The 1148340-nt window shown below is 36.9% G+C and overlaps 17 protein-coding genes and 3 long non-coding RNA genes across 51 annotated transcripts; 13 read left to right on the forward strand and 7 right to left on the reverse strand.

The window, feature by feature from the left end:
* Positions 1–48933: 48933 nt before the first annotated feature.
* On the forward strand, positions 48934–52217 carry LOC125776837 (uncharacterized). 2 transcript variants are annotated; one of them, XR_007422015.1, is made up of 3 exons: positions 48978–49378; positions 50448–51870; positions 51932–52217. It is a non-coding gene; the product is annotated as an uncharacterized LOC125776837 (long non-coding RNA). The 2 variants fall into 2 exon arrangements; XR_007422014.1 differs by having other exon boundaries at positions 48934–49378; positions 50448–52217.
* Positions 52218–63967: 11750 nt separating this feature from the next.
* LOC105227019 (polypyrimidine tract-binding protein 1) lies at positions 63968–562222 on the forward strand. Of its 12 annotated transcripts, none has more exons than XM_049450402.1 (15): positions 63968–64499; positions 85960–86026; positions 106550–106574; positions 155473–156239; positions 242615–242710; positions 458137–458257; positions 483141–483409; positions 508323–508610; positions 509096–509369; positions 510755–511008; positions 512365–512398; positions 533558–533650; positions 550894–551110; positions 553604–553681; positions 555083–562222. In XM_049450402.1, exons 5-15 carry the CDS (start codon positions 242624–242626, stop codon positions 555213–555215), a joined length of 1848 nt encoding a protein of 615 aa, XP_049306359.1. In that variant the 5' UTR covers positions 63968–64499; positions 85960–86026; positions 106550–106574; positions 155473–156239; positions 242615–242623; the 3' UTR covers positions 555216–562222. The 12 variants fall into 12 exon arrangements, 11 of the variants coding, with proteins under 11 accessions (XP_049306359.1, XP_049306357.1, XP_049306356.1 ...); XM_049450399.1 differs by lacking the exons at positions 63968–64499; positions 85960–86026; positions 106550–106574; positions 155473–156239 and adding exons at positions 135034–135342; positions 136159–136544; positions 181140–181167; positions 196240–196269; XM_049450400.1 differs by lacking the exon at positions 155473–156239.
* A 21196-nt stretch (positions 562223–583418) lies between these two features.
* On the reverse strand, positions 583419–684429 carry LOC105227040 (rho GTPase-activating protein 100F). 9 transcript variants are annotated; one of them, XM_049450389.1, is made up of 13 exons: positions 681937–684429; positions 667723–668209; positions 603188–603478; positions 603004–603126; positions 602805–602942; positions 602480–602747; positions 601366–602408; positions 600169–601294; positions 600031–600110; positions 599636–599966; positions 598769–599019; positions 591289–591412; positions 583419–591217 (listed from the first exon to the last, which is right to left on the reverse strand). In XM_049450389.1, the coding sequence occupies exons 2-13, from the start codon at positions 667807–667809 to the stop codon at positions 589563–589565; spliced, it is 5517 nt and encodes a 1838-aa protein (XP_049306346.1). In that variant the 5' UTR covers positions 667810–668209; positions 681937–684429; the 3' UTR covers positions 583419–589562. The 9 variants fall into 9 exon arrangements, with proteins under 9 accessions (XP_049306346.1, XP_049306350.1, XP_049306345.1 ...); XM_049450393.1 differs by having other exon boundaries at positions 598892–599019; positions 602474–602747; XM_049450388.1 differs by having other exon boundaries at positions 602474–602747.
* Positions 684430–685729: 1300 nt separating this feature from the next.
* LOC105227524 (DNA-binding protein RFX2) lies at positions 685730–723827 on the forward strand. Its single transcript, XM_049447526.1, has 12 exons — positions 685730–685929; positions 686013–686223; positions 697731–698308; positions 698428–698662; positions 716472–716556; positions 716625–716835; positions 716921–717085; positions 717386–717826; positions 717916–718218; positions 718291–718605; positions 720058–720426; positions 720512–723827. Exons 3-12 carry the CDS (start codon positions 698021–698023, stop codon positions 720662–720664), a joined length of 2565 nt encoding a protein of 854 aa, XP_049303483.1. The 5' UTR covers positions 685730–685929; positions 686013–686223; positions 697731–698020; the 3' UTR covers positions 720665–723827.
* Positions 723828–726319: 2492 nt separating this feature from the next.
* LOC105227015 (serine-rich adhesin for platelets) lies at positions 726320–748435 on the reverse strand. 3 transcript variants are annotated; one of them, XR_007422027.1, is made up of 5 exons: positions 747522–748435; positions 733261–735333; positions 726818–732386; positions 726619–726739; positions 726320–726485 (listed from the first exon to the last, which is right to left on the reverse strand). XR_007422027.1 is itself a non-coding variant. In XM_011206160.4 (3 exons), exons 1-3 carry the CDS (start codon positions 747579–747581, stop codon positions 731907–731909), a joined length of 2541 nt encoding a protein of 846 aa, XP_011204462.2. In that variant the 5' UTR covers positions 747582–748399; the 3' UTR covers positions 730125–731906. The 3 variants fall into 3 exon arrangements, 1 of the variants encoding a protein (XP_011204462.2); XR_007422026.1 differs by having other exon boundaries at positions 726619–732386; XM_011206160.4 differs by lacking the exons at positions 726320–726485; positions 726619–726739 and having other exon boundaries at positions 730125–732386; positions 733333–735333; positions 747522–748399.
* Positions 748436–748860: 425 nt separating this feature from the next.
* On the reverse strand, positions 748861–756371 carry LOC105227014 (dentin sialophosphoprotein). The gene is made up of 8 exons (XM_049450469.1): positions 756283–756371; positions 754680–754817; positions 754436–754537; positions 750162–754378; positions 749991–750102; positions 749837–749934; positions 749680–749770; positions 748861–749605 (listed from the first exon to the last, which is right to left on the reverse strand). Exons 2-8 carry the CDS (start codon positions 754714–754716, stop codon positions 749046–749048), a joined length of 5217 nt encoding a protein of 1738 aa, XP_049306426.1. The 5' UTR covers positions 754717–754817; positions 756283–756371; the 3' UTR covers positions 748861–749045.
* LOC125776852 (uncharacterized) lies at positions 754955–756000 on the forward strand. Its single transcript, XR_007422028.1, has 2 exons — positions 754955–755626; positions 755713–756000. It is a non-coding gene; the product is annotated as an uncharacterized LOC125776852 (long non-coding RNA).
* Positions 756372–756998: 627 nt separating the features above from the next.
* Positions 756999–758346, forward strand: LOC105227012 (formylglycine-generating enzyme). The gene is made up of 3 exons (XM_011206156.3): positions 756999–757590; positions 757660–757831; positions 757903–758346. The coding sequence occupies exons 1-3, from the start codon at positions 757059–757061 to the stop codon at positions 758210–758212; spliced, it is 1014 nt and encodes a 337-aa protein (XP_011204458.2). The 5' UTR covers positions 756999–757058; the 3' UTR covers positions 758213–758346.
* On the reverse strand, positions 757151–759548 carry LOC105227013 (leukocyte receptor cluster member 1 homolog). Its single transcript, XM_011206157.4, has 3 exons — positions 759388–759548; positions 759234–759333; positions 757151–759176 (listed from the first exon to the last, which is right to left on the reverse strand). The coding sequence occupies exons 1-3, from the start codon at positions 759408–759410 to the stop codon at positions 758352–758354; spliced, it is 948 nt and encodes a 315-aa protein (XP_011204459.2). The 5' UTR covers positions 759411–759548; the 3' UTR covers positions 757151–758351.
* Positions 759549–760447: 899 nt separating this feature from the next.
* LOC105227039 (baculoviral IAP repeat-containing protein 6) lies at positions 760448–781247 on the forward strand. Of its 4 annotated transcripts, XM_049449701.1 has the most exons (42): positions 760448–760803; positions 761318–761631; positions 761701–762757; positions 762812–763594; positions 763654–764653; positions 764711–764943; positions 765017–765238; positions 765517–765690; positions 765834–766248; positions 766316–766576; positions 766646–766812; positions 766887–767119; positions 767184–767289; positions 767642–767764; positions 767825–768723; positions 768945–769178; positions 769251–769462; positions 769524–769807; positions 769872–770050; positions 770114–770347; positions 770422–770571; positions 770630–770744; positions 770801–770869; positions 770931–771361; positions 771427–771786; positions 771855–772122; positions 772196–772416; positions 772651–772768; positions 772831–773043; positions 773119–773300; positions 773364–773878; positions 773947–774395; positions 774460–775938; positions 776897–777199; positions 777261–777439; positions 777500–777932; positions 777999–778213; positions 778285–778479; positions 778537–778901; positions 778978–779464; positions 779588–780016; positions 780078–781247. In XM_049449701.1, the coding sequence occupies exons 1-42, from the start codon at positions 760617–760619 to the stop codon at positions 780954–780956; spliced, it is 15372 nt and encodes a 5123-aa protein (XP_049305658.1). In that variant the 5' UTR covers positions 760448–760616; the 3' UTR covers positions 780957–781247. The 4 variants fall into 4 exon arrangements, with proteins under 4 accessions (XP_049305658.1, XP_049305656.1, XP_049305657.1 ...); XM_049449699.1 differs by having other exon boundaries at positions 767642–768723; XM_049449700.1 differs by having other exon boundaries at positions 767642–768723; positions 776930–777199.
* A 6132-nt stretch (positions 781248–787379) lies between these two features.
* On the forward strand, positions 787380–795882 carry LOC105227011 (solute carrier family 23 member 2). Its single transcript, XM_049449413.1, has 8 exons — positions 787380–787635; positions 793614–794233; positions 794297–794417; positions 794478–794733; positions 794808–794947; positions 795003–795372; positions 795446–795566; positions 795636–795882. Exons 1-8 carry the CDS (start codon positions 787600–787602, stop codon positions 795694–795696), a joined length of 1725 nt encoding a protein of 574 aa, XP_049305370.1. The 5' UTR covers positions 787380–787599; the 3' UTR covers positions 795697–795882.
* Positions 795883–796833: 951 nt separating this feature from the next.
* On the reverse strand, positions 796834–798850 carry LOC125776564 (uncharacterized). Its single transcript, XR_007421820.1, has 3 exons — positions 797960–798850; positions 797575–797915; positions 796834–797422 (listed from the first exon to the last, which is right to left on the reverse strand). It is a non-coding gene; the product is annotated as an uncharacterized LOC125776564 (long non-coding RNA).
* A 7491-nt stretch (positions 798851–806341) lies between these two features.
* Positions 806342–826928, forward strand: LOC105227009 (serine/threonine-protein phosphatase 2B catalytic subunit 1). 7 transcript variants are annotated; one of them, XM_049449407.1, is made up of 14 exons: positions 806342–806487; positions 808070–808368; positions 815387–815715; positions 816038–816149; positions 816219–816364; positions 819222–819361; positions 820027–820104; positions 820243–820336; positions 820515–820640; positions 820743–820824; positions 823565–823642; positions 825973–826060; positions 826166–826263; positions 826346–826928. In XM_049449407.1, exons 2-14 carry the CDS (start codon positions 808230–808232, stop codon positions 826606–826608), a joined length of 1773 nt encoding a protein of 590 aa, XP_049305364.1. In that variant the 5' UTR covers positions 806342–806487; positions 808070–808229; the 3' UTR covers positions 826609–826928. The 7 variants fall into 7 exon arrangements, with proteins under 7 accessions (XP_049305364.1, XP_049305368.1, XP_049305366.1 ...); XM_049449411.1 differs by having other exon boundaries at positions 806344–806439; XM_049449409.1 differs by having other exon boundaries at positions 806352–806471.
* Positions 826929–833872: 6944 nt separating this feature from the next.
* Positions 833873–846349, forward strand: LOC105227008 (alkaline phosphatase 4). Its single transcript, XM_011206153.4, has 4 exons — positions 833873–834487; positions 844443–844678; positions 844734–845414; positions 845470–846349. The coding sequence occupies exons 1-4, from the start codon at positions 834289–834291 to the stop codon at positions 846127–846129; spliced, it is 1776 nt and encodes a 591-aa protein (XP_011204455.1). The 5' UTR covers positions 833873–834288; the 3' UTR covers positions 846130–846349.
* Positions 846350–846577: 228 nt separating this feature from the next.
* LOC105227007 (uncharacterized) lies at positions 846578–847861 on the reverse strand. Its single transcript, XM_011206152.4, has 3 exons — positions 847718–847861; positions 847490–847641; positions 846578–847296 (listed from the first exon to the last, which is right to left on the reverse strand). Exons 2-3 carry the CDS (start codon positions 847605–847607, stop codon positions 846776–846778), a joined length of 639 nt encoding a protein of 212 aa, XP_011204454.1. The 5' UTR covers positions 847608–847641; positions 847718–847861; the 3' UTR covers positions 846578–846775.
* A 380-nt stretch (positions 847862–848241) lies between these two features.
* On the forward strand, positions 848242–851122 carry LOC105227006 (uncharacterized). Its single transcript, XM_049449415.1, has 3 exons — positions 848242–848455; positions 848550–849809; positions 850052–851122. Exons 1-3 carry the CDS (start codon positions 848383–848385, stop codon positions 850081–850083), a joined length of 1365 nt encoding a protein of 454 aa, XP_049305372.1. The 5' UTR covers positions 848242–848382; the 3' UTR covers positions 850084–851122.
* Positions 851123–858272: 7150 nt separating this feature from the next.
* Positions 858273–924470, forward strand: LOC105227005 (neuroendocrine convertase 2). The gene is made up of 12 exons (XM_011206150.4): positions 858273–859183; positions 911189–911296; positions 914241–914508; positions 914573–914610; positions 917603–917679; positions 918003–918091; positions 921140–921315; positions 921661–921974; positions 922867–923100; positions 923179–923343; positions 923428–923545; positions 923620–924470. Exons 1-12 carry the CDS (start codon positions 858941–858943, stop codon positions 923779–923781), a joined length of 1992 nt encoding a protein of 663 aa, XP_011204452.1. The 5' UTR covers positions 858273–858940; the 3' UTR covers positions 923782–924470.
* Positions 924471–949447: 24977 nt separating this feature from the next.
* On the forward strand, positions 949448–951689 carry LOC105227004 (uncharacterized). The gene is made up of 2 exons (XM_011206149.3): positions 949448–949627; positions 950880–951689. The coding sequence occupies exons 1-2, from the start codon at positions 949613–949615 to the stop codon at positions 951615–951617; spliced, it is 753 nt and encodes a 250-aa protein (XP_011204451.2). The 5' UTR covers positions 949448–949612; the 3' UTR covers positions 951618–951689.
* Positions 951690–990994: 39305 nt separating this feature from the next.
* Positions 990995–1126361, forward strand: LOC105222632 (uncharacterized). The gene is made up of 9 exons (XM_049447088.1): positions 990995–992720; positions 1062520–1062629; positions 1076053–1076151; positions 1080097–1080232; positions 1080315–1080451; positions 1080976–1081189; positions 1083065–1083230; positions 1114991–1115385; positions 1124369–1126361. The coding sequence occupies exons 1-9, from the start codon at positions 992663–992665 to the stop codon at positions 1124566–1124568; spliced, it is 1515 nt and encodes a 504-aa protein (XP_049303045.1). The 5' UTR covers positions 990995–992662; the 3' UTR covers positions 1124569–1126361.
* LOC105222627 (uncharacterized) lies at positions 1095286–1097122 on the reverse strand. The gene is made up of 2 exons (XM_011200014.4): positions 1096887–1097122; positions 1095286–1096812 (listed from the first exon to the last, which is right to left on the reverse strand). Exons 1-2 carry the CDS (start codon positions 1096899–1096901, stop codon positions 1095955–1095957), a joined length of 873 nt encoding a protein of 290 aa, XP_011198316.2. The 5' UTR covers positions 1096902–1097122; the 3' UTR covers positions 1095286–1095954.
* Positions 1126362–1148340: the final 21979 nt, after the last annotated feature.

Here is a 1148340-nt window from a genome sequence, read left to right on the forward strand (position 1 = left end):
TACAAAAAGGGAGATCAGCAACAACAATTTATTGTTAGAGCAAGAGAACATTTGAAGGTAACGAAGCGGACGATAAATGGACTCGAATGTCACCCTTCAATACACCGTGAGGTAAATTGTATATACATAGCTATTCGAATATAAAATTAAGCTGCGAAGAATCGGTTTGCATGCTACATATGGATCCATTTTAAAATGTATGGGTACGAAATTTGCATCAATAAATTTGATAATTCGAGGTAGAGAGAAGATAAGTACGAGTATGCTGAAGCTTGGTTAAGATGAAAAAGTTCATAACAAAAATATTTTGTATTGAAAAAAGAACTATTTATCAGATCCTTAATATTTTCAATATTTTAATTATATGACGCGCTAAGAGACGACATCTTTTAAGCTTCAATACAAAATTTTTTTTTAATCACAATTTTTCATCATTTTGATCACCAAATTGCCTTCCGGATTCACATTGAACTTAAGTGCCGATTAACAGCTCTGTAGCGTCCAGCGCCCACAGTGTATGCTGAAAGGCACAAAATGAATAGGTAAAGCACCCTGGGAGTTTTATTACAATTGATCACCTGTTACTCTCGCTGATAATTGCACCCAGCACTGCAATAAAGAAACGCAGTTTACGATTATTCCGTGCAACTCGCTGTTGTTGCAGCTTTGGCCGACGTGTGCATATGTTGTTATTGCTATTGTTCACTCCGAAGCAGTTGCAGCGCAATCGTTAGGTCACCTGTACAACAAAAACAATGACAATAAAGGGCAGAACACAAGCAGTCTGTACATATTCATGCCAGTTCGTATGTATAAACAATAGATTTGTAAGTTGTATCTAAATGTATGTTTCTGATTCGGAGTATATGTAGGTGGGTATACACTGACCACTTAAATTAATCATACATTTAAAAAAATTAATGTTTTGTGGTTCTTAAGGACTTCTCCGAGCCGTTCGATGCCAAACGAAGTTTCAGACAGGGCGACTCTCTATCGTGTGACTTCTTCAATCTACTCATGGAGAAAATAATTCGAGTTGCAGAGCTGAATAGAAAAGGTATAATCTTCTGAAAGAGTCTACAACTGTTGGGGAACGTCGATGACAGCGATGTCATTGGCCATAACAACCGCGCCGTCGGTTCTGCTTTCTCCAGGTTCGCCAAAAAAGCGAAGCAAATGGGTCTGGGAGTGAACGAGGTCAACATGAAATATCTCCTGTTGTCAAACAAACAGTCATCGCATTCGCGGCTTGGCTCCCACGTCACTGTCGACAATCATAACTTCGAAGTTGTAGATAATTTCGTCTATCTTGAAATGCAGAATAACTTTTGCCAACAGGTGCTACTTCGGACTGGGTAGGTAATTGAGCAGTAAAGTCCTCTCTCAACGAACAGAAACCAAACTCTATAAGTCACTCATTATTCCCGTCCTGCTATATGGTACAGAGGCTTGGACGATGACAACAACTGATGAGTCGACCCTACGAGTTTTCGAGAGAAATGCGAAAGATTCATGGTCCTTTCCGTGTTGGCAACGGGAATACTGAAATCGATGGAACGATGAGCTTTAAGATATATACGACGGCATTGACATAGTTCAGCGATTTAAGAGCCAACGGTAGCACTAACTAAGTCCTGCCGCCCGAATGGCACCTGCCGGAGCGAGCAGAGGAAAATGGAGACCTCCACCGAAAATGAGGTACGCGATTAAATTCTGCGTGAAACTCGGTAAATCTGCGACAGAGACGTTTGATATGGTCAAGCAGGATTATCCGGACTTTGCTTTAGAAAGAAGTTGAGTGTTTCGGTGGCACCAGGACTTTTTGGAGGGCCGGGAAGAGGTCGCTGATGAATGAGCAAATCCAAAGTGAAAACGATACTCATTGTCTTTTTTGACATCAAAGGCATCGTCCACCATGAATTTGTTCCTGCTGGAAAAACCGTCAACGTCAAGTTTTATGTGGAAGCCTTCAAGAGACCCAAACGAAGGGTTAATCGGGTCCGACAAGACCTCGCAGCCGATTGAAAATTGCACTACGACAATGCCTCGGCTCACACCGCCTTTCTTGTGAACGGATACCTAACCAAGGCCGGCATCCCGACGCTTCCGTAGCCGCCCTAAAGCCTAGATGTGGCTCCCCGGACTCTTTTTTTGTTTCCTTGTCAGAAAAGGTCGATGAAAGGCAAGTATTTTGAGACTACAAAGAGGATCCAAGCAGCATTAACCTCGGCTTTCAAGGCTATTCCGGAGAATATCTTCCCTGACGACTTCAATGCTTGGAAATCACGCTGGCAGCGCTGCATCGACGTAGAAGGAGCCTATTATGAAAGTTTGTAAAGAATTGTAACAATTGGTTCAATACTTTTTTTTTAAATCGGCTCAGTCCTATTACTTCTCAAACCCTGTAAGTTGAACTTCAGTTAAAGAATAAGGTCGAAATAACATTGTCCTAGAGTATAGGGAAATATATAAAAGAAAATTTTATTGATTATCAGTTGAACAGATTTTTTGATAATCATAGCTATCGGAGATCTAGCTCTGGCGCTTTAGATTCGAAAATTTTTAGGTCCTTCTTAAAATAATTGAACTGAGATGCCAACAATTTTCAGGTACATTTTATGATTCACTTTTCGCCAATGCATTTCGGCTCTGCTACCCCCCACAAACTCTCCTATGCATTCATTTGACAAAAGCGACAGGTAAGCCAGGCGCTCACACGCTCCACTGGCTGTTTCTGTGTTTGGAATGGCTTCAGTGGCTGGCATGTGGAATGGTATGTCATATAAGCCCCTCCTGCACACCAGCGCTGTGTAGGGCATTGCCTAATGGACAGATTGCCTATGGCGCCCTGTGTGGGTATTGTGTTTTCGCGCATACACACATACATACTCACGAATATGGAATTTATTTGTACACAGGCTTTGCGATCCGTGCGGACGAACAGGCGTGGTAATACGAATGGAAGGTCACTTGACAATGCAACACTGGTGCGGTCATCATTGGTAGGAGTACATACATAGATATGTTTATTTGTGTGTGTGGTAGCTTTGCAATTGCACAGATGCATTTATCGTTGAACGTTGGTGTTATTATCGTTTGTGGATTTGCGATTGTGTGCCGTGGTGGAGATGAAGGCGCATCCATTTGCGACATTGTGTAGCCTCTTGAATGACATTCTCATTTGTTGCTGCTGCTACAGCGGACTTGTGGGCACTCGCTCGTAAAACGTTTAGTGCAACAGGCGTTAGGGAAAGGGAAATTGCCGCAGAGCACCAACAACTTGTTGAATTTTGTAGTAATTTTTTATCCGCAATTTCATTCGCTGCATTTCAGCAGCAACCTTTGGTGGGTGTGTGTCTTCGCTTTTTATAGTGGTGTGGAAAAAGTTTGCGCAAAGCGGACTCTAGTAAAGTGTAAATGTTATATTTTACTCCACTTGGGTCTTTAAAATTATATAATTTAATAATAATCTTTCTCTTCTTCTTTACTGGCGTAGACACCGCTTACGCGATTATAGCCGAGTCAACAACAGCGCGCCAATCGTTTCTTCTCTTCGCTACGTGGCGCCAATTGGATATTCCAAGCGAGGCCAGGTCCTTCTCCACTTGGTCCTTCCACCAGAGTGGAGGTCTTCCTCTTCCTCTGCTTCCCGCGGCGGGTACTGCGTCGAATACTTTCAGAGCTGGAGTGTTTTCATCCATCCGGACAACATGACCTAGCCAGCGTAGCCGCTGTCTTTTAATTCGCTGAACTATGTCGATGTCATCGTATATCTCGTACAGCTCATCGTTCCATCGGATGCGGTATTCGCCGTGGCCAACGCGCAAAGGACCATAAATCTTCCGCAGAACTTTTCTCTCGAAAACTCGCAACGTCGACTCATCGGTTGTTGTCATCGTCCAAGCCTCTGCACCATATAGCAGGACGGGAATTATGAGCGACTTATAGAGTTTGGTTTTTGTTCGTCGAGAGAGGACTTTACTTTTCAATTGCCTACTCAGTCCGAAGTAGCACCTGTTGGCAAGAGTAATCCTGCGTTGGATTTCTAGGCTAACATTGTTGGTGGTGTCAATGCTGGTTCCTAAGTAGACAAAATTATCTACAACTTCAAAGTTATGACTGTCAACAGTGACGTGAGTGCCAAGTCGCGAGTGCGACGACTGTTTGTTTGATGACAGGAGATATTTCGTCTTGCCCTCGTTCACTGCCAGACCCATTTGCGTTGCTTCCTTGTTCAGTCTGGAGAAAGCAGAACTAACGGCGCGGGTGTTGAGACCGATGATATCAATATCATCGGCATACGCCAGCAGCTGTACACTCTTATAAAAGATTGTACCTGCTCGATTCAGTTCTGCAGCTCTAATAATTTTCTCCAGCAGCAGATTGAAAAAGTCGCACGATAGGGAGTCGCCTTGTCTGAAACCTCGTTTGATATAGAACGGCTCGGAGAGGTCCTTCCCGATCCTGACGGAGCTTTTCGTGTTGCTCAACGTCAGTTTACACAGCCGTATTAGTTTTGCGGGGATACCAAATTCAGACATCGCGGCATAAAGGCAGCTCCTTTTCGTGCTGTCGAAAGCAGCTTTGAAATCGACGAATAGGTGGTGAGTGTCGATTCTCCTTTCACGGGTCTTTTCCAAGATTTGGCGCATGGTGATATGTAAAAGAATCGTTTCTGGCCACTCCCAAGGGAATGGCGCTCAGAGAACTTTTCTCACCTGCGTAAACTTGTACACATGGCTCCATCCTCCAAAATCGAATCATACTAATCCACAAAAAAATTTTCTGAAGCCAAAAATAAGGAAAATTGACAGCCCACCTCCACAGTTTTCCAGATTTGACACATCCTGCTTCTTCTTGTCGAGTTGTTTGAGATAATAAAGGCTGATCCATTTCGAGGTTCCCTACTTTTTTTGACAAAAACACAAAAACTTCGAATTTAATAGGGAATGTTTATTATCATTCGAAAAAACATTCTTTGGCATTTATTTTTAGAAGATTATCTCTTTCAAATGTTGGCTGCCGCTACGTCTAAGATGATCCATCTTTTGAGTCTAATTTTCGATGACTAGTTCAAGCATTCCGACTGCTAATTGATAAATAACACTCGTGATTTTTGCTCCAAGGCCTGAATCGAAGTGTGATATCACATGATACTCTCTTGGATTACCCGTTAATTTGATTAATAACTCGTTGCTGACTTCCTCGCTTTTGTAATTAGATTGGTCCCATATCTTCACAGCATTTAGTTATAAAATTTGTCGAGGATAAATACTGTTTTGTTATTTCTAAAAGCCCCCAAATTGAAAATTACAATTAAACTTAATTGAAGAACTCCACCTTATCTACATATGTTAGACCCGCGTTAATCCTTTGTCATTTAAAATACAATTTCAAACTCTTCAGAAAGTTGAAGGACGACACAATGGCCAGAGTGTAGACAGCAACAACATTTTGCTATTATAATTTAAGCCAGTCATCAGCCAATGAAATGAGGGATTAATATTAACGTGGCCACAGCAAACAACAACAGCAATTCGAAAACACCAAAATCACTCATTTCAATTGACTTTTCATAGGCCCTTCAACACACAGAGACACACAGCCCATTAATGTAGTTGTTGTTGTTGCATTGTGATGCTCACTTCACTCCGACGGAGTGGCGGAATCAGCATATGAATGACAAATGTGGGCGGAAACGGTGGTGAGACTTTACTAGTTTGTTGTTGTAATGGAGGGATGGTGCTGGTGGTGGGGGTGTAGCACAAGTGGTTGGGTGAAGTGCTTTCAGGTGAGTTGTGTTGGCTTCGTGGCTATTGCGGTCGGTTTTACAGTTACATCAAATGGAAACCACAAAAGCAGTTGTAGTTGCGCACAGAGGCCGCAGAGACGAAACGGGTGGCCGAGGCAAGAGTGCTTCACATCCTGTTCACATCCAAAGTGGAAAGTTAAATTACAGTATTGGCATTGTTGTTGTAGTTGTCAATGGATTTGTTGCTATTTGTGACAACGAGTTAACCGGAAATTGTGCGAATGATGCGCATTAGCTTGTCCGGAATGGCCCGGCTGCCACTTGATGCTCTGCCATCATTTGGTAGATTTACTTGCAACGTCCACTCGAGCGAAGCAAATAAAAATCTCGGTAAGCCCACCAAAGTAGTTGCCATTCAACTTTCTGCGGTTACATTATGCCGTAAGCAGACGCAAAGTGCCCAATGAATCGCAGTAAGGCTTTGCAAGCTTTAACCAGAAACTTGGTTGTAAGTATCTTATGAGTAGTTATAATCAACTGAAGTTGTTGAGTTTGTAACGTACATATGTAAAATATATATGTATGTATATTATATATTTGTCTATATGCCACCTTATTCTAAAGTAAGCTCTCTTTCCCCACTGATGTCGGCAACTGCGAGTAAATTTTCTGGAATGAAAAACCTGCCTACAACAATTCATTCTCATCAAGTCGGAAATGGTTTAAAGCTACAGACCATCAGCTTACTTGGAAAAAACTATATAAAATAGTCTGAGACAGAACGTAATTTCCAATCTGGTGGTTGGTGTAGTGGAAATTCGTTTAATGAAAAATAACGGATCAGAAATTTAAACAAGTTAAATAAAAGTCTTAAGGCTGACTAAAGGATTAAGGAGCACACCTAGTGTGACTGAGTTAAAGAATAGATTTCTGGCAAAAACAAAAATCGACGGTTCCGATGAATGAGCAGCTTCTTGGGGAGAAAAGGTCTTGAGAAAAACTTTAGATGGAGATCTTGAAAAAAACGCAGGCTAAATTAATTCAGCTCTTTAAGTTTATAATGACAGGTCAATTGAAAAGTCTCCAGTCGTGGTGAAATGAGTACCGAAGACAATGAACGCATTCGTCGCCCTAAAGATATCAACTGAACCTGTACATCATATCATTTACGAATATTTTGATAAGAGGAAGCTCTATACAAAGTGGGTGCCACGTGAACGAACGTTGAAAAATGGCTGCTATCAAAACAATGCACGGTGTCATAAGCCAACTAAAATGATGGCAAAAATCCATGAACTGGGCTTCGAATTACTTCGTCATTCCCCGAATTCTCCAGATCTGGCCCCCCGCCACTATTTCCTAGCCTCAGATTCTTAGTCTCAAAGAATGATTGCTGGGAAGAAATTTTTGTCAAATGAAGATCGTCGAAACTGAGGCCTATTTTGAAGCATAGAAAAGTTGAAGGATTGCTAAAACCAGTGCATTACTCTTGAAGGGAGCAAAAAAAAGTGTTTTACTTTATTATAGAATATAGCCATATCGGCGGTTCCGTCGAATGATCAGCTTCTTGGGGAAAAGAACGTGGAAAAAACTTTTTAACTTAAATTGTACTTTGGACACAGAGTAATATCTTAAAAATAAAGGGACAAATATATGCAGACGGACATAGGCATATCTTTATCGAATAATCTCTTCACGCTTATCATTTATACTTGTATATAAATTGTGAGAAAAAGTACACCGGAAATTATAAATAATACACAAAATACTCGTAGTCATCAATATTTATTTTATCGCGTTCAAAGTAATCCTCACTAGATGTAATACACTTTGGCTAACAATTTGCCAGTTCTCAAAATAATTTTCATTTGCACTTTTGGGAATGGCCTTCAGCTCCTTCAGAGAATTTTGTTTTATCTCTTCGATTGACAGAATACTGGTTTCACCGAGCGACAATTTCTGGTGATTATGGTGGTTGATCTGTGATATTTATTGCGTTTTTGGCTTTAAACTCGGATACAATCGTGGCTCGATGCGATGGTGCATTATCATCGTGTACAATCCATGATTTGTTCTAACACAATTCCGGCCGTTTTCGATGGATGTTCTCACTCAAAAGTCTCGATTCGGCCAAATAGAGCTCCTTATTGACATCCGGAACAAATTCATGATGCATCCAAACCACGAATGTCAAAAAAAAAAAAAAAACAATGGGCATCAGCTTGATTTTTGAGCGGCATATTCTCGTTTTTCCCCCTCCAATCCAATGATTGCTGAATTGTTTGAATGTCAAACTCATAAACCAATGACTCATCTTCAGTTATAATGCTCTCTATAAATGTAAACTGATTAGGCTGTGACTCAAAAATTGTCTCAGTTAACAAATTAAAAGTTTAGTACATTCTTTTTATATATTGAAGCATGACATTTTTTTATTTTACACTTCAGTATGTGCCTCTTAATTAATTTGGTTTGCACCGTCCTGAGAATGACAAAGCCTGTGTGAACATTGGTGTGGAATTGAAACTCAAACAAGATCACATTTTCAAATGTCGATCTCATAGATGTTGTTTGATATCTTTTAAAAAATTTCGACCCAATAAGGTAGTTTAGTAATATAACAGTTTGATCAGATTGTTGGAAATATTCAACGAAGCGTTCTCCTACAAACTCAATTGTCACACTACAGAAAACCTCCGCTAACACCGCTCATTGAAAAAATGCTTAACTTATTAAAAATTAAAAAGATGTTGCGACCAAACTTTGCTTTGATTTAAGCCGTAAGTATAGTATTAACTATATCATAATTTATGTATATACAATATTCCATTGTTTTCTTCTTCTGCTATTGAAAGTGGACAAAAAGATGAAAGGAGAAATAATAAAAAAAATTAATTTTGAACAATGAAATGTTTGCTGTAATTTTGTAACAACTGACATGTTTTTTATGTTTTGTGTTGTGTTAAAAAAAAAGAAACAAGCTAGCATTCATTGACATAACTTTTAATTTAAATTGTACATTTACCAGCATTCGGCGTGGAGTTCCTTACATTTACATATGCGCATTTTTTAAACGGTGAAACAGGGTGCCTCCAAATTCTTATAAATGTAAAAGAAAAATATTATGAAGTTGATATCAAGATTATTATGTAATTTCCTGGGATACAGAACTACCAAGTTGAATCTCTAGCCGAAAGATTAGTGATTTGTCTTCGAGTAATTTCTCTATATTAAATTCCTTTCATCTTTAGACAAACCGAATAATAGTGTTTATAACAAATTTTAATTATATTCCAATATTTAATTAAGTACTATTTCATTATCTCGGCATAGTCACCGAGCAATTTTCGTTTTTATTATACATATAAACAAATAATGAATTTACTACATAGAAAAAATGTTCAAATACTTGTGTGCTACCGTGACTTGCGACCCTATATGAAGTACTCTTTTCATTACGAGCTCCTTTATTATGCAAGCACAGCCGATTCACAACAAATGAACGGAATACAACGGTATAACAAACTTTTTCCTTCACTCGTTCTGCAACACAATTCGCAGTTAATTTGAGAAAAATAACCTTATAAATAAATTTTCGGAATCAAAAGCCGCCGGGCATGTGTGCGCGGTAGAAAAAAGTCACAAAAAAACAATATTCGCGCCTGCTAAGGCCACATAAATATGCAAATACAGACGCACATTTTGTGGGTTATCATGCGTCATGAGGGGTGGCAATTCGCAAATGGACGAATCGGCTGTTATATTAATAAAAAATTTAATTTTCAAAATCTTCTAATATGAATAAACGTTTGTAATTGCATTAAGCGACAAAGAGGGTTGCCAAATTCGAAGAAAAATATAAGCTGATTTGTTACACATCTTACATATTGGGAATCCGATGAAAAATGAAGTTTGGGTAAACATTTCCTTCGTTTCTTTTTCTTTTAACCGACGAACCTTTATCCCTTTAGGAGTTTTCTTCGCTTTCAATTTATCTTTGAGACGTTTTTCTTAAAACTATCTTTTAATCTACTGTCCACTCTATCAAATTTGACTCGGAATGGAAAAAAAAACTAACATAATTTTCGCGTATTTTGATACCAGGCTTCATTATAGCCTACATGCATGCCAACGTTCAAACCAATATTCCCTGCATTTATTATACGATATACTCCAACGACTCGTCTGCGTTGGTCTTCAAATCATCAGGGAATGACTTTTGATTTATTTAGTGGACTCATGGCGTATTTCAATATCTCGAAAGGCGATTTTTCAGTTTCGATAACAGAAAAATTACCCAGGAAGGCGAGAATCAGTTATACTTGTACATAGTTATGCTAGAATGTGACGGCGCATTATCGTGGTGAAATGCTGACGACGATTTGCTTCACGTATACGCCTCAAAATATCCAAGTAGTATACGTATTCTTTATCCACCGTTTGACCATATTTACCAAATTCATGGTGAACTGCACCACGGTAATCAAAGAAAACCATAAGCATAATTGATTTCTTTCCGAATTGGAGAAGTTTTTTTTTCGGTTTAGGCTCATTTTTAGAGCACAATTGGCTAGATTGTTAGACTGTTTCGACATCATATTCACAAAACCACACCTTATCACCTATAATGATGCATTTGGTGAATATAGGTGAACTTCGCTTTCAAGCATTCCTTCTTGCGCCCTCTATTCAACGTCGTTTTTGCAACAGACTTAGATCATTGAAACGTATACTCGAAACATTAACCAAAATGCCTTGAGTCGATCCCTAAGAGATGTTGAGATCCTATGCTACCACTCTAAAGGCAATCTAACGATTTTTAAACACTTTTTTCTTTGATTTTAATTTTTTAATTTAATGTTTATCGCAGAGTTCTCGCATGAGACACAATTTGGTTGACATCACGACCTTTACAAAACACTTTCTTTCGCTCAAATACATGTGTTCGTGATAAAGTAAAGTCCCCAAAACACTTCTATAGCATTTTTAACGATTCCCTGATTCTATTAGAGCAATCCATGGTAATTTTCCATGGTAAAAGTTGTCAGACAAACTGTTCGCGTGGTAAACAAACAGCTGCCAAACACACACTACTTGATTTATGGAGGCTAAACATCTACGCGAACATAAAATAAAGTTTTACCATTCTAGGAAAAAATAGTTTATCGATTCGTTTTACGCGATCAGTTTAAATGGATCAGTTTTAGTCAAATTGATTGAAGATCGCTCGTGGACTGATAAATGTATGACTTTGTGAAGCCGTAGAAAAGAAGAACAGAGGACTTATAAATTAACAAACCTTTAGTAGGCAAAGTGTGTGAGGATATCCGAGTGTTCAGATTCTTTTGAGAACCCAGCTTTCCTGAGTCTGGTAGGCAGTTTCGCAGCCATACTTTTTCCGGCGATGTCTACGGCCAATATGTTTAAAATGGCATTAAGTGCCATGGTTGGAGTGGACCTTAGTGCACCACATATGCTGAACGCCCGTTGAACGGTCTTGAGCTTCTTTGTAAGTGTGGTCTTTTCTGGGCCCCCCACCACATAAAGACTCCATAGAACATAAAGGGCTTGACTATGGTGTCACAGAGCACAGGTTGCCAAAGACTCCTCTACAGCAGTATAAAGTAATTTAATACTTTTTCGCTGTCTCTTTGATATTCGGCCTCCATGAAAGCTTCCTAACCAGGATGAGACCTAGGCGTTTCATTGTATCTGCCGGCAGACGGAGGTCTCCCATTTGCGGCAGTAGTGCCACCGGGATCTTATATCTTATAGTAAATAAGAACATATCGGTTTTACTTGGGTTGATGGCGGGACGCTATTGCAAGGAATTGCCCTGTAAACGGTATTTGAAGACCTCATAAATGGATGCCATTCACAAGGGTGAATCCTTCATTTCGAGATGACAACCCTGCTTGCAATCAAAGTTACCTCCTGTGTATGGTAAAAAAACACAGGTTCTGAGTTTCACAATATATGTACATATGTATGTAAGAATGTGAATATGTAAATATGTGTGGGTGTGCGTGTGCGTGTGTAACTCAAAGGAGCAGAATCATATTAAAATCGCAGCAGTAATAAATAAATGAGAAATGACAAACATTGGCGCTGCCAACTGCCACAGCCACTACCACCACCGGCGCTTGCTAATGTTTTTATTGCACGTTACCGTTGCTGTTGGTGCTGTTGTTGTTGTTGCAGCTGCTACAGGTGGAATTATTGTCGTTGCATGTTTTGCTCAGTGCTTTTGTGTGGAATTAGATTAGAAAACATCGCTTCCAGCTATACGTTCATTAATTCGCTTGTTTACTGCTACGACAACAACAACAATATGGAAATTGCTTCTTCGCAGCAGTTTCGCTGTTCCTTCCGTTTTGGCTGAGTTTTCCACCACTCCACCAACTTTTTTCGCTCCTTCATCACCACCGCCAAAGTGTCCTTGCATTGCTACCGGTGCATACTCCATCGTCTTCGCATTTGTTGTTGTTGGTGTTGCACGGTGTTACTACTGTGCTGAGCCTACATTTTTCGCATAGTCAACATGCCACGCAACTGTTTTCCCAGCAAAAGAAAGAAAGCAATAAAAAATGCCGCCGTTTCCCGTAACGGCGCCCGCTGTCCTTGCCGTTATTTGCCGTGTTCGCTCAATCGAGAATTTATGAAAGCAAAATGGCCATGCAAGATATGCAATATTTGCTTTTTAATAATAATTGTGCATGCCAACAGTCATAATTGAAAACAAGTACGAGGAGCACAGCTGGAGCGACGAAACGAACAAATACCGTTTGTTTGCTTGTGTGTGGGTGTTGCTTTTATTTCTGTTTGAGTTGTGAAAAATTATTGAAATAAACTGCGAAGCTGCAAATAAAGTGCAATCATAACAAATTAAAATGAAAAGCTGTCGGCAAGAATGGAAATAATAAAACACAATAACTGGAAATGTGGAAATATGGCAAGGACATCTGACACCGGTTGCTTTGGCTCTTTTTTTGTGTGTGGCGCATTCGGAGAATTATAATCTCAAAAGCAGATCAGTGCGCACACTTCGAGCTGTTGCTTTGTAAAACCAGTTATTCTTAACTGCTTGACATATTTCTACTTATTAGAATAATAACAACAATAATGGCATAACTTTGAGCGGTAATTGGTTAAGCTTCACTAAACAATGTTCTATAGGCAAGGCTCATATATTGGTATCAACTTGAACACTCAAACGGTATTATTCCACGATTCTTAAAAGCACATACATAGATCAATACAATGCGTTGATCAACGGTCCAAATAATGCAAGTATTATTTGATTCCAATTGGTCAGCTGGAAGGAATACCTTTTCCTCCTTGGTCGGGTTCGCAGCCGACCTAAAACCTCTGCCGTGTTGTGAGTTTGGCATCCGGCGCAGTACGACTACACACTGAACTGAATATTTGGATTCTAAATGCCTTTAGGTTTAAACCACAGCCACCATGAATCTCGCTAAAAGCCTAAACCCAATGTGTTAATACAGATCCGAACTCCAAGGGCTAACTGCTGAGGTATCAGATTTAAGTCCACTGTCAGACTTTGTATCTTTTGCTACCACCAGTTGAGCACCCATCAAAATCAATGACTGCTGACATTTGTTGCTTAAACCTCAAATTTCTTTTGATTAGAAGGAATTTCATTCAAGGTCTATAATATAAGTTCAAGCTTAGTATTATACTCGTAGCTATACATCTGAAAAGACTATGCTGAAATTTCGAGGCAAGCTAAATAACAGACATTGGGCTTATTGGATTTTAGTCGCTTTTTACGACGGACGTAGCTTACCGCGGAAAAATTCTGCTCTACCCTCTGGGGGAAATTGGAGATACAATTAATATGACCCATGAGGTACCTCACAATACAATCACCAATCATATAGAGCAAAGTCAGCCGAATGTTCGAAATCCTCATATTAGTTATATGGGTGCTAGGTCAAGTTCTATTTGAAATAACTCACATATTGGCCGATATATGTACATAAGTATGCGGTATAAAGTCACCTAGAATTTTTAAAGTATTTATATTAAGTGTAAAGTAAGTATTATCCCGATTCAACTCATTTTTGACACACATATGTAGATACTATTGTCAGGAAGTGACACTGACCGATATTTTTGGTAAGAAATCAACTATCGTCACTGGGGTCACATATTCGAATTCTGGGGGTTTGAACAGTTTTGGTTGGATTCGAACAATTTTTGATCATAAGGTCACATGCTTCAAAGGTTGCTTCTTGATTTTTAAACTAGAAAGTGAAAGAATCAAATGAATTTTAGAAATATGGGAAGTAGGCGGGGTTGTGACCCGATTTCGTTTATTTCCCCCAAAAAAATGTTATGTGCCGAATTTAGTTGAAATCGGTGGAAATGGTAGATTTGTTGTTTTATGTTGTCCAATTTTGACCTCGGCTCCTAATAAGCCTTCTTATGACAGTTATATATTTTAGAGGTTCCATATCGGGCGTTCCAAAAAATAAACAGCTTCTGTCTGAGAAAAGGATGGCCTTGAAACTTTTACACGACTCTATTAGGTACACTCAAGTATACTATATTTGTTAGGTAGTGATCAAAGGAATAAGTTTTGATAATTTCTTCGATTTTTTTGCTACTCTAAGCTATACATTTTTTCACTAACAAACAACTCGTTTTCGAAATTTTGTAAATATAATATTTTTACTTATTAGATAATATAATACCTCTTCTTGTAGTTTGAAAGTGGTCTAAAATTAAACACAAGTTCACCTACTTCCCAAATGACACCATTTCAATTTCATTTCATTTTCGATAGATGAGGTTTTTTATGATTTTGATACTTACGAATATAATCGTATCTAATTTTTCGATTTCATCGAACTTGAACCTTTTTTACTTGTTTATTTTTGAATTAGAAACATCAATTTGGTAATTAGAAACAATTCAAGTAGTTCAGAAATTTATTTATTTCGAATTCAATATTTTTTTAAGAGCAACTAAACTTTAGTAAATATTTTTTGGTTCGAAAGTTTTCTGTAAAGTTTACGAATCTTGGTGGTTTTGAGACTGTGGATTTAATATTGATGGGTAGTTTTACTTCAAGTCTCAGTAAAAAATGTAAATAGTTTTATCATCAAACAATTTTATGAAGCATATACCTGATCCAAAAATTTTAATTAATTTATAATTACCAATAGGCTTCGCTATGTCACAATTCATCCGATGTAGACCTCTTGGTGTTTGCAGTTCGAGGGCTTTACTACTCGTACTTACCGGAGCTTAAGACTAGTGTCATAAAGACCATTTTAGTAAAGATAAAAAAGTTCGAACAATACATAGGCATTACTGGCGCGCGAGCATAATTACTCACAGTCATCTAAACGAGGATAATGCCACATCCTAAATTTGAAAAATGAGCCGCAAACAGCAATTACCGAGCTCATATACATTACGTTACATTACAAAGGTTAATTCGATTTTAACCATCATTACAATGCCGCATGCATATCAATGAGGTAATCCTAATCTCCGAGTGCGTGCTAAATATATGATACATACGCAGATATCACAATCAACGAGAACAATAACACTAAACATGGGTACGTATATGAAGAGCGAGGATTGTGAAAGCGGAATTGCCAACGATTTGCCTGCCCCTTATTTTATATATACATCTATATGTTACTGTAATACGATAATACATATTTACATAACCGTTTGAGCCTATGAAATGCTGATTTCAATGTGTGTCTGTTCATATGTAACGGTATGTATACATACATCGATTGAGCACCAAACAATGAATGCGATTGATGCCACCAATTCATTATAACAACCACAACAACACTGAGTGCCGATCAAATTACGCACATTAATCTAAGCGGTGGCGGCGGCAATAGTATCCAAACGCATATCTCGGTTCATCGAAATTTTCAAATTATTTGCTACTTCCTATTTAATGAACAGTGAAGTGGTGAGACCAAACAGTTACGGCCAATGACATATAACATATGCATGCAATTATACATATGTATGTGTGTGGATATGTATGTTTATGCTTTTGTTTCTGCATAATACCTTCAAGTCAATCATCAAACTAGTTAGGGAATATACCACTTAACAGCTAGTAACCCTATGTGAAGTAGAGCTACTTATGTAGAAAAAGATTAGTCCAACTATACAGTAGTTTTCTATTATGATATTTTATTGGATCATATACTTACCTGTTCAACGTAAAAGTTGTTTTTGAAGGTCTAACGGAAGATTTTCTTTTAATTTCTTACTGAATTTCCAGTCTTTTTGAATGTAATCTGACATCATCATCATCTGTCAACCTGCATGTCATCAATTACCAAATACTCGTAGCATTTTTTTTTATGAAAAAAGATAGTCGGCTGACTATCAAGATTTATGTTTTTTATTAGTTGTAAAGTGGTGTACTCGTATAACTATTTTCTAACTAATAACTGAAATACGTTAACTCAGGTTGCACCGAAGCTATACTACTCTTCACAAATACAATATTATCCTTTTCAAGTACTGGATTTTGATCGTTCAGATTGTATAGCAGCTATATGTTAATGGGATGAGATCCTAACAATTTATTCAGAGTCGCACCATTCGCTTAGATAGTGGTCTGTATCAAAAATATCTCCTCAAATAAAAAAGTTGCCCATAGAAGCACTTGATTTCGTTCGTTCAGTTCGTATGGAAGCTATAAGATATAGTGACTCAATTTGGTTCTGAAAAGTGGGTAGCTTCGTTCGTTTGCCATGTGTTCGGGTTGCAATGGTGACTCATGGCTCATGACCTGACCGTTAACGCATATTTTGCTTATTGACGAAGCCATTCAGTCACAAGTGAGCCTCATCGCTGAAGATAATTTTTCGATAAAAATCCGGATCATTTTGAAGTTGTTGCTGAACACAATTTACGACGATTTTGATGGTCAAGCGGCTTTAGTTCTTGCGCCAATTTTCTCTTGTAAGAATGTAGGCCAAGATCTTTTTGCAAAATTTGCCACAACGACGTCACAGAGATGCCCAACGCTTGAGAACGACGTATGAGAAACTGATTTGGTGCTTCCACAATTGATGAGCTAGCGATACTAAGGGTACTTCTTAATCTCACTGGTACGGAAACATTTTGTACTATGCCTGTGGATTAAAATATTTCCACAAGACACTCAATTGTTGATCTGACAGGGCGGTTATGATCATAATTTTGCTCTTAAAGTTCAGGCTACTGACTCCGAATTTTGGTAGTAAATTTTAATAATTTCGACTCGTTGTTGGATCGCATATCTTTCCATGATGAAATGACAAACTTTATTGAAGAGAAATGTCAAAATAGCGGGAAAAAATATGGTGTCGTTTGTTGTCCCTATTGGTCTACTTATATATTACGCAAATAAGCGTTTAGACCAGGGGTAAAGGATGCCCAACCTATTCTAGCATTCAATATTAGCGTTTTTTATAACATATTCCATCGCAGCCACAACAATAATTTTTGGGCATTTTAATTAAAATACCCAACACTTATTACGATTAAAAATTATTATATATTGGAGTATACTATAAGCTAAGTAATTTATAAAACTACTAGTAATAATTGAGTAGCCAATAATATTATATTGCAATACTAATTGCTTGATTATATATATGTTATGCAACAAGTGGTTTAGTTACTTCTCAATTGTGTATTTGCCTAGCAGACACTTCTATAGCAATATGAATTATTGTTTGTGGGCAATATGAGCTCTAGGAACTTACAACAAAGTAGCAAATGTTCTAATCGATTATATTGGCATTCGGATAATTCTGCATGGAAGAGACCACTTTGTTTTAGCCAGGACACAAATTCATCCAGAAAGGGTCACATTGCTTATTATGTATAAATGCGTGTATATGGATGCATTTTGGTTATTGAGCAACGTTGGTTGTAGTAGGAGTCTATGATTAAGTTTTGGAGAGCTTCTGTCTTGGTTGGTTGCACATTGATATTTCTCACGATTAATTAGCTCTTCAGTTGCAAATTTCGAAATTCGACAAGGAAATTTTCAAAATTTAATTAAAGTGCTACCTGCATATTCGGGCTGTAATGGGGTATAGTCATGCATAAGGGTAAGCAGTTACATTCGTTTCGCTATACCCTATTTTTGCGTCCTCTCCGCACACCATGGAAATGTGAGCAACCCTATAGTAAGATGCGGTAGCCAAACCGTGTTGAGCCTAAGGTCACGGTTAAAAGAGTGGAAGCTTCAGCGCAGCCACACCGACATATTCAGTTTAAGGGTTGGCTGAAGTCTCATTGCAGCATCTGTTGCGAGCGGGCTTCGGTCTTGAAACAAGCGGCTCGCTACATAAATGTGTAGTAAGTTTATACTACTCGCTTAGCGAGGTTGTGCGCTGGGTTTGGGACCCGCCACTTACAAATCAGTCCCAATGAAAAGATAAGAACAGCCTCGGTTGAGAGACTCCCTTTTTGATGACGACCACATCGTTCGTGATAAGGACTATGTTAAAGACAAGCACCTGAAATGTCCGGTCGCTAAATAGGGCAGGCGCCGCTGCCCAGCCGGTTGATGTCCTCGTTAAAATAAAGGCTGACATCATCGCCGTCTAAGAAATGGGATGGACGGGGCGAGGAGACGAGTAGGTCCTTGTAACATTTACTACAGCAGCCAGCAAATTCGGTCTGAGATTCGAGGTGGGAGAAAGTCTCAGCCGTCAAGTCCTTGCATTCACTCCGGTGGATGAACGTCTATCCACAATCGGCAACATTTTTCAAAATAACACGAGTTTTTCGCCCACCCTCCGACGTAAGAGAAAGACAATATGACCAAAGATGTTTCAGGCGAAACCTTTCCAAATAGTTTAAGGCTACTCTACAGCCTCATTATCAATACCTCTTCCAGTGCATAATACCGTTGGGATCCCAGACTACGTTTACAGCGTAGTCTTGCCAATTCCAGACAAGTGTAAAAGAGATGCTCTATTGTTTCTCTGGTGCATTGCTCTAGATATTTCCATTTCCCGCAGTCTTTTCGTTTCTGTCAGCCCCATTTTGCGGGCGTGTGTCGCTACTAGACAGTGATCAGTTAGTATTCCAATCATGCTCCCACAGTCTCTTCTATCGAATGCCAATAGGAACTTTGTGTTTTGCACAGGACTTTTGTAGTTTTGTATCCATTCATCGAGTATTGATAGATTTGTAGATAACCCAATACTAATCACGTTTCCGGGTCGTACATCATTCTTGAGCTAAGATACCCTCGCGCTAACCCTTTTTTTGTTATGTTTTCTTTGAACCTTTGCAGTTCAAAAGTTGGATCATATAGTCGGTGCTTGCCAAACTGCCATTACCCACCGAGCTATGCCCTACAGTTCTATATGTAAAATCTCCTGCAACCAGTAGTCGTCACACTGATTTTGCTGCGCAGTTCCATACGCCTGTCCGCAATACTACTTCACAGTAGAACAGAATTGGTCCTACAATAAGTAAGAAGCTATACTCGTATAAAAAATACTAAGAACGTTCTAAATTTAATTGATAAATTTTCAATTAAAAGCATTAGCGAAAAATATGAGAATTGAGGATAAAAATTAAAAAAAAATAAATTTAAAGTTGAAAATTCCCAAAAAATACAATTTATATTTTTCGCAAAATTTTAATTATAAAATTGCAAATCTCCCTACATTCACTATTTTTCACCGGAATTGAAAGAACAATTCATAAACAGAATAAAATGTTGTTTCTGTGTTTGCTGTCTTTTAACGAAAGAGTAAGGAGGAAAATGCGTAAAATTACAACGCACTCGCACTCGCTTTACTCACTTCACGAAAATAAGAAAATACTCACTACCAATTTTCCTTGGCTGCCATTGTCATTTCTCAAATTGCAGCCGGAAAATTGCTCATATCCAATTTTTTTGAGTTTTCCATTTGAATTTGCATGCAAAAGTTTCGGTTGCGAGTACAAGTTTTCAGGCAAAATAATATTTCCATTTCGTGCAGCAGCATTTATTTAAATATTCCCTTATTTTTGCAACTCTGTTATAATAACAAAATGGCTGCGATGGGGAATTTCTGGAAAGTTTCCTTGGAGCAACTGTGAATGAATGCAGTTTACTGAAATAAATGAATAATTGTGTTGGATATGAAGAAGTTTATTTAAACTTTGAATTAACATGAAAAATAAAATACATTAAATTAGCCGTGAGATTTAAAAGATTTCGTGAGGCTAAGTAAAAGCAGTGATTTGAATTCTCCGCATTTCTATTAGCTATACCATATTAATGGAAATGAAGTGAACGGGGGGAGAAATATCATGTGCATCTTATCGAGGAAATCAGATTCACTTAAAAACTTGCAATTCATTTGTCTTCACAAACATTTTTAAATTGCTTATAAGCAGTTGTTGTTGTAGCGGCAGAGTTCTGTCGAGTCGACAGTCCTTGGGCGGATAAAAAATTCGGGTCCGTACTTTTTATGTAAACTTCACTGTCGTGGGAATGGGTATATAGTTAGGTGGATTTCGGAAGCATATTGTGATATGAAATAATTAAGATTGAAGAACGAGGGTGACAAAAGCTAAACAGAGGTAAGCTTGAAAGACCGTCACAACACAAGTAGTCGCAATGACTAAGTCTGGAGATCCCGGATGGGGCTAATATGACAAAATTTAGCTGTGGCGATGTCCGAGGTGTGACCTGGTGTATTGTTATAATAGCATAGTGTACTTGCTTCACCAAATTGGGAATTTGATTTAGGAAGCTACTATCTAAAATCCCCTTCTCGCCCGGTCTAAATCGCACAAGTAGCGGAGAGTGGACGGACAACTGCCAGGACTCATTGGAAGACCTAATCAGTGTGCATTTTCCAGGCTGTAAGGACGCGGTAAGTCCTAGCTACGGAGGGAGTAGTGTAACGTTCCCGAAGAATAAAATACAATAGGCACTCTGCTCATTCGACCCATACAAATCTTCCTGGGATGGAATCATTCCAGCAATGCTACAGAATGCGTTCTGTCTATCCGTGTCATGGCTAAAAGCTATTTTTAAGGTCAAGGCAGGTAACATATACGACGGGCAGATCAGTAAAGACTGCACTCCGTTGGTATTTATTATAGAAATGGCTCTTTAATATAAGAAAAACGCTTTTGGATATTTTTGAAGCATTCAACAATGTCTCTACTTAATTTATTCCTGGACATTTTTCTCTCCACGGAATCTATTCTGAATAGAATCCAGTCAACAGGTGTTGATGCTGCTATACAACCATTAATCAGATGTCACTTGATCTCTAGAAGAATAAGAGCAGAATGGAACGCCGCTTGAATGCCCAAGGAAAGCTTTAGAGGTACTCCGCTAGATGGAGTGCTATCACCGCTTCTAAGGACATTAGTGGTGAATGACATGCCAAGGAACTAAGACGGCAAACCCCCTACGCTAGTGATATATTCAGACGACATTGCCATCTTAATAACGGGTAGGTGTCTATAGACCATTACTAGTATTATGACCACCATTCTCAATACAGTCCGTGGGTAGCTGGGTAACAGTGGAAAATGTTGCCAGAAGCCAGCAACTTCGCTGCTCTGAGTGCCAGGTCACAAAAGCATCGAGGACAAAGTAATAGTGGACGAGATAGCCACCTGGGTGCAAAACTGTGAATTGGAAGTTCGCGAAATTCCTATTGGCACTCGATAGAAGAGACTGTAGGAGCATGATGGAAATACTAACTGCTCACTTTCTGATGGCGACACAAGTCCGCAGAATGGGTCTCATAGATCGAGAAATCTGCAGAAAATGTCTACAACGGGCACCTGGGAAATAATGGAGTATCTTTGCATAGTCAAGTTCGTCTGTAGGAACATATATACGCAAACTAATTCCACAGTTTTTTTTGGGAAAATTTGGGCAGGTCTGTTCCTGTGTATACAAGCTACTTATTTGTCCTTATAGCCGATATCGGACTACTATTGCATATAGCTGTCATTCAAACTGAATAAAGTGCTTGTATGGAAAACGCGTTTATTTGATGAGATATTGTCATGAAATGTATCATAGGTTCTAGTCTAAAGCAACGGACATGCTGACACAAAAAAAAATCATCAAAAATTCACAACCGAATATGTGAAACAAGTTTTAAATTCCATACTGATTTCAGATGTCTAAACCTGAGATAAACGTCAACTTCGCCATCTGAATGTCTAAATTGAATATGCATACCTCTAATGCAGAAGTTTATATTTTTATGAATATTTACCAAACTGAAGGTGATGCCTTTGAGAGTTAAATATTTTCAATGTTAGAGAATTTTTCAGCCATGACAGCTTGAAAGGAAATATGCAAAAGCAAAAATACGCAAATAATATTTTGCGCATAATTACGCCAGCTTGCTGACTAAGATGTTAACAAATCACAAAACAGATTTGAAAAAAAAAAATAAATAAATGAAATAAAAATAGGTCAGCAAAGCGTAGTGCTATCACTGGCCTGCTTTTGCACACGAATGAAAATATGAAAATGAAAAAAAAAATAGATTGAAATTTTTGCGTTGTTAGGTTAACAAAGCAGAAACGTGAACAAAAAAGTCCTGACTCACAGGATTTAATCCTTTCAACTTAGAATTAATTTCAAATGCATAAACACACACACACATGCACTGTGACTTCATGAAACTTGTATGCGTGAGCGTGTGCGTGTGTGCTTTTAGGCAGTATGCCAACGGCGGTCATGTTATCAACGTGCAGTCATGTGCAGCCAAGGATAAGGCAACTAAAAAGGATATGCGCACGAGATGTCAAGAAGCATCCACAAACAGGTTTCATTTGTGAAAGCGCTGCCGTCATGCCACAATTGAATTTTTAATGTCCATACACACACACATACACACAGTCATATACATACATGTGGCAACTGCAAAAGGTAGGAGGATGTGCTCGTATATTGTGGTCAGCAGCATTATGACACACACGCACACATATACGTGTACTCGGCCACATGTAAATGCGCACAAATGGAGAAAATTGTGGCGGAAAAAATGAAAGGAAATTAAATAAAAAGGATGCGTTGCGTTGCGTTTGAATTTTAAATTATTACAGAAAAGGATTAGGCGGACGTCAGTGCGTGCGGCATGCATATGCATGTGTGTAGGTGTGTGTGTGTGCGCTTAAACTGGCTTGTGCTGGCAAATTAAGCAGAAGCATAAACAGCAACAACAATGATTGTTGATTTGCCTTTGGAGATGTTACAATTGTTGACTGCCACATACGCATTCACCCCAGCGGTCAGCTCATCCACGATGCACACAAACACAGAGCCTTATATGCGTGTTTGGGTGTGCGTACAGCAACTTATGAATATGCATAAGTCACATATGGGTTTGTATGTGTGCCCCTATACATGAAATATCACATATGTGTGTATTTGCGTCAAAGTGCTTGTGTGTGTTTTCTATAAGCTGACTACCGCTCGCATGTGTATGTGTATGTAAATTGACCCTTTTGGCTTACAAATTTCCCGGTAATTTTTTTAAGCTGATTACAGGCCATTAAGCGTTTCCCCAAGCCCATCGTGCTCGGTCAACCAGTCGCTGCAATCGCGTTCACTCCTTTTTTGCCTCGCCGAAGCATATGCAAAATCACATAAATATTTTGATAAGGGTTGCCATTTGAACTTACCCACAAGCACATATGCTCATATACATACATATTATATTGAATATTATTGTTTGTTGTTATTGTTGTTTTGCTTCACATTAAGTCTGTTGGTGTTCACGGCTTTGTTTTTCAAGCGACTTGTAGCGAATAGCAATGATGACTTTTCAGTTTTCACCCTTTCGAGATTTTATAATGCTGGCATCACGCCAATTTTTATTTTCGTATCATTATTTATTGACGTTTAAGTGGTAACACATATTGTATATTACAAAAAAATTTAAACAATAATGTTTTTTTTTTAATTATTTTAGTTATTATAGAAACAGGATTTAGTGAATAATAGTGTGGTTTACGTCTATGAGTATGATCCGAGCTTGAAGTGAGGATAAACAGTGCTTATTAGCTAAAAGTCACAGTGTTCAATGGCAGATGACATTTTATACACATTAGTCTTACTCTGAAATATGCGGATGCGCTTTTGATGTGCCACTTAGTGTGAGAGAACACTAGGAAAAACCAAGTAAAATATAAAATTTTTATTAAAAATATGAATTTTGGAAAATCAGACGATATCTCATTTGTTCAGGAATAGAAAACTACTAGAAACATTGCGGAACTTTTGTCTCTTGGTACAAACCCTACAGACTCATCGATCATTGGCCCGAGCCAAATTGGACGCCATTATAAAGATAATACGCCATATATTATAATTTTGGTGCCTCAATAAAATTAAAATTTTGGGAATGGAGCTCCATCAAGGACCAATTTTTATTTATGGTATGGTGAAACCAGGCGAGGTGGCAGTTCACTTCCAAATGAATTTCGTGTTGGCCAAGTTTTGAGTGTCTTTCGAGAACTTCTTTTGCGGTGAGAGAAGTCCGATCAATCTATCTTGAAGCATGTTTGTCGTCAGCCACGCTTTCATGCGGCGATGTGTCGAAAAGGAGAGTTCAGAGCTCGCATTCGTCAGAGGAAGTGTGCAGTATATGCGAAGAAAAGTATGAACTACAGGGTATAGGTCTACATCGCAGTTCTTCAACGTTTCCAATCCAGTGGTTAGTAACTTGTTGTCTTCCACTTTTGTCTTTGCCTCAATGACATCAATAAGATTTTCCATTTATTTGGTTTTCAAAGCACATACTTTTTCTAGAAGCAGCAAATCCATCCAATACTTCTCTAGAAAAGTGCGTCTTCAAATCTTCACCAATTGTATCCAACAGAGGAATGTACACTGAGACCCTGTCGTATTCTTCGCTAGTTCTCACGTAGAAATTTTCGCCTTTTTTTAGGTTCTTGGTTTTTCCTCGTAAACTTTCAGTTCTGCCGAAATTTTTTTCTTGTCTAAATAAATGTCCCTCCGATTTTTGTCTTCGATTTTGGAACGTTACGAGCAGCGTATCTATAATGTTTGATGCAAATTATTGGAGGATATTCCGCTCAGAATGTATCACAAATGGAGCTGAATGCTAGACCTATTTCAAGTTCTCTATCAAGCCGCGTGACTTCAAATACATATATCATTTTTCAGTTACGGATCTGATTGGATTTGGTTGATTTGGGAATTTCTCCTTTCTTCCTCTCTCTGAATCCGCCACTGGATCTATCATAAGACTGAGATAACTATAGATTCATTCCGATTACTTAAAAGAGTTAGGCTCAATGCATAGGCGCCAAAAATTTCATGGACTGAAATTTCATCGCTGCTGAATATTAACAAAGTTGACACATTTCTGAAGCGGATGGTTACTGATAATGACTTACGGCCCTCAAGTCGTGGTCGAATCGCTGTGAGCCAGCGCTAACGTTGTACAAGCCACGCGATGAAGATCAAGAATGTTGCTATGTGTCTGTTGGGATCGGTAGGAAATTATCTATTATTCGTGAAGCATATGCTAGAATCACATGTAAAAGTTTTCAAAATAATAGGAAATTTAAGAATTATAGCTTAAAAAAGAATCTATATTAACAAAAGGAACAACGCTGCCAGTAGCGAAGGGGCTGTATTCTTTAGCATTTGGAGGTTTTGTTGAATTATTAACGCCTATCAACTTCCCTTAAACAAAACTAAACAAAACTTGCCATTCTGTTTGTACATTTTAAGGTTATAAACAAGCAAGGATGACCTAAGTTCGGATGTAAGCGAACATTTCATACTCTTGCCATTTACCAGGATCAAAGCGAGTAAAATACCGTTGGTACATAAGTTTTGTAAGTTGTATGGGGTTCAGGGCAAGTTTTCACTCGATTTTAATCATCGAAATGTGGGCGGTGCCACACTCATCGTCTAATTTTGACTTCGGATCCCATAAAGTCTTATTTCATCATACTAGGTGTAAAATTTAATGCTCTAAAGTATTTATTTATTGATTCATAGTGGTTTTAGTGGTTTTTAACCAAAACGTTCTATGGAATTTCACTGAATTTTACAGCGTCGAGTGGGGTGTTTAAACGAGTTGTCCTCAGAGAATTTGGATATTGTATTTTAAATGTTCTAGGCGATATATATATAATACTTCTTTCAGGTCTGGGTCATGCAACATGCTGCAACAGTACAAAAACAAGAACCAATTTGGTGAAATTGCAGTAGTTTTGTGCTCAAATGTTATCGCTAATATCTAGTTCGTGAAGTATATGGCATATGGACATAAAACATGTCGACAACCCTTACTGTGTAATATTATATTATTTATTACAAATCTTAAAATTTTTATTGTGAAAAATCTGAAACGCAATTTATTTTTAATTTATTCTTTACAAATAATGATTTTGATGCTTTTAGATGTCATTGGTGGTTGCTGATGGTTTGGCGGGTACTAAGGCGACTTGTTCGGAGTAACTTTTTATTTAGCGAATTAACATAACAAATGCACACATTTTGACATTTTAATTCATTGCCGTTATTTTATTTTTATAAAAATATGCAAATATGTATTCATACATGTGTATACATAATCACTTAACATCAGCGCAGCGCCGTAAAAAGGGAACAGAGCATTTGGTGGTGACTGATAGGACTCTGAGTGACATAAATGAGGGGTGAATGTGTTTCTACTCCTCACCTTGTTTTGTAGGTTATTTTCATATTTTGCATATGTCAGGATATTCGGCATTTACGAATGTGCAGGCATGTGCGAGTTTTACCGGCGGCTAAAATGCTGAGTGTTAGCTGCTTTGATGAACTGCCGAGTTTGTTGATTATTTTGTGACAGGTTAGATGGCTTGGGGACTATATTCATTTCTACAAATGTTAATTGTATTATACTTGCATATATAGTGTAGAGTTCGTAATGAAATGAATGGGAGGCAAGCTGATTTTCTCTCACCTTTCATAACTCTATTCAGCGAGAAGTTTTTAAATTAAATCAATAAAATCGATTATATAATATATTATAGCGATTTCTTAATTAATTTTTTCAAAGAAATTTTCCTACTATAAAATATATTAGTATAAATATTGGAAAATTTTACTTCTAAATTTTTATTTAAGTTTCATATTGGCATTTTTTGGGTTCAGGTGTTTACTTAATGGCTTAAAGATTGGTTATCGAATTCAATTCAAATTTGAAATAGTTTGGATGATATCTGCATAGATTATTTTTTGGATTTCGTACGGTTTTTTTAACGATCACTCCATACTTGTTTCTATAATTTTCTCATTGAAACCTTGAAAATCTATGTATACTCTTATGCCCTAGACAAGGTATATTAATATGTTGTAAATTTTATATTTCGCAGAAAGAAACTTCTCAGATTCGAATTCTCGTCTATATAAATTATTGGCGTGATGAGCTGAGTCGATTTAGCCATGTTCCTCTATATAAACGAGTTCTCAATGTAACATTTGGGTTCGCAATATCTTTTTATATCGGAATATATCCTATGTAAATAGGTCATACTCCTTGGCCAGAAAAGCATGCATACACCATTATATTACCCCCACCATGCTTTACTGTACCCAAATTTCGATAGTCTAAACGCTTTCCTGTTGGTTTTCGTACATGTTTTATTTCATCTGAATTCTGCAAATTAAATTTGGACTCATCACAAAACAATACTGACTTTCATTGCTTTGCAGATCAATTAATATGTATGTAGTTTCGCCATTTCCAAAATTGACTGTCAACATAACCTTAATTTTTCAAATGTCTTTTACGGGTTCTGATCATCTTTTGTCATGATGTTCGGCCGATTGATTGTTTGTTTCCGGGGCGTAAGCATAGATCCAAGACTCATCGCCAGTAATAAGACGTTTTATGGCTTCCTGGTAGTCAGAAAGCATTGTTTCACCTACGTTAACGCGACGATGATTTTCGAAAAAATTATTTTTCACTGATCCTTCCGAAATTTCAACGATACAGTAATATCTTTGAATATTTATCGTCGTATTTCAAGCACCAAATCTTATATTTTATTGACGTGTTGATCATCAGTTGATGTTGATGGCCGTCCTGTACGTGGTCCGTCGTCAACGCGTGCTCAACCCAATTTGGACGAGAGATGATAGCTTTGCTAAGTTCTATGTTCTTATTCCATCTTAAGAGAACAATCCCGAAATGCCTTGGATATCAAATGATTTCCACTAAAACTTTTTAATTCATCCGCTACACCAGACTATTGTAAAAAACCTTAGGTGATTCTGATAAAAAATTGTGAATTCCAATTTTCTTTCCATAAACTGAAGAGATAAAATAATAACGTTTTAAATTTGAATTATCTATATTTCGACATTGGAAATGTCAAATACCATTCGGAGAGTGACAGATATTCAGTAAAAAGTCTAAAATTTACGAAATGGGTCGCTATTCACTATTCTACAGTTCGCAGATTGGGCAGAAGATCGTTTGATCGAGGATGGTCAATTTTACCGAAAAATCATCTTTTCGGACGAGGCTTATTTCCACCGCGATGGTTACGTTAACAAGCAGAATTGTCGCATTTGGTGCACAGAAAACCCGCACGTAATTGTCGAGAAGCCAATGCACCCAGCACGAATCACTGCAAGGTGCGGATTTTGGTCTAGTGGAGTCATCGGCCCATTTTTTCTTCGAAAATGAAGAAAGAACCGCAACCATCAATGGTGAGCGATATCGCGCAATGTTAACCGAATTTTTCTTCAAGCAAATTGAAGAGGAAGACTTGGACAACATTTGGTTCCAGCAGGACGGCGCTCCATGCCATACAGCAAACGCTACACTCAATCTTTTATGCCCTATCTTCGAAATTTAAAATTTTGTATGGCCCATCCTGTATATCCAAGGCACGAGTATAAAAATATAATAAACTCATGAAAATTGAACTCAAAAATATCATCAACCCTTTTCTGATGGCTCAAAACTTGTATATCCCGTTGTCTCGTCAGCCAAAAATTACTCTCAATAAGTTTTTTGATATGTTTTCAACTAAATTATGATCACTGGTTCACATTTACGGTCACAAATCGGTGGAATTATTATTTGGCAATATTCGACTCACTAAAACAATTTCATTATTTTATTTTATTTTATTCGAATTTTGCACAATTCGGCACTTGAGAATTATGTAATATTAACCAGTTAGATACTTATCTATGATGCGGAAAGAGCAATTGTCTCCGAACCAATGTTCAATTGGCTAATTCAACGAGATTAAATTGTAATGGCAAATAACCGAGTGGAATTTTAATAAATTAATTACAGTTATTACAAAATGAAATTGCTAATAAACAATACAATACTTGCTGGCTAGGCTTACACACACACACATACACATAGACAGAAAATAATTACAAGACAAATATAAATAACGGCAAAGGTAATTTCCTAAGTATCTTATCTGGCGATCTTTGTGATACTTGAATTAATTAATTTCATAATAGGCATTAAATTGTATTTGCTTCTATTATTGTTATAGTTGTTGTTGTGACAAAACTTTGTCGCATTTGTCCATTGTATGGAACTTGCATTATTTAGAATCAACAAATGTGTAATTAATTTTCATTTGAGCAAATAATTCATGCGAAACGCTCGATAAGCGGGCGCTGAAACCGCAAAAGTACCGTACAGCACATTGTGTGTTGGTGTGTGTTGCTTGTGGCGCAATAACAAAAAATAAATTTATTTGCATGATAATAAATGCATGAATGGAAATATGCGTTTGTGTGCGTTTCACTGTAATTAAGCGACATTTAGCGGGCTTCCTCTGCGCCACTGACGACCCGCAGCGACCGTTTGGCCTCGCACGTAGCTGTAATCATATGCTAACTGTTGCATGCTGACTCTACTGCTGCTGCATTACAATTATTTAGCACAGCGGCGTACGTGCAGCAGATTTGAGCTGACACTTCCTAAGCTCTTTTCCTCTCTCCACCACCAACCCTTCCCGCCATTTGCCGCCACTTGCCCAGCTGGCCGTTTAGCACTAGCAACAGCGCGTTTTCGATGCGCTGACAGCTCAGCTTTAAGTTGCAGTTATCTCGCGGCCAGCAGCTGTTGCTTTCACGCACACACAAACACAAAATATTGCATATGCAAAGGATCCGGTTCGCAGCGAAGTCAAATTATGATGAAAGCGTCTATTTAAAGTTTTGCAATTACATACATAATTACACTGTTAGCGTGTATTTATTAAAAACAACTCTTAGAATGCCAAAAGCGAAAAGTTTGTTTAAGTAAATCACTTGAAGTTGAGTACAACTCATTATCTTTTGTTAGCATCCGCGCTTATTTCCGCTTATAAGCTCTCGAGCGGCCTTGCTTTTCCCTCTATTGACCGCTAACTACTTTCGCCTACGCTCTCTTGCACCCCACTTTAGCAATGCTACTATGCCAGCGCTCTCATTCGGCCATAGCCATACACTGTGCGCGCATATTTCTTCAGTAAGCTGACGGCCACCGCTGCGTATACGTAATTTACTTTTCTAAAAACGCCAAGAAATAACAAAAAGCGAAAATAGAAAATAGCAAAGCAAAACAGTTATTAATATTGTTTTATAATTTGCGCATGCTGCGTCTATTCACTTAAATGAGCTACAAAATGCACTTCTAGTCGCTGGCAATTATGGCACTTCTTCAAATTTACTACAACAAAAACATAAAACTTTCATCTTTTCCATAAATTGTTTTTGCTGTTTTTTCTTCGTTCTTTCCCCGCTACAAATTGCATTATGTGCTTGTGTGTGGCAGCTGCAGTGCAAATTGTTGCCGGCTGTCTGCTGCTTTGCTGCTTTTGTATGCTGTGGAGCAGCCACATTTAGCCGTCGGCTGTTTTCTTTCATTCTACACAAAAGTTTCGGTGAGTTATTGTCTTTGAGTGGATTCATTGTTTCCACATCTTCACACACACACACACTTAACGCTTTGTAATTGCAGCACAGTTATTTTTCTTGCTCGTGGTTGTTGTTTTTGTACTTATGTAAATATGTATGTATGTTTGAAAGGGCGCATTAATTTTGAGTACTTTACTATTTATTTAATCTGCGTAGGGAAATAAGAAAGCACAATTTAAACACGAGAGACAAAGGATTTTGGGTCACTCTTAAGGCACAGAACTTAGGGAAAAGTGCAGTGTGAGAAATTTGTACAAAAATTTTGAAAAATGAAACTAATCCGTCATGACTAGTACTTCCATCTAATGATTCTTAGTGTAGGTGACATTATTATTATTTTAAATTTATAAGTAGACATTAATGTATTGATGACAGTTAAAAGCTGCTTTATAACCAGTATAAGATCGACTATTAAGTTAGGGGACTTTTGTCATTGTTCAACCGAAGCTCTGACAACTTTGTTTCGCACGGAAATGGGATTAATCATTGTACTCGAAAAATATACGATACGATACGGACAAAAAACCATCCTAATGGGCCTATTATATTCTTCTTCTTCCATATTTCCATTGTTTTGCTTTCAAAAATATCTCAGCTGGAGTGGTCGACGGAACTTTAAAAACTATAGACTTACTGATTTAAACGAGGTTAGAATGGAAATGACAGCCTTTGGGCGGATAAAATCCGTGTCAGCTCTTTTAATGCAAAACCGGCACTTGGGAATTGTGGGAATGTATCCAGCGTGCAACGTGTCCCCGAATGTCACTATCCATCTCTTTGCATACCCTGTTACCCCTCTGACACCCCTCTCCCTACCCGTGAAAAAAGCACATTTACTGGGTCTTGGATGGCCTCGATGACATCTAATCTTTCACAACTTCGAACATTAAGAAAATCCTAGCAACGACCTCAGAAAATGCACTAATGCAACTTTCAGATTCGTAAGTTTATCTGTTTTTCATTTCTGAAACCATTGCTACCAACCATTACCGCTATTGCTTGCAACGCTTTGCAAAGACAGCTTTCGAAAATAGCGAAAGAAGAGTTAATTTTGTAGACAAATTACAAAAAAAATGCCCAGAAAGTTTGGTTATGTTATTGAAAATTGACAGCTCGTGGTGATATCAAAGAATATAAAATCAAAAGTGTTCTTCCCTAAAAGTTTCAGTTTCCAGATAAAGTAACGCTATTTTTTGGAATACTTATAAATAGTATTTGATAAAACAGATGAAGTAAAATAGCAGAATTGCAAACAACCTGGGCCAAACTATGCAAGTTCCATTGGATCCCAGAAGATTTTGCGTCAGATGTGAGTTTTTCCATGAATATATAGTCAACATTTCTGTCAATGGAAACCGCTATAACCAAACGATTCTAGGCTTTTCGTATTTAAAGATCACTATTTATCATAAAACAAAAGAGTGCACTAAAATACTTGGTATTCGAAACATTCATTTGAGTGAAGTTTTAGTGACTAATTTATGTAATGTCAATTAGCCGCCTAGACCTTGAGATTTGAGTCCGGTAAAGTGTTTTTTGAGGGTGAAAAAAAGAACATGGGTAATGCTATCAAAACCTGCTATTGCTATTGTTATTGTAAGAATACGAATATTCGACCGTTGTGGTGGCGAGATAAGGTCTGCCAAGCTAGGGAAAGTGGTTGTTCAAAATGAATTTAACAGGCACACCTAGTGCAAAATTTTGAAAAAAAAAATCGATTATTCATAACTCGATAAAAATTTCGGTAAAATTCTTTTAAAATAACAAACTAAAATTTCAAATCGATATATCAAATAGTTTTTAAGTTACAGCCATTTAAAAGATAGCCGCTCGGTTCAATCCAGTCAAAAGGGTTAATTTTAAGCGAGTTTTGTTCCAATCAAAATTTTTCGAATTTGCAGTAGTATTAACTCGTAGTCAAATAATTCGATCGTTACGCCAATTCTGTATTAATTCTGTATATAATTTTGAATACGTTGACGTCTCGATGCGTCTATAAAAAGTTCATCTTAACATTTTTGAGAATGAATACATTTTTATACATACATAGGTTCATTTTAATATTATATTGTTCAGAATTAGCCAGATCGGACAACTATATAAGATAACTCCTATACAACCGATTATTTAGATATTTTATTTTCCGGTGGCCTACCTTTAATTAAAATGCTAAAAGTTTGTAATTTTGCAGAATAGTCCTCGAACACATTGTGCCAAAGAAGCACACGGAATTCCCCGAGTAAATGACATTTCAAAAAAAAAAAAAAAAGATTTTGCTAAGTTGGTGGGACTGTCCTTAATTATAATAAAGGGTGATTTTTTAAGAGCTTGATAACTTTTTTTAAAAAAAAAACGCATAAAATTTGCAAAATCTCATCGGTTCTTTATTTGAAACGTTAGATTGGTTCATGACATTTACTTTTTGAAGATAATTTCATTTAAATGTTGACCGCGGCTGCGTCTTAGGTGGTCCATTCGGAAAGTCCAATTTTGGGCAACTTTTTCGAGCATTTCGGCCGGAATAGCCCGAATTTCTTCGGAAATGTTGTCTTCCAAAGCTGGAATAGTTGCTGGCTTATTTCTGTAGACTTTAGACTTGACGTAGCCCCACAAAAAATAGTCTAAAGGCGTTAAATCGCATGATCTTGGTGGCCAACTTACGGGTCCATTTCTTGAGATGAATTGTTGTCCGAAGTTTTCCCTCAAAATGGCCATAGAATCGCGAGCTGTGTGGCATGTAGCGCCATCTTGTTGAAACCACATGTCAACCAAGTTCAGTTCTTCCATTTTTGGCAACAAAAAGTTTGTTAGCATCGAACGATAGCGATCGCCATTCACCGTAACGTTGCGTCCAACAGCATCTTTGAAAAAATACGGTCCAATGATTCCACCAGCGTACAAACCACACCAAACAGTGCATTTTTCGGGATGCATGGGCAGTTCTTGAACGGCTTCTGGTTGCTCTTCACCCCAAATGCGGCAATTTTGCTTATTTACGTAGCCATTCAACCAGAAATGAGCCTCATCGCTGAACAAAATTTGTCGATAAAAAATCGGATTTTCACATTTCGAACCGAACACTGATTTTGGTAATAAAATTCAATGATTTGCAAGCGTTGCTCGTTAGTAAGTCTATTCATGATGAAATGTCAAAGCATACTGAGCATCTTTCTCTTTGACACCATGTCTGAAATCCCACGTGATCTGTCAAATACTAATGCATGAAAATCCTAACCTCAAAAAAATCACCCGTTACTATGTCAAATCTGAGCGCGATCTGTCAACCAGTTGGTTTACAGACGTTAGACATGCCTCGTTCTGGACGACCTTCGACCTCTTCAACTGATAAAATTATTAATAAAGTGAAACAGATGGTGCTTGAAAATTGTCAGACAAACTTTAGAGAGATGGCAAAAGTGCTCGACACCTCTCGCGAGTCCTCTTAAATGCTTTTGGTGAATAATTTAGGTATGAAACGAGTTCTTGCTTGACTTGTCCCGATAAAAATGAATTTTTGCCAAAAAAAGTACCGCAAACAGGTCAATTTGGACATGCTTGATCGTGCGAATTACAATCCCAAATTCATGGAGAGCATTATAACTACCGATAAGACATGTCTTTATTAGTTTGTCATGCAAACAAGTCAACAATCATCTCATAGGAGGAGAAAAAACAAGCCGAAACCAAAAAAAAATACAAGAAAGCCGCTCAAAAATCTGTCAAACGAAGAGACAAATAAAATTTACTGAAGAAGCTGAAGGCCTTTCCAAGAAGAGCGTATGAAAAGTTGTTCGAGGATTGTAAAAATCATTGGCATATATTGGTTTGTCAAAAAAGTCTTGCGGTATTTTCGCTAGTTGGCGCTGAAAGCGCGTAGTTCTAGTTTTATTCGTCGCATCGGGTCATGCTATACCTTTTTGGAAAGCTGATTTCACGCGCTAACACGTGTTTGATTGATTGTCGTTTCTTTTAAGTCGTTCGTGAGTTATAGCGTCGCAAACATGGAGCAAAATAAAGAGAAAATACGGCATATTTTACAGTACTACTACGATAAAGGCAAAAATGCATCTCAAGCCGCCAATAAAATTTGTGCAGTTTATGGACCCGATACAGTTTTCATTTCCACCGCACAACGATGGTTTCAACGTTTTCGTTCTGGTGTAGAGGTGGTCGAAGATGCGCCATGCTCCGGGAGGCATGTCGCCGAAAATTGCGATAAAATCGTTGAATTGGTAGAAAGAGATCGGCGTAGTAGTCATTAACCCGTTAAAAACCATTTGAAGAAGCTTGGAGTCACTAAGAAGCTCGATGTATGGGTACCACACGAATTGATTCAATAAAAATACCCCAAGACTTTTTTGACAAACTAATATATCATCTACAATCGATATTGATTTTTTAATAAGGCGCAATAATAATACTTATACGTCTCGACGCGTCTATAAAAATACTGCTGTGGAAGAAATAAAATTCTATACTTCTGATACAGTGAAATTGGAAGCACAGAGTTGCTTTAAGTAACCAATTACTAATTTATTAAAGTATTTTTAGTTCGATAAAAATTTGACTCTAAATTCTTTCGGAAATTTTTAAAATGTTTTTTATTGCACATTTATGAAATAGACTCACCCCAAATAGTGTATTCATATATACAAATTATACGCTCGTAGGCGATAACAATTACATTAAATGTTTGCCAAAAATTCAACAATCATACTTTGAATTCATTTTGGAAGTGGAAAAGCCCCTAAGAGCACTTTGAAAATGAAGCACGATGGTGGCGCCGCACCGCTTACGAGGGCAGGTGCGCCACCGTGTGCCCATACCAGCCATATAGTTCCCATACGAGTATGCATATGCACGGCAGGTGACATTAAATTCAATTTGTCGACAATTTTTATGGCAGCCCTTTGGCCCTTTTCGCTGCGTTTCTGCGCTTTTCAATTTAGTGCGCTTCGGTTAACCTGAGCACTTAAAACTGAATTTAACTGAAATCGCTGGCAAATCTACACACACACACACACCCCCACGCCAACACCAACAAGTGTGTAGTGCAGACACATTATTAGCCATTAAATTAAATTGAAATACACTTTTATGTGTGGCCCGAAGTGTGTGCCGCGTCGATTGAATTTGTACCCATGAAGCCATTACAAGCTACCACAAATGATTGAACACACACGCACACATATGCGCGCACGTGTTGGCTGGTGTGTTGGCGCTACGCTGAAAAGTATGCAACGCCATAGAATTTTTTTGCTTTATGCTGTAGTTTCACCAATGAATATGGATTGTACCGTTACGCGCAGCGTATGAATGAAATGAAAGGAAAACTATTGAGGCGGCGCTGAATACACACACACACACATACACACCACCGTTGCAGTTTATGAAACCATTCAGGCATAAGTACACTTTGATAGGTGTATGTGCGTGTGGTCGTGCTGTCTGTCAGACGCGCTGAAGGAGCGCACAAAAGACGGGCTAACGAAGCTGCGGGGCATTAAAATGTGAATGCAAAAAGTGCAAAGCACAACACAAAAGGAAATCGAAGTGAGAATGAGCCGGTGTGGATGTAATAAAATTGCGTGAGAATTTTTCAATTTTCAATTCATCGGCACACGGCTAAAGGTGCGCCTGTGTGCGTAAGCATATTAATAAGCACTCCATTCAATAGCAAATCTGGCATCGAGTGCTTCCATTCGTTTCGCCACTTCTTGCACTCACACTCGCATAATCGCCGAGCCGAGCAAATCCTCATACTTTGTAATCATTATCATTTGGATTTACGCTCTGCCGCTTCCGCTTTTGTCGTGAAAATTCTTTAATAACATCAAATGAATCGCATTTTTCTTGCCCCATTTTTCGTTATCTTTTCTGTTGTATTCTCTATGGATCTCATTTGGGTTAATGGTGATCCTTTTACAGAATTCGTCACGTGAGGCGTGTTTGGGTAATTGCCAACATTTTCAAATATTTTTCCCAAAACGGAAATACTTATTTATTTACCCTTCAAATTCCTTTTATACGTATTTATGTTTGTACAGGAATTCTTTATCGGTTTTGTGTAGTCCCAGGTTGCTTATATTTCCAACATTTCTTTAACAAAAATTTTTTTAATTCAAAAATTTCATTCAATATGTTGGAAGTTATGAAATATTAGTTTAGATTAATTTTTATAAATTATTCAGGTTGTATGACAGCCCTATGCTACTATAAGGACCCGATCTGAACAATTTTTTCGGAGTTCACATCGTTGCTTCAGGTCACATCGTGACAAATTCTAGAGTTTTGTCTTTGTTAGTCGAGAGAGGACTTTGTTTCTCCTACTCAGTTCGAAGTAGTATCTGTTGTCAAGACTTATTCTGCGTTGGAGTTATAGGTTGATATTTTGCTGGCATTGATGCTGGTTCCAGAATAGACGAAATTATCTACGACTTTAAAGTTATGACTGTCAACAGTGACGTGGGAGCTAAGTCGTGAGTGCGACGACTGTTCATTCTATGTTATGCGCTCTGGGCGTCAGTCAGTAGATCACCTCTGGGAACCCAAGTATATACTGCGGTCATAAAACCTTCTGTTAGTCGCCGCATTTTTTCCGTAGAATTTTCGAGCATTATCCCTGTCGGCCAGCCTGTCAAGCGTTCTCACGTACTTCGGCTTGCTGTATGGCCGCTTCTTAGACAGTCTGTGTTCTGTCCACTGCGGCATCGCACTTCTTATCCTATCAGTTGTTCATTTGTCTTCTTCGAAAACCAATGGATTCGTTTGCAGCTGTACGTAAAGAGCTTGAAAAGCCGTCCTACAGTTCCCTTATACCGAGTTGCTGATGAATATTTTCAGAGAGCAGGTGTGCAAGTCGAGTAGAAAATTGTTCCGCTGTTGTGATTGCAGCTTCTGGCTTCGAACCTTTCTTGCGTTTATTGTTGTGCGTTTTATACTGCACAGAGGCGGGTGCGTATCTTGCCTGCAAGGAAGATAGAGGTCGGAGTTAATGATAGGACCTCGTAGCGTATGCACTTCTGAAACACTCGAGCCCTGTCTTCCGTCTATCACAACATTATTGGTTGGTGGCTTTTCGAGTCACATTTAGTTAGTTTGATGATTTTTTCTATGCTGGAATCTAGTACCACAGATAACCATATTTCGGGCATTGGCAGAGTCGATCAGGCTCAATCCATTTGGGTATATTTCTTCATGGAGGCTGAATTTATCGACTGTGTACCAAAGATATCCATCGTGGCGGTAAAGTCCCTAAGCACGGGGCGGGTGCAACTCTTACAGAGCGCTCCAAGCTCTCCAAGCGCTCATACATCTTTGACAAGTCGGCGCGTGGGCAAAAATCAGCAATATGTTGAAGAACGTTGCTTTGTTGCGGATTGTGGATAACTCTCATTAAGAAACTTGCACCGAGTAAATTCCACTAGAATCGGACGGCGGTGATGTTAGCTTTTACTCTTACAAAGACATCAATCCCCTGTGCAGCGGCACTTTCCCAATTAAGGGACCGGACATTCCAGGTACAAGCCCTTAAATCGTAGTCCTTAATGCTTCGGCCATGGGACCCCAACTCATCTCATCTTGTTTTCTTCTTTTCATTGGGGGTGTATTTTACATGGGGGTCCTCAAACCAAGCGAGGGTCGTTTCGCCTTCTCACCCAGAGGTTACTTGGTCTATAGAATGGTGGTCGGAGAACTTTCCCTACTTGCGTGAAGTTCTACATATGGTATTGCACCATCCTCTAGAACATAGATATCCAAATTAAGTATTTTAGGAAAACCTATAATTGAAATCATTTTGCATAAAACATTTTGTTCAATTATTGTTATAATATACTTGTATAGTAAATGTGGTCAAAAAATTCATGTGACTAAAAATCTTTAAATTTTTTTAAGTGAAAAATTTAGGAAATAAAACGTATTTAGTTAATGACAAAACTGATCCATACTCTTGTCTCCATTTAAAATCTGAAACAAAAAAACAGCAATATTCCTACTTCCTTTATAGAAATATTTGTACATTATTATGATTACTCAATATTGCTATGCATATTTTCAGAATTCATTTCATGTTATTATAACTAAAAATATAAATATTTTTATCTTCTTTATTTTATTTATAGCTTTATTGCTGCATTATTCCGGCTGCAATGTCAACACATAAGAAAACACGGCAAGTCAAGCACGAAATTCGACACCTGATTATGCTCCTCCACATCACTTGTCTCTGCTTCTGGGTTAACGAGCAATTTTAGAGCGGCCAGCAGCAACGGTCAAATGAGCAGCCATGACAAGGATAGTATAAAATTCCGATGATGAGCAAATATTGTCTTTGAAGCAAGATAAAAATGACAAAATATTATTATATGCTTATAAAATGGTAAAGAAAGGACAATATTTCTGCATGCATTTCGCCTTAGATAGATTGCCATGGCTATCAACAAATTTGTAAAATGACGCTTCGATTGGATTACATATACTTATGGGTGCATGTTATCACATATTTTTCTTTTATGCACTGAACAGCGTTTTCCACGAAGTTTATAACGCCTAGCGTGAAAAAAATATTCCTCTTAAATCAGTTACTTGAAGCTTAGGATGTTTAAAGGCTGCTTAGTGCAGAGATAACATCAAAATTTTTCAGCTTAATTTGCTAAGATTAAAATAACACCTGAAAAAATACCTCGATTAATTGCACTTTTAGTTTATATATACATATATACACACAAATATCGTGGTAATTTCATATATTGGCGCGAAACATTAAGTAACAATAATCAAAAAATTTCATGAAAAAATCGAAAATTTTCTTCCTATTAATGCATTTGGCCATAATCCGGTAAACTACTGTATTTTTCTTTGTTTTCTACTTATTCAGCAATGCATTACATTTCACATTTGTGTTTTGCAAAGCCGCATTGTGCCAGCATTGCATATTGCTTAATCTGCTTAGAGGCATATGCCAGGGCGTATGAGTAATTAGTGGTTTTTGTGCACTTAAAATTTCCTAGTTCGAGCGAGAAGCTTTGACAGCGAGGCGAGGCATCTGGCCTATCCTACGGCTGTAAAACAATACTTTTGCACTTAAAGTATCAGCGGACACTGAATTTTCGATGCGCAGCACAGTGGGGCGCTAAGCAAAATTTGCAGCAAAAAATAATAAAATTTAGTAAACAAGTATTTAATGAACAATATCTGATTTTCCATCAAAACCAGCATGTAAGGTCGAAATTCAATTTATTTAGTTGAAAAATATTGACTTAAATCATTATTTATATGATTTCAAAGAAATGATGAATACTCCCTCAAATAAAAGTAGAACTTTAGCTAGCAGATATCCAAAATATTTAAACCAAAAATTACTTACTTTATTATTAGTTCTAACTACAATTATTTTTCTACAAATTCTAGCAATACAAAAGCACTGTGCAAGCCTACAACCACACAATGGCACCAGAGCACCAATACCGACTGCGGCCACCGGTGCAGCAGTGGCATTGGAAATCAAAAATTCTCATTTGCAGACGTCAAAAAAGAGCTTTGCCCTTGTTTTGGTGAAAACAATGGTGCAATGTGTGCAATGCAGTGCAAATCGGCTTAGAGGCGCCACCAACAGCTGCATTCGCACTAACTCCGTTGATGAAGTCACCTTTGGGGCAAAACACAAAAGCCTAAAATGAACTAAATTGTAAGGCTTGTTGCACTGAGCGTACGTGTGGGTACATGTGTATATGTATTTATGTGTGTGTGTGTGGGTGTTAACAAACACATGCATAGATCTGTTCAACACTAAATTTCATTATGCTGACTTATGCTAACCCGAGTCTCGTATGTCCATTGTTGCGAATTTTATACCAGCGCCACCCATGAGCTAACTGTAAACTGACACAGGACTATGCTGCCGGCTAAATGCGTTGGTCAGAGCGCAGGCTGGGTTGCAACAGCACCGCAGGTATTGCAAATATGGCTGGGAGCACAATTTCTACGCAGAAGAAAAATAATTCTGAAATTGAAATTCTCCCATTGGTGCAATGCAGCCAAGCGCAGCCTCTGCCGGTGCCATGGAAAGCAAATTTGCCAGTGAAATAGTCAATGGCAAGAAAGTAGTAAAGTGCATTATCTGCGTAAGTTTCTCCTCTGCTGTTTTCTGTGTTTTTTCCAGATTTTATATAATGCTATTTGAGGTTTTACCTTCAATACTATTTGCCTGCCTTGCTGTTGTTGTTGTTGCAATTGTTACGGCAGGCAAAGCAATAATTGTGCAAGTATTGCAGCAAATTTTTCCTTATTGCATTTGGACTTTGCAATGAGCTAATTGAAAAACACGAGAGCTCAAAGTTCACAAAGAAATTAAGAATGGCAAACATCTGCATTTGTGGTCTCGGTGTGTGGTCTGTGGGGAGTAGGCAAGTATTGGATGTGGGTGCATATATCACTGCATGTATATATATAGCAGTAAAACATGCTTTTAATTACAAAAGTTCAGTATTTATATTAAATTCGTAATTATATTTGGCATTCGAAGTAATTGAGAAGAGTCAAGTCAGAAAAATCTTTTTTTATTGAGTGAAAAATTTGAAAAGGCATTTTATGTGTACTTGAGTAACCGATGATTGATTTGATTTGGCGCCAATAGGAGATTCTAAGTATAGCCACGTCCTTCTCCACCTGCTCTTTCCAACGGAGTGGTGCTCCTCTGCTTCCCCCGATAGGTACTCTCAGAGCTGGAGTACTTTCATCCATTCGGACGATATGACCCAGCTATCGTAGCCGCTGTATCTGAATTCGTGGAACTATGTCAATGGCGTCGTGTATCTCGTACAGCTCATCGTTCCATTGGCTGCGGTAATCGCCATTTCCAATGCGCAAAGGCCCATAAATCTTCAGCAGAACCTTTCTCTTGAAAACTCGAAACGCCAACTCATCAGATGCTGTCATCGTCCAAGCCTCTGCACCATATAGCAGGCCGGTTTAATGAGTGACTTGTAGAAAATGGTCTTTATTCGTCGAGAGAGGACTTTACCTCTCAATTGCCTGCTCAGTCAGTTAGATTTCGATCTTGACGTTGTTGTTGGGGCAAATGCTGGTTTCAAGATATACTAAATTATCTACGATTTCGAATTTAAGAGTAACGTGTGACTACTTGTTTCATGACAGGAGATGGGATTACGTCTCCCACTCGTTCACTACTAGACCCATTTACTTCGCTTCTTTGTTCAGCCTGGAAAAAGCTTGACTAACGTCGCGCTTGGTAACGATAGGGAGTCGACTTATCCGAAACCTCGTTTAATATCGTATGGCTCGGAAAGTTCTTACCCGATACTGACGGTACCAGAACATATTGCTGAATGACAGCCGTATTAATTTTTCGTGGATACCAAATTCAGATAAGGCGGCATAAAGACAGCTTCAGTTCGTCGGCCACGGCCGCTTTGTTGTTCTTTAGATGGGTAATTGCCATTCGAAATCCTACATGGTCGGGCAACGGAACATCTGCTACACGGTCATCGATTGGGGAATCGGGTTCACAATTTCCTGGTGTTATGCTTTTACTGCCATTCAGCAGGCTTGGGAGTTGTTTCCTCCATAATTTCAGTATGCTCTAGGCATCAGTCACGAGATCACCTCTGGGGGTTCTTGAAACCTTTTGCTAGCATTACCCCTGTCGGTCAGCTTACAAACTCTTCTTACTTAAGCATTTCGGCCTCTCTTTTTTTTGCTGTAAATGCGTCTCGCTTCCTCTTCAACTGTCAGCATCTATCTCACCCCGTACGAGTTGTAATCGATTGTAACGTTGCATGACATGGTAGGCAGACTGTTTTCTCTCCGATGCGACACGGCACTATGGTAGCAGCTCTTCTTTTGCCTTTTCCGAAAGGAGCTTGAAATGTCGCACAGTTCCCTTATACCAAATTGGTCTTAGGGTTCATAAATAATTCGGTATGTGGAAGGTCTCAGCAAAGTGGATCACAGGCGAGCTTACGTAAAAAGCACATATCGTGACACAAATCAATCAAGCAAAGTAAAAATAGAACTTCGAAGTCATTAGGCATCTTCCTTGTTCTCAGACAGCAAAAGAAATCCGGCTGAAAATTTAGCGCCAACGAAGGTGTAAACGGTGAGACTGAAGCCAAATTTGAATCAAAAAACAAATCGAATAGCAACACTTTTAGTGAAAAGTTGGAAGATGTAGACCGCCATAATCCACTGATCGTCCCAATTATTATAACTATGATAAAAATGAAAATCCTATTTTGTCTAAAAATCTAAAGAATTATAAAAACTTTTCAGCCAGCTTGCTGCATACCTATTTTAATTTAAATGCGATTACTGACCACGAATAAAAGACTTGTACAAGTTAATTTCAAAAATAATGAAAATCAAATTTGAATGACAAAGGAAAGCACATTTAAAGAGACAACACAATTCACACAACAAAATTGATGAGCGAAGGTAATCAGAACTCAGCGAGGCACTCAAGCAGTGGCAGACAATTCTAGAAGTACATATTTACATAAGAAGTCATAAAGAAAACTTCAAGCAAAGCGCTGTCGGGCGAGTTGTGAAGCAGATTCAATTTATCTCGATTTCCAAAGTGTGTTTCCCTTGTTTTTAATGGAAAAGTTTATTCGAATCGCAGCAGTTGCAAATGTAATTTTCATTAGCATTTGTTGCAGCTATTTGAATGCTAAATTAGCGGTCTAGTGGCGATGGGGCCGTAAGAGGGTAAGTTTGACGTGACGTGACGAGCCATTGCAGAGCATGCAGTTGCGGCAACGCATTCACCACCTGTCGGTGATTAAGCAAGCGGGGCGAAAGTTTTTTCCTTCTAATGACACTAAGAAGCCACTCGGGATGGACCCATGCTCACTCGACGAAGCGAGCGAGCAGCGCGCCAAAGTCAATTGCTGAGCAAATTAAGCAAATATTTTCGCTTTTCAGCAGCGCTAAAACGATTTTATGCTTTCATTAATTCTTTGCGCGTTGGTTTTGTCCAGAGTGAGCGCTGGCGCCAGCGCGTTCAGCTCCAATGCAAGGGTTCTCGTCTCCTTTGATTTGTGTAAATACATTTTACAGCGCTAAAAACGTAAATTAAATCTGTGCTCTCTCACACCCGCTCGTTAATCGTGCACTAAAATTAACTTTAAAGCAAACTTAATTAATTTCTTTTGCTGTTGTTGCTGCTGCTGGAAAAACTGTGTGGCTGCGCATGCCATTTGCTAGCAACTCACTATTTATTATGACAGCATTAAATTAATTAACCGAGGTAATTACTTACAAGCGCTCTTCTAGGCGGCAAATGAGTGAGTGGCCACTCGAGCGGCGGCCGCACAAAAGATAACGGCAAGTATTTGTCATTTAATCGCGTCCAAAGTTGTTGGAACTACATAAAAAAATACATACGGACATACTAGTGTGGTGAACCTACTAAGCAGGATTTGTAGAAGTGCTCATGCATTGTAAATGTGTTGCACTCGACGTTGCAATTTCCAACTCCACTGGTGAACCCAGTGGCCTTCCACACTAACGCAGAGGGTTGACCATCTTCCGGTGCTGCGTGTTTGTAGCGCCACTAAGATTTGTTATTCTTCTTGTGAGCTTTTAATTAAAAACTTTAAAGCAAATGTCTCGCTACTCACCATAATTTATACTCAGCGATTTCTCATTTAATTTTTCTATTTCAAAAGACATTTATTCTTGGTGGAAGTCCTCAGCGGTGTATCTAGGTAGTTGGTAACGCTTCTAGGCCGCTGTGATTGTGTGTGTGTGTGTATTAATGTGCTCTAATGTGAAAGTAATTTTTAGAAAGTACAGAATATTTCAATTAAACTGTTTAATTTAGATATATGCTTAGAGAAAGATGTTCGGTACGAAATCTCAAATATACGAAAAATAAATTGTGACAAAAAAGCACCCGGAAATTTTAACTAAATTCCCGGGGTAAATAACATTTCATGCCGAAAAATTACGGTGCGGCTTATGGGCCGGCGTGATGATCAAGACCGGCACGCTACTGTGAATCGGAATCGCTACCGCTTAATGATGATCGAAAATCTTTAGCCCGCATTGGATGATATGGACTTGGTAGGTAGGTAGATATGAATGCAGCTCTATCGGGCTCAATTAGCACTGATGTGTCATTTTGATACACTATTCGCAGAACCTCCTGTATATGCTATTACGTTTCACCTTCTCTCTCAAACCATTTTGAGGTTTCGATGAAACTACTTATGTCCGATATGCTTTTGGTGGAAATCCATTCAAGGTTTGGTGCTTGGTGGATTCCGAGTGTTTTGTGTCGGATCTGTGCTAGAGCTGGGCATTCGTAAAGGAAGTGGAAGATTGTTTCCTTGTTCTCTGCTACTCCGCAGCCACTGCAGATGTCGTTGTAGGGCATACCCATTTTGGACGCATGTTCCCCAAATGGCTTTTTCTTGACCTATTTAACAAGTCGTTGGTTCTTTTCCTGTCATATGTTGGCCATAATTGTTTAGTTATGACGCATTTTCTAATGTTTTTTCACCTGTTGTTTGCAATTTGTTGAAATTGTCTATTGATCTCTCCTTTGATCGATCCTATCGGGCTTGGTATTATCTCCAGCTCGGATTCATTGAGGAAAGCTCCTGCCTTTGCCAACTCGTCTGCTTTTTCGTTACCGAAAATGTTCCTGTGGTCGGGAACCCAGATCAAGTTTAGTTGGAGCTTGTCGTTTATTGAGCTTAGTGCTCTCTTGCAGTTGTGAACAATTCTGGAATTTGTTATGGGTGAAGACAATGCCAGGAGGGCCGCCTGGCTATCCGTTAATATAGTTGCTTTATGTATATTCCCGTGGTTTTCTAATAGAACTTCGCAGGCTTTTTCTATGCCTAGTACTTCTGCTTGGAAGATGCTAGCCGAGTTCGGTAGACGTATAGAGAGAGATATGCCTAGATCAGCGGAGAATACCCCCATGCCTACTCCGCAGTCCATTTTGGACCCGTCGGTAAAGACTGAGGTGGTATCCTCCTCTGCTATTGAACCTCTTCTCCATTCTCGTCTAGATGGTATCCTCACCTGGAAGTGTCTATTGAAATCCAGCTTTGGGAGAATGTAGTCTGATTTATTAATAGTGAGCTTGTTTAGGATTACACTATGTCCGTAGTTCTGCTGATTACAACCTCCCAATTCTTTTATTCTTATCGCCGACGACTTGGACAATGGGTGGCCACAATGGATTTATTGGAAACCTAGTTTAGTGAACGTGTTATCACACGAAATGGCCCAGTTAATTGGCCGCCTCGGTCGTGCGACTTGACATCATTAGACTCTTTTTTGTGGGGCTAGGTCAAGTCTATGGTCTATGCTAATCAGACCAAAAAACTTATCTCAAAAAAAAACTTTTCTAGCGCTCTCATTGGCTCGTTAAAAAATGTTCATAGCTCTGGAAAAATAGTTGGCATAAGTTTATCATATCTGATGGGGATTATTTTGAAGGCGACAAAATAATTATTAATGAAAATTTAAATACATTGCGTTTTATTTACAGTTTTTTGTCAAAATGTACATATACCCACCTAAGTAGCACAAAATTATTAAAGAAGGAATAGTTAACCGGTGGTAACAAAACAGCGAACTTTTAGATCTCTGATGCTATGTAATGTTCATCGGATCAAATTTGAGCTGATGTGATAATAAAAAAATACATTTACTTATATGTGTTTTTAAAAAAAATCTTACAACCTCCAAAAGGTTCCTGAGTTTGAGCATGCCTTCGTTGATATTTTTAATTCAAAATTTCCATACACTTTATATACATACATACGCCTCGGCTGGATGGCTTTCAGTACCTTCAGTAAATTTAGTTTTTTTCGGTTCATGCACAGTTTTGTGTTGGACAGGTGCGTTGATGCGTTTGTTGAATGTCAAGCATCTATTTTGCAATCTCTACTCGATGTTGGTTTTGTAATAGATTCCGAATTTTTGGTACAAATTTAGCATTGGCATGTTTCCCATCCAAAACATTAACTAAAAAGTGTTGAGTCGATCTATAAGAGATCTCGAGATCAAATGCTATCTCTCTGATGACAACACCATGATTTTAAAGCACTGCTTCTTTAACGTTTTCGATCTTATCGTTATTAACAGTGTTAGATGGACCACTCGTTTGAACAATTTTTCGATGATTTCACGACTTTCGCCGAATGCTTTGTGTGAATCGAATACTTGTGTTCGTGGTAAAGTAGAGCCGCCCAAAAGGCAGCTGAGACATTTCCATAAAAATCTCAGGCACTCTTGTTTTTGATGGTAAAAATCAGCAGAGGAGTTTACTTACTTCATTGTAAAAATATAATAGTAAAGGAATTAGTTAAGCTTCAATGTTAACAGATGGTATAATCTGTCACACAATACAAGCCAGGTTAAAGAAGTTCGAATTCAAACTTGCCTATTTTTAAATCCTTTTGATTTTATGAGAGGACTCTTGCACACTTTGGTCTAACATTTTTAGTGCATCGTTTCTATATCGATAGAACGAATTTCGAACAAAGCTAAAATAAAATTCTAACCTTGGAAAATCAATATGCTTTAAAATCCTGCTTTATATAAAAAAATTTATTTATTTTTTTTGTTTTTCTGGGAATTGCAGAATGGTTTCTAAAGAATTTAAAATTTATATACAAGTTACTATATATAATTAAACCTATTTTAACTAATATGATTCTCACCATCAATCTACACCATTCTCAAAACAAAGCGCTATTTTATATGTATTTGCAAATCCCCACATGTTTATATGACAATAAGTCATTGCTGCATTAGCTCAAACCATTCCTACAGGGCACTTACATATGAGTTCATCGAAACGCTCTACAAGTGAAAGCGATAAGACTGACTGCCAGGCTAAATTATGTTACTGCTGTTCGTGCAACAGTTTTCCATAGCGCGTCACCCGCACAGACCATGTGATTTCCACAAATGGCAAAGAGCAAAAACACAAAGCGCTCTCACATGGCCCAGCTGTGCTCCGATTTGCTAACGACTCTCAGCAAGCCGCTTCGTACACTGTGGTGAGTTCGCTGCAAGGAAGCTGATGTGTGTTGATTTGATTTAATAAATTTGAGTTGTACATATATTTTGCGAAGGAGCCGTTGTCACTAATCTGTATTACTGATTATAAAAAAATTTAATCGTTTTATTTTTCGACTTAAAAAATGAAGTGTACCAAATTTTAAACGAATAACGGATTTTTTTCGACCCGACGACTTTTAGTGCCTTGAATTAATTATTTCGACTAAACGGCTCTTAACGTATTTAGCTTTAATTAAAATAATTTTATATAGACTTCTGATTCTTGATTGGATGGTCTTCGATTACATAATTTTAGTTGAATACTCCCTTTATAAATCCATTGACAGTGTCTCTGGCTCAGTCAGTTTACTTGAAGCTTTAGCCTTTTCTCATTTTTCTACACTACACATAAGTTTGTAGTTCAAAAAATTGTTTTGCAAATCCTCGAAATTTCGTCTAAGGTTCTTTGAAGTTAAGCAAGTGCTCTTCTTCTTCTCTCTCGGCACCACAACCGTGGTTCAGGTCTAGCGAACACGCCAAGCAAGTGTTAGGTCTTTACCAGTCATTTTGAAAGTTTTTATTAAGTATATAAATTTTTGTAAAAATTTAACAGTTTTAAATACATCGCATATTCGGTACAACAAATCTAGAATTGCCGGCCAAAAACATCTTTTAATAGATTACAACTTTGCTTAGGTTAATCTGGTAGGCCACAAATAGACCAGTTTCGCCCTTTGAGATACCAGATGGAGCTTATTTGCTAGGTCCAAGAGGAGTCGTCATACTTAGCTCCTACTATGCCTGCGCTTGACGTGAATTTTAACAGACTCTGCGGTCTCACTATCGATATCTACTCCAGTGTATCACACCGTAGGGTCCCCAGATGCTTACAGTTTAGTCTTTCCAACTTTGCCAATATTCTTAAGTTTTTCTTCAAAAAATTGTTTCTTTCAGTGCTTTTGCTATAAGATTTCAACTTCAGAGAAAAGTGCGCAACCGCTGAGAATCTTGCTTAGCGAAGAAACATGCAAAATATTCGGCAAAACCCAACAGCACACCGCCCTCCGGGAGGCACATTTCAGCCAAAGTTTACACGCTCGCCAGTTGAATGAGGTGAGTTTATATTCACCACGTGAGAGCCAAATGTCAGAGTAAAATAACAATAATATGCCAGCGAATACAAAGGTAAATACGAATGTGTTGTCGCTGGATTGGTGAGCGAGCACACAGTGGAAAAAGTAACAGCTGCAGCATTTAGTTCGAATACTGAAGGCGCTGCAGGATTCATGCGGGTTTCATATTGTCAACCGAATATCGCATTTATTTTGTGAATAAATATTCTTAATAATTAAATTGCTTGACAGACGGACACGTTGAAAGTTATGAAAACAATTTGATGGAAATTAAAGGTGAAGTGTTTTGTGAGCAAAGTGAAAATCTAACAAAAAGCTAGCAAGTGATAGCAACAACAACGCGCAGGAAACCAAAAAGTGTAACAACAACAACAATAAATAATGGCAAACGTATGGTCACAGAAAGCGTCGTGAACAAGTGAGCTCAGTACAAAAACACGCAGAGCGTGAAGTGAGTAGACGCCGAGTACGAACGGGAGAGTTTCAGTGAGTGTATTTTCAACGCACAAACACACATGCACATACACACACACACACAAGTGCACGCGTACAGCAGCGAGTTAAGCGAGGTGTAAGTCCACTGGCGGCCGGGTGTGCGTGTGAGTGAGCTTGTGCAGCGCCACAAGCAGCATCAGGCGACGAAGCGTTGACTTACGCGTTACAAACGTGCATGCAAAGCGGACGCTAAATATAAAAAGTGTAGAAAAATAAACGAAAATTCACAAACCAATGCATAGGTGTAAAAAACGTGCTTGTATTTGTGCGGCGTTTGCGTGTTACGAAGTAATTAACACACGCTACTGCCGAGTGATTTCTGACTTGCCTATGATGTGGCAAGCGAAATATTAGGTTGATTAGCTGCCAGCGCGCAACAACAAAACAAAAGCACCTGTGCACCAAGCAGGCAACTCGCCACGAAAGCAAAAAAGCAGGCAAACCGAGCAAGCAACCATCTCACACACACACACACTCCCAAACCCACCTAACCCACCGGGACAGGCGACAAACACGTCAGTTGAGGTGAAAATTGAACTTTGCCACAGCAGTGGCGCAACAAGAGCGCGGCCAGCGCTAGCTGTGTACGTGTTGCATATGCTGGTGTATGTTTGTGTGTGTGCGTATGTGTGCAAAGATCCTGTTGCTTGATTGTCAACGTGCATTGGCAGTGAATATGCCTCAATAGGCATTCGAGGGCGACTCATTGGCATGCCCCAGCGTAAGCGCCGCTTAATGACTACGCGGCCACAAAAGTTCATTTGCTTCGCCACGCCGCTGCTTTGCTGCCGCAGCAAATGAGGTGCGTGTACTGAATTAATTTAATTGTAGCCTGCAATAAATGTAAAAGTATGCATGGCATATTGCTTCAAGGATAAGTTTTACTTGCGCCCCGTCCGTGCCCGCACCCGCTCGTGAGTGTGTTTATGCATGTGTGTATGTGCAATAAGTAGGTGAAAACGAAAAATTGTATTCGTCAAATAATTACGTAGCATATGACGGCAGCTATTTTTCTATTTCTCCACTTTTCATGTTTGTTTTTTTGTTGCTGTCGCACAAGCTGACAGTTTCAACACGTTACCTGCGCGCACAATAGTTCCACTTACCCACACACAGTTACCTAGACAAGTACAATTGTATGTATGTGCATACGAACATTTCTAACTAAGCATATGTAACGACGAAGCCGAACAACTCAAGCGACCACTCAATCATCCAGCCCACCTAGCAAAGTGCGAAGAGACTGGTGAAACTGTCGCGCCCAGTCAAGCAGCCAAGCAGTCAAACACCGACCCAAAGCATTTCGTCATAATTGCTGTCGCCCGGTAGAGTAGCAGTGCCGCCTGTCGGCTCGTCAAGCGCACCGTACGCCCCACTGACGGGCTCACCAGCTGATTTAAGGCACGACTCGTCAGTCGTCGGCCACCGTGCGACACCGTCTGTCGCCGCCAATACTTGGAAGTGTAAAAGTCGGCAACTACGGTGACATAAAGCAGTGCGAAACCCACCACAAACACGCCAGCTGAGCGGCAGTCGGGTAAACTGTAGCAGCAGTAGTGGATTTAACGCTGACGCTTAGCGTTCATAAGAAGCCCTAGCAAGCCAACTCACACACGTGTTGTGTGCTTTGTATTTCTCGCCTTCGTTTCCATTGAAAGGACTCTCGCCGTGTCCACACACACACGCTGGTAGCGCAGGCAGGTAAGTGCGTTTAATTTGCTTGTGAAATTAGTAAGTCTAAAAATTCTCAACTAATCTGCTCTGTCACTCTACAACCTACTTACTATTTGGCGTAGCATTTTCTCTCTTCAAATGTTCTATTTTGCGTAGTACTTCTTAGACTGTCAAAACTATAATGAACTATATTAATCTCTATACTGAAACTAACTCTTGTGCCATGTCGTCTTAACCATTTCTAACTACTGTGTACCTTACTTAGTCTCTAAACATCCCTCTAACAAAAACTCTAACTGAACTCTAGTATGTTTTTGGTCGCTGTCTTTTTATTGGAAAAACTCTTCAACACTTCCTTACGCACGTACTTATGCACCTACATACATTTGACTCGTATGCACGAACACACATTGACATATCCGTTCTCTGTAGTCTCGTGTATTACCAATTCTATTTACACTTTCGATTCATTTCCGTTTCCGAGTGTTTCGTTTCCGTTGCGAGTGTCGACCCTTATCAACAATCGAACAGCACAGCGGGCAATAAATAGCCCAGCAGCCAAGCGACCAAGCGGCCAGGTCGCCAACAAAGGTAGCAGCGCGCAGCGAAAGGCCCAGACGGACGACACATTTAAGCGGCTCAGCCGAAAAGCCAAAGCTACCGGATATCATGTCCTTGCGTATTGACTGGCAAGTGGTCTCAACTTAACTCATTCGTTGACTTTTCGTGCCAACAGCGGCATGAGACGCACTTAAAGCCAAAGCATGAATGATGAATTTCAACAGAAAACTTACGAAAGTCACAATAAAGTGACTTGCTGTACGCTCATCGTGAGAATGACAGTCGTTTTAACTTGTCAAACTATTGCAGAAATTTCGACGCTGCCTTGAAGTAAGCAATGCGTGTGGTGAAGGAAATCAAACTTGTTAATCGCAGCCCTGCAGGCGTCTAGAATTAATATGGAAATTGGCAACAAAATGAAACAGTGCGAGCACAGTGAGGAACAATAACATTGAAGGATGAGCGAAAGGTGGTTATAACTGTTATAATTTCGAACAGTCGGTGCCTTAATACATATATTTGTTAAATCTGCTTTCAAAATATTTGATTGTAAATTTTGTATTTTGTTCTAAATAAAAATACGCTGAAATTTCTAGTTCTCAGTTTTTTATTTTCAGAAGATATAGCGGTGCTCATATCTGAAGGATCAATTGCTTCATTTATTATAGCTGTAAGAGGTCAATTGAAAACTTCCTCACATAACTAGATGGCGCTACTAGAATTAAATACATATAATTTTTAGTTAACTCTAACTTTCATAAGAAGCTTTGACAGTTGTCGGATCATTAGTTTGTGAGTTATATCATTTTGAGTGAAGCTACTTTTGTTATTCTGAAAAAATTGATAAAAAGGATTTTCGCGAGTAAACCCGTGGATTTACTTCAATATGTGAAAACAGATGAAACATGGCTCCATCATTTCACTCCGAAGTCCAATTGACAGTCATCCGAGTGGACTGCGCACTATTAACTCGCTCCAAAGCTTGGAAAAACGCCAGAGTCAGCTGGCAAGGTTATGGCGTCTGTATTTTGGATGCCAAAGGAATAATTTTCATTGACTACCTCGAGAAAGGAAGAACAATCAACAGGAATTATTACATAGTGCTGTTGGACCGCTTGAAGGACGAAATCTCCGAATAATGGCCACATTTGAAGAAAAAGAAAGTGCTGTTTCAATGCACCGTGTCACAAGTCAGTGAAAACGATGGAAAAAATCCATGAATTGGGCTTCGAATTGCTTCCGTATCCATCATATTCTCTAGTTTAGGCCCCAGTGACTACTTTTTGTCTTCTGATATCGAAAAAAGGATTGCTGGGGTTGAATGAATAGGCGATCGCCGAAACGGAGGCTTATTTTGAAGCAAAGGGCAAATTCTACTACAATATTGGTAACGAAAAGTATGAAGGGTACTATAATCAGTGTATCTCCTTTGAAGAGTACTATGTTGAATAAAAAAAAACGAGTTTTGACAAAAAAATGTGCTTAACTATTGTAGGCCGGAAACTTTTCAGTTGCCCTGTTATGAGATTTGGTAACCTTTGTTGTTGACGAATCGAACGAATAACTGGAATAACAAAGCTGAAACAAAAGCGAGTACAGAACTTCATTCTGAAGAATCGAAAACTTTTATAGTATATCAAAAGCTAACTATTTTGATTCAAAACTAAGAAAAAAGCAATAAAGGGATTTCAAAGTCATGAAAAGTATAAACATGAGGCATCAGGGTTTTCGTATATAAAAATAAAATCCCGTAGATCTCATAGACAACAAATTTTAGTACAGATGTCGAACACGACATTACTTGATCCTTCAATTTGGGTGGCAGCTTTGAGATAAATGGCTGTTTGCGTTATTTTGCCAAAAGAGAAGAAGAATGGTTATATATATTTTAAGCGCAAGTGCTACATTATATCTGTTATGACATTCCTAACCCACAAAACGTGTTTATTGGTTTATCACATTTGTTGAAATCTGCCCTTGTGCGCCATTTTTCACTTTCAAACATATGTTTTCCAACCCATTGTACATGTGTACGCTGAGTTTAACAACATTTGCAGTGTCAAACACACACAAATTGACACAAAAACTGTTACACATATCCAGCCAAGCGAATCTATATAATACTTTTGGATATTCACAGCTACTTATTCACCACCATACCAAAAAAGCCGATTTTTCCACCACAAATTCCGGCCAAATTTTTACTATTTCTTTCGGGATTTTTCACACATTCACTTTATGTTTCTTTCTCTTCTTAAGTTTCTTTTTATGTTCAACTCATTTTTGTTATTGTTATAAGGGCTTACATATGCACTTACACTCACATGATTCTTTTGTTATTTTTGTAGACTTTTGGTGAAATTTTCCTTCATAAGCGATTGGGTTGACGGCTTGTGAAGCCAATTTGAGCACTCATTTTCTCGATTGTTTGCTCATTCTGACTTGTGTCGTGTTGTGAATTGGCTCTTTATGTGTTAGCGACAGTGTTTGTGTGGTGCTTCCCAAAAGAAATCCCCATTAGAAGTCCATTAATTAAATTCACTTTCATTCATACCCGTTAGGAAAGTGAATTGATTTTGAATAGTGAAAGTTAGGTTGAATTTCGAACTACAGTAGTTCCATGAATTTTCTGTTTGCTTTCAATTCTAGAAAGAAGAAAAATATTTTTAAAGCGAAAATATATTCAATACTCTTTTTTAGAATTTGCTACAGTGAGCAAAAAAATCTTAATTTGTTTTCTGAAATCTATGCCGTCCCCGTCACAGTAATCTTTTAGATATTGGCTGAAAATTTGGCAAAAAACTGACGAAAAACTGGGCCCATAATTTCGACTTCCGGCTTCACAAATGATGCATAACACTCAAATAGTGTTCCTTCTTGACAGTTAGGTCGGTCGGAAGGAGTTCGTAGTACACCGCTTCTCAATAATCGAGGAAAACTGGCAACATAACCTTGATTTTTGACCTGCTTCAGGTCATAAGCATGGATCCAAGGCTCATCGCCAGTAACAATATGTTTCATGACATCCAGGTAGTCGGAAGGCATTGTTTCACAGACGTTCACGCAGCACTGTTTTTTGAACAAATTGAGTGTTTTTGGAACCAGTCGTGCTTTCATTTTTCTTAGGTCCAAATGATCTTTCAAAATGGTTTTCATTGATCCTTCCGATATTCCAATGATGCCAGTCTGGCTGTTTAACGACGATTTTTAAGCAACATATCCCTTATTTTATTGACGTGTTAATCATCAGCTGATGTTAGTGGCCGTCCTGGACATGATTCGTAGTCAACGCGTTCTCCTCTTTGAATAATTTGTGCCAGTCAAAATTACTTGCTCGCTACAAACAATTATCACCGAAGGCCCTTATGTACTTTGGAAAGTGGTATGATTATTTCGATGGGACATTTGGCACAGATAGTCATACCACCCTAGAAAACAATTTCGACGAATGGGTTTTTAGACGAAATTCTTACTATTTTTTACCCAAACTAGTAGTTGTTTGTGTTTCGAACATTTAAGGTATCAAATACTTTGTACTATTCAAGTCTGGTTAATTTCAAACATCTAGCAAGAGTTCTTTTGTACCCACTCGATAAGAAAAATTTGAGTGATTCTATGCGCTGAGAAAATTTTAAACTTCAAAAGAATAATTTAAAAAAAAATGTGATTGAAGAGTTATATTTCTCATCGATCTAAGACGATTAAACATTTTTTAGTTGAACTCGTTTTCAACTCAGAAGGCCTTTAATTACTTTGCGGGGAACATATACTTGCATTACCAATAGATAAGTCACTATCATCTTGAACTATTTTGTAGCACAACGATTTTAATATACATAAGTGTTATCTCGTATAGATAGTTCCTTATATCGACATTTCTACTCCTCTTTTACAAAACCTTTTACTGAATCTTCAATTTACTGAAAAACCTCATAATTTATTTGGAGAAATCAGACAGCAAATATTTTGCCTTTGTTTGGTGTTGGTTTTATTTCTACTGAAGAGAGAGAAATCGAGAGATCTGTACTTAGGACATTAACTTAGCAGTCCATAGTACTCAGAATCACAGATCACATAATATAAAAAACTTCTAAGGCGTGGACTAATCCACACAGGTTATCATGTATGAGAGTTAAAGGTATAAGTTCTTGAGAGAAGTCGCTTCCAAGTATGTTGCATGTTAATAACCGAGCTTTGCTTAGGGTTATACTTGTCCCTTGATACTTGTGCGAGAAGCACACACTATCGACAAAAGTATTAAATTTTGATTACACTATATATGTATGTACATATATAGATTATATGATGCATAACAAATGAAGACTTTCAATGCAAATAACAATCCAATTAAATTTAATTCAATGAACTCGTACACCTTGCAACATTTCCGAACTGATTGTATAGCAATAAGAAAATAAAGAATAAACCTGGAAAACTATTTGATTGCAGGTGTGTGTGTGTGTAGCTCTCGTGTTGTTAAATAATATTTATGCAAAACATTGGTCTAAGCTGGAATAATATTTTGTTGCTGTATAAATTATTCGACTACTGGTGATGAGTGAAACGGAAAACGAATAGCATGGTCACGGAGTAAGGAAAGGGGAGGCTTTGAATAATCTAAGCTGTGTTATGGGCAGCCAAGATTGAGTGAATGTTACAGATACATGTTATATATTTACATAGAACCACGGGTGGGTGGGCAAATGTTTTTTCTCGTCACGTGGGCATTGAGAAAACAATGCATGCAAATGGAGACTAAGCACACTTAGGCGCTTGCTGCAGGCGGAGGAGGAAAAGGCGGCGGAGGTGCAGTGTGAGTAGTGTCGCTAAATGGAATAGAACACAACCGAGCCAACCACCAACAGTCCGAGACCGACAACGCACCGCACACAGCTGTAGACTGGCATAGCATGGTCTGCGCGCCAGTGAAAGGGCCCCGGCCGCCGTAAGAAGCGCTCAATTTCATAGCTTTTGGGCGCCACGTGCTGCCTTTCTGCCGTTCGGACGGTCAGACTGTCACAGTGCCATTTTGAGGTTGTCGTGTGTGGCTGGGGTGCGTGAAGCAGGATGTGGGCGAGGACAATATGCGCAAACTAGGGCAACAGACAACAATGAAACCAACACTAGCATGCATGTGTATGTGTATGTGCGTTAGTGTGTCTGATGTGTAGTGAAAAAACGAAAACTATTAAAAGCATTGTCGCTGTCGAAATAAAAGGCGGCTACGGCTTCGCTGACAACAAACACGCTTACGTATGTTGGCAGCATAAAGCCCAAAAACATCAACGAAAACATGCGATTGTGCAAAGATTGTGGAAAGTTCCACATCGATGACACCATCTCTCACTTCATGCGCATTGATTTTGTGCCAGAGTGTGACTCCTGTTGCGCTTTTTACTTTTGTCTGCGCGCCTTTTTATTTATTTCAACTGTGAGTTCGTCTGAGCAGTGGGTCTGCACTCCTATTGTATGGCACATATGTATGTGTATTCATTGAAGTTTTTTGTTGAAGATGTGAGTGTGTATTGTTGCGTGCCATTCAGGAGATGCGACAGGTTGGCCACGGTGTGCACTGCTATTTTATAGCGTTTATGGCGCAACTTACGACACATTGTCATTGTCACAGTTCACTTCCGCTGACCGTTACATACCTGCATACATGTATTCAAGCTGTAGCTACCCAGCAGTAAATGGGATAATTGCGTGATTAATCTTGAAGTGGAACGATAAAAGGAGGGTTTCAATACAATTTCCATGCATTCCTTTATGTGGGCATAGCAAAGTAGCGAAATTATAGCTATCATAACAATTATATTCTTTGAGAGGTGTTTTCGTTTTTTATAAATTGCAAGCCAAGGTGTGGAAATTCTAAAATAATGATAATAATGATGATATAACCTTTCAGTTACTGAGAAGTCATTTATAACCAGTATTATCGCTGATCCTGATAAAGCTTTTAGGAGAGAACTTAATATAAATAACTGGTCTATTGAAAAGTCCCAGTCCTGAAGCCAGTCTACTTGACTGGTGCTACTAGAATTAAATCCACATAATTTTTAGTTAGCCTTAACCTTCAGTAGGCACGTGTATAAATTTCGCCGAAAATCGTCTCCATTTGAAAAAAAAGTGCTGTTTTATCAGACCAGAGCACCGTGTTACAAATCAGTGAAAATAATGGCAAAAATTCATGAATGGGAATATCGAAAACTTGGAGCGTCGCTATTATCAGTGTTTCATCCTTGAAGGGAACCATCTTTTAAGAAATATCACTACACCACAGTGAACCTTTGTTTTGCCTTAAGATATATTTCCTTAAGATAGTTCTGTTTGTATAACGATTTTTTAAAAAACATAAGTCTCTATAAAACAAGTAAACTAGGGATAAGTTCAAGTGAAAACAAACATTTTTTACTTGAAAAACTTGCATGAATCAAAGCCACAGAAGTACCTTACGAGTCAACGAGAAGATCAAGATCCAAGTAATTTTATATATAAATACCATATACTATATATAACTCATAGACTGATCGACATATTCTAAAAAAGGTATGGTAGAAAAACGAAAATCATTATACAAGGATTATTCCAAAGTAAAAAGGACTTAAGAAAACAGAACGAATGGTTTTTTAGGCAAAATCAATTTATTTTATTCAAAATAGTCTCCTTCTGCTTCAATGCAGCTTTCTGCACCGTCCAAAAGCATGTCGAACGAATGTTTTAGCTCGTTGGCCGCCAGTATGTCGGTGTAAGCCTCATGGCCTCTACGTCTGCATAATGCTTTCCTTTCCATGGGCAAATGCCTTTTTCCGAAAAGGCAGAAATCGCAAGGTGTCATATCAGGTAAATATGGGGAGTGGTTAATGGTTAAAATGTGATTTTTGGTCAAATAATCGGTCACAAGCGTCGATCGATGAGACGGCGATAATGCGCAACAAACGCCAACTTTCATCTTCGCGATATTCGGGCCGAACACGTCGAATACGGCGCACCAAATGCTTCAAAACTCCAAGATGGAATTCCGCATTAACGTTTTGACCGGGTGGAACAAATTCTTTGTGGACAATACCCTTGGAATCATAAAATCACCATTGTCTTCACTTTTGACTTCTCCATGCGCGGTTTTTTGGGTTTCGGCTCGTCCGTCGTCCTTCGAATGCTAGATTCTAAGCAATTTTTGGTCGTCAGTCAATTTGTGCGTAGCAAACCCTGTCCACATTTTTCGTAAGCCTAAATGTTCGGCCAAAAAGCGATAAATCGATGTTTTGGAGATGTTCAATTCCATTTCCATGAATTTTAATTATGATTTCGGAGATTTGTGGTGAATTAACGCATAGTTTCGATGGAATTTCCAATTTTCGGTGATCACGGATTTTGATTGGCCCACATGTTGATCGTCATTTATGTTCTTACGACCACTTTGAAAACGTTGAAACCACTTGTGCACTCTGCTACGGCATAGGCAGTCATCGCCATAAACTTGTTTCATAAATTATGTAAAACCTTTCGGTAAAACTTTTACCAATTTTGAAACAAAACATAATGTTGGCTCTTTGTTTGGAGCTCATTTTCGCACCGATAACACAAACATAGTGACACTTAAAACGCAATAAATCCACTTCCAATCAATGAAATGTCATTAAATTCTCACTGGACAATCGATAAAGATAGCAGATTCTAACGCATCAGTCGACATATAGATGGCAGGGTGAGCTATATTCAGAAAGTCCTGTTTACTTTGGAACACATCTTGTAAAAGATACACCATGTATAAATAATGAAAATATTACATAGCTGTCTATGATTCACCAACCGAATCGAACCAAAGGCCAGATGATAAAGCAAACGGGATGATCAAGCAAACGGTCGCCAAGATGTTCTCTGACGCATGTGCAATACAAGAAAAAAGAAATTTGTTTTTTTATTTGTTAGTTGAACCTTTCACAGTAGAACTGATCTGAAATATGCAAAAAAAAACTTAGTAACTTAAAGATAGCTGCTGTATCACTTCATTGGGATGTTCGCATTCTCTTTTTAACGATTTCAACTCGATAACTTTGTTGCTGCTTTTACATGTAATCGAAGTCAGCTATAATAACGGTAAGCGAACTTTTGATGTGTACAAGGATTCTATTCCTTACGGTACTTAACATGAGTCAGCTAAAGGAGAAGTTGGTGTATATAACTGAACTCGAGTAACATTCGGTTAATCACTCTTTGGAATATTTTCAGAATTAATACAAAAAAGCTCATCAGAATTAAAATGTATAGATTCTTGAAGAATGTTATAGAGATGGTTGAAATATTGTTTATAATAAATCTATAAGATACTCCTTTTCTGACTTTCGCATTTATAATAAATGTATCATTGCAACAGTGAGCAATTGCAAGAAAATATTTACCGAAAATTATTTTCCACTTCTCACGTCAAGTACACTGCTAACCGAGGATGCCTTACCCAAATGTGGTAGCACCAAATTCTGCGTCTAGAGAGAGCAAATGGAAACTAGCGGACAGTGGTGCACGTTTGACTGCCACATAGTGTCATAGTGGATGCCGTGGCGCGCATATAAATTCGCGGTCTGCTGCGAATGATTGCTTTCGGTTGCAACCTTACCCGGAGCCAACGAGTTGTCGTACGTTTGGCGTTAGCCCAGTTATGTGAGTGTTGTCACATGTGGCAACGCTGGCACTTTTCGTGCTGGTGTCATTTGTGGCTACATTTGTTGATGGCTGCTGTTTGAGGCTGTCGTTGTTGTAATTCGATTTCGTTAATAAAATGAATTGTCCTGTTTACAATGCGGTGACAGGAGCACAAGGTCTGCCAACGAGCATGGCGTCGTGCGGTAGCGGCGGCAAAGGGTGTAAACTGTGTCAGGAAATGTCTGAATAAATGTTGGCAAAGTGTCGGAGATAGCAATTCAGTTATTTTTGGTGCACATTCCGAATGCCATTCTGAAAAGGGAAAGGAATACTAAATCTGAGCAATGCAACAGCAATACAAACTGTGGGGAGGGTATATATATGTATATAAAGGTGTAGTATGTGTGTCTGCTCTTGCTCAGCATTCATTGTAGATTTGAATTAAAGTTGACATTGACATTTGGATTTCCAGTTTGCCGCTAGTATAAGCCAAAAGTAAACATTTTAATTGCGAAATAATTTTATTTTGCAAATTGTTTTTGTTATCCAGACAACTTAAATTGCATCGGAATGGTCATCACTGTTATATTATCATAAAAATGTATAAGTAAGATTATTAACTCTTATTAGTTCCGGTTAAAAATAATAAAGTCATATTTGATGATCCTGATTATACATTGGAGAGGGTATATTAAGTCTGTCAGGGAATTTTTAGGCCACGGAAGGAAACATAGATTTAGACATGTTCGTGTGCCTGTTCGCTGTATATATGTGAACTACTCACTTAGTTTTTGAGCTGTGGAACTGAAATTTTGGACACCTCAACAAAACAACACTAAAATATCTAAACAAATTGTACAGATCGGATCAGTATAACATATGGCTATCATTCAAACTGACCTACCAAAATCAAGATCTCTTTATACCCTAGGAAATGCACCTGTGGCGATTTCAAACGAAAAAATTATATTTTTGAAAATGGTACCGTGCTTATTCAGATAATTATTCAATAATACCATATAAATGGTGATCCATTTCGAGGTTCCCTACTCTTTAAAAGAAAAAACACAAAAACTTCAAATTTAATAGGGAATGTTTATTATCTTTCGAAAGTACATCCTTTGATATTCGTTGGGATCAAGAGTTTCAATTTCAGGCATCAAATAGTAGGCCGATAACGCTTGTTGTTATTGTTGTAGGGGCTGAAGTCTGCCGAGTTGACAGTACTTGGCCGGAAAAAATCCGGGTCGGTTCCGGTAACGTAGACCCGACTGTCGTGGAAACGGCACGCGATAACGGTCGCCATTGACAATTGCGTTCTCAACGGCATCATTTTTGAAGAAATATGAACTGATGATTCCATCAGCCCACAAACCACACAAAATCGTTGTTTTTTCTGGATGAACTGACAGCTCTTGAATCACTTCAGGTTCCTCTTTGTCCCAAATGCGGCAATTTTGCTTGCTTACATACCCATTCAGGCAGAAATGGGCCTCAGCGCTGAACAAAATTTGGCTCGAAAACTTGGGATCTTCTCGGAACTTTTCAAGAGCCCACAGAGTGGAGCGATGTCGTTATAAGAATGTCAACTAAGACAGATTCATTGTTCGAAAAAAGTAAAAAAAAATCCAAATTAATTAGTTATTTGTGTATTGGCTAAGAAGGCATATTTTGTCCTCGAATCTTACTATTTCGATTTCAAAAGTATTTGAAAATACATATGTACATTTTGAACTAAAATATCGAATAACCCTGAGGTGGAAATAAATTCATTCCGAATTTAAAAAGTATGATTATTTTGTATACAAAACTTTCCTCAATTGTTCGAATTCATAAATTTTAGATATCAAGTGGCAACTCCAAAAAGTTATGGTGTTATAATCAAACAGTTACACAAAGTAGTAAATCGGAAGTATTTCATATATTTTTTTTTAATTTTTAGCATAAAACACAATTTGTTAATTTCATAAAGGTGGCAACGCTGTTCACACTATTAAAAACAGCGTAGCAATTGCAAGCATTAGTACTTTTGCTTACACAGGATATTGCTAATTTCCACGACTACTTACACTCCAAACATTTTCTTACTAGTGGCAACTCTATAAAATACTCTTTTTGCAAAAAATATAGTTTTACTTCTTTTAATTTATTTATTGGTTTTTATTCCTTGAAATTGCGCTTATACTATTTCTGAAGTGTCAATGCTAAGCATCATAACGGTGTTAATATAGCACAACACTTTTGCTCTGAAATTTGTAAAAAAAAAATTTAGTGTGGCCACTACTGCATTCCATTTGTTATTTTTCACGGCTTATACTCAAAAATTTCCTATTCAAAATAAGGAATCTGAATATAGCATCATTCTATAAATACACATTTTTTTCTATAACCACTACAAAAACAACAACAACGCCAACTATTACTACTCTGTCCTCTTAGCAAGATTTTTCCGCCTGTGGCTCTGTTTATTCTACTTAAATCTACTTTATACTCTCTCAACCGCATATCTGTCCACTGTTTACTGCGCCTCCTTCTTCTTCCTGAGAATTACGTTAAATTTGTTTTTCCGTGCAAGCGTAATGTTTGTCCTTCAGTCTCTGTTTTCACTTTCTGCAGGATAGGAGAGCAAGCCTTAAGTAAATCGCCAGTAGGTAGGCAACAACAACAGCAGAAATAACAGCAATATTTGTAACAACAAATCGCTCGTTTCATTTCACTTACAAAAACAATAACACCTAATAAAAAAACTAAGAAGTAAGAACAGCAACAACAAGGAGAATGAGAATGAAATGCGAGGGACAGCAGCCAACAAAGCCAATTTGATGCCGAAAATAGCAAAACCATTTGCGGACAGCGGGAAATTTCTGATAAACAACGCTGAAAGCGGCTGGCTGAAAAGCTGTTTACATAAAAAACGCGTTGAAATAGTAAACCCAACAGCGCGCACACACGCACACGCTCACACTTAGTGGAGTAAGGACGTAGTAAAAAAAACGCGTTAATTGATTTCGTGCGGCAACGACAGTTTTACAGAATCGATAAAAATGGCAACGGTACACGCCTCCTGATGGTGGCCGGCACCAATAATTGACACATACAGGCGGTACGGTGACGCCGCGGCAGCAGCGTGCGGCAGCTGACACTATAATTGCCCACCCGTTGCCCCGAAATGGCACAATAAAAAAAGGAAAATCGCCAGCTGGCAGTCTGCGCCACTTCCTGACTGACCCCGCGCCGCTCCACTAGCGCAGCGCCTTCAGCTGCTGGCACATGCACGACGTAAGGCGGCGCAGTGGCGCTCGGCTGGGCCTGACAAATGGCGAAGTGAATCACACGGCTGCGACTGAAGGTCCCCGTCGCCAATATTGATGGGAAAACAGCGCTGTACAGGGCTACAATTTAACGGCTTAATTGCAAGCGTGTGAGCGCCAATAACCGTGCTAAGTGCGACGCGTTGGGCGCGTGGTGATAATAGCGTACGGATCCACCAACTTGTTTTTTGCTGCCCTTGTACACATAAACAACAAAAACACGAAGGAGAAGTAGCTTTTTGGTCATAAAACAACAACAACAAGAACATCGCAGAAGCACAGTGTGTAATTGCAACTTAATGCCAGCGTCGACAGCAATAACAAAAGCAACAACAACCAACTAAGCAGCTTGGATTACACAGCGCACCGAGACAAAGCAACCGTGTGTGTAATTTTGGCGCCAAAGCATCAAAGTGCCCATCAACGAGTTCAAAAAGCTTTATTTGCACTTTGCCTGGCAGCGTTGACAGCGCAGGATTTGTCACTTCTCCTGCAGTCCCAAGTCGTCACTCGTGGCACAACAGTGAGCGATTAGTTGCCTTCAACCGCTCAACAGTCGCAACAACAGTTGGAAAAGTTGACATCCTCGTGCACGCACGCCACTTGTTCATTGCTTATTTGGATTTTTTGCTTTGGCGCGAGTGTTTTAGTTCATCGCGCAGCAATTAACGCTCAGAATTCATAATGCTATACATTTTTAAACACCGTTAAACCGTTGATTCGCGCACAACACAACCGACACTCGGCAGCGAACAGTACGCATCATTGTATTTGTGTGAAAGTGTGTGTAATTGGCGTCGGCTCTAGATAGCACTAATAACCCATTTGCTGGTGGCTGTTGGTCGCACGGTGCGTATACGTAACGTTTCATTAGAAATAATCACATAGCGGATTTGCTGACGTGGTCGCGCACTTATTATGCTAAGGTGAGTAACGGTAATTTAATCATATATAATTTTAATAGTTGGACCGCCAATTAACGGTTTAGTAAAGCGGAATGAAGGAAAAAAAATATTGCGTGGTGTGAGAATTATCACATTTATTAACTATATTTGCTAATTGCATCTGTGATTTTTTCCAAAACTATTCAATGTTAGCTTTGAAGAACATATAATTGCATATACATATCAACTTTTGGTTTCACATAAGTGCGTTTCACTTTAAGGCTTCCTTGAATCTCTGAAAACGATATGCATGTCAAAAGCTTTAATTGCATGACTCAATTGTGTCCAATGAATCAAAGTAATTACAAAGTTAAGTAAAAATGTAAGCCAATAACAGCAATAAGTGATTGCTCTGAATGTTATATAGTATACCAGCAAATGAGAGCGCGATGACCGCATTTGCTGAGTATTTTTAGCGAAAGTGCTGGTTGACAGTCGCGCTACTGTAGTCAATAAAAGTAAAAAGCGAATATTAATTTATATAAACTAACTGTGAATATATAAATTATTAGCACTCACAATTCTCTTTGAAGGTTGCACCAATTTTTAACTTTTGATCAGAATTCTATTGCTGTCATATTCAATAATTACAAGATATATAAACGACCTCTTATGTTCTAAATCTGGAATCCACTCTGATGTTTGAGTTTGTAGATGGGAGTTATCGGACGACTGTCACGCCCACAAATCGCCATTAACCGAAAACCTATAAAGTGCCATAACTAAGCACTAAATTAATATATAAAATTATAATTTGGCATATGTGATCTCAGTAGCAATTGGCTCCCAAGCCGCTTAAGCTACAACAACAAAATTTGCTCAGCACAAATATTAAAAAAACTCCTACCTATATTGTGAAAATGGACAAAAGCGGACGAAAATACCGTTCACTCCCCATATAACGGTACTGTTCAAAACCGGGATGGTATGACAAGGCTTTATAGGGGCCGGGCTAAAAATTGGAGGTTGGGCGTAGCACCGCCTACTTTTTGGAAAAATCTCATATCTTGAGGCACGTCCAACCGATTCCAACAAAATTTTGAACGTGTGACTCTTTTCATATTCCTATGTCACTCTGTGAAATAATTCCCATGTTGCACTATTTTAAATTTTATTTGATTTTTTTGCTTTCCAGTACACAAATAAAGAAGCAATTAATATAATGGGATACAACTTCGCACTAATAATGCCTTTAGTGTATGCCACCTTATGACAAAATATGTTTTAAATCCAGCCAAAACTGTTCAAGACCAAGAATACCGAATACGTGGACCAGAGTACCTAAAGTTGACTTTTGTTCGAAAATATCAGTCAATGTGTGAGATATGTGAGATTTTCCTGCAGTAGTTATTCTTTGTATCCAAAATGGGTGAAATCGGGTCAATACTTTCCTGAGCCCCCATATACCTAATATAAAGGTTTTCGAACTTCCTAATGACCTTATGCTGGATATATCGGCCAATATTTCAGTTATATTAATGAAAATTTCAGAACGTATTTTACTCATAACAGTATATCCTTGTCCCTAAAATTGATACAATTGGGCGAAAAGTTGACCTAGCTGCCATACAATCATTACCAGGATTTTCGAACATCCGACAGATTTTGAAGGTCAGTGTGGTATTTATATGGTGTATGTATATACAAAATTGCTAGGATTTTGATCCTCTGGTTGACGTAAGGTATTTCCCTGGCTTTGATTGCTGCAAGTTGCAACAGTATAAAATGCTCGGTTGCACTAAGCCCTTTCTTACATGTTATTCAATCAGCTTGTATGGCAGCTATGTCTTATAGTAGCCCGATTTGCACAATATGTCCGGATTTAGTATGAAATGTGGGATCGGAATTCGCACGGTCAAGAATATCCAAAGAGACCTGTTCACGGAACTCTTTTTGAAAAAAATTGAGCTTTATCGGAACGAGTCGAGCGAGAACGCGTTTCACACCCACAATATCCACCAAAATCATTCGAACGAAATCGCAAGAAATGTCGAGCTTGATTATCGGAAAAATGTATAAATATTTTTAATTTTTGTTTGAGTACTTTTGAATATATGTATATTTATTTCGAAACAATAACTTGCTATTAAAAAGCAAAGAGTTGTTCTGATAGCCGTTGGCTACGTACAATTTCATTGATGAAGTTAATTATTGTTGCTAGTTGTGTTAAAAGTATAGCACTGGGTGGCTAGTTGAATGAGAAGGTAGAACTTAATATTTCAAGTCAATCAAATTAATAAAAAATTGAGTTAAATATACATTTGTTTACTTCGGGCATTGTAAAAAGTTCAAATATACATATACATATATATACATAAGAAATTGTAGAAATGTTTTTAAGTAAGGACTAGTTCCGCACTGGTTGGCCTTAAATGTTGATAAGCATTAATAAAACTTTTTCTACAACCAAAACAAGTAATAAGTTGAACAAATCCACTTGCTGGAATATAACCATTGATTTCTAGAGAAAATTTAAAAAGGTGATTGCATATTTGATTTCTTTCGGCACCATATTGGAACATACTGGTACCTACTTGAGATACATATTGCATAACGAAAGATGATGTAATCTCGAACGAAACGATTGTTTTCTAACTTCGATATATATAAAGGGTGATTTTTTAAGAGCTTGATAACTTTTTTTAAAAAAAAAACGCATAAAATTTGCAAAATCTCATCGGTTCTTTATTTGAAACGTTAGATTGGTTCATGACATTTACTTTTTGAAGATAATTTCATTTAAATGTTGACCGCGGCTGCGTCTTAGGTGGTCCATTCGGAAAGTCCAATTTTGGGCAACTTTTTCGAGCATTTCGGCCGGAATAGCCCGAATTTCTTCGGAAATGTTGTCTTCCAAAGCTGGAATAGTTGCTGGCTTATTTCTGTAGACTTTAGACTTGACGTAGCCCCACAAAAAATAGTCTAAAGGCGTTAAATCGCATGATCTTGGTGGCCAACTTACGGGTCCATTTCTTGAGATGAATTGTTGTCCGAAGTTTTCCCTCAAAATGGCCATAGAATCGCGAGCTGTGTGGCATGTAGCGCCATCTTGTTGAAACCACATGTCAACCAAGTTCAGTTCCTCCATTTTTGGCAACAAAAAGTTTGTTAGCATCGAACGATAGCGATCGCCATTCACCGTAACGTTGCGTCCAACAGCATCTTTGAAAAAATACGGTCCAATGATTCCACCAGCGTACAAACCACACCAAACAGTGCATTTTTCGGGATGCATGGGCAGTTCTTGAACGGCTTCTGGTTGCTCTTCACCCCAAATGCGGCAATTTTGCTTATTTACGTAGCCATTCAACCAGAAATGAGCCTCATCGCTGAACAAAATTTGTCGATAAAAAAGCGGATTTTCACATTTCGAACCGAACACTGATTTTGGTAATAAAATTCAATGATTTGCAAGCGTTGCTCGTTAGTAAGTCTATTCATGATGAAATGTCAAAGCATACTGAGCATCTTTCTCTTTGACACCATGTCTGAAATCCCACGTGATCTGTCAAATACTAATGCATGAAAATCCTAACCTCAAAAAAATCACCCGTTAGTACAGTAACTATTTATACCAGAAGAGAAATATATACCACATTTCATTATATTTTTTTTACAAATGAATTCCGTCGTCATTATTCAAGTGCTGAGACTTAAGCATAATACTACCAGTTACGAACTGGTTTCACTCAGGCAATCTACTCAGTGCAAAACATAATTTTCCATATGTGTATTTCCATATTTTTCCACAAGTAAATGTGCATACCATATAAACAGCAATTTCCGGCAGCGTCCAAACGGATGCAATGCAATTCAATTGATTGTTTTATTGTGAATTAATTTGTACGGTAATTCAGCGTTTGTTGTTGTATTATTTTGGTCCGTTTATTCTACTGAATTGTACGTTATTGCAGTATTTTTAAAAATATTTTCGAGTTAATTTCGTATTTGTTGCTCATATGGTGCCGTGCTGCGCCACAATGCTACGACGCAGCTCCACCACATTGGCGTTATTGCTCGCGAACAAACAGCGAACAAAAGATGGTCGAAATATGTATTCATAAATAAAAAGTGGTGCACTTATTGTTTTTTGGCTTTTCAGCGCTTTCATTTGATTGTTTGGCCAGTGAAAGGCCAATTACAATTGGCGGAAACTCGTGTGTACAAATGGCAAGTCAATACCGCTGGATATTTTAAATATTGCATATCAGCACGTAGGGTAGCGCGAAATTCGAACCGGATGCCAGGTAATATGAGCAACGGAAATTACTTACTTTTACAGAAGGTTAGAGTGTACATATGTATGTAGTTAAATTTAGAAAAAATCGGTTGCTGCGTAGTCATTTGAAGCAAGGAAGTGGCTGTGTTTATGGATCAGCGAATCTTATTAACATTTATCGAAAAGTCTTTGAAACAGGATATGTCTGAAGAAATAACAAATGTTCCTTAATGAGTTGGGTCAATCTAGCGCCCTCAAATAAGGATTACCTTCGTTAATTTATTTTTGGAGTAAGGAAAAAGGAATAGTGTGATCATCCCTGAGTACTTTCTTAACCCGATTTGAAAGGTCATTTTAGAGAAAAACGCTTACAATTTTACGTGAACCGAACCCTTCGGCATTTCAGCGGATTAGGTGCGGACCCTAAGGTATACTTTAAACAAAAGAACTAGATTTTTAACGTTCGAACTCAAGATCAATTAGCAAACGTGGAGACTATGAAATGAAAAAAAAACATATATGAGAGAATAAGTAAAGGGTGATTTTTTAAGAGCTTGATAACTTTTTTTTTAAAAAAAACGCATAAAATTTGCAAAATCTCATCGGTTCTTTATTTGAAACGTTAGATTGGTTCATGACATTTACTTTTTGAAGATAATTTCATTTAAATGTTGACCGCGGCTGCGTCTTAGGTGGTCCATTCGGAAAGTCCAATTTTGGGCAACTTTTTCGAGCATTTCGGCCGGAATAGCCCGAATTTCTTCGGAAATGTTGTCTTCCAAAGCTGGAATAGTTGCTGGCTTATTTCTGTAGACTTTAGACTTGACGTAGCCCCACAAAAAATAGTCTAAAGGCGTTAAATCGCATGATCTTGGTGGCCAACTTACGGGTCCATTTCTTGAGATGAATTGTTGTCCGAAGTTTTCCCTCAAAATGGCCATAGAATCGCGAGCTGTGTGGCATGTAGCGCCATCTTGTTGAAACCACATGTCAACCAAGTTCAGTTCTTCCATTTTTGGCAACAAAAAGTTTGTTAGCATCGAACGATAGCGATCGCCATTCACCGTAACGTTGCGTCCAACAGCATCTTTGAAAAAATACGGTCCAATGATTCCACCAGCGTACAAACCACACCAAACAGTGCATTTTTCGGGATGCATGGGCAGTTCTTGAACGGCTTCTGGTTGCTCTTCACCCCAAATGCGGCAATTTTGCTTATTTACGTAGCCATTCAACCAGAAATGAGCCTCATCGCTGAAATAACCATAAATCGGACGTAAAGCGCGAAACACATTTCGAACCGAACACTGATTTTGGTAATAAAATTCAATGATTTGCAAGCGTTGCTCGTTAGTAAGTCTATTCATGATGAAATGTCAAAGCATACTGAGCATCTTTCTCTTTGACACCATGTCTGAAATCCCACGTGATCTGTCAAATACTAATGCATGAAAATCCTAACCTCAAAAAAATCACCCGTTAAGTCAGTTAAAGAAAGAATGAATAGAGAAGTGCATGTCAATTCAGCTAAGTGTTTAACTGCTACTCACGACAGTTCGGTGGGATGTCTGAAGGCGAGCGCACCCAAGTGTTTAAGTGTTGACCTCCTTTACGCAGAACAGCCAAGAAGGAAGTGTTAAGTTATTTCCACCTCAGCTTCTTCCATATAGCTTCTGCAAATGGCGTTTGGTAAGATTGCTAACTTTACAGCATGGACGCCAATAAGGCCTGCTAAAAGCCTCACCACTACGGAGAGGCTAGACTTACTGAGGGCAAAGAGATTACTAGATCTCTTGCGATCGATCTTGAGCCAAAATGCTTTTGTGACAGCGCTTGTACCGATGGTGGTACAGCGCTGACCAAGCTTCCGCGAAGCCCAGCTATATAGTAGTAGTAGTCTTATCACAAAACACTCGATGCTATTGGTAGTGTGGTTAGCCACCTCTCGACCAATCCTAACCGCACTGTTCATGAGTTTAGTATAGCCGCTGTGCTGAAGTCCGGAGCAAAGAATCTACTGCTACCTTAATGGTTGCAACCGCGGCTTGGTAGACACTGCAATAGTCAGGTAGTCTGAAGCTGGAGTTGATAGAGAGTTCTTGACAGTAGACCTCTCCACCAACCTTCCCCCCCAAGCTTTGGCTCATGCGTAAATAGTTACTGCCTCTCTCCTCCAACGACTTCTTCCTACCCCCAACTCTCTCATCGGTTTATGTGCAGAGAAGGAGCCGCCGGTCCGGTTTGGCGACTCCATGATCTAAGTGATAGGGTATGAAGTCAATTTTGTTAGAATATCCGAGTGTTCAGATACGTGTTTTTTAAGAACCCAGATTCTCTGAGTGTGATAGCAACTTTCGCACGAGGTCTACGGGCACTATGTGCACGATAGATGGTGATGAGTGCCACACCTCGAACGCTCTCGAGTTTCTTAACAAGTGTGGTTTTCTTTGGAGCCCTCCACTATAGAACACAAATGGCTAATTAACTATGGTGCCGTAGAACCAGAGAACCACTTTCGGGTCATCCTTGATAAAGTTTTAAAAATCGGGTTTTTCAAATGAGTTAAAATTTTTTAAATATAGCATCCAGAGCATTTAGTCAAAACTCTCATCGAAACAATGGATAAAATGGAAATTTTGACCGCCAAAAATACTAATTTCACCCATAGTGCCACAATGTTATTATAATACACATTATCAGGGTACCCTGGACGCATAACGGTATTAATATAGAAAGCTGTAGCGCCGCATTAATTAATCCCCAAATGTGTGATAATGAGGCACTTTCACTGCCGACACGCACAATTGCACACAACTAAACGAACAATTCAATTAAAAATAGCCCGAACGACCAGCAGCGACCCGATGGATGGCAAACAAAACAACTGCCGTGTTGCTCCCGAAAATATACACACCAAAACAAAGCTAATTTTATGCTACAAAATATTGCCAGCGAAGCAATGGAATATAGATTAGCGGCTGTGGGATGGCTTACAAAGCGCGGATGCCACGCAAGGGGTGGGACAAGGCGGTCAGCAGCGCAGCAAAAACAAAGGAAAAGAAACCCAAATGTTTTGTATGAGTGGGTATGTGCATATGTGCGGTGATGCAATGTGGTGTGTGTGGGTGTATGTGTGTGTCAACAATGAGTCGGTGGTACACTGAGGCGACGCGCACCAACTCCAGTGCTTTTCGTATAAATCAATTTCGCTAATGAATGAACAGGCGCACATTGTAGTCGTAATTCAATAATTAATAATTTTCTAACAACAGCTGGACTGCAGCAGCGGCAACTGCCGAATCAGCAACAGCGCCGAGACCATCTAATTATGAAAGCATGCAAATACATACATTCATACATACACACAACCGCATATACATCGACCGCAGGCAAAGAGTCAGCGAGTCAGCCAACCCATTGTACCCCTGGCCTTTTTGTTGTTGTTGCAGATGACTGTGTTAGATCGGCTTTACGTTGGTCATGCCGGCAGCGCCAAAAATTGGTCATGGCGATTAAAAAGTGGAATCGGCGCAATAAAATTTGCTCCGGCATACATATTCATATATATATATTTATATTTATTCATATATACACATACACGTAATCATTTGGTTTGCTCAATTAATCACAGTGGTGTTGGTAATTTCATGGAAGGCAGCTAAAACCAACAAGTTGGTTAATGAATGCTACTGTTGGCGGCCATTTTTATTGTTGTTTTTCTGTGGCAAGCCAATGCTTTGTTGCTCCCACCACTCTGTTCTCTGTTAATTGTAGATTCATTATTTTCATTATTTGAGTTTTTTGCATTTCTTATTTTTGGTTTGTAATCGTCGCAAAATGCATTAATAAAAAGCCTCAAAATAAACACGGCTTCAAAAAATGGCGAGCAATTAAATTTAAGAGAGTGCACATGTGTGTGCAAAGGCATCTATGTACATTAGGGTGATTCAAAAAAAAAATTTTTTGTTTTTTTTTATTGGTACTCGGAAAAATGGGTTCCTAGACACCTCTAAGAAATCCTCTCCAAATATGAGTTTTTAATTGTAACGGGAAGGTCCTCCGCCTAACGGTTTTCTATTTTTTCTTATTATCAGATAGAAAAATTTATATCTCGCTTCCAACTACTTAAAAAAATATCTTGTTAATTAGGTTTTGTAGGAAATTGAATGCTCTAAAATATGGTCTCTTAAGATTTTTTCGTAAACCCAACCGTTTAAAAGATATTAACAGTTGAACTTTGATTATTTTTGGTAATATTTTTTATTTCTTATTAATTTTATAACTCAATGAAAAAAAATTATTATGAATAGGTTTTTGGAGAGGATTTCTTAGAGGTGTCTAGGAACCTGTTTTTCACAGAACCAAACGAAAAAAAATAATTTTTTTTTTGATCCACCTTAATATGCATTGATGTTTGACGATGAATATCTCGTAAACGCTTAACTTAATCGAAAAATCATAGTAGACCATTTTTATAGAGCAGTAAATTTCCTACAAAACTATATGTTTCATCATTCATAATAATTTTTTTTCATTGAGTTATAAAATTAATAAGAAATAAAGAATTTTTCCAAAAATAGTCAAATTTCAACCGTTAATATCTTTTAAACGGTTGGGTTTACGAAAAAATCATAAGAGACCATATTTTAGAGCATTCAATTTCCTACAAAACCTAATTAACAAGATATTTTTTTAAGTAGTTGGAAGCGAGATATAAATTTTTCTATCTGATAATAAGAAAAAATAGAAAACCGTTAGGCGGAGGACCTTCCCGTTACAATTAAAAACTCATATTTGGAGAGGATTTCTTAGAGGTGTCTAGGAACCCATTTTTCCGAGTACCAATAAAAAAAAACAAAAAATTTTTTTTTTGAATCACCCTAATGTACATACCATACGCGTCAAAGGTATGTATATACCCAACAAGAATGTTATAAAATAACATAACACAATAACTTGGTTTGAAAGAGAGCGGGCTCCCGTTAGACGTACTGTCGAAGACATACAAGTATATCCACGCGAAATTTTTTTAGAACCTTAGTCTGTTATGCTGATGGAATATAAACACTTTTCTGTTGAAAAAGAGGAATCTTCTACTAAATTTTTGCTCAAATGTATATCTAAAAGAGTACAGAGAATATTTATTTTACTATACTACCACGTCTGAGTGTATGCTCTCTCTACCAGGTGTACCGGTATGAAATATGCGTTATTTTTTGTGAAAATGAAATACTAATTTTGAATGGGAAAGTAAAAAAATGTGTTCTAAGCATTGACCATTGCTTTTTACACATTATGACCGCCTTTCTGATCATTTGTAAATACCATGGTAATAGAAATATTTCTTCTTTTGAAGCAAACCAATAAAACACCCAATTTTCGACTTCTGTGTATTCAAAGCATGTCCCACCGGTGAAAACAAATGATAATCGGAAGGAGCTCAGTCTGGTGAATACGGCGGATGGGGTAGCAGCTCTCAGTCAAATACTCTGACTGCATCCTAAACCGATTCTGCTTTGTGTGTAGACGCATTATCGTGTATAAAAATTACTTTGCCGTGTCTTCTGGTCCATTCTGGTCGTTTTTCGATCAGTGCATGGTTTAAATTGATCATTTGTTCTCTGCGTCGATTAGTATTAACAGTTTCACCAGGTTCTAATTTCCTTCTTACCAAATCGATCTGTTTTTACTTTCGCTGTTGATGGTTGTTCAGTGACAATTGCATACAGGTGTGATTTTCCTTCGTGCCTTGAGACAAAATTTTCTTTTCATTTTCATTCAATTCATGGGGCACCCATTTTCCGCACTTTTGAATCTTTCACAATGACCTACAAAATTTGACTTTTCCAGCACAATAAAGAAACAATTGGTGATCCCAGTAAATGTCCTTTTTTCAATAGCCTTTTTTGACAGATCACGCGAGAGTCGTGTGAAGCTGTCATTTTATTTTTGTTCAGTATTTTTTTATATTTGGCATTTCCTCATGGAAAGATGAACAACGTTTACAAATCGTTGAACTTTATTACGAAATTTCCTATGGGGATATGTAAAGTCTAAAGTCTATGCGCTTTAATTCAGGCATCGGATCAAAAAATCGCGCATATCATTCACCAGTTTCATGTCAAGATGCTCCAACGAGTCATCCAAAATTGGACCGTCTGAGACCCAGCCACGGAAGAGATAATCTTCAAACGTCAATGCCAAAGAATAAACATTCCCCATTAAATTTGAAATTTGTGTGCTTTTCCTTTTAAAAAGTAGAGAAAATCGAAATGGATCATCCTTTAAAATGTAAAGTTATTGAATATGTTTGACCGATGTCATGCCAACCAAACAAAAAAAAATTAAGGCTCGTTCACAACAAATGTTATCTTTCAATACATTTGCGTCTTGACCCTTACTTCATACCTGTAAACCTAGCAGTATCACCCAACACCGACAAAAAACTTCTAAAGTTCTTTTGCTATGTGAAACTAATTTTATGGTTTGTCCGATTAAGTTAGTAGGCTTACTACTTATTATTATGTATATCTACATACAAGCAAAGGCGCTTTCCAAAGTAAAAACAGAACAATTTTTTTTTTTTCGGCAAAATCAATTTATTTTATTCAAAATGGTCTCCTTCTGCTTCAATGCAGCTTTTTGCACCGTCCAAAAGCATGTCGAACGAATGTTTTAGCTCGTTGGCCATATTGACCGCCAGTATGTATGTCGGTGCAAGCCTTTTGAATGGCCTCTACGTCTGCATAACGCTTTCCTTTCATGGGCAAATGCATTTTTCCGAAAAGGAAGAAGTCGCAGGGTGCAATATCAGGTGAATACGGAGAGTGGTAAACGCTTAAATGTGATTTTTGGTCAAATAATCGTGCACAAACGCCAACTTTCATCTTCGCGATATTCTGGCCGAACACGTCGAATACGGCACACCAAAGGTCAAAATGCGATAAATCATTGTTTTGGAGATGGAGAATTTCAATGAAGATTTCGAAGATTTTTGATGAATTCAAGTACATGGAATTGGATGGAATTGCGGTAATTACGGATTTTGATTGACCCACCAGTTGATCGTCATTTATGTGTTCACGACCTCTTTGAAAACGTTGAAACCACTCGTGCACTCTGCTACGGGATAGGCAATCATCGCCATAAACTTATTTCATCAATTGAAACGTTTCGGTAAAAGTTTTACCAATTTTAAAACGAAATTTAATGTTGCCTCTTTGTTCGAAGCTCATTTTCGCACAGATAACACAAACATACTGACACTTAAAGCGCAATAACTTCACTTATAATCAATGAAATGTCATGAAATTCTCACTGGACAATCGAAAAAGATAGCAGATTCTAGCGCACCAGTCGACCTATAGAGAGAACCCATATTACTCAATTTTCAAAAAGGTAAAAGCCCTTCGATCAATTGTACCAGGGTTAACTTGCTCCCATTTTCCAATTCAAAAATTAGTACGCGTACAATGCAAAAGGCACCAGGGAAGCAATGGAGCATCTTCTGTGCACTTGACCCGCATTGCGATATGCGTAGCTTATTGGCCTTCCAGATTAACCTAACCTAACAATGCAAAAGTAGCGAGCACATCTCTGGGACGCTCACTGTACTCGCGCACACACGCAACACATACACGACACGACAAATTCACATGAGTTTCTGCCCACACACACACACACACACACATGCTTTTGTATACGCATATGAGTATAGTCGCATGTGGCATTAAAGCGTTGCTACGCTGCAGCGTCCAGGGATTACACGCGTTGAATATGCACTTGTGCAATGTTGCGGGTTTTTGTTTGGCTTTTGTTATTGTTATTGTCATTGAACAATAATTGAATTTTACAACATTTATTGTAACTTCGTCATTTGAGCCCGGCTCAGTGGCTGCAGCAACAGCAACAGCGGCGGCAGTTAATTGCAACATGACAACAAATTGTTAAATAAATAATATGAGAAAAAAACAACACTAACAGCAACAACAACAATTAAGCTAATTGTATTTTATTGCAATTTGCCTTGTCACAGCGTTATGTAAACCGTTGCAATAAATTCATGAAAACAGCAACCAATTACACATTTAATGCTACTATGCATACAACAACAAAAACAACAACAACAACAACAAAAGACAAAGAAAACAGCATCAGCAACAGCAAGTGTTACAGCTTGTAAACGTGTTGTTGGTGGCAACGTCAGTGAAAGAGCAAAAGCGGCCAGAGTTGTTGCTACAATGACAATTTTGTCCAGCTCACACACACACATAAATAATTAAAATTCATTTCCACACAAAACATAATGTCATCAATAAACGCCTGCTTTTCGGTATTGTACAGTAGCGGACACATAGTTGGATTTCTAGCGAAAGATTTTACTTGCAAGCAGTGAGAGAAATGTTTGTTGTGGGAATAATAAATATGAAATTTAGTAATATACTTATATAATAATAGAAATGTGTCGGGTGAAGATTAGGTGATTTATAACTTAAAGTTGAAAAGAAAAAATATAATGCATGTATTTACATGTGCTCAACTAAGTGTCTACGTGAGCTATTCTGCGTTGGATTTCGAGGCTGACATTGTTGTTGGCGTTAATATTGGTTCCAAGATAGATGAAATTGTCTATATACTTTGACCGGATTATAGAGAAAAAATGGCATCTATGGTTTAGTAGGTTTGAAAAGTAAACATGGCCCACTTCAACCAAACTCTCTGGTCACTTTGACTTTTCTTCTTCAATTAGTGCTAAAAAACGATTTAATCCAGACTATTTCTAGTATAAAATTTCAAAAAGTGGCCAAGTAATAGGAAATGTCTTCCTCAGAGTTTTTGGATATCGTCGAAATTGAACTACAAACTCCGTCTCTTCCTCTGTAAGGCCATTTTGAATCTCGTCAGCCAAATATGAGCTTCTTGTGTCAACCAGTTTGTTTACAACAGCTGCTTAAGTCGGCACACCTCGGCAGTGCGTTGCGATTTTTGCAATGGAAAAAACATCTCGCACAAAAAATTGTTTGACATGCAAACAAGCCAACAATCATGGGAATGTATGGAAAAATACGAGCCGAATCCAAAAAAAACCACGCCAAAGCCATTCAAGGTGATTGATTCTCATTGCTTTCGGTAGATGAATAGAGAGATAAATGTCCAGATCATCGGAATATACTCTTTTACCGAATTCGGCCAGCATGTTATAAGTGGAAGTACTGGGCATAGAAAAGGGCTGCGAAGGTCTATTGAATAACTACGAGAAAATACATAAAGCAACAATATACACGGATAGCCAGGCGCCTCCTATGGCCTTGTCGTCACCCACGGCTAATTCCAGCATAATCCTTAACTGCAAGAAAGCACTGAGCTCACTAAAAAACAAGCTCATCCTAGACTTGATCACAGGAACATTTTCGTCAATGAAAAAGCAGACGAGTTGGCAAAGGCAGGAGCATTTCTAAACGAAGCCCGGGCCGCGAACTAATAGGGAATAAGGAAACAGTTTTCCACTTTCTCTGTTAATGACAGACACAAAACACTTGCAATCCATCAAGCACCAAACCATGAATGGATGTCTACAAAAAGCATATCGGGCATTATCAACGAAACTACAAAATAGTTTGAACGAGAGGTAGAAGGAGTCCTAAATACAGTAGCGCTGCACTCCTACCTACCTAATAGTTTTTTTTACGATATTCGCGGTTTGGTTCATTATGATTTTTTTCCATATTTGACATATTTGGCCGTATTGAGGCGTTTGCGTGAGAACATCCGTCGAAAACGGCCGGAATTGTGGATTTTAGACGATGAAATGGACTATCGCGTCGGGCCATGATTGTGACCACTGTATTCAGCAGGTTTGACTTCGTGTGATTTTTTCTTATTCCCCAAACCAAAATTGCTGGCCCGTGGAACCAGTTTTAAGTCGATCCAAGCGATAAAATAAAATTCGCTAAAGGAGCTGAAGACCATCCCAAAAAGTGATTATGAAAAGTGCTTCGAGCACTGGAAAAACCGTAGGCATAAGTGTATTACTTTGAGGGCGAGAAAATAAATATTAATGAATAATTAAATATTTTGCCTTATATTTACAGTTCAGTCTGTAGTCTGTAGGTTATCATACTTAAATAGATATCTGTAATCATCTTTTGAAGCAAAACTTCCTCCTAATTTTTCGTGGAAAAAAATAGTTTCACATAATTCAAGTCGCCAGCGAAGAGTTAATGAATCTAAAACAAGCTATTTTTATTACAGAAAGCTGGTATATCAGTCACTTATTTTGGTTGTAAATGCACCTATAGCCATTATATAGTTTGACATTTGACTAAACAACCTTATTTGCAAGTTCGGGGACAGTATTATACTATTCCCTAATCCATTTTATTATTTCTGTGTTATAATTTTATAATAATTTAACTCTCAAAGTAAAAATTCAGTGAAATCTTCAACTAAACTGGTGATCTTAGATCGATCGTGCCGATATCTCTAGTCCTCAAAATGTAATATCAATTTATTTTAGGATGAATCAGCACTTCTCAGTTTTTTTATTAAATAACTGTGAACTTATATCATTGTTTTTATTATTTTAAAGTTGGCTTATTTTACTTGAATGTATATGTACAACAATCATTTGCCTTTTATACTGATCTTGTTTAATTATACGAATAATAATAAGTTCACAATTCTCTTCAGAGGACCGAACAAATTAAATTGAGCCAAATCGCTCATACTAATCATGCTACTACAACAATTTCTTTCACTGTATTTTCTAATTATTACCTTTTGAGCTGTTTGATTTTAAGACTCTTATCGGCTGTAAGCCTTGTACATTACATTCGGTTGCTATGACTGTGCATCACCGAAATTATACAAATCCAAAGTTGCAACAAAATTTGTCAGAGGCTTAAAATAAGAACTTCATGTTAATAATTTATATTATTAATTAATATGAATTAGAAAATGAAATAAATAATAAGATTAAGCAGAGTTACACATACAAATAAAATTTTAAATATTTAAAGAGCCATTTCGAAGTATCCTTCTTCCGAAATACCACTTCAATTGGCTGAGGTTCAGAATGCTTAGCCTTGAAATTATCGCTGAATACAAAGTCGCTTAATTCCTCTCTGCTTTGCTTGGAGTATTTGTACTTGTACTTGTGCCTCCAATTTGGCTGCTGCCAATTAATTCTTGCCACCATTCGCAGTGATTTGTTTGTAATGTCATTTCTAGTGGTGAGTGTTTTCTTTTGCTCACGGTCCACTAAAAGTAAGACGTCGAAAATACCGCGAACTTACCGTGTGTTAATGTAAGTTTGTAACTGGTATAAAATGTTAAAAAATTTTCTTAGTTTTCTAGTCACCGAAGTGTTTTCTCAATAAATCCATTGATTCATGCCATGTAAGGGAGGGGGCACCGTCTCGTTGAAACCAAATGCTTCCGTGGTCTCAAGTTTAAATTTCAGACATCAAAATGTCGGTTATTATGGCGCGAACGGTCGCCATTGATGGTTAAGTTCTCATCGGCATCATTTTTAAAGATATGGAACGAGGATTCCACCAGCCAATAAACCACACCAAACCATTTTTTTATGGCTGAAATGGCAACTCTTGAATCTCATCAGGTTTTTCTTCGTCCCACTGAGCCAGAAATGAGCGTCATCGCTGAACAAAATTTGGCTAGAAAACGTCGGATTTTCCTGGAACTTTTGAAGAGCCCATTGAGCGAATCAAATCAATACAAATACATTTTAAAGGTTCTCAGCTGTATGACTTTGCTGTTGGTTTCGGATATGATATAGTTGATATCCAAGCGGAAAATATAGCGAACAGAAAGATAGTAAATCGAACAAGAGGTTTTGCCTTCTCATATCAAGTTTGCTACGAAGGTTCTAACACCGAGAAAGCATGGTTCATTTGTGGTGATAACCGATATCAGATTATTATAGAATACAGCTGAATTCAGTTCTAGTAAGAAACCTTCCGTATTAGTGAAGGGTATTATAGCATCGTTGTAAACTAGGTTAATCCTTTTCCAAATCAAGCAGCTGTTTTTGACCACTGTACGTGCTCCTAGCATGATGGAGGCAGCGTTGGCTGTAGCATGAATCGCATTGAGACGCTAATTTGAATGAATTTAATTAATTAGCGCCAAAGCGAAGATTGCGCCAAACATTTGCCAATAGATTTGAGCGTTCGACAACAACTACAAAAACAACCACAACGACCGCAATATCAAACAACAACACAATCACAAGTGCTTATATATATTTTTTGTGTTTGTGTGTGTCTGTGTTTAGCAATTTCAGCTGCCGCATTGAGCGCCCACAACCAAACAGCAATGATAACTTCGATGATTGTCAATCAGTGGGCGCTGTGGTCGCGCTGCGGTTATGCGGCGGCTATGACAATATGACAATACATTAGCGACGCCGACAGCAGCCTTTACAGCGGCGAGCTCAAAGACACTCACTACGTACGTTGTAGTGGGGTGGCGAGCAGTCACCGCCGCCGATTAGGTTGATGGAGCTTAGAGCGCTCGTGTCCGTGTAATTTGCGTTGGCGGGCGGATGTCTCCATGATTGCTGCTTGTTGCTGCCCGAGCAGCGGCTAAAGCCATAACAAACATACACAAATATACCTGAAGCGTGTGTGTGGTTGAGTGTTGCATGCAACATATTTGGTACAGAGGCACTGGGCAGGAAGCATTTTGCTAATGCCGTTGATAGTTTCAACTTAAGCGGCTTTGCACAACAAATCGTTAGGGAGCAAACACGCTTGATTGCCTCTCGCCAGAGCTGCTTAAGCGGAAAATTACGTGGACCGGTGGAGCTGGTGGCGAGCGTGCCGCTTAATCGCCGCTAATCGGCGCATGTTAATTGCGTCCCCAGTAAGCGGATATATCGCTTATAATTATTTCATTAAGTGTAGCAAATTTTAATATTCGACTTACGAATGGAAACACAACTACAAATGTTTCATTTGTGGCCGTAAAAAACAAATAAATTTGGTATTGACTCCTATTAATTTGGTCAACTGAAGTACTTATTCCTACTGACTATTGGAGAAGCATGCTTACAATCGAATTCTATACAAAATATATGTATAGAGCATACGATTACGTAAGAGGCTAAGAGGTCTCTTTAAAGCGGATTTCTTTAAGGGGACAATTTTTTAACAATTGAACTTGCAAACTTCGAAGAAAAGACTTTTAAACCCAGTTTTTGCTAAGGGAATGAAAAGATTCACAGAGCAAATAGATATAGAAAATTGAAAGCCGGAAGCTGACAACGGATAACGAGTGATAGTTCAAATTCGTAGAAGCTCAGTGAAAGAAGAGCATATTAGGTTAGGTTAGGTTGCCTATAATATTTCGGAATTCGGTAGTCCTAGTATTGTAATCTGGCAACTCACAACTTTAAGATAAAGTTTGAAATTTTTAATGCATTATAATACATATCAAGATCATTTTAAAATGCAAGTGCTATTTGTGTTGTTTACAGTAACTTAAAATATTCAACGATGAACTTAAGTAAATAATTGGTGAACAAGCTGCATCAAGGTATGGTGAATTCAAACGAGGGCGCAGAGCAGTCCAAATGCGCAATTTCAGGATCTCCATATGACCTACGAAATAACTATTCATTCAGTATTGCATGAACATTTGACTGTAACAAAATTTGTTTACTTTGAATCCATTTGTCAAACGCGCCTTGTGACTATTGGTCGAGAAAAATATTAAAAAATAAAATGTCGGTGATTCGAAACACGTCTATGATATTTTTTTGGAAAAGCAGGGCATGTCGCAACCATACCACTAGAGCAACAACGGTAAATTATCAACATTTGCTTGTCGATTATCTGACGGATTACTATACACCACAACCTAGCGAGCTCTTACACATCAACAACTGAGCACTCAATACACTGATGTGATAAGTCATCGACCGAATAGTCTTGACTTGACACCGAATGCCTTCTCTTTATTTCGATACGAAAAAAATAAACAAATAGGTCCACTTTTTTCAACTATTGGTTATCCGATCTTCAAGTTCGGAAAGGATATGTGTGAAATTTCAGATCGATATTTCAAAAACTGAGGGACTAGTTCGCCAATATACAGACAAACGCTTTTTACTTAGTATTACAAAACTTTATTAAAAATATTATAGGTTAGGTTAGGTTAACCTGGTAGACCAAAAAGCCAAACATAGATGAATATCAGTTGCTAAGTCCAATAGGAGTAACAATCCTTTACGATGCATGCGCTTGACGCGAATTTTAACAGACTCACTATCGATACCTCCTCCAGTGTATCATACCGTGTGAACCCCAGATGTTTACAGTGTAGTCTTGACAATGCGGGACAAGTGCAAAAGAGATGCTCCGTTATTTTCCTAGTGTTTTGCTCAAGACATTTCCTGCAGTCTTCTCGATCGAAAAGCGTATGAAACTTGATTTTTACATATGTATCTTCTACGATCGACAACATACGTATGTATAGTTGAAATTTGGTAAAAGTTCGTATTATATTTGGATAGGATTTTATTGAAACATTGTTGTAAATAACCTATAGAGATTTTTACTTAAGGCGAAAACAGGTGTCTAGAGGGGAGGAAGAATTTTCTGCTTAAAATTATCTCAAATTCAAGGAACAAAAATATGTTATTACAAGGGATGAGTGCGGATAAGGACCCAATAAAATTTCTAAAATTGCGGTCTTCCCAAAAATATGTTGAGTTTCAGAGTATCAAATGAGTATCAAAGTTTTAAATATTTTTATTAAAAATCGTATTTCTTTGATCATAATCTAGTAATCTCGGAGGCATCTCAAATCTTCCAAATTATTTGCCGGATTAACTTCAAATTTGGTATTTAAGCAAAAATATAGAGTGTTTTTAATTCACTTGTGGATATATATATATATATATTTCATATATAAATCTAATTCCCTTAAAGAAAATGAGACTTTTGCTGAAGGCTTGGTTAAACAAAAAATCTGAAAATCTGTCTTATTCTCAAAAGCCAGCTTATTTTAAACAAGATGGTGTAAAAATTTACCGATACCATTTTTGTTGTCTTTTCCAGTCATCTTTAAAATTTTAGATTTTAAATATTCAATAGGTTTTTAAAGAGTTTGTAATTCATTGCACCCTTTCATAATCTAATTTGTGACAGTAAGAGCCCCAAAGTGGCCAGACAAGATTTGGAAGCAATATAATATAAAATCTTTAGAGAGGAGCAAAGAAAATTTATTGTTCACTTCACCAAAAATCAAATTGTTATAATTTAAATATAAATAATTAATATTAAAATTAAATAGAAGAGAAAAATATCTGAAGTATCACACTAACAGTGAAATATGTTATGATCAACAGGCAGCTAACTAAAAAAATTGTTTCCATTAAATAATAACAATACAATGTATACTCTGCACATATAAAGGGTGATTTTTTAAGAGCTTGATAACTTTTTTTTAAAAAAAAACGCATAAAATTTGCAAAATCTCATCGGTTCTTTATTTGAAACGTTAGATTGGTTCATGACATTTACTTTTTGAAGATAATTTCATTTAAATGTTGACCGCGGCTGCGTCTTAGGTGGTCCATTCGGAAAGTCCAATTTTGGGCAACTTTTTCGAGCATTTCGGCTGGAATAGCCCGAATTTCTTCGGAAATGTTGTCTTCCAAAGCTGGAATAGTTGCTGGCTTATTTCTGTAGACTTTAGACTTGACGTAGCCCCACAAAAAATAGTCTAAAGGCGTTAAATCGCATGATCTTGGTGGCCAACTTACGGGTCCATTTCTTGAGATGAATTGTTGTCCGAAGTTTTCCCTCAAAATGGCCATAGAATCGCGAGCTGTGTGGCATGTAGCACCATCTTGTTGAAACCACATGTCAACCAAGTTCAGTTCTTCCATTTTTGGCAACAAAAAGTTTGTTAGCATCGAACGATAGCGATCGCCATTCACCGTAACGTTGCGTCCAACAGCATCTTTGAAAAAATACGGTCCAATGATTCCACCAGCGTACAAACCACACCAAACAGTGCATTTTTCGGGATGCATGGGCAGTTCTTGAACGGCTTCTGGTTGCTCTTCACCCCAAATGCGGCAATTTTGCTTATTTACGTAGCCATTCAACCAGAAATGAGCCTCATCGCTGAACAAAATTTGTCGATAAACACATTTCGAACCGAACACTGATTTTGGTAATAAAATTCAATGATTTGCAAGCGTTGCTCGTTAGTAAGTCTATTCATGATGAAATGTCAAAGCATACTGAGCATCTTTCTCTTTGACACCATGTCTGAAATCCCACGTGATCTGTCAAATACTAATGCATGAAAATCCTAACCTCAAAAAAATCACCCGTTACATAGTTCTGTATATTAATTATTTTGATTTGTGTGACAAATAATCAAACAATAATTTCTGTATTTTTCTAGTCAACACGAAAAATTGTAAAAAATATTCGCTGCGGTCGCCATTCGAATGTGACAAAGAGCATATTTGAATTAACAGTCACGCTGTTTGCCATTTAGTTGACTTATTTGCCTTTGTTTTCAATGCCATGTTGTGTCCAAAAAAATTTAAATCAATTGATTTTCCAATTTGCGAACAATTTTTCTTTGAAAGGCATTTAAATGAACTAATGGAATTTGTGTAACAAAAGCCAAACTCGTGTGTGGTCAGCCATTTAGGGCTTACATAAGTGTCTACATAAAGAAACACATTATTATTCCACGATATTTACTGCAGTTTTTGAACTCTTTGTAAACAAAGTAAAACATTTTTTTCAATTGTTATCGCATCCAATACGAGTACGAATTTGCTCATCTCTTTGGCATTAAGCAGCGAATGATCAAACCAATGTTATTTAAAAAAAAAAGGTTTGTGTTTCTGCACTTAGTTTGCTCATGCTTTTGCTTTGCTTTTGATATAATTCCTAATCCGAGTTCTGGATATACAGATATTTAGTTTCAGCAAATTACGGTCTATGAATACATATCTGGTATGATAGGTTTATCTGAGATAATAGCAGAGATTCCAGCTATGTAATCGTAGTCCATATGTCAGCAAATTACAGCATTTCTCATTCTGGCATATTGAAATCGCATAAATTTGAACTGAACGGAAGTAGTTTTACTCAGTCATTTTTAATAAAACTGTTAATGCTATTTCATCTTTAATACGTATGTACATGATTTCTTAATTCTCTTTTCCAGAAATTGACAATCTTCTGAACATTAAAGTGGTATACAAAAATAATACATAACAGCGGATGGAAAAAATGTAAGTACCCATATTTTAGATGATCTTTAGTATGCAGACATTCCCATTAGCCAATGGGTTTGAGAGATCTCGGAGTTTAGATATATATTTTATATTATTTTTTGGAGGAAAGGAGACACTTTTGATAGTAACACTTTTTTTATATATTTTAGAAAGACAGGTTAGAAGACTGATTGGTTTATATGAAAACGTCTGTATGAAGTATTTCCCCAAGATTATCTATCAGTATAATCTGCGACTTTTCTCATGAAATTGGATAGTTTCCAAAGCTAAGAATTTCATTGAAGAGCAAAGAGCAATATTTGGCAACATTTTTGGTGTAATATTATCCTGTCCTGGGACTTTCTGGGATTAAGTTCTTTTATGATTTTACAAATATCATAAGATTAAAAAACTCGAGTGACTCATTCTTCTCATGAGCTGTGTAAAATTGACACCTTAAAGTTGTTAAAATACATTTTCTAGGTGATTTGTCAAAAAAAATTGTCATTTCCTCATCACTTCGAGCACAATTTGCACCAAAGTCTCATATCGGCATGTTGAGTCGACTGGGGGCTTCATGGGCTTTCCGAAAGGAATTTTGCTTGGTTGAATTTAGACACATTTTTTATACATTATTATTGGACGATGTAGCTTTATGAAATTTTTCGTGTTTAGATCGGAATATTTTAGGATAGGAAGTGTGTTTAAACAGATATCGTGAATTTTGTATTTCTTAAGAAAATGTTTATTTATTCAACAATATCTATTTTGTACCCTTCGAAGTAAGCTCCGTCCGATAAAACGCTTTTTTGTCAATGCTTTTCCAATTCTTGAAACTATCGGTAGCAGTATTTTTCCATTCTAGCTTCAGGACCTACTTCAATTCAGTTTCTATTAAAACGACGTCCACACATTGGCCTTATGAATTTGCTGAATAGCTAGAAATCGCACGAAGATGATATAGCTACACCTTGACGTAACCCTCGCTTATAGAGGTTTATGGTCGTCTAGAGCGCGGTTCGTCTTTAAAGTCTTTTTGCACTATTTTAAACTCGTTTTTTTTTGCTTTCTACACCCATAAGCACCATCTATTATAACTCCAGTTTGAAATTCTTAAAAACACCAAAATACACCTAAATATCTTGCCACATATCAAATCGCATGACTATGTAAGTAAAACAAAAAATGTGCTTGTTAAAATAATATTTTACAAACACATACAAAAAATAGTGGAAAGCATGCATTTCGAGTTATTTGTTTCATTTCGGTAGAATATTTAGTTAACACAATTAAAACACAATAAATATACATATCTCTTCCCTTTCCTTACATTACTTACATTCGTTGCATGTGTACAAACATATAAGGATATATTCGCACACACACACATTTACCACAGGAAAAACTAACCATTTTAAAAGCTACGCTTGCGGCACTTGTCTTCCGTCTTCCGCTGTTAGTTAAATAAATTCAATGCCTAAGTACCCAACAATGCAGTCTATTCAAATTGTAACAAAATGCTGGCTAAAATCCCGAAACAAAGCACTGCAACAACACCAGCAACGCTAACAAGTGCTTAATAGACACTTGTTCGTGCGCACAAACACACGGACACAAAGAGTTGCATGGCGAGTTCATTTCATTGTGCGCCATCCTCAATGTTGCACTCGCTCGTCGCAGCCATAAAAGCGCAACAGTTGCCAGTCCGCATATAACACACACAAGCGCACAAACACAAGTGCGCAATTTACGAATTTCGTGCAGCCAGCAGCTAACAGATGGCAAAAGGAGCGATGGTAATAAATCTTAACTCGAAAAGTTGTTACCAAACTTTGCTGCAAAAACAACTGCAACAACAATGAGAGTGCCAAACGGGCTAGCAGGCGGCTTACCAACACAATCTATTGTACTGGTGTATGGTATTGGTGGCTGGGTGACCACACCATCGCACAAATTCAGAGGTCCAAATATTCACTGTCCGTCCGTCCGTTTGTCTGTCTGTTCGTCCGTTGTGTGTCTGTTGGCCCGAAAATTGTTATTGTGTTAAATTGCAATTTGTGTGCTGAGGCGCAACGCCGAGCAAAGGATTTTGCTGGTTGTCGGTAATTTTCGCACATTTGTACCAAAACAACGCTGTCGACATGGCGTATACGTAACGTCACAGTGAGCGCTGCAGATTCGCCTTGTTTGTATGGACAAACTGTTGAATGTTTTTATAGAGATGTGCAATGTAGTTGCTATTAGTGATGGGATTAACGACATTAACTTGTAAATGCTATAGAATATAAGAAATAAAAAATTTTATGTAAGAAAATGTATAACCCAAAAAGAACAAAGTTGAGCGACCTTGAAGAAGAAGAATGAAAAGTTCTGGATTTCAACAATCCACAACATGGCTTTAATTCCATAAGTGGTGGTACATGGTTCACTTTATTTCATTAATAGAAATGAGAAATCCTCTACATCTCCAAGATATTATTCAAAAACCGTCTCATCGTTCCTTCTCCACCTATATAAATTATAAGAGACTGCCAAAATTTAAATTTTTTACAGAAGCGATGCTAGAATGGCCTTAGTATTGCCGTAACTGTAGAATAAAGAAAATTATGGACAACAGTGACTTGCTTAAATTTATTTCGGGATTTTCGTCTACATCCAACGTCAGCCTAGAGTAACCATTTCCCTTATTTTACAATTCTTCTCTTCACATTAAAAGCACAATTACTTGTATGCTTGCCATCGGCGTTGTAATGGATTTCTTTTTGAGGTGGTTTGGCTTAAAGTACACGCCGCTAATTGAAAGCATATTGTTAGCCAATTATGAATATAATTGTAATGTGCCTGCCAAAGATGGTAGTTACTATTCTAAATTAATGAGCAGATAAAATTTGCAAATTATGGACAATAAATTAATTTGTTTGGAAACTCAAATAAGTGGCTCAAAATTATTACCATAATTTGGACTGCTTTGAAGAGTTAGGGTAGTGAGACATTTTTAGTTAATAGTAGGAAATAACAAGCTTATTGGAATTTCAAAAAAATACGTAGTGACAAAAGAAAAAAAACAGGAAGAACGTTAACTTCGGCTGTAAGACCAGTTTTCATGGTGGATATATAGTGGTTGATCCAAAAAACCGAATATTTTAGGGTTGGCTTGTATAATGGATCAAAATTCGTAGAAATAACTTTTCAGATAAAAAGGTTTTCCGTACAAAGGCATGATTTTGATCAAAAGTATCACGAATTTTAAATATATTTTTAGGAAGGCAGGTACATTTTTTTCTTGTATGTAGTTGAGACTGCGTACAATAATTTCTAAAAATACCAACTTCAAAAAAGTATTCCCTCATTGAAAACCACACGTATAAAAACATCTGTTATAAAACTAATGTGGCCAATTTGAAATTAGATATTCTTAATTATAAATAAATCTGCACAGTGGTAGCAGAGATTAAAAAAAATCACTGGATATTAAAGATTTTCAGAAGTCTCAAGGAGACATGTTATCTCCATTTCTCTTGATCGTAACCATGAAGAAAATGTTAGTGATTCTGGGAATCTTATGCTGACCATGTGGCAGTTTCGGTTAGAGGTAAATTGCTGAATACCCAGATATTATTCGATGAGAACGCAGCTAGTAATGTTCACCAGGAAACACAATATGCAGAAATTAGCACGCCAATACTATATGGGATCATGCAAGTAATCGGAGATAAGGCAAGTTTCATAAAGAAAGCAGCTACAGTACTGTACACGTGTAAAATAATGGTGGGCCCAAATAGAGATTAACGCCTCGGGTAGCTTATTGGTTCTATGGTGGCCAATAACGGAGAAAAAACAGAGTACGAAGTACGGAGTAAAACGAATGGAAAGTAAGCAAAGGGCAGCCGGTATCTGTATCAGTGAAGCTCCTAGAATAGCGGCAAGCCAGGCATTAATTCTACACTTACTGTAAATGGTAGTGAAGTCAGCTTTTAGACTGAAGGAATTTTCCCTGTTACTGGTCAGTAATAAGAGATATTCTAGGATTCTTAAAAAGTATCCATTTATTACCAGTAGCACGTATTTTCATAGTCCTAAAGGGCTGAATTTAAATGCGTTCCCCAATATTACTTTCCCTTCCAGAAAAGAGTGGGAAAAGGACGAAGTGAACAGGAAGGAAACAATGGGCATCTATATGAATGCTTTGTTTCTATTAAACAAAAAGGGAGGTAGTGTATTCTCTGCAACACTAAATACCAAAGTCGCAGTGCCTTCCAAGCGGAGATTACGGCAATTAGAAAAAGCCGCATTACCCATTCTCTTCTTCTTACAATATGCCATAAGCGTTACTGCTGCATCCAATTCGCAGCAAACAGCTGCACAAATAAGTAGATCTTCAAAATTTTTTAGATTATGAAAGCTTTGTGATAGTCGAGCATACTGGTAATGTAGATATGGACTATATTAAGATTGATAGTCAAACTTCTGCTTAACTTGTTCTTATTTCGGAACTATATTATTTTATCAAAAACCTTCGGCCTCGGCAATAACAGTTTCTTTGGTTTTCAATGAAGCTATTATTATGCAATTTGGAACCAACTTAGTATGAAAATCTGAAGTTTAAGAGGTCATTTCCCTTAAAATCATTTGAAATTATTTTTTACGATATAAAAGGTTAAATTAATAACACTCAAAGAGGCACCTACTAAAGCCAAGCTTTTCGTCAAAAGTTCACAGATTTATAAAAGGTGCAAAATACTAAACCCATTTATCAATTCTAATTAGAGCACAAATCATAGTTTTATATTTTGTTAAATTTCCATCAAACCTTCAACCTTTTTAGTTGATTTTGCATGACTTTCGACAGCTATTATAGTCCTTTATGAATGAAGAGCAACCAAAAAAATGCGATAATTACTTTGAAAGCCCAGGTAGCGTACATAAAAAAAATAAATAAACAAATAAAATAAAAAATTCATTTAAAATTCTGCTAATTGAAAATTTTAATTAGCCCGCTACTCATTTATTATTTAATATCGACATTAAGCGCAATTCGCAAATGTTTATACGTCTATATATGCACGTATATAAGTATGTGTGTTTGTATGTTTTACTCTACTATAAATGCAATAATCAATTCATTTAGTTGTTGTAGATACACTACAGTTCAAAAGACTAAGATGCAATGTATATATAGTGATTTTTGATTCTTAAAATCCGCGCACTAGTTCCTCACCTTTTCAGGTATCGATCCGAAATTTCGCACCTGTCTTTTTTTCCCAGGGATTCTGTTCATTTGACGGAACCATCGATATTAGACCACTATGCCAGCTAAAGCCATACAAACTGATCGTTGAAAAGTTTTTAGATGAAAATGTATTTTAGCTCCAGTGAAATTGAAGTTAACATTTTTTTATGCAATAGTAAGACTTTTGTTCATAATTTTCAAATTCTTATTTTATTCTTCCAAATCTATCTTGGTCCCCTCCAAGTAATCTCCTTTGGCCACAATACGCTTGTCCCAAAGTTGACAGTTTGGACGGTCGGAAGGAATTTGGAGTGGACCACACCTCATTAATCAGAGAAAACTGTCAACTTTGACGTGGTATTTTCGGCTTTAGCTCACTTTTGCCACGACATTTGTCCAATTGATCATCTGTTTCCGGGTCGTACGCAAAGATCCAAGGCACATTGCGTAATACGTTTCATAACATCTGGTAGATGGATTATTTCACGGATGTTAACGAGACGAGTAATTGAGTGATTTTGGTGCTTTTTTTCCGGCCCAAATGAGCTTTCTAAATCGTTTTCACTGCTTCATTGATCCTAAAAGCTCTTACTATTTTTTGCCCACAGTTGTCTAAGAAAAAATGTTGCCTTAAACTAAGGAAAATTTCAGCTGATAATCTCTTTTAAACAGATAGGTTTACGAAAAATCGTTTTGTAGAGTATTTATTAAATTTTCCCTACCAAATTTAAGTTTTAATTCGAAATGTTTTTTCAGCTAGCTGAAAGTGAGATATGCATTTTTCTATTTGATCATAAAAAAATATAAAAATGTTGAATATATAAAAAAACATTTGTTTTACCTACCCCAATGTATATATGTATTATGTATATTTACCACATTTACAAAAGAAAAATTATTGCATTAACTTTAGAAAAATATATTAAAATAAAATCGCTTGCCAGTGAGAAGTGTATTCATTTCTAAACAACTTTTTTTTATGAATATGTCTACATAAAGCGTATCAACTTTATCCAATCAATTGAAACAGAGTGTATAAGTAGATGTACAACTCATTTTTCACAGCATTAAAAGCATATAAAAATGCAAATTAATAATTGATTAAGCATATGTGTTTTTACATACTGCATATTGTATATTATATATTTACATACAAAATACGTGGGAGTATATAACAACTACCAGAAGAGGAAAAATATAGGTTTTATAGACATAAATCAGTTTCTGCGTTGTGTTTAAGAAACTTAATTTTTGACTTTAATAAGTAGTTATATGTATATTTTGACATTTTGACACGTTTTATTGACAAAATGTATGAATTTAGTACATAACTCGACTCCAGCGCCACCTATAAGAACTTTTATATGCCTACAACGTCAGTTATTGATAGCGGCAATAACAAATATCTGCATTGAGCCGCTTATTAATCGATGAAAACCAACAATTTAATTATCATTTATCTGTAAATTTTTAATTATATAACAGTAACATTTTTTAATTTTTCTTAACACAAACTAGTTTCCGTAACTCCAAAATTTGTTTGAATCCAAAATTCACAAGAAAGCAGTCCAATCTGTAACCAGTCAATCATAATTCCGACTAAAACCAAATTTTCCATCACCATTGAAAATATTATGCTGAATGTATATAATATGTGTGTTTGTTTGTGATTCGTTGAGGCGAAATCCTTTTATATATAATCCCTCGCTAATACCCACTAATCACTTTTCTATTTGCTTTGCTGAGCTTGCAACTTGCTTGTTTGCATGTATTAGTATTGTAAACAGAAGTCCGCCTCCCACAAACCAGCTATCTAAACACACTCACACACATCAACACACACTGCGGCGCAACGCCTTATTGCCACATTGTTGCCACACTGTAGCGAAGAAAGCGAAAGTGAAAGTGAAGAGCGGCCGGGGTGGCGGGTGAAGTGCATGAAATGAGCAGAAATTGTAATTGTTTACACGCCAACACACACACCATCACACGCATACACGCTTGCCGACGTATGTGGGTCTGTGGGCGTTTAGAGAGGTGTGGGGGCAAGGAGCACCAGCTGCATGCTTAAGCGAATTTTCAATTATTTCGTTACTTTTCAAATAGTTTCAAAAAGTTTTATCACTGCCAACTATTCCCTGTTTACATAAGTAATGAGTTTACTTAGCAACTCGCTTCACAAACACGCCCACTTACACACTAACACAAATACCATGCATGCATGCATGTAAATGTGTGTGTAGGTGTAAGCAGATGTGCATAATAGTTTTTCTGTGGATTTAGCATTTTACCGACATCAAACACAAACGCCTGAAAACTTCGAGGTGTGAGTGTACACCTGCCATTGCTAGTGTGTGTGATTGTGCTTATGAGCGTGTGTGTTTGTGTGGTTCGTGGTGTTATGTCAACAAATGTTGCATTCGAAGTTTTTATTTTGCTGCCTTTTGATTTTATTGTGCCCACAAACGGTAATGATCGGTGGTGAGATTAAAAAACAGTTATGCTGGTTAGTTGTTTGCCTTGTCTGCCGGTCGCCAGCAAATGGTCCATGTGTTGGTGTGTGGCTATTTACATGTTTTAATGGAGTTTAGTTGGGTTGCTGCGGTTCTTTTTATTATTTAGAATAATTGCTTTCATTTAACTGCTTGTGTATGTTATGTGTAGCGGTTCTAATTAACCTACACACACACATATATATATTTTAATGTACATATATAAAAGACAGTGAGTATGATCTCATAAATAGTTGTCCGAAACTTTCGCCCGCACATTTGTTTGCAAAGTGGTTTATTATTATTATTTTTGCATTGAGTCAGCATTTGAAAATGGCTTGTTGTTTGCATAACAATGAGGATTTTAATGCAGAATTTCACATCTAATGTTACAGCAACAAAGTTTCCTATATAAGCAGCAGCAATATCTCGCTTGGACTTATAATAAAATTTGATTTAAAAAAAATTCAATTTGTAATTCCAAGCATTTTGGATAAAAATTCAAATTAAATTATGATATAAAATAATTAAGAAATTATATTTCAACTTGTATCTTTAATTTTCCATCCATTTCTTTGAGGTATTCATAAATTTTTACAGATTTTTAGTTGTCTTTGTTGCGTTGAAGAAATTTTTCTCACCCAATGATTATGACGGCTGTGACTTCAAATAGTTGATCATGAAAATTGTCCAACGATATAAACAACAACAGAGCGTCAGTTTTCCTCTTCCTCCACTTCCCACAGCGGCTACTGCGTTAAACACTTTCAGAGCTAGAGTGTTTTCATCCATATGGATCAGCGTTGTCCACGGCCTATGCGCACAATAGCGCACGGACAGTGCCAGACACCTCACACCAACATGTCGCGACAAGTGTCTGTGAAAGCCCGATTGTGCTACTGTATTCAACTTCTTAGGCAAACAAAGCAGAAGTTTGCGATCAGTTGACGCTAGAATAACCAACACAAGCATAACGTGCACACAGTCACGTTGGACAACACTGATATGGATGACATAACTTAGCCAGCGTAGCCGCTGTCTCTTAATTCGCTGAAGTATGTCAATGTCCAAGTTACGACCGTCAACAGTGACGTGAGAGCCAAGTCGCAAGTGCGATGACTGTTTGCTTGATGATAGGAAATATTTCGTCTTGCCCCCGCTCACTACCAGATCTATTTGATTTGCTTCCTTATCCAGCCGGCAGAAAGCAGAACTAATGGCGCGGTTATTATGTCCAATTATGTCAATATCATCGGTATACGCTAGCAGCTGTACTCTCTAATAGAAGATTGTAACTTTCTTATTTAGCTTTTCAGCTCAAATTATTTTCTCCAGAAACAAATTAAAGAAGTCGCACGATAGGGAATCGCCTTGTCTGGTGGTAGTGTGTGTCGGTTCCTCCTTTCACGGGTCTTATCCAAGACTCACGGTAAAAATCTGATCAATAGTAGACGTTCTAAGTCTAAAGCCACCCTAATAAGGTCCAATAAGTTTGTAGACGGTGGTCTTTCACACACTACGTTCGATAAGACCTTATATACGATATTAAGGAGGGTTATTCCACGGTTGTTGGCGAAGATTGTGGGGTCTCCATTTCTCCAAGAAGCTGATGTATGTTTCTTATCAGTTTTTCGTCGCCATATTTGAACAGCTCGGCCGACAATCCATCGGCCCCCGTTACTTTGTTGTTCTTCAGACGCTATTGCTATTCGAAGCTCTTCATAATCGGGCAATGAAGCGTCTGCTCCATCGTCAAGGACCGGGGAATCGGGCTCACCATCTCCTGGTGTTATTTTTTCACTACCATTCAGAAGGCTGGAAAATGCATTTCTCCATACTTTCAGTATGCTCTGGGCATCAGTCACTAGATCACCCCTCGGGGTTCTACAATAGCATGTTATTTTAGTTCTCCATATTTTCACAGAAAATGAGCTGAAATTTACAGAATGAATTGAGTAAGCTACAGTGTTTTATCAACCCTGGGTATATGAACCGATTAAATCCAAATTTACTTTTTTTTTTAATGTGCCATTTTGTAATAAGGAAACAGCTAACGCATTAATTATTGTAGAGGAATCTAGAAGATAAAATCACCAATTTTAAGCATTTTGTGAGGATTTTTGTTTATGTTGGTGTTCTCTCATTAACAATATTTGATCATTTTGCTACGACTAACTTACAGCATCCAAACGTTTGTTACATCGTTAATCTGCCACGAAAGTATTTTAACGACCCCGATAGTTTTTGTTATTTGCGTAGAGAATTAACTTTGAAATGTCTGCAGTGATTATTATTTTCGTTTTACTTAAACCAAAGGCGTTGCAAACAAGTCCAAACTCACTACCCAGTATTTCAATTGTCTTCGGCTAGCCAACATATTTTACATAACACCGAACTGCTTCTGCAAAGTCTTCAATTCAATTTGTTTTTCTGAAAGAGAAATTCCCCAAACTCAGAGAGGAAAAAGTAAATAATGAATTTTTGTTGGCAACTAATAAAGAATACGAGCTTTGCTGAAAAATGAATGATGAGGAAAAACTCAGCTGGAAATGTTTTCTGAACGTTGTCCAAAATTTTCTAGGAAACCATAAATTGAAAAATTACAAAAGCTTAATAAATGAACTTACAATGTCAAGGTTTGGGGTGTGATATGTACTTAAAAATACATAAGTTGGACTTCATCTGGATTTCTTTCTGGCAAAATTGGATGCTATGAGTGAAGAACAAGAAAGAAGGTTCCATCAAGACATTCCTTTAATGGAGAAGCGCTGTCAAGGGAAATGTAGTACTAGCAGAGTTAGAGACTTAGCAAAGACTTTGCAAGGAAACAAAATATTTACGAAAATAAAATTTTTTCTATATTAAGCAATCATTTCTCTAAATGCACTTACTATTTCCCAAGACATTGATATAGATATGAAAAATAGTCTAGTTTCTTCTTTTAAGCATTCCCTTTGTGTCAGTGAAGAACGAGAATTTTTTTTTGAAATTTACAAGAAATTTCAAATATTTTTTTTAACAAAACATTACGCATTCCATTTTGTGCAGACTTAAAGTCCCCCCATAAATCAATTGCTACAATTTCAATGCCCGAAATTTGTTCCGATTTCACCCGCGCGCTCGCAACGGCATAGCCTATTGTAATTTGAATCAAAGCCGCTTGTAAATGCGCGTCAATGGCGTGTAATAAATCAAGGCGATTCTATGCGAATTCAAAGGATTTTAAAACAGCACCAACGAACAACAAAAACAGCGAAACAAAAGAAAGCAACAACTAAAATAAGCGATTTTGCGATTAGATAGCGCATAACATCGGCTTCCGGTCGACGCCAACACCAGCACCAGCACCAAAAGCAAAAGCAACATCGTAAATTGGCTTGCAGTCAGGCAAATTGACAAGCGTCAGCCAGCGACCGAGTTAAGCCGCACTCACTGGGCGGGGGCTGTGGCAGTCTGTGTGTACGTGGCAGTCTGTGTGTGTGCTGGGTTTGGCAACTGACTGATTTCCGCCTGCAACATAATCCACTGAAAGCAACAAATGATTACAATCGATAGAGCGGTAAGGGCCTCAGCATAAACAGGGAAAGGTGTTGAATGAATAACGGCTTCATTTCGTATTTATTTGGTTGAAAGCAACAACCAGCAAATGTCAAATTGTTGCCTCTACTTTCGCTGTCTTACATACTAAATGTGCTGGGGTCTGAGGGCGCCGCAGTAAGCGCATCACAGGCTTGCAAGAATGGGTATCTATTTCTTCCAGCTTTGTGTGTTGTTGTTGTTTTTGGGCGTGTGTTGAAAATAATTTACTACACTTTCTCTCTGTTGTTTTTGTTATTATGTTTATCTTATATTTAGTTGTGCACCCACACACAATCGCCACTGCGTATACGCAACGTCCAGATTATTCATCATTTCATTAAATTCTACTTAAAAAGTCGGCGCCAAAACAAAATTTAATAATGTTAAAAGGAAATGTTTGCTTTTAATTTTCAGCGGATATACAGCGTGGGCGTTATGCGGCGCTTTAAGATTTTTTTGCCCACCACTGTGAAAAATTAAAAGTAAAAGTGCGTGAATGATTGCCAGGTCAGGTGTGCGCCCGACAGAACAGCTTTTTGGGCGACAAGCACAGAATATTAAGTAATAAAAAGTACCTACCCCAAAAATACCAGCAAAGTCTAGTATATAAATATTTTCTTAAGCAGAGATATATATACACGTGTGCTTTTAAGAATTACCTGACCCTCAATGCAAACAAGTCCTACAACTGAGTTACGATTTATCTTTGTATGTACAGACAGAGCATGGCCACAGCACACCAACAGTCAAACGCATATACTTCTTACCTCAATTCTACTCACTGCTACGCTGTCTACTCCACTGACACTCCCTTTGAAATTGAGTCATATGGTTTCTGCCACTTGCCACTTGCCCCTGCCACCACTTTGCGTACGTGCGCGTCTCAGGTCATCTATCTATTTATTTATTTGTTTGTTTCGCTTATCATTTATGACCTTGTCTAATTTTTAATGGCACATTAACAAAATTAAGAAAGCATCTTGACTGCCTTCACTTCATTATACATTTATTTTCAGTTATCTTTATAGCTAGGTTTGTTTCATGTTTTCTTCTCTTTCAAGTAGCACATTAGAATATGATTTTTAAGGAATTCTTTTGATTGATAATACAATTTCTTTTCATTATTATTATTATATAAATTTAATCTATTTATTTCAAATCGTGTATTAGGGGAAAGGAAGTAAAGACTGTAGTCGAATGAGATCTTGATATAAAGATAAGAGCGTAGAAAATGTAGTAACTTTCATCCAGAGCTCTCTACTTAATTACAGTGAGCTTTGTAAAATTACTTTAAACAAGAAAAAACGCTAACTTCGGCTGCATCGAAGCTAATATACCCTTCACAGGTGCATTTCTTTTAGTAACTATGTGTTCAGTTTGTATGGAAGCTATATGCTGTAGTAAGCCAATCTGAACAATTTTTTCGGAGATTATATTATTTCTATGAACAATAACTCACACCAAATTTCGTAAATATACGTTGGCAAATGTGAAAGTTTTCCATACAAGAACTTGATTCCGATCGTTCAGTTTGTATGGCAGCTATATGTTATAGTGGTTCGATATCGGCAGTTCCGACAAATGAGCAGCTTCTTGAAGAGAAAATGACGTTTGCAAAATTTCAAAACGATATCTTTAAAACTGAGGGACTAGTTTGTATATATACAGACAGACAGACAGATGGGCGGACAAACGGACAGGCGGAAAGACAGACAGACGGACATGGCTAAATCGACTCAGCCTAACATACTGATCATTTATATATATACTTTATATACTTTATAAACTTCGTGACAAGCTAAATAAATCCTCTTCAGGGTATAAATATATAGTGTAAATAAAAAATAATATGTTTGAGTTTTGAAAAAAAAAAAACTATAATTTTTATTAGGTTTAGTGAAAATAAATCCACGATATTTCCAATGAACGGTTTCAGTTATCTGTATCTCAAGTTGCATAAGTCCGATTACACAATATGGCGTTAGAAAGATAAGATTTTTATATTAAAGGAACTTCTCAGACGGTTTTGCGGTTGATGGACTCAGTATTGTTTCAACAAGCGTAAAAAGTGCCGCCTACGAAGTACAAATACGTCATATCGTAAGTTCAAATATCTCCCTTCCGCTTTTTTGCTCTTTACTCAATGCTTTATAAAAAAGGTTACGGTGATCGGATTTAGTTCAAATATACGCCGTTTTGTTCGATAATCTATTTTCATCTAGACGACAACTTTATAATACTCTCCTCGTAGAAGCCACTTTTCACAAGCCTCTTTTGAGTTCAACACCAACAAGGGCGTTCGCCATGGACAGAAATAGGTGGTAATCACTTGGCGCTATGTCCGGGTGAATACGGTAAAACCTCCCATCCGGGCTCCCGTAGCTTCTGACGAGTCATCAACGAAGTGTGTGGTCTGGTGTAGTCTTGGTGGAACACCACACCCTTCCTGTTGGCAAATTCTGGACCCTTCTAGTCGTTCGCCTGCTTCAAGCGCTCCAGTTGTTCGCAGTAGATGGTAGAATTAAGCCTCTGGTCATATGGGAGCAGCTCATAGTGCATGATTCCCTTCGTCGTCAGTTACCATTCGCTTTCAAAATGGGTCGAGTTCGTTCCGTTTCAGCAGAATTTCGCAGGCGTTGATTGGGTCCAGAAGGTTTTTTTCGTCAAATCATGCGGCACCCAAACATCAAGCTTTTTTGTGTATCCAGCCTTCTGCAGATGGTTTAAAATGGTTTGGTGACTAACTCCCATCTTCTGGGCGATGTCACGTAATGCGACATGCCGGTCTAACTAAATGTTTTCCATGACTTGATCGGTATTCGTCGTCACAGGTCTTCCACCGGCTGGCTTATCCATAGTGTCATTTTCACCCGCTCTGAATCTTCCTTCGCAGTTCGAAGTGATAGAATATCATCCCCCACAACACTATTAATCTCATTTATCTTATGTTTATAGTATAATTACACCTTTCCAACCGCGAAGTTAGACGACCTGCTAATGTTTGACAACTATCGTCTAAAACTTATTGAAATTGCACCGTATCACTTCTATCCCGCAAATTGAATTACAGACCTCCGGTACATTTGAAAATATTCTCGAATCTAGGTCACTTACTGTTTACATAATTTAATTAATATTTGAAATCACATGAAATATTATTATTAACGTGCTCATAAGATAATAATAATATTCAAATAACCACCACATATATATATAGACAATAACAGATTACCATCCTATTAAATTATTTATATTTCCCCCCTTTTCAATGATAATTTTTAGATAAATAATAAAAAATACACATATCTAACTAAATACAACGGTACCTTATAAAATATATACACATATATGTATATATATATATATTTTTTTTTGTAATAATCTACATTCATCAGCAAAGGTACCGAAAGACAGCAGCAAAAAAGAAAAACAAAGCGATTTTTCGTGTTGACAAAGAAATTCCGCGAACTGTTTAAATAGTTTATTTTGCATTATTTAGCAGGGCAGCGAGGTATGTGCGCGAAATTCATCAAATTGCAAGCTATGAAAACTATTTTGCAAGTAAGTGACTGACAGAAGTATGCAAAAAATGCACAAAGTGTTGCATTGAAACAAAGAAGAGTGTTTGCGGGTAGGTATATACCCTAAATATATAGGAAACAAAGGGACAAATTTTATGCAGCTAACGGGGGTAGAGGAAAGTGAGCAGCAGCGTGCAAAACAACAAATAAAAAGAACAAAAAGAGGGCGAAGGACAGTTTTGCACGCTTTTTGAGTCCAATAAACATTTTTATATATTTTTTTCCATCTACAAGTTCATATACCCACACACATATCTGAACCAGTAAGTGAATAAATGGATAAATTGATTTATTTGATAACTCACACGCTTAACCAAAAAGCGACAAATCAACTTTTTTAACTACATATACATATGTACATACACATACTTAGCAGATAACGGTAATAGTGGACACTAGCAATCGTTCAAATATTTCCACAGCGCAAATGAATTCGAAATGTTAAGCAAATATTGATTAAAGACAAAAGTTGAATAAACGTTCACACTTTCACACCTTCGCAGCCAGAAGCCAGAAGCCATCAGCTGTCACCTGGTGGTGAAATATGTAGGTGTTCCGCGAAGCGAAAAAATCATGTCGTTTTTTCAAGAAGCGAGTTTTTTGATAAATGTTTTTTCAAGTCTATAAGCTGCGAGTCATTAATTTTTTTTTCAAATCGATAACTTTTTTATCAATACTTTTGAAATAAAGTTCAATTATTTTGTTCTCTTTTTTGTGAAAAGTAGCTTTTCTTCTTCCTGCAAACTATTGCATTTCAGATGTTTCCGGCTAAACAGCATAGAATTGCGTGATCTTCGTATGATTCGATTAGATTTCAGAAATAACATAAATTATAATCTCAAATATTTGGACTATAGCGGGTTCGTTTGAAAATGGAAAATCGCTTATGCGTAAAACGTTCTACGAATCGTTCTAAACAATTTCGCCTGAGAGACTAAGGGTCAAAACCGCTTTTGAAGCAGCGATTTCTAAGGCGAAGCTTTTAAAGGATCATAAACATTTGTTCGTGGGTTTTTGAGATAATCGAATGAAATTCGATACGCAGTTTCGAAATTCTATTGATTATTTATCGGAATTAGTCAGATCGGTTAGCTATAACACAAATCTTCCATACAACCGATTATTCAGATTTCGCCTTAAAAAAAGAAATTCGCCTTAAAAATTCATCGATTTTCGCTCGAAACCGATTTTGTACCCATAATCTCGTAGGAAAAATTGTTCAGAATGATACGTAGAACATTCTCCGCATATGCCTTTTTATAGAAGAAAGTCGACTCGCTCCAAAGCATATAACTTTCTCACATATCAACTTATATGCATTATGTATCTGTCACAACATTGACAGGACAGAAACGTCTCTACAAAACTAGAAGATAACTCAATCAGTTAACGAAGGCGATAATAAAAATACATTTTCAAACAGAATTTCGAAAAAGTTTCCCAACCAAGGCCAAATGTGGACCAGTGCCGACTCAAATTGAACTGAGGCATCGCAGTGCTTGAAACAAGCAAATGCTGCGACGGTCTTTCACATTGAAACCTACATATATGTAAAACGGACAACACAGAGTGAAACACACATGCATGTTTTCACTGCCCAAAGTGCGAATGTCCTGCAAATACTGGTGACCAAAAATGCACAGACCAACGAACGACCGAGCGAGCGAGCCAACGGACAAGCGAATTACGAAACAAAAGACAGCTGCGGAGTGACGATTCAATGAAAAATCGAAAATTCACTTTGTTCCCAACTGCGATGGAATTGCTGAAGGTAGGGGGGAGGTAGGGGAGATTGGGTGACTGTGGAATGTCAATAATGCGAGTATTGGCAGCAAATGGGTATAAAGGCTGTCTCGATGGCCGGACCGGTAGAGGAGCGGCTCGGTACAATGAGGTGTTGTCTTCATTCACTTGGAAAAGGCGTAGAGGTGTGAAAGGCTACAGAAGGTGGCGTTGGTAAATACCGAAATTGACATATAATGGCAGGTGATATTCGGATATTCGATGGTGAAAGCCGCACCGTTCAAATTGGTTGCACAATGTGTGAAAGGTGTGCACGAAAGGCGGTAGCACGTGGCAACTAGAATTACGGATGTCTGCGTGTACATAAGTCTACATCAAACAGCATAGCTTATTGCTATTATGACATATGAGCAAATCGCCCACTGGTGACGGGCGAAGGTGTCAGCTAGTAGAAAGGGTCATGTATTTCAATATACATTGTACCTTCAAACCGAAAGGGATCATGTTCACATATAGAGTAAGTGAAGAATTGTATTACTAATTGGCAGATGGTGACAGGGTGCCATTAACTGAAGTCCGAGCAAGAATATCGTCATCTTTAAGTCTTCTTGACTATCATTGACTTTAACTCTAAATGTTTTTGAAGCTTAATTCCTGCGAACATTTTGATAAATCCATCAAAGATTATCATTTTCAAATGTTTGCCGCGGCTACGTCTCAGATGATCCATTCGTTTAGTCCAGTTTTCGATGACTTGTTCGAGCATTTTGATCTTGGTGGCAATGGACCGACCCAAAACATCAAATTATCTGCTCACTGAACTGTTCTCTCAATAAATCCATTGATTGATGCGATGTGGGGAAACTGACGCCGTCTTGTTGAAACGAAATGACGCCGAGATCACGAGCTTCAATTTCGGACATCAAATAGTCGGATATCATGGCGCAATAACGGTCGCCATTGACGGTTACGTTTTCACTGGCATCATTTTTGAGAAATATGGGTCGCTGATTCCACCAGCCCACAAACCACACCAAATCGTTTTTTTTTCTGCGTGATGTGGCAGTTCTTGAATCTTTTCAGATTGCTCTTTGTCCCAAATAGGGCCATTTTGCTTATTTACATACTTATTGAGTCAGAAATGGAACTTTTCAAGAGCCCATAGAACGAAGCGATGGTCTTTGGAAGGTCGAGCGGCTTCAGTTCTTGAACAAGCTGTATTTTGTACGCTTTCAATGTAAAATCTCCATGTAAAATGCGCCAAGCAGTTCCATACGTCAGACCGAGTTGCTGCGAACGGTGCCGAATTGACTCTCCAGAGTCTTCGTGCACACTCTCAGCTACGACTGCTATATTTACTTCACTCCGCTCTCGGTCTATTATAACTTTTAACATTTATAGGTTTTTGTAATTCAATTATATAGGCTTTGTTTGACATACTGAAATTTCAAAGATATTATTTAGCCTTATACTGAAAACTCAATTTGACAACAGAAACTACAATTCCCCACCTGATCGCTGTCAATCAGCAATCACTCACCTCACCACAACTCACTAAAGACAGTATCTACGTATATATATATATATGTTTGTAAGCATTTATGTTGACGCTATGGCCAAATGGCACATTTAATTAACCCGGCCCGGACAGATGGTCAGAGGCGACGAAGCAAGTTAATCACTTACCACAAGCCCAGTCAATACCGCCGAACACGCCTCACTTACGCCTCCAACAAATCAATGACAATGCCCCAACTAAATCGAATGAAGATGAATTGGGCAAGACACTTGCATTATTGTTCAATGCAAATCACTGTACAGACGCACAATTGCGCCATAAACACACAAACTTATCTACGTACATATGTACACACATTAATAATGGAATTGTATTGGCAAGTATCAGCCTATATATTTACACACACTCACAAGCAAATTCATATGTACGAGTATGTGTATGTGTATTGGCTGATTTTGTATGACAAATGAATGCCGACTTGTGGTCTGGTCGCCGCCACCGCTCACTTCTCCACCTGCCATCGTTCCACCAAAAGTCTTTGCTGTCAATGTAATTGGATTGGTAAATGCGTTGAAGTAATGAAGTTCGTCTGTTGCGACTATTTGAGTCAACCGGCGTTGTGGATTACATCAATTAATCAGCAAATCCTCGCATTCGCTCAATATTAAGTCCGTTTTGTCAATTTCGTTGTTCGAGAACTTTATTGAAATGGATGAGACAGCAGTGCTCAAGGGGATTGCTTATTTGCGAGGGCGGGTGAAAGCAAGTGCTTAATTGCGTATAATTTATGAGAAATATACGATTGTATGACATTGTCCGAGTTTTAACTAATTGCTAAAATAAATTCGTGACCTGAAATATGAGTTACTTAGATGGAATCTGTCTAAGAATTACAAGAAAAAATTTTTTTTTAAATTTGTGCTGTACTCGTAAACATGCTGAAGTTGGTAGATCGAGCTGCAACAGTAACGATATTCTCTATAGTATAATTAAACGTGAAGGAAATTTATGAAAGGAACTTGTTGAAAACAGCGATTCTGTCATTTAAGATGGTTTAAGGGCTTATACAAGTATTATTTGTGGTAGAAATTTTTGCAAAAATGCAAAAGGTTTCGTCTGAACTTGAGATTAATTTCAATATTTCTGCAGCAATACCTACATATGTATACTACAGGTTATTTTCTTCCAGCTTTCACCTCATCTTCACTTTTCAAAACATTTACATTTGTATGGCAATAAATGTCATATATTGTATATTATATAATGGATATGAACTCAAGAAATAAAATTAGATAAGATTCGGACATCTTGATAAACATAAAACTTCTTGAAAGGCTAAAGATATATGTATCCTGTCAATGCTTCATGGTTTAATTACTGGAATTTTAGCTCAAAATTATCACACTACCCCGCTTTTTCTAAGAGATGTCGTAGCTTGATTGTGATGCCATTGTTCCCATAGTCGGAATCGAACATGCTTTGGAAAGCTATTGTCTTTGTTCGGCTTTTTCAGTAAATGTCATTCATTGATTAAACATTAAAAACAATAATTTATTTCATTACTTTAATATGAAGAAAAATCAACTAAAAATCATTGTATTTTGATGACAGTGTTTAAATGTGGCAAAATGGTTTGTATGACTTAAAAGAAGGTGGTCCAGGACGACCAAAATAGTTTAAAGATGAGAATCTAGGGACATTACTCGATGAATATTGTTCCCAAACATAAGAAGAGCTCTCTGAATCTTTGAGAGTCACTCAAGCAGCCATTTCAAATAGTTTAAAAGCAGCCGAATACTTTCAATAGCAAAGAAGTTGTGTGTAATATTGAAGCCACAGACTTTGAAAGACGGTTTTGTATGTCAGAAGTGCTGCTTGAACGCCCCAACAAGAAGAATTTTTTGCATCGGATTGTGACTGGTAATGGAAAATAGTTCCAACCCTAAACTCCGAAATCACGTTCGAAACCTGACTTCACAGTTAAATTAACGGTAAAGGATGCTTTTTTTTTTTGATGGCCTCGGAAAGGCTTGAATTACTATGAGCTGCCTTAACCAATAATGAGGAACACTACTGACAATAATTCATCAAATTGAAGATAAATGACCGGAACTAGTCGCGAGCCAATAAAAAGTTAATCATCAAAAATTGGCTTAATTCATTTTCCATCGCCAAGCCGGTGCAGTTCTTTTGCGTTGGATTCCACAAACTAAAAAAAAAGGATTGGAAAATGTTTGAATACTATTCGAATTTCTTTTCTGTTAATAAGCGCTCAAACTGAAAAAAGGTCGAGTAATAAACATTCATAATATTAATTTATTATTATTTTTATATAATATTTTAATTGTTGTCTAGCTATATTAAAAAAAATACTAATTTTATCGTATTTATTTGCAGCCTAAAACAACTTTATTACTCGCGGGTAAGTTAAAGTTCAAATTAATTCTTTTCACTTTCATTCGATGTTTTCACAGTTACTTTAACTAACTTTATTCAAATAATATTTTTTTCCGAGCAAAGTGAATGTTGCAACATGTTTGGAAAGTTTAAACTGCATACAAATTTTCTTTTTATATAAATATATCTCATAATAAGAGTTCCGGCAACTGAATGAATGAATTTGTATGTTATGTTGTGCCTAAATAACTGTTTACCTGCATTATATTTGTTTACACAATATAAGTTGGAAACTATCACATAAAATTTGCATAAAATTTGTTTTAAGTTGCTTTTGGCTTTACCAATATACATCAAAATTATACAATGACAATGTTAATATACTAAGCCTGATATATTAGTACTAAAAAACAAACATAAAAAACATATATTCCAAAAGTTCCGCGGATGGATTTTGAAATGTGTTGCTACATTAGAATTCTTTTTCCTGTGCTCCCAGCTGGAAAGCAAAACTTGTAGATAAAGTATTATCCTTTTGGTAAAGGTCAGCGCTATGTATCAAAAGCAGTAATAATTGGAATGATATATAAAAACTTTGTCTAGAAAAACTCATAAAATAAAATTTTCATTGTGTTTCTCATCTTGAAATTCTAGCTTGAAAACTGCAAACACTTTTATATGCAACATATTTTCATATAGACAATGTACGCGTACCCCATTCCTCACAATCTCGTTGACTATCTCATTACCTGCCTACGATGCCTTTTGCACCCGGTAGAAGTGAAGTTATTTGCTTCAAGCAACACTTTCCACTGCTGTCCTGCTTCGCAAGACACTTCTGGTCGATATGCGATACGAGGCTACTGCCTTGATTGGTGGTTGGCTGTCTAAGTAGATGTTGACTCTGGAATTGTCTGCAGGTGCTTAAGAAGTAATAGCAAAGACCTCAGTTCGAAATATACTGCAATCATCCAGCGACTTCAAAGGTTGCCTTTTGAATAACTTTAGACACTAGTGGAACTAGTTAAGAACAGCCATTGGAGTTGTCCTGAAAGCCCCCGTTACGCAAAGCGCAGCGAGCTTTTGAACCATTTCCATTCGCTTCTGGTAAGTGTAGTAAGCGAACGCCTATCCACCATTCACCATACACGCTCGTAAGGCATTGCCAGTCTTTCTCCTTCTTTCTTCCACAGCAGGTGCGGTCCTTGAGGGACATAGTTGTGTCCCATTTACGGAGAAAAACCACCACGGAGAAATATTGTGCTTTCTTTTGAATACAAGTTGATTGGTTTTATCTGGGTTCAACCCCAGACCTGCTTGCGATGCCAATTCAGGACTGTACTGAGAGTGGTGTTCACATTACTACTAATCGTCTGTAGATACCTACCTATTATTAAGATGGCAATGTCGTCCGCATAAGCTATTATCTTAGGGGCTTTGCTGTCTAAGTTCCTTAGCAGCTAATTCACCACTAATGTTCATAGAAACGGAGATAGCACTCCACCTTGCGGGGTACTTCTACAGAGTTTTCTTACTCATTCTAACGTCGTTCCATTCTGCTCTTATCCTTCCAGAGGTTAATAGGTTTCTGATCCAGCGCTGCAAAGCAAAATCAACACCTACTGACTGGATACTGTTCAGAATAGATTTGGCAGAAGTATTGTTCAATTCTCCAGAAATGTCCAAGAGCGTATTTCTTACATATATTCACATTACCCTTTACCGATCTACCTATTGTGAAGGAAGCTAAGCTATAGCGCTAAAATCATTCAAGTAGGTTGGGTTATTTCTCCATGGCTTCGGTATGAAAATTACTCCAGCCTTTCTTCATGAGTGTGGCATATACATAGCTAAACTTCATGCATCAACTTATAAACGCCTTTAGCCATGGCACGGATGGACGGATAGATGGCACAGTGACTCGGTTTTATAATGAGTCCTAGTAGTTGTCTGTCCGCTTGCCGCTACTCTTGCGAATTAGACCGGGCGAGGCGGGACTTTTGTGTATTAGTTTCCTGAGTCTCGCCACATCGTTGGTCTCTTCAAAGCAACTGCAAAAGTTCTTCCAGAATTCTCGCTTTTTCCTACGCGCCAAAATTTTTCAATCCATTAGAGGATTTTTACGCCGCGTCTGTAAGACCAAAGCTCCTTATTTCATCAAGGGGGACTCGTTTTGAGCTTCAGTCGCAGCGTAAGGCTTGCTTAGTGAAGAGCTGTATTAAGGCCATTTATAAATACAGTCACGTCCGTTTCAAGCTGCAGTATATACATTTTATAAAACGTTCTGTTTTCCAGTTTTCGGTTGCTTATTTGTCATTCCTTTACCTCTTAACCACAAAATTTACTTCATTTCGAAATTATTTAAACGTTGGACAAAATGTGTTTCATTTTATGTTTTCGGGCAGACTCACTTTCTTCCTACATCTCACCACAAATATCCTTCTTGTGTTGTAAAACAACCACAACAAACAAATTACCCGTAACGCATTAATTCCTTCAACACACAGTCCTTATCGTTATTTCATGTTCTTGTGGACGATTTACGCCCGAATTAATTGCATTGACCCATTCCACGGGGAAATGAGCGGCCGAAAAGAGACCGCCGAAACGACAGAGCAATCTTTCAGGCGGCCATAGACCACAGACGACCCATTCCCGCCTTTGGCTCAATTAATCTTGAGGGCGCGTTTTATGGCACTCGGGCAACGCAACAATTACGACGGCAATCACTTGGCCCAGTTTACTAGTGTATGGCGGGCTTAATTGAATTTTCATTGCCATTATGAGGCTATTGCCGCATTGTGCTGCCGCGCACAGCAACAGCACGCCGCACGCCACTCGATGCGCCGCTGCCACTAATAATCACCGTCCTTAAGATTGTTGTGCGCTGTGATTGCTTTCAATATGGACCGCGCTAGTTGCTGCTACTAAGTGGTAAGCACTGTAGCTGAAGCCCGCTTTATTATGCCGTTATAAATCACAACATGTTGCATATTGCTTATGCGAATGTTGCGCTCAAATTCCGCATGCCAGCGCTGCGTAGCTGTGTTGGTGAGCGCAAACGCTCGCAATTACACAGACTTAGCGTGGCGACTGAAGCGTAACAGCCGACAGTATTTGTTCGGCATTTATGCAAATTGGCCTTAAAATGTGGCACACATCCAACGCTGCTGTGGCATGCACATTTTTGCAATTTTTATACGGACTACAAATTTTTTATGCGCATTTGATAGTGTCGAAAATTTACTGGCAACGCGCCCTACGGCGGACGCGCGCGAATTTCGTAAATCTTTTCGCCTGCCGCACGACGACGTGTTTGTGCAACTTCATTATTATGCCCATTGTGCGCTCGCGCTTGAACGGCGCTGCCCGTTAAACCCAAGCAAATTTCTTTATTTATTTTTATTTTCATTTTATTTTATAGAATCTGCTACACAGACTTACTAAAATGCTCCGAATTTTCTCGGCAAATTAGGTTTTATTATTATTGTGCGCCAAGTGCGCGCTGCTGTTACCCTTCAGCGGTGTGTATGCGTGTGTGTATAGGTGGGTGCGTCTTACGCTTTCCGTGCAGGCATTGATTTCCTATAATTTGTATGAATCTTTTTGTGCTTGTTTGTGTGTGTGTGTGTGGCTGCTTTTGTGCCTGTAATAACCCTTTTGGCTTTGCATATTTATATTCATGGTTGCCTTTATGTTTACGCTGCGTCCAATTACCGAAAATTACGTCTCTTCTTTGGCCCTGCTTAGCGGCGCTGCGCACCTTGCCACATTCGACATGCAACGGTGATTGCCTCCGCGCCTCGCACTTTCGCTTTCACCGCCGGCAAGCGCTCGTCATATTTGCTTCTTCACAATTCGGCGCTTTTGTTATCTCCAATTTCATTATTTCTTATTATTATATTTTCCACTTATGCTACTTATTCAATTTTCATAAAAATCCACCGAACTTTTTCATTCCATTCAATTGTTATGCGTTCACAATGCAATCGAATTCGGCATGGAAATTTTCTAATACGCCTTCCGTGAGACAGGAAATAAAAGGGGGGAGCAAATATGATAAATAAATAATATGTGTATTTTACGCGCCGAAAGCCCAACTAAATAGGAGCTGCCTTCGACTGCCAGCCAATTTAAGACACCCTCGGCACTGCGTGCGTACCATATGTAAATATTTAGCCATGTGTGTGAACTAAGTATGCTCGGTATTAAGTATGGAAATGTTGGTATATGTATATATACAGGTATCCCTCGAATAACACGGTTAATTGGTTCCGTGTTATTCGAAATCGTGTTATTTGAAATTTAAAAGGTAAAACTTTATAAACGCAATAATTTTTAAATTACATATGTTCAACCACTGTCACTCTCCAAAGATTGATTTGTTTTTCCTTGAAGAGGTAGAGGATCTTTAAATTTCAATTTTTAAAAGGAATTTTCGCGGCTTCGTGTAATTCGAACCCCGTGCTATTCGAGATTTCGTGCAACTCAAGTACCGTGCTATTCGAGGGATACCTGTAGTATATATATACAATACTATAGTCTTCGTTTGTGTTGAGGATTGTGTGAGTAAGCTTGATTCTGCCTTGTTAGCCAATTACTTACTTGCATAATTCTGACATTTGTTATTCTACTTCCCACAACCAGTCCTCATCACAACAAAAGATTTTTTAACAAAAGCTTTATATTCAATCCTTTTTTTGTATACTATTAAGCCTAAGAATATAAGGCCTATAAGTAAATTTAGCAAGTGTTTGGCAGGTCAACCGCTCACCTTGTGTATTGTGAAGGTATTTTTCAAATCATTAGTAAATGTAGAAATTATGTCACTATCTTTTCAAGAAACCTGGCTATTTATAACTTCTTATTATTAGGTGCTATACCGTCATTGGCAGCTGCCAATTTTTTTGCGTTTTTGACTCAAAAGCAGCCTGTCGACTCAGTAATCAGTTGATATTTGTAGATTTGAGGAGTCTGTTTTACCTTATTCCTTATTTGATTCGTCAAGCATTGTAGAGTAGCAAATCGCACATACTGTACTTGTTTGATATTGCGGTTGCGGAGTTCTCTCTGGTAAGCTGAAATAAATGGGCACTTGGTGAAAGCCTTCACTAACATGTCTTCTAACATGAGGCAATTTTCTATCCGCGTCCAACGCCTTTTGTTTTTTTTTTCTACAAGTGATTAGAATTGATTTTAAGTCTTTAAAATAAAAATATCTTTACTGCGCATTTTTGACAATATTTTGTCATTTTAGCCATTCACAGACCAGATTCACTGTCTAAAACATGCAAAATAAACCGTCTCTGACCTTCCAAGAACGTGTTTGCACATTATTTTAATTTTAGAATATCAAGAGTCGGAAATTTAAAAAATGATAAATTTTAGCTCAAACTATTTCTGAGGAGGAAATGACAGGCAAGCTTCCAAGCCAAAGTTCGAAATACAAAGTTTGACAATTAAGTAATGAGACTGATTTTATTGCCGCGCTTGTGGTAAACCTGTCACCTTTCTCTTTTTCCGGCATCCCTCCCCTCACCATTGATATATGTACCATCGCTCTAGCTTATTTAGTTCGCCTGTTGCGTCAATTTGAGTAGACGTGTGTTTGTAGTGCTCGTCACGAAAATGAAATCAAGAGCAACGCGTTGCGCCATATTGGGAGAAACAGCTTCGGAAACGTACGCTAAAATTGTAGGAGTGTATGGTGATAGTGTTCTTAGTCGTGCCAAAGCTCACAATGGTTGTCTCTGCGCGCCCCCCGCCCGAAAAAGCTCTCATGAGCAAGTCGAAGGTGAAAAAGATGATTATTACCTTTTTTGATAGCCGCGGAATCGTCCACAAAGAATTCGTTCCACCGGGGAAAACTGTGAATCAAGTCTACTATTGCCAAGTACTCGAAAGATTGCGAAAACGAGTCAACAGAGTGCGCCCAGACATCGCTCGTAACTGGATACTTCATCACGACAACGCGCCGTGCCACACCGCCCTCAGCGTGTCCCAGTATTTGGCCTCTAAAGGGATCGCCAAGTTGTAACAGCCGCCTTATTCACTCGACATGTCACCCTATGACTTTTTTTGAGTCGATTACGGACATCCAGGCTGCCGTGACGGAGGTACTCGCGGACATCCCAGTCGAAGCGTTCCAGAAATGTTATGAAGCATGGAAAACGCGCTGGAATCGCAGTATAGGTGCCCAAGGGAACTACTTTGAAGGGAATGGCAAAGTTGTAGAATAATTTTCAAATATACGGTGTTTATGGAATCAGTCTCATTACTTAATTGTCGTACCTCGTAAGTTTTTTTATGAATACAGAACTGAATTACAATAACTATGTATAACTTAAACGATACACGGTTAAAATATACTTTCTTGCACATTGCAAGCTTTTGTCGGAATTCCTCAAAAAGCAAGATTCTCTTTAAGTAAAATATTTCGCATTAGAATCATCCTGAGACGTGTTGTTGAAGAACATAAGGCAAAATATTTATGTCTCTAAATACAAAAATATTAGAGGTGTCTCTAGAATTAAAATTTTTTTTGATTGAAAGCAGATAAATTTATTAAATATTATTTAGAACAATTAAAAATATAAAAGATCCGAAACATAAAAACATACTCATCGGAAACAAGAAAACCATATTGTTACTTTAGATTGACGAACACACTCACCACACGTCAATCCAATACACAATGTAGGGCTTTTAATGAAACCCTAGATATCAAGAAAATCTTTAACTACAAAAGATTTCATTCCGCTACCACAACATATCTGAAGGTCGCTTCCTGTAGAATAAGCGCAATGTTTAGTTGCAAATCTCAATCAAAGCTTTCGGGCTAATAGACAACGCGGGCGATTAAACCATTAAATAAACGTCAGCTATAAAAAATTATGTATTTTCTACAACTAAAATACACTAAAATGCTAGCTACAGTTGGGAAAATGACAACTTCATTTTTTGAACACACTGTAGATGCCATAACTTTGGCAAACCACAACTATTCTCAGAAATATTTGTTATACTTCTTGTTTATGCTTGATTTTAAGCGGAAATCAACTTATTTTTGAAAAAAATATATCGCTCATTTGCTGCAAGACCGGCATAAATCAAAAAAACGTGATTTTTGAGTTAATGCTGCAGAATTGTTTGTTATATCATACTTCATGTTGAGTGAAAAATTCATATGAATACCTCTTATATGCTCCGCTTGAGAAGAGGTGTAAGGTTGGAGTCACCGTATAAGGTTGTAGTAAGTTGAAAACTTTAAACGCGTTTTCTGGCGAATCGATTTTTTTGACTTATGCTGGTCTTGCAGCAAATGAGCGATATTATGTTTTGGCTTCAACTGTCAAGTATGTACATACATATATTGGTTAAATATCAGGTTCTCTAATAGCGATGATATGATTTCTAAGCGTCGTTTCGGCAATTTTTAATGTCATGTCATGGTCCGTAATATCCTTGTATGCAGTAACGTTTACAATTTTATTATGGAGAGATATACACAAGAACAACGTTTACAAATAACGCAATTTTATTATCAAAATATTCTAAAAAATTTGGACTATCTTAAACCACAAGCTGGCGGATTTGGAGAAAGGCTTTGGGATTGGATTTGATCATGAACTGAAGTCGTTGGACACGTCGTGAATTTGACATCTGATTCCAACAAGACTGAGCCACATGCCACACAGCACGTATAACAACGGAATTATTGTTAGAACAGTTTGGAAATTCGATTATTTCAAGAAATTCTGCCATTCTCACGAAAATTGTTGTCATTGTCCATGCCTCTGCTACATATGTATGTATAGAAGCACGACTTTGATCGTCGAGGCGAAGGCCTTACTTGTCAATTTCCTACTCAGTCCAAAGTAGCAGCTGTTGGCAAGAGTGATTCTGTGTTGGATTTCGAGTCTGACGTTGGTGGCGGTGTTAATGCTGATTCCAAGATAGACGAGATTAACAGTGACGTAGGAACCAAGTCGCCAATGTGACCACTGTGTGTTTGATAACAGCAGATCTTTTGTCTTGCCTCGAACACTACCAGACCCACTTTTTTTTAAAGAAATCATATCACTCTTTTTGGAAAGCCCTGTATTTACAGTTAGCATTATATTAATTTGCTATTACAGGCATATTTTTTCAATCCCACATATGTGCAGGCAAACAAATCGACAAATATTTTAATATAATATTTTAGAAGAATACCACGCTCTGAGTTTATGCGTAAAAAAGACTCGCAAAAACTTATAAAATATTCAACTACCATTTAACAAATATTAAAAGAATTTTTAATAAAAACATTTTTCGCAAAATAAAATAACTCAGTGTACGAGTAATGCAAGAACGGAAGGCAAATGTAAAAATTTTAGGCTTAAAATGAATTTGCAGAATTTTTATAATAAAATGTGTGTAAATAGATATGCATGTGTGCGTGTGTGTGTGTATATGTGATGTGTACTCTATTGTATATGCATGTGTAATAAAGTAGTTTTCTGCCATAATTAAAATGTGTTTGTGTTTGCCGAATGAAATATTTATGGAAATGTTGACTTTGAATTGTGTAGTTAATTGATTAATACACAAACAAAAACTGTATAAACGAAATTTGATGCATTAGGTTTAAAGCGCATCAATGGGAAAAGTGTAATAAATGCGTTACATAACTTTTTCTCGACAAGAATTTCGTTAATTGGGATCACATAGCCGCAAAATAATCAAAAAATAAATGTTTGCATTCGAAATTTATGAAGCAGTGAGGCGCTAATGGCATAAAGAGCAACAGCGACTTACCAATTACCTCCGCTAACGGTGGTTGATAACCAATATTTTTTCAATTTTGAGAACCTAACCATATCCGGGATCCTAAAAATGTCCGCTAAATGCAAAGCGCTGAACTAAAAGCTGTGCAACAATATCGCTGTGTTGGTGTACTTATTCTTGTTTTTGTTGTTGTTATAAACAACACGCATCTACTTTCATATGCAGCGCATATGCGTTAGCACGACTTGAGTAGCATGAGCAGCAAGTATCCTAGTAACTGCGCTTTGCATCTACCGTTGCTGTTGCCGTTGCCGTTGCGGCTGTAATTAATTAGACTCGAAGGCATTTCGAAAACTGAAATGCACTACCAGCACTAATTGAACATGAAATGAAATCCTGTACGACTTGATTTGTCTAGCAGCGTTTTGATGTTATGAGGCGAACGCACGCACGCACACACACACAGACGCAATCACTCATTCACACACAGCAATGATTTCGTGCTGCAGTTTATTCGCACGTAAAGGTTGCATTACAGACATTTGTATGCGTGTATGTGTGTGAGTGCAGCGACTATGAGTGATGGCTAACGGCTCTATTCACTCTGACACCCATTCAATTAAGCAGCCACAGATGTAGATACATTTCTATAATTCTTTATATTAAATGGATTGTGATGGATCATGATTTTTTTTCTAAAAATACTATATGTCCGTATACATACATACATATACATATGTATATGTAGCCTTTAGTTCATATATGTATGTATGTATGAATGCATTTTGCTGGTGTAATCCAATATTTTTCATAACAATTACCATTTGATTACTTCGATTTCATATTCTTCGCTTTAATTTACACAATTTGGAATGAATGCTGAGAAATTAATAAGAAGAGTTTAAATGTTGGCAAATTTATATTCGCCACTAAGCGACTTTGCTAATTTATATCTTCGAACACAAGAGTTCTTCTTTTCCATGGCTTCACAAAGAACTACATATATCACTCCACGCGCAATCTCTCTAGACACCATCTAACCTAACCTTCGTCGTCTGCTCAAGCCGGTCCCGATTGCCACGATATTAAAACGGCTACAATTATAAGAAAAATAATCTTTACAAATTTCTAGACTAGTATTAAACCAATTATATTTTCATCATTATATAATCGAATGCGTGTCGAGTCATATGCTGGTCATGCTCTATCAAAAGCAACAAGTAAAAGATGGTTTTAACGGTTCAGAGAAGGTGATTTTAATGTGAGAAATGAAGAAAGTGAAAGGCCACAAAGTTTTAAGACGCCGAACTGCAGGCAATATTGAATAAAGATGCTACTTTGAGACAAAAGCAAATGGCAGCTATGCCAATTGTGCACAACAAACTACTTTAAATGTACGAGAAAATTCCGAAAGTGTGGGAAATGGCTGCCACAGGAATTGAATGAAAGACAAATGGAAAACCGAAAAATCACTTGGAACTTTTGATTGCAAGACACGAAAAAAAATCAGTTTTGGATCGAATTTTAACTGGCGATGAAAAATGGATTTATTTCAAGAATTATAAACGGAGAAAATCATGTATTAATACGGGGCAGCCAAAAACTTCGATTGCGAAATTAGATCGATTCGGTAAGAAGCCGTGTTCTTTGGGATCAGATGGATGTGGTATAGTATATCATGAACATTTAAAACCTGGTGAAACTATTAATACTAATCGCTATAGATCATTTGATGAATATAAATTATGCATTGATCGAAACATGACCAGAATGGGCCAGAAGATACAACAAAGTAATTTGTTGCACGACAATGCGTTCGCACACAAAGCAGAATCGGTTCAGGATACAATCAATGTACTTGACCCGCCAAGTTCATCAAACTTCGCTTCTTGCGATTACCATTTATTTTCAATGATTGGACATGCATTGGCTGAGCAGCACTTCGATTCCTTTGCAGAAATCGAAGATTAGGTTTCTGATTGGCTTTTTCAAAAGGCGAACATTCTATTCGTATGATACATACAAAATGACAGAAAGATGGACAAAATTTATAAAAAGAAATTGTCAATACTTTAAATAATTTATGGTATATGAACCGCCCCAAGCGACTACTAAATTCAAAGGGAATGATATAAGAACTCCAATAGGAGTGTTAAAAGGTCACTGTCTAATTGTCAGACATGCCAGCAGAGTGGCCACACCATACGAGGTGTGTTCAAAAAGTATCGCGAATTTTGTGTTTTTTCAAAAAGTATTTATTTATTCATGAATACCTATTTTGTCCCCTTCAAAGTAATCCCCATGAGATAATATACACTTGTGCCAACGGTTTTTCCAATCTTCGAAGCACTTCAAAAAATCATTTTTTTATCTTCTTCAGCTACTCCTTCGATGGCGTCTTTATCTCGTCAAGAGAAGCGTATCGTCGTCCTTTCATGGGCCTCTTCAGCTTAGGGAACAAAAAAAAGTCACAGGGAGCCAGATCTGGGGAATACGGTGGCTGCGGCATCATTAGTGTGTTGTTTTTGGCCAAAAAGTCGCGCGCAAGCAACGATGTGTGAGCAGGGGCGTTATCGTGGTGCAAACGCCAATTTTTGTTCTTCCACAAATCCGGGCGTTTCTGGCGGATTGCTCCGCGCAAATTGCGCATAACTTGCAGGTAATATTCCGTATTGACCGTTCTTCCCTGTGGCAAGAACTCATGATGCACCACGCCCCTGCAATCGAAGAAAACTGTCAATTACGATTCGCGATACTTTTTGAACACACCTCGTATAATGACTGTTGTAGAAGCTGTCAGGAGCTGAAAGAACTGTAAAACTTAGACTGTAAAACAAAAACTTTTTGTATTGACGAACTTCATTAAAAGCACAAGATGGTTCTAATGATTTCACAATGAACCCCCTAAAGGCCTACCTACCGCTCTGTATAACCGTCCAATGTAATACAAAGCATATAGTCTTTAATTCCAGAAGCTGCCAGCCAGTATGCCACTAAGCATTCAATTCAATTACATCAGAATGATAAGATTTTCGAACATTTTTCTTCACAAAAATTTTTGAATTTAACTTTCTAATTTATGAAATTCTTCGAAGCAATTCTGGATTAAGATTTTCTTTTTTATTTTTCTCTTTTTTGCTTCATTTATAATATAATAATTATAGTTCTTGCAATAATATTTTCACATATTTGCTTTACAATGTATGCATTTATTCAACACTTTTCGGCTTACTCCTGAAGTTTTTGTTCGCCCCAATGTGGATGGCGAAAGTCAACGAGCGCAAAAAGCTAGCTAACGGTTTATGTTAATTACCCAACGGGCTGTGCTTGACTACTTGACGCACTGCCAGCGAAGTGAACACTTTCCAAATGCCGGTGGAACTAATGAATTCACACACACACACATGCACGCAACTGCGCAGAGGCAACAACAATGTAAATACAATGTTAAAGCAGTGAAATGCGTGAAATTAATTAAAAGGCTGCCAAACAAAGTTACGAGTATGCAACAACAACACGCACAATTATCAACACTGCAAATGCAAGAGGTGCAATAATAACATTACAATAACAACATTGTTTACTATATTGGCGCTGCAACAACAAGAGCAATGTCAGCACAGGCGGCGTCTGATGAGAACTTGATCGCTGAAGTTGAAATTTCGCTATTTTGGAAAACTTCACTTGGCTTTCAAGCGTCAAACAGCAAAAATGGCGGCTACTGCAGAAGCGTTTCGCAAACTAAAAAGTGTTAATTAATGCGTGTGAAATGCGCGTGCATGTGTATATGCGTGCAGTTATGTACATATATGTATGTATGTACATGTACGTATGTGTTACCGCGTTGCTTTGCAGTTTGTCAGCCGACTCTCCTGCTTAATGCACACATATACAAAAATGCATGTGTGTCGAAGTCAGTTAAAAGCACCGTTCGCGAGATGGCAAGTGTTGGGTAAACGAAATAATATAGCATACATTACGGCGCAATGCTAATAAGTTCAGGTTAAAGATTTGCAATCTTTTGAAGAAATATTTTAATTTAATACTATTGAAAATTTACGCACCTTTATAGATCTCGCGTGCAACATTTTACCTATACGTCTATTGTATTATATTTAATGGCCCACAGGGTGGAGTTCTATTCCCTCTACTATAGGGCCATCTACTACGATGCTAAGGAATGGTGTAATATAGAAGGGTTAAACATCAACCCGTCAAAAACAACCAACGGCCTTTCACAAAACGAATAGTTCTTCCGAGCTAGAGGCCCTTAACACGTGTTAGCAGGGAATTGGAGGTGCCTAATAAGGTCAAATTCCGAGGCCTCACATTACACTCAACCTTACGGTGGAAAAGGCATGTGGAAATAACACTGTCCAGAGCCACCAAAGCACACATGATATGCAGACGCCGAGCCGTTAGATCCTAGGCTGTCAGGTATCATCAGGTGTATATATATGCCATGACCGTAAGGACTATTGTCACTAATGGTACTGATGTTTAAGCATCGATGACAACGCAGTCTTCGGTACGTCTTCAACTATCGAAGCTGCAAAGGCTCTTTGATCTGCGCTTCAGGGACAATGTGGATTTGCCCAACCGTACTACTTAAAGTCTTTGCTGGAGCTCACACCGTTCCATCTAGTCATCAAACAGGTAGCGAAGCTGCTCATGGCAGCAGAGTAATATGGCAAAGGGAGGACAATTTCGTCTCAACAAATGAAGGCCTTATGAGAAGACACACCTCTGGGTCTTCTTCCAAGAGACGCAGTAAAGAAGAGAGTGATTCCATACTCCATCCACAATATACCAAGGTATGTTTTCCTGTTGTCCTACCAATAGGATGTTTTCCTGACATTTTTCAAGCAGAAGTCTTTGCTTTAAGTCAGTGTGCAGAATTTCCAACGCAACCAGCATATCGTTATACTCATCGATAGTCAAGCGGCACTAAAAGCGATTTCAGCTTATGAAGTCAAATTGCTATTGGTAGAAGAGTGTATAGGAAGGCTGAACCACCTATCAGTTTGTAACCGTTTACGCCTCATAAAGGGGTAGCAGGCAATGAGCTGGTCGACGAACTAGCCCTCTCTGCGACGGCTTCCAGGATGATGGGACCAAAACCATGCACTGCGGTGGGTTCCCAGATCAGAAAAGAGTTGCTCTGCACGAAGGAGTAAGTGGGGAGAAAACCTCACTGGGAGTAGGCAACAGGAATGCGCCACGCCAAGTTGCTATTGGGAGGTTATAACTTTGCAAGGTTTACAGATACGATCAATCTCCCCAGAGACAAATTCCGTCTCCTTGTCGCGCTCTATACTGGGCACTGCAGAATCAAGAAACATTTTTCCAACATGGACATAGCCTCTTGTGCAAACTGCCGGTTTTGCGACATGCAACCGCAAACTACAGAACACCTGATGCTGGATTAATCAACAATGTGTAGAAGCAGGCTCAAGCCTTTTGGATCCATCTACGTGGACCGGGATCGCATCATCTACATCGCGCCCAGCAAGCTCCTCATCCTATCGGGCTATCGATAATATCGATTTTGAATTTTGTTTGAAAAACGTGGGGCTCCAAGAGTTCACTTCTCACATCTACAGCGAATATAGAAAAGGGACCAGTTTATACTGTTTCATTGTTCAACTTGAGTGGTTTCGGAAAAAACGATGAATATTGAACCAATTTGAAGCCCAAATGTATAATTGTTTTACGATTGATGGGAGATATAGATGAGAGCAATATATCTACGATCTTTACATTTAATTCCAGAGTCTTCTCAAAGAATCGAAAAAATTTTTTCATTCTACTTGGCACTATATGTAACCTTTCATAAGCATATAAGATAGATACAATGAAAACCGAACGCATGTTCACAAATTAGACGAATCTACAGGCCTAAAGTACTCATCAATCCAGCGACCGTAAATACATTGCCAACCCCACGTAGCACAGGTAACCCCAGAGGATCATAACAATGGCTGCGCTTCATTACCGCAAAGAGAAAACGCGGCGAATCGCCGGTGGTAATGGCCAAATTATTGCATTTAATTTTAATAAAAAAGCACTTCTTACTGCCGGGCCCACGCCGCATGAAAAGCGGCAGCGACGATGCTTAATCAAAGAAGAATGAAATGACGAAATGAGGGATGTTGAGAGGGCGGTCGGGGAAGGGACCGAAGGTGAGCACAATACAAACAGTCGCTGACATCCTGTCGCATGGTTGACCTACCGACCAGCCAGGCGTGCTGGACCTGAGGCGCGCAATTACTTGCCACATTTTACAAGCCCTGCGTACAACCACACACACACACACACCATCACACACTCAAAGGCGTACATAAGTACACTTTAATGCATGTATTTATGCTTCTTTTACTTTCCGCATTTGTTGCAATCGCAGGCGCTCGAGGCACGCACGGCAAAGGACACATGCGGCTGATGTAAACAAACAAGAGTGGAGCGGAATACAAAAACAAATAAACAGGCACAGCAAGTGTAATAAAGTAACAAAAGTAATGAAATAAAATATAAGCAATAACGGTGTATTTTATCTGCGATTTTTTATTTAAATTTGAATGTTCAAGCGCATGGGAGACAAGCACCAGAAAGCATGTGACTGTTTGGTTAGCGGCTGCGTACAATAACAGCAACAATAAACGCTAGTTATGGACAGCACCCCCGCTTACGTCGTGTGCCTTTGATGGCTGATGAGTAATGGTCAAACGGAAATGAATGCGCATATCCGGTGGCATTTAGATACGCACGTTGGACAAGCCTACGCAGGTGGCGTGCACATATACGCACACACACTCACACAAAAACAAAGTACTTTCCTTCAAATTTGTGGCAATTCAAGATTCTATCCTCGTACGGCGTCGTGTGGTAGGGGGGGGGAGGGAGGCAAGATAGATTGCCACAAATGGTTGCGAGCCATTACCCATCAAACGAAAATTGTGTGCTAACTACGCAACAACAGCAATAACAGCAACAAGCACAACCGCATATGCAATGAAATACTAATAAACAATTGCAAATGTGCGCAATAATCGCTCGAACGTGAAAGCAAGGCATTAATTCAATTAGAAAATCTTAAAAGCGCACATTAAGTAAATGCGTTCATATTTTATTGTTGGCGTTGGCGAAAAATGCCACAAATGTGCGCCCATAAGTATGCAATCAAAGCGAGAGTTTAAGCGTCAGTCTCTCTTCTTTTCAGCGTTGAAGAAATAGCACATGCAATTCAGTACAAATCATCGCTTTCAGTGCTGCCACATGGATAGAATTTGTAAAAAAGTTGCAAATGAAATTTTTTGAGCGTTTTTTGGCAGTTCTTTGATATTTATATAATCATTTTCTTATTTATATTTGCAGAGTATACAAAATTAACTAAAAAAAAACATTTTTTTCATCGAGTTATGCCTCCTTGAAGTACAGGCGGAAAATGCCGTGTCTCCAATGCCATGATTTTTACTCTTAAGGTCATCTGAAACATAAAATAAGAATGGATTAGTAACAAAATCGCTATTTCAAAAAGCAGCAAAGCTGAAATAATTCTTTTTTTCATAAAATGGCGACTACTCAAAATTAAAGGTAGAATTTTTCACTCTTTTTTAACTTTTTCGAATCTTTTCAAAACTTCCCAGGCAAGCTTTCACAGATTTTGCCGAGTCATCAAAGATGTGTGTTGTCTAGCGTTGTCCTGATGGAAGACGGAGTCTCCATTTCTGTTGAACAATTCTGGCCGTGCTTTTTTTTGGATTGCTTGCCTCAATCTCAGCAGTGGTTGACAGTAAAATGCAGAATCAATCGTGCAACCAGGCTGGAGCAGTTTATAGTAGATGATCACTTTCCAATCCCACCAAACACACAGCATAACCTTTTGAGGCGTCAATTTTGGCAATGTGACCATGTTTTGAGCTTTACTACGCTTGGAGCATGATTTTTTTCGCACGTTATTGTCGTATTTGATCCAATTTTCGTCTCCTGTTACCATTCGCTTCAGAAATTTCATTTCGTTTCAGCAAAGAATCGCAGATGTTAATTCCGTCCATTAAATTTTTCACAGACAATTCATGTGGTACCCAAACATCGTATTTCTTTTTGTAGCCAGCCTTTTTTAAATGGTTCAAAATTGTTTGATGGCGAATGTTAAGTTCCTTAGCGATGTCATGGCTACTTATGTGACGGTCCTGGTCAATCTTGTCCATAATTTCATTGACTTTTTCAACGATAGGTCAACTAGAACGAGGTGCATACTTCACAGCGTAATTTCTAGAACGGAAGCGAGCGAACGATTATTATGCTGCACGAACTGATACAGCATCGTCACAAATTTCATTGGTGACTTGTGTGGCATTTTCCCCTTTTTTAAACAAAAATTTCAAAATACAGTGAATTTTTTCTTTATTTTCACTAATTTTTGAACAGCTGTAAGTCTCTTTCAACTTCCCCGAATTTAATTTTTTTTGTTAAATGAAGCTTAAAATCTCAGCTTTCTAACACTATATGGTATGACACAATGTGATTGGTAGAACTGGAGATATACGACTGCAACGACATCGATTAACAAAATACGAAAACACTTCTTCGACTACTCAATAATGGATATATTTCTTGACGTTCAACTTCATTCTCTCACTTTAGTTCGAAGTTTACATACATATGTATACATATTTAGAAACGAAACATAGTTATATAGATTTAAATCTTAAGGTTACTAAGCACGATATAGATTTGAACCAAAACCAAAGACATAATGAAGGATAAAAATTGTTAAAAAAGCTATACTCACACACAATGTCCTCTTTGATGAAAGCCACTAACAGAAATTTTCGTTCATTATCAGAATTTTGGAAGATTTTCTTCGCATCCGAATATTAGAAAGTCCAACAGTTGAGAAGCCAATGCATGCAACTTGAGGAATGCTTCAAAAAGACACAAAAGCATAAATTATAATAAAAACCTTCCAAATGAACCCCATAATATAGTCTGCGATAGCTGCCTAAACTTAAATTTACCAAAATTCATTTCTATAACTCAAAAAAAAAAAAAAATAAATACTATCCTCCAACAGCGGCAACACAGCACTTGCAGACACTCATACATGTATTTGATGTGCACAATTACCAGCATATTAATAGGCGCTATAATTTCAATTGTTTTTACAACATACTTGCAGAAAACGTAAAACCTCATAACTGCCGACAATTCCGACATGAGTAACAAACGCCACTCAGTGCCACAATAAACACATAACCAGCCAATAAATGCGCGACGAATGCATTCGCACAAACAATCGTAAATTCTTGCCAGAAACAACTAAACACATACACACATGTGCTTAGTACTTGTACTTAAATTACGTAAATAATTCATTTTCAAATTCATTGTGACTCTTTATGACTTAATTTTCCAATCGTTTTCACTTAACTTCTGCTTAAGCGCTCACTACCTTGTCGTCTGTTTGCGCTGTCGCGGCCATAAAACTGACGAATTAAAAATTTCAGCGAAATTCTAGCGGCAGAGCAGGTAGTGAAGAAGGCGACAGAGAGAGAGGGAAACGGCAGCGAGTGCGTGACGCAGCAGATGTTAAGAAGCGCCGCTTTGACTTTGTTAAACTCGTAACAGCAGTGTCGCAATAAATGTCAGATCAGCTGTCGTAAACGTCAAATGGCGCTGGAAAAAATAGTTCAATTGTTGCTTTTTGCAGAATTCGTAAAATATTTGTTCACTTTGTTGCAAAAAAGTTTCATTTAGTAATTGTAATCACTTACTGATTATGTATGTATATTGATTAATAAGCGTGGACTTGTCGACATACAGGGTCTACCAACAAGAGCCAAGTGATGTTAAAATTAAATAAACCCCTCAAATTTGGTCAAAATGGATTATTTTTTTTAAACAGATGAAGTTTTATGGGATTTAAGATTTGAGTAAGAGGTCGGTCAAATGGTAACCAGGGCTCCGCTTGCATATCTCCACCCGTTTATGCCAATTTTCGATGTCTCGGAAAGCACTTCGACTGAAATTTCAACTCTAGTGCGCTGAATATTGTCTTCAACCTCTATGAGCTTTGCTGGTTGATTGGCGTAAATATTTGGTTTAGCATACCCTCAGAGTAAATAGTCTATGGGCGTTAAATCGCATGATCTTGGCGGCCATTGCCTGGACCATTATATATTAAAAATTAACGAATCACTTTTGCATGTAACGGGTCTATATTTAGACGTGAGGCATAAGGCGGCGCACCATCTTATCGTAAATATTGATCGTCCGCCTCGATTTCATCAAATTCCGGAAAAAAAGATTGGTCAGCATCATGTTATAACGCTTGCTGATGATGGTAACGCCATTTGCTGCATCATTTCGAAAGAAATAAGGCCCGTTGATGCCATTATACCATAGTCCGTACCAAACGATCAAGATTTGGCAAAGCAATTGCGTTTTCTGAACCAAACGAGCATCAGAAATAAGCCTCATATGAGAAAATCTCCTCTTGCGCGAAAAGCTTTTACAGTTCCTACCGAAGATCGTGAATTTTTGTAATAATTTTTTTTGATACTTTCCAAACCTTGTACCGAAATAGGAAACCTTACCGAACAGACTGAAGAAATGTTACCTAATCCGTAAACAAACATGACCGCTTTGAGCCCTTGAGGTCATTAAATCATGTGGTCCATATTGCTAGATGCTGTATATATGTATGTATAGTTTCCTCTTCTTCTTTACTGGCGTAGACACCGCTTACGTGGTTAGAGTCGAGTTTATAGCAGCTCGACAGTCGTTCTTCTTTTTCGCTGTTTGGCGCCAATTGGAGATTCCAAGTGTAGCAAGGGCCTTCTCCATCTGGTTTTTCCAATGGAGTGGATGTCTTCTCTTCTTCAGCTTCCTCCGGAGGGTACTGTATCAAATACTATCAGTGCTGGAGTGTTTCCATCCATTCGAACGACATGACCTAGCCAGCGTAGCCGCTATCTCTTAATTCTCTGAACTATGTCAATGTCGTCCGATATCTCGTACAGCGCATCGTTCCATCGAATACGATATTCGCTGTTGCCAACTCGCAAAGGATCATAAATCATCCGCAAACCTTTCTCTCGAAAACCCGTAACGCCGACTCACCATCCTCTGCATTATATAGCAGGACGGCGATAATGAGTGACTTGTAGAATTTGGTTTTTGTTCGTCGAGAGAGGACTTTACTTCTCAATTGCCTACCTAGTCCGAAGTAGCCCCTGCTCGCAAGAGTTATTTTGCGTTGGAGGCTGACATTTTTGTTGGCCTTAATGCTGGTTGCAAGATAGACGAAATTATCTAGGACTTCGGAGCAGTATATGCCAAAATATAAAATTATAGTAAAAATTAAGAGAAGAACAGTTTTTAAATGAACTCTCTACATAACAAAGTTGCTCTTTAAACTCGACTAAACAGGTGGAGATGGTTGTAAGAGTGGAATCCAGCTAAGCTAAAGCCATAGCGGACTTAAGCATCCATAAGTACATGCACACAAATGAATTCGAGTTTTCATAATTTGTTGTTGCAAATATAGAGTTGGTCGCATTGTCTAACCAAGTTAATTTTCGTCATTTTCCACCGACCAAATATTTATTTGAATGCATTTGATCAAAATTCAGTGCACACAAGGAACACAATAACAACAAAACAACACATAAGCACTGCCACACATCAGCATCATATTAATTCACACGAATGCACTTGGTTTGGCCGGATCAGCTGCACCCACCTTCCCCTTCTCTGTGTCACTGCTTTGGCTCACTGGCCCATTTGCAGCTTACACGCTCACAGCTCGCAGCTAAATCGCAGCCATGCATGCAAATTTCCATATGCACACACACATGAACGCAAAGTGATGCGTTGGACCAGCATAAAGCAGCGTCCTCGGGTGGCAACCCTCGCAGCGCTCTGAGCTATGCTTTGCCTGGGCTGGTGGGCGCTGCGTTCGCGTGTGTGTGTGCGCTGCTGTTGTTGATGTGATGTCGTCTGTTGTGGCATTTGATGTGATGATGCGCTAATGTTGCATGTGGACGCACGCTTTTGCTGTTTCGCCCTTTTCACTGCACACATTTGCACATTTGCTTTTGTTTTTGTTGCTGTTGCTGCCCTTGCCGGTTCGCTGTGCGCTGATTTGTTGCTTGTAAAATGTCCGAATTAATTTACATATCAATTTTCGTCAGTTCACTGGCTCGCTGCTGCGTTCACTGGAGTTAACGTGAGTGCCAACAACAACCACGTCAATGTTGTCATCAACGCATGTACCCATACATACATATGTGTAAATGCGCATGTGTATTTCAGCATGCGGGAGCTTTCAATGACATGTGGCCGAATTCGCAGCATCCAATAATTGAAATGTTGCCCTAAGCGCCTTCCGCTGCCACATGTTGCGGACACAATTAGGTAAAGCAAATTCATTTACAAAAACTCGATTTTTTACCTTTTTTTGAATACTCAAGAGCTTTTTCCATACTACAATATAGCACTTAAAACTCTGAAGGTTAATTCGTGCCTCAAGCGATTTCGGTTATTCCTGGCACATCACCTTGGGCGGTGAGAACACTGCGTGTTTGTAGGTCGAGTTTCAAATATAATTTTGTACAAGTAACTATAAATGTAACGGTTCTTTTTTGATGGCATAAATAACACATCTTTGTATTTGTTTCTGCGAGGTTACGTCAGGTTAGGACGTAAGGCCGACTCTAGCGTCGAAGTTAAGGCAGATTCCATTTGATCAGTTGTGAATGCTACTCCTCAGTGATTCCCAAAACTACGAGATATATACATATGTAACAACAGACCTTTATAGATCGACGAAGGATTTGAGCTTACCACAAATTTGTTATGTAGTCCAGTCATTTGCTTAAATTAGGTAAGAATCTCGGAATTCGATATACCCATTTATATGTTTACAGACAAATACGAGTAATAGGGTATATCGAATTCCACGGTGAACTAACTATAATGACTGGACTAATGATATTATCAATCTAAGTCACTTCACAAAGTTCGCCGAAAGAGTGTATATGTATAAATGTTTCGTCTTCAGTCTGGCGAAAGCTGGAAAGTTGAGAAGAAAGTGTCTAGAGGATTTCACCTCTATTCCACCATTCAACATTGGCAATTCCAGCTGACAAGTCAGAATACCGTAGTAGGTACAGAGGTGAGCTGAACCTTACTAAAAGCAAGTAAGTAGTTGAAAAAACGTGTTCCTTTTCGTTTTGGGCCAGTAGGATCACGTAGCCGCCCAAGTCCTAGTTGTTGACCTTCCCAAGCCTACAAGAGAACAGTCTAGTACCAACTCGTTTCCAATATGATAAAATTGCCAATGCCAATGTGCAAGCTTAGCAGTTTCGAGCGATGCTGCTTCGACTGGGCATCCAATAAAGTTGGATAAAAAAAGAAGCTTGATGCTACTAGTATTGAGATCACAATCAACGAGACAGTAATGCTGCTCTTCCATTGGAGTGAATACACACCTCTTTAAAAGAATCTGAATTTTTGACCAGTACATCAACTATTACCTTACTGCCAGCCACCTTCCATTGTAATGCGGAATAGTAGTCTAATCGACGTGAAGCTGGAGTTGATGAAGAGCTCCGAACAGAAGATTCCCCTTAACAGGACAGCTCCATTAACAACGTCCGATATGTTTAACTTGCTAACGACAGCCTTACACTTTTCAGTAGCATTTGGCAGCGTAGAATGGACACCCTAACCACCTTGGTAGGGTTCGAGGTCCCTAAAACCTCTGTCCTACTTTGGGTCCGCCACGCTGTTGCAACGCAACTCCACATGACAAAGTGTTCTTCCCGCATTCGAGTTTTAACCGCATAGGCCACGATACTCTCCCAGGGGCCAGTTTGTATAATCAAGTTGGAGCGAACTCCAAGGGCTCTTGCTCCCGTGGTACCAGAACTAAGTCTGAAGAGATTGAAGAGCTGTCATTTCATTTAGCAAAACATCGGTTTGGTGTGGTTTGTGGGCTGGTAGAATCATCGGTCCATATTTCTTCAAAAATAATGCCGGTAAGCACGTAACTGTCAATGTCGATTATGATGCCTGAAGTTGAAGCTCGTGATCTGGGCGACATTTACCAGTCGAAATGCTCGAATGAGTCAACGAAAACTGGACTCAACGGATGGACCATCTGATATGTAGCCGCCACCAACATTTGAAAGAGATAATCTTTAAAGAATGCTAAATAATGTTCTTTCGAATGATAGTAAATATTAACCATTAAATTTGAAGTTTATGTGTTTTTTCTTTAAAAAAGTAGGGAACTTCGAAATGAATCACATTTTAATTTTAAAGATCGTATAAGCCACTTTCGAATGCTGGTTTCATTTTATAAGAATGTCAACAACATTCTCGAAAGTGCGCACTCTTGGGTGATCCACCAAAAGAATCAAAAATCTTTAATATATTCGTAGACACATACTGATAATTTAAATGTAGATTACCGTTATTAACAACTCATAAACGCCACAGGTATCGCCGCAGAGTTTTTACCTAGAAATACCGCTGGATAATTTCATTTCGCGATGAATTTAATTGAAATAAACTAACTAAAATAGTGCTTCTGTGTACATATGGCAGAATATTTTTGGAGGAATTCGACATAAAATGAAGATTTACGAATGCACGAGTCGAAATAAATCGCTGGCGGATGCAGTTTTTATAATTATGTCGAAGAAATGGCAGCGGTTACAACAACAAAACACTGAAATCTGCCATTGCTTTACAAGAAAAGTAAAAACCAAAACCATAACAACAACAACAACTCATGAATGTGAGAAACAATCAAATTCTGCCAAACGGAGCAAAAAATCCTGTTGCCAGTTTGTAAACATGGCAGACAGCAAATGCAGCTCGTAAATCGCCAGTGAATGTTCGCTTGTGTTGTTGTTGTTGTTGTTGCATATTGCAATCGGAATATTCGAACAAATCCGCAATTGTTGCTCGTTGCATATTTACATAACTGGATAAATGTATTTACATACATACACTTACAGAAAAATGCCACGCTGTTTGGATTCGGAACCGAAATCCGTCAGATACACAATCCATCCACTTGTTTGCGGCGCTGCCGACTCGTTTTTCACCGAAATTTCGCTGGCAATGGCAAAATATGCGAAAAAGTGCATGCAAATGTATGACTTTGATGTATGCACGTATGTGTGTGTGTGTTTGAGTGTAGCAGGTGGACTGCATGCACCGCCCCTAGTTCGCTCGCTTTTTGTTGCCACATCCCTCCCACTCACCGATTTCGTATTTACACATGTGGACTTGGCCAACAGTGCAATATTGTAAATGAAATCGCCACTTGCCGCATTCACATTTTTCAATGGCAAATGTAAATGTTAGCTCGCATATGCATTCGCTTTTGTAAATATGTAACTATATATGTATGTGCATACATATGTACATATGTCAACTTATATACATATATATGAATAAACAAATAATATTTGTGTGTATTAAGCAAGGTCGACAATTGTCCACTGAACTTTTTTTAAGACATTCATACTTACATATGTACATACATACATACATGCATACATACTTAAGTTCTACTGAGGATCGAAAAACCCAAAGGCTTAATTTTTTCAATAAAAATATTAAATAAATAAATTATTTATATATGTAATATAAAATAATGGTTATAAGTATATACGAGGGTTGCCTTTCATATTTCGTGTTTAAGGAACAAAATCAAATATTAATTATCGAAAATCGCTTTATTAGTTTTCAAAATATTCTCCATTAAGATCTATAGATCAATTTTCGAACTACTTTTGCCACCATGATTAAGATATCTCCAAACAATGCGTTTTTCAACGCATCAACCACAACTCCAGGTATCGAAAAACATTTATTTTTTACGAACGGGATTAAAAAGAAATTATTCAGGACCAAGTCAGGATTATATAATATAGAGGATGACTCATCAAATCGATGTTTTGAGTGCTCAAAAATGCTTGTTTGAAGCGGAACTGCCTCCTAGGAGCCGCAAGAGGTCCTGTCTTAACTACGTCTATGACATGAAACAATACGCCGCCTAGGCTTAGGACATAACTAACTCCAGACATGCGCTGACCGCCTTTCACAGTAGAGCCATAAACCTTCACCGACTCGCTTTCACTGAATGGCGTACATGGCCATTGCAGACGACAGGCTCGAGTTGCCACGAGAATTGAGAGTAATCCTTGCGCAGCTTCGTTTTGAATACTGTAGCAGGTCAACCACATACTTATCCAGAATCGAGCTTGATATACCAAATATATGTCCATCATGAAATGAATCCTCGCATGACTCTATCCACCTCTTTGCATGCCCAGCTAACCCTACACATCTGACCCCTCTCCATACGGTTCTGAATCTTATCGCGCTAACGGGGAGTAGATATGCGTTGCAACAACAACAACAATTGAGTGATCGAAGTCGGAGACTATTTGGATATTTTATAAACATTAAAAGACCTGCTATTCGAAACGAAACTCCTTGTCTTGACAATGGCATTTGTGTCTAACATTTTAATTTTATTGAAACATTTTTTATCTGTCATAAGTTAATAATGTAAATATTTTTTTATTTATTTCTTTTTTTTTATTAATTTTATTTTATTTTTATTTTAAAATTTTTAAATTGACTTGATTCAGATAAGAGAGTTCCAAACAGAGATAATGAGATCTGCAACTCATCTCTCATTGCAAGTGAGAGAGCAATTTCTAAACATCAAAACCTTCTGAACTCGATCAGCTGTCAAAGTTCAGGAGGTTTTGACGTTTAACAATTGGAAATGTGCGATGGTTAGATTGAAATCTTAACAAAAAAATATGTAAACGGAGGGATTTGTTGCCTAGCTCTAGACCACTACATAAAATGTAAAACAACGATAATTCAAGAAAACACGAAATATAAATGTATTCGACTAAATGTTTTGTCATGTGATGCGTCATAGTATTAATTTTCAATGGAAAATTATTAAAAACTTTTACTAATTGAGAGCTCACAAGCTTAATGTCCTTATTAAGTGTTGAATGTTCAAAAATCAGTTATTTTAATATAGCATAAAAATATTTAAATAGTTTCTCCATATATCAAATGACCAACATATAGTAATTTACAATCGTAATAAATTTTGGGTGTTTTAATTTAAATATCCAAAAATTATATTTTTTCCGATCTGGCTATAATGGAAAATTATATAAAAAACGCTAATTTTGAGGCTCTCTAACAATGGAATAACTTGGACATCCCTTTATCTCCGATTCCATGAATCATCATTGCGTGACTCTCTTGAAAATAGTGGTTTCGAAAATTAGCCCAGTCCAACCATATATAATATCGCTTCAAAGAGCGAAGATCCATCTCCTGATGAATTGTCAAAGTTAGATCTTTTTGAAGAGCTTTATACTGGCATAAATCTTAAAGAAAATAATTTCGTTTCAGAGATCCCAATGTGAATTAATACAAGAACAAGATGCATAAGTAAATATATCTAATTATGTCTATTTAACTACAATGTATTTAGTGTAATTTTCGCTTACATTTCGGCGCAGAAATTTCAACAATGTCTTGTTTTTCAATGCAATAGATTTTAAATTTTAGTTGTTCCTGTGATGCTTCCGCTTTGTTTTTATTTATTTCTGATACATACTTATGTAAATACATACTGCATTAAAGGCATGTTTATAGCGAATTGTTAAACGGATTCGTCAAAGACAGACCCAACAACTAAATAATATAAAATGATACATTGTGTACACCTTTCAAAAACCTCCTAAATCGTAGTAAACTTTGGCCTTATTCTTCTAGTTGACTTACAATTTTTTTAGAAAGCGAGCTGAAAATTCTAGGTGTCTGAAGTTATGACGCCTGCAGGGTTGACGCTTAAATCCGAACCAAATGAAAAAATTTATCCTCCGCTCGGCTTTAAGCGTTCATTCTGAGCGCACCCTTATGTTACCCATAGTTGAAAAGAGGCAAAACTCAAAAGAAAATGATTTGGAAACCAACAACGCGTATAGACTGAGTCGGGAGGTTAAAGTAATAGCTGTCAAGTAATGTACATAAAATTTTCAATGAAGATTCCTCATTTATCTTTAAAGCACTAGAATATATGGACATACAGTAAACCAAAAGCATATACGGGGAGGTTTTTGATTTTGAAATGAGTTATTACCTAAAATATTAAAATGTTTGAGTTGTAAACAAAAGTGAGACAAATGTTATTTTATTAATTTAAAAAAATTAATATAAATTTATTTTTAAAAATCCAGTTATCTCCGAAAAGTTAAAAAATCTTAAATAACGCAAAAATTCAAATCTCTTCATTGTAAATCTTAGATTTCAATAGTGGTTAGTAATGAATTTTATTTTCAATATGCTAAGTTACTACCTTACGAGTAAGATCCACATTTTTGTGTTGGCATATTGATATGAAACACTTTTGTTTCAAAAAGAGCCAAAAATGAAAATGCAAATTCGAATTCCTTACGGTGTGGCAAGCACATGGCAATCAACGATCCACTCAATGCGAAACTAACTCAATTTATCACATACGATAACAATAATTGAGAGAGAAAGTTTTAACAACATGAGTGTGCTCAACCGCTATTGACTACTGGCTCTTGGTTCAGAATCAAAAATCGGTCAGTAATGGTATGAATATTTTGAAACATTTTGTTAATTCCAAGTAAAAAATATACAGTAATTAGGATAGTGACCAAAGCAAAAGCAACGAATCACAGTCATTTTTATATAAACTTCTTCTACTAATCTCCTCCTCAAAATATGGGACTGATGTGCTAAGTGGTCTCTGGAGTATGTGAAGGGTCCTCAATACGATTCGCAAAAATACTATGAACTAGTGCTTCATAATACATATCTAATTGAAGTAATATTTCCTAGCTTTAACAATTTTTTGCGTTGTACAGAGTTCTAGTATCATCTCTAACATTTTTGTTAATATTGATATGAGGATCTAAAGATTGTAAAATAAAAGTATAGTAACCCTGCTCCATTGATTTTTATTTTATAAACGCAATATTTCAGTTGCTATAGAAAAATATTTCGCCAAACTAACAGTCGATTGCGACCTATTTATGATATACATAGATCTATCTTTTAGATAAATTTATCTAAAGCTGGCAACATTGTTGTTCTCGTGATAATATCGTAAGCGATCCTCTCAATTACCACGCTCTCACCTTCGCAAACGCGCGTCTCTTGAGAGAGATCGTAAAATTGAGTCGTCTACCGTTGTTTATGTTGAGATCACGTTGCATTGTTTTTGTTTTATTCTTGCTCACACACACATGTGGCTTCGCCTTTTGCCGTCACGTAAATTTATCCAAAAACTTCTCTTTGCCTTGTTGTTGCTTCTTCTTCGCAAATTGTTGCGCTTTGTATTGTTTGCGTGCGACGATTGCTTGCTTCGTGTGTGCGCGAGTGTGTGTTGTGTGCACGCCGTCGCGCAACAACAGCAACAACAAATGTACAGCAAGTAACATACAAGAACAATTGAGTGAGCGTAGTCGGAGAAACACGATAAAGAGCTGATGGTTAAGCACGAACATGACGAAGAAGCAAAGTAAACGAAAACAAACACATTAAGAAGAGTGGAAGACAATGCAAGAAAAGATTTTTGATCGTATGCCTGCCGTTAATGTTGCTTCTTCTTGTTCGCAGCCGTTTCGCCGTCGTTTCGTTGTCGACGGCTCCGCATTCGCTTTTAACAATACAGAATCTCAGTCTCAGTTTTTACACAGAATTCATCGGTGTGTCTGTATGAAATTCAGAAAACAAGCCGCAAAATATACAAAGCGCATGTGAAACTAATGATTTTAACAAGCAATCGGAATAAAAACAGTGTCAATAGTTAAATTGAAAGTGAAAAGTGTTGGAACAACCATATTTGGTAGCGCCAATGTCCAAATTCTAGAAGTTACCACAGTAACTAGTAAGCGAAATAAAAGCAGCATTCTGTGCGGAAGATATTCGTAAGTGTTTTGCGCCGACAGGTTGCCACAGTGACCATTTTTGCGGTCGTCGTGTGCCAAAAATCGGCAGGCGTGCAGTCGCGCCCGCCTCCATTCCCGGCAGCACACTCCACAGTGTAGTGTACGGTTACAATAGCAGTGTGCAGTGCGTTTGTTGTTTTGGAAAACTGAAAGTGAAACGAAAAATTTGTCTCATTTCAATTTTTTCCTTGTTGAAAAATTGTTTATATTTGTATATTAGTATTTTCTTTCGCGTTTTTTTTTATTGTAACTCGTATTTCGTTGTAATTAGTTTTTTAACGGAAAAATATATATTCATAAATACGTGCGTGCCAGTGTGTCCTTGTGTCTGCCGTCGTGGTGTGTCGCTCCGAGTCCGAGCATTCGTATCCTTTGTGTCCGCAATTTTCGCGTTTAATTTTTTTTACTCCCGTTCGGTGCGCAATAGTAAATCGCAAACGGTGCTCTCAACATTGTCGTCCTTTCCAGTCGTCATTCTCACATTCGTTTACTGGCGCGCTACCTTTGTTGTCAACGCGTTCGATCGTGTACCTGTAAAGGAAGTATTGTAGATCCCGTCGCGCGGAATTCACAATCCAGTTGGAAGCAGTGCGTGCCACCGCCGGAGCACAAAGCATTTCAAGGCAACTGTCTGTGCGTGTGTGTAACTTCGTGTGAAAATAATTCCGTCATTTGTCCACTGTCCTTTAGCTTTGATACGCAATTGGTCGGTGGTTAAATGACAAACGACGCTAATAAGAAGAAAGCTACGTCCGCTTAATAATAAAAATAATAATAAAAATTTTATTTTTTCAGTTTGTTCAGTTTTAAGAAAATTTTCACCGAGCATTATTTGTTCAAGTCCATCCATACGCCTCGAAGTGTGTCGCAATTTCTTTATCGAAAATTGTGTGTGTTTATGAATTTGATTTTTTCCGCTCAAATAAAAGTCTAAATTAATTTAAGTGTTACTCTTAATTTTTGACAAAATTGAAAGTGAAGTGTGTCTTTGAAAGAAAAATTAGACCAAAACCTAAAAAAAAGTTGTATAAAACATTGAAAAACCCCAGTGTCGTTTTGAAGTCGAATTCTGCGCGTAATTTGCAAGTGGTGCCATCCCAATTGCAAAGCAAAAACCAGCGTTCCAGCCGCCACATAATCCAACCAGCGTTCTTCCTCTTGGTTAGCCGATTGTGCAAACTGTAAGTGCAAACTAAAATAATAAAAAAAATAATAATGTTTAATTAAAAAGTTCTTCAAATTACCATTGTATATATACATTGTATATTATACAACCATGTCTACTTACTCTATCTCTGTAATACCTCCTCTCTTCGCCACCGTTTTCTTTTATTTATCCAAGCATATCTACTCGTTGTAATCAATAATAAATGTCTTAAGCCACTTGTAAATAGTCCGTACATATGTTTTTTGCTTCACCTAGTTTCTTCTAATTCTGCACTCTTCACGCTCCTCTTCTACCATAAAATTAACCACTTCTTTGCGTCATATGATACAACTTTCGTTTTCAAACGTTCGCTATTATTTTTTACACTCTTTCGCCGGTTGGTTACCTGCGCACGTGTTGTCTTATACCTGTTTCCTCTTGCTACCTCTCGTACTCAACCGGCATCGGTCGCTAAATACATACGAATGTAACGGGTGATTTTTTTGAGGTTAGGATTTTCATGCATTAGTATTTGACAGATCACGTGGGATTTCAGACATGGTGTCAAAGAGAAAGATGCTCAGTATGCTTTGACATTTCATCATGAATAGACTTACTAACGAGCAACGCTTGCAAATCATTGAATTTTATTACCAAAATCAGTGTTCGGTTCGAAATGTGTTTCGCGCGCGTGTTTTGTTCAGCGATGAGGCTCATTTCTGGTTGAATGGCTACGTAAATAAGCAAAATTGCCGCATTTGGGGTGAAGAGCAACCAGAAGCCGTTCAAGAACTGCCCATGCATCCCGAAAAATGCACTGTTTGGTGTGGTTTGTACGCTGGTGGAATCATTGGACCGTATTTTTTCAAAGATGCTGTTGGACGCAACGTTACGGTGAATGGCAATCGCTATCGTTCGATGCTAACAAACTTTTTGTTGCCAAAAATGGAAGAACTGAACTTGGTTGACATGTGGTTTCAACAAGATGGCGCTACATGCCACACAGCTCGCGATTCTATGGCCATTTTGAGGGAAAACTTCGGACAACAATTCATCTCAAGAAATGGACCCGTAAGTTGGCCACCAAGATCATGCGATTTAACGCCTTTAGACTATTTTTTGTGGGGCTACGTCAAGTCTAAAGTCTACAGAAATAAGCCAGCAACTATTCCAGCTTTGGAAGACAACATTTCCGAAGAAATTCGGGCTATTCCGGCCGAAATGCTCGAAAAAGTTGCCCAAAATTGGACTTTCCGAATGGACCACCTAAGACGCAGCCGCGGTCAACATTTAAATGAAATTATCTTCAAAAAGTAAATGTCATGAACCAATCTAACGTTTCAAATAAAGAACCGATGAGATTTTGCAAATTTTATGCGTTTTTTTTTTTTAAAAAAGTTATCAAGCTCTTAAAAAATCACCCTTTAGATAGTTAGATAGCTCTTCCTTCCTGCGCATGCCTTCGTTGGTACCTGGCGTTCGACGTATTTCAGTTTCTATCCTTCGTTTATTTGCCACTTGTTAATGAATTGAAATTCGAAAATGAAATAATATGCAAAATGATAATTTCTTATAACAGTGATGGCGAGAGCTACGAAACCATACAGTTCTTAATAACACAATTTCTGGATTTTTTTAGGAAAATTGTTGGAAAGAAAAATAACGATTTGTTCCTCGATAATATTTAAAGAAATTTTAGATTACATTAGTCTGGTAGGCCAATGAGCCACCCATAGACCAGTTTTGGTCATTTGATAAACCAGATGGTGTTCAATTACTAGGTCCACGAGGAGTAGTCATCCTTTAGGATGCCTGACCTTGACTCGAATTTTATCAGACTCTGTGACCTCAGTATCGATGTCTCCTCTATTTTATAATACCGTGGCGATTTCAGATGTTTACAGCGTAGTCCTGCCAATGCGGGACAAGTGCCCAAGAGATGCTCCATTGTTTCGCTGGTGCCTTGCTCTAGACTTTTCCTCCAGTCTTCTCGATCTGTCAGCCCCAATCTGTGAGCGTGTGTTGCCACGACACAGTGACCAGTGAGTGTTTCGATCATATTCTACAGTCTCTTCTATTGAGTGTCAATAAGACAAATGTTACAACCGGACCTTTGAACCTTTTCAAGAAAATTTTCGGAGGGTTTACTTGAATTTTCCAAAGTTGGTTATGTCAAGAGGACAGTATATAGTTTCCGGTATCTTCCTTTAATTTTTAATGTAAAATGAGTCGCAAGCGAAGCAAGGCTGCTCAGCGCCAATTACGAGTATTATGTTTAATTTTAAGAACTCCTTTCCAAAAATTTTATTTGAAAAGTATTATTTTTTGAAAATTTCGGTTATGAAGATTCCTCAACCATTTATTTATAATTTGAGGTGAGAGTTCTGGTGTCGTACAATGGATTAAAGCTCCACAGGTTTTAAGTAACTTAACAACATCGGATTGATTTGAAAATAAGTATTCACTCAAAAAAAAAAACAAAACGTTGGCAGATTGATGTCGCTGTTGTTCTGACAGCAAAATATTGTCGAGTTGACATTAATTTGCCGACTGTCGTGGGAATAGTTAGGAGATTGATTATCAAAACTGTTGAAAATCGTTTCCTTTTCCTTCGTTACTACCTTTAAAAGACTGACCTCGTCAGTATCGTCGCTGGAGTCCACTATTCACACAAGCCTGTCTATGCGAGCTGACCATGAGAAACGGCTAAGAGTACACATATCTTGGCATGTGTTTGAAGCCATGAAATATGAGTCGACGTAATCCACGCCAGCTTACAAGGAAATCTGTAAACAAATAAAATATATGTGTGTGAACTTTTGCGAAAAACTCCACAAAGACACTAGACAAACGAATGCCAACGAGGTGAGAATATAAATAATAATAAGAAATTCACGCTCCCAGGCTTCCAGCTGTAACCGCAAAGTTCGCAGAAATTACTCAAAATACTGAAGTTGTTACGACATCGGCCGCGACAACGAGCTGGATAAAATTTCAGACGCTTTCGTCAAAGCGTCGACACAGAGAATTTGTGTGGCAGTGGCTCTCGGTTGCGGCGCCGGCTTGTTTACGTTGCATTTCTGCCAATAAAGCACAATGAAGCTATCAGCAGCAAATTTTTGCTTTAACTGCATTAATTTTGCATTCCTTCTGCTTGAAATTATTTTCCCGTTAATTAAATATATTTTCAATATGCAGTTTTTGCTGGCTTTCGTGGAGCGTCTCATGGCTTGATTTTATATACAACATTAAGCGCAATTTATACCACTTCACACACACAAACACTCAGCAACTTATCGCGGTGTTACACTTTTTTAGGTGAGTGTGTGGCTGCCAATGCTTGCGAAATGTTATGTGCTGCTAGAAAAAATTATGTGTCAACGGAAGGGGGCGGAAACACACAAAACACGTAATATGTAGAGTAAATATAAATGAAAATACTGACTGCCGTCTAAGCGCTGTGAGGGTGTGGATGTGGTGTGCTGATAAGGACGGTATGGCGCTGCTTTGCATCGGAGTTTTTTTATTTGCCACAGGCACATACACATATGTATATATGTAATTCTAATTTATTCTTGTTAATTTTGTTACTTTTGTGTTGCAAATTCGCTTTTATCGGCGGCACGGCAAACCCATGAGCGCGCAAGCCGCTAAGAAATCGCAATACTTTGTGCGAAACAACAAAAGCAGCAGCGACTTGTCTACAAAAATAAAATAATGAAATATTTTCGTTAATTAAAAATATAACTAAGTGAGTTGTGTGCGTATGTGTGAATGTCTGTGTGTGACTGCATTCTGCAGATCTATGCCCTTTCAGAAGGCCAAATAAGAGAAAATTATTTGAGTTGTAGCGCACAAAATATTAGGAAGAACAAAAATATTTTATTTTTTAATTTTTTAATAATTTTTTTTTAATTTTAATTTTTTAATAATTTTATTTTTTAATTCATTTTTTTTAATTCAATTTTTTTTTTGATTTTTTCATATTTTTTAATATTTTAATTTATTTTTTTTCTTTAAATTTATTTTTTTTGTTTTATTTTTTAATTTTTTTTTAAATTATTTTTTTATTTAATAATTAATTTATAATAATTATTTTTCTTTATTATTTTTTGTATTTTTTATTTTATTAATTTTTTGTTTAATTTTTTTATCTTATTATATTTTATTTAATTTTTTCACATATTTAATTGAATTTTATTATGTATTTTTTTTGAATTTTTCTACACTATAAAACCAGTGGCAAAATATTTTTTTTGTTTCCTTTTTTAATTAATTTTTTTCATATTTTATTTTTAATCTTTTTCTTTCATTTTATTTTTTAATAAATTTTATCTATATTTATTGTTTTTTGTTTTTTATATTTTTTATTTTATTTTATTTAAATTTTTTTTTTTCATTTTATTTTTTAATTATTTTATTCGTTATTTTAATTATTTTTATTTTTTATTTTTTTTTTAATTTGTTATTTTATTTTTTTAATTTTTTTATTATTTTTTTATTTTATTCCATTTTTACTACAATCCCAAACAAGTAACAAATTAAATACAGTACGCATTCCTATTTTTAAAGCTGTCATCAATAATTCGGTCGCTGACTTCCAAATGCATCAGCGATTTTGAGAGTTGAAGAAACTCTGTGCCTAATAGCTTCTAGAAAATCCAGTTTAAGCGCAGCAATTACTGAAATTTTGTTATTTTTTTAACAACAACATTTGTGTGAAAACAACAAAAAAAATTATCAACTTGTCGACAGTCAAGAAAATATATATGTACGTTTCTACGCCTTTCGTGCTCACCAATGAAATAATACGACCATTACTTGTAATTTTATTCACACTTCTTTGCTGTTGCTTTTGTTTGCATTCTTCTTTGTTTCTAAATTTATGCGATCAATAAACTCATTGCGACAGATTTTTATTCGGCTTTTCCCTTAATTGGTATTGCACGCATGCAAACTTGTTTGATGAGACCACAAGCAATGCAACAACAAATCATATGAGTTTCTTCATAGAGTGAAAAAAGAGTTAAACAAAAGTTACAACAAAATCTTAAATTAAAATTATGAAAACATCAAAATAAAGTACAATATATTTGGGTTTAAGGAACTGCTCAAAGTTAAGCCAGTTGAGGTCGTGTAAGGATCCTTTACTTTCTCTTTACTTCACCGTTCAAATTTCTGCATTGTTGTCATGAAACTAGATCAAAACTTGTTATCGTACTACGTTTTCATTCAAATCTATATTTCGAACGCTGTTCTGCCTTGGTTTGTTGGAGCACAGTTGGCATTTCCTGAATTGTCTTTAATGTACAATGACTCAGTGTAAATTAATTTTGGACTTTGCTTAAACTTTCGACTTAATTACTAAAATTAAAACCATATTTATGTTAGTAATTTTCCTCGAAATAGAAGGATTTTATAGAGAATGATTCAGAGTTTCCAAAAATAATGCTCTCTCCCTTCAAAATTTCAAAATAAAAACAATGATCAAAGCTTAGCTTAATTTACTACAATGAGACTAAATATAAAATAATATTATGTATATAAAAAAGAATTGTAGTAGACCTGCTTTTTAATTCTACAGTTCAAACGCTTGAGTTGAGAATTAAAATATAAAAAATATATTTTTATTATTGGAAGTTATTTTTCGTCGATTGTTCAGTTTGGTTTCATTCCTCTTCGACCTTTTTTATTTTTGTAAATGTGTAAATTATATTCTTATAGCGATCTAAACGGGTTTAATTAGCATGAATGTAATTGAATATTCCGTTTTGATTTTTTACGTACAGTTGGAACATGAGAAGCCCATGTACGATATACTCTCTCATTACCACTTCATAAAAACTTGTCATTAAGTCATGTTCTCGAATAAAGCCTATTTGTTGTGAAGAATAAAATGTTTCCAGGCCTAAAGATAGATGAATTCCTACAAAGTCGTGTCATTCGATTAGTTGCTTATTTAGTTTTTCCACTTCCAAGCGGAGACATTTTAAAAATTGATATCCAATTCACATTCTGATATTTCTACCCAGCAATTTTGGTGTTTTTCCATTTTTATGATATTTTTTTTATTTTTTTATCTTTTGATATGACCCTATCTTATTCTTAATTTCGTAATACATTCTCCACACGAACTGCAGGCAATTTCTTAAATACCTCTTTTAGGATTAAAATGGTGAACAAGAAGCAAGTTTCCACGACAATTTTATGAAATTAGTGTAAGTTCGTTATGAGCAAAAGCTTCTGCATTTGCGAAAGAAATGTCTACAAAAGATTTAATATAAACGTATTTTGGATATAAAAAAAATAAAACTCTTAAGATTTGTTGGGAAGGGTTATTAGCGTAGACAATTTGACAAAATTTGATAATATTCAAGGTTTAGCGGCTACCTGAAACACCACTAACAGGCTTATAACTTTCGCTCTCATTTTGTTTCTCTGAAAGCGAGGGTTTTCTATCGTCTATCAACTTATTTGCATAAACTCGCAAAAGATCGCCTCAAGTATAAAGTAAGAATCAAAGCTCACAAACACAGAGTTGATCAAGCATCTTTTAAACTAAGTCTCCTTAAATAACATTTTGCGGTATTCACTATTTTGTCTTGAAACAAAAATCGCTTTACTCTCCGGCTGATTTGTAAGCTCACCAATGTATGGAATATATAGAATAAGAAAACGTTTGTTCTTCAAACCCTTTGAATTCAAGTAATTGACATTTTTTCACAAACATAAAATCTTCAACTCGAGTTTAATAGAACATGTACATACTTATGTGTTATATCAACTGAAGTACTCAATTTTCTTCGTCATCTAAAGTGCGTGACTTTTCCTCGGTACAATAAGTGCTTATTCCTCGAATCTTATTACAATAAAAAAGAAAAAACTAACAACTTGTAAGCCAGTAATGTGCTTCACTTTATTTCATTGCGTTTCCCTATAAATTGACCGCGCATTGCCAACTACGAGTGTGTTCCTTCGTCAGATGTCAGCACATTTTCCTTTAAGCAAACATTGACTCTTTACTGCTTTCATGCTGTATTAACAAAATTACCATAAAAAATAAAAAAAAAATTATGGAAAAAATAAAAGCAAACCACTACACTTTAGCGTTAGTCATTGCAGTCCCAACTGTGTATGGGCCCCAAACAGTCGGTCATAAAACAAACAAGACTTTCGTTGGGTCTGTCGAGTTCTTAATTCGTACGCTTCATGTCAGCTTTGCCGAAGCGTGTCTTCATATGGTTAACCCCTATCGAAATAGTCGAAAAATGACGAGAAATAAGTACGCGTTTTGTTTCATCAAGTCAGCCCGTCACGAGTTTGGCTGTTTGAATGTGCTTTTTCGTGTTACGCAGTTTTATTACTTTTACTGCGTGTTTCTTACTTGCTTTACTTCGTCATAACCTTTGTACACCCGTTTTTGGTTTTTTTGTTGCTCGCACTTACGATTTTCATTGGAACCCTTAACGTGTTCCATAAATTGTCTTCAATCGTAGTTGAACGGCCGACTTCGAATTTGTACAAAAACTGACCTTGAATTCATCGCTTGAATGTTGTTTGTGTGACAGCGTTAAGCGTGTTGTTGTTTTGTTTTTGATTTTGGTGTTGTTTTTGTCGACTTGATTTGACTTGAGTGTGTTACGAGCGTCTTTTTTACTTGTCGTGTTACGTTCGACTTGCTTGATGCGTTGCCTGGAGGCTTTTGTTTCGACTCGTTATCGACAACGCATCAGCTTGTAAATGGGTTTGTGGGTGAGCGGCAAAGCACGGTGCGGTTTTACGAAGTTGAAGCTGCTGTCTAATTTTTTATTTATACTTACCTGGTTTTAATTGCCGTCATTTTTTAAATTTTTAATGATTTTTTTTTTAAATATTTTTTAAAATATCTTTTTTTATATTTTTGAATTTTTTTGTGTATTTTCGTAATTTTACAACAATTCGAATTTAATTATTTTTTTTTTCAATTTTTTTTGATATATTTTTTATATTGTTTTAAATTTATTAATTTAAATTCGTTAATGAATTTTTTTTTTAATATTTGTTTAAAATTTCTTTTTTTTACTTTTTTATATTTTTGGATTATTTTGTGTATTTTCTTAATTTGACAACAATTCGAATTTAATTATTTTTTTTTCAATTTTTTTTTATATATTTTTTAAATATATTTTTTTTTTTAATTCTTTTGCATTATTTAGCGCTTTCACTTATTTTTTACAACAGTTCCAGTTGTGTTTTTGTAATCTTTATGCGTTTTGTGCTGCGCATTTCGGTGAAGCTCCAGTAATTCTGCCTCCAGTGTAGGACCACTTCCAGCTCCCACATCATCCATGCAAATCTATGCAACAACTCGCTCTAATTTGAATTTCACGATCGAATCTTCTTCTTGCGGCATATCAAAAAATGCTGATCGCGTACGCGGCTAACCGTAAACAATTGCTTTATTTATTTGTTTTGAATTTGCGTCGCTTATAAAATTAAAATTCGTCTTACCACCGAAGCCAAGAGCGCTTGTCTTCCTGTACACACAAAACTACACACACCCATACACATATGGGCTTTAAACGCACCCAAAGCACAAGGCTAAAAATAAATAACTAAGTCAGCATATATAAACTGTTAATTTAAACTGACATACACCACATTTTGCTATTAAAAACAAAATAAAGTATGCGCGCATGCGCAAACCGCCGCCACCATGCTCACCCAATGTGCGCATATATCAAAACGGAAATGACTTTTATGCCTGTCTGCAAGGCAAACTTTGCGAAAATAAAGATATATGCGTTTAATGGAGTCAAGAGCTGGAAGACAACAACAAAATAAATTTAAAAAAAAAATAAAAATTAAGAAAAAAAATTAAAAAAAAATTAAAAAAAATGAAAAAAAATAAAAAAAAATTAAAAATTACGAAAACATATAAAAAAAATTAAAAAACTTAAATCACAAAAAGTATGTAAAAAATAATATTAAGAAAAAATAATAATAATGAAATAAGGCGCATGCATGCTTCGTTTGCGCCTGAATTTGGGTGTGGCACTCTCCAGCACATTGTTAATGGCATTGGTAATGACTTGGCAGTTGCAACCTTCAAGGCTTCACTTCGAATTAAATTGTATTTTCATGCATTGTGCTCCACTATGAACCGCGCTACTGCTCGGGTTTGCCTTCGGCTCGTTGGAATTATTACAAAAACTTGGGCAGTGAAGTGTTTTTCAACTCCAACCTATGAGTGACAGCGCGCGTATTATTTTGTAGCTGCACAAAAATTGTTTCCACACTGTTTAACTTTTCACTTGCACATGTACATACATACATATGTACTTACATACATATATACTCACATACTTTTGCTTTTAAATAATAATTACTTCATGTACATATGTATGCAATTGAGCTCGCTAACCGCCGCAAAAGCGCTAAATTATGCGTTAATTAGCAGCTGCGTGCAAAATCTGTCGCTAGGCTGAGCAATGACTTGTGTGTGCGCTGCCACCAAGCCAACAACAACACCACCAGCCCTACCACCCCTCTTGCGGGTATTTATAGCTTATATGATTAATGACTTTCAGGTAGTGCGCCTCTGTATGTGGTGTTTAATACCCAGCATGTGTGTATTTGTGTATGCGCAGTTAACTAAAAGTATGCCTAGTGCTTATAAGTCATTCACACACACATAAACGCTCACAAATTTGTGTTTAATAGGCCGCATGCGTAAGCATTTCTGCCGAAGTTTCCCTGCCTTTTTTTCTTTTTGTACTTCGCAACCACTAATTTCCGCATATATTTTTATTTTTAATTTGCTTCGTAAATGTAATTAACATTAACCTGTTAATGTTAGGTCTTTTTATTGATATACTCGAAAGCTGTTGAAAATTGATCGTGGCGGCTTGTGGCCTCAACAATTGTGAGTTGCGCCTAAGATAAATACATACATATATCGGTTATGAGGAGGTTGGGAAGAGCGGCCTTGTCATAATCGTTTGATTTTGTGGAGAGAATTTTGTAGTTCCTATAATTTACTGTGTTGCTCGTCATATTTTATAGGGCTGTTGGGGCGATTCTTCGTTACTTAAATTAATTTATTATTTTATTATACAAATCGTCACCTAAAATGCAAAATAACGTAACATCATTTTCAAAAGTTTACAGGCGAAGGAAAAACGATATAACAGAAACCACTCATATTGAAGCAAAATTTGAGTTTTGGTTATAAAATGGTTATACAATATATTGGGCTCTTTCTGAGTCAATGCAATCATACCAACGCTTCAACCAAATTTCTTTACACTTTTTATAAGCTTTGGCTGAGATGGCCGGTTTCAGCTCATTAGAGCGCCATGCCTTAGCTTGTAGGACAGTTTTGGCATTATAGAAGTAAACTCATGTTTTCTCACGAATACTGATCACTTAAATGATTTGAATGTAGGATTCTCATTTACTTTATCAAGCATCTCTTGCGACCTCTACTCGATATAGTTTCTGGAAAAGATTCGGGTGTATGGTGTTATAAAATTTAATAAGACTGTAAAAAAAATTGATTATTGGAAACCCGTAAAACTATGTAACCCCTTAAGTCGATTCATAAGAGGTGTTGATACCATCTGCTATCTCTTCTGATAAGGATTACGTAGGCTTGGACGACCGAAAAAAATTCTTTTTATTTTCATATACTTAATGAATAAATTTATTACAACTTTTTTGCATATCGCAAAGCAAGTTACTTAATATTTTGAGATTTTTTTTTTATTAATTGATTTGATTGACAGCTGGTTTCTGGAGGTACCGTCTCCTCGCGTGGTCAGCATAACAGACGAAAGATTCATCTTAAATCAAAAAATCTAACTTTAGCTTAGTTGTTGAGTAAAGATGCTGATTAATCGAAGTATTTGGATAAAATAAGTTTTTGGCAAAGTTGCAAACAAAACAGTATGATTTTAGATCTAATTCTTACCACAAATTGCCTTTAAAAAATTAGTCGTAATCGAAAAAAATGCTGCCATCAATCGCGAGGTCATTCTATTTAAAAGAATTGTCAACAATTTCTATAAGATCGTTTTACTAGTTTCTGAGATATCGTGAACAACGCTTTGTTTTGAGAACAACACGACCAAAGATTGAAGTACCGACCGGTCGAGCCAGACGGGCCGCTTTCTTAAAGGTTCTATCTCCCACACTTTTTATTTGCAATTGCCTCTAAATTTTGGGAAAATATTGTAGACCCATCATAGTATTTACAAAAAATTGAATGTTTGAAATTTCAAAACCCACATAACCCCATAGAGCAGGCTTTCGAAAACACTTCTGTAACATTTTTTACGATCTAGTGATCATTGGAACAATTCGTGGTAATTTTCCACGGCAAAAATCGCTAAACAAATTTTTCGTTTATATTAAGAGGCTTTAAATTAAAATAATAAATATTTTGCATAAAAAAACATGATTATAATTAATTAATTAATTATAATTAAAAAAAAACAATAAAATTTATTCTTATTAAATAATTATAATTGTCACTATTTTTTGTTCATAATTAGTTTTTTTGTTCATTAATTAATTATAATTAAAAAAATTATTTTATTAAATTAATTAACTATAATTAAAAAATTAATAAAATTTATTCTAATTAATTAGTTATAATTGTAAATATTTTTTTGTTCATAATTAGTTTTTTGTTCATTAATTAATTATAATTAAAAAAATTATTTTTTTAAATTAATTAACTATAATTAAAAAAAAATTATAAAATTTATTCTAAATAATTAGAAATATTTTTTTTGTCCATCAATTTATCTTATATTTTTTTTTGAATTATATTTAATTTAATTTAATTAATTTTATAATTTTTTTTTAATTTTTAAATAAATTCTTGATGATTTTTTTCCGAAAAATTGCTCTGATAAATTTTTTTTTATACTTCTAATATTTATTTTAATATCCAAACTCAATAATATAAATAAGTGAAATCATTTGTTTTTTAAATTTAAATTTTATATTTTACGCATTTTTTAAATTAAATTTCTTTTATTAATTTTTTTTTTATACTTTTCTTATACCTTACAATGCTACTTATTTGGAGCTATTTTTCTTTTGCCTCCCTTGCACTATAATTAAATATTTGCACACGAAATTGCTGCTGAAGAAAGCTTTTTCGCTTTTAACCTGCAATTATACTATTATAACACACTCAGCATGCGTCCGTTTTGGCAAACATTAATTATAGTGCAATGCCATAATATTATTATAGCTCACTGGGCCAAATGTACCATTTCCGGTTTGTCTAAACAAAAACATTTGCAACATCCTTTTTACATTAGGCAAATCGTGTGTAGAGCCGGTGTCTGCTCACTGCTTTATTATTGCTGTTGTTGTTGTGGCTGTAGAAAGTGTGCATAAATATTTATATGAATTTGACATAATCGATCATTGGCAGTAATTTTCACCGAAATTATGCGGTGAAAAGTTGTGGCACTCCATAACTCAGCGCTGACGATGCGAAGAACGCAAACGCATTTACATACATACATATGTACATACATATACATATGCACACACAGACTTGCGGGTTTTCACGTAAAGTTTGTTTGGTTTGAATGAGTGTATTACGTGGGTAGTCAGTGTAGATTATGTAACCTATGGATATGGGAACAAATTTTTGAAGAATTATATATTTTGGAATAATATTCTAATTTTTATCTAATAAAATACCAAATTTTTAAAAGTAACTGTTTTATTTTTTTCGAAATTTCTTTTAAAAAGTAATCATATAAAAGAAAAAATAATTTATTTTTCTTGCTTAAATTGGCTTTTCGATTCCCACATTGTAAAGCTCAAACCGATAAACTTTTTGGGTGACCCTCGTATCGTGTAGGCTGCTTCCTGCCAGCTGCCTGTTGACTATTCGGTTTCGGTTTTGGCATGTAATTAGCCGAGGTGATGAAAAATTATGCTTCCACTGCATTTGCGGCGGCTGCGCTGCCTTGCATGGCTTTTACGCGCCGCACCACACGCACACCAACACCAAGCAACATGCGTGTGCGCGCTTATTCCTGCCAAGTCAGCGAATAAATGATTTTTAAAATAAACAATTTGTACATTAATTCATTTAAAATTTACTCCTCAGTATTCGCATGCGTGCGTGTGTGTGTGTCACTCATTAATCTGCATAATTTAGAATTGTGTGTCAGCGCCGAGTGCATGTGTGTGTGTGGCGTGCTTCACTGCCATTATTCGTTAATTTCAGCGTATTCCCATTCAGTTTGTGACACATAAAGAGCGATTTCATTGGGTGCTGAGCGTTTTGTGCGGCTTAATTGGCGTGATTTGCTGCTCTGCCTCCGTCGCTGTTGCTGGTGGGACGTCAGGCGTTTTAGTTGGGGCGGTGCGGCGTCAGTTTCAATATAGTGGGGCACATATCGCTGTTAGCGTTGATTATAACCGTTGATTGGTGTTGATTGCTCCGTTAGCGGCCACAGCTGTTTTGTCAACAAGGTGTCACCGAAGTGTCAGAAAATAGTGCGCGCCATGTACGGACGTATTGCATGTTAATGTGTGCCGCGTGTGTGTAGTTGTGGCCATACAACAAAGAGTTTCATTATTAATTCAGTCGTGCGCTGTATTTCATTTACCGTTAAGTATTATTGTTCAAATGCGGGCTTTGAGCTTTCAGTTTTTACATTGAAGCGCCGAATCGCTCAAACAAAAAAGGGCTCACCAGTAATTATGGTGGAATTATAATTTTCAGCGATAAGCCGGCCTTCAATAAAATATGAGCGAAGCAATTGAAACATATAAAGCGCAAGAATTAAGAGAAAAAGTTGACGATTAAAAAGGTTATAAAGAAATGTTTTCAATTAAAAAAATATATTTACAACTAAATAACAGTTTTTTTGTTTGCCTGCGCGCTGTGTGGTGGCTCAATTGCAATGTGATTAATGCGTCAACATTTTATTGTTCCATTAACCTGCTAAATTATTCATTAATTTAACGATTTGCCACACTTGCAACAGTAATTCATCGCACATTCGCTGCTGAAGTTACAAAGAAAAAGCTCGGAATAATAATTTTGTGCATTAATTGAAACATAAGTCATTAATTTTTCAGCTCCTCTGTGACCAATTGCACGACTTAATTCTCCTATTTAAATCGTAAATACTTTACTAATGCCACTTAATTAGTGAACATTTCACTTTTCCGACAAATCGGTTAGGTTCAAAATTCGAAAATATTAATAGAACAGAGTAGATAATTAAATAAAAATATTTTTCGGCTGAACTGTGCTTCGGAAAAGGAAGGGGGCGAGACGTTTTTGAATTTTTAAGGGTTAGAAACAGTCTATCTCGATTTACTGGAAACTACGATCTCTATAGAAAAATGTGATATTGCAATGTTGTAGGTAACGAAAAGATCTACGACTGTTGTATATATACTTTTTTCACATAACCTCAAAATTTATTGAAAAAAATTTATTTTGGGGTTTTTTATTTTAATCTTGTAAAACAAATTATTTGCTTGCACGAAATTTGGTGAAAACTTACCTTCAAAAAGATAAATCTTTTTTGGTCTTAAATACATATAAGTATTTATTTTTATACTCTCGCAACAAAGTTGCTAAGGAGAGTATTATAGTTTTGTTCACATAACGGTTGTTTGTAAGTCCTAAAACTAAAAGAGTCAGATATAGGGTTATATATACCAAAGTGATCAGGGTGACGAGTAGAGTTGAAATCCGGATGTCTGTCTGTCCGTCCGTCCGTCCGTCCGTCCGTCCGTGCAAGCTGTAACTTGAGTAAAAATTGAGATATCATGATGAAACTTGGAACACGTATTTCTTGGCTCCATAAGAAGGTTAAGTTCGAAGATGGGCAAAATCGGCCCACTGCCACGCCCACAAAATGGCGGAAACCGAAAACCTATAAAGTGTCATAACTAAGCCATAAATAAAGATATTAAAATGAAATTTGGCACAAAGGATCACATTAGGGAGGGGCATATTTGGACGTAATTTTTTTGGAAAAGTGGGCGTGGCCCCGCCCCCTAAAAAGTTTTTTGTACATATCTCGGAAACTACTATAGCTATGTCAACCAAACTCTACAAAATCGTTTCCTTCAGGCACCTCCATATACAGTTCAAAAATGGAAGAAATCGGATAATAACCACGCCCACCTCCCATACAAAGGTTATGTTGAAAATCACTAAAAGTGCGTTAACCGACTAACAAAAAACGTCAGAAACACAAAATTTTACGGAAGGAATGGCAGAAGGAAGCTGTACCCAGGCTTTTTTTAAAAATTGAAAATGGGCGTGGCGTCGCCCACTTATGGACCAAAAACCATATCTCAGGAACTACTCGACCGATTTCAATGAAATTCGGTATATAATATTTCCTTAACACCCTGATGACATACACCATACCATACCATATGGGTGAAATCGGTTCACAACCACGCTTTCTTCCAATATAACGCTATTTTGAATTCCATCTGATGCCTTCTCTTTATAATATACACATTAGGAACAAATGATGATAGCGGAATAAAACTTTACACAAATACGGTATTTGAGCTGAGGTATCCCTTGTGGAAAAATTGTCGTGATCGGACTATAACTTTTCAAGGTCCCTGATATCGAACACGAAGAACTCAGTGCCTAACCTAACCTAACCTATTTTTTCACCGAAAATCTTCTCTTAGAATTTAATTCTAATTAATTTTACAGCAAAATAAGAAAATATGTAAATGACGGATAATGAAATCTCGATTATCACTTTATCATGCGAGAGTATAAAATGTTCGGTGACACCCGAACTTAGCCCTTCCTTACTTGTTTTTATTTTTATCTTATACAAACAATTTTTTTCTTTCACGAAATATGCTGAAAACTTTTCTTCTTTTCTAAAATTATAAAAATGAAACCTGGTTTGGTCTTAGATAAAAAAAAACGATTTTTCAGTTAAAAATTCCAACGTCACAACTTCAATTTCTTTAAAAAAATCAATACTTTCTTTTTCTACCTTCCAGTAAACAGCTGGAAAACGATTTAAAGCTGTTTTTACTGCTGCTGCTACGACATAATAGCTACATGAAGATTACGCCAATGAAATTAAAAGTAAAAATTCAAAGATGGATTCATTTGACATTATCTAAGCCTTCTGATTCGATAACAGACTTGTTGCGAACGTACTCCTGCCACAAAAAATGTATATGAAAGTGAATTTCTATTAACGAAAAGTAGTTTTCCTGGCCGTTTTTTGTAACTATTAAAACTTCTGTCTTGTTATCACGAAGATTTTCAAATCTGACCGAAAGATCTTCATGAGAATTACTTCCAGAAAGTCGTGTAAAGACAAGAAGGTGATAGATACTGGTTTTTAAAAAAGCTGTTAATAATCACTCAGCAGTTTCATGTAGTTCACCTTGTACCAATATTAGCACATTACTTAAAAAAAAACACCGAAACTTCAATGGGGAATGTTTATTATCATTCGAAAGAACTTTCTTTGACATTTATTTTTTGAAGATTATGGATGGTTTTTCCGTTGAGTCCAATTTTCGTTGAGTCGTTCGAGCCTTTCGACTGGTAACTAGCAAATGAGACACGTGATGCTTTGCTCCAAGGTCTGAATCGAAGCAGTATTGTCCGCAAAGACTTAAGATTTAACATATTCCAACAGGAAAAATTCTAACGGTGTAATATCACACGATTTTGGTCGTCTATCGACCGGTCCAAAACGAGAAATTATTTGCTCATCGAAGTGTTCTCTCAAATAAATCCTTTGATTGATGCGATGTGTGGGAAACGGCGCCGTCTTGTTGGAACGAAATGTCGACGATTTCGAGCTTCAATTTCAGGTATCAAATAGTCGGTTATTATGCCGTGATAACGGTCGCCATTGACGGTTATGTTCTCACAGGCATCATTTTTGAAGAAATGTGAACTGATGATTCCACCAGTCCTCAAACCATTTCAAACCATTGTTTTTTCTAGATGAAATGGCTGCTTTGAATCTCTTCAGGTTGCTCATCATCCCAAATGCAATAATTTTGTTTGTTTACATAGCCATCGAGCCAGAAATGAGTCTCATCGCTGAACAAAATTGGTTCGAAAACTTCGGATCTTCTTGGAATTTTTCAAGAGCTCATAGAATCAAGCATTGTAGCTTGGTACGGTCGAGCGGCTTTAGTTCTTGCAAAAGCTGTGTTTTGTACTTTTTCAATTTAAGATATCAACGTGAAATGCAACAAGTCTTTCCATACGTAAGTCCGAATTACTGCGACCGACTTTCCATGGTGAAATGTCAAATAATTCTGAACAAAAATAATATGACAGCTTGACACGACTTACGCGTGATTTGTCGAAAAAAAGCTATTGAAAAAAGTATCTCTACTTGAATCACACAAAAATGTTGCCATGAATGTTTCAAAGGCAGATTTGTTAGTGACTCCAATACTTTTTTTTATGGTTTTGGATAATATACTGGCATATGGTGTTAGTGGATTTCCCATTTTAAGATTTCAACGCCATTTGTTTACATCGTAATAAGTTTTATGATTTTTGAAAAATGAATTTCATAGAAAAAAATAATTTATGTTTTCAGTGTACATATGTTCTTTTTGCTATTTAACCTTATTTACTACGCCGCGGCAGATTGATTAATAACCGTGAATTAAAAGCGTCATAAGCAGCTGTAAATCAAAGTATGTTCTGTAAATATTACTTCCTTGCTCTTCATTCTCTACACTCAACTGCTGATATCTTTCTCTTTCAGCCGGGATTTTCGCGATTCATACGTTTAACTTATTAACTTTAATATTTCTAATGTTTATATACCACACACGTTGCCATAATTTTACTTCAACATTTTTGTAGTTTAGCGTTTGCCGTTTGTTATTACATACACATATGTATGTTTGTATGTATGTTCTTCTGAATTAACTTTACTGTATGTACTATATATAAATATGTATTGAAATAATTTTCTTAAATTTTCTTCCTTTTATGCGCCTGTTGTTGTGTGAATACTCTCGTTCTCATATTTATTTAACGTTTTGTACACTCGTTTTTGTATACTCTATATGAAAAAAAAACTAATAAAATAAAAATGTTTCCTATCAATTCATGGCTGCTCATCATTTCTTAGCGCTCATCTATAACGTATCCAATTTTTCCATATAAAATCTGTCATACAACGAGCTGAGTTCGTGTTGACCAAAAATAAAATACTAAAAACACTCGTAAATACCCAGTAAACACATCATTTGTAGACTGCACTCATCCACCACCAATAAAAATATACACACCTAAAACCGAAACCATTTGAATTTAAACATTTCGAAATCTCTTTTAATGCATCTAAATGTTTTACTGCCTGTTTCCTCTCCCACTGACACCTACGAAAGCCCGTAATGATATAGTGTGCTTAAAAATGTGCGTCTTGTGGCTCCACGGCACCGCCGTAAACCACCCACCCATCACCATTTGCCCTCCACTCACACACAGTTCATGCGCTTCCTACTTATTTTCTGTTATACGTTCTGGCTACTTGTGTGTCACGCATTATTTTGTGTTTGTTTCTACTTTTATTAAATCTTCTTTTCCAAAAAAAACTCTTAAAAAACGAAAATGTCTTTACAGCATTCAAATATAACTTTTACACTTTTTCACTCTCTCGCTCTCTTTCTCTCTCTCATTATCTAAGTCCTTAGTCCGCTAACTCTAATATTTGCTATCTCTAATCTTCATTGCGCTTTGTTTGGATCGCCCTTTTTCCTGCACTCGTAAGTCGGTGCGCTTCTACACATTAAACCAACAACAACAGCAACACGAAAAGCTTAACCCCTCACTAATTCGTTTCGTAGCCTGCCACTTGGCGGCTAATTAACCAAATAAACAAGTATTAAAATCTCCACTGATTCTGCCAATTGCATTGACATGGGAAATATTTTTTCTTTTTCGATTTTTCCAGGCCTGACATTCGCATTCGCAACAACAGCGCATACAAGTTTTTGTAAAAACCATGTAAAGTTAATTATTTTTGAAGATTTTGAAAGGCATAAATATTCAAAATAAAAAGTATTTGCATATTTTTGCAGCTAATCAGCACAGAAAACAACAAAAAAGTTAAAATAAAATAAAAAAATGTATTAAAAATTATTAAAAAATAAAAAAAAAAAACCTTAAAGAATACGAAAAATAATATCCTCGGAAAATCATATCAGATCACAAACGATTAAAGCTGATGCCGCCGCAAGTCATTTTATTTAATTTCGTTGACGCCTAATTTCATCTTCAATTGTGCACAAACGCCATACGCGTCTTGTTGTTTTTGTTTTGCTTCAGTTCTATGTTTTATTTATAAAGTGGCAACCGTATTTTTCTACAAGCCATAGCGTATTTGAAAAGATGCAATTAAAAAAGTAATTTATGTCCCAAATTCGAAGTGTTGAGGTGCAAAAATTTTTTACTTTTCAAAATTAGAATTCAAAAATAATAAAAATTCGCAAGAATTGAAAGAATTTTAATTTCATATGCGCCTTTGATTTTGTTGTTTTGTGCAACGTTTTATAGACGTCAGCAGACGCAGCAAAAAGTGAATAAAAAGTGTTGTTACTACATTGTTGTAGTTCGACATATTTAGACCTAAATATAGATACAAAAAAAGTAGAAAAATTAGGCAACACAAAAAGAGCTGTGATCGGAGGACAACACATGTGCTGTTCTTTTTAAGTTCGGGTAAGTAATACTTCTTAAATAAAACAACAGCAGATCTATAAAATATTCAGACAACAATTCAACCGAACAATAAAATATTATACTATGTTTATGTTTGTACATTTTATATCTAATATGTTCTCCCAATTTCAAAATCATGTCACATATGTACATATGTATATGTATATCTAAAAGTGAAAAAAAAAATGATACGGCGTTCAATTTTATTTCAAAAGAGCATATCGTCACTGGAAATGGAAATGCGTTAAACGAAAGAAGTTCATTTGTAAAACCATCTAAAATTTGCTGTGCTTGCATCCGTATAATATAGTTCTCACTTGACCACGAGACCACCGTAAACGTCATGGATTTGCTGATTTTGCTTTGGAACAGCTGGAAAACGAAAACGATTTTCTTTAAGAAAGTCATCTTCTCCGATGAGGTTTACTTTTATCTGAGCGGCTTAATGCTTGCTGGAAGCAAATTTGATACGATCAGAGATCGCGATTTTGGAAAAAGCTACATATACGAGTATACCTATCGATTAAAGTCTTCGCTTCGGTTTGTTGCTCTGTTTGTAAAGATTATAGTTCATATTATTCCGGTAAAATTGTGGAGTCTTTCTAGGAACATTTCCTCATTGGTTTGAAACAAATTCAGCCGGTTAGTGAAAGTAAAAAGGGTGTTTGTTTTCTGGCAATTAAGTTAAGGTGAATATTCTCTGCTTTATAAAATAAAATAAGTTTGTTTTTGGACGTCTCGAAAGTAGATCTGTATGAAAATATTCGGCAAAAATTTGAAATTGATCTGGCAAGTAGTTTCGGAGATGTATGTAAGCGTATTGTGAGAATGTTCCAGCTTAGTTGAATTGTTCGGGAACCAATACGCTTAAACGCATTTTTTCGAAAGAAGAAAATTTCTTCAAAAGGTTTAAATCAATCGAATTGAAATTTTCACCCGACCTTCTTTGTAATAATTGTCATGTAATGAAGAAAAACGATTAAATAATAATTTTGAGTTAAATTTTTCACAAAAACTACTTTTTTTCTGCTAGACCCCCATTTTGTCAAAAATCAAAATTTTGAGTAGTTCCTCGATCTTCCTGTATTCATCTAATATAATTACAAATTATTTTGGATTTAAGATAATTTCAAGCAGAAAAATCTTCTTCCTGGTTCAAGGAAGGAATGAATGAATTGAATTACCCATTATTGAAGGACATTAAATTGTCTAAATGTACATAATCTTTATCACACACAAAAAATCTCACACAAAAATACGTTTTTGCTCTTAAGACGTTCAGAAACCTACCTTTCTACATGTTCTCTGTGTAAATGTAAAACGGGCGACATGTTTTTTAAACAAGAGCCAATCTTGTAGGAATTGTTAAAAAAAGGTTAGAAAGGGTTTAACTCTTCAACAATTAGATTTAAAGGGATCTCTCAATAAATATAGTTCGTATAGCTAGAATAAGTCTTTTTTTATTGTTTTAAGGGGTCAGTAGCGTAATATTAAAAATAATTTTTTTTTTTTGCATTTTCTGTTCCCTTATACCTTTAGAATTAATATAGAAACCTATTTAACCATATGAAGGCTTCGTAAAAAGCCCAAAAATAATAATACCGCTCGATGTTCGGAGGGCTCGTAGTGCACAACTCAAACTTTTTCTCAAAACACACTTTTTAAACTGGCGGACATGTTTCATTTCGAACTACTGAACCGATTTGTTTAATTTTTTCTTTTAACTGTTCACAAAACGCCTAGCTATCGTCCCTACTTGATTCATAATTTTTTATAAATTATTGACAATGTTATGACAAAATTTATGTAAAAAACATGGAAAAAAATTAAAAAAAAACGTTAATTACTTTTTTATTTATCAACATTTTTTCATGATTCTAGTAGGGACGATACCATTTACGTATATTTTAAGAATAAATTGAGTTTTTGTGTTTCAGATGATCCAAGCATTTGAGTGTCCGCCAGTGAAAAAACGCATCTCATTCACCCAGCCATTTCTCCGACACATGTCATCAAAAAATTCCGAAAAATTTTGTTTACACACTCCACGATATACCTCATGATATGTGAAAAAAGTTCGATTGTAGAATAAAAATTTCTATGAAAAAAAATGTCAAAAAACAGCCCAGATTACCCTACTCTTAACCACTCTTAAACATTATCAGGTCTGTAGTTCCCACCTTGTCTCACACTGGATTACTTTGTTTTCGTAAAAGAAGAGCTGCCATTTTCGAAACTAAAATAGCATGTTTAATAAACCTTAAGGAAACGTTACTTGTGTACTTAATATGTGGATGATTGATCCCAGAACCGATTAGTACCATTTATATAAATGCCAAATATTCTTTTGAGATCGATCAACCTCAAAGCTCAATGCATATTATATTCCCTTTTCTTTAATACTATTAAAGATCGTTCGATTTCTATGCTATATCCATGAGAATATCAACCAGGAATCAGGTAAAGATATAAGTGCAATATTATTATGAGAAAAAGTCAATGTAATTACTTGTCAGTGCTAATCTTAATAACATTTTATGCTTTTTCCAGTTACTTCACAAGCTTCTGAACTTTCTCCAAGTATTTTTTAATACACAAACAAAAAGCAGGCAATTTGATTTATTTTCATTATGACATGTTCACAAAAGCGAATTTATAGCAATTTCGACGTACGCTTCAATACCTTTAATCGCTGCCTGATTCCTTGTGAACATTATTCTTAATATCCACTTTTTTAATTTCATCTTGATAATAACAAAAAAGTTGGCTTTTGTTAAGTATTTACGCAAAGGCATTATTTAATAACAGTAATTTTGACTGCACCACTTTTTAGGGAGAGCAACTACCCCTTCCACCCGCATCACGCCACATTCCGCGCATTTCGGCAATTTCAAGCAAACAATAAGCATTCTCACACCCGGCTCCAGAGCGTTGTCCAACAGCCAGCTGTCGAGCAACATGCCTCCATGTATTATACATATGTATATGTATGTGAGTGAGTGTGTCTGAAGGACATTCGTGCGTGCTCAGCTCTACCGGCGACATTGTCATCGGCGGCATCGAAATGCCTTCTAAATTAAATTTGTTCATGCGTAAGGCAGTTTGCGTTTTTTCTTTGAGCTCTTTCTATTGTTCAAGTTTACTTGTTGGGGAAATCCTGTAGCAACAGTTTGATTTTACTGGCACAGTCGTGTTGCTGCTTTTTGGGGGCGTTGGAGTGCGGCGGATGGGTGGTAAGACAGACAAATCATAATTCGCTAGCGAAACAAATAAGTGGCAGCCACAATTGGCTGTTTCTGCCGCGCGATTTAGTCGTTTTTGCTTCGGCTTACACAAATTCGTTTATTAGGGGTGTCCTTATTTACAGTTTTGAATGTATACATAGCGTACATTTTTCAGCAAAGCACATCTTTCCAGCATTATAATACTAAAATAATTACAAAACATTATGTCCAATAAAACTGACGTTCCCATACAAAAACGAACCACCTTAATAGTAACTACAGGGTAGGCCATTTAAAGTTGACCCATTTGTTTCTAAAAAAAAGAACAAAAGAAAACAATGTTTTTTGTTCATTTCAAAAATAATTTATTTTGATCCAAGGGGATTTGTTTCAGCTAATATTTAAAAATTAGATCGCGTAAATGGGCACCTTTAGCTTTGACAGCTAAATGCACTCTTTTTTCGACATTTTCCATGACTTTGGCCAATGTTTCGGATGATATGGCGGCTGTTTCACGTCGAATGTTGGCTTTCAGTTGAGCTAAGGTCTTTGGCTTATTAGCGTATACCTTGGATTTCAAATAACCCCACAAATAAAAGTCTGGTGGCGTCAAATCTGGTGATCTCGGTGGCCAGTCAACATCACCATTTTTCGATATCAATCGCCCGGGGAAAAATGGTCGCAATAAATTGATTGTTGGTCGAGCTGTATGGCATGTAGCCCCGTCCTGTTGAAACCAGAAGTTATCCATGTCATTTTCGCGAATAATGGGTATCACAAAATCCGTTATCATGGCTCGATAACGCTCACCATTGACTGTTGTCGTGGCTCCATCATCGTCTTCGAAAAAATACGGTCCGATGATCATATTCGCGCAAACACCGCACCAAACTGTTACTTTTTGGTCGTAAAGAGGCTGTTCTTCAATTAATTGAGGATTTTCGGTGGCATAAAATCGGCAATTTTGCTTGTTTACGCCTCCATTCAACGAGAAATGTGCCTCGTCTGACATGATGAGTTTTCGCCAAAAGTCAAGTTCGTTTTCAGCCATTTCGATGGCCCATTTGCCAAAATTAAGGCGTCGCGGATAATCAGCTGGGTTTAGTTTTTGTGCCATTTGAATTTTATATGGAAACATCTTCAAATCTTTATGAATTATGCGTCGGAGAGTGGTGCGAGAGATGTCTAATTCCTGAGAGCGGCGATAACTCGATGTCGATGGAGTCTCCTCAATACTGGCTCGTACAGCTTCGATATTTTCATCAGAACGTCTTGTGCGTTGTCTGGATGCATGACTGGCATTACTGAGATTACCGGTGTTCACAAATTTTGCGTATAAAGACTTAATTGTGTTCTTAACTGGAGCACTTTTCACTTTATTTTTTTTGCGAAACGCACGTTGAGTTAACACAATTTAAAAGTTATTTTGAATATAAAGCTGAACAATTTCAGCGCGTTCTTTTGGAGTGTACTGTTCCATGGTATAAATTGTCTTCGAATGACGCTTCTAACGCGGTATGACATTAGCCGATTTGTCAGCGCTGTTAAAAGTTACAGCGTTGCCAGATGGGTCAACTTTAAATGGCCTACCCTGTATATTATATGTAAGTTGTTAACTCTGTTTATCCAGCATAATTTGCGTGCCTCTTCGTCCATTTTTGCTTGATTTTTTGCGCGTCATTTGCCACTTGCCTTGTGTAAGCCAACTATACAGTTACGTTGTCTTTTTTGCCACATGAAAATATTTGGCATCTTTAGAGTGTAGTTTCAAGCGACAGCTGTTGTGGTTTTATTACCAAGGCAACAGCTGAAGATTTTTTGGATTCCTCAACTCTTTGTGTACTGAATTAAAGCCATGTATCTATGTAGGTGTGCTCGAGAGCGTAGTGTGTCTGTTTTTATCCGAAGCTTGCTTGCTCATTAAATTTCACTTTTTTCCTGCAGATGTTGCGAAATTGACGGTGCTATAGGTTTCGGTTTACGGCAGATTCGCTGTGAAGATTCATATTGATGTGCCAATTTTTTTAATATTAAACTTACATCACTTTACGCGCGTTTTTCTTAGCTTTTGTTACAATTTACAAACGCAAATTTTACACCATCACCGATCGCGATTTTAGATAAAGCTATCTTACCTATCAATTAAAGTTTGAGCTTAAGTGTAGTGTTACGTTGCAGTTCAACAGATTATTTCGGTAATAACATGGAGTTATTCTTGGATCATTTACTCTGTGTCTGTCTGTCTTTTATACGATAGTCCTCAACCAGGTAAAATATCTGTATTACATGACCATAATTTCATAGATTTTGGATACCTGACAACTCACAGCTTCATAGATCAATTGACCGCGTTTCTGGCAGCAACTAGTCGATGACTATCATTGATCCGTTTCGATGTTCCTAACTTTTATAAAACCCATAAACTTCAAATTTAATGGCGAACATTTATTATCATTCGAAAGAAAATTTTTTGGTCTTTATTTTTTGAAGGTTATCTCTTTTAAATGTTGGCCACGGCTACGTCTCAGATGATCCATCCGTTGAGTCCAATTTTCGATGACTCGATCGAGCATTTCGAGTGGTAACTGGCCTCCATCGAAGTGGGATTGTCCGCTTAGATCCTAGACTTTATATATCCCTACAAGAAAAAGTCTAACGGTGTGTTATCATCCGTTCTTGGGACCAATCGACCATCCCAAAACGTGAGATTATCTCCTCACCGAAGTATTCTCTCAACACTCTCTTTAATGCGATGTGTCTTGTTGAAATCAAATGTCGCCGAGGTCACGAGCTTCAATTTCAGGCCTCAAATAGTCGGCTACGATGGCGCGATAACGGTTGCCATTGACGGTTACGTTCTCATTATTTTTGAAGAAATGGAAACGATGATTCCACCGGCCACAAACCAAACCAACGGCCTTCGTATACATTCTTCGTACATGTACATTCTCAGCTTCTTGAAATCTATTGTCTTATCGTGTACTTACTTACACACAACCGTTAGGAATCGTTTAAATAAGTCTGTGCATATAAAGCTCGATGTCTGGGTGTCACATGTCACAAAAAACCCCGTGAACCGAATACGGAATAGTGTACTGCTAAATCCAACAAAGTCGATCCTTTTCTGTAGCGTTGGTTACTGCTGATTATAACTAAGACACTTACTAGAACTTCAACTGCAAATGGTAGTGGTAGCCAGTTTTTACGGTCAGAAAGTGTTTACTGGGTGTTTGGTGGGAATTGCAAGGAATCACCTACTATGAGCTGTTCTCTTACGGTCAAACTTTAAATTTTTACATTTACTGTCAAAAATTGAATCATTTGGAGTAAGCCAACTCGCAAAAGTGCCCTAAAGGAAAGGAATTTTTTCCATAGAGACAAAGCCAGTGACTTGTTAGAAGCTTCCAGAGCTTGGTTGGGACATTTTTATGTATCCACTTATAGTAAGAACCTGACACCAACTGATTACTACCTGTTTCTTTGTATAGCTAATGATTTTAGTAGTGCAATATTCGTCTCAAGAATAGCTTGGGAAAAAGATATTATGCTTATGCAAAAATAATATACGAGGGCTGCTATATATATTTCTGGTCTAATAATGAAAATAGGCATATTTATCAACGAAAATGGTTTTTTTTCGTTGGATTTGGCTCGTCTTGGAAGACCCACACGGTCGATTGCTGTTTTGTTTGGGGCTCATACGCATAGATCCATGATTCGTCACCTGTGACGATCTTATAAACGTCTTTTGAAGCACCGCGATCGTATTTTTTCAGCATTTCTTTACACCAATCCACACGAGCCTTTTTTTAAGCGATTGTCAAATTGTGCGGGATCCAACGAGAACAAACCTTCTTTACGGCCAGGTGTTCATGCAATATCGAATGTATGCTGGTGGGAGAAATGCATAGGCATGCCTCTATCTGAAGGTATGTTACATGACGGTCTTGCATTCTCAGTTCACGTACGGCATCGATGTTTTCTGGCACAACGGCTGTTTTTGGACGACCTTCACGGAATTCGTCTTTGTGCGAGCGTCGGCCACGATTGAATTCCTTGTACCAGTTTTTCACAGTGCTATAGGATGGTGCTTCATAGCCATACAAAGATTTTAGTTCATCGATGCACTCTTGTCGTGATAATTCACGTCGAAAGTTGTGAAAAATGATCGCACGAAAATGTTCACGAGTTAATTCCATTTTTTGGCCGAGATGAATTTTTTAATTCCCTGTAAATAAAACAATTCACGATTAAATGACAAAACGTTCTGAGTGATGTTATGCTAAAAAATGTCAAACTATCCAATGGAAATGTCAGATTGTACCTGGCAACACTTAGTGTTGCCTAGTCCAGAAATATATATAGCAGCCTATGTATGTATTTCTTATATGTAGACCTTATATTTCTATGCATTTCAGCAGCTTAAGGCTTGTAAGCATCTCTACTTGAGCTATATCTTTCAAATTTAGTCCAGAACAGAGAAGCTGACACCAGTGTTTATCAGATGTGTAAATGGCTTTTGTATAAATAAATAAAAAATATATTATTTTTCATGTTGTTTTATTAAATATGAAAATCAACAAGTTTTTCACAAAAGCGAATTTTAATGTAAATAAAAAAAAAAATTCTCGAGCATTTATTTAATTCAGCAGATATAAGTATAATAAGTTACAAATTTTAATACGCTACAAAAAACACATTATCAAATACCGTTATAATGGCAGCTGTGTTATGCGCGGTCCTCATAGTTATTGGATCGCTTTAACGGTGTTAATTACATACTTATAAAATGCTGTTTCCACTTTCCAATGTATATCAGCTTAGTGTATGGTAATATCGAATGCCATTCGATTGAACATAAACCCATAATTGCAAACAATATTTTAAAACAGTTTTCAAGTGTTTTCAACAGCACTCGAGCGGTGATTGAATAGGTGCTCCCCCTCCGCAAGCCACTTTAGTTTTTCATGTTTTACGGCTGCTGGCAACTGTGCACCGTGGAAAACATATTTTTAAGGGGATTAAAGTGTTAAGTGGCGGTTGCAGTGTTTGTCAATTTGTTTTCCCCCACTCCGTTGGCGTACACTTGAACGGACACCTTTCCCCGCAATAAAACTGGCGCGACCCCGACGGCGCGTTATCAGTAAGTGCGAGTAAATATACAAATTTCGTGGCAAAAGCGTTCGCCGTTGTCAGTTGACACCTTTGCTCGTCTGCCGCCGGCGCACAGTGCCACCGCTGCTTCTTTTTGCTTTTTGTGTGCCTGCTTCGCCGGCTGGTTAATTTTCGCGCGCTCTCGCCCGTATCTGCTGCTCGCCTGTTGCAGCTGGTCGCGCTACCTCTTCGTGGCTTCGTGGCTTTTTGATGAAAATTTATTTCAATTGACTTTAATCGAAATAAACTGTCTGCGTTCGCATTCCACGTCTACTCCGTAGGCTCTCCTGTGCATGTCAATAATGCGCGGACGTGTATTCGTGTGTGTGTGTGTGTGAGTGCCCACTGCCTGCCCCCGTTGTTGCTACTTCTGTTGTCACCTCCTTCCCGGCAGCTGCTAGGCCTTTCAAACGGTTTGTTTTCTGTTTTGATTTTGCTTTTTTTTCGTAAAGTTCATGCAGTCTGTTTTGTTTGTTGCTTTTGCTTTTTGTACTTTGCATTTTGATTGCCTTTCGTGCTTGTGCTCTCGTTGCTTGCGTTGTTGCTTCAGTTGTCGCAATTTGTGACAATTGCCGGCGTTGTTGTTGGCATTAAAATCAAAATAATTTTCAAAATTGCTTCCAGCGTGTGGTTGCTGCTGTTGTTGCCGCTGACGTAGTATGCCAATTCGCCAATTTCACTTAGTTACTTACACCAGTTGAACTCCCGAGCGATGTGACGGTCAATCAGCGCTCGCCGGTTGACCGACCGTGACTTGTGGGCACTGCGCACTGGATAGAACTAATATAAATTTAGCACAACCTCCATGAGGTGCTGTCCTCTTCTTCTCATGACAGTCGTCTAAATATAAATACATGGGTCACCTTCTGAAGAATCTTAATTCAAAAACATTTGGTAAATAGTCAAGTATAAATCCTTGCTATACCGACAGAACCGGACGGAAATATGGACTAATTTTTTTGCTTATGGTCTGACTATAATTAAAGTAATTTTCGTGGAGGGGTTTAGACCCTGGTCAGCTGCCTGCTCTGACAATTGTATCCGTGGAAATACTCGAACATTAGAGATCTAGGTGGTATGGGGACTAGCTGGACTGATGTACATACGTTTAGAAGTTAGCGCTGTGATCTCTACTAGTCGAAATGCCGAACAGTTACTGTCGTTTGCGGGTGAATTGATTATGCGGCGTAGGCGTTTAACTGAGAATTAGGGTGAGCTTCTTGTCTGAATGGTATATGCCAGTCCAGGGCAGTATGAAAGTTCAACTGGTAGTAGTTTCGGCTACGAGGTTTGACCGGAGACTTAATTCTGATACCACGTGGTGCAGGACCTCTTGAAGTTCGCTCCAACCTGCTCATGCGGACTGGCCTCTCTGGAAGTATCGAGGTGGTTGTGGTCAAAACCTGCATGCGGGACGAACTGACACTTGTCAGTTGAATGTGAAGTTGCATTGCATCGAAATATTCGATATTTGACTCGAATATCGAATCGAATCTAAGGATTCGATTCGACTCGAATCGAACTGTATTCGCATACCCCTACTCGTCACGAAAATGGAAAAACGAAATCAAGAGCAACTCGTCGCGATAAAATTTTGCGCCAGATTGGGCGAAACAGCTTCGGAAACGTACCTTCGCTAAAATTGTAAGAGTGTATGGTGATAGTGCCCTTAGTCGTGCCAAAGCTCACAATGGTTGTCTCCGCGCGCCCCCCGCCCGAAAAAAGCTCGCCTGAGGAAGTCGAAGGTGAAAACGATGATTATTGCCTTTTTTTGATAGCCGTGGAATCGTCCACAAAGAATTCGTTCCACTGGGGAACTGTGAATCAAGTCTGCTATTGCCAAGTACTCGAAAGATTGCGAAAACGCGTCAACAGGGTGCGCTTTCATCACGACAACGTGCCGTGCCACACCGCCTTCAGCGTGTCCCAGTACTTGGCCTCTAAAGGGATCGCCGTGTTGCAACAGCCGCCTTATTCGCCTGACATGTTATCCTGTGACTTTTTTTGTTTCCAAAAAGTCAAAGGAACCCATTTTGAGTCGATTACGGACATCCAGGCGGCCGCGACGAGGGTACTCGCGGACATACCAGCCGAAGCGTTCCAGAAATGTTTCGAAATGTTACCGAAAACGCGCTGTCATCGCTGTATAGCTACCAAAGAGGACTACTTTAAAGGGGATGGCAGAGTTGTAGAATAATTTTCAAATATACGGTTTTTATGGAATCAGTCTCATTACTTAATTGTCATGCCTCGGTAATCTCATTATTTAGGCTATTCAGGCAGATATGCTGTTAAGGTTCAATATTCTACTCATTTACGAAATTGTAGTTTCTCATTATATCCTGAATAAATTCCCAATTGAAATATCGCTAAGAATTTGTTCAGATTGGAAGACTACAGCATCGGAAGACTACTGGACTTATGTATGTTATTAGTTCTTTTTACTAGTTTTTGTTTTGCTTTTCCCCAACTCATCGTAATTGTTTTGAATCAACACATTTGTATAATTTAAATCGCGTTTTTAATTCAGCTATTAGCACCTCTTTAGTGTCAATCACTTGCTGGCCGCTCAAGCGAATCCCACAGTGACGCAATGAGCCATAAAAAGCTAAAACGAAACTATTTTTAAATTCCATTTTATTTCGTTTATTTTGTATCCAAGCGTTCATAGTTATTTGTTTAATTTGTCGGCCATTGTGTCGCTATCAATTAATTTCACATATCTGTCCAATTCGGCCACACTATTTTCAACCGGCATACATATGTACATATCAGTATGTGTATGTGTACGCATATTAACGTCTGAAGATGTGGGAAACGAGCAAATAAAAATGTAATAAAATTTGGACAAAAATTCAAAAATTAAATTTGCATTTCTTGCGTGTGTGTGCGTGGGCGCAATGTAAACTTAAACGCTTGCGGGTGTCGGTGACGTAGCTGCGCAGTCGGACATGCAGCTGACGGCCAGACAAATAAAGAAACATGCACAGCGGCGAGCAACTGCTGAATTCGGCGGCATTTGGTGGGGGACGGTTGGATTTTCGGCAATAAAATAAAATATAAAAATATTTATTTTGAAAATATTTAACTTTAGTGAATTAAAAAAATACTGTAAAATCATATATTTCCCGATTATGATCGGCGTCGAGCGTTACTCCCCTATTCAGCCGATATTTGCCATGCACGCACACCCCCACCACTCGTTGCAGCGATTCGTTATTACGCCGAATTCACACTACAGTGGCACTCGCTTGCCTCCAGTGGCGTCGGGCAAACATGAGAATGTATCGCCGATTTGCTGATGATGATAAGCGTGTCTGCTCACCGCCAACAATATGTTCACGCTTAACGGTATTGCCAACTCATTGAGTGCAACAAATGGCAGCAGGCCGAGCAGCCAGCCCGACAAATGTAACCAATTAATTGAAATGCAACAACAACACATGCGAGTGAGTATAAAAAGCGACCAAAATGCAATAACATTTCACTGCAATAAAATGCAAAGTCGATTATTTTGCATGCGACAGAAAAATAATTGCCGGCAATTTGCATATGGCAGCGCGCTCTATATGGTCTGTCTGCCTTTGCTGTTCCACACACACACGCATACACGTATATTATTAGTGTATTTAATGCTGGACTTTTTCAATAAAATATCTACTACACCCACGCGTTGATGATAGCCATGGAGCGGAGGGCAGTCGCTCGGGCGTCCCGTAATCTGTGTCATTAGCTAGCAATCGCAATGGCGGCGCACGTTTTTCGCAAGTAATCGACACATACAGTCATATTATAAAAACATATGTTTCCGTGCTTATTATATCCAAATGTGATATTACGCTGGTGCACCGAAATGCGCTTGACGAGCAACGCTTATAATTTACAGCAACTGTAGAGCGCTGTCTTCGATTCGCCGAACTTTAGAGAGTAACGAATGGAATAGCGAACTGGTATTAACCACTTTGCTTGAATACAACAAGAAAACTCTTTAACTTCGGCTACAAAGACTTTACCTTTACCTTTCAGAAATATAAAATATTCCTTCAAGAACTTGATTTGGATCGGTCAATTTGCATGGCGCCTGCATACATACATACATGCTATAATGAATCGATCTGAAAAATATCTTCGGAAATTGCACCGTTGTGTTGGTGAAAATATCTCGTCAAAAGATGAAGAAAGTCCGATCTGAACAATTTCTTCGGAGATTGTATTGCTGGCTTAGACAAGAACCCATGTCAAATTTAATGAAGATATCACGGCGAATGAAAAAAAATTCCATTTAAACACATGAATCCGATTGTTCAGTTTGTATGCCATCCATATGACATAGTGGTCAGATATTGACGATTTCAGACTGATAACTCTAAAACAGGAGGACTAGTTCTTGTATATACGGCAAAAGGACGGATGGACAAACAGACTGACATATCTAAATTGACTCAGCTCGTCACGCTGATCCTTTATATGTACTCCATGGGTCGTCAAAGTTTTGGTTTGGCGGTTACAAAAATCGTGCCCGTCAGTCACATATTCCTTTCCGAGGGATCGCGACTCATTCTGCACTTTTCACATTTTTTAAGGATTAGGTTTCGAAAATCTGTTTCAGATGTTTCATGGAATAAGGTGGAAGTGTACTCGTCGACTTTCTCCAAGATAGTGGGTCTATAGAAAACTCAAATGACCAGTAGTTAGTTGAAAGAAAAAAAATAGGAACGTCTTGCAAGTTTCGACCACCAATTATTATCTGTTGGTTTTAATCACTTTTGATATAAAATTATAGTGAGTATCTTGCTTTGAAACCCGTAGAATATATTTTAATTGAGGTTTCCCCCGCGTTCTATGGTCTTTGTATCCCCTGTTCTATCACATGCTCTTATAAAGGCCCAACACTCTGACGAACTCCAAGAACTTGCTAAGCGCTATTGAGATGATGTGATCCCTATAATATATTCATAAGTATGGATCTAAAGGCTTTCGAGCTGCGTCTACAGATTGCTGTGTGATCTAGAACCAGGCGCTCAGGATTTTCCGGGTCTACGTCGCAAAACTGACATTCGAAAAACATATAATTCAAAGTTACTATATATTTTGGGCAGGATTTATAATACCTCAACAAAGTTTCAAAATGATCTTGAAATTAAAAAATTTACAACCGAATATATGTCTGGTATGCAGAGAATCCTCGCAAGATACTAACCAGCTCCTTGTATGCCAACCAAAACTTAACTTGACCTACTGATCCTCTCGCAAGAGGTCGTTTCGCAAAGAAAATAGACGATTTCGATAAAAAATTCACCGTCTTTTCTTCTAAAAAAGTTTGACGAAAACCGTTGCAGTAACCACAGCTGATAGTTGTTAATAGCACGAGTCAGAATTTCAGAAATGGCTTTTCAAAGACGCATTGCTTTTCACCAAACATGACTGCTTAGCGAACTTCCGGTGTATATTTTGGAAGCAGCCGCCTTAATCTCCGCCGCCGTAATCTCCATTTTCACTCCTCTTGAGAAGTAAAGTCCTCCCGACGAACAAAGATAAAACTCTACAAGTCATATCATACTATATGGTGCAGAGGCATGGACGATGATAACGTCTGATGAGACGACGTTACGAGTTTTCGTGAGAAAGATTCTGCTGATGAGTTTTTTCACGCATTGGCAACGACGAATACCACAGTCGATGGAACGACAAGAACAAGAAGATGATCTCCATTCTGTAGAATATCATCCAATACACAACCACTAACTGTTCGATTTCCTATAAGCGATCACCACACTGGGGCCACTAGTTCTATCCAACCGCTTACTGGTTCGAGTCAGTAATATTAGTATTGTATTTTGTTGTATTTTTTTTGCACATCACAATTGATCTTCATAAAGTCTCAGTTTCGAATTCTCCACAATATTTTGCACTTCCTTCGCGGCATTAATTTCTTAAATTTGCTGATTTGGCTGGTTCAGTGCAGCAATACAATGAGTGGCCTTCAAATCGAGAAAGCCACTTTGCCACCGAGCAGCGAGTAGCGAGTGAGTGTCAGTGTAAATAATGAAGCGTGATTTAAGAAATCAAAGCAAGGCATGGCTGAAGAGACAAATAAACAAATAAGCACACTGACACTGTGTCAGGCAGAGGAAATATCAAATTATAATGTACCTCCACGGCAACAACAAAAAATGGAAATTTTTAGTCGCGGCGTTGAAGAATAATTTTCTTTCATTGCAAGCAGCCAAGCTGAACGTCATCCCGGGAATCATCAAAATTAAATTCGCCAAAGCAAAGACAACAAAAAAAGCAAAAACCAACAACAAGAACAGTGAACAGTTCTGGGACAGCGCAGATACTCCGTCAAGTCACGTCAGACTGACAGGCCCGACAATGTTTTTTGTGCCGTGCACATGCTTGTATGGGTGTATGCGTTTGCGGTTTAGTGTATTAAAACAGGCGAGTTCTCGCTACATTCGCCGGCATCGAGGGGGGCAACGTCTATGCCGCTGCAGTCATTATCAGAGATAAGCGCCTGTCATTCAGTTTTTGTTACGAAAATGTCTCTGTCTCTGTTTGTTTTTGGCACTTTTTATTTGCAGTGCACACACACGGAAACACACTCACGCATACGCACGCACACATCCACAGCACTTGCTTGAAAGCATCTTTTGTGCGCTGCATTGCTGGCTCGTCGGTGGAGAAGCGCGCGCTGCTTTTTTGATAAGCAGATTTCCAATTGTCAATTAGACGTTGCATGACTAAAACGCCTCTAACTGCTGCGACATCCCGTAAGCAGAGTGCGTGAAGAGTGATTTACATGCGCCTTGCTTGCTTTCCACCCACGTTAGTATGTTTAGCTATGCGTATGGCATAGTTAAGTATTTTTGTTGTTTCATTGAAAAGAAACCCTAACTGGAAAAGATGGAGCTTTGAATTTGCGGTTCTAGCTCTTCTAGATTAGGATTCTAATATTCTTCTTCCTTGTTAGCGTAGACACCGTTTACGCGGTTAAAGCCGAGTTTACAACAGCGCGATTCGAGATTCCAAGTGTAGCCAGGTCTTTCTCCACCCGGTCTCTCCAACAGAGTTGAGGTCTTCTTCTTCCTCTGCTCGTTGTTCCATAGAATGCGATATTCCCGTTGACAATGCGCAAATGATCATAAATCTTCCATAGAACCTTTCTATCGAAAACTCCTAACGTCGACTCATCAGATATTACCATCGTCCATCGAGTGACTTGTAGAGTTTGGTCTTTGTTCGTCGACAATTCCAACTACTCAGTCCGAAGAAGCACTTGTTGGCAAGAGGTATGCGATGTATTTCGAGGAGGAAGTTCTTGGTATTAATGCTGGTTCCAAGATAGACAAAATTATCTACGACTTCGAAGTCATGACTGTCAACAGAAGATATTTCCTTTTGCCCTCGTTCATTACTAGACCCATTTGCTTCGCTTCCTTATACAATCCGGAGAAGGCAGAATGACAGCTGTACACTCTTTTAAAAGATTGTACATTCTCGATTAAGCTCCGTAGCTCGAACTGTTTTCTTCAGCAGTATATTGAAAAAGTCGCACGATTGGGAGTCGCCTTGTCTGAAACCTCGTTTAGTATCGAACGGCGCGGAGAGGTCCTTCCCGATCCTGACGGAGCTTTTGGTGTTTCTCAACGTCAGTTTACACAGCCGTATTAGTTTGCGGGAATACCAAATTCAGACATCGCGGCATAAAGGCAGCTCCTTTTCATGCTGTCAAAAGCAGCTTTAAAATACTTATATTAACAGGTGGTGTGTGTCGATCCTCTTTTCACAAGATTTGGCGCATGGTGAATATCTGGTCAGTTGTTGATTTTCCAGGCCTAAAGCCACACTGAAAAGGTCCAATCAGTTTGTTGACAGTGGGTTTTAATCCTTCACATAATACGCTCGACAGAACCTTATATGCGATGTTGAGAAGGCTTAGCCCGCGGTAGTTAGCGCAGATTGTGGGGTCTCCCTTTTTGTGGATTGGGAAAATCACACTTACATAAATTCGTCGGACAAGCTTTCGACCGATCATATTGTACACAGAAGCTGATACATGCTCCTTATCAGTTCTGCGCCGCCGTATTTGAATAGCTCGGATAGCAATCCATCGGCTCCCGACGTGTCGTTATTTATCAGACGAGTTATGGAACGTCCACTCCATCGTCATTGTCATCGTCATCGTTTGTAATCTAAGCTAGCAAAATATTCAATTAGATTTTTGAAATTCTTGGTTCTGTTGCATTGCGTGCTCGGTAGTTCGAACTGTAGACGTCGGGTCCGAAGTATGCCGACTGCGAAACCTTATAATGCACTAAAGGCGTATCAGAACTTTTTCCGACACAGGTAGGATAAGATAAATATATATAAGGGTGCTGAAGAAAGGAAGCTTACTTTCGATCCACTTTCCTGAACAAGTTGACTTTTTCGGCAAAAAGGTAAACATTTTGCGCATTCCTTCATATTCGTGGCTTCTTTTCTTTTTAAAACAAAACGAAATGGCTCACAGGTTTGAAACATAAGCCGACCAAGTGATCAGCGCTGGGAATCTGTAGGAAGTGTAGGGACCTGAGGCAGGATTATTAACGGAAGACTTGAAAACAATCTGCTTGGACTGACTTGGATTAAAGTGAAATCCAATGAACTTGTGTGGAATATTTCTTCATTAAAGAAACACTTTTGGGAACTTGACTAACTGACAGTTCAAATCATTGACATTGTTTTCAGCTGAAAACAACAACAACGACAGAAATTAGCAACCATAATTGAGGGTTGTCAAAATTTGCCACAACCCCAACCTGCAACACTTTTTAATGCACGCATGCAACATGTGTCACCAGTTGCATGAAGAGCATTGCCTACAGCTTTCACAAAAGCGATACACACATTGTTGTTGCGCACCCGTATTTTGTGGCAATATTTTGTTCCAGCATTTAATGCATGTGGCATGCAACATATGTAATGCTTGCATATTGAAATTCACATACTCGTAGCTGTCCCTGCTGCATTTAGCATTTATCATTTTTTGTTTTGTTGTTGCATGTCGCAATGCTGCGCTGGCATTGTATGAATGTGTCGCTTTGGCCTTTTCGCTTGCCACACGACACATACACGTGTACAAGTTTATTTGGTGTACATTTTTGGGTGCACATTCCGGCTGTTGTTGCACTCGTTGTTGTTGCATTTTAGACCGTGCCGGCGGTAGGTTGTGTGCAGGGAGTAAGTAGTAGCCGTTCTGTGGGGCATGCCACGACTTGACGTGCGTTAACACACAGCGCTTTTGTTGCATTTATTTTTTTCGATTTTTGCTTTCTCTTCTTCTATTCATGTGTGTCGCATCTGCCTTGTTGTTGCTTGCGGAATTTCGTGTGTTTCATCTTTTGTTGCCCCCTTTTTTTTTGTGTGTGTGTGTGCGAGTGTGGCTCGTGTGTGTTGCATTTTTAAAGGCGCTCGAAGGCATTTCCCTCGTTGCATGCGTCATGCTGCATGCCTCAGGCGCATACATTCTCGTGCGCTGTTCACACAAAGGAATTCGACAGCTATGCACCCACTTTCCCGGCATTCACTCTTGTTTTCTTCAAATACGCATTCGCATTTTTGAAAACTGCTGCCACATCGGAGGCACCTAAGGCCTCAAGGGTGTGCCATTTTTCAATTCGTTTTAAATTTAGAGCTTAATCTTTGCGATTAAACAAATTGGCAACATTTAACGGAACATTTGTCGGTAATCTTCGGTGGCTTATAACGAGCAAGGTGAATTATCAACAATTTTGTGCTCAGTGATTTATTTAATTAAATGGTTTTGACAAAGTGGGCGATTGAGCCGGGGATAGACCTTGCAAGGTTTGACGTTTTGATATTGAAATAGTAATTGAACGAAAAAAATCCATTCCTTGAGACATTTTAAATTATATCTCGAAGACCTCAGTTAAATTTCATTAAGATCGCTTGAGTAGTTCGCGAGATCCCAACCGACCTTCCTTGAAATCACAGTTTCGAGCAAAACTCGTTTAAAGTTTTAGGGAGATTTTTTCAATGCCTGGTTAATATAGGTTATATATCTGACCTCAATAACATATCTTTTCAAGGCTGTCTCTCCAAAAGTATTACTCGAATCAACTTAAGAAGCTAGAGCTGTCATAGAACTAAATAATATAATAAAATTAATAATTAATAATAATATTAAAATAGTACGACACATGGACTTCCTTAAAAATAATGACGTTGCAATCATCACACAACTGTCCATAAAGGAATGTAGGATTTTCAGCGATAATTCTGTGTCTAAAAGCGGAATTGAAAGGATTGCTCGCTTGAAATGAAAGTATTAACCAGAAAATATTAAAAATAGTCAGTAAAGACTCTGAACCGCAAAGAAGTTTTTGCCAATGTTAACCAGCCAATCTCCTTATTTACCTTTTTTAGGCGCCAGATAAGATACCAGAAAACTGTTAAAACGCTTGAGCAAGAACTAGTTGGTAAACTGTCATCAGTTAGCCAAGCTTTCTCCACATGGTCGATTTCCCTGGTGCAAGTGTCATTAGATGACAGTTTCGTTTGCATCAATAGCGCATGGAGAATTCTATGCAATGCTGCTGCCATACAACTTCGCCCTTTCCTAAAAGCGTGCTCTGCTGTTCTTTGAGTTTCGTCTACAGTTCATGTGACTTTTTATGCTGCTACTGCTGTTTTTTGTTGTATTATTTCAGTAAATATTATTGTTGGCGTTGTTTTTGTGTTCATTTGTACTGTGCCCGCTGCGTCTTCTGATACAAATAGAGTTGCCGACAGAAATGTTTATTAAGTTAATGAAACTATCAGCGGCGTTTATTTACTCATACACTCTCTGTATCTAATTATTTAAAGTTTGTTTTTTTGGAATTGTAGATCATTGAACGATCCGCCTTTTTTGATATCGTAATATGAAATGAACTGCGTTGTTTTGTTCGAACACTTCTTATTTTATATTATTTATTATGTGCTTTCATACCCGAGGAGTACTCGTGGGGTATTCAAGGAGGCTCTCGTAAATACTTGGCTGAGATTTTGATTAGTTTCCGTAATGTCTGACAAAAGTGTCTAATTACTTGGCTGGTTAACGTGGTTTGGAATAATGTATCTATCAGAAGCCAAAGGGATTCAAAAATGGTGGTTCGGAAGTTTAAATGTTTCCTATTAGATCTTTCATGAAGTTCTTGACTAAGGAAATATGTTAATTAGCGTGTGTAGGACATTTGGTATTAGAACTTCGTACTACGGAAAGCTGGTTTGAATGCTCTTAGAACACATTTTACTTCAGTAGGAGCTATTCGAAATTTTTGAGATTATGCAGATCCGATTCTGTCGTTGGGGGTTTGCTGGATAGACGGAAGTTACACGAACCTGAGTTAGGCAAATACGGTGGTTACGGCACGATATTGCTCTGACGAAAAACTTCTGAAGGAACAATGCAGAATGCGACGGTGGATTATTGTGGTTCTAAAACCAAGAGTTTTCGGACCATAATTCTGGCATATTTTACAAATAGCATGCCGTATTCCTTGTTGACAGTTAGGCCGGTCGGAGCGCACTACACGTCGATAATCGGAGAAAACTGAAACCTGACCTGCTTTGACGTGATTTTCTCGGATTCGGCTCATCTTTGCCACGATATTTGGTCGACTGGGGATTGGGGATTTCGGATCGTAAGCATAGATCCAAGACATATCGCCAGTAATGAAACGTTTCGTGACATCCTGATAGTCGCAAAGCATTGGTTCACAGAGGTTAACGCGACGCTTTTTTTTCGAAAAATTGAGTGGTTTTTCATTTTCCTTTGCCAGTAAGATCTCTGACTGTTAATTGTCGATTCTCAAGCACCAATTTCTTTACTTTATTGACGTGTTGGTCATCAGTTGATGTTGATGGCCGTCCTGGACGTGGTTCGTCGTCAACGCTTTTCTCGACCCTCTTTGAATAATTTGTACCATTCAGAAACACTTGCTCGCGGCAAATAATTATCATGGAAAGCCTTTTCCAACATTCTGAATATTTCGGTATTAAAAATTTATTTCCGCACACAAAAGTTAATGGAACTTTCCTAAGCTTTGAAGCTGGAATCTCAAGATGTAGTAAAAGGGTACTTTTTGCTAATATTCGCTTAATGCATAAATTCGTTCATGAAACAAATTGTTGGAATGAGCTATTAACTTTCACATAAACCTCAAATACCATTCAATTTGTCATTCTTGCTGTCCACTGCATATCCTCCCGGCATGGCAACCCTCAAGGCAAACAATCAACAATTGTTCAGACACAGATATTTGTTCGACCCAGTGTTCGGTGTCGTGGCTGTTGACAAAATTCATTTGTTTTTATACAATTCAAAGTACTCAACGCACAGCATTAGACCACTAAACACACACATACCTACACAGTCCCACACATACGAGTACATAATTGGATGCGATGCCCGCATAAGTGCAAAGCAGAATTTGTACTTTTCGAGTTGTTGTTTTGTGCTTTTAAGGCTTTTTGCCATGCACTCACACACACACACATACATGCATACATGTACATATGGTGTACATTTGTTCAGTGCGTTCGAGTGTTTTGTAAACAAACAAAAAGCGGTCAATTCAAGCCAAAAAAGCACAACAAAAGCAATTAGCATTTGAAAAATGAATTCATTTGAAATTAAAGAGTTGAATTATTCACTCTTCATAAACTGTGATCGGTCGCCAATGGGTGCGAGTGTGAGTACGAGTAAGTGTGTGTGTGTATGTATTCGTAGAAGGTAAGGGGGTGCATGGTATGCTGCACAGTCGGTTCGCTTGCCAAATTGGGCATATTGCCAAAAGAAGAGGCGGCAATAATAGCAACAACAACACACAATGATCAGCCACTTTATGTTTGCATGCCCATGCCTGTGTGGATGTGTGTGTGTGTGTTTGCGTACATATTATTGCGGTTGATGAGCGTTGAATGCTGTCACTTTTTGACTTTAGCAATTTCTCATTGTTGTTTTTCTTTCTAGTCGTGGTTGTTGTTGCTCTAGTGTTTTGTAAATATTGTTGATGCTCATCAGTCAGCCTAACCAGCAGCAATTGTTGTCGTGCTGTTGTTGTCTTTAGCTATTTTCACTTGTTTTGGCTGCCTATTGCCCGATCGGCGCAGTGTGCCTGTCTGCCTGCCAGCCAGCCTACTTCACTGGCTGCCAAGCAGTGTTATTGCAGAGCTTATTGTTGCGCCGCCTGCCAGCGGTGTTGCTGACGGTGTCGGTGTCGCTATCGCCGCGAGCTGTCAGAATAATGTCAACGCTTCAGTGGTGCATTTGAGCGGCAAATCATGCATGAATATAGAAACTTAGCAACAACAAAGCGCAACGCAAAGAGAAGCGTTGCGCCTTTCGCCATTTGATGTGTGCAAAAAGCGGAAAATGCTCGCAGGCACTTGGCGGCAGTACTTTGCGTATGTGTGCTTTTCGCGCGTTTGAGGCGGATGAAAATACTGCTCTGAGCGAAATTTCTAATTGGTGATGTCAAAAATGTTAAAAGAAAAAAAATGTTTTTTTTAGGTAAATGTTTTGGCCTGAGATGAAATAGACTTGTTAGCTTTACTAAATATGTTTATTTAATCTCACAGTTTTGTCCAGCTTGTTAAGAAAGTATAAATTTCAAAATAAATAAGTATATTCCACCACTAACCCATTCAAGTATCTCTCTATCCCTAAAAGTACACTCATTGTCGCCAAGTGGTTTCCACTTACAATATTGTTTATATATTCACATCAATTCTAATTGCTAGCGAGTGTTATAACACTAATTAACTGTAGTGTGTATCCTTATCACTTCTTGGTGCTCTGATTTAAAGTAGCGCCTGATAAGATCGCTCGGCAATAAATTAGCAGTTACTTTCAGTGCCTTACTGCCACCTCCGTCCAATTTACGACTTCGAAATGTGTGTCTTAACAAGCAACCTCATTATCTACGTCACGTAAGGTGCTAATACTCATTTCAAGTTTTATCTACTTTTTGTTACAAGGAAAATTATAGTATGGGAATACGTACATTAGGGTAGTTCGAAAATTAAAAAAACATTAACTATTAATAAAACTTTATTTGTAATGAAAATAAGTACATTAGAGTTTAAAAATTTCTAAAATTTACTAATAATAAAATTTCATTTTTTATGACAAAAAAAAAAAATTAAAAAAATATTCAAAATTTTTAACTATTCACAAAAAGACAAAAAAAAAATAAAATAAGTAATTTACTGAGAAGAACAATGTGTGATTTTGAAATGGCAAGCATAGAAAGCTCTCAAGAAAGATAATTTTATTTTTTTTTTATTTTTGCAAACTAAGTTAACAATTTCATATTTCTACAGTGAAACGTGTACTTGGGAAGCATCCTGCTTGTATTTATTTTGAGGACGAGAAATATTCCAAGTTTTTCTCACAGAAATTTTCAATAACATCTCCATCACTTCTTCAAATCATCTTTTAAATTTTTTATAACAAAAAAATATTCAAAAAAAAAGTTTTATATAACAAAATAATTTTTGTAATTTTTAATTATTTATTTTTTATAATATTTTTATTTAAAAAATACTTTTGTAGTTTTTTTTTATAATATTTGTTCTTTAAGAAATCATAAACAATAAAAAAATGATAAAAAAATTAATATTTAAAGTATACTAATTTTTCTATCATATTTTCATATAAAAAATAATATTTTTCTAATAACTTTACAGATTAATTTTGTATAATATTATGTATACATATAACGAATTCATTTATTTATTTACTTTAAAAATCCATTTTTGTTTAAAATTTTTTTTATAAAACAAATTTATGTTGTAATTATTTTAAATATTATTATTTTTTTTATAAAACTTTGCTAAACGGCTCTCAAAAATTATTTTAGATGGCTGAAAATAAAATTTTGTTTAATTGAAAAAATTAAGGACCATCCTAATGTACATATATACATACATACATTCTGATGAAACCTACTCGAGATAATTACTGATTGATGTAGATAGAAATACTTGCCTAAATTAGAATTATTTAATTTTCGATTTTTCGCAATAATTTCACTTTTTCATAAAAGTATTTTATTTATTATTTTTTTGATTTATTTTTATTTATATTTATATTTATTTTTTTATTTATTTTTTTATTTATATTTATTTATTTTTTTAATTTAATTATTTCATACTTTTTTCTTCTTCATATTTTTAAAATATTTATTTATTATTTCATTAATTTTCAAAAATTTAGTTTTGTAATGTTTATTTTTTAATTTAAAAAATTTTTTTTTTTAGTTTAATTATTTTGTAATTTTTTATTTCTAATAGTTTTTTGTTGTTCTTCCTCATATTTGTCAATTTATTATTTCAATTATTTTAAACATTTTTTCTTTAATTTTTTTTTAGTTTTTTTATTTTTTTTATTCGTTTTTTTTATTTAATAATTTTATAATTTTTTTCTTTCTCATTTTTTTTTGAATTTCTTCTTCATATTTTGCAATTTTTTTATTTATTGTTACGTTTATATTTTAAATTTAAAAAATTAATTTAATTATAATTTTTTTTTATAATTTTTATTTTAAAAGTTTTTTTTAGACTTTTAACTCTTTTAAAATGGATTTTATATGTTTTCCTCAGTTTTTTTGTTTTCTTTCTCATATTTTAATTTTTTCACTTATATTTTAAATTTTTATTTTGTTTTTAAATGTTAAATTTTTTTGTTGTTTAGTTTTTTTAATTCTTATTTTTAATTTAATTATTTTATATTTTTTTTTTTTACTTTCTTATTTCTCTTCTTAATATTTTGGTGTTTTTTTCCTCATTTTTTTTACTTGTTATTTTTTTAGTTCTTTAATTTTGCATTTTTTTTAGTTTTTTACTTTTGTTTAAACTTATCTGCAAATATTTACGTTTTATGTATTTAAGCCACTTGCTTAACACGCGAAACATCTGTTTTTAAGCATTAAACAGTTACGCCAATAGTTTCTGCTTTTTCAGCTCAAATATTATTTTATTTACTTGCAATCTTTATGTTTTTGTTGTTTCTCTTCCTATTTGTTTATTTTTGTTTTGTTATCTATTCGATGTGTGTTTTAATTGCGTTTCATGTTTCCTCGTGTTTATTTAGAATCGCAAGCATTTTTTGTTTTCAGTGTAAACAGTCGCTTACCAACTATTGTATGTTTAGTTAGTTTCCAAACAGCGAGCGGATGTTGATAAAATAATTTAGCATAACGAAATGAAATTCACAATCTATTTGCACCCATTCCTTTCTAATATAATCACCTATACATACATAAGTATATATTTTATATTTTCAATTTAAAGTCTTTTGTTCTATAACTAATTTCCTACCTTTAGCTAACCGCTCAGCTGCTGCAATTCTCTTTCCACTATCTGCTTGTTTCCGGAACATCTTTTATTTACGAAATAAAAATGCGAAAATATTAAGCCGAAAGTATTTGCTTATAATTGCTACAATTTTCCTTATTTTCTCTTCTATTTTTAGGTAAGTTTGTTCAGATATGCACAGCCGTGTAAGTGTTTGCAATTATTATGGCATTTTTATAAACATTTTCTTTTCCTTTTTTTAACTGTTTTACGCTTAATGTGCTCACAAACAGAAAACAGAAGTCCACAGTTAATTGTTATCTTAACTTTATTTTGGAAGCAATTTATACACCGAGTAGGAATTACGTCATGCGCCAAAGTCGCGCTGTTTTACTTGGAATCGAATGCTGTGGAACATGTCATAAAATAGTTAATGAGAAAAAACAAATAATTGTACGAGGGCTGTCCGATAAATAACCGACCTAACCATGATGCACGTGACTTTTTCAAAATTTTTTTTTTTTATTTTTCTACATAGTCTTGTTACTCCACACACTTCTCCCAGCGATGCTTTCATATCTGCAACCCTTCCAAATAGTACTTGGCGTCTTTGTCTGCAAAATACGAGTTCACGAAAGAGATTGCCTCCTCATTTGACGAAAATCTCTGGCCGCCGAGCGCAGTTTTAAGTTGAGGAAACAAAAAAAAGTCGCTTGGTGCTAGATCCGGTGAATAAGATGGATGGTCAAGCAGTTCTAACCGCAATTCGTGGATTTTCGCCATGGCGACTGTTGAGGTGTGAGATGGTGCGTTGTCTTGGTGGAATAAGACTTTCTTTTTTTGCAAATGTGGCCGATTTTTCGAAATTTCTTCCTTTAGCTTGTCCAATAATGATGCGTAGTATGCTCCTGTTATAGTTTTTCTTTTTTCAAGATAGTCGATAAAAATAATTCCATGGCTCTCCCAAAAAACACTCGCCATCACTTTCCCAGCCGAATACACAGCTTTAGGTTTTTTTGGGGCTGGTTCCCCCTTTTCAATCCACTGTTTATATTGGTTTTTTGTTTCGGGCGTATAATGATGAATCCAAGTTTCGTCTACAGTTATCAATCGGCGCCAAAACTCGGTCTTATTGCCTCTAAACTGAGCCAACAGAGCGCTGGAAATGTTCATGCGCACACGTTTGTGGTCTGGCGTAAGCAAACGCGGCACCCAACGCGCGAACAGCTTTCTCATGCCCAAATCTTGGTTTAATATGTGACAAACAGTTTCTTTTGACATCTTCATAATCTCAGCTATTTCCTTAACTTTAATCCGGCGGTCGTCTAGTACCAATTGATGAACTTTAGCGATGTTATCGTTAATGGTTACAGTTTTTGGACGCCCAGGACGTTCATCATCTTCCAAGCTCCTGCGACCACGTTTAAATTCAGCTGCCCAAAATTTTACGGTGGTAAACGATGGTGCAGAGTCACCATACACAGAGTCCAACTCATCTTTGATTTGTGAAGGCGTATTGCCTTTCAAAAATAAAAATTTAATTACAGCTCGATATTCATTTTTTTCTATTTTGGGGAAATCACCGAAATAGACTCACAAAAACGACTGTCAACAGATAATTGCGCAAGATAAAATTCTGAAATTTTGGCGAGTAGCTATTATAATATGCACAATTTGAAGTAGAAACTTTTTTTCAGATGTGCCGCTAGCTTCACGTTGAGGTCGGTTATTTAAGGACAGCCCTCGTATATCGAAATATCTGTATATTTCTTCCTGTGTTTCATAAGGTTCTTAAGTTGAACCAACCATGTAGAGAAGTTCACGCAAGTGAGAAAAGTTCTCTGAGCGCCTGTCTGTCTGTGACTAGAAACGATTCCATATGAAAAAGAACTTCACTTTTATAATTTTGTTTTTAGAAGTTCCTACTTCCAACCTGTGACCTTATACGGGAAGCTTAGATCAGATTTTTTGCTTTGCTCATCTCAGCTAAAGTTTTCCTAGAAGCATTTAAAATACTGACATCTTCTTAAAAATCAAACATAACTTCATTGACAAAAAATGAAGCGAGTTTATCGATGCACTGTTGCTGAGTTAAAACACGTCGAAAGTTGTAAAAAATAATTGGTCGAAAATGTTACCGATTTTTTGCCGAGATGAACATTTGAAGTTACTGTAAACAACACAAGCTGTAGTAGATTCTAAGCAACGAGAGTACTTTGCCAACTATCGACAATTATCCCATATTTAATAGTTTTCCCAAGTACAGCTAACACCCACTAACCTATAGATATAAATAAGTAGTCTATATGTCACCAAATATAGCAAACCCCACCTGAGAATTTGAGCTGACCATATAAGCAAATAAATCGAAACAAGTACATCCACTTTAGCACACAAGAACAAGTAGAGTTCAATGACATGAGAAGAGTCCCATTATTCATATAAAGAAAATTGTTGAAATGAGTGCGAACATGCGGCAAAAATTATTGATGAGGGCACATGAACACACAGAGTACTCAGAGTAGAACCGAGAAGTGCGAGTGCTCGGTACGCATTCGCTAATGAACAAGTGGCTAAGAATTAAGTGGCATGAAAAATTAATACTCATAAATACATACATACATATAGGCAGACATAGTATGCCTTAAGCCACAAAGTATTTAACAAAACAAATGGGATCCTAGAATGAGTAATACAGTCTGAGCATCGCACAACAATTGACTCTGGCAAAGCAACAAAATCAATGCTTGGTATATTTGTGATGAATCTGATTAAGTGTGTGATGATTTCATTATCAGTAATGAGTATTTACTAAGAATCGCTGAAGAGTTGAATGATTACCTGATTGGCTAGAAGTTAGAGGAAAATAAATATAACTTTTATAGGACTATTTCATTGCATGTAAGAATATTTGAAAAAAAGTAAATGTTACCTCCAAGCTCAGGGGACAGAATTTAGAGTGCGATCTTCGCCTTAGAACCACAGAACAAGACATGAGCTTCATAAGAATTAGTTTTATATAATACTAAGTTTCCTTTGAAACATACTGGCATGAAAGTACAGGGTAGGCCATTTAAAGTTGACCCATCTGGCAACGCTGTAACTTTTAACAGCGCTGACAAATCGGCTAATGTCATACCGCGTTAGAAGCGTCATTCGAAGACAATTTATACCATGGAACAGTACACTCCAAAAGAACGCGCTGAAATTGTTCAGCTTTATATTCAAAATAACTTTTCAATTGTGTTAACTCAACGTGCGTTTCGCAAAAAAAATAAAGTGAAAAGTGCTCCAGTTAAGAACACAATTAAGTCTTTATACGCAAAATTTGTGAACACCGGTAATCTCAGTAATGCCAGTCATGCATCCAGACAACGCACAAGACGTTCTGAGGAAAATATCGAAGCTGTACGAGCCAGTATTGAGGAGACTCCATCGACATCGAGTTATCGCCGCTCTCAGGAATTAGACATCTCTCGCACCACTCTCCGACGCATAATTCATAACGATTTGAAGATGTTTCCATATAAAATTCAAATGGCACAAAAACTAAACCCAGCTGATTATCCGCGACGCCTTAATTTTGGCAAATGGGCCATCGAAATGGCTGAAAACGAACTTGACTTTTGGCGAAAACTCATCATGTCAGACGAGGCACATTTCTCGTTGAATGGAGGCGTAAACAAGCAAAATTGCCGATTTTATGCCACCGAAAATCCTCAATTAATTGAAGAACAGCCTCTTTACGACCAAAAAGTAACAGTTTGGTGCGGTGTTTGCGCGAATATGATCATCGGACCGTATTTTTTCGAAGACGATGATGGAGCCACGACAACAGTCAATGGTGAGCGTTATCGAGCCATGATAACGGATTTTGTGATACCCATTATTCGCGAAAATGACATGGATAACTTCTGGTTTCAACAGGACGGGGCTACATGCCATACAGCTCGACCAACAATCAATTTATTGCGACCATTTTTCCCCGGGCGATTGATATAGAAAAATGGTGATGTTGACTGGCCACCGAGATCACCAGATTTGACGCCACCAGACTTTTATTTGTGGGGTTATTTGAAATCCAAGGTATACGCTAATAAGCCAAAGACCTTAGCTCAACTGAAAGCCAACATTCGACGTGAAACAGCCGCCATATCATCCGAAACATTGGCCAAAGTCATGGAAAATGTCGAAAAAAGAGTGCATTTAGCTGTCAAAGCTAAAGGTGCCCATTTACGCGATCTAATTTTTAAATATTAGCTGAAACAAATCCCCTTGGACCAAAATAAATTATTTTTGAAATGAACAAAAAACATTGTTTTCTTTTGTTCTTTTTTTTAGAAACAAATGGGTCAACTTTAAATGTAGATTTGCTATCTCATTCACTTAAAACTTGATCTGGGTAAGTATACTCCATTCAAGAAGCTTCAAAAAAAAAATGCCTATCCAATTTTGTTTCTGCCCAAACATTTCTAAGTATTATTACGTAGGTTGAGAAAAAATCTGCTATAATTCTCAGTACGTAGAGACTTTTCAATGATTTTCGAAAAATCAGGCAGCTTTAAGGCGTACTCCTAATGTGATAACCTAAAAAACGTCATTTTTTGGGAATTAAATTTTTTTTTTCGATTAGATATGTTTTGAATGTTTCAAGAATAACAAGCGAAGTGTTTGAAAAAAAAATATTTATATTTATTTATACGAGATCTCCGACGGCGCTAAAAACGGTCCCCCACAATTGCACGATTCCGACCTTCTCCGTGGATTTCGTTAAACTAGAAGACATTCTCCTTACAAAGACCTACAAAAAAATTTATAAAATGGTGGGGTTAAAGAAAAAGTTGAATTTTACCCTAAGTTTTGGTCGCATTTACCGTTCCAAAATTTGATCTTTGATCAGATCCAAAAACCGTTAGGTCATTGTAGATAGAATAATAGGAACATTTTTCCTCAAGTTATCACTTCAACAAACTAGAAAAACACGAAAAGCGTTTAAAAAAGAAACTGATTATGCTTTCTTCAATTTCAAAATCAACATAATATAGCAATCAAAACAATCTTAAAAATACAAATTTGGCCCCATAGTAGACACACCGCCCGTAAATGCCATTTTAATAGCACAGACTGGAGTGTTGTCGAGTGGGGGCCGGGAAAATGAATACAAATTTGATAAAACGCTAAAAGATTGAGTGGAAAATTACCATAAACAAACTGAAAGAAATAGCCAACAGGTTTCAAAATATTTTTCAAGCTAAAAATATAAATATTTTGAACACATATAGAACTAATTGAATGACATATATATTAACTTGACTGAAAGAGTGGCCAATAGAACAAGCTATTCCCATAAAAGTAATAAAGAATTAACCATTGATATAGCCAAATGTTGATAATACCACCAGTCGACCCCTCTGTTGATGAATTCATTTACAAATGCTTGTGACAAGATGGCAGCGCTCAAATATAGTGAGCAGAGAAGGGGCGAATCGAAGAAGGCTATTGTGTGCTTATTTTTAGCCAAGACAATATTTCTAGACAAAATGTACTGAGCGGGTGTGTGGGCATTTTGTCTGTTGCAGTGTTTAGTGGCATTTAATGGGTAGTGCATTTGTCTGCGAGATATTCAGGCGCATATTTCTGTTTATAGTTTTAATAATACTGATTTTATTAATTCAGTTTAATGTGTCATAAATTTCTGCGCACATTATCAAAATGTCGAAAAATTTGGCGCGTGATAAATATATTTTTAATTGTTTTGAGTTTCAGCCAATTTTGGATGTGGAATATTTGTAGTGGGAGTCAAATAAATGCTAATTAAAAGGGCTATTATCACAAGCATTTAGAAATATTGATTAGAAATTATACAAAATGTATTAAAACTGTTTTTATTTATTTTTTTTTTTTTATTCAAATTTGGTATCCTTTTTTTTCGAAAATTTTTAAGAACTATTTTTTCAAAAATTTTCAAAAAATATTTTTCAAAAAATTTTCAAAAACTTTTTTCAAAAATTTCAAAACCTATTTTTTTTATCTATATATATAAAAGAAAGTTGTTGTTAGTTACACCATTTATAACTCAAGAACGGCTCAACCGATTTGTCTGAAAATTGGTGGAGAGGTAGCTTAGAACCAGGGTAAGGACATAGGATACCTTTTATCTCTTTATGTCAAAGTTTAATACAACTCATAAATACAAAAATTATATTTCAAATCATAAGCATTTGTTCAAAATTCATGTTTGTAGGAATCATTTGAATATATTCGTACAATTTTAAACAGATTCTTCCTCAAAAAATTGCTAAGTATTTGGAATAGTAGAAAAGAAGTGCAACCAAATATGCAGTGAAATAGATTATAACTGGCTCGGTAATCAATCATTGAGTATGTATTATACCACCTTCATCCAAAAGACTGATGTAATAACCTTTCTAGCCGCCTTTTTCGTCTTTCCACGCCTGAGAACCGGTTCATCATATGCAGTCCACTAGAATTACTCTCGATTGGACTCCAGTGGGAAATGTTGGAGCAATGTTTCTATCACCGACGCAAAAATTCGGCTTGCGAGGTACCTACTTTGCACAGAGCTTTCGCCTCTTTAAGCTTAGCAAATATATTTTCATCGGTGGATTTCCCTGAGCTCAAATTCAACAGTATTTTCCTCCAAAAAGCAATGATTTATTAACACACGAAATGCTCTATGATCCATTTTTTTGTAAACTGACAGAAGTAGCTTCATATATTTCATTTTGTAAACTGACAGAAGTTGCTTCATATATTTCATTAACTAATAATTATAATCCAACTAATAGAAATAATATAGATGGTAGTAGTAGTATTATCTATGTATCAGCCACAGTGAAGCGTGAACGGGTCCTCTAGTATGTTACTATATATCAAATAGTTTCTTCCGTGAATTTGCATATTTTGAAATGTGACTTTTGTACTTTTTCATCACTATTTACTTTTCATATCACTATTTTTCGAACGAAAATTATCAAATCAGCAAAATGTGGCGCGTACAATTCACTAATTTACTGCCACACGACGCTAATGGCGCCGCAAATTGTTCGCAACCTTCTGCCGCAAAGCAAAAGCATTTAAGACAAAGCATTCTAAGCAGCAATTAAGTGTTTAAAAATATAAATATCTTTATATATATTAAATCAAATATATAATATAGATTAGTTACTATCCGACAAAAGCATTCTCCTCCGCGGCTAATGATGTCCGTGCCTTCTTTGGCCGCACAGTGGAGCCGTGTGCGGCGTTCCATGCGCCAACAACTTGCATGGTCTGGCAGCGATCGCGCCTTTGCAGTTATTTATTGTTTCCTCCGCGCTCATTGTTTGTGTAGCAGATCCGACTCAAAATAAATGCATTTGACGCTCGTAAAAAACACCACAATAATTCGGTTCATATTTGATTTGTTATTTCGCCAAATTTTTTCGGTATTTTTTTTATTTTTATTTTATTTTTTTTTTGGTATTTTTTTTTTGGATTTTTTTTTGGATTTTTTTTTTTTTATTTTTTTTTTTATTTTTTTTTTTTTTGATTTTTCTGAATGTGTTCGGCTGTGTTGTTTCGTGTTTTACTTTATTGGCTATTTATGATGTTTTCAAATCAAGTTTTTCAATGAGTGCAAGCGAACACAAACAAAACAAAAGATTGGAAAAAATATTAAGTGGAAACTAAAAGCGCGTGGGAATCAAAATTTTTGCTTGGCGATTTTTTATTTGGGCAGTAGAAATATTCGAAAATGTAGATGCATTGATATATATACATATATACACTTTTAACAGTTTTATTGATAATTAAGTTTGATACAGTGGACTCATAAATAAGATATTATAAAGATTCAAAAAAAATTGTAAGCAATTTTGCTTTCTTAACACTACTTGAGAATGAAGAAAACCAAAGAGAAATATTGAAAACAATTTGAACACTTAATAGAGTATGGAAGTTTGCTACGATGCTTGTGACTCCCAAAAGAAAATGACAGAGACCCTATATGGTATGTATGTATGTGTATACATTATAAAAATCATCAAGCCTGTCTAGTTAAGCCTATTCGTCGGGCTGTATATACGCGAACTAGTCTCTTAGTTTCTGCGATCTCAATCTGAAAGTTTTATACGTACTTTTCTTACCAAAAACATCCGAAAGCGATAAATATCACTTGGACAGATTTTTGTATTTTGTGTTACCTATAAATTCCTTGAAGATGAACCATCAGATGCTCATTGATCGACGAACCATAGATTTATTAACGCGGTTGACATCAATACCTTCAACTTCTATAGGTTCGTCAAAGATGTGTCTACCGAAATACATATTTCAATCTCAGCCTGGCAAAAGTTACGAAATAGAGAAAGACGTGACAAGATGATTCCACTTCGCCTACCTTCATAAACCCTTAGCAGAGTCCGGCAGCATCATGATATAAATGTAGCAATTTGTACTTGGCTAAGAGTCACTAGTTCGTTTGACCTCTTGCGGTTCACTCTGAGCCAGAAAGATCTTGCAGTTTCACAAGTTTAGTTGTTGACCAGCGCCTGTTAAGCTAACCCGAGGTCCAAGGGTCCAACGAGAGAACGCAAGCAGAGCTTGGAGACCCTAATCGGCCCCAGGTCGGATGAAATCCTTATCCAACTCATCGCATCCAGATATTCCATTGTGACGGAGCACAAAAGCCGCTACACTGGTCTGGTAGTCTGAAACAAGAATTTATGGAGAGCTCCTGACAGAACTCTCGCTCTTAACTTCGACACATCCGTGAAAAAGCTCGCTGTATCCCTTCTGCAACGGCCTCACCTCGCCCAAAAATGCCTCGCAGTTGTGGGAGCCGAGAAGGAACCTTCAGGAGAAGGTTCTGCGGTGTAGTGATCCAGGATGGAAGAAATGCAATCAAAACGGCGAACAGTGTCAGTGTGTCCCTGCCCGGCGCCTCTCATACATCTATCTTTCCTAAGTCTAATAGCAGACTTCGCCGCCAAGCACCTAACAGCTATGTCTAAAGGTGCAACGTTAGAATCGCATTGGTTGCCATTGTTGAGGTAGTCCTTAGTGTACCATAGATGCCGACGCGGGTCGCTCTTTGAATACGCACCAGCTGCTTAGCTAGTGTAATTTTTCCAAGCACCCTCCATCAAACAGCGACCACATAAATTATTATTGGTTTAACTATGGTGTCATAGATATTTCTCACTTTTGGTGTGAAGCCTCACTTTTTCTCATTCGTTTCTCCACAAATGTATAAAGCGACAGATATCCTCCTTACTCCTCATTGTTTAGCTTCCCTGAGAACTTCTTAACAAGGATAAGCACCAAGCTCTTCAGCCTTTCCACCGGTTGGTGGCTAGAGCTTCCCAACGAGGGGAGGGTAACATCAAGGATTTGCTATCTTTTTGTAAAAAAAACTAGATTTTTTATTTGGATTTATGTGTAGCCATTACTCTCGGTCACGCTCTTTCGCCTCGTCGACTTCTCTACATTATTTTGTTTTATGTTGTTTTTATTATAAGTTATCTTTGTGCTTGCTTTCTTAAAAGCACTTGAACACTTGCCCAACTCAAGCGTGACCACGTGACTTGCTAAAGTAGTGTACTTCTTAGTAAATATGTAGGTAACATAAGCTCGATCCGAATTTGGCGAAATTGAAATCCGGTTTCGCGCATGCGCTCACTGACGAACACTCACTTGTCTTGCTTTCGATTGTAGTTCACTTGTTATAGGGTGTATTTGCTTCTTGATCAGTCATATCATATATACCGATCTGCCTGCCAATACCCACTTACCATCACTTAGCCTTTGGCTGTCTTGAACGCTTTCAGTGAGGCGTAAATTCAGCTATTCGACTGAGCTATATTTGGCCCTATGAGTACGCGTTCGAGCTACCAAGTGACAGCCATGAACAAGTCATTGGCATGCGAGCCCCCAACCACGGTTTGTAGGCGCAAAAGAATTCACCAAACATAAATTTGCATAACTTAATTTGGTCACATTTAATGGCGATGGTTGCCGACTTCAACCAAACGTTCGTTGACTCTTTAATTAGGTAGCTTCGTAGAGTTATTGAGTAATCGCTTTTGACACTTGCATTTGTTTCTTGTCAGCAGTTTTTCAGCGTTCATTCGCGGGCAACAAGTTGGTGACGAAGTCATCGAGAGGGAAAGAGAGAGTATTTTCTATATTCTGAAACTTAAGTTTGTTATTAAGTTGAGCACCTTTCACTTTTCGACAATGTCACGTTTTAGCAAAATTTTCGTTAATTCTTCACTTTTGATTTTTACTCCTTTCTTTTGTCGAATATTTTTAGTTTTTTTCGCTTTAAATTCGTCGATTAGACTAATTCGCAACTGCAACGTGCGTTGGTCTGTGGCATGCGAAAGATTCACAAATAAATTTGCAGCAGTTTCCGTTAGTGCTCTATAAATTTATAATGTAATGAATTGAATTTCGGTAATCAGTTACCGAAGGAATCGTTGGGTGACAAATGAGCTCACGCTGCATGCCCTCGCTTTCACTGCAAGCGTAGATATTTTTTGATTTTTTTTCAGCTGCGATAAATTGCTCACATGCTTGGCATTTTGCATCTGGTCTTGCTGATTGAGTGCTTGCCACAGTGGCTATGTGCCACATCTGCAATTTGTTTTTACTTTAGGTACTATTTTTATATACATATACTACGTACAGGGTTTGTCCGGAAAGTAATAGGACTGAGTCGATTTAAAAAATTTCATTGAACCAATCGTTACAATTATTTAAAAACTTTCAAATTAGCTCCTTCTGCATCGATGTAGTGCTGTCAGCGCGATTTTCAAGCATTGAAGCCGTCACCGAAGGCATTCTCCGGAATAGTCTTGAGAACCGAGATGCATGCTTGCTTTTCATCGGCCTTTTCAGGCAAGGAAGCAAGAAAAAGTCGGCGGGGCCACATCTGGGCTGTAGGGCGGCTGCGGAAGCGTTTGAATGCCGGCCTTGGTTAGTTAGCTGTTCACAAGAAAGGCAGTGGGCGGGGCATTGTCGTTATACAACTTCCAATCGGCTGCGATGTCTTGTCGGACATGATTGACCCTTCGTTTCAGTCTCTTGAAGACTTCTACGTAAAACTTGGCGTTGACGGTTTGTCCGGGAGGAACAAATTCTTGGTGGAGGCACATTGTCGGTGTTTTATCAGCGACCTCTTCCCGGCCCTCCAAAAAACCCTGGTGCCACTGATACACACGACTTTTTGCGTTTAAATTGGGACAGAGCTGTGTTAAGACTGCTTTCTCTCTTCACTGATAAGGTTTTAGATGTCATAATCCAAACTAACAACTCATTATCATCGCGGTGTTTTTTTTTAATATTCTGTACAGCATAAAAAATTGTCTCCACAATTTTTGTTTTTTCCAAAAGTTAAGGATCAGATTGTTATTTGAAGTCTTGTATAACGAATTCGCTCATATCTCCTGTATTATAGCATATCGCGATTTTCTCTCACTCGCATTCCAGTCACTTCCATTTTTGACTCACTGCATCGTGTCTTTATTCTCCACTCTTACCAATCGTAACATAGTCTTATCAACATTGTTCTCTACTTCTATTCAAGTTCGACTTTTTACAACAATATGGATCTAAATAGATTAACGGAGATATTTAAAGTGAACCATGTTTAATTTCTCAGTCTGAAAACTGTATATTCCGCTTCTAGGATTCTATTCGGGTTTCAGCGTGTTACTTGTCAAATTTCGTAAAAGTTCCTTATTAGGTGAAGAAGCTTCGTTATCGCCTCAAAACATGAGAACATTTTGAGCATAAATACCAAGTTCTCTTTCTCTAGATGATTGTGGTATAAAAACTCCTGACATTCCCTCTCTCCATACATTCCAAACACATTTTCAGGAGATTACTTACTACCTCGGTAAATTGTTTATATTTCTTATTGTGCCGCAAGTCTCTTTCAGGAGATTTGATATCCTATTATTAATAAAGCAAACTTACCAAATCGTATTATCTTCGTTATTGAGCTGGGAAAAATAATTCCCCACAGTGGTTTCGCACACCTTACTCGGCTTTTCGCAAGTTGGCTGTTTCACTTTCCAAGCACGATTACATGCGAAACAAAAACAACAAGGAGCGCATGTTTTACTGTGCCGTGAGAAAATGTAAAAATTAAAAATTAATGATCTCTGCGATTAAGGGAATGTATGCGCTAAGTCAATGGCTATCAATACCCTGGACTGGTGGGCAGTACTTCTGCTTGCGCCACAAGCGCCACTTACTCACATTCTGACGCGTAACGCTGATAATGCACATATACGGAAGTATGTGATTATTCACTTACATAAGAGCACATATAAGGTACAACAATAAAAAGTGCTTTTACGGTTACTTATTCGGTTTAACGTAAACTATTTCCCGAGAGATTTGGTTTTCTTTCCGGAAATGTGTGATGCTGCGTGCTTGGATTTGTAGACACATAAGGATTGTAGGTTTGTGGCATAAACTATTTGTGTTTCGGTTGCAATTATATTTTAGTGTGTTTTACGATCACTTCAGAAGATTTATCTGGAGCTACATATGTACTTACAGACTCTCCTATATGAAGGAAAATATTTTTATAGATATGTCTATGAAGTCCAAATTAAACGCTCGAAAAAAAATAAAATCAAAAATCTTTCCGGTTCGCTGACAGGCCAAATATAAATTAAAAATTTTACCAACTACTTTCCTTTGTTTCAAGTTTAATCTAAAACTTTTTCCCTGCAGGGTACTTTTTCTTTCACTTCTGTATTCAATTACACCTGCCGTCACTGCACACATACTAAAACCGGAATACTTGAGCACGTACGAATAATTTAAACCATTAGCGTTCGTATTCCTTCGAGGCTACCCGAAATTTGCTTTGTTGCTTGCGGCATGAAAAATATCGGAAAATTACAATTTATCGCCAATAAATTATTCACGTATGGCCAGCTGAACTTTTTCGCCGACACAATCAGGAAATGTGTGCAACATTTTACACTATTTACTGTTAAATTTTCGAAAATAAAAATCAATCAGCCTTAATCGTAAATTTGCAAGTATTCTCAAGGTCGGCGTCTATAAGCAATAGAAAGTAGGTGGGTAGTCTTTAAAAGTTCCTGAAAGCTTTTGAAAAGCTCTTGTATGTCTGAATAGCCTCAGCTGCAGTCTGCAGTTCATGTGTCCAGTAAATATGCCTGTCTCTGAATATTGAAATATTTTGCTTAGGAAATTTCTCATGTTGATTTTGGGTAAATGCTTCCTAAATTTTTTTTCTCTTTATAACACATTTCTTATTCTTCCTTATTGTCGTAGAAACCGCCTACGCGGTTATAGCCGGGTTTGTAGCAGCGCACCAGTCTTTTTTCTTTTCGCTGTTTGTCGCCAATTGGATATTACAAATGTATCCTTCTCCACCTGGTCTTTCTAAAGGAGTGGAGGTCTTCCTCTTCCTCTGCTTCCTCCGGCGGGTGCTTCGTCGAATACTCTCAGAGCTGGAGTGTTTTCATCCATTCGAACATTATTTTCTTCAACAGTATATTGAAGAGGTTGCACGATATGAGGTCGCTTTGTCTGAAACCTCGTTTTGGTATCGAACGGAGAGGTCCATCCCGAGCCTAAGAGAGCTTTTGGTATTACTTAACGACAGCTTACACAGTCGTGTGTATGCAGCTTCTCGACGTTGAACCTTCCTTTGGTTTTTTTGACGGGTGTTTGTTGATTTATCCAGATATCTCATCTAAAATTGAAAATTTGGGTTTTCTCACTCTTGGGATAGAGTCCATTTGAACAAACTTTTTTTCCTGATTAAAAGCGAAAGATTTCACGTGATATTGAGTTTTTTTTTTTATATTTTGCTGCCTATTTATTTTTTCTTCCGCTTTCACTGTCATCATTTTTTGTGGCTCATCAATTTCAATTTTCATATCATCGCCAGCGTTGCTCTGTGGCTAACTCTCGACGGAGCGTTATGCGTTAACCATTCTTCTCTCCGTATAAGCTTATTACCATACGCCACACATAAACACTTACACATACATATATTTACACTTCGCTCTGCTTTCCCTGCTCAATCGCTGCGGTTCCCTTGTGTTCACGAATCGATTATGAATTATTTGATTTACAACAATGACTTATGAGACCCTCCGTTGATGATATACTCGCCGTTGCGAAAATATTTAAACGCAAGACATCCTCGTCATACTTTGCGTACGTTATGCAGCTGCGGCAACTTTTTTTTAGCTTTCTGTTTGCTAAAAGTCAGCGCAAGTCACTGTGATGTCACTGGCCAATATTCTGGGGCATAGTCGTACATACAGACATATTTACGTACTTGGTCGCAGAGCCTTTGTGTACTTTGCGTTTGAGTTGGCTTTGTCGAGCATAGAAAAATGATAAATTGTTTTTCATATTCGTGCTGTGGTTTTCCAATTTTCATAAATGGCTTTTATTTAATTTTTAGATTTTTTCCCGCTATTCCAAAGGCGGAAGTGGTAAAGGAAATTTATCTATAGCAGACATTTTTCAAGAAAGATATTTTGCATATATTGACTTGTAACATAAATTATGCAGTCAAATAATGCGAAATTAATAATGCAAAATTATGAAAAGTTGATTTATTTCTGTGAGTGAACAATGCGAATGCTTTGCTAGGATAAATCATACCCTTATGGATGTTATAAGGGTTAACAAATTATTTGTTCTGATGATAAATGCATGTATTGGGAAGGGATTTAGTGTGGCGATAAATATTAGACATAAAGAAAACAAAATATGTAAGGTCTGTTTTCGCAATGTCCGGTTAGCAATCAGCTAAGTTCTGGTTATCAACCAGTTAAGCTCTGGTTAGCAACCAGTTAAGTTCTGGTTAGCAACTAGTTAAGTTCTGGTTATCAACCAGTTAAGCTCTGGTTAGCAACCAGTTAAGTTCAGGTTAACAACCGGTTAAGTCCTGGTTAAAAAATACTATATTATATTATTTACCGAAAGAAGAATCCTTGGTTAACCAGAACTTAATTGGTAGTTTGCTGTTAACCAAACATGTAGAAAAAGCCCATAATTATATCTAATACTTGTCATCTAAACTTGACTTTCAGGTCCTGCGCCATCTTTCGAGTTTCTCAAAACCTTAATAAAATTAAATGCTGCTGTAAACTTTTTATGCTCTTTTCTTTTATTTTCTTGTTTTATATTATTATTATAATTATTTTCAATTTATTTTTAATATATCATGCTTTATTCTCTATGCTAATCAATGCCGTTTCTCTTTTCAGGTAAGTGTTTTTATCGAGGAGAAAGAAAACGTAAGTGCCACAATTTTCCATAGTCGAATCTTAAGCAATAAAGTCGTCCTATATTTAGTTCAAATATGTTGGAAATTTTTACTTCGTAAATTAAGCATATGATATTAGACAAGTCAACCATCGCCATAACCTTTCTGAAGGTTCCTCAGGTACATATGTATACCAAGTTTAGAACTATAATCACGCACTTTTCATAATAAGTCTACAGTTAGGAGAACGATTACGAGTACTATGGCTGTTTAAGTAACTTTTATACACAATTAGTGACCCTTAGTGCCTCTATATGAATGACCTAGTGAATTCGCAGAAGACACATGGCTTGATACCCAGTAGGAAAGATTTTGGTGTGTGCAAAAATGTAATTTTACATTTCTAAATCTCTTCGATCGACTAAGAATAGGTTCCACACGGAGCCAAATCTACCAAATCTAGTCAATATGGTGGTTGATCGGTGGTATTAATTGCGTTTTTGACCTTAAATCACCATTGTGCCACGATGCGATTATGTTTATCATCGTGTGAAATCCGTGAATTTTTCTTACGCAATTTCGGCCGATTGGGACGGATATTCTCACGCAAACGCCTCAATACGGACAAATAGAACTCCTTGTTGAACCCCTACCCTCTTAAACAAATTCATGATGCACAAAACTACAAAAAAAAAAAGAAAACCATGAGTATCACCTTGATTTTTGAGTGCCTTTGACGCGGTTTTCTTGGGGTTCGACTTCTTTTTTTCCCTCATTTCCAACGATTGCTGACTTGTACAGTCTCATTAAGCCATGTCTCATTGGCAATTATAATGATCTTCGTGAATGTGGGATAGGATACTTCATTTCGCAGAAGAGCTATGCAATCGAGTTTCTGATAGTTTCGGCTCCGTACTTTTTGTTGTGTGCGTTTGACAGATGAATCCAGTAGCTTGTGACGTCACGAACGAAAGAATGGATCTGTTTTGTTTGTAATTATGTACTATTCAAGTTTGAAAGTTTATTTAGTTTATGATGTCTCATAGTCATAGTCAAGTCGCAATCTTGCCTCTATCATTTTTGACTATATGTTTGCGGATACATTCGCGTTGAGTTTGAGCAGTTTTTGAAACAATTGTTTGATTCAAAATTTTCCTCTTCATTACAATTGTTCGTTACTTCACTACATATACCATCGTTCGAAAATAACTGAGTTCCTTGGATAATTAAACCAATCACGTCTTAGTTATTAGTGAACCTTCTACCACATCATTTTTTATCGCAATACTCTGCTCTAACACCTCGGCTATTTCAGTTGGAATATCAGTTGTAGCCTTACTATATATTAAACACGGTTTCTACAATAGATCGTAATTAAAAACCAAGTACTCCATTAATGCTTTCCTGCTGGGTATACGCATTGCCTTAAAGAGCCTTTAAGATTGAATGACACAATGACCTTTTCGGTTGTAACACTTGCAACATTTCATGACAATCAACAATGACTTTGCAGAATACACTCACCCACACATGAGCAGCAACGTATTACAAAGCCACAACAGATTCGCCGAAGACTGCTAACAAGCTTGATGGTCTCTATTCCATGGACATACACACAAATGTGCGTATGAATGTGACTACTTGAGATATTTTATTGGACTAATCGACTGCTAATAGTTTACTGAGTAAAACTACTACTGACGATATTGCTGTCGTTATAGTTGTTGCTGTGCGAGTGGTGGGTGTTGGTGAAGGTGGTTGCATTGTGCCTGCTACCAGTGGCGCTTTTGGCGGCCTTTGGCTGCCGTTTCGGGTGTCGTTACTGCAATTCATTGGCTTAATGCGTCACTGAGCACACACACACCCGACCACATATCCACACACATACATACAAACAAATGTGTGTGCAGAGCCTTGCGTTTGTGTGCTCGCTGTGGGCGATTGATTAATCGCTTCTCTATCGTTGAGCAATTAAGCACTTTCTCAATGTCATCAATATCGAATAGCCTTTCAATGTCAGTCACACAGCCCAAGAACGAATGCTGCCATTCACACGTAAACTCAAACATACAGACAAATGCATGTATACTTATGCTTCTTCATTTGGCCTCACAAACACAGATCGATTCATTCGTTTCTTAGCAGACTTATGCTCTTTCAACTCACAATTGAGTGTCCAACAAAGCGTGCAAGTGCGCAACAACAAAAAGCATGTTCAAAGGGTATTCTTCTCTGTATTTTTTTATATAAGTATTTCCTTTGTTTGTAGGTTCATGAGTGTGAAGTGGGGACTAAAGACATTTTAATGTGGAAAGGAATTGTTGAAGTTGAAAAATAAGATTAATTTAAATGTTAGAAAAATCATTTAAGACTCCTACTTGTAGATAGATGACGGATAAAGCAGGTGTTCAAGGCTGAAATTGCTATTGCCACAATAATTCCAGTTTCAGTAGAAAGTCGGATTTCTTTAAACAATACTGAGTACCTGTACCCAACAGGTCAGTTCCACTGAGAAGATATTCTCTCCTTGTAAGACGTGGGTTTGGAACCTTTTTTTGCCAAATATATTGTCGTATTTGCTTTGTCTGATCAATTTAGTTGCTAAAATTTGGCACCGAATTCCATATTGAACAATGTACGTCTTTTTGTAACTTTATTTTGTCTATGCCACGTGTTTTCTGTCCTTAAAAAAACAACGCAAACGCGATGTATAAGCTCGAAACCCCCAAAAATTCCATCCCTACACACAAAATCATCCAAAATCATTGATATAAAAAATCCCCAAACTACAGAAAGTTGTTTATGCCTATGCACACCCCGGTTTTGGATTGACCACCTTATCTGGTTGCCCGGTCACAAAGGTATAGTCGGGAATGAACTGGCTGCTGAGCTCGGCCACTCCGCACCATCCACCAACACGGTTAGTCCCCATACCATAAAGGAGCTGCTCCGCACGAATGAAGAAATGGACAGGGAGGCATACTGACAACAACTCCAAGGCATGCGCCATGCCAAGTTGCAAATGAATGGTTACAATCTAAAAAGTTTAAATATGTAATCAACCTTCCAAGGGACAAACTCAGACGATTTGTCGCCTGTTACACTGGCCATTGTGATGTTCAAGAAGCACTTACATATATAACATGGACCTGGCTTCATGTGCGAGTTGCCGGTTCCGCGACAAAAAGCCTGATACTCCAGACCTAATTGACTGCACAGCTGTGTGTAGGCGCCTAGATAAAGGCCCTTGGATCCATGATTCCAAATAGAGATCCGATCGCTTCAATAGCACCTAGCAGTACATTGGAATTTATCAATATGCTGGGGCAAAGTGCGTCGTTGTGACTTAGGAGAGGGTACAATAGACTCAGTGCAATCCTCTTTTATTTCCGTTCATTGGATGTGTTTTTTTTATGTGGCGGGTCCCAAACCCAGCGCACAACCCTAAGTAGGGAATATTTCGCCTTCTCACTTTAACTCGCTTTTAAACGGATGTTCTTAGGCTACCCAGAAGATACTTGGTCAAAGACCGGAACTCGTGAGCTGCTTGAGTCATATGTAAAAGAATCGTTTCTGGCCACTCCCAAGTGAATGGCGATCAGAGAACCTTCCTCACTTGCGTGAACTACTACACATGACTCCTTTGATTCGGCTATAATCGCGTAAGCGGTGTCTACGTCAGTAAAGAAGAAGAATAATTTTCTTTTATTTATCTAATCTAATCTAAAAAAAATGTGGGGATTTTGAATTCGGGCATTTCAAGCCTAACCTCTTACATTTGTAAGATAACAATGTAGAAAAAATAGGATCCACTATCGTCGATTTTTAAGGCATGTGTGAGTATCAGAATTGCTCTCTTGAGTTCATATAGTGGAAAAATGAAAATTTACGACTGCTAGATAACTCTAAATCGTTTTTACCGTTACCTATGAATAAATTAGGATTCACGAGATCTTCAACAATGTATAAAAAGGACAGGGTTGGGCATTTTTGCACTACCACTAATTTGCACTACCACTAAATATTTAGTGATAGTGAAAAAAAGGCACTATCACTAAACCTTTACTTTACAGCCATCCATAAGTGCTAGTACATCATTTCTCGAATTCGATGACGAGTCCACGGGTATTCGATTTAAAGAAACCAACCTGCGAAATTTTTGTAAATAACTTCCTTTTTCAGATGAAACTCAATGTATACAAGGCGGAGCTGTAGCAACCGAAGTAACTTTGTACTTGAATGACGCTGATAGAAGCATTGATGCTTTGCACCGCTTTCTTATTATAAAAAAAAAAAATTTTAAATACAACACACCTCTTCCTTCCTCTGCGCCAGTGGAAAGACTTTTTTCCTTTGCTGGAATTGTCAATCGATCCACAAGGCAAAATCTCACCGACCGTAATTTTGAAATGTTGGTATTAAAAAAAGCACATAAAAAATGAATTATGTTTTCCTAATTTTGGTGCGGCATAATTAGAAGTCTCTACTCAAATATATGGTTTATTTTGAATACATTGCCTCATACTGCTTCAGCTTATACATATATGTACATACATAATCTTATTTTTATTCTTCAAGAAACAGTGTTATGTTACTGAAAAATGTTTATTATCACTAAGGGTTTTCACTATCACTAAAGATTTTCACTATCACTAAATATTTAGTGGTAGTGCAATTTGTTTTTCACTATCACTAAATTTTCAGTGATAGTGAATTTTGCTGTTTAACTACCACTGAACAAGTAGTGCTTGTGAAACCTTATTGCATTTATTTTTTAGTGCACTATGCCCAACCCTGAAAAAGGAGAGTGTGTTTCAAAGAAAAAATATCAGAGGCTCGAAGGATAGATCATTACGAAGATGAAATCCCAAAGACTCGAAGGATATAGTACAACAAAGAACAAATCTCAGGCTCAAAGCACTGAATGCAATATTGATTATTTGATGCTCATTTTTCGCTCTGAAACGAGAGAGCATCCCCTTGGCTTGATTGTCTCTTAATGATATGTAAAAATGGCAGCGCTTCTGTTATTGCTAATAACTATGTGCCAACAACAAGTCCAACCGTTTGCCATTTATGCGCCATACATCCCCCAATACGCTGGCAAACTGTGTTGCAAGCGTTGAGCGCTCACCGATGCTATCGTCGGCACTTATTAGAAATTATAAAGTGATGTTCTCGCTAAATTAGCGCGCAATTGCCTTGTTGAGAACGGTATATAACGTGCACCACGCCCTAAAATCCGCGCCTGCATGCAATTGATGGCGCTGCCGAAGGGAATAGCGGTGATTTGGCACGGTGTCGCACGCTTGAGCGCTGTCATTTAGAGATTTGAGTGTGGAGAAAGGCGTAAAAGTGTTGTCGCTTGTAGAGAAGACACTGTTTACTTGTGCAGTTATAATAAATGCTATTAGTGGGATTCACAGTGAGTTTTTCTTAACTTAAAAAAGTAGTAGAAATTATCTCTGCAAGTCTTTATTAAAATCAAAAATCATTCAAATAGACATGCCTGACACCGAGATGGCGTGAATGGGACCAACTTGTAGCTTGCCATGCGCTAATAAACATGGAAAAATTTAATTTTTATAATTAAAATCGCAAAAATCGGCACTCAATTATTTTTCACTATTCGTTTTTGCTACGCTTTCTGCAGACTCTGCACTGCTTCCAAGTCAAAAATAATAAATAAATGTTGTTTGTCATTCATTTCGTCAATTTATGGCCACAGCCGCTCAGTCAACCGCCAATACGTTAATGGGGAGCTCATTTTTCTTGCCAAGGTACACACACACACATCATAAATTAAGTTCCACATGCAAAAACAAAATAAATAAAAATAATAAAAAAAATTCGAAAAAAAATATCTCCGACATAGTAACTCAATTTTGCGGCGCGTCAAGTATAGCTGCCAACCGGCAAGCAGGCATGCCGCTAAATGGTTTATAAAGATGGAGGGCGCGTGAAAAGTTATGTGCGCCACGGATTGGCGCAGAAATGTGGAAAACGCAAGCAAAGCTGCCAAACGCAGCTCTTCAATCATTTCGATCAAAAACCTAAAGAGCGCGTAGCGTTCTGCGGGCGCACAGCATGACGTTGTGGCGCTGATGCACCGCTGCCACGCTGCAACTGCCGCATGACCGACAACCGACAGGCAACAACCAACAGCCAACCATGAAGCATTGCTAAATTATTTAATTTACCGCAAGAAAACTATAAATTAAGGTCGCAGGGGAGGCAGCCGCTGTGAGGTGGCGCGGCGTGGCTGCTGTTTTGCGCTACTTTAGCCGCTGTGTGGCACGAGTGAGTGGCTTGTTGGTTAGTTGCATGTGGCAGCGTGCTTGTTGCCAAAACGTTGACGTTGCAAAGCAGCGTTAAAACATAATTTTTATTATGAAGTGATTGTTTTAATGATGTGCCATGCCACGTCTCTAATGATTTGCTATTTTATCTAACATCGATGCACAGTGGGATGTTTTACTGGGGAAGTCTAATAATATTGGTGACTTAGGTATTATATATTTTTGAACTTTTGCATTATGCATCAATTGAAATTGTAGAAATCATTTCTGCAATAATAAACCTTATTCTTCCTCCTCCTTCTCAAATGGAGTGGAGTTCTTCCTATTCCTCTGTTTCTCCCGTCGTCGACTACTTTCAGAGCTGGAGTGTTTTCATCCATTCGGACGACGTGATCTAGCCAGCATAGCCTCTGTCTTTTAATTCGCTGAACTATGTCAATGTCGTCGTATATCTGAGCTGTATGGGATATACGACGACATTCCATCCGTCGACCGTTCCATCGAATACGGAATTCGCCGTTGCCAATGCGTAAACGACCATAAATCTTCGGCATAATCTTTCTCTCGAAAATTCGTAACGCCAACTCATTAGATGTTGTCATCGTCCGTGCCTTTGCACCATATACATATGTAGCAGGACGGGTGTTGATACTGGTTCCAAGATAGACAAAATTATCTACGATTTCAAAGTTATCACTATCAACAGTGATGTGGGAGCCAGGTGGCGAGTGCGATAACTTATTGTTTGCTGACAGAAAATATTTCGTCTTGCCCTCGTTCACTACCAAACCCATTTGCTTCGCTTCCTTATCAAGCCTCGCTAAAGAAGAACTAACCAAACCTCGTTTGTTATCGAACGACTCGGAGTTGTCCGTGTCGGTATTGCTCAACGTCAGTTTACACAGCCCTATTAGTTTTGCGAGGATGTCAAATTCAGACATCGCGGCATAGAGGCAGCTCCTTTTCGTGTTGTCAAAAGCATATTTAAAATCGACGAAGAGTTGGTGTGTGTCGACTCTCTTTTCACGAGCATTTTCCAATATTAGGGGCATGGTGAATATCTGGTCGATTGTAGATTTTCCAGGTCTAATGCAACACTGGTAAGGTCCAGTCAGTTTTTTGACGGTGGGGTTCAGTCTTTCACACAATACGTTCAATAGAACCTTATATGCGATGTTGAGGAGGCTTATCCCACGATAGTTGGCAGAGACTGTCCGGCCTCCCTTTTTGTAGATTGGGCAGAGTACACTTAAATTTCAATCATCGGGAAGAATTTCGACCATATTCTAGAAAGAAGTTGATGCTTAATCCTTATCAGTCCTTCGCCGTCGTGTTTGAAAAGCTTGGCCGGCAATCCATCGGCCCTCGCCGCTTTGAACTTTTTCATGGTCGGGCAATGGAACGTCTGCTTCATTGTCATCGATTGGGGTACCGCGTTCGCCATCTCCAGATGTTAGGTTTTCACTGCCATTCACCAGGCTGGAGAAGAAATATATTTTTCCTTTTCCAACCGATTTCATCCCATTGTAACTTTTTTACTTTTTTTACCAGTTGTAAGGTCTTCAGACTTGATCTGTATACTAAATTCTTATGTAAGTGCTACATAGTTATAATAAATAATAAAAAATAATATGCTGGAAATTATGAAAATATTTTTATTTTCGTCATTGTCGTCTCTTTTGCCACACTGTGCACCCCCTTCTGTATAAAATTAGCTGCAGCGCAGTGAGCGCATCACCTCAACTTGAATGTAGCGTTATGCTATGCCATCGTAAATTCTACACCCGTATGCAACATACATCATTCAGGCTAAATATTTGGCCACGGTGGCGGGTGTAATTATTTTTCGGCTTGTTGCAGCTTTCATTCAAATGTGGCTATGACGGCCGCCGTGTACTACGAAATGCTGAGGCTATGGCGTCCAATTTTGTCGAATATGTAATGTAATATACAAATATATCCGCATTTATGTATGCATGTGTGGGTTGGAGGCCCGAAACACGCGCACCCCAACGCACTGGACCCGGTCCAGCTGCCCCAGCTGCAGCGCACCCATTGCAACAGCCGCGCGGGCGACGGCCATTGGAGTCAATTTACAACGTCCGCCTCTGTAATTTGCGCGCCGCCGTCTTTGTTGCTATTGTTGTTGTTTAGAATGTACAATTTCATTTGTACACGCTTTACTTGCAATTTATTTATATTTAAATATGCTTTTCTCAGTCGCAGCTTGTTGTTGTTGGTCATGAGTGTTTGAGTGTCTTGTTGAATGTGCGAAAAGTGTTGCAATAAATTTATATTATTTTGAGAAAAATTTCTAAAGTAGTTAATTTCATTGTTGCTGTTGTGCGCGACGCCCCCAACCTCGTCGGCCGTCGTCGTTTCGCCTCTCGTCGTCTTCGTTGTGCGCCATGCATTTGCTTTTGTTGTATTCTTTTTTCATTAAGTGTGTTTATTAATTTATGTTAAATACACTTTTGTTAGCTTAATGTTGTTTATTATTTTTAAATGCAACCGATGCCTCGGGACTGTGGCGAGATGCCGGCGCGCTGTGGCAGTTGAAGTGTCGCCGAGATGTTTTGCTTGTGTCGCGAATTGCGATTTCAATTATTTTCATTTCAAATGCGCACTCGATTAAATGTTCTAACGGTATGTTAACAGAATTTATGGCCATCTGAATTTCTCTTCATACACTTTAATAGCGCACGAGATTTATGACTGCCATTCAATTCAGTTGAATTCAAGACAAAATGTTGTATTTTGAAAACTATTTGCTCTATCCTACACCTGCGCGATAGCTGTGGAATATTTCGTTCCTAATTTGTGTTATTAGTATTTGTTCATGTAATTTAGCTGAGTATTATGTCGGCATTTTAATCCAGTAGCAATATTGCGAGGTATGCTGACTGCTTTCTAGCCACTGCGACACGAGAGTCCTCATCGCAATTGTTGATCAGTGTTATGTAGAAAAATTTACCGCATTAGAGGTTTGTGGCTAGACGCTCATTCATCGGAGTGAATGCCAGGACTCGACGACTGAGTCTCCCACTCTGTATGGCCGCTTTAGTAAATGTCACAAGGACCTACTCGTCTCTGTCTTTCTCCCGTCCATCTCATTTCTGGGACGGCGGTCTTTACGTGGACATCAACCAGATTGGTATCGGCACCTTTCCAATTTAAGGACCGGACATTCCAGGTATATGCCCTTAAATCTTAGTCCTTTTCACGTTTGCTGAGGTCGTCATCAAAAGTGAGGTCTTACCTCCGAGGCTGTTGTTTTTTTCATTGGAGTGGTTTCTCCTTCAGCAAATCCTTAAACTGAATATGTCGGAGTGGCTCCGCTGAAGCTTTCTCTCTTTTAGCCGTGACCCAAGGTTCCACAAGGGTTAGCTACCGCATCTTACACAAGAGTTACTCACGTTTCCAGGGTGCGCGGTGAGGACGCAAGGGTAGGAAATGGGTATGGAAGTCCCACAACTGTAAATGCTTACTCAGAAGCATAACTATAGCCCATTATTAGATTAGTATGAATAATAACAATGAAGTTGGCCTAAAAGAAATCAGATAATAGAACATTAATTAAAGCATTAATAAAGAAATTATGACGTTAGGGTCCAGTTCAGGGTTTCTTACTGGACATGATCCAAAAATCATGTATGCGGTACGGTTAACATCTTCTATGACGAACATTGTAAAAGTTTTATGGAGGGAGGTGAGGTGGAAACATTCAAGAGCTTTCGACAAAGTTGTCCGGCCTTTGCAAGACTGAGTTTGGAACAACTCGGCATTTTTATATTCGGCGAACCAGGAGACATAGACAAAACTGACATCAGCCACCTTAAACAGTTTGTGAGAGATTCAATCGATAGCTCGACTTAACTATTTTGAACGCGAAAGTAGTGAGTCAGTTCTATTATTGATCCCTGAAGAGTGTAATATGGAAATAGTTATCAACTGACATTGATTCAGTTCCCAGCTAAGCAAAAAGTCCGGTCAAAAATTAAGGTTCTAGATTGTTGTGTTGAAAAGGTTTTATATTTTTCAATCAATTAGGTTTCTTTAAGACTAACCCATTTACCGGTTCGTCGTGTAAACACGGCAGAGTACAGAGTACAAACTTTGTTCATATTAAGCCAAAATCTATTCTCTGAACATAATTTTAGTCTAAAAGAACTGAAAAGGTGCATTCAATATTCTATAACGCGTCTGGCAAATACAACAAAACCAAAACAGATAAATTGCATGTAAATATTATGCCATTAACGCGATTTCGTTCATTTTATTTGTTCTAAAAACATTGCCGACCATAAACTGTTCATAAAATATACGATGCCGCCGCAAGCACGTCGCCGACACGTCATTTTCTCCATGCGCCAGCGAGTTAAGTCGAAAACAAGAATCAAAAAGAGATATTCAAGCAATGTCAACACACTCATTTGAGCTTTACTAATTGCGATAATTAAATAAAGATGACTTTATTGCTAGAAAATGTGCGACGTGTTGGTGCAACAAAAGCAAAACGAACAGAAACACAACCGTCGCCACCGACGTCGCCTTCAACACGCTCAAGAGCGCAGCGAGGCGCTAATGTGCAACCGTTTTGATGTGGTGATCGTCGAGCGCATACGCTGAAGATCACCAACCAACCAATGTGCATGCATAGGCACACACTTTCATTGAACACTTGTGTGGCAATTGAGTTTAATAAATAGTGAAATGGATCCGCATTATTAAAGGCAAACAGCTGCGGCGCACAATTTCGCAAGACGAGCTGGGGCCACGTGGCTGTGGGTGTCTGCTTCTTATAAAGTGTGATTGTCATAAAATCCAGTAACGGGCGCTTTCAAAAAATGTACTCAGTGTGCTCCACATGTGTTTTTGTATGAAATCATGCGGCTGTTTGCAAGCGCTGGTAAGTGGCATGTAGCAGCAAACCTCGCGCTTCCAGCGGAGTGGAGAGTTTTCTCTTGTGCGTGATCACTATGTCAGTTGGTTACTATGCAATAGCTGCCGCCAATGCGTGATCTGTGTAAGCGCGTTCGTGAGACGAACAAATTTTCCATAAACCGTGTCGTCGGCGGTCAATTAGATGCACAAGGCACAGACGAGCTGGCAATCGTGTGCTTATGTGAAAACTCAAAATCATCATGACCAAAAAAACAGTATTGCTTTTTAAGTATGCCATTGCTTTTTTTGTTTTTTGTTTGCTGTTTTATCGATTTTAGAATCTCTTTGAATTCCGTTTTTCTTGTGCGAATCTGTTCAACTTTGATCTATGGTTGTTTCACGCCAATATTTCATATCATACTTTTCAGTTCGTGCTGTATTTGATCTTCTGAGCAATTGGATATCTTTATCTGCCATTTTGGCATGGTCTCCTTATCTGACAGTGTGTGTGTTAACAGATCAGTGAGTTTCATCAGTATAGAACTCTCGGAAATAAGTACAGTACATAGATGGAGTCATACGAAAGAGCTAACTGAGTTCATAGAATAATGGTCGTTCTCATTGTTTCCAAAAAATTTTGTAGATACATTTCATTTTACGTATCCATTGAAAGAAGCTGCTCATACGTCGGAAAGGCCGATATCGGACTGAATGATCTAAATAAAGTTCTTGTATGGAAAGCTCTTTTATTTGAAGACATAGTTCATGATGAAATTCTTCAGATGGAGTCACTATTGCATATGGCTACCATCCATACAAATTGACCGATCAAATCCACATTGACCACATGTACAAACTGAACGAAAGAGTACAGACTTAATCCTAATATTGCAGTCCATTGCATTAAAAGTCCGCCGGTCAAACCTTAGATTTAAGGTGTGACACTCGACATTGCTAAAGTAAAAATCTTCAAGTCGCTAGCTGGCAGCAAATGGGGAAAAATCAAAGAAACGTTGTTGGCAACATAAAAGGCAATCAGCTGGTCGGTCCTTAACTACGCTGCACCAACATGGTCATCTGGATGCAGTGAAACGAAGACGAGCTAGCTTCAGACATGTCAGAACACTGCACTCCGGACTATAAAGGGATGCCTCCTGAGGTCTCCTATCGAACATCTGCAATGAGAGGCAAGCATGCTTCCAGTTAAGGAGCATAATGAGTTCCTCGCCTCTTCGCTGGGGTGTTTTCGTAAAAATTTACACTTTAAGGCCCGTAAGCTTCCAGTTAAGGTGCAAAATGGACTCCTCTCTAAGCAGTTTCTGCTGGGGTGTTTTTGTAGCAATCATCCCTACAGTTACTTTTGCTAGAAGTGAAACTGCCTCTTAGGAGCGTCAAGAGATTCTTCCTCAACTACGTCGACAACAAAAGATAACACGCCGAATAGACTTCGGACGTAACTAACTTCAGACATTCCTTGATCGTCATTTACAGTGGAGTCATAAACAACTTCACCCACTCTCTTTCAGTGAACGGCGTACTTGGAATCACCCATTGTAGAAGACGAGCTCGAGTTGCCGCGAGAATCGAGAGAGTGACCCTTGCGCAGCTTCGTTCTGAATGTTGTAGAAGGTTTAACTCCTACTTATCCAAAAGCAACCCCGACATTCCAAATATGTATATGTGAAGCATGCAAAGATCCCGTATGACTCTAGCCACCTCTTTGCATGCCCAGCTAACTCAACATATCTGACACCCCTCTCCCTATGGTTCGACACCGTCGAAACAGCACGTTTCCTGGGCCTGTCTTTGGATGACCTCGATGACAACTTATTTGAACCTTAACACCCTAATGATAATTAGATAACCGTTACAGCAACAACAATAACCGACCAATTCGGTGAAACCGAAGTAAATATTTTTTCTTGTTTTTAATTAACAAAGTTTCGGTCTCAAGAAAAGATTTTCAGATTTTCGAGATCGGAACTATAAAAAATCGGAATTAAAAAAATCTTTCGATAAGCTCTCACTGAATTTACATTTATTCAAAAGGATCTATAAATTTCGTTTAAATCCGGCGAACGATTTTCGAGCTAAAAAAATATTTTTGAAAATTCTGACTTCCCAAACAGTTTTCTAAGTTCACACGTGCCATGCACTTGAGTTGAAATTGAGTCCTCTGATCTTTCATAGTACAAGTAATCTGCTTTTCCAATATAAATACAATGTTTCAAATGTTTACAGCGCAAATCGTGCGAATTAAGCGAAACAATTCCCAAAATTTCACTTTTAATGCTCAGATCAAAGCGGTAAATCCTACTCTCACACAGACACGCACATTTTAATAGCTGGCAAATTCGTGTGAAAGTAAATTAAACAGTTCCATCTATAAATTTTCAAATGGTGCATACAACAACAAATACTGGAAATCTGTAGATACGCGATACAGTTCCAAAAAGTTTTGAATATATACACATACATATATATGTACATATGTGTGAGCACTTGGAGTGGTCGCGATTAGTTTGGCAATCGCTGGACAACAACAAAATCGCCGAAAATTCACCAAATGTTGCTAAAAGTTGGAAATTAGTCCATAGTGCCACCAGAGCACCTATAATGCACATGCATACATACATAAATATACACTTACATATACATATTCAAATGGATATGTAAACCAAGTAGCAATAACAACGGATTCAGAAGAGCATGCGTCAGCGTTAAATTCCAATTCTGCAATTAATTCTTGTTGACTTTTCAAGCGCCCATACAAATGCATACACACACACTCACATGAGCACAAGCAAACATGAGCGCAAACAAGTGTGTTTGCGTGTGCGTGCCTAGTTTTGTATATATAACGGCGCTTTGTTTAGATATGCCCACAACTTGCGCGTCGCCATAAAAAGGAGCAATTCAGTCTCCACAGTGTTCACAACGCGCTGGAACAGGCATTTACGCGCCAGCCGCGTCTACAATATTTATATTTACTCTTCCGCCGACAACTGGTCGACCTGTTACTCGCGGCCATCCGATAGTGGACCTTGAGGCAAGTAGGCAATAAAAGTCGGAATATATAACGCGCAGCGCGATAAACAATTGCATGTGACGCTTTCAGCCTTACAACAGGCAGCCAACCGCACAAGCGCGTCAGACACACAGACGCGCGCACAGCGCACTAACACAAGCGCGTGCTTTAGATTAGTTTTCGTTTAGTAATTAAAGTTTCGAATTATGCTTTTTTGGCGCGCTTTGGAAAATTTACATTAGCGCTGTAACGGCGCTCGTAAGTAGACCTTGACCACCCGTCGCGCGCGCCGCGCATCTCCCACCGCGTGTCGCCGTCGCTTGCTTAGACTTTATTTTTCCTTCCGCCAAAAGTGGCGTGTATCGACAGCCTTAATTACGCTGCTGATAAAAATCGCTTTATATATAATACACAAATTAACTAGTTCATGTAGTTTTTATTTTATTTTTATTTATTTTTTTGCTTTCTGCTTTGGTTTTTGTGTCGTCTTTGGCTGCCTGCAGAAATTGTGCTTAAGCAATCGGCTAAAGCGGGTTGGCGCATTGTCGGCGTTGCGTTGTTCAAAAGCAGATTGCCTTCTGTCACGCTTCTTGCAATCTTAAATATTTTCACTTAAATTTCTTTTGATTAATTTTCCGAACCAGCGCAGCGTTGAAACTTTCACTTGCCGCACGAGGGTGCACATTTCGGCACACGAAACTGTGAAATTAAAATGCAACGTGAAGCGTAGAATGTCTCTGTGTTGTCGTAAAGTAGAGTTAGATTTGTAAAAAATCCGAAAGATGACACATTATTCGACTTGTGTTTCAGTGAACTCGATCCTTTCAATCGTTTAGTGTTTCTGGCGGTATTCTTGGTAGTTGGTCATACTTTCTTCACCATGACATCTCACCTCCGATATTTACCGGCTTCTCAAAATTCGTCGTGAGAAACTACCCATCCGTGTGTACTAAGTAAGGTTGCAGACCGGGCTAAGGTTATAGAAAATAAATCATATTAGGTTGTCAAAAATTTCCCTTCCGCTTTTTTGCTCTTTATTCAATGCTTTATAAAAAGTGTTACAGTGATCGGATTTAGTTCAAATATGCGCCGTTTTGTTCGATAATCTGTTTCCATCTAGACGGCAACTTCATAATACCCCCCTCGTAGAAGCCCCCCTCCTTATTTGCGAAGAACTCGGACAGCCACTTTTCACAAGCCTCTTTTGAGTTCAATTTTACACCAAGGAGGGCGTTCGCCATGGACAGGAACGGGAGGTAATCAATTGGCGCTATGTCCGGGCTATATGGTGGATGCGATAAAACGTCCCATTCGAGCTCCCGTAGCTTTTGACGAGGCATCAATGAAGTGTGTGGTCTGGCTTTGCCCTGGTGGAAAACTACACCCTTCCTGTTGACCAATTCTGGACGCTTCTGGTCGATCGCCTGCTTCAAGTGGTCCAGTTGTTCGCAGTAGATGGTAGAATTAAGCGTCTGACCATACGGGAGCAGCTCATAGTGAATGATTCCCTTCCAATCCCACCAAACACACAGCAAAACCTTCCTGGCCGTCAATCCCGGCTTGGGCACTGTTTGGGACGATCGGACGACCACGACCGGTTTCGCTTGATACTTTCGTATGTGATCCGCCGCCAGCCACCATCCGCTTCAAAAATGGGTCGAGTTCGTTCCGTTTCAGCAGCATATCGCAGGCGTTGATTCGGCCCAGAAGGTGTTTTTGCGTCAAATCATGCGACACCCAAATATCAAACTTTTTTTGTTTATCCAGCCTTCTGCAGATGGTTTAAAATGGTTTTTCGGGACTCGCACTTTGACCGAAATTTCGAAGGGCTTTTGAGGTTAAAACATATTTCATACTACTTCCAAATTTGCTGATATCCGCCAAGCGGGTTATAGGCGAAAGTAAAATTATCCTTTCCAAATCATATATTTTTTTTAATTAAGTAGTTGGGTTGTTAGCCAAGACATTAACCTTACTGCTATTGCAAAATGTCATTGAACAATATGCCTAAATGTAGGCAATGTTTCTAAAAATAGTTCTCACTCAAACCCTTGCTATTTCGTTAACCAAATAAAATCGTTGCCTACATTTAGGATTAAGTCGAATAAATTTGTGTTTTTGGTGGCAATATAAGATATTAAAAACATAAAATTTAATATACAAGAACTCAAAATTTACATGTTATACCAGTAATCAGTGTTCTTCGTCTTCTTTTTATCTCAAATCAATGCTGCATATGATATCAGCCTTATATTCGTTTAAAATAAAGAATCCAGCTATTGTGTGGTACTTTCGCCTAAATTCTGGCATTAAACACCAACTATAAATACACAACGGTACAGATGTATGCATGTATATAATATATAAGTATTTATTTCAATGTGCTAGCATTTTCACTAACTCTTCTATTTTCGGAAAGCTCACACACATGTCCCAACTGTGCTTTCACCGTAATGCATGACAATACACCATACGAGAGATTACTACAGTACAATAATAAAAACAATAAAAGTTTGGTTTGCATTTCACTGTCATTTACACACACATACACATTCAACTGCTTGCCCCATCGAGGAAACACATCGCTCAGTGTTTCAAAGGCGTGACTGGCACAACTGATAGCTACACAGTTATTAGTCGCTAAAGACATACATACACACACCATACCATATACGATATTATACATATTAATAAACATATGTTCGCTTACACTTGCAACCAGAGAGAGTCCTTGCAACTGACTTTGAATAGGACGCGCCACTAACTCCTCCAACCAAACGAGCACAAGAGGACTACACACAGTCTAAATTTGCAACAACAAGCAATGGTAACGTTTTCTATTCCCAACCACACATTTTGTTACTTTTGTATATGAAATCTGCGCAGCTCCGCACCTTCGCATTAATCCCTTCTAAATGCAATCCACACGCAACTCACATCCTTCAATACAAGCTTAGGTGCACAGCTGCGTGCATGTGTGAGGGTGTGTGTGTGCGTCGGCTTTGTGTTGGCAGGGCTTCCCTTTGATCCTAACTCACCGAGCTGTAGCTTTTAATGAACTAGATTAGGTTTCCCCTCGCGCATGTGTGAAGTGTTGTCGAGTTACTGGTTGTCGTCTACCTGCCGGTTTTCCAGCTCTTTGACGTCATTCGAGAAAGGCAGCGTATGGGTTCCAAATGCCAGCACTGCCGTTACACTGAGCAGCAGCCCTTCTGTGTACGTGTGTGTGCGTGTGTGCCTGGCTTGAGTAGCTGGTTTTGGAGGTCGCTCATTTGCAACGCTGTTGGTTTTAAGCAATGTTACCTGTCACCACATCTCCACTGCAGCATATAGCTTCCAGGAATTTACTCCATCCGCGCATCGTTCGCCGTTCGCTTTGAAGCGTTTAAAACGTTGAGGTAAAAAGAAGAGTAAATGTGTCAAATGCGTGTGTCATGCTGTGATTGAACGAGTGCGTTTAAGTCGTCAAATTGGTTGACTGGTTCCTTGGTGGAAGTCAGCACTACTGAACTAGAAATACAATGTGGAAGTCGATAAGGTCAACCACTATGTTAATTGAAGGTCAAAAGTCATTAGAACTACCAAAAATTTTTACTTATCTGTTGTTTGGATGATTTTAGGAAGAACTTTGTTGATTTTTAGCGAAAGCTCATGAGCTTTTAGTAGTTTGCTTGGCTTAAAATTTCCAAGAGTTCGAACGCTGGATTTGAAATTTGGTCGCATAAGTTTTAGAACAAGGACTTATTTCAGAAACCGTGACGTCCGCCTTACTAGCGAAATCCCGAACGTCGACGCCAATGAATTTCTAGCCTTTGGAACAATTTTTCCATTCGTACCGAAACTTCGTCAGTTTTCTCGGTTCGTATCGGTTCTGTGCTGCCAAATTTCGAGGTTTTTGTTCTGCGAGAAAATTATGTGGATTACTGCGGTTTCGACAGACCTGGGCCGAATATGATTCCTGGTCCGATCCGAACCTACAGCGTCTTTCTTGTTCTATCAAAACCACGGAATCCGACGCCAACTCATTTCTAGTCTTTGGAGCAACCGTTCAATTCGTTCCGAAATCTTGTCAGTTTTTTCAGTTCGAACCGGTTCGGTGGTGCTAAATTTCGTCGTCTTTGTTCTGTGAGAAAATTAGGCGGATTACTGCGGTATCGGCGGACCGAATATGAATCCTGGTCCGATCCGAACCTGCGGCGCCTTTCTTACTCTACAATAATGTCATGTGGATTGCTGCGGTGTTGGCGAACTAGGCCGATTAGGAATCCAGGTTCCTTTACGAAGTGGTAATAGTTTTGGGAATAAAGATCCAAACGTTGTTGTTTTTGTAGCGGCACAAAACATTCCAGAAGTAATTTCGAGGCATGGTACCGTGTAGACAGTCCTTGGCCGGATAAAAATCCTGGCCGTTCCGGTTACTTAGACCCCACTGTCGTGGAAACGGGACGCAGTTCCACAGGCTAGCTCAGTTCGGTCGTATTGTTCTGTGTTTCTTGAAGTTGTCGTGAAGAAGACTTTTTCAACTTGCTGTGAAACGATCGCTTGTGATCTTCAAATGGAAAAAGATCTTTCTTCGATGAAGCGTTACACAAATACCAGACCAAAACATCAGAACTCAAAGAGCTTGTAACAAAAGTCGAACAACTCTCCAGCTGTGGCTTACCACGACAATTTAATGGAAATTAAAATTAATAATGTTAATATTTGGCTACGTTGACATTAAATGTTCTCACATCGCTGGCTGCTAAGTAGTACTTAATATGCGTCCAATACATTGAAACCATTGAAATATTAATTAGCTCACTTACTCCCTATGCTTTGGTGCATATATTAAGAGCCAGGATTACGCTGCTTTTAATCGGTTTCAGCGGCACTCGGTCATCCGTTGTAATGCCACAATTTCCTTGGCGTAACGGCAGCATATCCTGCAGCCAACGACCCGATTCGTCTTGACGCAAAGCTCTTTGACTTGGCTTATGCAGCAAGCCACACAATATCAGCTGCTGGCAACCCAGATTGCTGGATGCAACACACGCATTTACAATTCACTAAACCCAACTGACGTCTTGAGTGCGCGCGTGCGTGTTTGTGCAGAGCCGGGTGACCCGACCGCAGCTCAAACATGTCACTTGTGCTGTCACATAAGCGCACAAAGAGGTGACAGTTGCTGCCGCCGCCGCTGCTGCTGCTGCTGCGCGCCATTACCAACCCGGCCGACAGCATGTGGTGACCGGGCTAAACGTTCGCCAATGTCGTGGCGGCGATGGTAACGGTAATCACAACAACAACAACGGCAGTAGCGGCAACAGTAGCTGCTATCAAACATGCTTAAGCTCACTCGATGTGGCACATTAGAGCGCACGAATGCACAAGTGTCAGCGCAGCAGGCACAAGTTGGTGGATGAGACGCTAAAGCAGTTCAGACACATCGAGCAACGTCTAAGTGGGCGGCAAGTGGCAGTCTTAGGAAGCGTCACTGTGCCACTGCAGTGCCTTTAATATTTCAACATTATAATAGTGTTGGCCATTTGCTGGCTGCGCTCGGCGCTGCAACTGGCAGCTCTGTAAGTTAAGCACCTTGACTCTTAGTTGTTGTCGTCAGCCCTCGCACCGACTTCGGCTGAGTCTGCCGTGCTGCGCTCCGGCACAACAACTGTTGCTAATGCTCAATCGCTTAGCAGCCGCACGTGCATCGTGGCACGTTGACGTTGCCTGCGGGACCAGTGGTTGCACGCTGCATTCACCGCGTCCTGTGCATCCTGCGTGTCCTGTGAGTCCTGCGTGTCCTATGAGTCCTGTGTTAAACTCACATTAATATTTCATTTTATTTTAGCTTACCTCAAAACCACCTTCGCCGCTCCATTACAGCCGCCCACTGCCACTACGAGCTCAGCGCTGCACTTTGCCCAGTTTAAGCGCTCAAATCCCTCAGCTGCATTTGTGTGCGTGCATGCGTTCAATTCTTAAAGTCTCCGGAGACATTTACCTGCATTCGCGTTTTTCTGCTTTCGCTTATTTTATTTTATTCCATTCTTCTCTTGGCGCTCTCGGTCTCTGGTTGACATTCTGCAGTTCAATTATAAATGCATTAATTCCTTGTCAACACGTTTCGTGTTATGCAACATCTCATTTGAAGCGCTTTTGTGCATGTGTAGGTGTATGTGTGTGTGTGCGTTTAGAAACCATTAAAGTCTCCAGTCTCCTCATCATTTAATTTCTAATTAGCAATTCTGGAAATCTCCTAGGATTTACTTGCAGCTTCGTTGCATTTAACGGGACGGCCGTGTGTGCTTGTGCATACAAATATAAATATGAGTGTGTGTGTGTGTGTAACGGTTCTCATTTGCTAGCCTTTTTGACTTAATGTGGAATTGACATCCATTGAAATTATGACAGAAGACACTTTGACATGCTTACGTGTTTGTGTATTTGGGATTTACTTTAAAGCTCTGTAGCTACATACATGAGGACGAATGTTTATTTGTATGTATAAATGTATATAGCAAAAGTCATATTTTATCTGTATATGTGACTTAAGCTGCTTCTAAGCATAATTCCTAGGTATCCTTAAACAACTTTGGGCGGAAAAATTGGAGATCAAACGTGGGGCCATTATCGGAGGTGGGAGGAATCGAATTTCTTATCAAATATATTAAAAAATTCGTGTAGGAGATAAAGTAAGCTTACAGCTGCAAGCTGCAAAATTTGGCCTTGAGGTTCGCTAACTCTTGTGGCACCCTACAACGAAATTCATTTTATACCCAGCCTTATTTAAATGATTCTATCTCTGCTGTCGTCCGCGCTGCTATCCATCAGGTCCTTTAGCTCTTCCAAATGTTTCGCCGTGGAGGGTAGTTCTCCTCCTTGTACGCATGTACTCATGCCAGGGACTTCAGTTTCATTGCACTCGCAGCCTACTTCGACGTGCTAGTGCCGTTGTTCCGCTCCCGGTGGCCATTTGGAACGAATAGACCACGTCCAGCATGCAGTGAAGAAAATATAGCAGCCGTATGGACCACTTGGCGCATTTTACGTTGAGATCCTAAATTGAAAGTTTACAAAATACAGTTTGTACAGGTGACATCGCTTCGTTCTATGGACTCTTGGAAAGTTCCAAGATGATCCGACGATTTCGAGCCAAACTTTGTTCAGCAATGAGGCCCATTTCGGGCTCAATGGCTTTGTTAAAAATCCATTTTGCCGGATTTCGAACGAACAGCAACCTGAAGAGATTTAAGAGCTGCCATTTCATCCAGAAAGAGCAACGGTTTGGTGTGGTTTGTGGGTCAATGTAATCGTTTATATGTATTTCACATCACATAAATCAATAAATCGGTGAGCTGATAATTTCACGTTTTGAGCCGGTCAATTGGCCAACAAGATCGTTTGATATCACATCGTTAGATTTTTTCCTTTGGAGATATGTTCGATTCAGGCCTGGGAGCAAAACATTACGATTGTCATTCGCCAGTTATCAGTGGAAGTGCTCAAACGAGTCATCGAAAATTGGACTCAACGGATAGACCATCTTAGACGTAGTCGTGGCCGACATTTGAGAGAGATAATATTCCAAAAATAAATGCAAAGAATGTTCTTTCGAATGATAATAAATAGTTCCCATCGAATTTGAAGTGTCTGTGTTTTTTCTTTAAAAAATAGAGAACCTCGAAATGGATCACCCTATATTATTTGTAAAAGCAATTTTTGGTTCGAGTTAAAGCTAGAAAGTATTTTTAAACGATGAGTAAACGTATTTCTATTTTTAGACTGTTCAAATTCTTCGATGCGAACTTGTAATAAATATTTTGAAATTTATATTTTCAAAATTTCAATGTTTCCTTTTTACTTATGCATGTAACCTTTTTGCATATACATATATATTTGTGCAAAGATGTTCGCTTGGCATCGCGTTGGACAGCATTGCAGCGTCATTCGCACTTCGGCATAAACAATAGAAGCTGAGCAATAAATAAATTCATGGATAAATTTAGAAATATATGATTACTGGCTGCATTCGCTTGCAGGTGTATGTGTGTATGTTTACATAAAATGTAAATTTTATACAAGTTACACAATCGACAGACATACATATTACATACATACATGCATATTGATGAATAAATGCACGTTTTCTTAAACGAATCGAACAATATTATCTAAAAATAAAAAAAGTAAAATGAGCAAGTCGTCATAAATGCAACTTGCAAGGTAGGTGCTCAGCTGGTTTGCAACAACAAAAATAAATTTAAAGAAAACAAATAATATTTTTAGTCAATGCCAAGAGTTCAGTTGTAATCCATAGCGATGTTCACCGTACAGTTGTATATATGTAAATATCTTTATAGTAATACATGAATGTATTTTTATTTTTGTAATTCCGGTTATGGCTTAAAGGTTACATTAACATCTGCTAAAATGGCAACGTTTGTGCTTCTTCAATCATTTTTGTTGTAGCAGTGTTTTTTCGAGGAAATACATATGTTTGTAATCCGGCTTTAAATTCCTTATAGTATTTTTATAACAAAAGCAAGCAGAGCAGGCTATACTAAAGCTAAGGGTGACTCATTTCGAGGTTCCCTACTTTTTTAAAGAAAAACCACAGAAACCTCAAATTTAAAATGCAATGTTTATTAGCATACCAAAGAACATTGTTTGGCATTTATTTTTTGAAGATTATCTCTTTCAAATCTTGGCCGCGGCTATGTCTCAGTTTGTTCATTCGTTGAGTCCAACGACTCGTTCGAGGACATGTTACTGGCGAATGACACGCTAGATGTTTTTCTCTACATATCCCCACAGGAAAAAGTCTAACGGTGCGATATCGCACGATCCTGTTGGCCAATCGACTGGTCCAAAAAGTGAAATTATGTGCTCACCGAAGTGTTCTCTCAATAAATCCATTGATTTATGCGATGTGTGGGAAGTGAGGCCGACTTGTTGAAACTGCAAGTCGTCGATATCCCGAGCTTCAATTTCAGCCAACAAATAGTCGGTTATCAAGGCGCGATAACGGTCGCCATTGACGGTTACGTTCTTACTGAGATAATTGAAGATATCTCAGCAAAAAAAGCTTTTCATACATTATTCCCTCTATTCCGATAGGCCAGTTTGAATGGCAGCTACATATGTATATCGTATAGATACCCCGATATCGGAGTTTCGGACATATAAACTGTTTGTTGGTTATAAAAGGACTTGTACAAGATTTCAGATCGATATCTTAAAAAATGTGGGACAAGTTCGCATACATATATCATACATATAAATATACAAACTTTTTAAGGTTTCCGCTCTTTCATTCCGAGTTACAGACTTCATGGATTAAAATAGCATATTTACATATAAATTATATACATAATACACACATACACAGCCCATAAAACCGCGAAATTCTAAACAACTTTATGAACTTCAAATATCACTTCGCTGCAGACGCCTGTCTTCGTCACAGCCGACTAATTGCTAAGCGCGAAGCAGCCGACTTTGGTGACGCAGCCGCCGCCAGTGCTTGTGTGTCAAAGTCATCGCTATGCAGCTTTTGAAGGCCACACGGCTGGGAAAGTGGTTGTTTGTGTGCATATTATATAAACCGTAAACTCAACTCGTGTGCATGTAAATTAGATAAACAGCTGCTGGAGGCAGCTGACGCAGTGTAGATCTCGCAACAACAGCTAAAAGAACTGGTTTACATAAGGCTAAAACAAGAGCTATAGCAACAGTAACATTGTCGATGTCTTGTTGTTGTTGTTTTCGCATAAAACGCACTGCAAGCGGATTAGCTTGCGCGCTCTCCATGCGTCTAAGCTGTGTTGAGTGTTCGCCGGCCGGCCGGCAAAGCGACATCAAACTGGCACGGCACAGCACGTTTTGTTTTTAGTGTGCTTTAGCAGTAATAACAATAACAAACAATTGCATTTGCCGCCTGCATTATAGTTTTGGTTTGGAGCGAGTCAGGAATGACGTGACACACCAGCTGAAAACATGTGCTTGGCCAACAAAGCGCGTTGCGCGCTGACTAAGCATGCTCACAGCCGCACACACACACGCACGCAAATCGCTTCGGAAATGTGAAGCTTATTCGCCTCATGAGCATATGCATTCATGTGTTTTTTTTGTTGGCGTTTCGATCGACGAAAGCATTAACTCGCAAGTTGGCGGCGATCGTCAGCTGCAACCCGCCGTTGCCCCCTCGTTGTTCGGTCGCTGAATGGCTGCTGCTGCTGGATACCGGTTTTCGCACGGCCTTTGTTTCTCCATACCCAAGTGTATGTGTGTGTGTGTTGCTTTTGTGTGCCAATGGGTCTCATTGCTTTTTGTTGTCATTCATAAATTTTATTGCGTCTTCTTTTGCCTTCGCAAGCTCCCTCTTTTTTGCTGTTTGCTTAATGCTCGTTTACATACATTATTTGTTGGGCTACAGTTTGCTCGCATGATTTATTCCATTTTCGGCGTGTTTAAATGTGCTGTCTGTGCTTCCAGGCTATGCGGCGTCTTCCAGCTTGCACCAGGCAGGCAGCCAGCATGATCTCATCGGTGTTCCACCGCGTTTTTTTCTAAGTATTTTATTACCTCTTGTTTTTGCTTCGTATGTCGCCGCATTTGTTGGCAAATAGACTCGAATCGCTTATGTAGTGTTTTATTAAACAAAATTGCATTATGACTACGATAATACTCTCGCACCCCATTAATTTCCCACATACCAGACAGAAAAATAAACAACCAGCTGAGTGTATGCCATGTGAATATGTGAGTGTACGAGCAAAAGTTATTGGTGTTCGTTTAATAAACTGTGATCGTGTTCGTTCTGGTCATAATTACGATATTCCTCTCTGCGCTCGCACTTCATAATGCCGTATTTCCCATTGGGTAGCGTTTACTTGTGTCACTTGGTTACGCTCTGGCGCTCTTGAGTAATTTCTGTACTCACTCACTCTCCTTTATTGCATTTGTTGCTTTAACTGCATTTTTATCTCGTAAAAATTACGATATTAATAGTGTTCGGTGTTACCATGAGTTCATAAGTAATGGAAGATTCTTTCGTGCGTAATATCAAATTTTTTTACTTGAAAGCCTTCAAAAATTGCAATCCTTCAATGTTGAGTTATCTTGGATTTTCTATAGGGTGGTCGAAAAAGTCTTTTCGTTTTTCTAATCAAACCTCAACTTATTTTTTTATATTTATAATGAACTTTAAATGAACCAAATATGTACTCGTTGCCATTTTTCCGCTAGGGACATTATTCCATCAGTGTAAAACTTTTCTGGTTTCTAAACTGCGACATTTTCACAGCCTTCTCGTGAAGCCAACTTTACTCCATTAAGGGAGTTGTGCATTGACCGAAACAAATGTAATCCGATGGTGCAAGGTCAGGGCTATATGGTGGAAGCATCAAAATTTCCCAGCCAAACTCTTCCAGTTTTTGCCGAGTCGTACAAGATGTGTGTGGTCTAGCGTTGTCCTGATGGAAGATGAAGCCCGTTCTGTTGATGAGTTCTGGCCGCTTTTTTCGATTTTTCTTGCTTCATTCTCATCAGTTCTTGACAGTAAAATTTAGAATCAATCGTTCGACTAGGCTGGATAGGTAATAGTGGATGATTCCTTTCCAATCCAAACACTCAGCCCCAAACAAACAGCTCTTGGAAACTTTACGGTGGATGAAATGCCGGCTGTCAAAACAATTATCGAAAGTATCTACGATTCTTTCTCAAGGATGCTTCCATACTGTTTATAATTTATAATAGTACCATTTAATCAACGGATCCATCTCATAAAATCGCCAGCTTTCACTGAGTGTGGGTATGAGTGTTTAAGACGTCTGCTTGTTTGAAAAAAAAAAATAATAATAAATCCTGATATGGATTGATACAAGTTATCAAAAATTAATTATTTGAAAAAAATTTCAGTATACAAACGTACACATAAGTATGTATAGTGGATATGTAAGTATATTGCTCTCAAAAGTTAGGGTGTATGTGTGTGCCTTAAGTGCGTCACATTTTTGACGGCTCACCTTGATGTAAGCTGTACTCGGCTCCAATATATAATTATTTGTGCATATGTGGTGATATCTACTCGTCGCTTCGCATGCGTCGCTCGCCTCATCATCCCAAAAATGACGCTGAAGGATTGTCAATTGCACCTTTGTGTATCGCACAACAATGCCCGGGCTGTCAGACTGTCCGCCTGTCCGTCCGTCAGCGCCGCGTGCAATCCAATTTCGATACTCACACACAAAACGCGCATTTTAATCTGCCAAACCGGTTTCGCAGCGAATTGCCTTTGTTGGGAGCCTGTCACAAATGCGCCTTTTCTTTTTCGCAAAATTTTTTGCACTCAACTTTGTATTCGAAAAATGTTTTAACCTTAAAAGGTCGCTGGTTTATATTTTTGCTGTTGAACAATATTTTGTTGCTTCGCTGCGTGTTTACCTGCATATTCAGTTGTTAAAAATGATTGAAGTATTGAAGGCTTATAGAGAGAGGCTTGTAGCTTTATTTTTGTACTCCAAAATGAGAATAGGATTTCGGTGATTTATGCATATTTTCACAAGTTCTTGAAAGGCTTTAATTGTTGTAAGCGAGCACTTTTCGAAGTGATTAATGTCCAACACTTTGAATTTACAAAAATAAACCTCTTTAATGTAGTCACCTGATTTTAGTATTGTGGTATTGGTTTCGCTTTTGAATATTTCTGTTGCTTTTCTGCTATTCGGGGCTTAGACACTTTCAAAAAATCGATTAGAATCAAAATCATGACAGTGATTCTTGAGTTAAGTATAAATTGCGTGCGAACCCGACTTTGTTCATTTTAACTACGAGTTTACTTGCGATTTTGGGTTCCGATACAACTACGGCTTCGGGGTCATTGGAAATGTTTCATAGTATTTTTTTGGAAAGTCTTCTTTACCACGAACAAAATTATTTCACAGACACACATCCTTCAATGAAAGTCGTGAAGTCATCGAAAACGTGCCCTACGCCGTGGTGCTGCCATCCACGCCTTAACCGAAAGAACTTAAATTTGCTAAAGGCGCTCATAAACATCTGTGGTGCACTAAGGTCCTCTCCAACCATGGCATGCCATTTATATGTACATATTGCCCATTGATATTGCCGAAATGTGTATAACTTCGAAAGTTGCTGTCAGACTCAGAGGATCTGGGCTTCTAAATGAGCACATGCCTGAACACTCGGAAATCCTCACACGATATGGGTTTATACCCGATCTCTTGAATCATGGAGTCGCCAAACCGAACTTTGATGGTCTTTTCTCTGCCCACATACCGACGAGGGAGTTGTGGAGAGGGACAGTGAGCTTCTTTACGGATGGGTCAAATCATTAGGGAAGGTTGGCGGTGGGGTATATTGTCAGGAACTCTATCTTTTCAAGCTGTGGTTGCTACTATTATAGTTGCGGCTGCTTCCGAGTGTAGTCTTTTGAAGAGAGTGTCTATCCACTCTGATAGCAGGGTGGCGATACTAGCCTTGAACCCGCTTTACCTCATTATCAATAGTATCGAGTTATGTGTTTGTGATAAGGCTATGGGTGCTAGGCCACAGCGGAATTACAGGTAACTGTAAAACTGCTCAACTAGCAAGGAAAGACTAGGGTATCGGTAGAATGGAAACTGGCCGGTGACTCCGTCTCCTCTTGTGATCTACTACAAGATAGCTGGGTTTTCGCGAGAACTACGTCAGCGCTGGGCTACTATCGGTTCAGGCTTGGAAGAAAGGTTCTTTTGGCCTAAGATCGATCACAAGAGATCTATTGAGCTCTTTGCACTTAGTGAAGCAAATTTATGGGGATTCTGTCAGGTCAGTGCCTTATAGGCGTTCATGTTGTAAGGTTTGGAATCTTACTGGAAGCCATCTACAGCAGATATTGTATGGAAAAAGAATATGTCTTCCCAAGGGACTGCATATAGCGGTGCAAGAGTGATCTCGGAATCATCCATCTAACCCAACCTAAGTGACGGCCATACCATCTTCCGAGGTTTATAACCAGTGTATGGAAATTGTATAACGCGGAAGATTGACATGCTATTGGCTCGAAAGAAACTTATTTTGTATTGCCAGATTTGCATTAAAATACATGAATTTGGAATGGAGCGGTCGTCATCCGAACGATGGTCGTGAAAAAATCCCTGAAACGGTATTCGAACTTTTGGCACTCAGTTCCTATTTGGAGATTAGAACGTTATATTACTACCGCTAACAACTTATTACGATCATTGCGAAAATTTCCATAATATTTAAGGTTATGCCTCTATTTTTCAAATTCGTTCTACCACATTTTCTTCACACACGATTTTTTCTGCACTGCTTTGTAGATTACTTCACTTGTGTGTTCAACAAACTTCTTTCATTCCTCTAATTACACTTCGCGTTCCGCTCTAACTGCGCTAGTGACCATGTTCAAGGTTATGAGACAAAGTCGCGGTCGACCGGCAAGCGAGAGTATAGTGCGCTAATGATTTTAATTCTCGACACCAACTTCACATTGACTATAATCATAATAAATATCATTAATAACGCGCGTTTGTGGGTCTTGCCTTGCCGTCGCGCTGTCCTTTCCAGATCAGCGATCGCGCGCTGCGGCGTTAATGAAACACTTTTCGGTGGCGAAAAAGCAACGAAAAGCATAAAAAAGAATTCGCCTTGAACAATTTATCTTAGGCTTATTTCTTAATTGTGTGTTATTTTTGTGGCGCGCTTTAATTTGTTTTGCGGATCTTGTTGTTTTTGCGCTGGTTTTATGGATGCTTCTTCGCGCACTTCGCTCCGAGCGTATTACATGCCTAGCATTGTTTGTTGGAAGCTTCTTTTGCGGCGTCAGCAGCTGATGACACGTTTCGCCGCTTAGGCCCGACGCACGCAGACACCGCCTCCTGATTATATGAGTGTGTGTGTTTGGCTGAAATCCGAAATCTTTCAACTAAATTGAATTTATTTAGTTCCGCCGATTGCGCGCGCGGTGCCACCTGCTGTGCAGCCAAGTCGATTTATCTCGCGTTGAAGCGCTTATTTTTTACTGTTTCTTTTTGTCTACGTTTTTTTATCACCATCTTCATGATACATTCATTCAATTTGGCTGAAAGTCGTCCATTCTTCATACATCGCTGGCAAATGTTGGTCTAAGCTTTTTAGCAGATGGCAACCGTGGCTAACATAGAATAAGCAGCAACACAACAACAAATAGTGCAACAGCAAGCGCAGATGGCAGTAGAACTTACCAATGTGGCAAGTACAACAAATCAACATTGTACGTGTCGCTATTTGTTTGCCGCGTTGCTGCCACAGCGCCGGTTAGCGCTGATCGCTGCATGCAACAAGCAGCAAGCCGCAAGCCACAGTGATATGGCAGCCGTCGTCGTTGCTACGACGATTTCATAAAAGAGAGTTGGGCATTTCATTTGTTGCATGTTTGCATATGTATGCGTATGTGTGTGTGTGTGTATGTTGGTGCGCAAACACATCAGGTGTTTTCATTTAATTTTCGTAATATGTTCGCCAACAATGCAACAGGCAGCAGCGTTACCTATAATTGTGTTTTGTGCGGTGTGGCAAGGAAAAGAAAGCAGTAAGGCACCGTTAAGTTTACTTTACCGCCCCGCCACAGCACTCATTTGCCTGCCTAACATTTTTTTTATCTACACACACACACACTTGGACTTGGCAACTTTTTCGCAACTTCTCACACTGTGGCAAGTTCAGTGGTATTCATCGTGGCACAGTGTTGCATTTGTTTGCTCACATATTCATGCACTTCGCCGCATGTGCAGCTTATTTAGTCTAAAAGCAGGAAGCCCATAAGGCATACCAACAATAAAGCAAACACACTCGCAACCCTCGAAACCACACGTCATCGTGCCTCAGTGTCGGTCGGTGGCTTCCTCTTATCGCCGCCCCCTCATTCAATAGTCAAGCTCTGTTTATTTTGCACTAGTTTTCGTTCGTTCTTTTTTTGGCTTTGTTGCTTTTGTTGTTGTTTTCTTTTCGTCTTGTTATTTGCAGTTATTCTCTAAACTTCTTTGTTATTTTTCAATTTCAATTTACTTCACTCGTTGGCAGCCGTTTTTAGTTTTTAGCAAATGAGAAAACTATTTCATTTCATCATCGAGAGTGTTCTGCAGAAATTGGCCTTAATGAAACGGTAAACTGCGTTATTAAAGACGTCTTTTTAGTGACACTGGTTACTGCTGCAATAAATATAAATTTTTCTATAACTTTCAGTTGATTGATTTCATCGTTCCGAAGTCCTGGAACTTCTAAAGAATATAGGAAACAAGTTCTTGAGCTTGCCTCGATTTGCAATTGTTGATATCTGACTCCGGTAATCTCACATTAAAGGTCCCAGAGAGGGACATTCCTAATTCTCTCTCACTTCGACCACACTCTCATAACTTTGACCACTGCGCCGCGAAACCTATAGTTAGCGGCTTCTTCTCCACCTACATATCTCTCGGAGATAAGAGAAGCATGCGTTTTCACGCATGTTTCGAGGTTTAAGAAGAAGTTTGGAGGGAAAGAGTTTTGTCGGGAGCGCTCAATCAACTCTTGTCTCAGTCTCCAGGACCACTATAGTATCTTTCAAGCTAAGGTGGCAGCCATTAAAGTAATATATATTTCTCCGAAGTACAGCTTCTTTTATGAAGTTATGCATCCACTGCTATAAAGACCTTAAATTTGTTGACAGTAACCTCAAAGCTAGTTAAGAAATGCCTCATTTTACTAGCAGTAGCAACAAGCTACTACATATTAAACTTGTATGGATGCCTGATCACAGCGGAATTGTCGGAAATTGTAAATGGGAACGAGCATGTGTTATCCTGTCTTTGGACATTCGAACGCTGGTTGCGCGAGCTCAACAAGCGTTGTTCAGCAACCAGCAATTGTGGGATCGCGAAAGTCTTATGACCGAGAGTGAAACAGGATATGTCTATTGAACTAATATCTCTTATCAAGGCCCTATAAAGTTGAAACGCAGTATTCTTCTAACTTTTTGGAAAAATTCTAGCGTCATCAAGTCGAAGTAAGTTAAAGTTTTGCAACATTCCTGCGTTACAACGTTTGTTGCCTGCTGCTGACTATTATCGAAGAATAGCGAAGCAATCTCAAAGGCGGTGCAAGGCCCACACTGAACAACAACGCTCTGAAACAATCGCGTCTTTCGAAACAAAATCGATATTTCGCTGAAGAAAGTCGATATTTATTTAAACATAGAGTTTGCATTTACAGTTTCGACGGCATTGCATGATTAACATAGGACTGGGTCCAAGAAAATGCCTTGTATCATTAAATCTGGCGTAGAGTTGTCACCAAGAGAAGCTTGTTGAATTAAGTTGTGCGAAGATTGCTACGTTTGACTTCTGAAAATATATTTAAGCACTCAAAGCAACAAATTATGTTTTTCTAAAGAAATATTTAAAGTTTCTGAAAAATGTGCAAACATACAGTATTAACACAGAAATTTTGAAATTTTTGGAAAAAAATATTTTAAATTCGGCCACTGTGACGCCATTTCCGGCGACCCCTCGGAAAAAAGATGCGCCTTCGTTGGCAGGATAACTCCTTACAGGATCATCTAAAGTGAAAAAAATACATGTTTTAGTTAAAACCTATCTTAGAACTTGGACGAAGGAAAAAAAACTGCCTTTAAGACTTGTATCTCAAAGACCTTGGTAAAATTTCATGAGAATCGGTTGGGAAATTCTCGGGAAATCATGCCAACTTCAAAATTTCGCGAAAAATGCGTTTAAAGAAGGCACACTAAGCCTAGCTATCTTCAAGCGCACAAGTAGTCAAGGCTGTATCTCCGAAACTATTACTCGGATCAACTTGAAAATTTAGGATAATGTTCTAGAGGTGTTGTAATTTTATAAGATAATAAAAAAATGAATTCTTTGAGACCCGTAAACCCATGTAACCCCTGAATTTTGCCACGAACTCCGACTTTCTGTTTATGTATATAAGCGAAACTAGAAACCGCCGATATCGCACCACTATGGCATATAGCTGCCATACAAACTGAACGTTCGGACTCAATTACTTGTATGGAAAAGATGCTCATTTGACGAGATATCATCTTCATTAAAATTGGCATGTATTACTGTCTAGGATAGTACGAAAATCTCTGAAAGTGTATATAAAGTAGAAAGTATTCACATCGGAGCACTATAACCTACAGCTGCCATACAAACTGAAAGATCAGAATCAAGTTAATGTAAGGGATCGTTTGTATTTGTGAAGATTATAATGACTTCGATGCAACCGAAGTTAAATTTTTTCTTGTTTCACATGTTGCTACAACTCATGCACTATGTGCATAGCTTAAAGTTCTTGGAGCTCTCACCAGGCATATCGGTGTACATACAACACATGCACATATATATGCAGTGTATGTGTGAGTGTATTTAAGTATTCATATAGGTTCCATGTACATGCAAGCGATTTAGTAGTTTGGCATACTTCATCCTTTTCTTGTATATGGAATCAGAAACACACACCTGTGAGCATAAAGTTTCACAATTTCATAGGAGAACACATTTACATATGCTAATGCAGTTTCATATTTTTACTAGTAAAAAGTACTGCTATGCGTTTCATCGAATCGCTCAATCCTTGTTCTTACCGCGCTAAGCTTTGTGCAGTGCAACGCTCGTCGCTACAAATACAGCTTAAGGGAATCAGTGGATATCCGCCGTCAGAAGTATACACTTATCTGCAGCAAGTATTTGCTATTTTAAAGCAGCACACGCACACATATACACATGCATATTTATTGTTGCAACTGATGCAATTGTAAGCACAAAGCAAAATAAAACATTATTTTATGCATGTGCAACTAAGTCCCGGTCTTACAAAGCACACACAATACAAAATATGTATATGTGTGTGTTTGTGTGTTTGTGTGCTAAATGCAATACAATTCTTACGCTGGCATTTGCAATATTTCTGCGCAAAAGTGATGCCTCTGTATATTTATTTAACCCGCCTGGTCACCTCCCGAACAACGTTGCCGCAAGTGCCTCGCAGCGTGCAACAGGCATTGGAGTTTGGACGATAAGCTCTGATAGCTTATGATGCCGTCCTTAACTAGAAGGCTTACGCCCACATCTACATACCCGCTTACCGTTGTGAAATATATACACAGCAACAACAACCAGCGAGTGGTCGTCCTTCAGCAGCATGTTGCATGTCCTGCCATCAATGCCTTGCTTTCGCCTCGATATTATGGCATTAGTTACTTGTATTACTATTGCTATTGTTGTTGTTATTGTTAGCCAGCTGAGCTGCTTAGATGGCTGTGTGCCAATCTCCCTGCTGGCCTGTCCTGACTTGGCTTGCGCACTCACCCTTTCGCCGCTCATCCGCCCACCCTTTTATTTTATTTACCTTTATCGGATATTTTCCGAACGGCTTTTGTTTCAGTTGCAGCTTCACTTTGTTTATTCTATTTATTTGCTTCTCCAGTATTCCTTATTGTTGTGTATCTCTACTTAGCTGTGTTGTTGTTGTTATGTATGGGTGTTGCAACAGATTTTTGCCTGTCCTGTGTTGCCGGCTGCTGCTTAATGGCCATTGCCGGTAGTGTTGCAAATCAACAGCTTTTAAATTTTAATACTACCATTTGATTTATATTCCTAAGTAGTTTGCTTACCTGTTTCTGCCGCTTCCCACCACCCATCCATGCGTCGTCCATTCGTCCATGCAGCCATCCTTCGTATTGACTCTTCTGCAATATGAGTTTTTGTTTGGCTTTTGTTTCGGATTTTATTGTTTTGTTTTCGGATTGCAATTGAAATTTTACTTTAAATTGGCATTAATTTGTTGACAATAAAATTTCGTATAAATACTGTGGCACAAAAAAAATGGAGAGACAAAATTGGTTTAACAGAGTTATAGTTTGTAAATTGATAGTTGAATTCGCTACTGTTTGCCCTGAGTTTCATCCGAAAAAGTTACTGTAAATGATAAAGGAAATTTTAAGATTTTCGTTGATTGGTTTTAGTTGATATAGGGTGGAGAATCTTAGGTTATCATGGCACGGTAATAGTCGCCATCGACGGTTACGTTCCCACCGGGATTATATTTGAAGAAATATGGACCGATGATTCCACCGGCCTACAAACTACATTAACACCAACAAACCGGTGTGTTTTCTAATTGAAATGACAGCTCTTGAATCTCTTCGGGTTGCTCTTCATCCCAAATGCGGAAATTTTGCTTGTTTACTTACACATTGAGCCATAAATCTGCCTTATGACTGAACAAAATTTTGGTTCGCAAACGCGTGAATTAATCAAAAATCAGCCGAAATCATCATTGAAATTCATGGAAATATAATTGAACATCTCCAAAACATCGACTTATCGCATTTTGAGCGAACATTTGGGCTTACGAAAGGTGTGTGCACGGCTTGTTCCGCACAAATTGACTGACGACCAAAAAATGCTTCCATTAATCGACGCTTGTGAGCGATTATTTGACCAAGCATCACATTTTAACCATTAACCCCTCGTATTCACCTGATATGACACCATGCGACTTCTTTCTTTTCGGAAAAATGCATTTGTCCATGAAAGGAAAGCGTTATGCAGATGTAGAGGCCATTAAAGGCTTACACCGGCATACTGGCGGTCAAACCGGCCAACGAGCTAAACCACTCATTCGACATGCTGTTGGACCGTGCAAAAAGTTGAAGCAGAAGGAGAATATTTTGAATAAAATAAATTGATTTTGCCGAAAAAACCATTTGTCCTGTTTACTTTGGAATGCACCTTGTAATTTTTCAGACAGAGCACCACGCTTGTGTGGCAATTATTGTAATTTAGTCATATTTTCAACAAAAATAGACCACTTTGAACCACTCCCAAATTCCTTTCTAAAGGGTGATTTTTTAAGAGCTTGATAACTTTTTTTAAAAAAAAAACGCATAAAATTTGCAAAATCTCATCGGTTCTTTATTTGAAACGTTAGATTGGTTCATGACATTTACTTTTTGAAGATAATTTCATTTAAATGTTGACCGCGGCTGCATCTTAGGTGGTCCATTCGGAAAGTCCAATTTTGGGCAACTTTTTCGAGCATTTCGGCCGGAATAGCCCGAATTTCTTCGGAAATGTTGTCTTCCAAAGCTGGAATAGTTGCTGGCTTATTTCTGTAGACTTTAGACTTGACGTAGCCCCACAAAAAATAGTCTAAAGGCGTTAAATCGCATGATCTTGGTGGCCAACTTACGGGTCCATTTCTTGAGATGAATTGTTGTCCGAAGTTTTCCCTCAAAATGGCCATAGAATCGCGAGCTGTGTGGCATGTAGCGCCATCTTGTTGAAACCACATGTCAACCAAGTTCAGTTCTTCCATTTTTGGCAACAAAAAGTTTGTTAGCATCGAACGATAGCGATCGCCATTCACCGTAACGTTGCGTCCAACAGCATCTTTGAAAAAATACGGTCCAATGATTCCACCAGCGTACAAACCACACCAAACAGTGCATTTTTCGGGATGCATGGGCAGTTCTTGAACGGCTTCTGGTTGCTCTTCACCCCAAATGCGGCAATTTTGCTTATTTACGTAGCCATTCAACCAGAAATGAGCCTCATCGCTGAACAAAATTTGTCGCGAAACACATTTCGAACCGAACACTGATTTTGGTAATAAAATTCAATGATTTGCAAGCGTTGCTCGTTAGTAAGTCTATTCATGATGAAATGTCAAAGCATACTGAGCATCTTTCTCTTTGACACCATGTCTGAAATCCCACGTGATCTGTCAAATACTAATGCATGAAAATCCTAACCTCAAAAAAATCACCCGTTATTTATGCACTCACGCCACTCATTATGCCACGTATTGTGCCAATGTGGCATGCAGCTTTACGTCTGCCTGCCGGCTGGCAAGCGAATAAGACATCTAATGACCACAAAAGTAAATATCAGTCGTCAAGCAGCGTGGCATTCGTTGGTGCCATTAGATCACTAGCCTACCAACCATTGTGGTGGCATTGTCTGCTTTGCTAAGTAGCATGAATGCTTGCATACTTCGGCGCTTACGAACTTACATGACTATTTGTCGATAATTGCTTAGTTCATGCAATAAACACCGCTAAAGAGCGATAAAAAGTAAATACTGAAAATGTTGTTGTTTGATTTAGCTTCAGCGTTGTGGCTGGCAACAGTTTGTGTAGTTGATTGGGACGAGAATGTGAACACGATTGCTGCCCTTCACGTTGGTTGGTTGTGCTCATTAGTCTTCTCTTGCCTGATGCATGTTATTAGCTTGTAATTAAATAAATATTTTCTTATTAATTTAACTTATTTTAAGAGGTTCTAAACACGCTTAGAAGATTTCAAGACTTTGAAAGGTATGGAGATAGTTAATAGCGCTGAAATTAACATGGAAAGAGGGTATGTGTCTTTGCTTAATTGGAGTTCCAAACCAATACAATAGTCTATTAATGTAACGGGTGATTTTTTTGAGGTTAGGATTTTCATGCATTAGTATTTGACAGATCACATGGGATTTCAGACATGGTGTCAAAGAGAAAGATGCTCAGTATGCTTTGACATTTCATCATGAATAGACTTACTAACGAGCAACGCTTGCAAATCATTGAATTTTATTACCAAAATCAGTGTTCGGTTCGAAATGTGTTTCGCGACAAATTTTGTTCAGCGATGAGGCTCATTTCTGGTTGAATGGCTACGTAAATAAGCAAAATTGCCGCATTTGGGGTGAAGAGCAACCAGAAGCCGTTCAAGAACTGCCCATGCATCCCGAAAAATGCACTGTTTGGTGTGGTTTGTACGCTGGTGGAATCATTGGACCGTATTTTTTCAAAGATGCTGTTGGACGCAACGTTACGGTGAATGGCGATCGCTATCGTTCGATGCTAACAAACTTTTTGTTGCCAAAAATGGAAGAACTGAACTTGGTTGACATGTGGTTTCAACAAGATGGCGCTACATGCCACACAGCTCGCGATTCTATGGCCATTTTGAGGGAAAACTTCGGACAACAATTCATCTCAAGAAATGGACCCGTAAGTTGGCCACCAAGATCATGCGATTTAACGCCTTTAGACTATTTTTTGTGGGGCTACGTCAAGTCTAAAGTCTACAGAAATAAGCCAGCAACTATTCCAGCTTTGGAAGACAACATTTCCGAAGAAATTCGGGCTATTCCGGCCGAAATGCTCGAAAAAGTTGCCCAAAATTGGACTTTCCGAATGGACCACCTAAGACGCAGCCGCGGTCAACATTTAAATGAAATTATCTTCAAAAAGTAAATGTCATGAACCAATCTAACGTTTCAAATAAAGAACCGATGAGATTTTGCAAATTTTATGCGTTTTTTTTTAAAAAAAAGTTATCAAGCTCTTAAAAAATCACCCTTTATTTTATAACATGTAAAGCGCGCTTGCCATGTATGGTTTTAATTGCAGTTCAATGATCTATTGGTTTCTGACACACCCTGTGGACAAGCAACTTGCCACTCGTTTCGTTTCGCTGCTGAGCAGACAAGTGCATTCTTTTGCACAAACAATAATAATAGTACTACTTAGAATTTCGCTACTTTTTCTCCTCATTTTTTATTGTTTTTTGTGTTGTTTTTTTCTTGGTGGCAGAAACGTGCGCGATCGCTAATCGCTTTGCCAATTGCCCACTTGTTCTCCGCTGGCACAGCAAGTGTGACTAATCGCCATTTGCGAGTGGCTTTCAGCCAGCCAGTCGACAAGTCAATCAGTCATTCGCATTGTGTTGTGTGCCGATTGCAACAACAAAATGCAGCGCTTTGCACTTTAACTACCGTTTAGATGGGCGTCGCGGTTTTACGCACACACTCACCCACACCTACGCTTCGAAGCGGTCATATGCAACACCCACACATGCGGCATGTCGCTTTATTATAGGTTTTTCCTTGACGCACTGATGGAAATTTGCATTGCAAAACGACAAGCGTACATGAACAGTTAGTTTCTTATTATAGTTTTTAAGCTAGCTGTAGACTAGTATATATGTATATATGTACATACATACATATATATATATATGTACATACATACATATATATATATATGTACATACATACATATATATATATATGTACATACATATATTTATTCTAGTTGATACAATGGAATTATGTGCCTCGTTTTAGTTTGCGTTGGCGGCTTGAAAGCAAGACATCGTTAAATAGTAAACCGTTAGCGGTATTGAGGAGTTGTAAATTTGTAAGCAAACATGATTACTACAAAATGAGTGTCTGTTGCGTTATTTTATTAGAATGTATACATATGTACATATGTATGTATGTATATATGTATGTATATCCAGTACGAAAAAATATATTTACATACATGGATGTTAAGCTTGTTCTTTGTAAGCCTTGCCTGATTTTAAAAAATTATAAGTTTTTTTCTATTATTTCAAATCAAGTGGTAACGCTATAAATTGAAAATTTTATAATCTTAAATGTTTTATGTCACTAAAAATATTCTAAATTTTTAAGTTGATATCTCTTTTTGAAATTTAATCAGGGTGGCAACCTTATGCAAGTTGTAAAAAAATATTCATTATTTGCAAATTATTCAACTTTTTATGTAAACCAAATAATGCCAAGTATATATATATTTAGTACCTTCTTGGAAATTTTAGCTGGGTGGCAACCTTCACCAGATTATACTTAAATGCAAGTTTTTGTAAATGGTTTAAGCTTGCTTGCTCACCCTAAAACAAAATTTATTATGAGGTTGTTTAAAAATAGTAATTTAAAATATGTGGCAACTCCATATTTTTATTTACACAATTTTCCTTTCCATTATTATTTAATAAATTGTCAAAATTTTCTGAAATTTTTTTATACATGTGGCATTAAGAGGTTGGTTAATTAAAAATATGTGGCAACTCCATATTTTTGTATAGATATTTTGAAAGTATTTGTAAATGGTTTAAACTGTCTTGCTCACTCTAAGCAACATTTATTACGAAGTTGGTTAAAAAATAGTAATTAAAATTATGTGGCAACTCCATATTTTTATTTACACATTTTTCCTTTCCAATATTATTTAATAAATTGTTAAAATTGTCTGTAATTTTTTTTATACATGTGGCATTAAGAGGGTGGTGAAATAATAATAAAAATTATGTGGCAACTCCATATTTTTATTTATATATTTTTCTGTATAAAATTATTTAATAAACTATTTTTATAATTTCTTACAAATTTTTTTTGTACATGTGGCAACCTTAATTTCATTTTTCTAAATAACTGAAATAAAAGTTTTATAACCTGTAAGAAAATTGCTATGACAGTTTTGTATTGAAAACATACATATTTTTTAAGATATTTCAGAATAAAGAAGAAAGCTGGAAATCTATGTTACGTGGTTGCCAATTAATGACGATATCATGCTTTGAAAATTTCGGCAGATGGGGCCAGTGAGTTATTACTCTAATTAAGATCAATGAATTTCTTCACGAAACAATTGTTCTGCAGCTGATTTATTGTGCAATCTGTCATTGCAAACGTCGTGCACCCATTTTCTAATAAATTTAAATATTAGAACCTATTTTCTTTGTTAGATTACTAGTAGCAAGTTTTCTCTACAGATAATGCGAACTAAACAATTTTTCCTCACAACCTACCGCTTGTGACCGACCACCCAAGTAATACCCACGAACTAAGCACTGGCACACATGCATATATGTATGTAATTAAATTTCCGACCGCACGAAACGCTAGCAAAAACAAAAAAAACATTGACAGCGCTCAACAAGTTTAGAATGTGTCAACGTTGACATACAAAAAGAATTTTCAGGTGTAGCTTTACGGTGTTGTGACAAGTGGACACGAAGTCATATGCAGCCGCTTCGTCTGTTAATTAGTTTTCAAAAAATAATTTGTACCATAAGTGTGGTTTTTGTTTTTGTTTCTGTATGTTATGAAGTGAAATTTTCTAAAGGTGCAAATAAGATACTCAACACTTTTCTCAATTTGCTATGCATAAAGAGAATACAAGCAGAGCTGACAGAAGCCATTTGGTTGATGGTTTTGGAGAGATTAAGAAAGTGACGAGGCCAGATATGTAATTTAGTGGGAATTCTGTGGAAGAGGAGAGGAGTAGTCAGTCAGTAGCCTAGACAACCTTGTTGGTGGTGTCAAAATGTTTGTTGCAGGAACTCTTGTTATATATTTCTCCAATAAGAAAATTGATATTATTTTATTTTAGGGATGCTAGAAGCGAGAATTTGTGAAATGTCAGCTTTCTGATTGAGGGATGATTTCATAATTCGAAACAAAAAAAAAAAAAAAAACATTGAAAGACCGAAACTATATAATAATTGTACCGAATATATAATTACAAATGCTAAAGGTTCCTTGGAAGAGCTTGCTTCCGGTCGTTCAGTTTGTGTGGCAGCTATACGCTACAGTGATCTTCTTTGGATATTATATTATTTCATTAGAGACTAACCTGTACCAAATTCCGTCAAGATATCTCTTCAAATGAAAAAGTTTTCCATACAAGCACATTATACCGATTGTGGTCTGCTGTGGAATGTCCCGACAAATGAACAGCTTCTTAGGGAGAAAAGGTCAGGTACAAAAGTTCAGATCGATATCTTAAAAACCGAGAAACCGAAACCGATCGTACATATGAAGACAGACATACGGACGTTGGTAAATCGACTATATACCATATATTTTTTGGGATCTCCAACGTTTCCTTCTTGTTGCTACAAACTTTGTGGTAAACGTAACATGCCACCGGAACTTCATATCGCCCCTCTTCTTATCATATCAGCCTGCTTTAATGAAAGCCCTGAAATTCCACGAAAAACATGCTTCTTCTTCCCTCCAAAAGAAAAAAATCCGTAACTTTTGTCTTTTATTTTTCACTTTTGGAAGCTGCCAGAGGAGCTCCACTTTCGCAAGGGCCAAGGCTACCCGTCATACATAAGAGTCCAACAACAACAACAACAACAAAAAAGCGCACGAATATTTACTCCGTTATATTTAGCAGAATTGCAGCATGCCACAAATATGTGCATGCCATGAAATTTACACACTTGTGCTGCATGGCTGAGTGCCGGCGTGGCAGCAACGTATGTTTGTGCCACATTCAAAATTTATGAGCGAAAATTATTAAGAAAACTGTTGAATGAAGAATGGGCGGTCGGCCCCATGTTGTTGTTGGTGGGCTCATTTAATTTTATTGCCGCAACGGCAGTAAACTACACAAGTGCAGCAAGCGCAAGCATACGAACGCATACTCGATAGGTGTGTGTGTGTGTGTCGTCTGGTTTAAAAAATGCGCACACGCGGATTAATGACTGTCAGTCGAAGACTCGCACGCAGTCAGTCAATCAGTCGGCGCAGGTTTATTAGTATGCGCTGTGTATGTGTGTGTGAGGCCGCTGCAGTGCCGCATTGAGGCAGCGACAGCTTGCTGCCTGCCTGTTGCAACATTGCAAGCAGTTAGTATTTGTTGGTTGATGCTTTTTTGCGGGACTTTTGACACATGTTGCACACATATGCAACCACACACGTACACACTGCTGCAAGTTTATGAAGCGCGTCGGCAAAATTTGCCACTATGTCAATCCAGCTGACTTTATGACAACTTTTAATGTCAGCCACTTGATGAAGGATGCGCATTTCGCCGCATTAATGCCTTGTTGCAAGCACTGCGTTCTCATCTCGAACTTTATTGCCACCTAAATTTCATATGCGCATGCTGTGCAAGTGGCAAAGTAGCATGTGGCAAGTGCATGGCATGCGGATTTCGGTCGAAATTGCCTGGGTGAAGCGCTGGCGTTTAGCAGCATTTGGGGCAAGTGAGTCTAACTGGCATGGAACATGCATTTATAAATAAATTTGTGTGGCAACATATTATGAATAATGCAAAAAGGGTTTTCACGAATCACAAGTGTCCTTTGTCGCTGATTGCCGGCAAATGGGAATTGTAGGGTTTGCTATCGAAAGCGAGACATCCATGTCGTCACGCTCCCGCACTGCAGCCAAACAATGAGTGCAACAATGATTGCACAAAACTGCTAACGGTTGCGTCGATGCGTCGTTGGAGAAGGTATGTATATATCTATGCTTTGGGGTGGCATATATCAGCATTAGATTCCATAAAATACGTGAATGTGCCAGCGACAGAGAGCGCACATTCATCGCCGTCGCCGCTGAAAGCGCGCTCCACACTGTTGTTGCAACATCTGCACGATTTGTCATTTTAGTAAAGTGGCAAGGCGTGTGCTACTACATGCTGCAGCAAACACATGACAACAATGTGGTGGCAGTGATCTGCGGAAATTAGTGCTGCAACATCGTTGCAATAGCGGCAGCAACCGCAGCACCATTCATCAACGTTGCAATAAAATGCGCGTGCGCCAATGTTGCACAGCAACATCGTTTGTCGCGGCAATTTGACAGTGCAACGAGTGGAATGCGCGCTTGCAACAGCCGCTTCCCAACGCAGGTTGAGTGAACAATTCAGCGTTGACAATACTAGAGGCGTGGGGTACGAGTTCGGTGTGCTTTGATAATGTGTGGAGGGGAGTGAGAGCGGGGGTAAAAATCTTGCGGAATACATTGTGACAGAAAAGAATTCAAAAATTGTACATAAAATGAAAAATACTTTATTATTCAGCAATATTTATTTTGTCGCTTTCAAAGTAATCCCCACCAGATGTAATACAGTTATGCCAACAAATTTTCCAGTCTTCGAAACAGTTTTCATAAGCACTTTTTGGGATGGCCTTCAGCTCCTTCAGTGAATTTTGTTTTATCTCTCTCGACTGAAAACGGGTTCCATGGAGCGTCAGTTTCAGTTTAGGGAACACGTAGCGTTTTTGGCTTTAGATTCGGTCACAATCGTAGTGTGTAATATCCATGAATTGTGCTTCCAGAATTCCGGCCGTTTTCGACATATGTGTGTCCTCAAGCAAACAGCCAAATAGAACTCCTTATTGATCGTCTCTCCCTTCGGAATAAATTAATGTTGTACCAAACCACGACTATCGAAAAAACAGTGAGCATCACTTGACTTTTGAGTGGCTTTGTCTTAGTTTTTTTGGTTTCGGCTCTTTTTTCCCCCTACATTGTTGACTTGTTTGCATGTCAAACTCATAAAGCCATGTCTCACTGGCAGTTCTAATGTTATCAGTCAATGTCGGATCGGTACTTCCATGTCCAAAGAGACTTGTTTACCGTACTATTTTTGAAAAAAATTCAGCTTTACTGTTACGAGTCGAGCAAGAACGCATTTCATACCCAAATATCCACCAAACTCATTCGAACGAACTTGCCATCTCTCTAACTCTTGCCTGACGATTTTCAGGCACCACATCTTTCACTTTTTTAATACCATATTTTCATCAGTTGAAGTGGTCGAACGTCGTCCAGAACAAAATATGTCTTCAATGATCTTTCGATCATCATTGAGGGCCTTGTACCACTCGTAGACTTGTGTTTTCGATAAAACTGGATAACCGCAACCCTTTTCCACGACACGAAATTTGGTTAGAAATACAAAGTTTTAGACAAATCTTTTGGATAAGTATTTGTGTCTTAAGCAGCTGCAGTAAACAAACTGGTTGAGAGATCGCACTCATATTTGGCATAGTAATCAAGGACAGTTCTACCAACTTAGCAAAACCGTTTTTTTTTTTTTTAATATCTCTTATACACATATGGACAAAATAATAGGTGTGCCTATGCGTGATGCCATTTTTTTGTCAAAAAGTGTTGTAACTGTTATTTATTTTTAATACCGTTATGTTTTTATGATGGACGCGTTTTAGTAGCATGGTGGTGTCAACAGTTTGCATTACTCATTCGGTGATTTTGCTTTTTAGTGACGAGTGATCATTGTTCATTTAATTTTGCTTGGCCATTAAAATAGGTGTAGTTCATATTTTTCGTAAAGAAGTTGTTAATTCGTACTATTTACCATACCAAAGTAAGTATTTGAGTATTTCCAAATTTATATTAGTTTAAATATCACAAACTGACAAACAAAAAATTTTCAGAATGGGTCGCAAGAGACACTGCACCGAAATAGAACGCCAATTGGTTAAAAAACTACGTGGTGAAGGGAAAACATATAAATTCATAGCCAATAGAGCGATCAGAAAATTTTGTCACTAATGCTCTAAAAGGAAAAAAAGGGAAGGAAACTCGTGGCCGTCCAAAATTAACCTGCCCAATTGATGACCATCGTATAGTACTTATGGCAAAAAAAGACCCTTTTATCTCTTCGCGACAAATTGAAGCGGAGGTGGGACTTAATATAAGCTCGCAGACAATTCGGCGTCGTTTGGTGGAAGCTAAACTACCAGGGCGAACGGCCAGAAAAATTCCTCTGCTACGAAAGAACAATATCCAGAAGAGGAAAACTTTCGCTACTGAACATAAAGATTGGTGTGGTCCCACTGGAGAAAAAAGGTGGCGAAATATTTTATTTAGTGATGAAGTGAAGATAAATCTTTGCGGAAATGATTCCATGAGAAGCGTACGCCGTCCGAAAGGCAAGGAATTCGATTCCAGATACACCAAAAAGACAGTTAAGCATGGGGGCGGAAATGTTATGGTGTGGGGATGTTTCTCCTGGCAAGGTGTTGGTCCATTATTTTGGATAAAGGATACAATGACCGCTGTTGAGTACAGGGAAATATTACAAAATACTATGCTACCATATGCGGAAGAAAATATGCCTCTGCGCTGGTGTTATCAACAAGATAACGATCCGAAGCATACCTCGAGGTTAGTATCTGAGTGGCTCATAAATTCAAATGTAACCTGTATGAAATGGCTAAGTCAATCTCCTGACCTCAATCCGATTGAGAACTTGTGGAGTGACCTCAAAAGGAGATTGGCAGGCTTTTCTTTTCGAAACAAGGAGCAATTGTGGCAAAAAACTAAGGAATTGTGGGATGCAACTCCCTTGGAGACTTGTCAAAAGCTAGTACAGTCTATGCCCAAGAGAATAGCAAAACTTATCCAAAACAAGAGAGGATATACTGGCTATTAAAAACTTATAGGCTAAGGAAATAATATACTGATTTTTTTTTTATTTTGAAAAAACTTTTTTACACCTATTATTTTGTCCAGGGAAATATGTTTTTATTATAATTGAATTTTTTGTTTTAAAGCTTACAGTAAGAAAATTGCAAAGTATTTCTGTTTAATAAAGAGAAATACTTTTATTACTAAAGAAAAATTTGTTTTAATTGCATATGATTTCACGATATTTTGGTAAAATGTAATACACCTATTATTTTGTCCATATGTGTATATTAGTATGGTAATAAGAACCTATGTATTTCCCTCTTCAGAACGACCTTTCTCTCAACGCAAAAACGAAAAATAACCGCCGGTTTTAAAATCGTTTTTAAGGTCGATCTTTGGATAAATATAGTAGGACGTCTCCTCAGAACCAAGAACATTCAAATTTCTTTCTTTTCGACTTTTTTTTATAAGTCAGTAAACCTTTAAAGCGTTTGCGAATATAAGGTGCTCTTTTAGAGGTAGAAGCTATCAGAAGGGAAGATAAGAAAGGATAGGAAACTATAAAACATCTTCTATGCGAATGTAGGTAAAGAAGCGCAACTATCGATATAGGGTTTCTTGACGTTTCGGAGGTGGCCGATAAAACATTTTATACTGAAGAACTTCGTCAGAAGCACGGGGTGGCGGTTTAGAAAGGAGAAAAAATGGAGACGAGATGTTATTGTCGTTGGTGCCACAATGTGTCTCTTAAGAGCCTAGGTGATTCATTATACAACCACTCTACTAACCTACCTACCTACCCACCAGAAGATTATATTATATCCCAGAATGATAGCTGTCGGAGACTGTATGGCTGCCTTGTATCCAGGAAAAGTTAGTAGCTGGTGTGGTTTTCTTTTTTTCTTATCTATTTTATGAAACTAAGGATGATACGAACTTCATCATCAATGGTAAGCGCTAGAGGCAAATAATGCGCGACTTTTTGGTTTCGCAAATCTATATAATTGAACATTCTGTAACTCACAAAAAACTACATCAATATTTTCACTATGTCTTAGCTAAAATTTTTTGACTACAGAAAAACTTGATATCACAAAATTGTTTAAATTTTTACTACAACTTATTTATTCTTTTCTTATTTTCAGGTAGCGACCATGATGTCCTGCCCCCTTCCCATGCCATTACCTATATTGACTTCAGCACTACACAGCGATTTTTCACCGGTTCACATTGGTGTTAAGGTATGTATGAAATAAAATAAAAATTTGAATAATATTAAGAGAAATTAAATACAATAATTACATAAATGAGTATACAAATTAAGAAGTAAATTTAAATTAATTCCCAAAAAATATATATTTTTTTTTAATATATGAACTGAAGATTTGGTCTAGGACTTTTATGACTAATTTTTCTTTCATGAGCCAGAGAGCTAAGCAATGCAACATTATTAATAAATTATCTACGACGTTAGAATATTTTTACTGAATAACCTAACCTCACTTAGAGTACACCATTTACGATGGCAACAGCTAACAGCTAACTTCAAGCCACCAGAACACACTCCATAGAGTGAGTGCATGAATATTTTTCCAATAAAACCATATTTATGAGCTCAAAATATGTTCCTCGAGCATTATATGCAAGTGTTGCTCCGTTGACCGATTTTGTTCTTTGGCCCATTAAAAGCCAACCGCAACGAATTAGAAGTGCCACGGAGATGAGAGCGGCCACTAAGCCCATTTTGCGCCCATTTACATGTCGTTCCGCCGGTAATTTGTTTGTATTACAAAGCCAACACACACTGCTGTTGTAACTAAGCATTCACTTTTGCTATGTTTGTTGTAAATAATATGTCTTCTGGCTGTTTTGTTGGCTCATAGCATATGTCCTATCGGAGAATGTGTGTGTTGAGACAAGAAATGGCTAAGTATATTTCATGACCCCAAATCAAGTGTCAGCATCTATGGGTTGTCATATATTTGTGTATGTATGTATGTGTGTGCCACTTCAAGAGACACTCAGTTTGATATGACAATAAGAAAACCATATAATACAGGGTGATCATTTTTTAATGACATTTAACTGCACACTGGGCCAACAATTTCCTTGGACGGTCGGTAAAAAGTCCTCAATGGTGTGTGCGGAGCTTTCTCGCCCTTCCTGACCCAAAACGCAAAATAATGATGTCACATTGAATGATAAGAAGTCAGCGACCGAATAAGTGCCGCTGCAGGTGTGTGAGTGCGATAGTAACAACAACAACAACATGTAACAACACGGCATTAAGTAAAGCGCCGCACTTGAATGGGGTGTAAAACAGTTTTTTGGTTGTGCCCTTATGCGCTGCACTACTTGCCCTCAGGCGCCGCGGTAAGACAAGTGGAATTTATGCATGCAACTGCGGCGGGGAGTGGGGCATATGCGTCATTTCGTAAGGATTGTGTGAGTGTTTTTGATAAATGCGCGCAATTTTTTATTTAATGTCTGTTGTGTGTGTGTTTGTTGTGCCACGGACAGCTTGCAAGAATATTTATTTCACTTGAAGATCCGGAGATCCGTTACGCAGCACGACCAGAGCGCACACATACACACACGCGCGTATACAAGTGGAAATCTATTTTAAATAACACATTTGAGCGTTGAAAAGATAGCGCCAAGTCGCGACGCGCAACGCGCAGGAAACCGCATTGTCCGCGTAATGGTCGCTCATTAACGTCTGCTCCGGCGACTGATGGCCGAGCACTTTTCAGTTGGGAATGCGCTAAGTTGGCGCTCAAGTTGCTGCTCCACAATTGCTGAAGGAGTGAAGTGTTGCAGCATAGTTGATGACGTCTCTAAGCAGCCGCCTTTGGCGTGATCCCGCTGAGAAAGGGTTGAAGGTGCCCGAGAAATATGCAAACGCATTGATTGTGTAAATGTTGCCGCTGTCAATGATATATCGCCGGCCACTTAGTGGAATGCATTCACATTGCAAATGTTGCTCTGCCACTGGTTGGTCGTTGTTGTTACTGCTTCAGCTTCACGTCGCGTAGTTTTACCTCGATTCATAGCTTGAGAAATGGTTTGTGATTTATGAAAATGACATTGCATTATTTAAGTACTGTGTACAGACTTTTTACATTTTTGTTTGGTTGCCACCAGCTGTGGAAGGAGTTAGTTGGCATTTGTTCGAGTGACGGGAACTCTACTTTCCCCTATCTTCCAATGTGAGCTTGTTTTTAGAAAAAAGCATTGGTAAGCATTATGTTACAGGTTCAGTTTTATTCACCTTTTGATGAAGTATCTACTTCTAGGACAAAAAGTAAAAGGGCTTCGTTCATAATTTCAAACCTCTTAATTTATTCTTCGAAATCTATTATGTTGTCGCCCTGAAAGTAATCTCCCTTGGCCTTAATAAGCTTGTGCCAACGTTTTTTCCAATACTCGAAATAGTTGTTAAAGTCAATTTCCGGAATAGCCTTCAATGCGCGTAGCGTTTAATGTCTTCAATTGACTCAGAACTGTTCCCCAGGAGCGATCGTTTGAGTTTGAAATAGCCAGAAGTCATACTGAGCTAAATCAGATGAGTACAGTGGTTGCGGAACGATATAGGTTAAAAATTTGGTGAAAAACTCACGAAGAATCAATACCAAAGAAAAACCATAATTCCTGCCTCTTTTTACGAATCGCTTTGGCCAAACGACACATAACACTCAAATGAAATACCTTGTTGACAGTTTGGCCGGTCGGTAGGAATTCGGAGTGCAATACACTTTGATAATTGAAGAAAACCTTGATTTTTTACCTGCTTTGACGAGGTGTTTTCGTCTTCTACTTACCTTTGCCACGATAATCGGCCGATTGATCGTCTGTTTCTGGCGCCAGTTACGTTTCATGACATTTTGGTAGTCGGAAAGCATTGTTTGTTTTTCGAAAAAATTGAGTGATATTGCCCTAAATTATCTTTCAAAATAATTTTTGCTGATCCTTTTGATATTTCAACGATTTTGATTTGAGTGCATCAACCGCATTCACAGGTGTCGAAAAACGTTAGTTTATCTTTTACGTACGGCGGTAGAAAGAAGTCAATCGGTCCCAAGTCAGGACTATACAGCAGATGACTAATCAAATTGGTGTTTTTAGTACTCAAAGAGCAGTTGATTCAATGTGATAGCTCGCGGTTCATCACCATGAGTAATAGACGACACGTCGGGACGTGTTTTGAAGCACTGCTCTCGTATTTTTTTTTAACATTTCTCCCGACCAATCGACAAGAACCTTTTTTTGAGCGATTGACAGATTGTGTGAGTTTCAACGCGAAAAAAAAAAAATGTTTTTCTATAATCAAATGATCATGCAATATTAAATGTATGTTGACCCCATTAATGCTAACAGTTGGCTTAATCTCACGAAAGGTCATATATCTAATAATATTAGTTTTCGCATAGCATCAATAGTTTCCAGAACAAAAACTGATTTTAGACGACCTTCCCAAAATTCCTCTTGGAGTGATCTACGACCTCGATTGAATTCACTTTAAAATCGATAAACACTGGTCCTTGATGGAGTCAAAAATTGAATTGAATATTTTAAGTTACTGTAAACAACACAAATAACGCTCGTATGTCAAAACGTTGCATGTATGATCTGAAAAATGCCAAACTTTACTATAAGGTTTTGAGTTGGCAGGTTTTAACACTTGGGTTGTCCAATCTCGAAATATAAGAGGCAACCCTCGTATAACATAGTAGCTGTCATAGAAACTGATTGATCAAAATCAAGTTCTTGTATAGAGAACTAATTTATTTTACAAGATATCGTCAAGAAATTCGGCATAAGTTATTGTTGAATGCAACGTTATAATCACCGAACATATTGTTCAGATCCTACGACTATAGCATAAAGCTGCCATACAAACTGACTGTTCAAAATCAAAATAAAAAATACCTTTATGCCCTTTTATGCTATAAGAAATACACCTGTTTGCTTAACGACATAAGACTTCTTCATCGTCTCTATGAAAATTAAGGATTTTTTTATTTTTTTGTTTGCTCATAGTAGAAATTATTAGATTATTGTACAGCATTTTGTAACCGTATTTGTTACTAGACTTAAAGTACTTGCGGAAAGTTTCTTTCCAAACGAAAGTATATAATGCAATTAAATTTGTATTCTCCTCCGGATTGATATATTGTACCGTTTTGAAGTCCACTAAAACTATTTACGAATTGCTTGACTGAAAATGCTAAGTCTAGAGATTCACTTAGTTAAAGCTATTAAGTACAAAATTTATTAACAAGACTTTAAAGCTGTTGCCTACATTCAGGCGTTACTTCAATCCTAGTTTGATACATTGGGATTAGCGTAGTGTTCAATGTACTGGCTGTAAGTCGCAAATGTGTACATCACACACACATACTAAAACGTCGTATTGATATATGTAACTTACACATACACACACATACATTTATTCCCACAAACACCTTTTTCTTCATATGTATTTAAGTATGTGATGCATCATCAGCCAAGCCATTATAGATAAACAATTGTTTACACTCGTCACTTCCAGCTTCCTTTTGCGTTGCAAGTGTGTGTCTTTTCACTGTTTTTTCTTTTCCTTTCTTTTCTTCCTTTTCCTTTCTTTTCTTCCTTTTCCTTTCTTTTCTTGTGCCATATTTGCTCGTTTTGCGCTTAATATTGCCACTGAGAATACAATTTCTTAACCAATATAAATGTGTTTTTAATTTGTTGCAAAGCAAGATTTACAAATGATGCTTTCTGTGTGCCACACCGCAAGCTGGGTGGCTGCAACACATGCCCTCGTTGCCAAGCGTAGCCAGAGTGCCGCTCACCTTTCTTTTTTTCTCATTTCTATTTGTTGTTGAGAAATTAGTTTGCGTTTTTTTTTTCATTTTGTGTGTGTGTATGTGCGTGCGTGTGGCAGTGCCCAGGGACACTACACACACATGCATACGTGCCACATTAAGCGGCAACCGAGCATTCATGCTTTTGTTAACATTAAAAGAGTGTTTGTTCCTGCATTTGTTGTTGTTGCTGCTGTTGAGACGTAGAAATTAATAACCGACCAGTCAGGCAAGTCATTCAGTTTGTGCCTGCGTGGCTGCCAGCCTGCCAGTGCGGGCCAAGTCGGGCTCAGCTGCTGTTGACACTTCCTTTGTGCCGTGCTTAAAGTGCGGCTGCCTGTGTTGGCTGTGGCTTAAAGGAAAAACGGCCAGTCAGTTGGTAGTGGTCACAATTTGCTGACACAACCCACGACTACACTATTTCTAACACGCACCACCACCACAACAACAACAGCCACAGAAGCAATGGCGGCAGTCGGCGCTGTCCGGCAGCGGCCATAAGTTTCACACGACCACAATGCCGAGTAACGGAAAAGTAAAAGCAATGCCAACATGATAAATATCCCTTTTTTCCCACTGATTTTTCCAACTACTTACGACAGTCGTCCCCCCCTCCACCCACCTAATAACCAGCATCTACAACACTATTGCAATTTGCTCTGTTGTTTTTTACCCTCCCTCGGAGTTTGTATTCGCACTTTTATCGTTTCATGCTTGTCAAGCGTGTTTTTCTCCTTTTTATTGTTGCTGTTTTTAGTGTGTCCGCTTGTAATATGTGCGTGCAACAAGTTTGACAAACTTTGCAACACCAATTTTTCCAGCAAATTGGTACAAACGAGCATGTGGTAGGGAGGAAAGCGGGTGGGGGGCACATGCCGTCCACTTCAAAAGACTAATGATGGCACATTAAGTGTAGCCAAAATTGAAATTGAATTAATCAATTGCGGTTAAAGTGCTCAAACGCTCGTTTGCCTCTGCTTCCTTTTTTCCTTTTGCTCGTCTGTCATTTCTTTTCCGGCATTTTTCGTTTTTCGTAACCCTTGTCGTTTTTTCTAGTAGATGTTTTGAGGTTTATTTTTTGCAGTTTTTTGCCTTTTTCTATGTTTAGCTAATTTATTCACCTTTCTTGTCAGAGCTAATTATACTAGATTTCTTGTAGAAGTATTAGTTAGGCACAGCTGAGTTCTTTACAGCAATAAATCATGTCGGAAATCGTTGAATATCCACAAGTGAAGCATACATATATTGAAAAAAGTGAATTTTTTTTGCGATATGAGATATGTACCTTTACGCTTGTATTCTATATATAATAGATTTAGTTGAAAAACACCGATGACCAGCAGATGACTTTCTTGTTTCAACTCTCTAATAGTCCAAATTACTAGTAACAGGTCAATTGAAAGGTCCCTAGTCGGACATATAGATGCCGCTACTAGAATTAAATCCATATGATATTTAGTTAGACCTAACCTTCAAAAATTTTTTCATTGGGGGTGTTTTTTACGTGGCAGGTCTCAAACCCAGCGCACAACCCTGTGCAGGGGATGTTTCGCCTTCTCACTTTAGCTCGCCTTCAAACGGATGTTCTTAGGCTACCCAGGGGATACTTGGTCAAAGACCGGAAGTCGTGAGCTGCTTGAGTCATATGTAAAAGAATCGTTTCTGGCCACACCCAAGTGAATGGCGATCAGAGAACTTTCATCACTTGCGTGAACTTCTACACATGACTCCATCCTCCTTCAAAAATCGGGTGTATAATTTGACATTTGTCGGCTATTTAGTTTGTGAATTATATCATTTTGAGCGAAGCAACTTTTGTTATTGTGAAAAAATTTATAAAAACAAATATCACGTTTTGATAAAATATTGATTTTTGGCGGAAATAAATACAGTTGAAGCAAAACATTGACTTTATGACGAGTTTCCGGAGACTGCTTCAGGAAAATCAACCCTCAAGTATTGGTGTGCTAAGTTTAGACGTGGTTAAATAAGCACCAAAGACGTGGATTGCAGTGGACGCCCAAAAGATGTTGTTACGGACAAACCTACCAAAAAAGGTTATAAAATAAATTTGGATGACCGAAAAGTGCAGTTGTTTGAGATAGCAGAAATTCTAAAGATATCAGTTGGACGTATACATCATATCATTCACGAATATTTGAAAGCTCAGTGTAAAGGAGTTTCGGCGCGAGCTTACTTTTGACCAAAAACAACGAAGAGTCAATGATTCGGGGCTGTGTTTCGAGGTGTTCAATCGTAATAGTTTTGCGTCAATATGTCCCACTGGATAAAATATGGATATATCTTTTCACTCACAATCGACTGTCATCCAAATAGACTGCACACAATGAGCCCGCTTGAAAGCGTTGAAATACCCAACAGTCGGCTGGCAAGGTTGTGGCGCCTGTAATTTGGGATGCGTATGAAATTATTTTTTATTGATTACCTTGAAAAAGGAAGGAGCATCCACAGTGATATGATATAGCGTTTCTGGACCATTTCAAAGGGGCCGAAAACGGCCGCATTTGAAGAAAGAGAAAGAGCTGTTTCTCCAAGACAATGCAGCGTGTCACAAGTCAGCGAAATATTAGTGAGATATAATATTAGCGACGATTTCCCAAGTGAATATTTATAAATCGCAATTTAAATCCAAATTATTTCCATTGGTTTTCATCCAAAGTTGGAGAAGATCTGATATAGAATCAATAATTTTCCAACTCTTGAATATTTTACTAATAGAAACATAAAATATTTTTACGCATTTAGTAAAGTTTTGTTGTTATTAAGGCGGCTTCTACTACGATTTCATCGCGAAATCCTTACCAGGCGGTTCTTCCTCTGCTCACTACAAGTATGCAGTCTGAGCCTCTCCTTCTATTTGAAACGTTGGTATTTTTTTCTTCTTCTTTGAGGTTTAAAGCTTTCTGACCTTAAAATCAACTTGTCTGGAGTCGCCAGAGCACTTATTAATATGCTGATTTGTAACTTAATAGCATCTCTCTGTTGTCATATTGATTGTTATTATGAAATATCTGAAATAATAAATTGTTGTCTAAAATATGTCTTATAAAATAGGTTAATCAATTGTAAACATTTCCTAACAAATATAGTGCTTTTTGAGACTTTTGATTGCTGGTTAATAGGTTCGTGTCTCGGCTGAGTAAGAAGCGCCTCTCTTCAGACAATTTAATTTATAATGCATTAATTTTTTTTTCAAGAGTGCATTTATTACAGACTTGAATAAATTGTAATGCTGGGATCCCCTTCATACCGTAGCCTCTTTCTGGGGAACCAGATGTTTGACGGTGGTACATTTTTTTTTTCTAAAAGTGTTTGGTATCCAGAAACAGAGCATAAATTATTTTTACTATAGATGAATACTGGTAATCAAAAAAGGATAAGTCGAAGTTTTGATTTTTGGAAAAATATCGCCTTCTTAAAGAAAAAAGTTTTTTTTTGTGAAAATACTTAGACTTTCGAATTGCTTCAAACTTGAAATTATCACCAAAAATCTTATTCTTTACCTGACAAATAGCAGACCGTATGGAAATTTCAAGTCGATGACTTCTGCAGTTTTAGAGAAGTTTTTCTTCAACAGCGTGAAAACAATGTGTCGAGAAAAACGTGTTTAAAGCTTCAGGAAACGATTACACTAAGTTAAAACATTTATATAATACTATACATTCCTTTATTTGAAACTGTTTACCGGTTAACTTCAAATTTTCGGATAATATTTTCAAATATGTGTGTCTAAATTCAATATCTAAACAAGAAAACACGATTTTTTGAGACTAAGAAGTGGATATAACCCCTCAATCGGTTACTCGCCCGAAAACTGCTTTGAAAATGATAAACAGAGCTTTAATGCATTAGCTCTCACGAATCCGCATAAAGTTCGAAATAAATCACTGATTATGAATTTAAAAAATATCGATTTAAAGTCGACTTTAAGCCTTCGATACATTTTCCCCCCAACATCTTCTTGCATTATGTGTGCATTGAAGCGAAAAATAAATTTGCATAACTGTATATATATTTTTCCACGTTGCATACTTCATTGGAGTCTGTCGCCGATAGGCAGAAGCGAGTAATGTAAAGTATGAAGAAAAAAATTGTATTTCAAGGCGTAATTAAAAATTAAGTACACATTAATAAATCGAATTAATAGCAATTATTGTAAGCTCTTGCAGCGAACCGGCGCCAATTAAGCCGGTCGTCCTTCGTTACCTTTGAGTATAAAAAAAAGAGGGAGAATTTAATGCAGACAAGCATGAGGCTAATGAAAGAAACAAAAACAATAAATTTAGCAGTGACTTTAATGCCGTTAACTTTTTATTGATAAGACATGTTTGATTTTCGCTTAGCCATCTTAAAGAGAACATAATAAATAATCGCATTATTTGATGAAGATTAAGAGGGTAAATAATATCGGGTGGGGTTGGGGTTTCTGAGTGTTGGCCGAATGGTTCGGTGCTGCGCTTATACGGTTATTTCTATGGTGTGCCGATGCTATAAAGGCATGAGCTGCTTTAAGTTACTGGCTGACTGAGAAATCCATCGACTTATATATGCACAAATACCGAATTAATGACAACAACACTGTTAGTTAGTTGTGAGCTGTTTTGACGAAGGTTTCGGAATTTCAGTTGTATAACCCTTATAAAATGTTTTTTTTTTTCAATTCTTTTACTTTATTTAATTATTAATAATAGCAAGCGCCTTCTTAAATACTTGCCACGCCGCAAGAAATGTGTTTGCTTAAACGCGCTGACCGTTTTTACCACCGCGTGATTCCAGGACATCGCTCAGCTTTTCCTTCTGAACCAGCGCTTGCCCGCGTAACCAGACGCGCTTGTCTTCGCGCGGCAGCGGAAATTCACTCGACCGCGTGTGCATAAATCATTAAAGTAAATAAGATGGGTGCGGCGCCACCGCGAAAGCAGAAGGTGTACAAAAAGTGAAACTAAAACAATAACGCCAACGAATTTTTAATAAGTCGCGGCGGCGAACATAAGCCCAAGACAACGCGCAGAAGGCGGATGTATGCGCGCTCGGAGCACAACGCGGCGCATATTATTGTTTTATTATTATTTTAAGTTCTTTTTGTGTCCGCTATAAAAGAAAACAATGGACGCATATGCCACTGTGTATGTGTGTGTATATGTGCGCGTAGTCAGCTGAGTGCATGCAAACGCTCAAAAGTATGCTTTAATAAGAGCGCGCGCACTTGTATGTAGTATTATTTATGGCTACTTTTCTGTGCGTGTGTGTGCGCGTTTTTGTTGCGCGCTAAAGTTATTGTAAAGCACTTGCTTCCGTTGTGTACCCACTGCCGCCCCTGTGACGCGCATGCAATCGCCGCTCTGTTGTCATATCACTCGGCAGGGCAAACAGTTGTCGATCTACATCCGCTTTGCCAGCGACCTGTAAAGGCTTAGACCAAAGCTCTGTTGCGGCAACAACGCGCCGCGCGCCGCGCTCTACAACTTTCATGCGCGCTGAACTTTTTGCCGCGCTTTCGCTTAGATCGCCTTTCCTGCTAACTGCTGTAGAACAACAACGGTTGTTCTTTCACCATCCTTCCTGTTTTCTTTGATTTCCTCTTTTCCGTTTGCCGCTCGTTGACTTTTGTTATTATTAATAATTTAAGTTATGTTTGCGCGCAATGCTATGTTACGTAAGAACCACTCATTCGCATTGCGCGCGGCTTCGCGGCTCCCCTTTAGCGCATTGTGGTCGGTTTTACTATTGTGCGCCGCGCTCGTTGCAGTGGCACCCTCGCACACATACACGTGCATGCGTGGCTCTCAACACTGGATACATCTGTATGAGGTGGATACTTTTATGTGTGGCAGTTGCTGGCAGCCCTCGCTAACTGCCTTGTTGGTGGGTCGTGGCGCTGCCCCGTGAGTGGCAGCTTACCTCACATTGTTTCATATTTCTCTATTTATATTTGCTTATGTTGCCTGTTATTATTGCGTTTTTTTGTTCGTGTGTTTTTTTTTATTTTATTTTTGTAGCTTTCCCTTACATTTTATTCGCAGTTTATTACAGCGATTTTTTTCTCGGAACTCCTCACCGCCTGCGCTGCCACTTCAGCGCTTACATTTTTTATTTCATTTAGTTTCTGATTTTTGTTTGCATGAAATACTTTTACCTGTCGTAATTTTCTTAAGTTTTTCTGTTCTCCTCAACCGCATTCACCAACGCTTCCAGCTTCACCGCTGCATCCTCACCGCTTTGCTGTTTTGTCATCTCCTTTATGCAATATTTGCTTTCGTTTATCAAAGTTCCATAACTTTTCTTTTCTTGCAACATTGTTGCGTCTTCACCCCATATATTATATATTCTTGTTGTTGCAGTGTGCTTAAGTCCGCCATAAGTGTTGGCATTGCTCGATTGTGGGTATTACCTCTCGTGTATATTAAAAAGCCTCCTTCGCTCGTCCATCGGTATGTGTGTGTGTGTATGTCCTGCTCTCATCTTCTTTGTCCATCATCTGCGGTCGATAGCGGTGAGCCCTCTCAGCCGTCGTAGTTATTTAAACATTACTTATGCATCTTACGCCGCTTGTTGTTATTGTCATTTGTACTCGCGCCTTCTTTGTTTGACTTTTTATTGGCTGTGGCATTAAGAAAATTAAATTTACTGAATTTGTGTGGTTTTGGAATTTAATATATAATATTTTTTTCAGTCATGATTGTGAGTGAGGGATCAATGAGATCACTTGAGAGTCTAGAAGTGTTTGTTTTTTAACAACTTGACATTTGATCGAAGATGTATTTCTGGGCAACTTGTTTAAGCTTGATCGCCTTCTGTATTGTGTAAAGTATCCTATTTAATGTATGTAGATGTTAATATATATTAAGATCCACTTTCGTTTGCAATATTCTGATATAAATGGTGATACTAATGCAATATGTATATTTGTAGCAACACGGCTATGTTTATTATATCAAATCGAAGCATTTCTTAAAAGGGTAAGATTAAGGACAATGTCACTATTCTGAGAAATATTTATTTTCATCCTCTTAGGACTCAAAACAATCACTTTTTTAGTATATAACACCTTTGAAGAGAACTATGTTGAATAAAAAAAACGAATTTTGCCAAAAAAAAATGTATTTTACTATGGTAGGCAAGGGACTTTTCAATTGACTTGTTATTAATACGCGTTCATTATTAGCGCTTTCACAATAGACTCCTGAGCTAATGAAAGCATGCCAATACGTACGGTCTTCACCTACGTTTTCAAGCATCTCTTTTGCGACCTCTACTCTAGTTTTTATGAAAGGTTCATTCATTTTCAATGATTCCGTAACTGTGATTTCATTGGAAACACACAATTTCCGACAAACTTGTTCAGTTTTTGTTTTTCTTTTAAGGAAAACTGACCACACGAATTATTCGTGTCGTGGACAAACATTTGCCAAAGACACACTAATAGAAAGCTAGAGACCAAACTTCATACGACCATAGAAAAAGGTGATATCAATTTTGAGATTTTTTGTTTTATCGATTTGGTTTGGTAACTTCCCTTAGCAGATTCTAACGCACCAGTCGACATATAGATGATAGATGGCGCCACCAGGAGCGCTAGATTCAAAAAGTTCTGTTTACTTTGGAACACACCTTGTATTTTGAAAATTCTCAAACAGAGCCTCTTTCTTCAAATTTAATGCTTACTGAGGCCACATTCTGGTTTCGACGATCTTTGAGATTACATGTCAAGGTTAGATTACCTTCATTTAAGATTGGATTCGACTCCGTGCGGTCACATACTCAACAGTGACAGTTTATTTTGATTTTCTTTAGCCACTTATCCCTGTCAAATTCTCTTTTGCTGTGTTATTTCAGAAGCTAAATAAGATTAAAGAATAATAACAATAATATAAATAATCATTTGATTTCGAAAACTGTCATTTAAGATGGCACCTTCCTTAATGCTTTCGCCACCTTTAAAAATTATGAATAAAAATAAATAGAAAAAAAAATAGTCTGCATGCATAATGCGGAAAGGGAAACTCAGATCTTTAAGCAAATTTAAGCATATTCATCAAATATCTCTTATTACATTTTATCCTTTGTTGTTAAAGGCAAACCAACCAAAAACTTGCGAACTGAAAGAATTACTTTAAGATTTAAAAATTTTATTAACAGAAATCACATTTCAACACCTACCAAAAACACTGACACTTCGAAAACTCTTGCTGCAGCTTCTACAAGCACTTTTTCACTCCCCGCTGCCAGCCTTGCCACACTTCTTATATCTGAAATCCTGAGAAGCACGCGTCTAGCTCGTGACTGTACCACACAAGTGAACACACACACACACCCTCGTGTGTATTTATCTTAGCCGTTTGGTCAACAAGACTTAACCTTGTTGTATATCATACTCTCCACGTATCCTCGTGGCATGCTCCTTTCGCCGCGGTGCTAAACAAAGGCACCATGTGAGCCATCTACTGGCGCACGACCGACCCCATGTTGCACGCTGCAAGAAACTGCTGTAATGCACATGTTGCCAGTGTTTGCACAGACACCAAGCAGCAATAGTACATTCACACGTACGTGCTTGTGCTTGTATGTATGCGCGAAGGAGTGCGGCAAGCAACAGTTGCATACGCCGCGCCACACATGAGTAAACGCTAGGAGCACTCACCAGAAGCAACTGTGTGTGTGTGTGTCAAGAATTACACAAGTGTGCGAAATCTTTGCTGAAGTAGAAAATCGCGAAAATAAACATTGAACTGTAATGCCAAAGTCAACAACAAAGTGTCGGTACGCTTTGTTGTTGCCACAACAGTGACTGAACTAAGTATACACACAGACATGCTCACGTGTATAGTTTGTGCCATCGCCAAGACAAAAGTAAATGAAAAGAACGAGTAAAATAAAAAGTTGTGACATGCATTGGTGAAAGAGCATGGTGGCGAAGAGTTTGTTGCCTTGAATGACGTCGGCATTGTCAACGTGCAACAATGCAACAGGCGAACTGCAGCAAAAACTATAATAACTTTTGTTGAAAAATTGAAGCAGTGCAGCGTTCAAGTGGCAGCGCCATATATATTTGGCAAGACATACATAAGCATGACATGCAGCGGCGTACAACGGTGCGTATACGTAACCGCTGCAGTGAAGCAAGCTCCTGGTAGGGAGCTGTATGCTGTATGTATGTGCTTATATGGATGGTTTTGTGAGTCTTTTGTATGAAATGCACTTAAGTTGAGTTAATGCTCGCAAGTATTATGCTCACTAACATAAAGGGTGCTCCGAAAGTTTACGCAAGAATTTTTTTAAAAGGTTTTATTGTAATTTTTTTTCTGTTACATATGAACACACAAATTAATATATTATATTTACACAATTTAATTTAATTTAATAATAGACGAATCCTTTCGAAAAAAATTTGATTCCTTCGATTTCGTAGTAATCTCAGCAGGACTTCCTAAAATTTGAGTTTTGTGGGGAACCAAATTTTTGTGCTTAAAATTATCTCAAATCCAAAAGCCAAGAAGGCTATATATTACTATAGGCGAATTCAGGTAACGCTCGATGAACTAGGGAAAAGTCATTATTTTGGACGAAATGAGGGACTCTCAACAAAATAAGTGTTTTTTTGTGAAAAAGTGAAACTAATTTTCAAGTTCGAATTTTCGAAAAATAATTAAAATTTTTTTTTTTAATTTCGAAAATTTTTTGAAATTCATTAGTGGATACAATAACCCTTTAAAACATTAAAATCACTGACTTACAAAATCGAAATTATTTAAATCCTTGTATCTTCTACCATTACTAGAAAAATGTACTTTTAACGTATGTATGAACATTTCACGTCGATAGGTGGAGCTATTTCAGAGAATTTTTTCTAACCGACTCTGAAAAAAATTTGTTTTTTAATTTTTGAAAATTTTTTGAAATCCATAATTGGATATAAATAACCCTTTAAATCATTACAAACACTTTAAACCACCCCATAAAGAAAAACAGCACAACAAACTCTTTCAAGTTCGAATTTTCGGAGAATAATTTCGGATATTTTTTAAAATTCCTAAGCGGATATAACCTTTTTAAACATTAAAATCACTTTAAAACACCCCACAAAGAAAAGCAGCACAAACAACTTTATCAAGTTCGAATGTTCGAAGAATGATTTCGGATATTTTTTGAAATTCCTAAGCGGATATAATCCTTTAAATCATTAAAAACACTTTAAAACAGCCCACAAAGAAAAACAGCACAAACAACTTTTTCAAGTTCGAATTTTCGAAGTATAATTTCGGGTACTTTTTGAAATTTCTAAGCGGATATAACCCTTTAAATCGTTAAAATCTCTTTAAAATAGCCCACAAAGAAAAACAGCACAAAAAACTTCATCAAGTTCGAATTTTCGGAGAATAATTTCGGATATTTTTTGAAATTCCTAAGCGGATATAACCTTTTTAAACATTAAAATCACTTTAAAACACCCCACAAAGAAAAGCAGCACAAACAACTTTATCAAGTTCGAATTTTCGAAGAATGATTTCGGATATTTTTTGAAATTCTTAAGCGGATATAATCCTTTAAGTCATTAAAAACACTTTAAAACAGCCCACAAAGAAAAACAGCACAAAAAACTTTTTCAAGTTCGAATTTTCGAAGTATAATTTCGGGTACTTTTTGAAATTTCTAAGCGAATATAACCCTTTAAATCGTTAAAATCTCTTTAAAATAGCCCACAAAGAAAAACGACCCAAAAAACTTTCTCAAGTTCGAATTTTCGGAGAATAATTTCGGATATTTTTTGAAATGCCCAAACAATAAAACAACTTTATAACACTCCATAAAGAAAAGCAGCACAATAAACTTTTTCAAGTTCGAATTTTCGAAGAATAATTTCGGATATTTTTTGAAATTCATGATCGTTAAAATCACTTTAAAACAACCCACAGAAATAATGTTGATCTAATTATCCAACCGATTTAGGTGTTTGTCTTTGCTAAATGCGGCTTTGATTTGTCTTAACATCTTATAACTTCGAATAATCAAAAATGTTTTATATACAACAGTGTAAATCTCATGGTTCTTATACAGTTTACGCCTTCTTAATCACGTAAATTAATCAACATCCCTGCTGGCGCACCCTGTATTTTAAACAATACCTTCCAAGAAAGCGTAATCCCGCTCGTTGCTTTGCTGATTACATTTTGACCTTTTGTTTAACTTCTTTGCTTTTCTTCTTTGCTTAGACTCTACAAGAAGACTACAAGACTTTACTTAAAACTTAGCGCATCGCCAGTGTATTGCGATATTTCACTTAATTTGCTGTTGCGGACCAGCAGCTTATAATCGCTAAACAACATCCTTGCAGTCCGCTACCCATACGCTCATAAATAAAACCACGTGACATATGAGTGTGTTAAACAGCGCCAGGGATAACTAACAACCACGGCGGCTAAGTATGCCTACTACTTGCCACAGCGCGGCGGGCTGTGCCCTTTGGCCAAACTTGGCAGCCGTAATTGATATTAATGGCGCTGCCACTTAAACAAGTGTGCCGTTATCCTTTATCCTTTTGTTGTATTGAATTTTAGTGTAAAATATTGCGGCCACGCAGTAAACTTTCTGGACATTGAAAAGTTTGTGTGTGTGTGGCTGCTGTGTGCGTCTTGAGATTAAGAAACGCGCCGCTTTTTACAAGCACTAAACTATTGCAAAACAATAACAACAACTCACTTCATTATCACTCGTACAAGGCGACTGGCGCATGTTGTTTTCATAATTTAGCTCTTTTTGTGTCCGTCTTTATTGTTGCTCTTAATTTTAATTCCTTCCGCACACGAAATGTACATTTGTGGCAATAAGACTGAGAAGGTTAGACAACCTTCTTCGGCTGGTGGATTTATTTCTTTTATGCTGTTCGGCTATCGCATCCTTTTGGCATTTATGCACAAAGCAATAAGAATTAATTAAGAAATGCTGTTTAAATATTCCGTTATATTTTGTGTTGCCCATAAAGCGAAAGATATTGCCCCCGCATAAACGAGTGTGTGAGCAGCGTTCACATTTGCAATTCTTGCCGCAGCATTTGCTGGGCGCTAACAGAGAATTCTTCTTTTGCTTCGTACCATTGTTGTTGTTGTTGTAGTTGTTGCGCATATCTGCCGGGTTGTTAATTTCTATCACGCATGACACCACTACAAGTGTTCCGTGTCGGCCCATTGCATGTTATAATCGGCGGCTTGTTATTGCTGTAATTACAATTTGTACTGCTTGTCTGCTATACCGTTATTCTGTTATGGTAATGACATGGTTACACTTTTTCTGCCTCATATTTTATCGGCATAAATTTGTTGAATATTTTTGTGCGTGTGAGTATTAGTCTGCATTTATGGTAGTTCTAGGTAGCAGTATATATCAGAAAATAGCTCCGAGAACCACGGAAAGATAAATAAGTCAGTTTTAACTTTAAGTTAGGTTAGGTTGTATTGTCAATCCTAACAGCTTAGAACGGCAGTGCGTTGTGTAACCTACAATTCTTATATAATAGATCATAAAACCCTTACAAATCGACAAAACGCTTTGACCCATCACACATTTTTTGAGATGGCGATACCAGCTTCTGATTCTGCTTTGTCTTCTGGTTCGCCGAAGGTCCAACTGCTGACATGTTTCAACCTCAGTCTTACAAAAGCTGGAGAGTGAAGGAAAAGTGCCTGGTTGTTTCCACCTCACTTTCTTCCAAACAACTTTGACAATGTGCGTCCGTCATTATTTTTACTTTTACTGAATGTAATTCTTCGAACAAATACTTTCTTTCATTATATTTTTGTTCATGAATTCGACTATATGCATTGATGTAATGCCTGCTTAGAACTAGACTGAGTTAAGATTTCAAAAACAACTCTAATCAACCTATAAGCCACGTATAGTCCAGTTTGGTCCTTCGCAATACCAGATGAAGTTTAGTTGTTAGGTTCAAGAGGAGTAGTCATCCTTTAGGATGCCTGCGTTTGACACGAATTTCAGCTCTGTGGCCTCACTATCAAAATGCTCCATAAATGCTTACAGCTTAGTTTTGCCAATGCGGGACAAGTGCACAAGAGATGTCCATTGTTTCGATCTGTCAACCCTATCCTGCGGGCGTTTGTCGCCACCAGACAGTGACAAGTCAGTATTCCCATCCTACAGTCTTCTATCGAGTGTCAATAGGAATTTTGTGTACTTCCGATCTACACTCAGTATTAATTCTAGAAAAAATTCACTTCGGAAGTGGATAACTCAAAGATGTTTTCTCAATATAGTCTCCTAAGATGTTTTAAAAATGGATTTTAATTAAGTAACCACAAAGTCGTTAGCGTTTTCAATATGCTTTTCAGCGAAACGAATAGCTGATGAGATTGCCAAGCTGTCATCCGCTTGACTACCGTACTAGTACTTCGGGAACACAATGACATTTCCTTATAGATTAGGGTGATATGGAATGCCTTAGGGGCGTGCTGGATCATCAAGATCATGTGCAACAGGGCAAAAGGAAAACAAGCAACCATTCTGCTCACATAGTCCCGAAAATGCTGCACGACGGTTCCTGACTTAGTTACAGGTCACAACATACTGGCATCACATTTCGGTCATATGGACATTACTAGTGATGACATATGTAGCCGATCCCACATCAATCGGGTCTGTGCAACCGAAACGAACCCGGATTTTTATTCGGCCAAAGATTGCCAACTCGGCACCATGCCTCAAAACTACTTCAGGAATGTTTTCTGCCGTAGCACGGGTTTCCTGCTATAAGCATTAGACCACCAGCGAAGCTGAAAGGAGACTTGTGCCTTACCGACTACTTATTAACTGTTCTACACACCGTTTACTTGCAATATGGGAGGTGTCTTAAAACTTGCTTGCACTTTGCTTAGTAAATACTCTCCATTAACTATTGTTGATCACGTTTTTGGGCTAAGAAATGGAATTACAACATATACATACATAGTATATAGACAGCAAGGGAAGTCTACATTTGTATTCAGGTGATAAACTATAACATACGCTTAGGCGCATCTCGAAATAATTATCCTCATAAGTGAAGTCCTATGCGTGGAAAAGGAGCTAGAAATTTATTGATATGGAGAGTTGTTTGCATACTTGCGGTCTTTGCATCTTGTTGCGTCACATATTAAGCTCCCTAATAGAGATGGCGGAGCAAGTGTCTTCCCTTACCGCTGAGGCTTTGGCATACACGCGTACACTGCCAGGCCTAAAAACCCATAAAAAAGGGGTAATAATGTCAAGGGAACAACCTACTACAACTTTTGCTGTAAATACAATAATAACAAACATGTGAACCGAAGTCTAAGAAACTCCTTTGCGAATGAGACATTCACATATCAGCGCAGATGTTGCCGAGGGGTGGGGTGTGTGTAACGGCGGGTGCAAAATTATACTCAAACGCTGATGACTGTATTACTCGTGGGTGGAAGAATAAGTCCTCAGTATGCCTTTGTGCCATTTATTACCGCGACGTGTACGAGTATGTGACCCGTTGCCAATCACTGGCGCGTCCCGCTCACCCTCCAATTTACATAGCATTTACGAGTAATGCGCTGTGTAAATAAAGTTGCCGAAAAGACAACAGCAACAACAAGCTGCGCGTAATTTTCTGAACTTTTTGGTGACTCCGCATATTGCATATACATATGTGTGGGTGGGTGTGTGTCCGTGTGTGCGTTGGTTTTTATTGCAAATTTATAGGCTTGAACGCAAATAAATCTGTAGGCTTTACAGTTACACGCTTTTGGGCGCTGTGCCAACTTGATGGCCGCATGTTCGCCGGCGCACACTTCCCTCCACATATGAGTGTGCTGGCGCTTGTTGCATGCGTTGGGGTGGAACCGCAAATATGCCTGTTGAATCACAACTGTCGCCGCTGAGACGATATGGTCATAATTTCTGCCGGATCTCCTACGTGATTGCACACGCCGGGCCATTTGTGTTTTTAATGTCGCCAAAAGTGCTGAAATTCGAGTGTGTCTTCTAATGTGGTGCGGTAAGCTGTGGGATTTCATGGACGAGTAGAAATCGTGAGGCTCCTTATTGTACTTCGTACGAGACAGGTGGGTTGGTAAGCAAATTATATAAATGCAAGGTAGCTATTACGCAGCGCATGTATTGTGTCGAGGGAATCAATAATTTTGTGCGTGAAATATAAAGTTTCTTGTTTAAGCACAGCAGAGTTAGGAGTTCTTCAAAATATTAAAGTAGGATTTCACTCGCCGATATTTCTATACTTTCACTCAAGCATAGTTTTCTCTCGGTTGCATCGACAAGCTATATACAAGTACTTCAGGCCCGTTCAACACAATTTGACCCCACTTGTCCCAATATAGTAGTCTTACCTCCATATCAGTATCAGGTTACTTCAGAATAAGATTAGTTTGGGTACTAGGTCATAGAATTTTGTTGTTGTTCCTGCATTCTTGATATAATTTTGAAGTATACTGCCGAGTTGACACTCCTTGGCCGAATAAAACCCCTCCACCACGAGATTTGTTGAGTTAACAAGGCATCTCAAGCACCTCAGCCACGCTTTCATTGGAATAGGAACGAGTTAGAGCTCCGATGTGATCCATCCAGCAAGCTACTTGTAGAGTTTGGCCATTGTTCTTCTGGTGTATTCATGAGGGAGATCAATCTCACATCCTTGGACTTATTAACACTTAGACTTCCTCCCAAACAGATTTGTAATGAATATAAGTGGCCTTATTGATACTTAAAAAAACTAATTTAATTACGCCAAATACGAAACTTTCCTGTGTTCAGCTATACATATATGTAACCTAACTTAATCTATTCCAATGGAGCGAAATTGAAGTCGCAAGCCAGTATGTAGTACTGCTCTCTATAACTTCTCCAAGTTTAAACAATCTTCTAACCAACTTACGGTTCCTCTAATTCAGCAAATTTTCATATTGTGGATTGTCTTGCTTAAAAGGTTTCCGGAAGAAACACTTCTTGGAAATTTTTTCAATGGGTTGTTGTTTGCAGATTTTATCGCAAATTTCATTAAAACACCAAACAAAGCTTCAGGGGCTTTCAGGTGCGAAGTTCCGATAACTATGATTCTCTCTGAGCTTAAACGGGAGCACGTCACAGAGAAATTCCTTGAAGGTCGTTCAGCCACTAGAACGTTTTATCTAAAAGCGTTTAGTTTGCTGAGCAGTCACTAAAGTAAATTAGGTTAGCTTACATTAGTTGGATGTCACCCCAGTGTGCATTGAAGCTATTAGTACTATTATTCGACTAGGAACTTTAGCTGTTCGATTAGTAGCTAATTTATTTGCAGGACACTTACCTTTCTTACGCATAGAGCTACAAGTTCTTTGAAATCCCAGATGGAGCTTTATGTATAGGTTAGGTTAGTCTGTTAGGCCAATTATTAATATGAGCTAAAGTTCATATCGTACAAGACGTCAACGCTTGTGCGAAGTTCAATAGAGATCCATATTTAGTTCTGATACTTCATCCAGTCCTTTGAGCTGCGATCTTAATATCTCAGCTGAGTTCCAGATAAGGTCAGCTATAAGCAGAGGAAGTGTTGCAGCGTCTCTCTCATGTCTAATTGACTGCACTTTCGACATGTGTCAGCGTTAGTAATGATCATATGGCTGGCATGTGATGCCAGTAAGTTGTGACCTGTGACTAGGTCAGCAGTATTTTCGGAACAATGTGGGTAGACAGCTTGCATGTTTTCCTTTTGCTTGGTTGCACATGATCTTAACGATCCTGCTTGCCCCTAAGGCATTCCATCTCACCCTGATCCGTCTATTAACACTTTCGGAAATTTGGTTGTGTTTCGTTATTAATAACTTGCGTATTTCTTGATTCAGTAGTCCAGCGGATTAAACCTTTGGCAATCTCATCAGCGCAATTTTTACTAAAACTAAATACAGGGTGCATCATATTTATTGTTAGTATGTAAACATTGATTTTCAACATTTACAAACCAATTAGGTTGATCAACTCAGTTTAGTTCTAAGTAGGCATTGCATCGAATTCATAACCAAAAATATAATTAAAGAAAGTATTTGGTCGAAATATTATATTCAGTAAAGCTAAAAATGGTCTTGACTTCTAGTACCTTCTATGAAGCTATTATGCTTTCAAAGCCATTGATGCTCTCTCAAAGAAACAAACTATGGGGTCGCTGAGTAAAAGTAAAAATTTTGAGCCTTCCGAAGAAGTACGGTTGTTATTTCTACTTATAGCTATAATCTAATCTAATCCTAGAATTATATTCTCACTTTCTCAATAAGGTATTTTTTAGTCTTGATAGTATTAAAGTTCTGAGCCTCTATATTATTGAAACATACTTCGATTGATACATTTTGCCATCGGTTTCAATGAGAAATTTGTCTTGCTTCATGTAGAAATCGGTTTTACGTCTTTATAGCTCGATTATATTCGACTCGCTTGCGCGAAAGCTCTTACAAACAACGGTGTTTCAGTATGTAGAACAAAGCTTAGCGCACGAGCGCCAGTGAAACTGTTTTTACGAGTTTTATATGCATTGCGTATGTATGTGTGTGTTTGCTAAGTGTATTATTATGCTCTTGTGTATTTATAGATTCAACGTATTAAATTAAACGCTTTATGGCAAACAATAAGCGGTGGCCAACAACAATTTCGTTAAACTATAAAAAAGAAGCTTTGAAGCGAGCGAAACACATGCATAAATACACACACACACACACTTTGAGATATTCGTAGCTAAAAAGGCAAATGACACCATCACAAGTTCTAACAAAATAAATTGGTAACGAGACTGCATACTAATACACACGCAGCAATACAAATAAAAACTGTACATGATAGAAAAGCAACTGCAGCAGTTGCCGCATCTGAATGCAGATGAGTCGCGCCATTTTACCGTTACGATATCAATATAGATTTATATTTAAATTACAATGACTGAAAAAAACCAAACTAAAATAAAAAATAAAGCCACACACACACACTCATAGATAGATTGATAAGCAAGTAGAATAGCTGCGGCAGCAAAGATGATAACAACAACAAAACAATTGCTAGAAATGAGCGCAAGGCAGAGCGTTTGTGATTTATGCCAGCGGCGCGAGCAAAAACGGCAGAAAATCAGAGCATAAAAGTAGAAAAAGTAATCACATGTGTGTGTGTGTGTAAGACACATGCACAGCACTAATACATAGAAGTAAAGCTACGAGGTGCGAGCGCAAGTCGCTCTGCTGTCGCACAAATAAAACGGAAAATTGCACAATCACGTGCAATAAGCTTCACACCAACAACAAAGACAACTACGAAGCGAGTGCTAACAATAAGCGTAGATAAATATCGCGCGCACACATGATTACACACATACACCCACATACACCCACATACAAACTACAATGTGGAGTGCATATGTGCCCGCCTGTACGTGCATGCACTTATCAGCGATTACACTTTGCCAACGTTGCCACCCAACAGCACTACTTGCCGCCGCTGCGATTATTGCCGGTAATAAGTTGTTGAGGAGACGAAATGGGCACAGCTAAGGTGCGCCTGTACTGCCTCCACATACACACATACACACAAATGCAGTTAAATAAAAAATAGCGTTTAAGTGTTTGTGTTGGCAATTTCTAATAACGCTCGGCTGCGCTGAAAACTATGCAACAGGCGATTAGTGAGGCGGCGGCAGAGTCCTGTCGACCTTATCGCCTACGTGGCCGCATTACCACGAGCGCGCAATGAATGCTTATTTATAGTTTCGGTTTTTCATTGTTATTGTTGTAGCTTATGCGGTTCGCAATGCTCATTGAGGACAATCTCTGTAGCAGTTTGTCTGCCGTAAGTGTGCTATTTCTAGTTATCAGCTGCGCTTCCAATTAAATGATTTCTTTATTTCAGACATATGTGACACACTGCCGTTGTTGTCTCTCATTTATATAAATTATAGAAATTTATCTAAAATAAGAAAACCGCTAACTTTTTACAAATGAATTACTCGAAGTATAACCTATTGCTACTAACAACTTCTTCCCACCTTCCTGGCAAAGCTCGGGTACCATTACGGTGAAACTGTTCATCTTGTGATGCTATCCAGTTATCAACTAGAACCGGAACTGCTTCTGAACCAGACTACGTGCCATCGAATGGAAAAAATAAAAATCGGATGGTGCAATATCTGGGGAATATATCGTTTCCAGATAGGTTTTAACGGGTTTGGCAACGTGGTGCAGAGTGTTGTCATGTAGCAGAATAACTTGTTCATGACTCTCTTGGTATAGAGCTTAGGAGGAGCACTAGTTCCTTGTTTAGTAGACATTCCCTGCGCATGTAGTCGCTTTGATATGCCTTGGCGGGCGCTGGCTCTTAATTCGCTGAACATTGTAAATGTCTTCATATATCGTGCCATCGACTGCGGTGTTCGCCGTTGCCAATGCGCAAAGGGCCATAAATTTTTCGCAGAACCTTTCTCTGGAAAACTCGTAACGCCGACTCATCAGATGTTGTCATCGTCCATGCCTCTGCACCAAATAAAAGGCCTGGGATGATGGTGACTTAAAAAGTTGGCTCTTTCTTCATCGAGAGAGAACTTTACTTCTCAATTGCCTCCTCAATTTGAAGTAGCACCTGTTGCCAAGCGTTATTCTGCGTTAGACTGCGAAGCTGGTGTTGTTGTTGGTGTAATACTTTTTCCAAGATAGACGAAATGATCTACAACTTCAACGTTATGACTGTCAACAGTGCAGTGGGAGCCAAGTCGCGAGGATGACGACTATTTGTTTGATGACAGAAGATATTTTGTCTTGTCCTCGTTCACAACCAGATCCATTTCTTTCGCTTTCTTATATAGACTAGAGAAAGCTGAACTAACAGCGCGGTTGTTAAGGCCAATGACATCAATATCATCTTCGTACGCAAGCAGCTGTACACTTTTATAGGACATTTTGGCTTCGCTTTTCAGCTCTAGAGTTGAATAACTTATCAAATTTTTTTAACAGTTTTTGTAAAGCAGCAGTTTTTGTAAAGCAACAGTTTTTGTAAAGAAACATTAACAAAACTTGGTAATAAACGTAGTCCTTGAATCAACCCAGAACTCTTTTAGTTTTCTTGTAAAATGGTTTGTTAAAATATCGCCAAAGTCAAAAAAAGGAGAAAAATGGTAACAAAATTTAAGTTTGTTGTGCAAATTCAAATAGATCTCTTGAGCTTTATGAAAACCTATATATATCATTTGAAAGGTCTAAGTTTCTTCTTTCTTAAACCCTTCTTATTAATCAATTAGGCAAAATGTAACGGAAATGTTTCCGACAAAAAGTAAAGCTGCTCTTAATCATACCTCTCTGACGAGTAATGCTCTCTAAATCCTTATTCCTTCCGCATTTGGGTACTTTATAGCACAATTTCAGTTATCTCTTAAAAAACTTAGTCTTAAAATCTTGTAGTTTTCGAATCTGTATATAATTTTTACATATTTCGACTTTAAACTCATTTTTTTGGTATTTTTTCTTTGCGGGTAAGCAAAAATTCTGTGAAGATGACGTTTTGTCTATGTTTAATTTCTAAAAAGTGAGTATGATAATAAGTCTTAAGCAATTTGTGTATTATAATAGGTGTCTTCGTTCTCTATCTTGTAGCGCTGGTCTCTTGAAGTTAGTGAGTTGAATATGATCCAATAACATATACCTAATAGCTCCTTAATGTGCTATATTTAGTGTTTTCAATGCTACAGACTTTTTGTTTTAAATTTCAGACCAGTCTTACCATTGTGAATAGCTCGAAATTATAATTTTTTTTTATTAATTTTAAAAATGAAAAATTCTATTGCGAAATTTGCTGATTCGATCAAAATCCGTTGAATTTATTGAAACCGTATCGGAATCAAAATTCGATGAAGCTTAATTCATTTACCAACTCTAAATTCCAAAGGCTAATAGGTGGCAGTTTTTCAAAAGTATTTACATTCTATGATGATAATTTTGTAAAAATCTTGCAATACCAATATCGATATCAAGTATTAAGATTAGCACTGAAATAGACAAAATCTTCGTCATTTTTCTCAGACTTCGAGTTGCAGCATTGCAGGGCGTCCCAAAATTAACGCAAGATTTAATTTTGCCGCCATTTCAATTAATGTTCACAGTCGACGAAGTTCAAATACTATTTCGATCATATATTCTATGAAATTTTCAAACTTCGGCCGCGAGGATGAGAGAGCGTAGTAGTAGAAGCATTGGAGAAGTTTCAAAATTGTTTTTGATAAATATCGCAGCATAAAAAGTAGCTCGGAAGTTTTCGTAGTAAAAAACAGGGCCGCTCTCTAAGGAGTTAAGTTAGAATAAGGCAATTTAATGGTTATATTTGGGATAGTAATAGAAACTTGGTTCTAAGAAGATCGAGATAAACTTCTTTTGATAATAAGTTGATCGATCTACGTAACGTAAAACTATCTCAAGTTAATGCTAGATACTTGAGCATATGCCTGCTGGTCTATTTTCCCATAGAATTACTCGAAACGAATTAGCGTGCAGCATAACAGTGTCAGCTATTAAATTTTTTCTACAAGAGTTCAAGCTCGTTAGTGCTTACTGAATACGCCGTTATAATCACGCGATGCTATTTATCATTATTGTGGCATAAATGTCAATTATCAATGAAATTCAAGCAGCAGCAACAGTTGAAAGTCGTGCCAAGTAAAGTTGAGGCGGAGCCAAGCCAAAAGCCAAGTAGGTAGTTAAAGCCAATATTTGCATAAGCGGGCACAGCAGTGAAAGAAAAAGAAGAAAACGAAGACGAAGAAGTAAAGGGTGGAAGTGGAAACATGAATGGTGACATTAATAGTGGAAGCGGTTTTAAGTAGAAGCAGCAGCATTTTTAGTGCTTTTTTTCTGCTTTAGTCACAGCTATTGTCAATTTGTACAAATATGTACTCGAACAAAAATACCGTAATATTAAAACAAAATATAAGAGCGAGAACTCAACAGCAAGTTTTGCATTTTGTTTAAAAGCCGTTTGGCTTGGGGAGACGTAGCAAAGCATGGCAGCGAATTTGGTGTGAATACTTGAGGCTTAAGTGGCGAAAAAGTACCGCAAAAGAAATTGAAAACTTTTCCTTCGACGCAACTTTTTTTCACTCGCAGCGCCAATGCGACTTTTTTACTTGCAACCACAGTGGTTGTGGCAACGTACAACGTTGCAGTTGTTGCTTGTTGTTGTTTTTGGCAAAGCTTCCGAGGGCTTACTTGTCATCACCACCTCAATTGCCGCTCTTTAGTGAAGCAAAGCAAGAAAGAAAAAAGGAAAAAAGAGTTGACTTCGAAATATTCTTTAGCTGAAATAGAAAATTTATGCAAATTCCTCTTTCAATAGACACAAACAAACACACGCACATACTATCGACTTTACACAGCAGCGCTTATGTTGCGAAAGGGTGCAAGCGCGGCGGCGCAGGGTTGCAGGTTGGGTACGAAAAAGTGGAGAAAAAACTGTGTTTGTCGTCAAATTTCCTAAGCTCTTGTGTTGCCTCATATTTATACGCATTTTATCGTATTTATTTTGATTTTATTGTATTTATTTAGCTTTTCTAATTTTTTATGCAAAATTGTTGTTGCGATGTTTTATTATCTGATTGTTGTCGAAAGTGCGGTAAATGGGTGCTTGTTACCCGCGATTTGTCTTAAGTGGTTGGCAGCGGCTCGCAGCTGCTAAGGAGCCGGAAAGAAGGGCTAAATGCCATCTCTCCACCCGCGCTGCTGCCATCCTTTAGCGCTGTTTGCCTATTTAACTAAGAAAAAGGCGCAGGCAAAATAAATAAGAATTTGTGCGCAGTGTGAGGGGGGAAAAACCTATTGTAAACTCCGAAAAGTATGCAAAGTATTTTGCATTTACCGCACAAGACACGCACAAATGAAGTGCGAAACGCGCGCGACAATGTGGGGCAAATGCAAAGCCGCGAAATGAGTTGGAAAGTAATTGACGCGCCGGAGAACGGGGTTAGAAAGGGTCGCTCTACGCATAGGAGAAAGTTTTTTTTTTGCTTTTTTTTGGTGAATACCATAATTCTTTCATTGTACATTGTTGTCGGTGTGGAGTGTATGCTTGTTGCTGACAAGTTTGGCACGCGCATTTGCACGCGAAGAAAACGTAGCATACTTTTCTGCTGACAAACACAGGCAAACTTTTAAATGCAGCTTTTCTGGGCTATTATTTACTTTTATTATTACATTTTTGTTTTTTGCTTCAGTGCTTGCAATGAAATTTTCTACTTTTGTAATTTTGAAATTTGTGTGCTTAGATTCGGTGTTTGTTTTATTTTAATTTTTTTTTTATACTTTGTTTTTATTATTTTTTTTTTATTTTAATTTTTTATTTTTTTGTTTTGTTTTAAGCATTGGTTGCTCGTCTACCCAAAAAGGTTTACTATTAAATAATTTATACAGTCAATCAGTAAAGTCAACAGAAATAAATTTTCTACATTCATTGTTGCCGCACAGATACCTTGAGCAGGATGTCTACATATAAGCGCGAAGTAGTTAGATTAGGTTAGGTTAGGTAAAAAGCCTAATATTCATGAGACCTCGAATATTCCCACTTGCACTGCTAAGGACGCTTATGATGTTCAGAACTCCTAACTATGGATCAAAAAGACCGTCAAAAATATTCAAAGCGCCTACGGCCAGCCGCAATTATAAATTATTGAGTTGGCTGACATCTACTTCAGACAGGTTCATAGAAAGTATGACAATTTAGAGGGCACAATAGACCATACATATGACGCAGTGCAAAAACTCAATTATTTTCTTCTTTCTATAGCAATCAAGATGGCATGAAAGCTGGAAAGTGAAGGCGAAAGTGTCTAGATATTTCTGCCTCATCTTACCGATTTAACGGTATGCGTTTATCTATATATAAGTGTCTTGGTTTTTGAGATATCGCTCTGAAATTTTGCATATATTCTTTTGTCTCCAAGAAGCTACTCATTCGTCGGAATCGCCGATTTTGGACCACTATAGCATATAGCTGTAATACAAACGTAATAAGCGCAATCAAGTGCTTGTATGGAAAACTTCTCTATTTGAGATGCTATATACACGAAGTTTGGCATAGCTTATTGCCTAGCGCAAAGCTTCATTTTCCGAGCATAGTTTCCAGATCGGACCGCTATAGCTTATGGCTGTCATACAAACTGATCGATAAAAATCAAGTCATTGTATAGAAAACTTTTTTATTTGCCAATATATCTTCACGAAATTTGGCATATCATATTATCCAAGGCAACTCTACAATCTCCGAAAAAATTAATCAGATCGGACTACTATAGCTTGTAGCTGCCATACGAACTCTCCGTTTAAAAGCAAGAAATTTATCTTTTTAAACCATTTAAGCTATAAAAAATGCAGCTGTAAAGGGTGTAACAATTTCGGTGCAACCTTTTCATCAATTCACTTGCAATTTCACTTAAAGTAACAAACATTGGAGTAGAAATTTGTCGTTTATTGAAGCCAGCTGTCGTAAGTCATTGTGTTTTTCTAGCTTCTCATTTAATCCCCAGCCAATATTTTAATAAAAAAGTGTTGCTATTTACTTACAAACACTTTTCGCATAGAACAATTTCGCGCTTTTCAACTTGAACCATCCAAAACCAGTATTGAAAATCAACAAAGTAAACCCAAAAAGTATGCCTGTTATACTATGTCCTACAAGCACACTCATACACATGCATATTCGCTCGTACACACATGCATGCCTCCGCTGCATGGCAGAGTTTTCGTCAAGTGCCCGGCACTTTGAGAATTTCTAGTGCAGCACCCATTCACCCGTGCCGCCATACCGTCCATATTTGCATGGCTGTAAGCACACATATTCTTCATATGGATGTAAGTATGTGTGTGACCGCTTAGTACAACAGCAGCAAACGCTTGCATATTCACGCTCATTCAAAGGAACGGGTCGAGTGCCAACAAAGGCAACATTGGCGCACTTGAGTTTATTTAAATAAGTCAACTTGAAGTGGCTAAACATACTGCGTCACACACCAGCACACATACACACACACACAAATGCGCTCGTTTGCAAATTTGCATGAAATGGAAGCGAAGAGCAGAGGAGCGCCACCACACGTTCGCTAACAAACACTAAATTGCCCAACATTTACGTTGCTTTGTTGTTGCTGCTGTGTTTGTGCACTTGTTTGTTCTTCCTCATTGTGCATGTGCATGTGCAAGTGTGTGTGTGGTAAGTGCATTTTAAAAGCTCGAATTTGCGCGCGCCTCATTTAATGAATTTGTGCGTGTAGCTGTGTGTGTGTGTGCGTTCGCTAATGTGTGCCTCTCGCTCAATATTTGCTCAGCCACTTTCGCTGCCAATTTTTTTTTTATTATTATTTTTTTCATTTCCGTTTTAGTAAACTCAATATGTAATGATTTTTGTTGGAACTTGCCTTTTTCAGTTTGAATCACCCACTTGGAGTGTGTCTTCAGTGGGGCAATAACCCGGTTGAGAAATAAACGTTTGTGGACTTAGCTGAAGAATACACAGGCTCTATTATATACGATCTGGAATTTAATTCAGGTTTCCAATTTGACTTCCATATCAAAGACAATGAGATTTGCTTCTCTATTGACCTTCTGAGATCTGTCAAAAACAGTGTCTTCTTTAAAAAAACGTTTGGCTTCCTTTTAATGTTTTCCAGCCAGATTGCAAAGGTCTGCCTGTGTTTCAGCACGAATCAGCCTCTTCGACAGTGAACAGATTTTCCATACCACATCCTTTTCTATTGCTTTCTTTGCAGAGTTGAACCTCTATTCATAAAATCTCCATCTGTCAACCGATACGACGTCCATATAACTTTCATCTCCTTGATTTGCACAATATCGCCGTTTCTTCTTGTGACATGTTGAAAATGTAGTGAAGATTCTTTATCTTCCTTTTCCCCGCCCAGCTATTATAAATTTGTTAGAAAATAATTCCCTTTGTGGCAGTCATTTTCTGGTCGTAGGGCGGCTGCGGAAGCGTTGCGATGCCGGTCTTGGTTAGGTAGATGCTCACAAGAAAGGCGGTGTGAGCCGGGGTGTTGTCGTGCAACTTCCAATCGGCTGCGATGCCTTGTCGGACCCGATTGTCCCTGCGCACACGAGTCACATAATCGGTGTTTATCAAAGGCGCAGGTCTCCCAGCACGGTCTTTATCAGCATCCTCTTCCTGGACCTCCAAAAAGGCCTGGTGTCACCCAAACACAGCACTTCTTTCTAAAGCAACATCTGGGTAAGCCTGCTTGAACAGGTCAAACGACTCTGTCGCAGATTTACAGAGTTTCACACAGAATTTAATCGGGTACCTCTGCTCTAACGAACGCTGCATTTTCGGCTTGCACCACTCACAGAAACACGTCGCACGAAAATGTTTGTCCTGACCCTCCAGATGCTCGAAGACAACTGACAAGCCGCTCGCTCGTTAGGTAGGAACGCACACGCTCCGAAGTACAGTTGCGGCGGAAGAAAATCTCTTATCAGAAGTTCTCAAGCCTCTCAAAGGATTTCTGACTTGAAAAGTCCTGATCATATGTTGGAAAGTATCTCAAAACTTGGAGGTTTCTTCATTTCTGGTATCCATTCAGTGAATTGAAAGGAAGTTTAAGTGCTTTCTTCTGCAATACATGGATTTACATCTAAAAACGAGATTATATCAATTAGACTTATTCGAGCTGAGATTCAGATAGATTTTTGTCTGTTCCAGGACAGTGATCTTTCAAATTGCGAATCCACCCTCTAGAGATAGATCTTACAGAGAAGAGTTGCCAAAACTACTGAAATCTGAGAGGCCGTTCTCACAGACGCTACTGTGGCCAGTCTCTACCTGTATAGTTTGTAATGAGTTTTCAACATTATCTAGCATCTAGCATCTATCATTCAACACCTTCGTTTCTTAACATGCTTCCCTTCCAGTCTTAAATTTTTACTATTTTTACATAACTGTATTCCTTCGCAATTACCGAAGTTTCCTTTGCTGACCAACACACATCACATGAATTAATAAATTCACTCGCTTGTTTTGATTTACATAGTAAATAGCACTTCAGAATTGCTATGAAATCGAATAAACTTATTTCCATCCCATGATTGATGTGGAGGCGGCCCAACTTCCTCCCCCAAAATTCAATAACCTCCATCCACACCAACGAAATGTCTTCCACACAGCTCGTTACGTATGTGAGAATAGAAATTGTCTGTCAAATGGGAAATCTCCGCTGCCCCAATCAAAGCGAGCTTTCAAGGTGGACATAAAGCTTATGGAATTTTCGACACCTGAGGTGTAAAGCCGTTGTTGATGAGCCCTGCCTAAATATTGACCAATTGGCCGAAGATTGATTCATATAAGGCAGCGGCGAAGCCAAGTACCGACTCAACGACTTATCACAGTTACCTACATGAGTGGGCGTGCAGCGCGGCAATTGAACTCTCTGGCCCCGTCCGAATGGGCTGTCAATCATTTTTGGCCACAATCAAGACCGCAATAGACAACAAGGCAAAGCTCTAATTGTCCATATGCTGGCATGTGGTAAACCGTTATTTAGACAGCGACTTCCACATACATATGCATCTATCATGTCTGCTTGTGTGACAGATGTAAACTTGTGGGTCCTGCTCAAGACCACCTGTGCGCGCGCTGGCTACTTTCGTATGCAGGTCCTAAATAAAACATGAGCGGACGCTGGATGCTGAAGAGAAACTAACCGAACCGAATTTATTAAAAGGGAAAATCAAAAAAGCTGAAGAAAATATATGCGCGATGATGGAGGACGCAGAATAGCATGAGTCGAAAGATGGATGAGTGACTGCGGCGCTGAGGCAATCGGACGAATGTTCGTCCAGCGCAGCGGTAAATCCCTTTACAGCGACGACGTGGGAGTTGCACTTTAAGAAAAGATGTACTTAGGGTGCGGAAATGGAACACAAGTGGGACCAAAGCAGTGGCTGTGCCAGTCTCCGCTGGCCGCGCAAATCACCACCCTGCAATCGCACGCTGCTTTGACATAATAAGTCAGGGATGCCGAAAGATATGTCTGCTTGACCAAGCAGACAATTTGCGAACGAAATCGAAGAACGGAAAAAGAAAGTGAAAGCGAGTGTGCCAAACAACGATGCGTCTGAGCGTCAGCTGTAAGCATGCGACCAATTCGGGCGAACCCATACGCAGCTTACATTGCTAACAGATTGTGATTTAATTTCGACATGCGATTTCGTCAAGCAATTGCAATTGAGAATAGACATTTCGACTTTTCGCCCATCTGCAACGGAATAGCTCCGAGCCATTTGGTAAGCGAGTGAGCGTTTGTGTGTATTTTAATCAGTGAGTTGGGGTGCGAACGAGAGACGGTCCGGCCGGCCGCACGAATGAGTGCTTGAATGAATGAATGATTGATGCCGTGATTGAAAAAGGTAGCGATAAATACATTGTATGCAGCATAATTGCTGCTCATTTCCTGGACAGCTGTTTTCCTCTTCCGCTTCCACTTTGACTTTCCGCCGAAGCGCCAATTGCGCTTTCTGGCGCCTCTATTCGGACTTGGCTTTATTGTCAACTTTTGAATTCGAATTTTATTGGTCATTGGAGGGTGTAACATTCCCGCAAGCTGTTGCCACATGAAAGTGATTAAAAGAGAACTCATAAAACTCAAAGCTCGATGGTAAAGAAAGTAACGACAAATCTATGTGTGTGTGAGGAGTCTTCAGAGAATGTGCTTAAATTAATTTTTGACAACTTTGATGACTCAAGATGGTCGATTTTAAGGTTGTAACTGCTCTTCAGTCAGTTGCAGCGTTGATTGGTATGCTTGACTATTTGCGATTCGAAAGAAAAGTGAACCTCGGATAATTGACGAGTAAGGCTATTAATTTTTCTAAGGAATAGACTGTACAGATTTCGCTAAACTTTTGATTCCACATGATATTATATTTAGAAGATTTAAAAAAAAAAAAAATAAGTTGCCACATGTTTAGAAATTAATATTATTTAATTAACAGAATAAAGTTATACCACAATATGGGTTTCGAAAAAACGATTTTAACAAATATTTCTGTTCAAATATTTTAGGAAAAGGTTGCCACCTATTTTTTTTATAAAATTGAATTGATGAAACAGAAATTAAAGGAAATAAAGGCTTGAAAAAATTTTATCAGAAATATTAATGAGAGGTGTTGCCACATGTTTGGGAAAAACAATTCTAATTAATTGATTAAATAGATTTAATATTACAATATCGTTATCTCAAAATAGATGTTTAGCTTGAAACATTTTTTTTATCAGAAATATTTATCAGAGGTGCTGCCACCTGTTGGGTAAAAGTAATTCTAATAAATTGATTAAATAGATTTAATATTACAATATCGTTATCTCAAAATAGCTTTTAGCTTGAAAACTATCGTTGTCAGAGATATGCATATATCAGAAGTGTTGCCACCTGTTTGGAAAAAAATAATTCTAACAATTTGATTAAAAAGATTTAATATTACAATATTGGTATCTCAAAAGAGGTGCTTGGCTTTAAACATTTTTTTGTCAGAAGTGTTGCCACCTGTTTGGGAGAAATAATTCTAATAAATTGTTTAAATATATTTAAAATACAATATTGGTATCTCAAAATAGGTGTTTGTCTTGAAAAATACTTTTGTCGGAAATATTTATAAGTGTTGCCACCTGTTTGGGAAAAATTATTCTAATAAATGGATTAAATAGATTTAATATTGGTATCTCAAAATAAATGTTTGGCTTGAAAAATATTTTTGTCAGAAATATTTATAAGAAGTGTTGCCACCTTTTTTGAAAAAATAAAAATATCGCCGAACTATTTCAAAAAATTAAAATTATGGTCTAGATTGACTTTAATCAGCTTCATGTTAACCTGCTACTTACCGGTCTAAAGATCCGATACATGACCGAAATGACAGTTGGCCAGACCGGGTCAATTCCGGTACCTTAGAACCAGCAGTCGAGGGTATTGTATGACAGTTGTCCTGAACCTTTCCCCAAACTGGGTTTATATAACCGCTACAACAACAACAATCGATTTTTTTACTGCTTTCACAAATTTCTTCAAAAATTTTGCTCTTTAGGCCTTACTATGAATTAGAGATGTTGATCAAAATAACTTTCTGTCGAAGCAGCAGCATTTCCCTTCTTCGAAAATTTTCGTTCGTCAAGCGCTTCTTCCACTGGGCTATAATGCAACATCGTTTGCATATTCAACTTAAATGCTTTGCATAAAACTTTTTAATTCCAAACGTTGGCAAAGGCCATTGCATTGCAGCAATAAAAACAACAATAGCAACACTGTGTGTACTTGTTGCTCGAAACTTTATCAAATGAAGCGTATTACGGACAAAGTCAAGCGAACTTTTAATTGGCCAATGGCATATGCACACACACACACACCAACTACCACACACACACATACACACAACTAACCAGCCTTTACGTGAAGTTTGCCTGTGAAGTCTCAAAGTGAAGAAATGCATTTTATCCACAAACAGGCCAAGTGCGTGCCAAAGTTGTTTGTGTATGCGTGTGTGTGGGGTATATGGTCTCAGTTGTGCATATGTCAATCATAATTTCATTTCAAAGTGAAAGTCATCAAAGTTCTTACCGAAAACAGAAAAGTGATTTATTTAAAATTTACGTGTTTTATTATTGTTGTTGTTTTTATTTTTGTGACAGTGAAGCAGAAAAAGCAGCACTTTGAGCTCGCACCCTCAATTTATTTGGATTTGTAGTTTACGCAAAGATTTTCTGCTTTGAGGATTTTGCCAAGAACTCTGACTGAAAGTTTTAATGCGAATAAGTTATTTGAAGTAACCACGACTTAGTTGGAGAAAGTGGAGTATTTAGAGACAAATATGCAAAAAACATAGCTCAATGCGAAAATCATACACTGAATTCATATAAATTATATATTTATATTCTTACTTCATAGAAAGCTTGTGTCTTGAAGTTGTGTTGAGGACGCAAAGAGGAGGTCATTGTTCTGTGGAGACTCATACATCAGTACTTAGCTTGATCTTTGTTTGCAAAGGTAGGGATTTGATTCGCCATAGGCGTATTTTTGGATGGTGTTAATGTATTCTAAGGAATAACTTTTGATATGATTGATATTTAATGTGCTATGCGATGCTTTCACCACTCCCGGCTAGGATGGCCTTTATCAGTGCCTTCAGCGATTGATTGTTTACATATAAAGGCTTCAATGAACTTATGACGCGTGACCCGTAGCAGATTTTTCAATTTCAAAACAGAAACAAGTCATATGGAACAAATTCTTTTTCTTAATTCGATGACTGAGTGATGCTTCGCCTTCTCACTTTAGCCCGCCTTCAAACCGATGTTTGTTTTGGCTATCCAGAAGATATTTAGTCTAAGACCGGATGTTGAGTCATATGTAATATAATCGTTTCTGGTCACTCCCAAGTGAATGGAGCGCAGAGAACTTTCATCACATGATTCCATTCTCCAAAACCATTGTTAACCACACCACGGTAATCATCATGATAATAAAATGGACCGACTTAGACTTGGTCTTTCGATTGCGTCTCATTTAGTGAGCCCATACCCAAATCTCTTTTGCGAACTCTATTCGTCGTCGGTTTTATTTTTTATTCAGGTAATATGATACAAGTCAAGAGACGTCCTGATTGAGTTTTTGATATAAAATTTTGAGTACGTCCTTTTCTTCCTAAGAAGCTGCTCATTTGTCAGAATCGCCGATATCGGAACGATGTAGGACATAGCTGACATACAAACTGAATGATGGAAATCAAGACCTTGTATAGAAAACTTTTTCATTTGGCGAGATATCTTCAAGAAATTTGAACTTCCTTATGCAGTCTCTCCAAGGCAATGTTACATGGTTAGTCATTAACGACTCACTAGAGGGAAGTTTTCGTTGACTTCACGACCTCATTGTACGCTAACCAGATACTGAAAACAGTTTATTTCATTTAAGCTAGTTGCTTGTTCGATTCTCCAAGCTCAAATTTCTGCCAAATAACAGACATCTTGTATATATGTTAGTTCTTATATCATTCTTCTTTATTTTTTTCTAAAATTGTTTGCTAATTCAATAAATATCTTGATTTAATCGAAAGATGTATTAGATTAACTTGACCATGAACCAGCGCTACCTCACGACCTTTTAAATCAAGCTTTATAATCTAATTTTATTCTTAGACGCATTGTGTATAAAGCGCCTTTAGAAATGCGAAATGCAAGTCGGTAATCCTAATAGAAAGTAATTCTCTTTTGAAAAGCATACAAAGCGTCCACAAGAGCGCTGAGCTGCCGCTTACCTTTTATCTAGCCAACTAGGTCCACAGGTAGGTAGCCATTTTCAAAGTAATCCCCGCGGAATTGCCTGATATTGAAACTGAAAAATTTAATACCAGCGAAGCACACAAAGCAGAGCCATCATGACTGCCGAGGAAAAAGTCTATTAAAAACAGAAGAAGAAGCGAAGATAAAATCGCTACTCAACTTTGACAGCGCCTTTGACATTTGTACATATGTAAGCGCGCTGTTGTTGTTTATGTGTTGGCAGTACATGTGTTGGTGTGCGTCGCAGCGCTGGAAGCCCCAATAAATCGCAGTCAATCAGGGAGCTTAGAAGCTATGTATGTTGCTCATGCAACACTGGCGCCCGAGCGCTGACAGAATATAATAATAGCAACAATAATAACTCATATCTTCAACTCAAGCGATAAGCCAGCGAACAGCAACAGTACACAGAGGAGCGCTAGAGAGAGAGTGAAATTGAAAAATAAAGTGAAGAAAACTGCGAAAATGAAATGCTAAGTGAATGGCGCAGTGCGAAGGTGGAAAACGCTTAACGGAATATGAAAAGCGCGGCAGCGTTAAGTATGTAAGATAGTGGGATGAATGGGCAATGCGCTTGTGTTGGCGCAAGAGCGCGCGCTTGCCATGCAGCCAGCCACTTTAGCGCGCTGACTGAATGTGTGACTGACAATGTCAAGCCAGTGCTGCAGCAGCGAGTGACAACAGGCGGTGCGTCGCGCTGAAGAAAGATTATGCCTCACAGGGACTTTACACAAACACACACCGTCTGTTTGCCCAGAATGCATATGTGTGTGTGAGTAGCTATGACAGCAAAACAGGTGGCAGATACAAGCTTACAGCAGGCGCGCGGCAGCAACAAAAGTCTTTATATGCGAGCGGGTTGAGTTGACGTGTAAAATATGAAAATCTTAAAATGTAGATCCAATTTCTCAAACGGCATAACATATCAAGCTGAAAAAGAAATTTTCAATTTTCTGAATTTTTCATACGCTGATGTGAGCGTTAAGCATAGCGCTGCGCTAAGTGCCACACAGCCACCACCAGCAATGCCAACAAAAGCAACAAGAACTATGGACTATATATGTAAATGTGTTGTGTGTGTCGCTTTCAACCCTGGTTAGAATGCAGCATTGCATACTTTGCGGCGCCTTCCTTATTACGCGCCCATACATATCTGTAAACAGACAAACACACATACGCACCGCACAAACCAATTTACCAAACAAAATGCGAAACTGAAAAGACAACACCGGCAAACAGCAAAGAAGCAGTGCGCAATACAAACAAAAAAAAAAACAACAAATGCATAGCCACATTTCTCATTTTGCGTTCACTATTCTAAATTCCATATTTTACTGTGTTTTGGCACACGCTGGAAGCGCAGCGGGGTAAAGACAGTTAACGTTTGCGCGACTGGAAGATCTTAGCAATGAGTGGGCGATAAAAAAACAAAAACAAATAAATTTATAATATCGCGTAGCGACGCCGGCATGATTTGTTGGGTGCAAATTGAATGTAAGTAGCAGGAAAATGCGTTGAATTATTTAACAGCAACCGCGCGGCTGCTCTGATGGACCAGAAAGATAAGTTGATTTGCGCACTTTCAGGTAACGCGCGCCACACACACCAGCACGCATATGAAAGAGCAAACAGCGTGTGGCGCACTCAAGCCTTTCTGTCACATTCATGCAGCGGTGCGGCGTGTATTTTGACAATTTGTCGAGTAAAATATGCGCAAAGCTGGCTTGAAGCCGAGGCTTTGTGAGCGCGTCAGTTAGTCGCTGGTAATAAGGGTCTTAATAAGTAATTTCGCCTTAAAAGGCTTTGCAAAGTGCTTCTTAGAATATCAAAGACGACATTTTGAGGTAGCTCTAGCTTCAGTGAAAAACTAATGGCACTAAAATCTGTGAAAGTCAAAAATGTGGCAAAGTGGTTTGCGGACGCTGCTTGACTTTGTACAAATGTTTCATACAGACGGTTCAGTTGAGGAAAATTCTAAGAAATTGTATAACGAAATATATAAGATTAAATTAAATAAAAAGGTAATAAAAGGCATGAAAAAAACTCAAGAATTCATGGCGCCTCTGCATATTTGATTTCTTTCTAACCGCTTATTTAACCGAGTTCGCTTGCATTTCTTCTAACGAAGCGTTCTTTTGCTATTCACTGCATTCACTAGCAATCCATAAACGCGCAGTCTCCTATTGGATCAAAAAGACCATGAACACAGCTTCTAAAACAACCAATTTTTCTATTTTTTACATTAAATAGCTTAAAGTTCAGTTGCTGTCTCTTAAAAATACACGCGTGTCATCACTGTGTTAGTCAGCATCTGCGCTATCCCTGTGGACCAGACCGTCACGCATATCATTAAGACCGAAAGTGTTAATTTGGTAAACGAGTGCACAGCAGCAACAACAAAACTAAATGTTGCAACAACAATACAACCACAACTACGAAACATATGATACAGACTATTTAGAGACACTGTTAGCGCGCGTGAAAGAGGAAACTAAAAACTGTCATGGGAGTTTGCAACACAAAGCACTGCATACACTTTGCAACATATTTACTAACAACTCAACATATGCCTCGTGTCGACAAGCGCGACAAGTTGAGGGTGAATGTCAGCGATAATTAGAGCTGATTTTTTTATTTTATTTTATTTTTATGTTTTTCAAAGAAGAAAGTGAATTTAAGTAGAAAAGAGGCGTGAAAAGTTGACGAACGACGCGGCAACGCCTCGACGAGACATTTGAGGCATTTCGTGTAATTTGAGTTCAGTGTTTTGCAGTTTCGCATAATGTCATAAGCAGACGGTGACATATGACGGAAATACCGGAACCTTTAAAGCGTTATGTATCTGCCAAAAATGTCAAAATATTTAGAGACATTTTTAAATTCATAGGCCTACGAAATTTTGTGGGAATTTTTTAGAATGACAACATAAAAGCGGAAAATTTTCAAATGTCATTGCTTTGATTTTTATGCGTAATTTGTCAAATATATTAATTGAATTTGTGTGGTCGACAAGCGGGTGTCAATTCTGTAAATAATAGCTTCTCGGTGCAATGAGTATAGGAGACCAGTTTTCTATGCTATGTATGCCCTTAAGTTTTAAATAAAGGGTGATCCATTTCGAGGTTCCTAATTTTTAAAGAAAAAACACATAAACTTCAATTAAATGGAAAAGTTTATTATCTCTCTATTGAAGATTCCTTGGCATTTATTTTTTAAAGATTATATCAGATAATGTCTCAGAAAGATATGTCTCAGATAATCCATCCGTTCAGTCTAATTTTCGATGACTCATTCGAGTTGTTCGACTAGTAACTGGCGAAAGATCGGCGTGATGTTTCGATCCAAGACTTGAATCGAAGCGGAATTGTTCGCATATACTTTCGACTTTACATATCCTCACAGGAAGAGTCTAGCTGTGTGATATCACACAATCTTGGTGGCCAATCGACCGGCCTAAAACGTGAAGTTATCTGCTTACCGAAGTGTCCTCTCAATAAATCCATTGATTGATGCCATTTGGGGGAAACGGCGCCGTCTTGGTGAAGTGAAATGTCCCCGAGATTACCAGCTTGAATTTAAGGTATCAAATCGTCGGTTATCATAACCCAAGAACGGTCGCCTTTGACGATTACGTTCTCACCGGCATCATTTTTGTAGAAATATGGACCGATGAACCCTTTTCTGGAAGAAATGGCAGTTCTTGAATTTCTTAAGATTGCTCTTCGTCCCAAATGCGCCAGAACGTGAATTTTCAGTATAGAAATTATTACTTACGTTTCTCGGGATATTTTTCAATGTCAGCTGTTGGATAATAGACTACAATATAGGCGACTAAAAATGATATCCATCAATGTGATCTCCACTTTCGATTCAATTGATCTTACCTTCATTTTTCATTATAATAAAACCGATTTCTAAAAGGAAAACATTTTGTTTTAACCTGTTTTAACGTTTTCTTTCATTAGAGCTGTGATTGTGTTCAATTATCAAATTAATAAAAAATGTGGTCATTAAATTACCGCGAACTATCTCTCGTTCAGTATGTACGAGTAAAGCAATGCCACTCCGCGGCAGCTCTCACCTGTTTAGTTTTCATTTTTACGGCCTGAAGGTTTGTTTTTCTTCTTTTTAATAATTTTTTAGTTCATTTTATAAAAACAAAAAACTGATATTGAATTTCACGCATTTTAGTCGTAATATTATGAAATATTTAATTTGCTTTATTTTTTCATAGTTTTTTTTTCTAAATGTTTTTTTCCGGCATTCCTTCGCTTTTGGCATTGAATGTCGTATATAAATAATATTTTTTGGTGCTGCTTGTCTTCCTGCTACACCTCTATTTATTTTGCGGCAGAAAAAACGGTGAAAAAATTTTAAGCTATTGAATTTCCATTTGCTCATAATTACAGTACATAGTATATGTATGTATGTATGTGTATTATACAGTACATCTAAATATACATATATATGCACATGAGTATAATGCTTATATGTTTCCGAATAATGACCATAATGATTTAACATTTTTTGTGATCCTTCTGCAATGTCATATTTTGCCACTGTTTTGACGTAAGGGAATAAAAAGAAGTCGTTACAGTGGATGACTAATCAAATCGATGTTTGGAGTGCTCAAAAATGCAGTTCTTTCAGTGTGAGAGCTGGCATTGTCGTAGTAAAGAGTGATCTGTCTTCGGCGTTTGGGTTTCCTGACTGTGTACCACTCAGAATTTGTTGTTCTAGTTGTATACTTGCGACATGTCCAGTATTTCAAAAAAAAAAAAACTGGGCCTCATTTGCTTGGAAGTGTTTCTAACGCTTACAACTTTTGCTGGATTTGGCTCATCTGGAATGGTGAGGGTTTGACTAATCGCGCCATAGCTCGGAATTCGGGAAAGTCGATAACAGTGTAAATACCTGAATAACAAAGAAAATTATGGTCAGAGAATTTATTCTGATAAAAAATAAATATTTAACACGCGACAGGAAAGAAAAAAAGCGACGTCAATACGGAAAGTTAAAGGACAGAACCAAATTTCTGCATCTACTTCAACAATTTGGCCTGTGGTGAAATGAAATCATACCGTTGCATTTGAGCAAATGCAGAAAGCGGCTCTCTTGAAACCACAAAGTAGACAATGCGCTTACAAAAACAACTTTACTATTGGTCCTAGCTGATTTTTTCCGATCAGAAAAAGTTCAACCTTGATGATCCAGATGGATTTTTGGCATACTGGAGAGATTTTCGAAAAGAGCCGTGATATTTTTCCAAGCGCAATTTCGGTGGAGACTCACTTATGATATGGGGCGCATTTTCAAATTATGGGACAGTACCGTTGGCATTCAATGCAAGAATCCATACGAGCGAGTCAACGAAAACGTGACTTCAACGTAAAAATATCGATATTTTGAAATGGCCAGCTTGGTCTCCTGATGTAAATTCTATTGAGAACATCTGGGTATGGGTGGTACAAGGTTTACGGGGATTATCGTCAATTTAATACAATTTCTGAGCTAAAAATTTTGGGTACATGGGCTTTATTAGCTCCATAAATGCTTTCTCATTATACCAACTCAATTCCAAATCGAATATTCGCAATTATTAATACTAAAGGAAACACAATACATTATTAGGAAAACAGAGAAATTTCTTTCTTTCTTTTTTTCGTGGTGGAAGGGCTGTCTTTATAGCAATGAGACACCGTTTTCAGAACATTCCGCTTAGTACCTACAATAGTAGAAAAAGTACCTAAAAAACTTTTTTTTTTGATTGAGTTATCATAGAGCTTTAAAACAATATCATTAGTTTCAGTGCTTCACAGAAATATAATGTCTTTGTAGCAATAAAACAAAGTGCATTTTGCTTTGAATTGTTTGTAATTCATAATTTCACACAATACTGTGCTCTATTAGCAGTTACTGAAACGACAAAATAACTGTAATCCTTTCCTTACAACCAAACAAAAAATCTAAAAAAAGACAGCGTGGAGACTCCCATAATTTCTGAATTCCAAAGAAATTCCGCACTGTGGGGCAAATATTAATATTCAAAGCTACTGCCAGTCCGGTAGCTTTTGTAGATCCGCTGTCGTAAAAAATATATTGCCACCCTTTGTTTTGTCAAATTTTTTCTCCTTCTGAGTTGATTAAAGCTAACAGAGTCTTAAGTGAACTCTTCCTTTTTCGCGCTGACCGGAGCAGCTCACGGCGTTGGCACGCGGCGTCGCGCCCCTTAAACCCCCGCCACAGCGGGATTTTTCCTCTTACACGCCACGCATAATTAAAATTAGCTATGATATTATTCTCCTTGGTGCCAAAGGTGCGCGCCTGGGCGCCTTCGCCTTATCTTTTGTGTGTGTTTAATGGAAATTTCTCTTTTTAATTGCGTTTTTTTGCTGATTTGCTTTTCTTGCTAATTTGTTCACTTGTTACTTTTCGGTGTTGCTTTTCGTTGCATTAAAAGTAAACTCCTGCCGCTTTAACAAGGGTTAAGCCGGTGCGAAAAAAAAAAATATAATAAAAGTAAATAAAAAAGGCATAATCAAAGGAGAAACACGGGGATTTGCCTAGATTTAGGCGCACTAAGCATTTTTTAGTGTTTCATGTATTTCTAGGAAGCATTTCATTGTTTATTAAAACATCGCATAATTTGCGCTGCGTAGGATTTATTGCTGCCACATCCTTTGCCTTGATGTGTGCACCGTGGCAAAGCTGGTGGCTTAGTTGCTGATGATGTAATTCACCGTCACATCAGCGCTAATAAATTTGCTTACCACTGTTTGCGCTCGTCATCAGCGGCGGCGGTGGCGGTAATGGCGGCGTTGGTGTTGGTTAATTAGACATTCACGCGGTGGCTTAGATGGTGTCTTAGCGCCTTACATGCCACACCAGCGAAGCAACCGCCACCGAAAAGTGACAGCGCTGAGATTGATTGAAATTCAACAATGAACTGTGTAAATCAGTTTACATTCTACATATGTGTGCATATACAGTTACAATACAGACACAGCTTTCTCACCCACCGCGCGACGCAATAAGTAGCGGGTGGTGTGGAAGGTGCTCTTTTGGCCCAAATTGATTTGTGATACCGAAATGGTGGGTGTTAAAAATTAAAGTGATTGACAAATGCCTGCATGCAAATGTGATTATTTATGGGTGTGTGTGCTGGGGAGGGGGGGCGTGTGGCGTAATTGCCGTTTGCTGGGAAGCCGTAAGTGTCAATCGAATGCTTGACTTGCTTGCCACTGTTACACCTATTGGCACATGCACTCACAGGAGTGGAGATAAGACAATTGCTTTTTGTTTTTCCTAAAACAAGCATTTGTGCTTAAAGAATATTGTCAAAGCTGTCATTTGACTGATTGAATTATTGAATTTCTTATTTTGTAGGAATTAAAAGGAATTGTTTCAATTATATGCATTCTAATCATTGCCAATATAACGGTTATATATAATTATAAGCGAAATGCTCGAGAATATTCCCATCTGGTTTTCAAATCAGTCGTTGAGTGTTTATTCATCAGTACTTATAATTGACAGCTTGTTTCTTCATCGTATGTTCCTCGCGGGTTTGTCATTAAACTACTAACCTAGACAGTTGTACGGCTGTTCTGGAAACGAGCTTCAGCTTGGAAGACTTCGAAATCATCATTTGCAATTTACCTCAGTGGCCATCTCACTTCCGTAAAAGTTCTAGTTAATATTTTTGGATATCTAAAGAGTATATTTTCCTGCTAAATATAATATTTATCATTTTTTGATTCACAAAATATTCGGGAGTAGTGAATTTGTATCAATTTTCGAAAATCATATCTTCAGAACATCAAAGTTCTTACGTAAGGCCAGCAACCCTGAGTTTATATCCTCGATTGTGGTTCAATGTTAAACACGACTCGTAAACTACGAGTTTGCACACAAACATTTTATTCTTCTCAAACCAATTTTTTGCGTTTCTGGAGATACAGCGAAGAAATTCCCAACAAATAAACCATATATTCTATTGACTATTTTGAAAATTGGCCATCCTTTTAATAAAACGATGATTGTTTAAATTTAGATTTTGTTAAACAGCGAACCTTGAACCGGGAGTTCCTGAATTAAAGTCTTTTCGTAGTCGCCCTTCTCTAAATTGAGAAAAGTTCTGCGGAGGTGATCCTAGATTTGTGGAGGCTTATCTGGAATACACTGAAATCCAGCGTTTTGATCCACAGACCGCTGATTGGGTTCTTTCTCCACCTCCTGTATAACTAGAGAAGTCACCATTATCTCTTATATGCCGAGATCCTTCTCCACTCCATCTTTCTTTAACTTATTTTTGCTCTTGTTGGCACGATGCCACTTTTGAAGCGAAAAAATACGCTTCCAACACCCCGCGCCTACAGAATGTGGTCTGCCGCAGCATTGATATAAAGGTTGTAACTTTAGCCTCTAATCTTCATTTACCACGACGTTTTACATCTTCTAGTCGCTATCGTCGTCATGTCCGGATTCTGTCGCTGTAGTCGCCGCAGCGTATGTTTTAGGTCCATCACGCAAGGTATGATTACCTTCGCCTTGGGCACCGATGAAATATTGCTGCGGTCCACCACCTCCAGTTTCTCATCTTCCCATAGATTCGGAAGCGTTCGGAAAACTTCTCTCACCCATGTTAGCGAGGGATCATCATTACTTTCTGGATTTTGAACAGCATGGTTGCGTTTGGTTCGGCGTCCTCTCTCGAAAGTTCTTTCGACAGCTTCATCTCGACTATTTTCCACAGGTTCTGTGACATCTATCCCAGTTGCTTACTGCGGTCTGTGAAAAGGATACAGCGGTCTAAGAGATCACTTCGCAATCTCATTTTCTGCCTTGGACGTTGTCGATTTGTCGTCCACGTACTTGACGACTACCTTCTCGGCTACATCCCTCTACTTCCTCTTTATCAAAAGCATCTTCGGTTCGCTCTCCGTCGATTGCTACCTCTTCTCAGCGATATGTTGCTCAATGCGATTCGCAAAAGATGGATCCAACACATTGCTTCAGTTACGAGTAGCAAAGTATGCTCAGCCGTTTTTCTCCAGTTAGGTCACCTCCTCTTCCTTCAAATTGGACTTGCCTCGATTCCGTTACATACATATGTGGACCGCCACCTTGTACCGAGCATTTGCCTTCAACTCCTCCTTGCTTGGCTTCTTCTGGACCCCTCTCTTGTTACCGGAGTTGTAAGACTTGGTCACCTGCTTAGTTCGAGGAAAGAAGTTCCTCTTCTTTATATGCGTTTATACACACAACGCTTTCTTGGTCCGGGCCCTGATGGAGCGTGGCACCCGTGTGCCGTACAGCTGGCTTTGGTAGCAGTACTGCAACCACCGCCCCCTGCACTAAAAATTAACAACGATTAAACAAAAAGGTTTGCAAATCTCACCGACATGTTTAAATAAGTTAAGAAAATTGTATGTCTGTATATAATATTTGTATTGTCACCTTAAAGTAATACCTATTTTTTTTTATTTTTTCTCTTTCAATTACAGGTAAGCCTAATGATGCCACATTATTATTATTACGAACAACGCCTTCAAGTTTAAAAGTGAGTGAGATTATAGAATTAGAAAATTTGCATACTTTATATCAAGTCATGATTTATGCCGTAGCCAACTTTGACTTATTGCAATGAAGTGCTCCTTTTTTTCTCTCTCTCAAGGACATGCGTTAGTACCACATTAATAGGTCGTAAATATTTCACTTAAATTCTGGCAACACTTCAAAATACATTAAAATTTATGTGTTTCTTCTTTTCTAAAATGAAGTTGCTTTGCTGTTGTTGTTGTTGTTTATGTTTGCATGCCCGCTTCTTGTTTTGCAAATCAATAACTCAATTTTCGCCTTTTTTCGTCGCGCTAAAAGCTTCGAAAAAGCAGCAAACACATAAAAATAAAATACTAAAAGAAACAAAGTGGATGACGAGATGATAAAATAATAAATTTTTGTTGTTTGTTTGTTTATTTATTGTTTTAGTTGAAAATTGGTTGCGAAAAGTTTTGCATAACTTGAAAACTTCATTATTAGCTTTGTGCCACACTTATTTCGCCCGACTTGCCACACACACGCCCATAAAAACAACGCCAAACGCCAAAGACAAGAAGGAATGCACCCATCACCTCCCTGCTTAGCAGATGCGAGCAGTGCGTGCGTGGCGGCTAAATGTAAGGGGTGCCAGCGCTCAGGCCGGGAGGGTTGGCCCGCGAAAAATGCGCTTTGCGAAAAGTGAAAATTTTTGATTTTATTGAAATCTCGGGAAAGTCAAAATGAAATCTTAATAACTTTACTGGAGTGGCTTACACATGTATGCTTGTTGTTGTTGCTGCCGCTGTATGTTTTATGCTAATGACCTGTGTACTGTGCACCACGCTGTAGTATGAGCGCTCCTTCGCTGTTGTTGCCCTGCAGCTAAACACATGCATGTCTGCAACAGCAACGGCACTCCCCCACGCCCCTCTCCGCTGTCAGCAGACAACATACGTGGCTGTTCACACACACACACACACATGCCTGCTGCCTTGGTATGCCACATTCTCCTGGCGTTGCAACAAATTCTTGCACCGTATATCGTCACCTGAAATGCAAATTAACGTAACAACATTTTCAGAAATTTACAGTGGCATGAATGAAACACGGAATAAAATGGAACATGAGTGAAACAAAATATTAATATTGGTTAAAACTGGTTTATATATGACTGCAGAACCAGAAAATGTTGAACATATTTAAAATTATGTATATAATTTGAAGTAGTGAAGCGTAATCAATAAGACACTCAATTTCGAATTTTTTGATGATACGTTATTTTGCATTTCAGGTGACGATATGTATGTATGTGTGTATGTGTTTTGTGCGTCGTGGCTTGCTGATCTGCGCTCCAGGCGAGGCACAGATTTTGTTAGCCAAGAAGGCGGTGGTTTCCATTGTTTCGCCGCAACAATTGGAAATAACTTCGATTCGATGGCGAAACTTCGGTTAATGAGGTCGCCGTCATTGACAGCAGCGCATATTTGTTTTTGATAGCGCAACGGCTCTATTTCTTCTCCACGGGTCAGATGGGATATGTGCGAATGTAACCACAAGCATTTTCAATTATCAAAGTGTATTTAAATATCAAAGGTTAGCGATTGAGATAGTGCATAGTTATCGATGGCGAATTTGCGCAGAATTTATTTTAAATACTTGTCTCGGTCTATACGGTCTGGCTACAAGTACTACACACGACAATCAACAAAACGAACGCTTTTTATGGCGCAGGAAGATTAGCAGAAGATTTTCGCGGTTTGAAAGGGATGTGAATTTAAAAAAATATAATATAATAGAGCCAAATTTTTTTCTTTTGTTTTCGGCTTATAAAAACAGTAGTACTATATGCGAGTAAGAATGGGTGTAAAATTATTTAGTATTTACAAATATTGATCTATAAAGGAAACAAAACTACTTTACGAAGATTTCCCCGAGTACATAAATACCCATAACGCAACCAAAACGAATTTTGAGAAGCAGTATTAACCTTTAAAGAGAGAGACAGGAAGCTGTATATCGTCACCTAACATCCAAGACAACGTATGCTCAAAAAATCGAAATTGAGTTTTTATTGCTTACGATTCACTACATCATATTGCATATATGCAGCATAATATTTTCAGCCTTTTCTGTCAGATATAACCAATATATAACCAATATATAACCAGTATGTAACCAATATATAACAAATACATAACCAATATATAACCAAAACTCAAACTTTATTTAAATATAAGTGGTTTCTATTCCTCTTCCTGTAAATTTATAAAAAAGTGGCGTTATTTTATTTTTCAGTTTAGGTTACGATATGTTCTTCTCTATACTTAAATATTTTCATGGCAGTCAATCTGAAAAGTTAATATAATTTAATAAGAAAACACATTTTTTGTTTTAAAACCTCAATTTTATTATAAAGCTTAGTTACTATTCCCTAACGATATGCCGTTTTTAGAGATCTTTTCACTTTAAATCACCATTTTTGTTGTTTTTTCTTATTCATAATCATTCTCGGTAACTCCTATCCTCCAACCATCCTCCTAAAGTCTTGAGAACAGGAGAAATCTGTATGCTATGTTGAGAAAATATAAAGAATACGGTGGACGAGAAAGCAACTTGAATCCAAATTATTGAATTTCAAAAACCTCTTCATTAATTTGAGTCACGGCCACTGAGCTCGGACGACGAAAATGAAATGAGCTACCTGGGTGCAAAACAGCAAAAAGCTTGCGTAAAAAATTAGATCAGATCGCAAGTATACAAAATTTCTACTGGCACTCGATAGAAGGGTCTATAGGAACATGATCGGAATAATAAATATCTGGTCACTGTCTGGTGGCGACACACGCCCGCAGAATAGGACTGACGGATCGAGAAGACTGCATGAAAAGTCTAGAGCAAGGCACCAGTGCAACTATCGAGCATTTCTTGTACACTTGTCCCGCATTGGCAAGACTACGCTGTAAACATCTGGGTTTTCCACGATACGATACACTGGAAGATGTATCGATAGTGAGGTTGCAGAGTCTTAAAATTAGATGAAGGGCAGATGAACCTAGTAACTGTAACCAAAAGCTGGTATTTGCGTGGCTTATATTGGCCTACCAGATTAACATACGCCATATTTTCTATCATCTTTTTGTTTTAGACAATAGATTGATTACACGTTCAGAAAATGTTTGATTATTGCAGTCTAAAAACTGATTCAAGTGGCTTTAGACGTCTTTAGTTAAGGTAAAGATTTTTCCATCGAAAAAATTTTGCAGAGATGGGAAAAAGTATTACTCTGGAGGTGCAATCAGCAATCTCTTGAGTAGTTATTTGACCAACGACAAAATTTAACCACATTGGCTTCAAGAGCCTCTATAGAACGTGGTACGACTTCGAGATGGAAATTGCCGGAACGAAATTTTGCAAACGAGGTTATCAGGTTTTCAAATACATTACGGTAAAGCGTTTGAGTGTGAAGTTGGCTGTGAAAAAATTCAGTAAGACTAGCTCTTGCCAGCAAACCAAATTCCTTGGTGAGCGACGCAATAAAATGTAAAAAAAATATATATATAAACCTGCGTCCACCTGTGTTTTCGTTAGAAACGCACTTCACTCTGAACGATTTGCATCTAACCAACTCTCGTCTGCAAAGAAAGTTATCAATTTGGCGCATAGAATTACGCAAAACAACATTTATCAAAGCAATAATCTTTGCGCAAGAAATATACTTCGTGATACCACAAGAGTGTACCATATACATATACTAGCACAACCTTGCAACCAATGTTGCAACATTTTCTACGCCTTCAGTTAGTTATGCCACTCGCCGAGCAGCTAACCGGTTTTCGCGACAAAGGCGACAGTCTTGGATGAGATTTTCCACGAAACAACGCACACCCGAGAGTACTGTGCTGTCACACGGAACGAACAACATTGCGAAATTCTTGAACTTGTCTGCAACAAGTAGCGCAGCGGCCACGTAATACTGCAGTAAGCAGTGAAAAACCTGTTGGTAACTTGTTGAACCGTTGCGGCTGTGGCTTGGCGGTTGCCACAGTCGCGGCTGGCAACGCCACCATCGCAGTCAGCCATGACCGTGAGCTACTCTGGCCAAAGTGGTGGCAGCAACAGTAGAAATTGCGTCTGCGCCTCAAGAACTCGGCGGCCAAGAGACCGGCTTTGTGGGACTGCAGACAAGCTGTGCTGGAATGCTTTTTTGCAGACGAAATGCATTAGATCTGCTTCGTTCCCGCCTTGTGCTGCGCGATCACTCGAAGTGGTCGAACTTGACTTTGGCGTTGTTACAGCATATTTGATTTGCTACTCGCAGCAATGCAGTCGTGCAACTTTTAAGTATAGCCACAAAACCACCAATCATTAGCAATGCTGGCAATCGTTAAGCATTGGATGTGCAAGTAGACTGCGCCGTGTAAGGAACGAGTAGCGCATACTATTAGCGTCAGCCGCATTCTTGCATTGCGGGTCAATACACCTTGCGAATCGGCTGAGCGCAACCGGCCCGATCACTTTGCTATTTGCTTAGTTGCTGTTGCGGTGCTCCTACTTTTCGCATCGATCGTGACGCATTCGCTGGTGTTCTATGTGGTGGTCGCTTTTCTAGACTGCAATCCGGTTTTGTCTTTGGCCACTGCCTCGGCCAGACCAACGCTGAAGATCTGCGTTACAATCGATTGTGTGTCGTCAGTGAAGGCGTCAGACGCTGCTGGCATTCCGCCGTGGCTTCATTATATGCAATCGTACTTAGCTTTCGTGTTTAGTTTCTGTTATTCTTCTGCTGAGAAATTCATGCGAATCGCCATTAAAAACTAGTTGAACCTACGAGTTATGCTTGTTTGGTTCGAGAAATGTACGTCTGCTCTGCGCATCGCAAACTGCAGTGCCAGCCAAGCGTACTAAATATGTGTGATAAGCATCTGCTTTTCTACATTAAGTTAAATTATATTGTTTGTTTAGGTGTTTTAGTTATGTTTTTCTGCTTCATAAACCTTAAACGTGGTTTGAAATAAAATTGTTGAACTTTTCTCATAAAACAGACTTGCGCCAAAATGTAGGCAACTTTTTCTATGCAGGCACAAAACCGTTAGTTGTAAGTAAATCATAATTTTCGAATATTTTCTTAAACTCACTAGCCATACTGTAAACCTATTTCTTCGTATAGTAATTCTCATTTATTAGTAACGAAAGACCTCTTCAAGTTGAATGGGAAATGATATTATCATTCGAAAGAACATTCTTTCACATTTCTTGTTTTGAAGATTATCTCTTTTAAATGTTGGCTGCGGCTACGTTTTAGGCGGTTCATCCCTTGAGTACAATTTTCGATGACTCGTTCGTGCTTTTCGACTGGTAACTGGCGAAGGACCCATCTGACGTTTTGCTCCAAGATCTGAATCGAAGCGGTATTGTCCGGATCGACTTCATGTAAAGTATCCCTACGGGAAAAAGTCTAATGGTGTGCAATCCCACCATCTTTGTGGCCAATTGTCCGGTCCAAAACGTGAAATTATCTGCTTCCCAAAGCGTTCTCTCAATAAATCCATTGATTGATGCGATGTGTTGCACGTGGCACCGTCTTTTTGAAACCAAATGTCACAGAGTTTCAATTTTAGGAATTAAATATTCGGTTATCATGGAGGGTTAAAGGGTCGCCATTGGGGGTTACGTTTTCACCGGCATCGGAGCCAATGTTCTTTCTTGACAGCTCTTAAATCTCTTCAAGTTTCCCTTCGTTCCAAACGCGGCGATTTTACTTATTTACATACCTATTGAGCCAGAAATTCGCTGAACAGAGTTTGGTTCGAAAACATATTATTCACAATAGACAAAAAGAGTTGGTAATCACTTGAAGCCAGGTCCAAGTTATAACACGGATGCAGAAGCATAATTCCAATCAATCTGTCGGAACTTCTGGGAGCGACTATCGATATGTGTGGCTTTGCTTTTTCGCTATGAAACAAAATACTTTCCTATCATCCAAAGCCTGCTGCTTTTTGGGTCGTTTTCTCACTTACAATAGTCAAATTGTTGATAGTACTGATCCAAATTAAGCGGTTGATAGCATCAGAGCTTATTAATTATTCCCTGCCAGTCCTACAGCAGCACATATACAGCAAATTCTTCTTGACAGACAGTCCTGGCTTGTTGGCCACCGTTTGTACCGGCTCACGGCGTCTACCAAGACCATTTTCACTGGGTATTATAATAAGTGAACCATTTTTTATCACCATATCTGCTTTTATCCCAATCCGAAATTCGATTTATGAGATTTTGTACTTTAACTCGTTGGCCGCCCATAAAGTGAACTTTTTTTTACATTCAGCCTTATTTAATTGGGAACTAACAGCTTTTTGCGCAAAGTTTAGATCCTGGGCAATCGAAAGAGTGTTTTCATGACGGTCGAACTCAACGTTTTCCTTTGAATTACTGTTATATTTGTCAATTGCCGAACAAGAGTGAATCAATCACAAAAATCTCGGAGATGTTTTTAGTACAAAATCTTAACATTATAATGGCGTATTTTTTAATCCACTTATACAATGCGAGTCACAGAAAACCAAAGCCATATACTGGAAAATAATGGATTTCGTTTTACTAGTAGATCTGATGCCCTTTGGATGAAATTGTTGGCACTTCACTTAAGCACCAGTCCATAGTAAAAAATAGTTTCATAATTGAGTATGAGTTTCTTCTATTTATGCACTTTTCGTCGGTATCAGGCATTCGCAACATAAGAAGCTGCTTCAGTAGAAGCTGAATGAATACACTGTGGTTATAATTTAGCGACGGGGGTGCCGCATCTGACATGAACTGGCGGCGATTGAGTTAGATTTCGCTTCAAAAATGACTTCTCTACCACATTATTGCTATGGCAAACTATGTAAACCGTTTCATTTTCAGATTTTTGGGTGTTATTCTTTTTAACTCGAATTTTTTTCAGTCAAACTTTATACGCACGAAAATAATATCGCCACTTTAACGGCCTGCCGCTAAAATCCAACGCGCCAAACACTATACTTTCCTTCGAATTCAATTAGCGTCGGCGTTCGACCAATCAGAAATTGCCGTCGTTTAATTCGCAAAAATTTTGTCACTTGCAACTGCAATAAAAAGTCGTTGCCACTAGTGTTTGAATTTCGGCTCAAAGCAGCGGCGCGTTCTTAGCGAGCAGCGCACGAACTGTTAACCACTTATTCCGGCTCTGTTAGTCAACAGCGCCGGAAGTGGCTTTTACCTCAACAGCGCGCGTGTGCTTTTAACATGAGCGGCGCTAACATGGGTCCCCTCCTGCTAGGCTACAGTCTGCGCTTGAGGGGCCCACAGCACAGCTTAGTATAAGAGTGGCAGCGCTCCAAAGCAACAGTTGGGGTTGTTGGCGCACAACAATTGCGTTTCCCCATTGCGTTGGGCGCTCTCTTTGCCGAAGCTCTTTGGAGCATACGCGACACAGTGCAAACTCTTACATATACGACCCGTATAACAGTTTACCTGTTACTCGTGCCGCAATCAGGTCAACGCTTGCCGCCTTCCCCGCTGCTGTTTCGCGTCTGTTGCGCTGGCAGCTGTTGCTCCTTGTTGGCGTTTATGGTATTGTCTCTCTTAGCCTGCTTTCGCTCGTCATCATTATTGTCTTCGTTGCGCTCGGCGCGCTGTTGGTGTTGGTGTTGTTGGCGTTTGTTAGTTGCCGCATTTAACACCAGTTGCGCATTTATTATTCAACAGCTTAAATGTGCTTTTCTCGTCGACATTCTCGACGCCAATCTGCTCCGCCAACGATTTAATTTATGCCTTTAATAGACAAACAGGCGAATATACGAAATCGCGCACACAATTAGCGCTCTCACATAGGGACACCCATGTCTTTGGCTGCGGGTGTGTGTGTGTTTGTGTGTGGAGTGAAGCGCTTGTTCTCTTTTTAACTTAATTTACACCGCACCTTTTTGGTGTCAGCAAACGAAAATATTGGCAAGAGTCTTGGCACTCAGCCAAAAATAGTGCACCAAAGTCGCCCGAAAGCAACCTGTTACATCATCGCTTGTATAAAATGCCATTACCGTTACATTGTCAGCGCGCTTATTAGTCTAAAATGGCGGTTGTTACATTTCTTCGAGTTTCTAAATTTATACAACAAAAATGCATTTAAATTCGAGTTCCGCGGCATTGCTACACTTCTAGTGGCTGCGTGCTTTAAGATTTTCGTTGCTCTGCTTTGTGCTTGACATCCTTCCTATCTTCTGCAAAGCCATTGTTTTCTACGCCAGATATTATCGCGTCTCGCAATTTCCAGTTTTCTGTAGCCAATCGACTTGTGAAGATTAATAGCCCAGGCCCAACTCTTGTCTCTGTCTTCGCACTAAAATTGGCTGCACTTTTTTCCCTACCAACTACCTTCCTACACACACACACACACACATATAGCAGTATGCATATTTTTATATATTGTCTGCTAAAACTGGTCTGATCTACCTACAGTTCTTGGCAGACCTTGGCCTTGAGGCCCTTAACTAAAGTGCCGCCGCGTTCAACAAACCGGCCAACACGCAGCGCGGCGCATTCGTGCCACAGTGGCAACAGCAAAACCAATAGGGCAACTAACCAAAGAAGTAGGTACCCATAACGAGTCCTCATCTTCGTTTTATTAACACTTTTTGCATTGCAGATTTTATTCGCTATATTATTGTTTTTGTTGTCTTTCGTTTTCGATTAACGTCGTCGCTGTTGAAAAATGGCGGTTTGTGTTCGTGCGGCATTGTGAGGTTAATATATGCTATGCCATTCGAATCGTGCCTTTGTTTGTCAGGCGCGCTAGTGAGTGAGTGACGTTGCGTTCCATACATACAAACACACTTATGTGATGCACCACGAGACTTCGTATTTCAAAAACTAAAGGCTTCGCTATGAATTATGACTTTCTCTTGATTTATTGAGCTGAATGCATTAGAATTTTTAAAACATCTTTAGTTTGAAAATGTGCTTCGAAAGACATTCTTGCAAGCAGGGTGTACTCTTTTTAAGATCTTGTATATATAAATCTTACTTGTTCTTCTTCTTTATTGGCGTAGGCACCGCTTACGCCATTATAAACCTTACTAAACCTTGATAAATTTAAGTTATTCGATTCGTAATGGGGATCCTACGATTATAGCTTAAGTTAGGTTAGGTTGGATGGCTGATCTCGAGAGATCGCACGAGGAATGCTTTATGTAGTCCTTTCGAACCAAAAACGCTTAGTAAACAATACAAATTTGCACAGGCATTTAGTTTCCATTACCGCCAGTTCGGTGGATATGCGCTCACAAGTATTTAAGTCTTGACCTCTCAAACGCGCGTCAGTCAAGAAGGAAGTGCTGAGTTGTTTCCCACCTCTTCTACTTCCATACAGCTTCTGCAGATGGCGTCTGGTAAGATTCCCAGCCATCTAGCATGAACACCAATAGAGCAATGACATCTTAAAAACCCCACGACTTGGACCTAAAAGCGTTTGCTACAGCGCATGTACCGATGGTGCGGCGTTGGCCTAGCTCCCGCGAAGTCCAGTTAACTAGTAGTAGAACTCAAGAAGATACGGGAGCACCAACCCGTTCCATTTCTACCGATAACGGTTCTAGCGTGCTTTTTCTTGCTAGCTCATCAGCTTTACAATTTCCTGCTTTCCGCTGTGGCCTGGCACCCATACCTGATGCTATTAATAGCGAGGTTAAGCACTCCTTGACCAACCCTGAACGCACTGCTAATGGATGGTTACCTCTCTGAAGTAGGCTGCACTCTTTAACAGTAAATATATTGCTACCTTAATGACAAACACTGATATAGTCGGGAAGTCTGAAGCTGGAAGGAGCTCCCGACAGTAGATCCCTCCACCAACCATTCCCCCAAGCTTTGAACCATCCTTTCCTCCAACGGCTTCTTCCCAGCCACAACTCCCTCGCTGGTATATTGGCAGAGCAGGAGACGTCAGAGTTCGGTTTAGCAACTCCATGATCCAAGTCATCCAGTTCAAGGGTACTGTAGCTTTGCTCTAACCGAAGTTAGCGGTTTTTCTTGTTTTAGTCTAAAAACAATAATACAGAGCTAGTAAGGTAGAAGCGGTTAAGCACAGACGTCTACATGACCTGAAACATTCACCATATACGAACATGCCTAGAGACTCTTCAAAGACGATGACACATAATGTTGCAAACAAATATCTTTTCTTATGAATCCAGCGTCTACTTGTTATTCTAAATGAAGGATTTGAGGTTAACAATCAACTCTCATTCAAGTGAGTGTAATGTAAGCCTGACCTTCATAAAACTTCAGTCAGATCCGAAGGCAAGTTTCGGAACATTATTTGGTAATAATAAATCAAAAGGGGAATATAATTATTGACAATTTAATCCAATTCAAAGCGCGGACAAGAGTTCTCGGAGTATCTGCATTGATTACCACCAAGAAAAAAAAGAAAAAATCTGAGTGGTTGACGGGGTTCGTAGAAGTGCGACTTCAATTCAAGTGAATTATTAAGTGCCTGTTCCGAATGCGGAACAAGTTCACTGAGCAGTCAACAGCGGATGCCGCTGGGAAGCTAAAAAGCTAACAACAAGTATGTAGCTGTTCCTTGCCAACATTCGATTGCAGCAGTTGTGGAACATGGCGAGGGGATGCAACTGCAGCCCTTGCGTGGTGGTAATGTGGCAACTAGTGGCGCCCAATCAGATTATGCTTCATTACATTCGTAATCATAACAAGTTTAACCCGCAACCACAGACACTTTTCAAATGAAAACACTGCAAGCCGGCAGTAAAAAGGAATGCGAGAATAGCGTAGGAGGCATAATGAGCAGGCCGTGGGCATGTGCTTGCGTCGTACATATGTGGGGTTAAGCCTTTGTATTTATTGGGAGAATTAAGTGAAAGGATAATTACCACAGCTCAACGCAGCTAGGCAACTGCATTGCGCCGCATTGAGTTTCGCATGTGAGTGTTGCCGTAAAGTAGCCGTTTGTCCTGCTATTGCCTGCTGTCGCTTAGGTGCTTGCCGCCCCTCCGGCAGTCGACTGCAAACCAGATCAAACCCATTCAATGGCATTTGCATTGAAATTATTATTGAAATATTTTCATTTCATCAGGTATTAGCTTCATCAGTGCCACTGCGGGCGGCGGTGGTGGCATCTCCAACAACGAGTGTGTATTTTAATCCATGTTGGTTGGGGCTCGGTTGATTGACTGGCAACATTTGAAATCTCCGCTTATTCGACGTCAAGTATTGGTTGCAATTAATTTGCAAATTTCAATGCTTGTTGGTGAATTCAATGACTACCAGGAGTGGGGGCCGTAGACGACGACGATACCGCTTCGCTGCATAGACGTAAATAGCGGTATGTGTACGGTTGCCGCATGCCACAAAACGTGGCCCAATCGGTAGCTGTCTGAGAACGCGTTCGAATGCATTTACCTCATTGTTGACGCAGCATCAACGCATCAACTGGTGAAGGAGCATCATCGAGTTCGAAAGCCGTCAGACTAGTCAGCAACAGGCGATCCGCCTTGTCTTCACAGGCATTTCTGCAGCGTGGAATGTGAAAAATGCCGCCTCACCGTATTGTGGCATCCACTATAACTCCTAAATGCCACCATTCCGCAGCTTTCCGTCAGCTCGCACGCACTAAAATGCACTTGTATTATTTTTGTTGTACTGCCACTTAGCGTAGTCGCGGCCTTGTTCTTTTTTTGGCGTGCCACACAAGCATAATGAGGATATTTTGCGTTTAGTAAGGCAAGTTGCTTGAAGACGCGACGTTCGTTGCAGCAGTTGCCGATTCCTTGCATCCGTAACCGCTCGGTTGTCTAGAAGATTCGTATTGCAAGTTGCCAAACTCGTTTTGCCCAACTTAGTCGCTGTTCTTTGTATCGCAATGCATATCTCAGTCGATATGTTTGGTTGTGCAGCCGGCATTTTAAGCTGAAATTTTGTTGCGCTCCCGTCCCCAACCGCCCTCTTAGTATTTCTGCTGTTCTTCTTTCAAAACTCTTCTAATTGAACGCACTTGAATTTGGGTTTTGATCGAATTTTTATTTTAATTGGTTCGATTTTGATTTTATACGAAAGTTGCGTTCTTGGAGGCAAAGAAAGTTAAGTGTAACTTCCCTTCCCTTAATGGAGCAGTCACTGACATATTTAAGGTTTAAAGTCTCCAACGAAATATTTATTAGTTTAGAATAATAATTGTAGAGATTTGTCGAAATGCAGCTTCTTACAACCGTATTTCGACTTATTTGGCGAAGACACCGCTTCCTTTTTTCTTCCCTTCTTCCTTCCGTTGTTTCTCCTTTTCGCTGTTTGGCGGCAATTCGAGACTCCAAGTGTAGCCAGGTCTTTCCAACGGAGCTAAGATCTCCCTCCTCCTCTGCTTCCCTCGGAGAGTACTGCGTCGAATACTCCCAGAGCTAGAGTGTTTTCAGTCACTCGGACGACATGATCCAGCCAGCGTAACCGCTGTCTCTTAATTCGCTAAAGTATATCAATGTCGTCGTATAGCTCGTAGAGCTCCTCGTTCTATCGACTGCGGTACTTGACGTTACCAATGCATAAAGGACCATAAATCTTCCGCAGAACCTTTCTCTCGAAAATTCATAACGCCGACTCATGAAATGTTATCATCGTCCATACTTCTGTACCATATAGCAAGACGGAGATGATGAGTGACTTGTAGAATTTGGTCTTTGCTCGTCGAGAAAAAACTTTACTTCTAAATTGTCTACTCATTCCGAAGTAACGTTCGATTTCGAAGCTGACATTGTTGTTGGTGTTAATACTGGTTCCAAGAAAGTATCTACGACTTCGAAGTTACGATTGTCAACAGTGACATGGTAGGACAATGACGTGACTGGAGATATTTCGTCTTGCCCTCGTCTGGAGATAGCAGAATTAACTGCACGGATGTTGAAGCCAGAGATATCAATATCACGCCAGCAGCTGTACACTCTCATAAAGGAATGTGCCTTCTCGATTCAGCTTCTCCAGCAGTAGATTGAAGAAGTCGCAGGATGGGGAGTCACCTTGTATGAAACCTCGTTTAGTATCGAACGGCTCGGAGAGGTCCTTCCCGATCCTGACGATGATTTTGGTATTTCAACTAAACCAATAATGCAATCTTCGAAGAAATTGTACAGATCGGATCACTATATCATATACCTACCATATAAAATGATCAATCGAAATTATGTTCCTGTAAGGAATCTTTTGTATTTGTGAAAGGTATTATAGCGTCGGTGTAATCGAAGTTCACGTTTCTGCTTCTTTCTAACAATGATTTGGAAAAAATGGTCGAAATGATCTCAAAGAGTCAAGAGAGGGTTAAAATGTTTAAGGCGTACTGTAGTTAGGTTTCGGAGAACACTATCGCTCCTATTTTATTAAAAGAAAACAAGTTCTCCATTAACAATAATTTCCATTTTGAAATTCTTTTTAAATAAAATCTTTTAAGGTGCCATTGCTTTATCTAGGGAATAGCTTTCATTCTTTGCACACGCAGTTATTTTTTGGGTTTTATGTTAGTTCAACATTTCGAGGTCGTTCTGTATGTTGTGTAAATTTGTAGACAATAATTCTTACTAACTTGAATAACACCGCTCAAATCTGCGCAAGAAAAAATGTAACAAAATAAAGTCATTCGTTAAGCACTTACCAAAAATACTCCCAAAAGACGAGCATAAGCGAATCGTAATGACGATGCAACACATTGCACAGCGGTGACTAAGAACTCGCATCGCTCCCGCAGCAGCAGACCTACACTTTGCCTCAAAGCCGCCTGATGCTGCAACTTTATTGTTATGCTCAAATTGCATTGCTGACAATGAACTTAGCGAACGCGGCGCAACTGCTGGCCCGACGCAAAGCGAATGCACTCAGTTGTTACGGGTTCATGGTCAAAATAGACGCCGCCGTTCCTCTGCCTCCCTAGCGCTGGCTGGCTGCTGGCTTTCGCGAAGTTTCACTGGCAAGAACAGCAAAAGTGGCAGCACGATTTTCTTCCGCTTTGCCACTCGAAGTGGAGTGTGTCCGCTGAGAGTGTAAGAGTGTGCATGCAACCACAAACACTTGAGCATGCAACAATTAGCGTTTACATGCAATTTCGTACCGGAGCTTACTATTTTCTTTCCCTTTCTTTGCTTTTATTTCATTTTCTTTTCTTCCTCGGCAAATAAGTGCTGATTATTTGACTTGTGTAATGCCTTTGTTTTACACGTATTTCCACGCTCTGCAAATTTCAAAGAGAATTATTTTATATCACACTTATTTTCTATGCGCTCGTGTGTGTGTGTGTTTTAGTGCACTTAAATAGTGGCAACCACAAAAAGTTGGCTGGCAAAAGCGGTCGGTTGCCATGCAACTTGTAACATGCCAAGAATGTTGCATGAAAGGTAGTACATAATAATCATTACTACACATTATTGGAATTTAGTGTTTTCTTACTTTACTTACCTTGGCCATGGCCGTCGCTGCGCCGCCTCAAGGGGCTGGTGATGGCGAACGCGCCTGCGCCGCTGCCGCCAACGCGCTGTCGGCCATAACCAGCTACCACTGCAGTAGCTGCATGCAACAGCACACAATCATGCACTTGCCGGCAATTTTTATGAGCACTAGGGTGGTTCTTAAGGCACGACTGAACTATGGTTTATATATCTGTACTCTGTCTTATCATATACAGCTTTTGAGACGCTTGGAGACGCTTTAGGCAGAGAAATTAAAAAGCTAAAATTTCTGAATTTTTATAAGATCGTTTCTTCATGCCGAAGAGAGCCGAAGTGCTACAGTTGTGCAACGAGCCTTATCTCTCTTCCGTGAGTACCACAATTACCATCCTAAAAGATATCTCTGCTACAAGTATTATCGATTTGAGTATACAATTTTTATAATTTTTTCTTAAGAACCACCCTAATGTGCAGTACATTAGTTGGATTCTATCAATGCGTTTGCTACGAAAAGTCTTGAGTTATTTAAAAACCTTTACTTCATGTTGCATTGCGTTCGTGTGGTTCTATCTACAGCTAGGTATTTGTGGCAAGTACGAGTAGCCGAGCATGTCGATTCATTGCTGCTGCAGTCAACAAAGCATAAACCCAATTCCACAAATCGACAACTTCGGCTTGTCGTGCGCAGCAGTGCAAGAAGTGTGGAGAATGCGAAAGAAATCAGAAAGTGGCAACTGCATGTGGCAAGGTCTTAATTGCGCTGCACAGCCACACAGTGCAAATATTTGTAAGTAACTAGTCGTTTTAACCATTATATATCGTGTTTATAGCGAAATTTTGCACCGTACAACAAACATACACACGCACTCACTCAGGCACACACACAAACACAAGCGCGCTTAACCAGCAGTCATAGCGGCTGGTTGCATCAATAAAAATGCGGTTGGTTTGCTTTATGGCTGTGTCTTTGCTTCATGCGCCTCGTTCGGCACTCACTTGCAACGACCAGTAAGCTGCAATAAGCTACGTGCAACATGCAGCACACGAACAGTTGACTCGTATATCGCAGTTAGTAGTGGAGAATTACAGTTGAATGCAGCAAAATTGCTGAAGTTGAAATCAAAATATGGCAACATGGTGGCATCATTGACTGTGTGGCAATAATGCGGTTTCTAACTCGCTCACTTGCTTATGTCACTACGAACATTGCTGTCGTGCATTGTGTGTTGTTGTTGTTGTGATTCTTGCCAGCTTAGTTGTCTTTCTTAAGCCACTGGATCTCTACTGATGATTTAACAGTCTCTCGGTTCTGATTTTTACTGCTTTATGTGTTGTTGACGTAGGAAGGATCACATAAATGATGATATAAGAGCACAGGCTCGGGTTTTTGCCTTCAGTTCTATGGTGTGGTGCGCATTTCTTCTTTGAAATCAGCTTAGCCAACACAGTTTAAATTTTTGGCTTTTAAACTCCAATTCCAATAATTTTCAATGTTAACACATTTTTGGAAATACTTATTTATTCATAAACAGTAATGAACCTTTTCTGTTTTTGTGCATCCTTAGAACGTCCTCAGGAGATAAAGCCTCTGGTATGATAGTTTCTAGACATAAGCAATACATAGCACTTCCGCAACGCTACCATAGTATGAACATTAAAAATTCTATGTGTATCCAATTCGGAAGAGTTTTTCATCTTATGGTCCACTTAGACTGTGCCCCTGGTATCTGAATTACTCTTGATGTACTTGTAGGTTTCACTCATCTGCTCTCTGAACCTACAAATAATATTCATCCGATATCTGAACCTACAATCGTGACTGTTTCCAGAAACTAATCTTCCTGGTAGAGTTTATTTGACTCATTTTTGGCCACAAGTAAGGCATTTTGGTACGGTTAGCGCCTACAGCTTTTCGATCTCTTGATATTTATCTCCTGATCATCACCCATTTTGAGACCCACCATTCATTATTGGATAATATTCAATAGAATAGACCATTTCTTTAAAAGTGATGCCGGCGAGAACGTAACCGTCAATGGCGACCGTTATCGCGCAATGATTGATGTCTGATATTGAAAGTAGTGACAGTCGGCGACATTTGGTTTCAACGAGACGGTGCCACTTCCCACACATAGCATAAGTCAATAGATTTATTGAGAGAAAACTTCGGAGAGCAGATAAATTCACGTTTTGGGTCGGTCGATTAGCCACCAAGGTAGTGGGATATCACACCATTAGACTTTTCCCTGGGAATATGTAAAGCCTAAAGTCTATGCGGACAATTCCGCTTTGAATCAGCCTTTGGTGCAAAACAACATGCGTGACACATTCGCCAGATACCATTCTAAATGCTCGAACGAGTCATCGAAAATTGGTTTCTAATTCCAATTTTATTGCATCTTGCAGATGCTACTCCTAACTCTCCTCCCTTTAAGTTCACAAAATTGGAAATCATCCAGCTAACGGAGCGCATCAGAAGTTCTATAGCACATCTGAGGGAAAAAAATAACTCGGAGCAAAATTGGAAAGCAATGATTGCACTATAAACTGAAATGACTACCAATAAGTGGTCGTGACATGAAAGTCTATTACTGCCTCTATAACCCAAAGTATTTAAATTTTACTATTGCACCATACTGAAAATTGGAGGGTCGGGCTCCCAATTTTGGCCGCGAAATAATTTCACTCACTTTTACGCTCGTATTTTTATTTTTTATATTGTTTTTGTTGCTTTACGCTTGAAATCTTTGAGACGAACAGCTTTTTAATACCACTTTTTATATGCTTCTCTCTCTCCTCTCGTTGCAGGTAAGCCTTGTAGATCCGCCACAGTGGCCGTAAGCCGCCCGAATCTCGAGCTGGGCAAATGCTAGTGAGCTGTTGTTGCATGTAACTGTATTTATGTTTCACTTATTTATTTATTTAGTTGCATAAAAATACGTATAAATATCTTTGAAATGAGTACGCAAATAATTTTATGAGCAACAGGAAATACAACAACAGCAGCAGCAGCTTGGTGACTGAGTGTTGTGTGTATGAGTTGGTTGTTTGTGTTTGTTGCATTGATATTGGCGTTGGTGGGGTGGCTGCTGCGTTGTTGTAACTGCTGCTCGCATTTATGCAAACAAATTAAGCGGAAATCGCATAAATCGCTCGCAACTACAACTGCTGCTGAATCAATAACAATTTTATGTACGTACGAAACGATGCCGTTGATGTCGTCGATGGCGTGGAGCTGGCGGTGTTGCTGTTACGGTTCATGGTAATGAAGTGGGTGACGCTGGCGCTCGCATTGGTGGTGGTTGGGGCATAGGCGCTGGCAATAAGTAAGCGGGGTGTCTTTTTATTGGAACGTTAACTGAGCGTTTCTGCTATGAACGTGGCGTTTAGGTCACCTGACATGGTTTGGGTGAAGCGCGACGCATTACAAGTTTATTGACGATATCATCTGTTAAATTCATTTGACGCTATTTTAAATTGCATTTAATGCTGCTGACGTCGCATTTTGTTTGTTTCATAAATAAAAATGTGTGGCAGCATTGGAAATTGGCTTAAAACGCGCGCATACAAATAAATAAATATATTTAAGAAAATCCGCGCGCAAAACAAGAGCTAAGCCAGAGAGTGTCATCGCTTCCAATTTAGATGTCATTAAGTTATTAAACTTTATAACAACTTCGGTTGTTCCAGTCCAGCGAGCACACGCTATAACATGCGCGCCCACGCCCACATACATGCCCCACCCTATGGATAGTATTACGCGCTGTTGGCATTTCCACCTGCAGGAAATCACCATAATCCGCACAAATGTAAATACGCAAAAGCGCGCTCGTTTTGCCGCCTGCGCCAGGAAATGAAAAATTTACAATAAAAATTGCACCAAAAACACAAAAAAGTGAGTGAAATGAAATCACAAAAAATGTACAAAGAATTGCGCAAAAAAATTCCGTGCCGGAAAGCGGGAAAACGGCGCGCAAAATGTTTCAAATGGAGATAAAAACTTTGCGCTGCAACAACAGCAAAAAAGCAGCGCACATTGCTGAAGGTGGCGACGCGATTTGCTGATTGAGCGCATCGAACGGCTGAGCAACGCTTGGCCGGCTGACTATCTGTGGCAAAGTGTTGCTGGGGGTCAGTCGTTTTCGCAATACCACTTCATCCAGGCCATTTCGTGCAATTCACTTTCGATGCGTTCTCATGTAAATCTGTGGTAATCCTATTGAAAAAGGATACCACGAGCGCGCACACCAACATACGCCCACTTGCACAACAATAGCATACCCAGCATACATAGTAAATGCAGTGCGCGCCCTGCGCCTTGTCAAGCTGAACGCTGTCGTGATCGTTATAACGTGGCAGGGCGCGCGGTGCGTCCACAATTCCCGCGTAGTGCTGCCGCTTTTCTGACTTCATGCGTTGTCATTTTAGCGCACGATGAGTCTGTTGTGCTGTCGTCGCGCGCGCTTTGCCACGCTGCAGCGCACTGATTACAATGCGAACACATTGGCGCTTTGTTATGTAGTCATCATGTATGGTGTCCTGTTGTCGTCGTCGTCCCCCTTAGTCCTTTAGTCATGTAGTCGCATCATGTATTTATATAACCATTTGTTATTTTTCTACGAGTTTTTATTTTATTTTATTTTATTTTTTAACTTTATTTCGCGTCCATTTTCATTCGCGACGCGCAGCCAGGGGCACAAGTCCAAGCTTTTATTTTGTGAGATTTGTATTTTGTGCTGGTGCCTTTTTAATAGTTAAATCGCTGCTTCGTTGGGCTGGCTTAGTTGTTGCAAATGCTGGGAAACGTAGGTAAAATGGCAGAGAAATATAGTGGCGGAATGATTGGAAATGTGCGTTGTAAACTTTAATTGGTATTAGAATAAAATTGAACATGAGGATTTGCGTGTAGTATGACTCGCGCTTACTTTTTAATGGACTTTGGCTATGGCTCTGTGAAACCATTATTTAAATTATATACTCGTAATCTAACACTTTGCTGAAACGCCATAAAGCCTGGTATTACAAAGGGTTCATGTTATAAGCTTTTCAGAAATTATATAAAAACTATATAATAAATATTTTTGTCAAAAAATATCAAAATGATGCTGTTAGTAACATATGTATTATGCTTAAATATGTATCTCAACAAAATGATGTGTCTATGATTGAGGAATGGAGGTTTTTGATATGTTACTGCGTTACGTGGCAACCCTCTCATTAAAAATATTTTTTTTTTTTTCCAAAATCAGGTTGTTGTCTAGGAAGAGAGTTCATAGCATTCTAACTGATATTCAAATATATATTAAATATCTCTAAAACTATAGCAGACCTACATCAATTTTGACTATCATCTCAGCTATTTTAGATGGTACGAGATGCTTGTCGGGATTAGACAAAAAAACCAAATATTAATCAATGAAAATTGCTTTAGTGGTTTTCAAAATATTCTCTATTAGATCTGTACACTTTAGCATGCCATTGAAACAATTGTCGAAGCACTTTTTCGACTATACTTGAGATATCTCCAAAATATGCGATTTGAACGCATCAACCACTTCATCATGTGTCTAAAATCGTTGGCCTCGTAGTTTATTTTTCACGTACTCATCACATCATCAAATCGATCTTTTAAGTGCTCAAAAATGCAATTCTTTCAGTTGATGCCCACATTGTCGTGATGAAGAGTGATATGTCTTCGGAGGTTGGTTTTCCTGATTTCTTGAAAGACAACTGACAGATTGTTGTATACCACCCAGAATTTTCTGTTCTGCGTTGCTCTAGTGTATGTAGTATAGGGTGATTTTTTAAGAGCTTGATAAATTTAAAAAAAAAAAAAAACGCATAAAATTTGCAAAATCTCATCGGTTCTTTATTTGAAACGTTAGATTGGTTCATGACATTTACTTTTTGAAGATAATTTCATTTAAATGTTGACCGCGGCTGCGTCTTAGGTGGTCCATTCGGAAAGTCCAATTTTGGGCAACTTTTTCGAGCATTTCGGCCGGAATAGCCCGAATTTCTTCGGAAATGTTGTCTTCCAAAGCTGGAATAGTTGCTGGCTTATTTCTGTAGACTTTAGACTTGACGTAGCCCCACAAAAAATAGTCTAAAGGCGTTAAATCGCATGATCTTGGTGGCCAACTTACGGGTCCATTTCTTGAGATGAATTGTTGTCCGAAGTTTTCCCTCAAAATGGCCATAGAATCGCGAGCTGTGTGGCATGTAGCGCCATCTTGTTGAAACCACATGTCAACCAAGTTCAGTTCTTCCATTTTTGGCAACAAAAAGTTTGTTAGCATCGAACGATAGCGATCGCCATTCACCGTAACGTTGCGTCCAACAGCATCTTTGAAAAAATACGGTCCAATGATTCCACCAGCGTACAAACCACACCAAACAGTGCATTTTTCGGGATGCATGGGCAGTTCTTGAACGGCTTCTGGTTGCTCTTCACCCCAAATGCGGCAATTTTGCTTATTTACGTAGCCATTCAACCAGAAATGAGCCTCATCGCTGAACAAAACACGCGCGCGAAACACATTTCGAACCGAACACTGATTTTGGTAATAAAATTCAATGATTTGCAAGCGTTGCTCGTTAGTAAGTCTATTCATGATGAAATGTCAAAGCATACTGAGCATCTTTCTCTTTGACACCATGTCTGAAATCCCACGTGATCTGTCAAATACTAATGCATGAAAATCCTAACCTCAAAAAAATCACCCGTTAGTATGGTTTCGACAAGTCAAGTTTTTTTTTTAAAGCAACCGTTCGTGCACGAACCTTTTTTGTTGGATTCGGCTTATTTGGAAATACCAATACAGTCGACTGCTGTTCATTTTCGGGCTGATATGCGTATATCCAATATACACTCCCTGTCACGATTTCATTGACGTGTTTCGAATCGTATTTCCTTATCATTTCTCTCGAGATCTTTTTTTGAGCGATTGAGAAATAGTGTGGGATCCAATGCTTAATGCTGGTCCCACTAATGACTATAGTTGTTTCAATCTCACAATCTTGTAGTATCAATCATTTCCGGAACAACAACTGATTTTTGACAACGTTCCTGACATTCATCTAGGAGTGATCTACGACCGCGTTTGAATTGATTAAGCTTCATCGTCAAAAATTTAATTTAGTTTATCGATGCACTGTTTCTGAGTTAATCCACCTCTAAAATTGTAGAAATAATATCGCGAAAATGTTTTGAATCGCGAATCTTTTTTTGGCCGAGATGAATATTTTAAGTTACTGTAAACAACACAAATAGCGCTGGTAAGTCCAAACGTACTGAAAATTTTATGATAAAGTTGTGAGTTTCCAGATTGCATTGCTATCCCGAAATATAAAAGGCAACCTACGTAACACAACTTGCCATACACTTGTTAAAAGCTTTGGTAGTGCCTTCAGCGAACTTTGGGTGTTCGGTTTCGGCTCATTTCCGAGCGCCATTCTTAGATAGTTTCATATTCATAAATTTATTTGATAGATGTTAGGTCGTGAGCTACGTGGTCAAAATCTTTTTTGCGACATCTTCTAGACGACGTTTTGGCAATGCAGTCAGCTCTTTTGGTAAGAGTCTACTATTGATATGTTTCATACCCGAAACATTAACCAAATTGTGTTAAGAAAATCTTTAAGATATGTTGAAATTCTCTGGTTTCATTTCGATGCCAGCACAAATATGTTCAAGCGGTTTTTCTTCAACTTTTTTGATGTTCATTATCATTTTCATAACATGTTTTCGATGACTTCAAGACCTTTCCTGAATGCTTTATGCCACTTAAACGCTTGTTTTCGTGAAAAAGTAGACTGCCGAAAACATTCCCACAACATTTTCAACGATTCCGTAGCCGTGATTCCACCATTGACATGAAATTTCAAGCAAGCTCGTAGTTCAATATTTTTTCATGGCAAAAATTGCCAGGCAAACCTTTCGTGTTTTAAAGAAACAATTACCAAACATTATTAACTGGCATATAGAGGTCAAACTTCTCAGGAACACAGAAAAAGTTCGTAACACTCTATGAAAAAATAATATAAACGTTTAGATTCAAACAGTCCGGGTCAATTGTGATTAGATGGTATATTGTGAAGTACTGTTTACTTAACGCGCATACTAAAGAAACACGATTCTCTGAGTGTATTGTTGAACTAGTATTATTTTAATATTAGAAGAAAATATTATATCGAAAATATGCATGGAATAGTCAAAGTCCTCATACATTGTTATTCAAATTCAAATAAAAATGTTAACGTCATTTGTAAGAATAGTATGACAGAGCTTAAAAAGCTACCGACTCATACCAAATAGCTTTAAAAGCTTCGGCGCGGCATGTCTGAAAGTGTGAAAGCTTCGGTTGATTGCGCTGCTTTATGCAAAACAACCACTGATAGATAGCAGGCAATGTAAATAACGGTAATCTACCCCAACTGTTTTGTATATTTCTCCAGCTGTTCTTGGTGGGGCGCGTATTTTTACAGCGCTTGCGCTCAAACCATTCGGAGTAAGTCGTTGATAGCGCCACACGTTCGGCAGATGTTCGGTGGGTTCGTGGGGGGTGGCGCGCTGCGAAGACTTTACATGTTGATTGTTCAGCATGTTGCTTTGCTTGGCTGGCGGGGTGGCATGAGTGCGGATGGCATACTCACCTGTGCTGGCGCTGCTTTCCCCTGCGATAGCCGAACTCACCGAGTGAATTCGGGTATGTGTGTGTGTGTGTGTGTGCTTGTGTTTTGTCGTCGGAAATGTGCAAGCAGGTGTAACAATTATTTTCTCGTTGATTTTTCTTTGACGCATGTGCTTCTATTGACGTTTGTATGAGCGTGTGTGTGCTGTGGAACAGTTAGCTGCGTATGTTTGCCTCTCACTCGCACCTGCTATCTGCGCTATCTGTCTCGGTTATTTGGCAGTAATATTATTACGCCAACAATAACAATGAACGCAACGGCACGGCAACGATAACGACAACGACAAGCATCAATAGCTGGCAAGCGGGTGGGCAGCGGCACAAGCGTGCTGGCACACAATGCGCGCGTTTTGTCCTTTTTGTTAGGCGATGCGATGCAATGCGATGCGGCACGAAGGTGAAAGCCGAGCGCCGGCTAACTATGCTTCTGGTACTGGTATCGTTAGCAGCGCTACAATGGGTGCAACCCCCATGCACGGACGGCCAAGCGAACATGCTGCATGCCGTCTAATGGGAAATGTTCGGTTTTCCGACAGCCACACACAGCAACAACGCGGCAGCGGAGTAACGGTGCGGCGCGACGCGGTGTGCCACTGTTGAAGCTATGACGCATGCGATGATTTCAGAACCAACCGGCCGTGCGAACTGAAAAGTGGATGGCCGCGTGTATTGGGGGTTGGGCGCCGCGGGGGTAGGTGAAATGATAGTCGCTGTCATGAATTCAACAGGATTATGCCACATACAGCGTGCACGTTGTTGCCACTGTTACCGTGTGTTGAATGCAAATGCTTTCCCTCTCGTTTGGCAATGGAGCAGCTGTAAGACCAACAGCTGTGTTATGCGGGTGGACTAGAGCAGCGGCAGTTAGGTTGCTTTCGAATTGTTGTTTACTTAACTTTACATTTCACCGCTGTTATCTTATCTGTTGAATGGGAGGCGCACTGAAGTGTTATGAAGTTTGTACGTTACTAGGTATGAATGTTTATGAGAAGCTTGGTAATTCGGAGCCAGTTCCAAATCAAATACATTCTACTATAAACAAAAATATATTATTTAAGCTCAAATAACGATAGTTTAGCAAAAAAAAAAAAAAATGATGAGTCTAGATGTTTCAACATTATTTATCAGTTTTATGCCCAACAGCTAATGAAAGATTTGCCATTTCTTCCGAAAGGCCGGGTAATTCTCTGAGTTTGGGAATGTCTGGCGCTCCGGAATTAAAAAAAGTCTTTATTCAGCCATCTGTCAGTTAAATTCTGGTTAACCTAACCAAGACTACTTCTTTCGGTAAATAACCGTTTCTTTACCCACTAATTAACCCTTTTTTTACCCATAACTTAACCCTTTCTTTACCCACACCTTAAACTCTTCTTTACCCATTACTAAACCTTTTCTTCACCCACAACTTAACTTTATCTTTACCCACAACTTAACCTTATCTATACCCACAACTTAATCATATCTTTACCCACAACTTAACCTTTTCCTTACCCACAACTTAACCTTTTCTTTACCTATAACTTAATTGAAGGATGACTGCTAACCAGACTTTGGGGAAAACGGCCCTAAGTTTTCTCCTTCAACCTTTTTTTTTAGAAAATATGCTCAAACGTAGCTTCGTTCTTCGAATTACGAAGCTTTACTTAAAAGCTAGTTGAAGGTGGGAACTAAGAGTTGTTAGAATGAATTCTGTTCTAAATTGCAAACCTTTTCTGTAATGTTTAAAAATAAAGCAAAACAATTTTCTGGGAAAAATTTAAAAATAATAAATTCTCTCTCGTTCTGTCTAACGAATTTTTCGCCGTCTTGAGGAATATACCAATATATCTACTTTAATTCTAAGCCTTACTGTTTCTGAAGATTTCTTCATCCCATAACTTGGTGATATTTTTTATAAAAAAAAATTATTATTTTTAATGAACGGAAGTCACAAATTATCATAATTTGAAATAAATTCTCTGATTTCAAAAATTTTGTTAACCCAAAGTGAGTACTGTTGGGTTATCTCGATCCGAAACTCATTGTGGTGTGATTATTTTGTATGAAAATCAAAAAGAAAACTCTCGGATTGACAAATCTTAGAAAAATAATTAGGATTATAATTTTTAGAGATTTTTCAACTCAAATATTATTCGAAAAAAATTTTAGCACTAACTTAATTAACCCTTATCGAGTGCTGGAGTCTGACATATGAAAGAGTTTTACTTGGCCCGACACATATTGGGAATTAATTGAGAATACTGAAAGGAAATGAAACTATATTAGATATTTTGATAACAAAGGTTTGTAAAATACTTTCGATCTATCACTTTCGGTCTACCAGACCCATTGACATAATATGATAAAACCACATATCTAATAATCCATTGTACTCTCAATTTACCGCATTTGTTCTACTCTTATACAACGACATTGCTTTGTTGACGGTACAAGAGCACTTGCTCTCTAAACTCCTGTTTCGAAGTTCAGACTCAATGTTTTGTTCGCTAACAGAATTAAATGCAGCAATCATTAGCACAGCAAGTGTGTGTAAAATATCCATTTACAAATTGGCACTTTTGGCTAGGGCACTGCTGGTCTACAAAACCGACTAATTGCCATGAAACCGAGGAATGAATCGTTGAGAATAAGTACACAGATTGGAAGACTACTGCGAACGTGAAAACGGCGAATATGATTTCGAACCAAAAACAGTTTACCGACAAAAGGCAAGAGTTGTGCCATCTTTTGTGCCTTTGTTGTCACAAAGCAACACGCGGAGGCACAGCGGCGTGGAGAAGAACGAGCCAGAGCTCTAAGCAAGCCGCTGTCGCTGTGTGAAGTTATTGTTTAGCGCGTAAGACAATAATGAGCACATCATCAGGTAAGGCCGCAGTCAACAACCTGTGCGAATCGCAGAGAACAACAAAGGAATCGCAGTTCGCACACCTGAAGTTGAGCACAAATTAGGAAGGTAAGAGAAAAGTGCGACAATAAATGCTCTTCAACCATTTTAGGAGTATTAATTGGTGTGCTCCGAAAAGACGAATGAGTGCAACGACGAAAGTGGAGAAGTAGAGGAGAATGTTTTGAAAGCAACGATGGAAGAGCAGAACCGAGCTGTGAAACCAAACGTCGTCATCAACAACGTCGTCGACGTACACACAGGAAGGTGTACGAGCGTAGCAACGAAACTATGCAAGAACAAATGTGAAGAGTACGAAGACTAGAGGAGCGTACACGGGGAACGCAGAGGCATGGATGTGATGCCTTCGACTTTAAAGTCGTACATGTGGATGCCGATGATGAAGAACGCACACACATATACCCTCACATACACACAAACTCACGCGCAAAGTTGGCTTGAAGAGAGTCGCTAAAGTCGAATCAGTACGCCAAATAGGCAAGCAAGCAAGGCAGGCAGATGACACAATACCCGACTGTATGCGCTCACTTGCGTGGTGTCGTTGTTACTGTTGATGGTGGTGTTGGTGTTGGTGGTGGTGGTGGCGCACATGAAACGAATACATACGAAAGTGTGGCGCACGAGCGTAGCGACGAATTCAACAGATTCAAAAGCCGAACTCCGAATGCAAAAATTGGTATATTACCTTAGAATGCCAGTCGTTCTTACTTCAGTCTTCGTACAGTCTTTGCTTTAACCCGTTCCAATTCTGTCCGCCGTCGCTCTATTAAATAATAACAAAAATAACAACAACAAAAATAAACAAAATAATATCACAAACGACAACCATAACGAGTATCGCATCTAAAAAAAAAATCAAAATAAAATAAACACAAAAACAAAACCAACAACAACAGTAGCAGCAGGAAAACTTCGCACAAAAAAACACACGATATTCTAAAATATCCAAACAGCAGCAACAGCAGTGGCGAAGCTATCAACAAGCGTTAAAGAGCAGCACGCAACAGGAGTGGTTGTGGAGTGGAGCAGCAGCAACAGCAACAGCAATAGCAACAGTGTGTCTCAGTGTTATCAACAACATTGCCGCCTTCGTCGCCGCGCGCAACAACGTCTCGCTCCAGCACTGCGCCGCGCTCCATACCGACGCCGCAGTCGCCGCTGAAGTCAGCGCCAAAGTCGAAGTCACAGTCACAGTCAAGCGTCAGCAGTCGAACGTCAAAATACGACAACAACGACAACAGCGACAACGACAACGACGACGACAGCACCAAAGGGCAGCGGAGAAGGCAGAAGACTCTGCACAACGCACACAAAATTTCAATATCCAAATCAAAGTTGCGTTCAAATCGAACACGGCCGCAATAGTAGCAACACCGTAGCATCGTAACACGCGGACGCTCGACACTCGACACTCGAGATAGCAAACCTTACCACTTACTACCACTCACTAGTGCCAGTTCTAACCACGTCGTCGACGTGCACCATCATACGATAGCAATTATCAGCCGAGAGTTGCAAATAATTTTAACGTGTCCTCTGTGAATTGGTTTTCGCGTGCAACGTGTTGTTGAATAAAAAATCCAAAATTTTCAAAAATCGAAAAATCATAAACAGCTTTAAAAAGTTCTTTAGGTGAGAAAGCGTCAAGAAACCCGAAATATCGTCAATAAGTGTTGGTGTGCAGTTTTTGTTTTCATTTTGAGTTTTCAATATTTGGTTTTTTTAAATATTAGTGATTTCCTTGAAAATAGTCGAGTGTTTCTGAGTTTAGTGCCGAGCAGTGAAAATTATCAATTTTTGCAAGTGGAATTTGTGCTAATTGCTTTTAGAATTTTTTTTTTGAAACCACGCAGCCTACTTTCGAAACGAAGCTGTGAGTATTTTCACGTCTTAGCTGAGCTATAATTATATTTTAGTACACACTTTAACTTTAATTTTCCTACTAACCACTAACCAACTTACTAACCTTTTATTGCTGATTTTTCCACTATTCTAACTTTAAACTATTCGCAAACGCAAACCGAAGACATTAAAGTCAAGTTCAAGTACGAAGCGCTGCAACTTAAACGCTCGCACTTGTAGCATGTTTCGAGGCGAGATCAGCGCTGGAGCGTACGCGCTTTAGCCGCTAGCAGCGCGAGTTAACATTCAGCTAAAGACATCAAAAAACTGGCTCTTCTTGAGCATTTAAAATATTATAAAATTTAATTTTTGCCAAGGAAGCGTGCGAAAAGAATTGGTAAGCGCAGAAACAGCGGCTCCAAGCCAACAACAATTGCTCGAGACTACTTGAAGCAATGTGGGCTGCCGCGTGAGTTGAGCAGTCTCAGCAGCGACAAAGGTTCATTGATTCTTTAAGCAAACGCTTGTGTAGCTTATAAGCCGCGCTTAAACAACAACAGCTACTACACACGAGCACAGTAGTGGCAAGCACAAAGCACACGAGAAAAAAACGCAAAGCGAAAAAGAAATGAAGAAAAATATTTAAAAAAAAAATATTTAAAAGAAGGTGTGTGTTTGTTGAAGCAGAAAAAATATGAGCAATCGCATGGAGCAGCGCGAAAAGCAACAGAAACGGCGGCACAGGTTAGCCGGCATTAACCGCACACACAAACTGGCTAAGACACAGAATGAAGTTGTATAATAAACGCACGCACCAACACACACACATGCAGCGCGGCTTTGCGCGGCCAGTGTGTGAATAAAGTATGAAAGCGGCTGAAGCAAATCAGAAAATATTCATTGTGGCCAGCAAATTGTAGCGTACACAGACTTGGCATGAAATGACGAGTCAGCCAGACAGCTAACTGGTCACATACACACACGCGCACACACACACGCGCGCACACCAGCAGCGCTTGACAAGGCCTGCGAGCGGCCAAGCAGCCGGCGAAAACACGTTTTCTTGCAAGGCGGCCCGAAAAGAACCTGTGCGGCTGAGTGCCGAGCGGCGCACAGACGAAATTATAAATTAAGAAGTCGAAAGAAAGACCTTACAAAATCAAAAAAAAAAAAAAATCACATAGCACAGCGAGAGCGTAAATAAAGTAGAAACGCTTGAATGAAAAACAAAAAAATTAAGAAAACACGAAAAAAACTCGAGCACAAATCGACGAAAGAGTGCAGAAATGTGTGAGGAAAAAATTAAATAATTGCGCCGAGCAACAATTTGGGAGCGAAATAAGGCAAAACAACAACGGCTGAAAGCAGAAAAAGGTTACTTTACAAAAGGGAATAATGAAAAACTGTTGTTGGCAATGAGAAGTAAATTGGAAAAGAAGCGCACAAGCAAGCGGCTATTCTTGGAATTACACGTATTGCGGTGCAAACCAACAAGTGAAAACAACAACAGCCACACAACACAGGTATTTAAGCCAAAGTGGAAAGAAAGACGCAAAGCAAAAAGTAATGAACGTTTCATTGCGCGGCCACGCAAGAGCGGATGTGCGGGGAAAACGCACAAAGTGGTCGAATATTGTTATTAACAGAGTCAGGAGAGGCCAGGCCAGCCAAGTCAAGCAAGGCAGTTAGCGGCGAGACGGGTGTAAATTACAAAAGAAACACAAAAATAATAAATGATATGAGGCGCGCAACAAAGCGCTGCAGACGAAGGGGAAGGAAAGTTCACAAAAAAAATAATGAAAAAATATAAAAAATGTGAAAAAAATTAGAAAAATAAAAGGAAAATTATTATGAAAATCCAGTAAGCAGCATACAAAATAAATGTTGGGAAAACACCACAAAAAGTGGGAAAACTGTGGTGTCATTATCAACATAAAGCGAAAAAGCCAAGGGAAAACGCTCTGCGTTATTAGCTGTGCGAGCATGATTTGGCTTAATAGGGAACGCTGGTGGACTCAAGGGCGTCTGGAGCGCACTTGCCACAATGCCACTACAAAACATTTCGACGTAATTACTTACGCATTTACAGCAGCGCGCACACAAAACACATAACACATGACTTCTAGAAATATGTGTGCGCTTTGTGGAATCATGATTGAAGGCGGAGGCTTGCCATAAAAGAAAAAAAACTATATTTGTAATAATTACAATAGAGCAATGAATACAAATGATCTACGAGCGCTACACGTGTAAGCAGCTAACTGCTGGCAGAACGCTTCCGTTGCCGCTGAGATTGACGCGCTTGAGCCACGCTTGCCAACCAATTTCTGCTGGCTTTCGGTTTTCAAGCAATCTTACTTTGCTTCTCGCACTTTTCTTGCCACACACAAACCCTTTACTTACTTTACTGCCATCTTTACTGTATGTTTTCTGACACATCTTTCTCGCCTCACAAACGCTGCTGCGGCCGGGCAACTTGTAGCCCGCTTACAGAAAACAATAACTTTTTCAAAAGCTAAAAAGTAAGTAAAAATAAATAAAAAGAAGAAGAGCGTGACAAGTAAAATCAGCATTAAAAAGCCGCGGCTGCTACACTTGAGAGAAGCGTAAAAAATTGTTTAAGTAAAAACGAAAATAAATTCGCGCTTTGCGAAAAAAAGCCGCGCGCAGCAACAGTAGTCGCTAAAAGCTGCCAGTGTTAGTGTGTGTTGGTGTGTGTGTGAGCAGTAAGCAAAAACCGGTAAAATATTTTAACAAATTTTGTGCGTGCGAACCGAAAATCGCGCCAAGCGTAGCCGCCAGCGAGAAATCAAAGACACAAAGCGTTTAAAATGCGGCTAAAAGCAGCAGCAAAGTCACAGCGTCAAGCTACAAGCGGCAAACAGCAAACAACAAACAATTAAATAGTTAACTGAGCAAAACTGAAAGTCAAGAGCGTGAGCGAAGAAAAAAAAAAATATATTTATTGTTACTTTCGGCCGCTCTCAGCTGGAAAAATAAAGCTGTCAGCAATGATTATTATTTCAAGACAAGTATTTTTATGTACTTAAAAGGTTTGCGTTTGAGGGCCATTCAGGCGCTTTTGTGCCTACTTTACAATTATAGTTATAATTATTTTAAATTTTTCGTTTGCCTTGGTTAAATCACGGTGTTCACGCGCCTAATTATTGAGGCATTGAAGATTTATAGCAGCTGATTTATTGAAATGCTCTCAAACTCGGTTGAAACACGCTTCAGAATTTTGGTTTCTTAGTGTAAGTGCGTGAGATATTTGTTGTAGCAAAAGCTGCCCCAAAACAAAGCAACTCTTTAAGCTGCTGCTGGAACATTTGAAATAAAAAAAAATATTAAAAATTCAGCGAAGGCGTAACATATGAAGCCACCCAATATTTATTAGTTCCAATAACATTGCCACTGCCGCATAAAATAAGTGTAGTATATTTTATGCCTTTAGATCACTTCCAGGAGATCAACAAACGTAAAGAAGATATTATAAGCCCTAATTTCCCGTTTTTCTACTTTTTTTATACTTGTTTTGTAAGAAGTATTATTCTATTATGTTAGTTTTCTCAATATTTTCTTATGCAACTCTGAAATTATTTATATATTTTGTTGCAGAGAATATTAAATTTTTCACCAAAATGCTCTAAATGCTTTGCTGTGAAAATGTTCTTAAGAAAAAGCCTGGAATTAAATAGATTTTTCCTTTATAAAATATTGTTTTGCAAATTTCAAATAACCGCTTAAAAGGTGTTTACGCCAATAAAAAGGAAATGACAAAAAAAAAAATCCAAATTATTTTCAAATATCAGCGGAATATTAATTCATATTTTTTTTCGATTTTCTATTTTTAATGCATATTCACTCAATTATTCCTCTGAAATAGTTCTTGAGTATTATTTAGAAAATATCCAAAATGAATTCTGAAAATATTGAAGTCATGCATTGATATGCTTGAATAAAATACATAATACTCGTATATAAAGTAATTATTCCTCAATGAATTCTGGTTAATAATAAAAATATAGACCAATGCATTCCTTAAATTATTTTATCTAAATATTTCTTCAGCATAACAGCTCAGTGTTTCAACTCCAAAGTCGCTTCATTGACTTGAAATAGTGTAAAGTGTTCCTACTTTAGGTATTTTTCACATTTTTTCAACGGATTACTCATTTTAAAAATTGTTTCAAAATATTTCTAGGCTTCTCGGCATGAATTTTGCGTCCTCAAGTTGCAATAAACTTTAATCATTGTTGTGAGCACATTATTATTACTTAACAGAATATGTTCATAAAAACTCTCTTAGCAGTTCCCTTTGCTCGCTCTTCTTTTTCAATTTTTCTCTAAAAAAAATTCGTATAAGTTAGTATTACCCAAAACTTCAGCGAAAATACCCAAAACCATTTTTAAAATGTTTTTTACTTTTATTAAGATATTTTCTTAAATTTTTAATCCTTAACGGAGTGCCTTCTGCTAATAAAATTTGTCAAGGAGTCTCGGCATGAAGTTTGAATTCTCGAGTTGCCATAAAGCATTTCTGGTATCATATTAAGAGTACTTTTGTAGTAAAAACTTTCTTAGGAGTTCCTTTTGCCAGCTCTTATTTTTCAATTTTCCCCAACGAAAAATTTGAATGAGTTAGTATCAACCGAAACTTCGGCATAAAATACCCAAAACCGTAAAAATTTTGAAATATTTGCAAGTTCACTGCATTTGTATATTTTTTGAAAGAAAACTTTCATTAAATTACTGGTTATTGAAGAAGTTGCCTTTAATTGCTAAAATTTGCCTTCGAATTTTGAATAATTTAAGCAGTTTTTTTAGTTATTATTTATGGTTTTCAAATCTGTATATTGGAATAAATGTACAATTTTCTTCAAAGTTTTCTAGTTAGGACCTAGTTTGTTTTCCAAACTGCTTAAAAATCAGTTTCTAATCGTTTTCCAAGCCAAAAAAGTTTAGTCGACAAAACGGAATAGACTTGGAAGTCCAAATAATATTTTTCAAAATAAAATTCATTACACTAAAATTTTGTAAAAAAATATAATAAAATTTGCATCAGTATGATTCGTAATTTTATATTATGACTAAACTTAAAAAAACAAAAAAAAAAAAACAAAAAAAAAAATTTAAAAAAAAAAATTAGAAAAAAAAATATTTTAGAATTAAATAATTAGTAATAGAATTTTAGAAAACAAAATTATTTTAGAATTTTTTTTTGAAGTTGTAAACGAAATTTTTGCCACGTGAGTAATAAGTGTAATCCAGCTTTTATAAAGATGCTGGAGTAGTGAATTTTCGAATATTAATTAGTTTACCATAAAGTCCAAAGTTGTTTTCGTTCCACCTCCGTAAAATGTCCATAAAACATAAAAAAAGATGATGAAGTTTTTAAGATTTTTGTTTTTTAAGAAACGTTATTTTTTATTAATATGAAGTAACTTTTTTAGTCACATTTTTAAATTGTTATTATTAAGCGTTAATTTTCTCACAAACTTTTTATTTTTCTCTAATATATAGTTTTTACTATTAAGTACCTCACCACCAACTAAAGACAGCTTATGTCGAGCAAATAGTTTCCACAAACTAATTCTAAAAACACAAAAAATTACTGCAAATATAAAAGTCAAAGCGTTTATAATGAATATATTTTATTGCAGCGACAGCATTTAACGTATTAATAAAAAGAAACTTCGGTGGTATTTTATCCTCTGTCAAACCAAAGCTATTCCCCCAAGTCATAAACTATTGCACTCATAAGTACTTCACTTCTCACAAACCAACTGAAAACTAAAAACGAAAAAGCTTTCAAAAAAGCAAATTTCAATTTGAATTTGTACTACAGCAAATTGTTGCTACTTTTTAGTAAATATTTATGAAAATACTTTGGTGTTATGTAATTGCAAAAATTAGTGGCAGAAGTTGAATTCACTAGAAAACTGAAATCTAAGGTACTAAACCACAAATAGGCGCAAATCTAAACTTTCACAGTAAGCGAAGATCTCAACAGCTACTTTATTACGACAAAAAATATATAGTAAAAATCATAAATTAATTGCAAAAATATAACGGTGAGCGAATCACTACAAATTTACAAGAATTTATTGTTAGTGCAGCTGTAAACGTTTAGATCATTTAGCAAAACGAGCGAGTACTGCGCTTAAAACTGAGAAAGCTCAGTGTACGTAGAAAATAAATCTAACTGTTGTCATTGTATTTGTATTGAAAGCCCATATTAGCAGCAGACAAGCGAGTCCTGGCGCTTTTTTGCAATTTTGTAAACTAATTTTGAGCAAAATTTCAAAAACCAAAAACAAAAAACAGAAAAAATATTTTAAGTAAACAAAAGGTTGTTGAATATTTGATTTTATGTGCAGAAATTAACACAACATATTATATAATAATAAAATAAAAACAAATAATTTTTAATATTACATATCAGTGTTAGAACAATTGTACCAGTAGCGTTAGTTGTGTGAGCGAGAGTTCAGAGCAAATAGACGAAAGCAATCAGCAGAAAATTGCGACAAAATCAAAGTATTGTAAAAAGGTTGTTTACATAACAGACGAGAGCAGTGAGAGAAACATTTATCAAAAAGCAAAAAACAAAGCAGCAAACAAGTACACAAACGCATTGTAATCAAAGTCAATTTCGAGGCATATTTATAGGCGGCACAGCAGCAGCAAATACACTTAGTCAATCAGCAATGCGCATAAATTGAGCAGCGCAAAGCAATTGTGGAAACACCTTCTAAACTCAGAACCTTTTTGTGAAATATTTCCGCGCAAATACAAAATTTGTATAGAAAATAAATAAAATTAAAGCAATTTACTTACAAATATTTCGATTTAGGTAAATTAAGTGGCTAGCAGCGGCGCAGAGCGTATTTTCTGCGTCACACACTAAGTAGGCTACAACAGTATTCTTAAGACACAACTCAGCTTTGGTGCAGCAATCCGTGGCATCAAACTGACAAGAGAGTAAGCGTTTTGACAATCAGCGAACGTTAGCATATACATACATATATATATATACAAAGATAAATACACACACGTGAAAGCATTTGGCTGGAAGCGCAGTATTTATGCAAGTAGCAAGAATTTAGACATATTAGCAAACGATTTACCCCAACAACTTAACTGCATCTACAACTTGCCACTCTGAACTTTTTAAGAAGCTATACAACCTTTTTATAAACACAAACTACTCAGTCAGTCAGTCAGTCAGTCGCTTAGACGGACACAAGCAAATCTCAAATACTGCGTATCACAATCTCAAATCTCAAGCTAACCAGCGCTGTGCGAACTATATTTGGAAGAAGCGGAGCAACGTTTACCAAATTGAGCTAAATCTAAATCTTTAACTAAACTTGACAATCCAATCCCCACTTTTGTGAAAAGCGATATTTCTTAGACCTCTACTTGCTATACAACAAGAACTATAAGAATTTTACCACATTTTATAAAACTAATTAATCAGCAAATTATATATCGATATTACTATACTAAAACATATTTCTTACTAACTTATTCAACTTACTAACATATAGATATATATACAACAACTAACTGTGTTTCTGTATTACATATATTTACTATTTGTAGCGCAACTTTGACGTGATTTATAGAGCTAAGCATAGTTGAAAAGGAAATTACATTAAAAATTTAGCAGTAAAATTGAGATTAGTACATTCTGCACAACTTATTGACAATCTTTCTCTTCAAATATATACTTACTAGCAGCTATTTTTATCATATCGTATATATAAATATATATTTCTAGCTGTAATCAAGCATTTACTGATAATTACGCGTTCATTAAACGCACGCTGTGTCTATTCAATCATATTAAGAACTGTTTAATCATAGTAAAAAACTATTCAATCATATTGAAAAGCTATTCAATCACATTAAAAGCGATTCAATCATATTGAAAGGCTATTCAATCATATTAAAAACTATTCAATCATATTGAAAAGCTACTCAATCATATTAAAAACTATTCAATCATATTGAAAGGCTATTCAAACACATTAAAAACTATTCAATCTTATTGAAAAGCTATTCAATCACATTAAAAACTATTCAATCTTATTGAAAAGCTATTCAATCACATTAAAAACTATTCAATCTTATTGAAAAGCTATTCAATCACATTAAAAACTATTCAACCATATCAGAAACTGTTCAATCAAATTTAAAAAACTATTCAATCTTATTAGGAACCATGCAATCATATTGAAAAGCTATACAATCATATTAAGAACTATTCAGTCATATTAAAAACTCTTCAATCATATTAAAAAAGCTGTTCAATCATATTGAAAACTGTGCAATCAAATTGAAAAATATTCAATCACTTATATACTTAATATATACACATACTTGTGACAATCTATATTTTCTTGAAGAAAACTCAGAACTTTAAAGAAATCTATTCAATCTGAAGCGTTTCAAACTTTACCTACAAAGTATAACTCTTACACGATTTTAGCAATCAATCAAACACAATTATACATATATAAAAGCAGTATAAACATTTATTGTAATTATAACGGCAAAGTTATTTCTTAGCCGACAGTTACAAAAAGCAAAAAACCGAAAACAAAAAATTTTAACTCAAAAATCAAGTTTTTGCTAATTTCAAGTAAAAAGAAAACTAAATCTTAGCACAAATTTGTCGAACAAATTAAGTTTAAGTCAACAACAACAAAAACAAATATAAATTTACAAACAAATGTGTAGTATTACATCAGAATTGAAACAAAAGTGAAATTACTTTAGCGTTCAAGCATATCAATTGCAAGAGCAACATTGTTATTGTAAAGCAACAATTTGCTTGCCAAAAACGAAATACAGAAATAAAAAAAAATATTCATAAATACACAATCATCACTTCGTTTTCACACTCATTGAGAAAAGTAGAAACCTTGTGTCTCCTTGCCAACCGCTCCCCACAAAGATCCCTTGCATATACCACGCAACGCGCCGATTTTGCGAAAGCAAACTCAAAAAAAGTGCAACAAAATCAAAAGTAAAACGGCGAGCGAACCACAAAGACAACAAACAGCGTAATCAGCAAAAACAAAAACAAAAACAGAAAAAGCATAAAAAAATCAAATCAAAAAGTGCAAACAAAGCGATTAAGCTACCAAATCAAACAAAATCTATAGTTTAACTAAAGAAATATTATAACAAAAAAGAAACAAAAACAAAGCTAAATACAATCTCAAAAATATTCAAAATTTAGAGTTCCTCAAAAACAAGAAAAAACAGTGTGCCAGTGAAAACGCCGCATTAAAAGCGATAAAGCAACAGCCAAGCAGAAAAATTTCCAAAACAAAAAAGCATCTAATACAACAATTACAACAACTGTCTTAAAAAAAGCATTCACCATTGACGCGTTAAAAGAAACAGTTGCAACAACAGCTTCAGTAACAGCGGCTTTGGCAACAGCAACAATCAAAGAAGAACCGGTTAAGAAAGATTTAATAATGGTAAGAGCCACACATGCCTAAACATATACATTTATTTAAGACAAAGAACAAAAGAAACAAGTATGAAAAATATAAAAAGTAAGCATAAAGAACTAAGCATAAAAGTCTAGGAAATAAGCATAAGATCTAATTATAAAGATCTAGGAGAATAGGTAGTCAGGCCGATAGACATATGGGCGGTATAGTCTTTTCTAACGCAGGCATAGCATATTACATAACTGAGTGCTGTAGTGTTGCGATAATTTCGAACTTGTTTTACAGCCAAAACTAAAGCAGAGTGTTTAACACGAAATCTTTACTAAATCTATAGACTTTTGCTTTTAAATTTTTTTTTACTGCTTTCCTTTGTAACATGTGCAGGGACTTACTTATTTACTGTGCTTATTTTTAAGCACTTTCTAAACTATTTTTTCAACTGTTTTCGGTAAAACTTATTATGTAACATTATTTAGTAAATCGTCCTTTTTTTAACTACAAAATTTTCAATGACTAGCACAATACTGAATTGATAAAATTCAACGTTCCACATACCCAAGAATTTATAATCAAGAAAAACTTTACGGAACCGCTATAATGTTGTCATACTTATAAAAAAAATGGTAACTCAATTTTCTTTGATTCGTTTCTTCAAGGCTTAATTTAGTCTATTTGAAAGTAGTCTAGTTTAGTGTAGGAAAAATATGTTAATGGACTCAATTATTGCTTTAATTGCATATTAATTTGCTCAGTTTAGTTTTCTCTTTACAAAATAGTCAGCGATGTAGCCATTCCATACTCCCAAGCAATTATAATCAAGAAGCACTTTGCGGAATCCTTATAATTTTGTCAATTAGCAAATATATTTCAGCATTACTTATGAGCGAAATAAATTTTGTTTGATTCGTTTCTTTAAGGCCTAATTTAGTCTATTTGAAAGCAGTCTAGTTTAGTATAGGAAAAATATGTTAATGGACTCAATTATTGCTTTGAATGCATATTAATTGTCTCAGCTTAATTTTCTCTTTACAAAATGTTCCGCGATTTTCACCATTCCTTATACCCAAGAAATTATAATCAAGAAGAGCTTTCCGGAACTTCTATAGTTTTCAATTAAATATGAAAAATTAGCAAATAGTTTTCAGCTATACTCGTACTTATGTAAAAGATTTTAACTGACTAAATTTTTGTGAATCGTTTCTTTAAGGTTTAATTTAGTCTATTTGCAAGTAGTCCATTATAGGTATATTAAAAAAATGTTAATGAACTCAATTAATGTTGCTAATTGAATATTAATTTGTCAACTCCAAACTGTTCACTTTTCGTTTATGAAAATATTCAGTATTATTTACTATGCCAAGTACCAAAAAAAATTGTTTCCCGATGCGCTCTAATTTGGTCAATTAACAAATAGTTGCCAGCCTTACTTTTCATGCAAAATGCTAACTGAAAATATTTGCTTCAATTTGTTACTTCAGCACTTTTCATTCTTCCGCAAGCAAAATTTTATAATATTTATAGTAGTATTTGACCATCCCTCTTCCCAAATAAATTAGCCAGAAGTATTTGGCATCTGTTTATTTTAAAAAATTAGACAGAGAAGTACATATCGTCACCTAAAATGCGAAATAACGAAGCGTCCCATCTTATAAGTTTAGTCGCGAAGGAAAAACAATATAATGAAAACAACTCATATTGAAAAAAAAATTGGTATTGGTTATAAAATGGTTATATGTCGGTTACATATTACTATATATTAGTTATATATTGGTTATATCTCACAATGGAAACAATAATTTTATGCTACATACATATATGTAATATGATGTGGTGAATTGTAACCAATAAAAACTCAATTTCGATTTTTTTTGATGATACCCTGTTTTACACTTTAGGTGACGATATAGTGAAAGATTTATAATTGACTCTATTAATATACGAAATTAATAGAGAGAAATGTTTGTAGTTCCAGTTTCTAGTCTTATCTATATATATCTCTTTGAGAAGAAAACTATTAAATTAGTACGAACTCTAATCTTTCTGTAACTAATTACAACTATTTCTAATAGATCCGTAACACTTTATTTGTGCCTAAATGTGGCAAAAATGTTTAATTGAATGACAGACACGTTGCCATTAATGTTGATATTTTAAGAAAACTAACTTAGACGCTATTTAAGTTCAACACTTTAGCAAAATATATTTCTCAACAATACCTCTATCAACTAAGCTAAGCACAACTTTTCGTCAAAAGTAAAACTCACGTCATTAAATCTGGTCTCTTCTCAGAAAAGTAGTATTGTACCCAAACTAGTATTGAACTCAATTTTTGTGCATAGAATAATTTTCAACTGTTTGTTTCACAATAGGCAGCGCTAGCGCCTAAATACTTCGGGTATTATAAGCTTGTACATCGATTGTAAGCATAATAATTGTTTTTTAATTGCTGAGAAATGATATGAAGAAGCCAAAAATAATGCTTAAAAATTATTTAAATTATAACAGGTATGAAATTTATCGCAACACTTCGTCGGACCAGTAAAGTATGCTACCAGAGCACTAACTAAACTTAATAATATTTGCTAAGTATTCACTGCAACGAAGAACTATCGTTGCCTTGCGACGCCTTTCTAACTTATAATTCATATATCTATTTACTGTTACATATTCTATATATATATATATACATAATATATAAACTAAAACTGTCAACGCCAGTTTAGCACCCGTTCTTAAGACTTTATATTGCTTTATCTGCAAGTTTTACAAAACAAAAAACCAAAAAAATATCACAAAAAATGCAAATAATAATTTATTGAACTTAAACAAAGAATGTAGCGAGTTCCGAGTTTTTTACTACTTGTAGCGAACGCTTCACTGCATTTTCAGCTTTTCGTCGACTATTTTCCGCCAACTAAAACTTTTCGTCTGTCCTTTCACTACTTCACTAAGTTATCCCTGCATCTTTCTACGTTAAGTTTTCCGTCAAACTCTACACTTCTTTACGAAACTCATAATCTCTTCACGCTATCTCTCACACACACTTAGTTAAAGTCGGTAGTCGTTACGTTTCCATATTTTTTTCCTTATTAACAACTATGCAAAGCGAAAAATCCAATATATATATTCATCTTTTTATAAAAACAAAAGAAAAAACAATATCCAAGCAATATTCTCTTTTTTTCTACCACTTTCTCGGCACTTATTACTAGCAGCTGTTCTAACGGTTTTGTTTTTGAGTCTACTTCCTTTGCTTTCTGGTTATACATATCGCTGTCTCTCTCCCTCTCTCTCTCCAGCTTACTCAACTATCTTTGTATAACTTACTCACGCTCTATCTCTCCCTCTTTCTGCTAACTAAATAACTTGCGATACGTTTTTGATTATAACGGTTATGTATTAAATTTATATATTATATTATATGCCTACACTTTCACATAAGAATTGCATATCAATCACACCTCCACCGCCACCAGTACATGCCCCATGAATAAAAATAGTAATCACAACAAAAAGCACCTAAAACTGCATAGCATTTAGACGAGATCACATAACAGTACATTCACGCACACATACATACATATGTACATAGTACGCAGTAATTCGCATAACAAAAACAAAAACAATAACCAATAAACCCAACTTCACAACAGCAAATGCAATTGTTGCAAGCACTACCGGCGACCACACACCTGCACCAGTTGCACCAGACGACGCCACCGCCAACACAGGCGACCGCCTACCCGGCGTACCCGGCCACAATGCTGCAGCAGCATCAGGCGCTGCAACACGCGCAGCACCAACAGCAGCAATTCCAGCTGCAACAGCAATACCACTACCAACAGCAGCAGCAGCAACATCAGCAACAACAACAGCAGCAGCAACAACAACAACAGCATCAGCAATTACAAATGCTGCAGACGTACATGCAACTGCAGGCGAACAATCTGGCCGCCGCTGCCGCCGCCAACAGTGGCACAACGACCAAGTACCAGGCTGCCGCCGCAGCCGCAGCAGCGGCCACCGCCGCCGCCATACAACAGCAGCAGCAACAGCAGATAACATCGCCGCCGTTGCCGTTGCCGCCGCCACCGACCGCACAACCACAGCAATACTACGCCGCCAGCGCAGCGCCACACCAGCTGACACTCATACCAGCGGCGGCCTGTAATGGCGCTGCTGCGGTCGCCGCCGCCATGTTCGCAACGGCCACCGCCGCGGCTGCGGCCAGTGCCAACAACCAGAACCACAACCACCACAACAGCAATGTACATGCATCCGTTGCAGCCACAACAGCAGCCGCCACACCACCAACCAACAACAATGTAAATAATAACATGCTTAATCTAACTGCAAGAACTAGTGCTCGTAATGCAGCCAAAACTGCAACTGCTGCCATCGGCGGCGCCATCAAACGCAAAGTCGGCTGCAGCATCGGGCTATTGGCTGTGCCGCATTATGCGTCATATCATAAGCGCAACACCAACAACAACAATAGCGTTAGTAATGCCGGCCATAGCGCCTACAACGCCGCACTCCTCCAACACTGTGGCGGTACTGGCCGTCGCGGCGCGGCGACTGCAGCGGCAGGCGCTCTAAATTACGGCAATGATGACAATGAGTTGCGTTGTGCCACGGCTTCGAACGCGGTGCTGTGTGCTAGCGCTAGCGCCGACGAGCCAGCGGCGATGGATTTGGAGGAGTCGGAGTTGATTGATGATGATGCGGACGTGCATGAGAATGGGCTTGCGTGCTGCGTCGAAGGTAACATGTCGACTGGCAGCAGCTGCAGTTCGGCGTACTCTGATTGTTCTTCTATGCCATCGCCATCCTCTGCTACCACTACTACTACTACTAGTCCTCGTACTCCTCGTACTACTACTACTACTACTACTACTACTACACTCCACTTAACTTCTCCTAAAAAGGTTTGTGTCTGACACTCACTTTAGATGGCTCGCTCTCGTTCTATCCCTCTCAGCTTCTCTCTTTCACTGCATCCGTACTAACTTTAGCCTTTTGCCTGCATATCCTTTGTTGTGATCCTGTGCGCCTCCAAATGCTTCAAGTAGTCATATTATTTATGCTTTTCGCAGCTAACTGTCCAGTAGCCAAATACTAACCAGTTGCTAAGTAATGAGTTGCTTGATTGTGGTACCGTTTTGTTGTGTTAAATCTGTACATTGTGTATATATCACCTTCTACTAACTGCTTGCCTTCTATCATGCACTTTTTGTAGAATACATATCTTACTGTATTAATCTATTTACGACACTCTTCGTCACATATCGTTTTCATTTGATAAATGTTTGTGGTAGTGTTTGAGTTTTTATGCGATATGGCAACATTATGTTATAGCAAACATTGCGTTTATTGCAGGATTGTATGCGTGGTAGTATGCAGATACATATGTGATTAGAAATAAGTTTTCATATATTTTATATTTAGCTATGTGATATTAGTATTTTAACATTTAAAAATTCACCAATGAAATAAAAACTATTTAATCATGAAAAGTGTGGCTAGAGTTCTTCTATGAACTTTGCAAAAACAATTTTTTTTTATATACATATATTTTTTGATGTTTAATAGTACAACTACACAAAATTATACAAATTAAAGACATTTGTCCTGAGTATGTTACTAAACATACCATTATGGCATTTCATATAAGGAAATATCTGAAGAGGGTTCTGCTGTGTACTCAACTCTCTGCACTAAACTCAGTTTTTAGTTGGTAAGCGCTTTTAGAATTAGAATTCTTAAGAATATGAAGTTTATTAAAAAACTTTGTTTTCTAATAAGCTCGTGCTGCTCCTTTCTAGTTGTACTCTCTTTATACAAGTACAGGGTAGGCCATTTAAAGTTGACCCATTTGTTTCTAAAAAAAAGAACAAAAGAAAACAATGTTTTTTGTTCATTTCAAAAATAATTTATTTTGGTCCAAGGGGATTTGTTTCAGCTAATATTTAAAAATTAGATCGCGTAAATGGGCACCTTTAGCTTTGACAGCTAAATGCACTCTTTTTTCGACATTTTCCATGACTTTGGCCAATGTTTCGGATGATATGGCGGCTGTTTCACGTCGAATGTTGGCTTTCAGTTGAGCTAAGGTCTTTGGCTTATTAGCGTATACCTTGGATTTCAAATAACCCCACAAACAAAAGTCTGGTGGCGTCAAATCTGGTGATCTCGGTGGCCAGTCAACATCACCATTTTTCGATATCAATCGCCCGGGGAAAAAATGTCGCAATAAATTGATTGTTGGTCGAGCTGTATGGCATGTAGCCCCGTCCTGTTGAAACCAGAAGTTATCCATGTCATTTTCGCGAATAATGGGTATCACAAAATCCATTATCATGGCTCGATAACGCTCACCATTGACTGTTGTCGTGGCTCCATCATCGTCTTCGAAAAAATACGGTCCGATGATCATATTCGCGCAAACACCGCACCAAACTGTTACTTTTTGGTCGTAAAGAGGCTGTTCTTCAATTAATTGAGGATTTTCGGTGGCATAAAATCGGCAATTTTGCTTGTTTACGCCTCCATTCAACGAGAAATGTGCCTCGTCTGACATGATGAGTTTTCGCCAAAAGTCAAGTTCGTTTTCAGCCATTTCGATGGCCCATTTGCCAAAATTAAGGCGTCGCGGATAATCAGCTGGGTTTAGTTTTTGTGCCATTTGAATTTTATATGGAAACATCTTCAAATCTTTATGAATTATGCGTCGGAGAGTGGTGCGAGAGATGTCTAATTCCTGAGAGCGGCGATAACTCGATGTCGATGGAGTCTCCTCAATACTGGCTCGTACAGCTTCGATATTTTCATCAGAACGTCTTGTGCGTTGTCTGGATGCATGACTGGCATTACTGAAATTACCGGTGTTCACAAATTTTGCGTATAAAGACTTAATTGTGTTCTTAACTGGAGCACTTTTCACTTTATTTTTTTTGCGAAACGCACGTTGAGTTAACACAATTGAAAAGTTATTTTGAATATAAAGCTGAACAATTTCAGCGCGTTCTTTTGGAGTGTACTGTTCCATGGTATAAATTGTCTTCGAATGACGCTTCTAACGCGGTATGACATTAGCCGATTTGTCAGCGCTGTTAAAAGTTACAGCGTTGCCAGATGGGTCAACTTTAAATGGCCTACCCTGTATTAGTCCTTGTGTGATGATATATTTGTTATAACTTAAGATATTCATTGTATTGAAATTGAGCGCTTTTGGAACGGATTTGACTAATTCCTTGGAGCTAGTTGTATTCTCCCTATATTGTTAAATTATATGCGGTAATATACCTATGTAGTAAAATTATATATTAGCAGTCTTCGATTTGTCATTTCTCTACTCGCTTCTGCTCTGTTGTCAAAAAAATTCAATGTAAAAGCCACGCCAAAGCTTTCGAGAGGAATTCGTGCAGGAGTGTATGGTATGCGGATACCTCATTAAAGGGTTTCCTCGGCTAAAATACAGCCTTTTTCAGCAATTTTTTTTTCATAAAAAAAATAAAATATTTTATTAGAATTTTTTATTGTTACAAACATACACTATTAACAAAGAAAATATTTTAAACTTGGCCATTGCGAAAATGAAAATTTCTTTTATTCTTGTATTTTTAAAACATGATACTAAATTTGCAGAAAGCAAAAATAAAGGGTTACAGTAACTTTATTTTATACGAAAAAATAATTTCTCCACTAAGATTCTTTTTTTCTTCTTAATAACACTGTTGGGCATTAATAGCACATGTTAGCTAGCACTGGATTGCACCACAAGTGCTATTGAAATTTCAGGGAACATTAATATATGTTTAAAGAATACACGGAGAAAGTTCAGAAAAAAATATGAAATATTTCTTGAGTTCTAGTTGATATACGCCAATAGAGAAGAAGAAGAATCACTGAAGCAAATTTGAAAAATCGTGTTTAAAGCTAAATTGGTGGCCCGGATTTAACTGAGCAACTATAAATGGCTGTAACTGAAAAACTATTTCGGATATCGATTGGAAATTTTCGTACGTTATTTTCAAAAGGATAAACTATCGAAATCAAAAAGAATCGATTTTTTTTTTCAAAATTTCACATCAGAGACACTCCTTTTTTATTCGATTAATTTTATTTGCAACTTATATTGATATAGACACTCTTCTTTTTCTTCTTCTATCTACCTTTTCATTTGGAGTGTTTTTTTATGTGGCAGGTGCCAAACTCAGCAGGCGGATGTTTTGCTTTCTCACTGTAGCTCGCCTTAAAGCGGATGTTCTTTGGCTTCCCAGAGCATAATTGGCCTAAGACCGAAAGTCATGAGCTGCTTGAGCCATATGTAAAATAATCAGAGAACTTTCCTTATTTGTGTAAAGTTCTGCACATGGCTCCATCTATCCTATATTGTTGCTCTAAATAATGGTTTAAGTGACACACCTAGTTTGACAGACCTCAAAGTGTGCACCACTGCTGCATTGTTTCCGTCTGTCTCTAGGATGCAAACTTATGCATAAACAATTCTCCCGAGAAAATATCTTTTCAATGAACTACAGTCAAAAGATTGACAAAATAGTGGCGTTTGAAAGGTAAATTGAATAGAGAACTAAGACAGGAACGTGCTGAAAAAATTTTGTAGTGAGTGAATCATTGTCTCTACTCATAACTAGATTTTCTTCTCAAAAAGTGAACGCAAATAGTAAATTTGAATATTTATTGCAAGAATCAATCATTCTTTATTTCAGAAAAAGGTACCGGAAAGCTCTCCCATAAAAAATAGTATCTATTAGCTTCATGTGTCTGTGTGTGTGCTCTTCCATATTTTATATATTTCAATCCATTTTGTGCCACTAAATAATGCTTGCGACTGAAATTATATTAATTTACTGTCGAACACTCCAACTAATTTACGAACAATGCTTATAAGGTTATATATTTTCATAAACGCTTAGCGCTTGGGTAGCATTTACACAGGGTGCAGGGTACATTAAGTGGTATTTGCGCGGCTTTGCGATGGTATCGCCAGTAATATGCACTCTAAGGCCCGATTGTTGCAAGTGATACGTTTTTGCGGAATTTCCAACTGTTTTCGCGCTAAGCAGGACAAAGGCTGGCAAATCGATGACATATAGTATATATTCATATAAATAACATTTGTAGTACACACATACATATTGTATATATATACATATGTTGGAGTTAATTTCACCATAAATCCATTGTAATTTAATGGCAACGCGATCGCCTGTGAAAGCACAATAACGGTCAACAAAAATACCCACACTAATGTGTGGACTAAAAATAAAATTGTGTGTGTTTGTGTGTGTGTGTGTGACTGCGGTGCCGCGCTATTTGTTGTGACATTGCCAAAGCAAATATTGATTGAACTTTTCGAATTATTTGCTTAACATTCTCACCACATTATAACACTACAGCCACACAAATACAAGCACACACATACATACATATATGATGACTGTGTATAATGAAGATTTGATTTGCACAATTTCTATTTGCTTTGGCGCAAATTAAATCGCGCCAATTTCGAAATTAATTGCAAAAAAATATGAACACTGATGACTTTTCATACATCACACCCACCAGAAATAACATTATCTTGTGGCATATGTGGCAAATATCAGCATATCATGCAAATTTATTTTTATTTATACTCATTTGCACACACACAGACGCGCATACTTGCACCTGCATTTGGCGCGCAAATGACAACCCATAAGTTTATGGACGCGCGCGCGCTCCTGTGTGTGTGTGTTGTCTTTTTAATTTGTTTACTGAATCAACGCCTTAATTTGCGACTCGGTCTATTAAATCGGTCGCGCGCCATTGCCGCACATTTCACTTAATGCTCGATAATGAAGAAATTAATGTCTACCAATGCGCGAGGCGGAGCGCGTACGAGCGCCAGCAGAGCGGCGCCTGTTTATGTTTACGTTGCACACTTTCATTTAAGCGCGTGTGTGTGCTTGTTGCGCTCCTTGCGTGAACGTGCTATGTCGTTGCATTAAAAATACATTTGTGCTTGCACAGTCATCGTGAGTCGCTTCGGCAGCGCCGCTTCCGCGTTGCACTTCCAAAACAAACAGCTATGAAAAGTGTAATTTTATACCCGAAGTAAGCGCGCGGCGCGCAAATAGTGCGGTGTCGTGGCTTAAAGTGTGGCCGGCGGGCTGTATTGAGGCCACAACGACTGCCACACATACACGCATACTTATACACAAACATATGTAGAAGCTACGCTCTATAGCCTTAAGCAGCCACAATACCATCGCCGCAACTATTGAACGTCATTATCATTGTGGCCATGTAAATATGTCCGTGTGTGTGTGTGCCTGTGTGGTTCGCCGCTTGCGCCCGCACACGCTGGCATTTACGGTCATTGTGTGTGTAGACAATTCAATTTACTCAATTCGCCAACTGGCAGACAGACAATCAGCTCCTTTGCATGCTCTTGCCGCAGTGTATGTTTATATGTGTGAAGTGTGTTGGTAGTGGTGCACATTCGCAAAGGCGGTTTGTGTTGGCTTTTGCGGTTTCTGATAGGAATTGACTGCATTAAATAATACCAACCGCGCACACACATACATCCATTTGCTCACACATATACATATGCAGTTGCTTATAGGCTCGCATTATAACTGCAATCCTCTTATTACACCGCAGTATGCAGCCGTTGCTGTGGCAAATATTTTGGCCGCAGTGAAATGAATTCGACAGCACTTGTTGTTGGTGCTGTAAAAAGTATTCACTTGTTAAATAGTAAAATTCTTTGCAGCAAGTTATTTGCAACGCAACGTACGCATGTTTAATTTGATATTTGTGGCAAGTGCGCTTCGACGGCTGCATGTTTTTCTATTTGTTTTTGTTGTTTTTTTCTTTGCGACTGGCATTCAATTCACTAAAGTCTTCATATAATTATTTGCGCTTATCAATAAATACTTTGAACGCTTAAAAATTTATTATAAATGCATTTCCTTTCCTCGTGCTTCATGTGCTTGCCTCTAAGGAAGACTGTTTTTTTTAAGTATTTCCCGTTCCGTTCCTTAAATGCAACAAATAAAATTTACCAGTGTATTTCGAAAGCTTCTTTGTCCTCCTAAACGAATTAAAAAGCAAAATGAGCCTTTTTTGCAATCCTAAAGTTCAAATATCCTTCCTGATTCAACCACCCTGTACTTGTGCGCTTTGTGGTAGAAAAAAGTCTATGAAAAATAAAATAAAAAATAAAATGCATTATAACAGTGACGCTCCGTCAAATATGAGCAATGAAATCAATCAAGTGTAAATTTCAGTCGTTTGCATATGCCGCACGCACACACGCTACACGCTATGCTACTTCTCGCAACATCCATGCATGTGCTATTTTTCCCTCTGTGTGTGTGTGTATTAGTGTCGCTGTGTTGTTTGACAGCCTAAGGCTATTGTTTAAATATTCACATATTGAATTATTGAACATTTTTCAGCGCACAAAAGCTATGAAGCGGCAAAAACACTCACGCCATTGCATACATTTAGGCGCACACACATTTTTCCGCCTTTTTGGTATGCGTGCTTGACCGCCTGGCGGCATTTCTGCATTATTGTATTAATTAAAATTCATTTGTGACAGAAATTTACATAAGATTTTTCAATTAGCATAAAAGCTTGCGCAACACAGACACACACACAAAAGCATACTTTTGTACGAGAATACTTAAACGCATATACACATAGTACTTATGTGCTTATGTGTACATTTTGTTTGATTTTCGTACCGCACACATTTGTGACGTGTGCTTGTGCGCGCCTGTATGCCACATTTGTTGCAACATTGAAAATCGAAAAATTAGCCATGATCGCGCCGCAGGCAGTTAAACGTTTCATTCGCTTGCAACAAAGCGAAAACGGAAAATGTTTACCGAGTCATACTGAAAGATGTGTGTAGCGAAAGCCGTAGTTTACAAATTGTTAATATTTTATTTATTTTATGCTATTGCCGGCTTAGGTGCGATTAAATGTTTTCCGTTTTTCACAGTTTTGAGCTAATTTTGCTATTTTGTGTATATTTTTTTTAAACTTTTGTAAAAAATGAATTTTAAATGAGGTAAATATCAAAATTTTGTATATTGGTTATTACAAAAAATTTAATTTTTTATCAGGTGGCAACGCCATAATTTTTGTAAAAAATTTATTTTTAAAATAGATTATGCATTTTGCCCGAATTTCGAACTTTAACCTTTTATATTTTTTTTTAGTTGGACAAAGGTGGCAACGCCAATTTTTTTACAAAATTTTTTTTTTAAGTAGTTTTTGCTTTTTTTCGATTTTGAAATTTAACCGTTTAGAGTTGTTTTAAAAAATTTAGACAAAAATGGAAGCTCTGTACAAATTATACTCAAATTGTTGCTTTAAAAGGATTCAATAATTTGATAATAAGTTTTTGAATTTTCTTCGCCTAAATCTGGCTGAAAAAAAATAAAAATAATTAAAATCATGTGGTAACTTCATAAAATTATATAAATAGCATATTTTTAGTCATGTAGACTTTTAAAACCTTTTTAATTTTGTATCACGTGTCATCGGAATTTGTTTTTTTTTTAATATTTTTTGCATTTTTCCAGGATTTAAAATTTTAGCACTTTAAAAAATTTTTGAAAAAATAAGGTGGCAACGCCAAAATTTCTTTTTTGCAATTTAAGTGTTTTAAATATACTTTTCCAGGGTTTTAGAGCTGTAAATTTTTAAGAATTGTTATTAAAAACTTTGTAAATATTTTAGGTGGCAACGCCAAAATATTTTTTTTGCACATTTAATTCTTATAATAAAGTTTTCCAATTTATCCAGGAATTTATAACCTTTGCTCTTTAAGAATTATTTGAAAAATTAGAAAAGGTGGCAATGCTGAAAAAAAGTTTCCATTTATACATATACTTATATAACATTGTCTTATTGATTAACAGTAAATATTAAAAATATTTTAAATTTTGCATCAGGTGGCAACACCAAAAGTTTTTTGCAAATGTAATTTTTAAAATAATTTTGTGCATTTTTCAGGATCTAGCTCTTTATTTTTTCTTTTGAAAAAAAGTGGCAATGCTTACAAATTATACATATTAATGCTTTTGAAAGGATTGCAGTAATTCATAGCATTTTTCTAACTATTAGGTCACAAAAAATTTAAAATAATTGAAATCATGTGGCAACTTCATACAATTATTTCTTTGTAATAGAGCTCATTACTACCTACTTCTTGTATTAATGTTACATATATACATTGCTATGATTTCATAATTTTCATGCGCTTGCCAGACATCACTGTTAACTACATTACGACTTGAAGCTAAACTCCTCTCGTGAACCACTTTGTCCGCCATTTGTTATAGGCAAAACTATTCCGTTACTGCCAGCAAAAAAATATACACACACTTGCACATCTCGGCACCAGGTAAATTGCAGTCTCAATAAGCGCAGTTTGACATTGGCGGACGCCACACGAAAATTTCTGATTGTTGCATCACATGCAGCGCCGAGCGTCGCGCGTTCGCACGCAATCCGCACAAAAGCAATTTAAATTTCCCATTGCAACCATGGCAATGTCTGGCATTCGGGCGCAACTGTCAAACGCCTGCCGGCAGACCGCGAAAAATCGCGCAATAAACAGCGCCGCGGTTGTGTGGGAATGCGGCCATACACAATACATACACACACACATACATGCAACGGCATATTGCCACATTCTTGCGCACAAATACAGGTATGCGTTGAAGGCTTGCTACGAATTGCCGGCTTAGACGACCCGCACTCGGCTGTTGGATTTGTGGCGCGTAATCGCCAAGATTTTATGTTGCCTAACGATTTTTGCGCGCATAACTTTTTAATTTGTTTGTTGCCAACTGAGTTTTTGTTGTAGTCGCCATTGCGATTGCATGCGCCCGGCACTGCTCCCTCTTCTAGGTAAGGCGAGCCTTGTAGTTGGCGCGCTGGCAGGCGGCATTGCCACTACATTCACACAGTTATGACGCAGGTCTTGCTTTTTTTTGCCCTTTTTTGCTGCTCGCATATTACAGTTTTCTCTATTAGCGCGCGAAGAATGTTTTAATAAAGTTTTTAATAAAATTGCTACTTAGTTACAAGTTGTCGGCAAAGTAAAGTTGGCAAAATAAGACGCTGTGAAGTTTTTCCTAAGAAGCGCCGAGTGTTGTGCAACATTTTCAAGAGAGTAGTGAAATGTTATTTAGTTTAATCCTACACGCACTTTAAGCGGATTCGAGTTGATGCTGATGATCTTGGATTTTTATAAGAAGCGTTAAGAACTTGAAATAAGAAAGAACAAACAAAAAATATCCTGGCTTTAATTATATTTAAATTCCAATGCCAATAATTATTGGAAGAAAATATGTGGGAATTGAAGTGTTGAAATAATAGTAAAGTATTTGACTGAATATTAATATTCTGTAGAAAGATTTGGCTCTTTCATGCTCATCAGAACTAAACTTGAAAAATGGCGAATCGAACAAGCAACTCGGTTAAATAAAATATTGGAAAGAGATTAGAACACTTTAGTAATGTATCAACATAATTTCTTGTGTTGGTTGCTTTCTCGATTACATTTTTTGACATGTTGGTAAAACGGCGAATCGAAGATGGCTATACTACCCTCCACTCAAGCCAAACACTTCGACGCGCTTTAAATATTTAATATGCTCGCATGTAAATGACTTGCCTTAAACCGATCAAAAAGCAGAGAAAAAAGTCACATAACAATAATTTCAAAGCGAATGTTTGCTGTCAGTTTGGCAGCTGCATTGATGCTGACGTCTGCATGAATATCTGAGAAAATGGCGAGCTGCTGCTGCCTGTCAATTGACTTTGATGGCGCCTAAAGCGCTAAAGCATCGACAGCACCCCCCACACACACGATACGGCAGGCGCGCGCAGTCTACTAGTTATCTCTCCTTCCCCAGCGGCGTAGACAATCAACCTTTGACAGGCAAGACAACCCTTTTCAATGCCACTGCAGCTGCTACACGCTTGCTCGCGCACTTTCTTGACTTGTTGCGCGAAGGCGATTGCTGTTTGTGTGCCTGTGTGTGTGTGTGTCAATAATGTGAATAAACTGTCTATTACATGCTTGTCCTCCGTCGCCTCATGACATACCGATTATGGACATTTGAATGTTTGCTTACACTGGCGTCGCGCCGCCCACCCGCACGCCATCAATCATGCTTGCTCGGACCGTTTCAGACATTTTCATGGCTTTTCATTGCATCACAACTGTATATACGTGTAATTATATATGTGTATGAAATATATGTATGAAGTTTTGATGCGGCACGTTGGAGTAAATGTTTGATTGCTGTGCAACTGCTTTGGCTTCCGCGCGCTTGGCTCATCCTGCCGCTTATCCTCCGCGCCCAGCCTTTGGCTGACAGGCAGCACGCGCGCTCATTTTTACTTCCTCAAAAAATACTTCTACTGTGTGTTGTTGTGTCTGTTGCTGCCTTCGATTGGTTTGATAGCTTTGAATGCTTTGGCAGCAGACACTCGCAACGCTCAGCGCACAACAGCAGCAGCAACACTAATAATTGTGCTCAACGAATGCGAGACATGTCCCTTGGGTTGATTTATCTAATCACACTCGAATATTGTGCGCTTGAATGCCAGTCGCGTAGACTTAAAGAGAAAAGCTAGAAGCACACTGCGCGCCAATTTCGCGTTTGGGGGGGCGGGCGTTGCGTAAGGCATGCCATGGTGAGACAAATGTGTTTGACAAAAAATGTCTCCTTCAAGCGTGCTATTTCGGACTTTGAGTTTCACGTTTTTTTTCGAAATCTTCTTTCTGTGCTTTTTAATTCAGTTTTGTTTTTTTTGGCAGCTAGTGAATACGCACAGCTGTTGTCTGTGGCGCGTTTCGCAGCGCGTAAGCGTCATATTGATGCTGTCGTCGCTGCTGCGCAATCACAATCCCCTTTGTATGCAGTTCCGCCGCGATACGTGCTGGCTCATCGCAACACTTCTCTGTATATATATGTGTGTGTGTGTTTTTCAATTGTATGGCATAGATTTTTTGACAGCTGCGCCATGTTTGACATATTGCCCTGCCACTGTGCGCACACACACATACACAACGCGCCCCTGACTCGGACGCCGCCAAGGCTGCGCGTCTAATAGAAATGCCTAGCACAATGCGCGCTATTGTGTGGTGATTCCGCGCTGTTGTTGTTGTTGCTCTCGGGCATATTTGAGTGTGTTGCAGAAACGCCACCACTCCGTACCCCGTCGCATATTATGCGTTTGACATGGAAGTTGAATTTTAATTTCAACGCCGCCGGCGCGCTTCTGACGCATAGAAGAAGGCGAAAAATTGAAATTAAAAATAAAATCACTTTTCAGCGCAAGCAAATTAGATTGAAGGCCAAATAAGAAATGAATAAAACTGCCGATTTTCCTCGTTTGCCTATGCGCCTATATATATCTGTGTGTGTGTGCGCGTGTTTTGACTATGGTGGTGCGTAGCAAACTTTTTCTGCTTGTTTCTTTGCCCCATTTTTTTAGGGGCGCTTAGCCGTAAAGTTTAACATTTGCACTTGAGCACACTGTACAACAACAACAAAATGTGCATAACTAAATTAATGTTGTGTTGGCGTCGTCGTAACGAAGACAATCTACCAAGTTTTAATGCAAAATTTGCTAGCTGTCGCTAGGCGGCATGGTCAGTGCCCCGGTGTGGTGGCGCCCAACTGTCTGTCATATTTTGTTTTTGTAATTGCTGTGACGCAATTTATTAGATTCCTTAGGTCCAAAGTTGCGCGCCGCAGCAGCATTAGCATACGGCGTTGGAAAGTATGAGCGCCGCTACCAGAATGGCTGTGGCTTGAAGGCGCAAAGCTGTTGCCTACTGTTGGGCGTTTAAAGTGTGCTTTGTAATTTATTCCGCTGTGATTGAAATTCAAGCACTCACACACACACAACCATTCGTGCATAAGTGGATTTTTCTCTTTTCTATTATATTTTAACACAAAAAACTTTTTCGATTACAAATTAATGAAAATTTGTACTTTTTGCTGCAACTCATTTTTACATTTATTAGTATCGTACTAACTTGCTATTTAATTTCTAATTTTTCGAAGCTTATATGAGCTATTATAGGCAAAGTGAACAGAGTTTAAGGGTTTGCCAACGATCATCTGTTGTATTTTTTTTTATAAAGGGTGCCTTAATTTGAACCCTCACCTGTTAAAACATACTTTTAGGAGTTGTAGATACACAGCTACCTAGTTCCGAAACTCCTGCGGTATTGTAATTGCTTTTTGAGCTAAAATTTCGAAGAACAGCCTATAAGTATGCTACACTGACTTTTTCATTTCACGCATTTAGGCGTTGTAAATATGTATATCAATACAAGTACGTAGTTTCAAACACACTGCGGTATTGGAAATGCGTTTCCAGCTAAAATTTCGAAGAACAGCCTAAAAGTATGCAACACTAGCTTTTTACTATCTGGTATCTATTGATTTTATAGCAAAACTTATCATTGTAAGCGATTTGTAATACCTTTGAAAACCATTGCTATACTCTAAACACCTTCCTGGAAATTTTCCGTGGGCAGCCCAAAAGTATGCTAAACTTTTTGTTTTACAATTAAATAACTATTAAGAGGATGACAAAATATATCAGTACAGGAAATTTTGAAGCGTTCTAGCGATATAGAAAAATTTATAAAAGTTTTCGCAGAGTTTGCAAAGCTCACGGCCCTAGTAATAGTAAAAAAAAAACCGTTCTCTAATAGTTTTTATTACCTTTTTATGTATTTCGAAGCTAAATTTTTATTTTATACGGCTATGAGCACTTAAAGTCGTAAAAAATTTTCTGTTTCCTTCGCCTCGCCAAGCGCTGCCAGCCTCGACTTATTCTCCACCTATGTCTCACCTTGTTGCCACAATTCTTGCTTGCTTTCTGAGTTATTATTAGCTTGGTGTGTGAATTGTGTCAGAACAGCGGTTTTATTATTTATTTATATTTGCACATCTCCAAGGGGGAAACAATGCCTGACACCATGTCAGAAGCAAATTTGGCAGCAGCAAGGCCTAGCCAGCCACCTACACGCCGGCAACAACTAGTTGGCACATCGACGCACACTATGTCGGTTGCCTCCGCTGGTGTTTTGTGGTTTAATTTTATGACAAAATATCTGCTAGTAAAGCCCCTTAGCGCATTTCAAGCTTCACATAACTTGTCACTTCGCAATGAATTCACTTCCTACGAGCGTGTTCGCACCGGTCTTTGTCATGGCACAGTACTATATTTGCTTGCACATATTTCATTACGGTTGCATGTAGATATTTTTCAATTTGCGTCATTTATGCATAGTTTGTGCCAGCGTTATTGGTGGCATTGTTGATGCCATGGCTGTCAGCGTTCGACGCAGGAGCGGCGTATGAGAAAGCAGGTGGCTGCCTCTAGGCTTTTCTGTTGTGCCATGCGAAGACATGCCACATACGTATATATGCGCGTGCTTGTGTGTGTGTGTTGCGTCTCCTGCCAACTCCGAAATTGGCTGGCTGCGATTCATTGCTACTTTGTTCCAATCTGCTTTGCTTCCGTTCTGTTCTGTTGTTGTTTGTTTGTGCTATTTCGTATTATTTTTATGTTCTTTTGCTTTCGGTTTTGTGCCGCCTCCTACGTTACAAATATGATATTATCACCTTAGGGATATTTGTTTTATGGCTTTGATGCTCATTCTGAAAGCATTTTGTTTTCCATTTGCCAGCTGTATTGTTTTTGCTGCTGTTTTTGTCATCACTTTCAACAGATATTTATGATTTGCTTCTTCGAATTGCCACAGCACGTGCACAAACACACATATGCAGGTGTTTGTGGGTGTGTGGCAAGTGCTTGTACTTTTGCTAGTTGCCATAACATATTTTCATTTATTTATTTATCGGCATCAAAAGTATGTAAATATTGGCTTTGCGCTAAAGCTATTCATCCGACTTGTTGTTTGATGATGGATTCTTGAACGTTGCATAATTGGATTGGTATGTAACTTCTGTTTTTCGTTTTTTTTTTTGCTTCCTTCTCCTTATACTCACACAGTCAAGCGCAGCTGCATAGTAAGCTATGAAGTATTATTTGCGATTGACATCACAAATTGCTTTACAACCACTGAGATGTGTTTGTGACTGACATAGTTGCTGCATACAAACAACATATCTTAGTTTTAAAGTTGTCGATTGTTGATCATATAATCCTCATATTGGCTGGTTTCTGTTATTCGGTTGATTTATAGATTTTACATTTTCTTTGTTGCTTTTTTGAACGTTCTTTTGATAGGTATGCATATGTTATGAATAACAACAACAAAATAACTTTTTTTATAGTTAGTGTATCCCTATTTTGGTTATACTTAAATACATATACATATATCTCTATTACAATAGCAGCAATGTAACAGTTACTTGATTACAGCATTTTATAAATAATTCTCACATCAATAAAAAGTCACTATTATTTCATTATTCTTTACATATTATTCTCTGCTTTTCATATTACACGGTAGGCACCTAAAAGATTCATCAATTTTGTGCATTATTTCCTTAAAAGCAACACGCGGCTGTACGCTTTATTGCCAATGCTGTTATTAACAGACAATCTGTAAACCAAATTTTAACATGCTGTAGGTGCTATATTAAGCTTCCTAGGACCAGTTGTTGATAATTGTTGAAAAGGAGCAACAAGCAAAGGAGTTTTAATAAATTGTATAAAATACTTTTATTAGCAGTGGTTCTGTAAAATGCATTTTAACATACTGTAGATGAATTTCATGCTATTTCTGGCATTTTAGCCAAGGTTATTGTAACCAGAATTATTTTTGTTGCCAAAAAAATTATAATTTTGTTTATCAGCAATTTAATAGAAATATAATCTTATTAAATTTAATAAAAATCAAATATTATTAAATGCTGTTATTAACAGGTGAACTGTTAGATACATTTTGTTGCTCTACAGAGCTGGCGAAAATATGCTATTTTTCTCTGTTAAGGGTTTATTTGAAATTTTTTTGCTTTTACTATCAAGTTAAAATTTTACAAAATGAAAAATGTTTGAAAATTGTTTTCTAAAACATATTAATGTCATTTAAAAATATTATGAAACTTAAATTATTTCTTTACAGTCTCTAGAGAATATTTTAAATAAAAGTTTTTATATTTATAAGCCACTTCTTTTTGCTGACCTCCTGGAAGAAATTTCCTTCTCAAATATTGTATTGCTAACATGCTGTAGAGCATATTTAAGACCACATCCACGTGCTTTTAAGAAGTTATATAAAATAAAAATTATGCTTGCTTTTGTGTATATATCAAAAGTAGATATTTTTTAAAAAACTCTCTGAAAATAAGAATTGGATCCATAAAATTGATGTGGGCAGAAAATAGTAAGATTTTGTGTGTATTTTGCGATTTTTTTCCGAAACTAGTTTTAACTGATTCGAGGATTGGAAAAAATATTGACACAAGCGTATTTGGGTCAAGGGGGATTACCTTGAGGTTGACATATATTTTGTAAAATAAATTCAGAATGTTAAAATTATGAACAAAGTATTACTATTACATATTCATAGTAGTATGAGTTTATTTGTATTTTTATCCAAGAATTCAAATTGGCTCCCAAAACTTTAAAAACTGTTTCCTCGATAAGCTGTTTGAGAATCGCTGGGGAAATTTTTTCCGAAACCGCTGGGCTGGAACTACTATAAGGACAGGAGCTTCTTGGATATATATTTTATCTGTCAAGTGGTGATCGAAGGAATAATATATCTCCTAAAAATTTAGATTTTTTAAGCCCTTCTTAGCATGAATATTTTCACAAAAAAACGCTTAGGAAACCTGTATTTTTTCAAAAGCCAAAATTTTTATTAAAATATCCTGTGATCATTACTTTGCACTCTTTTATTGTAATAATAATTATTTTTTTGACTTTGGCCATAAAATTATTTTAAGAATCGTCCTCGATGTTACAACAGCTTTTTCAGAGGTCTTGTTTTTGTTGTAGCGTCAAAAAAAGAATTTCTGAAGCAATTTCGAGGAATGGTGCCGAGTTGACAGTGCTTGGATATATACAAATCCTGGTCCATTCTGGTTGCTTAGAGACTGTCGTGGGAACGGTCTTCCTGAAGATTGGCTGCATGTTTAGAAGTCCAATTTTTTTAAAGTAAATCGCTGATTATTACAGCACATAAATTCCGTAAATTTACATTGACTGCAACTGGTTGTAATTTTAATCAAATATTAGATCTTACTGTTATGAGAACTCATCTAAATTGCATTTTAATTGCGTGTAGATCAGATTTAATACTAACCATGAACTGATTTGCCTAATGATTGAAAAAAAAAATAAACTTGTAATGGTATGAATGCATATGTAAGCGTAACATAACATTTGCTTTCACATGAAATCGAAAGTTAACACACAAATAACTAAAAGTTTCAACAAAATAAAAATAAAAGTTTTTTCAGTTTTGTGTTGAATTATTTCTAAACAAATCCGCGGTCATGTACGCGGTCGCTGCGGATACAAATGCCATGTCGCAAAAAATCTGTTGCACATTTCATTGGACTCGTGTTGTCACAAAATAGTTGTTGTTTAGTTTTTTATTACTGCGCAGCTAATTAGTATCAAATACCGCTACTTTTATGGCATTGTGTGGTCAGCGGTGTAATATTACAAATTACAGACACATAAGGCAAACGCTAGTTTCATTTTCCATTAACAATACTTATAATTTCGCTAACAACTACAATAACAAAAGTGCTATTGTCGACTGGTAATTTTATATGCAGAATAGGCAATAAATTTAAAATTTCATGTTAATATGACACCGGCTGTCGTCTGCTTCCTATCAGTCATAATTATTTGTGACCCCAAACGCCAGCCAAACTTAGCGTCGAATTGTCTTTCGTAGACCGGCAGAGCCTAGCGAAGCATGCGGGTCTGTACGTACATATGTATGTGTTTATATGCTAATATATATTTGTCTGTGCGTTCGTTGTCCTCATTGGCAGCCGTAATTACTGCATGTCCGTCTCGCCAAATATTTCCGACGCCTGCACCAGGAGCCCGGCCGGCGCTTGCTTCTGCAACTGTCACTCATTCATATCGCTTGTGTTGCATAACAGGCAATGGCGTCTTGTCGTCTTAGCCCCAGCTACGTTTCGTACACTCATTTACGGAGTTGCTGTAGTTGTTGTTATTGTTGGTGTCGGCACTGAAAACGATACTAATTATGAAACTTGTGCAAATAAAGTGAGTTTCAGTGCTGTTAGGCAGACTTATATTGCACTAACACCAACTCACCTCACACTTATATGTGTGCGTACGTGTATATATGTGCTTATGTGTGTGTGTTGGTGTTGTGAGTGCATGTGTGTTAAATAAATGAAAATACCTAAAACCTCATCAAAGTTAAGCAGTCATGCTGAGTGCAGCCGGTTATTGAAGGTTACGTATACGCCATGTCGCACCAACTCAAGCAGCAGGCAAGCAAGTAACCTGACAACGCACCGACACATGTGACAGTGCATCAGACGGGTCGTCGGCAGTTGAAACTAACGGCTGCATTTGGCTTGTCTTCGCAGTTCAACGGCGGCACCTGCTTTGCTGTGCATTAGTAAGGTCGCCCCGCTCCCTCGCCGTCACGCTCGCTCACACTGAGTTGCTGATATTTACCATCTGCATACATCACTGCGCACTTACACCTTTTTTCGTTGCACTCTGCAGTGTTTGCATTTACCAGACAGCAGTCACACACACAGCCTAAAACTCTGCAAGCGAGTTGATCCACGTCTAGCGGGTGTGTGTGTGCCAGCGCTCAAATGTGTGCCTGTGAAATCTGAGCACGCAGCTGATTTCATTAACAAAAGTTCGACATGAGCGCACGGCTGTAACGTTATAACGGTACAACGGTATTGCGGCGTTAAAGGATATACGGCACAACATGGAATTTGAAAAATAGAGCAATACATATGCATTTTCATTGCTGGCGTGTCTGTGTGCCGCCATGTTGTGCGCCGGTTTGAGTGTGTGTGGTAAGTATGTTTTTCTACAGCACAAGTTTAGTGCAAAATTAATTTGTAGAAAGGAACTTGTCGAAAACTTTTACGGCAAGCGCAGCAGGCAGCGACAGCGAGCGCCGGCACACAGCAACACACATATGCCCGCGCCAATATAAATAAGAGGAAACAGTGATGAGCATAAGCATACACGTATATCGCACTTTAAACAGCTGTGCTGCCACCAGTGGCGCGCTCCTGCTGCTTCTTCTTCTTACCTTCATGGTAAGCGTATGCATAAATTAAAATTGCTGCGAGCTTAAGCTGCCAAATGTGGGCCATATGAGTTTTGCATGTTTCAATAAATCACTCGCTTCCGTTTTATGTATTTTTGGCGTGTTGAGCGCGGCGCGCGCGTGTGTGTGTGTGTGTGCATGCTCAGATCGCACAGGTTATTGCATATGCGTCAAGTTGTTGCGTCGAGTTGTTGAGTCGAAGAAACGCGTTTGTTTGCACAAATGCATAGTAATGAGCTCTCTGCAGCGCCGAGACGTGGGCGGGGTAAAGTGCATTGGCTCTGCCGTTGAGTTTGTGGATGCATGATGAATTATGATTACCTGCACTCACCGTTGACTTCTGATTGAAACTTTGGGAATTGATTAAGAAATAGTGTAATTGAAAGTCGGTGTAGAAAGCAAATAAATTTTGAGAGATTTTTAAGAAATTGTTTTTGTAGTATAATATAGATTTTTGTTGTCTGTTGGGGCACATCACTTTTGGTCTTAATAATTTATGACAATTTTTATAAACTTTTTTTAGATGTCAGATACATGATACGAACAAGTAATATGTCTTTAAAAATACCGTTATGTAACTGTTTAGGGCTGCCTTTGTATATCTAGCTTAAATTGAGAGTTTTGATTTACGCTCCTCTATTAGTAAAGCAACGCTATCAACACAAAAATGCTTAGCTGATACCGCGAAATGCATGTAAGTTGCATAATAAGCCAAAATTCGTTGCATACTTTGAGGCGCAATTGTTTTTTTTACCACAAAGTGCATGCAGAAGGTTTTAAGCTTTTTATTACAATGAGAGAATATTGCCAAATTGAGCTCATTTTATGTCATTTCCAGTAATTTTGATGGAAAAAAATTCGTTGCATACTTTGAGGCGCATTTTTTTTTTAAATGTATGCAGAAGGTTTTAAAATGAGAGAAGATGGCCAAATTGAGCTTATTTTATGTCAGTTCCAGTAATTTTGATTGAAAAAAATATATGCTGGTTTTATACGCTTAGGCGGTGGTTTTTGTATATCTACCTAAATTGAGAGTTTTTGACTTACGCTTTTCTATTATTAAACGAACACTATCAACTTTTCTAAGCACAAAACTGCTTAATGATTCCGAGAAATGCGGCTTAAACGTATAATAAACCAAAATTCGTTGCTTCGTATTCGTATGCTTTAAGGCGCATATTTCAATTTCTTAATTGTATGGCTTTGGTAGCGTGCGGGGTGCTTTAGGCTATACTATTTTTTAACAAAATAGCATAAACTGTACTGAATTCAGATATTTTACGCCAGTGTCTGTAATTTTGATCGAAAAAAACCATAGTTTCTTTGCTGCTTCTAAAATAAAGCAATTTAAAAATTGCCACATCTCATCCTTACCTGTAAACTTACTTGCAACATGCCATCCGCGCAGCAGTTGTGTGTTTTCGCCTTCCAATTGCATTTTCGCAAGACATAAAGCCGTTAAAGCCATTAACTCTGTGTTCCAATAGTTTACGAATTGGCATAAAATGCGTGCGCGCGTGGCATCATAAAAGTGCTGATGTGAAAAATTGTTACGCGCCACCTGCTGCCTACCACATTGCAGCATGTGCACCTTTACCGCTATAAATGCTGCTGAACTGGAAGTCAGTTTGACAGTTTGCCGAGCAAAAGAATATTTCGTTTTGTGTTGTTGACACGCGATTAGGGCAATTGTACTGCGGTGAAGCGGAAAAAAGTCGCAGCTAACGGTATGCGCATGCGCGACATGCTGCACTCCTTATAAATATTATAGAAAGTGTATTTTGTGGTCTTCTTTAAGCGAAGGCAGCAACATATTTTTATTGTTGCTTAAAGTTATAAAAGTTGCTCGCTTTAAAAGTGTTTAAATTCGTTTTTACTTGCCTCAGCAGCAGCCGCACATATTCTTGCTTCAAGTTGTACTCAAATTTCCGCCCAACTGCCGTCACGGATATAGACAATTCAACCGGCTTTGTGCCATTACCGCTGTTTGCTCATGTGAAGATACTGCGGCCGTGTGTATGTGCCTCTTTCAATATGTGCGTGTGAGTGTTGAAGACAGTGTCTTGGCCGATTGTCTGTCTTCGACAATCATTTGTCCGTTTCATCATTTTTGCATATAACCCTGTGTCGCCTCTGCTGTTCGCTGTTGTTGTTGTATTTTTTGTTTCCATTGTCACCTTACTCTTTGTGCGTGTGCATGTGTTGAGCAATGACACTTCGTTCTGTGTATTTGCATGTCGCAGCGCGCGCAATTTTCTGATGAGTTGTGCAATTCTGGCATTTCCTGCATTTTCTCGCAAGCGTCTCCCGAAGAAAAAGTGTTTGCTATCTTCTGACTGCCAACGCCGTCTGCGCCACTGTCTGTATTTGCTCGCCTGCCTCTGCGGGTGTGTATGTGTGCGTTCGTTTGATTGTTCACTCAAATGGTGCAATATTGCAGGCAAATATTTTTATTTCTTCCCGTCTTCAGTTCTTTTTTTGCCTCGAAGACTTAGTTTTACTTACCATTGTCGGTGGCGCAATTTCTTATGCTTACTTTAAGAGAGTTATATTTGTCAGCAATGCGCTTCATTGTTAGCATTTTTCGCGGTTCCTGCTGACTGATAGATTGGAGTGCACAGGGGCGTACAAACATGCTAGGGTGGTTCTAAAAAATTGAAAACGAAAATTTTGAATAGATTATCGCGTTCATAAGCTCTAAGAGTATAAATTAAATTATAAATTGAAGAAAAAACAATAAATGTTAGGGTGGTCCTGAAACATTGAAACCGAAATTTTTGAACAGATTGTCGCGTTCACAAGCTCTAGGACTAGCATATATTCAAAAAGGAAAAAATTATGAATATTCCTCATGCGCCGCTTTAAGAACCACCCTCATGCATATACACTGTGTGTATTTGGCTTCATCATTTTGTGCATAGCACTCACTCAGCTGCTGCTAGCTGATGCCTCAATTCTTCCTAACCATTTTTATTGTCTTTGTTATAGCTTTTGTTGTTGTTGTTGCGTTGCCGCAGCTGATTCTTGCAAATTTCCACAGCTCCTGAACGCATCCTGCTTCTGGCTTTATGTCTACACATAACTACATATATATCTAGTTATTGTTGTTTATCTCCGCTTGCTGCTGCTGCCTGCGCCACTGCTCGCATTCAAATGTTTTGATTTCTTTATTCCGACTCCGAGTCGGTGCTTGCCACATTAAACTTCTTGTTACAGCTACTGCTTGCTGCTTTTTTACTACGTCGCTTTTTGACTTTTTGGAAAGTGTGGCATTCATTTTCACTGCAGCAACAAATACTTCCAACTATAGCGGGACTGGGTGTAGAGTCGAGTCGCCGCTCAGTTGGCTGGTGTTTTGTGGCCATTGCATTAAAGTTGCTTGCCTGGTCTGCGCCCTGTCAAGTCATCATGGATTTGTGGTCTGCCGTTGTCTTTGCCACGGCTTAATGTATGCAGCTGTGTTTGTTGTAGTTTTTGTTGCGTCATTGTTTGCTCTGCTGTTTGACATTTGCTGTCTAACATTTAATTGTGCGACGGCATGACAAATTGAAGGTGTCCGAAGACAGATTTGTTGCCGAGCGTTCAAGAATATTTTATAGCACTGGTTTTGTGTTTGGTTCTTGCTTTGTTTTGGAAGTTAAATTTTTGCGCAATTTTGTGCACGAAGGAGGGAAAACTTCGTAGATCGCTTGCTGAGAAGTTACCTTAGTAATGAGAGTGCTGGTAATATCTGGTTATATATGGTGAGAATTACTAGCTCGACCACTTTCCTTAGAGTAAGGTACTTAAGAATCACAGTTGATCGTTTTAAACTTCATATTCTATAAATAAAAATAACGGTAATAAAAAACACCGAAAAATTAATAAAAGTAATCAAAGTGGACCTTCTGAAAGACATTTTCACTATATATTGGGTAGTCGAAAGAGTCTTTTTGTATTTCATATCAAACTTCAACTTATTTTTAATTAATTAATTTATTTTTTTTCGTTAATTGAAGCTCACCTTTCCAATACTATATGGTGTGACGCAATGTGATTGGTAGCACTGAAGATATGTATAAGACTGCAACGACATCTATTGACAAAATACGAAAAGACTTTTTCGACTATCCTATATTCCAAAAATTTGGTTCAAAGCTGTATTTTTCTCAGTGTTTTTTCCAACAACAATAATAAATATTGTTTCAAGTCGCATTATTCTTAATTTTATTCAAAAAAAAAATTATAAAAATTTTTTTTTTTTTTGCTGAATTTCGAGCTTTTATTCGAATTTGAATTGTCAAACAAATGTTTTTTTTCACAGTCTCAGCAACTTTTTAATATCTTATAAGCGCAAGTGTTTAACTAGCGTCATTAAAAATACATAACCTAGTCTCTTATCTTTGACCACCTGTCTAACCACTACCCCTACAATGCTGTGTGCTCCGACCTGCCACATTATACCCATTTCACTTCCAGCCAATTGAGTATCCCATTTCACATTTAATTGTTGTCCATCGATTTGTCACCGTTTTGCCAGCTTCATTCGTTTTCACTTTTTCTGCCTCGCGTTCACTTACATTCCCTCGCCTTCAACTGCCTGTCCTCTTCCTCACTCTCTCCCTCTAGGTTGCCAGCCGTTCATCTTCTTCTGCTATTTTTATCACTGTCCGCTGACAACTTCAATTTACATGTAAAAATGTGAAGGAATTACAACAACAACAACAATGAGCAGCAGCAACAACAGCAAATATATGAGTGCCCAAGCTACCTCACAATAACCGACTCATATATCTCAAGCGTGTCCTGTCCGAACTTTTTACCTTCAAAGCGCACATAAGTTGTTGCCTTTTGCTGAAAGTTTTTGCGACCTTTCACACACACACACACATGCCAGCAAATGCCCCGCTGGCCCATGCATATTGCTAATATACTGCCATCAATTTATTGCCACATGTCCGCCCGCGACTCATACACACATACATATAAATTCCAATGGCAGCTGCAGGTACTACGCCTGCATATGTGTGTGTTTATGCAGTTTTTCAGACCTGTGCTTTGCCATATTTTCTACTTCTTCGCTGTCAGTTGATTTGTCGGCAAATTTGTACATCCGCACCGTTGCCGTTGATCTTTCACTCAGCGAATGAAAACTTGTTTGTATGCATATGTGAGTGTGTGAGTGTGTGTTTGTGCTGCCGACTAAACTCCTTTAGCCACTTGCCTCCCGTTATTTATCGTTAAATTATTCATACGAATTTTACAGTTCACTTCACCTTTTCCCAAGCGTTACCGCACACACAGAAGCAAGTAGGAGCCCCTAAAAGCACACACCCACCAACACACACATGCAAAAAATACTTATATGAACGCTTTCTTACAGCATCACACACCGAATTTACGCCAGCGCGCCTCACTGCCTCGCCCATTAACTGCGGTAGGAGTATTGCGGTCGGGGGCGGGCGCAGCGCTCTCACTTCATTCACGCAACATTTCATTGCTAATGGTCAAGTGTGTAAAATTGTTGGGAAAATTGCTGCAGCGCGAGTGTGAGGCGTCAACAAACACACACACACACATACATACAGCAGAGCACCAAGGCACTAGCATACCAACATATAGGCGAGTGTAACGGTCCGAAACGGCATGTGCTGCTTGCGGAGGCAAAAGACTGTCGAAATTTGCTGGACAACATTACATGGCCGGAGGAGCGGTGCCGACGTGCTGCTCGGCTGCCTTCGCCTTGGCGCCATTCACTTCATAAGATAAGCATCTCTGGAATGTTGCATATTGATGTGATTTTCCACTTAGCTCCCACGCACACTCATTCACTCATACATACATACATACTTAGCGTATATGTGTGTGTGCGTATGTGTGAAGGCAAATGTTTTCTTACTGCCACTGTCACCACACGGCCGCCAGTAGCACAGCACAATAGCAACAAAGCGATTTGCGAAAGGACGAATCAATCTTCCTCTGCCGGTGTGACGTGGCACCGAAGCCATTCAATGTGGAAATTTGTTCGAATTCGCAGCGTCGCTTGAGGCAGGCATTCATCATTTGCATTTCGATTTCGGTTACGATTCGGTTTGATGTACGATTCGGAATTATATTTTACCGCCGTCTCGGATGTGCAGATTGAATGCCTGTACTATCTCAATGGGTAATTGTGTGGATGTGTATGAGTGTATGTGGGCGCATGTAATCATTTGTATTGGCAGAATTATTAATCCGAGCTAAATATGATGAATTTGAGCAGGAAACATACACTAAGCAACCAACTAGCAAACGCAACCGCATGCAAACACGCAGGATATGCCTGCCCTTGAGTGTGTCTGTGTGCTGCCAAGTGTTTGTTTGGTCGTAGGATATTGTGGCTGTAATGTACATATGTACATATGTAGAATATGCGTAGCGGAGGACGGCCGGAAGCAGCCGACATGCCGAAATTGCCTTAAGCAGATGCAATCTAAGGCAGCAGTGGAAATTACTATGCTCATACTTAGTGCGTGTGTGTGTGTGTGGGGGTGTGCAAGTGTGGGTTTGTTGATGAATAGCTTTGTGGATGAATCGGGATTTGTGCTGTAGCGCTGGAGAAGTGAGCAGCTTTATTGAACGCATGAAGTAGCTATAATAGCTTATATGGATGCAAATTGAATCAGAGATTTGTGTGTTTACTTGTGCAAATTTTTATTGAAATCGTAAACTTCAAGTGAATTGATAAGCACTCGCAAAACTAGGGATAAGGGCTGACAATTTTTAATAGAATCGAATAAGTCTGTGGTGATTTTGTGGCACAGCTGAGCACTTTCTTATATGTATATGTGTAATTTTTAAAGATCTTGCGTAAAGAAGTAATATTTATATGACGAAACATCAAAATTTTAAAATTATTTTAAAAAATCATTTCAATATAAAAAATATATTTAAAAAATATTAAAAAGCAATAATAATATAATATTAAAACAAATACATTAAAAAATAATAATTAACAAAATAAAACATTTAATATAATCATAAAAAACTAAGCACATTATAATTATACTAAAAAATTTCAAATATTTTAATATAATATAGAGAATTTATAAAAATTATTTCAACAAAAAAAAAACTAATTTTGAAATTTTCATGTTTATTAAAATTATAAAAAAATATAATAATCATAAAATATAAAAAATAAATAACAACTGGGAGAAATACAAATGTTATTAAACAAAAAAAAAATATTTATTTTTATTTTTTTTTTATTTATATTTATTTTTTTTATTTTTTTTTCAGTTTATTATTGTTTTTTATCTTTATTGTTTATTAAAATTATAAAAAAATAATAATTATAAAATATAAAAATAAATAATAATAAACTGGAAAATAAAAATGTTATTGATTAAAAAAAAATTATTAGAAATATATTTTATTATTTTTTTTCAATTTATTTAAAATTTTGTTTTTTTTTTCAGTTTATTATTGTTTTTTTAATTTTTTTTTATTATTACATATTAAAGTTTATTATTGTTTTTAATTTTTTTTTCATTCAATAATATTTTTTTTTTTTATATTTTTTCGGTTTTTATTATTTTTTTTTTTAGTTTTTACTATAAAAAATTAATTTTTTTTTATTTTTTATGCCGAAGTTATTATTATTTCTTTTAAATTTTTTTAATAACGTTGAAAATATTTACAAGAAAATTTGTTTTCAAATTTTGTTTTTGATAAAACAATAAAACAAATTAGTGCATTAATTTTTTTTGGCAAAATAATTTATAATTTAATAATTTTAATTATAAATATTAATTAAATTTATAGTTTTTCGCTGTAATAAGTGTTTTTTAATACTTTTTGATTTTTCTTTATGTTTACCATGTAAAGTTTTCATGTAAATTAATTATTTGTTGAATAAAAAATTGTTTTATTTTAATTTTATTTTTTTTTTTTAATATGATAATTTTAATTTTTTTTCAGCATGAAAATGTTTTTTTTTATTAAAATACTAAATAAATATTAATTTCAAATATTTTTTTAAATAATTTGTATTTTTCATAATATTTGGTTTTAATAATTTTAATTTATATTTATTTAATTTAAAAAAAAAAAAACATTTAAATAAAAACGCATTTTCTGATAATAAAAAAAAAATAATTTAATTTATTTAATTTAATTTAATTTAATTAATTTAATTTATTTAATTTAATTTTTTTTTATTAAATTTTACAATTTTACGAAATTATTTTTTTTTTAAATATATAATTTTTCTCTATTTCATATTATTCAATTTAATTTCCAATACTTCATCTCAATTATCCTAATTGTAAATCGCTTTGATTATGCTCATTGTTTCCCTTTATATTTGCCCAACAAAAGACGAGAGCATAGTAAATTTACCTATGCTCGTGCAATATTATTGAAGTGCTTCAAATTTTAATAATTTGCATTTGTTGCAACAACTTTAGTCCGCAACGTCTCTAAACCCATTCAAATCCCATATGATTACGCGCGCACCTTGTGGTTTGTGGCAGCAGCCTTCATTGCTCGAGCGCTCGCACTATCGCTCCCATTCGCACGCGCTGTTTGTAGTTGTTGGCGCAAACAAGCACATAAATCAATTTATTAATATTCCACACTAATTGCACTATTGCACTTTGGAATAATTTCATTGATCACTCATACGACCTGGCGTACGCTGCGCGCCGACACACTTGTGCAGCAATGCCAAAGCAAGCAGGTAGACATATGCATGTTTGTGTGTGAGTAATTGCGGCCGGGTGTTTATTATTATTCAATATCTCTTAATGGCAGCTAAGCACAAGTGTATAAATTGAAATTTATGCGAAGTAAGTTGGCTGCAGCCGTGTGGCTGGCTGTCTGAATGTATGTGTGTGTGGCAATGTATGCGCTATTCTTCAATTGCTATATAACTGCTATTCAGGTATTAATACATATGCGCATGTTTGTTTGTGTATGTGTGTGCGTATTTGTGCCGTAATGCTGCGCAGCATTGATGAGTGTTTGCTGAGCTGAAGAGCATGCTCAAAGCTTTGTGCGGCCACTAGTGCAAATAATGCCAGGTGCTTGTCCTTCATGCATTGCTGATTGAATTTATCAAACTGCAAAGTTGTAAGAACCAAATAGAGTTTCCATAATCAATTGAAAGCGTCTGCATGACTGTCTATTTGAACAAAAGAGCGCAGAGCTTTGACTGTGCATTTTGCTAATAGAAAGTAGTAATTACGCTTAACATATGAGCATGTAAGCAAAAATTAAGCGCATTGGTAATGGATATTCACAAGAAGTCTGCTTTGCGCTATGTTATTTGCTGCCTCTTCAATACTTCTGTGCAATTAGTAAATTTAAACGAGCAACCGGCATCACACGCTTATGCAAATTCCTGCCATTGCGGCTAAACAAACCTCCTTAGCTGACGTTAAATTGCTAAAATATTATAAATAGCTTAAAATTGCATAACTGGTACCCTCATTTCATATGCCAACACACACACGTACCCACACATACTCTTTAACTATTGATTGTGTGTGGGAGGCGGCTGTCAGCTGCTTGAATATCCTTATCAGCCGATTTTAATAACTTAACGGTGCAAGCAAACACAATAGACCCTTTGTTACTGCGCATTTTTTGCCTCAATCTTGTCAACGGAAGCCAAACCACAAAAGCGGCTGTCACATCCTTGGCGCGCGCTAATTGAGCCTGGCAGCGCGTTGCTCGGCATTCATGTCGCAGCTTTTCTTTTTATCAGCAGATATCCGTTTCCTTGCCAACACATATGCGCTGCATGTGTGCGCGTTTCTGCATAGGCTTATTTATTATCTAGCCATCTAATTGTTTGCCATTTTCCTTGTTTTCAGCTGCATATGTGTATATGTGTCTTTATGGAAAGAGAGAAAGTTAATATTTACAGCGCTTTCTTCTAGTTTTGTCCCCAATACAGTAAGCCATATATGGATATGTATGAGCACAAGTGTATGTGTGTGTGAATGGCATCGATAATAACGCATAGCTCTACTGTACTTACTGTTAGCACAGATTTTTAACTTTAAGGGTTTCTTCTCATTTTTGCTCACTGCCGCTGCTATTCTGCTGAAGATGCCAATGTGACCAGCAGTCCATGGTTAGTCTATTTTTGATTTTGATTGGTTATCAAAATCTGCTTTTTTCGCTGACCGGTAGTCGTTAGATAATTTTCTTGGGTTTGAGGGGAAAAAATTTATTCTTCACGCATTCTTTCCAGCGACATTATGTTTAGAGTTGGGCGCCTAATTATTTTATCGGCATATTAACAATGGAAAAAGACTAAATACGTTAAAAATTATTTTTTTGTGGTCAAAAATATTTGCGTTGATTTTCCACCAAATGAAGCATCAACTTGTTACAATTCCTTACGAATCACTTCTATTCTCCTTATCTAATTAGGAAAATAGCCTGTGAAAGAACCGCAAAATTCAAAGTAACTGAAACCCAACACCATCACTGCATCCTCTTTATTAAATTGAAAACCATTCACTGCTTGACTTTCAACCAAAAAAACCGCCAATTCAATTGAATTACAATTATGCGATTTCTTATTTGACTTGTTGCCGTGATTTCTTCTCTCTTTGTACGCTGTTGCGTTCAAAATGGCTTACAAATTTACTTAAAAGCATTTGCTTTGCGTGCGCTGTGCCGCATTTGTTCAGGTCGTAGCGCATTTGTTTCGCTATTTTCGCTAGAAATAATGGAATTCTGCTGAAAGGCACACTCACACATTTTGAAAAGTCGCTCTAATACCAAGAATACGTGGAATCTGCTGAACTTTGCGCTTGCAACAGTTGTCGTTTCATTAGAAAATATCTCCTTAATAGCAAAGCTTAGAATCCTCCCCCTTATTGGTTTCTGTAATCCCCTCTTCTCCGGCTATTTTAATATTCCACGCATACAAATATTATAAGTTTGTTTTTGCATACTTTGGGGCGTTTGCGCACTTTTCTCTTTTTGCTGTTCGTTAATACGTTTCTAGAGAAATATATTCTGATTGCTTTAATGACGGAGCGTAGATATCACTTTCCGTTTACTAATTGGTATGCAAAATAGTTAAATCTCAGTGGTGGGGAGGGAGATATTTTCTGCATAAAAATGTGTTTCGAATTATTCTGTGCATGCAGCACTAGGAGAAATGGCAAAAAATACGATACATGCATGGAATATACTTCATTTAATGCTCTAACAAAGCATACGCTCCCTTCTTGTTGTTACTTTGATTTCAAGCTGAATACCTTAAAAATAAAATAAAAAAATTTGCAATATTAAGAAAGAAAAAATTGATACATTTTGAAATGAAAAATAATAATTTTTTAGATTAAAATTGTGTAAGCTTCTAAATGATATAAGTAATAAATATTTTTAAAAATAATTTAAAAAAATATATATTTTTAAAAATAATATAAAAAAAAAATATTTTTATAAAATTTTTTTCAAAATTAAAAATTTTTTTTATGAATTATTACATCAAAAATATTAAATTTTTTTTTTCAAAATTAAAAAAAAAAAATATTTTTATAAATTTTTTTCAAAATTAAAATTTTTTTTTATGAATTATTACAGAATTTGTTTCAAAAATATTATTTTTTTTTTTTCAAAATAAAATTTTTTTTTTAATTTTTTTCAAAATTAAGAACTTTTTTTATGAATTATTACAGAATTTGTTTCAAAATTATTTGCAAAAATTTCATAACTCAAGCGCATTTCCAACGCTTTCCAAACAATTGATTTATGCTTTGTGTATTAAGTAAATATTCATTATTTTTATGCAAACAAATCGTTTAAAATGTATTTTTGTATTTTATACAAAATTTTAATTCGAAATTTCCCGTTGCAATTTCACACATTCTCCAAATTTCAAAAAATTTCATACCATCATTTAATTAAATTATGAAATTTTATTAACGCATAAATCGCCAAAGCGTTCAATTAGTTGAAATTTACAAAACCAACAACAACAAGCGCATAGCAACAACGCAAAACGGCGTGCTATTGAAATATGCGCGGCTGTATATTTTAGAGTGCGAGTTTTTATGTATGCGTGTGTGTGTGTGCACGCATTTGCAGATCAAAGTTTAATTAGTGGAGCACGCTCGCGAATGTGTTGCATACTTTCAAGAGCCCAAACACATTGCCAGCTTGTTAAAATGCACTTGTGTCTGCGCTCAAAGCCAATAGCGCAGTGCTATTTTTAGTGCACACAAATAACGGTCAATTAGTTTTTGTGGCATACTTGTGTGTGTATTTGTTTTGCAATAGTTGTGAAATATTTATTTTTTCCTTCAAAATATTTTGTTTATTGAAATAAAAAGCAAGTGAGAGTGCAAAATTCTGTGCTAAATTAAAACGTAGTTAGTTTAATAGCAATTTTCTTCACATGTTTTGGTATTCCTTTCAGTTTTTGGTATTTTCACATTTTTCATAATTTTTATAATATTTTTTTTTTTTTTTGTCATATTTCAATAACAAAAATATTTGTCGAATTCCTGCTTGTCCTGCTGTAGGCGTACACGATTCCGCCATAATTGAAAAATGTTTATTTTTTGAGGTTTCTTTGTCGTTTTGCCGTCCTCTACTGCGGATGTCGATGAGATTTTCTAATATTCGATAATTTTTTACGCTTTATATTAGAAATATTAAATTAAAATATTTGAGTTTTTTTTTCAAAAATTCTTTGTGTCTCCCATTTATTGGGCATTTTAGGCAGCTTTTTGTTCGTTTTGGTTAATATTAATTTCGTTTTATTTCTTTGCTTGCCGCTCTTTGTGTCGCCTTGTTTATTTGTGTTCGTGTATATTTGTTGTTTGTGCGCATAGTTAGTTTGTGTTTGTGTTTGTAAACTGTGTGCTGTATTGTAAATTAATTGAATTGATATGTTTTTGTAATCAGTTTTTGTTTACTAATTTTTCATATGAAAACTAAATTTATATTTTTGTGTTTCTCTATCTTCTCGTTGCAGGTAAGACTCGATGAACAGCTTTTATGTAAATTATATAATTTGGTAAGCGAATTTATTAAACAATGGAAATTTTTTTTATTATTATATGTAGTAAGTTGTTATTCCAAGTGGAAAACGAAAAAAAACAAAAAAAAAATTGATATAAATTTAATAATTTTTTTTCTCGTCATCCAAAATTTTTTTGAGAAATTTTTTTTCTCTCTGTGATCCACAATTCTTTTAGGGGGATATGGCAACTATTTAATTTTTCTATTTTTATGATCACTCACATTGATTTGCAAAGGAGGAAAGCCCTACAAAATTTACGCGCTCACTTGCTGCATACAAATTCCGCTGGCAAAGCTTCATTAGAAAAGCTCTACTGTACAATTATATATATATATACATACATATATGTATGTGTGCGACAAATTGTCTTATTAACCTGCTACTTGCCCTGCTGACCGGCATATCCACAAAGTAGTTGCCTCAGCTATTCCGTCGCTACCCATACAAACACACACACACACTTACACACATACACTAACACACATTGCTGCGTCTCGGTATTTTACTTCTCTAGTTGCAAGCAGCACAACGCCGTAATTGAATTTTAAATAAACCCATCCAATTGCCGCTTTTATTCCACTGAAGACTGCTTACGTACCTGTACATTGCATGCGCCCATATACCGACCGCCTGCCACCAGCTTCTTGTCCGCACTTTAACTGTAAATAATTTTCGTGGAATTTTTTTTCTCATTTTCGTTCTTCGCCATCAACTTAACAACAAGCGAGTGCTGTTCGGCACTTAAACTACCGCATTTTATGTGGCACTGTGCGTGCTGCTCCCAAAAGTATGCTGTGGCAGCTCTTGCAGTCATTTTCTTATGACTACTTGGGCACTTGATATACTCACTGCCAGCGCGCATAGCTCATGCAAGCAGCGCTGGTTGCAAGTAGTGTGCTCAAAAGTCTTCACAACACACACATACATATATACATATGAGCCAACGTGTCGTATACGTAACGTAATCTCATTGGTGCCGGTGTTCACTGCTTATATTCGTACGTTCGTTGGCTGCATTCTGTGTGCTGCGTGTGCGACTTGTTGTTGCGCGCTGCTGTGGCATTTGCAGCATCTACCTGCACTTCATTTTTGCTTGATTCACTTATGTGAAGATGCCATACAAATGTATGTACATATGTATATACCCCTGCCTGCGACTATAGCATATACCATCTTCGATTTTGTTGCCGCATTGGCATTTCTTTTGCTCGCCGAGTGTGTTGGCTGCTTAAATTGACAGTTAAGCGTATATTTGCTGCAGCTTTCTATTTTTTACGGTTCAATAACAGGATTTGCACTCCAGCTTATGTGCGATTTTCCAGTGTAAATGCACTGAAATTTCATTTTTCTGCATTTCTCCTCTCTCTCTCTCTCTCTCTCTTTTTATTTCACTTTTCCACTGTGGCATCATGTGCTCAAATTTGGTCTATGAAAAGGTTTTCATTACTACATCATATTATGGGTAATGAAATGCAGCTGGATTAAAGGAAACGTGCTCGCAATTGTGTGTGTGTGTGGCTGTGTGAGTTTCATAGAGGATAACGGCGGTGTTAAAAATTCGATGAGGAATTTGATGTACGAAATGTGACTTCATAACGGTAACTTTGTGTTTGCAATTGAACGGTTTTATAGTTTTTCGAAATGTGACGAGTTTTCCATTTGAAATGTGTTGGGTGGAAAATGGCAAATTTTGGTCATTAATGGCTTATAGGGTAAAGAGGTCGCTCAATGCTGATGCGGCACATTCATGTAGCCTCTCAAAGCAAGTGCATATCTCAAATTTTGAAAATTTTCAAAAAAAAAAGTAATGAAAATAGTAAAGTGTATTGTTTTTAAACTAGTTAATATTTTTTTAACAGGTGGCAACACTAGAATGGCAATAATTGCTCCAATAGCAATGCTTCTATGTGTATAATGAAAAATATGGTAATGATTTGTTACTTTTAAATTATACATTTTTTAACAGGTGGCACACTAGACTTACGTTAATTGCTCCTGCAGTAATCCTTCTGAGTTATTATACGTGATTAATTTTTTTTTAGTAATTTTTTATTAAATCAAAAATTAAAAAACGTGGCAACCCTATTTAAGTCTTCTTTAAAACTAATGCTTTTCTAAAAATTATATTTGGTGCTCGTATTGTTTAGTTAACAACTGAAATGAGAAGCAGTCGCTTAATGTTTTTTGTATCTCTATATATTTTTCACTGAAAGCCTAGTGGCAACGCTATTATTTAATATTTCGAAAATATAGCTTCGTTAATTAAATATACCTAAACACATGTACCCAAAATAATATTTTGAACAATTTTCCATTGTGTTATTTGATTTTTCATACCAAACATGTGGCAACCTTTTGCAAATTTGCATTGTCTAAATTTTGGTTTACAGTTTAAATTTCAATATTTACCTTGCATAACTTCTGGTAGTGAATTTTTTACTAGCATTTCGAGAATAGTGGCAACTCCTTAACTTAAAATTTTGTTAATTAGGCTGTATTACTACCGTGTTTACTTAAAATGTAAGTTTTAAGTATTATTTTCCGTTTTCTTAGTTTTTTTATATAAAACATGTGGCAACCTTGTTTTTTAATTTTTGTGACGATTTATTCCTTACGTTGTTTTATAATTAACCACCCAAAATGTAAGTTTTAAGTATTGTTTACCGTTTTCTTAATTTTTTATATCAAAAATGTGGCAACCTTGTTTTTAATTTTTATGACGACTTCGTTCATTCGAGTTTTTGTAATAAAGTACCCAAATACTAAAGTTTTAGGTATTTTTTCGTTTTTTTTTTTAATTTTTTATGTCAAACATGTGGCAACCTTTTTTTAAATTTTTATGACGACTTCACTCCTTGCGATTTTTTATAATTGCGAAATTTTCATTGAGTGGCTTCTCATGGCTTACGCTCGGTTTCCGCTTTGTCGCGCGTATCTCACGTGGCACGGACTTCAACGGCAATATCACTTTGTGCGTGTAATTTTCTGTTCGTTACCTTTCAATTACATTTGCGCACTTTGCCATTAAAATTAATCCTCTTCTTTTTTTCAATTTCCAACTATTCACGCGCCACACAGTTCAATCAACATTTACATTGCCTTGCAGCAGTGGCATGCCTTAATGACGATGTGTCTGCAGTTGCATTTGCCATGAGCGACATAGACTTAACAGCGCTTGGACCACCGACACCATTACTACCGCTATAATAACCAATTTACTAATTAACTTATCATTCATGTCTTACAAGTGGACTTACACCTGGCGGCGGACAAGTTTTCCCACACATATAAATAAAGTGCCGTTAGTTGGCGATAAGCAGTGAAAAATAGCCCAGCCATTACACCGAGTAATGTGTGAAGGTGTGTAACGGTAGGAAACGCTGACTTGGCTCGCACTCTCTACTGTCTTTTTTTTTTAATTTTTCTGCCTTTTTTCTGGTCCCTTCTACATTGCTAAGTAATTTGTCATTTAACCTTAATTTCAACTTATTTTTTCTTACCTTTGGGTGCTGGCATACGTCTTCAGAATTGCGCGTGTGGCAAGTGCAAAAAGGTTCATAAATATTTAGTTAGTTATTTGGAAGTAAACGGTACTCACATTTGTTGCGCAACACTTTGCGAAAGGCGCACGCACATAAATAAAGTGTGGCTGCCTCAATGTGTGTGGTGTGAGGGTCCAAGTAGCACAAAACGGTGCTGAGCATGTCAAAGGTTCAAAGCACATATGTATGTGCTTTTTGTTGTTGTTGCCTATTTTGTTTAAGTAATAGCTTTTCCCGAAATGAAAACTGTAAACGGATGCCACGAGCCTTTTTGTTCGAAAAAAAAGCACATTAAAAACACTTGATGTAGGTGTGGAGGTGATGTAGGCGCTTCCTTCGAGCAACCGCCGAGTGTTTTCTTTAAAATAAGACATTAACTTTGTAGATTTAGGTGTGTTTGTGCCACAAAAGGATGTCTTTCGGGCGGTGAAGCGAAATGTGTGCGCCGTCAAACAGTCAAAAACGCCAAAAATACCAAGAAAAGGTTGGAAAGGTTGGCAAGGTGTACTTACCATACCCTATTTTGACCGCGCTGCCTGTCTCTTTATTACTTTGACCCGGACCCAACTCCAGCCTGATTACCTCACCTGCCGGCCGTTTGCGCAGTCAATCATCACACTATTTCACTTTCTTTTATGCGTTGTTTTCTTTTTATTGCCTTTTTAATGGAAAGCAAAGGTTGCTTGAGTGAGAGCCCCCTACTACTTGAGAAATTTTAGAAAAGTTTGCGCTTTCTTACGCCGCTTTTGCTTAGACAAACTTGGAGTACGCCACTTGTTGCTGCCTGTTACCAGATTGTCTAGTTGCTTTGCTTGCGTCCCTTTCGAACTTTTTCTTCTATTCTATTTTTGTTCAATTTGCTTTTCGGGCAAAGAAGTTGCTCTGTTGGAGAGCAACAAGCGTGTTAAAATTAATGAAATAAATTAAATTAATGCCATTTGTGGCAGGGCGTGTGGTGTGTGGCATGGCGGCGTTACAAAGAGCTAGCAAAAAAGTCTATAAAAAGCACACAGCAGAGTCAGTGTCAAAAAGGGAGTAAATAAACGCTGGAAATCCTTTGTAGCCGCAGGCAGGTTGAAAGACCGCAGAGAACCATTCACACACACACAAGGTGCAAATAGGTGCGTTTTTGTTGGCGCTTTTTTCATTGTTGTTTTTTTTTTTCAATGCTTTGTTGTTATTTTTGGTTCTTCTCCTTCTTTTTTGCTTTGCCTTTCACTCTTTGGAAAAATTCATTAACTGTAATTGCAGCCTTTGATTATCTCTGCATTTTATCACTTGGCGTCGCCGCGGACAAACTTCGGCCGAACGACAGCGCGCAGCGTTTTTTAAACGCAATTTTGTTAATTAATTTTTCCATTAGCGCCGTTAGTGCCGCAAACGCACAGCAGCAACTGTTTAGTGCGCCACGCGCCACCTTTTCACACTCGTCCAGAGTAGTGCTGAAAAATGCAGAGAAATATTTTATGTATTGACAGCAATGCAGAACATGAATATTTGCAATTTTTTTTTGTTTTTCTTTTCTTTTTTTTTGTTTTTTTTTTAATTTTTTTTTGTATTTTTTGTTTCTAATATGTGTTTCTACATTTGTTTCAGCGTGCCACATCCTGTCAATCTCCTTCTAACTTCCTTTATGCGTTGCTCTGACATGCGTAAGGTCTAATTATGCAGCTCGCATCAGCTAAACTGTTTGTTGTTGTTTTTTTTTGTTTTTTTCCTCCTACTCGTTCTTCGCTCGCATATCCTTCACATATCTTGGCGTCTATTATGCAAGATCTTGCTCTGAAAGCACGCATTCATCTTCGGCGCGCTTAGCGATTTGCGCTGTCGCTATGTGCCGCTGTTGTTGTTATGTTCTTCTTTTGTTTCTCCCAAAGCCCACCATGCGCTACATGCTGTCTAAATATCCTGTCAATCACGTGTTGCGCTAAGATGATTTAGCTGAGCTGAGCGCACACTTTTCTTTGCCGCATTTCTTTCTTGCTCGACTTACCTACACACACACACACGCACATTGTAACAGTACGCATGTATATATGTATGTGTTTGTGTGCGCCCTCTTTAAGCGCTTAACGCTCTCCTTGCCATCTCTGTCATTCAATTAAATTTACAATTTCTATGCAACAGTCAGCCACACAAACACACACACTCACACAGGTGCTCTCGACGTATTCATTACACTGGGTAGGCTCAACAGGCGTAGCTGCGTGTGTGCGTAAATGAAAATAACAATAAATAACAAAAAAAAGTCCTTCAGCTAACAAGACAATGGAGTGCTCTGTCAGCTAGACAGTTTATGCGTTTGGGGAAAAAGAAATGGGGAAAGCATGAAAAATACGCAATTTGTCTTCAGGGTGAATTTTCTATTTCAATTTGCCATGCCATTCGAACAGCACCACGCGCCACCCCACCTCCACTCTACTGCCTGCCTGTTGCTTGCCACTCGAGCTGTGTGTCATTGCGCCTCGTTGGCTGACTCGCTTTGCCTTGTGCCTTTGTGGCGCTCACCTCAAACGTGAAATTATGATTGCGCCCGTGGATGCGTGTGTGTGTGAGTGCATTAAAAAAACATAAAGTCTAAAACAAATAGGCAACGCGCAGCAAAAATGTAATTTTTCTAAAATAAAATTAAAAAGCTTATACAAATAGCGTAAAAACAAAATAAATCTGTTTTCTCTTTGCGCCTCTTGAGCGGTTTGGATGTTTGTTGCTGCATAATTCTAGGCGCGTTAGCAAATAATAGCAGCCAAGCAAGCAGTTTACGCTTTCTTGGTATTCATCATCTATGCTTTTTGATATTTTATCTTACGTGCATGTGTGTGTGTGAGTGTTTGTCGTGCGTTTGTTGCCTGTGTGCGCCTTGTTTGCCATGTAATTTATCTAACGTAATTATTTTCATTTCATTACGAAAATATGACTTTTGCCATGCGTTCAAAAAATGAAAAGTCTTCAATATTGTTCTAGCCTGTCGCAGCAGCAATGACAGTAATGGATATATCAGATTACTTTTCTTACTTGTTGTTTTTGCAGTTAATTGAGAGTGAAATGAGCTATGAAGAAAGGTAGGGAGTTTCAAATATCGCTTGGAATATATACCAATTTTTATTTAAATTGAAATTAACTTTAACTATTTAAACAAAAATTAAGCGAAATTTCAAATTTAGGGCAAAGTAATATATTCTAAAACACCAAAATTATATCAAGTTTGCTACGACGCTTGTAGCACCCGGAAGGACACAAGTTCTTGTATGGAAAACTTTTATTTGTTGAGATATCGTTAAGAAATTTATTCTTTGTTATTTTCTAAATCATACCTACAATATCTGAAAAATTTTCTCAAATCGGTTGTATATCGGTTATAGCTGTCATATAAAGTGAACGATTAGAATTAAATTCTTGTATGGAAAACTTTTTTATTTGACGAGATATCTTCACGAAATTTAGCGAGCATTATTATTTTAAGTATTACTACAATATTTGAAAAAATGTTCAAGATCGGTCTGCTATAACATATAGCTGTCGTATAAGATGAACGTTCAGATTTAAGTTCTTGTATGCCAAACTCTTTTCCTTGACGAGATATCTTTACGAAATTTCACACGGATTATTATCTAAATGATTACTATAATATCTCAGCAAACTTTTCGGATCGGACCACTATAGCATATAGCTGTCATGCAAAGCGACAAATCAAAATCAAGTTCTTATATGGTAATTTTTTTATTTTTCCAGCGTATTCTAGCTTCGATGATACCGAAGTTCACGTTTTTTCTTGTTTTTGATTTAAATATTTAATCTTCTGCCTTACTACCACTTGGTGGCGGCAATAGACCCCAATTTTCAATAAAAGATTCTAACGAAAAAATAGCTGTGTTATTGAAAAAACCGCTAAGGATTTTCTTCGCTGAAACCTCTACTTTCTCACTGCATAAAAAATATGTTCAAGTATTATAGTAAGTTTTCTCTAAAAACTCGACCGAAAATATCAAATTATATTCCCTTCCTTTCCAACGAGTTTCATTCTACTATTGCAAAGACTATCGCCGTTAGTCCAGAATGATTGAGATTGAAATTTAAAAATGTAACTTATTTCCAATTTTGTACCTTTTTTTAAACCCCTTTTCAGATTGTGCTATTTATGTGTCCCAGCTGTCATATAGGATATTGATGTTTTCGTCTTTTTTTGGCGATAATAAAATATTTATTGTTTTAGTGTTATAGTTATATTAAAGTGAATAATTTTTAAAATAAAACGCATTCCTCTTTAAATCCGTAAGTGATAAACCTAAGGAATAAATAAATGTGTTCTTATTTGATGACCAAGTGTGCTATTTATGTGTCCATGGCTGTAGCTGTCATGCAAAGCGACAAATCAAAATCAAGTTCTTATATGGTAATTTTTTTATTTGTGAAGGTTATACTGGCTTCGATGTTATCGAAGTTAATTTGTTTTTCTTGTTTTAACTGAAAACATTTATTTTTCTAACTTATTACCATTTAATAGCGGCGATAAACCCCAATTTTCAATCGAAGCTGCTCACGGTAAAAATATCAAATATTTGTTTTATGAAAAAAATTTCTAAGATTTTTCATCAGTGTGTATAGCAAGTGAGCAACTTGTTTTTGCCCCTCCCGTTTACTGATCCCCTCTGCTTGTTGGATAATGCGCTACTTGACCATAGGAAAATGTGCTCGAAAATATAATAAGCCACTTAATTATCACATATACACACGCACACACCAAACACTTGAGTTGAATTGCACTAAGCATTTCCACCGCCTGCTTGTTGTTGCTGACATGTAGCACCCGCTAGAAACCTCACCATAGCAATGAAAATTTGAAAGGAATTTGCTATGCCAGCATTTCAGTTCATTGCCTCGCTCTCGCTCGTCCCTTTGCTACTGCTTCCTTCTTGGCATTTCCTTTCATTCCACTTCACTTCGTGCCGCTTCATTTGAATATAAAATGACAAGCGAAATTTCGAAATTTTTTGTCGAGTATTAATAATTTTGCACCATCTAACCGGCGCTCGTAAATGGGGTGACAACCTTCATAACCGCCCCGCAATACGCGATATGGCTGCTAATACACTCGTATTTGTTGTTGCTTCTGCTTGTACGCTTGTTGTATTTGCTATCGCACCCTGGTGGCCATTTTCCATATTTCCTTCAATAACGTCGGAATTAAAGGGATAACAATTGACTGGTGAATTGATTGATTACTTGACATGCATGCGCGCCTGTGTGTGTGTGCGGGTGTATATATGTGTCTGTGACAGTGACAACGCGGCAAAATAGCAACTCACAAGCACGACGCGTAGTGGCGTGCGACAGCTTTAACTCCTTTGAATAAAGGCGGCTAGCACACACAGGGTAACTTTTAGTTGAGCAAATTTTTGGGTTCCAGCTCAGTCAAGTGTGGCAATGCCTAACGACGCATACAACGTGATACACACATTTTGCCTTAACACAGATTCGAAGGATACGAAATAATTGTTCCGTATGATGGACAACGGTTAAAAGCTTGCTCGTGCTGCTTTTAAGCGTTTGGAAAGCATTGCTTTGCAGAAGAGAATCTTAAAGATTTATTTGTTGAAATTTAATTTATGTTTGAAATATTTACTCTTTGATATCTAGGCGTTCAATTGCAGTTTCTGAAAATTTTTTCTTTTTTTTTTTTGTTTTAATTAAGGATAACAAGCCTGTGTATGACTCCTGAATACCTAAAAAGCATCATAAATTGTTAGCCAAGATGATTTTTCAACTCAAAAATTTTCCATTCTTGAAAAGTAAATGTGCCACAAACTCGAGTTATTGACCCTTTTGGTTCTTTACCTACAATATTACTAACACAAGTTCCTTTGAATCACCTCAAAATGCTCAAGTTCGATTTTCCACAGAGATTTAAAGAAAATTATATGTACTTTTTTTATCACAAACTCGAGTTTATTGCACGTTTTGGTGTTTAGTCTCAAAACAAAGCAGAGTTTATTATATAGTATGTGCTTAAACTCACCTTAAACACCTCTTTTTTGAGTTTATATAGTTATTTAAGGAAGAATTATGAATTTTTTTTTTGCAATCTCGAGTTTATTGCGCGTATTAGACTTTAGTCTCAAGTAGGATAGAGTTTTTTATAAGAAATATCCTATAACACAGCGACCGTTTTGTGTTTATGAAGAAAACATAATTTACGATTTGCCAAAACCTCGAGTTTAATTCGGAGTTTACCTTTTAGTCTAACTTTTTGTTGTAGCTCACACTAAAAACCATCTTTTTCAAGTTTTGGATTAAACTCGAGTTTAACTCGGTGTTTAACTTCTAGTCGAGAGACGTTCTTGTTACTCACACCGAAAATCATCTTTTTGAGTTTTTGAAAATAAACTCGAGTTTAATTCGGTGTTTAACTTCTAGTCGCAAAACGTTCTGTAACTCACACTAAAACTCGAGTTTAACTCAGTGTTTAGCTTCTAGTCGAGAGACGTTCTTGTTACTCACACCGAAAATCATCTTTTTGAGTTTTTGAAAATAAACTCGAGTTTAATTCGGTGTTTAACTTCTAGTCGCAAAACGTTCTATAATTCACACTAAAAACAAACTTTTTGTGTTTTTGGTAATAACCAAGAGTTTAACTCAAAGTTTCTTAAACTTCCTAATTCCCCCATACAAATCAGTATACCCGGACCATCCTCATTATACGAGTATATAGGACATTTAAACCCACATTAATTTCACTTTCGGTAAATGAGAGCCCACAAGATAGAGAAAAGTGGATTTAGGTCAGATCGCTGATTCTAAAAAAATTTGAGCGGAGGTAATAAAGTTCTCAAAGCGTAAAAAATTTCATCTGTAGCTATTTAAAAATTGATGACTTTCGCCGCGCTGCCAAAAAGTCAAACCTAAACAATATTGCAGAATTACAAACTTATCTAGCCTACTATCGCGCGAAAGCCACTTGAGAACTGCAGTAAAATGTTGCAACATTTAAAAATAAAAATATCAACACTACAAAAACAATGCGAATCTGTTTACTTAACGCTTTGTTTGGCGCGCGCGCTTTGTTGTTGTTTTTATTTACGCAGAGCTTTGTTCCCACTTTGTCTATGCCACAACGCCAGTACACAATGTGTGCCACACATACACGAGCGCGTGTGTGTGTAGCAATTTAATTTCCTGCGCGCACCCTCACCCTCACGGCGACGCGCGCGCCTCCAGTTAACAAATGAATTAAAGAAAGGAGAGCGAACAGAAAAACTGCAGCAACAACAATAACGAGCGCGCAAACAAACACATCTAAATAAAAGTTGGCGAAACATTATAGAAAAAGTTTATGCGACTTGTTTGTACACTTTGCAACACTTTGAAGCATTGTTGTGATGTGTGTGGAGTATGTGGAGGAAACGAGGGTGCGAGAAAGTCAGCGCGCGTGGGGCAACAGTTGACGCACTTGTTGTCGGTTGGGCAGGACAAAGGTCGGCAGCGCACACATGCGCGCATATGCAACGCACTTGTGGCGCGGGCACAAAAACTAGCAACACGAGCAGCAGAGCTATTGTACGAACGCCGCCGCTGAGTGATGTGGCAAGCGCAAAAGCGTGACATTGTTGCAAGCGAGCGCGCATTTAATTTAATTTTTTATGCTTTCATCAGTTTTTCCGTCTTATTTGTGACGCGCTGCCATTGTGGCGCTTGCATTGTTGCAACTTAAGCTTTTTATTTATTGTGTGCATTTCTGTTATTGTTGCTTTCCACTGTAACCGTTGCAATTGTATTAACAAAAAAATTAGTACTCGCAAGCGGAAATGCATAAAGCTTGCAACAGTGACTTAAATTTTACGTTTACAACCGAGCCAACTTAGCGACGTCGCACACATACACAGACACACACATTCGCGCGACTCTTAAACGCCGAAATGCCGACACACCCACACGCACGCGTGCAAAACTTAATTTGAAAGTTTGCTGTTCGCCTTGCAACGCTTGACATTTGTTGTCTTTATCGTTTGAAGCGCGTAAACCCATTGTTGCAACTTGTTTGCAACAGCTTCAGTAGTGTGGCAAGCGTATGCGTGTCTCGCATGCATGTACGACATTGTTGCCACACTGCGTGTTACACATTATATTGCAACGCGTAGACGTGTTGTTACCACCCAAAATGTTGCAAGTATTTGGCAATGCGCACCGTTAGTTATTGTTGTTTTATTGTTTCGCTGTTTGCTTATTACCAGCACGTCACGCAATTACGCATTGTGCAGCGCTTTAGCTTTCCATTACCGCCAACACCCGCGCGCGCACCCTTCGCTGCCCCGCCGCGCGCCCATGTTTTATTGCACGAAGTTTGTGCGCGCAGTTTATTGCCTGTAAACTGCCAATAACCTGCGTGCGAAGTGCACTTCGTTATGTTAATTCCTACCTCGTGCTGCCGTATTTTGTTGACTGCTTGTTGTTGTTGTTGTAATCCAAAATATTTCACCTAAAATATGCATAGCAAATACGAAACACAACACGCTTTTAATCAGGGAAGTGTTAGCTTTCCACGCTTACACGCACAAACACACACACAGGCACATTCTTGCAACGTGTATTCGCTTGCCACATTTGCTGGTATTCCGCTTTTTATGTCACGTGACCCTCATTTCCACGCTTCCAGCACTTCTACGGTGCCCCTTAACTTGCCACCCGCTTTAAGCGCGCGTTTTATTCGCCACTTTATTGTTATTTATTTGTTTATTTACGCAGTTATTATGTGCACACATGACGTAATAAAAGCCGACCTCTGCATGTGTGAGTGCAGTCATCAGTCAGCTTTTATGCGCCGTGTTTTATCACTTCTCGGACTGACCACAGCTCGTCCGGCGCTTTTTATCTGCCTTTCGTCACCACCAAATGCCTTTTCTACACTTTTTATGTATTGTTATAGTTGTTGTTGTTGTTGTTTTCACTTAAATTTTTACGCCAACGCTTTATAGTGTGGCAGGTGGTGTGTTTTAAATTTATATCGTTGGTAATTAAAGTTTTTATACTTTTGCTCAACAACAATAACAAATAAACACCCGAGGAACCCAATTTTACCGTCCGTGAACTCTTTTCGTGCTGTGAATATGTATTAGAGTCTTTTTATGTATGCTAGCGTTGGTCTAGTTGTTAATCTGAAATAATCAGCCGTTATAATATATTTTAAGCCAGAGTTCTTTACAGATTGGACCTGGATGAACGGAGTATTTTAGTGGAAATTCTTCCAGAACATGTCACTCACTTCTCTTAAATTCTGATCTTAGCTGAAATAGGTCTTTATCCGGTCAAGGCTGTAAAAGACATGTAAATCGGACTATCAGTGTTGCGTCATACATCTTCGGGGAGTGTGGAGAGTAAAAGTCATATCAAATATACGCATAGAAAGGAAAAGAATCTGAAATCATTCATATGAAAGAATTCCTACAAAAAAAGAATCTGAAATCATTCATACGAAAGAATTCCTACAAAAAAAGAATCAGAAATCGTTAAAATGTACGAAAAAAAATTCCACAAAATTCAAGTTTTTCTGTTTTTAACATATCAAACTCTTTAAATTTGCTTAATCGAACTTTTGTTACACTAAAAACTAGTCCCTTCATCTGTACATATATAATAACTAAGCATTCTCCTTGCAACACACTACAATTAAAGCTATAAACGCCCGCATTAACATAAATTCCTTGCATAGCTTTAGGCGCCACAATTTCTGTATGCTTTCAGGGTATTGCCATCGCGCATTTGCATCGCCACCGTCACTGCACGCCTTATTGCGCACGCTACAAGACCGCCACTTGCGTGCCACATACGTTCAGCGCTGCCTCTTCGGCTTTTCCACGCAACTTGTTGACATTTTTCGCGTTATTAACGACATCTGGCGGGGCAAGCACAAAAACTTGCACACACACACACATGCCAGCATAGAAATCCCTACACCTACATTTGCTCTCGCTTAGACCGCAATTAAAAAATTCACGGTACCGTATGCGATAAATATATAATTTTTTTGTTGTTGTATTTATTTTCTTACGTTTTTTTTGTTATGTTTTGTTTTGTGTAACCGCAAAACATTTGATTAAAACCACGCAACTACTCACGCAACCGCAATATTTATTAAAGGATTGCAGATTATACGCCGTGGAGCGGCATGTCTAAGCGTTCCACGAACTCCTGGTGGGAAGCGTGTGAGGCGTTTGTGGTTTTGCTTTTTATACGTTTGTTGCCTTTGGTATGCACTTTCAGGAATTTTAGTTATCTGGACAAATAATAATTAATATTCTAATTAGTTTAAATGTTTTTGGTTCCACTTGAATTGCGTTTGACCTCGGAATTTGTAAAGAAGAAAATTCTTGATAACAAAAAACTTTACACAGAAACACAAATTCTTTGCATTATTGCGCAATTTTTAGTTTAAATGAAAAAATATTAATTATTATTATTATAATATTAAATAATATTTTCATATGAAATCTACTTAGGTGATATTTTATCCTAAAACAGAGTCCTCGTAGTGGGACATGTCCCATAACCTGACACATTTCATGAACACAAATTCTAATATCTATAATATATAATCTATTACCCGACATGAAAATTGTCTACAATTAATATTTTTTGTCTTTTGCGACAGTTTTCTTTAAAAAAATACGTAAGATAATCACAAAAATGTAATTGTCTTGCGCTGGTGCCGTCCGGTACACAATGGCTCAACGGTAACTTATGGCATAATTGTAATTCATTCACTCTTGACTGAGGTTGGCTCGCATTTATTAGTTTAACAGATATATAGTTCTGAGTTCCAGCTTTTGACTCTACGAACACATTTTAAACAGTCCTTTTTGTCACGCTTCATATATGAACATCTCCCTTAGATGGACAAAAGCACGGAGTGTGTCCGGTTATGAGGAACTCTGATGTATTTTGCCGAATTTTTAACAACGGTGTTGTATTTGTGCTTTTTATATATAGAACATATCAATATAAATCATTAAAATTACTTGTAGACTTCTTTTTAGCTCAGAATCAGTCTAATTTCGCCAGATTTGTACTACTTCACGATAGCTTAATAAATGTTATTTAAAAGTTTAGTTTTTTTTTTTTGCTTGGAACAATTTTCGTAAATAGCGGCTGAGTGTTAATGAAGGGAGAAAAAGAGTCCTCCGTATTTCGAATACAACATGCTCCAGTCGTTCTCTTATTATCAAAGTTAGCTCTAGATCCTATAATATATGTATGCTTCAATTGAACAAAGCTCCATGTCATAATGTACTAAAGCCGAATTTTTTCTATTATCAAGATTACTACTTCTGGATTAATTTCTACTTAGCCTAACACCAGCTCCTATCAGAAGGTGACCTAAAAGTATACTATTGGGAAAGTATAGTTCAAAAAGACTGCTTGCAATAGCTCTCACATATGTATTCGCGATAACTAGAGAAGAAGAGATCTCAAGAAAAAATGAGGGCAGGAGTTATTTTGATTTCGAACTTGTGGAACGGTTCTTTCTATGAGAAGCAGCACCAACAAGAGCTATATGCATTGGCACCAGACCAATTCGCAACTAGTGCATTTCTGTACAGCGAATCTCTAAACCAAATACATTGAAACCCAAGAGACATTTCCTGAAAAAACACTTGAATTAAGTGTCAAAACATAAAATATGCATACATCACATGTTTATAAGCATAACGCTTGTCTTCCACACACACATTCAACCAACCACTTCCAACTGTGTTTGTTCGCGCTTCGATCGAAATGGCTTTTACAACCAAGTAATTTCGGTCGACAAGTTGTTTGTTAGTTGATTACTTGGGCTATTGTTGCTTACGCTGTTTTTGTAAGTAAACTTTGTTGTTGTTTTGTACATATGCCGCATAAGCGCACCGGTTACATGCCGCATGCAAAGTGTTTGGGGCGTGATCGTGCGTTTGTTGACACAAATTGTAGTTCCACTGCTTCTGCTTCACGCAAAAGTGGTTACGAAAACAAAAAACACAACAACAACAACAGCGCAAGTGAAACAACCCCGCAAAGAGCAAATAAAGTGTAATAATGAAAATTGGCTGTAGCGACGCTAACAAAAGCACAACTACAATTTGAGTTATAGTGTGGCACGAAGACCGCAAATTAACTGTGAGGACATATTAGCTGTGCATGGGTATATGATTGTGTGTGTGTCCGTTTGCCACAACATGATTATGTAACTGCGCGCAATGCCACATAATTTGATTTGTTGATATGCGCGGCGTTGGCTGAGTTGCCAACTATTTGTTTACACTACACACACATACACAACGGATATAATAACATATACACACACTCATACAAATATCTATAAATGCTGTGCATACATGACTTAATGTGCTGACTTTAAATTGGCGGAAAATTCGCAATCATATGGGAAATCAAAAAGTCGCGCCCAAACAACCCAAGCCACACACGTACTTACATACAACCGCACTGCTGTCGCACATGAGCTTACAAAAGTCTAAAAGGATTAAGTGCATGCCACTTGAGCGCCCCGCGGCATTTATGTCGTTTCTTCCGCAAACAACAAAAGCGATAGAAGGAGTTAGTCAAAAGTTTTCAGCACAAATCTTCACACAAAACACACACATACACACATGCGCGCATATCCTCCCATGCACATGCATGCAACCTGAAGGCAGCACAAGATAGGCGCACTTAGCGAACCCTTTGCAAGTTGAGTTTCTCTCAAACATTTCACAAAGCCAAAGCAAACAAATTCGATTTTTTCACATCGGCGCTCAATACAAGTAAACAAACGTTCCTTTTCCTTGAAGTTGGTTGTGTTGTCCCAACGGTGGTCTAAGTGGCTGGTTAGCCGATTGTTTGCCGAAGTTTATTCTTGGTTTGCTACTCTAGTAGCTGCTCTCGATTGAGCTGTGGGTATGTTTTCTTGTGCACACTTATTAAAATGCGGTCGTTCTTTTGGCGCTTCGGAAACACTTGGGAAACAATAGGTACGGAGGTAGGATGTTGTCTTCGGAACTCAACTTTTGTGTTGATTGCGGCGGAGTATGCGGTTAGCGGCTCTAAACTCTATATTTTTGTTAATAATTTACAATAATATTTGCATGCTAATATGCTATATTGATTGTTATATTCAATAGTTTTTGGAATTGGCATTCAGAGCTCGTTGAAAATACGTTTTGAAGAAATTAAAAAAAAAATATTTCACGAGCAATAAAAACTAAAAGTTTACAAGTAAAAGTAAACAAATATGCTTTGTAACCAAATTCGACTCAATTTGACCCACAACAACATTTTCAAGCATTTTTATACAAATATTTGAAATCGCCTTCAAAATGCGCTGCTTTTGAGCGTATACACGCCTCCCTTTTGCAAACTCTACTCGTCATCGTTTTTACAAAAGATTTAGGTCTCTTAGTAATGAACCATATACCCAAAATATTAATCATATTATTATTCCAGCCTTAACAGATATTGACTCTAGCCGTCGTCATTTTAGCAAAAGATTCAGATTTCTTTATACCCAAAACATTAATCAAAATTTTCTGAGTGGAGCTATAAAAGATATTGAGATCCTCTTATGCCAACAAGACTATGTTTCTTTAATTTTCTGAATGATATTGTCATTTAAAAAGGTACTTGTAAACCATGTCTGAAATCCCACGTGATCTGTCAAATACTAATGCATGAAAATCCTAACCTCAAAAAAATCACCCGTTAGATAGATGACTCTCATGAAACAAGTTTTCGCTACTTTGCGGAACTCACTGAAGGCTTTGTGGCTATTTCCTTTGGTTTTGTGATAAAAATTGCCAAACTTTTCTCGTCCTTAACAAATATCTGCCGAACATCACTTGAAAATAGAAAAGGTTACTAATCTAGGAAAACTTTTTTGTTTAAGCGGGGCAGTCCGGGTCAAATTTGATCAGTTGGTATTTTTTTTAAATATGTTTTTAAAAAATTTTCACTATGGCACTTATAACGTGTTTTCATTTAGATTTGAGGTTTTCAGTGATTCATTTTTAATGACTTTGAACACATGATTCTTGTTCCTTTTCATAAGGAATAGAAGTCTGAAACAGCGTTTGGAAATGGTGAGTAAATTTATTACCAAAAATAATGGTTTGGTAGCAGGTTGATGTGAACGATCTTTGGTTTCAACAAGCGCCGTCTTGTATATGCCAAAGAGCTGATGAAACAATCGATTTATAGAAAGAAAATTTTGATAAACGCACTACCTCCCGTCGTGGTCCTATAGGTTGGCCTTCAATATCGTACTATTTAAAACCACTAAACTATTTGACTTTGAACTTGCCTATGCAGATAAGTCCGACTAGTTTGACGCCTGGTATGAAAATATATGGCGTGTTATTAGTGATATATGGCGCCAGTTGCGGAAAAAATTAGCCTTCTCAGCTGCAATTTTTTCGACTTGTCCGAAATGATTTTTAAGCATTCTTAGCCATAACGTTAAAGTACAAGTATATGCGTTTTATTTCTTCTTGAAAATCTCATGTCTAAAAAAATACCTTTTTTGAAGTAAGAATCCATACATCACGCACAATGTTATGATTTTCGAATATACTGGACAATAGCCTAAAAAAATTTGAAAATTTTTTTATTATCAATTTCTATTTATTTACCACTACTCACTACTTTTGAGACTTTTTTTTTAGAGAAACGGAGACTAATAACAACATCCTTTACACTTTTTCCTAAAAAAAATATCAAAAGCATATATTGCTCGACTTTTTCACGCTCTTAAATATTGCTTTAACTTAATCTTTTGGCTCTTCTAAGAAAGAAAATTATTCAAACTCATCTAAAAACTCTCATAAGCTGTAATATATTACTTCTAAATGTAATATTATGAGCTTTTAATGCCAAAAATAAAATTATCAAAATATTTCTGTGAAAGACACATAAACTTCCGGCATGTTTGTGCAATAAAATCTCAAACTAATATGATACCCAAATTCATATGTATATCCACACTGATTCTATACTTGGTACGCTTTCCTTTTTCTCTTTGAACTTTAAAGTTTTACATGAAGTTTCCATATAAAGTCGAAACAGTTTATGAGCTCATAATATATATTCTTACTACAAGTTGTCTAAAGTAATGCAAAAACTCATTTTCCCCCACCAATCCGCTGTTTGCTCAGGACAATTTCGAAATAATTCAACCCTTTTTAATCATACATATGAGATTTCTTAATCCAGCGGCTGGCACTAGACTTATGCCTAAGCACTTCATTTTTAATATCAGCATATAAACATAAAAAGGACGTGAATGCAGGCGCAGCTGTGCCAGCCGCCAGCCGACAGCCGGTTAGTAGTGTGTAACCCCTTTAAATGATTTTATTTCACTTTTGCATAACGGTATATTTTGTGTGTAAAGTGCTTTGCTGCCTGCAACGGTATTTGTGCAGGGCTCGTGGTGGAGGCTGAGGTAAGAGGTGGGTGGGGGTGGTGTGTTTTCAAACATTAGGCCTGTAGCGGCGCGCACTTGTGCTACTTTCCATGCAATCTCGTTAACGAGACGAGACCAAAACATACAAACAAACAAATACACACACACACAGTCGCACCACGGCATAGTACGTTCAGCGCAGTTAAAGAGAAAAATGTTAACTCTTACGTTTATGGCCTCAGCGCCAAACTACTTACTGCATTTCGCTGCTGCTGCTGACGGCGCTGTTCGGCCGTTGTTATTATTATTGTTTTGCTGCCTTGCGTGCCGAGGCGCGCTCTAACTGCGCGCACACCAACAACACTTGGTCGAGCCGTAGCGTCAAACCTCTTTAAAGATTTATGAACCGTCAAATATTTATTATCCTTGCGAAGAAGCATTTTTGAATATAATCCCGGCATGCAACACACGCAAGCAATACCTGCGCGCGCTCACACACACACACACACTCACACTTTCAAGCAGCGCTGGCACTTAAGCAGACCAAAGCAAAGCAGACAGCGGCAGGAAATGAAACAAAAACAAGCGAAAGGCGGGCAGCACCGACAGCATTGGCGCGCAGGACGTAAACAAATTTGGTGAACACTGTAAGAACTACAGGAAGCGGGTTGTTGGTTGGGGTCATGTGACTACACCTAAGGCTACGGCGTTGTAGCCGGAATGATTTTAGTGTGTTGCCCGTGGCATAAGAGGTCGCGCGGTCGGTTTGTTGTTGCATGTTTTTGTAGCGTTGACTGTGACCGCGCTTGCCACGCCTTGGTGCTTTAGCTGGCTGCCTTTTAGTGCTTAGCAGTAATCCGTTGGCTGGCTCAGCAACTGACAGGCGGGCGGACCTGTCTGGCACAAACCGTTAACCTGTGTATGAGCGCGCCACCCCACCACCGCACTGCCAAGCGGCTGCGAAAACTTTTGTCCATTTTCTAAGCAGCGCGGAGGCAGCGGAAAATCGCGCGCAGCGTGAAAAGAGGAAATAAGCAAATGTTGCGAAAGAAATTGAAAAAGTGACGTATAAAAACGCAATGAAAGTAAAAAAAAAATATGAAAAGGCATAAAACAAACGGCGCACAAATGAGCGCCACCAAATGGGCGAGCGCGCAAGGTGGCGGCGTGCAAATGAACGGACGCGCACATATTGAAACCAGGTTAACAATTTGAAAGCGGCGGAGAAAATACATAAATTTTGCGTGTGCGTCTGCAGCGCCGAAGCAGGAAAAATGTAAAACAGAAATGTAAAATATGGCGAATAATAAAAACAAAGACAAATAGCGTAAGTGGGAGAAATAAAAATAAAAATAAACGTATGCAAATGCAAAAATCGATGCCGTAAAGTGGTGATGCCCGCGTACAGCCTGCGCGCCGTGAAGCTGTATACGCGAAATTGAAATAAAACAAGCATTTTTTGCTTGAATGAGTATGAGCGTTGTATTTGTAAGTGTGTTTGTGCAAAAATTTTAATTCAAAAGTATGCGCGCAAATATGCAACTACAACGCTTGGCAACCGGCAGCGCTGTCGCGAAATTGTGTCAATGTGCGCGCAAAGTTCATTTCAAAGTTGAGTACACATCAAAAACACTGTAAAACAAATGAATTTTAGTATATGTATGCATATTTGTTTAACAACAGACTGATTTCCTAAAGCGCTGCTGCAATATGCATATGTGTGTGTGTGAAATCTAAAATCTTACATAACTTAAATTGCTCTCAACTAAAAATCAAACATTAGTTTCACTGCATAACTTCTCCCCTTCCCTTGTAGAACATTGTTTAGCACAATCTTGGCATACTTTTCGGCGCCTCACATATGACGCGCGCTCGCGCTTCCAACAGCCTGCGTATTTGCTACAAACTAATAAGGCGCTCTAGCGTGTTCACCTGTGTGTGAACATATGTTTATTTTACTCACACCTGCTCTGCTGGCTTCCCGTAGCTATTACATGTATGAGTGTATGTGTGTGTTTATTTTGTTGAGTGTATATTTACTATGCATAAGTATGTTCGCTATGACTAATGATGATGTACTTGAATTCTGCTTAATGAGGCGCATACATTTGCAACACACCTTCAGCGTGTTGTTGCCACCTCCTCGGCGCGCTCAAGCGTTCAAACACTCGTTCATTTAAGCAGCACACACACACACCGGCGCGCGCGAGTTTCTTCACATACATTTGCATATAGGCATGTGGGAATCTGTAGCTACTGTATTTAACCTGCTTGCATTTGTAGAATGCCTAAAATCAGGCAGCGCATAGAGTAGCTGTGAAAAGACGTTGCTCGACGGCAAGATTTTACTCGCTTGGCGCAAAGACAGCTCAGCGGTGAAATAATTTATTGCATGTTTGTGTGTGCGTGTGTGTGTTTTCTGACTTGTTTGCCTCCTCATTATTGCCTTATGAGTTTTTACACTTTAGTTTGTGGCATTTGGAGCTTGTAGCGCTTGTTATAATTACTCAGATTTATGCAGAATTGTGTGTGTAGACTTCTTTTAATATGCCTTAAATATGCGCAGACTTTCATATTTTAACGCTTACTTGTGTTTCCACGGGGTTTTGAAGTTGAAATTCACTTTTTTTGCTGAGAAAAATAATAATTTGTTTTCTTACGGCAGTGAAAGGTGCAGAAAAGAATATTAATACTTTTAAATGAAGATAAATTGACAGACTTTACTTATGGAGTTTTTATGTGTATATAAGTATGTATGTACGTGTATGTATGTATGTAAATCCCAGGGAACTTTTCTTAAACGTTTCTACTGAATTATTTCCCTCTTAATTGATATGTTTTCTTTTGTTGCTGTCAATTTGCAATAATTTTTAAGATTGTTACTAATGTAGGGGCCAATTGGTTGTATGTGGCGTATACGTAACCAAATGCGAATGCTATTTGAGGGGTTATAGCCACTTGTGAATTTCGAAAATCGTTTTGGGCTTTGATTGGATTTAAATAAAGAAATTTAAACAAACTAAAATAGCATTAAAGAAATATCTAAACGCAGTAACTTGTTCATATCATATTGTTGCCTCAATCATACTGAGGATTCATATATTGGGTAGTCGAAAAAGTCTTTTCGTATTTCTAATTAAACTTTAACTTATAATAAGCAAACTAAAATTTCACAAAAAACCATAGAAATAATCGCACAGTAACTAGAAAAAAAAATATTGCAAAATGCGCCTAAAGTTATGCTCCTATTATTAAAACTCGAATATCAGCATAAATTTCTATGAGAACTTCAATTTTATTAGCGAAAAAATTAATTATTAGCAGAAATATTAGTTCCTTGAAGCGACTTAGATATTTTTATATACTGTCTTCTTTGTTGTCATATAAATATACTTATATCCTTCATAAGTTTTTTTCGCTTGATATGCAAATAAATAAATTTTTCAAAATAAATCAAGAATTAAGCCTGGCAACGCAGTTTCTAATGAAGCCTATTATTACCGTCACACACGAATAACAAGATTTCTTTACACATAGCCATATATCTACATACAAAAGCTGCAACATTCAACAATGAACAATACGGCAGCATAGCAACAGCGCGCATAATTGGGCAATTAGATCAGATTAAGTGTAGAGGTCAATGAATGGCAAGCCACACACACCAACATATGTTTACAAACACACACGCCCGTACAAACCATCCGCTTAGCAACAACGAGTATAAGCAGCGTCGTACAATTTGTTGCTACAGAACGACAGCAGTAACGAAAATAGAGCACTAGAGTTATCAGATTAATTGTCAGTTGTCATTTTATATGCGGCAGTGAGCAGTAAAAGAATGCGAGCATATATAACTAAGGCGAAGTGCTTAAGTAAAACTCATGTTGCTCGAGTATTGCGGCTATTTCACTTTCTTTTACTACGCTTTTATTATTTTGCTGCTGCTTTTGTAGCTGTTGTTGTTGTTGTTGTGATGTTCCATATTGTTTGTTATCAAGACGATGTGTTGATGGCTTGCTGCGCGCACTTTGTTTTGCTCTTAATTAAGCAAATGAAATGAGAAAGTATGTAGCTGCATAAAAGTGTGGCATGCTTTCAGGCGTTTTGCGCTCAGTAAAATAACTATGCGACATTCTGAGCCCATTTGCAGTATATCTTTGTCTTTAGCAGTGCGCAACAGCTGCTGAAAGCTTAGTATAAGATGAAAGAGTGATAAATATAAAAGAAAGGTGTATAGGAGAGATATGTAAAAATTGTTAGAATCACATTTAAACTAGCTCAATGAAGTTGCTACTAAATTAGAGTGTATTTTTCTATGTTTAAGCTCACTTGTGCATAATTATTACACTTGTTTGGCTAATCAAGTCATTTTAAGCTCCACACTGCGCTTTCTTACTGATTGCCTTCATAGTTTATTTGAGTGTACATGTGTGTGTGTTTGCATAAATCTTGCCACACACACACTCACCTATTTATAAGCTATGCTTGCGTACACGCCAACTCAATTGCGCCGCGCAACTAAATCAAATCAAACTCGAGTTTTGCATGAAAAACCAAATCGAGAACAAACCATGAAATAACTAAAGCGCCGAAAAGCTCACTTCAATTTAATTAAACATGCGCGCACGTGAGCAAACGTAAATAAAAACAATTTTCACTTTTCCCCAACACACATATGCAGCGCTTCCGGCAAGCGCGTCGGTGTAATTTGGGTCTATGGCGCTCGACGCTTTGTGTGTTGGTGTGCGTGTATTTCTTTACAAGCCGACATAGGCGCTCATACAACAGTTACATTGCATGCATTCGCGTTGAGAATTGTAATGGCGGGTAGGCTTTTAGTGAGTTTGCATCCGGTGCCGCGCCGCCTACAGTTCGTCTGTTCGCCACAGCGCGGCGTGGCGTTGCATGTAACCTGTGCGGCGCGCGTGCATATAAATTAAATTTAGGCACTTGTGTGCTCGCGTCTAAAGTGCTTGTTAGCGGTGCTTGTCGCTTGTCGGCTTATGTGATAGACGCGCATAAATTTAGTGAAAAAAAATCGCTTTTTTTTGCAATAATTCTTTGCATTCCCATTGGCTGGCTGCGTGTCCAGTCGACTGAAGACAGACGGTTATTGTTGGTGATTTATTATTTCATGCTTGAATTCGTTCTGGATTTGCAATTTGCATTGCTTTTTTTTTATTATTTGACGGTTTCAATGGAATTTGCGACGGAAAATTGAGGTTATGTGTTCATTTTAGGCGTGTAGATAGCTGCAGTTGCATTGCAGCTGTTATGTCAGACACATTTCTCCAGCGCTTGCTGATGACTTGTGCATGAAAGTTATTGTTTTCGCTCGATTGACTGCGTTTTTGAGGTGCTGGAGGTTGTGAGAATATAAAAAGTGGGAAATTTAATAAAAAAAAAAAATGAAAAAAGAAATTGTTTTTTTTTTTTGTCAAAAATGTTTAAAAATTAACAAAATCAAAATTTTACTTAAAAATAGCTTTAAAAAATTAAAAAAAAAATCTTTAAAAATTAAAAAAAAAATTAAAAACTTTAAAAATTAAAATTATAATAATTAACTTTCATTTATAACTTTTTCATTAATTTGCATTTTTTTATTTATTTGGAGATATTTTTATGTATAAAAAATAGTATAATAAAAAAAAAACGGGTTTATATATAGTATCAAAAAGAAAAGTGAATTTTGTAATTTATGGTTCTTTGTTTTATAGTAAAAAAATTTAATTTTTTTGAAAAAGATTAAAAAAATTTAAAAATTTATTTAATTTATTTTTATATATTTTTGCTTATTTTTTGTAATTTCTTTATTTGTGTGGATTTATTTTTTTATAAAAAAAAATTACAAAAATTATTATTTCTTGTTATTTTTATTAATTTTTTTTAATATAAAAAGAAAAAAATTTAAAGTTAACTCATTTTAAAAAGTACCGAAAATAAAAATTAATTTCTTTATTAAAAACGAATATTAAAAAATTGTAATTAAAAAAATTTAACAAAAATTAAAAATAACTTATTTCAATTTTTTACTTTATTCAATTTAATTTTTTTTACTAAAAAATTATAAAAATTAATCAAAATTAAAAAATAATTAATTTAATTTTTTTGCTTTAATTAATTAAATAATTAACGGAAACAATAATTATCATCTTTATTAAAACCAAATATAAAATGAAATAAAGTAAAAAAAAATTATAAAAATTAACAAAAGTTAAAAAAATAAATTATTTTTAATTTATAAAAATTAACAAATAGTTTAAAGTTAACTTATTTTAAAAATTACCGAAAATAAAAATTAATGATAATTAAAAAATAATTAATTTTATTTTTTTGCTTTAATTAATTAAATTTTTTTATTTATTTGACTTTTCTGTTAGTTAAAAAAAATTGTTTTTTTTTGCAAAAAATATTAATAAAAATTAACAAAAATTAACTTTTACTTTAATTTATTATTATTTTTATTTATTTGTAATTTTCAAGCAAACAACTAATCAACAACAAAAGTTTTTAAACATAGTCGTACAAATTTATACCGTTACTGGGCACTATTGTCACTTTTTGTTGTTGTTGCTATTTTGTGTTACTCTTTTTTGTTCCTTATTGTTTTCATTGCCGTTTGTTGCTGCTGTTGTTATTATTCTATATGTTGTTGTTGTTGCACTTTTCAACGCCTGCATATTATGTAAGCATTAAAGTTGCAAAACGAAACTGAAATTTGTTGCATATTTTTCAACAACTGCAATAAAGGATTTGCATATTTTATGAACTAACTTCGAGTGACTGCCATGGAAATCAACTGCGCCAGACACTGGCAACAGCACGGCGACATAAGCACATACGAGTACATGTAAAAGTAACTGTAAAGCAACAGCAACTGTCAGCAGTTGTCAGATTTGTTAGCAGCTAAGCGCCGCACACATAACGGCATATTAAATAAAAATATCACACACACACACATGTACATGAGAAGGCATAATGCATGGCAAATTGCTTGCAACAAACTGTGTATGAGCACATAGAGAGAGATTTGCAAGTGTTTTTCTTTAACTATATGCTTTTGTGTATGTATGTGTGTTCGTGCAACACACTGTAGCCGAGTTGACGAGCTGACGAATGTCACTGCAAATATTTAACTTTTCGCTTTTGTATATTTTAGCCTTTTTGATTTAGTTAATTTATGCTGAAAATTTGTTGCGCCTCCGCATTTGTTTTTCTATTATACAATATATAAATGTTATGTAAACAATGTGTGCAACAAAATAATTTAGTAACCTTACAAAAATTATAAACGAACACTGCTGTAGTTGTAGCTTGTAACAAGTTGCTTGTGTCGAGTGTTTTGAAATATTCATGCAACACAGGCCTGTGTGCCACACAGCGGACCGTTAGGTCCTTGTTGCTGCCCCGGCGTTGATGATGACAATTGTGACTTTGCTTTGCATATGCAATTTGGAAAATAAATTATTGAAAAGCATAAAAACGAGCAGCCGCCGTACACATGCAACTGCCACAAAGCGAGTGTGTGGCAAGTATATTGCATTTTTGACACATGCATGCATTCACGAGTCATGTATGAATAAGAGAGTTGAAATAAAATTGTTAACAGCATTAAATATTAATAGTTGTTTAACAACCACACGAACGTTTGTGTGTGTATGTGTGTGGGTGAGTGCATACATGCATGCGCGCATAAAGTGTATTGCTTGCATAAATGCATGAGCTGGTGACTGCAATTCGTTTGCGCTGCCATAAAAGTAATCATTTGCATGTGGCATGTGGCATGTATGCACACATCTTCACCAATACATACAAGCGCACATATTTACAAGAGTATGCATGTAGCGCCGTGCTCCGTCAAACCAATTGCACATTCAGATTTTGCGGTCAGCGCTGCGCCGCACCACTCCGCTGTTGCAAATGTAAGTGCTTTCTGTGTATACTTGCCACATGCAACGCGTCATAAATATTTGCCCTCCGAAAGTGCCGAAAAAGCGAAATAAATGGAAATAAAAAAGCGAAAATTGTGCGAATTATTTTTAAAATATGCGTGCGGCGTCTGCGTGTGTATGCAGCTTACACAAGTCAAAAATTTTATGCAAATCCTCACAATGTTATTTGATTGTTTTATTTAGCACGCCTGAGCGCGCATCACATTGCCGGCATAACTGCATAAATGCTGCCTGCCACATGCTGCAACATAAGCTTGCCACCACTACATATGCACACACATATGTATGTATATGCTACACAAATAGACGCATATTTGTTGTGTCATTTGCTGTTGTTGCTTTGCTCTCGCATTTTCTTTGCATAACTGTGTGTGCGTGTTGCTGCGCTCTGTTGCCTGTTGCATAATCAATTGTTAAGTGCCATGCACACGCATTGTTGCTGTTGTTGTTGTGCGTAAGCACTTTGTAGTTGAAACAAGTGTCCTTTTGCACTTGTTTTTGCATTTGTATACGGTTTACATTTCCTTATTTAGTTGCTACATTTTGTGTGGCACAAAGCTTTATGCCACTCGGCCGCCCAACAACTTAAGCTCTATTTGTGAAGTGGTAAATTTCATAAGCCGATTAGCAATTATTTGCTCTAAAACTTGGCATTGTGTCGAAAATGTTGCTTTTCGTTGTGAAATAAAGATTATGCGCCACATAAGAGAGTTTATAACTGTACTATGTGGCAAATTGTTGCAGTATTTGTTTGGTGATTTCAGAAAATCGTCGCGGAAGAGTAATTTCGGCTGAAATTCTTTAAATGTTTTAAGGTCTGTAAAGTCTGCAAAATATTGTAAATTCCACATTTTGTGGCATCTATGAAATTTACGAAATTCTTTGAGCGAAATATTGTGCTTCCAATTTACAATGAGTTTGAGCAGGAAATAGTGCTGGAATTTGAACTCGGTATCAAGTGTGGAATTCACAGAGTTATATGATATTATATATGTTTGAAAAACAGGAAAATACATGAGCATTTTTTTGTCAATGAATCCGATAGCTTTTCTGGAAATCTTTGTCGGAGATACTTTAGTTGTGGCTGTAAATGAATTCCCTATGTATTTTGCTCAGCCAGCTCTAAACTCATTGAGGAGAACCATTGGCGCAGACCGTATATGCTCTCGTTGCATTTGCTCCACAATAAGGTCGTCTGCGTACGCAATTAATTTAATGGCACCCTTAGCACCCCATTCTATATTTGTTTCCATAGATACTCATAAGATGTTGAGGAGCGCGTACGTCATACATAGCATTGATTATATTTGCCCATTTTGCTGAGTTGAAAGCATTGTCCACATTCAGGGTGATGAACGCGCAATATTTATTTGTTCCGCCTTTTCATCGCTTGCCACTTACTACCTTGTATAGTACGTCAGTAGTGGGCCTCTTTTTCATAAAGCCGTATTATTTTTCTAATAATCTGCCAGCTTTCAGGATTGATAACTCCAAGCGGTGTCTTATTTTGCTTTTGTACACTTTGCTAATTGTGTCAAGCTTACACAGAGGTCGATATGATGAAGGTTCCTCTGCAGACTTTTTGGGTTTAGGAAGTAGAATCAAGCGCTGTACTTTGCATGGGGCGGTAAATATCTATTCCTTTAAGCACGCGTTGTACATTTTTGCGAACAGTTTTGGATCCTTTAAAACTCTATTTAGTATGCCATGTAATCTAGGCGCTTTGGAACTTATAATTTTATCGACTATAGCGAATATTTCTTCATCACTAACTAGCAGTGACGGCTTTACGACTTTGGTTCGTTGCTTAGCATAAAAAATATGGTGATATTTTGGAATGAAATGCATTTTGTTAAGTTTGCTAAAATATGCTTAAGAGGGTGGTCAATTGTTCTAAAGAACCCGAGTACCCAACTTTTTAATAGATAAAAAGTACTTTGTCTTCAATTTCCTGAAGTTCTCTATTATTTACTTCAGCATTCTTTTGTTCTACAGGCATACTCATTTTCTGGTTTTGCTGTTTTCTAGAATAGTGGAGGGATATAGAGCTTAGGCAAATAGTCAAAATGTTACAATTTATGGGTTACTGTAAAAAATAAGGGTTCTCCAGTGGATAAAAACACATAGATATAGATATGTAGGAGAAAAATATTATTTTTATGTTTACAAAACGCGTCCCTTTCCAAAATATGCAAGAAATTTAGTGCTCAATATGTCTTTATTCCAACCCAAAGAGCAAGAGGTTTCGAGCCTATTAGAAAAGTCATTGAAGATCTTCAGAAATATTTTTCTTATATGAATGATTGAAAGGTTCATACTTTGTTGAGATATATTCAAATATACAAATATTAATTCACGGTTGTCGTTAGCTTTAAACAAAAATCACAAGTTCAAGTTTAACAACTTTTGTTAATAATATTTTCAAACATTTTTTATTTTTGATGTCTCACATAAGACCACATATCGTCACTGCAAACTATCGTTACATCATTTTTCATAAGTTTATAGGCGAAAGAAACGATATACATAAATGAAAACACACCAAAACAAAATTTGAGTTTTGGTAACCAGTACATAGGTTATATCTGACAGCGGAAGCTGAAGATTTTAAGCTAAATATATGTAATTTGGTGTAGTGTAGTAAGCAATAAAAAACACAAATTCGATTTTTATATAGCATTTCTACAAGAGATATCACATTTTTAAAAATCTTCAAGGCGCTAAATGGCGCTACTGCCCACAATCGCCTGAAAGCTCATAGTAAACTATTTTCTTGAATTTTTCAAGTAGTCCCCAGCAAATAACGAACTTTTTCAAGCACTTAAATAATTGATTACCAAATGCTTTGCCTTTAAAGTGCTAATATACCCTAACCGTAGCATTACTTAAGTACTTGTAATCTACTCCTTTCAAGCGTGTGCTTTAATCAATCGAATCAGCACTGTGCCTGCTGTCCTGCTGCTTTTATTCATTTAAACCAACCCCTTCACCACATGGCAAACAACAAATTTAATTAATAATCGAATATCACATGGAATGGCATTTTCTTTAGCTTTTATCAAATTGCTATCGAACCCTAAATGCTGGCTAATTTTAATTACAATGCAAGCATTACTCGCTCCAAGTCGGCAGGACTAGGTCTCGACTAGGACTTTCGGTAAGATTGACAATGATAAAATTTAAGCTCAACCGAGTGCTTTGACCACACAACACACATGCCACACATGCATACAAACACACATTTTGTGGTTGTTGTTGCATTGTTGGTCTACTAGGCCTGTATTGTTCATATTGATTTGCCTTTTCAGTGGACACATACTGGTCTCAATGACACTTCATGCAACAACAGGAGGCAGTCAGACCGGCAGGCAGGCAGGCAGCAGCTACTTTTATTGTCAGCGCTGTCTTTTTGGATATTTGGAGCACTTACTTGCTACTTCAGCACGGCATGCATCGGCTTTATATAGCTTTTTGTTGAGCGCCTGCCTGCCTGGCTGTGGATATTTGTCTGATGAGGTGATGCGTTTTTCGTTGTTGGCTGGTGTGCTGCTGCTGTTGAAAGTAACATTGTGGCGAGCATTTTGTGGTTTGACAAATGCTCATGTCAAGGCAAACACCGGCACACCCGCTGGCACATACGCTCACACTCGCACATGGACGACACACTTGAGCTTATTTTTGTGCTGCGCTTCTGAGCGCTTGCAAATACCCCAATGTGTTGCCTCGTGTCATGGGTCTGTCCGAAACACAATGGACCGGCTGACGGGTTAGCCAACCAACGATGAGGCGCCGTGTGAAGGCTGGCGACGAGCCAAAAGGCGAAATATCATCCAACTAGCTGGCCGACTGGCTAACCTTCGGTGCGAGGCTAGATTGCAGCGGCGCGGCGCTGAGCTGCGTGAAGTGGCATTGTCAGCTGCTAATGTACGCCTACACGACGACGGCCACTGCGTCGCACCGCATAGCTTAAAAACATTGCTATTTGTTCTTGCTAGTGGCATGCAACTGACCGAAAAACCTAAAAATTTTACAGAAAATTAACTGTGGCACAGCAAGAGACTGGTGCAAAAAGCTGCAAGTAAACACAACCACGACGCGCGCACATACACATACACACATCAAGGATAATTCCCGTTGTATGGTATGGGTATGCGGCGTAAACCTAACGGTATATACCAACCCTCTGTTGCAGGCGGTAAATGATTTTGATTGTTTGCTTGCCCATGTGCAAATGCAAGTAGCCATGTATGCGTAAGTGTGTGTGTGTGTGTTTGTGGCATGCAACATGACATGTACACATGCAACGCCGGCAACGTTATCAGCGTCGGCCTCGTCATCATCAACATCGTCGCTTTGACAGCTGGGCCGGCAGTTTGGTTAGCTGGTCGACCGGGCGGTGTGGTGCGGTGTGCGGCGGCGGTGAGATGATGCTCCGTTTCATGTTTGACTTGACAATGCCAGAGCATTAACACCAACGCCAGTCAGCACAAAACAGCAGGCTGTGATAGTTTGTTCACCGCAAATGCAACAACAAAGTTAGCAGCGTGGCTGGACAGTGCGGGGTGGGTAGATATGCAACCTCAAAACGGATGAGAAAAAGTGTAGTTTAGCAGCGATTTCGCAGCCGCAGCAGTTGAGCCCCGCGCTTATTCACCATTAGACATGCAAAAACACAAACGTTTGTGTGTGTGTGTGACTATCGAGCTAAGCTTGTATTATAAGCGTGCCCGTAACAGTATCGCCATTGTGTGCGCTATTTTGTTGTTATTTGTTGCATGCAATGTTGTGGCAAGTGTATAACATGACCATTAGAAACCTTAAGCCTAGAAACACTAGTTGACCACGGTCGCAGCTTTGTGTCAGGAGCACAAGCGCCGCCAAACGAGATAGAAGAGAGCTTAAGCCACGGAAAAAACAACAGTTAGGGGCATAGCGAAGGTTGCCGCGTGTGGCTTCAACAAAAAAGTGGGAAAGTAGGCGTTAAAAGGAAAGAAGCAAAACCGAAACCTCAGTAGCAAAGCGCTCGTCTTTAGCGATAACAAATGCGGCTAAAGACTCTTTGTGCGCCGGAAGTAGATGGCGTTACACTCAAGCAACAGGAAGAACTTCAAGCAGATAATGGAGAAAATGGCAATAAAAGCGCGAGTAGAAAAGCAAGACTATTGAAAACATCTTGTTTAAAGCTTTTGCTTCTTTAATGATGTTCGAAGAAGACCGAAACAATTTCGGATTTTCACTTAAATACATCAAAGGAAATTGCCTTAATGTATATGTAAAGGTAGATCGAGTCAATTAAGAAAAAAATCGAAATAATACGTTTAACTAGATATTAAGTATAAGTTAATGATGATAAAAATTGTATTTGAATATTAATTGTTATCTTACAAACAGAATTAAATTGAAAAACAAAAAAATTTTTGCCTGAAATTTAAAGTAAAAACACTTAATTGAATTTCAATTAGAGTAATTAATGAAAAATTAACTATTGAAAATTATTAAACAAGCTAAATTGGAATAAATACAAATTATTTATCAAATTTTAATTAAAATTAATTGCGTAATTAATTATGATTAAGTTAATTAATTAAGCGTTAATTAATCTAAAAGCTTCAAACCTTAATTGGAATAAAGAAAAAATGATTATATGTTAATTTGAGTAAATGTCCTTAATTGAGTATTAATTAACGTAATTAATTTAGCGTTAATTATCCTACAAACTTAATTAAGTGGTGATTTATATCGAAAAACCCGAAAAATTGAATACTTCTTGTAATAGGTGGTCAAAAACAGACCATAGGCTAATATAGAATATTTTTTTTATTTTAATTTTATTTTGGTTTTTGCTTTTGATGAATTGTGAGCAGTACGCTTGGCACCCACTTTGTACAGAGCTTTCGCATACCCAAATATGCACTCACAATATATCGAATATGTTCCTTTGATATCTTTAGAGTCTCAGCCATCTCCAACAACTTCACTTTAGGGCAAATCAAAATTATTTTGGAGACTTTACCAAGCTTTTCTCGGTAACAGCCGCTTTGAGGCCCCGTTTGAACTTAGCAAACCACTTCCCAACGATTAATTTTCCGAAAAATATTCATCAAGCCAACCAGAACCCAAAGAGCAATGCTTTGTTAAGATACGAAACATTTTTATCCATTTTTTTTTTTAACTAACACAAAGTATTGAATAAAAATATGTTCTTATACCTACAGTTATGTCATATTGTCAATTTTTATTGGAAAATAAATTTTATTGACGAAAAATCCGACAAGTTTAGTGCAGAAGAATTCTTCAAGCGCAACAAATGCCAGCTGACGAACACTTATTGCAATACAGTTAACCGCAAAGCCACTCACGTACTTCGAAGCTCACAACGTAAAAATTGTCTTGGTGTCTGTGTATGTGTGTTATGCTATAAATATGTTGCATGCAAAATTTTGCTTTTATCGCCAATTTACATTTGAGATTTACTCCGGCATTGGCTTTTATGCATTTGTTGCTGCAGCTTGCAGTTAACGCCCACCCAATTTCGGCACTTGCAGGCGATGTTTTGGAATTTTCATGAACTCACTCGGGCCAATAGACCAACACACCCACTCACACAGACACATACACACTAACAGAAGCACACACTCGCACTCACACAGACACACACACACAATACTCTCAACTAGTGTCGTCATGCCGCAGCATATGCCGGCAAGGAAGACGACTTGTCTCGACGCCTCATTTGCATTTGCCAGCAGCCGCCGCTCAGCACTTTGCCCGCAGTGGCAGCACGCCTCACCTTTGGCATCTCACTTGCGCCCGACTCGCTTTGCGGTTTCCCCTCGCCACTTTTATTTTGCATTCTTCACTTCCTATAGTGTTTGTGTGGCTGTTATTGTTGTTGTATTTTTTGTCACTAATGCAAAAGTTTTGCTCTGCGGTGCACAGTTGACTGCCTGCCTGGTGCTTGCTGCATGCAACAAATCCAGTCCATTTGCATGTGGCAAGCAGCAGCAGTGGCAGCAGCAGCACGCGCCGGGCGAGTTTAGTGACGCTGCAGCAGGCAGTTAGTCAAAAGCCAATTTGGTGTGTTTTATTTTGTTGGCGAAGGAATCTGTGTGGCTACGGTTTGACTTTGCTGCTGTTTTCTTTGGTCGGAAATTTTCGCCCTTTTTATGCACAAACACACACACACGTGTGGGAAATGTGTGTGTTGTTGTTGTTGGCAGTGATTGTTGTTGTGCGTTCGTGCTGTTTGTCTGTGCATATCTTTTACATTAGCAGTTGCTGCTGCTGCGAATTCTTGCAGTGGAGCGCCAAACGCCTGAATGTGTTGCATACTTGCGGGCGGCGTGGCGAAATTTATGCAATTCCTCCTTCTTTCTTTCTTTTTTTACTTGTTTTTAATGCTTTTTCGGTAGCTGGTATATTTTCCTGCTTTTGCTGCTCTTCGCTGCGTAGTGGGAAGTGCAATTTTTCACTTAACAGCTGTTGAAAGATTATGTTGCCACTTCCGAAGGGGATAACGAGCGCCAGCAATTGATAAAATGATTATATGCTTTTCGGTGTATTTTTGACGGTATTATTTCGTTCGAGCTCAGGCACTACAAGATATTTATTGCATATTCTACGCTTGCTTTATTATTCATTTATTCTACTGAATTATATAACTAAGTGTATAATGGCAGTAAATAAACGAAATAAGTTGTTGCTTCACTTAACTAGCACACTTGTCCGCTTTGTTTCCAATTTCTAATTAGTTAATTTGCAATAAAAGGTACTTGAATCACATAAGTGCTTAATTTCTGCCGCAAATTACCACTACTGTTGCACAAAGCGCCAAGCATTTGCCGCATTTAAATATTTGTTTTCACTGCAACATTGTATTTTGCATGTTGCAAGTAAATTATTTTCATCAATAATGAATGCTATAAGCTTTTACAAGTTCAAACTTATTCGCACACACACACACCGACTTGTGTGCAGAGTGCTTTTAATTCGGTTTCGACAAATACACTTCGGCTTAGTCACATCAGCACAAATTCACAAATTCACAAATATATTTTTACCATAGCAAATTATTAATTCAGCATTCAATTTGTCAGTATTGATTGCTTTCACATGAACGTAACTAATTATCCATCACAACGCAGCACAATCAGATTGAAAGAGACATCATAAAACCGTTTGTTATCAGTGTATGTGTGCTGCAACCTTGCAAGGCTTACATTTGAGCTGCCACAATGACTAACTGTCCGCATGTGGCAAATTGTATGGCAATTTGATTAAGTGAACTTAGTAGTGTCTGTTGTTGCCCAATGAACATTTGTAAATATTTGATTGGAATTCAGAGCTCATTTCTTAACGTAAAATTTTTGGAATTTCTTCCTTAACTTTTGCGAGCAATTCGAGTGCAAATTTCGTATAATTTTTTAATATTTTAATTAATTTTGAAACGTTGTGTCTAAATTTATTGAAAAATGTATTATTCATTTTATGATAATATTTAATTTTTTTACAGAAAATTTAAGTTTTTGAAAATATTTCAATGTTTACTTATTAAGAGTTTTTGATTAATTTTTTGTTAAGCAAAATAATTTTTTTAAATATTTTATTTTTTTTCTAAAAAGGATCTTTTTTTGGAATTTGACTTTATATACAAATTTTTTATAATTTTTCACTTCAAGAAAAATATACCCACGATATACATAGGTAATATGTATAGAAAATAAATTTTTCAAAATATTAAATTTAGAATAAACATGTTTGAAATATTTAGTTTAAATTTTTTTTTTAAATATTTAAATTCGTTTTGCTTTTATTTTCTTAATATAAAATATGGGTCTTCGAAAATATTTGATTATTTGCTAAAAAAAAATTTAATATAATTTCTTTTCAAAATTTGTTAAAAATTATTTTTAAAATTTTTTTGAAAATTTACTATTTTCTGTTTATATACATACATTTTAAAGAATTTCAAATATTTAATTTGTTTGCCGAAAGAATTTTTTTACTTCAATTTTAGCTTTATATATAAATTTATAACTATGTGAGTCTACAAAATGTATAAAAATTATTTAAAAATTTTTTGAAAAAAATTTTTGTGATTTTCTTTTTCTTTTTAATATTTGCTTAATATGAATGAAAATTTTTGAAAATATTTAATTTTGTACTTTCAGTTTGTCTATATATTGTATGTACATAACAAATTGTTTTGTTTTTACAAAATGTATTAAAAAAAAGATTTTGAAAATTTTATTCAATTTTTTTTATATAAAATATATTTTTTTAATTTTTGTATTGTTAGTTTTTAATTATTCGTTTTTATTTAAAATGAAAGAAATTTTTAGAAAACATAGAATTTTAACTACATAATTTTTGTGTTTGTATAAATTTTAGTTTTGTATATAATTTTTTATGTTTTTTTTACAAAATTTATTAATTTTTGGAATATGTATATTAATTTATGTTATTCAAAAATATATTAAAAAAATCTTTTGTTAATTTAATTTTATTAATTTATTTCTATTAATTATTATTAATTTATTTATATTAATTATTATTATTTATTTCGAATGAATGAAATTGTTTATATTAAATATTTTACGTAATTTTGAATTGCTGAAAATGTTTATTTTTTAATTTTCAATAAATTCTTTTAAAAAAATTTAGTTTTTTTTTAATTTAAGCTTTTACCTGAAAAAAAAAACAAAAATAAAAGTAAATTTTCTTTTTATGTTCTTCAAAAATTTTTAACTCAAAATTATTTAATTATTATTTTTATTCTATATGAACTTTCATAAAAATAATTGACGAATACATTTTTTCAACCGATGTATTTTTGTGTCACCCTGTGTCTCTATTTTCACCAAAATCCTCACAAATTCCTGCTTCACTCCCCCACTTGCATTGCCAATCCGAACATGCGGGGAAGTGGCATGAAATTCAGTTTGACTAAATCAATAATGCATACAAGGGCAAAGACAACAACTTGCCACAACAGCAAATCGACAGCCATAGCTGACACTAACAACAATGATGACAGCAATGAGTTTGATTGTGACGATGCTATGAAATGTCATAATTATTACTGTTATTATTGCATTTTCAATTCAATTCCCAGTAGCAAACGCACACACACACACCCACGCTGTTGCACTTAATAAATATTTTAGCATAGGCACACACACACACACACACAAACAAAATCCGGCTGACAACAATGTCAACTGCAGTGTCTCGGCATCATTTTGGCATTTAGTCAGATTTTCCATGCCGACTTGCCACACGCACCATATATGTTGCAACTGCGTTTGGGTGCGTTGCAACTGCAGCTATATTAACACCACACCAATTTGTTGGTGGGAGGTTGGGTGTGTGGCCGTTGTCACTACATGGCCATCATTGCGTGGCAAAATGTGAAATGTGCTGCCAGACGCACTGAAATGTAACCTTTTGCATTTTCTGGTTTATTTATTAAACAATGAGGTAAATGTGGCATGCAACAGATAGAGAGAGAGAGGTCGGCGGCGTGTAGGTAAATAAAACATGACCAATGATATGCGGCGAATGTGTTGACACCAACATAACTGTGCTTGACCCCATGCAGTTATTTGCCACTCGTTGTTCTTGTTGTTGTTGCTGTTATTGCTGTCAGTGCCTTTAATTGTGCATTTGTTTATTCTCCTCTCAGGCGCACACATAACTGTCTGCATATTTTGTTGACGCAACTGTGTGGGTGCATGGTCGTGGCTGTATGCGTGTGTGTGTGTGGGTTGCAACTGCATGTGCATGTTTGCTGGCTGCCAGTTTATTTGCGCATAATGCACTGGTTCAGCCTATTTGTCAGCAAATCATTTGAAATGAATGAATTGCTGTGGATATTTTGGCATGATTTGTGGCAAGCGCATCATTTTGGCCTAATAAGCATGTGTTGCACATACACACGCATACTTTTATTTGTATGTGCGCTGAGGTTTACTGTGCACTGAGTGCTTTTATTTCAATGTACATGCGTTGGTGTGTGTGTCTGTGTGTCCGTGTGGCTTCAACTGCATTTGATGAGTGCTTCAGCTCAGTTCTGCGGTCACATTCCATTGACTCAATCTACAAAATGCTGAATAATTCAATTGCAACATAGCAGCAGAGAATTTACACATTAAAATAATATAATTTTCAGCTTAAGGCTTCTTTCTGAAATGTATTTTTTATGCACTTTGAAACTTTGTGTAAAATCGAGCTTGTCGGAGTGCATTTCTCATGAAAGGAAGTAGGAATTTTGCATATTTTCGCTCTTTGTAGCACTTCATTAAATATTTAAGTGGAAAGTATTGCATAGTTGTGCATATCAGTTCATGTAATCAAGTGGTTGAAGCGGCGCGGTTACATTTCAATGACCACTCGTTGCTTATATAGAGTTAGCGTACTAATCAAATTACAAACAGTGTGCTCAAGGTGACTCAGGAAAAAATTGAATAATAGTAATGACAAAAAGAAATTATGATAATAATAATAGCAAAAAAATATGACTCGAAAAAATAAATATTAATAAAAAAATTTTAAGAATGTTAAATTAATTTTAAAAATTAAAAAAAAAAAATTAATTTAAAAAATTAAGAAAAAATTAAAATTAATTAATAATTAAATATTAATAATTAATTATTAATTAATATTTAATTATTAATTAATTAATCATATTAATTTTTTTCTGTCCCATTTTCTCTTAAGAAATACATAACTATAATATATTTTATAAAAAATCTATTTTTATTTAGAAATTTGTTATTTCTTTCAAGCTACGGCTTCTCTATAATAAATTTTGGTCAAACTTACTATAGTAAAATCTGTAGAAATTCAAATTATGAACAAAGTTGCAAAAATAATTGAAGAAACGAACCCAAAAATAACTAGTTTTGAGGCACTTTATATGAGATTTAAGAACTAAAAAATATTATTGAAATAATTTATAAATTCTTTTCACATTTAATTTAAATAAATTATAGTTACTGATATTTTAGTCATTTCCAAAAAAAAAAAGTGAAAAGGTCTCAAAAATTTTTTTTTTTTTTTGGTTTTGAGCTTGTTGAAATATTTCGGTTGTTAGAGACTAATTTTCAAAAAAGAAGGGAAGTTAATGAACATTGCGCCAAAATGTAAGCAAACTTTTGTATATTTATTTTTCGTCAAATTTACGTAAGTTAAGAAATATTAATAAATTTTTTTAATTAATTTAATTTTTTCTTAATTTTTTTAATTAATTTGAAAAAATGTATCCTATTTGTTTAACTTTTAATTTAATTTAAATTTTTTTAATATTATTTTAATTTATTTTTTTCGTAATTTTTTAAATTAATTTAATTTAATTAATTTTTTTTTGAATTTTCTTTTTTATTACATTTAAATTTTTTCTGAGTTTTTTGGAAAAATATTATTTTTTAAACTCGGTTTTCTGGAACCAGTTTTTTCGAATTTGCTGCAGTGACTCGAGTGTAATTCGAAAACAAATGAATCGACCATCATAAACATTTCTGTCTCTTTGGTTTCTCTGGCCGGAATCGCTGCAGCTGTAGAGGATTTTGCTTTAAGCGCCGTCGGAGATCTCGCCTAACTTACAAAGTTTTTCCTTTTTATTTATTTCACTTTGTAGCATATTTAAAAATGTATAAGCCTGCTCTGACAATTTCAAAATAATTTAGAAAGTATCTTTTTTTTAATCAATTAATATAGAAAGAAAACAACTTGACAGCACCAAAAAATTATTTAAAAATAGTTCTTTATAAATATTTTTGAACAATATGTGTAGAATATTAAAAACTAACTTAATAAGTTTGTTGCAATAATATTTACGTCGAAAAGATAAAAATCCACAGACAAAAATAAATTTGTTGCAAGTTGCTCAAAATACCTTGATTGACTGCCATCTCCCGCAAATATACATTTTAACTCACTTATACACACACATACACATATACAAGGCATTTTATTGGTCCTACCTCTGCTGGCCGTTGTTGTTGCTGTTGTGTGGACAGCATAAAATTTGCCATTTGAGCACTTTATGCCATTGTGTAATTAATAACATAATTGCTTCTGTTTATCTCTTAATTAAGTGGGATTTATTTATTGATCAGTGTCAATTGTAGTCAATATCGGATATATACTGCAAATACAAATACAGTTGATTTCATGCAATTTGTCAAAGGCTGCCACTACAAACAACAACTATGTGTGTGTAGAATGCAACAAAGTGATTATATGAAAAAAATTAATTATATACATATAAACACATACATACCGCCATGCTTAATCGCATTATGCAGACATGTGCAGTTTAGGATTTTTCCACAATTAATTGCCATACTTGTGTGCAAATTGTCAAAGTGTTAAAGGAATTTACTATTGTTGTTGTTGCTGCCATCATTGTATTGTTGCAACAATTTATTAGATATTCAGCACTTTCATAGAAAAGCGTTCCGCACCAGCCTTTGAGTACACATACATATGCAATTATAAGCTAGATGATTTAATATTATCTGATATACATATGTATGGCGCACACATATATAACACACACACACGCATAACTCATGACTTGTAAAATGCTTTGTGCGTTTCAAGTATAGCGCGCTAATTGGCTGTTATTGCATAATCACTTCAAACGCAACAACAACTCAAAGCGCTTGCAATGCTTTGCGAGCGATGAGCACGAAAGCGAAGTTTTTAGAATATTTTTTTTTTGATTTTTTTTGGAAAATATTTTCACTTATGCGGTTATTTCTTTAAAAAGATATTTAAATTTAAAGCCTTTAGTTGGAAGTATTTAGATAATATGCAAATTCAGGTTTAAAGCAATACTATTATTTGTGAAAAAAAATCTGCTGTTTTTTAATCCAATTTCATCGCCAGATTTTGTATTAAAAATAAAAAGCAGAAAAAAATATTATTTTCTTTGATGACTTTACTGAGCTTTGCTCAAAATTAATATTAGAAAGTAAAATAGTTAACAAGTTGTCAAGCATTTTATTAAAAATAAAATTTTGAAAATAGCAAAGTTTTATACTTGTATTAGTGAAAAGGACAGCTAATCAAGATAATTATAATACTATTTTTTTTAGAAAATTTTTGAAGAAAAAGTAAATTATTTTAATTTTTTTTGTCTCTCATTTACTCATAAGAGATAGCTATGAATTATTAAAAAAAATGTAAAAAAATGTAAAAAAAAAAACATTTAATAAAAATTAAGGAATTAAAACAATTAAAAAAATTAAATTTAATTTTTAATTTTTAAAATTAATTCTTTTTTTTTTTAATTTTTAAAATTAATTCTTTTTTTAATTTTTTAAATTAATTTTTTTTTTTAATTTTTAGATTAATTACATTTTCTTAATTTATTAAATTAATTTAATTTTGTTTTATTTTTATTTTTTTTAATTAAAATATGCTCATTTTTCTATGTTGACTTTACAAAACTTTTTTACTGAAAAAAAGATTAGCAAGAAAATTAATTAACAAGTTATCAAGCATTTTATTAAAACAAAAAATAGCCAAGTTCAAGTGAATTATTATTTTGTTTCTAAATTGTTTTTCCCACTTTTCAGACTTTTTTAAATAAAATCCTTGAAACTTTTAAATAATTTTTTCTTATTTATTTTTCCTGTTTCACAAAATTTTATTTTTTTATTTAATTTCAAAAAATTTTTTGTTATATATTTAACTCCAACATGTATATTTATACACCCTTTACCTCTAACAACACAATCACTTATAATCATTATCTTCTCTTTTGTCTCGTTACAGGTGAGTCCTCAACTTTACTACCCCGTTATACAAATACCAGCCGAATTAGTAAGTGCACGATTTCATTAAAACTAATTTAATTACCGTCCAACCGAACCGCATTGAAAAGCCACTTCTTACATACCTTCATACCGCGCGCGCTTGTAAAGCGTAGAATGCGCGCGTATTTGTGCCAGCGGATTTTCAAGACGCCACTTAACGTGCGCTACTACACTTTGTGCCCAAACATTTGGCGAATTCCACTTCATTTCTGGTCTATTCAAATAATATTAAATTAATGGATTTTTGCCTATTATTACTCGACAACAACACTTAATCCTTTTTTGTTTCCGCCACAGTTCAGCGCGCCCCCTTTCGCGGTGCGCCTTATCATATTACAATTGTCAAAAGTCTTTTGCAAATGCCTCGCGCACGTAATATAGGCGCAGCGGCGAAGAATCGTCATGGCTAACGTTGTGTTAGTGGACGCCACTCTATTAGCTACTCACCGCGCGCCGCGCCAACTTAATTTGTTTCGCTAATTTCCCCAAAAATATTTTATGCCTATTTAGCGAAACTTAATTAGCAACAAAATGCCCGGTTTTTTCGCCTACTGTGCTTGGGTGTTTGTTGTTCGCAAGGCGAAAGGCGGCGCAGAGTGCGTGCGCGGCAAAGGACATTTGGCGCGGCAGTTTATGAGGAGCGCGTCACACGCGCGCTTATTTACGCTATAATTATGACTGCCATTCATGACTGTTGCGTTGCAGCGCGCCATACCCCGACGCGACTTTGGTGAACAGCGACAACCTTGGTTGATTATCATCGTACCGCGCTCTTATTTGCCTATTTTACGCGCTGTATTTCGCTATGAATTCTGTTTATCACAAATATGAAAGGCGCGCTAGCTAACGGCGCGGCACGACGCGGGCGGCGTTTTTGCTAGAACGCAAAATGTTTACATTGTTCGAGTGCTTATCGGCTCGTCTATATTCATAGCTATTTAAAGGGAAATTTTCAATAGGCCACAGCAGCAACAACAAGAATGCGAAAAGCTCTCGACTTTGCTGAGGAGGCCGCGCACTTAAATGAGTTTTTGATCAATCTGTTGCTAATTAAAGTTCATAGAAAGCAGGCAGCGAAATTGAAACGCGTATCAAAGCGAAAAGTTGAAAGTTACTCTGATGCTGGCATTTGCTTTGTACTGCTTGACAGGCCACGCAACCCAACCCAACGGCGACACCGCCACCACTACCTTCACCACTCTGTGCTATACTCGGTATACACGCGGCGCAGCGCTCTAGCTTGCCTCCACCTTCAATGGCTGCCGCAGTTCCAATTGCTGCTGTGTCTGCTGCTGATGTTGTTGCCTGGAGCAGGGTAAACAAGTTAATGAGTACACCACCACAATTGAATCAACAAATTGTGAAAATCATGCGACCTCAACAACCCCCGCACTCTCCCACTCTCATCCAGCCATTTTGCCTTCTATTGCCTGCTGCTGTTCAGCTTTAATTTACGAGCTGCTTGTGTGCTTTAGTTTGCGCATGTCTGTGTGTCTGTGTGTGCGCGCGCTTGGCAAAGGGTTTGTAGGCGCGCTTGTAACCAATAGCGCTACAAATCAATATGCGACTGCTGAATCGGCATTTCTTTTGCTGGCGGCCATATCCCCACCCCTTGACTCAGCGCTAGACCCACAGAACTCAGCGCAATCGCCTCACCGTACTCTGCCTTACCAATGGCTTGCTCCCTCACACCAGCGCTCTCCCGCCCGCCATCATAAATTAAATGGCAATTGTCGCGCTACTCCCGAATTTGCATAAAATTTTTGGCATTTTCGTCAGCGCGGCCCTGCACCCCTCACTCATCGCTTGCTGCCTGCTTTCGTGTTTTTTGTTATGCTTCTTTTGCTAAACAAATGCCGAGTAAAATTGCTGAATGCCGCACCTAATTACCCCGCCGCCTACGTCTGCGGCCGCGTCCAAGACTGACTGACTGACTCCTTCAGGAAGGAGGAGGAGGTAGCGGGTTTTTCGCTGTGCAAACAAATTGAAATGAGCGTTCGTTTGCGTCTCAGAAAACAAATTCGCGCGCGTTCTGGTGTGGACCGTCATGGCAGGAAAGTGTAGAAGTCACGTTGGTAGGCATTGTCGTTTAACTTCTCACCAACGCGCTCAATATTTGTTGTAGCTGTAAATGTGTGCGCGGCTGTGTGTGTGCCAGCAGCAGCATCAGTTTGGCTTATTAGCATGAAAAGTTTGTAGTTAACTTCGTGCGCTGCCTCCACACCACCGCGCGCACGCAATTCAAGTTTATTTGCCTAGTTTAGTTTATGCGCCTGAATGTAGACCAAAGCGCCAGCTAGCGCGCTCGTCTATCGCTTGCCGTCGTTCGACGGCCACGCCGATCATGTGACTCGCAAATGTGTTTGTATTTTACCACTTGTTGTTGCCGTTACTGTTACGTTGGCGTTGACTCCCACGCCGCGGCAATATATACGTCTAGGCATTGCCGCGCAAATAATATAAAAGTTTTGGCAGCTGAGGTTGCTACAATTCTTGTTTTACATTTCGCTCCTATTTTACCATTACTTGCTCCATATTGTTGTTGTTGTTGCTCGCGAAAAGTTCAATAGCAGTGTGGTTGCCCACCTCCGCCGTTAGTTTACTTAGTTCGTTGCGCGCGTGTGTGTGCGTTTTCGGGTGTCAGTTCCACGCTGTAAAAGTTTCGCCGACGAAAGGCGGACATGTGCTACATCGACGAAATTGTTGCTTTAATTTTTTTGTTATTAGTATTATTATTAGTAAAATTTGCGAAAGTTTAATTAATAAATCGAAGAACTGCTGTTCGTTGCATAAGTGCATATACATATTTCCGAATTTTAAATTCAAGCTCAAACTGCCAGAAATTCTTTACGCAAACATTATCTTTATTAGCCCTGAGATTTGCTCTTTCTTCAGCGTGCTCTAAATTCGCTTTCGAAACTTTTTAGTTAATTAGTTATGCCACATGCAGCAAGCCAATTCGTTTCAGTTTTTGTTGTCGTTGTTTTTGATTTTGTACTGCCTTACACATGCTTTTGTGCATTTGTTGCATCTTCTTAAAGCCGCTTTACTTAGCCGAATGTGTTCACTTACAAGGCCTTGACATTTTAGTGAAGTTTCACAAATTGCTTGCAATTTCCTGCACAATCTCTTTGATTCCTATGATTTTCCTATTCAGTGCGCTGTGAAATTTCGAATTTATCAAAAACATAAGTCGAGATTTTGTGAAAGAATCAAATGAATGTAATATGTGAGCTTTTGATTAGTTTAACCCATTAGCAGGTAGCTTGGTCTTCTGAGTTTAATTTGATTTTAAGCTTTTGCTGGGCAAATATTTCATGCAGGACACTGCCAGTTAAGCGGTTATAGCCATTGCAAGTCAGAAAAACCATTGTTTCGTGAATTGTTTTAAAATTATTATTTTTTTTTTTTTTAATTTAATAGACATTAAAAATCGGTGACGAAGATTTTTCTGCTTAAGATTATCTCAAATCCAAAAACCAAAAAATAATTATTATTATTACTAAAGCTGAGTTCAGGATTAGCTATCGAAAGTGGAATTTTTATTTTCGACAAAATGGCAGATTCCCACGGAAAATTTCGTTTTTTTATATGAAAATTAACATATCAAATTTAACAGAGATCGTAGCCCCACAGGAAATAGTTTAAAGGCGTCAAATCGCACCATCGAGGCGGTCAATTGGCTGGGCCATTTCGTGAGAAAACACGTTTACGAAGCTTGGTTTTCAATAAATAAATGTCATTCGCAGTGTGGCTTTTGGCGCCGTCCTATTGGAACCACTTATTGTCCAAGTCCATATCATACAATTCGGGCCAAAAATATTTGGTTTTTAAAGAGTGGTAGCGATTCCCATTCACAGTGCTGGTCTTAACTATCACAGAAGAAGTACAACCCAATGACGCCGCCGACCCATAAATCGCACCAAACCGCAATTTTTTCAGAATTTGTTATCGAAGGATAAGTAAAATGATCCATTGGCTGAAGATAAATCTCGTTTTTTATGAGAAAATTTACATATCAAATTTAACAAAGTCGTGGATCAACTATGCAATTTGATCTTCAGCTCAGCGGCTTCAGATTTGTGAGGATGTAGGCCTAGATATTTTCGCAAAATTCGCCAAAGATTCAACGACGTAACAGAGATGTCCAACACTTGAGTGCGCGAGACTGATTTGTTGATCTGAGAAGACCATTATGACGATTATAAATTTGACGTAGCGGCTTTAAAGTTAAGGCCACTGACTCCGAATTTCCGTAGTAAATTTTAATAGTTTTGACTAGTTGTCGGAGCGTATATCTTTCCATGATGAAAAGCAAACTTTACTGAAGAAAAATTTCAAAAGAGCGGAACAAATTCGGCATCTTTTACTGTTTGCATCCCTACTTTTGTAAGGGTCCTACTGATGAACCCGTTATATTCCAAGGTGATTAGGCCATTAGAAAAACATATAGACCTTGCTTGTTGTAAGCATATGTGGCACTCAAAGCGTTAATGGTTCGACCTTGCTTAGGAGTACTCATTCAACTATTTTCTCGTTAAGCTTTCGGCAGTTAAAAACAGAGTAAATATAGGGTGGGCCATATAAAATTTCGAAGATAGGGCGTAAAAGAGTGAGTGTAGCGTTTACTGTATGGCACGTAGCGCCGTCCTGCTGGAATCAAATGTTGTCCAAGTCTTCCTCTTCAATTGCATTGTCTTCTCGATGACTACGTGCGGGTTTTCTGTGCCCCAAATGCGACAATTCTGCTTGTTAACGTAACCATCGAGGTGGAAATGAGCCTCGTCCGAAAAGATGATTTTTCGGTAAAATTGAGCATCCTCGGTCAAAGGATCTTCTGCCCAATCTGCGAACTGTAGAATAGCGAATAGCAACCCATTTCGTAAATTTTAGACTTTTTACTGAATATCTGTCACTTTCCGAATGGTATTTGACGTTTCCAATGTCGAAATATAGATAATTCAAATTTAAAACGTTAAATGGCCCACGCGTTATTATATACGTAGTTCAGCAGAGGTCGGGTCTAACAGAAAGACATCCGTTCCATAATTATACATTTTATATTTTATTAACTGCATATACTTTATTTAAAGACGCTAGCCTAAAGGTAAATAGGTTACCACAAAAATTGTTTGTCCAGATTCGCTTTAAAATTAGAGTTTTGAATAGCGACTTCAAGCTTCTGTCTTTAAACCAGCAAACAAGCAGCCGTTAATGGGTTAAGAGTTTTAGAAAATTTATAACAGTGCATATGAGCTTTTGTGCATATTTTAGTTAAAATGTTCGGACACACACACACGCACACAAACATATATGCAGTTGATCAAATTGTTTATACTACAAATATAATAGTGGTCCGACGTCAATTTTGCTCAATATTATAGAATGCTTATTCTACTGCAACAAATTTGTTGTTGTTGTTGTTAGTTAGCTTTTTTGATTGCCAGCATGCAGCAAGTATAAATTGCAAAGGCACAACTATTACAATTCGAGTTCTTCAACTTCTATGAAATGCAAAGGCAAGTCAAATGTCTGCCCAAGTGCCTGAGGTCGCCTTTGTGCAGAGCAGCAGCAGCTGTAGTAGAAGCAGCGGCAACCGCACCGAGTCCCCCTCGCTGTTGGCAAACAAAAAGCTCTGCTAAACGAGATCATTGCAACAAAACAATTAATTCATTGTTTTTGTTAACTTTTCTGTTTATTTGTTGTTGTTGGCATTGTTTATTGTTGTTTTACGTATTGTTTCTTGTTGTTATTGTAGTTTCATTTTATTATTGTTTTGATGCTTTTCCACTTTTGTTATTTATACTATTGTTATTTCCGAGCCGAGCAGTTGTTGGCATGCGTGTGTGCGTGTGCGGACTCGTTTTGCATTTACGCACACACACACACACATACACACGGTGAAGAGTACAATGCTCGCTCGTAAGTTTTCACGCTGCTGTTGAATAAAGATGAAATATATTTCCTTGTATTGTTCTAACAATTGTTGCTGTAAAAGCATTTCACTCCCACCATTGTTGTTGTTGTATTTGTTGCCATGTTGTTATGCATATACAAGCGCGTACGGCTGTGTGTGTGAAGCCATTGTTTTTGCTGCTTTCCTTCCAACTGAGTTGGCTTGACTGCAGCGAGATAACTTGGCAGGGTGAAAGGAGAAGGAGGAGAAGAAGAAGGCATACAAGCAGAAGAATATCTAAAGAAGACGTTGCCAGCTTGTAATAAAGGTAACGCAGCAGCAGAAGAAAATGCTGAATTGCAAAGGTGAAATTTGATAAATTGTGAACTGCCGTTGGCTGCGAGTTTGTTGGCAGAAATTCGAGCACTGGAAATTAAAACAAAATATTAACTCGCTCAGTTGCAGGCACGCGCCGCACACACTCACCGAAACACAAATAGAGTTTGCTGCAGTGAAGTGTGTTCTATGCGCCGCTTGTTGTTGTTGTTGTATCCATTTCTAGCTGACTTAGCTATTATTTGGCTTAATAGACTTGCCAACCTTTCAACCCCCGCTCACAAAGCCCTTCGCCATGCTCATGTGTTTGTGTGTATGCGTGTGCAAAAGCAATGTTTTAATTGAATTGAAAAGTTGAATTGAGTTTTGATTTAAAACAATGGCGCGTTGTTCTTTTCAAGTTTACTTTTATTCCATTTTATATTTTTGCTATTATTTCTTTCCACCTTTTGTATGGTACCTTTACATTTAGCACGCAGTGTAAGTGCGTGCTCATTGACCTTTGAAGGAGCTGAAAGGGCTCATACTGCGTCCTCGTGCTTGTTAAGTTATTGTTGTTACAGCATTGAGTTGTTGCGGCATATCCTTTTGCCAGCGCGGCCATAAATGTTGCCGATTTGCCTTCGTTCTCCTCTCGGATTTGTTGTAATTTCGGTCATTTTTACGGCGCTGTAATTGGAAAAGTTAGTTTTTGTAGCATTTCGATTTGTGTGCCCTGTCCCCTTTGTTGTATGCAGCAAATTAAATTGCAAATCTGAAGTTGAAACTAAAAATACCTCGGGGAAGTTTTTTCTTCTACGAATTGGCCTTTTCACATTTCAGTGCGTTTTTACAAAGACTTAATGCAATTTGTAAATGAAAACTAAAAGCATTTTCAAATTATTTCATTTCATTAAATAGTTCGGTTAGAGTTAACGTGTACAATTCAAACGTGTATTCTTTGTTTCGTTTAAAAATTAACAGTGTCATAACCCTTTGAAGGAATGTGGACATTATTGAGGGTTCGTTTTTATCTACTTTTAATGTTTCTCCGCAAAGTTAGTCAAAAATGTTGCGTATTCGAATTTTTTATTGGCGAAGTTTAGCTTTTTAATCAAAACATTTTTATCAATTAAATAACTTAAAGGACTCTTTTTAAAATCATTCGTATTAGTACCGAAAACGTGAGCTGTGAGAAAAGAAGAGATATGAATAACAGTTTGAAGTGAGACTTTTATAAAAGGTGATCCATTTCGAGGTTCTCTACTTTAAAAAAGGACAGAAATTTCCAATTTAATGGCAAATGTGTATTATCATTCGAAGGAACATTCTTTGGCGGCTCCGTCTCAGATGGTCTCACCGTTGAGTCGTTCAAATATTTCGACTGGCAACTAGCGAATGACGCGCGTGATGTTTTGCTCCACGGTCTGAATCGAAGCGGGATTCTCCGCATAGTCCTTATATATCTCCACAGGAAAAAGTATAATGTTGTGATATCGCACGATCTTGGTGACCAATCAACCGGTTGAAAACGTGAAATTATCTGCTCACCGAAGTGTTCGGTCAATAACTCCATTGATTAATGCGAAGTGGCGTCGTCTTGTTGAAACCAAATTTCGCTGAGATCATAAGCTTCAATTTCAGGCGTCAAAAAGTCGGTTATCATAGCGCGACAAGGGTCGCCATTGACGGTTACATTCTCACCGGCATCATTTTTGAAGAAATGTGAACCGATATAATAAAAAAAGATTGCAGTGAAGTATTTGGCAGACCCTTTTCCAATCTCCTGAAAAACCCACAGCGCCTAAAGGTAGGCAACACGCTTTTTAAACCACTTTTTATTGACATCTAGTTTGTCAATGAACATAACAGCTACATAGCTGCTTGGCACTAAAATTTACAGCGAACGGTCGAGGAAATATGTAACTAGTTAAGAATTGATTCGGATTTGGTGTTAATAATGCGAATATTAAAATATGCTGTAAGCCTAAAAATATGCTGCATTCAATGTGCTTGAACTTGGCAAGTGTGGTACATATACAAAATCCAAATGTGATAGGCTTTCTAGCTTAACAATAACTATGCTGCTGATCACCGTTCCAGGAAAGTCGATGCCTCATTTTGTTTTTATTTCACTACTTATATATAAGATTATCTATAGAGATATATAAGCATTACCAAAGGCCAGAAGGTCTCTGGATGGCGTAATAGCCGGGCAGTATAACCTAACCTAACCCACCTATATGATACAGATTAAGATCAAATAACTAAGCATTTTGTGGAGTCTTGCTTTCTATCATAAAGGTCCAGCGCCACCTCCGGAATTTACTGAGTTCCCAGCTTCGCAAATATTTAAGCTTCTACTTCACGCCAATAAAGAAGAAGAAACTTCGCAAATTTTTAAGTAAACTTCATATTTACAAACGAAAAATAATCCATAGCAACTGAAATGTATTTATGCTTTTGCTGTACCTTTAATCCAAACAGCAGAGCTCCGCGCTGCTTTGGCGCTTAATATGCGCCCTCTAGTACCCTAGTGCTTATTTTATTTTGTATTTTGCTGTTTTCCTAGCTACTTATAAGGCAGTTAATTAAATATTTATTTATCGCTTTGTTAGATAATTGTTGTTAACCTTAGATTTCATTATTTGCCTTCCGCTCGCTTGCTGGCGCGCCGCATATTTCATGCTAAGCTGTGGATTCAAGGAATTATAGCCAGCTTCCGCGAAGTAACTGCGCCGCACACAAACAATAAAAATCATCATATTCTAACCATTGTTGTCGTAAACTTTTTTGTTTCTGTTTCGCTACGCCGTTGGCAAACAAACAACAAACAACCCAACAACAGCACACACGCTTTCGTTGCGCGCTGAAAAGGACTTCGTGTTGCTCCTGGCTGTGTGTGTGGGAGTGTTTGCTGTTGCGGGGCCATAATTAAAAATGCTATTACAGCAAACTTGATATAAATTTTTAATTAGCAATTTTTCTCCTATTTTGCTACTGTGCGCTGCGCGTTCGCGTTGTGGTAACTTTTTAAATTAGTCCTGGCACTTTGTTAAAGCGCACAGACAGGCAACGCGTTGCCAGCGGTGGAGCGATGAAGAGTGCGCAGCGCGCAAGCAAACGCAATAATGCTACACATAATAATGATAAGCGCGCATAAGCATGAACACACATACACACGCGCGCGCACATATGACTAAACAAATTTATTGCGTGAAAAGGGTTCAGCGCCCGCATGCCGCAGCGCGCGTCAGTTTAAAATAAAACGAAAAGCGTAAATGAAAAGTAAAAATCGCGCTTTTACACGTTAAACAAACAATCACTTCGTTTCGCATTCTATTTATATGCGCCTTTTTGTGTGTTACTTTGATGTCGGCGCTACGGCTGGTGTTGGCGCCGAAGTTCGCGACTGCCAGCTGTCATAAATGTTAGCGCTGAAAAAGGTACTCACCGAACGCGCCAACGCGCACCACAAGCAAAATTGTAAAACAAAAGTTGTGGCCAACAAAAACATACTGCGGCGCAACCGAAAAATGTGGCACGTTAAGCCGCCTAAGCTCATAAGTACACATACGGCACTGACAACTGCAACAATAGCAACAAAATACGCGTTGTTGAGATATATTGTATAAAATAAAGCGTGTAGGCACAAGATTTGATGTGCGGTGCGCGCTAAAGCAGCCGCGCCGCAAAGCGCGTTGCTAATTTTTAGGCGCTGTGGCGGGAAAAAACGGAAAAACTCGAAATTTATTTATGCGTTTTTTGTATGCCTTTTAGAGCCACGCATTTGCATAGCATTTTTATTAATTTTGTTTGCTTAGGCTGCGCGCGTTGATGAAAAAGGACATAGAGAGGTCTTCCTTTACATATGTATGTGCGTGTGTGTAACATCGCTTTAATTAAAACTGCTTTAAATTGACTGTATCAAAGGCGCTCAAATCACTGGATTGCCCATGCTAGCCATCTATTGATTCATAATTAGCATATTCTAAATATGGCATGGTAAATATTGTGTAGTCGAAAAAGTCTTTTCGTATCTTGGCAATAGTTGTCATTGCAGTCGTATATCTTCAGTGCTACCAATCACATCTCATACCATAAATTGTTAGACAGCTGAGATTCAAGCTTAATTTAACTCAAATAAAAATTAGATTCGGGGAAGTTGAAAAAAGTTACAGCTTTTCAAAAATTAGTGAAAATAATGAGGAAATTCGCTATATTTTGAAATTTTTGTATAAAAAAGGCAAGAATGCCTTGTAAGCCATCAATGAAATTTGTGAAGTTTACGGAGACGATGCTGTGCCAGTTTGTCTAGCACAACAATGGTTCGCTGAAGTTTGATTAGAAATACGAAAGCACTTTTTCGACTACCCAATATTAACTTTTTTCTACCCTTGAACTACTTTACTTTCTTTTTCTTTTTGATATCTGCTTTAGCATACTCGTAAATAATTCGCTGTATATCAGGAAATTGAAGGCAATAATTGTAATAAGTTGAAATAGTTGTTGTTATCTTGTCATATGCGGCAATCTGGAGCACAAAAGTGCGGCACGCTGAATATAAACCTTCACTGGCTGAACTGAATTCCGCGCAAAAACCTTTAGCTCCCAAACCATATCACCATTAAAAATGTAGTAAATGTAATTTTTTAGATTATACACCCCTAAAAGTAGACTAAGCCACTTAAATGCGTGCAGTGTCAAAACATAACGTTGTTGTTGCTATTGTTTTATTTTATTTTGTTATTATTACAAAGCAAATATTTGTGTTTGGTGCGTATTTTTATTTCACACCACCAGCCTGCGCGCGTTTATTGTCAAGCACCTTAACGCTACAACTTTTTTACACGCTCACATGTCTGTCTTTTTGTGTTTGTGTGTGTGTTTGCGAGCATTAAAAAATCATGTGTGCCTGTGCGTGCACCACTCTTTTGTTAAGTGATTATGCGCTCTTGTGTGTTTTAGGTTTTGCTTCATCAGCAAGCACCCTTAGCGGTGACTACTCTCCACGCACTCGCAAGCTGAAATTTTAATTAAAATTAAATTTTATGACACAAAAGTCAGCACGAAAGTGAATGACTCGACGGTCGACACTCGCAATCAAATAAAAATATTGCTATCATACAGCAATAACCGGCTTTGAGGTGTCGTGTAACTGTTGCGCAATTGGGGTGTGTGAAAAATGTTGCATAAAACTAGGCGCATGAGGGTTGGCAAGGTGTTGCATGGCTTTTTGGAGCGCGCATATAAATATATTTTACTGTTTCTCAAAGAAATGTGAGCCATGTACATATGTACGTATTTTTATATATATTCTTGTATGCACAAGAACGTATGTATTTATTTACTTGTTCCATAGCCTACAGTGCGCGTGTCAAACGTGCCTTTTAAAGCGTAGTATATGCTGCCGAGTTTATGCTAAGCCATTCTTTTCATTTTGCGCAATTTACTGCTGGATACAAAGGTGTCGCGTCGGCATATTTTAAAAGCTTTTCGCTAAATATGCACATTTATCTCAAGCCTACCAATGCACACAGCTACCAAATGGTATCTTATAGCGCGCATTCAGTGCTATTTGCATGAGCATACATAAAACATATATATGTAATACAATCTGCTCTTCCGGCGCGCAGCAAAATGTTTAGCCAAAGAGGCATATGAGCGCTTGGCGTATATGACAAGCTAGTGCGTGTGTGAGTGTTGGAAGCTGTGCGCTTGATTTTTGTCATTACGCGCGCTCCCTTTGTTGCTGTTATCGCTGGCATTTTATCTGCCCATTTTGCCTAGCACACGCGTTTGTTCATAAATACTTATTGCTTGTCTCGAATTTTCTTGACTCGATACAAAGACTAAGGCGCGTGACATATATTTGTGTGTGGAGGAGCGCGCAAGGCACCCTGTAGGAATTTTGGATGTTAAGCAGAGCTCAAATATGTTTTGGTTTGAAAATTTATATAATTTTAATGGAAGCTGAAGCATTTCAAACTAAAACTTTGTATATAAAAAGCGCTTAATACTTGCTTACAACAAAACTATTTTTTATATATTTCATTTGGATTTGCAGGTGAAGTTATTTTATGTATCTCTATATCTAACTATATATATATATATATAACTAGCTTTGCATACGTGTACCTCTATGCAACTGTAAAAGTAAATTTTCACTTACACACATATGTATGTACATATGAGAGAAGGAAAACATTTCCTTATATCTTAAACATTTCTTCTACATATGTACAATTACATATATTTATATATACATACATAAGTATATGTATTCACTCTCTGCGCCACACTTCAAGGGTTGCCCCGAGGAATTTCCGGTTAGCTTTGATTGTTTGGCGTTAAATTGCGCTGACTCGACGCGGCTGCATTGTTGTGTTTTTTGTATCGTCGGCTTTGTCTGCGCCTAAGTGTTTCCACAGTTGTAGGCCTTCCGCAGCTCTCTACAAGTACACACATATCTCATCTGTTCTCCGCACTTTGCATATAGCATGCATACATACATATATTATACATATAAAGCTTGTTGCTTTCTGCAGGCCAGCCACAACCAAACATCTGGCTGTGCGCCTATTTTCACTTAGCACACTTCCTTTGCACCTAAATGTATGCAAAGCTTAAGCAACATTTTAGCAACGCAACAGGAAAGCATAATGTTAATATTTTTATACCAACCTGTGCGCCAGCCTCACACCTTGCCACAAAGCATAGGCGCTGCGCGAGTGCTAAGATGACTGACAAAAGTGGGCATGTCATGCAAATGAGCGCTTATGCGGCTGTATAAATTTAGACTGCCGCGCTGTGTATATGTGTGAGTATATGCGGTACAAGAGTGTATGTGTGTGTGTGTGAGTGAGCCAGTTGTGTGTGCTACCTTTTGAATATTTAACAGTTTGCCATTTTTGTGCTTTGTTTTATGCACTTTTCTTGAACTGCCTTCGTCGCTCACCTCAGCCACGCTCGCGTTTTGTCGTTGTTGTATTTAAAAGTTATCTCGTTTTACGTGTGTTTCTTATTATTTCGTTTTTTCTTCGTACGCGCTTTTGTTCTGTCGAGTGCTTTTAGCACAGTGTAGCTCACATTTAGGCGTTGGTATGGCATGCGCGTTTGTGTGTGTGCGCACTTTGAAGTGGTTCGTTGATAGCAGTTGGTGGGGCAAGCGGTGTAGCATTTAGGCAGTTAGCGAAATTGGCTTATGCAAGCGGTTTGCTATTTGCTTGTGCCGTACTCTCCACTTCCCTTTCACCAGTGTGTGTTTCGAGCAAATCAAACATTTTTCGAGTGCGCCCATTTTGTTGGAGAGAAGGTGCAAATTCACGTTATAAATCTGTTCCTCAGATTAAGTTTATTAATTTATAAATAAAAAAGGCTAGTCATATATACATATGTATGTGTGCGTTTGCCAGCGTGGGTGTATGGAGCATACTCTATTTAAGTGAATTGCTGCGCATTTACCCGATTTTGTTTGATATTCACGGAAATTCGTTTGTAACTCATTTATTTATTGCCTTATCTTATCAGCCTGTCTATCTTAAAATCAATAATTTATTCATCAACAATAGCTACTAAGTGCTCTTGGCATGAACGACGCAGTTTATTTATCAAAATTTCCATTCGACATATGGCTATCGCTGATAAGTGCCAACAGTTAACTGTACTATTTACGAGTGATATAAATTCAGTTTACTATATATACTATTTTCTATATTCATAGAGAGTATAGTGAATAATATAGTCGTATGTTATGTTTGGGATATCCGACACTTCTAGTGTTGAAGGCTTTTCGGCGGCGTTAATTAGTTGTGAAATAGCATTTTTAGTACTTTATAGCAACAAAAACTTAAGCTTTATATTAATCAGGTTGAGAAGCCTGAACGTTGAACGTTCATCCTTAGCATCGATTTTATATTATTTTATATTTTTTGTAAAGATCAGGTGCCTTGTCAAGTAGACCCGACCTTCATTGGAACGGCTATGCACTTGCGCCTGTTTCACATTCTGTTTGGTTTTTGCTTTCGTCTTAAAAAATCTGGTACACATTGTGCCTCTTATGATTCCTTAAATCTCAGTGATCTCCATTGTTTTATCTTTTGTTGTGAAACTTTCCTTTTCTTTTTAGTTTTTCTGTCGCTTCCAGAGAATTTTCTTGTTATAGGATCTCTTACTAATTCTACTTGAGCTCAGGCGTAAACAGAGAATATTTTTTTTTTTTTTTTCAATTGAATTTTAGAGAAAAAAATATTTAAAAAGGAAAATAATAAAAACTATTTCCTGCTTAAAGTTTATTTCTTCATTATCTATTAGGTTATTCCTTCATCGTTTAGGTCAATATTTAAATTTTAAGTCATCCATGAACACTAAAGCCTAAAGTCATGACAAAAATACATAAAAAAACTGCTTTTCATTTTCATAACTTCTCTCATTATCAATCGTTTTTATTTATTTATTTGAAGCAACAAATAACTTGCCTCAACAAAAACAAACTATTGGCTATAAACATGTTGAAAGCTAAAGCAAAAGTTTATGGCGAAGCAACAACTTGTTGCCTATCAAGAGGACAAAGTTTTCGCATCAAACCATTGTTGAGGAATTTGAACTGCTGTCATTTGTTCATATTTGATATGCATGTGTAAGTAGATGCATGAAAGGTCAAAACTGTCCGCGATAATATTGTTGTTGGAAATATGTTAAATCAAGAGAAAGTTAAAATAGATTTCAGCGAGCATTTCCTATAAAGATTGATTTGAAGATATTGTAGACAAGCAGTTCCTGAATTATACGTATCACATGATATGCACACAACTAAAATTATTTTTTATAATATTTACGCTTGTTAAAGGAAATAATAATATATATATTTTTTTTTTAATATTTACGCTGGTTCAAGGAACTCGTTCCATTAATCGAAGCCAAAAGCAAGTTTAAAGAGAATCAGTATCGCTTCAATAAGAGCTTGAGATCTGTTGTGCGGCATTTTATATCTCTAAATTTGTTCTATAATCTTATGAAGGCTAAATTAAATTGAATTAAATCGAGAAAAATCGAAAAAAACCGCCTTAAGTCTAAGTCTCCACTACTATCGACATTCTGGAAGCACTGATCTAGCTCCTTTTAATATATCGTATTCTACTACGCAGAGCCAGCTTCTTCTACCTAAAACAAGTCTATGAAGGCTATTAATTCATTTAGAAAATACGAAAAATCTGTGTGCTAAAGTATTGTATCAGAAGCACCTTAGCCTCATATTCACCTATGAACCCATAAATACACCAATAAAACCAGCAAACGAGGCACTTGAACTCAACGCAAATCGAAATGTTCTAATTAAAAGCATTATGTTAATGCAAATGACTTGAATAACGGCATCAAAATTATGCGAAACCACTTTCTTAAGCAAAAAGAAAAAAGCGCACAAATGTATGCTACAATATTTTTCAGCAGCAATATTATACTTATGTGTAGAACAATATCTATGTACATATGTATGCGTGATACCCCAATGTTGGCATATGCTATTAATATGCGCACCTCTATGCAACAATAACTTAATGCAAGTACAAAAGCAAGAACAACAACTACAAAAACAAGCACAAGTGACACGAGCGACTTTCTATTGTTCTTCGGTTTAATTTTGCTTGCCACCAAAAGCAACCGAGCCACTTTACTAAATTGCAACAAGTGTACAACAACAATAGCAACAACAACACAGCAACTCCTCTACAATTCGTAGCAATTTAAAGTCTGCGCGTCTCCTCTTTCGGCGCACATACCGACACTGCATGTTGCATGCAACAAGTGTTCGGGTTGTGCTGCTTGCCGCAACAACAAACTCATTTAAACCATTTAAATTTGTGCTTGCTTTGTGCTGGTGGTGGCACTGTTGGATGCCACATCTGCCATTGTGCGGCAGATTCACGCGATGCGCGTACAAAAATGAGAAAGCAACAGGCAACAACAAAAGCTGTGCGTCGGCAACATGCAACAAGCTGCAGTGAAGCGGCAGTTTGCCTGTATGTACATGCGAATGCAGCAACGACGCCTCTGAATTATGCCAGCAATATATGCAAAATGTGCGGCCAAGCGGCGAGGCGAGGAGGCGGTGGCGGCAGCCATTACGCTAAGTTGCTCTAGCTGCTCGCAGACTATGACTATGCCACCGAGCAAGACGCAGCAGCTGTTGCGCAATACTTTCCAGAGCTTGGCCTCTCTGTGTGTGTGTGTGTGTGCGAGTATGAGTGTGGATGCGAATCTGCCGTCTGCGGATATGGCCTTTGTTGCATGCACCATCGCAATGTGATTTCATGGCATTGCCATTACTCCATGAAAGTGCGCGCCATTATGTTGCTCTTGTTGCTGCAAGTTGCGGTGCGCCTGACTTGCTGGTGCTCTGGCTGCTGGCGCTGTTGCTACTCTGGCTATTGTTGTTGTTGGCGCTGGTGTTAGTGGCAGCGTTATCATTTAAAAGCGCATTAAAAACTTTTTAGATTAATTTCACTTTTTACGCGCTCACACTTTGTTGTTGCGCATTTTTTGCGCCTTCACGCGCACCCACGCGCTTCCTTGCTGCCTGCCAACTACCAGCCCGGCAACCCTCCCTCAGCCATAAGTTGCCACTAGTAATCCTTTTATTATTACTGCTCGCTTTTTTGCGTTCACAGCGCGCGCACCAAAGTTGCCGCTACTTCCGTCTCAGTGGACGATTTGTCTGTGGCACCGCGGCAGCAGCTAAAAAATTTACAACTTTGTGTTATTTTTTAATTGAAGTTGTAATTAAAATTAGTTCATTTCGCAGAAATTTTGTGCGATTTATTTGAATCTGCCACCGACGCTCGGGTTTTTGTGCGCGCACCGCTCATGGCTGTCATATTCAGTTCAGTTCAGTTCAGTTCGAAATTAAATTGCTGCAACTGTTTTTAACGGTGGAAAAGTTCGCCCGCCGTTTGAGTAAATCATTCATTGGCTGCTCTAGGTAACTGCGTGAATTAATGGTTGGCAGTTAGCATTCTTCAGCGGTGTGTAATGAAAACTTATTCGCTTTTTTCCCGAGCTAATCGCAGTTGAGTGCGCGTCTTCGCGTTTGCTTCGTGTGTGTGTGTGTGTTGCTGGAAATTAAAACCTTGTTGCATTTGCATTGAAATGTGTATTTAGTACTTCGTGGTTCGAATTGAGTGCGGCGAGTGCAAGAAAAGTGCAGGACTTAAAACGATTCATTATTTGCATAAAAATATTTAAATGGTCTAAAGAGGGAAAGTGGAGAGCGTATAGAGGAAATAGCTGAAAACATAAACGCTGAATGCGGGCATGGACTTAATGGCACGTAAAATTTTAGAGTAAAATCAAAAGGCAAATAAAGTTTGGGATAAGTGGCCTTTTCAGAATATAAATGTATGTGCTACAAGGCAGAGAATAAATAAAGTATTGCGAATCTGACTTCAGGTTTTTCAGCCTTGGCTTCAAATTCTCGACATGACTATATTTTAAGAGCAAGGAAGCAAGATGCGCTAGAACGAAATTGACCAGCCTTTCTATATTTTGCAAAAACTGTTTCAAATTTTTTTCGATGAATTTTTTGACAAAATGTTTTGTATTGAAAATGTTAATCTTTCAAGTGTCTCAATACACCAAAAAGTTACAGAAATCTTTTTCGAAAAAGTTTAGAACCAAAAAATATAAGAAAATAAAAAAATAAAAAAAAACGTTTTAGAAACAATTTTGGCAAGCGAAGAGAAGAAAACATTTTCTTCAATATTAGAAAAGAAGAGAGAAATAAAAACCAGTTAGACATGAGAACAGTAGCTTCCAATTTTAACAAAAATATATTTAAAATTTTTCACTTTTACCATCGCCAACAAAAAATGTGTGTGAGTCAGAAGAAACTGGTCTATGACGTTTTCAGCTTTTCTGATTTTTCAGTTCAGTTCATTTTTCGTGTTATAGGCCTCAGTGGTCGAGGTTTTTTAGCATCATCAGGGCATATAACAATGTCACGAAATTTGTAACACCCTGGAGGAAACGTTGAAGACAATATAAAGTGTATACACAATATTCTATAAAATAACCAGCGTCCATTTAGTCATATCCTGTATATATGAACGCGAACCACTTCTTGAGTTTTTGAAATAGCGATACGAAATTTTTTTTCTCTTGTTTTCTCCATAAGAGGTCGCTTATTTGTGGAAATCACCGATATCGGATCACTATTGCATATAGCTGCCATATAAATTGGCCGATCAAACTCAAGCAGTTGTATGAAAAACTCTTGTATTTGACGAGATATCTTCACGCAATTTGGCATGGATTATTATCCAAAGCAATAGTACAACCAGCAAATAAATTGTTTAAATCGGACCATTATTAGATATAGCTGCCATACAAACTGAACGATACAACTTAAGCCCTTGTATGGGAAACTTTGTTATGTGACAAGATATAGTCATGAAATTCGACATGTGTTGTTGCCCAAGGTAACCCTACAATATGCCAACAAATGGTCCAGATCGAACCACTATAACTTATAGCTGCTATTGAAACTGATCGGTCAAAATCAACTCTTTGTTGGAAAACTTTTTTATTTCATAAGATATCTTCAGGAAAATTGACATGGAGTATTGATGAAGGCATAGCTACAATTTGCGTATAAATTGTTCAGATTCAACAATTATCAGATATAGCTGCCATACAAACTGATCGGACAAAATCAATTCCTTGTGTGGAAAATTTCTTTTTTTGACAAGATATCTTCACAAAATTTGGCATGGAATATTATTTGGAGCATTACTAAAATGTCTGAACAAATTTTCCAGATCGGACCACTATAACATATAGCTGTCATACAAACTGATCGATCAATATTGAGTCCTTATATGGAAAACTTTTTCACTTTACAAGACATCCTCACGAAAACAATGTTATAAACTCTGAATATACATATTGTTCAAATCGGATCAGTATAGCATATAGCTGCCATATAAACTGACCCACCAAAATACAGATAAATATATTTTTACAACCTATTATGCTTTAAGAAATGCTCGTGGGTCTATGACTAGCTTCGGTGTAGCCAAAGTTAATAACAACAAAAGCTCTAAAATATAAAATTGCTAAAATTACTAAAATGATTGAAGAAAAAATTTTCCATCATAACTTTCTATCACTTTGAGACTTTTAAGCGAACCTCGCTTCACTACAGTGCCGAGCATTAACTCTGAAATAAACGCAACCGTTCACTAAAGCAAACACTTTGTAGAAGAAAAGCGAGCTTCAATAAATAAAAGGCAACGTTTTAATATCAGCTTTGCTGTAAAATCGATTTAGTACTAAATATACACCCACACACACACACACAGACACAAAAACATACAAATCAGCATGTAATGCCTAAGTGCTTGTACAGGTACAACATACATTTCATTTCGTTGTAGTTGCATGCAACACGTGCAGCCTGCGCATACATGCAATTGTAGATTTTTATCGACGCAAGAACATGAATCACACATGCACATTAATATCGACATGTGCTAGATACATATGTGTGAGTACACACCAAATAATAAAAAAAATATAACAACAACGTACTTATAGCGTGTGTATAGCTTTTGTGCTTGTTCAGGTGCAAATATGCAAGCTGCCACAAGTTGTACGTTGCAATAGTTATTTGCCGCAAAATAGACGCCGTTTTTCTAGCCTTTTTTCACCAATACATTTTCTCCTTGTTCGTGCACGACGCCCGTTCGAACTGTGTGCCGTTATGACAGTGTTGCTGTGTTGTTGCATTTTCACAATATGCTTTTGCCACCGCATCAATATTTGATGACTTACACAAACAAATGCAAACATAACTGTACTGCGCACATATGCGTGCGTGTGTATTTGTTGTGGAGCGCCTGGCTGGAGTGGCAACAGCTCGTGAGTGCCGGTGAAAAGAAACGCTGCATGATCTGTGCGCAATGAAAGCTGCAATTCGAAATGGGAAAAATGCGTCAAATAACATTTTCAATATATTTACCGTAGTTTATGAAATTCTGCGTCCATTGCCGGCGCTTCAGCTGCGTGCTGCCCTTTTGTGCATGTTACATTTGGCACCCACTCTCCCCCGCTCTCCACTGCCTGTCATTTTTGTTTGGCTTAGAAGTATTTTTGTGTTTTCATACTTTTTATCATTTTAATGGATTTTCTTTATCGGTTTATTTATTTATTATTATTGCATTTGGCTCCTTTTAGACGGAGCATGATACAAAACTTTTTGAAATTCATACGCTGAAATGTGGATCTGCACATGTGTGTCTGCGCGTGTGTGTATGTGCTTTTCAATTACTTAACAAAATGACTTGCTTCACGCTGAGAAAGCATAAAAAGCTCGGTGCTTCCTATTTGCTTTCAATTAATAATTTTATTCATATTTTTTTAATAACTTCAGTTTTCAACGGAAATTTTAGTTTCGCCTGTGATAAATGTCTTAACTTGAAGAATATTTTATCTCAAATTTATTTTTTATATTGTACATAAGTATCTACAATACACATATACTGCAATACCAGCTTTCCAAATGCTATTTCTTTAACGAATTTCTAAAATTGGTAGTGCTCAAAATTAACACTGAAGGCTCAACAAATGTTTAAGAACTCAACTATCTACATACATATGCATGTCTGCTTGGATTTTCTGTTGCTTTTTGGTTATCTTTGAAATCTCTAGTTTTTATTATTTTATTAGAGTTGCTTTTTGATGTTAAAGTAGATAAATAAGCTCCTATTTTTGCTTTAGAAAAGAAATTTTTTGGTACATTTAAGTCAGAAAGTGTTCCATAACAAACGAAATTTGTTTCAAAATTCAGATACGCTAAAAGTTTTGGTTTATTTTAGGGCTTTTCAACCCAAAAGTTGAGCACCCACACAAATGAGAAAGTAATAAAGAACGATTTCTTTCACACCGCATCATATATGGCGAACGATTTTATATCAAACTACTATATAAATTTTCAAGTTTTTTTGAAATTAATTTCGAAATATACAACTAAGTTTTTGAGGATCTAGATTAACTCTACTCTGGACTCTATGTTCACTATCTGGGGTGCCATCTTAGGTGCTTCTTGCTAGTTTAGGAAAATGGTACATTTAATGGACAACGCAGACATAGAAGCAATCCGTTCTCGCGGTAGTAGGGTCTACCTAAATTTTGAAATATTTTTATAAAAAGGGAAGAATGCCACGCAAACCATCAATAAAATTTGTGAAGTTTACAGAGACGAGTCAGTTCGTGTAGCACTACAATGGTTCGTTCGCTTCTGCTCTAGAAATACTGAAAAATTACAAAAGAAATCGACCAAAATAATACAAAGGTGAAGTTTGATTAGAAATACGAAAAGACTTTTTCGACTGCCCAATATATATTGAGATCTATAAGTTGACTTTTTATTTTGCTGACGCCTCAGAAATTTTAAATTTTGCTCTAAAAAGAATAATTCAACATAAACAAACTTTTTGTTCTCAATTTAAATCGTGTTTAAATTGTGGTACATCTTTGGTGATCTTATGTACTACCAAATTTACCTACATTTTTGAAAAAAAGGACATCTTAATTAAGATGGCTCTACAAAATAGATGTTAAAGATTTTTCCGTAAATACTTTCGTTTAAAAGTTGTGCGCAGTTAAAGTTAAACATCAAAAAACCAAGCATATTCATATAGTACACCATGTCGTATAAGCAACACAGAATTTATATGGTAAATAGCACTTGATAAACTTAGGGAAGGTAATACTCACCACACATGATTTTAATATGTGATATATACATCGATTGTAGAATTACCGTTGTAATTTTATTAATTATATATATATATATTGTGTTTTTAATATTTTTTTAATATTTTTTTTATATTACTTTTTTTTTTTTAATTTTTTCTCTTGTTTTTATTGTCACCAAGCGCGCTCACCACAAATGTAAGTGTAAATAAGCAAATTTCAATTTTCCATTGACTCGCCACAAAATCTGCAATTGTGGCGGATTTATAAAATAAAAACAAAACATACAATGCGGCACACATTTAATCACCGACAGAAAGGGTAAACCCGCCGCATCATATCCCATGCAAAAGTTCAAGAAGAAATTCAAAAATCAAACCTTTGCAATTTGTGCGACTTCCGCTCGCCTTTACGTGCGGCTGTGAGTTCATTTTTTCTATTTTTCATAACTTTGCGCCCCACCGACTTCACGCCTTCGTTACCGAGTTGATTTAAGTGCTTGCTCGAGAAAATATGCAAATTTGTGCGTGTCTGCTGTCGTGGCCCAACATGGCCTCTCGCTCTTTTTATACCATTTCTACAGTATGCAAGTGAAGTGCGAGCGCAGCTAAAGTCCCGTTATGTCTTTATTTTTGTAATCTCTTCTATTTATTTACCTTTGCGACCATTAACAAATCAGGCATTTATTTATTTATTTATTTGTCTGTTTGCTCGCCCATTCGCCACTTGACTCCTTTGCTCCTTCGCTCGTTAGTTTGTTCGTTTGTTGAGTCATCAGCAGCAACAGCAGTCGGCAAATCGCCACCCAACGACTTCCTGCACAATCGAAATCATCGAATATTTGTTTTCCCATTGCCCTTGCGTTGTGTCCTTGCTGTTGCCGTTGTTGCCTTGTGCGTCCATCAGCGGCATTATTTTGTCAACGTCATGCTCGCTGCTGTAGTCGTGGCCGTCGCTGGCTCGGTCGTTAGTGTCTCAGCGACACTTCCGTTTTCCGTTTGTCGGAAGAATTTTCGGTCTGTTTTCTGCACATCAGTGCACTAATCTGCTGATGTGGCCTGTTGTTGCGCGCCGTTGTTGTTTTTGTTGTGCGTTCGTTGCTTAGTTTTTGTCTCGCAGTTGTTTGCTTGTTCATTCTGTTGTTTATTTTCCATTAAGTTTTCGTTGTTTCGCTCCAATTTCCGGCATATTCGGCATCGAGTTGAAGTTGCTGTTCAATTTTACTTTTCTTTTCTGCTGTTTTTGCAGTTGTTCACTTCACAATTCGGTCTCCTTATGATTTGTGTTTTGTTATTCCTCTTTTTTTCTCTTGTTGCCAGTATGCGTTCGATAGTTTCGCTCGTTTCGTGATTTTCTATTAAGTTCATTGCTGTCATTGATTGAAATAGATTCAGCAATTGATTCTCAATGGATTTCCGCTTCGAATCGCCAATCGCACACAGGCATATGCCGCAGGGACCCACTTCCACGCGCCAACGATTTGGATTTTGCACTGCTTTGCTGTTGCGCTTGCGGCATGTGCGGAGAGAGTACGAAAAATTCTGCGTATTTGTTGAATCCTTGTCCGAGCTTAAAGTGTTTAAAGTATTAATGGCTTATCCAGTTTTTGTTTTTGTGTGTTGTTAGTCTCTTTTTATTGTACTTCGCCGCAATTATTACTCAATTACAGCGCATTTAACAAGCGCTTTGCATATATTCGTTGCCATTTATGCAATATCTGCTCAATTAAAATTAATGATTAATTGTAAATATATTTTTTTTTATTTTTATGTAAATTCATATATCACTTTTCTATTACAAAAAGGCAACGGAAATGTATACGATTTCGCAATAACTCATTAAATATGCATATAATGGGATATGAGGTGGTCTGGCGATAGACATGAATTGTACATGTAAATGTATATATGTATATATGTGTATGTACGTATAGGTAGTGGAAATATACATATTTATCTACATATACCCTAACACCCCAAGAGAACACCACAAAGGAAGTCCCGAAGACCCTTCAAAATATATTTTTAAAGGATCGTTGTGATGAGCTGAGTTCATCTGTGCCGATAGGTGAACTTTTAGTCTCTCAGTTTTCAAGATATAGTCCTAAAATTTGGCACACATTCTTTTCTCCTCAAGCAGCTGTTCATGTGTCGGAATCGCCGATATCCGACAACTATAACATATAGCTACCATACAACTTGACCGATTAAAATCAAGCACTTGTATTAAAAACTTTTGCATTTGACGAGATATTTTCACATCATTTGGCGACGAATGTTATTCAAGGAAATAGTACAATCAGCGCAGAAATTGTTCAAATCGGATCACTATAGCATATAGCTGCCGTACTAACTGATCGACTAAAACCAAGCATTTGTATGGAAAACTTTTGTTTTTGACGAGATATCTGCACGCAACTTAGCATAAATTATTATCCAAGTCCGTAATACAATCAGCGGAGAAATTGTTCAAATCGGACCACTATAGCATATAGCTGCCATACAAACTGTGTGATCAAAATCAAGAAAAATATCCTTTTATACTCGTTTTTATTATAATAAAATGCAGGTATGAAGGGTATTATAGCCACTTTTACGTTTCTTCTTGCCTTTTACTACGAAGTCATATTCTATTAAGTTTCTTTTCATACAAATCCGAAAATTAGAATTCAATGCTTGCTGCTTTCCAATAATTTTTTATCAAAGCAAATGCTAATCATCTAAATGCATCATAAAAAGCTTAAAATAGTGCATAACAACCATTTATTTTATAAACAGACAACATATAAATTAAAAATAATCCATTACGAAACCCGTAAAAATGATTGAAAACATAAGTTGCTCATACGCCATGGCGGCACAAAGCGACCAGCAATTAATTATGCGCTTAAAACTTTTGCCATGAGAGGAAAAGTGCAAATGAAGTGAACTACTTGAATTGCAAAGGTCAAAGTGCATGGCAAAGCGTGGTAGACAACCACAATTACACACGCACACACACATACGCACAAGGCATGGCTACGTCGTTTGAATATGTACGCACATCACTCATTTCACTTTTATTTTTATTTATTTTCTTTTTTTTTGCTCTTGCATGCGCTCGGCGCCCACAGTTGGCAGCGCGCTGTGCCACTTTCAATGCTTTAGGCTGTGCTTCTGCACTATTATTATTAATATTTTGCGTGCGCGCGTTGTCCTTTCGATGCTTGTGAATGCGCTAAACCGCAACAGCTGCGGTCAACACCAGCAATAACAGCGGCGCTGCTATGTTGCAACAACTACAGACAGCTGCAGTAGCGAAAACGCGGTCAACGCACCAACAGTAGGTTGCCGGCGCCATTTGTGTGGCACATTATTATGTGCGAGTATTTGCTGTGGCATTCAACTGTCTCTATGAAAATACGCCTATGTAAAGCAGCCAACGCATTGTGCCACATTTGTGTAAGCAACGTGTTGGTGTGCGTTTATGTTCGCCGGTGTCAAGCACTGCTGCCTGTTGCAAGTGCAAACTCATTTGCATGCATGCGCGCACAACAAAAACACTCGCACTGCTTCGGTGAAAGCATTTCCTTTGCCACACCTTCCACTGCCTTTGGACCCTGGCGTCGTGGTGTTCGTGCATGGCGTCCGCCTCACCAGCACATGCGAACGATTAGCAACGATAAAATGATTTTTTCGCAATTCAGTAGCAGCAGCTGCAAAACGAAGCGTTGCACGCATGCACATACACATACACACACATACATGTCTACACTAGTATTCCGTTAACGCTTTTATTTCCACGCGTTCTCGCATTTATCATATACACATTCTGCAGGACAATATACATGCATCATCCGTCCATTACCGTTATGCATATTCACACACACACATATTAACATGTATGCAGCCAGCGTGCATTGCTTTTTGTTGCTGCCGTTATTGTGCACATTAGACCCCATTCAATCGGCTGACTACAGTCATTATTATTATTATTGCATTTATGTTTGTTGTTCTTGTTGCTGTTGGCCATTTTTATGCCACATATTGAAAGAGCAGATAGTTATGCCAGCCAACCGTGCAACATCATCATCATCTCCTTCAGTGCAATCGGTGTGGCTATAGAGTCATTCACAGCGTGGTGGCAACACCATGCACAGCTCAGTGTCGTTGGCATTGGAGATTGACGCTGAGCTCTATGGCGCTGGCGCTGGTCATTGCCGTGTCCATATCCGACATATTTCCGATGCAAAAAACGACACATATCCCCGAAGCGCTCACGTCGTCCGCTGAGCGACGGTTGTGTGTTGCTATGTCCTTTTGTGTGTTTCTATGTCCTTTTGTGTACATATGTATGGTGTTGCCACTGTGGTCGTTTGGTTGCTCGCTTGGTCATTCGCCAACCGGAAATACATTTATAAATTCGCATAATGCTAATTATGGGATTTATGCCCGCTCACTGAAGTCAGCGTCGCAAAACCCAGTGGACACGTATGATCCGGCAGTGGTTAAGTATGTTTCTGTAGCTTTTAGCAGCATATGCTCGCTGCCGATTTCGTATATAGCGCGGCGTATGAGTTTGTTATTTTTATTTTTTTACATTATTATTGCATACTTTTAGGCATAAGCTAGCTACTTTCATACGTCTAATCCTTTGTACTTTGTTTACACTGATTTCTCAAGGCAGCAAGTAACTTTATGGTCTAAGCTTAGCAGTGTGCCTACCCTAAACAACAATAAATACAACTCTTCGTACAAATCCTCAACTGCCTACACAGCAGCCCGACTAATTTCTCTGTTGCCACTGGTTGAGCTCGACAAGCCTGCATGCCACGGCAACTGTAGTCAGGAATTAATCCACTTCAGTAAGCTGCCTCCGTCTTCACTCTTAACACAAGCGCATGTACCGTTGACCCCACAATCTGCTCATGCATATATAAAACCCCAATTTCGCCTGTCTACCTGCGGCATAACTCATTATGAAATTTTGCCTGCCACAAGCTCTGCTGTCTTTCGCCTTTCATGCTCCTATTTGCCACATTTTCCGCTCGGACGTATGCTAAATGGCAGAAGCGCATCATCGTTTTTGTTTATTAATGCCTAACAGTAGCTTTGTTCATGAGGCTTCAATTGTTGTTGTTGTTGTTTTTGTGTTTTTATTTTTGTTTTTTGCTTGGCATTTTTCACATTTGGTTTTCGGTGTTTTGGCGTCGCTTTGTCTGCGTACAAGGCTGCTGGTGCATTCTGTTGTTGTTGTTGTTGTTGTTTGCGGTGTGCTTAGAAGCATTGCCCTTCAAACCAGGCTGCCAGCTAAGTCTATTGCTCTGAAATGTCGCTGCACATGTGCGCTCGACATGCTTACAGGCATTTGTACTGTCATTGAGGCACGCCGTTTTGTCTTTTCAGCCTGTGGCATTCATTGTTGGCTGTGGCGCCTAGGCTTTATGCGCCGCATTTACTTATTATTGCAATTTCCATGCACTCAACAATGTCACCGTCGCTTGTACGGTGCACGTAACGCATACTGTTGCATGCCTGTATGTAAAAGCGCTGTGCGTCGGGGCGTATACGCAACCAACAGCATGGCTCACACTTTAACGCATGCGAAAGGAGATACAAATGGAAACAACACATTCATCACAGTTTGTTGTTGCTTTATTGTGCTTGCTGGACGCCAATGCCGGTCTACTGTTGGTGCAACAGACGCACAAAAAGTTCGCATTTCGTTCTTGCCACTCGCTTTATGGCGTTCTTCATCTGACGCATTTATGCCTAATGCCATAGAAATTGGTTATCCACGCAGTTGTTGAAATCCTTGCATATGTACGTACTTGCTTATGTGTGTGTTAAAGGTGATGCATATATGGGAGCTCGCTTTACACCAACAACCGTTTTATACATACGCCATTCATTGCAACAACATGTGCATATTCTGCGAGACTGGCAACTGCATAGGCGATACGCTTGTTTATGTTGCCGAGATTGCTACGCGTTGCCAGTGTGTTGGCTGTGGCAAGTCGGTTAGTGTTAAAGTTCTTCCTCTTGTCGGTTGGAATTGCGACAACGTCGCCGAAAAACGGTTTTGTAAGCATATTATTTTCGCCATAATCACACTGAGCACACGCATGCCACACACATATTCGCTTACAAAGCTTACATGTTTTGACCGCCACCTTTGCAACAGTTCACGAGGTCGCCTGGTCCACCAACCACCTTCTAGCGCCATTGTCTTTGACATCCATGCCAGCTCTTCTATAACAACGTCCGAAATTACATTGAATGTCGCGCATACGATATGTTGCATGCCACATGCGCCGACATTACAGCTTACTTGCGTTGATTGTGTGCTTATGTTTCCTGTCCCGTTTGTTGTTCTTGCTTTTCGCGAAATTATGGTTTCCAATTTGAATGCGAAGCGAGTTGGCGGACGCGTGTTCTTCATTGCAACATTTCAGCGGTTGTTTCACTGAGGTTGCTCTCGATTTTGTTGTTGTTGTTGCTTCTCGGTTGCATATCCGCGTATGTGTTGTCTGCGTTTGCGTTGCATTGCGGTGTAGTTCAACATGATTGCTTGTTTATTTTTCGGTTGTTAGGTACATTGTGGTTGCTGGTTGGTTGGTTGCATGGCTATTTGGTTGTTTTGTTGGCTGTAAGGTAACTGAAATTGCAACTGCATAGCAAAGTATCGGTGCACAAGCGCCTTCAGCGCTTAAGCACACGCACATGCCAGTAAACTAATAAGGTCCTTTACGAAATTTAAATTGATTTACGGAGGAGGAGTCATGCCCACTTGCAAGCCAGGAAAGATATAAAACGATAGAAATTCGTAATGGATTGAAACTCATCGGAAACGAAAAACAAAATAACAAACATTAAGATAAAAATAAATTACGAACGATCACGCGAAAAGGTAGGAGAGAGGTTGAATTTTAATTAGTTGAAACGGGTTTTCACGATTTCCGACAAAACTATCCTTCCTATAGAAAAAAATTTATGATAATGTTGTAAGTAATGAAAATATCTATAACTTGCATATTGATTTTTTTTTCACATAACTTAAAAATTTTTATTTAAAACTCAAAAACCCAGTTTTTTTTGCCCAGTTTTTGAGTTTTTTATTTCACTTCATGGTAAATATGCACAGAAATGAAAAAAATACTCCCCAAAACGATTTCACTGCTATTACTGCTTACTTTGCGTTAGTGCTTCAGAAATCGAAATAATATACTGAAAGTTCAACCTTCTTCTCATGATTTCTATTTTTCCTCTCAACCCTTATATATTATGTTTAATTAGTTTTGGTTGTAGATAATTACAACTTAAATTACAACTCAAATAATGTCAAGTCAACTTAAATGACAACTCAACTAATGTCAAGTCAACTTAAATTACAACTCAACTGATGTCAAGTCAACTTAAATGACAACTTATCTGATGTCAAGTTAGTTATCGATATATTCCTTCCACATATCTGTGGCAATAGATCTTTCGCTTATAGCCCCAGCTCTATTTTCGTTAGAACGTTCGTTCATTCTCTATCTCTTAAATTTTCTTTAGCGTTACGTCAATCCGAAAGTCATCGAGATTTTACCTGGCATGACTAGATGAAAAATTGACTTTATTAGGAAAAACATTTTTTTATGGTTTTAGACTTTTCCATGACCAAAGTTTGATCTACCCTCCAACAATTTAATAATTATTGCTGTAAGGCTTAAAAATATGACATTTCTATTTTCGTTAGAGCTCTTTGTACTGCTGTTACTGCGAAATAATAGCCAAATGAAGTAAAAAATCAAATTTTTTTCGTTTTCCAACTAAATTCAACCCGAAAGTCTTAAAAAAATCTAAACTTGTTCTAATAAAATATTTTAATAATAAATATTGCTCTACATTTTCCCGTGTGCTTAAAAAAGCTGCGCTTATACCTTTTCTTTACATGCTCATTAAGCCATCGGCGCACAAACCAAAATGTTGCTATAAAATACTTACACTTTAATTGCCATTTAAAACTAATCCAGCGCCAGCTAGCTACCTTCGCATCAATCCGCTCATCATTGCTGTATGCTACGCACTTAGAAGACACTTAAAAGCTTATAAATTAAGCATCTAATGCAGCCATGAAATTGTGCAACACTTAACGCCGATAACTTGTGCCGCATTAAAAATGTGACAACGCACTCACCAACACCACTTCTGTGTTGGTGTTGGTGGCGTAGGAGTGACAATTAAAATACCATCACCTGTAAATCACAAAAGTTTCGCCTAAAAGTATGCTTTAAGCCAGCGATAATGGGCGAGCACAACTCGCTACTGCGAGCAAAGCAAGCATGGAGGCTTAACTGCGCCATTTCCATTGCGTTGTGCAATTGAGCGGCTCACCAAAAGACTTATGTGCACAATACAAGCTGGCAAGCTGGCAAACACTTTATGAGAAAACTCCGCTTGCGCCTTGACTTTACTCATTAATGTGCCGACCAATGGAGGAGCATACTTTCAGGCGGTAGAGCTTGGTAAAGTACTTGGAAATAAATTTGTGGCTACCGTGACATGCCTCGCACTACCTACCTGCTCACTTGGCACTGTTGTTTGCCGCTTTCGGTTGCTGCCACATTCCCTCGGCCATTACGAGCAGACACTTTATGTCTTTCTCTCCGCACACAACCACAACTTAAGTGTGTATGAAATGAGTGTCGGGTGTGTAAGTGAGTAGTAAGGCACAGGTGTATGAGCGGCTGGCAGTTGAGTGCGGTGCGTGTGTGGGTGTGAGTGTGTGGCAACATTCTTGCGGCCCACTAAAAGTTTGCATTTGCAACATTGAGTGGGTTGCAAGCTGCCAAATTGCCAAAAATTTTATGTTCCACCACATTTAGAGCTCATAAAAATTCATCTAGGTAATAATCTAGTGTCGCCACAAAATAAAAACGAGCACAAGCAATAACAAATGCAACAACTGAAATGTAGCTGTGCTTGCCACGTGCATGTACACACATGCGCATGCGAGAGACTAACGGAAAATTCTGAAAAAAATCAACATTCAACCGCTATTTTGGTCGCAAATTGTTGCCGCACTGTTTGCTTGTTGCGGCTTGTGCTAGGGGAGTGCTCTCAGTGGTGGTTTTATGTACTCGTGTAGGCAAGCAACTGCGTCTAGGCACGCTCGGCTGCCTTGAGAAACAAGCAGGCTCCACAACAAGCTTAGCTACTGCTCACGTTGGGGGCAACACAGCCACCCACAGCTGCCTAGGTGCGCAGCTCACTCTACTCCTACACACACACGCACACGGACATGTGCCACAAAGCGACATATTCATAATTGCTAATGGAATATGCTATGATATCGCCGCCTTACTTAGTAGCGCTCGTTTATTATTCTAGTTTCAGCGCATGCTTTACCTGCGGCCATAAGTGTTGTATGTGTATGTGTTTGTGAGTGTGCAGGCTCGTTCATTTCGCTCGACCCATTCTGGCGGTGACATTTCGGCATCATTTAGGGCATTAGACAGCTAAAGCCACCTGCCTGCCTGCTGGCATGCCCGTCAGCCCAGTCTGCCCGCCGGCACCGCCCCCCACCCATAGCTTTTAATGCTTGTGCCACTGGCGCAGCAACAACACATAAAGACGCAAGATTTTTTTATTTAGCTGTGTGTGTGTGCATTGTGATAACTTTGTTTAGTCTTTAGTGCTCGTGTCAGCTGGCTGGCCTTTAAGTTGATGACCCCCAACCTACTTTCATTACCAACATTACCTTTTATACATCCACTTTGACGCCGCTAACTCCTCGGAGAAATTAGTTTGCAACTTGTGAGACATTTTCACTTGATATGTTTTCTAGCATTTCTTACCTTGCGCTTTGGCCAAGTTTCTATGAACAACCACCCACAGACGCCCCCCATGTGACAACCTTAATTTAAGTTGATGCTGCTCGTTGGCGGTTTGCCTTCATTTGGTGTGTTCTGCAATATATTTGCTTCGTTAGACACCTTTCTGTAGGCGGCTTTAGCTGCGCAACAGCAGCTTGGTAATTTAAGTGATGAATATTCCTCATCAAGCATTCGTTTTTAGTGTACCGTAATTTCACCTCAATGTTTGTTATTGGTGAGTGTTTGGTTGCTGCTGCATTTCGGTACACCATATGCGGCACTTTTCAGCCTGTCGACCCCAATTTTAGTTTTTAATTTTTTTATTTAATTGTTTTACTCCTAGCACCTACAACCAGGAGCGCTTAATTGCTTCGGGTTAATGCTTGAGAAATGGAAATAATATATTGAATGTTCAACCTTTTACTATTTTTTGCTATTTTCCCTCTTTAGCCTTTTATAATTTTTTTTTCAATATTTTTGTTAATAAAATTAGAGCTTATTATTTGTACGTCAAGTTAACTTCAACTACAACATAACTGATGTCAAGTACACTTAAATTTCAACTGAATTGATGTTAAGTCAACGCAAATTTCAACTTAACTGATGTCAAGTCGGTTCAAATTACAACTAAATTGATGTCAAGTTGGTTACACACATTTTCCTTCCAAATATCTGAGACGATATATTTTTCGATTCTAGTTTCGTTAGACTTAACAGTTATTTTGTGTACCTAAGAATTTCTCTAATTCGAAATCAATCCAAATAAGAACGACACTGAAGGATTTTTTTATTTTAAGGAAGAGTATTTTTATATTGGCAATGCCAGCCTAGAAGTTATTGCTACTAAAACAAACTTTTCCAATGATTTTTCAACCTCTCTTTCCCGATATTTGAACCTCCGTTCCACAGCTAATATACTAATATAATATATATTCTCTCATAGCGTTCAACAAAATCTTAAATTTCAGCATCTAAACTCAAGGCATAAGTTTCAATAAAGTGAATATCAATTTAATTGTCATTACCTATCGCCTATTGTTCACCCTCCCCTGCTTATCAAACGCTTTTAATAAATTAAACACAAGCACGTAGACCACCGATAACTCCGCATTTTTTTCGCTTTTCTATTTAAAATTTTGTTTTACTATTTTTACGCACCGAATCTCTTCTATTTTTTGCCTGTTATTGTGTCTACATCTCTACTAAATTCAAATGCGTCTCGCACCGGCCCGACTGCCTCTAAAATGCTGTCAGCTGCGACATCTCTTTTTATCATCCAATGCCCTGCTTTTGCTAAGCTCTTTCGTTGGATATGTCTTTCGGCGCACTTTTTAAACAGCAAAATATACCGTTAGCTTCGCATTTTACGTTCTTCTCGTCCATTACCATTTCGCACCTTCTTTCGCATGCATTTTTATGACGCAATTCTGACGCGTCCGGCTAGACAAACGTGCGACTGGAGGCCACTTTAAAACGACAATCGACCGGTATGCGTGCGAAAAGCGAGATGAAGATGAGTCTCCACGGTCCACCGTTGGTGAGCAGTTTATCTGCGAAACACATCTTTCTGTATCGTCCTTCCGACTCGCCGTAATTGTTGCTGTTGTTGTTGTACGCACATAAATATGCCCAAAAACATGACGATATCGGATATCCTGCTTGGGCCAGTGCCGGCGGTGTTACCACCTTTTATGTTCGCACATAGCCGAGTTCGATAATGTGACTGCGACTCGCTCGTTGCTCTCCACTTGCGCCCGACAGCATGCTGGCAAATGTCTACAAGTCGTACGATGGTTGATGGTTATTGTTTCTGACCTCCTTGTTGTTGCTGGCGTTGTTGTTGTCGCTTTCATTATTGCAGCTGTCATCATTGTCGTTGCGGTCGTGTCAGTGTCACTACTCGTATCGCTCGAGTTTCTTTTGTTTTTGCGACTCTGTTGTTATTGTTGTTGTTTTTGCCTTACTCTGAGTACAATTATTGCTTGGTGGGGCTTTTGTTGTCAGCGTTGCTTGTTGTTTTTGCGGCAAACAGTTGCCGAGGTCACTCGCCTCTTCCGCCCGAGCGCCAGTGTGTCGCTGTCAGTGACGTGCCGGCGCCCTACGGTGGGTCGTCGTACACATATTTTTTTTTTTTGATTAATAGACGTGTTAATGGATGTCATTTTAATACGCCACGCTGCCGAACCATCCGTCACTCAAACTCGTCACCGGAGCACAGCGCTGTTTCTAGCTGCTAGCTTCTAACCGCATAACACTTGCCACGCTAATTTCTTCAATTTCATGTTCAGTTGTTGTTTGTTTGCTTTCTCCTTCCTTTCTCTGTCATTCAAATTGTCAGCCCTTTGCTTGGTCCGTCGCTCTGCTCCGTCCGCTTTCGTGGCTAATTTTATGTGGAATTTTGCTCATTAGTTGGCAGTTTTCGTCCATGTCGAGCGTCCAGCGCCCATATGCTTAGTCACTCTTGTACATACATATGTATGTGCGTGGTTAACGTTGCTCTCTTTGGGTTTTGGGTAATTCAAATTGCCCATTGCATTCGGTATTATTACGTTTTTATGTCAATTACTGGGGCATTACAAATGGTTCGCCTTTTCGACACCGCACTCCTCCTCCTCTCTCATCATCATACTCTTCGTCGTTTTATGAGTGAATTGTTTTTTTTCTCCGCCTTTACTTAAGTGGCACTTCCGTGCCAATCTTTGCTGCCCATTAATGTTGTTTTTGTTGTTATTGTGCATAATATTTTTTAATCACTCACAGTTGCATGGTCACCGCTGGGTCCTTGCCATCGCTTCAATCACAAAACACTTAAATCCCAGTAATAAATTGTTTTACGGCATTTTTATGTTTGCGCGGCCCTTAAACTAGAGTTGCGTGCATTAAAAATTATACCGTTATTTTATTTTATGCATTATTATCCTATTTCTAGACCACTTTTTACCACTTTCCCCAGTTTTGGCATCCAAATCACGCTTGCCGCAAACGCAAATATTTTCGCCATAAAATCCATTCAAGGCCAGTTTAATCTGGTAATGTCTCGTCTATTTTTTGTTGATTGAAAAAATGTGCTGAATAGAAACATTTACCACCGCCGCCGCATCTAGGCAGCATCCCTTTTATTTACTCTCGTCCATTTTTCAGCTTATTTTTAAGTTATTCAAATGAAACAGTTCTCATTTGAATTATGAGAAGGGAGCATATTTACCGTTGTAATGGCATGCTTAAAACCCTAACATCACTTAGCCGCCTCTTGCGCTCATTTTTCACCCGCTAAGAGTCGTGCAGCCAGCAATCTTTTTCAATATCTTTCTAAAAATGAAAAACAAGGTGAAACAATGCTGAAGAGTTTGGAATGCAAAAAACGAAGATTAAACGGCGAAAGTATAAATACATTTAGGTCTGTTTTGCCGTGTAAATCTTGCAGTATCCTTTCACTAACAATGAGACAGTAATTTTTGTGGGTATTTGAAATTTAAAACGGTAACCGATGTATTGGGTAGGCACATTTTGTTAGAAAATAACTTGACTTTAACTTTATTGAAATCTTAAAACGAACTTCTCTCTCTCTCTCTCTTTTGCGGAATAATTTGTTCTGCTTAAACCATAAATTGGTATCTTAGAAAAAGTTGACTTCATCGTTTATCCTACACGTACGGACATAAAAAGAGATCGTTCGGTGCCAAGTCAGGGCCATACGGTGAATGACTTGATCAAATTGAAAGCCTGAGTGCTCAAACATGCAACTGAAACAGTCGATGTGTGAGAGGTCGTATTGTCGTGTTGAAGAGTAATCCATTTTCTAAGGATGGTTTTGCTGATTTCTTGAAAGACAACTGGCAAATAGGTGATTTTATATCACTCAGAATTTTTTGATCTGCCTTGTTTTAGTAGTGTGCTTGCGACATATCCAGTTGCTCCAAGAAGTGCTTCTTCCGCGATCAACTTTTGTTGGATCCGCCTCATCGTGAAACATAAAAGTAAGTCCACGTTTCATCATGTCTGTGTAATATTGAATGTATGTTGGTCCCACTAATGTCTGCTTATAGTTGCCTCTATATCTCCATAAGTCACATGTCACATGAAATGATATAATGTATATATATGAATGTATTCATATCCAAAAACTGAATTAAGTTTATTGAAGCACTCTTGATGAGTTAGTCCACGTCGAAAATAGTATAGAACTATTTTCTCGATTTATATCCATTTTTTTGGCCGAAATGAATATTTTAAGTTACTGTAAACAACATTAAAAGCGCTTGTATGTCAAAACGTTCTAAGAATACATTACTTTAAAAATGTCACATTTTATGATAAAGTTGTGAATTGCCAGATTGCAACACTAGGGTTGCCAAATCCCGAAATATAAACAGAAACCTACGTAATAATTTTCCATGTGATTGTGATAGTCATATTTAACTACTGGGAATTACATAATTACATAAGTATATGATTAGCTTTAATATAAAAATTTAAAGAGATCAACGATTCATTAAGCTTTGAACCTCCGGCAGTCGTGCTTAGGGAAAGCCATTAAAACTTGCATACTACTTTTTTATTTACCGTACTTTAATTTGTATGTGTAAATACCTTATGTAAAAGATATCAAAGTTATTGCCACCCCCTGCTCCTGCCATGATAACCAACAAAACTACAAGAAGGATGTTATCCCTGCGCTCTATTTCAATATTTTACTTTTCAGTGTGGATTCTAAGACAACTGTAATAAATTACCTGAAAAGCCCACCAGTCCGCCCACCTACTGCGGCAACAGCTGGTGGAAATTTCATAACCGCAAAACTCACACCACTCTTTCTCTAGTGTAAAAGACAGGAGGCGGGGTATATCGCCAACATGAAGCTAGAAAATGTTTAAGAGCGCAGCTTTGCGCTTAGCTTCGGCTGCTGTACGCCTAAGCATAGCCGTATTGCTGCCATTGCGTGTGTATTGGTTGGCATGTAGCAAAGTAAATAAACAAATATAAATTAAATATGGCAGCGCTGTGTCTTTGTGGGTGCATGCAAGCGTTAGTTAGTGGCGGTTGATGGCAATTTAGTAGCCGCAATCAGGCAAACTAGGCAACTGATATGGCGTTGTTGTTGTGTTTTTGTTGTTGTAAACTTTAAGTCGGCAGCGAATAAAGTGCCGTTTATTTGTGTTTCATTTGAAGTATTTGTCTTAGGGAAAGTGTTTCGATAGCACCACTATTAGTTGGCACTCAGCTAAGCCAACTGATGTGCCACCAGAGGTTGCTGTGGCATAACTGTTTAATCAGCTAACAGTTTGTGGTTTCTCGTAATGCCAGGTCTTTCTAAGCATTTTCTCATTTCATTTTATTATTATTTATTTGATATTTTTTCCTATTTTTTTCTATTTTTCCAACCTTGCCTCTCATCATCACTCACCCATCACCAGCAGTGGTGCGGCACTACATTAACTATTGCGCGTCTATGCGTTTTATTTCAATTTGTTTGCATGAATATTTTAGTGGCAACAAAATTGGAAAAAACCGTTTGTAGGCAGTAAAAGTTTTCAAATTTATTTCGCTTTTATATTTTCTGCTCTTTTTTATTTCTCTTCTGTCGCTTTATATGATAGTCAGTAATCGCAGCAATAATTTCCAACATACACACCATACCGGCAACCAGTTGCTTGTTGCCCTGTCGTACACTGTGGCAACCCTGCGCCTTTCTACGCCGCTTTTCGCCGCCCCCTAGACACTTGTAATAATCTATGCATTTATGTGCGCGCCTGCTCGTGTTCTGCGCTATTTTATTTCAGCAAAGTTTCTCGCACACATTTATCACTTTCCCATTCTGCTTTACTTTATTGCATATTATTTTACTTTTATTTATTTTTTCGCAGGTTTATTTGCTCACTTTTTTCATGCACTCCACCAAGTTGCGATATCTTCATCGCCTATGCCCAACTTTACTTCGTTTTTTTTTTTTGTTGTAGCTACCGTCTTGGATTTCACTATCTCTTCTGCCGCGCTTGCCTCACCTGCCCCGCCGCACAAGCACTCTACTCAATTCACTGAAAAAACTTTCCGCCACCGACCGCTTAAAGTGTGTATGTTATATATATTATATGTGTGTGTTTGCGCTCTTGGTGTCATGCATTGCCGACGTGTTCGTCCAGCAATTTGCGCATAAATTATTCAAAACATGTGCTCGACAGTGTTTACTGCCATGAGTGCGATTGAAAAGTACGGCCGAAATCTGCGAGCCTTTCTCCACCGTAGTATGTGTGTGTGTGTTTGTGCTGGTGGGTTCGTCGTGGTAGCGTTGCTGTCTGCCGTTTTCCTAGATAAACTTCGTGCGCGCTCAATGTTCATCGTACCTGAACAACAGCCCAACTCGGCGCGGAACTTTTATCACCCCACCCACACACCAGCGGGCCCTTCTTAGGGCGAACTTCAATGATTTCTAGCAATATGCCACGGGCGCTATTTGTATCAGGTTGCTCTAGCGTACACCTATATTTGTATAATGGCCAGCATGTATACTTTTCGCTGGACTGTTCTTGCTTGTAACTTCTATGAAGACGTCTACTTCATATCTGCTGCGTTGTTATTGTTATTATTTGTTACATTTTAACAACTTTCTTGCAGTGGGTTGTTATTGTTGTTGGTAAATGCTTTTCGAGTTGAAACTTGCTTTAGCCACAGTTTGTTTGTTGATTTTAGGCTTCTTCTTTTCGGCTTGAGGCGTTTGCTTGAACATGCACGGGTTTGCTTCTCTTCAGTCGAGCTTCTTGTTTATATGAGGTCTATACTGTAGCAGATCAAATTTTAATATCTGACTATAATTGTGTTGCATTTGACTGGTGTTGTATGTTAGTCTCTTAGTCGAGTTTTTAGTAGGTTTTTTAATACTTACCTGAAATTTTTGGCTTACACAGCTCAAGCTGCAGTTCTGCAGTATTTTCATATTAAAGGAAATAGAGAAAGCGATAATATTCAACATTTTCTCCGAAAAATTTCTTAAAATCTTCAGAAATCTACTTGTGTCTAATTTTTCAGCTTACAGATTCAGAAAATTTAAATGTTACCGTCCTTGTCATAAGGCTATCAGCCAATCACTTATACATATCTGTCATCTACCGAAGATTTTTTTTATATTTTCCCAATATATTAGTCAGTGATGAGGAGAATCACTTTGCCTCATATCCAAAATAGTCTATCTTAAAACTCACAAGTAATGAGATTGGATGATTTGGATCATTTTCTGAGAGAGAGAGTCTTCTATGGTAGATAATCATTCTTTCAAAAGATGATATAGACTTAGTGATAGCCTTCAGCAATATATATGTTTATCGGGATACTGCTCAATGTATAGGCATTATATATTTATTTACATAGATCAAAATTTTATTCTACAAATCGTCACCTAAAATGCAAATTAGCTTAAAATCACTTTTTAAAAGTTTACTGGTGAAGGAAAAACTATATAATAGAAATCACTCATATTGAAACAAAATTCGAGTTTTAGTTATAAAATGGTTACATATTGGTTATATATTGGTTATAAAATGGTTATATATTGGTTATTATTGGTTAAATTTTCATTATTACTAGTCTTGAGTTCTGCACTTGTTTTCATAATGACTTTACGTTAGATTTCCTGGAGCCTAAGTTCTTTCAGAGACAGATGCTGTCGAAAAGTAGATACAATCTTAATCAAAAAAACCTTTCACACATTTTTTTAAGAAAAATATTCTAAAGCTAAGTTTTGAAAAAAAAAGCTTAAAACCCTTAAAACTTGCAATCAATTCTCTTCGAAGCTTCCCAGCACCTTTCGCCTTACTCTTCTCCACTACTATGTATCCCCACTCTCAGCACTAGCTGTGTATTAACTGCTCTAAGCCGGCAACTTGCACACAGTTAATATGCACCAACAACCACTCTGTGCTGTTATTACAGTTACTTTTTGCGCTCGATGATTTTTATTGCATAACAACTACAAACACATATATAAAAATGCACGTCTTCCTCGACGCAAACACACATTTTCGCCATAAATATACAATATATATATATGTATATATGTATAGTTTGTATTTGCATTTGTATTTGTATTTGATTGTGTCGCGCGCTTATCTGCCGCTTTGTATGCACGCCTTACCTAACTTTGTGGATTTAACACTCACGCACGTTTGGGCAAAGTATCAGCTTTCCGCCGTCAACGCTTATTTCCATCTGCCAGCGCATAGAAGTCGTGAAAAAAACGCTCGAGCTATTGAACTATTCACCGAATTTTGACAGAACGGAAGTGAAGTAGTTTGAAGAGCACTTTTCGCAAATTCACTGGCCTCTGGGACGACAGTACGGCTATACTAGCTTCCATGTGCTTGCGAAATTTGAGAAACTAACTTTACATATATAAATATATTTATATGTGTGTGCGCGTTTGTAAGCGCGCTGCAATAGTTGTCAGATAAAGTGCCAAACTTTTGCACATCTTTATTTTGTTGTTGTTCGACATTTATTATTCAGCTGCACTTTGTTGGGTCGTTGGGGAGCGAGAGAGAGAGCGAAAGAACTAGAAAAAGTTGTCGGCTTCTACTCCATTACAGTTGGGCAATATTGAAATTGAAATGTAAATGATATTGCTTCTTGACTTGTTGCAAATACACACTTATTCAATAGTATAAGTATAGGATTCTTCCTGACTTTGAATGTTAGGTTTTATGAGCTGCTTTTTGCTGCTTTATTAAGCTTAATACTACCTGATTTTGTTACTTGTTATATAAGTATAGTTTAGCTGGGAAGTGAGCGCTTATGATTTATCTTCTTCTTGTATTTTATTTACCGTTATTTAGTTATTTTTTTGAAGCATTTTACGTTGTATTTATTTTATATAATTATCCCAGATTTTATGTTTTATGTAAACAAAATTAATTTATTTTTAATTTATTTTTAATTTTATTTATTACAATATATTTTTTTTAAGAAATAAGTTATTCCAAATTTTACATAACGTCCATTATTTGAAATTTTTTTATATTATTATTTTTTTTTTCTCTTTTGTTTTCATATAATTATTTTATTTTATTTTTTTAAATTCAAAATAAAATATTTTTTTTTAAGTATAACATATTTGTTAATGTTTTATTTTTTGTTTTCTACGGTTTTTAATTTTTTGTATATTTTGTAGATTTTTTTATTTTTAATTTATTGAAATATTTTAATCAAAATTTATTTTGGCAAATAATTTTTCTTCCCTTTTTCTTTCATTTTATTTTTAATGTATTTTTTTAATTTTTGCCACATTTTAAGTTTTATATAAACCAAATTAATTTATTTTTATTTTCATTAATTACAATGATAATTTTTTAAGTTATCCAAATTTTACACAACTTTCTTGACTTGAAATTTTTTTTTATAATAAGTATATTTTTTTGTTTTTATTTTCTCGTTTGCTTTCATATAATATTAAAAATAATATATTTTTTTACTATTTTTTAGGTTTTTTATTTTTATTTATTTTTAATTTTTTGAAATATTTTTTTTTTTATCAAAATCAAACTTTTTTATTTTGGCAAATATTTTTTGCTTCCCTCTTTTTTTTCGTTTTATTTTTAATGTATTTTTCAATTTTTTATTTTGGTCATTAATTTTTATTAATGATATATTATTTTAATAGAATTATTTCAAAAAACTTGTTGTTATTATATTTATTAAAACGGTGGTTTTATAAATAAATTAACAACTTTTAAGCCAAATAAGTTTTTAATTATAAATTTTTTTTATTTTTTAATTTTATTAAATTATTTACTTTAAATTTGTATTAAAAAAAATTATAGTTTATTTGGAAAAAAATATTTTGTTTAAGTTTCTTGCTTAGGAAAAATTATTTATTAAAAAAAAAATATTTTTAAATTACTTGCTTTATTTGTATTACAACAAAAAAATATTTATTTAAAAAAATTAAACTAAATAAATTAAAAATTGTTTAACTTTCTTTTCTAACTAATTTCATTTGATCTCTTTCTTTCACTCTTTTCCCCCATTTCCCATCATTATTAAATTGCATACACGTATTTACTGTTTTTTGTTTAATTCCGGCTCAGAGTCGTAGCTAAAATCGATTGCAGTCCAGTCCGAATGGCACTTATGTAAGTGTTAATCCCAATTTCCTATTCACATCTTCACATTGTCGGAAAGTTTAATGCCCCGAACATGCAATGGTTTCCGTTATTTTCATCCTTCCTCGAATTACTTTCAACAGAATGCCGTGTGTGTGTGTGTTTTACACATACATGTATATTGTTTTCTTTTATATTTTCACATGCACTGCTGGCTTGTAACAATTCCGGCTAGAAAGCTTTAAGCTCCTTTTGCTGCAGTCATTCAAAATTCACATTGCCAAATCGCAAATGTCTACTAATGCTCTCGGCAACGGCCCACACGTTTGCTTACCTTTGTTGCTACCTGACTGAGGAACCAAGCCTCACACACACACACGCACATGTCAGCCACTATAATTGTTGTCAGTGTAGCAACTCTGCCATTAGCTTTGTTGTTTCACATACATCCATATGCACATGTATCTGTGCGGGTGGTTTACATTTTTTGTGCACCGTTATTATTATGCAGGTTCATATGAGCGCCCCACCTTTGCCCTCAGCAATTGAAATTTTTTATGCAAATCACCCGCATCTGCTCGGCACTTGCACCGTGTTGGGTGGTGGCCACCACCTTTGCTGTTGCTTTGTTGTCTGCCGTTAGTCATTGCTTCGTTCTTTGCGTGTATTTTTCGTGTTTGTTTCGTTGATATTTTGGCATTAGAATATCAAGTTCAAATTGCTACGTCTGTTACCTGTCTGTCTGTCCGTTCAGCTCTTACAGCGCGCCTCGACTGCCGCGTGTCGCTCTGACCCTGTCTCTATATTGTTTGTTGCCCAGTCGTCCGGGAAAATCTACATTTATAAATACATTTTTTGTTACTGTGTCTTTGTGCTGTCGCCTTTGCGCTCGTGTAGCTAGCTCTCTGCTCTGTCGCCGCGCCGCGCTCCGCCTGATTGGCGCAACCCTTTCGCTTTGCCAAATATCCTCTATCCGCTTCGTAAGTGTATATTCAAAAATCGTTGCTTTGTTTGTGTGCGTGTGTTCGTTTGATATTCGCTACATTTGCTTTGTATATTTCGTTGCATACGCATGGGCGCTCACCTTTTGGTTTCAACTGACGCCTGTTGGCTTTGGCCGTCGCAGGAACTGTCTGTTGCTTGTGTGCTTGCGCTGTCAGTACTGACTTGCTCGCTTGTAATTGTCTGTTTGTCTATGATATTTCAACTTTGTGTGTGTTCATCTGTTTGGCTTCCATTTTTCTGTATTTTCACTTATTCATGCAGTTGTTCATAGTCTCATACGGACTTACAAATACACCTACAACAGCCGCGTTTGCTTTTATTTGTTAGTCTAAAAGTAAATATGCGGCCACAATAAACTCAGTCGTCTGTCTCAGCCTGCGCAGCGAAAGGACCTTCGTTTTTCGCAGCGTTTTTATTTTGCTCTCAACTATTAGACACATTAGGGCGGTTGGTAAATATTTTTGTAAACTAAATTCTGAAGTTGTATGCCAACAAAAAATGGAAATACCTATATAAATGATCAACCTGACGAGCTCTGAGACGATGGAGCCATGCCTGTCCGTCTATTGATCTGTCTGTATATACGTGAACTAGTCCTAGTCTAGTGGAGATATCGCTCTGAACTTTTGCACACGTCCTTTTTTTCTCAAGGCGCTACTAATTTGTAGAACCCGCCTGTATCGGACCACTATAGCATATAGCTGCCATACAAACTGAACAATCGGAATCAAGTGTTTGTATGGAAAACTTTTTTATTTGACGAGATATCTTAACGAAATTTGGTATGGATTATTATCCAAGGCAACAGTACAATCAGCGAAGAAATTGCTCATATCGGACCACCATAGCATATAGCTGTCTTATAAACTGAACGATAGAACTCAAGTGCTTGTATGGAAAACTTTTTTATTTGATGAGATATCTTCACGAAATTTGGTATGGATTATTGCTTAAGGCAGCGCTATAATGTTTGAGCATATTTTCTAGATCGGACTACTATAGCATATAGCTGCCATACAAACTCCACGATCAGCATCAAATTCTTGTATTGAAAAATTTAATATTTGTGAAGGGTATGACAGCTAAATCTAAAAATCTTTAAAAAAAATAAAAAAAATTTGTATTTGAGTGCCACCCTAACTCAGCGCTGTCAGCATTTTATATATCTCGCTTAAGCGCGTGCCCTCGTAACCATTTCGCCGACGCCACAATGTCATTGCATGATTCTCTGCAATATTTTCACTTTCCTTATTATATGCATGTGTGTGCGCGAGCAAGCTTTTTAGAATGTACGCTTGAATGCTTTTAAATATTTGATGTAATTTTTGCGATTTATTTGCAACATTAAAATGCGAATGTGAAATGACTTCACTTCACTTCGCTACACTTTGCTTTGCGCTCCTTCGTTGCGCTTGAGTTAACAGTGTTCACTTCAATATTTCTATATTTGTTGCTGTTGCTGTCGACTAGAATTTAATATTTAAGCCAACGCTTGAATTTGTGGATATCCAGCAACAATTTTTGCCCAGCATTAAGACTCCTTCAGCCGGCAGCCCGGAGTTGAGGCGTCGGCCTTGCCAACTTGCCTAAATGAATTATCAGCATAATCTAAAACCGACAAATTAGTAAACTAGCCTGTCTACACATAACACATGTATGCGTGTTTGTATGTGTGTATTTGCATGTGTGCGTGCTTGTGTGTGTCCGGCTTGCCGCCGCGCTGCCCGAGCTCAATGGCCGACAATTCATTTTATCAATTTCAATTTGTAATTCGCACGCAATTTTTGGAAATGTTTTATCTCTTCCTCTCTCTCTTTCTCTCTCTGCCTCACACAGCGGACTCAACTGTGGTGTTGTTTTTGCTGTTTTGCTCTATTAGCCAGTGTGGTTGGCTGGATGATAATTCAATTGGCAGCATGTTGACAGCAATTTATTAAGTTTTTAACGAGCCATCAACACCAGCAGCAACGGCAAACGCAACAGTGAAATGTGCAACATGCGCACAACAACAGCAAGAACAACAATAATGTTGCACATAAGATAACTTGCAACTGCAAATGATTTGACATCGAAATTTTCGGTTTCTATTTGCTGCCACAACGCATGCCGCACACGTACACATGCCTCTTGGGTGTATGTGTGTGAGTGCATTTTATATTTCTGTGTGTGTAAATATAAAGTGCACATATTTCTGTGTGCATTTTATGTTTCTCTGTCTGTGTGCTCATCCCCAGCTGGCTGCGTATGCCTTCCGGTGGCTTTCGTTCGACATCTGCAGCAGGGAATTCACAAAAGTTCCTCATTTTCAAGGGTTCATAGAATTTTTTGATTATTAGACAAAATTTGGAATTGGAAACCAATAGGCAGCGTGCCCGAGCTCGGTTCATTTCAAGCGTACACACATACGCATACAAGCAAATATGTGTGTATGCATAAGTTGAGTTCTTTGTGCATGAAATACCATGAATTATTGCTGCCGTAAGCGGACATGGCTTCCTGTAGTTGTATATGTGAGTGTTTGTGTGCATGTGTTCATGTTTGCCGTTTTAAATTGGCTATTAGTTGCATTTAAGCATTCACATCAATTTCCCACACATTTTGATCGATTTAATTGACTTAGTTTAATGTGCATATCGTTGACATTTATTTAGCACTAAATCGCTTGCAACATTTTAATGCATTTATTCGGCCAGCACGTACACTTAAAGTGTCTTTAATTGTGTACTCTGTGTGCTCTTAGTTGTGGTGATAATTAAAAATGTATTAATTTTGAAAATTTGAAATTGATTTAGTTGCTTCTGGTGTGGCTAGAAATCTGATATATTTGAAGTGGAAGGTAACTTTAGTTGCTAAACTAGAAAAATAAGCAAATATTTTCTTTAAGAATTTTTAATTAATTATTTAAATTTTTGATATGTAGCACTCAATGGAATTAAAAAATTAAAAATAATTTTTTTTATAATTTTTTTTTTTTATTAAAAATTATAATATAATACTTTTCTTAAAATAATTAAAAAAATAAAACTTATTATTTTAATTAAATGATGCCTATAAGCCTTTAGGGATTTAAAAAAATATTTAACTTGGACATTTCCCCGGTTAATATAACCCATGGTTGAAACAGATACCACTTAAATTTGAATCTTTGTCTCTTTTTTTTTGTTAAGTTGATTTGTTTCATCACTTAAGTGTTTCGACCAAGTAGTGTACTTTAAAAGGAAACGAATTTCTCACTTTCAACGTTTATTATTTTTTATGTTTATTATTATATATTTTTTTTATATGCGTGTATTTGAGTATGTTCTCAGCAAATTTGAAGTCAATCCGGTAGTTTCGAATATATGGACATTTTTGAACGAATGTCTCAGAGTCTTCGAATCGGCTCCTAAGACTTTAATCGTCTTTTTCTCGAAACGTTGGTTTCACAGGCGATGAGCGTCATCCGGACCAATCGACTTGGAATTTTCACAAGAACTTTTTAGATATACATACATATACATGTATAGATGCATATGGCAGGTAACAACCGAAAAATTGAACGTTAACCATTAATTTCTATTTTAAAGCAGCCTGAAGTGTAAATTCCTTCACAAAAACGACGTTTTTTGGAGGGCGGGTTAACCACCATTTTGTTATAAGGAAAAAAATATGATTAGTATTTCGATCAGCACCTATACATCTGCTGTCATAATTTTAAGTTTTTGTTTTTTTTTTGGTAATTTGAAGCAGAAAAATCTTCTTCACCACCAAGTATTTTTTTGAGTGAATCGTCACCTTAACTTAGACTTTGGACAAAGAAAAAAAAGCTGGAAATTGGAATTTTTTGGAACGAACTTCCTTACGGCAGGCTTGCAGAAGATAGGATTTTGCTGCGGGAGCTAACTGAAAAAAAGTGATAGTAAAAACCGTAAGAAATAACCCGTAAGAAATAACCTGTAAGATCGCTAGTTATAGCCTACTTTTAGGTCTTGCAAAATAATTAGGCATGAAAATCTGTAACATTATTGTGTATGCAAATTATGCATAGAGCGCAACAGACTGCAAACTACATCTGCCAAATATTAAAATACAGACGTTCTTATGGACACTGTTATTTTGACAGCTACACGACTAAAACAAAAACAATATTTAACAATTTTTACTTATTTTTTGCATAAAAAAATTTCACTTTGAACAAAATATTAAAATTTCATTGAAGTGAAAGGTATTAGTATGGCCACAACGATATTGTGTACATGCAAAATGGACAGCTGTGTTGTCTTGTGTACATGCCGGCCATTGTTATGTTGCTGCCTTCTTACGAATGTTCATGTATTATCATGTGGTATTTTTTTTGCAAATTATATCGATTCTACATTATCCGAAGGAACTTCGTTCCTGCCTGGTGTCCCACGACAGCGCATTTCTTGTTTTAGATATTTTTACAAAGAAATTGAAAATTTCGCACTAAAAAGCGCTCTTAAAGGGAAAGAACAGAACTTGTCTCTTTCGGGCTGCAGTAAAAAGTACGATAAAAGTCAATATTATTGCAAAAAATCTGCTAAAAGACCAATCTTCGGAAACATTGAAAAAAAATTTTAATTTAACTACATTTTACAGTGTCTTGTATTACAACCGTTAGAACATATCAACTTCTACACGACACTACATTATGACTAACTACTAGAGCACACAAGGCTTAAAATTCATTATTTTCTCCTTTTGTTAAAAAACTTTTCTTATAACGAAATGTTAGTATTTTGAGCTCCACAAAAATAATTTTAACAATGTTGCCACCTATCTTTACTACTGTCCAATTATTACATCCCGCTTTCCGTTAAACCGAAAATGTTTTCAAAATTATATTTCACATTTCGACCAACTTGCTGCATGCAAAATATTTATTTCGATAAATTTCAATATTTTGCGAAGTTTTCAATACAAAAAATGGCCACAAAGCGCACGCTATCGCCATAATCAATTCCACCAGCCCGCTAAGAATAATTTTCATCCAAATAGCGCTTTTTAGCCACATCACGCCAACAACACAGCCCATATATTGCTGTGCATTAAAAAACAGCAGCAACAACAACAATGGAAAAAAGTGCTGTTGACTTTATCAACGTCACTCATCGCTCACCAATGCGTTGCCAGCCAACAAGCACACAGCAAAGCAAAAACAATTAAGCGAAAAAGCGAAAAGCAATCGGATGGTAAGGGGGCAAAATGCAACAGCGCGCCACAGATAATGTATGTGCAAAGTAACGGAAATGTTGACTCATATCCGCAAAGGAAAAAGTATATATTTTTATCCAAACAACTGCCTGCGATACAGGCAAACAGATTTTTACACATATCATGTGTGCTCAAGCGCTTTGTAGGCACAGACGCAGCGGCGGCGACTTGTTGTTCAACTGCTGAGCTGTTGCTGTTGTTGTTGTTGTTGTGTTGCGCTGACGAAAAGCCTTTAATCGACAGCAACATATTCGATTTTAATATTCATACGCTGTCATAAATTCATGCGAATGCGGCCGCTTATGTGGTGTTGGTGTGGTGGTGTATGTGTGTGTCAACATGCAGGCACCCACACATATAGCTATAAGCACGTGCAACACTGCGGCTCTGATGGTGCTCGACTGTGCACTTCAAAGCGCAAATGTGGGAGAAAAATGCAGGTTCGACTCGACTCGTCAGAAATGTTGATGTATGTGTGTAGCTGTGTGTGTGTGTGTGACAAACCAACAACTCACTTGTGAAGCCAACGAACCGCACTAACAATCGCCCACACACCGGCAACATCTGCCGGCGCACACACACAGTCGCATGACTGCTGCACTATCATCTGCTTTTGTTGCTGTTGTTGCATAGTTAACTTTAATTTTCTTTTTTCGTATTCGCTGGTGGTGGTTGTTGCCTTTGCGCCGAGCAGCTGCGATAAATTGCTTGCGAATGAGTTTGCTCATTCGTGTGACTGGCAGCACCAACACAGACACACTCACATACACACACACACTGCAATGTTGCAACGTGGCGCGCAGGCGGTGGCCAGTTCCTCAATTGCGCTGCATTTCGTGCACATGTTGCGACACTCTGGGGCATTGCGCAACTTTGTTTTCATCCGCTCATCCGCTGGCTAGTTGCGCGCCGGTTGCGCTGTGGTCACTTCACAAATTTAAATCATACTTTCGGGCCACTTTAAACATGTGTCTGCAGTTTTTACTATTTCCCGCCTTCCGCTCGCCGCACCCACCCACACGCGCTACGTTCTTTTATTGCTGTTGTTTTTGTTTTGTGCAGTGACTCAACCTTGGCTGCTCGACCGTGAGTCGTGGAGAAGGCAAATTGTTTTTATTTTACAGTTTTTGAGTGGAATTTTCCGCACTTGCCGTGTTTTCAACTTTTCAGCTTATTTGTGCGGGTTTTTCTTGTTGTTCTATGGTTTTTTCATATTTTTCTAATCTACCGCTGACTTTTGTATGCGCTCGTTTTTGCTTCTCTTGCTTGACTCACCTGCGCAGTGTAGCGACTACTCTAATCAAGTACTTTCGTGGTTTGTGTGTGTGTGTGTGTGTGTGGAGAGCAACAAAAACTTAATGTGTACTTTTTCAAGGAAGCGCAAACCACTTTCTCAACTTTTCCACATGCCAAACAAACCTTTTTCTAAACTCTATCTCGCTGCGCGTGTTTTTGCTACACCCTTAAGCTTACGGTACATAGCATACTATCAGGCGCGCTGACATATTGCCTGCAAGCGTACAAGCAGAACTTAACAACGCGCTGTTGCATTAAGCAAAAAAAGAAAATTAACAAGCATAAAAGCGAGTGTAGAGGTAAATGTAACGGTAAAACTCAGATGTACTCATTAGGCGAAAAATATGTCCGAGTTGCGAACATGAAGCCAGCTTGTCGAGTTTGCGAAGCGCAGCGGGCACAAAAAGCAACAAGTGCGCGGCAGTAAAGGAAAATGAGGGGCGTGTGTGTATAAAAACAGATAATAGTGGAAGTTAAGATAATAAAATGGAAAATTTTTAAAATTATTTGTATAAAACAATGTTTAAAGTTATAATGGAAATTGCAATTTAAAGCGCAAATTTAATGAGAACAGAAAGTCTTGCTTGATATTTGCCTGCCTTAAAAGCAAAGTTTCGTCTCAGCCTTCCTGCTTTCCAAATTTTTTACCAGCCGAAATGTGTGTCATACTTTGGGCGCAGCTTAGACGCACGCCTACAACAGTCGGCCGTCAGCCGCATAGCTCACTTTTACAGTTATTTCCAAGTTTATTGCAGTGCGGTGGCCAAGTTTTTGCCATTTACCGTTATACTTCGTTGAGTGCGCGAAATTAGTTGCAGTTTTTAGCTAGTCATAGCCGAAGAGCACTTAGCGCTGTATGCCTAAAAGTAGGCAACTACTTTCATATTTGCGCAAGTCGTGCATATCACACACACACACATACTGATATATGTATAACTGTCCGTTTTCATTTGATTTATATATGTATGCGCGTGTGTGTTGTGCGCTGAGTGCCAACTGGCTGACGTAAGTGAAAGTGTTCGGCTGCACGGTAGGCGCGTCTTCATGTAGCATAACCCAGTTTGCGACTTCAAGTGCCTGCAGGCAGTGGGCCGGGCAATTTGGGTTGCATGCAATTAAACAAATATTAAAGTGTAGACATAGGCTGGCGCCTTCTTCTCATACACACATGTGCGCATATGCAAGCGGAAACGGCCAATGAAAGTATATTTAGCTGCTAAGTCGCAAAGACTTAATCTTTTTTTCTTTTTTTCACCTGCTACAGTTGAACTCAAGCAGAGTATGTGCTGTGCCGCCATGACCAACATAAAATGTACATTCAATATGTCTGAAAATGTCTTAAATATTTGATTAACGGCATGCTTGTGCTTTGTAGGCTTAAGCTAGCACTTAGCCTGCTATTTCCGTGCATACTAAATAGCGCGGGAGGTGGTAACAAGGCGCAAAGTAGCGTAAAGCCTGTTACCATTTGCTCAGAGCTGGCATATGTGGCATTGCGACTGTCACAGGAAATATTCCTACCGCCTATTTTTCTACACAAACATTTTTAATCATGCTCAACTGTTTAATCTGCCGCATTTCAAAATGGTTTAACAAATTTCTCAACAAAACTTAAACGCCAACTGGTCAAACATGGCTCATTAGACGCCAACCAGTTGAATTATTTCCGCCACTGCACTTTCGTATATTCTCATTTTTGCTTGCCATTTTCCGTTTATCCTTTCGTTTTTGTAGTTTTTATCTGCCATTTTATTAACACTCAAATTACACGTTTTTTTGCATTCTTCATAGTTGTTGTTTTTTTTTGTGTGTTCGTCATGCCACCTTTGATCGGACGAGCTTCTATCCAGTCATTGCTTTTTGTCGCATAAAGTCAACCAACCAGTCAAGCAGTCAAGCAGCAAACCACCTAACTTGCCTGCGACAACGCTGGCAGTGAGTCGCTGCACGAATTTTTGCCCATTTGCCCACTCCAGCGCCGAGTTTCGCCACTAGTGTAGCATACTTTAAGGCGTGGGCGCCCGGCAAGGCAATGTATATCCGTCGAAGCCGCGTTGTGGTATTGGCAGCTGTGGCGTATAGAGTGAGCGCACTCCACTTGCCACATCGCACACATACATACAGAGAGAAATTGTTTATGCGCATATAGATAGATGGATAGATAGCTGAACGAACGTCCTGAAAGTCGAAAAAGCACATTGAGGAGAAAATGACGTGAAAAAGTACTTCACACAAAATTACCCTTTTCAATTTGCGGCTTTTGTTGTTTGTTTATTCGTCGACTTTCGCTGCGATACTGGCGCTCAGTACACTGGCACACTGGCTGGTGTGTGGTGAGTACTGGCTGTTGAGTGCTTTCTATGTGTGTGTATGTGTGTGTGTATTTGGCCACGCGTATGTCCGTATTTGCTTATTGACTTGATTTCCATTGTGTGTTGATTTAGTGGCGAAAGCGCGCGCGTCTGAATGCTAATAAAGCGACGTAAGCGTGGAGGCAAACAAGCTGTAGTATTTGCATGTGTGTATGTGTATGCTTGTGCTGGGCACAGGTATGCGTCTAAACGTGTTTTTGGTTGCGCTAAATCGAAATGTAACAAAGTTGTGATTCTTGGTCCTAAATTTTCATCTAATTTTGTTGTATTTGTAGAAATGTTAATCCATTGTGTCTTAAATCTTGCTGACTTTGCTCGATTTTCACTAAAAGAGATACAATTTTTTTTCGAAATTCATATTAATAGTAGCAGTTGTAGCAGAACTTAGATCGTGGCCATGCAAACCTTACCACTATACTTTTTTATTTATTTTTTTTTTAATTTTTCGTTTGTTCGGTATTTTCTTCAATTTTGTTTTTTTTTTATGTTTTTCTTGATTTATCTATAGCTGAATATGTTTTGTTTTTAATTTTTAATATTTTTGATTAATAACATGTCATTAACTTATTTCTAAATAAAAAATGCCTATACCTCAAAAAGTACCGCTACAAAGTGTAACCAAATATGCACAATACTTAAAAATTTTGAGTGGTAAGGTTTGCGTGGCCAGGAGTATATATATTGGGTAGTCGAAAAGGTCCTTTCGTATTTCCAATCAAACTTTAACTCATTTTTTTTATATTTATGATATACTAATAGCATAATGACACAATGTCATAATGGAGATATACGACTGCAACCATATCTATTGACAAAATACGAAAAGACTTTTTCGATTACCATATTTCCATGAAATTTGCAAAAGTTAAGAAAACGTTGTTTCAGAAATTGAAGTGACGGAGGAATTGTTACTAAACACCGTCATTAGCGCTTTTTACCGTAAGCTTGAATAGAAAACTTAAGCATATGCCTCGCAGCACGCCTTTGCACACACATTTCTTTAAAGCACCTTTCCTAAACCGCCTTAATGTTGTTGTGTTCCCCTAAAATTTGTTATGTTTTCCACGCTCTGTCTCCGTGCCGCTATAGACGACAATACAACTGTAATGGCTAATACTTTCGTTTCCGTTGCCATTTCGTATAAATCTGTTGCTCAAGCAGCTCCTACCCACGCAGCACTCGCCCGCACCGCTTTTTCAACACTCAGAGCCAAACTGTAATTTCCTTCATTCTATTTGTTTTAGCAAAGTACGTTTTCCGCTGCGCCCAGCGCACTATTTACTTATGCCTTTTAGTCGCGTCGCTACCGGCTCGCTTGCCACGCTCACTGTGAACCTGCCACGCACCAACTTTCGCCGGCACTTTTAATCTCCTATTCACTTACTCTCTTAATATTAGCTCAAAGCAAAAACATCTGCGTAATTTATTTACTCACTTACATATAAATATCAAATATTTACGTTTAAACACACCTAACGGTATGCGTTTATATAATAAGATTTACACACATACATATATACATATTTTTATGCTCAGCAAATCTGTTTTTATACTCATTACACAAATACTTATTGCGCTCTCTTGTTGTCTCTGTTTCTTTCCATTTCCGTGCTACTTAAAAACAAAACAAAAAAACGAAACGAAACGCCACCAACAACAACAATCACCACAATTACAACAGCGAGGAAGCGACGAACTTTTAAGTCAAGCAGCAGTTATGGCGCCCGCTTCTGACAATAATAATCAGGATTTAGCCACAAAGAAAGCCAAATTGGAGCCAAGCACCGTCCTTGGTGGAGTTGGTAAGTTTTGCATTACATTATTACCGTTTATGCTATGCGCTAATTCGCTGGCTACTATTTTTATTTAAGCACTACTTTTAATAACTATTATTCACCTGCAATAATAATGCGCCGGTAATGGGTGGCTTAAATTGCCGTCCCTCCCCTCTAACCAGCCGCACTAACTGTATAGTATTTCGAGTGTTTCTTTAACTACTTGGCGCGGGTTTCTTGTTGCTTCGCATTAACCTGCTAGCTGTTAAGACTTTTTACTAGGTTTTTGTTGTATTTTTTACTATTGCACGTGCGAACAATTAGCCTTGCCGCACTTGCAGCAGCTACTCTTATTGGAAGTGCAAAGTGCAAAGTGCACTTGCGCGCTTTTTACCGTTTGGCAAATTTGGGGGATATTAAAAAATAAATTTACCAGAATGAGAGGGTAAATATTTTTTTTAAGAATATTATTTTTTTTTTTTATTTTGAAAATAATTACTTTAGAGAAGTATTCTACGAGGTGGGCTATAGAGTGAGTGAGTTGCTCGAATGTACAGAAGCTATGTCTTCTTATTTTGCTGCTTACTGATAGCTTTTTTATTTGACATCATGATCATATTCATGAAATTTGTCATTGATTTTTCTCCAAGAAAGTGCTACAATCACCGAGTATATTGTTCAGATAGAACCACTTCAGAGGGCCATCCCATGTAAAGGGCTACAAAATCGACTTTTGTTGGTTTTTTCATAAAAAATATAGAACACGGTTAGACCATATCACAATGACGGCCAAATGTTAGTTATTGTTTTTTATTAGCCTCCTATAGTATAACGTTCATGAGTTGCCAAAATAAAAAAAATCCTAAAAACAAGACGAAAGAAAAAGCTAAAAAACTATATTTTTTCATGGCTTTGAAAATACACAAGCTTACATATAGACCAGGATAAAGAATTAAAAAAATCATAAAAAATGAATAGTTCGTTGAAGCCTATTGGAAACGAAAGAAAAATGGCAAACATTAATAGAAAAATAATTTACGAGAAAAGGACGGCGGCGGGGGCATTCCTGAATATTTAAGAGTTAGGTATGGTTTATCTTGATTTCCGACGAAACTACGAACTCTTTAGAAAAAAGTTCTATAGCCATGTTGTAGGTGCTGAAAAGGTCTATTACTTTTGTTTTAAAACTTTTCTCACAAAACCTCAAAGTTTATGTGACTTAAAATTAAATTTAAATAACTAAATTTTTGGGTTTTTTATTTTTATTTTTATGCAATCATTTGTTTTCTTTCCGGAATTCGGTGGAAACTTATCTTCTGATGTCACAAGCATACTGTATTTTTTATTATTTCTCCTTATGTTGACCTATTATCGAACAAAACCCTAATTTTCTATCAAAAAAATTTAACTCAAAATAAAAAAAAAATTATAATTTTAAATTTTGATAAAAATAATCTAAATTTTATTACAAAAAATTTTAGTTTAAACGATATTCAAGTCGAGAGCCTCGAATTTCGAGCTTTTTTTCGATAACAAAAAGCATTTACAGCAAACTGAATTTGGAAATATCATTTTAGGGAGGTATTTTTGAATATCCAAAAGAGACTTTTGAAAAAAAAATTGTTTTTTTTTTCAAGTTTCTAGGCTAAAATACCATCTCAAAAATTCGGAAACCTGATTATGCCCTACAAAGAACGTCCATCATCAGACTTTTCAGGAATTCACAAAAATTTACAAAAATGCAAAATATTTAAAAACTTTCCAGAAATGGTTTCAGGGACTACCCATGTAAAGTATGCACATAAAAGCTCGTATTCAATGCATAAATATGTCAAACTACATTAAATCGCTATAGAGTTTAGATTAAAAAGATGGTGAGACAACCGCACTGAATTAAAAATTTAGCTGCGCCTCTCAGCCCAGCCAAAGCAATTGAACCTACCTACCAAGCAAAAATAAAAACAAAACAAATATTTCCTTTGTCATTTAATAGTAATAAAATGCTGAATTATACCACGCACTCGTCACCCTTCATCCAAGCATTGGTCATTAACTAGCGCCATATAATTTTATAGCGCGACCTTCAGACTCGCCTGCTCAGCATTTGCCATTATAAAATGGTGATCTACACACAAATCAACGCCACAACACACAGCAACCACAATTTCTGGCACACCACATACGCGCACACTTAAAAAGAGATAATTAAAACAAATGCACGCCTGCGCGCCTACCACCCGCCAGCCGCCAGCCGCCGCCAGAACCCTCGGTGTAATAAGAATGTATTTGTGCCACTAATAAACGAGCTAATTACACCCGAAATTCAGCCGGCGCATTTTCTACGGCCGCATTGTTTGCTCTCGCTTGCTTTGGCTGTTGTGCTGATCCATTGATGCTCGGTGGTGTCGGCGGCGTCGGCCTATAAAAGCTGCCAGCACGCAAACGCAAACGCAATTCGCTTACAACGCATTAATTAACCTCAACAAACAAACAGCAGATAATCACCGGCTCAAGCATATGTGCGCGCGTATGTGTCGCAGATGTGGCACTCAGTTATGCGGCGAGTGCGGCTGCAGAGCAGTTGCCGGGTGTAACAAATCATAAAATTACTCATACGCCATGGCACACGTACGCAGCTATTAATTATGTAGCCGAATTCACAGCGCGAGCCCCTCTTCTTTGCATTGTTTGCAATGTTTTTCGGCTATTCGGTTATTGTTGTTGCTGCTGTCATTATTTCGCTCATCGCTCATTGCGATTTGTGGCTTGGTTTGTGCTCACCGCTGTTGCCACATTGTGCGGCGTTTAGTTGCTTGCTCTAAAATTAAAATAATAATAATAAACATGGACATAGCCGCAAAATTTTATTCACACCACAACAGCTTACATGCAACAACAACAAAAATTGTATTCACACCACAATTTACATGCAACAACAAAAACAGTGGGACAACAAACAAAAGTTGAGCACAACAATTTGCATAGCAGCAAATAAGCCTTCTTGCCACACAGACGGTCGGTCTGTAGTGGGTATAATCTGATATATATGGTGTATATATATATGCATATATAAAATTCACATGATAATTAGAATGTCGTTATGTGCTTAAAGCTTTAATTGAATTTAAAAATAGTTTCGAATACGATCTGATTATGAGTGTGGAATATTCAAAGGTTGGTGAAACTCGTTAAGCGTTCGCTTGGTTGGTAGTCTCCTAGGCGATTAGAGATAAAATTTTAAATATGAATATTATATGCATATTAAAGAAAGCTTTTGGATATATAGGTATGTACATAAGTATATATATAGGTATATATAGATTTAGTATACCTACCCCCTAAGTTAGTTCGAAACTAATAATTCTCTAGTAAACTAATCCTAAATCAAAACTAAAAAATTCGCCAGATGGCGCTGGAGACGGAAATTTCTAAATCCTGTATTTACAGTTCGATTTTCTGCATTATCAGCATATATATTGTCTGAGTTATGACACCATTCCATAAAAACGAAATTATCCCCATTTGAAGGTCAGAAAAAAACTCATTTCTGATGTTTGTTGTTTGATGAGACATTTTCTTCAATTAATACTTAAAAATAATGTACATTTAGTGTATTTAGAGTACTTCAATAATCAGTGATTAATTTCAAAAAATCTCTCCAGGAAGATCTCCGAAGAAACATGTCCGGCAATGAGCAAGATTTTTCCACTCCAAATTATTACATATCCAAAACCAAAATAAATAAAAATTATGAGAATTACGACCTAAAAATGGGGCAATATTTCAAAGATTTCGAAAAAATTTTCACCACCGATTTTCAAAACCGTTTTACGATAAAAACGCGTTTATTGATTTGTAGGCTGATTCGAACGCTAAGAGACGCCTGCACAAATTCGCGTATATCTCAGGAAATATTTACCGGATAAACTGCAAAATTTCGGGGAACAATCTCAAATATGTATATGTGTATCCAAAGTATATACAAATTACAGACATAATATTAAATATGTTCAACATTTTCTGGTTCTGCGGTCATATATAAACCAGTTTTAACCAATATTAAAATTTTGTTTCACTCATGTTCCATTTTATTCCGTGTTTCATTCAAGCCACTGTAAATTTCTGAAAATGTTGTTACGTTATTTTGCATTTCAGGTGACGATATAGTTCCTATATACCTTATTTATAATTTTAATAAACTTTTTTTCAATTAACACCAAGATTTAAACACTTAAACATAAAGATAAGACTCAGCAAACCATAAATCGTTATTCTGCTACTTAAACACTTATCAACAAACACCGAGTAGACCACCGTTAAAAAGCGCTCAACTATGGCCACAACAACAACAACTAATAAATACTCACTACTGATGCGCTGGAGCTGTTAACAGCCTTAATAGATCTGCTTGCCACCAATAAAGTGCATCGATGATAGCGGCTTGCTTGCAATGTCACTGAACAACAACAACAACAACAAGTGAACAAGTGCAGTGGAGCCTGCGAAGCAGTCGTCAACACTGCACCACCGCCGCGGCATATAACATACTCGTACATATAAAAAGGGAGTGTGAACTTCGCAGCATCGAGCCCGCGGATGTTGTGCGGCCGCCTGCTGAAGTTTTGCGCTGAAAACTGAAATTGCTTTAAAGCACACCACAGCATTTTAACTGTAATTATTTTACGCGCGCTGATAACTGAATTGGCAGCTAACGTGTTTCCACAGCCGCCAGCCTGTCAGGCGGCCGGCCAGCTTTCCGGCCGGCCATTCGCCTGCTGGTTGTTGCTGGCGCTTGTTCTTGTTGCTTGCACTTGTTGTTGTTTGTGCGCGTGTTGGCCTCTGTTTATTGGCCTTGTTTACAAACGCTTGTTAGTGGTGTTGGGGGCAGGTGGTAGCCTATGCGTCCACCCACACATTAACACACACGCACTCCATCATGCATATCTGTGCATGTGTGCATGTTTGCATGAGTGTGTGTATGTGCGCCGATGCGCAGTGGCAATGTCCTTTGCAGTGTTGCCACAACGAGCGTTTTATTTATACATTTTAGCATTAAGTCCGGCAGTGTGAAACGTGTGTCGTGTGGCATGTAGCATGTGGCACGCAGCAGCACTGCATATGTGTGCGTGTTGCCGGTAGTTGACCGTTATGTGGCCACGCTGTGCAGCATATTGAATATTTAGTGCTGTTTTTATTATTTGTTTGCTTATTGTTGCATTTATTGTTGTTGTTGTTGTTGTTGTGCAATAAGCTTATTGAGCGGAGTTTAATGAATGAAAATATAATTCTTAGGGGTGTAATTAACGGCAATTAATAAAGCGCACCGCGGAGCTGGCCGCCATTACGACATTTGCACAGTCATATGTGTTGTTGTTGTTGTGCAGAATTTAATATCCGTTGGAAAAAAGTTATGCGAATAATAATTAATTATAAGTACGTCAATAAAATATATAGTTGGCGCAATAAATGGCAGTCGTAATGCTCGTCGGCGGTAATTGTGCCTGCGTGGGACTTAGCGCTCAGCGTTGGCTTTAGTCCGAAGGCAATGGTGTGGCCTTTACTGGTTTGCGCTCCGCTTAATGTTAAATGAAAAGTGTAATGCTCAGCATAAAATAAAATGCGTGCTTATTTTGGTTCGGAATTAGATCCTGATTTGTATAACGCATAATTGACTTTCGGTCATACGTGCCATTTAATTCGCGCACTCGCCAAATTTCGAACAAAGTATGGTATTTAAGGAGTCTATATTTTATTTATTAAATATTGTGTCATTGAAGAAAATATTACTGTTTCAAGCGTTTGGAATTGGGAATTTCGCAAATATTACTCAGTATGAATTAGCTGCTATGAGATCACCTGCATTTCCAAGTTTCTCTTAAGGAGTTATCTTAGTTTAGAGGCATGAATTTCAGACAATTTTTGAAGTGTCGGGACAAAAAGGGATTAGGATATTTTTATTTTTTATTACTATTCCAAGAATAAAGAAAAATATGAAAAAATAAAAAAGTTAAAATTTTCAAAAAAAAAAAAGGAGCTGGAGAAATCAGCGGTCTCAAAACCTTGACACGGGACTATATCCACGATATCAACCCTACTACCAATCTAAAAGCGAAAAACAAATTATTTGGGGAAAATTTCAAAATTATTTTTTCCACTTTTTTAAGAGTTTTGAATTAAAAAATAATAAAAAAAAAATAAAATCTGGAGTTATTGATAGTTCCAGACAAAGGCAAGTCCATAAAAAAGAGTTTCTGAAAGGTTAAAGGTTAGGTTAATTCAACAAATGGCTAATAAGCGACGCTTGCCAAGTTCAAGAGGATTAGTAGTCGTTTAGAATGGCTGCGCTTGACGCGAATTTTAATAGACTCTGCGGCCTCACTATCGATACCTCATCCAGTGTAACATGCTGTTGAGAACGCAGTCTTGCCAATGCAAGTACACAAGAGACACTCTTGAACACATTGTTTCCCTGGTTCCCTGCTGTAGGCATTACTGCAGTCTTCTCGATTTTAGATAAGTTGGTCCAATAGAACCTGAGAAATAGTTAAAATTGAAATTTGAAGATACGGATAGTTCCAGATATAGATCTATAAAAAAGAATCCCTACAAATATTAGATAAATCGGTATAGTAGAACCTCAGAAATCGTGGGTATCGTTTTGAAAAACGCAGTTTTGGAAAAAACGCGTTTAAAGTTTCAGTTTCGGTCTAAATAGCTTGGATGCCGGGTAAGCAAAATTCTTATGCACTATATATCCGAGAATTATTTGAATTTTAAAAATCATCTTGTAGACGAATTCTTGAATAGTTAGGCTTTCAAAAACACAACTATTTTTGTTTTGTCTCTATACTGAAAATTTAAAAAAATTCCAAAATTTTTTCAATTTTTTCAAAAATAGTAAAAATTGAAATTTTAAGGTATGGAATGTTCAACGCATAGAAATATGTAGTAACAAAATTTTGATTTTTTTTAGAAATGAAAAAATATTTTTATTTGTTTACAAATGATTAATTTTTGTATTTCTAGACCGAAAATGTGCAAAAATCTAAAATTTTTTTATTACAATTTTCGATAGTTTAGCTCCATCAAAATATCTCACTAAAATAATTTTTTTTAAATTCAAATCATTTTAAAATTATAGCCGTTTGGGCATCGAGACAATCGTATGAACTAATAAAATGTGAAATTTTTTAATTTATAATATTTTTAGAATATTCGATTAATTGAGAAAGTAGAGAAAAAAATGATGCTGTCGGTTTTATATAAATAATCAGCGATTTAGCTATGGCTATCTATCCGGCGGACGAATAAACGCAAACTATTCTCTCAGTTTTTGAGCTACCGATTTGAAATTTCGCGTTGCTCCTTTTCTCCTGCGCATTTGTCAAACCATGATCATATTCATGTATGGAAATCTAATTTTTTGGCCAAGATATCTTCACTAAATTTAGAAGAGATTAATATTCAAGGCAGTCAGTCAGTTACTTTTAATTTTCTATTAATAACTTCAAGACTAATAACAACTGAAAAGCTACGATTTATTTCGTGTTTTAGCACTCTTAGCTTTGTATAATACGCCTAAGTGCCTGCTATATTTTTCGGCAATTTTTTTATGGCAAATTTCCTAAATATAGGCAAAACATGTTTCCATTGACTTTTAATGCCAAAAAAAGACTACAAAAATACTTAATCCCGTAACATTATGCGATTGTGGCCTGTATTGGCTTTTATAAATTTTTTATTTCATTTACATCTAAGTTTTCACTTTACTTGCGAAAAAACGTAAATTTCTGTCAAAAGGTTTATAAAAAGTATTATACTAGGGAAAAAATTGTAATAGAATTTCAAATATGCGACACAAATTGACTGAATATTAAATTTTTATTTATTTTTTTTTTTTGTAACTTGTAATTTTTTAATATTTTGTGGAAAAATTTTTAATTTTTATAATACAATTTACACTGAGTCAATACTCAGTATAGACTAATTTAAACGCAACCACTTGCACTGACCCTAAATCCAACCGCAGAGTTCCGAAAGCTCGCGAAACGTGCGTTAGAGGTAGCTATTTCTATGTTCGGTCAAGCTTTTTTTTGCATTTTCCTTTTGTATTATTTTTCTTTTTCGCTTTTTGCGCTGGCGCCTTTTGTTTATTTGCTTTGGCAGCCACAGCGACCGCCCGCTGAAAACATAATATTTATTTATTACTTTACAAAAGACTTTTCTATTAATTAAAAAGCAACAAAACAACACGCTCTACCGTTATACGCGCGCATACACTTGTTGTATGCCATAGCTGGCACACTGTTGGCGTGTTGGTGTTGTTGTTGTGTTTAGTCACTCGTTGCTGTTCGATTTAACCGCAAAACGATGATGTGTGGTGGTTAGCTGGTTGAATGGTAGGGCGCTCGCTCGGTAGCTCCGTTGGTTAGTTGCTCGGTTGCTCGGATGCTTAGTTAGTATGGCCGCCGGCGACAGCGTCAACATGGTTTGGTTTGGTTGCTGGAGAGTAAGGAAATGCAAACAAGCAGCAGCTGCGCCACGGCTTTGGCAGCAAAATTTCTGTTCACACACACGTGCATATGTGTATGGCTGTGTGTGCTGGAGCGGCGAAGATAATGCCGAAAATTGTAGTTGCACCTGAAAAGCTTTCACACACACACACACGCATACTCAAACAACGCCAACATTTAGCACTCCTGCCCTTGAGCGCTACATGCACGATATACGTGCGCATGTGTGTGTGTGTGTCATAAACAGTGGAAAAATTGCGGTTGCACGGACTGACGCCGCCGCGTTGCTGTTGCTGAAGCACCAACGCTCTTATACAAGCCGCTGTCGTTGTTGTTGCTAGCATAGTCGCCAGCGGGCATTTTCATTTCACCGCCGCGAAATGAAAGCATGTTGTGCTCTTCAGCCCTGTTGTATTCATTTTTTTCTGCTTTCATGCTTCTATGCTTCCTCTTGTTCGTCTTGCTGCAGCTTTGATTTGTTTTGAACGCTTCGCTTTGCGGTGTAAATGTGCGTTGGCTGGTTTGTTTGCAAATTGCTGTAGAACACGTTGGAAAATTTCTGCTCGCATGCATTTTTCCGTTGAATTACACGAGTGTTGGTGCGCGTGTGGCGTGTGGCAGCATTAAATTTGCATGAAGCAACGAACTAACCGATTTGTTTGCTTTGTACTAAATCGCCGGCGGCGCAGCTTCATTTTTGCTTGTATCGAAAGAAATTTAAGTTTTTCGCATGTTCGAAAATGTAACGGCTTCTAATGTTCCGAACATGTAACTGTTATGCTTCGCTTCTTCGGACAATGTGTTGATGGAGCTGCACGAGTTTTAATTATACTAAAATGAAGGCGCTTGATTCCAATTTTTTGTGATTAATTGGAACGCAGAAAACTTTATATTGAAAGAAATTGTATAAAAAATTAAATTTCAGTTCATTTAATTAATTTTTTTTTAATTAAAAAACAAAATTAATGAAAATTTGTGGAATTCTGAGAAATGGAATATAGCTTTACACCCCTAGTATTCTTTCTTTATTCAACTCAAATAGTTTGTGCCTTGAATTTGGCACTTTTCCTACTTATAGCAAGGAAATAAAGCTGCCTTAATTATTGTAAAATATTTTTTATTCACTTATTATGTTACTAAATGAGACGGAATCTAAGATTTTAGTGCAAAATAGTATAAAAAAGTGGTTACGTTCGGCTGCACCGAAGCAATAATACCCTACGCAGCTGTATTTATTTAAGGAACTAACGCTTACGTGCATATTTATGTGTAGAACTAAATCCGAAAATGTTTGTAGCCAACAAAAATGGCATCGTTTTTTGATATAAACAGCCTGCAACTCGACTTAAGGGTTTTAATAATGAAAAAACATATTTTATGAAGATCCTGAACTTGATTTTGATCGTGTAGGAGTACTAGAGTACTAGAGTAGTGCGATCTATACCATATATTACGAGATAAAAATGTTTTCTATACAAGGTCTTAATTCTTATCGACCCGTTTGTATGGCAGCTATATGTTATAGTCGTTCGATCTGGAAAATTTGTTCGGAGATTGTAGCGTTTCATTGGGCAATTATTGTTGCCAAATCTCATGGAGATATCTTCTCGAACAAATAAGTTCTCCATATAAGAACTTGATTTCGATTGATCAGTTTGTATGTCAGCTATATGCTACATTGGTCTCATCTGGAAAATTCTTTCAGATATTTTAGCAGTGCTCTGCCAAATTTTGTGAAGATATCTTGTCAAACAAAAAAGTTTTCCATACAAGGACTCGATCATGATCGATCAGTTTATATGGCAGCTATACGCTATATTGGTCCAATATAGCCACCTCCGGTAAACGAGCAGCGCCTTGAGAAGAAAAAAACGTGTGCTACATTTCAGATGGATAGCTCAAATATTGAGGTACAGTTCACGTATAAACATACAGACGAATATGACTAAATCGACTCAGTTTGTCAACCTTGTCATTTATACAACAACCTTTTAATGGGCCCCTTTAATGAGTCTCTGATGGTCCCTTATGTGTGTTACAAACTTCATACACACTGTTCAGGGCACGTTAAACTTTGATTAAAGATTTCCTAAAAAATCTTAAGAATATTATAAAAAAGGAGCTTCGTATTTCTAAAGCGTGGCGAGGTCATTCGTTCCTGAATAAAGCAAAAAAAATCGAAACCTCGAAAATTTTCTCCACACTTAAAACCCGTTTGCTTTATTACTCACATTTACGACTTCCGATTTTTGATATTCACAACAGCGATTAAACCATTACCGTTAAAAGTACTCACGAGTGTGTTCGACACTCTTCCGCCACTCGCTTTCATTACGCAATAAATAAATAAAAGCGAAATTAACGCAAAAATAGCAAATTCACACGTGTGCGACACGACTTGAATCAACAAAACCGAACAACAAAAAAAATCAAAAAAAGAACAAAAAAATAAAAAATAAAAAGAAAAGAAAACAAAAAAAAAATCGAAAAAATAAAAAAAAGAAACCAAGCAAAATAAAGAAAAATAATAAAACGAAAAGAAGTTATAAGAAAAAATCTGCAACAAAAGCAACAACAACAAAGCAGCTAAGTCTAATATTTGTAAGCACAACTGAGTCGCAAACACATGCATTCACCAACGTGTGTTTACATGAAAAGTTATATATACTTAAGTATATGTGTGTGTGTGAGGGCACGCTGCCAATACCACTTAGGCGTCTGTATTGGTTTGGTCAACAGCAATGGTGAAAAATCAAATAAAAATAGATTACAATAACAATAAAAATAAAAAAGAAATTGTGAAGAGAAGTGAGAAAATACAATAACAATGCATAGGAAGACGACGCAAAGTGAAAGAGCAACACTGGATGAATGGAAGAAAGTAACAACAGCAAAAAGGAAATTGCTAAATAAACGTGTAAGGACATTTTTATTGTGTGGAATGAACAGAAACGCACATATTTACGTACTCACTTGGCTAACGAAATAGCAAAGCTGACAGCAGACGCACACAAGCACACAGACACACACACACACAAGGACATCGTGCTAATAAATAAATAGAATTATATGCGCATAGGCCGCCACATATACCCTCCACGGGCCCACACTGTAACTGCGGCAACATCACGTGGTTGGCGGAGCACAAGTGGCGAAAAAACGAAAAATTACCAGAAAAAAATAAAAAATAAACAAAAAAGCAGAGAAAATGTGTCGCATGTCGTGGGTCACACCAAGAAAATTAGCAAAAGCTCGGTCGCTTGGTCAACGTATCTCGTGTGCCTTGCGTCGTCTAAGCCACAACAATGTATTTGAGCGGACGTGTCGAGGCCCGTAAAAGTTGGCTGTAACAATAGATTGTTTCGGTGCGATTGAGGCAAGTGTCGTCTGACGTCGTCTGTGCAACAGTCCACTAACGGTTGTATTTCACGAGCAGTCTGCTTAGGCGCCGACATTTGACAAACACACAAAAACCAATACAAATGCCGTCACATATGCGCACACACGAACAGCGACGTGACACCGTGCCACCGACCCACACCCTTGCAGTCGCTTCGTTTGTGTTTGTTTGCTTGGCATTTGATGTGTGGTTGCGCTTCGATAACATTGTCAGAGTACACCATACTGTACGAATGTTCGCCTGACGTTCTAGCGCCTAGGTGTATGCTGGCTATTGAACGTGCGACACACATTTATTTGCCAACTTACATGTCACACGTCAACATGGCAGGCAGACACGTTGCACTAACACGTAAATGTAATAAAAGAATGCTGGCGAGCGGACAACACCACAAGTGACACAACCAACGCCACCACAAGTTACATGTGTTTGTATTTCGTAGAATTTCATTGCATACTGCCAGGCGCCGTCACCCGGCTGCCTTACGTTGTGGCTTTGCTGGCACATTGCAACGGCATTGTTAGAAATTTGACTCACTTACATTGTTGTTTGAGCTCGTGCTTTAGTCTGGACATAGTGTTGTTTGTTGTTGTTGTTTTATTTTAAGTTTTTTATACACCTTTGCGTTTATTGAGTATTTTGTTGTCATTTATTGCTCTCGGCTTGTTTGTTGTTATTTGTGTGGTGTGGTGTGAGTGTTGGTGTTGATTGTTTGTTTATCGGTCGATTGCGGGTTTAATGGCTACACTATGCAACATTGATTAGGCGCTGTGAGTGCAACTGGCCGCTGTTAAAAAATGCAAACAAGAAGTGTGAGGTGTTACTAACGGCAAACGGCACACAATGAATGTTGTAAAGATATATTTGCATCAGAGGTGGTAAAGTAAAATAAAAGTAAAAAAATACCTTAATTCATATTTCTATGACAAATGATAGTGACAACGCTTGTGTTCATAGTAATCATCTAGAAAATTATGTTATCAGCGTCAGTTTATAGAGTTTATGTGACTATGATGACGAAAGCAAGGCTGGAAGCAGAAGCAATCTTCTGACAATGGCGTTATTTGTGTTTGTGACAAAATCGTGACTAGTGACAGGGTCAAGGGAAACTGCAGGGTATATAAATATTATCTAAAAATAAGAAAACTCGTTAACTTCGGTTGCTGCGAGGCTAAAATATCATTGACAAATAAAAATAAAGCAGTGTCTGTAAAAGAATATGATTTTGATCGTTCAGTTTGTATGACAGCTATATGCTATAGCAGCCCCAGCTAAAAGATTGACTCAGAAATTATACTGCTGTCTTAGGTAATAATCAATACTAAATTTTCGTGCGATTATCTTAACAAAACAAACATTTTTCTATACAAAAACTTTATTTTGATCGGTTAGTTTGTATGGTAGCTATATGCTACAGCGATCCGATCTACGTAATTTCTTCGGAGATTGTACTTTTCCTTGAGCAAAAACCCTCTGTTAAATTTCGTCAAGATATCTCATCAAATAAAAAAGTTTTCCATACAGAAAATTGAGTTAGATCGGTCAGTTCGTATGGGAGCTATATGTTATACTTGTCCGATATAGGCGATTCCGCCAAATGAGCAGCTTGTTGAGGAGAAAAGGACGTGTGCAAATTTTCAGAACGATATTTCGAAAACTGACGGTAATTTCGCCTACATGTAGGCTGAAGGACATGAATAATTTTACGGAGTATACAAAGTTACTTTCGGAGTATTACAAACTTCATTGCAAGGGGTATACAATTTTAAATTATTTCTAAAATTTATGATTGTTTCTCTAACCGTGCCTCAAATTTTGCCCATGATCAAAAATATGATAGCCGTGAGCTTGTCTATTACTACAATTTAGGAATATCGTCGATTTTGATTTAATAATTTAATTTAATCCATAAGTACGACCATAATTAAAGCAAAAATTAGCAGTGTTGATTCTCACTGATATTCGGAACTGTCATTTCTTCACTATACTACAAAGGTATACTTTAGAAAATTAAAAAACAAAATTATTATAGCGTCCTTTCAACCCACGCGATTATTGCAGCTTCGTCGTAACTCGTATACATTCCACAACTAATTCAGCAATTTTCCATTGTAGAAAGCGCTTAAGCGGCCTGCCGAGTGCTGACAACTAAAAATTGGTATATCAGACACTTATATTTAATTCGCTAAATCAACATGTGCCAGTTGCAAAGGAGTACCCCACTATTATGTTGGCTTATCTCGCTTGGCGCGTTGAATGAGAAACAACTTGTAGCTGACTAAATTATTGGCTGTGTTCAAAATTATTGACCAACAACTGCTATTAGCAGCCATTCTGTAAACCTTTGCATACCTACAGGCGCCAAGCGACAAATTAAAATGCTATTGTTGGCCGTAAAAGAATACCGAAACATAAGCGGACGCAAAAGCTGTCGTGGTGGAAATGAATTTTTAACGCTGGAATGCAATTTTATTGTCACTCAGTGCAAATTATTGCTGTTGATTGTTTTGTTACCGCAAATGTGCACTAGCAATGTGGACTGTGTGAGAGGGCAAGCAATCAGTGTGGGCACTGCCAGCGACGGTAATTCTTTTCCAGCGATTTTCAAGGCAAATAATTATAGTTAATTAAATTTGTAGTATGTTTTTTTTTATAAAATTTAGGTTAGTAAACAACGGTAAATAACTTTTTTCGCTGTATAAATCAGAAATTTTTTGAATTATTGTTATTTATTTCATTTGCCTGAAAATAGTTCTTTTCTAATTTTAATACTTTTTTGGAATATTTTCCTTAAAATTGCTGATAAAAAATTTTCGTTTTAAAGTTCGAGAACAACATTTTTACTAAAATTGTTGCATACCTTTAGGCTGGCTACTCAATTAGCACTTTAAATTAGTTTTTATGAATTTTAGCAGTTTATTTGAAATTTTCCTTACGATTTCTTATGAAAAATTCTCATTTTTAAGTTCGGGAGCAACATTTTTACTCAAAACGTAGCATACCTTTAGGCTGGCTACTTAATTAGTAATAAATTTGCCGTACTTACCTCAGCGGGCCTCGAGTTTCCGTTACGGCAATTACTGCAACGGTGGTTAAAGCTTTACACGCCACTTATTTGCACAACCGTTACGCATAAATGTTTGCAAAGAACAAATGAAAGTGCTGACGAGCGATGAAAGCGATGAAAGCGGCGGCAGCGTTGATCAATAATTTTTATTCATATTTGCAATTTACAATAAACAATAATAGCCCATTTACAATTATTACTTACACTTATGCATTCAAATAAGCATAAGTACGCGTTCATTTTCATGCATACATAAATATGTGTGCGTGTGTGTGTGCATGAGGCTCAGCCACTTTTGCCGCAAGTTACTGTTTCATTTCCGACTGCCACTTCCGGAGCGAGCTCTTACATAATTTGCATGCGATAATGAAGCGCACACACACACACCCACATGCTCACGAACACACATACGCGCCTTAATGGCGTGGCACGCTGTCATTGTGTGCGTATAAGCAGTTATTATTATTAAATAACAATCATACGCACCGTTGCACGGAAAAATGGGAAAATATTGTAATTTATTAATAAGTAGAGGAAGCGAAGCAGCAGCAGCAAGGCAAAGGATGCCACACGCGCGCGCATTGGAGTGTGGTGTGCGGCACGGCGCTGGCCACGATGCAGCGACAATGGCCAATAACTAACAACAACAACAGCAACAAGCGAGTTCTGCGCGACATGGCAGCTTGCCAGCGCCAGCGTTGTTGACTGTTATACAGCTGCTTATTGGAATTTGCATGTGAAAGTGCATGTGCGCATGTACATACGTGTGTGTGTGTGTGTGTGTGTGTGTGCGTATGCTTTTCAATTAATCGATTATGCGGCAGTATGTGTGTGTGGTGGCTACAAATTAACAGATACATAATTGTTTTCTTTTGCCTGCGCTGCCGCGCTTTGCACTTGCCTCCGTTTGTCCGTGTTGCATTACAAATTGAAAAGTTTACAAAACGTAATTGAGTATCAACGCGCGCACAAGCTGGCCGAGCGCCTTCCTGCATCCTGCGTATGACAAAGTGCAGCTTTTAACGGTTGATGTGCAACAATATGTGGCACGTACGCGCCAAGCAAAGTGAAAACGAAGCGGCAGCAAACGTGCGATTACAAAAAATATACTGTAAGTGCAACAACAACTGCAAAAAGTTGTATGTAAAGATGCGGTGTTTTAGTGCTATCGATTTATCGATTTGTTGGTGTGACGCAACGGTTAATGATTTAAATTAAATTAAATACTTTTATGTGCAAAAAAAAATCAGTGCGGCTTTAAGGCGCTTTGGCAATTGTTTTAAGGTGTCTTTATATCAAATTTTCTGAGGATATTCTCACAAATACACCGTCACCTAAAATGCAAAACGCGTATCAACAAAAAAATCGAAGTTCAGTTTTTTTATTGTTTATGATTTACTAAATCATATTACATTTATGTAGCACAAAATTTTCAGTTTCCGCTATCAGATAACCAATATATAACCAATAATAACCTATAATGTAACCGGTATGTAACTAATATATAACCATTTTATAACCAAAACTCAAATTTTGTTTCAATATGAGTGATTTCTATTACATTGTTTTTCTTTCGCCTGTAAACTTATGAAAAGTGATTTGACGATATTTTGCATTATAGGTAACGATATGTAATTTAAGTAACCGATACATGTCTCACATCGCCACTTAAAATATCGCAAACCAAAAATTTTATGTACTCAAGCATGCAGAATGACTCAAAGCAGCTTCGAAAATAATTCCCACCTTCCGTTATGATGTGCTACATGCAATCAACGGTGTAATAAATTAATCGATACATGCCACACATCACTACTTGAAGCATCGCAAAACAAAAGCGCGGAAATATGAAGAGCATTAAGCATGATGAAATGGAAAATATATGATTAATGATAAATGCAATGAAATGAAGCAAACCGTTGTAAAGGCATCCGCAGAACAACACAACACACATACAAACATTTATATGGATTTATATGGATGTACTGTGGCGTAGCGCTTCGCATTGTTCTCCATATGCTAAAGTTAATTAATGATGACAATTTAAATTCATATCCTCGGCACACACACACACGCATGCATGCATGCAACGCATATGCGCTTTGTACTCCCGGGCGTGTTTAAAATTTATTGGTTGTTGTTACACACACACACTCACATACAAGCATACACTTGTACATTGGTATATTGATAAATAAACAAATATTTAATATAAATATATGCAGAGCTAACTGAAACAAAGCGACAACTACAGCGGCAAAGTGTTCCGCAACGGAAGTCTGCGCTCTCTCTCTCTCTCTCGCTGCACTGCCAATTTGCAACATCGAATTAACTACCGCCTACCAAGTGAGGTCACTCGTTGCTTTGTTGTTGTACACGCGGTCGTTATAGCTTGCCGCCTCTGTGCCTGCTGCATTTCCTTTTTATTATTATTGATTACAATTAAAATATTTATTCAGTACCGTGTATTAATTAACTGCCTACCGGGTCTAATAGGTGGTCGAGGTCACGTGATTGCCGCCGTTCGGTGCGTTTTGAGTGCGAAAAGTTGTAGGCAGATTTTGCTAGTAATAACAGAGCCTAATAGTTGAATAACTGTCACAGGTTTTCTATTCAAAAAAGAAAAGTCAGTTAATATCTCCTTCAGCGAAGGTGTTAAGAGTTTATTATCTTCTCAATATTTCTACATTTCTTTATTTGCCTCTATGAGTTTTCCACTAGATGAACTTTATATTCCAAATTTCCAGAGTGACTGAACATATGTATGTCTAAATTTCCTATCTAATTCTTAAAGCAAAATAAAATAGAAATCGAATTTTCCATGGTTGGGCGCTCTCACAAGACTCGCTCTCAGGAGTTTGATAGTTTATTTCCTACTTTTCAACTCATATTACTGTGCAACTGTATTATAAAGCCACAGAGCATTTTTTATCATCCTCGTTATAGCTGAGAACCCCCCAACAAAACCAAGCTTCATCTCATCCGAGTTGAAAAAAATCGCTATGCCATAGCCTGTTGCAATTGGTCCACCATTTTACAGCAAAATTAGTCCCACACTTTGCAGCGTTGTGCTCACACTTCCGTTAATGCAAGTTCATACTCCATGTTCTTGCAACACTTCGCCAAGTACAGTTTGCTTACAGTTCGCTGCAGGTCAACGTTCCAAATTTGCTGGAAAAAATTAATGACCTGCAGTTATTGAGGAGCGAGTCAGTCGAGTGTCATCAGCGCTCGGTAAAATGAATCTGTTTTGCAAATGAAACGCCGTCGTTATTGAAATGCTATCTCTGTTTTCGCTATTTGTTGTTGTTGTTTTTTCGTTTTTATGCAGCCGCTCGTAATCGGTCAGTGATGCAGTTGCCTTTAGTCAAATCGGAAATTACACTTTTTCATTAGTTCAAAGCGGAAATGAATCCGAAACGAAATTACACACACCGAATGAGCGAATGAGGGTAAAAGACACAACACGAGTGAATGTTCGAAATGGTTTATCGCATCACGCTCGTCGCTTTATTTTCACGACAAATGGGTACGCTTGTGAATATCTGTTTTTTTTACAATTTTTTTTTTATCTTATACACACATATTTAAATACAAATTAAATATTTGTTTTTATCAACTTTAATTTCAATGAAAGCAACTACTTTTTCATCACTTTCATCTTTGACCTTACTATGAAAAAAAAATATAACGGTAATCAAAGTATTTGCCCTTAATATTACACAAAATTGCGCTGAAATTTAGAGGAAATCCTAAAAATGTGTTGCTGACACTCTTAATTGCGGCATATTAGCATTCGTGCTGGCCTGTCAAAATGCGGCGCTTGAATTGTGAAGTATCATGGAAAAGAATACGCCCAGCCTTGAACTACATACTTGCGTAACATGTGTGCCAATTAAATAAATTTTAAAACAGTTATTTTTCACAATTCGTGGATATTCTTCTTTTTCGTGTTTCTATGTTTCTTCTTCGTGGATTATACATTTGTATTTTCCCCTCTTCAGCATTTTTCTGCGAATTCCATTAATATTTCGACGCATTTTTTCATACTTTAATTTTTTTCTAGATTAATAAAGTTCTAATGTGCCCATATTTGAGCCCTAGCCTCCCCTTATATTGCATTTTGGTACCCAACTTTCACTTCCGATTTTTGTGGAATGTAACTTTTAGTTGTGAATTGGAATTAGAAATGAGGTGCGTAACTAGCGAAAGTTTGAAACAGCAAAAATAAAAGCTTTACATAATATCAGGAGGTCTTATTTTGCCTGAATATTTCTGAAAAGAAAAAATTAAAAATTCATAGGATATTGCCAACCGTCGAAGTTGATATAATAGTAAAGAATTATGTTTTATTTTTACAGCATTTTCCAATAAGAGTGACATGATATAAACACAGCAATTATTAAGAAAGTTCAAATGTTTTTCATTTAATGTGAAGTACAAGTTCTGAATATATGATAACATCATTCAAATGACCTCTACGATTTCTTTAGTCGAGTACTCTTCCCACTAAATCGAGCCATATGCCATGAATAGCAATTTCAATATTGACTTCGAATAACCTCACAATAAGTGGTATAAAGGTGTTGAATCACAATTTCTTGAAATAATCGAATCTCCAAACTTTTACACAATAATGCGGTTCTTGCACGCAATGTGTGGTTTGTCTCATCTTGTTGGAACCATATATTGTCAAGGACAACTTCTTCCAATTGCGCTCTCCTTTGACAGTAACAATGTGACCAGCTTCATTTCGAAAGAAACGGACCGATGATTCCACCAGACCAAAAACCACACCTAAATATCAATTTTATGAATGTTATGGCTGCTCATGAATAACTTGTGGATTTTCTTTCCAACACAATAGATAGTTTTGTTTATGTGCCGGACCACTCAGTTGAAAGTGAGCCTCATCGGAGATGATTTTCTCGATATAATTGTCAAGTTGTTCCAAGGCAAAATCAGCAAATTCCCGATCTTTACAGTGACCCAATGGCATCAGTTCTCGATTGAGAACATTTTTATCCTGATGCAAGTCCAAATCCCCTCTCTCAAAATCCGTCAGGTTATGATTTGAGACAGTCCCAATTCTTGACAACGTCAATACAAATTTCGACCGTTAGCACTACTTGCCGGCAGCTACATATATGTACATTACTTCGAACAGTTCTTTGTCTTATTGTCACTTGAAGATTATATAAAGATGATGTACGCTCGAAATTTTCAACAATTCACTCACAGGTGCACGATTTTTACGACCGTAAAATGGCAGCTCTCACGAAAAGTTGCAATTGGAGGATGATTATTTTGATAATAGAATAATTTGTATTCGTTGCTCCTGCGTTTAGCTTTCCATTATGAAATTGTAAACATTACTGAATACAAGGAAAAAAATTACAGATATTGAAGTATCAAATATGGTGAAAAGACATGTAGAAAACATATCATCCTTATTGGAAAACCCGGTATAAGATTGGTTCTGCCTCTATTCCGAAAGTAAAGCGATACATTTCTGACAAGAATTTCAAAAAAGATCCAAAGGAGCATTATGTATACTAACTCATTTATAACTGTCTTTAAACCCTTCAAAAAAGGCTGTATGGCGAATAGAAAAAGAAACTGGTATAAATAAAAAAACTGGTATAATAAAATAGAATATGATAGGATAGAATACTTTAATGAGATATTTCTCAATGATTTATGCCTCAAATACACAACATTGTTGAGAAGAGCAGAGTTCGAACCTAACTCGAATAGCAGTGGCGAATCGAAGAGAGCAACTTAACGCGTCACTTAACTTATCAAACTTAAGTGTGCTCACAATCGAGCTTCAGTTACCAGCCTAGAGTTCTTTAATCGCTACATTAGCGAGAAATAAATTGAAGAGGTACAAATAACTACGAAAATGTAAATGTAAACGCTGTCTTCCAACAGTTGAGCATATTTAATGAATTATATTCCTTGCGGTTGTTGGACGTTCGCAAATCGCATGAAAAATCTGTATTTTCAATTAAAAATTTGCCGCAGAAATGCAACAGGCGAGTGGAAGGAGGGAGAAGCGTAGCAGGGAGGTTTTCATTCGTTCGCAGAAAATGGGTCGCCAACGCTGGCAGACAATGCCATAGAGTGGAGGGGGTAAACAAGCAATTTCATGCAAACAACTGTCTGATAAATACACAGCGAATGGAAACATATAGACATAATAAAAAATAGTTTCAATTATTTATGGAAAAAAAGGTGACTGCATACAGACATACAGTCGAAAGAAAAAAAATAACGAGTTAAATGTGCGCTTTTGTAACTTGAGGCTTAAAAAAAATATTTCAGCTTAATAATTGCGATTGGCGATTAAATTTTTTTGTATTTTAATTTTTTGATTTTTTTTATGCTTAAAGGGTTAATGGGGTTAATCGTGAATCGCTTTTAAATTTGATGTGTGTCTTTAATGTAATGTTTTTTAATGCTTTTGTAATAGGAATTTTAAGTGGTTTAGTAGTAAAGCTAATTTCAGGTCAAAGTTATTTCACAGTTTTTTTTTTAACTAATATTGAGTAGTCGAAAAAGTCATTTCGTATGTCTAATCAAACTTCAACTTATTTTTTAAAATACGAAAAGACTTTTTCGACTACCCAATATTTATTTTGAATATTCTGTAAAAACCCAAAAATTTACCAAAATTAAAATTGAAATGACGACTTGGCAAAAAATTTTATTTTAACAAAAAAATTTGTAGGTAAATGTCAAAATTCATTCAAATATAAACTTATGGCTAATTGAACTGATTTAAAGGGTAATAAGTCAGAGCTATTTTAGGTATCGATTTAATTTGTTTTTTTACTTTCACATTAGATCTAGTCTTTAAGGGTATTTCAGCATTCATTTTCTTCAAATCATCTGTAACTTTATCGGCTTTCAAGTACAAACTATTAAATACTCCTTTTAGACATTTAGCAAAATACAGTAGTACCCCACATTGCGAGTTTAAAGCCATTAATTGCAGAGCATATTTTTTTTTTTATTTTGTGAAATCAACAACTCACATATAAATAATGTAATTATAATATACTAAAATAGCACATATGAGTAAACATACATACATAAGCCTACATTGAGTGCGAGACAAGTGTGACTTGCGGCGACAGCTGCCGACGCGTCCAAATATTTCCAACGAGATGCAGATAAACCCATTTGTCCTGCCAACATTTTTTGGGGTGCGAGATTACTGCGGGCGACGCTACACAGCACCGGCTAAAGCTCCTTTTTTGTACATTTTTTTTTTAAATTATTTTTTGCATTGTTATTTTTCACACCAGTGTTGTTTTCTTTGTCACTTTGGCGCTCAACACATTAAATTCGGTTGTGTATTTAAGCGAAAGCAGATTCGAGCCTACACACATACACGTGTATAAACATTAATGTTTGTAACGCTATTTGTGTCTGTGGCTGGGAAAATAAGCCGGAAGCACAGCTTTTGGGCTCGTCGATTTTTGTCGCGCTCACATGCATCTCTATACATATGTATATGTGTGTGTTTTGGTAAGCAAGAACTAAAAAATAAAAATAATAAAAAATATAAATAAAAACTTATCAGAAAATGTTTAATGTTCGCACAGTGTTGCCACTTTATTGCAAAAAATTAAGAAATGAAAGAATTTTGTTTATAAGAAGCAGCTAAGGATTTAATTTGGGTGGCATTAAGTAATTTATAATTTTTATGTTGTAAGTTTCCGGTTATACAGTTGGCTAGTCGAAAAAGTATTTTCGTATTTCAAATCAATATAGCACAATGTTATTAGCAGCAGTGCAGATGTAGGACTGCATCGACACCTATTGACAAAATACGAAAATACTTTTTCGACTACCATATTTGTGCCCGATCTTGTTTCGGTGGTAAGCTTTTCACCTAGTAAGTAAGAAAAAGATGCCGGTTACTCTATATAGTATATGTATAAATTATGATCTTGATGAGCCGCGTTGGTTTAGCCACGTCCGTCTGTCTGTATTTTTGAGATATCGATCTGAAATTTTGCACAAGTCCTTTTCTTCACAAAAAATTGCTTATCTATTAAAAACGCTTATATCGGACGACTATAGCATATAGCGGTCATACAAACTGAACGAAAGGAATATAGTGCTTGTATGGAAAACTTTTGTATTTGACAACATATCTTGACGATATTTGGCATATCTTATTGTCCAAGCTAAGACTACTAACTCACAATATATTGTTCAGATCGGACCACTATAGCATATAGCTGTCATACAAACAGACCGATCAAAATCAATAAGCGAATATTTTTTTTTTATCTCTTTTGCTATACAAAATGCAGCTGGGAAGCTTCGGTGCAGTCGAAGTTAAATTTTCTTTTTCTTTTCTGAATATTTCTATCAAATATAATCACTATGGCAGCACTGCTTAAAAATATTTGCACGCAAGTGTATATAAAATACACACTATGAGCTTATGAGCACGTATGCATTAGCAATTTACCTGTAAACTCCTCGCACACACACACACTCGCATTCGCTGTCACTCGTAAATGCCGAGTAACCTTTCAGCGTAATCCCATGCAAATGCACCTGTCTGTGCGCTCGTTCTCGCTTTGCCGTCGGCCGACTGGTTAGCTCTCATTGAGTGACTAAGTGTCTGGCTGACTAACGGACTAACGCACTTGACTAGTGACTAGTTGACTAACTGTCGAGTGGCCGAGGCCGACCATTCAGGCTGTGCCACCGTGTCGCCATTGTCTGTGTTGCAAAAGTTTACGCCAGCATAGTGGTCGCGTTGCATGAAAATGTGGCAATTGTTATAATTTCTCACCAACTGCCGCTTCAGCCTGCTTTTGTGGCTGTTTGTTATTGTTGTGTTTGTGTGTTTTGGTATTTATTTGTTGTATAGTTGTTGTGCTGTTGTCACCATTGTTAGTTTTTGTGCATAAATAAATTCTTGCAACATTGTACAAATAGCGACGGATTAAAGTATTTACCCCAGTGAGTGCAACATCCTCGTACAGACACCCACACACACACAAATATACAAACACACATATGCGCACATAAAATTTGCCCAAAATAGCTTGTGCAATATCCTTACTTATGTCGTCGCACACACACATGCAACATGCCACTTGTCGGCATCTATTTTTGCAGCTGTTTGCCGCACAACAACGTTGATGTGCAACATTTCAGGGATTTCCTTGCTGACGTCTGAAGTGGCTTAAATTTTTTATAAACATAAAGTATGTCTTGTGGCACGAGCTTTCTGCCTGCCGTAATGTGCCACAGTGCTTTGCATGGGTGCAGCGCGGCAGCTACAAGTGCTGTGAACTCGAGCTACTTGCCAAGCTACCCAGCGTGTTGCATGGGGAATTTAGTCGTAAAATGTGTGGCATTTACCACTGCATTTGTGGCACGTCACCCAGCCATTTGCTGCAGTTCTCATTTGCCACATCTGCATACGCATACATACATAGGGGCTCACATGCCTCATATGCACGGCGTTTTTATGTGCCACCAGAGGTGTGGCACTAGCATGGATGACGCATTTTTTAGTGTGTGCGTGTGTGGCAAGGTACGAAAAAGTTTATTGCCGACATAAAAATGTATTGTTTGGTGACAGTAACACCTCACACATGCACAAGCTTTTCTATATACATGCACATATACACATACACGTGCATATACATATATGTGTATATGTACATACAAGTGCGTTATAAAGTTTGATTACCCTCATTCAAATATACCGTTAATTAGCCGCCGCTTGCAGGTGAGCACCGCACTTAAAGTGTTCAAAAGAGTGGCAAGCCAACCCTGCACCCACTATTCTTCCTACCACTGAATACTAATAATACTTCATTGTATATTTATTGATCATTTAATAATTATTTTGGAAAAAATTAATTTTTATATTATTTTGACTATTTTTAGGCAAACCATCAAAAGTCATCCACTTGCGTAACATTCCAATTGAGTCCAGCGAAGCAGATGTCATCTCATTAGGTGTACCGTTCGGTCGCGTCACAAATGTGCTCGTCTTGAAGGGCAAAAATCAAGCTTTCCTCGAAATGGCCGACGAAGTATCCGCGACATCTATGGTCTCATGCTATACCGTTACACCGCCACATATGCACGGACGCATGGTTTATGTACAGTTCTCCAATCATCGCGAATTGAAGACAGACCAGAGTCACAACAATGTGAGTAATCAATGAAAAACTAATTGTATTTGATAATAAGTGTTTAGATTTAAGATAATTCTAAGCAGAAAAAACTTCCTAGCTGTCAGTCACCTTTTTTCGGTGGTCCTCCTGAAGATCATTTTTTCGGAGGTTCTGATTATTTCATATTGGATCTAAGGGATCCAAACTTTTTTCGTTTACAAAATCCACCAAAAACAATTTTTTCTGAGTGGCGAGTGGATATATTACCTCTTATTTCTTCCTTTGTTGTTGTTGTAACGGTTATCCATTATCGTGGTAAGGTTCAGATAAGTTGTCATCGAGGTCATCCAACGGTAGACACAGAAAACATGCTGTTTCGACAGGGCGAACCATAGGGAGAGGGGCGTCAGATGTATAGGTTTAGCTGGTCATGCAAAAAGGTGGTTAGAGTCATGCGGGGACTCGTTGCATGCTGGACGTATATTTGGTATGTCGCAATCGATTCAGGTTAAGTAGAAGTTTAACCTGCTAAAGTATTCAGAGCGAATGTGCGTAAGAGTCACTCTCGATTCTCGCGGCAACTCGAGCTCGTTGTCTGCAATGCGTCGTGGTTTGACTTCAAGTGCGCCATTAACAGAGAGGGTGTAGGTGACTGTAAATGCAAGTCTGAACTTAGTTGAGTCCGAAATTTGGTCGGGAATTGTCTTATGGCGTCGCCGTAATTAAGGTAAGACCTCTTGATGTTTCTAGAAAGCAGTTTCACTTCAAGCAGGCAACTGCAGGGTTGCTGTCTACCAAAACAGCCCAACAGAGACTACTTGGAGAGGAATTAATTAGTCCCTTTAACTCGAAAATATCCGTGTGCTTGTTGCTGCTTTAATTACATTTGATAATTTAACGAGTGTTCTTTTGGCGCTCGCTTAACAGCGAGCAGAACATAATACCATATTCTCTATTACTATTTTTATGATATCCAAACATAATTCGCTATTTAAATAACTATTTTTGGTAAATAGAAGGTTTTCACAGATATTTGCGCACAAATGTATGCTTCCACATTCACACACGCACACACCACTGTGATAAATAGTAAATAATGCAAATGAAAATTCATGCAAACACGAAATGAATACCTTTGAATGCCATTTAATTTAAATATCCTAATTCAGCCCAAACATGGTTAAAACCATAATTGCGAGTGTTTGCGCTCAATGACGTCATTTGTCAACCAACACAACAACAACGCAGGGATTTGTGTCGTCGTCCCTCGGTTGTTTGCCAAAAGCACCGCAAAAGGTGGCAAACTCGACACTTTTTAATTAATCACAATTTGTAACAAATTATACCCGAAGCATTCGCTAAATCACGCACGGATTCCACATATACACAGACACAACACACACACATATGCATATGCCTGGAATTTAACGCTTTGTTGTACGTGCCACACATTGTTCACATTCAAAATTTTCGGTCGTTATTTGGGTTTCAACCCTCGAAATGTCGCCGTAATTTGGAATTTAAGCTAACACGTTTTGAAATGCACGCCTGGAATTAAAACAAATGCTGCACTGTTTGTTGTATTTGCGTAGAGCCACACACGTTGGCGAGCGCTTAACTGCTTGACTTTGTTGCTGTTGCCTGCTTGTCACCTGCCTGTGTTTGCAGCAAAGAGGTCAAAGGATATCTAGCCAAGCGCTGCAAGTTGGGTGTCGGAGTTGTCTGCTAAGACGCCGCAATAGGCCAGTAAGTCAGTCACGCAACAACCTGCTGTCAGGCAGACACTGACAGACGGTCCGTCAGTCAGCAAGTGTGGGCATTAAAGTGTTTTTGTTTGTAAACATGTATACAGACATATCTTAATGTGTGAACCCATATGAATGGCAGCCTCCTCTTGTTTTGTGAGTGCGTTGCGGCTTTGCTTCAATGAATTAGTATGTGTGAGTTGTCTTTTCAGGGAGAAGAGCAAATGACAGTATGTTACATGCCACTGATTACAGCTAACATGTTGCATTGCTTTAGTTGAGTCTGCCGTCTTTTTTTTTTGTTTTTTTGATTCCTTGTTACTTGCTGTCCATTTTTCGTCTCAGCACGATGTGATCTAAGTCAGCTGAGAATTATATATCACCAATTCTATATAACTAAAACCATGTGGCAAAGCTTTGTAGCTGTTGTAAATACTTTAGGAAGTATTGTATAATATTTCTAAAAAGAACTTTCCTAATTAAAAATATATTTCTGTCTGTGAATGTTGAGCTTTTCAGCTTTCGACTAAGCTTTGAATTTTTCTATAGCTTTCACGATAATTGTTTTACTATGATAAATTTCAAAGTTTGCTTCAGTTTAAGCTTTTGAGCTTTCACCTAAGCTTTGGATTTTTTCATAAGCTTTCACAGTAGGAATATTGGTAACCCAAAAATGCATTACTTTTACAATTTCCATTATGTATAATACTATTTAAGCTTTTGAGCATTTAAGTGAGCTTTGCAATTACTTACAAAGCTTTTGAGCTTTCGCCTGAGCTTTGGAGTTTCCTACATGCTTTCACAGTAGGAATATCAATACCCGGTAACTGCGTTACTGTTACAAATCGCTTAGTACACTTCAGTTAAACCTTTGGAGCTTTTTTCTAAGCTTTGGATTTTCCTATAAGCTTCCACAAAACGAGCAACAAAAGTATTGGTACCCAAAAATGCATTACTGTTACAATTTCCACTATGTATAATACTATTTAAGCTTTTTAACTTTTAAGTAAGCTTTGCGTGTTCTTACACCCTTCCGTTATCGACATAGGAGAACACGCTGAATTAATTATTGGTTAGGAAAATGGCGGCTCAATCTAAAACCAATAAATATGCCCCAAACAGTATAGTATATATAGGTGTTCGTTTCTTCTTCCATATCTATTTCGACTATATTGATTAATTAGCATTGAAGTTAGCCCTATTGTATCCACATATATTCCACAGGGTAAGCAACGGTTATATCCTTTGAAATAAAGTCATTATAAAATATTTCTCCTCAATTAATTATTGAAAATCAGTTAATTATTAAGAATGAAATTTTCAGTTGTGAGTAGTCATCAATAAATGATAGTTTTATTGTTGCAACCGATATCAAAAATGCACCATTAACTAATGTGTGTGAAAACTATCAGCTGTTGCTCGCAATCACTCTCACATTTTCTCACCGAATATTTCGAGAGCGTTTGCATATGTGTGCGCCGTTATGAGCATACACTTGTTGTTGCTACACTTGAGTGTAAGTGGTGAAAACATCACACAATAATTACAAATGGCATTCCCAAATACCATTTACCTGCACTATTATCACGCTGCTCTGCTCGTTTGTCCTTCGAAAGCGTTGAAACGATACCAATACAAAGCGTTAGCCATCGCCATCACCCACACATCTACCAAAAGTGTATGAGATATCAGCGCCTGCATGTAGGCAACACCTTGCCTCGGTGAATATCTAATAATGTGTATATTGTTTATTTGCCTTGTGTTCAGCTGCCAATTACGCCGATTACACAAATTGTAATATACCAACGAGGGGCAAGAGTAAATATATTTGCATATTAACTACCTACATACATAGCAAGTGGTATTTAGATGACATATATACCTATGTGGAGCACTTAATGTGGGTACCGACATAAATTTTGCATACATTAAGGCTTCGGGCGGTGTTGTCTTGTCACACGACTCTAGTCTGTTGCATGTCATCACGAGGCAGTTGCAGTTCGCGTACTTGTTAATGCAGTTAATTCTTAGGGCATATGCATGCCAATAATGTATTTATATTGTATAGTTAGTTACAACAACAAGAACTGCATATATGGAACAGTAAGTTCTGCTGGCGTCTGCTATTCAGGTTATCAACACTGAACTGAACAAAGGCAAGTGCTCATTAGTATTGATTGTTGAATTTTTTGCTTGTGACTTTAACGTCGTGTGCCGTGTACATAAAAAGGTATACCCTTTTTCTGTATTGACGCCAAAAAGTAGGCAATTTTTTTTAATTTCTAAAATATCTCTCCAGAGTGGTTCTATTTTACAACAGTCAGGTTTATATTAAACTAGAAGTAATTTTTACACCCTCAAGTTATAAAATATATTAATTTTGTTCCCAAGTTTGTTACACCCAGCCTTGTCCTTCTGCCTATATATAACCGAACTAGTCACTTAGTTTTGAGATATCGATGTGAATTTTGCACATGACTTTTTCTCCTCAAGGAGCTGTTCATATGTCGAAATGGTCGATATCGGACAACTGTAGCATATAGCTGCCATACAAATCGATCGATCAAAATCAAGTTCTTGTATGGAAAACTTTTTTAATTGTCCCGATATCTTCATGACCTTTGGAACAGATTCTTGTGTAAGGCAACGCTACAACGTCCGAAAATATTGTTGAGATCGGCTCACTCTAAAGTGATATTTCAGAAATTTAATAAAAATCATTGCCTACTTTTTGGCGCCAAGACACAAAATTCTGTACATGAGGACCCATTAAATCAAGACACAGATTTTTTATAGCCTTTTATGTGTAAAAGAAATGCACCTGTTATATTAAAGCTTCGGTGCAATCGTAGTTGATGTTGTTAGAAGCCGCCAGCACTTTTACCGCCTGGCTATTTTCATGATAACCTATGGACATAAGTAATTTCATGAAAATTTATTTGGGTTTTGTTTTTCGTATTAAATTTGCCCTATACAAACACGAAAATACATGTTTGATATCAAATACATTTCGAATTAACTCATGCTGATTACATAAAATTACTTTGAAGAGCTTTTAAAAAAATTCACATTACAAGCATTATTTATTCAAGAGATAATTAGTCAAACCCGCATATGTGTATGTGGACATAGACTGTTGCCCATGTATTTGTAAGCTGAATTAAGCTTGTAATCCGCTTTTGCCACTCCTCTCATTCCACATTCACACACACACATACACATTTATATGTAAACATGTGTGTAGTAAAAAGCTTTGCTTGCTTTCCATTCCATTTGTATTTGTATGCTGCTCAGCGCTCACCCGCTGAACAACCCACACTTGAACAAGCATATATTTTTGCGTTGCACCCTTTTAACCCTTTCAGCTAGTGCTTCTTCTGCCGATTGCTGTTGTGGCAGCTCAAAAATTAATTTATCAAAATTACCCACAAAAACAATCACACGTCACATTTGATCCCTAAAAACAGTCGCAACAGCTCGAAATCCCCAACTAACGCACACACACACACATATGTGCCACATTAGCGCACATACGCTCGGCAATAAGTAAAACAACAAACAAATTTATATTGTGCTTGTACTTTGGTTTGTCGTTACCTGTCTCCCGGCTGCTTCACCTTTTGCCATTAGTGCCCATCACATGCTGAAGCACTCGCCGCCATCTTCCGCCGCGCACTGCCGAAATGGTTTAGTCATCACCGCCTCACTTATCCTTCAATCTCGACCGCAGCTGCATTCATCTTCATTCATTTCTTCAGCAATCTCCAGTCGGAATCTGTGAGCTCGGCAGCGTCTTCGGCGCATCCACTTTTGGCAGCAGAAATCCTCGGAAATCCATCTGCTCGCAGCCACCAGTGCGCCAACTGTCTTCGCAATTCACTGAGTGTTTCGCCACACTCATGCACAGAGACATACACTTAAGCACTTCTAAGCATGTGTACGAGTGTGTGATTGTTCAGGTCTTCACGTGACATATTGCTTTCTTCAGTTGTGCGCTTCTTTTACATTCTTTTTGGTCCCATCGTACGTGTATGAATATTTATTTTTATATCTCTTTGTTGTTTTTGCTGTTGTTTTTCTTTTTTTTTAGCTAGCAAAAGAAATGTCAGCCCAAACAAGCTGCGCCACAAGAATAGCTGCCAGTCAGGGGAGCTCCGATGATTTGCTTGTTGTGTGTGCTCGTATGTGTCAGCAATAGTGGTAGTTGTTGTTGTTGCCAACATTGCTTAGCTGATTTTCTTGCTTTCACTGCTATTGTTGTGCTGTGCCGACATGCCTTTGTCAGTGCGTTTGTGTGTGTGAGTGAGTGTTGGTGTGCTTGAACAGATGATTGCAAAATCCTGTTCTATGAGGGTTAAATCCCCGAAGGTATATGAGAAATATTCGTAATGCACACACCTTGAACGAGCAGTAGTGGGCAATTGGAACGATGCACACATGGAATTGTCAAACATGTGTTTGTGTGTCACATATGTATTTTTATATGGTATTTGTGCATGCGGAAACGCAATCTAACAAATATTTATCAAAATTTAAACGAGAAAATTCTTGCTGTGAAAATATTGCAAATAATAAAACTGCAAGCAATTTGAATTATATAATATACATATCTAAAGCCGTTATCTACATATGTAGCAGATGATTTTATTTATTTCTTTAAGAATTTTCCATTATAAGTATGTTGCATAGATCTTTTTTTCTATGTATATTGCCTTAAATAAGTTTAAAATTCTCCATTAAAATATTTTTACCTGATTTGAAAATATTTCAAACAGAATTTCGTAAAATATTGAAATTCAGGTGGCAAGATCATAAAAATATTTAATTATACTCTCGCAACAAAGTTGCTAAAGAGAGTATTACAGTTTTGTTCACATAACGGTTGTTTGTAAGTCCTAAAACTAAAAGAGTCAGATATAGGGTTATATATACCAAAGTGATCAGGGTGACGAGTAGAGTTGAAATCCGGATGTCTGTCTGTCCGTCCGTCCGTGCAAGCTGTAACTTGAGTAAAAATTGAGATATCATGATGAAACTTGGTACACGTATTTCTTGGCTCCATAAGAAGGTTAAGTTCGAAGATGGGCAAAATCGGCCCACTGCCACGACCACAAAATGGCGGAAACCGAAATCCTCTAAAGTGTCATAACTAAGCCATAAATAAAGATATTAAAGTGAAATTTGGCACAAAGAATCGCATTAGGGAGAGGCATATTTGGAAGTAATTTTTTTGGAAAAGTGGGCGTGGCCCCGCCCCCTACTAAGTTTTTTGTACATATCTCGGAAACTACTATAGCTATGTCAACCAAACTCTATATAGTCGTTTCCTTCAGGCATTTCCATATACAATTCAAAAATGGAAGAAATCGGATAATAACCACGCCCACCTCCCATACAAAGGTTGTGTTGAAAATCACTAAAAGTGCGTTAACCGACTAACAAAAAACGCCAGAAACACTAAATTTTACGGAAAAAATAGCAGAAGGAAGTTGCACTCAGACTTTTTTTAAAAATTGAAAATGGGCGTGGCGTCGCCCACTTATGGACCAAAAACCATATCTCAGGAACTACTCGACCGATTTCAATGAAATTCGGTATATAATATTTTCTTAGCACCCTGATGATATGTACGAAATATGGGTGAAATCGGTTCACAACCACGCCTTCTTCCAATATAACGCTATTTTGAATTCCATCTGATGTCTTCTCTGTATAATATATACATTAGGAACCAATGATGATAACGGAATAAAACTTTACACAAATACGGTATTTGAGCTGAGGTATCACGTTTAAAAAAATATGTAAATGACGGATAATGAAATCTCGATTATCACTTTATCATGCGAGAGTATAAAATGTTCGGTGACGCCCGAACTTAGCCCTTCCTTACTTGTTTTGATTATTTTCTTTCAGCATACTCTTTTTATGTACTTACCACATATTTTCTCTTCTAGTTCTTAAAAAATATGCATTTAAATATTTTGAAAGTGTGGTAACCCTCTAAAAATTTTTCAGTCTTTTTTTTACTTCAGATACCTTTAAAATCATTTCGCTCTATAGGTACTAAAGTATAAAAAAATATATATGCATATATTTTAAATAAGGTGGCATCATCATACAATGATACTTTATTTTTTTTTATAAAACCTTTATTTATGTTATATTATGTTTTTTCTTTTATTTCTTCGAAAAATATGAATTTAAATATTTTGAAAGGGTGGCAACCCTATAAAAAATTTTCACAATTTTTTTTGGTTAAAATATTTTATAACCTCTTTGTCATGTTCCAAAATATCTCAAAAAAAATTTATATACATACGTACATACTTGAAATCAGATGGCATCATCAAAATTTTTTATTTTAATTCGTATATTATTTTTTGTAGTCCTTAACACTTTTTTCATATCCTCACTACAAATTTTATATTTAATTCTTTCAAAAAATATTAATTTAAATTTTTTGAAAGTGTGGCAACTCTCAAAATCTGTTCATAAAACTACTTTTATCTTTTGATACCTAAAAGTTCTTTGCAATGTTTTATATACATACATATGTACATATGTATTTATATTTATTTTTTATAATATTTCTAAAAGTTTTAAATATTTCCAATCAGGTGGCAACATAACATAATTATATATTATTGTACTTATTTTCTATGGAAATTGCTCCTTTAATGCCCATGATACATATTTTATATTTTATTCGATTACGAAAAATCTATTTAAATATTTAGAAAGTGTGGCAACCCTATTTTTTTTTTATACTTAACTTTTTGTCGAAAGCGAAGCAAATACATTATTGACAAATGATCACAACTTTTTTTTAATTATTGAACAATATGGCAACCTACATAAATCTACCAAAATAATTTTTTTTTTTTTTTAATAATAAATTATTACTTGTTTTCTAATTTTACATAATAAATTCCATAAATTTATATTTAAAGCTGAATGACAACTTCCCAAAAAAGTATTTCTGTTTTTTGTTTCAAGAGTACTATCTTTCCTTGAATTTAGAACACTAGAATATACCAGAATTTGTATGAAAGTTAAAAATATGAAAAAAGTGAGCCTCAATATCATACAGCGAATCTGTTTCAACTCCAATGTGGTGTACGTCAATTTAAAATTGCCAAATAAATAAACATAATCCAATAATGAGTTGTACTCACACTGAGCTTTGTAAAGGAAACGAAGGCATATATCTAGGCGCATTACTTAAACCCAGACATTAACGAGCCACTTTTCATTATTTGTCGTCTTTAGCATTCGAAAAAGTTTAACAAGCATTAGCAGTCCAAATTTAAATAAAACAAATGCGCCATAAACCTAAATCAACAGACCTACAATACACATAAATCCTTAATTCCTATGAGCAACACATAGCACTTGTTTGGCATGTTCTATTTGCCATTTTGGTCATATGGTATTGTCGGCTTTTCTTCCCAACGCTATTTATTTTTCGTTATTTTTTGTTTCGTTTTTTTTTATTTTTCTCTGATTTTTTATTTTTTTTTGATTTCTTATTTTTCTTTGATTTCTTATTTTTGTTTATTATTTTTGTTTTATTTTTCTTCTGCACTTTTGTGGCTAATATTCCTTGTTAGCTGGCTTATTTTGTGCTCCGGCACCACTCATTCTATTCGATATTCGCTGTTCACTGCACGTAGTAACGGTAATTGAAATCCATTTGCACACGTCACACCAATCGATGACTCAGAGAACGACGGAAAGGTGAAAAAATCGAAAAGCAGCAAGCAAAAACAATACGAACTTACAGAGATTGTTTTGTGTGTGTGTGTTTTCAAATATATACCGTTAGACGTAAGCTTAACTTATGCTTGCGCAACGTCAGCGCACAACAAAAACAAACAAAACAACGCGCTGATACCTGTATGTTGAGAAATGTGAGCTCGATGCCACAAATCTTCACGCAACACTCGAAGGATCTGGCGCGGCGGCGGCGAAGCAGAACAAGCGAATGTGGAAAAGCCAGAAAACCACCGGTCCTTCACCACCGACGCCTGCAAGAACTGCGCCGCGCACTTCAGCAGCAATCAGCGGCCAAAGTGTATCGACAAGCACAGTAACAACAACAACAACGAGAAAGCATCTTGTTGATTTGCGCTTAGCGCCGAACAATACACGCGCTGCGAAAGAAAAATATCAAGAAAATAAGTTAAACAACAACAAAAGACAAACAAAAGCAAGGGCAAAAACAATAACAACAACGTATAACACAAGATTAAGCTGGCTTGTAAGCGCACGGCACGGCGAGCGCAGGCAACAAGCAGCGGCAGTCTGGCAAGTCAGTGCTCCAAAACGAGGCGGGCATTGCCTCACATTCACATACTGATATGTGTGTTCGTATGTGTGCGCCGAGTGCTAATACATCAGCGCAAATCCTTTAACCTCTTTCGGTGCTTTTGTTTTTGTTTGAAATTTTCGTTGGCTTATTTGTTTGGCACTTCGGTTGGTCTTTTGTTTTTATTATTTTTATAATATTGAATTTGCGCTGCTTACGCCACCTCCTGGCTGCCTCGCTGCCTGGCTGGCTGATACGGTTACGCGTTGATGGTATAACGGTAAAGCTTTTTACGCCAAATAAACACAAGCGCAAACTTTGGCGCGCACATACACATACTTACTCTTATGTACATACATATGTATGTATGTGTGTGTGACGCGGCGCGCACGTTTGCTCACAAGGAGCCTCACGCGTGCTGGCGCTCACACACATAAATCAGCAAAGTGCCTTATAATCCTGCAAATGGACAGGATACATGATGCCATTTGTTTGCACATATATGCTATATGTATGCATGTGTGTGTGGCCATGCGTGCGTGCGCTGTTGCTGCAAATCTTTTCTCGCCTTGTTAGATTGAAATAAAGTAGAAAATTAAATAAACACGCTGCTTACGTATGCTCCGCCAGAGATAATATTATTAGCGCAAATCAAACACATACAACAATAACAACAGCTACAGATGTAACAATAAAACAGCAACACATGCAACAACAACAATCACATTGTACACTTCTATGTTTGTAGGCAAGCAAAGAAAACCAGAAAAGCCAGAAAGGATTCATAGGCCACACGCCGTGCCTGTGTGCTGCTTATGCGCCTATATGTATGCATTGATTTTTGTTTTCTTTATTTCTTCTGCCTGCTCGTGTTGACGTATCACTTTAGCGTTGTTGAAATTGTTATTGTTGCTGCCGTCTTTTTTTCACGTCTGCCGCTCTCCTTAAGCCACGTTCGTGCGCCTTGCCGCCTTTAATCCGTTGCTAATAATAGTAATCCTTTTTGCGGTTTAATCGCTTGTCGTTTCTTCGCGCTTATTTGCTTAACTTTGCGCCAATTTAGCAGTTGACGTGTTCTATTTCTTACACAGCGTACAGTTGTGTGCCGTTTTTGACTTATTGTAACTGTTGTAAGTGGTGTTCCAAAGGCTGCTGACAAGCATTAGTTGCATGTCAACATATTCGTCTGCCAGGATTAACAATTCAATTAAGCTTACAGGCGAATTAACACCTCAGCACGCGCTACCTAGCAAAGTTTGATATTTGATCGAATATACATGTGTATGTAAATGATATATATGTATGTATATATAATATATGAACTTTATATATATGAAAATGTCTGCTTATTTGTAACTGCATGCCAATTTATTTCTTTTTGGCTTAAATGTTAGGAAACTTAGGGCTTTGTAATTCATTTTATCGAAAAGTTTTACCTAATACCACTCGTTTCAATCTGATATAACTGTCAAATTTCAGTCGAGCTTTTATGATAGTTGCTACAAGGTTCCAAAATCGTACAAATTTTTAAAAAGAAATTTCATTTATTTTTTTTTCGAAAATCTAACTTTAACCCTTTAGATTAACTGTTATACATGCCAGACCAAAAGCTGTTATACACCACTAAAACAAGAGAAAAAAGTGAATACTATGCAAATTTTTACTTTTTCACAAACTTAAATGCTATAGGGTGATACATTTCCTACTTTTTTAAAAAAGAACATAGAAACTTCAAATTTAATGGCGAATGTTTATTATCATTCGAAAGAACATTCTTTGGCATTCATTTTTTTAAGGTTATCTCTTTCAAACGTTGGCAACCACGTCTCAGATGGTTCATCCGTTGAGTCCTATTTTCGATGACTGGTTCCAGCATTTCCACTGATAACTGACGAATGACACGCTTGATGTTTTGCTCCAAGACTTGATACGAATTTTGACAAAAGTACCTCTATTTGGATCACACGTTATAAATAATAACAAATTGGTTCAATATCTCTAACTTCGAACTTCGAAGACAAATTTTTCGATTTCAGAGACTAACTTTGAAAACGCGGTTTTTTTTTACTTATGACTCAATCTTTCGAAAACTATTTTTTTGGCCCAACACGCAAACAAATCTCTTTCCCATATACATTCCGTAAAGAAAGTATCGGGAACTCTTCATTTCTCCCTCTGATCTCCCGCTTATATGGAAGACAGGTATTTTTTTTTTTTGTGATGCCTAAAATTAGCGTGATCTATCACCCAGTGTGTTTACAGCAGCTGTTTCTGTCAGTCGACCTCAGTAGTGTAGAATTTTATACAATTTTTTAACGTATTTGTGTTAAATTTTGGCCAAGTACTCAACAAATATCATTGAACAGGTACCGAATCGCCCTGATTTAGCTCCATATGACTTTTACATTGCTTCACACTGAGGTATCCACTTCGGAGAACACGCTTCGACTCAATTGAAGAAATCAAAACATATTCGACGCGAGAACTGAAGGCCATCCCGGAAAATGCCTATAAAAAATGTTTTGACAATTAGAAGGGGCATTGGCACATGTACATCGCTTCAAATAGATGTTACTTTGAAGGCGATAAAATAAATTTTGATGGTGATTGAAAAATTTTCGTTTTATTTATACATTTCGGATACTTTCTTGACAGAATGTAGTATAATATACAGGAGACTTTGAAGCGTGGAAGATTTTCTCCCTCTCTTTATAAGAAAACGATATATTTTTCAATTTGACTAATTCTGTCGAAGAGCATAAAAAAGCCGAAAAATAAAGGAGTTATAATCAGTTCAGCTTTTTGTGCTCAGCCAAATTAATTTAGCACATTGAGATCATAATTGTGAAACCTGCTATTCGCTTTGGCACAGCCGGCTACTAGATAAACGATAAACTCGGTTAACGATCAGTTTTAATACTTGCCTGTCCTTAATTATTATAGTGATTAAAATTCATCAACTGATTGCTATTTTAGCAATGCACAGAACCCAGTTCACAGCCTGGACAACAACCGGCTGAGTTAAACACAGCCACATTTAGAGTGTAGACAACAACCTGCAACTGAAATCCAATCTGAACTCAGTTTGAATTCGATTAAGAATAAATGTAGTAAATTTAGATTTTTATTTTATTTTTATTTTTTGCTAAACCGATCTAAATAAGCGCATTAATCGAACAAAGGCCGGTTCATTGGGCAACTAACTCCTGAGTGACTAGGATATAATGCTGTGATTTATGAGTGTGTTTGTAACCAATAATATGGGAGTTTTGAGTACCATAGTGAACCAGCGTTCTGAGCTGTAAGTGAAATCACTGTTAACATCGATCTAAGGCTTTATTTCTCAAAACTTGAAATCGCAAATTTTATAAGAAATATACTTTTATAGTGAAACAACACTCCAACCCAGCCTTTCAACACTTCTATGCGCACTTTCTTCAAAACGTTTGTTAATTTCATTTCAATTTCGTTGCGAATAACTTTTTCAATTACTTTTTAATATAAAACTCTTTACTGCTTTGTATATCCTCATTTGTGGCGCTATAACTCGGACGTACTCACTCTTTTACTGCCGCAAGTAACTGTCACTTATGACCCCAGATGTGACTGAGCCACACAATATGCGTGAAGTTAACTTGTTGCGGTTGCAAGTTAACTCAGTCCGATGCATACACACTACTTTCTTTGTATGTTTGTGTGAGTAATATTCAAGTTGCAAGCGCATAAAAGGGTTACACACACACATACATCCACACTCGCATGCAAATATGGCGCGTGCGAGGGGCGTGAGTGGAAAACAATAATATTTATGAAGCTTAAAATGCGCGCAACCGCTTCTTTTATGCGCTTCATATAGTCTTTCGATAGTTTTTAACTTCGCCCAGTCAGTTTATTTTATAAGCTGATGCCTTTATGCACTTGTTGTTGCTGTTGTTGATGACAAAAACCGCTTGCGCGCAAACAAAAAGTGCAGTGACTGCGTGAGGGAGGAGATTGAAGCGTGAGCAGAACAAATTTTATTTTAGTTTGTCACAGCTTTCTCATATTTTCTTTCTTTCTATCGCATCGCCCCGCCTCGCTTGCTGCCACACTTCGTTGCTTGCGGATTAAAGTTGCAAAAACACGCTTTGGCTTCTCAGCGCTTCCACAATTGATGAAGAAAGCCAAAAATGTCCGCTTTTTGTATGCTGCTGTTGTTGTTTTTGCAGTTGAGTGCTTATGCCCGGCATTTACTTTTTGCTCGCCACTGTAGTTTTGCTGCTCATTTAACGCTTTTTGCATAAATAACTAAAAACTTTTTTCAGCGCCAACAAATTTACAAACGCTTCACTTTGCTTTCTTCGACGCTTCTTTTTTACGCTCCGCCGACAAAGTGCCACGGATTATCCTTCAATTTTATTTTCCACCGTTTATTTGTTGGTTTTGTTGTTTTTATTTTCGATGTGCTTAAATTTTCGGATTTTATGCTGCTTTGCGGTTGGCATTGTGGTTGCGACATTGTGGCTGCCCCAGTGCTGAAGACTGCGCGCACTTGCCCGCGCACTTACCATCCCCCTCCCACCTTTATGCCTTGGCTCAATTGCGCTGCTTGTAATAAAAATGAAAAACTTTGTAAATTTGCGCAAACTTTTGTTAAAAGCTTTTATCTGTGCTCACGCTTTTTGTTGTCCTCACTCTCCTTGTCGTTGTTGTTTTTGTTATATTTGTTGCGATTTTTTGTTTTACGAACACATTTACCTTTAGTTTTTTGCCTCGTTTCATACCCGAATTGACGTCTTAGTTTTATTTCCTCTTTGAGTAAGTCCCGCGAGTAAGCATTCAAATTTACCGTAATCTGCCACCGCTTCCCGCTCATCGTGCGTATTGCCCGCTTTTCGTTGACACCGGTTATGACTTTATTACGTGTACGACTTTCATTTCTTTCTGAAAATGTCAACCATTTTGAGCGAGGTGTTCTCACTCGCTTTCCGTTCGATGCTTTCACTGCTTGTCCGCTTCATTTTTCTCCTGGGAAGTGCCAACTGGTCAACAAACAACAAACTATAAAATTAATGGAAATATATGAAATACTGCAATGCAAACATGTGTTTTATACCGTTATGGTAACGTCGCAAATATTTGGTGAACTTTCAGAGTGCTTTCACAATGTGAAAGCTCATATTTTGCTATTTGCTGTTCGAAAGCTTTTTTATATTCTGCCAGTTAGTCGCGTGTGCTGTTTTATGTTATTGAGTAAATCTGTACGGGAGTACGCAGTGGTACCTCCTGTCTGCAATAAAGTCGAAAATTTTTTGCTGTTTTACCATGCGATTAATATAATAACAAGTTAAACTCTTGACTACTTGATTACCTCTTGATTTCAGAATGGTAAAAAAAAGTGCCCAAAAACTCACCAAAATTGTAAGCATCAGCTCATTTTAGAACTTATAGTGTTATAACTACTTGAGAGTCAAAAAAGCGATTTTTTGTTGCTCATACAGTTGAAAAGATTATCCGAAAAATTTAAGTCGAGCTAGCAAATAGTTTCGGAGGTATCTGCGTGTACGAATATGTATGAATTCTTAAACTTAGTGCAGTTGGCTCCCAAAGGTTAATCGCGTCTCTCGCGATACTTGTTTCCAAAGTTTGAAGAAAATTCTTCCGAAACAGCTTAACCAATACACTAGATATTTTATAATATTTTGTTAGATAATGATCGAAAGATTAATATCTTGAAAATAATTTTTTAACCACTGTTAACTGTAAATACTTTCACAAAAAACCATTTGCTTTGAGAAGCCGGTATTTTGTCAAAAAACTATATTTCGACTAGGCCTTCGATCATTACCTATACTCTTTTGTGGCCAAAATATTTCGTTGGTTTTTAGGTTTGAGATAGTTTTAAGCATAAAAATATTTATCACCTCCAAACACTTATTATCTGAGGTCTTTCTGGAGCTCGCTTAAGGGATCAAGGAAATCCGGTTAATAAAGTAGATTAATTTCTATAATTTTAGTATATTTTTATATATTTATTAACTAAAATGTACTGCGAAAAAAATTCACAAGAAAATATATTTTTCTGCCTTGCAGTTGTCTTCATTTAGACAATTAGCGATCCTCTCTATCGATTATTGCAAACAATTAGTTCATTAACTACATTAAAAAGCGTACCGACAGCTTCTGACATACTTATAATATATCATGATAGCCCAATTATAATAGTTAAAGCAATGGTCTCTTAATTGGTTCGAAGTTCCCAATTAACTCCATATAGATTGCAAATGTAGTGATGATTCCTCGAAATTTCCGAATTGTCTATAAATTTACTTCCTCGAAGCACACTTTATACTTTCTGAAGAAATTTCAAAAAAATTTAAAATTAATATTGTAATTTTTCATTGTCAATTAATAACCACTTAGTGAAATGTAAGTCCATTAATGCTCAATTAGCGTATAGGTCTTTCACTTAATGTTGTCATTTAGCTAATTGTATTTAAGTACGTTTACTTTAGTAACACTTCGTTGTTAATAGTCTCAATTAAGATATGTAATTACTATATTTAAATGGCTTGAATTAGCTATCTGTCATTAAGTATAAATAAAAATATATAAAAGCCTTTTTGCACATCCAAATTAATTTAGTACATTCAGATTATAATTGAGAAAGCAGGACAGCCGGCTTCTAGATCAACGATATCTTGTATTTGGTTGAATTCTTCATTTTGCATTTTTTCTGTTGAATAAAATTCAGCAGCTGCCGGCTATTTTATCAACGCACACAACCAAGTTTACAGCTAGGACAATAACCGGTAGAGTTTAACACAATTAATTTACAGTGTGGGCAATATACCTCAAAGTTGTATTCCAGTTTCAAGTCGATGTGTATTCGATTAAAAACTAATGTTGTCAAATAAAACTTTTATTTTCTATAGTTAATCAATCTAAAATAGCGCTTTAATCGAGCGAAGGTTGGTTAATGATCCATTAACTCTTGTACGAAAAGGCTGTAAGTGGGAATTGCTAATTTACTCAATTAAGATATGAAATGATTCTGATCGAAACTACTAACTGCCTTTATGTAAACATAGATATAAGGTGGATATTTTAATTGACTCAATTAAGGTATGAAGTTACTCTAATGGCTTACTAATTATTAATTACCAATAATAAACACTCTCAAGCTTACTACTTGTACGTTTACTTTACTCAGGAGTAGTTACAAATTGACTCAATCAAGATTTGAGATAATTTTTATGAAATATACTAACTATCTGTAAGTAAAGATGAGCTGCTTATTTACTCAATTAAGATATGCAGTTGCTCTAATTGCTTACTAATTATTGATTATAATTAATCACCAATAATAAACACTCTCGTCCATGCTACTAATACTCAGCACATGCTTTCTATTTAATTTACCTACAATTTCTTAATGTTTCTACAAAATCTTATGTGAACACAATTAATAAAGTAATACTATTTGTATACCGTCATTTCGATCAAATCCTTGACGATGTTTATTATATTTGTACAGCCACATAAATAGAGAGTTGTTTGCTAAGAAAATAATTCCACAAGCGTTATTTCTTTTACACGTAGCCACAATATACCAGGCTGAGCGCATGCAACATCTGTAATATATACTCGTATGTATATATGTATGTGTGTATTTTTTTCATTTCATTTCCATAGAGTAATAAAATAAATCGATAACAACTCTTTGCATGCAAATAAAATAACTGTGCATGTGTGTGATATTTGTGTGCGTGTTGGTCTTCGCCAATACAGTGCGCTTCACTCAAACCAACACAAACAGTGAAATTTCACGAAATAAAATAAAATACGCTTAGCTGGGAGTGATAGCAAGCGAATCTATTTGAATTGCAAAACATTCGATTTTATATAGACGAGTGATAGCTGTCGGCGTTTAAAATGCAGTTAAACATTTTGCTTCAATATTTTCTTTTGTAAATAGCAATGCATGAATAAATTGCTATTTTATGAGAATTTGAGTGAGTAACAGTATTCAAACGTTGTTTGGCGTTGTGTTCGGGTTTTGTGCGGCACTAGTAACGTCACTATTTACTTATATGCGAATGTAAGGAAGCGCGAAACAGCTGTTGGTTAGCGGAAAGACCTTTCTTATGTTTAATTTGTTTTCTTAATTTGAATTGTAGTTGAAATATATTACGAGTATGATTAACATCATATTGGTTAGTCGAAAAAGTCTTTTCGTATTTTGTCATACCATATAGTGTTGGAAAGGTGAGACATTATAGTCAGTTCATGCCACATTTATAACCAAAATCACTATCAAAACCAGCAAAAGAGCACATAGAGATCATCCAAAGTTATTTCTGAAGCGCTTTCCTTAATGCTATTAATTTTGGAAAAGTTTTTTTACTTGTTTTTGTTAACAGTTTACTAAACAACAAGAAATAGAACAACTTCAAAGCATTGTTTTCCGTTTACCGCCCCTAAATCGGTGAATTGAAAACTTGTTTTGTGCCTTTTCACATTTCTCAAATTCAATCAACACATTTATATGCGCGATGATGCCACTTTTTCCCCACTACCGCGCCTCACATTGCGCACTCTGCCATTATGTTCAATAGCGAAACCGCGCGCAATCATCTAATATCATCTAATAATCATAATCATTTAAAGCGCCATTCAACACTCAACCATTCATGGCATACGCAGCTCATTCATCTGCGTGCCAATACTAAAACAACAACAGCAAGTGTAACAAGGAGTGGCGAACGCCCGCAGAGGAAGCGATTTTTAAGTAAAATCGGAAACGGGAAGGATATGAGTATAAGTAAAAGAAACGAAGTAGCTGAAAAAAATATGCAAGCTTGGCGCTGACTAACACATACATTTCGCAGTGAAGCGCCTGAGTGAGTGTGAGTGTGTGAGAGCGGGTGTGTGTTGTGCGTGCGAATTTCTTGTGGCATGTCTGCCGACTAGAACTGTCGTCCGCGCCGCCATCCGTTTAGTCTTGGCTACGATTGCCTGTCAAGTGCTGCCAAGGCGCACGAACGCACACACATACACAACTATACACACATGCATTAGACATTCACACTGCGCTCTAAAAGTATGCCACCTTTGTTGTTGTTTATATTTATATTTCAGTATACATATATATATGTATATATATATATATGTGTGCATGTGTGCGTGTGACGCATATCGTGCTCTCGCAATTCTAATCAATTTTTATTATATTTGCAATCTTCTTGGCAGTAACAGCGTCATCGTCTTCGCTGAAGTGTCCTTTGCCGTATACCAATGCTCGCACATATATACACACACACACCCATACGCTTAGTAAGTCACACTTCCTGCCGCCAGTGCACGCCCTATAATTTGACTTGGCCCTGGCCTGCTTCTCTTCCATTGCTTTCGATTTACTTTTATTGTGTTGTTTTTGTTTTTGTATTGTTGTGCACTTGAGCCAAGAGCCAACGTCTTGTCTGTAGTTGCGAGTGCCGCCGCTGCACCGCGGGTCCTCACGTCGCCGCCCAGCGCATTAATGCGAGAATCACTTGCTCACACACACACATGCAAACATATTTATTCAGTTGAATATATTCATAAATTTATACCTTTACTTTGCCGTTACATATACGCATTTGTTGAACTGTATCGCATACCGTTATTCACTTTTATTTACCGTCTACGCGTTGCTCCTCGCCTCGGACGCCGTCGTCCGCTACCTGTCGTCAATCGGAAATCGCACACTTGGGGCATCCTCTTCAGATTTTGTTTGGTCTTCTTCATATTTTTTTTGTGTGCAGTACGCACAGTGCTCTTCGGTCTCGTATGCGTATTTATGTGTGTGTGCGTTATTTATATAGAAAAGCCAGCGTGTTTGCGTTATGATTTTTAAATCAAAATTCAGCACGACCTGGAATAAATTCACTTCCGAATGTCATTAAATCGTATTCCGATACTGTGATGCTCTCTCCTATTGGCAAGCAGCACATATTCGCACACACACACACAGAAATAGTTGTGGGTTTAAATTATATACTTGGCTGTGTGTGCATTCGTAATAGACTCCTCGAGCAGGTTCACTTATCAAATGCGTTTGTGTGTCTGTAATATGTATATAATTTGCGGCTATTATATATTTGTATCCACATTTTGCTTTTCTCTCCCCTTCTTCGTATCGATTTCTTTTCTATTTTGCGATGGCACAATATGAATTTATTGATTCTGATTGAGATTTATGTGTGAGCTTTTCTATGGCACTTTAATGGTGTGTGGTGACCCTGCAAGAAATTCGTTGGTTAGAAAAGTGTAAATTTTAGTAAAAGTAAATTGACAAAGAAAATATAATAATATTATTAATGTGCATATAAAAATATAAATTAGAAGTTTCTCTAAGCGCTTAAATAAGTCAATTAGTACACAAATTTTGTATGTGATCTCATTATGCGAGAGTGACAATTTGACAAATTACTTAATTAAATAGCTACCTCATGCTGCTGCTAATGAAACTACAACCGTTAGAATCTTAAGAGACCATTTTGTAGAGCATTTAGTTTGATAAAAAATTTTATTAAAGGAGACATTTTATATGAATTTTTCTATCCAATGCACTATGGTCGGAAATTTCATTTCGTTGGCGAAAAGTCAAAATTTTTGCAGTCCCGAAATATGTTGCGGTTTCTGAAATCTGGTAGTCAACTCTCCAAAACAAACAAAAATGAATTTTGTTGTTGTAATATGCAATTCACCGTTATTCGGTGAGTCATCAAAGTTGAATTTGTTTGCTTCATTTGTAAACATAATTGCGTTCGGTGTTTTATAGTGCTTACTTCAATTGCTTGTTAAAGCTGAAAACGAAGCGTGTTAAATAAAAGTTTAAATGGAACACGAAGGTGATGGTAAGTTTATTAATTTTGTAAAATATAATACTCAAAAGTTGGATACTCTAAAAAATAAAATAACTTTTTCCAAAAGTCTTTAACATTTTGGAATTTATTTTATTTTTTAAGTTTGAGTAAGCTTAACACATTTTGTTTAGGAGTGTTAAGCATAAGATTAAAAACCAAAATTACTTTGAAGTGTTTAGTTTTTGAAAATGTTTATCTCGATTTGCGGTTTTTTTGCGGTTTTTGAGTAAATTTTTTTTTTCAGTCGTCATTTGTTTACAGAATTCAGCAGTTTTTGATATTTGGTTGAAAAGAGTATATCCGGAATGAGTTGTGGAAAGAACTAAGTCTTCATGTTGATGTTCTGAAAGCAGGTGGTTGTGGTTCCACAAATGACGGCAACACGTCGCGAAGAGAATTTACGGAATATGATAAATTTTCGAAAATTTTAGGAGTAGACACTGAATTAATATTTCGAATGAGAATAATATTAATATGTTTATCTTGTCAATTTTCCCTAAATTTGGATAAATTTGAAGAGTATTGCTTTCAAACTGGTCAATTATATCAAAGCAGGTACCCCTGGTTGCCAATGACTCCCACAGTACATAAAGTTATAGTTCACTCAAAGCAAATAATGCAGAATACACCACTTCCTGTTGGTTACTTCGGAGAGGATGCAGCTGAGTCACGAAACAAAATATATAAAAGCGACAGACTGCACCATGCACGTAAGACTAGCAGCATTGATAATCTTTTCGATGTATTTCATAGAGCTCTTGACACATCGGATCCATTAATTTCATCTCTTCGCTTAAATACACGTGTGCGCCAAAGGAAGCGTTTAACGCTGCCACTAGAAGTAAAGGAATTATTGTATTGTGAGGATATCGGTGAAACATGTGCGACTGAGAATTTAGAAAATATGGATGGCGACGCGGACGATTATCCAGAAGAACTTGAACAGGAAAATACATTTTTGGATAATGAATTGTTTTTAAATTAAAGAGTTTAATAAAATTTTAATATTTTCGTAAATACGTGTGTAAATTATATTTTCAATTTCCAGAAACAACATATTTACTCGTAAGTATCGTATATTTTTTCATTTAGAACTAAGAAAAATAAAAACTCAGAAAGAAAATAAACAAAAATTTTATGTAAACATTTTTTTTAATTTTAATTCTAAATGTTGATAATTAAAAAAAAAAAAATATTATTTTATACAAAAACACTTAAATTATACTGCAACTTCAAATTCCAGTTAAAAATTCCGTTATTTTAAGTTTTAATAGTTTTGGCCAAGAAAAGTGATGTTTCCGACCATAGTGCAATGATGAGGAAAAAATTTAAAACTGTAAGGCTGTAAGGACTGTTATCAGTAAAACTTCATACTTGGCTATACTTTTCCAAAGATGTCTACGAACCTACTTTTCAGAGTACCAAGCGAAAAAAATTATTTGTGTTTTCCGACCCACCCTAATGTACAATAATATAAAAATGTAAAAAAATGTGTTTCAGCTTGTAACTGATTACATATTAAAAAATATTATTAATTTTTAGTATTTTTATTATAATTTTTTTTTATAATTTTTTTTATAATTTTTTTATAAAAATAATTTTTTATTATTTTTTTTATAATTTTTTTATAAAAATATTTTTTTTATTTTTTTTTTATTTTTTTTTTACAAAAATAATTTTTTTTATTATTTTTTTCTAACTTTTTTTATAAAAATGATTGTTTTATTATTTTTTTTATTTAAATTATTAAGTTGTTCAAACAGTAAAAATTAAACTTCCGGCGAATTTAATTATTTCAAAAAAGAAATATTATTTAAATACTTAAAAATCAATAAAAATTAAATCTAACTTAAAAAAATTTAATTTTTGAATTAAAAAAGAATACAAAAAATTACTAAAATGATAATAATAAAATACTAACTAATTTATTGCAATTATAATATGAAATGTTAAGCTAACGAATAAAACCTAATTAAAATTTAAAAAGTATAACGATTAAATTAAAAAAAATTGTTAAATTGAAAAAAAAAATTAAAAGTAATAATTAATTTAACAAAACAAAAAAAAAATAAAAAAAACCGTTATAATTCTAAAAACTCAATTAAATTAATAATCAATAATAATATAATTATAAAAATTATTAAATGAAATGTATTTATTAATTTAATAAAACAAATATAAGAATAAGTAATTAAAAAATTAAGATAAAAGAGATTAGTAAAATTTAAAACGGTCAATTTAGTTAAAAAATTTTCTTTTAATTTTGAAATTTATTTAATAAAAATTCAAAAATAAATTTAATTACAAAAATAAAAAAAAAATTAAAAATATTAAAATAAAAATAGTGATTAAAGTTTAAGTTTTAAATTTAATAAAAATTTACAAAAAATATGAAATTACATTTAAAAAAATTAACTAAAAGTTATAATTAATTTAATAAAATTAAAATTAAAATAATTAAAAAAATTATTAAAAAAATAAAATTAAATAATTAATAAAAATCAAACCGTTAATACCGCATTTCCGCATTTGTAATTACAAAATAATAAAAATAAATATTTTTCAACGCATTAATTGCAACCGTGTGTGATAGTGTGATACGAATTAAACTCTTTTGAAAATATATAACGGGTGATTTTTTTGAGGTTAGGATTTTCATGCATTAGTATTTGACAGATCACGTGGGATTTCAGACATGGTGTCAAAGAGAAAGATGCTCAGTATGCTTTGACATTTCATCATGAATAGACTTACTAACGAGCAACGCTTGCAAATCATTGAATTTTATTACCAAAATCAGTGTTCGGTTCGAAATGTGAAAATCCGCTTTTTTATCGACAAATTTTGTTCAGCGATGAGGCTCATTTCTGGTTGAATGGCTACGTAAATAAGCAAAATTGCCGCATTTGGGGTGAAGAGCAACCAGAAGCCGTTCAAGAACTGCCCATGCATCCCGAAAAATGCACTGTTTGGTGTGGTTTGTACGCTGGTGGAATCATTGGACCGTATTTTTTCAAAGATGCTGTTGGACGCAACGTTACGGTGAATGGCGATCGCTATCGTTCGATGCTAACAAACTTTTTGTTGCCAAAAATGGAAGAACTGAACTTGGTTGACATGCGGTTTCAACAAGATGGCGCTACATGCCACACAGCTCGCGATTCTATGGCCATTTTGAGGGAAAACTTCGGACAACAATTCATCTCAAGAAATGGACCCGTAAGTTGGCCACCAAGATCATGCGATTTAACGCCTTTAGACTATTTTTTGTGGGGCTACGTCAAGTCTAAAGTCTACAGAAATAAGCCAGCAACTATTCCAGCTTTGGAAGACAACATTTCCGAAGAAATTCGGGCTATTCCGGCCGAAATGCTCGAAAAAGTTGCCCAAAATTGGACTTTCCGAATGGACCACCTAAGACGCAGCCGCGGTCAACATTTAAATGAAATTATCTTCAAAAAGTAAATGTCATGAACCAATCTAACGTTTCAAATAAAGAACCGATGAGATTTTGCAAATTTTATGCGTTTTTTTTTTTTAAAAAGTTATCAAGCTCTTAAAAAATCACCCTTTATGTATATTAAATAAACAAATTAAATTTAATTAAATTTTTTAAATTTAAAAAATTAAAGAAATATTAAAAATTTTGGGGAAAACTAACAGTTTATTCAAGCAATTACAAATATTATATGAAATATAAAAAAAAATTGACGAATTAAATATTGAATAAAAATAAATTAATAAAATTTAAAATGTGAATAAAAACAAATTTACGTAAATTTAACAAATTTGACAAATTTGAAGAAAGAAAAAATTTTATAAAATTAATTTAGATTGCAGTAATGAGTTGAAAAATATACTTTCCTCATTAATTTCAAACTAATGCCTAAATATTATTTAAAATGTCTTAAAAATAGAAATTATTTAAGTAAATTTCACACTAAAATAATTTTTACGAGTAGAAATTTAAAAGTGAAATTCCTGTTTTTGTCTTCCTCTTGCAGACCGCTGTCGTGTCCAGCGATTATCGCATTCAGTCGCCAGCATCTGGCTCACCGCTACCGCTGTGCAACACCGCTACCACCACCAATGCCGATGGCACCATCGCCGTACTACAGAATAACTCGAACGCAGTCAACACCAACTCCACAGCCGGCGGACCGAACACGGTGCTGCGCGTCATTGTCGAATCGCTGTTGTATCCGGTGTCGTTGGATATCTTGCATCAAATTTTCCAGCGTTTCGGCAAAGTGCTGAAAATCGTCACATTTACAAAGAATAATTCATTCCAGGTAAATATGCACAAAAGCGCTGATAAGCACATAGTCATTTATAAAACACGTTCTTATATGTGTACACGTTTATATATGTATGTGTGTGTGCAATGGTTGCAAGTGAAAGGCCGCCGCTGTGAAGCATCATCATTTCATTTCATTTTATGTCAAACGACAAGTGGCAACCACAGCGCGACAGCGTTCATAATTGATAAGCGCGCACACAAACACACAAGCACACGCATACACACACATATTTACGCGTATTTAAATGTGTACAAAAGTACACATGCTCGCTTGCGCAGCAAATCAAGCGTGAATGTGTGAATGCTTTCAACGAAATTCGTTTGTTGTACTTGTTGTTGCGCGCTCATACATCATACAATTTATGTACAGCGCCCTCAGCACACACACACACACTTATATACACAATCTATTAATATAAATAAACATATAAATAAGTTTGTCGTCTCACAACCCCGCCCGCACACTCTCAATTGCAGGCACTGATCCAGTATCCGGACGCCCATTCGGCCCAGCATGCCAAGAACATTTTGGACGGCCAGAACATCTATAACGGTTGCTGCACACTGCGCATCGACAACAGCAAATTGACAGCTTTGAATGTCAAATACAACAATGACAAATCGCGCGACTTCACAAATCCATCATTGCCACCGGGTGAGCCGGGCGCCGACATTATGCCCACCGCCGGCGGTTTGGTAAATGCCAATGACTTACTCCTGATCGCGGCCCGACAGCGGCCATCCCTAACAGGTGATAAAATAGGTAACACTTTTACTTTTTCCTTTTTTCATTTTTTATCTTTCGTTTAGCAGCTAAAAAAAAGTAAAAATTATTTTTATTTATATCTTTCCTTTATTCTCTCTAAGTTTTGATATTTTATTATTAATATACTTGAGCTGATCTGCTCGCGACTTTTTTTTATGAAATTAGACTTGCTCACATTCGGCAGAATATTTTTGAATTTTGTTTTTATGTATTTGATGGTTTTCTCTACTCTCTATTTGTCTACTCAGTTGCTCTCCTGCTGTTCAACGCTATCGCTGAGCATTATAAAATATTTTGATTAATAAATAGTATTAATTACTCTTTAGTATTATATAACTTAAAACCAAAACTCCCAGAGTCACTTAGGCTACAGCAACGGACAATACCAGGGACGTTACACCGCTCACAACAACAAAAATAGTTCAACTTACAGAGTTTGTACGGAAAGTCATATGACTGAGTTGATTTGCCAGTGCGATTTCCAATCAATGAAAGCGTCACGGAAGGCATTCTCCGGAATAGCCTTGAGAGTCGAATTGCAAGCTGCTTGGATCCTCTCTGTTGTCTCAAAATGCTTGCCTTTCATCGGCTTTTTCAGGTAATGGAAACAAAAAAGTACGAGGGGACCACATTTGGGCTATAGGCGGCCGCGGAAGCATTGGGATGCCTACCTTAGTTCAAAAGAAAGGTGGGCGTTGTCGTGGTACAACTTCCATTCGGCTGCGATGCCTTGTCGGATCCGATTGACCCTTGGTATGAGTCCCTTGAGAATTTCCACGTAAAACTTGACGTTGACAGTTTGTCCAGGAGGAACAAATTCATGGTGAATGATGCCTTTGATGTCAAAAAAGACAATGAGCATTGTTTTCACTTTTTTATTTACTCAATCTTCCCTTTTTTGGGCGAGGAGACGCTGGCGTGTAACACTCGGAAGATCGCCTCTTTGTCTCGAGATCATACTCAAAGATCCATGACTCGTCACCTATGACGTCGCGTGAAAATGTTTATCCTGACTCTCCAGGACCTCGGGACGCCCTCTACCAAATCCAGTCGCACTGCGCACGCTACGAAGTACAGTCCCGGGATAAGAAAATCAGTCCTATTACTTTCCGGGCAAACGCTGTAGTATATCATTACTATTAAATATAATTTTTCGTAGTACTAGGCAAACGCGCACGAGTAGTTAAGTTCTTCAATGCATTGTAAACACGACTAAGTGATCTGTTAGGCTTTCAACACACACCCACAATTAATCTCGTCAGTTTGATTGAAGTTCGCGCAAGCAGAAACGCATATATCACACGCAAAATTAACGGGTCCAACCCCCGACACATGTTCCTAATATTTCGTCCCCTCCCACCCTTCGTCAGGAATGCCGATTTCAATTTGTTTTCCTAAAAAAGTTAAAAATCAAAATTACTACTTTGCAGTGAACGGACTCGGTGCTCCCGGCGTATTGCCGCCATTCGCACTCGGCATCGGCACACCACTCGCCGGCGGCTACAACAGCGGCATACCGAATTTGAGCGCCTTTGCGCTGGCCAACAGTGGTGCTCTACAAACAGCAACGCCCGCTCTGCGCGGCTTCTCCAACGTGCTGCTGGTCTCGAATCTAAACGAAGAGGTAAGTCGCTGACGCTACAGTCGTCGCTCTCACATATATTTACATACTATAAGCTTACTATTTCATTTACTATCATGTATATTTCTTTGGATCCCAACAAAGATCATATATATACATATGTATATATTTCATCAAAACATTGTTTTTATATTTTTATAGTTTTTTTAACAATAACTTATTTGTTGTTAGCGATTTTGCATTGTTTTAGTTTTTTCCTAGTTTTTAATGTTGTTTTTGTATTTAATATGCTTATGAATGATCTCTTATATTTTGTTTTGTTCGTCTTATTTACTCCATTCGTAGGTTCGTTCGTTTTCGTTTCCATTTATTTTTGTTTTGTTACACCTCATAACTGCCCGTTACTTATTCCCGAAATATGAAATAAAATAATTGGCAAATTTTCCAAGCTATATTTCCATAACATTTCGAACTCTTTTCTAAATTTTACGCTCTCAATTATTTTATGTGTTATATAACCGATAAAATCGCCGTTTGCTAACCAAAAGTTTCACTACTTATTTTCAAATTTCAATTTTCCCGCAAGCAGCGCAAATTCTTTTCTTTATAATGAAAGTAGAATGTGGAGAAAAGGATGACTTTTTCTTCAAATTTTAGTTGATTTTCATAATTTTTCTACTTTCACTTCCTTAGTTTCTCATCTCATCAACGACATATGAATAGATATTTAAATGGATTATGTGTAGTATCTTTTGGATATTTCCAGATATTTAAATAGAGTACGAGTATTATCTTTTCCATATTTCCAATTTCCACTTCGATTTTACGCCAAATACTCTTTCTTACGGCAATTCAATCCTAAATGTATACTTCATTTTTTAAATTGAATCCTAAATGTATGCTACATTTTTTCCAGCTGTGAATCTGCCAGCAATAACAAGCCGGCAATGAATAGTATGGAAGGTCTTACGTATAAAAATTAAATTATTTGTTAGAAAATAAAATACTCGCATTAAGATTCATGCCGTTCTACAAGTATAAAATAAATTAGTATATACATATAAGCCTTTAAAACATCTAATTATTTCAATTTACTGAATTCTCAAAGGCATTCATCAAGTAAATGCCTCCAAAATAATATATACCTTATATAATCGCAAGTTTTATCCACACTTGCCTTTTCAATTCCCCTTTAATCTCAATTTCTCTCATCAAAACTTGTTCAGCTCATACTCTCTTCCATTCGCGCCGTCATCTAGTCGATTTGTTTTCTGAAAATTAGTGAATCTGCAAATATCAACAAACATTTACAAACTCTATTTTTAATTTTTTTGTTTTACGTTTTACAAAAAAAACAACTCTCGCTAACTGAAACTCTATTTTCTCTTTTTTCTGTAGATGGTCACGCCTGATGCTCTATTTACCCTCTTTGGTACGTCTGCACAAATATTATTAATTTTTATTATATTTAAATAGTTGAAAAGAAAAAATCAATGAATGAAAATCGTCTACTTACATTACATAATGCATCATTTATATTTTTCTTATGTGTTTTATAAACTATTTTTGCTACCGCCTTATTTAATTGAAACTATCTACTGATAACTTGTAACTGTTTATATTAAATCTTTCGTTATTTTCGTTTGTTTATGTTAAAACATATTTTTTTTATATTTTTTTACATTATTCAAAACCATTTTTATTGCATAACGTATTTAGCATAATACAGTATAATTTTAGAAAATTTTTAGTTATTATTTTTTTTTTATTAAAAAATAGCAAAAAAATAGTACAAAAATATTATATTAAATAACGATTTCCTTAGGAAATAGTTTTACGCAAACTTATAAAATATAGTATTTTTATTTATACTTTTAGTAAGATTCCATTTATAATACATTTTAGGTAGATTATGGCACATCTAACTGAAACTCTTGAATATTCGCTCATAATCAGTTCAAACGTTAGTTTTGAATTAACAATTTAAATATTTAATGCCAAATTTACCGATGTTATATACTTATGTATGTATGTATATAGAATATATCGTCACCTAAAATGCCGAATAACGTAACATCACTTTTCATAAGTTAACAGGCAAATGAAAAACGATATAATAGAAACCACTGAAAGACAAACTAAATTTGAGTTTTGGTTATAAAAGCCTTATATATTGGTTACGTAGGGGTTATATATTGGTTATATATTGGTTATATAGTGGTTATAACTGACAGCGGGTGGTTAAAATTTTGTGATACATACATATAATATAATGTAGTGAATCGTAAGTAATAAAATACTCAATTTCGATTTTTTTGATAATACGTGGTTTTGCATTTCAGTTGACGATATATTAAGCTTATATGAGCATTTTAGTATATAAAAATGAGGTATTTCATGTGATATATAAATTCATATTTTATAAGGAATTTTGCGACATGACCCAATTTCGCAGTAGTCGCTGTCTACTAATCGATGTATGGGGATGATCTCAGTTGCCAAAACTTCAAATTCTTTAAAGCTGTTAAAAGACAACTGTCAAAGTTCAGGAGGTCTTGACGTTTAGCAATTGGAAACGAGCGATGGCCAGATTGAAATCTTACCAAAAAAAATATGTTCTCTTACTTCCAATGAGACATCTCCGTATCTATGACTAACATCATACACTAGCTATTAGAAAAAGGAAATATAAAAAAAATTTATAATTGTATTAGTGGCTGACGGCTTAACACAAAATTGAAAAATGTTCAACGTTTTGAATTGAAAAAATTCTTCTTTCAAGATTTAAAATCGGTTGATAGTTCGCGAGAAATCTTGAAAACCAGCTTCGACAACTCGGTTACAACAAAAACACGTTCTAAGTTTCAAGTCACTAAACAGCTGACCCGGAGCGCGCAACTTTTCAAGGCTGTATATCCAAAACTATTACTCGGTTCAATTTGAACATTCATGACAATATTCCAGAGATCTTATAGTCTTAAATAAAAAAATTGATTTTCGAAACCGCAACCAAGTCACAAGTGTTTATTTTACGTAGCACAAGTCTTACTTATGGATTTTAGCAATGAATTTTATTCCAAAGGATTGTTCTGAGCTCAGAATGATATCTAACTAGTCCACTTTTGGTTTCAAGTCAAAAATACTTAGGAAGTTAAGTCATTTCGAGAGAGAGAGAGAGAGAGCTTTATACACCTCCAACATCATTAAAACAGTTTTTTTATCATTTCATAACCCAAAAACCGACTTTTCCTTTAAATGAACTCACATGGCTTCGATCAACAAGGGTCTCTAACTAAATCATTTTCCATTTAATAACTTCAAAAGCGCAAACACTCATTTACTGAGCGATGCAGGAGTGTATTACGCCAATGACAACTTTGCATAGGTAGAAAGTTTTAGTGAAAATAGAACAATGCGAAATAATGAAATAACTAATACCACTAGAGAACATAAAAGGCAAATACTTTCATAAATTGTATCCACTACAGCGCCGAGCCAACAAAGTTTGCACGAACAGGAAACAAACTGCAGAAAACTAAAAAATTCAGTGGCAGCACACAGATGAGCTTGCAAATACAACCGACAAATCTACAAATAAAGATGTGAAAAACGAAATAAACAGAAGGCATAGCGAAGGCAAATAATGAACTCCCACCGGACATGCACGGCCAGCAGCTGAGCAGTGCAACAGTTCGAACCGAAGGACAATGGGATAAATGCAAAATCGAATGGATTGTCGGAAGATAGAAATTCGAAAATGTTGTAAATAAATAAAGAAGCGGCAAGCGCACGCAAAGCACCAGGTGCTCGAGACGATAAGGCGGGCGCGCGTTGTGGCGAAAGAGACCACAGCAGCTTAAGCATAACACGATCAAGGTGGAGTAGGCGGAATAAAGTGAATAGATGAAGTGCATGCACGAAAAGGCAACGAGCTGGACCTCAGCTTAATGGCTAGCACTTGGCATGGACAACAACAAGAAAGCACTTACATACATACTTACAAATACGGCACTCGAAGCGCTTAGCGTAGATCGAAGAAAGCATACGCCAGTGCGTCCAGACGAGCTATAAAGTAGTGGTGCGAATAAAAGACCCCAAAAAATAGCAACAAAAAGCTTAATAAACTATGCATGCGGCTGACGAAGTGAAGCAACACAGCGCTATTTACTACAAGCAGTTAACATGCAGGCCCTGCCACGGCCAACGCCGCCACCGCCGATGAAGCGAGCCATAACGAAAGCGGACGGTGGCGCCCAGGCCACCATCCAGTTGGAGTTGTTTATTTGAAAACAATTTAAATTCGTCTAACGAATTTTATTTGCTAACGAATAACAGCAGCAATGACAACAATAACAACCACAAAAGCACAGCGCGCTACACGACTCCGCAACTGCATGCGGCAAACGAGCAAATAAGTGAGTTTTAAAAATGCTGCAACAACAGCAACAATGCGACAACAAAAGCAAGCAATTGCGCCCGAGGTGCAGATGGCCGGGTGTGGGAAGTTGTGAACTTGTTAGGACGGACGGACGAACAGACCTGGCGCATCCAATTGAATGCGATAGTGGCGAGGCGGCGTGGCAGTGAGGCAGGAAATTGGGGCAGCAACTAACCGTAACGAAGCGTAGCAAATTCTATAAAGTTCCGTTACTCCGCCACCCGCTACACGTACGGCGCCACATTTCGATACGCAGTTGCTACGACCATAGATGAGAGGGATAGGAGGGCTGGCATGCAACAATGACCAACGGTCGGCGGCAACGTGCCACCAGGTGCAAATGTGTAACGAATTTTCGTGTTTATAGGAAAAGTTTTGCCTTTTGCTTCGACAAGTGAGCGCAACGAAAAGTGCGAAAGAATAACAAAAGCACTAATGCGCTTAATTATGTGAGTGCTGTTCCGGCCGCACACACACACCGGCACACGCAGGCATACATTGCTGATGCTTAGCACTTGGGAAAGGAATTTCGTGCTGAATGAAGAAGGAAGAAAAAACAAAGAAAAGAAAAAGCGAGTAATGCTCAGGCAAGGGGATTGCTGAAATTAGTTTTATTATTTTAAGCATAAAATGAAGTGAAAGTGGGAGTGGGAGCTGCTAATGGAAGGTCGGCGTAATGCAATAAAAGCTAACAACACGGAAAAAATGTGCCGCATTTTGTGGAAAAAGCACGCGCGCGCACACAAGAGTCGCCAAGCGGCCGGCGCCTCACACCGCTGCCGGCTAATGTAATGATTTTAAAGTGATTGAATTAATTGATTGAGTAGTTCTACTTAATTACTTCTTTCGCTCTGCGGCAATCACATTATTAACATGCAACATGCAACAACAGCGTTGTTCGTACGTCAGTGCCTTGCTGCGTATGCCTCACTTGCTGCAATTGCCGCTCTTCCAATCACTTATTTCTCAATTATCTGGAGTTGAAAAACTCGAGTGTTGAAAGTGAAAATCAAATAAAAGCTTTTTTGGCACGAGCTTTGACTTAGCAAAGGTGAACTGTAAATAAAATGCAAGATGGAGCAGCCTTTCCGAGTATTTGTTGAGCGTTTGAGACCGGCAGCAATATGTGGGCGCACACGAGAGTTGAATAAAACTCTGAGAATGAAAACTTGAAACAAAAAATAAAACAAAAAAAAAATGAAAACAAAAAAAAGAAACAAAACAAACAAGTGAAATGAAGTCAACACGAAATTCATACAGACTTTATTAAATTCGGTTGCATATCTGGTAAAGTCAGTCACATCCTACTGTCCCGCACACCCCATTTCCCCCCACACACCTCACATAGCGCTACATGCCACCAGCTCATTCGTACGTAAAACAATAAAATTAAATTTACATGCCAACATTCCAACAATAATAAAAAAACGTTCAAAAAATATACCTCAAAAATATCTGCGGCAAAACAATAACAATAACACAGTGCGATTTTCATTGCCACAATACAAAATTTCAACAGTAAAAGCCACTTCACCTCAACTCACCACACACTACATTGCCATGCAGTCTGCCCGCAAGCAAATGCACACATGCGTCGCCATGCAGCTGTTGGTGGCTCGGCAAATACTTTGTTGGCCAATTCATTTGCTTATTCAGCCAGTCAGCGCGTCGGTCATTTTCGGCTAGCCGCTGGTCTCTCAAGTGAACCTCAAACTTCGGTTTTGATTTAGCTTTGCATGAGTAACGGTAATAATACGTAACTGTGAGTTCATTTGATTCACATTGTTTGTTGTTGTCATTGTACAAGTTGAGTGTGTGTGCAAATTATGAGTATTAAGTGCGCCACAAATGAAGCAAGGGTCCTGCAGAGACGACTATCCAAAGTAAGCAAATATTTAGCTCTGATTATAAATACCTTCCTAGGAGTTTATATTGGGTACTTGAATGGTAAGGTTATTTTGCTTAGTTCGGTTCTTCGTCTGCCCTTTGTCTAACTCACTAAGTTCTGTGGTTTCTTCACTCTGCTTTAGCTTGCTTCACGCAATCTTCACAGCCGGTAATAAAAGCATAATAAAAATTAAATATCCTTTATATTTGCTTGTTTTTGACTTTAATAGCGTTAAATATTTTTCGTGCTCTGATTTATAATCACGTTACTATATTTTTGGTTTAGAAGGTGAAATAAAAATTTGGAGAAAGATCTTGAATAAATTTGCTGTAGTTATTTCAAGATATTTTCCCTGCCGACTATTGTATTTTCTTTGATCGCTTCCAATGAACTTAAAGTATAAAATTCCTCAAGTTTTTGTTGAATACTTAAAAAATCTTTTGTATATCATTTTTTCCGTATTAATACTAAAACTATGAATTTTGGTTGACAAAATAGAATTGACCTTTAATTTACACTTTTGCTGGAGCTCTGGCGATAAATCTCTAGTTTCACCTGAGTGCATGTGAGTGCTGAAGCCATTCTAGTTTTGAGTGTATAAGTAAAGAGAAAGATATTTTGAACCTAGGAAAATATATTGGAAGTTAGAGAAAACATTGCCGATAACCTTATGCTACAAACACCCTGATATCCTCGCAACTATTTACCGCATCGGCTTAAGATCAGAAGCTATCCTCAAATATACATACATACGTATGCACATTCAATATAGCTGCATATATGTATAATATAAGCGAAAAAACGGCTTTTAAAATTTCCAGGTGGATATAACGCCTTAAAGCATAATTTTAGGCTGCTCGCCATTGCCTATGGCAGTTATCTATGGCTCCCATTATCGAAGAAGAAAGTAAGAGAAAACTTAAATGTTTTCAAATAAATCCTCTTCACTGGTAATCTGAGAAAATATGATATTTTGTAAGGATCCAAAGAGAAAATATTTAATTTTAATCTTAAAAATAGAGAAAAGATTAAATTCCCAGGTCTATATATAACCGAATTAGTCCCTCAGTTTTGGAGTTAATGATCTAAAATTTTGCACACATTTTTCTCTACCCAAGAAGTTGTTCATTTGTCGATAAGGCCAATATCGAACAACTATATGTACAGCTGCCATACAAACTGAAAGATCAGAGTAAAGTGCTTGTATAGAAAACATTTCCATTTGAGCAGATATCTACACCAAATTTGGCATGGATGATTATCTAAGAAAATAATGCAATCTTCGTGGAAATTGTTCAAATCGAACAACTATAGCATATGGCTGTCATACAAACTCAACGATCGGATTAAAATGCTTGTATGAAAAAATTTTTAATTTGACGAGATATCTTTATCAAATTTGACATGAATGATTGTCTAAAGCATCGCTATAATATCCGACCATATTGTATAGATCGGACCACTATATCATATAGCTGCCATACAAAGCTTTTGTATTTGGGAAGGTTAGCCTCAGAGCAGCCGAACTTAACGTCTTTTCTTCTTTTAATATAAAAAAATAAATTAGTAAATTCCATAACAGTTGCAGATACCGTAAACTGGCCAGTTGCAAGCACACAACCTTTCCATCATATATGTATTCAAGCAGCCTTCACTGCATTATTATCCAATAAAGTACATGTATGCATATGTACATATTTGCCATGCGCTTCATTACCAACTGAATTTATATTTCTACTTGAGTCATGGACACATATGCACATACATACATACATTTATACACAAATGCACACACTTTCAATTTGTCTTTTTCGAGGTCTTCAATTTCGTTCCTAAGTCGCACTAACTCGACTGCATGCGCCATTATTATGCCTCAGTTTTCATATATGCATATATGTGTATGTGCACATGTGTGTGTGCGCATTTGTGGACTTATAATTCAATTCTATTTTCTGAGCACTCTAAATGCGCTAAACAACAACCAACAACAACAACGCACGCTTAGTCGTGTGTGAAAATGTAATGAAATAAGTGAAATAGTTAGAGAACACAAAAACAACAACTACAACAAAGCCAACAAATAAATAAAAATACAATAAAAATGTGCATTTCAATTTGTTGCATAAACATTTAATGCAATGGAGTAGAAAGGACACTGCTGGCAACGCACACAAACCTACTACGAGAAATATGCGACGAGAGCAGGAGATGCACGGGAGAGGGGGCATCGAGAAATGAATAAATGCTTGTGGAAGTGAAACTTTATAAAGTTACTACATAAATCCAGCTGTTATTGCACACACACACACACACACACTATTATATAAATATGTGTGTGTTGCATGTTCCTACTGCGGCCAAGGAGGACTGAGCACCGAGACCCGGGGCTTCGTTTGCTTTATTTACTTTCAGTATACTTTTAGGATAACTGTATTTGTTAAGTTCGCTTGTTGTAACGGTTGTTTGTTTTCATTATTGTTGTTGTGGATTTTGCATTAAGCAACAAAGGACAAGACAAAAGCAACAGAAACAAACATAATTGCCACATAATGGATTTGTTGCCACAATTGTTTTACAGTTTATCTGCTGTATGTTGCTGTGGCAAATGTTTCGGTTGTCTGCACCAATATTCTTTGCATATTTCACTGGGCACTGTGTGTGTGTGTATTGGTGTGGGTGCTGCCACAAATCGTAGTTCATGCCGTAAAAGCCTGCTTCTCCTCCAACTAGCTGACTTTGTCGCCGCCAGCCGCTGCTTTGTGTAGCAAATGCTTTGTTGTTGTTGTAAAATCTAGTTTTGCTTTGATTTGTGTGTGTGTGTGTTAGCGTTCGTAAGAGCTATTGTCAAACACACTTATTTCCTACAGGCATATCGTTCACTCTCTGTCCTTCTCTCTCTCTCTGAAAGTGCCTGTGTCTGTTTGCGTTTGCTTATAACGGTTTGTTGAATTGAATTTAATTTGAATTTAAATTGCTGTCTCCAACACATGCCAGCGTTGTTGTAGCAAGCTCACTGCATAATCTGCTTCTTGCCAATCAGCAGGCATAAATAATACACACACACACACCAACACAGTTACCTTCAAAGAAACAGCGCGTGCCCATAACTTAAGCCAACACTTCTGCGGGCTATTCAATATTCCTGTGCCGCCTTAGTTGATATTCAACATTTGTTTGCAACTTGCCATTTTTTTATGATTGTCGCAATGCTCCAACCCTCAGACCCCTCAGTGGCCTTCGCTGCTGAAGCAAGCGGCTAAGCCTCGGACAGACATTAAATAAACTGATGACAGCTTAAATGTCAAATTAAGAGATCAGCACAACAGTTACTTTGTGATACTACGACCTAACGGCAATCTGGAGTTGAAGCGTATAAATGTTGCATTTTGCATTGTGGCATGGCTGTCTATGTGTGTGTGCGTGTATACGCTTACATGCAGCGGAAATGAGTTTGTAATAAAGTAAAGTTTATTTCATTTGCATATAAATCCGTTGCAAGTACAGTTCATGCAACATGTGCGCTGTGTAACGGTGTTTGAGAAAATTACTTTATTTAAACGGCTTTTTTGTTTATATATTTGTGTGTGTATGGAATATTATTGGAAAAATATTTATACTTTTTATCAAACGGACAGCAAATAGCTTCCTATTTTTTTTTCTTGTGAAAGGCTTTGGTTTTTCCTTTGTTTTACGCTCGAAGGACTAACATTTTTATGTGGCAGAGAGGTCCATGTTGAGTTGCAGACACAATGAACAGAAAAAGTCAAGTGTTTTCGAAATTTATTTTTTTCGAAATTAGTTTTTTTCGAAATTAATTTTTTCGAAATTAAGTTTTTTCGAAATTCAATTTTTCCGAAATTAATTTTTTTTCGAAATTCAGTTTTTTTTCGAAATTAAATTTTTTTGAAACATGTTTTTTCGAATTAATTAAGTTTTTTCGAAATTCAGTCTTTTTCGAAATTCAGTTTTTTTCGAAATTCAGTATTTTTCGAAATTAAGTTTTTTCGAAATGCTTTTTTTTTCGAAATTTAGTTTTTCGAAATTCAGTTTTTTACAAAATGTTCAAAATTGAAATTCAAGAATCGTCTTTTAAAATATTCGTCCTCTTTCCTGGAAACTTTCGGTTTTTGTGGTGGTTGGCCTTTCATTAAGAAACTGCGATAGGACTGAAATGCCACTGAAAAGTGCTTAAATGCTTTGATTGCCTCGTATATGTCTTCAGCTAACAAGGCAGTATGAACATAAGACGATTTTGACTGAAACCATAAGTGATACAGTATATTTTGTGATAGCTATACTGATTCAGGATCTTTAGCCCCCTTGTAGTCACGACAATCATCAAAGCCACCAGTATCGGGTTCATTACCACCAAATAGTGGACTGTTGATATTTGACCTTTCTTCTTTGCTTGTATACATCGTTTTCGAATTTCAAATATTTTACACGCCGCATACATTACACTCAATGCCATTCACCCAATCACTTAAGTGCAAATTATATCTTAATACTACTGTTCCAGTTAGCTGATTTGAATTACCACCAATTGCCATAATCTGTCATCTGTCGCAAACACAGCGTCAATCGCTAATATCACTAAACAGCGCGTTTAACTGCCGCACCCCGCCACCGCCTCCTACGCACAGTCTCAGCTTGCGCTGGTTCATTCGGTGGCTCTGGTAGTCGATTGATCTCATCAACCGTGTCAATCGCTGCAAATAACGGCAATCCTATCAGCGTACGCAAATCGCTCTTTACACCAGCGCGCTGCAAGCAACTGACGCGCGTCGTAGAAAAAACTAAAGAGATGTGCTTTTCTATGCTGTCACACAAGCGTTGTTGGCGCCGCCGTCGTCCATTACACGCTACGCGCCGGATTTAGTTGAGTGACTTCTTAAGTGGCAAAATAGCACATTTTATTGACTGTAATCGGATCAGCTTGTTGCTATTTATACTTATATACTATTTATACTTAAGCCACAGCATCAATTGCGCCAGCAGAAAGCTGCCATCGCAGCGATGTCTTCGACAATTTAGTTGGCGAGGCAATCGCTACTAAAAGACTTATTTCGTGGCGTGGTTATGGGGAAAAGATTGCGGAGTATATAAAAAAATACTCACTCTCAGGCAAATTGTTGAAGTATAATGCTTTAAAAAACTTAAATTTAAAATCGTGAGAGTTGAAAGACTGATTTTGAAAAGTGTGAGGTAATTTGAAATCATCTTCCTTTAGATATTTAAGAAAAAATCAGAGCTTAAAATAATTATCTGTGTACCAAACGGCTAGCGTCCGTTGAAGTCTATCGACCTCATCATTTCTTCCATTTGCTCTTGTTGTGACGATACTCAATGCACGACAGCAGATCTTTTCCGCTTGGGGCTGTCCGAGACAAGGATGTACCTTGTCGTCTCAGCTGAAGAAACGCTAATTGAATGAAATCAAAGCACTGTTAGTATCGATGGTAGGTCTTTGGTAGTAAATATCAAATATAAGAACATGCTTCTGACATAAAGAAGTCTCTGAATATACGAGTACAACACAGATTTCACAAACAATTCAAACCGCCATTTTGTGACTTTTGAGATGAAAGAAAGAGCAAAGCAGAAAGAAAAGATCTAAATTCGATTGAATTATCTTGTTGATATAACTATCTTCCAATTGGAAACTTTTAGAGAGTAGAAAATCGAACACACTATAGCAGCTGTTGAAACAGACTGACAACACTTACTAAGCTATGCGCTATCTCAAAAGTCGTTTAACCCAAAATCGATCGCAAAAGATCTTGTAATCCCTTTTCCCTCAGTAAAGCTAGCCTCTCCCTAGTTTTGGGGCTTTTAGCAGGTCGTTTCCTTATGACATCCACGCAGTAAGGCGGGTAATCCTGCCAGACGCCATTTGCAGAAGCTGTATGGAAGAAGATGAGGTCAAAGTAACCCAACATTTCCTTCTTGACTTGAGAAATAGACAGACAGAGAGAAAGAAAGACAGAGAAATACAGAGAGAGAGTGAGAAAGAAAGAGTAACTCTCAAAACTAGCGCGCAAATAGTGTATCGATGAGGGCTTATATACAGATAAAATTATCATTTCTGTTAGTAATGGCAGAAAACTGCAGAGAACAGCCTTATCTGACTGATAATAAAACTGCTAAATCTAAAAAGCTAGCATTTCACCTCGTAATCGCTTGTTCCAAAAGTGAAACGTTTTCTCCAAAACTCCCATTTAAGGATGAGATCTATACGATCCTTTCGTCAACGAAAATCCCTACATTAACAAATTATTGAATGTGAGCAAAACATTGAAGTAAAAATCGAAAAGACAAAAAAATCGATAATACACAAAGCGTAGCAATAAAGCAAGGAAGTGAGGGAGAGAATGTGGCAAATATGACGATGAAAAATGCGCACGTCACTGAAAGAGCGACATTGCGCTATAAAACCTAATGGCAGCAATGATGACAATGCCGCCGCTGATGAGTGTGAAATCACAATATAACAGCGCTCCAGGCGCAGCGACGCTGAGGCAGCGAGGCAAGCACTTTCAGATCGTAATCGAAAATTTTATGTGCAAATATGCGAGTTTTGCGGCAATTTGTGGCAGGTAATAGTTAAGCCGGCGGATGAGGTGTCGGAAATGAATTGGTGACAACAGCAACATCACAAAGTAACGCACGCACACACACACATATGTAAATGGATGTGTTTGTGTGCATTATAAGGATCTCTTGCGGCGTTAAGTGTGCCAAGTAAATAATTATGTGCGACAGCTACTCACGCCGTCAGCTGACACACAAAGCCTACGCGTGCACGTGTATATGTGTGTGTGTTGTTGTGCGCTGCTAGCTGTTGCTACTTTGTCGCTTGCATTGTAAATGTTGTCTTTGTATTCGCATTATCAATATTTACATACGCTCCGGCGTTGCACGTAGCAGCACATAGATAATGCCTGCTACGGTCGAGTTAATATACCCAAGCACTTGAGCAATTTACCCACACACACACACACACACGCACATGCGCGTGCTTTGGTGCTGCGCCTATTCTTATGTTAATAGTGGCACGCACGCACGTAGCAACAATTTCACTTTTGTTAACACGCCGCACGCAAATATACTTGTTTACATACACATTTACATCTTTGCGTGTGTGTGTGTGCAAACTCATTACAACAAATACATGTGCTCGTTTCACACTCCTGCCAAGCATGCAAATATTATATGCTCTTGAACTTTATTGCCCTCCATTTAGGCGTCTTGTCTGTTGATCTGCCATATGTATGTACCAACTTGCCACCACCACCTTGCCACATTGGCAAATACAATCAAAAGCAAATATATTTACATATTCAATGAAGTGCCACGCCATCACTGTAAGCTGCTTGTGTGACATGCTTATTACATTTGCTATTGTTGTTGTTGTTGTTGTCGTACATTGTTATGCATTCTATTGAAGTGTGTTACACTTTCCAATTCTTATAGCCGCCGCAAATAGCAAAATTTAGTGCAGAAATATGCCTGTTTTGGCTATATGTGGCATGAACAGCCCTTTGCAATGCTCATTTGAACTAACAGCACCCTTTTCTTGTGCAAATATTAAACGGTTTTATTGGTGTTGACAATCTGCTTTGTAGCGCATTTTATTTTCTCAAACTATTATGAATTGCTATAGTGTTGTCCAGGCAACATTTTGTTGCAATACATCAATGTCGGCGATATGCAAAATTTTTGCGCTTGAATGTCTCTGCTGAGCAGCCATATACAACAGCAAAGAAAAAAAGTAGTTACTTACAGGCATAACATATATAAGCGTGTAGAATGTGTTGCCGCACACACCACTTCCCACTCAGACACACATTCTTACACACATTCTTACACACATATCCTCAGCTCTCATATCCAACTAGTGATTTTACAACAATATTCTTTCATTTTATGGCATTCTTTTCTTTCGCAAACTCTTTTTGCTTCGATTTTACTTCACATTCTCATCAAATATGCCTCTTAAAATTCATTTCCATGTTGCAAGGCGATAAAAACCTAATCAAGCGCAATTGCGTCGATTATGCCCCACAGCCAATCGCTGACTCGACAGCATATTCCTATTGATTATGAACTACTTTTTCTGCCAATTGTTAGTGTTATTGTTATTGCAGGCACTTGCGATTTGCATGCAAATTTCATTACGCTTCGCCGAATTCTATTTTTATGCAGCGGATTTTTTTTTCTTCAAATTTTCTGAATGAAATGGCATTTTATTATTAGTTAATTTGCCGAATGATTGATCGTTGGCATTTAATTGTGCAATAAAAATTTATGCGCATTAAGGATGTAGCAAAAAATGTTGCGCTTGAGGTGCGTTCAATTATATGCGCACATGTCATTCACACGCACACATACATGCACACTCATCCGTCACTACATTTCAGCATAAAACTCTTGAACAGCTATGGCACTTTTTTAAGCCAAACTTTTTCCATAATCTCACATTTGTGCGTAATATTTACTTAGCAGTGCCCCTGCCTTATCTTTTTCCTTGTCCGTGCCCGCCCTTTAAAGTTTTTTTTTTCAAATCTTCGCCACTCATCTTTTGCTCCGACTCAACTATGCTCACTGTGGTTTTAGTTTTCAAACTAAGTGCCACAACGCACGAAAATACATAAATACTGTAAGCAAGCAGCCGCAAATGTCGCTCAGCAGCACCACTGCGTATGAGTAATAAGTGTTGTTAGAGGTTGCGTATACGTCAAGTTGTTCATTACAGATTTGTTTGCTTTTGACATTGATGTTATTCTAAGTTGGTTTTTGCGTATTAAACTTTTTACCAACTACACACACAAACTTATTGCACACACACACAAACGTAAAACAAGACACATGTTTGCGTATGTGTGTGTTTTTGAATTTTTCAAGCTTTCTTTACTTTCCCAAGATTTGTGCATTGAACTGATTTTTTGTTGTTTTTAGTAAAATTTGCTGTTAGTAAAAGTTTGCCTTGAAAAAGGTGGTTTACAGCTTATATATTTATGTTTCATATTAGCTTTAACTAAAAAGTAAAAACAACAACTAGAGAATATAGTGCCAAGCCAGCTGGTTTCGGTTAAGTTCGCTTTATTTTTAAGATCTTTTATTATAATTTTTTTTTTTTTTTGTTAGGATTTCTATTTTTTAAGCGCTTTTTTATTATTATTTTTGTTTTTGATTCAGTTCTTTAATTTTTTAGGCGCTTTTTTCATATTTTTTTTTAGGAAAATTTTATATTCGCTCAACTGCAGCCAAGTAACAGCTTCATATTAATTCTGAATATTTAAGCGTTGTGCTTTTTGGTAAAAGCTCCTGCCAACAGCACCGTATAACGGTTTTACAATTTTTAAAAGCATTGAAATCCGCTTATCCTAAGCTATTATTATGCCATTAGCTGGAAAAAGCATATTGTGATTGCGTTAATTGACAGAATGAGCTTGATTTGAGATTTTTTTATGTTGTAACTGTAAAAGATAAAGCATTAAAACTAACACGCTGCGCGCTCTATGTGTTGGCGTAATAGCTTTTGCTGCTGGAAAATAATAAAAAAAAAACTCTTTTTGGTGGAAAATTACTTTCTAAATCCTGGCTTTTATGTGTGCAACCAGTTATATGAGTATAAAAATTATTTTCAGCTAATTAATTGAATATAAAATATGGATATGTACAACAACGCGCCAATCGTTCTTTTTTTTCGCTATTGGGTTCCAATTGGAGATTCCAAGTATGGTCAGGTCCTTCTTCACCTGGTTTTTCCAACGGAAGGGAGGTCTTTCTCTGCTTCCACCAGCGGGTACAGCGTCGAATACTGTCGTGGCTAGACTTATTCCAGGTTAGGTTTCGAAGCTGTCGTTGTTATTGGAAAGTCGAGCTAACCGAGCGGTTTTTGAGGCGTACGACGAGAAATATGATGAAAACATTCCTCGAAAATTTGAAACTTATCCCACAATTTCGATGATATGAGCACTTCAGAATGTATTCACAGGCTCCCATAGCGTAAGTGCATTCTTCTCCAAAATGCACCAATCAACTTGAAATTTCAACACGACCTTCTTAGCTATTATATATTTGTCAAGCAATGTTCGACGAAACACAGTTTTTGATAACAATTTCGACTTTTTAAGCCACACTGGAGTATAAATGTTCAAGCAAATACCTTTGGAAACCCTGTATTTTGTCAAAAATCTAAATTTTTAAATCCTTGGATCATTACCTGTATACATCTTTAATATTAAGACATGTGACTGAATTTTTATTGGTTAGGAATGGTTTAACTCGATTTCCGGCGAAACTACGAGTCGTGTAGAACAAAAATTATGTGGCAATGTTGTAGGCAGTAAATTTGTCTATAACTTTTGTATATAAACTTCTTTCACATAACCTCAAAATTTATGTGAAAAATTTATAGAACCAAATTTTTGGGTTTTTTCCTTTTATCGTGTGGCCAAAGTTTTTTTTTATGACAAAATTTGGTGGAAACTTGCCTCTTCATATCCCAAATATATTGCATTTTTTTATTTTAATTATTTATACAAATATCTCCTTATACTGACCTAATATCTAAAAAAAAAAACCCCTAATTTTCAATCAAAAAATATTAAGTCAAAAAGTCAGTAGTTTATTTTTGTGCAAGTCCATACTTTCTGATGGTGTCAAACATTCATACATAACTAAGGCATACTTTCTCACAAAATGCAACAAAAGACCCCACTCGGTTAATTGAAATACCTTCCAGAGCCTCAAATGAATTTTTGTTGCTGTTTCTGTTAAAGAAAATCACATCTTAAAAATCAAAATCCTCCTAAAACCAAAATATTTTGTTATTGCCGAAATGTAATTTGAGTACTTGAAACACATTGTTCTTACCCACACTCGGCATACGCTCCTTTAATGACACAGCTCTAGCAAATAAACCCTTATTCTGCAATAAACCTCACACCTGAACGCCAATCTTGTTCATTTGAACCCTTCACATATATTTATTATTTGCCTAGCGGCTAATGGCACGCTAGGGAATCTGCCGCAGTAATGTTGATTTGTTGCACTCAGTGCTACGCCACACACTAACAACACTAGCGCTGCTGGCGCTAAGTCTACGTCAGCAAGCATTGATAGCGCTTGTAAATCAGTTTGCGCAAAAATAATTTACTATCAAGCAAAAAAACACACACACATTCAACAAACAAAAAAACATAAAAAACAAACAAACTTTCTTGCAACACAACACCGCAAACACGCGTTCCTCACTGCTAGTGCATTGTGCAGCGCTCCACAACTATTCCATCATTCTTTTCGCCAGCAGAGCAAATATTTTGCTTCGAATTGTTAACTTCTTACTAGTATTTGCTTGTGGGGCACACAAGTCAAGCGCACGGCAAAGTGAATAAATGCTTGCTTGCAACATTACGACACACACATGCGCGCCGTTGCAATTGTTGCCACAGCATATGCCGTCAGTGGCCACTGTTGACTTCATTTCCGCTTCAACGTGCACATCGAAGCCATCAAGCAACCGGATGCCGGCCATTCTACCCGTGCGACGTCATCGACAGACGTGCAGCAGCAGCAGCAAGTGCAGCCAACACACCTTTACCTACCAATTTGTAGCAGCATTGACGTTGGCTGCCTGCTGCCAGCTGCATGCTGTCAGTTGCCTGTTGCTGCCCGACTGTCTGTTTGACTGACTGCCCGACTGAGTGGTAAGTGTAAGTTGCCTTGTTGGCTCTATAGTCCCCGGTGGATTTTGAATGTTGCGCATTCAACATTGAAAATTCTGCCAGCATTTCAGCAGATATTTTTATTTCACTGCCTCTTAAAAGTGCTGTGCATATGTGCCATGCGGCGGGGTGCGTGGCGACGAAGGTTACGCTGCGCCCTTTGTGCAGCGGCTTGCCTGTGCCTCGGCTGTGTGCGGTTTGTTTATGCATTCGGCTGTGTAAAGTGGATTTACTTCTTGGCATGCACAATTTTTCTTCTTCAACACAAGTGCTGCACTCAATCGCACACTCGCCCAGTCACCGCGCTCTCCTCTCCCGCGCATTGCTTGGCTTGAGCTGAGCCCAATTTGCTCGCTGCTCCCCACTGTTCGGGGTTTTTGGCCAAATAAATTCACTTTTCTACCATTTTTACTTTCGGCTCCTGTCAATTTCTTTGCCATTTTCCAAATTCGGTTTCTGCTTTGCATTTGGGAAACTCACTTTGCTCACTGTTTGTTGTGCAATTTTTTTGCTTTACTTTTGAATTTTTTTTTATAGTTTTGCTCTGCCTAAGCCTTGGCGCGCCGCTATCAATGCTCAACAGTGTGCTTCGTGCTGCAAGTTTGTGCATTCAACTATAAATTCATTTATGTGTGTGCATGTGCTTTACAGTGCTCTGCGTGTATGTGTCATGTTTTGTGTGGCCAATCTTTATTTACTCTTGTTGGCCACTAAACAACAATTTGCACTTTTGAAAATCGTCTTTGGGGTCAATTTCTCCATTTGAGTTTGTGGCATATTGTGCTGCTCTGTGGTTGCAATCGCTTTTGCACATAATTCGCTTTAGTCAATGTGCATTTAAGCACTAGTTCTAAGTATTTTTTGTTTAGTGTTTAGTGCTTTAAATATTGGTATGTGCTTAAAGGAACCTTACATTGCTCACTTCTTGAAAAAGTATTTATCTGCTGTATTTATCTTCAATTCCTTTGATTCCTTGGTACAGTAGAATCCCGATTATCCGAACATCGATTATCCGGACTCATTCGTCTCGGCTCTAATTGTCAATCGGATCCCATACAGTCGTTACAACTGAAACGCATCAGGGGCTTGACCGCAATGAAACGATGTGATTCTTTTCGTCAAAGACCAATAACAAGTTATTTCCAACCAAAATTTTAAATTACATAAGAATTATGTAATACATTATTTATCGTTATAGCTCGGTTTTTATATATCGTACATATTATCTAAACTACACTTGTAAAACTTATTACATAATAAAACTTTATTATATGTAATTTAAATATTGTTTGATTTCCTTTGAAATCGATTATCCGGATTTTCGATTATACGGAACACCCCTGGTTTTATTTGATCCGGATAATCGGGATTCTACTGTACTTTGTTCTAAACATTTCCTGCAGTTTTCTCGTTCTGTCAGCACCTTCTGCGGGCGTGTGTCACCACCAAACAGTGACCAGTTAGTATTCCGATCATGTTCCTAAAATTACTTCTATCGAGTGCCATATTAATTTTGTGTACCGCGGCTTAAAGCAATAACAAAGACTTCAGCTTGAAATATTTTTATATAATTTTAATATTTCAATAATGGTCCGGAACTATTTTAATAAAAAAAAGTCTTATACAGGTATCCCTCGAATAGCACGGTACTTGAGTTGCACGAAATCTCGAATAGCACGGTTAAAAATTGCGACAACCCTCGAATAACACGGGGTTCGAATTACACGAAGCCGCGAAAATTCCTTTTAAAAATTGAAATTTAAGGATCCTCTACCTCTTCATGGAAAAACAAATCAATCTTTGGAGAGTGACAGTGGTTGAACATATGTAATTTAAAAATTATTGCGTTTATAAAGTTTTACCTTTTAAATTTCAAATAACACGATTTCGAATAACACGGAACCAATTAACCGTGTTATTCGAGGGATACCTGTACTATATATATTTCCAACTCTTAGTGCGCTTCCGTAACCTTGAATATGTAAAAGGATGAGCAACTTTCAACCTAAGATTCTATAAATCGATACCTCTTAGAATTGCTTATATATGCTTTGCTTCATAAATCGGTTAAGAATTAGTAAATGATGTTTTTATTAAACGAAACTCACTTTCTTGACACTAACTACTCTCATTTCCTTTAGAGAGCCATATATTAGAGAGATTTGGCAGCTAGCACAATTATAATCGGTTATTTTCTTTCGACTTAGCCGAATATCTATAAAATCGAACTGTTCGGCGACTATCTTCAAATATTGGATTATCTTGAAGTTAATTGGAAATAGTCTTCGGAAATGTTGAAATTTTCTCGGATGTCGTCTAAAAGAAACGAATAAAATTTATACAAAGACGATTAAGTTAACTTTATTTTTTTTTTTTGGAGAATTTATGAAATAACGACAGGCCGTTGTACTCGTGGAGACCTACTTAGAACAAATCATGTCTAAAAATTATTTCATAAACCTGTTGAGAATTTCATTTCCTAAAATGAAGCTAGTTATAAGCTGACTTTAGTACAACTTCAGCAATATTTTTTCACTCAATAAGTTAATAATATTAGCTTTATCATGCCTGAGATGCCACTTAATTTAGATACTAACAAATTCAATCAAAATAATAACCTAATATATTCTCACCTCCTCAACAGAAAGAGACACTTGCTTAATGCTAGACAAATTCAAATTGAGTCTTCCTCTCACTCTGTTGACATAAGATATATGTATAGTACGAGTATAATAAATTTATTGCCACACTTCCCGACAACATAAACACCGCCACCAATATATGAAACTTTCCTGACGTTTCCAATTTTGAATTGTTGCCGCCTGCACACCGCCACCAGCGCCGTGGCATCCCTTAGGAGTTGCCTAGAAAATGTCTCGCGACAGCGCGCCGCATTTCGAGGCGAAAGTTTTTGAAATGTTGCTTTTTATCGTAATTTATTGTTTGACAAATATGCCAGCGAAGGTGGTCGGCTACGTGGCGGCAGACGTTCTCCGGGGAGAGCGCATTAGCGTTATGTTTGACGAAAGTTGGCGGCGCTGGCATTGTAATGCCGTATAACAGCACACCGACGGTGGATTTCAATATGCCAATATAAATGTGGGGGTTTGCGTATGTGCGTATGTGTGTGACCCTCACACACTTCTCTGTAAAGCATTAGCTATTATATAATTTTATTATTTATTATACTAAGTAGGTTTATTTATTAGGTTGGATTTGAAGAAATATATTTATGATTAAATTTATAATATTTTAGGTGTTTTTATATATAATATTATTGCCTTTTTTTAAGTAATTGATAGAAAATTATTGTTTATATCCACTTGCAAATAATCAAAACGTGTTTTTTTTGAGAATTTTATTTATTTTTTTTTTTAAGAGGTGTAATTGATGAAAGGCAATGATCGGAGAAATTTTAATTTTTGACAAAATGGCGATTTCTCAAAACGAAGCAGTTTTTTTGTGAAAAATTTACACCTTTGAGTGGCTAAAAATCAAAATAATTATGAAAAATCGTATTCCTACGATCATTACCTGACAAATATATCTAAGAAGGTCGCGTTAAATTTCAAATCGAATCTAACTCTAGAAAAATAGTTTCGAAAAAACCGCCTTTAACATTTTAGGAGCCCCTATCGTGGAAACTATTTCACGTATCCACCTCAAAGAATATTCTTAAATATTTCGTCATCTAAAATGCAAAATAACGTAACAACACTTTTCAAAAGTTTACAGGCGAAGGAACAACGTTATAACAGAAACCACTCATATTGAAACTAAATTTGAGTTTTGGTTATAAAATGGTTATAGATTGGTTATTATATCAGATAGCGATTTTCGTTTCGCTTATGATGATACGCTGTTTTCCATTTTAGCGGACGATATGTACATCTGATACATCTAAGTGTATGCAAAACAAAAATCCATAATGTAAAATCCAAAGCGGCATATAACCCTTGATACTAAATGTTAAAAAATTGGGTTAAAAATATTTTTACTCAAAAAAAGCTCAAAAACTATTAAAATTGTCGAAATTGTTAAAAAGAATGTATGTAACTTTAGCATTTCAACGCTTAAGGACTATATTTTGATACAGTTTACGATATAGAAAACCTGTTCAACACATATTGAAAGCATCAAAGCTGTTTAATAAATAGTTTAAATCACTTATAAATAATAAATATGGTTTAATTTGGTATAATATTATTAAAAATTATCTAAGCAAAATATTAAAAAAAAAACATTATACAAAATATTTTCCAGAAAAAAAAGTATATATAACTTATCGAAAAATTATTTAAAATTATTATATATGTACTTAGAGATCTTTATATACATACATATGTATATGCTAGATACTCTCAACAGATTCTAAATATTTCATTTAATTTTATTTTAAACATTGTCTTTATTTTCTTATCAACACAACTATTTTTCACACTTTTTCAATAAACAAAAAAAATACATCATCACATTTAAATTAAAGTTTTCACTCAATAATCTCCCTTTTTTATTTCATTTCATTCCCGACAGGTGTTTATGGAGATGTGCAACGTGTGAAAATCTTATACAACAAAAAAGACTCAGCTCTCATACAAATGGCCGAACCACAACAAGCCTATTTGGGTAAGTACCACAGCGCCGTTCGGGTACAACAAGTGACCCACTGCGCTTTTTCGCACCAACTATGCACGCATTCGTTGTCTGTCTTTTCTTTTGTCGACCCCACACTTTATGCGTATTTAATCGTCATTGACATTGGTTGCAAAACAAAACCAGAAGGGTGGCAACCACTAGCTGTCGCCAACAAATTGCAATTCATAAATGAAATTTACCTTTTAATAAATACAAACGGCACCCGCAGCCGCTCTTACGTCGCTCTGCCGCAGAGCAAGGCGATTGACTGGCGTGGGGCTGGCTGGAGCTGGCGAGGATTCACAGAAATAATTGAAATTTTCATAAGCTTAATTATCTGCATCGCCAAGTGCCCCAACCCGCCGAAATGCCTGCGTGCACGAAAATACCAAAGCAACACCAACAAACCAACAAGCAAAGGGCAGCAAAGGCACGCCGCAAGAGCGAGCAGCGTCCATTGTCCAAGCGAGTAGCCAGAGTTTGGCACTCGCTGTGTGCCACACACAATGGCTGTGGCACAATGGTTGTACACATAATGCCGCAATAAACGTCATGGCCAGCAAGAAATCGCAATCATTTCATAAATAAATATTTTCAGCAGCCAAGGCAGCCAACAGCGGCACCCTGCCGTGTCACACCTGCTGCTCTCTGCGCTCTTGCGTCCGGTTGAATGTGCTGCTCGTTTATTGCCATTAACTGTTATTGGTCTACGTATGCAAAGCTTTATATGATGTTTATTGGCTTTCGCCTTTTGCTGTGAAATTCTTGGCAGTTCCCCAAATATGTAGTTATAAGCAAAGAGAGTCAAACTGACAGCGAAATCGGCTTGTTTCTCTATTTTATTATATTTTTACGAATTTCTTAATTAAAAGTGCATTTTTTCTGGCAACAGTGTATTAAAATATTTCGCTCTACTTTTTTTTTTTTGAACGAATATGGAATTTATTCATTATCTTATTGGCCGGCTCCCAGCGGCTCTCTGTATTGTTGTGTAATTAAATATTTGATTGCGAAAGCACAGCTAGGCATTTCATCAACATTCCCGCCCATAAGATCAACACCCAACACCCAACCAACCCCGCCGTACGTAGGTGCATCGGTCGTTCGTCTTTTTTACCTTTCAGTAGGGCGCTTACGCCGATTCAGCCGCCTGCCTGCCTCTCTCCACGCCGTTAGCTGCGCGCAATGGCATTTACAATACCGCAAAATATTAATAAACATAGCGGTGCATAAAGAGAGCGCACCGAGCGCACGTCGCAACGGTCGCAGGAGCTTAACAACAACCACAGCCTCAATAAGAAAAACAAACATTGTTGCTTTTGTTGTGTGTGTGTGTGAGTGTGTTGTGCGGAGGTGGGGTAAAAGCAATAAATGGAAACTGCTGCGGCCTGCGGTTGCATTCGATATTAAAAGCATTTTTGTTCGATTTCCGGTGAATGGCAGTCACGGCACCCACCGTCGTCCGCACACACACACACGTATAGAAGCAGCAAAGTACATTTTCCCCCTGCTGCTTATCTCTACCTGCTATTTTATTGTCGCCGGAACCATTCGCCTGTTGGCTGTGGTGATAGCAAATGCTCAGGTGGAAGCGGTGAAGTGGGTTGAGGGAGCACGCTGTTGTGTAACACAATGCACTGCCTTTACAACGCTGCGCTACGCTACTCTCTTTCTCACCTGCATGTTCACAGTTATGGCATTTTTCTATACAGGTATATAGTATATCACCCTTTCCCACATCCCTTATCCACCTCTCCACCAATATAAGCGGGGTTTCGCACCCGTACTCCTTATCCACCTGGCGATTGTTATTTAATTAATAAATTTCGGAATTTTAAATATTTCTTCAATGCATGCAGTTGAGCACACATAACTGTATCAATATCTGTATACAGCGCCGGTTCGCTTGCAAAGTAAGCTGCTGGCAATCCGCTCTTTTTGTGGCATTCGCGAGTGTTCTTTGTAATGTATAAGCGAAGAGCGGCGCTGAAATGCGTTCACATGATTTAAGTACTGCTTATTGTGCATATACTTGTATTTACCACCCACGTGTATATATACATATATACATATATGCCATATGAGCTTCAATGCACAGCAGCAGCTAGTTATGTGACTTACATACATACTTGTATATAAATTTAATAACAATAAACGGAAATATTTCTTATGAAAACAATTTCAATATTTCACAATAATTACGTTCGCTGCTGCGCTTTTAATTAAGTAGCGCTTTTCAAATAAAAATGTGATATATCCATGTTTCTATATTTGATGTGTAAAGTTCGCTATTTGAAGCAGACATAAAGCATATATTTAGTATAATAAAGTATCGATATCTAACAGAACACAACTATTGGCAGCTGTGTTGATAAATGCATACAAATTTAGTTATATGAGGGTAAATTTGTGGTTAGTTCTAATCAGTAATAGATAATGGGGAGATAAAGTCATAAATAACATTTTTATCAGCACATTATCAGGTACAGATATCGGAAATAGTTAGCTGCGTTAGATATTTTTAGGGAAAAATTATTTATCTAATTTCACTGAAATAAAGAATTTGTTAATAAACCCCACCTTTTTTATGAAAAATGTAAACCGAATGATTTTGGTGGAACTTCTGGGTATGATATGCGTTCTGGCTCAACGCGTCCCGATAAAGCTAAATTTTTTCCAAAAAGAGTACCGTAAACTGGTCTCTATTGTCATCGTTCATTGTGCAAACTTCGATCCCCTACTCATAGAGACATGAGTTTGTGAGTTTGACATGCAAACAAGTCAACAATTGTAGAAATGAAGGAAAAACACTAGCCAAAACCAAAAAACCCACCCCAAACCGCTGAAAAATCATCCTCACTATTTTATTCCATATTCGTAGCTTGGTGCGTCATGAATTTTTTCGGGAGGGACAGACGGGTTAAGGCATTTGCATGAGAATATCCGTTAAAAACGGCCGGAATGCCCACCATGATAATGCACCACCGCATAGAGCCACGATTGCGACTTATTTAAAGCCAAGCAACGCTATGAAAACCATCGATCAACCACTGTATACACCAGATTTGAATTTTTTATTCCCCACACTAAAATTGCCGCTCCGTGGAATCCGTTTTAAGTCGATTGAAAAGATGAAACAAAATTCGCTGAAGGAGCCTGACCAACCCAAAAAGTGCTTATGAAAATAATAATGACTCAATGATACTTTTTTATATTATATAACATAAAAAATAGCTGCTCGTTTTCCAATTAATTAACTCGAGCAGGTTTTTGCTTCCGCATTTCGCTCTGTAATTTGCCCATAATAGATCGAATGCAGTATTATAAAAGTAAATATATCGATAAGCTCGTGCACAAAGTAAGCAGAAAAAATTACAAAAAAAGGAGAAATAGAGAAAGAAGACAGATTGCATATAATTAATGGCGGTATTTTTAAATACTAAAAAACCTTAAAACAATAGCAGCTAAAGATGAGAGAAACAACCAAGTGAGAGAAATTTTTTCTTCAACAGAATTCACTTCTATCAAGCAATAAATCAAATCTCAAATATCTCAAGAAAATCACAAAAAATCATGTGCTGGAATATATTTTCAAAACTGAACGTACACACAATGTAAAAACAGATGAGTGTAGATTTGCGACTTTGGACTGTTACGTTTCGATATAAAAATTTTTGCAAACCGATTTTGACATTGGCGTTCGGTAAACAAATTTTCTTCGTACACAACACCTAATTTACAACCTTTTGATAGTAAAATAGCAGGATAGGTTAAGTTGGCAGGTATGAATCCTTAAGAATCCCACTTGGACTCCTACTAAGTATGGATCGAAAAGACATTCGCATGTCGTAAAACACCTAGAGCCTGTCACAAATTTATTGAGGCCACTAATATCAATTTCAGCCAATTGGCCGAGATGCTTCAACCTAAGCTTGGCAAAAGTTCAATAGTGGAGGCGAAAATGTCTGGATGTTTCGACCTCATTGCAACTTTAGCAAGTTGCGTCCTGCAAAATCTTTACCTTCACTACGTTTGTCCCGGACAGTTAAGATGCCGATCATCGCAGCGATGTTACCCTTACTAAGAGCTAGCAGTTCATTGAACCTTTTACGCTCCACTCTGGGCTAGAAGGCTTTCGTTTCTATCTTGACGAAGCTGCAATATCGAAATATTTTTTGAGTTATTTTTGATATCTCCGTCGGCATTAAAGAATAAAGGTTCTCCAATGCTTCAGTGATTTCTAAAAAAAGTTCTTTACTAGAAGATATTGTCCCTACAACGAAGTTGAATTTTTCCAAAATTTTAGTCTTTTTGAGCCAAAATTCGATTTTTGTATAGATCAACAAACTTTTAAGACATTGTATGGAGAACTGTAGGGTGATTTTTTAAGAGCTTGATAAATTTTAAAAAAAAAAAAAACGCATAAAATTTGCAAAATCTCATCGGTTCTTTATTTGAAACGTTAGATTGGTTCATGACATTTACTTTTTGAAGATAATTTCATTTAAATGTTGACCGCGGCTGCGTCTTAGGTGGTCCATTCGGAAAGTCCAATTTTGGGCAACTTTTTCGAGCATTTCGGCCGGAATAGCCCGAATTTCTTCGGAAATGTTGTCTTCCAAAGCTGGAATAGTTGCTGGCTTATTTCTGTAGACTTTAGACTTGACGTAGCCCCACAAAAAATAGTCTAAAGGCGTTAAATCGCATGATCTTGGTGGCCAACTTACGGGTCCATTTCTTGAGATGAATTGTTGTCCGAAGTTTTCCCTCAAAATGGCCATAGAATCGCGAGCTGTGTGGCATGTAGCGCCATCTTGTTGAAACCACATGTCAACCAAGTTCAGTTCCTCCATTTTTGGCAACAAAAAGTTTGTTAGCATCGAACGATAGCGATCGCCATTCACCGTAACGTTGCGTCCAACAGCATCTTTGAAAAAATACGGTCCAATGATTCCACCAGCGTACAAACCACACCAAACAGTGCATTTTTCGGGATGCATGGGCAGTTCTTGAACGGCTTCTGGTTGCTCTTCACCCCAAATGCGGCAATTTTGCTTATTTACGTAGCCATTCAACCAGAAATGAGCCTCATCGCTGAACAAAACACGCGCGCGAAACACATTTCGAACCGAACACTGATTTTGGTAATAAAATTCAATGATTTGCAAGCGTTGCTCGTTAGTAAGTCTATTCATGATGAAATGTCAAAGCATACTGAGCATCTTTCTCTTTGACACCATGTCTGAAATCCCACGTGATCTGTCAAATACTAATGCATGAAAATCCTAACCTCAAAAAAATCACCCGTTATGTACATTTGAATATACAGAAAACTAACTTTCTAATAATCACAGCAGCAAATTCGAAAAGTGGAGTTTTGAGAAAACCGGGTTTAAAAATGAGCTGATGCTGAGCGGTTACACTTTGGAGGAGGCTTTAGAGGACTGTAACTCAAAAACGGTTCGATATCGATATATGATTTTGATATGTTACTTTTAAAGGTATAACTTATCAAAATTAGCAAATCTTTAATTTCTCACTAGGTGAATTCCTTAATTTTAATTGTGTTTCCACCTGGTTTTGAGATTCTTTTCACCGTCCATTAAGCCTGAGTCTACTGAGGAGAGTATTTTAATTGTTTTCTTAGCAGTAACGAATACAACGATAATTTTGAGGAAGCATAAAGTCCATTAAAGAACTAAATACACGAATACATAGGCGCATGAAATGTGTTGGTGTGCTGCTTAAGGTCTGTGCCACCGCTTAACCGCCGCCAATCTCAATTTCTCGTTCAGTCAACTCGCCTCAATGGTTGGTTTAACATTTGCCCGCAACGCAAGGCGCGAATGCAAGCCGCCACCTAATGCTTTTGTATACTAATGCACTTGCGAACGGCGGTAGGGCCATGACTGGTGTTGCCAGATATTAAGAATATGCTATTTAATGATGGCTAAAGTAACAAGCAAGGATTTTCGTTATCAAAAAATTATTTTTTTCCTTAAATTGTGAATAAAAACCATAATTTTTTAAACATTTTTCTGCGAAAAAATACGTAATTTTTCATTTTACTTAAGTCTGGCAACACAGTTCACGGCACACATGTGGCACGCGTTCGTGCAACATTGCTCTATTTTCCTTTTGCGACTAATAACAGTCAATTTTGTTGTTTGCACAGCGGTTTTATGTTTATTCCACACATGCACACAGCCACACACACACACGCATGCGCTTGCATACTTGTAGCTCGCCGCAGCCAACAACATTTTGTGGCATTACACAGTGGCCATTGTTTCTGTTCATTGCTAACACTTTGTTGTCGTCACATGTTTTTGTTGCCGGCACTGCACTCATGCAACACTGTAACGCACTCAACATGTGTGTGTGTGTGCTGATGTGTAAGTGTATTTGTGTTGAACATTAATCGCTCGCGTTTTAAAATTACATTTTCGCCTAATCTAAAATGCATGAAATTTTCCGTTGGCTGGTCACCAAAACAAGCAACGCCCTCGCACCCACACACGCACACACATACACAGGCTTGACTCATGTTTGTTTGCTATAAGTGCTGGTTGCTCTTTTTCGAGTCAGCGCCTGCGACTATTGTGCTGCATTTTGGCCACTTGCCGTTAGTCGGGCGCTCTGTTATTGTTGTTGTTGGCTGTTTGGTCGAGTGTTGGGCCGGCGCTGTCACTTGTCGTTTCCGGCGTTTTGGTGCCGTCGGTGTGCTGCGCTGTGGCTGCTGCTGGCATTGGCTTGTCCGCCTCTCGGTTAGTTGATTGCTCGCTTGGTTAGCCTTCCTGTTGCTTGCAGCACTTGCTGTTGGGGTCACCGGCTATTACACTTGCTCTGTGTGTGCGCTCTGCTACTTACATGCTTACTAATTTGCGGCGATTGCGGGCGTATTTATTTAGATTAAGCGCAAGACTAATTAGGATTTTTTTCCAACTACACTCGGAATATCCTTGAAAGGTTTAGTGGCGCTGAGTACTCTTGCACATGCAAGCAGCTACTGGGTGCATAGCCATACAGTAGAAACTATAGGTTGGGTATAAGCTTGACTTAAAACCCATGATTACTTATATTTTTTTTTTTTATTTGAAGATATAAGAAAAAGTATTTCCTTTAATTTTGTCTGAGTAAAAACACAAAAAAACTAAAAAACCATTAACTTCGGCTGCACCGAACTGTAATATCCTTCACAGGTGCATTTCTTACAGCATAAAAGAGTGCAAACAGATCTTTAGCTTGACTTTAATCGGTCGGTATATATGGCAACTCTATACGTATGCTGTAGCCGTCCTATCTCAACAATATATCCGAAGATACACCTCTTTGCTCTGGAGAGTATTCCGTGCCAAATTTCGTGAAGATATCCGGTAAAAAAAACATCCTTCGAACAAGAGCTATATAACGATATCAGCGATTCCGATGAATAAAAAGCTTCTTGTGAAGAGTAAAAGTTTCGATCGATATCTCAAAACCAGGCAGAATCACTCCTTGTATATGCAGACATGCTAAATCCACTCAGTTCGTCACGTTCGTCATTTATACTTAGTACTTAATCACCTGGGAGAGGCTGGAGTTGGGAGTAGGTTAGGTCTAGTGGAGAGCTCCGCATTCTAACTTTTGATGCTTCACCCTACTTTAAAATCAGAAAAAAGAGTTGAATTAAAAAATTTTTGAAATTTATAATTTCAAATTATGCTGCCAGAAAATAATTGACAGTGATATTAGAGTGGACTAATCTAAAATATATATTTTTTAAAGCCGAAGGTCCTGGCAGCCAGTGCTCCTTTTTTCGTGTAAAAATAATTGTATTATTTTTTTTCACATTTATAAATAAATAAATAAAATATGTATTTTTTAAATTTGACTTGTTCTATATTCATTTGGAGAATTTAATATTTTTCATTCCACTAAAAAGTTTTTAATAATGTGGCAACTCTTTCCAACTTTAATTTTTTAAGCGGCATTGTTGCAGTGACTTTTTTTAATTTTTTTTTATTGATAAATTTTAAACAAGGTGGCAACTCTTTCCAACTTTTTGCTTAGAATACACTTTTTAAGCGGTATTGTTGTAGCGACTTTTTCAAATTTATTTTTATTATAAAATTTTAAACAAGATGGCAACTTTAAAAATTATTATTTTATTTTAAAAAATTGTGTTATAAAATTTTAAAACAAGGTAACATTTTTCAATTGTTGTAGTGACTTAAAAAAAATTTTCTTATTATAATTTTTCTTCTTATAATTTTTTTTTATTATAAAGTTTTTTTAGTACAAATTAATATTATAAATTATTTTTATAAAATTTTTTTATTATGTTTTTTTATTATAAAATTTTAAACAAGGTGGCAACCCTTTTCAACTTTTCTCTTAAAATTAAATTTTTTAGCAATGTTATTGCCGTGTTTCAGTTTGTTGTTTTGGCTCAAATAATTTTTAATGAATTCAAGTCAGATGGCAACGCCATTAAGTTAACTTTTTCACAGTAAAGCTTGTCTAATGACAGAACTTTATTTCGGTATATACATAAGTAATTTATTTTTATAATTTTTATTAAATTATTGTTATTTTTTTTATTTAATCAATTATTGTTTTTTTATCATTTATTTAATATTTTTTTTATATTTTATTTTTTATTATTATTACTTATTTTTTATTTTTGAGTTTAAAAATCAAATAAAAAACTTTTCTGAGTCTCCGTAGAAAGGCTTTTAATAACTTATTGATACCTTATTTATGTTCCATACGGTTATGTATTTACATATATGTATGTTTGTTGATATGTGTATACCATTCAACAAATGTTGCAAGTGTCTTTAACATTTTGTATTCGCATTCAATTTTCACCTGCAACCGCAACACGAACTTTCAAATGCGCTTGTGAATTACTAAATTCGTTATCAGGATAATTAAACTTGCTGCCGCTGTGTATTCCCTACTGGGCTGTCGATACACAAACACACACACATGCATGACGGCGCACAAATATTGCCGCGACATGCGGTCGTCTGAACGCGCACCGACTCAATTGTCAACAGCAGCGGCGGCGCGTGGGGGCGGCGGCGGCAGCGACACTTAGCCAACAGAAGCTCAAAAGCTCAGCGGCAGCCAGTGAAATTGTGCAAATAATGTTGCATATTTAATGGGGCAAACGGTGTATTTAACGGCTGTCAGGCCAACACGTTCGCTGCGCATCCATAGACAAACGAGCAAGCGAGCAAGCGAGCGAGCGAGCGTGCCACGCGCTCCACACGGCAGGGTGCATACAAATGGCGGGTCGGTAGGCTGCCAAACACACACACACACAAACAGGCAGACAGACGCGCAGACAGACAGACAAATAGATAATCAAATGGCAGCCAGAAAGAATAGCGGCAAGAGCCAGCAGAGCGCGCAACAGACAGACACGGAGCGCATACTTTTCGCTTGGCATGCCGAATACGCGCGGGTATTGCGCCTCGTTGCAAGCATATTGACGCAAGCCAACGCGAATTGAATTGCAAATATAACTGTAATTAATGTTAATAAGTTTATAATGTTTGGCAAAGTGAAATTGCGAATGATTATTAAGCTTTCAATTACAATTACACTTAAATACAATACCTTCGCTGACTGTTGAAAATATAAAGAAGCGGCGGCTACGAAAATTACAGTTAATTTTCAGCGTAATGTTTTCTTTAAAGTAGCGGCGCTTTAAGTGCGCTTGCCACTTACTTTGGATGCCGTAAAAGCGTGAGCGCGCATAAAGCTTGAAGGTGAAGTAAGCACATAATGAGCTCTTTTATACTTGTAGATATGTATATATCGCCACCTAAAATACAAAATAACGTAACATCACTTTTCATAAGTTTTAAGGTGAAAGAAAAACGATATAATGGAAAGCACGCACTGAGGCATTGAAACAAAATTTGAGTTTTGGTTATAAAATGGTTATATATTAGTTATCATACACTCATGTTGAAAAAAATTTGAGTTTTGGTTATAAAACGGTTATATATTGGTTATTATATCAGTAAGCGATTTGCGATTTGGTTATAAAACGGATATATATTGGTTATCATACAGTGATATTGAAACAAAATTTGAGTTTTGGTTATAAAATGGTTATTTATCGGTTATTATTTCAGATATAATAACTTATAAAACGGTTATGTATTGGTTATCATACACTCATATTGAAATTTGAGTTTTCGTTATAAAATGGTTGTATATTGGTTATTATATCAGTTAGCGATTTTCGATCTTCTTGATGATACGCTGTTTTGCATTTTAAGTGACGATATATATTCACCTGTGTGTGTGTGCGCCTTACAAATCCCAGCCACATGAAAAGCCAAATTTCGTCATGATTAATGTTGCATAAATGAACAGTATGAAAAGTTTTGCATAGTTTGCCACAACTTGTGGCACTTAACTACACATGATTATGTATGAGTGCGCAGAGCTATGCACATATATGTTAGTGTGAGTGTGAGCATCACTTATGAATTACACAAGTTAATGCATAATTCTATATACTATAACGGTAAGCTAGTTGGCTGCCAGCCTCGTGCTTGCATACCACAAAGGAATTCGGCAAAAATTTAGCAAAGTGAAATATTGCAACGACGCCCAGCTGAGATTAAACTTACAAATTGATGTGGAAAAGTTGGACCGTTGCCTGCACTTTTTGCCAACTCCGACCTTTTTGATATTTTTTTTTGCTTGCGCGCACACGCACACATACTTGCCACACTCACACACAACGAGACACCCACACAAGTGGGAGGTAATGCAGGCGTGTTGTTGTAGTAATTAACTTTATGTGTGTGCGGTAATTAGAATATAAAGAATTCAATGAGTTTTGGGCAGCCAAAAACAGCTGCGTCCTAGCTGCAGCTACAACAAAAACAACTATTTAAAAAAGTTTCGCAGAAAAAGAAGAAAAAACTTTGTGGAAATGGAATATTTTAGTAATGCAAAAGGAAACGTTTATGCCGACTGGCAATTGGAAATGTCAAAGTGAAAAAGTTTACATGTCAAATGAGTTGAAAAACACAAACACACATACACATATGTATGTATATTTTGACACTTTAAGTGCATGTCGAATTTGTATTTGCGCATGCAAGAGCGTGTGTATTAAATATATTTTACGTATTAATACGCACACACGCACATATGTATGTGTGTATCCAATATAAGTATATTTATATATATGCATTGCACGCTTCGGGGAGATTAAAATGTAAATATTACATGGCGAGCAAAGCGCACATGTGCGTGCATTCGTTTTAAATACACGCCACCCACACACGCACGCACACATGCATGTGCGAGCATTTACAAATTGAACAATACACCGACACATTGAACGACTAACGGCAAACAAATTTAACGGTAAAGCACTTTGGAGATTTGTTTAAGCCCTGACCGCACACACACAATGGCAACTATTTAAAAGTGGCGTCCCTCATGTGCGCAAACACACACGCGCACACACACATGGCAATATATTTATACAGATATGTATGTATGTGCAACGTCCTTGGCAAACACTGCTCATTCATTGCAAAGTGCTTATAATTAATTTTAACATATTTTAAGGCGCACTAGCGTGTAATTGTAAATAAGTGTAAAGTCAATTACAGCAAAAGCTCCACACATTTTGCCGCTGGCCAAAGGCTATTTGCACTGTAATTGTAATTGTTATAAAATATTTGCAATAATTTATTAATAAAACTTGCACACAAATTCCCCAAAATGATTACAACGTCACAATGCAAGCAAGCTAACGGTATAACGGCAACACTTGCATGTACGGGCAACAATAGATCTTATGGACTTTTGTACGCGCTCGTAATATGTAGCAACATAAAATTAATCTTCCAATGCTCTTAGGTATAGAATATAAATATACATATATATGTATGTGTTTTACAGGAAGACTAGAAAAGTGAACAGTGAAGTGAGTGGCACAACATGAAATAAACCAAAAGTTTATGAAAATTTTAAACAAATTTGTATGCGTGAAATTGTTGTTATTTTCTTAATTTTATGAGTTCTGTGCCAACAAAAAGTTTGTGCAAAAGTCTTCGTTTGGCTTTGAACTTGATTTATATCGACCAATTTGTATGACAGCTATATGCTATAGTGGTACGATCTGAACCATTTTTTCGCAGATTGTAGCATTGCCTCGGAAAGTAACGCATATCAAATTTCGTGACGATATCTTGTCAATAGAAAGAGTTTTCCATGTGAGGACTTAATGTTGCTCGATCTGTTTGTATGACAGCTATATGCTATAGTGGTACAATCTAGGCCATTTGTTCGGTAGTTGTAGAGTAACATTAGATAATAACACATCCTAGATTTCGTTACGATATCTTGTTGAATGAAAAGGTTTTCCATACTATGATTTGATCTTGAATGATCTGTTTGTATGGCAGCTATATCTTAAAGTGGTCCGATCTGAACCATTTACTCTGAGATTCTAGGTTTGCCTTAAGCAACAAGACATATTAATTTTTGTGATGATATCTTGTCAAATGAGAAAGTTTTCCATACAAGCACTTCATTTTGATCAATCAATTTGTGTGGCAGCTATATCCTATGGTGGTCTAATCTTAACAATTCATTTAGAGTTTATAGGGCGGCTTTGAGAAATAATACGAATAAAATTTCGTTGCGATATCTTGTTACATAAAAAAATTTTCCATACTCAGTCTCGGCTCAGCTTATGTACTTTATAGAGTCTCTGACGCTTAGTCTAGTTGTTACAAAATTCGTTGCAAACTCAATATAGATGATGCAATCTATATAATATCTTAATAAATTCTTTCAAAACTTCATTTAAGTGCAAATAATATTTTTTAAGTGAACTTATATTACTCACACAAATATTGTGGCAAGCCGGTATTAGATATCTTGAATGGCCACAACAATAGCAGGATTTTCGGTTTTATTTCATAACAAATCCCCCGCCATTTTAGTAGTCGAAATAAGTAATTACTCGTACAGCATTAGCACCTTCAACACTATGCTTTATATGCCCATTGACATCCAGGGTGATGAATACGAGCGGGTATATAAGTTATCAGAGCTATCCATAGAAGCCAGAAAAGAAGAGGAAGTCAAAAGCTTAACAATATGGCAGCAGCGGTAGCAAACCTCACTCAAAGGACGGCTGACCAACAGACTGATAACAAACATCCATTCCTGGCTCAACAGACGATATGAAGACCTGGATTTCCACCTAACCCAAATGCTAAGTGTACATGAGTGCTTTAAAAGCTACCTTTACAGACTTAATTATGACAAAACTGAGACATATAGAGCGTATTAGGCGTCCGTTTTATAATTTTTCATCCTGAAATATCTCAAAAAATTGTGTTATTGTTTATGGAAGATATCGGTTATCTTAATGGTTACCGGTATTGAGTTCAAAAATGTCTTATATTCATTAAAAACTGATCAGTAAATAAGCTGAATTCGCTGGCCATGTTCTCGTTTTCACTGCTAACTGATATCTGAAGGAAGTACTAATCAAAAAAGTTCCGAATAAAGCTTCCCAAAAAATCTTCGATAGCCAAATGTGTTTGGATATAATGGCAAATTTGTCATTCGTTCACATTTTCACTCTATGATATTCTTAGAAAGTGCCTTCCGTAAGCAGTGGAGCACTTTTGAGCATTTTTATTTTCGTATCACTCTTCGCTACTTGAAATCGCACGAAACATGTGCTTACTTAACTGTAATGAATAATTACAATAAAAGCAAGAAATCGATTAACCCTACATTATACGCTTAAAGTCCTTCTTGTTAACATAGGATGCATATAAACATATTTATATAAACATATGTGTATAAAAATGTATGTACATATATGAAACTTTGTCTGCTGCGCATTTATGCAATTGTTTAAATAAATAATTCCCTGCACATTTTGCACTTTGTCAGCGACGTTGGTCCATTTGCAGCTCGCATTACAAGCCCATGTCCTGCTTACAGGCATACTTAACTACAGAGGCGAGGCTTTCTTGCAGTAAAGGTTCAACGGCAACGAACTTAAGTTGTTAACTCACTTTGAGCAAGGTGGCAACGAAAGCAGGGAAATAATGTTTATTTTATGCATGTAAAATACAATTTTGTGCTCAGCCTGCAATTGTCCAGCTGCAGCCATTGTTACGGCTTGAACTACGAGCACGGACACAAGAAAAAGCATTCAGGTCAGTCTGCGAATTTTGAGTAGAACCCTGAAGGAAAAATGCCACTGGCAGTAAAGCTGACCATACATAGCGACAAGAAACTTCGAGGTTTTGAGTTTGGATTGGACGTCGTAGCTGTTATTATCAATGCTGCTGATGAAGTATATACTTCTGCAGAAAATTATATGTTTTGAACTGCTGACAATATGCTTACTATACTACATCTTCCCACACGATTTTCGGTTTTTGCAAGTCTTACCAAAATTACTTGTAAAACATACCTTCGCTCTACCGAATTTGTTCCAAGCGAACGCGCCTTCGACGCTTTCTTCCATACAACTTTGTAAAATTGTACGCCTTTTCTCCATCTTAATGCAAAGCGCGCTGCACGAACTACGTCCACTCAGCGCTGCGGAAGTGTCGAGCAAAGTAACGAATGAATTTGTAAATATTTTATGAGCATATGTGAGCAAATGAAAGCCCATTCCGACAGCAACAACTACAGTGCATACTCAAATAACTCGCGAGCCTGGGTGTGAGTGTGTGTGTGTTCGCACTTTAGTAGTGTGCGAAATGATTTTACTGCCCTGGTGGCACATTAGTAGTCTATATGGGGTCCATTAATATTTTGACAGTCACAGGCACAGCAATCGGCAGCATCGCGTCTCCATCGTCGATGTTCTTTGGCATCTGACACTGCCAAGACAACGGTGTATCTTCTACTACAACTCACAGCTGTTGTTTTTGTAATCCTTACGTTGGCACAGATACACATATGTACCGTTAATATGCCTCCAGCTCACACATTCCATTTGATGGCGGCCCGCTATCCTTTTTCCTTCTACTTTTCTCTACTTTGGTGCGTCTCTGGGGAACTGCACACCAGCCATTCAACCTGGAAGGTGCGATAAATAAGTGCAAGCGAGCGTGTAAGTGAATTTTTTATGCACTGTCATGTGTGTGCATGTGCCTGTGTGTGCAAATTAATTTGCGCTCGCACATTTGTCTGCGATATGTTTATTTACACGATATTTTCCTTAACATTTCCATTTGAACTTATTGGCGTGGTGTGCTTTCAATACATAGGTATATGGTAGCAACAACTACAATAGCGGCGCAACACTGGTCGCAAAGTTTCATTGTTACGATGGCATCTTTGATTATTGCCGAAAAGTATTTGCGAGTGCTGTGAGAAGGTGGGGGTCAAGCAATTTTCGGTAGCAGCCATTTCGTATGCAAAGAAAGCGTGTTATTAATATTAATTTTCGATATGCAATCTCATCGAAATACAAAATACTTACATATGCGATTTTTATGTAACATTATATTTTATATAATATTACCGTTGCATAGTTAAGCATGGATTAAGCAGATTAAAACTTGTTATTTCTGCTGCGAATGGCTCTCATAAATATTTATGATAATTGTATGATGGGTTGTGCAGCTTTCTCAATCAGGTATTCAAAGTAAAGTTGGTTGTAGTTCATTTAAGAGGTAATATCCATTTCTGAATTTAAAAAATTCAAATTTCTTTGGTTTATTTATATTATTCGCTTAAAAGTATGCATATTATTTAGAAATCCAAGAAAACAAATACTTCAAGTTATATAAATATCAATGTCTTAACTACTAAAGATACCGCAACTTTCTACGAGCAGCAAAATACAACTCAGTAATTAAGATTTTGGCAATATTTTTGCATACTTTTAGGTGCATTGACCATTTGACAATGAGTACAATTCGGCAATTCAAATTTTATAAATATTTTTGCATACTTTTAGGCGTATTGTGCATTTGACATTGACAGTTTCATCTTTTGCCACTTTAACTGTGCAATTTTCAGACATCCAAGACAGATTTGATAGCTGCTTAGAAAAATATCAGTTTCAATTATATTTGTGGCACGAAAAATAATTCAATTTGTGCAACAAAAATTTTATTTAAAATAAACATCACCGTTATGTCGCCTAAAGGCAACTTCTTGCAAAGAAGAAGCACACTTTTGCGAAGAATTTATCAGTCACTGGTATTCTCAACTTGCCACATGCTATTATTTTACTAACTTACGGTATCGATATCCTATTTTATTATATAATGTATCATAGCATACAACTGTTTACCGCTGCAATAGTTTTTGACATTTGCATTTTTACTTGCAAAACCGTCATATCATTCAAAAAACGGCGGTTGCCTGTTATAACCGCAGGCGAAATGTCATAAGAAGAAGTGGCATCTTAGACCTGATCCAAACAGATTGTTGCCACATTTCAGAAGAAGGTTCAGAAGAAAAGTTTTCTTAGTCAATTGAAGGAAGACAGAATGCAGTTATATCTTGTATATGTGTGTATATAACAGCAGTATATACGTATGTAGCACTATGTTTGCCAGAGGTCACTAAACTCAGTGGCACTTTAGCTGCATATTTATTGTTCTAAGACCTCAACCATCAATGCATATTGATAGAGCACATATGTATATAGCAAATACCTGAATATGAATAAACTTATGGCCAAAAGTTAGCAACTTTTTCCATTGCGATTCAATAGTCAAGCTGAAGCGCCAGTTTTTGCCACAATACCTCTCCATAACCTTTTCTTCTTTCTTCTTTAAACCAACACTTGTATATGGTGACAGTTACATTTATCGCTAGGACTTTATATTCCGCCAGAAAAAAAACGTGTACAATTTGCAACTGAAACCGGTGACCAATAAATAAGTTCGAAACGTGCAAAGTTGCTTTAACTGCGCAAACATATTCCTCTCCAGCAAGTTTATGCCTACACAAACATACATATTTTACAACAAACATAAACAGTTCCATCGAACTGATATTTATTTGCACATGCCTGGCATTTGTAAGGTCATTTATCTCCTCCGTCTGTAACCCGCATAATATTTGTTAGCCAAATTTGCACCACATAACCCTACGGAAGTTTACCTTTGCTATTTTATATGGAATATTTGTAAACATATATATAATATATATATTTGTACATGTTTGCATGAATTCACGAATTTGCCGCTCTTTCAACTATTTTGCAGCTATGAGTCACCTTGACAAATTGCGCTTGTGGGGTAAGGCGATACGTGTTATGGCTAGTAAACATCAGGCTGTGCAGCTGCCGAAGGAAGGACAACCGGATGCCGGCCTCACACGCGACTACGCACAAAATCCATTGCATCGATTCAAGAAACCGGGTAGCAAAAATTATCAAAACATTTATCCACCATCGGCCACATTGCATTTAAGTAACATTCCGTAAGTAGAAACTCTAAATTACTTTTTATATTTGTAGAGAAAACATTTTAGTCCAAAAAACAACAAAAAAAAAACGAAATCAGAAATGTATGTATGTGTTATGAAAGACATTGAGCCTTATTGCTTCACAATTTTTGTACTGAAATTTTAAGGACTTTAAGGTCATGGAACTTTTAACAGCTTAAATAAATTCCCAAAAATTTTTATAGAACTAAGAGAAACGGGGCACTCAGAAAGCCGGGAGGTCAAAAGATATACATAATATATTGAAGAACGTGCTTTAAAAGCGTCGTTTAGAGCTTTTAAGCTTTCAGGATACAATAAATTATTCTGACAACATTTAGCGCTCTCTAAAACTTAGCTAAGCTTATACATATATATGCGAATAACAACATATTAAAGATCAAAATATTACCTTAAATTCTTGAAACAGAAATTTTCTGGCAACAGCAAGAGCTTTAGCTTTTATATCGCACACAAAGGCACAGCTGCATGGCGACGTTTACTACGGTAACGCATTACAGTGCTTCGTATCTGATCACCTGCTATTGTATTATATCCGTAGAACCAGCGAGGTGCAGCACCAAACAGTTTCCCCCAATTACAATTACCGTTATAGTGCGTCCGTTGACTGCACACGAATAGCGCAGCAACACGCCCATCAAAACCATCAGCCATGCGCTCATGCGACACAGCGCATCTTCAGCCAATAAACATAATTTTAGTATTATTTCATTAGCTCCTGTTGTTGAAAGCACACATCGAAGAGGTTCCACGGTTAAACAAGCAAAATCTCCTCTACCTTCTTGCGCCTTCTACCGCTATCTTCGCACCTTCTTTTAAGCAAATTGGCTGTTTTCGTAAATTTAAGCTTCGACACCTTCTCATGCAACACCGTCGCAGAGCACGGTTGGTCACCTCGCCGGTATCATAGCAGGTGGTAAAGGGGCTGCGCGTCTACCGGGTGCCGCCTGCCGTTAAAATTATTAAATTTCTACTCACCTGCTGTGTGTCTAGGGACAACAACAAAAACTATCATGACGCAAAAATAACAAGCGCCGGCTAAATTTAAACGTGCCACACTCGACGCAGTGGCGCTTCAACGCCAAATACAATGGGCGCAGCTTAAAGGGTAAACGGTGGAAGCGCACACAAGTGGTTGATTGTTGGCCACCAGTCCAGGGAGCGCGCGCCAAGGCGGTAGGGGAATGTATATGGATGGTTACTTTCAAGTGCGCTTACCGGCTCGAAAGCTGGAACGCGCTGCTCAAAGCTCAAGTAGCTGGTAGCGTGAAATTGAAAAGATTGTCGATGGCGCAGATGGCTAAGTAAAGAAGCAATTTGCAATTCGGCAAGAGCGCCGAGAGAGGAGGTGTTGGTGCGTGGCAAGGATTGTGCAGTAGCTAAGAAAATTGATGCGAAATTGCAAGAAGATGCACGCAGGCACACATACAGACACATACATACATGCATATGCAAATGTTATATATACAGGGTAGGCCATTTAAAGTTGACCCATCTGGCAACGCTGTAACTTTTAACAGCGCTGACAAATCGGCTAATGTCATACCGCGTTAGAAGCGTCATTCGAAGACAATTTATACCATGGAACAGTACACTCCAAAAGAACGCGCTGAAATTGTTCAGCTTTATATTCAAAAACGAACTTGACTTTTGGCGAAAACTCATCATGTCAGACGAGGCACATTTCTCGTTGAATGGAGGCGTAAACAAGCAAAATTGCCGATTTTATGCCACCGAAAATCCTCAATTAATTGAAGAACAGCCCAAAAAGTAACAGTTTGGTGCGGTGTTTGCGCGAATATGATCATCGGACCGTATTTTTTCGAAGACGATGATGGAGCCACGACAACAGTCAATGGTGAGCGTTATCGAGCCATGATAACGGATTTTGTGATACCCATTATTCGCGAAAATGACATGGATAACTTCTGGTTTCAACAGGACGGGGCTACATGCCATACAGCTCGACCAACAATCAATTTATTGCGACCATTTTTCCCCGGGCGATTGATATCGAAAAATGGTGATGTTGACTGGCCACCGAGATCACCAGATTTGACGCCACCAGACTTTTATTTGTGGGGTTATTTGAAATCCAAGGCATACGCTAATAAGCCAAAGACCTTAGCTCAACTGAAAGCCAACATTCGACGTGAAACAGCCGCCATATCATCCGAAACATTGGCCAAAGTCATGGAAAATGTCGAAAAAAGAGTGCATTTAGCTGTCAAAGCTAAAGGTGCCCATTTACGCGATCTAATTTTTAAATATTAGCTGAAACAAATCCCCTTGGACCAAAATAAATTATTTTTGAAATGAACAAAAAACATTGTTTTCTTTTGTTCTTTTTTTTTAGAAACAAATGGGTCAACTTTAAATGGCCTACCCTGTACTTATTAAGTGCTTTGAGAAATTTTTAATTTTTTTTTTATTAATTGCTTTTATGCTCTCTTCTTCTATTTTGAACAGATCATCGTGCACTGAGGAAGATATCAAGGAAGCATTCACCTCCAACAATTTTGAAGTTAAAGCATTCAAGTTTTTCCCGTAAGTTTTCATGTTAAGGAAATTACATAATTAATTATGCATTAATTTTTTTATGCTTTTTTTAATTTTAATTTTATTTACTTTTTTTTATTTATTGTATTTTTTTAGTTTTTAAAATTTTTTTATTCATTTTTTAAATTCTTTGTTTGAATTTATTTTATATTTTTTTTTAAGTTAACATATTATTTTTTTAATTTTAAAATTATTTTTCTTTTATTTATTACATTTTTATTTACTCTTGTGAGTGATAGTTTTTTTTTGTTTTTTTTTTTTTACTTGGATGGGATTTTTTTAGAGGTGCCTGTCAAACAATTTTTCAGAGTGCGTGGCGAAAAAAATTTTTTTGTAACCCACCCTAATGTACATACATATATTTTTAGATCGGAAAATCAAACCTCTTTCTAATGACTTTTTTAAAAAGCAGACGACCTTTAGAGCATTCAATTTCCTAACCACAATAACCGCAAAACGAAGTATGTTTTCAAGTAGTTAAAAATGAGATTAGAAAACCGTTAGGTGTAGAAACTAACCGTTACAACTAAGAGCTCATACTTGGTGAGCCGTTTTAAGAGGTGTCTATGAAACGATTTTTCAGAGTACAAATCGAAAAAACTATTCCAATTTTTTTTTGGTCCACCCTAATGTACACTTTTTTTTATCTAAAAACCTAGCTCGTTCTAAAATTTTTTCTAAGGATCAATTCTGCGGCTCAATTTCCTAACCACCAAGCGAAAAATTCGCTTTTGGCTTACCCTAATGTGTATTTTTAGATAGATAAATTCTGTGATAGAACTTAACACTAACACTTAACTTTTTCTTCAGATTTATTTTTTTTTGTTATTTTGGCCTTCCGTACTGTTCTCTACATGATCTCTTTTTCCACCATTTACAATCTTCCAAGCCCATGTGTTAGACGATGTACAAATCATTGTCGAAATTGTTTAATTTTTGTTAGAAGTATCTCCATCTGTTCATGAGAGTTCTGTGTGTTCACTGAAGCCAAGGTCCACCCGCAATACGAAGTTATAAATTATTTTTTTTTTTTTGAACGTCAGTTTAAGAACCGATATTAAATATTTCATTTTCAGTATCCCAGCGTCTAGTGTCTAAATTCACGCTTATTTTTATAAATTAAATGTTTATTAATTTTTTTAGTTCTATTTTTAATTTTTTTTTATAATTTTTTTTATTTATTTTTTTTTTTAATTTTTTTTTTTTAATTTTTTTTTTATTTATTTTTTTTTAATTTTTTTTTTTTTTAATTTTTTTGCATTTTTTCTAATTTTTTTGTAATTTTTTTTATTTTTTATTTTTTTTTATTTTTATTTTATATTTTTAATTGCTCTAATTTAAAAAAAACTCAAACTAATAATTTCTTGTTCTCTGCGCTCGCTTTTACAGTAAGGACCGCAAAATGGCGCTCCTGCAGCTCTCGTCGGTGGAAGAAGCCGTCTTGGCGCTCATCAAAATGCACAATCACCAGCTCTCCGAATCGAATCACTTGCGCGTCAGCTTCTCCAAGTCGAACATCTAAGCCACAACAGCAACAACAACAACACAACTACTTTATACACATAAATGCATGCAGAGGCATGTGCAAAGTGTAATCAGCTGCAGCGCGCATAAGTAAAGGCATAGATGTGATGCAACAACAACAAGAACATAACAAACAATAGACAGAGGAAGAGGAAGCAATAGGTGCAGAAATGTAAAATAGGCGACTACAAAACGACCACATAGAAAAAATCGCAAACAAAAAATCCAGCAAACAATAGCAACAACAACAAATAATAAGGAACATAAGAAGAACAGCAACAACAAACAAGTAATCAACAAGGATCACTACATATCTACAACAACAACTATACATACTATTCTAAATAGCAACGGCAGCAGTAGTAGCAACAACAACAACAACAACAAAATTTGTAGTGTACTCATTTAATGATCAGCCCCAACTACGGGAACTCTGTACAACAACAACAAAGAACTAACTCTAAACAGCCCCAAGCACTGAGGGATGAATCTATAATTCATATACAGATGTATATATGCTTATATATGTGCGTCACTATTACACTTTTTTTACATTTGTAGTTTTATTCAGCGAAAATTATTGCTACACCCTTTATTAATTATTACTTTTATTATTAATGATACAACTTTAACACATAACACACATACATATACAAGTGTACTACATACTTATATATAGATTAGATATTTTTTTGAGCAAATTTTACGCGTTAGCGGTAAATCCATAGAAAAATCCAGAGAAAAAAATAGCACAGACAAGAAAATTCGGAAAAACCCCCCTCCAACTAACCTGTAACCACCCACCCACCAACATTTCGCAACTGCTCACATGCAAATGTACATGACAACCGCTAGAAAACTAAAATCAACAACAACAACAATAGCAGCAACTAACCGAAATTTTTGTGTTAAATCTATTACATAAAACAACCACAACAACAACAGAAACAGAAACAAAAGCAAATTATATTAATATAGTTATACTGTAATATTTTATGTAAGCACAATAAGAGAAAGAAAAACAAAAACAAAAACAATTTCAAAATTTAAAATAATATTAATTATAATATGTATTACATGTATGCGCTGAATTGAGAGGAGTGAGTATTCACGGTATTGTTAAAGAGCAGAGATGTTAAAGAGCAAACGCTGATGAAACAGCAAATTGCGAAAAAAACTAAAATTAAAATTAAAAACAAAAACAAAATAATAATAAATTTAAAAATTACATTAAAGAAAATTTATGATTTTTTACTAGGCATAGCAGAAGATATATACATACATACATATACATAAGTGAAAGTAAAACTTAAAGCAGAGAAGAGAGAAATATGCGTTAAATGCGATAAATATTTTAGAGAGCTGTGTTTCGTTTTAAAAAACATGCAGAACAAAAACTAAGCAAACAAAATAAAAATAAATGAAATAACGGACAAAATGCAACTGAAGGAAGTGACAATTGCAAACAGGCGCCTAAAGCTATGCAAAAGCGCCAGTATGGCGACATACATATATACATACAAACAAACAACTTGCATTATGGCAAATTCATGTCCTTGCTGCTAAATGTTATTAATTAAAGTTTAATTACACATAAATTATTAATATTGAATATTTAATTATAGACGAAATGGAATTTTATTTTAAATTAATTGATTTAGGCTTAAGAAAAAAAACCGTACTTTAAGCAGAGTAAAGTAAGGGCGGGCAGATGTACACAAACACATACACATGCACGCGTGCAAAAATGCGTGAGCGCGCAAGAAAGGCGCAGACTTTGTATTAGAGCGCAGCTTGAAAGGGCAACAGAACAAATTAAAGGTAGAGCAAAGTCACGAAAAATAAAAATGTCAAACAAGAAAAGTAAAAGAAAAAAAGAAAAGCAAAGTTGCAAGTGTAAAAGCATAGAAGAATGTTGAGCTAATGGCAAACAAAAAAGTGCATGTGCAAGTGCAACTAAGTGTAAAATTTATGAATTATTGATAATCAGCTGCACACACATACTATACATATGCATGCACCACTGAGTTCGACAACCTAATCAATAAGTGAAGTACCACAAATAAAAATTAAAAAATTAAAATAATTATTAATTGGAATTAACGCTGCGAGTTGCATAAACGGAGTAAAAATGCGCATAACTGCAAAAGAAAGTAAACATTAAAGCATGTTCAATTATGCTCAAGCATGATCAAGCTTGTTCAAGTAAACATGTTCAAGCTTGTGCAAAAATGTTCAAACATGTTCAAGCGTGTGCAAGCATGTTCAAGCATGCTCAAGCATTCTCAAACATGTTCAAGCATATGCAATCATGTTCAATCAAACATGTTCTAACATGTTTAAGCATATTCAAGTATGTTCAAGCATGCTCAAGCATATTCAAGCATGTTCAAGCATGCTTAAGCATATTCAAGCTTGTTCAAGCATATAAGTTGTAGCGTATTTGATTTGAATTTTATTTTTAACACATAAATATACCCGCAGCTGCGGTATTTTTAGTATTATCCCTTAGCAAGCAAAGGTGAATGTGAAATTTATTATTAAAAAAAAAAATTAAAAAACAAAATTTATTAGAGAAATTCAAAACGCAGCGAGCTTGGCGGCAGCGCTTGAAGTGGCAAATCATAACTGTAAATGTAACAAAGCATGCATATATACACACATAGTATATTGTAAAACTGAAAAGAATTTAAACAGAACAAATACAAATCAGTATATTATTATATACAAAAGCAAAGAAAAATTATAAAAACAAAAACAAAAAACAAATACAAATGCATAAGAAGAGAAGTGAAAACTATAAGTGTGAAATTGTATTGTAATTTTTATGTAAACCAATCAAAACTGTTTGTTCGTTTTATTATAGTAAACCTTAAGCCAAGTATGATAAAAAAAGAAACATAAAAATACAATAAAATCAAACTTAAACTGACTTATACATACTCTTATGAAGGTGGTTGAGCTGATTTGAGATTGTAAGCGCTTTGGGCATGTTGTGGGCGGTAGATTGGCGTAGTTGGATTTTTAGGTTAGGTGCGAAAAATTTAATTTTTTTTTTTAATTTGTTGCAACGGAACAAGCAACTTTGGGAATTGTTGCTGGCTGCTTTATGGAGCTAGTAAATATTGAACATATTTTATTTCCGCTCGAACTTCTGTGGCAAGCGCTGTTATACATTGCATTAAGCCTCGTTCAATATGCTGAAAACGAAAGCGGATTTTCCTAAACCATACACCATACAAGGCAGCTATTATTACTACAGTTATGTACGTTGCTTGGTTCAAGCATGATTTTGAAGTTGTATTTTTTTTAATAAAGAGTTCAAAATTTTTGCGACATATTTTCGGGTTACCGCTGGTGGCTACTTCAGGGACAGGTGTCTGTAAATGTAGCGTAGTGAACTCATATATTATTTCCGAATGTAGAGTTTTAGCTAAGGAGTTCCAAAGAGGCTGCTAGCGCGCTTTTTAACTAATGGCAGTCATTCTAATCTCAATAAATAAAAAATCGACATTAAAATTTGTCTGAGAAATGAAAAAAAAGTTCTAGAGAAAGCGCTTTAAAGCTGATTTAAAATATTTCGTTTCTAACCACAAAAAGTTTAAATTTAAATAACCGCCGAAGTGCAAGCGAACCTCAACAACTGTTCAGGAGCAGTAACGGCAAATCAGCAGCAACAAAAGAGCAAGAATAATCTCACAAAAATATAAAAAAAAACAACAAAATGAAAAACAAATCACAAATACATGAATAGCATCGCCAATCAGCTCAAACAAACTCACTTTAAAGTGAGCGATAATTAGGGAATATCTTAAAAAGAAACATAATAAAAACCGTTAAACAAGAGAAGAAGAAGGCAACGGTGCAGCAAACACTTTTAAGTAAAACATGAAGTATTCAGAAGCACAACAACAACTGCTGAGAAACTTGGATGATGTGGATAGCCGCGTGTGGACCCGCAATTATACAAATTCTCGAAGCAGAGGCGTGGAAGCGCGAAACGGCCTGCACCGAACTGGCGAATAACCGTTAAGCGGTCAAAACTGGTGTTCAGCACATAAACTATATGTATGTAGCAGACAATTTACACACATACATACATACAAAAAAGCAGTTAGAAATTACAAAATAAAACAAGCGAGCAAATGTGGATATATTATAAAGCAAAAAACAAAAACGAATATATATATACATACATATATATATATTGCAAAAACCGCAACAAAAAATTGCAATTAAATTTTGAATGTATTTTTTAGTTAAAATATAAATTTATTAATATTTAAATAGAACAAATACAAACACAAAAAAAAAAAATAAGGAAAAAATGCATTAATATATAATATACAATATTATATACTAAGTAAGAAGTGAATGTATTTAAATTTATTAACGTACATATACCTATACATACGAGTACATAGCAAATAGTGGCATGCAGACGACGCATTAGGATAAACGAAGCAAAACAAAAACAAAAAGTGAACAATTTTAACTGTGTCGTGTTTTTGAAGCAAATTTGCGAACAAAATAGAATTTATTGTAACACGTGGTCATAAGTATATGAAATATGAAAAATATATATTGAAAAAGATAAATATATACCAGCGAAGAAGTGTGTAAAAGCAGGCGTAAGACATACAAAAACAACACAAGCATGCAAAACAAACATATGCACAGCTGCTTGCTTACATAATAGTGTGTGAGATACATACATACATATATCCTTTACGGTGCATAATTTTTGAAATAAATTAATTATGTTTTAAAGTTGTAAGATTTTTAATTTCAAAAATGTGTTTCAGTGAGTTTTGATTATTTTATTGTTTTTAATTTTTAATCCATTTTTTTATAGTTTTGTTTTTATTTATTTATTGATTTTTAAATTTAATTTCTATCATTATTATTTTTTATATATATTTATTTAGTTTTTAATTTAATTTTTTTATATTTATTTTCTTTGTTTTCATTTAATTTACATATTTTTTTATTTATTTATATTTTACTCTTTTTTTATATTCTATATACATATATTTTTCTAATTTTTTGTTTATTGTTCTTTTTAGAATTTTCTACATTTTTTGTATTGTATTTTTTTGTAATAGCTTTTATTTAAATTTATTTATTTATTTATTTTATTTGGATTTCTTATTTTTTTTTACTTTTAACATTTTTTAAGATTCTTAATGTTTCGTGTATCGTTTTCGAAAATATTTTTTTTTTATTTGTGTTTGTGCTATATATATTTTTTTAAATTTAGTTTTTATTTTGCTTTTCTTATATTTTTTCTCCTTTATTTATTTTTTCCTGTTTTATTTTTTTTTCAATTGTTTACTTTTCTTAAATTTTTATTTTTGTATTATTGTGTGTTTCTTTTTTCAGCATATTTTTGGGGGGTTTTGATATATATCTTTTGTTTTTTTTAATTTGTTTTTTTTTTTGTTATTTTTGGGATATTTTGGTTTTTAATTTTTTATTAGTTTTTTTGTGCATACTGTTTGACTATTTTATTTTTTTACTTTGAAATATAGCATAATATAGATGTGAATTTTTATATCATTTACTTAACATCTTATTTTTTATTTTTAATCTGGTCTTTGCTTTTTTTCCTTATTTTGTTTATACTTTGTTGCTATTGTATTTTTTTATTTTGTTTGAACTTTTTTCTTCATTAATATTATTTCGCTATTGCTTTATATTATTATTATTATATTATTCCTTTTTTAACTTTTATTGTTTATGTTATTATTTTTTATTATTTTTATTTCTTTCCTTTTTTAATTTTTTTTTATTTATTTGTTTTGCATTCGAGTTTTATTTTTCGTATTTTTATATATACATCTCATTTCATATTTTCGTTTTCTAACGTTCACATGTGCCGCTATCCGTTATACATCGCCATCACAGCGAAGCCCATCACCACAGACGACAAAACCAACCGAACCCACTGCAAACAATCTTTTTCACACAAAGCTGAACAGGGTTGTTAAACTAAAACTACTGAAGAACAATCGTTGAACACAAATCATTTTAACTAACAAAACAAAAGAAAAAAGAAAACAAAAACAAAATAGAAAAACAAAAAACAATTATATAAAACTATATAATTATTAAAAATAAAAAAGTATAAAAACGCAAAAACAAATATAAAAATAAAGTGTACTAAAAATTAGCTAAAAACATAAACAGGAATTATAAATTGAAAATAAAATATTTGAATAATATATATGTACATATATACATATATATAGTATATATATACATGCATACATACATACATATATTATATATTCGAAGTGTATAAAATAGCATTTAGAACATGTATTAATTAGCAATTATGGGAAAAGTGATTGATAAAAATATTGAGGAAACAAAAACAGAAGAAAAACTAACTATAAATTTACAACAAAACGGCAAACTCGTAGCTGACGGCAGATGAAAAGTTAAATTAAATTAAATTAAGAAAATGTTAGAGAAAATTAAAACAATTTAAAATACAGGAAACTTTGAGAAATGAATTGATTTTGTAGAGACTAGTGGTAAATACACACATACATGCTGACAAACATACATATATATATAAAAACAATAAGCAGAACAGTGTTTTATTTTAATAAAATGTGCATACAGTTTATTTTTGCTTGGAAAATTTGCACACACACACGCAAAATATAAAAAACACGAAGGGCATTAAAACTACTTATTAGACAGAATTAGAAAAAATTTTGTTGTTACGCTGTTGGTTAGCAAAAATGCTTGATTTTCGTTAATAAAAAAATTGTTTCACTAAAATTTTTATAGACAAATTTTTTTTATTGCAAATAGTTTAAATATGGTTTGCATAAAATAAAATAATTTGGATTCTTTGTTGGAAACAAAAATTAGGGAGGTACCGTTAGTTAAATTTTTTCATCATATTTATAATAAATGTTTTGCAAAATGCTCATTCCAATCATATAAAATAAGGATGATGAAGGCAAAAAATAAAAGATATAAAAATAACAACAGCAAAAACAAAATATGAAAAGTTCCTATGTTTGTAAAACTCATACACAATAACAACAATAGCGGAAATAATTTTTAAAGCGTAATAAAAACAACAAAAGAATTATTTCAATAAATATTCAATATATGCAGCTTAGTTTAATTCGAAAAATGCCAATATTAGTTGTTGCTATATTTGCAATTATTCGTTTGGGAATGAGCGCTTTTTAATTAAAAAAAATGTTAAATTAATTAATTATGTTATACAGTGCTTAAATATATTTCTATATAGGCATACAACAAAATAATTGATTAGTATATACCCTACAAGAAATGAACTTACTTGCAACTATTATCTGAAAAAAAAATATTTTACATTAGAGTTGCCACACTTTTATTACTTCAATTATAGTATATGCGGTTAAAATCATTTGAGTGCTATGGAGAAAGGATGTATGTACATGAACAATAAATTTGTGCGATTTTCACATCAGCTGATGCATCAGACAGTTGCCGAATAAGTTGCCATAACGGTTTTGAGGACGAGTACTCATTTAAGGTGGCAAATCATGCAGAAGTCCTAGGAAAACGTGCTCATTTGGCTCAGTAACAGTTTTTAAGTTTTAATGATAAATAAAATATTTAAATATCGATCAACAATTAATAATTAATCGATATTTTTCGATAATGAACCGATAAAAGTCTAAGATATGTTTAAATTATTACCGCACAAATATCGACTTTTATCGATATTTTAACTTAGTTAAACTTTTACTTTTATCGTACAAATTTCGTGTTTACTGATTTTTCATCAAACAAAATTTGTTGCTAAACGATTTTTTTCGATACAAATTTTAGTTCAAATAATAAATTTATATTTCTTCCATCGTAAGCAATGTTTCAATATATATTTATCTTAAATTTTTATCAAAAAAATTGCGATTTTTTTTTGAATTTATGACACCTGATTTTTCATCGAACAAATTTCGTATTGTATCGATATGTTATCGAACAAATTCAGTTTTTACAGATATTTGACATAAAATAAATTGAAATCTTTCCATTTCCATTTATCGATATTTTAATATTTGTTTAGATTAAATTTTTATCGAGTCCTTATAAAACAAATGATGATTTTTGATGAATGGTTTTAAATTAATTATACTCTTGTCATTATTTTAAATAAATTAAACCTGAATTTTCTTCGAAAAAATTTCGTAATATATCGATTTTTTATCAAAAAAATTGAGATTTTTAACGATTTTTTCGATAGAAGTATTAGTTTTAAGTGCCCTGGAGACGATCAAATAATTGCGTCAAACAGTGCATATGTGTTAGTGATGTTCAATCGTGTGTTGCCCGCAAACGTTCAAATTAACACGTCAAACATCAGTTTATTTTTGATCTTGTAGCGAACGGTCGTCATGTCATCGTCGGATGATGATTATCTTTTATTGGCATGTGCTGCAATTCTTATGAAAAAAAAAATGAAAAATTTTATTATTTTAATTTATTTGATTTGTTTTGATTTTATTTTATTTTAGTTTATTTATTTTATTTTATTTTATTTTATTTTATTTATTTTATTTTATTTATTTTATTTTATTTGATTTTACTTTAATTATTTTATTATTGTAATTTATTTGATTTGATTTTATTTTATTTATTTTATTTGATTTTACTTTAATTATTTTATTATTTTAATTTATTTGATTTGATTTTATTTATTTTAAAATTTTACGCTTATTTCACTTAACTTTTTTCTTCTTCACTTCACTCTTTTTCGCTTCACTTCACTTTTCCGCAAGTATGTATGTCCTCTTCGCTTGAAGTCTTCACTGCAAATGAGTCATGCTTGTCAAACATGAGTGGAGACGATCAAATTATCGTCCGTCAAATAGAAATATCAAAAATTTTTGATTTTCATCAAACAGAGCCGACAACAAGTCGGTGTAGCGTACGTGTAGCCGACGAGAGCCGACGACACCAACACAATTAAAGTGTTTGACGCAATTATTTGATCGTCTCCAGGGCACTTTAGTATCTTAAATTGTTACCGATTCATTTTAAACCAATTTTTAGTTAATTTATCGATATTTTTTTGAATTGAAATTAATTATTCTCAAATTTTTATCAAAGACATTTCTATTTTTGACGATATTTTTTCGACGAAACTTTAGCCAAAGTATATGAAATTGTTATCGAAGCATTATCGAACAAATTTCTATTTATTATCGACATTTAATCGATTTTTTTTAACTTTAAGATTTTTTATAATTGAAACTCAAAAACTTTTATTGAGACAGACCACTATTGTACATGCATTGTCGATATTTTATCGATATTTTTTGACAAAATTTTAAGTTTACTAGTTTTTCGGGTTAAAAATATATGTTAAATTATATGACAAGAATTTTAACACACATCCATTTATGGCACATACATAAATTCAGTCGAAGAACAAGATTCTTGTAAATTAAATTTCTAGTGTGACCCCTTTTAATTAAATAACGGAAACAACACTTACATGGTCAGCAAACAAAATAGCTAAAATAATGGTGCAGACTTGAACTTAACAATTTTAATTAATTAATTGAAGATAAAAATGATAAAGAAATGATATTAAAACTACCGTAAATATGCATATGTAACATATTTCTTACAGATTTATTACTTCAGTAAATAAAATCCAACAAATTGAACCATATATGTGTGTATTGTATGTACATAAAATACAAAAAAACAAAACAAAAAAATAAAAAGGTATAAAAAATATATAACAAAATCAATGTTTATCAAGGCTAAAAACGAGGCGTACGAAGTAAGCAGCAATCAGTAAGCAAGTCAAATATACATATATACAAACAACAAGAAAAACAATATCATTAGAACCCAAAAAACAATTAAATAAAAAAAATATAAAATAAAAGTTAAAAAATATACATTTTCGTATTTAAATTAAAGCCCAATTTTGGATTTACACAGAAGCGAGAAGAGGTCGTATTGGAGGTTATACCAAAACAAAAACAAAAAAGAAAATAAATGTATTTATTTAAATCCTTTTTGCTTACATTACAGTTATTGAAATAAAAAATAAAATAAAATCAAAGCATAAAATAAGAAAATGAAAGAAGACGAAGAAAATGAAAAGCGCAGCAGCCACGAGCGCATTATTTAGAAGCGAGTACAGTGGGTAAAGCAGCCAAAAAAGCATTAAAAATAATTTTGTTTCGAAAGCTAAGAACAAAAACAAAAATAAAATATAAAAACGAAACACAAAAAGTAAAAGAGTAAAACGATAGCAAAAGCATCAGCGCGTCACACCGAGTTGGCAGCGAACAAATGTTTTTAATGAAAAAATAGTTGAAAAATGGAAATATGTATGTGTAGTTTACATATGGTAGCGAATATGCATGAGTTGATATCATGAAGATACATATACATACATATATTTGTTATTATGTTACATTTTTGAATAATTGATTATTAATTATTTATAATATTATTAATTATTGCACTAAAATAAAATTGACAAAATGAAAATGGAAAAAACAAAAAAAAATGTGCAAAATGCAGGAGTAAAGTGAGAAGACAGCGGGCAGGCAATGCGAAATGTTAAATATTGAAAATTAGGACTTTAGAAAAAAATCTATGCTACTTCAAACACACTTCTCTACATGTTACTACTCGTTATTGGTTCATGCCACATGCCACTTTCACGCGATGTAAGCGCCTAATTTGTGTGCAAGAAGGAAGAGGACAACAATGTTTGCAAATAAAACGGTACTTTATATAGCACAAAACACACGCACACACATGCTGATGTTTAAACATTTATTTTTGAAAACTATAATATTAATAATTAATTTTTAATATTATTATTACTATTATAATTAAAATTCTTATTAATATTATTATTATTATTATAATTATTACTATTATTATTATTATTTATATCATTAATATTTATAAGTAATTAGTTAAAAGCGTTGTTTTACCTTCGCGCAATACCGTTACGTTAGTTAGTTACATTTAAGTTATATGTTTTACGAGCAGTTTGTGAGAAAAAATGCCTAAAAAGGATGCGAACCTTGAGAGAGGCGCGGAGAAACGCAATAGGAATGCAAAAAAAGCTGAAAATATTAAAATTTGACAGTTGAAGAATTATTTTTGAAATAATGCCAACAAAAAATGATGATTTTAAAGTTTACTTCGCTCATTCTCTAAAACGACTCTCTTGAGAGAATCAATTAGCGCAGCAAGCAGTTATTAATAATTTAATTAATAATATTAAAATATATATAAATAAATATATATATATATATATAGAAGAATGTATAGTACATACTTATATATATATATATGTGTTTATGTATACATAACAAAAACAAAAGTATTTGTTAAGTTTAAATGTACTGTATATTTTTTCTAGTTTAATGCCTAGCCATGTAAGGCGTACCTTTTATTAAATATAAAATACAAAAACAAAAAACAAAATGCTTATAAGCAAATAGAAATGATCAAACGTAAAAAACTTTTGTTGAAATGTCAGTTGCATAATTGAAAGCACGAAAAATTATTGAAAACGCAGCGTTCAATGCAATGAAGAAGCTGTGGCGTCAGCCGAAAACAAAAGCAGAAAGCATAAGAAAGCATGATATAAGCAAATGGATATATAATGTGCAAGAAATCGCCAAAAGTTATGTGAAAAAGTAAAACAATTGTGAGCAAAATGTGAATAATATGAAAAGCATGAAGAATACGAGAAATATTTTGTTAGTTGCTTCTCCTCTAATGATCGATGTGTGTGTTTTTTCGATACGATTTTTTTTTTACTCATACATACATATATACATGTGAATGCTTCGTAAATAATAGTAAACGTTTTTTTAAAGTATCTTGAATTTGTATATTTAATTGGAAAGCAAACGATTTTCATTTCAAGCGTTTACGAAGCAAATATTTTATAAATAAATAATGAATTCATTGTCATTGCACTTTATAATTGTAACAAGTATTTTACATTAATACATATATACAATTTTAAGTTAATGTTTATGTTTGTTTTAGACTTTATTTCAATTTCAAGCAAAATCTTCTTGTATTTTTAAATGGAACCATTCTTAAAAATAAACATAAAATGTGTTGAAAAAATATTAAAATGTTTGTTTCTTTTATTGTGGAAGACAGGAAGTGTTCATAAGTACATAAAAAGGCACGAGTGTAGGATCTACTAGAATTTTGTAAGTATTTGTGTTAAAATTTTCTATAAGGACTTCGATGCTAAGGTAATTTTTGAGATAACCCTTGAGTCATATAAACGAGATCAATGCTTTCTAATCACTGTTTTATTACATGAAAATCTTCGTTTCTGCTACAAACTCCTAAAGGATAACAAAGAAATATTTCAAGTAACTAGTAATGGTAATATCTGGCTACTGACCGTGTCTATACTAACCCATTGTAGCACCAAGCCGGAGTATAATCCACTTATTTTAAAGTATTGAAAACTATGCCCAGACCAAGTACCTGAGAATCAGCAGTTAGCTGACATGTAGAAAGTGTGCTTGTCTAACTAATCCTTGTTTTTTTTCGATATAGTTTTACATTATCTGGTATACACTTGCAAACGAAGAAGGCAACAAGAAGTTTTGTTCTCTTTTGCCACATTGGACGACGTTGCCAAATTTAGGTAATATCGAAACCAAGTTCGTCTATAATCAAAAGGTATTTTGATGAACAAAATTGTATTTCGAAGTGCATTTAAAGAAAAACGTTGATAGCGGCTGGATAGAAGATTTAATACCCTTCTTATAATAACTTCTTCTTCTTAATTGGCGTAGACACCGCTTATGCGATTATAGCCGAGTTAACAAGCGCTCGCCAGTCGTTTCTTCTTTTCGCAACGTGGCGCCAATTGGATATTCCAAGCGAGGCCAGGTCCTTCTCCACTTGGTCTTTCCAACGGAGTGGAACTTCAAAGTTATGACTGTCAACAGTGACGTGAGTGCCAAGTCGCGAGTGCGACGACTGTTTGTTTGATGACAGGAGATATTTCGTCTTGCCCTCGTTCACTGCCAGACCCATTTCTTTTGCTTCCTTGTCCAGTCTGGAGAAAGCAGAACTAACGGCGCGGGTGTGATATTGATATCATCGGCATACGCCAGCAGTTGTACACTCTTGTAGAAGATGGTACCTTCTCTGTTGAGTTCTACAGCTCGAACTATTTTCTCCAGAAGCAGGTTGAAAAAGTCGCACGATAGGGAATCACCTTGTCTGAAACCTCGTTTGGTATCGAACGGCTCGGAGAGGTCCTTCCCGATATAATAACTACATTTATGTTTAATTAAACCAAAAATCTTAACTGTTTAACGGTTTGTAGTTCATGCCAAAGAAAAAAAGAACAATCAGCTTAATGCTATAAAGGTGCAAGATTTTGTGAAGATATGTTGTCAAATAAAAAAGTTTCACATATAGGGCCTTGATTGCATTTATAGATTATAGTAATTCGATATCGGTGTTTTCGACGAGCAGCTTTTTTGGTAGGAAAAGACGTCTGCAAAATTTCACTGAGGTACTAATTCGGGTATATACATAGGAAAACGGCTAAATCTACTCTGGATCTTCGATTGGGTTTTTCTGCTAACATCTAAGAACCTCTACTATCAGCGATAGGTTATTAGTAAGTAAAATCTATCAGTCTTTCGGTAGTACATTATAACCTAAGGTCACATTATTTCTCACAAATTTTCAGCAATGTATGCCACAAGAATGGAGAAATAAATACTTAAGGGGAGGGTAAGGTATTTTCGTTTTTTTTTTTTTGCATTTTTTATTTTTTTATTGTATATTAATGTACAATATCTTGAGATTATTCTGTGAAAATTTGAGAGCAATTAAAGCAAAATTGACGGAGATACACACTTGTAAGTCTCCGCCCTCCGATTTGATTGTGAGCGTTTGTGAAACTTTAAACGTGTTTTTCCCACAACTCACGTTTTCAAAGTCGGTGCCCCTCATAACTTCAAAACTACTGCACCGATCCTTTTAAAATTTTAAACACTATTTCTGTACATATTTTACGAGGTAACGCTGTCGAGTTTTTTTTTTTGTTCATAATTTTGATTTTACAATGACAAATTAGCCGATTTTTTCTCAAAAAATTGTGTTTTTCACTTCAAATTCAAAAATTGAAATTAAAAAAAAACTCGACAGCGTTACCTGGGGCAAACTATTATCTAACGAATGAACTTGGGTTTTTTGATTTCAGATGATCCAGCACCGAGTTATGAGGGGCACCGCAATTCAACTTTTTTGCGAGACACGTCCGAACAATTGCTACCATTGCCATTGTTTTCAATATTTCTTTATAAAAATTTAATGAGACATTCCTCAAATGTCATACTTTAATGTACTTTTCGTTAAATAAATATATTTTAGCTGTGTCGTTAGAAAAAAAATCCCAAAAACATGCCTTTTTTCGTGCTGTTTGACCTTACCCCCCCCTTAAGAAATGTTCCGAAGATGGGAAGCGCTGATATGTGTATATTCTTGGTAATTTCATCGTATTCGGATTGGACTTCCTTATGAGAAAGGGCTACTTAAAATAAAATATCAATACTTTAATGGGAAAAGCTAATAGCAATTACAAATCTACTAGAGGTAAAGTTCAATTAAGAGTTGAGTCTATTCTTAAGATGTGATAAGTCCTTTATAAATACTCGTAAAACAAATAGACAGATTCGCCTAGATTCTATTTTCGCACCATCTATAGAAAATGAGTATTTGTCTACAATTCACGAAACTTTGGATGAATCGAACGATCAGTTAACATAAGATTTATTACGTTAAATTCGAACCCCACAAGGATCTTACCTAGACTGCTCAGAATGCCGGCCCGTTGTGGTACCCAAAAGACTCCTATACTCGTATATAGTACTTCATCATAAAACCCTTACAAATATACAAAGCGGTTTGAGCCTATCACAAATTTGTTGAGGCGGTTAATATCAGTTTCGGATATGTCTTCTAGTTTGCCGAAGGTAAGACTACCGAGGGCTGGTTTTATTAATATTTTAGAATGATCTGATTTCTGTCGAATATACACTGTTCATCGCAATTCGATGGCAATTTTCGCACTTTTCATCGCCAGTAACCGTCCGCTTCAGATATGGTTCGATTTTAACATTTTTTGCGTTCTTTTTGTATACGTTATACATACATACATATATCATACAAACTGAACCATCGGAATCAAGTTTTTGTTTGGGCAACTTTTTTATTTGACAAAGTATCACCACGAAATTCAGCACAGATTATTAATCAAGGCAATGTTTTAATGTCGGAATAATTGTTCAGATCGAACACTATAAATTCTTGTTTAGAAAGTTGTTTATTTGTGAAGGGTATTTTGCCCTCGATGCAACCGAAGTTAACGTTTTTTCTTGTTGAAAATGGCTGTCACAGTATAAAAACCATAAATAATTTTCAAATTTTCGGCAGCTTGGTTTGAGTTTTCGACTTTGTTGCTGACGAAAATTTGGCTCTAATCTTCTTGTAACTTTTCAAGGAGCCAGAGCAAAGGTCGAACGGCTTTAATTCTCGTATAAGCTATATTTTGCACGCTTTCAAATTACGATCTTGACGTAAAATTCACCAAGTCGAGTAGCTGCGAACTTCGCTGATTCTTTGTTACGGCAGCAACATTTTGATGTGATGGTGTTGCGAATACATAGTACGCTCAGTAGGCATATTATTTTGGCCATAAATAGAGCGAAGAATGTGAAACGCATAAACACATAAAGTTGAACGATTTTTAAACATTGTTCTGACGTAAGTCTTTTCGTGATGAGATGCCAAACAATGCTGAACAATACTTACACGACTAACGCGTGATTTGTAAAAAATTGGCTATTGAAAAAAGTACATCTACTTGAATCACTCGTTAGAAAAAAAACTGTAATTTATCCATTTGCTTTCAAGTTGAAAAGATTTTAGTTCGAAGTCTTATATTTCTAACGCCAACTATAACCCAATCCCTCTCATAGAACGCAAGATAAAGCTAAAGCAAACAGGTGGAAACAACGGATTTATTCTTACTAGGTCTTTAACAATATAAATTACTAAACTATACTATAAATTGGTATATCTCCCTTGAATTCAATCAACTGAATGACAGTGTTGCCGCTTTCAAAGCCAATTTTTTAACAAAATAGCAGAGCATATCAATGCATTAACTTACCACTTTTTCTTATGACACAAATGACAAAACAGTTGGGAATATTTTTTATGATATATTTTCTTTAAATAATGTAACATCGTTTTATTCTCACGCAAAGAACTATTTTTCATTTATAGTTTTATCATAATTGTATTCATCTCATGTTGTGTCTCACTTCTTCACATCTTCATTACTAATTTCATTTCATTTCATTTAATTAAATTTTATGCCTTAGTGTTGTGATTGTTGTTATAAATAATATCGTTAGCTTATTATTAGTATTGGGCTGAAGTTGTTAGTTTCATTTAATGATTATTTGCCATTTCATTTGCTTTGACTATGAATGAAAACGAACTTCACATTACTTAAATCATTAATTAAATCAACTCATTGTTTCAATAATAGTAATAATAATAATTTATTATTATGTTAATGCTATGCTAGTTTTGTGGTTACTAAGTAATTATGACTCATACTTTTTCACTGTGGAATTCAACATATTTTTTAATTTTTTTAATTTTCTTTATTTTTTTTTGCTATATTTTTTTATATTTTTTTATGTATAGTTCCTCTTGCAATTTGTTATTAATTATTATTTGTTAATTTCACTATACGCACGTAGTATATGTATGTATGTATGTATATTAAGTATGTGTATGTACTATATATGTATTCATAATTAAACTTTAATGAATTAATGCCTGGTTGTAATTATGCATAAACGATTCTTGCGATTGTATACATATGTGCTGTTTGCTTTTCACTATTTACTTTAATTTACTTTATTTTTATTTACTTTATTTACTCAGTTTCGCTTAGTAAAACAATACAAATATTCCCATACACTGTGTTAGTCAATAATATGTTTTGGGTATATTTTTAGTTAAATTTATATTTTATTTTATTATTTTAATTTAATTTAATTTTGTTTTTTTTTGTTTTTGCATTATATTTTTACACTACAATACAACTGCTTAATCGTCAATTCTTCAATTAGTGGCAGTGGTAGACCAGAGTAAGTATTCTTTATATGTTTATTCCCCGCCTCTGCGCTAGATGTGCTTCACTGTGCTCTAACATTCATATGCTTATATACTTTTCACCCTTTGCTCCCCTTTCTTCCCTTTCGCTAATTGATTGGCTGTGCTGTTAGACCGTTTACCCGCAAATATTATGCATATCGTTATTACTCGTATATGTTATTGTTGTGATTTTTTGGTTCTTGTTGTTGTTTTTTTTTTGTTCTTCATTTAAATCTACTGTTTTCGCATATTAGTTCGATAGAATATTTTATTGCTATTTACTTTTGCTATTTAGTTTCGGTGTCGAAATGCATTGCCACGAGTGGCTCGTTCTGTTCGTTCATTATTCATTTAACTACAATGCTTCGCTTTTGTACGAGTATGTTGTTGGGGGTTGTCTTCGGCTGCTCTTCGTTCGCGTGTTTCAGCTGTGACATAAACTTGAGTTGTTCAAGTGGCAACATAACCGTTTAATTGATTACTGGATTACTGTTTATTTAACTACTCACATTTGCTCTAAGTTAAAAACTAACACACATTTGTTGTTGGTGGGACACAAATCAACTAATCGCAATATTTGATATATATAAACATAATTATCTCTTAAACAGACATGAATGTATGAATGACATGACAATTCGGTTCACTAATTAAAAATAATGCTTTTGATACGATCGCTTTTGGTGACCTGCACTTTTTTATGATGACAATTCTTTTTGCTCTATGCTTCGCTGTTTTGCTATGAAAATTGAAATGATTAAACATGTTTTTGTTCGATTTTAGCATAAATATATTTTAAACAGTTTAGAGATGAATTTCAAATGTTGTAAATGTAAAGATCTTCTCAAAGGATTTCAAATGTTATTAATGTAAGGGTCTCCTCTGAAAAACGCAAGTAATTGCTTCAGTTTACGTGACTGCTAAATTCAAACGATTACTTTTATATTTTCTTTAAACTGGTAATGAAAAAACTCAAATTTTGTAATATTAATTATTCCAAGACATTTTTTATACCAATTAACGGAGAAGTAGATAGAAAATTCGATAAGATATTGATTGCAATGAAGTTGAGAAACAGATGAGATGACGGTCTTCACTCAAAAACGGAGCAATTATGGTAAAATAAATATAGTAATCTAAACAATTAATTGATTTCAGTAATAATATTAAATACGATTCAAAAAGATTACCTAATTTCAGTAATTATAATTACTTAATTTTAGTAAATGTATTAAATTACGATTAGTAATGGAAATGTTTTACTAATTTCAGTAATTATAATAAATTTTGTTAAACAATTTAATTTATTTTTATTCCGTGGGTTATTTGAGGTTTGCTGATTATAAATTTGAGTTCAAAAATTTTCCATGACTTACAGTTAACATCACAGTCGCAAAATAACTCTAAACTAGTGTTATCAGTACTTGCTGTTTTGACCTGAAGCCACAACAAGCATTCCATTCAACACTTTCCAATCTACTGTTATTATAAACTTTGCTAATGAGTAATGCATATAATTACAAGAAATAATCGAATTTGTAATCGCTAATTTGACTTAAAATTACTTTAGATTACTTCTAAATAGTAATATTTTTTTTAGTAGCGTTAAAAGGAATTGGAAATCATTACAATTCGGCCGATATTACGGTTTTCAACCCAACTGCATTTTAGTTGAAGTTTTGACATACGTTATTATTGATAACAACTCAACCTGTCAAAACAAAATCGGTTGAAATGTTAGGTTGATCTGAAGTTAAAATGCTTATATTACAGTTTTCAACCCAACTGCATTTTGGTTGAAGTTTACAAATAAGATATTAAAGATATCAACTCAACCTCAACTGAACTTGTCAAAACGAAATCGTCGAAATGTGAGGTTGAACGTCAAAACGAAAACGGTTAAAATGTTAGGTTCATCTGAAGTCGAAATGCTTTTATTACGGTTTTCAAATCAACTGCATTTTAGTTGAAGTTTTGACATACGTTATTATTGATTTCAACACAACCTGTCAAAAAAAAAGTTGAAGTGTTGAGTTGCTTCAATTACAATTCAACTTACTGGGGTTAAAAATGTGATAAGGATATTAATTATTTCTATTTACGGCCCGCCCGGAATCAATTAGACCATTTTTGACTATGTAATGTATGTGCTTTCTAAAGTTAGAAAAAGAGATAATTTAATTACAAAACGCTATCTCAGCCATATTTTATTTTCAGAATATATGTTGCGAGTGACTGTAAAATAAATGTAGACTATAAAACATCATTATGCAGCATCATTAGAAGTATTAATGGATCATTAAAGACATTTTTATGTGAGCGTTTGAGTTAGGGTTTAATTAAAATTGAATCAAACAAACTCTGTAAATTTGTTTTAGATTATTCATTCTTAAAAAGATAGATTTATTCGAGATCAGTTAGTAAACGAATAAAACTCGCAAGAACTAAGCAACTAATTCAGCAAGAGGACGTAATTGTTAAGTTTTCAAACCGAACTCGGTACAAATAACGGTATTCGAAATGCCTCAAAACCGATCTTCATAAAATATTCAGTCTTGCTTTATTTTTGTTCTTTTGTAATTAAATTTTATTTAGTTTGAACGGGATTGTTTCTAGCGTTACTCCTGAATCTTGTTGCTCCATTGTGCGGTTAGGCTGAGAAATGAAAAACTTGAAACAGCCATAAATATTATTTTAAAATGTTTTTTTTTTTTTAAATATTAGTGTTTGTTTGTATGGGTAGTAATACTCGTTAAGGCAGAGACTAAAACGCGCAGCAGCCCTCTGCTAGATTTATATGATTTTTAAGCTGATAAATACTGCCTCTTGAGCATTATTTTTGGGTTTTGTTGCTTTTGTTTTGCGTTTCTGTTTGCTTTTGATGAAACTTATAATTTACTGATTTATTTTTTCTTTTATTTGTAACATTAAACGGGCTTACAGTTATTTGAAATCCAATGAGTTGTTTTAAAGTAAAAGCTTAAACATTAGTGTGCTTGTCTTTAAAAACTCTCCACTTTGACTTGCGACATTTTTAAAATACTCGACTGTTTCGAAATGCAATTCATAAGAATAAACTGACATAGAGAAAATAAGGCATTTCATTCTTCTGAAAGCATACCAACACACATATGCATTTCTCTTTTTACTATATATGTGTGTAGAAAGCAATTTTGAACCGTAAATGATAATTCCTTCGAAGCGTCCAATATTTATAATTATAATCTAGGCACATTCAATACATACACAACTCATGCAATATACATATGTAAATACTATAATTGCATTCTATTCGCTTTTGCTTTGAAATTCACTATATGTCCATTCAGCTAAAGTTAATCTATTCATATTCATCTACGATTTTGTTATATGTAAGTAATGCATAGCTGTTAATATGTATATATGCTTCCGACAATTTACGCAATATCATACAACAATATTTATAATGGTACATACAAATTATAATATTATGCTGTAACAGTTCGTGAGTGACTTCGTATGCTCGTCACTCCATTCGTTCATTTACGAGTAGTAACTTAGGTGAAATAGGAAACTCATTACTACTTGCTTAGTTGCTTACATAAAATACAAAGAACTCTTGACTTATATTGATTATTGTTTGAGGACTTTTTAAAGAACTTACGCACTTTTCCCAAACAAATATTTTTAATATATAGTTTAACGAAAATATATGCAAATTCTATCGTCAAAGTAAAAAACTCCAAATCAATCCTTTTACCAAAAGAGTATATTTTTAGCGTAAAAAAGAAATAAAGTATTGTTATATAACTTAGTAATAAATATAAACATATATTTGCGTTGTTCAAAAAACTTGATTTTTTTCGCTTGGCACTCTGAAAAATTTGTTCTTAGATACCGCTAAGAGGGTCTCTCCAAGTATGAGCTCTTAATGGATGGATCCCCCACATTACAGTTTTCTATTTTTTTCTTATTATCAGATTCAGAAAAATTCATATCTCACTTCCGACTTCGTGAAAAATAGCTCAATATATATTATACTTATAATATAAATATATAAATATGAATGAATAAATTTATAATCAAGAAGGCAATTCCATTACCTAACAGATAATTTCTTGCGAAAGAATTCTTAAGGTGTTTGTTAGGAAAGTTTGGTGATAATCCACGTCACCGAGAATTTATGAAGATGATGATTTTTAAGATTACGTACTATTTTCAAGGAGAATGGTCATGAAGTTCACGCAAGTGAAGATAGTACTCTTAGCGCCATTTACTTGGAAGTGACCAGAATTGATTCATTTACATGTGACTTAAGCAGCTCACGACTTCCTTAGACCAAGTATGTTCTGAGTGCCCAAAAAACATCCATTTGAAGGCGTGCTATTGTGAGAAGACGAATCATCCCTCCACAGGGTTGTGCGCGGGGTTCGGGCCCTGTCACGTAAAGAACGGCCTCAATGAAAAGGAAACAACAGCCTCGGATGAAAGACCACACTCTTCCTGATGACCACTACCATATTCAAGGTCAAACCTTGATGAAGAATAAAAATTACTCTCTAAGTGGTTCAAAACGAAAAAATTAACTCTCTGTCAATATATGTACACTTAAATTATGAACTATATACTACCCTTTATGGTATGTCGTTCCAATATGCAATGCTTAGTGAATATTTTTCGCTAACTGAATGCTTGAATGTTTACTCGGAAACAAATGAGCCAATCACTCTATACGAGTTACAAATGCTTTCCGTACGATATCAAGCGGCGATGCTGAAGTTCTAGCTAGTATGCCGTCCACTGACATCCAGGGAGATGAATTCCAGCTATCAGAGCGAACCAAAAACATCACAATATGGCAGCAACGATGGCAAATATCAACCAAAGGACGGTGGAACCGCAGACTAATCCCAGACATCCATTCGCTCTTGTTTTACAAATGTGAGTTAAAAGTTAAAAACTTCACTTGGCGGTAGTTTTTCGGTGGAAAATTTTATAACAAAAAAAACAAAATTAAGCCATATACAGTAATTAGGCGTCAGTCAGTCCGTATAATAGATGAAACTAAAAATCTTTTCGCACCCATAAAGTAATACCATAAAAAAATACTTTTTGCATATTGGTTCTCCAGACCCAGACCAGAATTTTAGGTATGTAATACTCAACTTTTTTTTGAAATACCGCCATTTTGTCATTGTACGGGCTATCAGAAGATATTTGTTTTTAGTTTCAGCCACCGAGAAGGCCGGAATCACTGCAGCAGAGGAGGATCCAGTTTTTGTGCTGTCGGTGTTCGTGTCAAATTTGAAAATTTTTAAATTTTTTTCTTCCAAAATTTTACTGCGCATTCTTAAAATTTACATAAAATCTTAAAGTTTTTAAAGAACATAGAAAGTGCCAACGAATATTTTTAAGGGAACCTACGATAAAATATCAGTAATAAAAACGGATTTTAATGGAACAATACGATAGAATATCAGCAATTAAATAACTGTTAAATTGCGTTTACACACAGAGCATACATGTACGGTAATGTGTTTAAAAACAAAATTGAAATTTCGCATTTTGCTTTCACGTGCGATTTATTATTGATTTTCCTTTTAGCTTTTAAATTTCTGTTGCGCTTGTTTTGATATTTAACTGGATTGTGTTAAGGTAGATGTAAGCAAATATATATTTTTTGTTTTGTTCCAAAGTTTGTTTAGCGTTTTATTTAATACAGAATTTCGTTGCAGCGAAATCTCCGCCGAATCTCTCTTACACTCTTTTTCTATTTCTCTCTTTTTCCTTTTCGTTTTCTTTATTTCTCTTTCTCCCTTTCTTTTTCTCTCCCACACAACATCTTCTAACATTTAGTTGCCTTCCACATTCTGAATCTCTGCCTTCTGCTGCAATTATTGTTTCATACTCCTTTTTTGCTTATTTTCGTTTCGCTACATATTTTATATAAATGTACGATAATTGTGTGTTGCTTTTGTTTTTGCTTATTTTTTCCACTTTTTATTTCTAAATAGTTGTTGTAATACAATATGTTTTGCTTTTGTTTCAATTTCGTTTGGAGTTCATATTTTTGCTTTATTTTTGTTTTTATTATTTACTTTTTGGTGTATTCATCTATGTAATTACGTCAATAATATTGATAAGATGATTTTAAATAACTATAATCAATTTTCATTTATTTATATACCATATTATGCATTACTATTCATAAATGTACGATATGACACAGTGATATTCAATAATATATATGTAGTAATTATATATTATCAAGCAAAGCTCAGAACAACACTCAAACGTAAGCATGTGTATATGAATTCTTTTGGTTTTGTAGCACAAAAAAACGCTTGTATGAAATGAAATTGTAACAAAAATTGGCATCACTTAAGTTTTACGTGTGTAGTAATGGTTTTCGTAAGTAACATATATATTTTAAGCACCCAAAGTACACTCACAATGCCACGCCTCTTTGCGCACTCGCCCCCAAAACGCAACACTTCGCCAGCAAACGATCCACAACATCATTCATAGCCAACTTTGTAACTGTATTTGGCGCACTGCCCTCACCACCACTGCCACCAATCGCGCAAACGCGGCGTGCAGCGCCTTGGTGTATGCTAAATTATTCACCGCCGCGCAAACTCAACGCCATTTACCTATCATTAATATTAATATTCATTTAACTATGCAAGCGTCATAAGTGCGCCTCTTGCGCCTCGGGATTTGTTTACCGTATTCTATTCAATTGCGTCCTAGTTAAAACAATTCAACTATAATATTTGGGAAATTCTTGGTATGTATGTGTTGGTTTAAGGTAACATATATCGCTTAAATGCACACATATTACACATATGTATAAATATTTACATACATATGCCTGTTTCGCCTTGCAATAAGTATTTATTTTAAACTTTTTTTTTGTATTTTTGTTTACTTCGCTTGTTGCTTGCTTTCAATTTAATATCTCCCCTGCTAGCATTTGATTTAGCGAATTTATCATCTCCAGCTTACCTCATCAATATTTAAGTTATTTTAGAAATTCAATGCACATCATATTCAGCTAAAAGTAATTCGTTTGCTACATAGTACTTCTTTCAGAATATTTACATATGCAACATTCGGCTAATTGAATACTTATATTTACTTAACTCTTGGATTCGATCCGCTTTTGCAGCTTTACTTTTATCAATTTTGAAAAAGAAAAGCAAAGTGAATTTGAGTAGAATGTGTATGTATGTGTGTATGTAGTAGCAATAATGGCGAGAAAACGGCACATAATTGTTATTAAAAATATGTTTAACAGCACTTTCAGCAATTTGTCGTGTTTAAGCATAGCCTAACAATAAATGTATGTGTGTGTATGTGTAAGATTAGTTTCGTGAATAAATTTTCATTCGAAAGAGTTCTTTATATGTTTATTTATACAGCTGTGCTCACACTGAAGCATATTAGTATTTTTTTTAATTTTTACGCAGTCAATGAAAGTAAAAATATTTTGACTTAAAAGACGAATTTAATTTTTAAACAATATTATAAAGACCTTTTATTAAAAAATATATAATAACATATTTTTTAAAAATTAAAAAATTTTAATAAATTAACAAATGCTGTGAAATAAAAAAATTTCAAACAAAATTTTGAACTAGAAATCAATAAATAAATCTTTTATGAATATTTGAATAAAACAGACATCAAATAATCTTTTTATAAAGCTGTCATTACTATTACTATTTTTATATAGTTAAAACATGATTTTTTAAATAAGCGCTTAAATTCAGTCTGAAAATATTGTATGCTTAAAAAAACGCAATGATAAAGCAAAAAAGTTTTGATTTATGGCTGCCTATTCTGAAAAATTAATTATTAAACTTGGCTATAACTGAATAAGCAATGTCTATTCCATGTGATGTCAATAGAGAAGAAGAGGTATAATTATCAATAATTTTTTTTAAACAAGTGTTTGTAAAGTGTCGACAAGACGCATCGAATTGCCTTAAAATAGTTTTATTTCACTATGTATGTACAAGTTTTCTCAATTTTGGTTTTTAGAATATTATAATTCTACGGAAAAATAATTAGCGCAATTTTATTAATTTAATATTAAATTAATTTTAGATTTTTTTGGAAAAAAAAATTGGTTTCGTAGTCTTCATTATAAATTTCATTGAAATGAATTCTGTTAAAGGCCAAACTTAGATGAAGCTCTTTAGAGTTTAACCATTTTAAACGATGTCATTTCATTAGAGAAACATATTGTTGGAATTTGTAGTATAAAGTGTCTACCAAGAAGTACGAAGATGAAATAAAATACTCAAACTAGGTTTGGTGCAGCATTTTGAGCTCCTCGAGCGTTGCTGGTCGATTGACCCAACACTTTCATTTAACATAGCGAAAGAGAAAATTATCTAGAACCGTTGAATTGGATGATCTTCTCGGTAATTTGACTGCGTCATTTCTCGAATTTAACGATTCGACAAACTTTCAACGCAATGTATCTAACATTTAGTCAACATAGTGTTAAAACACTCGCTTTTGATGGGAATGTCATTTTCTACCACATTTCGAGAGAAACAAAGACCGATAATGCCGTCATCCCACAATCTGCATCAATTTTTTTCGGATGCAATTGCGTTCATTGAACCACGTTAGGATTTGTACATTAGCCAAGCAAAAATTTTTTATATTAATATTTTTCGTCTAGATTGGTGTGACTGTCAGTGACATTTGTGCCAAACATCAAAATAATCATTAGTGATTGCTATATGCTTGTTCTTCTGAAGTACCTAAGGAGACTTCGGCGGTTTTTAAGGAGAATGAAATTAGGTGAATAAAGAAGTTCCACTAAATTTTGTTTGCGGAATCAAATTTTTGGTGCCAAAACCTTCAGAATGTTGGAAAAGACTTTCGGTGATAATTGTTTGTCGCGAGAAAGTGTTTTTGATTGGCACAAATTCTTCAAAGCGTTCGGAGAGGATCGCAAACGCGTTGACGACGAACCACTTCCAGAACTGCCATCAACATCAACGGATGATCAGCACGTCAATAAAGTAAAAGAATTGGTGCTTAAGAATCGATGATTAAAAGTCAGATATCTTGCTCGCATCGTTGGAATATCGGGTGGACCAGTTTGAAAGACAATTTAAGCCTAAGAAAAATTAAAGCACGATTGGTTCCAAAATCACTTAATATTTTAGAAAAACAGTGTCACGTTAACGTCTATAAAACAATGCTTTCCTATTACCAGGATGTACTAATTTTACCGATGAGTCTTGGATTAATTCTTGCCAACCGGATACTAGTCATCAATCGACCGAATATAATGGCAAAGCTGAGCCTAAGCCGAAACAAACACGTCAAAGCGGTTGAAAAATCAAGGTTATCTTGATAGTTTTCTTCAACTATTGGGGAGTGGTGCACTTCGAAATCCTTCGGACCGGCCAAGCTGTCAACAAGGTATACTATGTATACGAAACTATTCGTAAAAATAGGCCGGAATTGTGGGCCGACAACTCATGGTTTTTTCACCGTCGCATACTGCATTGATTCTTCGTGAGTTTTCCGCCAAAATTTCAACCAATATCGTGCTGCAGCCATGGTATACGCCTGGTTTAGCTTCGTGTGACTTCTGGCTATTCAGCAAACTCAAACGACCGCTTCTGGAAAACCGTTTTGAATCATTCGAAAACATCAATCGTGAATCGCTACGCGCATGGAAGGCTTTTCCAGAAATTGACTTTAACAAAAATTTTAGAATAACAGATTTTTTACAAATGACAGCTTCAATTTTCCAAGTATTGGAGAGTGGTGAGTCGAACAAGTTATGGCAGTTGTGCAAACTGAAATGCAGTGAAGGAGAATTTCATCCTTTCGCCATAGAAAGCATTAGCGTCTTATTTTCGAGGCTTGCGTTCACTATAAACAACGCCACTTTATAATAAAATAAAAAACAATAAAAAAAATTGTTTGCATATAAATTTTTTATAGGAATTTCTCATATGAGCCATACACAAAACTGGTCTGAAATGTGTAAAACAAAATTTGGCAGCAAAAAATTATGCCACTTTAACCTGGTATCTGCCTTTAACATAAGAATCCGAGTCCGAATCCGAATTTATGATTAAATTTTATTTAAGAAAAAAGCTCACTAAAAAATATTGATTCAAAAATATTTATGATATTTTAATACATCCGATATAAATTTATTTTAAGTAGTTAAATATATGACAATTTGAAAATAATTATAAGAAAATTAATAAATAAATAAACAGAAATATTTTGAAACTTAAACACATACTGAAAATATATTTTCTCACTACCAACTACCAATGTGAACGCATCACTGCCTTATTAATTGTATATATATATGTATACCTGTATTTGTGTGTGTTGATGTATGTATGTACAAAATGCCTAATTAAAATGTCTAACACTATTGAACAACTTACGCTCGTTTAACTTATAATTTTTACAATTTCGGCAAACATCTACGACACTTTGCTAATTACACATGTATGCATTAATTTATTAATTTTACTATTCTATGCATTTACATATGTATGTATGTACTTTTAATGGGCTGAATAACATTTAAAAACGCATTTAATTCACTCACAATAGTTAACAATCAACATAAACTATATATATGCATGTATTTATGTACGAGTATGTGTCTATGCAAGTTGCTTATTATTTGGTGTATATGAATTTATGCTCTGGTTAAAATCAATTAATATGTATGTATGTATGACTAGGAATTAAATATAATTGATGCTACGTTCGTGCGCTAGGCGTCTAGCAAACTTTTTGGTTTTGGTTTTGTTTTTGGTTTAGGTAGGTAATTACTTGATTCAAATCAATTTTATTTTTTTTTAATTTTTGTTTGTTTATTTTTTGTATTTTAGCTATTTATTTTTTATATATTTTTTTGTATTTATTTTTTATATTGATTTTTTTCATATTTATTTTTTATATTTATTTTTTAATTTTATTTATTTATTAATTTGTTTTTATTTTTTTTTACTTTATGGCAAATTCATACTTCGTTTTTCGGTTTGGTGTTTTGTTTCAAAATCTTTCTATAGGAAGTTGTACTGTTATCGGCAATAATAAAGTTGATGTGTCCCAATGATGATATCGTCTGCTCATTACCTCCTAATGCAGCTTTAATAACGAGATGAGTTGTGACTGAATTAAGTTAAAAAAAATGAAATGTTGTTGTTGTTCCTCTGAAACCAATTGCGTGTTAATTTGTGATTTCCTTTTCTTGAATTAAAAAATTTAACTTCTTTGGACTTTAATCAATATTGCTTCGAAATTGGTTTCAATTATAAATGATTTTTTAATTTTTTTTTTGTGTTTTCAATTATATTCTTCGGCTAAATATTTTTAACTACATGTTTATGCTTTCCACATTACATACATTAAATTAGTATCTACATGTCTGTATGTATATATGTGTGTATATATATTTATCTAGGAGTTATAAATGCACTAACAATGCAAAGTAAATTTCTGAAAGGCCAAAACATTACCGCTAAGTAAGCATGTATGTATGTATGTGTGTATGCATTTGTTAATTATAAGACTAGTTAATGTTATTTATAATACATAAGTACATTATTTAACTAAAATTTATCATAAAAGACCTCTGTTTCGCATAACGGCGTGCTGGCTAAAGCATGGTGACATACATACAGATTTAACTATACACACTAGGAATTTCAATTTTACACTAAGCTACCATAATTAATTACTGCATATCTATGTACGTATATGCATGTATTATTAATGAAAAACACCAATAAGTTGCTTAACAATTTGTTTAGTATTTACAAGTTTCATAATAGTAAGCTAATAATATTTTATCTGATTTTACACTGGATATACATATACATATGTTATAATTAGACTAGATTAATTAATAAGTGTTAATCGAAGCTTTGAAGAAAGTCTCTCTAGGCTTAGATTGTAATTTCCCTAACGCTTGAAGTTTAAACAAAATTTTTTTTAGAATTTAGCATAAAAAGAGAAGTAATAAAAGTATTAGTTTTTATTCGAAATCGAGTGATGAGAAAAGATATTATTAAATTATTAATTTTTTCAAAAGTTTTAAGAGCTTTCGCCACACTTTCATGGACAAAAATCAAAAAAGATATAATAAAAGCTGTTTTTTTTTTATCAGAAATCGAGTGATGAGAAAACAAGTTATTAAATTTTTTTTTCAAAAGCTTTTAAGACCTTAAAATACATATATTATTAAATTATTGATTTGTTTTTTCAAAGGCTTTTAAGAGCTTACGCCGTACATTCGTGGACTAAATTCAATGAGCAGTTTTCAAAAGTTTTTAATAGCTTTCGCCAAGCTTTCGAGGACTAGCATCTGTTCTAAGTTAAAAATTGTGAAGAGCTTCTATAAAGCTTTTCAGAGTTTACGGCACGCTTTGACGTGCTTTTGAGTGGGCTTTCACGGAATAACATCGGCCTTGAATTATACATTTGAAAATTTTTCATAAAGCTTTTCAGAGCTTTCGTCAAATTTTCAGGAGCTTTTGAGGAGGTTTTCTATCATTCCTTAAGTTGAAAATTACATCAACCTTGAATTATAAAATTAGAAATTTTTCACGAACTTTTGAAGATACTTTCATGTAATTACATACATTAACCGTGAGTTATACTTTTTGCTTTCATGGAATTACAGTAGCCGTGAGTTATACATTTGAAAATTTTTCATAACACGTTTCAGTACTTTCATCAAATTTTCACGAGCTTTTGAGGAGGAATACATTTCACGGAATGACCTCAGCTTTAAGTTATGAATTTAAAAAATTCTTATAAAGCTTTTTAGAGCTTTCGTAAAATTTCCACGAGCTTTTGCGAAGGCTTTCATAAAATGACAACAGCCTTGAATTATAAAGTTTCATAAAGCTTTTCAGAGCTTTCGACAAATTTTCATGAGCTTTCGTCACGCATTCACGTGCTTCAGAAAAGTTTTCCAGAGCTTTTGTCATTCTCTAAGCGAAGCTTTTGAGAAGGCTTTCATGGAATTACAGGAGGGTTATAAATTTTAAAAATTTTCATTAAGCTTTTCAGAGTTTTCATCACATTTTCACGAGCTTTAGTGAAAGCTTTCATGGAGTGACATCAGCCTTGAGTTAAGAATTTGTAAAATTCTCATAAAACTTTTTAGAGCTTTCGTCACGTTTTGACGAGCTTTTGAGAAGCTTTCCAGAGCTTTTGACTTTTTTTTAGAAAATAAAGTTGAAAACTTTACTTTAAAGAAAAAAATGGTGTATAAATTGCAACGAAAAACGGCAAAGAATCGTTTTGACAACTGAAATATGGTATTGAGATAAGAAATGTATTTTAATAATTAATTGTAATTTTACAAAAAATTGTTTGGTAAATTGGCTGAACTTCTCATTTTACCCAATATGGTTGACATTTAACTAAAGCTACAAAATAATGAAAAAGCATGTGTTTTGGAGCTTAGCTTTGTGAAGAAGTCATAGATTTAAAAAAAATGTAAAAAAAAATCCTGTTCATAAAACTCCTAACACAAAATTGAAATAAGCAAATGTGTTGCACTTGAAACATAACTACAGTTATATCTATGGATTTCATTGTATTCTCCTAATATACACTATTCGTTTCGTTTGGTCTTTTGTTTTCGCAACATTTGTGTACACGCTTACACACTAACTGTATTGTTATATGCATATCTATGTTATCATGTATTTAGTTTAGTACATTTATATAGTACATGTTTGTATGTATATCAGACTTTATTCATATTCAACTGACGTTCGTGTCTCACGTGTATGTAAGTATGTCGTGTCTATTTTATTTTCATTTTCTTTCTTTGCTATTTTATATATCATTTATATGTATGTATATCTGCTAATTATAAAGATAAATTCTTGAAATTTTCGTTTCGCATATCGCCAGTTGCCAGAGAGCCTATTCTGTTACCATCGACACGCCCACCTGCGCTGCCGCTCAGTCAAGCGTTTGCTCTGTTCTCCCAGTGCTCGCATAAACCACTCAAAATATCCCTCGTTCACTAGCTCACTTAGTACCGCAGTAGCAGGCTATACGTAGTACCTAGTCTGTATATAATATTAGCATAACTTTTTTTTTATTGGATTTCGGATTTTTATTTTCTTTGCTTTCGTGGTTTTTTGTTTTGCTCACCTTCTTTCACCGACAAATGCTGTATATTGTATAGTCGTGTATTGTATATGTATGTATACTATATATTATATATATTAATTTAGTCGAATATACATATGTATGCTTGTATATTGTATAGTATATGGTATGTATATATAAGTATTTGTAATTTTTTAATTATATATTAATTTTAGATTTTAGTTGGATTGTAATATAAGTTGCGGAATGCGGTTCGGTTAAGGTAAGGTTCTTGTTGTTGCTTTTCAGTTGAAGTACGCTATGCTATGCTATGATAATGGTATGGTAGTCGTATGTATGCCGAGGAGAACGCTGAGTGGGAGTGTGATGAGTTCGTACGTGTTTGTATGGATGTAAGTATGTTTGTACGTGGTAAATATGTTTGTATGTGGTTAAGTGGCGAGATTTTCGTAAATTATGCTAATTTCGGCAAGTTGTGTGGTTGTATGCGTTTTTTATAAATTTCTTTTATTTTTTACAATTTTTTTATAAAGACTGCTGTCGTTTAGGGCGTTCGTTAGTTGCTATGAAGGAGTTGTTGGGACTAATGCTATTTGATTTTTGTTGCATAAAAACCTATAAATTGCTTAATTTCTTTCATTTTACGTTTTTTACAACTTTTGTAGCTTTTAAATACTGTTATCAACCGTTAAACTGTAATTGTCGTCTGTGTGCATTCGGGCGCGCGTCGTGCGGCGACGCCCTTTTGCGAATACTGTTGGTAATTTCGGATTTAAATTTGTTATTTTCACTAAGATTTGCGTTTACTCTTCATTTCACACGTGTCTTGCTTGGGTCTATGCTTAAGAGAGCGAGTTGTTAGAAAACTGTTGGACTTAGCTTTCAAGGAAAGAAAATAATTTCTAATTCCTGCTGGGAAATTATATTTATATATATATGTGTATGTATGTACATTAAAAAATGGCAAGTACACGTATGTATGTATGTATATATGTAATGAAATGTAGTCAAAAAGGGAGAGTGGAGTATGTAAATACAAAAGTTGCTTTGGTTAGACGCGTTATATATATTGATTTACTTTGTTGGTTTTGTATTTGTTAAATATATTATATACTATTACTTATATAGTTTGTTAGTATGTATGTAGAAGAAGCAATAAAGTTGTCAAAAATTCACAAGTTCATATAAAATAAATTTGTAAAACTATTTTTTTTTTTATTTTTGTTTATCTTTTCTGTTTCTTTTTCCTTTTTGCTGTGTGTTTGCTTGTAGTTAGTTGTTGGTTAGTAGAGTCATTTGAGGCATTCGTCCGCAACTGTCTCATTTGTCTTTGTAGCTATTTCGGTCAGCGTATGCAGCTCGTATGCCGTTGCACCGTTAGTCTGTTGTGTATATAAGAATAAGTTAAATTTTAGAAAATTCAAAAAAGTCTAGTTTATGTTTGTATATACTATGTATGCATATATGTATATATTTATAGAGATTAATTTGTAGCTATGTATGTATGTATATAATTATGCACTTTGCCTTTACGCTTGCTATGTCCCATATGTTTGTATGTACTGTATATATATTTATATACTATAACTGAGTTCCTATATGCCTATTACATCGGAATAAGTCTGTGTATTTATCTTAGATTGCCACGCTTTCATTGTTTGCATTTTATATTTTATTTATTTAATAAATTATTATTAATTTTTCTTTCTATTTTATTTTTAATATTTCTGCGAGTTAATCGTCGAACCCATACAAAACCAAAAACAAATCTATAGACACACAAATAAAGCAGCGTATTTTATGTATTGAAAATTCGTTTTCGCATCGCTTGGTGTATACGGTTGGTTGTTCAAGGTTCAGCAGACGTCTTTAAATTTTATTTTATTTTTTTTTTTTAATTTTTCAATTTTAATAATATATGCATGTATATGTTGGTATTTATATATACTTGCTGCTGTTGTCACATCAAAAACATTTATAGCTTTTCGCTCGCTCGCTTTAATTTGCATAATTTTTATTTAATTTAATTATTTTATTTAAGTTTTAACCAAAATGCTGTTTGCTTGCCAGACCTCTTAATATTTGTTGTTTACCATGTTTTCTTTTTTGTTTTTGTAAATTTGTAAAAGTGTAAACATTTAAAAAAGTCAACGGTATATACAAATGTACGTATGTATGTGTGCGCACACGTGATCGCGTGCTGTTTTTCGTTCAGTTTACTTTCAACTAAAAATTATTGTTTTTGTTTATTAGGTGTATTTTGTTTTAATTTTTTTTTATAAAAAAACGTGCAGAGCACATGATTTCCATGACGCATTGCTCGGTGTTGCCCAACTTTTTTTAAGCAGAAAAAAAAATATTAAAAAAAATGAAATAAAATATTAAAAAAAACGTTTTCTAGAAAAAAATATTTTGTGTGAACACTTTTCAAAAATTAAAAAAAAAAATATTTTCTAAAGAATTTTATGTCAAAAATTAAAAATTGGAAAAAAATATCTAAAAAAAATTACCAAAATTTTTTATGTGAACATCTTTTCATTAATTAAAAACAAAAAAACATTTCCTAAAAACTTTAATTTATGTAAACAAAAAGAAGATAGTTTCTAAAAAAGAAATTTTTTGACACAGAAAAAACATATTTTCAAAAAAATTTAATTTATGTGAAAATCAAATTATTTTTTTTCAAAAATAAAATAAAAAAAACTTATGTCAGATACTGCTAGAGCAATTTCCCTGTAGAAATAAAACTGTCAACTGTCAGCTTTTTAACATTTGAAAGATCACAAACTGTCAGTTTATATGACATTTTCAAGGACCCATAAGTGAACTAGTTCTCTACTTTACGCTCCTTTTCAACTACACTTCGCAGAATTCAATTTCATATCAAAATCATGCCCACTATACTAGAAAGGCTACAAATTCAACCGCTTTTAAGCACACCAAGTAATACTGTATGAAAATCGTGCGCCCTCACTTCGTTATTTCGTTTAAGCTTTCACTTCAGATCGTCAAACTCATCGCTACCGTTCTTCGAGTCGCTGCCATGTAAGGCGGCTAAGAGCGATGTACGATTGTGACTACTACTACTACCGCTACTACCATTACCCTGCTGCTGTCCATTACCACCATTATTGCTACTACCGCGATTACCATTGCCCGCGCCGTTGCCACCATTACCAGCGCCGCCACCATTACCGGGCGCATCGAATGCTTCCAAAAATGGATTAGTAGCGGCATACTGCACCCTGTATGTGCCTAAAGTGTGATAATTACCACCGCCCCCATTGCCGCTGCCATTACCGTACGAGCGCGTGCTAGCCGCCGATGTATACGAAGCCGAACCGGGCGTGTAGTAGTCGTAGCTGGTGGTGGAACCGGTCATTGAGCTCACACCACTACTACTGGCTGTGTGCGCACCCGACGATGACGATGTCGAATAGTATGAGGCGGATGTGGTGGAACCGTACATGCCACCAGCGCCGCCAGAGGAACCGTTACCTGTTGCATTGGCCGCCGGACCATTTTTGGGCAATGTGCCGTACAAGTGCATGGCATTGTGAGTGCCGTTGGACGCTGAGCCGCCGCCATTGCCATTGCCGTTGGCCGTGGCGAATGGACTTGTGCCAGCCTGCGCGCTACTACCAAACAGACTACTACCATAACTTCTGTGTTCTGAACTTTGTTGCTTATTGCTAATGTGACTACTTGCTACACTTTTACTATCGTTATATGTTGCAGACGTTGCTGCTGTTGTTGTTGTGCTGCTAGCCCCCGCTTCTGATGATGCCAAACTGTCGAATAGTCGCCTACCAGTCGACACCAGTGACGTTGATGATGATGATGATGCTTCCTTGCCGCCGACTTGCCTAGATGGTGATGAGCCCTTGTGATTGCTGCTGCCATTGGGTTCGCTCGAACTCGGCGCGGAATGTTTACTAATAGCGCCCGTAGAAGCGGGCGTTTTACTGTTCGATGTCGTTAGGTGGTAAACGCCTTTAGGCAGACCATCGCTACCCGGTGGCGATGGAGAATCAGGTGATTTGATTGGCGTAAACTGTACACGCGGCTCCCGCTTAAGATACTTAGACATTAGCTGGGATGTGGTCATTGCTTGCGATTGTGCCAGCAATGCGTTCGTTGATGCTGAGGACTTATATGATATTAGGTCATCCGAGTCATCCGACGATGTGGTCGGGGCTGAGGTGGCAGTGGAACCTGCCGCACTCAAAACCGTCGCTTGTGATGAGGAGGATGATGATGTCGCGCTCGATTTATTACGCATCGCTTTGTAATCTTCAGTGGAGAGACTCGAAAGTGCTGTCTTACTTGCACCAATGCCAGCACCAGTACCATAAGTGCTCGTGTCGCCGTAGGATGTGCGTGTTTTTGCGCCCAACTCGCCATATTTCGAGTAACTGCTGATCTCGTCACTCTTCGTATGAGGTTTGTGCGGTTCGTAAAATTCGACACCTTTTCTTGTTGGCGCTGTTGATGCTGCTGCTTCGGCACTGGTTAACGGAAATGAAGCGTCATCGATTGGCGAGTCTTTTGTGAGTTTTTTCTGTGCCATGGAATACGTACTGGCGGATTCTTGTATTTTCACATGTTTGACCGAGGAGGGCGACGCACCACGTTTTATTGTATCAGTACCTAAGGTAAATTGCTCAGTGAACAAGTTTGAATAATGTAACTTGATTTTTTGTATCTTCAATGCTACATACTTTTACCGGATCCCGAGCCGGAACCGGTCGATGCCGAACTACTGCCGGGGGAGGGTGTGCCTGGAAGTGGCAGTGGCGATTGGTCGAGAATTGCTGAGGCCGCTGAGCCCGCCAATTGATGGGGCTACAATTATACGCAAGAGAAAGAAAACAAAAACAAATACGTTCGATAAACAGGCTGTACGAAAAGTGTGTGTTCAATTGAAATGCAAAATATGTTAGGTTAAACAAGTTTCGTTGGGTTCATGAAGCGTGCTGGATGAGTTAGGAGGTGAATGCACAACAAGAACTGCATTTTCATGTCAATAAAATTTCGCTTTTCACTAAGTTGCCAATCAAGTGCCACAACTAAGAGCTAGACACGTAGTAATGTCAAGGTTATGGTTGTTGTTGTTGGTGGATGGTGCTCAGTGCGGGGGTAAACTGTCCGTTAACAAGTGCAGTGAAGACAACATTTGGTGCGAATTTAGGTGTTGACTAATTTTTAGCAATAACAACAATATATGCAAACAGGTGCGGTTGTGTTTGTGTGGTGGGTTGGCCAATTTTTCAAAGCTTCGTGTGTCTTATGCCATGCAAATGCGTTGTGCTTTGGAGAATGCGCTTTTGAGTGTTGCCAATTTGTATGGAGGTAATTAGATGTGATGACTTTTTGGAATGTTTTCTTTATTTGGTCTTAACTCTCAGCCAATATGTATGAGTTATGTGATTTTATATCTCATGTAAGTGTGTTTAGTTATTAAATAAGTATAGGTTACAAGACCAGAAATATGACGAAATATATTTTTTACAATTTCACAAGTATAGAAAGTAAATATATAGTATAAGTGGAAAAAAATTCAATCTAAAAATCGTAAGAAATTAAAAAATATTTTTTTTTGTTCAAATCAATTACAGAGAGCTTTTCGTTGCTTTCTTAAAACTCTCATGCGCTGTTCCCTCACGGAGAGCAACTTAATGTAATAATAATAAGAGTAAAATCTTGCATGAAAATTTTGGCTGTTTTAGTTGCGCTATTTTGGTAGTAGAAAAGTTGTTTTCAAGCAAAAAAAATATATACATATATATTTTATAACTCCAATAATAATTGTGAACATACTTCCAAAAATTAAAAATATTTTTATTTATTACGAAAAATGTAGTTCCGTCTTATTAAGGCTAATATAAATAATATGGATCTGGTAGGTATATTCCCACAAAGTTCCATTTTGTTACCGAGAGCGCTTTCACAAAGCTCTCATGCGTTTGTCCGCCACGGGAGTTATTTTTGGAGATCTTGAGAGCAACTTAATATATCCTAATGTTAGTGAAATCCTGCATGGAAATCTTTCGTTGTTTTAGTTCGCTATTTTAGTAATAGAAAAATATGATATCGTACATAACGTTTTTGAGCAAAACATTAAAGTATTAGCACAACTTTTGGCTTTACTTTGGACTCGAGTACAACCTGCAGTGGTTATGGGACCAAACTTTGAAAACAACATTATCCTATAATAAGTATTTTCTCGAGTTTTATTGAGAAAATGTATTAAAAGGTCGAAGAAAAGGTCAATTGAGAAGTCCCCGGCCTACCATAGTAAATCACAATTTCTGGCAAAATTTTTATAATCTTTTTATTTAACATACAACGATTCTGACGACCCTCCAGCTTCTCGATACCTTTTTTGTAGTACGATTTTTCCTTTGTTTCAAATTCACCTAATCATTGGATAAAAATTTTTTCCAAAACGAGCATTCTTTTGAGATCTGAGATCAGGAAATAGTCGCTGAGGTTCAGATCTGGAGAACACAGCAGATGCGGAAGCCATTTGAAGCCCAATTCATAGATTTTTGCTATTGTCTTCAATTACTTATGACACGTTTTGTCTTGTCGAAACAGCGCTTACTCAAACTTTTTTTACAGTTTTGCTTCAAACGATCTACTAATATCATGTAATACTCGCTGTGGATGGACCTTCTTTTCAAGGTAGTCAATAATTATTCCATACGCATCCCAAAATAAAGACGGCGTAACCGTGTCAGCCAACTGTTGATTGTACTTCGGAATGAAATGGTGGAGCCATATCGCCATTTTCACATATCGACGCAAAAACTCAAGTTTATTATGCTTGAACATCTTCAAACACTGCTCCGAATGATCAAACTCGTGGTTGTGTTTGATTCACAAATGAACTAGTGCGGCACCCACTGCGCTGAGCTTTCTCATACCCAAATATTCGAAAATGATTTGATGTACTCGTTCAGTTGAACGGGAGCTAGTGTCCGGAAACTTGTCACCTAGCCAATTTTTTATTTCAACTGTATTTTTTTCTTCAAAAAGCAATATTTTATCAACACGTGAAATTCATTTACAAACATTTTTCCACAATAATAAAGGAACACTCCAAATGATATAATTTACATAGTATTAATGATCCGATCACTGTCAAATTTATACACGAGCCGTTTGAAAGTTAGGGCTAACAAAAATCATATGGAATTAAGGATTTTAGCAGCGCCATCTAGATGTCAGACCGGGGACTTTTCAATCGGCCTGTTATTGAAACAAACTATGGAATTACAAATATGAAGTTGTTGTTGCCAAAGTAGTCTTTAGGAAATGAGTCAAAATTTGTGAATTAATGTTGAGCCAAAATTCGCAAAACTTGCTTGCTTGAACGTTTCATGAGTTATTTCTTTTTTGAAGTAGATTTATCCGTTCCAGCGAAAGTTTAATAAATCATGGACGATTCGTGGGCAACTCCTGGCGAAAAGTGCCACCCCAATACACGATAACACGGATTCTTATTAAAAATATGAAAATATAAAATTTTTAACAAAAAGTAAAAAAAAAATCTTTTGTACAAAGGAAAGTTTAAAACCTCGAAATTTATGTACTTAAATAAATCTGAATACAAATATTAAAAAAAAAAATGAAAGAATTAAAAACTAAACACTAAAAAACATACACATTGTCACCTAAAATGCAAAACAACGTATCATCAAAATATCGAAATTGATTTTTTTATTGCTTACGATTCACTAGATCTTATTATATATATATGTAGTATAAAACTTTCAGCTTCCGCTGTCAGATTTAAGCAATATATAACCACTATATAACTATTTTCTAACCAAAATTCAAATTTTGTTACAATATGTGTGTATGATAACCAATCTATAACCATTTTATAACCAAATCGAAATTCGCTATCAGATATAATAACGAGTTTATAACCATTTTATAACCAAAATTCAATTTTTTTTTTCAATATGAGTGTATGATAACCACTATATAACTATTTTCTAACCAAATCGAAATTCGCTATCAGTATAATAACCAGTTTATAACCACTACATAACCATTTTCTAATCAAAACTCAAATTTTGTTTCAATATGAGTGTATGATAACCAATCTATAACCATTTTCTAACCAAATCGAAATTCGCTATCAGTATAATAACCAGTTTATAACCACTATATAACCATTTTCTAACCAAAACTCAAATGTTGTTTCAATATGAGTGTATGATAACCAATCTATAACCATTTTATAACCAAATCGAAATTCGCTATCAGTATAATAACCAGTTTATAACTACTATATAACCATTTTCTAACCAAAACTCAAATGTTGTTTCAATATGAGTGTATGATAACCAATCTATAACCATTTTATAACAAAATCGAAATTCGCTATCAGTATAATAACCAGTTTATAACCACTATATAACCATTTTATAACCAAACCTTAAATTTTGTTTGAATATGAGTGGTTTTATTATATCGTTTTTCCTTCGCATGTAAACTTATGAGATGTGATGTTTCGTTATTTTGCATTTTATGTGACGATATATATTATAACATAAACATTTTTGAAATATTTTTTTCATAAATTAAAAAGCTTTTAAGAAAACACTATTTGTACTGAGTAACTCAAGAAAAATTAAATGCGCGGTTACGTATACGCAACGTACACCTTGAAGGATTTCCTGTCCCATTACTTAACGAGAAAACAGAGTACATATAAATACCACGTTGGCTTAATTTTTGCATACTTAACAAAAAATAATAGTCATAATTAAAGTAAAAAGCAAAAAGTAAGAGAAAAGTGTTGTATATACATATGTGTATGTACTTATATCATATTATGTAGGCCTGTGAAGTTCCATTTGACATAAGTACATACCGAATACGCATGAGTTTAACAGATACAGATATTTAAGAAGGCTAGACAAGCATGGACATATGTTCGCATGTAGCAAGAAAGGAACACACAATAAGCATTTGTATAAAGTAGAATTGTTTGTTGCCCTGCCAAGGTAGTTGCAGTCAAGAAGGGACACACGCGTGTGCTGGTGAAAGTTGTAACTTTGGGACATTGCATGTACATTTTTTTTATAACTGTATGTATATATGTATATATATGTGGTTGATTATATGTAAGAGAGCGCATAGCGCATTTAATTGTACATACTACACATGCTTTCCGCTGGTGAGATTTAGAATGTGTGTACGCGCTTGTATGTATGTATGTATATGTAGGTACAGCTAAGTTCTAATAGCGTTACATATATACACGTATTTGAGGGTAATGATATGCACATGTAAGCACATACATCTAAGCATGTATATGCGGGCTTGTATGAATGACAAAACATTGTTGTGAGCGAAAGGCGAGGGACTGGCGTGCATACATAGGTATATATGTACATATGTATTAGTGGACGAGCACATGAACAATGAGTTTGCATTGACGGCGAGTATTTTAAGTGTGTATGTATGTATGAATGTGGAGGAAATGCGAAAGAACTAAGTAATTATGTACATATATATTAATGCTTGTATGTATGTATACATATTACCAGTAGTGGGCCAATCATGCTAAATATCCGACTTCAAATGCACATTATTTACCACATCAGCTCCATGGGCACACACGCACACCCATGTGCACGTATTACACGTATTACGTATTTATGTATCATATTCAGTATATATATATATATCTTGCATGTACTTGTACGTTTGTATGTATATTTGATTTACAGATAGTAAGTTAAACACGTCTACTACATACATACATCGATTGCAATATGTGTGTGTGTGTCACACCGTTTACACTTTACTCTACGTCTATTGCAAATGCGCTTTTGTTGTTGTTGTTAAGTATGTAGTTAATACGCTTGCATGTATGTATACATATATGTTCTAATTACGATAATTACTGATAATTATTGCACTTGAATTAGGAAAATTTTGTAGTACTTAAACATATATGTATATGTAGTAGTATATAGTAGTTACGCAATAAAATCAAAGCGAAAATCATTTATTTCCAGACGGAAGTTGAGAAAAGAAATCAATGCAATCGAACTGAATTCAATGACAATTAGAATGGGCAATTAAACAATTAGTAAAGATTAGTAACGTTCAAATTCACAAACGGTCAACAGGATTAGTAGATAGTAGAGTGTGTTTGTATATGTGTGTGTATGTTGGTTACGTATTTTTCTTCGAGGCGTGTTAGTACATATGTAAGTATGTATGCAATTTTTTATATCGGTGTAAGGCGTGAGAGCATAACATCACAAAATTGGCGAACAATCAGTATAATTTTCGTTTCACTAATGCTAGAAATTGGCGCATGGTTTTTGCAAAAATTGTATATCCAACCTTTAAAGATACTATTTTTTTTCAAAAATTTTATGTCGAACCTTTAAAAATACTATTATCACTTTTTATAAAATAATACAAATCTATTCAATGCATATATCGAAAAGAAAATTCAAAAGAAGCAAGAAACCTGAAGCCATAAACCCTTTTATCGGTTAGTTTGTATGGAAGCTATATGCTATAGCAGTTAGTTCGATCTGAACAATTTCTTCGAAAATTAGATTATTGTCTTAGAAAATAGCCCTTGCCAAGTTTCACGCAAATGTCTCGTTAAATGACAAAGCTTCCCATACTAGACTTTATTCCGATTGTTCAGTTTGTATAGCCGCTATATGCTACAGTGATCCGATCTCATTTCCGGAGAAATTATTTCTTTAGGCAATAACTCTTGTTTCGTCATAAATATATCTTGTCAAATGACAAAGCTTTCCATACAAGCACTTGACTCTGATCGTCCACTTTATATGGCAGCTCTACAAGTATACTAAAGTGCTCCAATATTGGCGATACCGACAAATCAGTAGCTTCTTGGTGAGAAAAGCATATTTGTAATTTTTTAGATTTATATCTCAAAAACGAAGCGACTAAGACTAGTTCGCATATTCAGGGTATAATAAAAAGTTTCCTAATTATAAAAAGTTATTGACTTAGGAAGTTAACTATTTCCAAAAAACTATCGAGCTAAAAAATGTTTAAAAATAATTTTTATAAATCGCATTTTTTTGTCGCATGCACTGAACTTTTTTACCCCTACTTTAGATTCAGTTATTTCCCATTTGATCTTTAGAAATACAGCAACTCTTGATATACAACTGATTTCAGATGTCTTAAGAGGTTACATGGATTTATGGGTTCCAAAAATTCAATTTTTTTATTGGCTTATTTAATTTTACAAGACAGCTAGAATATTGTCTTATATTTTCAAGTAGATTGATCAAGTTGAGTAATAGTTTCGGAGATACAGCCTTGAGAACTTTTGCGCACGAGGCTAGCTAGGCTAAGGGCGCCGTCTTTGAACGCATTTTTCTCGAAACTGTGTTCTTGAAATCGGTTGACAGGATTACGGACAACTATCGAGGCCATTTAAAGGGCAAGAATAAACGATCAATGTCAGTACAACCTCTGGTAACATAAATATCATTCTCTTTTGGATGTTTTCAGTGTACAAGTAGGCATGTTACAGTTTCCCTGAGTTTAAGTTACAGAATGCCATAAAATGTTTTGATATAAAAAAAGTAAAATTTTTCGAAACTTACTGCAATATTGAACTGAAAAATCCACGACCATGCTATAAAATTATACTACTACAATAAAAATACATGAAACAGACGTGGTTGGAAAAGTTCCAACCTAAATCCTAGTATTTCGTAGTAGAAAAACAGAAAGTTCTTAGAAAATATTTGTAGATCAAAAACTAAAATAAGAGACCTTTTAAAGCAGTCTGAAAAAAAAATCGTTAAAAAAACAACAAAATCATGGCCCAGAACAGATAGAGGCCGCAAAAATTATATGCGCGAGAGGAAAGGCTCTTTTTGAAAATGAAAAGCCTCCACAGATCCACAAAAAACGCTATCTGAGCACTCATAACGTTGCCTTAAAATTACTGTTATTCAGTTGAACGAAATCCCGCTTAATTAGGTTACTTGTTGAATGGCTTTTCAAGTACGCTTGTTGTTATTGTACGTGTATAGGTTGTTATTTGTTATTGTCTGTTTGTTTGTTGATGTTCTTGTTTTGCTGTTATTGTTGTCTGTTCTTTTGCTGTTGTCTATTGTTTTTGTTGTCTGCTGTTGTTGTTGTTGTTGTTTGTTGTGGCATTTTTACCTGTTGCACCGCTTGTTGCAAGGCTCGAGGCGATTGAGCTAACTGACCCACTACTGATTGATACAGATGACTGTTGACTGTGGCTGAGAGCGGATGATGGCCTTGTGAGAGTATGTTGGTTACCGAAGTGGACGAGCGTAGAAGATTGCCCGCCGCCATGAGCTGCGCCTGCTGCTGCAGTAGAAGTTGTCTGTCCGCTTGCAACGCACTGACTTTGCTTCCACGCTGCCCTGTTGACTCGCCGCGCCGACCTGTCTACATAGGACTCTGTATTAATCAATATTAATTTGAACTTAACGGTTAACTTATTAATGGACATTCGTCACTACTCATGTACGAATATTCCGTTACAAACTATTCCCATTTCTGCTATTTATTTTATTTATATTTTTCTTTCAATTATTTCATAAAACAACAACAGTGTGAGGTTTACTCACAGCATTTTTAGGAAATAAGAATTCGGAATGAAGAAAATTGCTCGCTATTAAGGCGTGTAAATCAGCAACGCTACATACATACAGAAAAATATATTGATGATGAGCAAAGCAGAGAAATATGTATGTAAATTAACGGCAATGACTCCCAAACTAACAACGAACATTAAATTTTCGAAATAAATAAATGAGATGGCATTTGCTGTTGCTTGCGCAATTAAGTGAGGTTAGAGTTAAATTGAGAAATTGCTGCATTTTAACTATGAGAAAAGGTACCGTTGACTGGGAGGCCAACTGTAATGGAGTTACGAAAGTGAGCTCGCATTGAAATTAGTGCCTCTATTTACTTGCTATCAGAGTAAAGCGCTGATGAGTCAAAACTAAACAGCATGATAGGAGTGGTAACCTCATTGACATAATATAATTACGTTACCTGAAACACCGCCAGCCATGTTGCTCATGCTGCCCGCGCCCGCCAGAGCACCGCCCGCACCAACCATGCTGCCCATCATGCCGGTCGCGCTAACGAGACCGCCGCCGGGCGCTTGGTGGTGCTGTGCCTGCGGCTGCGGCCAAATCTGCAGCAGATATTTCAGCACGGCAATTGGTTGGGCGTGGTCGATATCCGAACCGGGTTGAGCGTTAGCGGCGTGTAGCATCAATGGTGGTCCCATAACGGTGGCCAAAGCTTGAGCTGACATCTTATTGCGTTCCGAATTGGAGACGACGAGCGATAAGTGATCGAGCAGGAATACCAAAGTCGCCTGCATATGAAAACAACTTGTATTAATGTACAGTAGTGTATGATAAAACAAATGTATTTCTAACCCTATTTGCACGAGGCAAGCAATCAAGTATGCTGAGCATTAGTTTCGCATTACCCTCGGGGTCGTCGGGCAGGCAAACCGCTGTAAATCAAACATTTCATTAAAACCAAATCAAAACAAACTTTATGTCTGAACATACCCAAAGCATCGACGGTCATCTGGAACAGACAACGCGTAAACAGTGGCTCCGGCAACTCTCTTAGGTAGTCCTTCAGCACCCCAGTTATAACATTAATATCAGGAACATGTTCAGGACTCAATTCCACGGCTCGACTATTGCGCTCAAATGCTTCTCGCAGCAGACGCTTTTTCGTTGCTGAGCCACACAAACGGTACAGACCAATAATATCCAAGCCACGTCGCTCCACTTCCTCGACGCAACGTCGTAACACAATTGGCACAGGAGCACTACCGGGGGCGCCTTTAGACTCACGGTTCACCACCGTTTCCAAATCGGCGCCAAATAATATGGGATAGCCGGCTCTTAAGCTAGGTAGGCCGCGTCGTCGATATAACGTTATGGGATCTGTATGCCGCATACGTATGTAAATAGTGCCACGTGGTTCCACCTTTAGCGCCAACTGGTGTAGCGGTGATTGTCGCAGTATGGACAAGGAAATGGCACCACGATAGCACAGCTTGTGCCGATGTTGCGGATCCCAAGAGTAAACTAATACATCCAGCTGCTTATTGCCCACCAAGTCCAACTCGAAAGACTCGTCCCAGTCGAATTGTAGATCACCGGATCGCACTACTGTGCGTGCCTTATGCACACGATCACATTCAATTACACAATATAGATCACGTGTCTGTGTTTGGGCAGCATGATGTGGCCCACCAACGTGCTGTGCGCCTAGTTCGGGTGCCGAACGTAAGCCACGGCCCGCAAGCAAATGAATCCACAACATGCCCGATATACCGCCAATATCGACTATCGGTTTGTCGAGTTTGTACTTGGCAAACTCCGCTGGATTAATATCAATTTGTCTGTGCGTTCTGGGTAATGTGGCGCTGGGCGTCGGCGCCGGACTTTGATGACCGCCGGTACTCATAATACTGCCACTTGGACTAGCCGGACCAGCGGACAGCTCGAGTAGTTGCCGCATACGCCGTATGCTTGGCGAGCGTATCGATGATGGTCCTCCAATATGTTGTGATGACATCGAGCGGACTGGTAATGCTGAAATTGGACGCGGCATGCCTAAGTGACGATCTAGTGTACCAGTACCGAGTATGCCCGTTCGACTGGAGTAAATGCTTTCGGTCTATTAAAATTTATAAATAAAGAAATGCTATGAGTATAAGAAGCTTCATAAGCCAAGCCATTACAACTTACATTTTTCAACGCATCGTGTATATTTTCAGCGCTGCACGAAAACCGATGCGATCGTGGCTGACTAAGCAGATCCCTCGTCATGCGCATTTGCTCCGCTATAGCTGAACTGCTGGGTGCGCGCCGCAACCACGCTCGGTACTCGTCCGAAGTGAAAATAGAAGGACTCGCCGTTATACGCGATCTCAGATCGCGATCTCGACGTGCATTGAATTCCGGTGCTGATATGTTACCGTCACTTTCATCCATTATACGATCGCCGATACGTGAGCGTATACCTTGTAGACGCACACCCGGACGTTCGCGTGGCAGTGAATTAAATTTAGCCATATCTGGCCCACCCCCAAGCATGCCAGCTCCACCGACACCTGCTCCACCGGCGCCGCGTGGCATGCTACCCACAGCAGGTCGGTTGTAGTAATAATAGCTTGGTCGTGGTCCTATAGTTGCCTCTGTGTCGCTGGAATAATCAAGATTTGGCCGCGAGCGCCGTGTAAGCGACTGAGCTCCTATATTCGGCGGTGCATACTTGGAGGATTGACGCGGTGGTTCGTAACGGCCATAACGGCCCAGAGTGCCACCTACCGCTATGGGTGCAGCTCCTGTACCCGGTTTCAAGCTGGACCGTAATAAAGAATGACGACCCAAAGAATTTGAATAATCTGCATATTCCACACGTGGCAAATGTTGATCTGATCCAGATCGCGGAAAGCGTGCATGCTGTTGCGCTAAACCAACACCAGTACCGGTAGACATACGACGTGAGGGTCCACTGGGATAGAATGCGTGCACTTTCTCAGCTAAACTCTCTAGTGTGCCAGCATTTTGATAGTACGCATGCGAAGGAGCAAAAGCATGACCTTTAGGCTGCTCCGTTATCACCGAAGGTGGTGGCGGTGGTTTGTAACCCCAACTGGGTGGCTCATTCATCGCACTCACACCGGTGCGTGTATTATAATACATGTCCAATTGCTCGGATTGCGGGCTATAGTTGTTGAGACCCAAGCCGAGGCGTGAGCGAGACTCGGTCATTTCACGTCCATCTCCTGCAACACAAGAAAACAGAGAAACATATGTTAATAAAATATTACTAGGGATGATATCAAAATACCTGTACGTCTTTCGCGTGATGATCGGGATCTTGGCATGCGATCTGTCTCATCTAAGTCTTCATCTCTGAGATCACGTTTGATTACGACAACTGGCGGTGGCTTTTGTTCGGGCCGTGATAACGTTGGTGGTCCTGGCGAGCCGGTGGTGCGACTGTCACGTCTCTGGCGTATTGCCAAGACCAGACGCCGGGGAATTGACATAATAATTACGACATCATCCAAGGACATGTGAGTTACGTCAACCAAATTAACGGCCAAAATTTCATCACCCACCTACGGACGAAAGTTTAATAATAAAATGGTAAAATTTGATAAACGAAATTAACGAACCCTCAAACAACCGCTGTTGTAAACTGCAGATTCCAATGCTATTCGAGAGATGAAAACTCCATCGGTGCGGTCAGCTCCATTACCCTCACGTATGTATAAACCCAATGTCTGGCCCGGACGCTTCACGATCTCAACAAGCTGGAAGTAAGTAGAGTATGGTAAGTAGCATTCTTTAAACTCTAAATTACTAAACATCTACCTGTACTGTATGTCGGGCATCTCCTTTGGACATTAATTTGTGAGCTGCCTCCACGGCTTGTTTTCCACCGATGCAACGCGGCTCCAGAATGCGCACGATCATTTCACCTCTTCTCTCCACCGCCTGCCATACAAAAGTGACCATAAAATAGTATCTGAAAGCTCCAGATGCCGAAAATACTCACCTCCAGCGCGGCTGCCGTATTCGGATCATGATCATTTTCGACTGCTTCTATCTGCCGAAAGATCTCCGAACTGATACCCGACACCTTGCGAAAGTCACCTTGCAGCAAGACCGGTTCCTTACCACCAGGTCGTTGTTGTTGCTGCTGCTGATGTTGTTGTTGTTGCTGATGATGCTGCGATTGTTGTTGCTGCTGCTGATTGGCAAACGATTGCATTTGGTTCGCCGGCAAGGGACCAGGAGGCGCACGACCAGGGCTGGCGGTAACATCAGGAACTGATCTTCCATTTTCCTGCGAATGAGAGAATAAAAGGGAAGTGAGCTTAAATTGCAAATTAGTAGGTTTTATGTTTTTGAGCTTGAGGCCCTATGTTCCACCCAGAAACTACGGGAAAATATATATATATCTGTTTTTATTGAAAAAATCTGGCAACCTCGCTGACTATTTTCAAAAACCAAAAATATTTTTTGATATTTAAATATATATAACTTGTATTGGAAAGGCAATAATTTAAAACAGAAAAGTAAATTTCCGAAAAGCACTTTCACACACCGATTCTGACATTACCTTAAGTCGAAAGTGAGAGAGTGTCCTCTATCTAAATTGCCTCAACTTTGACAGAATGACAGTTGAAATAAAAAATTATAAGACGAACCGTCATTACATAAAAGGAGAAGACAAAATTACCCGTCAGGCAAAAAAAAAGTATTTTCGGTAGTCACCCATTCAATTTGCAAATTAAAAATTAAACAGGACCATACCAAATACCGCGCTACTACTTGCACACCCTTCCACCAACCAAAGTCCCGGTTGGCCGATAATTATTTCATCATCCTCATTTCGGTATGCAACATTCACATTGAGCTGGCGTGCTCCCTCACCAACATCTAGCCTTGCTTCGGTGACAGCTCCAACAACAGGTCGACCCCATTCGGCCGCCCAGCTGCCCGTGCCACATACAAGCAAAGGCCGACTGCTGCATTTCAGTTCGTGTCACTAAATTTCATGCATCAACCGTCACATTTAATGCGCTTCCTCAGCATTTGCTCGCTTTTGTCATTTTTTGTTGTAATTTGCATTTGCCTTTGCCTATTTATATTTTGCTTTTTTTTACCTTTACTCATACTTGCTGCCGCAACAGAGTCAACTTCCGTAAAAGTTTAAAATGGGTAAAAAACAAAAGCAATGAGCGCAAGTGCAATCGCAATTCAGGTTATAGGCAAAGCAACAAAGCCTTGTAACGAAAAACTGAAGGTGCCAATGTACAGTTAGTGTGCATGTCTGTCCTGCACATGCACACACACACACACCACACTTTCATTTGGCCATTAGTGGCAGCAAGCGACCGCAACGAAAAAAGGAGAACGAGCTTAGTACTACGAACCTGCGTGTGCCACGTGATGGTGACACACAACTCACACGCCACTCGCCAACTTTTGCAACGAGATGCACAGCAAAAAGTTCAAGTGTGCAACACAAAAAAGTGATTTTTTCGGGCGGGTTCATACTTCTTGCCACTCGTTTCTTCACTGCTGCGTTGTACGTGAAAGTGTTGTGGCATGGAAATTTTTGTTGTACTCCTCTCACGCTTTTGTTCTTAATTTTAGTAGCTTACTTTGTCGAGTGTGGACTAAAGAAAAAATATGCAAAACGATTCTTTGTTAGCCCCTGAGCGACGATTATATGTGATATCCTTCAAGCAAAAAAATTTAACAGCTTTTTTCCTTTCGATTACAGCCATTTAACTCAAGTTGAGGCGGCAAATGAGCTTAATAAATAGCAAAGGAGTAAGCAAGTGCTCAGTAAGGGTTCAAACGGAATTTATATAATCTGTACTTGTTAAGAAAACCTTAAAATAATTATTAAGCTAATATCTTCTCTGAACCACTAAATCCTTTTCGAAGAATGCCACGCAAGCCACCAATGAAATTTTTGAAGTTTGAGAAGACGAGGCTGTGCCTCCAAAGGTTATGCAGTGTTTGGTGGGATTGGAAAAGAATCATCAACTTGTGAGAATGAAGCAAGCAATCGAAAAAAATGGACAGACCTGATCAACAGATGGCCTTCCATCCGGACAACGCTAGACCACACACATCTTTGATGACTCGGCAAAAACTGGGAGAGCTTGGCTGGGAAGTTTTGATGCATCCAGCATATAGTCTTGATCTTGCACCATCGGACTGTCATTTGATTCAGTCAATGCAAAACTTCCTTAATGGTGTAAAGTTGGCTTCAAGAGAAGCCTGTGAAAACTACTTGTCGCCATTTTTCGCTGAGAAACCAGAAAAGTTTTACACTGATAGAATAATGTCTCTAACGGAAAAAAGGCAAAAAGTCGTCGACCGAAAGGATACATAATTACGAGTAGTTCATTAAAGTTCATTATAAATATAAAAAAATAAGTTGAAGTTTGATTAAAAATACGAAAAGACTTTTTCGACTATATACAAATTATCAGATTGACGAGACGAGTGAAATTTAGGCAACTTCCTGTTGGGGCGATGACTTTAGTAAATATTTAAAAATCGTAGTAAGTACTTTTGGGTTCAAGGAAGCTTGATATTGCCGATGGACGTAATCTGCTTACGGCTACGCTCACAAATCACCATTATAGACATTAAAACATATAAGCTGTCATAACTAAGCACTAAATTAAGTTATAAAACTGTAATTTGGCACCGAGGATTGCAGTAGCAAGGTGCACCTGTGGACAAAAAGAAAGAAAAAATTCTTTCTAATGGGTTCAATGTACATATCTCCTACCTTTAACCTCCTCCAGAAGAATTAAAATCATAACACATGCGAAGGAATAATTCGTGTTCTGTAAGTTCAAAATTTGATCTACAAGATTTTAACGGTAAGGTTCTAAACTTCCTCGAAAGCGAACTGGGATATTAAATTTAATATCCAACGGGAGAAAAAAACTGCTTACCGTTTTATCCAGGATTTTTTACTAAGAATATAACACTAAGCTATTTAAACGGCTAGTGTATGCAGTAAGACTCAACCTAAAATCCCATCGAAATTTCGAAAGGTGAAAAGAAAAATTGTTTCAAAAACAATATCAATCCAACTTGTTTTAATAACATACGGATCTCTAAATTCTTTAGACCGACGTTGAACAAAATTGAGAATATCTTTTGCTTTGAAGACTATGGTATCAATATAAAGACCAAAATTAAACAAAAGGTCCTTAGTAACTCCAAAATCAACAAATTTAAAAACATGCTCTAGTAAATAGGCTTGTGTAACATAAAGAGAAAGAAACCCAGATCTATGTGTCTTACATCATCTTACATTTTTGAGAATCAATGGCAAATCAATTCTATCACAGCAAGCAACCAAATTGTTTAAGTCTTTTTGCAACAGACGCATTTTCATCAATTGAAGTGTGTATATGATTTAAAAATCGCAAAAAATTAAATATTTGAAAATTCTGTGACAGAAGTGATATCGTTAAAAATAACATGAATCGAATTGCGTCAGATGACTACCTTACGAAATATGTAAAGATACATTAATTGAATCTGAAAGAGTATCCTCAAATATCACTCATTGTGTTATATTATAAAGATAAGAAGAAATCTTGGTTGAAAGCCCAGAAGACCAAGTTTTTGTACGAGAGTCGAGAGATTTACTTCATCGAAAGCTTTGCTAAAGTCAGTGTATATAACATCCCTATGCTTGCGTGTCCTAAAACCCAATGATACATTATTTACAATTTAGAATAGATTTCTCTTAACGAAATACAAGCTGAGAATCGGTCATGGTGTGAGATATGTAAATTCAGAGATAATCCTTTCTTCAAAATGCGTCAAATAACTGGTTAAAAGAAAAACCCAACATCAATTTTACTAATTTCGTCATAAAGCAACCCATTAAACATTACTTACTCTCACTTGAGTTCTTTCAAGTGAATCAATTGAATTAATTTTTTCATTAATTCCAAGAAGAATAGAGCAGCGTAGTTTTCAAAACCAACTTGTAGCATATCTTAGTTCTAGCATGCATGAGTCTATTTCGCGTTTACTTCAAATGCAAGCTCATATCTTTGTATGTATGTATGTGAATATTCATGGAAGTCGGTATATGCATTTCTGTTCGTAGAATAAGTAAACATTTCCACTGAAAGGCTCGACTTAGAACGAATCACGTAAGGCCTTACCGTGATTTGCGAGCAAATAAGTGCATTACGTGATTTAAGTGAATGATTTAGGGCTTGCACAACAAACACTAGGATACTCGTACATATATAGTAACATATATAAACATACTGAAATATAGTACTATATGTACATGTACACAAAAATGTCTAAAGTAAGTGACATGCAATTTCCCAGAAGTGGTTATATTTTAGTTACACCATTCGGTGAACAAGAGGGTATTTTGGTAAAAAATATTTAGAAACGTAAATATTTAAAAATGCATTTGCTGCAAATATATAAAGTAAAAGTGGAATTGTGATTTTTTTGCACTTAAATATTGTCCAGAGTTACGCTTTAACATTTTCAACCCACCGGAAGACAATTACCAAGCGAAAAGGTTGAAAAGCCCCAAAGCGGACTCCACTTAAAATGCACACACAGGCACATATCTACATATGTATGTGTGCATGCCTAAATAAATGCTTATGTATTTGGCGAATGTAATATGCAAACATAAACAAGCATAATTGAATCTTACTCTGCAGATAAATATTGAATATGCCACACCGGCAGCACGCGCCATTCACAAGCGCAACTCCGCCCCATTGCACTTACCACCTCACCGGTTGTACTAATGGCAACGTCTTACAACTCGACGTCAAAATACAAATGTGTGTGTGTGTGCGAGTATGTATATGTATGTGTGTGGCATCGTGCAATTGTCTGCAAATGTACTACAAGTTAGTGCATTACATTATTGACCTAATAAAATGTCATTGCCATCACCAGACGTTCACATCCCTGACGCACCACGCATGGGCGTATTACTCGCAAATGCACGTGTATGCGTTGCATAATCGTAATATGTGCCTTTGCCGTGCGTATGTGCGTGTATGTGAGTTTCAATGCAACGAACTCTGCCTAAAGGACTCAACCTACTTTGTTTAATGCGTGCGAGAGTAAGTGTTGCTATTACGGTGGCACAATTTTTTGAGTGTTTTGAGATTACGGATGAGACCAAAGCAACTCAAATGGTGAAAAAAACCTTAACTTCATTTGTACCGAAGCTATACTACATTTAACAGGGGAATTTCTTCACTTTTTTATGGCGCTTTGGCAGAAAAAATTTTTTGAAGTAAAATTTATATTTTCAGAAATTTTATTTTTAATATTAAAATTTGGCATTCTGTTTTTGAATTTCAGAGTTCTCTTCCTCCGATATTTAAATATGGTCTCCAATATTAAAAAAGAAAAAAAATTGACCACCCTAATGTGTTAAATTCGCTACTTACTCTACACTTTCTAAACCAAATCCATGGATTGCCATAAATGGTTGTAAGATAACGTTTGCATAAGGATAACTGTGCATGAGTACTCATAGATACGTAAGTTCACATGGAAGTGCGTGTGTGTGTGTGCACAAATATGCCTTATTATACGCATTTGTAGACGGCTTCATAATAATTCATTTTCTCTTATCCTCGTTTTACATAAGTTTTCATTTCACTTGCAAATTACCAAGAACTTTACTTGTATGCATAGTAAATGTTCCAACAACAAATATTCCATTCACTACTCAATACATTTGCATACATTTTTCATATGGATTTTCAAATATATTTACATATGTATTGAGAGAAACCCCTTACTTTCTTCAATTAAAACTAAAAAATGTGTGTTAATTAGCTTTTATTATGCGAAACTACAAATGCATTAGGGCGAGGGGCGAGCTCTTCATGTAGAGTTAACAATGATCTGTGAGATGTACGTACTACTATGAGCAAAAATAGTAAGACCTCTTAATCTATAATTTAAATTTTCATTATTAATCATTATTGTTTAGTATACGCTTGCCTTTCTGAAGTATATAAAGTGCATTCGGCGATTTTTACGATGAGTAAAATTATTCAACAAAGAAGTGCCACTAAATTTGGTGTGCGGAATCAAATTTCCGTTGCCGAAACAATCAATATGTTGGAAGTGGCTCTCAGTGATAATTGTTTCTCGCTAGCAAGTGTTTTTAACTAGCACAAGTTATTCAAAGAGGATCGAGAACGCATTGACGACGAACGACATCCAAGACGGCCATCAACATCAACTAATGATCAACACGCCAGTAAAATAAAACAATTGGTACTTGAGAATCAACTATTAACAGTCTGAGATCTTACTGGCATCCTGGAATATGGAAAGGATCAATGAAAACCATTTTGAAAGATCATCTGGGCCAAAAAAAAGTGAAAGTACGATTGGTTCCAAAATCACTAAATTTTTTCGAAAAACAGCTTTGCGTTAACGTCTGTGAAACAATGCTTTCCGATTACCAGGATGTCATGAGATGTATTATTACTAGCGATAAGTCCTGGATCAATGCTTACGACGCAGAAACAGCCTATCAGTCGGACGAAGATCACGGCAATGGTGATCCAAATTCGAAAAAACCACGTAAAAGCTGGTCAAAAATCAAGGTTATGTTGAAAGTTTTCAATTATTGAGGTATGGTACACTCCGAATTTCTTCCGATTGGGTAAACTATGTACAAGGAATACTGTTTGAGAGTTGTGCGTTGTTTGCGTGAAGTAATTCGTAAAAATATGTCAAAGTTATAGGCCGACAACTCTTGGTTTTTGCACTACGTTAATGCACCATCGCATACTGCATTTATTTTTTGTGAGTTTTTTCAACCAATATCGTGCCACAACCGCCGTATTCTCCTGATCTTCCGTGTGACTTCTGGCTATTCAGCAAACTCAAACGACGCTCCGAAGAACCCGTTTGAAGTCAATTGTAGACATTGAAAACGTAAATCGCTACGTGCATTGAAGTCTATTCCGGAAATTGACTTTAACAAATGCTCCGAGAATTATATATTCATTGCGTTTTTGGCTTTAAATTCGATCACAATCGAAATCTTTTTGAAAAATATTCAGCTTTATCGGGTTGAGTTGAGCAAGAACGTGTTTCATAGCCCAAATTGCCACCAAAATCATTCGAATGGACTTTTGAAATCTTCACTTTTTAAATGTTTTCATCGGTTGAAGCAGGTCGAAAGGTTGGAAAGGTTTGTACCACTCGTAGGCTTATGTTTTTATGAAGCTGAATTACCGTAAGCCTTTTCCAACAGCGGTTTTGTGAACGAAATTTAATGAGAAATACACAATTTAAGAGAAATTCTAGTCCTAGCAACTTTGTAAAATAATTTTTTTTGAAATATCATTTGCACCATTTACATTTTTTGCCTTAATGTACACTGCAAGAGGCTGGATTTTAATTTTATCTATCACCAATATATAAAATATATTTGTTATGCCAAGTTTTAGTTTTTTTAGTTTTATTGCCATTTTAAACTTAAGCATGCACCGATTTATTATAATATTAATTTTTCAAAGATAACTCACATATTGGCCGATATATTCGGTATAAAATCAGGCGTATTACGAGGCGTGATTTTGGCGAATTTCTGTAATACATCATACTCTGACCGAAATTTTCGATGTTTTGATCTCAAGATGGACGGTAACACTGCCACTGTCAAATTTTGGCACCGGCTCCTACTAAGGTTGTCCGTACAATCTTATGTGTAAAATTTGAGTGATATGATTTCAATGGTTTACTAGATATACGCAGGGTGACCCAAAATTAGAGCAAGATTGCAATTAAATACAAGTGCCCAAAAATATATTTTTGATTTTTTCCAAGAAACATTAGTATTCCATAGTTATACACAGTTACAATTGTGTCAACCAAATGTACTGAGCATTCATACAAGTGATTTACAGACTGCGATTGCTCATACGACATGGTGCACTCTATGAATTATGAATATGATGATTGATGAGTAAATGAGTATAAATTTTAACAACGTGTTTTTTATGGAACTTTTTTAGCGTTAGAAATTTCTTTTTAGAATATAACATTTTAAAAGATGTTGGTTGATTTGCTTTGAAGAAAAAAAAAATATTGTAAAAGAACAAGAAACACATATGAAATATATGGAAAAAGTCAATTGTTTTAGTTTGGCAGGGTATTAATTGAACAAAAGTGGCTTGTTTATGTTGGATCCTTTTTTAGAGCAAAACCTGAAACTTCAAGGAGCGTTTGGAAACAAAAGCAACTTGAGAAATAACGCACACTAATGTATATATACATATGTAAATCATATTTACCTCGAACATTTTCGAAACAAGTACCGTAATTAGTAATCGAAAAAAAAAAAATGGCATGGCACATTAGAAATCATTGAATTGAGAATTCGGAAAAGCGAAAGCAAATTATCCCCATTTTTCTGTTCACTAATTCGTTTTCGATAAATGCACGCAAAGCGCCAGCTGACCTTTTAACTGATTGATTGGTCAACTGTTGACATATAAATATTCATGTCAGTGTGTGTGTGTATGCATGTGTTTAAGTACCGCCCATTATGTGGCCGCTTAAGTGCTTAGCAGCAATAGCACAGTCATTAATGCCGTTACTATGAATTATATATGTATGTGTGCAAGCATATTTATACATTTACATACACTCACAGTTGTTGTTGTCGCAGTCATGCTAAATTTTACACACAAAATCCACGAAGAAATAAAAATTTTAGACGCGCATAAAAAGAAACGGTTATGGGCATAGTGAGCGTAGCGTTTCAGCTTTTCGCTGGCTATTAAAAAAATAAAATGGTGCTCAAAAATTACACAACAACAAACGCAAACATTCGAAGTGCTTGTGCTAAAATTGGTGCACGAATGCAACACTGCTGAATACCATTAAGCGTTGTCTAGTTGAAGTATCTAAAACTGAAATTCGGTTTGTAGTTTTCCTATTTGGTGACTGCAAGTGCTGACAGCGGGGCGAAGTGTCGCCCGCGTGAGTAGCAGCAGCGCGTTTGGCGCAAAATTACTAATGGCGACGCATACATAATTACAATTTCACTTAATTTCCGTTCTAATGTTTTGGGAAATAATGATTTTATTGATTTGTCAAGTCACGCAATTTGCCGCTAACGGACTCTGCCGTTGAATTTGGTTAGAGCGTTGAAGCATGTTGGGGCTATGATGGAGCAGGTGATGTGTGGCGTTTGGGTTTGGTGGCGGTTATGTTGTTGGTAATGGTGTTGACGTTGACGTTGATGGAAACTAGAACGAATTATGAGCAATAATGGAGACTGCAAAGTTTAAGTATGGCCTGCGGTGGAGCTGCATGTATATATAGCCGCATATACATAGTATATAGTATATATATTTATTCTCATGTACTTGTGTTTGAAGAAACACTGGTGAAACAAACAAATTCTATTGTGTACTTACACTTGGGGGCGCGTAAAGTCGAGCTAAGTTTTAATGCCAACCGTTATATTAATTAAGTGCTGGCGGTAAAACAACAATAAAAATAGTAATTATGAAATATTCAGCATATTGTAGCAGCAAAGCGCGGTTGGCTGAAAGTTTCTTTCAACTAGCGCTGTACTTCCAACAATTTATTTTTATAATATTCCTAAATAATTAATTAATAGGAATTGTTAGAAATGCTTTTTAAGTAATAGTTCTTGGTTCAAAGTAAGTTGGAGCCCATTCGAACAATGTAGATACGAGGGCTGCTATATATATTTCTGGCCTAATAATGAAAATATGCATATTTATCAACGAAAATGGTTTTTTTTTTCGTTGGATTTGGCTCGTCTTGGAAGACCCACACGGTCGATTGCTGTTTTGTTTCGGGCTCATACGCATACATCCTTGATTCGTCACCTGTGACGATCTTATAAACGTCTTTTGAAGCACCGCGATCGTATTTTTTCAGCATTTCTTTACACCAATCCACACGAGCCTTTTTTTGAGCGATTGTCAAATTGTGCGGGATCCAACGAGAACAAACCTTTTTTACGGCCAGGTGTTCATACAATATCGAATGTATGCTGGTGGGAGAAATGCATAGGCATGCCTCTATCTGAAGGTATGTTACATGACGGTCTTGCATTATCAATTCACGTACGGCATCGATGTTTTCTGGCACAACGGCTGTTTTTGGACGACCTTCACGGAATTTGTCTTTGAGCGAGCGTCGGCCACGATTGAATTCGTTGTAACAGTTTTTCACAGTGCTATAGGATGGTGCTTCATAGCCATACAAAGATTTTAGTTCATCGATGCACTCTTGTCGTGATAATCCACGTCGAAAGTTGTGAAAAATGATCGCACGAAAATGTTCACGAGTTAATTCCATTTTTTGGCCGAGATGAATTTTTTAATTCTCAATTCACGATTAAATGGCAAAACGTTTTGAGTGATGTTATGCTAAAAAATGTCAAACTTTCCAATGGAAATGTCAAATTGCACCTGGCAACACTTAGTGTTGCCTAGGCCAGAAATATGTATATATAGCAGCCTATGCATTTGCCGAAATCGCCGATATCGGAGCATATATGTGGCTGCCATAAAACAGACCGATCAAAACCCAGTCTTTGTATGAAAAACTTTTTTATGTGACAATATATCTTCACGAAACTGAGATTATTGCCCAAGACAGCGATAATTTCTGAATAAAAAGCTAGAAAGGTTATTATAGCTTCAATGCAGCAGAAGTTAATGTTTATTTCTTTTTTAATTCATGTTTATTTACATTTAATTTATTTTAATATTATTTTAATATAATTTTATTTTATTTAATGTAATGAAGAAACTCAGGGTTCGAGCAAAGCCACCTGACCTAACCACTTACAAAATGGATCACATCGCAAACGCACTCTTCCCCGCACACGAAAAAAGGGCTAGTGATGGAGAACAGACTCTAAACCTTCCGTAAATCCACCAGTTTACCCTCGAAGAGATGCAACTAGCCACTGTCAAGCTCAAGACCAACATATCACGCGCCGCGGACGGGATAACATAAAAAATCGTGGAAATAATCGCTGAAAAATGACCGGCAGTTCTATTGAATATGTACAACGCCTGCCTCGAAGCCGGAATATTCCCTGAACTCCAGAAAAAGCAACGGCTGGTGTTAATCAGTAAGAAAAATGAAATTTCAACTTGCCATCAGCACAACGTTCACTATGCAAGCTCGACACAGCAAGAAAGTTCTATGAAAGGCTACTTAAACCCAGACTCGAAGCGGCTATCAACGAAGCTGGGGCCCTAGACAAAACGGCTTTTTACCCGAGAGATCAACTCTAGGAACTATAAAATGCGTCATGCAATATGTGGAAGCTGCACATTTGATAGCATAAATACAATAGAATAGTGTTGCTGGTGACTTAAGATATGCGAAACGCCTACAACAGCACTGGATGGGTGGATATGAGACACTACCGTTAACAAATAATATTCTTAGAACACAAAAAGCAGTAAACTAAACCCCAGAGTAAGCTTCTGGGTACAAATTCAGCATGCCGCAGGAAAAGCAGCGAAAACCACCACCTAACTCAGCAGACTAATGCGCAACAGAGGAGGCCCCAGCCAAGAAAAGAGGAAACTCCCAGGCGACCTATTATATGGAGCTGAAATCTAGGCAAATATGCTTAAAGAAGAAAACCGGCGTATGGCAATGGCTAAAGTGCACCGCACCGCAGCAATCAAAGTTTCGTCAGCCATCTAGCATACGAAAGGAAAAAGATATATACAATAAGAGCATGGCAACGAAGATGGAAGAATGACAGTCACGGCAGATGGACGGCCAGACTAATAAAAGACTTAAACTTATGGACAAGCCGTAAATTTGGAGAAGACGACATTTACACAACCTGTTATTCGGTCACGGATACTTCAAAATACATCCACAGAATGGGTAGAGTCGAAAAGACGTCGAACCTTTAAAATTTTGCGACAGAAGACGACACTGGATACACATTATTTGAATGTGCTCGATGGTAACGAGAACTCACCGCCGTAGAAGACCTGGTTGGCGCAATAGCCGCACATAATTTAATCAGAGTCATGTTAGAGAATGAAGAAAACTGGGAGATTATCAAACTCGCAGCAATCTCGCTACGCAGCAAAAAGCGTAATCTGAACGCAAGTGCGCAAATGTAAATCCCTCAATGAGAAAAATGAAACGCCACCCTGATGTAATGCCAATGTAGTTCGAGAGTGGGCGACGGCAAAAAAAAATTATAAATTATTTTAATTTATTTTGCTGTATTCTATTAATTTTTTACAATTTTTTTAATGCAATTTACTTTAATTTATTATATTTTTTATTTTATTTTAACCCATTTTATTTTATTTTTATTTTTTATTTATTTTTTACTGCAATTTACTTTAATTTGTTAAATTTTTTATTTTATTTTACTATTTATTTATTTTATTATAATTAAATTTTATTTTTTTATTTAATTTAATTTATTACCCCATCAATGGCAAAAAAAAAATAAAAAAAAATATTTTATTTTATTTTGGTGTACTCTATTTATTTTTTATTTTAGTTTTTGTTTTACTGTAATTTACTTTAATTTGTTAAATTTTTTTTTAATTTTGTTTATTTATTTTAATTTAATTTTATTTTTTTATTTAATTTAATTTATTACCCCATCAACCGCTCTATTTATTTTTTAATATTATTTTTTGTTTTACTGTAATTTATTATATTTTTTTATTTTATATCAATTTTTATTTTATTTTATTTTATTACATTTTTTATTTTAATTTTCTTGACTTATATTATATATATTCGATGTTTCCTTTTAATTTAATTATTTGTAATTGCCAACCAACCACACTTTAGCCACTAAACCTGACATGTGCATGCTTTAGCAATTTCTAGCAATTGAGATTTTCAATTTAGTTTAGGTATTGTTTAATTTCATTTATTAGCAATGACCTGCCACTTAGCCAACACTTAACCGCCATTTTAACTTCTGCACACAGCAATCAACGTCAGCAGGTTTCATTTGGCTTTTGTGCAATGGCCAAGTGATAATTCACTGCCAGCCAAGCTGTGGCTGACAACTATTTATAACAACAACAAGAACAACAACAGTATTACTAGCCATGACGACAACGTCTCAAGTCTGTTGAAAACCATTTAAATGTTTTCTTAGCGCCACGTCTCACACACACACACACATTCACAGAAATAGCGGCAAGTGTTGTGGTAAGCACATACACTTAGAACCACCTTACACCTTAGCCAGCGGAAACGCAGTTGGCGTCTGCATTAGTCACATGATATGCAATCAACGGATGGCGCACAAGCGAAGTGACCGAAAGAGACAGCGAGCGGGTGAGTACAGTGCCTCCAATGACCAATCGTTCAAGAGCATAACTATATTTATTTATGACGACATATAATGTTCGTATGTCATAAATATGTATATGTGTGTGCATGTGTATGGGATTGTGTGTGCCCGAAAACCGCGTTGCCACAAAACAAACACGAGCTGCCAATTTGTAGGCACTCAACCTAAGCGTCTTGGGCTGCGGTGTGGACGCAGCGCTCACAAGCCAGTTTGATATGCACTTTAGCACTCAAATGAAACGGTATATACAAGTCCATATATTATATACATACACATATATGTACATATACGACCGTAAAGTAACACGAACATTTTGAACTCTTAAGCGAGCCCCAACTCTGGGTCTTGATGATTTCTGAATATTTCTGGCCACATTACAAGTTTGTATGTACGAACGTAGTGTCTGCAGCATAGACTAATGAGACGTCTTCGTAATTTATCGATTGATTTTAAATTTCCGATAGCGACACGCACGAACACACACACACAACCATGAATTGTTTACGACAAATTACTTCAGCAAATGACTAGTTGCCGACATTTTAGCACATACATACGTGCACACATTTGTTTGTTTGTGTAGGTGGCAGTAATCTTGCTATCTTCGTATCTACTCGGCGCAATCCCGCCATGCGTGAGTGTCACATTATGTAATTAATCTATTTTGTAGACAATTTCAGTGGTTGCCACAGCAGACGCAGCTGTTCGAGGGCATCAAGCGCCTACGAGCACATCACCAACAACCCCACAAGTGATGGCTGCGTCTGACAAGAAGAAACACTGTTGGAGGTGCTGTGTGTAAGAAAGTGGGAATGGTGACGAGGCGGCCCTTCGAGGTGAATGTAATAACATGGCAAATTACATTGGCGGGAATATGACTAAGTAAGCAGAAATGTATGCAGGCACGAGTAATCGAGCCGAAGATGCAAAGCATACACCAAGGCGTTGCTTGCAAATAGCGGCGACGCAAACCGGAGATCACTATGCCAATTAGGCAGGCCGGGGTGGCCGTGATGCTGAGCGCTTGGTGTCACAACTGCCGTTTGCAGTGACGAACACAAGGACGTTGTTGCAAAGCAATTGCTTTGGGGCGCAGTTAGGGAACTCGGCGATTGATGAGGTGTAACAATAATAATTTAGCGGCGTTGTCTTCGAAGCTTTGACGTAAATGGATGTCACGTCGCTACGTACGTATGTACAATGTCGGGTGAAAAATTATAGTTACTAAACTTTGTTTTAAATAAATTGATTTTTCTAAAAGCTGTAGCATATTTGGATTTTTTGTATGTTTTTGTGAGTATTTTTATGTATGTCAAATATCTCCCTTCCGCTTTTTTGCTCTTTATTCAATGCCTTATAAAAAGTGTCACAGTGATCGGATTTAGTTAAAATATGCGCCGTTTCGTTCGATAAACTGTTTCCATCTAGACAGCAACCTCATAATACTCCCTCATAGAAGCCCCCTTCTTACGAGGTGTGTTCAAATAGTATCGCGAATTTTGTGTTTTTTCAAAAAATATTTATTTATTCATGAATATCTATTTTGTCCCCTTCAAAGTAATCCCCAAGAGATATTATGCACTTGTGCACTATTTGCGAAGAACTCAGACAGTCACTTTTCACAAGCCTCTTTTGAGTTCAACTTTACACCAACAAGGGCGTTCGCCATGGGCAGAAACAGCTGGTAATCGCTTGCTGCTATGTCCGGGCTATATAGTGGATGTGATAAAACCTTCCATCCGAGCTCCTGTAGCTTCTGACGAGTCTTCAACGAAATGTGTCGCCTGGCGTTGTCCTGGCGGAACACTACATCCTTCCTGTTGGCCAATTCTGTACGCTTCTGGTCGATCGCCTGCTTCAAGCGGTCCAGTTTTTCGCAGTAGATGGTAGAATTAAGCGTCTGGCCATATGGTAGCAGCTGATAGTGGATGATTCCCTTCCAATCCCACCAAACACACACCTTTCTGGCCGTCAATCCCGGCTTGGTCACTGTTTGGGACGATTCGTCGGCCTTCGACCACCACCGTTTTTGCTTGATAAAGTCGTATGTAATCCATTTTTCGTCGCCAGTCACCATCCGCTTCAAAAATGGGTCGAGTTCGTTCCGTCTCAGCAGTATATCGCAGGCGTTGATACGGTCCAGAAGATTTTTTTCCGTCAAATCATGTGGCACCCAAACATCAAGCTTTTTGTTGTGTATCCAGCCTTCTGCAGATGATTTAAAATGGTTTGGTGACTAACTCCCATCTTCTTTCGCCGGCTGGCTTAACCATGGTGTCGTTTTCACCCGCCCTGTATCGTCGAAACTATTTCTCCGCAGTTCGAAGGGATAGTGTACCATCCCTCTTAAACACCATTAATCTCACGGAACGCTCCTCTAGCGGATTTGCCTTTAACGAAGAAAAACTTTAAAATAGCGTAAATTTCGGCGTTAGTGAACTCCATGTTTATACGTCTATAATTGTTGAATGAGATGTATAGTATTGTCAGATACGAGCTCTGTAGCGCTTTATACATAGCCGCGAAGTTAAAAAGACAAAAAGGTGGATATTTGACAACCTAGTATTTACATATATTTGTGCTGAAATCCGATCCTCTGCTTGACGTTTTACACCTTAAGGTATTTCCCTGGCTTTGATTCTGGCACCTTGTAAAAAGTTCGGTTGCACCCGAAATTCCTTCCTTACTTGTTATTAAATATTTTTGAAAAATATGAGGAGGTGATGCGAACTTTTTTATAAACAGATTTCTTTGCTCCACAGGTATTGAAATTGTAGAAAATATTAAAAAAAGAAAATAAAAAATCTATATTTGAAGCTGGTCAAAATTTTCTTAAACAAAAAAAAACACAAAAAATATTAAATATATCTTTATGAAAAATTACAAGTAATACCTTTGCAATAGTGAAAACTGTTGGACCTTTGATATTGGACATACTCTTACTATAAGTTTTGGATACAATATCTACCAAGCGGCTAGAGTGGCATTCATATTATTATAATTGGGCCGCATTCAACGAGAAATAATGGTCGACAAAGCACCGCTCTTAATTCTCACACATTATACACAAACAAATGCAAGATTTATTATTAATAAACGATTTGTTGAGTACACACATTACAAAAAAAGCACTCGCCGCTATCCACAGAGCCATAATTACACATTGACACGCACGCATACAAACAATGTTTAGTTAACATTGAATGAAATCAATAACTTTTGTTTGAGCTCTACCCCTTCACACTAACCCGACCGCCTCACGTCGACCGATGCGGTGCTTGTGCAGCAATCCTCAAAGCACTCGGTGGGCGTTTCACACGAAGCACACTCAATCACCACATTCATTGATGACAAATTCAGAATTCGCTTTGAATTGAAACGTACAATTTGAAACACATCAGCGCTGACCGAAATTCAAGGCAGATAAAGAAATGAATGCATGCCAGCACACAAAAGCATAGTGGCCATTAAAATATCAAAATAAAAAGTCATTAGCACTCAACGCGAGAACAAACACTTATAAGTAATCAAAAAAAATGCTTGGCTTTTGTTAAAAATAGTATTTATGACCCAATCTAATCTCACTTTTACAATTCAACAGCGAGGGCGATTGGTGCTTGCAAGGCTCACAAATGATTCAACACTAAAAAAGCCTCGTCCTCGAAATTTAATCACTTCTTTCCTATATCTCCACGGTCTTTTGGAAGAATAGCATCGACAATATAATATGGGTCAAGCGTGCAGTATAACTTCTCATAAAATCTTCTAACAACTAGTGTTTTTGTACCTTAAATTGATCAAGCCCATTTCGACAGAACTCCGGGTATTGGATAGTAGATCATAAAGTTGATCCTACGAGTATGTAAAGAATGTTGAAACACAAAATCCGAGCCGATTTCACAAAATTTCTTTGAATGCATACTTACTGTAAGAACAATAGATAAACTACCTAAATACCATATTCTATTCAGTCCAAATATGGCATTTTAGAAAGAATGAAAATATTCTGCTCGATCCGCAACCCATTCCCACTATTCGGTACAATAAATTGTAATAACTCAGTGAGATGATTTTTAAAAACATTTTACCGGTTGGAAAAGCACAGCTTAAATGATAAAATGGTTTGATGAGTGTGGATCGGGATCGAGATTGTTGAAGACTGTTACAGACAAAGTCATTGATACATTTACAGTATAGTTTTGATTAACCGATAAAGAAGATTTGTCGAAATAATATGGAAATATTTTCCATGAGTGATCCAAATAAAGATACTTTTTTTAATAGCCTCTTTCTAACAGATCCCTCGTGAGTCGGATCAAACTGTCAAGTTATTCTTGTTCTGCATTGTTTGGCATTTTATAATGAAAAGACAATATTTACAAATCGTTCAATTTTATTACGAAAGTTTGCGTTGTTCAAATTATACTCCGCATTCATTATTAAATAATATTCGTCCAAATGAACCACGTCAGGCACGGAGTGAAAAAAATATATCAGCCGTTCTTAGCAACCCGGACTGACGTATGGATCGACTTGGCTCGTTTTACGTCGAGATTTTAAATTAAAAGCATACAAATAAAACTCGGGCAAGAACTAAAGCCTGTCGACCTTTCCAAGTGACATCGCTTCGCTCTATTGTTCCAATCTAATCTCTTAAAAAGTTCCAACAAGATCCGTCGTAGTCGAGCCAAATTTTCTTCAGCCATGATACCCATTTCTGCCTCAATGGGTATGTAAACAAGTAAAATTGACGCATTGCCATTCCATCCAGGAAAAACAAGGGGTTGGTATGGTGTGTGGGCTGATGGAATCATCGGTCCATATTTCTTAAAAAATTATGAAGGTGAGAACGTAACCGTCAATGGCGGCCGTTATCTTGCCATGATAACCGACTATTTGATGGCTGAAATTGAAGCTTGTGATCTCGGCGACATTTGGTTTCAAGAAGAGAGCGCCATTTCTTACACGTTGCATAATTTCACGTTTTGGTCCGGTCGATTGGCCACCTAGAACGTGTGATACTGTTTGACCTTTTCCTGTGGGGATATGTAAAGCCTCTGCGGACAATCCTGCTTGGATTCAGGCCTTAGAGCAAAACATGATGCGTGTCATTTGCCAGTTACCCGTCAAAATGCTCGAACAAGTTTTCGAATATTAAATTCAACGGATAGACGGTCAGAGACATGGCCACGGCTAACATTTCTATGTTTAGTTATGTATAGTTTCTATGTTTTTTCTTCCAAAAAGTAGGGGGCCTCGAAATCGATCGCCCTTTATATGTAGCGCTTTGAATTGCTTCAGCATTCACCGTACTTTCCGAACCTGGTTCTATACGATTTTCTCTTCTTTTCTAACTTCGAGAGGACATTCAATTGAAAAGAGAGCATTGAGAGAGTCGATTTCGAAGCAAAATAAAAAAAAATATGTCGAAAAACTAATACAGAATGTTTGAGAAATTCGTTATGATCAATATTTCACCATCGAAAGCAACTACTTTGAATGGTAATATCGATCATTTCTTATAGCACAAAGAGCTATAATCAAATAAATATTTATCTTGCTTTGAATCGGACAGTTTGTACAACTGCTAAAATCTATATTTTTGTTCTATCATAATATTATGTTTGACAAGTAAGGAAGGGCTAAGTTCGGGTGTCACCGAACATTTTATACTCTCGCACGATAAAGTGATAATCGAGATTTCATTATCCGTCATTTACATATTTTTTTATTTTGCTGTAAAATTAATTAGAATTAAATTCTGAGAGATTTACCGATATTTTCGGTGAAAAATTAGGTTAGGTTAGGTTGGGCACTGAGTTCTTCGTGTTCGATATCAGGGACCTTGAAAAGTTAAAGTCCAATCACGACAATTTTTCCACAAGGGATACCTCCGCTCAAATACCGTATTTGTGTAAAGTTTTATTCCGCTATCATCATGGGTTCCTAGTGTATATATTATACAGAGAAGACATCAGATGGAATTAAAAATAGCGTTATATTGGAAGAAGGCGTGGTTGTGAACCGATTGCACCCATATTTCGTACATATCATCAGGGTGTTAAGAAAATATTATATACCGAATTTCATTGAAATCGGTCGAGCATTTCCTGAGTTATGGTTTTTGGTCCATAAGTGGGCGACGCCACGCCCATTTTTAATTTTTAAAAAAAGCCTGAGTGCAGCTTCCTTCTGTCATTTTTTCCGTAAAATTTTGTGTTTCTGACGTTTTTTGTTAGTCGGCTAACGCACTTTTAGTGATTTTCAACATAACCTTTGTATGGGAGGTAGGCGTGGTTATTATCCGATTTCTTCCATTTTTGAACTGTATATGGAAATGCCTGAAGGAAACGGCTCTATAGAGTTTGGTTGACATAGCTATAGTAGTTTCCGAGATATGTACAAAAAACTTAGTAGGGGGCGGGGCCACGCCCACTTTTCCAAAAAAATTACTTCCAAATATGATCCTCCCTAATGTGATCCTTTGTGCCAAATTTCACTTTAATATCTTTATTTATGGTTTAGTTATGACACTTTATAAGTTTTCGGTTTCCGCCATTTTGTGGGTGTGGCAGTGGACCGATTTTGCCCATCTTCGAACTTGACCTTCTTATGGAGCCAAGAAATACGTGTACCAAGTTTCATCATGATATCTCAATTTTTACTCAAGTTACAGCTTGCACAGACGGACGGACAGACGGACGGACGGACAGACAGACATCCGGATTTCACCTCTACTCGTCACCCTGATCACTTTGGTATATATAACCCTATATCTGACTCTTTAGTTTTAGGACTTACAAACAACCGTTATGTGAACAAAACTATAATACTCTCTTTAGCAACTTTGTTGCGAGAGTATAAAAATTATAGCGTTGCCTTGGAAAATCTACAATAATTTTCGTGGAGAAAATTTGTCCAATTAAAAAGTTTTTCATACTTTTCATTGACCAATTTGTAGGACACCTATGTACTATAAGAGTCTGATATCGACAAGTCGGACAAATTAGAAAATTCTTAAGGAGAAAATGATTTGTACAAAATTTTAGATCCATAACAAAAAATTTAAGGAATAGGGATATAGCTTAATCGACTTAGCTCGTCACACTGATCCTTGATAATCCTGATATACAATATTATATAGAGTTGCCAAAGTTTCCTTCAAATTTCTGGTACAGTGCATCGAAAATATCAAAAATTCCTTTGCAAAGTCATTATTATAATTAAAATAAAAACCATTTTTCAGTTTGCAGTTTTTCTTTAACCCTATAGTATTATATACTTATGCTTCTACTTACACATACAATAATAATTTTAAATCATATTTGAGCAACTTACTTTGCGGTGACTGCTCCTGGTCAGAAAGCACCCAGTTGTGGCGCTATCGCACATTAAAAGTATTTTCACCAAATGAAGATACGACGCTTGCCAAACGAAAAGTCACAAGACAATTTAAAATAATGTGGAATATCCTTGCGTTTGCACAGCGTAAATTGTTTGCGAAACTGTCGAAATAAATGGCAAATGGGGGCGTACTTGTGGGTGTGCGTATGTGTGCGTTTCCCAATAGCGATTATCGATGTGATGTTTGCGCCGCACTTTCGTATCGCCGTGTTTCTTTTGGTTTGTTCTTCGCTGTTGCACTGCTGCGGTGCGATTTCGTTGCCATCGGCCGCTTGAGCTTTATCCTTATCCCCAAAGTGTTCGCACGCACTTTTCTTAAATTATTTTACATCATCTGCGCTTTGGGCGCATTTCCAACTCCCACCCTATCGCCCACTCCCCCTCTCACTCTCACTGTCACACACTCGCCGCTTACTTTGTTTGTGCGCTTGCGGCTTTCGCCTTCGAAATTCCGTGAACACCGTGGCGTATACTCAATTTTTCGGCAGGTACATACTTATAAATATATATGTATGTATGTGTGACTGCTTTCCATTTGCTTCGTTCTCTTTGCGTGTACACTTTATTCGTTTGCCGTTACTTTTTTGTTAGGTAGGACGGATTTCGTTGTTTTGAGGCATTTAGTAAATATGTATTGTTAGTACATATGTATGTATGTGTGCACGTGCACTTTTATTATATATTAGATTTCTGTCGTGTGCTTTGAACTTCTAGGTGAGTATTCTTTAACTGACGGTAGGTCGTTCGCTCTTGCCCACGCATTTACCCTCTGTGCACACACACACAACCGGAAAAATGTATTTTCGGATTGGATTTTTGACAAAGCAAGCAACATATAGAACAGTCACGTTTCGAAATATCCCATTTCACAGCATCATTATCTTTGCTAACACTTTGCTATGCAGCTGGCTTCGGATTGTGTGGGTGCGAAGATTTTTAAATTTCAGTTACATTAGAAATCCACATGTTTATATATATACATATGTACATGTTTATATATATACATAAGTATATATGTATGTATATTAACACTTTGATATGAACTGATATGCCTTAAACATTATATTATTCATATTTTATATTTTTTTTTATGAAATCGTTGTTTGTACTTTTTGTTTTGTTTATATAAGTTTCACTAGACGAGTGACGAGTTAAGATTCTATTACAATTGTATCGAAGGGAGCTGTCACCAGAAGTAGTTTCCAAAAAAATGTATATTTCTCTCGGTCGCTTTCACCAAAATTAACCACGTTTTTGTATTGATAGCATGAAGTACTAATAAGACTGTACAAGACTCGGCTGGGTATTGAACTAAACCCTTTTTTTCTAGAGATTGAATCTTAAGTAAAAAAGCTAAGCAGTCCGCAGACCGGCATTAGTTCAATGTACATATTTCCTAAACCACTAAGCCCACTGAAATAGTGCACTCCTACCGACAGTGTGAAAATGGATGAAATCGGATGGTAACCCCGCTCACTACCCATACAACGGGAGTCTAGGCAAAAATTGGACGATGGCGTGGCACCGCCTACTTTTTGGTGAAATCACAAATTTCGGAACCCGACCCGATTTCGACTAATTTAGTACATGACATTCTTCTCATATTCCCATGTCACAGTGAGGATCAGATTAAAACCACGCCTACTTCCTATATAACACAATTTTATATTTCACATGAATTTTTCACTTTCCAGTACACAAATCAAGAAATAATTAATACCACGGGATAAAAATTTGCACGAATAATGCCTTTAGAGTATGCCATCTTATGCCCAAAAATTTCCGAAACCCAACCAAACTGTTCAAGCCTTCAAATGCCGGAAATGTGGACGCCGGTATCTTTTGTTGACTTTTGACCGAAAATATAGTGTACATAAGATATATATTTCAAATTCATAGCGAATCCTTTGCGGAAAATAGTAATTCATTGTATCAAAAATGGGTTGAATCCGGTCAATACATCACTGAGCCTAATATAAAGATTTTCCAACTTCCAGGTGACTTTATATCGGATATATCGGCCAATATTTGAATTATCTGAATGAAAATTACAGACCGTAACGTGTTTTACTAATAACATCATATAATTGTAGGCGAGGTACCTTAATGAAACCCAAGGAACAACATCTTATGCCGAATTTTCAGTCAGTGTATTAAATATACATATATAGTATATGTTTATATAAAATTGCTTGGATTTCGATCTTCTGGTTGACGTTTTACACCTTAAGGTATTTCCCTTACTTTTATTCATGCAAGTTGCAAGAGTATAAAATGTCCATTTGCACCCGAACTTTGTCCTTCCTTGCTTTTTATTTATTAATCTTCAACTAAATTCAGAATGAGCGGAAATCATACGAAAACTTCATTTCAGAAACACACATATACATAATGACCTTAGTCAACTCACTCTACCCTACAATTAGATAAAAGATAGGTCAACAGCTCATTTGTACCTACTAATACATACAAAATTATATTTTTTATAATTCAATATTCTTCTAAGTCGTTTGAAGATTTTGCAGACGCAACAAAATTAAATTACTTTTTGACGGAATTCTTTTTAGGTTTTCATTGAAAAATATTTGGAAAAATAAACAATGACTTCCGGTAAATAAAGTAAAAATTTCGTTAGACAGTCAGTTTGTATTTGCGTTTAATTGTAGATATTGTTATCAGTTTCATAACTGGGCCTGCTTCTTTAACTGCTTAAATATCAATGTCATCAACAGGAAGTAATGTCTTTATTGTTTTTTTGTTGTCCTTCTAAGAATTTTTTTTTACGAATAAATGACACGACAATCTCTTGGGATCTCTAACTGTTTCTATTACACTGAAAGCTTTCCTAAAAATGCATTAAAAGTATTTACATACTACGGTGAGTCAAAAAAATATTAAATTTCCTATATAATCTATGAAAGAAAATATTTTTTCAAGTAGTTCGAAGTAGTTTTGAATTCTTCTATCTAATAATAAGAAAAAATAGATAACTGTAGGTGGAAGCGCTTTCAGTTACAATTAAGAGCTCATACTTGGAGAAACTTGCTTAGAGAAAAATTTCTAAGAATCTATTTTTCAGAGTAACAAGCAAAAACATCTTTTTTACCCACCCTAACGTTACTTATGCAAATATTTGGATGTTCTTTGGAAATGTTTGATATTTATTTCAACGTTGACATTTCTTAAAGGCAATCAAACCAAAAATTTAGCAAGCTCTATGTACCGATATTACCTTTATTAGAACATGTTTTTTTATACATATTTATTATAAATTTCCAGCGATTGGAGTTCAAACTCACATCAAGAGTGATTGAACGTAAACATAAAATATTATTTTGTACATATATAAAATATTTATCAAATCAATTCTAATTAGTGGGTAAGGACGTTTAGTGAGATCTTGGAATATAAGTGTAAAAACAAGATTTTATAATTTTGTGAATAAATATATAATATGCTTGTATAGGGTGATTTTTTAAGAGCTTGATAACTTTTAAAAAAAAAAAAACGCATAAAATTTGCAAAATCTCATCGGTTCTTTATTTGAAACGTTAGATTGGTTCATGACATTTACTTTTTGAAGATAATTTCATTTAAATGTTGACCGCGGCTGCGTCTTAGGTGGTCCATTCGGAAAGTCCAATTTTGGGCAACTTTTTCGAGCATTTCGGCCGGAATAGCCCGAATTTCTTCGGAAATGTTGTCTTCCAAAGCTGGAATAGTTGCTGGCTTATTTCTGTAGACTTTAGACTTGACGTAGCCCCACAAAAAATAGTCTAAAGGCGTTAAATCGCATGATCTTGGTGGCCAACTTACGGGTCCATTTCTTGAGATGAATTGTTGTCCGAAGTTTTCCCTCAAAATGGCCATAGAATCGCGAGCTGTGTGGCATGTAGCGCCATCTTGTTGAAACCACATGTCAACCAAGTTCAGTTCTTCCATTTTTGGCAACAAAAAGTTTGTTAGCATCGAACGATAGCGATCACCATTCACCGTAACGTTGCGTCCAACAGCATCTTTGAAAAAATACGGTCCAATGATTCCACCAGCGTACAAACCACACCAAACAGTGCATTTTTCGGGATGCATGGGCAGCTCTTGAACGGCTTCTGGTTGCTCTTCACCCCAAATGCGGCAATTTTGCTTATTTACGTAGCCATTCAACCAGAAATGAGCCTCATCGCTGAACAAAATTTGTCGATAAAAAAGCGCGAAACACATTTCGAACCGAACACTGATTTTGGTAATAAAATTCAATGATTTGCAAGCGTTGCTCGTTAGTAAGTCTATTCATGATGAAATGTCAAAGCATACTGAACATCTTTCTCTTTGACACCATGTCTGAAATCCCACGTGATCTGTCAAATACTAATGCATGAAAATCCTAACCTCAAAAAAATCACCCGTTACTTCAACTGTTTGTTGTGCTGTAAAGCAGATACTACAATATATATCTCATATTGTGACAAAAAAGAAATTGTAATTAAATTCTCCGGGTCAATGAAAAATATATTTTGCTAGGTTGGTAGGACTGTGCTTAATTACCAAGCCAAATATAAACGCGGTCTATGAACCAGTTTGTTTGCAGTAGCTGCTTAAGTCGGTACAGCTCAATAGTGCGTTGCGATTTTTACAAAGGATAAAAATATCGAACAGATAATTTGTCTCAATTTGTTGCCAATGTTGGAGAAGGCTTACGGTGGTTCAGTTTTATCAAATACATAAGTGGCACAAAGCCTTCAAAGACGGTCGATAGATCGTTGAAAACATGCCTCGTATAATCTATATTACCTTCGACCTCTTCATCCGATAAAAATATTAAAAAACTGAATGACATTGTGCTTGAAAATCGGCAGGCAACTGTTAGAAAGATGGCAAGAGAGATGGCAAGAGAGATCGACATGTTTCACGAGTCTGTTGGAATGATTTTTGGTGGATATTTTGGGTATGAAACGCGTTCTTGCTCAACTCTTCCAGCATTATAACAGCCGCTGTGACAAGAGATTATGAGTTTGATATGCAACCAAGGCAAAAAGAACAATTCATGGATTTTAAACGATGACAAAGCACCATTGCGATGAATACCATCGATCAATCACCGTATTCACCACTTTTGGCTCCGTGTGATTTTTTCTTGTTCCCCAGTCGATCAAAAATTTCGATGAACGAGCTGAAAGCCATCCCAAACAGTGCTTATGAAAAGTGTTTCGAGGACTTGAAAAATCATTAATTTACTACATCTAGTGATGACTTCCCTACTTAGGGTTGTGCGCTAGGTTTGGGACCCGCCACGTAAAAGAACTCCCCCAATGAAAGGAAACAAAAAGCCTGCTGTTGTTGACTCGGCTATAATCGCGTAAGCGGTGTATACGCCAGTAAAGAAGAAGAAGAAGTGATGACTACTTTGAAGGCGACAAAATAGATATTGATCAGTAATGAAATACTTGGCGTTTTATTTACAGCTTCCAAGTACTTTTTTGCACAATGTATTATTCTCAAAAACAATAAGCAATTCTAGAAAGAGAAATAATAATTAATCAAAATACGACACAATTAGGAAGTCTAAGCGTCTGAAATAGTGAGATCTGTCTGCAAACTTGCTGCTTGCAAAATGTGGAGTCTAAGGGAAAGTATTGGACACCTATTAGGCATAAGTAATAACTAAATTTTGTTTCTATAACTTTGTTGAGGCTTGTGAAAATTAAGGAAACGATAGAAAGACATGGCAAAAACGATTTTTTCGTCATTGTAATCATTTTTATATGAAAAACTTATTAAAACTAATTTGACTATAAAAAATAATAATATTAATGGCTACAAAAATGTATAACAAAAACAATATATTATATATAAAAGTCAATAAAGAAACAACTTAATTATTATTTTAAAACTTTTTTGAAAATATTAAAAATTGCTTATATAAAAGACATGAAGTCAACTAGGTATTAAGGCAACACAAATGTGCTACACCGCCGCACAAAACCCACACAAACGGCAGCCCACTGGCATCCAGTAGCCTTTATCTTTTGTCTTCCGCCTTACACCCCGCTCATTACGGGCAGCCTCAACAATTTTTTGTGTACGCGCCTTAGCAACTCGGCTTCACTCAATGTATGGTGCGTAAAACAGCAGCGACTATTTATTCGACAGTATGTATGTATGTATGTATGTATACATTATACTATACGCTAAATTAAAAACACCAACAAAGCGGGTAGGATTTTGTCGGCGGCTGATTTCTCCGAAAATGCCAAATATTACATTCTAACGCTGTTGGAGTATACAGACGCAGAATGTGCAACAACAACAAGGTAGCATTAAAACAAAAGATGTTGTTGTTGTGTTGGAAGTAGGCAAAGCACAGGGAATGCGATGAAATTTAGTAATGCACCAGCGCAATGTTAGCCCTAGGATAATATATAAGTAACGCGTACATACATAACTACGCTGGGCACGTACATATGTACATACATATGTAGGTACTAGGGTACATATACATACATATACATTTGTATGAGAAGTTACTGCTTTAAGATGAGACCGAGCGGAGCAAGCAAGTGGCTGCAGAGCCTTTAGTCTACCGAAAGCAGAAACGAGTTTGTTAGAGTGGCGCTCGGTGGGCCGGTGGGTGGACCATTTACTTGGCTGGTTTTAATGTAATTTGGTGAGGCTGAGTTGACGAAAATATTGTTGGATACAAAAATAATCTGTGAATGTGTGCATCTGTGTATGTGTGGAATACAAAACGGTGACTTGCTTATTACACACACACCAGCCGAGGCTATACAATTCTGTGGAGCGCTGAGACAATTGAAGAAATAATAGTGTATGGGGTCATAATGGCTGGGCAACGCACTGAAAATGTTTAGCTTTAAGCATTGTTGTTGGCATTTCTAAACGCATAAACGATGATGAGTTTTGACAGTGCAAATAACAGTTGTCTGAACCCCAAACCGTTATTCGGAAATAACAATTGAAACAAGTAAAACAAATAAATGCAGACAGAGCGAATTGTGGACAGAAAGCAGTAACTGTGTAATTTCGGAGGGGTAGCATTAGCACAGTTAAGTGACGTGGAAGGGCTACAAAGGGCAGCTATCAAGGTGAAAGCAATCGAGACGCGTGTAGTCTGTTGGCGGTCACAATGAAGCCATTAACTTTTTTTCGGCAACACAAATGCAATTGATTCGATACTTTGCGCGGTTTTAAACTATTAACCGCACACGCACACACCTTTACACATAAATAAATCGTTGTATACACACACGAAAAAACTGTGTTCGGCGCGTAAATATTTCAGTATTTTTCTAACTTTACAGCAACAAAATAATTGCGCGCGTGATGTCTGCCTACTCATGACTCATTTGTCACGTTGTCGGCCACACTCCATGCCACAGAAGAGCAATTGCGGCACTTTACTAAGACTACTCGATTAATTTCAAACACCTTTACACACTTTTTTATTTAATTTTAATTTTTTTTTAATAATTTTTTTCAATTTACATCTTTTATACACTATTACTGTGTTGCTTTTGTAAGTAATTGCTTTCGTAGTTTGCAGCAACAAAATTTTACGCGACGCGTCTACACTACATTTGTGGTATATCCTTTCACACAGCTATCCCGTTATTTTTCACTACTCTACTATATACTACACTAGGCGCTGCGTAACGAGAGAACGCCACTGAACGCACCGCCGACCGACGCACTCGAATGAACTTATTGAATTGAAAAGCACCAGCGCACGAGCCCGAGCTCTCAAAGCTAGTCGGCCGCGACACGAACGGAAAATAGCGGTAATGAAAATACGAAATTCGAAAAGGAAAATGTGCACGATGAAACGAAATGGAACCAGAGCACAATGCTCCCACAAAAAGTTTCCTAAATCCATTTGTTGGCTTTCGTGTAAGGCTTTGAGTTCGTGTGTGTGTGTGTGCCGTACAGCCGTTTGTATTGGTAGAAAAAAGCTCGAAATTCGGCCAAACGAAAATTGGCAGAACTGTGTAGGTATATGCAGTTATCCTTCTAAATGTGTGTTTATGTAGTTGTGTTAGTATAATATGTGTTTTTGTTGGTGTTTGTGTGTTCCGTAAGAACGAATTTGTAGATTTTAGAATACACACAACTGAAAGCACAAATAATGGCGTGAACACATACATATACATATATATGTCACTACATTTAGAAATACCGAAAAATGTTGAATGTTGCCACTTTTTGCTGATAGCGCAACACAAAATGAAATGAAATGAAATGAAATGAGTTGGAAACAAATTGATTTTGGATTTTAGATTTGGCTTCATTCAAAGATGATTTCTCAGAAATTGTTCTGAAAGGCGGGAAATACGATAAGATCGCGAAATTTGATAATATTTTAAATTGATTTTAATTAGAAATTTTTATTAAAAGTAAATATAATTTAAGAGATTACTATTAAATGGACATTGAGTCGATTCCAAAAATATAAAAATAGAAATATTTTCTAAGATTTAAAACTATCCAACCGATTAATTTTTCTCATGATAATATTTTAATACTTAGCATTTTTAAGATATCCCGTTTTCGTACTAAGTAGTTCACAATAGTCACAAAATATTTGTGGCATTTTTTGCCTAATTCATTTACCAGTTATAAATTGGTGTAATTCGGGCTTGTTCGATTTTAAGCAGTTATCTGATCAAATTTGACCCGGACTGAAAAGCTTCAGACGAGCATAAAAAAGGTTATAAGAATCCAAATTCGATCAGATGGTATTCCATTCATCACCTGATCTTTCTGTAAGTATAAAATTTGTCTAATTCCGAATTTAAGTACCATATATTTCATATTAGCCCCACAGCTAAGCTCCGTAACTGACGTGGAGCAATACCAGAATTTCCGTCAGGTGCGAGAAGGACCTCTCCGAGCAGTTCAATACCAAACAAGGTTTCAGATAAGGCGACTCCCTATCGTGCGACTTCTTTAATCTTCTCCTGGAGCAAATTATTCGAGCTGCAGAGCTTAATAGAGCAGATACAATATTCTGTAACCGCGCCGTCAGTTCTGTTTTCTTCAGACTGGATAAGGAAGCGGATCAAATGGATCTGGTTGTGAATGAGGGCAAGAAGAAATAACTACTGTCATCGAACAAACAGTCGCCGCACTCGCGACTTGGCTCCCACGTCACTGTTGAGGGTCATAACTTTGAAGTCGTAGATAATCGTCTATGTTGGAACCAGCATTAACAGCAACAACAATGTCAGCCTCGAAATCCAACGAAGAATAACTCTTGCCAACAGGTGCTACTTCGAACCAAGTAGGTGATTGAGAAGTAAAGTTCTTTCTTAACGATCAAAGACCAAACTCTCACTCAACATCACCGTCCTGCTATATGGTGCAGAGGCATGGACGATTACAACATCTGATGAGCCGCCTTTTGAGAAAGAGGAAGCATTGGCCATGAAGAATATCGTATTCGATGGAACAATGAGTTGCATGGTATATACGAGGATATTGACATAGTTCAGCGAGTTAAGAAACAGTCGTCCAAATTAATGAAAATACTCCAGCTCTGAGAGTATTCACCGCAGTACCCGCCGAAGGAAGCAGAGGAAGAGGAAGACCTGCTCTCCGTTAAAAAGACCAGGTGGAGAAGGACCTGGCTACACTTGGAATCTGTAATTGGCGACAACCAGTGAAAAGAAGAACGACTGATGCGCTTTAGTAATATGAATAAGCAGGGTTAACTCTTCTTGAAGACATGCCCTAAATAGGTCTGCAAAGAAGAAATGTTAAGGGTTTTTATAAATTACCAGCTGATCTGTATCTATCTGGTATCTATGCAAAATTCAAACGATTATGTATTATATAATGACGTTGACCACCATCAGCTCCGCCAAAATCTTGTGCGTCTTCTTCAATATACACCTTCTGTGGCACTGTCTATTCTAAAAGTACAATACTATTAACGAACGCGACGGTGTGACATAGTATCCATTGGAACCACGTCACTGTTGGCTATAAATTTCATAAAGTAAATAACTTTATACATATAGCTTGGATCCCTCTCTCGACGAACAAAAATTACGCTTTATACTATAAGTTCCTCATTTTTTCCGTCCTATCATACGGAGAAAGCACTTGGAGCATTCCAGAGAACTGTTCGTCACCAGGTCTTTGGGGCCATCCGCGTAAGCGATGAATACTAACGAAAATTGAACCACGAACTGTATGAGCTGTACGCCGACATTGATATAGTTGTGCATGAAAATTTAACAAATATGCTGATTAGGTCATTTCGTTCACAAGGACGTTCCTTTAATTCGAGATCCACGAGTTGACAATGAAATCAAGTACACTCAAGCATCCAATGGAAGGACCAAGTTGCATAGCTTTTGGTCTGTACTTGGGATGTACTATTGGCGTGATCCACTAAAGAATAGAGGCAGCTGGTAAAGTTTCCTGATCTCGGCCCAGACCCACTCACGGTTAGAGTAGCAAAGAAGAAGAAAAGGGGATCTTTGCAAAAATTCGTCACATTTCACAATCTAGCAACCAACTGAGTTATCAAAACCAAGATAAAGGTCTTCGTAAAAGATATTTTTCCCTTATTAAATAAACTTAATTCGACTTGAAAAAGCATAGGAAAACATTTTTGGAAAGTGGCTAAAATCTTAATTTTACTAATAAAAATAATATCTTAATTATATTTCCTCATCAACTTTCAATGAACTGATCCCACTTTTTGCTCAAGACTCAGCTCAAAGCCAATTATGTTGACCCATTGACCCCGAGTGACCACAGCTCATAAGCCGATTACTTAAATGCTAGTAAAACTTTGAAGCAAACACCAGCCTACAAATCCACAATCCTATTATTTCGCATTAAATCAAGCCGCAGACAATATGAATACGAAAATAAGCAGTCATTAAATCGAGATCGTCGCTTATAAATCTTGTCGGAAATAATATTTATAAGTGTGTGTGTGTGAAACTTTGTAGTACAAGCAAAAACAAGCTATTAACAGACTCGACACTTAGCCTTTGAATTGTGTTTCCTTTCTACGCACTTTAATACTTACTCACACATACGCGCACACCTACGCATATAAGCTTACATTGTATGCAGCGTCGCCGCTCTACAAATGTATGCATGTGTTAGTGTGTTGGGGCAGGGCTATGAAGTTATTGAAATCGCTTTTTATTACCTGCAAAGAAAACAAGGTGAAAAAACATCATTAAAAAATGCATTTTAAATGATAAAATGGAAAGCAAACACTCGCACACACGCACACAGGCACTCGAGCACTTGCCGAGCAATACAGCGAGACAATAATACTCGTAAAAGCAAAATATTTTTCATTTATTTCTTATTTTCCTGCTTTATTTTTATTTTTTTAGCCACAAAGCATTTGAAATGGCTGTCACACGCACGCGAGCACAACGCACACAAACATACATACACACATGCATACATATATACAATAAGGACAAGCATAGGTGCGAGTGCAGCAGCACACCTGCCAGCCAACACTCAGGGCACACACCAAGCCAAAAGCGTTTATTTTTTACTCGTGCAGCAAGTGGCATGCGGCTTACAACATATGTATATATGTATACTGTACAACAAATACAAGCGCAAGGGTAGTGAACTCGTACTTCAAAAAATCAAAATGGAAAATGTCTACCCGCAAAATGTGGGTCATTTCCATCACAAAAAGGCGGCAACACACACGACACAGATTCAAAGAGCAACGCCACAAATAGCATTCACCAGCGAATATAGCACAGACACAACCCGATAACGCAGTGGAAAGGTTAAAAAATTCAAAGAAACGTATTTGATTTAGTTCCTTTTTATCTTTTTTTATCTTAGTACAACAATATGTGGTATTTTAGCATGAAGGATGCGAGATAGATGTACATAGATGAATGTGTGTTTGTATGTATGCAAAAATAATTGGAATAGCAAGGCGAGTTGACATGAGAGAGTTTATCTGTACGAGATTACACATCATTATAGAACATGGGTTTGTGTCTTCAGTAACAGGAAATGAGATCTGGTGCTTGTGACGAGAACTTCAATTTGAGATTAAAATGCAGTTCACATGCCAAAATAAAAAAGAAACGACTGGTGGAGTTACCAGAATTCTTTCTCGAATATACATGTGGGAAGCGATGACAAGACAACACGTAGTGGACACACCTATTAAGACGTACGCATACTCACTTCACTTACAAAGGGCAACACTGACCTATGACAATAGGCAGCACTGATAGGGCACAACCAACTTAACAAACAGGACAAGAACACAGTCGTTAAACAGTCGCCACACGTACAAGACGGTAACACTTCACCCATTCAGTTTAAAGGAACATTTATAAGTATTTTAAATAAAAGTGTAATCACCAAGTTGAACTTGAACCGAGTGCGTTTGTTTTAAGGGCTATCCTACAAATATGGTGTCAGAGTGAGATGGTAGCCCCGCGGAAAAAAAAAAAACTTTTAAATTGACATTTTTTATACTTATTTCAAATGAATGTGAAGTGCGCGTAAAGTTATTAGATAAATAAAAACGTTTCCGTCAATGTGTAATTTTAACTTTATATAAAAAAAAAAACGTGCGAAAAGAACTGTACTTTTGCAAAATATACATATTTACATATAAAAGCAAAAGTAACGGCGTTAAGAAACATACAGACGTATAACGGGCGTCTATTAGAAAAGCCTAGAATGTAGCGGTGAATGCAGTGATTAGAAGCAGAGTAGCGGATGAGCAGCAAATTTTAAGCAGCGTAAATTTTTTGTACGAGACCATCAAGTCAGCAACAAGGCATTCGTAGCGGTGTAAAGCAAGGCGTCCGTAGTGGTAAAGCAGAGAAGGCAGCAACAAGGCATTCGTAGCGGTGTAAAGCAAGGCGTCCGTAGTGGTAGAAGCAGAGAAGGCAGCAACAAGGCATTCGTAGCGGTGTAAAGCAAGGCGTCCGTAGTGGTAGAAGCAGAGAAGGCAGCAACAAGGCATTCGTAGCGGTGTAAAGCAAGGCGTCCGTAGTGGTAGAAGCAGAGAAGGCAGCAGAAAAGCGTTGGTAGCGGTATAGTAGCAGAGAAGTGAACAAATACAGTAGCGGTAACCATAAGAGGTCAACTGTAAAACAATTCACAAGTACAGTTGAGGCGAATAAAGTAAGGCCATATAATTTTATATCCATATTATAATTCAATTCAATTTAATAAATTTTGTAATTTAATTTCATTTTACAAACATTATTCCAATATTGTTATTCGAAATAACTTTAATAAACTTTGTAACCATTTTCATCTTGTAACATATTGTAAATTTTTTTAAGAATTTGCAGAATTTTATATTGTTAATACGTATATAAAATTTAAAATTTGTAATATTTCACTTCTCCCTTAATTTGTATTGATATTGATTTTGTAATTGAATTGTTAAGAGCATTGTAAGACAATGGACCGCGAACAGATTTTAGCATTGACTGTGGACGGACTTAGGGAAAACTTGGAAAGGTTGGGATTAGTAGCTAGTGGACGGAAAACCGTACTGCAGGACAGATTGCTGGAACACTTCGGCCTGAATGCAAGCGAGGATGAGGCCGATGACGCCGGTAGTAGACGTAGCGTGAATACACCGATTGTAGAGCGATCGATGTTTACACTTCGTGATGTGGAAGATTCCATGACTCCATTTAGTGGTTCAGGACAGCCTAATTTTGAACAATGGCTACAAGACTTCGAAGATAATGCGGAAGCTGTACAGTGGAATGAACTACAGAAATATATCTATGCCAAGCAATTACTGAAGGGAGCTGCAAAGATGTTCGTACGTGGTCAAGTTGGTATTTGTAGTTGGAGTTCGTTGAAATCAGCATTGAAGAGAGAGTTTGGTACCACCGTATCAGCAATTGATGTACATCGTACATTGAGGAACCGACGTAAACGACAGAACGAAGATATGCGTGAATACCTATATTGTCTTATGGAAATCGGGAAACCTATAAACTTAGATGACCACAGCCTTATAGAGTATTTCGTCGATGGTATTCCGGATTCTAAAGTAAACAAATCCAATTTATACCAAGCAAGGTCTATCGGTGATCTCAAGGAGCAGATCAAAATTTACGAACGAATCAACGCTGGAAAGCCTCCATTCCAATTTGCAAATCCGTTCAAATCACCGTCATCAAACAGAGGAACATCGAATTTCAATCCCGGAGATAGGAAGTGTTTTAGATGCGGAGAAAGTTCACACATGGCTAGAGATTGTCCAAAGGGCAGATTCACCTGCTACAGTTGCGGAAGAGAAGGACATAAAGCATCCGAATGTAAAACTTTCGTCAAAGCCAACAAGCCAGAAAGGGGTGCGAAAGGGAGTATGAATACAATGAGGAAGATAAGCAGGAACAGCAATTTATTATTCAAAGATTTAATTTTTACGGCACCTAATAGGATGCCCCAAACGATGTCTGCGTTAATTGATACTGGTTCCGATTTGTGTCTAATTCGGAATGATGCTTTGTTGATGCTACGGTTGGATGTTGAATTGAGTAACGAAAAGAAGTATTTAGCTGGCATTGGCAACAGCGAATTGGTAACCATGGGCAGTTTTACGATATCAATGGTTATAGACAATATACCTTTGGAAGTTAAGTTTCATGTCGCAAAGGAGCGTGATTTAAGTTATCATGTCGTGATAGGGAATGATATCCTGAAACAAGTAGATTTGATAGTGACTGAGGAAGACGTTAAATTTTGCAAGAAAGGGTCGAAGCAGATAAAGGGAGTGCAGCAGAAGACCGGCAGAAGTGTTTGTACCGAAGAAGTTTCATCTGAGGCGTGTGGAGAAGAAGTTGGTGCCAAGGGGCACGTGGACGTGGCTAAAGAACTGCGTGGACACTGTGAGGTGTCGAAGGGTGTTTCAAAGGAACACGTGATGTGCGATAGAAGGCACGACATATCCGAGAATGGTGATACTGGAGAGTACGAGAGGGCAGTCAGAGAACTGCGTGGACACAGCAAGGTGTCGGATGGTGCCATCAAGAGGTACGGAGGAGAATCAGAGTCAGAGAAGCACGTGGAAGAAGATAGTGGACTTCGCAAACATGGAAGAGGGTCGAGTGGAACAATGGAAAAGTACAGTGTAAGCGGAAAGGAGCGTTTAGTTGCAGAGTCAACAACTAATAAGCGAGCCCAAGGAGCTGACAGTATGAAGCGTGGCGAGGCATCAACGTCATTATACGGAAGTGCCGATGTATGCGCTGTGAAGAGGAACAGTATGGAACAAGATGAGATTCGGATTAATGAATTGATTGGCGAGTTTGGAGACATTTTGTTGGCTTCTGATATGAGTGTAGCATCACATATCGATCTGCAGCATCTCAGTCACACACATGCGGTGATGATAGATAAGTTGATAACCGAGTATCGACCAGCGAAGAACGTGAAGTCGCCTGTAGAGATGAAAATTGTAATGAAGGACGAAGAGCCGGTATACGAGAGGCCGAGGCGAGTATCCTACGTAGATAAGATTTGGGTCGATGAGCAAGTTGGACGATGGTTGGAAGAAGGGGTCATTAAACCCAGCACATCGGAATATGCATCACCAATTGTTCTGGTACCTAAAAAGAACGGCGAAAAGAGGATATGTTGCGATTATAGGAGATTGAATGCGAAAATACTAAGGGACAATTTCCCGATGCCATCGATGGATGAAGTAGTCGAGTGTTTGCAAGGTGCCCAGATATATACGACACTTGATTTGGTAAATGGATTTTTTCACGTGCCCGTAAGCGCCGAATCCACAAAATATACGTCATCTGTTACGGGTACCGGACAGTATGAGTTTTTGTATGTACCATTTGGAATTTGTAATTCACCAGCAGTGTTTGTGAGATTCATTCTAGCCGTATTCAGAGATTTGATAAAAGATGGGATCGTGATTGCGTACATGGATGACCTTATAATTCCTTCCAAAGATGAATTCGAGGGCATCAAGAACTTGGAAGTTGTGCTGAAGACAGCTGCAGCTAGTGGATTGCGAATCAATTGGAGCAAGTGTCAGTTTCTGGTGAGGAAAGTTGAGTTCCTGGGTTACATTATCAAGAATAGTTGCATAAAACCATCCGAGGCGAAGACGAACGCCATCAAACAGTTCCCGCTGCCACGTGATAAAAAAGCTATGCAACGATTCCTTGGACTAACCTCGTACTTTAGGCGATTCATCGAAGGTTACGCAATAATTGCGAGACCATTGTCAGAAATGTTGAAACAAGATGTACGATATGAACTAGGTGATGAGCAACTAACAGCATTTCAGCAACTAAAAGCGGCACTAATCAATGCGCCAGTTTTAACGTTATACGATCCGCGAGCAGTAACAGAGGTGCATACAGACGCATCGAAATTCGGATATGGGGCAGTACTATTGCAGAGGAATAGAGATGATCAGAACTTTCATCCAGTCCAGTATATGAGTCGGAAGACGAAACCGTGTGAGGAGTTTTACCATTCGTACGAACTCGAAGTCTTAGCCATCATCGAAGCACTCAAGAAATGGCGCGTATATCTGATAGGTATTAAATTCCGAATAGTAACCGATTGTAATGCGTTCGCCATGACGATGAAGAAACGAGACGTACCCTTAAGAGTTTCGCGCTGGGCAATGTATTTACAGGATTTTGATTACGAAATAGAGCATCGAAGTGGCACTAAAATGAGGCACGTAGACGCGTTGAGCAGAGTTTCCTGTCTACTCATGGAAGATTCATTGCGACACCGGTTAAAGCAAGCTCAAGAAGAGGACAATTGGGTTAGAGCTGTACGGAAGATTTTAGAAAAGGACGAATACGAGGATTACTATATGAAATACGGCATATTACACAAGGACCCCATCAAAGAGTTGATAGTAGTACCTTCACTCATGGAGGAGGAAGTGATAAGGATTGCACATAAACAAGGTCACTTCTCCAGTAAGAAAACACAAGACATAGTGGAGAAAACATATTATATTCCACAGTTGAAAGCGAAAACATCTCGCGTAGTAGAAAGCTGTATCGAATGTCTGGTAAACGAAAATAAAGTAGGGAAAAAGGAAGGCTGGCTGAATCCAATCAACAAGGAGGACTGTCCTTTAGGTACATACCACGTCGACCACGTTGGACCAATGGAAATGTCGAAGAAATCTTATAATTATTTGCTTGTGGTTGTCGACGCATTTTCCAAATTTGTTTGGCTTTATCCAACAAAAAACACGGGAGCAGAGGCAGTAGTTGACAGACTTAGGAAGCAGTCGTCGGTGTTTGGAAATCCAAAGCGCATAATCAGCGACAGAGGCTCCGCATTTACGTCAACTCTTTTCAAAGAGTATTGTGAGAAAGAAGGTATTCAGCATCTAACAATTGCCACGGGTGTTCCAAGGGGGAACGGACAGGTTGAGAGAATACACAAAATCGTGATACCTATGATATCGAAATTATGCCACGAAAGTCCTGGTGAGTGGTACAAACATGTAGAACGCGTACAACAGACTATAAACAACACTCCACCTCGTAGTACAAAAATATCACCGTTTAAGATATTAACTGGATTAGAAATGAGAGTGGCTGAAATGCCGAATCTGGAAGAGCTTTTAGAAAACTTCGCAACAGAAGAAATCGACTCAGAGCGTGAGAAAAGCCGTCTTCAAGCGAAAGAGAACATAGTTCGTTTACAAGAAGAAAATCGCAAGACCTACAATGTTCGTCGTAAAGCTGAAGTTGAGTACAAAATTAATGAACTGGTAGTAATCAAACGTACACAGTATGGAGCTGGGCTGAAGCTGAAGCCAAAATATCTTGGACCGTACAAGATCATTAAGCAGTTGAAACATGGCAGATACGAAGTTGTGAAAGTTGGAGATCACGAAGGACCCGGACGCACGACTACCGTCGCGGAATTCATGAAAAAATTTGATCCTTCATTCGGGTCGAATGAAAGTGCAGGATGGCCGATTGTGGGAAGCGATGACAAGACAACACGTAGTGGACACACCTATTAAGACGTACGCATACTCACTTCACTTACAAAGGGCAACACTGACCTATGACAATAGGCAGCACTGATAGGGCACAACCAACTTAACAAACAGGACAAGAACACAGTCGTTAAACAGTCGCCACACGTACAAGACGGTAACACTTCACCCATTCAGTTTAAAGGAACATTTATAAGTATTTTAAATAAAAGTGTAATCACCAAGTTGAACTTGAACCGAGTGCGTTTGTTTTAAGGGCTATCCTACATACATATCTTCAAAATCATGTAAGATAGTATTGCTTATGACAAAAAAACTCTGGGACATTTTTTTCAGTCTAAAGCAATACTATATCTATATCTTTTTAAGTAGTGTTGCCACCTCATTTAGATAAAAAATTTTAATTTTTTTTTTCAAACAAACCTAGATGCAAAACTGCAAAGGTGGAACGGAAATATATAAAATTTCTACTAACACCTCTTAGAAGGAACTGTACGAACATGATTGGTATACTCACTGGACACTATCTGTTGGCGACACACACTTACAGAATGGGGCTGACAGAGAATACTGCAGAAAATGACAAGAGCAAGACACCAGGGAAATAATGGAACATCTCTTGTGTACTTGTTCCGTATTGGAAAGGCTGTATTTTAAGCATTTGGGGCCCACTGTATGAGACACTGGAAGAAGTATCGTTGGTGAGACCACAGAGTTTATTGAAATCTGTGTCAAGCGCAGGCATCCTAAAGGATGACTACTCCTGATGGATCTCTTAACTAAACCCCATCTCGTATCGAAAGTAACCTAACCTAACTTTGGCCAACAAACTATAGTATATGTATTAGGGTGATTAAAATTTTTTTTTTCGATTGGTACTCGGAAAAAATGTTCCTAGAACCCTTTAAGAAAGCCTCTCCAAATATGAGTTTTTAATTGTAACGGGAAGGTCCTCCTACATACAGTTTTCTATTTTTCCGAGTACCAATCGAAAAAAAAAATCTTTTTAATCACCCTAATATGTATGTATGTATGTATTCCAGATTATGTTTTTTCTAAATTTTGCAAAGATATTTTATATATTGATCAGTACATATAGGGCTTGTCCGGAAAGTAATAGGACTGATTTTCTTCCACTGCGACTGTACTTCGGACCGTGCGCGCACCGACTAGATTCGGTAGACGGCTGGTCAATTGTCTCCGAGCACCTAGAGGGTCAATACAAATATTTTCGCGCGACGTGTTTCTGTGAGTGGTGCAAGCCGAAAAAGCAGCGTTCGTTAGAGCAGAGGTACGCGATTGTGTGAGAAGCTCGGTAAATCTGCGACAGAATCGTTTGATGTGATCAAGCAAGCTTACCCAGATGTTGCTTTAGTAAGAAGTGGTGTGTTTCGGTGGCACCAGGCGTTTTTGGTGGCCCGGAAAGAGGTCGCTGATGAATGAACTTAAAGTAAAAAAGACGCCCATAGTCTTTTTTGACACCAAAGGCATCGTCTACCATGAATTTGTTCCTCCTGGACAAGCCGTCAACGCCAAGTTTTACGTGGAAGTCCTCAAAAGACTCAAAAGATGGGTCAATCGGGTCCGACAAGACATCGCCGCCGATTAGAAGTTGCACCTCGACAACGCCTAGTGAACAGCTACTTAACCATCCAAGCAGTATGCAGCTCTCAAGGCTTTGTTATATATCAGGTGGAAGTTCGATAATACTTCTATAAGGTATATGGGGGCTAGAGGAAGAACTAATTCGATTTTACACATTTTTAGACCATGATATATTTTTGCCAAGCGGAAAATAATTGTTTTAATATATTTAAGATAAAACAGAGATAGACCGTTATATTCGGTAAAGAGGTACGGAAGTTTTTATAAACGTTGTCAGAGAACTTGTACAGTGTTATAGTCCGAAACCAGCTACATTTTGAAAGATATGAGGATATGACATTTTAGAGGAACACTTTCTGCTAAACAATTTCGGTTGTGTAGGCATGGTTGTAATCCGATTTCGACTATATTCAACTTGTGATATAAGAACGTCAATGGAAAGTTGTATACAAAGAAACTTTATATAAAATAACGGTAATATATCATAACTACTAAAATATGTAATATTTGATTTATAAAAATTTTAAGAACATATTGGTCCTAAATTAACCAGAAACAACACCAATCTGGTTTCTACGCTTTCAACTACAGAGCATGCTCTGTGCGCTTACAACTCTACGAATGCTTAAGCACATACATACATATATGAGTAAACATGCGAGTATTTTATGTGTTGCGAATAAGAAAACTCAGCGAGTACCACCAAAGCCTCGATGACCGCAATAACAATAAAAATGGCAAAAGGAAAAACCAACAAACGACTACACGATTCAGCAACAAAAATGGGCAAAAACAACAACCATTTAAATGGCAACGCATCATTGCCGACATTCCGATAAACAATTTCATGGCAAACTCATTTAATTTAAAATGAGTTTTACTTCTACAACAACACCAAACACACACACACACAATGCCATATTGTTCAGTCGACGAGGACAAATAGTTGATACCCCATCCGACGAAGTCGAGCGAATAAAATTGACAATTTTCTCATTGAATATTTTCACGACTTTATCCTTTATAAGTTTTTTTGAACTGGACGCAAATAATTCGGCACATACACCATACACACACATGCATATATATGTATATGACTATGTATAATTTTCTATAAAAAAGTGTTTGGTACAAATATGTCGGCTATGTAACTGTATGTGCGCTACGTGAGCCATCATGGCTCTCTCCATTCAACCCTCCGCCGACAGCGAGCTCCGCTGCGTTTGCTTATTGCCTAATGCGGCGTAGCTCATAACTCATAGGCTTCATCCGCTGCAATCGCCTGCGACGGATGAGCGGCTAATAATGTATTTCCGAAGAGGAAAAGTTTTGTCGGTAAGTTTGTCAAATGGACAGAATCCCTATTTGAGCGGGGTGTCATATTAGGCATTTTTATATCACGCTCAATTGATGGTGCGAAGGGGTAGTGAGGTAAGTTATATGTCTACAAATATGTATCAAGCAAAACAGGCCAATGCAAATGCTAGGGGTAATAACAATGGATGCTACCGCAATTCGAAATGAAGTGAGTTGTGGAAAAATGTAGCTGATAAGATTCGTATAAAGGATTGATTGAGGTTTGAACTTCCTTGCCTTTATCTAAAATTTCTTGAAGTTTTCAAGGATGCTTATTACATGGATGCGGTAGTTTTGTCGGAACCACTTTTCAAATATACTCTCTCTTTAGTTTTAATTCACTACAATCGTACCATAACGACTTTCGTTTCTGGTTTCGAACTCTTACTGAGCAGGAGTGCTTTGATCTATTCGGACGACATGACGTAGTCAGGTAGCCACTTTCCCTTAATTCGCTAAACTATGTGCCGTCATACATCTTGTACAGTTCATCGTTCCGTGGGAGCCAAATCGAGAGTGCGACGACTGTTTGTGTGATGACAGGAGATATCTCGTCTTGCCCTCGTTCACTACCAGGTCCATCACACTTCTTGGACGGCGGTGATGTCAGATTTTACTCTTATATTGGCAGCGCACCTTTCTAATTAAACGACCAGACATTCCAGATGCATGCCCTTAAATCGTAATCCTTAATACGTTTGGAGTAGTCGCCATCAAAAAGAGGGTCTCTCATCTGAAGCTGTGTTCTTATTTTCATTGGAGGTGTATTTTTACGTGGCGAGTCCCAAAAACACCGCACAACCCTTGTGAGGAATGTCTCGACTTCTCATTTCAGCTCGCCCTCAAACGGATGTTTTTTGGTTACCCAGCGAATATGTAAAAAAAATCATTTCTGGCAACTCACAAGTGAATGGTGCTCAGAGAACTTTTTTTACTTGCATGAACTTCTACTCATGGCTCCATCCGAAGATATTAGTAGTCCGAAAAGAATGTATTATATATCAATCTTAATGAACCACTAGATTTTGTCGTTTATTGGTCTAATCAAATTTCCCCTCATCGTCTTCCTTCTACAGATTTGTAGACGGGTTATGGCCAATACATCATTGCGATCTTATTAGCGACTATAATATTCATCCATCTTTAAGCACATTCCCTCGGAGACAACCACCGATTTACGATTATTGAGCTCCAAGGCTTCAATCGAATTGATTGATTGGGGATTGGCCCCATAGATTTTAGACTTTACATATCCTCATAGGAAAAAGTCTAACGGTGTGATGTTACACGATCTTGGTGGTCAATTTACCGCCCCAAAAACTTGAAATTATCTGCTCACCGAAACCCGTTGTTTTTTTCTAAATGAAATGGCAGCTCTTGAATCTTTTCAGGTTGCTCTTCGTCCCAAATGTGGCAATTTACTAGTTTACATACTTATTGAGCCCGAAATGGGCCTCATCGCTGAACAAAATTTGGCTCGAAAACGTTGAATCTTCTTGGAGTTTTTCAAGAGCCCATAGAGCGAAGCGATGTCGCTATTAAAAAAAATATCTCTACTTGAATCACCCGTTACCACATGGAAGTACTCCAATTTGCTTCTATTATTGCTAAGTCTTCTTCTGATATCTGATATCCTACTACTTATAAATTTTATATTTTTTTTCTAAGTGATCTAAACATCTGGTTTTACTCTCAACTTATTCGAATACTTCTTTACCTACCGAAAGAAATAGTATAAATGCCCAAAGTACTGGTAATACACCTGGTCACCTCATTTCAGTAATCAAAATGTATTTGTCTCTATTCGAAAAGCTTTTAAACCCCACTCTAGCCAACATTAGCTGCTCTCTCAAAGCGCACTCACTCATTGCTGTCATTGCTGCACACTCTCGCCACAATCAACGGCATTGGGGTGGAAATCAACTGCACCGGATACGCATGCTCACGTAACACACACACATACATACGACCGTGGGTGCAAAAACAAATATTGTATAACGTAATATCGATGGTATCAACTACAGAATGAAATACCGAAATACTATGATGAATACCAACCGATGAAGCAGACATTCTGTAAAGACCGAGTGAATATGCCAACAACGAGAATTTCGAGCGTGAGCAACGACTAAATGTCAACGAGGCTGCCTAATGAGAGAATATGTTGTGTGTTGAGAAAGGTAACGAGAAGTGAGGGTGAGGGAATGTAAGGAAAAAATTTATCACGACCTACCTACACAGGCAAGGCGTGTGGGTGAATAGGCTGGTTGGCGGGCGGGTGGTTGGCATGTGCTGATGTGCACACCACGTCCAATAGGCCTGCCAACAACAAATATGCTAGCTTACTCACCCGCTAAAGTCTCAGCGTGCCAGCTAGTTGGTCTCATTCATCAAGTCATAAAAGTATGCAACAACAATTGCAGCTGGGCGCTTGCCGCCATGCAAAAACCACAATTTTAAGTACTTTTGGAGACCGGAGTTAGCGCACTCCCCGGTGCGACAGTAGGTTGTGCGGTTAATTTCGAGATAAATGGGCACATATTTATGCATGCATACATATATTGGATGTATGTATGTCGTGGCTAATGCATGTTAGCTTGAACTGTTTAATATATTACACTAAAGTTGATTGATATTCATTTTCAATGTAGAAAAATTCAATCTCACCGATTTTTAGTCGCTTGACTTTGCCATAACTTTTGATCAGAGCTATAACAAAATTAGAAAAACAGTAACTTCTTTTAAAACGAAGCTAGAATACGCCAACTAAAAAGTTTTATATAGAAGAACTTGATTTTCATCGTTTAGTTTGTATAGCGTATGCGAAATTTCAGATATAAATTTCAGTTCCCTTTACTGGCGTAGACACCGCTTAAGCGATTATAGCCGAGTTGACAACAGACGCGCCAATTGGAGACTCCAAGTGTAGCCAGGTCCTTCTCGATCTGGTCTTTCTAATGGACTGGAAGTCTTCTTCTGCTTCCCGCGGCGGCTACTGCTTCAAATACTCTCAGAGCCGGAGTGTTTTCCTCCATTCGTACGACATGACCTAACAACGTAGCCGCTGTCTCTTAATTCACGGCACTCGCCACATTTCTCGTACAACTCAACGTTCCATGGATTGTGTTGCTCGCCGTTGTCAATGCGCAAAGGACCATAAATCTTTCGCAGAACCTTTCCCTCGAAAAATCGCAACGTCGACTCATCGGATGTCGTCTTCGTTCATGCCTCTGCAGGATGGGAATAATGAGAGACTTGTACAGTTTGATCTTTGTTCGTCGAAAGAGGACTTTACTTCTCAATTGCCTGCTCAGTCCAAAGTAGCACCTGATGACACGAGTTATTCTGTTGGGGTTTTCGAAACTAACGTTGTTGTTAGTGTTAATGCTGGTCCCAAGATAGACGAAATTATCTACGATTTCAAAGTTATGACCGTCAACAGTGACGTTGGAGCCAAGTGGCGAGTGCAACGACTGTTTGTTTGATGACAGGAGATGTTTCGTCTTGCTCTCGTTCACCCAGGCCCATCTGCTTCGCTACCTTATCCAGTCTGAAGAAAATAGAACTAACAGCGCGGATGTTGAGGCCAATGATATCGATGTCATCGGGGTACGCTATATAATATACACCTTCTCTATTTATCTCTGCAGCTTGAATAATTTCCTCCAGGAGTAGATTGAAGAAGTCGCTCGATAGAGAGTCGCCTCGTCTGAAACCTCGTTTGGTATCGAACGACTCGAAGAGGTCCTTCCTGATCCTGACGGAGCTTTTAGTATTGCTCAACGGCAGTTTACACAGCTTGATTAGTTTTTCGACGGAGAAATTGAGGTATATCAATCGTCTTTTCGCAAGTCTTTTCCCAGAATTTGACGCATGGTGAACATCCGGTCAATTAATGATTTTCCAGGACTAAAGCCTCACTGGTAAGGTCCAATCAGTTTGTTGACGGAGAGCTTTAATCTTTCGCACAATACACTCGATAGAACCTTATATGCAATGTTGAGGAGGTTTATTCCACGGTAGTTGGCGCAGATTGTGGGGTCTCCCTTTTTGTGGATTGGGCAGAACACACTTAAATCTCAATTGCGGGCATGCTTTCGTCCAACCATATTCTAAAAAAAAAGCTGCTGCATGCTACTTATCATTTATTTGCCGCCGTGTTTGAACACCTCGGCCGGCAATCCATCGGCCCACGCCGCTTTGTTATTCTTCAGACAGATAATTGCTATTCGAACTTCATCGATTGGGGAATCGGGTTCGACTTCTCCTGGCGCTATACTTTCACTGCCATTCAGCAGGCTGGATAAGTGTTCAACCCATCAGTTCAGTATGCTCTAAGCATCAGTCACTAGATTACCTCTGGGGGTTCTACAAGAGTATGCTTCGGTCTTGAAATCTTCATCCTTCCGGTATTGAATAATGTTTTCAAAAATTACAATAATATGGAAACGGAAGCAAAATTATATTGATATTTCTTACTTCAAAGAAGCACTATTTCTTCGGAAACCTTTCTAGGGGAAGGTATTAACAAACTTAAGTTAATTCTTAATTTCACTTTTGTTATACATATTAGGCTTGCTGGGTTATATTTAGAGAAAAAATGCATGCATTTTATATATTAGTTGGCATTTATAAGGTGTGAGCAAACACTGATATTTATGAATATGTATGTATGTACATAACTGCATAATTTATTTCACCCATTCGACAGCCTCTGCTATTTCGCATGAAGGAACAAAACATAAAGAGCACATACGCGTGAAAATGACATATGCATTATATCCCGACGCATGCTGAGGACTTGCGCCATACATATTTACAGGCATGTATATTGAGGCACAACGCTTGAACCGAATTGCTCACAATGAGTTCTTCAGAGAGCAATAAAAATGGAGTTCATATTTCGATGTTTTTTGTTGAACAGTTTATCTATATAATATGTACTTGTATATACATATACACCATGTGTAAGCCATATTACATTAAATACTTTACGCTTAACCACCGAGATGCACCTGTGGGTGTTTTGGCTTTGCGGAGGTGTATTGCTTGTGTTGGATTTTTTATTTTAATTAATATTGACATGCGGTGAATGCGCTTACCGAGTGCTGACACTTGAGTGCCACTGCATTTATCTAAACAGCGCTTCTTTTTTCGCAAAACTCGCATGGGTGGATGCATACATATATAATGTATCAACGTGGTATCGACAGAAAATAGGGCAATGTGTTGCCGAGGCCGCACTCACCTATCTGCTGTCGCCACAATTTTGTGTCACGTGCAATTAATGAGACGTTTCACTGGAGCTGAACAACTTAATTAGCATATTTACAGGCGTTTGTCGATTGACACGGGGTTGCCAGTTTTTTGAAATTCGCAAGATCTTTTGTTGCATTTTAGGGGATGTCCTTTGGTAGCTTGGAAAGAAAGGGACGTGTTCAAAATTTCAGTTGGATATCTCAAAAATTGAAGAACTATTTATAGACTGACCCACAACAGACGGGTTGACAGAAATCCAACGAAAAACGATGATGTCGTATTATAATTTTATTTAATTATAACATTTAAATAATTTTTTTTTAATTGGCAACGCTATCACTAATAACTGCCTCCGCTCAAATACGTGTGTGTACGTGCACCGGAATTCACGAACGAGTGCTCATGGGCGGTTGCATCTGGAGCAAATGTGTTTGGGCGTAATCGATGGCGCGTTCAATGGCGAATGGTCGGCAGCGTAGTGAGCATTGACAACATTCTTTCGCATTTATTTTTAATATCTTCATTGTTTAAAATTTAGCGCTTGTTAGCGCGTGTTAGGCGACAGATGAAAATAGGGAGCGTGTGAGTGTTGCCATGTGGTGCTACAGCCCATTAATAGCCGACTAATGGCAAATCACCTTTCAAAATGCTTCTTGGGTCTTTCCTTAATTGGCAAGTTGCCTTTAAGTTGGAGCACAAGAGGTCTTAATAAATCAACAAAGGTTGTGTTGTGTGAGCAGTATTTTTAGCCTGTTTGACATCACTCAACGGTCAGTAGCGGTTAGTATTTTGAAGGCCGTTAACTAATATGGCTAATAGACGAAATATAATTTATTTATAATGATGCAGTTAATTACATTGTCAAATATGGGATTAAAGCCTACTTTGGAAATGATTTAAAGTAGCAAAGGCAAAGCAAATTATGCAAAAAAACAGTCCAGCGAAATTTATATTTCCAAATGTATGCGTGCCAAATTGCCGTTATAATTTCGGCTGTGGTTTTGCAAACCAGCAGTGGCTCAGAAGAGTACATATTGGACTTTGTGTTTTTTTAAGTAACAATTAATATTTTGCGTTTATAGTACATATTACTTGGCTCTGTATTCGCCGAAAATATAAATAATAATAATATTCGAGCGAAGAGACCACGTCCAGCAGGCAATGAAGAAAATATAGCAGCCGCGCTGAGACTGTAACGAAGACCGTGGATAGTCGATTTGGCGCTTTTCGCAGCAACTCGGACTGACGTATGGAATGACTTGCCGCACATTACATTAAAATCTGAAATTGAAAGCGTACAAAGCAAAACTTGTGCAAGAACTGAAGTCGGTCGATCTTTCCAAGCCACATCGATTTGCTCTGGGGGCTCTGGGAAAGTCCCAAGATGATCCAACGTTTTCGAGCCAAATTTTGTTCAATGGGTATGAAAAGAAGCAAAATTGCTGCATTTGGAACGAAGAGTAACCTAAAGAGATTCAAGAGCTCACATTTCATTAAGAGAAAATAACGGTTTGGCGTGGTTTGGTTCTTCAAAAAAGATGCCGGTGAGAGCGTAACCGTCAATGGCGACAGTTATCGCGTCATGATAAACGACTATTTGATGCCTGAAATTGAAGCTTGTGATCTCGGCGACATTTGGTTTCAACAAAACGGCGCCACTTCCAACCCTTCCATGCGCAGATAATTTTACGTTTTGGGTCAGTCGGTTGACCATCAAGATCGTGTGATATAACACGGTTAGACTTTTCCTGTGGGAATATGTAAAGTCTAAAGTCTATACGGACAATCCAGCTTCAATGCAGGCCTCAGAGCAAAACATCCCGCGTGTCATTCGCCAGTCACCGGTCGAAATGCCCGACCGAGTCATCGAAAATTTAACTCAACGGCCAACTTTTAAAAGAGAAAATCCTCAAAATATTAATGCCAAAGAATGTTCTTCAGAATGTTAAAAAAACATTCCTCATCAAATATGAAGTCTCTATGGTTTTTCTAAAAGTAAGCAACCTCGAAATGGATCGCCTTTTAGCAGCATTACCGAATCAGTAGTGCTTATATGCCTGTTTCAGGCATTCCTTTTCATATCATTGCTCTTTCGATTAATTGGCAGAAGCAATCGGGATATTAAATATCGCTGTTTCGCAGGAGATCTTTTCGGAACTGTTGATCTGGAATACAGTTCAGAAATTTTGATCTTACGTCGTATTGTGAGGCCCCCATCTTAGGAATTGATAATCAACATGAAAAAACGGCTGAGTTCTTCGATTAAAGGTCAGCAATTTCAGACAAAACTGTTCGAAAGAACGTTTTAGAGCGATTTCCATATCAAGATTTCACAAAAAAAGTGGAGTTTACTATCTGCTCTTCTAAATTTTAACTCAATTGACTTTATCAGAGTGCTTGTATTAGTTTATTTCGACCGTTTACTGTTGTTTATAGTAGACTTTTAGAGATCAATGTTTTAATTATTGATCAATATTATTGAAGATTGATCACTGTTGATCAATATTATTGAAAGTTCAACTTAAGTCTCTCACCTATAGTAAATATAATTTTAATTTCGTCATACCAATATCGAAACTTTTTTGAGTTAAATCTCCGTTGATGTCTGAATATCTATAAAACACTTTAGAGATGTAAAACTAAAAAAGTTTTTGTTACTATGCATTGACTACTGCATTATTACATATATCTACATAAAGACAAACGTATGTATATATACTATATGATATGTTTTCATACACACGTACACATCCACAGTTATCACGTAAAATATTTGATTGTCAATTTCGCCTTGAGACGTATGCAAATACCGACAAAATACGTGATTACCATTTAGTGCAGTATGACAACACCAATACTGACGCAATCTCGACGAAGATGTCCTCTACCCTTGTCACGATACGAAAATAAATTATTTTTAACAACAATAAAACAAAAGCAGAGTCACAGTCATTGTCGGAGTCATCAAATATTAGTGAACTCGGCTATTTTCGGTGCTGATGGTCGATAGTGTTCCACCATAAGTGTACGATATATGTATGTGTATGTGTGTGTTTATTCGTGATTGTCATTTTTTCACTATTGCGTCACACATTTTTGTTATTGCAGCTAACAACTTTGTTAGTTTGTATGTAAGATACACATATTTGTCGTTTGTGTCATTCACGGCTTGACAACAAACATGGCAAATATTTAATTCAGCTGCTAAGGAATGAAAAAAATATATGTATACATATATACATTCATTGATACAGATGTATATACATACATATAATTATTATGGAACATAGCACAAAAATTTGGAAATTGGTAGCTACTGACGTCTAGATCAGCTTCTGTTGCTCTCTACGTTCCCAGAAAAGTGCTGGTGTGACAATCTCCTTACTCATTCTTGTGTCGACTATTTTTTATTGCTTCTTAAGACATAAATTTTTAATACCAGCCTGGTAACGGAAATTAAATTGACAAAAATTATTTATACACACACATATATAGCTCTGCATTATCAGTGTTTCTTTCTAAAAATATATGCACACATATGTTCTTGAACAAATTTTCTTTTACAAATGAATGATTTTTCACATAAAAACATTAACACTTACACAATTTTTGGCAATAAATATCATATTTGTTTGACAGTAGCATTCGGCTACTAGTATCTACAACTATCCTTTTTCTATGCAACGTAGTGTGCATTTTTCTCACAATCAGTTTTCCACTTGAATTATTTCGCTCAAATCACATTCATCTATTTTCATGCTGCTTTGACAGCGTACAAAGACAAATGTCTCACTGTAAGATATATATAGACGAAACTACCGTCGTGTATATAAAATCATAAATAAAATTCAAAATTTAATGGACTCTTTCGTATTTGATATGGGACTTGCTGTGTTATTAACAAGGTAACGGGTGATTTTTTTGAGGTTAGGATTTTCATGCATTAGTATTTGACAGATCACGTGGGATTTCAGACATGGTGTCAAAGAGAAAGATGCTCAGTATGCTTTGACATTTCATCATGAATAGACTTACTAACGAGCAACGCTTGCAAATCATTGAATTTTATTACCAAAATCAGTGTTCGGTTCGAAATGTGTTTTATCGACAAATTTTGTTCAGCGATGAGGCTCATTTCTGGTTGAATGGCTACGTAAATAAGCAAAATTGCCGCATTTGGGGTGAAGAGCAACCAGAAGCCGTTCAAGAACTGCCCATGCATCCCGAAAAATGCACTGTTTGGTGTGGTTTGTACGCTGGTGGAATCATTGGACCGTATTTTTTCAAAGATGCTGTTGGACGCAACGTTACGGTGAATGGCGATCGCTATCGTTCGATGCTAACAAACTTTTTGTTGCCAAAAATGGAAGAACTGAACTTGGTTGACATGTGGTTTCAACAAGATGGCGCTACATGCCACACAGCTCGCGATTCTATGGCCATTTTGAGGGAAAACTTCGGACAACAATTCATCTCAAGAAATGGACCCGTAAGTTGGCCACCAAGATCATGCGATTTAACGCCTTTAGACTATTTTTTGTGGGGCTACGTCAAGTCTAAAGTCTACAGAAATAAGCCAGCAACTATTCCAGCTTTGGAAGACAACATTTCCGAAGAAATTCGGGCTATTCCGGCCGAAATGCTCGAAAAATTTGCCCAAAATTGGACTTTCCGAATGGACCACCTAAGACGCAGCCGCGGTCAACATTTAAATGAAATTATCTTCAAAAAGTAAATGTCATAAACCAATCTAACGTTTCAAATAAAGAACCGATGAGATTTTGCAAATTTTATGCGTTTTTTTTTTTTAAAAAGTTATCAAGCTCTTAAAAAATCACCCTTTATTTCTACGATTTTCTTCTATGTTCTGTCAACGTCCCTTCTGGGTACATAACCTATTCTTAGCATTCTAAAATGGTGGCATATTTGTTCCTGTTCCTGTATAATGTCAGCCATATACCTTTACCTTAACAAAGCTCTCATTTTGAAGATATTTTAATTTTTATTTAAAGTTATGTATATTTTGCTTATTGACGAAGCAGCCAAAAATGAGCCTCATCACTGAAGATAGTTTTTCGATGAAAATGTGGATAATTTTTAAATTGTTGGTTGCTCAGCCCATTTCATGACCATATGATTACTCCGGTGGTCAAGATGTTTCAGATTTTGCTTCGATTTGATCTTATAAGAATGCAGGCTCAGATCCTTTGAAAAATTAGCTCAATGACGCCACAGTGATGCCCAACGTTTGAGATCTACGTGTGAGAGACTGATTTGAATCGTCCTCAATTGATGCACTAGTAGCAGCAATATTCTCAGCACTACGATCACTTCTTTGCCTTTTCATTGCCACGAGAGCATTTGGTACTGTGCCCGTAGATTCAAAATTTTACACTAGATGTTCAACTGCTGATCTAACAGGACGATTATGACGACCATAAATTGGACGTAGCGCTCTTAAAGTTGAGCCCACTGACTTCGAATTTCGGTAGTAAATTTTTATAATTTCGCCTCCTTGTTTCTTTCCATATTGATTACGATTCCATAAGTACAGTAACAATGATAACAATTCAAAAAATATATTTATAGGTCTGCTAAATAGAGCTGAAGTATAAGATGGCAGCTAAAATTGAAATATGCTAAAAAAATACATATAATTTACTGCATATATACAAGTATAACTGCAGTGTATTAAGTCACAGCATCACACTGCGTATGAGTAACATTGCAATGCTTTAGTTTCAGCTGAGTAAAGGCTATTTTGTTGCTATTTGATTGTTATTTTAAATTATATTATTGCTTGTAAATAAACACGTTTTTATAAAAGCTACATTTTGCAAATTAGCTTAAGTGATTGCTCGGGGACAAATGAGCCGCTCATTCTCATTAATTTTTCTGCATACCCACCAGTTTTTTGATCTGATCACAAATCGATTTTTCGCAGGCCAAAAGCAAACAAAACTTTGGGTAAAAATCAACTTTTTAACGCCGTTAACCTGTAAATTATTCTTTTTCGACATTAGGTAATTATACAGACAATATCTTCTAGTGAAGAGTTTTCTTAAATTTCATTTAACACTGCTGTAATGGAGGGCCTTATTTAAGCGCCGTCGGATACCGTGTATAACTCAAAAAATATTTGATTATTTTTTTGTAATTTACTGTGTATTCTCCAAATATGTATAAATATATTCATTTAATTTATTTACAATCCCAAAGCTGGAATACCCTTCACAAATAAAGAAGTTTCCATTCAAGTACTTAATTTTGATCATTTATAGTTTATATGGCAACTAATTGATATAATGGTTCGATTTGAAAAATTTCTTCAGATATTGTAGCGTTGACTTAAAAAGCAATATATGCCAAATTTTATGAGAGTACCTTGTCAAATGAAAAAGGTTTCCATACTAGCTTTTATTTCGATTTTTCAGTTTTTATGGCTGCTATATGCATAGTAATCCCCGATCTGAATAATTTCTCTGCACATTAAATTGCTTCTTCAGACAATAACACTAGCCAAATTTCGTAAAGATATCTTGTCAAATAAAAATGATTTCCTTGCAAGCACTTGATTCCGATCGTTCAGTTTGTATAGCAGCTATATGCTTGGTGGTTCAATATCAACGGTTACAACAAATGGGTAGCTTCTCGATTTGAAAAGAACGTGTGAAAATTTCAGACCGATATCTCAAAACCGACGCAGCTCTCCACCGGATTATTTAGGTATACTTGTATAAGTATGTTATTGGTTATCGGAAGTTTCAGTTTGAATGTTACAAGCATCGCAGCAAACTTAATATACTCTGTTAAGGGTATACAAATACCCCCAAAATATAACCTTTTCCCAAAAAAACTGATATATGTATCAAAATAAACATCACTAACATATTTTTTTTTAACTTTTTGTGTTATATTAGTTTAGTTTTCTCCCTAAAAAAAACTAATGATCAAAGAACTTGTAATAAATTTAACTCAGCTCTCAGCTACAGCCAAGCACTGTTGTCCTTTCCTCTTCAACAAACAATTCCTTGGCTTCAATAAAATACAAAAAAAAATTCTTTGGAGTAAAAATATTTTAAAAAATATTATTTTTATTTATTTCTAATAACACAAATGTTTAAAAACTCAAACAAAGACTCAAACATGAGATAAAAACATATACCATATAAATATGGATGTTTGAAACAAGCATCCTGTTTACCCCATAGTTCCTAGTTCCGAGTGCAACGAAGTCAACTCTCGGTAAGCTACTACGGCAACAGGAAATGCAAATAAGAGCAGAAGGGAGTGTGACAAGAGGCTAACATGTTGCTGTGGTTGTTGTTGCGCTGCAGCGTTGCTATTGAATGCAAAGTGGGAAATTTATATGCAAAGACACGTTTAAATGCCGCACTGCTGTCTCTAGCATCACTCACCACTAAACGTTCATATTTATGTATGTGCGACAAAACGAAAAAACGAGCAACAGCATTATAACAATAACAAAAAACATGAACTTATGTGCTTATTGGCAGAGGAGGCGGCACTGACATCAGCAAAATCATTTTCGAGAGCATTCATTCTATGCAAAGAGCATCGAATTGCCAGCTGTGCTGATATGAGAAAGGCACGAGTGAAGTACACGAGTGTGTAAAGTAGTTGCGGGGGGCAGCGAGCGGTTGGCGCGGAGAGGCAAACTAAACGTTTTCAAAACTTTCGTTGGATGCAAAAGTTGGCGAAACTTTGCAAGTCAAACAACAAGGCCGGCACCGATACTCAAATGAGAATTTTTACCTACACGAAGTTATCAGCAGCGGCGCACTCGAGCAGCCAGCCGGCTTTCGCATCTCCATTATTTTGCAACTTAAAGTTACATCAAAGTGGCACAACAATGGGTCCCAAATGTAAAACTCGTGCGGTTTTCGGGTGCGCAAAATACGCAAAATAAAACTCAAAGGAACCCACGAAATAAGAGAATTACGAGGGTGGTTGAAGAAGTCGGTAAACACGGAATAAATCACTGCTAATGTGGACGATGACATCATGCGATGAGTCGACGTTACGAGTTTTCGAGAGAAAGGCGCTGCTGAAGATGTATGATCCTTTGCGCAAGCGGCTTCTCCTTGCCAGGTTATGTCTTTCGAATGGATGGGAATCCTCCAGCTCTGAAAGTATTTGAAACAGTACTCGCCGAGGGAAGCAGAGGAAGAGGAAGACCTCCACTCCGCTGGAAAGACCGTGTGGAAAAGGACTTAGCTACACTTGGAATCTGCAATTGGCACCGAACAGCGAAAAAGAAGAACGACTGACGCCACTAAAGAAAAAGAAGAGGTGAGACTTTGTAATGTAAAAATGTAACACATATGATGTTGTAAAGAATTGTTACCATAGAGAATTCACCACATTCCAAATATGAATTCATCAAAAATTCGACCAATTTCAGAAAAGTTCATTAAAAAGACACAGAAGGTCTTATCGAACTACCCTCGTGGTAAACGTAGTGATTACAACCGAACGAACTGAAGGGCACCAAGAAAAGGAAAAAGTTATGCAAGCAGTTTTGGGTTTACGAAAACAAGAATAACCAAAAAAAAATACCAAAAATAAAACAAAACTTCAGTTACGTAAAATATTATTTAAAAACTATTCATAAGTCGTGGCAATATGAATCGGACAGCGGAAGGCGCGGTAAGTGCGGTAAGCGAATGTGAAAGACGACAGCCGACAAATGGCAAATGGCACAATGGAGCAGGTGTGAGGGAATTAGTGCCGTTTATTACTGATAATTACGACAAAGCTCCAACAACTAGCAGCAATGCTGGCACCTCGAATTTCATTATACAAACGAGGCCAAGTGTCGAAACGCACAAGCACTCCTCCGAAAGGACAGACGCACACTAAATGGGCAAAGTTTGCGAAATTTGTGAAATTTTGATAATTTAAAGTTCACACGATAATGGCGATGTACTCGAATTCACACGCTCTCTCACCTCGGCCAAAGTGTTGCACCTCAACATGTTGCCGATGCTGTCCATAAAAGCGATGCGAGACTTTCAAGTTGATGTAACGCCACCCGCAGCACGATATACTATACCAGTTGTGTGTTTTAAGAGTTATATTACACCATGAGAGGAAATATAAAAAAATAAAAAAACATACTAAATAAGATACATATATTTATTCTTACTAATTTCTGGTTTTATCTACAAGCACAATTTTTGTAGTGGTGCTTTCTTTTCAACATTTATAAATCGCTATGGCGATTTATTTGCTACTGACGAGTTCAACGATCAACACCACGTTCTACATTGTCCTTACCACCAATCACTGTATTAAAATTGGTAGTTGTTCCTTTCATACACGTAGTACTGAAAGAAATTGATATGTCAATTTTCTTTTAAATCCAACAGCTGTAGAGATCAACGCCCCATCTCACAATAAATAACTTTTAAGACCAGTATGCCTGGATAGAAAGCTTTCATGGGAGCCGAATACCGAAAAGAGAGCAAAAAGACATGGATTGCCATTGTCATTGGCAAATGGTAAGGTCTCTCACCGAAAGTGGTCCTCTATTCTACGACACCATAGTCAAACTCATAAAGTTCTATTAAGCCTTTATCTTGCAAAGAAACTCAAGAGCGTTCAACCGGCGGCGCTCATCAGAATTTGTGGTCCAATCCAACCAAGGCACTTAACGCCATCTTGGATATAGTGTCTGGTGGCATCGTCGGAAGGTGTGTGGCTGTGAAAGTTGCTATCAGACTAAAAAAAATCTGGGTTCTTTAAAGAACACGTAGCTGAACACTTGGATATCTTCAAACACTTTAACTTCATACCGGATCTCTTGGATCATGTAGTCGCCAAGCCAAACTCTGGCGAATCATTCTCTGCCCGTATACCGACGATGGAGTTGTGGGTGAGAAGAAGCCTTATAATTATTCAATAGAGCACCACCGGTCTTTTCTATACCTAGTACATACTTTCGCTTGAAAGTTGGTAACTGAGTTTGGTAGTCGAATAGAGGTTACCAAACCAGTGCTGCACATAACACAAAGAATTTGGTTTAATGTTTCGGGTATAAAGCTTATCAATGTTAGACTCGGACCAAAAGACCCGAATACTTTGCAAAAACGACACCGACACCATTAGTGATGAGACTTGGGTTTATGAATATCACGTAGAAACGTTCCAACATTCCAGTGAATATCGCTTCAAAAATGCGGCGAAGCGGAAGCGCTGAAGATATTGAAGGACCAGCCTTGGCTTATAGCTAATATATGGGAAATTAAAATCAGCTTTGGCATGATTCTATTGTCTCAAAAGGAGCCTATTTTGAAGACAATAATAAATATTTGTATTAAAATAGGTGAAAATGTAGCTTTTTGTCAGTCCGGGTCAAATTTGATCAGATGGTATTTTATATTTATATTTTAGTATTCAAATATTTATCTCGCAGATGATAAATTCGTTCATTTGAGAGGCCCACATAAAAATATGGAACAAAGAAATTGTCTCAAATTTTGTATTTTTAACCAAATTTCGTGTGCACAATCGTTGCGATTATTGGAAAAGAGTTACGATGATTCATTTTTATCGAAAACACAAGCCTACAAGTAGTAAAAGGTATTTAATGCTGTTCTGGAAGACTTTCGACCTCTTCAACCTACGAAAATATTAAAAAAAGTGAAGTATATAGTACATGAAATCGTCAGGGAAGTGTTAGATAGGAGGCAAAAGAGCTCTATATCTGAATGATGATCCGAAGGATTTTATTGGATATTTTGGGTATGAAACACGTTCTTTCTCGACCCGATAAACTAAAATTTTTTCACAAAGACTACCGCAAACAGATCTCTCATGTCTAAGACTGATCGTGCGAATTTCGATCCCACATTCATGGAGAACATTGTAACAGCCGATAAGACATGAGTTTATGAGCAAACAAGTCAACAATCACCGGAATGGAGGAAAAAAAATTAGCCGAAATCAATAAAACACGTCAAAGCCGCTCAAAAATCAAGGTGATGCCTTGGTTATTTTCGATATTCGTGGTTTGGTGCATCATGAATGTATCACGAAAGGGTAGACGGTCAATAAGAAGTTTAATTTGGCCATATTGAGGCGTTTGCGTAAGAACATCCGTCGAAAACGACGGCATTTGTGGAAAACAATTCATGAATTCTTCACGATGACCGAATATAAAACCAAAAACGGAATGAATTCCATCATTCAACCACCGTATTCATCTGATTTGACTTCGTGTGAGTTTTTCTTGTTTCCCAAACTGAAATTGCCGCTCCGTAGAACCAATTTTCAGTCGATCGATAAGATAAAACAAAATTCACTGAAGGAGTTGAAGACCATCTCGAGAAGTGCTTATGAATAGTGTTTCGAGGACTGGAAAAATCGTTGACCTAAGTGTATTACGTCTGATGAGGATTACTTTGAAGGCGACAAAACTAAATATTGACGAATAATTAAATATTACATTTGCGTTTATTTACAATTTCCGGGTGCCTTTTTGTCGCAATCTACATTATTTTGAATTTGTATGTCGTCAAGTAGTCAACAGATGTCATTTCACAGAAACAGAACAAGTCCCCAGCTTTTAACTTGTATTCTCTATTTTCAAAAGAAGTGTGAGCATCGAATTTCATTTTAAAACTCAATACTGCTCTGAGTCAAACCATAACTTGCTGGCTTCGCAGATTTCTGATTCCAAGAAATGCAGCTAAACGTGCTGTTTTTGTTTTTCAACCGTGCACTACGCGCCAAAAAAGCTCAAAACGAATGAAAGCGACGACGAGCTGCCTGCTGCTCTATCGCAATTTCGCAGCAACTTGAATTTGAGTGTAAAACTTTTATAAACAAATTAATTTTGCCTCGAACTCAGTTTATAACATTGCAAATTCAATTTTGTTTACTCACGATGCGCAGCCGACAGCACTCCCTACCCCCCGACAAAGAGAGCGCAAACAGTATGGCAGTGAGGTGGGAGGCGGGAGGCGGCTTCTTGCATACTTTGTAGGCACTTGTTTGCGCGCGTGGATTTATATTGTTGTCGTTATTTGTGGACAATTCAGTTTGGAAAGGCAGTTTTATTAACTGAAAAGCAAAGGCGAATGCAATAAAAAATGCGGCAAAGTAAAATTGTAAACAAAGTTTTATTATTTACACACGCAGCGATTTTGATTGTGCAGGGTGTGTTCTTTTGTAATAATTTCTGCCAGCTGCATAATTGAGTGCAGACCTAAAACATTTCTGGAAGCGAAAAGTCATAATTTTCAGTGAAGGCTTACTGATTTTTTTTTGTGTTTTGATTCCAAGTTTAGGCCTTCAGCATGCAATTGAGATATACTAACTCTCGTTGACCCTAGGAAAATCCACGCAGGAAAATCATTATAAAATGTAAGGCAACCCCTCTTCCATATAGGCGTTTCTGCATTCACTACCAGCCCATAAGTCAAAATCCTGCAATTATGGCTTATTGATATTCAAGAGAAAATCTAAATTTATGGCCACAAAGTGTGCACATGCGACTCATGCATGTACTACTTACATATGTATATGTTCCGATCAAACACAATGGCACGTGGCACCCTTCTCAGATGAATCCACTGCGAATGTATAAAGGGCAGCGGCTCGCATAGCATGCAGAGAACAAATCCGCTGCCTACGCAAGTATATATTATATGTATATGTATTGGCAGTATAGATTATGGGTTAGTGTTGGTTGTATGCTTTTGTGTTGCCAAGCCTCTCCGGTGGACGGCACCACAATTCCCGAGCTACCAAACCAAAACAACCAATAACGGAGTTGGTTCGCATTGCTTCATTGTGCACTATTTACACAAACTCATAAATGCAATAGAGTGCCTGGCCGATAAGAAAAATATTCAAACGGGTTTCAAATCGAATTTTATATACTGTGCAAATATATTGTACAATAAAGAAATACTGTTGTTTCAAGTAAGCATTTTTACATGATACTAACTAGAAATTTTCGTGTGTGTTTTAAGCTCGCTTTGTCTGACTCACAGTCACTGAAAAAAGTTCTACGAAAACCAAAAATCTACATTTCTATTTCAGAAAAAAAAAATGATAAAAAACACAAATCTTTATGTTGCCATTAAAATAAGCTTCTTTTAAGCTCCATGCAAACATGCCAACGCTTAACTCAATTTCACTTGTCATAAGCCCCGGTTGGCCACCCCAGTGCTTTCAGCGAATGACTTTTAATGGCTCTAATGGACTCTTGGGGCATACATTGAAACGCATTTTTCAGTTTCGAAACCAGAAAAGAACCAAATGGAACCAAATCATTGGCCTCAATAACAGCGCGGTTAGTTCTGTTTTCATTTGATTGGATAAAGAACGAGGAAAAGGCGAAATATCTCGTGTCATCAAACAAACAGTCATCGCACACGTCACTGGCAGTCATAATTTCGAAGTCATATATAATTTCGTCTATCTGAAAACCAATATTAACAGCAACAACATTGTCTGTCTCGAAATCAGCGCAGAATAACTCTTGCCAACAGGTGCTAATTCGGGCAGAGTAGGCAATTGAGAAGTAAATTCCTCTCTCGACGTACAAAAACCAAACTGTACAAGTCACTCATCATCTCCGTCCTGCTATATGGTGCAAAGGCATGGACGATGACAACATGAGTCGGCGTTACGAGTTTTCGAGAGAAAGGTTCTACAGATTTATGGTCCTTTGCGCATTGGCAACGACGAATACTGCAGTCGATGGAACGAAGATATGTTCGAGATATTGGACAACATTGGCATTCAGCGAAGTAAGAGACAGCGGCTAAGCTAAGCTTAGCGAATGGATGAGGCATTTCATGAAAATACTTCTGAGAGTATTCGAAGCAGTACGCGCCGGAGAAGGCAGAAGACTCTGTTGAAAAGACCAGTTGGAAATGCACCTAGCAAGCGAAAAAGAAATATGACTGGCGCGCTGTTGTAAACTCAGTTATGCCATTAAAGAAGAAGAAGAACCAAAATGTGGGGAAACACGATAGCTGTGCAATCACGTAGACGCCTCAAAATGCCAAGTATGATTCGGTTTTGACCTGTTGAACTTGTAGAACGAATTCAAAGTGAATCACACCACTGTTATCGAAACCACCGATTAGCATCACCTAGATTTTCTAGCGACTTTGACGTAGATCTTTTGATTAAGGATAATTTTTGGAGCGCCCTTCGCTAGATTGTTGAACAGTTTCGATATGCCTACGTCTCGTCACCAGTATGAATGTGTTTAATGTGTGTACGGTTCTCAGGTACGTTGTTAAATACATCTTTTCCGATCTCAATTTGAAGATGTTTTGGAAAAAGCTGCAGATCTTTTGATGCGGGTCTAGTGTTGATACGCTCATAGCTAAAGCATTAATCAAAATTATTGAATCGATCGATAAGAGACACCTGACAGCAACTCTTTTGTGGTTAAAAAAACTTAGCATTTTTCTTCCACAACACACTTTTTGAAAGACTTTCAGAAACTTCGGTTTCTGAACTTAAAGCAAAAATGTTAAAAATGACAATTAGGTCTCAAAACTTCTTGGCATGCCTTTAAGAGAATAATATAATTGTTCATGAAAAAGTAAATAGTTTTCTAAAAATGGCTTGTCCAACGGTGTTGGAACACTCATCATTGAGCGCATAGCAAACATTATAAAACATTATAAACACTTATACGAGTATATATGTTTATGTAATGGTAACAAATAAGTTAAATTTCTGTAAAATCTGGAAAATTTCAGTTCACACAACATTCTTCTCACATGCTTTTCACACAAGTCTTTGGAAATATCTCCCTAGTACGCTTACTATGTTATTAATACTTATTAATGCAATACAATACCCAAATAATTTGGCAACCGACTAACTGGCCAAGTGCCAAATTCTTAAATACCTTTGCTTGTGCACAGGCACATACCGTACAAAGGGGTTTGGGGGACTCATAATAATTTGGAGCTTCATATTTCTGCTAATTTTGGTCACACACATGCCGAGCCACACGCACAACAAAATATATTTACATAGTATGTAGCTACGAGCTATTTGCATCTGCTCCTTTGCTTGACCATTCTATCCCAAATACATAGTTGCATTTTACAGCTACCCTGTAGGAACACATTCAAGTCACGCAACATAATTTTTTATAAATTAACAGTGAATATCTAAATTAGCAACAGTCATGAGGGTACTGGTTTTACTAATTTGATTAACAGGACAAAAAAGGATTTAGGACCGCAAAGATATTTCAAATAGATTTGAATTGAATCAGACGCTGAATACTGTTCTACATTTATCGTGAACCAAATTCGAAAAAGAAACCCCAAACATTTTTTTTATAAAGTAAAAGATAGAAAATCGGGTACTAAATGTAGCTTGAGCACCGGAAAATTTTCTTTTGGGTCTCGGCACGAACTTATAGAACTTTCGTTAACTAAGAAAGAAATTCACTGGCCTTTCTGCCTATACTTGAAGTATTTCAATTCCTGCAGGAATGCTTTTGCTCGCATGCATTCTCATACATACATATGTATGATTAAGAGTTATTCCGAAAATGAGAACACATGACTATCATAAAATGCCAATTACTGGAATGTGAGTTTGTATGTAATAAATATGAGGATATGTACCAGTATGTTAAATGCCATACAATTGGTCAATTTGAACTAATTCAAAATATTTTACAAAATTTAATGACAATTTCCAATATTTTTTGTCATTTGCAAGGCAATAACATGGAAGTAGTTCCAATGGACGGTAAAACCTTTTCGTTTCACGTATTTTTTTAAATGTTTATCGGTTTAAAATACACGCACGGAACTCATAAGCATTATACTAAAACTTATTTTTTATAATAGACGAACAACAATAGGGCAGATGATTCCATTCATATACTTGTAATATAAGACATCTCCAAAACAACAATTGATAACCTACATACTTGATGAAGAAATTCTGATGGTATTACAATGAGTGTATACGATCTTACTAGAAAACCATCCCTTATAGGATGTATTCGCGTTGATCCTTCCGGTTTAGAATCCCTATTAAGAAAGGATTCTAGAAGTATCTAAGGGTAGTATTGGATAGCAAACTGCTGTAAAAGCACAATATGGAAATAGAAATAGTGAGAAAAGAAATGCGTGTAGGCAGATACTCTCGCTATCTCATGCACTGGTGCTACACAACTATCGTAAGACCAATGCTTCTCTACGGTGCAGTAGTGTGTTAAATGACCAAACGTATGGAAATCCACTTACAGGAAGCCAATGAAAAGGGTTTAGAGGCTCGCTGTGCTATGTATAACGGGAGTTTTAAGAACAACTCGAGCAGCGGCTCTTGAACTGGTACTAAACCTACCACCTATAAACCTCTTCGCTCAAAAATTAGCAGCAAAATCGGTGGGACGAATACCGGCTGTAGGAGAATTTACATATAGAACCTTCAGGCATAGCTCGATGGGTAATGGCGGTTTGGCAAACAACGACTAGATGATCTCTCTTTTCAACTAGAGATGGTTCAAAGTAAACATAAAAAAAGATGGTTGGCTTAACGGTATGTTAGCTGCGCGCAACACTCTAAACATTTATACGGATGGCTCGAAAATGGAAGATGGAGTTGGTGTGGGGATATACTGCCCACAATTAGACATATGGCAGCATTTTGAGTTGGCGGACCACTGCAGTATATTTCCAGATAAGATCATTACTATTGCGAAAGCCACAGAGCTAGCCTGCAATGCACCTGCAGGCAATTCTAGAGTAGTCTTCGTAGAAAGCCAAGCAGCAATCAAGGCAGTAACCTCGTATCGCATATCGGCCAGAAGTGTGTTGGGAAGCAGGGTAGCAGTGGAAAGTAAAGTGAAATAGTAGACGAAGTTGCCAAGAATGGTGTACGGCTAACATTCAAAACTGTGGTCAACATTTCGAAACCGATGCATTATCTATACGACGACGAAGACAGAATCATGGCAAGGAAAGTCAAAACCCGATAGAACGAGCTGCAAAACTCATGTATAAAAGGTTAGATCGGAAGTACACAGCATTTCTATTGGTACTCGATAGGAATATGATCGGAATACTAACTGGATACTGTCTGACGCAGGCCCGCAGAATGGAGTTAACAGATCTAAAAAATGGAAATGTCTAGAGCAAGGCACCAGCACAACAATGGAGCATCTCTTGTGCAAAGACAACACTGCACGAGATACTTAGGGTTCCTACGGTTTGATACACTGGAGAAGGTATCGATATTGAGGCCACAGAGTCTGTTAAAATTCACGTCAAGCGCGGGCATCCTAAAAGATGACAACTCCTCATGGACCTAGTAACTGAACTCCATCTGGTGTCGGTCAGGACTAAAAATGTTTATTTACTATAAGCATGGCTCATTGGCCCACCAGAGTAAGAGGCTTTCAAAAACACTTTCACGCCAATTATACGCACCCTTTCCAAAGTCAAATACAAGGAATTATTTCAACAGCTTTCAAAAAACATTCAATATTATACTGAAAATCTTTGTCACTCACCTTTCTTCGTCCACAACAAAGCATTCTTCGCGCACGCGAATTTCCTGTAGCTGCTTTCAATCGAGTAAACTTCTTCTTCCACTGCATCTAGTGGTAGTGGGGGCGTGGCGACACAACGTATCTATTGCACGTTTTGGCAATTCCACTCCAATGTTGCATTACGATGTGCGAGATAACGCCTCAATTGTGGCATCCACCATTGGTCACAATAAAACACGTGACAATTTCGTAGCGGCTGGAAATTGCGATGCATAAACGACCACCATGTGAACGGGACCAAGTGCTGCTGTGGATTCTCGCGCTTGAATGATTCATTTCATTCGCATGAAATAACTGCTTTTATGTAGTTTCATGTCGGATGCTTTGTAAATTTATAACGGTATTTTGGTGCGACGTTTAAATAACTATACGTATGCTTCGTTGATGTTTTATTATTGCTCACGAGGTCTGGGTTTTCACATTTATTATGTCTAAAATTGTGCAGGATCTACGAAGAAAAATGTGAAGAGAAGAATTTTTTTTTAAAAAATGCATGAATGTGTAAAAAAAGATTATTTTAATATTAATAATAAATACGTGCAATGGAAGAAAGTAATGCTGTACGAAAATAGACTCCCATTCCTGACAATCGTGTCAATATAGTCCAAATAATGTAGCATAAGGCCTAAAACCAAAATCAGCTGGGTAAGATTTTATGATACTACAACAACAACAAAATTGGAGAACGACTCATACCCAAGTTCTTTGAGACCTTCCCTTCACTTTACCAATCCTGGAAAGCACTGATGGACCGGTGGTCGCTCGTGGAACGCAGGCTACTACTCCTACGTCCAAGGCACATTCCTTGACCAAGGACCGAAGTGACTGTTTACTGATACACAACGCGGCTGACACCTCAGCAGAGCAAGCTCACATCACCCTTTCTATCTAACCAGCAGAGACATCGCTCTCGAGACTTCCAGGGATTCCCAGTGCGCCGCTTTGTATACCGGTCAGGTTGTTATATCAATCGCACCTAACATGGTAAAAAACCCTGAGCAGAAAGCTTCCCATTGTGGGTCCTTCGCGCTTGGGTTTTTCTTTATCATGCCGACATGTATTTCTATGAGAAGGATCTGCTAGTTTTTATACCGCATCCTCCACTCCTGCCGCTCATCGTCGGGGACTGCTTATTCCTTTTAACTTATAATTTGTCAGCAAGGCAGATTTCTTCTTCTTTTTAATAAAACTACTCGACGAACCAGCAGAGAGTCGATTAGAAGAGAACATTGATAAATTGGCTGCTTCTAAGTATTTGCCCAAAACAACTATCAGTTTCTCACTCAAATGAAAGAAATATTAGAAAGACTGACACATATTCTGCATATCAATGAACGTCTCGCTTTCATGGCGCAAACACAAGCTCTAAGAGTCGTCCAACTTCTTGAGTAGCAGCCATTTTAAAAGCATCAACTGTCATATTCTTGTCATTAATTTTGTTACAGCGAGAAGGAAATTTGAGCCGCCTGACATGATGAGCATGTTATCCTGCGCCAACAACTAATCCGACATGTGTCACACCACGCTGACAGCATTTAGACCAAGAAGTATCCTCACACACGAAGAGCACAGCACGCGCATCTTGGCGAAGAATTTACATGTCTACAAAAAAATAGAATGCAAATGTGTGAGCATGTGTGTGCCGCAAGAAAAAAGCATGCAAAGATGCAACTGAGGAAATTGGCTTCCACATTTTTTTTTCTTTAAAGTTCAACATCAAAATAAACTGCAGTTTTAGTTATTCTTAAAGCGTGGCTTTATAACCTTTTTAGCAAGGCCTTTTTATTTCCAATCCCGAACTGTGCTAGTTATGTGTGGCAAGCAAAGCATTTTTTAGATTTCCTCCTAACATTTCATTAAAATCTTTTCTTGGCGGCCCATAATGCCCGCCGCATAACGGTGAACTCATAAAACGAGACCACAATAAAGGAATTCGCTCGGCTGGAAAGAACTGCTACATGAATAATGAGTCAATAAAATGTTCTTTTAAATGGTTAGACTCCTTCGACTTTTACGGTTTAATGTGCAAAAACTAACATGTCGTTAAACAGCGAAAACATGACAGCAAAGGCGCGGCAGCAGGTGAGGTGGCAACACTGACTCTTGGCAGGCGACTTGCTGGCTCGCTGCAACGCTGCTACACTTGCTCATTGGCTGACTGACGACGCGTCGGGCAGAGGAAAATTAATTTATGTTTGGCAATGCAACGAAACCACTCGCCGGCAAGGCATGCCGGATACACGCACACACACACATACACACCCTAATGTTTATACATATGCATATACAAGCAACATGCTCTACTCTTTGTTTGGCCTAATATTCAGTGGTATTTCAGTCGCCCATAATGCTTACAATACCTCGAAGCGGTCGCAAGCCAACGGCGACTCAATCAACCCTTTCCAGTCGGCACACACACACGCTTGCCACACATACATATGCGCCACCTCTTGCGCCGCTACCGCTGTAGTCGCATACTTGGCGCAGGCCAGCCAGCATTTCCGCTTGGCATGCGTCGTGTATGCGTGCATTATGGACGACTAACTCCGCAGAGGGGTAGAGGTGGAGTGCGCCGCTGCAGCTTTGGGTGACGCGGAGGAAACGAACTTAACTTCATAGCGACATAATGCAAGCGCAGCTTTAATGGCTACTAAAACTGTGCGCTCGCTTGCCTATTGAGCCAAGAGAAAGAAGAAATATTGCCGTCAGTGCAACAATGGCATCGTATATGCTTGTTTGCACGACTGTATGTGTGTGTGCGTCGTTGAAAGCTTCACCCAGTGTATATACAAATTACCTATAAACATGTGTACGCGAGTATGTGTGTGTGCGCCTCAATGCATTCACTTCATTCTCAGCTTGGCTGCGTGTGCATGTGAGCTCGTGGCAAACACGCCGCTTGAATTCAATTTAAACGCCTAAAAGTGTGCAGTAAAATTGAAACAACGCCTTGCTGGCGGCACCTTCGCCATTCATTGAGCACGACTGCCACAGGCCAACGGCATTACAGCCGATGAGTGGCGCTTTTATTAGTTTATGGCCGTAGATAAGCATGTGTGGGTGAGTTTATGAAAAATGTTTACAATTCAGTTTGGTTATTTTTAAAGTACTGTGCATTATTAGTTTTCCGACTGATTCATCAAGTATACTAAAGTGAATGTTTTGAAGTCACAGTAATTAGCTTTAAGTACTTAATAAAGACTTTAAGTATTTAATTTCTTTTGAGAAACTCTTGGCAAAAAAATAGTCAGTTAAAGTCAAATAAAGTTAAATACTTTCGACTTATTTTTTTTACACCTAGTTTTTTCCGGATTTATAGATTCAGACAAAAATCGGTTTCGATTTAGACCCTGTGTTTAGCAAATAACTTTGAAATGTGTTCCTAATTTGATGCTTTTTTTTTGTTTTACGTCTACTTAACTCCAGGTCATTACTACAAATATACAGTGTGTTCCAAAACTACCGCAACTTTTTGCAAGATTTGCAGCCATTTCGAAATCTTATTTCAGCTGACGAAGGAGAAGCACTATTCCGACCATATTTTGTATGAAAATTTCCAAACTTTCATTATTTTTAAAATATTGTCCAATAATGACTCTATCCTGTAACACTCCATTTTTACTAAGGCTAAACTGTTAGCTGCCCATCTGATTTTTAAGCGTTGCCATTACTACGTTACATAAATGACGTCGAATTTAAACCTTGCGTAAATTTTGAGACACCCTGTATCTAATTCCAATCTCTATTTTGGGATACCCTTTATTACATATAAATTCAGTTTAATTTGAAACCAAGTAACTTTATGCTAGTTAAAAGGGGTCCTCAGCCCGATTTGTGATTGCTTCACTCAACATTGTTTGAGCACGCGTCAACGATTTTTTCTTCGCCAAAGCCCAAAACGAAAGCCGGGTAGCTGAAAACATGAAACCCGTCCTGATGGTTTCGTCGATTTCATTATGATAATTCCGGTTCCAAAGATGATCCTCTCTCTGGAAGGAAAATTATCAAAAATATCGATAAAATAATGGAAATCGTCAAACGCGGCTATCATGTAAGCACTAATTTAATAGCGTAGAAGCTAAACTTGACACAAAAAATCATTTGAAACTATTTACGTACAACATCCGGTGTGCTTAACGAGGGTACCTGTTAATGACAGCTCTACCCCACGGCGCTCAAAGACAGAGCAGATCAAATTAATGATCTGCGCCTAAAAATGCAAGGCATTTTCCAGTACCGATTGGCAGCATGGAATGTATGCACTAACTGCCTTTATAGGTTACAAGGTCTGTCTAAATCTCTGCCATACTTTGGGTCCGGCATCCGGATACGATACATCCCCACACCCAACTGACAAAGTGTCAGATCTTATCGCAATCGGGTTTTAACCACAATCACCACGATACTCTCCGAAGAGCCACTCCGCATGAGCAGGTTATGGTGAACTTCAAGGGCTTCTGCTCGCCGTAGTACCAGAATTATGTGTTCGGTCAGAACTATCAGCCGAAACTACTACAACTTGAGCTTCCATACTGCTCTGGACTAGTGGACTGGTGACCAGGAGTTGAACCCCTAATGCACATTAAACGCACGCACCATTCACATAAGTGGCTACCCAGTTAAACGTCTTCGCCGCCTAACTATTCACGCGCAAACTTAGTGTCGCTCGGCGTTCCGATTAGTGGAGATCTTACCTCTAACATTTTAAAGTCTATCAGTCCAGCTAATTACCATACCAGCCAGATTCCTAAGGTCCGAGTACATCGGGTATTCTGCATTAACATGCATCCAATTCTTGTGCCGCCCCGCACACAAAGACCCCGACCTATCAGATAGATGCCTCTGAATGAAATTTAGTATGACGAATGGGTATCAAACGAATTAACGCAAAAAAACTCAAAGAGAAAATTTCCATCTATGAATCACTGCTGCAAAGCGATAAAACTCATTAATTTGTAATGCAAATGATTACTGGGAATGCAAAGTTATTCACTTAGGACAACGTCAAGTGAAATGGTCGTGGCTGAATTCCACTGAGCCGGCATAAAAGGGGGCTACGCCAAAATTGACGTATGTTGGATAAAGTACATTATATGGCTGCGAGACGTGGAATATTGCAGCGAACGGTTTACAACTGCTGCAATCCTTTTTTAATCGATGTCTTCGAAAAATTTTGCGGTTATTCTGGCCTAACGTTATTAGCAATGCTAACCTCTGGACCGTAACCAAACAGCTACCGGTCCACATCGAAATTCGACGTCGTAAATGGAAATGGATCGGCCACACTCTGCGTAAACCTCACGACGACATTAGCAGAACAGCGCTAGATTGGAATCCGCAAGGAAGCCGAAGGCGTGGAAGACCAGCCAACACCTGGAGACGGGAAGTCGAAGCAGAAGCACAAAGAAGTGGTTATTCTTGGAGCGAAATTAAATTTATAGCTGTAAATAAAATGAATTATAATTTGTTTATTGAGGCCCTATGTTCCACCTAGGAACTACGGGAAAATATATATATATATATACGCCAAAATTGACCAGGAATAAGGTCAGACTCTTAATTTGAACCTGACAATACTATCAGCGATTGGAGCTTATTTCAGCCAGACAACGCCTGTCCATCGATTGTGACTCGCTTCTAGATTGGTTGAGAGATTATTATGTATTGACCTCTTTGTCCGGAGTGTCAACAATTGGTTATTACTTGCACCTGTCTCTAGCGAATGACTTTGTTCGTGAAAAATTCGCCTCAAGAGGACCTTGTTCTCAATAGGAATGAAATCTTCTATACCTTCTGACTTTCGAAATTTCGAAAAAAAACCTTACAAAACGGTCATTACACTGGATGACTCCCTTAATGGAAAAATAATGGACTTCTTTTTACTAGACCTTACATTAATAAAGACCTTTATAATAATAAAAGCTTCGTTAACCACTTTGCCGCCCAGCTAGCTAAAATTTCTAAAAGGAATATACTACGCTATGAAAAACCTCCAAACTACAGAAAACTGAATTGATCAATACATATTTCACACCAGAGATGTTAATCTCGAGGCAATTACAGTTTGGTAAACCCATACATGTACCGCTTTATTGAAGTTTGGCATTTAATGTTCTATCATCAACCCTTTTATTATAAACTTTTGCTTTTAAACTGAGCCTTAATTTATGCTTAAATGAAAATTACTTAAAATAATTACATATTTTTAGGTACTCAAGGCAGAAAAATCATTTCTTTGAGTGTTTAAATTCATAACATCCACTTTCCACATGGCCAAACTAATATTTTTACTACCCACAGTCTAGTTAAATGCCGACAATTTCGCTATGAGCCGGGCGTTAATACCTGTACAAAAAAAACACAACAACAAAAAATAAGCAAAAAACAAAAAACACTTTTAATTAAGTCCTACTAGGATAACAACGCCAAAAGACCTAGATCTGCCGGAGCACAGCCTGGCAGAGCAGCAACAAGGGCGCAGACATGGATGCACTAATGGCAGGCAGGACCAGCGCCAGTGCAGTGTGTGTGCAAGGGCTTGATTTGTTTGGCAATTTGCCAAATTTTGTGGCAGGCTCTCATATACTCACACATACATATGACTGAATTACTAAATTTATATATAACGGTAACTGCGAGCAACAGCTACAGCGGCAAAAATCTGGCTAAACACTTCTACAAAACACCAGAAGAAAACAAAGCACTTACAGAAGTACAAAAAAAGGCTTGCAACATAAGAACCGACAGATAGTCGCATGCAGGGACACACATTTCGGTCGATCGTTGATAGAAACATGACATCTTGTTGCTGCAATCTTGCGGGAACTACAACTGCGCGCAAGACGCGTCTGCTGATGAGGAGTTGCGTGACAATAACAACAACAACGCAGTGCATGCATGAGAGCATCAGCGTAATGCGGCCAAATCATTTGCCAGAAAGCACACATTTTCGCACACACACACACACACGCATTGGAATATGAACACACGAAGCCATGAACTCACACACACACGCACGTGTGTTTCAGCGCGTTTATTGGCACGGACAAACAAGTCGGTGAAATCACAGCAGCCAACAGCCACAAGCCGGCTATGAACTATGAAAGCGCCATGCGACATGTGATATGTGGCATGAAATTCGTATGTCGCTCGCCTGATGCATTCCAATGAACTTGTGACACATTCGCATACAATGCAAGCAACGAGTATTCGGCCAACGGCATTATGCTGCGCTGCCAACAAGATTTATTCTACGGCCACTGCCTTTTGATTGCGCCAGCGCAGGGCCAATGCTTTGGTCGACGCAACGTTTGTGCAAATCAGTAATGAGCACCCACCAGCAGCACCGCCAGCACCACTTTAAAGGAAGCTGTTACAACAATTGCAATGTGCGAGGAAAAAAATTGAAGCCCCCACACTTCCTAGAGGAAGTATGTAGCAATTCTATTGACTTTTTAATGAGTTCCTGCATATACATATGTATATAGTGAGGACTCTCGTGTTTTATTTTAAATCACTAAAAAAAATTCAAATCAAATTAATATTCACCATGTTCAGAACCATATTTTCAGTTGTCTCAGATCTGATTGAAAAGCATATTGAGAAAAAGTGGCAAGTGATACTAAACTAGGAACTATCACAAAATTTTCAGGATTTTACAGTTTCCATCATTGGAAAACTGTTCTATTAAATGCTGCTTAAAGTTTTCCAAACCTCAGACATTCATTCGAAAATCTCTTGTTAAACCCTAAAACACATATCTTGCATTCGAACATATTTAGTTTCAATTTTTGTGGAAAACTCTTTCCATACTCTAATCCATACTGTACTTCGTAGAAATCATAATTCAACCGAGCAGAATATTTATACGATTTTATAATAGCCGTTTTTGTAATATATATTTAGGTTTTGCTAAGGAGTTATTCGAACTATTACCTAGTATTCTTTTGCTTGTAATTTAGCAAAGCAACTAGTGCCATCTTTTGAACACCTCCTTTAGTAGGGGCCGTTTAGTCTAGAGATTTGAAAGAATCGATAATTGCTTTCATACATATTTCGATAGTCTAGATTGATTGATTGATAAACGAGGAACCTTAGGTCTATTGTGCTCTCTCCAAAATCACAAAGACTCACCTAGCCCCAGCTTAGTGATAAACTCAAATATTTTACTGGGTGCTAGCGAAGCAATGTGACCCCAATTTGGAAATATGGATCCAAGGGTCTTTGACCTGCGTCTGCACACTGCTGTGCAGTGAATTAGCAGGTGGTCTGGAGTCTCAGGCTTGATGTCGCAAAACCGGCAATTCGCACAAAAAGTTAGGCCCATGTTGTGTAAGTGCTTCTTCAGCATGCAGTGGCCAGTGTAAAATGGGATCAGTAGTCCAGTTGATTGCATATTTAAACTTGCTGTCCTCCCCCCTCACTAGCAACTTGACATGCCGCAGCCATGTTGTTGATGCCAACTCCTTCTTCCTTGCGGAGCATCTTATTGAAGATAATGGGGAGGAACAGTGAAGAGTTCAGGTTCTACCATGTTAGTGGATGCTGCGGAGCGGGTGAGCTCATCAGCCAGTTCGTTCCCACTATACCTTTGTGACCAGGCATACGTTCATTACGATATTTGCGTTGATGGTTTATCTTTATGCACTGATTTATGGCAAAGACTTTTGCTGAGAAATGCTTGGAAAACTTCCCATAAACTTTAAAAGCATTTTTCTTAAAACAAATCTTCTTAGATACCTCTCAATACTAGGAACCACCGAAAAATGGAAATTGTTGATTTGTAATATTTTTCCTAAAATTCGAGAAATTTAAAAAATGTTTTTAAAAAATGTACCTTTACTTTTGATAAGCCGTTATATTATGCATTTTTTATAGTTCGAATAAATATTTTTTTGGTTTTATTGTTTGATAATGAATTGATAATGAATTGATGAATAACTAGACAATTATAGGGTACACTCAGCATACAAAAATTTCCAAAATATTTTCTTATAACATAATAAAGTTTGTATCAAAAATTTTCAAATGATTACCAAAAGTCCAATTTTTAGTATATAATAGTCCAATGGGTACATTTAGGCTTACAAATTAGAAAGCCTTTTCTTTTGTTTCTAATAAGCAAATCAGACGAAAACGTGATGGAAGTGTGGGCTCATTTTTTCGGGGTTACCCTCGCCTCGAACTGTATATCATGTTCAACACAACGATTTCAGCTTAAGATGTATGTATGTATATACTTATATTTATACTGTTGTTGTAGCGGCAGAATTCTGGTTACGTAGACCAGACTGAAGTGAGAACGGTAGTACATATATTTATATTGTATATATTTATACTGTCGAAATATATGTATGTTAATAAATGATAATAAACTTATAACTTATAGGAAGACCCCCATAAGGACAAAAATTAAACATTCTAAGACAAGGAACCTTCTCAATAATGGATTAAAATGGTTAAAAAAATTAATAGTGATACGAAAGTTTACGAATTTAACGAAAATTATTAGGGGTTCAATACAATTCATATGGAAGAACTCATATCTTAGAGCCCTTAGAACACTGCTGCGATTTTACCCTTAAACAATGGAGTATAACTAACGCAAGTTGGCAATACTATATTTTACTACGTGCTTACACAAAAATTTCAACAACATACTCGCACAAATACATAAATACATAAATACATAGTTCATCAATGGCCAGAGCAACAAAAACAAAACGCACTTCAGTTTACTGTTGGTGAACTTTCTTGCAGCCAACGCGATTGCAACCCCTGATGGGAGAACTTTGAAATTCTTGCAGCGACACATGCTCTCATTTGTGAACTCGGACACTTACTATGAGAGTATGCAGTCAAACTTATCGGCAGAGATGCCAAGCAGAACAGAAATATTTGAAAAATATTGTAATTTATAGAATTGTTTGTATATAATATTTTTTGTGTGGTAATAAAAGGCAGTATGATTACTGAAAAAATAATAATAATAATATTTAAAATTTATTTATTTATTTAATATTGAAATAATATGCAGCCCGTCGTTTTTATTTTATGAAGAGTTAGCTGAATACGAAAGAAATATGTTGGTCAGTAGTACCTTCAAAAGATACAATGTCAGTAGATTTATCTTTGCCTGACTTGGCATCCCTTCTGCAGAGTCAGTGAAAAATTGTGCCACGAGCGAATTAACTTTATCGGGCTCTTTTATATCTCTCACTCTCCCGCTCTCTTTCTCAGTGTGCTACGCTGAACAGCCAAAATTATACCGGATACAAGGCGGCAAACTGGAGCTATCCAATGGAATAGTGTGTGAGTACAAATGTAAAAAAATGTGTAAAAATCCATACATTCACGGAAAAGGTAATCGATCGATTTGTGACGAAACATTGCACTACATGCCCCTTTTTACTGCGCTTGCAACAACTAAAAACTCACTCAAACACGCTTTCGTCTATTTGTGTTATTCGACGCTTTGTGTTATTTGTTTTAAATGTTGATTAAAAGTTTATTGCTAATTTCTTTGTTTTTGTTATTTGTGTTGCGCTGATGAGTTCACCCCTCTAATTCACATTCGCTCGTATGGTGATAACTCTGTAAACGCATGTACATATGTGTGTGTGTGTACGCATATGTGTTAACAGTTAGTAGATATTCCACAAATATGCCGTTAGCTAGCTTATCAACCCCCTAACTTCTTGCAGCACGCATCGTTCACCGGCCACCCAGGCCCCCACCCATGCACGGACCTACACCAGCGCAGCAAACAAACGGCTCACCAACACACTAACTATTACACACACACACACATATACGCTAGTACCGTTCATATTAACTTTCACATTGACAGCTCGGCTCACTCCAGTGATAAAACAAGTCGACACCGCCACCTCCTTTCCTGGGCTTGCGAACGTACGACATAAATGTTGGAAAGAAAAAACAACAACAAAAACATGAGTCAAAAAAAGTATCAAAAAACGACCAAAAACAACAACAGTGTAAGTAAGAAAACAACAGCGAGAATGGCGACAACATTGGCACACAAAATTCCAAGTTTCACACATATGCGCACACACATACGCACACACATGTGTATGTAATCTATAAATACATGGAAATGAAATAGAAAAGCTCACAAATAAATATTAAATAAAATACGCCAACGTCTAAGCGTACAGTTTGTGAAAAGGAATAGGGTAAAAAGAGTGTTTTTTTTTCATTTTTGGATTTGTTAGTCAAACAATTGGAAACTGAACAAATGAAGCGAATCTATAAACATTTGTTCAGACATACAAACACACGCATTTGCATACAAATATTATATTAATTTCTACTTTACATTGTGTGAAGGATTTGTTTAAGCTGTGAGTTGGCTTTGCTTGCTATTAAAAAGTGGTTTGTAAAAAGTGCAGGGATTGCGAAGTTTTCGATTATGCGGACCTCTACATATTTCTGATTCTGATGTACATAGATTTCATACTTGAAAATTCCGAAAATGTACGCGCAGAAAACTATGTATTTATAAAGTCATATAAATTTGACAGCAATTCAAAAATATTCCTAGCAGTAATTCATACTGCCTTTCTAGTAAGTGAAGGGCTAACTCCTCACTAATTGGGAAAAAATATAACCGTAAAGTTCTAAGACTTCACTTAAAGGATTACTATGTTGTGTTCAATCCCTCTGTATTTGTCATAAATTTTGCTAAATAATTTTCTTTTGACCCACAACTTCAAGATCTTTGACAATAATAGTGTTCAATATTAAAGGGCTATACATATACAGTAAGAATTTTCAAAAAATTATTTTATTTTATTTTCTACATTAAGAATATTAATACATATGTATACTTAAGAATATGCACAGAAAATTGCATATCGTTCCGGTGAATATTTTCGAAGTTACATGCACATTTGAAAAGACGTTTCAGAGTGCTTGAAAGTACAAGGCCAATTTTTAAACGCGTTTTTCTCAAAATGGTGTTTTCAAAGTCGGTGACTAACATTACTCTAAAACGCCTAAACCGATTAGTTTCAAATAATAACACGAGCTTCTCAAATATATTTTGTAGTAATTAAACGAAGATTTTTTCTCACCCATAAGTATTTTTTTTATAAACAATTTAAGTGCGAAATTTTGGTAAAAAATCAAATTTTTGTAGAAAACACCATTTTGTCAAAAAATTGTATTTTGCTTATTCCCTATTTACTAGATTTAACATTACGTTAGGAAGATGGAGTCGTGTGTGGAAGTTCACGCAAGTGAGGAAAGTTCTCTGATTGCCATTCACTTGGGAGTGGCCAGAAACGATCTTTTATGATTCTTATATGCCTCAAGCAGCTGACGACTTTCGCTCTTAGTCAAGTATCTTCTGGGTAGCTAAAGAACATACGTTTGAAGGCAAGCTAAAGTGAGAAGGTGAAACATAAATCCTAAAAGGAATCAGTTCAGAGATATAGTGGTCACCGTAAAATGTCTTTTTTGAGAAGAGCTCACGGAGATCAGCTTTAGCTTCTTTCCAAATAAATTTTATAATAAAGTCTTAAATAAAAGATATAATAAATTTAAAATTTTTCTCAGAAACAAATCTTGAAAATTCGCTTTTTTCGCTTTCTAACTGTATATAACTCCTTAAGCACTTTATATAGAACGGATCCTGAATTTTACTTTCTATATTTGAGCTCCTACCATGTTTTTACAAATATTCTACTGTATCACTTCAAATTGATAAAAACGTTCGTTAATCCTTCCGATCAACAACCACTTAGATATTGTCTTGAATGTTTAGGAAACAGTAGATGAGTATAGCAATCCAAAAAGGCAGTTTTTCGGAAGAATAATAAAACCATAATAGTGTAAACTCAACATAAATTCAAGTAAAGAAATAGTTAGTAGCTGAATTGAAGTAGTCTACCTTTTTATATGGCAGATGTTAGATGTTAATGAAGATTACGAGGTGTGTTCAAAAAGTATCGCGAATTTTGTGTTTTTTCAAAAATTATTTATTTATTCATGAATATCATATCCCCTTCAAAGTAATCCCCATTAGATATTATAACTTGTGCCAACGGTTTGTGAGCAGGGGCGTTATCGTGGTGCAAAAGCCAATTTTTGTTCTTCCACAAATCCGAGCGTTTCTGGCGGATTGCTTCGCGCAAATTGCGCATAACTTGCAGGTAATATTCCTTATTGACCGTTCTTCCCTGTGGCAAGAACTCATGATGCACCACGCCCCTGCAATCGAAGAAAACTGTCAGCAAACTGTCGCGATACTTTTTGAACACACCTCGTATGTAAGAGTTTGATATGTTGAGCAAGTCTCTCCTACTTTAGATGAGCGCAAAGGGTTAACCAACCAATAATGGATTCTGGGAACAGTTGGTGGATACCTAAGAATATTTCTTTTCGCTAGAAAAATGGCGACACAATTTTTTTTTCAGAAAAAACTTGGTATATACATATAAGGAGGGAATGGGGTTTTAGTTTTTGTTTACCGATCGTGTCAAAATTTAAAATCCTTACAACAAAGTTGACGAATTTTCGAGTTTTTTTTATTTCCCCTTATGAAAACTTTAAACAAATTTTAAGACTTTAAAGCATTTTACCAATATTTAACGTTCTCAAAGTCGCTGCACCTCATAATATAAAATTACTGATCGTTTGAACTTTGAACGCTGTCTCTGAACAGAATTTACGAAGCAACGCTAGAGATTTTTTTTAATTTTTTGTTATTTTTTTTATTAACCAACTACGAATTAATCGGTTTTGTCACAAAACATTGCGTTTTTTCCTTCAAAATATGTTCCAAAAAGCGAAAATTTAAAACAAAAAAAACAGCCTGACCTTTAGCTTGGTAAAGCGTTTATCTAACGATATAATTTTGAATTGTTGGTTTCAGCTGAAGCTAGTATAGTTTCGAAAAATCTAAAACTTATAGTATAAGATGCCAAAAGAGATGCTTTCTAGGCACACTTTAATGCTATTGTCGATGTAAAGGTTATCAAATGTGCGCTCACATATTTTCTTTTAATAACCAAATACTTTCTTCTCAATGGAATCCCGCCTACTCTAGGTGCGAAGAAATATTTCAAAAGTAATTTGATAACACTTCAAATTCTTGAGTGCGTGCAATAGCTAATGCCCTACACCCTCACCACGCTTTCGCGCTTACTTTACCTGTTCTCTCGATGCAACAGCGGCATTCCTTGCTGAGCGATTTGCTCATCGTATGAAACAAAAAAACGATTACAATGAACGGCGCAAAAAACTTCCGCTGCGTTACTAAAAACTCATGAACTCATGTGCGATGCGCCGACTGACTGACTGGCTGAGGAACGCTACAAATATGCAGCGCGGTAATTGTGCGCCCGCTGCTTGGATCCAGCGATGATTTCAGCTTGGATTTCCACTTCCACTTCGACTTCGGCTATGATTTGTTTAATTTCCGTTGATGCTGCAACGCATTTCCGGCAGTGAATGGGCCACGATTGCGAGTGTAAAGGGTACGATGACAACAACAACAATTGCGATGGCACGATGACACAATGACGACGACGATTATTTACAAACACACATGCACACACGCATACATATGTACATGTATGTATGTGGTTACGCCAGCGTATGGCGTATATACGTACGTGTGTGTGTGTAAGTGATGACGTTATGAGACGTTATTACGTTAGAGCATCCGTGGCCGGGCTGACATGTGAGTATGAGCGCCGTTGCCTAGGCACGATGCCGCAGGTGATGATGATGCCTATGCTTAATCGAAAAAAACAGCGCGTTGGATAATAATCCAATTCAACGCGCGACACCGAAAGGCATACAAAGCAGCGCAGAAAGCCGCTGCTGTCACTACGAAACCGTTCGGTGGCAAATTACTTCGCGTATAAGTATGTAACGTGGTGTCGTCGCCGACTGCAATTGTGGGTGGGCGCACACTGGCCGACTGATGCGTGTACTTTCAGCCGATGCGTTGTTGTTTTTGTTGTGCTTTTGACTACTACGACTAGTACTACCGTTGGACGATGTCGCTAGCTATGACGATGACCTGGACGTCGGCGTTTAGCGATGTTGCTGTTGTTGGTGACTGCGTTGATGTCGGTGATGGTGGAATAGTATTTTCGGTTGTAGAAAAAAATCTCGTTGTAATTCGGTGGTCAATATAATTGCAATGCTTACTATCACTTCACTTTTCTTTTTTCGTGCTATAATTTATTGTACACACTTTTCGCTTCTTTTTCTTTGCTCGCCTCGCAATGGATTTTGCAGAGCAGAACCTGTACGTAATGCTTTTTCACTTGAATAATGACCCTTCAGGGAGCCTTAGTACACAATCACACATATGTACACACACACGCGCGCGTTCCACATTTACTATGCACACACTTTTCGCAGGCGAAATTCCTCGATGAATTTCCGTAATTTGCTATTTAATTTGTGGCGTTGGAAAAAATTTTCCCAACGCTTGACTAAATTGATTTTCTTGTTGTTGTACTAGTTTAGATGTACTAAGCAGGGAGAGGGGAATGTTGAATTTTGATGTGAATTTTGCTATGTGTGAAGCGAAGGAATGCGTCCGAGTGGCAGTGCGAGACTTTTTCTTATGCCTCGTACAACGGTTTTGTGTGACCACGAGATGGCTTGCGAGAGCATTTCGCATTCATATTTGGTCCTTTTACCCCGATTGCGAACTGCGAAAGTGCCTGCTGCTGCATACAAGTGCGCACACACACACAAACACGAATCCGGCGCGTTCGCTGCCACGCGAAGTGCTGCGATGCGTTGCGTTGCGATGAGACGCGGTGCAATGTCCCGTTTAGCGAGCGACTCGGCGATTTCTGCGTTGGCAAACTTGCGTACAACTATTAAAGTTACTTGTTAGATAAGCAAATGCTTTTTGCTCTTTGCTAACGGTGCATTGAAGTATGTAATTTACTATTAGATTAAAGTTAGAAAAAAAACGTTTTAATTACAATTCTGCAGCACTTTCTACACAGTTATTTCACTTGTATTGCAGCGCTGTGCGAACGGGACAACCTACTTCCCGTTCGTGTTTGCAGGATTTAATTTCAGTATAATAAAATATCTCTTTTGCCAAGTGCAGCCGCAGCAGCGTGAGAGTCCGTTTCAGCAGAGCGTCAAGTGCTGTGGGAGGCGAGAGTTGTACATTCGTATTGGGAGCGCAGCAAAAAATGGCACACACTCAGGATAATTTAAATGTAGAACACAGGATACTTATCATCTCATGCGGTTATCGGCGATCCCAAATTTTCATTTGCATTCGTTCATTAAAATCAGCAAACGAAAAATTGCATTATTCCACACAATTCTCACTGTCTTCAATAGCTTTAGACACGCACTTTTCACTTATTATTTCAGCACTACTGCTACCCCACTTTCGCCCAGTAGTGTACACAAACTTTGCTCGAGGAAAAGGTGAAAAATCGGCACTGCACCAGTAAGCTCTTTGGTTTTACGTAAAAAAAAATGTGTTCAACGTACTTATTTCCACCTTTACTTTGATTTTTGCAAGCTTGTGCAGCGTTGTAACTATGTTTTTATTGAATTTTTATCCACTTTAATTATTTGCTTTCAGTGGACGTCCGCGCGGCACTGCACCAATGCTCCGCACACGCACTCGGCTCAACTCGAAGTGAGTCCGAAAAGTATGCAATCATCGCGCAACGCTGTGAGCTATACGATTTTCTCGTTGGTGAAACTGCTGCGACCTGCAGTGGGTGGCGAGCGTGTGCAGAGGCCGCGACAGCGCGAGAGCCGGCGCTGACAGTTGCTGCTGCTAGTGGTTGTGGGGGTGGCAATGGTGTTGAAGTGTAAATGCGAGAGTTAAGCTCTTCATTGACTTTTGGGAGCAATTTTGACGGGTATCACGCAGTCAGGGTTGCATGTAGAAATTTAGATCATATTGGAAAATCTCACGAATTTTGACTTTCATGCATGAGAAGTTTGATATTTTTAAAATTTTTGAGAAATGTTAAATGTTGAGGAACCGAGGACACTTTATCACAAATACAATTGATATTGCCACATAAAAACCGGCTTTTTGATTGCGAACTCATCTTAAAATTGGACTTTTAAATGCGTTCTGGATGAAACCATCGTAGAGCAAGTTGGATCTTTAAATACGTTCTGGGTTTTAGCCTTTCTTTGACCCGATCCTAAGCTATTACTAATAACCAGCAAAAATAGTTTTGTTGTTTTTTACGGATATTAAAAATGAAGCGGAATATCCGGAACGAGGCAATAGATGTAACAGCAACAACACTAAACATTTATACATAATTTCCAATTGGAATAAACCAAATTATTAGAGAAAGGTACTCCGAATCATGCGAATATGATGATCCATATACCCAATTTCGATTAGTTCTGCGGAATAAGGGTATGATCGAAGATGACTCACACCTTAGAACAAAAGAATTATTGTATAGTCACTGATTTCACTCTCAAAACATTGATTTGCTTATAAAATATTTTCAGAATCTCGTCCTCTTCATCCGTATGGACTCTGACTTAAATATCTAATTAAAGGCTTTCGTAGATTTTAATACAATAAATTCATAAAGAAGCCAAAAATACGATTAGAAACAAGGATTTCAAGCAGATGAGTGTCCTTTTGCAATTCCCAACACTGGTTCATCTGCTATCAAAACCAGGAATTTTAGCGAAGACGCATACTATTTAAAGCGCCATCTAGGCTAAAATAGCAATCTTTAAACAATATAAATTTCTAAACTTAAATTTAAATACAATATTGATGGGACATAATTATGATTACATAATTTTTCAGAAAAAAATATATTTGTCGTCGTTAAAAATTGTTTGTATTAGAAACACTTTTCAATTCGAGTCCTGAGTTCATTTATTCAATACTTGAAAAAATGCGTTTTTGCTACACCCTGTACTTTGTTCCAATTAATTTTCGATAGTCAGCTGACAATAAAAAACAACTTTAATAACTTTAAATAGCATTCGGCTAAACGCAAATTATTGCAGCGTTGTCAAGGAAACAAGAAAAACAACATTGAACCAACACAAGAATTATAGTCGAAGCCTCAATTTTCCTTCCGGTGCAGTAATCGCCAAAAAGGATTCAATTTATTCTGGCCAAATCTGTGGACTTCTCTACGGATGCCGCACACCGCAGTAAGTTCCATATTGTAATTGCAAATGAAGTGTTAAATTGTTTTTGATGACCAATTGATGTTAATTGTATTTATTGCTTGCAGAGCGGCACCACGCCTTCGGCCAACAGATTAAAATATTATTCTTACAAGTGAACATACATATACTTTCGCACAACACGGCCTTAAATTACGCCTTATAGCATTTTCGAAACATAAAAATATTTCAATGGTCTTTGGGATGCTTTGAACATGTAGCAGCGAAGGATGTCGTTATCATATGACAAATCGGGTGTATAAAATAATAACTAGCAGGGTGAGTGGTTTATTAAATTAAAGTTTCGTTTTGGTGAAAATAGCAGCGTCTAAAAGTTTTTACACATTTTAGTCGATATAGCTAACAGATGGAATTAAGTGTTATGGTCATAGTCTGACATACATTATCATTATGATACGAAGCTATGATTGGAGTATACAGTATCCAGGCCATCTGAAATCAAAAATTTTTAGAAACTAATTGGCAGATAAACGCATTAATTTTCATTTATATGCTATTTCCTTTCATTTCATGTTTAGTACGCAAAAAGTTTTGTGCCACATCCTTGTTTGTAAATATCCGAACACACGAATTATTGGGAAAAAGTTTGAATAATTTTATCATAACATCACATTTTGCAACGCTTAAGTTTTTCAATAATTGGCAATAGTACTTTTCAACGCATTGGAGTGAAATTCCTAATTAGAGAGTTTGAAGGTTATTGTTCTGAAGATAGTGCTAAATGGCTGACCTAAACCATGAAAGACCTACTTCCTCTCTTAATAAGGAGGTATATTATACAACAAATGATATTATATATTAGTTTTAATAGCATTTTTTGCAACATTACAATTATCATATACCAACATTATTAGTTTATAAGCTTTTTCGACTGTTCGGCATGTGTTTTTTCAAGCAAAATAGGATTCTTCTCCTGATGAAAATAAAAACAAAATAGAATCATTGAAAAAATACAAGTATTCAATATTTATAAAATCTCAGCATGCGCCTTTCTTGTGTTGATCAGAAGCTGTGTAGATTTTCGCGTCTCAGCCTCTATTCGTCTATTGACAGATTTTATACATATATCGAACATACTAATTGGTTTGACATATAAAATCTATTTTTAACTATTATAATTATATACATACATATATGAAGATTCGAAGCGAATCCGTCCAGTTAATTTGAATCTCTGACGGTAAAGGGTTTATTAATGCAGATGATTTCTAAATGTATCGGTCAATTTCAAAATAATATGATCGTTATATTAAGTAATATTTACAATTTTATTATCAAAATAATCGTTCTCCAATTGGAACTTTTCGTGTGCTTTTTTTATGGTGGTAATAACCGTCCACCTGTGCTCTCTACTCGTTGAATTGTTGAAAATTTCGAGCGTACATTTGCTTTACATAAAGTTCAAGTGCCAATAAGACAAAGAACTGCTCGAGGTAATGAAAATATTGCTGCCGCTCAGGCAAGTGTTGCTCAAGATCGCAATTTGTCGATTCCAAGACGTTCTCAAGAATTGGGGCTGTCTCAAATCTCAACCTAGCGGGTTTTGAGAAAGAATTTGGACTTGCATCCATATAAAGCTACTCTCACTCAAGAACTGAAGCCATTGGAACACCGTAGACGTCATGAATTTGCTGATTTTGCCTTAGAACATACTTAAAAACGATAACAATTTTTTTAAGAAAATCATCTTCTTCCATGATGCTCACTTTCATCTGAGTGGTGCGGTAAATAAACAAAACTGTCGATTCTGGTGCGAATTCTATTCATAAATTATTCAGAAACAACCATTACATTCACCTAATTGACAGTTTAGTGTGGTTTTTGATCTGCTGGAATCAACGGTCCGTACTTCTTTCGAAATGAAGCTGGTGACACTGTCACTGTCAATGAAAAGCGGTATAGATCGATGAACTTTTATGGCCACAAATGGAAGAAGTTGATTTTGACATCATCCGGGGATACGTGCCACACAGCACGTACAACAACCGAATTACCGAACCGAAAAGTTTGGAGATTGGATTATTTCAAGAAATTGTGACATTGAATGGCCTTCATGAAATTGCGATTTCACACCGTTAGACTTCTTGTGGGGTTATATGAAGTCATTGGTCTTTAGCAATAAACCACACTCTCCACAAGCTTTAGATCGTGCATTACATGTGACTTGATTTTGTGAAAAAAGTACTCCAAAATTGGGTTCATTGAATCCGTTCCTTCAAAAGTAGCCGTGAAGCCCATTTGAATGATGTCATTAATTTATTAAAAAGACATTTATCTCAGTCAAGGCTCAACCATAAAGTTTGATGCGATACTTTCAAATATAGACCCTCAACACTCTCACTTCTAAATGGAGGAGCTTCATTGAGTGTATTTGCCAGGGGAAAGAGCATTTTTGATAAGCTCTTTTTGGCGTCGCTAAAAGTAATTATAACTTATCTGTTATCTCACCAAATCAAAAAGAATAAACGAACTCAACGGTTTTAGTGAGTTATACAAAATTATTGAAGCAATATCTAAATTAAAGCGTTTTTTTTAATGCGGTTGAGTTTAATTTCAAACTTTTCGCAATTAGTAAAGTTTTACTTTGTGTGGGCACTTAATTATGACTATAAGTACTTATGTATTATGAAATGTATATTTTTCACACTGATATATAATATATTACATACATCCATATACATATCCACCTGCCACATACAATTCAAAACTGAGTACTCGTATAAAAAACTTAATTCGAGAATGTTTTAACGCTGCTTTGAGAAAAGTTGGACGAAACATACCTTGACATTGCACAGCATGAGTTTTCCTTTGCCACCACTATCGCCTATTAGGAATTGGGCTGGTGCGGCGCATTAAATGTGCGTGTGCCTTGCAGCATGCACCAACGCACATCGCGCCATTGCCACTGCGAGGGTGCGTTACTGGTGTCGTGCCAGGTGTAAAAACACGGCCTCGCTGTAAGTTTGACGAATTTGTTGTGAACGAGCGTTGGCCTTTTGCGGCGATCCTTGCGTTTCGCGCTTGGCTGCTTCGCATTTTTATACCAGATTTCAATACACGCCACAATGATAGCTGTCCATAGCAATAAACGTCATGTTGTGCGTTTGTTATATTCAAGATATATCTATGTATGTATGTATTCATACGTATACATAACCAAAAATAATTTTGTGTAAAATTGGTGGGAATGCAAGCAAACCTTTTCAGAAACATCGTAAGTTAGTAACAGTTTTCGCTGTGCTAAAGTAATTAAATTTGACACTTTGTACGAGTAGACGTAACATACATTTTCGCGATTTTTTTTCCCGTATAATTATTTCTTTTCTAGAAAAACAGGGTGGAGTACTTGTATATTCTTAAGAACTGCAAAAAAAAAGAATTTATTCCAAATTTGTTTGTGTTTTGCTAAAAATTTATTGTCTGAAAAACATTTCACGTGTATGGGTGCAAATGACTTGAAAAACCCTTGACTATAACCCAGCAAACATTTTATCCGTAAACTGTAATATAGTATATGTTATGTTAGGAGAATGAAGGCAATATATGAAACGTTATTTCCGAAAACTCGTTATTTAAGTCGAAGTTTGCTGGAAAACACCCTTGAAAAAATTTGACAATTTTTGAGAAACTGAATAAAAGCTTTCTTTTAAAATCAAATCTTCATCATAGATATTATAATTTCGAAAACTCACTAGCTATTACACCAACTCTTAATATTTCACCTTTGCAACTAGTAAAGAGAAAACGCGAATTTATCTTCAGTTGGAACATTTATTTTTTTAGATATATGACAAAACTTTCTATGAAGGCCTGTATTATTCAAAATTATTGGGGTTTCCTCTCTAAATATTCGACTTAGCAAAAAAACCCGTATTTTAGTGTAGCCACCATATATTAATTTGTTTTATGATGAATTGTTGGAATTTATTGATATTACGGTCGTCATATTTTCTGTCTAAATAACAGTTTTCGATATGTCGATTTCAAGTTTTTTGCGCCTTTTCCTATTAGGTTAGGTTAGATTAGGCTAATCTGGTAGGCCAATGAGCCACGCATAGACCAGTTTTGCTCCTTTACGATTCCAGGTGGAGTTCCGTTATTAGGTCCATGAGGAGTAATCATCCTTAAGGATGCCTGCACTTGACGGGAATTTCAACAGACTCTATGGCTTTACTATCAATATCTCTTCCAGTGTATCATACCGTGGGGATCCCAGATGCTTACAGCGAAGTCGTGCCAATTCGGGACAAGTGGACAGGAGTACTCCATTGTTTCTCTGGAGCCTTGCTCTAAACATTTCCTGCAGTCTTCTCGATTTGTCATCCCCATTCTTCGGACGTGTGTCGGCACCAGACAGTGACCAGTTGATATTCCGGTCTCTTCTATCGATTGCTAATAGAATTCGTGTACTTCCAATCTACTTTTTTGACATGACTTTTGCAGTTTTGCACCCAGGTAGCTCGTTCCATCGGGTTTAGGGTTATGATTTTCTTTACCATACTTCTGTCCACATCCTCGTATATACAATACATATTTTTCCCAATATTGATCACGTTTTTGCATCTTAGCCGTACACCATTCTTGGAAAACTCGTCCACTATTTCATTGCCCTCGATGCCTTTTTGTCTTGGCACCCAATAGAAGTGGAGTTGCTTACTTAGGCAACAGGTTACACTGCTTCCCTGCTTCCCAACACTTCTGGCCGATATTCGATATTCGAGGTCATGTCGTCCGTGTTAGCCAGTCCAGCTTGGAAAGTATTCGACGCAGCACCCGCTGGCGGAAGCAGAGGAAGAGAAAGACCTCTACTCCTTGAAAGACCAGGTGGAGAAGGGGCTGTCTTGTCACACTTGTGTGTGAAGTGCAAAAACAACGTAATTCTCCCTTTCAACGAAAAATATATCAACATTGATTTACCGTTACATACTGGTATAACTCTTTAGTGCTGTAAACGTGAGTTTTCGCTTTACTGGGTTGGCTGAAAAGTCGAATTTCGTATACCAAGACTTGACCAAAAACAACGCCATAACCGTTACTCTTTTTGATGAACTCATTATTTTACGTCCGCCTCTGTGGCAAACCCATTGAAGAAAAATAAGTAGCTGAAAGAAATTATTTTTATTAATCGCAGTATGGTGAGTTACCGGAAATTCTGGTGTAACTGAAAGGAAATTTCGCTGTCGACTGTACATTAAGTAAATAAAGTGAACTTTTGGGGTTTATTAGCCTTGCAGTACGTTCTGTTTTAGTTGTTTTTTTTATTGCTTTTTTTTTTTGGTTTTCCCTCAATATTCAGATGAGGGCATAGGACTATCGAGTATTTTTTCATTGGCCATATGCGTTGCCACTAGTTTTTTTAACTACATTCTCTTACCCCTATTTGACAGCAACAACAACGACAATTTTCAACTAATACATAACATACTAGCTACCTAGAACTCAGAAGTCCACATATCGGCATATGTATGTATGTAGACATGAATATGCATGCAACTATCGGTAAATTGGTCGGCAGTAGCTTGCCACCTACTTGCTACGGCTTATCGAGTGAGCAGGTTGGCCCGAATGCAACTACAACATCTGCAGGAGCTATTAGAAGTGCAGCTGCTATTGTGCGCTGACACGAACTCGTATGTATGTGTGCATGTGTGTGTGTGCAATAATGCTATTACCAATAAGAAAACATTTGGGGGGATGTAGACAGAGTTTGTGTGTGTGTGTGTTAACGGCAAACGCTCAACGACGCTTTCGTGCACTTGTATTTAGAGTCCTGCCACCAAAGGCTTGCACTCGCGCATGCAACTACATATTTACACATGCTAATATATACATATTAATATGTACATATATCATGTGTGTGTGTGAGTGCATTTTATGCAGGTCACATGCATTATGCCGTGTGATAATTTCATTCAAAATGCATCAGTTGCACATACTCTCTCTAACGAAGCGAAAGCCAATCGCTCACCGAAAGCGTCGCACATTTCACTGCCAAATCGAAATCTCAAGTAGTCGCGCAGCGTTTTGTTTTCTTCACCAATATTGTTACTGTGGTATTTTCTATTTATTTGCTGTCAAATTTTACATACTTCTTGTGTCATTTACGACTTCATATGTGTGGGTGTGTGTTATTTTCGCCTGCGCCAAGTGAGTTCCCGCGTTCAATTCGCCAAGCAATTTCTTCAGCGCGCTTTATTTGATCAATAATTCCAATTTTCACCACAGCATTTTATTACGCGCTTCGTTTACACCGTGCCGCGCCTGTCAAACCCCACCCACAACATCAACAACAACAACCGACCAGTCTAATGCCAGTCAATCGCGTGCCTACGCGCATAAAATCCGCATAAAAAATCATATTCAAATACTTACCCAACAAACATAAAATCAGGCACACAGTCTTAAAGGAAATATTTGTGAGAAAATCTTATTTAAAAAAAAAAAATTAAAATTGGTTTGAAAATCGCTTCTTGCAAGCAAAGTGTACTTTTTCTCGATCTTTCGAGCATTTCGTTCAACAATCGCGCATAACTGTATTGATGGCCGAACTAAAAGCTAATTGGGTGCAAATATATCTACTCAAGTTCCTACATACGGATATGTTTGTATGTGTAGGAGTGAGTGCAAACAATTTTTTCCCCATTTTCACAAGCAATGCACCGACGCGCTGGCACTTTGTCAATTGCCGCTGATAGTTGCATTTGATTTATTTACTGCGCTGCATTTCCTTCCGCCAACACGCCGACACCTCAGCAAGTGTATGTGGGCAAACAAAAAGGGTGATTTCGTACCGTTAAATTATTATTGCTATCGTTGTTGTTGTTGTTATATTTTATACTGACTCGTTTACTGTTTATAAACAAACTTCAGTAAACAAATCATGAGGAAGCCAGCGGCAGAAGCGCATAATCAAGTATCCTTCCGTTGTCCCTGGTTGCCACCCACATTCATTCACTTCGGTTGCCTTGTATTTGTGGCGCGTTTGTTTTAGTGAATGCGTGGTCGCGCGTTACTTGCAAATATGCTTGAAAAATTATAAATTACTTAAATAAAACAAATAAAAAAAATAAATAAAAAAATCGTTGTATGTGAAAAATTGTGAAATTTTGTTTCCAGCGAAGTCAATTAAAGATAAAATATGAGTATGTACAACTGTGTTGAAGCAATGAAATGAAAGTAAAAGTTCAAATTTATGTTTTTGAAATATTTTAAGGATCAGCACAACAGTTATTGATAACACTACTCGACATATCGGAAGGAAAATTTTGCGACTGATATGGAGTTGAGTATTTGAGGCGTCCTGATTACGAATTTGAGTTCAATACAAAAAACCTAAATGTTAGGAAAGCTTTACTATAATTTTCGGTTGTAGCATTCTATTAGCAAGAAACAGCCTCTGGCATCACGGATGCTAAGTGACTGTAAATTAGTGTAATTTTACTATTCTAAAGCAGAATAGACACACAGTTTCCAATTGTGCTTTTATTTTATATAAAATTATCCACGAAGTTTGCAACAGCCAAAAAAACGTCGGAGATCCTATAAAGTATATCGTCACCTAAAATGCAAAATAACGTACCATCACTAGAGACATTAATCCATCAGTGTAAATCGAAATTTTGAAATTTCCAGAACGGAAGCAAGCGAAATTGCTGTGCTACACGAACTGATACAGCATCGTATCCATAAACTTCACAATTTTCATTGGTGGCTTGCGTGGCATTCTTCCCTTTTTTATACAAAAATTTCAAAATATAGCGAATTTCTTCATTATTTTCACTCATTTTTGTATAACTGAAACTTTTTTTCAATTTTCCCGAATTTAATTTTCTTAGAAGCTTAAAATCTCACCTTTCCAACACTATACGGTATGACACAATGTGATTGGAAGCACTGGAGATATACCTACGACTGCAACGACATTGACAAAATACTAAGACTTGTTCGACTTCCAAATATTTTGGTTATGATATATGTATGACAACGATTTTCGATTTTGTTTTTTTAAGATACGTTATTTTGCATTTTAAGCCACTACATATATAAATGCTGATGACGAGCGTGATAAGTTGAGTCGATTTAGCCATGTCTGTCTGTCTGACCGCCTGTATATATTCCAACTAGTCTTCAGTTGTTGTCGAAATCGCCGTTATCGGACCACGAAAGAATCTAACTGCTTTACAAACTGAACTATGTATATAAATCAAGTTCAGAATTTTTTTTTATTGGACAAGATTTCTTTTCAGGAAATTTGGCTTAGACTACTGTCCAAGACAACTTTAACAGCTGCGAAGAAAGTTTTAGCCGAGTTAAGAGTCTCTCGTCCGAGGCTGTTCTGATCTTTTCAATGGTAGTGTTTTTTACGTGGTGAGTCCCAAATCCAGCGCACAACCCTGGAGAGGGATGTTTCGCCTTCTCACTTTAGCCCACCTTCACCTTCGGATGTCTTTTTTTTGGCTACCCATAGGATACTTGGTCGAAGACTGGATTTAGGGAGCTGCTAGAGTCATATGTAAAAGAATCGTTTCTGGCCACTCCTAAGCGAATGCCGCTTAAAGAACTTTCCTTACTTGTTTGACTTCTACTCTTGGCTTCATCCGCCATTCAAACTGACCGATCAAAATCAAGTTACATATGTATAATACATTAAGAATGAAGAAAACTGAATACTGCCTTTCATCTTTCAAGGAATTTAAGCATTAAAACCAACTTATCTGTGATTAAAACCTCAAATAGCCGCTTTATACAAGGGCCTTTTCTAGATTAGACTGCTAGCTTTTGAAAGGCATTTTTTGCCTTATACAAAAGAAAATATTTATTCATAAGTTTACACATAAATTAAAGTTTAAAGCTTCAACATATTAATAATGATGATAAGTTTCTCATCTGGATTGGCCTCTGAAACATTGAAATTCTTTACCTCAGCATTTTGTTTTTGTTTTTCTTCAAAGTTAGAGATAATCTTCATTCACTACTAGCGCAACCTAAATACAACTTTCTTGGTATTTTCATAAAGCTCGGGCAATTCAATATTTTATTTTCACATTTTAAGGTTGGTACGCAGCTCTCAAGTAATTGCTCAAGAACAAAAATACATTATTTCTCAAGTAATTTTGACAGCTGGTTACGCATTGTGAATGATCCACACAAGAAGAGCAAGAGAGAATAAACAAAGTAAACAAACTTTGTGCGTATGTATGTATGTATGTGTATGGTAACACAAATATTTTCATTGAGATTTAAGGAATGTTGTTGATGATTGGTTGGTTTTATACAACATTTCAAAATGGAACATACTTTATAATAATGATTTCAACTAATTTAGGATGAATTTGACGATTACTTCGAATTTCCTGCAAGAAACAATTGTTGATTTGATGTTTCTTCGCAAAACCAGGTTTGCCATATTCACATTTTATTGAAAAAAGTATTAAAAATTAGTACTAGCTTTCTTAAGAGCTGCGTACTAGCACAAGTAACTTTATCGCAGGAACGTTTCTGGACCGTTTCTTAAGCGTTTTTTTATATGAAGTTTTTACGTTTCTTGAGAGCTGCGTACTAAGCTTTAGATGTCAGTCCTTATATAATAATTTTAATTATACTAGTTGAGTTTTTGATCATAACCAGTCTTTTCTGGCAATACATTTTACAAAAAAGGAACGTTCTCCAAGAACTAATCGAAGTATGGCAATATCTCACAGAGCGGGGTGAGAATAAGCCACTATGATCACTAACATTTAAACCTACATAATTTTGCAGTCATCTTAAACTAAAAATACTTAACATTCTGATTTTTGTGATGCAGAGTTCTTAAAATTTAAAAAACTATGTACACCGTGCGTCACCAGGTTAGCACACCTTCAACAGCCTAAAACAATTGCTTCTTATTTTTTTGTTATTAACCTTCCTTTCACCTACTTTATTGTTTTCTAGGTTTCTCATCCATATATGAACGCTAAAGAAATCATGCGATAAGAATGTACCGTTGTAAGGTTTTCGCTATTTTCTGTTATTTTTTACAGAATACGATAAAGCACCGATTTACACTGCCTGGGGTTTAAGGGCCTAACGTCGATTTATTGCAGTTGGCGCCATAGTCACTTAACATCAAAAGAATAGAAAAGATGTAAAGATGGTCGGCTTGCAAAGTTTTTAAGGAGTTATATAGTATACCGTTAAAAGGCAAAAAAAACGAAATTTACAAATTTTTTTCTGAGAAAACTTTAATTTATTGATCCAAAAATTAGTACTCACATTATGGTATCTTTTAACTGTAATTTAAGACTATTAGTAAAAGTATTTATTTGGAAAGGAACAGCTGATCTCCGGGAGCTTTTTTCAAAAAAGACGTGTTGAGGTGGTCACTATATCTCTGAACTGAATCCTCAGAAATTAAGAAAAAATATTTCGTTAAAGTAATGTTAAATCTAATAAATGAGTCGAAGGAATTAGCAAGATAAAATTTATCTTTAAAAAAAAAAGGATTTTTTTTACCAAATTTTCGAACTAAAATTGTTTAGAAAAAAATATTTATTGATTAAAAAATTGTTTATATTAATTACTAAAAAATATATTTAAAAAGCTCGTGTTAAAATGTGCGACTAATCGGTTTAGCCGTTGTCGAGTAATGTTGGTCACCGACTTTGAAAACACCATTTTGTGAAAAACGTTTGGAATGCATTTCCAAGCCTTCTGAAACGCCTTTTCAAATTTGCGTATAACTTCGAAAATACTCACCGGAACGATATGAAATTTGCTGTGTGTATTCTTAAATATATGTACATTGAGAAAATTAAATAAAAGAAATTGATTTTTGGAAGAAACTACTTTTACTTTTGGTTTTAAAAATATCCGGAAATAAAAGTTGTTTTGAGCATTAGATGCTAACATAATTTTCATAGAAAAATTCGCAAATTTGTTTACGTTTCGCACCAAAAAATTTAGAAAAAAAAAAACAATTTGTGACACGCTTCTGTTAGGACTTTCTTAAGCGAAACCCAACTTTGGGAAGCGTCTCATCACTCTTATTATTTCGCATATTATTACGACGCAAATAAATTTCTAAATAAATTGGTGATTTTTGTTACTTTCATGCGCCCACACTACGTCCACCTGCTTTGTGCGTGTGTGTGTGTGCTATACAAATTTGTACAATAAAAATGCAATTACGCCACAAGTTGTATAATACAACAAAAGTGTGTGCTGCCACCTTTGTACCATACTGCGCCGATCGGAAAGTATTTCAATTAAAGTTGAAAATGTGGAATTCGGCATTTGATGTGCTCTCGTATACCGACAAATGTGCGAGTTACACAGATTCGCTGGCAGAAAAGCCAACGCGACGTTCTTGCGGCGTCCCTAGCGACGGTGTCAGGCGTCATGGGAACGCGGGGCTTCACGGTGCTTCACGCCGGAACACACCGAGTGGGTGGGCGCAGCAGAATGCCAGAATGCCAAGATGAATAGACGAAGGTAGCAAAAAATACCTGCAAAAGTTTAATTTCATAGCAACACCCCAGGTGAATCGGCAATTGGAAGTCATCATTAGCAACACCCGCACTTCCGCCAACGCACACATACGAGCGCATAAATCTCACCCACAATGCTCGGTTGTGTGAATTGTGTGCGCGCTTTTAGGCGCATAACGCTTTTGTCGTTATAACTTGTATTTTATATACCCAAAATTTCATTTGTTACTTAACATTCACATATGTGTCTTATTATTATGATGCCCCACTCAAATGCATATATTTTTTTCATTACAGATGTAATCTTCAAAGAGAAACTACCAAATAATTTGAACAAAGAGTTGCCTTCATTTATGTAAACTAAGATCTAGTCAAGAGTATTTTAGCACAAAACCACAAAATAGCGCTCAAACAAACACAGCACCTAAAATAATTTATATACACACAACAACAACTTTATACACACTATATATACATATATATAGTACGATACGAATATAGTAATAAAGAGTAGAAAATAATTAACCAAAAAACTAAGAGCAACAAACATCGAAACCGAGCACGAGTGCGTGTTGTTACCAGCTATTATGACCACACGACTTGCAACACAGCGAAACTTTATACTCTCAACGAATGCGAATGTGGCGCCAAACGCGGTCGATGCCACTGCAGCCACGTCCGGTGTCAACGCGACCGTGGACGATGTCAATGTTGCAACCGTGAATGTATTGTCAACACGGGATATCAAGCATGAGGAGATTGCCACCGAAATCGCAAATGCTTGCTCATCCTCGTCGAATGCCGAGCACTTTGAATATATCGATACGACGGTGGACGTTGTGTCCGCAGCCAATATGGAGGATGTCATCACACAAGTATGTAACCCTAAACCTTACCCACATATTCATTTGTGCTACAGACATATATACACATACATATCTATTTGTGTTGCTATAAATGTCATTTCAATTGTTATCATTTTGATTTGTTGCAGCAAAACAAACTGGTGGGCAATGAACAGAATGAAGCCGTGGCGCTTATCAGCGTCGTGGTGCCGATGGATGCCTCCGATTCCACTGGCAGTGAGACACATGTCAATATGTCAGATTTAAGTGCAATTAAAGATAACGCTGACTTGTCGCAACATGTGGCCAACGGGCAAGTGACGCTAGTGCAGGCGCAGACAGCGGACGGTGACGAGGGCACACCACAATACATTACCGTTACAGGTGAGTCAATCAATCTGAAATGTTAACTCAGCTACCTTTATTACAGTAACTATGAATCAGTTCGTGATATATTGAAAATGTTATACAGAAGGGGGGTTACTCAGGCATTTTAGTTTTAAAAAATATGAATAACGTTTTTAGATTGTATGTGGCAGAAAACTTTGGTGGTATTGTAGTTTAGAGAAGATTTTTGTCTAATTTTTGCACTAGAATCTTCGTTTTTATTGGCGTAGACTCCGCTTACGTGGTTATAGCCATGTTTACAACAGCACGCCAGCTTTTCTCCCTATTCGCTGCTTGGCGTCGCTTGGAGATTCCAAATGTAGCCAGGTCCTTCTCCGCCTGGTCTTTCCAATGGAGTGGATGTCTTCCTCTGCTTCCCGAAAACTGCGTCCAATATTCTCAGAGCTGGAGTGTTTTCATCCATTCGGACGTCATGACCTAGCCAGCGTAGCCGCTGCCTTTTAATTCGTTGAACTATGACAATGTCGTCGTATATCTCGTACAGTCACCGTTCCATCGACTGCGATATTCGCCGTTGCCAATGCACAAAGGACCGTAATACTTTCGCAGAATCTTTCTCTCGATAACTCGTTTCGTCGACTCACCATTATCCATGCCTCTGCACCATACAGCAGGACGGGGATGATGAGTGATCTTGGAGAGTTTGGTTTTTGTTCGTCGAGAGGAGACTTTACTTCTCAATTGACTACTCAGTCCGAAATACCGAAGTAGCACTTGCTTGTATTGATTATTTTGTTTTAGCTGCATATTTATTAAAATTCTCCTTCAATAACACTTATTTGTCCAATGTAAACGGGGTAAATAGAAAATACAAAAAAAAAAATTATAATCCTGTTATTGTTGTATTTGTGAGACGGCTACGTCTCAGATGGTCCATCCGTTTAGTCCAATTTTCGATGACTCGTTTGAACATTTTGACTAGTAACTAGTATTTTGCTCCAAGGCTTAAATCGAAGTGGGATTGTCCGGAAGGAAGAAATTTAAGAGTGTGATATCACACGACCTTGGCCGCCAATCGACCGGCCCAAAAAGTGAAATTATCTGCTCACCGAAGGGTTCTCTCAATAAACCCATTCAAGTGATGCGATATATGGGAAGTGGCGCCGTCTTATTGACACCAAATGTCGCCGAGATCAGTTCAGAAATATGGATCGGTGATTCCACCGGCCCACAAACCACACCAAAACATTGTATTTTCTTGATGAATGGGTTGCGTTTCGTCCCAGATGTCCCAGGGGTCTCATCGCTATCGCTGAATAAAACGTCGGCTCGAAAACGTCGGATCTCCTTGGAACTTTTCAAGAGCCCATAGAGCAAAGCGATTTCTCTTAGGAAGGTCGAACGGCTTCATTTCTTGCACAAGCTGTATTTTGTATGCTTTCAATTTAAAATCTCGACGTAAAATGCACCAAGTCGTTCCATACGTCAGTCCGAGTTGCTACGAACGGCGCCGAATCGACTCTTCACGGTCTTTTTGTTTACACTCACCTACGGCTGCTATATTTTCCTCACTGCGTGCTGGACGTGGTCTATTCGATCAAATATTATCCAATAATTAATGCTGGGTCTCAAGATGGATGCGAAGCGCGCGAAACACATTCTTTACAGAACGTGAATTTTCGTAATAAAGTTGAAAGATTTGTAAACGTTTTCACTTTTTATATTCTCCAACAATTAGTAGAAACACAGATTCGGTATGAAGCTTTTGAGTGGCTTTAATTTTTTCCGCTACTTATTAATTTTCCGAAGCTTAGTGTGTAATCTATAATTTTCAAGCAATTATTCAAGCATTTTAAGATACACTTGGTAATACTCTATCTATGCTACTAATGAGCCCAGCTGCAGTAGCCCACTAACTGTTATATAGCACCGGTCTTAGAACCAGCGAAAAGTTAAACAAACAATTACCAGTGAAGCATTAATTAATCCGACCAGTAACTTTGATCTGGAATACACTTGCAGTTGCCAAACGCGTTTGCCAGCAGCCGCCGTATCTCCCGCTTCGCTTCATCCGTTATACGGTTGTTTGTATCTACTTACAAATGTTGATATGTGTTCGTGTGATTGTCAGTTCGGTTTCGGCTCATTGTTGATATCACAATTAAAAGGACTTAATTTGTAATGAATCTTACCTGCAACAATCGCGCTGCAGGCTGCAAAAACGTACACGGCGCACGTGTGGCAACAACACAGTCGAGCGGTGTAGAATGACACAAATGTATCTCATTTTGCACCGCAGCGCCATGCCCATGCTGCGCCGTGAAGGGTTACACTCTATTTGTTATGACACCCAGTCGATAGTGATGCAGTGGGCTCTACACACATACGTACACAACGGCGGTTCGCAGGTTTCCGCCAGCGTGTAATTATTATATTTTTATTTCCCAAATACCACATTGCTTTTGTCCCTGGCTGCACTCAACGCGCGTTGTATCATGATGGCTGTATCATAACATAGCGGTTTCATTCGTATCAGTGGCACAAAGCCTTCAGGTACGCGCTCTGCCTAATATTCACATACAAGTGTGTATGTGTGTATGTACATTATAATAGGTGAATTGGCCGGCCTCACCCTCCCAATGTTGTGCTGATGTTGCTGAACAAGCTAGAGATTTGTTTAATAAGGGTTTTGCGATTTAAACACGATAATTGTTGTTGGCACACTTTTGAAGGTTTTGTTGTCTGTCTGTCTGTTGGTGTGTATTTGTATGTATACATACATATGTTTGTTGTGTTGTTTGGCACTTCTCAATCAATATTGTTGTCAGTGATGATACTTGATTTGATTACAAATCTCCACCCCATCAAATTATGCGCACTTTTTTGAAGTATTGTAGTTGTTAACTGATAGCGCTGCCCTCGACGCGCTCATTGACGGAGTGAGGCGGCGAGTGAGCGTTTCGTCGACTCGCTAATAACCTCCCGCAGTGCGCAGTGCGCTTTAAATTTGTTGTTCTTGTTTTTGTTATTCATGCTTAAAACTTACCTACAAACAGCGGAAATATTTCACCTTTGTCCAATAAAAGACGATTTGTTGACAGCAAACAACAGTAGGACAGTGGACTGTTTTTATAAAAAATTTAATAAATTTTATTATGATAAACAGCAGTGAGAATGCATATTTGACACAATCTATTTCAAACCTTATATAGGATTCGTCCTCTTTCTTTATATCCATAATGCTTTTGGGGTTATAATGGTTGTTACAAGTAGAAGTACTGTTTTCAATAGTCTTTTTTGACAGATCAAGTGTCATTCGTTCCACGCTATCATGTTATTTTTGTTCAGTATGGCATTTTATCATGGAAAGACAAATCGTTCAACTTTATTACGAAAACTCACGTTCTGTAAAAAATGTTTTTCGTGCGCTTCGCTCAACTTTTGGTCAATATAGTCGGCCTACTGAGCGTATTATTTGCAACACTATCACCCATCTTGAGACCGAGCATTCATTATTGGATAATATTCGACCGAATAGAAGACCGTGGAGAGTCGATTTGGTGCCGTTAGCAGCAACTCGGTCCGACGTATGGAACGACTTGGCGCATTTTACGTCGAGATTTTAAATTAAAAGCGTACAAAATACAACTTGACATCGCTTCGCTCAATGGGTTCTTGAAAAGTTCCAAAAAATCTTACGTTTTCGAGCCAAATTTTGTTCAGCGATGAGGCCCATTTCTGGTTCAAGGGGTATGTGAAAAAGCAAAATTGTCGCATTTGGGACGAATAGCAATCTGAAGAGATTCAAGAACTGTAATTTTATCCAGGAAAAAACAACGGTTCGTGGGCCGGTGGAATCATCGGTCCAGATTTCCTCTAAAATGATGCCGTTGAGACCGTAACGGTCAATGTCGACCGTTGTCGCGCCATGATAACCGACTTGTGATGCCTGATCGTAACCTCGGGGACATTTGGTTTCAACAAGACGACGCCACTACACTCATATCGCATCAATCAATGGATTTATTGAGAGAACACTTCGTTGGGGGAAAATTTCACGGTCGATTGGTCCCCAAGATCGTGTGATATCACAACGTTAGACCATAAAGTCTATGCGGACAATCCCGCTTCGGTTCAGCCCTTGCAGCAAAACATCACGCGCGGCAATCACCAATTACAAGTCGAAAAGCTCAAACGAGTCATCGAAATTTGGACTCAACGGATGGACCATCTGAGACGTAGGCACTCATAACATAATCTTCAAAAAATAAATGCTAAAGGACGTTCTTTCGAATGATAATAAACATTCCCCATTTAATTTAAATGTTTTTTCTTAAAAAAAGTAAGAAACCTCGAAATGGATCACCCTTTACTAAAAATTATTCAAGAACAGTTGAGTTTTAATTTAGTTACCCATTATTTATTTCACAAAATCCCATTTCTTTTTTTGCTGAATTACTAATTTTTACTACATATTTATCTTATTTTATGACACTGTGCCTGTCACTACCCTAACTATTGTTGCCAATACTATATGTTACTGTTACGAGTATATTAGCGATTACTATGTTGCATACTGTAGCCACAGCTGAATCTGCACGGCCTGATTAAATTGGGCTACGAGTCATTAAATCATTAATGCAGAAAAGCTTAAAATTTAATCTAACTGCTTGTAATACTCAACAAGAATACACAAAAAAGAGTATATTGTAGCAAAAACCTGCTATTAAAAGCAGATTACACCTTTGTGCTCGTTTTAATATGGGATGAGTGTTTTATGCACATAAACACCGCCAAATCTCTTCGAGCTTACGCGAAATGAGACGAGCACGTGCGTTCTTCACCTATTTCATATGCCGTCAATGTAGCATATAACAACAAATGGATATGTATAACAGTACTTAGATATCTAACATAAGTGTGTAGTTAAGTTGTTGTGAAAGCGATCAAGCATTACACATGTTTGGTTTCATTTAATTGTTCGCCCAAACATCAATTGATTTAGATAACATCGGATGTGACATTGTGCGCCCTCCTGTAAATATTTATTATTATCAACACATAAAATACACAATTTTTTCATTCGCCTGCTTTGAAAACATATTTTCATATTGTATGGCTCACCCCTTGCCGCTACTACACAAACAACATCGGAAATCTCACTCGAATTCGCAGGACAATAAGAAATCGTAGAAAATTATCTATCTTTTCACCTCTTCTTCTATTCCCTCGCCTAACTGCGCATTGCTGCATTTCAAAAATAGATTTGTGCAGGAAATATCTGTGTATATATGGTGTGTCTATGATATCTTGATAATAACTCACCCGAGTGAAATATGGCAGCACGACCTTTCGTTGGTCAAGTCTTTGCTTTCATAAACGATTGTTCGATAAGAGTACTTCAATGGCTGCAGTTGCTTATCAATTTGTTGTATCTATTATAGCGAGGTACACTTGTTCGGTTTAAATATAACAATGAAATACTCACTTTTTTGTTGCATAATTTTTTATTAACTGCCAATTCTTCTTTGCTCGGAGGCTGAAGAATTTTAAATTTTTAGAAGGGGTTGAGGTTCATTACCTTGTATCAATCGAGCTTTTAGTAAAAATTTCTGTCCTTTTTCCGTTTTCTCCTAACAACTCAACCCACAGAAGCCGCGATTTAAAATATCGCTCGAAGAATATGCTTAGGTTCTGATAAATTTTAAAATTTCTAAGTAAAAAACCAAGCCCACATTCGTTGTTTATTTAATTTGATTTGACCTATAAATAAGATATACTAAAAAAACAAAGGGAAATTGACTGCTTAGGTCTTCGTCCGTTGTTATGTTTCCACATTGAAATCTGGTGCGATTCATCGATTATAGCAATCTTTCAACTTTTTGACGTAATTTCAAAAGAAAAAGACATATTTGCTTCAAAATGGCACTACGTATTGGTATCTCTTTCCAGCGGTCATGCTTTTGTGTAAAGGAAAGTCGTTGGGGCCAGATCCGGAGAACACGATAAGTGTAGAAGCTTTGAAGAAGAAGTTGACCTTCGAAATTTATGCATAAGTCATGTTTCGTACATTATCACACAATACGCGAAACGCAGTATGTGAAAGATATAGGAGACTAAAATATTCATGAGCGATATATCCTATTATCCACGTCTACTGTTTCAGCGTATACTTTTTTGGTCCGCAGAACTCAAAGAAGCAAAAAAGTCTTTGAAACATTTCTGCCTCTCAAAATTCTATATCTCAAAACCCAATTACCCAACAGCTGTGAAATTTATACTTATATACACTTAAGATCATATTTGACCCGGACAAGTTCATATAGGTTGCGCACGTAAACTTTTAATATGGGTCTAACATTGACATATCAAAAACTTTAACCAAAGTTGAATCGATACGAAAAATATGTTGAAATCTTCTGCTATCTTTCTGATGCCAATACGGCGATTTTGAAGCACTGATAGGAAAAGAACCAGTTCGGATCATAAATAATTTTGAGTGTATTTTTACTGTTAGTTATAAAAAGTAAGACCTTTTCAGCATCCCTATATCCTAAAACTATAGTTAAAAACTTTATAGTAGAGAAGATCTAATGTTATTGATTGCCGTCTGTGAAAACTTGAACTTTTTCGCCATAAGCCATATTATAAACCGCTTTCGGCCTCTCTTTTTTTGTCTCCAAATACGTTTCGCTTCCCTCTTCGGCTCTCGGTATCTATCCGACAGTCTGTTTTCTCTCCACTGCGACACGGCACTCCTCATCGTACCAGTTGTCTTTTGCATTTTCCTGTTCCAGCTTCTCGACGTCGAACCGTCCTTGTGTTTGTTGACGTGCGTTTTCTGCTTCATAGAGGCGGGTGCGTATTTTACCCGCAACAAGATAGTGGTCCGAGTCAATGTTAGGACCTCGGAGCGTATGCACGTCTAAAACACTCGACGCGTGTCTTCTGTGTATTACAACATGATCGAGCTGGTTGGTGGCTTTCCGGAGACCGCCAAGTAGCTTGATGAATTTTCTTATTCTGTAATCTAGTGTTACTGATAACCATATTTCTGGCGCCAGCGAAGTCGATGAGCCTCAACCCATTTAGGTATGCTTCATCATGGAGTTGTACCAAAGATATCTTCTTTGCCCACCCTGGCGTTATAGTCATAGAAGACATCTGTGGTCACATCATCCTTATCTTCCATCGGGACGTAGGCCCAAATCAGTGTTACTATATGTTGAAGAACTTCGCTTTGATGCGGATTGTGGCTAGACGTTCATCCACCGGGGTGAATTCCAAAACTCAGCGGCGGAATCTCTCACCCACCACGAATTCCGCAATGAATTTTCGCTCCTTTATATAGCAACTGTAGTAAATGCCACAAGGACCTACTCTTCTCAGTCCTTGTCCGGTCCATCGCATCAAGCAGCCATTCAAGCCAATGAGACCGAAGTGTTTGTACTTGATTTAGGTCATTTTCCATTGGCCCTATTATCGAGGGACGCCTTTTTATAATATTTGTCCCTTATTGCCCTTAATATCTTATCAAAGATAAAATAGTATTACATTATATTCTACAGTAAGAAAAGCGTTTCTAAAGAGCCATATAACCCAAACATTTGCGAGTGTCAACTAAACCTGAAAAAAATCCTGTCATTGAAAAGTTGTTTTATTGCTCATAAACTTATAATTGTTAGAAAACATTTTTGTCTAAATTTATTTAAAAATAATTCCGCACGGATTATTCCAATTAAATTAAGGTGAAAGCCGTATTGCCTTTAAAACAGTTGTGTGCGCCATTTTAAAGTTCTTTTTCAACCACAACATAGGTGACCACATAAACACCGCAAACCAACAGAGAATGTGCGGTGCTGTGTGCATACAAGCGAATATTTACTTCCTTACATATATATGTACATAAATGCTTATATGTTAGTATGTGTAAACTCTTCCGAGTGAACGACATCAAAAAGGAAAACAAATTTGAAAAATGAGAAATTAAAAGTGAATTTTATTTACAAAAAAACAACACACGGAAGATAAATAAATGCGCTCACGGATATAGCAGACACACATTTTATGCGCAAATTTACAGTTAGATACACATGCATATATGTATGTATTTGTGGCAGTACCTCCCACACACACATATTCACCTTGCGAAAATTCATAATTCCGCACATTTGGCATTATGCCACTTATTATTTAGTGGCGCTTTCAGGCTTTACGGTTGGCTGAAATGTCAAGCCAGAGAGCGCTGCAAGCGGCCCGACCACCATCACTCAGCCCGGAAACATAAATCGGGGTTGAAACGCCACTCATCTGCCGTTGCGCTGACAACAACGCGCAACAAGCGGCAGAGTGAAAAAGAAAAGAGATCGACACACGCCAGAGATTCACCACCCAGCAACGTGCCACAGATGCTGCATGCGCAACAGCAACAGTGCATCTGTGTGTACTTGTGTGTGCGGCACACACAATGTACGCAGAGGGAGGTGCTTGCCACGACGCGCATAACGGTCGCGTCGGATTGGTCGATTATTTGGTAGTTTTTGTCGACAGCAACGCGCGCCCATCCAAGGCGCGGGCGAACAGTGGTTGGGCAAGCAATATGGTGGTGATACCGGAGGATGGCAATTTACGGCGCCAAGTGACCTCTGTGGATTGACGGATTGCCGTAAATGTTGGCGCCACTGCTGCGCTGCTAATAAATCCGCTGCATTCGCTGCTGTAATGATTATCCCTGAATTAGCTGCGTCAACGCCGAGCAAAGAACTCGCAACGCAAAATGCTGCAAAACAACAAAAAAAAAAAAACAAATTATGAATATTTTCCGTTTTTATTTATGCCAGGGATGCTGTTGTTATGCTTTGTTGTGTTGTTGTGCACGCAGTTGGTGAAGGCAAGAAACTATCAAGCCAAAACGCCTGTGGGCTCTGCTATGTGTCAGTGCGTATACGCAACATAATTTGCCAGGGACATCAGCTGTCGATTTGTATTACAAACGAGAGTGTTTTCCATAAAAAGTAGACCGTTATACGGCGTAGTATAAGCGCGCAGGCTGTATAATGGACATCTTACAAGGGATTGGTGGCACAAACAATATCTCGACTACTGCTCTTAATAAAATATGAAAAAAGTTGACATCCATGGATGGTGGTGGCTGCGGTGGTGGCAATGATGCGTGCTGAAGTTGCCAGTGTGCGGTGGTGTGTATGGCTCAAATCATAACGCATACCGACTTTCGACGCCGCTGACCGAAAAGCGCCACCACCACGCAGCTAAATCGTCGTACAAGCGCTTCACCCTCACTGAGAAGACCCGTTGCTAGCGTCTCGGTAGTCGTAGTCGCCGTCGCCGTCGTCGCCACTACCGCCGTGACTTTGCCATCATTAATGTCGGAGGCTTATTGCTAGGATAACATTTGAGTTTGGTTTCAGTTGTAATTCTACCGTTCATCATCGTCGTTGTTGTGTACATTATTAGCGCGGCGCATCTCCCAGGTTGCTAGGCGCAAGTGAGCACCGCACATACATATTTATGTATAGTAGATACCCAATAACAGCTCCTGCACACTGTCGCATGGAAAGGGGCAAGGAATTTCCGCTATAAACATCATCACCATCCACATTCGCAGCGACTCACTGCACTCTTCGACCGCCACGTTTATGTTTTGTAAATTGATGCGCCCGTTAGCATCGAAAGTGGACGCTCCGGGCAGTGCAAAACTTTCACTCTCGATTAGACACTCGAAACTACAGCACCTTGTCGACATTGACATCGACAACAACAACACCAGCGTCATCACCATCACCGACAACCTGTTCAATATCGTCTCACCTAGTAGTAGTAAATGTCGGGAGTGTTCTTGGCTGCGTTCGGTTCGTTTTAGTGGTATTAGTCGTACGTTCGGTCGGTCGGTCGTACAGTGGATCAGTTGATTGAGGTCGCGTCGGTCAGTCGCTCGGACGGTTTCTAATCGCAAGCACACTGCAGCTGTCAGTGTCACTGTCACTGTCACTATCACTCGAAATTGTCGACGCTGTCGGTCGGTCGGAAAGTGGGGACGTTGCATCGTTCCGCCCTTAGCGCTCAATACACAACGTATCAATTGGACGTTCTATGTGTTGTTATGTTCCGGTTTCCTAGTTTCGTAATTGGTATTTTTCGCTTTAGGAGCTGATATCAATTTCGGTCGTAACTATTAGTGATGTCGCTCTCGCCTACGTTACATCTAAACCCTGTATTGGTGTCATTGAACTAGTGATTTGTTGTGTTTAACTGAACTGTATATGCCTGTGTATATGCCAACTTGTTGTAAAAGTGAGTGAAGCGAAAGTATTTTTCGGACTTATTCTTCGCCAAGCGGCATCGTTGGTGCCGTCATTAGTGACTGAAAGTCTTGCTTTTAACAACATTTTGTTTCGGTCCCTTTAACCATATTTCATTGAAATCGCCCGAAAGATCGTATTTTCGTTCGTCTGTTTTGTGACTTAACCGCTCTGTGTTCGGCAAGAGTGCGTTGGTGCTCGAGTGAAGTAAAAAACGTGACGAATGCATTCGAAACTCTCCTTGGATCATTCACAGCGTCACTTGCAATATTTGAATACCTCCCCGAATTATCCGATTTTAGACAAGTGTCGCTGCAAAGTTCATCACCTGCACAACAGTTGTCACCAGCAAATCTTGCAGCCGCCAGCACAGCAACCGCAACAGTTTACACCACAATATCACCTGCAACAACAGCAATCGCAAATTCCACAACATCTGCATCATCATCACCATCATCACCACCATCACCATCAGACTTTCGTAGCTACAGCGTCCAGCTTTTCCGCCAACTCTTCATCATTTTCTTCATCGTCGGCCTCTGCACTGTCCTCGACATCGTCTACCATGTACCGGCGCCATAACAATCTCTCTTATTGCGGTGGTAAATATATGCATTCAACGCTAAAAAGTGCCTTTTAAAATATGTATACAATAGAGTGGGTCGATTTACAGGGAGCCAAAAAAAAGAAAAATCGCGTATGCGGCAAAGATTCTACAGATCTTTCTGAACCACTTTGCCGAAGAGATTGTGGGTCTAAAACTAAGTTTTAATGCTAAGTTTGTTAGTTACTATTAAAATTTGTTCATCAGTTCTTGAGAAATCCGAATGAAATCCAATACGTAGGCGCACTTTAATATTCTCTCGGTCATTTGTCGGAATCGGCTATGTCACATATCTACCATACAAGCGATTATTTAGACTTTTTAAACCCTAGACCCTATGTATCTTAGGTAAAGTTGTTCACAATGATGCGTAAAAATTTTATAGAAAATTTATAGAAAAAATCGATCGATTTTATACACCAAGTAATAGAACCTAAAAAATGAGATTTTAGAGGAAAGCCAAATGAACTCACATCTTTTTCTTTACTGGCGTAGACACGGCTTACGCGATTATAGCCGAGTTAACAACAGCTCACATATAATATTAGCGGATAAATGCGGTAACAAGCCACCCGGAAGTTCGAAAATCTGTATATTAGGTATATGGAGGCTCAGGGCAGTATTAACCCGATTCAACCCATTTGTAGCACACAGACATACCACTATCGGAAAAGGATTATCTCTGAATTTCAATTATAAATCTGACACATGAACCAAAATTTTCAGTAAAAAGTCAACTATAGGTATTCGGTACCTTGGAGCTTAAACAATTTTTTTTATTTTTTATTTTTACAATTTTTGGCCAGAAGGTGGCATACCCCAACGGTATTATTTGTACAAAGTTTTATCACGTTATATTAATGACTTCTTGATTCGAACAGTCGAAAGGAAAGAATCAGATGGATTCGCCCATTTTCACGCTGTGACATAGAAATTTCAGATGGAAGATGATTTGTTTCAAATCGGTCAGGCGGGTCTCGAGTTCACCTTAAATTAGACTTCCTTGTCGAATTGCCACTTACATTGTCGAATTTTGACCAAGGCTCCATGAAATTTGATACGATTTTGGGAGTAAAATTTAATGTCGCTGGCTTGTTTAGTTATTGATTTATCGCCCTTTTTATAGATTTTAAGAATACCGTTATTTGGAGAGTTAGCGATGTTACCATCCGACTCCATCCATTTTCACACTGTCGGTAGGAGTTCTTATAATATTTGTGCTGCATAAATTTGGTTATTGTAGCTTTAGTGGTTTAGGAGATATGTATGTACAATAAGCATATGAGGGGGCGTCCACGTCTGATTTTTCAAAATTATTTGCCCGCAGATACCCCTGTGTCAAATTAGAGTTATATATCTTAATTATGTGCATCCTAACTATGGGTTTTCGCTTAATGGCGTTATGTGGGCGTGGTAGTGGTCCGATTACGCCCACCTACGTACTTTTCTTTTTTCTTTTTACTAAAGACGCGTACCAAGTATCATCAAGCTATTTCAATTTTTACTCAAGTTACAGCTTGCGCGGACGGATGGAAGAACCGACGGACAGACAGACAGTCATCCAGATGTAAACTCGTCTCGTCATTGCGTTCATTTCATTTTACAATTTTCCAATTAACAACATTTTTTTTTTTAAACTAGCAGTAATTTACCATCATGTAACGATCTCATCAACCTTAATACCTTTTTTCCATCACTTTTAAATCCTAGTTAAACTGCTCTCTCTGTTCCTCACTATAATTTCCAAGATTATCCGAAAATTTATCCAGATAATTGATATAATCTAACATGATATTTAAATTTGTAGACCGTAATGTTTTACTTCACGTTTGATTTTTTATTAAAACCTTTCCAAATAATTTTTCGTAACGAGGCTGGCAGCGGAGTTCACGTGATGTTTGTATACGCGAAAAAGGTGCACAGAAAAATTAAATTTCTAGCTAAGAAGCCGATAAATGATATGCATTAACTATAAAGAATAAGATCACTTTGAGTACTTTCATAAAGAAATTCGAAATGTGGGCATTTGAAAATATCAAAATTTGCCAACATATCCGGGGCAACAATTTTATTTTTTTTGTAAACTTTGCAGTTATTTAAAAATTATAAACAAAACAAAACACAACAAGTAAGGAAGGGCTAAGTTCGGGTGTCACCGAACATTTTATACTCTCCCATGATAAAGTGATAATCGAGATTTCATTATCCGTCATTGACATATTTTTTTATTTTGCTGTAAAATTAATTAGATTAGTAGTTCCTGAGATATGGTTTTTGGTCCATAAGTGGGCGACGCCACGCCCATTTTCAATTAAAAAAAAGCTTGGGTGCAGCTTCATTACGCCATTTCTTCCATAAAAGTTAGTGTTTCTGACGTTTTTTGTTAGTCGGTTAACGCACTTTTAGTGATTTTTAACATAACCTTTGTATGGGAGGTGGGCGTGGTTATTATCCGATTTCTTCCATTTTTGAACTGTATATGGAAATGCCTGAAGGAAACGACTCTAGAGAGTTTGGTTGACATAGCTATAGTAGTTTCCGAGATATGTATGTACAATAAACGGCGCGGGGGGCGGGGCCACGCCCACTTTTCCAAAAAAATTACGTCCAAACATGCCCCTCCCTAATGCGATCCTTTGTGCCAAATTTCACTTTAATATCTTTATTTATGGCTTAGTTATGACACTTTATAGGTTTTCGGTTTTGCCATTTTGTGGGCGTGGCAGTGGGCCGATTTTGCCCATCTTCGAACTTAACCTTCTTATGGAGCCAAGAAATACGTGTACCAAGTTTCATCATGATATCTCAATTTTTACTCAAGTTACAGCTTTCACGGACGGACGGACAGACAGACATCCGGATTTCAACTCTACTCGTCACCCTGATCACTTTGGTATATATAACCCTATATCTGACTCTTTTAGTTTTAGGACTTACAAACAACCGTTACGTGAACAAAACTATAATACTCTCCTTAGCAACTTTGTTGCGAGAGTATAAAAATTATAATAGCGAAAAATATTAATAGCGAGTTATTCCCTATTTCCAGTATTTCTAAAAAGTCCTCCACTGTTGCAGTGATGGAGGCTTTCACTGTGGTTGAAAATAATAAAAATCATGTATCTTCGGATAAAAAACAGTCTTTTTCCAAAAATTTTTTTCTCATATAAAAATTAAATATTTTATTAGAATTTTTTATTATGTGTTTGTACACTATTATCTAAGAAATTCTGAAATCTTTGGAAAAAGTATTTTAAACTCGGCCATTACGACGCCGTTTCCGGTGATTCCTCTTAAAAAAGATGCGCTCGCGTTAGCAGAATAACTCCTTATAGGATACTCTAAAATGAAAAAATGTGTCTTTTAGTTAAAACCTAACTTAGAACTTGGACGAAGAAAAAAAACTGAAAATTGGATTTTTGGGAAACATTTTTGCAGAAAAATTAAAATTTCAAACAGTTGTAACCGAAAAAAAATCCTTCGTCCATGTCTTGAAGAATTGTTTCTCAAAGATTTGTGTAAAATTTCATGAAGATCGGTTGAATAGTTCTCGAGGTACAATTAGGTGCAAAACCAACTTCCAACTGTTTGTCAGTAGATGGGTCCAGCAGTTAGTGGTGATCGATTTCATATATCGAGAACGAGATACTTTTAACCTAGACTTTGGAAAAAGAAACTTTGTCTCCCCATTATTGACTTTGTTTATGTGTCATAACTTTTGGTTGTACGACTTTTTTTGCCAAATAATCGTCATTTGTGGGAAGTCTTGATTTTCTTCTTTCAGTCCAAGAAATCGGCGGCTGAAGCATGTCGGGAACTCAAAAAAGTTTACGGAGGACACGTCATAAACGCAAGAACAGCTTGCTTCAGGCAAGGAGTCACCCCCAAAGCTATTTAAAAGTCACTACATGCGCTGCGAATGATTCAGAAGTCCAACTCGGGTTCCTCAATGCCTGTTGCTGCATAACAACGCTCGCTTTCACGTTGCCAAACTCGTTAAAACCTACCTGGAAACGCTCAAATAGCTCCCCAGATATTGTACCGTCCGATTATTATTTTTTCCGCTTAGCAAGGAAGTTTGAATTTACTAACAACTTCCACTTCTTACTTCTCATTTTGATCCGCGCGGTCTCATATTGAAGGTAAAACATTCGCAATTTTAGCACGTGAATATTCGTGAATTCTGTGAAATATTGACTTACACGGCATAAAATATACGGTCATGAGATATAATATCGCCTATAATATTTCATTGTCAAAATGCTATAATATAACTAGATATTAAATTGCTAACCTTTTAACCATATACATATAAATATGGAAGTCAACCAAACGTAAAATGCTAACGAAATATACACGTGATTCTGATACAGCATCTATAGAACAAGCTTTCTTTAAATCCAGAAGAAACTGGCCATACTTATCTGCTAGCAATTTGAAATCGAAAAAGAAATATATATTAATAGAAAATAATGTGGCAATGTCTGGAACTACAAAAAAGTTTGTAAAAATTTATTTCACAAAATAGCGATAGATTGAGTAATATTTGCCTCTTATGATTTTATATCAATGAACTGAGTGTCAAGCTCTCTTGTTCCTTCAGTTTTTGATATTCATTTATCAAAACCGCTGACCACCGCGTACCACTCTAGCTTGTAGGACTGAAGTCCGTGTGTAGCAAATTTTTTGATTAGACAATGGTATCTTCGTGAAATTGGTCATTTATTACACTAGTTTACAGTCAGGGGCTGTGATCCCCTAATTTCATAATTCACATTTTTGGCAGCTGCATGGTGAGACCTTCTATTCATAAACAATAGATTCCCAAAGAAACGAAAAAACGTTAGCAAAACTCAAAACTTAACGCCGTTAGCCAAAAATCATCTGACTTTATTCTTGTTGCTATCAATTAGCTGACGCCTTCATTGTACTTTCCCTTTTCCGAATGAGCTGTAAACTCTTGAAAATATAGATCCCGCAAATATAATAATACTGTGCCCAAAAAATAAGGCGACCTTGTATTTATTTTGAAAATTCTTTATTTATTCTTCCAAATCAATTTCATCCCCTTCAAAGTAATCCCCTCACAATGCAATGCACTTATACCAACGGATTTTCCAATCTTCGAAACACTGGTTGTAGTCACTTTCCGTGATGGCCTTCTTTCGTATAAAAACGGTGTCCTCGGAGCGGTCTTTTGAATTTGGTGAACAGCCAGAAGTCGCACGGCGCCAGATCAGGTGAATACGGTGGTTGCGGAACGATATGGGTTGGGTTTTTGGCGAAATTATCACAAATTTTTTCCAAAAAATTCAATGTTTTCGGTACCAGTCGAGATTTGACGCGCTTGAGGCCCAAAACATCCTTCAAAATGGTATTGGATGAGCCTTTCGATATGCCAACTTCATCAGCAATTCTTTGCTCAACAAATTTCGACATCGCAAAAAACGAAAAACTCACTTTTAGCAGCTCACAAAACGACACGTATCTCAATTACAATAAATATTTTTTTATATCTTACTTGCTCGTTGTGGATAATTTACATTGACTAACAATTCCGTGGCACCAAATAGTGTCTTGATTTGATCTCAAAATTGCCGAGCAATAAATAGTTTTGTAGTTTTGTCGAACACCACTTTAAAGAATTTAAGATCAATTACTCAAATTTATCGATTTAACGAAAATTTCACTATATATACATATGTACATATATTTACATATGTAGAGGGATTACCAATAAGAGTGATAAGATTTCTTTTCACAAAAAAAAAACAATTCTTAAGGAATTTCAAATGTTTTTCATTGAATGTAATGCGAAAATAGCATCATTCAATTGGTCTCCAAGACTTCTTTTTCAGGAACGAATTCGAGGAAACCAATTTTCGAGTACTTTTTTCACTAAATCAAATTATATGTCATGAATAGCACATTGAATATTGACTTCTAAAGCTTAAATGAGTCTGATTTATTTATAAAGCCTGGTGACTTCAAATAACCCCACAAGAACTAGTCTAATAGTGTTAAATCGCAACTTCTTGGAGGCCATTCAATGTCACAATTTCTTGAAATAATCGAATGTCCTAACTTTTCAATAATTCGGTTTTTATACGAGCTGTGTGACACATAACCGCGTCTTGTTGGAACCAGATGTTGGCGAAATCAACTTCTTCCATATATCATAAAAGTTGGTTATCACTGATCTAAACCGCTCTCCATTGACAGTAGCCGTGTCACCAATTACATTTCGTAGGAATTATGGACCGATGATCCGACCAGACCAAAAACCACACCAAACTGTCAATTTAGGTGCATGTAATGATTGTTCATGAATAATTTGTGGGTTTTCTTCGCACCAGAATCGACAGTTTTTCATATTCACCGAATCACTCAGTTGAACTCTCATCGGAGAGATGATTTTCTTAAATACCGTTATGGTTTCCATGTTGTTCCAAGGCAAAATCAGCGATTTCGCGACGTTTACGGTGGTCCAATGGCTTCAGTTCTTGAATGAGAACAATTTTATATGAATGCAAGCCTAAATTCTTTCTCACAATCCGCCAGGTTGTGGTTTGAGACAGTCCCAATTTATGTAAACCTCTTGGAATCGACAAATTGCGGTCGTCAACAACACTTGCCATAACGGCAGCAATATCATTACTTCGAGTTGTTCTTTGTCTTAAAAATAAGTATATACTTAAAAATTATGTAAGCAAAATGTTCGAAAAATGGCCAAAACGACACTTAGAAATCATATCATACCTATTGGAAAACTCGGTATATATGTACATATCTACTCCTATAGTATATTTTGTAATTTATTAGTTTTAGGTTTAGATTTGGGGAATCAAAAGTGTAAATATTTTTGTTCCTATTCGCAATTATTCAAGTAATGATGTCCTATTTATTTATTTTATTTCCGCAGTGTCGGCGCAGGATGCTGGCCAGAACTATCAAGTGCAATATGTAGATACAGAGTTGTATCACGGCAATTCCAGCCAAACCCAAATGTAAGCAGAATCATATCAATGAAATTATCCTAATAATTAACGAGATAATTTGTACTTCCATTGCACAGGACGTATCCCTTTTGCCCTGTTGGCGATTATCAAACGAACGGTCAAACTTACTACTCCACGGCGGCAGGCAGCAATTACGCAACCGCTTCGGTCGCAAACGGACCCACAACACACGCTTCGTCCCTGCCGTACCTGGTACCCGTGGAAGAGGGATTATTGCTGAACACTTCATCGCAATCGCATAGTCGCGACTCGCCACATAGCTTAACGGTAAATATTTTAGCCTAATAATAGGCACAAAACCACGCGTGGAGTGTGTACCCATTGTAACTGTAATAATGGCGTTTATTTTCAGGAAGTGGCTTACATTCAGGAGGCGCAGAGTACACCGCAAACGCCCACATCTACAACAACTACGAACTCGGTGAGTGGCGGTAGCATCGGCACTGGCGGCGGGGGCGCATCGCCAGACAGCGAACAAAATGGACTCGGCACCTCCAACAAAGTAGCCTCAGCCACGGTAAGTCCAGTTATATTATGCCGCCTCAAAGGTTTTGCGCACAAATTGATTGTTGAGTTGTAAAATATTTGCGCAAAATGTGCAAATTGTGTGCGGAATTTTTCATTAATAAAACAACTTTTCACGCATTGCACTCAGTGTGCCCGCCCACACCCGTGCACCACACACACACACACACATACTTGCAATTTGTTGCCGAGTAGCAGCGCATAAATTCCAATTGCTCACATGTATATTCCTTCTCTTTCTCGCCCGCACTGTTACTTTGCATGCTGCGCTCGGTGGTGGCTGCTGCTGCAGATCAAGTGGTTGTCACGCAACTACGAGACGGCCGATGGCGTCAGTCTACCCCGTTCCACGCTGTACAACCACTACATACAGCACTGCAACGAGAACAAATTGGAGCCGGTGAATGCCGCCAGTTTCGGCAAACTAATTCGTTCGGTGTTCTCTGGCTTGCGTACACGTCGTTTGGGCACACGCGGCAACTCGAAATATCACTACTATGGCATACGCATCAAACCGGACTCGATACTGAATCACATGATGGACGAAAAGCCGACGTATTCAACACATTCCGGGAATAGTGTGTCGACCGGCATTGGACATTCCACGGCCGGCGGCGGTGTAGTGTCGACCAGTGGAGGCGGCGGCAGCGGCAGTAGCAATATGCAGAACAATGGCAATCGCAGTTTGAAGAAGTTGAGCTTCAAGCCAGAATCCTACGAAACTTGTGCACAGGTAAATTATTATGCAAAAATAAAAATGCGCTGAAAATCATCGTTTTAATTATGAATACTGATTCCTCACATTGATTTTTCTTTTGACAGTATTTGGGCGATGGCGCTGGCGCGATTCCCTCGTTTCCCGCCATCGAATTGAATCACACGTACAGCAGTGAGCTCTCGCTTGAGGATGTGGAGACATTTCGCGCCATGTACCGCGAGCATTGCGAATCCTTTTTGGATGCTGTACTGAATCTGGAGTTCAGTACCATTGAATATTTGTGGCGTGACTTTTGGCGTGCCAACGACAACAACAATTTAGAGGAATGTGAAGAGGAGAAGTATCTGAGCAAGACGAAACTATATCTGCTATGCCATTGCGCAGAAGTACAAAAGTTTATCAAAGAGGTGAGGTGGTGTTTTTGTTTCGATTGCACAGCGGAAGTGGCAATATTAATACTCAATATTTTTTTTTATTAGGTTGACTATCAATTCTACCAAAACATGGTCGATGTAATCATTCCCGATGTTCTACGCTCCATACCGAATGCTCTCACACAAGCCATTCGCAATTTCGCCAAGAATCTGGAGCTTTGGTTGTGCGAATCCATGGCCGGCGTGCCTGATCGCTTGGTACAAATCAAATCGGCAGCGGTGTCGGCATTTTGCCAAACTCTGCGACGCTACACCTCGCTCAATCATTTGGCGCAAGCAGCGCGTGCCGTACTCCAAAATAGTTCGCAAATAACACAAATGCTGAACGACTTAAATCGTGTGGACTTCCATAATGTTCAAGTTAGTAGTTTGTTAATTTGTTCCCCTATTTATTTCTAAATTGAACGAGCATGAGCGCATAAGGTTTGAAAAATGCATACATACATGGATTGAGTTGTTTTGCTCCTCTTTGTAAAGTTAGGTTGGTTAGGTGATACCTGTTCGAAAATTATATGTTCCAAAAATTATATATAATAATGAAGCTTTAAATTTTTTTTTTGATAATTACTAGGTTACAGAAAGTTTGCAGTTGAAATTATTTTTTAGTAGAGTTGCCACATTTTTTAAGTTTTAAATTCAATAAAAATCATGAGTAAGTGGAGCATGATCAAATTGAAAGATGAATTTTGTTAATTTCATCTCCTTAAAAGTAATCCCCTCCCGCTACAATACACTTATGCCAACGAATTTCCAGGCATCATACCACTTGGAAAAATCCTCCATCGTGATGGCCATCAGAGCCTTCTTCGATTCAGCTTTTCGATCCTCAATTGGGTCAAAACGGTGTCCTCGGAGTGGTCATGTGAATTTGCTGAATAGCCAGAAGTTAAACGAAGAGCTTACATATATTTAGGGAAGGTTGATATCTGTTTAAAATATAATATTAAAATTTAGTGGAGCAAGTTAGGCACTGCGAATTAATTGTCAGAAACCAATCATATCATTCTCAATAGTGAATAAAAACTTTATTTATGCGCTGAAGAGGGTATCTGATCAGATTTTACCCGGATTAGAATAAAAAAAAAAATGTTATCCATTTTAATCTTTATAATCGCCTTGATTGAAAGATGAGAAATGCACCGCGACCTTTGGTCTAAAGCCTTAATAGAGGCTTCTTTCGAGTTAATCTACTATTGCCAACGCTTGAGTCAATTTTCCATATTGGCCGGTATGGCCGCCAGTATGCCGGTCCAAGCCTTTTGAATGGCCTCTACGTCTGCATAACGCTTTTCTTTCATAGACAAATGTATTTTTCCGAAAAGGAAGAAGTCGCACAGTGTCATATCAGGTGAATACTTCGATTGGTTAATGGTTAAAATGTGATTTTTGGTCCGATTAGGTCCTTCGAATGTTGGATTCTGAGCAATTTTTGGTCGTCAGTCAATTTGTGCGGAACAAACCGTGCACACACCTTTCGTAAGCCCAAATGTTCGGTCAAAATGCGATAAATCGATGTTTTGGAAATGTTCAATTCCATTTCCATAAATTTCAATCATGATTTCGGCTGATTTTTGATGAATTCACTCACAGTTTCGATGAAATGGCAGATAATGCACCAGTCGACATATACATAGATGGCGCCACCAGGAGCGCTAGATTCAAAAGAAAAGAACCCACCTTGTATAGCTTCGGTGCAACGTTTTTTCTTGTTATGCGTTATTTATTAGTTAAAATATTTTCAACACACCTAATATCCATATGAACACCGTGCATACTTTGACTTATAAACATATTTAATACATATTTTCGCAGGAACAAGCAGCTTGGGTATGCCAATGTGAGCCGGCGGTAGTGCAACGTTTGGAGAATGATTTCAAGTCGGCACTGCAACAACAAAGCTCCTTGGAACAATGGGCCTCTTGGCTGCAACTGGTCGTTGATTCTGCCCTACAGGAGTATCGTGGCAAGCCCAGCTACGCCAAGGCAGCGCGCCAATTCCTACTCAAGTGGAGCTTTTACAGCTCCATGGTTATACGTGACCTGACACTACGATCCGCTTCCAGTTTCGGCAGTTTTCATTTGATACGTTTACTCTATGATGAGTATATGTTTTACCTGGTCGAGCACAAAATAGCTGAGGCACAGCAGAAGACCGCCATAGCGGTTATTTGCGATCGCATGGTAAGTCAGACGAAATTAGATGAGGTTATATCTTACCATTTAGCTTGACTTACAAAATCGTTTTGCTCTCCCCACCGCATTGCAGCACAAGGATATAGACTTCGAGTTTGACTACCAGTTGGAGTTTATCAGCGAGACCCATGAACAGCAGCAGCAACAACAACAACAACATAACTCAGTGAACATCAACACTACTTCCTCTGTCGGCAATCCTGCGAAGCGTCTAAAGCACGAATGAGTAAGTGCCGCGGTAGAACTGCAGAGCGTACACCGAACGACACCGAGCAGTATTCAATGTAACGATGTTGGCGTGCTGCAGGCAAAGTTTGCCGAGTATCTTTGCTTGTTGGCATCCTTATAGTGGTAGTAGCACTAGTTGTAGTCCATAAAAGATAGCCATAGCCATAGCTGCAAGAAACGCCATTGAAGCACCAAATATATACATACATATATATGTAATAATGCAAAAGAATATATATAATATTATATATGCATGCGCGTGCGCGAGAACTTGCATTATACGAGTATGTGTTAGCAAAGGAAAACATTTCCAAGCATTTAAGCATTTAAATAATACAGACATACAAATTAAGCAAGTAATATTTAATTTTTAAGTTTTTTTTAACGCATGTTTATTTGAATAGAAGGCAAGTAATTTGTAATTGCCACCAAATAGTGTTAAGCCGTCCATACATAAAGAAAATGCCGACACCCCAATTGTGCGCCTCTAGCGTATGTGCTTGTGGGTGTTTATTGATTGTAAAGTTGTTTTTCGAAGAATTGGTACAATACAATACGTAAAAATATACTATGAAAATAATTATCATGTTTAGGTGTCATATACATAATATATGTATGCTTGTATGTATAGTTGTTGCTTTTTATGCCTTTGCATATATATAAAAATATATATATGTTTATATATGTATAAAATATCATCTAGTGTCAGTTTTGTAAGGTTTCACGAAGTATGAACGCCATTGTTTCCCGGCGGAAAGTGAAAATTCCACTACTTGGAACTTCTGCCGCTCCAGAAATAATATTCCTAAGAAGAAGAAGCGAACCGGCATCTAAAATTAACTATACGCTTTGGCTTGTAAGCACTTTTTTACGTTGTGGATAAAGGACACAATGTGAAACGAATGAAATGATAACTAAAATTACTTTGTTTTTGTACAAAAACTGTAATCTTTCAAAAATTGGAATCACTTTTTATTAGGTTTTTAACTTCTTCCAACTTTATCGCCAGTCAATTTCGCACTTAAAAACTTTGAAGTGCCAGCTCAGTAATACAAAATATATTCTAAAATCGCCATAAGAAGGAATATCTTCAATTTCGCTCCCATTAGCGAAGATTTTTGCTCAAATAGCGTAAAAAGTATTTAAATATAGTATGACTTTAATTTGGATATATTTTTTAGCATTTAAATTTTATTTTTTATCGCACAAATATCTATATTTGAGTATCTCAGTACAATATTTTTGTTCTTAGAAGTTTCACTAAAAATTTTTGAAAACTAAATACCTTGTAAGAGGTTCAAACAGCCATCAAATTTAGTTAATTAGCAAATTGTAGGAGTTATAGAAAAATCGGAATAAATTTTTCATTTTAAGGTTATGTTATTAAATCAACTTACCTACATGTTTCTTATTTTCTAATCAAATTTAAAAAATTATGTATAAAAGATATGGGTATCAAAATGTGTATCTAATTAATTGACCGTTATTTCGAAGCCCATGCTTCAAAAGCCGCACTGAAATATCATTATAAAAAATAAATTTTGCCTTGGCTATATTAAATTTGCTTATATTCTAATATATACATTTATATAAATGATCAGCGTGACGAGCTGAGTCGGTTTTGCCATGTCGCATATACACGATTTAGTCTCTCGAACTGAAAACACGTCATTTTCTCTCCAAGAAGCTGCTCAGTTTTAACGCCGATATCGAACCACTATAGCATATAGCTGCAAACAAAATTACGGATCAAAATCTTACACAAAAAACTTTGCTATTTGAAAAGATATATTCACGATCCTAGCCTTTTATTGCTCAAGGCAACGCTACAATGTCCGAATAGTTTTTTTTAGATCAGAACACTATAGCATATAGCTTTTATACAAACTAACCAACCATACTTATTTTATTTGTGAGAAATATTCTATCTTCGGTGTAACCGGAAGTTTTTTTCCGTTTGAAATTCCCAACGCCATTCCAACATAAATAGGATTTTTACTTAAAGATTCAAAAACCTTTGATAAGGTGATGCCTATTTGCTTAAGAGGTTAGACCAGTTTAAGAATTACACAAAAATTCCAAATATGTTTTAAAAAACAATTTAGATTTCTAAAAATATTAATAAATTATTAGAAAAGTTGTGTCCAACCCACTGTAGTGTCGAGACGTTTGGGTTGAACAGCTTCAGCACCTAGAATTTGAAACGCAGGCGCCATTTTGTATACCGTCAATACAACACATAAAGCCTTTCAGAAATTTAAATCCTTTTTCTTTATTCCAAAAATTATAAATGAAAAAAATTTACCTTTTTTCAAAGTTCTAGATTGGTTTAACCCCATAATAGGCCATAACAGTTTGCAGAACTATATTAAAATTATATAATATTGAACACGAATTCAAAATTCATGAGTATTTTAGATGTTCATTTACCAGTTTGCTAGTCATAAACGTGTTAATAAACTGCTTTTATTTTAGAAATTTTTTTTTTCAAAATGTTCACATGCATCACCTAGCATTAAAAAGCATTGCGTAGTTTATAAATAAAATTATTTTCGACTGCAGCACTTATTGTGGGTAATTTAAATAAATGTAAATTAGAAGTTTTTATAAAAATAAAAATATATACATACATATATATTATAACAGTAATATATTTAATAATAAAATTTCTTTACAACGCATACAATGTTTCATGTACAAATATGAATCGAGTATTTTTATAAGATGATTAATACCAAACAGCACAAAGGAATATAAAACTATATTGTTCTGCATAGTCAATAATTTCGTAATTGCTCAAAGAACTCTATGAATGTAATTGTTATATGTATATTTTATAGTAAACGCAATAAACATTCCAATGCTCAAACCTTCATTGTATTAAATATATATATGTGTATGTGTACTTATAAACATACATATTTACCTATATCGTATACATATAAATATCGGTACAAAATGTGGCGCAATTCGTTTTGACTACAGCGAAAAAAATTCAGAATTGGTTGTTAAAATTAAGCAAATATGCTACAAACTATATTTTTAAGCAATGTGAAAATATACTAACTATAAAACCTTATAAAAAATAACAATTTTGGAAATCAAATTATTTACTATGACTCTAAATATATGTAATGCAAAATAAAGAACTATCAAATATATCTGTGGATTTCATTTTTTCTTATACGATACGCAAGGAAACAGTTATCGAATTAGTCAATTTGTATATAAACATCAGTGAACTGAACCTTTTGCCGGACTGGTGCATTGAAACCATGGTTAAGTCCTTTAAGTTCGACCCATCTCGTTCGATGTTCCAGAGTTTATAAGGATTTTCAATGTTGAACGAAAATATATTAGTGGCACTCACTGACGGTCCTGAGCGATAGTAAAACAACTTCGTGCAGGTGGCTCATTCACTCCTACCAACAAGAATAATAACATCCAAACAGTGATAAGAATCGCATTAGAGAGACGACAATGGGCCTCAACATCTCCAATCGCTCAAAACACTACCATAGAAACACACTTTTGATAAAAAGAACTAAGACCAGATAATGTGATGGAAATTATTAGTTAATGTTTGTATTCAAAATGTCTCCTTTTTCGTTTCGTTCACACGGCAGTTGATTCTGCCTAGCCGGAAAGGAAACGGAATTACAGATAACTATGTGAAAGCCGTCTCCTTCCCAATACCCAATATTTGCTATTTTCTTAAGGCAAATGCTACTTCTAGCGTGAGTTAAAACGCTCAACCGATCGTTTTTGAACAGAAACACGAAGCTATTTTGCAATGATACCGCGAATGTCATACATTGTCTTAAATGATCATACTGATATACTGATCAATTCTACAGTAATTCCATATATAGGCTTATCCAAGTAGGGTACTTTTTTCAATAGCTTGGACAGATCACGCGTAAGTCGGTTCAAGCTGTCATAGTATTTTTGTTCAGTATTACTTGGCATTTGAACATGGAAAACCCTACGCCTGAACATCGTTTAAAAATCGTTCCAGTTCTATAAAGAATGTGTTTCGCGGGCTTAGTTCAACTTATGGTCGACATAATTGGCCTACGGAGCGCACTATTTGCAACACTATTATACGTCTTGAGACCCAGCATTCATTATTGGAATAATATCGACCGAATAGACCACGTCCAGCACGCAGTGAAGAAAAAAGCATAGCAGCCATATCTGAGAGTGTACACGAAGACCGTGGATAGTCGATTCGGACTAACGCATTTTACGAGGGCTGTCCGATAAATAACCGACCTCAACGTGAAGCTAGCGGCACATCTGAAAAAAAAGTTTCTACTTCAAATTGTGCATATTATAATAGCTACTCGCCAAAATTTCAGAAATTTATCTTGCGCAATTATCTGTTGACAGTCGTTTTTGTGAGTCTATTTCGGTGATTTCCCCAAAATGGAAAAAATTTAATATCGAGCTGTAATTAAATTTTTATTTTTGAAAGGCAATACGCCTTCACAAATCAAAGATGAGTTGGACTCTGTGTATGGTGACTCTGCACCATCGTTTACCTCCGTAAAATTTTGGGCAGCTGAATTTAAACGTGGTCGCAGGAGCTTGGAAGATGATGAACGTCCTGGGCGTCCAAAACTGTAACCACTAACGATAACATCGCTAAAGTTCATCAATTGGTACTAGACGACCGCCGGATTAAAGTTAGGGAAATAGCTGAGATTATGAAGATGTCAAAAGAAACTGTTTGTCACATATTAAACCAAGATTTGGGCATGAAAAAGCTGTCCGCAAGTTGGGTGCCGCGTTTGCTTACGCTAGACCACAAACGTGCGCGCATGAACATTTCCAGCGCTCTGTTGGCTCAGTTTAGAGGCAATAAGACCGAGACTGTAGACGAAACTTGGATTCATCATTATACGCCCGAAACAAAAAACCAATCTAAACAGTGGATTGAAAAGGGGGAACCAGCGCCAAAAAACCTAAAGCCGTGTATTCGGCTGGGAAAGTGATGGCGAGTGTTTTTTGGGACAGCCATGGAATTATTTTTATCGACTATCTTGAAAAAGGAAAAACTATAACAGGAGCATACTACGCATCATTATTGGACAAGCTAAAGGAAGAAATTTCGAAAAATCGGCCACATTTGCAAAAAAAGAAAGTCTTGTTCCACCAAAACAACGCACCATCTCACACCTCAACAGTCGCCATGGCGAAAATCCACGAATTGCGGTTCGAACTGCTTGACCATCCACCTTATTCACCGCATCTAGCACCAAGCGACTTTTTTTTGTTTCCTCAACTTAAAACTGCGCTCGGCGGAAAGAGATTTTCCTCAAATGAGGAGGCAATCTCTTTCGTGAACTCGTATTTTGCAGACAAAGACGCCAAGTACTATTTGGAAGGGTTGCAGAGATGGGAGCATCGCTGGGAGAAGTGTGTGGAGTTACAAGGAGACTATCACCCCTATCATGCATTTCGATTACGTTCCCGCTCTACGCTCCGCCGGAGTCGAAATTAGGTATCATGCGTTACGATTGGATTGAAAGAAGAAGAGGAAGAGCTATAACTCTTTCGAAATCAGCTGTTTGCTTTGAAATATGTGAAACTGGAACATAACAAAGCAAAAATACACAAATTACTGCTGTTCAAAGAAAATAGATAAAAGTAAAATTTTTATATTGTTATTATTTTTATTAAACGTAACTATGGAATCTTTATCCGCGGCGATATTACTGGTTGAGGAGGAGAGCAGCGCATCTCAGAATGCTGGGATGAGAATTGAAAGGAGAAGATTACGAGATATGTGCGATCCCTTCCAGATGAATGACGGGCTGTAAGTAATTGCACGTGAAAGTAGACATTTTTCTTACAATTTGTTTACTTATTTAGATTCAGAAAAACTTTCGTCTGAATAAGGACGCATGTCCTAGATACGTTTGCGGAAGAAACGAAATTTGATGCTACCTCTTTCCAAAAAGCCTGCACATCTTCCTTAGGACGCTGGTGGAAACCGTTGGCTATATCTAGCTTACTCTCCATCATATCTGCCAATTTTCCATATTGCTCTGGTGTTGTTGTTTTTGACCTGAAAGCATATCAAAAAACATCACTAAAACTGGAAATATCGTGTGTTTTACAACTCTTAAATACAAGTTTTACTTACATTTTTAGAAAATTAAAAAAAAATCACGCAAATATTAAAATTTTCTCAGCAAAATAAAAACACAAAAAGTTCTCCGCCAACAAAATTGCAACTTAGCAAAACGGAGCTACGATCGAAATGCATGATAGGCAGAATTGTAAATTTCGAAGTAGAACTGAACGGGAACGGAACGCATGATACCAAAGTCGCCAAACGGAGAAAATTTCAATCCAAGTCGAAATGCGTGATAGGGGTGTATGTAGAAAAATAAAAAAAAAAAATTGAAAAAGTCGCGTTCATCATGGTTAGGTCGGTTATTTATCGGACAGCCCTCGTACATCATCTCTTAGCTCTATGAGCTCTTAAAAAGTTCCATGAAGATCCGACGTTTTCGAGCCAAATTTTGTTCAGCGATGTGGCCAATTTCTGGCTAAATAAGTATGTAAACAAACAAAGTTGCCGCATTCGGGACAAAGAGCAATCTGAACAAATTCAGAAACTACCATTTCATAAAAAAAAACTGATTAGTGTTGTTTGTGGACTGGAGGAATCATCGTCCATATTTCTTAAAAAATAATGACGATGAGAACGTAGCCGTCAATGGCGACCATGGCCATGATAACTAACTATTACTACTATTACTAAATTAAATTGAACCCCGTGATCTCGACGACATTTGGTTTCAACAAGACACTTCCCACACATCACATCAGTCGAATGGATTTATTGAGAGAATACTTCAGTGAGCAGACAATTTCACTTTTTGGGCCCATCGATTGGCCACCAATACTCTGTGATATCACACCGTTAGACTTTTCCCTGTGGATACATGTTGAAAGAGATAATAAACAATAAACTTGAAGTTTCTTTGTTTAAAAAGTAGGGAACCTCGTAATGGATCATCCTTTAATATGAACCCATTCATTAAACCTATGTCCAAGAAATAGTCAAATATTATGGTTCCCATATTTTGTATTTATATGCGAAGTCCATTTCAACCTATATGTATATCAACTCCATTAAATAAACTCCTCTTCTTTTGTGTGAGTTAGACTCATGACATCGGTTAAATACCATTTGATGGTAATACTTGTGGTCCTCAAGCTTCTTCTCTATCTTCTTTATCCATTATTGACCTTTGTTGTGTTCGATTTATCTTGCTTACAGACAACTTAGGACGTTTTCTCAGTCTGATTAGTAGCCATCTGTTCCGGTTAAAATAATGAATTTTGCTTAAAAACCAGTATTGATTAAGTTTAGAACTTAACTGACAGAAGGCTGCTAACCAGACATTGAAGACATTGAAAAAACGGCTCTTAATTACATTCATAAACGATGAAGAAGATCCCTCGAATCCAATATAAATGTCTACTGGGTCCATCAGAGCTTTAATTTCAGAATCACTCTTGGCAAGAAGCTTGAGTTTTTAGCTATTCCAACTATTAATTCTTTGAATAAATAATTTTTTCACCGCTTTTGCCTAAATAATAAATTTTAATTTTTTTTAATATAATAAGATTTGAATGATGCACATCGATAGACAGTAAGTAATATACTTGTATGTATGTAAATAAAACAATGACTGGCTTTTCATATTTTTTTTATTTGTTTTATATAGTTTTTAAATTTCTTTTTTTTTTGTTTTTGTTTTCATTGTATATACTTTAAATAATAAGTTTTAACAATTTTATAAAAATTAGCTTCCTTTCTAATCTATTATTTTTGTTGTGTATTTGAGATATAAAAATTCATTCATTTACAAAAAAGGAAACATTCGCGCCCATATTCAAACCACAACGAATTGCGTTTGCACATACAAATTCGCATTTGCCTTACTACACTCTACTTACCTAAGTGTGATATAAAAATAAGAATGCTATTACAAACTTACAAACTAACATTACGGTCTATAGTTAAACGCACGCTGACATTCAACATCACTCATGACATTTCATATCATTCATATGTATATATATAGTATACCTATATATATGTCTATGTGTATAAATATTTTTCAACACACGCGTAAAAATGCATTTGCATACAATAGTCTGAATATATCCAAATTCTCCGATTTCATTACATACATACAAACATGTTGATATAGATATATATACATGTGTGCTATAGTAAATGACTTTAAATGCGATTACGTGTGGAAACGTAAAAATTATAATAAAGATTTAGCCAGAACTATGTATTCCGTCACTGAATGTTAGGTTTCTTCTTTTGCTCCTGTTTTTAATATAAATTAAATTTGTACTATTTCATTTAAGTTTGATGACGGCAATTTAATTTAAAATGAAAAAATATAATAATAAACTTCTTGTTCTTGTACTTTTGTCATTTTGGGCATTCGGCAAACCGGATCACTGCTTCAAGAAAAAATAAAAAAAAAAACGTTTTCATTAAATGCGATTACAAATGCAAAGAGTAAACGAATTATCGAGTTTTGGTGTAGTTGTCGTTGATATAACTAAAATAAAGTTATACAGTTACAGTATGTATCTACTTTAGTTGAAACCTTAACGCTAATATTTACAAAATATTTTAATAAGTTGAGGTTATGTTACTATTTATTTTTGTATATATTCTAATGATTTTTTTGTTCAATTGACTGTTTGAATGAGGTAAGTAAAACACCCACCGCGTCATATCTACATTACTATGAATTAAATATATGGATATATGTATATGCTATTGTATGAACGTAGTTCCGCACATTAAAAAAATGTTTGCAGATTTGTTTTTTTTTTATATTTTCAGTTGAATATATGTACTTAAATACTGACCTGGCAAGATTGGCTTTACATATGTATTTATGACTTAATAAGCTACATTTTATTTAGAATCTATAAAAGGTAATGGTGTGAGGAATGACTTGAAATGCAACTGTACACAGACTATATACCAGAGCCGTTCAATAAGTTATTTCCAATGAAATAAAACATATTTCTATTGTCCAAAAGTGCATACGCCCAAAAAACGTATGATAACTGCATTTCACAATTTCACATTGTTTTTGGTTGGTCAAAATTTGGGCTCTTGAGCCGATTAACAACTAAATTATATTATATAAATCGTCCATTAAGTATACGAAAGTCCCACAAACTTGAAACATTTGTTTCTCCCTTTTCTTTAAAATGTATGTACAAGTGCAGCAGGTACAAAAATAATATTATTTTCATTATTATAGAGACTTTTCGCTCAGTCAAAACTTATTTGCGTTTATGTTTGTATTTTATTTACAACTTATAGTTTTGTATAATATAGATATATATATATTTTATAATCGCATAAGCGGTGTCTACGCCAATTAAGAAGAAGAAGTTTTGTACACAATCAAAACAAACGCCCGCATTCATTCCAACCTCCAAACAGTCAACTTTCCACCAAAGATTTTTTTTCAACAATGATTTCCTCTAAATAATGACATGTTTGTTTCTGAATGGCTAAGTGTCATGCAGTAAATTTGTTGGAAAAGCGTTACTCAGCCCGAAAAAATAGCAGAAAAGTGCACGGGTTGAAGGCGTAAGAGTTTACAGAGCTGCAGAGAGCAGCAGAGTAAAATTTTTGATAGCACTAGCTACTACCCTATATGGAAACCGATCTGTAAACAAGCTAAATCTGAAGCTTTGCTTTGGTTTATCTTAATAGTTTTGTATTGTGGAAGTAAAAATCTATTAATTGGTTCTCAAGTGCTGGTATGTTGTGACTATTAAAACAGATTCAAATGTTTCCTTACTTCTGCTGGTTTTCCGCTTCTTTTCTTTTTCGTTGCTTCACTCTTTGTGACAACAACTTCGCATTCTTCTGCTCCCTGGTAGCTAGCAGCTTTTAGCACTTCAGAAACAAACCTTATGTTTATTATTTAAAGATTATGTCTCAAATAAATTAAAATACTCATTTCCAAAAGTGGTTTCTTCGCATTTCATATGAGCACTCCACTATAAGCAAATAAACATTTTAAATCCTTACTGCCAGAGCTTGGCGGCGTTTGCTTCGATTGTGTTCCTAGCATTAAAATTTCAAAATTAGAAATCGTGCGTCTTTCGAAAATTGTCGAAAATCGTTTAAAAACAAAGCTTACTTAACAAAGAGATCAAGTTGGGAAAAGTAAATGAAGCGCTACAAAGTGGAGCATATTAATTTGTCAAGTTCATAAAATTTGATATGTGCCCAAAAGTGTGTTATAAAACTAATGTGTGTTAGAACTGAAATCTAAATTAAATTTCGTTGTCAGAAATTATAGAAATTTATATAAAGCGAACAAAAAATACATAAAAGAAAAAAAACTTCTGTTAAGTTTAAATTATTACAGTAGTTGTAAAATATTGGAAACTTTTTTAAACAAAAGTCATTATGCAATATGATTACTGTAATATTGGAATAGAACTTAGAACTACATGTATCGATTTCGAGCTCACGCGAATTCAATGAATATTTTGTATTTTTAATATGCACAGAGCGTGAGCTATAAAGCGAGCATGCGTAGCCTTGAAAATGCAATTATTTCACTGCTAAAATAACTTTCAATAATTGCATTTAGAGCAATATGTTCGAAACCATGCGTTTTCAACTTAACCTTTAATTCATTATGAACACATAAACACAATGCGGAGTCAACGCAACATTTTAAGCGTATTTGTAAGCAAATTTTCGTATTGTTAATATTATTAGTGAATTCGTTTTCAAAGCAAAAAATGTAGTTAATCAAAATAAAAACTGTGTTTGACACATACGATTTTAAAAACCTATTTGAAGGAAATTACTTCCTTCGCCGCTCGTGTGGTAGCATATTTGAAATATAACAAATTTGAAATATAACAAATTCGCTTTAAAAACGAATAGAACTAATGTCCCCTAACGGGGTTACAAGTACTGCCCGGGAAATATTATAATTTGTTCACTTTTGTTCGAAACATCACAAGTACTAAGCGCTTACGTTCATCGGCGTATACATTGTGTTACATATTGTTATACTAAATATATTCATATTATATTATTTAAAATGAATATTTCTTGGTTCTCACTATCCAGAGACGTGTTCTTTAGGAACAAATGCCTGAGTGGCTCTTTGTGTCGAATCATTTGTTTAAATTCTTGTTTTCTAAACAATTCGATTGACTAATTGTATTTTGCGACGATTATTTGATATGGCGCCATTGATCTGTGACAGGGTGGAGAGTGCGCCACTGACGCTGCCAATTGTGGTGCCGGTCGCTGTATTAATCGCCTGTATCGATGTTGTTTTGCTACCATTCCTTATCGTTTGCACAACAATATGCTGTGGCTGCACTTTATACTGTTTGATACTGTGTTGTTGTTGTATATGATTTGGTTTTTGCTGCTGTTTTTGCATTACCAGTTGTTGCTGTTGCTGCAGTTTGTGTTGTTGAATTTGCTTCTCCAGCTCACCGGCTGGGCCGATGGAGTAGTTTATATTGAGGCGGGCACGCTTTGGCGATTGCGCAGCAGCGTTCAAATCGGCAGGACTCAGTTCAATTATGTCGGATGTATTTACGGTTAAGTGCCGTTGCATTGTTTCTTTATCGTCTTCAATATCAATTGCATCGTAAATATCTTCGACCTGAAAAATGCAAAGAAAAGAAATTTGTTATTATTTGAACAAAATGTTGTTCGAAAAAAAAACGAAAACATAGAGTACAAATACAATACAACACAAGTACAAGTCGGCTATAAGCTAAGCAATAAATTGAACTAAAATCCAAGATCGGCTATAACCGCCTAAGCAGTCTCTATGCCAATAAAGAAGAAGAAAGTTTATGACTAGATGCTAGCCGATTCAATTTTCCTCGCATATCCTCGCTATATTTGAGCTCTATTTTTTTGATAGAAAGTGGTATAAAACGTTCTTTTCTATTTTTATTTGATAATGCGAGCACTTTTGACTTATGAAACTGTTTTTGAAAGACAACCATTATTGTTTGAACTTATTTTTGGTAAAAAAAAAATGTGTTGACAGGTTAAATGGTAGGAAAATAAGCTGCTTGAATAAGGTTTTGAAATATGAACATATGGTATTATATAGAATGTGTGTATTTGGCCAGAAAACTTGTAGGAACAGATGAACGGAGAATAATGGTCTCTCAAAAAGTAAAAAAAGTCAAATAGGTTAGAGCAAAAAATGAACAAGCAAACAGGCAGAAATGCATTCTTCATCAATTAGCTGTTATAATTGACTAACTATTTGTTCATTTTTGGTGCAAAGATATTTGTGCAAATCATTTGCTGACCGAACACGGTTACAACGAAAACAGTAGATAGTTGTGCTACTGAAGAAATTACTTTATTTATTTCATACGCATAGATCACAATACCTATAAGAAGAGAGATTACTTTAGAAGTTACCGAAAAAGTAAAACTTCCTACTGTACAGTAAAGCCGAAATAAGAGACAAGCGAAATATAACAAAAAAAATTTATAAAAAATGGCAAATGTACCTTCTGCTCACGCTCAAGCACTCTTTGCACCATCTTCTCCACTCTTTTTATTTTGTGTGTCTCCAAACTCACCTCTATATCAAAATCTCGATTTTGTTGCATGCCAACGACATCATCGCCAGCACCACAGATGCTCACATCACCCGGCTCGCTGAGTTCATCCGAATTATTTATCACTATACCGCTACTCATCATTTCGTCCTCCTCAATGTCCTCCTCGACAAACATATTATCCACAATGGTGTCGTCGAGTTCTTGCTCTTCCAAATCGGAAGTTTCCTCAATTTCCGATTGACTATCTAATTCGATATCTGAATCACCTGAGCTGCCATGTTTCATTTCACCCCTCTCTAATGCATCTAAATGATCCGGATGCACCATTGCGTTACGTATGCCCATGGGATCCTTACGCGACCATTTTTGCACTTCTTCGTCCATCTTCACAATGCGATCCGGATTCATTGCCCACAGGCAACCTTTGCGTTGATTGCCATTTGTCGCAGGTTTTTCAATCTTCTCGAAGCATTTATTCAATGAGAGGTTATGTCGCACACTATTCTTCCAGCCACTCGGCGCTGTGCGAAAATATGGAAAATGCTCACACATAAAGCTATATATCTCTGATACGGGCAAGGAACCACTGCGAGAATTTTTTAACGCCATGGCTATGAGACAAGAGTATGAATATGCAGGCTTCGGAAACTCAGACTCCACTGGCGCCACTTTGATGCGCTGTTGTAACGGTTTTACGGATATTGTTGTAATAGTTGTAGTGCTGGCAGAGGATGATGATGCATTGGCTGAACTACTGTTCGCTGTGATTGGTACGAGACCTGCGGTAAAACTGCCACCACTGGAACCGGTCGACGGTGACGAGTGCGATGAGGATGAAGACGACGACGGTGAACCGATCGAATTGCTCGTGTTCTGCATGAGTGGCGAGTGTACGGATGCAATGCTTTTTGGTGTAAAACTGGAGTTTTGTACATTTCGGCCCACCAACTTTGTGACGTGTTGTTGACCACCGCCAATGCTACCGTTTACATTCACAACACTTATATTTTGTAACGGACTGGAGTCACGTTCTCGCTTGAGCATAATCGTGTTGTTGGATACGCCTGATTGTCCATTTTGCATAGTTTTCGCACTAGATTGCTGCTTCAATTTATTGTAAGCGATGCTGTTGGCAAAAGTTAGACCACCAATACCGGGCGCCAGTTTAATGGTATTCGTTGTCGTGCTATTCAGCATGCCATTTGAGTTTAGCAAACTACTACTTATGTTACTGTTTCCACTACTAGTGCTTTTTGTGGTGCCATTAGCAGTCTGCTTAGCGTTCACATTTCCTCCACCACTGTTACTTGTGGCACTCATTCTGTTCTCATCAGTCGTTGTGGTGGTCAGCTTGCGCAACTCGATGCCTAAATCCTTTTTGATCGTATCCACCGCACTTGAATTCTTGCGCTGGAGCGCTGAATTCGTCGCCAGTGTGGCCGGCGCTGTAGTGGCGGCTGTCACTGTCGATGAAATCGCCACTATCTGCTTTGGTATGTGTGAATAAAGCTGCTCGTTGCGCATCGCACCGGCGCTAACTTTTAATTGGGCAGGTGAAAATGTTAAATGTGATTTGGTTTCGTTTACGTTCGGTGACGCGGGTGGTGGAGAACATACGGAATTCTGTAAACTATTCGCATTTAAATTTACTTTCGGCGATTTATGTAGCAATGATGAGGATACATATGGCATTACGGACACCGGATCCACACAAGCACCCAAATCGACAAAGTAATCGTTCGATGATGACCATGACGGCCCTGAGATGTTTCCCAGCCAAGAGGAAAAGCTGTTTGTGGAGGAAGATAACCCAGCAGCGTTTAAATTACTACCACTACTGTTGTGTATGGAAGAAATTGCGTCGATAGCGTGATCAAAAGAGGACGGCAGATCGTTGACCAGGGAAGCGAGTTCATTGCTTCCCCCCACTACACTCGAAATCTCGCTGCGAATGTCGACATCCAACATGTCCTGTAACGAGTCTGAGATGTATAGATCCAATGTCGGTCGCGATGTTTCCTTAAAAAAAAAAAGAGAAATTAAATTAGTCTAAGTTAGAGTTGAAAATAAAAATGTTGAAGTAGTAAAAGTAATACAGTCCAAAACAACACTGACAGCACCACGAGCCTTTCTGACCTGTTAATGTTGTTGTTGCTGTAGCTGAAGAATTCGGCCGAGTTTACAGTACTTGGCCGGATAAAAAATCCGGGTCCGTTCCGGTTATATACATATGTATTATATGTAGACCCTGTTTTGGAAATGGTGAACAGAGTTGTGCGCTTAATAGATTGTCCTTAATAAGCACTCGAAAATGCTGGGACCGTCCGTTAAATAAAGGTTTAAACACACATACATTTGAATATATATGAATGTATGTATGAATATAGTGTTAATAATTCAGAGTGCGATAAAATATATTGTCATAATCCCATTTTGTCCAACCTTTTTTTTTGTTCTTTACAATTATACCCGGGCCCCAAATTTCTCCCTACGGCCTGCCAAAATCAAACCATTATCTATTTTTGAAGTTCTAGTATAAAATATACACACATATTGTACCTACGTATACATTTGGTATGAATAAAAAATATCACATGGAAACATGTTTCAACAGATTTACATGGAAACCAGGCAATCAGAAAACGCGACGAAGTAAAGAGGAAAGCGTAAAACACGAAGAAATTTACTAGGCGCATTTTCCATTTCAGACACTCACACTTTAATATAATAAAATGCCGTGTTCTGAGCTGATAAACAATACCAACAACAGCAAACCTATGAACCTATGCCAATACGGAAAAACTTCCAACCAGCGTCTTGCCCAGATAATGAGCAAATCACACAAAAAGACATCAACATTCTAACAATTCTAAATACTTTTCATTTTTATACCTGCACAAATACACACTCGCATACATAGTTACCAGTAGATACACACACAATGTGCAAGCAACCGCTTGTATGTATCTAGATTCTAGAAGTATAAAATTTCGCAGAAGTTTGTTCATGTTTTTTTGTGCCTGCTTTGCCAGGCGGTTACAAGGGTGCCTCTGAGCCGTTGTGAATTTACCAAGTTTTATGTATGTATGTTTTTTACTCAAAGTTATCGCCTGGGAAGACATACGAGCACACAGCAAGCAAGAAGATACGTCTGTATGTATGAATGTATATCGTAAAAAAGACAACACCGCTTGAACTTGTATAAAAAACAAGGTACCTAAGCAGAAACTGAAGTTAAAATAATATCTTGGCAACCAACAATGCATGAATAATCAAACATAAACACACACTTGGGCACGAAATCACAAAATTACATACAACCATTGGCTTACCATTCGTGACACACATGTGCACAATTATAGGATTTTTTCCCGCGCAACGAGAAATCATTAACACATGCATTGATAGATGTAATATGTAAACAAAAGTTTTACGAATACAAATAGACGCAAGGAAACTCCAATTTTAGCACACAACGTTAAAAAGTTGATAAAAAGAAAAATAAACAAACGCAACGAAAATTGAAAGGAAAAGAATGATCGCAATGTTAAAGAACCCCAGGTGGAAAGTGTTAGCATTGTGTATAGCTGCATTGAAAATAAAAATTTAACAAAATTTATGGGATTGGATAGAGGTGTGGGTCTGAGGATGGTACAACTATACAAAAGGATGACGCTATTCGGACGCTACAGACTTCAGACAGGTACTGACCGCCATTCACAGTGGAGCCATTAACACCTTCACCGACTCCCTTCCCGTGAATGGCGTTCTTGGAGTCAAAGCACCACCTATTGCAGATGAAGAGCTCCAGTTGCCGCGAGAAACGCGAGTGACCCTAGCGCAACTTCGTTCTGGGTATTGTAGCAGGTTAAACTCCTACTTATCCAGAATCGACCCCGACATATCCAATATATGTCCTGCATGCAACGAGTCTCCGCATGACACTGGCCACCTCTTTGCATGCCCCACAAACCCAACTCATCTAACACCTTCCTCCCTTTGGTCCGACCCCGTCGAAACAGCACGTTTCCTGGGCCTACCGTTAGATGACCTCGACGACAACACAGTTGACCCTTACCACCCTAACGGGGATTAGCATATCCGTTAAAACAACAACAACAACAACAAAAGGATGAGTTAGATCAGGAGGAGCACAGTTCATGTTTGATGCAAGGATTCCTCTACTTTCGCGCTGTAGCTCATTGTTTGTATATACATATGTACATATGTATGTGTACGTATTTTCCTTTGGTAAAAATGTTGAAAATTATATAATTTTTACAAATGCTCTCTTCGTTTCTTTTTACCTTATTTCCCAGTTAATGAGCATACATATAAGCAGCTGTTAAGGAGGTAACATATATTTCATTCATCTTTTTCTCATTGGGACTAATAATGATTGTAACAGTTATAAATATTTATAGAATCAGTAAACAAAATGTGCCTTTAAGCCAAGACCGAACTGGTTTCTTATAAACTCTGTTATCGCACCAGCAGAAAATGTGCAATACACTATATATTTATATATTTCTGCATATTCATATATATATAAGTACAAACATACGTATGTAAAGTAATATTTTTAATAAATATTTACACATGTACTTATGTACCTATTATATTCATCATTCAGAACTCGCTATCTGTGCTCATTCATTTGAGATTCTTATCAACAGTCCGACAAGTGGAAAATATATTTTGGGGTTGTAAGATGATGCTTCGTAAGAGGCTCCTTTGAACTTATTACAATGTCAACGATTATATACGAGTATAAGGTCACTCAAATATTCTATGGGTACAAATAAAAATTGTTCTTCTTCTTTATTGGCGTAGACACCGCTTGCGCGATTATAGCCGAGTTAACAACAGCGCGCCAGTCGTTTCTTCTTTGCGCTACGTGGTGACAATTGGATATTCCAAGCGGAGCCAGGTCCTTCCAACGGAGTGGAGGTCTTCCTCTTCCGCTGCTTCCCCGGCGGGTACTTTCAAATTTCGTGAAGCTTTTCTACACAGATACTCTATGTATAGATAAAAATTGTACGACCACAAAATTGCTTGTTAGAAATGAATATACATAGATAGGCCAGGATGGCTCCTATTGCCTATGACAGCATTTGTAGTTCATATCAATAAAATTATTGATGAATATTCAGGAAACATATTCAGAGCAATTAGACACCACCGACAGTTTGAGGTTCTCTAAAATTGTTTTTGGTGAAGCTTTCTTCCAGGAGCTATTAACCCATGTTGTGAAGATACCAAATGAACGCTTTTAATAGATAATCCCAAACAAATAAACGCAAAATCTTTAAAGTGCTTTATTTGCTTAAAATGCATTACTAATTATTTTATCAAATGTCTACATTTCAAGATTTTCTGAATAAAACTTAAAACATTAAATTTGAGAATGAAAATTTGTATGTTTCTTGCTAGTTAACTTGATGTCTATTCCGCTTTGCTATCATTTGGACTATGTAGAAAAAAACTGCTTAGAAAAGCGCAGTTGCAGCGTATACATATGTATATGTACATATGTACATATGTATGCAGTTATGTCTCCAAAAACATGATAAAAACAAAAACGTGAATATTATGAAAATGACTTCAAAGTATGACGCTGAAAAAATAAAAAAAAAAAGCAAAATAAGAAATACAAGTGTAAGCAGCAAGAGCAGAATAAAAGAAGAACAACAAAATACTATTTGAGAACGGGGGTGAGAGGAATAACGACAGCACTGTTCTTTTGCATGTCGACTTTGTACTACAGATGGGCGCCCACCAAAACAAACAACTGCTCTCCAATGAGTACAATGCACGGTCACTATGCTAAAGATACATACATATGTACGTATGTGTGTAGGTTTTCGCCGTGTCAGCAGCCAAGTCGCTGTCGCAACTTAACGTTACCCATGCATTTTCTTCTCAAGACTTTTTACCCTTTCTTGTCAAGCAAAAAAAGGAAAAGGTTGATCAAAGCATTCCATAGTGAAGTATGACACTAATTCATAAACATACACACAAACATACATGCATATACATTCATGCATTAAAGCATCTCTTATCTCCACACTCTGCTCAAAAATGTTAGACTAAACGATTTTTTTTCAATTGCTGCTTGTTTAGGAATATTTGCATCTGTGCATGTGTATGTAGGTATGTGCTTATGCAGTGCTGACAAGCAACATATCGCCTGTCGATAAGGCTGATACATTTTCCCGCGCAACTTTTTATTTCATTTTTTTTTCGATTTAGGTTGGATGCATTTGTGAACGAACTTAATTGTTTATGTGAATTTTTGCACATGACCAACTTTTCTAGAATTCTTTCAGACATGTCTTATATTCTTTCGACGGTGCATGCCATGGGTGAATGCATTAGCAAATAATAGCTAATTCATGCATACATAATACCATGTTCAGACCGAAAATTTCAAAGATTAGATTACATTTAAGCATTTCATAATCCAACAGTGTTCTCACTGCCGTTAGAAAGATCAAAAAACAGCTGTTATTGTCATTCATGAATTCACATCGCTTAATATTTATCAAAAGAAAAGATTGTCATATAGTATTTTGAAATAAAAGCCGTCTTTTTTTAATATTTTCCATATAATAGAAATAATGGATGCATTTTTTCATTTGCTTGGTCGATTTTCAGGTGAAATTAGATTCATTGCTTTAAAAAAAATGTGTTTGTTTACATTTTTTTCCCTTTGTAGTGTCCAAATCAGCTGTGATAATGTAACAGTTTTCCAGTGCTGACTAGTATTTTTCCAGTGCTGACAAGTATATTGCGCAAAATCAGAGTCGCACGGACAGATTTAGCGTGGATCAGTTTCAAATCATTTCAATGAAGTGATTTGGAACTGTCATTTTTGTATGGCGAAATCTTGATAAATTTTTAAGATTAGTGGGATAATACATTCAACAGCCGAAATCGTGTGATTAAGTGTCGGTCTGAACATAGTATAAGAATATATGTGGTAAGCGCATATGTAATTTGTAGCTGTCATAATTTAATGTTCAAATAAGCAAATAAAGCTTAAGTTTAGCATTAATTTTCACGGAGATTAAAAATACAATTATGACATTAATTCGTGATTTTTTGGTAGTCTTGAAATTGGGACGTAAAAATATGCTGAATTCCCGTCAAGCTTATCATGGAAAGCTTATTTATTTTTATAAATATTTTAAATATTTACTTCAATTATGTCAATTTTCAAACGCACCATCTTGAGACAACCTATATAAAATGTTTCAGCAACATTACTTGGCAATATTTCGATGTTCGAATATCCAAACACAACGCTCTTCTTTGTTTGCAATATCTCACATACTACATCTACAAAATGCTCTCTCATTTTATAGACACATGCATATGTATTTATCAATTAACAGATAGAATAACAGTGCGAAGAGAACGGCTGAGCCGGCAAAGGACAGAAGACCGACCGAACAAAACAATGTATGTTGCAACAACAGCGGATGAGAATGTTTACCGAGTCGTCATTTCCAACGATTCGTAGGTACACATGGCGCATTGATATGTTCGAGAGCGCATGTACAAATCTACCGGCAACCGTCTATGTTAGTTTGCATGTGCGACTGTGTGTTAGCACAATGAAACTGGGTACAGTTGCCGACAAAACACATTCACACAGCAGACTCAACCACTACTATTTTTCCAGACCGGTCGGTCGTCAACTTTTAATTCTGAGCCTGCAGAGCGTAGCGAATACAAATGGAGTTTCGCTCAAATAGAGTGTTGCCATCGGAGCAAAGTATTTACTACCCCCTATGTTGTCGTATATTGGTAGGATTTCGCATTTTTTTTTACATTTTAAAAGATAGAATTTTATCTACAACAAATAGAAATTGAATTATTTAAATTTATGAAAAATTAATAGCAGCAATATATGGGCAACTTATACATATGTATGTGCATATGTATATCGTTAGTTATTTCATAAAAAAATAATTTCACCGTGCAAAAACAATACTTTATAAATAAAACAAATATCGAAAAAGATCCGATTTTTCTAACAAAAATTTATTGGTAACATTTCGCAATCTTTTACAAATTACTCACAATTTATCCCTTTTTGCCCTAACCTTATAAAAGCGCCGTGTACAAATTTGACTGCTGTCAATATTGCTTTTTGAAGCGAAAAAATACAGTTGAAGCAAGAACTTGGCTTTATGACGAGTTTCCGAACACTTCCTCAACTGAACCTGTAACTCATATGCAAAATGGGTGCGGCGCGAGCTCACTTTTGACCGAAAACTACAAGTTGATGATTCGGAGCAGCGTTTGGAGATGTTCAAGCGCAATTAACCAAGTATTTGCGTCGATATGTGACAATGGATGAAACATGGATCCTTCATTTAACTCGGAAATTGTTGAATCGACAGTCATAAGAGTTTTTATACAGTAACTTAAAAAAGTACCTTCAACAGCGGACTATCACATACCGTTATTGGGCCGATTGAAGTGCAAATCTCCAAAAAATCACCATATTCGAAGAATAAGAATGTGTTGTTGCTGATGGCTATGAATTGGCATCACATTCATCGTATTCTCCAATTCTGGCTCCCATCGACTATTGCCTGAAGAAAAATTCGTCGAGGAAATGGTACAAAAAAGTTGGAGGGTCCCTATAATCAGTGTATGATTTTGAATAAAAAAATAATAATAATTACAGGATATAAAATTATTCCACTACCGCTTATTTGGTATACAATTAGTCATTTCGAAATTCCTCCTCTAACGTACTTTACAAATCAACCATATTTGCGCAATTTCTATCTAAATGGCAACTACGCTCTCATACACAACAGGCGCAATTCTCAACCCCAGCCAAAGAACAACTGTCATGGTTTATGCTACCAATTGCCGGCCGTGTACGCTGCTCTTCCAGCTGCCTTTGAACGATTAGCTGCTACCTTGTTCGTGTTATGAAAATGTCTAGCCAAATCGCCGTGTTTGTTACTTGTTCGAGAGGTATGTAGGTATGTGTGTATGTACGTATTAATGTTTTATTTTATACTTACTCACATAAGGCAAAACATTTGATGCGCCTGTTACTGCAACCCAAATAAGTTTACAAGCTTACATACATATAATTAATAAATACACACAATTTTCGTTCTCTCCCCTATCCAGTTGTCGGTCTCTTTGGAATCCTTTTCGGATTTTAATCGAAAATGTGTAGCCTGTTTCCTGTGTTGCAGCTGCTCTTTTATACTTACTTATAATTTAGTTTTGAGCTACAAACACATACATACATAAGTATCTACGTACAAACATGGATTTGTGTGGTATGTACAACCAACCGCCCTAATGTGTATTTTTTTGGCGCGCAGGACAATTAAAATGGGAGTAAAATTACAGTCTCTTATCAATGCCATATGCCAACAAGTAGTATGAATACAGAGCGAAATACATACGAACTTACATAGATATGTATGCACAAGTACATAGCCGTACGCATGTTAACTAAAAATAACACTGTGACCTTCCAGAATGCCACACAAAACGCTTTGTCTGAATGTTAACTCGATTACTCCCACTTCTTTCAGGGTCGTTGGACGAGGAGGCATATAAAGAGTTCAAATGCACATACATAACTTTATATGTGTATGTATATGCATATTTGCATGTAAAAAAAATCGATAACATTCATTTCGAAAGAGATACAGAAATGATAAGTTTCATATTTCAACAGGATACCATAAGTGCCAGAAGGAGCGTGCATTTGAACTTTTAGACGGACACGCATACAAAAGTATGTATGTATGCATGTGTGTAGGATATATTTGCAGAATTTAATAAAAATTTACTCAAAGTATAAATTAACTTATTTGTAAAATATTTATTTTTCGATTTTCATATGGTGAAAATAATTACAAACATTAAAATATTTTATTTATACACAAAAGTATTTTGTTGTTAATGGCGAACGATTTTTATGAATGTACACTCCTTGCTGCAATTTAAATTCACTTTTACCTCAAGGTCAGTTGAATTCATAACACAAAGCAAACTCGGAAAAATGTTTCAAGTACCTATTTATTTCTATATAATTTTATATTTTGGGTATTGCGAAATTAAAATTTGTTTATGCACTTTATTATTCATATAATTTGTTTGAGACTTTCTTCAAAATCTATATAATTGTATAAGGAAGGTTCTATTAAACACAAGGTCAAGGCATGGGTTCTGGGTAGTATAAATCAATTGAGTATTTGTGATTTGATTTATGAGTAGCGATTTTCCAAACCTTTGTTAAAATCTTTCACACGCTGCAAAGTTTCCAACAACTCGTAAGCATGACCCTGTAGACTTTCTTCCCCAGGTAGAAAATTTTAAGGAAACAATCACCTCATAGAAGGACCTTAAAATACAGTAGTTAGGGACATAATTGTGCGCATCTGTGAATAGACAAACATATTTATATGTATACGCATAGCTATATGGGATTACTAACCTATACCATCATTCAGCTGTCGCAAAAGCAAAAAAAAACTACAATTTACCGAATGCCAACAGTATAAAGAAATCAAAATGCAATTTTACACAATTCTGTAAAACAACCCCAAGATACATGACTTGACAAACACAGGATCTTAAAGAATGTGGCCCACATTAAAATTGAAATCCGTAATTGTGACACAAGCAATAAAATATGCAGAGAACATAATGGTTAATGTCTGCTCTTATTATGCATATCCTACATTGGGTAATAATTTAATTTCTTAATGGGCGCAAAAATGTTATTTCCGGAATACTTGAAGTAATCAATTCCATTTTAGATTATGTACTTATGTTTGTACAGATGTATTTCTATTGTCACACCTATAGTAGGTGTGCCGGAGTATACGGTAGAGGATAATTTTGGAGGGAAATTCTTTTAATATTCAGATTTCTACCGCAGAACTACTATTTGTGGGTTTAAAATATACAATTGTAACTATGCGTAGTAAAATACTTCCGAATGATAAAAATTGCTTTGAAAATAAAAAAAGAACGTTAACTAAGTTTGCATAGAAGCTCCAACAAAAAAAGAAGCTCCCTTCAAAAAAAAAAAAAAAAAAAGTTCTGAATATTTATCTATTAGTTTCTTTGATAGCTTTATGTTATAATGCTCCGATCTGAACATTTTTTCGGAAATTTTACCGAATTTCGTAAAGATATCTCGTCAAATGACAAAAAGTTTTCCATATAATGGCAAGGTTTTGATCATTTAGTTTGTTTAGCAAAACTACATGCTAGAGTAGAGAGATATCGGTTCCGCCAAATGAGCAGGTTCTTGGAGAGAAAAGAACGTGTTTAAAATTTTAGATTGATATTTCAGAAATCGAAGGTTTCGTTTCGTTTAGTTGGCGTATACAAATTTCTATTTTATAGAGTATCCCATGTTTCCTTCTGTGTGTTCCAAACTTGGTAGCAAACTTATACCTGTTAATGGTATAAAAACGGTAACTGTTGACATCGCTGAAAGCAGTCTAAGACAAAGATAATTTAGAACCTGCCTTTGTGTGCACGTCTCTTCATTTCCTTTTATTTTTAACTTCTTTATTTAGCCCAAAACTTTTGGATTTCGTTTTCATGCGCTCCCACGCCATCGATTTTGCATTGTAGTTTACAAAATGCCAAAAATTTTGGTTTCGACTACATATGTACATATGTATGTACTTATTACGTTTTTTTTGTTTTCATTATAATGTTAAAAATATGAAATAAATAAATAAAAGTACTAAGAAATTGCAAAAAAAAGTTTATTTTAAAAGTACATACATATAATACCCTTGTAAAAGTACCGACAATAACTTACATATTTATGTACATACAGACGTGCAGTGCATATACACAAGCACGTAAACATACTTACATATGTATATATGAACCAAAGTACATACATACATAAATGAGTTTCTAAATAGTCAGACTATGTATGTATGTAAATATGTATCAGTCGTAATGAGCAGGAAATCGAAGCGATAGCAAATTTACTCACATGTGTATGTACATACATACAGCGATCAATTTACAAGCTTTTTTCTTAATTTTTTAAATAGATATTACATAATTTATTTGCATGCATATGCTACACCATGTATTACGAAGATAATGCAATGCTTAATTCCATATACATACATACAAACATACTATAAGTACGTCCGTATGTTTGCCTGTATGTGTAATGTGCAAAATATAAGTGCAATAAACTTTTCATTGTAGTGAAGCTCCAAAATTTTAATTACAGCAGGGAATATTGTCAGGTATAAACCATATTATATACTTTAGTACATACAGTGACACTCAACTCACTTAAGAAATAAAGTAGAATTAAGCGAAAAAGAACCAAACATTGCGAAACGGTGTAAACCCGAAACGCCGCAAAAATAAAACAAAAAGCAATACCCAGATATGAGCTAACAGTATACAATTCCCACACTGCAATAAAACTGAGTTGCTTTTACGTGTTGGCCAAAAGTATGCTGTTGTTGGCACTCACAAAAGTTTCCGTTGAGCGCTTTGTGTGGCAGATCCCTCTCTGATTATTCCATGTATGAGTTAGTTGATAAAAGAGACAGATAATTCAGCACTTTAAGCTCAAAAAGCGGAGAGTGGATCCTACAATTGCACAAGCGCTCAGACATCGGTTAAAGAGGGGAATAGCACATACCCAATAAACACATACATCTTAATTTGTTATAAAATATTGTTGGATAAAATGCGCAAATGAGTTTGTGCCGTTACGAGAGCTAACATGCAAAAAATCGCCATTCAGCAACCAAATGAGCAAAATAGTGAAATTTATTGAGGAACAACGGCGAGTGGTGATGTATACAAGAATACAATATGATAGAGGATCCGTTCCATTCCACATACTCGGCATACATATGTATGTATGTATATACACATACTTCCTATTTTAGCGAAGTGCCAACATATCACAAGTCAATATTTGGCGCAATATCCGCAGACATATTTTCTTATTTCGTATTTACTTATATTAATACGTGAAAATGAATTATCAGTTCATCCATAGCAGTAAATAGTCTGGTTAGTCATCGGTCAATTAAGTTCTGTTGAACTTAACCAAGAGTCCTTTTTTCGGTAAAGAATCTTTTTTTAACTAGAACTTAACTGATAAATTGGTGCTAAGCAGACATTGAGACAACGGCTCTAAGTATATTTAAAGTTGTATCTGCAAAATTAACAATTAAATACAAGAAATCATTCAAATATTGCAAAGATCTTTAGTCCCGAGAAATGTTATTTGCATACATGTAAAAATCTCGTTATGTTAGTTAACATCGTGAATGCGCACACTATGTTACATACATTCTATATAATAAATGCATTCAATTTAGTGTTGTTTGTTATCGCAACGATACCATAATGAAATCAAAAGGTTTACATATGCATAAATTAATTTCTTTTAATCTACATAAAGACATGTACAAAACTTACTCATTTGTAGACACAGAGTAACTTAATTTTACATTCATTATGGTGAGAAAATTCAAACTTCTCTCAAAATTTACATTTATCTGCTCGTGAAGAAAATTCGCGATTCTCTCTCAGTAAAGAGATGAGAACACAAATGACATTAACACAAAAAACCGGCCGGCAGCAGTGCAAAAGCACACAAAAAACACGAAAATTAAACAAAAACAAAATAAACTTGACGAAAATGCACTGAAGCAGCGATTCAGCGCCGACGGCGATAACTTTAGTGTAGCAGAGACCCCACATGTGCTGATGCTTGCTAACAGCTTGTTTACTCCCGAAAAGACAGGGGCGGCAGAAAGAGTATGGTAAACAATCGATAATTGTATACGGGCAGTCGCTGCTAGCTTTTGCAGCAAAAAATGAGCGCCGAACGTAAACCATTGCGAACAAATGTGAATGGTAAAATAATAGAAACAAAAAGTCGGCAGCAATAGTAAAAGCCAAATAAACAGAACAAAATAACGGAGCGACGAACGCAAACAATAAGCAAAGGGGAGAAGAAATGTTGGAACAATTAAATATTAAATAAAGTAAACTTGACACAAGCAATTTGGAGGAAAAACAAAAGAAACCTTTTGAAATATTGCAAAATTTTTCATTGAGAAAAAATAGCTATTTCGGCAATACCACTTAAAAAATGAAGAAAGAAATATGGATGTGTTGAAACCAAAAGAGTTAATACTTACAGCGTACTTATTAAGGATTGCATCGTGGTAGCCACTTGAATAATCCTCCAGCTCGAACATTTTTAAAGTTTCTATCAAACACCGATTTGCCGCTTTTTTGTATTTTGCTTTATGTTGCAATTTACTTAAATCAACAACTCCACTATTTAGTTGTTCTTAACAAATATGTGACGTTCCGTAAGAACGTATGTACATTTAACGGAACCGTTTACATGACGAGGGGGCCGGTGGAGCTGGTGCTAAACAAAAGAACACAATCGCAACTTCACACTCACAGAAACGTATTGGCATGTACAATTGTTTTACTACTTAAGCTTATTCGCATTGTCTTTTTCGCCACATTCGTACATTGCCTTCACATATATTTGTCCAATTTGATTTTCTTTACTGCGCTCAAAGTCGTACTTAATCACAGCTTGCCATTATTTAACATTTTCCTTTGTGTTATGTGGATATTATTTGATTAATTCGCATCTTAAATTCTAACTTCATAAAAGTGCAAAATAATTTTATGTGTCTTAATTGCCAATTCGGTTATGAGCAGTTCTTACATCGCCTTGCGATATTAGCGAATAATATATACACAATAACATTTTTCACATGGGCTTTTGGTAGGCCCTAAACCGTTTCTTGTGTTTTTCAAAAATTAAGCGGGCTCTTCGTATATCTTCCGTTTCTTTTCCTGCTTCTCCACGCACATTCGTCTCACTGTTTTTCGTTCCAAATTCGCAGCCGGCCGGTCAAGCAGTCGTTGGGCACAAAATCCAATCACACTGAAAATATCCAAACGTAACGAACAACTTGTAGAAAAGCGCGCACTTCCTCACTGAGCACACAAAATCAACTGAGAGCATCGCTGAGAAGAAATTTCGTATCAACCGACAGCGCTGCGCGCGGAGCAGGTAGCGTCGATAGCAGCTCTGCGCGCAGCACAACTTCGAAAGAGAACGGAGAGAGCACGAAATTCAACCGAATGAAAATTTTTTGAAATTAACGTTCGCCCGTGGTCTTCATTCGCTTTGTCCATATATTCTACGAGTTACCATATTTATTTCTTTTTTTTTCAATACTTTCCGAATAGGTAAAACGAGTTGATTAGATTTTCAGGTAGGAACAAATAGAGAATCGAGGTACAATCTCACTTTACTCGTATTTTACGAAAACTGAATTTTTATTTACTTTCTAAATCTTAAACCTGTACGCCAGTTACTTATACAAAACCAAATCTTCATACTATACTAATCTATATTGACTTTTACATAACTATTATTTAACTGCTATCGTCTAATATATTATCATATACATACATACATACATATTTTAAAATCTCTTCAATGATCGTATTCGAACCTGGGGATTTCAAACCTACAAATGGTGAAAAACCACAAAAAACACTTTTTGTTAATAATATGAAGCAATATTTATTGCAAAAGAGACATAAGACAATATTAATAATTATGAATAATATATGAATTCAACAAGAAACCAATGAAAAAATATGAATTTTTGAATATCGCTTTCAAATTAAAAACGACTACGAACATACTGACGTTCTTTACGCTTAAGCAGTTCATGTGAGGCCTCTCTTGGTACATTATTTCGAAACAGGGTTGAAGTTTTAAAATTTAGGGCATTTAAAGTTGATGCATTGACACCTGGTCCACAGGTTAGCATAGTATCCATACCCTGTATTTTGGGGGTGGGCAAAACTTCTTCCAAAAATACACCTGACTGCGACCACTGTGGTTTAGGCAATACGAGTTTGGGATCAACAATTTTTTGTTTCCGTTTACGTCCGATACTGTGAGAGGTTGGCAATTGCGGTACTTTGTCCTGACCAGCAGTTAGGATATGACGCACTTTAAAACCAAGTGTGCGCGGAGTAATGGGGCTTTCGCGGAAACCGCTGTTATTTATTTTTTTCTTCGGTGTGACCGGTTCTTCCAATACTGTGCCTGTAGGTAGTTCAATTCTGTTTAGTATGGCCCTCTTCTTTTTCGGAGGACTAAGCACTTCCTCTACGATTTCACCTGTTATACAATTTAAGCGTTGAACAAGAGGTTCACGTGCACGTTCTCTCTTACCTTTATTTAATTAAAAAAGAGATACATACATAAATAATTAAACGCAAAAAATGCTCCATTTAACTTTTGCTTACTTTTTTTCGTTTCAGTGTGAGACTGCGAATCCGAAATCGATTCCAATAATTTCATTGGAAGACGTTTATCGTCATACTTCTCTTGATTTATCTAAAATACAAAATTTTCAAATTAAATACCTTTAGTTTTAACCTTCAAGTAAAATGAATATTATACCGGTAATGACGGTTTTTCCTTCTTAGCCTTGCTGGCTTCTTTTAATAAAATTTTTGCGGAAGCCTTGACAGCTTGTTCCCATGCCAATGCTGTTTTTTCTGTGATAGTTTATTAAACGTTATTAAATATTTAACATGTTTGGAGATGTACAAACCTTTGGACGGCTTCATATCTTTTTTAAGCACGGGTGCATCGTTTGCTGATTCTTCATCCGAGCGCAATGAATGTTTTGACTCTTTTTTAGATTTTGGAATAATTAGTCGACTCTGAAGTGAAATTAATGAATAAGAAATATTTAATTGAAAATATACTTGCTCGATAATACCTTCTTATAGTTTTGTTTACTTTCCAACTTAGCACGATTAGCGGCATCTAATATTTCATCACATCGATCCAAAACACGTCCAAAATCTTTCTTTTTATTCTTGGTTATTGGAACTTCTCGTGGTGTAGACCCATTAATTCCCTCCTTATTTGTCAGTTCATCAGCAGAATCTTCTGAATAACTGCTATCTGCTATAGATTTAGCCTGCTCTTGAATTGGTCCGCAAAAAGATTTAGATAATCGCGATTTTGATGTATTGTGTAAACTTTTACGATTGCTTTTCTCACTATGTGTATTATTTGCAACATCTGAATCGCCACTGTCAGCCAGCGTCTCCATTTCATCCTGAATATGATCACAAAAAGATTTAGATAAGCGTGATTTTGATTTAGTTGAGTGTGTTCCCAGCTCAGAACTTTGCAAACTTTTCCGGTTGCATTTTTCGCTCTTATTACTCGCATCGTCTGAAACGCCACTGTCAGCCAGCGTCTCCATTTCGTCCTGAATAGGATCGCAAAAAGATTTAGATAAGCGTGATTTCTTGGCGAATTTTCGGTTCTCTAATTCACGCTTCTGCTCTTCGATATTTTCAAGTAATGATTTAGATGGATTAAAATCTTCATTCGATATTGATTGTAAACTGTTACGTTTCGATTTCTTTTTGAACTCTTGATACTCTTGATTATCTTGTGCAAAAGCCGACATTGATTTTCGTTTTCCGTGCTGAGTGGGAAATTGTGGTGAAATTGAATGTGCCAACTTTTCGAGTTCCTCCTCATCTTGTTTATCAATACGACTTTGGCCACTACCATCACTATTAAGACTCTTTTCTTTTTCCTCTGCCTCGGAAGAATCGGATGCCTCCATTTGATTAATATCTTCCGTTTTTGTAACACAAACACCAATTGAGAAGGAGCTATGGCGTATGCGATCTTTGACCGTTATACGCTTTTGTTTTGCTTGGCAAAAAGATAAGCTTAGGCCTGAATTTTTCAACTTTGGTCCAGATTTTCCAATGGTAAGTTCTTCAACAGTTTCTTCAGCGAGCGATTCATCTGTAGATTCCTCTTCTAAAGCCTGACCAACCTCTTGCGTCTCGGGTATTTCAATATCTTCATCATCAATATCCTCGTCGTTGTTTGATTCATTTTGCGATTGCAGATCATCGAGATCATTTGATTTGCTGCCTTCATCTACTATCAATCGCGCATTTGTGTTCTCACTTGAATCAGAATCGTTACTTGAAACATTTTTAGTCTCGGTGCTAATTATGTCAACATCTTCTATTGTTTCGGTTGTTTTATTAGATTTATGACCGGAACTGATAGATTTTCGAATCGAGCGTTCCATGGATTTATTATTATCCTCTTTGTCACATTCAGTTGATTCTTTGTGGGTCTCTTCATAATCATTGTTGTCATCTGACATTTTTTCACATATCGATTTTGACAAACTTTTACTACGTCGTCCTTTTTGACCATTTGTCGTCATCTCTTGGGTTGGCGAGGACATGGTACTCTCAACGGTTTCGGAAATACCATTATCATTTGCGGTTTCGCTGTTGGGATTCCATTTTAGACTAGTGTTTAGTTTAGTTCCACTCCTCGTTTCCTGTTCAACTTGGCTATTTTTCTTATTACTGGAATCATTAACAATACCATCGCTTTTATCATTTTCCTGAGTATTTTCTTCTCTTTGGGGTTTCGATTCTTGGTCGTTAGAACATTTTGATTCAGTATTAACGGTTGCTTCCATTGCATGTTGCGGTTTAGAAGCATCCTTAGCATCACCATCATCATCCGTTGTATCATCAATCATTCTGCTAACTTCGAAAGTTAGTGGCTTTTCTGAATTGTCGGAACTTTCAGGTTTGCCATTCATCTGTTCCGTTTGTATTTTCACTTGTTTGCCATTTATCTGTTCCGTTTCCGTTTGCTCGGTTTCACTTTCACTGGAGGATAAAATACGATTTCTTTGGTTTGATCTATTAATTTTCTTGGTCTTCTCAGAATTAGTCCTTGAAATGTTTGGATTGCCATCATCTTCGCTCTCACTGGTTATCAAAATACGATTACATGATTTCTTTTTATTAGAGTTTTTGGCATTATCTTCTAAATGCTCATCATCACCCTCATCAATATCTGAATATTCAAGTAGGGATTCTTCTGAATCAGATGTTATAAATGAAGCATTATCTTCATCATCTTCCTCATTACTTTCTTCGGTGTCTTCACTGCCAATCGACTCGCCTTCATCTACAATCTCGTTTTCCAGCATTTCTTTTCTTTCTTCTTCATCCATTGAATCTCCACTTTGGTAATTGTCGTCCACCTCCATTGCCTCATCATCAACAAATTCCAATTTTTGGAAACTTTCTGCATCTTCTTCCTCTTCCTCCTCCTCCTCTTTTGGTTCATCATTTTCTTTGGGTAATTCCTTTCTAGTATCAACATTTGGTGATGTGTTTGACTCATCTTCAACTTTTAATGGTTGAGGCATTGAATCTTTATCATTCGCAGTTACAACAAGGGTGTCAATTTTTCCATCCGATGTTGCGCAACCACTTACATTATGTGTCCATGATTTTGAAAACAAATCGTCTTTTTTTTCACTGCCATTACTCAAGTTTGTGGATGCCACCGTTAACGACACATTTTTATCGTTCGTTGTTAAATCTTTCTGGTCATGTTGTGATGTAATGGTTTCATCTTGTTTTACAGGTGAAGCCTTATCTGCATTGGTGTCCATTTCTTCTAAAGTATTTGTTATTATTGGTGAATTGGTTACTAAATTTTCAGTATCAGTTTTTGAATTTGATACCGAATCTAACATTGGAGTAGAACTTTGTAGTTTTGTAGAAAGCTTCCTTTTTTGAGGGGTACACTCCCTTACTATTTCGTTTTCCTCTTTACTATTATTTATTTCTTCAACGTCATTTGCGGCATCATGAAACTCAACGGACTCTTTTGAGTCATTTGCGCTTTGATCTTTTGATGTTTCCATTTTTGCGCTTGCATCTTTATAACTACCATTAGACTCTTTATCACTTTGGAAAGACTGATCTTTTGAGTCGTTTGTGGAATCCATGTCTATATAGCTTTTACGTTTAATCGAAGCTGGAGTTTTAGGGTAAGAACTCTTCACCTCATCGTCAACTTCTATATCGGTAAATGTTACAGATTTCGAATTTGGCGGTGAACTAACGGCAGACGTTTTATTACAAATTTTGTCAATTACTTTGGGCGAAAGCTTCTGCAACATAACAACACTTTCTACAACGGCCTTTGAAGAATTTAAAGGTGATAAAGACGTGTGAGGACTTGTGGCAGTGGTATTAACTTTTACGTCGTTATGAACACTTTCAACGAAGGCTTCCGATGAATTTAGCGAAGATAAAGTTTCTGGAGGAATTTTGGCAGTGTCTTCAACTTTTGCGTCATTATGATCAAAGCTATCGGATTTATTAGACAAATTTTTAGGGACAGTTTCTTTTACAGGTGCATCTTCAGTTAAGGATGACTCCAAATTTTCCAGCTCTACTTCTTTCTCTTCATTTGTACCAAATGATTCCATTTTTGTGTCTGGGTTTTCCAAACTCTCATTCGTTTCTTTTTGGTTGGAAACAGTTGAATTGCTATCACACTCCTCAGTATCATGAGAGGTCTTTATGTCTTCTGATAAATCAATTGTTTCAATATCTGTGTTTTCTTTTGGAGAAATACTCTTTGCCTTTAATCTTGGTGACGTTCTTACTGGAGTTTTCATTGATTGATCCTTTACTATTGGAGTGGTACTATTAACTTTTTCCTTGCTATCAGTTGGTTCATCTTCCAGATTAATCACTTCAATATCAGAATCACTTTCACTATCTTGCTTGGAGCGTCGTGATTTCGGTCCTGGCTTTTTCCTTGCAGCTGTTGAGCGTGGGGTTTTCTCTACTTCTGTTTGTGATGTCAATCGTCTTGTACGTCTTGCAGGCGTTCCTCTGGTATTTATTTCATTTGTTTCATTCTCTTTTAGTTGAAGTTTATCCAAGGTTGGCGTATGTAAATCTGCTGCAGAAACGCTGCTTTTGCGCGTAGTTCGTTTAGCCGGAACATACTCAGCTTCATTCGACTCATTGATTGTCGAAGTTTTAGACTTTGCTGGCGTTTTTGAGGGCGTAGCAGTTAAAGTGGTGGAGTTGCGTCGTCCACGTAAAGTACGAGAAGGAGAACCTAAAATGTTATTGCTTAATTTTCATGTTGCAATTGTGCTTTATTATATGTACATACTTGTCTCCGGTATGGAAGTAAGCTTAGTTAGTTGTGGTGTAGACGGCCTACTACTTGCATCGCTGTCCACAGATGTTAAACGCTTTCTTAAAGATCTTGTCACTATGTAATTAAATGTGAGAAACAAACTTTAATTTAGACATTTTTTATACACTCATTTTGGATATCGCATTTGTTCCGTTACCTTAGAACGGTATGCAATTAAGTGCATTCAATACAACATTTAACACCAATTTCAACTTACCACGTCCACCAGTGGAAGTGTCCTCTAAATTCTCCATAACGATTTTTTACTTTTTCTAACAAAACGTGTAATATGTGTAAGCTTTGGAGAAAACAAATATTCTTAAATCAACTGAAGAACTAGTTTACATGTGCAACTATCGGAATTAGGGATGCTCGATGAACATCGATGTTCGATGATCATCGATGTTGAAAGCAAAAACATCGATGTTTTAATATCGATGTTGCCATACGAAAAATATCGCAACATCGATGTTAACGGAATCAATCATCGATGTCAACTTACGGCCTCACGCACGACACGGACGTCCACCAAACCAATGCAACTTAGGAAACAAATTATGTCTTCTATGAACGCAGCCACAAATCAAATTTTTTAATTGTGAACTTCACAAACTGATTGTGGCTGCGCCACAAATCAAATTTTTTAATTGTGAACTTCACAAACTGATTTGTGGCTGCGTTCACAATGTGAACGCGTCATTCCGGTCGTTCCCTTCATTCGTTCGTTCTTCGTGATTCGTCTTGCACATTTACGCTCACTCCCACTTCTATTTGTTTGTTAATAAAAAATTGTGTTGTGCGTACCTATTTAAATTTACTGATTTGTTCGTATTCTACTGGTGTTGTGCATATATATATGTGGTGGCAACCACATTACCAAAATGCAGCCCTGACGAATTTCCTTCATTACTGACGTTTCCACTGTCCTTCGTGTCAGCGCCCGCTTTGTCTGTAATGCATACAGAAGATGTCTTTCTTCTATCTTTTACCCTTGCTAAGCACACACGTGTTTCAACGACTCGCGAAACTTAACCAATTCCTATAACCAAGTTGAGAAACGAAATAAATAAAAGTTTTAAATTAACCACTCGACATAAAAAGTTTTATTTAAGTTTTGCAATTAAGTAATCGGCTTCATATATATTACATGGAATATAACAATATGTAAGTTTTTAATGATTGAATTCTATCTAAATATTGAATTCATCTGTTTGCATTTTGCGCATGCTAAGGAAATTATTCTTTTTAAGGTTATAAATGCATATAAATTATAAATGAATAGAATTAAAAATGCCGCCAAAAAGTCGCTTCTGGGAATTTTTTGAAAAACTTGAAAATAACGAAGCCAAATTAATCTAAAATTTTTAAATTGAATTTCAGCTTTTTATATTTTTATAAGATATTTGACAATCATATACTTACTTCCCCATTAAACTGTGAAATTTAATATTTTATTTTTAAAGTTGTAATAACATTTATTTATAATTTGTACTTCATGTTTTTAAAGATATGAATAAATAAATTCATTTAAAATGAAATACGCGTTACGATTATTTAAAAATACAAGTATAACATCGAGAAAAACGTTTAAAATAAGTCGTAAATGTGCTATGCACACTGGCTGTGGCTTAATAAATTTCGAATTTATAGATTGTGTTTTATTTCTTTGTCAATTATTAATGTAAAAATTATCGATGGATCCAACATCGATGGATCCAACATCGATGTTCGGTTTTTGATAAATATCGAACATCGATGTTGAGCTTTCGATTATGACATCGATGTCAACATCGATGTTTTTTGAATATCGATCATCCCTAATCGGAATCACTCGCGATGTATTTCGTATGAATTATGTGCTTCTTCTTATCCGAAATTTGACTTTTAAACGGTTTTTGCGCTGTACACAGTTGCAAAAATAGTATTAAAATGATAATTATTATTGCCAGATAGTATTCTAATAAATTGCCAACGATACCTACCTAATAAAAATTATCTGAACTGATGTGCAGGAAATATAAGAAAATTCTGAATTTGCACAGCAGCAACACAACTATCGAGAACAAATAGGAAAATTTCTTTTTTCAATTTAATTCACCAAATTTTTTCCCAAACATGTTAGATAAATAAATATATATTTGACAGAAAAATAAAATTTACTCTAATTTAATTTCTTGCAAGTTGTATCAAACGAATGAAGAGCTAATGTTGACATATTTCGTATTATCTAGCACATTTACGAACTCACTGGATTATAGAATATACAGTAACTGTTTCCATTATCCAAAGGCCGGTGTATAAATCCAATTGTATATGATGTGCGATTTTTATAGAACTTTTACTTCGCGTGCTCGATGTAAGTTTTCGTATGAGTAACGTTCACATCGCAGCATTGTGAGGTAAAACTTGCACATATCCTTTGTTTTCTTCGCTTCGTTGGTTAAGTGAATTGTCGCACAAACAGAGGAAAGTTGTATGTGAATGGGCCATTACAGTTCATACGTCAATAATATTGATGAGTACTGTTATCCATATGAAATATTAGTATTTTGTTTACTAAGGGTCATTTCATTAACGTATTCAAGTGGAAAAGAAAATGTTTCGAACACTTCTTGCTTTTCTTTGTTTTCACTGTTTTTTAATTTGGGTACTATCCGACTGTGGTTGCAACAAAGGTTTGGACAGACAATCGAGGGATTTAAAAACGCCAACCGAAAATAAAAATGAAATTCCGGTTTGCAAGCAAAACAAAAAGGATGGTTCACACTACAGAGATTACTATCCAGAGGATCCATCAATGTCTCTTATACCAGCAGGAAACTATTTAATAGGAACTGATGAGCCTCACTTTGAAAGTGATGGTGAGGGTCCAGAGCGACTTGTTAAAATAACCGAATTTTATATAGATAAATACGAGGTGTCCAATGCAGAGTTTAATAATTTTGTGAAAGCAACGAATTATACTACAGAAGCAGAGATATTTGGAGATAGCTTTCTGTTTAAAACTCTTTTGACACCAGAAATGCAGGAAAAATACGTTGACTATCGTGTTGTTAGTGCTCCATGGTGGTTTAAAGTTAAGGGAATTTCGTGGCGAAATCCCCATGGACTGAAAAATAACATAAATGGTTAATATTTTATTTATATATATCCATTCAATTTATTAGCACAACTTATTTTTTTCTTGTTACCAAAAGATTTGTGGGAACATCCAGTAGTCCATGTTTCTTGGAATGACGCTGTAGCCTACTGCAAGTGGGCAGGAAAAAGATTGCCAACTGAAGCAGAATGGGAAGTAGCATGTCGCGGTGGAAAGAAACGCAAACTTTTCCCTTGGGGAAACAAATTAACACCTCATGGAAAGCACTGGTAAATCCTACAACAAATGATAGAGAAGAATAAATCTTTAACTTGTTAAGACAATATTGGTATATTTTTAGGGTAAATATTTGGCAAGGTGATTTTCCAGACGGAAATACATCTGAAGATGGTTATGAAATAACCGCTCCTGTTAATACATTTCACCAAAATGATTACGACCTGTATAATATGGTGGGAAATGTATGGGAATGGACCCAAGATCGTTGGCAAAAAGACGACGTCAGTTCCAATCCGCAATACGTAAAGAAAGGAGGCTCTTATTTATGTCACAAATCTTATTGCTATCGTTATCGATGTGCTGCCCGTTCGCAAAATACAGCAGATAGCTCATCTGGAAATTTGGGCTTCCGTTGTGCAAAAGATGGATAAGTACAGATGTGTCAATTAAGAAGAGCTGCTAAAATAACTTTTTTTTAAGTAGTGGGAGTATTACTATGTATATTTACGGAAAATGAACATATATGCATTTATAAAAATATTGATTTTATTCAAGCAAAAAACAAGATCTTTAAATCATATTTTGTTTTGCTATTTCTGGGTTGAACTGGCTGTTATACTTTTGCACTATTCGTTGATGAGGCATACTATTAGTATTATCGATTTCCTGTACCGGTTTTATCGGTGCTAATAATGCCTCCTGTCGTGCTCTTTCGTTAGCCTCTCGGATTAGCCGTTCCTTTCGCATTTTTTCTAATTTTTCACGTTTAATACGTTGTATTTCTTCCTCGTCACTTTCGTTGTCTTCATATTTAGCACGTTTTCTATTCTTTTCTTTTTTATGTTTATGTTTTTTGTGTTTTTTGGACTTCTTGTGCTTTGTATATGTATATTTCTCAGTTACGCTTTCAAGCTTTCTTATATTCATTGATGGAGGAGAAGTACCCAGTGCAGAAGTATCTTCACGAGAACGTTGTTTCAAGCCAGTAACTACTTTCTTTTCCTCAACTTTAGGGAGTAAAGCATTAATGAGCGTCAGAGGATCCTGTGACTGTTTATTTTTCACATCTTTTTCAATTATGTCACTATCACCGACCTCTGCTCGTTTTGGTGCTACCTCATACCAGCTTCGTAATTTCAAGGCTTCGTTAGTATCCTGTCCCAAGTATGTTAAGTACCCTATTTGCTTTTCATATTTCTCTTGTTCTTCCTTCTTTTCATCTTCTAATGCCTTGTTTGTCTTTTTTATGTGAGATTTATAATCCGAAAATAAATCAACATGTTGATTAACAATATTACTTCCACTAGGTGTGGAAAGTTTACTCTCTGCTGTAGATCCTTCAGTGGTAGTTGAACCAGATTTTTTTCTCAAAAAGTTTATTCGTGCTTCGCTTTCCTGAAATTACACATAATTTTTTCACACATCAAAAGAACTTCGATAGAAATTTTATACCGCTAATATTAATTTTTCTTGACGTTTCTGTTCCTCTTCTTTTGCTGCAGCCTCGTCACGCCTTACACGAGCAATGTTGTCCTTTGTTCGAACGTGCCATCTTAATGATAACCATATATTATATTGAAAAATAAAAGTCTAATAAAATACTCACCTTTTCTTTGGAAGGATATTCATTACTCTTTAGGTTCTTTTAAACTTAATTACTGAGTCTTCTTATTGTGATAAATATGGGTTATCTATGAATATGGGTTCCAAAATAATTTGTTTACAAAAGCTCTTCTGTATAATCAACTGTTCACAATAACTAAACATCAGCTGATTCCATGATAAAGCCCGTCTCTTACAACAATACCACAGCTTACAACTTATTCCTTAGAGTTTTTCAATAAACTTAGCTAACGTAACTTAAAGCAGATTTATTTATTTGTCAACGTAGCATTAAATTCTGGTATAAAAGATTGTAATTTTCTACACTTAATATTATTCTGAGCAATATATTCGTTTATAGAACGAAAACAGCTGTTTTAACAGGCCAAGCTGCTTCTAGGAGGATATAACCTCTCCAGGTTCAAAGAATTAATGAACTTTCCCCGTGAGAAATTCCGTCTCCTCGTCGCACTCAACACAGGACACTGTAAGCTCAGGAAGCACCTGTCCAATATGGGCATGGTCTCCTGTGCTAACTGTCGGTTCTGCGACCTGGAGCTGGAAACACCAGCACACCTAATCCGGGATTGCACAGCAATCTGTGGGAAAAGGTTCAAGGCCCTGGATTACGCTTATATCAGCAGGGATCACATCACCTCACTGGCGCCCGCAAACTACTGGAACTGTTCAGGCTGCTGGGGCTCTGGGAGGTCATGTGATGTAGGGGAGGGCACAATAGACCCTAGGTCGCGGTGCAGAACCTCAATTAATATTCTATTCTATTCTACAGTTTTATCAAGGGCAGAAGCATTTCAAGTTGCCGGCATGACTTGATCTGTTTGTGTATAGAACAAAGTTTCGAAATATTGGAAATCAATATCTTAAATAATAATTCAGAAAACACATCACCTTTATTGGCTATTTTATTAATTGAGAAGAAGACATAAAATGAGTAGTCAGAAAATTGAATGGAACATTTACTTTTTTATAAATGATTTGTGTGAAAAGTAAATAAGCTTGGCAACTTTGAATTAATTTATTTTTCACACGATGACAGTTCCTCGTTCTCGTTTCTCACTCGATGGCGGAAATTAATGAGAAAAGACGACGAAGTGCAGAAAACGAGAAAATATTGTAAAAAAGTAATTTTCAACAGGAAAAGTTTCTAAAACTTGTGAAATTGTTGTCAAAATCGAGAGTATCCGCAATCGGGAATATATATTCGATGAAATTATGGCCGCGGAGCAACGTGTATTAAAACAGGATGGTTATTTGGACGTGGGTAATGTCGAGGAATCGCGTAATATCGCCTACCATCCACACTTGAATGTAATTCTTGTCTTCGACTCCAGTAATCAAGTGAAAATTCTCGATGTACATTCAGGAGTTATTTTACAGACTTATAATTTAGGCGGAAATGGTAAGCATAACAATGGGTGGATTTGTTCACTTAGTTGCGCAGGAAAGTGATATTGAATTTGTGTCTGGAGATGTCTGAAGGTGCTGTTGTTACCTGAATAGAAGTAAAAAGTAGAGGAGGGCAGGGGCTAAATATTGCACACGAATAAAAACATGCCGCAGTGTTAGTGCGCAGTTAGAATGGGGAGGGACTTTTCCGTTTTGAAGTCATTTCGACAGCTGCTGCAATAACGACTCAAATTAAGGTTTAGTTTCTGATTATCCGTTACCCGTTAGAAGTTCAATAAAATGATTGTTTATGATTACTACTAACGGAAATTACGTTCCTATAAATATTGAACACACTTTAGTAATTAATAAAAAACAGAAATATAGTTAATTATTTTGTAAATACATATATATATATATATATGTATGAATATATGAATGTCGTTCATCACTATTTAATTTTTTAAAGTTTTTTTTTTTTAATTTTTTGATAGTATTTTTACTAGTAACTGCGTTTATTTTTTCAGCCATCGATGGAAACGTACGAGGAAAATACATGCCCCTGCAGGAGAAAATACTCCTTTGGGATGGACAGAATTTAGGTTTTCGTGGTGACTACAATGGTGTTTTGCTATTGGATACAATTCTTCAACCACCTATTTTGCAAAATGATGATCTTATCAAATTAGAATTGCTTCTATCAGAAGCGATAATTTTTCAGACGTGTCTCAAAGATCTCGAACAAGAAGGCTTGGAATGCCCCAGTGACGTCAGTAATGAACTATTGGAAAAAATAAAAAATGCACAAGCAAATGCTAAGAAGGGTATCAAAGCTCAGAGGGTAAGACGAGAAACATAAAAAGCTTTGATTAATTTCTGTTTAAATAAACTGATTGAAATTTTTTTGCAGTGGAACACAATATGTTTGGAAGTATCGTATTCAAGCTTAAAATTGGTTGCAAATAATGTAGTTATTATGTTGAAGCGATTAGAGCGTCACATTCCCGCCTTGGCAATAGCTTCGGCTATAAATGAACGACTAACTGATCTACTTTCCGGATCTCGAATACCGGATTTAAGTTGGCATGGAAGTAACTTTCAGCGCGTGCTAATGCATTCTGAAGCTGTACGCAGACAAACATTTGAAAAATGGCCACATATGGACTACAAGTGGGCTTTACCCGATCAAATGGCACAAGCCGGCTTCTATCACCAGCCATCATCATCTGGCGAGGATCGAGCCATGTGCTTCACCTGCAGCGTTTGCCTAGTTTGTTGGGAGAAAACCGACGAACCGTGGAGTGAACATGAACGCCATTCTCCGATGTGTCCGTTCGTCAAGGGCGAGTATACACAAAATGTTCCATTATCTGTGACATATGCAACCAATCCCGCTGTGTCAGCACCGGGACTTGGTTTCGATGTCATCTCAAACAGCGATTATGCCAACGTATTATGCACAAGTTGCACTCAGACTGGGGAGATTACTATCTGGAGTATCGAGCGACATCTGAAGAAGATGCATTCATTCAATATTGCTAGTTTAATGAAGGATATCTGTGATGAAGGGTATAAGTGGGCACGTGTCACTGCAATATGTGTTCTGCCAAATGCTCGTGCGCAATGCAAAATTAATGCAATGACTGCAAATCAAACAGGTGGGGGAGGGAATGCAGGTTGCGGTGGGGTTGCAGGTGGTAATGTGACCGCTAGTGGCATAGTGCAATGTTCCTCCACGTCTACTCTACGCGCAGGTGTAGTTGGCTCCAAAATCGTATTGGGTATGAGCATCCGACAAAACACCGGCGAATATTTACTTCGCATGGTGGTGCTAAATATTGTTGAGAGTGATCGTATTCAAGAAAATACTGGAAATAGTAACACTGGTGCTGGATCTGGAAGCGGTAAGGCAAGCATTAATAGCAACGGCAATGCTGGCACAAATCAGAAGTCGCAATTGATTGGAGGTAAGAAAAAAATTGTATAAATTTACTAAAATAATAACAAATTTCTTTCACTAGTCGCTGATAATGGTGGAGGTGGTGGCGATGGCACCAACAGCGAGAAACTGAGTGACAAATACGATCAGCGTGACGATGATAACAAATCACTTTCTTCAGATTTTGAAAAATATGCGGATGGCTTCGACAGCAACGGATTTGTATCGGAGTTAATTGCTTTGAAGAAAGGTGATTGTGTTGTGGGCGATAAGGTTGAGAGTCTGAAAGCAGATTTCAACGATTTGTTGGAGGATGAACTTATGAAAATGGACTTATCACAAAGCTATATAATTTCACAATTTTTGGGAAAAAGCCATGATGCGGGAAGCGGTAATGAAATCGGTGTCGGAGTAGGAGTCGGCAGTGATGTATCTTTGAATGCCAATGAAATTGAAATGGATCCAAGCTATTTCAAAGAGAAGTTATTGGCTGCTACACTAGCAGCACAGCAAAATAATACCAATAATAACAATGGACACAAAAGTAGCAACAACAACAATAGCAATGGTAGTACAATTGTTCAAAAGCTAACTGTGAGCGAAGATATTGATTGTGTCGTTGAAAGTTGTACAAGTGTGCGAAGAATGAATGCGCTGGTATCGGACAGCGAAGCGTGCAGTAGTGCTGGAGGAGGCGCCGCTAATGGCCGTCGCGAAGTCATCGAAATTGGTGAGATTCTGCCAGTAAATGGCAAATGCAATCAGTTGCTGGTGAAATTAGTAAAAACAAAAGCGCCTAATGAAACGTCAAGTAAGATAATTATGGCAACAGTGGACATGGATTTAGACGATGAACGAATGGAAGGTATGACGGAATTATTTTGAAGTAAATTGATTTGTTGTTTTTATATGTAATTTTTTCAGATCATGCGGATTTCAATTCGGAAGCGGTAGCTGCTCAGCTTTTACTTTTCGATTATGCAGATTCGACCATTTCCAATGAATATACTTTGGCAGTCACTTTTAGTCGAACAAAGTGTCCACAACAATTGTGTATTTTACCAAGTTTTCAATCCTCAGATGATCAAAATAGTTTCAACACAGATTCGGGTGCGCTTTGTGTCGTATGTGCTGATGGTAGCATGGAGATTTACTCCTTAACGGACTTTCAACCTATAACAGTCGTTGAGGAGGAAGGCGAACATTTCGTTTCGGTTGCATATTGTCGCAGTCTGGATCGTTTATGTGGCTGCACACGTAGTGGGTCGCTAATATTTTATTCCTTAAATGACGCAGAGAATGAGTCTGGTGACGAAATGCTCGAAATGGAAGACGACTGCAAAGCAACATTGACATCAACGTACCCCCAAAGACAAAGCGAAAATGACTTCCCTAATAATGACGCGGGAAATAGCAATATTGCATTGTCCAAAGCATCCGTGACCGTTCCAGATGGCTTAAGCAGAAACGTGGCGCCAACTGTACACACATTAACGAGTTCAGTGTCAACCGGAGTAGAGCACTTAACTGAAGACAACCAATATTTTGGCATTGAATCGTTATTGACTGCCAGTAATATTAAAATAGATTGCAGCGGCCAAGGTTCGAGCAGTAGCTCTGGCTTAAATGGGGGACTAAATAATAATAGTTTGTCACAATCGTCGCCGTCACCGTCAACGTCTTCTATTAATGCAGCTTCCTCTTCCAATTTGTTGGCATACAAAACTAGCGAATTTTCGCTTGATGATTTACGAACTCTCTACGAACTCACACAGTTCGATGATGTGCTGGCCTTATATACTGCCGAAGTGCCGAGTTGCTGGAACGATCTAGTGCAGGCACAGAAACAGCGAAAGCAGCCACAACATTTGCGCCATGGTGACGATACACAATTCACGAAAACGTGGCGCTTGCATAACGACGCGTGAGTTGAGCTCAAAATTTTTAGAAATCGTATATATTTGAATGTTTTCTCCTTTAGCACCACTTGGGATGAGCATATTATTGAACTTAACCTCGTCCAGCCGGTGAACTTAGGACATATTGATTTGAAGTTCTCACTATACCAACAGTGCCATAATCCGGCCGCAATTCAAGTCACATTACTAAAACAGAACACCAGCGGTTTCGGCTATCGCATGAAAGGTCCGCACCTAAATTATAAGCAATCCGCTATGGATGACAACATAGATTTGACTTTTAACAGTTATGATGGTAAGCGGCATTAAATACAAGCATTTTGTATATTTTATCACTGACTACTTATTTGTGCCCATTTTATTGTTAGGCAACAATGAGAATCCTGTCCTGAGTGAAGAATATCTACAAACACATAATGCTGAAATACTTGCGGGTCCCATTGAGTTGTCCTCGTGCATTGATCTGTGCGACCAAGGCGGCACAGTTACACTGACATCACCGAAACTGTTTAAAACGCGCACGCGCAACTTTCTGTTACACATTAAAACCATGTCAGATCCGTCAAAGGAGGGCCAAAGCAAGACGCGAGGCAAGTAGTTAGCTACAAGTAAAATTTCTGAAGTTTCATATAGATATATCAGTTGTATCCTGTAGATTTGCTGTCTAACAATTTCGATTTTTATTTTTTTTTTTTCATATTTCTTTACTAATTCATGCTTCCATCATATCATTAACTCTCATTAAATCAATAACGTGACATGCTCTCACTATCATCCGATGTCATCGCCCATTGCTTCACTTGTCCATCTTCCTGCATCACGCCCATCGCTACAATTCACGCTTGCAAATTCGTTCAAACGAGCGCAGTGCCTGTACGTAAAGGTGCAATAATGCGTTTACCGTTATCATCATCATTTGGCGGCAGCACAGCACATAACTTTATGACAAATAATACCGCAAGCTCAAATGCATCCGCCACCAACACCAACACCAGTTCGTTTCCGTCAAGCTCATCAAAGTCACGTTTTGATTTTTACATTGGTATGCAATTATTAGTTCTGTATAGATAGAATGGGAATATGCAAAGCTTTATTTCTAACTATTAGCATGCTTACTCTTCTATTGCAATACTAGCATAAAGTATATATAAAAATTATTTAACTTAAACCTACATTTTTTTGCAGGTTGTGATTGGTTGCATGAGATTTCTATCAATGTGCGCGGCGTGAAAAGTCAAAATCGCATTCCCAATGAGCGTGTGCAAAGAATAGCAATGCTTGAGAGTAATATTCTACTTGAGAATCTGTTCAAAATAGCGAGCAATCCCAATTCAGCAACGCTGGAGAAAAATCTGGCTTTGGATATCCTTACGTGGATATGCTTCATACGCTTAAACCGTTTCCGTTCACCAAAATCCGAACGCATCAAGGGGCAAATTAATAAAAATACAGCTTCTACAAATACAGATTTAATGGCTCAACAATTCGAATGTATCTGCCTGTCGGAAAAGTATCTGGAAAATATGCTGCGCAACTGCATTATACACAGCAATCGCACAATGGCACACAAATGCGTCAAATTGATACTAATATTAACTGAGTAAGTTAACCGACGAACAAATTAAGTTGAACATATAAATTATATAATGTATTTTTTCAACTTTCAGCGGCATATGCAGTCTGCCGGTTGAGGTGCAGTCACATTCCACCCTTGATGTTGCCATAAAGGACGCCGTAGCGAACACATTCAACGAGTTGCCGCGCGCCAAGTTCGCGAGCGTTGTGCGTTGGTATGCCATGCTCGCTTGTGCCACTTCGACACTAGAATCGCACAACGGTATATCCGAGTTGTGTGTTAAATTGCTGACTGAAATTGCAAAGGAAATCGATGTGCGTTGGGATCCCTACTGCTCTTTGCTCAGTACAAGGTATAGACATGCTTAAAATGTGCCAAGCCGTTTGTTGTTTACATGTTTTTCTTTTCTTTTTTTTTTAAGATTTGGTCTCTATGGCTTTCCCTTCGAGCCTGAAATATTCGATTACGACTTGCCAAATGTAAATAAAAGTAACGTAGTACTGCCCTCTTCGCTAATGAATATGATTCGTTCGAATGCAGGTCTAATGCAAGCCGCCGGCTTAGATATTAAAAAGCTCTGCTCTATTGGTAAGTGCTTCGGAACATATATATATTGAATATATGTTTTAAATTGTGCTTAATGTATTAATATCTATACGTAGATGGTGTGGATTTTCGTACATTTCCGCATTTGATCAAATGCAAGAGTGTTAGTAATCAGCTGCGCGGCTTATTGGAGGTTGAGCAATTACACTACACTTGCGCATCGACGTCGGAGGCAACACGTATCGATAATATGGACACTGTATCGGCAAGCAGTGCATCCAATATCAATATGGAGGAATTGATTGTCGCACCCATGGTAGACATGCCCAAGGAACAAGAAAGCTACAATGTAGGCAAAATTCGCTTGATAATATATGAAATATCAAGTTAACTTTTTTTGTTGTCCTTTTTAGGTCAATGATCTGGTATACAATGTTGATAAACATATGAAGATAGTCAACGCTAAGAAATCCGAAAATGATGTAGTCGCAGAAGTGCTGAAGCCAAACGGAATATGTAGTAAGTTAATTAAAGAAAACGATAACAAACGTTTGCACCGAAGCTATAAAGCCCTTCACAAGTAAAAAAGGTTGTCATAAAAGAACGTATTTTTGTTGTTTGTCGGTTTTATAGCAGCGATATGATCCGAACAATATGTTCGTAGATTGTAGCCTTACCTTGAGCAAAAATCTTTACCAAATTTCGTTGAGATTTATTCTTCAATAAAAAAATTCCATACAAGAACCACCCTATAATGGTTCAATATCGGTGGTTTCGACATAGGAGAAACTTTGTTTTCGTACCTTGAGCTGCTGCGAAAGCATTAAGCAATCACTATTTTAATATCATTTCTTTCTCCCTTCCATCCTAGATTTCAATCCAGCCAGCATCATCGATGACAAAATCAAAAAGTGTATGCCGCTTTTGCCAAAATTCAAAGCCATTTGCAAGTACATTGAGTATTGCGATGAGAACTTGCAAGCCACTTCAGCTGGTAATAACAACAGCAACTATGCCAATAGCGATACAATGCTCTCAAATCCAAGTCTTCTAGCCAATTCCGATCCGAAAATTAACGAAGCCAGCGCTAAGGCTATAACAATGGCTACACAAATCATCTACGAAGCTACGCAGCAAGAAGAACAATTACAACAACAGCTACAACATCTTAACAACACAGAATATTCGTCACCGCAAACGCCATCTGTAGCCGAACAGCAACAGCCGAAAAAGCAAACGCAGCACAAAGACAAAACTTCAACAGCTAATGCTGAAGCACCGGCCATTGGCAGTGACAACTCGAATGCCAATGCAACAAATGTCTTTGCTTGGCATAAGCTGCTGGCGCCACCACCAAAACAAATGGTCGTTATTGATCGTATGCATTCCGGCGCACGTCGTTTTGTGGTCTTGGACTTCGGCTCACCCATTTTGCTGACCGATTTGGTTATACCCGCTTGCGACGAGCTCGCGTCACTGCACATAGACATTTGGTGTTTTGATGAGGAGGCCGACAGCGTGCGCTTAGTGGTCGCCTCTGATATCAGCACCAAAACCTTGGTACTCAGCGATCTGCAACCACCACCGATTTGTCGCTACATGAAAATCACCATAATTGGACGCATCGGTATGTCGGCTACGAAATGCAAAATTCCAATTGGTTCGTTTTATGGACACGCCGTTGTTTTGGAACACGACGGCTACGGCGATTCGCTGCTGCGTTTCATGAAGCAACCCGCACAAAATATACAAGCACAGATAAAGGCGCTGACGTCGCTGTACGAGGATGTGCATTGCCGTTATAGTTTGGCTAGTTGTAAGTTAATCGAGCTGCTGACACCCATTCTCAACTGTGAGATGTCGAATGTGGCTCATATGCAAGCATTCATCCACAAGCAGCGCGAAGAGGACGCTAATACCGTGGACAACAGCAAAGTAGTCACCATATATGAGGTGAGTCTCAAACATTTTAATCATGCAGTGAATGTGGTTGTTGTTGTAGCGGCAGACAACATTCCGCAAGTAATTTTGAGGAATGCTGCCGAGTTGACAGTCCTTGGTTGGATGAAAAACCGGATCCGTTCCCGTCTCTTAAACCCGACTTTCATGAAATGCATGTTTTTTTATGATTTTCTTTTATTTCGCGGTGCATTAATTTTCGTTGCCTTCTTTAGGAATGTATTCTATTGCAACATCAAATCAATATTATACGCAATGTCATTGGACGTTTGGAGAATTCGCTGCACCCAGTGCCCTTCGGTGCTGTTATGGCTCAAGGTGCCGCCGGCTCATTGGAGCATGCGAATTTACGAAATGTCTTACAGTTGGCATCACGTGACAAACTTCGTGTTCTGGGTCAAAGTTTAGTGGAGATTTTGCTGCATTTTTCCATAGAATATGGCATAAAGGTACAGTTGTTTATTATTTTTCAATTTTAAAATAATATGAAATTTTGCTAATTATATAATTTTTACTCACAGAATATTTTGCCAGTTCACCAGCTGTTCACAATGGATGTGGCAAATATGCTGTTCAATTCGTTGGTGGTGTATGGCGATGCACACATCCAACTGGCCACATGTTCGCTGCTGGTGCGCATGTGCTGCTTCCAGAGTTGGTGGGGCGATTTCTTGGCGGACATCTTCTGCAATTTGTTCTCTTCGCAGAACAGTAAAATCTTTCCCCAAGACCGGTAAACAATATTAGCGTTAGATAATGTGTTGTTGTTGTTCAACTATGATTTCTTGTTGTAGCATTTTCTTCTTGCTGACCTACTTGGGAAGACGTAGCATCGCAATGGGCACTTGTCGTTCGATAGTCATCGACGCAGTATTGAAGACATTGGCCAAGCTTCTGGCACCCATTTCGCCCAGATATCAAGAAAGCCAAGCGACGGCCACGCGCATTGATGACACGGATGACAGCGGTGGTGGCAGCTCTGGTGGCCTGTGGTCGAAATCGGATCTGCAACTGATCACGTGGCTGTTGCTATTTCTATCGGTGTGCTTGGATGACAGCAACGAACGCAAAGATAAATGTATGTGTCAATAATTCTATAAATTCGATTAACTCTATAATTTGTTGTGCTTTATGCCAATTAGCCTCGAGTCGCTGGGACTTCATGAGCTGTGAAACCGATTTCACCAAGACTCGCTCGCAAACCACAAATACATCTGGGAAACAGTTACGTTACATCAAGAAACGCATTGTGCAACAAAACAAATACAGCGTGCAGCCCTATACGGATTGGGGCAAAAAGATTTTCATGATTCAGAATGAGGTAATTGAAATATTTTTTTGCATAAGTCTAGTACATATAACATGCTTTATCATTTATACACAGCATCCAGGCATTTTCATGGAAATGACAGGCAAACCGAAACCGAGCAAAACCAGCAAGACAAATATAACGCCAAAGACCACCAAGGAAACCAATCAGGAACCTGAAAATAACTTCGACAAGGGGCTAAAGACCATACGTTTGAATAACATATTGATCGTGATTCGTGGTTTGATTGCATTATTGCTGGAAATGGATTTTACCTGCAATATGGATCAATTTCTCCTCACATGCAAGGTATGTAGGCCTTGCGGTATTTGATTGTGTATGAGTCTACCATTAATTACCGTTATGTGCTTTTACGTCTGCAGGTCATTGCGCGCCTAGTGTCTGCTTGCCGTCCGGCAGTGCAGTTGTCAAAAATAATTACAACCACGCAATTGGAGCAACTCATTCGCCAAGCGGTGTGGAACGATCAGCAACAGCCCTGGGCTGTGCATGCGATCACCTGTTTGCTACAGGTAAAGAAGTACAATTTGAACTCGTCCTTTACTTACACTCACTCATGTTTGGTTGCAGGATCTACTCGATGCCGATAAGCAATTCAAAGACAATGACAATGTGAGCGCCAATGCGGAAGGTGTGCGTCCGATGGAGGGTGTCCAGGAAACGAAAGATCTGTTCTCTGACTATTGTAAGGAAGAAGAAGATTTTATATTCATTTACATTGTATATTTTGTATTTTTTCAGCAAATTACTTGTCACAGGCCGTAAACTCGCAACTGCAATCCGTTGGCAATGATATACAGTATTCTGATGGTGTGTAGCTGAGATTAAAAAATATGTTTAAATTATATTTCATGATATTATTTCCGATTAGGCGTCAAATATTCCTACTTGCCTTCGTTAATCGAATGCGAAGACACCGAATTGGATGACATTTTGAACGACATTGATATTATCGAACGTTCGAAAACGGTGACCAAGAAGGACAGCAATGCCATCAATAAGAACACATTCAACTATTTCTGCAAATCAATATCCAGTGCCATGGACGCACGCCTGGACGTTGGTCTTGACATTAATGTGGAAATTCAGCTGCGCCGCCTGACAATGGTCTCCTCGTTGGATATGTACTCGTCCTTGCCGCAAATATTGGCCAATGAATTTATTACCACTCCGCCTGAGGCGACTGTTTGGCCGGAGTATATTACGGACATCTGGTCTAGTCCGGAGTACAGTTGCGGCGAAAACACTTATAAGATGTTTAAAAATGTTTTTGATTGCATTTTTGCCCACTTACATTTGCAAGTGCGTAACTTGTTTGTTATTTTTCTTAAAGTTTTGTTAAAATGTACATTTTTTGTTTTGCGCAGGATACATGGGTACACCTGGAACAAGTGTTGCAAATGTGGCTGACTTTGAATGGTGAATTGTCGGACAAACCCTACAATTCGGGCATCACTCAGAGCGACATACCGAAGATACCGTTCGGTGCGCATGCCGTGCAGGGGCTGCTGCTCGCCTTGGCTTGGCATAACGACATTAAGTTGCGCACTTGGTGCCTCGGTTTCCAGTGCTTGTTTTTGGCGTGTAATTCACAGGCGCTGGGCGATGACGACACCGATTCGACACGCATCAATGAAGTGATCGTTAACGATGAGAATTTCGAGAAGATGCTTTTACGTTTCTTCTCCGGTTATGGCATGAGTTCGTCGATCATTACAAACCGTTGTGTAAGTCTACACTTTGCAGCCTGCAATGCGCGTGCTTTAAATACTTTGTTGTTCGGTTTTACTTACAGGCCGGTCCAACAATTTGTAAGAACTTGCATGAGCTGTTGATGTGGCTGCACAAGAAGAGCGAAAGCAGTGCCCTGACAGTTGTTTCGAATCGTCGTAAGCTGAAGGATACTTTATTGCATGTAATTTTGCAGTTGGTGCAGCCAGGTGGCGCCATCGCCAATCAGCAGGGTCCAATTGATGCTCAAAGCCAGTTGGTGCGGGACTTACTCTTAATACCAACTGACAAACCCGACTTGAGTGTGGCGCTAAACATTATCGAAAGTGTTTGTAAGTTTAGTTGGCCCTAAAAGTCGCTCAAAGACGTTTGATTTTACTATTTATTTCTACATTTATCCTACAGCGTTCTTGGTGTTTAACAATATCTCTAACGGCGATAAGCTACAATGTCAACGCTCAACTGATTGCAATAATGCCACGAGTACGTTTAGCAATCTCTTTGCCAATGTACTGGGCTCGGAGAGCACCAAGCAGAATACCACGCTCTCTGATAACTCGCTCATAATTAGTTTACTGAAATTGTCGTCATCGCTGGCGGAGACCGAACTGCCTAGACAGCCTAGTGTAAGTCAAAATCAATATGCCAGCTGATCAATTTTGACCAGGACTGGCAACAAAAAAACACCACTTTCACTATTGCTGCTCGTAGACACCTTAAAACGTTGATGTAGTATGCCATATTGACGGTTTGTCTCAATTCTTTTTTCGCGCACAGTTTAAATGGACCAATCCGAGTCATATTTGATCAGATGACATTTTTCGAAAGTTTTTTTTTTCACATTGCTTTTTTATTTTTAGGAGGTGCCTATACCAGAAGAGGAAGAATTATCTAATGAAAGCCAAACTGACGAAACCAAGGCGGAGCAGTTAAATATAGAAGGCCACCGACCGAAGACGCCTTGTATAGCCGATACTGGTGCGTATCAATACCATCAATCAATATAATTTCGTAACTTATATTGTCTCTATTCCCAACAGTACTGCGCCACTTCCCCACAATGAAGCGTTTGTTGGGTTCACTGTCACATTGCTCCAGCTCATCGTTCACCATAGTGGCTTCGTCCTCTAACTTTTTGCTAGACGAGCCACAAAGCACCGCTGATGCCGTTTTCAATCTACTCATTACTTTGTATGACAAAGCATCGAATCCACGTCTCATTGTGGCGTCGATTTGCCAATACTTAGAAACCAGTAAGCAGCTGACCTCTTTGTGACAATGTCAGCAATGTAAAATCTTTAAATGTTTTCCTCGCACTTCATTTACAGGCACAATACAGCGCAATGCTTTGCCTCGTTTGCAGTTGTCAGAGCCATTTTTGTGGTATATTTCGAAGGTGCTGGAGGTATCAGTGGCTGTGCAAATATTCACGCAATTGGGTGGCATCAAAATCATTTGCCAAAATTTGGTGCGATTGAATAAGATTCTAATAAACATGCAGCCGGGATTGGTATGCACGCCTCAACCCATATTTGTCAAAATAATTTGTTATAAATTAATTTTTTTTTTTAAGATTTCGCTGATCATGCAACATATGACTAAAAACACTAAACTCAAACTGCATTCCCATGCTTGCGTGAATGGCAACGGAAAGAAGACATCCTCATCCTCCAGTGCTGCACAGAGTCAGCGCCATTTCCAGGATGGCCTTATAAACTTCGCGCCGTTTTGTACCATATCCGCCGAGCATGACACCGCACACTCAGCCGACATCTTAATAATGAATCCGGTGGCATCGCACAGGCGTCCACGCACACCTGCTTGGAGCTATATGTTTTATCCAAACGAATCGCACGTCGATTTGACCATTACACTGCCAACAGCTATACTGTTGAAGGAGGTACAACTGCAGCCACACGCCCCCACATTGGCATCGTGTCCGTTCGCGGTGGCTTTGGAGATATCACGTGATTACGGTTTGGGTCCGATTCCAGTGGGCCCACCGCTCACAACCACGGGTATGACTTGCATACGTCTGAAGTTGGCTAAGCCGGAAATCGCTACCAGTGTGGTACTACGCTTGTATAGGTGTGCCAGCGTGTTTATTTGTAGCAATTTTTTCAATTCTAATATAAATTTTCTTTTGTTTGCGGCAGGCCGAAAGACAGCTCCAACATTGGCCTCTCACAAATTGCCATTTTGGGCAATACGATATTTGCATTCAATTCCAACTCGTTGGGCAGCGGTGCGAGTGGCAGTAGCGGTGTTGGTGTCGGCGTAGCCGGTAGTGGTGTCTTTAATTTCGACCAAAACAACGATGAGGACACATTCGCTAAGACGAGCGTCGGCTGGATGCGCATACTGGCGCGCTGTTTTAAGGCACCCGCAATTATTTACGATGAAAAGTTGGCTGCCGATGTGATTGGCGCTTCGGCCGCCTTCCCAGGCTTCCTGGAGGCTTGCTGTTCACTAATGAACATCATGCCAATGATACCAAACGCCGCATTAGAGAATCTGCACACTGTCTTATTGAAACTGGGTGCCTACAATCGCAACTTGTGCCTATCCATAATACGCATATTGCTCTGGGGCACAGCGCCACAAAGTAAGTTGCACATACATATTTCATACTTGTATTACTTTTTCACTCTCTTTTTGTTTTGTTTCAGCATATAAGCTTTCAAATGAGAGCATCTGCAATCTACTTTATGAGCTGGCCACAACAAGGGATGATTATATGGTGGACAAGATACACGTGCTCCTCGAGTGGATCGTAAAGCTGCGTCAAAACTTCAGCAATCGCACATTGCGCTGTAATAATCCACAAAGCGGCTTTGTTAAGTGCGTGGCTTCGATACTGTGGTCAGTGCATGCGGAAAACCATGTGCCGAATTTACAAGAACTAATCACCACCGATCTCTTTGACGCCTGTATGCACTGGATAGACACATTGGAGAATGAGGAACCGCTAAAAGTGGCCTTTGACTCTTTGCTATGCTCGCTATGTTGCATCAAGCCGGAACTGTTCAACCAACTGATCACCAAACTGAATGTGAAGGTGCAGCAAACAAATGAAATGGATACCAGCAGCGGTTCAAGCACAAGCGTGGCTACGGCGGGCGCACAAGCAAACGTGCTCGATAGTGGCATAAGAGGCGGTTTGACCGATGATAACAAAGGTCAAAGTGGTAGTGCATGGTTCGCCAGTGTTGCTGCAGCCAATCTAACAACATTATTACAACGGCCGGCTTACTTGGGCACATTAGCTATGGCCTGTCAATCGCCATCCGCCGTTTATCAGTTGGTGGACTCGGGTCTGCCTAAGTTATTGGCCTACGCCTTGTATGAATATTGCAGCGCTTTGTTGCCGGAGGTGAAACGGTCCGTGCCGCAATCAGTGGCGAGCACCTCAGCGTCAGCCGCCACAAATAGCAGCGCTTCTACATCAAGTTCGTCGACGACTACACAATTATCGAGCACTTCAAGCGCCTGCCTAACAGATGCCGATAAAGCAGAATGCGTAGATGAGAGCGCTGCAGCCATGAATGAGGTAGTTGTGCCGCTACTTAACTGTGCACACGTACCGAAGGTATTGGACTTCTTCTCCGAGTGCTGTGCCGAGGGTCATATGCGTGATTGGCTTGGCACGCAGCAAGGTGCCATCTTTTGGAAACCGTTGCTAGAGCTGCTATGTAATTATCGTCCCATGGAGTACGCCGGTGAGGAACCGATGCAACAGGCATTTATACGCATGGAACGTGCCACCATCAATTTCTTCTCGCGTGTTAGCGCTTGTCATCCGAAAAATCAAGATACACTGACCACTTTGCTGATTGCCGTAATTCGTAGGCCGATGCAGGGTTCACTCGGTGGCAAAACCACCATCACTGGTTTCACGCGACAAATCGTGCTGCAGTTGCTGTTGGAGAATGAACGCATTCTGGTGTCGGTTCGCAGTAAACAGCCGTTACAGAAGCGCGATTCCTCGACTTTGTCTGTGGCGGCCACAGCGAACAACGCCGCCAATAGTAGCGTATCCATGTCTTTGGTTAATCATCATCCATCTAAGCGCGTGAATGCACACCATCTGCTCTTTGGTGTCAGTGCGAACACCAAATGTCAGGAGATACTGCAAAACTGTGTTTCTGGTAAGTCGGATTCTTCATTCGAACTCAATCAATATCATATTCATGAGCTTTTATTTGCATAACCAATTAGACAAGCTATTACACGCTAATTTTTAATTTAGACTTTGAGTTTTCTCAAATATACATTTCAAGTGCCCTGTAAGTTTGGTCGCTGAGTCCAAAAAAAAAAAAAATCCGCAATTTGTTTCCTCCGTCATTATGTTGTTGTTGTTGTTGTAGCAATAGAATTCTGCTGAGTTGACAATCCTTGGCCGGATAAAAAAATCCTGGTCCGTTCCGGTTACGTAGACCCAACTGTCCTGGGAACGGCAGAACGGAGTAGGCTGTCATTCACAGTGGAGCCATCAATACCTTCACGGACTCCCTTTCCATTGCATACAAAGAGCTCGAATTGCTGCGAGAAATGAGAGTGACTTTTGCGCAGCTTCGTTCTGGATACTGTAGCTTGTGCAACTCCTACTTATCCAGATTAGTCGCCGACATATTCAATGCACATATGTCCTGCGTGCAATGAGTCTCCGCATGACACTGGCCACCTCTTTGCATGTCCCACCAACCCTACTCATCTGACAACCCTCTCTCTTTAGTCCGACCCCGTCGAAACTGCACATTACTTGATTCTTCCGTTGAATGACGTTGACGTCAACTTAGCTAATCCTTAGCATCCTAATGGGGATTAGGTACCCGCTACAGCAACAACAATAATAATTCGAAAAGTACATGCCAGAACAAAATTCTGGGAATTTTCGTATTCAATGACTAATTTTACACGCGGTTGTTGATTTTTTTTTTCAAACTATATCTATTCAAATAAAACCGTAGTTAGTTGACTCATTTTGTTAATTTCTCATTGTAGCTGTCACTCATACATTTCTTTTTTATTTTATTTTATTTTCGTGTTTTGCTTTTATTTGTTGTTACTCACACTTCGCACCATTCACATGTTTGCGTGTTGTAGTCTACAGTATTCTATTTTCCTCAATGCAAGCAGAAACGCGTCCAGGGGAGAACAATGCCCCAATGAGTGGCACCATAAACTTGGCAACCAACAACAGTGGCGAGCTTGGAGCTAAGCACGATAATGAGAAGTCGAAAAACGATGTTTATGATAGCATTCCGTTCAATTTCAATGGTTTGGAGAATGGCATGGAGTTCTTGAGCGTGGCCGCCGGGGTCACAGCGAAGGACAAGCGCATTAAAGATGTGAAAAATCAGGTGGCGGCAAGCAAGGAAAACAAAGACCTGTTCCCGAACTTTCCAAGTAATTTTTATAAAAAATCTTTTCGTTTTACCAAAAAGTTTAACACTTTTAATATTTGTAGAATTCTTCAGTATTGAAGACTTTCTGACGCCTGGCTCGATTATTGCGAATTGCTCGCAACTGGTGCATCCAGATTGTCCGGAAATTGTGATCACCAGTGATACCACTATATCGCAAATACTTGCCGCCTTACATAGCAAGGGCCATTCGTTGTCAACCCCTTGCATCACACTGAATCTGGTAAGCGCTTTTGTGACGCCATTTTTATTTTGAAAGTTATTCACATTTTCAACATTTCAGATACCTTCCAAGCCAGTCGAAACAAAAGAGGACTCTGTGCTTAAGGCTTCGGACATTGAGCCGCTGCCATCGCCATTGCAACGTTTCTCCAGTCGCGGCGGTTTGTCGCTGCTCGCCCAGTATTTGCCCACAGTATATCCGGACAGTGCCGGCCGTAAAACACCTACCACATTGCCGGAGAAGGAGAAGAGCCCACCTATGACTGACTGGGTCAAACTCGAGCCAAACGATGAAATATACGAAGATCTGGAGGATCCAATCACCGAACCCACATCCAAACACACCACAATCACATCGGTGCCGCAACATTCCCTTGCAGCTTTTGGTCTCTTTCTGCGCTTGCCACCTTATTCAGATGTGCTGCTGCGCGATAAAGTGCGTGCTCAATGTCTGCTGCGGTTGGTGCTGGGAGTTACTGGCGACGGCGAAGGAAGTAAGTGAAGCTAGTCTATATCGTAAAGGAAGTCAATAATTTATGTTTTTAAATGTTTTGCTTCAGATGACATTTACAGCTTGTCCGTGGCACCCTCGCTTCCAACATTACCGTTTGAGGTATTCCGCCAACTGCTGGACAACTCACCTCTGACCACCGACGACGGAATGCTGTTACGGCGTATGGTCATCGAGGTGGGTGCAATGCATTTAGTTTTGAATTGTCTGGGTGTATTTACCCACCAATCCCAAAATTATCAAATCGTCAGCCCGCAAAATGAGGTAAAATATGCTGAGTGCTGTTTAGTATTTGTTGTATTCTAAAGTTATTGTGATTCTTGTCCAAAAAACAGTCTTCTACCAGCGGCATTCGAACTTCGTCAAGTAACAATGTCGACGACTCTTTGGGCACATCTGACGACAAGGGGCATATGTACTGGGCCAAGGGCACTGGATTTGGTACGGGCTCAACGACGCAGTCGTGGAATGTGGAACAGGCGTTGCTGCGGCAGAAGAGTGAAGAGGAGCACGTAACAGTTTTATTGCAAGTACGTATTAATGTCGAACAATCTTAGGAATATTGCTGACATATTCGATTTACCCAGGTACTCTCGAGTTATATAAATCCCGGCGACAAAATCCCCGCTGCTTTACAGTCGGACGAAATCATGTCGTATCATGAAATTACTGAGGTTGCCGGTGAATTGCCATCCTTATTTATGGTGTTACTCCAACAGTCGTGTCTCATTCCGGCATTAAGTTCCTACTTGCGTAATGATTCCGTACTGGATATAACCAGACACATTCCTCTATATCGCGCCATCTTACAATTGCTGAGAGCACTGTCGCTCTCGCCAGAATTAGTTTCACTGCTGCAGCCGTCGCCGAATAAAAGCGAAAGCTCGCCTGCGATTGTTGAGCTGCTCTTAAATATGAAGACTTGTGTCGACACATACGCAAAACGTCTAAAGTAAATATTCCGTTATATTTTAATACAAACACACAGCAAACTGTAATTTTGAACATTTTCACTTGTTTGTTTGTAGGGTTAATAAAAAGTCCAACATAAAGGGCCAGACGCAACAGGTGACCGTCAACATTGATGATGGCGACGACGAGGGGCTTGCTTTACTTATACCCGATATCCAAGAGACGACCGTGCTGGTGCAAAAGACAACCAATGCAGATGCGCTCGCCAATCAGCAGCGCCTCGATCGGGAGGCGGGTGGTAGTGGTAGTGGTAACATTGAGCGCGTACCGCAGAGTAAGTCAGTCGAACAGCGTTATTTGGAGGTGATGAAGAAGCTGCAATTCGACACTGCGGAGATGATTGTCGAGGCGGAGAATAACGGCTTTCGTTTCGTCATTTCGCATCATTTTGAGAAGATGGTGCGCATGGCGGGCGATCGTTATCATCCGTCGCGTGTGAAGCGTTTGGCACAAGAGGCGGTGACGCTTTCCACCAGCTTACCGTTGTCATACAGTAGCTCCGTCTTTGTACGCTGTGATACCGATAGACTGGATATTATGAAAGTGAGTACGAAAATTAAGTTGAATGTGCCGCAATGCTAAAAATCTCTTTTTTGATTAGAGTATAACAAGCATTTTCGAAATTTCCAAATGTAACAAATATATTGATTCTTCTTTTCGCTACAGGTATTGATTACTGGGCCGGCAGACACGCCATATGCGAATGGTTGTTTTGAATTTGACGTCTTCTTCCCGCCCGATTACCCCAACCTCCCGATGATGATAAATTTGGAAACAACAGGCCGTCATTCGGTGCGTTTCAATCCCAATTTATATAATGACGGCAAGGTTTGCTTATCCGTACTCAACACCTGGCACGGCCGACCTGAAGAGAAATGGAATGCGCAAACATCTAGTTTCCTGCAAGTACTTGTGTCCATTCAGTCGTTAATTTTAGTCCCGGAGCCGTATTTCAATGAACCTGGCTTTGAGCGTAGCCGCGGTACGCCCAGTGGCACACATTCTTCGCGCGAATACAACAGCAACATATACCAGGCGTGCGTTCGTTGGGCGATGCTGGAACAAATACGTAATCCCAGTCCTTGTTTCAAAGATGTAACTATATTTTATTTTTATTTCTTTTTACTTGGTGGTAATTACAACTGACTCGTTACAGGTGATCCACACGCACTTTTGGCTCAAACGCAATGAGATCTGCGCGCAAATTGAGAATTGGATTGAGGAGCTAAGCAAACCGCAATACAGTGAACGCAACAGTCGCACCATATCATTTAATTCGATGGTCCTGCGTCGCCAGTACCGACATTTGCGCGAAGAGCTCGCCAAGCTTAAAGTGCCAGAGGGTTTGGAAGATCTCGACACACCGTTCAATCCAAATGTCAATCTGCCAGCAATGACTGAAACCACCAGCGCTGCAAATGCCACCAACAACAAGGCTACGACCACAACAGCATCAACAACCGCGTCCACGACAGTTACACCTGCGATCGGTATTAAATCGGGTGGTAACGACAACGCCGATAACAGTGGCCAAGAGAGCGAAGACAAGAACGTAAATGTGAATAGTAGCAGTGATAGCCCCACCACACCAACTCCGGCTAGCAGTAGTGGTAGCAATAGTAGCAATACAGTTGCTATACAAATGCCGGCAACAACAAATACTTCGGTGGTCAACGCCGACTGGCAGAGTATTCCAAGCCAAACGCCGGAGGGCATATCGCCATCTGCATCCACTACAACACTGGGCCTGACAACGCTGTTGCGTCAGAGTATGCCGGTTGAGGTTAGCAATGATTTCGATAGTATGAATGATGCGACAATGGTAATGCCACCACAGCCGCCAGTTCCAGCTCCTGTAACCGCCAAGGTGAGCACCGTTGAGGCGGCAACAGCACCAATTGCTACTGAAGATGCTGATGAGGACATTCAGATCGATGCCAGCGAGTACAACTACAATGCCGATCTGGTGCAATCGCTTTTTTACGCTGACGACTCACAATTTGAGAATTCCAATCTGGGTGATTTCATGGAATAGACTTGATAAATATATATATATGACGGTAGTCAGTTGATGGATGGTTCGTACTTGTAGTTTTGGGCAGCGACGCCTCTTGTATGTGCTTTATTTCAAATCAATTTTAAGTATGTGTGTGTGTTATCCAATTAATTCTACTCTTATTAATTTTATTAAATCATTTTTATAAAATCAAATAAAACAGAAATCTTTTGTTTATATACAATTGTACGATTTTATCAATTTGTTGCAAACAAATGAATTGTGTCTTTTACTTTAAATAAACTGTATTCAAATCTTATTGAAACGCAACCACCCAATGCTTAAATATATTTTATTGTCAAAGGTACAAATCACCGACTGTTCGATTCGCTCTCCTTACGGGCCTTCACGGTTTTTTTTTTAGAAAATATTCAATTTTCGCGAGGCGAAGTTTACATCAACAAAATCATTCGCAATGGACAGAAACAGATAATAATGCCAAGGTTGGACTATACGTTGGATGCATTGGACCTTCTCAAACAAGCTCCCGGACTTCTGGTGAGCCATTATCGATGCGTGTGATTTGTTGTTGTCCTGGGGGAAACATTTATTTATTTATTTACTGAAGTCTGTTTATAAATTATGATTTAAATTAGAATTCTAAAATAATAAAATTATAATTAAACAAATAGACAACTTAAATTGAAAACAGAATTAAGAGTGTTAATGAAGGAAACCCTAGAGTGAGAAAAATCAAGAGGAACTTTCTCGGAAATCGGGTTAAATTCTCAAATTTAGTTTTCTTACAATAAAATGGGGAAACAAATCTGGGACGACGCTGAGGAATATTGAAACTAATTTTTCCTAACAAATAAGGACGAACAGCCAATACCTCCATTAATTACATTAAAAACAAATAAGAGGCAGAGAACAGACCGTCGATTTTCAATTGATTTAAGATGTAATAGCAACAAACGAGATGTGGACGACGGTATGGGGTCAACAAACTTAAGAAAAATCTTTTGAACGCGTTCAATCCTATTAAGGGAGGAGCCTGCTTTAGAGGCTTTAAAAAATCGAGAGAAATGTGAGAAGCTTGATCTTTTTTGAAGATTTTTTTGGGAGTTAAAGAAATAATTGATTAAAGCGAAATTTCTAGGGTTTATAGTTATACTAGAGTACCCGTCCACGCTTCACTGTGGCTGATACATAGATAATTCTACTACTACTACCATCTATATGATTTCTATTAGTTGGATTATAATTATTAGTTAATGAGATATAGCATTAATGTGAAGCAACTTGTTTTAGTTTACAAAAAAATGGATTATAAAGCATTTCGTGTGTTAATAAAGCATTGCTTTTTTGGGAAAATACTGTTGAATTTGGGGTCTGCATCAGGGAAATCCACCGTTGAAAAGATATTTGCTATGTTGAAAGCAGACGAAATGAGTAAAGTAGGTGCCTCCAACAAAAACAACCAAAACAACGAACATTTGATTCTGAGAAGTGTTTAAGTGCTCTCTAATCGGAATAAAGCCGAATTTTTGCGTCGGTGATAGAAACATAGCTCCATCATTTTCCACTGGAGTCCAATCGACAGTCAGTCTAGTATACTGCACATGATGAAGCGGTTCTCAGGCGTGGAAAGACGAAAAGGGCGGCTGGAAAATGCACGCTGGAGATGCACGTACTCAGCGCCTGATTATTGAGCCAGTTATAATCTATTACACTGCATATTTGGTTGCAGTTCTTTTCTTCTATTCCTAATACATAGCAATTGTATCAGTTTTGAGAACGAATCTGCTTAAAATTGTACGCATATATTCAATTGATTCTTACAAAGATGAATTTTGAACAAATGCTAATGATTTAAAATATAATTTTTCTATTTATGAGTTGTATTGGATTCTAACATAAAGAGATAAAAGGTATCCTATGTCCTTACTCTGGCTCTAAGCTACCTCCCCACCAATTTTCAGCCAAATCGGTCCAGCCGTTCTTGAGTTATTAATGGTGTAACTAACACAACTTTCTTTTATATATATACATAGATATTTAAACATTATTCACAAATTATTTGGATACGAAATCTTTGATATTCTGGCTTTGGGAAGCAATTGCCCGATGCATCTCGCATGTGCATTTATCGGACGACGGGCAGGATGCAGGTCGCAATTTCTATCAGAAACAAAAAATTCGAAGAGATTCATATTTTTTAATAATTTATTTTAAATATTTAAAATTTTACAAATTTTTTAAAAATTGAAAAATGTGGTGTTTGATCAAAAAAATATTTTAAAGGGTGATTTTTTAAGAGCTTGATAACTTTTTTAAAAAAAAAAACGCATAAAATTTGCAAAATCTCATCGGTTCTTTATTTGAAACGTTAGATTGGTTCATGACATTTACTTTTTGAAGATAATTTCATTTAAATGTTGACCGCGGCTGCGTCTTAGGTGGTCCATTCGGAAAGTCCAATTTTGGGCAACTTTTTCGAGCATTTCGGCCGGAATAGCCCGAATTTCTTCGGAAATGTTGTCTTCCAAAGCTGGAATAGTTGCTGGCTTATTTCTGTAGACTTTAGACTTGACGTAGCCCCACAAAAAATAGACTAAAGGCGTTAAATCGCATGATCTTGGTGGCCAACTTACGGGTCCATTTCTTGAGATGAATTGTTGTCCGAAGTTTTCTCTCAAAATGGCCATAGAATCGCGAGCTGTGTGGCATGTAGCGCCATCTTGTTGAAACCACATGTCAACCAAGTTCAGTTCTTCCATTTTTGGCAACAAAAAGTTTGTTAGCATCGAACGATAGCGATCGCCATTCACCGTAACGTTGCGTCCAACAGCATCTTTGAAAAAATACGGTCCAATGATTCCACCAGCGTACAAACCACACCAAACAGTGCATTTTTCGGGATGCATGGGCAGTTCTTGAACGGCTTCTGGTTGCTCTTCACCCCAAATGCGGCAATTTTGCTTATTTACGTAGCCATTCAACCAGAAATGAGCCTCATCGCTGAACAAAATTTGTCGATAAACACATTTCGAACCGAACACTGATTTTGGTAATAAAATTCAATGATTTGCAAGCGTTGCTCGTTAGTAAGTCTATTCATGATGAAATGTCAAAGCATACTGAGCATCTTTCTCTTTGACACCATGTCTGAAATCCCACGTGATCTGTCAAATACTAATGCATGAAAATCCTAACCTCAAAAAAATCACCCGTTACTTCATGTTGTTTAAAAATATGTTTAAACTTGACTTTTCTTAGTTTTTTTTTAGTTTATATAGAAGATAATTTAATGCCAACCATAATAAACTTTGCCCCAATTCCATATGACGTGACGTTTAGTTTTTTTCTATCCTGCCTGCTAATTAAGAAAAATCGTTAAAATCGAAAAGCCGAGAAATCGCGCGACAAACTTTTCGCTTTCTGCCCAAGCGCTCATATACCTGCTAGAGGCTCGGTCACTATTTCCCCTCTAGTTTCGAAAATATTTTGAGTTACCATCTATAACTTTGGGGACATATTCTTAGATAATTTTTAAAGAGATTTAAGCAAAAAAACAAAAATCGATTTTTTTAAGCTTCTAAAGCAGGCTCCCCCCTCAATTGACGATAGACAATATGGTATCCAAATAAACACAGCAGGCCAATCGACAATACGAACACAATGTACATATATTGTGCAAATCGACTACAAGATAACAGAGGGAAAAACTAAAGAGATTTTGAAATTAGAATATTGTGTGAAACTTTATCAAAGGCTGTAGAGAAATCTGTGTAAACATAATCTACTTGATATCAAGCGGAGAAGGCAGACATGCAATAATCGCTAAAAACCGCTAAATTTGACACAGTGGAGCGACCAGAGGCAAGCCCATGCTGATTGACGTTAATTATTGTTTTAACTGCAAAACGTAATTTATTTTTAACAAAGTACTCAAAAATTATCTAACTTGTTAGGTTTATTTTATTAAGCCATCTGGCTTATTATCCACTGTTGGCCTCGTCTGATCGACCAGGTAGATTGGTTTCGTTGATATAGGTATGTATGTGACAATTTCTGAGATATGTTTTGTAAAACTATAAGTCGTTTGTTTAACCATGAAAATATATTTTTGATGAGATATAGTGTATTTTTTGATGAAAAATTATCCGGACTGGTGTTTATAAACCAATGCGATTACAATATTTTTCATAGATTGGTGCAACCTTTTTTTATGTTTGTGAGAAGTTTGATCTTACTTAATTATGTTCCTAGTATTAGTGTGTCTTTGTCAGCTGTGTGTTTACAACGTCCGTCACGATTGCAAGTATTTGAGTTGCACAAGACAAACAGTGAAAATCGTGAAGTCATTGGAAACTTGCCGCATGCGAGTCGTCCATCCATCGCTGTTGATTATGATAACATCGAAAAAGCGTCAGAGTGATAGCGGGCAGGTCCCAACATCTCCATTGGATCGACTCAACACATGTTGGTTAATGTTTTGCTGACACTAGCGAAGAATTGTGTGAAAGCTAGTAAATAACCACCTATCTTTAAGAGACTTTAAAATTTATTCAAATAATAACATGCGTGAGTTTTCGCTTCGTTTATGTTCAAATTATTCTACCTACTCACCTATCTACCACGGTAAGACATTATCTTTAAGATCTTTATAACACTTATCTGGGTTGGGATTATTTTAGTCGTCAGTTTTTTTTATTGACAACTGAAGTATCCAACTTTTTTATAAAAAAAATTTTTTGATAAAGTAATAAAATATTGCCTTCCACGCACCTTATCTCTCTATACTCAGCTACCAAATAAATCGAAATTTTAGACATTATAGCGTTTGGATATATTCGTAATACAAGAATTATGATTATGCCATTATTTGCCTAGTAAGCTACATATTTACCGAAGCATAAGCTGAAACTTTTAAAGCTTCTTCATAACTAACTTTTTTAAAAATATTTACAGAGATGCTATCGGCTACAGATAGATTTCAGCCAATGTGGGGATTTTTATACCCTCAACAGGGTATATAAAGTTTGCTACCAAGTTTGTAACACCCCAAAAGTAAATGTCGGAGACACTGTAAAATCTAAACACATTGTGACAATGAAGTACCTGGAAATTATAAATAAAACGCAAAATACATGTATAATTATTCATAAATTTTTTTGTCGCCTTCCAAGTAATTCCCTCTAGATGTAATGCACTTATACCGAAGGATTTTCCAGTCCTCGAAACCATTTTCATAAACATTTTTTGGAATGGCCTTCAGCTCCTTCAGCGAATTTTGTTTTATCTCTTAACTTGTATAATATTTTCATCAGTTGAAGGCGTCGAAGATCGTCCAGTACGTCTTGACATGTCTTGAACGATCTCTTAACGGTCTTTGAAGTCTTTGTACCACTCGTAGGCTTGTGTTTTTGAATCACCGTTAGCTTTTTCTAACATTTGCAATGATTCCACACACAAAATTTCCATTGCAAAAATCGCAACTCTCTACTGAGGTGTACCGACTTAATCAGCTGCTGTAAACAGTCTGGTTGATAAATCGCGCTCATATTTGGCATAGTACTCGTAATTAAAGACAGTACTACCAACTTAGCTAAATAATTTTTTTTTATCATTTACTTGGTAAATTGAATAACAATTTATTTTTTGTCCCAATGTATATTTAATTGATCAGCGTGAGCGGCTAAGTCGATAGAGCCCTTTCAAGAAAAGAAGCTGAGGTTGTCCAGGATAGCTCTATAATTTTCGAACAACCTTTTCAGGGCAGACCACTATAGCTTACAACAGCCATTCAAAATGATTGGTCAAAATCAATAAAAAGATCGTTCAATATATTTCTATGCTACAAAAATGCAGCTGTGAAGGGTATTATAGCTTAACGCTTTTCTTTTCCTGACAAGCAATATGAATTAGTGACATAAATTTTAAATTTTACTAGACGTTCGAAGTCGACTTACACTTGTAGGGCAATCATTCTATATAAAGCTCTGCTAGTATATCCAAAGCATATGTACAGCTGTACAAGTATGTTCGTTCGTTAGCCAATAACATTTACATTTGTGTGTATGAAAATATCAAAGTTTCGATTAAATCAATTAGGAAATATTCAGAGCACTCTATACTCTTTACCAATAAATAGATGCTATGCATGTGAGAAATAGAAAATCTCACAATAAATATAAATAAATACATATATACAAGTATTGCATATATTTTTATATAGCATCTACTATATAGTTGAATTTTTTATTTGAAAGAAAACACTCTCAGAATATCGTTGTATATAGGAATCCCTGCTTCTTCGCTACTAAAGCAATGAAGTTGTTGCTATTACTATATCGTATACATATGTATGTAGTTATGTACACTATTTTCGGGTTTTTATAAGGGTAAAATAAATAGTATTACTACAAACGCTCGTAGCGTAGTACCCACAGCAACAAATCGCGATAAATTGGCGCCGTGCTGCTAATGGGGAGATGAAAACCTTTCGATCGCTCCCGATTCTCATTCTGCAAAGTAACGCAGACGCTGGCGGTTCGTTTGGGTTGTGAGCAGCGCTTCGTAACAGCTCGAGTTGTAATTGTAAAATCCGTTATTTTTGAGCGTGATCCTTAAATAATAAAATACCGCGCAGCCGTAATAATCCAACAAAAGCCACGAAATGGAGTTGACAAATGTGAAAGTGGATGGTGATCTTGTAAGAAAAAATGTTTTTTTTCTTAAATATACTACATATGTACATGAGTACGTACGTAGGTGGATTGAAAGTTGAAGGATTGCACTCGACTTCTGGTCGCCCTTAAAAATACATACATACACAAGTATTAAAAGATTAAATTAATGTGTTTTTATCGCACAAAAAAAAAAAATAAATACAGTTTAGTATAATAAAGATATAAATCATAATTGCTGATAAACATTTCAAATCTATTTGCCATGCTTCTTTAATTTCGCTTTTATTTTGACCAAAATTTTGTTGATATTTACCATTTACCCCACGTGCTTTGTTATTTCGGTGACAGATTTCGATAGTTATATATATTTTCAGTTAAAACAAGAACAAACAAAAAATTTAGAATTGTGCGTGCTACCGATTGGAAGTTCGATCTATTCTATATTAAGGGGTTACGTGGGTTTCCTCGAGTAAAAAACAGCATTTTTTCAACAATTCTTTTCTCATATAAAAGATGAATAATTTTATTCGATTTTTTTTTTATAATCATACACTATTAACAAAGAAAATCTAAAATTTTTTGAAAAAAATATTTTAAAGTCGACCATTTTCGATGACCCTCGGAAAAAAGATGCGCCGTGCTGGCAGGATAACTCCTTACAGGATCATCCAAAGTGAAAAAAAGTGTTTTACTTGAAACCTTAACTTAGAACTTGAACAAAGGAAAAAACTGAAAATTCGAAAAATGAAATAAAATTTCAGTGAAAATTATTTTTTTGTTTCAAATAGTTGTAATAAAAAAACAAATCGTTCGTTCAAGTCTTCAAGAATTGTATCTCAAAGACTTGTGTAAAATTTCATGAAGATCGGTTGAATAGTTCTCGAGAGATCTTGTCGGTTGACAAAAACACAGTTTCGATAAAAACGCGTTTAAAGACGATGCCCTTAGCTAGCTTCGGGCGCAGAAGTTCTCAAGGCTCTGTCTCCGAAACTACTATTGGGATCAACTTGAAAATTTAGGGCAATATTCTAGAGGTGTTTTAGAATATAATAAGATAATAAAAAAAATTTGACTTTTTGAAACCCGTAAACCCATGTAACCTCTTAACATTAGATATAAAAATTTCATTTTTTGATTCCGCTGTTCGGATTTTAATTCAAACAAATATAATTGAATGAAGTACGCAAACGTTTTTAATTCTTAATTATAAGCTTGGAAATAACGTATTAAATTTGGGATTAATATTCTTTTCATCCGGTATATAGGAATACATTTTCTTATTTTCCAATCCGTTATGTAGGATTAATTTTTTTTTACCAGTGTTTCAGATAAAAAAATAATAATTCAAATATCAATTTAAATATTTTTTAATGCATTACTTGAAACCCAGCCTCTATGTAAATACGTATATCTATATGTATTTAGTTCGTCTGTATTTATATTGATTTTAATAAATGTGTGCAATTGAAAATTGAGCGAATTGATTAATTGATTCTTCAAGTAAAATTGTAACAATATCCACACTACGCCCTGTGCAGTGCGCTCACACTGCTACGGAGGCTGTGAAAAGTCGTTTATCAAGAAACTGACACAAAATATTGATGATTCTTGTTTTAGACAGTTGCCTGTTCGATTTGCTACTTGTACATAACTACTTTGTGCTATGTCCACGTAACCAGCCATAATTCAGCGTATCCCACAACACTATTTAATTCACATCTTTAACCTATTCGCCTGTGTTAATTGTGTCACGAATTCCATAGCGGAGTTCGTTGTTTCTCGGTTTTTCTTCGAAGAGATTATACCATTTCATCATTTATAAATATTATGTTAATTAAATAAACGCACTAGATGCTAGTAACTACTTCACAAATGATTTACTTTTTAAAGCCGAATTACTTGGAAATAAATCTTTTCAACAACAGAAAATCCCCGAGTAAATTTAATATTCTTAACTTTTTCTCTCCTCAAAAGAAAGAAAAAAGTATGCATGATGATATGTAATAGTCAAAAAAAGTACTTTTACTTTTTGAATATTACCTTTCTATAAGAAGGTATATACATATGATTTAACCCTCTACAGAATGGTTTGCCATAAATAGTTCTATGCTAAGCTACTTATATGCTTCTTTCAGTGAAAACTTGTAAAACAGTTCCTTTTGGTGTTGTACCCCGAAACACATTACATTTCTATCAAAATTTGTAGTATGGAATGAATCATCGTGTTGACAAAGTTTTCTATTCTTCATTCAATGGGCACAATCTCCAATACACCAACTCGAACAGAATTTAGTGGGAAATCCTGGCGGTTCGTTTTTATTTTCAGTAGGTGTAGATTCTCGGATTGTGGTGCGGTTGTAGGATGTTATTGTTTTGTTTTGCCATAGGAGTGAACCGAAAGATTCTAATCGATATGCAGTGTATAGAGAGCTCTATACAATACACGAAATCGTTTCAGTCGTAGGACGTTCTCGTTCTTCTTCTCGTTTTTGTTTTTCTTTACTTTTCTCGCCACAGGGCTGAACTGAAACATTCTCATCGATCTGCGGATCATTCTGAATACATTTGCTTAAAAAATATATGTACGAGGGCTGTCTGATAAATAACCGACCTCAACGTGAAGCTAGCGGCACATCTGAAAAAAAAGTTTATACTTCAAATTGTGCATATTATAATAGCTACTCGCCAAAATTTCAGAAATTTATCTTGCGCAATTATCTGTTGACAGTCGTTTTTGTGAGTCTATTTCGGTGATTTCCCCAAAATGGAAAAAAATTGAATATCGAGCTGTAATTAAATTTTTATTTTTGAAAGGCAATACGCCTTCACAAATCAAAGATGAGTTGGACTCTGTGAATGGTGACTCTGCACCATCGTCTACCACCGTAAAATTTTGGGCAGCTGAATTTAAACGTGTTCGCAGGAGCTTGGAAGATGATGAACGTCCTGGGCGTCCAAAAACTGTAACCACTAACGATAACATCGCTAAAGTTCATCAATTGGTACTAGACGACCGCCGGATTAAAGTTAGGGAAATAGCTGAGATTATGAAGAACGTGTTTGTCATATATTAAACCAAGATTTGGGCATGAGAAAGCTGTCCGCGCGTTGGGTGCCGCGTTTGCTTAGGCTAGACCACAAACGTGCGCGCATGAACATTTCCAGCGCTCTGTTTGAAAGGGTTGCAGAGATGGGAGCATCGCTGGGAAAAGTGTGTGGAGTTACAAGGAGACTATGTAGAAAAAAAAAAAAAAAAAAATTGAAAAAGTCGCGTGCATCATGGTTAGGTCGGCTATTTATCAGACAGCCCTCGTACATGAGTCTAAGAACAAGTTTTATTGCGAATCTATTTAGGGATCATAAAATCAGGGATCAGGGATAAGGATTATAAAAATTTATTCGTAATATCCGAATGAAATTGAATACGTACATGAATTCTTATATTCCATTGATTATTTGTCGGAGTCATACAGATCGGACCACTATATCGTATATCTGCCATAAAATCGGTTACTTTGATTTTTTAAACTTTGTCTATTAGGCAAAATGGGAATGAGGTCTCGTGGTACATTTCCCGCATACGAATCGCTTTTATATACACATCCTCCTTAATTTGACTTTTTGATTTCCACAACTTCTTCATCGGTAGTCAACGTAAAATTGTCCATTCATTCATTAAAAAAAAAAATAAATTCCTTAGGAAAGGTTCTGTCTTTTCTTATGAGATAAAACTTTTTGAATTACTCAGTTATACTCCACTGGTTTCTGTATTACATCAACAAGTTGTCAGCTATAACGGTTACACTGCATGACGCTGCAACTATAGTAACACAATAGTGGAACTAGAATATTACGAGCAAATTACGACGAGAAAATATTATTATTAAATAAATATTATTAAATTGAGTTGAACGCCATTTCGACGAAATTCAATACAAGCTGCAAATACTCTTAGTGATGTAACAGTCATAATGCTAGTAAACGTCAATTCACAGAATATTTATATTATCTGCGTATATAAATAAATTAATTAGTATAATTGTCTAAATCGGTTTACTTTCACAAGTCTCAATGAATTGCCAATTTATCGATTTCTTATTGCAGTGATGCAGTAAAGAATGTGTTGGCGCTTCAAGTGTTATGACACACGGCCAAAACCGAGTGTCACAATGTGCAGCTCGTGCACTTCACAAACGCACACACACACATACATACACCTACATGCACATTGATTCACGAGTGCCGCAAGCGACAACCAGCCACCAATTAAAGTCAACGAGTTTGAGTTCATTAATCAGAAATAGCACGGGGTGGTGTTAAAGCCGTGACAGTAGTAGCTTGTGTGAACCAACCACAATATCTATGTAGTTATGTTCCGTTAGATAAGTCGGATTCAACAAGGGTACTAATTTATGCAGACAATTTTTCACTGATTTGATAAATTAGTAAGTGTTAGACACGAGCAAGCACGAGCACTCACACACACACACGGGTTCAATACAGATAGGGTTGTTAACATTTATGTATTTAGTTTGGGTTTAGAAAGTAATTTCGAACTTCTCGTTCAAGAAGATGTTAATGTATGAGATCAAGTTTAACTTCAGCTCTGTTTAGCTTGCAAAGTATAATATTTTCTCATTCTTATTCGACTTGAGTGAGGTGCTGGCAGTCGTAGGGGCTGGGTGAATCGTAAGAAGCCTAGGAAGCACACGACTCTCTCTAGTTAAGGGGTTACATGGGTTTCTTCGGGAAAAAATTTTTTTTTCAATAATTTTTTCTCATATAAAAAATGAAATATTTTAGTAGAATTTTTTATTGTTAAGCATACACTATTAACAAAGAAATTCTGAAATTTTTTGAAAAAAAAAAATATTTCAAACTCAACCATTGCGACGCCATTTCCGGTAATTTTTGACAGATATTTTTACAAAATAGTGACAATTTCAGTGAAAATTTCGCTACATTTTTTTTTGCAAATAGTTGTAATCGAAAAAAATCCTTCGTCTAAGTCTTAAGAATTGTATCTCAAGGACCTGTGTAAAATTTCATGAAGATCGGTTTAGAAGTTCTCGAGAACCGAGTTCAAAAACACAGTTTCGAGAAAAACGCGCTTAAAGACAGCGCACTTAGCTTAGCTAGCCTCGAGCGCACAAGTTCTCAAGGCTGTATCTCCGAAACTATTACTCAGATCAACTTGAAAACTATGGATAGTATTCTAGAGGGGTTGTAGAATTTAATAAGAAATCGATTTTTAAAACCCGTAACCCTATGTAACCCCTTAAATTCTCATTTAAATCTTATCTTTTAAATTATGCGGCGAATACACATACATTTTCTTTTTTTATGCATTATGTCTTGTATAGTGTGAGTATTCTATGAAATTGGCATACATCCAACAAATACTTAAAACTCGTTTACGCATATAAAGTAACCACCCTGTATTTTAATGCATAAATTAGCATTTTATAATTTAAGTCAGACTAATAATAATATCTGTCGACAAATGATTAGCAATTTTAATTAATTGTAAGTAAATGCAATACCCACAATTATAATATTAAAATGGTATTCATTCCCGGGACATAAATTACGTGCCAATTGAATTTATCCATAATTTTTTAACACAATTGTTTGGGTAAATATGTAATTATAATACAAGGTAAATAAGTAATAATTTCGTATGTCTCGCTGAATTTATAATTTTTAACATTGTACCTTATAAATCTTATTCTTGGAAAGAGGAGGGGCTTAAAGGGCGTAACCATTGCAACATTTTAAAAACGATTGAATTTGCGATGAAAGATTATAGACTTTTGATTACAGATTGAAGAGATCGCTCGCACTATTTACTGCGCTAATGATAAGCTCGAATCAGAGCAATTTATGAATTCTTAAAATTGAAAGTCCATACTTCGAAAGTAATTACTTATAAACATTTTTTTTTCTCTGTACCCTGTACTTAGCCTTTGTTAAATAAATCTACTTGTTTTTAAACCCTTAGCCACAACCACCGACCAGCAATGGCCCCTCAGCAAATAACCCAGCTGATAAAGAAAAAACACAGCCTAAACTCTTATATGCGATCAACGAAAATCCGCCATGGTATTTAAGCATATTCTTGGCGTTGCAGCATTATCTGACCATGATTGGCGCTATCGTGTCCATTCCATTCATTTTGACACCCGCTCTGTGTATGTCGGATGAGGATCCCGATCGTGGTGTCATCATATCAACAATGATATTCGTAACAGGCATCGTTACGCTGCTACAGGCCACTTGGGGTGTTCGTTTACCAATCGTACAAGGCGGTACAATATCGTTTTTGGTACCCACCTTAGCGATACTCGCGTTGCCCCAATGGAAATGCCCGTCGGTCGAAGATATTGACGCCTTAGATGAGGAGGATCGTGTGGAATTGTGGCAGATACGTATGCGTGAGCTATCGGGTGCGATCGCTGTATCGGCCTTAGTGCAGGTTGTGCTGGGCTATACGGGTCTTGTGGGGAAAATTTTACGCTTTGTAACACCACTCACTATAGTGCCGACTGTCTCGTTGGTCGGTCTCACACTGTTCGAACACGCTGCTGAAACTGCGTCCAAGCATTGGGGTATTGCTGTTGGGTAAGGAATGTAAATGTTTTTCGTACTTCATTAATATTTACGAATTTTTATTGTTTTCTGCAGTACCACAGCTATGCTAACGTTGTTCTCACAGATAATGGCGAATGTGCCGGTACCGTTTCCAGCATATCGCAAAGGTCATGGCATCGAAATGCGCAACTTCCAACTTTTCCGTATGTTTCCGGTGAGTAAGCGGCATTAGCTGTTTATTCCGCAGTTTTTCATTAAATTATGTCAATTTTAGGTGCTCATGACTATTGCTATAATGTGGGGTCTCTGCGGTATTCTAACCGTAACCAATGTTTTCGAAGAGGGCCACCCCTCACGCACAGATGTGCGTTTAAAGGTCTTGACCAATGCCAAATGGTTCTACGTGCCATATCCATTTCAGTTCGGATTGCCGTCGGTCACATTGTCCGGCGTATTGGGCATGTTGGCGGGTGTTTTAGCGTGTACCGTGGAGTCGCTTAGTTACTATCCAACGGTTTCGCAAATGTCAGGTTTGTAAGAATTTTTGTTACAATTAAATAACTCGTAAAAAGCTCAATGTTGCTTTTGAATTTTATCCTTGTAGGTGCACATTCTCCGCCTTTGCACGCCATCAACCGTGGTATTGGCACTGAGGGTCTGGGTACGGTGCTAGCCGGTATTTGGGGCGCTGGAAATGGCACAAATACTTTCGGCGAAAATGTCGGAGCTATTGGAGTTACCAAGGTATGCTTGAGACTATATCGAATGTTTAGTAAACTGTAATTATTATGTATTATAGGTTGGTTCCCGTCGTGTCATACAGTGGGCCTCCTTGATAATGATCGTGCAAGGTGTAATTGGCAAATTTGGCGCTGTTTTTATAATGATACCGGATTCGGTGGTTGGCGGTATCTTTTGTGTCATGTTTGGCATGATTATTGCTTTTGGACTTTCGACGCTGCAATATGTAGACCTGCGTTCGGCGCGCAACCTCTATATTATTGGCTTATCGATTTTCTTTCCCATGGTCTTATGTAAGTGGATGCAGGAACATCCGGGCGCCATTAATACTGGCAATGAAACGGTCGACTCGACCCTATCGGTTCTGTTGGGCACCACCATTCTTGTGGGTGGCTTACTTGGCTGCTTCTTGGATAATATTATTCCAGGTAATATTCATTAAGGACTTGCATGAATTTGTATACAAACATACTCATATATTTTATTTCAATTAATTTGCAGGTACTGCTGAGGAGCGTGGCCTCATTGAATGGGCCAATGAAATGCCACTCGGCGATGCGAATATCAACGATGGCACCGCTACGGATTATGACTTCCCATGGGGCATGGAGACTTTGAGAAAGTAAGTATTTCGTATATTTATAAATATATATAAATATTTATCAATTATGCTATACTTTTACTTTTTTAGATGGAAGTGGACTTATTACGTACCGTTCTTGCCAACATACAAACTCCAAAAAACAAACTAAAATTACGTTTTTATGTTAATAATTGTACTGTAAGTGTATAAAAATTATGTATTGTACTTAATACTTGAGATGTTATATATGTATGTATTTTAAATTTGTACGTAAGTAGAAAAATCCTTTAGAAATGTATCCGAATACCAGTACTTACAATAAAATCTACGTTTACTTTCGAAATTAATTAAATAATATTCGTTTGTACCATTAATTTTCGATAAATATTTGGTAAGCTTCTCTAATAAGTCATTGGTCGTTTTTATAAAATGGCGAATAATGTTTTTAAAGAAACTACTCGCTGCTCTGCTTCAAGTCTTCGATTATTGTCGTGTATCCACCATTGATTCAAAGGTCTGTTACAAAAATGATGACTGACCTGTGTGAGCTAAATTAATAAGCATAAAAAGTTTTCCGATATGCGATTCGCTATGGCGCGAGCAAAATAACCTTAGTGATAATTGTTACTTTTGTTCGTAATCTATTCGATCTTATGAAACCGAAATGCCAGTGCCCAAAACACTTGCTCCCTTGGCAGATGGTGCTATACTCCCGATGAGAAGTCAAGTTTTGGATATGAAGACAACAGGCCGACATGCAGGAACTTACTTTTGCCGAGAGTGTATTCCTCCTGGTTTAGATATCGTGAGAAACAGTTCACTTCCTAATTTGCGCAAAAGATATTATTATTATATGTATATATTAAGTGTATGAGTTTCTTTTCAAATGTAAAAAAGAGGAGTTCGCCGTGCCTTCCTCACTTCGAAGTTACATACAACATGCATCCGACAAGATATTTAGCTGAATTGCGTGTGTGCCTACATGACAGTGTCTAGTTAGAAAACCTGTAATTTTGGTAGGATGTACTTTGCTAAGTGGTTGAAAAGGCCTCTGGCCCAAAAAGATCTCGCAGTTACACAGGTTCGTACTGTTGACCAGCGCTTACCAAGGTCGCGGAAGGTGAAACGCTAGAGCGTAACGGGGTACCGACTCGTTCCCGATCTAATGAAATTGGAGTAAATTTTCTTAATTTTTTTTAATACGTTGTGTATTGTAAAATATGCGCAAACTAACGATAATTTATAGCAAAATATTTAAAAATTAATAACAAACAAGTTTTTGCTGTTATTTTTAGTTGCATGGTGCTTTTATGATACACTTGCTATAAAAGATAAGCTTTGAAAAAGCTTTCTCGCAAAGCTTCAAAATTTTCAAATTGTAAAAGTTTCCAATTAAGCTTTCTGAATGTATTTAATAACTGTAAGCAATAGGTAAAGCTGTGATGATATGATATATTATACATTTCATTTCTATACAAATTGTCATAATTGTTACTAAATAGTGCGCACCTTTTTTTTATGACTTATTATTTATAAAAAAGTTCTGCGAAAGATTTATGGTCCTTTGCGCGTTGGCCACGGCGAATATCGCATTCGATGGAACGATGAGCTGTACGAGATATACGACGTCATTGACATAGTTCAGCGAATTAAAAGACAGCGGCTACGCTGGCTAGGTCATGTTGTCCGGATGGATGAAAACACTCCAGCTCTGAAAGTGTTCGACGCAGTACCCGCCGCGGGAAGCAGAGGAAGAGGAAGACCTCCACTCCGTTGGAAGGACCAAGTGGAGAAGGACCTGGCCTCCCTTGGAATATCCAATTGGCGCCACGTAGCGAAGAGAAGAAACGACTGGCGCGCTGTTGTTGACTCGGCTATAATCGCGTAAGCGGTGTCTACGCCAGTAAAGAAGAAGAAGATTATTTATAATACTTCTATTAAAAAAATATTGTTTATAGCAGGATAATTATATACATATTTGATTTTGAATGAATCTCAGAACTATATTGCTTTAGGAACATAGAGTAATATAAAATCAAAATATTACGTGTGATGATTTGATGCCTGAAATTGAAGCTCGTCATTTCGATGAGATTTGGTTTCAACAATGAATTTATTGAGAAAATACTTCGGTCGGCAGATAATTTCACGTTTTGAGCTGGTCGAGTTGCCACCAAGATCGTGTGATATCACACCGTTAGACTGTTTCCTCTGCTGATATGTAAAGTCTAAAGCATATGCGGACAATTCCGCTTCGATTCACGCCTTGGAACAAAACAGCACGTGTGTCATTCTCAGTTACCAGTCGAAATGCTCGAACGAATCATTGAAGTTTGAACTCAACGGATGGACTATCTGAGCCGTAGCTGCAAAAGTGATCATCATAAACTTAAAAGAAAACATAAGAATTTGACGAATATTTTACTTTATACCGTTCTACACTTTTCCAACCGCTAGCTGAGAAGAAAGGTTGAGCTTGCCGCAGTGTTTACATGAAACGCTAAAGTCCCGGTATATTTGTTTATCTATTTTTTTTTAAATCAATCACTAACTAACCCAAATTACTCATAGGATGAGTCACTCTTGGTCGGTGGTTCCCAAATATACTCGCTGCCAATGTGACACCTGCAAATGAAAATAAATACGAGTAGATATGTATGTACGAGCATTTAGTAAAATTTTAAATTTTAAGAAAATAAACACAAAGTATTTCTAATTGTCTTCACTTAAGTACTTACTATACATGTATTTTCAAATTAAATGTATTGTTTGTGCATTTGTGTGTGAGTACTTGAAATAAATCTCCTGGTTAGGTTGGATCGCCTTTGTTTTGACACAAACATATATTATATTTACAATGAGTACAAGTGAGATATGCACTAATATTCATACATACAAATACGACTAGAGGATATAAAGTAAGCGGTTTTACGATGCCGAGCAGTTAGTAGTCGACATTGATATTATACCTCTTGCAATATATTTACTATAACAAAATATTATTATTTTTTCCCACGAAAAAGTAGATACAATTCACTTGTCACGAACATAAATGTGTAAACAGAGATAAATTCCGACCCGCCTTATTGCGGTATTTTGTTCGCCTTCTGCAATTATCTGCTAGAATAACAAATTTAAGCAAGACAAAAATCTGCCATCATCGCTGATATATACTTTGTCAGACTGTCAGTGGCGATTTGCTCAAGTTAATCTTATTGAAATGCTGCTAATGTGATTGTTCTCATTTGGCTGCTGAGGAATACCTATATAATAAATATTCTATAAATACTAAGGAACCATCTAATATACATGGGCTATATCTATTTATCTTATGGTGATTCCAACTTTTTTCTGGCAAGCGATGAAGATGTGTACTGCTTAAACAAAATGTTGATATTAATATTAAAGATAGGCGCATTTTAAGAGTTTTCACGTTGGGTTGGCTATTTATTTTTATATTTTATAACCTACCGTTAATAAATTGACATTACAGCTAATTCGCGGGTATATATTTCTAAATTATATTTGTATGTCAATCTGGAAGAAACATTAATAACGATTCTCACTATGTCTAAACAATGAAAATTGCATTCGGACCAATGAAATGGTTGCCATTTGGTTTTTAGAGTAATTTATGAAAATACATTTATATATATAAATTGACAGTTGGCAACAAACGATTTCAAATTTTTTTCCCGAGCCCTTAAAATTAAATAGTGCAGTCAAATAAATTCATTAAATTTTACGTGAGGAATGCAGCAGATCATTCCTCTAAATCTATTAAAAGCATATAATAAATTTCATTTGACAGATAATACGACTCTAGCCTTTTGGATTGGAGATATTCGAAATGTTTGATTTCATTTATATATGTATGTAATGTAATAGAATAGCAATGGATTAATATATATAAAATAATCCATTTCGACGTTTCCTACTTTTTTAAACAAAAAACACAGAAACTCTAAATTTAATGGGGAATGTTTATTATCATTCTAAAGAACAATATTTGGCACTTAGTTTTTTAAGGTTATCTCGTTTAAATGTTGGCCGCGGTTACGTCTCAGATGATCCATCATTGAGCCCGATTTTCGATGACTCGTTCGAGCTTTTCGACTGATAACATGACACGCGTCATGTCTTCAAGGCCTGAATCGAAGCGGGATTGTCGGCATAGACTTTACACTTCACATATGCCCACAGGATAAAGTATAACGGTGTGATATCACACGATCTTGGTGATCAATCGACCGCCCTGAAACATGAAATTATCTGCTCACCAAAGTGTTCTCACAATAAATCCATTGATTAATGCGATGTGTGAGAAGCGGCGCCGTCTTGTTGAAAGCAAATGTTGCTGAGATCACGAGCTTTAATTTCAAGCATCAAATAGACGCTTATCAAGGCGCAATATTGACGATTACGGTCTCACCGGAACGTCGGATCTTTTTGGAACTTTTTAAGAGTCCATAAGCGAAGCGATGTCGCTAGGGAAGGTCCAGCAGATTCAATTCTTGCACAAGCTATATTCTTGCTGTCAATTTAAGATCGCGACGTAAATTAGTCAAGTCGTTCCATTGCCAGTCCGAGTTATTGCGAATGGCGAGGAATCGACTCTCCATGGCCTTCGTGTACATTCTCTTGCTTCACTGCGTGCTGGACGTGATCTATTCGGTCGAATATAATCCAATAACGAATGTTGAGTCTTAAGATGGACGATTATGTTGGCCACGAGCTTAGCGAAGCGCACGAAACACATTCTTTCAATGATGAAATGTTAAACAATACTGAACAAAAATAACATGATAGCTTGACACGACTCACGCGTGATCTGTCAAAAAAAGCTATTGATAAAAGTACCTATACTTGAATCATCCCCTAGATACAATACCTTCATAAAAAATGTGTTGTATATAGTTCTACGCTATAAAATAAATACGAAGATAAAAGTGTTTAAATAGTAGGCTAGTAAATCTATTTACCCTCACTCAATTGGCAGTTCTTCCCTATTTAATTATTATTTTAAATATAATCATACGAAAATACTAAGGCAGGACCAAAAATAACACAATTTATATACGTGTCTACAAGAACGTATACATATTTGTCGCAATAATACAGGGTGGCCAAGGTCAACTGCAATCTAAGGAGATTACTCACGTAATTCACTGTTCAATGGCAAGATTAACAATTTAGAAAATTTTGGTAGTTTTGATAGTTATATACAGTTTACTAACACTTGGTAAGGTGCTACCCTTATAAAAAATATATCATTTCAGATGCTGTCGCGGATTCGTAAAGCATTACGACTCATTTCAAAAATGCAAAAAAATTGATATTTTCCAAAGTTTTGAGGTCCATATTACCATGATGTATTAGGTTCAGTTGCTAATTTATTTCAGCAGTTGAGTTTCACGATTACGATTAACTTCGCGGCAGATACCCCTAATCGGAAGGAGAAATTCGACCAAGAAACCACACCTTTTTAATATAAAATTACATTTCAATCATCCTCTACCCAACAATTCAAAACTTTTCGCGGCTGAATTTCAAATTGTCGTCTTGACTTTTACAATCAAGAGTGCCAAAATCACAACGTCTTCTCAAACATATGTACATATAGACACAGACATTAAAATTCGGTTGCCTTCCTTCAACACATCGTTGGCGTATAACGAGTGTCACTGGCACCACTGCGCCGCCCACTTTGTGAGCAATGGGTCGTGTGACTGACTTCCTCTCTTTTGCCGACGTCCCACTGCGATTTTGGCGAACAGATCGCTGTGAAATTGTTTGCGCGCTTCTTGGACTTTTTTAACACATTTTATCTAGGAGCCACAAACACATATTAATATAACGGGTGATTTTTTTGAGGTTAGGATTTTCATGCATTAGTATTTGACAGATCACGTGGGATTTCAGACATGGTGTCAAAGAGAAAGATGCTCAGTATGCTTTGACATTTCATCATGAATAGACTTACTAACGAGCAACGCTTGCAAATCATTGAATTTTATTACCAAAATCAGTGTTCGGTTTTTTTTTTTTTTTTCGGACAAATTTTGTTCAGCGATGAGGCTCATTTCTGGTTGAATGGCTACGTAAATAAGCAAAATTGCCGCATTTGGGGTGAAGAGCAACCAGAAGCCGTTCAAGAACTGCCCATGCATCCCGAAAAATGCACTGTTTGGTGTGGTTTGTACGCTGGTGGAATCATTGGACCGTATTTTTTCAAAGATGCAGTTGGACGCAACGTTACGGTGAATGGCGATCGCTATCGTTCGATGCTAACAAACTTTTTGTTGCCAAAAATGGAAGAACTGAACTTGGTTGACATGTGGTTTCAACAAGATGGCGCTACATGCCACACAGCTCGCGATTCTATGGCCATTTTGAGGGAAAACTTCGGACAACAATTCATCTCAAGAAATGGACCCGTAAGTTGGCCACCAAGATCATGCGATTTAACGCCTTTAGACTATTTTTTGTGGGGCTACGTCAAGTCTAAAGTCTACAGAAATAAGCCAGCAACTATTCCAGCTTTGGAAGACAACATTTCCGAAGAAATTCGGGCTATTCCGGCCGAAATGCTCGAAAAAGTTGCCCAAAATTGGACTTTCCGAATGGACCACCTAAGACGCAGCCGCGGTCAACATTTAAATGAAATTATCTTCAAAAAGTAAATGTCATGAACCAATCTAACGTTTCAAATAAAGAACCGATGAGATTTTGCAAATTTTATGCGTTTTTTTTAAAAAAAAAGTTATCAAGCTCTTAAAAAATCACCCTTTGTATACATATGTATATTATGTATGACGTTAGATTTTGCGAATATGTGCAGATATATGTAAATATTAAACTGTCTGCACTGAACTAGTCTATTAAGTAAAATAACTGGTTCTTCTTAACAAAAAATACAATCTATTTGAAGTACCAGGCATTTTTATAAGCCAGTAACGTAGTACCGTTATAGTAATATGAAATTGCAAAACAGATCCTATCCACTTCAGATCAATTCATGTTCTTCTTCATACCATGTTGGTTTCTATTCGAGAAACTATATTTTTTCGTGGTGATGATGGGAAAACTGCTTTCTTGTTCAGAATAATCTCAAAGTTCCGGGTATCTCAGAAGTATAACGTGATTTTATGACGAACAGCTTTTAATATTGAAAATAATTTATTTTTGTAGCCGGTTTTACTTAGTTTAAGATTTTTTATAATATATATAACACAGATAATAATAAAATGAAGATAAACGGTTTTAGCGAAGTAAATCGCGCATCTATCAATTTCTATATTGTTCAATATGGCTTATTGGCTGCCAAAGTGTATTTCAGAAAATATCAAATGTTCGAAAAAAAACATTTATTTTGTATATTTATTTGTTGTTATTAAAAATAAGTCGAGGCAGTGACATTGTCACATATTATTATTTTATCGTCAAAGACAAAACATTTCACCTTTCAACACAAATGTCCGATACACGAATATGCTACATATAAACAGCTCACTACACACTCACTCACTCACAACAAACACATTCGCATATATTTTGAGTTATGAATATGAATATGAATATGTATTACATACTTATATGTATATAATGAATAAAAATTTTAGACAGAGCCGTAGCAGACAATTTTTCTGGTAGGATAGCCTATTTCACTGTGGGAGCATGTGGATTTTACTTTTCTGCTCGTGTTTATTCGGTTATGATTCAGCACCTGTTCCTAATTGCAGATTAGAGCAACAATCTGGTGGAAAATGTTCCGCCGTGTTCTGTTTAATAATAAAGATTTTATAATGAATAAGTAAGAGCTTTAGTGAGTGGGGAAATAATATTTTTTTTTTGCAATGGCGCTCACTTAAAAGGCACATTACAATATTCTTTCCTCACTCGCCCATAAAATATGATTATAATTGGTTTGACTTGCTTTGACTAAAAAATTGGTGAATGAGTGTCGATTTTTTGGGAAAAATATTATATTAAATCAAATCAATTTTGAATTTTGACATGGGACTATGTAGATCCATTAAATCGGTGCCCCTATATCAAAAATATTATAAAAAAGTTTGTCTTGTATATATTAGAGCGGGTCGATTTTTTTCTATAAAATACAAGTATATAATATTATACGAATCATTCCGAAGAATTTTGCCGAAGGGACTACGGGTCTGAAACCGGTTTCGAGCTAGTGATTGTTAAGGCAAAGTTTCAAAAATTTGCATAATCGATTGTATGACGAACAAATTTAGAATCACTAAAAAACTTCGCCTTAAAAATCGCGGAGACGGAATGGTTTTAGAGCCATAGCCTATTAAGCAAAGAATGATCCATAGAACATTTCCTGCATACGCGATTTTTCCGTTGTTGTTTTTGCTCCCTGTAAATGAACCCTGTCTAGTTTAGCATACATATTACATATTAAGATCAGTGCAGAAATCTTTGAAACTTATAAAAAGAAAATAAATTTGTAGTAGAATAAAACCCATTGGTAAAATGGAAAGAAACAAATTTAAAACCCAAAAACTTGTTTATTTAAATTTTTCCTATAGATTTTAAGGCAATGTGAAAAAATCTGTGAACAAAAGTTGTAGGTACAATATTATCATTTAATTTTTTCTATAGGATTGGTAGTTTCGCCGAACATCGCGATAACGAGATAAACTATTCTAACCCATAATCATAATTACTGTTGACTGTCATTACTTCGAAGTCGTAGAAAATTTTGTCTATCTTGGAACCAGCATTAACACTAACAACAACGCCAGCCTCGAAATGCTACGCAGAATAACTATTGCCAAAAGTTGTTACTTCGGTCTGAGTAGACAATTGAGAGAGCAATTTCTCTCGTCCTGCTGTATGGTGCAGAGGCATGAACGATGACAAGCTCTGATGAGTCGACGATGCGAGTTTTCGAGAGAAAGATTCTGCGAAAGATTTATGGTCCTTTGTTAATTGGCAACGGCGAATACCGTAGTCGATGGAACGATGAGCTGTATGAGATATCAGACGCCATTGATATAGTTCAGCGAATTAAAAGACAGTGGTTACGCTGGCTAGGTCATGCCGTCCAAATGGACGAAAACACTCCAGCTCTGAAAGTTTTCATTACCCCCCGGAGGAAACAGAGGAAGAGGAAAGACCAGATAGAGAAGGACCTGGCTGCTCTCCGAATCTCCAATTGACGTCACATTGCAAAAAGAAGAAACGACTGGCGCGCTGTTGTTAACTCGGGTATAGTCCCTCTCCCTCCGTTTACCGACCTACGCATACTCGTAAAATGTTTTCCTTAAATGTTTGTTATTTTATCTTTCGTTTCCGATGGGTTTCTTCCTAATATGATTTTTTTTTTCAAAAATTATATACCATGGTCTATTGTATGCTTGTATATTTTGAAAGCCATGAAATTTCCTTTTAATGTTTTAAATTTCATTAATAACAAATACTAAGATACATACTATATATACATACATACATATGGAAAAAAATTATAGTTTTTCGATTTTTTTTTGTCTTGTTTGTATTTTTATTTATTTTACTTTGGGAATGTCCATGATATTATAGGAGGCTAAAAAAAATAATTTAGCGTACAACCAACTTCTGGCCGTCAATGTGATAAACTGCTGCCATCGGATGTGAGACTATACTATATACATATGTATATACCTATGTATATGTTTAAATGCTAAGTTTTCCTTAGTATTTGTTTTTTTTTCTTGTAGCACTACTAGTATATGGCTTAGGTGCAGGCGCATGCTCTTCAAGTCCGGTCAAGTTTTAGTCCAAGATCGTTTCTGTTTTTATGTATCTTAGATATATATTGCTCTTGGACGTGATTAAATTTCGAAATTTATATAAAGCAAAGCTGAGATACGCATTAATCTGATAAATTGAGTAGGAAACAAAATATTTCAATGCTCAAGTCATGTCAACCAATGGGTGCTTGGTTTACAGATACCACAAGAATCTGAAATTATGGAAGAAGTAGACTCTGATTGGCCATTTGAAGATTCGGGCATTCACTCGTTTCGATTTAATATTCTAGTTTTAAAAACTTACTGGGGCTGAAAATGTCCGTCTTAAAATTTCGTACGTTCGTAGGTGTTTTTACTGCAAAAATGTAGGAAGATGTTCGCAGGTTTGCATGTTCGAAAAATAAATAAAATTTACTATTCCCTTTGCAGCTTTCAATAGAAGTGGTTACAGTTATTTATGGGAAAAATATGTCAAAGTGGTCGGTCAATATGGCTATACCCAACTGCTGTCTTGACCTTTGTCAACTTACACATTCGTAAAGGAAGATAAACGTGGGCAATTTAACTACATTTTCGATAAGTCATGTGGTACTGGAGTTCACTGGAAAATCACAACGATTTTATGGCCGACAACACTTTTTTTGTTACAATGAATCATAATAGCAAAATAAACGATGTGAGTACATACGCTGCCCATTAATCAACCAAAGCAATTGCAGACATGACAAAATGTTTATTTAACCTGGAGACTGGATCACTATGCGACGTCATTAAATTAAAACGAATTTCATCAAACAAACGATCACACCCACCCAAGGTATAGTATTTATGCAAACATTTCTACCCACGTAGACGTACAGATTTCGGGCTAACCGTACGAGCGTGAGAGCGAACACAGCGAGAGCAACATATGCAATTTTGTATGGTGAGAAAAATCGAATGTTTCAATGTATTTTATTTACAAAAATCATTATTTCACATAGTCAAGGGCGATATTAGATGCTCAGCGTTTTCCTTTCACGAAAATCCGAGCATCTGTCGATGTGCGATGCTCGATCGCGAAAAGTGGAATACGCATAAAATTTCGTAAATTCGTATTTCGAAACAGGCAGCCGCTAAACGCTGAGATCGAGTGGCGGGCGCGCTAAAACGTATTGAAGAATTTTGAACAAAAAGTGAAAAAGTGGTGTCTGCTAACGGTTTACTTTTGTGCTAATTAATAAATTAAGTTTTTGAAGAAAATTTCAAGTTTTCATACTGAAAAATATTTAAAGAAAATTTTCAAAAAATTATTAAGAATAAAAATTGAAAAAATATTAAAAAAACGTATTTTAAAAAATATAAAACATATATTTCAAAAAATATTAAAAAAAATATTTAAAAAATTAATAAAAGAATTTTAAAAATTAATAAAAAAAATTATTTCAAAAAAAAATAAAAAAAGCACATTTCTAAAAAATATTAAAAATCATATTTCTAAAACATATTTAAAAAACACATTTCTAAAAATATATTTTTTAAAGTTGCTAAAAATCTATAAAAAAAAGGTAAGCGCATAAAGTGCTGGTAAATCAAGTTTGAAGAAAAAATAATAATATATGTGAATAACTAATGAAAAGACGATTTTCTAAAAATCGCAGTTAAATAACAACAACATCAACGCCGTTTAATTTTATTCCAAGCAGAAAATTTGCTAAGTTATTTATAAAATTGCTTATTTTTTTAATGTGAGTGAAATCTTGGCAACGCGTTGTAAATTTTGAAGGCGAGCAGTTCAAGTTCAAATCAAAAAGCAAGAATACAACAACACTGTGCAGTGAATTTATGTACAAATGTATGCATGTGTAGACATTTTTTTCCCCGTTTATTTACAATACACTTACATTTGTATGGGCATAAATTAAATTATGCGCAAGAAAGCCTATGAAAATATATATTTACGAGTGTTTGTATGTATGTATAAGGGTAGGGGTGTTTATACGACTTGCACTTGCCAAAATCTCTTCGTTTATTTTACACAAGTGATTTGAAATTCGTCAATTGCAATTCGGTTAAGGCCGTACTAAATTGCATTTATTACCGTTAGATGTGATAATACTTTGTGTGTGAGAATGCGTTGGTGTGCGTAGTGTCCTGTGTGTTGGTGGTGTTGAAAAAATTCAATTAAACTGAAATATATGCGCGCTAAAGTCGTTAGTGAATTAATTAGCTTAAGCCCTCGCATACGTACTTACATAGTATATTATATATACACATATGTATATGTATGTATATAGCATATTTGTATAAATGTATGGTGTATGTGCCACACAAAGGTTGCAAATGATAGGGGACACAATTAGCGTGCTGCGTTAACGGTGCCCTCCTTTTACACGGACTTGTCGCATATTCCTTCGTTTGTGCATATATACCATACATATGTATATATAAGATGTCTAATTTTATAAATACGGTGTGCAAATGCTAAATTTAAGACCAGCAAAGATATAATTTTGCAAAACAAAAACAAAAAAAAATAAATATATAAAAATAAAAGAAAATAATATAATAAAAAATCACTAATTTTCAAGAAATTTGAAATAAATAAATAAATAACTGTGCATTTGTATGTGCTACTGTTCTTATGTCAAAAGTGTTGAATAAATCAATAAAATATGCAAAAAAATACTAAAAAGTAAATGCTCAAAAAATATTAAAAAAAAAATATTCTAAAAAAATACAAAAAAATATATGAATAAAAATTATAAAAGCAATAATAATAACATCACATTCATATTTTAGAAAACGCCAACACAAAAACTGAATCGAAAATTTTAAGAAAAATACCAAGCGAAAAAAATTAAACAAAATTTAATTGCCAAAAAGAAAAAAAAAACACAAAAAAGAAATAAATCTCCGCCGTGGAGCTTAGTATACAAAAACAAAATTTGAAAATAAAAATATGTCATCGCCCAGAAATTCTATAAAGAAAAAGAGCGCGGTCACAGCGACTAAGGCGGCAACAGAAAAATCACAACAAAAGCAACAGCCACCTGCTCCAGAAAGCAAATACACAAAGACAAGGGAACGCATCGTTGACGGTGGGTATTGAATATTTTTTTTTTGCAAAAATTAAGCAATTTAAACACAAATATTGCAAATTTGTTTATTTTTTTTTTATTATTTTATTATATTAAAAAAAATTATTAGTATAGCTTACAACTTATAGTAATATAGGCGCCGATTTTATGCAAAAATTGTTCCAAAAGTAACAGGAAAACGACACAATGAATAAGTTGATCGAAAAGATGACCGGTTTTTGTGCGAATTTATGATTTTTACGATTATTTTTGAGGCAGCAACAAAATCACTTCTAGACATATATTTAATATTGTTAAGTTTTATTACTTGCAGTCTTCGTACTAGTAAAACAAGCATTAGAATGAGCGCAATTTTGATTTTTTCTAATTTGCATATTTCTCTTTATTTTAATTTAGTTTATGTTTAGTGAGTTAAATATTTCAACAAACATAATAATATTCATTATACTCATTTCCATCTTCAGCTAACTTCAAGCTAAGCTTTATAAAAAAATGTATAGACATGGCGATCCTTGGGAGCTCTTTGACGCTTGACGTTCCAGTTTAAACTAGCTCTCTTCTTTGTTATTTGATAATTTTTTAAGCAATCTGTGAGCTGGAATTTATTGTCTGAAATGAATTGGTCATCCGATTTTATTCCTTCACTCGTTTCTGAGTTCTGATTAATTAATTTTCTTCCGCTGCTGCGTATACGTAACATTACTTTTCAAAATATTCTATGTGTAGTGTGTGTGAGGTATCGCGACAATGTTTTGTTGTTTGGAGGGTATGTCCTTAGACCACTCCATATCTGAACTCCTTATGACATACTCATACTATACACACGGACACATAATATAAATAGACGAGGATTGCAACGCGACCTTAGGTGTATTGTGCCCTTGCATATGTAGACACATAATTGTCAGATGAATTTTGAATCGCATACTAAAAATTGTCAAAAAAATTTTCGGACCGACATGAAAATACGTACACAAAAAGGTGAGGAAAAACTATTTCTGTTACTTTCGTCCTGAACAATTATAATTACGAGCGTTGCTCCACAACTCTGGAGTGACGCACACGTCACGGCATTCCTAGGAGTCGAAAAATGTGAATTGATTCCTATAAATTTTTCAAGTCTAACTAAATACGATTATACCAAAAATGGTAAAAATGGGCACTGCAATAAAATTTTTTAAAGGACGACGCTACGTATACGCAACGAGAAAGGAAATGGCTTGGGGGGCTATACCAGTGTGACACTTTCAAAAAATCGATTTTTTTACTTTTTCGATAGTTTATATTTTCAAAAATATCTTTTGAAGTCGGCAAAGTCGCATATTTAATAGTTTTTGAATGGCAACGTTCTAAAAAGCGACCGCTCGCAGGTATATAGGTCGATAGTTGGAACTTCAAACGCGTTTTTCTCGAAACGACATTTGCTGACATCATAACTAAATGAGAAATTGACCGATCGAATCCAAATTGAAACTGAATATATTTATAATACAGTGACCTACCTTTTTTAGGTTGAAAATTGTCAATTTGGTATTAATTTACTTAAAACACCGACATTATATTTCAGAACTAATGTCTTTGTTAATTTTTAAAAATTTTCAAAAACTGTAAGTCATTGTATAGGAAATACCTTTAACTTTTATATTCTTTTTGAATTTTTTTGTTTCAGCTACTCATTCAGCAGTGAGGAAACATTTTTTTTGACACCTCCGAAGGTAGAACATAACTCAGTTAGTTTTAAATATTTTTATAGAACAAAAATCTTAAAATTAAGCTAAAAATATACTTTATTATTTTCAAAGAACTTCAATACATTTTATAGAGAACTTTCTTTTAAAAAAAATGAAGAAAATCACCTAATTTTGCATGGGTTACACTGGTATAACACCTTACGCTCATTTAATGCTAGAGAGATGGTAAAGGAAAATGCATATATTTTTGTTGAAAAAAAGGGAATTACTTGAAAATCGATAAGAAATTGATTTCTAACACCTTCAGCAATGAAAACTTTAATAACACTTACATATGATTAAATTTGACCACCACTGGTCTATTATGTCGCGCACAAACCGAATCGATGAAGATATTTTCGTATATTGGTACAACTTTTTTCTATGTTCCTGTGAAGTGTGATCTCCATTTTTCAATTAGTGTGTGTTTGACAATTGTTTATTCAGGACGCGACAAGTTGGCATCAAAGAGACACATATGTATATATGTCGGAAAGGATCTCAACATCTCTTATGGACAGACTCAACACATTTTGATTAGTGTCTTGGGTAGGAAATATGGTAATGACTATTGACTTGTACCAAAAAATCTGAATCTTTGGCAGAAACGACGTTCAGTAAAGATCGCAAAAGAGATACTGGGCAACGAACCTAAGAGCCTTACATTCATCAAACGCATCATTACTCCTAACTAGACGTGGGATTATAAACATGATCTCGAAACAGTCCTACAATATAGCGAATGACGGTTCGGTCCGGCACGGTTGAGTCGTAAAAATCATAAAATTTACCTTTATTTTAAAGGCGATAATGAAGGTGTGAATGAAAATATGTGAAAATATATTTTATTATTAGTCTTTCAGTTTGATTCAGATTCAGTCGTATTATATTTATGTTCAGACATTCTATTCAAGGGACGTAGCTGGTAATTAAATGAAGCATATTCTCACATCGAATTGAATAAAGTATTCAAAAATCGAAATCCACGCTGTTAACATATGTGTAAGTGTGTATGCCATGTTTAGTATCTATAAATATCTATAAAGCAAGTGCAATGAAACTGAGTATTAAACACATAAAATTAACGAACCGCTGTGATTGATTAATATCTATGTTGCCATTGTGTTTATGTATGTGCAAGTTTGTATGTACACAAAACTTATTGTTTATGGGATCAGAGATGCACAGGGGTTGGTCGCCGACGTAAACGAACCGCATGAGATCGCGGGGGGCTATAAGCTCAGGCGTTTTCTTGAATGAATCTTGGCACTTGCACACGAGTACCAGTAGACAACAAAAACAAATTGCAAACAATCAGTGACAGCAGACAATAACAATAACAGCAGCATATCCAAATAGTCTATACACTCATACATACATGTATACATATTCGTATTTGTATTTGTGTGTATGTACGCGTGTGCTCATGCGAGTAACCATTGTGCAAAAATAGCAGAGTGAAAATAACAACAAAGGTGTAACATATTCTCCTGATTTACTTGTTTTGCTATTATTAAGTATTGTATTTGAACTTTTGTTTGGCACAATTTCATTGTTTACAGTTAATACTAAAGCTAATGCCGCCGGCTAAATTAAAAAACAAAAGCAAAAATGCAAAAAAAAAGTAAAAAATTCTGCGCCATATGTTTGTAAAAATTAAAAATGAAAATCAAAGAATATTTTCGTATGCGAGCGTGTTGTACAAGCTATAGTTTTCCGCTTTGTCGACTTTTAACATTCTCACTCTTGGTATTTAGCATCAATTCTGGCAATTAAATCGTTTGCAAGGAGGCATTAAATATTTTTGGCGCACAGAATGTGTGCACACATACTTGACGGTCAAATGAATGCGAATTTTTACATGATTTTCCGCATGTAACTAACTAATAACATCGCTTTGAATTAGCTTACACACACATCTATGCACATACATATTTGCAAATTTGTTTGTTTTTCCCCCTAAAACATAGGGGGACCATTTGGCGTTTGTTATATGACAGTTCATTAGTATGATGGGTATCTAGATAGTGTTAGCCGGATGCACACCATTTTTCTTGAAATGACAAAACTGTCACGTCGGAATGACAAGTGGTTGATGATTTTTAAGCAAATTATGTCTCCTATTCTTGATATGCTGGGAATGTCTTTGCTCACTTGTAATAACAAATAGTCTTTTATACATATCGGTGTACTTCTGTGCAAAGCCATAAAGGAAGAAGTATAGCTCTGTGAAAAAGGTCGGCTACTAACTAATTCTTATTGGTCATTATAAATTATATATTTACGTATTAATTTTGGATTGCGGAAAAAATTCTACAATATTGATTTGTGAGAAATTTTGATTCGAACTATGTCATTCGGTCATAACATCGCACAAATCGTTGAAAGTCTGGGAAAAATGGCCACTTTCTTAATTAATGATATTGAGATATCTTTTTACGCAGACGAAAATTTAGAGATTACTAGTGATATTGATGTAAGAAACCGAAAAGCCATGAATCATTTACTTAGCAAATTTTTTTACACTTAATTCGCTCGTTAAGGGACTATGCCAGTGTAACCCATGAAAAATTAGGCGATTTTCGTAAATATTTTTTAAAAGAAAGTACGAATGTTTCGAAGTTCTTAGGACATAATAAGGTATGCATATTTTCAGTTATATTTTAAGATTTTTTGATAGAACGCAGCCTTGCCGTTTTCACAGGATATTTTTGGAAATATAAACTATCGAAAAAGCAAAAAAAAAAATATTTTTTTTTGAAAGTGTCACACTGGTATAGCCCCTTAAGCAAAGCACATTGAACATTTATTGTCTCAAGAAAATTTTTTACTTTCAAATTTATTTAATATAAATAGTAGACAAGAAAATTAATTAATCATTGGTTGATTACACTTTTGTATACTTAAATTTGACAATAAATAAATAATATAAATAGTTTCAAAAAAGTAAATAAAGCGCAAAATATTTAATTATTCATCAATATTTATTTTGTTGCCTTCAAAATAATTTCTACTAGATATATGTAATACATTTATACCAACGATTTTTCTAGTTTTCGAAACACTTTTGAAGAGCACTTTTTGGTATAGTCTTTAGCTCCTTCAGCGATTTTTGTTTTACCCCTTCGATTCCCTGAAAACCGGTTCCTTTCTGAGGACTGTTTGCATATCAAACTCATAAACTATTGTCTCATCAGCAGTTACTTATATTGTTTTCCATGAATGTGAGGTCGGAATTCGCATAATCAAGCATATCCAAAGAGATCTGCTTACGGCACTCCTTTTGAAATAGCTTCAGCTTTATCGGGGTGAGTCGAGCAAGTACATGTTTTATATCCAAAATATTCATCAAAATTGTTCAAACGAATACGCGAGAGATGTCGAGCTCCCTTGCCATTTCTCTGTCATTTATCTGACGATTTTCAAGCGCCATATTTTTAACTTTTTTATATTTTCATCAGTGGATGAGGTCGAAGGTCGTCCAGAACGAGATAAGTCTTCAACGATCTCTCTCGAACCTTTTTGAAGACTTTGTACCACTCGCAGGCTCGTGATTCGAAATCACCGTAAGTCGTTACTAACATTCGCAACGATTACCCACACGAAATTTGGTTAGAAGTACAAAATTTGAGACAAAATTTTCGTTGGATATTTTTATCTATTATAACAACCACAAAAACACTACTGAGGTGTACCGACTTATGAAGCTGCTGTAAACAATCTGGTTGACAGATCACGCTCATATTTAGCATAGAATCAAGGAATTGTAAATCCAATGATGGACGATAAGGTAATACGTGAGGTATACGTAACTTCCAAATCCACATTCATCGTAGATATTAAATTCAATCAAATTTATGCAAAATAATCTATCATATTCATCTTTCGAATTAAAATTAGGAATTACTCAAAGTTGATGATAAAAAAGCGTATTAAAAAGTATTAGACTACAAACTAATTATAAGCTGATATTTCAAGAGTACACATTTGACTCGAGCAGGTCCTACGAGTATAGTGTTACATTTTTTTTAACTCGTACACCTCGTCCAAAAAATTCCTTTAGTGTTAATTTATTTTACTGTGAAGTTTTATCACCATATGTCAATTAGTATTTATTTGGCAGCCGTTTGTTTACGATACTAAAAGTTTATATGGCGAGTTTTATCATGGAATGGAACAACGACTTTTTGTTTTGTGTTGCCATCGGAATCACGGCTACGGAATCATGTTTTAGTTAATCTATTTTTTAACACAAACACAAGTATTTGAGCAAAAAAGCATCCAGTGAAGATCGTGAAGTCATCGAAAACATCGTCGTATTGGCATTAGATAGCCGGCTAGCTCTTAACATCTCCTATGGATCGACTCAACATATTTTGGTAATCATTTTGAATATAAAGCGTCTTAATGTTAGAAACGTACGAAAAGACCTGAATCTTTTGCAAAAACAACGTCGATTAGAGGCCACAAAAGAGTGCCAGGCAACGTCGCTAAGGACTCTACATTCATCAAAAGCTTCATTCATGTGAATGGCGCTACAAAAATGAGCTGAAAAAACGAAAGACTAGTTCAGACGAGGCTTCAATAAGTGTGTTGAAATTGGCTTAAGCATCGGCATGTTTGTATTGGCTAAGGAGGCTTAGTAATAATAACGATTTGTATTAAAAGCCTTGAATTTTTTTTTAATCTTGATGAAACGCTATTATCTCGTTTGAGAAAGCCGTCATATCATCCATGTGTTCAATCAGTTGCCACTGTAGGTATATATCTATATTGCTTCTACCGAGATACAAATTGCTTCGTGTGAAACTTTTCCCTTTAGCATTAATATTATTTTTTATGCAAATTATAAGTGTTTCATGAAACTCGAAATTCTCACTACTATACTATTACTATTTGTAGCGTCTAACTACCACATGAGATAAGCTCGTATTGATAGCTTTAAGCACGTGCTCACTATTAAAGCATCGTAAAAACCGTTGTTAAAGCAACTATTCGTCTCCATTAAGGCATAGTTACTATTAGTAGTAATTATATGTAATTGTTTACATGAATTTTTGTTTCTCAGTAAGTATTGAAGTATATATTAATGTGATTACTGAGCTGTTGGGAACATTTTTCTAGTACATACAGATAATATAATTTCTTCGTTTAAGAACTTTTATTTAAATGTTTTATTATTTAATATTTTGCCCCTTTTTGTTCATATTCACACATACTTATATACTATATAATGTATTTATATATAAAATCTTATTTATTTATTCGTTTATTTTATTACCTTTCAGATGTGCCTCTTCCGCCCGCCCACAAACTCACCATGGACGAGGTGTACGATGCCAAAACGGGGAAGCCGAATTTCGATGCCATGCGTGCGTATTTCTTGCAAGAAGGACGTATGGAGGAGGCTCCTGCGCTGCGCATCATCAATGAGGGCGCGGCCCTATTGCGGGCTGAGAAAAATATGATTGATGTAGAAGCGCCGGTAACGGTTTGCGGAGACATACACGGCCAGTTTTTTGATCTCGTCAAACTATTCGAAGTTGGCGGCCCACCAGCTTCGACGAGGTATCTCTTTCTGGGCGATTATGTCGATCGGGGTTATTTCAGCATTGAGGTTGGTAGACTAGTGCACTGAATATTAGTATGTGCTCACAAGGTTTATTTGAAGCAAAAAAAGGTATTTTGTAATTTGACACAAAGGAGAATCATAAAAAGCTGACTTCTCACCTCTTATTTTCGATATATATTACGAATACATTTTTTTGAAAATAAAAAAATTGTGATATTTTAAATAAACCTTGAACATTGTACATGCATCTTCAATCAATTTCTTCATTAAATATATTTTATGTTCGAAAATGTTTGTTTTCGCGACTAATTTTAACAAGTTTTCGCATATGTCCTCTATAAACTCTTCCCACCATCTATCTCTACAGTGTGTGCTTTACTTATGGGCCTTGAAGATATGCTATCCGACGACCCTCTTTCTGCTGCGCGGCAATCATGAGTGCCGTCACCTTACAGAATATTTCACATTTAAGCAAGAATGTACGGACAATATTTATGTCATAATATAATTTGTTGTTATTTACTAATCTCTGCTGTTATAAATTGAAGGCAAAATTAAATATTCGGAAGATGTTTATGAGGCCTGCATGGACGCGTTCGACTGTCTGCCACTGGCGGCGCTGCTAAATCAACAGTTCCTTTGCATTCATGGTGGACTATCGCCAGAAATTTTCACTCTAGACGATATAAAAAAGGTATTTCGGCTAAAAGAATTTTGCACTATTTCATTTTATTATGTTGCCATATGTATGTATGTATGTGTATGTAGAAGTGTGTGTACTTTTTTAATAAGCAAATACAAGATAATTCGTTTTAATATTTATTTGTTTGGCAAGCAGTCATGAAAAATCATCTGCCTTCTCCACAAAACTGAAGACCATTTGTATTTATGTATGTGTGCGATTATGCATATTATATGTATATTCATATATTAAATAAGCTGTCTTTTTAATTACGAAAATTTTAAGTAGTTTTATGAATGTTTATAATAACAATAAAATGACACCACGCGCCGAGCAATAATTAACCTCGTATAATCACAATGTTTGACTTAATATATCTACTACATACATATATGTTTACATATACCTATGGCTGTCTACATGTAAACTCGTTTCTAGTATCCATTTATTGCTTTTATATCAAACTTAATTACCAGCAGCGTCACGACTTTTATAAATATTTCGAACAAACTTAACTTTTATAGAATCTTAAAAAAGTATTTTTGATTTAAAGGCAATTATCAACAAGTAAGGAAGGGCTAAGTTCGACTGTAAGCGAACATTTTATACTCTTGCAACTTGCAAGGATTAATAATAAGGGTAAACATTTTAGGTACATAAACCTTGTTAGTTATACGGGGTCTATGACGATTTTTCACCCGATTTTATTCATTCTATGCATAAAGCCGTTATAAGAAAAACACACTCTCTATTTTATTGAGATAGCGTCACCTGGAAGTTCGAAAATCTTTATATTAGGTATATGGGGGTAAGGGAAGTATTAATCCGATTCAATCCATTTGTAGCTCACATACATACACCATAAGGAAAGGATTTTCTCAGAATTTCATTTATATATCTCACAAATTGACCGATTTTTTAGGTAAAAAAGCAACTAATGGCTCAGCGGTCTACATATTGGGTATCTAAGGGATTGAACAGTTTCTGTTCCATTTATGAAATATACATATATGTATGTACTACAAAGGCATTACTCGTGAAAAGTTTTATACCGTCTTGATTTGTACACAGGAAAGTGAAAGTTCAATTTTGGAATAAGCATACCACAACCGATTTCACTGATATTGGTTGAAACCCGCCCTAGGTATTTTCTCCCAAAATGGACGTTCAATCAATTTTTTCTCGGCTCGTTCAATTTTTTCCTCGGCTTCCATAAAGCATTTTCATACCATCTCGAAGGTAAATTTCTCTCTGGCGTATTTAGTTGTTGATTTATCGTTGTACGGTTAACTTAGTTTAGTTAATGTAGTTAATGGCATTTTGTAGGCGTGGCAGTGGTCCGATTATGCTCATCTACGTACTTGAGTGTTAAGGAACGCTCATACCTAGTTTCATCAAGATATATCAATTTTTACTCATGTTAAAGTTTGCACAGACAGACAGACAGTCTCCTGATTTCAACATTTCTTATCATTTTGAGCATGAACAAAACTATTATACTCTCCAGCAACATGTTGCAAGAGTATAAAAATCATTTTTTACGCTTTTTTTTGAAATTCCAGAATTTTTTTTTAATATTAAAAACAAAGGATTAAGGATTATAACGGGTGGGCCATCTAACGTTTTAAATATGAATTATCTATATTTCGACATTGGAAACCTCAAATACCATTCGGAAAGTGACAGGTATTCAGTAAAAAGTTTAAAATTTACGAAATGGGAAATTTACAGTTCGCTGATTGGGCAGAAGATGGTCAATTTTACCGAAAAATCATCATTTCGGACGAGGCTCATTTCCACCTCGATGGTTACATTAACAAGCAGAATTGTTGCATTTGGGGTACAGAAAACCCGCACGTAATCGTCGAGAAGCCAATGCACCCAGCACGAATCACTGTATGGTGCGGATTTTGGTCTGGTGGAATCATCGGCCCATTTTTCTTCGAAAATGAAGAAGGAACCCTAACCAAAACCGCAATGTTAACCGAATTTTTCTTCAAGCAAATTAAAGAGGAAGACTTAAACAACATTTGGTTCCAGTAGGACGGCGCTACGTGCCATACAGCAAACGCAACACTCAATCGTTTACGCCCTATCTTCGAAATTTAAAATTTTATATGGCCCACTCTATATAAAGATAAAGGATTATATAAAGAAGGTACACAAAAAATTTCAAGGAAATCGGTTGTATAGAACTTGAGATAATGCCGGTACCGTGTGGAAAAAAGTAGTTTCGAGAAAAACGCGTTTAAAAAGTGAGTCTACCTACCTACCGGGCTAGGTACTGCGTCACTAAAGTAACTGTAGCTCTTAAAATAATTTTAATTTCTAAAAATCCTTTGAGAGATATGTTCTTAAGGGTCTAAACTTTAAATATATGAAAAAAAATCGAATTTTTCAAAATTCTAGAGTAGAAATATCTCCTTAAGTGTTCAGCGAGGGTTACGAAATACAAGAAATTAGTCTCTTCAGAGCCACACTGAGAGGCTGTTCTCCCAAAATATCGGGATCGTATCACAAAACAGATTTCAATATACTTATTATGTTCTGAGCTTACCTGTTCGTTGCAAAATGAATAACTTGCAAGCAGAAAAGAAACGAAAATGAAGGACTGTATAAAGACATTGCTAGGTCTTACTTAGGCTTGAATACCATATGTATTTTTGTCGGTTAATAAAGGTCATATGAAATAATCATATTATTTATGTCATATTCTGTCCTATAAAACATATTTTTAGCCCGTAATAAAGAAAAACTGTCTTCGTGAAACTAAGTAATACGATCTTTTAAATGTTCATTATATATACTACTTTTTATTAATATTTTAACATTCGTATCAATTCAAGGTAAATACATATGTTTTCTTTAGTTGAACAGATTTAGGGAACCTCCTGCTTTTGGGCCAATGTGTGACCTGCTTTGGTCTGATCCACTAGAAGATTTTGGCAATGAAAAAAACAGTGACTTTTTTTCTCATAATTCGGTGCGAGGTTGTTCCTACTTTTTCAGGTGAGTTTAAAAAGTTTACTTACAATAAATATATGCGTATTCTTTTCAGTTCCTTGTAAGTGTGATATCTTTCTTAGTAACGGAAGAAAGTCAGTTAGTAGGGTTCTTGATAATTAAAGGAGCTTGCGCTTTATTTCCATAATTATGACAAAACTACTCCCAGATGCATTGTTGTAATAATTCTTGTTTGAAAGTCATGTTTTTTATAAAGAAAATGTGGGGAGAATGCAAGTAACTGCTGATTTTTTGAGATGACACAATGTAAAAGAAAAAATGCCAGAAACTTTCAGAGAAGTATCGAAGTTAGTACTCATACAGATTAATGGTTAGAAGTACGTAGGATTGGGCTCGATTCATAAAAGTGATTTCCAACATTTTTCGCTGCTCAAGGGAATCGTAAACATGGAATAATATTTCTGTCACGAAAAAGTTTCTCGTAAAACCCCTTAGAGTTTCGCAGTCGGAACAAAACTTGTAAAAAAAAACAACAGGACTGACATTGAAGATATATGGAGAAGATCGCACAATTTGTAGCAGATAGTAAGGACTTAGATATACTACATGGATTTGAAATCTGATTTTCACATATCCATGATAATTTTTAATACTTGAAATTTACGAAAATGATTTACACTTTTTTTTTTACATTTTCATTACATTTTTAGTTATGGTGCCTGTTGTGAATTTCTGCAAAAAAATAATTTGCTGTCAATAGTACGTGCCCATGAAGCGCAAGATGCAGGGTGAGTGAATTTACAAACAATTTTGTAATGTTTATGAAATCAAAAATCAAATTAAAACTACACATTTAAAATGAATATTAATAAACTGCTAATATTTTTATTTTATTTTTCAATTTTACACCCTTTTGCACACACCAGCTACCGCATGTACCGCAAAAATCAGGCGACCGGGTTTCCTTCGCTGATCACCATCTTCTCAGCGCCCAATTATTTGGACGTCTACAACAACAAGGTATTTGCCTCACATTATGCTCACATTTTGATGCCATTTTTGTGATCATAAATTTGTGTGCTCTCTGTGCTCATTACCCGATTTGATGGCATTTATTGCATTTAATATTTTGTTATGCTCTTGGTTTATTTTGGCGCTGCTTCAACCACCGCAAAACATAAATGTCACTTGACAAAAGGCAGCTGTACTCAAGTATGAGAACAACGTTATGAATATCCGACAATTTAATTGTTCGCCACATCCATATTGGCTGCCAAATTTCATGGATGTATTCACGTGGTCATTGCCGTTTGTGGGTGAGAAGGTAATTAAGTGCCCGTAATTATAAATATTTATTGCATTTGAGAGCGAAAATTGCATGCATCTAGCATTAGAAGCAATTTTAGAAAAATATGTTTTTTCGTAGGTCACCGAGATGCTGATGAATATTCTCAATATTTGTTCGGATGACGAACTGGTGTCCGGCCCGGACGATGCGTTGGAAGAAGGTAAAAAAACATTAAAAATCATAGATTTTTTAAATCGATTGAGAAACTTGAGAGGCGGAACACAAAAGTTTAAACCATTAAAAAGGGTGGATAGAAAATGAGTGTTTTGAAATCCTTTGTTGTAATGAATACTTCGTAGTTATTGTTGTAAATATAACTTCGTATAGTGTTTAACAAGTAATTATTGAAAGGGTATTTTAAGCACGCTTGATATATAGTATTATGTAATTATGATTTATTTGCTCGCACATTTAGAAAGCTTTTCCTTGAAAACTGTTTGAATTATATGTTAATACTTAGGAATAAAGGCCTCCTTACATGTTGATTGTATGTTTGGTGATTACTAAAAGAGTTCATTGTTAGAATTAGGACCAACATTCCTAACCAGGACGAACTTACTTAAAATCTTCAAACTTTTTCTAGTTTCAACAAAGTATAATCATACTCACTTCTAGGTCAATCCTAGTCATTCAACAAGTCCTACAAACACGCCATTTAACTAGCTGGCCGATTGCTTAATGTCGACCACTTTCCTTCCTTCGAAGTACAGTATAAAAATGGGCTGATTCCGATATCCCTTATCCGAATACATATATTAAATGTACTGATGTAATGATATTCTCTCTCTGATCTCATGCGGCAGAAATTTAGTTATACGTTGAATATCTTATATAAGTTTTGTAGTTTTTGGGTCTATAACGAATTGGTCTATTCGTGCGGTTTGCCATGAGATGGCGTAACTTAATTATTATTTTATTGTTATAATATTCCGAACATCAAAAAAGGGGTGTCTCATCTGAGGCTGTTTTATTCTTTTCATTGGGGTGTTTTTTTTACATGGCGGTTCCCAAACACAGCGTACAACCCTGGAGAGGGTTGTTTCGCTTTTTTGAATGTTTTTTGGATACTCAGCGGATACTTTGTCTAAGACTGGAAGCCGTGGGCTGCTTGAGCCATATGTAAAATAATCGTTTTTGACCACTTCCAACTGAATGGCGGTCAGAGAAATTTCCTCACTTGTTTGAACTTCTACAAATGGATCCATCCTCTAAGATATCCTCGCTCACCCTCAAGAAGTAAACTCTCGACGAACAAACCTAAATACTAAAAGTCACTCATGACCATGCAGAGGCATGGGCGATGACAACATGTGATCAGTCTGCGTTATATGTTTTCGAGAGAAAGGTTCTGCGAAAAATGTATGGTCGTATGCGCATTGGCAACGGCGAATACCGCAGTAGATGGAACAATGAGCTGCACGAGATATACGATAACATCGACATAGTTCAGTGAGTCGAGATAGCGGCTAGGCCATATCGTCCGAATAGATGAAAATACCCATGCTTTGAAAGTATTTGACGCAGTATCCACCGGGGGAAGCAGAGGAAGAAGAAGACCTCCCTTCTGTTGGAAAAAATCAGATAGAGAAGGACCTGTCTACATTTGGAATCTCCAATTGGCGCCAAACAGTGAAAAGGAAGAACGAATGGCGCGCTGTTGTAAACTCGGTTATAACCGCGTAAGCGGTGTCTACGCCAATAAAGAATAAGAAGAATGTTCCGAACATGCCTTGGACCGTCTTAAAACTAATTATTTTTGCGTCGGATTGTGACTGGTGAGGAAATATGAATGCATTACGGCAAGTCTAAAACCTAAAAAACTCTAAAAAATCATATGTAAAGACTTGACAACCAGCCAAATTAAAGGCCACGGGGCCAAGGTAATGCTATGTATTTTGTGGGATCAGAAATGCGTGATAAATTATGAGCTTCTAAAACCTATTACAATTTTTAATTGGTAACGTTACCGACAACATCTCACCAAATTAAAGCAATCAATAGTCGCCTACGGCTGGCTTAGACCGGCTTATACCAGCTTGAAACTATTTGGCCTTCTAGCCTAGTATTTGACCATTTCGACTAAATTTTGTTTTGGTCGATACAGAATGCCTTCGCTCGAACACGGTTCACTGCAAAATTGGGTATCAAAAATTGGCTTTTTTGTGACAGTATCCATAAATTGCCAAAAAGATGGGAAAATGTTATAGCTTCAAATGCACAGTACTTTCATTGATACCATTGTGCATGTTTTTCTTAAATAAACGTTCATATTTACAAAGAAAAGAACCGCACGAATACATGTTAGTTATAGACACAATACAATATACCTTCATAAAAGTACTTTAAACCTAATGTGACAATGTGATCTGTTGCTAAGAATGGTTGACATGTCATAAAATATAAAAGCGTGCTTAAAATCCCCACTTCATGCGAGTGCCTTATAGCAGTATATATTATATAATCTTCATAATAACTTTATAATATTTATTTATTTAAATAAGTCATGTGCCTATATACACAATCACATACTTCTAAGGTGATAAATCAAACGTCAAATCCTCCAGCAACTCAAGTTTGTTCTATCCAAGATAGTATAGTGAGTTGAATATCTCTGCGCGTAGAAATCTATGTTGTGGGCAAACAATGCATTTGTAGTTGTAGCTAACTAAGTAAAACTTTGTAGAAATTATGCATTTATTTACAAATTGTACAACAACAATGTACTGTTAGAATAAAAGTTAAAAAAGAAACACGCTAATTTTCTAATATGAATCTCTTTATTTTTTACGATTTCTCATTATTTTATAATTATACTATATACTTGTATATTTGTGGTGTGCATGCGTATCTATTTTGTTTTTTCTACATATACATATACATAAAAATCTATGAAATCAAAGAGCTGCGCAAGAAAATCGTTCTTTTACCAATGAACACGAACACGAACAATGCAACGCCACCAGCGGCGTCGAAACCAGGTAAGCCCCCCGAATCGCGCTTTTCTGTTTGCAAAAGCAATAAATATGCCTCGTAGTGTCTAAAATGTAGATGTTTGTCCAGTTTATCGCTTGAAATAATGCCTCAAGTAGTTTATAGTGCGCTTGGGCTGTAGAAATACAAAATTGTTGCTGCTTTAAATATCTGTTGTATGTTTTTAGTGTCGTAGATATATGAATGTATGAAGTAGATTCGGTAATCGTAGTGCTATTTTAGTTAGCATCAAACTGAGCTTTTTATTAGATATGGATTCAATCTATAAGACGTTGATTTTCCTTAAATTATTTGCATAGAAAATTATACAACCGAAACTCATAATCTGGTAAAATTTTTTTAAATAAACACATTTTTATATAAACTTTATACTATACATACATACATATATGGATATGTTCTTCTGATTATATACACATACACAGAATAGTCCTTTAGTTTTTGAGATATCGATCTGAAATTTTGCACATATTGCCCATTTGTTGAAACCGCCTATATCGAACCATTACATACATTATATACATATCTTAAACAGAATGTATATACATAATTGTTTCTCAAAAATAAAAAATTTAATAAACTTAAAAACAATTAGTTCAATAATTTCCTGGCAATTTTATTTCAACTTATTGCTATATTGATGGTGGCTATGGCCATGCTATGTAGAGTTTGAGCAAAAAATAGTAAGATTTTGTTCATAATTTTAAAATTCTTAATTTATTCTTCAACATCTATGTGCTCTCCCTCAAACTAATCCCCCTTGGCCACCAAGACAGTTGTGCAAACCTTTTTACCAATCCTTGAAACAGTTGTTAAACTCGTTTCCGGAGCAGTCTTTTGCGTTTGCTCAATAACTAGAAGTCACACGGAGCAAACTGCGGCTAATATTGTGGTTGCGGGACGATTTTGCTTGAAAATTTGGCAAAAGCTCACGAAGAATCAATGCAGTATACGATGGGGAATTAACATGGCGCAAAACCAATAGTTGTCGGCCCATAATTCGGCCAGAATAGCTTTGCGCAAGCGACGCATAACACTCAAATAGTATTCCCTGCTGATAGTTTAGCCGGGCGGAAGGAATTTTGAGTGCACCACATCTCGATAATCGTAGAAAACTGTCAACATAACCTTGATTTTTGAATTGCTTTGCGTGGGTTTTTCGACTTCGGCTCATTTCTACCACGATATTCCACCGATTGATTGTCTGTTTCTGTGGTGAAGCCTAGAATCAAGACTCATCGCCAGTTAATAATAAGTTTTATGACATCCTGATAATCGGAAAGCATTGTTTCACAGACGTTAACACGACGCTGTTTTTCGAAAAAATTTAGTGATTTTGGAAACAATCTTTCAATCTATCAAAATGATTTTAACTGTTGTTTCCGATATTCGAACGATGTCAGTAAGATCTCTGACTATTCATCGTCGATTCTCAAGCACCAATTCCTTTATTTTAATGACGTGTTGTTCGTCAGTTGATGTTGATGGCCATTCTAGTCGTGTTTCGTCACCAACGCGTTTTCGACCCTCTTTGAATGATTTGTACCAATCAAAAATACTTAATCGCGACAAACAATGATCACTGAAAATCTTTTTTAACATTTTAAACATTTCGGCACCAGAAATTTGATGCCTCACAGAAAATTTAATGGATCTCTGTTGAACAATTTCACTCATCGTAAAAATCGCCGAATGCACTTTATGACAAACATATACTCAACATGAATGATTGTTTTGAAGTGACATTTGTCACAGATCGGGTAAAACAAATTTGATTTTCTATTCGGAGAATTACTAACTATTATTAAAATAATTTCGAATAAATTTATAAAAATTTTCCTGATAATAAAAATCAGTATGAAGGGTTTTCAAGAACTATACTTCTTTCCGAAAAAATATTGCCTACCGATAACACACTTTTTCTCAAATTCCAGTTAATTAGTATATACGAACATGCATTTATTTAATTGACGCTGGAAAAATGTTAGTAAAGTTCCACAATTCCAGTAAATAGAGCTTGTACAGCTGGTTTCAGCACACGTGTGCAAATAGCGAGGCACAAAAAAAGTTTCCAATTTGGCTTACACTTTCTGAATATACATACATATACAAATATTTATTTATATACACCTGTCTTTATATATGTCTGCCTGTACAAATTCGCCAACATTCCGAAATAATTGCAAAGCTACGTTATCTCTTTCAAAGTGCTTAAACGGCTGACTTCGAGCGACGCTAAAGCGCTTGGCTTAAATTGAAATTCAATCAATTAACGCTAAATAATGATTATTTCCACTGTTTCTTTGTTCTTTCACAGTTTCTGGCGTGTCGGCGCTGCGCAAAGAGATCATACGAAACAAGATCAGAGCCATTGGCAAAATGTCTCGCGTCTTCTCGGTGCTGAGGTGAGTGACTTCAGTGCAGTGTTTATCAAAGAACAGCAATTGCAAACATGCATTCACACTTACACGCTAATTAATATTTGTTTTTAATTTATCTCACTGAATTAGAGAGGAATCGGAGTCGGTACTGGCGCTGAAGGGTCTTACGCCGACTGGCGCTTTGCCGGTGGGTGCGCTTTCGGGCGGCAAGGATTCACTGCGTAACGGTGATTATTAATTCATAATATTGTTCGGAATACTTGCATTATGACTAACTAATATTTTTTTCTTTTTTTTTCAAAATTTCAGCGATACAAACCTTGGGCGCCACGCAACAAATCACTTCGTTTGCCGAGGCCAAGGGTCTGGATGCGGTTAATGAGCGTATGCCGCCCCGGCGTCCATTAATGGTGGGCGGTGGCAACAATACTAACAACAACAACGATACAACAATTCACAATAGCAGTAATAATAATGGCACGAGCAATAAAAGTGCCGACATTAACCTTGGCAAAAAGGTTGTGAAACCGGCGACGGTGCGCTCCACCAGCTCAACGGCTAGCAAATTTTAATAGACTGTAGTTTATAGGTTTTCTAACTATCATTTAGTTTTCTATATGCCTTAAATATTAAATGCTCATTCTTATTTATTTCTGCATTCGATTTTTACATAAAATATTTGAATAACATCAATTTTAGTTAATTTTGCTTAGAAAAAATTTACACTTTTGTTATTTTGCTAAAATAGGAAATCGTTTACAGTTAGCGCTAAAATAATTTATGCTGTATGAGATACTTGATGGAGTATACTTTGTTAGTTGTTACACTCATTTGTTATAAATAAATAATTCATATTGATTTTGAGGTTAAAATGTACTTAGAAAATTAAAATTAAAGATTTTTTGTTTTTATTTACAACAACAAACACAGTGTTATGGACCTATTCAAAAAACACTCGAGAGTTTAATATTTGTTGAGTGTTGTGAACAGTATATGGAGAATTGAGAAGCAAATTTACTATCCGACAAGCGTTAGTAGTGCGCTCAACGCTTTCAATTTTTGCAGTGTTTTTTCTTTTTTCGGCATTCTTCGAATTTTTTACCGTATTGTTTTTATTTATCTTCAACCAGGTTCGTCAATATTTAAGTCTGACATGGTTCTTTATTTTTTAATTTTTAACAACAACAACAACAAAACTAGCATAAACCATAACTAAGAAAGCAACAACCACTCAGGAGTTGATATACTCGTATTCCCGCGTGCGTAATTCACACGTCTTCCAGATAAAAGGCATATTAAACAAGTTTAAATATTTGTCATGTCTGCAGTTAGCAGTAAAAATTAATTTGAAAATCTCAAATAAAATGGATTGGATTGCTTAATTTGAACTAAAAAAAATTTGAAAGTGAAAGTTTGAGACATCAAATGAACAGCGTCCTAAAAAGCGCAAATAATACTTAAAGGTTTAATTACTCTTAAGTCCCGAAAACATATGTAAATAGCATAAATGTTGGTAAACTTGCTTAATTCTTTTATAGGCGGTGTTTTTAACCGTATATTTGCCTTAGATTAAAATGCTAACGTTATAGTAGTACAGTTAACAGTAACATGCGTCCAATGTATGATAAGAAGTAGGAGATATACATATATCTCGCACGTGCTAAAATCGTGTGTGGTCGCGTGTTTTTACAAACAATAAAATATCGTTGATAGTTGCTATTACGAGCGGAGACGTTTTAGCCGTACTAGTCTGCCCGTTAATATATGTAAGTATATAATTTAGATATCAATCTGAATTTCTGCACTGCTTCGTTTATCGCGCAAGAACTCATTTGTCGGAATCGCCGATACATAATCACTATATCACAAAGTTACCATACAAATTGACCGATCAAAATAATGATAAAGATCTTTTTATTACTATTTCTAAACTGAATTTTAAATAATCACAATGTAAACCTACTTTGACTTCTTCTTCTTTATTGGCGTAGACAGTCGTTCCTTCTTTTCGCAAGGTGCCGCCAATTAGAGATGTAAATGTAGCCAGATCCTTCAGCACATTTTCAACAGAGTAGAGGTCTTCCTCTTCCTATGTTTCTTCCGGCGGGTACTGCGTCGAATATTTTCAGAGTTGGAAGGTTTCCACACATTCGGACGACATAGCCCAGCCAGCGTAGCCGCTGTCTCTTAATTCGCTGAACTATGTCAATCTCGCCATATATCATCAGCTCATCATTCCATCAACTACAGTATTCGCCGTTACTAAGGCACAAAGAACCATACAACTTCCGCAGAACCCCTCCTTCCCTTCCCTCGAAAAACCGTAACGCCGACTCATCAGATGTTGTCATCGTCCATGTCTCTGCACCATATAGCAGGACGGGGATGATGAAAGACTTGTAGAGTTTAGTCTTTGTTCGGCGAGAGATCACTTCACTTCTCATTTGCTTAATTAGTTCGAAGTAGCACCTGTTGGAAAGAGCTATTCTGCGTTAGCTCTCGAGGCTGATGTTGTTATTGGTGTTAATGCAGGTTCCAAGATAGACGAAATTATCTACTATTTCGATGTTAAAACAGTCAACAGTGACATGGGAGCCTAGTCGCGAGTGCGCCGACTATTTTTCTGATGACAGGAGATATTTCGTCTTGCCCCCGTTCAATTATTTTTGCCGGGAGTAGATTGAAGAAGTCCCACGATAAGAAGGCGACTTGTTTCTGGCCACTCTCAAGTGAATGGCGCTCAGAGAACTGTCTTCACTTGCGTGAACTTTTACACATGACTCCATACTCCACTACACCAACAAAAAAATTTCAAATATTAGTCAAATATGTTTCAGTAAGATTGGACAGCAAATGGTATTGTCTGATTTTTAGAATAACTAACTAAATAACATTATACAATATATCATTGTTTAACTATTAAACGATTTATAATTGAAAATTTTAATTGCAAATCTACTCGTTCTTCGCATAAAGCAAACATAAATGTAATGTTTTGACGCATTTAGCGACCTAAAAATGTCGATATGGCATTGCAAATATGTACATACTTACATACGTATGTACGTCAAAGAAATATAAGATAAGTATGTGAGGCGATCATCCATGAGGTCTGTGATAATAGCCTTCATTTCAAGTAATGCATAATTGCACTTTTATAGAACTTGTTCTTACAACAAAATACTCATTTTGTCCTCAATACAAACATGTGTTCAAACAACTTGTTTATGAAGAAAAGTTACTAATATTTTATTATCTTTAAACAATACATTCTTTATTTGCTGATAATAATTCCATATATCTTACAGCACCACGTTGGCGTATTGTTACATTGACTACTACTGTGTTCGGTAGAAGGGAGGATCATAAAGTACTTCTTTTGGTATCAGGAAAATGGGCGTTTATGTGTAGATTACAAAATATTTAGTATACTAAATCTGATATTCAAATATGTGTCAAAAAGTACCCGGAAATTGTAAATAAACCACAAAATATTTAATTATTCATCAGTATTTATTTTGTCGCCTTCAAACTTATCCCCACCAGATGTGATACACTTATGATAACGATTTTCCAATTCTCGAAGCACTTTTCATAAGCACTTTTTGAGATGGCCTTTAGTTCCTTCAGCGACATTTTATTTTATCTCTTTGATCAACTGAAAACGGGTTTCAGTTTGGGCTTCAGTTTGGGGAACAAGAAAAAATCGTACGGGCAAAAATCTGGCGAATACAGTGGTTGACCGATGGTATTCGTTGCATTTTTGGCTTTAAATTCGGTCACAATCGTGGCTCGATACGATGGTGCACTAATCCAAGTTAAAATCCATCAATTATTCTTCCACGTTTCCGGCCATTTTCGATGGATGTTCTCACGGAAACGCTTCAATACGGCCAAATAGAACTCCTTGTCCGTCTGTTCCTCCGGAAAAAAATCATGATGCACTAAACCATAAATACCGAAAAAAACAATAAGTATCACCTTGATTTTTGAACGACTTTTCTGTGTTTTATTTCTGGTTTCGGCTCGTTTTTCCCTCCATTACCACGATTTTTGACTTATTTGCTTGTCAAACTCATAAACCCATATCTCATCGACAGTTATAATGCTTTCTATGAATGTAGGATCAGAATTCGCACGATGAAACAAAATTCAGCTATATCGGGACGAGTCGAGCAAGAGCGCGTTTTATACCAAAAATATCCAGTAAAATCATTCTAACGGACCCGCGAGAGTTGTCTAGCTCTTTTGCCATCCCTCTAACACTTGGCTGATGATTCCTAAGTACCATATCCTTCACTTTTTTAACATTTTCATCAGTTGAAGAGGTCGAAGATCGTCCAGAACGAGGCATCTCTCGACGGTCTTTGAGGACTTGTATTTTTGATGAAACTATGTCCAACCAACAACAAACAATTCGCAACGATTTCGCACACGAAATTATCTTAGTAATACAATATTTGAGACAAAATTCTTTGTTCAACATTTTTATCATTGAAGAAGCTGGAGAAAAGGCACAGTTAAGATATTATTTGTCTAGGCGGTTACCACATGCTAAAATTTTGTTTTTGTGATATTGCTATCCAATAAAATTTCTTTGAGAAGTCTTTAATATTCATACATATGTATGTATAAAGACTATAAGAGGGTAAAGTGTAAATGATCCACTTCTCTAAAACTCCTTCTGCTGTGGTACATCCTCATTTACTTCTTAACTAACTCTGGTTATCAGCAATATACATATGTATGTATATATAAAGATTTAGTAAAAAGAATGTTTATTATTCATTCACTGGAATTTTTTGTGTTGATATATTTATGTAAACATTAAAATAAGATATGTAGTTGCTCTGCGCATTTCAGTCTCGTTTTTGTTTTAGATTTTGCAAGAATCTTATCGTTTAACTCACGAGACTAGTTTCTGCGTATCTTTCCATTTACCCACCGGTGACTATAAACATTAACATTTGTTTGTATGTATGTAGATATTAAATATTCTACCGTTATACTTAAAAAGCTTTTGTAATTACTTCAACGACATGATATAAATGAACTCACGTGCGCGTCACGCCGTGATAAATGCCGAGGTCTCACCATTGTAATCGCACAAATAAATACTAACCAAAAAAGTATTTCTGAAATCTTTACGTTTTACGTTGGTTTCCATTTTCCTCCAGTCGTTGGGTGGTAGTAAATTTTTATTGAGTGCAATTTCTAATCTTTTTATTAGAATATATAAAAATTAAAGAAGTCAACTTGAATAAATATAACAACAATAAGTTTGTTACAATGCATTGGCGGCGCTCATATTTTTCATTTGTTCGTTCTCTTTTTGGCTGTGAAGGCATATGAACTTACTAATATTTACATTTTGTTCATATGTATGACACTTTGACGTAGTGAGATATACTACGTATATATCCACACGAAATTCAATAGATTTGTTAACCTAAGGTTTTTACACATCTTAAGGGGTTACAGCTACTTTGAATTTCAAAAAATCCGATGTACATATGTATATTTGTAAATATTTCCACAAATTTTTAAGTTGATTCGTCAATTATTTTAACCGGACATGAGCGCAGTTGAAAGAATTTTTTAACTTAATGCTATCGGCTCCCAAAATTTTACCTGCTTTTTTTTCGAAACGGTGATGAAAATTTCGATCTTCTTAGATATATTTCGAAAATAATGCTCAAAGGAAATCGTTTTTTTTTTAAATAATTTCAATTTTTTAAGTCACTTTGAAAAGTAAATGTTTTCAGAAAAATTAATTTTTTGAAAAGCCGCTATTTTGACAAAAAAAATGTAAAATTTGGCTTGTCCTTCCATCATTTCATCTATAGTAACAATAAATTGCTTTGGTTTTTGAATCTGAGATAAGTTAGGTTAAGTTAGGCTGGTAGGCCAATGTGCCACTCATAGACCAGTTTTAGTTCTTTGCCATACCAGCTGGAGTTTAGTTACGAATTTTAACAGAAACTGCGACCTCAATATGGATACCTTTACCCATGTATCATACCGTGGGGACACCAGTTGCTGACAGCGTAGTCTTGCCAATGCGGGACAAGTGCCCTAGAGATGCTCCATTATTTCCTTGGTGTCTTGCTCTAGACATTTTCATTTTCTTCTCGATCTCAGAATCTCATCTCAATGTGAATCTAAGATAATTTCGAGCAGAAAAATTTTCCTGACCGCCAGACAACTTCCTTCTGAAGTTTGGTATAGGATCGTGGGAATCCAATAGTTTTTGTATTTCCGATTATTAAAGTACTATAAAATACTTATAAAAAAATTGCTTGTATAAAAAAAAATGTCTAAAACGTTAATGACCCATTCATATTTAACTTTCCTTGCTTTGCTAGACATTTCGTATTTTAACACTAAAGCTAAAAGGTAAAAGGTATACTATATTGAACGCTTTACTTACTTTGTTTCTAAAGAAATGAGAGCTACTCAATAATTTACTTAGCTTTGTTGCGTTTCGCTTCAATATGATCTTATTCATATAAAAGTATACATTGAACCTTTCTGTCAAAGCAAAGCTCTGAAGCAAAGCGAAGCAAAAGTTCTATGTGTTTCAGCCGTTTGAGGAAATAACGCCTTAAATTAGTCGAAAGTTAGTGGAGGCTTCCAGCAAGCAAGCTGAGATAAAGAAATGAGAGCTACTCAATAAGCTGAGATAAAAATACATAAATGAGCAGCTGCCGCTTTCTCGTAGAGTATCTTACAAGTTTCGAAACCTTCGCTATAGTGACTTCTAGTATTGACAAAGACTTTCGAGGACCCTACAAAAAATCGAATGCAATTGATTTATGTATATATATACAATAGTTTCCCATCAACTACAGTACCTACAGCTGACCTTCCAATTAGATATGGTAGCAGAATTAGATGAAATTGGTCTATAGCTTCCTAAACTTCTCATATCACTTTCACGATATAGGTATGTGGAGTCTGGCTGACTTTACACCGTATCCATAAGTCAAAATGTGAGGTTATAGTACATATTGAAATAATAAAAAGATTTAAATTTATTTTTATTTAGTGGTCTATATATTTTATTGTGGGCCAATGAGTACTTTTTAGTACCATTATAAAAATTTGTTTGAAAGAAACTATGATGCTTTCATTACACTTCGCTGCTTTCCTAGAGACGAACTCTTTGGCCTTGAAAATATTCCGTTATGTTTTAAAATTTCCATTTGTATTTTCAAGAGAGAGTAATAATATACCCAAATGTACAAAACAAATGTATCCAAATGTGCAAACAGAGGATTATAAACGTCAATTTCTAAGTAAACACGACAATAAAATAAAATTTTAAATTTCACCGATCTATTCGCTCCACTGTAGGAAAGCTGATTAGAACACAGCTAATCCATTGCTCCAACGTTCTAACGCTCAAACCGCGCTCCGCCAAGACGGCGGGAATGCGCCTTTGCGCGAGCATATTCAACTGTTCGTGTAGCGACACTTTCACGCTGTCGCTGCAGCGTTCTTGCGCTCGTTTATTGTCGTGAACGTTGATAGAGTGTTCTTGTTGTTGTTGCGCTTTTTGTTATTTAAGGTAGCAATATTACGAAATGCTCGCCACGCTCGGCGGGGGTTTGGGCGCAAAGCTTGGCGAATGCCTGTGGGGCGTTAACTTTGCGCAGTGCAGCAGAATTTTGCTAAACTTACTGCCTTTGTTGTTATTGTTATTGTTATTGTTACTGTCGTTGAAGCACTCTAGCGTTTGCGTATGTAGATTGTTGATTGTGTGTACGCGTGTTACGGTTCATCGCAAGTCGACGCTTTGGAATCATAATGATATAACGGCGCCGGTGCTTCGAACAGATCGCAGTAGTCGCTGTGACTCCAGCGAATATATTACGCTCATACGCGGCTAAAGGCCACTGTCAGTTAGGCATTGCAGCGTGCAGCTTGTGTTTGAAAAAAAAAATATATATAAATAACACACGTTATAACGGTGAACGGCATTTGTTTCGATTTGCTTCAGTTAACGCTTAGTTAGCGGCTTACCGTGTGTCGACGCTCAGCTTTTCAATAAATATTCTTGCGCTTGATTTCGATTCAGTTTTTGTTTTTGAAATTACACCTGTGCAACGGTTTGCGCGCTCGTCAACGCATACGATTTCGCTCCCAAACGAGGCTGTGATATTTTTCAGTAGCTTCTTTCTTACAACAAGAGTAGAAGATAGTCAATTAAACTACTCTTACGAGCATACAATTGAGTTCCTTAAACGAAAATGTATAGTCTAAAATTAGTATGCGCGTGTGCCTTGCTGTGTCAATACGCCATGGCGGCCTCGGTGGTGCCACACTCGCCGTTGCAAACAACGAACGCCACGGATCTCGGCGTGGAATTTGTGCCACTGGAGGCATCCACCACCGAGAAGGGGCACAAAGGCGCCGGCGACGCACAACAACCTGAAAAGCGTATTGAAGGTGAGTTGATCGCCGGGAGGCAAGCAATATTAATGTGGAGGCTACTTAAAGAATGCGGGATTGAGAAATGTGTTGCATTTTCAAGTTAACTAGTTGTGAAAATTGCTTGCTTTTGTTTGGTTTTGTTTATTTATAAATTCATTGTTATTTTGAAGCATTGTTTATATGAAAAATGCTCGATGTTGCGGTTGACCTTTGAGTTTTTTCTGATGTTTACATAAATTATTGATGTAAAATTTAAAATTGCAAACAATTGTTATTGTTAGTTCTGTAAAATAAGATTAAAATATTTTGTCGAACAAGTAAAATTTTTAATTTAATTTATTTTTTCTAAATAAAGATAGTAATTTATATTTATAGACCTTCAACTTAAATTCATTTCATGAATTTTTCGTAGATAAAAATTAAAATTAAAATTTATTATTATTTTGTTTACGATTCACTACATCATATTACATATATGTATGTAATAATCAAATTTTAAGCTTTCGCTATGAGATATAACCAATATATAACCATTTATCATAACCATTTTATAACCAAAACTTAAATTTTGTTTCAATATGAGTGATTTCTATTATATCGGGTTTCGTTCGCCTGTAAAAGTGATGTCACGTTATTTTGCATTTTTGGTGACGATTTGTATTTTCTGCTTTGTTCCACTTGCTCTGACAATCTTTGTAGTACTTTTTTCATTTTAATATTTGTAGTATAAATTCTCAAAGTTTAAGTGTTCAAATAGAAATTCCTCGAGTGATAGTCACGTATTTTGTACCGTCACGAATTTTAGTAATTAAACAACGAGAGTTTTTACATCTATATACATTAACTGAACACTTTCTCTGAATAGTTCTTAATACCAGAATATTTTGATTGTTAAAAAAAAATGGAAACGAAATTTATTAATATTTACCTTCAACATTTAAGCTGTTGATTAGATTAGTAACTTATTGATTCTCTATTTCGTTCTGCAATCAATTTTAATCGTCATGGCATTGAATTTATTAAATTTAAAGTACGCTTATGTCGATATCTGCCCATTTCTCAACAATGACCTCTTTTAATTCTTTTACGTTATCAAATTGTAGTTCATATTCGTAAACTTTTGCGGAAAGAATGTTCCAAAGATCCTCAATTGGAGTCAGGTCCGGACTTATAGCTGGCAAATCCAATAACGGGATACTTTTTGACTCGAGAAATTACTTCGTATACCTTGAAACATGTCTTATTGAAATATCCAATCATCGCCTTGAAAGATTTTCGCAAATAATATACTCGTAAGTTCGCTTTCAAGGAGACCCGTATACATTTGTGAATCAATCCGGCCAGTTACAAAGCAAATTGGAGACTTTCCGAGTGAGCTAAAAGCTGTCCATACCATGAGAGAGCAACCGCCATTGTTACGCTTATAGCAAGTCTGTCGGGGATACCATAAATTACGCCAATATTTCTGATTTCCATTTGGGTCATTAAAAAATTAAAGTTTTTCTCTTCATTGAAGATCAATTTTTTAAACTCATTTTCTCAAAACATATATTTTTCGATGTAATGTCGGGTCTTCTTATGCCGTGGTAAAAGCTTTGGAATCCGAAATTTGGCATCATATTTCAAGATTCGGCAATATTATATATTTTTTTTGTCTTCAAAGTAGCTTCCAGCAGACAATTCCGTAAGGGCAATAAAAACACTAAAAGAATTTAAAATGTTGTTGGACTTTAGTATACCATAGTATTTTATGAGAAAACGACAGTCAACCATAAAATTTCAATAAAATCTGCAGCCAACTTTTTCTCTTGAGGTCTTCTCACTTAATACTGCACATTTTATGTTCAAGAGGCATTCGTTATGCAATAAAATTTTAACTAGATCTTAAATATTCGTTAGCCTTTAAATATCTTAAAGCTTGGTTTTCGTGGAAATATTATTGAACAACACTATCTGGGCTGTTTGGTAACGCCGGTCGTGCACACAAGCGTTTTTGTTCGAAAATAAGTTTCCAACAGAACTCACTAAGAGGAAATAATTGATAGCTTATACTTATACTAGTAACTAATTGAAATTTTGACAACACAAACTTGGTTTCTAGATTACGAATTATCAAACTCGAAACGCCAACTGTAAAGATTTTAGAACGAAAACATTGAAAATACGTCAAAAAATATAATAACAAGACGGTCGATTTTTCGAAAATATTCTTAATTGCTTTTTGAAGGTTGTTAAAAGCTTCTAAAAGCACATACAAGTCGACTATAGATGTTTAAATTCTAAGCTTAGAAATATTCAATATTTTTTCAGTCCTTAACATATCTTTTATTGGTCAATATGCAGTCTCTCTAGAGTTTATAACTTTTATGAAATCACAGCGACTTTCGTTATCCGACTTGTAATATTTTCGCATGATCTAATTTTTAGAAAATTTCCAGATTTGTACTTAAGCATTTTAACTTTAAAAACAATTTTTTACCCAATTCATCCGCACTACACTGCCTACAATTTCTTATTGTAGAAAATTCAAATTGCAAACCGTCTTCTGTTTGGTTTGGTTTCAACTGGTTTTGATGAGTTTTCCTACCGCAAAAGATGAAATGCATATTTCCCTATTTTAAAAAAGTTAGTAACTAATTAAAATTCGTATAATTAGCTTTTAGCCTTCCGCGTAGTTGAGTCGTCAGGTCGAACGATTTACGCACTCAATCGAACAAATTGAAAGCGAATACCACAGACAACTCACTCAAAGCAGTTATCACAGGATTTTATAGAAATAGTTGGCATTCGCGCAGCTTCACTAAGCAGAGATATTTAAAGCTATCAAAATACACTCTCACTTTTAGACATACGTACATATGTACACACACACATGCATACGCAGTTAAGTGATCTGTGACTTAAGATATGCATAATTGAAATGAAAGCTTATATAGTACGTACATACGAAGTGCGTTATAAGATCTGCTTCACATATAATGAGTCTAATTAATGAGCTGATTATCTACTAAATAACACGTTGATATGTTTATTACACACTCAAGTGATGCCTAGTTTGTTGTGTGTAAACATGCTAAATCAAGTCGGATAAATGACAAGCTCAGAATCTGAACTTAAAAATTCAGAGTAGGCAAGTTTTTTTACTTTTCTAGTTGATCCTTATAATATTTCATTTTACTTTATGTGGTTAAGCTAGTCTAGTACCCGAATAACTTGGGCCGAAATTTATTGCCACCCTCTATAAACAAATGTGTAAAAACAAATAGAGTTTTTGAAATCTATCATATATGGGTTTTTGACATATGGCTACAACACCCTAAAAATGGTCAGATCGAATGCATGCAGACAATCGATTTAAGCAATTGTATTCCCTTCAAACTCATGATTCTAGCTTGATATACGAGTAATCCGAAAAATATTGGCATTTCACATTTTTTGGAAAAGTTATTACAGGAAGAAATTATAAAGGGTTATCCATTTCGAGGTTCCCTATATTTTTAAAGAAAAAAGCCAGAAATTTCGAATTTAATGGGGAATGTTTAATATCAATTAAAAGAAAATTTTTTGGCATTTATTTTTCAAAGGTTATTTCTTTCAAATGTTGTCCGCTCCTACGTCTCAGATGGTCCATCAGTTGAGTACAATTTTCGATGACTCAAAACTATCATTCTTGACACAAGTTACTTTTCTTTGAGAGTAGATATTTTTGAGGTCTGTAAGATGAAGCAACGAAATAATTGTAAGATGATAAGAATCGTATACGGTGGCGTTAATTTAATTATTGCTCATATAAAAGCGAAGATTTCAGAGATAAATACGTTTAAATAAAAAATTAAAAAAAAAAATCGGGAGTCAAAACGAGGTCAACAGTCGAAATACGCTTAGTACAATTATATTTTAAAATATCTATATACTTGGAAGAAGGCGTAAAATTTAAATAGATGCTTGCACTCAATTTAAGTATGAATTCGTGACTCATTAATCCAATCGATTACACTAGTTAACAGTCATTTTGCGACTGTGATGTCAGGGGCCGTTTCTGGCTAATTTTGGAAATTTGAAATAGGAAGCCTTTACTTTCAAACACGTCGAAATTTCTGTGTTGTAGTCAAGGGTTATTGGAGTCAAACCAAGAACATTCAGTAAAATGACAAAAATAGCTGTACGTGATGGGAAATTTTTTAGCGCAAACTCGTAATCAGAACAGATCAAATACCCCGCAGACCGCTTAGCACATCAGTCGCAAATTTTTCGTTCAAATTTGTTTAGTAATGTGATTTGATTATTCAGAATACTTTGATTCGTAATTAAGAAATTAAACGGAAAACAAGATCACGCGGTGCCAGTTTATTTTTTATAAAATTTTGTGTTCAGCCTGTTCTAAAATAAATAACTTTACACTTAAACAGGTATCTGCAATTATTTGCGCAGTTATCTTCCTTCTGACAGTGTTCGTGTGATTCCCATTGAATATAAAGGGTGATTTTTTAAGAGCTTGATAACTTTTTAAAAAAAAAAAACGCATAAAATTTGCAAAATCTCATCGGTTCTTTATTTGAAACGTTAGATTGGTTCATGACATTTACTTTTTGAAGATAATTTCATTTAAATGTTGACCGCGGCTGCGTCTTAGGTGGTCCATTCGGAAAGTCCAATTTTGGGCAACTTTTTCGAGCATTTCGGCCGGAATAGCCCGAATTTCTTCGGAAATGTTGTCTTCCAAAGCTGGAATAGTTGCTGGCTTATTTCTGTAGACTTTAGACTTGACGTAGCCCCACAAAAAATAGTCTAAAGGCGTTAAATCGCATGATCTTGGTGGCCAACTTACGGGTCCATTTCTTGAGATGAATTGTTGTCCGAAGTTTTCCCTCAAAATGGCCATAGAATCGCGAGCTGTGTGGCATGTAGCGCCATCTTGTTGAAACCACATGTCAACCAAGTTCAGTTCTTCCATTTTTGGCAACAAAAAGTTTGTTAGCATCGAACGATAGCGATCGCCATTCACCGTAACGTTGCGTCCAACAGCATCTTTGAAAAAATACGGTCCAATGATTCCACCAGCGTACAAACCACACCAAACAATGCATTTTTCGGGATGCATTGGCAGTTCTTGAACGGCTTCTGGTTGCTCTTCACCCCAAATGCGGCAATTTTGCTTATTTACGTAGCCATTCAACCAGAAATGAGCCTCATCGCTGAACAAAATTTGTCGCGAAACACATTTCGAACCGAACACTGATTTTGGTAATAAAATTCAATGATTTGCAAGCGTTGCTCGTTAGTAAGTCTATTCATGATGAAATGTCAAAGCATACTGAGCATCTTTCTCTTTGACACCATGTCTGAAATCCCACGTGATCTGTCAAATACTAATGCATGAAAATCCTAACCTCAAAAAAATCACCCGTTATAACATATTTCAGCAATGCAGGCCGACTTTTTTAAGTTCTATGTCGCGTATTCAACCCGCAATTAAGCCAAAACCACGTTCTCTACTTAAATGAGTTCATAGATTCCACTTTGGAATGTATACTGCGGGAGGGGGGGGTGTTGAAGATTAAAATCTGAAAAATGTTGAAACTTTCAAGCAATTTGAAGTTAAACAAAATTTTTTACGGAAGTTATTTATTAGGTCATATTTCAATATGACCGGTGGGAAAAATATTATGCAATTGTCTCAGCGTAAAATGTGTTATAATCATCGCAGCGCCAGTTTCGATGGAAAAGGGTAGGAAATAATAGTATTGATTACAGTGTCAATTAGTGCACTTCTATAGATTTTCTTACGCAATATTTTTTTACACGTGTTTATTGTTGAAGATAAGGGAAAGTATCAATCAAACACTGAACAAAAAAAAAACATGGAAACAAAGCTACTTACTACAAGTGAATTGGAATCAGATAGTGATAGTGAAGAAGAGAAAATTAGAGGACTGAAAAGAAGGAGAGTTTTATTGGCATACGAAAGTGAGACAGATTTAGAGGATCAACACATCGAAAAAGCAGCTGATGGAACAATCTGGGAAGAAATAAACGGTTATCAGTGCATAGTATTTTTAGGGATTTGTCTGGGCCAACATGATATGCTCAACGACCTAAGTATAATGAAAGGAAAAATCAGGTGGAATTTAGGGCATTTTCGGAAATTTTTGGAAAAACATATTTTAAACTCGGCCTTTGCGACGCCGTTACCGGTGACCCCTCGGATAAAAGATGCGCCCGCGTTGGCAGGATAACTCCTTCCATTATCATCTAAAGTCAAAAAAATATGTGTTTGAGTTAAAACCTTAACTTAGAACTTGGACGAAGGAAAAAAACTGAAATTTTGATTTTTGGCAGACATTTTTACAAAAGAAAAAATGAAAATTTCGCAACATTTTTCTTTCAAATAGTTGTAAGCGAAAAAAAATCCTTCTTACAAGTCTTTAAGAATTATGTCTCAAAAACCTGTGTATATATTTATAAAGATCGGTTGAGTAGTTCTCGTAAAATCTTGCCAACCGACTTCAAAAACACAGTTTCGAGAAAAACGCGTTTTAAGATGGCGCACTTAGCCTAGTTAGCCTCGAACTCACAAGTTCTCAAGACTGTATCTCCGAAACTAATACACGAATCAACTTGAAAATTTAGGACAAAATTGACAAAAATTGAGAATTTAATAAGACAATTAAAAAATATATATTTTTTGAAACCCGTAAACCCATGTAACTCCTTAGTTAAGGGAAAATATTTTTTAGGAAGTTCAGTTTGCATGACAGCTATAAGGTATAATGATCCGATCTGAATATTTGGCTCGGATAATGTAGCCTTTCCTTAGACAATTACCCATATCAAATTTCGCGAAGATATCTCGTCACAAAACAAATTTTGCATAGAACTTAATTTTGATCGTTCATTGTGTATGACAGCTATTTTTTTATAGTAGTCCGATATAGGAAGTGAGCAACTTTTCGGTAGGGAAGAGCGTGTGTCAAATTTCAGATCGACATCTCATCGCCATGTTTTCACTAAGTGCTTTCTAATGAAATTTGCATACAATTGAAAACAAAATTGTTTACGAAATGAATGTCAACAACTTCTGTTATAACCAATTAAAAACAAGCGATGAACAAGGCAATATTCGATAAAAATTTGAATTTACGTACTTGTCAGTATCAAGTTACAAGCCTTTTATCTTTTCTATTTACGCAATTGCATTACAAGTTTTCCCTTTTTACATAAACAAATTAACTTTCGATGAAATATTAATTTTATTCAAAGATAATTAAAAAGTAAATAAATTCGCTCATGATAATTGCCACTTATTTTGAATATGCATAACTGCGCTATTTTCAAAAGCCTGACATGAGCATGAGTTGACCTTGAATGAAGGTGCCATTGACAAAAAAATTTTAATATGGTAGCGCTATGTGTTGACAATTATACGCACATACACATATACATATAAATATGTGTATGTATATGAACGTATTTTGCCGGCAACATTTAGCCGCCTGCTCACGTGCCGCTACGGAAACGCCAAAACGAAACGGCTTAACTGTAAATGTGCGAACATATTACCATTACTGATGTGCTAAGAGCTCTAAAAGGCATTTGAGGTGTTCTCATTACGATTTTGAGTACTTCTAGAGCTGGAGCGTTTTCATCCATTGGAACGACATGTCCTAGCTAGCGTAACCGCTGTCTCTTAATTCGTTGAACTATGTCAATGTCGTTGTATATCTCAAACAGCTTTCCATCGAATGCGATATTCGTTGCGGCCAATGCGCAAAGGACCATACATTTTTCGCACAATCTTTCTTTCGAAAACTTGTAACGTCAAGTTTGGTCTTTGTTCTTTAAGAGAGGACTTTACTTCTCAAATCACATAACTCAATTACAAGCAGCAACGTGTCCAACACAAGATTGAGCGCAATGGCTTGACGTATTGCTTTGTTTTAGAAAAAAAATGATTAAATATTTTTATAAAAATTACACATTAGTTTTATATTATAGACCTCAAGCCTTTCAACATTATTTTTGATAATCATTTTCGACTTTTTTCAGTTATGACACTATTCATGTTTCTCTGTACAATGACCTTCCGATTTTTCGTTCGAATAAACAGAGTAATTTGGCTTTTCAATAATTATATAATTTTTTAACAAAATTTTACGTTTTTTCAAAGTATGCCATTTTGTTAAACTTCATTTTTAACAATCGTAGATCATTGTATACCACAGATACTCGTATAGTAACACATTTCTTTCAACAATGGTGAATGACTTAATGACTGCAATAGTGGAGGACTTTTTTAATAAGCTTGGATTTAGGGAATAGCTGTTAATGGTTCTTTTTGTTTATAATCATTTTGCGGCTGCGATGTCAGAGCAGAGCAGAGAAGAGAGAGGCCGAAATGCTTGACAAGCTGGCCGACATAGGCAATGCTCGAAAATTCTACGAAAAGATGCGGCGACTAACAGTAGGTTTTAAGGCCGGAGCATACCGGATTGATACCCAAAGCACACTAAAATTATGCAGGGAACACTTCTCCAGCCTGCTGAATGGCAGTGAAATCATAACACCAGGAGATGGTGAAACCAATTCCTCAATCGATGACGACGGTAGTGAACGAGGATAAGTCAAAATATCTCCTGTCATCAAATAAACAGCCGTCGCGCTGGCTCCCACGTTACTGTTGACAGTCATAACTACGATGTCGTAGATAATTTTGTCTATCTTGGAACCAGTATTAACACCAACAACAACGTCAGCTTTGAGATCGAACGCAGAATAGCTCTTGCCAACAGGTGCTACTTCGGACTGAGTGGGCAATTGAGAAGTAAAGTCCTCTCTCGAAGAACAAAGACCAAACTCGATGTTACGAGTTTTCGAAAGAAAGATTGTGCGATAAATGTATGGTCCTTTGCGCATTGGCCGCAACGAATATCGCATTCGCTGGAACGATGAGCTGTTTGAGATATACAACGACATTGACATAGTTCAACGAATTAAGAGACAGCGGTTACGCTGGCTAGGACATGTCGTTCCAATGGATGAAAACGCTCCAGCTCTAGAAGTACTCAAAATCGTAATGAGAACACCTCAAATGCCTTTTAGAGCTCTTAGCACATCAGTCGCCAATTTTTCCTTCAGATTTGATGAGTAGTGTTATTACTATATACATACATACATCCTTAAAATCTTAAAGCATTTTATGCAATCATTTTCTTTAAAAAAGTTCCAACGATTACCATTTTTTGAAGCGGTCACATTAGGTGTACGTTGTAAAAGTCAAAAACGTGCAGTTTCGACTTATGTGCTTTTGTAAAATACGCTTCTGCTTAGAGTTCATATTTTTGGAGGTTAAGCAATTGCTTTACTATACTTATATGGTTCAAATTATACTATTTTTCATAACATATACATATGTACAATATAATATATGTGTATGTATGCATGTGTATATGTGTCTAGAAATTAGTTACTAGTCGCAAAGAATACGGTTCTTGTACTTATTTCTTCCTTCTATGATCAGAATGCAAAACTCTTCAAGCGAAAGAGTAAGTTTTTGTTAAATACCAATATTGTATTGATAATTGAAATGCATAGTGGTTAACCCTCGTAAAAAATATACGCAAATGAAAGTATTAGCAAGGTTAGTAAGGTATTAGATTAATTCAGGGTGCCAATTTAGCGTAATTATTTCGTATTACACACATACATAGATACTTGTAGCATTAAATATCAAACTGATTTCAATTTAATTTAGTTATTATGATCTAATTCTAACTGAAATTGAACAATAAGGGGATCACCCTGTCGGGACTACTAGTTAGATAATTTTAGAGCCCATGCAACATCATATTACCTTATTTGGGAATAGTATGATTGACTTTATTTACATATTGTATTATATAACCCATTTTATCTATTTTTTTAAATTAAAAAATATTTACCTTTTATCATTAAATTTCTTCAACCAATTTAGACGCCGCTTTTTGGCATGAAATCGGCATGAAACAGCTTCGAAAAGCGATGAAGATTGCCAAAAAATCGGGTGAATCGGCGCGGAAAGCCAAAAATATAATCGTGTTCGTTGGCGATGGCATGGGTCTAACAACAATAACTGCTGGACGCATTTTCAAAGGACAATATTTGAAGCACGGCTTTGGTGAAGAGGAAATGTTGGCGTTCGATGAGTTTCCTTACACCGGTTTGGCCAAGGTTAGTTGAACCAAATAAATCTAACCTCAATGTTTGCAAATATAATGCTTTTCAGACCTACAATGTGGACAAACAAGTACCGGATTCGGCTGGCACTGCAACAGCGATGTTTTGCGGTATCAAAACTGACTATGGCGCCATTGGTATGGATATGCGACGTTCTAAGGTGGATGCCAACCAGGGTCGATTGAAGTCCATAATGGACTGGGCACAAACGGAGGGTAAGCGCACCGGCATTGTAACCACAACACGCATAACACACGCCACACCGGCATCCACGTATGCACGCATCTACCATCGTGACTGGGAGTGCGACACCAAGGTGCCGGCCGAATCCGTTGGAAAGCATGTTGATATTGCGCGACAATTGGTAGAAAATGCGCCAGGTAATAAGTTTAATGTGATAATGGGTGGTGGTCTTTCGCCAATGGGTGCGCTGCGCGCAAATGAGCCGAACACTGTGCGCTTTCAAGGCGACACCGAAGAAGTGTGTGCACGAGGTGATGGTCGCAACCTTGTTGAGGAATGGCTGAAACTTGGCAAAAATGAATCACGCGTATTTGTGCAGTCACAAGCGGAATTAAGTAAGATAAACTTTGAGAAAACGGATCATTTGTTGGGTCTCTTCCGCAACAACCACATCACTTACTCCATTGCACGACAAGAAGGTGAGCCCTCGCTAAAGGAAATGACCGAGGCGGCCATACGCGTGCTACAGCGAGCAGATAATCCGAAGGTATAAAAAATAATGTTCATTTAGTATACATTTTTAATTGTTAATCTTATGTTAGGGCTTTATGCTGATGGTGGAAGGTGGGCGCATCGATCAAGCCCATCATCAGAATTACGCACGCGCTGCTATGCGTGAGGTGCTAGAGTTCGATATGGCGGTCCAAGCAGCGTTGGATCTCACAGATGATGAAGAAACTTTAATTCTAGTAACTGCTGATCATTCACACTCGGTCACACTGAATGGCTATCCAAAGCGTGGAGCCGACATTCTCGGTTTTGCTAACAAGACCACCGAACGTGTAGTGTACGAGACAATATCTTATGCCAATGGCCCTGGCTATTATGATCATTTGGCGAACGATAGCGTCGGTGCAGCGGGTGCTGAAGTTTGGCTGCCACTTGAGAAATTCACAGCTCTGCAGCGCATGTCGCCCACATATCGTCATCGAGCCACTTTGCCATTGGAAGACGAGACCCACGGTGGTGAGGATGTTATAGTGTTTGCAAATGGACCTGGAGCGAATATGGTTCGTGGCGTTTTCGAGCAGAATTATCTAGCTTACGTCATGAGTTATGCCGGTTGCATGGGCCCTGCTAAAGATGCGGACGATAGTTGTAAGACGGTGCTGAAACATAGCACAAGTGGCTCAAGTCAAGTGGCCCAACATAGTTTTCTCTTTTTGTTTACATTATTTTTGTTGAGGTCATTCTATTCCTAAAGTGAATTAAATTAAATAAAAAAAAGTTGTTATGTTATTAGTGATATACTGTTATTTTGAAATATACATTGCGATGTTATGTGTATATCACTTTCCTCTAACCCCATCGACAAATTGGACTAACATTGTTAAATTTTTTTCTAGAAGTCATAAGTGTAATTTAAGGTAATCGTTTTAAGATGTAAAATACATAAATAAAAGTTGATCATGTGAGAGTATACTGAGCGTCTTTTACTTTTGGACTCCACATAAAAACAATATACCCTTCACAATTAAAAAAAGATTCCTTACAAGAACTTGATTTGGTTCGGATATCGACTCGCTCGACACAGATGTCACGCTGATCATTTATATACACATTTTACATTTCCTCTGATTGTCGAAACTTCGTCGCAAATTCAATACACACCGCTGAGGGTATAATTAGTTAACACATTTACAAAAGCGGTTTATGTCTCCAAATTATAATTTACTTTCGTTCTTCATAAGCGATACATTATGTTCAGCAGAAGTTTAACTTTCATTTACTTTATACCTTTAAACTTATTTTACTGCAAATTAAATTTCAAAAAACCGGCTAGCACAGTGATTTCTTTACAGCACATTTTTCGATTAACCACTAAATCAAGTATAAGGCGGCGCACATTTAAGCTGCTTTAGCAATTGGTTTCGCATCCTCAGCATCAAGTTTCTTGATACGGTTTAAGTTAATGCATTCTCTGAAAGCTGCAACTTCTTCGGAACACTTCAAGGTTTGGCCAGGATTTGCGCGATAACAAGCGATGACTTGTGCCTTGAGGTCCTGACACGGTGGTAATTGGTGTACAGGCGAAGCTGTAGCAAAGCGCTGACGAACATCCTCAAGGGCTGAGGAGTATTCTTTTTCCATGATTGTGTTCGTTTTCTTAAGTGTCTGTTCAAGCTCATCCAAACGCTGACGCCACATCGCATCATTTTGCGTAAGTTCGGCCTCCTTTTGACGCACCATATCAGCTGCTGTTATTGTTGTGCCGCTTGGAGCAACGTAAACTGTCTGAGTTGCAGGTGCTTGGTAAACAACGGTTGGTGGCACTACAGCTGGTGGTGGTGTTGCCGGCTTAACGGGAATTGGGCGAACATCTTTAACTGGAGGAGTTGGTGCCGCTTCTGTCGCAGCACTTTCTTTTGCTAAAAACAAAATTAATATTACAAAATAATTCCAGTGTTAATTTTCATAAAATAGCAACAAAAATTGAATGGACAGTGTCACTGTTGCATAACAAATGCCAATAAGATTCAAGCAGATAACTAATGAATTATTGGTGTTTTTAGGGTTAACCTGCTTACTTTTCGTTAGGAAATCAATTTGTATTGTATATACCTTGTTTGTTTATGCCTTTCTTTAAACGTTGCACAACCTCGTCGGATATGTCGATAACTCCAGGGTTCGGGTTGTCCATCGACACTGAGCGTGGTTCAGTTGAGTGTGCCGCTCCCATTTCAGTAATTTTTTCGACAGTGACACTAAGAGTTCTGTAATTGTATATTGTAGAGATTAGTTACTTTTATTGCTCTAGGATATCTATAAGTATATATGATTTCAACATACAGTTCCAAAATTCGCTACCACAAATAAAAAAACCAAAACCTCAACGAACACACGCACGGCGGAACGTCATAATCAGCTGTTCTTACTGTCCATGCCGTATTAAGAAAATGTTACTATATTATTTCAGTTGTATCAATCAAATTATTTGTTCTTTCCTTTTGAAAAATATAATTTTTATAATTGAAAATAAAAATTTTATGGTTTAATGATTACGTATCTATAAGTTAAATTGGCTTTAATAATATTATATGTACTATTTAATTTATTAATAAAAACCTAAGAATGCGAGTATATGAGTTACTTAATGACAAATTGACTAATACATATAACCAAAGCTCTTCTGTTGTACCGAGAGTATGCCATACCTTCCAATTAAATTCTTTCTTGGAGTTTCAGCGGCGTGGATTGCTTCAACAAGTAAGCGATATTTCAAAACAAACTGGTTTAGAACTGCGGCAACTCTAGGTAACAACTGGTTCTAAATTATTTGGCATGCATACACACTGCTCTGTTCCATTCCACCACATTTTTCCTTTTTATGGCACTAATTGTTTTGTAGTTACCGCGTATTTATGTTCAATTTGTTTTTTAAATCGAATTTCACCAATAATTCTTCCAATATTAGTATTATGATCTTTATATAATTGAATTTCGCGCAAAAATATATGAGAATGGAAGGAACTCCTAGATTGAAAAAGAGAGGATCGCTTACTTTGGGACGACATTACAAAAGAGATGGTATGTTGATATTATATAGAACAAAAGTTATAGAAAATACAAACTGAAACTACGTATGTACATATATGTATGTATTTTTATTTTTTTCTCCCAGCGTCTCCAAATATTTTACAAGGAAAAATGCGTTCATCTTCAATTAATAGCATCGATAATAACAATGATGACATTGACAAACTTTTAAGAACACCTAAAACGCCTTCAATTACTTCATTAAGTTCTGATGGAGGCATCGAATGTACACCGCCACACAAGAAATTCAATTTGGATGACAGTGTGGAATATTCTCCCAAATGCTTCGATAATAGTTTTTCACCCGGCGGTTTGCTATCACAGACACTTTCTTCAAATAGTCCTGAAGTCGGTTGGAAATGGGGCCGTCGTTCCACCGATGATCCAGCAGAAACTGCCACACCAGATTCTGCTTATGCAGCAGATAGCAGTTTTACTTCAGCGGGGTCTAGTAGCAAAGATGTAATTAGCAGATTAGGACGATTTCGTAGCGATTCTAATGCTCAGCGGTTTGCTTATGAAATGCGAAAGGAAGAACAGCGGCGTAAACTGGAAATACAAATGCGACGAGCAGAAAAGCTACGAGCAGATGAATTATTAAAACAGCGTTGCGCAAAGCTACAGGAGCAATTACGAGAAGCAGAGAAACGACGCAAGCAGGAAAGGGAAAAAAAGTTAGAAATACAAGAACAACTTCGAAGAGAAGAAGAAAACAAGAAATTTTTGGAAGCAACCGCAGAATCGGAGTCCATCGCAGAATTAGCTGAAATAAATGATATATTCGCAAATGCAAACGATACTTTAGATGACTTCTTCAATGACTCAGATTCTGATGATTTGCTACTTGAAGCCACGCAACAGGTCGAATCAAAAATAATAGAACAAACACAGAAGCCAGAAATTAAAACAACGATAACTTCCACAACAACAACTTCAGTGGCAAATGATTCAATACAAACAAATACTAAGGCACTAAACGGAGAGAACACGTCAACAATTCCAAATTGTGAAGAAAAGCGTTCGTCTCTTTATATGAAGTTTTTGGAGGATGACACGCAAGATGATTGGCTCTTTTCACTCGATGATGAAATTTTGCAAGCAACACAACAAACAAAGCCACGTACCTCGCTGCAACGACACAATTCCATGCCGACTAATACAACTAATCCTTCGATGACTTCAACTATTGGCGGTGCCGGAGCGTCTAAAAGAATCTCAACAATTACCTCTTATGCGTTACAAACTTCTTCGAGTACGGCATGTAGTAAAGCAGTTTCTTCGCCGAAAATCAAACGTCATTCAAGTTCAACAGCCCTCCGGCCCTCTACAAGTGCTGCCTCCGGTTGTAAGTAGATTATCTTTTCTTAAAACTCTTGTATGTTTGTATTCATATTAAGCATAGTCGTATTGCATTACATCCTTTAAGGCACAATTTACATTAAATGTAAAGTGCGAGAGGAACTCAAAATATCCCAAAAAACTTGGCACAGAGCATATCCCAAATAACTTAGCTCGCCTCTTTGTTGAAGCTTTCAATAGTGAACACAGTAAATTATATATTTTTTGTTTTATTTTTTATCATCATAGATCGTGGTCGCCAGCCCTATAACAAGAAGTAAAATGGCCACAAATATAACCGGAGCGGTGTCGATTGTCATGTTTTTATGTATCGGGTAAAAATCAACAATCTAGCAATTAATGAAGGAAATATAAAATATTATTATTTTTTTAGTTCGGATTACATATGCATAGTATATGTTTATGAAAAATCCGAAATCTAATTATTTATCATTCATTTACTATGCCTTCATTTCACCTTCAAGTGAAAATAATCATCTAGCTCTAGTATTATATAACACAAGCAAATGTACATATGCCTTGGTGATTTTGTGTAAATGTGATACAAAACAATGATGCTTATTGGTTCATCAGTATGTATACGGAATAAATATAATTCATGATTGCATAAGCAAATAATTAAGTTATGATAAACATCTACATAGATGGAAGTTATGTTCTGTGTGAACTAGTGATTGTAGGGTGCTGTTGAAAAATTTTTGATAGCGTTAACTAATTGAAAGAGATTGTGAGAAAAATAAAAAACTACCTGTTAAGCCATAGTAATAATCAACTAAGTATTATAGTATTTTATTTTGTTTTGTTTTATGTATAATAATAACAAATACTCTATTAATTAGAGTTTTCAACTGAAATCCGTTGCTCACATGCAAAAAATTAGTTGCTTAGTTGTTTAGTTTATAATTAATATGTTAGAAATCCTTGATAATGCCGACTTTTGACATTTCCGAACTGATTGTCAAGTTAAGTCACAAGCATGTAGCTCATAAAGTTAACTATAGAAGCTTATACTTTCGGCTTGTTCCTCATAATCTTCCTTATATTTAAGAGCTTCCTCATAACAGTAAATTCATTCATCGCTAATATTTCATTTATGCTGAAAATCATTTATTTTTATAAACTAGTTGTATTTAAGCATGTGAACAAACTTTTTTTTATTAAAATTTATATTTTTATAAGTAATTATAAAACTATCTAACAAAATATCAATTAATGAATGCAAAGTTTCAGGCTTTAAATCACAATATTTTTATTTCTCAAAATAATTAAAATATTTTTTGTTTTTATGAAAATAAATATACTAAATGATGCCTATATGTACATTCTTAAAAGATTTTCTGTTAGTACACAACAGCGGTTAGCAGTTTCTTCAATCCAATACCTTCTCCACATGGTATTTTCAACAACACTTAGAAGCCTCCTTCCTATACGATTTTAAGTTCCTTTTATAGGTGAGGCTGCATTCAATGAATATACATACGAGTACATATGTATTTCTCGGATTTTTTTCGTGATTTTAGTAGTTCTCTGTGTTCTCTAAGTAGTCTTTCGTTGTTGTTGTTGTTGTAGCAGAATTATGCCGCCTTGACAATCCTTGGCCGGATAAAAATCCGGGTCCGTTCCGGTTACGTAGACCCGATTATCTGTTCTTCTGCACCGTTGAAATCTACTGGTCATTGATGAAAGAAGAATGCTAGAAGAACGATCCAATTATAAGCTCTCTCATAGTGCGCAAGACCGTAAAACCTGATGCCATGTAGTATGACTTTATTTCGAGAGCAGATATAGTCACTTGTTGTTGTTTTAGCCGCAAAAAACATTAATCAAGTAATTTCGAGGAATGGTGTCGAGTTGACAGTCCTTAGCCAGATAATAACACGGGTCCGATCTGGTTACTTAGACGACATAAAACAATACGCCGATTAGACTTTGGATGCAACAAATTTCAGACATGCACTGACTGCCATTCACAGTGGAAGCATTAACACCTTTGCCGATTCCTCTTCAGTGAATGGCGTACTTGGAGTCAAACCATCACCCATTGCAGACGAAGAGCTGGAGATGCTGAGAATCGACCCTGACATATCAAATATATGTATGTCTGAGCCCTTTGCATTCCCTGCTAACCCTACACATCTGATATCCCGCTCCTTATTGACAACTTATCTAATCCTTACCATCCTAAAGGTTTACTTTCATCTTTGCGTTCCAAAAACTTGAAAACTTGATTTTTGGTTGATTTGTCCTCCTTTTCTGCCAGTCATAGTCGCAAATACATATGTATATGAGATGTTTATTGTGTTGATTGATTACAGAATTTCTCTAGTCTCGATTCTTGCTAGTTGCAAGATCGGAAAATATTCGGTTGCACCCGAACTTAGCCCTTACTTACTTGTTTTTGTTTGGTTTTCTCTAAACAGAAAAGTTTACCTCACCGTCTGACATATTTTGTCGGACGTCCTCCAAAAGATCGGAAATCCAAAATTTTTCAAAATGAACTTCCGATTATTAAAGTGCATCTAATTCTCTAAATGTACATTATTTTATTAATTATACTATAATTTTTAAAATGCTTTTTCAAAAAAATCCACAAAAAATATATACATTGCGACAAAAAGTACCCGAAAATTGTTCAATATTTATTTTGTCGCCTGTATAGTAATGCCCAGCAGATGTAATACACTTAAGCTAACGATTTTTCCAGTCCTCAAAACACTTTGCATAAGCACTTTTTGGGATAGCCTTCAGCTCCTTCCGCGAATTTCGTTTTATCTCTTCGATCGACTGAAAACGGGTTCCACGGAGCGCCAATTTCAGTTTGGAGCATAAGAAAAAATCATATGCAGCCAAGTCTGTTGAATACGGTGGTTGACCGATGACATACATTGCGTTTTTGGACCAAGGAAACCAGTTTACGGTGCTCTTTTTGAAAAAAAAATCAGATTTATTCATATATTAATTCACTTTTTTATTATTTTCATCAGTGGAAGAGGACGAAGTTCGACCAGAACGAGTCTTTGACCGTCTTTGAAGGCTTTATACTACTCGTAGGCTTGTGTTTTTGATAAACCCAATTCACCTTAAGCCTTTTTCGACATGCACAACGATTCCGGACACGAAATTTGGTTAGAAATACAAAATTTGAGATAAATTCTTTGTTCGGTGATTTTATCCATTGTAAAAATCGGTACACACTACTGAGGTGGGTCAACTTAAGCACTAGGCGTACGTCAGTCTGCACAATAGAGGAGACTTAAATGTCTTATCCCTCCCACAAAGTAATACTTAGCCGTTGGTTCCGTGGGAGAGTCTTGAGTTGGGAGTAGGATAGGTTTAGCGGATTAAAGTTCCGCACTCCGGCTTAACTTAAGCAGCTGCTATTAACAAACTGGTTGATAGGTCGCGCTTACATACATATACATATGTATGTATTTGGCATAATAAATAAGGACAGTCCTACCAACTTAGCAAAATATATTTTTTGGAAATATCATTTACCCGGGGGAATTTTATTACTATTTCCGGGTGCTTTTTTGTCACAATGTAAAAACTCAATTGAATATTAATTTTTGTTTAAATATAAAATAACTGTTTCTTTTCCAGTGCAGCAACTACATGAATACCATTTGGGCCATTGCAAAAGACTTTTGCGTAGAATTCTAAGAAATCAAGAGCTCAAGCTACGATCGTGTCGATGCAAGTCGGTTGGCTTTCGTTGAGTGCAATATTTTCGTTGATAATTTTACAATAATTGTTCCATTTTATAAAAGCTTTAGCATTTTTCTTGTTATTTTATTGTTGTTACTTGCTTTTATTCCAAGTTTTAGCTTTCATACTGATCTTTTGCTTATTCTTGTTGTTGTTTTTTTTTCTTTTACAGTAGTGCACATTCATCTTGTTTGCTTTTACAGCCCTTTACATTGTTCCTTTACTTATATTGGTGTAATATGTACATGTACATATGTACATATATCGTATGCGCCTTGTTGTTTTTGTTTTTATAGTATGCCATATTCATTTTGTTGTTGTTTTTTTACAGCACGTCATATTCATCTTGTTCCACCATTATGTTAATGCTTTTATTGTTGTTGCTTTCTAATCACCGTTAAAATAAACTGTTAATTATGCATAAATTGGTTTATTTCGTTGAAGTTTATTTGTAACTGTCACTAAATAACGGTGCGCACTGCGCATGCCCCATTATTGTTTTTATTATTGTTTGTTGTTGTGCACTCCATCATTGGCCATGCATTGAAGTCGCTCGCTACTGCCATATGCTCGCATTTTCTTCCTGCACACGTTGATATCAAAGTCCACACAAACACACACACTCACACATATACGCTCGCTTTGGCATTATTTCACTGATAAGCACAAATCAGCGCCGCCAATAAAGTTGGTCCTCCTTTTATCGCAAATCATTTATTTTAATTGTGATTGCGCAAATTATGGGAAAATCCGGCCATAAAGCCATTTGCTACTGTACATGCATATTTACAAATGCAATTGCGTGTGTGTGTATGTGTGCAGAGTAATATTTATACTCGTACAACCCACTGCGTTGATAGTTCGCTCCATGTGCTGCTTCTTTCCCGCATTTGTCATTTAATTTGTTTGTCTGTATGTCCGTCTGTGCGTGTGTGTGTGTTCTATTTGGCATGCTCTTAACCTGCTGAGTTGGAGCGCTGCGCGACGGTCGTCGGTAAGTGGATGTTTCGTGTTCTTTTTTCGTCTGCTGTCCATTTGACGTCACTCTGCTCCACAGCGAGTGTGTACGTATGTATATATGTATGTGTCTTGTATCCCCATTTAACTGTGTACACATAAAGTCGCGTTGTGTGTATGTGCTTCTTGGGGGTTCGTTTTTGCTCGCCTCACTATCATAGAAGAATGCCAGCATATGTTTCAATTTGATTGTCAAAGAAGCTGTTGAATGGATTCTATAATCCATTCAATGAAGTATACACAATAAAAATGAATGAGTCGAGATAAAAAAAATCCGAACATTACTTTCATTTGACCCTTTTGTTCGGAAGCTTAATAAATTACTATTAAAAATAGTAGTAAAATCAATAATCACTGATATCTGTTTGAGAACAAAAGTTACCTTTGACTTGACAATTGTTAGAAGCTGTTGTATGTAATTATGGAAAACAGGATGAAAAGGCTAAAGCTTTGTCCTAAAATTTGGTTCAGTAAAAAGAAATCCATTATTTTCCTAACAGATGGTTTTAGTTATCTAAATCTCGCGTTGTATAAGTCCGTTCGGGTTAAGCTATATGGTGTTAGAAAGTTAAGATTTCGTATTAAGAAACATTTCTCAGACAGTTATTTGACTGAGTACTATTACAGTTTGAGGCGTGGTCTGAACACAAGCAAAGAAAATAATCGAAATATTTTACACTAAAGGCGAAAAGGCAACTTTCGAGACAGACGACAAAAATTATGAATAGCGTTTATGATCCTCTAAGAGCTAATCATGCCTGCCTCTGGTTCCGTCGATACCTTTCCTTTAATTTTGATCTTAAAGATGCACCATTGTCGATTAAATAATGGAAATAGTTGAGTCCGAACGTAAAATGAAAACTGTGGTAGGCGAATCGGTGAGCAGGCGAAAAGTGAAGCAGGCGCAAATGGTGCCCAAGCCAGAATTGTTGGCCAAGAAAGTTTTGCCATGTGTTTGGTGTGATAGGATCTGCTATGAGCTGTTTACCAGCATCTTAATTCCGACCTGCATTTACAGTAAAGAGGTAGAAGCGACCATCTTTAGCCAATAGAAGAGAAATTCTGTTTCATTAGGACAACGGCAGGTCATAAACATCGAAATGACTCACCGGAAGCTTTGGAAGCCTACACTTTATATTATGTACTGCGTACAATATTTGAATTTAATGAGGAATTTCGCACGATAACCTTCGTTGATATTGCTACTGTAACAGTAAAACACATTTCTCAGGTAGCTTTAGGGCATCCTAAGCGATATTCGATTGTCTAATCTAGAAAGGAGGTCATTTTGAGGCCAGTCAGGTTAACTCTTTCTTTAAATGATAAACTTTGGCCAATTTTTAATGATCCCTAGAAAGAAAGCAAGAGAGAGGGAGATAGATTAAATTAGTTACACGTTAAGCACCACAGCGCTGTGTTTTTCGATAATCGTTTAGAGGGAGTCCACAAACGATTTTTTGAATATATCTGAATGATGTTTTGTGAGTCCAGTCACCACCTAATGAAGCCTGAATGGCTCGGAAAAAGCAGACTTGACCTGATGGTACTAAACACATCTAACTACACTTTTGAATGTACGCTTAAACCCAGTCATCGTGGTAACACTCTTTATGGTAGTCCATTTGAATTTGAATAACCCCGTCCACATCTAGAGCAACAGAGAAGTATACTTTTCGTCGAAAAACCTAAGTTGACCTAAGAGACTGTTAGTAAAGAACAATACTTTTCAAACAACAGCAAAGCAAACCAACCAAATATATAATAATTACAGTTAGTTGATTTTAAATTTCACTCGCGTAAATATGTTGATCTATGGGGTTGTGTCCACTTTTGGATTTCAAAAATCGATTTTTCGCTAACTAGTTTCGGTGACATGAGCGTATTTCTAAGAACCTTAAACGCGTCGGTGAGGAAAATTTCACCGAAACGGCTCAACAGTTCGACTTAAAATTTCCACTCGACCCTCTTAGACACATATTTTGAAAGGAGAAATCAAATTTTTCATAATAACTTCGTTCTTTAAACCACTCAAAAGACCATTTTTGACAAATCAGGCGTGAGTCGTGTCAAGCTGTCATGTGATTTTTTTTTATTGTTTGGCATTTCATCATGGAAGGATTTACGTCTGAATAACGTTTATAAATCGTTCAACTTTATTACGCGAATTCACGTTCTGTGAAGAATGCATTTGGCGGGCATCGCTCAACTTATGGTCAATAATCGGCCTACTGAGTGTACTATTCGCAACACCATCACACATCTTGAGACTCAGCATTCATTATTGTATTATATCGATCTTTCCAAGCTCGAGGGCGCTTAAAAAGTTCCAAGAAGATCCGATGCTTTCGAGTCAAACTCTTGTTCAGCGATGAGGTTCGTTTCTGGCTCAATGGGTAAGTAAACCAGCAAAATTGCCCCATTTTGGGGTGAAGAGCAAGTTGAGGAGATTCAAGAGCTACCGTTTCATTAAGAAACAACGGTTTGGTGTAGTTTGTGGGTAAGCGTTAGGCACTCCCAACTTCCTTACCGCCTTGTACTTTAAAAACTGTAAATAATCAGGAAATTTAATTTTATATATCATCCGCTTTTAATTAACCGGAAGTTAGTTACTAAAAATTGTCTAAAGCTGAGAGTATTGCTTTGACTTATTGTTATAAATTAGCCGGAGGGGCTTCCAACTACATCAAAGCAGCAAGAGTGGCGAGTTTTAACCGGCAACCTTTGCTTAGACCGAATTTCGTGCACGGCTATATGTGTGTGTGTTTGTGCGTGTGAGTGTATGGAAAAACGCTTTTCTGCCAAATAACCGTACGCGGCAACAAGAGCACGAAGGGGAACAGCAGCAAAATACACTAAACGTTTGAGGGGCGGGTTGTAGGGGTGTGTGCGCAAAAATTGGTGACGTCTTCGTCAGCAAACTCTCGCGACGGTGCCAAAAGCGTACACCACAAAAAGGCAGCCACATAAGCGTGCTGATAATGAAAACGACGCCAGTCAAGTAAACACACACATACGAACATGTACATATATATGTATATACGGTGATATATTTGCATGTGTATATATATATATATATATGTTTCCGCTCAGAAACTGCTACATATCTACACATACATGCACACGAATTTATTATTCATTTACATACATACATATATACATACACACTGAGTTAAGCGACTGTTTATATTTAGTATACACATCATAGCTGCTTTGCTGCTTTTCATCTGCTTTGGCGCGTTCTGCTACAGTCAAGCATACATTTAGGCGCACCACCTACCGCAAGAGGAAATTGCGTGGCCGCGTCTGCACCGCGCGCGCCATTCAAACAACACAACACGCACTGAAGTCATCCACAAAGCAAAATGCGAGTGTGGCGCGCGGTGCGTGGGGCGGCAGCGGGCGTTAAGCTGCTGAGCAGATGATTGCCCGTCAATGCTGTGAATGAAGTCCACCAACCAAACAACACGAAGCTGCACGGCACAACAAGTGGGGTTGAACGAGCATTTACACACACACACACACACACACACAGACAAATATCTTTATGCTTGTTTGTGTGCGTGCATGTCGAGCAGCACGACCAGCCGGTTTGATGGGCGGACGCAGCAGGCGCACCGTTGTATCGCGAGCTTTCGTGAGCTTTTTCTGCTGCATTTGCAGACCTGACGCTTCGTCTGCTTTACAGCTGCTGCTTCGACTGTTTGGTATTCATTATGGCGTCGCTTCAGCAAATGCTGAACAGTTTCGTTCGGTTAGTGCAGCAGTTAAGTTCGTATAAGCGGCTAAAAACGGCACTACACACTTTACCGTCTTGTGAATTGAATAGTACACAGTATGAGCACAAATTAACTGCCAAAAAATATATTGTGCAAATTGTAGTGAATTTCCAGCCGTACGCCGTATTATTGTTGTAAACTTGAAGTACGAAAAGTGATTGAGGAGAATTTCAAACATTTATAGCATACTTTTCGGCGTGGAAGCATTTTGTGCATTAGCGAACATCAGCTGTGTTTGCGCAGAGTGGTTGAAAGAGCTTGGCTCCAGTGTACATATCGGCGGCAGCTAAATTTGGCAAGTGTCAAAATAACGTTTGGTGTAAATTCGGGCACAGTGTTGCCTACGCGCGAGTGTGAAGTGCGAAATTGCCCGTGGTGAAAAGCAATCAGTCTGAGCGCACAATTTACGAGCAGCGGACGCAAGGAAGCTAATAAAAACAGAATAGTAATTAAATTCAGTGATTTCAACGACGTCACCACAAACGATAACGGTAAAACGGGTAGAGAGTAAGGGCAACCGGGCAATTATAAGTGAAATAGTGAGTTTTTCTACGCACGCAGCAACAGCGGTGACAAACGCCGCAAGCGTATAAATCGGGTTTTCGATAAGTGTGCAATGGTCTTTGCTGCATGGGGCAATCCTTCGGGCCTGCTCATGTTCCTAGTATGCGCGCTGGTCGTGGTCTTCGTCACTAATGTGCCCAGCGCTGTGGCCAAAAGCGGAAACGCTGCTCCGGCAGCGTTCAACGGCAGGAATGACGTATTCACCAGCTCGTTCCTGGTGCGCTTTAGGCGCAGCGTCGACAATGACCTAGCAGGCGAAGTGGCAGCGCGTTACGGATTCGATAACATTGGACCAGTAAGTACCCAATAGAGCGCAGTAAGCCGAGATGCGAACATTATTTTCATATGAACAGTTTTGCTTGGCAAATTGATTAGGAAAAGCGAGTGCAAAGCAAGTTTCTGCTGTGCAAAAACTTGTGTTGCAACTTCTAAAGATAAAATGTGCATTCATGCGTTCAAATCAGTTGCCACATATGTATGTGTGTGTTATGTTTGTGTTTGGTGTAGCTGTAACTTGCCTTGTCCCTTGCCTGTGGGAAAAATCAATTCGGTTCCACACACTTGCAACATGACAACGTCACATTTAACCCTTGAAATGCCGGACAACACAACGACGACACAAGCGAATAGAAGCCAAAAAAGCAAATAAAAGAAAACAACAAGCAGAAAACAAATAAGTAACGAAAAAGCGTAGAAAAAAATGAATAAAGTTCAAAAGCGTCAAGCACTTCTCTTCCCCCTCAGTGCGTTTGAAGCGGAGACTACAAGAAACCATACTTACATAGTTATAAATATATAGATATAATGTGTGTGTGTATGTGCAAAACCACATTGCGGTAGATATATACCGTTATAAATATGTATGTATGTACCTCCATATTGTCTACTCGAAACTTTGCACTTTACCTTCATACGTGTGTGTGTGTGTCGTATATAGCACAGCTCTGTGGGGCAGGGGGGCACGTGTGTGCTGTTGGTTGGCGTATTTTTGTGATTTTCATCGCTTTCACAGCGTTGCTGAATTGGTTTTGCATTTAAATTGCCTTGTGCGTGTGCAATGAATTGCGGAGCACACTTTTCGGCAGTTATTCTTTTAATAAGACAACAACAAAAGCAAGCGCAGAGCTGAAAGAAAAATGTTTGCAAACTTTTAGCCTCCTCCAACGTGTTGTTTGTGTTTTTTTTGCCTAAGCCAAATTCTTTGCAATAAGCCACAAAGTCAGCTCTCTAGCCACATTGCTGAAACATTCGTCATTTTTATGCAGTTTCATTGAAGTCGAGATGAAATGAAAATTTCTCGAATATTATGAATATAAATGGAATTATTTGAAAATATCAAAAACCCACGCAAATCTGTCTGTTTGTGCAAAAAATTTTAATATTTATTATTTTTCAACAGAATTGAGGGTGAGTTAGAAATATGTATGTGTGGTATATGTTTGTGTTAGTAACGTAGGGAACATAGTATACGTAGTAGTCTAAACGCCTACACAGATTTTGCTGCAACAGCTTGTTTTGCGAAGAGGTTGTTAAAGTTTCTCCTAGTGAGAACTTGCTTTGAAATTTTATGTGATAAAAATGGAAAACAACGGTTATCTATTGCTCTAGCTTTCTTTTAAATAGACTTTTGTATAAATACATTTTTCAAATATATTCAATAAAAACTCATAAGAGGCACGGCAAAAATACAAATTCTCGTCGCCGACGGTCAATCGCTTTTGCACAAAACTTTTTGGATTTTTTTTTTTTGTCACAATTGAGTTTCGAACCGTATAATTTCTTTTTCATATAAAATAAGCCTGGGTTTCCCTTGTAAGTCGATAATTTTTACATTAAATGACTGAAAATTAGACCCAGATTGGTAGTTTTCTTGTTTACAAAGTGCAAAGGTGTATACGATACTTCTCAAGCTCGATTTTCGGGATCCAAGGTTTGTACGGAAAATAATCGGACTGAGTCGATATAAAAAAATTTATTGAACCAATCGTTACAATCCTTTAAAAACTTTAAAAATAGGCTCCTTCTGCGTTAAACATTGAAGCCGTCACGTAGGCATTCTTCGGAATAGCCTCTGTCGCCTTAAAGTGCTTGCTTTTCATCGGCTTTTTCAGACAAGGAAACAAAAAAACAGTCTTCTTTGTCTCGGGATCATACACAAAGATCCATGACCTGTAATAGCGTTATTTAAAAATTGGGGGTCACTTTCACAGATGTTCAAATTTTTGTGGCACACTTCCACTCGCCAAATTCTGGTCGTCAGTGAGCACTTTTTGGACCATCTTCGCTCACACCTTACGCGTGTTCAAGTGCTCCGTCACAATGTCATGAAGCACAAATTTTAATAAATTTTATAGCTGGGCAATTAAACGAATACTTAATCGACGGTCTGAGTTCAAAACTCTGCGCACACGAGTCACAGTGTTGGTATTTGTCGAAGTCGCAGGTCTCTCAGTACGGTGTTCATCGACGACCTCTTCCCGGTCCTCCAAAAACGCCTGGTGCCACCGAAACACACCACTTCTTTCTAAAAAAATATCTGGGTAAGCCTGCTTGATCATATCAAACGGCTCTGTTGCAGATTTACCGAGTTCCACACAGAATTTAATCGCGTACCTCTGTTCTAACGAACGCTGCATTTGCGGCTTGACCACTCACAGAAACACGTCGCGCGAAAATGTTTGTCCTGACTCTCCAGCTGCTCGGAGACAACTGACCAGCCGCTCGTTCGTTTGTTAAGAACGTCCTCTACCAAATCCAGTCGGTGCGCACACGAACCGAACTACAGTCGCGGCTGAAGAAAATCAGTCGTATTACTTTCCGTACAAACCCTGTATTCGTGAATCGCACCTATGTAAGGATGGTTTTCATTAAAAAAACTTCCATAGGAAAACTTGCCAATATTTGATTTCGCAACCACAATGATTCGAAATTAGGCTCATTTCTGAAAAAAAACGATAGCAATAGCGATAGCTTTCTTTTAACAGCTACTAAATAAGAAACGTCGAAGACCCCATAATGATCAGTGTGAAGATCTTTGTTAGTTTGGCCATGTTCGTCCAGTTTTAGCTATGTCCGTTCAGTTTTCGGAATATTGCGCTGAAATTTTGCACACATCCATTTTTCATTAAGATGTTGCTCATTTGTCGGAATTGATATCGGGTCACTATAGGATATAACTGTCATATAAACTGACCGATCGGTATCAAGCTTTTGCATGCAAAACATTTTTAATTGATAAGATATCCTCATGAAATTTAGTAGGCATTAATTTTCAAGGCAATGACACAATATTCGAACAAATATGTATATAGCTGTTTTTCAACCTATCAATCAAAATTAAATTCTTAAATGGAAACTTTGCTTTGGTGCACCTAAATATAAATAATATACTATAAATACAGTTCAAAAAACTACCTTTGTGGATTTTAAAATATACCACAAAGGTAATGTATAACAAAACTTTCATTGCTTGTTTTATATAAAATTCGACTTTTGTAAACTTGTGCCTCCCCATGAGAAAATGCGTTAACGATTTTAGTACGTTTGCTTTATGTAAATGGCGCTTAAAAATTGTAACCTCTAAACAAATTACGAGCGCATGCCAATTAACTGACAACGGGAGCCTATTACGACGTAGTAAAATGGCCATAATCAATCGTGGGTGCCGTTATGTGTTGGTGTTGAAAGGATATCATACCTATTCACATATATATAAATACCCACATAATGCTCTAACCTCACTTCTGTGCGCGTTTTTGTGAATTTCGCTTACCGAATGCTCGACGATTATCAATATGCAGTTATCCTAAGCTGCGCAGGATTATGACACAATGAATTGGTTATGATTGCTTTTGCATGTTTCTGACAAAGTGGAAACTTATCCATCACAACTTTGACAATGCCAGAATAACATTTGTTTACACCGAGTACATGGATACATATCTACATGTTCACATTCATATTCGTTTACGCGAATGTTTTTCGTTCATTGACATCGATTTTGCTGCTTCGAACACAATGTAAATATTCATTTGTATATGTATGCGTATATATATTTAGTTAATATTCATATAAATAATAAAGCGGTTGTTATAGTAGTTATAAGCTTTAACAAAACATATAAATGTAGTTCCAACATATGGCGGCAGTTTCGAGAATTCCTGCCGCTGTTGTTGATTTTTGGGTATACCAAACAACAAATTTTGTTATTGTTCTCTGGAAATCCTCTGAAAAACGTATCAAATGGACTCTGATATCAAACTCAGTTTGTTTTTGCTCTCATTAAACCGACGGAACTCTACATAAAATTGTAGATGTATTGTGAAAGGAAATGCTGTCTATTACTACTTTTCTTCGTTCAAAAGGCATAGTTCTGTTTCACTCTCGCTGGGATTATGATGATTAGAATATTTTTGGAGAGATTCGTGGAATCTTTAGCGAAATGAGTCTTGTACAGTTTATTAGACAGTTTTACAATGATGTTACAAGAAATAAAGAAACAACGTAATTAAGGTTTAGAGATAAACTTCAATCAATTGCGATTCTTAATTTGCTTTTCTACGAGATATAGTAAAGAAAAAATGGAGCTAACCGGTTTGGCGGTTTAGATATTTTTGAAAATATTTTTCAAAATTGTGATAATTATTGTAATTTTTTGAAAATGGGTATTTAGTCGATTTAGAACTACAGGTGTTTAGAAGTGCCGCTCGATGCCATGATCACAGAACATATTTTTGCACCGATAATCAGTGAGAATAGTCAGCCGACCTTGAAGTCTGTGTGAGTTGTGAAGAACTGGACAGATACTTATACGGAATAGGGATAACTTGGTCTTAATAATCATTCTGTTGTCTCACTTGAATATCACTTTAACCCATTTTAAAGCAAATATCATTGGCCATAACAACCGCGCCGTTAGTTCTGCTTTCACCGGGCTGGACAAAGCAGCGAAACTAATGGGTCTGGTAGTGAACGAGGGGAAGACTGCTATGAAGCAGTCGTGACAATCGCGACTTGGCTCCCACGTCAATGTTGACTAACAGTCATATACTTCAAACAGTCATAACTTCGAAGTCGCAGATAATTTCGTCTATCTTGGAACCAGCATTAACATCAACAACAAAGATTAAGAGAGGAGATTGTAATGCAAAAAAACGACGCAGAAATGCAGTTTTGAAATCTTTTCACGAACAGTTTTCATTTGCTTCGGCAATAATCGACGAAGAACGTTCAACTTTACTCCATAGTGCTAAATCTACTCGAACAAAATCGAGAACCTGTTTTGTTTTAAAATAAATGAAAAATGGAGAAAAACGTTCACTTCGTTTCGGCCGAAAAACAAATTAAAAATAAAGTTTATTTACCTACAAATACTTGATTTAGTGATCTGATCGGAACAATTTGTTCGGAAATTCGGAAATTGTTATCAAATTTCGGGAAGATATCATAAAAAATAAAAACGTTTAACATACAAAAACTTGATTCCTGCCACTCTGATTGCGGTATCTACAAAACAAGCCTTTTAAACACAACAACCGCCTCCTCAGGTGTTGAAAAACGTTGACCTCTTAGTTTATTTTTTAGGAACAGGAATAAAAAGAATTCATTTGGTGCAAAGTCAGGACTATATTTTCGTACCCATACGCGTAAATCCACGTTCAGCACCCTTCACGATCTCATTGACGTGTTTCGAAGCATCGCTATCGTTTTTTGTTAACATTTCTCTCGAGCAATCGAGACGAGCCTTTTTGATTGACAAATTTTTTACAGTAAAATTTTCATGCAGTATAGAATGCATGCTGATCCCATTAATGCCCATAGTTGTTTTAATTTTACGATAAGTCACATGACGCTCTTGCGATATCAGTTTGGTCACATCGTCAATAGTTTCCGAAAAAACAACCGATTTTGGACGACCTTCACGAAATTCGTCTTGTAGTGAACTATGATTGAATTCACCATACCATCGATAAACATTGGAACGTGATGGAGCTTCATCGTCAAAAATTGTATTGAGTTCATCTATGCGTTTTCGATGATGATGAATCCACGGCAAAAATTTAAAAAAATAATCGCGCGAAAATATTCACGATTTAATTCCATTTTTTGGTCGAGAAGAATATTTTAAGTTACTGTAAAAAACATAAATAGCACTCGTATAACAAAACAGAATTTGCATGCCTTCAAAAATGTCGAAATTTATGATAAAATTGTGGGTTGCCAGATTTCAAATCAAACTGACCATTTACATATATACATATATTGCTATAGAATCCCACGTTTTCTTCTGGGCGTTGCAAACTTCATAGTCACCTTACTACATCCAGTGCTGAGTATAAAAAGTAAAATATACGCCAGTGTGCGGAATGTCAATATCAATACAATCATAGTATTTGAGCATCCGATGGTGAATATTTACGATGCAGAAATTGCACTGCTTTATGTGCAGTGCTATGTTAGTTTTAATACATGCGAAACGTGCGCTGCGGCATAAAATTCTTGTTTATGCTCGTAAATAGGCCAATAAGATTTTTTTCAACTTTGAACTATGCATTTCTTGTTGTTTGACCGATTTTCATATACTTTTCCTACCTATTTTGCATCGACATCTTTTCAAACTGCACACCGCCTGTCCCGCTTACCAAACCAGTTAACGTTTTTGCCTTTCTAACGGTGTTTTCTGAAATGGAAAACTTAGCTGGCGCAACATTTCACTCAGCTGACAGAGCTGTTTGTTGTTTTTTGCATTACATTTACCGTTAATTAGATTCGTTGCTGCTCTTGTAAGACCGGATCGCCGGACGTTGGTTTCCGTTGCAGTTTTTTGTGCCGTCAGCGACCGTGTTCCTTCAACGCCGGTGTGCTGCGCTGCCAATCGATGCAGGTTCAACCGATGCATACATTTCATGTATAAACATGTTTGTCTTTCTGTGCGTGTGTGTGTGTTGGTTTTGACGTCGCCTCTTCGTCAGTTATCGTCATCAATGCAGAACTTAACGCACTCGCACCTACATACATACAAACACACATATTTGCTTGCGCCCTAATCAGCTCGGTAACTACGCAGCAGAAGCAATGACACAAATAGGTCAACCTTGGCTCTGTGGCCCAGCGAAGTCCCCGCAGTGCTTTCATTGTGCATTCGTGTTGATCACTAACCTCTTGCTGCCACCACCCCTTGCTGGCGTTAAGCAACATTTGTGTCAACATTTGTCTTTTAACAGAACTTTATTGCAATGTTTTTGTTTCAACAAGTACAACAACAACACTGCGGTAGTGTAATATGCGCGTAAGTACTGCCCAGCCTTTGCCGTAATCCCCGCTGTCGCTTTATAACTGCGCTGCACTGCGCCGGCATCCACCAACCAAAGTTTAATTTGCTTCTTCTGCTTTCGCACACAAACACACACACATATATATACATGTGTATATAAAAGTTCGTGTTTGTTTGCGCTGAGTTTCTTTTCTCTGCGACATTTCTTTGAGCTTTTTTCAGTTTTACTTTTAATTAAATGTGAAAATCTTCGTCCGCCATTGAATGCATGAAGAAAATATATCAGCTCACACACACTCACACATATAGTTTTATATAAAAAGGCATCCACAAAAGTCAAGTCAGTAATGGCAATGGGAATATGAGCTGAACCGTAGCGTCGACGTCGCTCGCCAAGAGTTGGCAGCCTCATCATCCGCATCCCACTGAACAGCATGAGTCCGTCTCTGCTTTCTTTGCGTTGTGCTGTCAGCTCTCGAGGAGTCCTACGCGGTTTCTGCGAATGGCAGCGCCAACAAAGGCAAGCCTCGCAAAGGCGAGCGTGAGGAGCTACATGAGCTCTAAAGAACCAGTCTTTGCAATAACAATAAAAGTATTTGTGTGGTCGCTTCTGTGATTAACTGTGATATTAACAATAAGCTGCGTCTCTTTTTTTTTGTTTTTGTAAAGTGTCCTGAATTTCCTTTCACCTATTTGCTGTAAAGACTTACTTGCTTTGTCGGTCGACCTCTCAATTGATTAAATTTCATTGTGCTGCATTTGTTTATCTACAAGTATGTCTACAAGTATATTGCAGATAACATTTTAAACCTTTTTATTAACCTCATTTATTTAATTTTTATGTTCGAGGCACGTGTTGTACAGGCCTTCTGTTAGTGTTGCTCCCTTCGCAGGTGTAACGGGTGTATTCATTTAACGAGAGAAATAAAGTCGGCCTCTTAGTTTGTCTATGTAACTTTTTACTTGAAGGAGAGAACAGATATCTTCTTGAACCTCGGTATAGATCTGTCGACTGTCGGAGATCAGATTTCTTCTTGAAAATCTGTCATCTGTCGTTCAAAATTATCTGTCAAAAATGTTCGAATCGGAGAAGGTAGCTGCAAATCCTTAACAGTGGTACTTTCCAAAACTATAAAGAGTAGTAAGACCGAGCTTACAGGCAAATTCATCAAAATTGGAACCAGCCGCAACACTGAAATCAGCACCAGTTTGAAATCTAACCTTGGGTCAGCAAACACGGACCAACTTAAAGTTAATGCAGTTCAGCACCCGCTGGTACTCTTTTCGTAGAAAGTCGATATGCAAAAGAAAGGCTGGATTACAGATGGTGTTATTCTGAAGGTTTCCACGATAAGATAAGATAAATAGATGAGGATAGCCCCAGTATATCGATAAATTCCAATATACTACTAAGTGCTAGTGATCCTTATTTGGAAACTTGGATTCAAGGGCCTTAATCCTGCGTCTGCAGACTTCTATGCAGTCAATTAGCAGGTGTTCTGTGGTTTCAGGCTCCCGGTCGCCGAACCGGCACAAGAAGCTAGGCCCATGTTATATAGTATAAGTGCTTCTTGAGCCTACAGTGACCAAAGTAGAATGCGACAAGTAGCCTGAGTTTGTCCTTAGGAAGATTGATTACATATTTAAACCCGCTGAAGTTGTAACCCCCCATTAGAAACTTGGCATGGGGCATGCCTTGAAGTAGTTGCCAATACCCTGTCTCTGCCTGCACCTGTCTTGCGGTCCCACCGCGTTGAAGGCTGTAGGTTAATATAGCGACATTTGGCAAAGGCTTCTGATTGACATATGCTCGGAAAACTTCCCATAGGTACTGAGAGTCTGTTGCGTGGTTCTGCGACTTTCCTTCGACGTTTTCAAGCCGTCCATGTACAATGGCATATTGCACTACTTATAATCATTCCGTTGAATTTTTGAGTGGCGTATCGTGCGACTTCTTCAGTCTACTACTGGAGAAAATAATTCGAGCTGCGGAGCCAAATAGAGAAGGTAAAATCTTCTATAAGACAACTTGATAACCGCGCCGTTAGTTCTGATTTCTTCAGACTGGATAAGGAAGCGACGCAAATGGGTCTGGTAGTGAACGAGACGAAATATCTCCTTTCATCAAACAAATAGTCGTTGCACTCGCGACTCCCACGTCACTGTTGACAGTCATAACTTCGAAGTCGTAAATGATTTCGTCTATATTGGAATCAGCATTAACACCAACAGCAACGTCAGCATCGAAATTCAACGTAGAATAACTCTTGCCAACAGGTGCTATTTTGGACTGTGTAGGCAATTGAGAAGTAAAGTCCTCTTAGGACGAACAAAAACAAAACTATTCAAATCACTCATGATCCCCGTCCTGCAATATGGCACAGAGGCATGGACGGTGACAACATCTAATGCATCGGCGTTACGAGTTTACGAGAGAAAGGTTGTGCGGAAAATTTATGGTCCTTTACGCATTGGAAACGGTGAATACCGTAGTCGATAGAACGATGAGCTGTACGAGATAAGGCATCATACCAAGGTTTAAAAAAGATTTGTCTTCGCCCTTTATTCCAATACCAAGTTACTTATTTTATTAATATTTGAAGAGTACATAAACTGATGTAACTAAAGTATATGAAAAAATATTTCTATAAATATACTCGTACATACCTGTATATATTTGTCTATCGACAATAGGTAATAAAATCAAGAGAAACATTTCGATGATTTTTATATTCGCATCCTTATCTGAATACCAATATATGTATGTATGGTATAAACATATAGAAATCTAAAAATATACATACATATGTATGTGCTTGATTAGCTGAGAGTTAAGTTGATAGCATCAAATATTATCGAATATATCAGCCCACTGCCACAAAATTGACTGATTGGTAACGTCATTAGGTGTTCACTTTGGCATGGGGCGCAAACAAATCGAGGCCATAAATGCTTTTGAAAACGATCAGCGGAAGTACATAAATATAGTATAGTCGCATAAAATTTGGGCGTTCAAACGGTGAGAACAATCATTTGGTTCTGCAGCTAGACAGCCAGTCAATAAAAATGGTGCTTAAATCGAAAGCGACATATTTCTAGGAATGAGTAATAACAAAATTATTCATAACAATTGGAAAAACCGTTATGTTTAAGAAATCTATTCTGCATATGTACATTTATTACTGTGTCTCTAGTGGAGCGTAGTGTCTCAACATGATTATTCCTGATTGCTATCCAGGCTTCGGCGCAGCACACTAGTTTTGTAGCCGTATTTATGTAGACTAATTTAAGAATCTCCATCATCAACGGTACTCGTTAAAAGCAATCATCGTCTATAATAACATTTCTCTACCTAGCAAATGTGTTTATGAGTTATGTGTTTCGCGTTATTATTGTTATTGCTTTTATTTGTTTGTGTGAAAAAATTATTGGCAATTTGATGGCATCATTTGGGAAATACCAATAAAATCGAAAATTTTATCGCAACGCGTCGTAATTTCCATAGACATGTGGGCTAAATGCAAATACGAAGTAATAAATATTACTAGTGTATCTAGTTAGTACTAGTGTCGAAGAGCTAGAGAATCTATAAAAGGTGTATCGGTAGTGGAGGCTCTAATGAACTGAAACCTGTTAAAGTTTCCAATATGTACGTAATTTGTAGCAATCTTTATTTTTGCCTTTGTATTCTTGAAGTTGATGTTCCATGTGATTCGAATTGGAGAAATTGAACTTCATAAGCGACTTTTATGAAAATTGATTAGTATAGTAAAACAGACCATTTCCTGATTTGTTCTTCCTTCAACCTCTGATGTTTGATGGTGCACATTGAAAGGAAGGATGTCGGTTGTTATCAGTTGTATTTTGACATAAAATGCAATCTTTTCACATTAAAAAATCAATGAATTCGATTAACTAAAGAAGTTTATTATTAATAGAATAATAAATGATCAATTTCCTATACAATTTTAAAGCAAATTAGTTTTTTTTTTTAACTTGTTGACTGGTTCATAAAATTTAAAAACTGAATACGAATACATCGGTGGCGTAGGTTTTTTGCTATTATTGAGTCATAGAGTCTCGTAAATATTTCAAAACAATTTCGACCCAGGTATCGAGTAGATTTTTAGAAGAGTGTTTTATAGGAGAGCGTCCTTTGTACGTAACACTTTTATTTTTGGGTGTCATATTTTCGATTCGCTTCAAAATTTTTCCATAAATTCTAATTCTACCAAATTTGTTTTAGAGTTCGTCTGAAGGTAAGATTTTGTTTTGTGAATTTCTTTGGAGCTAACTTGTATGGCATTTTCGAAAGGGGCTATGGAACACTGTATTATTTTAGGTAAGATAGTTTTGATTACCTCTACAATTCTTCTTTAAAATAATTTTCTAACCAAATAAATATCTTATTTTCCAGGCTTTGTGATATTTGATTTAGAGACACTAAAACTTAGGTTAGGTTAATCTGGTAGGTCGATAAGCCACGTATAGACCAAGTTTGGCCCCTTGCGATACCAGATGGAGTTCTGTTACGGGTCCAAGAGGAGTAGTTATTCTTTAGAATGCCTGCGCTTGACACGAATTTCAAAGGACTCTGCGGCCTCAATATGAGATATCTCCAGTGTATTATACCATGGGGACCCCTGATGCTTACAAGGTAGTCTTGCCAAAGCGAGACAAGTGCACAAGAGATGCTCCATGCAGTCTTCTCGATCTGTCAGCCCTATTCATATGCACTTGCATATAAGTGTATACGCGAACTAGTTCCTGACTTTTTGAGATGTCGATCGGAAATGATGCAAACGACTTTTTCTCGCCAAGACTCAACTACTCATTTGTGCCAAATCGCTGATATATGACCACTAGCTGTCCTACAAACGTATCAAAAAGTCGTTTATATCAAATATCTTTGATAGGAACAACTAGTAAAACTTTTATGTTGGATATAAGCCGTTGGTCGGTTTCGTTTTTAGATTTAGTTATACGTAAATCGCCGTAACGGAAAATAAATTATGATTGGGATAGTAAAAAAAAAAAAATTCAAAGTATAGACCATTGCTTTTTACACATTTTGACCACCTTTCTGGAATTTTGTGGATACCATGTCTTTCGTCTATCTGTCTATCGATGAAAACAGTTGGTAATCGGAAGGGGCTAAGTCTGGTGAATATGGCGGGTGGGGTAGCAGCTTCCAGCAAAGTACTTTGTTTGTATCCTGAACCGATTTTGCTTTGTGTGCTGATGCATTGTCGCGAAAAAAATTACATTGGCGTGTCTTCTGGGATTAGTATTAACAGTTTTACCAGGTTTTAGAAGAAGGTCTGATTACACCAAACCAACAAAATTACCTTCATACTGATTCGATTTGTTTTTGCAGTGATGGTTCCTTAAGGGAGGGGTTTGCGCTTCAAAGTAAAAAAAAAAATTCTTTGCAAATTTTTTTCTTAAATATGGATTGAGTAATTCATTCTGATCTTTTTTACATTATTGAGCACACTTTTGACAATACACGATAATTTTTTAATGCAGATATATTCAAGCAAAAGTCCTTCAAAAAAATCTATTTTTATGGCAAGTGACAATTTGATGCAAAACTGATTTTTTTCCTGTCTTTGAGGCAAAATTTCATAAGTGTTTCTTCGGTTTTCCATTTCTTTTTCATTCAGTTCATGTGAATGCCATTTTCCACACTTTTGTATCTTTCTAATAGCTTTAAAACAGTCTGAAATTGTTTGTTGTGCTTTTGACTCAAAGTATAAGTAATACGTTCTTCATTTCTCACATCTAAATCATTTTCTTTGAAATGTTGATATCATCTTTTGCGTGTTGCTTCGAATATAGCATGATCACATTGACAAGCGTTCGATGTGACTCTGCAGCACTTTTCACTGGAAACAAAAAATTAATGCTTTCCGCAACTCATCGCTTTTCGGTACAAAATTCAGCCGATGTTAATTTTTTTGTTTTTTCCCGTCATTTAATAATATATAAACACGTATATACTAAGTTTATATATTTCATTGCAGCATACCTGGAAATATTAATAGGTGAGCATAATGACGGCTTGATGAATCGACACAAAATATTCGAAATCATTGTTTTTCAGATAGATATAAATACACACCTACATCGTAGATATATTATGAATGATAATAAATTTGTACTTAAGTGCTGCCATTTTGCCTAATGCATTGCTGATTAAACCTGCAAAGTTGCACGTATGTGTGTTTACAGATATTCGTGTATGTGTGTTTGTGCACTCATAGAGTTATGTAAATCAAATTTTTCATACCAAAATAAGTATTGAAGATATGCAATATTTACAATCAATGTCAGCCCACGCTGACGTGTACACGACATTGATTTCCTTATCACTATAAGTGCGTGTGCGATAACTGTTTGTCAACCGCTCCCGCCACTCAAACGTCTCTATGAAGATAGCGAGCTTGAATACAGGTAGTTGTGTGTGTTTACGTTTGCTACGTGCATAATGCCGTAAGTACTTAAGCGTCAGGCAAACTCCTTTTTATTATATTCTATAAATCAGCTTGTATACTCCGAATGCTTTCTAATCTCGCTAAGCGCATTTGCGTGCAGTTCGCTCCAGCGCCTCCGCTCCACGGCCAACTTGCAGTCACTTCGTCGCATATTTTGCACAGACGTCGTTTGTTTAACGGCAGGCGCTTAGATTGTTTCAATCGGCTTGTGTGAAACTTTGCACTGTACCGCCATTGTCTTTGTGTGTGAGTGTAAGTGTGTGTGAGTGGTTGTGCTTATGAGTTTGTGCTGCTTGCCTAAGCATTGTTATAAATACTTCTGTGACACAATGTGGATGCGATGCTGGAAATCCTTTGAGCGCCGCTGAAAGTTACTCATGTAAACAATCCTACCTGTTGGATTTGTTGCAGTTGTTGTAAGCACCTGCTGGCGGTTGTTGCGATAACACGGTAATACTATTACGTACATTTACGTGTACCATTAGATATTTATATTTCTGTTGCTCATGTTTTCAATCAGTTTCTGTTGCGCAAGTTACTGTTATTACAGAAGTATTAAAACTTCTCATTTAATTTCAGTAATTCTAACGGATTTAAAGTAGTAGAATATATTATTATAGTTGTGTATATATAAATATATATTATATGTGTAATATCTACGTATATTAAAACGATGTCTAAGATAAAACTTAAAGTTTTTAAAGCGATTATCATGAAGATAAATTATAATGATTTTTACTTTCATATTTTGACAACCTAATATTTCATTTGTCAAATCAAGATTTACTTCTCTTTGTTTCGGTTCATTTAACAAATGAAATATTAGGTTGTCAAAAAATCCCTTCCACTTTCTTGCTCTTTAATCAATGCTTTATAAAAAATATCACAGTGATCAGATTTTGTTCAAATATGCGTCGTTTCGTTCGATAATTATCGAATTAATCTTAATCGAATCTGTAAACTGCCTCCGATGCCGCACAAGAGTATATTCACCGCATATGTAACAGAACATATCCGGATCGTTGGTACACTCAAATTCTCGCGTACGTTTACTCATTTTATTTTAAAAAATAGCTCAAGGTTTCTTATATTGTAATTATAAACTGGAACCGGCGAGCCTTACAGATATTATGAACTTTCAAGGGGCATTTATCCTTATATATAGCTTGATCGCGAAAAAATAAAAAAGGCAAAACCTACCTAAACAAAAGTTCCTTCATATTAACGAGCCGGGAAAAGAAAATACTACCTGCTATGTTGGCCTTGAAAGAAATAATGGATTTACCAAGATACATATGTGTGTGCATGTAGGTATGCATGTTTGAATTAAATTTATTTGCATTAGGAATTTTCCGCAACTAATTACCCTTCGAAAATCTGCCTGTATACCTACACACATGACTACAGGGGTTTCGAACCTAACACCTCTAGCTTACGGTGCAAACTACCTACTACAATAGTATTTGAGTATTACTGTTCTAAAAGTATTATTTGATTTTTTTTAAATGAATAGCGTTATTAGTTTATTCTAATGATATTCGAAAACAATCCCTCCCCTACTTTACACACTACATACGCATATACGAATACATTGACTTTGCGCGACTTGGATATATTTCTTTGATCATGTACAACTTTCCTATTTATCCATGGATTTTGTTCGTTGGTAGCTTAGTTTTTTATAAAGAAACAGGACTTCATATAAAATAAAAAAAGAATTTAAAAATATCTTTTGTTTTAAAATTTTTTCCTTGCCAAAGTTTATTTTTTTTTAATTTTTTCATAAAAAAATTTAAAAACACGAAGTTATTAATCAATTTCTCAGAAATTATAAGGCCTATGGAAAAATGAAGTAGACAATATTTTTAGGAAATTTCATTCATTTTTATTTTCTATAATTTGCAGTAAGATTGCTCAACTGGTCAGTGAGATATACATGATTAAATGAATACACCTTTTTTTTTGGTCGAATAACGGTAAATTGCAAATATCTCAAAAACGTATCCATAAAAAAAAAAATTAACTCGATTTTCGAAATCAGCGAGCCATTTCACATACAAATTGGATAGTGGCGTTCATGGAACATTTTTGCTGTAAACCAGTGTAATTTGTTTCCATTTAGACGGCAACTTCAGAATAACCCCCTGGTAGAAGCTCCCCTCCTTATTTGCGAAGAACTAGGGCAGCCACTTTTCACCAGCCTCTTTTGAGTTCAACTTTACACCAACAAGGGTGTTCGCCATGGACGGGAGCAGGTGGTAATCACTTGGCCCTATGTCCGGGCTATAAGGTGGATGCGATAAAACCTCCCATCCGAGCTGCCGTAATTTCTGAGTAGTCATCAACGAAGTGTGTGGTCTGGCGTTGTCCTGGTGGAACACTACACCCTTTCTGTGGGCCAATTTTGCACGCTTGTCGTCGATGGCCTGCTTCAAGCTGTCCAGTTGTTCGCAGTAGATGGTAAAATTAAGCGTCTGGCCATATGGGAGCAGCTCATAGTGGATTATTCCCTTCCAATCCAACCAAACACACAGCAAAACCTTCCTGGCTGTCAATCCCGGCTTGGCCACTGTTTGGGACGATTTGCCGGCCTTCGACCATGACCGTTTTCGCTTGATATTGTCGTATGTGATCCATTTTTCGTTGCCAGTCACCATCCGCTTCAAAAATGGGTCGAGTTCGTTCCGTTTCAGCACCATATCGCAGGTGTTGATTCGGTCCAGAAGGTTTTTTTGCGTCAAATCATGTGGTTCCCAAAGTGGTTTGGTGACTAACTCCTATTTTCTGGGCGATGTCACGAGATGCCACATGGCGGTCTAACTCGATGTTTTCCATGATTTTATCGGTATTCGTCGTCACAGGTCTTCCGCCGTCGAAGCCATTCCTCTACAGTTCGATGTGATAGAGTAGTCTAGCGGATTTGCTTTAATGAAGGAAAACTTTAAAATAACGCGATTTTCGGCGTTAGTGAACTTCACGTTTACACGTCTATAACTGTTGAACGTAATATCCAAACTAATAATTCATATCGTCCTTTTGTAGGTTATGTCAAGACCTTTCAAAGATGAATAGTATTGCCAGATATCAGCTCTGTAGAGCTTTATACATACTCGCGAAATTCAAAAAACAAAGGAAACGGTCGCCATTGACGGTTTCGTTCTTACCGGCATCATTGTAGGCCGATGATTCCACCGGTCCACAAACCACACCAACCCTTGTTTTTTCTGGATGAAATGACAGATTTTGAAACTCATCTTATGGACCATACGCACCGAGTTACTACATGATTAGACTGATATGGCAGTAGTATTGCAAGAAAGTGTAAGTCTGATGAGCTTGCTCGGCCAGATACTTCAGATTCACTAGTCGTAGAATGGTAACGAACAACAGCTATGTTGGCTTCTTGCGGTTCACTAGTGGATGTTGGATCTCAGATCAGCTCGAAAAGCTCAGTTACAACTACTAACTACAGCCGCAAGGCCTTTCTGGCTCAGGGTAAATTGTAAGACACCTCACCAAAATTCTCTTTTCAATAGTTGTAGCAATTATAGATGGACACTGTCCGATTGGAATTCATGTGGTAAGTTTGAAAGATTTACCGGAGGCCAGTTACATAATACGCTTAGAAGAAATTGCGATAGATCTCATACTTTTACATCCAGTTGAGAGAGCGTAAATAGTAAGAAATCAACTGAGCAAATTTGTGACAGGTTCAAGGTTCAAGACGCTTTGTCGTTAGCTGTTATTCAAGTATAGGAGTCTTCATCTAGATTCACAAAGATAGTACGGATGAGTGGTCAGGATGAGCAAAAACCAGTTTTTATAAAAATTGATTTTGCAAATTGTTGAGTTGTGACGCTTTTGCAGTTAGTGTGCGATATGTACATGTGAGTTCATTTTAAATTCATTTTGTGCTTTGTTTACACAATTCCAGTGTAACATGGCTCCAGTGCGTATTTGCAGAGCGTTATGTGAATGTAAATCTAATTGAAAAAGGAGCATGGTTTTAGGCCATTGTTTGCCGAGTAAAACGTGACTAAAATGACATTTGCAATATTAGTTGCTTTTAATGAACAGCCATTGGCCATTTACGATTGTACGATTGCTTGCGTACACACATACATATATACATTTGTTTATTGAGAAAGCATGTGTGTGAGAATTTCTAAAACATATTAATTTAAGTCTACAGTTTTCCGTATGAAAGTGAAATTAGGCAAGCGTGATTGCAGCGCTCCTGTGCCGTCCAAAATCACAGTTAATTGAACACTTGCAGTGCACTGAAAGCAACAGCAACAGCAATAGCATACAATATTTACAATTTAATATTCTAAGAAAGTTGTTTACCTAATGGAACAATAAAATCTTATGAGAATTTAATGTGCGCAGTTGTAATAAGACTCCTTTGCCAATATTGCAGTGCAGCCTGTGTGAGGCTGTGATATTCGTTTATGTCGTTGCTATGTACATACATATGTATATGTGATATGTGTGTATGAGCACATCTTGCGGCGAAAATCGATTTGCATTCATGTAATGGCATTCTCAAGGATTAGAATACAAGCAAACGTGAACATTATTATGCAACAAAAGCAATCAATTAATATTTAACCCCATAGGCTGAGGCAGAAAATAAAGAAATTAAGCGCTATGTATAGAAAATAAGCGCCATAAGAAAGCGCTAATGAAAAATAGAGGCAATAAAATTTGTTATTAGCTATAAAGGAGAAATTGTGCTCATAGAGGTAGCAGCATAATAAATGAATTTTCGCTCGTTAAATCTTGAATATTGAACTCAATATTCTTATATTAAGAATTTCAAGAAAAAAAAAAATAATTAGCAGTTTCTCTAACATATGGCAACACTTCTCGAAAGTAACTATAATATTTAATATATTTCTTTAATCTGCTTAGGTGGGTGCAATTGAAAATTATTTCATCAAAGCCGACGCCTACTTAAAAATATATTTACTGTTAGGCTTCTTAATAGACAGGGTAGATAATTTTGAAAGCAAAAAGGATCATACTACGATGAAACCCATCGGAAATCAAAGATAAAACAACAAAAACTCAGAGAAATATAATAATATATATTGGAGATCTGAGTACGAGAAAAGGAAGAAGAGGGGCGTGGTTGAATTTTTAAGGTTTAAAAATGGTTTATATCGATTTTCGGCAAAACTGCGAGTCCTACAGAAACAAGTAAGGAAGGGCTAAGTTCGGGTGTCACCGAACATTTTAAACTCTCGCATGATAAAGTGATAATCAAAATTTCATTATCCGTCATTTATATATTTTTTACTTTGCTCTAAATATAATTAGATTTTTTTTTTTTGGTCCATTAGTGGGCGACGCCACGCCCATTTTCAATTAAAAAAAGCCTGGGTGCAGCTTCATTCTGCCATTTCTTCCATAAAAGTTAGTGTTTCTGACGTTTTTTGTTAGTCGGTTAACGCACTTTTAGTGATTTTCAACATAACCTTTGTATGGGAGGTGGGCGTGGTTATTATCCGATTTCTTCTATTTTTGAACTGTATATGGAAATGCCTAAAGGAAACGACTCTATAGAGTTTGGTTGTTATAGCTATAGTAGTTTCCGAGATATGTACAAAAAAACTTAGTAGGGGGCGGGGCCACGCCCACTTTTCCAAAAAAATTACGTCCAAATATGCCCCTCCCTAATGCGATCCTTTGTGCCAAATTTCACTTTAATTAATTACTTTATAGTTTATGAAAAGATCTATAACTTTGGCTCAGAGGTTTTTTTCACATAACCACAAAATTTATTTGAATTCACATAACCCAGACTTTGGGTTCTTTATTTTTATCTAATACACATTTTTACACTAGTTTATAAGATCTTTTTATACTGAGGCGAAACGCAAAATAAATCATAAATTTGTTTCACCAAACTAGTCACTCTAATGAAGAATTGGTAGCTTATACTTGTTAGACCAAATAAGTTAGACTTATATCACCGTTAAATACTATATTTTTAAAAAAGCTTTTACTGTCTCAACATCGTAGGATATAAATATTATCTCTATTTAGATTGACCAGTCTAAAACTTCCAACCATCTAATCCTCCTGGGAATTTACGCTCTCGTTTTGTTTGTATGTAGAAGATGGGTAGATGGGAGTCATGATTTTCATTCTTGAACACAAACACTGCAGCTATAAATATTTATTTGTACAATACCAATACAATTGATAATGCTGTTCCATTGCAGCAGCCTTCTGTGTGCATTTTTTCATTCTTTTGGCATCTCTAAACTAGCAAAATGTCACTAACAATATCAAGCCACATTTTTCTTTTTGAATGAAGATTTAAAGCTTTTTAACTCAATTTGAGTGGCAAATATACGATGGCTTTTATTCAATTTACCTTCAATCAATAAATGCAATGAAGAATATTTCTTTAACATCTAAATTAGTTGGTAATGTCTTTATTTTTACATTTTTACAATTTGACACATGGGTTCGTGCACAGACCAATAATGTGCAAAAGAGAAAAACTATACTAAGAGAAACTATAATAAAGTTTTTGAGAACCTAACTCTCTACTGTTTATTTGTAGTACGAAAATTGTTTTTAACTTTCAAACTTTAAATCAACATTGAATAATTTATTAAAATGGCAAACGCCCTAAAAGGTCCCAAATCACATAAATTGACAACTTGATTTTGACACTTATCATTAGGCGTGGACGCGGCTGGCCATTTTGCTTAGAAGCGTATATTTTTAATCTAAATCTTCAACTCACTTCCTCTTTCTTTCACCAATTGAACCCTTTGTTCGCTTGTTCGCCACTCACACTCTCTGGGCTTTAACCATTCAAACGAATAGTAAAAAATTTTGAGGTAAGTAAATAATAACAACGCTATTAAGTTGTGTAAACGAGCGACCAGTGCGTGTTGGCAGCTGGTGCTGACAGCCGTCGGCAATATTTTGACGCTACTCTTCGCCACTTTTGGTTATTTTGCGGTTACTTGTAATTATTGTTAGTCTCGTTTGAGTTTTTGGATACGTATTCGTTTTCATCGCATCACGAAATTTTCGAAAAGTAATCTTGAATCTAAAAATTCATTAAAAATGTAATTGAACTATCGCCAAAAAATTATAGTGTGTGATTTATGGAAAAAATATTTGACTCTTTCTGACATTTTCGTAAAACCAAGAAGTATAGTTGTTACTAAAGAATATCCATTTCATCTTTAAAACTCCTCCAAAAATTAGTTTAAACTAAATCCCTTAATATTGTCATATGTCTAATGAAACCATAACTTAATTAGAAGAATATGATCCGGGTACGTTTTCTAACTAATTCTTTTGATTTTGTTCATACGATTGCTGAAGTGTCACAATAGCTACAAGTCTTCAAAGCACACTCATTTTCGTATAAAAAGTGATTTCTATCACCATAAAATCAATAAAAAATCAAACATTATTTTCCACAAGTGTGAAAAAAGTTGCTTAAAGTAATTATTGCCTTAATAATGCCCGACAACATTTATCGACAACTGCAATAACAAGGTTAATTATGGCAAGCCTAGCAAGGCACGTTTTATTAATGCGCTAGGACTGGCTTTTCGACTTAATATGTTCTCAAAATACACCGTTCTGTACACACAAAGTTTACAATTCATTAGCGAAATATTTATGTAAACAATTTAACGGTAACTCTTATGTACCCACATATTTCGGTTATGCGAGTGACTTAGTTGTAGGAGGAGTGAACCGAGTTAATAACGATGCCTTGTTTGGCATGGTAATGATTGTACCTATGTATAAATGTAGAAAAATATGTGTGTTTCTATGTTCATAAGTATATTTGAGCAGTTCAATATTGGAAGAGGTGAATGTATTGCATTTAATTGACAGTTGTGTATATTTTCACCTGTCAGCTTTTGATTGGTGTCGACACGTGTCGACAAAATTAATATTTAATGACAATATTAGTTGCTGTTTTTGTTTTTATTTCGATCATCGCGCTACATTTTTTGATTTATTTGTACACAGGTAAAGTAGGATTAAAGTATTGTAAGACGTTGACGAGTACACGGGCGAAGCCTTGACGAAAGTTTATTACCCTTAAGAACAACTGCGATTAAGGGTATGTTGTAATGAGTAAATTTGTATGAAAATTGTAAGGCCAAAATGTATGATTAATTGATTAGGGAATAGCAATTACGCTGAGACTTGTAATGTTCACATCATTATAATCAATGCAAGCTAATTGGAAAATAATTAAAAAAAAAATGGAAAGAAATAAAAATTAAGATTTTCAAAACTTTTGCTGTTTTTGTTTCCTCTCGAACTTTCTGTTCCCATGTAAATATTAGACCGTTAGAAGTTGGACGTCATGACCTACGAAGAAGTAGCAATTTAGTGGCTTATAAGAAATTGATGGCAATAAATGCAGCTCATCTTTGAGCTCATGCTTAAATAGAAACCGGTTAGTTCTTGGAACGATTTCTTCGTAAAGAAAATTTTTTATTTGGATGTCGCCATAATTTCTGCTATAATTTTTGAGTCTTCAGATTTGAAAAGGATCTTCATATGGGACATTCCTTAATATCGTTCATTCATGTATACATATAATTCGCATTGAATATTTCATTGAGTACCTAGCTAATAAGCCAGTAGAATTATGGTGATAAATGAAGAGCTCAAAAAAAGTGGCAAAAGTATGTCTTTGTCTAGATTTGAATAATATGTTACCGATGTCCGCTTAATCCCACAAATGGCTGTTCGTGTATGTGTGTATTTGTTTCGATGACTGTGTTCAAGAAAAAATCTGTCAATTCTCAAAAACACACTTAAACATGCGTCTGCTTATAAAGTTAAAAATAAATAAATTATCCTCAATATGTTTCGTGGGAATGCGCGTCTTTGTGGTGCAATTACACCGAACTGCTGGTGCGGTGCGGATTTGACGTGTTGACAGGCTGAGCTGTTAAATTATTCACAACATGAGTATGCTGGCGAAGGCTGCCAATTTGCATATCTCGTTATTTGCCTTTTAACCCTGGTTGCTATGTTAGTATAAAGTATATATAATATATTTTCGAATATGTAAGTAGAAATGTATGTATGTATGCAAAGATATTTGTATGTATGTAGTCGCTCTATCAACTGAATAAAAATAAGTTGCTGAGAATTATACACTGTACACTGTACACTGTGATAAATATTTCCAAAACTTTTTATTATTATTTTAAATATGCATTACTTTTTTAAGATTTCAAGTCTTAATATACATACCCAAAACAAAGAGGTACAAGTCATAAAATAATAAAAATAACAAGGTTTTTCCACAGCTTCTGGTAGAAGAGAGCAACAAAGTTCAAGGAAACTAAAACTGCATCACTGTATGTTGAGTTTAAGCTTTGTTGCACTCATAGGTCTGCTCTATAGCTTAGCAGAAGATAACGTAGAATATTTTTTAATGCACTCTAATTCCTTCTAAAATATTTTTGCGGTCAGTTTTTGAATCTTTGTTAGAAAAGGAACAAAAATATTCAATTATTAGGGATCTAAAAAGGTTAGAGTGTGCTCAAAATTATTTTCTTTTAAGAAAAAACTTAATCGTGTGTATCTCTATGCATACTTTTCATAAATTCTATAATAATGTGGATATATATTGCACTTCTATTGTTTCTTAGTGCGAAGGTATCATTCTGATTATGGTACGCAGTTCACGCGCTACTCGCTGCCACTGAAAGAACGAGGGACCCAATAAAGTGTCCAACATTTTTTTATGTCAGCTTATATTATAGGGAATCTATATTTGCTTGTTAGAATATCAAAACTTAATTAAATAACAGTCTTGTGTTGTGAAGCTTAGTGGTGGAAAAATGTTTGTTTTCGATTTATGGTCGAGCAATGGTCAGATTTCGCTCCAATACCCCCCTATGATCAAATTGAAAAGTGAATTTTTACTTAACGTATTTTTCGAATCGGTAAATTTTTATTTCTGTAAGTTGGTAGTACTGTTAGTGACATCTAGTATTTGAGATACGTCACGTTTTGTGAGGCTCTAAAAGTGAAAAAAGAGTCTGAATTTATTGAACAAAGAAGTGTGATAATGCACCATCTCATACTGCATTGGTTATTCGTGATCGTTTCGCCACATTTTCAACTAATATCGTGCCACAACCACTGCATTCGCCTAATTTAACTTCGTCGAACTTCTGGCTATTCTGCAAATTCTCATGACCACTCTGGGGAAGGCTCTGATCTGATCTCGACGGAGGATTTTTCCAAGTGTTCTGATGACTAGGAAATTCGTTGGCATAAGTGTATAGCAGCGGGAGGAGATTACTTTGCTGGAGATGAAATGGACAAAATTCACCTTTCAATATGATCACAGTAGTATACATGTTTCATCCGGTTATCTCAATTTTTATTGAAGTTATCGCGTGCATGGACTAACACACGGACAGTTGGACATACCGATAGACAGATGGATGGACGGAGAAATAGATGGTCATACGGAATTCAACTCATCTCGTCATCCTGATCATTTATATATGTATAATCCCATATCTATCTCGATTAGTTTTAGTTCGTTAAAAATTTAGATAATTGAACAAAAATGTTTGGGAGATATTAATTTTTGAAAAAAAGCGCAACACTCATTTCAAAATATCGTCATGTTAAACACTATGAAAATTGCTCACATTTAGGATTATGCTAAATAAAATAGATAAAAAATCATTATTCTCCAAAGTTTCAAAGAAATCGGAAGACGACTTGTAAATCGCTTTTTTTCCAACGGGCTCTTACCCAAATACAAACATAGTTTTCAGGCCTACATTGCAACTTTAGTATAGTTAGACACATTTTCTATTAATTTTCCATTTATTTTTTATTTATCTTTCGCACCTTCTTGTTAGTATAAGCAGCCGTTGTTGTAGCAACACATAGTTTTCCATAAACATGCAAATTAACATAACTACATACATTCAATATTGTTTTTAGGTCAACGCGAGCCAAGTACCAACCAATACACCTTCACGAACACATTCGACAAATAAAAAATTGAATAAAAATAAAAGAAAAATCTCAAAAAATAACTGTTAAATAGTGACATTCGTGTTTTACAATTCTTTGTTATTTAGAACAAACAAATTTTGTGTCACTTTGGCGCCTTCACGCTTAACGCTCGCGCTTCTCACCTCTAACGAATAATTGCTAACGGTGAATACAATGTGAACACATATACATGTATAATGTGCAGTGTGGCATTGACACGCTCTCATTTGAGCGCGAACTCAACTGAAAGTGATGTGTGTGCCCACTGACACCAATGAAGCCGCGTGGTGCACAAGTTGAAAGCGAATTTACCGTTGCTCGTTGCTAACATATGGGCGTTTTATAAATATATTTCAATGCACTTTAATGTGTGAGTGTGTGAGTATTTTTTATGACTGTAAACATTTGAAAACGCGTAGACAAATTAGCTTGTTTTGCTGGCATTCCAAGCTTCAAATTGGTACAGTTCTTGAAAATATGCACGAGTGCACTGTTTTTTCGACAAATTACATAGGCACACGCCTTGAACGTATTAAAATTGAAATAGTGTGTAGAAAAAATGTTGGAGGTGGACGCTTGAAAGTTTCTATTTTTATATGACCTTAGAGCAATGCTTTCGAAAACGCAAAAAATTGTTATCGAACATTTTGTGGTACAATAAAACTCCATTTTAGCGCATGGAAACTGCGTGATACTTCAGCAAAGTTTATAACTCTGTTTACAAAAGTTCAAATCGACTTTTATTTGTACACATAAACAATAATATAAATGAATGTATATAAAATTACAATCTAAATCATATTTGGTAATTATTTAATTGTTTTATTTGCTATAAACTGAACGCAGTAAATTCACTAACACTTATTTCATAATAAATGTGGCGAATTAGTAGGTGAGTGTGGGTCTGCTGCACAATAAAATTGCTACCATAATTCGATACTAAATTACCTAACTCTTAATCAATGCAATAACTGTTATTATTGCTAATCTGCTATTTACCTGTAGTTATCGCCAGTTATTTATGTGCTACTCGCAAATTAAATAATCAAGCAAAGAACTCAGTGTGTTGCCATATCAACAAGTGTTGTCCGCTGTAATTAGTACCTAACAGAAGTTATTAAGGTGGCGTGATTATATTGATGACTGCCGTTTGTTAGAAAGAAGAGAAGGTAATCGAATTTGATTTCAGAAATTAAACTTAGTGTGGCAGCATAAAAATAGCGATTTTTGAGAATTAGAAACTAAAATCACAGTTACCAGTGAAAATTATAGTTGTCTCCAGTAAAGAAATTATTGCACTTTTCTTCTTCTTCTTTATTTGCGTAGACATCATATTGTACTTTTAGAGTTTTTTTATTTTTATAACCAGTGAGTAATAAAATTATTAGTTATTCCACTAACCACAAATTTTAAATTAAATACGATTTATTGTAAATTAACATAATTTATATGTAACTTATTTATTTAAACTGTGCTTTATTTCATTTGAAACATTTTAAAGTCAGTGAAGATTTTTTAACGCATATTTCGCGAATTTCTCCGTTATATGAATTTTGCTTTTAATTATTATTATGCATGGAGACCCCTAGCAGTTTCTTGATTAACTCTATAAATTGTTTTAATAATAATAACTCGCTCTTAAACGAAGCGTATTTTGTCATAAACGCATCCTTATATACCAGTACAACAAGGACCGCCGGTGCGTATGAGTAACAAAATTGTTAGTTATTCCACTTTTCAGAAAATAAATTTAAATACAAAATTCCACAATGTTTATAAAAAGACTTAGATATATGTACATATATTCATGCTATAGTTTCATTAATTTAAAACATCTTAAAGTCAGTGTAAAAATTTTTGACGCCAATTTCCTCAATTTCTATGTAAAATGGAATTTGTCTTTATTATTATTATTTTGCTGGAGACCTCTAGTATGCTTATCATTAATTTTATAAAAATAAGATAATAATAAATCGTCAAAAACGAAGCATATTTTGTCATATAAAACAATCTTTTATACTAAAGGGTGATTTTTTAAGAGCTTGATAACTTTTTTAAAAAAAAAAAACGCATAAAATTTGCAAAATCTCATCGGTTCTTTATTTGAAACGTTAGATTGGTTCATGACATTTACTTTTTGAAGATAATTTCATTTAAATGTTGACCGCGGCTGCGTCTTAGGTGGTCCATTCGGAAAGTCCAATTTTGGGCAACTTTTTCGAGCATTTCGGCCGGAATAGCCCGAATTTCTTCGGAAATGTTGTCTTCCAAAGCTGGAATAGTTGCTGGCTTATTTCTGTAGACTTTAGACTTGAGGTAGCCCCACAAAAAATAGTCTAAAGGCGTTAAATCGCATGATCTTGGTGGCCAACTTACGGGTCCATTTCTTGAGATGAATTGTTGTCCGAAGTTTTCCCTCAAAATGGCCATAGAATCGCGAGCTGTGTGGCATGTAGCGCCATCTTGTTGAAACCACATGTCAACCATGTTCAGTTCTTCCATTTTTGGCAACAAAAAGTTTGTTAGCATCGAACGATAGCGATCGCCATTCACCGTAACGTTGCGTCCAACAGCATCTTTGAAAAAATACGGTCCAATGATTCCACCAGCGTACAAACCACACCAAACAGTGCATTTTTCGGGATGCATGGGCAGTTCTTGAACGGCTTCTGGTTGCTCTTCACCCCAAATGCGGCAATTTTGCTTATTTACGTAGCCATTCAACCAGAAATGAGCCTCATCGCTGAACAAAACACGCGCGCGAAACACATTTCGAACCGAACACTGATTTTGGTAATAAAATTCAATGATTTGCAAGCGTTGCTCGTTAGTAAGTCTATTCATGATGAAATGTCAAAGCATACTGAGCATCTTTCTCTTTGACACCATGTCTGAAATCCCACGTGATCTGTCAAATACTAATGCATGAAAATCCTAACCTCAAAAAAATCACCCGTTAGTATAAGAAGGACCACCAGTGTGTATGAGTAACAAAAGTTTTAGCTTCCATTGAATTGAATTGAAATACCATTATTTACTTAGTAAATTAAAACTAGAATAGTTATTGTAAAATTATTATATTCTAACTGTATTAATTCTGTAATCTCCTACACTCAATGTGTGTAGTTATTTTTGTACAAAAAACAAAATCTGCTCATTTTCTATATAAAATCAAACTTTTATTTATTATTATATTTTATTAATTTAATGCTTAATTTTGTGCAATATTTAGTCTCATAAACGAAAAATATACAGTTAAAAAAATAAATTTACGCAGCAGTTAATAAGAACCACCAATGCGTATGAGTAACAAAATTTAATAGTATTTAATTGAAATACCATTATTTATTTAGGAAATTAGAAGTTAGTACCGTTATTGTAAAATTAATGTATTTTTAATCTATTTTTTCTTTAATCTTCTACGAGTACATGCAATGGCATAGTTTTTATGCCAAAAATAAAATATCCACATTTTCGTAACAAAAGCCAATTTTTCTTTATTATTATTTTGTTTACAAAAGAACCGTAGTCACTCATTGCTTACTTTTACACAGTATTCTAGTCTCATAAGTGAAGAATATGCAGTGAGAAAAATAAATTTACCAACAAGATAATAAGGATCACCTGTGCGTATGAGTAACCAAACTGAAAATGTTCAATTTGAAATTTGAGTATATAGTAGCGTGGATAAAACAAACGAATATATTTTTGCCTGCTACTCTATATATAAATAGGTTCCTGGACATCTCTTTACAGTTTTAACTTTTTCTCTTCTTATCAGATAGAAAAATTTAAATCACGCTTCCAACTATTATACTTAAAAAAATATTTCAATTTTTATAAGTCACCCTAATATATAGGTTGTATAAAGTAAAATACTAACCGATTTCGAGGTATTTTAAATATAAAAATGCAAGTCAGTTTTCAAAACCCATTATTAAAACATCATACTTATTATTGGCATACTGTAAGCTTTACTTTGATTGCGAGAAAAAATTAATTTTTTACCAAGATTTCTCTTAAAAATATATACAAACTATTTCTTAGTACGTCGACCTGTAGTATTGAAAAAGTATACGCAATTTTTTCATTCAATAATAAAGTGTAAAGTGGCAGCCTGATACAACTGATTTATTGCGTTGGCTTGCTGGCAGAATTCCCATTTACACAGTACACTCTTGCACTGCAATTACAGGAGGGATAGAGAGCAAGTAAGACAAGGAGACAGTGCGAAGGTGTAATGATGAATGAGTGATTACCTGAACGTTGATGAATGCGTCCTAAGTGCTATGGCTGTCCACTAAAATCGACGCTTGAGTTTATGTTGACGTCGCTGCTAATGACGAGGGGAATACGAACGGCGTAAATACGCGTTTATAAAGGTTTAACAATTCTCTGTTGTGCTATGTGCAATTGCTTTCACTTTTTCTGCCTGCCCACGGAATGTCTTTGGCGCGTGACGCTCGTTTGCAGTCATTGTCGCGTCTATAGTGCGTGGTTAGCGGCATTCGATTAGCTATTTTGCTTATCACATAATTTTGTCATTTATCTAAAGAGATGATTATAGACGCTATAGAAAAAGTGAATTGAAAGCGAAGAAAGTGAATTGTGAGAGGAAAAATGTTAAGAGTTTGTGTGGACATTAGGTGGCTTAAGTGGTTGTCTTAAAGCTATCACAATATCGGGTGAGTCAACTGAATTGGTTTTGGTGCTTCATCATGCATATATAAATCTATTTTTAGATATTACTTAGAAGAGGTAATTCAAAGCTTTATATTCAATAATTCGCAGGCACATTTAAGGTTAAATTTCAATAATTCATAGCCTCAGGAAGAGCTAAACGCTTTAAGCGGATATTTTAAAATAGCATAGAGATCCAAATTTGGAGCGTTTTTGGTTATTGATAGGAAAGAAAATTGATATTTTTACTAAAATTCTTTTTATAATTTATTTATTCATATTTCGAGAGTACACAAAATAAAAAATAAATAAAAATTATTAATTATATTAATTAAATAAATAAAAATTATTAATTATATTAATTAAATAAATAAAAATTAATAATTTTTTTTATTTTAGCAGAATAATTTTTCATAACTCGCTCACGAAAGCGGAATATACAGCCAGAAATAATAAATTTAGCAAGAAGAAGGAGAAATAAAAAGACCACCAGTGCGTATGAGTAGCCAAATGTCAATAATGTTCAAAATTCATACCAATTTCGAAGCAAAAATAATAATTAATATTTTTTTTATTTTAGCAGAATAATACATTCAGAAATAATAAAATTTGCAACAAGAATAAAAAGTTTACCATTGCGTATGAGTAACCAAATGGTAATAATTAAAAATTTGAGATGAAAATAATAATTAATACATATTTGTTTTATTTTAGTAGGATATTTTAATATCATAATTCACTCACGAAAGAGGAATATACAATCAGAAATAAATAAATTAGCAAAAATAATAAAAAGGACACCAGGACGTATGAGTAACCAAATGACAATAATTAAAATTTTTCAATATTCTTGTCAGTTTTGAGATCGTCAACTGATTAGGACCGTATCAAAACAAAAAATCAAAAATAGTTTCGAAAAGACTCCTTTAAAGCCTTTATTGGGCCAACCCATCTCAAGTGAGACCCAGTAAATCGCCCGTGTTGCCATGATACTAAAATTACTATAACTTTGAAAAGAATTGAAATTTCTAGAAATCCTTGAAATCTTTTTAACTAAACATATTTCGGTATCTAAACAATTGGCAAAAAAATTTTGATTGTGTTTATAATTTCTGAACTCAAAGGGTATTCGAGAGCCTTACGCTCTCAAGCATATGCTTACTACATACATATGTATATACACCCACGCACATTTTTGAGCTTTAACATTCACTTGTGTTGAAAACTTCCAGTCGCAAACTTGCAGTCACCCACGGTGGGGTAAATAGAAAAGCTATCTGATACTGTTAAAGCCAGTTTAACGCAACGAAATGAACTGTATACGAGCTAATAAAAATATTAGTTTATCCTTTGGGTACCGAAATATTAATGGCAAGGACTTTATTAGCAACAACAGCGACTGCTACGTAATATTTGAGTATACTATACATACTTAAGTACTTCTTTGTATGTGTAACTTTGTATTTGTTTACGCAATGAGATAAAACTTTGTGCGGACTTTTGCCGTTGTTATTATTTTCCATCACAGCTTGGTTTCGCTTGGAATAATTCTAACATTACTCTTTATAAACGCAGCATATGGAAAGATATGACGAAAGCGTCAAAGCGTGAAAGCGTGTGTTTGCGTGAAAGCACACATAGCGGCACCAGTACAGCAGGCATCAGTACGCTCGTCTGTATGGCGGTCGGTAGGTGCAACGGAGTGAATGAAAATGCGAAAATGCGGGCATAAATGAACTTGTGCGCTTACGCATATGTAAGTGTGTGTGAGTGCGCGAGGACATTTCGCACAAAATAAAGCCAACGCACACATATATATACACACAAAGTGTCGCAAACATTTGGACCGACACAAGTTGGTTGAATTTGCCCACGCTTCGGATGGATGGCGGCCACAATGATTGCCACATATGCAGAGACGCATGTGGGAGCGACTACACATATGCCCATATGTATGTATACATTAGGGTGGGTCGAAATAAAAACGTGTATGTGTTTTTTTCGTTTAGTGCTCTGAAAACTGGTTCTTAGATACCGTTAAGATATTCTCCCTTATTCTAAATTTCCTGCAGAAGTATGAAATGAGATATTTTTTCGATTGGTTGGGAGCAACAATTGGATTTTTCTAGCTGAAAATAAAAATATAAGATGAAGGATCTTCCCGTTACAATTTAGAACTTAGACATTCGTTTTTAGAGCTGTTCAAGAACGTATTTTTCAGTGTACTAAGCGAAAAAAAATCGCAGTTTTTCGACCCACCCTAGTACATATGAATAAAAATATCTGTGCATAGTTTATGCCGCTTTTAATGAAACATATTGTGCCATTGTTCTCGGCTGACGCTTTTAGGCGCTGAAACTTGTTGGCAATCACACACACACATATATGTATATGCAATTGTCGAACGCTTATTGTGTGCGCCAAGGGAATGCGCACACGTTATCTACTTTAGCAAAATAAAAATCTCAACACATTTATATTTTAGTTTTGTGGTGAAAATATTTACTCTACAACAACAGCAACACACATGTTATTGTCTGAGTGCACGTTTATTAAAAATAATAATGTTGTTTTGGGCGACACGCAGCGAAAGTGGCCACTAATTATCTCCTCAGGGCGCTCGAAATGCCTTTGTTGACCAGTGTATCAAATGAAAGACAATTATGGTAAATGTTGTGTGCTTTGTAGGTGAGTAAGTACGTTGATCGCAGTCATTAGCCCACGGCTGCGGGTAAGTTGGATTAAATATAAAAAGAAAAAAAAAATGTTTTTACATGTTCTTTAAACCCTATTTTACAATTCGACAATGTTTTTTTGTATACGCGACTTAAAACTAAACTACAAATCAAAAAAGTATAGAATATTTGAACGGTAGTGGTACTGCTATGAGATAAGTATAGCATATCATATTTACGTATTATATATTCGAATTCATACATTTGCATTTTTGTTTAAAATTGGAGTTATTACACACTATTTACTTCCACTTGCTGTCATGGCTTTAGGTAGTCCAGATTTCATTTTTGGGCTTGTCTTACTCGATTTTCAAAACATATTTCCAATAATTTTACTGTAATGATTGAATGCAGACTCTTCAGCTTCGTTGTGTTCGCAACTACTTAACGTCGTTCTCAAAAGATGCTAGTTTCTGGTACGAGTTTAACATTGACAGGTTTCATATCCAAAATATTAACCAATTTATTAGCCAAAATATTAACCAAAATGTGTTGACTTGGTCCTTAACAGATGTTGAGATCCTCTACTATCTACTGTTGGTTTAACTTTTTCGTCATTAAGAGACCTCAAACTTTACACGAATATAAAAAAGGTTCTAGTTAAAAAACATGAAACAACATTAACTTAAGTTGCATCGAAGAATACCACCAGTCGGTCTATAGAGCCTATTTTTCGGGTATTATCCATCATTGGTTAAGATGAGCAGCTTCTTGGGAGAAAAGAACGTATGTAAAATTTCGGATGGACTTCTGAAAAGTTGATAGACTAGTTACCTTATATATGGTATTTACTATGTAGGCTTGCCAAGCCACACGCTTCTCACTCACGCATTTCGATCTCTCTCTTTTTGTGTCTGCAAATGTGTCTAGCTTCTCTCTTCACCTCTCGGTATCTATCCCATCCCGCACATGTTGTGGTCGATTGTAACGTTGGGACGTAAACAGTCTGTTTTTTTCCACTGCGTCACGGCATTCCTCATAGTGTCAGCTGTTCTTTCGGTTTTTCCGAAAACAATGGTTTTATTTGCAGCTATACATAAGGAGCTTTAAATGCCGTCCCACAGTTCCATTATAGCAGGTTGCTGACGAGTATTCTCAGGAAGCAGGAGTGCAAGTCGATGTTAGCAGATCAGAGCGTACGCACGTCTAAAACACTGGAGAAGTGTCTTCCGTCTATCACAATATGATCGATCTGGTTGGTGGCTTTTCGATCCCGAGACAGGCAGGTAGCTTGATGAATTTCTCTTTGCTGGAATCTAGTACTACAGATAACTATATTTCGGGCCCGTCGAAGTCAACGAACCTCAACCTATTTGGGGATATTTCCTCATGGAAGCTGAATTTACCGACCGTTGTGGCCAAACCTGTTGTTAAAGTCGCCAAGCACGATTTTAACATCATGGCGGGGGCAGCTCTCATAAGTGCGCTTAAAGCGTCCAAATCCTTATTTTCCGTCGGGACGTGGGCGCAATTCAGCAATATGCTGAAGAACTTAATTTTGGAGCGTATTGTGGCTAAACGTTTCTCCACCGGGGTGAATGACAGGACTTGGCGACGGAGTCTCTCTCCCACTACGAATCCCACACTGAACTTGCGCTCCTTTATATAGCCACTGTAGTAAATCCCACAAGGGCTTACTAATCTCAGTTATTGTACCGTCCATCGTACCTATTGGACGGCGGTCATGTCATCCTTTACTATTACGTGGATAGCAACCACCTGGGCAGCGACACGTTTCCAATTAAGGGACCGGACATTTCATATGCATGTTCTTAAATCGTAGTTCTTAATGCGTTTGTCGTGGTCGTCTTCATAAGGGGGGGCTTGGCAGGTCCCCACCCGGGGAGGTATGTTTCGACTTCCAACTTTAGCTTGCTTTTAAACTGTTATATTTTGGCTAACCAGAAGATATTTTGTCTAAGACCGTATGTCATGAGCTGCTTGAGCCATAAGTAAAAGAATCGTTTCTGCTCACTCCTAAGTGAATGACTATCAGGAAACGTTCCTCACTTGCTTAAATTTCTACACATGACTCCATCCTCCTCGTTGGTTCTTTCAAATTGTCTACGTCTTATAAACTTTCTGTTATATTTAAGTGTACTAGAATCATCCTTAAAATGATCAAAAAGTAAGAAGTTTTACGAAATCGCCCACAACCATTAGTTGAACGTATTCATGAAGCGTGGAAACATTAAATAATGAACTCTTATTTTTTGATGACAAGCCCGCGCACGAAAGCCACCTGTTGCTCTTTGGAATGAACATTTCAATAAATAATTTATGACATTAAAAATTTTCTTCTTCCGTTGGTATTCTTGGTTTGACGCACACTAGTGGTCAACGCACTAAAAACAGACAGAAGGCGGTGTATTGCTGCGGCGATAACCATTCATCATTCTGTCATTGCTGAGTAACCAGTCGCATTTGTAGCTAAACTTTTTGTCTCCTATGCCCAAAACTGCCATTAGGAAGAGTAGGCTGCTGGCAACTAAGACATTTGTTCATTTGTATGGCCGCTTTTAAGACTGTTGTCGGCGCGCTGTATGACGCGAATAGCGTGGGATTGCTCTTTTTAGTAATGAAACTACTTTGAGTTAGTGCAGTGAAGGTTTTGTAATCAAGGTGATTAAGTAGAAATGGTAAAAATCGCTTTACCAAGTTGATTTTGATAATATTGCACTTCAAATCAGCTACTCAACTTCTTTAGAGAAATGTGAAAAATTTTTAAGTGAATTGGCACCACTGACAGCCTCAAAGGTAAGTGGTTTTGCTCTTAGTCATTCATTTAGTCACTCTTGATCATTTCATGGTGCGGCTTAGTCGTTGCTGCTTCCATTTGTCTCAAGCTGAGGTGTTTTCTGCTTAAAATCTTGCTTACTTGCTGCTTTGTTGTTGTTGTGTTGTTGCTATCTCACCAAAAATAGCCGCAGCTGCTTATCAGCTGTCAACTCTAATGTTGTCATTCAGTCATTCAGTCTATTCCCTGAACCGACTTCACTGTCAACTGTTAATGGTTCTCAGCCGCCTGTGCACTTGAAAATCACTTCTATCTTCTGGTTTACCTTATGATGCATTGGATTTGCGCTTTCTGTTTTTAATGAGAGTGAAAGTGGTTATTTGTTGAGATTGCACAAAAGATGATGAATAATAGCGTTAAGTGCAATTTAATTAATTTCTTTCTAAAAATATCTTCATAAAATTGTGGTAACTGTAAATTTGATTAATTAGTCTTAGAAAGTTTATTTTGACTTTCTTGTGACTTAAAAGCGCTCCAGCGCATTGCTTTAAGGTAAGGGTGTATGAAATCCAAATTATGTTAGCAGAAAAGCTGAAAGTATTTATTTATAATTTAAAAGCCTTTAAAATTTTATTATTTTTTCACTGTTATTTTTACTTATTGGAATGAGTTTACTTTTATTTCTTCGTTTTTATATCAATCGCATATGAATATTCATATTTATATACATATGTATATGGGTAATATGTGTAAATAAATATGTTTTCTGTCTTTTTTAGTCACTTCTTTCTTATTGCCCAACTTTGTGACCTTTTTGTCCGTTTTTGTTCCACTCAAAGTGCTTCCTTTTGTCCGTTAATTAAAAAGTCCGTAAGCCGTCCATTCACATTTTGGGTTTCCGAATCGCTTTGTGACCTTTTTCCCGATTGAAAACATTTTAACGCTTATGAAAACAGAAAATTGATTGCACAAAAATATCCATTCATTTATAAAAATATTTTTTTTTTTAATATTTCGTTTTTATGTGAGTTAAAGCGTTTTGAAAGAAGACAACAAAATTTGTGAGGCTTATTTAATGTAAATATCATATTTTAACCAAAATTGGTTTACTGCTTTACTCTTACAAAAGTATTATTTTGGTTTGGTTTCGCCAAAAATAAATACGATATAAGATCTAAATAAATATGCAAAGAAGAATGTGAAAGTACCTGATAATATTCATTTGCATCCCTTAAAAAGTAAAAGATCTTGTGATGAAATATTGCCGAGATAGCAGGGCTTCGAAACATATTTTCTGATAGATCCGTTGAGTTCAATTTTCGATGATTCGTTTGAGTATTTCAACTGATAAATGGCGAATGATACATACGTGTTATGTTTTGCTCTAAGGCCTGAATCGAAGCTGAATTGTCCCCTTAGACTTAAGACATTATATATGTCCACAGGGAAAAGTGTAAAGGTGTGATATCAAATGATCTTGGTGGCCAGTCGACCATCCCAAGTCGTGAAATTATCTGCTCGAAGTGTTATCTTAATAAGCCCACTGATTAAGCTATGTGTGGGAAGTGACGCTAATTTGTTGAAACCAAATGTCGTCGAGATCACGAGCTTCAATTTTAGGTATCAAATTGTCGGTTTTTATAGGGCAATAACGGTCGCCATTGACGGTTACATTCCCATTTTTGAAGGACCGGATAGACCGATGATTCCACCGAACTAAAAACCATGATCTTTTCTAGATGAATTGTCAACTCTTGAACCTCCTCAAGTTGCTCTTCGTCCCAAATGCGACAATATTGCATGTTTAGATACTCATTGAGCCAGAAATGGATCTCCATGCAAAGCTATATCCAATAGTCGTCCGAAATCGCCGATATTGATAAATGAGCCGCTTCTTGGTGAGAAAAGGACGTGTACAAAGTTTCATAGCGATATCTCAACAACTAAGTAGACATGACTAAATCGACTGAGTTCATCAGGCTGTTCATTTGTATAAGTTATATTATATTGTTTGGTTAAGCAACAAAAAGTCAAGTATTGAAGTTCAGAACCCAAATTCAGAACCCAATATCCTATAAATATTATAAATGTTCTCAATAACGATTAACATACAATTCAAGATCGGTTTGGTTCAAATCTTGCACTTGGTGCTGAACTTTACTATTATTTAGCAAAGACACACGCCAATTCAAGATCGGTTTGGTTCAAATCTTGCACTTGGTGCTGAAATTTACTATTATTTAGCAAAGACACACGCCTAAAGCGCTGAAAAACAAATTCTTATTATAATGTGAGTAAATCTGAACGCGCATAGCTACGAAATTTCCGATTTGCACACAATTTATTGCGTAACACAACAAAATACACACATTTCCTTTGCAAATAACTGCATTTATTGCCGAGATTGCCAGCGGACATTAAATTCCACATAAATGTGAACGATATATTTTCAAATAAATACATTTCAGGATTTACCAGTTTATTTTGTATATCCATATTATTGCAGAAGCAACTTCATATTATTTGATATATATACATATATATATTTACGAGCAATTTACGAAAGCAGTATGCACAAGCCAAGTGTCAAGAGGTTACGAGTTTGTCTCAAATTATGGCTTGACGCAGTAATGCAGATGTGATTTTTGGTATCTTTTAATGCTTTGTCACTTGATTCGACAACAGCTGTTGACTTTCACTCGTTCATTTGTATGGGTGTGTGTGTGTATTTTTGTGTACTTTTGTATGTTTATTGGAGTCGTATTTTTAATGGAAATTCTCATATGCAATTGTTTGAGATAATGGTGGACATTATTGCTTGAAAGTATATACTATACATCGTTTTGTAGGATTATGTGAACTTGTATATAGACTTCTATGTGTACTTATGTAGTATGAAAAGAACATTTTATACGAAATATGATAATACTTTTCTAAATTTGAATTTAAGAAGATTAATGCGAGTTCGAGGATTACTGAGTCAAATAATATTAGTTTTCAGCCACAAAGGCTTAACTTTTTCAGCACCACGAAGAATGTACAGGACATGTAAATAATCTCTCAAAAACAGTTTCTGATTAAAAGAAAATTATTTCTACAAATTTCTAAGACATCAAACAATTTATTCATTTATTTGCTGCTTTTGCATATTTATTATTGTACATTACATCGAAATCGTCGCTATAAAGTGAATTTATATAACCTTTTAAACGCATAATGGGAATTTGAGCAATGAAGTGATTCAAGCTAAATTTTATGCCAAAATGTAGTATATAAATATATACTCACATGGCAATGGCTAAGATTACAAAAGACAGTATGTATTAGAGGAATATATGTACATACATACATATATAGGTGGTATGCAAAACCCTAGAGTACAAATTATTTTCGATTTATTTAAATTGCTTTCTCTTAGGCAATAAAGTTTAAATAACTTTAACGATATAATATACATACGCACATATGTAAGGCTAGGTCAGGTTAAACTGGTAGGCCAATAAGCCACGTATAGACCAGTTATGCCATTAAAGAAGAAGAAGATATCAATTTTGGTTCTTTGCGATACTGCGATACCATATGGAGTTCAGTTCCTAGGTGCGAGAGAAGTAGTCATCCTCTTATCCCTGCGGGAAAAGTGCACAAGAAATACTCCTAGTTTCACTGGAGCCCTGCTCTAAACATTTCCTGCAGTCATCTCGGGTGTGTGCCGTCACGAAACAGTGATCAGTTAGTATTCCGATCATTTTATCGAGTTCGAATAGGAATTTTGTACATGACTTTTGCAATCTTTGCACAGGTAGCTCGTTCCATCGGGCTTTGATTTTCTTTACCATGCTTCTGTCGAGATCGTCGTATAGACAATGTGTGGGATTCCTAATGTTTATCACGTTTTCGGATGTTAGCCGCACACCATTCTTGACAATCTTTCTGCTGCAGCCAGTAGTCATCCCGCAGTTTTCAGCGAAGACGTCTATAGGTGGCCGGTTTAGTACCAGTTCAAAAGCCGACGTTAGAGTTTTTCTTAAAGCTCCCGTTATGCACAGCGTAGCGAGCCTCTGAACCTTTTCCATTGGCTTCTGGTAGGTGGATTTCCGTATGCAGAATATAAAGCATTGCTAACTTTCCTTACTCTTTCTTCAACGTTAATCTTCCACAGCAGTTTGCGGTCTAAGACGACCCCAAACTATTTGGTGCGGTTTTTGAGAGAGAATTGTGTCCCATTTACTTTTATACATAGTTACATATACATTGGCTGTCTTACTAATGATTTGAATTCTGTTTTCTGTTTAAGATTTACTACTTTATACTACTTACTTCTCCCATGTTTGTATATAAACTGAAATGTTTTGCTCTTTGTCATTAAGCAAATAAATCTACAACTGTGAAAAATGAATTTGCTACTAAAAAATTTTGCGTTCAACATAAAAAACATGCCTTTAAAAGTGGTGCGTAGTTCAAGTTATGTACTGAATCCATGCGGTACACCATGGCGTATGAGCAAGAGAACATTTATAAGACAATTGTATGAATGCTCATTACATTTGATGTACTTATAACTTTAACTGCTTATAACTGCTACAAGAGCTTGTTTACTTTGAACAATTAATAAAAATTCAAGGACAACAGCAAAGAAAAATAAACTAGAAAAATACATTAAAAACATTATTTAAATTTCTACAACATTAATAAGCGCATCAGAAAATTGCATAAAATTCAGCAAGTAACATTTTCATCTTATAATAATGTTCACAAAAACTAAACAATTCAAGTCTTATGATATTCGAAGCTACACTATATTTTTATTTTCCTTTAAGCGTCGACATATCTTCTGAGTAGCTTAAATGGTAATTGGAATAGGCTCTCAAGAAAATACGCATAACTTTCTTCTACTTTCACCTTAATGCTGAAAAGTTTGTTAAATTTCGCTAAAGAGAATAATTAGGAAATATTAGTGGAACTGTTACGAAGAAAGATAGAGAGAGAGAGAGTGAGAGAAACGACTTTATATTTCAATTATCTACTCAACTTACTTTTGCCTTGAAGGCTCAAAGAAAATATATTTAATTAATTCAAGTAATTTTATCTTAAAAAGTGTTGAAAAAGTATTTTTTTCTGAAACCACATTAGTGTGAGGTATTTACCTTGTAACATGGATAACGTATATTTAAAGTTTGTAATACCCAGAAGAAAACGCCAGTTATACTTTTAAGTATATGCTTTAAACTATGAACCATTCTTTGAACTATAACTGTATATCTATAAATGATCAGCTTGACGAGCTGAACTGTTTTAACTATGTGCGGCTGTCTGTCTACATGTACGCCTTATAGAGCCAGTTTTTGATATATTGACCTGAAATTTCGACACGTCATTTTTGCAAAAGAAGCCGTTCAACTGTCGAAACCACTGATATTGGACCCCTTTGGTATATAGGTTAGATTATACTGACTAACTTTCACGTCATACATAGAGCTAAAGGTCTTTTGTAACGTCAGACGGATATTAATAGTATTAATACAAGCTGAAGTTTTCGTCATGTAGTACGCCAATGCTTTTTGTAAAGTGTAATGGAGACTTGATTACGAAACTTCTTGATAACTAACCCTAGTTCTAGGTACGATCAAACATAAGCAGAGTAGGTTCCAACGTCTCTCTCATGCCTTCTTTCCTTAACCTCCTTCTGATGGCAGTAAGTCGTGACTAGGCCAAGAACCGTCCTACTATCCTCTCGAGTGGGAGTGAGCAGAAAGCTTGCGTGTTTTCGTGTTTCTACTCCCTTGCACTTTTCCAGTCCTTGTATTTAAAACTTTATGTGACTAGATATCTTCACGAAATTTGAAATATTGTTCAAGGTCTCACCACATTCTTCGTGTAAATTGTTTAGATTCAAGATCTTCATAAAAACTATTTCATACTTATGAAGTAAGCATAATTCGTCGTAAAGGTTGTTTTGTCAAAGAAGACTTATAGGCAAACTCTGTGTAAGCTACAACTTCAAATCTTGGTAGCAAATTGCTTTACCTACTAAGAAGATCGGTTTATAAAAAACTTTAACATTGTTCCACGGTTTACAATTTGGGTCTGTGCGATTCTGGGATGATGTTCCTGCAATTAAAAAAAAAAACAGTATCTAACTCAAATATAGATTTGCAGCTTTCTGACCTTAAGGCAACGCAGAAGCTGTCATAGCCTTTAATGTTTTACTCACACTGCTGGTAACTTTATATATGAAGAATTTCTTGTTTCCACAAAAACAATTTGTATTTTCATGTAATCATTTGTATTAGTTTAAAGCTCGTTTGATAAATGTTGAATTATCTGAGTGAATTATTCTTCCCGTATTCCAAGTAATCTGCAAATTACTGCTCAGCGCTATGACAAAATGATGACGATGGTGGCATCAAGTTACCCCTCCATAATGTAACAATGTACTTGTATGTCATAATGCTGCCTTTACATGGTTACAAAGCATACAAATGTACATTATGTAGGAAAACAGCGCACTCCTCGCCTAACTTTCCTCTCCCACTACTCTATCTTCAGAGCATATTTTAAATCGCTGTACGTATATACTTGTACACAGAAATAAAACAGAAATAAAGTGAAATTTGCATTGCAAAACGTTCGCCTTCAGTTTTGTACGTTCAGTCGAGGAGAATGGATTTAAATTACACTTGAACACACACGCTCGCTCGCTCATGATTATAAAAATGAAGTTTGTACAAGAGAACACCCACGAGCAAAGCAAACTTTTTCCATAAGGTGATACTTAAATGGGTATGTTTTCAGGCATAAACTGAAAATGATAAGAAATATTCTACTGCAATTACTACTACTCATATTTTGTGTGTGTGTGTGTGTTATTGAAAGTGAAATTAAATTTGTGTTGGCGCCACCCTGTACCTGTGCAAATATTGTTAGGTACACACATATGTATGCTCAACACTTTGTTGCCATGTATATATTTAGAGGTAAAAACAGTTTGTATGCGTGTGTGTGTGAGTTTGTGGCACATTACTGCTGCATGAACGAGTCACCGTCAACCTGTTGGACCCCGAGGCGTCAAGTAATCGTCAAGCTGATTAAAGCGCACCACACGAAGGCCATTTGCGTGCTGGCGGCAACATTCCAAGGAAAATTCGTTTGGACAGCTTGTAGGCGTTGCTTCAACACTTTCGATCGTTTGCTAATTTTACACATAAATTATGTAAATTTTGCAGCAAAAGATGTATTTTTAAAGCTGTGGGTATAAGTTCCCAGTACCGAAAGCAAATCGAGCATAATGCTGAAGTAAAAACTAGTAAATCCCGCTGAAGTATTGGCAGTACCACACTAATGAACGATGACAAATTAGAGTGAACAAGTCTAGGTGTACATATACATATATTCAAGTTCGCAGCAGTATGCATATTCATAGCCGCACATATGTATGTACATACATATATACCAATAGTATTTATAAACATTGCTAATTGTTGTTTTTAATAGCACATCCCTAGGTTATTTATAAAGCAAAACACAAAATGTAAGCAGGTGCAGTGGCAGCTGCGTCTGCGGCACGTGTGGTAATGAATATTTAATAAACAGAAAAACAAAATATCGGCACATGTGACTAAATTTAGATTTTTGAAAAGCTAAAAGCGTGGGAAATTATTCGATATTGCTGCAAAACTTTATCGTAAACAAACTAGGAAAATCTGTGTTCGAGTGCAGCGAACATTGGATACTTAAGCAATTTGTGAGCACTAAAGGCATGCCGAACATATTCATATAGCAGAAAATCTAGAGCAAAGTCTGGACTGCTTCTATACATTTCTGACCCTAAATACCATTTTGATTAAGAAAACATAAAATTTAATTTCTGGAACATATTTCTCTAATTGATCGACATATTGTAGACCTGATTCAGCCTGAATACCGAAATTATTTAGGTGTATGGTGATCTATTTCGAGCTACCCTACTTTATCAAAGAAAACACACAGAAATTTCAAATTTAATGGGAAATGTTCATTATCATTTGAAAGAACAATCCGTTGAGTCCAATTTTGTCCAATAACTGGCGAATGATACGCGTAATGTTTTGCTCTAAGGCTTGAATTGAAGCGGGATTGTCCGCATAGACTTTAGACCACTACAAGTTCATATACCCACAGGAAGAAGTCTAACGTTGAGATACTACACGATCTTGGTGGCCAATCGATTGTCCCAAAAATTGAAATTATCTGCTCACCGAAGTGTACACTCAATAAATCTATTGATTACGTTCGCACCAGCATCATTTTTGATGAGATATGGACCGATGATTCCACCAACCCACAAATCACACCAAACCGTATTTTTTTCTGGATGAAATGGCAGCTCTTGAATCTCTTCAGGTTGGTCTTGTTCCCAAATGCGGCAATTTTGCTTGCTTACATACATACTTATTGAGCGCGAAATGGGCCTCGGACAAATGGACGAAATTTAGTTCGAAAAAGTCGGATCTTTTTGGAACTTTTCCAGAGCCCATAGAGCGAAGCAATGACTCTCCCCAGTACACTCTCAGCTACGTCTGCTTTATATTCTTCTCTTGTTGGGTCTCAAGATGGGTGACGGTTTTGCGAAAAGTACGTTCAGTAGATTGAACGTGAATTTTCGTCATAAAGTTGCATGATTTGCAAACGTTGTTCAGTAGGTCTTTTCATAATTAAATGCGAAACCATACTGAATGAAAACAACATGACAGCTTTACACGACTCACGTGTGATCTTTCAAAAACCGGCTATTGAAACCATTACGAGCAAGGCGATGCAAGGCGATGCAAGGCCAAGGACTTAACCAATTCAGTAGATACCAAACCATGTGATTATTAGGAAAAGATGAAGATATATAGAAAGTATTCCGACATTTTCAATATGAAGTCTACAATAGGTACTGATTACCTTACATCTTGTATCAGCTGGCTTGTAATCTTGAATTCAAATTCCGTCTATTTTTCATTGAGATTTGCACATCTTAAAACGCAATTTGTGCTCAGTTTTAATCCGATATCTTAACTGATGCCAGATTTATTTACTGTAAGGTAAAAGAATCTGATGAAGTTTAAAATGGTTACTTAAGTTGTCGTTTATCTGATTTAACTCCATTCTGTGTTAGTTTTGCAAACAGCAACATGTTGCGAGGATACAAAAATTACTCCTTTCGCCACGCACAAAATAATTGAGTAGTTGGGTACCGCGGTATGCTTGTGTTCCCAGTTGCATGGTTACACGTGATTACACTTAAAAAATACCCGTATATGCTCACCCTTAAGGCTTTGTACATCGATCAATCTCACACAAAAGATATCAACGGTTAATTGTGATTTCGTGTTGAGCGCTTTATCTCCCAATTAATTATAACATAATTAAAGATACGCGTGAAGGCTTGCTTTGTTTTTTACATGGTTACAAAAAGAGCACATGCCACTAATAAATGGACGCGTAATGCATTAGGCATATTATTAATGTGACAAAATTGGGCTGCAGTTCTGCGGAAATTAGCAAAATTCTGAGCGTGTAAATCATTAATGAGCACATTGTTGTAAATATAGCAGTCGCATTTCAGAGTACAACTCGCTAAAATAACAAATAACAATTATTTTATTGAACAGAAAAATCTATTTCTAAATATTATTTTGTGAAAAACTATTTGTAAATATTGCTTTGTGACTAAGTTAAACATAAACATGGCCAAAGCATATTGCGTTCATTATTTATTCATATAGCGTGTATGCAAGGTTAATTATTTTTTCGCTTCATTCTCCATATTTGAACACAAAATAATGCAATTTAATTCGCACGCCGTAAATATTTACATTTGTATGTGCACAAATTTCACAAATTTTAAAGCTTTTTATAACGGGCGATTTTTTTGAGGTTAGGATTTTCATGCATTAGTATTTGACAGATCACGTGGGATTTCAGACATGGTGTCAAAGAGAAAGATGCTCAGTATGCTTTGACATTTCATCATGAATAGACTTACTAACGAGCAACGCTTGCAAATCATTGAATTTTATTACCAAAATCAGTGTTCGGGTCGAAATGTGTTTCGCGCGCGTGTTTTGTTCAGCGATGAGGCTCATTTCTGGTTGAATGGCTACGTAAATAAGCAAAATTGCCGCATTTGGGGTGAAGAGCAACCAGAAGCCGTTCAAGAACTGCCCATGCATCCCGAAAAATGCACTGTTTGGTGTGGTTTGTACGCTGGTGGAATCATTGGACCGTATTTTTTCAAAGATGCTGTTGGACGCAACGTTACGGTGAATGGCGATCGCTATCGTTCGATGCTAACAAACTTTTTGTTGCCAAAAATGGAAGAACTGAACTTGGTTGACATGTGGTTTCAACAAGATGGCGCTACATGCCACACAGCTCGCGATTCTATGGCCATTTTGAGGGAAAACTTCGGACAACAATTCATCTCAAGAAATGGACCCGTAAGTTGGCCACCAAGATCATGCGATTTAACGCCTTTAGACTATTTTTTGTGGGGCTACGTCAAGTCTAAAGTCTACAGAAATAAGCCAGCAACTATTCCAGCTTTGGAAGACAACATTTCCGAAGAAATTCGGGCTATTCCTGCCGAAATGCTCGAAAAAGTTGCCCAAAATTGGACTTTCCGAATGGACCACCTAAGACGCAGCCGCGGTCAACATTTAAATGAAATTATCTTCAAAAAGTAAATGTCATGAACCAATCTAACGTTTCAAATAAAGAACCGATGAGATTTTATGCGTTTTTTTTTAAAAAAAAGTTATCAAGCTCTTAAAAAATCACCCTTTACTAGTTTTTATGCTCGCCCTAAGGGGGTCATCCCATGTGAAAGTCGGTTTAGAGATATTTTAGGATTTTTTTTCTACCACCGGTAAACAGTTAGAGCTTTATATTTATTAGCATTTACTATATTTAGACAGTGCAAATGTAAATTTTAATATATTTTTATTTGAAATAAAAAAATTAGCAAAAACAACAACAAATGAATATACCTAAAATTGGACGTTTGGTAGATATTTGAAAAAAGTAAGTTTCGAATTTTGCGCTTTCTTTTGTTTGCTTTAAAAAAAATTTGAATTTTGGGAATCTTTTTTTGATAGTAGTTCATTCTAGGCACAGTTTTGTTAAAAACGCCTTTAAAATATCAAGTTTGCACTCAGCGCTCCGAACAGATCCTTCTTGAAATTGCTCCATTTTTAAAATGAGTTAGAATTAAAAAGAAACACTTTACTACCTAATTATAGACAAGTTATAAAAGCAATTTAGGAAACCAAAATCACATAGGATGACCCCATTAATACATAGTATTATTAGTATGTTTAAAGAAATAATATACAAGTTGACTCGGGCTGGCAAGAAGAACAATATTCTCACTAATTTCAAAACAAATCTTCAATATCGACTTCCAAATATATATATAAATCTCCGTTTCTTTTATTGTGCCTCCATTTTAGAGCGCTATTCGTTGGATTGTTGAACAGTTTCGATCCAGATGATGAGTGCAGGGTCCTCAGCTACGCTTTCAAGCAATTCATTTCGATATCTACTCGATATTGTTTTTGCTATATATTCAGATCGTTTGGTACCAGTTTCTCATTGGCACGTTTTATACTTAAAACATTTACCAAATCTGTTGAGTCTATCCATAAGTAATGTTGAGATCCTCTGCAATCTCTCTCATGCCAACATGACTAATTTCAACTACTGTTTCTTTAACTTTTTCGTTGTAATCGTCATTAAGAGAACTCAAATGGATTAGTTTGCCAGAAAATCCAACAGATTTGGTACTAACAAAGTAATATTTAGTATATTAAATCGATTAGATTATATAAAAATTTTCCAAAAAAATGTTTTCCAACCAGCGACCAGAATATATTGGTGCAGAGTTTCCGGTTCTTAGAAGTTTCACTTGCTAGACCTTTTTGTTCATCCTCTTAGTCCTTTCATTGATAAAATATTGCACTACATTGTTCAAAACCAAACCAATAAATGGTACACAACGTCCTTAGAAACTTAAGCAAAACATCAGCAAGAAAATAAAACTGGACTGCTTGTGTCTAATGGACTCTTCAAAACTAATGCCCATAATTGCACACTTCATAATCTGCGATAGTGAATGTGGCAACTAAATTTGAAGTGAAAATCTTTTGTGTACAAACAATTTCAAATTTAATTGGCTTTTTAAACAACTACTTAGCGTGTGTCAGCTCATTTTGCAGCTACGTCGGAAACTTTCACAATTGACTGACACTATAAAGCCAACATTTACGCAACGCACACATTCGGTTTAATTAAGTTTGGTGCGTTGCTGAAATTCTCATGCGCCCGGCCGAACGCCTGTGGTCCCGAATAACCCACAAATGCGACACGTTGCACACACTTGGCATAATTAATTTCCATTTCTTGCCGTTGCACTCCCGACCGACTCATGATTATGGAAGTTTCGGCTGTAACTGCTGTCATTTGTCATCGCTAATACGCTCTTATGACTTGTCAAAAGAATTTTCCAACTCGCATCTCGGTGGATGACGGCACTCAGGGAGGGAGTCAATAAAATGTCAATTGTGCTCTTCCGTCATGATGTCCGTCAGCTACTGTCCGCGTTCATGGCAAAGCATTGTGTGGAAAGTTGAAGAGCGGCAGCTTCAAGTTTTTGTTGAATAACGAATGTAAATAATCCGTAAATTTAAATAATTGTAATTTATTTTTTGGGATTTTCATTAAAGAGCGCACAATTGGTGGTGTAATAGATGAGGCGTTCGCAAAGGTCAGGCATGCTTGTCGAATGTTCGGCTATTAGTCTTCTGGGAATTGTATTCAACTTAGTAGATAATACTGTATATATTATATATACTAAGTATAGTATAGTATATAGTACTTATTTATACTTATAGATTAGGGTGGGTCAAAAACGGAATATTTTTTTTCGCTTCTTACTCTGAAAAATAGTTGATAGGCACCTCTAAGAAGGGCTACTACATAATCTTTGAAAGGAAATATTTTTTGAAGTAGTTCGAAGCGGGGTATAAACTTGTCTATCTGATAATAGGAAAAAAATATAGAGAGCTGTTAAGCTGACAACCTTCTCTTTACGATTAAGAGTCCAGGCTTATAGATCAATTTTAGAGATGTCTATTAATGTATTTTTCAGAGTATCAAGCTAAAAACATGATTTTTAATTTTTTTTGACCCAACCTAGTAGATATAGATTTATAGATTTTTTGATCCACCCTAGTATACGAGTATATATTGTATATCTATTTATATATATCGTCATTGAAACAGTGTGAGTATGTACATATATAGAAAACAAAGTTTTTGTTTAGCTAAATTCTTAAGGTCAACTTTGTTGTTATGTACTCCTCGACCTAAGTACTACGATGACTTTATATACTTTTGTTTATGAATATATACATATTATACTTGCATATAAAAGTATATATAATTATGTATGCGTATGCAGCTAAATCGCTTGTCTCAAGTTTGCGTCATGCTCGTGATGGTTAATTATCCGTTATGCGGCGATATAGTGTTTCCCACGAGATGGCTAGATTATTGAATTGCAGTTTTCGAACTTTCTATCGCTTTTGTGGGGTGTTGAATTACCATAGCTCCCTTGTGTTGTTTGGCGATTTGGATATGAAGCATAAAATTTTCGTCTTTGGGCAAAGTAAGTTTGTGTACTTATGTAGCCCTGCTTGTTGGTATACATATAAGTGATGAGTATTTTTTGCCAATTTATTTCGTATTGTAGTTAAATTGCGTTATTAATTATATAGCCACGCTCGCATGGGCAGTTGTATATGATGCTATGTGTGCGCTAAGTAATTTGATAACAAATGAACATACTTATATTCAGTGAGTTTACTAACCTTTTATATAGTAATTCTATGCCTGACATATGGCTCAATTGAAATGAAAATAGAAGCTCACGGTTTTCTTGCAATATGCATAGAATTGTGAGGTTATGATTTCGAAAATATAAATTATTTTGCTTTTCAGTGATAATATCATTCAGCTCGACTTACTTACTTTGTGGGCGAGAAATACCTGCTAAAAAAAATTATTTCAGTCTGGAAAATTATTTTCATAAATTTCGAGATTCGAAGGATGTAAAAGGTCCTTGGTACTATGCAAATGTTAATATTTTTCTTCGAATCAGAGCGTTTCTACCGACCTTAAAAAATTTGTTCAGCAGATGGCGTCTGGTAGGATTCTCAGTCTCACTGCGTGGACGCCAATAGAGCAATGGCCTGTAAAATGCCCCGATCGATCTTGGGCCAAAAGGCTTTTGCGACTGCGCAAGTAACTATGGTGGTTCAGCACTGATCGAGCTCTTGCGGAGATCAGCTATTTAGTGGTAGAACACAAGAGGATACGGAAGCACCGACCCGTTCTCATCTCAGCTCATCAGCTTTAAAGTTTCCTGCGATTCCGCTGTGGAACTCACTGTTAATAAGTCCAAAGTTCTGCTATATGAGTGGATGGTCACTTCTCTGAAGGAGTATATCTACTGCTGTCTTAATGGCTGTAACCTCGGTCTGGAAACACTGCAATAGTTAGAAAGTCTCTCCTTCAACAGCTTCTTCCCACTCCCAACTGCCACGGTATATGGGCAGAGAAGGAACCGCCAGAGTTCGATTTGGCGACTCTCTGAGTCTGTAATACAAAAAATTATTGAAAATAGGCTCTTTTTTGCTTGAGGAACAATAGCTTTATAGTCTGCGAAAAACAATTATTTAATTAATACGAGTACAGTAGGATTGAGGTCTTCATTACATATAAATATATGTACATTGCTTGAGTGAATCCCTCTCTTCCTCTCCCACTGGCAGATATTACAAATCAAGAACTCAAAGAGAGTTTGTTAAACTTACTTCGAAATTAAATTTGCTTCAGAAGACATGACATAGGGTGGCCCAAACGCAACATTTTGGTCCTCTAACAACAACTTCATTGTCAAATCCTAATCCATGATAAGAGTTTCAAGTGATGAGGCATGGCAAATAATGTCTGCCTCATCAAGTAATCAAAATTAATAACTATGTAGGTAGATTAGAGTGTTTCTTAAAATAAATTAAATAATTTTAGGAACAACATTGGAACATCATGTACATAATACGAGGTGTGTTCAAAAAGTATCGCGAATTTTGTGTTTTTTCAAAAATTATTTATTTATTCATGAATATCTATTTTCTCCCTTTCAAAGTAATCCCCATGAGATATTATACACTTGTGCCAACGGTTTTTCCAATCTTCGAAGCACTTCAAAAAATCATTTTTTTTTATCTTCTTCAGCTCCTACTTCGATTCGGTTGTCAACAATTAAATGAACATTCAAAATGGCCGAGCTTGTCGGCATAAGTGAGAGGCATGAGTACCAACATAACACCACAAAAAATTCGAAATTCGAATATACGTAACCTGCGAAAATTCAAAATTCGCGATACTTTTTGAACACACCTCGTATATAAACATTATTCTCACATTAAAGGATCACCTTTATGCAAATTTATGTGATTGTAAGAATAATTTCGCGCATTAAACATTTAAGTTCCACATCTCCATGTAGCTGCTCGGCATTAAGGCGCACACGTGTGTAAATCCAAAATGCACAACACCATATTATTGCTGTAATCGATGTCGTCGCCGTTGACATTGCCATAGTTGCCACTGCCAGCAGTAATATTTTCTTGGCTACTCAATTAAATTAAGAGTACAACTTGTTACGTTCGTTATTTGTTTCTGCGTTTTCTTTGCTCACTTGACGCGAACACAATCATAATAAGTCTTATTACATTATATTACCGGCCAGCGCCGAGCAACGCGCACACAGATCTTTTCAGGACATGTTCGCTTAATACCACACACACATGCATATGTATATATTCAGGTCTGTGGAGCGTGAAATTCGTTTTGTTCGTACTTTATTATATTTATGTTTTCAACCTTATGGAATTCTGTCTGAAACTTCACATCGAGTTTTATTTATTTCTTGTGCTTTAGTGTGAAACTTATAAAAAATAATAAGAAGCACAGGTGTTAAGGATACCAGTTGAGAGTCAATGCAGGAAAAATATGCTCAATAACTATGTGTGTCACTGTGGCAAAAAGGAAAGAATTTTTTCCTTACTAGAGATGTAATCTTGAGCTTCGAAATCTAAGACACCTATTTTAGCCCTTCTTGAACTCTTGAGAACACAGTTCCGAGTATTTATATTACATAATGACAAACGACAGACCATTGCAATTCCGAGCTTGCGTAGTAAAGATTATTTCGAATTGCTAAAGGAATTTTTTCAGATCAGAAATATAAATAGGCTTTACAAGGTGATCCATTTCGATGAAAAAAACTTCATATTTAATGGGAAATGTTTACGTATAACATTCACATTCACATTAGAACATTTATTTGGCATTTATCCATCTCTTTCAAATGGCTGCGGCTACGTTTCAGATGGTCCATCCGTTGAGTCTACTTTTCGATGACCCGTGCAAGTATTACGACTGGTAACTGGCGAATGGTACGCGTGATGTTTTGCTCCAAGGCCTGAATCGAGGCGGGATTGTCCGAGAAAAAAGTCTATCGGGGTGATTTCACACAATCTTGGTGACCAATGGACCGCCCCTAAACGAGAAATTATCTGCTCACCGAAGGGTTCTCTCAATAAATTCATTGATTGATACGATGTGTGGAAGGTTTCGCTGTCTTGTTGAAACCAAAGGTGGCCGTATCACCAGCTTCAATTTTAGGAATCAGATAGTTATTATGGGGCGATAACGGTCGCCATTTACGGTTACGTTCTCACCATATTTTTGAAGAAATATGAACCGATGATTCCTTTGGCCCACAAACCACACCAAACCGATGTTTTTTCTGAATTAATTGACAGCTCTTGAAGCTCTCCCGGTTGTTCTTCGTTCCAAATGCTGCAATTTTGCTTGTTTACAAACCATTGAGCCAGAAATAGATCTTGCTGAATATAATTTGATTCGAAAACGTTGGATCTTCTTAGAAAAAACGCGTTCCTTACGTCAGTCCGAGTTGATACGAACGGCGCCGAATCGTCTGAATGCGAATCTGTCTTACGGCCTTGACACTAGTCTACTTCCAATTGGTCTTATATTTTAACAACACAAAATCACATTAGTTGACTGAAGAATATCGTAGTAGTGATCTCATGTCACTTCTGCTGTAATATGCTGATTTTGTGGGAATGAGGATTACTAATACATTTTCTCCATTGCGAGTATAAATTTGTATATAAATTTATTTGTATTAATTTAATATTGATTGCTTCTTTTCTATTGTTAATTGCAGTTAGTTGGAGGAAACGGAAACGAATATCACTTCAAGCACAGGACATTGCCGCACGCTCGCACAAGGCGAAGCATCACACACACGCGACTATTGAAGAGCCATCCATTGGTGAGTAGAAGTTTTAGCACAATTTGTTTCTATGAAAAGGAAATTTTTGCTAATGAATATATAGAAAACATAGATAGTCTGAGGGTGTGAATATATTCGTGTAAAGTTTATACCAAAAGTTTTAGGTTCCAAATACTCGTATAGTTGTTCTTGAAGTGAAGTTCCACTAAAACTTAGTCTCTCGAGTTGTAAGTTCGTGGCTAGATATGACGCCGTTGTCCGGATATTGAGGAGGAGACATAGATTTTTAAGAATAAATTAAGAATTTTAAAGTTATGAACAAAATCTTAATATTTTTTGCCCAGGGTAGTGTACTCTAAAACTCAATGAGAAATTATCTTCGACATTTTTTCATCACCTCTCTTTTGAAAAACGTTCGTTTATTCGGCATTGTTGATCGTTTCTATTTGTTCACGTGCGGATCCTCAGGTGTATTCTACACTTGGGGCGAAATACAGTTAGTCTGCATGTGGGCATATTTGCATATTTCAGCTCATTTCAATATACCTGCATATTAATCAAATTTCATTGAACCACAGGCAATGAAATGACTGTTGAATTGGATAACACGATTCGTATGCTAGGAAATTGCATTCAGTAGAAGTCCAATGAAGTGAGGGTTTACCCACGCCCGGAGACAGCCAGACGTATGTACATAGCCAGTCGAATGACGAGTAATGCAACGCAAATACAAATGTAAATACCAGATTGCCAGTCGATTAACTCTGCGGTAGTTACACGCCAACACAACCAGCAATCACGCATCAATCGGTGAATCATCGGAGGAGTAGGATTTGCATTTGCTTCCGGCATGCTCGGCGTGTGGGTGTAGATATGCTCGAAAGGCTTATAGCGAGCTTATTATTTCTATTTTAGCGAGAGCCAACTTGAGGTTTTGTATTTTTGGTTATGTTCTGTTTTGGATTCGTGGTCACGGCGAGAATCGAAGTCAACAGTTTTGTTTCTCACTCACATATAGACCCTTATATAGCTGAAGCCGATATTGGTGACTTCTGTGCGTATGTTAGGTTACTTGATTAATGCTGGCTTAATGATTACATGTGTGTTCCATAAGTGCAGATGTCACAGATAAGAGTCCAAAGCTTAAGCCGACATTTGCATGTCTAGATGTACGAGTGATTATGTGAAACTATTATTGAGCAGCCTTGACATGTGGGAGAATATGATATTAGATGAAATCAGTGCTTTTACATATGTAAATATGTGTGATTAAATGTCTTGCGAGAATTCTTAGAAGGTCTGTGTAGTTGTTTACATTATACAAGTATAAACAAGAAGTACAAAGCTCTAAGAGTATAGTGAGTGTCTATACTGAGTATTTCTGTAAACAGAAAGACTTATTGAACATTGAGAAACATGGAAGAAAAGAGAAGTGGATCAAAAAGAGGTTGAGATATTTGAATGGGGGCGTCTTTGAAAATGCTACTGGAAGTAAATGTAATTTAAAATATATTATTCTAAGGTTGTGAAAGATAATAGGAATAGTTGTTAGGGCACTATCTACAAATTTTATATGGGTATTGAGATGCTCAGAGAAGATTATAGAAAGAAGACAATGATGTAATGTACTAACAAAATTGCCAGATTCCATATGGTACTTCGAACAAAGTAACGGGTTTTTCCATAAGAACGCTACAAAAGGGGTATCGATGACATTATTTATTCCTGTGAAAGTTCATTCGACGTCATTTTGTATCGAACTCGATTTCTTTTACATAGCCACCACGGGCACGCTTGCAGAACCCAATTTTCAACGGTTTTCAAGCATAAATCGGCCGATACTTTTGCTATTTCAAGTTCGATACTTGCGCGAAGTTCACCAATCGTCGCTGGCTTGTTGACAAAGACCATTGGCTTGACATAGCTCCATAGAAAATAGTCTAACGGCGTCAAATCGCACCACCGGGGTGACCAATTAACTAGGCCATTTCGTGAGATAACACGCTCACCAAATTCGATTTTTAATAAATCGATTTTGACATTCGCTGTGTGGCTTGTGGTGCCGTCCTGTTGTAACCTTATATAGTCCAAGTCCATATCATTCAATTCTGATCAAAAATATTAGGTTATCATTGAACGGTAGCGATTCCCATTCACAAAAACATGCCTATTGTCTTGATCATCACGGAAGAAGTACGGCCTAGTGACGCCGGCCCATAAACCGCACCAAACCGTAATTTTTTTGGGATACAATGATGACTCATGGAGTACGTGTGGATTGCTGTGCTGTTCTTGCTCAGCCAAATTCACGAGCATACGACGATTCTGGTGGTTCAGCGGCTTCAGTTCTTGCGTCTATTTGGTCTTGTAAGGATGTAGGCTAAGATCTTTTCACAAAATTCGCCAAAACGACGTCACAGAGATGCCCAATGCTTGAGAACGATGTGTGAGAGACTGATTTGGATCTTCTTAAATTGATGCTCTAGCGGCAGCAATATTCTCGAGACTACGGACACTTCTTTGTCTCACTGGCACGGGAACATTTTGTACTGTGTCTGTGGATTCAAATTTTTCTTAAACACTCAATTTTTAATCTAACAGCACGACTATGACGACCATAAATTGGACGTAATGCTCTTAAAATTGAGGCCAGTGACTCCGAATTTCGGTTAATTGTTGGACTTTGACTTGTTGTTGGATCGTATATGTTCCATGATGAAATGGGAAACCTTACTGAAGAGAAATATCAAAAGGGGGGTAAAAATTTGACGTCGTTTGCTGTCCCTATGAAAACCCCGTTATATCATATCCCATTGACAGTAGACGATTTCGGGCCTATAGAGTTTGCCTAACGTCTGCTGACTCTCTCCATTTAATATTAAAGAAATGGTATATATAATTCAACAGTAAGCTTAAAAGTCAGCATAGATGGTTTCGAATTCTTCTTCTAGAATACTATACTAATATATGTATTTACTTTCAGGTTCACACGGCAGTCCAACAGCCGGGATTCAAGCGTGTCAAACGTGGTTTGCGGCCAGCGATTCCCGCCATTCATGGTCTCCCATTCGAGTCCACTTTTGGCGCAAAACCGATTGGACTGGAACCAAGTGATCCGTATTTCCCCTTACAATGGTATTTGAAGAATACGGGTCAAAATGGTGGCAAAATGCGTTTGGATCTCAATGTGCAGGCCGCTTGGGATCAAGGTATAACCGGCAAAAATGTTACGACCGCAATAATGGACGACGGTGAGTGTTAAAAAGAAAATGTATAAAAACAGTCCATTAACTTCTTGTTTACGTTTTCTTGTAGGTGTGGACTACATGCATCCCGACTTGAAGTTCAACTATGTAAGTATTATAGTATATATATTTTAAGGTTATAAACGATTTATTTGTATAAAGCTTTGGTTATTAAGTTGATGAACTAAAGTGGAGACTAATTATAAACTGAGCAATACTGACCTAAGAACGCTATTTGTAATTTTTAGAGCGTAAACAAAGTTTTTCCGTTGTCCCCTTTAGACGCAACGAACCCTCAATATTATGCGAAACGTCTATTTTTGTCGAAAAGCCGGCCATAACTTCGCTGGACCAATGGACTTTCGCCATTCGTTATTTTTAACTTTTATTTCGAAGCTTTTTGCACATTTCATGCTAAAAGTCACTCACACGTACCCACTTTACATGCCTAAAAATAATATATATACATATACATATTTATTCTCTATACTTGTTAGGGTAGGAACTTTTGCGAGTCACGCACATCAAGTAGCTGCCTTTTAAATTGTTGTGACAATGCACTTTTGACTGTGTTTACTTAAGAGCTCGTTACAGTTTTGAATGTTTAACCTTTCACCTTTTAGGGCAGCCTTTACGATTGCCACTTTAGAGTGTTTGTTGTTGTCGGCATTAAAATGCGGGCAAATGACAGTCTACTGCTATGTGACACGTGAGGCCATTTCGCGAGTGTTGCGGAGCCAAAGTGCACATTTCTTCATGTTAATGCTTCATTTTTCACATTAATTATTTGCACGCAACTATTCGCGAAATATTCGCACTGACGCAACTGTGAGAGGTTAGTTTATGGTCATAGAACAAGTTTGCGTCATCTACAATAAGCTTATACATATGTATATGGCACTAGATGCTTGAGCAAGTAAGCACGCTCGAAAAATGTACTAATGCACGGCTAAAAGGTGACCCATTTTGAGGCTCCCTTAAAGGTTACCTTTTTGTTTTAAGAAAAAACAAAGATACTTCAATTTAATGCGAAATGTTTATTATCATTCGAAAAAACATTATTTGGCATTTATTTTTTGAAGATTATCTCTTTCAAATCTTGGGCGCGGTTACGTCTGCGATAGTTCATCCATTGAGTTAAATTTTTGATGTCTCGTTGGAGCGTTTCGACTGGTAACTGGTGAATGATATGCGTGATGTTATGCTCCAAGGCCTGAACCGAAGTGGGATTGTCCGCATAGACTTTAGATTCTACATATTCAAAAAAAGTCTAACGTTGTGATATCACACGATTTGGTAGTCAATCGATCGGCCCAGAACGTGAAGTTATCTGCTTACCGAAGTGTTCTCTCAATAAATCCGTTGATTGATGCGCTGTTTGAGAAGTGGTGCCGTCTTTTGGAAACTAAATGTCGCCGAGACCACGAGCTTCAATTTCAGGCATCAAATAGTCAGTTATTGTGGCGCAATAATGGTCGCCATTGACGGTTACGTTATTACTGGCATCATTTATTAAGAAATATGGACCGATGATTCCACCGGCTCACAAACCACACCAAAAATTGTTTTTCTGGATGAAATGATAGCTTTTGAATCACTTCAGATAGCCCTTCGTTACAAATGCGGCAATTTTGGTTGTTTACATACCCATTGAGTCAGAAATGGTCCTCATCGCTGAACAACATTTGGCTGGGGATTGTCGGATCTTCATAAAACTTTTCAAGAGCCCATAGAACGCTGTACACTTTCGGTTTAAGATCTCGATGTAAAATGTGTCAAGTCATTTCACACGTCAGTCCGAGTTCTTGCGAACGGCACCACATCGACTCTCTACGGTCTTGGTCGTGTGCACTCTTAGCTGCGACTGCTATATTTTCTACACTGCGTGCTGGACGTGTGTATTCGGTCGAATATTATCCAACAATGAATGCTGATTTTCAAGATGGTATGCGAATAGTACGCTCATAGGCCGATTACGTTGACCATAAGATGAGCGCGCGAAACACATTATTTACAGAACGTGAATTTCGTAATAAAGTTGAACGATTTGTAAAAGTTGTTCAGGCGTTAGTCTTTCCGCGATGAATTGTCAAACAATACTGAAGAAAAATAACATTACAGCTTGACAAGACTCACCCGTGATCTATGAAAAAAGGCTACTGACAAAAGTACGTCCTTCGAACGCCACTACCACCCAGTTTTAAGAAAAACCACTTCAAGGCATTATACTTTTAGCATTACGTCACCTCAAATGCAAAATAACGTAATATCACTTTTCAAAAGTTCACAGGCGAAAGAAAACGATATAATAGAAACCACGTCTAAGAAACAAAATTTGAGTTTTGGTTATAAAATAGTGTTATATTGGTTATAAAATGGTTATATATTGGTTATATATTGGTTATAAAACGGATATATATTGGTTATATGTGACAGCGAGAGGATAAAAATTTATGATAAATGAATGTAATTTGGCATTTCAGGTGACTATTTATTAGTTTTTTAACAACCATATTTCATAACTGGTTACATGTAATAATATTTCATTGTGTTTTTAAGTACATACACACCTCTGTATTGTACCCAAGCTATAGCCATTGTATACGAAACTTTTCAAAAAAACATTTTAACATTTGGCAAAGTGAGAACGTCAACCCTTTAGTTTTAGTACCCTAACATCTTAAATATTATGTGAGTTTAAAACAATCACCAAATTAACGGTATTTAAGGCTGTTTAGCCACAAAAAGGTTGTTGGGCAAATGCAAATTCAGTCAACCACATACATTTTTGGATATCCTCGCGTAAATAGAAGACCCACAGTTTACGAGTTTGCAAAGAAGAAGGAATTTTTCCAATTAATGGGAATCTTATCAGCTTAAAACTTGTTTTAATTAGAAGTATAATTCGGCTTCCCTAACATTTTTTTTCTGTCCGAAAAACGAAAAACGATAATCAAAGTATAATTAGAAAAGGCTTTCTATTTTTCCATTGCGTCACATTTCTTGTTTAAAAACTAATTTGTATTTGTAAGATTATAAATTATTTAAAGCTTTAATCCAAACATTTTTTTATACATAACTTTATGTTTTTGCCTTTCAGAATGCCGAGGCTAGCTACGACTTCAGCAGCAATGATCCCTTCCCCTATCCGCGTTACACCGATGACTGGTTCAATAGGTGAGCTAATCTCTTCGTAAGCCTCATGCGAGCTTTTATGTACACAAATAAACACACATAAACACACCTAAACATGTATATACACATATTATTACTATGACATATTCTAATATGAAAGATTGCGCACAATGGCGTTCAAGAGACATAAATACTGCAGACACACATTTTATGTCACTATTATGACACTTCCAATGAGTGTCCACCTGTAAAATATTCATACTTTTAAGTTGCGCCCTTGGCGTTTATTTCCTCCCCTTTCGTCAACCACTATTCGGGTATTATCACATTCGTTTAATTTCGCCTTCTCCCCCTTGCTCTTGTAGTCATGGCACTCGTTGCGCTGGCGAAGTGGCTGCTGCCAGAGATAACGGTATATGCGGCGTTGGCGTGGCTTATGACAGTAAAATTGCAGGTAAGTTTCATCTTTCGGTCACGCTTACATACTATATACTTGTGTGCGTGTTTTGGCCTTAAGCAAAATGTGTAATGTGTTGCGAAATCGTTTATTCCCTTCGTAGATTGCATGTCGTAACGATTATTACATGGATTTTATTATGTATATATTAAGGTGGGTAAAAAAAAAGAAATTTTTTTTGCTTGGTACTCTGAAGAAAGGTTCTAGACACCTTTAAGAAAATCTCTCCAAGTATGAACTTTTTTAAGAAATTGAATGCCCTTCAAAAAAGGTCTGTTACGATTTTTTCGGAAACTTAAACGTTAAAAATATATTATATGTTGAAGTTTGACTATTTTATGTCAAATTTTCTTAGAGTTGGGATCTACCTCTATCTGTCAGTGTACCAAGCGAAAATTTGTTTGTTTTTTGACCCACCCTAATATTATATATATAGTATTGTAGACATGTACATATGTGTTATACTAAATTTTTATGTTTTCAAAATCAAAATAACAAAATTGACCTGAATTTTAATCCGATCAAAATGGGAGGAATTGAAATAAATCTTTATATTGATATAAGTTGAGAGAGTAGTTTTTTGGGATATACGAATAATAATTAAAGAGAGAACCATAGTGGCAACATTTAGCGTACCATTTAAGGGTAAGGAAGAACAGTGAAGCGCTTTTCTCTGATGTATAGACAGGGATTATTAAAATATAAGTCGATCATTTTGTATTTGAGCAGCCCCTGTTGATCATGTTGGTCATCATCTCTCTGGCCCTAACACCACCCTTTTGACAGGCTTAAACCTCTTTGTATTAAGTCGCAGAGAGTGTCCTCGAACTAGAAAAGCTAGTAGGCCGTCCTCGACAAGGCTCCATAACAGTGGGAATAGCACTCCAGCCTATGGGCAGCCCTTGTAGAACCGAGACGAATCCTTGTATCTCCGTGGCTTCAGCTATTTCGGCGCAGTATGGCCGCCATTCATCTTCGCACCGGTGCTGCCTCCGAGGTTAGCTGGTACAGAGCAGTATTGGTTGATCTGCCTACTCTGTAAGCATGCAGGGATGAAATTTGTAGCGCCTTCGACTTTATTTCATAATTCCCGATCTTTTCCGTATTTTTTTAGTAAAAAGGAAGTTCGACTAATTGGCCTGTAGGATTTTGTCAGTAAATAGTCCTTCCTTCCTACCTCGCTTAAAAAGTTTACCTTCGCGGTCTTCCATATTCCAGGGATGTACACCAGTGCGAAGCTATCCTCATCATCCGAACAAGGTGTGACAGTAGAATCTGCTCTCGCTGTTGTAAAAGTTCTTTCCAGCACCGTCCACCCCCGGAGACTTGAAACTCTCGAACGAAGCTATAACTCACTTTATTGAGTGCACAGTAAACAATTGCCTTGCGATTACCCAATCTAAGTGAGATGGCTTTTGTTCGACTTCGCATATGTAGATACTGGTATTCATGAATTTATTCCGGAAAGCGCGCCCATAGAAGTGCCGTCGCTCTTTCTTCCGCGCTGGTCATATACGTCCCGTCGCATCTTTTGATCGCTAATACTGTGTCAGCCTTGCTTCTGGACAGAGCCTTGTGCAACCTAGCTGCTTCTGGCTTAGAGGAACGGAATCTCCTAAAGCTTGCCTGTTTTGCAGACCTGATCTCCTAGTCATATGAGGTTAGGTTGTATTTATATTCCGCCCAGACCTCGTACGTATCGCCTTATTGAAGAGTGGCTGTACTTTTTTCCTAAGATCTCAGAGTCTGCTTGACTACCAAAGACAGTTCTGTTAGTCTGCCCCTCACCGCGCACATTCATACTTAGCGTATCCTAGTTTGCGTTCCGGGGATTACATTTGGGAGAGTTGCTTGACCTCTGCTTCTAGCGCGATCTCCACTGATACCCTCCACTCTGAGATCATTTCATTCATAGGGTCGTTATTCCAAGTGATGTCGAGCACCTCCCTTCTATTTATTGTGACGAAAGTGTGTTCACAACTTATGTTTTTTATCGCTAAGTTACTGTTAATTATGTACTTTAAAGGGACTCACCTCTTGTGTTGCAGTCCGTACTGCGCCATTCGAGGTGATGATGATAAGTTACCTGCAGTGACTCACCCATTTGTCCACAGCCTGTTAGGATGCCGTGGATGCCTCTCCCGGGAAGTAAGCTGCAGCAAGGATCAAGTCCGCTCGTTCACTGTCGCCGGCATGCACAGGTCCCGTATCAGGAACTCTGAAATACAAAAAAAAGTAATCAATGTTGTTCTAGCTCTAGGTCTCTCTCGTTAGAGATATCCCAGATTACCTTGTTGGCGTCTGCCTTGAGACCCTTAACCTTTCCTTTATAGACCTATGGTTTTTGGGTCAGCAAGATGTCATTTTGTACTTGATATTGCATCCGCCATTTATTTAAAAACTGTCGACCGAAAAAATCGTATTCTTTTGTTGAGTGACCTCGATAGTAGACTATACTTTTCAGCACTTCTCTTTCCTTCGCGAATGTCTCATTTTATACTAAATGCCTTAATCAATAATTAGTTATCCATATAATCTTCATTTTCCAAGCCTCGATCGGCTTCAAAGCCTTCATATTGGCCAACTGATATCGAAAAATGATTAATGACACTTTTTGCTACTTTTGTGTGCAAAATATTGAAAAACTTTTCGGAATTTTTATTATTGCTAATTGAAAATTTTATTATTGCCATTAGTCACATTTTTTGATCGAAAATAGAAACATTTTACTTTACTTTGATTCGAGGTCGCAATTGAAATGTGGTTTCAGTGGAAATGTGGAAATGTTGCGAAGGTTTGAAGCTTATTTTCATTCTAAAAGCATTTTAGTTTAAATCTGATTAAGGCAAAATTTTCGGTCACTAAAATGTAAAATTCTGCGCAAATATTGTCATAGCTTTTAGCTTCCTAAAAGCACTAATTGATTTACATATCTACATATATATGTGCATTACATATGTGTATGCGGTTTTAGCAACCGTTAACCATATGTTGCCACTGTTGCCACGCACATCCTTGACTCAATTTCACTTTTACATTCCGTAGGCATACGCATGCTGGATCAGCCGTACATGACCGACTTAATCGAGGCCAATTCGATGGGTCATGAACCGCATAAAATACATATATACAGCGCATCCTGGGGACCCACCGACGATGGCAAAACCGTGGACGGACCGCGCAACGCCACCATGCGTGCCATAGTACAAGGCGTGAACGAGGTAAGTGAATTAATGAGTGGAGGCGGCCTATAAAGGCATACCTATGTATGTGCATACTCAAGCGAGCTAAATCAATTTCTGCGCTGGCACATGCTCATACATACATACAAACATACGGGGAATTAAGTGAAACTTGTTACATTCACCAACAGCCCGAATATTACTCTACAAATACATATGTAGTTGTAAGTGCTTATCTATGTATGTATTGCTATGTTTATACAAGTGGCTTTTAACGTCCGCACATATGCTTGTATGTTTGTATGTATGTACATGGGCTTGTGCTGTGAGCATATGGCATCCGTCTAACTTCGTTAACATGTAATATTCGTTGTTCTCCCGCAGGGTCGCAATGGTTTGGGCAACATTTACGTGTGGGCATCAGGCGACGGCGGCGAGGAGGACGACTGCAATTGCGATGGCTATGCGGCGTCTATGTGGACAATTTCCATTAACAGCGCCATTAACGATGGACAGAATGCACACTACGATGAGAGTTGTAGTTCAACGTTGGCCAGCACATTTAGTAACGGTGCCAAGGATCCCAACACTGGCGTGGCCACCACGGACTTGTACGGCAAATGCACAACCACACATTCCGGCACGAGTGCGGCGGCACCGGAGGCAGCCGGCGTGTTTGCGCTGGCACTCGAGGCAAAGTAAGTAGAGGCTGTATCGAGTGGTAATTTGGCTAAGTATGCATTTAGTAAAGAGCTCTGCTAAATTGCTGTAAATATTACTTTAAATTCGGAAAACGTCTCTTGAACCGACGTTCCCACAGAATTAGTGGAATAGTATATTACATACGGTATATTGTTTGACGACACTCCGCCAGTGGGTACTTATGACTTTCATTAAAGCAGTGAGTTAAGTTTTAGAGGATCTAGCGGCTCATGAGACTGTCTTAGACAGAAATGTATCTTCTTCTCTTGTTTGAATCTATTTATGTTCAATTTGTCAATCGTTTTTTTGTCGCCTTAGTTCTGTTCTTGATCTGTGAGAACAAAAAACAGTTCCTGAGCCTATATTTTTTTCGGATTCTTCTTTATTGACGTAGACATCACTTACGCGGTTATAGCCGAGTTTACAATAGCGCCCTATTTTCGCTGTCTGACACCAATTGTAGATTCTAAGTGTAGCCAGGTCCTTGTCCACCTGGTGTTTTCAACGGAGTGGAAGTCTTCCTCTACTTCCCCCGCCGTGTACTGCGTCGAATATTCTCAGAGCTGGAGTGTTTTCATCTATTCGGACGACATAACCTTGCCAGCATAGCCGCTGCCAATGTCCTCGTATATCTCGTACAGCTCATCGATCCTCCGACTTCGGTATTCGCCGTTGCCAATGAGCAAAGGCCCATAAATCTTCCGTTGAACCTATCTCTCTAAAGCTCGTCTGAAACTCGAACGGCTCAGAGAGGTCCTTCCCGATCCTGATGGATTAGTTAGCTTAAAAAAACCACAGCTAAACCTCTATTTAGTGGATCCAACTCAGATCTCCTATTAAATCAAAAGATTTAATAAATAATATTCCGGAACTAATTTTTATTTGTAGCCCATCGCTCACATGGCGCGACATACAGCATTTGACAGTGTTGACTTCCAAGCGAAATTCACTATTCGACGCTAAGAATCGCTTCCACTGGACTATGAATGGTGTGGGTCTGGAATTCAATCACCTCTTCGGCTTTGGAGTTTTAGACGCTGGCGCAATGGTGACCTTGTCCAAGCAATGGCGCTCAGTGCCGGCGCGGTATCACTGTGAAGCTGGGGAAATTGTGGAACCAAAGTGAGTAGAAACGTCGTTGAATTCGAGTAAAATACATATATTTTATATACTTTTATTTAATATATATTTCTATTTTAGTCCAATCTATACCGGGCGCTCAATGTTTCTGGAAATAAAAACGGATTCTTGCAAAGGCACTGACACCGAAGTGAATTATCTGGAGCATGTGCAGGCGGTGATCTCCGCCAATGCCACGAGACGAGGCGACTTGGAGCTATTCCTCACTTCGCCGATGGGTACTAGGTGAGCGCGTGACTTGGTCTAAAAAATACTATAACTACTAAGTTTTCGTTATTAAATTATTATTAATTTTTTTTTCGATTTTAGATCAATGATACTGTCGCGTCGCGCCAATGACGATGATCATCGTGATGGCTTCACAAAATGGCCGTTCATGACCACACACTCATGGGGCGAGTACCCACACGGCACGTGGAAATTGGAGGTACGCAATAACGTTCTCATTCCATTTTGTTTATAGATTTACTTAAACATTTGTATGTGTGTTTGCATGTTCAGGCACGTTTCAATTCACCACAACCACGCTCCGGCTGGCTGATCGAATGGTCGCTTGTGCTGCACGGCACCAAGGAGGCGCCCTATCGCACACTCTCACCCGCTTCGCCGCACTCCAAGCTGGCTATCGTGAAAAAGGCGCACGAAGACCGCAAGATGAAGTAGACAGGTCAACCACCGAAAAGCGAAAAATTCACATGAATTAACTAAATCAAAAATCCATATGCGGGAGGTGGAGGACCAGGGGCGAAATACAGCAGAACAAACAAAATGAAAAATGTGTGGTGATAAGAAGAGCCCAAAGTGAATGCAGGTGGCAAGGCCGCAAACCAGAGTTTCAATAGAAAAGCAAATACAATTTTTCAGTTGTCAAGCACATAAAAAACAAAAACAACATACAATGCTTTAACAAAGCAATGAGAACAACAAATCTGAGCAACAACAACTGGCGTGAAGTATTCGAGTGAGCAACTGCTGCAGGAAACCTGAGCGCGAGCAATTTTTTTTAAGAAATTTTTGACTTCAATTTTTTTGTTTAATATTGACAGTATTTTTTTTATATTTTTACTAAAAATTCAAATAATTTTTTATATATTTCTAATAGAAAAAAGTTTCTATAAATATATATAGACAATTTCACCGTTTTATAGTAAATGCCTAAGCTGTTTTATCTTTGAAAATGTGATTGTAAATACATACCTACATACTTACATACATACTTGTAGCGCTAATATAATCTGTTTAATATTTTCTTTCAATAAAATAAATTTGTTTCCAATTGCAAAAGACTTCTATGCATAATTGTCTGACACTTACAACGCACATGAAGCTTAGACACATTATATTTACATAAAAATACATATATACAAATTTATTGTAATTATAAAAAAACAAAAAAAAAATTCTTTAAAATTATATTTTTTGTTTTTTTTTTTAGAAAAATACTTAAAAAAAATTAAGTAAAATATTTTTTTTTATAATAAAATATATTTTTTTTAATAAAATATTTTTTTTTAATAAAATATGTTTTTTTAATAAAATATTTTTTTTTTATAATTTTTTATATTTATTAAATTTATATTAATAATTATTTAAAATTATTTTATTTTTTTATTACTGTAAATGTTTTTTTTTTATTTTTGGCCATTTATTTTACATAAAACATAATTTAAAAGGAATTGAAAAAAATATATCCATACATAGAAATACATATGTATGTATACATACACATATGTATGTATGTATGTATATATTTTTTTAATACACAAATATGAAAATTATAATAAAAAAAAACCTGGATTATAAAAAAAATTTTTATTACTTTCTACTTTAAAATTTTTAGTTGTTTAATTTAATAATAAATACATAAATAATATATGAGATTAAAATTTACATATTTTTTAATATTCATATATTTTTCCGTATTAAAAAAGTTGTAATTATAAAACAGGAAAAAATATAAAAATATGTTCTAATTGAAACGAATATTAAAAAATTATATATATTTTAATTTTGTAAAATTTTTAATAATTACTTTTTAATTAAATTAAGCGGCGAACTGCAAAAATAAAAATTTCTTAATACAGAACATAATATGAAAACATAATTATAAAAAGTTTTATGAAATTAAAATATATATAATTTTTTAATAATCATACACTACACGATGTAAAAAATTAATGAAAATATGAAATACAATTTAAAAGGAATTGAAAAAAATATATCCATACATAGAAATACATATGTATGTATACATACACATATGTATGTATGTATGTATATATTTTTTTAATACACAAATATGAAAATTATAATAAAAAAAAACCTGGATTATAAAAAAAATTTTTATTACTTTCTACTTTAAAATTTTTAGTTGTTTAATTTAATAAAAAATAAATAAATAATATATGAGATTAAAATTTACATATTTTTTTAATATTTATATATTTCTCCCTATTAAAAAAGTTGTAATTATAAAACAAGAAAAAAATATAAAAATATGTTCTAATTGAAACGAATATTAAAATGTTATATATATTTTAATTTCGTTAAATTTTTATAATTATTTTTTAATTAAATTAAGTGGCGAACTGCAAAAATAAAAATTTCTTAATACAGAACATAATATAAAAACATAATTATAAAAAGTTTTAGGAAATTAAATTATATGTAATTTTTTAATAATCATACACTACACGATATACAAAATTAATGAAAATATGAAATACATTGTTTTATGTTACATTTTATTTTTTAAAACTTTTGTTTTTATTTTTTCCGTTTAATTAAATAAAATATTATAAATTAAAGGAAATTAAAATTAACTATATTTTTATTTTTATATATATATGTACATATATAAAAGGATATAAAAAATGTAATTATAAAAAATAATAATAATTACTAAAATTTGTATTTCTTTTGTTTTTCGGCTAACTAAAAAATGTTATTGTTAAAAAAATAATTCTTTTAATATATATGGATTGATGAAAAAAAAATTAAAAAATATATTTGCCGTTAAATTGTAGTTAAAAAAATAATTTTAATTCATTTAAAAATTGTTTGTTAATTAAATTAAAAAAATTCAAATAAGAAATTTTTATTTTATGTTGGACATTAAATTTACAAAAAATTGTTTAGAGAAGTATAGTTTAGAGAGAATGTTTTTTCACTTTTAATTGAAATTTTAAAATTTTTTTTCCAAAAAAAAAATTCTTTGAAATTTACATTAAAAAGTTCTTAAAATTTAGATTTAAAAAACAAATTTGAAATTATTTTTTTACTAAAAAGAATCATTTATTTAATAAATTTAAATTTCAAAAGTTTTTTTGAAAGAAATTTGTATGATTTTTTTTTTGAATTTAGTTTTTAAGTTTTCATCAAAAACATTTTTTTGAAATTTAATTTTGAAAAATAACATTAAATAACTTGTTTCGTGAAAAAAATACTTACTTTTAAAATTAATGAAAGAAAAATCTTTGAAAATTATTTTTGAAATATTCAGTTTTTTTTTTAATTTTTAGTTTTATTCTTTTTATATTTTATTATTTGTTTGAACATAGTGTAACTGATTCCACTTGCATGCACACGAAGCCCTAGTGTCTTTATAATATCAGTCCTCTTAATATTTTTTATTTTTTTAAAAATGAGCACTCCTTCATCTTAACCTTACTAACAGTACGTACTTATATTCACAAAAACTTAATACACATAACTGCATATATGTACATGTGTTCTTCCACGCAGAGTGTATATACATATGTATGAAAGTTAACTAAATTCTATTGTTAATTGAATATAAATAAAAAATGTAAACAAAATTCACTCACCAACACATATATGTATTTGTATGTATACTAAGAACCACTCCGAACAATTTGATTTTTAATAAAATGCATAAAACATAATTTTAAAAACAAATTTCTAAAATCAAAAAATATACATAAACAAACAAATGTAATATAACTATATAAACATATAAACGCAACTATCTAAACGCCTAAATATATACAACTGTATTAACAAATTAATTAAACTTTAATACTTTAACGTGAGGCCATTTAGGATCTCCTAGCTGTAACTATATACATACATATTTACATATATACAAGTTAAGTTTTAATTTTATGGCTGAAACTTCCTTTCCAACTGTTTCGTTATATTTATATATATGTATATGAACTCCAACTGTAAACATATAAACATTCTATATCTATACATATATACATATACTTATATATATAATATACGTACATACATATATGTATACAAAACTATAAATAATGTGTGTAGCAGGAAGACACTCATTTAGTGACCAAGCACTGTACTTAAATAATTATATAATCTACATATACATACATATGTACATGTAAAATGAGAAACGAGTGGAGGAGCGTATGTATATTTAGTTGAATTTTATGTAGAGTTTAGCTGGTAGCTTGTTGCAACATGCAAAGTGTAATGAATGTCTTCAGCACAGTGGCGCAAAATGTGATGCTCACGGTACAAAGTGCAAAAAAACCAACAACAAAAAGTAGAAAAAAATCTATTAGAAAAAGCTAAATAAAATTTATAAATAATGTTTGCCTAGGCGTTTGCACATTTGTTTAGATTATTTTTTGCTGAAACTGCCAGGGTTAGATTTTCTGTTAGAATATTTTCCAGCAACATTTGATTTCTTTCGGGGGCCAAAAACAACATTTTTTCCAAATTCGTAAATTCGTATGCTACAATCTTCGCGTTTATGCAGTTCTTTAAAAAATAAAAAAAAAAGCAAAAAGAAAAACAATAAGAAGCGTATTCTTGTAAGTGTGTCGCAGGTGAACACACACTCCTTGAGATTCTGTATGTCAAATGTTATGCAATGTGTGGTGAATAGTCGATGTTAATTGTTAAAGTTTGTGGATGACAGCATATACATACATACATACATATATACAAACAATAAACCAATTGCACATGCACACACACATATGCAAACTGAGAAATAATATTAAAAGCAAGAAAAAAATAGCAACAAATGTATATGCAAAGTATATAAAATGAAGATAAATGTTTATAAAAGTATATAAAGAAATAAAAACAAAAATAAAGAAAGTAAAATATATATAATTTATATATATAAATAGAGAATGCAGCTGTATTATGTATATGAGATGAAATGTGCAAGAATTAATTGTATAGAATTAAATAATAATATTTACAGCATAAGTACATACATACATACATATATATATTAATATACAGACACATACCTAAATATAATATAATATAATAACAAGAATATTAATCAATATAATCCTTTGATGTTGTAGATACTATTTTAGTTAAAAAATACAAACATATATTTATTTGCAAGCATACCAATACATACGTAATATTTATTTCAATTGATTTCACCGAGCCACACACCCACTCACACCCACTCACACCCACTCACACACACACACACATACATATGCACACCTATACATAATATGTAGCAAGCGTACTCGTAGTTTAGTATGTTTAGTTGTTTTCTTTCGAATTCTAAATACATATTTACTAGGTTTTGTAAATAAATAAAAAGTTCTATTAATTATGGTATACTCATTGCAAATGGTTTCCACTATTTATGAATATCTGCTGTTTACGCCAAGCCTGTTATACTACTATGGTCGAAAAGTAGTAAGACTTTGTTCATAATTCTAAAAACTTCTTAATTTATGCTTCAAAACCCATGTTGTCCTCCTCAAAGTAACTTACTTTGCCCCAATACATTTGCTGAATAGCCAGAAGTCACACGGAGCTAAATTAGGTGAACCCGGTGGTTCCGGCACGATATTGGTTGAAGATTTGTCGAAAAACAGACGAAGAATCAATGCAGTATGCGACGGTGCTAAATCATGGTGAACAAACCAAGAGTTGGCACATAACTCCGGCCTCTTTTTACAAAAAGCTTCGCGCAAACGACGCAAGAACCTCAAATAGTATTTCTTGTTGGCAGTTTGGCTGATCAGAAGGAATTCAAAACGCACCACAATCGAAGAAAACTTGCCACGAAACTCGGCTGATTGCTCTCTGTTAACGGCTCGTAAGTATAGATTCAAGACTCATCGCCAGTAGTAATACATTTAATGACATCCTGGTAGTCGGAAACATTGTTAACATGACGCTGTTTCCGAAAAAGTTGAGTGATTTTGGCACCATCGTTCTTTAACCTTTTTTAGGCCCTGATGATCTTTAAAAATAGTTTTAACTGATCTTTCCGATATTCAAACGATGTCAGTTTCCGTTTAATCATTATTTTACGTGTTATTTATCAGTTGATGTGGATGCCCGTCCTGAGGGTGATTCAATTTATGTACTTCAGGAAGACAAGAGTATACTAAACACTAAATTTAAAATTTAAATCAAAAAAATCTTATTTACTCCGTGAACCCTGCAGTTCTTGAAAGTACTGAGCAAAAATTGTATTCAATACAAAACAGAGAGTCTTTAGTTATACAAGTATTAAAGTTTAGTTCCAAATTATCTCGGTTCCAGCTGGTGATTGGAGTGCAACTTCAGACCTTTGATAGTATTCGGTTCAATGCATTTCAATAAAGTAAAGAGTCGAAACTGTCGTAATCTTACTCCAACATCTGTCTAAGGTCGATCCAATAATGAAACACATTCCAGTTTACAGGCATGAGAAACGTTTTCTAAGCTCTTTTGGGCGCTCGCGAGCTTAAATGGAGAGTACTTACAATTAATAGACGCCATAAAAGGATACTTAACAAATTACTAAAACTTCCTTTTTGATAAAGTGAAATAAAAATAAAAAGATATTTCGGAAATGTCAAAGATGATTTTTTAAAACTTCGAATGTTTTGGGAGGGGGCTTTTACAAAACACAGATTGATTTTTTATAGGATCTATAACATATCTATAACTAAATCTGAAACCGTAACCAACGGCCAGAGGTTAACATGGAACGAAGAACTACCAAAGTTCTTTTTAGCCACACTGTTTGATATCAACACCAATTATGGTTAGGTTAAATTAGATGGCTGATCTAGAGGTATCGCACATGGACTACTTTGTGAAGCCATAGGAAAGAAGAACTTCTGGGTTCGAACTTAACTTATGAATTAGCAAAACGCCAATACAGATTTGCACAGGTATTCAATTTCCATTCCTGCCAGTTCGGTGGGATGTCTGAAGGTATTCGTTTTCAAGTGTTTAAGTCTTGACATCCCAAACGCGATACACTCAAGAAGGAAGTGTTGAGTTGTTTCCACCATATCTTCTCTATACAGCTTCAGCAGATGGCGTCTGGTAAGATTCCCAACCTTACAGCATGGGCGCCAATAGGGCAATGGCCTGTTAAAATCCCCACAATTAAGGAGAGATCTACCTTACTGAGGGGATCTCCCCCTAGATCCTTCGATCTCGGACTAAAGGAATTTTGCGACAGCATATGTACCGATGGTGGTCCAACGTTGGTCAAGCTCCCGCGAAGCTCAGCTACATATGTTGTAGTTGTACATAAGAGGATACAGGAGCACCGACTCGCTCTCATTCTACTGAAAGCAGTTGTAGGGTGGCTTTTCTTGCTATCTCATTAGCATTACAATTTCCTGCGATTCCGTTGTGACCTCGCACCCATACCATTCTTATCACAAAGACACTCGATGCTATTGATAGCGATGTTAGGCATACCTTGACCAACCCTGAACACACTGTTAATTAGTTCAAGGCTAGTACCGCCGTTCTGCTAACGGAGTTTCTGAAGTAGGCTGCACTCCTGAGCAGTAATTCAACCTTAATGGCTGTAACCTCGGCTTGGGAAACACTGCAATAGTCAGGAAGTCTGAAACTGGAGTTGATAGAGAGCTCCTAGCTGTAAACCCCTCCACCAACTGCCCCACCCCAAGCTTTGACCCATCCGTAAAGAATTATATACTAAGTAGTCAAGAATAAATCTCTTTTATGAAGATCTTTTATTTTATTTTGATGGGTCTGATTGAATGGCACCTATAAATTATAGTGTTTCCATTTAAACAATACGTTCGGAGATTTTTGCATTTTATAAAAAAAGAGCTTTCTATAACAGCAATGTTTTTGATATATGTATATACATTATTTGTTATATTACGAGGTACGACAATTAAGTAATGAGACTGATTCCATAAAAACCGTATATTTGAAAATTATTCTACAACTCTGCCATCTTCTTCAAAGTAGTCCCCTTGGGCAGCTATACAGCGATTCCAGCGCGTTTTCCATGTTTCCATGCTTTGTAACATTTCTGGAACGCTTCGACTGGGACGTCCGCGAGTGCCCTCGTCACGGCCGCCTGGATGTCCGTAATCGACTCAAAATGTTTTCCTTTGATCACCGATTTTGTTTTAGGAAAAAAAAAGTCACAGGGTGACATATCGGGCGAATAGAGCGGCTGTTGGAACACGGCGATCCCTTTAGAGGCCGAATACTGGGACACGCTGAGGGCGGTGTGGCACGGTGCGTTGTCGTGATGAAAGATCCAGTTACGAGCGATGTCTGGGTGCACCATGTAGACTCGTTTTCGCAATCTTTCGAGTACTTGGCAATAGTAGACTTGATTCACAGTTTTCCCCGGTGGAACGAATTCTTTGTGGACGATTCCACGGCTATCAAAAAAGGCAATAATCATCGTTTTCACCTTCGACTTGTGCATGCGAGCTTTTTTCGGGCGAGGGGCGCGCGGAGACAACCATTGTGAGCTTTCAAGACAAGGTAAGAAGAGTAATGACACACATTTTTTGTGAAAATGATGTACTTTTTTTGAATAGGAAAGTAAATGAAGAATTATTCAAAGTATTGACAATCGCTTTTAACACATTTTGACTACCTTTCTGGCTATTTGTGGATACCATGTCAGTAGAAATGTTCGTTTTTTTGAAACAACCCAATCAGATACCCAATTTTCGTCTTCTGCATGGGAGTCGAAGTGCTGCTCAGCCAATGCGTGTCCCATCGATGAAAGCAAATGTTAACCGGAAGAGGCCGAATCTGGTGAATAGTGCGGTTGAGGTAGCAGCTCTCAGCCAAGTACTTTGTTTGTACTTGTACTGAATCGATTTTGATTTGTTTACAGGTGCATTGTCGCGTAACAACAAAACTTTGCCGGGTCTTCTGGCCCGTTCTGGTGGTCTTGCAGTAATTAGTATTAACAGTTTTTAACTCGTGATATACCACACTTTTCTGATTCCAACAAACATAGAGGATTGCCTTCCTACCGAATCGATATTTTTTTGCAGTCGCTGCTTATGGTTGTCCCGGATTAACCCATGATTTTCTCCGTTTAGGATTCTTCAAATAAATCCATTTTTCATCGCCAATGAAAATTCGATGCAAAACTGAATTCCTTTCGTGTCTTTAAGGCAAAATTTCACAAGAATTTTTTTGGTTTTCATACAATTCATGTGGCACACATTTTGCAAACCTGTGGATCTTTCGCAAAGCTTTCAAACCAGGGATAAAGGGTTGTTAAACTTATTCCAGTGTGAGAGCGCCTCAAAATAAGCGTTTTTTATAACATTTTCCATTGTGGCCAGATCGAACAAAATAAGAATTTTTGGGCATTTTAAATTAAAACACCCAACATTTAGTACGAATAAAAATTACTATGTAGTGGTTATTTATTATATGGAGAAACTATTTAAATCTTTTTAAAGTATATTAGAAGAACTGATTTTTGACCTTTCAATACCCGAAACAAGGACTTAAGCTTGTTAGCTCTCATTCATTACATTTTTTTATTCATTTTCCATTGAAAATAATACTATGATGCTTCAAATTACAAAACGTTTCATCAAATACCTTTAAATATCACAAATTTACTTAATTTTCATTGTTTTACATTTTTTATAAGTGGTCTTGAACGATGCAACAAATCCCTCCGTTTATATATTTTTTGGTAAGATATCAATCTGGCCATCGCTCGCTTCCAATTGCTAAACGTCAAAACCACCTAAACTTTGACAGTTGCTCGAGTTTAGGTGGTTTTGACGTTTAGCAATTGTTCTCTCACTTCCAGTGAGAGAGGAGTTAAACATCTCTTTATCTCTGTTTCAAACCGTCTGAAATTGTTTGTTATGCATCATTTAACATGACTGCCATTTGGTTTTGACTCAAAGTGTCATCTTCATCCAATATTTCTCGCAGTTCAGCGCCTTCAAACATCTTTGGTAGTCTTCCGCGTTCTTCATTTCTCATATCAAAATCATTATCACTGAACCGTTGAAACCATCTTTGATATGCATTCTCTGTTATGAATCTACATTCTCTATGGTAGTTGACTGCTTGCTATAATGAAGCTTAGAGCTTTTTCCGAAGCTTTTTATAGTTCAATGGGTGTAAGCCTAGCTATAACATGATGCTGGTACATTATGGAATGAAACAACAGAGTAGAGAGCGAAATAAGCTAATGTTGCGCTATACAGGGTGCTGTCGTTTCGCAAATTTGCAGTTAGTTACTATCCCATTCCACGAACTCCTAAACAAAAGTTGTACCAGCATGACCTTTGACCATTATGAGTAAAAGGTTTTTCTACATTTCTGCTACGCTTTCGAAAACCAACAATGGTTTTTAAGTAAAATTAATTTCGAAGACTATTTGCAAAAACCATATTTCACAAATGAATTTAGTAATGATGAGCCTTAAGAAGCGATTATTGGAAAACAATTAGTGCAGTAATTAATTTTCGAAAAATTGACCGAACCAACAATGCAAGCTTCTTCTGTTCGTATGGCTGTTAGCAGGGCGTTGACAGAGCCATATCTGTATCTATGTGTGTGCATGAGCCTGTGGTTGTTGAGAGCAAACACCTTCAATTCTATTATGCGCCGTCGGTTGGAATACTTTCAGCATGCCTAGGCTAACAACAATAACAAAAACAATACAGACCAAACATTTAAGCATTTGGAATGCAGGTCAAGCGCACCACTGACCGACCAACAACAGTAACAACAACGACAGTAGCAACAACAGCCACCAAATGAATGGGAAGCAACAAGCGACAACGGAAATATTAAACGCAGCTACTGGCTCGATAATGGCCATAAGCGAGTGCGGGCGGAAGCGCGAGAGAATTGCGTGAAACGGAAGAAATAGCTTAGTTGTGTTCGGGGCGTTGTCGCGGCATCCGATGCGTTCGTCTGGCTGGCGGGCGCCACGTGGTACGGGGTGGTGGACGCGCTTTGGCCGCTGCTTACCTACTCTCATAAATCATTTTGCCCACATGGATGATAAATTTTCATGCTAATTGTTTTTCGGTTCAGAGTTTGCAAGAAATTCGTGTAATTCTAGGAGCAGCAAGCGAGCTTGTTCCTTTGAACTGCACGCAGTTTTTGTGGCATCTGTTGGTCGTGTGCAAGTTTTTGCTTTTTCTGGCGTTTTTATTTTCTTTAAGATTCCTTGTAGGCGCTGCCTCTTTACATATGTAACCTTAACCGAGAACACAAAAGCAACAAATACTTGTTTGTACGAGTATACGTGTGTACTTTCAGTGAATATAAAAACTTCTTAAGAAGTAGATACACGAACATTTTCTGAGAATATTTGTTTTTTTCAAACAGGTTTGTAAGCGATTAAACTAACGCTTTGATTAATTGCTACAACAATAAATTAATATTTGATGATGAAACTTTTAATCAATATCAATGGAGCCGTAAATAGATCGGTATTTGGCACAAAAGTCATCCTACATACCGGTAAATATGACCACAAAATATCTAAGCTCTACAAAAAAAAAGTCTTTTGTCCTAATTTTTTGTTTTCAAGCGTTAAAATTACTGATTTATTCATTAAGGTATTGAATGTGCTTTTGTTTTTATGATTACATTCTATTTTTATCAATTATCGGCTTGTTAATGATAAATTTGTCTACAAAACTTTTTCACGTATATACATACATATGTACATACATAAAGAGCACATGATTCCCTATCTTTGTCTCCTTACCGAAAATATGCCAAAAATCATACGGGCTTAATAAAATTCAGGCTTGAATATAAAGGGTGATTTTTTAAGAGCTTGATAACTTTTTTTAAAAAAAAAACGCATAAAATTTGCAAAATCTCATCGGTTCTTTATTTGAAACGTTAGATTGGTTCATGACATTTACTTTTTGAAGATAATTTCATTTAAATGTTGACCGCGGCTGCGTCTTAGGTGGTCCATTCGGAAAGTCCAATTTTGGGCAACTTTTTCGAGCATTTCGGCCGGAATAGCCCGAATTTCTTCGGAAATGTTGTCTTCCAAAGCTGGAATAGTTGCTGGCTTATTTCTGTAGACTTTAGACTTGACGTAGCCTCACAAAAAATAGTCTAAAGGCGTTAAATCGCATGATCTTGGTGGCCAACTTACGGGTACATTTCTTGAGATGAATTGTTGTCCGAAGTTTTCCCTCAAAATGGCCATAGAATCGCGAGCTGTGTGGCATGTAGCGCCATCTTGTTGAAACCACATGTCAACCAAGTTCAGTTCTTCCATTTTTGGCAACAAAAAGTTTGTTAGCATCGAACGATAGCGATCGCCATTCACCGTAACGTTGCGTCCAACAGCATCTTTGAAAAAATACGGTCCAATGATTCCACCAGCGTACAAACCACACCAAACAGTGCATTTTTCGGGATGCATGGGCAGTTCTTGAACGGCTTCTGGTTGCTCTTCACCCCAAATGCGGCAATTTTGCTTATTTACGTAGCCATTCAACCAGAAATGAGCCTCATCGCTGAACAAAATTTGTCGATAAAAAACATTTCGAACCGAACACTGATTTTGGTAATAAAATTCAATGATTTGCAAGCGTTGCTCGTTAGTAAGTCTATTCATGATGAAATGTCAAAGCATACTGAGCATCTTTCTCTTTGACACCATGTCTGAAATCCCACGTGATCTGTCAAATACTAATGCATGAAAATCCTAACCTCAAAAAAATCACCCGTTACAAACGCCGATCATAATATCTTTTTGTGACGTCATCTCCTTCAGTGAATTTTGATGTACTTCTTCGATCGACTGAAAACGAGACCCACGGAGCAGCAATATCAGTTTAGGGAACAAGAAAAATTCTCATGGAGCCAAATTTATTGAACAGGGTGATTGATGCTCTTTTTGAAAAAAAATTCAGCCTTATCGGCACGAGTCGAACAAGAACGCGTTTCATACTCCTCGTCAACACTTGGATCGTCAGGTCGTCAAGCACTATATCCTACGCTTTTTTAATATTTTCATCAATTGAAGAGATCGAAGGTCGTCCAGAACAGAGCATGTCTTCAACGATCTCTCGACCGTCTTTGAAGGCGTTGACCCGCTCGTTCATCAATTGAAGAGATCGAGGGTCGTCCAGAACAAGACATGTCTTCAACGATCTCTCGACCGTCTTTGAAGGCGTTGACCCACTCGTAGGCTAGTGGTTTTGATAAAACTAATTCACCGTAAGCCTTTTCCAACATACGCAATGATTTAGCATACGAAATTTGTTTCGAAATATAAAATTCTTTGCTCGATATTCTTATCCAATGTAAAAATTGCAACGCGCTACGGAGATGGACCGACTTAAGCAGCTGTTGTAAATAAAGTGGTTGAGAGATCCCGCTCACATTTGACATAGAAATTAAGGACAATCCCACCAAATAAGTAAAAACATTTTTTTTGAAATGTCACTTAATTAGGAATTTATTCGGTAGTTGATACGGAAACTTATCCAGTTCTTTGAACACGCATGGCAAATACGATTCGTATTTTGGAAAGAAAGTTTGAATTATTGCTTACGTGTCTATCCAACGGACCAATATAAACATAAAAATCTTTGTGTCATGAGATTGTCATAGATCGAGATATTTAATATCGATACTTTTAAGAATTTAAAATGTCTGACCTTCTTTCATTCGTTAATATGAAAATTAATTAATTAAAGTGACACATCTATTTGTGAAATTTCGAAAAACTAAAATTTTCAATTCTTGCTCTAATTTCATATTTACTCGATATACCTTCAAAAATAAAATACTAAACTTTAAAATTTTAAATATTTTTTGCGTTAAGGACTTTAATCTTTACATAGATATATAAATCTTCTGACCGTGTGTTTGCATTTGAACTGCTCCTAAACGGATGGACCGATTTTGATGAAATTTTGTGTGTATGTTCAAGGAGATTCGAGATTGGTTTAGATTTACAATTTGGTCCACTGGAAAATGTTTTTTAAATTATTTTTTCATTTTTAATCAATTGTTAATTTTGGAATGTTTGACCGATAGATGGCGTTACCATCACAGTATCCAATATTCAAACCTTAAATTGGCGTAAACGTGCATTAAACAAAACGATACCAAAGTAAAAGGCGTCATCTGTGGATCAAGTTTTTATATTGAGGACAGAGTTCGTTCTTAAGTAATAAATTGGGTGATTCAATACATCTATGGGTAGCTATAACATATTTTTCATACCTGCTAACTATTGGAGGGGGTATCTTGACAGGCAATTTAAAATTGGAAAAGGTCTGGCATAAAAAAATAGCGGCACAAGTGAAGTGTTGATAAAAAATTTGAGATATACAGAAATCTTTTCGAAGCATTGCACAGAGCAATACAATATTTAAACGGGAACGATGAATACATATATGCGTACAATTTCAAACTGATCCTTCCTGAAAAATAATAAAATTGCTAAATATTGGGAATGGTAGAATAGAGCTGTAATCAAATACACAGTGCAATGAATTAATACTGGCTATTTATCATTCGATGAATAATATACTACGGGTATCCCAAAAGACTGACGCCATAACCTTGCCAGCCGATTTTTTTGTCTTTCCACGCTTGAGAACCGTTCTTAATATGCAGTCCACCAGGCTGACAATCGATTGGACTCGATTGATTTCACTGATGCACAGCCCAAATTCAATAGTATTTTTACCCCAAAAACCAATTCTTTCTTCACGCACGAAATTCTTTATGATTCATTTTTTTGTAAACTAACACAAGTTGCTTCACCAAAAATGCGATTATTCCTTAAATAATATTTATAATCTAACTAATAGAAATAATATAGATGGTATTAGTAGTACTACCTACATATGTATCACCCACATTAAAACGTAGGCGGGTCCCCTAGTAACTATATATTATCGAAAGAAAAATTTTCAATCATTTATTTTACATATCTTCTAGTCGCAGTTTTTTGTAGGGTTTAGTCTATAATAAGTTATAATATACATATGTCATTTAATTATTGGTAAATCAACTCCGCTTAAAATAAGAAATATTTAAATGAAATAAATTGTGATATTCGAAACTCTGCTTTATAGCTCTTTATGCCCGCAGGAAAGTAATTAATATGCGCCGATAAAGTCCTTAGCTTTCTTGTCTTATTTTAATTAAAATTGCAGTAATTTAGCGAACGCCTTCGTTATGTAACTGGGTGTGTCCGTTTACTCGTATAATTCATTTCTTACAACGCTCAATACATTTCTGCTCACTTTTCGATTATGCAAAGTTTCAGTGTTGCGCGAACTTAATTTAAAACAGCAAATGAAAGAGCAAAATGCAAAGTTTTTGATTTATGTGCCATGTCGAGCTATCACAAAGCGTTATCTAGTTGGCGTTTGCACGCTTGCTGGCAACGCCGTTGACACCGCTGCGGTTTAAATGCCTCCAAGCGCAAATATCGCCGCCATTGACGAGCGAAAATATGTCGTTGTCGTTGTTATGAACGGGGCGGGTGAGGGGCGCGGCATGCTTGTCTCTTCGCAATCACAACACGCCAACAGCAACAATGTGCAGCTGCGTGTAGCGCAGGTGGCGGCAACAGGTTTTCATGTAACTAGCAACCGGCCGCTAACTGATGGTCGCTGCGTCGCTACGCTGCTGCGCCGGTGACGCTGGCAGCCGATTTGACGAAATGCCCGGCGTTGGCGGTAGCGTATGAGCAACTTTGCCCTCCGCTCATGAATATTTATTATCTTTAATGTTGTTTCTTCTACTTTTTGTTTCATTTCGTTTCGTTTCAATTAAAAAGTTTTCGTTAACGGTAACTAGGTGAAATCAAATGTGGCTCAAACACGTTGAAAGGTGATAAAGCAAAAAATGTATTAAAGCAGCGAGCAAAATAAAATGTGTTTAGCTAGTGGTTATTAAAGAGGGGTGCTTTATATACCTGTGACCTTTTTCACGCATGTAGCACATCTACCAGCTGATATCAATAATTTTGTTAGTCTGTATTTGTTTTAACACACTTTCCACTTTTTGTGTGGCGACATGCGTGCATTGTGTACACACTTGTCGGCGGCATTACGTATACTTTTATGGGGGTAATTGCATGTTATCCACTCTGTAGTGTGCTTATAAAATATGCAGACAACCATTTTAAGTTGTACAACGAGGGTAACTCTTGCAGAGTTGTTGATTTGCTTATGTGAAATGTCATGTCCTGAGGGAAAATAAATGCAAGTGGCTCTGGGTATTTTTGGAACTCGGAAATATTCGTGAGTTCCGTGCTCAACGAGTAGGTGACGTCATTATGAAAATAATAGCCTACAAGCATATATGTATGTAATTTAGTTAACTCTGCGCTTCGTGCATGTTGCTTCGCGTCTGACGTATTTATAATAACTTGCTTAATAAGAAGTTTTGCTCTTCTTCACGTCTATGAGATATGTACATATGTCGTTATATATGTAAAATATACACTCATACTTAGCATCATACATTTTTAGTACAAACACATTTATGAATATGTAAGTACTTTTATGTTCAGTTAGTTTTAGATCAAATACCATATATTTATGCTACAAAGACGTAAAGAGAGTATTTGTTGTGCATATCCTATAATTTTCTCCTTATTTTTTATAACAGCGCGCCAGTCGTTCTTCCTTTTCGCTGTTTGGCGCCAATTGGAGTTTCCAAATGTAGCCAGGTTCTTCTCCCCCTGGTATTTCCAACAAAGTGGAGGTCTTCCTCTGCTTCCTTCGGCGGATACTGCGTGAAATACTTTCAGAACTGGACTGTTTTCCATTCGGACGACATAACCTAGCCAGCGTAGCCGCTATCTCTTAATTCGTTGAACTAAATCAATAATCTTCTTTTCTCTCGAAAACGAATAAAGTCGAGTCATCAGCTGTTGTCATCCATATAGCAGGATGGGGATGATGTGTGACTTGTAGAGTTTGTTCGTCAAGAGAGCACTTTACTTCTCAATTGCCTACTCAATCCGAAGTAGCAACTGTTGAAAAGAGTGAGAGAGATCCAATGCAGAAGGATTTCGAAGCTGACGTTGTTGTTTCTGTTATAGCTGGTTCCAAGATAGACTGTTTATTTGATGACAAGACATATTTCGTCTCTTTCTCGTTCATAACTAGATCTATTTGCTTCGCTTTCTTATCGAGTCCGAAAAAAGCAGAGCTAACGGCGCGGTTGTTAAGGCCAATAATAACAATATCATCGACGTACAACAGCAGCTGTACACTCTTATAGAAAGTGGCACCTTCATTATTTAGTTCTGCAGCACGAATTATTTTCTACAAGAGTGGATTGAAGAAGCCCTTGTCATCGATTGATATCAAACGATTCGCAGATCTGCTTCCCGATCTTGATGGAGCTTTTGGTGTTGCAGTTGTATTAGCTTGCGAGGCAGTTCCTTTTCGTGCTGTCGAAGGTGGCTTAAAATCGACAAAGACACAGACCTTTTTGTATAAGAGAAACTTATATTTAGGAAAGGTCTTACTGTATGTTTGGAGCACGCATTGAGGATTGGGTACATGTGACTACAGAAATTTAGGTAATCCGGACAGATTGGCAGTTAGGTGTAAGCGGTGTGATCTCCACTAGTTGGAATGCTGAATTGTTAGGGTCGTTTGAAAGGCTTAAGTCATTTAGACATATTCGAATATAAATGACTAAAACTTAAGGTTAGGTCCTTGTGCCATTTCTGAGTATGGGGTCTAACCTTTGGTCATCAGTTCAGAGTAGTGTGGAAACTCAATTGGTAGTAGTTTCGGCTAAGAGATCCATCCGGAAACTTAATTCTTGTGCCACGCGGAGCAGGCGCCCTTGGAGGTCGCTCCAATCTGCTCATGCGGACTGGCTCCTCGGGGAGTATCGTGGTGGTTGAAGTTTAATACCCAAATGCAAGCAGAGTGTTTTACTCACTCAGTGTAGAGTTGCATTGCAATCGGAGCCCGAACGCAAAGTACGACCGAGGTTTTAGATGAGCCTTGAACACTACCAATTGCTACCGAAAAACGCCGTGCATTTGGAGGCGCTGATCAACGCATTGATTTATTAGGCTGTGCCTTTGCGCACCGTGGGGAAACCGGCAGGTACTTAGGCTAAGCACACCGGACGTTGAAGCTTCTCGACGTTGAATCTTTTTGGTGTTTGTGGACGTTCATGCTTTGCTGCACAGTGGCGGGTGCGTATCTTTGCTACAATGACAGACAAGTATAACTATGGCAATCTGATATATAAAACAATTACCGATTATTGATAAGTATAAATATAAAATATAAGAACTCCATGTTTATGTTACGATTTTTTGTAATTTCGTTAGTTCAGTCGATATGGAGATATTTAAAGTTTAAAGTTTTACATTATGCTCAAACCGGAATAGTTGAAAGGACCCTGGAGCGACGACAACTTTGAAAATGAATTTTGGAAAATCTTTTTTGCGTCGAAATTCGAAAAAATCGATTCTTTCCAACTTATTGATTAAAATAGCTCCTCTAATAGCAACCTAGTTTGAGTTGATCCATATTTTCTTCTCACGCACTCAGTTCATAAAATGCAAATTTGCAACAAGTCATTTCTACTGCGCTCGATAGCATCACAATGTCCTCAATTTGAATGTTTGCGAATTTGACACATAAAATGCACCATCAAAACATTTATGAGATGATTTATGAGAGTTATATAACATATAATTTTGTATAATATGCGGTGAAATAGTCTCATGAATTGATTGCAAAGCACTTTAACGCCTACATTCAATTACTAATCACTTAGCACATGACTAATTCAAATTGCTTTTATACAGTTAAAACATTTCAACCATAAATTATATGCTGGCATTAAATTTGAACACACACACATACAATCACACAGCGAATGAACATAACAATTGGCATTGTTTACCTGTTGATACGCCTGAAGTACGCACATACAACAAATACAACAACGCATATTAAACATAAATACATTAAATAAGCTGCAGACAACATAATTGCATTCATATATATACACACACACACACAATAATACACAAATAGTTATATTATTTGCTTTAACTAGATTCATATGCTGTCGACACCACAGTGGGGGGTAAAGGAAGCTCCAACAGAGAGTTTGTTGGTGGCAAACTTAATAATCGAAAGTAATAAGGGGAAAACAATCTTTAACAGACTTATGTTGCTATATTCTTCGGCAGAATAAATAAGTGTTTAGATAAGTGCCAGCCACGTGGGGAAATGCAAAGTATTCGCTGGTATTACTAGTTTACTATAGAATTGGTTTAATTTTGCCAAATTGGCACAAACTATTCGTAGTGTTGAATATTGGGTGCTACTGCATGAATTCCGAAATTAAAGATCATAAAATTTATAAAGAATACTACAAAAGTTTCCCAAATCTCTCAGTTTTGTTGTTGCTTTTACATGTAACATTTCGACAAATACAGCGAGCAGAGAAATGGCGAATCGATGACGGCCATAATACGTATCCAGTCTATTGGTAAACCATCTAACCCTCAAAACAAATTAACTACAAGTTCGGCCAGACTACATTCCTGCATTCCGTCTCAATTGAAGTCTCAATTTATTTAGTTTCAGCTCATTCATACTTACTAACATACACACGAGCATGTGGGAGCTTTCGTGTTTTTGACGACTGTTCACAAGTCTGCATGACACATTTTATTATGCCATAACACATTCAGTACAAGTGAAATTAAATAATACGAGCACACAAGCATTATTTGTTTTGCGGCGTTGCACCGTGTCCCGCTGAGCGGAGACAAGCAGCAACAAAGCAACACTTCCGAATGTCGAGACTAGACTTACACAACTACATATGTAGGTATGTACATAAGTGGTACTGGCACTGAAGGCCACGTGGGTGGGCATATAACTGAAATCGCATATAGCAAAAAGGCAAACGCAAAGATAAACGGTGAATGCGATAAAATTATGATTGTGCAAGGCTCTGCCCAAACCAACCAACCAACGGACTGTTGCTGAACGCCACTGATGGTGTCGAGACAAGCGACTGACAATGTTTTGAGACAAAAGGACATTCAGCTTTTAACTTGATGAATGACAAACAAAACACGACACGAGTATGAATGCCAGCAAATATGAACAACAGTGGCCCATACACACCGTAATCACACACATCACACACATCATACATAGCCATACATACAAAGTTGTTGCAGTGTATAGATACTCATACGATTACTCATGTGCTTGCATGTCTACCAAATGTATGTATATTTGTAGTTATGTGTGCAGGTGCGTTTGTAAGCCTCAACTGTTACTGGTAGAACAAGAATGACAAAGTTTTACAACAAATTGTTGTTTTATTACAATAATAAATTATAATTACCAATTGAGAGTATTCCAGGCCACATGGTTTCGGTGGAAGGAGGTTTGACACCAACAATTTCAAGTGCTATGTTATTCTTGATACACACATATATATGTCCATATACTTAGGTACTCCAAAACTTTAGCCTTACTCATATTAAGAATTTGGGTCACTTAGTCTAGGGTAATAGGCAATCATAGTCTGGTAGCTGGTGATGAGGTTTAATTGAACGTTTCGGACCATTTTAGTCTATCATTTAATATATTTGTAGTTGATTTATAAGTAAATGCTTTACTACAGTTATAGAGGTTTATAAGTTTGTGTATGGTTTTGTGCCATCCTTTCAATTTTTTGGTGTCATCCTTTGCTCTTACAACAGCTCTTGCTTAGGAACCGATTTTTTTTTATCAGTATTTTGCTTTAGCCATAATAAAATCGAGTGTTTTTTAGAGTGAAATTTCAAGAAATCAAGTATTTTTGTTTATACCGGGGTTTCTAATAGGGATGTTATAATTTATAAGTATCGTTTCGGCAACTTTTTATATGTCTTGATAACTTGGCGGATTTTGAGCAAGAATTTTGGCTTGCATCCGTATAAAATTGTTCTCACCCAAGAACTGAAGCCATTGGACCACCGTAAACGTCGTACATTTGCTGGTTTTGCCTTGGAACAACTTGAAAACAAAGATTTTTTTAAGAAAATCATCTCGGATGAGGTTCATTTGTATTTGAGTGGTGCTATAAATAAGCAAAACTAGCAATTCTGGTGCAAAGAAAATCCAAAATTATTCATGAGTAAAGATTTTTGTTCATTCAACGAAATTAACAGTTTAGTGTGGTTTTTGGTCTGGTGGAATCATTGGTCCGTACTTCTTTCTGAAGCTAGTGGAAACGTTACTGTCAATAGAGAACGGTTTAGATTGTTGATAACCAACTTTTTATGGCCGCAATTGAGAGAAGTTGATGTTGACAAAGTCTTGTTCCAACGAGAAAATTTTGAAGATTTGATTATTTCAAGAAATTGTGACATTGAAGTTGATTTTTTTACTTGAAACTTGAAACACCTTTTTCTCAAAATACTGTTTTCTATGTCTGTGAGGAAAATTTCTTCGAAGTACACGACTTTCTTAGATACATTTGTCAGACATTGAGGTATAATATTTTTCATAATAAGTTCGATTTTTTTAGTTTTATTCACTCTGAAGCGTAAATCCTTTCAAAAAATTTTTAGGGAAAGCGTTCTTTTGTATATAATAAAAATGTTGATTAAGCATTTTATCACTGCTATATGTAGTCCTTTGTGAAGCCATAGAAGACAAGAACTCTTCTGTTCGTACCTATAAACTACAGGCGGTTAATTTCCATTCCACCGACTTCGGTGGAATGACGTCCTAAACAAGAACGAAGTGTTGAGTTGTTTCCACCTTATTTTCTTCCATACAGCTTCTGCAGATGGCGTCTGGTGGGTTTCCTGTTTAGCCTTACTGCGTGGGTGCCAATAGGATAATGGCCTGCTAAAAGCCCCACAACTAGGGAGAGGTTGGCCTTACTGAGGACACAGAGATCACAAGCGAATAATCTTGGGCCAACAGGCTTTTGCGACAGCGCATGTACCGATAGTGGGCTAGCGCTGGCCAAGCTTCCACGAAGCTCAGCTATCTAGTAGTAGAACACAAGAGGATACGGGAGCACCGACCTCTTTCCTTTTTACCGATAGCGGTTTTATGTTGCCTTTTTCTGCCAGCTCATCAGCTTTACAGTTTTCCATGATTCCGCTGTGGTGTGTACCCACACCAGTCTTAAAAAAACACACTTTCTGCTATTGATAGTGAGGTTAGGTACTCTATTAAACAGGTGTTGCTTATTAGTTTGAACATTTTAGTTTGTTCGATTGGCTACTCTCCAAAGATTGGCGAATCGAAGGTAGCTAATAACTGGAAGGAATTTAATTTTTTTTTCTTGTCAAATTCGATTCAAAAGCAAAATTGTTTTTCACTGTAAACTGTAACTACGCTCCCAGCTAACTAAGTAGGCGTGCATTGTTTGGAAGCGCTAAGCTACGCATGTTCGTAGGTGTTGGCTACAATTTATTAGCTCGTAAGCTGCGGCATACTAGTGTTTGCTCAGAATACCAAAAAGAGCAGTGTGGAATAACATAAGCGTGTGTTTATGGTACACTCACTTTAGTTAAAATAAATAGATAAATGGCACTACAGTTAGATAAAACACACTTCACGGCATTGTCGAAATTGTATTTTCACCGAAGACAGTTTCCTTGACAACAACACACACACACATACACATTTTTGACTGCCTACAAGCATTCTCATCTAGAATGTCCGTCCGTCATATATGTACATAGTAAGTACAGATGTACATAAATCAATTGTATTTATGTGTCTAAATTTTAGTGGCTTACACACTCGAGATGTCTTCAAGTAATTGTTGAAATTTAAAGCCAAACACTTCGGAGCTGAAGCACAAGATTTAAGCAATGTTTGTGGTTTAACGGAAATATGTATGTGTATGTGTGTGTCTGTGTACAAACAATGAATGGACAAGCTGCTGTGACCACTGAATGTGAATTGCTTGTGTGTCTGTTCTCTATTGGTTCTCAAGTCAGATTTATGGAAGTAAGTGGTTCTCAGCTATTTTCCACAACCACAAGCGGGCGATTCGCACGAAATAGGCAGCCATTGTGTGGGCCCAGACAACATTTGCTACTGACAGCAGTCCGAATGCCTGCAAAACGAGCAGTTTATTTAATTAAGCCGATACAAAGTGCCGCAATTGAGCCGGAATACGCTTCATTTAAGCTGAATGCCATAGAAATTATCGCTCATTACACGGATTACCGTTAATTTTAAATTTAAATACATTACAGTTTCATTGCGCACATACGTGTGGGTGTGTGTTTATAAGTGAGTCAGTATTTTTTCTTTGTTTCCATTTCTATCTTTCGCTTTGTGTTAGGCACTAAAACCCTAATTGCTTTTCTTTCGCTTTGTAGCTGTAAAATGAGGCGCTTAAAGGCGAAATGTGACATTGAAATGCGAAATCGGTGACTAAAGCGCGTGGCGCTCCAACAAATGCAAATTAGTATTTTCTTAATTAATTACCTTCCAGCGCGCTGAATACAATCGATGCTTGGCTTGCGAGATTTACAAAGTGTCCATTTAAATGCTTAGTAATGTTGCGCGGGCAGCTATTATTAGTTTATCTCTTCTGCTCTTCTGTTGTGTCTTTGTAAGCAAACCCGTTTTATGGCTTTGCGGTTAATTGTTTGATGTTTTTATTTTTGCTTTTTTTTATTAATTTCGCTAGCTTTGTTTGACGGCTGTTTGAGCGAGTTTTGTTATGAAATATGCACTGATTCATTTCGCTTTCTTACAAAATGAGCCAGTTGCAGATGCGTCAATTTCTATCGATCTTAGCTTTGTTTTGGTATTATCGATAAGGGGCGTATTTACTAGGGTTGGCACAACGTTTAGTAGTCCAAAGGGTTACATCGGGGTTTTTACATACATACATACATACATATATATCGACAGTAATAGTTGATAGTTTGAATTTCATCTGGAAAACATTTTTCGAGATATGAAGGTACCTGTAAGAAGTTAGTTAGTAGAAGTTAGTGTAGTCGGCTCTCAAACTTAAAACGCGTTTTTCTTGAAACGCTGTTTTCCGTGAACCATTTTTTCTTAAACACCAAGTCCTATGTATATTTTGTGGGTGATTCCGTACGTCAAGAAACCTTTTTACTACCAGTTCTCTTTGAGAGAGGAAGTTTAGCACATTGTCTCTACTTATCACATATGCTTAAGAGCTCATAAGGTATCGATTATCATATCTTGAGAAACTATTAGATACCCTAATTTGAAAAGCAAAAGAAATCATTCAAGTTCTCAAGTTAAAATCGAAAAAAACACTTTGAGCCAAAAATTGGGTTCCAATTGAGAACTTCATAATTTTTCTTCCAAGACTCTTGACAAGCTTTCATCTTTCCGTAAAAGACTTTTCACAAAGACCTTTTGGCTTTCGTTATTTTGAACTTGTAGATTGCTTGTCCGACCTTATAGAATAATCAATATTTAGTTACCCTACTTCTACGGGTCTTGTTTAACCCATTTTCGGCCGCACCTAGTTCCACCGGATTGATTTCATTTCAACTTTTTATTTTGATTATAATAAAAAAACACTCGATGCTTAACATTTTTTGAGATTGTTACATTGAGCCGTTTAGCCACGGATTCAGAAAGTTGAAAAATCGCATAAAATTATTGATTTCACGACTTATCTCGTTCATTTTCGACTTGGTGATTTTTCAAATTTGCTGGTCGATAAATCGACCAATGGCTGTAAATGGGTTAAGAGCCATCTACAAGAAGCCCTGTTTTCCGGGAGTTCCAATGTTTGCCAGAAGCGTTTCCCTCTGTCGCTTAGTGATTTAATTGGATAAGAGCTCTCTAGGAAAGCTTTACAAGCCGTGCTGAAGACTTCGACGCCCTTATTCACCGTGTCAGGAAAGAGCACGGATTTCTCTCCTGCGCTTCTGGAAGGGCTTGCCTTGCAGTAAAAGTCACAGTTCGGTTTTCTGAAATCCCTACAGTTTCCTTCGACTTAAACTGAACGTGTTTCATCTGAGGATCTCTTTCTTGATTCCCGTGACAAAAGTGGGTGAACTATCATTGTTGTATATACAAAGATTTTAATTTATAATGAATTCGAAAAGTGGCTCTCTTTTCCACGTTACCGTAGATTGATTCCCGCGAGGTTTAGTCGGAATCATTGATGTTACTGGTTTCTTTTTGACGCGCTTCCTCCAAGCTTTTCTCAGTAGCATGGGAGCTGGTTCCACCTAATCTTCTTGTGGCCTGCAGGCCGATATCAGCCATCCGTACTCTGACATAAGCCCACCAGTCATTTCTGTTGAGTGTTTCCCAGCATACTCAGGTGATAGAATATCGCAACTACCGGTCTAGAGTTCAACCGTAATTCAAAACGCTAATACCTGATCAAAAATCCACGCCATCGCTAAAGTGCAGTTCAGGAGTTGGTAAGGCCATGAAGACTGCAGTTCATTTTGTGTTATTTAGAATACACCAGCTCGGTCAATTAGCTCCTTAATATAATGAATTATATCTCCAGAGTGAGAGCCGTTCCGGGCAAATTAATTTTTCTATCTTTTCAAATGGTATTAAACTCTTTGATATTATCATCTAAAAAGTTGTTTTGGAAGTTTCACCGAGTTGATTATTTACACTGCTAATATGGTTTGCACGAAATGCACCGAACTACTTACGAATGACGCCGAGCTCTCCCTACCTCAAGAGCCAAAACAAACCAGACACTTTTCAAATTCAGAGACGACCTAACATAAGCGTAGCAACACGCGGTTTTGTTCGATATTAAAAAGGTAACTAATTTGCACTTGACTTGGGAAAGAGTAATGTGATAATTGAAAACCGTATGACACTCCTCTTTTCAAGCGAAAATGTTTATCATAAAAATCATTTACATGCGTCTGACATTTTGCAGCATTTATCATTAATTATAATACCATCAATATCCATTTCAGCTCAACTTACAACTGCGCTGCATGTTGCCAAATTGCCAAATCAATTGCGAAGAGCTTCGGACTCTTTTAAGTTTGATTTGCAATATTTACAATGATTGGTGTGTAATTTTTTGCGCGTCTTTTGTCTTTCATTTGAGTTGCCATTGGTTTTGCTTACACCACGTTTATCAGGTTTTCATTGACCCTTTTCAAATTGAAGCGATTTCGCTGCATTTCATCTATAAAACACGCGCGCCGATATCGCCAGCCATAAACACGTTTTAGCTCTCATTAACGTCAGACCAGAGACCCAATTCGGTCGAGATCATTCATCAATATTGCGAACGAAAGATGTACGGATTTCTCGTAAGTGTTCAAGTGTCAAAGTTATGTGATACGGGTAGTTTGATTTGCGAAAACTCTTACAAAATATTCGAAGTGAGAAAGTGAGGTTAGAAGTGAAAGTGTGGAAAACATAAGGTGTGAAAAAGGTCGCTGAAAAGTTTATAGAACGGAAAGGCTTAAGTGGTGGTGATGCAAAACTAAATAATTGGAAACTAAATGTCTTCTGTGCTGTCTGAAAGACGTTTATTTTTGTCTTGCAGAGTATTAAAAATAGATATGTAGTTAAAGGATTAATGAATTTAATTTTGTAAAGGAGTAGGAAAGTGAAATGTTCTTCAAATAAAGTTCAACAAAAATTTGGTTATCCCGAGATCAAATTATTTATTTTTCATCAAAAAAGCGTGCCAGTCGGTTCTTCTTTTCGCCAGATGACGCCAATTGGAGGTTCCAAGCGAAGGGACCTTCTCTCCATGATCTTTCCAACGGAGTGAAGGTCTTTCTCCGTTTCCCTCAGCAAATACTGGGTCGAATATTTCATAGCTGGAGTTTTTTCGGCTATTCGGATAACATGACCTAGCTAGCGTAGCCACTGTCTTTTAATTCGCTGAACTATGTCAATGTCGTCGTATATCTCATACATCTCATCGTTTCATCGAATTCGGTATTCGCCGTGGCCTGTGCGCAAAGGACCATAAATATACCGCAGAAACTTTCTCTCGAAAACTCGTAACGTCGTCTCAGCAGATGTTGTCATCGTCCATGCCTCTGCACCACATAGCAGGACGGGGATGATGAAAGACTTGTCAAATTTGGTCTTTGTTCGGCGAGAGAGGACTTTACTTCTCAATTGCCTACTTAGACCACCTGTTGGCAAGACATATTCTGAGTTGGATTTCGAGACTAACAATGGCAGTTGACCGAGCTGGTGTTGATACTGGTTCCAAGATAGACGGAATTATCTACGTCTTCAAAGTTATGACTGTCAACAGTGACGTCAGAGCCAAGTCGCGAGTGCGACGACTGTTTGCTTGACGACAGGAGATATTTTTTCTTGCCTTCGTTCCCTATCCGGACAATCCAGGTGCATGCCCTTAAATCGTTATCCTTTCCTCACATGATTCCATCCTCCTAACGATTGATTTAATATCTATGAATCACAACCAAATAATATTTATCCTCTTTGGGTATAGTTAGAGTCTATTTTCGAACATTATTATTTACATAAATCTGTTCAATAGTTTGCAATACTTTAATATCTTGTGATTACTTCCAGCTTCTTTGCCTCGTTGCTGCCGCAACGGCGGATAATTTGGGATACAATTACCAGCCACTTGGACACGATGCTGCGATTGGAGGAGTCCTTCTCGGCGATGCTATCACAAACGGAGCCAACAGCTATCATCACGGAGCCGGTGGAGCTACCACTACAACTGACGGTGGATTTGGCGGATTCGCTGGCGTTAATGATGCCGGAAACGTCGCTCACAGCGATAGTGGAACAGGATTAGGTTCACAATCTGCACACATCGAATACAACAAAGAATTCTACACTTACGCTGCGCCCAAGCACGAGTTCGAAGATAATATTGGTGCTGAACAATTCGGCGGATCGCTAAAGAAGCAATTGCGTGTGGTCTTCATTAAGACGCCAGAAAATCAAGGCCTCAGCAATGCAGTGCTGCAGCTGGCTCAACAAGCGGCCGAGCAGCGAACTGCTATTTATGTGCTTAGCAAGCAACCTGACATCTCTGAGCTGGCCAACAAGTTGCAGGCGCTGAAGGGTGGCAGCACGAATGCACCAGAAGTGCACTTCGTTAAGTATCGCACGCCCGAAGATGCGGCGCATGCACAGCATGCCATTCAAACGCAATACGAGTCCCTGGGCGGTCAATCGCAACACTCCAATGAAGGTGTAGCACCGGTTTTGGACTTCGCTTCGCCTGCAGCAGCGCCGTTAGCGCAGAGTCAAGGCGCTGCTGAGCCTGCCGTTGGATATCTGCCACCGAATTAGCGCTCGTTTTATGATATAGTATAGTTTAATTGAATTAAGAAAATTTCATTGCATTGGAACTCGCTGTTCGAGCATTTATATCATACTTCATATTTTGAGAATTTACGTCACATCCTAATTAACTAATATTAAATAAATTTGATATTCTATTAAAATTATACAAACTCTTAACTTGGAAAAGTAAGCTCCAACCTTACTGTCAGAGGTGATAAAAGAGAAGAAGTACTTATTTGGGACCTCGTAAATTTTTTACCAAAAATATGGAAGTCAGTTGTTTTTACTAGACAACTTGAATTACAACCTGCATTACAACTTTTTATGACTTCGTAGACCTATGATATCGACAAAAGATACCACGAATTTTTTAAGACAATATTGGTATTTATCTACACTCGGTCCGATTCTGAGTAGCAACGGAAGAGCAATCAAATTGTAAGGTTGTTTCCGGAATTTGTTAAACAAGTTGTTACCCGTGGCTTGTATAGACTTTGTCAGTTGTTTTTCTGTGGAGGTCAATAAATAGACAAAAACTGTAACTGCACCCTAATAGAGAACAGGTGTAGCACCGAGGTTCAATACTTCAAATAGTATTTTCTATGCATATCGGTTCGAATTATTGTTCAGCAAAAAATATGAAAGAGGAAATAATTTTACTAAAACAGGAAAATATTTGACAACTTAACTTGATTATTATTATGACTCTCAATATTGAATATTCATATTTTCTCAAAGCGTAAAAGTAAAGAGTCCGAAGTGTCGCAACGATTAAGTAGAACAATTACCAGTAAGGCTTCAGGGGTCGCAACATAAATTAGGTCATTTTCATTTTCAAAGTGGCTTCCTAATTAAATTCACCCTAAAAGCTTGTTTAGTGTTCACAAAATCACTTAATCAGTCAGAAGGCACTTCTCCCAACAACCAGCTAGCAACCGGAAAGCAGCACGGGTGCCCCCCTTAATTTGTTCCATTCATTACATCATTAAAGGCCTCGCAGTGCCTTGTGATAAACGAATGAAGGCACAAGCCAAAGCAACAGTAAGCAGTCATCAACACTTTTGCTGGCGTTTAATCTACGCGAACACTTCGCTTCGTGTCCCCCTTCGCGGCGTTTCGGCTGCGGCTGCGGCTTGGCGTATCAGAACCGCTCACTTGTATTAATTGAATGAGAATACATTTTAATCCAATAAATACTTGACAGTGCGCCGCGTTCTCAGTGGTTATTGGTTACGCTGCGGCATAAATATCTATGGACGCTCGTATATCCTGTCGTGTGAAGCGCAGCGAGCAGCATCTCGAACTTGTTAAGGCAATTGAATGTTGCTGCAATGCGAGTACATTAAGCAGCAAAGCAAAGCGAACGGGGAATATATAGTAAAATGGAGCTATATTTCCTCACAGTATATTTACCTCTGTACTGGCGACTCAATGGGTCATGAACATAAATGACAGCGATTATATTTATAAGCGTGCCAATAAATGTGTCTAGGAATGGGTGCGTACTATATATCAAACTGTATGGTATATATAAATGAATTTATGTGACAGTGTAAGGAAGTAAGTGGAAGTATGATGAACTGGTGAATTGGTTAGAAAAAATATTTTCTTCTACAAAATTGATTGTAAAAATGATAATAAAAAAAATCGACTTTTTGAAACCCGCAAATGTATATAATCTACAAAAAACTGGACTAGTTCTTTGGTGCAATTCTCTTCACTGATATTTTCCCACCAAACATAAGCGAAATAACCCACTGTGGCCGCGTCGACCGCAGAGCTGTAAGATAGTTTGATATGAGTTCTACGCTCCCACGCGTCAACTTAATGCCAATTCAAGGTAGCGAAATAAAAGACCGGCTAGAACGACAGCAGCGTGTATTAATATCAAAGAGAAAGCGGAAATTAAATCTAGAACGGTAACGGTTTTATGCGTTCACACTCTTTCACCTGCCAGCTTTGAGGTGCTAAGGCGTAAGGAATATTGTTTACTGGTGTTTGTGTGGGCGATTATTGCTATATTTGTACTTTGTTGATTGTCACTTCCACATAATTGCACGTGACACGCGTAGAAAGCAGTATGGTGTCAAGGCTAATCAAATATCATGTCATTATCATTCGAAGAAAATCACAGAAATTAAGGTTGCCAATTTTAGCCGCGGGTAATGAGATTTTGGTTTGTATGTGTGTGTTGATATGCTCATGTGTGTATGTTTCATGTGTTACGCCTGCGGTTATGTGATACGTACGAGTAGGTGTGCACGTGACTACTATCCTTTTGATCGAGGCCGTTGTCAAGGTCGAATGTGTAGAATAGAGATTTTAGAATAATTCAGCTAAATTGCTAATAGAGGCTTAATGGAAAAATACTTATTATTAAAACATTAGTGGTTGATATTTTTTCTCTCAATACCTTTTCAAAATTATTCAAGTCGCAACATATTTCTTAAAAAAAAAGCAAGGAAGGATTATATTTATTTTGCAATAACTTTATTTTAATAGAGAAAGTTCAACGGAATTCTTAAAGATTTAAAGATATTTCTAAAAATAAAGATAAAGTTGGAATTAACCTTCAAGAAGTCGCGCGTAGTCTTTTCGACCGCCCATGGTGAATAAAGTATTATAATTTTTGTGTATATAATCCCAGATATTTGGTAGCTCTAGTAGCTTGAGGTTAGTTCATTTCCAATCGAATGCACTATTTCCGTCTCTTTTTAACTATTGTCGACTGTTTATAGCGAACATTTACTTCAGTTGCCTCTCGTCGTCGAAAAGACTACGCGCGCCTGACGTCTTTTAGTTTACGCGCGACTCTCTGTGCACATTTCCTGATATAATAAAGTGTTACAGTTATTGGTAAAAATGGCTAAAACAAGAATAAGTGAAAGTGAAATAATGAAATTTCTCCTAGAGGAAGATGATGAAAGTGATGAAACTTTAAGTGATGAAGGATCAGAAGTCTCTGACCACTTATCTGATATGGAATGTAATGAGGAAATATCTGAATGTAGACCAGATGTGGAATCTGATGAAGAAATGGAACATTCAAACGAAGAAAGTAATTCGGATAATGTTACAAAATGAAAAAAATCAAATAGTGATAGAGTCAGGTATCCACCACATAATATTCTGACTCAAGAGGCTGGTGTTCTTGGAAAAGGCATGGGCGTAACAACATCTCTAAAAGCATGGGATTTGTTCATATGCGATAAAATTATAACGACAGTAGTAAAATATACTAACGAATTTATACAGAAAAAAGAAAGCGCATACTCCAGAGTTCGAGATTGTAAAACTACCGATTCTGTTGAGATTCGGGCCCTGTTCGAATTATTATATATTGCTGGAACCTTACGAATGTCTCATGGAAACTTGGAGGATGTGCCTTTGAAAAGGATGAAATTTCTTCTAAACTCTCTCCGGTTTGATGATGCATCCACAAGAAGTTTTCGCCGAGCCCAAGATAAAGCTGCGCCCATACGAGAAGTGCTAAATATGTTCACAGAAAACTGCCTTTCTCCTTATTCTGTTAGTAAGAATGTTGTAATAGATGAAATGATGTGCGGATTCCGCGGAAAATGTCCTTTTAGACAATACAACAAATCAAAACCTGACAAATATGGGCTAAATATTTATGCACTAGTGGATTCAAAAAACTTTTACACGTTGAATATTGAGCTTTATGCTGGGAGACAACCAAAATGACCTTTTCAAATCAGTAATTCAGGAAGTGATGTTGTAAAAAGGTTAATTTCACCAATTTCTGGAACCGGACGAAATTTGACCATTGATAACTGGTTCACCAGCATTCCTTTGGTAAAAGATTTAGCCACAAATGATAAAATGTCTGTTGTTGGCACTTTGCGTAAAAATAAAAAAGAAAATCCCCCGTGTTTCATTGCGAAGGGAAAGCCAGAGTATTCTAGTCAATTTGGGTTTTCAAAAATTTCTACCCTGGTATCGTATGTACCTAAAAAGAACCGATCTGTTGTTCTGATTTCATCACTTCATTGTACAGCTGAAATTGACACCAGCACTAACGAGAAACGAAAACCAGCTATTATAACTTTTTACAACAAAACAAAAGGTGGAGTTGATGAAGTGGATAAAAAGGTAAAACTGTATTCCGTATCAAGGAAGTGCAATAGGTGGCCATTGACACTCTTTTTTCGCTTGCTAAATATTGCTGGAGTAAACTCAATGGTAATTTTGAGAGAAAATGATGTAGTCATCGAAAAAAGAAGCTGCAAATATGTCCAGCAAAAAAACGAAGGCAGACAAAAACCCAATGCAAAATCTGCGAAAGAAATATTTGTCGCGACCATACGGTATACGGCAATGAGTGTTTTGTGACCGATGAATCTGATGAATCTGACTATTGAACTATTCTAACTTTCTAATAAGATATTAATGTATTTACATTCTTTTCAATGTATTCTATGACTTTTATGTTTTCCCCAAATTTTGAAAAAAATTTGTTTGGTTTTGTGTTAAGATTAATGAATTTACTTTGCATTCAATGAATTATATTACTTTTTAAGTTTTTTCATCATTTAATATGACAAAAAAAAAATACTTTTCCTGCAAAATATTATTTTATGATTACATAATAACTAAAACTAATAAAAAAAATGAATTCCACAACTTTATCCACTTTAAATCTCACATTTCAATTGAGGTGTCGAAAAGACTACGCGCGACCGCTATTGTTACAAAAGATGGCGCGCCCGCTTGAAGGTTAAAATTAAAGGAAGTTTACACCAAAAGCCAAAACCGGACAGCAATGAAAAATGGTTGCGGTAAACGGTTTACGAAAGATTAAGTAACGGGTGATTTTTTTGAGGTTAGGATTTTCATGCATTAGTATTTGACAGATCACGTGGGATTTCAGACATGGTGTCAAAGAGAAAGATGCTCAGTATGCTTTGACATTTCATCATGAATAGACTTACTAACGAGCAACGCTTGCAAATCATTGAATTTTATTACCAAAATCAGTGTTCGGTTCGAAATGTGTTTCGCGCTTTACGTCCGATTTATGGTCTACATATCATTTCTCATTTCTGGTTGAATGGCTACGTAAATAAGCAAAATTGCCGCATTTGGGGTGAAGAGCAACCAGAAGCCGTTCAAGAACTGCCCATGCATCCCGAAAAATGCACTGTTTGGTGTGGTTTGTACGTTGGTGGAATCATTGGACCGTATTTTTTCAAAGATCCTGTTGGACGCAACGTTACGGTGAATGGCGATCGCTATCGTTCGATGCTAACAAACTTTTTGTTGCCAAAAATGGAAGAACTGAACTTGGTTGACATGTGGTTTCAACAAGATGGCGCTACATGCCACACAGCTCGCGATTCTATGGCCATTTTGAGGGAAAACTTCGGACAACAATTCATCTCAAGAAATGGACCCGTAAGTTGGCCACCAAGATCATGCGATTTAACGCCTTTAGACTATTTTTTGTGGGCTACGTCAAGTCTAAAGTCTACAGAAATAAGCCAGCAACTATTCCAGCTTTGGAAGACAACATTTCCGAAGAAATTCGGGCTATTCCGGCCGAAATGCTCGAAAAAGTTGCCCAAAATTGGACTTTCCGAATGGACCACCTAAGACGCAGCCGCGGTCAACATTTAAATGAAATTATCTTCAAAAAGTAAATGTCATGAACCAATCTAACGTTTCAAATAAAGAACCGATGAGATTTTGCAAATTTTATGCGTTTTTTTTTTTTAAAAAGTTATCAAGCTCTTAAAAAATCACCCTTTATAAGCAAGCAGTAATCACATAACAGCTAACAACTCGTACAACAAAAGAAAGAGCGGTAATAAGCCAATTACCTCCAGCAAACAAATATATTATAGTTTATTTACATACAAACGGACAAATAAATACACAAACTTGAAATTTGGTTTGTTGTGCTGTTGAAGTTTCCGTAAACTCCGGCGAACTTTAACACGAAGTCGATTTTAGCGCCACGTGTGACCGCCTTAGCGTATAAGTAATATTTAGCAACGCACTCGTAGTACCGCTCTCACGCAGACCTTATGCCATATGAAATTCTAAAATTTTTTATAACATTTTAACAATACTCTGAGTTTGATATGCAAACAAGTTAACAATCACCGGAATGGACGAGAAATAAATGAGCCAAAACCAAAAAAACCCCACCCAAGTTGCTCAAAAATCAAGTTGATGTGCATTGTTTTCTTCCATATTTGTGGTTTGGTGTCCGGAGGGACAGACGGTCAGTAAGGAGTTCTATTTCGCCGTATTGAGGTGTTTGCATGAGCACATCCTTCGAAAACGGCCGGAATTATGTAAAAACAATTAATGGTTTTTACACGATGGTAATGCAGCATCCGACCGAACCATGATTGTGACCGAATTTAAAGCAAAAAACGCAATGAATACCATTGATCAATCGTATTCGTGAATATTCTTGAGTTAGATTTGGAATTAAATCCCATCAATTTGCTTTTGTAGTGGTTCTATGCTCTCATGATGACAGTATTGGGCTTTTCGATGCCTCATACGAAACGGCATTTAAAAAACATTGAGGTACTGTTGTATATATTCTGAAGTGATGAAGCATTTAAGCTCTTCAAGTATAAAACTTTCTCTCCAAGTTCATGACCCGTGGATTTAGTAGCGATTTCTATATAAGGTCTGTCATATTATAATAGATTTTGCATTGAATTCTGCGAATTATCTTATACATACAAAGTAAGTATATAGGTCGCCTTTTATATTTCGGTATTTGGCAAACCTAGTGTTGAAACCTGCCAACTCAGCTTTATCGTTAAGTTTGACGATTTTTATGTTAGATATAATCAGAGAAATTTGCATAAGAGCGTTATTTGTGTCTTTCAAGAAATCAGAAAAAACAACCACCAGTTCCCAAAAATCGAAAGCCGGAGAGCGGAACTTTAATCCGCTAAATCTAACCTACTCCCAACTCATATCTGTACTACTGGATTAAGTATTACTTTATGGGAGAGAGAAATATTTTAAGTCTATCCCATGGAGAGACTGACACCTAATATATTGTATATGTCTTGGTTTTGTAAAAATTTCCACCGAAAAAATTCCACCAAGTGAAGTTTTTAAATTTTTCCCTTAAATTTGAAAAACGAGGGCATTGAAATACGTGCTCAGAGTCTCCTATGCACCCTGTACACGTCGAACAGTACCGACTAAGGTCGTGCTGAAATTGGAACAGCTAGCTTCTAAAACATTCAAGTCCACTCAGTATTTGAGTTTGGTGGAAGTCTAGGTTCCCATGTTGTCCATCTCTCCACGAATGAGTGTCCGGGATTAGTCGGTGGGTTCACCGTCATTTGAGGTTTGCCACTGTTGCTGCAACATTGTGATACTTTTGGTTTTCCCCTCTCTTTTACGCCTCCTGATGACTCTGACAGCTGGTCCAATCGCGTGGATTCGTCTCTCTGGAAGTCAAAGCACGGCATACTAGCTAGAACTTCAGCGGCGGCGCATGATATTGTTCGGAAAGCACTTTTTTCTCGTATATTAGTGAGTCTATGCACAGCGTTTATTTGTTTTGCATATGCTTATATAAGATAAGAAGAAGGGCCGGTTGACGTGTTCAGAACGCATGTTTTGGAGATGCCGCAACAAAGTGGCAACGCGGTTTCGGCAGTTGGTTCAACGCATGCAAAAGAGTATAGATCTTAATAGAGAATAATTTAAAAACAATGAAGCCATTTTCGATGATTAATATTTGCTTTTGTTCTCTCATCTCAAAATATTATGTACTTGGAGAGAAAGTTTTATACTTGAAGAGCTTAAATGCTTCATATATTGGTAACTTCGTATTATGAAATAATGTATATATGTATATTTCGAAAATAAATACGAAAACTTAATTATTAACTTCCAAAAATTTATGTATATACTTTCGGGAGTAAACAAATAAATTCCACCAACAAAAAAGCCCATTAGAAAATAAAACAAAACAAAAAAAAAAACAACAAAACAGAACATCAAAGTTCGTTGCACAAATTCTCATCAACAACCGTTATATTAAAGAATAAACAGCGAATTCAACAATTAATTTTGTTTGCCCACATTTCCGCCTACAACGAGCGGAATTGACTTGATAAAGAGTATTTTCTTTTGCCAATGGCCAATGAGTACAACGGCATCTACATGCCCACCTAACAAGTTATAACCACAAATCCTTACGTAATCTGCTTACCCTACAAAGAAACGAAGAACAGGATTGCCATGTATGAACAGCGAAAGTTGCTGACAAAAACAAGAAGAAAGAGAGTGAATGGAGGCGCACTTTTTCCAAAAGAAATAAATATATTATTTGTTTATGTACGAAATTTTACTCAAGGGGAAAATGAAGGAATCATTTGTAATATTTCTAGGTTACAGTTTTAACTATAAATATTAAATTTACAAAAATTGTTTCTAATTTTGAGCGGTGTAAGTACAAGAAGATAAGACGACTACAGCAATCAATCAGTCCTTAAACATTTTTTTTTATTTTTTTGGTGATTAAGATATTGTTATATTTACTTAGTAAAATTAACAACTGGCAACACTGATATTGATTACTGATTGCACACAAATAAAATATTTCTTATTCAATTGACATGCAAGCATACATCCACACATACATACATATTAACTCAAGAGGCATGTAGGCTGTAGGAAAGCGTTCCAGCTGCGAGCTGAACTGATAAAACCTAATAAAAAGAGCTTTGAGCCACCACGAGCGAGTAAATATGTACGATATGTTCGCATACATACTATAATGTGATTGCCAAAAACAATAGATTCCGTAAGCAGAGCCATGCTTTTGTCATTTCTGCTCAATGTCAGCTTTTATTATAAACGAAGTCAAAACTACCTTTGCCCATAGTGAGGACATTTAAGGTGGACGGGCGTAAGGAGCACAGTTTCTGTATGGTTGGCGCTAATCACATGAGAATTGCAGGCGAAGGACTCGTAAAAATGTGGACTGTGTTTGTGTATTTCTGCCATTCGCTTGTGCCATGAATCGATGCAAAGGGTATTAATGTTCGATTTTCGATTTGCACATTGCCATAACCTCAAATATACAAGCGCAGCGGTAATATGATTTTATTCGTTTATATCTGGACATGCCAAACACGTTTGTCTAATCGCTTTTGAGCTATGTCGAGATCTGGTTGTGGCTGAGTTAGAGTTTTGCTTGACTGTTATAGCCTATTGAACTGCGATTGAATATTCAAACACAGTTTTGAAACTTCTTTTCATACTTTAGGTGTTGGTTTGAAAAATATACTTTGAGGTTTGGTCTAAGACGAAAGTGCGGTTATGTCTAAATGCCGATGAGTTGGTGCATCAATTAGAACCTTAATTACGTTGTGCGAAGTTAATAGCCCCTAATGAGAAAAAGTAAGACTTGTAGAAGTTCTATCGGTCTTTGATTTATTGTTTATAAAAGTCCACCTGTCTCTAAAGGCTTTATATAATCTTCCTTAGGAATTTCTTTAGAGATTAAAATTTTATACGTATACCTAAAATAGTCGAGATAGTTATAAGTTATATATATACAATTAATCAGGATGACGAGACGAGTTGAAATGCGTGAGACGAGTTATATACAGAGCTTTATAGGAGTCGATGTCAAATTTGGACGATTTCAACCAAATATGGTACGTGACATTCCTCTGATATTTTTATGTTGCTGTGCGAAAATGGGCAAAATTGTACTACAGGTAGGCACTTTATCAACAATATAGTTTATAGCTACGGTAAAAGGTGATTCATTTTGAGGTTACCTACTTTTTTAAAGAAAAAACACAGAAACTGCCATTTATTTTTTGAAAATTGTCTTTTTGAAATGTTAGTCTAGGTTACGTCTCAGATTCGATTGGTTACTGGCAAATGACAAGCTTGATGTTTTGCTTCAAGATTTGAATCGAAGCGGGTTTGCTCCATATACTTTAGAATTCACATATTCCCACAGGAAAAAGTCTAATGATGTAATATCATACGATCTGAGTGGCCAATCGACCGGCTCAAAACATGAAATTATTTGTTTACCGAAATATTATCTCAATAAATCCATTGATTGATGCGATGTGTGGGGGAAGTGGCGCCGTCTTGTTGAAGCCAAATGTCTCCAAGATCACGACCTTTAATTTCAGCCATCAAATAGTCGATTGTTATTGCTCAATAACGGTCGCCATTGGTTGAGCCAGAAATGGGTCTCATGGTTGAACAAAATTTGGCTCGAAAACGTTGGATCTTCTTAAAACTTTTCAAGAGCCCATAGAGCGAAGCGGTGTCGCCTAGGAAGGTCGAGTGGCTTCAGTTCTTGCTGTATTTTGTACGTTCAAGATCTCGACGTAAAATACGTCACTTTATTTGTATACGTTAGTCCGAGTTCTTGCGATCTCAGCTAAGGTTTCTCATTTTCTTCACTGCGTTCTGGTCCCCAAATAGACCACGCTCAAATACTATCCACTAATGAATGCTGGATCTCAAGATAGGTGATGGCGTTGCGAACAGAACGCTCAGTCGGCCGCTTATGTTGACGAAAAACACTTTTTTCAGCTTGACACGACCTCCGCGTTATCTATCAAGAAAAGGCTTTTGAAAAAGTAGCTCTACCTCGGTCACTCATTTCATCTGTTAATCCATTCCATCGCATATTTTTCTGAAGTTTGCGGTTGATGACTCATAATTATTAGGTTGGGAAACTTCTGTCACTTAAGTTTTCGATTGGTATATTTTTCGTCTAAACTGCATTGATTCGGTCTACTGTCTATTTTACTTTACTACCAGATTTCGTTTACATCATTGGGAACATCTTTCTATAATGTGTTGCCATACTATGTATATACAATTTTTAGTACACTAAAAATCTCCCACACACGATGAAATAATTATGTGACAACTCATTAATAATTAAAAACAAGCTTTGGGGACTTTCTTTACTTATTTCGTCAAGTACCCCAATGAATTCTTTAAACAGTTAGAGCTGTGGAAATTCTATAGGTTGTCTCATTCACACAACTCATCTTTACGATTTCTTTTAATAAATCCAATCAACGAAAGTAAAAAACAAACAAATAACGGTACTTGCGAATGTTCTAATTTGGTACTCGCATCTCCAAGGAATTTCCGCTTGACCATTGCCGAGTGATTTTCGCTCCAGCTCGTGATTATTTATTCCATCTTCATTTTCTATCCTTTGTTTACTTTAACACATTACATGTTGCCATTGTTTATTGCACTGGTTAAGTTTAGTTATGACCATTTTTTGTTCGTTTCTCTTCCCGTACTGGGCGTCCGTAGTGCTGTGTGCAGCGAGGAATTTCATTGTTGTCGATTTGTATGCTGATGTCTGTAGCAATTGATTCGGAAAGGTGATTTCAGCTAAATCACTTGATTTTCTTATGGCTCCTCATTCGTATCTAACACGTACTGCTTGCGACTCTGTGTGTGTGTGTGTGCGTGTGACCGTGCACGAGGGCCTCTGGCGTTGGCCTCTAATCTCAATGGTCTGCAATAACATGTTGCTGGTCTTACTGGCTATGCTATATATGCTCGGCAGCTGCCATTATCTGTCGCCTCGGTGACTTCTCTGCAAATATACATATATATATGTATATCTATATATGTGTGTTTTCTTCTCTCGATCCAGAGTGAAGTGCTGCAGAGTATGCGTGGATTCCGGTGTTGGCATTCCTTACATTTCATTTGCCCGGCTTCTGATTGTTTTTTGAGCGAATTGCGCTTGGAAGCAGTGCTGGTGAGTCACACGTTGTTGTTGTTCGTCGGTGCAAATAGTGTGCGTTGCTCACATAGTTGGGTCTATTACGTGCTTAGCTATGTACACAAACACACCTAAATACACAGATCTATAGTAGTACATTCGATGACACACATACTCTTACAAGTGTGTCGTAGATGCAGATCCCGTATTTGCAGTACGTCGAGGTATTTGTTTTACGGCTCAAGGCTGTCATTTTTCATTAGCATCCCTCTGTCTTCGAATGTGATTTATTAGTGGAAAAAGTGCACTATTTGCTAGCTATCTAAGCGCATTCGTTTTGTGCATGTGTTTGTGGGCATATAAGCAGGGACAGCGCCTTATCTGTCGTTATATATAACTGGGCGCTTTGTTGATGTGTGTGCCTCGGTGTAATGTGCTTCACAACGTTTGATATAACATTAATTTAGAAGCCTTTTATATTAATTTATTTAAAAAAAAAAAGAAATATATCAAGAAGTAAATAAAAAGGCAGTGCAAATGTATTTTTAATGAAATTTTGCAATTGTTTATCGATTTGTTGAAATTTGGTGTGGAAAGACTTTCATTACTTACGAGTTGGCATGTTTTGGAATTTATATTTTCTGACAATATTATAGCAGTTTTGAACCTTATAGAATTCTATTCCCGAATTTGACTCAAAAAAAAAAAACAAATTATCTATATATATAAAAGAAAGTCGTGTTAGTTACATCACTTATAACTCAAGAACGGCAGAACAGATTTGGCTGAAAATTGGTAGGGAGGTAGCTTAGAGCCAGGAGACGGACATAGGATACTTTTTATCTCTTTATGTCAAAATTTAATACAACTCATAAATACAAAAATTATATTTCAAATCATAATTGTTCAAAATTCATTTTTGTAGGAATCATTTCAATATTTCATTTCTTCAAAAAAAAAAAAAACAATAAAAACAACCTTACATCTTCGTCTATATAAATATGTACGTATGTAAAAATGAATCGCCAAAATGTATGTACGCTCATAACTTTAATACGACTGAACGAAATTTGATAATTCTTTTTTTAAAATATTCGTTTAGGTTCAGGGATTATTCGAATAATTGTTGGAAAACCCCTAAAAACAGTCCTTTTCTTTTTCTCATACAAACGAATGAATGTTTGTTCGTTAGTAACGCTAAGAGAACGGCTGAACCAATATTGATGAAATTTTAAGAGGTTGTTCGTTGTGGATTAAGGAAGGTTTAGAAATAAAAACCTCTTATACTTTTCATGAAAAGTCGGCAAATTGGATAATTCCAAAAAGTAACTTTTTTCCAAAAACATTTTTTTTCAATTTCTGTTTTGTTTTTCAATATTTTGATTTGGAAATTATTTGAATAGTTCAGTCTCGATCGCTTGCTTTTTTATTCCGGCTATTCAAGAGAAAAAATTATTACTATTACGATTTACGATGCTTTACGACAGGTTGTGAATTGAACAATTGAAAATTATTCAGTGAAAACTTTACGTGTGAAAGATCCAGTATTATATGAAGTGGTGGAAAGCAATATGGTTCATGGACCTTGCGGACACTACAATCCCTTTTCGGTTTATATGTCTAACAATAAATGCACGAAACACTATCCGCTTGCTTTTCTTTCGGAATCGCAAACTGGAAATGATGGATATCCACTCCATCGTCGTAGCTCATCAGACGACCATACAACTTAGAGTAGTGAATATCGAAGTTGACAACATATGGATCGTACTATATTCTCCACTGTTGTCTAATTCACATTCTAAACTCATATCAATGTTTAGTATTGCAGTTTGGTGTAATCTATAAAATACGTTTGTAAGTATGTCACCAAGGGAAGCAACATGGCGCTTAATGGTCTTAAACGATACGGTCCATACGTGAACTGCAATAAAGCGCTTTGTAGGATATTTACTTTTGCAATTCATGAACGGTTTCCGATTGTTGTGTGTCTCGCAGTTAATATGGAGATTGGCCAAAGAGTTTATTTCAGCCCAGAGAATACATTACAGCCGGTGGTAACACCGCCAACAACAAAACTAACATTGACGAGTTTTTTTCTCAACTTTCGTCAGTGATCCGCTTACGAGAACATTGCTCTATTTGAAAATACCTTGCATTCATGGAATGCATCGTCGAAGAAATAGTTACGCTGAAAGCAAGACCGAACAGTAGATGGACATCCAGGTGTGTTCTCAACTAATGCATTAGGATGAATTTACACAACCCACCCAAAAAACGATGATTGCTTCTACCTTCGGTTGCTACTGATTAATGTACGCGGCGTATTGCGTACTGTGAATGGTATGGTGTGTGCAATTACAATTGCTGGAACACGATAATCAGTGGAAACGAATGTTGGACGATGCGATAGCTACTTCGAATGCCACTGAAGTTCCCACACTTTTCGCGATAATCATTTCACCATATCAGCCTTTAAATCCGCGTCAATTATGAGATACGAACAAAAATGACATTGTCGAAGACATTTTACATCGTATTCGCTAAAAATTGGAAATGGGTCAATTCCGGTTGATGCTTCCGGTGGTTTGATATCAATTCCATCTGCGGTTTATCAATTCACGAAAGATAAACTCATCACCAATCTTCGGACATTGGCCAAATTATCTTAACTATGATTCCTTAAATGCACGCGCAATATTAACTGCCAAAAAATACAGATGTTCTTGACTTAAACTTTAAGATTCAAAGTCAAATTCCGGAAGACTTGCGCTCATACTAATCGACCGATCGTCTTTCCATTGAAGACGTCGCCGTGAATTATCCAGTGGAGTTTCTAAATTCTTTGGAGAGGCTTGGTATGCCACCGCATCATTTGCGTCTCAAAGTTTGATCTGTCGTTATTATGTTTTGCAATCTGCAAGCGCCGAAACTATGTAATGGAACCCGACTGATTGTGACGCAGCTATCGAATACAAAGGGCTGAATGCTTGATTCAACGAATTTCTTTGAGTTCCAACGATTTGCCATTTCAGTTTCCAGCGAAAATTGCATTTGAGATGACACTCAACAGGACACAAGGATAGTCGCATAGTGTGTGCAATAAGTTTGGAAATTCTATGTTTTTCACACAGCTAGATATACGTGGCGTGCACACGAGTTGGAAAGCCATCTTTTCTGTACACCGGAACAGAAACCAAAAAATTTTGTTTATCAAGCTGCGTTACATTCAAAAAAAAAATGAAATGATAAATTCAACTTTCTTTTCATTTCAAAACACATAATTTCACGCAGGACAACGGCTGCGGGGCCAGCTAGTAATATAATAATAAAAAATAGTCCAAATATATACCAAAACACAAAATGAACTTAACTTAAGTGCAGCCGAAGTAATAATCACTTCACAGGTTCATTTTTTAGGAGGATAAAAGATCTCTACCTTGTTTTTGATCGCTCAGTTTGTATGACGGCTATGAGCTGTAGAGTTCCTTTAGCAACAATGGTTTAGGACATTAAAGCCATGCCCTGGATAACAATCTTTGTCAATTTCGTGAAGCAATATAGTAAAATATAAATATTTTCCATAGAAGGCTAGTCCACAGTCAGTTTGTATGGCAGCGATACATATCTTATAGTGGTCTCATATTGAAGAGACTTCATATCGATGTCAAAAAAATGAGGTACAAGCTCTCATATATACAGTCAGGTAGACGGGCAGGCAGACGGATATGGCTAAATTGACTCGACGCGCTGCTAACACTTGAAAAAAAGTCTGTATTTCGTTTAACTATATACATTGGGTGATTCAAGTAGTATTTTCTCCAATAGCCATTTTTGACAGATCACCCGCGAGTCGTTGTGTTATTCTTTTCAGTATTGTTTGGCATTTCATCATGGAAAGACTTACGTCTGAACAAAATTTACAAATCCTTCAGCTTCATTACGAAAATTCACGTTCTGTGTTTCGCGCGCTCCGCTCAACCTGGTCAACATAATCGGAATACTGAGCGCACTATTCACCATCAGCTACCTTGAGACCCAGCATTCATACTTGATAACATTCGATCGAATATATGATACCAAGTCCAGCACACAGTGAATAAAATATAGTAGCCATAGCTGAGAGTGGACACGATGACCGTGAAGAGTCGATTCGGCGCCGTTCGCAGCAACCCAGACTGACGTATGGAAATACAGCTTGTGCAAGAACTGAAGCTGCTCGACCTTCCCAAGCGACATCGCTTCGTCTTTTGGACTATTGAACAGTTCTAAGAAGACCCGGCGTTTTCGACCCAAATTTTGTTCAGCGAAGATACCAATTTCTGGCTCAATAGGTAAACAAGCAAAATTGTCACATTTGGGACAAAGAGAAAGAACATAAGGAGATTCAAGAGCTGTCATTTCATCCAGAAAAAAACGATCTTCGGTTCATATTCATTCAAAAATGATGCCGGTGAGAACGTAACCGTCAAACGCGCTATAACCAACTACTTGATGCCTGAAATTGAAGCTCGTGATCTCGGAAACATCACAAGAAGGCGCTAACTCCTACACATTTTACGTTTTCGGCCGGTCGATTGGCCCTCAAGAGCGCGAGATATCACTCCAATATATTTTTTTCTGTGGGGATATCTAAAATCTAAAGTCCATGCAAAGAGTCCCTCTTCGATTCAGACCACTGTTTACATAGACTCTAGAACGAATATTTGGAGAATATTGGAGGATAGGATCGAATCCGATGTGGTGGCATTTGAAACAACTATCTGATATTTTATTCTTACACAAAGACCATTATCACCATCAAATATTTGCGGTTAATTCGTTATAATATTATTATAACTGACATATATATGGTATATATAACATAGTCGTTCGATATCTGAACTTGAAGAACCTATTAAAAAACTGTTTATTTTTATAATAAAAACTCACGTAAGACTTGAACCCATGTTTAGCTTTAATCATCATGTAATTCCTTAAATTTTACCTCTACCATTCACACACATGCACCGGTGAACAAATAACGGACATTTTTGAGAACGAAATCGAAGGTTTCATGCCATAAAAATTGCATTATTACCGCAAACATGTATTCCTACACATGTAATTCTTATTTGGGCCTAACATATAACCAGCTACAAACATATATATGTATGTATGCATTGGCTTATGTGCACCCAACAAACCCTTCAACCAAAACGAAAATGTCCATTTTTTGTGGACGTAGCCAACTTAAGCCAACTCAAGGTTTGTTCAGCGTCCACCGTCGGCCACGTTGGCGCCGTGTTGCACGCGGCAGCTAAGCACATAACGCTTTTGGGAGTGGCAGGACCTGTGGCGTGGTCAAACAGCCACGCAACGCACTCACGAGCCACCTTGTATATATGTACTTGCATACATACACCGCTTGACTGGTTCGATTGGCCGGCAGCGCCGTAACGGAAATAAAACTTATTAAAAGATTTGAATCTAATCGATATCGCAAAGGTCAAACGCATGTCCTTATACATACACACACATACATACACACACATACATACTCGTATGTACACACTCGCACGTCGTGTTTTCGTTTACGCGAGCGCGCATAACATGTGGCCGGGGAGGCATTCACTTCGCACAGTGTTTATACGATGGGCCCACTGTGCACGATTTGGCTGAAGAAAGAATTAAATTTCCTTCTGCGCGTCGTTGAGCGCAATTGTTACTCGTATGTTGTATGGTGGAAGTGTACTTTTGGGTGTGATTCGATTTTGTTGGTTTAGCTTCTTTGCAATAATTAAATTTACCATCAACTGGCCGCCTTAATGGGATAAATTCGATTTTCAAAACCGCCCACGTTCGAAATGTGGCAAGCTCTGTTGCTCAGCGCTCCAATGTATGCATGTATGTATATGCATCCATCTTCGTTAAATTTGATCTAGTTCGAAGCTATCGAATTACGAATATTAAGTTTGTTTAATATTTTCCGAAGGTGTTGGCCTTAGGTATATTGCTGAGCATTCAAATCCAGGTTATGACCGCAAATCCATTAAAGTTCACAAGGCCGATGGAAACCTTTACTCGCTGTATATAGGGTTCCATTCGACAGTATATGTAATAAAAAGAGAAAAGAGATCGGTCTGACATCAAATAACTTATTTCTCTTTTGTACTACATGAAAATCTTAACTCGAAAAACCGCAAAAATTAGTCAAGCTTTACAACAGCGCGCCAGTCGTTCTTCCTTTTCACGACTTGGCGCCAATTGGAGATTCCAAGCGAAGCCAGGTCCTTATCTACCTTGTCTTTCCAACGGTGTGGAGGTTTTCCTCTTTCTTTGCTTCCCCAGGTGGGTACTGCGTCGAATACTTTCAGAGCTGGAATGTTTTAACCAACGCGCAAACGACCATTAGTCTTTCGCAGAACCTTTCTCTCGAAAATTCGGCGCGTCGATTCATCCGATGTTGTCATCGTCCATGCTTCTGCACCATATAGCAGGACGGGAATAATGAGTAACTTGCAGGGTTTGGTTTTTGTTCGTCGAGAGAGGACTTTACTTCCTTACCTACTCAGTCCGAAGTAGCACCTGTTGGCAAGAGTTATTGTGCGCTGGTCCCAAGATAGACGAAATTATCTACGACTTCGAAATTATGTGTGTCAACAGTTTCGTGGGAGCCAAGTCGCGAGAGCGACGTCCGTTGGTTTGATGACAGAAGATATTTCGTTTTGCTTCGCTTCCTTGTCTAGTCTGGTGAAAGCATAATTAGCGGCGGCCAGTAGTGGATTGAAGAAATCACACGATAGTAAGTCGCCTTGTCTGAACCATCGTTTGGTATCGATAGGCTCAAAGAGATCCTTACCGATCCTGACGGAGCTTTTGGTATTGCCCAACGTCAGTTTACACAGCCGTACTAGTTTTGCGGGGATACCAAATACAGACATCAGGGCATAAAGGCCCTTTTCTTGCAATCAAAAGCGGCTTTAAAATTAACGAAGAGCTGACGACGACGGTAACTTCATTATTTTTAATATGTTCAAATTACTTTTTCAAACCGCAGTGCTCCTAGAACATCTGCTAGATCTGTTATGAGTATATTCCTCAAGTCAACAAGCCGGTTACTCTTTCTGGAACTCAATAACGCTCTACGTAATTCCTGGTTAGTCATTGTAGTTTCAACTAAAGCAATACACTAATACATATAACCTAGTTGACAATAAATGCAACAGAAAGTCATACATTTTCTGTAATTAAGTGATTATCAGAACTTATTGGTTAAACTTTCTTTTTGCGTAAACTTTCTCAGTTATACTTAAAAAGTTTGATATCACGAGATCTCGCTGTATAATTGACAGACATGTACACAAATACTCTTACAACAATACAAACAAATAAGTTGGTAGAAAAAGTGTTTATTGACGGAATAAATGCACAACAGTTTCAGAAAATAATAGCAGAGAATGCTGATGAGAGTCACGTTTCCATTTATTTACGCATATGACAAGAAGCAATCGCCAGACAGGGACATCGACGCGTCTGTGTACACAGTATGCTATGTGTGCTGTGTACTTACGTTTCAACGTAAAACAAAAGAAAAGAATTGGCGGAGCAATAAAAAGTAAGAGGACACAATTGTTGACCGAAAGCTACAGGTTTTTTGCTTCCTTATTTTGTAAGGAGTAGTGGCGAGTATTTTGCTAGGTTAAAGAGAGTTGTAACACATGTGGGCCTTTGTACTACTCTGTACTTATTTCTCTACCTAAATGTACCATATCATAAATTTAGAAACTATATATCACATTTTGATGGTTATGTCTTGCTTTTCTAGCTTTGTCAAAGAGTCACTAAGTGGCGCTGTAATCTAATTATGCAAAGAATATTACTTACATAATGAAAACTTTGCGAAAAGTATATACATAAGTTTCTGTTGATCCTGAAATATTTATTATATAATAGTCATTTTATATTTTGATACTTTAAAAACGAAAAAACGAAAATATCCTCACTGGTTTATTATTTAAGAAAATTAAAAATACCACAATCGTCCTTTTTGGACCCTGACGAGTTGTCACAGTCGTGGTGTGGTCGGCTTTAAACTGGGTCATGTACTGTGTGAGTAATTCACACTACAAAATATAAAGTTCCAGCGTACGTAGGGCTATTATATTGGCTTTTAATTAAAGCAACTGAATTTTATCGAAGCGAAGTGAAATAAAAGCACAAAGAAAACATGTTTGCAGCTGAAACTGAAGGAGAAAATGCTTGCAAGCCAATTTGCCACTACATAACAACAGTTATACATGCGTAAATATATATGTACAGTATGTAAACATGTATTCCAATTGTCTGCCAACAGACAAGTTTACATAACTGAGATGTATTTTAAAAATAACAACGGTAGTATCCTCGAACAAACATTAATATTTTTCAAGTAAATATATGCGTATTTACGCCAATGTGCGTCTATACAGGGTTGCATTCATCGAGGAGAAGTTTAAGTTACTGAACTTTTGGGCTGTGAAGGGGCTATATATCAGTAGATGGAAGTTTTTCTTAACATAAAATTGCCTAACATTCGATTTCTTAAATAAATAATGAGATGTTCCTGAAGTCTTTATAAGAGGGGTTTTCAAGTGCGGAAATAAAAAAAATCGATTTTCAAAGTTAAACTATGCAAGAATTTGTCTACAAGAAGATTTTTCAAAACTCAAAATATTTTTGAAGCTATAGGTATTCAAAGTGGTTTGGCCGAAACTAAAACTTAGGAACTTTTTTTTTGAAAATATGTTTTTCAAAAAGATACCCATGATTTCTGAGGTTCTACTGGACAGTTTTAATTAATTTAGAAACTTTTTTTTTATCGAATTGTGGAATTTTCGAAACAGTACTACAATTATTATTTTTTTTTAGGAATGACGACAGCCTGAAACATTTATTTCCAAGTTTTCATTAGAACCCATTGCGATATTATTCTAAATTAATAATTTATTTTGGTATCAGATTACTAACAGTGCTAATTTGTTTACGACACTTCAAAATTATTATACTTAAAATTCATGCTTCAAGACTAGATTACCCTTTTAAGGCTGGAACATAAACGCGTTCGATTAAAGGTATCTGGTATAAAACTATTATTATTATTTAAAATAAAATTGAAACTCATGCTTGAAATAAGTTCTCCAACATTTTCCATAGTCCCGACCTCGAAATCCCATCTACCCCTTCCGCCTACTTGTGCTGCTTGCCACGTTACCCTACCGCCCCTAAACGAAAAGGCTCTGCATTAAACCTGATTAAACGGCTTACATACATATAAGCAGAAGTGTAGTTGGGCGCGCCCCTTCATTTCTTTCACACCGAATGAAAAAACTCACTTATTTATTTATCCATTTCATTGAAGTGTACTCGGATAATTGTTCGAGCAACAAGTGGAGCGCAACTTGGCAAAAGGTAAAAAAAAAATTCTGTGGAAACACTGCAATAAAATACATACAAACACGCTTACATATATAAATATATATATATAAAGAATAATAAGAAGTGCATTGATTGACGTTCTGTGTCATTCCAGGCGAAATTGCAAAATCATGTAGTCGCCATTTAAAAAAACATCAATCACGTTAACAAGTTGTGAAAAGTCAATAAAAATGCGCAGCGTTTATTTTTGCAATTCAAATGAAATGTGCGAATTTATCGCTGCAAAAAAATACAAAATAATCGCGCAGGAATATAAGGGCTATGCGTGTATAAATGCAACAACTTTGGATATTTGAATACGTGCGGATAAGCAGACGCGAACTCATATTTAAATAAATTCTTACTTAGCCTTGGCTCGGCTCAATAAAACAGCTGATTTGGGTTTGCTAAAGTCGACATACATACATAAATTTATTGCTATGTAATACTATTAACATAAATACATTCTTTTTATTTTATCTGCCTATTGACTTTGAAGAATTCTTTCATACAGTTCAAAATGTTTTCGTTCAGTTAGAGAAACAGTTGGTTGAGATAGAAGAGCAGGGTGCACTTGTGACTTCACAGTAGAGCTTTGTAAGTTCGAAGCCCAATTGAGTTGAATGCTAAAAGCATTTAGTACCGTAGTAAGGGTTCTTCTGTAATTGTGGGATTCTCAGATAACACGTTAAAGGCATATTAATCACAATGCTAAAAACTTAAAAGATACCTAATTGAGGTGCTATTCATCGTTTTCATTGTTTCCGCATGAGGCTCGGCATTTAGAACACAGCCGGAAGGCAGGTGGCTGAGTTTAATTCAGCAAAATCGCTCTTTGACACTTTTGAAGATTAATCAATGCGAACTTTCGCAATAGTAGAGTCCATATTTAGGCTCGTTGGAACAACTGCCAATGTTTCGTTTAGGTAAAGGTATAACGTTTGTTCAGTTTTTATACGGAACCAATGCGACTCAATCATCTACCTTTGAGTTTTCAAGCTAAAGAATTAACATTACGTACTTAGACTTAAAAAGTCCTAGACTAAATTTTCAATCACTTGGAATAGTCACGGGAAATTAGCGCTCTTCCAACTGCGTTGAACTTATTTTCGTTTTAGCCATATATAAAGGGGGATTTTTTAAGAGCTTGATAACTTTTTAAAAAAAAAAAACGCATAAAATTTGCAAAATCTCATCGGTTCTTTATTTGAAACGTTAGATTGGTTCATGACATTTACTTTTTGAAGATAATTTCATTTAAATGTTGACCGCGGCTGCGTCTTAGGTGGTCCATTCGGAAAGTCCAATTTTGGGCAACTTTTTCGAGCATTTCGGCCGGAATAGCCCGAATTTCTTCGGAAATGTTGTCTTCCCAAGCTGGAATAGTTGCTGGCTTATTTCTGTAGACTTTAGACTTGACGTAGCCCCACAAAAAATAGTCTAAAGGCGTTAAATCGCATGATCTTGGTGGCCAACTTACGGGTCCATTTCTTGAGATGAATTGTTGTCCGAAGTTTTCCCTCAAAATGGCCATAGAATCGCGAGCTGTGTGGCATGTAGCGCCATCTTGTTGAAACCACATGTCAACCAAGTTCAGTTCTTCCATTTTTGGCAACAAAAAGTTTGTTAGCATCGAACGATAGCGATCGCCATTCACCGTAACGTTGCGTCCAACAGCATCTTTGAAAAAATACGGTCCAATGATTCCACCAGCGTACAAACCACACCAAACAGTGCATTTTTCGGGATGCATGGGCAGTTCTTGAACGGCTTCTGGTTGCTCTTCACCCCAAATGCGGCAATTTTGCTTATTTACGTAGCCATTCAACCAGAAATGAGCCTCATCGCTGAACAAAATTTGTCGATAAAAAAGCGGATTACGGAACACTGATTTTGGTAATAAAATTCAATGATTTGCAAGCGTTGCTCGTTAGTAAGTCTATTCATGATGAAATGTCAAAGCATACTGAGCATCTTTCTCTTTGACACCATGTCTGAAATCCCACGTGATCTGTCAAATACTAATGCATGAAAATCCTAACCTCAAAAAAATCACCCGTTATTATCTAACTGCGGTAAGACTTTATTGGGGTGCGATGCAAGCAATTACTCCCGCATAGCAAGCCCTCTAGTTAAGATTTTAAGAAAGAGTAAAAAGTATGGTACTGGCATTAGAAGTTGTTCTTCGTTAACCTCGTTAATCTTACTTAAAAATTTTAACTAAGAATGAATAAGACCCTTACATAAACAACTTGTATGGTGCCGAAACGTTCGGAATGAGGGAAAGGGCTTTGGTAATAATTATTTGTCGCGAACAAGTATTTTTAATTGGTACAAAATATTCAAAGCGGTCCCAGAACATCAACTGATGAATGACATGTCTATAAAATAAAGGAATTGGTGCTAGAGAATCGACGATTAACAGTCAGAGATCTTACTGACATCGTTGGAATATCGGAAGGATCAGTTTAAACCATTTTAAAAGATTAAAAGGCGAAGGTGCTCAACTTTCACCGAAGCTGAAAAAACACGCCAAGACAGTCTAAAATCAAGGATATGTTGGCAGTTTTCAGTTTTCAATGCCAGCTCACGCAATAAATAAATTACACAAAGTTTAATCTCTCTGAATTTTGCATTGTGCTTGCGCAAAAGTATTGATGAAAGCGATCATTCAAATGCAATGTCAAAGCCTTGTAGGCACGATTCCGTCATTCGTTTTCGTTGCGTTTGTCATCGCTGCTTGCGTACTTTATGCACTTATATTGCACCGTATGCTTAAGGCACGTTTGTCAATGCACACATAACGGCGCACACTGCTTGGCGTATGACAACTGCTGTCAACAAGCTGTCACCCATCAACTGGCAACTGCCATTGCCATTCAGATGCAATTCGTGCATGGCCGTCGATTTCCGTCGCTACTTGCATTGTTCGTGCAACAAAACGCAACAAGCTGCAGCAACAGCGCCGAACGGAATTGTTGTGGCCGTCACCTACGCCAGCATTGTTAAGGCACACATCCAAGTAGCACTGCTGTTGTTGGCCTTGTTGTTGCCCATATCATTATAAACATTAAATGAATGGTGCGCGTAAGTGAACATTTGCAAAGGAGCTGCCTGCCCCTGTCTTCCCCGCGAACGGATGCACGTTTCACCACGTGTTCCACATGTCCATATCTACATATGTATGGCATGTCTCGCTGTCGCACAGCATTCAAGCGCAACTGAATGCGGAACGCAGTGTTGCATGTGCAACAGGCAGAGTTGGCGCGCGACACATAAAAGCGAGTGGCTTGTCAATTTATTTTGCTGCTCGTTTGCCGTTCCATTCTTCATTCTCTCCTTTCTTTTTGTTTGCTGCAGCGCCTTTCTTGCCATGCGGCGCTCCACATGTCGTGTTCACAATTTGTTTTTTTTTTCGCCGTGGAATTGTTGCGCTTTGGGACTCAGCCAGTTGTATCGAAACTCATTAGCTTTTGATTTCATTGGCTTTTATTGAGTTTTGCTGCGTGTGCCAATGCTGCCACTTCTCGATATAATACGATTAAATTGCTCGTGATAAGAATTTAGCCCCAGGCATAGCATCCCAATGGGGCTTATGCGTTCGATTAGGGAATTAAGAAATGATACGAGAATAGAAATACTTAGATGAATGCGTTTTTATTGATAACGTTGATAATAAACGTAAAGGATGGAGCCGTGTGTAGAAGTTTACGCAAGTGAAGATAGTTCGCCATTCACTTGGGAGTGGAGAGGAACGATTCTTTTACACGTGGCTCAAGCAGCTCACGACTTCTGGTCTTGGATCAAGTATCTTCAGGGTAGCCAAAAAAGGTCCATTTGAAGGCGAGCTAAATTGAGTTGGAGAAGCATCCCTCTTCAGGGTTGTGCGTTAGCTTTGGGATCCGCCACTTATAAAACACCGCCAATGAAAAGAAGAAGTCGTCTGAATGGATGAAAACTGAAAATGGTCGTGGTCAAATCACGATGAACCGGTGCAAACGATAACCAGGGCAGAATTAATGGGCAGCAAGCTTTTGCTATGTGTTTGAAGGAATTAGCAGGGAATCATCTAGTATAAAGTTCTTAAATTGGGCAGGTACTGTCAACAATTTGATGATCTGAAAATACTACGTACAAAAGTGGCAGATTTTGCCAAATAGAGAGGAATTGTGCTTCAATAGGACAATGCCGGACCAGACATATCGATAGTGATTCTCCAGAAGTTCCCGGAACTTTATTGGGAGGTTCTTACAGAGTTTGTCCGAAAAGTAATAGCACTGATTTTCTTCCGCCACGACTGTACTTTGGAGCGTGAGCGCACCGACTGGATTCAGTAGAGGGCATTCCTAGTTAACGAAAGAGCGGCTGGTCAGTTGTCTCCGAGCACCTGGAGAGTCAGGACAAACATTTTCGCGCGACGTGTTTCAGAAAGTGTTGGAAGCCGAAAATGCGGCGTTCGTTAGAGCAGAGGTACACGATTAAATTCTGTATGAAACTCGGTAAATCTGCGATAGAGATGTTATGATCAAGCAAGCTTACCCAGATATTGCTTTAGCAACAAGTGGTGTGTTTCGGTGGCATCAGGTATTTTTGGAGAACCGGAAAGGGGTCGCTGATGAAGATTGTGCTGGGAGAACTGGAACTTCGACAAACACCAACAATGGGATTCGTGTGAGCAAAGTTTTGAACTCAGACCGTCGAATAAGTATTCGTTTAATTGGCCAGAATCAATCAAAATCTGTGGTTCATAACATTGCGACGGAGTACTTGAATATGTGCAAGTTGTGCACGAAGATGGTCCAAAAGTGCTCACTGACGACCAGAAATTGCAAGAAAATTTGAACATGTCTGAAAATGACCCCCCATTTTCGAATGACAGGTGGTGAGTCATTGATTTTTGAGTAAGATCCCGAGACAGAGAGGCAATCTTCCGAGCATTTTGAGACGACAGTGTTGATCTAAGCAGCATGCACCTCGGCTCTCAAGGCTATTTCGAAGAATGTCTTCCGTGACGCCTTCAATGCTTTGAAATCGCGCTAGCAGCATTGCATCGACAAAGAAGGAGACTGTTTTGAAATTTTTTAAAGAATTGTAACGATTCGTTAAATAAGTTTTTTTTTAAATCGACTCAGTTCTATTATTTTCCGGACAAACCATCCAAATCTAAGTAAGTAAGTGGTTATGTTACTAGGCACTTCTGTCTCTGACGAATGGTTTTGTTGGTGAAAAATTCGTCTCAGGAAAAACTTGTTCATCGACTCTGTCAGGGTTTGCCAATAGAGACGAAATCTTGTATGAGAGCAATTTTATGAAATTACCTTAGAATGGCAAGAAGTTATCGAACAAAGTGGGACATATGTGACCTAAATAGGATCTTTCATACTCTGCTCAATAAATTCATTTATCAAAAGATATTTCTTTTATTGTAATGTCATACTTGATATGAGAATAAGCCTTACTACTATTATATTATTATTATTATAAAACTTGTTTTAAGTTCACATTTCCCAACTCGAGTAGACAAGTATAACACATTTTTACACTTTTATGACTATAATTTATATCTCGGACGCTGATACTGCCGTAACTATGTATGAATATTGAATGCACACATTTAAATTTATGCCAAAAGTCGATGGAGTTTTAATTAATGTCAACAGCAAACCGCAAAGCGCCAACGGTGACAATCTGTCGTGGCTGTCAGTGAGCGCTGCAAGGCCTCGGCACACATATGCGGCTCAGTGGCCAGCCAGAGGTGATGTCGAACGCTCAACAATCTCAACAACTTTGATGAGGGTATTATTAACTTTTAATGGCAACAAGTAGACGAGATACATCATGTGCGGTCAAATAAGCGTCAACAAATTGTATGCATAAATTCACCACACCACCACAACCATATACCACTTCACATTACGTAACATAACATGGCGTTGGCAGCGTATACATTTTTGGGTTATTACGCTCATAAGTGACCAACGGGGACACTGACCTCGAAAATAGTCCCAAATGAGGCAATAACAAAGTGCAGCCTATTTTGTGGCACATTCGGTGGCAACGAATGCAACCCTGTTTCGGCAAATCGATACAGCCAGCAAGTCAATCTCACAGATTAGTGGACTAACTACAAAAATAGTTGCACACGTTCGCTCGTGCAACAGCGACATCCGAGCTAACGGTATTATGCCACGATACGTGAAACTATGTGCTTGCAAGCACCTTTTACACCCATACACACATACCTGCGTACACTGGTATGCAGTTCGTTTCTAATTTGTAACCAAAACCCGAATGTAATTTTGTCATGATTTCGCCGTTCCGTAGGCTCGTGGCCTAAGTCCACACGTATGCCAGCATCAGCAAAGTGGATCTGCCGGCGGCCTTAAGCTAACGCTGCGAGTTAGCCGTGTAACAACAAATGTTACACATCTTAATACCTTTCGCTTATTTGTAGATATGTATGTGTATGTGTGAGTGTGCATTTCACTGGCCGGTTGTAGGCAGAAAATTGCTCTATCGGCGTAATGTCATAAACTGCCAATATATGGACATGCTATTCGAGAGCGCCGCTGTACATGCAATCACCTCATATTGTAATCAATACATACATGTGTATGTATGCGCTCTCGTAACGGCATAATCAGGCTACTAGTGTTCGGTGTAGGGTTGCCATGTGGGTTGTGACTTTAGCCGCAGCCGTTTAGCCTTGGCTTTTTGGCCTGATACAGTGCTTGTAGTTGGGTTTCGTGAAAAGCCACATGTTAGGCAAACACCAACTTTTGTATTGGCACTCATACATACACCTGTATGTACCCAGTAGGGAATCACTCAAGCCTCAAATTGCTACAGGTCTGGTTCGGTGAAATTCTTTTGGAAGAAAGAAGAGTTCCCTAAGCTTTGCAAATATTTTATGAATTGTTTGGATGGACAAAAGCTTCGTAGACTCAGGGAAGATTGCCACAGGTTTGAAAACTATTTGTTAGACTAATTTCTAAAATTTGAGCAGGTCAGCAAGAACAAGCAAGAAAATTATAACTGAATTTTTTTTTGAGAAGGATAGACCCCTATTCCAAAATTTTAATTCAATAAAATTTACGTCGCAGGCAAATTATTGCAATAGAAGAATTAAATTTAAAAGTTTAAAATTTTTTAAAACTAAAAAGATTTTTGGCGAGGGTTGCCATTTATTCAAAAATTGAATTAAAAAAAAAATAAAAATATAATGAAATAAATATATATTATATAATATATATTATAGACTGTTGAAAGGTCTTAAAATTGAAATTTATTAAGAAGGAGTTGCCATATAGTAAAAAAATAATTAATATATTATATTCTAAAATTTTAATTCAAACAAATTTACGTCGCAGTTAAAATTAAAAAGTTATTGAAAGTTTAAAATGACTTTAAGTAAAAATAATTTTTGACGAGGGTTGCCATTTATTTAAAAACTTTAACTTTAAAAATTATAAATATTAATGTAAAAATAATATTCTAATATTATATAGTGCTGGAAAATCTTAAAGTTAAAATATACTAAAAAAAAGTTGCCATATTGTAAAAAAATATTTAAAATTTATTGAAATTTATTTATAATATATGACTACGATTTTGTAGCATACATGATCTGGGTAAGATTTCTTCTGAAATAAGTTTCGTGAAAAGGCTGGCAAACAACAAAATTTTTAAAGTTAATTGAACACTATACTAAGACATAATATTTACAAACATATATCAAATGAAATATCTTATTTTTAAATTATGGAGTGTCTTGCAGTTGAAATACATACATACATACATATATTAAGAAAGAGTTGCCATATAGTAAAAAAAATTTTAATTAAAATGTGTGTATGATGTAAGACTGTAGTATTGCAACAAGTATGATTTAAGTAAAATTTCTGCTGAAAAAAATTTGTTGAAATTGGTGGCAACACCAAAATTCTCAAAATTAATTGAACACAACAATAATGATAAATAATATTTATATCAAGTGAAATATTTTATTGTCACATTATAAAGTTTTGAAAAATCTTAAAATTGAAATATATTAAGAAAGAGTTGCCATATAGTAAAAACATATTTACTTCAAGTTTATGTATAATATATGACTGTAATATTGCAAACTGCAAACGTGATATGAGTCAAATTTTTGCTGAAAAAATATTATTGAGAAAGGTGGCAAACGGGGTTACCGACAAAGGTGTTGCAATGGCCGAGTTTAAAATATATATATTTTTTTTTAATTTCCAAAATTTATTTGTTAAAGTGTTTGTAATAGTAAAAATTTCTAATAAAATATTTAATTTTTTATATGAGAAAAATTTTTTTGAAAAATGGCAAAAACGTTCGCTTTTTTATTCTTCAAACTCGACTAACAATTTTTTAATAAATAAAAACTTATAAATTTCAATTAAAGTATTTTTAACCTACAAAGAGCTCCAGCTGAGATTTCCTATTATTTCTAGACATCTTAATTATTCACTGTTTTATGCACTACCTGTCATGGCACATTTCGCTATGGCAAATACTCATTCGGTAAATATCCTTGCTTTACACTGAGTTTCGGCTAATTTGTGTGGCTTTCGCCATTATCGTCAATTAAGCTTGTTAACGAATTTAGGTTTAGAAATTTAAGCAAATTACGTTAAACAAATTGTTTTCCCGGTTGCTTGCTTGCTATGTACATAGTCTACGGATATAACGGGTGATTTTTTTGAGGTTAGGATTTTCATGCATTAGTATTTGACAGATCACGTGGGATTTCAGACATGGTGTCAAAGAGAAAGATGCTCAGTATGCTTTGACATTTCATCATGAATAGACTTACTAACGAGCAACGCTTGCAAATCATTGAATTTTATTACCAAAATCAGTGTTCGGTTTTTTTTTTTTTTTCGGACAAATTTTGTTCAGCGATGAGGCTCATTTCTGGTTGAATGGCTACGTAAATAAGCAAAATTGCCGCATTTGGGGTGAAGAGCAACCAGAAGCCGTTCAAGAACTGCCCATGCATCCCGAAAAATGCACTGTTTGGTGTGGTTTGTACGCTGGTGGAATCATTGGACCGTATTTTTTCAAAGATGCTGTTGGACGCAACGTTACGGTGAATGGCGATCGCTATCGTTCGATGCTAACAAACTTTTTGTTGCCAAAAATGGAAGAACTGAACTTGGTTGACATGTGGTTTCAACAAGATGGCGCTACATGCCACACAGCTCGCGATTCTATGGCCATTTTGAGGGAAAACTTCGGACAACAATTCATCTCAAGAAATGGACCCGTAAGTTGGCCACCAAGATCATGCGATTTAACGCCTTTAGACTATTTTTTGTGGGGCTACGTCAAGTCTAAAGTCTACAGAAATAAGCCAGCAACTATTCCAGCTTTGGAAGACAACATTTCCGAAGAAATTCGGGCTATTCCGGCCGAAATGCTCGAAAAAGTTGCCCAAAATTGGACTTTCCGAATGGACCACCTAAGACGCAGCCGCGGTCAACATTTAAATGAAATTATCTTCAAAAAGTAAATGTCATGAACCAATCTAACGTTTCAAATAAAGAACCGATGAGATTTTGCAAATTTTATGCGTTTTTTTTTAAAAAAAAGTTATCAAGCTCTTAAAAAATCACCCTTTATTAGGGACGCCCTATTTCACATGGATGCTTTGCAGTATTTTACAAATAGAAAACAAAATGCACGTCTCTTGCCATGATAATTCATAATTATAAATATTTACATATGCTCGTATTCATACACACTCAAAACCATTCCACAAATCGAATACTGAAAATTTCTGGTCTACTTTACGTTTCTATTTACACATATATATGTACACAGATATATAGTACACATATGCACAAAAGTCATGCCTTTCGCAGATTCTTTGTAGCATACTGCTATTGGCTTCCTTATATTCGCTGCAATTGCCAGCAACAATCTGCGCCAAAAATGTGCGGTCTAAACGAATTAAATTCATTAGTCTTTATTCCGTTGAAAGGAAATAGTAATTAGGCATAACATGGTGAAAAGGGCGCTTAAATGCACGCGTATGTGTAACTGTTCGTTTGTTGACGGAACTAAGACCTAACTGTATTTGTGCGTAAAGCCATATGAATATACAGTGTATTATATAAATATTCGTACATCATAAAATATTTAAATATTTGGTAATTTATGCAAAAAATGTTGGCTAAAAATAAGTACGGTGCGATGGTAGGTTGCATATTATCAAAAAAAGTGCTCTTATTAAACATCTGGAACAGGTTTTCGGGCCTGCGTTTTAGAGATTACCTGTGCAATGAAAACCACCATAACAAAAGTCTGTAGGGTATTTACGACATCCAGCTATTACGCAGATAAGTGAACTATGTGGCAATGCTTCGGCCAGACGGCTGATGATCTTAGGAGTCTGGAGACATTTTACGCGATCTTGTTAATGAACTCAGGCTAAGCTGGCAATGTAACCGAGAAAATGAGAGTCGCGAGCAATTAAAAACATCATTTCATACCACAGTAGAGAAGCTTGGACCAATGGTTCTGTGATCGAGAGTTCCAAAACCAAAATCTACACACTTACTGGCAGATCTAAGGGTGAAATAGGAAGGGGGTTGGTAGTAGTCCATACACAAAAGTCGTATCATCTGGATACCCGGTCTTATGGGAATAGCAGCAGCTGGTGACATAATTCTCCTAAGCTGCTCAGATCATTCGGTTCCTGTAAGGGTTGTTTCAAACAACGGATCCTAAAAGAACACCTCAAGTCTTGGAATACAAGCAACACAGGGTAAAGTTAATTTGGGATAGTATTGATGGTGGACAGACCATAAGGCTCTTACTTCTAGGCAAAAGGAGCTGAGTAACATAGGGGTTATCATAGGGTACCTACCCTTAAGATCCTAATTTCAGAAAATGGGATTGGGTTGATTTGGCAGAATGCAGAGCATGCGCAAAGGATGATGGTACCCGGGAACATTTTCTATGCAAATGCCTTTCAGCCGAATTAGACTGGACATACTCGTATCTCACGGCTTCCAATGCTCCAACTTTAGAGACATTGGGCAGCTGGGGCGGAAAGGAATTATGTTTCTCACCAAATCCAATTAGCTGCTGGAGAAGGCTTAATTTTATATCCACCCGTGACCACAATGGGCGTAATGATTGTCTAGTGCGGTCGTATGCGATCCGGCCGTCCATGCGCCTCCCTTTTCAACCAACAAAGTATGGCATATTTACACTCACAAAAACTATCAAAGCTAAAAGTTACTAAAGCTGTGCAGAACAACTTGTCCGAAAACTTTTGCACACTACTGTATACGTACTGCACGTACGAACCTAAAACAAAGCTTCTCAGAGCAGCCACAATGTTGAAACGCTACCTGTGCTCTCCGAAATTTTCCCGACCAGGCCAGACATGTTTTCACTTTGGGCTTAATTTGCATTTAAATGGTTTTTGCACTTGCTTTATTTTCCGTGTAAATGGGCTTTTGCGAAACGTTAATGGGCAGTGCATAAACACGACAACACATACACATGTACGAGTGTACGAAGTACTTACTTACATGCACATGTAACGGACTGTAGTCAGCTTGTTCATAGTACATGGAAGGGTTCACTTTTCTTTGTTAGTGCAATTGCATTTAGACCGAATATTTTCCGGCAAAATTAACAATTATTATTTTGTATAAACAATTTTCAAAGACTTCCTTCCGCGGATAATTTTCCGTAATATGTGGTTTTCGTTAATTGTATATTTATACATGCGTTGTGCTTTTTGTAAGAGTAAGAGTTTGGAGCAGGTGGGACATTTTGACTACTATCATTAGAACGTATCAACAAATAGATGTTTAACTTTCCACCCAGAAAAAGTTATTGTAGAAAATGGATTCGAAAAATTGTTGTTGTTTGTTTGTTGTTGTTTCGTCGGTTCTTCTAGGAACTTTTTAAGAACCCATAGAGCGAAGCGATGGCGCTTAGGAAGGTCGAGAGTCTTCAATTTTTGCACAAGCTTTAGTTTGTACGTTTTCAACTTAAGATCTCGATGTTAAATGTCCCAAGTCGTTCCGAGATGCTGCGAACGGCATCGAATCGACTCTCCACGGTCTTCGCGTACACTCTCAGTTACGGCTGATATATATATGTTCACGAAACATTCATAAAAACATTCCACTAAAAAAATTTTAACAAATCTTTAACAAAAAGGCTGAAGAGTTTTCTTCTTTTCCTTGGACAGCAAGCCTCTTAAGCTGATAAGACTGAAATTATAAAGCTATGTGTTCTTTTGGAATTCAAGCAACAAGTGAACTAACTATATTATATTCTATGAAGCATTTCAGTGCAAATATGAATGAAATATCCGGTAGGACGGTTAGAAACCCAGGGACATACATAATTTTGTACAATTATAAAAAATAACGTAATAATATTAAAAACCGCCAGCTACTTCATTTTATTTAGAACACTCCTCATTATGAGTTTGAAGCATGTTTAGGCTTGTCTGCTCTGCAGTGTTTTCATTTAACTTAGCCTTAATATAAAATTCAACAATATCATAGTGAAGACAAATAAAATTTTCAAATAACAGCAGTGATTCCCGTCAATTGGCAAACAATGGCAACTCTGACGTTGCTGACGTAGAACAGTAAGTGCGTCATTGACCCAGCCACCGGCGATTACGCTACAAAGAGAAACATCATAAACAAAAATAGCCAAATTGAAAGTTGCGGTGGGAAATACAAAAACAATTTAGGTGAAGTACCATGATAAGCTGTGCTTTATTTGGGGTCCAAAAAATTTTTGTTTTGCATATATCCCGACATCAGCCGTAAATGACGCTAAAAGGCGCCGCTAAATATGACGACCAAATGATATTGCGGTAATGTGGGGGTGGGCGCTAACCGCAACCCACCCGATGAGCGAGTTTTCACACCAGTCGCACCGCTGCGTCACGTCTACACCATGACAGTCAGGCACATGGCGCTTCTAAGCTTCCGTCAATGATGAGGACATACTCGCATTAATGAAGCCGGCATTGAGGATGATGAGAGACGTACTGAGCATCATGAAGTTGTCGACCAAATCTTAATTATCACGTTGATAATGACAACATTCAACAGTGTGATTTGCTAAAAGCAAAAGCGCCGTTGTCGGTTGTCCTGTTCCGCCTCGCAGTTTTCGGTGAAATGAAAATTCTTAAATTGCTTTGTTGTTGTTGCATTGTTTTATGCGTCGGTGGTGTTTTTGTTTTGCTGTTGGTCAGATGACTGATTTAATTGCATATAATTAAAAAGTGAGAAGGAAAACAACGAGAATAGAATAAAATCTGAATTTTACACAGTTGCGAAAACAGCACGCGTCAAAGCGGACGAAGCCACGGCATACCATGCACCCGAAATACACGGCAAAAATTGTGGAGACAATATCCATGCCAGCGAGTATACATATTTCAACGAGGTCAAACTGTTGCTGTGGAATTATTACTGCCAAAATTCCGGCGTTTGGACCTGATATTACTATATAAGGTAACAATTTTGTTAGTATCGGTAAAAGACTCGAAGAAAAGACTAAATTAATGTATCATTTGCTCGTTTGATTATAAAATTGAATCTTCGATGAGTTTAAATAAGTGTCTCAATTTCAAAAGTTGGCACAGATTATTTTCTAGGGCAACAATGTAATCTCCGAAAAAAATTTTCGGATCGGATTACTAAAGCATATAGCTTCCATATAAACTGAACACATATGTAGTTACTAAAAGATATGCACCTGTGAAGGGTATATTAGCTTCGGTACAGCCGAAGTTAACATTTTTTCTTGTTTACAATAGTTTTTGTTTCGTGACCTGTCGAAAATAGCAGAAAGAACATCATTTTGGTCATATTTAATTGTTCTACTATCAAAAAGGTAGGTTTAATGAAGTTCAAATACATAAGTCAAGTTTTGTGATGTGTATCCTCAAAATTGTTTTGCAAAATTCCATTCCGCTAATTTCGATCCTGAGGATGCATCATATCCTGGAAGGCCTCTTGAAGCCGATGCGTATAAATTGAAGTTGAGGTGATCTAGTGCCTGATGCTCTGAGCACACTGAAACTGTGCTGAGAACACTTTTTCAACCTGCTGAATGGCAGTGAAAGCATAATATCAGGAGATGGTGAATCCGATTCCACAATCGAAGTCGATGGAGTAGACGTTCCATTGCCCGGCCATGAAGAAATTCGAATAGAAATTACCCGTCTGAACCACGATTGGAATTTAAGTGTGCTCTGCCCAATCCACAAAAAAGGAGAACGCACGAGCTGCGCCATGGGTTAAGCCTCATCAACATCACATATGAGGTTCTATTGAGCGTACTGTGTAAAAGATTAAATCCACTGATTGCCAACTGCTTGGACCTTATCAGTGTGGCTTTGGTGCGGCCTCGAAAATCAACTACTGACCAGATATTCACAATGCGCCTAATCTTGGTAAAGACACGTGAAAAAAGGATCGACAAACATCACCTCTTCGTCGATTTCAAAGCTACTTTTGACAGCATGAAAAAGCTGCCTTTATGGCGGGATGTCTGAATTTGGTTTCTCTGCAAAACTAAAACTAATAGAGTTGTGTAAACAGACGTTAAGCAATACCAAAAGCTCAGGATCGGGGAGGACTTCTCCGAGCCGTTCGATACCAGACGATGTTTCAGACAAGAAGAATCACTATCGTGGTACTCCTTCCATCTACTGCTGCAGAAAATTATTCGAGCTGCAGAGCTTAATAGAGAAGGTACAATCTTCTAGAACAATATGATATTGATGTCATTGGCCTCAACACTCACTCCGTTAGTAGTATTGAGAAGTAGAGTCCTTTCTCGACGAACTAAAACCAAATTCCATAAGTCACTCATCATTCCCGTCCTGTTATATAGTGTACACTTATGGACAATGACAACATCTGAGTCGGGTTCTGAGGAAGTTTTATGGTATGGCAATCGATGGAATGATGCACTGTACGAAATATACGACTAGGTCATGTCGTCCAAATAGATGATAACACTCCAGCTCTGAGAATATTCGACGCCGGGCGTGGCAGAAGAAGAAATCAACTTCGTTAGAAGGACTAGGTGAAGAAGGACGTGGTTACACTTGGAATCTCCGATTGGCGCCGAACAGCGAAAATGTAGAACGACTGGCACGCTGATGCAAACTTGGCTATAATCACGTAAACGGTGTCTACGATAATAAAGAAGAAGATAATACTAGGACAAGATAATATCTAAAAACTTGTAGTGGGAGTCTGTGTTTTACCTTTTAAATTATAACTATGAAGAACCGAAATATTGGAATAAAAGCTGTATAAAATGGAACCATGTAAACATTGCTATCAAATAAAAAGGTGTTGAATATTTCAACGAATCCCTTAAGCCAAATTGTATTTAGTATGTGTGAGGTAAATTTCTAGTTTTTTCTGCTACGCTGCTAAAGACCTCCAACAGTAAGAAGTAAGTTTTTAAAGAAATCGTTTAACGGTACTGAGAGGTCATGCTTTGGTCGTTCTAAAACGAAAGCTTTTGATGTACGAAAATTATTATGATCGTTTCTAAAATACTTTTATTTATAACATTTAATAATTTATGGTGAAAGGATATGCTATGAATATATGTATATCATGTTTTTAATGTCAAGGCGCATATTCTCCAGTAAAAAGTGCTATAATTAGCTGTTGATATGCAAATTAAATTTCCATAACTTCCACTTTAGTAATACGGATTTAGCTTAACTAAATTGTTTTGAATGTGCCTTATGTGTGCTGAACAAACAAGCTGAAACCGAAAGAATTTTCACATTTTCTCGAACAACCGCAGGCAGCAAAGCAGCATTAACGCGCAGCCAATGAGCTAAAGAAATCACCAAGACTAACGGAAAACCACGAGCGGCTGCTTGTGGAGGTGGCTCGTGGGTGGGCAAGTTTTAATGTATTTTATTCTAACCTTTCGCTTTGTAAAAGCAACTGTTACGAAAGGCGAAATTGAGCTGCAAGCAAGCAGCCTGTTGCTTCAACAGGTCAACACGCATGGCAGTGTACCCAGCACTCCGTATGCACGGAGCTCGAATAATAATTTGCCGGTTCGAAAACGTGAGAGCGAGCGAAACGGTTCAAAGAGTACTTTTCATTGGAAGTACAAAGGACATGTGAGAGTAAATTTGTTAGTCTCTGCAAGTGTGTATATGTGTGTGAATCGAGCTACTTCTTCGCTACTCAGAAGCCCAGGCCTCTCTTGATATTTGTTGCATTCGCTGCCGTGGAATAAAGTTTTGCTTTGCTTGGGTCCCGTTTATGGCTCGCGCGCAGTGAAAGTGTTTGCATTTTTAAAGGAATATTTAAATTTCGGTTATTATTACTTTTCATAGTCGGGTAAATGGGAGCGTTGGGGATTGGTTTTGAAGTTTGGTGGATATTTGGTGAATTTAGTTTTAATATGGGGTTTAATATGCAAATAAAATATATTAACGCCTTCAAAAGATTGTCTTTTTAATTAGATATCTCGAAAATTTGTCAAAATATATATGACATTAGATTTTTTACTTGTGAAGACTAGGGGTTAGATTTTAAGTCTCCGATTTCGAGAAATCTCAAATGAATTCTAAAAAAAAATTCTCAAATTTAAAATCCTCATATTTAAAATACTCAAATTTAAAATTTCCAAACTCAAAATTTCGAAACTCTAAATTTCAAAAACTCAAAACCCCCAAATATCTTGGGCAGTCCAATATGATCTTTCGCTCTTTTTCTAAAATCTTAAGCAAAATTGTCCAAAAATAAATGTCCAATTTAAAATTTCGAATTCGAAACCCCCGAATTCTAAATCCCAAAATACCTTGGCCGGTCCAACACTGGAGTTTCCTCAGTTCTTTCGCGTAAAACTTCCTTTAGCGCAAAATAACCCTAGTTGGGGGGTTTCAAGTATTTTCTCGTAGAATTCCTCTATGATTGGAACCCTAGTTGGTCCAACATTGGAGTGCTCTGAGTTCATTTGATAAACCTGTTTGGTCCAACACCGGAGTGTCTTCGATTTTTTTTGAAGAAGCTTTTTGTAATTGCGGACTTTGGTCGCGCTTCAAAAAAAAAATTACTCTGGTTGGTCCAACATTGGAGTGACCTAAGTTCATTCGCGTAGAATTCCGATTTATGCACTTCAAAATATATATCCTGCTCGGTCCAAAAACGGGGTGTTTTCAGTCTCATCGTAAAAGAACTTTTTTATGAATTGGTGATACTTAGTTTCAATCAAAGCAAAACATTGTTCGATCCAACACCGTGATTTATCAAGAGAAGGGAAATTGGGGTTACTAGTTTTATGTGGAAGAGTCTAAAGGGAAGCAAAAAGCCAATTAGATCTTTTAGAAGTAAATTTAACAGCCAGCCGACCAACTACTTTCCTTTATGTATATAGGGAATATAATGGTTCTAGCATACATTGTGTGGTATCTATAACACTTATCCATAGATAAGGAACTACCGAATATGCCAAGAAACAGTTCGAAAGGTTAAAAATATGGTGGTGCGATGCCATTATTTTGCATTATCATTTTATTTTATATGAGTTCTTTTCTTTGATAAGATTATTCAAGAATATTTCGAGAATTTACGAAAAGAGTTCTACGCCCTAAAATCTCTCCTACACACAAACTCTAAGCCTACTTCTTACACAGTCCATATATACAAACTGAATAAGTATAAACGAAGTGGAGTGGTGCTCGTGTGTATTCGATTTTTCGTTTAAAGTTTGACCTTGTGAAACTTCGCAGTTAAGAACAAACTGCAAGACTCCTCGTTCTTGCAAAGTGCTAGTTTTCCACAGCTAGGCGGAAGTCGATAGCAACGAAAGGCCCTAAAGGCACAAGCAACAAAGTGTCTCCCTCAACGTACATTTACAATGGAACTGCATTGATAAGGAAGCAACAAATGTTTGCGTTGTTGGCCAGCTGCTTCGCGCCGTCAGCGAGCAGAGCTTTCAGCACCAAACAACAACGAAAGCAACGAAAGTTTGTCCCAAAAGCGCAAAGGACATACTCGCGCGCTCTCCATCTGGCTTTCCGATGCTCTTCGGTGCTCTTCGACACAAGAGCGGAGCGCAAGGCTCAGTAACTCCGGCAGAATTTGTTGTGGGTGGTGCTATTTCTGCTGTTCTGCCACGACGGCGCTGGCTGGTTGTGTTGGTGTTGCAGCTGCTGGTGTTGGCGTAACAGCAAGTGTTGCGTGTCCATGGCTGTCTCTAACGTTTGTTGGCTGACAAATTTTTCGAAACGGTTCTTGCCACCGTCAGTCTAGGGTAAACGCTTCAGATGGGCACAACAAGTGCGCGCGTGCTAATAATCTTCACACACACAGTGGTTCAGTACAAGAGCAGTGAAAGTGCTAAAGTGGTGTGTGACACTAAAAACCGAAACAACAACAACAACAAAAGCGGCAACATTGCCACTTACTTGCCAAACTGACACACAAATCGCGTTGAACGTTAAGCGCCGTGTGTGCGTGTGTGTGTGTCTAGCGACGGTAAAACCGCGATTAATGCCAGTTTTAGACGCGTCTCAGCCGCAAACCGCCGACATTCACACCAGACGACATAGCGACTCAGCCAATAACGGTGGTTGTGGGGCGGTGCGCCGCATTCACCTGTCACTTTAAAGTTTACTTTCGATTTGCTGATTGTTGCGCCAGCCATTCGAATTCGACGGAAATAAGCGACTTATCCGGAAGAGCAGATTTTACGTCGCGTTTTAAAGGCACCTTCGCGTTTGCGTGTTTGTTATTGTAATTTCTGAAATTCATTCTTCCTGCCTTGGAATTTTTTCGTGTTTTTTACGCAGTTGTTTTTTGGTGAATCACACGTCAAGCGCGAGAAAGTTAGCGAAACGCCTGAGTGGCGGCTCCCCCTCTCTTCGTCTTATGCGTGTGTGCAAGTGCTTCGCGCCTGTTTTTCGTATGACTGCGCGCTTTGCGGGTGTGTGTGCGAAAGTCTGAGCGCAACGGAAGTGTTAAATCGTAAATAAAGTGGCATAGCTTTGCTGGTGGCCTCAACTAGTACGGCGCTTCGTACACGGGCGCGCCCTCACAGCGGCAACAGCGATTTGTTTGCAAAGCCTTACGCTTACGCGGGGCAAAGTGCACATAATTACGGTTTTGTTTTAAGCTAAACAAACAAGTGAACAAAGTGTTTGAGTGCTGTATTTGCACACGACTAAATTTTTGTTGTCGAAATTGTTGGCATTTTTGTGAAATTGCAAGTGATACCGGTTGCAACCAATTTAGTGGAAATTTAATGGCAATCGATAGTGGAAGTTATGACTTTGAAGAGTTGATAAACACTGCTAATGCCAATTCAAATACATACCCTAGCGGCTATTAGGCGAAACATGTAACTACAAAAGCAACGTGCACAAGTTCCCAACGATTTAGCAGCACAGTCCCCACAGTCCCACAAGTTTAGTACATTTTGATTGACCCTGGCACGTAAAAAAAAAATTATTGAAAAAATTATATACATATATTATGAAAAGCACTTTAGATGCAAATCGACGGTAAATTAGTGTACGAAGAAGTGTTTTGAAATTCTTCGTGTAATCTTTTTAAATTGCAATCCCACCCTTAATTAGAAAACGAAATTTTTTAAATCAAATATTGTGAAGATAATCAACCAACAATCTTAATCGAACGCGTCTCAGCTGGTAAATTATATTTTTAAAAATATTTGCAAGTGAATTTCGCACGCAAACGCATTTGCTTATTCTGCGCTTTGCACCAGTAGCAACGGTAACCAATCAACCATTCAACCAACGCCCCATACCGGCACAACGTCACCACCACCGACCCGCTACCGTAGCAGCAAACTGAAAATGTATAACTTTTGGATAATCGTTTTATGTCTAGGATTATTAGCAACCAAGCCAATAAGTAAGTGCAATTCTTGCCATTACTCCATTACACTTACGTTCGCATACATACTTATATATACGAGTATATCGGTGGATTCACTTATATTGTATATAGCATAGTATAGTATATCCAGCCAGATAGCTCGAGTGAGTTTGTTTACTTTGCGTAAGCTTGTTATTTAACTTTGTCAGTTGCTTGTTTACATAAAAGCAATTGTAAGGTTGTGACACCCACACACATACATAACAACCTGCCAAATCAAATTGAAAGGAAGGCTGCTCGTTAAACGATTGCTTTTGTTATATTTAAGTTAAGTAAGCATAAGGAGCATTGTAATGCAGAAGTAACTGTTTTCTGATCGACAGGTCTGTCGTTTGTTTTTGTGGTAATTTTAAAGAAAATCGTTTACTTCACTTTAAGTGTATGGTTTAAGTAAAATGAAGATTTATATTGAATGAAATTTAAAGAAAAAAAAAATAAAAATATTGTATATAAATAAATATTTAAATATTTTAAAAATGTTATAAATTTATGCCGAGCTTTCTGTAATATTTATTTAAGATTTTCTTATTTCTTAAACTGTTTTAAAAGTGCAGAAAAAAGCTGTAAAATTAGCTTACTGGGGAAACCACATGTAGAAAACACCACCTTGTGGATGAGGTGGAGACTTCTACATGCTTTGACGACTACAATTTAAAAAAAATTGAAATCATTGTCTGAGATGCAATGATTAAAAAACAGTAATGCTTGGGAAAAAAGTCTTGTATGGAAAATTTTTGTCTGAAGTAATTTTGTGATGACACTTATGTTTCACAGTAAATTGTGAAACATAGATTTTTCGATTTTTGACGTCGATTAATTTCTTTTCCACTTATCGAAGCGCTGAGGAGGTTTGATATTTAATTTTTATGTCTCTTTTGACTATATTCACCAGCTTTTAGCTTGTTGTAAATTTATGTATTTCTTGAATATCTAGATTGACCGGATTATTACTTGGGCAAAATGGCATCTCTGAGTGCGTTTAAAAAAATAAAAATACAAAATTTGTAGGAAAAATAAAATATGCGATATTATTTTTATATGAAAGCAGAAAATTATCCAAGAAAGACATGACAAATTTTATACATATACAATTGGATTTTAAAAGTGATTTTAATTAATTTTCTTGAGCAGAGATTTTAGTATATTCATATTTTCCCTCAGATGTTTTAATTCACTAAGAATATTCTTATGAAAAATAATTGCAATTTCTATCGGTGATATCAGGCAACACATCACATAATAATATTTCTTATATTTTCCTAATATGATTGCTTTAACATTGCACTCAAGTTTTCAAAGTATCATCGTAGGCTCTGAAGTAAAATTGTATAGTGAATTAGTCAGAATTTCTTTTAAAAATTACCTTGCGGAACCCAAAAGTTAAGATATATTATACTCTTTATTGAATAACACTGGTCAACAGCATTTTTGTACAGGAGTTATACGTAAGGGTGTTTTTTTAACCATTTTTTCAATACCCTCATGAAATTGCCTTGGAAATACCGTAAAAATATTCCTTGAAAATTTGGGCCCTTAATATTGATATTAAGTATTCGACCAAGGCATGAAAGTTTCTCCATTGAAAATACACGAAAATCTTGATTGTTTATCTTTCATTTTCTATAGCTCAGAGGTGTTTTATAGGATCGCTTTGACTTTAGACACGTGCTCCTCAGATTTGAACACTCTACAGAAGTGCGCATTGCGACAAAGTAGTAACACTACCGGCGACGAGCCTCTGAACCTGCTTTTTCCATGAAATTCGCGTTCTTTTGTATTTATCTCGTAAATGGAAAGAGCCACAGAAAAAATGTAAATGACAAACTTGTAGGATATTTTATTTGCTACAAACAAAGTAGCAATGTATGTAAGGAATTTTCTTAAAAAGCCTTACTTAAGAAGCCGAATATTAGTAGTATTAATTATAGTGATTTTGCGCTCCGGACATTTTTTTGAAGCAAATAAAATATCCTACTATTTTTTATGCGACCAATTTATTACCAAAATTTTTAGTCAAGAAACGCTCCCCTTATATTGTCAATACTTAAAACTTTTCTTAAATTAGAATTTATGTAAAAGCCATGCCTTTCTCAGGCTTCATTTAAAAGTAATCCAAATAGGAAAAGGTTAGCAGTTATTTGCCAAGATATTTTATCCACAATGGGTAAGCAATATGAGTATAATTTGTTTGATTTTTACTCTTCACACGCCTAATTTGTAATGCGAAAAGAAATTGAAGGGTTACATTCAATATTTCATTTTTTACTCTTAGTATTCAAGATTGATTGTTCAAACGATATAAACATATCTTTTGGATTCTTGAGGTGACAAGTTTTCTTGATTTTCACAAAATTCAAGTACAAATATTCGGAAACAACAAATTTCCTCTCAATATTCAATACAAAACAGGTTCTGGTAAAAGAATTATTATAAAATTACCGTTATATAAAAATAGTTACTCGGTTTTAAAATCTATATTGCAAAAGATAATTTCACTAAGCTGTTTTTTCATATTTCGTATACTAAAAAAGATTAAAAAAAGATTGAAAATATGCTACTGTTGGGGATAAGTTGAAATATAGCCAGTATTTTTTTTTTAATTTTTTTGTTGAAAACTGATAGCTGCCACCGCAAAAAAATTCGTGCAAGAGGCAGATAATTCCCTTCAAACAATAAGAATCCGTTCCATTTCTACTAATAGTTGCCAATTTGAATATTTATTTATAGCAATCCAGATTTAAAACTTAATAAAATTAATTTCCAAGCTCTCTGTGCTTTTATTTAATTATTTTATATTTACTATTTTTAACAGAGTATAAAATGAATGGAAAAGTTCTTAAAACATATTTACCCAGCAAATTTACAAGTCATGGCGAAATGAATTATTCATAAAACCAAAGCATAAAGTTAGACCTGCAACTGTATTGAGTGTAAAAATGTTAAAACCATGACTTTCACTTAGCGGCAAGCTGCAAGAACAAACACTAAGCGCTCATTGACTGGGCGGGTTGTTGAACAACAGAGTTAAGTTGTTGCTTGCTGAAGGCTGGTCCATTGCCATGACGGAGGCAGCAGCATTTATTAGCTGAACCGTTGTTGTCGCTGTTATTGTTGTTGCTGTGTGCCACAAATTCGATAGCGTTGCGGCTGGAGGAGCGTTGAAGCATGATTTAAGTTGGATTTGTTGATGCAGACGCCAGACTGGGTTAACTAGCTGACAGTGCATCAACAATGAGCGAAAGCATGAAAAGGCAAGGGGAGCCACAATTTTGCAAGTGCGCTCAAATAATTGAGTCAGCGGTGGTGCGGAAAGAATAGTTAAATTAAGTTAATAAAATGATTAAATTAACTCTTTTATTATTGATAAATAGTAATTTTAATGTTTGTTACTGTTTATTTAAATGTGAAATAGAGTTAAGAAATTATAGATATTCGATTTTTTTAACTGATATTTTACTTTTTAATCAAGAAATTTCGGTGCAGTTGCCTTATTAAGTAAAGCCTGCAGGCTCTGGGAAACATAATTAGCTAATGGGGCCGTTTGTGGTGATAAACCTTTCGTCCTCTCATTTCGAATAACCCATCTATTTATAAAGTCACTCACCTCATATTTATATGCTTGGCATTTGAAATCTGTTAAATATATTGAATATGTTTGATAAGTAAATATATTTTTTATTTCGTTAACAAGCATCTTCTCCAATCTCTTTAGCACTGGCTCACAATGTCATAAAACGATTTTCATACACCAATAACAATGTGCCATTACATACGTACATATGTGGCTTATTTTCCAACGAATGCATTTTACATTATTAGGTAAGGTTAGGTTAATCTGATAGGCCAATGAGCCTTCAATACACCAGCTTTGGTCCTTTGCGATACGAAATGGATTTCAGTTACTTTATACAATATTATTGCTACATTAAGGAAAATACCTCAACAATAGTTGCATTTTAAAGAAATTAATAACTTTTACAATTTAGCAAACATTTTCGCAAATATTTTTCACGCGCGATAACGGAAACTGACTTCAGCAGTTGACTGGAAACCAAGCTTCACATAGGCGCGGCTGCCTTAAACAGATAAAATTAAAAATATTGCTTGCAACAATTTCTAATAAATCCTATTTGTAGATTTTTTTTTAATATCATTTGAGACATTTTATTATTATATTTGTAAATTAAAAAAAAACCTAAACTTCTTTGCACCGAAGCTAATATCCTTCACCGATACAAAATTTTTTTATAAGAACTAGATTCCAATTGTTCAGTTTGTATATTAGCCATATGCCATAGTAATCCAATCTAAACAATTACTTCAGCTATTGCACTATTACTTTAGACTATCACTATTGTCAAGTTTCGTTGACATACAAGTATGTATCTCGTCAAATGAAAAAGTTTTCAATAAAAGCACTTGATTCTGATGGTCCAGTTTGAATGGCAGCTATATCCTATAATAGTCTGATATGGACGGTTTCGACAAATTAGACAACTTCTTGGAGCTAAAGTAACGTGTGCTAAATTTCAGATCGAACATGGCTAAATCGACTGAACTCGTCACACTGATCAAACCAATGTTTTCTTCCGGGTATTACAAACATCGTGGCAATCTTAATACCAGTATACCCTGTTCAGAGTATAATTATTAAGGTCTCAAAGAAAGTGCTTAGAATTTTTTAAATAAAACATTTTAATTCAAATAGTAAATTGTCTACGCACGAAAGCTGATCGTCACCTACAATACAAAATAACATAACATCACTTTTCATGAGTTTAGAGGCAAAGAAAAAACGATATAATAAAAACCACTTATATTGAAAAAAAAACTGAGTTTCGGTTATAAAATGGTTATATATTGGTTACATCTGACAAATATTTTGCTTATATACTGCTTATATTTGACAGCAGAAGCTGAAAATTCATTGCTACATATATGTAATATGATGTAGTGAATCATAAGCAATAAAAAATTAAATTTCCATTGTTTTGATGGTACGTTCTTTTGCGTTTTAGGTAACGATAGGCTCCTACGAATATCAGTGTAAATATAAATTTACGATCAAAGCTCTTTATCTTTTTATTAACTTTACAAGTTTGTGAGTGTATTTAAAATCCAAGTATACTGACTTAATTCAACTTTAATTTCAATGATTTCAAACTATGTGAGTGATTTCTGAAATATTGGTTCCATATGAAGAGTCAGCAGATCATTAGTCTATTGAAACAAGTCAAGTGTTACCTCCATCCATCTGATACATTCATATTATATTATTTTAAGCTCGTTCTGCCAAAGCAGTACTTTTATATTTAACTGAATCAAATTGTCTAAAATTAAATTTTATATTTGGGTAATATATTTAGGAAACTAGAAAACTTAAAAAAACTATTTTCAAATTAAGAGTCATGAAACTGAAAATAATTTTTTTTTAATTAAATATTTTATGCAGGCTTCTAAAAGTTTTGCCAAAAATTTAGTTTGCGATAATTTTTAAACAAAATCCCACATATTTTTTTATTTATTAAAAATCATATTTTCAAAACATAAGCATATTTCCAATCCATGAAACAATTGCTTTTTATAAAGTAAATTAATGAACATTATATTTGGCTATCATTTATAAAATATGGCAATAATTGCTTTAACATTTTACGTGTGCTTAAGGCAACACTTTGTGTTATTAAACTTCCGCCGCCATTTAAACAGTTCCGATGCTGCTTTCACACCGCGAGTGTAAAATTAGACATAAATAGTGATTTTATTTTGGAATTGTTCGAAAAGTGCGGTTTCAATTTGTTTTACAACTGTTAAGTGAGTTCTCTTGTGCATAGCTTAAATAAAGCGAAGGTCATAGTATTCTATGAAAATAGATAAATAGTAAAATAGTGATTGCAAAGAGCAAGTGTGCCAAGAATATGTGTGCCAGTTTGGAGACTTGTTGCATGCGGTTACTGAAGATTGCATTTATGTGCTCATTTGCAGTTCTCTTGCTTAGCAAAGTTACCTCCAACAGTTTCGAATTGACACACTTTACTAAAAATATAATTCGTATTTATTTATGTGCGCTCATATGGATAAGCTATAAATAGTTTAATCAAATGCTAAGGCGAAAGTTTATTACAGTTCTTTAGCAGTATTTATAGAAAAATATATTGCGATAGTGCCATCTGTGTGATGCTAGCAGTTAGCATTTTTATTTGAATGGCGAAGCACTGCTTGAAGTCAATATCAATTTGCACATAATTAGTTAAAAACGCGGATAGTCGTCAACAGTTGGTAGGCCACTGAAGTTTTTCATGCTTCGAATGGTAAAACATAACCTGCACGGATGTGAGAATTTTAATTTAAACTAGTTTTGTTAAAGCTTGCTTTTTTAGCTCTTCCTGAACTATTTTTTTCTATTGATAGATTTCTTACGTCTATGGTTGATCAGTGGCTGAGGGTATTGCCAAAAGTGCCATGTTCAAGAAATTGGTTAATATGCAGATAAGGCAGAGGTACCGAAAATATCAAAATAATCGATATGATTTAAATTCACGAATTTAGAGTGCTTGGTGAAGCATATTTCTTGTGGTAAAGGGAGTTTTTTTGTACTTGGTAGAACAGATTCTTCATTAGTTTTCCTAAATAATTGGAATCCATAGATTCTACGAAAGTCTTCCACAAGGAGAAAATTTTTATTTCTCGTGGAGAAATATTCAGCTTGAAGCACACATTGTCGCATGGCAGTTCTGAGTAGTTTCTGAGTCTATTGAGAGATTGGGTATCGATAAAGTGAAATCGAGACAAGCTTGACATAATGAAATTCAAAACTTTGAGCGGATTTTCAAAACCGTATCAGTAACGGATCTAATGTTAATCAATCAACTTCTGAGCACAAATGCCCGCCAGACTGCCCGACTGATTTGTAGCCAGCAAAGACCGCTTCTACGAACACCTTTTCTAAACGAAATCTGGCACGATTAACGAAACTCCAATCTAGTGAAAAAATTATAATCACTGTGCAACTTATATATCTTTTACTACTTAAGAGTTTCGATTAGACTTATTAATTCGGTGTTAAAAAGCTCATTGAAACTTCAAAAGAAATATCTGGCAGCGCTTTTGGGTAGTTAACTTGTAATATAACTGATAGTTGGCTTGATGGGCTATCACATGTACATACAAATTTCGTTTAGATTTGTTAATTCGTTCTTAAAAATCCACTGAAACTTCAAAAAAAAAAATTTCTGGTAGTGCAATTGGGTAATTAACTAGTAATTTATGAGATAGTTGGCTTGCTGGTTAGTTGTTGGGTCGTTGAGACAACTGCCGTAATTGTCAAATACACTTCGAAAAATTAACGATGCCGCTTTATACACTCAGTAGCTTAGCAGTAAAGTGCATTAGAGCACTATATATAAAATTTCATGTCTTGACACACACACAGACACATATATGCTTTTCATTTCATCAGCACTCTTCTGTGGCATTATTAAATAATTTAGCAATTTTCGTGTGGAAAATTGTGTCGAAACAAATTTCGAAATTCCCACCTGAGTGGCATGTACGGCATAACACAACCCACACTTTTTTAATTACGCCAGAAAGTATGCCACAAGAATTAAATTTCATTACACCTTAATGCTGAGAGGCAATCAAAAATTCGCTGCGATACCCATCAAGGCTGCCACGATACATTAGGGAAGCTGAGTGCGAATTCACGTAACTACCATTATATGTATGTATGGGTGAATGCATGTGGGTGTGTGTCTGTGCTTCCTGCTGCTGGCTGTGTCCGTTCAGCGTGTGACGGCGGTAATGGCGCGGAGTTAGCACGTACCGACAATTTTCTTGGGCGCAGCGTTTATGGGATGCAACAGCAGCAAAATCAATTTCAAGTCATTAAATGAAATGAACCTTTATTGAGCAACAACGGAAGCAAAGGAAGCGCACAATGAGATACACGAATAATAAGATATAAGTTGAGAGCAAAAAATAAAAATAAAACAGAAAACGACAACAGCAACAAAAATTAGTAGCAGCAGCGACGACGTGATAAGCTGTAGGAGCTAGTGAGAATGTAAAAACAAGAAAATTGCGAAAAAAGACGGTGATAGAAATAAATAAACCACAACAAAAACAACAAATAACAAGTAAGGAAAGGCTAAGTTCGGGTGCCACCGAACATTTTATACTCTCGCATGATAAAGTGATAATCGAGATTTCATTATCCGTCATTTACATATTTTTTTATTTTGCTGTAAAATTAATTAGAATTAAATTCTGAGAGATTTACCGATATTTTCGGTGGAAAATTAGGTTAGGTTAGGTTAGGCACTGAGTTCTTCGTGTTCGATATCAGGGACCTTGAAAAGTTATATTCCGATCACGACAATTTTTCCACAAGGGATACCTCAGCTCAAATACCGTATTTGTGTAAAGTTTTATTCCGCTATCATCATTGGTTCCTAATGTATATATTATACAGAGAAGGCATCAGATGGAATTTAAAATAGCGTTATATTGGAAGAAGGCGTGGTTGTGAACCGATTTCGCCCGTATTTCGTACATGTCATCAGGGTGTTAAGGAAATATTATATACTGAATTTCATTGAAATCGGTCGAGTAGTTCCTGAGATATGGTTTTTGGTCCATAAGTGGGCGACGCCACGCCCATTTTCAATTTTTAAAAATAAGCTGGGTGCAGCTTCCTTCTGCCATTTCTTCCGTAAAATTTTGTGTTTCTGACGTTTTTTGATAGTCGGTTAACGCACTTTTAGTGATTTTCAACATAACCTTTGTATGGGAGGTGAGCGTGGTTATTATCCGATTTCTTTCATTTTTGAACTGTATATGGAAATTCTTGAAGGAAACGATTCTGTAGAGTTTCGTTGACATAGCTATAGTAGTTTCCGAGATATATACAAAAAACTTAGTAGGGGGCGGGGCCACGCCCACTTTTCCAAAAAAATTACGACCAAATATGCCCCTCCCTAATGCGATCCTTTGTGCCAAATTTCACTTTAATATCTTTATTTATGGCTTAGTTATGACACTTTATAGGTTTTCGGCTTCCGCCATTTTGTGGGCGTGGCAGTCGGCCGATTGTACCCATCTTCGAACTTAACCTTCTTAAGGAGCCAAGAAATATATGTACCAAGTTTCATCATGATAGCTCAATTTTTACTCAAGTTACAGCTTGCACGGACAGACGGACGGGCAGACGGACGGACGGACAGACGGACGGACGGACGGACAGACAGACATCCGGATTTCAACTCTACTCGTCACCCTGATCACTTTGGTATATATAACCCTATATCTAACTCTTTTAGTTTTAGGACTTACAAACAACCGTTATGTGAACAAAACTATAATACTCTCTTTAGCAACTTTGTTGCGAGAGTATAAAAAAAATAAAGAAAAATGTAAAAATTGTAAGCAAAATAAATATGAGAATAAATCGACAACGATGGCAATGGGGAAATGAAAAACCTCGCACAAACAGCGAATTGAAAACACAATCGAAATGAAATGCGAAAAAATAAGTTGCGAAACGCAATGGCTGCCATGAGCATTTATAAGCGCACGAAATAAGCGGAAATGATTTTGTTGCTTTTATTGCTGGCAACGTTAAACAAATGCTGCTCTATGCGCTACCAACAATACATACATTCATACACATACACACATACAAACTGACGAATTTAGTACGTCTGTGTTCATTTGAGCGGCGCTACAATAGATGTACTTGTTGGCACGTACAAACAACAGCAAACACACGCACACTCCCTCACCCGCAATCAAATGCCAGCCATGAGTTGGCGAAACACATAAACAGCTGATTTCACACCACTACAAACGCAAGCCAATGTATTTGCCTCCTCCCGGCACTTGGCAGCTGCTGGTGTGCCTCTGGCCGTGGCTTTAGCAGCTGAGAAGAAAGCAAGGCAAACAAACAAAGCCGCACACATACACTCAAACTCACTTGTGGCAATGTAAACCGCCAAACCATAAGTCTGACAGGCCAGCAGACACACCAACAACTGACAGAGACAAGCAAATAACTGCGGTGGCAGCTACAAACAGCGGAAAGCGAAGTGCGAAAACGTATTGTGATCTCTAAATATTGCTGAAACACTATCGAAACACAGCTATTGACTGTGTGCGTGTGTGTGTGTGTGTAAGTGATTTCAGACTTCACACATCTGTAGTGACAAATATGTTTGTGTATGTGTTTACGCCGCTGTTGCTTATCATTTGTGCATCACTGCCAACGCTAGTAATATAAAAGCTCCTCTTCATTGTTGTTGTTCTCATTTGCTGTTGCTGCAGAAGTGTTGTGCTTGTTACAGTGTTGTGTTTCTGTCATATGGGATTTGTATTTTGTTAATTGCTTATTGATAACTTAGCGATCGCACACAAGTACTGTGTAAACTTAGTGATTAAAAATGTCTGTGTCAGTGGTCTCATTGTTCACAACAACAACAAATGCTAAGTGCGGACGAAATTCAACAATAATTATTTTTTACATTTCGGAAAGTTGTGGACCGACGGGTAATGTACCAATTTTAGACATTTACTTAGCTTATATCTGGAGATGGATTGAAATAAATTTTTTTTCGTATCGAATTAAATTCCGCTTAGTGTGAAATTCTAATATCCGATTTTATGAAGTTAAGCTATACACTGACCGACATATGCGATTAATAGCTGGCAGGACATATTATGGGCAGAAATGGTCTCAATTTAAGGAGATAAAGGGAAATATTTTTATCAACGGTTGTAGGCAACCTTTTTTTTAAACTGAAAAACAGGCTCAAAAATTTCGAAAATGTGTAAAAAAAAAGTCACTCAACAGATGAGCTCCTAATATTAATATTAAGAGGTGCCTATTTCAAAAGGCGTTTCGAAGTGTTTGGAATTACAAGTCCAAATTTTAAGCGTGTTCTTATTAAAATGGAGTTTTCATGTCTCAAATTTTAAAATGAGCATTTTAAATATATTTTTAGTTAATCTACTTTTTTTCTCACTAATATATTTTTTTATAAATAATTTAAGACCAAAATTCTGGACAAAAATCGATTTTTTTTTTGAGAAACTGCCATTATGCCAAAAAGTTTCACTTTGATTATTCCTTGGATTAATTACTAGATTTAACACTACTAACGAAATCTGTTTGGTTTTTTACCAAAACGTCTTTTTTAAGAGGAGCTCCCGGAGATCAGCTGTAGTTCCTTTTCAAATAAATATTTTTACTAATATTAAATCTTAAAATACGTTAAAAGATGACGTAATATTTGTACACATTTTTGGGTCAATAAATTTAAATTTTTTTTTTTAGAAAAATTTTGGAAAATTCGCCATTTTCTGAGTTATACAAGATCCTCGAATTCGCTAAGGAAAGAAAGTCCTTCACTGCTGCATTGATTTCAATTTTTTGCGTGGATAAAAATTAAAAACAAAAAAATTTCGTTAAACTAGAAGATATTCTCCATACAATCACTGGTCAATTCAGAGTTACAGCAACAGTGAGGAATCTTCTTATATAGGCTGTCATGTATTCTACATGTATTTTCTTTACAAACGTTTCCAAAATCGTCTTTAGTCTTATAATATCACTTTACGATTGACATGTTAAGAATATCAACTCGCCAAATCTTAAACATGGTCGCAACTCACCACATAAACAATGTCTTAAAAGAGCTGACTTGAAGGTTTATAGCATGTAAATGAGTTTTTTGGAATTATTTTGCTAAAATGGTTAGTTTTGACCGTTCCAGTTCTTTTTAGCTGATCTAAAATATATCTCTTCCGAAACCTAAATATTATTTAATTCTTCTTTGGGATACCTGATAAATTCCAGTTACTATCAATACCAAACAACTTCTATATAACATTAGTGCCGAAATTATTGAGTTATAAATTCTTAGTATTCTTAGCAGGTCAATTCAAAAGTTCCCAGTCTACCATAGCAAAACACATTTTTTGACAAAATTCGTTTCAACTTAGTTCAAGGGTGATACACAGCTTATAGCGATTTTGCAACCTTTCGAAACCATTTTTTGTAGTGCAATTTGTCCTTTGCTTCATGATAAGCCTCAGTTTCTGTGATCACCTCTTCATTCGGCAATAATTTCTTCCCAGCGAGCATTCTTTTGAGATATGAGAACAGGAGAAAGTCAATGGGGGCCAGATCTGGAGAATACGGTGGTTACGGAAGCAATCCAATTCATGAATTTTTGCCATCATTTTCACTGAGTTGTTTTATGGTGTATTGGCTTGGCGAAACAACACTTTCACTTCACTTTTTTTCACTTTACTTTTCAAGCAAACTCCCATCCAGTGAAAAAGTTATATTGACAGTGCAAATCATAAGCCTAAGAAAGTGATGAGCGAACACATGTACCCAAGAGTTTCGGTTAGATTTGCCAATTCGGGTACAGGAACTAATTGAAACTTTGAAAGAAATTTCTGGTAGCGCTTTTGGATAGTTAACTAGTAATATAACTGATATTTTTTCACAGTAGCAAAAGTTGCTTTACTTAAAATGATATAATTCATGAAGTAATAATCTGACAGTTATCAAATTTATACGCGCGTCTTTTGAATGTTAGGGTTAACTAAAAATTATATGGATTTAGTTCTAGTAGCGTCAGAACGCGGACTTTTCAATTAATCTTTGGAATATGTGAAATAATATGGCTAGCAATAAATATATAATTTCTCAAATATAAGCTGATCTTAGATTTGGTAATAACAATACATATGTATGTTCATACATTTCCCGTTTAGAAATCTAGAAAAACTTATTCTTCAAAATAGTTTTTCATATTCAAATTGTGGAGCTTTTGTTTTGAAATTAAGTTTTCCAAAAACGAAATATGAAAAAAATTCAAATAAACTTTTTCGATAATCTTACCACCACATAAGTCGTTTTAATATAATACTCGTACATATACCCGAAGCTTTTCCATAAAATCTAATAGAGCTGGAAAAAGCTTTTTCAATTAAATCAATGAAAAATTATTAATTTTTATTATTTTCCCCACATTTTTATTTTTGTAAACCCGTTCGTAAACTTTTCTGCGCCACTGTATACAAAGAACGAGCGCCTGATTGAAATGCTTTGCTCCACGAATGCCTTTGTTGAAATGAAATGACCTTGACTTTGTGCAGAACTGACTTTTTAATTATTAATCGAAGGCATTTAAAGTGAATGAGCGTAATTTACCAAACGTAGTAAGACGTGTGGGCGATGAATTGAATAAGTGGGAATGTAAAGGAAATGTAATAAATTTTTCAAAACGCGTCCAATTGCTCTCAGATAAAATGTGCCCTTACGTACGTAAATGTACGTAAATTGAAAATGAAATTACTGCTCTTTTCAAGAGCATACGCAGCACATTTGTTTGTTTGTGAGTGGACTTGCTGAAGCGAAGGCGGCATACAGTCACGTGCGCTCGCACAATATGCGCGCTGATGATGATTTATTTTATTTTATTCCAGCGTATAAATGTGCCAATTACAGAAAGATATGCACAGTCGTATGTAAAGGCGGACGCAATTTGCAAAAATGTTTGGAATTTGTTGGAAAAGTATTTATTTCTAACCCTTAGCTGAATTAGAAAAACTCCTCAGCATGGAAAGCTTTTTTTCAAAGCTTAAAAAAGTTTCTTTGTGAAGTTTTCAATTGCTAAATGTTAACTTTAAACTCTTAACTTATTTTTGCATTTAGGAAGTCTTCTGAGCCTTGAAAGCTTCTTTCTTGTAAATATTAAAAAAAAAGCTTTTTTGGGAAATTTTTTCGAAAATGTTTGCAGTTCGCTGGAACAATGATTTTCAAACCCTTAACTATTTTTTTAGTTAATTTTTTATTTAATAAAATTCCTGAGCTTTCAAAGCCATGCTCAGCTTTGAAAGCTTTTTCTTTTAAAAGTCACACTCATATGTAGAGGCGGATGCAATTTGCAAAATTGGCTGCAGTTAGTTAGAAAAATCTATATTTTAAATCCTTAGCTTTGTAAAGTATTCTGAGCTTTTAAAGCACTTTCTAATAAAAGCTCAAAAAGTTGTGTTTTGTAAAATTTAAATTCGATTTAAAAAATGTTTATTTAGAACCTTTTACTTATTTTATTAATTTTTGATAATCTATTAAGATTTGAAAGCTTTTTCCTGCAAAAGTTTGAATAAATATCTTTGTTGCAATTGTTTTCGAAAACGGTTGTAGTTGTTTAAACATTGTTATTTTCAAACGCTTAACATGGTTTTTAAGTTTACAAAGTCCTCTGAGCTTTGAAAGCTTGTTATTGCAAAAGCTCAAAAAAGTTTCGTTGTGAAATTTTAAATTCGCTGTAAAAATGATTATTTCGCACCCTTGACTTATTTTCAAATTTAAAAAGTCCTTTGAGCTTTGAAAGACTTTTTCTAGTTAAAAAGCTTAAAAAAGGTTTTTCGATATTTTTTTTTTCGGAAATGTTTGTAGTTCGCTTTTTCGAACCCGTAACTTTAATCTCTTAAGCTTTCAAAATCTTGTTGAGCTTCGAAAACTTTTCCTTTCAAAAGTTTAAAAACGCATTTTTGTGACTTTATTCGAAATCAGATTTGTGTTTCTGCCTTGATCATTTTATTACTACTTACATAACTCATAACTCAGCGAATAGCGTTATTTAAAAAATGTAAAAGGAAAGATTGAAGATTAAACGTTTAATAAATTACATTGGATTAAAATATATTTGTATAACAAAAATATAACATATTCCATCGATAAGACATTTAATACACTAAATTGGGTAAAATTTATTCAAAATATGAATTTTATATATTGTATCTACAATAAAGAATATTTTGTAATTCTGAGTATTTATTGTTCGACGGTGCGTATACGTAACTTTATTGTATCTTAACTGTGTTTGATGATTTTTGAATTCTTAGAAAGTTTTTTTTCTGCAAAACACCTACAGATTTAAATATATATATAATTAAAATGAAATTAAAATAAAAAATAATAATTGTAATTAATTTTTGTGTAAAATGTTAACATAATATTTACTTTTCAAAATGCTGAGCTTTAATACTCGTTTTATTTAATATTGTAATAATAAAGAGCTAAATTTCAAAACATTATATTTAGTTCACTGGGTATCGCTGTGCCATATATAAATAAATGGCAAAGTGTGTCTGTATCGAGTCAAAGTCAAATTGTAGGTTTTCATTCGCTCATTATACACGCAAAAGCTCTACATACACGTACACGCTTGTGAATATTAAAGTCAGACTGACTGTTATTTTGTGTCAATCTCACTCCACACTGAAAGCGGCCTACTACTATTCTACGTCAGCCTGTGTGCCTGTATATATGTATATACATTAATATATATGTCAAATCACATTACCATATGTATTATACTTTGGTGTGCTTACAGTTGCAGGCAATGTACATAATACACTGAATGAAAGTGAAGTGTCCTTCAGCAGCGTCACCGGGCGCCATTCCGTTACGTACGCCGCCTGCTCGGCCAACCAGCTGATGCGACTCATGGCCACTGGCGAACAAAAGCGAGGCATTCACTAGAGCTCAGCATGCAGCAGCGTGTAATGCTTGCTGCGCTTCGCTAGTTGTCAGTATCATACACTATCTACATATATATACATATACATAACTGTATTTGTATAGATGTATATGCATAAGCAGCTGAAAGGGCGCCTAAGCGGATGCACCAGCTTTCTTTCGAGCCACTTATGTGCTTAAATATGTACAAGTATGCATGTATGTGTGGTTGTGTGTTTGTGTGTGTGTGCATCCTGCCATGAGTTCAGCTTGCGTGCATATCTCTCGCTCATAATCGTAATGATTGTCTAAATATTTTCCATTCTTCTATACTGTGCACACATTAGACTGGCTGTCGTGCTGCTATTTATATGCTACTTTTGTCTGCACGCACACACACTCGCGCATACATGCACACATGTAGATGTGTGAATATACTGAAAGAAAACAGCTTTTATGGCAAACGCTCATTGGCTTGTTGGTTCGTTGGCACTCTGCTCTTGAAGCTCTTCACATTTCATCCGTTTCACACTTATCTAGGAACTCGCTACACACAAAGGCACACACATATATATGTTATAAATGTTTATACACCTACTCATATATGTATGCCTGTGCATGTGAGCGTATGTTAATGTCGAGTTCATAACTTTTCACATTTGAAATTGAAAGTAAAATAGCGTGTCTGCCACACATGAGCAACATATTCTTTTTTTTTGCTCGTGTTTTTCTTGTTTTTGTTACCTTGTCTACTGTGCTGTGCAGCTGCTAAAAGCGTGTGTTGCCACAACCCCTCGGGGCGTATGAGTGACTTTTCTTTGGCTCGTAGTAGCAGAAATTTCACTTCTTTGCGCTATCAGTCGCTCTTCCTTTTATGCTTCTTTTGAAAGCTAATGATACATGCTCGGCGGCGATGTTTAGCAGTGCCTCGAGTGTAGCGCGCAAAAGAGAATCCACTTAAACAAATATATATTGTACATGCATGGGTGCGTGTATGTGTGTGTGTTGAAAGTGGCTAAATGGCATATTAAATTTATTGAAATGTTATTCTCCAGATACAAGCTTCTCATCGGGTTCTGATCACTTGAAATATGTGCTGCTAAAGTAACGAATAGTTTTGTTAAGAAACAAAAAAATATATAGAAATTCAGCTGGAAGATTTGCTCCTTTATAATTTATGATAGGTGCTCCATTTTGTTGCCTTAGACCCAGCTGCGCTTTAAGAATTCGTAATGACTTCAAAGTGATTTGCTTGCCGGCATTATCTACTTCCACTCATGTTTTATAGCTTGCATATTTAAGAGCTCTGCAATTTATGTTTTTCCTTTTTATATGTTATGCAAGTATGTCTTTATCTTCATATATTTTCACAACGCTTAAAAAGTTTTTAAGCACCTATTACGCACAATTAGAGGATGCGGGAAGAAATAAATAGGGATTGTGTTTATGGGTGTCAAGTCAAATATTTTTATACTCTTGGAACGTGTTGCTAGAAATTTACCTCCTAGATGGTATGAGAGGGCTGCATGGGTGTCAGTATGAAAGTGGGCGATGGACGTGACACCTATCGATGACTGAATTTGGTCCGTGACTTTCTTCTAACATCCCTATGTCACAGCGCGAAAATAGGTGAAATCGGTCTCTATAAACGCCTACTTCTCATATCACACAATTTTAAATTCCATTTGGTTCTTTCACTTCTCAGTGAACAAATCAAAAAGTAATTAATATAACGGGATAAAGTTTTGCGCTAATAATAATAAAGGATGCCACATTATGGCCAGAAATTGTAGAGTTAAAAATGTTAAATCCTCTAGGTACCGAATATGTGGACCTCAGTATTTATAGTTGACCCTTGACTGAAAATATCGGCCAATGTATGGGATTAACAATTGAAATTCAGAGAGAATCCTTTCCTTACCATAGTAAATGAAAAATGGATAGAATAAAGTCAATACTTCCCTGAGCTCCCGTATACCTAATATAAAGATTGTCAAGTGAATTATTTTATGAATATTAAAAGGGTGTGTTTTTCTTATAACGGTGCAGATTTTTGCTAGAATAAATAAAATCGGATAAAAACTCACCCTAGATCCCATATAACTATAAAGATTTACGTACTATATTTATAGGTATACAGTTCCCAGACTTTTCTTTTCTTCTTAATATATGTTTTTCTATAGATTAGTCTTCAAATTTTTCGATTGCTTGAAAAGTATAAGTTTGGTGGATTACCTTTTTATCAAAGTTCGACTTTTAAGTTTGTCATTTATTATATCTTTCACGTGCACAGTTTTCTAATATCAAATGTCCACAACAGAATTATTTGGTAAATTTTTGACCAATTCAAAATTAAATTTTTAGGATTCTGGTTCATTCGTCAGAGCAATAGGCAACGTTTCGCGGTTCTCTTAAAAAATTTTTTAAGGCATTCTTAAAACATATTTATTTGACGACTTGCTATTATTTCAACGATATATGTACATATTTGAGAAAATTGTGACAACTTAAGCGGCAGCGGGTTGGAGCGGGTTTAACTCCCTCAATGTTTCAGTAATAATGACTACCGATTATTTAATTTTCACTCTACACCACATATTCTTGGAGAAACAATCGGACACATCTTATAATTAATGGAGGTGAGTAAGGTTGTTAATCGAGGATTCGATTGTCTATCCGATGCTTTCACACCCCGAAAGTATTGATAAGAGCGTTATATGGTTGGTAGGCTTATGCGATATGCGATTAAAAAAATTGTATAACTAAATTCTAATTAGTTTATGATGTCACTTAAAAATTCTCTATAGATATCGTGATGACTGAAATGTCGTTCAGTACATGATAAAAATAATATAGGAAATCACTTGGCCTAATCAAGGTTGACAAAATATTGACTCCGCAAAATTTCGGGGGTCTGAAAACAACAATTTACCAACTTAAGGACATGATACATATTTGAAAAGGTGCAGAACATGCGACAAATATTAAAAAGCGATTCGTAGGGTATACTATAAAATATGAAAAAAAAATATAAAAATTAAACATTAAAATAAAATATTTTATTAAACTGAATTATTTCCTAATTTTATATGATAAATATACCCACAATTTGTTAGTTCCGCCAATGAAAGTAAATTACTTCTTTTTCCAAAAAAATATCTCAAAAAAGTATTTTATATACATAATTAGAACTTCAAAACTTGACCGTCTCCCCCATGATTTAGAGTAAAAGCCATTCTACGTCAAGAAATTTAGCGCCATCATTTCGTATTTAAGGCAATCGCATTTGCGTTAAGTCTAATAAATAAAACGAAGAGCCACTAGGAACAATATTTATGTACAACACAATGTCAATAGTGAAAATTGTCAACAGAACGAAGCTGAGGAAGCAAAACTTTCTAGCAAAGAACGGAAACAATTGCTGCAAATTTTGTTTATGTTGCGTTATGTAATGTTACTTTTTGTTTCGGTGTTTTATTTACTCGGACAATAAGCCAAGCTTGTGCGTACTATTTAAAAATTAAGGGTGATCCATTTCGAGGTTCCCTACTTAAAAAAAAAGCCCACGGACTTCAAATTTAGTGGGAAATGTTAATTATCGTTGGAAAGAACATTCTTTGATACTTATTTTGGAAGATTATTTCTTTCAAATGTTAGCCGCGATTACATCTCAGATCATTCAGCCGTTGAGTCCAATTTTCGAAGAGTCTTTCGATCATTTTGACTGGTAACTTGGTGATTTGCTTCAAGGTCTGAACCGGAGCGTGTTTGTCCGCGTAGACTTTAGACTTTACATATCCTCACAGGAAAAAGTCCTACAGATATTAAATAGTCGGGTTTGAAAAAATGTGGACCGATGATTCCAACGGCAAACAAGTAATACCAAACCCTTGTTTTTTCCAGATAAAATGACAGCTTTTTAATCTCTTCAGGTTACTCTTCGTCCCAAATGCGGCAATCTTGCGTGTTTACATACCCATTGAGCCAGAAATGGGCGTCATCACTGAACAAAATCCAGCTCAAAAACTTTGGATCTTCCTGGAATTCATAGATTAAGCGATATCCCTTTGGAAGGTCAAGCGGCTACAGTTCTTTCACAAGCGTCGTTCCATACGTCAGTCCGAATTGCTGCGAACGGCGCTGATTCGACTCCCCTAGATCTTCGTGTGCACTCTCAGCTATGGCAGCTATATTTTCTTCACTGCTTGCTTGACGTTGTTCTTTACCGAACGTGAATTTTCGTAATAAGGTTGAGTGATTTGTAAACGTTGTTCAGGCGTTAGTCTTTCCATGACAAAATGCCAAACAATACTGAACAAAAATAAAAATATAGCTTGACACGACTGACGAGGGATCTGTCGAAAAAGGCTATTGAAGAAAGTACCTCTATGCAGATCACCAGTTATATAAAAATATAGGGTAATGTCTATTACGAATGGGCCTGGAGTGTTGGGTAAATTAACTGAATTCGATGGCATTTTAGCCAGGGTAAAATGAGTTAGTTCCGAGTTGGTTAGCTGATAACAGGGAACCATAATACCATACACCATAATAATGAAGATTGCTTCTGAGATAGCTAAAAAGATCTTTTGTACTTTGCTATTTGAAAAAAATAGTTACTATACCTCTGTATCTATGCCCTGAATTTATGTTAAAACCGATTGATCTCAGAGGAACTTCGCAGTAAAAAAATTCACTTAACCAAACATTCCAAGATCTTGGCACTCAGTTTATTTATTTTGAAGATAGGCTTATTTTAAGAACATAAGATAGGTTTTTGTAAGATATTGGCTTTTCGTTATTCTTTTATGTTTAGAAAGATCGAATTTTTCGGAAGTGAATAAAAACTAGAAGCCTATTCTTAAAACTAATGCATCATTATGACGAAAACCAAATTAAACTTAAATTTTCATAAATATTTAAAACACTCTCCATTACTCTAACCTTCATTGTACAACTAACATTCCACAACATTTTCCTTAGTGCGCACTTGTAGAAGTAGCACATTCCTAGAATGCACACAAACACACACTACTTAGATTTACATGCGCATAAAGTTTGCGGTTCTCACATACCCACTGTGACAACTTGTCGCATAAGCAACTTTCTATCACCAATTTAGCCAACAGTTGCTGCCACCGCAATCGACAACATCATTGTCACCATCGGCACGAGGATTGCTGATAAGCAAAACTCACATGGTTCCGCCGCTTAAGCTCCTCTCTGCGCCACTGCGCGCTGCGCTGAGCTGGTGTGCGGTGACAAAGAAAACAAAAACAGTGAAGAAATCGCAACCTTAAGATTCATATAAGCGAGGAAACAAGTAAACGACCGACAAAACAAACTGCCTTGGGACTTTAACAAAGTTTTGACGCTCATTTATAGACTCTCTCGCACGCTTGCTTGGCAATGAGGGCAAAGTGTGTTTAGTTGGTGTGAATGAAGGTACACGGTTTCACACTACCCGACGCACACACCGACTCACCGCCCACAATGCGTGTGTGCGTAGAATTTTGTGCAAACTTAGCTGCCACATGGGCTAGATAATATTTTCAGGTATTTGCCTCCAAGTCTAAGTATATCAAAGTTTATTTCTATTGTTTTGCAGCTGCGCTCGCATTCTTCCCACCTCCCGTTTTGCCACTAATTCCACTAGTGACCCTTCTCACCCCTACGGCATTGTATCGCGCCGTCACGGCATTAAATTTTGAGCGCTGAAGCATTTGTTTGCTGAGTATGTTTTATAACTTTTTGATTGTCTTTGTGGAAATTTTGGTGCAAAATTTTCAACAGCGCATACTTTCGGCAGCCTAGAACCTCAAATATTACATGGGAGTGCAGTGGCGTAACTGGATTGATTTGTTGGAGGGTTAAGTTTTTTTTGGACTGCTGTGGTCAAAAATGGCCAAATTGTCGAAGTTTATGGAGCAAGATGAGGTGGAAAAAGTCTATACGTCTCGTATAGTCTAGCTTTTGCAAGATTTCACCAGGTACACAGGTGATTCAAGTACCAGGGGCTTGATATAAGCCATCTGAAGAAGCTTGAAACAAGGCGAAAAGGTTTTTTCCGCATTTGAGCATCTCCATGTTCCATACAAACAAGTTAAAGGCAAAAAAGAACCTACGTTGTGGCTCTCCAAGGTGGATTACCTCTGAAATCCATTGCTGCAGGGGTCAGCCCTTTAACATAATCAAATTCAACAAGACGTTCAAATACTGGAGCTTGACATATAGATGATCGCGGGCATGCATAACCTAGCTTGAGTTCCTAACAGAGCTTCAAAATAATCTTAGTTCTGTTAACTTTTTAACTGAAGTATTTCCTTTCTCCTTCTCCAGGGTTGTGCGCCGGGTTTGGGACCCGCCACGTAAAAAACACTACAAATGAAAAGAAGAAAACAGCCTTGGCTGTTGTAAACTCTGCTATAACCGCGTAAAGGGTGTCTACGCCAATAAAGAAGAAAATTTCCTTACTGGAGGTATCAAAAAACAGAGTTTCCTCCTCCTAACGCGCCGTCCCTGTCTATTTGTGGCTGAGGTGTGGCTGTGCTGCATATAGGCTGCGCCATTTTGTATTGCTTTCGGGTGTGCCAAGTGCCAGGCAAAGTGGATTGATGAAGCGTAAATTTGCGTTCACCATCGGTCGCATCTGGCATTATTTGTTGCACGTGAAATACTTTCAATCTGATTGCTGGCTGCTAGCAATTTTCCACTCTTTCTCAACTCATAAACGCTTGGCCGCTCACCTGCGTGTCGGCTTAGCGATTTACACCGGTGCCGGGCGCATTTTCGATAAGAATGCGCCCAGCAAAGGTACACAAAACGTTGTTTTTCTTTGCTTGATTACAAATAGATTTTGTTATTAATTTATAAAGTTTTGCGTCGAACTTGAATGCCGCTGTAACTGTTATGAGCTGATAAACTTTTGCCAAAATCATACCTTCGCCTGTGTAGGTGTCTGTCGGTGTGTGTGTGTAAGGAATGTGCGAAATTTCGTGCCGATTATGAGCAATGTGGAATTAAATAGCATTTTCGTCGATGCCCAGAGGAATGAATTGAAAATTTGGTGAATAGTCAAAGTTTTCTCTATTAATCGGTCATAAGTCCAAACAGCTTTAGTGGCCGAGACACGTTCAAAGATCATTGCAAAACTTTTAACTTTCGCTATAATGAATTTCGATTTGGAAAAAATGCAATCAAATTTGATAACAATAAATCTTTTTTTGTGAATCGAACTTAAGCTAAGATTAGGTGATGTTTATGCAGTTATGAGGGAAATTTATCGAATTTATGTAATGGAAAAAACAATTTTAGATACACATCTACGTAGTAGGTAGCAGTATGAAACTTCGCTTAAGTAAAATTTTCTAATTTTACATACATCTATAGTCCATACTTGCAAAAATGATTTTCTAAAATTTTGAGAAAATATTTCAAATGTTGTATGAGTTGCAGTTCTGGGCTGACAGATCGAGAAGACTTCAGGAAATGCCTAAAGTAGGGGACCAGGGAAACAATGCAGCATCTCTTGTGCACTTGTCCCGCATTGGCAATACCTCGCTGTAAGCATCTGTGGTCCCCACAGTACAATACACCGGAGGAGGTGATGGCTACTCCTATTGATCCCAGCAAGTGAATTCCATCTGGTATCGCAAAGGACCAAACTGGTCTATGCGTGGTTTATTGGCTTACCAGATTAATCTAACCTAATCTAAGCTATCCTTAAACACGTTTTTCTTGAAACAGCATTTTGCGAAATTGCTGCAGTGTTTGCTGGGAGACAAATGTTCTGATCACTATCACTACGCCTGAATGTACTTTATATAGTTTTTCATAAACATTTGTTTGATCTAAACAAAAATCGAATTTGGCAGACTATAAATGAAGATTCAACTTTTTTTTAAATACCGCCATTTTGTGAAGTTTTGATTATTTTTGGACGGCAGGCATTTATACCAATATTATCTTCTAGTAGAGAATTTTTTAGAGCTTGTTAGTAGCGTTCTTGGAGATGGCTCATGACTTGTTAAGTATTAAAGTTTTTTTTTTTTTAATTTCACTGTGTATTCTTGAAATATATAACCTGAAAATAGCAAAACAATCGTTACTGTATTTTTTAATTCCTAAAAATTGTCTTTTTCAGGTTAACCACAACAAGTCTGCCCTTTAAATGTTATAAAGTGAGAGAAATTTTAATTTTATTCGAAAAATTTTAAGAATTTAAATATACAAATTTTGTTATTGTTTTTCTAGAGGTAGCTCTATAACCCTTAGTTGGTAAAAAATAATTAAAATGTATGATAAGTTTCTATGGCACTGTAAGTAATTTTGCTAGTAAGAACTTGACTACTTGTTCATATCTTTAGTCATATCTACCATCTATCATCACATTACATGTCAAAGCAATAGAAATATCCATCTGTACTTATTATTGCCCTATTCTGATATCTATATCTAACTGGTTTTCCCATTATAAACTGTTTCTCTGGCAATCGGAGAAAGTATTTAATCATGGGTTTATCCACTGAAAGTAGAATTTTTCTCAATGAGCTTTCATATAATACAGCCTTAAGCCTTAAACATTTCGACAGTTGAACAAGTGGCTAAGCTGTTATCAATAAAATGCAGGTTTCCTTTGATTTCTAAGAACCAATTTCGCCTCATTGCATTTACATGTATTGGAACATAAATATCGTCATCTATGCTTCAATAACCCCGATCTTGGAGGGTTGGTGAGAAACACTAAAAATCAAGACTCCCTAAAATCGTTTCACTTCTTTACCTTTGTTCCGTTGGCTGGCATACATAACAGTATTTTCAGCATGCACAACTAAAAACATCGGTGTCAATAATTTTCTCCAACAAATTCGCTGGGTCCCGATCATTCATTATATTAACAAATCTACCTACTCATTTTTGAACCAAATCAATGGATGCTTATGCCATGCTTATTATTATTATTATTATTATAATTAAGTGAAACTGTCGCCACACTAGTTCGCCAAAGTTACCTTGATCATCTCTTTTACGATTTAGCAAAACTTGCAAGGCCACTTGATCATTGTCATTCCAATTGAAATCGTTTTGACGACGTGGAACTATCTCAAATCTTGCAGTCACATCAGTTCCATTGGAGATTATACTAATCATTTAATCTTAATCACTGACAAGGGCTGAGTCAGAAGGGCTGACAACTATATCACATCAAGAATCATCGTCTTCTTTCTCTATTATTGAACCAACGGTCTCCTGTAGTTTTATATTATTAATCAGACTTTTAAATACTTTCCGATATGCCATAATTATGCGATTGGATTGTTGGTACATAATGTTAGTGAAACTTAATGGTTAAGTCCGTTTTCCCTTATTGGGGACATTATTATGAAAGTATACATTTTTAAGGTGGTATTTTACTCTACAAATTTGTAACGATTGAAATTTTTTCATAATTAGATATAAAAAAAAACTGAACAGAACAGAATTTTTTAAAATTTAATTTCCGAAGTTATAGCCAGTGTAGTGTCGTAGCAGCAGGAACCGTCGTAGTTGATCAGTTACGCTGTCTGAGAGTTAACGTAAACTTTAAACGTGTTTATCTCGTTACAAGTGTTGCAGTTGGCACTTGAAAAGTGGCACGAATATTCTTAAAATAAATTTGTAATATTCTTCAAAACGACATTTATTTTTGAGTAGCCTCCATTTTGAGTAAAAAATAGTTTGGCAGGTTCTCGAGATAGCGATATTCGTATCAATCAAGAATCATTGCTTTATTTTTTCAAATGACCACAAGAGTATAAATCATGACGACGAGGAAATGGCTTTTATTCCCCTCTACCTATAGGACGCATAGGTCAATACATATATTTTTAAAATTAATTTTGTGTATTTTACTCAAATTTAATAAAGAAATGATAACATTTTTTTATCAATTGTTGAGAAACGCTCGAAATTCAATCCCCTAGACTAGAACACTTCCTTAAGTATTCTCTTGCTACTAGTTTTCCAATAATATATTTATAATTAGTAAGTTCTCAAGAGCTTGCTTTCAATCAAAATTTATAGAATTCCGTTTTAACCACAAAATGGGTTATTGTTGCTCAGGCATTATAACGGCAGCGTATGGCAAATAATTCACTACTTAATTAAATCATTAACTTAGAGTAATTATTTAAAGCAAATACTGACATATGTTCATTCACATGCAAGTGGCGTTTCCGAAAAAGGCAAAGTTAAGTATAGAGTGGCCTAATTACAATAACAAATTTTGTGTGAAAATAGTTGCCGAATTTAAATTGAGTGGAGTAAATTGTGCATTCGCTTGAAAATTCCATTCATTTTGCTTGCACACGACAAAGGCAAACAAGTGAAACAACAACAAATATTCAAAATTTACATACCAAAAACGAAAAGCTGAAAGAAGAGTTGAGATTGTGGGTCTGTCACCGCATGCAACCTTAAGAATGATCGATTTTCATGTCGAGCAGAACAAAATGGAGAAACATACCAAAAACAAAAAAAAAAAAACAACAAAGGCACTTACATATTTTGTGTGCAACAGTAGCCATCACTCTCGTGTAAGCAATATCCGCACGCATACAAGCAGACGAAAACAAACACACACACACACATAAACAGCGGTTATAAATTCCACCGCATGCGAAGCCGAAGTATGCCTGCTGGTGGCATTGCCTGTGTTGCTGGCCACATTCTTGGCTATAAATCTTAATTTGTTTGCAAAGTGCACGCGAATGTTTTTTCGGCCACGAAAACCGTTACAGCACAAAAGAAGCATAGCAGCTAAGCAGAAGGGCGCAAAAAAGCGGTCAGAGCCAAAATAGCAGCCAATTGCTGTACTACTAAATACAGTTACAAAGCCTGTAGGCACTCACATACATACACCCTTGCATTGGTTGAGTTTAAAGCTGTGGCATGCAACTGGTTCCGTAAGGTCACACGGAATGTGGCAGAGCGAAAGTTTTAAGCTTTCGACTGCTCGATTTGAACTTTTCAAAAATTGAAATGCCAATTCCGGTGTGTGCCGCGCCACATTTGTGAGATTTCCCAGGTAGGCTGGCATGCCTTTCACATGCCACACACACACATACACCAGCACATTGCATGTGGCATTGTGTGGCAACTGCAAACTTGTTGGCTGGTTGAGAAATTGTTTGGCCCGCAGTGGCTGCAGCTGAAGATACGCTTTCATATTTGTTGAAGCAGCTTGTGAATGCCGCAGCGGGGCAAGGGGCGCATAAAAGTTGTTTTTCGGTTTAAATGCTACCATAAATGTGCGGCCAAATGCTTTCAATTAAATTTGAGTGAGTCACATTTATGGCTGGCACGCGCACACGCACACATATGCAGATATATATAGGTGAGCGCCAGAGGTACATGTGAAATTGGGTTGTCATTGTCGTGATGTGCAGGAAGTACCTTTCATTTAATATGATTTATGTGTTGCTTTGGAATTGTGCAAAGGAAATTGCTTTCGTTGTCAACAAAATTTTAATAATTTTTTAAGCTTGAACATAAAGAGTTTATCGCTTTACTGCGACGTGCAATTATAGGAAATTATGAGCTTGAAACTTTGGTTAAATGAACTGAAAATGTGGATTTCTGCAGAAAAGAGGAAATAATTTTTTTATTTTTGTTGGTAAACGATGTGAATTGGAAAGTAAGGAAGAATTCTGCTGAAATTATTTCTACACGCAAATATCTTTCATTTGATTTCAGTATTGTATGTTACTTTATTTGATGAGTATGTGTTGGTAACCCTTTCAAAAACACCTCATACCGAAGACTTAAACTATGTATTAAGTTTGAAGCTCATAAAATTATTTATTGATTTATTTTAACAACTTATTTCAATTAAAAAACAAGAAAGGGCTTTCTTTTCGTTTTTAGCGCCACTTTAATATACAAGTGTATTTTTATAACAAAAAAGATTAAAAAAAAAATATCTTGATTTTGAGCGATCAGTTTGTACGGCAGCTATATGATGTAGTTGGCTGTTGGAAATCGGTTCCGTACTTCTATATTGGGTTTCAAGCCATAAACTCGTTCCGTGAAACGAAATAGCTGACGAGCTTGCTAAAAGTGCCATCTGCTTGACTACTGGACCAGTTCAGGAGCTACGCAAAACATTAAAAACGATACACAACGAAATTTTCGAAAAAGCTGACAAGCGGACCAAGATGAGATTAAATGTTTTAGGGCAAGCAGAATCGCCAAGAGTATGTACAAGGCGGTGGAATGAAAACTAGCAAACTTTCCACTCACACGGTCTCATAAAGACTATAGGACGGTTGTTGGCATAATCACAGGTCAAAACTTACTGGCCCAGAAGTGAAAGTGCATAGTAGTCGGCATAAGATAGACGCTGGAACACCTCATCAGATTTTGTCCGGAGTTATCTAGAAGAAGACTTAGATATGTAGGAGCTTCACAGTACAAGAAAGGATAAAGTATAAAAACCAGATATTAAATCATTATTAAACTTCGCAAGAAGCGTTGATGTCCTACACGACGTAAACAATTGCTCGTATTAATAATAAAGAGGTTTGTGCCGACAGTTATAAGACTGAGTTGATTTAAAAAAGAATTATTGAACCAATCGTTACAATTATTTAAAAAACTTTCGAAATAGGCTCCTTCTGTGTCGATGCGATTTCCAAGCATTGAAGGCGTCACGGAAAGCATTCTCCGGAATAGCCTTGAGAGCCGAGGCATGTTTGGAAATTTTTTATCGTCTCTTTCTTGCTTTTTATAGGCCTTTTCAGGTAAGAAAACAAAAAAAAATTTCGGGGACCACATCTGCCGGCCTAGGTAGCTGTTCACAAGAAAGACGGTGTGAGCTGGGGCGTTGTCGTGGTGCAACTTCCAATCGGCTGCAATGTTTTGTCGGACCCGATGGACCCTTCGTTTCAGTCTCGTCGGGAGGACTTCCACGTAAAACTTGGTGTTTACGGTTCGTCGAGGAGGAACAAATTCATTGTGCACGATGCCAAAAAAGCATATTTACCGAGTTTCACACAAAATTTAATCGGGTACCACTCTCCAGGTGCTCGGAGACAACTGTTCAGCCGCTCGTTTGTTAGCTAGCAAGGCCCTCTACCGAATCCAGTCACACAATCCGAAGTACAGCCGCGGCTGAAGACAATCAGTCTTATTAATTTCCGGACAAACCCTGTATGGTATAGTGGTCCGATATCGCGTTTCCGACAAATAAGCAGTTTCTTTTGCGGAAAAAGAACGTGTGCAAAATTTTAGATTAGTATCTCTCACAAACTGAGGAACCAGTTTGCGTATATACATATATATATAGTATATCTCCGAGTTCCTTTCAGGATGTTAGAAACTTCTTTGCAAATTTAATTTATCCTGATTATAGTATAGGTATGAATACGTGGCAACCCTGTTAAAAAAATATTTTCAGCTAAATATTTTATCAAAAGTCTCATATCCATATTGTAATAACTCGATTTCTTTCGAAAATTATTTTTATTATTTGTAAGGCAATATCCGCTATGCACTCTTGATGCTAAAGATCTTGCATTTTTGCCGCGTTCACTTCGTAAATATTTTTTCTGTCAAAACAATTTTATGTTTGGAGAAATTATTATTTATTCGACACTTTTATTTTTAGCTTAGAGTTGGATTATGAAATTTCGGGAAATTGTTTCATAAGTCTTTCATGAACAAAGCATTGTGATAGAACCATAAATTATAGTAAGAAAAAGGTCTTATCCACTGTAAGAGCTGTTATTCTTGTTGTACTCGTATGTTTCATGTAGCCAGCTCTACATTCACACACACACATATGCAGTGCATTTTAATCTTACATCTAGCTACTTGAGTAAACTAATAATAGTGCTACAGATAAAAAATGTCTGCTAAATGTGGCTGGACATTTGTATTAATAAAAGTACTGAAACATGCGAGCTCACACCCATACATACACACATATTAACTTTTAGATGTGACAGTTAGAGGAAACCATATTTCAACCAAGCGAAACTATTAGAGCAATACCAGATTTTTGAAATCACCTGCGGGACCTGTTAGCGCAGCAACACCCTGAGAATTATTTCCTGCGGATTGTTGTCGGCGTTTGCGGTTTCTTCTTCTTCTGCTACTTCATCACCTGTGGCAGCCGCAGAAATTAGGTTAATTGCACTAAAATGATTATTGGAAATTATGTGCGCCTCGTAATTGTGATTGGCAACAGCTGTCGAATTGTGTAATGATAAAATATCGCTGCAACAAAGGTACGACCGAGCGCATGTGGCAGGTGAGTGGTAAATTTCACAAATGATAAAGAAAAAGTTTTTGTGCTTTTTAACGCGCTGCCACATGCAGAGAGGCGTCGATTATTTCGGCATTAGCGCAAATTAACGTCAGTGTCAAAACATGTATCTTACACTTATGCACGCACACGCGCACACACACATATATACACGCCATGCGTATGCATAAATGTTTACTTCACATGTACTTTAATAATAAATGTTACTCATACGCCATGTTGAGCGGTGGTGTGTAAGTTTTCTTTTTCACCTCAATTGCGTTGTGAAAATATTGTTGCTTGACATGCGGCCAATTATTTTTCAATCACCATCAAAGTGCTGTTTTATAAATAAAATGGCTTTTAGACACAATCGTGCATTAAATGTCCGTTTTTTAGACTTTCCATCCGTAATGTGGCATTTGTCAGTGAAGATAATCTACATATATACAATATGTGCGGTAATTGCCATGAGTGAGTACAGTGAGTTAGCGCTCTGCTGTGAGATAAATGCATGAGAGTAAGAAAGCACGTAAAATGCTTAATTTCTTGAGTGCTTTTTGATTTTTCTTCTGTTAATCGCTTTGTCATATGTCGAAAGTGAAGTAAGTAACTGACGCCTGGCAAGACTTGGTAAGCACTCATATGCCCAAAGTGTCTTAAATCTTTCCTTACACATATTTGAATGTATTTCAATATATATTTTATTGATTTTTGTATCTCATGCATGCTTAGCATTAGAAAATAATTATGTATGCAAGTCTATATATATCTGAAAATACATATGTATGTCACTCAATAAACACGCAAGTCTTACTGAAGGTGGTGTTTTTTTTTTACCTATGTGAGTTGAAGTGCCAGCAAACTTTACCGAAAAATGAAGTTCGTGCTCAACTAACGTTGTATTTATTACTTTTGTCTGGTTGCGGCAGGCATTAGCCCTAAAGAGCCATTGTAGCATATTCTCTATTTATTTATGTCATTATAAGTGTAATAGGCGTAGACTCCGTAAGGAGCAAAATAGTCTAGAGGATATTTACTATTATTACCTTTAACTATTATTAATAGGATATCCAACCAGGATACTAAACTTTATGGGACATTTATATTTCCTATATTATTTTAATTTTTTTTTTTAGAGTGAAGTATTGTCTTGAATTACTTAATCTTCTCGTGGGAAGTATAGGAAGGAACAGCTGCCGCCTTGAGGCATTTCATTAGAGTAACACCCATCAATTTCATATAACGCGAATGAAATCAATATTTTGCTGCGAAGCTTAAGAGCTTAAGGTCAGAGTAAATATTTAGCCTTACCCTGCTCTTACCAAAAATTATGCATTTAATACTAATTTTGGAAGCTAAAAGTTTACTTTTTATTTTTGTATTACAGAGATTGGTGAACATTTTCTCCTCGGCAATTAGACTGTAATAACTTTTTTGTGACTGAGTTAAACATGATTTAACTTGCTTTGGGTCTTAAAAAAGTCTTTAGTCTGCTTCATAAAAATCCGCTCCCATTCTTAGTTGCAAGCATACGAACATGACCTTTTGACCATCGTCGAGGGGTTTAGTCTACATACTCTACTTCATTACACTACTGGTTTCAATGGCAGAACAATTGCCTAGGGTATTTCGCTGTCATTTTAATTCAACAACGTTAAATATGCCGATCAGATCTTTTACGAAACTAATTTTTTCATTCGATAATTAAGTACCTCAGGATATTTTCACCTACATAGATATGTATATTTCAGTTCAATTTATTCATATCATTAAATTATCTATTTAAAATTTCGTTTTCAACTTCGGCGCCATCTATCGGAGAGCTTTGTCGTAGGGAAATTACTGTTTTCACACCCTAAACAATGTATGTATGTTAAGTTTGATATAGAGTTTGTAACACTCAGCAGAAAACGTCGGAGGCCCTATAAAGTATATCAATGATCAGCGTGGCTTAGCCAAGCCCGAAGATGCAGATCTATGCATATGTTTCATCTCAGCGACATATATCGAAGAGCTTTTTCGTAGGAAAAATCATATGTCTATATTAGTGTATATACATCTATTTCTATATTATTAGCTGAATATGTCAAAACCGTCGATATCGGGCAACTATAGGATAGTATAATAGTTGTAGTCATACAAGCTGGCCGATTAAAATCAAGTTCTTCTATGGAAAACTTTTTTATAAAAGTAACAGCTGATCCAAAGAGAAGAACTTTTTTCAAAAGCTTTTTTTCATAGCTTTTATCAAGTGATAATAAACATTCCCTATAAAATTGGAAGTTTCCCTGTTTTTGCTTTAAAAAAGTTGGGAATTTCAAAATTCTTTCTTTATATAAAGGGGTTATGGTTTCGGTGAAGCCGAAGTTCATATTATTTGTTGTTGTTTCAAACCATTTGATAATTTTTTAAAATGCATGTAGAATTTTATCAGATATATCGTTCTGAGATATACTTAAACTTTAGTACCATCTGTGGGAGAACTTTTTCGTATGAAAGCTTCATTTTATTAAATAAACAAATTAATAAGTCCTTTAGAACAATTATCTTCCGAAAAATTGGTTACCATAAAAGTTAATTGCCGTCATATTATATTTAGATAAGTAACTAAATTCCCGCTTTTTGTCAATAGAAGGCTCGAGCAGTTAGCCTTGGTCGATTTTAGTGTATCCAAGACGTGATAAACTTAAACGGGAAGAAGTCATATACTTTTGGTTGTGTGACCGGCTGGGTTCTGATTGTATTTTTGGTTTCTTAGCTTGAAAGATGGAAGATGGAGCACCGACCAAGCCATTCCAAAGCGACTATGTGTGCTGGAAATGGGTCAGAAATAACTTATTCGGTTATTAATGATTTCCAGGGTAGGCACGAAAACGATAGGCCTAAAGTTACCAAACCTGTTAAAATCAGTGAAAACGCCTAAATGGGAAGTCCTACCCCACCCGCCGTATAGCCCAGATAGTGGATGGCACAAGATTGGGCTCAAGAGCAGTTACACTAACATCGAAAAATGGCTTGATTCTTGGATAGCATCCCAAGATTAACAGATGGAAAAAGTTGTGACTAGCGATGAACAATATATTTGGAATAGTTAATTTGTAACCATTTTCATACAATATAATTAAACTTTCATTGAAAACACAGCCCTAACTTAGTTAGATGGGCAACTAAGTTCTCGTTGTGGTTTTCTACATAGTAGCTATAAAGACAGCAAAACCCTTTGTAATGCACGCATTACCCCTAATCCAAGAAATTACTCCTAACTTTTCAAAATACCTATAAAAAAAAATTCCACCATGACGTGCTAAGTACATGGATGCTTGCAAGCTAGAAAGCTATGCATACTCAAGCAGCCAATTGCTTATTTTTTTCTACGGCTGAAGACATTTTATTTCTAAAGAGCGCCAACTTTTCTTAATTTGCGTAATTATTCCGTCATCAGTCACGCAAAGTGTCATCGAGAAGTACTCAGCACTCGACACTTCAGTCGATTTCAGACGGTGGTGTGCACCTAAATAGGCAACGATGTGGAAAAATGAGTTTTCTTTCACACGACAACTTGTTGCAAGCGAAATTGCTCATGTCACACACACACACACATACACACACCCAACCAGCTTATGTAGCAAATGCAGTAACCTACTTGTACATATACACGCTCATCAATCGGCGTACACACACACATATATACACATAGAGAGCCGTCTCATCTCATCTGGGTTTGAAAGCATTTTCGCGCTAACGAGCGAGAGATTCATGAAATCACAATCGCTTTAATATGCAGGGGCATGTATTGGCTGCAGACCGTTCGACGACGACACCAGGAGGTGGAGTGGCGTGTGCCCTTCGACGCCGTGCTTGTACGTAACACGAATAACTCATCAATGCCACAATCAGTTATGTGGAAAGGTTTCTGCGCCAGCGCACACAGCGCCAGCCGCCAGCCGTTTTGCCATTCCGCTTTGAATATGTAAGTGAGCATGCATGTATGTGTGTGTGTGTGAGTGCATTTGTGTGCACAGCAGACGCTCTTTATAATCGCATTCAATGCACCCACTTTTTGTCGCCGTCGATAAAGTCATTGCCGTCTTCATCATCTGCGCTGCTGGCTCCAACTTTTTTCTGCCACATCGCTGTTGTTTTTGTTTTTGTGCTTTTTAGATGTTTTTGCTAGCTGCTGCTGGCAAGTAGCCAAAAGTTGGGCTTTCGTGCAGCTAAGCGGCTAAGTGGCTGTGGCGGCGTGTGAAACTTTCTCTTTTTGCCGCCATTTGTCAACTTTTCCTTCTTTGTCGCCTTTCAATGTGCCACAGCAATTTGGCGTGCCACAATAACGGTCGCGCAGCGTCGCACCGCGCTATCCTGCCGAACCAGTCAATGCAAGGCGCTTTCGGTTATATTATATATAGTATAAGTGTGTGTTTGTGATGTGGAGCGGAGCACTAAGGGTGCTAAGGGCGTTGGCGAGCGATGATGGCGCGTGTTTAACCGCAAATAAAATAAAGTAGAAGTATTAGCACATCTGCTGACATCTGACATGCAAGAAATAAGCGTTCAACTATTTTCATTGCATTTTTACGAGCTGAATTTTTTTGCTCACTCCGAGTCTCCCTTCGGTGCTGCCTATTCGATGAACGCAAAAAATTGACGATTTGAATGAGCGTGATGCCACCTCGAGTGGCACTTACTTGTGCAACACGAATAAGTGTCAAGCGAACGCAAACAATCGATTTATCAACATTAATCAACACACATTTACCGTTGTACCTAACAAATAGCATTATTAGTAAATGGAGAGCACGCGATTGCTTCTGCCGAGTGGCTGGCCGTCATTATCTGCTGCAGTTTAAGGTATTGCTTCAAGGTAAATAGCGTAAATTTAGGTTAGGAACGCCAGAAATTAATCAATATTTGTCACAGAATATACGAAAATTAAAGGGAGAAAAGAAAGATGACAATAATAGGTGTAATATTTCGCCTGAAGGGTTTGAAGGATTGAATGCAATGGTTGTATATCGAGAAATTATCGAAGGTGGGAAATTAAATTGAAGCGAAACCTCGCTAAAAACTATCGTGTGCTAATTACCTGAGTATAAAGAGGTAATCACAACTAAGGCCGAATCGATTGAAAGAGAAGTTTTAGAGTTGCCGTCTGCTTGAAAACTATACAGTTAGTAAAGAAGTGATCAAATAGGCAACACTACGGTATGGGTTTCGGTGAGTTCTTTTTAAAAAAGCTTAAGGTAGAAATATTTTTGAGAATGTTGCCACCTGTTAGCAAATTTCAGTTCTGTAAATTTCAAAAAACAAACAAATTTGTGCAATGCAAGTATCACACTAAAGAGGCGTCATAAAATGCAAAGTCGAAATTTTTTTTCTAAACAGAGTTGCCACCAAGTGAACATTTTTTCATTAAAAACATTATTTGTTAACACAAACGACTTTCTAAAATACATGAATAAGCTGATCAAATTTTAAAAGTTGTATAGTGAAATGTTTTTGAGGTATTGCCACCTGTTAAAAATTTTAGTTTTGTTAATTTGATAAGATAAACAAATAAGTCCAACCCTAAATCACCTATAGGTTAAATTAAGACAAGAAATATGATAAAATTTAATTCACAAAATATTGTTTTTGAGCAGGGTTGCCACCTGAAGGAAATTTTTGATTAAACAAATTCAATAATGAGATAAACGAGTTAAAAAAAACGACAGTTTCTCGCTAGTTTTAAAATGGGCTTACAATGGATTTTTTTGTAGTATTGCCACCTGTTAAAAATTTTGGTTCAATAAAATTATGTAGAGGATGACATTGTTATAGTCAGTGTGTCAACTTAAAGATGTTTATAGTCGAAATTATTTTTTATAGAGGGTTGCCAACTGTTTGAAATTTTATTGAATAAAAGATTAGAGATGAACGCAAACTGAAAAGTGCCAACTGTCAACAATTTTTATTTAGAAAATACAAAATATTGTTTTTGAGCAGAGTTGCCACCTGATAAAATTTTTGATGACAAAAGATAAATTATAATATAAACGAGTTTCGAAAATACTACAGTTTCTCGCTAGATTAAAAAAGTTTACAATAGATATTTTTGTAGGGTTGCCACCTGTCAAAATTTTTAGTTTAATAAAATTAAGTGGATAATGGCATTGTTGAAGTTTGTATGTCAATTTAAAGTTGTTTCCAGTTGAATTTTTTTTTTTGTAGAAGATTACCACCCGTTTGAAATTTTATTGAATAATTAAAGATGAGTGCATTATTACAATATGAATTTCAATTTTAAAAAGCTTAATGTATGACATCAGTTGGAATCATTACAGATGAAAACATACCTGTCAAAAATTTAATTAAGAAAGTAGAAAATGTTGTTTTTGAGCTGTGTTGCCACCTGATAGAAATTTTTGATGAAATAAATTGAGTGTTAAGATAAGCATATTTAAAGAACACAGATTCTCGATGGTTAAAAAAGTTTACAATTAATTTTTTGTAGGGTTGCCACCTGTCAAAAATTTTAGTTTAATAAACTTAAGTGGATAATGGCATTTCAAAAGTGTGTGTGTCAACTTCAAAATGTTTATAGTTGAAATTATTTTATACAGACGGTTGCCACCTTTTTAAAATTTTATTGGATCAAAAATGAAAGATGAACGCATTATTACAATGTGCAGAGCAATTAAAAAAAAATAAATGGCTTTATATTAGCCATTTTCTGGCATCATTAATGATAAAAAATGGCACCTCTCAACAATTTGTATTAAAAATATAATTGATAATTTCCCGACTTTTATCATAAAATAAATTAATACTTCAGTTAAGCACTTCTCTCTCCATTAGTTGTCCCATGGGTAATGCATGTATATAATTATTATTGAAATTTCAGAAACAATTACTTTATCAATAAAAATGCGTTATTAAATTACAACGAAAAGTAATTATAATGTAATCAATAACTACACATGTATACACATACATATCTTTAAAGAAATTTTGGTAACCGCACACAAACAGCACCGCAATTAAAGCAACATTACCAGCAGACAAGAAGAAAAATAATAGGTTAAATAACACGCCAGCTAATAACAGTAAAGTAAACGCACTCATGCACGAGTACAAAACACATAAATAGGGAGCGTGTAGCAAAATTGTGAAAAGAACGGAAACTGAGTGTGAAAATACTAATGATACTAGCTGTGTATGTAGTGAAGCACAAATCCTAATGAAGGCCACTGATATTAACACCAACAAAAACACCGACATCACAAGCCCCCACCACAGGCGCCATGACTGACCGAAATTAACAATTAGTGTGCTGTTGCACAGATTTACCCCCAATTGTGTTCAATCAATATTTACACACGCGTCACGATGCCGAAATGCCGTTCAACTGCCTAATAATCCCCGTTATTCTGACCACTCAACTCAACTCAACGAGTATTGAGTAATCGCCTAAAAGGCCACCACTTGAAATGGCCACTGTTCATTTGTACTCTCGCAGTCTGGTTGTGTGTGTGTGTTCGGGTGGCATGTCATTTAAAGAATGTGAGGAAATTGATTTGTGCTTGTACGTGAAATCGCCTGTTGCAATGACACGGCTAGTATTATCTCTGCAGTCATTTATGTATATAAGTAATACATAGATAATTTTATATAAAGATACGTGTATGAAGCACACTACCCAGTTAAAGTTTTAGATTAGTCTCCGTTTCATTCATTTGTAAGGAGAAGTGTTGAAAAGTTGCGGAGAAATACCTCAAGAAACCTCTACTCACTTTTTATGCTTTCTCCAATTGATTCATATTCGTCAGTTGCTTGTTCGATTCGCCACTCGCTAAATTTTGAGTAGCCACAAGGAAGATTTTTTATTCCTCCTCCTTCTCATCCAAAAAAAAATATGTACCGGTTGTTTCGTTAGTTGAGTTTGCAGTGCATGGCTTTGAGAACACTAAATTATGCTTCTACTAATAATCCATTTTGGATTTGGTAATTAGTTCCTGTCTCTCACAGTTCAAGGTCAAACATGTTTACTTAGCTTTTCAGTGAAAGTGCGGATACCACTCTGAGACTCAGAACGCCTTACAGGGACGATTTATCGTAGAATATATAGTTTTAAGAGCCTCCACCGAAGACCAACAAACCGCAATTGTTGACTCGGGTCTCTTATTTAATAAAAATTCGTCCGCAAATGTTTTGTTTATAGAATGATGATAAGCACAAAAGGTAAGCTTGAAAAAACCTTACTTAATTCGCATGCAAACTTCTTCATGCTCATTACCGACTTCAAGTTTTTAAACCCTTGAAAATTTTTTTTAAAATTTTTGCCCCACTCCATTCCAAAAATTACCCACCATTCCAAAATCACTGCGCTGCATAACCCTCCCATCAACAAACAAAATACTCGCTGGGTTTCCTTTTCTTTTATCTTTATGCTCGTACATATGTATGTACGTGTGCAATGGAGCTGGTGTGTCTGCTGAATCATTATACTTGATTGCCTTTCAGACATTGTAATCATTTGCTTGCCTGCGGCCAGTCATACTAATGGTCATCATTCCATTGAGTTTTTCGTTTGCATTGGCTTTTGTCGTCGCTCCACGCTGCTGGCGAATGATAGTGCGGACAACAGCCACACACACCATACATATGTATGCTATGCAGCTTCTACCAGAGAGAGCCATCAGTAGTGGTCGATGATTTCTTTGCGAAAATTTTCACCACGTGAATCATCAGCACAGCTTGTTTGTTTTTCTTACTAATTATCCGCTTTGGCTTGGCTTTGCATCAGCAGCTGGTGTGACTGACTGACTGATGGCCGTCCAATTTAGTTGTTAGCGCGTCTCAAGCGTGCTTTCATCGCTCATCTGTCTACGAAAGGTTATCTGATCTGTTCCAGTGCGACGCTGGTGTTTTTGATAGGCTTCGCTTCGGTTTTTGTTCATTTATCAATACTTGCCAGCCGTATACATAAGTACATATATACACTTGTTCAAATGCTATCGTAAACTTGCTAATTTGTTATTAATTCGAGCTGCTCAATGGCGCGTATAATGTCCGATTTTGTAATTGATTTATGGGCATGTTTCCATTATGTATATTTTCGCATTTTTTAAAGCGATTTCGACAAGCATTGACATTTGTTATGAAGCCATCAATTACAGTTGGTTGTCACTGTCATTTTTTATTCGACTGCGAACATAATTATTTATAAATAGTTTTTCAGTGGTCTATCACTTGTTTAGCCATATTTACCATTGCATATTTTCATTTTCGTTGACTTCATTAACATTCAACTATCAAACCATGAAGCGTCATGTTAAATACTTTTCACGTGAATACATTATAACTTGCTTAAGGGTCGCCAAAAAATTTATATTTGGTTTTTGCATATTTCTATCGCAGACATAACCAGAAATACACTCTGAAAAAATTTTAATCGAACATAGGTGATATCAAGACCCGAACCCGCTTCAAAGAAAAAAATATAAAATTTACGAAATTTTGGTCGTTTTTCGCCTGATTGGTCAAGATATGATTGGATCGGATCCTTGGTCTCAGAGTTATCACTGCAGTAAATTCGAAAAATACAGTTTCGAAGAAAAAAATGTATAGACAAACTTAAATTTGATTGACCTAATACATTGGAAGCCAGTAACTGAGAAAGAAGCCAGTAACTGAGAACTGAAATGCTCTCTTTAAGTTTAGTATGATATTTTCAAAGGTAGACACAATCGAAATATGGTAAAAGAAAAAAAAAAATTAAGTCAAACTACGTGTTCCTCTTAAACGCATTTTCCAAAAATTGGGGGGTTTTGAATATGAAGTTGACTATGTAGCACCATCAAGAGTGTGTTCAAGGACGCGTTAATGGCAGATTTTTTAAATTTTCTTTTACGTTTCTATAGATTATTAATTATTGTGAATTGTTATGCAATTAATGTCTGTAAAGAAGTGATCCATTTCGAGGTTTATCAGGGAATGTTTATTTTCATTCGGAAGAACATTCTTTGGTATATACTTTTTGAAGAATATCTCTTCCAAATGTTGGTCGTGGCTACGACTCAGATGGTTTATCCGTTGATACGAATTTTCGATAACTCGTTCGAGCATTTCGACTGGTAACTGGCGAATGACACGCATCATGATTTGCTCCAAGCGAATCGAAGCGGGATTGACCGCATATACCTTAGACATTCCATATCACTACAGGAAAAAGGGTAACGGTGTGATATCATGCGATCTTCGTTGCCAATCGACCGGCCCAAAAACGTGAAATAATCTGCTAACTAAAGTGTTCTCTCAATAAATTCATTGATTAATGCGATGTGTGGGAAGTGGAACCGTCTTGTTGAAACCAAATGTTGCCGAGATCACGCGTCTCGATTTCAGGCATCAAATAGTCGGTTATCAGGCGTGATAAGGTCGACATTGACGATTATGTTCTCACCAACATCATTTTTGAAGAAATATGGACCGATGATCCTATTGTCCTATAACCTATAGAAACTCGTTGTTTTTTCTAGATGAAATGACAGCTCTTCAATCTGCTCAGGTATCTCTTCGTCCCAAATGCGGCAATGTTGCTTGTTTACACACACATTGAGCTAGAAATGGGCCTCATCGCTAAACAAAATTTGGCTCGAAAACGTCAGATCTTCTTAAATCATTTCAAGAGCCAATTGAACGAAGCTATAACGTTTGGGAAGATCGAGCGACTTCAGTTCTTGCAAAAGCTGTGTTTTGCACGTTTTCAATTCAAGATCTCGACGAAAATTGCGCCAAGTCGTTCGAATCGACTCTCCACGGTCTTGGTGTACATTCGTCACTCCACTGGACGTGAACTATCCAATTATTTTGACCATACGTTAAGCGAAGTGCGAAACTCATTTGTTAGAGGTTAATATGTTAATTTATAAATTTTAAATAAATAATGGAGTAAATTTATTAGTATTTAGGTATTTCAGTGATCAAAAATAATCTTCATACACGACTTAAAGAGTGGTGGAACCATATGGATATCCATTTGTCAAATATATATGCTTTTAACTCTACAAGCCTCAACTCATCATGACTGCTTTATTTGAACATCTAACTTTTTCCTATTGAAACTTCTTCAGGAAAACTTAATATATGAATATAGTTTTCTGGATGTAATAAAATTCATTTCAGTATTTACTCTTACAGTTTGCAGCTCATCCTGACTTCACTCAAAATTATGTTGAAATATCGAAGAAAAGAGTTTTTGATTTAACTTCATTTGAACTCAGGTTTCACATTTCTTGTTTTTAACATAATTGCCGATAGGTTCTTAACGGGAATGGATAAACAAAACAAAATTACAAGTGGCTTTTATATAAAACATGCTTAACCATAAACCAATTGAGAACTACACAAGTAGGTGAACGAAAAAGCTTGCGCCTAAAAATATGCAAACTTTAAGACTAGAACAGCTGTAAGCGAAAACTCACTTCAACAGTCCACAGCAAGTTTTTTATTTATTTTTTTCAATTTGCCGCTATTTGTCAAATACAATTAATATTTAAAACAAGCTTTTTGCCAAAAAATATAAAAAATATAAATATTTTGCACACATAGTCTTCGGATAAACTAATTTCCAGCGTGAATTGCCAAAAAATTGGCGGTAGCGTGTATTTTCCAATAATCTGGCAACAATAATTTGAAGTTGGGCAAAACAAAGGCGAAATAATATAAAATACACCTCTTTATATGCAAATCCCGGCTATTACGCAATGCCTTTGCAAGCAATAAACGTTAGCAATAAGTTTAAATTTGTTTATATTTTTATTTCTTGTTTATTGCTTTTACAGCTTTGCATATTTGGGGATCGAATGAGCGGCGACACACATGCGGGCGCCTTCATGTACACATGTATACATAGAAATATTTGCCTGTGTGTGCGTAAATCATGATTTTAAAACCTTTTTGTCACTCCAATTAAGACCTTAAATATTTTGTTGTTTTTATTTCCTGCGGTTGAAAACTTATTCCCCCTGCGCGAATATCAACGCATCAGCGGCGCGCGGGGCAAATAAAGAAACACTGTTTGCATACAAATAGCGGTATAAGTTTATTGGTGTATGCGCTTTTTATGCAAACTCACCAGCCAATATTTCAGAAATACATATTTATAACGGTGTATCCATATACATATGTACATTTGTATGCCGTTGTGTCTGCGCATGAAAAAATGCGAGCTTTTTTCCTCGTGTCCCTTTTTCAGGTTGCCATCAAAATTGGTTAGTTTAAAATTTCCCTTCTTGTTTGCCATTTTATTCACCCGCTTTTCAGACAAAGCGAAAAACCTTTTAGCACAAACCAAATCTGGGCTCACATTTCTGGGGCAATAAATGTATTACTACACTGCTGGAGACAACTCCATTGCGCACTTTCTACATTTTTTTTTTAGTTTTGCTTGCTTTCGCTTTTTATAACCCTCTACCGCCGCTTATTCCACAAGTTGATGCGCTTTTTCCATTTTTTTCGCTGCTCCTTTTGTTACCTCCCTCCCGGCCGCTGTCGCCTTTGTAAGTGTAGTGGTGATATCTCGTTTTTTCCCCTCTTTGTTTCTGTTGTTTCTGCTCTGATACGCTCATATGTACACTCGTGTATTGTTGCTGTTGTGTGTGGGTGTATGTGTGTGTGTGTGCGCGCTTTTTTGCAATTTCGGCTGACATTTAGCAACACCTGCTGCCAGGCTGAAGAATGTATTATCTTATTTTGACAATGTCAACTATGAAAACGAACAAATCCGGTAACAAGTTCACTGGGTTTGCAAAACAAACATTGTTGCTGCTACGAAAGCTAGCTGGCCTTCGGCGCCGAGCTGGCAGGTAGCTGCAAATAAAAAGTGTGGAAAAATACGAAAGCTTATCAAAAGAAAATATTCATTTTCCACGTTTTATGACTGATTTTGAATAGGTGAATGCGGGGGTGAAGTGGCGAGCCAGCAAGTGGGCTGCGACGAACTATTAGTGACCTTGTCCTGGTGACAATAATTGCTGCATAGGCAGGAAGTGCATGTGAAATGTGTCAATTTCAGGCGTAAAAAGCCGAAGCTTCTGTTGGAAATGGCAATATAAGTTTATATGACTTTGTGTAAATATTTTTTAGAAACAATATTAGCGTTTAATATCTAACTGTGGGAGTACCAACTTGAGGTCAGTGGGTTGGATTTCTCATAGAAAAAAGTTTAAAGCGTTTTTAAAGCTTCATTCACTACTTGATGTCTTATTAAAATTTATAGAGCACTCTATTAGATATATATTACTAAAACTTAGACCTCAAACAAACTATAAACTTGTTCAAGCATAGATGTAGGGAATATAAACAATATTGTCTCATACCTCCTTACTATTGGTAACTGAGGTTATAATACCCGTATGTCCCTGCATACCTAACATTGTACCTTCAAATGAGGTGAAATGAAATGCTTAGCCAACAATATTAATTTTGGTCACATCGAAGCTATAATATCATTCACAAAAACAAAATATTCCTTCCATGAACCTGTATTGGTCAGTTTACATGGCAGCTATACGCTATAATGATTCGATCTGATCAATTTCTTCGGATTTTGCACCATTACTTTGGACAATAATTCATGCCAATTTCTTGAAGATATCTTGTTTAGTAAAAGTCTTTTTTATACAAGCACATTACTCAGATTTTTATTCCAAAACCTGAGGGATTAGTATGCATGTATTCAGACGAACCGACATACGGACATGGCCTACAAGTATTTTGTATACGGTCTCTGATATTTTCTTTGCAATCGAAATTCATTCATCCTGAATACGCTTGAATACTGAGGATACATCCTTTTTTGCTCACATGGAATTTGGAAGCTTTCATAGATTTTAGCACGGCATTTTCCAATAGATTTCAAGAAATGATTAACTTCTTTATACTCGTAATCGAGTATGTCAAATAGCTTCCTGGGACGGTGAATGAATAAAAATACTTGATTTGGCGATTATTCATATATGTCTCTTTAAGTTCGTTCTCGCTTTGGATAAAATGGTAGATACCCGCAGCTTTATATTGATATTGATATTAATATTGATATATTTCACTTGGACTGGTTCAGCAATAGATCAGTAATGGAGACCTATGAAGAACGATTTCGTTATAATGCGTGTCTTGACACAGTTACTTTATTTGGGGTTGTTGGATCAACTAAAACTAACTTATTGAACAATAGGTGAGATTAGGATAGGCTGGTCTGCTAAGCTAATGAGCCATGCATAGACCGCTTTGGTCCTTTGCGATAATAGATGGAGTTCAGTTACTTGGTCCATGAGAAGTAGTCATCCTTCTGAATGCCTGCGCTTGACGTGAATTTCAAATAGACTCTGTGGCCTCACTAACGATGCCTCTTCCAGTGTATGACCACTGGAGGTCCCAGATGCTTACTGCATAGATCACAAGTGCACAAGAGATGATCCAATGTTTCCCTAGTGTTCTGCTCTAGACATTTCCTGTAGTCTTTCGATGTGTGAGACTTCGGACGTGTGTCGTTACCAGGCAGTGATCAGTTAGTATTCTGATCATGCTGCCAGTCTCTTAATTGAACAATAAGACTATACTTTTCTTTCTAAAACAACGTGACATGCTTAAATATTTATAGTCTAATATTATTATTGATAATTTAAATTAATAATATTTACTTTCTTTTACCTTTTATAGCTGTATAGCCTAATGTTTATATTCAATCTTCTTAAAGATCATTCTTGTTCGAAATAATTTAAATTCTTTAAAAAAAAAGTGTAGAAAAGTTTCAAAATTATTAAAACGTCACTTGTTATTTTTGTTGCTGCTGTTATCCTTTACGCCTTTTCGCCGTTACACGAAACACAAACACGAAATATTTAATACAGTGCTTAAAATTCTTGGGTATATCTGCTTTTCGTTGCTTCTTCACTCCATTTTGCTTTATTTTTGATAATTTCGTGCTTTCAGCAAAAGTTGTTGACCTGATTTGGCTGAAAAAGGATATTTTTTAATAATTTGCGATACCAAATGAATGAATTCCAAAGTTCACCTTTCATTTGATGACCGAAGAGGTCAATGCCAAGGCAGCAAAGGACGATGCTACGCCAGAGAAAATCACCTAACGGCACAAATATTGTACATACTTGTGTGTACCGTTAAATATACATAGATAAATACATATTTTGCCCATCCACTTTGTCCCTAGTAGTACTCCATAATCTTTTGCACGCTCGCTTTATTAAAATATTGACTAAGTGCTGGGGCTTTTGAAACTTTTCACTGCGGACCAACGGCAAACTTATGCTTATCCCTTTTTGGTTTTTCATTTTCTCGAAGGTAGTCCATTACCAGCTCTAATGCCCTTGGCGTGCTCACTTGTTATCTCTTCAAAATCCCATGATAAAGTAGTTGGAGTTCTGAGCAACGCCTGACACAAAAGTACACAGGGCGCTTTCAATAAATGTATCGGCGACTACATGTTTGTTTGTTTAGCATCTTTTGCGGGCATCTTCGTTCGCTTTGGGTTGCCACTAATCAATAATTCACACAACAGTTTTGCACCCGGCGGGCGCATTAGCTTGAGCTCCAATTACCAGCAGCCTTTGGGTCTGCGACAGCCACTGGCCTACGTCAGTCCAACCTAGGCACTTTGCTGGCGGTCTCTTGTTGCTGCTGCGCTGCGTCGGTTCGGTTTCGGTTTTGGAAGTAGTTAAAGGCACTACTTACACCCGAACATGCATACATATGTATGCGTGCCGCTTCTACATACACATTTTCGTTGAAAGGTGCCCCTACGTGTGTATGTGTGGACTCTGGTGTCTGCTCCGCTTTCAGCGCGCCGTCAACGCATTTGTTTTATGACACAAAAGTGAAGTGGAAGGCATTGTTATTTGCTGCTACTCAAATGTCGGAGTAAAACTTCTGTGCTTCTTCATCATCATCATCGTCGTCATCAGTTGGGCTCCCGTGGCGGCGCCGTACCCTGATTGCTCACGCTGCCGCCAGACACTTGTACTCCGAGCACGTCCTTTCGGTACCTTTTGCTCATCCGCTTTTGTTTATGGCATTTTTGTCTTCTATCCTCTCTGTTGCTGTTGCCTTCTAGCTTTCCTTTTGTACATATTTAATATTATTCCACAGAAGTTGCCGGAACAGCGGTAATCGTGTAAATAAAAGTTTCCCGGCTGTTGCTATCGCACCACAACACGGCTAGCCACTTTATCTTACTTCACAATTCAGCAACAATTTGCAACATGTGCGTTTCAATATTTTCAGTTTCGGAGCACATAATACAGTTATGCTTGGTGCTGCCAGACAGCTGTTCGCTGGCAGATTAAAAACGGCGAATATTTTTTCCGCTTGCGTGGAAATTTAGGAGTTAGTCCAATAGACTTTGTAATTAAAATTTAATAATTGAAGAAGAACTGGCTTCAGGCAGATTATTGGTGACCTGTTTATCTAAATGATGGTCTATCATCCAATGCTATTGTTTCGTTTTGAATGGGGTCGTTTTTTACGTTCCGGGTCCCAAATCCAGCGCGCAACCCTGAGTAGGAATGGATCGCCTTCTCACTTTAGCTCGCCTTCAAACGGATGTTCTTTGGCTACCCAGAGCATACTTGATCTAAGACCGGAAGTCGTGAGCTACTTGAGCCTTATGTAAAAGAATCGACTCTGGCCACTCCCAAGTGAATGACATTCAGAGAACTTTCCGCACTTGCGTGAATATACATGGCTCCATCCTCCTTATTATTGGTATCTAATAGCTATTTATCTTGAGTTTTTGGTAGTTATCTACCTAGAACGTCGCCTTAAACGGTTCTTGAAGGTTATTAATCTTTTCAACTTGATACTGTTTCCTAATTCAATAGCGGATAATTGTTATAATAATGTTATAATAATAATATAATATAATAAAATTATAATAATGATAATGACATCATTGACCTTGTAGACGGTAATGATCAGCTACTTGTCCAACCAGCAATAATATTGAAGCTTTTGAAGCCTTGAGTTCATTTCACATGCAGGAGTACGATTACTTTGGAGTCACAATGACTACATTTTGTTTGGGAAGCATTGTAACCTCTTACTGAAACTAGACCTTTGACTGAGAACTAAATTATTCTTAACTGTCTTAGACCTAAAATTTCAGAAGAAAGACGCTTTTCAGGTAAAGTAACCGTGCTAACTTGAAAAGTACCATTTTCTGCTATATCTGTTTAAAATATTGTAAGGTGCAGCATTATTAGATTAAAATGTTTTGCTTTCAGTTTGATATTGTGAGATTCTCAGTAATTTTATTGTCTCTTTTGTTGTTTGGATTCTTATCTTTACATATAGGAATATTCAGAGGACTCTTTATGTAAGATATATGTTTGTCTTTATACATTTGTTAAGGCCGAGGTAGACGGATGTCGATAATGTTTGATCAAAAAAAAAAAATTCACTAGCCTAGTCGGGTAAGTCTTCTTCGATATTAGTTACGAACTGAATTATGTATTATGTTACTCTTCTGATCACACGAACAAATATTCAAATTTACTTTAATTCAAATCACCTTAGTAATGAACTGCTGGTGCTTTATCCCTTTGAATTACTACGCGGATGCTAAACTTGTGTGAACTCTGGTTAAATGTAGAGATTTTATAGTCTAAAAGATATTCCAAGGAACTTCGGTACATTACTTTGTATTTTGTTACTAAATGTTTATATTCGGTTTCCCATAAAATTTCCAGCGTCTCGCCACAATTTCTTTTATTAGTGTCCGTTGGCAACAGTTGCCAGCCAACTTGCTTTACGACCAATTTGCATTAGGTGAGTAAACCAAAAATACATGCATTGGTATGTGGGTATCTGTGTGTGTTTGTGCATGTAAGCGGACAGCCATAATGTTTACTTGCATTTGCATATTGTTTTCATAGCTCCGACAGCCGTTGATTTTGGGTTTTGCATTCAACAAAATAGTGAATGCACATAACTTAGAATGTGTGGGTGTGTATATAAGCAAGTACAAACGTAAACATCCCCATGGGAAATTAAATTCGGTAATAAATTTTAATATGTGGAGACTTAGTGGTTTTTGGAAACTGTTTCACTTTTCTCAGTCTAGTTTCATTTCATATGAATTTTCTTAAGAAATAAAGATTTAAAGCTCATGTCATTAATATCTCATCAAAGATGAGGTTTCATCAGAAATCATAATGCATAAATCTTAATCTTTTTCTCTGAGAGGATATATTTCCAGCATCTGAAAATTGTTAAAGTAATGAAATATAGAAAACACAACAATTTAATCGAGTTTAAAGAAGTCTTTACTTTGATATATGTATAAGAAGGTAAAGACAACTACAGATTCACAAAGCTTTCCAAAATGAACTATCTTGAGCCTTATTAAAATTTATCTTCTAATTACCAGAATCAGAGACCACGCGCTTAATATAGCGTTTGAGATTTAATAATGACTGCCGTTTACCAGTTCCAGTTAATTATCTTGAACTTCAGAACACTTCATGAGAACAGGTTTTATAAGATCAAATCTTAAGTTTTGTATAATCTTAACATGATCTTAGATGACGGCACTGCTAATCACAATTTTAACTTTTTTCGTCACTTGTAAACTCTTATCAAATTTCGAATGTACTAAAGCTACTAAAGAATAATACGAAAAAAAAATTCATTAAAAAAATATTTGAGATTTTTGTGAATATTTGGCTTCTGAAAGGTCGTTTTTATGTCTCAAATAATAATTTGCTAGCATTGCAATGTTCCATTTTCCTTGTTAGCGCTTCTCCATTGAGGAAATGTACAGATGAAATCTCACGCCTTGTTCGTCGCTTACAGCACCCTCATCAGCTGGAAAAAACCTAGAAGAGACTCTAGTATATCTATATGTAATGTGTCCTTATTCCATAAGAAAGCTTTATATTTTACATAATAAGTTGATTTATTAAGAGTTTTTAATTTTTCAATTTATGGTTTCCTATAAAATTTGAGATAAGGTTCACAAAACATTTCCATGAGAGATTTTCTAATTATTCAGTTTTTCTACAAAGTTCTTATCCTTTATTAGTTGCTGTATTTGTGGACTTACAAGTATTCCCTCTTTAATTTTTGCCTCGCCGAGTTGAGGAAATTCTTCTTTCAGATATACTGCCATCTTTAAGTTTAAACCGAAATCATCACAAGTTTCGTGTGACGATAACAGTGTTTACCAGTGTAATTAATCATACTTTATACCGAATATTTTGGGAATATCAAAATGGCACAGTCAGTGCTAATTGAGCCCGAAAGACAACAGAACTACTCTTACCTGGGAAGTCTGCCACCAACACTGCGTTTTTGCTTTCACAGTCCTAATCAATATTGTTCTGAAATGGCATTCGTTAACTTACGTGATCTCTTTAACTGTAGCTCAAGATCTTAAACAATTCTTTCTTGTAGGGTTCAAAATTGGTTCTATATTTATATACATAGGAAAATTTATGTGTACTCTCGTGTTTGTCATCAAATTTGCATACTCATGCACATTTCACTACACTGATCAACAAAATGACACTTTTTGATTGATGTATCACTTATGACGTTTAATAATTTGACGTCTATGAACTGGAATGTAAATACTTACTTGTGAACCATGATGACAACCATCACTTAGATTTGTTTAATGAATCTTTGAAATATCGAACGTAAAATCAATGCAAATTTAAATTTTAGCGAATTTTAGCGGCACAGAGACGTGCTAGGAGTTCCCAGACATAATCTCAACCTCAAATTGATGGTTCGGAGAAGAATCGAATTGAGTTTGAGAATAACAAGGAATTATATGGCGGCATAGGAGAACTAATGCTGTCGAAACCAGCTAAAATATTTGTGTTTTCTAGTCTAAAAGTAACCAGATAAAATTTAATTTTATGTTAGCTTTTAACAGAAAAAGTTCTGAAAAACTGTTACAACTAATGAGTCAACAAGGTAAGATTTCTCATATTCGTAGCGCAAGGTTAGTTGTTAACCTTACGAGTGGAGATCAAAGTGGAGACAGATCGAGTCTTTACAACAGGATCATCGTGCACAGAAGGCCGTGGTATTAAGGCCAACGTGGAACCGAAGTAAACTCTTTTTTTAACTAGAACTCATTCTGAATTGTTGTTGTGCAGTGTTTCGTGTGCCTGTGCATACGAGCCTTGCTCATCACAATGCGCGCTGACTCCGGTGCGTCCAAACATAACTGCGGTTTTCATCAATGCCGCCCACTTACACGGTCCACCCGAACACTCCTCGTCTTCGTTCTCGTGCTGCGTGCATTGAGGCTTGTTGGTTGCGTGGGCTGCCCTTATTTACATGCCTTCACACATACCCATGCACACCCACATGAGCACACGTGAGCACTCACTTTTGCGCAACCTTTCACTTGTGTTTTTGCAACTTTTACATTTTTTCGCTTTTTTACTTTTATTGTTTGCATTACAATAATATTTCTTTCCATTTCTCTTCCATTTTTATGCCTTTCACGTCCCATGCGCATATGTGTGTGTGTGTGTGCCTTGCTAACAGTTAGCGTTGGCAAAACTTGTCAACTCGGCGCTGCGACTACTCCTGGCATTGTCCTCCATGTATGTGTGTACGTGTGTCTGTGTGAGTGCATTAGTAGGCGTAGCTTTTTTGTTGCGTGCGCATATTAAAATAGTTTATGTTTTTGTTTATGTTGATATTTGTTACGCAATTTTTTTGTATATTTTTTGTGGTTGGTTGTCGTCGCAGCTGCTCGCTTCGTTGGCTGCTCGTTATTCGGCTGGCAGTCTTCACAGCCCACATATGCCTTCTTCGCAGCTGTGTGTGTTTGTGTTTCCTTTTGTTGTGCTTTTTGACATATCCGCAAATAATTTCACATCAAATATGCATGTGTTTATACGAGTAGTTTGGTTGGTGGCTTCTTTTTTGCTTTTTGCTCTTATAAATTAAAAGCAGCCATTTGTGATTTTCGTCGATTTCATATGGCAAGCCCGCAAGGCATGCATTGATTTGTGGAGATTTGCTTTTTGATCATTAGATTAGAATGATGATTAATAGTTCTGCATTTAGCCTTTGAATGTCGATGGTTTAAAACGAAAATGGCATAGCTCAAAAATTATGAAAATTGAGATATAGTATACCTTTAAATTATTAGTCGAAAAAGTCTTTTCGTATTTCTAATCTAACTTCAAGCTATTTTTTTATATTTATAATGAACTTTAATGAACCAAATATTTATTATGTTGGTAGACCTTTTTTTGCCATTTTCCGCTAGAGACATTATTCCATCAGTGTAAACCTGGTTTCTCGGCGCAAAACTGAGACAAGTAATTTTCACAGGCTTCTCTTGCGCCAACTTTACTCTGTTAAAGGAGTTCTGTATTGACCAAAACAAATGGTAATCCGATAGTGCAAGGTGGATGCATCAAAACTTCCCAGCCAACCTCTTCCAGTTTTTGTCGAGTCATCAAAGATGTGCGTGGTCTGGCGTTGTCCTGATGGAAGACAAAGCCATTTCTGTTGATCAGTCTGGTCTTTTTTCTGATTGCTTGTTTCAATCCCATCAGTTGTTGACAGTAAAATGTAGAATCAATCGTTCGACTAGGCTGGAGCAGCTCATAGTGGATGATTCCTTTCGAGAATTAAATTTTTCACAGACAATTCATGTGGTACCCAAACATCGAGCTTTTTTTTGTAGCCACCCTTTTTTAAATGGTTCAAAACCATTAATGATGAAAGTTAAGTACCTTAGTGATGTCATAGCTGCTTATGTGACGGTCCTGGTCAAACTTTTCTATAATTTCATCGACTTTTTCAACGATAGGTCGACCAGAGCAAGGTACTTTATTCACATCGAAATTTCCAGAACCAGAGTGAGCGAACCATTGTAGTGCTACGCGAACTGATATAAGATCGTCTCCGTAAACGTCCTAGATTTCATTGGTGGCTCGCGTGGCATTCTTCCCATCTGAGTCGAAACCTGGTCGCTATGGACAACCAAATTTCAAAATATTGTTAATTATTTCGTTTTCGAACCTAAAAGTGAGCCTTCAGTGCAAGAAAATTTTCTTCTTTGCTCTATAAAGCAACAATTATGAGCAATCGAGCAAAAATATTTTAAGAAACTACTTATTTACTTGGCATCATCATACAAAATTGTTTGCTAATAGCATTATGATTATACGAGTACCCGTAAATATGCTTTAATCGGTCACTTTAAAATCGTTTTATTTCGTATTTATGTTAATCGAATAATTCGCAGATTGAGATAAATCGATTATTTACAAAGCTCCGCAGATTATGGCAAATGCCTCTTTATTTACGGCAAATCGCAAATAAACGCATTTAAGATGATGGCATCCATATAGAAATATTGTGCAAATATTTATGCATAATATTGAAGATTGTGTGCGTAACTACAGTTATGCGTTTGCCATAAAATTGTCTTAAGTAGATATTTATGCAAATTGTTTATGTATAAATGTGTTCTATTTGACTTAACGATTATTTGGCGGATTGTTGCTCAAACGTATGGTCTCAGAGACTATGGTTTCGTGGAGGGAAATGGTAAAATTATAGAAAATAATTTTTGAAATGAGTAAGGATGAGGTTAGGAACTGGAAAAATTTCGAAAATTGTATCAAAGTAGAAAAAAGTTTTAAGAAAAAAGAAAAAATAAATAAATTTTTGAAAAATAAAATGAAACTAAATAACATTAAAATAATTAAAAAAAAATTAAATTTAATTAAAATAAATTAAGTCAAATTAAATTAAATCAAATTAAACTAAATTAAATTAAATTAAATTAAATTAAGCTAAATTAAACAAAATTAAATTAAATTAATCTAAATTAAATTAAATTATTTACAATTAAATTAATTTAAAAATTATTAATAAAAATTAAATTCATTTATTTCGTTATAAATTTTGGGAAAAAAGAAAACAAGTAAATTTTTGAAAAATAAAATGAAATTAAATTACATTAAAATAAATTAAACTAAATTAAATTAAGTTAAATTAAATTAAAATTAATTAAAATAAATTAAATTAAAATAAATTAAATGAAAATAAATTAAATTAAATTCAAATAAATTAAAGTAAATTAAACTAAATTAAATTAAGTTAAGTTAAATTATATTTAATTAAATTAAATTAAACTAAATTAAATTAAATTCAATCCAATTAAATTAAATCAAATAATTTACAATTAAATTAATTTAAAAAAATATTAATAAAAACTAAATTTATTTATTTCATTATTTAAATATTTTAATTCTCAAAAACTTTTTTTACATAAAAATCTTTCATGCAAGTCACTGACTTATTAAATTGTATTCATATTTAATTATGTGGCTTAACTGCCATGCAAAATTCATGCTACACACAACGCGAACTCCCGTCCAACTACATCGTTTATGCATTTTTGTGTTTGAAGTTATTCAAAAGCATTTTATATTAACTTTGACAAAGCCAAACATTTATTAAGGACACACACTAACACACCCACAATTATCACATAACGCATACGCCCGGCGGTCCCGCTAATGCCGTGTCGCCGTCACAAAGTTGTTGATGATTTGCTACACCTTTTCATCGTTTGTTTGACTTTTCATGTTAATTTCCATGCACCTTTGTTGTTGTTAATTCATAAATGAATGAATGCCACTAAAATCATGCAAAATTATGCCACACACACGCGCGCACAGTACGCATTCATGTCACGATTATGTAAATGAGTAGTTAAGCATATGGAATTACATACACGCATATTTACACGCAGGTCCATTTGTATGTATGACAGCTTTTCGCTTGTATTAAAACTTCATGAAAATTAATGAACTTTTATGTCACATTAACTGTCGGCATCCTGTAAATATACTAAGCGTGTGGAAGTGTGGGGATGTGGGTATGAGTGTAGATTTGATATGCGAATTTGTTGTACTCATTCTGTTTGCAATTTACAATCCGAATCCGCAAAATGTCTCTAGTTCTGAGAATAAATCGAACTTTGATTATACTTAAGAGAGCTGGAAACTCTTAAGCACTTCCTTAAGATATCAATACAAGTATTACACTTAGCTTATGGTCAAGATCGGACCATTCTAACATGTAGCCCTCATACAAACTGAACGATCGGGATCAAGTGCTTGTATGGAAACCTTTGGTATTTGAAGAGATATCTTCACGAAATGTGGTACAAATTATTGATCAAGACATCGATGCATTATCTGAGGAAAATGTTTAGATCCGATCACTATATCACATAGCTGCCATACAAACTGACCAGTCCAAATAAAGTTTTTGTATGAAAAATTGTTTTCTTTGTTGGAATATTTTCATGGAATTCGGCATAGAGCATTACTCAAGGCAGAAGCCACAAATTCCAAACATATTGTTCAGTTCGGATCACTACAGCATATAGCTGCCATACAATCTGACCGACCAGAATTAACATAAAGATAATTTTATACACTTATATATCATAATAATGGCACCTGTGGTGGGTATTAAAGCTTCGGTGTAGTCGAAGTTCACGTTTGTCTTGTTTTTGCTGTTGTCGGCCAGTCACCAACACGCCAAACGGCCGCCTGTTAGCACAGCTGAATTCTGTAATTAATTTGACTGCTTGCGCAGCCAAAGCCGTCCAGCCGCACAATGCGACGATCGACTTCGTGAATACCGTTACTAGGCTTTATGCGAGCCTTCGCATTTATTTGAGTGCCGTTTCGTTCATTTAGCGTAAGTCAACATTGGCAAAAAATGGCGAGTGGGCCATATGGCTCGGCCAGATGTTGCACTTATACACATACATACATATGCATTTGTATATAATTGACTACATACAAGTATATATGTACATAAGTGACTACAAGCGTATTTGCATGGTCATGTGTGAGAAGCGCTGCTGAAGTATGCAGAACCAGAAGCGCGTTCTTATTACAGTTAATGCCTGCAGTTAATTTTCGTCAGGTGAGTTGGCATTTCTGGTGGGTCGGTACCTGCCACTTATGGTGCCACCGTTGGCTGCGCTTGCGTTGCGTCTCCTCGACCAGTTAACAAACGATGCGTTGATGATGATGGGAATTATTTATTTAACATAAGTGAGCTTCGTGATGTATGAGTGAAATATTTCATGCGTAAAATTAAATTAATATTATTTATGTAAGGTTTTGCGCTAACGTCTTCATACTTCGCCGCTTAACGTGTGCATGTGTGTGTGTGTTTGGGTGCCGGTAGTTGGTAACTGGCACTGAGTAACTGTGCACGTATGTGTGTGATTACACTTTCATGCATATATAAGTGAATTAATATATTAAAGTTCATATATAATTACGCTTAAGCCCTTCATAAATACACATAATATTCATATATACACACATACATACATACATAAGCGAAATGAATGCGTGGCATTACGCGTTAATCGCGCTGACTCTGACTTGCGCTGAATCAAGCATCAATATGACAAAACGCTTGTATGTGTGCGCCTGCCATCTCACTAACACCATCACCACCGCCCGTCATGGCACCTCAGCGCCGCCGCTGCGCCCTTTTATTAAAATACTGATTCAAATTAAGGCTCTGTGAAGTGTAAAGTGCCCGCCAGCCATCAGCGAAATAGGCGCTACAACGGGGATTCACTGCATGATTTATACGCGCCACCGAACCGCCGAGCTAAGTGAGCGCGCTTAAATTGGCGGTCTTTTCATAGCGGTGGCGCTGTCAGTCCCCGCCCACTGCCCGCTTTAAGTGCGGCTGATTAAGGCGCACAACTTGCTGACTTGTTGGAAAAATTTTACACAACTTATTTTCAGCTCGATTTAAACAATACGGTACATAAACTTTCATTATCTACAACAACAACAGCAATAACAACAAAAACGGTAAGGGAAATAACTAGCATTAACATTCGCGCTATAAAGCCAGCATAGATACTTACACATATACACACACTCACATGCTTATATACATGCATACATATATATATATATATATATATATATATAGATATATACACATGTACACTTGCACGCTCGGTAAGCGTTCTATGCACGGAAGCGTGGAAAATGTGCGTATACGTTTGTCTTCACACTTTCAACTGCCTTCCTGTTATAGTAACACATATACATATATGTATGTATGTATTTATGTATGTATACGTGTTGTTACTTGCTGCTTGGTCGGTGGCAATCAAAACACCAATTCCCAATATTTGTATACTCACTTAAATATTCTCCGACGAGATTGTTAGCGAAACTGAGCATGACATTGTTGTCTATCTTGCGGTAAACACACGAAAATTGATCTGCAGTGTTTTCGATTTGAACAAATTATGGTGAAAATTTAAAATATAACCACCATAATGGAATAAAAAATAATTTTTTAGTTATTATTCAGTAAATGTCTCATAGAAACTACTTGGAAGTATAAGCCTCTCTTTTGATAAGGTGCTATAAATATGTGTTGCATATTATGTACTGCCAAAAATAGTCGGGTGACTATTTAGTGCTTTGATTGACAAGTAGTTAAGGAAGTAGTCTATATCTCCGAAAATAATTTGAATTTTGAATGCACTTAAGAGAACTGGGTATTTAGTTACCGGCCTGACTTCCATAACATATCAATATATATATTTAGCTTAGGCTACCCTAAAAGTATGCTTCATTGTTTGAATTCACGTTCCATTTAAAACTCGAATTAATTTCGAAAACAGAGCAAGCTTTTTTCGCGCTCCATGCTACCCAAACATATTCATACAGGAATTTTTTATTTATCATTTGATCAAATTTGACCCGGACTGACAAAAAAAGCGCATTTTCACGTATTTTAATAAAAATCTTTGTTATTGCCTTCAAAATAGGCTCCTGAACCAATACAAAATATCTTGAGTCGATCCAATACTGAGATATTGATATCCGCTGCTATCTTTCTAATGCCTGTTTTTTTAACTTTTTCGAAGTTACCGGGGTTAGATCTCCGAAAAACAGCCTTTAGCCAGATAAAATGCGGGTCAAATTCGCTAACGTAGGTTGGCTTTCGAAGTTATCGTTATTATTAAGAGTGGTCGACGGACGACTCACATGAGGAAAGTTCAGACCAGTTCAAAGTTGATGAGATGGTATGAACTCAGATACTTCTAAAACTGTCGCTGTAGTCAAAATTAACGGCGAAGAACTAAACTTATATGGTATTGGAGAATGCTGGTTCATTTGTTTGGGAACTATGTGTTTTTCTAATCGTTCTCTAATACTAGAGATAATAGAAAAAGAACTAGTTATCTATTGAATCTCAACACAGTCGATAATTATCGTTCGTGCTCTCTGGGAGGTTGAGCAGTACTTGGATTCTCTTAGTGTTCTGAATTTATGAAACAAAGCAGATGACTGGCACATGATTTTAGACTAGATGAGGCTTTAATAAAAGCAATTTAGAAAAAAAAAATTCTGTATATACAAATTCAGGTTCCAATGGCACGACCTTAGTTATGATATTGCTGAGCTTTATATCGCATAAAAAGAAGGATATTAAGAAGAGTTGGAAAATACAAATGAAAAAAAAAAAATCGAGATATATACGTTTAGTACGGAATAAATTACATTATAATTATAGATAGGTTGCTGCTCATCATCACACTACAAAAAATATTTATTTTTAAACTCACTCAAAACACTGTGCCGCCAGACCCACTCTTTCACACAAAGCCACACACACTTCATAGCGGTGAACGCTTATATGTAAGTCTCTTATTTGTGTTTGTAAATCCGTTGTACACTTGCCTTCGCACATTCTCGATGAAAATAAAAGAAAAGAAAATAAAAATGCGCGGTAATTGTCAGAAGGACGCTCTCAACGATACAAAATCCCCCAGCGGAATTGCCGGGAATAATAATAATGTAGATACCAGGCAGGCAAAACTGCTGTGCTTAATAATAATAGAGGCTTTATTCAAATTTATATACGAGCTTTATGCATAAAAAGCCAAAAAGCGATTGTGGCAATATACTCCAGCCACTAATACATACACACGCACATATGTATAGATATACAATTGAGCCGCACTTTCAGTGGAAATATGTGTAATTGTTTCGCTCTTGGAATAAAAGTTAAGCACTTGCACAAACGCATATTTACTGTTAAATAATTCTTTCAATTCAATTCAAACTTTTGAGCTAAAATAGTTATGCAGAAATTAGATGAGCGAAAATGGGAGCAGCAAAAAGTTGCCAAAACAATTTGGGGAGCCACAAGTGCACACAAAAGTGCTTAACAATAATATTTTTGAAATATGTATTTTATACTCACTTTATACATTTTCGTTTGTTCGCTACTTTCTCTTTTTTGCCATTATGCTGGTAATTAATGTACACTGCCCACTTCCGGACCGGATGTTGCCAAGCCCCTCTTCTACAAATGAAATGAGTGAATTCGTTCGTTAATTCACTACTACGGCGCTGTTTAATGCTGAAAGTATGCCGAAGCAATTCACAGCAAATACAAATTGACTCAATCGCCTTTAAAATTTTAATACAGAAGAAATGGAAATGATGCGGGCAATGCAGCTCAAGTTTCGAAACTTAAAGGAACCAGTATAATGGACATAATATGAAAAAAAAGAAAGTTGACTTTTAATAATAATTGATAGATACTAATAAGTATTAGTTAAAACAGAAAAACTGAAAGCCATATCGAAAAGTTTTAGTTAGATTATAGAAATGAGGTTATTATTTTGTATATGTTTTCGAGCGAATTTTGTTGCTGCTTTTCTCACAAAAGTTTAATCCTGTCAAAATCAATTGGAACATACGTTGCTGAAAGCAGCAGAGAGACTGCGAAGTTTGTACTTTATCCTGCTCAGGTGTATTTTTTATAAAAAGCTTTAAAAGGAACTTTATTATGATTTTAATCGGTCATTAGTATGGCACCTATAGGCTAAAGTGGTGCGATCTGAATATTTTACCTTGAAGATTGATCCATGCTTTGGATAATAATCTCTATTTTCTAAAAAAAATCTCGGTTTCCATACAGTACACTTTGAGTTTAGTGATGGATCTAGCAATGCGGCAGTCAGAATTGCAATGTTGGTTGTCAAATGGAATTTCCGGTTGCTGAAATTGACGCTATAGAAGTGCAGGAGGAGATCAAAGTATGAGCAAACAAAAAGTCACCAGGTTATGGTCCCTAAAATGTTAACCGAGACCGTAATCAGCATGATTGTCAAGTTTTTTAACGGAAAGCACAAATTTCGTCATATCCCATCGCAATGAAAATGTGATGCTGAGTTGAATTTAAGACCTGTTTATGCTAGCGTGTCCCAAGGCAATGTACTCACCTCTATGCTCTACATTCTTTATACAACAGCAGACCTTCCAGTGGACTTCTCTGACTCCCCAATGACGATAACCAATGTTGATGATACTGGACTGCTGCCATCAAGTGGATGCCTTCAGAAAATTGCAGCTGAAATTGAATGCTCTAGAACCGTGGCTTAGAACATGAATCATTGCTATCAATACTGAAAAGACCGTACAAATTTGGGTATTACAATTGATAAGAGGCGCACTTGGAAAGATCAGCTTAAATTATAAAGAACTCAGCAAAGAGTAAAGTCTCCTCGAAAGTCAGTTATTTACACAATATCCAAAGTTTTATTTATTTGCATTGCAATGAAAAATATTCGCTTTTCCTCTGCCTTGGTATGGTGAATTCGTATTTAAGTGATAAATATTGCTCTTTCGTACGTAGATACTAACACACTTTTTCCATTACCCGCTTTGTGAAAATTTTTGATTTTTGCTTTCGCTTTTTGTGATCATTATCAACAATATTTTTTTTTGCTAATGATGCCACTTTATGCTTGACTTATCTATTTTTAAAGCACTTTTGCAGTAAGAAGACTTTGAAAATTTATTATAAAATCATTATATAGTAAAATCGAAATGCTTATCACTAATAATTTGCATAAATTTGCACATCCGCCATTTTGTTGGAGTTTTTTCAGCAATTATGTCCAAGCTGTCAGCTGCCAGGCGAAGCTATCGGCAAATCATATGCACGAGTAAATATACGCCTAGGTATGTAGACACACATACATAACTATGTGTGTACCTAAAATAACAACAAACACCAATATGTTTACTAACAGGTATGTAGACAGGCATATGACTACTACGGATACACGGTTGGCTAGTCATAAATATGCCAAATTATGGCGCAATTTATTCCGCTCGTCCCATGGCCCCTTAAGTAATTCCGATTAAAGTGCAAATTTTGCGCCAATTATCACAAATTTGTGTATCGCCATGCCAATGATTTGTTTGTATCGGTTTATGGGTGCGTTCGTCAATAATTTGCCTAACTAGCCGAGCGTCTAATTGACCGTCCGCCTTAATATTGAATCTGTAATCATCGATTATTGGGTCAACTCCAACGGTTTAGCCGGCAGCATAGCAAACAAACGCATATGAACACACACACATACATAAATGTGTGGTACATTGGTCGGCCTGTTTGTCTGGTGTGCCGGGCGAGTCCAGGTGAGTTTACTAATCACAAACACATACACACTTACACACAATTAATTTGCTGTGCGCGCCACTCCTCTAAATTGATCTAGTGCACACACACATACATGCGCACATATTGCCTCGATGATGTGGTGGCCTCATTCTGACCGATTCGCTAAAATAGTCCCGCAGGAGCAGTTCGTTGCAGCAACTCAACGCGCAACGTTGCCAATTTAATTTAATAAATTGAAGGTTGGTCTCTTGTAGCCGTGTGTACATGGACACAATCGGCCGGCTTGATAGTCAAATGTTCCAGTTGCTAGCTGCTCCCCGCAGTCGCCCGCCGGCCGGACGGCTCGCACAGTTTGTTTGGCAAGCGTTCGTGTTTACTCGGCGCATTAATTGTTTCTATAGAAGCTGTTTACCGTTCAATATGCCACAAGTTTGCTCTCAAAGCGGCCATATTTTGGCCAATAAGCAAATGCTTTTGTGCACACACACACGCGCATACTCACATGCATACGTATTCTTGAGCAAGCATTCGGCTATTTGTTTGCTATTATATTTGTACGTAATTAATTGATGGAAGTCCTTCCTGCATATTTGTCCCGGCCGCACGCCACCAATTACTTACTGTGCTCCGGCGTATGTGCTCGTAGGAACTAAAGGATATATGTAGGCATGCTCAAAGCGCAGAAATTGTGCAAGTGCGTAATTATTTGCATTTCGGGCAAATTTTGATATATTTCCCTATTTATTACAAATATATTTACTATTTAATAATATTTTTATTTAATTAATTGATTACTTTCTAAAACTTATAAGCGTTCTTTTCTAAGCAAGTTGCAAAAGAGTTCTTAGGGAATGAACATATCTACTTCGAAGCAACAACTTAAGCTCGACTAGTTTTCCGGGCAATTTCAGAGAGGTCTTTTATAAAGTAAGCGATTTCAACTCTAATAAGAAAGAAGAAAACATATTAATTTCTGCTGCACCGAAGCTATAATACCCACTACAGGTCCGTTCCCACGATATTTGGGTCTAAATAACCAGAACGAACCCGGCATTTTTTCCGGCCAAGTCTGTTAACCGCCCCATTCCGCCAAAATACGTCAGGAATGTTCCTGTTGCTACAACAATAACCCATCAGTTTGAATAACAGTTATTTGGTTTTATCTGTATAGTGGTCTGGTGTAAACAATTTGTTCGGAGATTGTAGTATTGCCTAGGACAATAATCTAAGCCAAATTCACAATAATCTAAGCCGTGAAGATAAGTTAATAAATAAAAAAACGGTTTCCATACAAGAACTTAAGTTTGATCGACCAGCTCTTCATAATTTAAAATTTTAAACAGTTCGGTATATACTTGTATGTATATTTTTCAACTGATTTCGGTTTTTATCTCTTCAATCGTCTCAAAACAGTGACACCGTATTAGCCTTTTGAGTTTGTTAAACAGCCAGAATCGCCATGGAGCCAAATCTGCCGAATATGATGATTACGGAACGATATGAGTCGAGCTTTTGACAAAAAAGTTAGAAAGAACCAATGCAATATGATAACGAGTATTATCATGATGAAGGAACCCATAGAAACATGATGCGTTTGAGATGGAAAACTTTCTTCTAAACGGTTTAAGCTGATCCAAACGATATTCTAATACTATCAGCGAGGTCTCTAATTGTCGATCGAGGATTTTCAAACACCAAACTTTTGAGTTTTTAGACGTGGCTCTCATAGATAGAAATTACGGTCTTCTCGGCTCACTTTAAACTCTTTACACCACTTACAAGTATATGAGCCCCCTAAAGCACAAGTGGTATAACTCCACTTTTTCTTCTGTCGAGATATTAAAGGGTTTGCTAAAAGTTGTATATAAAAATCAATGTTGAACTTTTGGACTACTTTTTTCAATAAAACTTCAGAAAAAGGTCTTATTTAACTTAAATTGATGTTTTTGAAACTTTTTGTCCATTAACTCTTGTTTTATCGATTACCGAAAATTAATTATACCATTTGTGCTGTAAATGGTTTTAAGATTTCATTTAACTTATAAATAGTTTGAAATCTGTTTCGTTTTCTCATCTAATTTTTCATGTATTATCAATAAAACTTAAATTTATTTCATTATTGACAGTATAATAAGTGAAAAAATATTTTTTTATTCATCGTCACTTTCTTGAGACTGAAGTGGGCCAACATCTTCAGCAGTCTCACTAGTAACAAGCCCCTCGAAAAATTGTGGCGTACTGGAGGGATGTATGGCAGCAAGTCCATCATATCTTTCCTTTTTTCTTTTGAAATAGGCCGAGCTCTTGTGTACAGCTTACCTTGATCAATGATGCAAACATTAACCGGTCGTCCTTTTTTTCCTGCTGGCTTGAAATCCAATGTTGAAAACGGCATATCTTCAGATAGAGTTTACTTAAAAAGGATTTTAAATGGCTCACTTTTCGTGTAGCGTATCCATTGCATTTTCAGTCACGATACAGGTTGGCCTTCACAGTATTTTTTTCTTTTGGTGATTTTTTTTAGGATGTTTTCGACTGACAAAAAATTATCGATAGTCATAACTGTCACATGAAAGGCATTCTTTTTCCTTCACAACGCAATAGTTCTATACCAGTCGTCATAGTTCTATACCAACGTTCAATTATTTGAGAAAGTATAAACATTACGACATGAATTAGCATTTTCGATTAAGCACCAAATTGGGTTTTACAACAACAACAAACGAATGAAGAAATTTTGCCATTTTTCAGCTTAACACTTAATTCTTAATTTCACTACTGTTACCTTCACCTGAGTCCATCTAAAGAAATTATTACAAAAAAATACCGAGAATAAGTCTTTCTCCCATGAAATTCACTGCACGAATGGTGAATTTGTCAATTATACCACTTGTGCTGTCAACGAATAGGCGGCAGCATTCACTGCACTAGTAATTTTTGCTTTTTATGAGGTTGCTATTGGGACTAGAAGCTACCACGTTATTGCATTAAATAGAACACATTTTCCTCAATACAGTACCAAAGCTAACTCAAAAAAAAAAAAAAAAAAAAAAATGGAGTTATACCACTTGTGCTTTAAACGGCTCATATATGATTTTTGTGTCATAGTTTGATCACCAAAAGCCTTCCACAACACTTTCAGCTTGTCCGCAGAAGACTATTCGTTTCGGAAACATAATTTGATGCGAGTTCTTTCCTCAACATAATCAACCATTGCAAAAATGAAAAAATGCCCACTTGATTGTTTAAAAAAACACGTGTAACCGTTTGACAAATGGACGGTTGGCATATGTTATAGAGAGTCCTACCAACCTAATGAACAAGTTTACCTGCCTTCCTAATGCGCCAGATTTTTAAAGACAACTTCGTTATACCTTTTGATCACAGTAGTATGTTCCTTTAAAAATTGCTTGGTCGCGATTATGTTAGAAAAGTTTAGAGGGTTTTGATTCCAGATTACTTACAGATTCTAAGTTTTAACTTTTCGGTATCTTTCATAATGGTTCACTTGTTCGCTTTTATTTTAATCTAAGTTGTATATGTTATTTTATGCTCGTACTTAGAGGCGGTTCCCAATACAACTTTTTCTACAAAAATATCAAAACTGTGTGGTTATAGCCGAGTTTACAACAGCATGCCAGTCGTTCTTCTTTTTTTGATGTTTGATACCAATTGGAGATTCCTTCTCCACCTGCTCTTTCCGTCGGAGTGTAAGTCTCTTTCTGCTTTCCCCGGCGGTACAGCGGAAATACTCTCAGAGCTGGAGTGATTTTATCCATTCCGACATGACCTAGCCAGCGTAGTCGCTGACTCTTAACTAGCTGAACTATTTATGTAAATGTCATAGTTTATCTGGTACAGTTCATCTTTCTATCGACTACTGTCGCCGTTGCCAATGTGCAAAGGACCATAAATCCAATTTAAATAAAAATAAAATTCCTCCATAGAACCTTTCGTTCGAAAACTCTTTACATCGATTCATCATATGTTGTCATCGTCCATGCCTCTCATATGGCACAACGGGAAAAATAGGTGTTTTATAGAGTTTGATCTTGATTCGTCGAGAGAGAACTTTACTTTTCAATTGCCTACTCAGATCGAATAAGCATGTGCAGGCAAGAGTTGTTCTGACTTTGTTGTTGGTGTTAATACTGGTTCCAAGATATACGAAATTACCTACGACTTCGAAGTTATGACTGTCAGCAATGACGTTGTAGCCTAGTTGCTAATACGGCGACTGTTTGTTTAATGACAGGAGATAATCCGTCTTGCCCTCGCTCACTATCGGACCCATTTACTTCGCTTCCTTATCCGTTCTGGAGAAAACGAAACGAAACTGTTGAGGCCAATGATATCAATATCATCGGCGATCGTAAGCAGTTGTACACTTTTGTAGGAGGTTGTACCCATTCAAATATAATTGGTATTGATAATATAATATGCGGATAGTTCCATTCCTGACACTTAGCTATTGGAATAACAACCTTTTTTATGAAAAGTTTGACTTCGTCAGCTAAAACAGGAGCGTAGACCCAGATATTCAAGTAAAATCGAAATAGTTACATTGGTCATTTGAGACATATAATATGAGTTCTTCAATTTCGTAAGACTCTGATAACTAAAATAAGCAAATTATTACCACCACACTAATTTCTGCAAGTAAAAGCGCATTATGCTGATGGAAGTGTGAGCGGACACCTCTAAATTCTGTCCAGATCACCATCATACTTACCAAATATTTTCAGAGTGCTCTTTTTCGCGCACTCTTACTCCCACATGTGTTGTTGGTGTAAAGTAGTAAATTACAATTGTTGTTCAATGCTGTTCTTATACATTCTTACACTTTCTTCGAGCCTTTTCCAAATCTATTTTTCTAAGCACTTTTTACATTGTACGCCGGCAAAAGTAGAAATTAAAAAGAAACCGGCGCCGATAACGCCATCTGGCAAAAATGGCAACCGTCGAGTGAACCAATCCGTTATCGGGTCTGCCACCATCTATACTCTCTCTATTCCCTTGTACTGTCACAGCAAGGCCGACCGCTTTGTGGCGCAACGCAATATTTTGAAATAATTAACGGTCGGCTGAGCAGTCACTTTGCTTCATTTCGAGTAGCTTAGAGGAATCTAGCGAGAAGAAAAGCCAAGCAAACTTAAGCGATGCAATCGCACCGAGATCGGTGGGAGCCTGCTACTCCCATAAGTTTGCTTTGTCACTCGTTGCGTCCACACTTGTTCGGCACATTTTTTTTCCTTCGCTTTCAGCCTCAATGATTTTTTAGGCTTTCGCTGCTGCCAAGAATGTACGGGCATTGTTCGAGTGTCGGGCTGTCTTGGTCTCTTTGTGTTGGCTTTTCCTCCATTGTGGCCAATTTATAGCATTCAAATTTATTATGCCCGCTTTGTGATTTGCCATTTAAATGCGATTTGTTATTGTACTATTGTTGTTGTTTAAGCTTATGCTCATGTTGTTGTGTTGTGTTGCGTTTGTAAGCTCAATGTTTATTTGGTTGGGATTAAGAAGATTTATGACCATATGGGCAACGGTACTAACACTCGTGCCCGCCGGCGAACAGTTCCGGCATTGGCAATCGACTTGCCCCGTTTCCTCAGCGGAGTGCTTCAAAATGACTGGCGTGTTTAATATTCAGCTGTAGTAAGCGCAAGTAATAGTCCGATCCGATCCGAACCGACATTCATTGGCGATGCTGGCGGCAGCGTTTGGGCCGAAAAGGCGCTTAATTGAATGATTAATAAGCGGGTAACAGTTGGCACAATATTTTTACCAGATAAAATCGCTAACTGTTAAGCGATTCGTGGCGCTGCTGGATCTAGGCAACACATATACATATGTGCATCCATACAACATATTTATGTATACATATATGTTTTGTATTTTTACCTACCAGCTAAATGTAGTTATTGTTGTTGTGAGAGCATAACTATACCCAAATGGCCATAAAATCGCGCTACAATGGCTTTTAATAAACCCATAAATCTGCTCATAAATTGGAAATCGATTTTTGTTTCCATTTTTTCCAGCGCAAATGTATTTTTCTTAATCTAGCCTCCGCCGTCGCTACCGTTAGAGAGCGAGTTGAGTGCCTGCTACTGTCATTTCTCTGTTTCCCATCCATTTAGCCGGTAGTCATTGTCATTCGTGCGCTCGGAAAAAGTCATCAACGACATTGAACGGGATGCAAAGTGTTTACTATTTGGTTAAGAATAGCGGTGAATTGAAAATTGGCAAAAAAGGGCTGAGAGAAAATTGCTGGCAAAAGGGCAAAATGAGCAACCCAAACGCAGAAGCGATCAAGTGTGTAATGCCTGTCACTGGCGTTACGCCGACAATCGTCTTAGCTGCTGCTTTGGCTTTACAATGACAATATTTTCACGAAACCGCACTTTCGCGGCATCCCTTTTTTCGATTAATGTGAATTGCAAAAGGTTCTTCGAAAATGTATTTTAGTGTATATTGTACAGACTATACATATGTACAAATATTTGAATACGTGAGTGCGTGTTTAGGTTTGAAAACTGGGACAAGTGAACTACAAATACAGTTTAGGAGTTCTAAGAATGTTTTTCGGATGAAAGCTGGTGTAAAGAGGTATAATCATGCTTCTAGGAATGCAGTTACGGTCGTAGGGCTATACCTAATTCCTACTTTAACGGCCTCGCCGGGCACCCTGCGACATGATCAATCCTTGTCTAAGATACGGTAGCCAACCCGAGGGGAGCTTGAAGACACTACTAAAAGGGAGGAAACTTCCGCAGGGCCATTCCGACTTATTTGGTTTAAAGGTTTATTGAATTCTAATTGTAGTCTCTGTTTATGAGAGGTGCAACTGTGAGCAGGCGTCGGTCTCGACACAAGCGCGCTATGTAAATTATGCGCTGGACCCCCCATGTAGATAACCACTCCCAATGTTTATGAAACAAAAGCCTCTAATGAAAGACCCCACTTTTCATGAAGACTCCAGCAAACGTAATAAGGATTTTGAATTAAGGGCATCCGACTAGGTTATCCGGTACCTAAATTGGGAAGGCGCCAAGCATGTTGATGTCCTCGTAAAAATAAAGGCTGACATCCCCGCCGTCCAAGAAGTGTGATGGACGGAACAAGGACGGAGAGCAGAGTTCCTTGTATCATTTACCATAGCGGCCATATAAAGCACCGCCCTGGCTGAAGAGAAGAACGACATGATTAAAGATGCTTTTTATGAGCAGCTGGAGTGCGCTTATGTCAACTACTACCACAACCGACAACGAAACGGTTTTCAATTCGACATCTCGCAATGTTGCGATCGAATACAACACAAAGGGCGGTAAATACCGAGAATTGCAGTGGAAATCGAGACGCATAAGCAGACAAAAAAGGAAGAACCCGATATGCGTTAGTATGGAAAGCTTGAGAAGCTGATCGACAGGGGTAATGTTCGTAAATTCTACGAAAAGATACGACGACTAACGGAAAGTTTCAAACCCGGATCAGACTCTTGTAGGACACAAAGTGATAGTCTAGTGGCTGATGTTCAGAGCATGTTGAAGTTATAGAGGGAACATTTCTCCAGCCTGCTGAACTGCAGTGAAAGTGTAACATCTGGAGATGGCGAACCCGTTTCGCCAATCTTGATGGAAGCATGCCTTTAGCTACTTTGTAAATATTTCAGAATTTATCAGTCGCTTAGGAAAATTGCTTGAATTTTTTATGTGACAAATTCACATGCCAAAAATGCCTCAGTTTGTACGCAGTCTTCAGACCTTACCCCCACATATCTGTTTATATATATTATATATAATTTCTCTTTGCATCGTATTAGCTTTTATAGACGCTTAAAGTAAATTTCGATAAGCTTACCAATACCGCTTTCCTTTTTGTAGAAATGATAATATTTTTATATGGCACACATATACCTACTCATACATGGATCATCATGGAAGAGGAAGACAAGTGTGTTATAAGCTCGTACCCAGTTGGAATTGTGAAGTGTTCAACATTATGAGGAAAATGATGAGCAGTGACAGCTGTTTTTTTTCTAAATTTTTATTTCTCCCGATCAAAGTGTTAGAGAAAAGTTTTTATTTTGGATATAATATTAGAAATTTTCAGGAAAGAGGCTTCAGTTGTATATACATATGTATACTGCTACGGTAAAGTAATTTTCTACGCCAATAAAGAAGACGAAGAATTTTCTTTAATAAGACCATTGATATTGATATTTCAACTGCAGTGAAAGTCAAATCACAGCTTTTTTGTTTAGGCAATTTTCTTCTGGCTATAAAATTTCAACAGCCAGTGACGTCTAAAAGACTTTTTAAAGAGTTTTCTATACTAATAGACATAAAAAGATGCATAACCACTAGTTTCAAATGAGTTTTACTTCTTAGATAGACAAAATAACTTTTGCCTTCACATTGCCGCTGGGTAAGTGCATTTTTCCTTCACTCCTATACTTACACATGTTCCTATGTTATGGCTTTAAATTTTTAGTGCAAATATTTTTAAAAAATGCTCTGTCGCTTACCAGCTGAGCGTTATATAAGTAATGCATTCTACACGCTCTGGCATTACTTGGCATCAGCAACAAATCACATGTGTGCGAAATGTCATGTCAACGCCTTGTCAGAGATTAACTTGTATACATGGAATCCATTACCACAGCGACTGCTTATACATCTATTATGCTTATGAATAATTAATTGACTAGATAGAATGGTTGTATATATAAATGTACTTACAAATCTATTGATGTAATTGAATATTTCCGTATGTGTTTATATTTCGAGCGTTTAAAGGGCATCCATATCGATGTCGCAGTTGTTGGCCTCTATCGACCAGCTTAAAATTGTCTAATAGAAATGTGTGTTCGAATTCGAAAATTTAGGCGTCTAAGTTGAGAAATAATATCTTAAGAAGTTAATATTTTTGTTGAAGTCGTTGTGTGATGATTTCAGAAGAGTTTTAGTTTGAAACGTGGGCTTTACTAGAATTCAAAGTTCATTATTCATAAGATTTATTCATATCTAGATGCACAGACTCCCCTCAGATGTTCTTGGCCATGATTTTTTTTCTAATATTTCCAGAAAAATTTGTAATTCTTCTCTAAAAACATCTCCAAAATGAAACTCTTCGCTGACGAAATCCCTCGTCGGAATAAGCGTTGAGTTGTCAAACACACACCTTTCCGAGCCACTCGCGCCTCTACACTGAGCCGCCAGATTATCTATTAGATTTACTGTTCCATCTAAACTAATTTTTCGTGTCTTTACCACTTGTCATTAACACTGCACTCCACACATTTTTGGTGAAAACGTTTCCCAAAAGAATAATGTCTAAGACTAAAATATGTGCGACACTCTTAAACTCTTTTTTGATAGCACTTCTTATGTTGATTTTTCTCACTTCTCCCTTTGTAGATGGACAATCTGAGCTGGATGTGCAATTAGTGGTGCCGCGGTATGTGGAGCGCGGCTCCAGCGCCACGATGAAGTGCAAGCACAATGTGCGACCAGAAATACTTTATAAGGTAAGCAAACGGTTACTTCCTTTTTTCTAAGAGCAAATTTTACGGTAAGATAACGGTTAGAAACAGATGCAGCTTGCAATTTCTGCCGTGTTAACAGTTTTTATTTGCCCACTTGGGGTACGAGTAATGTACAGTTGTTGGGAAGGGATTATAAAAAAGCGACTTTACGAAAGCTAAAATAGTGAATGCAAACGAGAAGAAAGACAAGGAGGAGAAAATATACACGAAGTAAAAACTGGTGCTCATTTCGAATGAAACCTTGGATAAAACACTAACTTTACTTGTGGATACATACCTAAGGATATTGTATATTCGGGTGGGCCAAAAAAAAAATTTTATTGGTCGATAGACACCTCTAAGTATAAGTAAGGTATATGTATAAGTAACATATATGTATGTGTATTAGGGTGGGTCAAAAAAAAATTTTTTTTGCTTGGTATTTTGAAAAATTTGTTCATACATACATAGGTTCTCCAAGATGAGCTCTTAATTATAAGGGGAAGATCCCACACTTAATGGATTTAAGGTTTTTTTTATTATCAGTTAATAATATCTTTTAAACGTTTGGATTTAAGAAAAAATCCTCAAAGACCTTTTTTGAAAAAGATTAAATTTTCTAGAAAATCCAAAAAATTAAATATGTTTTCAAATAGTTGGAAGCGAGAAATGCATTTTTTTATCAGATAATATGGAAAAGATAGAAAACCGTTAGCCGAGGACGTTCCTGTTACAATTCAGAGCTCATACTTCAAGAGCCGTTCTTAAAGGTGCCTATCTACCAAGGTTTTAGAATATGAAGCAAAAAAAAAAGTAAAATTTTATCACCCACCCTAATGTATTAACATTATAAAGGGTGATTTTTTAAGAGCTTGATAACTTTTAAAAAAAAAAAAACGCATAAAATTTGCAAAATCTCATCGGTTCTTTATTTGAAACGTTAGATTGGTTCATGACATTTACTTTTTGAAGATAATTTCATTTAAATGTTGACCGCGGCTGCGTCTTAGGTGGTCCATTCGGAAAGTCCAATTTTGGGCAACTTTTTCGAGCATTTCGGCCAGAATAGCCCGAATTTCTTTGGAAATGTTGTCTTCCAAAGCTGGAATAGTTGCTGGCTTATTTCTGTAGACTTTAGACTTGACGTAGCCCCACAAAAAATAGTCTAAAGGCGTTAAATCGCATGATCTTGGTGGCCAACTTACGGGTCCATTTCTTGAGATGAATTGTTGTCCGAAGTTTTCCCTCAAAATGGCCATAGAATCGCGAGCTGTGTGGCATGTAGCGCCATCTTGTTGAAACCACATGTCAACCAAGTTCAGTTCTTCCATTTTTGGCAACAAAAAGTTTGTTAGCATCGAACGATAGCGATCGCCATTCACCGTAACGTTGCGTCCAACAGCATCTTTGAAAAAATACGGTCCAATGATTCCACCAGCGTACAAACCACACCAAACAGTGCATTTTTCGGGATGCATGGGCAGTTCTTGAACGGCTTCTGGTTGCTCTTCACCCCAAATGCGGCAATTTTGCTTATTTACGTAGCCATTCAACCAGAAATGAGCCTCATCGCTGAACAAAATTTGTCGATAAAAAACATTTCGAACCGAACACTGATTTTGGTAATAAAATTCAATGATTTGCAAGCGTTGCTCGTTAGTAAGTCTATTCATGATGAAATGTCAAAGCATACTGAGCATCTTTCTCTTTGACACCATGTCTGAAATCCCACGTGATCTGTCAAATACTAATGCATGAAAATCCTAACCTCAAAAAAATCACCCGTTATTATATTATGCATGTAAATATATGTAGACTCCAAATAGCAATTTTTTGTTGATAATATATGTAAATAGCGCAAGAGTTTAAAGTTTAAATGTTTTGGGTTGCCACCTGTTTGAAAAACAAAATAAACTTACATAAATGAATCAAAGTATTTACCGAAATGAAAATATTTTCTAAACTTGCTTAAGAGTCCATAGTTTAAAAAAATATTTAAACAGAGTTGCCACATCTCAAAATAGTAAATTTTGTTTTTTGTCAAAAATATGGAGAAATCCAGTGTTGCCAATAAGTTTGAGTTAAAAAGTATGTGGGTTATATTTATTATAGCTACCTGAAAGTCCCCCATCCGAGGCTGGTTTCTTCTTTTCATTGGGTGTGTTTTTCATGTGGCGGGTCCCAAACCCAGTGCATAAATCTGGGAAGGGATGTTCGGTCTACTGACTTTAGTTCGACTTCAAAGAGATGTTTTTTAGCTTCCTAGAGAATACTTGGTCTAAGACCGGAAGTCGTAAACTGTTTGAGCCATATGTAAAATAATCGTTTCTGGCCATTCCCAAATGAATGACGCCCAGAAAACTTTCCCCACTGAAACTTCTACACATGACTCCATCGTCAAAATTGGCTTTAACTGCGTAAGTGATGTATACGCCAATAAAGAAGATCTGTAAGTCCACCCTTCCTTTAAAATAACTTTCGTATGCCTTGTGTGCTTCACTTTAACTAATTTAAGTGTTTTAGCTTTATAAACTCATTCTTCTTCTAAATATGATTATGCGAGTATCTCTAGTTACATTTTAGCTGAATGAACGCCCACACACATATATCTTGATGAAGCTTCTTGTGCGCAAAGCATCAAAGGCGCTTTTTCGTGCTCTTAAATTCCTTTGCTTGACACCTTTCAGTAATTTACATACCATTTGCTTTGGCTTTGACTGCAGAGTAATTTCCTTTTCCTGCTAATTAGCTCAAAGCAGAGAAAAAAGTCGCACTAATTCCACAAAAATCCCTTAGCCGGATAACTTTAAGCTTGCTGCCGCTCAAGTTAATGAAAAATACAAAAATTCAAGAAGTTAAAGAATACAGAGAAGAGGCAAGGAAAGAAGAGGCATAGCAAAGCATTGCTTCAGATTAAGATTTCAACTATTTTCAAATTCTTGAGCGAAGCGCCTGTGTGATTATATTTCGAATTTGGCACTTTCGGCCTTAGATTTGTGCAACTTTTCTCCCAAGCTTTGCATTGGTTTGACTCGTTCGAGGTCAGAGTGTTAGCTCTTTAGCGAAAAGTCTGCCAGAAAACTTTTTACGCACACTTCCAACAAAAGCTGCCATTGTGAGATTTAAGCTGAAGACAATTATCCAATTAAATTTGAGAGAAAGTGAGCACGATATTTTCGTACTTGAAGGAGGCATTTTGTTTTTTCCAAGTAATTAAAGCCAGATAGATACCAGAATAGTGCAATTAAAATATTTTTAAATTATATTTACATTCTCTTTTCTGTAAGAAAAAACGTTACTACTTTTGGTGATGGCTACAACAATGTTCATACTGACTATTTACAAACCCACTCACGCACATCCAGCTGCCTTTTCACAGATAAATTCAAACCGACAATACCATCGATTGCCTGAATTGCATGCTTACTTAAGAAAGTTTCTGTCAGCCGAGTCGCCTGTCACGCCGAAGCTTCGCCAGCGTCCAAGTTCTGTTCGTGAAAGTGCCAATTAATTTCACTTCAGTAGGTTATTGTCGACACGAATGATGGAGGAGAAGTTGAGTAACATATAAGTCATACGAATATGTCTTCCAGCTGTGAAATTTGGTGCAATGTCATACGAATATTTGGTTACATGTAAGTTAATTGGGTCAGCTTTCAACGAAAATCACTTTCAAAGAAATCTGAAATTAAACGACGGACAAATGAGAGAGTATTATTGAGTATACTCGTAAATGACGTGTAAACTCTGAGGCTTTGAGCGTGAAGGCCTGCTATTTTCAGAAATCGATGGCAATGGATATTTTAGTTATTTTATTTTTAGATTATCATAAGAGCATTAGTAGTGGTATATGATTAAATAAGTAATTAGATAATAAAAATAAAATGTTATATACACGAATTTTCTGAAATATTAATTACGTCAGTTTCAAAAAGGTGTCAACGCTTGGAAAAAAGGTCATCGACAGAAAACTTTTTAATGAGATGTGATGGGTTTCATCTTTAATATGTTATTTTTTCGTTTACTTGTATTCGAAAATTTTTTTTTGAACAGGTGGCAACACAATTCAGAAATTGTTAAAGTATAAGCATTCTTAAAACACTTTGATTTCGTGTCTAAATATTGAAAAAATTTGTTAAACTTAATATTAAATCATTAAAATAGGTGGCAACTCTATTGAAAAAAACGAATTCAGAAAATGTTAAAGTACAAGCAAATATAAGATACTTTAGTTTCGTGTCTAAACATTGTAAAAATGTGTTAAATTAAATATTAACTTATTAAAATAGGTGGCAACTCTATTGAAAAAAAATATTTGTGAACGATGTGCTTTCTTAGATATCTTATATTATAATCAATTTGAAATTATTTTTTTCTCATGAATTAATATTTAAAATTTGAAACAGGTGGCAACTTTCTGAATTCTTTTCAGCCAAGGTAGCGAAAATTACGCCGCTTTATAAAAATTATCGGTTAAATCGGATGAATCGGTTCAGCTTGACGAAGTTGCACTTCAAAAAGTGTCCCGTTTTACCATTTTCGAATGTTATTCAGTTCCTGTCGAATAAATGATTTAAGTCGAAAGGTAATAGCCAAAGAAGTAGTATATGTTCCGGCGCATCAGTATTTTAGACAAGAACTACTTTAACTGTACGAAATAATCATGAGTTGCCACCGAAGCCTCGTCTGGTACTACAGCATGATACCCTAACGTTATTTCAATTTTTCCTCTCTTTCAATCTTTCACTCACCAACCTTTACTGGTTTTCTTAGTTGGATCACAGTGCGCATAAAAGTATGCTTCAAAAAACTCGCTATTAATTACTCTATTTCCAAACTTTTATTCGGCTTACGTGATTTTGATTCAGATGTCCCATAACTAATATTATTGGCTAGCTTTAGAAATTGTACCTCAACAGAAATTTAAGCTTAAATGAAAATGAATTCTAAACATTTCGTTTATAATCTTTGTAGGAATGCGCTTTTTTGAAGCAAAAATATACGCAAACCTCTTATTAAGGACAAAAATGTGGCAACGCCCACTTTACAAGCAATTAAGTATTATAATGACGCGAATGAAAATGCAATGAAGAGGCCCCGCCCCGTCGGCTAATCTGCACAATTTACTTTAATGTATGCATTTTCCACGCAAAAACAACAAAAACCTCCAACAACAAAAAAGTTACAAAAACTCAAATCAAATTCACACAAAAGGCCGCGGCTAATGTGTAGGGGCGCGGGAATTATGGTCGCGTTATTTTAATTGCAATCCGCGTCTAATTAGTATAATTAACTGAATATCGGAACACTCATTAATTGACCAAATTTGCCCAAGAACGAAAAAAAACTGCCTTGTTATTGTGGCGGAATGGCAGCGGAAAGGCAAATAAAGGTGAACAACTGAGTTAGTGAAAATGTGGAAATGGAAGTGAGTGAAAAGCTCGTCAGCAACCAGAGCACACATGCGGCTACAAAAGCAAATGTAAATGGGTAAACAGTCAGCTGGCAGGCTATCGGGGTCTGAGCATACAGTAAAATTATTAACCTTCAATAGGGTGGTTCTGCTGATGAAAGGCTGGTTGCTGGGCACATGTAAAAGCCTCGGGCTTCAATTGTAGTGTTCATGGCAGTTAACGAGCGTGGACCTCAGTGGCATTTATGTAGGTTCACATAAAAAAAAACGCACATCAAAAGCTCTGAGGGCACAAATGAACACTCAATCTCATATTTAGACACATAGGTACTTTATGTATGTGTTACAAAAGTGAGAATTAGGTTAGTTTAACTTTGTAAAATCGTGTAACTTGGTGAACTGATGCAATAAAGGCATAACTGTTGTTTGGAGGTTATGTCTAATATCCAATTTAAGCAATCTCTACGAGACCTGGTGTTCTTTTTGCGAAAGGAATTGCAAAAAGGCTTCGATGAAGAATAGGATGTTTTGATATGGTCGAGTCTTGATATTAGTTAAGGGTCTCTGAACTGGTCTAAGCCCTGAACTGGTCTAGTATCAAATTTGAGAAATTTGATGATCTAAAATTATTACTTCTCCGGAAGAAATTGCAAAAGGTCTTCGATGAGAAATAAGATGTTTTGATATGGTCGAGGCATGATCTTAGTTAAAGGTCCCTGAACTCGATACTCCGGGGAGGATAAACACAATATATGAGCTAATAATTGAAATGGAACATTTTTCATCCTATCAAAAACCTTCAAACTCGTTTAGTACTAGTTTCACGAAGAGGAAGTCGGATCGGTCGATCTTTCAAAAGTTTCGTGTTGTAACCTTAAAATTTTTTTTATCTTATAGAGCCACTATTTGTAGAATTTTTGCCGTAATTAACAGCCCAAACACCAAGAATTGCTGGTAATATTTCTTTCGAGAAGTCCAATATAACTACGCCATCTCAACTTTATGGAAGAAGGGAGGATTATGAATTGAAATAACTATCCTGTCCATGGAAAGGAAAGACCATCTCACAGGAAGTCTATCAATTTCAATTTGGCATCTAAAATGGAAAACAAATATTCCGTTTTAGTCCTTTTAGGTATTGAAATACAGAAAATTTGGAAAAAGGTTTTCAGCCTTTGGATACACCGAGCCGATGTTGAAGTACCTTATTGTAAATAAACGCCGAGTTGTGAAAATAAAGCGCAGCGCATTGTATAAATAAATTATATATGTAAACTAATTAAGAGACACGGGCGCAAATGGCCCTATACCACGCCACAGGTAACCAACAACACCACAACGCATATCCACACAAAGCGCTTCGAAGCTCATGTGTTTGTGTGCGTGTGTGTAAACAAAGCTTGGCCACGGCATGTTGGTTTAGTTTTGACTTTATTCTCTTCGTTTATTTTGTTTATTAGATAAACATTGCACTGCTCAAATTACCAGGGATCTGCGACAATGGAAACACAACCGAAAATTACGGCGGTGATAAAAACGAATACCGGAAATGAGCAAATGACTGAAGTAAAAACACAAACACGTACACGTCAAGGTAAACAAACAGTCTGTTTGGCTGACCAAAAATGGTCGACACAAGCAATCAGAATTTCACAAATACAACAAATGCCTTTTGTGCTTGAAGCGACAAGCGTTGACTTTATGTGCATACTTAACTAGTCCATTTCGGGTTGGACTGCGTCGGTGTGGTGGGTTTTGTGAGTTGGCGATGGTGAAACCTACCATAGATACAGTAATCGGAAAAATATGTAAAACATTTACTATATCTATCGTTTTTCTTTTCTTTCTTTATTTTAAGCTTTATACTGTTAGTGAGGTTAGGTATTTATATGTTGATACTTTTAGTTGGGTTAGGTTAGGTTAAGAGGTCTCCTATATAATAGGCCATAAGACCCTTACGAAACGACAAAGCGCTGTGAACTTATCACAAAATTGTTGAGGCGACCAATGTTTGTTTCGGTCTCTTGGTTCACGGACTATCCAAATGTGTCATTCTCAGTCTTTAAAATGCTGAACAATGGAGGAAAAAGTGCAGGGACGTTTTTATTTCTTCCTCTATGTCCAGTACGAATCCCTGGTAATACGATGAGATGGACTTTGCTAAGGCCAAGTAGTTCAAAAGATCTCCAGCGTTATACTCTTAGCCAGAAAGATGTCTTTTGGTGTAGTATTACAAGGCAAGTTGCCAATGAAGATCCACCTCGGTCCCATTCCAATGTAAATTTTGGGAAATAGTTTTTCGTGTTTTCGTGTTGTAGATAATATTGTATAAACGAAAGTTGAACCGTGAGTTTATGACATTAAACATTTTTACCAATTTCAGCCATCTTTCACAGATAAAGAGAAGACTTAATGAATTGGTAAAAATATCATGAAATCATGAAGAAATACAAATTTCATATATATTTCACTCGTCATCCTTGAACTAAAAGATCTTACTAAGGTTACCTTCTGGCTTTAAATGATCTGCATGGGGGAATAGTATAAAATTCTAACCTCAAATTTCTTCCATTATATTCAGTTCAAGGATGTATAACTCCAATAACCTAAGCTGCGGTAACATACCTGGCTTAAGCTTATTTATAGTCGGCGTCTTTATTCGGGATTACTATTTGTATTTTTATAACCTGAATATACATAGGTATATTGAAATAAGGTATATTTAGTTTGCCACGAAGTTTGTAGGACCCAAACGAAGACTTCTTTTGTAAGTAATCACGATACTGGGTTTGCAAATATGTAATTGTTAAAGGACGTGGTAAAATATTTGCATTATTCTCGCCGCATTATACTGTTACCCACAGACACACACGTGATTAGTGAGTTAATATGAATTTCGAATGACTTTGCTGTATAAATGCGCTCTCAGTTTTGTGGCAGTTTTAAATATTTATGCTTTGTGTTTTTAATATAACTGTGTTAATAAATGATAGCACAAGTGCAGTAGTCAATTGGCTTAACCGTAATTCCTCATAATGCATAATTAGAGCTTGCATAATCGATTTAAATGCCTGAGTTGAATAAACAGTTTATTTAATAAATAAATTTTGTGTGTAATATTACATATATTAACTAAAGGAGGCAGGTGTTGAAATGAAGCTAACAATTTCATAGGAATTTAAATTTTTGGTTTGCAACTTACTGTCTGGTTTATACAGCTGAACGTATGATGGTCCTTAGTTGCGATTCAAAGCAAATTATTTAACCGAAATTAATAACGCAGTAACCGAATTAGCAGCAATGTTTTCATTGCCTCTAAGGCAGCGTGAGCCACTTTATCGGAATCATAAATGTAACTTCTTGTTATAAAACCGATTATTCAAGCCTGTGTTATATCCATTTTTAAAGATAAATGTGTGCTTAGTAGACTCATCTAAGAAATATTAACCAATCTTATCACTAATGTTACTCTAGCTCTGCTTTCTCCATGAAATATCGCAGTTTTTTTATCTTGTACATATGATAATGTGCTTGCAAACATATGCTTCAAGTTAGGGTCCATCCAATTTGCCTTGTGAAGAGGTGCTAAAGACTGTCGAAAGCGACTGTTTCCTTGAGAATTTCCATTGTAGCCATATTGACCTTATAGCGTGAATCATTAACACTAACCTGCAGTTGGGTACACAAATAGCATCTACAAAAACATTCCACTCAACATTGGATGTTTTTGAAATTCAAAAGTTTTATGGAAAACAAAATAAACTCGTCGAATTTAAAACGGTTCCACCAACAAAATAAAAAACAAAAATCGCTTATATTGACGTAAATTTGCAACAGATCCAATATCTTGACGCAGGACGTTACTATTCATGTTCATATATGTATATAATTCAACTTTTGTCAGCGGCAATGCAAATATATTTTTATAGTATGTTCATCAAATGCTAAAAATATTCCCGTGGGTAGGCAGTAGTATTCATTTTTGAATATATTTTGAATATGCCTTTTATAATACAGAGAATATGTATGCATTTTTAGGTGGAATTCTAAATAAATTTGTGCTCGTGGCGAAATTCTAATGCCATTAAGGCATGCGGCTTCTGCAAATAATTTTATATAATACCTGTGTAGGTAAGCCTCGCTGAATCCATTGGAAATTTTCCGTGCGACAATTTCCATTTTGCCTCGAATACGCTTGCACATACAGACATTTAATATAAATGTACAAATACAAATGGAATTATGTATCCAGACAAATGTGGTTCCCAAACGAATACTTTTTGGAGTCAGGTGGTGAATATGTGTAAGTATTTCAAATTAAGAACTGAAAAAATTCCCTTTTACATTTTAAAAATTTGGAGAGCTTAACAAACTTATTTATACCAAATAGTTAAAATTAAAAACTTTTTAAGAATTTTTTGCCATTTTTAAAACACTTAGAGCATATTGCAAACTGCAAATTTATATATATATGAATACAAAATTTTATTGTATTTAGTGTCTTGTCCAGCGCAACTGTTCCTTGAATTCGTCCACTGGCACATATGTACTCTATTTTTTCCAGTCCAGCAAGTTTTATCTTGCTACTAAAGAGCCAGTATTGGTTTCTAACTAGTGAGTGACGATTAATAACTGATTGTATAGCAATTTTAGAAAGTAATTCAAAGAAGGAAATAAAATCGCATGACGTGATGGGTCCATTTCATGGCAAAAATTTATCCTCTTCTGTAGTCTGCTCTGCGATGAAAATGGGAAAGCACTTATCTTGGCTAGATTTTTCGAAATGGCTGGAACTAATTTAGTACCGCAACGCAGAAACCCTTCAGGGGTCAATGTAAGGAGACATTTCATTTAATGAAAACATTAAAATAATATACAATCAATTATATATTTTAATAAACCCTGATGTATTTTGAAAAAAAAAAAAATTTGGAAAAATCTACAATAGGACATCCGAAAAAAGCTATCTGGCAATGAGAAAAATATTTCTGTTTAAAATTTTTTCAAAACCAAAAAATAAAGAGGCCTTGAAACATCGAAATTATTATCTAAAATCTTGCCATCTTTACCACGAAAAGATGTTTAAGAAGTTTTTGTGAAGATTCTAAGTCGATAACTGAAGAAAACTGTCAACATAACCTTGATTCCCGATCTTCTTTCACGGGATTTTTTCGTCTTCGGCTCATCTTTATTCAAGACACATAAGTGTAATGTAGTAAACGACGCATAAGACTCAAATACATAGTACTGCTTTTGACAGTTTGGCTGGTCGGAAGTAAATCGGATAGCACCACGCCTCGATAATCGAAGAAAACTGTTATCATAACCTTGATTTTTGACGTGTTTTTTTCTGCTTCGGCTCAACTGTACCACGAATTTGGGCTCATTGATCATCTAATACCGGACCGTAAACATAGATCCAAGACTCTTCGCCAGTAATAATACGTTTCATGACATCCTGGTAGTCCGAAAGCATTGTTTCACAAACGTTAACACGATGTTGTTTTTGGAAAAAATTTGTGAATTTGGAATTAATCGAGCTTTCACCTTTCATAGGCCAAAACGATCTTTCAAAATGGTTTTCACTGATACTTCCGATATTCTAATGAAACCAGTAAGATCTCTAACTGTTGATCTTCGATTCTCAAGCACCAATCCTTTTAATTGTATTGACGTGTTGATCATCAGTTGAACTTGATGGTCGTCCTGGAAGTGGTTCGTAGTCAACACTTTCATGTCCTTCTTTGAATATTTGCTCGCGATAAAAAATTATCACCGAAGGCCTTTTTCAAACATTTCGGCATCAGAGATTTGCTTCCGGACAAAAAATTTAATGTAGCTTCTTTCTTAAATAATTTCATTCTTAGCAATGTACACATGTCGAAAGAAATTACAAATTTATGCAAACAAATAGCACATAATTCGATTTTCTACTTTAATTGCTTTAACTCCTCACCACTTCACTGTGTTGAAAAGTAACTACCGCCAGTGGAGAAAAAAATACTACAAAATTTTATGTTACATTGACTTTAACACTTTGCAGTGACCCCCCCCACAGCGCAGACACCGACACACGCACACTATGGTGTTAGCAACTGGCTGCCCTCGCTTAGTCGCCGAAAGCAAAGCTCATATAAAACCATTCATAATTCATTATTTATACGCTACCGCTCGTGTGTTTTTTCCACATACAAATTGTTAATACTTCAAAAACTAACTTTTTCCAATGACATGCAACATGCAACATGCATGTCATCCCTTGCCGCAGCTGTGGCCATCATTTTTATTACACCACTTAACCGGTGGGGATCTTTTTTCCAAACAAATTTTCCTCATATTGCATTTTAGTGCTTTGAACTTGTTGATTGCTGTAAATGCAGCGCAATTGTGCGGAAAATTAAGTGCTTTTTTCCACTCCGATTGACTCCGATTCAACACATGCACACTTACACATGGAGATCTGTATAAATATAGGTATATAGTATAAACAAAGAAATCAAAACTGTAGCTTCATGCATCAGGTATGTGACTACCAATCTATTGGTGGCAAGTACGAACGCTGAGTACCGTTTATTGTGTCTTCATTTGAGACAGTTCTTCTGTTGCGCTCTTTTTCAACAGATTTGGCACCTTTTCACCATCAAATGTGATGTTTTTTGTTTTTGAGTAATTTTAGTTAGTATATAGCGATTAATTGTTAGTCTGATAATCTGAGAATTCGCTTAAAACTTCTGAAAACGATTGTTAGTAAATGGGCCCCAAAAGTGAAGCGCTTTTTGGCCTTTTAAAGGTTCCAACCGCACAGACACCTGGCTTATGCTCTATAGCCGTCCGACAGCTCTTCTGCTTATGTAATTGAAATGCATAATATGTACGCATGAGTCTGGCTTTTCTCATGCCTGAAAATGAAAAGTCAATTACAATTTTTTTGTGTATTTTTTTTGGGCTTTGTTAACGTAATACTGACCATTTGATACCAATCGGGTATTTGGGGGATAACTGTAATGGAAAGCGCATATTTTGTTCAGTTCTATGAAATTGGGTATTATAAATCGATATCCTACAAAGTAATTAAAACTGAAACACATTGCTTGATTGTTGGAAATTAGCAATTTCATTCGGTAGAAAATGTCATGAGATATTCTCAGAACAATTTTATTTTAACTGCCGATAATAGAGCTGTGGGTATATTAAATATACAATTAAATAATAATAAAAAATGAAATGCTAACTCATTTGTATCTACGAACATATTTTCAATTATTATTTATTTAAATTGTAATTACACTTCAAAATTAAAAAAAGCCTTCATGCAAGTGTGCCACAGATTTTGTGTTGCTCATACGCAATGTAGTACTATATGAATTATGAAAATGAAGCATAACTTCAAGAGCATATAACTTTTGAAGAAATGTTTTTTATGCAAAATTTAATAAGTGCCTTTATATAGTAAAAAAATAAATTATTTGAATATCTTATTTTCAAAGTTGTTGGTGTGTTTGCCTTGATATAAAATATTTAAAAATTCCGTGTTACAAACTTGGGCAAAGCAAAATTATTTAGGCACGTTTTAAATTGAAAATAAATTTTTACGTTTAATAATTTTTTAAGGCAAAAACTGAAATATTATGGTGCACCACGAAAAAAAAAACAACTTGCGTAATAACGGATACCGTATTGTATATATAGAGAGACATTACCATCACATGCAGCGGTTCAATAACTTCCTTACAAACAGATGCTTTACATATCCACTCATGCGATTTTTCTTCCCATCACTGTCACTGTCGAATTTATCAATCAATTCAACCCGAACCAAGCAAAGCGGTGTGTCGAAATTTCGAGATTCCTTCAATACCGTTAACTAAATGAATGTAACCGGATATGATATGTTATAGTTGCTCTTGCATAAATGTATGTGTGTGTATGTGGTTGTGTGCGCACATCACTGTCAAGCAATAAGATTTCTGTTAACTTTTATTAAATCTTGGCATTCCTTGCCATCAATTGCAGGTGACGTGGCTCAAAGTTGACAAGGGTAAATTCTTCGAATTCATAAATGGACGGAATCCGCCATTCCGGAATACATCCATTGGCGGCGGTGAAATTGATGTGAGTATGAATTTATGAATTTCATTGTAAATGTTTATTTAAGTCTACACTCGTCATTAAATATGAAGACATCCATATAAATCTACACTAATAACCTTTTATAGTTATATAAAGAAATATAAATAGTCACAAACAACAAATATGCCACCGAAATTAATGTCTATTTATAACAAGTTCTCATTTACATACATAGCAACCGCCCACACAAGTTTTAGTTATAAATGCCATGGCTTATTTTAGAATGTTTGTCGCATTTGCTTACAAATCTCTGTGCATTGCCTTTGTAATACTAGTAGTTCGTCGTTTTGTACGCCCTCTGTCATTTGTTGGGCGGAATTACAAAACAATTTCTATGCAAAACTAATGTTAGTGACCGACCGAATAGTTTCGATTTTGATTTCGGATTCGGTTTCGGATTTAGTTTTTCTTCGGTTTCAAATTACAAAGTAATTTCTATGCAAAATTAATGCTAGTGACCGAACGAATAGTTTCGATTTCGGTTTCGGGTTCGGTTTTAGTTTTACTTCGGTATAAAATTAGTAAGCAATTTCTATGCAAAACTAATGCTAGTAATCAGCCGAATACTTTCGATTTCGGTATTAATTTAAGTTTTTCTTCGGTTTCCGAGCGAATAGCTGCGATTTCCGTTTTGGGTTCGATTATAGTTTTTCTTCGGTTTAAAATTGCTATTTCTATGCAAAATTCTTTCTAGTGACCGACAAAATACTTTCGATTTCGGGTTCGGTTTTAGTTTTTCTTTTTTTTCTGAGCGAATAGTTTCGGTTTCGGCTTCGGGTTCGGTTTTATTTCTTCTTCTGTATTTAATTTTTAAGCAATTTCTATGCAAAACTAATGCTAGTGACCGAACGAATAGTTTCGATTTCGGCTTTAATTTTTTTTTATTTCATGTAGGTTAAGTTTCTATGCAAAACCTTTTAACCAAGCGAATTCTTTTGAATTTTAAATCGATTTCGGCTTAATTTTTTTTAAGATTCTATTACTGCTTGATATACTTATATAAGTATGTCATCTTGTTTAATTTTCCTTCGTGCTTAATAGTACATACGAGTACATAATAGTGCAATACGAGTATAGTTACGTTAAGAACAGTAAACTTGTACTTTGTATTTTACATCATATTATACAGCAATTAAGGGAATTTTGTTCTTTTACAGCAGTGTAATTACTTTACGATATTAGAGCTTTTAATATTTTTAATTGTTCTCGGAAATTTTGTTGCACATTGGGTATATAAAACTAGTTTGCGTACATAACGGGTGATTTTTTTGAGGTTAGGATTTTCATGCATTAGTATTTGACAGATCACGTGGGATTTCAGACATGGTGTCAAAGAGAAAGATGCTCAGTATGCTTTGACATTTCATCATGAATAGACTTACTAACGAGCAACGCTTGCAAATCATTGAATTTTATTACCAAAATCAGTGTTCGGTTCGAAATGTGTTTATCGACAAATTTTGTTCAGCGATGAGGCTCATTTCTGGTTGAATGGCTACGTATAAGCAAAATATGCATCACCCTTTAGTTTGTTCGCTTTTCATAAGCTGTAAAAGTTACCCGACATTTATGGCTGATTTGAAAGGCTAATAAATATTTTATATTTTTACAAAAAGCGACAATTCTTTCGTTTTTATGTCATGAATTAACTAATGTCATTTTTAAGATACAATGTATGTTCCTGTAAATTTAATATGACGAGAAACGTAAGTTAGATTCTTTACCATTCTTAGCGATCCTAAGAAGTGTGTATAGTTTCATTCATTCATTCATGAGAAAACATCGATGAGTTAAATTAATACTCGTATTTCTGGACGTTCAAACCTCAATTTCGGGAAATAAATAATGTCATTATATGACGTAGTTCTTTATTTTGCTGAATGAGTTAAGATTTGAAGTTAATTCATGAAGAAGATACATAGATAACACGGTCAAGAGTTTTCGTTATATGTTAGATATTTTTGTGACTTCCGCTTATCTACCCATAAACCGGCTGAAGTGGATTTTATGAAGTGGATATAATGTATAATTATGAGCAATTGGAACTCCTCTCTACTAGCGAAGACAAATTGGAGTGTGACGCTTTTAACAAGCTCCATTATCCTAATGATCTAACTAAGGTTGGGAAAACCGTGTTTCTAAAGGTTACGTTTTCTTTCTAATAAAGCAATGGTTTTATACGTTGTAACGCTTTTTGCATTTTATGTAGAGACCTTTTAGGACCCAAACTTACTTTGTTGTCATCTCAACTATAGCGTTTGTCTGAAAAATTCCGCAATGGAAAAAGTAATTTAACAACGACAACGAAATTTTGTGTTTCCAATGGGATCACGTCTACGGAATCTTTGAAAAAGTTGCTAAAGTGTTTTGGGGTGTCTACATTATAATGAACAAAAGTATCTGAGTTGTTTAAAGCATTCCGTGTAGGTCATAAATCCATCAAAAACTCCTCTCATGCCAAATTTTCAAGCACTTCTCTTAATGACGATAACAAAGATACCTCGCGTTGCCATCACAAAGAGTCAGAACATGTCTTATAGATTGACTCAGAATATTTTTGTTAATGTTAATGTTATTAAGCGTGTCAACGTAAGACTCGAACCAAAAGACCAGAATCTTTCGCAAAACCGACACGGAGTCGAGGTCGCAAGAGAGATGCTTGGCAACTTAGCTGAGATCCTCCAACATTCATCCAAAGTAGCATTAAAGTGACAAGACGAAACCGTCCAATATTCTAGCCAATAGACGAAACCGAAAAAAAAAAAATATTTTTAAGACGATAATAAGGACTTGGACTGAAATATGAGAAAATTTAGTTTTTTTTCATCAGTCTGGGCCATATTTGATCAAATGTTAATATTTAGACAAGAATTGCGAACAGATCGAACACTTGCTAAAAATGGATTGGTAGGAAAACAAGGAAAGACGTAAACCTCGGCTGCATTGTTCAGTTTGTATGGCAGCTACATATATCCTATATTAGTCCGATCTGTACAATATCTTTGAAGATTTCTGGCTTGCCTTGAATAATTATCTATTCCACATCTCATTTCCATATAAGAACCTAATTTTTATCGTTCAGTATCCATGACAGCTATATGCAATAGTGATCCGATATTGACAGTTCCGACAAATTAGCAGCTTTTTCGGGAGAAAGGAACATATGCACGATTTCGATATAATAAATACTGAAGAAATGGTTCTAGTATATACAGACAGACAGACGGACATAGCCAAATCGACTCAGCTCTATACGCTAATCATTTAGATATATATTTTATAGGGTTCTTCTGGGCGTTACAAACGTCGTGACGAACTTAATATATCATGTTAAGGTTATACAAATGTGTGGCTTTACATTGCAAAACAAATATTCCAATCTGTTAGGTTCTCCCAGCGAAACCCAACCGACCCAATAAGTTTTTGCAAATAGCCAATTGTCGATCTGTAAGCGTCTGATGGTTCAGTATTTAAGAGTTTTTAGTATCACAAGGGATCGGCGTTATAAACTGCCCAAGTGAGATTCTTCTTAGGATCAACCTCTTAACCTAACTTAACTTTTTGTAAATCGTGTTTGCCCGCATATAATCGGTACAATAAATTGTCAGCAAACGTTTTTTGAAATTTCAGCACCATACATAGCAATACTTTCAACAAATACCAGATACACACGAACATCAGTTAATTTATGCCAATATCATTTTCCCACGATTTCACAAAAAAACGCCTCTCATGACTTTTTTATGTTTCAAACCACTTTATTAATAATTAATGACACATATATTTTATTTAAATTAACCAGATAATAATGTGCAGCTAACACACACACACATACATACATGCATATATGTATATGTATATCGTATTTCTCTACGCCCCATAGATAGCCATTTATTTAGCTCAACATTTCATTTGAATATTTAATAGTGGGAAAATTCCAACGAGACGCAGGTGACGTTGAAAAATGTTGACTTTGAATTGTCGGGACAATTCTTCTGCGAGGTTTCAACGGACGCGCCTATCTACACCGAGGCGTCGGTGGATGAATTATTATCAGTATTCTGTAAGTGCAGGCGGCGAATGAAATAAAATATGCTTATTATTTGTTTGTTTGTATGTATTTGTGTGTCACATTACACTTTCAGTGCCGCAAACTGGACCGCCCATAATAAAATTCCGGAAGCGAATGCCATTTGTCATCGGCGAAAAGTTATTTGCTTTGTGCAACACGACACGCGCATTCCCAGCACCGCACATCACGTGGCTCATCAATGGCAAGAAGGTGAGTGGACAGTTTATCAAATGACTTTTTGTTGCCGCTTGATCGCAATGATGTTGATTGGCTTATTATTTGGCAGTTACATTAGCGTACAAAATATTGCAATTATCAATGATGACTTATTGGTGGAGAGAAGTTTTCATAGATTAGGACAGCCAAAGCATTAAATAGCTATTAGTCAGTGTTGCCACGTGGAAAATTCGCAAATTGGAGTTTAAAAGTTTGCTGACCCTTTTAATTGAGACTAATTCCCCAATTAAGATATTTGTAACTTTTATCTATAAACGTTTATAATCAGATCCTTCAGTTCTGAACGGATCTCAAATAACCGCATAATGTACAGTTAACTATATTTTCAATCCTTTCCACTTACTAAGATGGAAAGTGGTTGTCATATTCAGCTTCTTCATTCTCCAAATTAGCTTACAGTTTTTTTTTTAATTTGTTATTTTCGTCAGTTTGTGATATATCTAACATATGTACATACATATATACATATGGTATATCATTCCCACATTTACTTCCAGGTTGAGGATAAGTATGTGCGCACGCATCACGCCTACTCAATGACCAATAAAGGTCATCGACGAACGCAGCAACAACAACAAATACAACAACAATTGTTGCAACAAAAATACTATCAACAACAATACTACAATCAGCATCAGCAACAAGAATACCACGTACCATATTTGATCGACCGATATGACAAGAGCTTACGCAGGAGCGGCGGGCGACCGGGTGAGTTAGAAAAAATCGAAAATTAAATATTGAATGCTTAAAGAAATAAGCATTTGATTTGGTATTTTTCTACAATGAAATGAATTTTAACGAATAAGTTTGCTAAAACTGATGAAAATGTAATCGAAAATCAAATGAAATCATTTAAACTATCGATATATACATTTTTTTATATATTTCCAAATAAAGGAATACAAAAGGGAATGAATGAATTAAATAATAACCCATTTATCACTTTCTTACTTGAATTTTTTTAGAAAAAAGTACAAAAATCTCTAAAAACTTAAACGAAAGTTAAAAGAATTGCCATACACTCGGCCTTAAATCAATAATTTCTTTAAAAAATATAGAAATAAAATATAAAGGATAACCAAAATCAATACGAATAATCCATAGACTAAGCGATTAACTATAGATATTTATAACTCTTTACACCAATTATATCACAGCTTCAACTTGAAAAAATTTTCCACTGCTCTGGCCTAGAGTTGCCTCCTTTGTCGACTCAAATAAGCAATCTGATTTGTTGATTCGTCAATTCCGAGCATTACCAGTGGTCATTCCGTCTAATATGATGAAATGTGCGAATTTTTATGACTACAAATAAACCGACAAACACTTGAATGACGAATAAAATGTTTGGATATAAGTTTATGGGTGTCTCCATACAAGTTTTCATTGCCAATGAAATAGCACAATCGAGCATCTGCTGGTACCTGCTTTGATTCCAGCTCTTCCATTACTCCCTATGACATTCAGCTGCCTTATGAGCACGAGTGGGCTGAGCGTGGGTGCTGGAAGTACAGCAGAGGCTTAGAAAGATGTGCAACAAATGTAAATAATAAATGTGTATGTTTGTGCAGGTGGTTGAGTTTGTTGGCAGATTTATACTCAAAGGTGAATTATTTTTCTGAAATTATATGTCCTTGTCGTAAACGGTGAAAGAGGCTTACGGGATGTCAGGAAATATAATAAAATTCTTAGTAAAAGTGAAGGTAATAATAATGCAGTAATAACCCGTATTTGCCATGAGCCTTCAAATTTTTTATGTGCACGTAATATTTTAATGGAGCTATGTAGGCAATGAATTTGAGTGCCCAGTGAGAAATTGAGCGATTTATAGTGTGTTTTTTTAAATAATAGCAAAACAAGAGACAACGTCAACTTCGTTAATACCGAAGCACAAATGGCCTGCACGAATAAAAATAATCCATAATAGAAATAATTTTTTATCGGTTACTTTATAGGTTAGCTATTTGCTACAATACTCTGATATGAAACATTTGTTCGAAGATTAAAGCTTTGTCTTGATTTATAAATTTCATCAAATATTTTGAAGATATCTTACCAAATAAAGATGTTTTCCAAATAAGAATGAGATTTTGATCGTTGAATTTGTATAGCAACTGTATGGGTCAGTGATTCGATATCGGCGATTCCGACAAATGAGCAACTTCTTATACAGAAATTGGCGTGTTTCAAATGTAAAATTAAGGACTAATTTGCATATATTCAGACGGACAAACAGACGGATATCGCTAAATCGACTCAGCTCCTCATGCGTCTGATTTACATATACATATGTATATTTCATAGATCTTCCGACGTTCCCCTCTAGCTGTTACAAACTTTCTAGTAAACTTAATATACTCTGTTCAGTGTTAACTTCATTAAAAAAATTGATGCAATTTCCTACTGGGTTCTTATAAAATTAGCCAGCGGTTTAGCTCTAAGAGTCCCTCCGTAAAGAGATATAAGAAACTTTATTAATTAGATTAACTGCGCATATGCACGTATTTAATTATGCTAACCTGCTAGTTTCCCTTTGATTAATTATAATGTTTATTTCTCTTTCGCTCCTCTACTGCGCTACAGACGATTTCACTTCGCACAGCTCATACCATCATGATGGTCATCATCATTCTGCGAACATTTACAATAATCCCTTCAGCTCCTTGGCCAACATGCACGAAGTTTATGATAACCATGAGATACATCAGCGGAACTACGACAATAAACCGAGGGAATCGAAGAAGCATAGGTAAGTGCAAGCCAAGAAGTTAGTAAAGCACGTTAATATGGCACAAAGGTGGATGAAATGTGCGCATAATGCAAATGAGGAACTAAAAGTGTATAATTTAAGGATATTCATGCCGTAAATATTTTTAAACATATCTTAAATGGCGTACAAAAAATTATTTCCGTGCAAAACAGCATTTCTGTGAAAATTTTCAATTCATCTGCTGCACCAGTGTGGGTTTAAGGGCATATCCCTTTTAGCAATTTTATGCAGAATCTTCAACTAATTGCTGTTCTCGTCAGCAGTGAATCGTTTGCAGTCAATTTATGTTCGGGATTTTGATTTATGAACGCGGAAATTAAAAACTTAACTTCTTAAGCGCAAAGTCAAAATTCCCTTTATATGCTTTTGAAAAGGGGAAGGCGTTTGGAACTGTTCATGCAGAAAATTACTAATTTCCCTAACCCTCTTACAAGTATATAGCACATACATGCATATGTCGGGCTAGTTGCGTTACCCTTTGACTGGCTGCACCTGTACATATATTCACTTATATGTGTATAGGTAACCCATACATGCTTTCAGCAATGTATGTTTGTGTGTGCCTCACTTTTGAACAACAACTTCGCTTGGGCGCCGCAATATCGAGGTAAATTTCAAAAGTTTTCACCTGGAACAAATGCGCTCATGTGCATGTGTTGGTGTGTGTGTGTGTGTGTATGAGTGATAGTGTACGCATACGTTTCTGACGTCGGCAACAAGAAATAGCAGCACACTGGAGCAATTGGGAATATTTTAGAAATGAAGGGTTTTGCTGCATTATGGAATCTCAATCAGTTCTATTGGTTGTAGCTTCGAGGTACTGCATAAGCAGGTGAAAAAATTATATAATATGTATACCTAAAGGAAATTGTTTAGAAAATCTTTACTTTGGAGAAGTTAATAATAAAGAAAATAAAAGTCAAAGACACAGTATTCCAAAAAGTTGTTAATTTAATTAAGTTATGCTATAGAGTTGCCAACTTTTTAGCATAATAAGTTTTGGTAAGGTGATTTTAGTTTAGAAAAATTTCGGAAAGGACTTGCCATCTGAAAAAAAGTAATACCGAAAATTATGTGTCAAACATAAAGCGAGTAAGATAGCCCTTGAAGACCTTTGGATCCATGTTTTCAAAGAGGGAACACATCGCTTCACTAGCACCAAGTAGTTTATTGGACTTTATCAATATGCTGTGGCTAGGTGAGTAAGAGAGGGCTCAATAGTCTCAAGGTCGCGGGCATTCTTTGTCTATTTATCTAATCTATCTAAGAAAACTTTGAAAATAGCATTCGGAAAGTTTTTAATTTGAGCATATTTTGCACCAGAGTAGCCAGCTGCTGCAAGTAATAATATATTGGGTAGTCTAAAAAGTCTTTTCGTATTGAAAAAAAAGTTATAGCTGTTCAAAAATGAGTGAAAATAATAAAGAAATTCGCTGTATTTTGAAATTTTTGTATAAAAAAGGGAACGATTCCATGAACTTTGCGAAGTTTACGGAGACGGTGCTGTATCAGTTCGTGTACGATAGTTATGGTTCGCTCACTTCCGTTCTGGAAATTTCGATGTGAAAGATACACCTCGCTCTGATCGGCCTATCGTTGAAAAAGTCGATGAAATTATAGAAAAGATTGACCAAGATAGTCGCATAAGCAGCCATGACATCACTAAGGAACTTAACATTCATCATCAAACGATTTTGAACCATTTAAAAAAGGCTACCACATGAATTGTCTATGAAAAATGTAAAGGACTGAATTAACATCTGCGATTCTTTGCTGAAACGAAATGAAGTCGAACCATTTCTGAAGCGAATGGTAACAAGAGACGAAAGGTGGATCAAATACCACAATAATGTGCGAAAAAGATCATGATCCAAGCGTGGCGAGGCTCAACAAATGATCGCAAAGTCAAGACTGACGCCTCGAAAGATTATGCTGAGTGTTTGGTGGGATTGGAAAGGAATCAACCACTATTAGCTGCTGCAGCCTTGTTGAACTATTGATTCTACATTTTACAGTCAACAACTGATGAGAATGAAGCAATCAATCGAAAAAAGACCAGACCTGGTCAACAGAAAGCGCTTCGTCTTTCATTAGGACAACGATAGACCACACACAGCTTTGAGGACTCGGCAAAAAGTGAAAGCGCTTGGCTGGAAAGTTTTAATGCATCCAGCATATAGCCCTGACCTTGCACCATCGGACTACCTATTGTTTCGGCGAATGCAGAATACCCTTAATGGAGTAAAGTTGGTTTCAAAAGAAGCCTGTAAAAATTACTTCTCGCAGTTTTTCGCCGAGAAAGAAGTAAAGTTTTACACTGATCGAATAATGTCTCTAGCGGAAGAATGACAAAAAGTGGACGACCAAAATGATACATATTTGGTTCATTACAGTTCATAAAAAAAAAAATAAGTTGAAATTTGAGTAGAAATAGTTTTTCGCCTATAAATATAAATGAGTCTGTCAGAAATATTTAAAAAGCTCTCTGAATTAATTAATCTGATTAAAATTTGGTTGAAAATCACGCACCGAAACACGGTAGCTCACCAATAAATGTATTCACCGAGCCACCGGCATGCATAGACACTCTCCGCTGATTGCTCTTCCCCAACTTTGCGGCATGTGTGTGCTCATCGCAGGGAAGTTGCCATAGATGTGTGACCCGAGCTTGGCGTCTATATTGGATATGCTTATGCATGTAAATGTGTATATACGCATATACATACATATATATACTTGTGCATAGTTCGTTGTTGTAGGTGCTGCAGGGGTCGTGTGTTTTAGTTTTCGGTTTTTGGCTGCTGGTTCTTCGCACGATTGGATGTGAGACGTAAATTAATGCCATAAATTATTTACACCCACCTGCGATATTAAAAATCAACGGAAAACTTTTCCAATATCTACAAGTATTCGCTTCAGCTAACTTCAAATTCGGGCTGGAATGTGGAGAATTGGTGCATAGCATGCCTCCACCTCCATCATGCCGCCTTTGTTCACGGTGTGGCGTGGTGTAGACATTTCTGTAGCGGTGTGGTTGAACTTCTGCTTGTGTATATGGCAGTTATTTATGGTATTGCATACCTGTATGTATCTATATATGTATATTAACCTTTGAGCATATACATATATTCGCACACATTGTCTACCTCCGTTATTTACTATTCATACCGCAGCCGATATAATGCGGTTCAGGGTTATGCACCACAAAGTGAATGTTGTAGAAGACGCACCCATCTGTTATTTGACCTTGCGAATTGTATTATATTATATTTGAAAAAATTTACTCATTTAAGTACAATTGGCCATTTGGGTGTTTTGCGTAATGTTAATGCAAAAGCTTGCTTTTTTGTTGGTATAAGATTACTCATTCGATTAAGTAGAAAGAAAGAATTTAAAAATATAACTTCTCACATATTGGGTTTTGGTAAAAATTTTACGTAGAGTTAAGCATATAGCAAAGCCCCATCTGATACAATAGATACAGATTTCAGATCTTTTAGGTTTTGGCTCATCACTGGACACTGTTATAGTTCATCAGCGGCCTACGAAACATTTGCCAGGAATCGATGATTCAGCTATCCAAATCGCATGCTAAAACTGGATCGCATGCCTTCTTACTAGAATCACCACATAGATGCTTTTGACCCCTAAAGCATCACCTCTTTTTAACCAATCGACGATTTAATATCGATCAGATTATTTCTATGATACCTTGATTTCTGCTGATTTTTGCCAAATACATATTCAATATTCAACTCGGCGATGAATTGCATGTCGAGCTGTTCAAATACGGCGGCGAAGAACAGATAAGGAGCGTGCTTTGTAGAATATGGTCGGACGAAAGCATGCCCAAGATTAGAATTTAAGTGTGCTCAGCCCAATCTACAAAATCCGCCAACTTTCGTAGGATAAGCATCCTCAACATCACATATAAGGTTCTATCGAGCTTACAGTGTTAAAGATTAAAGCCCACCGTCAACAAACTGTTTAGACCTTATCAGTGTGGTTTTAGGCCAGGAAAATCAATAACTAACTAAATATTCACCAAGCCCTCTTGGAAAAGATCCGTGAAAGGAGGATCGACACCCACCACCTCTTCGTTTATTTCAAAGCTTATTTTCTTCGCTTATCTTGAAACTAGCATTAACACCGACAACAAGGTCGGCCTCAAAATTCAACGCAGAAAAACTCTTGCCAACAGGTGCTGTTTCGAACTGAGAAGGCGATTGAGAAGTAAAGTCCTCTCTCGACCAACAAAGACCAAACTGTAAACGTCACTCATTATTCCCGTCCTGCTATATCGTGTAGAGGCATGGACGAAGACGACATCTGATGAGTCGACGTTACGAGTTTTCGAGAGAAAGGTTCTGCGGAACATTTATGGTCCGTTGCATATTGGCAATGGCGAGTATCGCATTCGATGGAACGATGAGCTGTGCGAGATTTACGACGGCATTGACATACAAGCAGTTCAGCGAATTAAGAGGCAGCGGCTAAACTGACTTTCCGAATCTCTCTCTATCCCTCTATACATTCTCTGATTTATTTTGGGAGCTGTCTGAAAGTATTCGAAAAGAGAACTATGCAGCTCAGATTTGTAAATCATAATTGAAAAGAGAAAAAGAAAAGTCGTTGTCAACTTATCATAAACTTTTGCGATACATCATAAAAAAGGCACTTTAAGCGTGAATAAAATATTGAACTATGTGGAACGACCTCTAAAAAAAGCTACTGCCATTCCCTCTACAAGACATTCGAATCTTAATGGATTATAAAAATCTTGCTTTACAGTTTGCTTTATACAAGTATATACGTACAATCATGGGTGGCAAAAGATTCGCACTCCACTAACAAACGATTTGCAACCCTGCCTTTACTGACCTTGGATTTTGTTCTCCATTAAGTAGACACCTTATGTATTTCAAAAGCATTTGCTTTTATAACGGTACAATATCATATGTTGCAAAGCAAAATGAGCAATATAAAATTTTAAGTCCGGCGGTCAGCAGTACATTAGCCCTAGCCAAGGGCCCAACGGCAAATGACTAATATTGAGAAATCACTGACCACTATTAGTGACCCTCATAGGCTGGTAGATTTGTTTGTGTACAAATACACAGTCATTTGCACACATTTTGGCACGCAAATGGTGCGTGACATTGCGAACGTTTTGTGCCCCAAAAAGCTGTAAATTCTTACGAACCGGCACATGCATTATATGCGCCCATATAATGTACTCGTACAGGTTCGTGTGCCTGTCGGTATGGTAGAATTATTCGCATTCGCATTTCGGTCTCGATATGGTAATGTCGGTTTGCCAATCTGATGAAGTAACGCCAATGAAACGCTTCAACTCAGCTACAAGCGAAGCAGAAAAGTGTAATAAAATGTAGCAATTAAAAGCCAGACGATTAACCGGGCACTAAATTAAAGTGACCCTTGCCTAGGGGTCTAAATATGTACTGCATATTAGGTTGGGATTTCGCTTTGCAAAGCATACCTTGGTTTGGTTGTATATACATATGTATGTGCGCGTGTAGCTAATGCTTATCGAGGAAAGGATGTTCTTTTGTTGTAAAATTATTACGGTAACAAGTGGCACGCGATTTCCGAAGTATAATTTGTTAGCAACAAATTTCCTTGTAGTGGAAATTTTTTACAAAACGAGACTAATAATAGAAATTATATTGATTTAAGGATTTCAGTGGCTTACTTGCTTTGATTTGTTTGAGCTTTATTCAGATCCCTTACTTAACCAATTAGCCTAAATTGGCGCTAGAAGTTTCAACCGAAAGAAGTAGAAAGAGATGCTAAAATGGTTGTATAAAGTTGCTTTTAACCTATAGTCTCCACCAAATCTCAAATTTACCATGGTTCATTTTATAAAATATTAACATGGAACAATTAGACCTTATTTAAAACTATGAAATTTACTTACTCTATCTCCCTCAAGAACTTTCTTAATCCTTATCACATCTCCTTTTGAATTTGAAACAATGACTTCAGCGCTATCTAGCGGAGCTTTACAAAGTTTCGAATTCGTACATACTTGATTATATGAGTCTGTAGTCTACTTGCATTCTTACACTTTATTTTGCGCGTTCCGTGATCTAATTGTCAAACGAGGAAAAGTAGTATACTTGTCTTAAATAAATTTAGGCGTCCAAGTCAAATGTGATATGTGTTCTAATAAGAATTTGCTGTCATCCGTGAAAAATTTAGAGGTCTTCCTTTTATCAACCGCAAAAATGCTCTCAGGCGACTTTTAGCGAAGGCTGACGTATTTTTCTAATCATCCCTTTATGTTGAACTGCTTTACATGTATCTCTAGAAGTAGGTGAATGGGTAATACAACGACCATTGGTAATGAGGAACCTGGCGGTAGGTATTAAACGCTAGGGGTACAGACCCCCGAATTTAAAGCTCAACATGGAGGCCAAAAAAAGGAACGAAACGGACTGGGATATCAGTCCAAACTTCGATGGGAGATGAGGCTGCTACCTTCAGCGGTCACAGCGATCTTAGGAGCAGGTTGCAGTGGTTGAAGTATTGCTGCCAAACCAGCTTTACATCGCGCAGGTCCCATAGTACATGAAGACTCAGACCACACTGGAGGTGGTAGCGACAATGAGGTCACAGAGTCTGTTAAAATCTGCGTCAAGCGCAGGCACCCTAAAGCATGACTACTGCTCTAGGACCTAGGAACTGAACTCCATCTGGTAACGAAAAGGATCAAAACTGGTCTATGCTTGGCTTATTGGCTTACCAGTTTAACCTAACCTAACCTTTAGAAACCTAACATCACTGTTTTAAGACTGGTATTCTATTAATGTGATATTAAATGATCAATAAAGACGAGGAGTCAAGTTAATTGTCATCAGAAGTTTCATCGTATGCTAAGTTTGTGGCCTTATGGATCTTAGTCCACTCTGATTTTGAAGTGGCTGAGCTAGACTGTATCAATATTTAAATCAGTAACCGAGTAACGTCTTCATATTTGAAATTGAACTGATTATCAGATAAATACTTATCGATTTAATTTGACCAATATATATAATTAAATTTTCTTCGATATACCAGTAGATTTCTTATCGTTCATTCGAGACTCGAAAAAATACTAACAAAAAGGATTCGGCAGAATTTTAAAGACTGCCAATACGATTAAGCATGTAATATAAAGAATTCAGTTGGGCCTACCTTAACTTATCGTAGAAAAATAACGGTTAGATGGAAGTACGCAACGCTTTAAATGCACCAAATATCTTCTAAGTCTTTTAACGAAAATACTTAAAATTCACTCTACACACACACCACAACTTGAGAGGTACATATAAAAGTTACGAAAAATGTTTCACTTTATCTTGTTGTAAAAACAATGAAATTCATTTTCTTATACCTACTTAAACAACTACAACAATAGTTCTAACAACAGCAACAAAAAAAAAATACTCAAGAGCAATTACTTACAATTCGTTGCTCTCTTGGTCAAGCATGCATTCGAGCACTTTTGAGCTTCCTGTTGCGCGCCGCTGTTACCGCCAAGCACGTGAATCGCTGACCAGCGAAGTGTGAAGCCCGCCGACAAGGGCACTGAATACAATTGCTGTCCTTAACACATAACCTGTGTGCCGTTGGGCGTAAAGCGTTTCCTTGGTTAGGTGCTAAGGCTCGGGCAGTTAGGCGGCTTGATTGAATGAATAGGTGAGCTGTTGGGTCGTGGGGTCGGGACCTGCGGTTGCTTTTGTTTTAACACCTGCAAAACATTTGCGCAGACTTGCCGTCGATAAAAAGGTTTACTTAGAAGAGAAAACCAACTGTGTGAGCAATTGTTGAACAAGTCTTTCTAGGAGGAAGTGTCGGCTTTTTTACATAGGTGCGTGTGTGTGGGTTTTTTTTGTTGGTTTGGCAATGAACCTAGTGAGCAATAGAAGACTGTATGAGTCGCACTTCGAGACAAAAGGAGAAAATATTCTTTGAGGTGGTTTTGGAGTTGTGTAGGTTAACGACTGATGACATATTATAGGTCAGACCGCTTCTGTTTCGACCGAAGTCTGAAATTTGTGCGAGGACAGCATGATTTATTTAAAAATTTGCATATTTCGGATGAACTAAGTGATTCTCGCTTAAGTAAGTAGAATAGCTTATCGAGATTTTGAAATTTCAAGACCAGTTTTTTTTGAGAATTATCAACTAGTAAGTAACAGTCTTTCGAGAGGATGGAGTCATCTGTAAAAGTTCACGCAAGTGAGGAAAGTGCTCTGAGCGCCATTAACTTGGCAGTGGCCAGAAACGATTCTTTTACACATAGCTCAAGCAGCTCACGACTTCCGGTCCCAGTCCAAGCATCGTCTGGGTAGCCAAAGTACATTCATTTGAAGGCGAGCTAAAGTGAGAAGGCGAAAGACTCCTCCCCATAATAGTGGGCTGGGTTTCGGACCGCTTCGTTAAAGGAAGAAAACTGCTTTGCTTTTGAAAAATCGGATATAACCGCGTGAGGTGTCTAAGCCAACAAAAAATAGTCTTTCGAGCCTCAAAGTCAACATAAACCAGCCTATCACTGGTGGCTTTGCATTGTAAGAGTTAGAGTCCTTGAGATTTGGAATTTATCTGAAATAGATGGAGCCCCGTGGTCTTATTAAAAATTGTTTTCTATACTTGACATCATATAGAGACCTCTCCAATATCCCTTGATTATGTCGGGAACATTGAACTGCGTTACAAGTTCAAAGCACAGTTTCCTTTTATCAAGTCCCGTGAGCGACTCTCACTAACTGAACCGCTCTCGCGCTTGTTAGATCTAATTGAATATTTCAATATTCTTCTCTTCATTAATGTTTGGCTTATTGGGTTATCAGTCGAATGTAGCCACGTGTGTTCGCCCTTTATGAGCACTACTTTGCTGTGCAGCTCCGACCAGCACCTACCAAGGACTAAAATAGCAAACCGAAAATCAACTGCAAAAAGCCATCGAGCAAGAAAAGCAGACACGCACACAGCACCACCGCGCCACCGCATTAAAACGTGGCGGCGATAAAAATGCAACAGGAAGCGTCTGCACGCTGCACAATCATAAATTGTGCAACAACGTGTAAAGTACTTTTTGACCGCTTCAAAATAAAGACAAAACGCTAAAACAAGTGGGGGAGAAGAGCAAAAAAACCGGCAGCAACAACAAAAACAGCAACAGTTGCAGCGCAGTTTAGTAACACTCAGCATTATGCATTGACTTTCGTTGCACGCAGCTTCCCGTTTTTAACACGCCTCGCCACACGTGGCACGTACGCGTCGCCGCCTTCACCGCTTTGGTTTAAAGCGCGCTGACCATAAAAAGTTGTGCATTTGAGTTTGCAAATAAATTGGGTTATACTTGAGCTTTATGTATTTAAAGCTTATCTATTGAACTCATGCACACACACACACCCAAACGCGCACTTACTTAAACTTATTGCCGCTTATTTCACTTGGCTTGTGGCAAAGCGCTTTTTCATACAATTTATATCCTCTAATCATATACTATATAATGTATGCGCTTCACGCATTTAAATACATACATACATACATCTGCTAGTTTACTAATTTATTTTCGGTCGTAAATTCACGAAGCGCCGGCTTGTCTGGTTCACACACCTCAACTTGCTGCCCCAAACTGCCGCTATTAATTGACACTTTTACAAATTAATAGCTTTCACACACCCACCTTTTATCGCCGCACACACTTTGTTGTTGCTGGCGATTGTTGTTGTTGTTTGGCTTTCTGTCGATGTTTTGCCGAAGCCATAAGTGGATTAGTTGGCAGCTTGTTTTTGTGCATAGTAATGTTTTTCTTGCGACAGCCAGCCCGCATTAGCTGCAAAGCAAAAAAATATATCCAAATGACAGTATTCAGACAGGTTAATCCTGTGAGCTGGTGAGCGAAAGCTTGACAGGCAGCATAACTTTTTAATTCCATATATGGAAGCGTGAATGTGTATATTTTAATACTGGCGATAAAGGGTGCTTTTTTAGTAAGTAGTATGGTTTTTAAGAAGATATAAAACGTATATAATTTAATATTAAGACCAAGAATTCAACATTTGTATAAATACAAGAGTTTGCCATTATATTTTGCAAATGATTTCGGGCAAGTGACCGCCGGGGCTGGATCGAATAAATTACAGCGGAGAGGCCCAATTTTGCGACCATTCGCTGAATATTCTCTCTCAAAACATCCGTAGTCTCAAACTTATTTGCGTAGAGCAGCGACTTCACATAAATTTAAAAAAAATAGTCCAGCGGCGTTAAAATACACGATCTTGTAGGCCATTCCACAGGCCCACGACGCAAGATAATGCGTTTACCAATAATTTCCTTCAATAAAATGTTGATTGATTCGTTGGCTGTATGGCGTCGTCTTGTTGGAACCACAGGTCATCCATATTAACATCCGCCAATTCAGTCACGAAAAAGTCATTAATCATGGCTCTGCAGTGTACACCATTTACTGGTACATTATGGTCGGCTTCATTTATGAAGATATATGGATCGGGAATCATTGATCTGCCCATAGGGAATTCTGAACAATGACTTTTTGAGGATGTAACGGCTGCTCAACATTGGCTTATAGATTATCATCACTCCAAATGCGGCAATTTTTGTAATGAACATGCCCATTCAACCAAAAGTGAGCTTCATCGCTGAACAAAATATTCTTGTGAAAATCGGGATCATTAGTTATCTCATTTGCGGCCCATTCACCGAATGTGCGACGGCTTGTTAGTCGTCCGGCTTTAATTTTTGATTGATTTATGATGATGCGCGTTATTTACTAGAGTAAACATGGTGTGAAACTGATCCCTGATTCTTCGAATTACCAACCCTGTAGGGTTGTTATGTTATGTCGATCGAACAGTGGACATAGCTCGCGGTGGTTCGGCCGTACTAAATCATTATTTTGGTTTTAAATTTGCAAGATTTGCAAACGTTGTTTCACTGTGAATCTGTTCATTATGAATGGCACATCAAACTGAGTATAAATTAAGTACCAACCCCGAAAAAGGTACTGCCTCATTGTAAAGCACACTTCTAAAAAGCACCCGTTATACAAATGAATATATATAATTATTTATTTGTGTATAGGGATGTGGGGAAGGTTGATTTCGCAAGTTTATTAAGTCTAGTTGCTTCCATCCATACATTATTTGCCTTAATTGGACTGTAGAGCGCTGGTTGAAGTTACAAAAGGTCTCATCAATTTTAAATGTTTTCTATCTCAAATATATCTGAAAGCTAACTTAAAAATATGGTATAGCCTAGAAAACTTTATCTTAAAAAGCAACATTTTACTCACTGTGTGTTTGAATGCCTTAATTATATTGATCCACTGCCATGCTTCATCGCCTTTTCTGAAATCACTTCAACCAAAAAAAAACTTTCGAGCTGAGCCAATGTTCCAGTGCAATCAGTTTATTTCTTCAGCTCATTATAATACGTTGGACAAAAATTTAAAACTATCATTGAAATCAATGAATAAGCGGTACATTGTATATCATCTGATCAATTTTGACCCGGACTGAGAAAAAAAAAAACTATATTTTCGCATATTTCAATACATATGCTTATTATTTCCATGCTTATGTTATTAGCCTCTATTAGGATGGCCTACAGTGTCCGCGCACAGTTTATACGGACCAGTCAGTGCCAAATTTGATCAGATGCTATGGCATTGTGACGAAATAAGTACAGGTAGTGGAAGGTATCTAAAAATAGTTATATTTGAAGAATAGAGTTTTCGGCCACTGGTTGACTTTATATGATATAGCTCATACCTCTCAGTTAAGATACAGTAATATATTATATATAAGTTTTTACCAATCGCTCCGTGAAAATAAGCCACACTTGACAGCAAATTTTCAAAATTGTCAACATAATTTTGATTTTTGACCTGCTTTGACGTAGTTCTTAAGGTTTCGGCTCGTCCTCGCCACGATATTCGGCCGATCTATCGTATGTTTCCGGGTCATAAGCAGAGATTAAATACTCATCGGTAGTAATAATATGGTAGTCAGAAGACATTGTTTACAGACGTTAACATGACGCGGTTTTTCGAAAAAATTAAGTGATTTGGAACCAATCGTACTTTAACTCTATTTTCGTTCGAAATTTAAACTAAAAAGTCTTACTATTTTTGCACACAGTATAACCCTTGTCTAACTTAAATCAAATATTGCTACCCGTCTAGTTGTTAACAACCACGTAGTAGCTGCCTTCTAAATTTCATTAATTTGTCAACCGACTTTTTTGATCCACTTTACCTCGTTTCAGCGCGCGAATCACTTAGCAAGCAATGAATATTCAGATTTTTGAAGATGCTCACCTCACTTTAGTTGTGTTGTTGTTTATTTTATTTGTTGGGTGTTTTAGAGTAATTTTCTGTATGCAAATGAAGCTGCGCTTAGATAACAACAACATTTTACACGTGTTCCTCAACATCAAACGTCACTTGACGAAGGTCAGGGTTACGAACGGAATATAAATTATGCGCAGATAAAATATTTAAATGAGACAAAGTTTGTTAAAATTGATTTAAGTTTTTTATTAACTAATTATGTACAAAATAAAACTAGTTGTGCAACACATTCATGAACATTATTATACAATGAGGGTAAGCGGGAGATTTCTCTGACTTAAGCCATTTACTTTGAATGGCCATAACTCCAAATGTACCTTAGAACTTGAGGATAGGCAAGTAGGCGTTGCTTGGTGCCTGTGGCTGGCTGGCGGGAGGAATGTAGGTATTGGCAGGTGCTGCCGGTGGGATGTACGAGTTCGATGGTGCAACTGGGGCGACTGGAGCGGCAGGAGCTTCAGGTGCTACAGGTGCTGCGGGTGGGATGTACGAGTTGGAGGGAGCGACGGGTGCAGCAGGTGCAGCTGGGGAAGCATAGTTATGCACTGGGGCCAAACCACCGTCATGCGACACGGATTTTCCACCCAAATCGTCGTATTGCTGTTGGATGGCATGTTGAGCGTGAGCCGCATCTTCGGGTGTGCGGTACTTAACGAAGTGCACTTCGGGTTTGTTGGTGTTTTGTCTGTTGAGATTCTGCAATTGTTGAGCCAAGCCAGAGATGTCGTTTTGTTTCTGCAACACATAGATGGCGGTTCTCTCTTCACCGGCGTGTTTAGCCAATTGGATGGCAGCTTCTGAGAGTCCATTGTTTTCGGGTCCCTTAATGAAGACGACACGCAAGTTCTTCTTTAACGAGCCAGACAAGTCACCCAGAGACTTATCATCATCGAAGTCAGCTTCTGGTGCGGTGTAGGTGAAGAATTCCTTCTGGAATTCAGGTGCAGCTGGAGCTGGTGCTGCATGACCGGCATCAACTGGTGCGCTCAGTGGGCTACCAAAGTCACCAATTCCCCCACTGCTTACGGGTCCAGCGCCATGACCACCAATGGGTGCACTCAAGAGTGCAGCACCATCACTGCCGTGGGAGCCACCCAAACCGCCAAGCGAACCACCGGCAGATGGGTAATTGTAGCCACCAACATCAGCACGCCCTACGGCGAACAAAGCTAATACCTGGGAAGGGAGAATAGGACAATTTTGTTTAGTGTTTGGTGCTAGGAATAAGTAAGTCCGACAATTCTACTCACAATGAAGGCGCGCATTTTCGATTCCAACGATTGCAAGTGTGATGCTCGACTTGAGAGAGATGAACTGTTTGTGATGTCAGTTGTAGATCTCCGCGGTTATTTTATATCAAAAATGAAGTTCACGTATTTAGTCCACCTACAACAAGAGCTTTCGCGAAGCAATCGAAGCAATAAATTCGTGCAATGCTCAAGTTCACGTCTCGCAATCGGGACGCGAATTTTTGCATATTCATTCAGTCCACTTAACTTGTGATGTCGCTGTCTTGATAAGAGGTACCCGTCGCCACTTAGTATCGACTCATTAAAATTCGTAACAGATTCGCTAAAAACTTTGCAAATTAGTTAGACGATTAATTATTAATGGACAGATGTTGTTATTTTTGTTATCAGTAAAACGCCCAGCTACACGAATCAATTTAAGTAAGTTCAGTCGCGTCTCACAGCTGTGCAATATGAATTCATTTTGCCGGCTCTCGATCATGCGAACGTTTAGGTAGGTAAACAGTCGTAGAGTTCGGTATGTGAATTTGGGAAGACGATCGAATATGCTCTGCTCCGTGTTTTACACCATTTTTTTTGGGTTATCTGCTAACATATATACTAATTTGAATATAAAACAAATACTTCTTTTAGTTTTTTTATTTATATTTGCTTTCTTCATAAACCGCTCTTCGCTTTTCCTGAGAGGATAAAAGCAACTAAAACAAGTAAGGAAGGGCTAAGTTCGGTGTTACCGAACATTTTATACTCTCGCATGATAAGGTGATAATCGAGATTTCATTATCCGACATTTACATATTTTTTTATTTTGGTTCCTAATGTATATATGTATGTACATACTCGTATTATACAGAGAAGGCATCAGATGGATTTCAAAATAGCGTTATATTGGAAGAAGGCGTGGTTGTGAACCGATTTCGCCCATATTTTGTACATGTCATCAGGGTGTTAAAAAAATATTATGAACCGAAATTCACTGAAATCGGTAGAGTAGTTGCTGAGATAAGGGTTTTGGTCCATAAGTGGGCGAAGCCACGCCCATTTTCAATTTTTAAAAAAAGCCTGGGTACAGCTTTCCTCCGCCATTCCTTCCGTAAAATTTAGTGTTTTTGACGTTTTTTGTTAGTCGGTTAATGCACTTTTAGTGATTTTCAACATAACCTTTGTATGGGAGGTGGGCGTGGTTATTATCCGATTTCTTCCATTTTTGAACTGTATATGGAAATGCCGGAAGGAAACGATTCCTTAGAGTTTGGTTGACATAGCTATAGTAGTTTCCGAGATATGTACAAATAACTTAATAGGGGGCGGGGCCACGCCCACTTTTCCAAAAAAATTACTTCCAAATATGCTCCTCCCTAATGTGATCCTTTGTGCCAAATTTCACTTTAATATCTTTATTTATGGCTTAGTTATGACACTTTATAGGTTTTTGCCCATCTTCGAACTTAACCTTCTTATGGAGCCAAGAAATACGTGTACCAAGTATCATCATGATATCTCAATTTTTACTCAAGTTACAGCTTGCACGGACGGACGGACGGACGGACAGACAGACATCCGGATTTCAACTCTACTCGTCACCCTGATCACTTTGGTATATATAACCCTATATCTGACTCTTTTAGTTTTAGGACTTACAAACAACCGTTATGTGAACAAAACTATAATACTCTCTTTAGCAACTTTGTGGCGAGAGTATAAAAATCTAAAAAGTTCTCCTTCTAAAGCCGTTTGTCTGGTTAGCAGCCATCTGACAGTTAATTTTTGGTTAAAAGAAAGGCTCTTTATTGAAAGTGGGAGCCTTGGGTAAGTTATTCATAACTTAGCTGGTTAGAAAAAGGTTCTTTATCGAAAGAAGGAGTCTTGGATAAAATAACTGACAGTTGGCTGCTAAACAGATATTGAAAAAACGGTCCTAAGTGTTTTTTACTGATTATATAGTAGTTATACTAAAGTTATCGTAAGACCTTATGACATGAAGGTAGTTCAATTAGAAAATGAGGTTACCTTTCGTTCGACGGTGGATCAGAAGCTGAGTTGACACCGGATGGCTTCAATTATAGCTAGATTTCCAAGCAGAAATTCTCAATATGTCATGTACTTGACATTTTGGTTAAACTATTTGTTATAAAACGGGTAACTATCTGGTATGTTTGAAAGCCCCCGAATATTTTGTGAAAATAGAAACGATTAGAGTCCGCGAAAAATATGCTTCTCCACGAAATACAACATAAAGTTCTTCCAATTCTCATTATTTTGCCTTTTTATTTTCTCTTTTGTCGCAGATGCGCACCGCGGAATCTGTTTTATTCTAATTTAAAAATGAAGAGGAAATTCACTGAGGAAACAAGAGTTTGATTCGGTCGAGGATAGGGACCGGACTTTTTTGTATGGAATCGAGCGAATTTTGTTATACTCTGAACAGCGAACACTAAGCTTGCCACAATGTTTATTTACGGGAAGGTCGAAATGCTTAAAAAATCATAAAAAATAGTAAAATTAGTGAGATAGGATTATAGGCATTATAAAATTCCACTAGAGGGCATAATAATCATAAAAGGGGAAAAATTGCGTTCTTAGTCCAATGGGGCTCATAAACAAAGTATCTATATCTAGAATAATGGAACTACACTACGATGGGCAACTAGAAAGTGCTTTTTTGAATTCATTTAAAATTGTTCAACGAAGTATGGTAACCAATACTAATAAATTATGATTACTGAACGAATTTTACGGAGACACAGCAACAGCACAGTTGAACGTTCTAACCACTAATAATGCAAAAGCAATAATGCTGATGATAACATAATTTTATTTCGCAAAGGAAAATGTCAAAATAATTTCTATTTAATGCGTTTTTTATCATTTTTATACAATTGCTTTACAGTCATATATGCTTACATACAAGCACACATATTATATTTGTCAAACCCAAAATTTATGTAAATTACGAGATTTACAGGTGCTAATCACTGTGCAACGAAATCCGTTATAAATTAGCATTTGATTACAACAACAATAATTTAAATGTTGACTGACAATATTGGATCGATTTCTGCATAAAAAGCTAAATCGACTAAACAAACAAACCGCAAAACGGCGGAATATTTTTTATCGTATTCACTAAATTAATATGTGTTAATTTATGTCAGTAGGCATATATTAGCTGAGTAAAAAATAGTGTGATTTTATATATTTAATTGGCAAAAAATTTATTTCAACTGGCCTTTTTGTGAATAGAGCAAATCTGAATTAAAGTCAAATTTTGCAAATGAATGAGCAATCTAATGGCCACAAAATTGACAAACGGTATCATTGAGAAAAAAATAAAATTTTTCACTAAAATAAATATTTAAAGGCAAAGCGCAACGAATTTAATTAAAACTAACAATATACAAACGCATTATGGTTTCACATTATGTGCATGATGAACTATTGGAACCAGCAAGGTTGCGCGTGTCAAAGTAGAAAAAACCATTAGTGGCTCCGAATTTAATGCATATCAAAGTTAAGTTTCTAAGTTAGTGTTATGGCACACTCTCACTGTGAGAAAAATTATAAAATAATTATATCCATTTTACTGCCGCGTTATATTTCCATTTCCACAAATGTTCTCTACTCCCGACAGTTGTTTTAATCTGCAGTCATCTGCAGTAATAACTCGATTGACCCGTCGTAACAAGAAAAATTACTTTCTTTGCAGTTTTATTGAAGTAAAGAGGCAAAGCTCGTATAACTCGCAAACCCACAAATTTTCTGTTCTACATGCTATTACTGGACATCACAATTGTCCAGAATATTAGCTCTCCATTTAAGGACGCTTTCAGTCAAAGTTAACGGGTTTCCTTCTTCTTGTATAAAATGGGGTGCTAGGTATCATCTAAATCGATATGCTAGAAAAAAGTTTAGAACTTCTTAAACTAAAACTCATCAAATTCCAACACAGGCAGCAACACCAGCAACAAGTACAATTAACCCTGCTCACGATTAGGTACCAGGAGGAGTCCAAAAAACCCTACTTGCCACTTTGTATATAGTAGTGCTGGCATATCGGGCACGTGTTGAACGTGCTCGCTGGTTTACTTCCGAAAGTATTCTTTGTTTGTATTCATTAGTGACACCCATGCCTTGCTGGCCTAAAACTGCTCGCCTTTTACACACACACACACACACAAATACTCTATCCCGACACTCGTTAAAAGCTGTTTAGTATTCAAACGGTTGTGCGTACCCCCATCCACCCACGAGCTGGTGCCAACATACTCGGCACCCTCACATGCATGTAAGGCTTTGATGGTATGTGTGTATGTTAGTGTGCGATCGCTTTGTTGCCTACTATCGTTTGTTACCAGGCGGTTGTCGGCCACAAAGCAGACACTTCTAATTGAAAGGCAACCAACACCGCCGAAGCACGCGCGAAATTCAACAAACACAAAGCTTCGGCTCTGAAAGGCATGGCGTTCGCGGTTTGTAGAGAAGAATAATGCCGAATTAATTTCGATGGGAGTGGATGAGTTCATTTTAGGGCTAATCAGGAGCCTTGTATAATTCACTTTACAACTGGTACAACTGGTTTCCACATATGTGAGCGAAAATATGTTAGATGTTGGTAATTAGAGGAAATTCGTGTTAACGGTTGGTTTGTGCGCACTGGTAAATGATTAACGGTGTTTTCTTTAAACAAGTTTTCCGAGGCATCTTTAGATTTAAGCACTGGTTACGTCCAAGAGGTATTTTTCAATATTGCTGATAGTGTGATGGACTATTACCGCACTATATATGTTTGTCCTGTTAAAGGAATAGTTACGTACTCTACCCTTTGAGTCCCTGAACACTCGGTAATTCTCTCACGCCTCGAACAAACTCAGGCGGTATTAACTCCGCCAACATTCCTTCGAGGAAAATGAAGGTGCGTAGAAGCCCCTAGAAGAGAGGTGCGGTGAGTTTCTTTATCAATGGGTTCCAACTCTAACTTTAAGAAAGCCTTGGGAAAAAGGGGATGTCTGTATTCTAGCATCGAGCTATTTTATGGTTAGACTGATTTATGTACCTGGCCGCAGCGATATTGTAGAAAACTGTAAGGCTGATGAGCGTATTAGGCCGTTTACTCAGTTTCAAGAACTGCAGAATGGGAACAGGAAAAGAGCTCAGTTGGCTTCTTGTGGTTTAGTACTGAACTGCTGGACCTTAGACTAGCTCAGCAAGCGTTGCTAAACAACAACCAGATATGCAGTGGCAAGAACTCTCTGGTCTAGGGTATATCGTAAGAGATCTAGAAATGCCCACCGCTCATTGATTGTACGAGCTAAAACCGGGCACTGCCCGATCGGAATTCATTGTGGTAAGATTGAACATCTTACGGAACTTTTCTCTTTCCCCAAGTTTTTAATGGTTATAAGAGCTCTAACTGTAGACTATCTAATTTGGTTTCAAACGGTAAGACTGGATGTCAGCTGCAGCGGGATAGCTGATATCCATCTACACGCATTTTTTCGTCTGGCTTCTCAGAGAGAAAGTCCCCACCACTAAGTAAATCCAACATTCCTAACTAAAAGTAACTAGAAGTAACGAAAAGCCGTTCAGAAAACATTAAATTTTATGCTATCGGAAATGTATGCGGGCAAATTACGCCAAGTCATGCGATCCGCCGTCAGCGAAAATGAGTTAAACTCGGAGTACAAGTTTCGTGGGTTCGCATATTTACCGTTTTATGGCCAGACATTTCGTCACCACGTCAACTTGCGCATTCAAGGTCTCAGCACTTGGCTAAATCGCAGACGCAGGCAGGGGTGGACACGCCGCAACTGGTGCTTTAAGGCTGCAACGCTGGAACTAGCTTCGGTGCGCCGGCCTTGTTCAACGCCTATAATTTGACCTTATATTTGGTAAGCGGCTTTAAACTATGTCGGAAGCCTTTGAGCACTGACACACTGACGCCTGGCTAGCATGTTGTTGCCATAAAAAGCATAGCTATCGTTTTTGTTGTTGTCGCCGTCTTTGCTGGCAATGCGAAATTCTAAATTGTCTACACCTGTGCATGCGCTCCTTTTAGCCAGTTCTAGCGGTTGTGCGACAAATACTATTGCATACACATACTTTCTATATACAGATATATACAATTACATACATACATATGTACATACACATATAAAAATACGTGATGGCGTCAGTTGGCGGCGCTGTGTGCGCCTCGTGGCGCAGTGCGTCCGGTCCTAATGAACGAAGTTAGTTTGTTAGCAAAGTACAAGCACACACAATCTCACATATACATATGTATAGTCAACAATAAATATAAATTTGTTTGCGCTCCTTATTGTTTGAGTTTGTGTCAATATGTATTTGTGTATTTGTATGTGTGTGTGAGCTCGCATTTCAAGGTGCGCCAAAGTAACAAATATGTCAAGAAAATTAATGACAATAACAACATTGGAAACAACACACCGGCCTGTATGCCAACCTCAACAAATACTTGGCTGGGTGTGTATATGTGTGTGCCTCTGTTTTTGTGCATATATGTATGTATTTATATAATAATACCACAATACTGTTAGCATTTTCGTTGCTCTACTACCGTGGCTTTTTATACGCACAGACTTGCCCTCTTCGTAAATATAAATACGTATATACATATGTGCATATGTACACATACAAACATATTTGCATACATATATATCTACATACATATGTGCATACATAAGTACAAGGTCTGCTGAGAAAGTCAGTTAGTTTTTAGAAGCAACTAACAAAAAGTTTAAAATGTTTTTTCAACAGTGTTGCCACCTTCAAATTAAAACTGCCAAATTAAAAAAAGTTAAGTATTTAAAAAAAGAGCTGCCACCTTTTTAAAAAAATGTTTGCGATAATTTAATGTGCTATGAAAACAATGCTATTTGCGTCGCATAAATAATTTTTTTAGGGTTGCCACCTTTTTGAAATTTTAAATTCAAACAAATTAAATTTTTCGCTGCATTTGAAAAATAAAATATATCTAGTACTGATTTTCACACAATTTTTCACGAAAAATTTCAAGTTGTAGCAGAAAATCCTTAGGGATCTTCCGAAAAGGTATACATACATACATACATACATACAATGAGGTCTTATATAAAAAAAGTGCTGCCACCTTTTTAAAAATGTAATGCGATGTGAAAGCAATGCGATTTGCGTAGCATGAAATTAATTTTTTGGGGTTGCCACCTTTTCGAAATTTGGAATTCGGAAAGGAAAATATCTAGTACTGTTTTACGCAATAAAAGAAACATGGAAAAGTTCCCAGTTATTGCTGAAAATCACTTAGTAGTCCTTACCTTAGTATGGAAAGGGTATTTTATAAAAAAAAGTTGCCACCTTCTTAAAAAAATATGTGATAATTTATATAATTCGATATGAAAGCATAAACGCATTGCGTCGCAAAAATAAACTTTTTAGGGTTGTCACCTTCAATTTTCCGTAAAAAAAAACAGAATTTATCACGGGAAAGTTCCAAGTTATTGCTATGAATCATTTAGGAGTCTTTTGAAAGAGTATGTGAAGTGTTTTTATTTAATAGCTGTATATTATATACAAAGCGTTTCAAAAAGTCACTGATTTATCATACTACTCTCGTAGTTAGTATTTTCATAGCCTATTTCGTATATTTCGTGTACACATATATTATTAGAAAAATATCGAGTGCGTTGTAACCGCAAAGCATTACTTTCAATGTTTTTTTAGTGTAATGAATTGTTTACCTTTTGTGCCGCCGCTTATGAGACAGAAGGAAAGAAACATTATCTAAATGGGTTCATTAGTGTGATTGGGTTGGTGAATTGAAACTTTACACTGCAAGTGTTTGCAAAAGCGAATGACAGTTAAAGGAAACAAATCAGACATTGAAAAACGATCGTTCCCTAAGTACGCACACAACACCGTTAAATAGGCCCCCGAAGTATTCAAATGTAGGCCACCCAGAAGGCATGTGCAAAAAGGCGTGCGTGAAAATATTATATAACGACGCGGTGGTAAGTTGAGGTCGATTTTAAAACGGTAGCTCGCTTAATTGAGATGACATGTTGGATAAACAATATTTCATGACAATTGTGTCAAAAGAGGGGAACTTAGGCTAAAATCATCGTTGTCATTTATGAATGTTCAGCGAATAGCTTAATCCGCCCATGAGACTCAGCCGGTATCATGACAGGTGCTTAAAAGGCGAATTTTGTATATGATACCAACTTTAAAACAACATAATTCTGTAATGGAGACATATAATATTTCTTAAAACCTGACTCACATTTCGACTACTCTCTCAGATATAACGGTAAACATATGCCAAGAAACACTGTTTCTCTTAAAGTAGTCAACATCCTCACCAACATATTTCATCTAATCTTTCGAAGATCATGGTAAGGACTAGACAAGTTGTCATCTTCGTCATCTAACAGCAGACCCAGGAAGCATGCTGTTTTGACGGGTTCAGACAATAGGAAGAGGGCTGTCTTTACATCTTTTACGGTTAACAGGGCACGTAAAGAGGTGGTTACTATCATGTGGGGATTTTTTGTATGCTGGACATATGTGTGATATGTCAGAGTCGATTCTGGCTAAGTATGAGTTTAGCCTGCAATAGTATCCAGAATTAAGCTGCGCAAGGGTCACTCTTGATTCTCGAGCTCGTGGTCTGCAATGAGTGGTTGTTTGACTTCAGGTACGCCATTCACTGAGAGGAAGTCGATGAAGGTATTAATGGCTCCAGGTTGAATGCATATCTGAAGTTTGTTGCGTCCGATGTCTTGAAAGACGTATTGTTTCGTGTCGTCGACATAGTAGAGGAAGAACCTCTTGATGCTCCTGGCGACGTGGTTAAGGACCGGACGGCCGATTACCTTGTATATTACCAACAACGTGTCTTAGTATTTTCCTCATGTGCTGCTGGCTAGCGACTTGAGGATTTTGTTACGGCTCTATACTTTCTATACTTTGGCAATAATCGCGGTCGTGTGAGGAGTGAAGGAGCACAGGCTCTTGAAATCCTAAAATCTTAGGGTTATTGACAGTCGAAATTATAACGCCAGAATTCTCAGTACTCAGCATTGTTCGTAGATCTAAAATTAGACGAAGGTTCAGCACCTTTTCTAGCTTTAAACTAAAATCATGTTATCGGTAACCTTAACAATAATTACATAGAACTGTTTCGCCATTCAATTAGATTATCATCGAATGTTATAAACCAAATGAAGACTCATGTAACCGAATGAAATAAAATGGTCTTCTGCTAAGTAAATCTTCACTTCTTCTACAATTGCTATTCCTTTTCAATGAATTTCCCGAGCATACGTCCTGCTCATCCAATTCAATTTAATAAATTAGTATTTTATTCTTAAACTAGGCCAATAGGACAAATCAATTGTGAGAAAGCAGTCTGCTATGCCAGTTGTTGGTGGCTTCGTGGTTGAGGTATAGTTGTATGTGTGGTATTTAAATTGTGGTGTGTGTGGTATGTAGGGCTACACCCCTGCCAAGGCTGGGCTAATCATCTTCATGGCAGCACTGGCACTCACAAGCGCACAAAGAATGTGTCTGCTATGTCCTTGGATATAGCGCTCTGTGTGCGTGTGGCTGTGTGCGGACTACAGCCGCTGGCTCTTTGCAGCTTCCTGCCGTCGTCTAATGTTTCCCCCAACCAGCATGGCAGCTGTGGCTGTTGTTTCGTCCTCCCCTACACCGCTCCTGCACTCCTCTGCTGTTCGCCATGCATGCAACGAGGAAGTCGCAACATTTCCGCCTGATTTGCATGGCTGCCTCTCGGTCCGCCTCGAACCGGTAGTTTGACAAGAACTTTATTATTCCTCAACTTAAAGAGTTTCTTCTTCAGTTTAACTGCAACAGCAGCAGCGTCGTCCTTGTCTGCTGTTTGCATGCACTTGCTTGGTGGTTATCCTAACTATGGTGGCCTTGTGCGTGCTGCTGCGGCAACGGCAAGAAGAGTGGCTCAATAGCTCGGAGCCTTTTTTGTATGTATTTGCACTAATGTTTCTTTTGCTTACTCTTGTTGTTTTTATTGTGCAGAAACCGACTATTGTTCGCAGCTCTTGTTGTTGTTGTTCTTTCTTAGTTTGCATATTGTTAGATAATCCACTTAAGGCATACAGGCATATATGTATATAGGTACTTGTGTGGTTACCCCTGCAAGGAAATCTGGAAGAAGTAAAAAAGGGTTTGAAGTTCGAAACTGTTGAAACTTTTATGAGTTCGAGGGAAACTGTAAAGGTACCGGTCATAAAGAAGTCTCTTAGATATGCTAAAATTTGAAAAAAGAGGTTTTCTCTCATTTCTCTTATTTCTAATATTTTCTCGGAATTTTAACGCTTGCTTCCTCTGGCTTTAAGACACCATAGTCAAGCCCATTACATTCTGTGGAGTCTTTATGTGATGGAGGGCTCTGGAAAGAGCCGAATTTGGCAAGAAATTCGAGAGCTTTCAACGGGCGGCGCTCATTAGCTTGTGTGGTGCACTAAGGTCTACTCCAACCATGACACTTAACGCCATTCTGTACGTACTGCCCATGAACATCGCCGGAAGGTGTACGACTGCGAAAGCTATCATTAGACTGAGAAAGTCTCGAACACGGGTCCGAACAAGGGTCTGAACACCCGGAAATCCTCGCTAATTTCGACTTCATACCGCATCACTTGGATCATGAAGTCTCTAAACCGAACTGTGACGGCTCGTTCTTCAACCATATATCGGCGAAGGAGTTGTGGGTGGGAAGAAGCGGTTGGAGGGAAGGTTGGTGTAGGGATCTAATGTCAGGAGTTCTCTATCAACTGCAGTTTTAGACTTCCCGACTATTGCAGTGTATTTCAGGCCGAGGTTATAGCCATTAAAGTAGCAGCAAATTTACTGCTCCGGAGTGCAGCCTCCTTCACAGAAGTGACCATTTGGTCAGATAGCAGTGCATCGATACTAGCCTTGAACTCATTAACAGTGCGTACAGGGCTGGTCAAAGAGTGCGTAACCTCGCTTTCCTGCAGGGCACTTACTAAGAAACTAAGAGCTTGGTTGGAAAATCGACTGAAAGTAAAATACGATAACGGACCGATCTGGTTTATGACACTGTTGTTGCTCTAATCGTATTTACCCTCTGCTCTACTAACTGCAATCGTTTTTGTCGTTGTTTACAGCTTTGTTGTCTTCAAATGCCGACGATGATGGCTGCTTGACGAAAAAGATGATCATTACGTGTGTGCATTACTTTCATTGTTGCTGCTGTTGTCTGCTGTTTGATGTTTGCGTAGAAGTACTCATGACACTCGGAGCGTTGCAAGCGGCCGCACTTTGCTGCATACACGAGTGCATCCGTCAACGAAGTCTAGTCAAGTGCATACATAAACAATGCGTTTGTGCACACAGACAGGGGAATGTTCACAACTGCGTTGGTGTATGTGTGTGCGTTGCATGCAAAGACAACAAAAACGCGCTCCACAAAAGGAACATTTTCTGCTGAACTTCTTTCTGGTGAAATGACGTTGTTTTCGCTTGTGCGCCGTAATGTATGCAAATATTTAAGAAATTACTTCGGAAGTCAGAGAGAAAATTTGCATAAAGCATTTTTAAACGTTCTTAAATGCTCTGGGAATTTTCTCGCTCACTCGGCAAGCAGACTCTGCTTAATTTCCTTGACAAACTGCTGGTCCGTGTAGTTGGTATTGGAAACAAAGTTGTTTGAAATTTTCTCGGAAATAGTAGGAGAATGTAAAATGTGAAAAGAAAGTATTGTAATTTACAACTTTCTTTGTATGGGTTCTCATAAATAACGTTTTGTTCAGAACCATGATTTGGCCTTTGTTCGCAGTAGTTTGAGTAAGCGGTGAAGCGTTTTGAAAGTTCTTGATAAATACATATATATTGACTGTCTTATGCTCCACTTGCGATCTAAATAGGAGAAGCCTTTCCTTACAAATTATAATAAAAAATGGATTCGGCTTATATCCCACTTCAATATTTTTCTTCTAATCCTGAGATTATCTCTAATATAACGTTCCAAGAATTTTAAAGCCTCTGAAATATAAAAAAAATATTTTTTATGACTTTTTTACCTTTTTTGGGAAAGCAAGCTTGCCCCATTGAAGCATATGCCCTCAGCCCATTATCATGTCATAATTCTGTAAACATTGTGCAATGAAATCTCCTCATAATTTACATACAAACACATGTACAAACAAAGGCATGCTTTCTGGCAACAGATGACAGTGAAAATGAGTTGTGGTTCTTGCTGATTCGAAGTGCTAATATTCACATTTTAAGCGCCACGCCGCAGCGCTTGTGTCTGCTCCGCTGCTTGTTGTGCATAAAACAAAATCGATAACTGTTTAAACCGGCGATGGATGTATTGGCAAATTTTCGCACATTTTTACGACACACTTAAACAGTTATTTCATGGCGCCATATTTCGGAAGATTCCCCCATACGTGCATTTTGGATCGCATTAGATTTTGCGAAAACCAATGCTTGCGTACACAGACCCACACATTCACACACATATATATATACGGTGAGCGAGTGTGAGTGCAATGCGTTGCAATAACGTCGAGTGCCTTAAAAACGAGCGAATAAATAATAATATCGCAAATATTTGTACTTTATGATTGATGTGTGAATATCATTTCCACAATACAAAATACATAAATGAGCAACCACTCAGCAGATAGCCGCAGAGCGCATGTGTGTGTGTGTCTCTTGTTCCGAATACATGTCCGCAAAAACCTCCGAGCAAACAAATACAGCGCCTCATTCCGGTGTCCTGTGTTTGGGTGGCAGTTACACATGTCCCTGCATAAGTAAACAGCGAAATCGCATTTTCACAAAGTATTTAATTCGCGCCCTGTTCGAGGGGCGTACCGGCAGCGAAGGACGACTGGACGGACGGCGCTCAAAAACGCGATTTTCTTTTTATCGACTTGTGTGTGTGTGTAATTTTATTGTGTTCGCGCATTTGCCCTTTATGGTGGTAGGAGGCTATAGTAGGAGGGGCTGTAGAGGAAAATGCAAAACTAATAAATATTTGAATGACCTTTGAATCGTTTGTTAGTTTGTGTTGTACCTTTTATAGGAAAGTTTTTTGTTCTGGAACGGTTGCTTCAATTTAGAAGTATAATTCTTTTATAGAGAATATTTATGCGCATTACTATTTTTTTTGTGTCAAAAGCTGTGTTTATTTACTATGACCTCCTATGACAGCCAAATTCAGACCTGTGCCTTCAACAAATGGACCACCTGAAGGGCGCAATCACTCAGAAGTGGTCAGCTTTTGCCAATGAGATCCGAATTATCTCTCTTTATGTCAAAGCCAGACCACATACGTGAACATAGTGATTCGCCAAAAGCTACGAGATCTTGCTTTCGAGGTTATTTATAGTCCCGACATGGCAGCAATCTTTCTTTTCTTATCTTTTCTTACTCGCATCTATTCAGGATCGACTAATTACCTCTGTTTTTTAAGCCAAACAAAACAAAAATGTCGACGAAAAGGTCAATTGATACGGTTTTTTTGTCTTCCACAGCATCAGTGCTGCCGTCAAAGCAATGTGGTCTGCCAGTTGGGAGGCGGTTTTCGCTGCCTCTCCTGCGACGTGCTGGATTTCTTTGCAGAAGATTAATCTGAGGTCCAGTCTTATGCTTAGGTAGTTTACTGCTTTATGTGTCCTAAGAATATCCGTAGTCGTTTGCATACTTATTTCGAGGGGTATGTGCTTATTTGTTAGCAGTAGTCGCTCTGTTTTTCCGCAGCAAGCTGGAGTTTGTGTGAGTCGAGCCATGCTTGCGTCCGTAATCAGGCCATGATTAAGTTTTCTGTGCGATTCTTCTGTGTCTCGTGCTGTAATTACTGCTGCAATGTCATCCACGTAGCCTATTAAGTACCATTCGTCTGGCATTTCGAGTTTTAGTATGTTATTGTAGCTGAGGTTCCACAAGTTTGGGCCTAGAATGAACCCTAGTGCTGCTTCTGACGTAACCGGTATCTGTTGCAATCCCTCTCTAATTTGGTACAACAGTTTTCTGTTACTGAGGTAACTCCACACCACAGTTCTGATGTAGTCGGGGATTTTACTATAAAGCTATTTTCGAGAGTGTCCATCATATCCACTAATCTAGCGCTATTGAAGGCGTTTCGGACATCTAAAGTCTCCAGCAACACTATTCTTTGGTATTTATGCCATCTACGATGTGCGGCTTCTACGCTTTCAATGGCCCATTTTATAGGTCCTAGAGTTGTTCTGCCGAGTCTAAAGCCGTGTTGTCTAGGGAAGAGTCCTCCATTTTTGTTGATAGCCGCTTCGAATTTGGGTTAAAGTAGCCTTTCATAGAGCTTTCCCGCTGTGTAAAGCATGTATACTTGTAGTGAATGCTATGCTGATGCCAAGTTGGGATCTCCTTTTCCTTTACTGATTAGCATCAGCAGTTGCCTTTTCCAGGGTCCTTGGAATACTCCGAAATCCGAAATCAAGGCAGTTGTACATATTTAATAGTACTGCCGGTCTCTCTGCAGCGATTCTTTGAGGATTTCCTTTGGGATCCCGTTCGGGCCGGGTGATTTGTTGGTCTTGAGCTTGCCAGTGGCTAGTTGCAGCTCTTAAACACTTGGCAGTAAACTGTTGTGTAGACTTGTGTTATTATTGCTAATGAAACTTTTTTTATTCATATCAGACCAGATTAACTTACAGATAGGAGAAGTAAATGTACCGACTGAGGCAAACCAAATGGCTTCCACCATATCTCATTTTATTTAAATTAAGAATGACTTGAAAAAGTCGAGAAAGCCCACGATTAACTTGACTTGACTAGTGGCTCTCACCAAACATCTAATTAAAGCCTTTGATTAAAGTAAAACACTCATGGATCAATTTTAAATCAAGTTGTATCGTAAAGTTTCGTCAATATTGCCAAAAACTTACACTACCTTCCTCTTAATCAAGTCTCTAATGAAGTTATCGCAGTCAATTTGTATACTTCAGTCAATTTCGTCAAAGTCTTGTTTAGTTTAGCGGAGTGCAAAATATTTATTGCTTGCGATAAATGCGAGTTTGTATATGCCACCACACTTGAAGTGCCACCCACAAACACATATACATGAACACGAGGATATACACGCAATAACAAACAAGTACACGCCCGTACGAGTTCATATAAAATATTGGAGCAAATTTAATAATTCTATGTGGAGTACTTGACTGGCAGCGAGCGAATGTGCCACACAAGCATGAATTGCATACGAAATATGTATCACCCAACTCCACCGAACCACCGCTCTACCAGCACCACAACCGCGGCGGTTGGACTTCAAGCCCCGGGCAAAATACTTCGTTTCGTTGCGCCCGCAATACGCCGTGTGGATAAGAGGGCGGTTGGCGACGCCGTGTCGGCGGCGGTGACATTTGTTGCATCGATAATTTTGTCACCATGCCATGTGTGTGTGCGCGAGTGTGCGTGTGTATTCGTGTACGTGTGTCGAGCGCTGCTTCTTTTCAATTCACGCTCGTAATTACGCCGGAAGCACGCCAAGCTCATCGTAATGCAGCCACTTAGGAGTTGGCGCAGGGCGGTTGGGCGGTTAGGCGGCTGGGTGAGTGCGGTTGGAGTACCGTGTACATATTGCCGCACACAAAAATGTCGAAGTGTTGAGTCATTACGAATGCAGAATGACGATGAAATTACCGCCACTGCCAACTTGGCTGCGCAATAATGCAATAAAAATTTATGTGCTTCGCGATATTATAACTGATTACCGTTAGTTGCGCGGCGGATGGTAGTGATAAGAAGGAAGCACGGAAATGGGCGTTGAGTTGTGTATCTGGCGCGCGAATGTAAGCGTTCGTTAAAGGTGTTGAGCATTTGTGTGCGTTTGCAGCAGTTAAGAAAGCAACGAGCTTTAAAATATTGGGGTGTTAAATTGCGAATGTCCTTGGTTTAAGTAGTAGAGACCTGCGAGACTTGAAGCTTTAACAGCGTGAAAATATTGATTTTATTTATGAATTATTAGCAATTTCTTTAGCGGGCCACATTGTCCAGACTAATACTTCACGTGCAATTGGAAGTGGAATATTTTTTTGGCAAAACTATCTCGAGCAAGAGGAACCTTGACATTTTTGTTAACAAAGATCTGCAGGATTTGTTCGGAAATTCTACCGTTACTTTAGATTATGTGACGACATGTTTTCAAAAAAAGTTTCATGATTAGATCGCTTACATTATTCCTCGCTGATGGCACTAAATTAGGATGGTGTCGTTATACTTAACACTCCCACAATGTTGTGGATGGTCTTCGCCTTGAAAATAATACTCCTGGAAAGAAATATTGAGGTCTTGGTAAGTGACGATCAACGGACATAAACAAAGGTTGGAGATGAGATCACCTGTTCATTCTACGAACATTTCGACTATTCGTTGGGGGCCAGATCTGGAGAATGCGGCCACAATTAGAAGCCCATTTAATAAATTTTTGCCATCTCAAAATACATACGCCATAAACAGAAGTCTTGCTCATAAGTACTAGAAAAGTGGAGGAAAGTATATCTCAATCACAGCCACAACTAAAGTATCTGGGAGTAATAATAGACTCAAGGCCCAAATTTAAGGATCACCTAGAGTACACTTCCTTATCAAGAATAATTGCAAATAAGGGCTGCGTGCGTTTCAGACAACGATTTTTACTCGCAAAGGTAATGAGATCGGCTGTATTATACATATGTGGCTCCAGTATGGATCCAGATGCTAGGCATTAAGAGTTATCAGTGCTTTCCGAACACTGCTAACGATGTTGCTGAAGTTATAGACAGTATGATCCAGGGTGACAAATGCGAGTGGGTATACAAGTTATCAAAAGATTAAAAATATAGCAGCAGCAGTGGCAAACCTCACTCAAAGGATGATGGATCCATAGACTGATACCTAACATCCACTCGTGGATAGACATACGACATGGAAAGCTGGATTTCCACTTAACCTAAATACTAAGTGGTACTAAGTGAACATGGGTGCTTACAGATTTTAGCACGACAGTAGTCCGAATTGGTTCAGATTGCTTTGATAACTCTGAGCATGTATTCTTTTATTGGCCTCGCTTTTTAAGTACAAGTACACTCGGTGATACTTTTACGGTGGAAAATGAGAACAAGAAAGCGGTCAGCAAAGCGGGAGCCTCAATTATGACGAAACTGAGACATATACTCGTAGAGCAGATTAAGTGTCCGTCAGTCCCTGCTATAGAGAAAACTTAAATGTCTTATCACTCTCACAAAGTAATACTAATCACGTGGTTCCGTGGGAGAGTCAGGAGTTGGTGGTAGGTTAGGTTCAGCGGATTGAAGTTCCGAAAACCGGCGTTTGATGCTTTCTCTATTAAAAAAAGAAAAATAAAAAATATGTTTTAACCTTGCCAGCCGACTGTAACGTTTTTTAACGCTTTGGAGCGGGTTCATCTTGAATCGTGATCGGCCACTCAAAACTTTGAGTTTATTACGCTTGAACACTTCCAAACACTGCTCCGAATCACAAACTCATTGTTGTTTTTAGTCAAAAGTGATCCCGCGTGGCACCCTCTTTGGACTGGGCTTTCTCATGCCCAAATAGTTGTGAACGAGAGCGCCAGCTAACTCGAGAATCTTGACTTTATGGTCATTCCAATTTATTTTGTGGACTATTTTGGTATTTTCCTCGGAACAAGCTCTTTTGCGCGGTCACTGCCTTCACCGTCTTCGGTGCTCAATTCATTTGCTTCCTACTTTGTTGGACCCTAAATTAATAATTTAAACAAATATCCCTTCCCATTCAAAAGAACCTCCTTTTATTTCCGTATATACTCGTATAAAACAATAAAACCTCCTTTTATTTCCGTATATACTCGTATAAAACAATAAAACTTTAAAACAAATAACATAAAGGGTTTGAGTGTTAAACTTTAGTCACTTGACCTATCTAAAATCCATTTAAAAACACTTTAACACTCGAGCATTATGACGCACACAAACAAACTTATCGCCCCTAAGCGATTTGCACTGCAAGTATGGTACCGTTATAACTAGATTTCAAATTCATTTTGCATTATTTGCTTGCACTTTTCACAGAAACTCATCAAAACAGAAATATCGACGGCACATCAACGAGAATGCTCTCGGCATAATACGCAGCACACTGAATAGCGGCGGTTTTGGCCCACAGCCGCCTAACCTCAACAACGAGCTCGGCATACCAGCGAATGCAGGACCGATGAGCCAACTGGCCGCCGGCTATGGACGCCCCATATCGCATGCCGGCGGTGGCATGGGTGTGGCTGCAGCAGCTGCTGCCGTTGCGGCAGCTACTAAAGAGCGTGGCATGTTCTCGCTTAGCCAACTCAATATAGACTTGGAGGAGGCGCATAACAATAATGGACGCATGGAACTGACGTGCTTGTCCACAATACCATCAGCCATAGGTCAAGGAGAGCAGTTTGCTGATTACAAGACGTACTCGGTAAAAGGTGAGTACACAGGTTAACCCATCAAATTCTACCGTAATTTCTGCCACATTATTGACAGATGCTTCAAACTCAAACCTCACCGACAGCAGACCCTAATAAATGTTATATCCAGTATGTATGTAGGCAGTTATGTGTGTGCTTAGATATTGATGGGAGCTTAAAGCGTAGGTAAAAATGAAAGCACAGGTGGCAAGACTCGTTATATGTACATACCACGTACATTTATGGTATGTGTATGGCGATAGCGATTTGTTGGCTGTTAAAACCCGAACCAAGTGCAATTTTACCATGGCAACATTTAGGCATAGTCGAAGTTTATACATATTTTCCTAGATATATAAAAACAATGTTACTGCGTGGCTTAAAATTGGGCGCTCTCAGCTTTACTGTTGTACCTTCTTCGTACCTATAATTTAGGTGTGGACAGGGACAGTGACTGCTATGAATAGCTTATGAGGTTTTTGCTGAGTTTCATTGCACTCAGAAGTGATTTATGTAGGCGTAAATTTGGAAAACAAAATAATTGAGGGTTTTGCATTTTTTCTTCAGCCGGTCAGCCTATTAATCACTCTTATTCAACGAGTTTGTTGATACGAATTAGAGGGAGCAAAATATTTGAAATTCTGAAGTTTTACAATTGACAAGGAGAGTTACTTTAACTTAAGGTTGAGGTATATGAAGTGGATTGGAATGCGCGTGCAGAGATATTGGTTAGTGAGACACTTTTTCCATGTGACAGATTTCATTTCTCACTTTCATCATTTTGTGAGGAGAAAAGCGATGAAACTGAATTCCAAGCTTGATTAAAGCTCGCGAATAGCCACAGAAGTTAAACAAAAAATGGAAAATAGTTTTGATGAAATCAATGCGTTGATTAGCGCCCTGAAATTGTCAGGCATTTACAGTACCAATTGGCAGTTTTGAATGGACAGACTAATCACCTTTGTAGGGTTCGAAACCCTTCTAAAACCTTTGCCGTATTTTGTGTCAAGCACGCACTGACAAACTGTCAGTTCTTCCCGCATTCGGGTTTTAGCCGCAACTATCATGATGCTCCCCGAAGTGGCAGACCACTTGAGTAGGTAGAACCGAACTCTAAGGGCTCCTGCTCCCCGTAGTATCAGAATTAAGCCCCCGGTCAGACCTCGTAGCCGACCTGTTGAGCAACCAGTTGAACTTCGATACTGCTCTGGACTGGTGAAGTGAGGTTGAACCCCACATGCATATTACACGCACACACCATTCACACAAAAACCTAACCCTAATTCTCAGTGTCGATATTATACCGTTATCATCTAAACGTCCATCAGTCCAGCTAATCGCTATATCCCTAATCCGAGTACATCGGACATTCTGCAATTACATGCACCCAGTTCTCTACCCCCGTTCGCCAAAAAACAACCCGATCTATCAGATAGGTTCCTCAGTGGCTCATGCTCCGTAAGCAGAAAACCCAGACTCAGTCAAAATCTGAAGTGTAGGATACCCCCAACAAATCCAATTTCCGGGATCTACTCATAAGTCACTCGACCATTAGGACTATTGATATTGACACTCAAGTCCCTAAATCTAAATGCAACAGCACGCTGTATGACATTCAGGTCAGGAGGGGTGCACCTAACAGAACCTGTATAGCATCCGTTGAGACGGTGCGGTATAAAGGAAAACAGGCAAGCATCATACCACGCTGTATTGAGAGCAGTTTTTGACGCGATATATGGTGCGACGTCCGATACCCCAATCTCTCCTAGATGCGTCGTACTTTGACTACGGTTGCCTGCGGTTGTTCTTTCACATGCGTCACATACCTGAGGCTGACCTCTTTTACCCGAACAATCTTTGGACGAAACAGCGACGATCTTCCCTTAAGCAGCATGTTCATCGTTTTTTTCCATCGATATGTCCATCCCCACAACTAAAGCCCAAGTATTTACAATATCTAAGAATTGTCCTCCCGTCCGCTCTAATTCATACCGCATACCCTGCGTTAGCTCCTGAAGCCCTTTCACCATAACTCTTTTCAGCACCTGACAATTGCTCCAAAAGCATACGAAATTGAACGCATTTCAATGGAGAATATTTTTAAAAACAATGCCGAAATATATTAAAAGGCAACCCTCGTACTAACAGGGAAATTATATTAATCGTCAGCGCTTGTTGCAAATGTAGAACTTCCTTATTAAATATCAATACACATTCAAATCCTCTGCTCCTTTGATTAAATGTGTATCAAAAATAGAAATGTATGCCCATACATATATAGTATACATTGAATAATAAGTGAGCTCATCTTATGTTAAATACTTGTTGCGGTATACTTTGAAGTGCCAAAAAATGTCGCCGGAAGTGGCACGTGGCTAACTGCTCCTACCTACGCTCAACCTGCTACAAAGATTTGTGTCCAAATGTGTTGACAACTTGAAAGCAATTTCTAATGATAATCATTTACGTTTGCTAAATTTATATTTAAATAGACAAAAGCAACAGCGCAGCGGCAAGACAAACGTACCTCATCATTGTCATTATCATTTTGTGCTGCCGCAGCGACCAAATTATCCTTATCACTCGTGCTATTGTTGTTGTCGCTGTCATCGTTTTGCATTTGTCTGTGTGCCTAGAGGTATAATTCAACTGTTTCGCGTTCGCAATTTTGACTGTCTAAAATAATTTATTTTTAAGCAGAATCTAACCGATGCCTTTCCTGCTGTATACAAATATTTGGCAGTTGAACACGCTTGGTACTTGCTACATGCCTACAAATATACGTATTCATACTATGGAGGAGTACACGTGTGCGTTGCTAATGCTTGGGCAAATGTTTGTCTTTGTTTTAGGGTTTTGCTCATATTTCTGTGATGTTTACACAGAAAAACACGGAATTGTAAGCATTAGGGTGCGATATTTCTATGGGGAAGGATGTAGCCAGCAAAAGGCGAGTTAATAACGCATGCACATTCTGCATACAGTTGATCAGTTCCTATTTCACTTTATGATCTTATTGCCGTTAAATTGTTTGTGTTGCAGTCCGAAAAATATTTGCATCAAATTAATGGAAAGTAATTGAATACGAATTGTGAGATCAGTAATTTCAGAAAAATGGTGGAAATCAATTATAAATATTGTTAAAAACATCTATTAAGGTGTACATTAGAAGGGGTTAGCAATTAACTGCTGCATTTGGGAAACTTACACTGAAAACTCCGTTTGCATATCTCCACTACCTTTATGTCATTTTCTATGTCCAGCTGCAGCATTTCGGCTACAGTGCGCTGAATGTTGCCTACGAGCTCCTCCATCGTTGCTGGTTGATTGGCCTAAAGTTTTGATTTAACATTAACGTAATCTAGAGGCTTTAAATCGCGTGTTCTTGGAGGCCATTTAACTGGAACATTTCTCGATATTAACGTTTCGCCAAATCTTTTACACAATGGGTTCATGTTTAGACCCGAAATTAAAAGCGGCTCACCGTCTTCTTAGAAATAAAGGTGATATACGTCGATTTAATCAATTTCTGGGGAAAAAAGTAGATTAAAAAAGTAGTCGCTAGTGATGATAATGACATCTCCTGCCTCATTTCGAAAAAAAAAAATAACTCCCGATGATTCTGTCATACAACAATTCACACCAAACGGTAAATTTTTAGGGATGCAATTGCTTTTTCTGGGCCACATGAAGACTTGACTCAACCCAATAGCGTCAATTTTGCTTGTTGACAAAGCTATTAAGCCAGACATGGGTTGCGCCAAAATGAGACGTGACATGATGAAATTGAGCAACTTTTTGGTGAGAAAACGAGTTGCCAAGAGAGTCGACATCTCTCGCGGGTCCGTTTGAATGATTTCGGTTGATAGTTTGGTTATGAAACGCGTTCTTGTTCGACTCGTCCCGATAAAGCTGATATTTTTTCAAAAAGAGTACTGTAATGAGGTCTCTTTGGACATGCCTGATCCGTGCAAATTGTGTGTGGAATTTTGGAACAATAATTCATGGATTTTACGCGATGATAATGCACAATCGGGTCGAGCCATGATTGTGACGATAATTAAAGCCATAAATACAATGAATACCATTGATCATCGATCGTTATTCACCAGATTTGGCTCTGTGTGATTTTTTCATGCTCACCAAATTGAAATTGCAGCTCCGTGAGACCCATTTTCAGTCGATCGAAGAGATGAAACAAAATTCGATGAAGGAGCTGAGGGCCATCTCAAAAAGACCTTATGAAAAGTGTTTCGAGGATTGGATTCTGATGCTTCCTTCGGAGTGTTACAAACTTTGTGGCTACGTATTTTGTGTACTAATTAACCGTTAATATTCACAATATTCTTCCCAACCCAAAATAAACGACAAAAACTAGGTCATTCATAACAGAGGTACACTCACCCTAATCAGCATACAAAAAAGTCTATTTCCGGCTTTATTACATGCTAAATTCGTCATCCGCACTCCGAAAAAGACACCTCTTCAGATTTGATGCATTGGCATTATTTAAGCATGCCTACACGAAAATACCAATACTTTATAAAAAGTACATATGTATATTTGTATTTATGTATGTTTATGACTCCCCTGAATATATGGCACCGAAACCTCATAGGAAGTCATTAAGTTGTACATTAAATGGGCGCTTTCAAGAAGAAAAACCACACACACTCATACAAACATATGTATATTGTTGTATTGCTGGTGGGTGTGTGCTGTGTACCGTTACTGAGTTGGCGTCAAAACTGTCGTAAATTGTGAGAAATAATTGTGAGCCATTGTTTCTGCGGACTAACGAGCAACGCCGCCGCCTCATGAGCCATGGCAGAGCAGTCATTCACAGCGCCCACACCGCACCGCCCTTTTCTTACTTCCTACACACATTACTACTTTCACCTGTTGTAATCAGCAACAGTAACCAGTCAAGCTGTCTTTTGCTTTGCATTAAAATATCGTTTTTGTTTCTGCCTTCGCCTTTGCCTTTGCGTTTGCTGCTGTTATTGTGACTGCTTGACGAGCTGGGCGGACAGGGAAATGAATGGCGCCTAGTCATGCGGCTGAGAGGCCTATTATGCGGCAAAGGATCCTAGTTATTTATTGCACACACCCACACACACACGCAGACATGCACGCGAGCGGCGGAGGACTTTCGCCTTTCGGAAAATGCGTAGAAAATTAATTTGCATTAACCACAAAAGCCACCGCACACAACAACAACAACAAGAATTAAACAAGCTGTGAACTAGCTATGTATGTGTGTTGGTGTAACCTACACATAAGCATGTTAAGACGTTCGTTTGTATGTGTGTGTGTGTCTTTACTGCCATTTTGTTAGGTTTTTCGGCAGTTTATGTGCTAAAAGTGAAATAAAGTAAAAGTGAGAATAAAGTTGCAATAGCAACAACAACAACGTCTCCACATCTCAACTCATAAATAATTAATTGTGCAGCCTGTCAATGCGAAGTGCCAAGGCAAAACGGTATTTAATGCCTCTGCTGTCACTCCTATCACACTGCTCAACTTTCACATCAAACAACAGTCGGACACACTGATGGCCTGCCAAACCAACAACACCACCCGCCCTCATGCGCTCACCCGCATTGTCGACCAATCATCACTGCCAGCAGAGATTAGCCGAACAAAGTTTTACTTTCACTTTCACTTCTAATCCGCCAAATGCACGTACAAATGGGCAACAAATCAGAACATAGAAAATCCCTTAGTCAGTCATTGGATTGAATTGCTTTCCGAATATTTCTTTCGACTGACCTTTCCCACAAATCCCGCGTTTAGCCAGCAATTGCCAATTGCTTTTCCAACCAACACGCTGCCCCCCAACTTCTTGTGTGCCAAATTGGTATGTCGTATAGCTGAGACAGCTGAGTGCTGCTCTGAGCGCGGTAAGCTGCCGAGTGTGTTCCTGCTTAATCCTTGTTTGTTTTGTTGACATTTTTGTTTCGGGTTTCAATTGCACAAAGGCGCTGTTGAATGCTTGTCGACAGTATTTTCTGGTATCTAGCAAAGTTTCGGTTGAAGTTGACGTGGAATTTCGTTTGTGGATATTCACACCAGCTGAATGGCTGAATGAGTTGCTTGAGTGAATTTGGGTCAAGTAAACACGCACTTATACGGCTCAACCTTTTTCCTTTTTCATATTTCAATTATTTAAAGTTGAATCCACGCCATCAATCAAGTAGCCGTAGATGGACGGATATTCGTTAGCTCATATCCGGTGGGCTTGAATATGAAATTCAAATAAAGGCCCATGCCGCCTCTTCTTTCGTTTAAGTGCTGATTTCTATCTGTGTGTGTGTCGGATGTTGAAATTTAATATTCTATATTTTAAAGTGTTGGCGGGATTAAAAATGTTATTGTCACTTAAAAATCTGAGTCATGTGGCAAATAGTAGGCATTGGAGCAGAAGAAATTGATAAAAAGTTTAATTTTCCTTTTGCAAATTACATAATAAGTCCAACAATATTTGAAGGGATTTTGTGTGGGATTAACGAGAAAATTGAAATTGGATATTATAATTCTTCAGTATATCTTTTTGCTGTTAGGAAATATTTTGAATTTGTATAATGAAGCGGCATTGCATCTTCAAATCACCTATTCAGCCTTGAACTGCTGGGACCTTTGGTTTTTACTGTCTTTCTTTATCGCTTACGAAGAAAGGAAAAAGTAAACTGCAAATGAGAATAATGTGGTGAAGAATATTTTTTCCTGATGAGGAAGCCAGAAGATCAAACACTCGTGCAAATTACCTCCGTTTGAAGACAAGAGTGCCAGCTTATCTCAGTTTCTAAACTTTTACTTTCTTGTTTTATGGAAACCATATATATTCCTCACATAGCTTTCTTTATTGACTAAATAGAAAGCGAAAAAGTCTTTTAAGTAGCTCCGAAATTTTAATGGACTTTACGAGATTTTGGAGTGGTGGAGGACTCAAGAAAATACCACACTTGCTAAGAAACTCGAGATAATTCAGGGGGTGGCGCCCAATTGTATGTGTGGTGCACTAAGATCTACTCCAATTATGGCACTTAACGCCATCTTGCACATAGTGCCCGTCAAAAGGTGTATGGCTGCGAAAGTTTCTATCAGACTCACAAAATTTGGATTCTTAAAAGAAACGTACTGAACACTGGGACATCCTCACACACCTTGATCTCATACTGGATCACTTGGAACATAGTATCACTTAGCCGAACTCTGGCGGTTTCTTCTTTGACGTGGGAATTGTGGTTCGGAATAAGCCGTTGGAAAAGAAGGGCAGTGAGCTGCTTTACGGATGGGTCAAAATCGTGAGGAATGTTGATGGAGAGGTTTACTATCAGGAGCTCTGTCAACTCCTGCTTCAGGCTGCTTGATTATTGCAGTGTCTTCCCAGCTGAGGTTACAACCATTGAGGTTAGCAATAGATTTACAGCTACGGAGTGCAGCCTCCTTAGAGAAGTTACCATTTACTCAGATAGCATAGCGTCGATCCTAACCTTGAAGAAGTACCTTACCTCGCTATCAATAGCATCGAGTGTCTCTGTGATAAGACTGGCATGAGTGCCAGGTCACAGGAAATTGTAAAGCTGACAAGCTAGCAAAAAAGGCACCTTAGAATCGCTAATAGCAGAATGGGTTCGAGTCGGCGTTCCCGTATCCTTTGCGTTCTACTACTAGATAGCATTAGCACATACACTGTCGCAAAAGTCTTCTGCCCTAAATTAATCGCAATAGATCTAATGATATTTTTGTCCTCAGTAAGACTAGCCGCTCTCAAGTTGTGGGGCTTTTAACAGGTCATTGCCCTATTTGCGTTAATGCTGCAAGGTTGGAAATTTTACAAGACGCCATCTGCAGAAGCTGTATGGAAGAAGATGATGAACAACTTAACACTTCCTTATTGACTGCTCCGCGTTTGGAAGGTCAAGGCTTAAGCACTACCTTCAGAAATCCCACCGATCTGTTGGGAATGGAAATTAAATTTGTATTGGCTACTAAGCGTTTTGCTAATTTATTAGTTCAAACACAGGAGTTCCTCTTTTCTATGGCTTCACAAAGAACTGCATATAGTAGACCTCGTGTGTTCTTTGATCAGCCATTTAACCTAATCTAATCTTACGATACCTTTGGCATATATTATTCTCCAAGCCAGCACTATACTTTTCCAATATATTATTGAGATTGGGATACTATAGCATATAGCTGTCATACAATATGGTTGATCAAAATCTAGATAAAGTCTCTTTTGCTACATACTTGTATCTACGAAAGGTATTCTCGTTTCATCAGAAAGGTCATCAGGTATTCTTATTTTATCAAGAGTTTAATGTAGCACATTTTTTTTGTTTTCCCCCAAATTTCCTGCATTAGTTTACTAAGTAGACGGTTGGCGCTTTCTCCTTTCGGTTATTTTTAACTCATGACTGATTCATTTAGTTTGCTTATTAGAAGCATCGCATAGCCACTTACCAAGTGACCTTTTTTAACAGCCGGAGCTCAGTTACTTCAGCGGACGGCTTAAGTGCAGCACTTAAAATAACTGAAGACCTTATTTTTAATGCCTACCAAAAGCACACTTACACAGACTATTTAATATATGTATATATCTAACCATTTATATATACCGTAAAAATATACGTGTTTGGGTGTTCTCAAAGCTTGGCGGCTTAGCTTCTCCGTCATTGCTCAATTAATTTCATCAATTTACCTTCGCTCCAAATGTCAATCTAATACTTTAGCAACCAATTTCGGCAGTTACGGCGCCACCATTGCCATCTTGCCAGCAGCCGGCAATGAGGCGAAGCTAAGCGCGGGTTAGAGCGTATTTTGAACGCGTTTGAAATTTACCTCAAAATTAATTTTTATTTGTTTCTTTCTTTTTTCTCTTCCATGTGCCGCGCCACCAACGCTTGCGTCACCTTTAAATCACCGCACATGCTGCCAAATACTTATACAACGGCTGACGACCGGCTGACGGACTACGCCCTGCTACCCACCACAGTTGAACTCATGCGAGCGGAAACTTCATCGACAACAACAACGGCGCCCAGCATAGGGATGGCAGCATTAGGGAACGGCGCCTCACATGCCGCGGAAACAGCGGCGGCGGGACGACCAACAATGAGTCTAACATTCGGTACCCGCTACACATGGGTCACAGTGGCAACGCTGGTAGCTGTGTTGCAGATGTTGTGCTATTGAAGGCGCAAGTAGGAAGCTACAAAGGGCAGCGGCACCGGCACCGGCCCGCTGCCGTCGGGTGCCACCGCCTTCGGTTTGTGCTGCAGACCTGCGACGGCCCACCGAACCAACGACCGAAGGTAATGGAAAATATAGACAAAATGAAAGTCCCGCTGTAGCTGCAACTACAACTACAACTACAATTAGACCCAGCTGATATGTACCTTTTGAAAAATATCCATCTCCATTTCTTAAACAAAACTGCGAAGCAGAGCACAGAAACAAACAGGCAAAACAATAGTTCACACATACATACATATATACGCACACTTAGGAACAGCCGTGCATATTTAGCAGGTGTAGGTGCAGGAGAGAGACAGAGGAAGGCGCATAAAAATAAAATTGAAACGGTGAAACGTAAAATGGAAAAATCAAAATGCGAAAAGGTGAAGCGCTGATTGTGTACTTGCAATGTTGTTGTTTTGTTTTTGTTAAAGGTAAAGGGCCTGGGCGGTGCCGCTGCCGTTGTCAGTGCCGGCTGGCCGTGCAGCCGGGCGGCAAACAATGGATAATGACTGCATGTAAAAAGTAGGAATTAAAACTGTAGCGAAGAAGAAGAAGCAGCAGACGAGGGAGCCGGGGCAGAAGTAGTATAGCATAATAAATATAAAAATATATCAAATTAGAACAAGTAAAGCAGGCAGCTGCTAAAAGGGAAAAGCAACAAAAGACAACTAAATGCACCGAAAAAAGAACAAAATTGAAATTTTAACTGAAAAACTTTGTGAACTTTAAAGGGAAAACACACACACACTCACAAACAAACAACAAATATACGAGTCTAAACTACGAGGCAACCGGAGGAGAACCGGAGGACGAACAGACTAAACTTAATTGCACAAAAGAAATGAGGCGAAACGTCCGCCCCACCGGCGACTGACGACTGACGACTGTTTGTGCGCCGAGCACAACATATGCAAGTGTATGTGTAAGTGTAAGTGTAAGTGTTTGTGCTTGTATTTAGTTGTATAGGTGTACAAAAAACTGTAAGTGTATATGTACATGTGCAAACAACGGCGCAGACTTCGTTGTTGTAGGGGGTTGGGGGTAACTTTTGAGAAGCTTTGCTTATTCGCTCGCAATGTAAGACGAAATAAAACAATAATTTTTCTTTTCTATGAAAATTGAAATACAAATAAAAATTCAAGTAAAAATAAAATAAACTGAAAAAAATAAAATAAACTAAAAACAAAAATAACAAATTAACAAAAACAAGCAAAACAACAAAGTGACGCAACATAGAGCATTAGTTGAGCATAAAGTTTCAATGAAGAGGAAAAGTTAGCCATACGCAAGCTACAGACCTGCGCTCGATGCGTGCATGTGCGGTGTGTTTTTGTAACTTGTAATAAACAGTAATAAAAAGGGTAGTCAAAGGATAATAATTTTTTAAATGCAACCATTTTACGACGCACACATTTGGCGGTAAGCTTCCAAGTCAGTAGTGGAATTGGCAAAGTTTTTTACCTAGACGAGTAGCATTTTCATACATACACACATACATATATATATTTATATAGTAAAATACTCGTATGCTAGCAAAAGTGTTGCAAGTTTTGTGTAAATTTTAGCGCAATGTTCTGGAAGAAAAGTAAATTAGAAGAATTTTGTGTATTTGCAACTACTTTCTTTGGAAAATTTGCAAGGTATTTTATTTGTTTTTTTAATTTGGGGAAATTAAAGGCAGTGTTTATAAACGTGCTTGTATGTCGTAAAACAATTACAGTAGTTATGTATTCGATGTTCGATGTAAACAAGCCAATCATATATGTGTGTGTTTTTTTAATGTTTAAATTATTTTTATTTTTTTTTTTTAGTGGTTAATTTTATGAACTTTTTTTAATATTTTAATTAATTATATTTTTTCCAATTAGCTTAGTAATTTTTTGGTATTTTTTTAAATAATTTATTTAGTTAATTATAACCGAATAATTTTTATTTGCTTAATTTTTTTGTTTAATTTGACTTTGATTTTTATATTTTTTCTATTTGTTCTATAACTCTATTTTTTTTCGCATTATTTTGATTTAGATCGTTTTAAATTTTTTTAAAATATATTAATTAGCTTTTTTAATTTTTGAAATATAAATTTTGATTTTGATTGTAATTAAAATTTTAGTTTTAATTTTTATTTTCAAAGTTTGACTTAAATATTAATTATAATTTTAATTTTAATTATTATTAAATTATTTGTTTTTTTTTTTGCATATAATTAGTTTATTTTATATATTTATTTAATTTAATTTCAATTTTTTTTCAGCCGAAAGCCTATGATGCTAGCGCTGCGCACTTTAGTTTATATAATAATATCTTTATTATGTAAGCTTTAATAAAATAAAATAAAAAAAAAAAAATCATTTTTTTTTGCTTTATATTATTTCAATTCTAATTCCATTGCAGTCTTAGTATTCGTTTTATTTTGATTTTAAATTTAATTTTAATTTCTAATTTTAATTTTTAATTTTACAATTAATTTTAATTGTTTTAATTTCATTGACAATATTAGTTTTAATAAAAATTTCAGTTTAAAATTTCAAAAATTTTAACTTTCAATTTTGCTTTAATTTATTTACTTTTAATTTTAATTTTAACTTTAATTTAATTTTTTTTTAATTTTGTATTATTTTATTATTTTATTTCTTCATTTTTGATTTTGTTATAATTTTAATTTTAATTTATTCCTTTATTTTAAATTTTATGTACTTTAATTTATTCCGTTCTAATTTATTTTAATACAAATTAAATTTTACTTTTATTTTAATTTTAATTTTAATTATAATTTTTATTTAAATTATTTTATTTTATTTATTATACTCTCATTTATTTTTTTTCAATTAAAATTTAATTATAGTTTTATTTTAACTTTAATTATAATTATAAATTTAATTTAAATTATTTTATTTTGTTTTAATTTATTTTAATTTTAATTTTAATTTTAATTATATTACACATTTTTATATTTAACCTCATTTATTATATTTTATTGTATTTTAATTGATTTTTTTATTTTCTTAATTTTATTTAAATTTATTTTATTTAAATATATTTTTTTCATTTTAAAAATCTTTTTATAAAATTCCCCGGCATTTTTAAAACAAACGAGGCTTTTGCTGCGCAAAAATTGAATCCATTGCAGAATTATGCGAATAGACCATTAATTTATTAGTGCAGTTTACAGTGTTTTCCAAACTACAAGCAGAATATCCACCCACACAAATAGTAATATACATATATACATACATACAAACCTAGTAGTTAGTTAAAGGCAATGCTGCAACGCATTAGCAAATGAAGTAGCGAACAATTTTCCATATTTTTCGATGTGTGTGTTACTCCAAAACTATTTACAAAGAAATACATAGCAACATATATGTACATAACTATAAATACATATGTATGTGCAAGCAAATAACCAAAACTCTAGGCAAAATATTCAAGTAAAAGTTTACCTTCTAGATAACAATTAAAATACCTATAGTACATACATACATACAAACAGTAATACATACGTGCATATAAGTGTATGTAACAGACAGCAATATATGCGCATAAAAACAACAACACATTTAGCTAAGCAAAAACAAAACGAGAAAACAAAAAGAGAGGAATAGTTGTTTTTCAGTGCGTCCAAGGCAAGAAAGCAAAATTACAACAACAAAAATCATACATATAGCCAGATAATATCCAATGAATACCCAAGAAGCTTAAGAATACAATCAATGTTGAGAACAAAGTGAATACCAAACTTAGTCAAGTTGCCCATTTACAAAAACAAAAGCAAGTGAGATATTTACAATTTTAGTAAATACGCAAGCTGCACATATATTTCTATGTATGAGTGTAAGCATGTACATGTGTATTATATTATATACATACATATGTACACATATGTATATGTTGAGTGTTAAGCGCCAGCCATTAGGGATGCCGATGTGGTTAGATTTATTTAGCGAAAAAATTGTTGACTTGTCTGATTTTTTATGGCGGCATTGTGTTTGTATTTGTAATGTCGACGCTTCAGTTTGCAACACATATTTTTTAGAAAAGAAAGAAAAATTAGAAAATATAGTTAATTGTCTATAGGAGAATGGCAGCAGTGAGCGCTGAGTGTAGTTAGGCTAAATTAATGGAAACAATTTGTGTAGATCAATGTGTAAAAAGCAAAATAAATAATAATTAAATGCCGTTATAGCAAGTATTTGGCGAATATATGTATGTAGACATATGCGCAAATATGTATAAAGTTTTTTAAGCAAAGAAACAAGCCATACCCCACAACAACACTTGAGGGCGAACAAATCATCTTAATGCTTTAAATGTCTACATAGAAATAGTTAAACCTATGCATACCTACATACACACATAAATAGCAAGAATATGAAATAATCATTGCAAGTTGGTATGAAAAATTCAAATTTAAAACGAAAAAACCGAAAATTAATGGATTTCCTAAAAGAGTACTATATTTAGGTATTTTATATTGGTAAGCTTCTTTACAATAACAAAGCGAAAAACAAAAATAAGTAAATAAATAAACAAAAACACAAATATGAACTCCTATATATATGTATATGTAAGTAAATGTATGAGCCTGCGAAAAAAAATTCTACAAAAAAATTGTAAAGAAACAAAACTGAAACCGTATCTCCAAGTGCAGACAGAGAAAATAAAGAAAAATCAGCAAATTTATTCCGAAATAAAACGAAATCATACATAAGAGAACACTAAATGGTTGTTAAAAGCCCCCAAAAGCTAAACAAAAGCAAACAAAATATTAAAATACACACACAAACATATCAAAAAAATAAATGTCGATTAAACAACAACCACCAAATAACTTGAGTTTCAAAACAATTAACCGTTAGCGGTGGTGCAAATAGTCAAATGCAACAAACAAAACTGAAATTTTGGCACACAAGCTGCAAACTCTCTTAAAATAATTAAAATCAATTACTTTTTAGTCAATTGGAACAATTCAAGTAACACAAAAACTGTAGAGAAACAACAATTAAATAACAGAGAGAGGAGAGCAAAACGAGTTTTTAATGAGCATATAAATATATAAAAGGTAAAACAGTAACAAAACAAATTAATATCATTACAAAAAAAGAAAAACAAAAAATAAAAACAAAAAAATCCAAAACAAAAAAAGAAAAAAAAAATTACAAAAACAAAGAAAAAATGGCTAAAATGTCTTATGCAGGTATTGACGTCTTCCTATGCTACGCTGTCTATTATTAACTAAACAACAGTAACAAAAAACAAAAAAACAAAAAGAGAAAAACAAAAAAACAAAAAACATAAAAACTAAATAAATATAGTAATTATTTGCATTAATTATACATTTACAATTTAGGTATAACAAATAAAAGAGAATATGAGTAACTTATTATATATACTTATATACGCGCTAAAGAGAGGCGTATAAAGAGAGCATACTACAAATCCAAAGAGATAAACTTAAACACTTGCTGCGCGCAAGCATAATCTTAGGCGTATTTAAATACTGAATGAATACATATACATATATATATATATATATATACATAATTATATATATTAAATATTATTAAATATTGAATATGAAATATTAGCGTTAGTTTAATTTTTTTATTACACAAAACGTATAAAAAGTGCATACATACATACATACTCGTATATATTGTATTGAAACAAAACCAAGAACAATAATGAAATTATTTTTTTATTTAATTAATATATAATATAAATATGTATTGACATCAATTTACAAACACACGTCATATCTAAAAGTGCTGCATACAAACTTACACACTCGTGAAATACTGAAAGTACTGAAAACACAAATTTTTTCTACAACTAATTTTCATAACTGCAGACTTTACTTGAAATCATTACATACCCATTGCTTTGATTTTGCATTTTTGAAAAGTATATTGGCTTGCTTTAAAATCTGAGTTAATGAATGCGCTTTGTTGTCCCTTTTAGTTTCATAGATTTTGAGTTATTTAAGAAATATCTTAACAACTTTAGACTGCCTCAATATAATTTTCAGTTTTTTGTTCAAATATTTGTATGTTGTTCTTATTTCAAAAAAAAAAGTCCTTTCAAACAAAATGTTCACACTGAATCTTACTTTTTATATAGTTTGGAGCGCTACTTCAGATACTTAACCATTTTAGTGGCTCTTGACATAAAGTTTGACATATTGCAGTATCAGAAAAAGGTTAGAAGTATAGGTTCAATTTAAAAATAGAAAGTGTTAAAGACAATTTTTCTGAACACGATGCTATTGGGCTTAATCTGATCTGATCCAATAGAGCTAGCTATCAACTTTGAAAGTTTTAACCCTGAAATAAAGGCAATAGCGGCGAAAGTGGAGCGAAAATATTGCTACAGTTCCACTTTTATATGCCTTTTGTCTTGGAAAGTAATGGGACCCCACATAATTCAGTCATGTGAACACAGAAACTGCTCTCAATTAGTTAGAAATTGATCTAGTACGTCTAGTTTGAGAGAAGACATTTGTTTCAGAGAGTTAACTCAAAGCAAGAAAAGTGAAATTGCTCATCAGATATCAAAAAAGAAACGCTACGAAGTCAACTTACTTAAAGCTAAAATTTTAAACAGAATTTAATAACTATTGATATCAAAAAACAACCAACAAAAAAGAGGTCTTGCCAATGCTTTAGTATCTCCGAATCTATTTATCAAGTTCGAATTTTAAGAGAATAATTTGAGATACATGACGAAAAGAGCTTTTGACATTCATAAGTGGATTTAACCCTTTAAATCGTCAAAATCGTTTTAAAACAGCCCAAAGAAATATTGTCTTAAAAAATGTTGATCTACGTTGATCAAATTAATAGCACCAATTTAGGTGTTTGTCTTCGCTAAAACCGAATTTGATAATATTTTCGTATTTTATAACTTCAAATAATCAAAAATATTTTATATAGAACAGTGTAATCTCATAGTTCTTATGTAGTTTAGGCTTTCTAAATCACGTAAATTTGTCAAAACCCCTTCTGGCGCACCTTGTATTTCAAACAATTCCTTCCAAGAAACCGAAATCCCACTCAACTTGAGTTAAGGAGCAAATCCAGTGTCACATCGACATAAAAGTTAAATTTTTTTTAAATAAAAAATAAAACAAGTTTTAAAATTGTAGGGTTATAACTATATCGTCATCTAAAATGCAAAATAACGTAACATCACTTTTCCTTAGTTTACAGGCGAAGGAAAAACGATATAATAAGAACCCCTCATATTGAACCTAAATTTGAGTTTTGGTTATAAAAAGGTTATACTGACAAATATTTTGGTCATAAAATGGGTAGGTATTGGTTATATATTTGTTATATCTGACAACGGAAGCCGAAAATTTTATGCTACCTATTTCCTTTTTTTTTTGATAACACGTTGCTTTGCATTTTAGGTGACGATATACACATATTGCAAAAATAAAATGAAAATTTTTTGGAGAAAAAGAGCAACTATTCTTCGAGTTATACTTGATCTTCGGCGGTGTTAAAAAAGCCTTCAACGCAGAGGAAATCTAGAAAATAATATTACCCGTAAAATGAAACAGTCGAAAAAGAACCAAAACCACCAGTTTACAGCCATTTTGCGACTCTTATGTTATTATAGAAGCGGTTTTTTGCTAATTTTGTTCAAAATGATGGATCAAACCCCCATCATTTACTACAATGGCCCACATTATTTTCGGTCCCCAAAATTCGAATTTCGTATTAAACAACAGGTTTTTCATTTTATGGAGAACTATATACCGAACATACGGAAATTTTGATAGTGATCAGATCAGCAGTCTCCGCGTAATTTCTGGACGAATTCGAAAATTGCTGCTTCGAGAAAAACGATTTTAACGATAAGCTGATGGAACTAATCGAACTGAGTGGCTATATTTTACGAGGCTACAACACAAAAACAGTTTAAGATATCAACCAATAGTTTTAGTAACATATTTTTTAAAATATAGACTACCACAATCTGTAGAAAAAATTTCAGAATTTTACACAAGCTCAAAAGTTCAAAAAGAATGACATCATATTGAAATATTCTAAATTAAAAACTACTCCCTAAGCTCTTATCATTCCTTATAACTACTTTTTTTGAAATTATAATTTTCTAAAAACGCTCCAAAACCTCTTGGTAAAGTAAGGAGGAGAGTTCTGAACTAAAATAGTGAGAATGGAGTCGGAAGACTTCAAATTTTTATTTATATTAATAAATATTTACAATTTTTTATTACATATTTTCAATATATATATGTATAATCTTTTATTGCATATCTTCAATAAAGCGCATTCAAAAGTTCTCAAAAATATCTCCTATCCTCACATTTTGCAACTGCTCCATTTCACAGTCATTTTTTGTTTCGAAACACAGCTTTGCTCACATTCAGAATTCCAACACTCGTTAGAGAGCGCTCGGTTGCCTTTTATTATTGTAATGCTTTATCACAAAATTCATTTTTGAATGAATAAAAATCAATTATATAAAATGCAAGAATAAAAAAAATAAATAAATAAAAAAATGGAAGCCAAAAAAAAAACATATGCCTGAAGTCTCATAATCGAAATCATAACATTTACACGTCAAACGCGTTTAATGAGAAGAACATAAGTGTCATAGCAATATGCAAAACATATCATAAATGTTGTAATTTACTGTGTTAATGCTAATGTGGTGGATGCACACAACTCCAAATGAACTCATACATATTATACATACATACTTACAAATACCGAATATAAGTGCACCAAAACCAATACCGTTAATATCTACGTGTACATACTTGTATTTATGTATTTAATAGTAATAATAAACGGCGACAAGCGCCAATGTACATACATAACTGTATACACAACCAAAAATATCTATGTACCATATACGCCATTAATACATGAATACAACATATGTGTGTCTGTGAGAAGTTGAAATCTTAAGAAATATGTTTAATTGGTGTACTTTGTATTTGTAACGCAATGCAAATAAAGATAACGTATGCAAAGCAAAACTTCACGCAGGTGAACCTGAACCGAAAGCAAAACAAAAACAAGAACGAAAACGAAAACAAACGTTTCCTTCGGCCTACAACTGCCACCGAGGCGTATACGTAATGTAGCACACTGCGTATGAGTAATTAAACAGCGCGTCGGTGGTGTGTGCGTGCAATGTATGTAAGCGCGTGTAAATGTGTTTGTGTCTATATCCGTTCGGCAATCTAACGTCACAGTCGACTGCGAGCCGGAGAAAGAGCGGCAAGCGCCAATCAATGCGTGGATGTGTGTGAGATACACACAGGAAGGCTACATAATGCTAATGTGTGTGCGTGCGTGTGTGCAACTCGTAGATGTCACAAAAATGTCAAGTGTCACATAAATGTCAGCGCAAAACAAAGAAGAGTTGCATAACGCAATTTTATTTATATGCAAAAGATAAAACGGAATAAATTTCCTGCCACGGCAGCACACACACACATACACATACACAGCAGCGCAGGCGAAGTGAAATGCGCTGAGCATTGAATTTAGGCGTTGAAGTGCTGGCTTGTATACGAGGAAACGAGCATTACGGATTACCATAAAATTCATGCATTTGCGTGACTTGGCGTTTTGCTCGAAATAAAAGCTGGCAATGTTCTTTTGTTTTTATTGTACTTTTTTATAACGTTTGTATGTATAAGTAGGTGCTGCGTCCTTGTTGTTGTTGCTGCTATTGTTATACAAGCAAATAATTGTACGCTTGTGCAGTTGTCCAGGATATATGCGTGCGTTATTTGTCTAACTGCATTTGTATACCGTTATATATAGTTAGATACCGTTGACCACTTCCCCAATTAATTCTGCTTTCAATTGTACTAAAAGAGTTTTCCAATTCATTATATTTTAGTGCCGATAATAAAATTATAGTTACTTTATGGCCTTGTGAGGAAGTTTAAGGACACGTGTTCGTAAGTGACGGGATATGGCAAGTGAAATCACTCGAAATTAAAGCATTAAAATATTAAATGATTTTAACAAATTTATGTTTTTATAAGCCTTATATGATAGTGCTCTTCTAGCCTTATTTCGAATAAGTAATTGTAGTTTTAATGATTTCATAAGGTATCTATACCAGTTTTAGACAAGAAACAAAGCAGTTATCTATACCGTATATATACCAGAAACAAACCAGTTATCTGTATCGTATATATACCAGAAACAGAAGTTATCTATATCATATATATACCAGAAACTAACCAGTTTCATACCAGTTCAAGGAAGGAAAAATAAAATGGCGTCATTAGAGCTTCCAAGAAGCTATTTTTGAAGTTTTAGGTATAAAGCTTTGCTAAAGAAAACCTTTTTGTTTAAATTAATTTATATTATGAGAAACACATCTATTGTGATTGCCTAATAAAAGGCGATTTTTGGGTGTTAAGGAAAAAACAAAACCACTCTTCGAGTATTTTAAAATTTTAGGAGTATATTTATACATATTTTAAGAATACATAGTAAATTAAATATTCTTCAAGTTAGCCGCGATCTCAGAAGTTGATAAAAAAAGGTCTCCATTGCTGCAGTGTGTTTGGCCTTCTTCGTAAATTACACCTAAAAAACTTTCTGTAGAAAATATATCGGTTTAAATTTTTCTTTAATTGAAGAATAACCGATAGAACGGTTATACTATAAAAGGCTGTAACTCAAAAAATTGGTTTTAACAAAATTTCTATATAAACGTTAAAAAATTGATAAATTCAGGTTTTACATATCGTCACCTAAAATGGAAAAGAAAAACGATATAATAGAAACCCTTAATGAATTTTGAGTTTTGGTTATAAAATGGTTATATGTGGGGTATTATACTCTCATATTGAAAAAATTACAGTTTTCGTTATAAAATGCTTTTCTATTGGTAATTACATCTGAGCGATTTTCACTGTTTTTTTTTGATGATACGTCGTTTTGCATTTTAGGTGACGATATAATCTGTTGTATATTTTTAGGCTACTACTAAGTATAAGGTGTTAAGTACACTACGTCAGATCTACCGAGTTTTCTGACTCTTTTCGATGATGATAAGGTTAAAATGTCTTATTTTAGCTCTCACTAGAGCCGGTTAGTCTTCAGAAGCCGCTTAAGAAATGAAGCCGCTTAGAGATGGTTGGTCTACAAAAGCCTCTTTAAGACAATTCGTCCATCGAATATTGACACTAATTATTTGAATACCGTGAACCATAACAGCAACAACAACAATAATAAGGGCAGCAAATACCCGCATATATCTTCAAAAAAAAATTTTTAAACAAATTTAGAAAATACAAAAAAAAATATTGAATTTTTTACCAAATCGGTTCAAAAGTGCAGCAGCTGATTCCTTATTTGCGCCAGAAAATTAAATTGGACGGCAGGACAAATTTACCAGTGCATTCATGCCTACATATATTTGCACGCACACACGCATGAGCTAATTAATTTTATTAATTGAGCATTAAATTGGTTGATAGATTGACAAATGGCGAAAAAAATGTAATTTTTGCTAACAAGCGACCGCCGGCTAAATTTAACAAGAAACATTATTACACAAGCGAACTGAAGTACACAAAAGAACAAATGCATAATGCGTTGAGGAATGAATACGCGCAATTACAATTGCAATTACAAAAACCATTTAATTTGCAAATTTTATAAAAATACACATCACTCACATATACATACGCACATTGTCATCGCATTTTATTTGGAGATACAGATATACCAAAATCCAAAAAATAAATAAACAAACAAACAAGAATTGATGTATTAAAACACAAAAAAAACATGCATAAACATACAAACATTCCAAAAACAAAAATAACTTTTTGTGCATAAAAAGGAAGTTAGCAGAAATAATTATGCCATACGAAGCTGCATACATAAATTAATTAAATTAACGGTATGAGAACACAAAAAGTCAACACTACATAACAAAAACAAAAAGAAAAACAAAAATTATGCGTAATTTAAAAATAAAATTTTGTAAAAATACACAAAAAAACTTAATGTAAAAAAGTAAAGATTAAATATTAAATATATATATATAATATACAGCAAAAAAGTAAATAAATATACAAAAAAGATACTAATAAATATACATACATACATACATGCATAGCTATTGTGCATACAGCCATAAGTAAATGTAATTGAAATATGAACAAACAAATCGGCAATTGATAGCAAAACACTAAATATTCTTATAATAATAATAAAAAACTGTAACAAATGTAAAAACCAACCGACAACAAAATGAATAACAGTTAAATTTAAATGACTGTAAAAAGCATTCGTGCGTAACAGAAATGTGAAAAACTTAAATAAACAAGCAAATAAAACAACAAACATAAATTAAAGTGGAGAAGCTGCAGTATGCGAATATTTATTGTGGATATTCAAAAGAAATAAATGTTAAAAAATCTGAACCATGACTTTCACTCAACTACTCGCATAAAAATTGGCAATATTTCTCATTTTATGCTAACATCAGGCATAAATGTTAAAAACGGCTGTTATAAAACATCATCAATATATGTTGACATATAACAGCTGTTAAGCGGAGTACTACATGTTCTGTCATTAACATTACTGGTGGAGTATAACTTATTTACATATGTATGTTATATTATTTCATGTTATGTTAAATCGATATCGCGATAATTATGCAGTATATACATATATACTTATTTACGATAAAGCAACGTTTTTATTTTTAATACGAATTTTTGTTTTTGTTTCTAATATTAAGCAATTAGTGTCAGTCATTTTGAGCTCGGAATATATTGCGTTAAAATGATTATTTTCTTTTATTTATTAATTTAAATCTAAAAGACTATAAAATATTTTTTAATATAATAATAATTCTTAACTTTTAGAGTCTGATAATTTGTCAACAAATGTTGATGGTTGCAGGAAACAATGTTTTATGTTTAAACTAATGCTTTCTCAGAGCTAATTAGTGAAGTTACTATATTTTTAACTTATGAAAGTATATACTGTTTTCCCTCATCAAGTTTGAAAAATAGGAGGTGTCTACATATACAGCTAGAAAACTTAACTATTCTGATGATGAACCTGTAAAAAAGAGCTCCAAACATCTTTTATGGTAAAAAAACCTTGAAAAAACAGTTTATTATAACTTAACAATTACAATAACTAAACTACGAGTCCGATAGATAAAAGTACCATGATAAAGTTGCAGGTAATAAAGAGATCTACAACTTTCGTAATAATATCTTTTTTACCTCGAATGGATCACATAACCTCAAAATGTATTCGAAAAGTCAAAATAATCAATTTATATCATTAAAAAGTCACAAAGCCCCCTTATTTTCAATAAAAAATTCTCGTGTCAAAATACCGGATTTTTTAAAAGGCTAAGATTTTTTTTTTTGAAATCTCTACTTTCTAAAGGTATGTACAAATTGTGATAAATTTGAAGCCGATCCATCGCTTTCTGGCTCAATGGGTATGTAAAGAAGCAAAATTGTCGCATCTGGGAGGCAACTGGCAACCTAAAGAGATTCAAAAGCCGCTCCAGAATAAAACACGGTTTGGTATGGTTTGTGGGCCGGTGAAATTGTCGTTCCATATTTCTTAAAAAAAGATGCCGGTGAGAACGTGACCATCATTGGCGACCGTTACCGACTATTTGATGCCTTAAATTAAAGCTTGCGATCTCAAAGACATTTGGTTTCAACAAGACGGCGCCACTTCCCACATATCACATCATTTAATCGATTTATCGAACACTTCGGTGAGCAGATAATTTCACGTTTTGGGCCGGTCGATTGGCCGCTAGGATCGTATCCGCGGCCAACATTTGAAAGAGATAATCTTCAAAAAATAAAACCCAAAAAATGTTCTTTGGAATGATAACAAACCTTTCTATGGTTCTTCTTTAAAAACCTCGGGATAAATAACATCAAAAAATGGATTGAAAATCCAATCGATGTATTTTGGATGCGGTTGATTCTTGGTGGTGAAAAGTGATCACTTACGATAACCCCAAGGTAAGCCGGTACAGACAGTAGGATAAGCCAGTATTAAAGATCAGAAAAGTTTTCTAAATGTTTGGTGGGATTGGTAGAGCATCATTTCCTATGAATTGCTCCTTTACGACACTTATATAATGCGTACCTAAGCAGTTCTCAATTGTCCGTAAATTTAGCTTTTAATAAAAGTCAATTTAAATTTAGCCAAGATTCAAGACAACAAAATTATTTAGTTGAAGTCAGCTGATGTTTACTATGGTATGACTACTTCTTAAAAATCGAAAATATCCTTCTAGAATTTGAGATACTACTGCTAAGTACTAGTAAAATCTTTAAAGCTTATATATTTGCTAAATCTTTCAGTCATTAATATGAAGCAATATCGAAGTTCCCGATATGATAAAATAGCAAGGAGTCTAAAACTTCGCGAGAAGAGAAAAAAACGGTTCAATAGATGAATAATAATAAAATAATAAAAAAGTTATATACCTGTATTAAACGAAAAGTGATGATGCCAAATCGCCACTCCATCGACTTCAGTGCTTTAAAGAGTTTCAGCCGTTACACAGCTTCTTACTCCTCAGAGAATTACTTAACTGTGCTTCCTTAAATTTAAGTCTAAATCACAAAACGAATTATGGTACAAATAGTCGGTTGCAACTTGTTGGCAGCCAAAGCAGATAAACTTTAAGCAAATTTAAACAGCTGAGACAACACGCTGTTTGCAATGCATAAACCTTTCACCGGCTTGTTTCAATGAGCACAAACAGCGCTTATGCATGCACAGCACTGTAGTGAAGATGTTAAGCACCAAAGCACACCAACACCACAAACCTGCGCTTGGCGGTGTAATCATTTAAATAATTAATTCACGTTGCCACAACAACAAAGGTGCAAATGCCCGCAATCTTGGTTGCCACTCGTTTCGTGTAATAAATTATTTCAACAAGACTGTACAAAGATATCAAACTATTTGCCGATGTCAGTGTGTGTGCGTCTAAGGACAGTGGCCTGTGTACACAACACTTTACGCTCGTCAACCGAACAATTTGACTACTTAGGCAACAACAAACAACGCTGAAATTCACATCATAGACCATAAACTTAAATTACGCAAACTTACTTAAAATTAAGGCGACGAGTGCGGACGCCAGCCTGGCTAACGGTCCTTAGTCTTTAACGCAACTATGTAGATGGGAGCAAAAGGTCGCCTGGAGTGTGTTCGTCGGCGGCAATTTACCAAAGCAATTCCGAATTAATGTATTCAAACGAAAGGATGCCACCAACTCCTGCCACTAGCCGGTTGGTTATATATGTAGATACATTATATACCTTGAAGCCGAGTGAAACGGAAATGTTGAGTGTCTTTGTGGCAACTGTCCTAACAAATGGCTTTGAATTGTTATTAGCCAGCAGCAGCGGTGACAAGTGTTGAAATATAATTTGTACTAAATTTTGGTTGTTAACAACAACGCCGCGTCGCACCATCATAACCGATGGCGATTTAATAAAATAATAAAATATAATGGCGTTCTAAATTTCAGCTGCCGTCATCTCAATCTCAATCAGCGCTGTGCGAAGTGTCATTTGTCGTGTAATTTGCTGAGTGATACGAATACACACTTTCCGATTGCCTGGTTTCCGATGTGCCAGTTACGCCTTGACAGCGATAAGGCGTATTGAAAATCAATTTGAAGGCTCATTAAGTACTATTAGTCGCTGTTTGAGAAAGGTTACGATGCTTAGAACTAAATATTTTACAACAAAACATTTTTTTAAGAGGGAACCGCGAACTGAGTTGTTGTTGTTTTAGCGACAGAACAAATTCCTGAAGTAATTTCGAGACATGGTACCGGATTCACAGTCCTTGGTCGGATAAAAGTCCGGTTACTTAGACCCGACTTTCGTGGAAACGGCGCGACCTATGTGAGTTCTATGAGCGACATCTATATAGCTCATAAAAATTCAACGAGGTTAGACCATGTCCTTCACAAGGAAGATGATGTTCCAGCGAAACTTTTCTTGGGCTCGAGACTCATGGATGGAGAGCGGAAGCAAGTTCGCATATGCATCCAATAGATGGAGCAAGTTCATAGCAATCTGTCTGCACTTGGGATATACAGTTGGCTTTGCAAAGGTTAGAGGCAACTAGCGAAATTTCGTGTTATGGGTCCAGATCATCCCTCGGTTGTAGAGCCAAAGAAGAAGAAAAGAAGAGCCTGAAGCAAAAGGTCAAATGCCGATATTACTGATATAAATGTAGTGAAATTTTCCATATATCTTTGTGACCAAGCGTTATTAATTCCTCTTGAGACGCAGCCGCCGTATGCTTGTCTCCGAATAATATTTTCTCCTAATAGCTCAAGACTGCCAAACCGTTTCAGCAAAATTTCGTATTCGACTACCGATTGTTAGCTTGGTGATATAGTACAATGCCTACTTTCTATTTATAACCTACGAATCTCAAAGTCCATACGCTAGTCCAACATCGAAGCGTATGTTATTCTGTAAGCTTTTGCGTTTGTGTTTGTGACAAGTTTTTCTTATTTAACTCAACAAAACTAAAAATTCCAATTGAACCCTTTTGTTATTGTGAGCTGCCCACGAGGATGTGCAACAATTCTTTGATGCCTGAAGCACCAACATAGAGTTTCCAGTAATCTCGATTGGTCCCTATGTAAATTCCACAGTGGTTTTTATTTAACTTCAGCGATCACAGAGTTCCCAAAACTTTGAAAGTCTAAACCACTAATTTAAATTTCTTTTTATTTATTCTGAATATTTACACTCGTATGCTATGGGTCCTCTCCCCAAAATGTGTGATTGTCAAATTGGAAGTTCGCAGCAGCAGCGGCTTGTGAGTAGAGGTGAGTAACCGGTGTTTTGGACGTTGGCTTCAATTTACAAAGCTTTCTGACGGGTTGGCTTGTTTGCTTCGCCTGCTGCCAGCTCTGCAGGACTCTACGACCACACGAATTCACTCAACACCTGGAGCAACTGCCACACACACGTAGAGAGTTACTCGAATGTACAGTTTTCTATTTGACAATCGACACTTTTGGACAACTTTACAACACTGAAGTACCACGACGAGCGTCCGCGGGTTGTGTGGGAGCTTTGATGTAGCAAGTACTGTAGGTAGGTGCACAAGTTGGCTTAGAAGAGTGGTTGCATGACGACCTCAACTCGGATAGTTTATGCTCTGCTTTCGGTTCGACACTTAGTTATTGACCTGAGTTGTATTTTTGTTGGCGTTTTTTGCACGTTGAAGACATTAAAAAATCTCATCAAAAGATAAGAAAACCCGAAGCAATGGGAAATTGTCATAGTGGTACTAGCTTATAAGGAATTATTACTGATTGATTGTATTTATTACCTGAAGAAGTATTGGCTTAAGTTCGCCACGGAATTTTTAATACCCAGAAGTAAATAAAGAAAATCCTACAAAATTTTTATAAAAATATTTAGCTCCACGTGCTGAGTTTTTCCCTGTGTCTGTCTGCCGGTCTGTTTGTCTCAATATCTATGATATAAACGAGTTTCTCAGTCTTTGAGACGACTTCCCAAGAAAGCTCACTAGCAAAGTCGGACCACTATAGAATGTAGGTGCTTTTCGAACTGACTTATCAAAATTAAGTTCTTCCATGGAAATTGTTGTTTATTTTATGAAGACTATTATGGTATATCTTCTTATGTCGCATGGTTGGGAACCACTAAACTAGTAAATAACTAGTTGCCTATTTTCAAAGTTAAAGATATACAAGCATAAACATTGAGGTGATGGCACTTTCTACAATAAACCAAAAAGTTTCAATTTAATTTCGATTTGCCGCGATTTTCTCCAGTTCGATTTTTCTGTCTCTCCTGCTAAGGCAACGGTTCTGCACTTAACGCTAGGTGTCAGCCAATACTTCGGAAGTGACACATAAGTTTTGTACATTTTAAAAAAGTTTTTCTAGCACTCACTTTGTTACACAACAACTTCCCTAACTATTTTCATTATTGCAGAAAAATTTCGTTTGCGCCCAAAAACTTGTACCAAACAAGTGACATTTCAAGAAACGAATAGAATAGCAACAATATACATACAATTTCGTTCGTAGAAGTGAGAGAAAGAGAAAAATGTGTGCTTTACGGCGAAGACTGCAGGTACGTTGAAAGAGGTGACTTTGAGAGTGAAAAAGGCAGGATAGGATTGAGAGAATATAATTTCAAAACTGCATTTAACAGGGAGATTCGTTAAAAGTTATTGTAATTAAAAAGAAACGCTAGACCACACACATCTCTGATGACTCGGCAAAAACTGGGAGAACTTGGCTGGGAAGTTTTGATGCATCCACCATATAGCCCTGACCTTGCACCATCGGACTACCATTTGTTTCGGTCAATGCAGAACTCCCTTAATGGAGTAAAGTTGGTTTAAAGAGAAGCCAATGAAGATTACTTGTCGCAGTTTTTCGCCGAGAAACCAGAACAGTTTGACACTGATGAAATAATGTCTCTAGCGAAAAAAATTGGTTCATTAAACTTCATTATAAATATAAAAAAAGACAATTTGAAGTTTGATTAGAAATACGAAAAGACTTTTTCGACTAACCAAAATATACCACAAATGTATAGAATAATACATGAATTGAAATCGAAAATGCATCAAAATTTAAGTTTGAATGTGAAATCAAAGCGAATAATTTCAAGTGTCTTATACTTTTTGAGAATTTAGATGACTTAGAATGATTAAGTTTTCTTTAATATTCTATAATTTTGAATGTGGTATTTATTGATCAAACTTAGAGCCAGAGATATCGCCTCCAAATGGCTGAAATAGTATTCAGATCCATTAAGAACATTTTTTATTGAGCAGGCAGTGTGAGAAAAAGCTTATTCCAAGTTTCGTCCATTCGGCTACTTCGAACAAAATATCTAATTTTAATTACAGTACAGCTCGTCAAGAGTTCGTTGGTGCAGGATTCTTCTTCTTTACTGGCATAGACACCGCTTACGCGATTGCAGCTGGATTAGCTGCGGAAAAGCATATGAGCTCGCTGATCATTATCTGGTTTTCGAAACCAAAATGTCACAACCAGAAGATGTGTTATGAGTAAATTTTGCACATAATAAAAGTAGTATATTGCGTATAATATAATAGTATGTTAATATAAGTAGTTATAGGTAGGTAGGTAAATGTAGCTCATCCCACCCAAAACGAATATCAAATATTAAAGAAAATCGATCAATCCTTGGCATGCTTGCAATATTGACCCAAAAGTAGCCTAATTGTTTCTGCAAATCTTCATATTTAAACCAATATACACGCCTTTAGCCACAACACCTGCCACTGACATACGTATGCATATGTACATGCACACCTTTACCACCACAGGCGCAGCAATGCATAAGCGATTACTAAAGCACTTGCAAGAAGCATGCGGGCGGTTGAAAGCTCACAGTTGCATGCGTTGTGGGCGTAAAAGCAATTTTAATAATTTATTTTCTCTGCAGGTTGCTCATTAACACATGCTCAACTTACTCAGGCACCTAGGTGCGTGGGTATGTTTGAGATGGTATGTACACACATTGCTTCTCATACAAAGCAATAAGAGTTTGAAATGTTTATTGTATGATGCAACTTGCCGAGATGTGTTATTCCTTATTAAAACTCAGGCTGTACAGGTATTTTATATATAGTATGTTGGGGAATAACATTGTTACTTACATTACAGCATAATGTTAAGTTATTACTGCAGAAAAATGAAGTTCTCTTAACATTCTTAAATGCTATATGCTTTTAGTTAGTTGCCGTCGACTCGGCAGAACTTAAAGAGTGACGTTTCGAACAAACATCGACTGTAAAATAGAAGAGTATAATCAATTATTAGTGAAAATTTTGGCAGAAAATAGTTAACATGTAAAAATGAAGGAAATGAAGGAAGGAAGGAAGAAATATAGTTATAGATTCCACAATTAAAGCCAAGAATTAATAAAATTTTTAAGTACATTGCTGAAATTAAGTATTTTTTGTTATTAAAGAAATCGACTTTTCATATAAAAAGAAAATTTCAAATATCTTATTTCACCCGAAACTCATGTACATATATAAAATCCACCTCCATTTTATATTTAACAACTCGACTTTCTTCTCACTTTCACGACTGTGCTCATATACAAAGAGGTCTGCATGTAATTAGAGGCGACTAGAATGATGTCAGCGAAAAAGGGAAACGGAAATAATTCGAAACATTTACAAAAGTTTCATGCTTTCAACGCTGTCATCAACACCAGTGCACACACACATACACACAAAAACATAGAGGAACTCAGTTGGTAACGAACAGGAGTCTTAGGTGTGGACCTTAATTTGAAGCACCTTAAGGCAAATAATAGCACTCATATATCCAAATACAAATGCATTTACGCACACATATGTATGTGTATTTACACACACATACGAAGTGAGAAAGAGATATGGACAGAACGGCGGCACCAAGCTTTTAAAAGTAAATTAGGAAGCCAGCAAAGGCAGATGCCGTTGCTAGCTTCAGATGGCAGCACACACCGATACTTGAAAGGATGCGTAATGAAAATGTAGGTCCAAGCGTGTAAGCACTTTACGAGTCTATATACCCAAACGCTTTAAATGCTTGATATGTTTTCTCCATTTTCGGCGACTCTACGCCCCTCTAGCCGCTCGCCACTCTCAGCTACCTACGCAATGCACTTATCTCCGCATTTATGTCGTTGTAAGTGAAATGTAAGCACTCCACTCAACACCGTCGTAAATTCTTTTTCATGCCACATAATCAACGTTTATGTCGCCTTCTGTACACCCACACAACCACATACCCATACACACACACATTAATGCTTATATAATATAGAAAGACATAAGTGGAACTAGAACGGAATCGGACGTAATCCAAACTCGTGTTGCATCCTTAAGACGCCTACATCTTTTGTGCACATACATACATTAAAAGCTCATAGAAATCACTAACGACAGATTTATGTGCGTGTGTGTGGGTGAGTGTGTGAAATTTTGTTGACTAAAAGGAATCGCGAGCGCATAAAACTACTCGTAACACAACACTTGCCACCTGCATAAAAATCATCAGCAACTATTTCAGCTGTTTGTGGATACTAGACATTGCCGACAGCTTTTATTTATAAGCAGACTTTAGCCTGTTGAGCACATTAACAAGAAATTATTACCTTTAAGGTAAAATGTATTAAGCAGGTTTTAAGATACGCCCGAGTGTAGTTAGTACATCACTAAGCACATGCGCAATCAGATAAACACACACACTCTGTTTGATTATATTAAACATAGGCTTAAGGAGTCTTAAGTAAATGAAAGTGATTTTACTTTGTATATGGTAATCTCATGCTGAAAGGGGAGCATCTACAGTTAATTTATATACAAATAGTAAGGGAAATTTTGACTTTTGTATTTTGCTTAATGAAAGATTATATTACATTGGGAATAAATTAGAATATTAATACTGAACATTTAACAGTACGAGTATACAACATACATATGCAAATCAATAGTAAGCAATAATTTAGCTTAAGCCATATTGTCAATATATTAAATTATGTTCACTTGCCAGTCAGAAGAATGTGCCTTTTATGCTTTTGTTTTGAAGTTGCATTTATTTAATATAAAAACAGTTTAGAGTATTTTAATAATCGGCAAATCAATTTGAAAATTTTGAATGAGTACTATTAGTGATAGAAGGAATAGTAAAAAAATGGCTTTGACCAAATGTCGGCTCTCCAAAAAAAGTTTTTGGGTGAAAACTTGAGACCTTTAGAGTGGCTTAAAAGATGAAAGTTGTTATCAAACTAGTAAGAAAAGGCGACTTGCGGGATGTAAAGCCAGGCAAATAACTTACGATGTAGAATGTCAATCAGAGGATCGGAATGTAAGAATTTTATATATACATATACTCTATAACTCATACACGAGCCGACAAATTCGGCATAAGACTGGTTAGAAAAACGAAAATCATTATATGGGAGTTGGTTAGTATAGACCCGATATTTAACTATTATCAATAAGTTACCTCACATACAAACACCAATCATATGGAGCAAGGTCAACCAGATGTTCGAAAATCCTGATATTATTTATATAGGGTCGAGGCCAAGCTTTCGCACAAATTTATCTTGTTTAGGCGCGAAGGTACACTGCTATGAGTAAAACACGCTTTGTTATTTTCACAGCGATAACTCAAATTTTGGCGAATACGAAGTATGACAATTAAGTAATGAGACTGATTCCATAAAAACCGTATATTTGAAAATTATTCTACAACTCTGCCATCCCCTTCAAAGTAGACCCCTTGGGCAGCTATACAGCGATTCCAGCGCGTTTTCCATGCTTCGTAACATTTCTGGAACGCTTCGACTGGGATGTCCGCGAGTACCCTCGTCACGGCCGCCTGGATGTCCGTAATCGACTCAAAATGGGTTCCTTTGACCACCGATTTTGTTTTAGAAAACAAAAAAAGTCACAGGGTGACATGTCGGGCAAATAAGGCGGCTGTTGTAACACGGAAATCCCTTTAGAGGCCAAATACTGGGACGCGTGGAGGGCGGCGTGGCACGACGCGTTGTCGTGATGAAGGATCCAGTTACGAGCGATGGCTGGGCGCACCCTGTTGACTCGTTATCGCAATCTTTCGAGTACTTGGCAATAGTAGACTTGATTTCCAGTTTTCCCCGGTGGAACGAATTCTTCGTGGACGATTCCACGGCTATCGAAAAAGGCAATAATCATCGTTTTCACCTTTGACTTGCTCATGCGAGCTTTTTTCGGGCGCCACGCCCCTCCTTGAACTCTTTGTGCCATCGAAACACCTGGGTACGACTAACAGCACTATCACCATACACTCTTACAATTTTAGGGTACGTTTCCGAAGCTGTTTCGCCCAATCTGGTGCAAAATTTTTGCGCGACGCGTTGCTCTTGATTTCGTTTTTCCATTTTCGTGACGAGCACTACAAACACACGTCTACTCAACTTGAAGCAGCAGGCGAACTGAACAAGCTAGAGCGATGGTACATATATCAATAGAGAGGAGAGCTATGCCGGGAAAAGAGAAAGGGAATTTCAAGGTCTCAGGTTTACCACAAGCGCGGCAATAAAATCAGTCTCATTACTTAATTGTCAAACCTCGTACGAGGGCTGCTATTTATATTTCTGGCCTAATAATGAAAATTGGAATATTTATCAACGAAAATGGGTTTATTGTTTTTCAAAATATTCTCCATCAAGATTTATACACTTTTGCATGCGCTCAAACCAATTTTCGAAGCACTTTTCCACGCCGATTGAGACACCTCCAAAACATGGTTTTTGAATGCTTCAACAGCATCTTCTGAAAATCGTTGACCACGCATTATTTTCTTGATGCGTGGGAATAAAAAGAAGTCATTGGGTGCCAAGTCAGGGCTGTACGGCGGATGACCCATCAATTCGACGTTTTGGTCGGTCAAAAAATCGCTGGTTTGAGCCGATGTGTAGAGCTCGCATTGTAATGGTGCACAATGATTCGTCTTCTCTTGTTCATTTTTCGAATTTCTCCGAAGACTTCAGGCAAACAAATGGTGGTGTACCACTCAGAATTGAGCGGAACAGTCGCCACATGACCAGTTTTGCAGAAGAAACAGGCGACCATTTGCTTCGAAGTGCGTCTTCCACGAACAACTTTCGTTGGATTT

This window comes from Bactrocera dorsalis, chromosome 2, assembly GCF_023373825.1.
Source record: "Bactrocera dorsalis isolate Fly_Bdor chromosome 2, ASM2337382v1, whole genome shotgun sequence".
NCBI lineage: Eukaryota > Metazoa > Arthropoda > Insecta > Diptera > Tephritidae > Bactrocera > Bactrocera dorsalis.

Bases quoted from the DNA above. Each gene is read 5' to 3' on its own strand.
- LOC105227040 (XM_049450388.1), bottom strand. From the start codon at position 667,809: ATGCAGTGGAAGAAGAAGTTTACTCGATTGAAAGCAGCTACAGGAAAT. The intron at 603,127-603,187 runs GTGAGTATTTTC...TTTGTATGGCAG, and splicing joins ATACGGCAGCCGCGCTGGAG to GCGGTGGAGAGAAGAGGTGA. The intron at 602,943-603,003 runs GTAGATGTTTAG...ACTTACTTCCAG, and splicing joins ATGCCCGACATACAGTACAG to CTTGTTGAGATCGTGAAGCG.
- LOC105222632 (XM_049447088.1), top strand. From the start codon at position 992,663: ATGTATAACTTTTGGATAATCGTTTTATGTCTAGGATTATTAGCAACC. The intron at 1,062,630-1,076,052 runs GTAAGCAAACGG...CATCAATTGCAG, and splicing joins GACCAGAAATACTTTATAAG to GTGACGTGGCTCAAAGTTGA. The intron at 1,081,190-1,083,064 runs GTGAGTTAGAAA...ACTGCGCTACAG, and splicing joins CAGGAGCGGCGGGCGACCGG to ACGATTTCACTTCGCACAGC.
- LOC105227039 (XM_049449699.1), top strand. From the start codon at position 760,617: ATGGCCGCGGAGCAACGTGTATTAAAACAGGATGGTTATTTGGACGTG. The intron at 764,654-764,710 runs GTGAGTTGAGCT...TTTCTCCTTTAG, and splicing joins TGGCGCTTGCATAACGACGC to CACCACTTGGGATGAGCATA. The intron at 769,463-769,523 runs GTAAACAATATT...TTCTTGTTGTAG, and splicing joins AAAATCTTTCCCCAAGACCG to CATTTTCTTCTTGCTGACCT.
- LOC105227015 (XM_011206160.4), bottom strand. From the start codon at position 747,581: ATGTTCGAGCTGGAGGATTATTCAAGTGGCTACCACGATGCAATCCTT. The intron at 735,334-747,521 runs GTAAGTATTAAC...TTTTTTTTTAAG, and splicing joins CAATCCTTAATAAGTACGCT to GAAACATCGCGACCGACATT. The intron at 732,387-733,332 runs GTGAGTTTGGAG...TGCATTTTTCAG, and splicing joins ATCGAGATTTTGATATAGAG to GTCGAAGATATTTACGATGC.
- LOC105227013 (XM_011206157.4), bottom strand. From the start codon at position 759,410: ATGAATATCCTTCCAAAGAAAAG. The intron at 759,334-759,387 runs GTGAGTATTTTA...GTTATCATTAAG, and splicing joins AATATCCTTCCAAAGAAAAG to ATGGCACGTTCGAACAAAGG. The intron at 759,177-759,233 runs GTATAAAATTTC...GTGTAATTTCAG, and splicing joins AAGAAAAATTAATATTAGCG to GAAAGCGAAGCACGAATAAA.
- LOC105227007 (XM_011206152.4), bottom strand. From the start codon at position 847,607: ATGGGAGCGGCACACTCAACTGAACCACGCTCAGTGTCGATGGACAAC. The intron at 847,297-847,489 runs GTATATACAATA...TTTTGTTTTTAG, and splicing joins GAAAGGCATAAACAAACAAG to CAAAAGAAAGTGCTGCGACA.
- LOC105227014 (XM_049450469.1), bottom strand. From the start codon at position 754,716: ATGGAGAATTTAGAGGACACTTCCACTGGTGGACGTG. The intron at 754,538-754,679 runs GTAAGTTGAAAT...TTAATTACATAG, and splicing joins CACTTCCACTGGTGGACGTG to TGACAAGATCTTTAAGAAAG. The intron at 749,771-749,836 runs GTATAATATTCA...TTTGTATTTTAG, and splicing joins AGGAAAAACCGTCATTACCG to ATAAATCAAGAGAAGTATGA.
- LOC105227008 (XM_011206153.4), top strand. From the start codon at position 834,289: ATGTATAGTCTAAAATTAGTATGCGCGTGTGCCTTGCTGTGTCAATAC. The intron at 844,679-844,733 runs GTTAGTTGAACC...AATGCTTTTCAG, and splicing joins CTTACACCGGTTTGGCCAAG to ACCTACAATGTGGACAAACA. The intron at 845,415-845,469 runs GTATAAAAAATA...ATCTTATGTTAG, and splicing joins AGCGAGCAGATAATCCGAAG to GGCTTTATGCTGATGGTGGA.
- LOC105227012 (XM_011206156.3), top strand. From the start codon at position 757,059: ATGTTTCGAACACTTCTTGCTTTTCTTTGTTTTCACTGTTTTTTAATT. The intron at 757,591-757,659 runs GTTAATATTTTA...TGTTACCAAAAG, and splicing joins ACTGAAAAATAACATAAATG to ATTTGTGGGAACATCCAGTA. The intron at 757,832-757,902 runs GTAAATCCTACA...GTATATTTTTAG, and splicing joins ACACCTCATGGAAAGCACTG to GGTAAATATTTGGCAAGGTG.
- LOC105227005 (XM_011206150.4), top strand. From the start codon at position 858,941: ATGGTCTTTGCTGCATGGGGCAATCCTTCGGGCCTGCTCATGTTCCTA. The intron at 921,316-921,660 runs GTAAGTGAATTA...GTTCTCCCGCAG, and splicing joins TAGTACAAGGCGTGAACGAG to GGTCGCAATGGTTTGGGCAA. The intron at 921,975-922,866 runs GTAAGTAGAGGC...TTTTATTTGTAG, and splicing joins GCGCTGGCACTCGAGGCAAA to CCCATCGCTCACATGGCGCG.
- LOC105227006 (XM_049449415.1), top strand. From the start codon at position 848,383: ATGAGAATGGAAGGAACTCCTAGATTGAAAAAGAGAGGATCGCTTACT. The intron at 848,456-848,549 runs GTATGTTGATAT...TTTTTCTCCCAG, and splicing joins ACGACATTACAAAAGAGATG to CGTCTCCAAATATTTTACAA. The intron at 849,810-850,051 runs GTAAGTAGATTA...TTATCATCATAG, and splicing joins TACAAGTGCTGCCTCCGGTT to ATCGTGGTCGCCAGCCCTAT.
- LOC105227524 (XM_049447526.1), top strand. From the start codon at position 698,021: ATGACCACACGACTTGCAACACAGCGAAACTTTATACTCTCAACGAAT. The intron at 698,663-716,471 runs GTGAGTCAATCA...TTATTTCCGCAG, and splicing joins ACAATACATTACCGTTACAG to TGTCGGCGCAGGATGCTGGC. The intron at 718,219-718,290 runs GTGAGGTGGTGT...TTTTTTTATTAG, and splicing joins TACAAAAGTTTATCAAAGAG to GTTGACTATCAATTCTACCA.
- LOC105227019 (XM_049450399.1), top strand. The intron at 458,258-483,140 runs GTAAGTTTTGCA...GACTATTTTTAG, and splicing joins CACCGTCCTTGGTGGAGTTG to GCAAACCATCAAAAGTCATC. The intron at 509,370-510,754 runs GTGATAAAATAG...ACCCTTCGTCAG, and splicing joins ACAGCGGCCATCCCTAACAG to GAATGCCGATTTCAATTTGT.
- LOC105227011 (XM_049449413.1), top strand. From the start codon at position 787,600: ATGGAGTTGACAAATGTGAAAGTGGATGGTGATCTT. The intron at 794,234-794,296 runs GTAAGGAATGTA...TGTTTTCTGCAG, and splicing joins CATTGGGGTATTGCTGTTGG to TACCACAGCTATGCTAACGT. The intron at 795,567-795,635 runs GTAAGTATTTCG...TTACTTTTTTAG, and splicing joins GGCATGGAGACTTTGAGAAA to ATGGAAGTGGACTTATTACG.
- LOC105227009 (XM_049449407.1), top strand. From the start codon at position 808,230: ATGTCATCGCCCAGAAATTCTATAAAGAAAAAGAGCGCGGTCACAGCG. The intron at 816,150-816,218 runs GTACGGACAATA...TATAAATTGAAG, and splicing joins TTTCACATTTAAGCAAGAAT to GCAAAATTAAATATTCGGAA. The intron at 820,337-820,514 runs GTATTTGCCTCA...ACTTGACAAAAG, and splicing joins TGGACGTCTACAACAACAAG to GCAGCTGTACTCAAGTATGA.